Source organism: Triturus cristatus, chromosome 9, assembly GCF_964204655.1.
Source record: "Triturus cristatus chromosome 9, aTriCri1.1, whole genome shotgun sequence".
In the NCBI taxonomy this organism is placed as follows: domain Eukaryota; kingdom Metazoa; phylum Chordata; class Amphibia; order Caudata; family Salamandridae; genus Triturus; species Triturus cristatus.
The window spans coordinates 499,171,342-500,324,774 of record NC_140592.1 but is presented as its reverse complement, the minus strand read 5'-3'; the positions used below and the strand labels follow the sequence as shown (position 1 = coordinate 500,324,774).

The window sequence follows — 1,153,433 nt, the reverse complement described above, 5'->3', positions numbered from 1 at the left end:
ACACACACACCAATATGAAGGTAACATGCAGGGCCAGTCCAAAAGCCCACATTCCTGGTGTGTGTACACCTCGTATCCCAAATGTACTGGCGCCGTTGGGGTACGTGTGAAACGCACCGTACCCATGCATTCATTGCGTGTGTACGGTCTGTATGACTGTTCTGCTGGTGCCGTAGGGGTACATGTGGAACGTACCGTACCCACGCATTCATTGCGTGTGTACGGTCCGTATGACTGTTCTACTGGTGCCGTAGGGGTACGTGTGGAACGCACCGTACCCACGCATTCATTGCGTGTGTACGGTCCGTATGACTGTTCTACTGGTGCCGTAGGGGTACGTGTGGAACGCACCGTACCCACGCATTCATTGCGTGTGTACAGTCCGTATGATTGTTCTACTGGTGCTAGGGGTACGTGTGCAACACACCGTACACGTCCACTTCTGTTGTTGCGGTACGCAGGGGTTGCTGGCCACGCACCCCCAAGTGACCAGACCCTGGTGGTAATGTATGGGCTCCATATTATAGGTTTTGCTTTTGGTATGGGGTATGTTTCCTGCCCCTCACCCCCCCCGGCCCCTGGGTGTTGTTCTCACCTTCTGCGGCGTGTGCGTGGGGTCCGGTGCACCAGGTCGTAGGCTAGGAGGATCGGGATGACACGTACGATGGGGTTCATGGTGTGTACATCGCGTACCAGGGCTCCGTTGCGTAGCGGTTCGCGTCGGACTCTGCTTTTCCGGCTGTGTTTGGCTCCCGTAAAAAAAGAGCCATACGGAGTGACGTAGGGACGAATCGTACTTGCTGGGCCGGTAACCGCTGCTTGAATGCGTCCGGACGTCGCGTACAAGCTGTTCCGGATCAGAATCGTTGTTTTTTTTTTACCCGTACGGTCTTTTGTACGAAACGTACGGAAATAGGCTTTTCTTATATATAATTTCCCAGTCCAAGATGGTCGAATCACTTCCTGAATTGTCACTCCCTCTTTTTGCACTATAGAAGGTAGTCCAAGGTGTGGCACAATTGTGCTTGCTTAATTGCTCACTCACTGGACTCTGTGGATTTTCCACCTTCCCTATTTCCAGCTTGTTATCTTCTTGCTCGTTGACTAGCATCTTGCTGCTTGGCCTATTCTGGTCTTCAGTATTTTCATTCTTGCTGGATATTATTTTCTGGAACAATTCTAGACTCCCAGTTGCATTCTGATATATTTAGGCCCTTCCCCAGCATCAAAAAGACATGCCCTTAACACTTGACATTACTCCGATAGGAGCAGTCCAACCCGAACTGCCAGGCCGGGGCCGTCCTGAACTGGAACACAAGCAACCAAAAGCCGGGTTTGCCCTTATAGGGGATCTTCAGAAAGGTGTGGCTTGGTTCCATTGGAACAGTGAGCACGAGACCCAGGTAGGGGTATACCCATGGCCACTTAGGGTGTTACATTAAACACACAAAGTGTGATGGGTGGAATGCTTGCACTAAGTCGAACAACTGGCACTCTCTATAGTATTCCAACCCATTGTCCTTTTGTCCACCATCCCCACCATCCCACCAAGCACACCATACCGCCTCAGTGTGGACCTAGCCATGTGCAAATCATTCTTGACCCTGCTCGAATAGAAACAGTCCAGTCCGAAACACCAGGTCAGGTCTTCCCTTACCCGGAACACAAGCAACCCAAGACTGGTTTCACCCTGATGGGCGCAAAGCTTTTAATTTTATGTATATATTTTAGGGATGATATTGAGTTTTTATTATTATCGACTTGCTAATTTACATTTGTGATAGTTATGATAGTTTTTTAACTCATGCTGAAAACAATAAAATTATTTGTTCATTCAAGGTACTTGCTGAAGGTGGAGGTCTAGGCGCAAACTAAAAACATATTAAAAAGTGTTCTTATCAGTTTCACTGAGACAAGAAACACAAACTTCTTAAAGCAAACATCTGCTATCATTCCATCCATGTTTTGTCCAGATAAATAATAAAAACAATAAGAAGTGAGAGGTGGTCGGATGTCCAGTTTTCCAGTGTGTGCTCTTCTAGTAGACAACGTCAATGATATTGGTCAGGTGTATCTTAACAATCATCAATGTACCAATTTTTCACCACTCCTAGTACCTACACAACACACCAAGAGTGCCCGTAATGTTGCGTGAAAAATCACCTTCATTTTGTCTGCAAAACATGACTGGCTTGTGCGAGAGAGCCTGCACAGCTCTCCCCCTTTTAGGTCAAGCCTACCAGAGTGCGCAGCTGTCTGGTTGAGAAAGACATATTGTAGGCTTACCAAAAACATAAAAGACCATGCAACCCTTCCACTGCTTACCATTGGCTGGCTACATTATCACTCTCATTTGCCTGCTTTTTAATCGATAGCTTGCCTTGTCCATCATGTATCAGTCTCTCCACCAAGGCATGATCAAATTATTTGCGTCTTTCCATTGCTCACTATTAGGGAACTACTTTTCCCTTTTGTCTTAGGCAAGCTACTGCATGTGTTTTTCAGCTGCCTCCCAAGAGCCATCATGTGTGCGTCTCTTCTATCCTTCACTGCCCTCAGTGTTGCTCTATGTCACCAGTACACTTCTCCCAAGCCCCGCTCCATGATGTGTTCACCCTTGTGTTCCCTTCTACCACTGTGTTGCTTTCTCCCCTATGTCCCTGTTGCTCTCTCTCTCTCATCCATTTTCTCCACCACTCACAGGCTCACCTGTGTTGCTTCTACACCTCCTAGCGCCCATGTTGCTTCCGCCTTCCATTGCTTTTGCCATCCACGTTGCTTCAGCCCTACCAACTTTCCCCAAAAAAGCTTTTGAGGTTTTTTCTTTATTTACCCATCCAACCTGCATTGGTACATAAAAAGAGAAAAAAGTGCCTGCATCATTTTGTAGGCATGCACATATGTGTTGCAAATTCCTAGTCTTTTTTTCACTCTTCTTTAAAGATGCTGTACAGCATCGCTACAAAAACATTGACAAAACTAGTAAGTCCCAAAGGCAAGACCTGTTGACTTTGCCAATGCTTGTTTCATGCCCTTGCTTGCACCACTGGTCTTTACAATGTGGGTATACATAGCCATTGACTCAGAAGAGATGCCCCTTTTGCCTCAGGTACAACTGGTTAGTTTTACACAGGCAGACAAATAGTTTGCCTGTGTGACACCTTGTGCTAAAGCAGCTTCGGTTACCCCTCCCTCTTTCCAGTGCTCTAAATAGAAGAAGACCATTTAGGTCACATTTGACCAGTTCCTGGTCTCTGCTCCCTCCTTTGATTCCAGTGGGAAAAGCCCTGAAAGATACACTTCCAAATAACCTGAAGGACATTCTGAATTCAAGTACTGAAGCTTTCCTCGTTGGATATTTTACTTTCCCTCCATCTTTTCCAGACTTTGGATAATTGCTACTCTTTGGCAGTGGTTTGATATCTCCATATTGACTTTAATGAGAAGCTCTGAGGACCAGCAGGAGAAATTAGTCAAAAACCTCTCAGGTTCCTCTGACAAACGGAAGAAACTGTATGTATTATTGTGTGTGTTTTTTCTATAGTGCAAACCTAGCTAAAAGGACATTGAGCACTATTTAGGGTCAAATACAGGAAGGCGTCAATGAATGGTTGTAGTAGACGCTGAGCACTGAGAGTGGAGATGGTGGCTACTTCCTTGTGATGAAGTGTTCATTAAATGGGTGAGTCTTCATCTTTTTCCTAAATTTGAGCATATTTGAGGCAGGCTTGATGGACACATTGGCGTCATTCCAGTTCCTGTCTGCATAGATGACGAAGCCTGTTACCTTGTTTTTTCCCCTTTTTTCATTTCTTCTGACGGACCCATTTGCAGTCTAAAGGTCATATGATCACCAGAGGTGGCCAGGTCTGTATTGAGAGACTTTGAAGACTTAAACCACCTGTATCAGCCTTGGCTGTGCAGCAACGTAATCATACACCTATCTCCACTCACTAACTAATATGGACTAGGGTTCCTGTGTTTACTTTCAGTGGCGGCTTTGATTAGAAGAGGGTGTTCCCAAACATGATTGAGTGACCCTTGACACTCCAGTGGTCAATACAGTACAAGGGTAGACAAGGCCCCCATCTAACCCATGATTTATGGAATGTATAAGAGGATCCTGGTCTCAAAATGTTCATTTACCTTCGAAAGCCGAAGTTTAACATACACCCTATTTTAATCTGTCCGCAGATTGCCATAACCTACCATTAATCTGCAAGCTGTTTAGTTTTGCCACTGGGGTTCTTTAGTTGGCAAATGCTATTTATCTTTTACCATTTGAAAGGTCAGCATGTAAATGGGTGGCAATATGTTTATCACATGTGTTAGACCTGACATCCTTGGCGTGGGTTTTTCCCCTATCTTTTGCCTCTGCTACATGGATTTTTGATGCTGTGCTGGATTTCGTTTTGCTGGTTTAGATGCTTTGGACACTCTGCCACTGCTAATCAGTGCCAGAGTGTAAGTGCTCCCTGTGTAAAATATTGTATTGATTGGATATGGCTGATTGGCATATCTGTATCACCATGAAGTCCCTAGTAAAGTGCACTGTGTGTGCCAGGGCTGGTGATGACAGATGCTACTAGTGGGTCTGCAGCGCTGATTGCGCCACCCACCTGTGTAACCCTAAAACAGTGTCTCAGGCCTGCCGCCGCAGGCCTGCCTGCAGTCCCCGGACTGCCATGTCCTCCTGGCCAGTGTCCACACTGACCGGGCCTAACCCTTCCCTTTTCGTACACGTCAGTCATCCCTATGGAAGGCCCAAGGTACCCCCCTGGGCAGGGTGCAGTGTATGTAGAAGGTAGAGCATGTACTAGTGCAGGTAACATGTTCTGGTAGTGAACACCGGCCATTTTGGGTGTTCACTACTGCAAGGTTATCTTGTTCCATAGGCTAACATGGGGGAGGCAGGTGCCAATGGCTATCCGCCTATCTTCTCATAAGAACAAGATAAGACATGAGTGTTTGATATCCCTGAGCTCAGCATTTAATAACACATCTTTTAGGAGAGGTTGTTTTTAAATCCTGAGTTGGAGAACAGTACTTTTTAGAGAGTATCTGTTCTCTTGTCTGACCCTTCTGTGTGCCTGGGCGCGCTTGTGGATTGACTGTCTGGTTTGAGAGTGACAGGGACTGGGGATCCCCCGGGAGGTTGGCTGAGTCAGCCCTCTGCTGAATGGCGACAATCGCAAGGAGAGTGGAGGGAGGAGATACCACCTGGGATTGAATAGGGCTGTGCCTGCCTGCCACTCTGCTGGCTCCACCTCCTGCTGGGCGGCTGACGACCTTGCCCCTCGCTCTGAAAAGAATGTAGAGGCCAGGAAAACAAGGTGCTCCAGCAACACCCAGAACTGGATCAGACCGGGCTCAGGACCCACTTGCACAAAGACTTCAAAGACTTCTAGGGGTATAAGTACAAGACCCCTCACAACAGATTTTTAGATTCGACCATCGAGAGGAACCTCTGCTGAAAGACGGACCGCTGAAGAACTAAAGGAAGATTGCCGTGCTGTGTGCTCTAAAGGCTGACCTGTTCTGCTGTACAACTGAAGCTGAGGAGAAGAAGGGGTCTTGCTGTGTGCTGACCCCATCCACTTGACCAAACAAGACTTTGCTGTGTGCTGTGTCTTCAACTGAATCTCCAAGGGCCTGAGAAGAGCAACCCAGGGATGGAAAGGTTGCCAAGAACTCAAGACTCTGCGGTGTCCCACCTGCGCTGCTGTGTGCCGCAGGGACCGTGGACTGTTCTACCAAGCTTCTCAACATCCGCCTGTGAGGTGGGCTGGCTGCTCTCTGTCTTGCTGGAGAGTACCGCACCGAGCCGGGCCTGACACCGGTTGCCGCATCAAGAAGATCGACGTGCTCATCGGCACGTGCCTTGCCGCGACCCGGAGGCCTGAAGCAGATCGAGAGTCGTATTTCCCTGCTCTACGAAGCCGCGCTGTGAGTGGCTGACTCCGGTGACGTCGACATCGTCACTGGGGGCTCGTCGAGGGAGTTGTGAAATCCTTGCACCGAACAGCCCGAGGAGCGCTTGTACAACGAGCGCAGCGACACTGCCGGAGCAACGTAGCTGCCTAAACATCGAGAGCCTACAAATTGATTCATTCTCAGTGAGTATCGAATCACTCAAGAGACTAGAGACTATCGTCTGACGATGCCGACCAACCAAGAAAGCGAATATTGTGTAAACCTGTGATACTTGATTTCAACTGCGGAAACTAGATAAAGATATATTATTTTTGATATAACTCACCTGTGTGGTCTAAGTTTGTGGTGTGCGGAGGGGGGATCATTGTGGTGTCTACGTGCAAATACCTTACACATTGCCTTGGGGATAAGCCTGTCTGCTCGAGCCAAGCTACCTAGAGGGTGAGCAGGGGTTATCTACCGTGTGTGTCCCTGTACCCTGACTAGAAGCAAGGGTCCCTATTTGGTCTAAGGTGAATACCTCTGCCAACTAGAGACCCCCAGATCTAACAACATGTTTGACGAAGCTTTGTAGTAAAATGAAGTAGGTACTGTTGGTTTCTGGTGTACGTTTGAATTTACTTTTCTATTACTATCCTTTGCAAATCAAGTCATATTCTTTTTTTTAATAAGTACAATAACTGGCTAGATCTCTACCTGTACTGTATTTGATGGTGTAAAATTATATTATATCCTACTACCCTTCTCCTCCTTGAGCACACATCTAATACCATTTAATACTCAACTCTACTAGCCCTGAGACCCAAATCTTAAAATAGGAATATTGGCACTTTGAGTAGTGTCATAATACCTAACCCACCTGGAACAGTGCTTAATTTTAGCAGGTGGTATGCGGTGCTCGGCACCAGCACTTAATTGGCAACACCGGCACGTATGACAGTCTGCCACATAGTGGGACAGTTTGTCTAATTTAGAAACGAGCACAGCATCAGTTGTTGATTAATTCAGTATACATTAAAAGTGACTGTTAGACCTGGCATCTTTTGGCGTGTTTTTCCTGTCTTTTTGATTTTTTACCTCCCAGTTTTGACTCTGTTTTTGCTGATTTAGTGTCTCTGCACACTTTCTCACTCCTACCCAGAGTTAAGATGCAAGTGCTCCTATTGTAAATTGTATTATGGATTTGTGTTATTGGCATATTTGATTTACTAGTAGGTCCCTAGTAAAGTGCACTGTGAGTGCCAGGGCCTGTAAATCATATGCTGCTGGTGGGCCTGCAGCACTGATTGTGCCACCCACACGAGCAGCAGTCAAAGGGTTCTGAGACCTTCCACTGCAGTGCCTGCGCGCAGTTTTTACTGCCATGTGGATTTGGAAAGTGCACCCACTTGCCAAGTCCAAACCTAACCTTGTATTACATGGGAGTCACCCCTATGGTAGGCCCAAGGTACCCCTATGGGCATAGTGCAGTGTACGTGAAAGGTAGGACATGTCCTGGTGTGTATGACATGTCCTGATAGTGAACTACAGTGTAATTTGTTGTTCACTATTGAAAGGCTATCTGTCCCATAGGATATAATGGGGAATACTTGGTAACATTTTACAAGTATATCTTCCCATTGGGACAAGTAGAGACTGGAGTTTAGTATGCCTGAACTCAGGATGCAAAAATGCATCTTTTAGTAAAGATGATTTTTATGTTCTGTGTTTGAAAATACCACTTTTAGGAAGTAGGTATTTCTTTCTTAGCCTTCCTGTACGCCTCTACTGGGTTGTGGATTGACTGTCTGGCTTTGAGTGACAGGGGATGGAGATGTCCATTCTCTTCAGCTGGCCACTGGGGGGTCGAGGTGTGTCCTGCCTACCTGGATGAGTCAGGGTTGGGATGAATAGACTTGGGCTGCATATAGAGCAGTGGGAGGAGATTTACTTGCACCTGAATGGGCCTGGTTTGCCTGAAACAATGCTGTCTCCACCTCATGCCGAGAAGCTGGGCCAGAGAGGACCAAACTGGTTTGGACTGAGCACAGACACTCTCTGCCCAAGAGAACAAAGAGAAATTGAGCATAAATATTGGGGCCAGACCCCAGAACTTTAGAACTCGCTTGGACCAAGAAACCTGCCAAGAAGAAGAGCTGGAAGAACTACCAGGAGGAGTGCAGCCTCTCTGCTGTGTTGTTGCTTTGCTGGGTTGGCCTGCAGTTGCTACTTCTGCCTTGGGCAGTGAAATGACTGGACTGAACTTTCTTCACTTGTCGCTGAGTATCTACAAGGGCTTGAAATAGAGCTTGCCTCCTGTTCACAAAGTTTCAGGGTCAGCAAAGACTTCACTTACCTCTGGGTACTGCTTCTGGAACCGTGGGTTTCTGTTGCCACAGAGGGAGAAAGCAGCCGACACCGTTACGAACACCGCTGCTGGCTCATTGACTTGAAGGCAAAACTGCACTTAGCACCACAACCCTGGTCTGACCAACGATGATGACCGCCACTACCACTGAGCAGCTGCTTGCACTGCGACCTGTGGGCACCACATTCCGCACCACCTTGCTTCACTCCACCGCCCTGGTCTCACCAACGACGAAGCTGCAAACTGACTTCAACACCCAGGACCACACTGTGGTATGGGGGCACCGCTCGTAAGTCACACAATGCACCGTCCCGTCCCACACCACAGTCTGGGCCAACCGATAATGAATGGGCGGTGGGACTAAAATAAAATCAGGCCAATCACCATTCAGCCTTAGGTGGAAGCTGAGGGGTGATCGGCTTTATTTTATTATCTGTCTCCGAGTCGCGCTCATACGGCAGTGCTGGTGTCCCCTTGTTTTTAAGTGTGTGTGTGTGTTTGGGCCCAGAGCATTTTGATGCACCTGTTCCCTGTCTACTTCTGGCCACGTGTCGCCCACATGCAGAAGTGCTATGCCTCTTGTTATTTTGAGGCTGAACAGTGTTCCGGTAGCCCAAGGCTGGGCTGTGCCGGCAGGGAGGCAGTTCTCCAGTTGAAACGGTGGGCCTCTCAACAGAAACACATGAGTTTTTATATATTTGTTACTTAATTTTTCTCCTCTGTGTTAAAATATCACCCACTCCACACAGAATTGTAGTGGTATTATTTTGGCTCTTACATCATAACTTTGTATATATGGTGATGAAAGTATCAATTGATTAATATGGGTTTTACATTCTGGAATGACTTGCCCTCTGCAGTCAGAGATGTGCCCTTTGCTGTTGCTTCACAAGAGGCTAATAACTTATATTTCTTTCTTGGTTTTAGTCGAAAGTTTAACAATATATATTGCAGGGTGAATTCAGTAATTGAAAGGTATGTTGAGTGAATCAGTCAGGAATTTCTTATTGTTCTGGAATCTATCTATGGTGCAGAAGCACACTCAATAATAACTATAAGGTAGGCATTAAAGCCACATTGCACTTATCACTAATTTACATTAACTCTTCAGTGACATTAAATGGAATATTGCGGTATTACAGACACAACAAGCCTCTTAATATCAGCTTGTTTCATTGTGGTTTCCTCCAGAAAACAAGAACGGCTTATCATTGCAAGTTGTTTTTCATTTTGTAATGGAACTGTAATTAGAATTATATTGCACTTCATACTTCTGCTGTGCTTCTCAAGTGCTTTAGTGTACTTGTAGCATGCTACAGTACACCATTAGGTAGTGCTTGGTTGTGAAAATGTTGAACAGGGATGGACAGGCCTTTTATTCCACCTGACATTTCCTCATCTGTCTGGAGGCCGTGGAGGCCGATCTTGAAAGTCCAGTCCTCAGTCACTTTCCCTAACTCCTCAATGTTAATTACAGCAGGCACAAGGTGGCTTGGGGAAGAGAGAGAGAGAGGGAGAGAGAGAGAGATGGAACGAAGGAGAGGAAAGGTAAAGGAAGTTGGGCTGGTTTAAGCTCTTATTCATGGCTGCTTTTGATTCCCCAGCCCTGCTGTTGTGGTAAATTACAGGTTGGCATATGGAAAATCTTTTTGTGTCATGTGTAAGTGCCTAGAGTAGAGCTCTATTCTACCTTGTGTCATGGTGCTTACGCATGTGATGGTAGGAAGTAAAATGAAAAATAGAATGGAGTCAATGTACATTAGTTTGATTAATAGAAATGTTTAACTGGAACTGTAGAAATCCACCAGGTGGGGAGTCAATGGCATGCATTGAATACGGTTGTAGACCATTCACTATTATTTCATACTTTTTCCTAACATTCTGTCTATTTATATATTGCTTCGAGGGAAATGTATTCATTATAAAAGTCTTCATAAATGTATAATATTTAACCCTTAAATGGTTTGCAATAGGGTAAAACCTGCCAATTCATAGTCATTCAACCCGTTTGTGCAAGGAAGGGCCACCCCTCCTGGGCTCTGAAATGAGAATGTAGAGGTGCGGCTATGGCTGAGAGCAGGAGTCTTGTATCGCTAAGTAGATTGCTGTATGCATGCATGCCAATAGACTCGATTCAGGCTGTCTCCAACCTGAAACTGCCTCTGCTTTAATAAATGTGAATGAGGGAAATATATTCTACTGAATATTTTTTTTTTAATCTCCCACTTTCCCCTTCTAAAATGTCGGCATGCATGTGTATGCATTCAACTATTCTCTAAGTCACATCAGCTGCTCATGCCCGTCCCATGGCTGCCAGCAAATCACACAGCAAACTTCTGTAACACTCTGGTTTAAATTGAATCTCAACCTCAACCTTGTGTAGCAGACAAAATGACTTTCTGAAGTGTTGTGACTTGAAAACTCCAGCCTTGCTCATATTTTCCCATACTATTGTGCAAACCTCTTTGTGCAATCAACAATGGACTGCTTCCACGCCAGAAGCCAAATGAATGAGCTATGTTTAATTAAACTGAGGAAATGGAATTATCTTGAACCATTTCTGAAAAATGCATTTGTGGCTCAGCTAATATCAGTAACTAAACCTTCAACCGATCTAAATATACTAACTTGCCACATGACTACTTTTAAAACAAAAAATAAAAGCACAGATATAAAAAATTAAAGATAAATAAGTACGTAGATTGAGAAAAATATGTACCAGATTATAATTGCATTATGATGCAGTTGGTGTTTATTAAATAATCTTCATATATTTATATTCAGTAGGTTTCCTCGTCTTCTTATAGTTACATTTTTATTCATATGAAGTATGACAGAACGCAAACACAACTATTAGTTGCTTGTGTGCTGCAGTAAAGTCTAAATCTGCTGATAGTTTTACTTAATAAAAGAGGCAATTTAGCAGCTATTGTTTTTATGCATTCCTCTGTATTCACTCTTTTGTGAATTTTTGTGCAGCCTTCTTTTAAGTGTCACAATATGCAGCTATGTACCTGTGTTTTGTGTATGACTCATGGGTAATATACAAACAGGTCCGTTTTGGCGATTTCTGCAGTTCCATGCTGACCAGCGCTTCTATGCCACACTCTGACTTTTGAGAAACAGTCTGCAGTTGTGTGCATTCTGTTTTGGAGGCATACTGTGTAATGCTATGTTGCACAGATTTCTTTTGTGGATCACTGGAATAATATTCTATATACACCAATTGTTGGGAAAATGTGATGTATAATTCTCAATTTAGCACCTTTTGTTTGATAATTCACCAAGCAAGGGCCCCTTCGCAAACATCCCTTAGAAGAGTTGAGTTCACTCACTCACGGAAACTTTGACCATTTATTTGTGCCCCACCACTGTCGCATTTCACCTTCCACCAGTACTTTAAATGTGGACGTACTCTCCAGTACTGAGTACCTGCACTTATTTATTGTGAAAGGGAGAGTAACAGTACTTCTCATGAGGAGTTCATAACTTGACATCAGAGATTACCATCACTTCTTATTAGCAAAGAGGTACTCTGGGATACTGAGTACCAGCCCTTTTATATTTCAATTTCAAAAATTGCTTGCCGGTTTAATATATGTACTGTAAATTTGGGTAATAGAAAGAGTTGCTTGCAACGCTATGCCATCTCACAATATTAGCAACAAAAATTAGTTCTTATTCAGCATACATACTATGCATCATTTCCAGTTGCAGTATTGTAGCACACATTCATCACTGCTGCAGTCAGGGAGAGTTAGGTTTTTAGGGAGGGTGGATGTTCTGGCAATTTCATATATGAATATCTACATGCAGTGTTCATAAGATTGTCAGCTCCACGCATATGATTTGCTAGTGTTCTCTGTCTTTTCCACAAAACCAGTGATGAAACAGTGTTAAAATCTTCATAAAGGCGCAGTAAACATCAGAGACTATGTTGACTGGAAACATCTAAGGAAGCCAACCGGTAGTAGGTAAAGTAGTGAAGGTCTATGTGCGTTACCAAACAGCGTTGCTAGAAATAGATTACATAACGAAATGTTGTGGTTTAATAGGCTTGTCATTTGTGGGTATCCTAAAAGGACGATGGATCACTGGCTTACTCTTGAGCAGAAACCCACTGAAGACATCAATGTTGGGCCATCATGCTCAAAGCGAAGTTATGTAGTTAAGAAAAAACGAAGTGTCACAAATACAATGTTTAATATTTATCAATGGGTTTCACATGTTCCGGTTCAGAACATGAAATGCAACCACAAATCGAGCTATGTTATGAAATTCTCCCAAATGAGGCCATGAATGCTTCTGAATTTTGAAGACACTTGGAAACTAAGCATAAAGAACATGCCACCAAATCCACAGAGTTCTTCAAAAATAAAGAGCAAGTGCTCCGACAAACTGGAAAAATAATCAGAAACCTGCAGAAGGATCTGTTAATAAAAATGTGCTTAGAGATTCATATGAAGGGCCCCTGCTCATAGTAAAAACTGGAAAACCTCATAAAATTGCTCAAGAGTCAATAGTACCTGTTGCTAAGCCATGGTGAGTCCAATGGTTGGAGAAAAAGCAGCCAAAGATTTTAATTTGGTGGCATTATCTAACAACACTGTAAACAAGCAAATTGACTAAATGTCAGACAACATAAAAGAACAGTTGAGTGAAAGACTTTGTAAAAGTCATCATTGTAGCCTACAAATGGGTTGAAAGTACGGACATAGCAAATAAATCTCATCTCCTGTGTTAGGATAGATATGAGTTTGAGGCAGGGGCGGCTCCTCCATTGGGGCGGAAGAGCATTGCCCCACTGCTTTCTCACAGTGCGAGAAGCAGAAACATAAAATGGTAAAACTACCATTTTATGTTTCTGCTTCTTGCACTGCGAGAAAGCAGAAGGGTTTGGTTGGTGGCAGCCGGGTGGGGGGCTCTGCTCGAGGGCAGGGGAGGAGTGTCTTGTCCTATGCTGCAGGCCCTGACTATTTGGTCGGCCCTCTGGGGACGAACCAAACCAGTCATATGCACTCTCCCTTTTCTCCATGTAGGCTGCATGCAGCCTACATGGAGAAAATGGCCTCCCCATAGACGCCTGGCTGGTCAGCATCCCCACCAATCACAACGCTGTCATTGTAGTGTTGTGTTTGGCTAAGGGAAGCGGAGGGCGGCTGCCTGTTTACTGTTCCTGATGGAGGCAGTAGAGCAGGAAAACGCAGGACCTGGCCAGGAGCTGAGACGGCGCGGGACCCGGGAAGGTAATTTTCTTTTTTTCTTATTAACTCCCCACCCCCGCGGGCACCCCTGCGCAACACCCCCACCCACCCCTCCACCCTTGAGTTATGCAGGCCGTGACTGATTTGAGGGGAACATTATTGAATATTTCCTGTTCAGACACTATTTGATACATACCCCTGTGTTGTGTTTCGATTTAGATGTCCGTATATAGGTTTTCCAAAATCTTGTCCTTATATAGGCACAATTCGCATTGCCCTTATTTAGGCATAGAATCCCAGTCCTTATTTAGGCATTAGCCATGCTATCCAAATACAGGCATGGTCACCTACATCCGTCCATCCCAACGTCACAACGAGTTCTTAGAAACCAGACCCTCAAGCCTTTGGGACTTTCCCTAGCTAGGATTATTGATTTCTCCAAGAACTCGTCTATTATGCATGAACTACTATGGGGATCACACCACATCTGGAAGACTGCACCACTTGGGGCACAGTCTTTGCTGCCATCTATACTAATACAAAAAACAATGGTCCTAGACCTACTTTAGAAAAGGATCAGTCAATACTCCTTGTATTTCATAGAATTACCAATCAGTCATGAGCGTTGATCACGTGCAGCCGCACCCGCTCAAAGCAATGAATACAATAATATTTATGAACAATGAATGAATGAAGAGATCATTGAGGACAGGGCCCTTAATAATGCGAAAGAGGCCTTAGAAAGACTAGAAAGGACGATTCGCGATTTTGACCTTTACACCCAGGCTAATAAACTGGACAAGGTAGCGAGAGACATCAGACTTTACGACAAAAAAACAACTTACCCTTATTTACAGGAGGGCTATTACGTGAGGGAGCAACAAGGCACCTACTCCAGCAGAGGCAGGGGGGGTTTTAGGAGATACACGACATTCTCTGGATCCTCATTAGGAAGTAGTACAGAGAGTGATACTGAACGCCCAGGCCCAAGCACTACCACTCCTGGTTCGAATAACACCTATACAGACCAACAGTCTTTTTTAGCAGAAGACCCATGGTGGACACAACGAGGGCGGGGCCGTCCCTGGGGCAGACCCAGGGGATCGAGAACACCAACATGGAATCAGGGCAGAGGCAGAATGAGGAGACAGACACAGTTCCAGCAGGAAACTCACGGGGACATCCAAACGCGCAGACAACACTACAGATGGTAACGTATACACCTGTCAATCCTGTAGTCAATCTGTCTGACTACATACTGGAACCTAATGAACAAGCAGTATTGAGTAAAGGTCTGTCCTTTGTCCCTACCTCGATGCCCAACAACTTCCACCTTAAAGTAGAGTTACACCAATTCTTCCGTAAAATCAGGTTGAAACACTACTTCCAAAAAATCCCCTTAAACCCTACCTTCTCTGGTAGTGGACTGAGACCCCCTTCTAAATTTAATCCTCCTACCCATCTTATGCCTCACAAACTTCTGGCGTATGAGCAGGTAGTGATGAGGGATATTGACAAGATCCTGGCCAAACGGCAGTACGTGAAGTACAACGTGTCCAAACAGGAGCGGCTAGCTCTTGAAACCTTAAAAACTAACACCAACATAGTCATCAAACCCGCCGACAAAGGCGGGGCCATTGTTGTACAGAACGTGGAGGACTACAAAAAGGAAATTCTGACTCAACTGTCGGTTGAGGGAAACTATGAAAAATTGAACCGGGATCCCACAAATGAGATTGGTAGAATCATCGCACGTATGACTGACAAGGCATTAACAGTTGGATACTTGAGCAAATCAGAACATGAGTATCTCAATAATAAACACCCCAGAATGCCCACTATATATACGTTGCCAAAAATACATAAGCGTATGCAAGACCCCCCTGGGAGACCCATTATATCGGGATGCGGCTCTATTTTAGAACCGCTTTGCAAATATATAGATGTCTTTCTCCGACCCATTGCAGAGAACACCCCTACTTATCTTAGGGATACGATGCAAACCATCCAATTGGTGGATGAACGTCCTCATGATCGGAGTGGTAATATACTAGCCACCATGGACATTACTTCTCTGTACACCAACATCCCCCAAGCGGCTGCCCTATCCTGTATTGAGTCAGTACTCAATCAAAGACCTGCACCATCTAAGGTTCCCACGGAATTCATTACTGAACTTCTTGGTGTGGCAATGACTAAAAACTATTTCTACTTCCAGGGTCAATACTATGTGCAAACCAAAGGTGTAGCGATGGGAGCCAGCTTTGCCCCAAACTTGGCAATCATTTACATGAGTGAATACGAACATCAATTCATCATGAATGAACACAACCCCTACAGGAATCACATAGTCCTATGGCGTCGTTATATAGACGACGTTTTAATGATCTGGGAGGGTGAGGAAGAACAACTCACATCTTTTCATCTCTGGCTGAACACATGCTCTGGGGACATTCAATTTACAATAGAATCCAGTAGAGATCAAATCAACTTTCTAGACATTCTAATTAAAGCAGAATCTGGCGAATTACACACAAGCCTATATAGGAAGAGCAGTGAGCGCAACACGCTTCTTAAATACACCAGTCACCATCCACGCAACCTCAGGGATAATTTGCCCTTTGGCCAATTCCTGAGGTTGCGTAGGAACTGCTCCAAGAAAGAGGATTTTTTTGAAGAGTCAGCAGGTCTTCTTACAAGACTACTAGAACGTGGCTACCCAATCAGACTCCTCAAAAAAGCACGCAAACGTGCTTGGCACAACCACAGGGAATTTCTATTGGTCCCTAAACTTAAAACCAATGCAAGTGAAGATAGGATTGTCTGTGTAACCACCTTCAATACTAAAAGCAGTGCCATAAAGAAAACAATCAACCAACACTGGCATTTAGTGTCGGATGAGTTGGGTAATATCCCACCGCCTCTACACGCCTTTAGAAAGGGCAAGAACGTTAGGGACCATGTTGTCAAATCATTACTCCCGATACAACGTCCACACGGCCAAACCACACTATGGGGTATTCCACCAATCACAGGGCACCGAAAATGTGGCCTCTGTAAAGCCTGTGCCATGACTGTGGACATCACTGAATTTTCACACAACGGTCAAAACTATATACTACAGGAGCATAGTAACTGCAACACCAGTGGGGTTATTTATGCTATCATTTGCCCTTGTGGCTTTATGTATATAGGACAGACCAGCCAGAAAGTCAAATGTCGAATCCTCCAACACTGTAGTCGTATACGCTGCATGGTACAAGGTGCACCACTAGTAGAACACTTCAAGAGGTTCGAACACACACCAGAAAGTCTCAAATGGTGGGTCATTGAAAAAGTGAAACCCAATCCGAGAGGAGGTGACTTTGCTAACATTCTTAGCAAAAGGGAATGTAGATGGATACATTCTCTTAATACGATCGCACATGGCCTTAACGAATTTGAGGAGATAGGGAGACAGGTCTCAATATTGGGTATTGCATAGAAACCTTCCCCTACTCTGCTGTACTATATTGTGCCCAATTTGGCCTTTTCATTTCATCTCGTGTAAACACACTGTACACTACATCCTTACTTTGTATCCACCTATAACGTGCCTCAATGGACCCTAGTATGAATATATCCTTGAAGTTGACGGGGACATCCATTTGGTTGGGACCCTCTATCCATGCACGACGTGATTAATTTTTAATGTTTTTTTAATTAAACTGCATATACTGTTTATTCATCTCCTTTAATTAAATCTCGGATGAATGAGTTTTTTGTAAGTAATACAGTTATCATTGTATGTTGGAGTTTCTATTAATGTGCAACGTGTTTTGAATCATGAATACATGGATGTACTGTTAATCCTCTGAATTGTTAATTCAAACGTGGTTCTTACCATGCTTTGGCAAATTCAACCAGGGACTCCCCCTCCTACACATCCAGCCTGACCGATTATACCCTATTCAATTAGGTAACCACCTCGCCAATTGTACCCTTCTTCACACTCCCGGTCGGGATAGTCTTTCATCCCTGTCCTTTCCGTACCGGCGGCGTCATCCCGGTGTGATTGACGTTGCGCACGGTTTATCCCTTGGAGTGGCGGCCGCTACCTCCCTTCGAGCCAACTCACTTTGGGAATTGCTCTCGGCCGGACCACAGGTAATGACACCTACTGGGAGCGCTCCTCTACCGCCTCCCCTTTTGAATTAATCTAATTTATTCACGTTTCGGCCTTAATTAATTCGCGCTTCGACTCCTTTCAGATTGACTTGGCCTTGAATGCCCCGGACACGGTCCAAACCGAACAGGAGATTGGTTTCCCTTGTAACTACTACTAGGTAAATATTCACGCCAGTGGACAATAATGATTTGTCAATCCCACACTTATGAGAGGCCGGTTAACTAAGTGAATTATCGCCTTTAACCCTAGGCAACTTATTGACGCACATCATTGAGTGATTGCTGGGCCGACTGATCGACGGACCCTGACACACTAGGACCCTGGTCTAACTAACTTTGACGGGTAAGCCCTGCCCTGGGTTCCTGGTTTTAATTATTTTAATCCCCAATGCAGTACCTGACTTACCCCCCTCTTTTAATTCACTACTTAGATTCCTATAAGAGTTGGTTGCCCCTTTTCGTCCTGAGGAAGATCCGCACGGCCGAGGTTTAAATTACCCTCGCGGCCACAAGACGGATCGAAACGTCGACGCCCCTAATACCTGGCCTGGACCACACATGCTGTTTTCTTGAAAAAACGTGCATCATAAGAAATTATATCTGTATGATATGAAATGTAAATTTGTATCCTGATTATACTTGTGGCCAGTCCCGAAGGAACGGTGAATCACAACCGTTTCCATTTCTGTTTAGAACATATCAACTTCTATCTCCTATGTCACTACTTTGAAGTCTTTTTCACATCCCCTTTCCACTTGAGCACTTTTCTCCCCGCACGTTCCATCTGGAGCAACCTTCTACATTGAGTGCTTTATGATTGTACTACTTCGATTTATGAAAACGCTCACATTAGTATTGTATACCATTGGCATGAAGAATTAAATGCATGGTTGAGCAAAACATTGGGTACTGCATTTTTACTGTTCATAAATATTATTGTATTCATTGCTTTGAGCGGGTGCGGCTGCACGTGATCAACGCTCATGACTGATTGGTAATTCTATGAAATACAAGGAGTATTGACTGATCCTTTTCTAAAGTAGGTCTAGGACCATTGTTTTTTGTATTACATTATACCCAGGTCCAGTACCATATTAGGGTAACCCCATTTTGATAATGGCCATCTATACTAAAACACACGGTGTTCCGTCTATTGCGGTAATACCTGATGTCCTGAAACAAATTCAAAATAAATACGGGGCAGAACCTGCTCTGAATTTAGGTATGAAATTACTAAAAAAAACTTCGACCAGGTCTCAACAATAATATTATCTAATATTAAAGGGGAGGCAGCATCAGTGGCGATCCGCCAACGCTTAAGGGAATTTGATGTAACAGAACATCAACAAGAAGTACCCAGAATGATAGAAAAATCCTATGAAGAATTAGGCAGAGATAGTTTGGGTGGAAAACCAGTTAAACCACAACTGTCTGAAGGTCCTGAGAAGGACTCTATCAAATACGGTCCTACATATTCTAAAGAGAAGTGGGAAAATAACAAACAACATTCAAAAGAGAAACGTCCTCAATCCCGAGGTAGGTCTCCTCAAAAGGAGCCCTCTGAAAGGAGGTATAACCTCAGGAATAGGGATAATTTGAGAAAACCTGACAGATATCAGGATACTGATACACGCTCCTCTCGTACCTTTCAGATATCGTCACAGACATCCGAAAGAAGAGGACGGTCAGATCACAAAGAACAACGCGTGAAGTCCAAAGACGATCAACACGTTCAGAAAAACAAACCAAAACCTCAATTCACTAAGAAGAAGATAGCAGGTCTGAAGATCAGACATGCCGAGAATTCTGAGAACACAACTCAAGAACAGAGAATGGGCTCAGACAATGTTGGACAGTGCAGCAGAAGTAACAATAGCTCGCCAGAACCTGAAGGAACTTCTGGAGATAGTGGACTTGAATGAGTACATCACAGTTGAGACTGTAGACACCAGGGTTAGTATTCCACAAAGGTTATATGAAATAACACTCCGGATGGAGGGAGACATACCAAGAAAAGTGAGAGCACTCTTTTGGGAGAAACTTTCAAGGGGTTATGATATACTTCTAGCAGAACAGGACTGGCCACCAGAATTTGTCAGGGAGTGCCCACATGGCGAAGACATCATTATGCCAGCCTTCTCCAAACATGTTCTAATACACCTAAAATATACATATGCCAGGAAATGGGCAGTTCCCCAGGCCCCAGCATTATACAAAAATCATGTAGGATGGGATGAGGACTCACCTCACCACAAGATACAGTTAAAAAATCCACCTACGGCACAAAGGTAGTATCCAATTAAGCAAGAAGCAAAAAAACAGATCAGGGAGTTCTTAGATCAACTTGAATACCAAGGGGTGATTGAAACATGCACCTCATCAATGAACAATCCTTTGTTTCCTGTATCCAAACCAGACAATACATATCGTCTAGTTTTGAATTACAGACACCTGAACACTTGTTCTAAAACATTTGCAGTGCAAAATGCACACAGTACAGCATTAATGAATAACATTGTGCGTAAAAAATATAAAACCACATTAGACATTTCAAATGGTTTCTTTTGTCAAAACATAGCACCTGAAAGTAGGTACTTGACAGCTTTGTCAATTATGGTGACCCAGCATTACTTTTGCCGACTCCCACAAGGGTTCAAAAATGGCCCGGGGTTATTCTCAGCAAGGGTAACAGAGTTACTACAAATTTATGATGACGAGGCATTGTCATATGTGGATGACATCTAAATGACAGACGATGACCTGGATAGGCACTTGAACAGGGTGAACACCATTATACCGGGCTTCGCCTCTGAGAGCTATAAATTCAACTTTAAAAAATCCAGAATTGCCCATCTCAATGTCCTTTTCCTAGGATATGAGCTTTCAAGTGAAGGCAAAAGCCTAGCAGCTAACTTTTTAGAAAAATGTGCGCTGCTCCAACCTCAAAAAACACTGAAAAACTTACAGTTGATTCTAGGTTTCCTGATTTTTGGAAGAACTAACATTCTAAATTACGCAGAAAGGGTTAAACCTCTCTACCAAATAATCAAACCTGATTTCAAAATCAAAAACTGGACACAGGAACACACAGATATCCTGCAATCACTTCAAGCTGACATGTTAGCAAAAAAATCACTTACAAACATGCGTAAATACACACAATTTAGTGACCCGAATAATTTCTGGTCAATGCGGATTCACCTACTTAACTTTTAATGAAGGTGAAAAAGTACCAATTGCACACAAATCACATTGGTATACACAAGTGGAAATGCGCTTCACTTCGACAGAAAAAATTCTGACAGCTGTTCAAACCACTGTAGCAAAAGAAAGAGCTCTAGCTCAGGGGAAACGCATTATTGTCGTAACTACAGTCCCAGCCTTAGAGGCAGTTACAAAAGCAAGCATTCCAAATGCAAAAGCTTTACATCCAAGATGGAAACAATGGGTTATTTATCTTGCTGCAACGGATGTTGAATACATTTTTTATGCTTATTTATAAATACAAGCATTCCTGCAATATGAACATGAATGTACTCTGCCTATTGAGATTCTCCCTCTTGATCAATACAAATTTATAATTTATACTGACGGATCAGCACATCCCGCTACGGGGAGTAAGCAAGCTTACAGTGCAGCGTGCACAATCGTTAAAGGTTGCATGCGCGATGGTAAATTCCGATCAATGGTCACTAAAACACAATCTCTAGGAGATTGTACAGCTCAGCAAGCTGAGCTACAAGCATTCAAATTGCCACTTGAAAATATGGATTGCAAATTCCCCACACTTATAGTGTGCGATTCTTTTTACTGTGTTCAATCATACAATGAATATTTACAGAATTGGCTTCAAAATGGTTTCAAAGAAGCAAAAGGTGGCACAATAAAGCATAAAACGCTTTGGGAACAAGTAGTTCAGTTGCGAAAAGGACTACAAAACACTCACGTAATACACACGCTGAGTAATCAACGTGATGGCGTTCACGTTGCAGGTAATTCATTGGCTGATGAAGCCGTGAAGGGGGCTGTGCAAACAGTTTCCGTAGCTGCAATCACTCGTTCAAAAACGAGAATAGAGAGTGAGATATTGTTTGCTGTCAATGCATCAAGCAAAGGCAGTGGTGCAGCGTTACCTAAAATATTTCTACTCAAATACTCGTATATAATTGATGCGAACAACGTTCCGTTTGCTCCAATCCCTGGAGTGGGGGATAGAGTTATTCCAAACAGGGAACGTAGATGAGGACTAATCCTAGCAACACATGAAGGGATAGCCTCAGCCCATGCAGGTGTTTCTGCCACAGTATCTTTATTAAAACAAAGATATTGGTGGCCCGGCATTAGGAAACAGACCAAAGACTATGTTTTGGAATGCGAAATATGCCAACAGATGAAAGTATCTAAGGTGAAACGTCCTGCGCAAACATCCCTGTTAATTTCAGATAAACGATTAGCTTGTGTTTACCTGGATCACTGCGGTCCCTTGCAAAGGGATGGAAACTATAAATATATCATGGTCGCAGTGGATACGTGTTCAAGGTTCCTATGGATGTGGCCTCAGTGCTCAGCTGATGCTCGAACTGTTTTAAAAGATTTGTGAGTCTTTATCAGCACATACGCAATTGGCACGCTACATTCTGACCAGGGCCCTGCATTTAGCTCTCGAGCTTACAAAGAAGCCATGGCCAGTTTGGGCGTTGCATTGCGGTACTCCTCTCCATTTCATCCTGAGGGAAATTCTGTTGTGGAAAGGAAAAACCGGGACATAAATCAGTCTATAACAGCTAGGGTATTAGGTTTGGGGGATGGGTGAGTCAAACATCTTTATGGGGTCCAACGCTCATTGAATAATTTGCCAAGAAGTCCATTGGGGGCTCACTCCATATGAAATCCTATTTGGGACAAGAATGTGGGTTCCAGATCTCGAATGTGAAGGCACAGTGGTGGAAAATAAACCATTTGATATCAAAGATCGTTTGGCTGTTTTACAGGACTTAAATAAACTAAGATCGAAACAAAGCAACGTGTTCCTGAAGCCAACCACCACTGGGGAAAATCCAGCTGCCCCAGCAAGGCCTGTCTGGATCCCAAAGCTTGGGGACCTAGTCAGAGAGAAGATCGCAGACTAGAAGGAATTTGGGCCTTCTTACAGACAACCAGTACCTGTCCTAGCCATCCATGGAACAAGAACAGTACTTCTGCCACCACTTGCTGGAAAAAAGGAGAAACGATTTGTGCCAATTGACCTCATCAAACCACACTATGTGGCCGATACTAAGCAGTAGGACTTGTGGGCTCCAACCAAGTAGCAGACGCACTCCTCTAGCTACTATCCAAGAGGTTCAAACTGAAAGACTCACCACCATCGAGAATTCAGCAGTAAGAAATGAAGGACTAAGCAACAATGCTATGGAACTCATTCCTCTTGAAAACCAAATAACAGTTTGTCCTGATATACCTGTTTACACCAACGTAACATGTGATCAACTGGTACCAGCGATTTCAACGAAACCTGATGGGATTTCAACCATTGACAGAACTACCTCTGGCTATTTCATTAACTTTGATACGTTTTCTGAGGATCCAAGCGAACCGGAAACGACGCCAGCCAAAAGAACTTTCAAAGAACGAGCACAAGACTTTTTTCATCTCCTGAAAAAGACTTATCTGGTTTCACCATAGATTGAACTATGGATTATTTCTGGAATACTTTTCTTTCTGCTTTGGCTAGCTTTAGTAATGACTCTGAGCATGCTGATAAATGGAAGATTTATACACTTGGACACAGAAAGTAAAATTGTGAACTTTCTTTTGAAACCACACAAACCATCCCATCGTGAAGCAAGAGACTTGTCAGCAGTGAACATCACAGCCGTTCCTATACAAGATGGTATAGTTTGGGATAAAACGGATTATGAAATATTTGGCCCGTCTGAACTTTTGAAGATTCCACACTTATTTAAAATTTCATTAAGTGACTTTACTACATTCAATGCCTATTCTGATGATTGGGAATTTGAGACTGTTAATACCATGATGCCTGATCTAGAAAGGTCTGCTGCATTCTCTAACCATGAATACTTAGAGGGTTCAACAGACTATGAACAGCTTTATTGTTACAACGACTATGGTCATCATTTCTTGCATAGATCTGCAACACCTAGAAATGTATTTATGTATAACCTATGGGAACATTGTCCTACACCACCAAGGAGTAGCTCAAAAACGTTTGCAATGAATTTTCCATATTTTTCAGGGTACAATACATCCAATCCGGAAACATTTTTCTTTAAAAATATGAACAAAACAGGAACGAAAAACTATGTTAACTAATACAAAACAGATTTATTCTGCAGTCTTTATTGTCTAACTGTCTAGACAGGGTTTCGACTTTTGGAAAGACACAATTGACACAAAATCTGTCTGGGGTACAAAAGATTGGCAAGTCCGGGGATAGAAGCTTTGTTTAGAGCCTGCATCATCCCACAGCAAATAATGTTTTTGAATGACACTGTCCAACAAACGTCTTGCCTTAGGTTAGCCAAGATCAAAGACATGAACACACTGTCCATACAGACACCTGGAAGTATAGCAGTACCATACCGACACCTGGAAGTAATAGCACTACACAGGGGGGAGGTCGACGTACATACTATTTTACAAACCAACAGATCAGATCCTTAATGGGAAAAATGGTTACTCTGGCCCACAGACACAAACATCTGTCAAGAAAGATTCCTGAACAGAATACAGGGTTTTACAATCAATAGGCCAGACCCACGTTATGTTCAAAGACAGCATTCAGGGGTAGTAACAGCATACAGTGTAGGGAAATTATGCCTTGATTGGCTACAGAAATCTTCACTAGAGGATGTGAAGCAACATTTATCTTTACTTAAAGAAGACGCAGATCATAAGGATTTCTTGCTAGGTCCAAGAAAACTGTGTCAAAAACGTTTCATATATGCCGGCATTTATGCTGCTTATAATGAAATATGGAAGGTTACCCAAGCAGACGCCGCAGAAAGAATACGAGAAATTGATCGTATTCATTTAGAGAAATCTCCCGCTGTGGTCGACAATGGGTTAACGACTCTGTCATCCAGGATATATTCACTGGGCAACATTGTATCCTCTGCTATAGACATTGTGGAACAAGATGTGGTCCTGCTGCGACAAGGCCAGTCTCAATTACGTTCTATTCTGTTATTAGGCTGGACGCTACAAAACGTGCGTGCAGGCTATGTGCCTTGGAGTTTCATCAACACGTCATCTCTGTTTTCAGAATACAATCTCACAGATAAACAGATCGAACTGGCACAAAGGGGAGCAAAGTATACAGTGCTGAGTATTGAAAACTGGAAAAATTGCCATTAACGGTAGCAGAAAAACCAGCTACAGAATGGATCATTCATGGCAAAATTACTCTGTCTGTTACAACTTTCCATTTTCAGTATTGCCTCTAGCAAATGCAAGCAGGCAAATATGAAAGGTTGGGTAAAGAATACATCAAGACATCCTGGGATTTACCTTACGCACACAGATGTTGGAAATGCACTGAGCGGTTCACTCATATGTCAGGATATTATTTTACACGGGGCATGTAGCGGTTCTACTGCAAATGTATCCTGCCACCTGCAAGGTTTACCAGCCGCTGTGATTAACCCAACATTTGGCCAACTTTCAAATAGGAGTTACCTCATGTTGAATGATCAGAGCTGTTGTAGCATGTTGCCAGGCATCCCATATCTGGTAATGGTTGGCTCAAGGGTCACTTGCTGTATGCAAGTTTTGTTCCCCCAAATAGACAGTCAGAGAGTCGCCTTTATGGCCTCCACTGAACATCTCTTCTATACGAATTGATACTTTAAGCAGAATGAAAGCCATTCTTTTACAACAAACCGTGCATTTGACCTCGGCCAAAGAAACCTATGATCTACAAATTGCAAGGACTTCGGCTGAGATACAGGCTCTGTTACGGACAAACTGCCCTACACATTTCACAGAAATGTTGGGACGTATCTTAAACATGTCTGATACGAGCGGTATTGTGCATGTATTTAAGACCATATGTCCAGGACTGTTAACACCTTTTCAAGCAGTCCTCGGAATCATTCCAAACTTCATGCACTCGGTGTTTGGTGGTCTGTCATTTATTCTAGCACTCGTTGCAGGAATCTTGTTTTTATTCCTACTACTACGCTATGGCAAGCCAACCCACCAGCGTCACTCCCAGCAGCTTGAAGAAAGCTCTCCTGGAAAGGAAGTGTTCTGAGCGTATAGTACAACTTTTGGGCTTACCTCGTCTACGGGAATTAAGTACTACATGGTTTCTGTCATTCAGACCAATCTGGCAAGATTGCATCTTACCTGTTCTAAGCTGCCTGCTATGTGGTGAAGAATACGTGCTAGACGTCTGTCTAAAACTCCCATCAGTTATGCCAACGGATATCGATACTCTGCTGGACCCGATAACGGCCCATGCTCTGTGTTGTCCCCCGAGGCAACCAATCCTGATGACGGCATTTGTTGAGATCTCACAGATGCAACATGCTACTGATGAGGTACGAAATGGATCAATGGGCACACAGGTAACATCGGAAAGGAACATCGCTACTGGCGATGCTTCACATCTATGTGCAGTTAATCTTCTAAACTATTCCAACTAACACCGACATCGGTAGACGATCATTTGTCTACAGGAATAGAGGATTTCATGTTTTCACCAGCCCCTTACACTGACTTTTGATTCGGCTCACAGTGTACCGGGAAAGCTATGAATTTGGCCTTCATTTTTCAAAACAAAGACAAACTTTGGAACTTTTTTCATACAATTTATTTTTTCTCTAAAATTGAAATTTTTCTGTTTATGGCAAAGTAGTATGCTTAAAGTAGAACTATTTATAGAGAACAGACTTCTTTGAACACTTCCAAGAACACATTATCACCTTTTATTCACAACAATTTTATTTATGTAACATGACATGAAATGGCTTTGATCTTTTCTTCTGTAATTATGAACCATTTCATCGTATGTGTATATGTTTCTGTTCAATCATTTAACTTCCACTGTAAATATACGCTTAGTATGAAACATAATAAGTACAGCACCTTTGCGTTTCATGTCCAGCAAAAGTTTTTTTAGTATGCTTTTACAAATGTTTTTAGCAACATGTGATACTCAATTTACTATGTTTAGCATTTTAATGTTTAGCATTTAGTTCTATCGATCATTCGTTAGTGGACTGGGTGTTGTGTTTCGATTTAGATGTCCGTATATAGGTTTTCCTAAATCATGTCCTTATATAGGCACAGTTCGCTTTGCCCTTATTTAGGCATAGAATCCCAGTCCTTATATAGGCATTAGCCATGCTGTGTCTGCCTTATGGCTCAAAAAATATATTCAGCTATATTTATGTCCAGCATCTGCTACAGTTTGTTTTTTGCACACCTAGTGCCTTATTAGTACTAGTGCTTAATTTTAGGCCCAGGTTTATTGAATAACAAGGCCACTGAGTCTTTATTCTGAATCTTTATCTCAATCTTGCTGGATCTATTTCACCGCTGTTTTCTTCCATTTTCACTGTTTTACTTCTATCTAAATTTTATGCCTTCACCTTTATTATTGAGAGTCAAAATCTGATGAAAAATATTTCTCAGTCCCATAAAAGAAGGGTTGTATGACACAATATGAGGTCAATACTATCTAGTTCAAATAATATATCTTCGGGTTTATCACCTACTACTAAAACATCTTTTAAGTAAGTATATTGTTATTATTGTTCTTACCTCCACATCTATACTTACCTTACGATGGAGTGGTTTGGTTGATGTAGAGGATACAATATTATTGTCATGGGATATACTGTATGGGGCAACCAAAATGAGTGAGGGCTATCATCTGCAATCATGGACACAAATTAAATACTGATCAGAAGAAACAGATTAAGAACTGACAGAATGGCAGTTGTTGCCTGCACAGGTAGTGAGTGGCAAGGCAAAGGCACAAAGGCCCTAACGGCAGCAAAGCTATTGAACCCCATCCGTCGGTTTGGTAGCAAAAAGACATAGTTGGTAATTGCTGTGAAGTTGCCCTCGGTCCTGGTGCCACTGCACCTGCTGCACAGTTGACAGCTACGCACCTGGGAGTAGGCTCTATTAGTCAACAGTCACATACAAACTGACAAGGACAACAAGCATAAGCTTTGTTTTCAATTTTAAATGGAATGGCACAAACGAACTGGGCGAAAGTAGAGGGGAAATGAAAAGACGCAGACCCTAAACCTACATGCAACAAAACCAAGAAAACATACCGCCATGTGGAGTCGGGCCTCAGGCCCACATCATACAAATGAGGGACACAGACAGCATGAAGGTTAGTGTGGTAACTGGCCACGAGCACGTGCACTCGGGCTCTTTTATTGACGGGGCCACGTCACTCGTGACACCCGTGATGGATGGGTGTGGGGTGCAGTGTGTCCAGCCCTCGAGGGAGTGGCTGGGATTACAGCTTCCTGTGAGACACTAGAACGTGTCTCCCAGGACACTACATTCCTCCCCAACTTTATTGAAGGACAAATAAAAGTGTCAGTCCAACCTGTGGGGAAAAACCAAACGGTTAATTAAATACCACAGGGTCCATCCGTCTCTCGAGTCAGGTGGCAGGACGACACCAGACATGGGCTGGTGAACTTGGCTCGCATCAGGACCTTCTCCGCAGACACCCGTACTTTAACCTGAAGGACTCAGGCCACGACTGCTGGCTTGGAGACGTCCGCTGCATACCGACAGTTCGCTGACAATGACATGTCTTGTATGGCTTCCCTTTTGCTGACGTCGGTGATGGTCTGTGGTGAGTTCTAACAGTTCTTTTAGTATGCTGCGTCGTGACCATGGATGGAGTCTAACGTGAGAGTTCACGGAGGGGTTGCTGGACCGACTGTCCCTGTTGAACTACTTGGCTGTGACCGGTACCCTGTCGGTGGGGCAATGTCTCTTCTCGCTCTCCCGCCTGGGGAGGCCCGTCGTCGGAGTTGCTGCGGGACTATAGGAAGGCTGCACTGGAGCCGCTGCTTGTGTGCCGTCTGGGGGCAGCTGCAGGACCGCCGAGGAGCCGTTGCTTGGTCGCACGCACAACCCTCCCGGGTGGATGAGTCTTGGCCAAGACTTGCACTCGCTGCCGCGGTTCCGGTGTAGGCCAGGTTCACAGGTGGTTTTGGGTTCCAGTTAGTCGGCGTGTGTGGCAACGGTTTCGGACTCCAGTCCATCGGTACTCAGGGAGTGGTGCTTGACGCATGTGCCGATGGCTGGCGTGGTGATGGTTGCCAGCCATGTGGTGATTCGGAATGACAGGTGGTGGTGATTTGCTGAGAGAGTTCGGATGTCAGGATGGACCTGGGCAGCCACGTGCCTCCGCCTTGCTGATGTTGAGTGCCTGTGGCGGCTTAACACGTAGAGTGTGTTGACCCTCTCTTGCCTGGCTTGGGAGCCACTGCCGACTCCAGCTTGAGGCGGTGTGAGGACGGACACTCCGAGCAGATCTTCACCCGGGCATCTGCGGACAGGAGCACTTGACTCGGACTTCCGACACTTGGAAACGGCCGTTCACCTGGGAAAGCGTTGTGGAGAGACGCGGTTCGCGACTGCTGCGGCTTACATTCGGTTCTCCTGTGAGGCTGTGTCCAGGGACGGTGTTCTGCCTTGGTGGCTGTCGGATATGTCAGGGTGAGCTCTTGGCTTGCTGTGAGTCCCTGGTCTACTCCTTTTTCCTGGTCTGTTCAGTCTACTTGTGTCTTCCGGTTTTCCAGGGTGACAGGCTGTCACTCTTCGTTCTTCGAGGGCGTTGTGCTTGGACCTCGAGGCGGCGCTGTCATGGCGCCGGTTTCTGCCTTCGCTCCGGCACACTCCTTGCTTGCTAGGCGACGTGACGTCCAGTCGCGTGTCGCTGGCGTTGGAGCGCCTGTTGCTGTGGCGGCCGCCACGTGGAGTGTGCGACTCCTTCCTTGCCTGTCGTGGGTCACCGCCGACTCCATCTTGAGGCTGTGTTGAGGAGGACACTGTGTCACGGACACTGTGACGCTTTCGGGCCGCTGCGGGTGCGACTCCTCTCTTGCCTGTTGTGGGTCACCTCCGACTCCATCTTGAGGCTGTGTTGAGGAGGACCCTGTGTTGCTTTCAGCCCACTGCGGGGCTTCGCTGGTGCAGTGGGGACGTGGTCGCTCTCTGGGCTGCATTCAGCTGTGTTTCGTTGCGGAGATGCTTCTATCTCCCGGGCGCCTGCCCGTGTTGTCGGATTCCCTGGTGTGGTCTTCTGCGCGCTTCAGAACACTTGCGCTCCGTCTTCGCCTTGGGCGCTCCCTTCTGGCACTGGTGTGCCTGTGGTGTGGTTGGCGGTTGTGCCTGTTCACCAGAAGGGGCGGGTGATGCGACCTCTTCACTGGCGTTGGCTTTGGGCAGCCATGTGTGTGGTGCACGCTCTGCACCTGTCTTTCTTGTGCTGTTTCTGGGGGCAGCTCCTGTGAGACGTTGCTGTCTTGGCTGGCTGTCCACTCTTGCTAGTGGGGTTGTCTTTGGTGTTGCTGCTTGAGTTCAGTCAGCGCTTACTTGGGCTGCATTCGCACTGCCGGCGTTGTGTGTGCTGTGGTGAGGTACTGTTTCGTGCAACCCCCTTAGAAGCACTGTGGTATATGTCCAGGTGCTGTGTCAGCTTGCGGCCACTGCAGAGTCAGGCTGGGGCGATAATGCAGGCATGTGTGGCCGTGCGCCGTGTTGGTGGGACCCTGTCTTCACAGGATGTTCTCTCCTGTCTGGCTCTTCCCTGCAGTGATTCGTACTGCCACTTGGACGCCAGCTTTCCTCTTCTCCAGGGTTGTGTCTACCTGTGGCCACGGTGTGGGGGCTGGGAATACTGAGTGAGCCACTTGGAGTTAGGGTGAGGTGATCTGCATCCGCTACTTGTGTGGGTGTCTGAAGCATTCCTCACCGCTCAGCCTTGTTCTTATGCCTGGGTTGTGGTGGCTGCAGTACTGCAGGTTGCCACCGGGTGTCAGTGCAGCACTCCGTTTGTGCCGGTCCTGACGTCCATTCGTTCAACTGCGGCCTGTGCTGCTCCTACGTGCCTGCGACGTGGTGAGGCTACCTTGTGGGCTGTAGTTCGTCTGTGGAGGTAGGTGGGACCGTTTTGCCACAGGGAGAGGCAGGGGTTGCTGGACAGGGTGCAGGGTGGTAGACTGGGCGGTGCTGCAGGCTCTTCCTCGTGGGCCGTTTCTCCTTCACCAGGCCTTTGGAGCTTTTGCGGGGAACTGTGGAGCAGCGCTGCTGGTGTCCCTCCTGATTTTGTTTTTGTGCGCTGCGGGCCGGGGAAGGTCGGTGTGGGGGCGCAGACGTGTCCCACGTGGCCGTTGCAGCCTCTCTCCTGCTGAAGGCCTGGCTGATGGCCCCTTCCTTGCCCTTTTGTGGAGTGCGGCAGACCAGGCAAACCGTGACGCGCGGACTCACCTGCTTCCCTGAGCAGGTATTCGGGTCAGTTGTGGAGGAGCAGGCATGCGGTAGTGCTGCTCCGCTCGGGTTGATCGGCAGGGTATCTTTGCTGTCGCGTGTGTTTATGCAAATTTCAGCCTGCAGAGTGGGCATGCGGCCGCTAGGTGGCACTGCCTTCCAGTGCTCCTCTTCTTCGGCTGCTGCGGCCCCCTTGGCGCTCGCGGGCTGGGCTGTGAGGCTGCCGCTTGAGCGCAGCGGCGGGCGTTTATCAGGCAGTGCAGAGGGGGGGTGTAGGCGCATAGGTGCTTTCCTCGGGTTGTTGTTGGGGGTAGTCGCGTCCCTGCACACTGTGCGCTCAGTGCCTGAGCGGTGGGTGAGACGGCCTGTGGACACGTCTGGGCATGGACGGGCTACTCAGGAGTCGGGGCCCCACCCACCTCTAGCACAGCGGCAATTCTTTCCTTTTCTGGCCGCCTTCTGGATCACTGACCTTCCGTTGTCGGGCTGGCCGGCGGCAGGGCTGCAGCAGCGGTCGTGCGCGGGCATCTGCCAGGACTTCCCCCGTGACGTCGGTCCATGTATTAGGGGTCCACCTGGCTCATCAGTGCAGTCGCGGCTGTGGTGCTAGCAGTGGGCACGAGTGGGCCCCACAGGCCGGCCACCTTGAGTCATCAGACGGGGAGACGTCAATCGAAAGGCAGTCCTCACTGCAGTCCCGGATGGCTGTGAAAGGCACGCAGGGGGTAAGCCTGCCGGGCTCAATTCCCTCTTCCACGAGGAATCGCAGGGCAGCAGGCACGCGGGGTGAGCTACCCGCCTCGTCGCCAATGTGGAGTCGGGCCTCAGGCCCACATCATGCAAATGAGGGACACAGACAGCATGAAGGTTAGTGTGGTAACTGGCCACGAGCACGTGCACTCGGGCTCTTTTATTGGCGGGGCCACGTCACTCGTGACACCCGTGATGGATGGGTGTGGGGTGCAGTGTGTCCAGCCCTCGAGGGAGTGGCTGGGATTACAGCTTCCTGTGAGACACTAGAACGTGTCTCGCAGGACACTACACGCCATATGTCGAAAAACAGAAAACAGTGTACGGCATTCGCGCACTCTGCTGCCCTAACTTAGTAGGAGGGGAAGTAGCTAATCATGAGCGTTTCATATGTCGAGTACCTGCTGCGCTAAAAACCTTGGGGCAGATTTATGAGCCCCTTGCGCCACTTTTGCGTCACTTTTAACATAGGAAAAGTGACGCAAAAGTGGCGCAAGGGGCTCATAAATCTGCCCCCTTGTATTTTATAGTCTGACGCAGCAGTTTATGATTTTGCCACATGATGGCGCATTGCTCCAGTAATCGTTAAGAAACCAGCTCACGAATTACAATAGGAGTACGTAATTGAGTTTGAACTTAATTGTCCGTCGTAGAGGGAAAATTATGGGAAGCCGTTCATGTCAAAATTACAGATCCCCATATAAGGCACCTCCTGAAATGTATAGAGTGCTCCTAAATAAATGTGACACACACCAGAATGAATGTAACATGTGTCTAAACAAATATGAAACATGGCATGGTGAATATACTACTTAGTGGACAATAGGAATAATCCACACTCTGAATTGGATAAAAGGTATACCAAGATGTATAGCAGCTATGCTGAAATGAATATGACTGTTGCTGAAAAGAATACAACAAGATCTCAAGTGAATATAAACCTTAATGAAATTATATAGACTGGTGATGAAATGAATATGACCCACATCAGAACGAATATGGCACATATTAAATTGAATTTGAAACTCTTTAAAATGACTGTGACACACATGAAATGAATGTCAGACATACAGCAATGAATACAAGATAAGGTGAAATAATTATGACTAGTGTCAGAATGAATATGACTAACACTGAACTGAATATAACACGTTAATATAAATATGATTCCAGTTGAAATACATTTTGTGTGCAATTTAAATGAATATGGCCCACACTGAAATGAATATGAGAAGCTTTAAACGGAATACAACATGCATTGGAATCAATGAAACATGGCAGAATAAACAAAAGAACTAAAGTGAATATAAATCTTATTGAAATGATATACACCGGTGCTGAAATGAATTTGACCCACACTGGAACAAATATGGCACATAGTAAATTGAATTTGACACTCTTTAAAATGTACATCAATTAATACAAGCCATGTTCAAATGAATATGACACATGTTCAAATGAATAAAAGACCATTTGAAATAAATATGACTAGTGTCAAAAATAATATCACTAACACTGAACTGAATGTGACACATGTTATTATTAATATGATTGCAGTTGAAATGAATTTGATGTGCATTAAAAGGAATATGGCCCACACTGATATGAATATGAGAAGCTTTGAACTGAATACAACATCCATTGGAATCGATATGGCACATATTACATTGATTGTGACACTTTTTCAAATGACTGTGACAGACATGAAAGGAATGTTAGACAATCAGCAATGAATGCAAGCCATGTTCAAATGAATATGACACATGTTCAAATGAATACAAGATAAGGTGAAATAATTATGACTAGTGTCAAAATGAATATGACTAACACTGAACTGAATATGACACATTTATATAAATATGATACTATTTGTAATACATTTGGTGTGCAATTAAAATGAATTTGGCCCACACTGAAATGAATATGAGAAGCTTCGAACTGAATACAACATGCATTGGAATCAATGAAACATGGCAGAATAAACATACTATCTATTGGACAATATGAATAACACACATTGAATTGGATATAAGATAAACCGAGACCTATAGCAACTACGCTGAAAGGAATATGACTGTTGCTGAAAAGACTACAACAAGATCTCAAGTGAATATAAACCTTAATGAAATGATATAGACTGGTGATAAAATGAATATGACCCACATTGCAACGAATATGGCACATATTAAATTGATTTTGACACTCTTAAAAATGACTATGACACACATACAATGAATGTCAGACATGCAGCAATGAATACAAGCCATGTTCAAATGAATAAGACACATGTTAAAATGAATACAAGATAAGGTGAAATAATAATGACTAGTGTCAGAATGAATATGACTAACACTGAACCGAATACAACACGTTAATATAAATATGATTCTAGTTGAAATACATTTGGTGTGCAATTTAAATTAATATGGCCCACACTGATATGAATATGAGGAGCTTTGAACTGAATACCACATCCATTGGAATCGATATGGCACATATTACATTGAATGTGACACTTTTTCAAATGACTGTTAAAATAATATGACCTAGGCTTGGGTGAATATGGCCTGGTTTAAGATTAACATGATGCACATTAAATAGGATGCATTGAAATAAATATGACCTAATTGGAAATGAGTATGACACATTTTGAAATTATTATGACCTACATTAACATCAGTTTGACACCTTTTAGAATTAGTATATCACACACCAAACAAATAATAAAGTCAAATGAAGTAAATAAAATCTGGACTGACATGATTATAGCATGGACTGAAATTAATGTGTAGTTCACCTAATCAACTATGACGTCCTATGATGAATATGATATGCACATAAAATAAAAGGGACTGCTACAGTTAACCAACAACTGCCTAGATAAATAAATATTACGGAGGTGCCTGAATTCAGTAGCACTGGAAGGCACATGACATTGTGGCCCAATCAAAATGCAGGACAAGTCAAACAGGAAAACCAACTTCTGAAAATGCTCAGTCCTTGAGTTTTTAGCCCTTAGAGAGCATGGCTTTCACAAATGCCTCTACATTTAATTTTTTGCTAATTTTGCTTGTTTGTTTCTTAAATGAGGCATTATCAGATGACCTTGTAGACTATCTCACCTCTTTAAAGTCATGCTTTTTTGCTTTAGATAGAGCTTTGTTGTGTGTTGATATTAATTGTTTGGAACTCCTGCAGAGAAAACTGGAGAGCCATTTGGAAATTTTAATCGCCATATTAACGGCCTACAATCTTTCTGGAAGTGCGACCATCACTGTGAGCTTCATTTTGGAAGAGTTGTGTAGGCTCACTTCTGTTTCCATTACAAACATTGAAAACAAGATCACCAGTTTGTCAGCTGTTTCTGCAAGTACTTTCCATACACCTGCAGCAAATCAAGGAGTAGGAAGGCCAAGGTAAGTTCAATTTTATTATTTCAGTCACACTGTTTTGCAACTGGCTTTTTACAGTCTATTTTAATTCTTTTTCTGCAGGTTTCATGTTTCAAAAGAAAATATGGAGTACCTATGGGAGATTGGATTTTCATGGGCATCGATTGCATCATGTATGAACATAAGTTCCTCAACTCTTTACAGACGAAGAGTTGAAATGGGTTTGTGCACATCTTCTGAAAATAGATTTACCAATATAAGTGATGCAGAGCTTGATCAACAAATCATAAACATTCTAAGTTCAACGCCTGATTCAGGAGAAAGTTATGTAAGTGGAAGCTTGAGAGGTAGAGGACTAAGAATTCAAAGATGGAGAGTGAGAAATAGACTTCATCTTCTTGACCCTGTTGGTAGAGCAATTAGACAACGTACGGCTATTCGACGAAGGGTGTACCATGTGCAAGGTCCAAATCATTTATGGTAAAGCATTCCAATCTATCTATCTATCTATCTATCTATCTATCTATCTATCTATCTATCTATCTATCTATCTATCTATCTATCTATCTATCTGTCTGTATATCTATCATGTATAGGTGACTTCTCTCTCTACGAGTGTCAGTGATTCACTCTAACAATGTTTGATAAGTGATTTATTTAGGCCAAAACTAGAATATGCTATCCAAACTCTTTGCCCTTCAGCAACAACTCTGAGCTTCAGACCATGCCCTGTTTCCAGAGATTTTGCACTAAGGCCATATGCCCCATGTCATTTCTAAAATCCTCCAAACCTATTGCATATGGCTGTGTTGAGTGTTGTTTAACAGTAGTGAATTGTGTAGTATTAATGTTTTCTGATGTGTTCGTGTAGTTTTGCTCGGTGTAGTGTTGCTGTGTTGTTACGTTTGCTGTTTTGCTTTCATCTTGTGTTTTTGTGCCCTCTAGACCTTTTGTTGTTTTCTGCGGTGTTGCTGGTTTTCACAGTGTTCTTGTGTGGTTCAATTGTTTTTATATTTTGAGAGTATCCAAATGTGTGGGTCTGGTCAAAGGCACCACTCCTGCAAACCAAAGTGAGGTTGTTCAAAGTTGAAGGCAATTTCCAGTAGGCACACCGGCTTTGAGGACTGGCTGTACACTGGGGCCCAGATTTACTTTTCGTTCGCAGAACGCTGACACAAAGACAATTTTCTGCACTGCGTTGTGCGGAAGGGAGAAAACAAAAATGCTCTGTATTTACAAAGATATGGAGTATAAGCCCCTTGAGCTTCCAGCCCCGCTTGCAACCTATGCACCCCAACTTCCTTTATTCCACAAATCGCTTAATTAATTGATGGTGCAAAAGTCCACAGTTGTATTACATATTGCCATATATAAACGTCATAACACTTCAATCAATCATGTAATTCCTGCCTCCTTGCTTCAATTTTGACAGCACAACCCTTTTTTGACAGTGCCCTGAGCGAAAGCCATTTTTTTGCGGCCTCTAGGCTACACCTTGCTGACAAGTGTTGAGGGGTGGCCCTCATGCCTGAACCGGGCTGCAAATGCCATGTCCGCCCTCTGCTGGCCTGTCGCCTGCTCCCTGTGCCCCACCCGTAAGACATCCCAAGGACACGGGTTTGAGCAGCTCCTCTTTGGCTATTCAGCTCTGACTGCTTTCCCTCTGTGCAACTCCGCCCTGCCTGAGCACTACATCTGCCTATGGCTGCGACGCCCGTATTTCAGGTGTGGGTGGGTGGGTCAACGGCAAATGCACATGTTCTTGGTGGGGGCCCCCGCCGCCCTTAAGACCTGGTGCATCCCCAGAGGGCTCCCTAAACCTCTCACTGCCCCTCCCTAAACTCCTCCCTAATCCTTCCTCTTTATTAATTTATTTATTTTATGCATTTTTATATAGCGCTGACTTTACCCGAAGGTGTCAGACCGCTTCTTTAGTAGTAAGTATGCTGTTTTCTCCATCCACTTCCCTGTCCCTTCCAAATTTACAACTAAAAGGTATACTTACTTGTGCGGAGACTTCACTCTCATGATGGAGATCTATGCTCAGAAAAGTTAAGAGCAGTAGAGGTGGAAACTATGCACAGAGGCTTGTGAATACCATTGTCAGTATGCTAGTAGTGCTACTGTAGTACTACGAAATGCAGTTAATGACTAGCCCTCAGGGCAGTGGCTTAACACAGGCTCCCACAGCCCCGTGGGGTCCCCCCCAGCACAGTGCTCAGGCCTGAGAGCTCTGGGTTAAATTCTGAGAGTGGGCCCATCCATGTACCTTGCAGGGGGCCCCCCTCAAATCTTGTTACGCCTCTGCCTCCGGGTGTCTAACATAGCTGAATCTAGATATTTATTTGCAAACCCTCTGAGAGAGGATCACCTCACATACCTATCCTGTTAGATATAACTTTGAAATTAGGATTTTGAGGTTTTTTTTAAGGCATTAAAAGAATGTAATAATTCCCATAGAGGGGTGATTAAGTTTCATACTCTAGCACCACTTTCTGAGAAGGCCTGGGTGAGACTTCTGGTTTCTTGAAGGCTAGAGTTTATAGTAGGAGAGAGTCTGCACTCTGTAGTATACTTGATCGCCAGAGATTACCAAATTGTCGGCTAGATAGCTGGGGGGAGGTGTTGAGTATAGATTTATGGATAATGAGGGCTATTTTGTAAATACTTCTGTTCTCTACGTAAATCTGTTTTAGTGATGTGGTATGATCAGACATCAACCAATCTTCAGTGTTGATGGCTGCTTTTAATAGCGAAAGGTGAATTATCAAGATTCAGAAAGCAAGGAAAGATTATAGGAAACTCTCAAGAGGACAAAGGTTTGCGTCACAGATCTGATGGTATTTTGTTGAATGATGGATTTAATGCCTCCTACGAGTCTGTTTTGGTGGTTAGCGGTTTGAGCTTGGGCATCGATGTGATCCTGTAAGTGCCTTTATTTCAAGGGTCAAGCAATCATTATAATTGTTTGCAGTCCTGCATGTTTAGTTTCATCTAACCATATTTTCACTGGAGTGGTGCATGTCAATGTAGAGAAGAAGAGGAGCTAAATCTTTGTAGGGGTTTACCTTTTGCTGTTGGTGACAAAATACCTTAAGTAATTTTAGGGTCTCACCCACTTCAAATAATATCTTCAGACAGAGCTGCAGTTGTTCACATACAAGCAACAGGAGATGTTTGAATGATTCAGAAGTGAGAAGATGTGTTCTGTGTATGCACTAAAGAGTGTCAAGAAAAAAATTGACTATTAGAGTACTCCTTGGTAGTAAGGCCTAGGGGTCGATTATGAGTTTGGCGGTCCAACCGCCGTTAGACGGTGTCTGTGAATGCCAGTACACTGCAGTGCTGGAGCTCTCCCGGCTGCCGTATTACGAGTTACCAGGGTGGCCAGTGGAGTGGCTGCAGTGGAGGGTAGTATATCCCCATACATATCAATGAGTATGTGTAGATTTCGACTGCATATGTGTTAAATGCTTACATATGCACAATATATACATGGTAAGATACCATCTATATATTAAGATACTATATCCCCATACATATCGATGCATATGTGTTCATTTCGACTGCATATGTGTTGAATGCATACATATGCAAGATATATATATGGTAAGATACCATTTACCCATTACCGGGCTCCGAGCCATATGTGTGCAGTCCCGGCAATGGGTATATGTTATGATATGCACTTACGTGTATTGTGGTATACTTTTCCTCAGGGTGAAGATCCACCTCGAAATCTCTAAGAAAAAACAGGACAGGTGTAAGTATGCACCCCAAACCCTTCCTTTCTGCCTTCCAAACTGCGAAGGTTAACTGGCAGAAGAGCAAACTTGTAATACGGTCAGCGGTCTTGCACCGCTTGACTCCCCAATGGGTGCTGCCTTTCCGTGACCATCATGCCGGAAGTTTACCTTGTGCTGGCAGTGCCGACGGTTCAACTAAGGTCCCAGCACAGGCAACACTGTCAACTCGTAATACGGCGGATGGACTGCCGCCCTCAGACTGCCACCACCAGCCCAGCAGTCTATGGACCGCCAAACTCGTAATCAGGCCCTATGTTTTTTGACAGGAAGTTTGCTAGTTTTATTTTCAGGGATCAGTTTTTCTTAGGGTTGGGGCACAGATTCCCAACCACTGTTCAAATGTTTTCAAAAGGATGGCATGATTTACTATATTAAGTAACTCTGACTGTGATAAACTGGGAAGAATGAGTAAACATCATTAGAGTAGGATTTTGACAGCATCATCTACTATTTGTACCATACCAGTTGTTGAGTTACAGCCTGCAAGGAATGTTGATTGAAGATCATAGAGGAGCTTGTTTGTGTTTCATTGCTAAAAAGCATTGATTATTTCATGATGTGGCTTTCCAAAACTTATATAGGAAAGGTAATTTGAAAAATGGTCAGAAATTAGCTTGATTTTCGTAATCGGATCACTGTTTTCTGAGCACAAGAATGACTTAGCGGATTTTAAAATTGTCCTGGCACCATGCGCTGCCTCCGGGAGTAAATGGCAAAGATCGTTATGTCTTGAATGGATTATATGCTTTATTCGCCTCGCTGGCATGTAGTGGCAGAAGTGACAGGAGGGTCTTAGATTAGCAACAGTCTTTGTTAATACTGCCTGGTTTATCTTATAAAACAAAGATCAAATCTGTGCGGACTCACAGACTAGTAGGAATGGGAGTTTCTCAGGAGTATCAACTATGAGAGTTCTACTTCTCTTATTTTGTACTGGAAGAAGGTAGATACTTTTTCACACTGTCTCTTGTATTGTAGTGGAGGCGGAACTAGAGATATACACATTGCTATGATAGCATAAGCGTCTTAGACATTAAAACGCCATCTTGCCACTTTTGCTGCTCTTGCACACGACACTGTAGATAGATGTTATTATATGAAAACTGCTTGCTTGCTTTTTCTTCACATGAGAAAGGTCTGTTGTTCACATTGCTAGACGTGCACCGTGACCTTGGTCTGAACATTGTGTGCAGAAACAGTCGGGGCTAACAAACAATGTATGCTTTTGAATTCGGGTTGATCGGCCCACGCTCTAGCCATAACACGCACACAGCTGCAAATATCTGAAACTCGAGTGCCTTTAATATTGCAGTTTGCATGCATGAGACTCACAATCTGGAGAATACTTTTTCCAGACACAGAGCAAAGCTGATCCTGTGATGTGATTCACCTAAGCTGTTATTTACGGTAGGGGGTTCCCCATTCAAACCTAGAGACCTTCTATTAGTCTAATAATACTAGCTTACTAATGAAGGGAGGGTGGTTGTATTCCACTATCATTTGTAATATGATTTCTCCCTTTATTTTCTATGGTATTGTAACAATGCTGATGGTTTTTATTTTTAATAATTTGTCTGCTTATGTTAGCCAAAGTACTGCATCTTGGGACACGTAGTTTATAAAATAAACATTTGACACTTTACTGTGTCTCAGAATACTCTTGTTGTGGACTGATATGAGAATAATAACGAACAGGTATTTCTAATTCCCACCATTCCTGAGAGTACTCTAAGTCGCATGTTCTGGGTTGTCTAATCATTGGTAGCTTCGAAATGATACGAAGAGCGAATGAGACACTGACCGGATAGGGTTCTGGGTACTCAGGTGAGTTTTTGGTACACCGCAATTCACTGAGGTCCTGGTTTCCTGCGCATAGTTCTGTGCATGAGCAGAATCCCTGCAACAGGATTTTTTGATGGCATGGAACAACAGTTGGGGTTTTCTATTGTTTTTAACAATTTCAAAAAGCTTCTTGCTTTAATTTTTTACAATATAGATCCCTTATTAATAAAGAAGGTGTTGGTCTCCAATATGTGATTATACTATACCTTCCATTTTTATCTTACCTTTTCCCGTTTAAAGTGGAAGTGTATCTCCTTCATATTCTGTCTGTTGTGCTAAGAATTTTCCTTTCTTCATATAATTATTAGCAAATTAGTACAAAGAAGAGGGATTATTTTGCCTTTTTTTAAAGTGAAACAATTTCATCTGCCATGTCAATCATGGTTTCATTATAATGTGCTGTTAAACAAGTAATGTTGGGTTCATTTATGTTGTTGGCTAATTTTGTAATGCTCTTCTATTCAAGATAGAGCAGTTTGTGTCCCTGCAATTTTTCGTTCAGATCGTCTGTTTGTTTAATTGACCCATGACATACGTTTTGGTACATAAAAAGGTGAAAGATAGTGGGAGGTGGAGAAAGCGGTCAACCAACATTTGGTTTTTGCTCTTGATGCAGACGTTTTTGACTATTGGGAAGCTGATTGTCAAATTTTCACATGAGTTGGTGCTGAGCAAAAAGGAATGAGTTGTATATTATGTTGCCAAGTATTTCTAATGTGCACGTACACCAAAAAGGTTTCATGGCGTTGGGGCAAAAGAGGCAAGGAACTCGGAACTTATCCATAAGCTTGTCTAAAGAGCCATATTTTTAGCGAGGTCGTAAAGCTTCCATGGGAAGTTGTGACTCTAATGAGTCAGGGAAGAGAATTCCACATGTGTGGAGCAGTCACAGCAAACCTTAGGCACTCAGTCTATTTTTCCTGTACTTGGGAACCACAAGCAGATTTTGATGAGCTGATCTAAGGTTACGTTTGGGGGTATAGTCCTGGATTCTGGAGTTCACAAAAGTAGGATATTCACCATTATGCGATTTAAAAATAATGCACCCAGTTTTAATTAAGGACCTTTGGCCAGTGTAATTTTGACATCAGAGGTTTAGTGTGGAGCCATACGAGCCTGGTTTGGAACCAGCGGCAGCTTCTGTCTCTGTCCCGTAGGAAGTCCCAGATAGAGTGAGTTTGCATAGTTGATGGGGACATAACCAAGGCGATTATAATCTGAGTAATAGCTTTGAGTGATAAGATAAAGTTACTGCACTTACCTGAGGCTTCATAGATAGATTCTCATCTATCATGACCCCAATGCTCTTGCCTGTTTTTTTCTTCACTGGTCAAATGGAAGGATTTCAGCTATGCATTTTGTTTTCAGGGGTCACAATTTCAGTCTTATCTGAATTCAACTTTAACTCATTACAACTCATTCAGTCACAAATGTATAACATGGTGCTTCAGAAACATTATGCAGATTCTGTTGTGTCATCGATGTTGAAAAGCAACTGCATATCATCAGTGTACTTGTATATGTTCACCATCTGTTCCTGTAGGGTGCGGACTAGGGGGTGGATACCGAGGTTGAAAAGATGGGGGGACAAAGAGGACCCCTGTAATACTCCTCAGTTAAGTTCTACCTTGGATGAGGAAAAAGGAGTGAGATGTGCTGATTTTGAACATCCAGAATGGAAGGACTTTATCCAGTTTAATGCCGACTCCTTCACATGTGCGACCCTGACATATTTGATTAAGATGTCGTGCGCTCTACTGTGTCAAAGGCTGCAGATATGTCTAACAGTACCAGTGCCTGGGTCACTCCTGTGTCTGTTTCTTCTTTCATATCACTAATTACGGAGAGAATAGAGTCTCAGGCATGGGCAGGGCATGTGCATGGGCAGGCCAAAACCCGGACTGGTGGTGATTGAGAAAAGAGAAGTCATCTAAGAATGTGCTTAAAGGTTTGGTAATGTGTGCCTTTAGTAACTTGGCTAAGTAAGGGAGGAGTGAAATGGGCTGTAGTTTTTCAATATGGAGGGATCGTCCTCAGCTATTTTTTGAAGTGGGATGACTACCGCCTCCTTCAAGGTATGGGTGACAATGCCTTGACTTAGGGATAAGTTAAGCAGAAAGATCACAGGATCTGGAAAATGTGAGAAGATTTCTTTTAGGATCCGTGGGGGACAGGTGTCTTTTGGAGAGCCAGATTTGACCTTAGTCATCAATTTCCACTTATCAGCTTTAGAGATGGCCGGTAAAACTTGTGTTATATGGAGTGTTATAAAATTCGCATCTTCCGAGCCAGTAGTGCTACTTAGGAGGCTGGGAGGAATACTGTCTATAATCAACCGTATTTGGTCAATGAAAAAGAAGACTAAGTAGTCATACTTGAGCGATCAGGGTTAGAAAGTTTGCTGACAGTATCAAGTATTTCTTCAGTTTTGTTGCCAGAATGTAGGATTTTATTTAATAAATAGGCATATTTAGCCCCCCAAATTGATTTCTTGTAGGCTTTTAGTCGCACCATGAAAATGTCCTTATTCTCCGGAGTAGATGTTTTCTGAAATTTTCGCTATAACTGCCATTGCTCAAGTTCAGCTTTTGTTAGTTCCTCTGTGTACCATTTTGAGGGTTCATGGCGGTGAATTGGTTTTGTTTTCTGTTTCAGGGGGGATACGTTCCTGGCTTCCTTGAGCCAGGAGGATATGGGTGAATCTAGTTTAATGGTAATGTTCTCTACCGTTACAATTGGTAGGGGAGTAAGTTTGGTAAAATAAAGTGAGTCATTTAAAATGTTTTATTTGTATCTCTCTACTTGTGACTGAAGCTACCTATAAAGATGTATTTTGTTGTTGAATGGATTCATTCCCCTTTCTTTTCCGTAAACTTCTTTTTCAACTCTGAGTCTTCCCTGTCTTCAAAATAATTTCTTCCTATTGGAGAAGTTAATTAAATTAAAGGAGAAGGTTTGATTTGATTTCACCTTTACTCATGTAATGTTAATAATCAGCAATCAGTGTTTCCAGTAATTCTTTATGGGCACTAAAACACATAATCATTGATTTTGGTATGGGGATAGTGGCCACAAGAGGAGATCCAACCCTTAGATATGCACCTAAATCCGTTCAATTCATATTGAAGGTCATAGTGTTGTTTTTTTGATTCACACTAATGTATGAAATATTTATTCACCATTTTAAAGTTTGTTTATTTTTTTATTTATCAGGCATATTGACAGTAATCACAAGCTGATACGGTGGAGGTTTGTCTTCCATGGCTGCATCGATGGCTTCAGTAGAGCAATTATATATGTGAAATGTTGCACCAACAATCGAGCAGGCACAGTTCTTAACCTTTTCAGAGATGGAATATCCAGATTTGGACTGCCATTGAGGGTTAGAGGCGACATGGGTGTTGAAAATGTTGATGTTGCACGTTACATGATATGTAGAAGAGGATTAAACAGAGGCAGTTTTATTTGTGGTCGAAGTGTTCACAATCAACGTATTGAGCGATTGTGGGGAGAGTTAAACAGAGTTGTTGTTCGTTACTTCAAGGATTTGTTCTTTTGGATGGAACAAAATGGAATATTAGATATTCAAAATGAAATCCATCTTTTTGCACTGCACTTTATTTACCTAAAAAGACTAAATAAAGCAGTTGCTGAGTTTGTGAACCAATGGAATAATCACCATTTGCGTACAGAAGGGCACTTAACTCCTTTACAGTTATGGACTCGTGGTATGCTCTGTGCCACCTCCATGTTAGACACCTTTTGTGTAGGAGATGATTATGGTGTTGATAACTATGGGTACACTTTTACTGCTGAAGTAAACGATTCTGTACAGGTCCCGGAAAATGTTATAATTTTAAAAGAAGACAGGGTGGCACTAGAGAATTCAATGGACCCAGACACCAATCATTCTAATCATGCAGTAGACATTTTTATAAGCACATGTAATTTTATTGCAAATCTAATTAACAATGTCGACAATGCTTAAATTCTAAGTAGTTCGTTTTGCTCTCCGATATGCTCCAATGTTTTGTTTTCTCCTTGTTTTTATGCATCATTGAGCAAGGTATATAGCAATTTCTTTACTAATATAAAAATGACATTTTTTGTACAACACTTTAAGTATTTGTGATGTCAGTGGTTGCATTCCACACTGTGGACTTACAGTTAGTGGATCAAAAAATATATTGTTATTAAACATGGCCTTTGTTGGTCTCATTATTTAAAATAATAAACTGTGGTAACCCTGAGCTGGACAGCAAGTGGAAACTGTTTTAAGCTTGAAAGTGTTGGTGCTAGTTGTAATTGTGTGTTTCAATGACCACTAAACATGCAGTAATTTTAAATATGTTCTGAATGCAAAATCAGTTTCAGAATATTGTCAGCAGAGGATGTAACTTAAACATATGACTTTTATGATAAAATGAGCGATGACACATTCTACCCCTGCAGAGGTAAAGTTAAATAGATTAAAATTAGTGTCACATAAATGATCAAAACTACTAGGATAATGTTCAGGCACTGTAAATTAAAATAAAATACACAAACATACAAATATCATAGTGAACATTAATAGCTTAATGTATTGGATTAAAAGGACATCACTTGAAATTATTATACCATGGAACATATGGAAAAAAAGCAAATTCTCGGTGAAAAATTAGAGGCACATACAGGATATATGAGCCCATAGACAGTTGGAATTATTTCGCTTTCCCTCATGGTTGATTTTAGAAACTGGTGTTTGGAGGCTCAGTTGCAGAGATTATGTTGTTCGGATACAGATTCATACTTCCAAATTGTCAGCATTGGGTTATAGATTCAGAGCTTTACTTTCGTAATGTTATGTTCGTATTACACTATACTTGAAATGATTTTTTGCTGATTGTTTCCTTGTTAATTGTTGTCAGAAATGCCCCTCTTAAGTGTAGGTGATACCTTGTTTTGGCCTCTCCAAAATGAGAAGACTCTTTGCGCACAATACCCATCAGCCAAGAAGACACTATTTACCGTTACCTATGAAAAAACACATTCCCTTTGCCCATTGTTACACATTTGTAATTTACATGACTGCCTATCTTCATTGGTATCATTTAGGTGATTGCTTATATTTGCTGCCTGATACAGTGAAAGAATGCATTGTTAATACTTTCTACTGGTACTGAACTAGAAAAACCATTAGAAGCAGTAGTCGAGTGATAAACAAATAAGGTGACAGTTTCAGAAAAGTCCTCATAAAGTGTTTACAATTGCATTAGTGTACCTACAGTGTTCAAATTCTCATTTTGCTGCAAGAAAAAGTCTGATTTAAACTGATGAGTTGGACATGAGGAATTGCTCCTCTTTACATGCTCAACTTCTTTTTTGACTGAATATATTGCTTTTTTAGACTCTGCACAACATGGTACTGCTATCAACGCCCAGTGTATGTGTTCTCAACCCTAAAACTTTTAGACATTGACCAATCTTTTATTGGCATACTAAGGCCATAGTGTATGATGTAGAAAATGCACCCAAGGCACGGACTGCCGCACCTATTGTACACTCCACTCAGTAGGACAAAGGAATAAAACATGACGTTGGGGCTACCATTGTTGCCTGACTGCTGCAGTGTAATACTTGCAGAGCAAACTGTTATAATAACCTTTTTTAATAGGTAAAAACCCCCCTTTGAAATATTAGGAAGTCACCACTTTGTGAGTGTTGTAGCCAACACGCTTGGTTGGGTGGTATTTAAAAGTGCCTAAAGGCTATTATCAGTTTACTGCTCTATGTATAAAACCAGAGTGATTTCAAATTTTTAATAAATAGAAATAATAAATAGAAAGTTAGCATTTATCTGCCTGAGCTTTCAGAAAGCTAAATAGCATTAGCCTTTGTCAACTCCCAGCCTCTACTCAAGCCTGGCTATAGGTTTAAAAAAAAATGTGAACTGCATCCCAGGAGCAAACAATAGGCTGACCTGAATGGGTAGATGAACCCTCAGAATTCCACAGAATATTTACAGAGGAGGCTGTGGGCATCCTGTTAACACCGTAATGTCAATCCGGCTTAACAGTTCTGTGAGCCACATCTAACACTTGCAAGGGAGAGGACAGGATGCCAAGGCAATTTTGTGAACTTAATGCCTTTCACTGAAAGACCCTGCTTGTGACCTACCAGGCATCTGTCTCTGTGTTTCTTGTGGGTACAGTGAGTGCATCAAACTGAATTTTATTATTAGATGTGGAACGTCACTAGGATTACCAGGGTACACTCCCCATTTACACCCCCAGCCACAGAGCCAGAGTTTATTGTGGCCAGAGACCTTTGCCGTACTGAACTTGCTCTAATACACTTTGCATTTTTGGCCAGTTTACAGTAAGGTAAACATGAACTACTGCAAACGTAAGTTTTTTTACTGCTTGGGAAACTTTACTCCATTGGTCATAGAGGAACTGGGAGTGTCATAGTGTGTACCCATTCCCCTACAAGCTGGTGAACCAAAGAAGTCTGGACCCTCATCCAGCCTTTCTCTGAAAAATGGCAGACTTGCTAAAAGTCTGAAGCTGCTGCACTTGGCTTCTGTGACCTGTTAGAAGGACCTGAAGAGTTTGGACCCCCTCCTTCTTGAAATCCAAGGACTGAAAGGTCTCCAAAGATCAAGAAGCTGATCTCCTGTGCGGGTCCAGGAACCAAAAAACCAAAAAAAACCTGAAAAGAATGTTCCTGTGAAGAATGGCAGTTGACCAGTGGCAACTGGACCTGGACTGAACTTTGCTGTTTCCCTCTGACAGACACCCTGAGGGGCAGATTTATCATTATTTTATGCAGTGCGGTGCAGCAAGCCACCTTGCTGCACTATGCTACGTGAAAGAGAAAGGTCACGATTGTACCGTATTTAACACGAAACCACGCATTCCTGACCTTTACTTGCACTGGCGCACCATGTGCTGCCTTGCAGACAGGAGTGTTTTTTACAGGACACCTTCCTGCATTAAAAAAATCCCCTGAAGCATTTTTCTCTTTCTATTTGTGCTATGTGTGCTGCAGCACACATAGAAAGTGGAACAAAAGAGGAGAAATAGAGACATTTCTCCTCCTTATGCTTCACCTGGGAGGCTTAGCATTTTTACCCATTCCCAGATCTGACAGTAATGTTATATCTGGAAATGTGCCAAAATGCATGGTAGAATGCGTGGGAACACCTAGGCTACACCCATGAAATACCTCCTTTGGACAGAGTAATGCAACACAGCAATTTGCACTGTGTTTCGTTACTCTAGATTTATCAAGCCACGCTGGGCTACGCAAGGTGGCCTTGCGTTGCTTCATAAATCTGACTTAGTAGTTGTGTCGCAAAGGCAATGCAACTCGTTGGTAAATCTGCCTCTTAGAGTCTAAAACTACTACACCTTATAAGTGTCCTCCTGTGGTGGTTCAGGCACCACAAGACGTTCGGGAACTTTGCTCCAAAGTTTAAAGGGACCAATGGCAAAAAGTATTTGATTGGCAGTTCCCAGAGTCAGATTGAAAATCCTCAGAAATTCAAAAACGTTTGAACTTGGAAATTATTTCAAACTTCTCGTCCCTAGCGGGGCTAATCTACTTGGTATATCCAACGTGCTGGAGCGGCACTGATGTAAAAATGTACAACGTGGCTAAATCCCGCCTCCACTCCTATCTTAGACCTCCTAGTGCCTCCTACTCATGACATAATTAGGCTAAACAGAGCTCGGAAGCTGGGTAGTGGCCTAGCTTGTATTCATAGGAACACACTCTCGATTTCTCACATGGAGTCCTCTTCGCCTTCCTCCTGTGAATACCTCTGTCTCAGCTCTCAAGTACTAACCTGCCGGATTGCAAACTTCACCATTTTTATCACCCCTCGGGAGACAATCTCCCCTTCATCGAGCAACTAATGGAAAACATCTCTGGCAATGTCGACTCAGCCGTGTCCCAAATCTTCCTTGGTGATTTCAACCTTCACCGGTCTAACCCCAATGCACATGCGGTAATGTGCCTTAAATCATTCTTAACTGATCAAGAACTGATTCAGCACTGTGATCGACCTACTCATAACAAAGGAGACACTCTAGACCTCATTATCTTGAAAGGAGAGACCATCACTTTGGAGACCATTACCCCTTGCGACTGGTCCAACTACCACTGCATCCTCTTTTATATTAACAGATAGGCGTCGGAGAGGAAGTGTCAACCAACGAAATCAAAGATTTGGAAAAGGGACCTCAGATCAATAAACTCAGATGAACTAGCAGCCTACTGTAAAGCTGCCCTCTCCTCTCAAGCTGACTTGGTTGAGGTTCAGTGACTCACCGACTCCTACAACTCGACCATCTCCAACCTCATGGCTGACATTGCACCACCCAAACAAAAAAATGCCTCAACAAAAATATCCATCCGGTGTAAAATGATAATCTAAACACGGTACGCCGCAACCTCAGGACTGTTGAACGGTCCTGTAAATCCAAATCCTCCCTACCAACTAAAACTCCTTAGAGATGTTAGGAGCTTCTACAACAAACAAATCAAGAGCGCTAAAGCTGACTACTTCAGACAACAACTTGATCAAGCTGCTACCGCCCCAAGAAACTTTTAGTATTGGTCAAACAGCAATCAGTGGAAGGTCCAAACCATTGACTCTGGAAGCAGTACACCATCATGCGACAAACCTGCTGCTTTCTTCACTGAGAAATCAAGACCCATCACCACTGAACTCACCTCCAAGAAGGCTCTCCTGTCATCCTCTGGGTCCACACCATGCCTTGACCTCTTAGAAAACGCCAAACCTGCAAACCTATCAGCCTGAACACTAAGAACAATTCATAATGGGGCACCGTTACCCCATTCAGTGAAAAAGACATCAACAAGATTCTTCAGAATATCAACCCATCTAACCACTTCAGTGACCCGTTACCCCCGGCCATCTTCAAAGAAATCAAGAATGCACTCATCCTCAGCTGGACAGGGATTGTAAACGCTTTTTTATAACAAGGCACCATCCCAGACTGCCTTAAAGCAGCTCAGGTATCACCTACACTAAAAAAACAAACGCAGATAAAGCTGACCTCAAAAACCTCCGCCCTATCTCCAACATCCCAACCCTAGCCAACATCCTAGTAAAATGCGTACAATCCCAACTTTGTGCTCACATAGATAACTTCCAACTCCTAGACCATTATCAATCCGGTTTTCGAAAGGGGCAGGATACGGAATTGGCTCTCACTCATGTTATGGATGACATTTTAAAAATGCTTGACTAAAATGATTCTTGACTCCTAATCCTCCGTTACCTTTCCTCCGCATTCGAAACGGTTAATCATGACAACCTTCTATCCATTCTGAAGAACAGGATGGGTTTCACGGGTCGGGTGCTACAATGGTTCTCGTCCTTCCTCCACCACAGATCACAAAGAATCAAGGCAAACCACTCACTCTCCCAGCCTTCTCTAGTACTCATGGGGGACCTCCAAGGATCAGCCCTTTCTCCTATCCTCTTCAACCTTTTCTTGGAACCACAAGCTAATTCATTAAATTCCACAAACATTCTCTTCCATATGTATGCGGACGATACGCAACTTTATCTGAAACTCTCATCCCCGGACAACATCATCTCACTCAACACTACCCTAACGTCTAACTGAGAATCATCGCCTGCTCAACACCTCCAAAATTGAATACCTTCTCATCTCTCCTCCGAACCACATCTCCAAGCCAGACCTTTGGCTGATTCACCTCACTGCTTTTAACTGCATCCCTCTCATCATAGACTCAGCCAAATCTCTTGGAATCACCCTGGACAAGCACTTGAATATGACAAATCACATCAGCAATGTGTGTAAGGGAGCCAATCACTTGATGAGGACACTTAAAAATATCAAACCATTCCTTCCACAGTCTGATTTCAAGCAGGTAGTCCAAGCGCTTGTCTTGCCGGGGCTAAACTACAGCAGCGCTACGCTCTGGGATCTTCCCAAATACACCCTGGCTCCACTAAGGGCATCACTGAATGCTGCGGCTAGACTGGTTACAGGTAGCAAACAAAATGAGCACATATCCCCAGTCCTAAAATCCCTTAAATGGTTGCCCTACACAGCTTGAATTCAGTTAAAGATTGCCGTTCAGACGCACAAAGCCTTGCATTTCAAAACTCCCAGGTAGCTAGCGCAAAAACTTTAATTATCCTGTGGTGGTAGAGCCTCAAGAAGCGCTAACACTTTCCTCTTGAAACCACTCATCCATAGCAAAAAAAAAACTTGTCACCAAGCCTTCTCCAGCGCTGCCCCAAAGATACGGAACTCTCTTCCCCTGGAAGTATGCAGAATATCCTTAATGACAGCTTTCAAAGTGGAAGCTCAAAGATTCCTAATGAATTAACTCTTACCTAAATTGGGCAATGTTCACCTGCTCTAAGTCATTGATCCTACAACCGTTGTACCAACATTTGATGCTGCTCTTCTTTACCGCAGTGTGCCCCCCTTTGTAGCCCGCTATATACCTGTTTATTGTATTACTCTCCTTGACTCATTGTCTTGTAATTATGTGAATATTCCTGTTTTTTTAATTCTTACTTGATGTCGTTATTGCATTTATGTCCTTCCTTCGATCTTTTTGTAAAGCGCTCTGATATCCTTCAGGATCTTGTCTGCGCTATATAAAGCTTTATAAACTAAAAATAAAACTCATTAATCTGATGACATCCCACTCACTTTTCAGGCAATGCCCTCCTGTGAAGGCCTCTGTTTTTCAATAGTTGGTAAATCTTTCCTGCTCTATGTTGGGTTAATGTTTGGTGCATCAGGTCGGATAGGGACAGAAAATACTACTTTATTATTCATACTTCTGAATATTTTACTTTTGTATTTAGACATCAGCACAGTCACAATTAATCATAAGTACTTTCAAACCGAACATATTTCTCGCAAAGCCTATATTACATATGCAGTGAGCCTGTAGCTAGCATGGTTGGGTTCATCAGTCTTCAGATGGTAGTCCCCATCACCACATAGGCTGACTCTGACAGCGATTGCAAAACTGTTGTCCTGAATATGGGGCACTGTAATTCTTGTATGGTCATAAGAGCATGGTTTTTACTGATGCTGGCATCTTAAACAGGGCTAGACTTTTCTTCCACAGGTGATTAGGCCAAAAGAGGACAAAGGAAGATGTCTTTGTCTCGTGCTTCAATGACAATAGAAACAGAACCGAGACCAAATTCTTCCAACATTTTCACATATACAAAAAGAAAAATGCCTCTTTGATGTGTTTTTCTGTAGGATCCTGCACATAACAGTACTGGCTGTAATCCAGGTACTCTTTTAGCATGAAGCAAGGGTGCCTGCATTGTTGCTAAGCAGCAACAAGTGTGCTAGCACCAGAAGAGAGTGCCATATATTTTAAATATGGCGGTTGTGAGCTCTATCCCATTCACGTAATGCGCCACAGAAACTTGCCTTGCTGCACTGCGTTCATGTACTTACTAAATTTCTCCCTAGATTTTGGGGTGTGATGCTGTTTGCAAGTTGCACCCTACTACCTACGTCCGTGTTGGGTCCCATGACATTTCTGTTTGCAATCTACTTGCAAGGGCACACAGCCTACAGCTTAGCCTACGGCAATTTATTTAATAGGGTTTGCAGACAGTTTCGAGGGGTGCCTATGGGAGTATCCTGTTCCTTTAGCCTCCAGCATTCAATTTAAAATGTAGTATCTGTATGATTGGTCTCCATCATCCATTCAGTCCTTTTCCCTACAGAGCCTTGACCCCTTCTATTTGTCTATTTCCCCACCTTCCTGCACACTTCCATGTACCATTTCTCCTTAGATCCCATTCCAACCTGGATCCATTTCCTGAATTTAGGCCTTTAGCTTCCAGAGTGTACTCCATCCTGGTGTTCCCACCTCATCCCACCTCAACAGGGTATGAACTATAGTAGACTTCTCTTCCTAGCCTTCTCTTAATATTTTGTAACTTCTTTCTTCCACTCCCCTGTACTTACTCGGAGTATCCCATGCAGTCTTTTTTTCCTTTCCTTTCTTTATTCTTTGCGCCATTTTCTGCCCTATTTCCCTTCATGCTTTGTTCTTACTGTGCTGTGTTTTTGTGACTAGAGTCCTAGACACATTCATGCTTCCTACCTTCCTTTTGCACAATAATGCAATTTTCATCACTTGGTCCCAGTCAGATCTTACCTCCCTATCTATCTCTCCCCTGCCACACCCTTTTACTTGTGCCATTGCCTACCTGGTCCCTCTAACCATTTCAGTCTGTTTCTCACAAGAAGTTTCTTACATTCGGTAATGCTTTATCTAGTAGAGACTCTATCTAGCTGCAGATTCCTAACCATAGAATATTCCCCAGGAGTCAGACTAGATCCAGAAGTTTTCAAGCAGTTCGCTGGAGATGGCCTCGTCCGGCTCTGTGTTGTGGTGTCTACGCTGTCAATGCAATGCAATGCGTGGTGCCTAAATAAATGCCACCCTGAAGCGCTGATGTTAGTTCCTTTTGTGACTTTCCATGTCAAGCACGCAGCCATGCTGAGGACTGACAACTGAACTGAAATTCTAAGGCCCTTAGAATGGTGAGCCTTACACTGTGATCAGTTCTGCGAGCATGGAGGATGGAATGACCAGAAAGGTCATCTGATAAGAGACTTCTAGCTGCATATTCCTTATCTTAGAATACAAAACCCAAGCAAAGCTTCCCAGGAGGTGGGTATGCGAAGCTGGTTTAAACCAGGAAGTCCTACAAGACTGAGTGGACCAAGTGCCCATCATAACGGACCGAACTGTTCAGGCAATAGTGTTTGGTAGACATCTGCAGAGATGCCCATGTTGCTGCCTAACAGATAACCAGGACAGGGACTCCTTACGCTAACGCAATGGTCGTAGCCTTGGCTGTGGTGGATGAGCAAGCAAGCCCTCAGGAGGTTGCTTCTTGCCCAATACGTATCAGGTATGTATGCTGAGCAGTATCCGTCTTGAGATGGTCCATTTCTGCACAGCATTCCCTTTCTTGGCCCCTTTGTACACCACAAAGACTTGATCGTACACCCGGAACTCTTTTGTGTGGTCAAGTTAGAAACAACAACTCTTTTTGGGTCCAGACAATGGAGTCTCTCCTCCTCCTTTGAAGTGTGAGGTAGAGAAAAAAAGTTAGGCAATGTGATGCACTGGCCTACAAGGAAAGTAGTCACAACCTTCCGGAGTAAGGAGGCATGTGTCCGGAGTACGAGATTGTCCGGATAGAAGATGGTGTAGGGAGGGTTTACATAGAGTGGCTGCAATTTGCTGACCATATATTATTTTTAAAGCAGTTAGGTTTTACTTACACCAACAAAAATAACAGCAACACAGCATATGAAACTTCCATTCAGCTGTTCAAAGAGCAATGTGTTAGAAGCAGCATTACAAGGTCATTCAAACCATGAAAGAGCAACTTTAGAGGCATTTTTCCACACATTTGCTTACCGTTCATACATGCTTCTAACGGAGGCATGGTTTGTTCTATGATACAGATACGTCAGACGTAACAACTTCCACAAACATTTCCAAAGAGAATTATTGATGAGAAAGTTGTAAACAGATCGACAAATTTGGGAGAGGAAGACAAGAGGACTGATTGCTTGTGGGAAATGCTAGTGTCCAACTGCAAGCGTCAAATGTATTCAGTGGCATGATATGAATTGGCGTAAAATAATTAGGGACAACACTACTCGCACACCAATATAATAACTGTAAAGCTGCTAATATTTTCAAAATAGGCTGTAGGTATGGTTTAAGCTAATTCATTACCAATATTATGGAAGTGCAATAAAAAATATGTTTTTGGTTTTTCTAATGTTCTTTTTATTTGATAGTATGAGTGCTAGAATTATTTTTATATATTTGCCATATTCTGATACACAAGGTTTTTATGTGCAGATTGTCCATATTGCCTATTCTATTATTTAAAAACACCAAGAGTTGTGATGTTGACTGCTTTCAGGTTGAGGCTTCACACATCTACAAAGACTCCTTTCAGATAAGACCTTCTCTGGAAGGACTCTCTGACTCAAAGTCAGGATCAAGATGAGCATGATTCATTGCAGGGAAGTGTGAGAAAAGCCTGTCTTTTTTTCTATTCTCTGAAGGTAGTGTAGGAACCAAGTTTCCCTTAGAGTTATGTGAATCTTTGTGGATGTGCCCTGCAATTTGGGAGTTCACAACACAGTGCAGTAGGTCCCTGCTGACCACTCGTGGTGCAAAAGACACACAATTGATGGACGGAATGCAGAACAAATCAAAACATTCACCCCCAGTCAGGAGATCTGGGTTAAATCCATCATTCTTTTGCTCACCATGCCACCCCAGTTTAGACCTGGCCATATGCAAATCAGTCATGACCTTGTGCCTCATGGGAACAGTCCAGCCCGAACTGCCAAGCCAGGTCCTCCCTGGACCGTAAATAAGCATCCGAGGACAGGTTTCGGGGTTACATGGGTCCCGAGCTCTCCATGCCACTGGAGTGAAGCTATCCTGGATGATGAGGGTTGAAAGCCTGAAACCGGTCCTAGGATGCTTGTTTCCAGTCCGTGGAGGACCTGACCTGGCAGTTCGAGCTGGATTGTTCCCATTGGGCGCAGGGTCAAGACTGATTTGCATATGGCTGGGTCCAAACTGGAATGGCATGGTGAGCAAAAACATGATGGGAGTTAGGCCCAGAGCTCTGTACTGGGGTGAATGTATTACATTGTTCAGCATTCTGTCCATCAACTGTTCTTTTTGCATCTGACCACTCGTTGTGGGATGAACCAATTTCACTCTGGTGGGAACTGTCACACGGGTCTGCTTGAGACCATTCAAAATGATAATCAGCCCCTGACCCTTGTTACTGGCACTAGAGAGCTTGAACCCAAAAGGATGGGAACCCCTTGGAGCGGAGGACTAGGACACAAGGCACAGTAGCTCAGTAAAGTAATTGTAGCTATAGCCTGCTCTGTGAATCATTCAGTTAAGCATTTTTCATAAGCAAAGTAAAGGTATGGGTTAGACGATCAGTTGCTGCTTTGCAGGCCAATAGATGACTTCTGAGTTTACATACCCTCACACTACCTCACTGAGAAGCCTGCAACTGCTTGCCATTGCTACAATTGAGAGTGAAGTGTTATAGGGATTGTACATAGCCCAGTTTGCACAGCCAAAGGTTCACTGTACCCCTTTACATCAGAGGTACATTACCACAGGCCTCAGGCCCAATTGCCACTGCTTGCCCAGTGGCCACCAAAACAGGGTCTGACACAAGACACACTAAAAACATGAAACCAAGAACTCCGTCAATCTGAAGAACTTCTATTTATTGACAACCAATGTATATTTATTGGTATAGATCGTTTAGAAAAAAACTTTATTCATCATTGTAACAACAAACATTGACAAAAGAAATGTGCTATTCTCAAGGCACAGAGACCTGCCCTGTGGCTATCAAGTGGTTTTACAGAAGCCTAAAGCCCTTGCATTTCGTAAGCTGCCACAAGACTCACAACTTCCGCGACAACAGCATGATCAATCCTTGTATCCATAACTACTTTGTCATATATATACATTATACCCCTCATTTCAATATGATCATTAGGCTCGTCCAAATCCTGGAGAATTCAGTATCCCAAAGTCCATGTTTGTTTTAAATTCCTCATAGGATATTGAAAGGGGGAGGCGCAACACATTTCCACAGGTGTTTGCCTCTGGAAACATAGACATTTCAACTTGTCCATCGCATGCATGTAGAAACTCTATTGATGGTTGAGGATTAAAGCCAAGTGGTGGAACTGTGTTAGCGCCAGTCACAAAACACAGAATGTCCTTTAATTTGGCTTCACATGCAAGCTCTAAAAGAAAAAATATATATATGAGTAAAACTAGTTAAATTGTGATTACAGCAAAGATTGTGATTGTTTTTGTATTTCATCTGCTAAATGAATACTTCAGTAATGGTTGACATGTGAATAATAAAACCAATGATGATTTGCTGTGCTTCATTTCACCAAAAACTCATCAATTCGAGATTATCTGTTGTTAACAACAGATAACATTTCAAAATCTGGTGTCAGACTATTTTACCATTTCCACAATCCTGCTCGCCTTACTCTCCCTTTAATAGAAGTCTTCCCATTGTTCAACATGGAGTAAGCATAGGTATTCCATGTTTGTAGACCTGCATCTGACACTCTCTCTGAGTCTTGACACACACACACCACTGTTTATACAAACAATGCCGATAAGCCAATAACCTTATCTTAAAGGCTTGGGGCTGGAGGTAGCTGCAATCTCCACTGTGCAAAGGCTTTACTCTTTTAGAGACCCACACAGCAGACCCAATCATGCTCTATATCGATTTGTATTACTTTTCCTTGATGCAGTACATGAAGCATCATTCTAATGGGGTAGCTACCATTTTACTCCCAGGACACTACAATTAAGCTTTAACAACATTAATAATATACATATCGTGCAAAATAAAGATTGAAATAAAGCAGGCATAGACTTCACAACTTTGGATGCATTGTCCTTTTGTTCTTATTATAGATTTTACTCTGTGCAAATAAAACGGGTTAGTATGTCCCTCATTAACTCTCTTTCTCTACAGTATAATTCGGAAGTTTTTGACACCATGTTTGTCATAATAGGCTGGTTTAAATTATGTTTTCAACAGATGTGTCTCATCAATAGTTGAGCTATAACATAATGAAACAATTTCACTTGCCTTCACAATCTTGGAGGTAATCTCTCCAGTAAGCAATGATGTGTTCTTCCTGTAACCGATGGTTACTGCCTAATGAACTGAATTTAATGGTAAACATGCCATTAATGATATTAGTGGTGATTTCGTGCTCCATCCAAATGAAAGCCTCTTCAAAAAGTTGTTTATGAATTTCCATGGCCTGAAGTACTCCCAGAGTTTTTAACCCCTCCTTTAATCTGCAATAAAGAAAAAAGAATACCTAACCATAAATAATCAGACTATTGGTCAAACTATAATGTAAAAGTTATTATAAAATTAATATATGTCTATGATGCATCTAAAGGTCCATCAGTGCCCTATGTTCAAGCTGTTCATAAAAAGTTCTGTCCAAAAACAAAAATCTGAAGCTAGCTGTTGGAAAACACTGACAAAGGCAAATTCTCTTTCTCCTGTGGTCTTGTGATGAATTCCTAGCAGCAAGGTAGCACACGACTTGCAGCTTTTCTTAAAAAAACGTAACCAAACCCAGCAAGTACATTATTAGAGGGCAAACAGTTCATTTTCGGAGCTTTTTGGATGCCAATTTTTGACTTTAAACTGTTGACCCGGTGGAGTGTGTGAATGGGACCTTAGAGACTGTGCTTGGACTTTTAGCAAGGCCTAGCCAACCCTGCATAATAAATTGTTATTTTATGCATTGGATTAAAAGAGCACCTGGTCAAGGTGATTTGTAGCTGTTGATGTCTGCAGGCTTCACGCTCACATCAACCGTGGGAGTTCACTGGAAGGTAGGGGGCTAGAGGTGGCAGTAGATGTCAAAGAATAGATTTTGACTCTTAATTCTGGGTGAATCTGTACTCCATAAACCATCTACTTTATGAGGAGTACAAAGGGTTGCCTTTCCAAATATTTTTTTCAACAAACTGTAAAAATATTATATAGAATGATGAAAACTAAAATATAGTCAAGGTAACCCTATACAGCCAATTGCAAATTTACTATTCTTAGGTATGCATCGAATTACCTAGACAACATCCAATTATTGATTTTTTTGCAGTTGGATAAAAAAAATCGTTAGATTGATAGAACACCTTACAGAGTTTGCTAAGCAAATGGTTGAGGCAAACAAGCACTGCGATACCGATAGCAAATTCTGTTTTACACATTAGAGAATGGCCTCAATAAACACTTATTAGGGCAAATGCACAAATCATTGGCAGCAAAACAATAGTCACAATTTGTGACCATTACATTTATGATTTCAGACCTATATGTTGATTTTTAAAATGTCCTGGTGGATACATTCAAAAACGTTGAGGAAATGTGTGGCCTGCTGATCAAGATTGTATTCACCGGGCTGCCATTACTTTTCTATCCCACGCACATGCAAGCCCTGAATCTGTTACATTTTTAGAACTCCTTTTGGGCTGCCAAGACGTGAATATGAGAAGTCCAATTCCTCTGACGTTCTGCTGTTTATGCTGATGCCCATTGTGACTATGAAGGGAAGGTAGTTGTTGCTTAATTTTAGTGCAATTTCTATTTGGGGAAGTTGGGGAGGTGGGAAGGCCTTCACCGTTTTATTTCTTCCTGTTTGTTTTCTCTATTTTGATTTGTGTTGCATGGGCTGAACCTATGGGAATGTTGGGATTCCTGTAATTTTTGTTAGCCTTCTATTTATGCCCCCTGGAGGAAGGACAGCACAAGTTGTATTGTAAAATGCCAATAAAAAACTGAAACAAACTAAATTTAAAATATATTTGAGCACCATGATGTGCTTGATTTCACATTCTGTCATTGGGACATTTCACACAGTGTGAATATGTATGATGCCATTAGGGTGAACAGTGATTTACAGTAATTACTTTTTAAAAATGGACATACATGTATTGCAAAGTAAAAAAGATATTGTTTTATAATGCATATGCACATAAATAGCACTGTACCTAACTAGTGAAGGAACAGTCCTCCCCACAATGTACCAATTGATGATATCTTCCAATAGTTCTTTTTTGTCATTCAGAGATTTTAATGGACGCAAGCAACCTGCTACGCTTAGAATTGTGCTGTGTTTTTGAATCAATCCTTGAAGAGTTTCAAGAGACGAAGCATCCTCTATCTATGGAAAAATTAAGATTATGATATTCTGATTAAATAGAAACAAAAAACATTTTAACTTAACAAAAAAAACTGTAATTAAACCATGATGATGCAGAATATTTTGTCTTGGCCATCTGCTAAATAAACATATTTGTTCAGTAAGTTTAATGTTTATAAAAGTTTAACAGTCAATGGACTAAAACAGTATCAACTGCTGCTGTAGTTAACGCCACTGTAGTTTTACACTAGCTACACTCTCTCCCCGAATGGAACACCAACTGTAAAAGAGTGGGAGAGAATTAGACAAAGATGACTAGCAAAATGGCCTAATGTACCTGAAAGTGTTTGGCAATGAGTATATTAATCCAGAATACAGATATTTAGGTCCTCTCCTATATCACATTGTTTGCAGAAACATGGTCAGGAAGGCCCCATCTATTATGTTATTAGTCAGTGTTGAAAAACTGTAGCAATTCCAGGGGAGTCTCATGGGGCAACTACAAGTGGTAGTTGGTATGACTGTAGTTATGTGCCTGAAACTTTGTCTTCTTGTAATATGAAGACTCTGACATATCAAGAACATATCACATACTTTTGATTTGGTAGTATCACTAAGAAATATAGATCAAAATTTGGTTAACAGTATGACGTTCTTGATTGATCACTGATGCAAGAATGTGGATTTGTGCATGTCAGTTGAGAGAGTAGCAAATACGTAGAGGTTGCTTTGGAAACTTTAAAAAGGTGTGGAGGCACGGGAATAGACATTCAGGATTGACCCAATTCCATATCAAATAGATGAGTGTAATTTCTTTTCATATTCATTTATAGTACATGTGGCAATTATACATAAATCCAAGATACATAAGTAACTATTAACCACAAAATTAGACCCAAATCATTTGCATGTTTTTGCCTCATAGACCCTCAACTACGTGAAAACCAAATAAGAAAAATTGATAAAGATTCCTCAGCACAGATGTTTAGTATCTATTGCTTACCTCTTGCAACATGTCTCGTGTATCTGGATCTACCACATCTACCAAACTGCAATTCAAATTTTTTTCATCAGAAACTAAACATCGATACAAAACAGGAGACACAAAATTTGGAGCAGGCCCCCCGTGAACTAGGGAAACAGCCAGGGCTTGGCCAGCAAGGTAATAGTCATCATTTCGCATACCTTAAACAAGAAAAAAGAAATTAAACGTAAAGTGTTCTGCTTATCTATAAACATTTATTATACATCTCAAACTAAATTTATTGCATAAAATCTAGAAAACATATTATCCAAGAATCCACGGCCCGATTCACAAAGGTACTTACGTGCAGTAAAGTCAAGTATGCAGAGTCTCGGCATATGTGGAGAAGCCTTCGCACTCGTGGCTTAATCACTGTACTTGGGACACAGTCTCCATACTCTGTGCAGAATCTACACAGTTCACAGTGCGGAAATTCGGCCCGAGTACAAGACTCCGCACTCTTAACAGTACCTTTATAAATCAGGACCACAATATATTTAAGACAGACTAAGATATTTAGACAGATGGCCTGATTACGAGTTTACCCGTTACTTTACGCACCTGATAAATAATTTTACCACAGGGTACATTAAATATTGGTTGTGAAAAATAACACTTATTGCTAGTTTGTGGCGAATAGCATGCAGATCTTGGTGTTTAAAGCACCAAAATCTGCATGATACAGTAAATTCCCTGTTTTTCTCTACCATTATCTTTTGACAGGTTTCGCATGCCAAAATTTATCGAAGGTTGAGTTTTTTTTAACATCCTATAATGATCAAATGCAAGATCCTGAAGAAAGACCGCTCCACCCGCCCCACTCGCCAGCATCCACAAAAGCTCCCTCCGCATGACAACCACTGACTCGGACGACGCCTCGCCCCCATGTAACACATCCACTTCCAGACCAACCCCAGAATAACGCTCCATGGAACCCTCGCCTACAGACTGCCTGGCTCCATTCACCAATGTCACTGCTGACCTAATCACATTCCATGCACTCGCCTCCACAGACTACATACTACTTAGAGAACTAAACTTCCACCTGGATAACCACCACGACCCCAACACCACCGCCCACCTTGAGAACCTCAGCAACATAGGACTGAAGCAACTTGTCTCTTCCCCCACTCACACAGCAGTACACAAACTTGACCCTGTCTTCGCAGGAGGAAATAGCATCTTCCTCTGTCACATCACGGAACTGCTCTGGTCTGACCACCATTGCATCCACTTCTCCTTTAGAAAACCCACAACACACAAGCACACGCATCGCCTCCCATGCAGAATCTGGAGCAAAGTCTCAGAAGAACACATCACCTCCGCTTTCACCTGCACTACATCCCTAACTATGACAGATGCCAACACTGTGGCAAGCAACCTCCACCAATGGATCGCCAACTGAACAAACACACTCGCTCCCCTCCAGAAGACTACAAGACGACACAACAAGAAAGCAAAGTGGTTCACCGCAGCACTCCAAGAATCTAAGCACGCCTGCCGACGACTGGAAAAGACATGGAGAAACAGCAATACTCTGGAAAAACACACCACCTACAAAACAGCCACCACGGCATACCGCCAACTCATTAAATCCACAAAGAAGAATTTCCTTCAAGACAGAATCCTCTCCAACACCCACAACTCCAAGGACCTCTTCTCCATCATACAGGAATTTGCCAACCCCAACAGCGAAACAACAGAAGCCCACCACTCCCAAGACCTCTGCAACAGACTCAGCTCCTTCTTTCACATCAAGATCAAGACGCTCTATTACAACTTGGACGGCCAAGACCTCTGCACCGCCTCAACCCTCACCCCCAGCAATGCCACCCAACAGATCCTACTTACTTGGACCCCACTCACGACAGAGGACACCATAAACAACATGAAGAACATCCACTCCGGAGCACCTTCAGACCCCTGCCTGCCACACATCTTACACAGGGCTGCCACAGCCATCGCATCCGAGCTACGTTGAACCATCAACTGCTCCATCGTGACTGTCACATTCACCGACAAATCGAAGCGCACCTAAGTCAACCCCCTCCTAATGAAATCCTCCGCAGACCCGACAGACCGGAAGAACTTCAGGCCCATCTTGGTGATCCCTTTCGCAGCCAAGGTCATCGGAAAGGCCATCAACACCCAGCTAACATACTTCATTCAAGACACCAACATCCTAGACATCTCCCAAACTGGATTCCGCAGCAACCACATCACCAAGACCACCCTCTAAACCGCAACAGATGACATCCGTGCACTCCTTGACCAAGACCAAACTGCAGCCCTCATCCGCCTGGACCTATCCGCAGCGTTCGACACTGTCTCCCAATGCACACTAACTACCAGACTCCACGACGCCGGCAACCAAGGAAAGGCCTTAGACTGGATACGCTCATTCCTCATGGGCAGAACACAGAGAATAAGACTTCTTTCTTTCCTTTCAGAACCGACCAAGACCAGGTGCGGAGTACCCCAAGGATCCTGCCTCAGCCCCACCATCTTCAAAGTCTACATGGCACCCCTCGCAAGCATCATCCGAAACCATGAGTTCAACATCGTCTCCTACGCTGATGACACCCAACCCATGCTCTCCCTCACCAAGGAACCCAACATCACCAGGCACAATAAGGGATGAAAGCTGGCAAAGTTATATTCCTTGGAGGATGATTGTTGGGAACATGTCTTAATAACCCAGTTTAATTGTCTCCACATCGTGCTTATATATGTAGTACCTGATTAAAAGGTACAACTCATTCCTGCCCAAAGAGATTTACAACAGTGTGTTTAACCAGGAATAGAATATTACATGCCATTTTTGGACCTTCCAGATGTTTCTTTCTTTAAGCGGCAGCATAATCCGAACTTAACCATAATTAAGTTGCTGTACCCAAAAAGTTCTGCTTTCTCAACACTCCTACAAGATGTCTTGATGGGCTCCAGTGGAGGAAAAAGTCTATCTTAAGAACTTTTTTTTTTAAGATCTGCATCTACAATGGACTGGAAGACTTTAATTTCTACGTACAAGAACTCCTACCGTTATAACCCAACCAGTGTCTGAAGTCTCATGTATCAAACTAACCCACGCAGTGGTTTATTTCCTTTGATATTCGGGCCTAAGCAGGATGCATCTGTACAGTTTGGGTGATTATTTCATACACACTGCTGCACCAGAGCATCAACTAAGATTACCTAATGCAGAATCTCTAAAGTTAGCCATTATTTGAAGTACTTGTCAGGGGAATTTTCTCTAAATTGATAACAGTAACTACAGCAGGAAAACCTTAGCCCCTCATTTAATGCAAAGCAAACATAAAATATATAATGGAGTACATGCTATCAAGGTTGTTTTACAGGCTGCAAGGGATATATTCAGTGGGTGAAATTGAAACCAGTCTGCTCTTTTTGCATAAATGAATAGTATAGTGCAGTATTCCCTTCACTATTCCACTTTTAGTTAAAATTCTTTGAGAATGTCTGATCAGTGGTATCAAACAAACTTTGAAGGAGTCAGTAAGTAATACTATATAAACATTATTTACACTTCAAATAATTATTCTTTCCCTCCTCTAGAATTTGAGCAGTTTAGGAAGGTTGGAACATAATAAATTTACGGTACCTTGGGCATCACAACTGAGTGTCTTGCTGTTTTCGGGTCCCTCAAAGAGTTTGCTGTGTTGTAAATAATGCATTAACAATCGCAAAAATTCCCGTGTTGGACCACCAAAATCAACAGCTCCTTCAGAGTTACCAGAGGAATCAGTAAACATAACAGATATACGGTTGATTGCTTTATAGGTTTTGCGAAGGAAGCCACGACGTGCTCCATCCCAAATATTTCGCCGATTTATGTTGAACTTGGATGTCTTTTCAGAGTCAATTTGTAAAGCAAGGTTTGATAGTAGATCCTTCAAAGTTATGTCATCGCTCTCACTGAAATACAGGAAATAAAGCTAAGCTATCAAATGTATCAGTTCAAAATTAAACGTATATATTCGGAATTAAACCTTATAAAATTACCTTTCGTGTGCCTCATTTTGTTCAGCAATATTGATATTTGAGGTATCAAACTCTTCATCGTCAGGGATGTGCACATTATCAACCAACAGTTCAGTGTAACATCTAAAACAGGAAGAATATTGTCAACTATTACTATGTTAAAAAAACACAACCAATGTATCATCCTATTGCTTCCTGTTACAAGTCAACCTTATACATGACTTATAGGGCTACATGCATGAAAGTTAGAAATAGCCATTTCATAATTGCGATTTGCTGTGAATCACAATTAGGAAATCGCTATTCCTAAATGGACGTCTTTTGAGTTTAATCACTGGTTTGTAGTGGGTTGAGGTAGGTCGCAATTTGCAGCCCATTAGGAATCGTTGCCATCACAGGGATGGTGGCCTGCTGGGGTCAGCAGACAACCATGTCTGTGATTGCATTCAAATAAAGAAACTATTTTTTGTGCCTAAACGCAGCCCATTTTCCTTGAAGGAAAACATGATGAGTTTAAAAAAGAAATAAATGAAACTTGGAAGTTTCAGTTTTTAAGAGCAGGCCACTGCTAATGTTTTTGCAACCGTATTTCAGTCGCAAAACATTTGTACATACCATTCTAATTTCGTAATAGGAAGGGATGCCCTCCTCATGCCCCTTCCTAATACAGAATAACAGAACCCAAATTGCCATTCTATAAAAGCATTTTGGAGGACGCAAATGGCCCGACTCTGTGAATTGGGTTGTTTGTGACTACATATACATGTTCCTAGGTTTGCATTACTAACGTTTTACCAAATTAAGCAACAATCATCACTAGAGAACTCATTATCTAATTTGTTCACACTAGGTATGATCTTGTAACCAACCTGAGTATGTTTAATGATTAATTATGCTTAATTGTGTAAGCCAATTACTTTAGACTTGTAGAAATTGCCAGTCTTGTCTTTGCCCTCCACATTTATTTAGCATAGTAGTGCAGATTACAATTTTACCATCAATGCATTTTAATAGACAGAACATGGGTTAGTGGCAGCATATAGTTAAGATTCCTACAATATGTAAAACAAGAACAAACTACTAGCGCCGTGCCACACGCCAAGGGTGTTATACTTCAGAAGTACATATCTGTGGTACTCCATATTGACTACTAGGCACCTAGACATTTGGTTTTACATCTTTTAAATTGAGAATTTTGTAATTCTGTCTCATGCTAAGATGCCATGGCCACCACACTACATTATGCCGCACAACTACTGCTTGGGATTGTACATTTTACATTGTTGTATTCCTGCATAATTTAAGTGACTGCTGTACATACCATTACCTGCCTTGATATACAGATTTTTTTTTTCTTTAAAGTATTTGACCACTTCAGATGCATTGTACATTAACTGCATGATCCAATAGCCTTACATCACGGGAAATAGCAGGGAAAACAGTTCTTCGTGGTCCTGCATTACTGGCCTGGTCATGACAAAACTTGCAAGAGAATAACTTTTTTTATGAAAGCCAAATACTTTCGAAATTATATGACAATATTTAAAAAACAAGCAAATTTATAATTGAATATCTGGGTTGAGAAAAGCAGTACCGATAATGGTCATCAAATCCTTCGCTAATGACAGTGGGAGAGGGCGAAATCTGAATTGTATGTTCTTCTGTCGTGTTCGCAGAAATTGGATTTGTTGTAATGTTGTCGACTTTCAATGGATCTGAACTACTCAGGTATTCTGTTTCAGCAGAATTATTGCTGAAAGGTTCTTCACTTTCCAGCCACATCACCATCTCCGTTTTTTCATCTATGCCTTTATCCTATAAAAACATCAATGGCACATCAAATGAATCTTGATGAAGATATCCAAGAAATGCTAGTAATCAAACAATTTATAAATAGCCAGTGTGTAGTAGCCAGGCAAGAACTACTCCTTGAGGACAGCATCACACAAGCATTTCCAGTGTTCACTGGCAGCTTACCAAACACAAATCCTACTGCTATAAGGTGATTTAAACTGCCTACAAGATCATCCATAGCACAACTCCATATTTTTCAAATATAAATTCTGACATTACATGTGTAATACAACTCTCAGCTGAAGGCACTTACCATTTGCAATTTACACCTTGTGCAATAAGCAGCTCCAATAACTTTAATTGGAACATTGAAGTTAAACATATTAGGGAAATAACTATATATATGTGATTCCTGACATCACACGGTAACCTAATCTTGTCACTGTATATTTATTTGCTAATACTGTATAGCTGCATACCTAATCTACCTCATATCACTGTAAATTGTCCTGCTATTCAAATTGTATCGTTAACCTACCTCATGTAATTGATAAGTGCTCTGATACCCAAGGGTCACGTTCGCGCTATATAAAACTCTTTAAATAAATAAATAAAAATAAATTCACCTCTGCATCTTATACACACATACAGACATTAACTCACTCACAAACTCCGTCTAGGCAATCACTTGTTCACATTTGTTGGCAGTCACTCCATATAGAGTAAGAGAGAACCGCATAGGCTGGTGATACATAGCTATATGAATAGAGTTAAATATTGGACTATACAGTTTAATGCCCAAATTAAAACAAAGTGCATCATATTGAATTATGTTATAAAGTAAAGTTGTATATTCCTATCTAAATATTAAGTAATGTTCCTCCTTTTTATTTTCGGTAACAACATAGGGCCAGATGTAGGTGGCCAAATACTGAGCGGTAACGCATAAATCAGCAGAATTTCTGTGTTACCGAATGCAATGTAGGTAAGTTGAAACCTACTTGCAAAATAAGGAATCGCATAATAGCGATTACTTATTTTGCTCTTGCATTTAAGGAATCGGAAATATCGATTCCGAAAATGCAATGTACGTAGCACTAAAAATAGTGCACTTCAGCCTTAAGGAATCGCTAATTACCACCAACTTCAAGTTGGTGGTAAGTAGCGATTTCCTTTGAAAAAACACTTTTTTGCTTTTTAAAATGTGCTATGTGGCACACATCCATGCCCTTGGGGCATGTATGTGCGCCACATGTGCAGACATGCAAGTTTCAGGGGTGCAACAGGGTGTCATTTGGACACACTGGCACCCTTGAAATAGCTCCCGCTATTACAGATTCGGTAATACCGTATCGCTAATAGTGAAAATCTTCTTATTCAGTCCTATGGGCCTCCTAGCCCGTAGGAATGAATGGGTAGGTATTCCTTAATAACGAATCTCAATTACCGATTCGTTATTGAGGAAAGTTAAGGAACCGCTAATATTTTAGCGATTCCTACCTACATTCCATTTAGTGAGTCCTTAATAGCGATTCGGTAGAAATCGCTATTAAGGACTCGCTAAATTGAAGTTACCTACATCTGCCCCCTAGTACAGTATTTTACTTCCGGCTTTAGATAGATATTGCTACGCTATAAAAAAATGTTTTTATCTAACTGCACTAGAAAGAAGATGCAATATGAAAAATATTATGGGAATATGAAAATGCATGCACATGTATTAATAGACCTGTTTCCTATACCTTTCAAAAGAAACCACAGAGCATACTTTATGCAAGTATTACTTACAGTCACCTGTGAATCAGGAAGTTGAAGAATTTGCCTTGATGGTTGTAAATAGACTGATTTCTGTTTGAAGAGTTTTGAGATTATAAGACCTGACAGACTCTGTTTGTCCATTAGCAATGGCTGCACTAATTTGTTATGGCATGGCATCAGAAGTTTTATGCTATAAAAACATAAAGTGGCGTGTTAGTTTAACTACACATGAACTTTAAAATTATACATTTCAACATATCTCAAAATATCACAAATGTTCAATCTGCATCACTCAGAATATCATCCATGAAGGAAAAATTAAACCTGTTTGTCAATAAGCTGACCAACTTTTATCAATGCTGACAAACTGTTATACCTGTCAGCCTTAGAGTGGTCTTCCCCCAGACTTTTTGCTTATTTACATCCACTTTTTAATTATTGTGTTTGTTGGACTTAGGACTCTGACCACTGCTGACCAGTGCTTAAATGGGCCTGTGCTTCTGCCATAAACCTGGTTTATCCACAATTGGTATTTTTAATGTACTTGTAGGTGCATTGTAAAATGGTATTCCATATACCCAGGGCCTGCAAATTAAATGCTGCTAGTGGGCCTATAGCACTGATTGTGCAACCCACTCAAGTAGCCTATCAGACCTATCTTAGGCCTGCCACTGCAGGACTTGTGTGTGCTGTTTCCTGCCACTCCGACTTGACATGTAAAATCAAAGCCTTAAATTTCCCTTTTATTACAAATATGTCCCCCCTAAGATGGGTCCTAGGTAGCCCATAGACCTGTAACAAAACTCTGTCAGAAGAACTGCTGTGAGGCTTCAAGGACTGTCACTATTCTGGACTACTGATCTTGAAAACCTGCTTTTCTGCTGTGCTGCCCTTCTGCCTGATGCTCACTGGCCCTGCCGAGTGACAGCTGGACTCTGCCTTGCGACCAAAGTGTTCTCCAAGTGCTTATTTGATTTCCTCCTGTTGCTTGCGACTCAGCGATATCAAAGTCTATAATCTTGCTCCTGTGCCTGGTCTATTGGAAGTGGACCCAGATACTTGCTCCAGAGAAACAATGCATCCATTGCTTGTATGAAGCAGAACCTGATGCATCGTAACTGTGACAGGAGTTGAATCGGCACATTGCTTCAGAACCAATGCAACGGCTGTGCAAACTGATGTTCGGAACATCGCACTCAAAACCAACGCATCTAGTTTTTGGCACTTCGTCTTCGGAACCGACGCATCGCCACCCTTTGGGAATCAACATGCCGCTTCCCTGCGCTCCGCATCGCGCTGTTGCACCTAGGATCAAAGTACTATGTTCACTGGACCTGCTTGGCTCTTGTCCCTGGTCTCTGATCTATCACGTCGGCCTGAACTGTTGACTTTGCCCCAGTCCAGCGTGACCAGATAACCCAAATTAGTGCATATTGCTTGTAAAGACTAGTCCTCTTTTTATTCTTTATAAATTCATAACTCCACTTCTACTCTTTCAATTTATGTTGGTTTGTTCTAGATTAATTTATAATATTATTGCCTGTTTTGCTAAACCTATGTGGAGTATTTCTGTTATTGTGTGTTGTGTAGCACAAATACTGTACACGATAACTATTTTGATTTGCCAAGCTACCAGAGGTTGAGCACAGGTAATCTTTTAGTGTGTATCCGAGATACCCTTAATAGGATTGTGGTTCCTGCTTAGACATGGTGCATGTCTTTGCCAATTAGAGACACGGGGTCTTATTTATAAGTCCCTTGCGGCACAACTGCGCTGCCGGAGCATCACTTTTGTGACCTTACAGAGGCGCCATGTTCAGATCTAGTTCTATGAGACCATTAGAAGCCACTTTACATGGATTTTCATGGCTTCGTTGATATGGAGTAAAGCAAAGAAGCGCAAGTTGCTGACTTGCCTTACTTTGTGTCAAAGAGGCAGTACATTCTCTAGAGCATGCGTAATGAGGAGAAATGTTTACATTTCTCATTTTTTCCACTTTGCATGTGTGCTGCATTCTGCAGCAAACATAGAACAAGGAAAATGCCTCTAATGATTGTTTTTATCCAGGAAAGTGCCCCTTTCTGCACGAAAAACAATCACGCTAATAACGCAGACACCCTTGCACCATGATGCGAGGGTGCCTGCGTTGGTTTATAGCTGTAAATTGTGTGCCGGCGTGGGCTGAAAGGACATGAAATGCACTGTTTCTTGCAAATACGGGTCATTTCCTGCCCTTTCGAATTGGGGTAGGGCAGTGCAGCAAAATGACTTGCGGCACTACCCAACTCCTAAACTTTAAAAATATGCCCCACAGTTTCAAACACCATCTATATATTGGATGGGAGGTAGCGCTGTGGATAAGAATGGAACAGATGGAACTGATTATCTTTCAGCATTCTAATTGTCACTATATTGATTGTACAATGTGCTATGCTTTTCATTCACGTCAGTGGTCCCGAGTCCTCCAGATCTGAATGTAGTGAAGATACGCATCTATATTTTAGATCACTAGCACAAGTATTAAATTATTTGTACTCCTCCTTTTAAGAATATCACTCCATTAACTATTGTTATCCGTGTAAAAAAGGAGTAATTATTAATTGACACCTGCAGTGAGTTTCTTCCTCCTGTCTATCTGACCATTGACACTCATTACTTCTTAAATTTCTTTGTATCCATATGTTATTTGCCATACACATAACCAAAAATCTCTTAATACATTGAAAGTATATGGCTTTGATTTACAAAATAGATTAAATGCAAGACTGTTACCTAATTAAGTGGAAATAGATAACAATTCCATATACAACTTGCTGATATTTTCAAAATAGTATTGCATAAAAATAAGCGAAATGAAAATTGTCTTACTCAATATTGTCAATTTTGGGGCTAAAAGCCACACGGAGTTGGTCCTGCACCTCATAGTTAGTCCATAATTTGTTAAACTCAAATGTTGTGATGATATGTCCACTCTCATAAAGAAATTGCTTTGTTCCTTGCTTCACCACACTCTCATCTTGAGGACCAGATAAAAGAATTACTTCCTTTGTGAATGTAGGAGGCCCACGAAAATGCCTGAAATGCAAAGCCATGTCCAGATGTCAATTATATATTTAGAAATTGAATATAATTCTACACTTTGTACTATATCACAATTCAAGAACCAGTTTCTGTGAAGTACCAAGAAAAAACTCTCATTAGATCAGAAAAAAAGAACATTTGATTGGCACAATGGTCCTGAAAGAGCAAAGCGTTCATAAAAGCATAAAATAACAAGTTTAAGATCTTATTTTTAGAACTGTTGCACCACCTCTAGCCTAATCAGGGTGCCTGTTTATTGAGTAAACCATTTTTGGGGAGTTCTTGGGACTGTGCTCATTATCTCTCTCTCTCTCTATATATATATATATATATATATATATATATATATATATATATATATCTTCGCCATGCATGGACGCACCACTCAAAGACCAAAGAAGGGTCCGCGAGGGAGGTAAAGAATCCTCTCTGGATGGGAACATCAGGACTGTAGTTTTAAACATGCAGGGGTGTGTGCTGGGGCTCACCGGAGGGCTGTAAAACAATGTGTCCTGGAAGAAACAGCAGAAATCAACCCACCAAAGGGCGAAAAAGTGCATAAGTTAACTACACCTCCCAGCATGCATGGAGAAGATCAATACAGGCACACCGGAGGACAATTGAAGAATGAAGACATGCGGAATGGAGAAGTAGCTGCAGGAAAATGATTCTCTGCTACGGGCCTCTGACGAGAAGTGCAAATGCTTCGAAACGTACGTAAGGCCAAGGACTCGATAACCGGGATGAAAAACTGTGTGTTTTTAAAATAAATAGTCTGTGACTAACCTGATGTGGAGTGCGGCCCCAAATCGGAGAAATCTGTGGGGATATATATATAGACATATATATATAAATATCACAACACAGGAAGAGATATCGATGATTCAAGTCCGTAAAACAGCAGCTTTATTCAAGTACACAGAGGCAGCATTTCCTTTGAAAGGTTATCTCTTCCTGTGTTGTGGTTTTAAAGGACAGGAGACTCCTTGCCTGTTCAAACGAGGCCGCCCTGCAGGGACGGGGGCTCCTACCAAAGTGGAGAACTGTGCTTGGATATATATCTTGGTCATGTGATCAAGGCCTTTCTGAGGCCGATACGCGTCATGGCGGTGCACAACACACTTTTTGATTAAATATATATGCACTGATTCGACTGGGTCCGCTTCGTCCTTTCTGCAAGCTTGAATGGTGTGACGAAGTTCCTGTATATATATAGTGCAGCCACTGAGGAAGAGCATCAATTCTGCTCGAAACGCGTATGGCACGCCACATGGGGAGCTTGTGCTAGGCTGGGAACTGAACTGCCAGCGGTGTTTTGTGCTGTAACCCATTCGTAAGAGGCAACTCCTTGAGGACAACCTGTGTGTGAATAATAAAGCGGCTCGTCCGTCCGCGGAGAAGCCCTACAGCTTCTTTAGCGGGTCTTGCGTGCTTGGATTCACGGGCACGTTTATGAACGGAGGGGGCCTCAGCCGCTGGCATATATTGGCGAGGGTTCCAGCACAGATTTCAAGACTTCTCACCCAAACGGGTTTGACATTTTAAACGAACGGAGGCAGTGAGTCCACATGGTGACAAACTACTAGTCCTTTTGAACTACTAAGACCAGAATGCTGTGGTTGACGCCCATTTGGGCGGGACTTATCTACTTTGAATAAATTTAGTTTGAAATCAATCTGCTTCATTTGTCGTGCAGCCACTGAGGAAGAGCAGCAACTCTGCTCGAAACGCGTATGGCACGCCACACGGGGAGCTTGTGCTAGGCTGGGAACTGAACTGCCAGCGGTGTTTTGTGCTGTAACCCCTTCATAAGAGGCAACTCCTTGAGGACAACCTGTGTGTGAATATATATATATATATATATATATATATATATATATATATATCAAAGCTCCAAGTTGCCCCCTAGGCATAGATGCACTCCACACCAGGTAGCAGTGAGCCATTTATTGGCTGAGGCTCATCTGAGGGCTTTAAACTTTTTCCACCAGCAAACAATTCAGGCTCCCATTTGGGATTTCATTTGCGGACTACATGACCCATAAGGCCACGCTGCTCAACGGAGCAGCCCATCAGAGGGCGGGAACTGTGTACTTAATGGCTGTGGTTCCGCTGTGCCTGCAAGACTGTCAAGCCTCTGAGGAAAGTGCTAAAGGCACTGAAACGCGTCAGGCAAATCGACGACAAGAAGCTGGAATTTCGAATTGGCATGCCGTTGCTGTTCTTTACCAATAAATGGCTCACTGCTACCTGGTGTGGAGTGCATCTATGCCTAGGGGGCAACTTGGAGCTTTGATTTTTTCGCGGCAGCCCAGCCGTGATAGATGCACCACCCTGTTAAAACTGGGGGCCACGAGCTTCGTATCTCACGGAGCTGCTCTGTGGGACATCGGGTGTGGATTAATGAACAATAAGGCATGCTGAGGCTCATCTGAGGGCTTTAAACTTTTTCCACCAGCAAACAATTCAGGCTCCCATTTGGGATTTCATTTGCGGACTACATGACCCATAAGGCCACGCTGCTCAACGGAGCAGCCCATCAGAGGGCGGGAACTGTGTACTTAATGGCTGTGGTTCCGCTGTGCCTGCAAGACTGTCGAGCCTCTGAGGAAAGTGCTAAAGGCACTGAAACGCGTCAGGCAAATCGACGACAAGAAGCTGGAATTTCGAATTGGCATGCTGTTGCTGTTCTTTACCAATAAATGGCTCACTGCTACCTGGTGTGGAGTGCATCTATGCCTAGGGGGCAACTTGGAGCTTTGATATATATATATATATATATATATAGAGAGAGAGAGAGAGAGAGAGAGAGAGAGAGAGAGATATGTCGAGAGATATATATATATATATAAGAGAGAGATATATATATATATATATAGAGAGATATACATATATATAGATATATACACTAATATATATAATATATATACACTATTTGTGTGTGTGTGTACATATGAGTGTATATATTTAAAAGAAATTAATAAGAATCCACAAATTCAAGTGTTTATTTCAAATAAAACAAAAACATGCTGTACGGTAACTATTGCATAGCACCCCATTGCATTATTGCCAAATGTGCTCCTCTCAAGTAAGCTCTTTTGGTAAATTATCACTGACACAACAAGAAACTCTACATTTGGCAAGTGAGAGATTCTGGGTCTGAGGAAGGAGAGCATCCACCACCCCGGTGGTTTGTAGGCCACACACCCAATTTAAAGTGAAACTCATAGTGAAATTTATTTGAACAAAATTATTTGGGAGACAATGAAGGCAATGAAATAGTATATCATATGTAATCTAACCTCCGAGTATATTTTGGCTGTTGCATCCTTTCACCATTCTGTCTTCCAAAGTTGCGTGTAAAGTGAAATATTGGCGATTGCGTCACAGAACTTTGCACACGTGTTTCTGACTGTTCTTGGGCTGACTTAGCAGATTCCATTGGGTTTGAAGAACACCTTCCTCTCGAAAAAACGTGTCTTACTTCTTCGTCCACGTCTTGTCCTCTGTTTCTGTATCGTGTATTGTAGTTTGATCTAGATATGCTTAGACTGTTAGTATTGGCATTACTACTTCCTGAAAAGGTTTGATTGGACCTAACATGGGTCTGAGGATTCCTTGGTACATCTAGAGTTTGGCTTATTGCCTCCAAAATTGATGGCTGAGCTAAAAGGCTATCGACAAGGTCACACACTACCTTTGACTCTGCAGCCATCTTTTTAGTGAGATCTGGAAAAAAGAACATATCAGTAATAACACTGTAAATAACTCATATCATCTGACAAATAACAAGCTAGATAAGGTATGGAAATTACCCCACCAAAAAGGATTTTCCCTGCACGATTTTTGCCAAGTATAATAACCTGGCAAAATTTGAGCAAGAGATAAGTACACATATTTCGAGGTTTGAACATGTAATGTGGTAAAACAAATGGCATTGCCCTCCTTGATTCACCATTCAGAGGCGTGGGACTTAGAAAGATGCAGTTAAACTTCACCCTTCATAAAATAAACACTGCATTCTCAGAATTCCATGTGTAGTTGAAATGTATACATTTAATACAAGAATTAAAATGCAGCCCTCCATCTGTCAAAAAATACGGTAGGGACACCTTTAAGGAATCCACATCTTGTTTCCTAGCAAAGCAATTCAGAATGGCTGTAAATAAACCTGAAATAAATATTGAACCTCTGATGTCTGCTAACAATACTCTGTGGAGAACTGTGCTGTACTGCACATTTTGAATTGTCAAACAACTTTTGATGTTATTTGAAAAAAGTCTAAGTAAGCAGTTGCTTCCATTTATTTTTTTCTTTTATATTATTGTGACTTAGGTACGCTGCATATTACTGGAAATGTAGGTAGTAGACAATCACTTGCTTTGAAAAATAAGAAAGAGGAATTACAATGTGAAGAATTGTAACTACTGGCTTTTCAATTGGCTGTATCATAAGTGTCATGGTTCCAAAATAAAGGCTATTTACCCTCTCCACCATATTGTTTAACTGTCATCAGGTTTTTTCATTAGTTTGGCCCTGGCAGAAAGCAAGCATTGCCTTTGTCAATGTGTTGTTTTACGTTTGGCATTTGATCTAATATGTAATATACACACATTTAAATGAGCTTACATAATGACAAAGTAACATATCAAGTTAGCATCTATTTCATAAAAGCGTGGAGTGGGGTTGCTTGGGAACTACCCAGAGTTCCTTGCTTCCTTTTTTGGCATAAATTATCTGGCACTCTAAGCCTGAAAGGCTATTTTTTTGCCTTATACTGGGTGTTCCCTTGAATCTGGACAAAGCTATACCTTTCTGAGGAGCTCATAGTAAGAGATAAACACATGTCCCAATGCTCACAACTCACCCGAGTCCCCGTGCAGACTACACAAGAGTTCAAAGGCCCACCAATAGCTCCCCGCCATGTCCCAATAACTCACCCAAGGGTTTCGGACACTTGCGCACCACACACCCTGCCGCATGTGGTACCGCTCCACCCCCACGAAAGGACCAGGCTGCATTGCCCCTTAGTTGAACGATGGGGCCTCCCGGGATGGAGAAGGCCGAGGTGGGGAGGGGATCTGCACATGGAGTCACCCCAGCGACTCACCGTCGAGTCCTGAGCGGTGGTGCACAGCCCCCCAGTGTTGCCCGCCCGAACGAGGAGCACAGCAGGCCACCCGGGGAGGGCTACGCAACTGACCTTCCCCGAGCGACAGGGGTAAGGGCTCTTAGGCAGCAGGCCCGCGGCCCTCCAACTGGCCACCCCACAGGACTGCACCGCAAGGCCCCTGGCAAACAGCTGATCCGCCGAACTGTGTCCCTTGCGGTTGGAGGAACCGTAACCCTGGCACCACTGGGATCATGTGCACTCGCAAGCAAGAACCCAGGGACTCCGGCAAGGAAGCCGGCGCACCAATGGCTGGCCCACTCGCGCACATCGCGGAGAGCAGGGAGCCACGCCACCCGGGTAAAGCCGCGCCGGCTCACCGCATGGCAGCTGAGACCGACCTCCAGTTGCGGGTCTACCCCTAGCGATTGGGCCAACTGCGCTGCTTGCTGCCCCCCGCAGCATCGCTTCTGTAGCCCTCAGGGCCTAAGGACAGATCATTGGATATAAACAAATTGTTTGACCACAAAGACAGTTATTAAAGTCAGAGCTGGAATTTATTTGTTAGGGGACCCCCCCAACCCCACACACACACTTCGCACTGCAGCCCCTGTGCAAGGGCTGTATCCCATCTACACAGTGCTTAATTTGTAAAATAAGAAGTGCCGGGCTCTCGTCAGGAGGGGACCGCAGATTCCACCACACATTGTCCTGCTATGCTGCAAATGATAGTAACAACAAAACTACTAACAGTCACACTCCTACAAGTGTGACAGGTAGTAGTCATTTTGAATGAATACAGCATTGATAATTAACAGTTGTTATGGTTATCTCTAAATTGGCTAGACAGCGCCACCTTGTGGCAGGCTGTCACAAGCAGCGGGGCTGACAATTAAGTGCTGGTGCCGAGCACCGGAAAACACCGGCTCAAATTAAGCACTGCAACCCACCTAGGGCAGAACCAAGGAAGCAATCCACCCATGGCAGAACCAAGGAAGCAACACACCCAGGGCAGAAGCATTAAAGCAAGGCACCCAGGGCAGAACCATGGAAGCAACCCACCCAGGGCAGAACGAAGGCCACAATCCACTCAGGGCAGAACCAAGGAAGCAACCCACCCATGGCAGAACCAAGGAAGCAACCCACCATGTGGAGCACCAAGGAAGCAACCCACCCAGGGCAGCACCAAGGAAGCAACCCACCCAGGGCAGAACCACGACCGACAACCACCCAGTAAAGAACCAAAGAAGCAACCCACCCAGGGCAGAACCAAGGAAGCAACCCACCCAGGGCATAACCTAGGATGCAACCCACCAAGGGTAGCACCAAGGAAGCAACCCACCCAGAGAAGAACCAAGGAAGCAACCCACCCAAGGCAGCACCAAGGCGACAAAGAAAACATGAAATCACTATGAAGGCAACACAGGGAACAACATCCACCAAAATAGTACCAAGGATGCAACTCACCCGCACCAGCACCGAATAAACAATCTCAAGTGTGAATTTTTTTAGCAGCAGGCCACTCCTGCCATGTGGGTGCAGAAGACCAACCGCCCTGCCCTCTGCCTCCTCCATCCCTTCCCTTCCTCCTTCCTGGCCCCCTCATGAATCTCACCGACACCTCATTTCTAACATGCACAACGCTTTCTCTTCTAGGCGCTGACAGGCCCTGTCTCCCCGGACAGCACCCCCACACGATGAATAGAGGGGCCGCCCTCAGCTTGGAGCGTCGATGCACTTCTGAACCCCCACCTGCCTGGTGGGGGCTCAGGCATGACGCAGCTTCAAAAGTGGGCGTCTAAGGCCCGGACAAGGGGTGGTGCACCGCCAGCACAGATGTGCAGCACACCGGCCAGCTGTGAAAACCACGGAATGATAATCGTGAACGTTCAAACCATCCCCAGTTCCCCAACACAAACTGAGTGATCTCTCAGCACTTTACATGAGGTGTTATTGTTCCAGAATTAAGTAAAACTGACGCCGAGCTTTGCAGGAGAAACGCTGCTTTCTGCTGGAGCTTCGGGTGAGGGCTGACCCTTGGCCAGTATGGCAGGTACCATTTCATACGTAGGTATGCTACGACTAATAAACACTAAAAAACATACCACAGATATAGCAAATCACCATCACTCCTCAGCAGAGACAACGACCTGTCCCTGCGTCTGGACCAAAACTTACTTACTTTCAGCCAAGCAAACTTTACAAGATGTGTAACCCATCTAAAAACTGTTTCTTTCTTCAGGTTTGGTATTTAGATTATCATTTATTTAGAGAAATGTGTGGTTCCTTTACAACGTAAATATTCTTTTCACAATTATTATCCCATTAACGTCATTTGAGTTCTCACACCAACGGGCTATCAGCAATGTGATGTTATGAACAGCTCCGCATAGTAACACTGGAAGTGTGAGGAATCCAGAGAGTGGCCCAGGGCAGCATTCTATAGACTCCTCACAAGTCAGTTATCTATCTATCTATCTATCTATCTATCTATCTATCTATCTATCTATCTATCTATCTATCATCTATCTATCTATCTGTCTATCTATCTATCTATCTGTCTATCTATCTATCTATCTGTCTGTCTGTCTGTCTGTCTATCTGTCTATCTGTCTGTCTATCTGTCTCTCTTTTTTGTCTATATATTTAATTACTGACCCCTTCTAAAGGGGGACCAACGCGTCTATAGCCCCATACCCAGGGCTTTAAGTGAGGAAAAAAACTGGGGGTGCTCTAAAAGGGGCGGGGCAAACCTCTTAAAGGAGTGTGGCCTATCCAAGTAGGGTGTGGTCTAAATCACGATAACTAGCATTGTGTGCTTAAGAAAATCCCCTCCAATTATCCTACCTTCAGAAAACACTCTCTTTAAAGGATTTACCTTCCTCCTACAATGTGGCTCACCTAGCATGAGGTCTCCACAAAATGAGCATGCTCTAGCTGCAGTCCAATAAAAAAAAGAAAAAGGACTACCTTTGCGAGGCTCGAAAATAGAGCCCGATAGAGACCTGTTTCGAGGCCCCCTGAAAATAACTGCCGGTGCTCAGACCCGGTCCACTTAAAGCCCTGCATACATCCATCCTAAGCACTGCGCCATCCAAACATCTTTGAATCCATCCATACATTCCTACCTACATACATACATACATCTGTCCCTGCAACTGTCCTAAGCATCTATCAGCCCACCCGCCTATCCTAAGTACTGGTCCATTCATCCTTCCATCCATTCATCAAGCCAGCAATCCATTCATTAATTCATCCATCCATCCATCCATCCATACATAAATGTGTCCCTGGACCTATCCTAAGCATCTATCAGCCCACCCGCCTATCCTAAGCACTGTGCCATCCATACGCCCATACATCCATTCATACATCTGTCCCAGAACTTATCCTAAGCATCTATCAGCCCACCCTACTATCCTAAGTACTGGTCCATGCATCCATTCATCCTTCCATCCGTCTAGCTAACCATTCATCCATCTGGCCATCCATCCACTCGTCCTTAATTCACCTATCTGTCCTTCTTTCCGTGCACCCTCCTCCCCCGATCCTAAACACCCCGTATTATACTCATCCACCCAGCCTCTTAATGGGCCGAAAAGGCTGGTGATAACCATTGACAGGCAGATGTTTCTGATAAAGAACAAGAAAGCTTTCAGTTGCTCTTTGTGTACCATAGTACACCCCTTCTCTGGTTTTGTTTTAAACAAAGGTTGATCCAGCGAAAGAAATGTAAACCAGCTTTTCAGTGTAAGACGCTAATTCAGAAACATAAACTTTTGTCCATTTCTATATAGGAACACTGATTTAAATTGGCCGTAACTGACAGATACTGAATACCTGTAGTTCTTACATTTTAGAGAGCATACCAAACAGCTAATTTGGGGTGGTGGGAACCTGCCCTTCTATGGGGCATATTAACAACGAGGCGATAAAACATTATCGCCGCTTTTGCGGCCGTTTTCGGCCGAAAAGCGGCGATAATTTTATCGCAATATCATCAAGGACACGCTAGCGCGTGTTTCCTTGATGTAGAGCCCGTTTTTTCACAGCCTCGCCTCGCATCGCTAATGAGATGCAAAAGAGGCGTGGCTGTGAAAACAACACATGTTAATATCGTGAAGGTAGCTTCGCGATATTAACAAGGAGGTGCAGCGATAAAAAAAATCGCGCTACCTCAGCCTTAACTCAGGAATTTAACACCTGTTAAATTCCTGACTAAGGCATACTTTTAATAGGATATGGATTATGCTGATAGGACCACAGGGTCCTATCAGCAATGTTATCGCTGTTTTCAATGGAACATCGCTGGAAAACGAGCGATGTTCCATTGAAAACACCGCTATCGCTGAAATATTATCGCCATAGCGCTATGCATTGTAAATATAGCGTTATCATGGCGATAATATTCAGCGATAGCTGGCGATAATTTTTCTGTCGCTATGAACGGCCAGCGATAATTATCGCTGGCCGTTGATAATATGCCCCTATATTTCCATGTGAAGCACAGTATAGGAATATAAAGTTAATTCCAATACTACTATCTTCATATTAAAGAGGGATGTGAGAACTAAATGAGCCAGGCAAAGCGTGTGTTTTCATAGCACTAAAACAAGACACTGTGAAAGGTCAGAGCAGGGTCGGCTGCCTGTGGTTGTCTCCAGAGGCGCAACTAGAGCCAAATTTCGGGGGAGGCTAATTCTCTCAGCAATAGGCAGAGTGGGGATGCAGGGGCTCTAAAAAGGGGTGAAAAACAACAGAGCCTCATTTACAAGCAAATGGTCTTTTCAAGACCTGTGAAGTACTCCCGTGCGGCTGTGTGTGTGCCCGGGAAGCTGTCTCAGCCCGGGGCAATGGGCATTGCGCGCCTGGTCGTCTCTCTCCTAAGCACCCCACAATGATGTTGCTAATGCGCTGCAAAAAGAGAAGGGAAGGGAAATCCTGAGAGAAAATGGCTCTCTTTAAAGGATTTCCCTTCCCCTACAACGCGGCTCACCTGGCATGACGTCTCCACTTCTCAGTAGTGAGCGACATGCAAGCTCTCACTACACTCCAATTTTTTTAAAAAAGAAACCGGACTACCTTTGTGAGGCCAGAAAAGAGAGCCCCATAGAGACCCGTTTCGAGGCCCCCTGAAAGTAACTGCCGGTGCTCAGACCCGGCCCACACCGCTTGGTAGCCCATATCACATACAGCCATGAGGTGTACATGCGTCATCAGTTATGGGAGCAAGTAATACCGACTTGTGACGGTCTTGATCCCAACACCCACAGGGTGGGCTACCTAACGACGCCGGTGACCTGCTACACGCATGAAAGTCGGTTCTGCTGCCAAACCTAAGCATCCCTGGGCACCTGGCTTGGCAGTTCGGGCTGGACTGTTCCCATGGGGCACAGGGTCAAGACTGACATGCATATGGCTGGGTTCAAACTGGAAAGGCATGGTGAGCAAAAAAAAGATGGATTTAGGCCCAGATCTCTGTCCTGGGGTGAATGTATGACATTGTTCTGCATTCTGTCCATCAATTGTTGTTTTTGCATTTGTCACCCCGAGTGGGACGGGTATGCTCAGACGTGAGTCTCGTGCTCTCCATGCCACTGGAATCAAGCTATCCTGGCTGACGAGGGCTGAAAGCCCGAAACCGGTCCTAGGATGCTATTTCCAGTCCAGGGAGGACCTCGCTTGGCCGTTCGGGCTGGACTGTTCCCATGGGGCACAGGGTCAAGACTGATATGCATATGGCTGGGTTCAAACTGGAGAGGCATGGTGAGCAAAAAAACGATGGATTTAGGCCCAGATCTCTGTACTGGGGTGAATGTATGACATTGTTCTGCATTCTGTCCATCAATTGTTGTTTTTTCACCCGCAGGGGAACGCCCGGCCTGCGCTGAGTTTGGGGTACCCTGGGGTTATTTACCCAATGACATAAGGGAGGTGCGGGCTCCAGCGGATAATTTATAGTCCGAGTTTGGAATTTCTCTGCATTGAGAAGACCCATGATGTATACGATTTATTGAACCGCTGGGGCTCTTTCGTTTTCAGTGTCATCCGCCCGTGTTAGAATCCAGCCTAGGTCCAGTCCTCTTAGATTAGCTCAGGGGCAAGTGAAGAGCTTTTCAGTTTGGCCGGCACAGAGATGGCAATAACAAGGAGTTTCGCACTCCCAAACAGCCCTGGGTTGTTCTAATCAATCAGAGAGCTAAATAGGGACTTCTCAGTCCCATACACTGTACAGTAGAGGGATTGATATGAGCTTGGCCACCCGGGTGCAACAGCTTATTCCTACCATTGTTTCTTGAATTTCCAAATGGCATTCCTTATGTTAGGGACCAACGCCCACGTCATCACGCTACCGCGCAGAGTGGGCGTCACACGTGGATCCAGTACTTACTGGGCTTTTGGCCCTCCTTCAAAACATAACATTGGAGTTTGAGCTGGAAACTTAATAGATCCTTACACATTTAAAATGCATTGCAATTGTACAAGTTCCTTAACCTTATTTCCAAACCCCATTAATTTTACTGAGTAGCATATAGGATGTATATGTGTTGCGCACACATGCAGTGAAAGATTCACATTTGTAAATGGCAATTTAAGTTTTTTAATAAATGTGTCACTAATTAAGATTGAAGTTGTAGATGCCTTTGTCTTAAGGACGTATCATGAGCTGAGTGGGTCGCAATTATTACATAATTTCCCCAACACAGGTAGGTATTAAAGGTGATAAGAAATGGTCACATCCCTGGGGGTCATCTTTACATATAATACACACATTTTCCCAAGTAACAGAACATGAAATCAGAGGGGGTAAAGACAAACGTTCACCAGCATTCACTGCCCAAGTGTTAATATTTCTTTGTAAAATAGTATTTCTCTTAGTGCTGAATCATCTTTGTTTCTTCGACCCCATCCCCCACACAGCACAGAAACCACGCTCTTGGCCTTTGTGCTGAGTTTCAGGAGGTAATATTTGGTTGCCTCCGGGAATAAAAGTTCTTTGTCAAGCCCGGGTGCCCGTTTGTTTTGAAATATGTATATCCAGAGTACGATACAGTGACTTCGAAATATATAATCGTGGTTCAGGTAATAGTGCATAAAGAAAAGTATACGTGTAATGTTATTTCAAAATGTACGTTGTCTTGCATTCACTAGTTCCAGGTATCGAAATACTCTCCCTTTAGGAATAATCGGCGTTTATTCAAACACAGATGGCACCCAGGGCTTTCTTTCTCATCGACCTGTTTCACCCCAGTAGTATCACGTTAAAACATTTAAAAGAAACCGATTCACACCTCCGCCTGAGGTGGACTGCCACCAAATGCATTTTTTGATAAAAACTGGCGAAAAGCAGGGTTTGTTCCCGGAGAGGGCTCCGTGGTTTGATGCTTCCTCCCACAAGAGGAAGGGAAGACCTCCTGGCTCCCGGTCAACAAATATTTCAATGCCACGAGTCGAGGTTCCTACAGTGGCGTAACGAAACAAGAGGGGGCCCCCCTGCAAAGTACAGGGAGGGGGCCCCCTCTCCAACACCTACCACTTTTGCTGAGGGGTCCCCTGGAGCTCTGCACTCGGGGGGGGGGGCTTATGCTATTTTAATGCTGAGGAAAAATAATCACTGAAGTATTGCCTAATATGCATACAAACGCTGCAGAAAAAAGAAATAGGGGCATGCACAATTTACTCTGAATGTGTTTCTGCGAAGCACGATTGGGTATTTTCAACAAAGTGAAAAATTAACATTGTCATATTAACAGAACACTGCTCCTCCAGAGGAAGCATGGGGTTCAAGACATTTGGGACTTGCTGTTTGTCCGCTTTCATAGTTCCCAGCAGGCTGTAATGGAGAATATCTGTTGCAAAAGCCATCTGTCAAGTTTTTCATGTGTTACACCCCATCCGGAGGCACCGGACCCTCCAATAAAGAAGCATTAATAAATCAAATATCCTTGTAGGGCCGCAGGCTGACATCTGCAAAATGTTGCGAAAGAAAGGCTTATTTTATGATGGGTGTATGGCTTGTGGTGGATAGAGTCTTGCAAATGGCATGCAAGCAAACCCGGGGCACAGGTCCCTGAATAAAAGCAGCACCCACTGAAGAGAACTGAAGAGAGAATATAATTGAACTCAACCAGTGGTCGAAGTGGGGAAAAAAAAAGTAGGGGAACTGTAGGCAGAGAATCAGAGGGCGGTAATAACCCAAGGATTGGGCCAGTGGACGGAGTCAGAGGTGTGGTCAGAAAGAGCAAACTATTCAATTTTTAGTATTTGTTTGGCATTTCACTGACCAGTTACAGTTTATTACATTATTTAACCCCTTCAGTGCCCATGACGAGCTGGACTCGTCATGGGCTGCGGTGGCGCTGTGCCCATGACGAGTCCAGCTCGTCATGAACTCCGCCCGCTAATGCAAAGCGCGGCACTGGGCGGGGAAAGGGGCGGGCATGCAAGGGGTTAATCCAAACAATGGATGGATATGTTGATTAAAGGTTTAATATGAGTTATTGACATCAAAATACATTCACAAAGTAGGATACATTCCCAATCACAGAATGTCCCACATACGCTCAAAGGTGGAATCACAAGCTATCTGTCTCCGAGCCATGGTGTCTCTGTCATCAGAACTTCTCTTGCCCTTTTCCACAAGAGCAGTTCAAACATGAATGGTGAAATATCCAAGATTGCAAATGTATTTCACGTAATCATGGCTCTGCACAGATGCACAAATGCTGACTCCAGCACATGTGCTATCTCGATAGAATACAGTGCAGCTTAGAAGTGTCATATTGATTTTCATTTATACAGTGCAAGCAAATAACAGGATAAAATAAAACCTAGCTTTAAAGAATGACTATGAGAGTGATAAACTGTAAATGCCACAGTTTGTCTAAAAACAGACTCTCTGACTGCTCTGTTACGTATAGACTACCACTACCATCATGTTACAAAGTTAAATTAATTACTTACTGGGACAGCCTTTTTAGTTTTAAGTGATCTACGAAGGAGGCCTGCTGCTCGACACGATGATTACTTCTGTCGTCGGCTGAATAGGCCTGCGGCTGCACAGTATGCTGGGCGGGCCGTGAGCAAAAACACTGCTCATTGGGCCACTCCAGGTACTCATTTGACGATTCGCAAAGCAGGGGGGAACTTGCAACCCTTCACCATTGATTGAACAATTGCAAAATGGGGTGTGACCTAAATTACGCCGAGGCAGGGGCTCAGGCAGCTTCTGGCAGTACTGTATGGCTCACAATAAGGCGGCCAACTGGGCCGCGGCAAGCAGCGGCCTCCAATTTGAAATATTTTAAACACACGCAGTCACATGAGATATGAGCTCTTCCCCGGGGAGACTGGGACCCATATCAGAACTTAGTAAGCAACGTGCAGTTCAACCAATTATCAATATTTTGTGTAGAGTGTAGACCCGGCCCTGAAAAATAAATGCAGGTGCTAAGCACCGGCACAAATTAAGCACTCAGGGACGGCGAGGTGACAGGAATTGCCAGAGAAGGGGCACAACGGGGGCTTGTGAGGAAGAAAGGCTGAGAGCGGTGATAGGGGGAGCAATGGTGACAGCATGGAAATGAATGAAGGAGAAAGTATGGTGGAGAGAGGAGTGAGTGGAGATACGGTAAAGGAGAATGAGGGGGGAATGAACAGGGAGGGCATGAAGGAGGGTGGAACATTGTCCTTATAGAAGAAACCTGATGAGGCAGGATCAGGAATGGATGAAGTACAGCGGTGGGGTCTGGCGGGGGAATCATGATCCTGGTGGGTTATGGGGTGGGAGGGCAGCTGGAGCTTGGCAAGAAGCTGCAGCGGGGTGAGGCACGCACTGAGGTCCGAGGTAAAGGGAGTGAAGGAGAATGAGGCAGGAAAAAAACATTTTAGGAAGTGAGTCAAGAGGATATTATTGAGGGAGCGCTTGGCAGAAAAGAGGAAGCATAACACGGAAGAAGCATGGTAGGGGGTAGAGAGCATGTCAAGGGGTACGGAGGAGGGTGTCAAAGACCGTAGAAGGGTGAGGAAGCATGACATGAAAGGACAGGGAGGGCCGAAGGTGGTGTGGTACAGAACACACAAGAGATATGGCAGGAGGGGAGAGGCCATGATGCAGAAGGCGCTTGGAAGATAGCTGGTGCGCGAGACATATATATATGCGCCGTTATTGTTTCTGGTAGTGGGGCAGTGTAAACTTTTTGGGAGGCTTGATAAAGTTATGAACTCTGGAATATTCCACCCTGGCTAGAAGTACAGAGAGTTGTCACCTAGCGCCAATGGCTATCATCAGTGCTGGGCTAGTGTACGCACCTGTAGAAATGCCACAAAAGTCTTTGGGTCACCCTTTAGAATCCCAGCAGGGCTCACTCAGCCTTTCATCCTCCTAGATTCTATCAAATGAATGTCATTGGTTGGTAAATAGTACCGCTATTACTTTTCATTGTTCAGAACCTCCAGGATTTAACGATTTGCAAAACAATCGCGAAATCTGCAGTTTTGTAAAAATGCCGCGATTTTTACAAAACTGCCCGCGAAATTTGGACGGTTAGGCAGCTCTTGGAAGGAGGCCCCTTTTAGGTGTCTGTGCTGACAGGACAGCTGTCTGCAATGTCAATATGTGTGGCATATTTGTTAGGCCTTTGCAGGTATCAGCAGATACACGTTACAACAATGTCTAATGTTTCAGGAGCTGGGGGGGGAGGTCTCTTTTTAGCAGATCTCGCCCAACCTGCTGGAATGTTGGCCCCACATGTGTATTCCTGCACATCACCCTCGTGGGGAACAGGGCGCGGCTTCACTCATAAAAGTAACCCCTGCCCCCCCACCCACCCATGGTGAATCTCTGGTAGATGCCGGAAAAGCGAGATTTCGTCCAGCCTGCGCATCCTGTGGGGGAGCAGGAGAAGGAGGTGTGGGGGGAGGGGGGCTGATGTGACCAGCGGAAACTGCGAGCATTTGAATGAAGAAAACACTGCGAGGGACGGAAAGATGTGCAGCGTGGAGAGGGGGAGCTGCGAATGAGACGTGAGGATGAGGATTGGAAGCGATGGAGAGGGAAAGGGACAAAGAGTGAGGGGGCGCGAACGGGGGAGGGCTGGATGATGTAGAGGTGAGGGGAAGATAGATTGGAGGAAGAGGAATGGTGAAGAGACAAGAAGGGGTGAGAAGTGTGAGATGTGAAGGAAGAGTGAAGGAGCTAGAAAGGGAAAGGTCAGAAAGAAATGGAAGGTGTGAGATGGAGAGGGCGGGAAGGAAGATAGAGATGGCAAAAGAGAGATGGGATAGAAGAATTAGGTGTGCGAAAGGAGGCCAAGGCTAAAGAGGGGAGGGAAGGGAGAGGCCTTGAGGGGGGGCAGAACGAGGTTAAGATGGGGAAAAGAGGAGCAGAAGAGATGGGAGAAGAAGGGAGAAAGAGTACAAGATGTAGAGAGCGGTGGGAAAGGAGAATAGAGATGCGAGGAGAATGAGTAAAAGGTTCCCGAGCGGAAACAGAGGGGGCGGTGAGAGCTTGAGAGCTGAAGTGGGGGAGGGGGGCAAAGAGGAGGGAAGAGAAAAGGAGGAGAGGTGGGGAGATGGAATATAAACCAGAGACAAAGTTAGAAGAGATGGGAAGACAAAGGAGAAGTGCGGGAAGTGAATGCGTCAGAGAGGCAGGAAGGACAAACTGAAAGCAGGAGGGAAAGGCATGAAAGAAACAGCCGTGCACTGAAAAGAACCAAGGCAGAAAATTGGAGTGAAAAAGAGAGAGAAAAAAAAGAAGAAGAGAATAGAGCGAGTAAGGAGGAAAGAGCATTTGAAAGAGAATGATTAGAAGCACTGGATTATTGAGCAGGGAGAAAATAAACCGGGGCTTACATTTTTATAATTCCAGGCTCCCGGGATTGGCATAGAAACTGCCTTGTGTCAGTGTTGTTATCTGTTTGCTATAGATTACTGAAATCATAAAAATCACATTCAGGCGCGCAACACCCATTGGGCTCACCGAAATTTGGCTCTAGTTGGCTGCCTGAGTCTGTATAACAAGTTCGGATGAGGAGTGGTATATATAATTGTAAATGAGTGTAGAGTCACCAATTTAGAGTAGGACTACTGTTGGCACCGAAAATGAAAGATTACACTTCACCCTCTGGAAGCCCCATAAGCAATATTACATACATAAGAAAGACAAAAAAGGCCTGCATTTTAGGGGCTGCAAACTTTTTCCCATTAAAAAAAGGTTTTGGCTAGCCATAAGAAGAGAACTGAAATTTAAAGTTGTCTAACAGCACACATGCATCCCAGTTTTTTTTTTTTGCATTCTGGGAGCTCTAGTCCTGAGTTTGTAATGACAAAGGTATACTACAAGTATCAGAAAGGAAATGACAAAAAAGGAATGATATCTTATGATGGGGAGTAGAAGGTTGCGGGGAGGCGCCCATGGGCCTGTGATAGGAATGATTTGCATTCCTCAATTGGGAATTTTTTAAAAAGTGGATATATTGAATTGTGCAAACCTCTGACACCCATCCAATGAAATGCACCCTTTCCAATAGGGTGATGCGTGCCAGGGCCAGGCATGACCTTGGCAGATGGGCTCCTGAGACCCAGATTCACCCCTCTTTAAATCCTGCTGTGTGAATGGGGCGAGGGAGCACACACGGCTCTTTAAAGAATTGCCCGTAGGTCCCAGAGGAGAGGGCTGGTGAGATCGTGAACTTGTACTACATTGTAATTAATGTGCCCTCTCCAACTGGGAGTGACTGCAAATCTGGGACGTCTGTCACCCCAAATTCTGCTAAAGCACCCCACTGCAGGCTTGCATCATCAACTGCTGTTCCAGCACTGAGTTCTCATGCACAGCTGTGTCAGTGCACCCCCACTACAGGGCTGCAGCACCCCTTGCTATTCCAGTGCTGATAACTCACACACTGCTCTGCATCTGCCAGGGCTCCTGGGTCTAGGCCTGCAGCAGCCCCTGCTTTTGCCTATCTGAAACCAACATATAGCATAGGTCTGCCAATGCACCCCGACGCCTGCTGCTATTTCACTACTGGGACCACAAACATAGCGCTGCCAATGCACCTCAATATAGCAGACATGCCAACCCTCCCGATTCAGGCGGGAGACTACCGATTTCAAGGCTAGTCTCCCGCCTCCCGATTCCTGCAAGCAAAACCCGATTCCTCGGGGGTTTCAGCTGACACAGCTTGGTTTTGTGTAACGTGCTAATTCTTCCAGCAATAGTTTGAGTGGTGATGCAGGGGCTCTGGAAGGGGTGAAAAAGCAAAACAAAGCCTCATTAACATACGAATGGTATTTAAAAGACCTGTGAAGTACTCTGGGGCGGCTGTGTGTGTGCCTGGGGAAGGGCACAGGTGGGGGGGGGGTGTATGCACTGCCAGCAACCTGCCAGGCCAGTACACAACTCTTGCATCGATCACCCTCTCTCTACCTGCCATTGCGCTCCATGCTTCTGAAAGGTAAGAAAAAAAACGTGCATTTTGCGTTTCAAATGTCCGATGCTGCTGCAGGACACTTCCAAAGCCCATACACGACAGTAACCCGATTCAAGGCCCCATTCTCCTGAATTATTTTTTAAATCTCCCACTTAGCTCTTCTGAAATGTTGGCATGTATGATATAGGCCAAAAAGAAGTCGCCGACTTTTTTTTCCAAGCGCTGAGAAAAGCATGCTGTGTTGCGGTGGCATCCGAGTACAGACCTGCAGGACGCCACGTATGCCAGAACTCCATCATTCATTCGTCACTTCCTGCTCCAAACATGTCTCCGTCTGCACACTTTCAAAATATATTTTTTCTTTTCAGGTACTTTAATGATAATGATATCTATGCTATCCGACGCACATGCCAGAAAAGGCTAACGAAGGGTGTCCTTCATCACAAAGGGAATGTTCTCATCCCTTACGACTAAAAACACTGAAAGAGGTCCCTAATCGAAATCCAGTCGTAAGCGTTAGTTTACAACTGAATTTGCCGTTTGTTTTTACACCTGTCAGCATGCGCACAACACCCATTGGAGTCAAAGGGCTTCAGCCCCCCCCCCCCCCCTGTGTGTGGCAGAGGTGGGTCTGTGCGTCTGTAAGTGATGTATGCGTTTCATGCATTATTAAGCAACTGAGAAGGCAATTAACATTTACTCACAGCGTGTTGTGACAACTGCCTTCCACGAATCATAGAAATTAATTTACTGTTTTTCATAAATGTCCGTTTAAAACATGATAGATGTTATCATGCCACGCCAATCACATGTAACTACCTATTCATACGATTTGCAGTGTAAATAATTATCACCTTGGGATAGGCAAAATCGCCTTTCCCCGAGGCCTTCCATCAACGTGCTGTGCAGGCCTGGATAACTGAACACCTATGCACGTGTTTACAGCTATACTCCCTAAAATGGCGTGCTCTAGCCGCCAGATCTGAAAGTGAAAGTACACAGATGCTGGAGAGCCAATGTCACGTTGAGTTCGTTATTCGCATTTGACTAGCGCCCAGCGGCGTAAGGGAGCTTAGGTGTCCCCCCCCACCAAACATGGAGGAGGGACACCCACCCTCCGGACCAAGTCAGGAGCTCTCAATCCAGGGGCACACCAACCATGTACAGTGCCAGAAGGGGGACGGGAGCTCGGGCCCCTCGCACCGCAGGCGCTGCTTGGACTATTGTTACGCCTGTGCTAGCGCCATCCTCCGTTTTTCAGGGAGTCGTAGCGCCCTTTCTATCTTGCGAAAGTTCCTTGAGTGAAACGTGAAAAACATCAGTTGTTTGCGCCTGTCGGTTTTTGGTGTTTGATCCCGTGATTTTAGTAGAGAGCATCTTGAATGTTTAGAATGGAACTGTTTTCTGGGCAATAATGCAAAGCGCGAACACGTTTTGTCCTGGGAGATCTTTGTAGTGTGTAATGGGGATGGGTGGGTGGTCCGAGAGACTCTTATGTTCTTTTTTTTTCCTCGAGTGGTTGGTTTTCCTTTACTTGTCCGAAGTAAATGTTCTCTATCTCTCCATCACAATCCAGGTAGGTCATTATGACGCAGCATTGCCCTCTTGAGAGAACGGTGTGTTGCTGTTATATTTATCAGAGGGTTTCCATGGTGCGTGTTTCTGTGGCAAATTACAGCGCTATTACTTTGCCGACTGCAGTGTTTATGCCAAATAGATGGCATTGTGCACCTGCTGATAGAAGGGTTCTGTCACGCAGGTGCTGCTGCCCGAGGATGACAAGTACTGTGCGCCTTTCTCTGAAATGATGACTCACAACTACATTAGTGCGTGGAAATTGCCGTTGGGAGTCTGTTGAAAGTGCAGTTGTTGAATGTTGACGATATTCTGAGTTTGTGCTATGAGGACCAGGCGCGCAACACCTATTGGACTCATAGGGCTTCAGCCCCCCCGTCGTATGTGGCAGCCCGGGATGAGGCAGCTTACCGGCACACACACAGCCGCGCCCGAGCACTTCACAGGTCTTTAAAAAGACCATTTGCATGTTAATGAGGCCTCGCTTTTGTTTCAGCCCTTCCAAGAGCCCCAGCAGCTCCACTCTGCCTATTGCTTAAAGATTCAGCTCCCCCCTCCCCCGTAAATCAGCTCCACTCTGCCTATTGCTTAAAGTTTCATTGCGCCTCTGCTCTGTGTCTACATACCCGTTGCTTGCAGTCCGAATTTCTGTTCTTGATGCTGTGACGGAGCACCGGGGCTGCAGGGCTCTGAAGTCTGGGAGGGGCTGGGTTTGTTGACTGGAGTGGCTGTTGGGCACTGGCACGCAGTTGATCAGTGCCAGTGCCAATTTCGAGCAAAAGCCTCTGCACAATTAGGGAGGCCTTCCAAAGGAAACACGTGCTGCGTGCACAGAGAAGGCCTGCAAAGAATTATGGGAAGGAGTGCAAGGGTGGGGGCAGGACCACAAGTGAGCTCTGCAACTTGCATTGAAGTCCACTGTGATTGGCTGTCAGTGTCATGTGCTTTTCAGTACATGTTATACACACAGCTCACCATATCCAATTCATTCACGTCCTTATTCAGTTCATTCAGTACTCTATGCAACTCAATGTGATTCATATCCAATTTCAGTGATGCCTATATTAATTTTAACAACAGTATTATTTGCTTCATTGTTAGTTATATAAATTTCAAGATTTGACATATTTAAACCATTTGTAACGAAAATGTTTCAATTCATTTTTAAATTAGCTTTTGTGTTATATCAACTGTATGCAAAACAGCACACTTTCCTGTAGTAAATGACAGCACCTTAACACATGGGACAGCATGTCATTTAATACATTAACAGTCCAGCAGGATCCTTCTTTTCCCAGAACATCTTTTTCACACATAAGGATGGCACCTCCAAAGCACAGTGGCATTAATCAAAGCTGTAATGGGGCCAAGATGGCGCTTCGGGTACTATTACATTTAGAGCTTTTGTCCAGGAATCAATGTGTATGTACATTCCCATCACGCATCCATCCCTCCCCCATTCTGCATGTTGGGCCACATTTTTCATGGATTTCGATGACATTGATTTCATGAGTTAACAAGTAAGCTTGCAATGGGCCCCACATGTTGTTGGGTTGGACACAAAGGAGAATAGTGGAAGAGTAGAGTTCCAGTTGGTCATTGTAGTATATCATATCATGCTACCAGGTCCTCAAAGTAGGTATGTGATCCCTACCCATCATACATGACACACGCCTCTTTGCCAACAGTAGTGCCATCAATGTGAACCGTCACACGGCGTGACCTTAGTATAGCTCCTAGAACATGAAATACTTTGCCCCAGTAGCTAGCAAGCAGTGGGCATGCTCAGTTCAGGTGCAGGAAGCCCACTTATAGTGCGTTACACCTTACACACCTGGAGTGGCCTGTAATTTGTGAGTAATCAGTTTGAGGAGAGTATGGTATGTCCGGTGTAAATATGCCGACGGAGATAGCTCCTCAATTTTGCTACAACATTAAGGCCACTCCTTATCCGTAATTAGATCTGCCAGGTCCACATCCCACAGCACCTTGGTACTAGGCCTTAGTGTTGAGAGCTCGGCCTGTATGGAGGAGTAGAGCTTGGTTACCAGTTGTCTAGCCGTCTGTGCATTTAAGACAGGGGCGCAACTAGACCCAAACTGTGGGGGAGCTAAGACTCGCAGCCAGGGCCAGCTCGAGAACTGGTGGCACCAGTTACCACAGGCTTTTTTGGTGATCTCCGCTCCTATAACATCCTTCTCAAAGTATTCCCTCACTACCACTCTCCAATACTGCACTACATCTTTCATTAGCCTTTCTCTGATGTACATTTCATTTTTTTATAGTGTAACTCACAGTTCACTCACACTCAGTCGTGTGATCTGCATGGTACACATTCTTTGCAACAGGCACATTAACCCTCTGCGCTACTTTGCAGTGAGTCAAAACAGCCACTAGACAAAAAATTCAGCGCCCCCACCAGAGTCAACGCCAGGTGCAGCTGCATTAGTCCCTTCGCCCTAACACCAGTCCTGACCCCAGCAATTGGGCAGGACAAGCATTTCCAGAAATGGGGTCAGAGCTAACCTCTTAGCCATTATATGAGGGAAAAGATCTATGTTACTGGTGAGGTGTGATACTTCCCCCAAATTCCAGCAAGCAAAAACAAGTTAACAGATTTCTTGTAGATGATTTAAGGGAGAGTAGATTTCTGGTCTGAGAATGTTTTTGAAAGGTTTGGGATAAAATTTGCTAAAACACCACAGACCCTTATAGGGCATTCATGAAATATTCCAGTACTTTCATGGTGCACCAGGGAAACCTGGCCTTTCCTCATAGCAGATCACATTTTTTTCAAATGTCTTAAGTCCGAAATTACTTCCACTATACCAAGGTCATCATTATTTCATGGGTGAAGCCCTTATGCCAAGGAGTACTTTCAATATGACAGTGACAGAATTTCATGTCATGTCAGGGGTACCCCATATGCTAAGAATCACATGCATCATGTCAAGGTCTTCAGCCAGGTGTGGCGGCGTGTTTTCTGTGTCCCAGCTGCTGGGTATGACTGGGCAATTGGCTTTCTCAGTTAGACAGTTCAAGTCCCCTCAGCCAATGATGGTGTCTTCATAGAAGCATATCAGGGCCTGCAGTTTGCCATAGGTAACACATCCCATCCATATGCTGTTAGTGCCCTTGTCAATAAGGCAAGAATAATCTCCAGAAGCACACTTGCACACATAAGACATATACACTCACAGACTCTCTCACACACACATTCTCATTATATGTCTTGCACTCTCTCCTACATATGTACTCTGTCACACTCACACACAGACACACTGCCACTCACACTTCCATTAGTCAATCTGCTTTTATTGTGTTAGATTAGCTTGCTCGGCTGCTTCTGCTATACCTGCCTTTCCTTTAAGTGAAGCTTAATAAAAACATATTCTCTACACGCTATCCAAAAATGATAATATATTGCCTTGTCAATTTTTGGTACAAGTATGATGTGAATGAAAAGTGCACTTCCTTAAAATAGCTGTACAGGACTTATATTTGGTTTCACGTGTGGATCAAACAGTTACAGTATTGGAAAATAACTAATCTACATACAACATGTAATATCACAGCATCCAACTGATCTAATAAAATGCTTGAATTCTTCAGCAACCATGGATTTTATAATGTAACACTTTGCATTTTGGGTTTTTGAGACCCAACTTACAATGTAAAGAAACACCACATGTCCCAGAATGAAGCATTGTGGTGAATGGAAAACTAGGAATGGCTGAAGATGTCTCACAATCCTTAATCACACCTCAAAGCCTCCCATTGTAGGGCTGAGGCTTTGGATATGGTGCTGGATTGAGGATTGTGTGCCAAACCTTGTGCCTCCCACATTCTCAGTCCGCTCTCCCCTCTTGCACCAGCCCCGTTGTTGCAGATGGAATTTAGTATGCATTTACTACTTTGGAAAGAGCAGGTATTCTGTGGGTGCCTTTATAGAAATATGTTTATATTCTTGAGAGTTGTGTCATTTTCATATGTGCAGGATAAGAGGTATGATCATTTAAGTGCTTGGTGATGGTGAATAGTATGAAGGAGTGCAGCGTGAGTGGTGCGAGTGTAGGGTAAGAAATGTGCCAATGTGAGGGTTGGGTGAGCTAAATGCAATGTTAGAGGAGGGCCCATGTGAGTGTCGGGTGAGAGGAGTGCGTGCAGAGTGACAGAAGTGAATGCAGGGTGGTATGAGCAGTTTAAATGCAGGGTGAGTGGTGTACCTGTGTGTGGTTCAGGGTGAGCGGTGAAAATGAAGGGTGGTCTGTGAGAGTGACGGGTGAGTGCATGGTGAGAGGAGTTACTGCAGAGTGAGTGGTGTGTGCTGGCAGGATGAACAGATTGCCTATATGGAATGCAGGCTGAGAGGTTTGTCTGTGTGAGTGCAGGATGAGAAGAGGAAGTGCAGGTGAGTGGTGTGAGTGCAGAGTGAGTGCTGTGCTTATTTGCATGGTGTGAGTGTAGGGTGACGGCTGTGCCCATGTGAGTGAATGGTGAGCTGCCTGAATGAAAGGAGTACCTATCAGTGCACAGTGAGCGATGTGACAGTGTGAGAAGAGGGTGAGAGGAGTGACTGCAGGGTGAGTGATGTGACAGATGAGTTTAGGTGCAGGTGAAAGAACAGAGTGAGAGGAATTAATGCATAGTGATTGATGTGCTTGTTTGAGTAAGATTGCAGAGTGAGCCATGAGAGTGACAGGTGAGTGAAGCATCAAATGAGTGCAAGGTGAGTAGTGTGATCGTGTAAGTGCAGGCTGAAAAGCGTGAGTAATTGGTGAGTGGCATGAGTGCAGTGTATTCACTGTGAGTGAAGGGTGAGCAGTGTGCTCATGTGACCGCAGGGTAAGGTGAGGGAGGACGGCTTGAGTTCAAAGCAAGGAGAATGAGTGCAGTGTGATCGCTGTGAGTGCAGGGTGAGCAGTGTGCTTGTGTGATTGAAGGGTAAGAGAAGGATGAACAGTATGAGTGCAGGGTAACATCGTGAGTGCAGTGTGATTGCTATGAGTGTAGGGTGAGCAGTGAAAGTTACAGGTGAGTGGAGTGTTATATGCGTGCAGGGTGAGCGGTGTGCAAGTATGAGTGCAGGTTAGGAGCAGGGTGAATGGTATGAGTGCAGGGTAACAGCATGCGTGCAGTGTGATCACTGTGAGTGTAGGGTGAGCAGTGAAAGTTACAAGTGAGTGGAGTGTCATGTACGTGCAGGGTGAGCGGTGTGCAAGTGTGAGTGCAGGGTAGGAGGAGGGTGAAGGAGTTTGAGTACCTGGTGAGCAGTGTGAGTGCTGTGGGACTGCTGTGAGTGCAGGGTGATCGTAAAAGTGAAGGGTGAGAATGAGGAGTGAGTTGTCTGAATGCAGGATGTAATCCCAGGCACCTGGAGTAACTCACCTTTGAATTGACGGCTGCCGTAGGGTTTCAGATATAAGCTAAACTAATGCTATTATGGCATCAATCAGGGATTGAGAGTGGAGTAAATAAATGAAGTGCTGATCCTGCAACAAACTTTCAGTCTCCTGATTCGGGTTTCCAGCTGACAGGATGTCTACCGGCAGCACCAGTATTTTGATGTCCCAACCAGTACAGAAATAAGTGGAATCACCTAAATCCAGTACTTCTAGCACTTATCTGCCCCAGCAGCTGGAGCTGCAGCAGCCCGGGCCGAGACACACGAAAGAAGGGACCTAAAGCCCTTTTAGCCCTACAGACATTGCAGGCCTGATTTAAGAACATGGTTAATATCTTGGATTCAGCAGCTCCTCAGGAAACAGATGATAGTGCTCTCCACTCAATGCACGAAAGCAAAAGTAGGTGATTGTGCCCATCAGGGGCAAATCAGCTTTTGGGAAACCTAAAAATTGGATGGTATGGAATAGCTTACTTAGTCAGTGGATCCCCCATTTAGTCAACCTCTACAGGACAACTTTGTCTTTAGTCAGCAGTATTAAAGTGAAGTGATGCAAGGATTGTTCAGTGGAATAGAGTATTGGGCAACCCAGCCTTCTACGGATCTCCTCCCATGCCAACTGTGTGCATGCCACAGACTCTCTCCCTCCTTGGCTGCAGCGTGGGGCCTGCCGAGCAAGGCCAGCAATGGATTGGGGTGTGCGATTGTTGGATGGTGGTTTGGTAGTAGGTGAAAGTAGGTATCTACTGCTAGTATTAACACCACAATAACAATATAAGGCCCAGTCAAGGTCTTGATAAGTTATTCCCCTGCTCAACCCTTGATAGCTGGCTACGAGCAGGCAAAGTTATCTCAGGAGACAGGTGTGTAAAGCACCAATACACTAAATAAGAAAGACACTACAGACAATAAAAGTCCAACACCAATGTATTAAAATAGGAAATATTTTTATGATTTAAATGACACCAAAATGACAAAGATCCAATGTAGGGAACTGGAGACATACATTTTCAAAGATTAAATGTAAAACTGTGCTTTCTAGCGGCAAAAAGTTAAAAGTGCTAATTGCAGCTATGTGGATGCACCAGACCAGGACCAAGTCAAAATTCAGGCCCACCATGATGAAGAGCGGATCAGATGCACTTGGGGGTTTGGGCCGGTCAAAACTTTACCTTTGGACGTAGTCACTTTTTTGGTTCTTTTTCTCTCAATGTCATGCGGGTTTCGTCAGCAGGCAATGTTTGGTGTCAATGACAGTGGCTTTGTCCAGCGGGGCCCCTCAGTAAACTCCTGGAGGTCTCATTGACGATGCAGAGCTCCGGAGTATCTGCAATAATAATTTTAACATGTGTCATATTTCAAAATAAGCCATATTCATTTCAATAGAGGCAATATTAATTTTGATGTGTATCATATTCATTTTAAAGCATACCATATTCATTTTGCAAGTTTCATTATAATTTCAGCATGGGTCATATTCATTTTAAGGCATGCTGAATTAATTTCAAAGGGGCTCATATTCATTTCAATGCGTGTCATATTCATCTTAGCATGTGTCATATTCCTTTCAATTGATGTTTCATTGATATTAACATATCTTAGATTGATTTTAACATGAATTATAACCATTTCAACACATATTATGATCGTGTCAATGCGTATCATATTACTTTCAATGCAAGCCGTATTCATTTTGATGAATGTCATGTTTATTTTAACTTTACTTATATTCATTTTAAAACATGTCAAATTCATTTTAATAAAGTTTATATTCATTTCAACATATATTATATTCATTTTAATATGTGTTATATTCCTTTTAAATCATGTCATATTCAATTCAGTGGATGTAATATTAATAATACAACGTGTCATATTAATTTTAACATGAGTCATATCCATTTCAAAATATGTGATATTCATTTCAATGCTTATCATAAACATTTCAAAGCATGTCATATTTATTTTGCCAGAGGCCAGTTTATTTCAGCATTGGTCATATTCATTTTCAAGCAAGTTACATTTATTCAAATGAGACTCATATTCATTTCAACACATGTCACATTCATCTTAGCATGTGACATATTCCTTTCACTGGATATCACATTCATATGAATACTTATTTTTTTAATGTTAACATGAGTCATATCCATTTCAACACATATCATATTCAATTTAATGTGAATCATACTTTTTTTAGTGCAAGCCATATTCATTGTGATAAATGTCATGTTAATTGCAACATTACTCATATTCATTTTAAATCATGTCAAATTTGTTTTAATAAAGCTTATATTTATATCAACACATGCCATATTCATTGTAATGTGTCCTATTTCTTTCAATCAATGTTATATTTATTTCAATGGATGTCATATTCATATTAACATTTGTCATGTTCATTTTAAGATGCAACTGACCCTTTTTAATATATATTATATTTATTTGAATATATATCATATTATTTTCAAGGCATGCCATATTAATTTTGATGGATGTCATGAGAATGTCAGCTTTGGTCATACTCATTTTAAAGCTTACCAATTTCGATTCAATAGGGCTTATATTAATTACAACACAAGCCATATTTATTTTAAATCATCTATTAATTTCTGTATCTCTCATATTCATTGCAATCTGAGTAACATTAATTTCAAAGCAATTCATATTCATTGCAACATGTGTAATGTTCATCTCAGTGTATGTTATATTATTTTCAATGTGCATAATATTATTTTCATAATATAACATTCATTTCAGTAACTTATATCCATTTCAATCTGTAATATACATTTCAATGTACGTCATATTCATCTTGGCATATGTACGTCAATTCAAGAAATGTCCAATTCTTCTGGATGCTTATTGCATTCGCTTCAGTGATAGCTATATTATTTACAGTGAGGGCCATATTCATTTTAGTTTGACTGATATATATTTCATTATATCTCTTATTCAATTCTGAGTGTGTATTATTCATAATAATCACTAAGTAGCACATTCACTCTGCCAGGTTTCATATTTGTTTTGACACAATTTACATTCATCCTGGTGTGTGTGAAATTTATTTTGGAGCACTCTATGCATTTCAGGAGGTGCCTTATATGGAGATCTGTAATTTTGACATGAACGGCTTCCCATAAAGGGACCCTGTATGGTTGTCACGCCTGAACTGCCTTCCTAGAAATGTGAGCAACAACCGAAAAGGTCTTCCACTCCCTCAGTCTTTAATATATTCTGATAGGATCTAACCACTGCTGACACCAATATGTGGAGACCTGACCCGCTTTGCTATCGCAAACCTTTCCACCCGCTCACTTCCTCCCCCTTACATCCTTCCCTCCCATCCAAAACTGCAGACTGAAGTCTAGCCTTAGCAGCCCTGCCCGAAAACCATTCAGTCCTTTACTAGATAAACCACCAGCCAAGCCCCGCCCTCTTCAAAACTAGACAGCAGCAACGGACTGTCAGAGGACTGCTCGGATAAATGCACGTGCGGACGCCACAGCCAATCAGCGCTTAGGATTTTTGTGTGTCGCACAACGATTGGCTAGAAACACCAAATGCTCCAATCCTATGTAATTTAGACGTTAGCAGCACCGCCCACTCCCAGCGACGCTCAGAGTCTGTTCAGGCGTCGGATTGGTTGGTGTTGGACCAGGAAATGCCTGAATTACGAACAAATGGTATCCTTTTTCAGTCCAAGAACGTATGAAGATATTAGGGTGAATTATTTACGGACGGTGCGTGTAAGTAGTAGATAGTTGGCGACCTTCCCGGGCTGGGGTGCTTGCAAGTAAGGGCATACATTAGGATTTTATTAATACTCTTGTTCTCGAAGAAAGGACATCCTCTTTTGGGAAGTATGGACATTCGGTGTATGAAAGTGATTTTGTGACGGGGCGGTAAACACTCCCTCTTGAGACGTGGCCCCATAATCTTGCGGGAGCGGAATAGTCTTTTAAAGAATGAAAACACTTCCTCCTGGGTAAAAGGTGTACTACTATATATATGTATGCTTCACTAATGTGTGCACTCTGGCCTCTCTAAACGGAAGAGTTTGCCTTAGTTTTTGGGTTCAGGTTTTTCCAGTTGCTACTACTGTGTCTTGTGCCCATGTTTCCTTTCTTGCACCAGCCTGACTTAAAATGGCCAGAAGGAAGGAAGCACCTCACACTTTATCTGTTACAATTTACAACTTCCTGGATTATGTCTCCCACTGCTTGCATACTAGTGTCGCTAGTTTTGGCTTCCCCCTCTAGCTCCGGCATGGCCTCCAGAGTGATATTTCACATCGTACAGCTTCGTCCACTGTCCCTCGCATATGCCTCAGAGAATGACCAGCCCTTGGGCACGCACATACCGCATCCTACTGTTGACTGAGCCTAGCTCGGATTAAGTGTTTGGCGCTGCCCTTGTCCTGTAGGATTTCTGAGGCATTGCTGTGCCGATCGTTAATATTGCTTGGACTCCTTTTCCCTTTCAAATGCAGATTTGATTAGAGAAGATGCACCGTTCTTCTAATGAAATAACTGTAGGCAGGTATGTTATGCTGTGACTGAAATCTAGTCAGAAGTATGGTATGATTTTTCTTAAACCGCTTACATTTAAATTGGCTTTTATATGAAGAACAAGCAAGTGAAGGCACTCCCGCAGCATGTGGCTGCTTTTCAAATGTATCAGATTGAAGGCTTGTATATATCCTTAAAGGAAGCTCCATGAGATACCTGTACTTTGTTTGGTTTATTTATTTAACTGAATGCGATTGTCTTATTTATTTAACTGAATTCGAATTACTTAAATAAAACGCTGGGCGTACGTAATGTTTTTTTGAGTTGAGGCGGCCGTTGATGTTGCCACATAGAGTGCTCTGCCCTATACTTCAATATTTATTGTGGACAACAACAATGATGCAGTTTTAGTATTTACAGTTAGCTGGATTGTTTTTTTAAAGTTTCAATATTCTTTGTTTTACCTTTTTGTATTTATAAATATTTTTTAGTTAGTGTCTGATTGGTTTGCCTTGCATTTTATATGTTGACTTTATTGAACAGTGTTAACTTGTTTTGTTCTTTTATGTGTGAAACTGGAGGAAGCAGGAAATATTGTACCGTGGATTCAATCTAATCTGTGTGACTAGGAAATCTAGGGTGCTCAAAACCATTTCGTTATGTTTTGACTAAAATATGTGATCCTAGACGAGTCACTTTGCTTCAGTGTGTCACATTTTTAATGAATACAAACTCTGAGAGCACCTGTTAGAAATTCCCTTTAGGTTGTAAACCGTGCAGAAACATGAGCCTTAATAGCATTTTCAAAAATATCACAATGTCACACCTTTTATAATTATATGGGCCACATAATTTATATTTGGCTACTTGTGTGGATAATATTTATTGAATTCTTCAGAGTTTATCTATAGACTTCATTAATTGAATGTGTTGTTCACAGCAGAAATACAATGCACTGCAGTAAACTGAGAGACTTGCTGCTGTTAAAGAAATTGACTATTTTATTATTTAAATAGCACCAATGGCTTGCCTTATGTTTTTTTTTCTCTTGGAGTCAAGCCAGGCACCCGTGTTGGCTATTCCTACGAGTCCTCTGGATTTTCTACCTCTTGCTGTCAAGGCTTTCCCTCAATGAAGTTATAACCAGGCGACAGCCTTCAGGATTACCATTCTCACCAGAGCACCATGCTACCTTGCACAGTGACCAAGTTGGGCCAGGAGGGAAATTATCTCTTGCATCACATCTTGCTAGAATGCCCGCAACTCGGAGCCTCCATGCGGTTTCCAAACAATCAGCATCCAGCCGTAAGTCCGTACACCATATGGCTGTCCTGAGCATACCAGTAATAGAATAAGACCCAAGGAGTCTTGCATCCTGACTACCCAGAGGCCCTGAGCTACTGGACCTACCACCCACTGTTGGCATCCCCCTCTTGCCTGATGCCCAACACCCCGTACAGTACACTGTGGTTAGTGCAAGAAAACAGACCTGGGATGAAGCTTGCTCTCAACCTGCTCTATGCAACAGAATATCAAGGAAAACCTGTTCCAACCTGGCTGCTTGCTTCATGTGCCTCGCTATCCCTTGACTCCAATTTCCAACCACTGTTGCAACATAGTAAAATGTATCCCATAAAAAACCGTAACTGGGTGGTGATTTTTGCAGGGTACGCAAATGGAAACAAAATTGTCTTAAATGTAACCAATGTGCATGTTTAAACATCACAGTAAAACTGGTATATGTGATGTTTTACCACTTCACAATGGATAAACCATCTGCTATCTCCACCAAATTGCTCGTGACAATTGTGTGGGAAAAATATCAAACAACGAAGCAATGTACTGCACTTTTTTTTCCCCATACAACTCAAAATCCGCTGGTAAAACCCAGTCATAAATGTAATATTGCTACGGGGTTTTATCCCTAGATTTTACTTTGCTGTCAACTTTGCCTTTTTGAAATAACTATTGAGCAAAGTATTGCTGATGATCAAAGATCAAGATCGAACACTTGCACTATGCATACCCTTAAACACTGATCTAGAATGTTGTACACCCCTCTACATTATTTTGTTTCAAATATCATCTGCAAGCCTTAAAAGACTGAAAAAGTTAAGCATGGGGAAATGCAGCGAAACAGGCTTTATGGAGACACAGTAAAGAAACAAGAAGAACCTGACTGTGATTCCTAAGAATGCATCTATTTTGGGGCACGCAACGTTGTACACTCCTGACTAGCTGGTAAAGCCTAAGCGTGCCTGACAAGAGAAGAAACCCTACCTTTAAAACGGACATCTATGTTCCTTCTCTGATACTGGCCTCTTTTCTCAAAATTCACCTGCACTCCATGGTAATCAATAGATAAATAGTGACAGATTCTGCACTGCAGAATACACACACACGTTACCAAATAACGTACGATAATTATGCACACTTTAGCAAAAATGTTAATCCTTGATTTTAAAAAGTCCTGATTTGCACTGTTGTCATATGTTATGGATCACATTTTGTTTAGTGGCATCTGACGATCTAATTTTTGGGATATAAAATAAAAATGATAATTTGAAGCATAAGTTGATGATTGATTTGCATACGGTTGGTATGCTGGTCTTAAATTAGTGATTTTACTTTCTAGTTTGAACACCATCTTCTATGGCCATGAAGGTGTCATTGTTGACCTGCTACTGGAGGCGCTTCGATGCCACACTGCACCTGCCTATTTGTATGACTTTGGGGATGACCGCCTGTGTTGCCCTGGAAGTGCTCTTCATTCTTCTACAAGATCAAGGCCCTGTGCAAGAGTTTCGAGCTGTCCACCTATTCCTGTTCAGTTTCCTGATGTTAAACCTGTTGGCAAATATGGTGGCATTTATGAAGACAAATCCCAGTATTAGAGGGGTGTTCCTGACTGACAGCTCGTTGGGAAAAGGCTGGGAGTGAGTATGAACAAATACAAGGAATTGGAGGACAAACTGCTTTGATAACTGTGTTTTTGTTCATCATATAGGCACCACTGTTTGTGTGAAAATATAATTATATTGTCGAAGCACTTCTCTATATTGTCAAGGGCATGTGTAACTTGACTAACCCTGTTAGAAATGGGGTCTCTAGTTGGCAGTCGGTAGGGACCCTCACTCTAGGGTAAGTTACACAGCTAAGATAACCCCTGCTCGCCCCAATTAGTAGCTTGTGTCTTGCTTCACCCTCCCAAAATACTACTTTTACATGTTGGCTCAAACACGACGAAGCAGGAGTCGTATAAAACAACAACACCTAGAAAGAGTTTTCACTTTATAAAATGAAACACATCAAAGACTCTCTTCTTAGAATAAGGCTTGGGGTTTTATTTATGCAATGCTCTCTAACAGAAAGGCTTTTCCAAATGTCAAATAAACCACATTCAAATGTATATAGCGATATATATGTATATGCAAGCAATAATAACACACTTGGCATGGCAAATGCAACTGTTAAATGCATTAATAATGAATAAACAAGCAGCAAATAATACTGGACGTCCTGCAAGAAATCAGAAAGATATATACACTAAATACATCAAATGATTACTTTGGATGTGCACTCTGACTCAATCACACATCCCAAAGAAAACACCTCCAATGACCATAGCCACCGGAAACTGAATATGCACGCACAAACAGCCACTCATCATAATGGCACTAGTCAGCAACCAATCCCCTCACCCGCTCTTTCACTCGACGTCCTTGCCAACTCAAACTGGAGGAGCCCTTTGACAGTCAGGCATGCACTCGCGATCCGGTCTCCAATCCAGATTCTTCTTGTGACGGCACATCTACCCCACAAGTGAGCTCCTAAGCTGCCTGCTAAGACCCTCCGCCTTTAATATCTTTTACTCACCCGAAGGCGAAGGTTCTAGAAACCTCACCGACTTTCTTCTGTTACAAAAAACCGAGCTGACCGTACTGGTCTGTGTCAAGGTCAAGACAGAAGCTGGCATAGCCCCTGTATTTTGACTCCAAGACAGAGCGGTACATTCCACACATTTCTCTGGCAACAACAATCTCTGCTCTGAAAGGCACCAAGCACACTTCCCACACATTATCCCAGCGAAGCTTATGAAAGCCTCCATCCAGGAAAAACAAAACAACCTTAAATGTGGAAAAACAACTTGAGCAATCTGTGGGCCTGTCTGTGCGCACAGAGCAAGACAGAGTTAGGATTCAAGATAAGATGAGGCCATGTCAAAGCCAATAGTAAAAACTGCATAATACTTCCCAATGTGCAGCACAATGCACATTTGTGCACTGCAGCCTATAGTATCACATACTTCATCTCTCAATGTACAACACAATGCACATTTGAGACCCACTGCTCATAATACTGCACTTCAAGACCAAAAGGTACATTCCACACCTCTGTCTCTCTCTCTCTTCAAAGCTCCAAGGAGCCCGCTGGCAGGCTCGCACTAAAACAGTGGTATCATTTTAGCGGGTAGAGGACCCCTGCGCGCGCCGGCAGCTGCAGCTCCCCTGTTGGAAGCCTGACGCGTTTCTGAGCCGTGTTGCTCGTCTTCAGAGGCTCGACATAGGAAAGCATTTTTAAGACACTCCCTTTGATTTATAATTAACAGCCCTCAGATGGGCGACTCGAATGAGCTTCACCGGATGGATTCTGGGTAATGTAGTTTGTGTCAATGTCCCTTTTGGGTGCAGTTCCATTTTGAAGCCCTCAGATGGACTCCGGCGAGCAAAAGGTCCATTAATCCCTCACCACTGTTTCACAAATGGACTCTGTGTTTGCAGAGCCCGTGACCCCTTCCTTTGGGGTGGTGCAAAGGATATATACACAAAAAGGGCTTGGTTTTCGCTGCACATAGCGGTGCTCTTTCTTGTGGTGCAAAACTCCTCGGCTGAGCCCAGCCGTCATCGATCATTCAAAGAATCCTCCCTTTGCAGAAAGGACACACGGAGCGCACTCACCGAAAGGTTATTCAGCGTTTATTCATCCAAATTATAAAACACGGGTTAATACACAGTTCAAAACCAATGCGTTTCGGTCTCCATGAGACCTTGGTCACGGTTGAGTTTACAACAGTTACCCAACATACTTTTTTTTTCGGAAAAAATCACATGACTTCCTGTTGAACCGTTTTTGATAAAATAAGCAAAAAACAGGGCACTTGGCATTCTGGTCCCAGTAGTTTTCAAAGCTCCTAAAATGACAACTTCAAATGAATAACCCAAATCACTTTCTTTGTGATTTGTGAGCTGCACAATAATATATGTGACTAACATTGATGATTTTGACCCCTCTAGTGGGGTTTACTGCATCCGGTAATTTTTAACACCATATTTATATCATGAGTTGTCTTAAGCCTAATTATTTTGATTGGCTACGTGTTAATTATACCCTCTGGTGGGAATTCTTATGGTTGTATGTCCTCTGGTGGACATAGATAACTAATTTACTTCATTTTTATTTTGCCAATTGTGCCAAAACAAAATATAATTTTTAAACAGTAAGAAAAGAATACACAAAAAATAGCGACTTTAAAATTAGAGTAGAATCTTCAATACGTGATGAGGGAAACATATTAATTAATTTATAAATGTACATAAAGTTCTTCGTCCTGGTCTAGATCATGTGGCATACATGTTCGAAGAGCAAGTATTTGTCGCGATTCTTGTTAACTTAATTTCCTCTCACATGTTGTTCAACTGATTCAATACCATAGAATCTTAATTGTTTCCAGTCACTGTTATGTGCCTTTTCCATGTGCTTGGCCACTGCATTGCTTCGATCTTTAGCTATGGTGGCTCTCACATGTTCGAGAATTCGTTTCTTGAGTTCACAAATTGTACTTCCACCGTACTTCAGGTGGCATGGGCACTCAATCACATAAACTACAAACTGAGTTTTGCAAGTTATTAGTTTCCGTTTTTTCAATACTTTTTTGTTTGCCAAAATTATCTCTTTGGTGTTACGTGCTATTTGGCAAACTTTGCAATTATGGCATTTATTACAACCCGTTGTCTGTAGCCATTGCGATTATTTGTTTTTATTCTTCCAAAAATGACTTTGGACAAGAGTGTCTTTCAGATTTGGTGCCCTCCAGAATGTAACATATGGATGCTCTCCTAGAATGGTTACTAGTGTTGCATCCAATTGAAGATTTCTCCAGTTCTGTTTCAGAATATCTTCTATTTGTTTAGATTCCTGGGACAATGTGGTAATCAAACACATTTTATTTGTATCCTTTATCTGTGGCTTTATCTTGATTATTTCATCCCTTAGTTTAGAATCCGCTCTCTTTTGACATCTTGTTAATATTTCTTCTCTGTATCTCCTGCTTCTCAATCTTTGTACTTTTTGGTCTCTGTGTTTTGCCACTCCTCTTTTTCCGTGCGTATTCTTTTTATACGCAAACCTTCCCCATATGGGATATTCTGAATTAGGGAATTTTGGTGGAAGCTTCGTGCATGCAAGATTGCATTAGTAGCGGTTTTTCTTTCGATGCAGAGTAGTGTATATTCTTCAGTCTTTAATGTAGATTTCAGTATCGAGGAAAAATTACCTTTTCCTGGTTAATCTCGTAGGTAAATCGCAAATTTGCCTCTGTTATTCAGAATTTCAAAATGTTGTTTAAATTCCAGTTCTGTGCCGTCCCAGATTATAAAAAGATAGTCTATAAATCTGAGCCAACTCACGATCTTGTTGGCTTACTCTTCGTGGTCTGGATGCCAGGCAAGGTTCTGCTCCCACCATCCCATTACCAGGCAGGCATAACTGGGATTAAAGAAAATCCCATTGCAGTCCCCTTTGATTGAATGTATAGTTCATCTCCAAATAAGAAAACATTTTTAGTCAGACAATTTTCAATCATCTGTAGCAACATGTCATTGTGTTTGTTGAATTGGATGTTTCGTTTGCCTAGAAAATATTTGCATGCTGTCAATCCTATATGGTTTTCAATATTAGAATAGAGTGAAACTACATCCATTGTTATCAGTTTATAGGAGCTCTGCCATGGGATGTCTTGTATGTGCCTCAAAAAGTCACTTGTATCTTTAATGTACAAGGTCACATTTTGAACAAAAGGCAATAAAAAGAAATCCACATAATTTGCGGTTGCTTCCATCAAAGATCCGTTGGCTGCAATTATCGGTCGCCTTTGTGGTTTTGTGGCAGGTTATGTATTTTGGGCAGGAAATAAATTGTTGTCGTGATTGGAGATTCAGTTCTTAAATATTTAACTTCATCCTCATCCAAGAGGTTCATACTGTGCCATTTATCCAGTTGGACATACCAGGTTTTCTTGAATTCAGGTGTTGGATTTGATTTTAATTTTGCATAATACTCAAGATTATTCAATTGAGAATGTGCTTCTTTGATATACTCCTTTTTGTTCCAGATAATAATATTTCCGCCTTTATCCATGATTTTAATTACTATTTGGTCATCTTGTGTCAAGTTCTATATTGCAGTTCTCTCTTCTTTTGTTAGATTATCTTTGTACTTTGTTGGTTTGATTTTATAGATATCTTGTGTTACTGCTTCCTGGAAGATATCGATTTTATTTCCTGGAGGCAGCTGGGGATAGAATTTTGATTTGGGTCTCATACCACTTAGACTAGAGCCAATTTGTCCGCAAACTGTGGCCAGTTCAAGATCATCATTTTGATCGGTGTTCTCCAAATTGATTAAGGTTAATAGAGTTCAGCATCTTTTGCTGTGAGTGTCTCCGTGATTGTTGGTATTGACTTTTTGTATTCACTCAGTTTGTTATTCTGAGTGAATATTCTCGCTAACTTTATTTTTCTTACATAATGATATATGTCAATGCGGGTCTGGGCTAGATCCATCCGTTTGAGGGGACAAAAATTCAAACCATGCTTTAATACTTTGATTTAAGGTTTGTGTCATAGTTCGATTAGATAAATGTATTATTTGCAATTCCTCCATTATAGTCTCCTCTGCCTCATACTGCGTGTTAGAGTTCACACGTGTTCTTGTTGGTATGCTTCATTTTCCCCTCGTGGCTTGACTCCTTTCGTGTCGGGCCTTTTTCTCTTCCTCTGTAGTTTAGCGGTTGATTGCTCATGTTCTGCTCCCATTGCCTTTGCTGCAGCACCAACTGTATATCCCCTAAAAAAGATAATTTGGTTTTATCTTTACCACTCAAATGGTAAAGAGAAACCCAAATTATCTTTTTTAGAGGAAAAGGCCCGACACGAGGCCAACGCAGACAAAGGAGTTGAGCCAGGAGAGGAAAAAGGAGCAGACCAACAAGAACACGTGGGAACTGCAGTACGCAGTATGAGGCAGAGGAGACTATAATGGGGGGGATTGCAAATAGTGAATTTATCTAATCGAACTATGACACAAACTGAAATCAAAGTATTAAAGCATGGTTTGAATGGTATGAGACCCAAATCAAAATTCTATCCCCAGCTGCCTCCAGGAAATAAAATCGATATCTTCCAGGAAGCAGTAACACAAGATATCTATAAAATCAAACCAACCAAGTACAAAGACAATCTAACAAAAGAAGGGAACTGCAATATAGAACTTAACACAAGATGACAAAATAGTAATTAAAATTGCGGATAAAGGCAGGAATGTTATTATCTGGGACAAAAAGGAGTATATCAAAGAAGCACATTCTCAATTGAATAACCTTGAGTATTATGCAAAATTAAAATCAAATCCCACACCTGAATTCAAGAAAACCTGGGATGTCCAACTGGATAAATGGCACAGTATGAACCTCTTGGATGAGGATGAAGTTAAGTATTTAAGAACGGAATCTCCAAACACGGCAACAATTTATTTCCTGCCCAAAATACATAAACATACCACAAAACCACCAGGGCGACCGATAATTGCAGACAATGGATCTTTGATGGAAGCAACCGCAAATTATGTAGATTTCTTTTTATTGCCTTTTGTTAAAAATTTGACCTTGTACATTAAAGATACAAGTGACTTTTTGAGGCACATACAAGACATCCCATAGCAGAGCTCCTGTAAATAGATAACCATGGATGTAGTATCCCTCTATTCTAATATTGAAAACCATATAGGATTGACAGCATGCAAATACTTTCTAGGCAAACGAAACATCCAATTCAACAAACACAATGAAATGTTGCTAAAGATGATGGAAAATTGTCTAACTAAAATGTTTTTCTTATTGGAGATTGAATGCATAGTTAATCAAAGGGGACTGCTATGGGATTTTCTTTTAGTCCCAGTTATGCCTACCTGGCAATGGGCTGGTGGGAGCGGCACCTTGCCTGGCATCCAGACCACGAAGAGTATGCCAACAAGATCGTGAGTTGGCTCAGATTTATATCTTTTTATAATCTGGGACGGCACAAAACTAGAATTGAAACGATATTTTGAAATTCTGACTAACACAGAGGCAAACTTGCGATTTACCTGTGAGATAAACCAGGAAAAGGTCATTTTTCTCGATACTGAAATCTACAGTAAAGACGGAAGTATACACACGACCCTGCATCGAAAGAAAACCGCTACTAATGCAATCTTGCCTGCACAAAGCTTCCACCAAAATTCCCTAATTCAGAATATCCCATATGGGGAATTTTTGCGTATAAAAAGAATATGCACGGAAAAAGAGGAGTGTCAAAAACACACAGACCAAACAGTACAAAGATTTAGAAGCAGGGGATACAGAGAAGAAATAATAAGATGTCGAAAGAGAGCTGATTCTAAACCAAGGGATAAAATAATCAAAATTAAGCCACCGATAAAGGAAACATACAAAATTTGTTTGATTACCACATTTGTCCCAGGAATCTATACAAATAAAAGATATTCTGAAAAAGAACTGGAGAATTCTTCAATTGGATCCAACACTAGTAACCATTCTAGAAGAATATCCAAATGTTACATTTAGGAGGGCACCAAATCTGAAAGACACTCTTATCCAAAGTCATTTTTGGAAGAATAAAAACAAATCTTCTCAGTGGCTACAGACAACGGGTTTTAACAAATGCCATAATTGCAAAGTTTGCCAAATAGCACGTAACACCAAAGAGATAATTTGGGCAAACAAAAAAAGTATGGAAAATACGGAAACTAATTACTTGCAAAACTCAGTTTGTAGTTTGTGATTGAGTGCCCATGCCACTTTAAGTACGTTGGAAGTACAATTTGTGAACTCGAGAAACGAATTCTCGAACACATGAGAGCCACCATAGCTAAAGATCGAAGCAATGCAGTGGCCAAGCGCGTGGAACAGGCACATAACAGTGACTGGAAACAATTAAGATTCTATGGTATTGAATCAGTTGAACAACATGTGAGAGGAGGAAATCGTGAGAGGAAATTAAGTTAACAAGAATCGTGACAAATACTTGCTCTTCGAACATATATGCCACATGTTCTAAACCGGGACGAAGAACTTTATGTACATTTATAAATTAATGAATATGTTTCACTCCTAACGTATTGGAGTTTCTACTCTAATTTTAAAGTCACTATTTTTTGTGTATTCTTTTTTTACAGTTCAAAAATTATTTTTCGTTTTGGCACAATTGGCAAAATTAAAATGAAGTAAATTAGTTATCTATGTCCACCAGAGGACATACAACCATAAGAATTCCCACCAGAGGGTATAATTAACACATGGCCAATCAAAATAATTAGGCTTTAGACCACTCATGATATAAATATGGTGTTAAAAATTACCGGACGCGGTAAACCCCACTAGAGGGGTCAAAAACATCAATGTTAGTCACATTATATTATTGTGCAGCTCAGAAATCACAAAGAAAGTGATTCGAGTTAATAATTTGAAGTTGTCATTTTAGGAGCTTTGAAAACTACTGGGACCAGAATGCCAAGTGCCCCGTTTTTTGTTTGTTCATTTTATTAAAAATGGTTTAACAGGAAGTCATGTGACTTTTTCCGAAAAAATAAGTATGTCGGCTGACTGTTGTAAATTCAACCGTGACCAAGGTCTCATGGAGACCGAAATGCGTTGGTTTTGAACTGTGTATTAACCCGTGTTTTATTATTTGGATGAATAAACACTGAATAACCTTTTGGTGAGTGCGCTCCGTGTGTCCGTTCTGTAAAGGGAGGATTCTTCGAATAAAGTTCTTTGAATATATATCATTCAGTTACTATACAGAGTAAACCATAAAAGCACAGTTCATATATCCCACAATTTAAAATTCCCAAAACAGTAAAAAAAAAAAAGACCACAATAGTACCAGATACTTTTTAACAAAAGTTATAGGTATCCTGTCACAATTGATTTACGAAATTTAAACCACATTAAAAAAAAAAAAAAAAAAAGCAGTAACAGAGGCAATAATAAATTCATTGTCCAAGCATTGTCTCAATCCCAATTTTTTTAACACTAGCATAATCCATCTTTTTCTAGGGATAGAATAAAATTTTCAGAAAAGCAATATATGTATAGATGACTGTGCAGAGACCTCATCACACGGCATTTACATAGTGTTCTAGACAATCATTTACTTCGGGGAAACTTAAGGACCTGTGTAAAATATTTAGTCTAAAGCATGTTAGCAAGAATCTATCATAGTCTTCAGCGATTTATCGAATATACGGTTGTAAAGTCAGAGACCAGAGTAAGATGGTGAGATTGGACCGTTTTTTTTCTCATTTCAGTTATAATTTTAATTTCGTTAAATCGCATACAGCTGCTATTAAGATCCTTTCTAGACACATTACACATAGTCTAGGGTTCATTCTAATATTCTTGATGGCCTAATTGAGATAAGAATGTTTTAACATATTCTAAGCATCTCATGTGTTTAACCCAATCAATCCCAAGGGCAACCTTCAATATGTGACGGTTAAAAGCAGACTCCTCTCTGGTCCATACCCTGTGCCACAGGAGGGCGGGCTGAATCTTAATCACATCCTCCAGGTATGGCATACCAAGTTCAGCGTGACAGATAAAGGTTGACGTACTGTCCGGCACTGCCAAGAGAAACCTGAGAAACATGTTTTCTGCCATCTGAAGTGAGTTTACATTGACGAATCCCCAGATTCCAGGTCCGTAGGTAGCAATCGCAACACATTTCGCCCTGTAAATGCGCAACAATTCCCCCGGTGAGCGTTTTCCTAGTTTTCTACTGAAATTTGATAGTGCCATCAGTGATTTTTCTAAACAAAAGCCTTCTGGCTTTAACTGCCCGAGTCCAAGTTCATGATTGGTCAAATAAAATCCCTAAATAGGAAAAAGTTTTAGTGCACTCTATTGCCTTAGTATTAATAAAAGTGGTATTGTTCTTTTTATTGGATCCGTTCCCACAGTTCATTACAAACGTTTTTGAACGGTTAAGTGTAAGACCCAGATTGGACATAAAATTTGTAAAAGAATTAACTACCCTTTGCAGACTGAGCGGCATCCGAGCCATAAGGACCGCATCATCTACATACAGGAGTACAGGGATAGGGCGAGTCACTGCTATTGGTAAATCCCTGCACTCCTTGACCAGAGTGGTTTCTAGGCCGTTTGTATACAATGTAAGTAAAAACGGGGCAAGGACGCAGCTTTGCCATATGCCTCTCCTCACTCTAAAATTCTTAGTGCAGTCCCCGCCCAGCCCAAAACGCACCCTTGCCCTTGGAGATAAGTAAAATATCTACACCCAGCCCCTCTAAGATCAGCCATAGCTTTTCATGAACGAAACAGTCAAATGCTGCCGTTAGGTCAACAAAAGTTAAAAAAAAAAAAAACCTTTCCCTTTTCGCTTTGGTTTATTTATCTAGTAGAATATGTAGATTCAATTGTGCCCTTGCGAAAGCCATATTGTAAGCCGCTTATTATTGCTTGCTCCCCCGCCCAGGCCTGCAGTCTTTCTAGAATCACTCGTCCTACAATATTGACTGTGGAATTCAGTAATCGGACGATAGCAAGCTGGATTCACTTTGTCACCATTTTAATATATATTTTAGAAATGGGAGGTCTCTAGTTGGCAATGCTTTGCACCTTTGTCCAAGTAGGGACCCTTCCTTCTAGTCAGGATAAGGGAGTCACACTCCTAAAATAACCCCTGCTCACCCCCTTGGTAGATTGGCACGAGCAGTCCGGCTTATCTCGGAGGTAGTGTGTAAAGCATTTGCACATAACCAACAGTAATATAGTGAGAACACTACAAAAGGACACCACACCAGTTTAGAAAAATATCCAGTATTTTTATATATCCAAAACAAGACCCAAAATGATAAGAATCCAACATACAGTACTTAAAAATATACACTTTGCAAAATATATTTTAAATTGCAGAAATATCTCAAACACAGTTCTGAGTCGGTAGCTCCATCTGGGGCTACCGCAATGCTGAAAATAACAGAGTCTAACCGTTCCAGTCGACTGTGTTAGTACAGGCCAGTTAAAGCATTGACAGACTCTTGAACAGTACCTTTTTCGTTGCGGCCGACATGTTGGTACGAGCCGGTCGGGGCAACCGTCACAGTTGCTTTGCTAAATTGAAGCGGTGCAGGCAGTGGCTCGGTGAGGACCGCCCAGATGGTGTCAGTGAGACCAAGTCTTACGGTGCAGGGCTAGGCGGTGCTCTATGCTGTGCTGGCATTTTGCAGTGCAAGTGACAAAGCTGGTTAGCGGCAGCTGGCGTCAGTCGACCCAGACTGTGGTGTGGGACAAGACGGTGCATCGTGAATCGTACAAGCGGTGCCCCCAGCCACGATACAGGCAAGGGTGTCTGTCAGCAGGCAGTGACTACTTTGGTGAGACCAGGGTGGCTAAGTGAAGTGCGGCGGTGCGGAGTGCGGCGCCCACTGGTCACGGTGTAAGCAGCGGCTCGGTGGCGCAGCATCAGTCGTCTTCGTCGGTTAAACCAGGGTTGTGGTGTGAGATGCGGCAATGCCTTCTGCGGTGCCTTCAGGACACGGAGCCAGCGATGTAGTCGGTGACTAAGTCTGATGCTTTTCCCTTCTCTGTGGCATAGAAACATCACTTCCAGAAGGAGTACCCAGAGATTGGTCAAGTCTTTACAGTACCTGAGACTTAAGAACATGAGGCAAGCTCTACTTCAAGCCCTTGGAGATACTGAGCGAAAGTAAAGAAAGTTCAGTCCTGCCCTTTTACTGACCAAGGCAGAAGCCGCAGCTGCAGGCCAGCCCAACAAAGCAACAACACAGCAAAAGGGCAGTACTCCTCCTGGCAGCTCTTCCAGCTTCTTTTTGGCAGGTTCCTTGATTCCATTGAGTTCTGGGGTCTGGGCCCACATATTTATGCTCAAAACTCTTATTTTCTCAGGCAGAGAGTGTCTGTGCTTTGTCCAGTTCTGTCCTCTTTGGCCCAGCTTCCTGGCAGGAGGCGGAGACAGCATTGTTCAAGTTAGACCAGGCCCATTCAGGTGCAAGGAAATCTACTCCACCCCCCCCCCCTTCTCTAAATGCAGCCCAGGTCTATTCAGCCCAGCCCTGACTCATCCAGGAAAGGCAGGACACACCTCGACACCCCCCCACACCCGAGTGGCTGAAGAGAATGCACATCCCCAGCCCCTGTCTCTCCAAAGCCAGACCGTCAATGCACAAACCTAGCAGAGGCACAGAGGATGGCTAAGCAAGAAAATACCTACTTTCTAAAAGTGGTATTTTCAAACACAGAACATATAATTCATCTTTACTGAAAAATTAATTTTATACATTCTTAGTCCAGGCATACTTAACTCCATTTCCCCATCTTGTCCCAATGGGGAGTTATGCTTATAAGATGTTATAAGTAAACTTCCATTCTGTCTTATGGGACAGATAGCCTTTCAGTGGTGAAAAACGAAATGCACTGTATTTCACTATCGGGACAGGTCACACACCTCAGTACATGTCCTACCTTTAACATACACAATACCCTGCTCACAAGGGTACCTTGGGCATACCTTAGCGGTGACTTATAAGTAAGAAAAGGGAAAATGAGTGCTTGGCAAGTGGGTGCAATTGCCAGGTCGACATGCAGTTACAAACTGCTCGCAGACCCAGCAATGGCAGGTCTGAGGGCTACTCATGTGGGTGGCATAAGCAGTGCTGCAGGCCCACTAGTAGCATTTGATTTACAGGCCCTAGCACACTCAGTGCACTTTACTAGGGGCTTACCAGTAAATTAAATATGCCAATCATGGAAACGCCTATGCATAATAACAATTTACAACCGGAGCGCTTGCACTATAACACTGAACAGCAGTGAGAAAGTACGCAGCGACACTAAACCAGCAAAAACGGTGTCAAAACCCGGAGGTCAGAAAGCAAAAAGACAGGAGAAACGCACCAAAAGATGCCAGGTCTAACATATATAAGTAAAGAAATCGCTCTTAAAATGTTCGATAAATCTTAATCTATAGAAATCAATGGATGCAAGTGTTTTAGCACAAAGCACCTGAGAGGCGTCAAAGATGATGCAGGCCACAGGAGAAGTGAGTCACTGGAAAACACAGTGATAAGTTGGTTCCTTACTACACAGAAGAGGTGATGCATCAGTTCCCTACTTGCACAGGAGGTGATGGGTTGGGTACTTCTTGCTAGGCAGGAGAGGTTGATTCCTTGCTGACAGGGGAGGTGATGCGTTGATTTCTTGTTTGGTAGTGGAAGTGATGCGGCGGGGTCTGGACACGCAGTCTTGGTTCCTTACTGCATATCGATGAAGAATCGGTGCCCAGGGACAATGTGTAAAAATCCGGACGTGCTGCGTTGATGCGCCAGCAGTGAAGCAGGCGCTGCTTTGGTGCCTGAGCTGGAAATGGGGTCTGAGTCGGAGTGGGTGCCATGGACATCAGAAACCCAAGGCTTAGGACTCACACTGTAGCGATTTTTCTGATGCACTGCGATGGCAAGCTGGGGCCTGCTGTGAGCCGTGGATGATGCGGCGATGGGAACCACGTTTACGGGCAGGCAGCATTTATGCGCCAATCTTGGTCCACAGTGCATCGATAAAACAGGCGCTGGGAGCCAATGCCTGAATTTGCTTCACCAGGTTCTTCTTTAAAAAGGCCCAGGAACTGGATTTGGCACCACATGGCAAGTCAGGACTCTCAGCAGAAGAGCCCAGATAATGGCAGTTGAAGTCTTTGATGGCCTTGAGACTTCTTACCAGGAGGCAAGCTCAACTCATGCTCTTGGAGAACAACTTGCCAGGTGGAAATTGTAGTTTAAAACTGCACACACAGAACCTGCAGTGGCAGGCCTGAGACATGTTTGATCAGCTACTCATGTGAGAGGCACAAGCAGTGCTGCAGGCCAAATAGTAGCACTTAATTAACATGCCCTGGGCATGCATACTGCACTTTACTAAGGACTGGCAAGTAAATTAAATGAGCCAATCATGGACAAACCAATTACATTTACCTTATACGTAGGGAGCACTTGCCCTCTGCACTGGACAGCAGGGTAAAGTGCCCACAGTCATAAAACCAGCAAAAACTAGATCAGTATACAGTAAAAAAACAAGAGGCAGAAGCAAAAAGACAGGGGAAATAACGGCAAAAGGTGCTAGGACTGACACATGCCCCCCTCCCAGCTAAAAGTGTGGGGGGGGGGGGGGGGACTACCCAACCTCCTGGGAGTTCTCATCTCTAAGGCGGAAGAACCTGGAAAGACCATCAGCGTTGGCGTGTTCTGTTCCAGGGCGGTGTGCATTCCACCGTAAAGGCCATTCCTTATGGGGCGATGGACCACCTCAACAGTTTTGGGTTCCCATCCCTCATTTGCAATAACCACCTGAGAAGCCTGTGGTCTGTCTGAACCCAGAAGTGAGCCCCAAACAAGTAGGGTCTTAGCTCCTTCAACACTCAGACCACAGCAAAAGCTTCCCTTTCAATTGCTCTCCACCTCTGTTTCCTGGGAGGTAACTTCCTTCTAATAAACATTACAGTCGATCTAGGCCCTCTTTGTTCAGCTGTGAGAGCACAGCCACCACACCATGCTCTGAGGTGTCAATCTGCACCACAAATTTTTGGGAGAAGTCGGGAGCCTTGAGCATGGGCACTCTGCACATGGCCTCCTTCAGGGTGACAAAGGCAGTCTGGCACGCCTCAGTCCACATCACTTGCTTTGGCTGTTTCCTAGAAATCCGCTCTGTTAAGAGGCAACAATAGTGCTATACCCCCTGACATATCTCCTGTAGTAACCGGTGAGACCTGAAAAGGCTCTGTCTGGGTCTTAAAGGTTGCCCAAGCTGGAAAGGTGTCAGTCTTGGGTTGTAGGCATGCCACCTGGCCGCTTCCTACCTGTTGTTCCTAGTAGATCAGACCCCTGCCCTATCTGGCACTTACTGGCCTTGATAGCGAGGTCTGCCTTCTGCAGGGCCTTGAACACTTACAGAGGTGTGGTGCGAGTGGTCCTCCCAACTGGAGCTGCAAACAGCAATGTCGTCAAGGTAGGCGGTACTGAAGTCCTCCAGCCCAGTCAGGAACTGGTTGACCAACCTCTGAAAGGTGGCAGGGGCGTTCCTGAACCCAAAGAGTATGTCAAAGAACTGGAAGTGCCCCTCCAGTATTAAGAACGCTGTCCTCTCTCATGTCCCCTCAGTCAAGGTAATCTGCCAGTACCTGGGCATCGATTAAACATACTGAGGGACTTGGCAGCTCCAAACCGAACAAGGAGCTCATCAGCTCGGTGGATGGGATGTGTGCGTCAGTCTTGGTGATGGCATTGAGCCCCTGGTAGGTCCATCTAGACAACCCGGCATGCGCAAAATATGCTGCATTCATTCCCCATCCTAAAGCAATGGATATCCAACTTTGCAACTCTGGTTTGACTCATGTGGCTGTTCACTTACTAGACCCCATCTTCTCTAACTTGTCCGATATTTGCTGCCCCCCAGCCCTCCCCTTGTGCTGGTCGGATCAATTTGCTGTTAGCTTTCGGATAATAGTCGGTCCCTGCCCCCCCCCCCCCCCCCCCCCCCCCGGTAGCCTTGACTGGAACAAAGTCCAGAGTTAGAAATTGGGCAAAGCTTCATGTTGGAGCTTTAAATAATTCTTTAGCCGACAGCACACCTGCAATTAATCCAATGGCAATTGCGGATCTTGGGGCTATTTAAAGATGGATTCTACAATCGATTGATATCTGTCTCCCTCTTTCCAACAAACAGTCTAGTAATCACCGTCCCCCTGCCCCCTGGTTTACCAAGAGACTTAAAAATGAAAAAGCAAAATGTAAAACTCTAGAAAGACAATGGAGGAAGAACTATGCGCTTGACACCAAACTGGCCTATAAAAAGGCCATAAGGGATTACCACTCTCCCTGCAAAACAGCTCGATCTGAATATGTTTCCTCTACGTTTTCTCAAGCTGAAAACTGCTCTAAGACCCTGTTCAAGGTGGTCAAAGAACTATCCGGATCCGAAAGCCAGACTACCCTTCTTACCCTCAATGAAAAGCAATGTAAGGATCTTGTCCACTTTTTTGTGAGCAAAGTCAAAAAAATATATTCTGCACTGGTAATATCTTACATCTGGCCAACACCTCTCCCAATGCAACCAGTGATACATGGCAGGAGAATTGTAAGAATACTAAATCCATTAACAAACTGGAAGCCTGGTCTCTCCTGGAAATGAGCTCCTTTTAATCTGCTCCTGGCTAGCTTAAAAACTGGCTCTCCATGGGATTTACTCCCTGTCTCTGTGCTGAAGCAGCTTGAGTCTCCTTCACTTATGCTAATTATGGGACTCCTCAAAGCCTACTTACAGGAGGGAATAGTCCCGCCAGAATGGAAACATACCATTGTTCTCCCTCTCTTAAAGAATGCCAATGCTGACCCTTCTCAGCTTTCCATCTTCCGACCAATCTCACTGCTTCCGGCCTTTTCCCAAATTCTTGAAAAACATGTAAATTCCCAGTTATCCTCCTTTGTTGAGTCCCAGAACTTCCTACACGCTTCTCAATCAAGTTTTAGAGCGGGTTTTCTACTGAAACAACTCTATTAGGAGTCACTGAAATGCTACGACACCGACTGGACATGGGTGACACTGTGGCCCTTATTTTACTTGACCTGAGCGCTGCATTAGACACAGTGTCACACACCGTGTTGCTGAAAGCTTTGCAATCCTTGGGTATTGAGGGCCGAGCGCTCCAATGGCTTGACTCCTTTCTTACAAACTGTACGTTTCAGGTTTTTCTTCCACGGCCAGCTCTAAACCCCATCTATCCCCATATGGAGTGCCCCAGGTCTCTGTATTGAGCCCTCTGTTGTTTAATGTTTACGTTCGCCCACTGGCAGATGTTGCCGAAGAGGCAGGGTTGTCCATATTCTCCTATGCTGATGATACTTAGATAATCTTTTTCCCTCTCTGCAGCAAAGGAATCTAAATCATCGACTCTCCAGGCTGGTTTGAGGAAAATTGGGTTGTGGATGCAAGATAATTTACTCAAACTCAATGGAGAAAAAACAGAAGTTCTGATCTTAGGGAAAAAACAAGATCTTTGGGGTCCCCAGCATTGGCCCTTGGAAATGGGTGACTTACCCCAGCCTGCTCATTGAGTGCATAACCTAGGCTTTATCATTGACAATCAGTTCTCAATAAAACATCAAGTCACGAAGGAGGCCTTAATCTGTTTCACCATTCTCAAATGGTTAAAGAAAATTCTTTGGATGCTAACCTTCTCTACTCCGAGAACAGAAGTCCAGGCCCTTGTTACATCTAGGCTGGACTACGGCAATGTCCTATATCTGGGCTCAAACGAAGATGTGATGCAAAGATTGCAAGTGGTGCAAAATGCGGCTGCCAGACTGCTCTCCCAGGTTCCTAAGACTGCCTCTATCTCAGGCTTTCTTCGCGATCTTCATTGGCTAAAGGTGGAGAATCGTATTAAATTCAAAGCCTTGAGCTATATGTTCAAAATCAAAACTGGTTTAGCCCCTCAGTATCTGCAATCCTTAGTTAAACCCTATATACTTTCACGCCCCCTCCGCTCCACTACTCAGTTTAAATTCACTGTTCCCAGAATCAGATTGATCCTTTGCTTACCTAGGACCCTCCCTGTGGAGTTCTCTTCCCGTTTCGCTACGAAAAGAAACAGTTTATGTGAATTTTCACAGAAGTCTGAAAACGTGGCTGTTCAACTTGTAACCTCTTTGCTCCTCTTCTCTTTCCTTACCAGGCTGGTGCTGGGAAAGCCATTTGGGTAGCTGTACGCCTTATAAATTTAAATAACATAATTTAACAACACACAGAGCCGTAGTATGGGGGTGTCACCGGGTGCAGCAGCATTTGGAACCAAAACAACTGGGCTGGACCCAGGACTGTTGAAGGGCTCAACCACCCCTAAAGCTAACATCTTGGGAACCTCTTACTTGATGCTTGCCTTTCTCTGTTAGCCAATTTGTAAATCTTGTCCTTCACCGGTGGGCTATCCTCAGTATTGATGTCATGAGTACACCAATTTGTGACTCCTGGGTTGAGTTAGAACAGAGTAGCACACTGCCCGAGCAGCTGGTGACAGTCACTCTGCTGTTCTAGGATCAGTATAGGTGTGAGGATCACACCCTCTACTGACCCATCCTGCTCCTTGGCAGACAGGAGTTTAGGGAGAAGTTCACTCCCCTCTTCCCAATCATCAGTAGCCAAGAACATGGTTACCTCAGACCGCTCGAAGTGTGGCTTGAGGCGGTTCACATGTAGGACCTGCAAGGGGTGTCTAGGGGCAGATGTACGACCCATTTTTGCTTGTGCAAACGGGTTTGCAAACCCCCTTTTCTTTTTTTTTTTTTTAATGCAAAAACCTATTGGGCAATGTACATAGCCTATTTAGCGAGTCACAATTTTTTTGCGACACGCTAAATTGGTATTGCGACTCGCTATTTGGAAGGGGCGTTCCCTTCCAAATAGCGAGTCTCAAAACCATGTACAAATGTTTTGCGATTGCGGTTGCAAAATACTCGCAAATACCACCTACTTCAAGTAGGTGGTAATGCATTCGCAAATAGAAAGGGGTCCCTATGGGACCCCTTCCCCTTTGCAATTGCATGCCAATTAATTTTTTTAAGGGCTGGCTGTGGTCTCAGGGACCACTGATTACCCTTAAAAAATTAAACTAAAACGTTTCATTTTTTTGTAAAATGCATCCAGTTTTCCAGAGTGGTATTTTGGTAGTACCAATATTTCATGTCCTGGCTTACTTCTAGGTTCGCCTGAGCGAGTTTCCAGAAGTGGGCTGCCTGGTTCTGGAAGGCCAGCATGTAACTGAATACATCCTGGGGTGGCTTCCTAGGAGCTTGCTCCCAGCCCTCATTGACCAAACTGAGAGGTCGTCTCACAGGGTTCCATACAGTAGCTCAAAGGGACTAAAGGCAACCCCCTCCTGCGGTACCTCCCTGTAAGCAAAGCGAAGGCATGGTAAGAGGACGTCCCACTCGCAACGCATGGTTTTCTGACAGACCCGCAATTATGCTCTTCAGGGTACGGTTGAACCTTTCAACCAACCCCTTACTTGGCGGTGGTAAAGGGTGGTGAATTTGTACTTCACTCTACACTCCTTCCACGTGGCCTTCATGTACAAGGACATGAAGTAGGTACCCCGGTCAGATAACACCTCCTTGGGGAACCCCATGTGGGTAAAGATCCCCATCAGTGCCTGAGCCATGACGGGTGCCGTCACCGTCCTCCGAGGGATAGCTTCCGGGTGCCGGGTGGCATGGTCCGCCAAGACCAGGATGTATCTGTCGTCCATGGCTGTCTTGGGATCCAGAGACCCCACAATGTCCATGCCACCCGCTTGAAAGGGGTACTCACAATAGGGAATGGTTGCAGGGGAGCCTTACATCCCCCTCCCCCCCCCCCCAACTCTTGCCACTTGTATGGCAAGTCTGACAAGACATGCAAAATGCATCTGATTGCCTTTTGCAGTTGGGCCAGTAAAAGTGGGTGACAAGCCTCTCAAAGGTCTTGCTCGGTCTCAAATGTCCTGCCAAAGGCACATCATAAGCCAACCCCATAGGAAGGTTCTGATGTGCAAGGGTACTACCACCGCCTGTATTTCTAAGTGTTATCAGGCATGATGGTTCTCTGGACCATCTCACTGGCCCCTAGTGAGACAAGGTTCATCTCAGCACGTTCTCCACACCTGCTTTGGACCAACTCCTCCCCATGCGCTACACTCACTCGCCATCCCCAGTGACTGCCCACTGGTGGGGGGCTATGCCCGCTTGGGACACTTGAGATCCTCTCTCATGCAACCCTCCTGATACAAGAGAAACATTTCTGGGGTCCTCTCTCCACTAGTTTACCTGAAGAGAAGCATGGCTCCTTATCTCCTGAGGAACGGGAATACTTACCCTGGGAACTAGATTGGGGCATTTTAGAGAACTCCCTCTGTTTACCCGTGTCCCCCCATCTTTCTTCTACAGGCTTGCTGTTAGTTAAGTGCTGGCGCAACTCTGGAAAACAAGGACTAGACCAGTGCTCCCATGCAATCAAGTTGTACAGCCCCTGATAGTCTATTACCTCACTGCCCTCGACCCAACCAGCCAGTGCTCTGTAGTAGAAATCAACATACTCCACCCAGGTTTGTGAACCAAATTTAGAACTCTCCTTAAACTTCACTCTGTAGCTCTTTGGGGTGAGACCATACCTCCTGACCATACCGCCTGACCAGAGCTTCCTTTATGGTGGTGTACCATCTGATTCTCTGTTGCTAAAGCCAACAAGGTGTCCCTCCCCTCCACGGTGAAGCGATTACACAGACTTGCTTCACAATCTCTCTGTTATCCTGTGTGCCCTTAAAGATATTCCATAGCCCCTAAACCACTGGTTGTCACCCCCCACAAAATAATCCCTCACTACATCTTTGAGTATATATATGTACCTTTCCTCCTGAGTGCACTGAAGTAACTCAACCACCATCTTAGCTGTACTTGACCTTCAAATTCAGCTAGTTCAAGCAACTCCGGACCTAAAAATGTCTTTCTTTCCTCTATGGCCCATTTATATTTCTCCTCCGCTCTCTTGAGTTTTGTTCTCCACATGCTTCATCTTGAGCTTTTCTAGCTCCATATCTCATGCCTCTTAGGATCACGCCGGTCCTCCAGTTCCTCCGGGGGCAGACCTTTTGAAGAAACACTACAGCATGCCCTGGAGGCTGCCCTCTGGACAGGCAGATCCTGACTCAACACTTGATGACCAAGCAGATTTTCGGCCTCTATATCCATAGCATGCTCCTTGGAGTGCTCATTTGCATTTCTGGCTGCTACCCAGGCCCTCGGAGCCTTTGGTAGCTCCTCCTTCTTAGTGAGGCCCTTGAATTGGACTTTGAGGTTCTTGTATCTTGACTTCTGTTCATACACTGTATAGGTTTCAAACTTATCCTCCTCAAATACCCAATCTGCCAATACAATTTAAGATGCTCTTGACTGAGTCATGATGTAGCAAGCCAGCTCAAAAAGAATCCAAACTCAAGTAGGCAAAAAGATAAAACAGTACATGGTTGCGTAATGGTCTGCAATATGATAGTAGTGTACATCAATTGCTGTATGCAAAGTACAGTCCTATCTTCACCGCTGAACACCAATGTTAGAAATGGGGTCTCTAGTTGGCAGTCGTTATGCACCCTGTCCAAGTACAGACCCTCACACTAGTCCGGGCAAATAAGTTAGACAGAAAAGATAACTCCTTCTCGCCCCCCTTGGTAGCATGGCACAGAGCAGTCTGGCTTATCTCGGAGGCAATGTGTGAAGGGTGTGTATACATATATTCTCTGAAAACACCACAAAAGGACTCCCCTCAAGTTTAGAAAAATGGCCAATATTTATCTGTGTAAAACAAGACCAAAACGACAGTCATCCAACATACACAAGTCAAGATATCACTTTAAAAAGGTTCAATAATTCTTGATCCATAAAAACCAATGGAATTGGGTGTTTTAGCACAAAGTACCCGAGATGCGTGAAAAATAAAGACGATACGGGCCACAGAGGAGGTGAGGCGCCGGAAAATACAGTGATGCATCGGTTCCTTAGTACACAGAGGAGGTGATGAATCTATTCCTTTCTGGCAAAGGAGGTGATGTGTTGGTTCCTTACTGTGGCGGAGTCCAGACACAAAGCCTCTGTTCCTTACTGCGGTGCGGTGTCGATGAAAAATTGGTGCACAGGGATGATGCTTTCTCAACGTTTTCATCGCTGCAGATGGGATGAGTCGGTGTAGGGGCCACGAAAATCGGTGAAGGCGGACTCGGGACTCATGCTGAAACGATTCTTTTTTTTTTTTCGTTTTTTTTTTTTCCTGCTGCACTGAGCGATTGGGAACCACTCTTCGGGGAAGGCAGCGGCGATGCGTCGGTCTTTGGTCATGGTGTTTTGATAAAACAAGCGCTGGGAGCTGAAGCAGGGATTTTCTTCTTAGATCACCAGGTTCTACTTTCTAGGGCCCAGCAACTGGATTTGGCACCACTTTTGCCAGTCAGGACTCTCAGCAGAAGAGTCCAGGTACTAGCAGATGAAGCCTTTGATTGCCCTGAGTCTTCTTAATGGGAGGCAACCTCAACGCAAGCCCTTGGAGAACCTTGGAAAGCAGGATACAGAAAGCAAAGTCCAGTACTTTCACTCCCAGGACAGAAGCAGTAGGCCAGCACGGCAAAGTGGCAGTCCCTCCTGACCGCTTCTCCAGCTCTTCTTCCTGGCAGAATGTTTCTGCCATTGAAGTAGGCAAACTGGAAAGGAAAGTCTCTGTACTGCACTATACCCTGCCTTTCCTTTCCCTGGCTCCAGACACACTACAGGGGGGTGGAGAAAGCTTTGTGTGAGGACAGGCACAGCCCTATTCAGGTGTCAGTGACAACTCCTCCCACCACTCTAGCTCAGGAAAGCCCATTGGCCTGGTGATGGGCCATCAGGCTATGCAAGGCACACATCCGCTCCCTTAGTGCGACTGTCTAGAGTGAATGCACAAGAGCCCAACTGGAAATCAACCCAGGCTTGGATTCCATAGACTGGCAGAGGCACAAAATGGCTGAGCAAGAAAATGCTCACTTTCTAAAAGTTGCATTTTCAAACACTCAATTTAAAGGCCAACTCCACAAAAAGATGTATTTTTTAATTGTGAGTTCAGAGACCCCACGCTCCATATCTCTATCTGCTCCCGGAGGGAAATTACACTTAAAATATACTTTAAAGCGATGCCCATGTTACCCTATAGGAGCGATAGTGAAATACGAATTTAAAAGTATTTCATTGTTAGGACATGTAAAACACACCTGTACATATCCTGACCTTTAACTACTCTGCACCCTACCCATGGGGCTGCCTTGGGGTGACTTCTATGTAAGAAAATTGATTGTTTGGGCCCGGCAAGTGTGTGCACTTACCAGGTCGAAATGGCAGTTTAAAACTTCACACACAGCTACTCCAGTGGCAGGCCTGAGACATGTTTACAGGGCTAATCATGTGATTGGCACAATCAGTGCTTGTTAGAAAGGGTTTTCTGACTGGCTATGGTTTTTACCTAAACCAGGCAGAATCCCCCACTCTAGTCAGGATAAGGGGATTACATGTCTAAAAAAAAAAAAAAAAAAAAACCCTGCTCACCCACTTGGTAGCTTGGAATGAGCAGGCAGGTTTATCTCCTAGGCAATGTGTAAAGCAATTGCACATAACACCCAGTAATACAGTGAAAGCACTAAAAATGGACAACACACCAGTTTTAGAAAAATATCCAATATTGATCTGTGTAAAACCAGACCAAAACCATAAAGATCCAACATACAGTAATCCACAACACCAATAAAGCAAAAATAGACTTTATATACAGTTCCTGAAAGTCAGTAGCTCCCTCCGGGGCGATCACGACATTGTGAGCAAACAAATCCCTACAGTTCTGGCTGACCGTGGCATCGCAGGCCAGCTACGGTGTTGAGAAGACCTGCAAAACAGTGCCTTTAGAAATGCAGGCGTTGGCGACCTCTTGTTGAGCTCCGAAGAGCCAGCATTGGCAAGCGTGGGTTCAGGAGGTCGGTGCAGGAGTCGTCGGCCCTTGAAGTCACGTGTTGCAGGTTGAACTCTGTCAATCGATCATAGGTTTGTTAAGCGCAGCTACTCACCTGTAAGGGTCTCAAGGCGCGGGGGGGAGGGGATGGGTGCAGCTTCCAGTTCATCAACGTCTGTCGCAGAGCCAGTTTTTGTGGTTTCTCGTGAGGATGGGGAGTGATGTAGTCTGCCCGAGGTGGAGCCATGCTCTGGCTGTGAGGAAGGAGAGGGAACGACCTCCTGATCTGGTCTTTCTGGCGCGGGGAACTGTGGTGTAGGAGAGCTGGGCTGATTGTAGGGTTCTTTGGGGTGCGTGGAAGTTGATTCGGCTGTTGAGGTATGCTGGTCCGGTGTTGTGGAGGTCTTTGTGTGTGTGTGTGTGGAGATCTTGAAGGTGATTCTAGCCTCGATGGGGAGCCAGTGGAGTGTGCGCTGGTGTTGGGAGATGTGGCAGTGTTGTGGTGGGTTGAGGACCAGTCTTGCGGCGGTGTTCTGGATGTTTTGTAGCTTACGGGTGAGGTTTTTGTTTATTCTGGCATGGAGTGCATTGCCGTAGTCGAGTCTGCTGGTGACGAGGGCGTGGGTGACGGTTTTTCTGTGCTTGAGGGGGATCTATTTGAATGTCCTCTGTAGGGGGCGGAGGATGTGGAAGCAGGAGGATATGACTGCATTGATCTGGCGGTCCATTTTAAGCTAGGAGTCTACTATGATTCCAAGGTTGCGTGCGTGGCCGGGAGGCCACCAGGTGTCGTTCCAGGCGTTGAGGTGTGGGCCCATGATGAGTACTTCTGTTTTGTCCGTGTTGAGTTGTATGCAGCTGCTGCGCGTCCACTTGGCGACCGCTTCCATGCCTTCTTGGAGGTTGTGTTGGACTGCGTTGGCTTCGTTGGAGAGGGAGAAGATGAGTTTGGTGTCATCTGCGTATGAAATAATGTTGGGTCCGTAGTTTCTGAAGATGGGGGCGAGAGGAGCTATGTAGACGTTGAAGAGGATGGGGGACTTCCGCAGGTGGTTGGTGTGGGGTCTGAGAGGAAAGAAGGGAGTCTGACTCGCTGCGTTCTGCCAGAGAGGAAGGAATAGATCCAGTCTAGTGCCTTGTCCCGGAAACCTGCGTCTTGGAGTTTGCGTATTATGGTGCAGTGGGATACCGTGTCGTAGCCCACTGAGAGGTCAAGGAGGATGAGGGCTACCATTTCTCCTTTGTCCAGTAGGGAGCGGATGTCGTCTGTTGCGGCGAGGAGGGCAGTTTCTGTGCTTTTTTTTTTTTTTTCTGAATCCGGATTGTGACTGGTCGAGGATGTTGTGCTCTTCGATGAAGTCGGCAAGTTGGCTGTTGGCGGCTTCTCGATGACTTTTGCTGGGAACGGGAGCAGGGAGATGGGTCTGTAGTTTTTTAATTTGGTGGGGTCCGCCGAGGGCTTCTTCAGGAGGGGGTTGATCTCGGCATGTTTCCAGTCGTCAGGGAAGGAGGCGTTTGTCAGGGAGCTGCTGATGGTGTGGATAGGCATGGGTGCGATTGCGTCGCCTGCTCTAATGAGGAATTGGTGTGGTCAGGGGTCCGTGGGGGCCCCGGAGTGGATTGACTTCATAGTCTTCAGTGTGTCTTCGGTGATGAGGGCTGTCCAGCTGTCAATCGTCTGTTTTTGGGTGACTGGGGTGTCTGGTTTGGGGTTCTGTGTGTTTTGTGTCTTTGTCAATGTTGTCGTAGATGTTCTTGACTTTGTGGTGAAAGAAGGTGCAGAGTTTGTTGCAGAGGTCTTGTGAGGGGGGGAATGTCAGTCAACTCGCTGGTGGGTTGGGCGAACTCCTTGATGATGTTGAAGAGTTATTTGCTGTTGTCTGTGTGTGGAGATTCTTTCTTCAATTGAAGCTTTCCTCGTGTTTCTGATGAGCTGGTGGTGGGCAGTGGCGGCGGCTTTGAAGTTGTTGTGGGCTTCTGTGTATTTGGAGTTCCTCCAGGTCTTCTTGAGGCGGCAACAGGTGCGCCTGGACTCTCGGAGTTCGGGGGTGAACCATCTGGCCTTTATGGTGTGTGCACAGTTGTTCTTCTGGAGGGGGGCTATGGTGTTGACGCTGTCTGTGATCCATCTGTGTAGAGTTCAGGCGGCAGTGTTGGGGGTGTCGTCTTCTGTGGTGGTTGGGGTGGAGTTGCTGAGTGAGGAGGTGAGCTGGTTGTCTGTGATTTTGGTCCAGTTTCTTCGTGGTATCCGGTGCTGGTGTCTGTGGATGGTAGGTGTTCTGAAGGTGAAGTGGATGCATCGATGGTCTGTCCACGGGAGTTCGGTGGTGTGGCTGAAGGTGATGGAGTTGCCTGTTGTGAAGAGGGGGTCAAGGGTGTGTCCCGTTGAGTGCGTAGGTACGGTCATGATCTGGCAAACTCCAATGTTGTGGAGGTTGTCCAGGAGGGATGCGGTGTCGGGGTCTTGTTCGTTGCCGAGGTGGAAGTTGAGTTCTCCCAGCAGGGTGTAGTTGGTGGATGCGATGGCATGCGGGGAGATGATATTCGTGATGGAGTCAGTGAAAGGTCCACGGGGTCCAGAGGGTCGGTAGATGAGGGTTCCCCTGAGGGTGAGGGTGGTCAGTATCTTGAAGGGCAGGTGCTCCATCAGGTTGGTAGTTTCGCCGGGGAGTGTGCTCAGGCAGAGGGTAGCTTTGTGGATGATAGCTATTCCTCCGCCCAGGTGGGGGGGGGGCGGTCCTTCCTGAAGATCTTGTATCCTTGGGGGATGGTGATGGCGATATCCGGTCCCGAGTTGGCTTTGGTCCAGGTCTCGGTGAAGAATGCTACGTCTGGGGTGGTGCCGCCGAAGAGTTCCCAGATTTTGGTTGTGGAGCGACCGGTATTGAGGAGCATGCATTACAGGGTCTTTGGCTCTGGTATGTCCTTCCGGGCTGGTTGTGCTGAATCTGCGTTTCTGGCGGTATTGAAGGTGTCAGGCAGCGGTGACGGCTGAAGGGTCCGTGGCTGTCGGCTGGTGATGTTGGCATGCAGTTGTTGTTGCGGCCTGGGTTGAGAGCGAGGAGTGTCGCTGGGTCGTAGCTTTAGTGATGTGGCGATCCAGGGTTCCTGGCGCTGGTTGGGTCGCAGATGGGCTTGCCTTTGGTGCGCAGCAGCCGGCATTATATAGAGGAGGTGGGAGGACGGTGCAGCTAGGAGGCGGGATCGTAAACGGCAGAGGGAAGGGGCTGCGTGGGCAGCAGCGACAGGTGGGGGAGCGGGTAACGAGCGTAACGGCACAAATGGAAAAGATTAAGAGCACAAGGCACAAAACAAAATGCAAGGCAGAGGCAAAGCAAACAATGTGGGCAAAAAGCGAACAGAAGTACAGCAGGTGGCCACCTAGGCTCGAACCCCTACCTGCCTGGGCAGAGGCACAGCACGTCGCAGACCGGAGCTACGGGGGGGGGGGGGGGGGGCGAGAGAGCAGGTCCCTGGCCGAGGTCAGAGGACTCTGTGAGTTTGATGTCAGGAGTGCTGGCATCGGGCTGTGGTGTGAACTGCAGCGGTGCTGCGTGCGGTGCTCTCAGGTCACGGTGCATGCAGCGGCTCGGGGATGGTTGTCCTGCAGCATCTGTGAGATCGGGGCTGCAGTGCGAAGTGATAAGGTGCTCATCGTGGTGCTGGCAACGGTGCAAGCAGCAGCACTGTCAGTAGACCCAAGGCTGTGGTGCGAGACGGGGCAATGCGTTGTGCGGGGCCCACAGGTCCCTGGTGCAGGCAGCGGCGTTGGTTGATGATCTGGAGTCAATGGCACTGGCGTCTGGTCCAGGGCTGCAGTGTGGTGAAGGGTGGTGCGTCGAGTAACCTACGAGCGGTGCCCATGAACCACGGTGCAAGCAGCAGCGTTGATGTCCGCTTTGAGCGGATTTGTCGGTGAGACTAGGGCTGCAGTGCGAAGGTCGGTGCTCTGTTCTCCACGAGCGGTGTCCACAGGTCATGGTGCAGGCAGCTGCGTCGGTGATGGCATTGCGACATCATCAGTGCTACCAAGGCAGCAGTGTGTAGCGAGGCAGTATGAAGTGCGCTACCCACAGGTCACGGTGCAAGCAGCGGCTCGGTGGTGGCGTCAGACTGCAGCAGCAGTGAAACCAGGGTTGCGGTGCCCTCTGCTGTTCCTTCAGGTCACGGAGCGGGCAGCAGTGTCGTTGACAACGTTGGGTTACCCTTTCCTTTGTGGCAGCTGAAACATCCAGTTCCAGAAGCCGTTACCCAGAAGATGTTGAAGGCCTGATTTCCCTGAGACTTCCAACAGGTGGCAAGCTCTATATCAAGCCCTTGGAGATACTTGGAATGCAGAAAGAACAGGCCAGTCTTTTCACTGCCCAAGACAGAAGCAACAACTGCAGGCCCACTCAGCAAAGCCCACAGCAAAGGGCAGTACTCCTCCTGGTAGCTCTTCTAGCTCTTCTTCCTGGCAGGTTCCTTAGTCCAGCAGTAATCTAAAGTTCTGGGGTCAGGGCCCCAATATTTATACCACATTTTCCTTTGTTCTCTTGTGGCAAAAGTCTCTCAGCTCAGTCCAAACCAGTTCTGTCCTCTCTGGCCCAGCTTCCTGGCAGAAGGTGGAGACCGCATTGTGCAAGGGAGACAGTGCCTCTTCAGATACAAGGGAAATCTCTACCCACCACTCTAAATCCAGACCAGGCCTATTCAGCCCTATTTCTGAGTCACCCAGGAAAGGCAAGACACACCTCAACCATCCCAGTGGCTGTCTGCAGTGAATGCACATCCCCAGCCCCTGTCACTCTAAAACCAGACAGTCAATACACAAACCAGCAGAGGCTCATTGGATGGCTAAGCAAGAAAGTACCCACTTTCTAAGAGTGGTATTTTCAAACACACAATATAAAAATCCTCTTTACTAAAAGATGCATTTTTAAATCCCGAGTTAAGGCATAATAAACTCCACTTCCCTATCTTGTCCAAATGGGAAGTTATACTTGTAAGATGTTACACAGTAGCTCCTATTCTATCCTATAGGACAGATAGCCTTTTAATTGTGAAAAACAAAATACACTGTATTTCACGATTGGGAGATGTCACACACACACACCAGTACATGTTGTACCTTTCACATACACTGCACCCTGCCCATGGGGTACCTTGGGGTGATTCACATGTAATAAAAGGGACAGTTAGGGCCTGGCATGTGGGTGCACTTGCCAGGTTGACATGGGAGTAAAAACTGCGAGCAGACACTGCAGTGGCAGGTCTGAGAACCCTTTGCAAGGATGCTTGTGTGGGTGGCGCAATCTGTCCTTAAGGCCCAATACCAGCATTTGATTTACAGGCCCTGGGCACACACACCGCACTGTACTAGGGACTTAGTAGTAAATCAAATAAGCCAATCATGGAAACACCATTCCATAAACCCAATTTACATGGAGAGCGTATGCACTTTAGCACTGAATAGCAGTGGTAAGGTGCCCAGAGTCATAAAACCAATGAAAACAGGGTCAACAACCAGGGAACAAAAAGCAAAAAGTCTGAGGATAAACCCGGCGAAAAAGCCAGGTCTAACAGTGCTGCAGGCCTACTAGTAGCATTTCATTTACAGGCCCTCGGCACGCATAGTGCACTTTACTAGTGACTTACAAGTAAGTTACATTTGCCAATCATGGACAAACCAATACCATTACCTTTAACATAGGGAGCACTTGCGCTTAAGCACTGGACAGCAGTGGTAAATTGCCTAGAGTCTTAAAACCAACAAAGTTAAAAAAAAATAGGCTTCAGACGCAAAAATACAGGGGAAATCCCACCAAAAGATGCCAGTCTAACAAACACTGTTCCTGCTGTCTGATGTATTTGCCAGATTGTTGCTGCTGTAATAACAGTACTAGGGTACTGAGTCTAAACTGCATTGGTGTACATAGCCTGATCTGGTGGGATCATGCCATGATACATAATGATTTGTTTCAGTTCTGTAATTATGCGCTTCTACACTTCTACTGTGCAGACTTTCCTGACGCAATCCAGGAGTAGCCGTTACCATTCCCATCATTCATTCATCTTCTCCCTCCAATCACATTTTTACACCTAAGGTGGCAAGAAGTAAAGAACAAGTCATAAACCTGCCCATATGCAGCCACTTGTATTAATTGTTAATAAAGTATTGACATTATCAGTGAAATTTGTCTTTGTATTAACACTGTCATATAAACGATGACTATAGTAATTTTTTTTTTCATTTATTTGTGAGGGCAATGTTGCAATTAATACTTCTGAGTGTGAAGTAATTTTCCATCTGCACACTTATGTCTAGGACCGGGTACTTTAGTCCTACTAAGCACGATGAGCGGGATAATTACTTTAAAGTAAGATTACTTTCAAGTGTTTTTCTCTAAAATAACTGAACAATCGTCAGGCAACTGCCTGCTTCTGCTCGTACTCTACTCCCATTCTTCTCTGAACCATTTTATTGAGTCCTCCATACGATGGGGTGTTCAATTTAGCTGAATAATTTTGCTGCAATCGTAGAATCCATTTCACCTTACTCGCCCTCCACTTTTTAGCCAAATTCGAGCACTCCATCCCGTGAGGGATATAGTCTATAGCCAGATCAGTCACCTCGGAGGCAAAAGTCTTTGGGGGTAACGCGGTTCTGAAATCTGCCGTGCTTGCCCTGGTATTCACCACAGTCCCACCTTCGGCATTTCCCTCAGTTCTGCAGTGCTTAATTTATAAAATAAAAAAAATGTGTGCCAGAGCCCAAAGGTTTGTTCAGAAGCACGCAGCTGGAGCTATTCAAAGTAAGGCTGTCTAATACCATGGCTGTGTAGTCTTGATTCCACCTCATGTCTTATTAATCCATCCCCAGACACTCCCTGCGTCTACATCTCACTCTTGCAGGTTCTTTGAAATGTCTGTTTTCTCCTTTGTCTCTGTTTTTCCGCTATCTCTTCTTTTTTTTGTCGTTTTCTCTCTTTTGCACCCGATCAAAGCTTGTTGAGTAAAAATAAGTTGTGGCACCCAAAAATGAGTGCTAGAAAGGCCTACGTGCAACCACCGGCTGAAATTAGGCATGTTCTGTCTAGAAATAAAAAGAGCCCTGCAACGATTTCTGTCTTCTGTCTTCCCTCAAGGATTTTCTAATCCAAAAGCATGATGCAGGATTTTGGCACTTTAGAATTTAAGAAAAATATTTTGTGAGACCAAAGTACCTGACTTTGCATCCTTTCCCTCCAATCCAAGGTAGTTGCCTTTTGGGAAATCTCGTGTATTCTCTAAACGCAATCTCCAACTTTCGCAGCATGATCATACATGGCTTCTACTTCTAATGATTCATTATCAATTTTCTACCCAGCCTTATGGTGTGTGTGATCCAGAGTAAACCGTTTTACCTCTCTGAAACACCCTTCCCTCTTCCACCAAGATTGGGAGGGTTTGTAATTAGACAAGTTAGGTGCTGAAAGAAAGTGCAATAAAAATGACATTTCTACAGTTACCTTGGAGGATCCTTTACTCTTAGTATTATTCGAGGCGTTTCCTACTAAACACAAATGACAAGTTGAAATGGTGGGTACCGTTATCGCAGAGATTGTACCCTATACTTGAAGTATGTCAGAGGAAAACAGTACAGACCTTATTATGATGTGGTCCAGAAAGTCTCCGACCATTGGTTGGAACCTTTCTGGGCCACATCTCGGTTTAATTTCTGACCTCTGCATTACAATACTGGCGCTCGTAAATTAAACCGGAAAGCCTAGGACGGGCCCGAGGAGCCAGTCGGCCAGTCTCAGCCTGGCCCATAATCCCAAAGGACGGCCTTTCTGCCCTTGGGGTTACGATACTCTGATTCCGGCATGCTTTCCATGTCTGGCTTTCTGACATGGAAAGCCTGTCAGAGAGTAGGGTCCCCTTGCCTCTGCGGCCTCCGGTTGGGGGCCTCTGTTCTTCCCTGCACTGTGTGACAGGCTCCCTGAGGTGAGAATGCCACCGAACAGTGTTCAGTCTCTCATCGTGATTAGGAGGTCGGGACCGCCGACCTGCGGTCGCGCGTTCCTTTTTTCTGCATCGGTGTCGGGCGTACGCAAGATCGCCCAACATCGTAATCACCCCCTACATGCTGTAAAGGCTCTGTCATGAACAAATTGTAAATATTCTATCAAGTGAAAGTTCATTCTGTTTTCCAATTGCATTAAATAGATATCCCAGTTCTGGAAACGATAATGGGCAGTCCACTGATTCAGCAAAACAGGTGAAAAAATATTTTTATAGGTACGCTCAATTTGCTGCCCTACTGGTTTGATTAGTGTTGTCCAGGTGCATGGAGTGTTTACTGTGCCAGAGAAATGTTTGGGGTTGCTGCTCAGATTGCATGGATTGATATTGATTGAGTTTGTATCACTGACCGTTCAAATTGGAACCTCCGTAAAATTCAGATTAGGTGCTTCTGTTATACCAGGATCCATATTACCTTGTATATAAAACCCACCATGCAATGCCAGTTTCCCCGTTGCCTCTTCTGTTATTTACACATTTCCTCTTCTGTTGTTTCCTCATAACACCTGTGTATGAATCACACACCTATACAGTAATGCTAGTAAATTCACTTTTCTTTTTTGTCCAAATCGATCCAATGCTGATACACATTACCTACAGTATAGTAGTTACTCATTAAAAAGAAGGATTCTTGGCAATAACGTCTAGATCAGAGGACTTAACATAAATAGAGGATCTACCCACACCTACATTAGTGGAATTTTATCGGCCAAGTGCACCTGCTAGATGCATATATTCACTACTTCATAGCAAAGTCTTGCCATTCAGTCTCGCATCTTAACCAACTTTTTCCAAATGCACAGTGATCGTTTTAGTATTAGTCTTTTTTTGGTCAAAGGTCCATTAAAACCATTGCAAACATATTAAAATAATTGCCATTTCTGAATAAAATCAACTTTGCCCCCGGCCTACATAGCACGTATGTGAAAGGAAAGGTGAACATAACTTTCAGAAAACGGATGTTGGTCCATTCTTCTAACATGGCAGAAAGTATCCGAAGTATTATCTAAAGAAAAATGTAATTCGAAAGTCGGACTATGTACATTTGTACCTAAATTGAAATAAGTGAACGTTTTTTAAAAGCTGGTTCTAAAAATGTTGCTGCTTGACACATTCATGCAGTGCGTCAAAACACCTCTACAGATTGTGTTACCATTTTGTAAATTAGCATTTTCAATGCATTCGGTCTCGCCTTGGGAACTTATATGTATTTAGCTATGCAGCACATTAGCCTAGGTACTGAACCATATACTTTTCTTTAACATGGAGGGAAAGTAAGCACCAAACTGCGTGAGAACGCCAGGTATGGGAACACATGGAAAGAAATATTGCTTTTCAGCTTGAATGGTATAGTCCAAAGCTCTGTTTTTAATATAAATTCAGGGCCTTCGGTGGTCATATCACTGAAAATACAAGATTTGAAAAATATATTATTGTCTACGGGTGCTCGTGCAAGACTATTTCTATGGACTGGAATCTAGAAAATGCTAAAGTGGTTCTGGAATTTTTTTTTTTTTTTTTTTTAAATCCCTCAGCAGAAAGCAATTCGGGTTTTTTACTGACCTCTACTGGTCGTTTTCTATCAACACCGTTAAATAAAGGCAGTTTAACAGAAAAAGAAAGTCCCTAAGCGGAAGCTGAAAAGTCCTAGGGCTGATCTCCAGAGCCCACAAAGTACTTGCATATAAGTATATACTAAAGTATATACAAGATGTCTTGAATGCTCGACCTAAAACGATCTGTTTAAAAAAATTTAAAAAACGTCTTTAGATTTTCACATCTGGGAAACAATATAAAATACGCCAAATGTACTCCCTTCTATAATTACATAATCTGCAGTTTTGTTGTTCAATCGAGTTCATGATGCTAAGCAATCTGAAGTGGTCGAATTGCAAGTATTCGGCATAGTCCGCAGCACAATAGAAAGTGTCAACTGTGATTTTATCATAGCTTTTTAAAAACGATTTTTCAAAAGTGTTTGGCTAATATTTTCCATCTACAATTCCCTGGTATGGATACCTGGCCCATGGATTCGTTTTTTGGGTACTTTTCAGAATTACTGGTTTTAGAATAGGTTTCTGCGAATCCTGTTGTGTGTTTCTGACATAGTAACTATATTTAATTTCTCCTTACAGGCTAAACCCTGTTTTTGTAGCCCAAATTCAGGCAAATCTAAGACTTGTGAAGCCTCAGTGGTAGATAAAAGATTTTTCTACAATCTTGTAGTGGCATCCGCTACCTAACAGGGGTGGCGGGGTGGAATAGGGGAGAGATTGGGGGTGTAAATGAGTAAAAAAAAAAACAAAAAAAAAACACCTACCTGCTGGGCGGGCGGCTGGTGCCTCTCGGTCCTCTTCAGCTCCTCAGTCGACAGCAGGAACCCGGAAGCACACAGGCTCCCAGACTCCGCTAGCCAATCACGACGCTGCCTTAAAGCAGCGTTGTGCTTGGTCTGAGTGCCATGGTTCGGCGCTCAGAGAGGGACTGCAAGGCTGTGCTTATTCTCCACTAAGGCTGTGCATTACAGCCGGTGGAGAACATGCCTTACAGCAGCATTGTGATTTGGTCAGTGTGCCGTGGTTCGGCGCTCAGAGAGGGACTACGAGGCTATGCATGTTCTCCACCCAGGCTGTGCATTACAGGCTGTGCAAGACGGCTGACCAAACTGTCATGCCCACTTAAGAATGTGCTCACCACTTCTCCCCCTGGCCCCTGCTCTGGTCAGCCCAGCCCGCACCTAAGCAGGAACGGAAAACTAAAATATTAAAATTGATTATTATCATTTTAGTTTTCATTTTTAAACTACTCGCAGAGCAGTGGGGTGATGTTCCTCCGCCGTAGTGGTTGAGCAGTTGCTGAAAGCTTGCATGGTAAAGAATCTAGAACGGACTCCTGCGGCTGTTGAAGGTTCAGAGAATCTTCCTCAGTCACCCTAGGGCGCAGAATCGTAGTGGGTGGAGAACTTTGTGGTAGTGGAGTAAGTTTTGCAGTCGCATTGGCATAAGGAAAATCTTATACAAACATCACTTATCGATGGTCTGATCAGAAATCACAACTCTGCTCCAGTCATCACAAAGGAATGCATAATTATATCCCTGAAAGGAAACTCTCGTATCCAAATATATATATATATTTTCAGTAAAGTGACTGAGAAATGACTCCTTAATGGGAGTCTTGCCGCCATTTGGGTAAAATAGGCAAGCAAACTATAAAGCAGACTCTGGCGAAGTGGCACTGGTTTAAACTATGCCTGACTGATGAAGAGCCAAACTAGTCTCATCCACCAACCATTCTAGCTCTAACAAACTGCTGAAGGCAGGATAAATTCACAATACTCCAAAGAGGTTACGTTTATTTGCATCAAACTTGACTCTTAGGAGTGGTGTCCAAGAATTGGTAGATGTTTTCAAGCTGACGAGAAACTTTTAGCAGCGAAACTGACCCATGTAGTGAACTATGTGCAGAGGAGAACACAATGAAATAACTGAAAAATGTGCTTAATTACTCACTACTTACTCCTTAGTTCTTTGTTCGAGAGGCAGACTTTGAGTTCAAGTTCATAAAACCTATTGTCTCTTCCAGTGGAGAACAAAATATTGAGTGAGGTTTAAGCTTGGCCCCCTTCCTGACCTCTTCGTACTGGTGGTGAGTGTTTGACATTGTTCAGTATTCCGTCCATCATTTGTTCTTTTTGCAGGCAGAAAGTGTTCCAGGCTTAAAGAGATGATGTGTGCCACGCAGAATGTAGTGTGGCAGGCTTAAAGTGCGCCCGCCAGACATAATGTGTAGCAGGCACAATTTAGTGCACCAGGCTTAATGTGCACCAGACATAACTTGTGCCAGGCAGAAAGTGCGCCAGATATAAAGTGTGCCTCATGGAAGAGGGTGAGACCCTGGAAGTGGGCAGAGGTGTGGCGCACAGTTTGTAGCGGTGCAAGAGCTGCCAGATGACAAAGGAAAGCTGGAGGAAATTGGGGCATATTATGAATGAGAAAGGGAAGGAGGGCAGTCTGGATACCATATGTAAGTCTTATTTATCTGATGCTCACTGTTCGATTCCTTTACACTGAGCTTGTTCCCCTTTTAGTTTCTTTCATTTGGATTCTGCAGTCAACCTTGATGAAAAAACATTTTTTTACCTGCATGGTGATTTTTCCTTCTTTCTCTCCTCCCTGCACTGCCCCTCCACATTAGAACAAGCATTGGCATAGCCAATAGGTCTCGCTTTTGGGACCTTATAAGTATTTAGTTATGCAGCACAATATCCTTGGTACAACAACATCAACTGTTGCATGGCTCAACACTTATAAGGTCCCAAAGGCGAGACCTATTGGCCATGCCAATGCTTGTTTTCATTAATTATGGACACAGTCCGCTTGCTTCCCGCCAGGGGATGGAGTGAAAAGCGCATCTGACCGCTGAATTTACAGGAAGGGCAAACACTTGCACACTGAAGTCGTCTGACCGGCTGAGTCTTTTAACCAGGTGAGTAACACATTTTAATATTTAAAGCCAAACATATCTAAGCCAGCTCATGCATTTGTTGTTGTCAAGGAGGAGCAGTGCTTCGGCTCAAATGCCAATCTACTGTTTGATGGATGCAAGTGTGTGCTCTTGGGCAGAGCGTGCACGCACTGGACCGTTGAAAGTGAAGACGGATGTGGCCCTTTTTAACTTGTTAGTTGAAAAGACTCTACTAACGATTGCAGATTTGGTACCAGACTGCAAAGGAGACCGTTTATGCTGCCAGAATCCCGTTTTGCTTCCTTTAGAATTTACTGCTGACTGTCTCGCAGATTTCACATTACAATCATTTTACAGAAGGAAGAACGGCCTGTAACCATGAGGCTTTTTAATGAGTTTGTATCCAGCTGCGTGGCTTCACACCTCGTCTGTTTAAATATATCCTCTGCGCATGAAAGCAGAGCATGGCCGGAGCCATTCACACTGATCCGCAGAGTGTAATAGCAAGTTCTAGGTCAGTATAGCGCCCAGAGCGCTTTTATTATTGATCTATCATTCAGACTTGTGTAGCGTTCCTGCATCACTAAGTATTAGGGCCCCTTAAATGCGATTCACATTCGTAACGCGCCATTTAATGTACAGCAAAACATCCTACTACAAGAACGAGTCTCGAATAGAGCGCAGGTGTCCAGGAGCTTCAGAGCAGCCTGGCAGAGTCGAAGCCACGTGTTGTACACCCGTCAACTGCCGGGGGAGAACATTTAGTTCACTACAAATCAGAAGGGGTGAGTTTTTAAACGTTTTTCATTCTTAAATCGATGTTAAGACACGGCGGTGCTAGCCGTAGATTCAGCTCAGAGATGTTTGACAATCCCAGCCATGGTTTGCCCTTTTAGGTGCTCTGGGTGAGGCACTGGACATGCTGTGGACGTTGTCATAACGGGTGGATTATTTCTGATGCCGATACGGAGTGGGTGCTTGGTTTGAGATCAAGAGGCGTTCTTGCCAGTCTTGGGGAACATTCCACTCGTTCAGCTCAAGTTTCACTTCGACTGGCAGTCAGTGTACAAATCACAGATGAAAGGAGCCAAACCTGAGAAACCACTTCTTACAATGGTTTTCTGAGAGCATGTGTAGAGAGGGGGTGGGGGTAGAAGGGACAGAAGCCCTCCAGCATGTCTGAACTGCTCCAGAGTCAATCAAGACTTCTTTCAGCAAGCAGGAAGTGGGATAAGGGAGGGGGTGGCAAATGGTGAGCACTTTCGCGGCTGCTTTGATGTTCTCAGTGGCCGCGCGGCTCACTGAGAATATCATAGCGGCCGCGAAAGTGATCAGGCAGGCTGACAAATGGTGCGCGCGCCCGGCGCACATGCACTGTATTTGGAGGACTGAAAAGCACTAGTTTGCACTTCCAAATCCCCATTTTCTAAAGCTCTCGCCAGAGCAGCGCTAAGGCTCAGGCGAGACCTAAAAAACTAGGGGGGGTTCTCTCATAGGGGCGTGGCCGATGTAATTAAGCTCTTAGTTTAAAACACTTTAGCTAAAAATCTGTACTTCGCATACTGTGCCTCCCCACTGGTATTTTGCTGATTTTGTCCATACATCCAGATATATAATACAACAAGTAAAATTACACCTACAACAAGCCAGGACTTTTGGCTTTGTCAATGATTGTAAGTTGCATAAGAGAAATAAGCGGCAACTATGATTTTGTTGTGTATATAATATTGAAAATGGTACAATTCTCGCGTACGAGGTTGTGGCGTAAGGCTAGAGCTACCGACTTTTCAGCTAAGAAAGCAGGTTTGAGCCTGCTGTCAGCTCACCATCCTGTGATTCAAAAAATTAGCATGTCCTTGTTTAATGTAACTAGCGCACATGTAAGTGGCCCAATACCTTCGGCCGAGTTTGCGCTATATAAAACTGAAAAAAAGAGCCTCTTTAAAGCTACATCCAAAGCAGTGAAGGTCGGTACAATTGCAGAGTTAGTCATTTTAATGAGCTAGGTCTATTGGCAACCCACTGGGAATCGCAAGATGTATCTAAGATAAATTGTACATGGGTGTTTGCGATTTTCTAATTGCGAATCACAACATTTTGCAATTAGGAAATCGCAAACTGACTTTTTTGTAAATCTGGCCCCTAGTGTTTATAATGGGGCGCAATCGAGAGCTCTGGAGTTGAGGCTGAAGGCAGCTCTAGTTCCATACAGTGCGGTCAAAAAGTTATTCAGGATACATGGTCATCCAATCCTTGGCCTCAATACAGAGAAATGGTCACTAACTCCTCCTGCAATTGTGATTCTGTGTAAATATGTGTGAATGAGGTACACAGTTGTCAAAATATCAACAAGACAAAAGTAAAAGAAGAAGCAGTGCTTACAGGTGGGTGGCTGCATTGTGTATTTGGTGGTGGTGTTGATGAGTACAGGCCCCAGCTAGGCCCGCAAATCCAAGGGTTCGCCCTCCTATGTACGAAAACTAGAAGGAAGTTGGCACGGAAACTGCAAATACAAAGACAGAGTTTATTAACCCTTAAGGGTGGTCCTACAACCTACACAACACTCTTCAGTATTGCATAGAGTAGCACAAAGAACTTGCGTACACGGTCCCCTTTTATACACAACAGAGGGGCTCATAAGTGGGTGGATACAACATAGAGCAAAATTCATTACCATTTATGGACATTTTCGATACAGGATCAATATATGGGCGGAGTTACCAATTTCCTGAGCCCGCGAAAACATGGTCAAACAAGGACTGACTGATAACAGATGTGGTCAAGTCTGGGCATGCGCCAGACGGACAAAGGAGCTATTTATAGACTGTTACTAGGCAGATTACAAGAGCGACTAGCAAAGAGGTAGGACTCTTCTCGTGCAAAGCACGTGGAGACATGGCAATACAAAATGGAGTCCGGACATTGGTCAACATAAGACAAGAAACACGTTCTGACTGTAGAGAATTCATGTCTTCAGTGAATGCTTAATCATATCGCTGTTTTAGTTTTCAACAGTGTAGTGAAAGAGATGCGAAGAAGTGCAATCAGGGTAGATTGGAAAGAGGGAGCTGAAGAGGAAAGAGATGAGCTGTAAGATATTTAAAAGGACTTGAGGCCACATGTACGAATATTTGAAATTGTGAGTTCCTAATTGTGATTCTATGCATATTGCAATTTGGAAATCGCAATTTCTTAGACCTACCTCATTAATATTCATGAGGTAGGTCGCAATTTGTGATCCATTGGGAATCGCTTAACACAGAGATGGTGGCCTACAGGGGACAGCAGACCACCATGTCTGTGTTTGCTTTTAAATAAAGCAACTTGTTTTTAAAAATGATTGGGCCCGTATTCCTTACAGGAAAACAGGATGCTTACAAAATAAAAAATGAAACATTTCCGTTTCATTTTTAAGAGTAGGCAGTGGATTGTGGGACCACTGCCTCCTATCAAAAAATGTTTTCTCATGCATTCACCAAAGGGGACCCCTTCCTGTTTGAGAATGCGTTACCACCAACTTGAATTTGGTGGTAAAATGTGAATGTTTTGCAACCCTTTTCAGGTTGCGAAACATTCATACCTTCCCTTGTGATTTGGTATTAGCGTGGGACGCCCTTAACACTCCCTCCCCTTCTCAATACTGAATCGCAAAACCCGAATTGCGATTGTTACAGAATCACAATTTGGGCTTTGTACATCCCAAAATGCATTTTTCCTGTTGCAAACTGCCTGATTAGCATTTGCAACAGGAAAATTGCTTAGCACATGTGGCCCTAGATGCGGAGTGAAAAAGAATGTACATGCTCAAACAAAGAGTGAACATAACTGAAGTGACTGAGACACTTTGAACACAACTATGTCCTCCATATACCTCCGTAATATTTAATTCAAGTCTCACGATTTCAGAATTGAAATTTCATCAATATGAATTCTGTACAACAAAATCATTGGTTGTTATTCGTTTATCATGAGCAGTTAACAACCAAGCCAGTAGTCCTGACTGGTCTTAGGTATATGTAAGTTGTGTTATCTGAATGCAATACCAGAACGCTCAGAGGCACCAAAATAATGGGCCGGTGCCACACTATAGGAATCACAGAAATGTAGTTTGTGTTCAAGCCACGCCATTCATAATTTAGGCCACGCGTTTTTAGAGACCCATCCCCCCCCCACACAATTTTTCGATCATACTTAAAGTCCTGTTTCTCGCACTCAGTCTTCAAGTTCCACCGAACACTGTGTTTGCTTGTGCTCCTTATAACTGAGCTTTGTGGCTGCCAGAATTGTTCCTAACCGACTGATGTTGCTGTTTCAGGTACTGCTACTCGTGCCAGGCTCATGTGCCGCCGCGCTGCCAGCACTGCTACAACTGCAATGTCTGTGTCCTGCGACGAGATCACCACTGCGTGCTGCTGGGGCAGTGCGTAGGACATGCAAATTACCCTTACCTGCTCGGACTCCTGATCTACGGCTGGACTGGACTGCTTTATGCCACCATACTCAATGCTGAGAATTTCATGAGCATTCTTCACGAAGGCCTCAGTGCCCACAGCCTCTTCCTGCTGCTGATGCCATGGATGATGCTGGTGACAGGTAATGTACTTTTTAGGTCGACCCGAGAGACAGATTTGCTTCCTGTAATGAATAAAATAATAATTAAAAAATAAATGTGTGTGTGTCCTTGCCGCTTACGACGGCGGACCGTGGTAAGGGGGCGAGCCTTAAAAAACCAAAACAATCGCTGAAACTCTCCAAAGGAAAAACCGCCACCACGGACTCCTAAATGCTTCAAAAGCAGTATTTTTATTGAGCAGATTTGGCAACTCGACGCGTTTCGGGACCTAGTCCCTTGGTCACGAGTGCCGTCAGTGTATTCTCATTTGTTTAAATAAACACGTGATTTCGTAATTCATAGTAATTGAAAACAGACTCAAAATATATAAATATATATTAAACAGATTGTGTCTATTTTTAACAGAGTCCATTATGATTCTAATTACAATGGAACCTCCAAAATTAAATTCATTTCGGCAGTGCAGGTCATTAATATTTTTAACAATCGTTGTGGATAATGCACTCGGTAACAATAGCCGGACAGAATACAACAATGAAAACAGACTCACTTTATACTAATTTGTGTTGTTGCCCGCAATGCGATCTTGAAACTTGTTTCATTTGTTTTGTGGGCGGGTTACGTGAATACAAGCGTTCATTGCCCTAGTGGGCTTTCAGAAAAATGGCATGATTTCTTTAACATTATGTCCTAAGGTACCATCCAGTCCCCTGATCTGCGACAGGTCACATTAATCATTGCCCCTGTGGGCAGTTTGAACCGTGAAACTTTATTCTTCACTTCCAAGATCAAGGATCTTAACGTGGTTTCTCAGATGGATATTCGGTTCTATGCTTCTATTCTTAATGCCAAAAACAACAATAATAATAATAAAACGAACTTGCGTCTCACTAAATTTCGAATCATTGCCTTACTATCATTCTAGTTCAAATCCGGCTCACAGAACAAAATCTCGGTTCGTAATATTGACCTGGCTCACACTGAAGCCCCAGATACTTTAGCTCTTTAATTTGCAAAATAAAAATACTGCTTTTGAAGCATTCAAGAGTCTGTGGGGTGTGTGTGTGTGTATAATATATATATAATGAAATACTTTGGGTTGATTCTTTGGTCTGAATATAGTCCGGGCCACTGGAATTATGCGGTGGGGAAGGGCCACATAATGCGTCACCATTGAGTAAAATATTCAGCAAGAAAAGGCAAATTATGCGGCACATTTTGTGATAGTAGTAATTCATTATTTTGGCATTTTTACACGTGTTCACACTGTCTGGGCATTAGTTGCACCTCAGCTGAACACCCACATATAGCAATAATTAACCACTTAACTTTTCTCAATAGCCTCCCACTGTGTAGCACCATGTTTTGCTGCGTTTTTAGTAACTTTTGAACCGTTTGAGCTAGAAGCAATTTTCTTGTTGTTAAAATCTGCAGATTATGCAGCAGATGGTGGATTATGTGACAAATGCGGCTAATCCAGAACTATGCGAAAATCGCCACAGCTGCACTGTCACATCATTTCTCATTGCAGCTTGCACATTTGCTTAAAAAAGAAATGCACTTGAGGGGCAGGGGCTGATGGGCCAATTCTTTAATTGGCCAAAGCTTTTTTTTGTTTCCTTTCTATATTTCTTTAGTTTTTTACGCGTCCTTGTGTGTATACACTGTCTATCCAAGTTCCAGGAAATCAAAGACAACAGTACTTTTTCTTTGCACCTATTAGAATAATATATTCCTTATTGTGCATAAAATAAAATTGCTAATCCCAAGTACAGCTACGTGCTAGGAAGCAGCCATACATTAATGTAAATGTTTTATTGCACGCAAGTGGTGCAGCCATGTGTTGTGCATGTTTTTCTTTTTGTGACAAATGCTTGCCATAAAACAAAACATTGTATCAGATTGCCAAGATGGGACCTATTCACTTTGTGGTGCCTTTTTTTTAGCTTCAGTGTTTCTGCATCATAGTGGTCCTTATTCACACACTTTATTCTTCACTCATTGGTGGAAGGTCTATGAGGCAGTGGTTGGATACTGGGCCTCATAGAGTAGGAAAGAGTGCTGACATTTAGGTCAATCGGCGCATCTTTCAACCATGATCTTGTTAAGTCTCTGATGAAACAAGAAACCAAATAAGAATATTATGTTCGAGGCATATGAGCTGCAGATTACACATTGTACATAGATCGCCATTTGGTGTTGGGCCCGGATGTTTGCAGTTGTTTTTCCTCTTGGAAAGTCTTTGGAAGTCACAAGGTATGTGACTCCTCCTTCGGATCGTATTGCGCATGGGCTTCGGCTCCATCCTCAGATTGTTTTTTGTCTGCCATTGGGCTCGGATGTGTTCTTCGCCCTCTGGTTCCGAACAGTTTCCAGTTCTACTGATCGGAGCGCAATCCTCTCCTTTTCACGGTATTGTTCTCGATCGCGATCTCCACACTCGATGCGACTCTCATCGTCCGAAGTCTTCAATTCCGGTCATCGACGAAGGCCTTCGGGCCTACCTAAGCTCCGGTCCTGGCTGATGGAAAGGACTCCATTCAAGAAGTGTCCTCGATGTGGATCCAAATTTCCCCACACCGATCTCCATGAGGTGTGCAACCTCTGCCTCTCCCCTGAACACGAGGCTCGAGACTGTCCGGCGTGCAAATCCTTCCGGTCCAAGAAGACCATTCGAGACCGAAGGGCGAGGAGAACCATGGCACACTCGTCGACAGCGATCCCCGACGACATCTTCAGAGAAGGCGTCGATGTCCCTGAAGAGCAGCACACCGAAGAGGGCCTCGTCAGCGCCTCCGAAACAGACGACTTGGATGTCGAGGATATCACTCTGGCACAGAGGAGTACTAACATCGACACCCACCCTCGACAGCACCGAAAAAGGCTTCGGCCACGCCTTCTCCCTCGGGCCTAGGCACGACCAAAGACACTGCTTCCCATACCTCACTTTCGGGCCCGGTTAAGAAGCCCACCAAGCCTTCTGGCGGATTGGGCTCGAGCCAACCTGCCGTCTGTGTCGAGAAACACTCCTCCGCACCGGTGCCGAAAAACAAAATGGCCTCCTCCTCCTCGCCGAGCTCCACGTCGAAGCACTCGGCGACGAAAACTGGCACTAGCTCCTCGGTACCGACACCATCCCGGGAGCCGAGCAAAAAGCCAAAGGCCCTCGAAACACACACCTCGAAGCCGAAAGTCATCTCTGAGCCGAGAAAAGAACCAGACATTTCCAAGCCGCACAGTTCGAAACAACTAACCGATGCCAGCTACAAGGCTAAAAAACATACGGCTCCGACACCTTCGGTGCCGACTGATCGCCACTCACAGACAAACTATTTCGGCCCGATCCACTACAAAAGACACTGGTCAGGGACCCTAAAACTGGACATTTGATGCTCAGCATCAAAAAGAGACAGCTGGACAAGCCTGCCCCAGCTCCACCTCCAAAGAGAAGGGGCTTTGCTACCTCCCCTTTGAGAATACCTTCACCCCCCACCCCTCCTCTGCCTCCACCTCCCCACCTCATCATTCCCCCACACCCTCTCCTGATGAGGATGATGACGATGTCTACGATGACACAGGGGACGGGCCCCATCACCAGCCCACATGGGACCCCACTCCTACAGGCTCCCCAGAGCCATGGGACGATTACAACATTCCAGACGTCCCTAACATCCCGCAGGACGACCTTTACCCTTCAAGATCCCCCACTGAAAATACAATGGGGTTTAACCAGTTACTCCATAGGGCGGCACTCTACCACGGACTTGATCTCCATACAGACCCCGTGGAGGAGAACTTCCTCCTCGATACCTTTGATACTACACACAAGACCACTTCCACCCTGCCCATGTTAAAAGGGGTTATCAAGCACGCGCCTGAAGTCTTTAAAGACCCAGTCAGGGTCAGAGTCATCAACCCTCGCATCGAGAAATAGTATAAGGCAGCCCCTACAGACCCCACCTACATCAGAGGGCCCGCACCACTAGACTCCCTGGCAGTCTCCACTGCAAGGAAGCGTGGAATCTCCCAGGCATCAGGCGAAGCACCACCACCTGATAAGGAGTCCAAACACCTAGACGCCTCTGGCAAGCGCACTGCATCCCAGGCGGCCAACATATGGCGCATCGCAAACACACAAGCGCTTTTGGCAAGATATGACGGGGCACATTATGATGAATTAGAAGCCATAATGCAACACCACCCTGACAAGTACAAGAATAGAGCCAACAAGTTAATCCAGGAGGGTAAAACCATTACCAACGCCTCCATTCGCTGCGCCCTAGACGTAGCTGACACCGCCTCTAGGGCAGTTAACACCAGCGTCCTCCTCCTTAGGCTTGCCTGGCTACGTATTTCAGGGCTCAAACCTGAGGTGCAGGCTTCAATCCTGAACCACCCCTTTGACCAGGAACATCTGTTTGGGCCAAACATTGACATTGCCCTGGAAAAAATGAAAAAGGACGCCGATACGGCAAAGTCTATGTGAGCCTTACAGTCGCACACTCCCAGGTGCTCCTTTCGCCGCTCTTCCTTTCGAAGCACCTCCAGAGGCTACTCCTCAGACAGCGCCTCCACTTCCTATAAAACCCCTACCCAATCCACCTTCACTAGGGGTTACCAGAGAGGTGGCTACAGGGGAAACAACAATAAAGGCAGAGGCCAACCTAACACCTCCCGCTCTGCCTCCACCCCTGCCCAATGACTTTCCTCCACTCCCCCAGACCATTCTACTCCAGTCGGGGGCAGACTCCACAATTTCCTTCCTGTCTGGACTACTATCACTTCAGACAAATGGGTAACACAGATAATTCGGTCAGGCTACTGCCTCGAACTAACACCTACCCCCCCCCCCCCAAACATTCCACACAAACAATGTCCAATGTCACAGGAACATTTGTCAAATCTAAAGCAGGAGGTAATCTCCCTCCTACAAAAGAGTGCGATAGAACTAGTTCCTGCCTACCAACAAAAAATGGGAGTTTACTCCCTATATTTTCACATACCAAAAAGAGACGACACTCTACGGCCCATCCTAGACCTCAGACCCCTAAATCACTATATACACTCAGACCATTTCCACATGGTCACACTCCAGCATGTACTCCCCCCCCCCCCCCCCCCCCCTGTTCTCCCAAAACGATTTCCTTGCCACCCTAGACCTCAAGGACACCTATTTCCACATTCCCGTTCACAGAAAGTTTCTCAGGTTTGTAGTGGATGGTCAACATTATCAATTCAAGGTGCTCCCATTCGGAGTCACCACTTCACCGCAAGTGTTTACCAAGTGCCTAGCAGTAGTGGCAGCACACCTGTGAAGACCACACATCCACGTCTTCCCCCTACCTAGGCTGGCTAATAAAAACCAGCTCATACAACCAGTGTGTACAACACACTCACGCCACTATCCAGCTACTTCACGAACTGGGCTTCACAGTAAACCACACAAAGTCCCATCTGCAACTGTCCCACATAAAACAATACCTTGGTGCCATCATAGACACCCAAAAAGCGGTAGCCTACCCCAGTCCTGCCAGGATAGCGAGCATTCAGGCTCTACGCGCCAAATTTCAGCCGGAACACACTCTTCCAGCTCGAGTGTTCATGCAACTAATAGGAATGATGGCCTCATGCATATTCATAGTACCCCACGCAAGACTCCAAATGCGTCCTCTCCAAGAGTGCTTAGCACGCCAATGGAACCAGGCCCAGGGTCAATTAACAGATCTGGTGTTGGTTGACGGTCGTGCCCATCGCTCTCTGCAGTGGTGGACCACCAAAAACCTTTCCAAAGGCGACCGTTCCTGGACCCGGTTCCTCAGATAGTACTGACAACGGATGCATCGCTCTCCGGCTGGGGAGCTCACCTACTACATCACACCATGCAGGGCAGGTGGACACCTCAACAAAAGTTACTCCACATCAACCATCTGGAGTTACTAGCCATATTCTTAGCCCTAAAATCCTTTCAAACACATATATCAGGCAAGGCAGTCCTAGTCCGCACAGACAACATGACAGCCATGTACTATATACAAAAACAAGGGGGCACACACTCTCCGCAGCTTTCTCAGCTAGCACAGAGCATATGCAGATGGGCCATACCCCAAAAAAATCTTTCTCCTAGCCCAACATGTCCCAGGAGTCCAGAACACTATGGCCGATCTGCTGAGCACACAAACGCAACAGATCCACGAGTGGGAACTCCATCCGCAAGTTCTTCACCCGTACTTTCAACTGTGGGGGGCAGCCACGGATAGACCTCTTCGCCACCCACGAAAAGCCAAATGCCAAAGCTTTGCTGCCAGGTATCCACACCCATTGTCCAAAGGCAATGCGATATGGATGAACTGGTCAGGCAAATTTGCGTACGCTTTTCCGCCTCTCCCACTCAATCCATTAGTGGTGCGCAAACTACAGCAACACTCCCTAACTCTCATCCTAGTTGCACCCAGTTGGGCCAGACAACCGTGGTACACCACATTGCTGGAACCACATTGCTGGTACAGCACCAAAAGTTACACCTCTCTCCACGTCTCTTAACCCAGAACCATGGAGAGATCAGACACCCGGACCCAGCTCAGCTCAACCTTGCGATCTGGCTCCTGAAATCCTAGAATTCAGTTATCTAAATATTCCCCCCAGACTGTATGAACGTCATTAGAGAAGCTAGACGACCTACCACTAGGGCTTGCTAAGCAGCCAAGTGGAAACGTTTTGTGGTCTATTGTCACAATAATAACTTCAATCCCCTAGATGTGTCCATTCAACACATCATAGGCTATTTACTACACCTACAAAGATGCAATCTGGCCTACACGTCTATTAGCCTGCACCTTGCAGCCATAGCAGCCTATCTACAAAACAGGCAACATCTATCACTCTTTAGAATACCTGCCATAAAAGCCTTCATGGAAGGCCTCAAAAGAATAATTCCCCCCAGAGTGCCACCCTCACCTGTGTGGAACCTAAACATCATTCTCACAAGACTAATGGGGCCTCCCTTTGAACCTCTACACAAATGTGAACTTCAATTCCTAACATGGAAAACGGCTTTTCTTGTAGCCATCACTTCTCACAGAAGGGTCAGTGAGATACAAGCACTCACCATTCAAGAACCTTTTCTGCAAATGCATCATACCAAGGTTGTTCTCCGTACTAATCCAAAATTCCTCCCTAAAGTCATTTCTCCTTTTCACCTAAACCAATCTGTGGAACTACCCGTATTCTTCTCGCAGCCACAGACCGTTGCAGAAAGAGCTCTCCACACATTAGATGTCAAACAAGCCTTACTCTACTACATCGAGAGAACACAACCCTTTCGGAAGACCAAACAACTGTTCGTGTCTTTCTCACCACCACACAAAGGCAACCCCATCTCCAAATCTGGGATAGCTAGATGGTTTGTCAAATGCATACAGATTTGCTACCACAAAGCAAAACGAACGCTATCTGTTCCCCCTAAAGCCCACTCTACACATAAGATAGGGGCTTCCATGGCATTCTTAGGGAACATCCCCTTAGATGATATCTGCAAAGCAGCTACATGGTCAACACTGCACACTTTCACTAAACACTATTGTGTAGATGTGCAAACTAAGCAACAATCTAGTGTGGGCCAGGCTGTACTCAAAACATTGTTTAAAAAACCACTACAACAGATACTGGTGGTCGCCACTAGGAGCGAGAACTGCTATTTAATCTATGCACAGTGTGTAATCTGCAGTTCATATGCCTCGAACGGCAAATGCTACTTACCAGTGTGCATCTGTTCTTGGCATGTAGAGCTGCAGATCTACACACGCCCACCCGCCTCCCTGGCTACCTTTATCTGTTCCAGTTTATCTTATTTAGATACAGCACGCATAGGCATCTGCACTGCTTATTACTACGCTCCGTCATTTCCCTGCTGGCCAAAAACAATCTGAGGATGGAGCCGAAGCCCATGCGCAATACGATCCGAAGGAGGAGTCACATACCTCGTGACTTCCAAAGACTTTCCAAGAGGAAAAACGACTGCAAACATCCGGGCCCAACACCAGATGGCGATCTATGCACAGTGTGTAGATCTGCAGCTCTACATGCCAAGAACAGATGCACACTGGTAAGTAGCATTTGCCTTTTCCTTCACCAGTCAAATAAATAAATATACTAAAATAAACGAGGGGACAGTGCAAACCTTCCCAAGAAAAGACCAAAATTATTGGGTTCAACAAACGCAATTTCAAAAAAAGAAATTGTTCCCCTGAAAACTTCCAGAAGAATTTGGGGATTAATGTACAACAAATGAATTTGGCACCACCGTACTCTTTGCCCTGAACACAAAGTCCATGTTGAACAGCGCTCCAATCGGCTGCTCCCAGAAATTGAATTTTTAATGGACTATGGACCTAAAGTATGAGGATGGGTCTGAGAAATCACTAACGGAGCTAAACAAAACGGTCCGTTTTAGACACCTATAGAGGTTCACAAAGAATCATTTAATCGTATGCATGCTCCTGTGAGCTCAGTGCACACCACTGAGTCCATGTGTTGATCACACCAGGTGCTTAATTTGTAAAATGAGGAGTGCTGTCCCCAAAGTGCTACTCAGAAACCCAGCTGGCGCGATTAAATGTCAGCGTGACGAATACCAAGGTTGTGTAGTCTTGGATCCACCTCAGGCCTCTTTAATTCGCTACCACTCTCTGCCCCTTTATCTCACTCTTGCCGGTCCGTGATTTCTCGGTGTGGCGGTTTTGCCGTTGTTTTCTTCCTCCTTTTTTTTTCCCTTTTATGTGTTTTTCACTCTTGGGCAATCTCTGATGACGAAACATAAGTACCGGTCCCCAAAAATAAGTGCCAGTGGCTCCTGCTGGCTCAAATTAAGCACTGAGCACACCACTTTTCTGTACTTCAGACAAATTGTGTGGGCAAAACATGCCATGTCTGAACTGGACCAACACTTGTGACTGTTAATATTGCACCCGAGCTAATAGCAATCTCCTTTTTTGTATATTAAATCCTGTAATATTAAATGGATGTGAAGTATGAATCCAATATGTAATGTGTATTAATAACATGATGCCCTCGTTGGCATATGTCAGTACTAGTTCTGTTCCTGAATAAAGAGGGATGTAAACTGCTATATTCTAAAAAAATAATTCTATTTCCCTGTGGAGTTCCAGTGCGTGTTATGTTGTATTAAATCTGTAGGTCGCCAGTTTAGGTGTTTCTGCATGTGAAGAGTTGTTCTTTTGTATCCATTGGAGTGGTTAGTATGCACATCTCTACAGCATATTGCATCAGCGTGGGGTGCATGGTTTTATTACCATTAGAATTAATATTTCACCCTTGACCACGCTATTGATGTATCCAGACGTAATGAAAAGGTGTACCAAGTACACACTTATGACCAGTATATATACGTCTTGGGCACTGTCGAACTTGAATTTTTTCATCAGGTTTACCCCCAGACTTTTTTGCTTTTGGCCTTCTTTTTTTGTTTTTTGTTTACCCTGTTTTTGTTGGTTTTAGAACTCTGGGCAATTTATCAGTTCTATTCAGTGCTAAAGTGCATATGCTCTCCATGTAAATTGTGTTCTGGATTGGTCTTTCCATGATTGGCTATTTGATTTCCTGCTAAGTCCATAGTACAGTGCACTGTGTGCCCAGGGCCTGTAAATCAAATGTACCCATGTAAGTGTACCTCAGAACTGCCACTGCAGTGTCTGCGCTCAGTCCACCTGGCAAGGGCACCCACTTCCCAGACCCTAACCTTCCCTTTTCTAACATATAAAGTACTCCTCTAGTAGGCCCAGGGTACCTCATGGGCAGGGTGCAGTGTATGTGATACGTAGGACATGTACTGGTGTGTGTGACATGTCCTGATTGTGAAAAACTAAATAGACTGTATTTCACTATGGAAAGGCTATCAGTCCCAAAGGATAGAATGAGAGATACTTTGTAACATCTTAAAAGTATAACTTTCCAATGGGATAAGAGGAGAATGGAGTTTAGTATGCCTGAACGCAGAATTTAAAAATACATCATTTAATAAAGATGTTTTTTTAAATTGTGTGTTTGAAAATGCCACTTTTAGAAAGTATGCAGTAACAAACTACAGGAGGTTACCCGTAAACCCGGTAGAGACCAGGGTAAATAATGGATAGCATACAACAGTGTCTCAAAGGGTATTGTTTAGCAGAAAATTTACAGAGGAGCACAACAAATTGCCATGAACAGGGAAATGGGAGCAGGGATACAAGAGACCAGGATGAGTCTGGCTGGCTTGAATAGGCTGTGGGCTGCATTCAGAGTAGTGGGAGGAGATTTCCTTGCACCTGAAAAGGCCTGGTCTGCCTTATACAATGCTGTCCCCACCTCCTACCAGGAAGCTGGGCCAGAGAGGACAGAACTGGTACGGACTAAGCACAGAGACTCTCTACCATAAGAGAACCCAGTGAAATGTGGTATAAATATTGGGGCCCAGACCCCAGAATTTTACAACTCTTTTGGACTCAGAAACCTGCCAAGAAGAAGAGCTGAAGAATCTGTGAAGAGGTACTACCACTTTACAGTGGGCTGGCTGTATTGACCTACAGTGGCTGCTTCTGTCTTGGGCAGAGAAAGGTCTGGACTGAACTTTCTGCAACTTCTTTGTTTGAGTATCTCCAGGTGCTTGAGGTAGAGCTTGACACCTGTTCAAGATGTCTCAGGAACAGCAAAGACTTCAAGTTCATCTACTATCAACACTGGGAACTGTGTGTTTCATGCTGCAACAGAAGAAAAAGCAACCCGCCACCGTAACGGACTCCGTGTCCTGAAGGCACCACAGTGGGCACCACAGAGGGCACCGCCGCACTTTGCACCTCAACCCTGGTCTCACCGATCACTCAGTTCAATGCCGCCACCAAGCCGGTGCTTGAACCGTGACCTGTGGGCTCTGCATCGCTTCATCCCGCCGCCCTGGTATCCCCGATGACGACGCTGCCTGCCTCTGCTTGCACCATGGTTCGAGGGCGCCGCTCGTCAGTTACCAGCCCCGTTACTCCCCAACCTCATCCAGCACCGCAGCCTTGGCCTTCCGACGCTTGCACCATCGACTCTGGTGTCTCAGCCGACGACATCGCTCTTGCAGCAACGCCGCCGCTGCTTGCACCGTGACCAGCCAGCATGCGACGAGACCTGCATCACTTCACACCACAGCCCTGGTCTCACCGACGCCGCTGGACGACCGTCACCAAGCTGCTTGCACTGCGACCTGAGAGCACTGTGTGCTGCACTTCGCACCGCGGACCTGATGCCTGCCGGCGCTCCCTACTTCAACCTCCAGGAGTTCGATATGCAACGAGTGTGACTTCAAGGGCCCGACAACTCCTGCACTGACCTCCAGAACCGACGTCTGCTGACGCTAGCTCTTTGGAGCTCAATGAGAGGTTGCTGCCGCCCTGCATTTCAAATGGTACTGTTTTGCGGGTCTCTCCCGATTGGTGCACAACGCTGTGATAACCCCGGACTGAGCTATCGACTTCAAGGAACTGTATCTTAAGACTATTTTTGATTATTGAGATTTCTGAAAACTATATGATGGATTTTTACCATTTTTGGTCTTGTTTGCGTTGATAAAATATTGGATATTTTTCTAAAGCTGGCGTGGTGTCCTTTTGTTGGATTTTCACTGTATTACTGTAGGTTACATGCAATGCTTTACACACTGCCTCTGAGATAAACCTGACTGCTCGTGCCAAGCTACTTACGGGGTGAGCAGGAGCTATTTCAGTAGTGTATCCCCCTTATCCTGACTAGGAAGAAGGGTCCCTATTTGGACAGGGTAACGACAGGCCAACTAGAGACTCCCATTTGTAACGGACATGGTCCACAAATGTTAAGGGAATTATCCCTCCAATGTTAGAGCAAAGTCTGTGCAAACAATGCAGAAAATATCTGGCACAGTGTGCCAACTGCCCAGGAGCCCTCGATTTATCAAAAGTTTGATCTGTAACATAAGGGAAGTTCTCCTACCTTTTATTCGCTCCTCAGCATAGTCAATACAGAGATTAGAGGGCAACATTTGACTAATAATTCGGTCCGAGATCCCTATGCTCTTGGAGAAGATCTATCCAATTTGAAGCAGAAGAAATTTGTTGTTCAGCCACCCCCTTCTTGACTTGGCGTGAGTGAAAATACTTTATGCTATATTTACTTTTTCCAGCGAAGGACAAACCATCATAGCAACTCAACCTATCTGTTCCTTTAAAGCATCTCCTCCCACAGATGCTGGTAATGAAGATCCACAAACCTGTTGATTGTCCCAGGTGCCACACCGTTCGCAGCAGTATGCCCATGGCACAACCCTGCCTTTTAACCCCAATGACATGGACGCAGAAACTCTGAAGAGATGCCTCAGAATATGCTTTTTGTTTTTTGATTTTGGTCTGATTGTCATCGTTCTTTAAATTCTAAAACGTTTAGTCGTTCTTTCCAATTTCCCTTGAGGCTCCGAGTCTCCACTCCGAAGACATCTACTTTCTTTGAGTGGCACCTCACAGATTAAAAGGAAACTACCTATACATTCTTCTTCCAGATTACAGAAGTGCAGCTAGAGAGTAGTGTTGGCTAAAGACAGCTCAGGGATTTTTGCATGAAATCCCAGGTAAAGGTATCCTCCCAGCTTTTATCCTCTTTAAGTTAACTGCTCCTATGCAAGTATGGGCTTTGTCTAGTTCTTCTTGTTTGGGGCATGTTTTTGTGCAAAGACATAGTATTTGGGCAGAAGAACTCCACAGACCCCTGTATAGATGCCCTCACATGGCCAGAACCTTTCTTGAATGTTTTATTGTTCCCTGCCAAAATTTCCTAAATGGAAAACGAAAGAGCCCCCAATAGGGATTCTTTGTGCAGTATGTAGGCTTGGGAGTCATTGCGGTTTGCGGGATGGGAGAACCTATGTAAATCAGTAGTTTCCTTTCCCCGTTAAACTTGCGATTCCCCTGCTTAAATTGTAGGTGGGGATCAGCTGATTGACTGCAGTGGTAGCCCGCCCCCCATCCCCCCCCCCCCAACCTCCAAGTGGTGTCACCATCAATGCATCATAACTTCCAGTCTATTTAGGGCAGTCCTGTTGTTGAATACTTTGCCTGCCCAGGTCCACCATGCATGGCACACGAGTCGGGCAAAGAAAACCAACAATGCAAGGAGGTAGAAAACTCTTTTCCTATCAGGGTCACTGTTTTTTCTTTTTGAGCAACCTAAACCTTTGCTTTATTGGGTTTCATTTGAAGGAATTCTAAGAAAGCCAATACGGTAGTAAGAAATGTCACCCCACTCAGCATTATCTTTTACAAAAATGCATCGATGCCTCCAAGAGATGCACTTTCAGAAGGCACTACATATGAGTGTTTCCTGATCACAGCCGCAGTATTATGCTCATGGTGAAGTAGCCTGGCTAAAAACAAAGGAATAACTTTAATTGTATTTTTAGTCAAGATGCCTTGGAACAGAGGTCTGCAACACTTTCACTGTGGCAAACGGTACCCTCCACTCTCATCTCCAGCGTGAAACCATTGGAATAACCACAGTCTCAGGTGGAGGCCAGCAAACTAACTGACCCGTGGTACAAACTTAGTGGGTATGAAGGTTAACGTGCTAAGCTTGGCACTGAAGTCCTTTAAATCAGCAGTTGCTAAGTCCAGTGCTTTTAGAGGCTGCACAGGCTGCCATATCCTACGAGCAGATAGTCTGCTTGAATCCCAAACCCACCGCCTAATATGATCAAAGGATTAGCCAATGCAGACCCTCACGCAGGCAGGATCTTTCAGATTGGAGTGATGTGGCCTGATTTTTTTTCATGTCTTTAACAAAGAAAGCAGCTGCATGAAGTATGTGTTTGAGCAGCTCTACGGTTGATTGGGGCAGGCCAAATAAATATAGCATTACCAGCATTTAAATGAGAAAGGGCCATTGCTTGTGTGCGGAACTCCACTCACTGCGTTATCTTGTCTGGATGCAGTTGCTTCCTTCCACTTCAACTTCGGAACCCAGTGCCGCAAGACTGCGCCAAATTACCTCTCTGCCTGAAAGGCTACCAAAAATGTCAAACTGGTTAGAGATCAACCACACAGAATACAATGAAGGGAACAACGAAAGATTAGATTCTTATCCCATTTACTATACTGGTATACCTCCGCAGACATTTATACCAATTCATCTGTGTCTGGTACTCACATTTTGGATCATATTACTAGCGTTCAAAAAAGAGAAAACAAAGTCACTGCAGTACGGTAATAACAAGAAAAAAGAAGAATCGGGTAGAATATGTGGTCTAGTCTAGTAGTGGTCTAATGTTAACCGTTAAGAGTTCTATTCCAAGATTCTCCGCTTTTATCTTCATTGGTGTTAACTGCAAGGGAAATGGGGTGCCTGAACATAAAACTGCAGAAGTGCATACATTATGGTTGGCTTTAGGAGGAAAGTTAAGGGGGGGAGAAAGAATCTCGGTTAGACATTTAGGTGCGGAACAAAAGTTTAAAATATTTTATGGAAGGATAGCAAGTACGAATTGAATCTTGGATGATCCAAGACTGTTCACGAGTCTCGGTGATTTGCTACGGGGTGTACTTTGTTCTGGTTTGTGAATATGGAGGGCTTTGTGAATGGCACATGCTATTTAAAGTAGGTTCTAACTTCCAATGGACGTGTTTCAAATTGGTGAGATGTAGTCTAATTTCATAGTGCCTTTAACAAGGCAGGCACTTGTATAAAATATGGTCTTGAGAGGAGCGACAGTTGATTTGGGCCGGCCAGATGATATAGGCCGTGCATTCTCGCAAACATTTCTCCAGGGGCCACAAAGTATGGTCTATGAAGTGACTAAGGGCCGTACTGATGCCAGCAAGGAGTAGGTAGGGCGAGGAATGTGTGTAATTTGGGTTTAGGAAGCGAAGCATGTACATCTAGTGGCTGAATTGCACAATGTTAAATCAGAAAACCGGGGATCAATCCGGCCTTCCCCACTTGACAAATTTGTGTGATCCTTGGCAATTATATTTTTCGCTTTACCACCTTTTTCTTAATTATCACATAAAAGAGAGCCTCAAAATACATGCAGTACGAAACCTTGTCTGGACTTTGATTTATTACATTAAAATGCTGTCCATGTTTAATAGCACTCCAGGCCACCCCTAGGATGCCTATGACAACAGACTTCCTCTTAGCGCATTATTTGCATTGTTGTCTGGGTGGTTGGAAGGCAGAATATGTCTAAATACAGGTTTGAAAACTATCATTTAAAAAAAAAAAAACTCGATGCAGCAATTTGATCTGATTTACTACGGTGAAATGCTTTTAAATGTTAATTAAATACACCTTTTTAAATTTTGAAGAGACTTCAACTTTTTTTTACATGCTTTTTCTAAGATGTCTTTAAAACTGAAGGAATTACTAAAGCTAAGCGGTTCTTACGTTACGTTACAATATTCTTATAAAGCGCACAGCTACCCAACAAGGGTTTCCCAGCGCGGAGGACTGACAGGGGAGGAAACAGACAAGTTAAGCACTAAAAGACAATAAGGAAGACTGATTATTGGTCAAACAGCCAAGTCTTAAGACTTCTGCGAAAGGATAAAAAAGATGGCTCAGTACGGAGTGTTATTGGAAGAGAGTTCCAAAGTACAGGACCAAGGTAGAAAAAAGAGCGGCCGCCCATTCTTTTCAGCTTAATAGTGGGCACCATGTATTTACCCTGAGTAGCAGAACGAAGCACACGCGAGGGCAAATATGGGTGTACTAGACTTTGCAGGTATTTAGGGGAGGTGCCCGATTTAATTTTGTGCATGTAGCACAAGGCTTTGAACTTCACTCTGCTACCAATCTTTAGCCAGTGCAAACTGCGCAGAGCACTTGAGGTGGAAGACTGCTTTGACAACGAACATAGCAGCCTGGCAGCAGAATTTTGCACCACTTGTAATTTCCGGGTGACATCCTTGTTAACACCTAAATACAAGACATTGCAATAATCTAATCGTGAATTCACAAGAGCCTGTACAACAGTTTTTTGAGAGGACATAGGAAGCATCCACAGAATTTTTTTTAACCATTTTAAAATGGTGAAACATGTGGCAGCTACTTTTACCATTTGCTGTCTCATGGATAGGTCATCATCAATCAGAACCCCCAAGTTACGAACACATTTAGAGGGCTGAGGCGGGGCTCCCATTTCACATGGCCAGTGTGAGGGACCCCAGAGATCCTTGTTTTTTCCCAAGATGATGAGCTCAGTCTTGTCGCCATTGAGCTTAAGGAAATTGCTCCGCATCCATAGAGCAATATTCCTCAACCCCATTTGAAGATCAGATGGACCATGGCATTGTCCAGCGGAAAGAGAGAAAACAATCTGAGTGTCATCCGCATAGGAAAACAAACAGAGGCCAGATTCTTCTGCTATGTTCGCCAACGGTTTAACATAAAGGTTAAAAAGAATAGGACTCAAAATGGAGCCCCGAGGCACGCCATGCGAAGAAGAATAGGTTCTGGACATAGCCTTGGAAGAAAAGACTTGGATGGTTCGATTTGTAAGAAAGGAAGAAAGCCAAGCAAGAGCAATGCCCTTGATACCTAAGTCCTGTAGAGTTTTGTGGAGCTCAGTATGGGACACGGTATCGAAAGCAGCGCTCAAGTCAAGTAGGATGAGAGCTACGGTGTCCCCTACGTCCAGATGCTGTCGCAGCTGTTCTGAGACTCCGAGCAGTGTCGACTCCGTGGAAAAACCAGCTCGGAAACCCGATTGGGAAGGGTGGAGAAGATTGGCTGAATCAACAAACAGTGTGAGTTGGTGATTAATATGTCTTTCCAGTATTTTGGAGTAGATAGGAAGCAAAGAAATGGGTCTGAAATTAGACAACTGTGAAGGATCTGCTCCAGCCTTTTTCAGTAGAGGAAGCACCATCGCATGCTTCCACTCAGATGGTACCACAGCCTCTTCAATAGAAGCATTCAGCAGTTGCATAATAAGAGATAAAGAAGAAGAATCCAGCTGCTGCAGCACAGAAACTGGGAGCAAGTCACGGGGAGATCCTGATTTGATTCCATTCAGAATTTTACTAAAGGAAATAAAATTGAGATATGACCAGGCTTCCAAACTCGCAGGGCTACAAGTTGTATGATCAGACTCTGGCCGACAAGAAAAAGGACTGAGTCCTGCAGTCTGGGTATTTTTTAGCGCAGAGTAGATTAATTCGACTTTGTTCACAAAATAATTTGCCAAACTATCGCACTGTTGATCATCAAGAGCAGGTGAACATGCCTGCGTTTTCGAGCCCGCAAGATTCTTTACTGTACTAAACAGTGTGCGGGTGCAATTACCGGTGTTAGAAATGGTCAGGAATACATAGGTCTTCCTGGCCAATTTGCAGTGATCATGATAGTGCTTTAAGGCTAGTTTATAACTTTAGTTTGGAATCCAGTGAGTACTTTCTCCTCCAGTTCCTTTCAAGAGCCTTACATTTGTTTTTTTCTATTTTTAGCTCATCAGTAAACCAAGAAGCCGGAGAGCGATGATTGAAAGTTTTTTTTTTATAGTTAACGGAAGGCAGTGTTCAACTGAGTTTAAAATCCATTCATGTATCATATTTGTCGCTTGAGTAGAAACATATGGGAGAACGGGTGCATTTTGGTTAAGAGTCCTGTTAAAAAAATCAAAATCCAATTTGCTCCAATTCCGAATGCTATGGGGCACACTCATCGGGTCAGAGAGAGGGGGCTTAGGAAAAATGCACTGAAACTTTTGAGCAAAATGATCCGACCAGCACAAAGAAAAAGCAGGGTCACAGTGAATATTAGATACGTTAGAAAATATAGCATCTAATAAGTGACCTGCAACATGCGTAGGGCCACTATTTCTAAGTAGAAGATTTAAGGCCGCTAGGTCAGTAATTAGGGTACTACTAGTAGTACAGTTAGCGTTTTCAAGGTGCAAATTAAAATCACCCAATATTGTAAAGTTAGATGCCTTGAGAAGATAAGGTGCAATTAATTCAGGGAGAAGTTGAGCCCAAGAATTAGGGAAGGCAGCAGGACGATAAACAAGGATACCAGAGAGAGTGGTATTTGGAGACAGTAAAATTTTAAATAATGCTGCCTCCGAATTTGGGATAGTTAAAACCTCGATTTTACATTGATAGGACTTCTCATAAATTATTGTAATTCCGCCTCCTCTGGCGGTTTCTCTGTCACTTCTAGCTATAGCATAATTATCAGGTAATGCTACAGCAACATCAGGACCGGAGCTAGAATGCAGCCAAGTTTCAGTAAGAAACATCGCATCCGGGCGCTCATTTATAAGGAAGTCATAAATGTCCATTTTGTGCTTAACCATAGAACGGCAGTTGATATTCCAAAAAGAATAAGATTTTATAGCAGTATCCATTTTCACCGATACAATAGGCTTTTTGGACGTTCATAAAAAACATTAAAAATGGTCTCAGCACAACTCCTCGTTAAGAGTGGTTTATCTAACGAGAAGCTGCAGCCCGGACAGCTAAAGGCTATATCACAGTCCGAGAGAGTGCTACAGCTAGGATCAACACAAAGACGGTACATAATAAGTTGTGCCGAAGTATACCTTAGAGCGCCCGGCTTCATAGGTGAAAAATGGGCAGGGGGAGTGGGCCCAGGTCCCAGAAGGTCGGCACGCCGCCGGCGCGCCTGCTGCGCTCGTCCGCTCTGTGCTCTATTAAATAGGAAATGAGTCAGGGCGGCGCGCGAGGCTAGAGCGCTGACTAAAAGACGTGGCGCCTCTAAAAATGGCGGCCGTTAAGGATTCCCCCCAGAAAGGCAGTAAGTGCAAGAAACGCAAGTGCAAAGTCGCAGAAAAACGGTTAAAAATGGGCTGTAAGATACAATTAAAATAGTACAATGATTAACTCGTATTCAACTTTCGGCATTTATCTTGACACCTTAGTTACTCTCCTTTCTTTAATTTAACTTCAGGTAACATGTAAATAAATGCTTGCCAGTTTATTTAACATCAATAGGAACATTAGTGCTCAGTAAAGTACTCACCAGCCCAGTGCTGCTTTTGACATGGGGGCGCATGTAAAGGTCAGGATGGCCTTAAGTGGCCGCGGGCCGTACTTTGAGTATCCATGATATAGGCCTTACAACCATCCAAATATACTATTTCTTTTGTGCCACTGTTCATGTCTGTGAGAGGAATTGATAATGTCAGCTTCCTTAGAAGAACAGCTTGATGCAGATTAATTTGTTTATTTCGGACCTATTATGGTCAATGATAAAGCCAAGTGATTTGAAGAATGGGACAAACGCAGGTTAAGATCTTTGTTTGTTCTGATTCTTAAACAGTAGCTGAAGATTCTTTGGAGTGTGGGGGGGGTGGATTTCTTTTTTTGTTAAGTTTAGTTTCAAGGAGGAGGACATTTAATGTGTGATTTGTTCCAAGAAGACTTGTTTATACCTTAATTTGTAGTTCAGGTTTTGAGGCGTGGTTGTGTATTGTCTTCATATATATGCATGATATTTTTTTTGTCTTGAAACCTGAAGCCTAGAGGTTCTACTTAGAGGTTCCATATTGAATAATCTGTGAGATCCCAGCCATATCACTTTATCTCTTAGAATTACTTAATCTACCAAGTAAGGAGTATTCGGAGAAAGGCAGGTTTTCATTATTAAAAGTGTGTGTGTGTGTGTAATGATTATACGAAAAGACTGTTTCTATGCTATATTAATATTCTCATCTATTGCTGAACTGCTTTCCTTGCATTGTTAGTTTCCACTGAAACAATAAATCTACTCATGTTGTATCTTGCCCCAGGTCAAGTCAGCGCTTCAGCATTCGTCTTTGCCTTTGTAGCAGATACCTGTGTGATGGGTCTTCTCTTCTGCTCTGCATTCCTGATCTTCAACATGGCATTACTCTTCAAAGGGGCCACCTGCAAAGAGTGGTACTCTGGGAAATATCTGTATGACATGGGGTGGAAACGCAATGTAACAGAGTTTCTTGGAAGGAGGTGGTTCTTGGTTTTGCTGTTTCCATGGATCCGCTCCCCTCTGCCAGGTGATGGAATTCATTTTGAGACAAGGACACTTCCAGTCCAGCAGCCACTGAAGTCATCTAACCTCTGAAGGTGAGCAGCGTTTATTAAAAGTGGTAGTATGGTAGGAATGTAAATTTTACAATTTAAAAATATGTTGAACATTGCTACTACAAACACATTTGTACATAATATATATTTTACTTGCCACATCTGTAACAATATCAAAACAATCTAAATTTGAGTAAATGAGGAGGCAGGGCCAAGATGGCAGCCATGTGGGACATGCTGTTCTGCCCCTCCTCTAGCCCTCCATAGACACCAGCCCTCCGGCGATCTGCGGGCCCCGTACACACTGCGAAGAAAGACCGGAGCGGATGTGGCGGGCCCTGGGCAAATACATAGCCGGTCCAGGACCACATTTTTTAAATTTATTTTTTATTGCATTTTATAAAGAGTCGCACAACAATTACACTATACACGTAGTGTGGATTACATGAACTAATCTTTGACAGCTAGTGATACTACAATTAGCCACAAAATATCAGCAGCAGTCCCATAATCATTAACTTGAGAACAACAACACAGGCTCATGTATCAAAAACAGTCTGATCGTCACGGTCTTCCAGACCGGTTGGCTAATCCACTAATCACATTAGTATTCAGTACATTTCAATCAGTTAGCTCCGGCTGCGATAGTAAATTGGAACAAATTGGCTGCCAAATGTTGTTGCCACTTGTTTTCCCGTCCCAAAAACAACACATAAACATCGCTAGTTGTATCGCAGTATATCTTGTCACAGAGCCAGGTCCCCACTCGTTGCGACAGGGTCCCGCCCCAGTTCAGGGAGACCTGCCTTTTAGCCCGCATTAAAGCAATTGCAGTGAAACGCCTTATCCCCAGACTCAGCGGAAACACATACCCAAACAGGGCCTATAAGGGTGTATGCGGGAGTTCAATCTCAACCATTTGCTCAAGGTGAAACACTGCTTCCCAGTAGGCCTGCACCGCGGGGCAGGTCCACGCTAAATGAAGGAAGTCAGCATGCAGCACCTTGCATCTCTGGCAACAATCCGGCTTAGTACAGTCCATTCTTGCAAGCAATACCGGAGTCACGTAGAGTCTATGTAGGTACTTAAAGTGCAGGAGTTTATGTCTATAATTATGTAACGCCAGCAGTGTCTGCTCGTAGCAGTAAGACCACATCTTTTCAGTCATGGGCTGCACTACATCTCTCTCCCAGGCCGCACGTGCCCCACCCCACATTAAAGGCCGAAGTGCTTGTGCTTGCCAGTACAGTCTGGACACTAAGTGCGCACCATCAGGCGCAGTGATAACTGTTGTGAGTAGGGGGAACTCCACAGGCTCCTCTGTCTCAGGGCATAATGTAGTGATCATTGCCATTTGCGTTCTGTGCATTAAAAAACGGTCCAACGTGGTCACATCACGATCCCCCGTTAAGTTCGCAAACATGCGTACATGTCCATCCCTAAACATACCCCCCATGTTATGTACTTGACAGTGGCTAATTGTCCGTTGCGTCAGTGTTTCGGTTGTGGGCGCTATCCAGGGATTGTTGAGAATCAGCAAATGTGGCCACTATAGGTGCCCAGATCCCAAGTATCTACGCAGGTGCCCCCAGGCCCAGCTCATGGTTTGCAGGGTATGGATCTCGGCCAGTGTTCTTCTGAGTCCGCACGGGAGGATGGTGGAAAGGGGGTAGGGACGGGCCTGTGTGTGTTCGGGTTTTAGGAAATGCAAGTGTGTGTCAGGATAGTACCAGAAATAAGCTTAATGCGCCTGTACCACTAAATAGTATAAATAGAAATCGGGCACCCTGAACCTCCCTCTTTCAAAGGGATGAATAAGTGTTTTCCAGCCTACTCGTGCCTGGCGTCCCACCCAAATAAGCCATGGCAGCAGCCCCATGAGTGTATTAAAGAAGGAAAATGTGAGTGGCATAATGTTTAAAAACAAATATATAAACCTGGGCAACACAACCATCTTAATGATCGCGATTCGTCCTGCTATTGACAGGGGCAGTGCAATCCAGCGATCTACCTGTTCAGTAAGGTGATCTATGGCCGGACCATAATTGAGTCGCACAACTTCCGAGGCCGTGCGATGTATAGTCACCCCAAGGTATCTAGGGAGATCATCGCACCAACGGAGCAGGAATTCCAATGTGAGTGGAGTGGTGGCGTCAGTTAAAGGGAATATTTCAGACTTTTTCCAGTTTATAACTAGCCCAGAGAAGGTGCTAAACGCACCACCTTACTCATAATGGGAGGAAGATTCAGGACTGGTTCCCGGACGAACAGAAGGATGCATATAATGATGCGAGTAAGGGACCCTGATGGAACCCTATCCCCCGCTGGAGATGTCGCTCTTGCAAATGTCGCACCAAAAAGCAGGTGTGAAAGTGGGCAACCCTGCCTGGTGCCGCGTGACAGCACGAACCTGGTGGATAACACCCCATTTTTACGCAGTTGTGCTACTGGATTGGTGTAGAGCAGTCGTACCAGGGATCAGACATTTTGAGGAAACCCAAGTTTACTTAATGCTCCGTGTAAAAACTCCCACTCAAGGGAATCAAACGCTTTCTCAGCGTCTAATAATATCGCCGCAGTGGGGAGCGCAGGATTAATCTGATTAATGACCGCAAATAGTGTGGGTAAGTTCCCCGTAGTGACCGCAAATAGTGTGCGTAAGTTCACCGAAGTTGACCGGTTCGGCATGAATCCTGACTGAAAAGGGGATATTATCTGCCCAATTATGAGTGAGGTTTGTGTGGCCAGTACTTTAGCAAGTATTTTATTATCCTGATTCAACAGGGACAGTGGCCTGTAGGAAGCACAACTGTTGGATGGTTTTCCCAGTTTCAAAAGTAAGGTTACTATCGCCTCGTGCATATTGAGGGGCAACACGCCAATCTCTAACACCTCTGCATAGACTTCTAACAACTGCGGCACAAGTTGCACTTTATAGGCCTTGTAAACGCGCCTGTGAGGCCGTCAGTACCCAGGGCCTGCGAGCCATCCAGGCCATCTATGGCCTCAATTTCATCAGCGCCAATAGTCGAAGGAAGGAATTCCTGCTGTTCTCTCTCCACCCACACCATCGCTATTTTGTTTAGATAGTCCGTCAGTGCTTCGACCGTCGGTGGCGAGCACGTTGTGTAAAGGTTAACATAGTATGACAAGAAGCTTGACTGTCTAGCGGTGCCATCTGTGACATGTGTACCGTCCGCTGCCTGAAGCTGCGTGATGTATGTAGCCTGTGACTAGGAGTAAGCCTTCAGGCAAGTGTGCGTCCTGGCCTCTCTCCCTCCCCGTACACCACAGCGCGGCTGTATTTCCCCACGTATGCTGTCTCCCGTTGTGCCAGCTCTTGAAAGTCTCCCAGCAGTTTAGAACGCTGATGCAACGTAGAAGGAGCAGCTCCCGTCAATGTCTGGGCCTCCAGCTCTTGCAATTCCCGCTCAGCAGCATCAAGCTCACGGCGTATCGTGCGGAGTACTCCTGCCTGCTTAGAGATGCAGACGCCCCTAATATACACTTTAAAAGCCTCCAACAGAGTTGCATATCTAGGTACAGAGCCTGTATTTATCTGACAATATTCTACTATTGTATCTTGTATTTCACTCTAGCAACGCCTCCATAGGGAAGCACTAAGACGCAGAAGGACGCACCACAGCAGGTAGAATAAATGACAGCAATACCGGTGAGTCGTCTGATAGAGTGCGCAACAGATGATACACCTCTGGTATGTTGAGGAGCAGATCAGGGGTAACATGCCATTGGTCTATTTGGGACCAACTTTCATGTGGGGCCAAATAGAAGGAATAACCCGATGCAGACGGGTGCCAGTGTCGCCAGACATCTGCCATAAGGTGCATGCTCAGCAATGTCTGTAGTTCCCTAGTGGAGCCGAGTTTAGTATTGTGTCCTGTGCCCGTGGTGTGTGAGTCAGGTTGTAGTGTGAGGTTACAGTTTCCCTTCATTATGATAGTCGATTGGCAGGCCAGCAATGTGAGTTGAAATGTTAGCGAAGAAACCACGGGCATGTAAATTGGGAGCATAAACATTTATGAAAAGTAGGTGCTGTGCACCTATAGAACCCGCAACCAGTAGTAGCAATCCTCCGGGCCCTTGATCATAGTGTGCGGTGTAAAGGGTAATGATTTATGAATCAATATACAGACCCCCCTTGAATAAGCACAATAGCCTGCGAAAAATCAGATACTCCCCCAAGTGGCCGCAAAGCGATTATCTGGTTTCGGAGCATAATGAGTTTCCTGTAGCAGTGACACCTGTATCTCGTGCCTACTCAAGCAGGCAAGTACCTGCCATCCCTTACGCGGATTAGACAACCCCTTAACATTCCATGTTATACAGCGCAATTCAAGTCCCCCGGGCCGCCCTCCTACCGACACTACTGTAGGTACAATGCTGTGCAGTTTAATGTGATTTGATAATTGCAGTTAGGTAGCCAACCTTTCTTCTATTCCAAGGCCTGTGAATGAAAGAACAGAACTAACATCGTCAACCAGAAGTCCCATCCACCCTCCTCCCACCCACATCGGATATCCACCCAACCTATATCCAGTGAATCCCAACATATTGTACCAAAATTAAATAAAGTAACAAAGAAAACTGTCCCAAACCCCATTGTGAATAAGAGGAGATCTCCAAGAGGGGCAGCAGCGCCCCGAGCATACCACAGTTATGGTAACAATTCTACATCATTTATATGGAGCTGCACTCAGAAAGATATCAATATGTTAAGCATCTCTCTGAGAATAAAAAGAAAAGAAAAAGGGCGGGGGGAACCTCCACCTAGGGGGGGAGAAAGGGAGAGCATTCCAGCGTTAAGTTCTGCAAATGAACCTGAGCTTGCATCAGGGACAGCGACCCTACGTGAGTACTATGTGCACACCCAACATTAAATCCATGCTCACAGCGAACAACGTTCTACTTTCCTGGGGAAGCCGCTCTGTCTGACTTGTGACACTTCCTAAAGTCAGCTGCCTCCGCCGGTGTATCGAAAATAATAGTTGTGCCGTTGATCTGCACATGGAGGTGTGCTAGGTACAACAAGGAGTAACCAATGTTCTCGTTCCGTAGAGTCTTTTTGATATCTTGGAACTTACGCCGGGTCTCCTGCACCATTGGTGTGAAGTCTGGGTAAAGCAAAAGGGTAATTCCTTGATACTGCAGAGTTTCCACTTCCCTAGCCTTTCTCAACGCAACATCTCGATCGTGGTAATTCAGCAGTCGCGCAGTGATGAGACGATGGGGAGTGCCAGGAACAGATCTGGGGGCCAAGGCTCGGTGAGCTCGCTCCACCGCAAACGTAGTTGAGAAACAGTCTCTGCCAAAGAGGTCCAACAGTAACCGTTCAACATATGTTTTCATGGGGCCGGTGTTGGTGGTCTCGACTACCCCCGCTATTCGCAGATTGTTTCGAAGCGAACACGCTTCAAGATCCTCCGCTTTTGCCGCTATGGTTTTCAACATATGCTCTGTATGGTCTAAGTGTTTGACCATGGTGGCCTGCAAGTCTTCGGTGCCAGAAATGCGCTTCTCAGCAGCTTCTAGGCAGACCTCGTACTGCTCCAGACTGCCATGCATGACATCCATTCGCGCACCCAGCTTTTGGAACCGCGCATCAATGGCCTTAAAGCCAGCACGTAGTTCAGCCATGATAGCCGCGGTTCCCTCCAGCGTCGTACCACCAGCTCCCGGAGGATTGGCCCGATGAGGGAGATCATCATGTGTTGCTTCGTCCCCGCCGTCCTTCCTCGAGGTCTTAGAAGCCTCAAAAGTGAGCTGACGTTGTTTTTGGTCACCACGACCCATATTGAGCAATCAGGTGTTAGTACAAGTATATAGATTTACCCCCAGTCAGTCAGTTGCAGGAATCGCGCGCAGGAGAGGGGCAATATCTAACTCCACCTCTCAGAATCTTTAGTTATGGGTTTCAAGCCCGCTGGTCACTTCGCTGCGTCTGCTCTCTCATTCAGCAGCATGACCCCACTTTTATTGTGTGAATATTGCCTCCATTCGCTATGCTCATGTAGCCGGGGAACGCATGATTGTACTCCCTCCCCGGGAGCTGCAACACATTTTCAGTGTTCCCCAGTGGAGAATGCTGGCAGTCGATCTCGGCCGTGCCCTCCTCATTCAAAAGCGCAGTCTGAAACTGGCCAGAGAGGGGAAGGAGCCCCACTGCCACATGCTGAACTCACCGCCTCAATCCAGGCGTTGCCAGTCTCCCGTAGCCATAATTGTGCTGGCTGCTGCTCCCCGGACTCGATTAGCTGCCGCTCCCGACTATGGCGGCCCCGCTCTTGGGCTCGCCCGCAACCGCTGACGTCACGGGGCCTCCGAGGACCTCGTCAGGCTGCCGTCGCGAGGAAGCCGCTCAAGGTGTCTCAGTGTTTTCCCCGCCCCCGGTGCTCTCCCCGCATGCCTGTGAAGTTCAGCACACTGGCGCTGCTCACTGGGAGTGAGTTAGACATGCTTGTGTGTCACTGGGCAGCTTTCTAGCATGGTTGCTCGGGAGCTCCTTGGTCATGCCACCATCTTGCTGCTCGACCAGGCCACACCCCCCAGGACCACATTGACTGCTGGGGACCGCTCATCGACTGGTGATTACTCGGCTCTGCGCCCCAAGATGGCGGCGTCCAGGTGAGTGACCTGCACAGCCGCGAAGGATTGAGCTATGATGTGTGTGGGCCCCTTCTGGAGCAGCATGGGCCTGAAGACTCCTCGCGATGGGCAGCCGGCTCCTCAGTGGGATGAGACAGGTGAGCCAGTTTCGGCCAGCATAGATGCTGGGGCCGCAGCAGCTGGCCAGTGCTGAATGGACCCTCTATGTTGCAGCGCCGTGGCAGGATGATGCCCACTTCGAGGTATTAGCAGGGGCCCTAGCGAACGTGCCACAGCGCATCAAGGCCCGAGGACAGTGCCCTCCTACTGCAAGTTGGTACCCCGACATGCCTAAACCTCGTTGTCACCCATAGGATTGAAGCCCACCACCTGAACTCTTCATACAGGCCTTCCACTGACTAGTGGGGGCTGGCCTGGGGACCAGGGGCGCTCAGCACAGCCGGGATAACAGCACAGTGGATCTCCAGGGACACTAGGACTATCACCCAGGTGAGAGCCAGAATGCACTTTACACAGGCGACTGCGCCGGTACACCATGGCAGAGGCAAGGGTGAAGAAGGATCGCTTGTTGAAAGAGATGCTGCCGCCCCCTGGGAACTCAGCGGCGGGGGATACAGAGCAACCTCAACAAGCCCAACTTCTTTTGAGTGAGGGAGTAGGAGCAGTCCCGCTAACATGGGTAATTCATGGAAATGCTATTCACCTCCCTTCACAACGATATTCACTCAGTGAAGCGTGAGCTCTCACAGGATCTTAAGGAGGTTAAAAGACACTTGGCGGAGGTGGGGGAGAAAGTGTCTGCACTTGAAGATGGAGAAACTGTGTGCAGAGGGGATGTTGAGCATCTCAGGAAGGAAGTTCTGCACCTGCAGGAGTAAGAAGCTGTCCTGCAGGCCCACACGGAGGACCTGGAGAACCGCTGCCACAGAAATAACATTAGCATATGCAGGATGCCACTCGGAGTGGAGGGGCCAGATGTTGCCGGTTACGTACTGACCCTCTTTTCCCACATTTTGGACCCCACAGAGGAGGTTGAATAGAGCCTACACAGGGTGGGGTGCCCCGGTCCTGGGGTAGTACGCCCCCTGAATATCCTAGCATGTGTCCATGACTTCCGAATTAAGGAGGATATTCTCTTCAGAGTGAGGGAAGGCCAGCCAGTGCAGTTCTGTTGCCACAGACCCATGCTTTACCTGTATCTCTCATCCCTGACCCTTTAAAAGTGCAGATCCTTCCGCCCCATCACAGACTTCCTCCGGAATAAGGGAATCTCATACAAATAGGGCCATCCATTCCATCTCCTCTTTAGTTGGGAGGACACCCTTCATCTAATCCAAATCGATAGCGGAGGCCCAGCGGATCTTGACCATGCCAGACACTGCCGGAGGGGGCATGCCCCTGCGGCCTGGCAGATCTGGGGGAGGCTGACCACATGGTGGCTGTCATACCTTGCATTCTCTCACAGGCCACAGGCCAGATCCTATGACAATGCCCTTGGAGAGACAAGCCATACTAGACAGCTTAACAGGCGATGCAGCTCGCCAGGACAGTGGTTGAGGGTAGGCCTCTGGAAGACAATGGCTCAAAGGCCTGCAAACGTTGAAGCCTGGGGCCTCCATTGCTGGCAATGAGGGGCAGGAGCTCTACACCTGGATGCGGAATGCCTGAGCCCTCAAACTTCTCTCTGTGTAGTGCCGCAACCCTCACGATCTTGGTCAAGAGGAACGTCCCGGGATCGGTCGCGGTACCACTGCAAGGGCTCATTGTTGCGGTTCAAGTCATTGGGTAAGTCCCACAGTTGCAAATAGTCAAAGAGGTCTTTGACTTTTAGAAGAGGTCTTCAACTTGCCCACATCCATCAAAGTCATCCGATGAGACGGGTAGCGTTGGCACACGAAGCCTAGCTCTGTTGTGGAGCCTGTGCCTAGACAGCTCCGTGCCTCCCAGAGCTACCGGGATTCGGAGCGACCCCCATCAGTAATGTGTTTTTTTTGTTTTTTAGGCCATGCACCTCCTATTTAGGCTGCCTGTTCAGGAGCACCTTTTGGGCCCCATGGGCTAGGTAGGGGTCCATACTGGCTTTCCACCAGCAGGATCACCCCTCAACGCCAGTCTAGTCCTTTGGATCCATGGGTGAATCCAGAGCAGTGTTGGTTGAGCCACCTCAACTGTCCCCAGCTCCATTGCCAACACCCACGGCACCACCGACATCCCATGGCGGCACCATCCCTATTGTCATCCCCAACTCTGATACAGAACCGGATGGGCATCGTATTACGCCGGCGCCAACCGGATGCAGGCTCTCCATGACAGAACCAGTGCCTTATTCCTATCATGGGCTTGGATTGGGAGATGTATGGTAAGGGTCTGCGGACCCTTATGGATACCAGTTAGAGGACCTGAGGACAGGGTCTGGCGGATGCCAGTGGTCACCTCCTCAGACTCTAGCTTGGTCTCTCCCCCTACCGTGGCTACGGAGGAAGATACCTTATTCGCACTGGTGGTGAGGAGGTTGGTTGAGGTTATAGATTTTACACTACCCTCGGTGGATGTCAAGATTAATGTTTTGGCGGAGGTGCTTTAGCCAGAAATTAACCATTACTCCCACTCAATGAAGCCCTTACTGATGTCCAACTCAGGGCGTGGTCCAAGCCCTGCACAGGGACTCCTATGCATAGGACAATTGCTCGCCACCATCACCCATCCCATGGAACCCCAGCTTTCTCACCTAACACCCCACCCTGGAGCGCTTAATGGTCTGGGCCGCCACCTCCAAAGTTAAACTTAGTGCATTCCCTACCACTCCACCGGACAGGGAATACAAAAAGGTTGCACACCATTGTGAAGAGGATGTTCTCTTCCAGCAGCCTGACACTTTGGGCGGTGAACACCGTTCGCCTCATGGTCCATACCTTCTGGGACTTGGTTGGCACAAGTGCTGCCCATGGTCTTGGAGGAGTTTGCCATCCGATGGGAACTGGATACGACCGACTGGCTGGGCAGTGCGTTTCATCGTTGGTGGCCCTTTGGTGCCAGGCCTGGCTAAGAAACACTGATTTTTCAGGGGATTCCCAAGCCTCAACCATGGACATGCCCTTTGATGGGTACCGGGTGTTTGGAGAGAAGGTGGAGTCTTTATTCAAGTGCTTTAAGGAAAGCCTTTCCATGGCCCCATGCCAACCCCAGTCCGTCTTTCACCCTTTTAGTGACCACTGGACGGGCTTCTAACCTTTACATGCTCAGCCACCCCAGCCAGCAATCCTCCGTATTTTTGTGGCCAAGGACACAGTTCCCACAGACCATGTGGTAGAGGATGCGATTCCCACAGACCAATTGGGACAGGCAGTCGGAGGTCGAGCCAGTCCAATACTCCATCAGCAGTCTGCATACCCCTTTAGTATGCCCTCCTATCATCGTGGGTATCCGGTAGGTGGTAGGATTCGCCATGATCAGCACCACTTGAAGTCCATAACATCCGACCGTTGGGTTTTGCAGCTCATCCAAAGGGGCTACTCCCTCCCCTTTGTGAACACCCGCTCACCCATGCCACCTAGTTAAGACAAGCTGATGGAGGACAACCTCTCCTTGCTTCATCAACTTCTTTTGGACCCCTAGAGTAGGTGCCGGCATCCGAATAAGGTAGTGATTGCCACTTCCACAAGTTTCTGATGCCCAAGAAGAACGTAGGACTTCATCCTATTATGGACCTGTGCCTTCTCAATCTCTGTCTACCATGGACCCAGGAGACTGGACGGTATCGCTGTACTTACAGGATGCTTATTTTCACATACCTGTCCTGCCTGCTGACAGGCGCTGCAGTTTATAGTAGGTCTAGAGCACTTTGTTTGTCATTCTCCCCTTCGGCCTTACCAGCACTCCTCCGGTGTTCACAAAAGTGATGGCACTAGTTGCAGCTCATTTACAGATGTCAGGGCCTCCAGTCTTTCCCTACTTCGATGATTGTCTGTTGAAGGCGGGCTCACCCCCAGTTAGTCAACTCCCCCTTCAGACTATGGGGAACCTTCTGCACTCGGTAGGGTTCACTATCCACATGCCCTGTGCTCACCCTCTGGTAGGTTGGCACAGACCACTCGGGCTTAACGTAAGAGGCAATGTGTAAAGTATTTGTGCAACACTTAAATTACAGTAACACAGTAAAACAAAACACAAAAAGACTCCACACCAGTTTAGAAAAATAAAGAATATTTTTATGAGTAAAACAAGACAAAAATCCCATTAGTAGAACTTGAGATACACATTTTTTAAAGATTACCTTGCAATATAGTGCTTAAAGGCATAACGCTCCAAGTGGGGACATCTGGTCGTGCTTGACCAGGGTAAATCCAAATGTTCAGGCCGACAACGATGGAGCACGTGTCGAATACAAAAGTCACGTAGGTCTGCTGAAAACAGTTCCACTCCGGAGGATGCATCGATGGTGATAGCTCGATGTATCAGTTCCGAGTCGCGCAGTTGGGTAGATGCAGTGTTGTTGGGCCTTGCAGATGGGTCCTGTGTCATCGTCAAGCCCCTTATGATAAAGTCGACGTGTCCTAGTTGAGCCTCGCAGTCCGGTTCCACGTCATCGTCCAGCCACGCAGGGATGTCATAGAAGCAGCTCTGCGTCAACGTCGAAGGAGATCCATAGGTTCCAATTAGCGCAAAGTTGACAGTGCATGGGTTTTGAAGAGAAACGGCTGCAGAACCCACTTTCAAGGCCTAGGACTGGATTTGCATCTTTTGACACGGCAGAACTCACAGTTGGCAGAGTCAAGCAGCTGAAACAGAGTTGAAGGAAGTCTGTGATGGCCCTGAGACTGCAAAACAGGAGACAAGCCATCAAGCCCTTGGAGTCTCTTAGGTTCTCGGACGATGTAGAGATGCAGGCCCAGTCCTTCTCACCCCCAGGCAAAAGGCAGCAGGCCAATGCAGCAAACCAGTTCAGTTGAGCGTCCACCCAGAGATATGTTGCTAGAGACTTGATTGTGAGTGCGAACAGGGGCGGTGAAAGGGGGCACCCCTGTCTGGTGCCCCTGCCAAGCCTGAATTGACTGGACCTTGCCCCTTTAACGCAGACCTGGGGCAGTGGATCTCTGTGTAGTAGCCCGACCCAGTTCAGAAACGTAGGTCCAAAGACCATTATCTGCACAACTGTCATCAGGTATGACCATTCCACAGAATCCAATGCCTTTTTGACATCTAGTGGCAACAGTATTGCAGTCTCACCAATCTTGTCCCTCCAGGCAAGAAAACCAAACAAGCATTGAAGGTTGTGCCTGGTTGCTCTGAACGGCATAAAACCTGACTGATTTGGGGCTATTATCTTGTCAGTCACCTTCATGAGCCTGGCCGCTAGCACTTCAGCGAGGATTTTGGATTCTATGTTCAGTAGGGAGATCGGCCTATAGGTTGCACAGTCTTTCCTAGGCTTCTCTTCCTTATGGATGAGTATTTTCTCACCCTGTCTCAGGTCCATGACTGCCACTATGTGGGATTTCACCTCCTCGAAAACCTCCGCTGGGAACCTGTTCAGACCACAGGCACTTCAGCTCCTAAGCTGGGACACCCCTACAGAGATTTCTCTCTAGGTTAGTTCTAGGGACCCACTCTTTTGCTCGTAAAGGTGGGGAACTGGAAGGTCTCTAAAGAAACGCGCCATGTCGGACAGGTTCTCATCCAATTTTGAGCCGTACACTCCAGGTCCATGACTGCCAGTGCCTATGCTGTTGTGTCTGGAGTCCCCGCTCTGGATCCCCCTGGGGTGGACACCCAATGTACCCATCTTTGGCCCCCCTCCTTCCTGGCCACCCAAGCAAGAGGCTTACCCACTTTGTTTCCCATTTCATACTGCTGACCCTGTAGTTTCTGAAGATTTGCCTCACCTCCTGTTGGGCTAGACCCTTATATTCCTCCCACAGTACCTCCAGTGCCCGTGCCCGCTCCGTCACGTACCAGCTCCTCTTCCATCTCTCAGAATACCCCCTCCCACTTTTTGCCCGTGACATGGGCCATACGGTATCCCCTCTGAGCCATTTTATACGCTTCCCAAACTATCGCACTGGAGCTCACCATCCCCACGTTATCCTTAGAATGATATTCAGGGGCTTACCTAATCATGCCCTGCATGCTCTTGTCTGTCAGTTCCCAATGGTCTAATCTCTATCCCCTCTCTGGTCTAAGCAATCTACTGGGGTATGGTCTAATATTAGCCAGGGCAGGTATTCGTATTTCCCAAAGGCTCTTACAGGATTGTTCTGCACCAACCGGTAGTCCAGTCTGGAAATCGACCACATGGAATTTAAGGCATAGGAGTAGTGTTGTCTTTCGGGATTATGAACGTCCAGCCAGAAGTCAGCCATTCTGGTCGCATCTAAGAAGGCTCCCAGGTGAGAATCTTCTTGATGTGGGACCCCAGAGCTGGTCAATCGGTTCAAGTCTCCTCTTAGGGTCAGATTAAGGTCTCCCTTCACCAGTAGCATGGCCTCAGGAGCATTTGTTATACATTCTCCAAGCTTCACCAACCCTTCCTCATGCCCACCCAGTGGTAGATACATTGAGGCCACTACCAATCCCATCCATTCTAACTGCTGAGGACTGCTCAATAGCATTATTGGGTGCCAACCGATCCATGGGGGATCTGTAGGGCCAGCGATTTGTACACGAGTAAACCCACTTCTTTTGAACCCCTAGAGAAACCAGCATGGGCTAGGAGCCAATATTGCCCCCGGTTCAGAAAGTCACAATTACTTCCCACTAAATGTGTCTCTTGCAGCAGGATCACTTCTGGGTCGTGTCTGGCCAGGTACTTGGTCACTATGCCCCGTTTCAACTTGCTACCTAGTCATTACCAGCCCAGGACAGTATTTCAGGGAGATCCTTTCTCTGTATGTATCTTGGGCTCACCCATAATCTGTCTTTGGGAATCTCCCTGGCCCTTTCTGCGGGTGTTGTGCTGTCCCTCAGTCCCCCTTCAACTTCCATTGAAACTCGTCCCAGATATACTGAGGTGTCTGTCACCACAACCATATTAGCATATAACTCCATCAATAATGACAGGAGGCAATTTGTGGCTTGTGTCGACCTCTGGTCCTGCGTTGGAGCCACCATGTGTCCCACACTGGCCTGCCTCACGCCACAAACTCAAGTTCATTGTCCCTTATTCCAGCCTACCCTTCAGCTGCTCCCTCAAATTAACTCGTCTGCTGTCATCGGTGTCACACTGGGGAGCGATGGCCCACCCTCCTAGCTACTCCGGGATGGTGATCCAGTCTTTGATTCTTACAAGTCCACTTCCAGAGCCTCCCATCGGTTGAACACCTCCATGGCCTGAATCTTCTACTAAGTTCCACCACCCTGGCCCTTTCATTTTCTCATGGACCTTTGAGGGGGCCAAAGAAGGGTATCCACATGCTCTATGGTGCCTATCGGGTTCCTGTCAGCCCCATGCCACGCCGCCTCTCCCCGTCTGGCCTCGGGTGACACTTAGACTCCAGCCATGCCCCAGCCTCTTCCACTTTCATAAAAAGTGTGAGGCTTTGTGGTCGACAATTGTGAGCCTCACTGGAAAGAAGAGGGCATACTGAATGTTCAGGAGGTGGAGTTGCTTTTTGACTCCCAGAAAGGATTCCAGCTGCCTCTGCCCTGTTGTGTAGTTGGGGATATATATTCACACTCCCCTGCCCCCCTTCCAGCAACTATGGCCATGTGCCTTTTCATCCTGTAGGGTATTGTCCCTGTCTCTGAAATTCAGCAGCCAGGCCACGATCAGCCTCGGCCAGGGACCCTACGTGTCCTCTTCACTATAAACCACTTTAACTGTTTCCCCTTCAGCACCACTGAGGACAGTCAGTCCTCAAGGAACAGCTCCATAAAGAGGCGTTCTGCCTTCTCCAGGGCTCCAACCATTTGCATGTTGTTGTGGCTAAATTGCCCCTCTGCAGCATCCAGTTTGTTTTCTAGGGCTGCAACTGAGTTTTGCCAGTGGCTCAATAAGTACTTTCTCTGCTGACACTGCAGATTTCAAGTGGGTGACTGCGAACTCTGTCTCCGACACCCTGTCTGCCAATTTGCGGTCATCCGACCTCAACAGTCCCACATCATGAGCCACTGCATCGTTTTTTGTTGTTGTTGCTCCAGGGCAGTCTTTGTCTCTTGTAGTGCCGCCAGTATTGTTGCTGTGTGCCCCCCCCAAGGCCGGCTCCACATTATTGCCACTGGGGCCTTTGTCTCCCCCTCCCCCCCTCACTCCGCTTTAATTCCCTTGGGTGTTGCTATGTTGTTACTTTTGGCCTCACCATCTCGAGGCCTCCCTACTCTGAAGCCACTGGCCATGGATCTTTCTGCCTGTCTTCTCACTGGCCCAGTTATGGCTATCGAGGGATCTATGAGGGGCGCCACCACTGGGTGCAGTAGCCTTGCAGTGCCCGCACTGTTGAGGCTCCTTGTGCCTGCACCCCATGGCATGAGCAGCCTATCTCTCGCAGACCACACCGATCTGTCTCCAAGCCTCCTCTCTGCCTGCAGTGCAAACCAAGAGAAGGCTGGGGTCCACTGTCAACCCGAGTTCTTCGTCTTTAAATGCCCCCGGTCCCAGCCACTCTCAAGGGGCCTGTGTAACTCCCCAAGCTGCCAGTGGTGCTCATAGGTCATCGGACTAGTATAAGGCCTTTTTTTGATGTGGGGACCTTAGCCTTCTCGTTCTCGCCTCCACTCCTCCAGGCATGGCTACCCATTACATAGCCCTAATTCAGGGCATTTAAAGTTTGGAGAGAGATTGTAGGTGCCCTAGCAAACTATTACAGAATTTTCAGCTATAGTACGTTGAGAGGATTGTAAGAACAAGTTCAGATTAACAACAAAAGAGTGGTTTAGGTGCAAAATTATACATCTCAGAGTTTCCCAACTGGAGTTCAGGTTAGTGAGGATGAAACAGTTTACTCCCTTTGAAAAATTCATTAGGACTTTCAGAGAAAACAAAAAGTTGATATCTTTCGCTACAGATTAATCAGTAGCACATAAAAAAAGATAAAAAATGGCAATATATGAGAAATAACTTTGGGATGGGCATACCCAGGAGTGACTGACTGTAATAAGGATATACTGAAAAATAATATGCCAGTCTGACACCGTGAATCAGGAATAAAGTTGTGACGGACTTGTATCTTACCTAGGATAAAATCACAAGGTGTTCCTAAGAATGTCATACCTTTGCTTGAAAAGGAGTGGAGGCTGGCTGTTTTCAGTGAGGGGGAGATGGAGGATTGATTCCGTCAAGGAGAGCACCTCCGTTCTCCTCGACTTCGCCCCCCCCCAACCCTTGATTCATCGGGCAAGCTTTCTTATGGCATAAATGTGTTTAGAGCTGGATAACAAACTTAAACTGGGCTAAAAAACAAAGCTGATCCTGTTTTGAAGTACCTGGCTTATGGATGTCCTGGCGGTATTCCGCTTCGGCTTGCAGCTGTCTTCAATCGATCAAAGAAGCGAGGTTGATTGCCTCGGTGTTCTGGCTGGTCCTGGCATTAGTATAGCCTTAGCGGATCCCAGCATGGTGCCTCAGTGTCCTGCCTTTCAGAGGGGGTGCGGTCGAGCTGGTGATGGCGCGGCTCCCAGCCAGGGGAAGTCCGCTGCTGTTGGTGCCTCAAGTCCGCTGCCGTTGGTGCCTCTGGACGCATGAGTTAGTCAGCATCTCTCCCTCAGCCCGGCCGGGTGTCCTAGGCCGCCCCAGTCTCGCTGCTTCGCAAACCTATTTTACAGCTGCCACATTCTGGGAAAGCAGGCTACCTGCTTCAAGCCTGCGACTACGAGATCTCTACTTCTGCATCAGAAATGGCAGATTCGCTCCTTGCTGCGGTGTAGGAGGGCTGGGAGTCTAATTCTCCATCTATGTAGCAGGGGGTGTTGGTCTTAATGTTGGGGATCCTGTACATCACGACCTGGGCCATCTGGGTCGTCCTGAAGCCAAGGCATGCCCTGATCCGTTAATGGGCGGGTCTGGGGTTTTCTCTTCCTCGCCCTCAGATCATCAAGTGGACAGCTTCAGCGGGGGCAAGGGTGTACATGAGTACTTGGATCCTGGACCTCAAGATAATTCTTCAGGTATCTCCGAGTCATCTAGTTTCGGAACAGCGGAAATATTAACTGCCATGGAGACTGATTTAACATCAGCGTGCCCTACAGACACGGTAACTTTTTGCCCTGAAATGAGTGTCCCGGCCGGTGATAAATTGGGGCCAACGGAGAAGAGTACGGAATCATCCAAGGGTAACACCTCACGGGGGGGCTAAGCCATTTAGGGCAAAAGAAGTCAAAGGGACCAGGGGTGTTAAAGGAGGGAGAGGACAAGGGGCAAGAGACCCTCTACAGCTGATTTAGAGGACCAGTTTATTAACTCCATTGGGACTCGCCCAAAAGCAGGATTTGATGCTAGTCCACTCTGCAGATAGGTGACAGCTAAGGGGAAGGTTAAAGCTATAATTTCTTGCCTCTCAAATCCCAGCAGACTAGCCCCCCCTGGAGCATCTTCCTGCGGGAGAGCGTTCTGATAATCTGAACCATGTTATCCAGGACAGTCTAGTTCAAGTGGATAACCCGGAGGGGAGCCTGGGTCTACCTGGCCATTCATCAGTGCCAATGGGCCAATCTGTCTCTCTGGGAGGGTCAGTTGCTGGCAGTCCAAAAATACTATACCCTGTGGAACCTTCTCTATCCATAATACTTCAGACTCTGCTTACTCAAAGAACAGAGGCCCAAGAATGCTACTTGCAACCTAAAGCTGATAGTAGGGAGATTAAGCAGGTGCTAACCAACGTTACTGTCTAGGTTGCCTTACGGCGTTCAGATGTCTTGGATTTGCAACAATGGGTTACAGTATCAGATAAAGTTAACAGCTCAGTTGTAAGATCTATCAAAACACAAGAGACTCAGATGGCGTTTTTACATACTAAAGTTGAAGACCAACAGCGCCAGAACAATTTGAGGGTCTAAAGCATACCTGAGAGTAAGGAGGGCTCGGACCCCAGGGCATACATGGTCAATGTGTTTGAACAGGCATTTCTAGAGCTGGCTGACTGGGATATGGACTCACAGGTGCAACAGGCACACCGCCTACCATCTCTCTCAGCACAGGGTGCTCAAGCCAAGTTATCACACTCTCATCCAATTCTTGTGTTCATCAGTAACTTTTTGCTCCAACAGGCAATTTATGTTGAGGCTCGCCCTACCACCCCGGTTAAAATCAATTTGATTTCTTTATTTGAAAGACCAGATTTGTGCAAGGCTAAATGGATAGAAGGTGGAAGCTTCATCAGCTGATTGACCCTCTCAAGGCAGTGTGCTTGTAAGTCTTTCTGCAGGAACCCGCCCGGCTGAAGATATTGAAAGATGGACATTCACAATTTTTCTATACAGAGACAGAAGCTAAACAAGCTCTCTCTAGGTGGCAATCTGACAGTTTAAAGGTGGGGGGGTGTCAACAAGGAGTTTTGATGGGGGGGTTCCTTGCTTTTTTGTCCCTCGCTTTTAATGATCATTGATTTCTTTTTTTATACTGATGGGGCACGGTGGGGGTGGGAGGGGTCGGTGGAGGTTGCAAGGGTCTTACCGGAGGTTGCTCCCTGTAGGCTGTCAATCCGCGACAGCAGGGTAGGGGTATGATTCCCTCTCTTAGGCACTGGGGTTGTGGGTTTGGGGGATCAGTGTTGTTTTTGATCAATCCTCTGTTACTCTGTTGGTTCTTCTGTGTAGGGGGTAGGTTGGGATGTGGGGGCAAATAGCCAGGTAGCCTGTGGAAGTATACACATAGACGGAATGTTGCAGGAAAACAGAGTTAAAGGGATAATGGTTCAGTTAAGACTATGTAATGGTTAATATGAAATTTATGTTAGAATGTTGCAGTACTTACTCAAGCTCGGAATTCGCTTCTGATCCATGAAGAACTTAAGGAATTTAAACCACATATACTTGGCCTAACTGAGACCCATCTGGCCAATAAGGACAGATCTATGGTGAATCGACTAGGATTCAATGTGTTAATATGTACCTCGCAGACCGTCTTAATTGGAGGGGTTGCCATATTGAAAGCTGAGAATGTAGCCATTACTGTCTTACGCAAGATAGCTGACCCTAAAGGGAGATGAACGATAGTTCAATTGCTGATCCTGGGACAAAAACCTACAATTTGTGTGGTTTATGGTCCTAATATTGATTGTGCTGATATGTTTTAGAATCTAAATGCAGAATTATTGGATTGGACCGGAGATCTGCTAGTCATGGGGGACTTCAACTGTATTTTGGATCATAAGATCGATACCACAAATAGAAAAACACAGGTGAGAATGGGTAGGACCCAGGCAGCCATTCTCGAACCTATGCGAATCCACCAGCTGTATGACGCCTGAAGGATTCTATTCCCAAGGGTACCAGGGTTTACGATTTATTCATTCCCCACATAAGCAGTACTCGTTCATCAATAAGAGCTTTATTAAGTGTGCTGTCTTGGAAAATGCCTACATACAGGTATGTCCTAAAATCCCATCTGATCACAACCCCGCATGCTAACCGTACAGCTATCTGCAGGGGTCAGAGATTCCCACCGGCCTTCTCATTTCCCAGTCACCAATTTAATAATCCAGAGTGTTTTGTGCACTTCCGATTATTACTAAGTGACTATTTTGCAAATAACAAGGGCTCTGCCCCCATGTCTGTTATATGGGACTGCATGAAGGCGTTTGTCAGGGGGGGGGGCTACCCTTCAGTTCCTGTTGGGCCAGAATAGGCAGTTGCATCAAGATGCGGATCAGTGTCAGTTGGGCTATTTGGAACGTCAACATGCGCAGGCCACCGTAGCTAGGGATCCTGCCGAACATTCGATCTACCTGAGGCTTTTAGGAATATGCTCTATGTTAAATAGAAGGCTAACAGAGAAAGTAGCTGCTAGCTATCAGATGCATAAAAAGTTGCAGTATGAGTACAGCGAGAAAGTAGGCTGGCTGCTGGTTATCCAGATCTCTGATAACCAGGCAAGGTCCTATATTAAGCGTATTAAGGGTGAGGGCGGTTTGCTTTTTATACAACCTCAAGATATTGTGTAGCAGTTTGGATTGTTCTATGCAGGAATATAGGGTGAGGTAGTACCCCCTACTAATTTTATCTTCCAGCAATATTTGCGAGAGAGCCACCTACCTCGATGCTTTTGAAATGCCATTGCTTCAAGGAGATGTAGGTGTAGCCGAGGTGGAGGAGGCAATTAAGGCCCTGTCCTCTGGCAAAGCAGCGGGCAAGGACACTATCCCTCTTGAGTTTTATAAGAAGTTTGGGGATATTTTGGCACCCGAGTTTACTGAATTGATCGCATATTTCACAGAAGGAGAGTAAGCTCCATTTTCTTGGAGTACGACCAATATGGTTGTATTCCCCTAGAAAGGTAAACCAGTGGAAGAGAGAAGTTCAGATCGTCCAATCTCATTGATCAACTCGGATGCTAAAATCTTCTAAAAAATTCTGGCAAATCGCCTGGCCCCTCTCCCACAGAGATTAATTTCAGATCAAGAACACAGATTTGTACCAGATAGGGACATGTCAGCACACTTTAATACCTCTATCACTGCCTTCAATGTATCCGGCAAATGAAAAGAACATATTGGCATGATAATGCTGGATGCTGAGAAGGCTATTGATAGAGTAGCCTGGGAAGCGCTCTGGTCTACTTTGCCAACATTCAGACTCATTACCTTGATTCAGAAATTATACAAGAACCAGGAAGCTAAAATTAAGCTAAACTGCGTCTCTTCAACAAACTTTCCAGTCCGGCGAGTTACACGGCAGGGGTGTCCACTTTCCCTGCTCCTTTTCGTCCTGTATATAGATCCTTTTATAAGACATCTTTTGCGGAATCCAGGGATCCTCCCAGTATGCTTAAGCTATGCTGACCATATTTTCATTTTCTCTGTTAACCCATTGGGCACTATAGCTTGTATTTCAGAAGAGGCTTAGCTTTTTGGCTCATTCTCTGGGTACACGCTAAATCTGGCTAAGAAGCTGACAATCCTGAATTATCAACTGGGTACCCTGTGAACAGCTCTAGGGGTTTCAGGTACTGCTACATATTTAGATGTCTGCCTCAGTAGTCAAGTGCAGGATATAATCACATTAAACTATGTCACTTCTTAAATTGGTTACAGGTAAATTACGATTTCTACATCGACATCCGCTTAGTATCTGCAGTAGGTGCAATGTTATTAAAATGAATGTACATCCTAAGTTCTTGTACCTATTCTGCTCAATTCATTTACGGGTTCCAGGCTCTTTGTTTAAGCGGCTACAAAGCGTTATCAGCAGTTTTTTATCTGGGGGTACAGGCGGGCAGAAGGGCTTTAACATTTTGTTAAATTGCCTTATAAACAGGGGAGCTTTAAGCTTTGAGCTTTAAGCTCCTAGACTTTAAGCTATATTATTGGGCTCCCTTTGCTGGGAGGATCCAGAACCTGTTAAATGGGCTAGATGCCGGGCTGTCTTCACTTGCCTACCAACTAGCTTGCGGACCATTGATCGGGTTTACTCTTTACAAGACCTCTGATCCAAATTATTATAAATGGGTCAGATTAAAGGTAGTCCGTGATATAACCAGGATATGACATGAAATCTCCGAGGCATACTCTTTGCCTTGACTTCATTATTTCACTGTTCTATGGGGCAACCCAATACTGCCAGGAGTATTTCATGACTATGTCGGGTAAGCTTGGCAAGGCATGGGGGTAACTAGTATGAGTCAGTTGTATGACGGTCAAGGATTTTGCTCTTTAATCTCATTTAAAAAGAAGTTTGGGCTCCCTCAGCACGTTTTAAAAAAAAATACTTACGGGTAAGGGACTACCTCCCACATGCTCAGAAATTGCACGATACACCATTCACCTCTGAAATATTATCTGCTATCTATGGGAAGCCTGTTAAAACCTCAGTTAGCTCGTTTTTATCAAAGTCTTATTTCATCAGTACAGGACGACAGTATGCAGATCACTGTCAAATTAGGTGGGCTTCTGGTTTCTGATATTACTGTACAAGATATACAGGTGGCATTAGATACGTTAGGTCAATCGGTAGCCTCTGTCAGCCTGAAGCTGCAGCAGCATAGGACAGTTTTTGTGTTGTACTACACGCCAGAGCTTCTCTCTAGGTGGGCAACTTCCTGAGTATCTGATAAGGCATACTACCCGAAATGCAAGCTCTACGCAGCAGATCCAAAGCATATGTTTGTTGACTGTCCCATGCTGAAAGTATTCTGAGAAGATATATACTCTCGGATGCTTGGGTCGGACGTTTTAGCTGACAAACAAGGAAATTATTCTTGGGTTTAAGCATGAGGCTACCTGTTACGAGGGGTCACTGGCTTCCATTATTAATGAACGCACCCTTCTCAGCATTGCCAGGGCCTGGAGAAACCCTACTACCCCAAAGGTTAGCGAATTCTGGGTCTTGCTTAGACAGGTGTTTGAATCTGCCCTGGCAAAGGCCAGAGCCCCCCGTTCCTGTCTAAGGTTAAAAAAGATCTGGTCCAGTCTGCGATGGGAATAGTCCTGTTCCACGATTATTATCATGATGTTTTTACCCAACAAAATTGTTGTCCTATTTTCCCGATTTTGCTTTCCTTCTCATGCTCAGTTCTTCTCGATTTATGTCTTAATTATGTCCTAATTATGTGTGTCACCCAGCGTGTTTATCCTAAGGGTCGTCTCCCCCACCTTTTGTATTAATTGTTTTGTTCTTTGGCTAATAAAAAGGAAACATAACAAAAAAATAAAGAACAGGAGTTCTGGAAACACTAAACGTATATGGTGGGGCTGGTAACAGAGACAGGAGGTTAATCCGGTACATCACTCATCCTCCCACACACGTAGTCCTAAAACAAATGTGTGACGTTCTGAGAAATTCCCCTCCTACATTGAGGAATTCTGTTGCATTATTTTGTATCTTATTCAAATTGCGCTGGGGAATTTTTATCAGGGTGCAAGAGCCCTCACCCACCTAGCTGCATGCATCATCATTGGGCTCTTAAAAACCGAGAGACAAATTGAACATTAGTTGTTCTTTGAGCCAATAAACATGGTCTACATGTTTCTCACCTATCTGCCCATCTAAGTCACTTTGGGACCGGAAATAGAATGCCCCACTATCTGAGTGAGGGAACATTGTATTAATATCTCTAAAACTAAATCATATAGCTATGGATGCAGTACACTCAAGGTGAGTCCCACAAGTGAGTGGAACGCACTTACTCTCGTAACTTTGTACCCCTCCTATTACGCGCCTCCCATTAGAATGCGAGAACTCTGCACCCGTATAATCTGTTCAGTGACCGTGTGCTCGCAATCAACACCTGCCCCTGGTTACCTCTCCTGAAAGTCTGAAATTTGCCTTTTATTGGAAAGAGATTCTGAGGACGGCAGTAGTAGGTTTTCCAACCCAGAGTGACTCGAGCATCATGATACTATGTCTGAAACCTTTGGATTGGGCAGACTTGAGCGTTACGAGAATGGAGACCGCTTTTGATTGCTAGAATGTGGAAACAAACTTTAAACTTAACTATGACCATGTAGCTAATGACTTTATGTTAACTATGATTCTCTTCCAGGGGATACTCCTCAATAGTCCTAAACACTGAATAGTCCCGCCCACGTGCGGGGACCCCGGAGCACTAACAAATATATGTATGTGTATGTATATATATAATGTGTGTGTGTGTGTGTGTATGTATGTATATGAATGTGTATATATATATATATATCATTTAAACAACTCCAAATCCATACATACATACATACATAAAGCGGAACAACAACTATTGTCTTTAGGTTTATCTTATTGCCCTGAGAGCACTTTTGACTATGCTTCAACACGCATGGATATTTATCGCAGCATACGAAAATTAAAATTGAAAAAACACTTTGTCACAGAGACCCTCAGAGACTGAGGATAATTTACAACTGGTGCTTGAACCACCAAAATCACCATCTATTGAGGCAACAAATGCTGATTTATCCTTACTTAATACCATGCAAACTCTACTAGATGAAAACATGACGTCAACACAATATGTCAAAGATCATCAAGTATCGAGTACTAAGGACTTACAAATGACTAAAACAGGATTTAAACCAACTTCCACGTTTAATTCCATAATGCCTCGAGATGGTATTGAAATCTTTCATGAACATTTAATTGCAAATATAAAAAAACTCAATCACAGGATACAAAGAATGGCAAGAACCAAGAAAAATAAAACTGCAATCCAGTACCATGTTCTGATGAAAAGATTAAAAAATAATCCTGAGATCGTGATCCGCAATCCTGACAAAGGTGGCAATTTAGTGATGTTAAACAAAAATGATTACAACGAGGAAGCAATGAAACAGCTACAAGACCAGACCTGTTACCGTAAGAGTGATCAATCAACTTTGATAAACACCTACAATATGTATAGGATGAAACTTATTGCTTGGAAAAATGCGGGACTGCTAACACAAGATGAATACCTCTATCTTCGCAATGACCATCCTACTACACCAATCATATATTTTATCCCAAAAATTCACAAAAATCCTAAGAACCCACCAGGAAGACCCATCATTTTGGCGAGAAACAATCTACTAGAACGAACATCTAAATATGTAGACTTTTTTCTCCAGAACTTTGTACAACAGCTACCTTCATACATCCGTGACACGGGGGACTTTCTATCCAAAATCAAGGATTTCAGGTGGAACTCTGACTATCTATTAATTACTTTAGATGTCTCCTCACTGTACACGTCTATCAATCATCAAGATGGCATCAAGGCTTTATTACATTACCTCAACCAAAGTTCTTCACAATGTATGAACCACAACAAAATGCTTAAAGACATGACTGAATTCTGTTTAAACAATAATATCTTTATGTACAGAAACACCCTATATCAACAACTACGGGGCGTTGCAATGGGGGCCAGCTTCTCCCCCAGCTATGCATGTCTACACATGGGCTGGTGGGAGGAGTTTGTCCTCCACAAAGAACACGAACATATTGTCAACACCAATGTCAAACTTTGGCTTAGATTTATTGATGACCTCTTTATCATCTGGCAGGGGACCCGGTCAGAGGCAGAGGGTTTCATTACTAGACTCAATTCTAACAATCTAAATCTTGAGTTTACAGCCAATATTAGTGACCATAGGGCAGAATTTCTTGATGTTGAGGTATACATTAAAAATGGGGCAATTGCGACTAAACTTCATCGCAAAATAACAGCAGGAAACGCTACACTACATGCCACCAGCGCTCACCCCAGACATCTTATACAAAGTATACCATACGGTGAAATGCTGAGATTGAAACGTATCAGTAGCAATGAAAATGATCTACACATTGCTCAGGTAGGCAGTACCAAACGATTCCTCGAGAGGGGTTATTCGAAAAAAACAATAGACATGGCCATAGAAAGATGCAGCAAAATCAGTAGGGACAGTCTATTAACAACACAGACTAGCAAGAATACTATCAGTGCCAGTCACACCACAGGAGAAAATACTGACAACACGGAAACATTCCGATTTATAATGCAATACAGCAAACAAGCTAGAGCCATCAGTAAAATCATAAAGAACAATTGGCCACTTGTATTAAATGATCCCATTATTGGCCATGTTCTATCCAATAAACCTGCAATCACATACAGCAAGGGACCTTCTATGAGAGATGAACTAGTTCACAATGACCCTTTCGAATGCAAAAAAACTACGTGGTTAGAGCAACGGACTGGCTTTTTCAAATGCACGACATGCAAAGCATGTCAGTATGGAGAAAATAAAACGTTTTATAAAACACCTTTTAGTGACAAAGAAATTCCCATACATAGATTTCTAACATGCAAGACGGAATTTGTGATCTATGTGCTGGAGTGCCCTTGTGGCTTTCAATATGTTGGAAGCACAGTTCTTCAAAGCCACAAAAGAATACTCCAGCACATGAGAGCCATTAAGAACAAAGATCACACATATCCTGTTGCACGCCACTTTGAGGAATCTCACAACGGAGATCCTATAGGCCTGCAATACTTTCTAATTGACAGCGTGCCATTTAACAAAAGAGGAGGCAACCGGGAAAAAGCCCTAAGAAAATTAGAAACCAGATATATCCTACAATTGGATAGTAAACAACCGGCAGGCCTCAACGGTACGGAGGATCTATATACCTGTTTATAGATCCTTACAGCCCTCTTCATGATTCCATCCATTATCCATTATCTGCAAACAGAATAAAATTATCAATCATGTAATATATTGTTTTATATAGATGTTATTCGCAAGCTGCCCATCTGAACTTTATCACTGTCACACCTTTTGGGTTAGGATGAGGTGGTATCATTATATATACGATAAACACAAAACACTTTTTTACACGCTAAATGTTACCGATTTTATTCCCATATGCAATGTAAGTCCTAGACATAAACACCATCAATTTGCTGAACACAAATCGATTTTTCTGTAAACATTATCTTTACAGCACCATTCACAAACATTACTTACAATTAGGACACTATGTCATAATAACAGAATGGTCATTAGATACATGATTATGGTTCAGGCAAATTCATGCATCAACCAAGTATTTGCGGTTTTTTTATGTGTAAACTCTTTTAAAGTTTTTTACATATATTTAATTATATACATATATTTATATATTTATTGCAAATGGTGAATTCTCTATATATTTTTTATCATTGAAATATATATTTATTTATGTGGACCATGATGATATGGTTTCTTTGTCTATTACTACTGCATTGCAAAACACCATTGGTAACCTTATAAAGCACTTTGTCACTTTAAGAAAAAAAAAATGCACTTTTGAAAAAAATGATTAAATGCCCAGGTGAGATTGCTGCTAGCGTCATGTGATCAAGGGCCCACGGGCTCGAAACGCGTAATGGCTGTGCAAAACTTGTGAGCGGACAAATAAAGAACTTTTAAGCACCAAATCGTGGTCTGGGCTCCTACCTGCTGCGGTGAAACGAGTGCGTGGAAAAGGGAGTTGAAGTAATATATATATATTTCACAGAAAAAACATAGGTTTTAGGGGTGTTACAGTTAGGTAGCCATTTCACTCGTACAAAACCATAGAAAATCCTCCGTTATAGTTAGTTCTGCTAACCATAACTCGCGCACCCGCAATGCACTGCTGATGATGTCACATATTGCATCATTCATGACATGGTCAAAATTAAAACTGAAATATTGATTAATTTTCTTGTTTTCATATTTTATTTTAATATATTTATAATTAAAAAAATAAAAAAGCATTTTTTTTTTCGGGGTTGCGCACTCAAAGCGTACACATCACGGTGGGTGCGTGCATTCTAGCCGCTATTTTAGAAAAGTCATGAAGGATCCGCGTATGGTGTGCGACGGCTGCGTGTTTTTCAGTTACATCATATAAATTTAATATCGCGTGATGTGCGCCATTGGTATGCGACCAGTCCGCGACTCTTGCTCCTGCGCATTCACGACAAATGCGCTCTACGGTACGAGATGTTTGCACGGTTGCGGGCCCCGCGTGACGTCGTATAGGTGCTGGGGCGCGCTGGGTGCACGACTCCCGCAAAAAAAATGTATATTCCAAAATGATATGTATGTGTCTTTAATATACATATTAGGGCAAGAGATTATGTAAGATATTCATAAAAATAATATATGTGTACTTATAATAAACGTATATTATTTTTAAATATATTTTTGCAAAGTCGTGTGCGTGCATCGTGAGTGCAGAAAACCAGGTCAGTAGAGCTGCTGTAGAGCCAGAGAACCAGGTCAGCAGAGCTGCTCTAGAGCCAGAGAACCAGGTCAGCAGAGCTGCTCTAGAGCCAGAGAACCAGGTCAGCAGAGCTACTCTAGAGCCAGAGAACCAGGTCAGCAGAGCTGCTGTATAGCCAGACAAACCAGGTCAGCAGAGCTGCTTTAGAGGGAGAGAACCAGGTCAGCAGAGCTGCTTTAGAGCAAGAGAACCAGGCCAGCAGAGCTGCTTTAGAGCCAGAGAACCAGGTCAGCAGAGCTGCTCTAGCTGACACTGACACACTGACTTACTGACACTGACTGACTGACACTGACTGACTACTCTCTACTGCTCTCTCTCTACTGCTCTCTCTCTACTACTCACTCTCTACTACTCACTCTCTAAAACTCGCTACTACTACTCTCCTCTACTATTCTCTCTCAAGTACTCTCTACTACTCTCTCTACTACTCTACTACTCCACTACTCTCTACTACTCACTCTGCTACTCCACTACTCTCTACTACTCACTCGGAACTACTCACTCGGAACTACTCACTCGGTACCACTCTCGCTCTACCACTCTCGCTCTACCACTCTCGCTCTACCACTCTCGCTCTACCACTCTCGCTCTACCACTCTCGCTCTACCGCTCGCTCTCTACCGCTCTCGCTCTACCACTCTCTACCACTCACTCTCTACCACTCACTCTCTACCACTCACTCTCTACCACTCACTCTCTACCACTCACTCTCTACCACTCACTCTCTACCACTCACTCTCTACCACTCACTCTACTACTCTCTACTACTCACTCTCCACTACTCGCTCTCCACTACTCGCTCTCCACTACTCGCTCTCCACTACTCGCTCTCCACTACTCGCTCTCTCTTACTCTCTCTTACTCTCTCTTACTCTCTTACTCTCTCTTACTCACTCTTACTCACTCTTACTCACTCTTACTCACTCTTACTCACTCTTACTCACTCTTACTCACTCTTACTCACTCTTACTCACTCTTACTCACTCTTACTCACTCTTACTCACTCTTACTCACTCTTACTCACTCTTACTCACTCTTACTCACTCTTACTCACTCTTACTCTCTCTTACTCTCTCTTACTCTCTCTTACTCTCTCTTACTCTCTCTTACTCTCTCTTACTCTCTCTTACTCTCTCTTACTCTCTCTTACTCTCTCTTACTCTCTCTTACTCTCTCTTACTCTCTCTACTACTCTCTCTACTACTCTCTCTACTACTCTCTCTACTACTCTCTCTACTACTCTCTCTACTACTCTCTCTACTACTCACTCTACTGCTTGCACTCTACCACTACTCTCTGCTACTCACTCTCTACTACTCCACTACACTCTGCTACTCTACTACACTTTCTCTCTACTACTCTCTCTACTATCTCTCTACTATCTCTCTGTACTACTCACTCTGTACTACTCACTCTGTACTACTCACACTCTACTCACTCTCTACTACTCACTCTACTACTCACTCTACTACTCACTCTACTACTCACTCTACTACTCACTCTCTCCCGCTCTCTACTACACACTCTCTACTACACACTCTCTACTACACACTCTCTACTACACACTCTCTACTACACACTCTGTACTACTCTTCTACTTTCTCTCTACTACACTTTCTCTCTACTACTCTCTCTCTATCTCTCTACTACTCACTCTGTACTACTCACTCTGTACTACTCACTCTACTACTCACTCTACTACTCACTCTACTACTCACTCTACTACTCACTCTCTACTACTCTCTACTACACACTACACACTCTCTACTCCACACTCTCTACTACACACTCTACTACTCACACTCTACTACTCTCTCTACTTCTTACTCTCTACTACTACTCTACTACTCTCTACCACTCACTCTACTACTCACTCTCTATTACTCTCTGCTGCTCTCTACTACTCACTCACTACTACTCTCTACTACTACCTCTACTACTCTCTGATTCACTCTCTACTACTCTACTACTCTCGCTCTACTACTCTCGCTCTACTACTCTCGCTCTACTACTCACTCTCTACTACTCTCTCTACTACTCTCTACTACTCTCTACTGCTCACTCTCAACTACTCACTCTACTAACTCTCTACTACTCTCTCCTGCTCTCTACTTCTCACTCTCTCTACTACTCTCACTCCACTACTCTCACTCTACTACTCTCACTCTACTACTCTCTACTGCTCACTCTCTACTACTCTCTACCGCTCACTCTCAACTACTCCCTCTACTAACTTTCTACTACTCTCTTACTCTCTCTACTTCTCACTCTCTACTTCTCACTCTCTACTACACACTCTCTACTACACACTCTACTACACACTCTACTACACACTCTACTACACACTCTACTACACACTCTACTACACACTCTACTACACACTCTACTACACGCTCTCTACTACTCGCTCTCTACTACTCGCTCTCTACCACTCGCTCTCTACCACTCGCTCTCTACCACTCGCTCTCTACCACTCGCTCTCTACCACTCGCTCTCTACCACTCGCTCTCTACCACTCGCTCTCTACCACTCGCTCTCTACCACTCGCTCTCTACCACTCGCTCTCTACCACTCGCTCTCTACTACTCTCTCTCTCTACTACTCTCTCTACTAGTCTCTCTACTAGTCTCTCTACTACACACTCTACTGCTTGCGCTCTACCACTCGCTCTCTACTACTCTCTAGTACTCACTCTCTACTACTCACTCTCTACTACTCCACTACTCTCTGCTACTCACTCTCTACTACTCCACTACTCTCTGCTACTCTACTACACTTTCTCTCTACTACTCTCTCTACTATCTCTACTATCTCTCTACTACTCACTCTGTACTACTCACTCTGTACTACTCACTCTGTACTACTCGCTCTGTACTACTCGCTCTACTACTCACTCTACTACTCACTCTACTACTCACTCTACTACTCACTCTCTCCTGCTCTCTACTACTCTCTCTACTACACACTCTCTACTACACACTCTCTACTAGGAGGAGTGTGGCTCAATGGTTAGAGCGGCAGACCCTGAAGAGAGTTCTGGCCAGAGACAAGGGTTCGATTCCCGCCTCGGCGGGGCTCGGGCTCAATTTCCTCGGACCTGTCTATTCTCGCCTCGGTGCCTATTCTAATCATGGGCCCCACGCTGCAACTCTGGGCAATAGCTTGCTTAGCCTCCACACCGGCCCCAACAGCGCTAAGGATGCCTGGCTTCACCCTGGGGGTGCCCAGGAGTGGACACTTCACAGGGAAAGCCAGGAGGGGTTCCACAGCGGTATGAGTATCAGCGCCAGGAAACCGCAAAGGCGACACCGCAAGGTGGCCGTCTGGTGACAGTGCGCTCTATAAGTACCTTGACATTTACATTTACTACACACCCTCTACTACACACTCTCTACTACACACTCTGTACTACTCTTCTACTTTCTCTCTACTACACTTTCTCTCTACTACTCTCTCTCTATCTCGCTACTACTCTGTACTACTCACTCTGTACTACTCACTCTGTACTACTCACTCTGTACTACTCACTCTGTACTACTCACTCTGTACTACTCACTCTACTACTCACTCTACTACTCACTCTCTACTACTCTCTACTACACACTACACACTCTCTACTCCACACTCTCTACTCCACACTCTCTACTCCACACTCTCTACTCCACACTCTCTACTCCACACTCTCTACTCCACACTCTCTACTCCACACTCTCTACTCCACACTCTCTACTACTCGCACTCTACTACTCACACTCTACTACTCACACTCTACTACTCTCTCTACTTCTTACTCTCTACTACTACTCTACTACTCACTCTACTACTCACTCTCTATTACTCTCTGCTACTCTCTACTACTCACTCGCTACTGCTCTCTACTACTACTCTCTCCCTACTACTCTCTCCCTACTACTCTCTCCCTACTACTCTCTCCCTACTACTCTCTCCCTACTACTCTCTCCCTACTACTCTCTCCCTACTACTCTCTCCCTACTACTCGCTCTACTACTCTCGCTCTACTACTCTCGCTCTACTACTCTCTTATTCACTCTCTACTGCTCACTCTCTACTACTCTCTCTACTACTAACTCTCTACTACTCTCTCTTACTCTCTCTACTGCTCACTCTCTCTACTACTCTCTACTACTCTCTACCGTGCGCTCTACCGCGCGCTCTACCGCGTGCTCTACCACGCGCTCTACCACGCGCTCTACCACGCGCTCTCTACCACGCGCTCATACTCTCTAGTACTCTCCCTCTCTACTAGTCTCTCTACTAGTCTCTCTACTACACACTCTACTGCTTGCGCTCTACCACTCGTTCTCTACTACTCTCTAGTACTCTACTACTCTCTACTACTCACTCTCTACTACTCTCTGCTACTCACTCTCTACTACTCACTCTCTACTACTCCACTACTCTCTGCTACTCACTCTCTACTACTCCACTACTCTCTGCTACTCACTCTCTACTACTCTTCTACTTTCTCTCTACTACTCGCTCTACTACACTTTCTCTGTACTACTCTCTCTCTACTACTCTCTCTCTCTACTATCTCTCTCTACTACTCACTCGGTATACCACTCTCGCTCTACCACTCTCGGTATACCACTCTCTCTCTACTACTCTCTCTCTACTACTCTCTCTCTACTACTCGCTCTCTACTACTCGCTCTCTACTACTCGCTCTCTACTACTCGCTCTCTACTACTCGCTCTCTACTACTCGCTCTCTACTACTCGCTCTCTACTACTCGCTCTCTACTACTCGCTCTCTACTACTCGCTCTCTACTACGCTCTCTACTACGCTCTCTACTACGCTCTCTACTACGCTCTCTTACTCTCTCTTACTCTCTCTTACTCTCTCTTACTCTCTCTTACTCTCTCTTACTCGCTCTTACTCTCTCTTACTCGCTCTTACTCTCTCTTACTCTCTCTTACTCTCTCTTACTCGCTCTTACTCGCTCTTACTCGCTCTTACTCGCTCTTACTCGCTCTTACTCTCTCTTACTCTCTCTTACTCTTACTCGCTCTTACTCGCTCTTACTCGCTCTACTACTCTCTCTACTGCTTGCACTCTAGCACTCGCTCCCTACTACTCTCTACTACTACTCAATTATTCACTCTCTACTACTCACTCTACTTTACTACTTTCTACTACTCTCTACCGCTCACTCTCTACCGCTCACTCTCTACCGCTCACTCTCTACCGCTCACTCTCTACCGCTCACTCTCTACCGCTCACTCTCTACCGCTCACTCTCTACCGCTCACTCTCTACCGCTCACTCTACCGCTCACTCTCTACCGCTCACTCTCTACCGCTCACTCTCTACCGCTCACTCTCTACCGCTCACTCTCTACCGCTCACTCTCTACCGCTCACTCTCTACCGCTCACTCTCTACCGCTCACTCTCTACTGCACACTCTCTACTACTCACTCTCTACTACTCACTCTCTACTACTCACTCTCTACTACTCACTCTCTACTACTCACTCTCTACTACTCACTCTCTACTACTCACACTCTACTACTCACACTCTACTACTCTCTCTACTTCTTACTCTCTACTACTACTTTACTACTCTCTACCACTCACTCTACTACTCACTCTCTATTACTCTCTGCTACTCTCTACTACTCACTCTCTACTACACACTCTCTACTACACACTCTCTACTACACACTCTCTACTACACACTCTCTACTACACACTCTCTACTACACACTCTCTACTACACACTCTCTACTACACACTCTCTACTACACACTCTCTACTACACACTCTCTACTACACACTCTCTACTACACACTCTCTACTACACACTCTCTACTACTCACACTCTACTACTCACACTCTACTACTACTCTACTACTCACACTCTACTACTCACACTCTACTACTCACACTCTACTACTCACACTCTACTACTCACACTCTACTACTCACACTCTACTACTCTCTCTACTTCTTACTCTCTACTACTACTTTACTACTCTCTACCACTCACTCTACTACTCACTCTCTATTACTCTCTGCTACTCTCTACTACTCACTCTCTACTACACACTCTCTACTACACACTCTCTACTACACACTCTCTACTACACACTCTCTACTACACACTCTCTACTACACACTCTCTACTACACACTCTCTACTACACACTCTCTACTACACACTCTCTACTACACACACTCTACTACTCACACTCTACTACTCACACTCTACTACTCACACTCTACTACTCACACTCTACTACTACTCTACTACTCACACTCTACTACTCACACTCTACTACTCACACTCTACTACTCACACTCTACTACTCTCTCTACTTCTTACTCACTACTACTACTCTACTACTCTCTACCACTCACTCTACTACTCTACTACTCACTCTACTACTCTCTCTCTACTACTCTCTACTGCTCACTCTCTACTGCTCACTCTCTACTACTCTCTACTGCTCACTCTCTACTGCTCACTCTCTACTACTCTCTACTGCTCACTCTCTACTGCTCACTCTCTACTGCTCACTCTCTACTACTCTCTTACTCTCTCTCTACTACTAACTCTCTACTACACACTCTACTACTCTACTCCTCGCTCTACTCCTCGCTCTACTCCTCGCTCTACCACTCGCTCTACCCCTCGCTCTACCCCTCGCTCTACCCCTCGCTCTACCCCTCGCTCTACCCCTCGCTCTACCACTCGCTCTACCACTCGCTCTACCACTCGCTCTACCACTCGCTCTACCACTCGCTCTACCACTCGCTCTACCACTCGCTCTACCACTCGCTCTACCACTCGCTCTACCACTCGCTCTACCACTCGCTCTACCACTCGCTCTACCACTCGCTCTACCACTCGCTCTACCACTCGCTCTACCACTCGCTCTACCACTCGCTCTACCACTCGCTCTACCACTCGCTCTACCACTCGCTCTACCACTCGCTCTACCACTCGCTCTACCACTCGCTCTACCACTCGCTCTACCACTCGCTCTACCACTCGCTCTACCACTCGCTCTACCACTCGCTCTACCACTCGCTCTACCACTCGCTCTACCACTCGCTCTACCACTCGCTCTACCACTCGCTCTACCACTCGCTCTACCACTCGCTCTACCACTCTCTACTACTCTCTCTACTACTCTTATTCCCTCTCTACTGCTCACTCTCTACTACTCTCTCTACTACTAACTCTCTACTACTCTCTCTACTTCTCACTCTCTCTACTACTCTACTACTCACTCTCTCTACTACTCTACTACTCACTCTCTACTACACACTCTCTACTACTCGACCACGCGCTCGACCACGCGCTCGACCACGCGCTCGACCACGCGCTCGACCACGCGCTCGACCACGCGCTCGACCACGCGCTCGACCACGCGCTCGACCACGCGCTCGACCACGCGCTCGACCACGCGCTCGACCACGCGCTCGACCACGCGCTCGACCACGCGCTCGACCACGCGCTCTACTCTCTCTCTAGTACTCTCTCGCTAGTACTCTCTCTCTAGTACTCTCTCGCTAGTACTCTCTCGCTAGTACTCTCTCGCTAGTACTCTCTCGCTAGTACTCTCTCGCTAGTACTCTCTCGCTAGTACTCTCTCGCCAGTACTCTCTCGCCAGTACTCTCTCGCTAGTACTCTCTCGCTACTAGTCTCTCTACTACACACTCTACTGCTTGCGCTCTACCACTCGCGCTCTACTACTCTCTAGTACTCACTCTCTACTACTCACTCTCTACTACTCCACTACTCTCTGCTACTCACTCTCTACTACTCACTCTCTACTACTCCACTACTCTCTGCTACTCACTCTCTACTACTCACTCTCTACTACTCCACTACTCCCTGCTACTCACTCTCTACTACTCCACTACTCTCTGCTACTCACTCTCTACTACTCTTCTACTTTCTCTCTACTACTCACGCTCTACTACTCTTCTACTTTCTCTCTACTACTCGCGCTCTACTACACTTTCTCTCTACTACTCTCTCTCTCTACTATCTCTCTCTACTATCTCTCTCTACTATCTCTCTCTACTATCTCTTTCTACTACTCACTCGGTACTACTCTTATTCCCTCTCTACTGCTCACTCTCTACTACTCTTATTCCCTCTCTACTGCTCACTCTCTACTACTCTTATTCCCTCTCTGCTGCTCACTCTCTACTACTCTCTCTACTACTAACTCTCTACTACTCTCTCTTACTCTCTCTACTTCTCACTCTCTCTACTACTCTACTACTCACTCTCTACTACACACTCTCTACTACTCTACCACGCGCTCGACCACGCGCTCGACCACGCGCTCGACCACGCGCTCGACCACGCGCTAGTACTCTCTCGCTAGTACTCTCTCGCTAGTACTCTCTCGCTAGTACTCTCTCGCTAGTACTCTCTCGCTAGTACTCTCTCGCTAGTACTCTCTCGCTAGTACTCTCTCTCTACTAGTCTCTCTACTACACACTCTACTGCTTGCGCTCTACCACTCGCGCTCTACTACTCTCTAGTACTCACTCTCTACTACTCACTCTCTACTACTCCACTACTCTCTGCTACTCACTCTCTGCTACTCACTCTCTACTACTCCACTACTCTCTGCTACTCACTCTCTACTACTCACTCTCTACTACTCCACTACTCTCTGCTACTCACTCTCTACTACTCACTCTCTACTACTCACTCTCTACTACTCCACTACTCCCTGCTACTCACTCTCTACTACTCCACTACTCTCTGCTACTCACTCTCTACTACTCTTCTACTTTCTCTCTACTACTCACGCTCTACTACTCTTCTACTTTCTCTCTACTACTCGCGCTCTACTACTCTTCTACTTTCTCTCTACTACTCGCTCTACTACACTTTCTCTCTACTACTCTCTCTCTCTACTATCTCTCTCTACTATCTCTCTCTACTATCTCTCTCTACTATCTCTTTCTACTACTCACTCGGTACTACTCACTCGGTACTACTCACTCGGTACTACTCACTCGGTACTACTCACTCGGTACTACTCACTCGGTACTACTCACTCGGTACTACTCACTCGGTACTACTCACTCGGTACTACTCACTCGGTACTACTCACTCTCGCTCTACCACTCTCGCTCTACCACTCTCGCTCTACCACTCTCGCTCTACCACTCTCGCTCTACCACTCTCGCTCTACCACTCTCGCTCTACCACTCTCGCTCTACCACTCTCGCTCTACCACTCTCGCTCTACCACTCTCGCTCTACCACTCTCGCTCTACCACTCTCGCTCTACCACTCTCGCTCTACCCCTCGCTCTACCCCTCGCTCTACCCCTCGCTCTACCCCTCGCTCTACCCCTCGCTCTACCCCTCGCTCTACCCCTCGCTCTACCCCTCGCTCTACCCCTCGCTCTACCCCTCGCTCTACCCCTCGCTCTACCCCTCGCTCTACCCCTCGCTCTACCCCTCTCTCCCTACTACTCTCTTATCTACTCTCTCCCTACTACTCTCTTATCTACTCTCTCCCTACTACTCTCTTATCTACTCTCTCCCTACTACTCTCTTATCTACTCTCTCCCTACTACTCTCTTATTCCCTCTCTACTGCTCACTCTCTACTACTCTCTACTACTCTTATTCCCTCTCTACTGCTCACTCTCTACTACTCTCTCTACTACTAACTCTCTACTACTCTCTCTTACTCTCTCTACTTCTCACTCTCTCTACTACTCTCTCTTACTCTCTCTACTTCTCACTCTCTCTACTACTCTCTCTTACTCTCTCTACTTCTCACTCTCTCTACTACTCTCTCTTACTCTCTCTACTTCTCACTCTCTACTACTCTCTTACTCTCTCTACTTCTCACTCTCTACTACTCTCTTACTCTCTCTACTTCTCACTCTCTACTACTCTCTTACTCTCTCTACTTCTCACTCTCTACTACTCTCTCTCTACTACTCTCTCTCTACTACACGCGCTCGACCACGCGCTCGACCACGCGCTCGACCACGCGCTCGACCACGCGCTCGACCACGTGCTAGTACTCTCTCGCTAGTACTCTCTCGCTAGTACTCTCTCGCTAGTACTCTCTCGCTAGTACTCTCTCGCTAGTACTCTCTCGCTAGTACTCTCTCGCTAGTACTCTCTCGCTAGTACTCTCTCGCTAGTACTCTCTCGCTAGTACTCTCTCTCTAGTACTCTCTCTCTAGTACTCTCTCTCTCTACTAGTCTCTCTACTACACACTCTACTGCTTGCGCTCTACCACTCGCGCTCTACTACTCTCTACTACTCACTCTCTACTACTCCACTACTCTCTGCTACTCACTCTCTACTACTCACTCTCTACTACTCCACTACTCTCTGCTACTCACTCTCTACTACTCCACTACTCTCTGCTACTCACTCTCTACTACTCCACTACTCTCTGCTACTCACTCTCTACTACTCTTCTACTTTCTCTCTACTACTCTTTTACTTTCTCTCTACTACTCGCTCTACTACACTTTCTCTCTACTACTCTCTCTCTCTACTATCTCTCTCTACTACTCACTCGGTACTACTCACTCGGTACTACTCACTCGGTACTACTCACTCGGTACTACTCACTCGGTACTACTCACTCTCGCTCTACCACTCTCGCTCTACCACTCTCGCTCTACCACTCTCGCTCTACCACTCTCGCTCTACCACTCTTACTCACTCTTACTCACCCACTCGCTCTTTACTACTCTCTAGTACTCACTCTGCTACTCACTCTGCTACTCACTCTGCTACTCACTCTGCTACTCACTCTGCTACTCACTCTGCTACTCACTCTGCTACTCACTCTGCTACTCACTCTGCTACACACTCTGCTACTCACTCTGCTACTCACTCTGCTACACACTCTGCTACTCACTCTGCTACACACTCTGCTACACACTCTGCTACACACTCTGCTACACACTCTACTACACACTCTACTACACACTCTACTACACACTCTACTACTCTCTCCCTACCGCTCTATACTCTTCTTCTCGCTCTCTACTACTCGCTCTAGTACTCTACTACTCGCTCTCTACTACTCGCTCTAGTACTCTACTCCTCACTCTCTACTACTCGCTCTAGTACTCTTCTCCTCACTCTCTACTACTCGCTCTAGTACTCTACCACTCGCTCTCTACCACTCGCTCTCTACCACTCGCTCTCTACCACTCGCTCTCTACCACTCGCTCTCTACCACTCGCTCTCTACCACTCGCTCTCTACCACTCGCGCTCTACCACTCGCGCTCTACCACTCGCGCTCTACCACTCGCGCTCTACCACTCGCGCTCTACCACTCGCGCTCTACCACTCGCGCTCTACCACTCGCGCTCTACCACTCGCGCTCTACCACTCGCGCTCTACCACTCGCGCTCTACCACTCGCGCTCTACCACTCGCGCTCTACCACTCTCTCTTACTCTCTCTACTACTCTTATTCCCTCTCTACTTCTCACTCTCTCTACTACTCTACTACTCACTCTCTACTACACACTCTCTACTACTCTACCACGCGCTCGACCACGCGCTCGACCACGCGCTCGACCACGCGCTCGACCACGCGCTCGACCACGCGCTCGACCACGCGCTCGACCACGCGCTCGACCACGCGCTCGACCACGCGCTCGACCACGCGCTCGACCACGCGCTCGACCACGCGCTCGACCACGCGCTCGACCACGCGCTCGACCACGCGCTCGACCACGCGCTCTACTCTCTCTCTAGTACTCTCTCTCTAGTACTCTCTCGCTAGTACTCTCTCGCTAGTACTCTCTCGCTAGTACTCTCTCGCTAGTACTCTCTCGCCAGTACTCTCTCGCCAGTACTCTCTCGCTAGTACTCTCTCGCTACTAGTCTCTCTACTACACACTCTACTGCTTGCGCTCTACCACTCGCGCTCTACTACTCTCTAGTACTCACTCTCTACTACTCACTCTCTACTACTCCACTACTCTGCTACTCACTCTCTACTACTCACTCTCTACTACTCCACTACTCTCTGCTACTCACTCTCTACTACTCACTCTCTACTACTCCACTACTCCCTGCTACTCACTCTCTACTACTCCACTACTCTCTGCTACTCACTCTCTACTACTCTTCTACTTTCTCTCTACTACTCACGCTCTACTACTCTTCTACTTTCTCTCTACTACTCGCGCTCTACTACTCTTCTACTTTCTCTCTACTACTCGCTCTACTACACTTTCTCTCTACTACTCTCTCTCTCTACTATCTCTCTCTACTATCTCTCTACTACTCGCTCTACTACACTTTCTCTCTACTACTCTCTCTCTCTACTATCTCTCTCTACTATCTCTCTCTACTATCTCTTTCTACTACTCACTCGGTACTACTCTTATTCCCTCTCTACTGCTCACTCTCTACTACTCTTATTCCCTCTCTACTGCTCACTCTCTACTACTCTTATTCCCTCTCTACTGCTCACTCTCTACTACTCTCTCTACTACTAACTCTCTACTACTCTCTCTTACTCTCTCTACTTCTCACTCTCTCTACTACTCTACTACTCACTCTCTACTACACACTCTCTACTACTCTACCACGCGCTCGACCACGCGCTCGACCACGCGCTCGACCACGCGCTAGTACTCTCTCGCTAGTACTCTCTCGCTAGTACTCTCTCGCTAGTACTCTCTCGCTAGTACTCTCTCGCTAGTACTCTCTCGCTAGTACTCTCTCGCTAGTACTCTCTCGCTAGTACTCTCTCGCTAGTACTCTCTCGCTAGTACTCTCTCGCTAGTACTCTCTCGCTAGTACTCTCTCGCTAGTACTCTCTCGCTAGTACTCTCTCTCTACTAGTCTCTCTACTACACACTCTACTGCTTGCGCTCTACCACTCGCGCTCTACTACTCTCTAGTACTCACTCTCTACTACTCACTCTCTACTACTCCACTACTCTCTGCTACTCACTCTCTACTACTCACTCTCTACTACTCCACTACTCTCTGCTACTCACTCTCTACTACTCACTCTCTACTACTCTGCTACTCACTCTACTACTCACTCTACTACTCACTCTACTACTCACTCTACTACTCACTCTACTACTCACTCTACTACTCACTCTACTACTCACTCTCTACTACTCACTCTCTACTACTCCACTACTCCCTGCTACTCACTCTCTACTACTCCACTACTCTCTGCTACTCACTCTCTACTACTCTTCTACTTTCTCTCTACTACTCACGCTCTACTACTCTTCTACTTTCTCTCTACTACTCGCGCTCTACTACTCTTCTACTTTCTCTCTACTACTCGCTCTACTACACTTTCTCTCTACTACTCTCTCTCTCTACTATCTCTCTCTACTATCTCTCTCTACTATCTCTCTCTACTATCTCTTTCTACTACTCACTCGGTACTACTCACTCGGTACTACTCACTCGGTACTACTCACTCGGTACTACTCACTCGGTACTACTCACTCTCGCTCTACCACTCTCGCTCTACCACTCTCGCTCTACCACTCTCGCTCTACCACTCTCGCTCTACCACTCTCGCTCTACCACTCTCGCTCTACCACTCTCGCTCTACCACTCTCGCTCTACCCCTCGCTCTACCACTCTCGCTCTACCCCTCGCTCTACCCCTCGCTCTACCCCTCGCTCTACCCCTCGCTCTACCCCTCGCTCTACCCCTCGCTCTACCCCTCGCTCTACCCCTCGCTCTACCCCTCGCTCTACCCCTCGCTCTACCCCTCGCTCTACCCCTCGCTCTACCCCTCGCTCTACCCCTCGCTCTACCCCTCGCTCTACCCCTCGCTCTACCCCTCGCTCTACCCCTCGCTCTACCCCTCGCTCTACCCCTCGCTCTACCCCTCGCTCTACCCCTCGCTCTACCCCTCGCTCTACCACTCGCTCTACCACTCGCTCTACCACTCGCTCTACCACTCGCTCTACCACTCGCTCTACCACTCGCTCTACCACTCGCTCTACCACTCGCTCTACCACTCGCTCTACCACTCGCTCTACCACTCGCTCTACCACTCGCTCTACCACTCGCTCTACCACTCGCTCTACCACTCGCTCTACCACTCGCTCTACCACTCGCTCTACCACTCGCTCTACCACTCGCTCTACCACTCGCTCTACCACTCGCTCTACCACTCGCTCTACCACTCGCTCTACCACTCGCTCTACCACTCGCTCTACCACTCGCTCTACTCTCTTATCCACTCTCTTATCTACTCTCTTATCTACTCTCTTATCTACTCTCTTATCTACTCTCTTATCTACTCTCTTATCTACTCTCTTATCTACTCTCTCTACTACTCTCTCTACTACTCTCTCTACTACTCTCTTATCTACTCTCTCTACTACTCTCTTATCTACTCTCCCTACTACTCTCTTATCTACTCTCCCTACTACTCTCTTATCTACTCTCTCTACTACTCTCTTATCTACTCTCTTATCTACTCTCTTATCTACTCTCTTATCTACTCTCTCTACTACTCTCTCTACTACTCTCTTATCTACTCTCTTATCTACTCTCTCTACTACTCTCTTATCTACTCTCTTATCTACTCTCTTATCTACTCTCCCTACTACTCTCTTATCTACTCTCCCTACTACTCTCTTATCTACTCTCTCTACTACTCTCTTATCTACTCTCTCCCTACTACTCTCTTATCTACTCTCTCTACTACTCTCTCATCTACTCTCTCCCTACTACTCTCTTATCTACTCTCTCCCTACTACTCTCTTATCTACTCTCTCCCTACTACTCTCTTATCTACTCTCCCTACTACTCTCTTATCTACTCTCTTATCTACTCTCTCATCTACTCTCTCCCTACTACTCTCTTATCTACTCTCTCCCTACTACTCTCTTATCTACTCTCCCTACTACTCTCTTATCTACTCTCTTATCTACTCTCTCTACTACTCTCTTATCTACTCTCTCCCTACTACTCTCTTATCTACTCTCTCCCTACTACTCTCTTATCTACTCTCTCCCTACTACTCTCTTATCTACTCTCTCCCTACTACTCTCTTATCTACTCTCTCCCTACTACTCTCTTATCTACTCTCTCCCTACTACTCTCTTATCTACTCTCTCCCTACTACTCTCTTATCTACTCTCCCTACTACTCTCTTATCTACTCTCTTATCTACTCTCTTATCTACTCTCTCTACTACTCTCTCTACTACTCTCTCATCTACTCTCTCCCTACTACTCTCTTATCTACTCTCTCCCTACTACTCTCTTATCTACTCTCCCTACTACTCTCTTATCTACTCTCTCTACTACTCTCTTATCTACTCTCTCCCTACTACTCTCTTATCTACTCTCTCCCTACTACTCTCTTATCTACTCTCTCCCTACTACTCTCTTATCTACTCTCTCCCTACTACTCTCTTATCTACTCTCTCCCTACTACTCTCTTATCTACTCTCTCCCTACTACTCTCTTATCTACTCTCTCCCTACTACTCTCTTATCTACTCTCTCCCTACTACTCTCTTATTCACTCTCTACTGCTCACTCTCTACTACTCTCTACTACTCTTATTCCCTCTCTACTGCTCACTCTCTACTACTCTCTACTACTCTTATTCCCTCTCTACTGCTCACTCTCTACTACTCTCTCTACTACTAACTCTCTACTACTCTCTCTTACTCTCTCTACTTCTCACTCTCTCTACTACTCTCTCTTACTCTCTCTACTTCTCACTCTCTCTACTACTCTCTCTTACTCTCTCTACTTCTCACTCTCTACTACTCTCTTACTCTCTCTACTTCTCACTCTCTACTACTCTCTTACTCTCTCTACTTCTCACTCTCTACTACTCTACTTCTCACTCTCTACTACTCTCTCTCTACTACTCTCTCTCTACTACACGCGCTCGACCACGCGCTCGACCACGCGCTCGACCACGCGCTCGACCACGCGCTCGACCACGTGCTAGTACTCTCTCGCTAGTACTCTCTCGCTAGTACTCTCTCGCTAGTACTCTCTCGCTAGTACTCTCTCGCTAGTACTCTCTCGCTAGTACTCTCTCGCTAGTACTCTCTCGCTAGTACTCTCTCGCTAGTACTCTCTCGCTAGTACTCTCTCGCTAGTACTCTCTCGCTAGTACTCTCTCGCTAGTACTCTCTCGCTAGTACTCTCTCGCTAGTACTCTCTCTCTAGTACTCTCTCTCTCTACTAGTCTCTCTACTACACACTCTACTGCTTGCGCTCTACCACTCGCGCTCTACTACTCTCTACTACTCACTCTCTACTACTCCACTACTCTCTGCTACTCACTCTCTACTACTCACTCTCTACTACTCCACTACTCTCTGCTACTCACTCTCTACTACTCCACTACTCTCTGCTACTCACTCTCTACTACTCCACTACTCTCTGCTACTCACTCTCTACTACTCTTCTACTTTCTCTCTACTACTCGCGCTCTACTACTCTTTTACTTTCTCTCTACTACTCGCTCTACTACACTTTCTCTCTACTACTCTCTCTCTCTACTATCTCTCTCTACTATCTCTCTCTACTATCTCTCTCTACTACTCACTCGGTACTACTCACTCGGTACTACTCACTCGGTACTACTCACTCGGTACTACTCACTCGGTACTACTCACTCTCGCTCTACCACTCTCGCTCTACCACTCTCGCTCTACCACTCTCGCTCTACCACTCTCGCTCTACCACTCTTACTCACTCTTACTCACCCACTCGCTCTTTACTACTCTCTAGTACTCACTCTGCTACTCACTCTGCTACTCACTCTGCTACTCACTCTGCTACTCACTCTGCTACTCACTCTGCTACTCACTCTGCTACTCACTCTGCTACTCACTCTGCTACTCACTCTGCTACTCACTCTGCTACTCACTCTGCTACTCACTCTGCTACACACTCTGCTACACACTCTGCTACACACTCTGCTACACACTCTGCTACACACTCTGCTACACACTCTGCTACACACTCTGCTACACACTCTACTACACACTCTACTACACACTCTACTACACACTCTACTACTCTCTCCCTACCGCTCTATACTCTTCTTCTCGCTCTCTACTACTCGCTCTAGTACTCTACTACTCGCTCTCTACTACTCGCTCTAGTACTCTACTCCTCACTCTCTACTACTCGCTCTAGTACTCTTCTCCTCACTCTCTACTACTCGCTCTAGTACTCTACCACTCGCTCTCTACCACTCGCTCTCTACCACTCGCTCTCTACCACTCGCTCTCTACCACTCGCTCTCTACCACTCGCTCTCTACCACTCGCTCTCTACCACTCGCGCTCTACCACTCGCTCTCTACCACTCGCGCTCTACCACTCGCGCTCTACCACTCGCGCTCTACCACTCGCGCTCTACCACTCGCGCTCTACCACTCGCGCTCTACCACTCGCGCTCTACCCACTCGCGCTCTACCACTCGCGCTCTACCACTCGCGCTCTACCACTCGCGCTCTACCACTCGCGCTCTACCACTCGCGCTCTACCACTCGCGCTCTACCACTCGCGCTCTACCACTCTCTCTTACTCTCTCTACTACTCTTATTCCCTCTCTACTTCTCACTCTCTCTACTACTCTACTACTCACTCTCTACTACACACTCTCTACTACTCTACCACGCGCTCGACCACGCGCTCGACCACGCGCTCGACCACGCGCTCGACCACGCGCTCGACCACGCGCTCGACCACGCGCTCGACCACGCGCTCGACCACGCGCTCGACCACGCGCTCGACCACGCGCTCGACCACGCGCTCGACCACGCGCTCGACCACGCGCTCGACCACGCGCTCGACCACGCGCTCGACCACGCGCTCGACCACGCGCTCGACCACGCGCTCGACCACGCGCTCTACTCTCTCTCTAGTACTCTCTCTCTAGTACTCTCTCGCTAGTACTCTCTCGCTAGTACTCTCTCGCCAGTACTCTCTCGCCAGTACTCTCTCGCCAGTACTCTCTCGCTACTAGTCTCTCTACTACACACTCTACTGCTTGCGCTCTACCACTCGCGCTCTACTACTCTCTAGTACTCACTCTCTACTACTCACTCTCTACTACTCCACTACTCTGCTACTCACTCTCTACTACTCACTCTCTACTACTCCACTACTCTCTGCTACTCACTCTCTACTACTCACTCTCTACTACTCCACTACTCCCTGCTACTCACTCTCTACTACTCCACTACTCTCTGCTACTCACTCTCTACTACTCTTCTACTTTCTCTCTACTACTCACGCTCTACTACTCTTCTACTTTCTCTCTACTACTCGCGCTCTACTACTCTTCTACTTTCTCTCTACTACTCGCTCTACTACACTTTCTCTCTACTACTCTCTCTCTCTACTATCTCTCTCTACTATCTCTCTCTACTATCTCTTTCTACTACTCACTCGGTACTACTCTTATTCCCTCTCTACTGCTCACTCTCTACTACTCTTATTCCCTCTCTACTGCTCACTCTCTACTACTCTTATTCCCTCTCTACTGCTCACTCTCTACTACTCTCTCTACTACTAACTCTCTACTACTCTCTCTTACTCTCTCTACTTCTCACTCTCTCTACTACTCTACTACTCACTCTCTACTACACACTCTCTACTACTCTACCACGCGCTCGACCACGCGCTCGACCACGCGCTCGACCACGCGCTAGTACTCTCTCGCTAGTACTCTCTCGCTAGTACTCTCTCGCTAGTACTCTCTCGCTAGTACTCTCTCGCTAGTACTCTCTCGCTAGTACTCTCTCGCTAGTACTCTCTCTCTACTAGTCTCTCTACTACACACTCTACTGCTTGCGCTCTACCACTCGCGCTCTACTACTCTCTAGTACTCACTCTCTACTACTCACTCTCTACTACTCCACTACTCTCTGCTACTCACTCTCTACTACTCACTCTCTACTACTCCACTACTCTCTGCTACTCACTCTCTACTACTCACTCTCTACTACTCTGCTACTCACTCTACTACTCACTCTACTACTCACTCTACTACTCACTCTCTACTACTCACTCTCTACTACTCCACTACTCCCTGCTACTCACTCTCTACTACTCCACTACTCTCTGCTACTCACTCTCTACTACTCTTCTACTTTCTCTCTACTACTCACGCTCTACTACTCTTCTACTTTCTCTCTACTACTCGCGCTCTACTACTCTTCTACTTTCTCTCTACTACTCGCTCTACTACACTTTCTCTCTACTACTCTCTCTCTCTACTATCTCTCTCTACTATCTCTCTCTACTATCTCTCTCTACTATCTCTTTCTACTACTCACTCGGTACTACTCACTCGGTACTACTCACTCGGTACTACTCACTCGGTACTACTCACTCGGTACTACTCACTCTCGCTCTACCACTCTCGCTCTACCACTCTCGCTCTACCACTCTCGCTCTACCACTCTCGCTCTACCACTCTCGCTCTACCACTCTCGCTCTACCACTCTCGCTCTACCACTCTCGCTCTACCACTCTCGCTCTACCACTCTCGCTCTACCACTCTCGCTCTACCACTCTCGCTCTACCACTCTCGCTCTACCCCTCGCTCTACCCCTCGCTCTACCCCTCGCTCTACCCCTCGCTCTACCCCTCGCTCTACCCCTCGCTCTACCCCTCGCTCTACCCCTCGCTCTACCCCTCGCTCTACCACTCGCTCTACCACTCGCTCTACCACTCGCTCTACCACTCGCTCTACCACTCGCTCTACCACTCGCTCTACCACTCGCTCTACCACTCGCTCTACCACTCGCTCTACCACTCGCTCTACCACTCGCTCTACCACTCGCTCTACCACTCGCTCTACCACTCGCTCTACCACTCGCTCTACCACTCGCTCTACCACTCGCTCTACCACTCGCTCTACCACTCGCTCTACCACTCGCTCTACCACTCGCTCTACCACTCGCTCTACCACTCGCTCTACCACTCGCTCTACCACTCGCTCTACCACTCGCTCTACCACTCGCTCTACCACTCGCTCTACCACTCGCTCTACCACTCGCTCTACCACTCGCTTATCTACTCTCTCTACTACTCTCTCTACTACTCTCTTATCTACTCTCTTATCTACTCTCTTATCTACTCTCTCATCTACTCTCTCCCTACTACTCTCTTATCTACTCTCTCTCTACTACTCTCTTATCTACTCTCTTATCTACTCTCTCTCTACTACTCTCTTATCTACTCTCTCCCTACTACTCTCTTATCTACTCTCTCCCTACTACTCTCTTATCTACTCTCTCCCTACTACTCTCTTATCTACTCTCTCCCTACTACTCTCTTATCTACTCTCTCCCTACTACTCTCTTATCTACTCTCTCCCTACTACTCTCTTATCTACTCTCTCCCTACTACTCTCTTATCTACTCTCTCCCTACTACTCTCTTATCTACTCTCTCCCTACTACTCTCTTATCTACTCTCTCCCTACTACTCTCTTATTCACTCTCTACTGCTCACTCTCTACTACTCTCTACTACTCTTATTCCCTCTCTACTGCTCACTCTCTACTACTCTTATTCCCTCTCTACTGCTCACTCTCTACTACTCTTATTCCCTCTCTACTGCTCACTCTCTACTACTCTTATTCCCTCTCTACTGCTCACTCTCTACTACTCTCTCTACTACTAACTCTCTACTACTCTCTTACTCTCTCTACTTCTCACTCTCTCTACTACTCTCTCTTACTCTCTCTACTTCTCACTCTCTCTACTACTCTCTCTTACTCTCTCTACTTCTCACTCTCTACTACTCTCTTACTCTCTCTACTTCTCACTCTCTACTACTCTCTTACTCTCTCTACTTCTCACTCTCTACTACTCTCTTACTCTCTCTACTTCTCACTCTCTACTACTCTCTTACTCTCTCTACTTCTCACTCTCTACTACTCTTACTCTCTCTACTTCTCACTCTCTACTACTCTCTTACTCTCTCTACTTCTCACTCTCTACTACTCTCTACTACTCTCTCTCTACTACACACGCTCGACCACGCGCTCGACCACGCGCTCGACCACGCGCTCGACCACGCGCTCGACCACGCGCTCGACCACGCGCTCGACCACGCGCTCGACCACGCGCTCGACCACGCGCTCGACCACGCGCTCGACCACGCGCTCGACCACGCGCTCGACCACGCGCTCGACCACGCGCTCGACCACGCGCTCGACCACGCGCTAGTACTCTCTCGCTAGTACTCTCTCGCTAGTACTCTCTCGCTAGTACTCTCTCGCTAGTACTCTCTCGCTAGTACTCTCTCGCTAGTACTCTCTCGCTAGTACTCTCTCGCTAGTACTCTCTCGCTAGTACTCTCTCGCTAGTACTCTCTCGCTAGTACTCTCTCGCTAGTACTCTCTCGCTAGTACTCTCTCTCTCTACTAGTCTCTCTACTACACACTCTACTGCTTGCGCTCTACCGCTCGCGCTCTACTACTCTCTACTACTCACTCTCTACTACTCCACTACTCTCTGCTACTCACTCTCTACTACTCACTCTCTACTACTCCACTACTCTCTGCTACTCACTCTCTACTACTCCACTACTCTCTGCTACTCACTCTCTACTACTCCACTACTCTCTGCTACTCACTCTCTACTACTCTTCTACTTTCTCTCTACTACTCGCGCTCTACTACTCTTTTACTTTCTCTCTACTACTCGCTCTACTACACTTTCTCTCTACTACTCTCTCTACTTTCTCTCTACTACTCGCTCTACTACACTTTCTCTCTACTACTCTCTCTCTCTACTATCTCTCTCTACTATCTCTCTCTACTATCTCTCTCTACTACTCACTCGGTACTACTCACTCGGTACTACTCACTCGGTACTACTCACTCGGTACTACTCACTCGGTACTACTCACTCGGTACTACTCACTCGGTACTACTCACTCTCGCTCTACCACTCTCGCTCTACCACTCTCGCTCTACCACTCTTACTCACTCTTACTCACCCACTCGCTCTTTACTACTCACTCTGCTACTCACTCTGCTACTCACTCTGCTACTCACTCTGCTACTCACTCTGCTACTCACTCTGCTACTCACTCTGCTACTCACTCTGCTACTCACTCTGCTACTCACTCTGCTACTCACTCTGCTACTCACTCTGCTACACACTCTACTACACACTCTACTACACACTCTACTACACACTCTACTACACACTCTACTACACACTCTACTACACACTCTACTACACACTCTACTACTCTCTCCCTACCGCTCTATACTCTTCTTCTCGCTCTCTACTACTCGCTCTAGTACTCTACTACTCGCTCTCTACTACTCGCTCTAGTACTCTACTCCTCACTCTCTACTACTCGCTCTAGTACTCTTCTCCTCACTCTCTACTACTCGCTCTAGTACTCTACTACTCGCTCTCTACCACTCGCTCTCTACCACTCGCTCTCTACCACTCGCTCTCTACCACTCGCTCTCTACCACTCGCTCTCTACCACTCGCGCTCTACCACTCGCGCTCTACCACTCGCGCTCTACCACTCGCGCTCTACCACTCGCGCTCTACCACTCGCGCTCTACCACTCGCGCTCTACCACTCGCGCTCTACCACTCGCGCTCTACCACTCGCGCTCTACCACTCGCGCTCTACCACTCGCGCTCTACCACTCGCGCTCTACCACTCGCGCTCTACCACTCGCGCTCTACCACTCGCGCTCTACCACTCGCGCTCTACCACTCGCGCTCTACCACTCGCGCTCTACCACTCGCGCTCTACCACTCGCGCTCTACCACTCGCGCTCTACCACTCGCGCTCTACCACTCGCGCTCTACCACTCGCGCTCTACCACTCGCGCTCTACCACTCGCGCTCTACCACTCGCGCTCTACCACTCGCGCTCTACCACTCGCGCTCTACCACTCTCTCTTACTCTCTCTACTGCTTGCGCTCTACCACTCGCTCTCTACTACGCTCTACTACTCACTCTCTACTACTCCACTACTCTCTGCTACTCACTCTCTACTACTCCACTACTCTCTACTACTCCACTACTCTCTGCTACTCACTCTCTACTACTCCACTACTCTCTACTACTCCACTACTCTCTGCTACTCCACTACTCTCTGCTACTCACTCTCTACTACTCCACTACTCTCTACTACTCCACTACTCTCTGCTACTCACTCTCTACTACTCTTCTACTTTCTCTCTACTACCCGCTCTACTACACTTTCTCTCTACTACTCTCTCTACTATCTCTCTACTACTCACTCGGTACTACTCTCGCTCTACCACTCTCGTTCTACCACTCTCGCTCTCTACTACTCGCTCTCTACTACTCGCTCTCTACTACTCGCTCTCTACTACTCGCTCTCTACTACTCGCTCTCTACTACTCGCTCTCTACTACTCGCTCTCTACTACTCGCTCTCCACTACTCGCTCTCCACTACTCTCTTACTCTCTCTTACTCTCTCTTACTCTCTCTTACTCTCTCTTACTCTCTCTCTTACTCTCTCTCTTACTCTCTCTTTCTCTCTTACTCTCTCTCTTTCTCTCTTACTCTCTCTTACTCTCTCTTACTCTCTTACTCTCTCTTACTATTCTCTTACTATTCTCTCTTACTCTCTCTTACTCTCTCTTACTCTCTCTTACTCTCTCTTACTCTCTCTTACTCTCTCTTACTCTCTCTTACTCTCTCTTACTCTCTCTTACTCTCTCTTACTCTCTCTTACTCTCTCTTACTCTCTCTTACTCTCTCTTACTCTCTCTTACTCTCTCACTATTCTCTACTACTCTCTCACTATTCTCTACTACTCTCTCTACTGCTTGCACTCTACCACTCGCTCTTTACTACTCTCTAGTACTCTCTCTACTACTCACTCTACTACACACTCTCTACTACTCACTCTCTACTACTCACTCTCTACTACTCACTCTCTACTACTCACTCTCTACTACTCACTCTCTACTACACACTCTCTACTACACACTCTCTACTACACACTCTCTACTACACACTCTCTACTACTCACACTCTACTACTCACACACTACTACTCACACACTACTACTCACACACTACTACTCTCTCTACATCTTATACTCTACCACTCACTCTACTACTCTCTACCACTCACTCTACTACTCTCTACCACTCACTCTACTACTCTCTACCACTCACTCTACTACTCTCTACCACTCTACTACTCTACTACTCACTCACTCTACTACTTACTCACACACTACTACTCTACTACTCACTCACTCTACTACTCTACTACTCACTCTCTACTACTCTCTCTCTACTACTCTCTCTCTACTACTCTCTCTCTACTGCTCTCTCTCTACTGCTCTCTCTCTACTGCTCTCTCTCTACTGCTCACTCTCTACTGCTCTCTCTCTACTGCTCACTCTCTACTGCTCACTCTCTACTGCTCACTCTCTACTGCTCACTCTCTACTGCTCACTCTCTACTGCACACTCTCTACTGCACACTCTCTACTGCACACTCTCTACTGCACACTCTCTACTGCACACTCTCTTCTGCACACTCTCTTCTGCACACTCTCTTCTGCACTCTCTCTACTGCACACTCTCTACTGCACACTCTCTACTGCACACTCTACTACTCTCTCTCTGCTACTCTTCTACTTTCTCTCTACTACTCTCTCTCTACTATCTCTGTACTACTCACTCTGTACTACTCACTCTGTACTACTCTCTACCACTCACTCTACTACTCTACTACTCACTCTACTACTCACTCTACTACTCACTCTACTACTCACTCTACTACTCACTCTACTACTCACTCTACTACTCACTCTACTACTCACTCTACTACTCACTCTACTACTCACTCTACTACTCACACTACTACTCACTCTACTACTCACTCTACTACTCACTCTACTACTCACTCTACTACTCACTCTACTACTCACTCTACTACTCACTCTACTACTCACTCTACTACTCACTCTACTACTCACTCTACTACTCACTCTACTACTCACTCTACTACTCACTCTACTACTCACTCTACTACTCACTCTACTACTCACTCTACTACTCACTCTCTACTTCTCACTCTCTACTTCTCACTCTCTACTTCTCACTCTCCACTACTCTCTCTACGTCTCACTCTCTACTACTCTCTCTACGTCTCACTCTCTGCTTCTCACTCTCTATTACTCTCTGCTACTCTCTGCTACTCTCTACTACTCACTCGCTACTGCTCTCTACTACTACTCTCTCCCTACTACTCTCTCCCTACTACTCTCTCCCTACTACTCTCGCTCTACTACTCTCGCTCTACTACTCTCGCTCTACTACTCTCTTATTCACTCTCTACTGCTCACTCTCTACTACTCTCTCTACTACTAACTCTCTACTACTCTCTCTTACTCTCTCTACTGCTCACTCTCTCTACTACTCTCTACCGCGCGCTCTACCACGCGCTCTACCACGCGCTCTCTACCACGCGCTCATACTCTCTCTAGTACTCTCCCTCTCTACTAGTCTCTCTACTAGTCTCTCTACTACACACTCTACTGCTTGCGCTCTACCACTCGTTCTCTACTACTCTCTAGTACTCACTCTACTACTCTCTACTACTCACTCTCTACTACTCTCTGCTACTCACTCTCTACTACTCACTCTCTACTACTCCACTACTCTCTGCTACTCACTCTCTACTACTCTTCTACTTTCTCTCTACTACTCGCTCTACTACACTTTCTCTGTACTACTCTCTCTCTCTACTATCTCTCTACTACTCTCTCTCTCTACTATCTCTCTCTACTACTCTCTCTCTCTACTATCTCTCTCTACTACTCACTCGGTATAACACTCTCGCTCTACCACTCTCGGTATACCACTCTCTCTCTACTACTCTCTCTCTACTACTCGCTCTCTACTACTCGCTCTCTACTACTCGCTCTCTACTACTCGCTCTCTACTACTCGCTCTCTACTACTCGCTCTCTACTACTCGCTCTCTACTACTCGCTCTCTACTACTCGCTCTCTACTACTCGCTCTCTACTACTCTCTCTTACTCTCTCTTACTCTCTCTTACTCTCTCTTACTCTCTCTTACTCTCTCTTACTCTCTCTTACTCTCTCTTACTCTCTCTTACTCTCTCTTACTCTCTCTTACTCTCTCTTACTCGCTCTTACTCGCTCTTACTCGCTCTTACTCGCTCTTACTCGCTCTTACTCGCTCTTACTCGCTCTTACTCGCTCTTTCTCGCTCTTTCTCGCTCTACTACTCTCTCTACTGCTTGCACTCTACCACTCGCTCCCTACTACTCTCTACTACTACTCTCAATTATTCACTCTCTACTACTCGCTCTACTTTACTACTTTCTACTACTCTCTACCGCTCACTCTCTACCACTCACCCTCTACTACACACTCTCTACTACTCACTCTCTACTACACACTCTCTACTACACACTCTCTACTACTCACACTCTACTACTCACACTCTACTACTCACTCTCTACTACTCACTCTCTACTACTCACTCTCTACTACTCACTCTCTACTACTCACTCTCTACTACTCACACTCTACTACTCACACTCTACTACTCACACTCTACTTCTTACTCTCTACTACTACTCTACTACTCACACTCTACTACTCACACTCTACTACTCACACTCTACTACTACTCTACTACTCACACTCTTCTACTCACACTCTACTACTCACACTCTACTACTCTCTCTACTTCTTACTCTCTACTGCTACTCTACTACTCTCTACCACTCACTCTACTACTCACTCTCTATTACTCTCTGCTACTCTCTACTACTCACTCTCTACTACTCACTCTCTACTACTCACTCTCTACTACTCACTCTCTACTACTCACTCTCTACTACTCACACTCTACTACTCACACTCTACTACTCACACTCTACTACTCACACTCTACTACTCACCCTCTTCTTCTTACTCTCTACTACTACTCTACTACTCACACTCTACTACTCACACTCTACTACTCACACTCTACTACTCACACTCTACTACTCACACTCTACTACTCACACTCTACTACTCACACTCTACTACTCACACTCTACTACTCACACTCTACTACTCACACTCTACTACTCACACTCTACTACTCACCCTCTTCTTCTTACTACTCTACTACTCACACTCTACTACTCACACTCTACTACTCACACTCTACTACTCACACTCTACTACTCACACTCTACTACTCACACTCTACTACTCACACTCTACTACTCACACTCTACTACTCACACTCTACTACTCACACTCTACTACTCACACTCTACTACTCTCTCTACTTCTTACTCTCTACTACTACTCTACTACTCTCTACCACTCACTCTACTACTCTCTACTACTCTCTCTCTACTGCTCACTCTCTACTACTCTCTACTGCTCACTCTCTACTACTCTCTACTGCTCACTCTCTACTACTCTCTACTGCTCACTCTCTACTACTCTCTACTACTCTCTACTGCTCACTCTCTACTACTCTCTACTGCTCACTCTCTACTACTCTCTACTGCTCACTCTCTACTGCTCACTCTCTACTACTCACTCTCTACTACTCTCTACTGCTCACTCCTACTCACTCTCCACTACTCTCTTACTCTCTCTCTACTACTAACTCTCTACTACACACTACTACTCTACTCCTCGCTCTACCCCTCGCTCTACCCCTCGCTCTACCCCTCGCTCTACCCCTCGCTCTACCCCTCGCTCTACCCCTCGCTCTACCCCTCGCTCTACCCCTCGCTCTACCCCTCGCTCTACCCCTCGCTCTACCCCTCGCTCTACCCCTCGCTCTACCCCTCGCTCTACCCCTCGCTCTACCCCTCGCTCTACCCTATCTACTCTCTACTACTCTATCTACTCTCTACTACTCTATCTACTCTCTACTACTCTATCATCTACTCTCTACTACTCTATCATCTACTCTCTACTACTCTATCATCTACTCTCTCCCTACTACTCTATCATCTACTCTCTCCCTACTACTCTATCATCTACTCTCTCCCTACTACTCTATCATCTACTCTCTCCCTACTACTCTCTTATCTACTCTCTCCCTACTACTCTCTTATCTACTCTCTCCCTACTACTCTCTTATCTACTCTCTCCCTACTACTCTCTTATCTACTCTCTCCCTACTACTCTCTTATCTACTCTCTCCCTACTACTCTCTTATCTACTCTCTCCCTACTACTCTCTTATCTACTCTCTCCCTACTACTCTCTTATCTACTCTCTCCCTACTACTCTCTTATCTACTCTCTCCCTACTACTCTCTTATCTACTCTCTCCCTACTACTCTCTTATCTACTCTCTCCCTACTACTCTCTTATCTACTCTCTCCCTACTACTCTCTTATTCACTCTCTCCCTACTACTCTCTTATTCACTCTCTACTACTCTTATTCACTCTCTACTGCTCACTCTCTACGACTCTCTCTACTACTAACTCTCTACTACTCTCTCTACTACTAACTCTCTACTACTCTCTCTTACTCTCTCTACTTCTCACTCTCTCTACTACTCTCTCTTACTCTCTCTACTTCTCACTCTCTCTACTACTCTCTACTACTCACTCTCTACTACACACTCTCTACTACTCTCTACTACTCACTCTCTACTACACACTCTCTACTTCGACCACGCGCTCGACCACGCGCTCGACCACGCGCTCGACCACGCGCTCGACCACGCGCTCGACCACGCGCTCGACCACGCGCTCGACCACGCGCTCGAACTCTCTCGCTCGAACTCTCTCGCTCGAACTCTCTCGCTCGAACTCTCTCGCTCGAACTCTCTCGCTCGAACTCTCTCGCTCGAACTCTCTCGCTCGAACTCTCTCGCTCGAACTCTCTCGCTCGTACTCTCTCGCTCGTACTCTCTCGCTCGTACTCTCTCGCTCGTACTCTCTCGCTCGTACTCTCTCGCTCGTACTCTCTCGCTCGTACTCTCTCGCTCGTACTCTCTCGCTCGTACTCTCTCGCTCGTACTCTCTCGCTCGTACTCTCTCGCTCGTACTCTCTCGCTCGTACTCTCTCGCTCGTACTCTCTCGCTCGTACTCTCTCGCTCGTACTCTCTCGCTCGTACTCTCTCGCTCGTACTCTCTCGCTCGTACTCTCTCGCTCGTACTCTCTCGCTCGTACTCTCTCGCTCGTACTCTCTCGCTCGTACTCTCTCGCTCGTACTCTCTCGCTCGTACTCTCTCGCTCGTACTCTCTCGCTCGTACTCTCTCGCTCGTACTCTCTCGCTCGTACTCTCTCGCTCGTACTCTCTCGCTCGTACTCTCTCGCTCGTACTCTCTCGCTCGTACTCTCTCGCTCGTACTCTCTCGCTCGTACTCTCTCGCTCGTACTCTCTCGCTCGTACTCTCTCGCTCGTACTCTCTCGCTCGTACTCTCTCGCTCGTACTCTCTCGCTCGTACTCTCTCGCTCGTACTCTCTCGCTCGTACTCTCTCGCTCGTACTCTCTCGCTCGTACTCTCTCGCTCGTACTCTCTCGCTCGTACTCTCTCGCTCGTACTCTCTCGCTCGTACTCTCTCGCTCGTACTCTCTCGCTCGTACTCTCTCGCTCGTACTCTCTCGCTCGTACTCTCTCGCTCGTACTCTCTCGCTCGTACTCTCTCGCTCGTACTCTCTCGCTCGTACTCTCTCTCTCTCTACTAGTCTCTCTACTAGTCTCTCTACTAGTCTCTCTACTAGTCTCTCTACTAGTCTCTCTACTAGTCTCTCTACTAGTCTCTCTACTAGTCTCTCTACTACACACTCTACTGCTTGCGCTCTACCACTCGCGCTCTACTACTCTCTAGTACTCACTCTCTACTACTCACTCTCTACTACTCCACTACTCTCTGCTACTCACTCTCTACTACTCCACTACTCTCTGCTACTCACTCTCTACTACTCCACTACTCTCTGCTACTCACTCTCTACTACTCCACTACTCTCTGCTACTCACTCTCTACTACTCCACTACTCTCTGCTACTCACTCTCTACTACTCCACTACTCTCTGCTACTCACTCTCTACTACTCCACTACTCTCTGCTACTCACTCTCTACTACTCCACTACTCTCTGCTACTCACTCTCTACTACTCTTCTACTTTCTCTCTACTACTCGCGCTCTACTACTCTTCTACTTTCTCTCTACTACTCGCTCTACTACACTTTCTCTCTACTATCTCTCTCTACTATCTCTTTCTACTACTCACTCGGTACTACTCACTCTCGCTCTACCACTCTCGCTCTACCACTCTCGCTCTACCACTCTCGCTCTACCACTCTCGCTCTACCACTCTCGCTCTACCACTCTCGCTCTACCACTCTCGCTCTACCACTCTCGCTCTACCACTCTCGCTCTACCACTCTCGCTCTACCACTCTCGCTCTACCACTCTCGCTCTACCACTCTCGCTCTACCACTCTCGCTCTACCACTCTCGCTCTACCACTCTCGCTCTACCACTCTCGCTCTACCACTCTCGCTCTACCACTCTCGCTCTACCACTCTCGCTCTTACTCGCTCTTACTCACTCTTACTCACCCACTCGCTCTTTACTACTCTCTAGTACTCACTCTTACTCACTCTTACTCACCCACTCGCTCTTTACTACTCTCTAGTACTCACTCTTACTCACTCTTACTCACCCACTCGCTCTTTACTACTCTCTAGTACTCACTCTACTACTCACTCTTACTCACCCACTCGCTCTTTACTACTCTCTAGTACTCACTCTACTACACACTCTACTACACACTCTACTACACACTCTACTACACACTCTACTACACACTCTACTACACACTCTACTACACACTCTACTACACACTCTACTACACTCTCTACTACACTCTCTACTACACCTCTCTACTACACCTCTCTACTACACCTCTCTACTACACCTCTCTACTACACCTCTCTACTACACCTCTCTACTGCACACTCTACTGCACACTCTACTGCACACTCTACTGCACACTCTACTGCACACTCTCTACTACTCACTCTCCGCTCTCTCCCTACCACTCTATACTCTTCTTCTCGCTCTCTACTACTCGCTCTAGTACTCTACTACTCGCTCTCTACTACTCGCTCTAGTACTCTTCTCCTCACTCTCTACTACTCGCTCTAGTACTCTTCTCCTCACTCTCTACTACTCGCTCTAGTACTCTCCTTCTCACTCTCTACTACTCGCTCTAGTACTCTACTACTTGCTCTCTACTACTCGCTCTAGTACTCTTCTCCTCACTCTCTACTACTCGCTCTAGTACTCTTCTCCTCACTCTCTACTACTCGCTCTAGTACTCTTCTCCTCACTCTCTACTACTCGCTCTAGTACTCTTCGTCTCACTCTACTACTCGCTCTAGTACTCTTCTTCTCACTCTCTACTACTCGCTCTAGTACTCTTCTTCTCACTCTCTACTACTCGCTCTAGTACTCTTCTTCTCACTCTCTGCTACTCACTCTCTGCTACTCACTCTCTGCTACTCACTCTAGTACTCTCCTTCTCACTCTCTACTACTCGCTCTAGTACTCTTCTTCTCGCTCTCTACTACTCGCTCTAGTACTCTACTACTTGCTCTCTACTACTCGCTCTAGTACTCTTCTCCTCACTCTCTACTACTCGCTCTAGTACTCTTCTCCTCACTCTCTACTACTCGCTCTAGTACTCTTCTCCTCACTCTCTACTACTCGCTCTAGTACTCTTCGTCTCACTCTACTACTCGCTCTAGTACTCTTCTTCTCACTCTCTACTACTCGCTCTAGTACTCTTCTTCTCACTCTCTACTACTCGCTCTAGTACTCTTCTTCTCACTCTCTACTATTCGCTCTAGTACTCTTCTTCTCACTCTCTACTACTCGCTCTAGTACTCTTCTTCTCACTCTACTACTCGCTCTAGTACTCTCTACTACTCACCCTCTACTACTCTCTACGCTACTCACTCTCCACTGCTCACTCTACTACTCTGTACTACTCCCTCTCTGCTACTCCCTCTCTGCTACTCACTCTCTGCTACTCACTCTCTGCTACTCACTCTCTGCTACTCACTCTAGTACTCTCCTTCTCACTCTCTACTACTCGCTCTAGTACTCTACTACTTGCTCTCTACTACTCGCTCTAGTACTCTTCTCCTCACTCTCTACTACTCGCTCTAGTACTCTTCTCCTCACTCTCTACTACTCGCTCTAGTACTCTTCTCCTCACTCTCTACTACTCGCTCTAGTACTCTTCGTCTCACTCTACTACTCGCTCTAGTACTCTTCTTCTCACTCTCTACTACTCGCTCTAGTACTCTTCTTCTCACTCTCTACTACTCGCTCTAGTACTCTTCTTCTCACTCTCTACTACTCGCTCTAGTACTCTTCTTCTCACTCTCTACTACTCGCTCTAGTACTCTTCTTCTCACTCTCTACTACTCGCTCTAGTACTCTTCTTCTCACTCTCTACTACTCGCTCTAGTACTCTCTACTACTCACCCTCTACTACTCTCTACGCTACTCACTCTCCACTGCTCACTCTACTACTCTGTACTACTCCCTCTCTCCTACTCACTCTCTGCTACTCACTCTCTGCTACTCACTCTCTGCTACTCACTCTCTGCTACTCGCTCTCTGCTACTCGCTCTCTGCTACTCCCTCTACTCTCTATTACTCATCCTCTCTCCACCTCTCTCCCTCTCTCCACGCACACATATGCACATATATATATGCATATGTATGCATTTATATATATATATGTATGTGTGTGTATATGTATGTATGTATGTATGTGTATATATATATCTATCCAGCTCAACTTTCCGTCTCGTCCCTTCACTCGCGGTCGGGTGCTATTAGCGCGGTGACGGATACCGCGTGGTCCAAGCTCCGGGTAAACAATACAGTACACCAGCACTCGCGGGAACAGCGTCCAAGTTTATTCACTGGACAAGCAAGCAAAACGCGTTTCGGCTGTCGCCTTCGTCAATTGCCAGAGGCGTCGACGTTCAATGGACATAAATAGTTCGCTCATAGCATAGACATCAACATAGGACTTACATCAGTCCACATTGGCAGCCATTATTAAACGTGCAAAATAATACTTATTTACAATGAAAATCATGCCCTGGATGGGCCTTCACAATAAATGACATTTTACCCTGGATGGGTTATAACTCTACCATATGTTGAAAGTCCATTTCAATAAACCAATTATAACAGAGAGCAGAAATCTCATACATATATATTCTCATTAATCTTTCAGCTATAGGTGGACAGCCAGCTCTTCCCCACTGTTCAGACCAAGTGGCATTTTGGTCTGAACATCAATGATATATCTTGATTCTAGTCTCCTCAATTGCAATTGTCTGTCGCCCCCTCTAACATTCAGTGGTACATGGTCCAAACAAAAAAAGCTCAACAGATCCCTGTTGCTCTGATGAAAAGATTCAAAGTGTCTTGCCACTGGATATGACACATCTTTGTTATTGATGGCCCTCATGTGTTCTAGAATGCGTACCTTGGTTGGGTGAATGGTACTCCCTATGTAGCGTAAGCCACATGGCCAAACCAGACAGTAGACAGTGAAACAAGTGTTGCAATTCATTAACTTGTTGATCTTTTTGGGATATTGTAGACCTGGAACTTTGTAGTGAGTGATCTTCCTACTGTTTCTACAAGCCCTACATTTAAGACACGGGTAGAACCCTGTTATATTCCCAAAAGATGATATTGTCTTTTCTTTGTAGCAATGACTTTGTACCAAGTCATCGCGTAATGTTCTTGCTCTTCTAAATGTCAACAATGGAGCTTTAGGAATATCTCTACCAATAACGGGGTCAGTTCCCAAGATGTGCCAATTCCTTCTGAATATCTTCCTGATGGTTCGGGCATCTTCTGAATAATAAGTAATTATCCTGAATTTATTATCACTATCTTTAGCTGGTCTAATGCTGTGATCCTCGTCTTTAATCAAGTCTGCTCTAGATTTAACTTCCGCTTTTTTCATTGCTTCATTCAGGATGTCCTGGTGGTAACCTCTCAACCTGAATCTATCCATGCTTTCCCTTGCTGCCAATTGGTAATCGCTGTCAAGAGAACAATTACGCTTGATCCTAAGAAGTTCGCCATACGGAATGCTTGTTATAGTCTTTTCCGAATGGCAACTTCGGGTGTGTAGTACGGAATTCCCCGCGGTCGGTTTTCTATGCAGGCGAGTGCATAGTCTGCCCTCCATGGGGAACACCTATAGATCCAAGTAATTCACACACTTTTTGCTGATATCTCCTGTGAATTTGAGGTTGAAATCATTGTTGTTAAGTATTCCAACAAAATCATTCGCCATCTGTTCAGTACCATTAAAAACAATGAACAAGTCGTCAATGTATCTTGTCCAACAGATGACTTTCTGAGTCCAATGTGCATTTGTCACCGCCCAGGCTACCTGCTCCTCCCACCAGCCCACGAACAAGTTCGCGTAGCTGGGGGCGAAGCAGGTACCCATCGCAGTGCCCCGTATTTGTTTAAACAAGACATCCTGAAACAAAAAAATATTATTACACAAGCAAAATCTTACGAATTCAATCAACATAATATTATGTTCTGCCAGGTTAATGGACCTGTTGTCCAAAAAGTGCTGGACAGCCTCAATTCCTTGATCGTGATTAATGCTCGTGTACAAACTAGATATATCAAGAGTCATCATCACATACTCATCTTCCCAATGTATGTTTTGCACTAGTTTCAAAAAATCCTTAGTATCCTTGATGTAGGAAGTTAGTTTGGTGACAGGTTCAGACAAGAAGAAGTCTACAAATTTAGACATGCGTTCAGTCAAACTTCCTAAGGAGGAAACAATAGGGCGACCAGGGGGATTTAAAGAGTCTTTATGAAGTTTAGGGAGGTGATAAAATGTAGGTAGTTTTGCATATTTGCATTCCAAAAAGCCATACTCCTCTTTGGATAGCATCCCTTTATGGTACCATTTATTCAAAAGGTTCCTATAAGATGTTATGCTGCTTTCAAACTCCTTGCGTGTTATCCTAATGTAACTGGATGTATCGTTGATTTGGTTTAATGCTTCCTTTTGATAATATTCAAATGTCATCAAAACAACATTGCCTCCCTTATCAGATGGTTTGCAGACAATGGATTTGTCGTTCTGTAAATCCTTGATCGCCTGTTTTTGCCTCTCAGTAATATTACCCATCCTTCTGTTGTAATTGTTTCTTCCTCGTAGTTTGACCAAATCCTTCGTCACAGCTTCAGTGAATACATCGATGGAATCAGCCGGCATCATCGGCACAAATTTCGATGCAGGTTTGAACGGACTGCCAGGATTAATTTGTACAATATCTGATTGATCCATCACTTTCTTAGGGATCAACTATATATATATATATATATATATATATATATATATATATATATATATATATATATATATATATATATGCATGCATACATATGCATGTTATGTACATAAAAGTTTGAAAAACACTAATAAAAGCAAAGCTAAAAAGCCACCTAATTACAAACAGCATTGCTTTAACTTAAACGAGGGCGAGACCCATTTCATTTTCAATGCTTGTTTACTTTGGTTCTATCAAGAAGGCATTTAGATTTCACATATTTACCATAAATTCTGAATGGTAGCACTCTAGTTGCTCATTAGATCACTGTAGTAAAGCTACTGCTCACCAGGGAAGTCGGCTGCTTGTATTGAAAGTGCATGTTTCAGTCTGCATGTCAGAAATTATTTTATGAAATAGAAGAGGATTTGAGAAGTCACTCAAAATGTGCCCTCATTTTTCTTTCTGCAGCACTAATCATACTTTCTATGGCAAAATGAACCCCCTCATTCTGTTCCTTTTTAAATTAAATGTTTTAAGAGGTACCACTTTATTCCAATCAAGATGGCTTCAGGTGTGCCATACGTTTATCTTAAGTAGGACTGTTAACGCTCTAGTTGTTCTTTGGAACACTCTGGGAAGCTGCAGTAGAACACAAAGGGATCAACTGACAGTCTCTGCCCTTGTTGGATGTACATGTTTTACTGAGAATGTCAGACTTCATTCTCACATGACTGAGAAAGATAATGTGAATTTACAGAAAATATGCTCTCAGTTTAGCTTATAGATCACCTTCCACACTTTTGTGGGAAAAACATGAGAAAATAGTTTTCTCTCAAACATGATTCATGATATCCCAGCAGAAGGCTTTTTCACATCGTAAAATCACCTTAGAACATACCACAATTCCTAAAATGAGTATGGTACCATCAACAAATGATTTATAATGTAACTAAAGTCTTAAAACCTTCTATCAACTGCAATGCTTTTTAATGAGGTGCTATCATGTATATTGGTCCCAAATCGCTGCCAACACTACTTGGATGAAGTGCTGACAGCCAATTAGATCTCACGATGAGATGTGTGGTTAGGCTCCGCCCAGATATGTGATTTTACTTTTGATTTTCTCAGGAACTACTGAACGGATTTACACCATTTAAGCAAAAGGCGCGACTCTAAACCAAGGTCTACCTTTTTGCCAAATTTGGTGTAATTCCGTTCAGCAGTTCGAGCTGTAGCTGCGGCTAAAGGTCCTGTGGGAAATTGCATGGGGAAAACACGTTTTAGGACCCCCCTTTTTTTCTCAGCTCCCGCTACACGAATCATCCCGAGACTTTCAGGATTGCAGCGGACCGGAGCTGGTCAAAAGCTTTGAAAATTTCGCAAAGATTCGTCAACGGGCGCCAAAGTTATTCCAAATAGAATGCTGCGGATTTCCTATTGGAAATTGGTCCTAACTATAACTACCTACTGGCAACCGATATATATATACAATGTCTTTCTTCCATGTTGAGTAGCCAGTGATTGGTGGAATTAATCATGTGACCTTTTATTGCAGTCTGTTTTTGTATTTTAACCCACACACTGAACGAGCTTTCTATTGCATGATTAAGGCAGGTGATGCCGAAACGCGTAGCAAGGGAATGTAATCATTAAACCTGTGGATTCAGTGAAAGTCGTTGGTGTCGGCGTCCTTTCTTTGGTCGAAGATTGAGTTGGTGGTTGATATATATACAGACCAACCATATAACCGGCTCAAATATGCCAATTTTGCATTGCATTTTTCATTTGTAATATCCCAAAAACATGTCAAATAAAAATTTTATATACAGTGAAAATGTACCTCTGACCTGTTTTTGGACATAGCCTTTATTTTCAAACGAAAAACGCAAGGTGATAGCAGGCAGATTGGCCTAGAAGGCTGCATATAGAACACTCAGAAAAATCTGGTGCCATACCTTTAAGACCTCCAGGCTCGCATCATGCCACACATGTGACAGTTAGGTCTGTTCTTTTTTCCGGCTCCTTCTGTGAGGATCCTGGAGCATTGAGCTCGTCAGTTGGTGCGTTTTTGTTACTAATTGATTTTTTTCAAGTGATTTTTACTGACTTCACTCAACGTTTTTAGTACTTATACTTTTTACATCATTTTGTTTTCTCACGTCCAAGCATTTTTTCCTTTCAGAATGCCAGCCTTCCTGTGGGAAAAAGAAGGCAAAGTCAGATCCGCACTCGGTCTGTATTGTGTGCCTACCATCTTCACACAGACCGGATGAGTGCTACAACTGCCAGCAGCTTTCCAGGAGAACCCTTAGGGAAAGGGAGAAGATTAAGCTGCATGCTATGCAGGAGAGAGGAAGGGAGTCGACAAGTGGCCGGGGTGGACATTCCTCTAAGATGCCTTCCTCTCAAAAAAGGTCAGAGCATAAGAAAAAGGGTGAAAAAAAAAAAAAGATACCGATCAAATTTGCCGTCGTGGGACAGATTGACGTTGAAGATACCCTTGTGCTCACCTTCAGCGTCAAAGTCTCCTGTGCTGCAGTCGACGTCAAGGCCTCTTTCGCCGTTGATGCAAGCAATTTCAGGTACGAAGTCTAAATCCAGGCATACGTCAGCCTCCCATTGGCCGACGTCGACTCCGCCTTGTAGACAGTCCAAGCCAGGCTCGCCTATGACGACGGCAGTCAGACTCTCAACGACGAAGTCTCATTGTCGACAGGAGAGGTCGCCATCGTGATCGGTGCGAACATCGAAGGCACCTCAGACAACTACACCGAATCAGAGGCCGAAAACCTCGACGACAGTAAATTCCGGGGAACCATCGCAGGCGGCAGGGCAGGCCAAATCACTGACGTCAAGAAGATCGTCGTCGAGGCGATCTCCAGCAGAATTGCACAGAAAGGTCTCCTCTGATGTCGAGGGGAAAATCACCTTTGCCGACGAGAAGGTCACCGGTGAGGAGATCGACGTCGAGAAGCTTGATGTTGAGACCTACGTCTGTTCATAGGTCTCCTCCTGCCAAGAGGCAGAGGTCAGAGCGGTCTCCAACACCGATGTCGAGAGGCCCTTCGACGAGGAGGGAAATCTAGGTTCTGACTTCCAGAGAGTGCTTCATCCTCCCCTGTACTCCATATTGTTCAAATCACGCCAAAAGGTTCTCCAGCTTCTGAACAACCAACTAACGTTTCCTCGAGATAGCTAGGGAACATAAGAGACTGGAAAATGAGGGGTACAGATTATTCTCGTTCTCCTTCTCTCTCTCCTACTAGACAAGAGGCATATCACACCTCAGAGGTCTTCAGTCTCGAGGAGACACAGATCAAGGTCTCCTAGGAGACGGTCTACAAGAGCTTGGCACCGCTCTCCTAGAGGAAGAAGACGGAGATCACCTTCATGGTCCTCTGACTCCAGGCCCTCGAAGTTGGATTATTCACCAACTCTATCATCTACCCCAATGACTAGGGTATCACCAGTAGATGATATTGTGACGTTTAATGAGGTCTTATGTAGAGGGGCTACAAAACTCAACATCGAAGTGCCTTCCTCTGCACCCTTGACATCTGTTATTTTTGAGACACTGTATCACAGGTCCTTCTCTAGACCTCTGCTCCCTCTGGTATCTGGCTTGTTAGAACCGTCTCTGTTTGAGGGAGTACCACCGGTGAGTCAGGGGGACCACTCCGGGGCACCTTCCTACCGCAAAGTTATAGCCGAGCGCCGCTGAGAAGCCTCCTAGGAGAGGTCCTTCTCCTGTGATCGTACTAGGCCCAGTAACACCACCACACAGGACTCCGTATCAGTTGCTTATCTCGGTACTTTATCAATGGTAGCACATTCAATATTTACAGTGTGATCAAGTGATCCAGGAAGAGTCTCAATGTCTTTGTAGGGACAGGGTAGCGGGACAGTCTTAGTACCAGCCTGGTACGGGGAGGCTCTGCGCCAGACCTTGCGTGCTGGTCTCAAGGCAGCTTGGACGTGGAGAACCGAGACGGTGTCTGCAGGGCTCGGTTGGTAGTTCCGCTTGGGTCGAGCCGCGACACAGTCAGCAGGGCTCCTGTGGTAGGTCCGCTTCGGTCGAGCCGCGACGAGGTCAGCTGGGCTCTGATGGTAAGTTCGTGAAGGTCTTTAAGCACGGTGGAGCCACGACGTAGTCAGCAGGGCTCAGAGCGTGGTTCCAGGATGAGTCTTTTCTCCATAGGGTCAGCCGCGATCCGATCAGCAGGGCTCTTGACTCCGGGATACAACTGCTGTCTTGTTGCCGGGTCACCCCAGATATAGGTCTGGAGCCCTTTGATGTCCGGACCCTTGCGTCCGGGGGGGCGGAGAGACCGGGTTGGGAGCGGCCAGACGCCCAGCAGGAGAGGCGCCAGGCCCCAGAGAGCTGTGGGGCGATCGCACCTAGGTGTGGGAGGACGGTTGGGGGTCCCATCGATACTGCCCTCCGCCGGGAGTGGGGAAGTGTTCACGTGGTATCCCCCTGGCCAGGGGTTGACTCCTCGATGTCGGGCCTCGCTGGGACCGAGGCCGGGTGGAGCGGGGTCACGTAGGCGGTTGCGTAGAGTCACGACAATCCAAAATGGAGGAGCCCCGAAGGTGCAGGGGACCTCGTGCGGCTTAGCGAGGGGGAACAGGACCACGCCACGAGGCCGGCTCCAACACGCGTCCCCCCCCCAGCTGAAGGCAGGGAGAGTCACCCATCTCCTTGGGGTTCTCCTCGCCGAGGCGGAAGAATCTGGACAGGCCGTCGGCATTGGCGTGGTCGTTGCCGGGCCGGTGCTCCACGGTGAAGTCCATCCCTTGCAGCGAGATGGACCATCGCAACAACTTGGGGTTCTCGCCCCGCATTTGCATTAGCCACCGCAGGGGCCGGTGGTCAGTTTGGACTCTGAAGTGGGTGCCGAAAAGGTAGGGCCGGAGTTTCTTGAGAGCCCATACCACAGCGAAGGCCTCCCGCTCGATGGTGCTCCACCTCTGTTCTCGTGGCAGCAGACGGCGGCTGATGAAGGCCACAGGTCGGTCGAGGCCCTCGGTGTCCATCTGGGAGAGGACCGCCCCAACCCCGTACTCCGAGGCATCGGTCTGAACCACAAATTCCTTGCTGTAGTCAGGGGCTGTAGCACAGGGGCAGCGCACATGGCCGCCTTGAGAGCTTCAAAAGCGGTCTGACAGCGGGGCATCCAGTGCACCGCCTTGGGCTACTTCTTGGAAGTGAGCTCCGTGAGGGGCCCCACAATACTGCCATAATCCTTGATAAATCGCCGGTAGTAGCGGGTGAGGCCTAAGAAGGCCCGGACAGCTGTTTGGGTCGCGGGGGGCTCCCACGCCTGGATGGCATCGACCTTCAACTGGAGGGGCCCCACCTGGCCACTCCCCACCTGATGGCCCAGATAGGTCACGGATCCTTGACCGATCTGGCACTTGCTGGCCTTAATCGTGAGCCCGGCCCTTTGGAGAGCGGCCAGGACTTCTCCGAGGTGTCCTAGGTGCGCGGCCCAGTTGTTGCTGAAGACTGCAATGTCGTCTAGGTAGGCCGCGCTGAAAGCTTCTAGCCCGGCCAGGACCTAGTTCACCAGCCTCTGGAAGGTCGCTGGGGCGTTCTTCATACCGAAGGGCATCACCCGAAAGTGGTAGTGCCCATCGGGGGTGGAAAAAGTGGATCGTTCCTGGGCGCCGGGGGTGAGCTTGATCTGCCAGTACCCAGCGGTGAGATCAAAGGTGCTTAGGTAGCGGGCGGCCCCTAAGCGATCGATCAGCTCGTCTGCCCGTGGCAGGGGGTGGGCATCGGTCTTGGTGACTGCGTTCAGGCCCCTGTAGTCTACACAAAATCTGAGTTCCGGGGGGGTGCCGGGGGCGGCGGCCTTCGGCACCAAGACCACAGGGCTGGCCCACGGGCTGTCGGATGGCTCGATGACTCCGAGGGCGAGCATCTTGGAGACCTCGGTCTGTATGCAGGCTCGGACTCGGTCGGGCACTCTGTAGGCGCGGTGTCGCACAGGGGGGCTGTCCCCGGTGTCCACGTCGTGGACGCACCAGGGGGTCACCCCGGGCGTGAGAGAGAAGAGGGCAGCGAAGGGTCGCAGCAGCTTCCGACAGTCATGGCGCTGTTCTGGGGTCAGGGTGGCAGAGAGGCGGACGCCCTCCAAGGAGCCGTCTTGGCTTGATGACCCCAGGAGGTCGGGTAGGGGCTCGGAGTCGCTTTCGCCCCCATCGTCGGTAGCCAGCAGCAGGCTTAGTTCGGTTCGTGCAAAGTGGGGCTTGAGCCGGTTGGCGTGTAGGACCCGGAGGGGGTTCCTTGGGGACTCCATGTCGACCAGGTAGGTGACGGGGCTCTTCCTCTCAACCACCTTGAAGGGCCCGGTCCACTTGTCCTGCAGGGCGCAGGGGTCCACGGGCGACATGACCCAGACTTGCTGGCCCGGCTCGAACTCGATGGTCGAGGCATTTTCGTCATACTAGCGTTTCATGTCTTCTTGGCTGGCTTCGAGGTTGGCTTCTGCCAGGGCCCGGAACTTCCGAGTCTGGTTCCGCAGAGCCAGGAGGTACCGGTAGACGTCAGGGGGGGGCATCTTGGACGTTCGCCTCCCAGCCCTCCTTGACCAGGCTGAGGGGCCCTCGGACGGGGTGCCCATACAACAGTTCGAAGGGGCTGAAGCCCAGGGATTTCTGTGGTACCTCTCGATAGGCGAACAGGAAGCAGGGCAGCAGGACGTCCCATCTCCTCCTCAGGGGCTCTTACAGGCCCTTGATCATCCCCTTCAAGGTTCTGTTGAACCGCTCGACCAGTCCGTTCCCCTGGGGGTGGTAAGGGGTGGTGAATTTGTAGGTGACCCCACATTGTTGCCAGAAGGATCTCATGTACTTCGAAATAAAGTTCGTACCCCTGTCGCTCACCACTTCTCGGGGGAACCCCACCCTGGAGAAGATGCCCATCAGGGCCCGGCCCACCACTGGAGCTGTCACAGTGCGGAGCGGGATGGCCTCGGGGTATCTGGTGGCGTGGTCGACCAGTACCAGGATGAAGCGGTGTCCCAGGGCGGTTCGCGGGTCGAGGGGCCCCACGATGTCGATCCCTACTCGTTCGAACGGGGTGTGGATGGCAAGAAATGGTTGGAGGGGGGCCTTGACTCGACCCCCCCAGTCTTGCCGCTAGCCTGGCAGGTCTGGCAGGACCGGCAGTGGTGGTCCACGTCTCTCCGCATTCGGGGCCAATAGAAATGGGTCACTAGGCGGCTGTAGGTTTTGTCTCGCCCGAGGTGTCCGGCGAGGGGCACGTCATGCGCCAGGTTCAGGAGGAACTCTTGGAATCGGAGGGGGACCACCAACACCCGGCCGGCTCCCAGTTCGGCGACTTTCTGCTCGCTATATAATAAGTCATTGTCCCAATAGATCCAGTGGGTTCCCGTGGGGTCCCCCGAGGCCTGGGCGGCCGCTTGCTGTCGGGCCCCCTCAAGGGACGGGCAGGCCTTCTGCTCTTGCTGGAATTGTTCGCGGGTGGGGCCCCCGTCGTGGCGCCACTGGGCCAGCTCGGGGATCTCGCTGAGGGAGGCGGCCTCGTCGGGGGAAAGTTCGGATGGCCCGGCCTCCTCGTCAGGCTCCTCCGTGCCGGAGGAGGGTGGCAGTTCTTGACCCGTAGGCTCGTCGGGGGCCGCTGCAGCGGCGGGTTGGGTGGTCATGGACCGGGTGGTGGCGCAGGCCCACTCGGGCAGCCCTAGCATCCCCAGATGCTCTCGGCGCTCCACCTGGGCCCAGGGGGAGCTCTCTAGGTCGTTCCCCAGGAGGCAGTCCACTGGGGCATCGTCGCGGACAGTTACTTTTAGAGTGCCTGACACTCCTCCCCACTCGAAGGGGATCCTGGCCATCCGGCACATGCTTTCGGTGTTGTCCGCGGTCCGGACAGGGCATAGGACATGCGGCAGGATCTGTTCGGGGGTCACCAGGTGGCAGCGGACAGCGGTCACACTGGCCCCAGTGTCCCGGAGGGCTTCGGCCCGTTGTCCATTGATGGTGACCCACTGCTGGTACTTCTGGGTGTTGCTCGGGATGGCAGCTCGGGGCACCATTTCTCGGGAGCCCAGGCATACGAGTGACATGGCAGCCGGTTCCCACTCGGGGGACCCGTCGTCGCGGTTTTCCTCCTCTTCCTCTCCTTCCCCCAGGGCTGCGGCGGCTATTTGTCGGGGAGGGGGCTCAGCGGTCCCATTTCGTCGGTTCACGGGGCAGGCCGGGTCGCTCGCATAGTGGCCTGTCGGCAGCCGAAGCAGGTCACTGTTGGTCGGGGTCCAGGCCTGGCGATGGGGGTCCCCCTACGGACCAGGGTCGGGGACGTGTGGTTGGCGGCTTGGCCTCGTGGTGGGCTTCTGGGCAGCCCGGCTGGGAATTCTCGACTGCGGTGGGACCCCCCTCCTCCGCCCCGCTGGCGAGGAGGTCCCTTGGTACTCCGTTGGTAGTCCCCCACGGGGTTCCGGGGGACCCGGGTGTTGACCCATCGGTCGGCTTCGGCGGCGAGCTTCCGGGGCTCGGTCAGCTTACTGTCCAGGAGGTGTTGCCTTAGTTCGACAAAGCAGTTGTTGGCGAGGTGCTCCCAGACAATGAGGTCGAACAGTTCGTTGTACGAGGTGACCTTGCTCCCTTTTTTCCACCCTTCAAAGGCCCTGCTGAAGAAGTCCACGTATTCGACCTATGTGGTACCGGGTAGCTTCTTGCAGTCCCGGAAGCGCTGCCGGTACATCTCGGCTGATAGTCCGTAGCGGGTGAGCAGGGCTTCTTTCATGTGATCGTATGATGTCATCACCATGTCGGGGAGTTGCAGCAGGGTATCCCGGCCCTCGCTGAGGAACCTCCCCCATAGGCCGGCACCCCAATCCTTCCGGGGTACCCGATGGGAGGTCATGGCTACCTCGTAGGCTCGGAACCATTGCTGGATGTCGTCGTTTTTGTAGTATTCCTTGACGACATCCTTGGGGATATGAACCTTTGGCTCGGTCAGTGGCAGAGCGTCCCGGGCTCCGGGGGTGCTGGTCTCCCCCGTTTTGGATTTCAGTTCGAGTTCTTTGAGGCCCCTCTCGTGCTCGAGGGTTAGCCGTTTCTCTTCTAGTTCTCGCTGCCGTTTCTTTTCTTCGATTTCCTCCTGCAGCCGTAGTTGCTCCAAGGCAAATTTTTTCTCCACCAGCAGGAGTTCACCGTCCAGCCGGAGTCGTGCGAGTTCCAATTCGTGTGTCCGGACCCTCTTCCGTTCTCTCATTTCTTCGTGGGATAGGCCGGCTTCCGGGATGCTTCGTCCCCCAGCTGTCGGGGTTATGGTTGGTGGCAGGTTTCCGTCCCGGGCCGAGGTCCCTTCAGCTCGGGGTGGAGTGGCCTCGGATTCTGCCCAGGCTTTCAGGGCTTTCTGCATTTCTTCCTTAGTGCCCAATCCTGTGGTTGGGATCCCTTTGTCCTTGCAGAATTGTTTCAGTTCTTTGTGGGTGTATTCCTCCAGCCTTTCTGGGTGGAAGGTTGCGGCCACGGTTGCTTCTTGGCCGTTCATGGTTCTCTTTCTTTTTCCGACTGGTTAGGCAGCGGGTGCGTTACTCGCCTGTACGATTGCGCCTGGCTCGGATCCCGTCGCTGGCCACCAAATGTTGGAGGGAGGACCACCGGTGAGTCAGGGGGACTACTCCGGGGCACCTTCCTACCGCAAAGTTATAGCCGAGCGCCGCTGAGAAGCCTCCTAGGAGAGGTCCTTCTCCTGTGATCGTACTAGGCCCAGTAACACCACCACACAGGACTCCGTATCAGTTGCTTATCTCGGTACTTTATCAATGGTAGCACATTCAATATTTACAGTGTGATCAAGTGATCCAGAAGAGTCTCAATGTCTTTGTAGGGACAGGGTAGCGGGACAGTCTTAGTACCAGCCTGGTACAGGGAGGCTCTGCGCCAGACCTTGCGTGCTGGTCTCAAGGCAGCTTGGACGTGGAGAACCGAGACGGTGTCTGCAGGGCTCGGTTGGTAGTTCCGCTTGGGTCGAGCCGCGACACAGTCAGCAGGGCTCCGGTGGTAGGTCCGCTTCGGTCAAGCCGCGACGAGGTCAGCTGGGCTCTGATGGTAAGTTCAACAAGGTCGGGCCGCGACAGCAGGTTCGTGAAGGTCTTTAAGCACGGTGGAGCCGCGACGTAGTCAGCAGGGCTCAGAGCGTGGTTCCAGGATGAGTCTTTTCTCCGTAGGGTCAGCCGCGATCCGATCAGCAGGGCTCTTGACTCCAGGATACAACTGCTGTCTTGTTGCCGGGTCGCCCCAGATATAGGTCTGGAGCACTTTGATGTCCGGACCCTTGCGCCCGGGGGGGGCGGAGAGGCCGGGTTGGGAGCGGCCAGACGCCCAGCAGGAGAGGCGCCAGGCCCTAGGGAGCTGTGGGGCGATCGCACCTAGGTGTGGGAGGACGGTTGGGGGTCCCATCGATACTGCCCTCCGCCGGGAGTGGGGAAGGGTTCACGTGGTATCCCCCTGGCCAGGGGTTGGCGCCTCGGTGTCGGGCGTCGCTGGGACCGAGGCCGGGTGGAGCGGGGTCACGTAGGCGGTTGCGTAGAGTCAAGACAATCCAAAATGGAGGAGCCCCGAGGTGCAGGGGACCTCGTGCGGCTTAACGAGGAGGAACAGGACCACGCCACGAGGCCGGCTCCAACAGTCTCGCAACACTTTCCTAACACCGGCTTCTGTGGGAGCTGCTCCATCACGGATAGCAAAGAAATACAGGGCACCAGAGCAGGATCCGCTGTTTCTGAGGTCTGATCCACCTCCTGACTCCGTCATCATATCAGCGGCCAGAAAAGCGCACACTGGAGCTTCCTCTTTTGCCTTTCTTCCGGATAAGGACTGCAAAGCTATGGACTTCATTGGCAAGAGAATGTGTAACCCATCTGCTGTCTACATGAAGGTGGCCAGTGCGTCAGCATTATTGGGCCAATATGACCGCTTTCTTTGGGACTCTCTATCCCGATTCACAGAGAAGTTACCAAAGGAGAACCGTCAGGATTTTCAAGAAATTCTACTCGAAGGAGGGCTCATGGCTAATCAAGTCATAAGCGCTGCTGCAGATGCCTCAGACCTAGCAGCCCATGGATATTCTCATGGAAAATTTAGATATAGCAATAGCCATTGGGAAATATATGCAAGGTATATATAAGCTCCCCGCCCCATTAGAGGCGTAAGAGTAGCTAGTGCCTTCCAATTGTAAATGAAATTATCTGTTAAAAAACGGTTTTAAAATTGTTAAGGCTGATTTTTTTTTTATGCCTCTTAATGTTTAAGAACATAATTTAGCAATGTGGACATTTTTAAATGGTATTTGTTTAACAGCTTTATTTCGATTGTTACATCATAAAAGCAACGCATGAAAAAAAAATAAAAGAAGCAAGTTATCAAGCAATTAGACTATTAAAAGTCACCAGTTAAACAGTAATTAACAGCCGTTTTGTCCTGATCGTCCAAGCCCATGACAGAAATTTCGCAAGGCTAAAAACATACAAGGGCCGGGTATCTGATATTAAAATTCGAAGTGCCACAGATGAATGCCTGGTGCCCAAGGCCCTACACACGGGCTTAAGCCACGTTTGCCTTGGGCAAGCATAGGCCGGGCAAACAAACAAAAAATGTTCAATTGACTCTTTGGGAGTACTACAGAAGGGACAAAACGCAACTGTCTGGTAAGGCGGTTTCCAGCAAGATGTTAGGGCACGCACAGGGAGGGACCCCACTCTAAATCTAAAATAAAGGGCCCGGTCATATGGCTTCCAGACCAAATCCAGGTAGAGCTCCAGGCAGGGTGAATCCTTATGCACTAAAAACTCCTCTGTGAGCCTACCATGAGTAGAATCCGTGGAAATTCTGCTTCTAACCCAGTTCCAATATAAGGTTTTCAAGGCTGCTTTCGGAGGGGAAGACCTATTTTCCCAAGATTCACTAAGGCCTAGTTTACCAAGCATAGACTTGACATCAGTAAGCCATCTGATCCTACCCCAGCCTACCATAGACATCACCTCTGCTAGGCCTTTAGCATACTTGGCGAGTTCGGAGACGCGCCATAGCCTGGCCCATAAGAGCAGTGGACGCAATCTTGCTACATCACTAATTTGCTGGCAACCAAGGTCCAAAAGGAGTGGTAACGTAGGTGTACTCTCCGGGAGAGACATAATGCATTTTAGGAACTTATTCTCAGACCTAGTTAGGACACTGATGTTAGAGGTACCCCAAAGTTCAGCGCCATACAAAGCGGAACTAACTCCCTTTGCCCTGTAGATATCCAAAACAGGGGCAATAGGCTTGGTCGAAGAAGATCTCTGCTCTCTGACAAGTGCCCCTGTAACCCTTTTATGGTTAAGAGACATTTTTAATATATGAGGGGTCCACTGCATGGAATCTGTGATACGGATCCCTCGGTAGTCAAAAACAGTGACCCTTTCCAGAAAAGTTTCACTAAGGACAGGGGGATGGCCTAATTTTTTTTGGGGGATTTAATACCAAGTACTTCGTTTTATTTGTATTTATTACTAGGCCCCGTTGGTCACAGAAGGTCTGAAAGTTGTTTAAAAGTCTCTGTAGGCCCGCCGAGCTTTTTGAGATTAAAAGGGTATCATCAGCAAAGAGAAGGGTGGGAATTCTCTCCCCTGCCAATGATGGTGCGTCCGAAGGTTGTTTGAGTAGATGGTCCACAACCCCATTCACGTAGAGTGAAAAGAGGGTGGGAGCCAGGACGCAGCCCTGGCGCACCCCTTTTGCCACTGGGATCCTGCTGGTTTTCTGGCCATCAGTACCCCAGCGCACCTGCGCGTAATTGCCATCATGCAGGCGCACTAAGATAGAGAGGATGTTTGGTAGAATCCCCATTTCAGCTAACACGCCCCATAGCTGTCCTCTGGGCACAAGGTCGAAGGCAGTCTTCGGGTCAATAAATGCCAAATAAAGACTGCCTCCGCCTATCACTACCACCTTCCAGTATAGTAGTAAAAGCCTGAAGGCCTGCTCTATCGTGCCCGTTCCAGCCCTAAAACCAGCCTGATAGTCCGACAGAATCTCTTCGTCGTTAATCCGTTGGAGGATTCTTTCTAGGACCACCTTTCCCACAACCTTCTGGGTTGAATCCAATAAACTTATTGGTCGGTAATTGGCAGGGTCGTCCCTCCGACCTTTCTTAAAGATAGGGACAACCTCTGCCCCCTTCCAAGAGTCGGGAATGGCTGCTCCTTTGTCGATTGCACTGATCAGAAAATGAATAAGCTTCCCCCACCTCTGCAGGTTTGAGTGCAGCAGATCCCCCGGAACTCCGTCGGGTACGCTGCTTTCTGGGGCACAATACACCTAATAGAGTGTTCTACTTCTTTGATTGTGAATGGGAAGACTATTTCATTTCCCATGGGCACTAAGGGTCCATAGGATGCAGGGGGGGCAAAAGCCTCTTGATGGTTCGAATACAAGTTAGTAAAATGTTCGAACCAGGCCTGACCAGTTATGTTACACGTTATAAAGTTACTAACCGGTCTGTTCCTTTCCCTAATAGTATTCCAAAAACGGGCTGCATCCCGCCCAATGCTTGCTTCTCTTAGGGTTTGCCAGTATGCGTCTTCCCATTCCTTTTTTGCAATCCCAATCACTCGTTTGTATTCTGCTCTAGCCTGCAGCACAAGGGGCTGCGACTTTGTCCTAACAGCTTGAATGAGGCACGCCTTCAATTCTCTACATTTTGACGTATACCACCCCTGCTTTTCTTTTGACCTGGGGTGGCCATCCGGCCTACCTACACGAGCTTGCGCCTTGAAGAGATTACCAATCGAGTTGATGGTCTCCTCAAACATCAGCGTAGTCCTGGGTAAGGCAGATTGATCTAGAGAGATTGTTGCCATCTCGCTTAGTGTGGTTTCCAAAAATTGATCTATAGCCTGTAGTTTTGGTGCGTCAGAGGCTACTTTCCGCCATTTGAGGCGCCTACCACAATTAGACAGATTGACGTCCAATGTTATCCTTTTGACTGGTGATAGGGTTGGGGTATTATGATTTAACCATAGGTGCCTTAAAGAAAGCGAAAGGAAATTGTGATCGCTATCTGTGGTAGGTATTACAGCCATATCCACAACAGACTGCCAAAGGTCAAAATCAAGCAAGATGTAATCGATCCGGGAAGAGTGGTTAACCCTGTTGTATGTATGACTGCCCAATGGGTCAGAGGTGGTTCTTCCATTAACAGCTCGCAAGCCGTACTCCAAGGTCATAGAATTTAGCTGAGTCGCCCTCTCTGACCATCTCTTTATCGGCTCAGCAGATAGTGCTGGAATACCCCTCCTCGCATCATCCTCTAAAAAAACACCCAAAATATCTTCTGCGGCAAGGGGTTTGAACGTGCAGTTCAAGTCTCCTGCAATCATGACTTGGGCATCCTCACCACACTCATCTAAGACTTTCTCCAGTGACACTATAGTGGGGGAAAGAGAGCTACCTCTAGTACCTCTGGCATACACATTCAGAATCGCTAGGTGCCCCCTAGATCCTGGGCCTTTCAGTGAAATTCTAAGAATGTCCATTGAGCCTCTATGCTTCTGTGTAATACTACACCCCAGGGAGATATCCACCCAGATGAGAAGTCCCCCCGAAGGCCGGTCCCTCCCGGATGATGACTGAAGGGCAGGCAGATAATATGTGGAATACCCAACTTTATAAACAGGTTCAAGGCTCCAAGTTTCCTGGAAGATGCAGATGCAGTGCTGTTCTACCTGTAAGTGACATTCGGGGAGATCCAGGTTCCTACAGATACCCGCTATATTCCAACTCATAACCCCCATCATTAATCCATTGCCATCCGACCCTCCCTGTACATGTGCAGAATTCTTTATACAGGAAGCAAGTGTGTCGTCTGAATTCACAACCTCCACTACCACTACTGAATTGCTTAGTGTGGGTCGATTAGGAAATTGGATGGCCACTGGAGAGTACAATCCCTGGTCGGGTATCGGTGTCTTAGAGGTATTACCACGGTCAGCCAATCCCTCCACTTCCGTGGATGCAGTTATAGAATACCCTAAGGACCCTGACTGTCAATCGCAATCGCTCATACCCGAGAGGGCATTAAATCTATTTGACACATCCAAGGGGGTCGAAGGGGTCAGTGGGCCTGTTATACCTCTCCATCTAGGACCACAATGACTCGGTGGGATATTCTGCCACCCCAATGATTTATTAGTGGCCAAGGGGTACAATGCATGGAGCACAGGCCAATTGCTCCGGGGTGCGGGATGATGACTAGGTCTATCACAAACTAAGTTCCCAGAATTCACTGGGGGACACACCAGGGGTCTTGGATAGAAATACGTTAGGTCGTAGGGAGTGATGAGATTACTTCCACTCCCCGGGAACCAGTTTAATATATGCCTAACAACTCCCTGCTCTCTAAAGTTGACAATAATGATATCCCCCTGTAGGTCCTTAACCCTGCGACCTAACCATGGGAGGCGCCGAACATGCAAGATCGCGCCATCGATATTGCGAGGGAGAGGTCTATTCTGAGCCAACCAATGCATAACTTTATGCTTTAGCTGGAAGAAACCCTTTCTTTTGCCTTCTGCTAACGCGGGAACTCCAGTAAGGACTACCACATATGGTACTGATTCAGGGGGTAACTCGACTGGACGCCCATTATGCTCCGTAGTCATTGTTTGAACATTACAAACCCCTCTATTGCTATCAGGTCTTGGGTGGAGAATACTATGCCCCCCCGCAACTACTCTACCATCATTCTGTGCAAGCTGCTCGATATTAATGGGCGGGGCCTTCTGCTTGACACTAACGATGGATTTAGTGGTTTTATTTATCTCTTTGCTGCGAGTAGTACGAATAGCAGCAGGTTCTGCGGGAGCTGGAGAGGGCAGTACCGATTTCTCGAAAGTTTTTAACAACCCAGTAATATCAGCAATAGTTTGCTCTAGGGTTCCTAACCTTTGCTCCAACCTATCTAGTGTTTGCTTGATCGGGAACATGAGGGATTTAATTAGCTGCTCTATACCACCTAGGAGAGCAGAAGAAACTACCTCATTTCCCGTGGATTGTGTCTGTAGGGATGTACTTGCTGGCTTATCTAAGGGCGATACAAGAGATTTGGGCGCTTTGCCAAAGTCTAAGTGACTAGTTTTGGCTTTAGGTTGCTCACCCCCCCTCATTCTCCTTTTTCTAGGAGGGGGCCCCAGCACCTTTAGTAGACGCTTTTTTCCTAGCTCTATCCATGTGTGCGGTCCCTGCACCTATAGGACGTTGCTCAGAATGGATCTCCACCACTGTGATTGGGCCGCTAACAGGGAGTACAGGAATGGAAGACGAAGGAACAGTTAAGTCAGGTACGGGAGATTTTTCACGGAAGAGCACGGGGGTGCTGTCTAATCGAGAAACATCAGGGCCTTCAGGTGAGCTAGGGATACTCGGAGGATGTGAAACAATCAATTGCAGGGGGTCTAAGGATGGGCGTCTACCCTTCATGGATTCAATCGAGCGACGACGCTCGATTCGTCGCTCAACCAGTGCTTGCTCCCTATCAGCTTCTAAAGAAGTCCTAGTAAAGTAACCATCTAAGGTCCCTTGGTTCGATCCCCCTGCTAGCAGTGATATACCAGCAGTGGGACTTAAAGCCATGATACTTCCTAACAGCTGTAGAGTCTACGGACAAGCAGCCCTGTTCGGGCGAAAGAGACACGGCCCAGCCCGGCCTCTGACGGCCCGCCCTTTGCCCGGGCTTCGCCCCGGGCGCTCCCGCGCAGCGGGAACAGAGGCCAGTAATGAGGTAAGTGGTGAAGGAGGGGCGGGGCAGGCAGGGAGAGCGACCCAGGTGTTGCGGGTTTCGACCTCACGCAGGGACTCCTGGTACTTTGAGTCCCTGCGGGTCAGCTCGCAGCCCTGATGTTCCCCACACAAGCGCCAACAACAACAATGATGCCCCAAAGGTCCTCACAGCACGCAGGGTCACCGCAAGCAGGAAGGACGAAGCGGGACCCGCGCAGCGGGTCCGGCGAGGAGCGACGTTGAAACAGGTAGAGTCCCAGCTCTAGCGGTCCAAGACAGCAACGAGAACAGTTCACTAGTCCCAGGCAAAGCAGACCATCCCAGTGGTGCTACACGGCTGCAGACACTTATTTGCTGAGGGAGGGGCGGGGCAGGCAGGGAGAGCGACCCAGGTGTTGCGGGTCTCGACCTCACGCAGGGACTCCTGGTACTTTGAGTCCCTGAGGGTCAGCTCGCAGCCCTGATGTTCTCCACACACGCGCCAACAACAACAATGATGCCCCAAAGGTCCTCACAGCACGCAGGGTCACCGCAAGCAAGAAGGACAAAGCGGGACCCGCGCAGCGGGTCCGGCGAGGAGCGACGTTGAAACAGGTAGAGTCCCAGCTCTAGCGGTCCAAGACAGCAACGAGAACAGTTCACTATGGTATTGTAAATGCTGTGGTTTAAAGACCAATTGGTCTAAATAAACATTATTTTTGAACTGAACTGAACTATTCTCATGTAATCTGTGCTCGTCGATCCTCCTGGCTGAGACTTACGGGTTTGAAACCAGAGGCCCAGCACGGGATTCTCAACCTTCCCTTCAACGGAACCCCCTTCTTTGTCTCTCATGCTGATGATGAGATGTCAAGAATGAAATCCAAACTGGATTCCTTGAAGGCGGTGAGGTTAGAGAAAAGAAAGGATTTCCGACGGTGCTATCGACCATACGATCTTGTTCAATACCAGTAGAGGGTTCAAACCCCTCATTGGTCTTCGCATCAACACCAGGCAAGATCTAATTACCACCAGCGACAACCTGGTAGAGGAAGTGGAGGCTCAAGACAAGCTACCCCTGCAGCAAAACAGGCTAAGCAGGGAGTGCTTGCTTCCCCTTGCTCTGTTACCCAATCCGGTGGGGAAAGTGTAAAATTTTACTTGGATGAGTGGACTGTCGGAGGGATGGGCGGAAGCAGAAGCGAGGAGGCCGTATGTGGTCAATAGTGAGGTGTTTATTTCAGACAGTAGTACACAATGGGGTCGAGAAAACAAAAATCCGGTTAAACACAGCAGGATATTAGAGTCAATTGATGGTTTCTGGGTTCCGAGGATGACTCCAGGGAAGGATGTAGGGTGCGCCCTCAGGTTTTGGTTGGCTTCACGGATGGTTCGGATCGTGGTGGGAAACCTATTACGGGTTTCAGATGTTCTGTTGGGTTCCCGGAGTAGGCTCAAAAGAAACAAAAGAAAAAAGTGGCGGTCAGACTTAAGTTCTATAACAATGCGTGACACCGTCACCAACCATGTGCGGGGGAGTTCACTCACGGAAAAAAAGCAGAGTTGTGGGGGGGGGGGGGCAGTGTCGGGGTATTGTGCAAGGAGGTGAGGCTATAAGGGAGGGGCCACGGGTTAAAGGTTCTTGAGGTTGAGAGTATACCAAAACGAAGTGCACCTGAAGAAGGCGGCCACAGGAGTGATACTTCCCTTTCCCTGTGTTTTGCAGCCCCACTGCCCTTACTCCTTCCCTCCCCCTCCCTAGGTCTCTCTGTCCGCTACGTACCGCTGAGAGCCACAACTCTCCGGAGTTGTGGCGGCTAGTGCGTCCTCCGGGATCCACCAGTCTTCGCTCCAAGCCTCTGGTCCCTCGTCTTCGTTCTCTCCCTCTCCGATGTCGGCGTTGCTCCTCGGCTGGGCTCGTCGACCTTCTTACGGGTCTTCGTTCGCTGACGCGCCGTCTGCTGTGCCATCTTCCCTTTTCTGCCACCCGTGACCTTCCACTCTGGTTCCTGATTGGTCGACGGGAGTTACAGTCCCGCCTTCCACATCCGGGTGACGCTCGGGACTCTGTGGAGGGAGGTAAGAGGCATCCATTAATTGTATGGGTCCAGAGACGTCGTTATGTCTGTGCTGGTAAGGAGTCCATGTAATTTCCCGCGGAACGCCGTCCTCTCGCTCAGAGGGTCCTGTGAGAAGTTGGCCTGATATGTAGTGCTCAGTATTCTAGTGATCACTGTGTATCATTCCAAACGACCCTCATTGATGATTGGTTGTAAGTCAACCTTATAGACCAGCTATCCTAGTAGCGTGGATACGAGCAGTCTTTAGGCTAAACTCTAGAGGGCGTGTTAAGCCAGCTGTTTACCATCACATATACCCCTTGAACACCAAGTGAAAGGACACCACACAAGTTGTTATGAAAATAAAGGATATTTATTTATAACAAGACTACCCTGGCTCTTTATGAGTCAAGGAGCTAAGCACACTACAAAACTCTTATGAAAATACTTCCGGTTGCACAATTTACACAAATGCCCGAAGGGCACGAAACCATTTACACTGCAAGTGGAATGGGAAGTGTTAGATAGTTTAAAGTTACTGATTCCGGAGGAATCCGATCAGTGGGACTAAACGAAAAAGGAACTGGACACTTGTAGAGTGAACCTACGATGGAGCACCGAGATGCTCGAGTTACCTAGCCCAGAGGCTGCGGCTGCGTGGGGTTCAGCCAGATGTCGGAAGTCCTCGTTGTAGTCTCAGGAGCCTGAAAGAAGAAGTTGCTGGCAGGCGACCAGTGTCGATGTTCAGCGCGATCCAAGCCTGGATCGGTGATGAAGGAAACCTGAAAGCAGAGGGGACTCAGTTCTCAACCGCTAGCCAGCGATCGTGTGGGTACCAAGAAGGTACCGGCTGAAGTCACCTCGACCAGGTGAGTGGATGACGTCGGACTCTGCTGTTCCTCGGACCAGGAGGCGCGGCGGCGACAAGGATGGAGGGCGAGCTGTCCCACGAAGGTGTCTGCTGTCGATGATGCTGGGCCCAGGAATGGGGCAGCAGGGCTTGGCAGTGGCAAACCCACGCGGTGGAGTCAAGATGGCGTCGGGAGTGGACCAGGAGGGTCCGAGGTACTCCTCTGTTGAAGGGGAGCAAGAGCCAGTCTGGAGCAACCAGACCAGTGATGAAAGTCTGTCGTGGTGCGTCGTGAAGAGGGCCACAAGCCGGTCGGCGAGTGGCCGGACAACGCGGTGAGCAGCAAGGAGCAGAATGGCCCCCACGCAGATCTCGTAGATGCTGGGGAGGCAGACTTCGGTGCTGGAGCCGCTCAGGGTTAGGGCTTTTCAAACCCTAGGTGCACTCACTCGAGGGTCCCTCGGTGGGCGTGCTAGATAAGCGTCGTGCAGGTTCTGAAGATGGCCGGTCCCGCAGGTCTCGTCACACCTACGAATCTCAGCTGGGCTGATGATGTAGGTAGAGGTCAGAGATGGCAGGGAACCCGGGTCTCGTCGAGCTGGGCAGTCTTGATCCGTGGAAGAGACGTACAGCAAACCGCAAGCGCTTAGGTGGTGCCTGCTGGTGCAGGGTGGCTACTCCTTAGCACAAGGGAGAGTCTTCAGAAAAAGTCAAGAGTTCCTTTCGTGGAAAGTAGTTCAAGATTCAGAATTATCCAATTTGGGAAGGGGACCCGCTCCCACCTTTATTCTAGGAAAAAGGGTCTGGCCCGTGACTAGGTCCTACCTATGGGTGGGACCAGGAGGGGGGTGGTTACACCCCTATCCTTTGTCCGGCTTCGCCCCAGCTCAGGGGCTGGTGTGCCCCCGAAACTGGTTTGAGCCGGGCTATGCACAGTGAGCACCGGGGTGCCACTTGCAATCACCTTCCTTTCAGCCCTGCCTTCCTGGTATACACAAACCCTGTCTGGGATGGTGCTAACACCGCCCTCGACAGGAAACCCTTTGTCCAAGCTCCCCTCGCTGGAAGGTCTCCCAGCAGCAGGAGGTCAGACTTGTGTCTGGTGGCAGCATCCATTTTGTGATGCTGAGGCTTGAGTCAACTTTAACCGGGGTTCAAGGTTACTTCCATGTCGTGTCCCTCTAGAAGGGTGGAATGCTAACCCCGTCACCAGAACTGGCGAGGGGTTCGTATTCCAATTCGTATGACACCTTACTCGACATGTTTGGGTGATGCGATGCCAAAGTTAGCAAATAACCGCGAGGATTATAATGCACTTTAAGGTAGTTGGCCCGCGTCACCATGGAACGGCTATTGGGGTTTGGTTCCGCAAGCCGTCGACGGGCTCAGCTCGCGCCAGAGCACCATCTCACATGATTCCCAGCACTCTGCCTTCAGGATTGATAAGGCCTGCCATAGGAGTGACTGACAGGAATCCATGCGTCCATTTTAGGGTTAGGTATAGGAATACTACACCTACAGCAACGGGTGATTACACCACCTTGCCCCAGCTGTCGTGCAGCCAGTTGTGTCAGATTTGGGCGGCCATCCAGGGGTGGCATAATACATGCTGAAGCCCCTGGTAGGCCTTGGGTACACCGATGCCCTGGATACCTGTGGTATGCTGATACAGGGACTGATAAGGCGGCCCAGTTCCAATTAGTGGATGCACCTAATGTACATGTGTGTTAATTTCGAGAGAGAACAGCTAGGCTGTGGGTCTGATTGGCAGGCCCGCAGCCGGGGAAAGTCGTAAACCAATGAAGCAAAAGCAAAAAATCTGGGTGATCATAGGATTGCAGACCCTACTCTCCTACATGACCCCCCCCCCCCCCAAAACTTTTGGACAATAAGCTAACCTTGACCAGGTGAGTCTTCTTGCTCTAAGTGGAAATACCTGGAGAGCCCATCTGCATTGCCATGATCAGTGCCAGGTCTATGCTCCACTGTGAAGTCCATCCCCTGTAGGGAAATGGGCCACCTAAGTAGTTTGGGGTTTTCACCCTTCATTTGATTTAGCCACAAGAGGGGCTTATGGTCGGTCTGAATCTTGAAGTGAGTGCCAAACAAGTATGGCCTCAACTTCTTCAGGGCCCAAACCACAGCAAGGCTGACCAATTCTTCTCTCTGGGGGTCAGCCTCCTGCTAATGAAAGCTATGGGCTGGTCATGACCATCAAAATTCAGCTGAGATAGAACAGCTCCCACACCCAACTCCGAAGCGTCTGTTTGGACAATGAATGTTTTGGAGTAGTCTGGACTCTTTAGGATAGGCGCTGTGCACATGGCCTGCTTTAGGTCATCGAATGCCTTTTGACAGCTGGCTGTCCACTGAACTTTTTTTGGCATCTTCTTACTTGTCAGATCGTTTAGCGGGGTCACAATGGATCCATAATTTCTGACAAATTTCCGGTAATAACCAGTCAGGCCCAAGAAAGCTCGAACCTGAGTCTGGGTGGTTGGAGGAGCCCAGTCCTGGATGGCCTGTATTTTGCTCTCCAACGGCTGAACCTGGCCTCCACCTACAAGGTGGCCCAGGTATACAACCTGTGTCTGCCCTATCTGGCACTTAGTGGCCTTGATAGTGAGGCCTGCCTTCTGCAGAGCCTCTAACACTTTCCTCAGGTGGACCAGGTGATCCTCCCAGGTGGAGCTAAAGACAGCGATATCGTCCAGATACGCCGCGCAGAAGTCGTCCAACCCAGTGAGAACTTGATTCACCAGCCTTTGGAAGGTGGCAGGTGCATTTTTCAAACCAAAGGGCATTACCACTAACTGATAATGCCCACCCGGGGTAGAAAATGCTGTTTTGGGCTTGGCCTCCTCAGCTAACCTGATTTGCCAATACCCAGCTGTCAGGTCAAACGTACTTAAGTAGTTGGCCGAAGCCAACCGGTCTATAAGTTCGTCTGCTCTTGGTATCGGGTGGGCGTCAGTCTTAGTGACTGCATTGAGGCCTCTGTAGTCCACGCAAAACCTCATCTCTTTCTTACTGCCCTGGGTGTGAGGTTTTGGCACGAGAACTACTGGACTAGCCCAGGGGCTGTCCGAGGGCTCAATGACTCCCAGCTCCAACATTTTCTGCACCTCTGTCTTGATGCAGTCTCTGACATGATCAGGCTGTCGATAGATTTTACTCTTTACGGGCAGACTGTCCCCAGTGTCGACCTCATGGGTACACCAATTGGTCTGACTGGGTGTCAGAGAGAACATGTCGGAAGGATTGAAGAACCTGTTTACAATCCTGTTGTTGATGTCCAGAGAGGCTGCCACAAAAGACAACACCATCTACTGACCCATCGTCAGGGTTCTGAGAGAGCAGGTCCGGGAGAGGGTCACTCTCCTCCTCCTGTCCCTCATCTGTGGCCATGAGCAAGCCCATGCCCTCCCTGTTGACATATGCCTGGAGCCTGTTTACATGGAGCACCCGGTGGGGGCTCCGGGGAGTTCCCAGGTCTACCAAGTAGGTGACCTCTCCCTTTTGCTCAATGATCGTGTGGGGCCCAGACCATTTGTCTTTGAGTGCTGCTGGGGCCACTGGCTCCAGCACCCACACCTTCTGCCCAGGCTGATACACAGTCAGGACAGACTTTTGGTCGTGCCAAGCTTTTTGTAATTCTTGGCTCGCCTCAAGGTTTTTAGATGCCTTTTCCATGTACTCCGCCATCCGCGAGCGGAGACCGAGCACATAGTCCACAATGTTTGATGCCGGCTTTTTGAGAGGTCTCTCCCATCCTTCCTTTACCAAACAAAGGGGTCCCCTTACAGGATGTCCGAACAGAAGTTCAAAAGGGCTGTAGCCAACCCCCTTCTGCGGGACCTCTCTGTAGGCGAACAAGAGGCAGGGTATCAGGACATCCCATCTCCGCCGAAGCTTTTCAGGTAGTCCATGAATAATTCCTTTGAGGGTCCTGTTGAATCTCTCAACAAGCCCATTGCATTGTGGGTGATAGGGTGTGGTGAATTTGTAGTTGACACCGCACTCCTTCCACATAGCAGTCAGATATCCCGACATGAAGTTTGCACCTCTGTCAGACGACCTCCTTAGGGAAGCCCACTCTGGAGAACACTCCAACTAGGGCTCGTGCCACAACAGGTGCTGTAGTGGTCCTAAGGGGAATAGCTTCAGGATACCTGGTGGTGTGGTCCACCACCACCAGTATAAACTTGTGCCCTGATGCTGTCTGGGGTTCCATTGGTCCGACAATGTCGATCCCCACTCGTTCAAAGGGTACCCCCACCACCGGCAGTGGTATGAGGGGGGCCTTTGTCGTGCCACCTGACTTACCACTGGCTTGGCAAGTGACACAGGAGCGGCAAAACTCCTTCGTATCTTCGGACATGTGGGGCCAGTGAAAGTGGGGAACAATTCTGTCCCAAGTCTTATTCTGGCCTAAGTGACCTGCAAGGGGAATCTCGTGGGCCAAGGTAAGAAGGAAACCTCTCAGAGACAAGGGGATGACCAGCCTCCTGGTCGCGCCAGGCTTGGGGTCTCTTGCCTCGGAGTACAGGAGTCCATCGTCCCAGTACACTTTGTGGGTACCTGTGGCGTTCCCTGCAGCCTCAGCAGCAGCCTGCTGTCTGAGGGGTTCAAGTGAGGGGCAGTCTAACTGTGCCTTCCCCAGGTCTTCCCTGGAGGGTCCCCCTGAGCCCAGAAACTCAACCTGACCAGGTTCAAGCTCTTGTGGCTCAGTTTCCCTCAGTTCCTTAAGGTCAGCCTCCTCAGAGACTTGATCCACGACCTGGGGCAAGGGGGAAGGCGAGGCCTTACCCTTACTGCTCCTTTTCTTGGATGGTGTCTGGTCCGTTCTTCCAGGATCCAGCACCTGTTCAGTGGGGCATCTTTTGGCCTGTGACCTGGTCACAGCAAGGACATGTGCTGGCAAGCCTAACATTTCCATGTGAGTCCTCTGCTCCACTTCTGACCATTGTGACGTTTCCAAATCATTGCCCAACAGACATTCTACGGGGAGGTCTGAACTAACCACAACCTTTTTCGGGCCACTTACCCCTCCCCAGGAGAAATCAACAACTGCCATACTGTGATTGGTAGTGACATTGCTGGCATTGGTCACTAGGTAATCGGTACCTAGCATGATCTGTCCAGGGTCCACAAAGTTAGGCGTCACCATGGTGACACTGGCACAAGTGTCCCTGTAGGCCTGAGCCACTTTTCCATTGATCAAAGGCGTCTGCCTGTATTTGCCCAAAGTATTGGGACTGGCATCAGGGGACATATCCATATCCCCTGTACAGACAAGGACGGCCTGAGTGAGCGTGCCAACTAAGTCGTCACTCCCCTCAGTTCCCAAGGTTAACCCAACTAATGCCTTGGGAGGCGCACTACCACTGCTGACTGTACTAGGGGGTGCAGGTGCCTTAGGGGCTGCAGTGGCAGGAGTTTGCCCTCCTTTCTTGGTGCACTCACTAAACCAGTGAGTCTTACTTTTACAGTATTGGCACCACCTTTTTGACTGGCCTTCTTGAGTCTTCTTCTTCTGTGAAGCCTGACCCCACCCTCTTTGGTTTGTTGGGGACCTGTCGAAGACTTCTGGTCATTTTGTTCGTTCTTGTTACTACCCTTCTGGTCTGCTTTCTTCTGACCACCCTGGTTCTGAGTCTGGTTCTGCTTGACCCTTGTTCTGACCCATCTGTCTGCCTTCTTTCCCAATTCTTGGGGAGAGGTCAGATCCGAGTCGACAAGGTGCTGATGCAACAATTGGTTCTGACAGTTGTTTAAAATCTGTTCTCTCATGATAAGATTGTACAATCCTGTGTAATCAGCAACCAGCCTTCTAAAGCCTTAGTGGCACAATCGACAAAGTCAGCCCAATCCTGAGACTGAATTTTCTGGGTGTCCCTGAACAGCACCCGGTACTGCTCGGTGGTTAAGCCGAACCCATCAATCAGTGTATTCTTCAGGACTTGGTAGTTGTTAGCATCCTCAGCTCTCGTAGTGAGGAGCTTGTCTCGTCCTTTACCTTCAAAGGAGAGCCACAGTATAGCTGCCCACTGACTTGGGGGGACGCACTGGACAGTGCAAGCCCTCTCCAAGGCAGTTATCCACTTGTGGATGTCGTCCCCTTGCTTAAAGGGGGGCACTATTTTACTCAGGTGTCTAGTGTCTATACCCCTGTCTTTCTCTCTAATGAGAATGCTGCCACCAGTGGAATCTAACCCACTTAATTTCTGCTCTCGGGCCAAGGCAAGTCTTTCTTTGGCGAGGGCAAGTTCTTCCCGCTCGATCCTCAGATTGACTTCCCTCATCTTCGCTTCATGCTCCCTTCTCTGAGGGGACGTCATTCCTCTCTGAGAAGATGCCTGAGAGACATGTGTACGAACAGATCTGTTAGAGCCTCTGGAGAGAGACCTAGCTCGTCCGTTCCCAATGTTAGGCCTGCTTGAGCGTGGGCCCGGGGCTCCCCCAGTTCCATTCTCATGCCTGCTTAAGTTGGTCCTCGTAAGCCTGCCGACTACCACTGGACCTTTGTTTGCCTCGTCTCCTGATAACTCCTCCTCGTCTTCCTCCTCTGAATGGAGGTTGAGGTCTGGGTCACCAAGGGTTCCCTCTAAGAGAGGCATGTTCCCATCAGCATTAGGGGGACCTGTGTTAGAGGACCTCCTAGCATCGTACGTCTCTAAGAGACCTATCAGAAATGCGATGGTAGGGTTAGAACCCTGGTTTAGCTTCCTGGAGGCACACAGTTGTCTCATCTCCTTGAAGCTAAGAGCTGCATATCGTGACACGACCTGTGGAGGGTCACTGACCACTAAGGGAGTCTCCGCAGACTCTCCGTGGACCGACATGCTTCTAGTGAGGTGTAAGTGATGCACCTACCTACACTATGTGTTTACCTACTGATCCCTTGCTAAGAGTTGTAGTCAGGGTGTGCTAAGCCCTGTTACACTACAACAGCTGGTTCAGTAGAACTCAGAGTATTCTAAGTTAAGTTATATGTACCTGGGTACTTATGTGATCTTTCAACTCGATATTCTTAGGATACGTGTGTGGTAAAACAACAGCCAGCTCAAATCCCAACCGCTGCTCATCAATGTGAGAAGTTGGCCTGATATGTAGTGCTCACTATTCTAGTGATCACTGTGTATCATTCCAAACGACCCTCATTGATGATTGGTTGTAAGTCAACCTTATAGACCAGCTATCCTAGTAGCGTGGATACGAGAAGTCTTTAGGCTAAACTCTAGAGGGCGTGTTAAGCCAGCTGTTTACCATCACATATACCCCTTGAAAACCAAGTGAAAGGACACCACACAAGTTGTTATGAAAATAAAGGATATTTATTTATAACAAGACTACCCTGGCTCTTTATGAGTCAGGGAGCTAAGCACACTACAAAACTCTTATGAAAATACTTCCGGTTGCACAATTTACACAAATGCCCGAAGGGCACGAAACCATTTACACTGCAAGTGGAATGGGAAGTGTTAGATAGTTTAAAGTTACTGATTCCGGAGGAATCCGATCAGTGGGACTAAACGAAAAAGGAACTGGACACTTGTAGAGTGAACCTACGATGGAGCACCGAGATGCTCGAGTTACCTAGCCCAGAGGCTGCGGCTGCGTGGGGTTCAGCAAGATGTCGGAAGTCCTCATTGTAGTCTCAGGAGCCTGAAAGAAGAAGTTGCTGGCAGGCGACCAGTGTCGATGTTCAGCGCGATCCAAGCCTGGATCGGTGATGAAGGAAACCTGAAAGCAGAGGGGACTCAGTTCTCAACCGCTAGCCAGCGATCGTGTGGGTACCAAGAAGGTACCAGCTGAAGTCACCTCGACCAGGTGAGTGGATGACGTCTGACTCGGCTGTTCCTCGGACCAGGAGGCGCGGCGGCGACCAGGATGGAGGGCGAGCTGTCCCACGAAGGTGTCTGCTGTCGATGATGCTGGGCCCAGGAATGGGACAGCAGGTTTTGGCAGTGGCAAACCCACGCGGTGGAGTCAAGATGGCGTCGGGAGTGGACCAGGAGGGTCCGAGGTACTCCTCTGTTGAAGGGGAGCAAGAGCCAGTCTGGAGCAACCAGACCAGTGATGAAAGTCTGTCGTGGTGCGTCGTGAAGAGGGCCACAAGCCGGTCGGCGAGTGGCCGGACAACGCGGTGAGCAGCAAGGAGCAGAAGGGCCCCCACGCAGATCTCGTAGATGCTGGGGAGGCAGACTTCGGTGCTGGAGCCGCTCAGGGTTAGGGCTTTTCAAACCCTAGGTGCACTCACTCGAGGGTCCCTCGGTGGGCGTGCTAGATAAGCGTCGTGCAGGTTCTGAAGATGGCCGGTCCCGCAGGTCTCGTCACACCTACGAATCTCAGCTGGGCTGATGATGTAGGTAGAGGTCAGAGATGGCAGGGAACCCGGGTCTCGTCGAGCTGGGCAGTCTTGATCCGTGGGAGAGACGTACAGCAAACCGCAAGCGCTTAGGTGGTGCCTGCTGGTGCAGGGTGGCTACTCCTTAGCCACAAGGGAGAGTCTTCAGAAAAAGTCAAGAGTTCCTTTCGTGGAAAGTAGTTCAAGATTCAGAATTATCCAATTTGGGAAGGGGTCCCGCTCCCACCTTTATTCTAGGAAAAAGGGTCTGGCCCGTGACTAGGTCCTACCTATGGGTGGGACCAGGAGGGGGGTGGTTACACCCCTATCCTTTGTCCGGCTTCGCCCCAGCTCAGGGGCTGGTGTGCCCCCGAAACTGGTTTGAGCCGGGCTATGCACAGTGAGCACCGGGGTGCCACTTGCAATCACCTTCCTTTCAGCCCTGCCTACCTGGGATACACAAACCCTGTCTGGGATGGTGCTAACACCGCCCTCGACAGGAAACCCTTTGTCCAAGCTCCCCTCGCTGGAAGGTCTCCCAGCAGCAGGAGGTCAGACTTGTGTCTGGTGGCAGCATCCATTTTGTGATGCTGAGGCTTGAGTCAACTTTAACCGGGGTTCAAGGTTACTTCCATGTCGTGTCCCTCTAGAAGGGTGGAATGCTAACCCCGTCGCCAGAACTGGCGAGGGGTTCGTATTCCAATTCGTATGACACCTTACTCGACATGTTTGGGTGATGCGATGCCAAAGTTAGCAAATAACCGCGAGGATTATAATGCACTTTAAGGTAGTTGGCCCGCGTCACCATGGAACGGCTATTGGGGTTTGGTTCCGCAAGCCGTCGACGGGCTCAGCTCGCGCCAGAGCACCATCTCACATGATTCCCAGCACTCTGCCTTCAGGATTGATAAGGCCTGCCATAGGAGTGACTGACAGGAATCCATGCGTCCATTTTAGGGTTAGGTATAGGAATACTACACCTACAGCAATGGGTGATTACACCACCTTGCCCCAGCTGTCGTGCAGCCAGTTGTGTCAGATTTGGGCAGCCATCCAGGGGTGGCATAATACATGCTGCAGCCCCTGGTAGGCCCTGGGTACACCGATGCCCTGGATACCTGTGGTATGCTGATACAGGGACTGATGAGGCGGCCCAGTTCCAATTAGTGGATGCACCTAATGTACATGTGTGTTAATTTCGAGAGAGAACAGCTAGGCTGTGGGTCTGATTGGCAGGCCCGCAGCCGGGGAAAGTCGTAAACCAATGAAGCAAAAGCAAAAAATCTGGGTGATCATTGGATTGCAGACCCTACTCTCCTACAGGTCCCTCACATGGACCAAGATAACTCAGGACAAATTCGTACTCAATATTGTGAGGAATGGGTACTCCATCAGATTCAAGTCACCTCCACCATCGCTACCTCCTCGGAGAAGTTCAGTACATCGCATAAATATGCTTCGCGAAGAGGTATCTATCCTTCTACGCAAACAGGTAATCGAAAAGGTTCCCTAGTATCGGCATTGGCTGTGTTGGAGGGAGGGCCACCGGGGAGTCGGGGAGACTATTCCGGGGCACCTTCCTACCGCAAAGTTATAGCCGAGCGCCGCTGAGAAGCCCCCTTCGGGGAGGTCTTTCTCCTATGATCGCACTAGGCCCAGTAACACCACCACACAGGACTCAATATCAGTTGCTTGACGTGGTTCTTTATCAGCAGTAGTACGTTCAATATTTACAGTGGGATCGAGGGATCCAGTAAGAGTCTCAATGTCTGTTAGAGGGATAGGGTAGCGGGACAGTCTTAGTACCAACCAGGTACGGGAGGGCTCTGCGCCAGACCTTGAGTGCTGGTCTCAGAGCGGCTCGGACGTGGGGAGCCGCGACGGCGTCTGCAGGGCTCGGGTGGTAGTTCCGCTTGGGTCGAGCCCCGACAGTCAGCAGGGCTCCGGTGGTAGGTCCGCTTCGGTCGAGCCGCGACGAGGTCAGCTGGGCTCTGATGGTAAGGTTCAACAAGGTCGGGCCGTGACAGCGTCAGCAGGGCCCCAAAGGTTCGTGAAGGTCTTTAAGCACGGTGGAGCCGCGACGTCGTCAGCAGGTCTCAGAGTGTGGGTTCAGGATAAGTCTTCTTCCGTAGGGTCAGCCGCGATCCGATCAGCAGGGCTCTTGACTCCAGGATACAACTGTTGTCCTGTTGTCGGGTCGCCCCAGATATAGGACTGGAGCCCTTTGATGTCCGGACCCTTGCGCCCGGAGGGGGCGGAGAGGCCGGGTAGGGAGCAGCCAGACGCCCAGCAGGAGAGGCGCCAGGCCCCAGAGAGCTGTGGGGCGATCGCACCTAGGTGTGTAAGGACGGTTGGGGGTCCCATCGATACTGCCCTCCGCCGGGAGTGGGAAGGGTTCACGTGGTATCCCCCGGGCCAGGGGTTGGCGCCTTGATGTCCGGGCCTCGCTGGGACAGAGGCCGGGTGAAGCGGGGTCACGCAGGTGGTCGCGTGGAGTGACGTATAATCCAAAATGGAGGAGCCCCGAGGTGCATGGGACCTCGTGCGGCTTAGCGAGGGGGAACAGGACCACGCCACGAGGCCGGCTCCCACAGGCTGGGTATCTATTCCCGTTATTTTATGGTCCCAAAGAAAGGTCCAAACAAGGAGTTCAGGCCTACACTAGATCTCAGACTCTAAATCAAATTTGGTCTCAGAGAGAAATTCAGAATGTTGGCATTACACCAAATCATTCCACACGTTCATCAAGGAGACTGGATGTATTTTATAGATCTTCAGGATGCTTATTTTCACATCCCAATCTCTCGAAAGCACCGGAATTTTTTTTTGCTTCTAGATATAATCAGGCCACTTCCAATTTAAGGTCCTGCCTTTTGGGCTAATGTCAGCTCCTCTCACCTTCTCAAAATGCATGGTGTGGTAGCGGCTTTCCTGAGAAAGAAAAAGATCTTAGTCTATCCTTACCTAGACGATTGGTTATTCAAGAGTGCCTCCCCCAGCCTGCTGCAGGAGCATCTGGTATGCTGCATTCAACTATTAAGCCAGTTAGGCCTGTGCATCAACTTCAAAAAGTCTGTCCTCAATCCAACGCAGAGGATACACTACTTGGGTGCTACTGTGGACACCGCAAACGCAAAAGAGTTTCCTTCGGAGGAGAGATTATTATCGATACTCCACAAGAGTCGGACTCTACTGAGAACACCTCATTCCATGGCAATACGGACACTTGGGCATCTCGCAAGACTGTATGCAGATCTTGAAGGAAGCGAGAAGGCCTTCAAAAAGAAAGTCATATGCTTTCAAATGGAAGCGATTCTATGTTTGGTGTACAGCTAATGGTCATGACCCTGTCCGGGGTCAAGAGCAGGTTCTTACCTTATCTGTTATACTTAGCTAAAGCAGGCTTACAGTTGTCTTCCATCAGAGTACATCTGGCAGCAATTACAACGTTTAGATTCTCCTACCCAGGTTTCGTTTTTTCAAATGCCAGCTGTTAAAGACTTCCTAGAGGGTCTAAGGAAGGTTTTCTCAACAGTTAGGTTACCCTCTCCGGCCTGTGAACTGAATTTAGTGCTCTGTAAGTTAATGGGCCCCCATTTAAACCAATTCATAAAGCTTCGTTACAGCACCTATCTTGGAAGACCGCTTTTCTAGAGGCAATTACCTCTGCTCGCAGGGTGAGCGAGATTCAGGCCTTATGCTCTACAGAGCCTCATCTTGTTTTCCATGCTAACAGAGTGGTGCTAAGAACTCACCCGAGTTTCCGTCCTAAGATGATCTCGGATTTTCACATGAATAAGTCAATCACGTTTTTTCCTAATCCTACCACACCTCCTGAGAGTGTGTTGCATTCCCTGAATCTAAAAAGAGTGTTGAAATTCTATCTGGATAGTTCAAAGAGTATAAGAAAGTCTGAATGTCTTTGTTAACTACGGTCCATTATGCACTGGTTTTCCCTCATCTAAGAGGTCCATCGCTCGATGGATAGTGTCTTGCATCACATTATCTTATCAGCCAGACCACAAGCAGTTCCCTGGCAAGCCAAGGGCTCACTCTACGAGAGGTAAAGCTGCTACTACAGCTCTGCTTAAGAATGTACCTATCCAAGAGATATGTAAAGCAGTGACATGGCGCTCTGTCCACACTTTTACTGCTTAGATTCTGATACTCAAGCGGATGCTCAGTTTGGGCAAGCATCCTTGAGAAATGTATTTGAAAACCGGTTTTGACATGCACGTATCTGTCCGCAGGGTTCAGGGATGGGCTTGCTACTCTATTCAGTGCTTATGACTATTGATGAGTATCCACTAGAAGGGAAGGATAAGTTACTTACCTGTAATCCTGGTTCTCTTCCAGGGGTATACTCACCAAAGTCATAAGCAACCCTCCCGCCTCCCCGGACGAATACCATGTCTATATTGATATGCCTGTTACTCATGTTATGATTAAAATATAAAACACCGTCAAAAAGACCTGACCACCGGGCGTGGCTAACCATTATGGCCGACAAGACGTGAATCCTATCGGCTCCGCCCAGGCCCTAATAAACCAGTGGCTTAGGGGGCACCAAATGCCCCAAACAGAGCTCAACAGCTCGCCCTAAGCACCCGGGCGGCAAGAGGCATAAAAAGTGAGAGATGAGTCCTCCCGGTGCGACATGATGGGAGGGAGACTTCTCCGCCAGAGCCCACGGCGGATCAAGATGGTGGCCATCACCCTGCTTGCCAGTGAAGACCAGCGACGTTGTGGCGGATCCCGCTGATGACCTCACAACCAAGAGGCAGATTGGTGGAGCGGAAGATCTCGTCCATTTGGTCCCCGGGACTGACTGCATTGGCGGGCGGTAGGTGCCCAGTGCCGCCGGCGCCCGCACGGGGGTACGTACCCTTCCATCAGTGACGCAGACTGAGTGGGGACCCCGAGGGGCTGCAGAGGCGTGGGCCCCCCCGGTGGGGCTGGTGAGGAGTGGGGGGGGTCCCCATCCCACCGAAACAGCCCATGGACGGACGTTGAGGACAACGGTGCCTGGCCCTAAGATGGTGGCGGCCAGGCACTCAATATGACACTTTTTTTTTTTCTTCAAGAATTTCATGAAGGTTCGTCAGACGACACCAAAGACATAGGCAGGTCAAAAAATGTTTTTTCTATGGAAACATAATCCTATCTATAATTACCTAAAGGCAACCACCAATAAGTGATCTATAGACTAAATATAATTTAATATATAGCATTGGGTAGTTTAGTTAGGAATGTGTTTTTCAAACGAAAAATTAAATTTTGTAACCACTTTGCTGAACTAAAACTTTCTTTAAAAATAAAAGTTCTTCCACCTCCGCATCTTCCTGTAAAGTTTCAGAATGGTCCATCAAACGGATGTGAAGAAAAAAGGGAAGTCCCAAAACGTGTTGTCCCCATTCATTTTTATAGTAATTTTAGACACAGCTAAAGCCCAAACGGCTGAATGGATTTGCACCAAATTTGGTCCAAAAAGAGTGCTTTTTGTGATTTGGCTTAAATCCGTTCGATTAGTTTTAGTGGGATCTGATTGGCTGCCACCACATAAACATGGATGTGGCGGCGGCCATCTAAGGACTCATTAAAGCCATTCCAAGTCCTAAGAAAAGTTTTTTTTTTTTTAAATACATAATGTGGCAGGGTAGGGATACCTTGACCCCCTAGGCCTGGTGGTGGGGTCCCCACCATGGGCCAAAAACGTTCGTTTTTTTTTTTTCTTTTTTCTTTAACCCCAAATTCGTGGAGGATCTGCAGCAAAATGTAATTAGAAAATGACATTATTGGAGGGGCGATGGTCTCCTTCCCAAGCCGCAGGGAGGCCCAAGTAACTCCATCCCCTGGGGCCATTATTGAAAATGAGAGTAGGGGACAAAGCCCCCCATCTCTGAGCCTTAATACGCCCCGGTGACCCCATCCCCCAGGGCCAAATGCCAGTAATAAGGGGAGGAGTAAGTATGGCACCCCTCCCGAGCTTTAAAAGGTCCCGGGGACCTCATCCCCCTGGGCTGAATGGCAGTAATAAACTTTTTCCTTGAGCCTCTAACGACCCTGGAGACCACACTGAAGTGACTCAGGCAGGAAAGCCACATGCCCTCCCCTGTTAAAAAGAAGCCCTGGGGATGGGGTCCCTGGGGCCAAAAGTGGCTTGGGGAAGGGGGCTTAACAGGCCCTGTGGCAAACCCCATGCCGTACATAGCCAAAGGCCATGCATTGTGAGTGGTTGGCTGCCTGTGGGTGGGGCTGGATGGAGGGCATGGCCCCAGACAACGTTCTGCGGCCAAACACACACCAAACATGGCCAAAGGCCGTGGGTGCCGTGGAGTTGGATGCCTGCGGGGGAGGTTGGCAACGGGGCCTAAACCAGGTCAGGCCCTGCAGTTAACTGCTGCCATGCACTGCCAAAGGCTGTGCGCTGTAGGGGGTTGTCTTTACTGTTGGTATTAAAATATTGCTTTACATTTTTAAAAAAACTAGAAATTCATTGAAAAAAACAATGGTCAAAGAAACATTCTAGTTAGGTGAAAATTAGTTATAGTTACTTCAAGTAAGTACAACACATGCCCTAAGGTTTCTAGTACAAAGCAAGCACACATGGTCTACCTTGAGAATGGAGGGCATGTCCTTATATCACAGTGGCAAATTTGTCTGAGCCTGTTAGCATGGTTCTGTCCAGATCAGAGTCTCTAATAAGGGTGGGCGTAGTTCGCGAAGTAGCACTTCGCGAAGCTACGCAAAGTGAAGTTCGCACTACGCGAGCTACGCGTAGCACTTCGCGAACTGCGAAGTAACATGTTCGCACTGTGCAAGATGTTGTTTTCAATGATTGCACAGTGCGGACAAGCAACCGGCACTGTGCAATCATTGAAAATGGCATCTTGCACAGTGCGAGCTGTAGTTTTCTGCTGCTCGAGTAGATTTTTCCTCGAGCTGCAGCTTTCTCAACGCGAACTGGTAGTTTCTCATCGCGAGCGGTCGCGAGCATACGCGACCCCTCGCAATGAGAAACCTGACCTTCTCGCGTTGTGAATCTCGCCGGGAGGTTTATTTTCCATGCTCGCGATCGCGAACAAGGAAAAAGTCTCGCCAGGATGTCATTTTGCTTGCTCGCGGTCGCCAACTTGACGTTGAGGACCGCGAGCAAGCAAAAAATGACCGCAGCACTACGCAACACTACGCTACGCGTGTTCGCACTGTGCTACGTGCAGTTCGCGTAGTGCGAAGTAGCGCGAACTTCGCAAACTACGCGAGCGTAGCGTAGTGCTTCGCCCAGGCCTAGTCTCTAACCCAGAGGTCCTGTAGACATATGTCAGGGGAGAAGTTTCTCTCTTCAGTTAGTGGCCATCCTCAGACTAAATGAGACCGTCAAGATCTGGACTTTGAGGCCATCTTGATCCAGATGCCAGGAGCGCTGCTTGCCAAAATGTCTCAAGCAGTATCTATGACATTGGTTGGTGTATCAAAATAAACATCTGCGTTTTGCTTTGTAAGGTGGCAGCTAGGCATATTTGCCTTGTACTGAGTAATGGTACTGCATGATCTATTAAGTACTGCATAGCTCCAGAACCATGGGGTCTCATAATAATATATATATGAGATGTGGTATAAAATACCCCAACTGTACCTTATAAGAATATTTCAAGTCACAGCGGAGTTGCTTGACCATGTATACAATGTACCTTTATAAGGTCACAGAACACCTAGGTGACCTACAACATTCTTTTCAGGTACAGTTTGGAGTTTTTTGACTTATAGGATTACTAAGCCTGCATCTTCATGCCTCTAAATTGTCCCAAACCTCAATGATAACTTGCAAGGTCCTCATAATGTACAGTAGTTGTACTGTAGTTCACACACACACACACACACGCACATATATATATCTATATATTCGATTCCATTATAAAATCATAATAGGACATTATTTACAGTACATTTAATAAACACATTTCAACCAGGTAATGAGGAAAAAGGAGGGCAATTTCCACATCCAATGCTCTATAGAGGTATACTATTAGCTACAAAATACTGTAGTTCATAAATTACGAGCATCTTATGAGCCATTAGCATGCAGCCGTAGCCCAGTAGTCTGATACCATGATGACAAGTTAATTACGGGACTATGGTGAGGCACTTCCGGTCCAGGAGGGGGTGGAGGCACTCTCCCTCGCTTCCTCCTACATAGGGCCGATGTGTCAGCGTTCGCGCAGCGGAACCTGGAAAGGCTGCAGGGTGGTATTTCACTGTTGGCGCTGAATTTCAAAGACCGAATAGAAATGTTTTAAACCAACTGTCGCTTGAATTATTTGCATTATTTTTATCCTTAAAAATCTTTTAAGCTCCTTTTATTTGTGCTCACTCACCTAGTACTATCAGGCTGCACCCGGTCTGCCCGCCCGGTCCATCACGGCTGTGTGCCGATTGTGTGGAGGGTGGGGCAGGCAGCATCAGGGACTATGGTGAGGCACTTCCGGCCCAGGAGGTGGCGGAGGACTCTCCCGCGCTTCCCCCTACATAGGGTCGATGTGTCAGCGTTCACGCAGTGGATGCGCTAGTGGGAGCCCCAAAGGCAAGCCAGTCTGTGCCCGTCCGCACCCGACCAGGACCAGGGGCCATGATCCCTGCCCCCTCAACCCTGCAGAGACCGCCTCAAATACTACAGAACACTCCTCAAGGGAGTCCTTGTTAGCTATATCCCTAAATCTGAGTTATAATAAAACACTGTGCCTGAAAGCCTATCCAGGAAACACTGAGGGCCCGTTCTCCTGCTGTGGCTGTAAATGGCATAGTTTAGCATAGTCAGCCTGCTCCTACATAGAGACAGACGATCAGCATACACTTAGATACTTATATTTCAATGCCAGGTCGATACCTAGACATATTTTTGATATTTGTGATACCTTAAACGAGACCAATCCCGACCTGGTTTCCATAACTGAGACATGGTTGGGAGATAACAACCTCCCTGATCTCTCCAACGCCCTACCCCCCCAAATACAAAAAACTGAAACAAGATAGGCAGGGACGGGGGGAGGTGGGCTGGCTATCTTGTTAAGACCACCTCGCCTGCCTCCACCCTGAAATGGTGCCAGTGGGAGAGCACAAAGTATTAACGTTTCAGGTATCTAGTAAAGGCCACACTTTGCTTGGGGGAGCAGTAATCTATAACCCTCCAGGCCCCCCAAACCGAGCTGAGTGGTAAACATTTTACTCAACTTTTCCCTCTATGCCTGAAATATAAACACTACTTAGTCATAGGAGATTTTAATGTACATTTTGAGGAAGCACATAGTACCGCAGCAAGACGCCTCGAAAGAGATATGCAGATTCTCCAGATCAAGCAATGGGTCAAAGGCCCCACACATGGGCATACTCTAGACCTACTATTTTCCAACATGGAGTCAACAAGTATCCAGGAGATTACTCCTGTATCTTGGACAGACCACTCACTCATATCTTATACCCTCAACCTGCTGGTGAAGGCCACCAAACCCGACAAGACTGTACGAGTGGCAAACAGAGCCTGGAGACTAGTCACTCCGGACCGGTTCCAGGCCCATTTTTCCCCAGATAACCTAACCACCCAAGATACTCTTCCAGTTAACGCGGAAGCAATAAAACTTGAAGCTGAGATCACCAGTACCCTAGATACCTTCGCTCCCAAACTTACATCTAAACCTACAAATAAGCCTCTATCCGAGAAGTGGTACTCACAGGATCTCAAGATACTGAAAAGGGAGTGTAAATCATTAGTACACTCCTGAAGGCTGTGTAAACAGGAAATAGACAGAACAAGATGTAGGACTGAATTGAGGATCTATAATAACGCCATCAAGAAAGCAAAGAAGACTTATTTTGCAACCCGGATAAGAGAGAATTGTAACTCTGCTAAAGAACTATTTAGAGTAGTGCAGGAGCTCTGCAAACCATCCAGCCTGTCTCAAACACTGCCTCCTTCTGAGGAAAATTGTGAAAAGATCAGCGAATTCTTCGCCGATAAGATCAGCAAAATGTACTCCTCATTCAACACTAACTCTTCCTTGGCCGTAACCAACTGGGAACACCTACCTCCACATCTAGAGGTTGCAACACGGATGGGCAACTTCACCCCTCTTACAGAACTAGAGGTCGAGAGAGCCATGTTGGAAGTAAAATCAGGATCCCCCCCTCGATCCATGCCCCCACTTTATATTCTTCCAGACCACATCGACAATATGCTCTTATGTCACTCACCATCTTAACGGATCACTGGATACAGCAGTATTTCCAGGAGTATGGAAACAGGCTGTAGTGACTCCTCTGCTGAAGAAAGCCGGAACAAATATTCATAACCCAGAGAACTATCGGCCCATCTCCCAGCTCCCATACCTTTCTATGGTCTTAGAAATCTGGTGAACAGACAACTGGCCAGCTACTTGGAGGTTAACGAACTACTGGACTGTTCTCAGACTGGCTTTAGAGCCGCTAACCGTACAGAGGCTCGCCTAGCCGTCCTAGATGACATAAGATCATTGACTGATCAAGGAAAGACTGTTGCCCTGATCTTATTGGACCTGTCGGCGGCGTTCGACATGGTCTCCCACAATCTCCTGTTGTAAATTCTCTATGAAAAGGGTATCTACGCCAAAGCTCTTCAGTGGCTTAACTCCTTTCTGAGGAACAGAATTCAGATGGTACAAATTGGCCAGTTCTCCTCAAAACCAAAAAACATCACCTGTGGTGTTCCCCAAGGAGCCTCCCTGAGCCGAACACTTTTTAATGCCTATGTGTCATCTTAGGCATTGATAAGTAGGAAATGGGGCTTCAGCATCTGCTCCTATGCGGACGACACACAGCTGATGATAACCATCGAAGAAAGGCACGAGGACACAAGGTTTATGTTAAATAACTGCCTCTCAGAGTTGGCAACATGGATGTCCGAACACTGCCTTAAGCTAAGCGCAGGTAAATCGGAAATACTGCTTTTTGGTGGAGCTAACTTAATCTGGGATGCCACTTGGCGGCCACAATCCTTGGGAGATGCCCCAGCGCCTAAACAATGCGCAAAAAACTTGGGTATAACCATCGACGACACCCTGTCCATGCAGGATCGTATGCTGGTTCTGTGTGAAAGAGGTTTTGCGATTTTAAAACGCCTAAGAAGGATTTTTCAGTGGATCCCTCTAGAAATGTAGAAGGACGGTTACACAGGCATTACTCATTATCAGATTAGATTATGGTAATGCATTGTCTGTGGGCATGGCAGACTACCTTTTCTCACGCTTACAAGTGCTGCAAAATGCGGCTGCCAAGCTTGTGTGTAACAAAAGCAAATTTAGTTCAGCATCTGTGTGCATGAAACAGCTCCACTGGCTACCTATGCGCCAAAGAGCAAGATTAAACCTGCTGAGTCATGCGCATAAAGCACTGCATAACCTTGAGGCCAAGAGTTCTTCAGAATAAAATCGAATTCTATATCCCCACGAGGTGCTTAAGATCACGACACCAAGCATTAGCTAGGCCCAGGCGTATAAAGTAAGTAAGAGCAGGAGGCCGATCATTTTCACACCTGGCGGCTAAACACTGGAACGAATTACCTCAGGACCTGCGTCTTACTGAGAACTATGTAACGTTCAGGAAAAAACTAAAAACCCAGCTTTTTCCTATGACATAAGTGCGAGCAGCTGAACCTACCTTCCGCAAGACAGCGCCGTGATATCCGTCAGGATGAATGTTTGCGCTTTACAAATAAATAAAAAATTACGTGTACATAACCATCCAGTCAGTCACTTGCAGTGCAACGACCGTCACGTGCCATTAATGTATTATGGCACTGTATGCAGAAACTCCCGACGGTCTTTTGGTTGGAACACAGGTCCTGATATCGTAGCACGATTGGCCTTTTTATGGATTTTAATTCTGTAGTTACTTTCAAAATGATAGCTGTGTGTGACTGTTGTAATGAATATGTAAATACAACTTGTTTTAAATATGTTGCCTTTCCTTGTTTTGATTACAGCATGAGTATGAAAAGTTGTGTGAAAAAACACTTCAGATTTGGATGGCTGCCCCAGGCTTAACCATCAGCTTGCAACTGGACCGACGGACGATCCAGGGAGGGAGTTGTAGAAGCCTTGGTTTTGGCAGTGTTCCTTGCCTCATCTCTTGTCCCTGAGAGCAGACATGGACTTTCCTTTTTGCAGTTGGATCTGTGATTTGTTGTTTTCACTTCCGGATGGTGCCTTGGAGATGTTGAAAAACAGAATCAGATGTTTGTTTTTATTTTTTATATTTTATATTTTACATGTTCATTGTTTTATTTTCTTAAATATGTTGTAACCACATTGGCATCATGTCTTTTCTGTAAAACGGTTTCAAAAGGTCATGATCGAATTGATCTCTGCTATATACATGGTGTGCAGTGTAGGCCTCAGACATTATCACACAGAAAATTATTGCATATTTGGACGAGGGTATTCCATTGAGGTCAGACAACAACAGAAGGGCATGATATCAGGCAGTGGTCATTAATCCATCAACCACAGCCTTCACTTTAACAGAAAGCAGGGGTCATGATAGTATCCTTTTAAATGAACATCCGAGTTGCAAGAAACTTGAGTAGATGTAGTTTTACATATATTATACATCAAAGCTGAAAGGGTTGAGGCATCCTTTGAAAGTCTCCTATGATTTTATTTTACCAGTTTCCCATTTCTAGGCCAAAATGAAGCCTGTAAATATGGTACAGCCGGGGGATCATGTACCCATATTCATGGTATATACTTTGCCAAATATACTTTGCCAATGAAGGAAAATCTTTTTGTCAGTTTAACCCATTACGCGGGAAGGTAGAATTCTGTCCTCTCTCTAATGTGTCTGCTGACCCTTCAAATCCCATTGATTTTATCCCATTAGCCGTGAAAAGGCCAACACAAAGTCATCTTTTTATTTTAGTCTCAGCCAAATCCGATGTGTTACCTCTCACTTCAGTAGCATTTGTGGTGATTGTAGTTTGCTTTGAAAATTCATGAGGGGCCCTAACCGAGAATCCACAGACTGCTGTACGAAAGTAGGGCTACGTTTGCATCCATCTTGTGCATCTCTTTTTACCTTAATTGTCTTTGCTCTTAATAATTTTACCTAAATCATGGCGCAAAGCCAATTCACAATTTTAAAAGTCTTCAATCTATCCCGAAGATCACTAAGAAGGACAACATTATCCCCCTGGGTCACTGCATTTTTTTAAGCCACCTTTAAATCCACAAATGATAGGATCATGGTTGTACTTCCTAAAGCTCTGTTGTGAGGCAATTGCATTGAGGTGCACTTCCTGGCCGTTGGTATATTTTTTGTTTTTGGCTACAATTTATATTTATTCCAACAGTTATGTTCATCTCTTCAGTACAGTCCATGAGTATCTTCTGTTAGTTTTTACGAACTAATTTACCAAGCATACCTATTATAGGAAAATAGGTCTGTAACATATTGAATCTTATCGGCCCCTCTTTACTTGTAATATTCAGCCTTATGCCATGAGCCAGAATATTTTACATTACTTACCACTATTTTAAAGGCCTTATAAAAATTGGAGATAAGCTGTTAGGTTGGAAGGTAAACCGGATTGCTGATACCCTGTCAGGTTATGTGCCTGTTCTGTTGTTTGAAGGTGGAGAGTCTCATTGATTGTGTTTGCTTGAATATGGAGATCTCTTATGTTAGTGAGCACTTTCCACTCTTTACTATGGAAATGATCGCAACAAAGGTGGTATGAGAGACCAAACAAGGCCTCCACATTCATAGCAGAATTTTGAACAGGCTACAAACAGGAGCTGTCATTTGCAACAATCTTCAACAAATATCTGGACCTGAAATTAGCCCAGATTCCTATTTTATACTACTTTTTAGTTTGAGCTGTTTTTCTTTTGTATATTAATTGTACTATAAAATCGGAACCAGAAGTCTCCGGTTTCTTCATACACGTGTTCTCCTCCATAAAACCATTTTGGAACCAGACCACCCCACCAACAGATTTGTTACACTTAGTTTGCAATGGTGTTGGTCTAGTCAATAGGCTATAATTTTTGTTATGGAACAATAAAACTCCCAAGTATCCTTGCAACCTCCATCTGACTGTAAAATCAGTTCAGGATGTGGGAGTGAATTTTACAGCATATTTTCCACAAATTCTTTGGAGCCAGTTTGACTGATTTACTAGTTTTCGAGCTATAGAGGAATATTGGTGGAGTTAGTCACACTATCCAGCACTTCACCTACTTGTCGGCCTGACTAGTCTTCCGTGTTCACGCAGGCATAAATAATTAGGCTAGACTTATTTCACACAACCAATGTGTTACTGGCCAGGCATTGTGATGGAGCTCTCTCAGTATGGACCTGTGCCTGGGAGCGATGGCGGTCTCATTTAGGAGGAAACCCATTGCAACAGTCTAGTTAGACCTACTCAAGATTATATCTAATCCACACAAAACTAAGTTAAGGGAGTCCTCATCTACATTTGCATTAAAATATAAGATCTCTAAGATCAGCTCACCAATAGCTCCTTTTTTTCTTTATAAACAATATATTACCTCCTTCAATAATAAATCGGTGCTCAGTGTTTTTGCAGTTCATACGCATCTTCGTTTTCGAACCACTTGTCCCGTTTCTGTACTAGAAAATTTCCTATGCCAGCTATATTTAATTGCTCCAGTATTAAAAGAATGTAAAAAAAATGTTTAGGTGAGCTCCTTTTAATCATAGTCTACTACTAATTTGTTCTCAAGTAATTACTTCACTTCTAGTCCTAATAAGATATCTCCCAAAAATATGTCTCCAGGCCAAGCATCCATATTTCTATCCCTTATCAAACACCATTCTCCAAGCAGCTACTCCGTTTCTCGAAACCATAATTATTGCTTTTTCGACAGAGATATTCTTTGAATACATTCTATTGCGTTGCAGAATATATACTGTACCTCGTTGCCCACGATGAGGCTGTCAAGTGTTTAGATTCACACTAGCTCCTGAGGTGTCCTTTGAGGTTGCGTAGTTGATACGGTAGTTGCAGTTAAACCTGTATTGGAGGTGCATGAGGTTTCAGTATGCATGTGCTGTTGCCGAAAATGGTTATTGGGACAGCCATGCATGCAGATAACAACCCCTTTAAAGTAAGAGATTTATTTTTCACAGCAATTCTGTGCAAGAAAAGAATTCGGTTTTTATGGTCTCTGCACTTCCAAGTGGTTGGTAATAATTCCTATTCTGGCAAGTTTTGATTTCCATATCTTGGCTGTCTGAGCTGAAAAGAAGCTCTTGCCAGTGCAAAATGTTTTGAATGAAGTAATGGCCAGGACTCATGCGAATGTATAGTCCAATGCCATAGGATGGCTGTATGTATGGAGTTTATTATGAAGGAAGTGTGTTCTAGTGCTATGGAGGGTTTGATGTGATATGAACATTGCTTTGAGGTCAATCTGCCTCACCATAACCTATGTACAAGTCTAAGAGGGCTCCCACAACACTTCCACCTTCTCCTGGTTTTTTGCTTTGCTCTATATTCACCTCTTCTGGTCCTTGCATTAGATTAACATTTTTGTAGTTACCATTTTCTCAATAAATATGTATTAAAATGTTTCCTTATCGCATTCACATGGGCTATCTAATGATAGTCTAAACTGGATTCACCCTTATAGCCACTTTCCCTATTGCATTTCAAAACACTTGCCGTGAACCCTTGTTGCAGATGAATACGTATTTTTATTGACATAGATAAGCTATATTTTGGCAAAATATCAAAAGGATAAGTTTATAGCCACAGACACGTCCAAGTCAGCAAGTTCTTCATCACAGAGCTAATGACTTTGAGGCAGGCCTGCTAGTAAGCTCAAAATCTTGCACCAGATATGTGACACTATCGCATTCTGAAAACAAAGACCACTTAATCAAGAGAGTGCCAGCCTATCATTCCCCCACCACCCATAGAACCAACCCCCCCCCCCATGAGGCGACACTGCATGCTCACCATCTCTGTAACGCCATCAAACAAGACACAGATGAAAAGGATCTGGGTCGGCTATGTGAGGACCTCGGACAACAGGAGGAAGACTCATGAAATAAGTTCATAGTCAGATAATGAAAAGCCACTGGAACTGTCCTCCACTAGGGCATCAAGGCCAGTCGAAACCTGCACACCATGCAATCATACAAAGCAGGAGAGAACTAACTTCCTTATCAACTCTTTATCTAAAACAGAGCATACAATGCAGTATCTTCCACACAGCCACATTTATTAAAAAAACTCCTGTAAAACACTGCATGTAACACCTAGAGAGCAACGCAGGTACAAAGCAGCTCCACAAGACCTGCTGCACATTCGGGGCCATGTTACACCAGATATCATGGTAGTTCAGATGGATCTTAAAAGATCCACTAACCAAGGTGTCACAGAACTCCCATCACCAGATAAAGAAAGTAAAACTCCTCAACACTGGTTGTGGGCATAGGTATTTCACAGTGCATTTTCACCTCAGAAGCATTGCTTAGTGACACAATCGCTGCCAAAGGAAAGAAATTGAAGAACTTCTCGACTGCCTTCCTAAGAAATATTAGAAGAAAGGACTAAGACATTATTGCAGAAGAAAAAATTATTTAAAATGCTAGAATTTATTGTGCTAAATGCTTCTGATGAGGCATACTGTTAAATTAATACTAGTGTCATACTGTCACTTTTAATTAATTACGTATTTACTCGTTCTGTTCAGAGTTAGAACATCATTTAGAGGTACCATTTGATAGCATTGATCTTTTTGGCCCTTATTTAGATGAGATAATAGAATAAGTCATAAAAGACACAGATCCTGCAAAGTAAGTGGGTCCTCTGGAGCCTCTGTCATGGCCTGTCTCTTTGTGTTCTTCCCCTCAATCACACAAGACTTATCGAGGAGAGGCTGAGTGAATACCATCAAGAGTGTAGCTATATACAGCAAATAAGTTGGTGATATCAACAATGCTGAACTGATACTCTATCAAGTTCATTTGTCCACCTCCAAATATACACCTTCACAAAAAACGCCAAACTAGATCATTAAACACCATATGCCTCTGTTAATAAAAGAGATTCGTGATAGAGGAAAAGCTGTTGAATAAGCAAGAGCAAAAACAACATCTGATGGACAGAAAGCAGAACCATGTCATACATTCACCCCAGTACAGAGATCTGGGCCTAAATCCATTGTTTTGTGGTCCCCCATGCCATTCCAGTTTGAACCCAGCCATATGCAAATTAGTCTTGACCCTGCACCCAATGGGAACAGTCAAGCCCAAACAGCCAGGCCAGGTCTTACCTGGACTGGAAACGAGCATCCCCGGACTGGTTTCAGGGGTCCACCCCTCAGCCAGGATAGCTTGACCACAGTGGCATAAGAACGATGGATTTAACCCAGATCTATCGACTGAGGGAGCATGTTTGATTTGCTCTGCATTCCGTCCATCTTCTGTGTGTCTTTTGTTGAATAATCCAGGGCAGGCAGTCTATACCATGTGCTTTCTCGTGCCAAAGAAGCACGGCATGCTGCTTCTTATCTTGTATCAGCCAGTCTTAAGCACCTTACTCAAACAATACATAATTACTTTACACAAGGTGATCCCACTTCTACAAGAAGATAACTTCCTGGTCGCACATGAACTGAAGAACACCGTTTACCCTATCCTGATGCAAACAAGTCTTTGCAAGTGCTGGTAATGTCTGGTAGATACAAAACAATATAAGTTCACAGTCTTACAGTTCTGAATAAAATCTGCAGCAAGAGTGTTTATCAGTTTACTTTCTGTGATGGCAGCACATCTTCGCAGTCAGGGAATTTGTGTTTACCCTTATCAAGACGATTGTTGGTAAAAGCGAAGACTACTCTAGAATACCTGTTTCCTACACAATAGTAAACACTGTCCCAACTCCATGACAAATGGATGACCATTAATGCGGAAAAGCCTCATCTGCAGATGCAAAATTATCTGTGGGCAACCCTAAACACCAAGTTACTTTGCCAGTAGTGGTGAGAGTACTGCTATATCAAAGACTGATTCCAATTTTCTTGGCATTACCACATGTGACCGAATGGCAATGATGCTGTCGGACATAATGGCTTTGTGCTCAGAATGGTTCCCAAAGCACGTCTTCACGTGCAAAAATCTGCTTGTTGTCCCACTTCAATGGTGTGCAAGAAAGCTAAATGAAAAGCTTGTAAATTATTGTGAGCACAATTCTATACCTCCTCTTACACCAAATTCTTCTCATGTTGTAAGTTTTTTTTTCTCTCCAAGACTTAGTCGTAGCCTTTACTTCTATCTGAGTTCAGTTGTTGACAGTAGTTCCTTATTTACTAAACAGGCAATCCATTACATTTTTGGAACATTCCTGTTTTCAAATCCTTCATGGAAGGGTTGAGAAGGGTTATCCCCCCAACAATCTGGGTGCCCAATTGGTATCTTAAAATTGTCTTAAGATTAGGATATTTTTTTTTACCTTAATCAAACAATTGAACTTCTAATCAAAATCCTTTAACTGGGACTGAAAAGGCACTAAGCTTTATAGATGTCAAACATACACTTGTTTACTATATTGAACAACCAGGATGTTTCCCTTCCAGCCCTCAATTGGTTAAGCCTATTTAAAAAAAAAAAAGGAACATAATCAGTTGAGATTGTGTATTGCAATCTGAAAGAGACACGTTAGTGATAGACTCCTTACCTTAGAATATCCCCAGGCGTCAGACTGGCTCCGGAATGTTTTTACGTTAGCAGTACCCCTGCGCGTCAGTAGGTGGCATCGTGCGGCTCCGCGTCCGTCGCTGGCGTCGTATGCGCCGAGATGACGTCACGGAGACTACTTAGGCACCACCGATGCGCGCTGACGTCAGTTCTTCCTAAGCGCAGATCCGGTTAAGGCACGTACCTTAGTCACTTTTTGATTGTCTTTTTTGAAAAAGCCTCATGTGTTTGTTCCCTCTGCCACTATTGCATGGTGGGTGCAATGGGTCATGCAGGAGGCGGGCATTGATCTGACCACCATGACTTCTAAGGCTTTTTCCCTGGGGGCAAGATTAGAGGACATTATGAATGCTGCAGACTGGCCCTCCGAGTCAACTTTTAAGCGACTTTACTTCAAGCCGGTGCTGGATATGGCTCATTTTGTGGTGAGCAAGCTTTGAACCTGCATAATCCTCGCCTCCGGTCTGGACATAGAATGAAAATTATTCCTAACTCTTGTGTAGGAAAGTTTAATTTTATAAAAGGACGCAGAGACCAGGATTATCCCACCCAGCAAGAGGGTTTTCTCTTATTGGAACCCACCCTAGGGATTAAGTACTATGTTTATATGTTGATGTACACATGTAATGTTTATTCTTAAAAGATTTTTTGACAATGTTCTTCATGAGATTAATTTCTGTGGTTCATCACGTTGTGATGATCCCACCTGACCGGTTTCTTTTATTCCTAGGATTGGATGGTACTAAAAGTGAGGAAGTGTCTAAAGCTTAACTTGCGCGAAGGTAGAGGGGCATAAGGGCCGAGAGAGGACTGTTACAGACTCAAGTCGAGCCTGATTGGTTACCGTTATGGACTATTATTGGCTGTTTTTTGTGCTACATTCCCTGAGACTCATGGAACTGTTAGTTCTTCGCTTTCGAGAACAAAGATAAAAATAAGTTGTCTTTTTGGAAAAGGTTCCTATGTAATTAAAGCCAAGAGAGTAAAGCATAATCCTTGCCTCTGTGTCCTTAATAAAATTGAAACTTTCCTACCTGAGAGTTGGGAACAATTTTCATTCACGTGCACCACTACCAAATCATTGTCTCCAAAGTGCAGGAGTTGCCTAAATAAGCAGTTTAATTCTTATATCACACATGAAGAATCACCTGTAGTGATGGGGAAAAACACAATAGTTCAAGTTTTACGTTGCTTGTAGATGCACTCTGGGTCTGGCTTTGTGATAACCGGTCACTCTCAAAACCGAAACTCAGACTTTGAAGTAAACCAGCTGTTATATTCCAAACCCATAAGGCCATATAGTTGAAAGCATGAGATCTACAACATGATAAGCTCCTAAAAGATGGTTGTATGTAAGAACTGTTTTACTTCTCTTGTAAATTCCTTAAAGCTGTTCAATTGCAATTATCATGTATACTCCTGTCATACATGCTGTATGGGGTTGTCTAAGATTTCTTTATGTAAGACACCCATTCATCTCCTCGAGTGTCCTTGGCTCATGCTTCAGCCCTTCACCTATGCAAAGGCTGCTTCTGAAAATCTTTCAGATTTGTATTTTTATGATGGTTTTTGTATGTATTATTTTATTTCATGTCTGTTTATTTTATTTATAAGGAGCAGCAAGTGCCATAACTAACCTTACCTTCTAGGTGCCTACAAACAAATCAATACACACATTTAAAAAATATGTAACAAAATTAGTCAACAAAACAAAGAAACCTAAAAGATTGTTAGCATCCATTACAAGCAGGGCTTAAGTTACATGTATATATAGAAACTAGTAGAGCACAAATCTACATGCAAGCAGTGGCACTCTAAACAGTGGGTGGGATCCTATCATCGACTCAGGTGTTTACAATGAGGTAGGTTACAAGTTCTATTGAGAGTTGTGCTTCTTGAAGAGAGGTTGTTAGAAATGGGGGTCTCTAGTTGGCAATGGTTTGCACCTTTGTCCAAATAGGTACCCTTCCTTCTAGTCAGGATAAGGGGAATACACCGCTGAAATAACCCCTGCTCACTCCCTTGGTAGCTTGGCACAAGCAGTCAGGCTTATCTCAGAGGCGGTGTGTAAAGCATTTGCACATAGCAGACATTATTACAGTGAAAACACTACAAAAGGACACTACCCCAATTTAAAAAAATAACCAATATTAATCTGTGCAAACAAGACCAAAACGATAAAAGGCCAACATACAGTAACCAAAAGCATGCACTTTGTAGGAATGACTAAAAAATGCAGTTCCTTGAAGTTGGGGCGACAGCGGTGCTGAAAACAGAATCTAACAGTTCCAGCTGACTGCGTCGGTGCGAATTGACGTTAGTGTCAGCAGACTCGTAAACTGTACCTTTGGTTCTGGCTGACTGTCGGTGCGGGCCGGTCGTGGCAACCGTCGCGGTTCTGGTGTGAAGCGTAGCAGGGAACGGCTCGGTGGTGGTCGTCCAGTGGCATAGGTGAGACAAGGGCTGCAGTGTGGATTGAGGCGTGCTAGTGGTGGTGCTGATAGGTCACAGACCAAGCGACAGTGCTGATTGATGGGGGCTGGTGTCGGTCCGCCCAGACCGCAGTGTGGGAAGGGGCAGTGCATTGTGTGACTTACGAACACTGCCCCCAAACCACGGTGCGGTCATGGGTGTCTAGGTCCGCAGGTAGTACGTCATCAGCAGACTTTAAACCCCATCTGAGGACTGTTACGTTGAAAGGTTGAAATTTCGTGAATAGTTTTCTGTGCTGGGGACAGCCTGTAGGACCTGCTTTTCATTTGCGAGTTAACAAACTCGCGAGATTCACGAGATTTCAACCTTCAACAATAAGAAAATATTGATCAATCAAACTGTTAATCTATGCTGGAACCACCCTGCTAAAGGACTTGTTACACAGAATGACATTTTCACGTTCAGCTCCAGAGGACTCAATGGAAAACTGACTCTTGAGAAAATCAGTGCACAGTTATGATATTGCCACATTAGTTCTACAAAGAAGAATCTGTATATAAAGCCCTGAAGGAGTCTATAGAGCTGAAATGTGTTAGCTACATTTGAAGTGAAGAAGATGTATATTTTTTTTAAATAAGAAGCATGTGAATATAGAAGTCTCTTCTAAACAAAGTTGATAGTCTGTGGACTATATAACATGTGCTGAAATTATATAACATCTGTGCTGAAATTGTCATGAATGGAGCTTGTTATTTGCTAACTGAATTGTGGTGCTGGGCCATTTGAATTTGTAAATGTTGAAGGATTTTTTCCTGATTGGAAGTTGAGGGCGGCTGATCATCCGGGTCTGTGCACCACTTTGAGCCATTGTTGATCTATCCCACTAAGGTGTTGGGTGCGATAGTATATTGCCTCAGCCTCATTGTACAAAATTGTCCACCTGGATTTAATACATTGTTAGTGAGTCAGCCATGTGGAGACTCGCATTTATTTCTGTCGCTCTGGACTACATGATCTCGAGGTTCGCCTCGAGGCTTGATACATATATGTGACTATATGTCCGGGCGAGGAGACTGGGATACAAGGCAAAAACATACTCTGATCGGGCTCCTGTGCTGAGCAGGTTTCAAAGGTCCCTGTCCAGGCTTAAGGTTCCTACCTGGCGTTTTGACCTGGCACTCCTAGACGATCAGGCCTTTTGAGTGTTACTGGGCAAGTACATCTCTCAGTACTCGACGAAAAAAGCTGGTTTGGCCTCCTCTGTTGGAATGAAGTGGGAGGCAATGAAGGTAGTGCTCGGAGGGTACTTTATTTCTAGTAGTGTTGGAGTTCGCACTCAAGTATTTTCCAATAGCCAATGGCAGGAAGCGGTGTTAGATGGGCTCCCAGGTAGACTGAAGGAAACTCCAAATGGTAGGCGTCATCTGCTGGAGGAGTGAGGTGACCCTGTGTAAGCTTGTGGAACACATTTGCCGCTTTGATTACAAGGCACATTCGGCTAGGGCACATGCAGAGCAGTATAGGTTGGGCAGAATGTTGGCTTGGTCTGCATGAGATGGGGGAGGAGGTCATTCTACGCTTCAGCTACGTGATCCTTTAAGACACATTGTAGGAGGAGATTAATGCAGTGTTCCTACTGCACTACTTTGAGCTGAATTATTTGGGAACCGCGTCGCTGAGGTGTACATGCTGAATTATTTTATGGATTCTTCTCTGTTGGTCCTTGAGTCTACAGTGACATAACAGTCGGGCGGGGAGATTACTGAACGAGGTTCGAAGAGCAATCAAAGAGATGGTAAGGAGTAAGGTACCCAGATTAGATGGGTTTGCTCTAGAATTTTACGTGCCCTTCTCATCAGATCTCGAGTCTAGAATAATGGTGCTCTTCAATGACTCCCGAAAGCTTAGCTAACTCCTGCCCTTGCTGCACAAAGCTGCAGTTGTGTCGCTCCCTAAGAAAGACCAGGACCCTTTTCTGCTTGATTCTTATTACAGCCTTTCTATGTTAATTGCTAACTATAAGCTTTTGATTAAAATATTGGTGACTCGATTGTTCCCCCACATGTTTAGCTTAATTCAACCAGATCAAATGGGCTTCTTTCCTAAGCATAGTACTATGCCCAACATTCAAAAGTTATTCCTAGTGCTCGATCATCGGGAGCATCTCCCCCCGAAGCTTTGGTTATCTCAGTAGACATTAGGACAGCGCTTGACTCGCTCCGCTGGGAATTTTTATATGTCACTGTGCTTAATATGGGCCTGGGCCTTCTGTTTGGGATTCGCACTGGTGCGCTGCTATCAGACACCTTCTTTTTTTTTTTTTTTTTTTTTTTTTTAAACCTTTTTTTTTTTGTTTTCAAGACAACAATGCAATACAAACCCCTCCACCCCCACCATCGAAAGGAGAGCATTACATTTATCAGTGTTGCCAAATGTCCAGGAGCTTAATCCTCCTTCCCAGGTGGTCCCTCCCCCCCTCCCACCCCATGTCAGTGTGCCCCCCTCTGCCGTCTCCACTCCCGATGTACCCTTCCCCGACAATGAATCCTGTACGGGTGCTCAACCGTCCCTAGGAAACCCAGGCTTCCCACACATCCCGCTACTTCTAAAACGTCCAGCACTCACCATTGCTCCTCCGCTACTCCCCACCCACCGCGTCCTCCTGCCTGTCCGAAGTGCTCCCTGCTTCCCCCGCGCCAGACATCTGCCCCTGAAGTTCCACCACCAGCGCCTCCCACGCTCGTGCCGTCGCCAGGGCCTTCTCATCTTCCCTCCGGAGGGCCAACTGCAACCGGAGCGTACCCTCCGCTCCAGCCCATCTCGCAAACGCCACCCTCCACCGCAAGAAACTAGGCCCCGCCCGGGATTTCCAGTGCATAGTCAGTTCCCTCTCGGCCATAATCAACGCTAAATCGTAGAACTTACTGGTAACCTTCGTCCGTCGGGTGTGGGGAAACCAAAGTAACAAGCAAGCCCCCATTTCCGGAGCAATAGAACGGTCTGTCACCTGATTCAGGCAATCCACAACATCTGCCCAATAGTCACCCAACTGCACGCAGGACCAAAACATATGTCGGAAATCAGCCCCCTCTCCTCCACACCGCGGGCACTGTGAGTGAGCACCCCCAAAATATTGCAATATCTTGACCGGTGTCAGATAAGCCCTGTGCAGCGTAAAAAAATGAACCAACTGAAACCGGGCATTCCGCGTTCCCTTCCAGGCCCTCCGCACCAGCGTGGACCACGTGGTCTCGGGGATCAATTTCCCAAGGTCCGCTTCCCACTTACCCCTCAACACGGTCAGGGGTTGCAGGCCTTCTGTCTACAGCCTGCGGTAGAGGCAAGTAATGGCCTTGGCCGTCCCCGCCGCCATCACTACATATTGGCAACCCGCGGCGACCGGCGGCTCCGAGAGCCCCATTGTCCAATGCCTCTGGAGGCTCGCGATAAGGGCCGTGTGGAGTAAATAGTCCCCCCGCGGCAGTCCATAAGAGTCCTGCAAGTCCTGGAAGGGCAACAGCACCCCGTACCTAAATAAATCGCCTACCACCTGCACACCCAGCTCCTCCCAAACTGCCAGTCAAGACCAATCGCCCCCATGCGGGAGCGCCGTACACATTCCCAAAGGGATTTCCGGGGCATAGGGGTGAGCCACGGCGGTCCTCCTCTGGCACCTGTTCCAGCACAACCGGAGGGGTACGCTCCTCCAGAGTAAGCTGGGCAAGGTCCAACCGCTGTTGAAGGACTATAAAGGCGAGCACATGCTGCGGGATTAACCTACCCTGTGGGCCGTCCGGACCTCTATACTCCCTGGCCACCGCCTAAGTGAGCCATTGAAGCTGGGCCGCCAGGTAGTACCATTCAAAGTCCGGGGCTGCCAGTCCCCCCTCCGCTCTCGGCCGCCATAATGTGGTCAACGCCACCCGCCGCCTTCTCGAGCCCCAAATGAAGCTCGTAGATAGTGCTCGAAGCCGCGCGAAAATCGATGCAGGTACCCATATGGGCAGGGTGCGAAAGAAGTAGAGGAGGCGTGGCAACGCCACCATCTTCAACAGCGCTACTCTCCCAGCGCACGAAAGCAGGAGCGTGCTCCAGAAACCCATACTACCACGCAAACCACGAATGGCTCTGCCAATATTCCCCTCCAGCAAATCAGGCTGGGTGTGATAAATATTAACCCCCAAATATCGCAGGCAGCTCCCTTCCCATCGGAGCACTCCCAGCGACTGGGGGGCCTGTCCACCCGGTAACAGCGGAAACAAGCATGTCTTTCCCCAGTTGACCTTGAGCCCAGATAGGCGACCAAAGGCTTCCAACAAGGCGACTGCCCACCGGAGCGCGCCATCCGTCTCCGCTAAGAACATCAGCAGATCATCTGCATACAGGGACATATAGTGGGTCTCCCCCCTCAGTTGTACTCCTACATAGGAGCACCCCAGCCGGGCATGCGCCGCCAACGGTTCAATGGCTAGGGCAAACAACAACGGGGAGAGCGAGCAGCCCTGCCTCGTCCCTCTCCGCACGTGGTAAGGGGCCGATATAGTTGCCCCCGTCCGCACCCGGGCCGTTGCGTCGTTATAGAGCAAGGCGGTCCAGCGCACAAAGCCATCCCCCAGGCCAAATGCCCTCAACACGCGATATAAATAGGGCCACTCCACGCTGTCGAAGCCCTTTTCTATGTCAACCGACATCGAGCAGGCCTCCGGGTACGTGTCCCGGTCCATCTCCATCACCCTCAGTAAACGTCGAATGGAGGTAGCCGTGTTACGCCGAGGGATAAAGCCCGCCTGGTCCGGGTGAATCAGGGCGGTCATGTGTGTCAACAGGCGGGACGCCAATATTCTGCTCAGGATTTTATAATCCACTGTCCGCATGGAGAGCGGACGGTACGCCGCGTGAGCGCCGGCCTCCCCTCCAGGCTTCAACAGGGGCACCACAATTGCCTCCCGAGCGGAGGTAGGTAAGCGCCCAACCCGCCACGCCTCGCTGTAGAGGACCTGCAACTGCGGCACCAGCACATCCGGGTAAGCCGCATAAAACTCTACGGGCAAGCCATCGGCCCCCGGGGTCTTTCGCCGGGCCATATGTTTAATCGCAGCGCGAATCTCGCCCGGTGATATGGCACCACCCAGGTCCTTCCCGGTCTCTGGGTCCAGCCGGGGCAGTCGAGCCGCCACTAAAAATTCATCCAGGCCGTCAGGTTCCCCCGGCATGGTGCTATCGTACAGTCCTGTATAATAGCTAGCAAACTGCTTATTTATCCCCGTCTGGGAGTAGACCGAGGCCCCCCCCGCCTCGACCAGAGAAAGTATCGGGGTACCGCGGGCCGTCGGGGTCGCCAACCATGCCATGAGGGATCCCACCTTATCTCTGTCCGCATGCGCCCGGGTGAGATAATCTTTGTGGTCAAAACAGCGAAGCTTCTCCACCCGCACCGCTACTCCCTCGCGCGCCTCGGTGACCGCAACCATCGTGCCCCTCCCCGCCTGGTGCGCTCGCCCAGCCGTCCGCAGTTGGGCCTCCGCCCCCTCCACCTCCCGCAGCAAGGTCTTTCGCACTCCAGCCGTGGACGATATACAAACCCCTCGGACAACCGCTTTAAACGCATCCCATTCCGTCGCACGGCTCGATGCCGTTTCCGAGTTATTCTCAAAGTACTGCTCTATGCAGCCGCTAACCTCGGCCCGGAAAACCGGGTCCTCCAAAAGCAAGGGGTTGAGACGCCAAGTAGGGATCGCATGCCGCTGCCTGGACCACTGCAGCGCACCCACACAGGGGTTATGATCAGAAATGGTTTTCGCCAGATATTCACTATGCCGCATCAAAGCCTGAGCATCCGGGGAGCACAGTATGCTGTCTAACCGGACATACAACTCGTGAGGAGCGGAATAGAAGGAGTAATCCCTATCCACCGGATGATGCGCCCGCCAAGTGTCCACCAGCCCCCAGGTGTTCTGCCAAGCCCGTCTACTATTGGCCACCTGACGGACCACCGACTGCGCAAGGGGCGGGTGGGACCTGTCCAACTCAACATGGACCACAGAATTAAAGTCCCCTCCCATCACCACCGTTCCCGTCAAGTACTCCGCCAACTGCCCCGACAGTCGGGAGAAGAAGGCCGCCTGGTCTACATTAGGAGCATACACACTGCATATGGCTATGTCCCTCCCGTCCAATCGCCCCTGTACTGCTACAACTCTGCCCTCCGGGTCCACATGCGTCATCAAAGGTTGGAAGGGAACTCCCGCCCTCACCCAAATCAAAGCACCCCGGGCAAACTTCGAAAAAGTAGTATAGAACAACTGGCCCCGCCAGTGCCGTTGCAAAGCCTTCCCCTCCTCTCGGTCTAAGTGGGTTTCTTGGAGGAGGGCTACCTGGACCCCTCTCCGTACCAAGTAGGCATGGACTTTATGTCTTTTCACCATGGAGGTGAGCCCCCTCACATTCCAGGTCAGAAATCGCAATTCAGGTGGGGTCCCCATCCCATTGTTTTACCAACCATCCTCTCCGACTCCTCTGGGGCACACTGACATCCCCTTGAAACCCCGAAACTCCCCAACTCCCCAAACACCCTCCCCTCCCCAGAACAGGTGCTAAACCACAGTTACCCATCCAAATACCACCCCAAGAAAAAACCAAACACTCTGGTAGCCACCAGGGTCTCACATTATCTGTGAGGGTGAGGTGGTGGCTCTGCGCCAGCTGGGCTTGTCGACTGTCCCCAACTGTGCATCCACGCCCAGTCTCTGCAAATCCCCCCCCCCGGTGCTCCCCCGGCCCTCCAGACCCCCCGCCCCCTCGGCCAGGCCCCCTCAACAGCCCCTCCCACAGTCCGTCGGCAGGTATCGACCTCTCCCCCAATCCCGCTAAACCATGCGAAGCCCCCCTCCTCCAGCAGCTCCCGCTCTGCCCATGTCCCTCTTACGGTGTCCAGGTGGTACCCCGCACCTTCAGGCATCCAGCAGTTCATCCACTGTCCCTGGTGTAACATCAGGCAGCAACTCTGCTTCCCCACCAACATCATCCGAGAGGGAGGCCTCAGAGCTCTTCTGAGATCCTGAGTCACCATCGGGCTGGGAGGCCGTGGCCCCCGATATCACAGAGACCGCCCGCAGTGCCATCCGCCGCTCCAGTACCGTCTGTGATGCCTCCGGCGATCGGACCCCTGCCGCCCGTGTCTTGGTGCGTCTGCTGCGACGGGCTCTCGCCAGGGTCCCTGACGGCCCCCCCTCGACAGTATGCGCCGCAGCTCCGGACCGACTCCAGCCAACTCCAGGCTGCAGCGGGGTCATTAAAGAAGGATGTCTTACCGTCCAGCACAACTCGCAGGCGGGCCGGGAACAATAAGGAGTACTTCAATCCTTTGTCTCGTAACGCCTTTTTCACCGCCTGAAAGGAGGAGCGCCTGCGTTGGACTTCCATGGGGTAATCGGGGTAGATAGAGACCGGGACATTCTCCACATGATAGGGGCCCATGGTTCTTGCCTTCTGAAGGATAATATCGTGGTCCCTGTAGTGCAACAAGCGGGCCACTACCGGTCTGGGAGGCCGGCCCGGATCCGGGGGGCGAGCCGGGACCCTGTGCGCCCGCTCCAAGGTATAAAACTGCGTGAGCCCCCCGGGCGCCACCACCTCCTTGAGCCAGGTCTCCAAATAGGTCAGCATGTCTCCCCCTTCGATCTTCTCGGGCAGACCCACCACACGAATGTTGTTACGGCGGTTACGCCCTTCAGCATCCTCGGCCCTCTTCTCCAGGATCAGCACCCGTCGGAGAAGGTCCGCCGTCTGAGCCTCCGATATTTTCTGCGCCGGCGCCACCAACTCCAACGTGTCCTCCGTCTGCTTGACCCTGTCCACCAGCTTCCTGTGGTCCGCCCTAAGCAGTCCCAGATCCGAGGACACCTGCGAAATGTCGGTCTGCAACGCAGCTCGCGTATCCGCTATGGCCTGCAGGATTTGGTCCAACGGGCGTTGTTGGAGGCCCCCCCCCCCACAGAGTCCGCGCGTGTCCCGCCATCCCGGCCACCGGCTGAGTCCTCCGCGGGGTCTGGCGGGTTCGCTCCCAGTTTGGGCCTCGGCTTACCCATGCTCCCAGGGAATGACGCACACCAGGGGGCCGCCAGGCAATCGTCCCTCAGTAACGTGCCCCAAAGCAGTGGTCTCCACGGTGCGCTGACCCTTCCCTCACCTGCCGCAGGACACCACGCTCTCCTGCCACAGAACGATGACTACGCCTGCGAGCACTGTCCGCAGTCCACCAAGCGCTCCCGCGAGGAGACCCCTCACCTCTCCCTGAGATCGTCCGCCTTGCTATTTGCTTCTCGCCACTCCACCTATGCAGGCGCCGCCCTCCAGCTGTTCGGTCCGGTCCGCAGCCCAGATCCAGTCTGCCCTCCTCCTCCGCGGCTCCTGCAGAGCTGGCCGTCCGCTCTCCAGTCACTGGCCAGCGCCTCTAGGGCTCCCGCCCCCACTCCGTCTCTGGGGCCTCTGCCCTAATCACAGGCCTTACTCAGCGCTCCTTTCAGCTGCCTCACCCGCTATCAGCTGCTGCGGCTGGGCGAGGTCGCGGTGGGGCTTCAAGCATCAAGCCACTCCATCCCGGCTCGACGCTGTCCTGTCCGTCCTCCGCCGCGGCGGAACTGCCACTTCCGGTGTTCCTGCCCGGGCGCGCCTCGTCTCTAGGCGGCCACTGATGCACTGTGGGCCGCGGCTGCCCGGCCCCTCGCAGGCCGCACAAAATGGCCGGCAGCGGCCCGTGTCTTCTGCAACTCCGGTAGCAGTGCCCGCCCTCGGCACCTCGCTCCGTCCTGCAGCGCCGCCCTCAGGGTCCTGACCAGGCAGGGGTGCCCTCCGGGGCCCCCGGAGCACCGGGGCCACAGTTACTGCAGGATTTTGGCTGGGCTGGATGCGGAGCTCTGTGCTCACGCGTCCATGCCCGTCGGCTGCCAAGCCACGCCCCCCCCTGCTATCAGACACCTTTTACAGTCGAGCGGGGAACTTGGCAGGGTTGCCCCTTTCCCCTTTATTATATGCATTGGCCATGGAGCACTTTCCCTGCACTGGGCTGGGCACTCTATTTTCAGGGTCTGACCATTGCTTCTAACTGCATGTACCTATCTCTGTATGTAGATGGCACGTTGCTGTATCTTAGGGTGAGAGTCGCCAACCTCTTGGGAGCAGTAACAGCTTTGCCGGACTTCAGGTCTCTCTTGGGACTTGTGGTCAATTGAGACAAATTGTACACCTGTCCCCTGCAAAGAGATGCCCCTGAGCGCTACCCAACTATGCAGTGGGATCGAAATCGAGTGCAGTACTTTGAAGTGGCAGTGTACTGCTCTTCAGACTTGCTATATGAAGGAAACTTTGGGCGTTCACTGACCGAACTGCATCACTCCATTAACTTCTGGCCGCGCTGCCACTTTCGTTTAACGGTTGCATGGCATTCTCCAAAATGATTGTGCTACCACGCTTACATATCTCTTTGCGGCACTCTTGTTGGAATGTCCCCAAAGACTCCTTCAGGAGCTTGATGGCCTTTTACTCTCACTTTATTGGAGGACGTCCGGTCATCTGGTTGCTATCGGAAAATTGCATTTACCCATGGCTGAGGGGTGTTAGTGGCTCCCAACTTCGAATGATATTACCTGGTAGCACGCTAAGTATTGCTCTCCCACCAGGGATTGCCTGCTGGGCTTTCTATTGCATCCAACACCTGCCTCCAGAGTGCAGACTTCGAATATCTTGATTAGGACTGCATGCCGTGTTTGGGTCCACGCTTTTCGACGGACTCATACCTGACCCCGTACTCCAGTGAGCTTCCTCTTATGGTGAATAGGGGTTGGAGTCAGCCGAGGGTGCTGGCCGGGTCTCCATGAGTGGTTGTTCTTGGGACTTGATGTCCTGGGTGATCTTTTTGTGGGGGGTATTGTGCCCATTTTCAGACCTCCAGGAGAGTTATGATATCCCAGTAGGCCATTTCCTACTCCATGGTGCTCTGGTCCGCAAGCTACAAGAGTGGTGGGGTGATGGCATTGAGGAACCTCCAGAACATGACTGTCTGTGCCATCTTCTCCTTATATCAGGCCAGACGAAGGTGGCCACATTGCTTTATAGGGCTCTGTTGGAGGGTAGTGGCCGACACTCGCATCCCTCCGGTTCCTCTGGGAGACGAACTTCGGGATGCCTCTGTCTGATTCCTCTTCGAGGAGGATACTAAAGCTAGTATCCAGGTGTCTGGAAATGCCCACTTCAAACTTATCCAATTCTTCTATCTATATCGGGCCTACTTGACCTCCCTGTCGTATCGATACCGTATTCCTGACCTCAGCATGCCCCCGCTGTGCTTTAGAAGATGCAGAGTTTTTCCACATGGTTTAGTCACGCCTGCTTTTAATTTCTGATTGGACAACAGTTCTACAAGTAGCTCAGGGGGCCACGAACAGAGACTTTCCTTTTAGTCCCACACTATGCTTGCTGGGCCTTCATGAATGTTTTGCAGCCAGCAAGGTTTCTGATAGGTTTCTGGATCTGGCCTTTATTCTTGCACACTAGCAATTGGCTATGAGCTGGAAGTCTTCTTGGAGTCCCGATGTTTACTGTTGGGGGCGGGAATTGATGAAGTGTGCGGACTGTGAAAGGGAAGCAATCTGCCTAGAAGAGGTTAGGGGGATTCGAAGGGTGCAGATACTGCCAGCTTGGGGTACCATTTTGTTAGCCTGTGTGCATGTGGAACAAGTGGGCATGGTAATTCTGACTGAATCCACTTCTTGCGACTCCATATCGGGCTCAGAAGATGGTGTGCCCACCCCAACTCTGGCTGGCTGCAAGTAGTGGCGCTAATCTCTCCTTGGTCTCTTTGCTCTACTTCCCCACCCCTGCTCTGAGATGGGGTTGCCATGGTGTGTAATTTGGTACACGTGTGGGGAGTTGGACTCACCCAATTGCTATTGTTCTTTGTATGCCCCCTTTTGCAGGCTTGGCCTTGCCCAATTGCGATCGTTGTCTGTAGTCCCCCCTTTTGCAGGATCCCCCACCCCTTCTGTCTAAGGGAGGTCTCCCTTTCGCCGTAAATGTAGTCACTATTATTATTTCCCACTGTACTGCTCTCATAATAAGACATGTTCTCAGATTACAAATGACTTGTCTCTGCTTGCATGCTACCAGCGACTGTGTGTTTTTCTATACATTGGATTTAGTGACCTGTTGCAAATTTTATAGAATTTTGGCAAAACAAACACCAGGGGTTCAGCCATATTGACACCACTTGTACCCAACACCAGATGGTATTGGGTATCGAAACAGAACTAGAACATTCCAAAAATCTGTCTGAGCTAGAGAAACAAATAAAAGGATCTGATACAATCTCTGATGCAAATACGGTTCTTGGGAAAATTGAGAAAACAATACAGCAATTCAATCGCATAGAGCAAGACAAAGTAACAATTAAGGTTAAAAAAAAAATATACAAAACTACAAAATCGAAAATACACATCCATATTTTTATGATGACTACTACATTATAATAACCAATAGAAACACTGGTTACAGTCGCCCTCGGGGGCGCATCAACAGACAACTTAAGTTTGTTACATTTTTAGAAACATCAGAAGAATCAGTTGATAGTTCTGTCCCTAATGAGGGGGATAACAAGGGGTCAAAGATTAGCTGTGTACCTGGTTTTTGTATCAAGGTACACAAAAGTACTAGTTCCTTGAAACAATTTTATATTGTATATATTATCCAATCCTTTGGTATTCCTTTCTTCCACCTTCCTGAGGAGGCCCACAGTTACAAGGGATGAAATGCATTGACACCATCTTTGGAGGAGTCCTCAAATCTTAAAACTACCAAATAATCTGGACACATGCTAAAAGAAATAGAGAACTGTATTGTTCAGTGTGGCACCACAGAAAGGACTACCTCCTCCGTGAACTGCCCATTAAATAAGGTGTACAGCCACACCACTTAAACAATTGAAAGACCAAATGTTTTTCTAATTGTTACATTTATGTTATTGTAAGAAAATACTAGGCGATTTCTCTCACTATTATTTTTCATTCTTTTTTTGTGTCTTTCTATGTATGCTTAAATGTTAATTTTAAAGACTCACTCCAGTGAAGTACTGGGTATTTTAGACCCAGCGGTGCAGGGGCACACACCCTATGACTTCTGGGTTCACCCTGTTCCAGACCTACAGAAACACAGAGTCTTCTAGGTGAAGTCAAAGATTCATTTATTGGCTGCAGACCAATTACAGGTATCCTAGAAGTACAACAGCGTGTATGTTCTCAGGAGACTGCTGAAAATCATAGAAACAGACTTCATCTTAAATACACTTTTTCCTGCCTCAAGCATACATTCCTAGGTTTTATGATACGGCAATATACAAGTGTACATTACAAACGAAAAGGCAGAGTCATGATGACCATCCCACATTCCAGTTAAGCCAGCCCACAATGATTTACACAGCAAGGTTCAGATCCACATTAGATAATCGATAGGCCCCAATAAACATGAGCATCTCCTGTTTTGGGAAACAAGCCATAAAGCAGGAACAAGCAGGTGCGAAAGTGATTAGCCGGAGGCTTGTGTGTGATGAAAGGACTTTATGGTGCGCTGAGCCCTGATGCTAATCACAGGTGGCCGGAGGAAGGGGAGCTCGTGAGACCAGTTTGACCTGGGGCAGCAGAGCCAAGCTGCCCAGGTCACAGAAGAGTCAAGGAAAGGCACATGCATTGCAAGGCCCGTGGTTGCTTCATTATAGCCTATGTGAGGGCAATCACAAGATGGCCACTGCCTCCAAAATGGAACCCGCGTAGTGAAGCAGAATAACGTGTACACAGTGCATTCATAGCTAGAACGATATATAAAGCACTCGTACATACCGCATTAACCATTTGCGGTTTGCTAATACCAGGATAGACAGGGGTGGGGCCCTGTCCCCTACGCGGTCACAGAGATTAAAGTACGACAGACCCTCCTTTTGCCCTTACATAGGCAATCACTATACTCATCTTAATCCGAGTCTAGGTCAATGTTCACAAAGTCATGGAGATGTTGCTGTAGCATCATCCTATTACTTAGCTCGAACCTCGATACAGGTTTCCTTACACATAAGGTAGCACAGAGGCTACATATCGCAGGAGCACACTGTATGCACAGACAGAACAGGAAAAGAATGGCTAAGATCATTCCAATGACCATTAGAACTTTCCAACCCCAGGCAGATATCAGTTCCCAGAACCACCCCACCAGTGACCAGTCTCCCTTATCCACGTGTATGGTTTCAGATATTTTATGGAGTTTGGAGATGGCTTGATAGACTGTTGGAGCGTTATCTGGTATGAAAATGCAACAACTGGATTGGATAACCTTACATACCCCACCGCGGTCTGCAAGAATAACGTCTAGAACCATGCGGTTCTGCAAAGTCATAAGGCGATCCGCTTGGAGCTCAGCGGTCAGATTACCAAGGGCACCAGCCGTTACATTGACAGTGGATTCAACCACACGAGTCAGTTGTCTCAGGTTCCTACTATTTACCATAGGTCCCCAAAACGGCAGGAAACCCAAGAAGAAGTCTCCTGCTTCCTGACCGGCAGTATCCTCCTTACTAATCACGCCCCTCACAACTCTGGTCTTGTGATAATCAGAGGCAGCAGTAAATGTTGGCGGTAGCAAGTTCGCAATATAACATGTGCCCGAGAAATCAGGGGGCAACCATGTGTATGCTCGGTCATTGCAGATGAAATATGTACCCTTGGCAGCCAAAAACGCAGGGGAAAACTGTGACGGGAAAGTGTACGTTTCAGTACAGTCACTTCTTCCCAGTTGGGCTCTAGGATTCTGACCATTACCCTGTAAGCAGAACCGACCTATGTGGGGTACGACCCAGATTGGAGATGAGATTTTTCGCTGTCTTTCACCCAGACTAATACTATACCCCGTCGCGTTCCACCCTACATAAGCTCTCAGCTCTTCTTTGGGAATGGATGAGTATGCATCAATATCCCTACTCATATCGGCAATTCCTCTCACTAAGGCTTTATTATTTGTACTAGGTCTGATGGAACGCGGTTGTCGCGGGGAGTAGGCATCTAGAGCGTAGAGGAACATGGTCTGGAATGCCCATGACGATCCATTGTAACTAAAGGGCAGCACCAAATAGGGAATACCCTTGTTAATGGTATGTGGCATTAACCCACAGACCCAGCAATTGGTTGTATTCATTACTAGTTGGTGTTGGTGCAAGAGCTGGATAAACTAGTTATTTACAAATTCTGATCGTCTGGTTTGTTCATGTTCAGGCAGAGGGTGAAAAGAGTGAGAGGAGGCAGTAGAAAGAGGTACAGGCTGTACAGTGGGCGCAATGGTCTTTTGAGAGGAGAAAAACACAAATCCTACGATGAACATTACTATACTACACAGTGTAAATAGGCACAAAAATACAAAACATTTACTTTTTACAATTCTACACATCCTTGCTTTAAAGTTCATTTCCTCAACGGGTCTCTCCATCTTAAAAAACTCCATCCTCTAATCGGGCCGCTCGCGGCGGGTGAGTTTCTTCTGCTAAGGAGTACGCCTGTCAGTCCAGGGAAACGCCCTAGACCAACCAGTACCGTTGACCTAACGTCTTCGGCCTGTACCCCAAAGTCTTGGCACCGCGACCCTGCGGCTGAACCCGGATGGTGGTTCGAAAAACAAAAATCAAGAAAGTCCTTCAGATGGGAGAGCTAAAATGTCAAAAAGGAAATAGTAAGGAAATCTTTATTTTTCCATAGGCCTTGGTCTCAAATTATAGCGGAGACGGCCAGGTGCTGTTTGGTCTTGGAACAAAAGTTCAGGCTCTGTGGTGTCCAATCGATTTGACAGTGGCACAGCCTCTTGCAGAATATTGTCACTCTCTTGGTCTGAAACTGTGCCTTTTATGCGCGCATCACTGAATGATACAAAACGAGGTACAGTGTCTGTCTCAGTCGGCGATACCCTCCTGGACCCACCGGTCATATGGCAGGGGCAAGGGAACTACCTTGCAGTGGGTGCCGTGGATCCAGTGTTTCTTCCCCTTCACTCGCACCGCTGATCTTGTTGATAAAAGGACAAGGTGAGGGCCGATCCAGCGAGGCTCGTCGTTGCTCTTGCGCTGGAAGTTTCTAATCAGCACCCATGTGCCAGGGTCGATAGGGTGTCCAGGAGTTTCAGAAGCTTGAGGAAGAGTATCATGCACCTGTTGATGTAAAACACGCAGTTTAACAGTCAAATCATACAGGTAATCGAGTAGTACTGGATGCTCGATCTCACTAAATTTCGCCGGTCATGGCACGCCCCATACATTAGCCGGGCGGCCAAAGACGACCTCATAGGGACTAAGTCCCACTCGTGAGTGTATGGTCATTCTGGTGGACAGGAGTGCTAAAGGCAGAGCATCAGGCCATTTAAGACCGGTGCTCGCCTGGATTTTAGCCAGCTTAAGTTTTAGAGCACCGTTGTAGCGCTCTACTAACCCCGCTGATTGGGGGTGATTTGCAGCGTGGAACTTTTGCTTTATACCTAGCCCTTCACACACATTCTTCATCACTTTACCCACAAACTCACTTCCATTATCACACCACACCATTCTTGGCATTCCAAACCTAGGGAAGAATTCTTTCACAAGGGCTTTAGCTGTGGATAGGGCAGTGTTATCTTTCAGAGGATAAGCCTCTATCCACTTCGAGAAAGCACAAACAACCACCAGTACATATTTCAGGTTGTTGCACCTTTCCATGTGGATAAAGTCCAGCTGCAAAACTTCAAATGGGTATGATGGGGGTGCAAAATGACCAGCTGGAGTTGGGGTTCCCCTACCAGGGTTGTATTTCAAGCATACCATGCAATTCTTTACCACATTCTCTGCACACTTGGGAATCCCAGCATTCTGCCATACTGGAGCCAACAACTTACAAATTCCTTTCGTACTGATATGTGCCATCCCATGTGCCATTGTAACTACTGGAAGCACATATGCATCGGGCAACCACCATCGCCTATGTTCTGTCAGATCAATCCAACAACCATTCTCATCTAACTTACCCACACTGTCTCTCCACTTGCTTAATTCTTTCTCTGTAGCTTCAGCTTGAAGCGACTTCACACTCTCTATTGTGTTTTCACACATCCCAACATCATCAACCCATCTTGCGGGGCCTGCAATATACATTCTAGTCTTTACATTCTGTGCTGTTTCTTTCGCGATCTCATCAGCAAACGCATTCCCACGTCCAACATCATCTGTGATTTTCCTGTGCGCACTGCATTTCATAATCGCAACTTGTAATGGTAGGGTCAGTGATTCAAGGAGATCATTCACCAACTTGCCATTCTGAATTTTAGCTCCATGTGACGTCAGGAACCCACGTTCTTTCCACAGTCGTCCAAAATTGTGAGCCACGCCAAAGGCGTACTGGCTATCTGTGTATATATTCACTCTCATTCCTTCAGACAACACGCACGCTCTCGTGAGGGCGATTAATTCTGCTGCTTGGGCCGAATTATGTGGCACTCGTGCAGTTTCCACGACCGTGTGTAACGTCGTGATAGCATATGCAGCAGTCGTATCACCATTAGGGAGCTTGAAACACGAACCATCCACCCATAAAGTACCATCACACTCAGTCAGGGGAGTATCTTTTAGATCTACTCTCCCTTTCGTCTCTTCTTCTGTTCTGAACAGACAGTCATGTTGCTCATTCTCATCTAGGTCTGCTGGATTTGGCAATAACGTAGCTGGATTCAGCGTGTTGCATCTCTTTATGTGTATGTGGTTTGCTAACAGTGTGAGCTCATAGCCTGATAATCGCGCACTAGTCAAGTGTTGTGTCTTGGTTCTGTTTAATAATGTGTCTACAGCATGTGGAACCATAACGATCAATGTGTTGTCCATTACCAGACCAGCAGATTGTCGGATAGACATAGCTGCAGCAGCTGTCGCTCTCAGACAGCTTGGCAATGCCCTCGCTACAGGGTCCAAGGTTGATGAAAAATATGCGCATGGGCGCGGTCTGTCACCAAAAGGCTGTGTTAACACTGATAATGCGCAACCATCTTTCTCGTGAACATACAATGTAAAAGGCTTGCTGTAGTCAGGAGTACCCAACACAGGTGCTGAACACAATGCATTGCACAATTCCACAAAACTTTTCTGGCACTCTTCAGACCATGGGATAGGATTCGGTGTGTCTTTGCATGTTAAGGCTAACAAAGGTTTTGCCAACAAGGAAAAATTTGGGATCCAGTGCCTACAGTATGAGGTAATGCCCAAGAAAGCACGCACTTCTCTCTGTGTTCTTGGCACACTCAACTGCGCAATGGCTTGAATTCTTTCTGGGGTCAGTTTCCTTCCCTCCTTCGATAAGAGATGACCTAAGTAGGTCACTTCTTGTCGACAATATTGCAGCTTGGAGAGAGACACTTTATGATGGAAAGCAGATAAATGGCGCAACAATGACAATGTGGCTTCTTTGCAGATCGTTTCAGTATCCGCGGCGATTAGTAAATCGTCCACGTACTGAATCAGAATAGCGCCACTAGGTAAAACAAGTGCATCAAGCTGCGCTTTCAAAGCTTGACTGTATATGGATGGACTCTCACAGTAGCCCTGGGGAGCGCGTTTGAAGCGGAAGCTTCGGCCTCCCAGACTAAAGCCAAAAATGTCTCTGCTCTCTTCTGCAATTGGGATGCTAAAGAAAGCATTCTTTAAATCGATCACTGAAAACCATGCAGCAGAGGCTGTAATCATCGTTAACAAGGCAGTTATATCAGGGACAACTGGAAACTGTGGCACAACAATCTTATTAACCTCTCTAAGATCAATCACAAATCTGTAAACAGGTGGCTGTGAAGGGTCCGTTCGTTTTAAAACAGGTAAAATCGGGCTGTTGCAAACGTTGCCTCTTGTCTCTTCAATTACACCCTTATTAATCAAATCGCTGACAATGTCTAACAATGCTTTCTGGCCTTCATTAGAGATCTTGTACTGGGGAATACGTGGCAGTCTGACATTAGCCTTTAAAGTTACCACGTATGGCGGTATCTCCAAGAGGCCCACATCATTGGGACCAGTAGCCCAAAGGACATCCGGAAGGGATGACAATTCAGGTGGCATTGTATTTTTAGACAAGTACATCGGGGAAATCACTTTCCTGCCTAATGTAAGTTGTACCCCTGACGGTGAACAATACAGTGTAGCATGTAATCTTTTCAACAAATCTAACCCTAGCAAATTCTCACCACAACCTGTTGTTAGAATCAGGGGTGCTTTCAGCTCGCAAGGTCCAATAGAAATTGACATGGGACTAGAAATCGGGTTTCTAACTGGGGCGCCAGAAAAACCTACTGAAACATTTATATCGCCAGACAAAGGTGCGCCAGGGAGTTTGGAATGCATAATTGAACTCTTTGCAGCACCAGTGTCTAGCAGAAAGGGCTCCGTTACATTTGCTGTAGTCACCTCAACATACGGTCCGCTCTGATCCACTGGCACTGAAACAACTCCCTCTCTCTGTCTACGGCTGTCCTAGTAATCATTATTTTCTGCATCGCCGTCCTCTGCATAATAATCATTATTGTAATACTGAGCTGTATTACTAGTCGCGTTAGCTTGCTGGTCAAAACTATTGATGGTATTTTGAGGCGGCAGAGGACGCGCGTTCTGGGGAGCATTTCCACGCCCTCTGCCTCTAGGAGCTTGCTGACCACCCCTACCTCTTGCGCCATAAGCATTACCGTTCCGCTGCATTAATTTAGGGCAACTATATTTAAAATGACCTTCCTCTTTGCAGTATGAACATTGGTTGGGACCTACAGGGACACGTGGTTGATAATACCCATTAGTTTGCTGATTGTTCTGAAATTGTTGGGGTTGGTGATAGACACCTTGGGGTTGCCTATAATTATTCTGACCTCCACGTGGCGGATAGGCCTGCTGCAAAAGGACCTTTGTCTTTAGTTCCTTCGTTTTCTTATCTGTTCTATCTTTTTCATCTTTATCTCTGTTCTCGTAATACTGTGCAGTAGCCAGTATTTGCGCTGAAGAGGAAACAGCCCAAGAACTTTCTGAATCTTTTAACTTTTTACACAGGTCAGGAAGTAAATTCTGCACAAATGTATCCACAAATAACCGTTGGCCACCCTCAGTACTCATATCTTGCCCACTGTGATCAATAAACGTTTCTTCAAACCTGGTAAAGAAGTCTGACACTGTTTCATCTTTCTTCTGCTTGCATGCAGATAGCTTGTCCCAATTTACGCGCATCGCGGGCATTATTGTCTTCATATACGTGATGATTCTACCAGGGAGTTCTGCTATTAATGGCTCTGGTTTCGCGCCACCAGTTTGTCTAGCGTCAGCGGCAATAATGTCAGCCCATGTAGCACCTAGTTCTGCATCGTGATCTGCATTGCGAATTGATCCCCATAGGGGCTGTGGAACAACATTACCAAACAACATGTCTATGTCGGCCAGATTCATAACGCATGACCCTGCCGTCTGTGACAACTCTTTATAATATCCTGCAGGGTTTTTACGGGGATCAGGCAATGTCTGCTTAAGCGCTAACACCTCAGAACGCTTCCATGGAACATGCACCCAAACACGCTGGGAATGCGCTGGCACAGCAGCGATACCGGCACCGGCGTCAGCTGCAACTGCTTCCTTCCATACCGGGGGAACTTCTCTCATGGGGTATTGTCGCGCTTTTACCTTTTTCCCCACAAGGACATCTTGTTCAAATAATGACTGTTGACAATCATCATTCCTGAAGGATAATACAACCGCAACTGCTTTATCTACCTCGCGATCCACAATTGTACCAGTTCCAAAATCGAACCTCACTCTACACAACTCCTGCGGGCTCGGGTCTTTACCACTATCCTCCAATTCTTCACAGAGAATTTCGCACATTTTCTCAAACACATATCTCTGTTTTGGGGCATCCCATTGATGGAAAACGTTGACAACTGATTCCACATCATACAGTGAAGGGAAAACAATCCATCTACGTGCCATGCGATCTATTACCTTTTTCTCATCGGGGTTAGGCAATTGACTGCGCAATTGCTTACGCTGTAAACCAGGAGTCGCACCAGATGACTCAAAGAGAGGAGACATTAATGTAGTAACCACATTAGCTAAGCGCTGTCGCGCTGAAGGAGAAGCTGAGGCGAAAACAGGGGGATAAACAGAGGGGAGAAAAGAGGATGCAGAAACAGGTACTGGAGTGGTGCAAGAAAGAGTATCAGGGGAGGCAGTCAATATGCTAGGCAAAGTCGCAGGAAGCGCGGGGGCAGTTGGAAACACAACTGGCGGCCCTTGAGAAGGCTGCGCTATAGGGATAGGTGCCGGCTGCAAAGCAGCTGGCGGTAGCGGCAAGGCTTGCAGTATATTGACTGGAGGTGGCATATTCACAAGCTGGGGAGGCGCCGTGGCATTTTGAGCATACGGGGATGGCGAACTCAACAAATGCGACATCAGGGGATCTTTCTCCTTTTCTTCTAACTCATTCTGTTTAGAGTGCGGTAAAGCTGGGTAACATTTGTCGATCCCTAACTTACGCTGCCTGTGCAATTGCTCATTCATCTGCTCCTCCTCATTGTCTTTGAATTGTACAGCTGCTTGCATTACTGTCATACCTCTCTCCCTTTTATTCTTTTTCGCTAGCTTAATTTCCTTCTGTTTGGCTTCCTTTCGCCATAAGCGGAAAGAATCAAACATTGCCGGCCGGGCTTTCTTTTTGAACAATTTAATTTCCAAATTATCTAAAATATCGGGATCGAAACTACCATTTTGGGGCCATTTTAAAACACCGTCTTTTCTGGTGTAGTGGATCCACACTTCATTATATGCAATAGGGCCTACGCCATGTTTTACATAGAGCTCATAAGTTGGAGTTCCAACCGGAGGAACCGGACATGATTCCTCCAGCTGGAAATCTCTTCCACAACCCAAACAAAATATTCTACCAAATATTCTAGAACCAGGCATCTTCGCTCACTAGTCTAGATCTAAACGTCAGAGGATTATCGATTACGATAGTCTCGTGAATACACGAGTCCTCTGGCTTTGGCGTTTGCAAACTCCAAATTCCCAAATCAAAACGATCCCGAGGGATGCCAAACAAATGGGAGACGCTCCACTTGTACTTAACTGAATATTGCTGATCGATGGCGTCACCAGAAGACTCTCTCGATTGTTTCGCTCTCTCAAAACTCGTCAAGGGTCCAAAACAGGTCGATTAATCAGGGCAGCAGTCCTTCGTAGCCGTCGGGACGCGGAGAACCTCGCAGAAAAGACTTTCGGACCACGTCGACATGCAGGGGTCGATGAAGTGGCGGCCTTCCTCCAGAATTTCCACACGAAGCTCCTCACGAACCTCTGGCTTGGACCGGTACCGCTGAAATCGTCCCGAGTTGGGTGCCAAACTGAAGTACTGGGTATTTTAGACCGAGCGGTGCAGGGGCACACACCCTATGACTTCTGGGTTCACCCTGTTCCAGACCTACAGAAACACAGAGTCTTCTAGGTGAAGTCAAAGATTCATTTATTGGCTGCAGACCAATTACAGGTATCCTAGAAGTACAACAGCGTGTATGTTCTCAGGAGACTGCTGAAAATCATAGAAACAGACTTCATCTTAAATACACTTTTTCCTGCCTCAAGCATACATTCCTAGGTTTTATGATACGGCAATATACAAGTGTACATTACAAACGAAAAGGCAGAGTCATGATGACCATCCCACATTCCAGTTAAGCCAGCCCACAATGATTTACACAGCAAGGTTCAGATTCCACATTAGATAATCGATAGGCCCCAATAAACATGAGCATCTCCTGTTTTGGGAAACAAGCCATAAAGCAGGAACAAGCAGGTGCGAAAGTGATTAGCCGGAGGCTTGTGTGTGATGAAAGGACTTTATCGTGCGCTGAGCCCTGATGCATATCACAGGTGGCCCGAGGAAGGGGAGCTCATGAGACCAGTTTGACCTGGGGCAGCAGAGCCAAGCTGCCCAGGTCACAGAGGAGTCCAGGAAAGGCACATGCATTGCAAGGCCCGTGGTTGCTTCATTATAGCCTATGTGAGGGCAATCACAAGATGGCCACTGCCTCCAAAATGGAACCCGCGTAGTGAAGCAGAATAACGTGTACACAGTGCATTCATAGCTAGAACGATATATAAAGCACTCGTACATACCGCATTAACCATTTGCGGTTTGCTAATACCAGGATAGACAGGGGTGGGGCCCTGTCCCCTACGCGGTCACAGAGATTAAAGTACGACACCAGGCGCCAGTTCAAAGAATGAAGACTGTTACACAGCTAATGAGTGAAATAAACAATGCATTTTGAAATCAGACAGATACACCAGTGACCAATTTAAGCATTCATTGTGTACCCCACTATATACCATACTTTTGTTTACTTTTATTTTGCCCAAGTATTATGGGGTCACTGGGGCAACCCCCTAGATATTTATATATGATACATCCGTAACAGCATGCATTTTATCAACCTAATGGAGAACATTTCCTTCTCACAGTCTGATAGCTTACTCATCACAGTTGACATTGAATAACTGTATACCAACATCCAGGAGGACAAGGCTATAAATGTCATAAAGACTCCTCAACACAAGAAATGGACCACACCAGGTACCCCCACCATTTCTTATTTCCTTACTTGAGTTGGCATTAATCTGGAACTACGTCAGTTTCAACAAATAGTTCTTTCTTCAGATCGAGGGCGCATGTACCTGAGTGGTTCTCACTTCCATCTTTGATATTTTCTATATGGATAAACTGGAGACTACAAACATCTTGGCCCCTACACCCGCTTAGTAAACATATTCTATTTTGGACAAGATATATTGACTATATTTTTTTCATATGGGAATGGACATATTGATCTTGATTCAATTCCAGAGCTGGTTTAACCAAAACTGCAATGTCCGTAAAAATGACTATCCACCACAGTAATTTTTGAATTTAGTTTAGTGATTTAACTGTAAAAGGGGAAGACCATCAGCTTTATACTGCTTGTAGGAAGGTGGATATCTGACTATGGTTACCCCCAAATTTTTGCCTAGTGTCTAGCTGGTTTTTCGACTTAGTTGGCCTGAGATCCTGCCATTCAGGCTCTCAGGCTATCTGCTCTCTCTGTAAAATGGACTCCATGTACCCTAGGTACATACCCAATTGGTTGGATCACCCTGTCAGCCCCTGTACCAGTGTACACTAGGTACCCAGGGCATTGGTGTACCCAAGGCCTGCCAAGGGCTGCAGCATGTATTATGCCACCCCAGGCTTGGCCTAACAATTTGACACAACTGGCTGATCACTCAGCTGGGGTAAGTTGGTGTAATCACCTCTTACTTAGGTGTAGTATACCTATACCTAACCTTAAATGGGACACCTGGTAACCTATAAGTCACTCCTATGGCAGGCCTTAACAATCCTGAAGGCAGAGTGCTTGGTTCCATGTGAGATGGTGCTCTGGCATGAGCTGAGCCTGTCTGCAGTGGTCGGAACAACTTCCTTCTACTGTTTCCAGATATCGTCATACCATATACTCTTAAGTGCATTATGAACCTCGCGGTTAAATGCTATCTTTGGTTTGGCTTTATCAAAACATGTCGAGTAAGGTGTCATACGAATTGGAATACTAACCCCTCGCCAATTCTGGCGACGGGGTTAGCATTCCACCCTTCTAGAGGGACACGACATGTACAGTACCTGAAACCCGGGTAAAATCAGACATAGCCTCAGCTCCACAAAATGGATGCTGCCACCACAGACACAAGTCTGCCCTCCTGCTGCTGGGAGTCCTTCCAGCTTGGGAGGTGTGGACAAAGGGTTTCCTGCCAGGGGAGGTGCGTGCACCACCCCAGACAGGATTTTGTGTATTGGTCAGGTAGGGCTTGAAAGAAACCAGACATGCCTGTGGCTCACAAGGAGCCTCGGTGCATATGCCAGTTCAAACCGGTCCTGGGGCACACCAGTCCCGGGCCTGGGGCGAGCTGGACAAAGGATTGGGGGTGTAACCACCCCCCTTCCTGGTCCCACCCATAGGGAGGGACCTAGCAGGTAGTCCGGCCCCTAGAATCCGCTTAAAGGTAGGAGCTGTGTCCTAAGACTTCAGACATCCTGGAATCAACTTGAAACTAAGAAGAAGACGGGAACTTCGACATTCTGCTGCACAGAAGACTGAAGAAAATCTCCCCTGTGGTCAGGGAGTGACCACCTTGCTAACGCAAGCACCATCCAGCGAATCACCGTCTGCTTTGCCGCCGCCTCCCGCCGGAGCCCGAGCCCAGAGACTGACAAGACCTGGACCTCCAGACCTCTCACCGCCCGATCCACAGTCCCTGAAAAGAGGAGACCCGTGGAGGCACCGAGACACGTGGAGCCAGCCATCTTGGAACGACTACGACAAGCTGACCAGTGCAACAACCGAGGCTCCCTCCAAGTTGTGCTTTGGGTCCTGAGAAGCCCAACCCTCGAGCAGCATCTGCACCAAAGTTGAGCCCTCCAGCATCTCCACGATCTGCGTGGGGCCCTTCTGCATTTTGCCACTCGACGCGCCTAACCGGTTGCTGGCCCGCTGGCTAGTGGCCATCTTGGCGACGAAATCTACGACAAACACCGCTGGTCTGGTTGCTCCAGACTGGCCCTTGCTCCCCTCCAAAGGAGCAATCCCTCTGACCTTGCTGGTCAGAACCAACAGCTGATTTCCGAATCCTCCTGCAATTGCTTTTGCCAAGGCTTGTTTGCTTCGATCAAGTCGCCGACACCGCCGACAGCGAGAGCCTGCGTGGGACAGCTCGTGAGCCGACTCCTGGACGTCGTCGACCTTCAGGGACCACGTGGCTGCGGAGACAAGCTACCCCTCATCACCTGTTTGCACCCGACATCGCCTGGTACCCACCTGGTGCCACGCTGGTCACTGGCTAGTGACTGTGAACACTGTCCCCTCTGCTTACAGGTCTTCAACATCTCCGATCCACTCTTGGATCCACTGCATCTCTTCCCGACCGACCGCCTGCAGCACTTTTGTCTACAGGCCCCACGGAACAGATAGAAGAAACCCGACGCACTTCGAGGCCTATGCACCCGCTTCCTGTGGGTGAGGTAAAGCTGGCACACCTGTGCCCAAGTGTAGTATTACATCTCTAGTGCCTGTGTTCCAAATCTTAAGTTCCTAGGTCATCCGGAAGATTCCTTTTGCAGTAACTTTGTACTTTTTACGCACCCATTGAAACCTATGGGAGCACGCGTGTGACTATTTGCTCTGCACACGCCACCCGTGGACCTCCTGGTCACTAACTGACGTTAGCTCCTTGTAGGCCCAGCGATTCTAGAGGCCCTAGGCCTTTTCCCTTTTCTGTTCGTGGTACTTATACCACTATTTTAGTATATGGTTCGAGTGGCCACCAGGGCCTATCCATATAAAGTGCAACTTCTGTGTATTCTGTGATAATCTTGTTTGACGATTTGTGCTCCTGTGCTCATAAAGAGACTAGGGGTTACTTTGAGAAATAAATACATATATATTTTGAATATATATCTGTGTGGTGTCCTTTCATTGGTATAAAAGGGGGTTACTATTGGTAAAACAGCTTGCTTAACACGCTTCACGAGTTTAGCCTCAAAGACTGCTTAGCCTACGCTACCACTAGGGCAGCTAGTCCGAAAAGGTTGACTTACAACCACACCATAAGGGTTGCTTGGCATGGTACAAGGTGATCACTTTAACTAGTGAGCATCATATACCAGGCCAACTTCTCACATTGGTGAGCAGCGGTTGGATTTGAGCTTGCTGTGTTTTACCATTGTAATCTCTTGGTTACCAATTGAAAGATCACATAGGTACCTGTAGGTACATATAAAACAAGATTAGATATACTTAAGTTCTACTGAACTTAGTTGTTGTAGAGCAAAGGGAGTAGCACACCCTGACTACAACTACTAGATAGGTTTAGTAGGTAAACCCAAGTGTAGGTAGATTGCAACACATCCACCCACACTTAAGAGCAATGGCCGGGGCAGAGGGGTCCACTGTACCCATCTCTGTTGAGAGTGACCCCCAGAGGGCACCATCCAGCTTTGCTACCCTTAATCAGAATGAGCTCAGGCATTTGGCAACTCTTAGAGGCCTTAAACAGCCCAAGAACCCAAACTCTGCTGAGCTCAGAGAGCTCTTACAGAATGATGAGAATCAGAGAGCACTCAAGAAAGCTTCCCAGTTAGCCCCCTTAGGGACAGGAACAGGAGGCCCCCCTTCTGAAGATGCCACTGAAGTACCCCTTCCCAATAGTCACCCCTTAGATGGGATGCCTACCACAGAGGAAGAAAGTGATGGGGATACAGATGTGAGTGGGGATGAAGGGAGAACTAGCCCAGTGCCAAGTGTTATACTTGGCCCAGCTAAACTAAGGCTATTGGGGACTGACAGTGGGTTCACCCCATTGGATCTCCCCAGTGGACTTAACACAGGGCTTGGAAGGCAAAGGAATCGCTCAGGTGACTCCAATGCTTCCCATGGCTCTAGAGGCTCTCAAGGTCACTCCAGAAGGAGACTGACCACCCCTCAGAGGAGGGAACATGAGGCCAGAATGCAGGAAGCCCAGCTGAGGATCAGGAAGCAGGAGCTAGAAGTAGCCCTGATGGAAGAAAAACTGAGCAAGGCTAGGCAGCATAGAGAGAGTGGGTCTATACCCACTGGTGGCAGCAATGTCCCTAGGGACAAAGATAGGGTCTTTGACAATAGGAACCTGTCCAAGATTGTGCCCCCCTACAAAAGTGGGGATGACATCCACAAATGGATGACTGCTCTTGAGAGAGCCTGCAAAGTGCAGCAGGTTCCTGAAGACCAGTGGGCAGCAATCTTATGGCTCTCCTTTGAGGGGAGAGGCAGAGATAGACTCCTCACTGTTAGAGAAGAGGATGTCAGAAATTACAGAGTCCTGAAGAGTGTCCTAGTTGATGGGTTAGGCTTAACCACTGAACAGTACAGGTTAATGTTCAGAGACACCCAGAAGACACAGACTCAGGACTGGTCTGAATATGTGGAATGTGCCACTAAGGCTTTGGAGGGTTGGTTGCTGGGAAGTAAGGTGTCTGATTATACAGGATTGTACAATTTGATGATGAGAGAGCAGATTTTAAGTAATTGTCAAAACCAGCTTCTCCATCAACACCTGGTAGACTCAGATTTGACCTCTCCCCAAGAATTGGGAAAGAGGGCAGATAAATGGGTCAGGACCAGGATCAGGCCTAAAAACCAGGGTGGTGACCAAAAGAAAGATACCACCAAGCCTCAAGAGAAGGGTGGGGATAAAGAAAAAGAGAAACCTTCCTCAGGGCCCCAAAACTCCACACAGGGTGGTGGGTCCCAAGCTCCCTCCTCTACCACAGCTAAAAAGCCCTACTGCCATGAGTGTAAAACTCCTGGGCATTGGAAAACTGACAGCGGTTGCCCAAGGGCTAAAAACAAAACTGTTCCTCCAATTACTCCTGTCACACCACCTATTACTGTCAGCAGTAATCCCCCAGGTGGTGGGAGTGCCCCCAGAAATCTGGGTGGGTTTACTTGGGGAACACAGGGGGACCCTGGCTTAGCCAATTCCCCTACAGCAACCACTCTTGTCTGTGATGGTGGCATGGGATTTGCCAACTTCACTGCCTGTCCCAACACTTTGGGTAGGTACAGACAGGAGCCCTACATCAATGGTACAAAAGCTGAGGCCTACAGAGACACTGGGGCTAGCATCACAATGGTGGCCCATTGGCTAGTTCCCTCTGAGCAGCTTTTGCCCGGTTTCTCCTACCAGGTGACTAACATTGATGGCAAACAGAACAGTCATCCCATGGCAGAGGTATGTCTCAGCTGGGGAGGGGTCACTGGCCCTAAAAGGGTAGCAGTGTCCCCAACCTTGCCTGTAGACTGCTTACTGGGGAATGACTTAGAACTCTCAGCTTGGGCTGGAGTTGAACAAGACACCCATTTTAAAATGGTAGGCCTTTCACAAAAGGGTAGGGGGGTTGTGCCATTCACAACCCCTGTCCAAATAGATTTCCTCCCTGAAAAGGTTGGAAGGGCAGTGGTAGCCACAGCCCAGGCACAGACAGACTTCCCTGTAGGGACTGGCAGAGCTGTGACAGTCACAGCTCAAACACAAACTGAGTGCCCCCCTGAAAAGGTTGGCAAGGCTGTAATGGTCTCAGCCTATACTCAGACTGACATAGGTGTAGTGAAGCCTGAAACAATGGATCACTCCACACAAACTGAGAGTAGTGGGGAGGAAGAAAAGTCTCCCTCTCCCCAGACATTAGGAAAAGGTCAGCCTCCTCAGGGATCTGACCTCACCCCTTGTGAAGGAACTGCCCCAGAGGTAGCCAGGCCTGGCCTGGCAGAGCCTCTGATGTCAGTGGCCCCTTCCAAGGTGGGATCCAGTCTGGTGCAGGTAGCCTGCCTCTCTCTACCCTGCCTCAGTCAGCCCAGGGCTGCAGAGGTCAGGGAGGCCAGTGGACCCCCAGAGGGCCCCTGTCCACAAGAACCCCCCCATCAAAAGAATGAGGATTGCCTGGCTAGTAGCCCTAGTCAGGTGATGGGTAAAAACATTCCTGAGGGATCTCCTTTACAGGTAGTTAGGGACCTCCCCCAGGGGGATTCTGTTGGGCACAGGCAAACATGGGACCTTAGGGCCCCAAACCTGACCTGTCCCTCCAGTAAGCCCACAAAAGGGACCCAGCCTCCAGCTTTAGGTAGCCAGAGGCTGACCCTGAGAGCACAGTGCAACTCAGTTAAAGAAAGAAAGGCATCCATGGTGGAGGATGATTGGAGGAAGCTGAGGCCTCACTTTGAGGACACTCACTTCAGTACTCCATCTCAACACCAGCCTTTTACTTTGCCAAGACACACCACAGGTAGAGATTCCCTATGGTGGAGACCCTCTGATACCCTTAGGGTGAGGGATTGCTTAGTGGACCATGAGACAGGGGGTAACCATGCCAGTGCTGGTTCCTCCTTATATGGCCACTTGGGCAATATAGGCTTACCTGGTCAAGGTCAGCCTTATCTCCCTTCGTTTGGGGGGGGGTTGTGTAGGAAGGTGGATATCTGACTATGGTTACCCCCAAATTTTTGCCTAGTGTCTAGCTGGTTTTTCGACTTAGTTGGCCTGAGATCCTGCCATTCAGGCTCTCAGGCTATCTGCTCTCTCTGTAAAATGGACTCCATGTACCCTAGGTACATACCCAATTGGTTGGATCACCCTGTCAGCCCCTGTACCAGTGTACACTAGGTACCCAGGGCATTGGTGTACCCAAGGCCTGCCAAGGGCTGCAGCATGTATTATGCCACCCCAGGCTTGGCCTAACAATTTGACACAACTGGCTGATCACTCAGCTGGGGTAAGTTGGTGTAATCACCTCTTACTTAGGTGTAGTATACCTATACCTAACCTTAAATGGGACACCTGGTAACCTATAAGTCACTCCTATGGCAGGCCTTAACAATCCTGAAGGCAGAGTGCTTGGTTCCATGTGAGATGGTGCTCTGGCATGAGCTGAGCCTGTCTGCAGTGGTCGGAACAACTTCCTTCTACTGTTTCCAGATATCGTCATACCATATACTCTTAAGTGCATTATGAACCTCGCGGTTAAATGCTATCTTTGGTTTGGCTTTATCAAAACATGTCGAGTAAGGTGTCATACGAATTGGAATACTAACCCCTCGCCAATTCTGGCGACGGGGTTAGCATTCCACCCTTCTAGAGGGACACGACATGTACAGTACCTGAAACCCGGGTAAAATCAGACATAGCCTCAGCTCCACAAAATGGATGCTGCCACCACAGACACAAGTCTGCCCTCCTGCTGCTGGGAGTCCTTCCAGCTTGGGAGGTGTGGACAAAGGGTTTCCTGCCAGGGGAGGTGCGTGCACCACCCCAGACAGGATTTTGTGTATTGGTCAGGTAGGGCTTGAAAGAAACCAGACATGCCTGTGGCTCACAAGGAGCCTCGGTGCATATGCCAGTTCAAACCGGTCCTGGGGCACACCAGTCCCGGGCCTGGGGCGAGCTGGACAAAGGATTGGGGGTGTAACCACCCCCCTTCCTGGTCCCACCCATAGGGAGGGACCTAGCAGGTAGTCCGGCCCCTAGAATCCGCTTAAAGGTAGGAGCTGTGTCCTAAGACTTCAGACATCCTGGAATCAACTTGAAACTAAGAAGAAGACGGGAACTTCGACATTCTGCTGCACAGAAGACTGAAGAAAATCTCCCCTGTGGTCAGGGAGTGACCACCTTGCTAACGCAAGCACCATCCAGCGAATCACCGTCTGCTTTGCCGCCGCCTCCCGCCGGAGCCCGAGCCCAGAGACTGACAAGACCTGGACCTCCAGACCTCTCACCGCCCGATCCACAGTCCCTGAAAAGAGGAGACCCGTGGAGGCACCGAGACACGTGGAGCCAGCCATCTTGGAACGACTACGACAAGCTGACCAGTGCAACAACCGAGGCTCCCTCCAAGTTGTGCTTTGGGTCCTGAGAAGCCCAACCCTCGAGCAGCATCTGCACCAAAGTTGAGCCCTCCAGCATCTCCACGATCTGCGTGGGGCCCTTCTGCATTTTGCCACTCGACGCGCCTAACCGGTTGCTGGCCCGCTGGCTAGTGGCCATCTTGGCGACGAAATCTACGACAAACACCGCTGGTCTGGTTGCTCCAGACTGGCCCTTGCTCCCCTCCAAAGGAGCAATCCCTCTGACCTTGCTGGTCAGAACCAACAGCTGATTTCCGAATCCTCCTGCAATTGCTTTTGCCAAGGCTTGTTTGCTTCGATCAAGTCGCCGACACCGCCGACAGCGAGAGCCTGCGTGGGACAGCTCGTGAGCCGACTCCTGGACGTCGTCGACCTTCAGGGACCACGTGGCTGCGGAGACAAGCTACCCCTCATCACCTGTTTGCACCCGACATCGCCTGGTACCCACCTGGTGCCACGCTGGTCACTGGCTAGTGACTGTGAACACTGTCCCCTCTGCTTACAGGTCTTCAACATCTCCGATCCACTCTTGGATCCACTGCATCTCTTCCCGACCGACCGCCTGCAGCACTTTTGTCTACAGGCCCCACGGAACAGATAGAAGAAACCCGACGCACTTCGAGGCCTATGCACCCGCTTCCTGTGGGTGAGGTAAAGCTGGCACACCTGTGCCCAAGTGTAGTATTACATCTCTAGTGCCTGTGTTCCAAATCTTAAGTTCCTAGGTCATCCGGAAGATTCCTTTTGCAGTAACTTTGTACTTTTTACGCACCCATTGAAACCTATGGGAGCACGCGTGTGACTATTTGCTCTGCACACGCCACCCGTGGACCTCCTGGTCACTAACTGACGTTAGCTCCTTGTAGGCCCAGCGATTCTAGAGGCCCTAGGCCTTTTCCCTTTTCTGTTCGTGGTACTTATACCACTATTTTAGTATATGGTTCGAGTGGCCACCAGGGCCTATCCATATAAAGTGCAACTTCTGTGTATTCTGTGATAATCTTGTTTGACGATTTGTGCTCCTGTGCTCATAAAGAGACTAGGGGTTACTTTGAGAAATAAATACATATATATTTTGAATATATATCTGTGTGGTGTCCTTTCATTGGTATAAAAGGGGGTTACTATTGGTAAAACAGCTTGCTTAACACGCTTCACGAGTTTAGCCTCAAAGACTGCTTAGCCTACGCTACCACTAGGGCAGCTAGTCCGAAAAGGTTGACTTACAACCACACCATAAGGGTTGCTTGGCATGGTACAAGGTGATCACTTTAACTAGTGAGCATCATATACCAGGCCAACTTCTCACACTGCTTTATATTGGAAACCTACAGGAAGAAACACACTCCTTTTTCTATAAAAGTTATCATCGCATTCAAGTATAGTAGCCCCGCTGAGGTGGTGGTCCCCGGGGCTGTGTGGGAGAGCCAGAACTCCCTACGCATCTTATTTGCTTATAGCCTCGGGGAGGTTGCACTACCTTTGGCTGCGTGGGGGGCTGGACCCCCCCATGCATTCTAATTAAAAATAGCCCCAGGAGTTAGTGGTCCATGGGGCTGCAGGGACCCACGCAGGCCCCTGGATTTTTTATTTAAATTTTATATTTTTTATTGCCCCCTGGACTTGGCCCACCTGGGGACCTAAATTAAACGTGGCACGAGTGCCCGTGCTTTGTTAAAAAAAAAATAATAATAATTGTCTGGATTTGCAGATCCACCAAGAATCTTGCCTAATTTTTATTAAAAATGCTTTTTGGGGGGCCCTAGGAGTCCTTGTGGGACCTCCTAAACATTCATAGGGGGTCAGTGTGTTTTTACCCTGCCCCCTTTTCTTTTTTAAACATTTTTGCTTGTGACTTGGTTCAACCAAGCCACAAGATGGCTGTCAACACTTCTTGGTTTGAAGTGTTGGCAGCCAATCCGATTTCAGCCACAAGATCGGGAGGGTTCGCGGATCCAACGCTGCCACAGTTGTATATCAGAGAAATCTGTAAATTTCTCAGGAACTACTGATCATATTTGCACTATTTGTCAAATTTGGTGTAATTCCGTTCAGCAGTTCGGGCTGTAGCTGCGTCAAAAGTTTCCTATAAAAATTAACATGGAGGAAAAGCATTTTGTGACCTCCTTTTTCTCGGCCCCGATTGACAGATCACCCTGAAATTTACAAGACAGCAGCTGACGTGACTGACTCATTAAGTTTGAATATTTAGTGAAGATTCCTCAAATGGCGCCAAAATTATTGGCAAACCAAGAAATGCTCTTCCTTTGGAAACTAGGTCCTAAACTATAAATACCTACTGGCGACTGCCAGTGTGTAATATAGATATCTATATCTCTATAGTAGTAATAATATTTATTCAAATGCATAAAAGACATCCAAGAAAGCCTAACAAACATTAAAACATAATTCTAAAAAATATATCTAAGGGTATACATGACCTGCTATAATCAGTTAAAACATGCACAGAAGACTTAAAATACCATTTATATTGACTTATTATGATTATGTACTAGTCCTGATCCACTCTGTGTACAGGTTTAAAAGGGGCATGCCTGGCCAAAGTTTATACAGTGCCTATGTGCTATAAAGGAATTAAACATTATAGCTATAAAAATGTTACATTGCACATATCTAAATGCCACCAACAATATGTATAAAAACATTTAAAATTTGATTCAGCTCGTTCTGATCAAATTGTTAAAACCATTTTCTTTCTGATATAAGAAGCCGCCCATAAAAAAAGACACTGTTTGACAGCATATTTCTAGAGAAGGTAGTGATTGCAGGAATAAGTACGCGGGCCAGCATTGAGTAAAGCCTTGGTCTTTTGGTATGGGGACAATGTATCTTTTCCATGGATTAGTGTAAAACTTGTATCTATCCTGGGCCAGCCGATTATCACAAGGGCAGTGGTTCAAATTTGCTGCCCAGTCTTTCATCTTTGGGAAGGTGACTAATCGATGGAAAATATCCAATCTCAAACGGGTTAAAACAAATTCATGTCTAGCGTGCAGAACAGATATAAGATAAGGTTGCATATTAAACGTAGATATGATTAACTGGTTCCTTAGCACACTATGTTTCGTGACTTCGAGTGTCCATCTTCGGGTCTCTACATTCCTCTGGCCTTTCTCTTTTAGGCTTTTTTTGTGGATAGTGCGTAGTGTTTCAGGTCTCTCATGGTATTCACTACATCCCATGTCTTTAAACATGCATTGTAGATATGTTAACCATAACATTTCTTTATGCCTACTCAATTTCAGGCAGTCCCTAATAATTGCTTTGTTCAGTATTGTGTACTCCGAAGTCCAGATTTTGTGCCAAAGGAGTATTGGATGCAGCTTTATCATGTCTGTAACATATTGTGCCCCCAATTCTGCATGTGTGACCTAGGCAGAAGTGCTTTTAGGAATGGTGAGCAGATATCTATAAAGTTCGTTTTCCGCCGTTTGTAGTTCGATACAATTTTTTTACCCACCACAAGCTTGCCCCAGTTGTCGCTATACTCAGGCACTTAGCTTTGTATATTTTCAACATTACCTCTGGTGGGTTAATACCCAAATGTTTTGCAAAGTATCTAAGTGCCATACAGGCTTTACTAAAGAGATATTTTCTATCGGAAATAGCTTTATTCTATAGGCAATCTTGATCGAACAAGACTCCCAGGTAAGAGAATGTCTTAGTGAAACTAATTGTAGTATGGTCGATTTTAATCCCTCTACACTTTTTAGCTGGCCTCCCGCATTTCATGATGTATATTAATTAAGAGACCAAGATCTTTCATATAATGTGCAAAGTTAGATCACAGGGACTGTAGGGTTAAGGGGGTGCGAGCCATAAGGACGACATCGTCCGCGTATAAGAGGGCCGGGACTAGGCGTGTTCCTATTTGTGGTAAGTCTTTAGTTGACGTTGCAAGTAGCTCCCCTACACTGTTCATATGTAATAAAAACAGGAAGGGGGCTAGGACCCATCCCTACCTCACTCCTTTGTTAACGCTGAAAGCTTTAGTGCATTCTCCCCCTTTACCATATCTAACACTGGCCCTGCAGTCTGAATAGAGGTCTCTCAGTAAAATAATTGGTGCTGCCACTCCCAGGTCTGTTAGTTTTTGCCACAACTTTGAATGGATAACACAGTCAAAAGCAGATGTTAAATCGATGAAGGCTAGGTATAGCTTCCCTTTCTTAACCTGGACGTACTTTCTGATTAACATGTTTAAATTTAGGCACTGCTCAATCGTACCTATCCCTGGGCAGAAGCCATATTGTAGATCTGACAGTATGTTATTTGATTCTTACCCAATCCTGCATCCTTTTTAAGATTACTTGCCCTGATATCCTAACAAGAGAGTCAAGGAGTGAAATGGGTCTGTAGCAGGCTGGGTTAAGGCGGTCTCCTTTTTTTATGTATCAGAACGATGATGGATTTTCCCCATGTAGGCAACTTCCCTTCTGAACAGCAAGCTCTCAATACCAGGGTTAACATAGGCCCCCATAGAGCAATGTTTCTTTTATACAAGGGGACCGTTATTGTATCCGGTCCTGGTGCCTTGCAGCTCTTACTTTCTGATATAGCATGTTTAACTTCTTCCAGAGTGAAGGGTGTAATGGGTGAAGTTTGTAGTTGCGTGACATTTTCAGCATAATTATAAACGGGCCCTCTTGCTATTGGGGTATCAGGAAGTGCGTACATTTTGGAAAAATGGCTAATCCATTCTCCCTCCAATATTGCAAACTCCATCCTTGGAGCTTCAGGGTTTGCAATAGGAGTAGAATTAACAACCTTACAGAAAACTCTTGCATTGTTGCTGATGCTTGCTTCCTGCAGTTGTTCCCATGCCTTTTCTTAGATTTGATTTCCGTGGTTTTAATGCCTGCTTATATTCAAATCTAGGTTTACGTACTTCTATAGGGTTTCTTGGTGTTTTATGTAGTTTGTCTTTTAGTTTTTTTTAGAGCTTTGGTACATGCTGAATCAAGTCACCCGTGTTCCCTATGGTTGGCCTTTTCATCTGCAACAAATAGGCCTTCTTTAATGCCTTCTGTTAGCGATAGATATGCAGTCATAATTTCAACATTTGACTTTGACTCATCTAGGCAGCACTCAAAGTCTCTCCTTTTATTATTTACCAACTTGGAGAGGTTATCTTGGTTAATATGGGCCCAGCGAAAGGAATAACCGTTGCTCCTTGCAATCTCAATCTCGCTAATCTGTTTGTACATCCTGCTACGTCCTTGCTCAAGAAAAAGTGTCTTGTTGACGTGTCTACTCAATGGGAAATGGTCACTTAATGGTTGTTGCAGGGATTCTGCTCATGCACAGCACTATGCGCAGGACCTCGGTGAATTGCGGTGTACCAAAAACTCACCTCAGTACCCAGAACCCTATCCGACTAGCATCAGTGTCTCATTCGTTCTCCGTATCATCTCGAAGCTGCCAATGATTAGACAACCCAGAACAAGTAACTTGGAGTACTCTCAGGAATGGTGGGTATTAGAAATACCTGTTCGTTATTATTCTCATATCAGTCCACAACAAGAGTAATCAGAGACACTGTAAAGTTTAAAATGTTTATTTTATAAACTAAGTGTCCTAAAATGCAGTACTTTGGCTAACATAAGCAGATACATGATTAAGAATAAAACCATCAGCAGTGTTACAATACCATAGAAAATGAAGGGAGAAATCATGTTACAAATGATAGTGGAATACAACCACCCTCCCTTCGCTAGTAAGCTAGTATTATTAGACTAATAGAAGGTCTCTAGGTTTGAATGGGGAACCCCATACCATAAATATCAGCTTAGGTGAATCACATCACAGGATCAGCTTCTCCAAAGGTAGTATCTCGTGCATGCAAACTGCAATATTAAAGGCGCTCGAGTTTCAGATATTTGCAGCTGTGTGCGTGTTATGGCTAGAGCGTGGCCCGATCAACCTGAATTCAAAAGCATACATTGTTTGTTGGCCCTGACTGTTCTGCACACAATGTTCAGACCAAGGTCGTGGTGCACGTCTAGGGATGTGAACAACAGACCGTTCTCATGTGAAGAAAAGGCAAGCAAGCAGTTTTCATATAATAACATCTATCTGCAGTGTCGTGTTCAAAAGCAGCAAAAGAGGAGATGGCGTTTTAACTTCTAAGACGCTTATGCTAACCTAGCAATGTGTGTACCTGGAACTTCGTCTCCACTACATGGTATTGTGTGTGCAATAAAGTTAAACCGGTAGCCTGAACACCTGTAGGAGATCAAGATGTGATCAATGATACTCTGGCTATTCCTACCGCAGAAAGTTGTTTTACGGGCCACAAACGGGGAGGCGATTTCGTTAGCAAAAACCAAGTCAAGTTTAAACATTGTTTCATTAAGCTTGTCCCCATAGCACTCATGACAAAAATGGGACTGATCGTCGCCCTCTTGGCCTATCAGATCACAGATTTTATCCATCTGAACATGACATTGTTGCACATTAAAGTCACCCCCCCTAGTAAGTAATAATTTGAGTGTTGCTGCCTGATATGTGTTCCATTTCCCTACTCAGACTGTTCAGGGTATCCATAATTTCCCCAGTTGCTACATTGTTGTAAAAGTTGATTATAGCCAATCTTGTTGCCCTCTGTGACTCACACAAGAGACATTTTGTAGAATGGATTGTGGGTCACCATTTTTAGGCTATCAAATCGAACCATATTTGACACAAAGGTACACAGCCCCCCCCCCCCTTGCCCGCCCTTTGGTTGAGTGAATGGCCGGAATAAAATACGTCCTAAAGCTGTTAATGTGGAGAGGTTCAGTGAGCCACGTCTCCTGCAAGGTAATGATTTGGAAAGGTGTAACAAACTCTAAATATTCTGAGTTAGATCTATTCCTCTTCAAGCCAGCCACGTTCCAACTTAGGAATCCTAAAAGTTCACACTTACCCTCTCTATTTTTCACACTGCTAGGTGAGTCTGTCATACCTTCTATGGATGTTCCACCTTCCTTGCTTACCAGCTTATAGGACTTGCCTACCGTATCCTTATCCATAGAGTGACATTTTGCTGTTCTCTTTGTGTGAGTGGTGGTCAGCGAGTCAGTCTAGACCAACTACGGCTGATAGGCAGTGAAAAGGATTAGAAGTTTGAACAGGATAACAATAATCTAATCTTGGTCTCTCAGCTGTTATTGGTATGGGTCTATCATCATGTATGTCCGGTTTTTGTTGATAAAAATATCCTAGTGGGGCGGTTGCTATCCTGTCTAAATGTATGTTAATAGATCTTGTTCGGTTCAAGATGGTTTCAACTAGGAGCGGTGTCTTAAACGTTAAAACAATGTGGTCACCAGGGATTGTTTTTTCCCCTACTCCCTACCCATTTAACCCTTCTTACCATTTTGAATTCGCTAAATAAATGGTTGGTTAACCCTGTTCTGGCGCCCAGCCAGTTGAGTGATTTATTCCTTAGGGAAACCTAATTTTCTCTGCTATAATAAGGGAGGGGAGGGACGTTAATTAATACTGTTACGTATGGTGTAACCTCGGGTGGTAAATCCAACCTGTCCGATATATGTACTGTGGGATCTATTTTATGCTCACTTGAGCCCCAAGATGTGGCTGCAATGCCACTTTTGCTTCCTCCTTAATCTTCCAATTGGAGTACTTGTGCGGTTGTGGTCACCATGCCCATTGTTGTATTAATGTATGTGCCTTGGGGATTAGAAGGTTGAGGACCAGGTCCATTAGCCAGAGTGTTACATGAGTCAGGATCAGTGTGTATTGAGGTGTCATGTAAAGCTAAATGTGACCTTCTCTCTGGTTTTAGGAACACCAGCAGTAGCAACAATATTCAAGAGTTCTAAGCACAAGTTAGTTCCTGTTTCGACCTTCGCTAGTCATGCTTGAATAGAGCCCAAGATATCGTTAACATGGTGATCTAGTGTTTTAATGGTTTCAGCTAAGGCTACGGTTCCCAAACTTATTTGACCTGCAGCTCCCTTGACCCATTGGCCATTGCCTGTGGCTCCCCACTGTTATTTGTTTGGGAGGGTGGGGGCGGTGTAAGCCCGGCCTCTGGAGTACTTGCATTTTTCTCCCAGAAAATAATTGGGATGAAGCTGATAAAAGTATTATAATCATATGCACAGGGTGTTTCATATTAGTAAGGCAGCACCTCTAATATTCATAGTTACAATTCTTTGCCCATGCCTTTTTTAGAGTACCCTCTCAAAACTTTTTATCCCACTTACAGGGCTAAATAGCAGTCCTATGCATGGAGGCCCCATTGCCAAAGTGTTTCTGCACTTGAAGAATATTTGCATGTACTTCCATTTCTACCCATGTCATACGTGCCAACGCACCTGTCTCAGAAGGGTGACTCATGATTTTGTAAACCACATACAGCTTTATTTTTGCTGTCTCCTCCCTAAAATTGCCTCCAAATCCATGCAAGTATAATGAATTCCTCAGATTTTTTTTTTTAACTTCCCTCTTTCTTGGTTCCAAATGTTGGCATTATACCATATACAGTGTTTTACTTCCCTTTGCTCAAGGAGAGAGCAGTCCTGTCAATAAATGTGTGTGTACAGAAAGAAATGTGGACTGGAAGTACCTATGATTCAAGTACAAATGTTAATACTTAATAATACCTAGTGTGTTTAATACACAGGGCAACTGTACTTTCCTGATAACTTGCATTGTTGTAAAATGCATTTGGAATAAAACGAAACTATTAACGAGCCTAACAAAATAAATCGGGCCACTTCCGCCTACTTTGGGAGTGTTGAACGTGGGGATCCAGTGAAATATGGAGGTCATCTCCCTCAACATGCCATCCATTAAGAACTACGTTTACAGCATGTCACTAACAAATCAACATCATGCGTTAAGTCTAATTAGGTTACCTGAAGCCAACAGACCCTTCATCATTAAATGCATTAAGTGCTTTGTGTGCGGTCCCCTGGCTGGGGAGCCACGGTGCACAGTTTGGGAACCACTGAGCTATGGTATCTAGTTTTTCAATTATTAGCCTCCCTGTTTCTAAATTTGAATGTACCGGGGTAAGGGCTCAATGTTCTATGGCCGGTAGGTGAATGGTGACTTGTTTTGCTTGCTCTTTCACTAGTGCAGTGCGGTTCCTGGGGTGGTTAATCCGTGGCTTTCTGACCTGCTTCAGAGGGGGGGAATTTGACTTTGATGGAGAAATTGTTTCGGGGTGATGTTGGATGCAGCCATTTCCCTTGATTTTACCATGTGTGTTGCGCTCTTTTCTAGGACCAGTCTCTTTAATAATATTTTCAACGCAGCTGGTGTGATTCTCTATCAAGTCAACAGATGCTTCAGGATCATGATACTCATTGATTGCGGGTCTCAGGGTGGGGACACAGTCATTATTTATATGTAGTGCCTTCTCCACGGTAAATTTGCTTTTCGTTTGGCCCCATGGCTTTTGTAATAAACTTTAAAAGCGTGTTTTGAGATTTCCTGGGTACCCTTTTTGACAACTGTATACTTTCTTTTTCCCATTTCTAATTGTTATGTATTAAGCTTGATATGGGATAAGTTGGGGGAGGGGGGGGACTTGAAACCGTTCTTTGGGTTTGCTGTTCCTAGTTAACTATATTTATATGGCACAATGTTACCAAGATTCGCCGCGTATAAGGTTCAGCCTTTGTCACAATTTAGCAATATGCAGGTAGATAAATAAATAAGCCAAGGACCACAGCCTCGCTATCTATTCATAAAATAAAAAAGTATTAAGTATCATTTAAACGCGGCGCACCTCGGTTAATAAGTTTTTGAACTAAGGTGGGCCTGCTATACCCCAAATGACAAAAAATACGGGACCTTCTTTTTGTTTTTGTGTTACAAGTCAGTACCACTTCGTGTCGCTTGACTTTCCAAATGTGTTGGCAAATCAGATAGATAATCACGTTGTTGTGGTGCATACTGTTTGCGTCAAGGCTAATGGTTACCCCTGCTGTCGCTTGAATGACAGCCCCATAAAAACAAACTCAAGGGGGGGGCCCGCCCCGCCTCCTGCCGCTGGGCGCAGGACGGGCTCGCCCTTGGCCTGGGCTTCACCCAGGCGCATCCCTCGCCACGGGGTTGAGGGAGCGCTTTATGCGCGAGATGGGAGTGAGTGCCTCCCCCCCCCCCCCGCCCCCCCCCCCGCTTGCGGCGCCGTGTGAAAATGCGTTGCACCCTCTGACTGGTAGTTCTCACCGGGGTGTGCAGGAGAGCTGGAGAATGCGGGCAACACAGAGTTAAGGGATTAACCCGTGGGACAACGGTCCCGCCAGGGATTTCAGATTGCAGGTGCGGTTGAGCCCCAGAGTAATATCAGTGGCAGCTGTCAAACGGAGATGATAGTCTGACACTAGAGTGTCTGGCACCTCAAAGGTTTGTTAAGAAAACCCTGACACACCAATCTGGTTGGTGTCATGCTTCATCATCAGGTCCCAGCTGAGTAGCCGAATGCAACCCAGCTGTGCTGCAACACCTGTTTACAGTGGAGCGGGTCGAGGTGTAAGTGAATGTGATGAAGTGAGTGTGAATGTAAAAATACCTCCAGGATTCTACCTATTAGTTTATTCCTGGTGATCCGTGGTATGTTTAAAAGCAAGAGAGTGGATAATAAGCTGCGGATACTATGTGTAGCCTGTTATTACCCTTTGATGGTCGACATGTTTCAGCCCACTTGAAAATATATTGGGGCTTTCTTCAGAACGTCTCAAATAAAGTGAGTGATGTGAAAAAGTGAGTGGTAAAACAACTACCACGTGTTAAAGCATCTTTAGTGAAAAAAGCAATATAATACAATACAATGATTAAAAATCATTCCGTAGGTTTTGACTGCATTGATGTTGGATTATGGTGTTTTGTTTGCGGCAAGCGGTGTCAGACATACATGCAGTATCTTTCATAATCATTCCATGCATTCAGTATACCATGTCTGTATACGGTGATTGTGCCTTCTAACATTACAAGAAAGGCGTGCTTTTAGTGCCCCGTACTTTATTGGTTGTGGTGTACAGTGTCAGTGGCTAATCTATTGGACTAACAGTGATTAATGGTGGTGCAAGTCCAGTATAGTTAGCTATGTAGCGCCGTGAAAATACATTTTGTTATAGCTATGTGGCGCCGTGAAAATACCTTGTTTTTTACATTGACTTAAGGAATGGTGATTAGTGTTTGATAATTACACTAATCGTATTGCAGGCTCTCGCATCTGGTCCTGGGGGAGCGAGCCGCTTTTAAGTCACATACTAGAATAGAGGAATTTAAAAAGAGGAGAGGGTCAATAAGGACATCCGGGCTTGCCTCCTGTAGCAAGCTCTGTATGTAAGGCATATATTTTAAAGTGGGTTCAGTGGCGAGAGGGCCGACTGTACCCTGACATGGTTAAGTCTTACTTGGTGCGAAGGTCTCGTCCGCAGTTTCACCTATTGCGGTATCCTCAGGAACAGGCTGGCACGATTCTCGGCGCCTGAGCTGTTTTTAAAGAGATGCTCCTGTTGTATGTGGAATTGCTTCCAGGTAGAGTGTGTGTCATCACGTACGTCACGTGTGACGCGAGCGCATCATAATGCGCGTGACGGGTAACGATGACGTCTAGAGTGCTAACTTGTACAGGGGTTGTGCAGTTACTCTTGGATAAGGATTTCAGTGAATCGCGTTAGTAGGATGGTGCTTACGAGGCGCATGACCGCGTCATAGTATTTTAAATACTCCATTAATGTACACTAGAAATGTAACAGGAAAGAATGTAATTTACAATAAAAATAAAGACTAACGCAGCTATATTTGCGTAGTTAGTATTGTCCGTGGTCACGATGGTGGAATCTGGTTCAGAGTGATTCCAGGTGCAAGTTATTGCCACAATGGTCATAACTTATAAATGTGGGTCGATTACTAAAGTTATGTATATCAAAAGCAGGTATTCGTATTGATATACATAACTTTAGTAATCGACCCACATTTATAATGCAATGGAATTTGACATGGACATCTGAGTTTCTGGTATATGTCCTCACATGTCTCTGCAAAAAATTGTACGTGGGTATTGCCAACAAGGATCAAAGTTATTCTATTGGCCAACACTTTGAGCAACATCACCAGGGTGACCCATTAAAATTAAGATGCAGCTGGTTGGCACAAGTCCCCAAGAGAAAAAGAGGAGGTGACAGAGAGAGAGAGAGAGAGAGAGAGATTTACAGACACTAGAATAATGGTTCATTTTAGAATGAGACAGCAAAAAAGCAATGGGTTTCAATATGGACGAAAAATTTTACACCTGTCTCCCTTAAAGTCCGTTAACTAAGCAATCTCTCATGTCCTTCTTCCAGGGCCAATAGGCATACAATATATATTCTATATATTTTTTATCAAACATTATGTAGTAATGTTAACTCATGAAATATACTGTAAATATGTGTTGATTGGAACCAGCCACTGGGCATAGGACCAATTTGTTCTATATATATGTGTATTTTTTGCCCCTTTAATAACATAATTTTTTTATAGCAGACTTCCATAATTATTTATGTGATTTAATTAACGTAATTACTGTATTGAATCATCAAAATTAGACATGAGATTGAAGATTGATCGCACTCATATTGCTACTTTATCTATGGAAGACACTGTGATGAAAAAAAAAATAATAATTCGCCCGCAATCTCAAGCTGTTTTCTTTGTTTATCTTGCACGTCATTATTTAATGTAACACAAGATAGCACACCCTGTTGTGAACAAAGTCGGTGTCATTGTAACTTATTGTTACATTGTAGCACACAGTAGCACTCACTGTGCAGCTGAGCCAGAGAGCCCCTAAGACTGCCATGAGCAGTGAGCACCGAAAGGTGCCACTGCAGCTAGTATGATTTTGTTTTTGATTAAACATTCAAAAATCACCATTACTGACCATCTGAAGACCATCAGAAAATTCATTGTTTGGACTGCACAAAAAATTACTCAAAATGTCAATTGGATTATGACTCTTCATGAATAACCTATTTATTAAGCCCCACAGTCACCCAAATTGCCATATTTATAGACTTTTCCACCTACTCGGAAGCTTCTATTTTGAAAGATTTCGGACCGGAAAAGGACTCTATACACACTTTTATTGTTTCCAAAAGTGATAATTCATATACAGTCAAAAGATTAAACATTCAAAATCACGATTACTGACCATCTGGAGAAAGTTCAACAGGTCCGGGGTCATCGTTTTTCATCAGAAAATTGGTTTTTTGGAACTGTACAAAGAGAAATTCAAAATGTCAACTGGATCGTGCCTCATGTTGAATAACCACTCGATTAAGCCCCACAGTGATGAAAATTGCCCTTTTTTATAGACTTTTCCTCCTACTCCAAAACTTCTATTTTGACCCATTTCTGGCTGGAAAAGGACTCTATAAACACTTTTAATAGTTTCAAAAGTGATAATTCATATTCAATTATCATTTACAGTCACAAGATTAAACATTAAAAAATCACCATTAGTGACCATCTGCAGAACGTTCAACAGGTCATAGGTCATCGTTTTTCATCAGAAATTTGATTTTTGAAAGGCACATAAAATGATTGAAAATGTCGATTGGATCATGACTCATCATGAATAACCTCTTTATTAAGCCCCACAGTCACCACAATTGCCATTTTTACAGACTTTTCCACCTACTCGGAAGCTTCTATTCTCAACTATTTTGGGCAGGAAAATGACTCTTATGCACATGTTTATTGGTTCGCCTGTACATTTGGGGAACCACTGCAACTACCAGTCACCTGCTTAACGTGCCGCTGCCTCCGTTGTCATCCCTCCCGCTGCCGCAACCTGCCACTATAGCGGCCGCAGAGAGGAGGGAGACTTCATCCCCCAGCCTGCCCTGCTCAACGTGACGCTGCTCCCGCGCCCAGAGGCGCTTGAAAAGACCGCGAGGGCCAGTAGAGAGGGTGCTCGCCTGTACATTTGGGGAACCACTGCAACTACCAGTCACCTGCTTAACGTGCCGCTGCCTCCGTTGTCATCCCTCCCGCTGCCGCAACCTGCCACTATAGCGGCCGCAGAGAGGAGGGAGACTTCATCCCCCAGCCTGCCCTGCTCGACGTGACGCTGCTCCCGCGCCCAGAGGCACTTGAAAAGACCGCGAGGGCCGGTGGAGAGGGTGCTCGCCTGTACATTTGGGGAACCACTGCAACTACCAGTCACCTGCTTAATGTGCCGCTGCCTCCGTTGTCTTCCCTCCCGCTGCCGCAACCTGCCACTATAGCGGCCGCAGAGAGGAGGGAGACTTCATCCCCCAGCCTGCCCTGCTCGACGTGACGCTGCTCCCGCGCCCAGAGGCACCTGAAAAGACCGCAAGGGCCCGCGATGCGGGCCCGCGGCGCGGGAGCACGCGCGGGGCGTGCCGAGCGAAGCCCGGGCAAAGGGCGGGCCGTCTGAGGCCGTCGGAGGACGAAGGAGTTCGGGCCGGGCCACCCCCCTTGTTGTGGACAGATAACGCACAGTGAGAACGTATAGTACTTTGCCATCCATTGTGCATATTGTGAACTATATGACTGTGTTGTAGTAGAAGTATTAAACAGGGTAAAGGAAGAACGCTCACTACAATACCAGTCATGGTTAGACGAGGAGCTAAAACATCAGCAGACTCTGCCTGTAATACTATTGATACTTACCTGGTAAAAGCAGTTAGTGCTCTTACCCAGGAAATAGACCGTACAGAAAAAAGACTGTCTATGGGTTCTAGCGCTCTACCTCCAATTAACCTAGGCAACCAAAGCAATCAATATAATAATGATGCACTTACAGCGTTAACTCCCACCGAAGGAGATGTCATCAATGATGGCATTCCCTCGAATATTTCTAACTCCCCTAGATTGTTTGTTACAGATGCCAGTCCAGTTTCAATAACATCCCCATTGGAAAACAAAAAAGGGGCACGAAGAAAAACCACAGGGCCAGGCATTGGGCCAAAGAAAAGAGGGAAAAAATTAACATCTGCCGACAATAAGGTTGTTACACGCACAAGGGCCAATCAATGCACCCTGGAAACCTTTAACTCGGATGCGATTTGCGATAAACTTGCTGAACTCATTAGACCACTATATGAAAAAGTGGATAATTTAGCCAGGGAGGTTGATAGATTAAGAGGAGCCATTAATAAAGTTGGGATGCGTGACCCGCAAAAAATAGGTATAGAAGTTCCTACTATATCAATGGGTATGGACGAAAGGAATATAGATGCCCTTAATAGCATCAAAGAAAAGACCTGCAGGGAGGTTCACTTAACATCCCTCTTTTACCGGCGGGTGGGAACCTAACAGAAAAAGTCATTCAGAGAGGACAACCAAATAGTAATATTGCACCTACGGATCAAGCAAGTCCTTAGAAAGAAGTCTATATGACCTCAAAAAATGCTGGAAAAATGCCACCTTGCATTAATTTGCCTCCGGAATGCAGTCCGTACGTAGCAGTACTCATAAATATTCCCAAGCTAAGAAACGGGCAAGCGGAGAATAATGATACACTTAAGAACAAAACGCTCCACTGGTTGGCCAACAATTGTAATTTCCCTATGGAGGGGGCCAGTCAGATTATATTAGCACAAAGAGTAAGTTGGATAGGTCCTCTTAGAACATTTTTTGAAGGAGATTGCGTTGTAATAAATTTTAAAACCTGCTCCTGGGCCAGAAATACTCTTAAAAATGCTCCCGTACCCTCTGCATGGGAATGTAACACTACCTTACTACCGTTAGGCTATTTCTACAGGCATTTATTGGAACCCAGCTACCCAACGAACCCCAATCTTACAAATACGGTGAGACCATGCTATTACACTTCCATCCCCACATATAACAGATTTAAAGTTCTTGAATCCATGGAGGACATTGATTGACACATTCCTGCTAAAGGCTCTGCTTTTGATAGCAATCCCCCTTCCCCCATAATAAATGAAGCTTTTAAAGATGAGAAGGGAGAGATGTGTTGTGATAACCAGGCTACCTTTCACACACCTAAAACAGCAGAAGCCGCACAGTTATCTACTACTCCTGAATTAATTTCAGCAGAAGTTGGTAGTGTAACTGACAGTTTTAAATCCACTTGTATTAAAAGGAATGGAAATATGGATGTTATTTCCTTAAACCCGGCAACCAATGAAGATATGATAAATGGCAGTACAATCGCCAACCCCGATTTGGTTGTTGGTTTCAGTGTAATCAGCTGGAATATAGCAGGCATAAACAGGAAACTGGACACCCCCTTTTGGAAAGATTTTATTAACATCGGATATGACATAATATGCCTTCAAGAAACCTGGAGAGAGGAGCCTATTTTTATTGAGGGTTATTCCGCACATTGTCTGAACGCAGTATGCTCCACTACTGGCAGAGCAAAGGGAGGTCTTCTAGTGCTGATATCTACTAAACTCAATTCCTGTAAAATTAGAAGCTGCATCTCAGTGGGTGTCCACTCTCAGGTGTTATGTCTTGAGTTTGACAAAGGAAAACATTTAGTTTTGATTAACTATTATAATAATATTTTTTCCACAGAGAGAGGTAAAATGTTGACCCCACTGGATATGGAATTAGAGAGGGCACTGGAGTTCTTGGGTAATCAGTTGGTTATTTTATGGGTGGGCGATTTCAACATAAGCCCGTGTACGTTTGCCATGAATGATTTATGTGGGTTAAGTAGGGAGAGTGGAAACAAACAGGATGCTGACTACTTACATTTCCCACATTGTATGTATGGTATGGCCTTAAATAATATGATAGCAAAACAAGAGTTGGACATGTTAAGTTGTACAAAAAATAGAGAAAATGTCAGTTGTCCTACTTTTACAGGAAGAGATGCTAATACTTATATTGATCATATTTTGCTCTCCAACAACATTGCTTATTCTAATCTATGGGTCAACGAACAAGTATTGAGCGATCATAACAGCATTTCTGTATCGTTGCATTGTTGGGGTAATAAATTGAGAAACGATAGTAACTGCATTAACTCTGTTGAAGCTGTAAGACCAAATGGAATGAGGATCAGGTGGTCAAGGATTGTCCCACATAAATTACTAAAGGAGCTGCTGGATAAATGCAGCAAAGAAATAGAGTACTGTCTTGGCGAGGAAGTCAATTCATATATTATATTAAATAACGTACTTTTGATTAATGAAATGATAGATAGTTTATTGACTAGGAAATACAAGGGGGGAAAAGAAACTAATTCAGGTTGGTTCGATAAAAGTTGTACTCGCGCTTTGCATGAGCTAAAAGTAGCTTTGAGTGCCAAACCTCGTAACCCCACTAATGTCAAAAGTTGTAGAGTTAATTATAAACTATCCCTTGCCAAAAGGAAAAGAGAACTTCAAGAGGAGGCTTGGGATAACCTCAGTTTAGCTGCAGACACAAAAAATAGCAAACTTTATTGGGAGACTATCAATAGCTCCTTTGTAAAGAATGACAGAGTCCCAGAGTTATCTTCACATGTAGATTGTAATTCATGGATGGAACATTTTTTAATTTTTTTAAATCCAGGTGGGATTGTTTTAGATTTAATATCGGATAAGGACCTTTCTTGGCCCAGGCTACCATTGAACATAAGCCTTGAGGAGGTTTATGAAGGATTAAATAATAGCAAAGGAGGTAAAGCCCCTGGCCCAGATGGGGTCCCGTTGGACCTCTATAAATCTGAACAGCATTTGTGGGCCCCTCTTTTAACCAGATTTTTTAATGCAACTGCAGAGGGTCAGCTGCCCACTCCATGGGGCCAGTCTTTAATAATTCCTCTTTTTAAAAAAGGCTCTGAGGCGAGTAATTACCGCCCTATTTCTTTACTGGACTCCTCTATTAAAATTCTGAGTAGAATAATGCTAAACAGACTAGAAAAATGGGCCACAGACAACTCAATTTTATCAAAGGCACAATATGGCTTCAGGAAAGGCCTGGGTACTTTGGAGCAGTGCGTTAATCTTGACCTTTTGGTCAATAAATACACTGTTGCCAAGGAAGGGAACCTATTCCTTTGTTTCGCTGACCTGAGCAGCGCTTTCGATGTGGTGGATCATGAAATTTTGTGGGACATCTTGTTAGAACTGGACGCCCCAAAGGAGTGCGTTTACTTCCTGGCGCGGCTCTATTCACAATTATCTTGTAAGGTTCGCTATGGCCCCCAGGGTGAGTGCACACCTTTTTTTAAAGTTGCAAGAGGCATCCGACAGGGTTGTGTATTAGCACCGTTTTTATTTTCATTATTTATTAATCAAATTGACTCAATTTTATGTAAACTACCCTCGGACGCCCCTATTATAGATGGGAGCGCAACCCCAATTTTATTGTACGCTGATGACGCCGTACTTTTGTCAAGAACACAGGTCGGGTTACAACGCCTTATAGATAGATTTGTGACATTTATCAACGATAGAAAATTGGTAGTTACCAAGACTTTTGCAATGGCATGTAGTAGGAAAGTTAAATCAACCACCACCACCTTTTATATTGATAAAGCCAAGATTGAAATGGTCAAATGGTTTTGCTACCTAGGAATAACATTTTCAGGAGATGGGAAATGGATACAAGAGGATGAAAATGTTAGATCAAAGATGAGTAGAAATACTAATAGTATTTTTAGATTTGCCGCTAAATTGGGTCAAAGGAGGATAAAAGAAATGATGACAATCTAGAATGCCAGGTGTATTTCATCTGCACTATATGGGGCGGGCGTGTGGGGTCACCATAGTGTGAATGCACTACAGAATGATGAAAAGAAGTTTTTTTAAAAACTATTATGTGTTCCCCCATCAGCATTTACCCTGCTAATTCACAAGGAAGTAGGCATAGACCATGTTGCGGACTTAGCTGCATTACGCCCATTATTACTCTGGCGCTCGATCTGGTCTAAAACCGAAACGATTTTTACGCAATCAATTATCAAAGACTGTTTGAGGCTTGATAATTCATCATGTATACCCTGGCTGAGTTATATCTATTATTGGTTTAACCTTTTATTCGACTGTAATATTCGTCTGAACCCTGAGGCATCAGGACTGCTACCTAGAAAGACTTAAAATTGAAGTTTCTCTCATACAAGAACGCGGCTAGAGAGAAGCAGTCTAGAAATTTAACAACTACTGTACTTTATAGTGATTTGAATCTGAGAAAAGGTTTCCAGGCCTACCTCTCTTTTGTCACACGTAATTCTCACCGTTTTGTTTTAACGCGCATAAGGTTGGGGATTGTCCATCATTTAGTTTCATTCCCCCATATGAAAATCAGATCCGATAACAAGTGCCCGTGCGACAATGTCTCGAAACAAAGCTGCTGCCATTTTTTATTGTTTTGTAAAATTTATAGTCATTTTAGGAGGTTTTATCTTAAACCCATCTTTTTAAAATATAATGTTCGGTCCACCAAATCTGCATTGAAGTTATTAACAACTCTGGAAAGCACTGATATTTGCTTTTCAACCGCAACTTACGTGTTAAAATGTGTATTTATAAGGAAGTCTATAATTGTCCCTGTATAGCTCCCGTTGATTTGCGTATTTTGCACATTTATCTAGTACTGTTAGTAATTTTCCATGTATTACAAACCTTGAGCTCTGTTTTAGATGCATTTTGCACTTTAATATTATTCCCTTTTGTCTCTTTGCACTTTACATGTATGGTTTTTTAGCACATTTGTCACTTTATGCGAAATTTGCACTTTATCTCTGAAGGTTTCTCTGCTTTGCATGGAAATTGGTCAAATCCATGCATAAAAATACAGTGTGTATTATGAAGAAGGTTTTCTCATATGCTATGTAATTTTTATTTTATTAATGTTTTATTGTTTGCTTGCTTATATGGTTGTATTCTTCCAACCGAATAAAAGCTTTTGAAATTTGAAATTTATTGGTTCCAAAAGTGATAAGTCCTATTCAAAAGTCACTTACAGTCCAAAGATTTAATATTCAAAAATCACCATTACTGACCATCTGGAGAAAGGTCATCGTTTTTCATCAGAAAATTGATTTTTGGGGACTTTACAAAACATGATTCAAAATGTCAATTGGATAATAATTCATCTTGAATAACCCCTTTTTAAAGCCTTACAGTGACGAAAATTACCATTATTACTGACTTTTCCTCCTACAAAGAAGCTTCTATTTTGACTGATTTCTGGCAGGGAAATGACTCTAAACACACTTATTCTAGTTCCAAAAGTGATAATTGCCATCCAACAGTCATTTACAGTCAAAAGATTAATCCTTCAAAAATTACCATTTCTGACCATCTGCATTAAGTTCATCAAGTTATGTCATGTCAGTTGGACATCGTTTTTCATCAGACAATTGATTTTTTTTAAGTATTCAAAAAATGATTCAAAATGTCAATTGGATCATGTCTAATGTTGAATAACCACTTTTTTTAGGCCTCACAGTGACCAAAATTGCAATTTTTACTGACTTTGCCTCTTCCTACTCAGAAGATTCTATTTTCACTGAATTTAGGCCGGGAAATGACTCAATACACACTTATTTTACTCCCAAAAGTGATAATTCACTTCCAACAGTCTTTTACAGTCAAAAGATTAAACTTTAAAAAGAAAACATTACTGACCATTTGCAGAAAGTTCCACAGGTCCGGGGTCATCGTTTTTCATCAGTAAATTGATTATTTTGGACTGTACAAGTGTCAAGAATTCCTGTCATGCGAGGGGAGGAAAACGGTACCCAGCGAAAACGGACTACATCTCCCAGGATGCTTAGCGGTTGAGAGGTTATGTAAACAGGAGAGCTGTTACATAACTCAAGGAAAACACGCCCATATGTAAACAGGAGAGCTGTTACATAACTCAAGGAAAACACGCCCTTATGTAAACAGGAGAGCTGTTACATAACTCAAGGAAAACACGCCCTATAAAGGGAGGAACCGGGAGGTACAACGCTGTCGGATATTGTGTTTACACCGACGTACCTGCTTAGTGAAGAGCAGTGTTCCGGAGTGGTGCTCCAGTAAGGCAAGAACGGAGGTAGGTCGAGTCGTTACTCCCTGGGCCGTGTCTTGCCCCATCGTCACCTGTGAAGGACCCGGAAGCTCTACCGGATAACCATTGAGCTTCGCTTTTTGACTCGGCTGAGTCAAAGCGCAGTGGCGCTTTTGCTGGTTGGAGTCGTAACTCCCAGCCCAACCAGAGATACAGGGACTGCCAGCTGTAACGCACACCAGGAGGTGTTTGCCGCGTTACAGACTCGGAAGTCCACAGGATCGATCGAGCGGCTGCTCTCGGTTCAGTCTTCTTTGCTTGTGATTGGGGTATCGGTGACGCATCACCAGGAGGTGACTCCGCGTCCCGGTGCAGTCTGAGGAAGAGGTTGAGCGGCTGCTCCCTTCAGGTAGAGACCCCGGCTGGGTGTTTCCCTGACTCCTCGATTCTCCCCAACACTCTTCGTGCCCCTCACAGCCTACCGATTGGCATTGTCGGCCATTTCATTTCTGCCCTCTGTTGGCATACGCCGGGATCGGCGTATATGCAGAGGACGGTTAGGACCATCCGTGCTGTGGGCTGGTAACGTACTTAGCCTGGAGGATTCCAGTGACTATAACCTTTGTTTATTCCTTGTATTATTTTTGCCTTCATTAAAATAACTAAACCTTCACAAGTGGTTGCGTTCTCATTATCGTGTCTGTTAAACGATCCTGAGACGTTCAGGGCGTTACAAAATATCCGACCTTAATAACACTAACTGTCTCCCGATCGATAACAGACATGGCAACACTTGATGATGTGCTGGCTGCTTTAGCGACCGTGCAAATTGAATTGGCTGCCTCCAGGCAAGAAACAGCCGATGTAAAAGCCAGACTGGATGCTATCCATTTGGACCCGCTCACGCCCAGCACCTCCCTCACGAACCAGACCCCTGCGGTAGTAGTGGAAATGCCGGTAGCCGTCCCCTTGGCAACACCAGAGAGGTACAGTGGGGATCCTAACACAGTGCAGGTATTCCTCACACAAGTGGCGCTACATTTATCGTGCAAACCAAGGGCGTTCCCCACGAGTCAGGCTCGTGTGGCTTTCCTTATATCCTATTTGGCTGGAAACGCGGCACAATGGGCCGTACCTCTGGTGAGCAGGGACGACCCCATCTTATGTGATTGGGGTGCTTTTCGCGAGGAATTCCTGAAAGTCTTCGACAGAAGGGCTGACTCGTACACGGCGGACCGTGAAATGCTTGAGTTGAGACAGGGATCCAACGACCTGGTGCAGTATCTCAACGCGTTCCGAAGGCTGGTTGCGGAAACCAAGTGGCCTGTTGCTAAACAGACGGCGCTCTTCCATCACGGGCTGTGCGATGAGCTCAAGGACGCCGTGGCTCATATTGACCCACAACCCAAGACATGTGAGGGCCTTATCAACCTGGTATTACGGCTGGAACATAGGCTAAGTGAAAGAAAGGGGGATCATGGGAGAAAAGGAAACTCCCTTCCATCCTATGTGACAGTGGGAAGTCCTGAAACTTCCACCGCATCCAAGGGAGAACCCATGGACATCGGCGCAATACGAGCGAGCCTCACAGCCACGGAGAAAGAGTCACGCCGTAAACAAGGATTGTGCCTATATTGTGGCAAAAAAGGCCACTACGTACGTGAATGCCCTGCCAAACCGAAGACGTCACGTTATCGGGCCAACCGGTCGGTAACAGCCGTGGTGGACGTACCGGCGGAAAACTAGAGGACTCCCAGACCAAAGAAGGGGCATCTCGGAGTCACTCACTCATCCATCCCTTCACTTTCCAACTCGGTCACTAAGGGACAACGACACCTGTTTCTCACGGTGCACGTGGGAGTGCATGACCAGTGGATACCCGTTGTGGCCATGGTGGATTCAGGGGCCACTGGCATGTTTATGGACCACAACGAGGCATGCAGGCTAGGGCTAGTGCTTCTTCCCAAGGCTGTACCCGAAGACGTCTATGCTGTAGACGGAAGGCGATTGGTGACGGGGCCCATCGGGCAGTACACGGGGGGTCCTTCCGATGAGATGTGGGAGGAACCATTTGGAACAAATCGATTTTAACATCATCCGAGCGCCCCAATATGGCGTCATATTGGGATTGCCGTGGCTACAGAAACACAACCCCTCTGTGGATTGGCCAACACATCGCATCGAACTGACGTCACCGTATTGCATCCTGCATTGTGGAATAAGAACGGAATCCCTTGACGCAGATGAGAGCGGGAGTCAGACGGTGGCTACAGCGGCAGAAAAAGATGTGGCTCTCCCCCAGGCTTATCACAGTTTTGAGGATGTATTTGATGAGGTGAAGGCGGAAGTGCTACCACCACATAGACAGTTTGACTGCCAGATCGACCTGGTGCCAGGGGCCAGCGTTCCCAGTGGCAGGCTGTATGCCCTGACGGAGCCTGAAAACGTGCATCTCCGGGGGTACCTGGATAAACTCCTCAAGCTAGGATTCATCCGCCCGTCCAAGTCTCCGGCCGCCTCGCCACTCTTCTTCATCCCGAAGGCTAATGGGGAGCTGAGAGCCTGTGTGGACTTTAGGGCATTGAATGCGATAACCGTAAAGAATCGGTACCCCTTGCCTCTCATCAGTGTACTTCTGGAACAGGTCAAGAAAGCACGTATCTACACCAAGTTGGATTTGAAAGGGGCATACCATCTGGTGCGCATGAGGGACGGAGACGAGTGGAAGACCGCCTTTAAGACCAGGTTCGGCCTTTTTGAGTACCTCGTCATGCTGTTCGGTCTGTGCAACGCCCCGGCAGCCTTTCAGTACTTTTTGAATGAGGTATTCAGAGAGGAGTTGGATATCTACGTGGTCGTATATATCGACGACATCCTCATCTATTCGTCCAGTGTGGAGGAGCACGTACACCACGTCAAAGCTGTGCTCCAAAAGCTGAGGGAAAACATGCTGTTTTGTAAACTCAGCAAGTGTGACTTCCACGTCACATCCGTGGAATTCCTCGGAGTGATGCTGAGTCCAGAGGGACAGGAGATGGCAGAACGAAAGATCAAGGCGGTGAAAGAATGGCCGGTGCCCCAAAGCGTGAAGGACGTCCAAGGTTTCATTGGCTTCGCCAACTTTTACAGGCGGTTTATAGATGGATTTTCAGGATTGGTGGCCCCAATCACACAGCTACTGAGGAAGTCCAAGGAGTTTGTCTGGTCCCCTGAAGCGAACAAAGCCTTTGAGGCCCTGAAAAGCGCCTTTGGTAAGGCGCCGGTGTTGGCTCACCCCGATCCGGATCTCCCCTACGTGGTGGAAGTGGACGCATCGGATGTGGCGCGGGGGCTATCTTGTCCCAACGCAACCACGACACAGGGGTGCTTCATCCCGTTGCGTACATGTCCCGCAAACTCAACGACGCCGAACGCAACTACCATATTGCGGAGAAGGAGCTTCTCGCAATCAAGGACGCCTTCACCGAATGGAGGCATTGGTTGATGGGGGCAAGACATGTGGTATCGGTGTACACGGACCATCGGAACCTACAGTTCATGACGGCCACAAGACACCTTTCTCCCAGACAGCTGCGGTGGATGATCTTCTTTGCGGGGTTCAACTTCCGCATCACATATCGGCCGGGGACGGAAAACCGGAAGGCGGACGCCCTGTCCCGTCAATCTACAGTTAAGGAACCATTGCCTGCGACCGAGCATTCCATCATTTCCCCGAGGATGGTATTGGGGGTTATCCAACCGGATACTTTCCTGAGGGGAATAAAGAGAGGGATCAGGTCATTCGCATGGCGGAGGTGGCTCCTCAGTCACAGAGAATGGCAGCTGAAGGACGGGATACCCCTGAAGGGCAGGTGCCTATTGATACCCACGCCTAGGCTAAGGAAACAAGCATTCATCTGGTGCCATGACTCTCCATGCGCAGGTCATTTGGGCTTTGAAAAAACGGTGGCTAGCATGGGACGGCATTTCTGGTGGCCAACCATGAGAGTGGATGTCAGGAGGTGGGGACAGGAGTGTCCTACGTGTGCTACCATGAAGGCCGACCATGGCCGAACCCAAGGGCTCTTACATCCACTTCCGACCCCGGATAGACCATGGGATAGCATATCACTGGACTTCGTGGTGGGCCTACCGGTAGACCAGGGGATGACGGCAATACTGGTGGTGGTGGATTACTTGACGAAAATGGGGCACTTCATCCCCTGCAAGAGAGTCCCTACGGCCGGGGAATTGGCGTCACTACTCCTAAAAAATGTGGTACGACTGCATGGATTACCTGGGGTGATCGTGTCGGACCGGGGGTCTCAGTTTACTGCGCAATTCTGGAAGACTTGGTGCACTGCGCTGCATGTTAAGACCGCCCTGTCCACCAGCTACCACCCTCAAACGGACGGCCAAACCGAGCGCCTGAACCAAACGCTCAAACAGTATCTGCGATGTTTTGTGGACCAGGGCAGGGAAGAATGGGTCGACTTGCTATGGGTTGCAGAGATAGCCTATAACAACGCCACTCACAGCTCCACACAGTCATCTCCGTTCTATAGCAACTATGGCCAACATCCCAGGTTCTTGCCATTTCTACATCCGTTCAGAGAGGACAGGATTCCCGCCACAGCGGACAGGGTGGCACACATAAAAGACACGTTGATGCGCTCAAGGGCTGTCCTAATAGAGGCCAAGAGAAGATACAAGGCTGCGGCAGACAGGAAGAGAAGGCCCGGGCCACTGTACCGCACTGGAGACTACGTCTGGATATCCATAAGAAACATGGGGTTTCGAAAGAACAGTGTGTTCCATCCCAAGTACATGGGCCCCTATCGAATTACCAAGTGTATGGGTCCCGTGAACGTGAAGGTGTGCTTGCCCCAGTCATTGTGGATACACCCTGTCTTTCATGTATCATTGCTCAAACCAGCACCCTCCAAGCCGTCTGGGACACCTAGGCCGGTATGCGTGGAGTCGGAGGTGGAGTATGAAGTGTCGGGCATACGGGCGTCCAAATGGCGCAGGGGGAAGCTGTGGTACCTGGTTGCGTGGAAAGGCTATGGCCCGGAGGAGCAGTCATGGGAACCGGCTGAAGGGGTTCATGCTCCGCGCTTGGTCTCCTTGTTCCATCGGCGTTTTCCTGCCAGCACTGGACCCGTGGGGAGCCGCTGAGAGGGAGGATGTACTGTCAAGAATTCCTGTCATGCGAGGGGAGGAAAACGGTACCCAGCGAAAACGGACTACATCTCCCAGGATGCTTAGCGGTTGAGAGGTTATGTAAACAGGAGAGCTGTTACATAACTCAAGGAAAACACGCCCATATGTAAACAGGAGAGCTGTTACATAACTCAAGGAAAACACGCCCTTATGTAAACAGGAGAGCTGTTACATAACTCAAGGAAAACACGCCCTATAAAGGGAGGAACCGGGAGGTACAACGCTGTCGGATATTGTGTTTACACCGACGTACCTGCTTAGTGAAGAGCAGTGTTCCGGAGTGGTGCTCCAGTAAGGCAAGAACGGAGGTACGTCGAGTCATTACTCCCTGGGCCGTGTCTTGCCCCATCGTCACCTGTGAAGGACCCGGAAGCTCTACCGGATAACCATTGAGCTTCGCTTTTTGACTCGGCTGAGTCAAAGCGCAGTGGCGCTTTTGCTGGTTGGAGTCGTAACTCCCAGCCCGACCAGAGATACAGGGACTGCCAGCTGTAACGCACACCAGGAGGTGTTTGCCGCGTTACAGACTCGGAAGTCCACAGGATCGATCGAGCGGCTGCTCTCGGTTCAGTCTTCTTTGCTTGTGATTGGGGTATCGGTGACGCATCACCAGGAGGTGACTCCGCGTCCCGGTGCAGTCTGAGGAAGAGGTTGAGCGGCTGCTCCCTTCAGGTAGAGACCCCGGCTGGGTGTTTCCCTGACTCCTCGATTCTCCCCAACACTCTTCGTGCCCCTCACAGCCTACCGATTGGCATTGTCGGCCATTTCATTTCTGCCCTCTGTTGGCATACGCCGGGATCGGCGTATATGCAGAGGACGGTTAGGACCATCCGTGCTGTGGGCTGGTAACGTACTTAGCCTGGAGGATTCCAGTGACTATAACCTTTGTTTATTCCTTGTATTATTTTTGCCTTCATTAAAATAACTAAACCTTCACAAGTGGTTGCGTTCTCATTATCGTGTCTGTTAAACGATCCTGAGACGTTCAGGGCGTTACAACAAGATATAATCAAAAATGTCAATTGGATCATGCCAAGTGATAATTCCCGTCCAACAGTCCTTTACAGTCAAAAGATTAACCATTCAAAATTCACCATTACTGGGGGCGTGGCTTAGGCCTATTCTTCCTTTGAACTTGCGCCCACCATTTTGTTTCAACTGCCGCTCCTCTGTTCTTGTCATACGGAGTGGCCTTTTATTGATCTTCCCGCGCTCCTCCTAATGCAGTCAATTCACCTCCAATTAATTTAATTTCTGAATTATAGCGGTAACCGCTTTTAGTTACTGTTTTCAACAATAAAACTCATTCATTGAGAATATTATTAAGTGCCAGCACCTAAGTTTTACATAAAGTAAACCAAGAAGGGGGCAGAGGTTACTGATACTGTGAAGTGGCAAACAATGGCATTTGTTCATTAACTATATTATTAAGTTCCATCACCTGATATTTGCATAAAGTAATCCAAGAAGGGGGAAAAGGTTGCTCATGGTGTGAAGTCGGAAGTCAAGAAACTATTTCTTTATAAAGTGGTAGCCTAGTAATAAAAAGTCATAGCACTTTCCTAACATCGTGAATTTGGGGTTAATTCAAGGTCCTTCACAGTTCTCAATGCCATACTTTTAACCCTTGTAATATGCTGTGTGCCACTTAATAGAGGGTCGATCGCTCATCCACTGAATATCACGTTGACGCTGCATTGCTAGCAATGCTGCAACCAAGATGTAGACCATAGCTATCACCTGGTCAACACCACCATACTTACATCATCCCATATATTGCTCTCCACCACAGTGAAGGTCATTCTCTTCTCAGATCCAGCAGGAGCCACTTCTTCACAACTCTGCTGGTTTTAACAAATCATTCAAACAACAGTTGGAAAGAACGTAGTGACTATGTTGCCTTACTACTCATGACCTTTGGATTGTTTCGCCTTCCCTGGATGTTCTAACTGTGTTCTAACTGAGGTCAACTTTACTTTTATGGGGAGAAAAAAGTCTGTGCGTCGCACATCTATTGCTACTTCCTCACCAATGTCGTTAGAGGATTATAACCCCTTTAATATCATTCGCTCAGACATGAATGCAAAGCTATTCCTCCCTCTGTAGGAACTATGCTACCAAAATCAAATATTGCAGTTGCAACCACCAAACCTGCATCCAAAGTGAATACTTCCTCTTCACTTGTGGCTGGCAAACGTGTTAAAAACGATCCACCTTCAACAGTCACTTCTCCTCCTAACTCTATGGATTTACTCCTTGAGGAGATCCGAGAGCTTAGACCATATATGGAAGAAACTAATAAACATCTTCAAAATATAGAGGACAAGTTGGTATGCATGAAAAATAAAATGATGCAAATGGAACAACAGTTAAGGTTCCTCTTATACAATCGTAAATTACACATCTCAAGAAGCAAATAGAAAATCTTGAAAATCAGAACAGACGTAACAACTTGCGTATTTATGGTTTGGCAGAAGGGTTTGGAGGGTCTGGATCCTATTGCATTCTTCAAATCTTGGCTTTCAAAGTTTCTTGATCTACCGGCTTCTCCACTTCTGAACTTTCAAATAGCTCATCATTTGGGTCGTCTTAACTTCACCTTTCAAACTGAGAGGAGTCATCATCTACTTTTTGGAATATACTGGCCTGTTGAAAGTTATTCAAGCAGCCAAACTTAAAGGTCGAATCTCTTGGCAAGGCTCCACTCTTTTCTTCCCCCAAGATTATGCTAAAGAAACAGGAGATAGGAGGAAGATGTTTTTGGACATGAGACCAGCTCTTCACAATCCGAATGCTGGTTTTGGCCTCTTTCATCCCTGTTTGTTTAAAGTGACTTATAAAAATAAGACTATTACTTTTTAGGATCCTTCAATGTTACAACAGTTTTTGGTAACTTGCAGGGAAGAAGAAATGGATATATCCAGACTTTCAAATGTCTAGATTCTGTTGTTGTTTGATATTGTTGATTACTACCTATTGGTTTATTATAAGATTTTACTGTAACTGTGGTTGTTCACTTTTGCTTATTTGTATTTTTTCTTGTTGTGTGCGGTCTTCGTGTTTGGTCAGCCTAGTCTTCTTGTTGCTAGTGTGTACCTTCCCTCCTGATCCGTCATGGGTTTTATCTGATCGGTTGTATCGTCATCCTTATGTGGTGTCACCAACCCCATTCCATCCCTGTCTTTTCTGGTATGTCAATATTTTTCTTATTTATATGGTCCTTCTTCAATCTTTCTGTTTTATCTTTATCTTCTTCCTTTCTTTCACTGACAATCTATATGTATTATTTCATCAGATTAGCTTATTTTGTATTTCTTACATGTTTTTTCTCTCTATGCCTATTCATATTTTTGCTTTTCTTTCATTTTATATTCTTCACATGTTGCTTTTTATACATCATCCAGTTTTGTTGATTTATTGTAAATATCCTTTTGATATTTGGTTTAACATATACTTTTTTGAGGTATATCAACCACTATTGTTTTATTTCACAGGTATATTTCATACTACTATATTAAAGATGTCTTTAAAATTTATTTCTTGGAATGTTAAAGGTTTGAGCTCTCCTATAAAACATCAGAGTTTTAACGCATCTTTCTCATTTAAAATATGACATTGCTCTGCTGCAGGAAATTCATATTCTGGACAAAGAAGTACCTAAACCTATTTGTTAATGGGTTGGCCATGTTTTTGCTTCCCCTGGCAATGGAAAACATAATGGTGTTGCCATCCTATGTCATAAATGGTTGAATGTACAAGTAATCACTCAAAATACTGATACAATGGGTCGATGGGTATCTACCTCTTTACTAATCGATAACGTTCCACTAACAATGTTTTATCTTTATGCTCCCACTTCCCCAGACAACACCTTTTGGCCTGACATCCTATCAACTTTGATGTCTTACAAAAGTGACTATTTAGTAGTTGTTGGGGATTGCAATATGGTCTTTGATCCCATTATTGACCGAAACTCTAAATCAAAATGTATTCCTTCCCACATGCATTCTCAATTTACATCTGCTATCAAACAGAGGTCTTTAGTAGATGCTTGGAGATAGTATTACCCTATCCTTCTAGAAAACACATTTTTCTCACCTGTACATCTTTCCCAATCTTGCCAGACTATCTGTTCCTTTCCAAATCTCTTTTGCAATGCTTCAATAACTCTAGTATAGGATCCATATTAATCTCAGGTCACGCGCCAGTTACCCTGGATTTGGATCTCTTGCCACCATTTCATGGGACCAGAAGATGGAGATTTCATAACTCCCTCTTATTGCATCACAACTTCAGTCAAAGCTTTGAATCTTTTGCTAATACCTTCTTTCTTGAAAATGAAAACCCCCAAATTTCTCCTCAAATCCTTTGGGACACTTTCAAAGATGCTTCTAGAGATTTCATCATCTCTTTTGCATCTCATGAAAGGAAAGCATATTTTAATCAATTGAGAACGCTTACAGTTTGTAACAAGCAATTAGAAGAAACTTATTTACAAACTAATTCTAAAACTTGTGTAGAAGAACTTGTTAAATCCAAATTCACCTTTAATAAGTTATCCACAGAAAATGCTAATTTATTTTTACTTAGATCCGCCGCTAAATATTACGGTGGTCAAAATAAAGCTGGGAAACTGCTCGCGAATTATCTTAAGAAGACTCACTGATGGGTCACTGTTGGTCTGAAATTAACAATCAAACAAAAGGAAAAAAGGCTTGGATAACAACACTGGAAGAAGCATTGAAAAGTTTAGACATGCAAGAGATGTGGAATTCCAAACATACCTTCGCAGCCCTCAAAAAAATAGCCAATGGAGCTGCTAAACAGAAATCCCGTACGGCCGATAAAGCAGCACTGGCAAAGAAAAAACACGGCTGGATGGTACTGGCCACGTATGAGAGATGCGACCCGCAACCATATCTAGTTAACTTCATAACACCATCCACGCAACAAATGCTACTAAGACTACGGCTGGGAACCTACACCACAAAAGATCAGATCCCGACATGGCAGCAAACCTGGCCAACAGCGCTGTGCAGGCTTTGTGGTCTCTCTGAAGAAACCTTGATTCATGTTCTGTGCATCTGTCCCCTTTTGAGTAAATTGAGACGGTATTATCTCCTACAGTCATTCCGCCTTTTCCAAATCAGAACATGTCGATCGGCAGCCATGTTAGTATTGAATAGCCAACAGCTGCAGACAGCTTGCAGGGCCACTAGATTTTTTCAGAAAGCGAGTCTCCTTCTGCTGAAAAATGAAAAAAGAGGTGACCTATTGGGCAAAACTTAAAGTCTTATTGGAATAAATGACTTTGAAGATAGACTTTGAAGACAGATAATGAAAGTTGGACTTTATTCCTCCAACAAAAAAAAAGTCATCATTCTGTTAATGCTTTCTTAATTATTTATTTAAATGGAATAAGTTCTATTGAATTTTACTCTTTTGTAAAGGTTTTGATTAACCATACACAATAAAATGTTACTTACTTAAATTTAAAAAAGATCATACTAAGATTGAATCTATTCTCAATTCTTCTAATATTATGGCTTTTAAAAATGAAGACATTTTTTATGAGTTTACACAATTTTTTCAGAATCTTTATACCCCGGAATCCCCCACATGTCAAAGATATATTCTTCATTTTTTATCTTCAATTACTCCTCCTTCTCATTCCCATTTAGATTTTTCAGCATTGGATGACGACATTCAACTTCATGACTTCTCAAATGCCATGCGTATTATTAAAAACGGTACAGTACCAGGCCCTGATGGATTTACTATAGAATTCTATTCATATTTCTCCAAACTTCTTCTTCCCAAATTACATCAGATTTTTCTCTTCTTTATCTCTTCTCAGAAGTCTAGTGTTCATTTCAAGATGCTCTCATATGTCTTATTCCCAAAGAAAATAAAGACCATACATTATCTAAAAACTTTAGGCCCATCTCCTTAATCAACATAGACTATAAAATATTTGCCAACATTCTTGCTCTTTGTCTAGAACCCTTATGACCCCATTTAATTGGTCATGAGCAATGTGTGTTTATAAAGGGTAGGCATATTTCTGATAACACTCGCTTATTTTTTAATGTACTTAGCAAATCTACTTTTTGTAAATATCCGCTAGATGCTATCTCTTTAGATGCAGAAAAAGCTTTTGACCGAGTTAGCTGGCCTTTTATTTTCTCTACCTTGTCTTGGTTTGGTTTTGGATCTACTTTTATTAATTATGTTTCTTTGCTATATTCCTTCCCTACATCTCCTATTTTAGTAAATTGTCTTCTTTCCAATTCTTTTTCCCTCTTTTGAGGAGTTTGACAAGATTGCCCTCTCACTCCTCGTTTTTTAGGTCTTGCCTGACCCAGCACATGCGCTGGTCTGGCAATACTTATTGAGAGGGCTCCAAAAAGTGCTACCAGGCCAGCCTAGAGCTACAGTGCATGTGCGTTGCCGCGCGCGCCTCGCTTGACCGCGATTACTTTCACTTTTGCGGCCGCACGTCCGCTTGGCATAGCCAATAGGTCTCACTTTTGGAACCTTATAAGTATTTAGTTATGCAACTGTTGCATGGCTAAACACTTATAAGGTCCCAAAGGCGAGACCTATTGGCTATGCCAATGCTTGTTCTTCCTGCTCTTGAACCTTTTTTTATTAGGATTCGTTCATATTCCCAAATTAAAGCTTTTCATTATGGTGATAATCCGCTAAAACTTTCTGCCTATGCCGATGACCTTTTATTATTTATGTCTCACCCACAAACCTCGCTACTAGCCTTCTTATCAGAGGTAGAACTTTTTGCATCAGTCTCGGGGTAAAGGTTAAATCCAGACAAATGTGAAATTCTTCCATTAAACAAATTATGCTTTCATGCTGATTTATTCTCTTCTCAATTTCATTGGAATCCAGCTAAAATTAAATATCTTGGTTTATGGTTTACCTCATCTATTAAAGAGACTGTTTCACTCAACGTTAAGGAATTACGTACGACCTTGAATTAGCTTACCTCCCATTGTAATCCCCTATTTTTGTCTTGGTGGGGTTGTCTAGATACTATGAAGATGATGTTGGAACACTTTTCTTTGTCTCTAATATCCTGGTAAACATTCCTAATTCTCAATATAAAAGACTTTACTCAATCTTGTCTAAATTCCTCTGGAATGATAAAAAAGCTTGTATGTCTGTTTATAAACTCAAAAGACCCAAATACTTGGGGGGGGGGGGGGGGGGGGGTGATTTTCCCGGATTTCCTTTCCTATCATACAGCTTTTTCCCTTAGACTACCTTCTTTGTTATTACAGGAAGACAACACGTTCAATCTACCCTTATGGACAAAATCGAGAAAGTTCCTTTTTATCAATTTCCTTTTAAGGAATTTATAACTTACACATAGACCCCCATCCTTATCTCTTCCTATCTTTAATAACACTTGTAAAATTCTACAACCTATTTTTACTTCCTATCAAGACCATAAAGAACAATTTTTTCAGTCTTCTCTTTGGTACAATAAATATAGTAAGATCAATAACCGTTGTATCTTTTGGAAAACTAGGCATTCTAAAGGTCTTTGTTGAGTTTATCAACTTTTTCATGAAAAGAAATGTATCTCTTTCCAATCTGCTCAAGCACGCTTTGCTTTACCTAACTCTTATCAATCTCATTCTACTCCTTTAACCTCTCTAATTCCATCAACCTATGATCAACTTGTGTCAGCCCCTTCTTCTATATCTCCCAATCTTAAGATTCACTCTCTTCTAACTACCTCTCCATCTGCATCTGACCAAAATAAACAGATAATTTCCCCTCCATATAGTCAACCTAAAACAGACGTAGAACTCGCATGGAAATTTGATTTCAGACCTCCTTTTCTATTTCTGTTTGGAATCAAATCTGGGCAAAAATTAAGAAAACCTCTAGAGCAGCTAATACTACTCAAACTTTGTTTTTCATTTATAATAGACTCTTGTACACTCCTCTTTCTTTACACAAAATAAACTCTACCATCTCCTCTTCCTGTTGGACATGCAATGCTGATTCAGCTGACTTGAAACACCTGCTATTCGAATGTTCTCGTGCCTATAACCTTTGGTTGCAGGTTTGGCAACAAATTAATAATATTTTTGATAAACAAGTCCCTTTTCATTTTATTAATTTATTCCTTGGCAGTGTTTCTGAAGACTGGGATACACAATCTAATAATTTTTACATAATTGATTTACTTCTAGTGATTCCTTCCAGCAGATTACTAAGGCTTGGAAGGATGTTACTAAAGGATCCTTTCAGGCCTGGTGGTATGGTGTCTGCTATAATCACAGACTTGACAGAGCATTTGTTACTCTAATATCCCTTGTTATCAAACGCAATTATTTTATGGCTACCCATTACTAATTTTTTTTATATATCTGCAAGCAAAACAGGTCTTCATACTCCCCGGATTAAGGGAAGTCCCTAAACCTCCATGAATTGTGCTCCTTATGTTTTTTTATGCTATTTAACGGTGAACTCTCCTTTTTCCTCCTTCTCTCTGTTATTTAAGTATAGATATATAGGGGTTAGAAGCACATTAAATAATGTACCAATTTAATATTCCTTATATATGGACTTTATCTTATTTGTATTGCATTTTGTTGTTTTTATTATCAATACAATTCTCATTAAAACTAAAAAAATCACCATTATTGACCATCTGGAGAGAGTTTGAAAGGTCCGGGATCATCGTTTTTCATCTGAAAATTGATTATTTGGTTATTGATTATTTTAAAATGTCAATTGGATCGTGCCTCATGTTGAATAACCACTTTTTAAAACCTCACAGTGACCAAAGTTGGCATTTTTACGGACTTTTCCTCCTACTCTGAAGCTTCTATTTTGACTGATTTGTGGCCGGGAAATGATTCTAAACACACTTATTTTAGTTCCAAAAGTGATAATTCCCATCCAACAGTCATTTACAGTCAAGAGATGAAACATTCAAAAATAACAATTACTGACCATCTGGGGAAAGTTAGACAGAATATACAAAAAATGTTTCAAAGTGTCAATTGGATCATCCCTAATAGTGAAAAAACACTTTTTTAGGCCTCACTGTGACCACAATTGACATTTTTACAGACTTTTCCTCCTACTCAGAAGATTCTATTTTGACCAATTTTGGGCCGAGAAATGACTCTAAACACACTTAGTTCCGAAAGTGATAATTCCCATCCAACGGTCATTCACAATTAAAGGATTAAACATTCAAAAATCAACATTACTGACCGTTTGGATTAAGTTTGACGGGGTCATCATTTTTCATCAGAAAATTGATTTTTTTGAGTATACATAAAATTGTACAAAATGTCAAATGTACCATGCTTAATGTTGAATAACAACTTTCTTAGGCCTCACAGAGACCAAATTTCCCTTTTTACAGACTTTTCCTGCTGCTCAGATGCTTCTATTTTGAATGATTTTGGGCAGGAAAATGACTCGGACCACACTTTTTTGTAGTCCGAAAAGTGATAATCCACATACAACAGTCATTTACAGTCAAAAGATTAAATAATCAAAAATAACCATTACTGACCATCTGGAAAAAGTTGAACAGGTCATTGTTTTTTATCAGAACATTGATTTTTTGGACTGTACAAAAAATAATTCAAAATGTCAATTGGATCATGCCTCATGTTGAATAACCACTTTTGTATGCCTCACAGTTACCAAAATTGCAATTTTTACAGACTTTTCCAATTACTCAGAAGCTTCTATTTTGACCGATTTCGGGCAGGAAATTTACTCTAAACAAACTTTTTCAAGTTGCAGAAGTGATAATTGACATCCAACAGTCATTTACAGTCAAAAGTTTAAACATTCGAAAAACAAATCATTACTGACCATCTGGAGAAGGTTCAACAGGTCCGGGGTCATCTTTTTTCATTAGAAAACTGATTTTCTTTAACTATTATACAAAACATCTTTCAAAATGTCAATTGGATCATGCCTAATGTTGAATAATGACTTTTTTAGGCTTCACGGTGACCAAAATTGCCATTTTTACAGGTTTTTCCTTCTACTCAGAAGCATCTATTTTGACCAATTTCGGGCAGGGAAAATGACTCTAAACACACTTTTTTAGTGCCGAAAGTGATAATTCCCACCCAACAGACATTTACAGTCAAAAGATTAAACATTAAAAAAATCACCATTACTGACCATCTGGAGAAAATTAGACTTATCCGGGGTCATCGTTTCTCATCACCAGATTCATTTTTTGGAGTATACAAAAAACGATTCAAAATGTGAACTGGATTGTGCCTCATGTTGAACAACCACTTTTTTGGGCCTCATAGTGACCAATATAGCCATTTACAGACTCTTCCTCCTACTCAGAAGCTTCTCTTTTGACCAATTTCGGGCAGAGAAGTGACTCTAAACACAGTTATTTTAGTTCCAAAGTGATTATTCCCATCCAACAGCCATTCACAATCAAAAGATTAAACATTCAAAAATCACCAATACTGACCATCCGTGGAAAGTTCGACAGGTCATTGGTCATTGTTTGTCATCAGGGAATTGATTTTTTGGACTTTACAAAAAGAAAATTAAAAATGTCAACTGGAATGTGCCTCATATTGAATAGCCACTTTTTTGGGCCTCACAGTGACCAAAATAGCCATTTTTACAGACTTTTTGTTCTACTCAGTAGATTCTATTTTGACTGGTTACAGGCAGGGAAATTACTCTAAACCCACTTATTTTAGTTCCAAAAGTGATAATTCCCATCCAACAGTCATTTACAGATCCTACTCACATCCCAGCGTTCCGCCTCACAGCTATGGGCCTCACAGTGACCAAAATAGCCATTTTTACAGACTTCTTGGCCTACTCAGTAGATTCTGTTTTGACTGATTATAGGCAGGGAAATTACTCTAAACCCACTTATTTTATTTCCAAAAGTGATAATTCCCATCCAACAGTCATTTACAGTTAAAAGATTAAACCTTCTGAAATCACAATCGCTGACCATCTGGAGAAACAGGTCATGCATGGGTCATCGTTTTTTATCAGAAAATTTATTTTTTGGACTATACAGAAAATATTTCAAAATGTCAAATGGATTGCGTCTCATATTGAATATTCACTTTTTTAGGCCTCACAGTGGCCACAAATGCCTATTTTACAGACTTTTCCTCGTACTCAGAAGATTGTATTTCGACCAATTTCGGGCAGAGAAATGACTCTAAGCACACTTATACAGATCATGGGTCATCGTTTTTTTATCAGAAATATGATTGTTGGGACTTTACAAAAAATGAATCAAAATGTCAACTGGTTTTTGCCTCAGGTGGAATAACCACTTTTTTAAGCCTCACAATGACCTAAAATGTCATTTTAACAGACTTTTCCACCTACTCAGAAGATTCTCTTTGGACCAATTTCGGGCAAGAAAATGACTCTAAACATGCTGTGATTAGTTCCAAAAGTGATAATTCACATCCAACAGTCATTTACTGTCAAAAGATTAATCCTTCAAAAATCACCATTACTGACCATCTGGAGAAAGCAGACAGTTCCGGGGTCATCGTTTTTCATCAGAAAATGTTTTTTTTTGGACTACACAAAAAAACCTCAAAATGTCAATTGGATCATTCCTCATGTTGAATAATCACTTTTTTAAGCCTTACAGTGACCAAAAGTGCCATTTTTACAGACTTTTCCTCCTACTCAGAAGAGTCTCTTTTGACCAATGTTGGGCAGGTAAATGACTCTAAACACACTCATTTTAGTTCCGAAAGTGATAATTCCCATCCAACAGTCATTTACAGTCAAAAGATTAATCATTCAAAAATCACCATTACTGACCATCCGGAGATAGTGCAACAGGTTCGGGGTCATCGTTTTTCATACAAAAATAGATTTTTTTTGGACTATAGAGAAAATATTACAAAATGGCAAATAGATTGTGCCTAATATTGGAAAATCACTTTTGTAGGCCTCATAGTGACCACAACTGCCTTTTTTACAGACTTTTCCTCCTTCTCACAAGCTTCTATTTTGACCAATTTCGGGCAGGAAAATGTCTCTAAACACACTTTTATTAGTTCCACAAGTGAAAATTCACATCCAACAGTCATTTACAGTCAAAAGATAAATCATTAAAAAATCACCATTACTAACCATCTGGTTTAAGTTTGTAAGGTCCAGGGTTATCGCTTTTCATCAGAAAACTGATTTTTTTTGGACTCTACAAACAATTTAAAATGTCGATTGAATCATTCCTCATGTTGAATAACCACTTTTTAAAGCCTCATGGTGACCAAAATTGACATTTTGAAGGACTTCTGCTGCTGCTCAGAAACGTCTATTTTGATCGATTTCAGGCAGGAAAATGACTCTAAACAAACTTATTTTAGTTCCAAACGTGATAATTCACATTCAACCATCATTTACAGTCAAAAGATTAATAATTCAAAAATTACCATTACTGACCATCTAGATTAAGTTCGTAAGGTCTGGAGTCATCGTTTTTCATCCGAAAATTGTTTTTTTGGACTGTACAAAAAATACCTCAAAATATCAATAGGATCATGCCTCGTGTTCAATAACCACTATTTTAAGCCTCACAGTGACCAAATTTGCTATTTTTACAGACATTTCCAATTACTCAGAATCTTCTATTTTGACTGATTTCGGGCAGGGAATTGACTCTAAACCCACTTATTTTGGTTCCATAAGTGATAATTCCCATCTGACAGTCATTTACTGTCAAAAGATTAAACATTAAAAAAATCACCATTACTGACCATCTGGATTAAGTTCGTAAGGTCCGGGTCATCTTTTTTCATTAGAAAACAGATTTTTTTGACTATACAAAAAATATTTCAAAATGTCAATTGGATCATGCCTAATGTTGAACAACTACTTTTTTAGGCTTCACTGTGACTGAAATTGCTATTTTAACAGGTTTTTCCTCCTACTCAGAAGCTTCTATTTTGACCGATTTCAGGCAGGAAAATGACTCTAAACACACTTATTTTAGTTCGAAAAGTGATAACTGTCATCCAACCGTCATTTACAATCAAAAGACTAAGCATTCAAAAATCACCATTACTGACCATCTTGAGAAGGTTTTTTTCTTTTATTGGCATTTTTAAACAAGATGACAAACAGTAGCATTTCTTATCAATGATGCGTTACACACAGATCTATCGGAGAGCATTTGGGAAGTTACAGCGAATGTGACATATCGATGGTACACCTCTTTCAGCGTCATTGAGCATTGTACAGTTCTAAAGTGGAGTTCGTTAGCAGCTCATTTATATGTCTAGTCGAACAAAACATAGAATAGTCTACAGGCATGGTTGTCACATGTACATCGTGATCAAAGGTTGCCCCGTGCAGCCAGTTCAGTTCGGAGCGTTCAGCTCTGTTATGTGTTTGTGCTAGGTGTCTTTTATGATTGCAGAGCTCAACCAGCTCACAAACGGGTCCCATATATCTCTAAGGCGCGACCTCACTGGCATTAGCTCCCAGTATTCCGCCAGCTGGGTCCTGCAATAGGTCACATCTAGAACCCATTCCATCACCCGCGGGGAGTGAACATCTCCCCATTGAAGGGCCACCTGCCTCAAAGCCATCAGTAACAATATGGTCGGCAGTTTCCTCAACTTCGGTGGCATGTCGGGGGAGGTATGTCGGGGATGATTCCCAGGAACGCTACTAGCGGCGTGCAGGGCAAGGTTTGTCCCATTTATATTTCCAACATAATGTAGGACTTTGGACCAGAAATTGGCTATTGGCCTGCACTGCCATGCTAAGTGTAGGAATGATGCTGGGGACGCCCTGCACCTCCAACAGCTATCGTCCGAGCGCAGTCCCATCCGCCGCAGTTGCGTGGGTGTTCTATTGTCGGTGGACGTACTTAAAAATGTATTAGTCTGAGCCGGTAGTTGGGGGTCATCTGTTCCAATTGTCTACTGCTAAAGTCCCATTGCTCATCAGTTATGTGCTCACCCAGATCCACCTCCCACGCCGCACGAGCTGTTGACACAGTAATCGGGTGATCTTTTTGTGTGGTGGCGAAAAGTCGTGTAATCAATTTGCATCCAGATTCTACGGTGAGGACATTTTCAAGGGCAGACAGCTGCGGGGGGTGGGGCTTTGGAAATGCTACAAATTTACCTTTAGAAGCCACGTTCAGTTGATAATAGAGCAGCATATCTAGCGCTGATGGGGGCATTGGCCCCCACATCTGTTGCAGTGTGACAAAGTGATCCCAAGGGTATAAGTCCTGTCCAGTCAGTATATAGTGTACCTGGGCTTGCTCCTGCGCCTTCTTGTCCATTAATGGTGGAACTAGTGGGTTATCTGCCAAGGGCATCGAGGGAGCATAGGGCATGTCTATGTCGGTGCGTTTGCAGAGGCCTCCCCAGGCCCATTGCATCGCCTCCACAGTGTCCACTTCATTGCGTGGGCACTTGAATGGTTTATAGATGGAGGTGCGAAGCGGATGAAGGGCAGCCCTGTCGAGTTCAACAGCGACATGGGGTTGAAATGGGGTGGGGTGTACCCAATAGTGCAAGAAGTGAGCCTGCGCGCAATATGCATAAACGGTGAAGTCTGGGGCCGCTAGCCCACCCTGTGCCTGAGGCAGCGTAAGTACCTCCCATGAAATTCTTGGCTGTTTCCCCGCCCAGACCAGCTCAATCATTAAGGACCGGAGTTTTTTGAAAAATCGGATTGTTAGGGGATTCGGGACATTTACAAATAAGTACAGCAGTTTTGGCAGGATAATCATTTTAGCCACCGCTATGCGACCTATGAGAGAAAGAGGGAGAGTCTTCCATCTGCGCACTCTGTCTTCCACCCAATTCATCACCCGTCCGCAATTTGTCATCCACAGCTCTTGCAAGTCATTGCTTATCCAGATGCCCAGATATCTTGTTGGCCCAGTCGCCCAGACTATAGGGTAATCCGTGTCAATGGGCTGTGTCTCAGATGTCAGAGGGAGTATGACCGATTTGCTCCCGTTCACCTCTACTCCTGACAGTCCACCGTAGCACACCACCTCACGTGTCATGGGTAAGAAGTTGTCTTTTGGATTCACCATATACAGGGTGATATCATCTGCATACATTGACACAGTGAGTGCCCGCATGGTGAACCCGATTCCCCTGTTATTGTGGTACTGCCTAATTCTGGACGCCAAGGGCTCCGTGGCTATTGCGAATAATAATGGCGACAAGGGGCATCCTTGCCTGGTGCCCCTCGTAATTGATATCAGACTGGAGACCAGACCATTCATCCGCAAGCGCGCCGTAGGCATGGTATAGAGTAGCTGTATTTGTTTAATAAACAACGGACTCATGCCCCGTCTGTCTAGAAGTGGGAAGAGAAACCCCCATTCCAAGGAATCAAACGCCTTGGTGGCATCCAAAAGCGCAGCGATCTCAGGTATATGGGGAGTGAGGTAGTGGAGAAGCGCGAGCAGTGTTCTCCGATTGTAAGATGTGGATCTCCCCGGTATGAAACCGGACTGATCCGGTCTGATTATCAGGGGAAGCAGCGGCTGGAGCCGGACAGCCAGCAATTTAGCAAACATCTTTGCATCCCGGTTTATCAATGAAAGTGGGCGATAAGAGTCGCAATTCGCGGGGTTTTTATTGGGTTTTTATATGGTGATAATTATAGCCTCACGCATGGAGCCAGGCAAAATGCCCAATTCTGCTGCCTCTTGGTAAACCGCCAAGAGTTGTGGCGCCAGGAGGTCGGAGTACTCTTTGTAGAATTTTGCCGTTAGACCGTCTGCCCTGGGTGCTTTGTCTGCTGGCAGGCCACCTATAACTTGGCGCACGTCTTCTACAGTAAAGGGGAAATCCATGTATTCCTGGTGTATTCTGCTAAACCAAAGTAGTTCCAACAAGTTGAAATAGCCCTGCAGGACCTCGTTCAAAGAATTGGATCGGGAGCTATACAACTGTCCATAAAAGTCTTTCATTGTGGCAAGAATGTCGGGCGGGGAGTGCATTGTGGTGTCTTCCGGAGTTATCAGTTCAGTGATAAATGTGGACCCACGGGGGTTCTGGAGCATGTATGCGAGGGTCTTCCCCGGTCTATCCCCTCCCCATATCGACGTGCCTGTGTATGTTTGTGCAGAAATGTGGTCTCTCGATCCGCTTCTTCCTGAAACTCAGTCAGTTTGATGCAGATGTCAGCAAGGGTCATGGGAGTGGGCGAATGAAAATACTGTGCCTCTATTGTTCTCTGCTTCCAATCTACCCAAGCGTCCCCGAATGTCACGGAGTACTCCAGACTGTCCGGCTATGCAAAACCCCCGTACCACTACATTGAACCCCTCCCATAATGTTCCCATTGTGTCTACCGAGCCCGTGTTGTGCTCGAAATAGTACGTTATTTGTGTTCTGAGGTTCTCCCTAAATGCTGTGCCCGAGAGTGCATTGGGAGAGAGCCGCCACGCGAATGGCTGTATATAGGGTTGCGGTACCGAGAGAGTCAGCGTCACCGGGGCGTGATCTGATAGTGTGCGGGCTTGATGAGTTACATCGGTAACCCATGTATGCAAGTCTTTAGTCGCTAACCAGAAGTCTAATCTGGACCACGCTCTGTACTGCTGTGTTATGCACGTGCCTTCCTGAGCCATGGTATGGAGCATGCGTCACAAGTCAACTAATTGATGGTCTTGTAGTATTCCCTGCAACACTGCTGTAGCCCATGGGTGGTGTGTACGAGATGTACCCTCTCTGTCTCTAGAGAGCGACAAAATGATATTAAAGTCACCCCCCCACAGTAGTGCTGAGTTTCCCAATAATTGTATCTTGTGCCACACTTGTTGAAAGAAAGAGGGGTCATCCGTGTTAGGCCCATATGTGTTAGCTATGATACATGGTTGGTTGTATAACCGCCTCTGTAGTATAAGATATCGGCCCTCTGGATCATTGAGTGTTTTGTTCGTCTGCCATGGTACACCTTTCCTGAGCAGTGTAGCCACACCACGTGAATAGCTTGAATAGCTGGATGTATGCACCTCTCCCCATCTGTTGTTGGTCAGCCTTGCCCGGGCAGTGACTTTCAGGTGGGTCTCTTGTAGAAGACAGATGTCGGTCGCATGTTTGACTAAATATGCCTGTACCAGTCTCGCCTTCGGTGGGACATTAAGACCCAGAACGTTCCAAGTGATGCATGTTAATTTGGACATTCGGTAGTGTGGTGCGGCCGTTCGGTACGTATCGGCGGGGTCCCAATCCCAGAGCTTCCTGACGCTAATGCCCGCCCCCTGCATATCAGTCATTATATGCCTGCAAGATGTCTCGTGTGTGTTTTGTATTTGTGTTGTGTTGCATGTCTTGTCAGTTTTTACTGATAGATCTGAAACGTACTGTATTTGCCATCCCAGAACCGGAACAACCCCTACCCACCCCCCACCCACACCAACCCCCCAATCAGGTTGTGCATCTCTCAATAACCCACCCATTACAAACTTTGACCAGTGTAACATAGGATCGATGAGAATCCTCCCGCGGGGGCATGGAGTATTCAGCATACCACCCCGTCGCCACAGCCACGGGGTGGCCGAACACAGTAACTACTTAATGAACATTGCAAAGCAAACCTGAAGTTCCAACTGGAATGGGACATATTCATTACGCACCTGAGCGTACCGCCTCGGGCTGTATACCACCTACCCAAAGGCCAGACAGTTCTGACTCAGTTATCAGTCATTGTCACTGAGTTGGCTGCTTGGGGACTCTGCAGCCGCCGCGTCTTTGTTGTGGTGTTTTCTTGCCATCTGCTTGGCGAACTTCAGCGCCTCGCTAGCTTCAGTGAATAACATAGGTTTGTCCCCAGTCTGCACTCTCAGCTTTGCCGGGTATAGCATCGCATATTTCGTGCCAGTTTTTTAAGAGTTTCTTCGCTAGTATCAATTCAGTTTGTAAGGTCCGGAGTCATCGTTTTTCATCAGAAAGTAGATTTTTGGGACTATACAGAAAATATTTTAAAATGTCAAGTGGATCATACCTCATGTTCAATAAACAATTTTTTAAGCCTCACAGTGACCAAAATTGCCATTATTAGTTTTTTTCCTCCTACTAAGAAGCTACAATTTTGACTGATTTCAGGCAACGAAATGACTTTAAACAAACTTATTTTAGTTCCAAATGTGATAATTCACACTCAACAGTCATTTGCAGTGAAAAGATTAATCATTCAAAAATCACCATTACTGACCATTTCCCATCGTTTTTCATCAGAAAATAGATTTTTTTTGTACTGTACAAAAAATATTTCAAAATGGCAATTGGATCATGCCTCAAGTTGTATAACCACTTTTTTAAGCCTCACAGTGACCAAAATTGACAGTTTTACAGACTTTTCCACCCACTCACAAGATTTTATTGTGACCGATTTTTGGCAGGAAAATGACTCTAAACACACTCTTGTTAGTTCCAAAAGTGATAATTCCCATCCAATGGTCATTTACAATCAAAAGATTAAACCTTCAAAAATCACCATTACTGACCATCTGGTGAAAGTTAGACAGGTCCGGGGTCATCGTCTTTCATCAGAAAATTGATTTTTTGAATTGTAGAAAAATTGATACAAAGTGTCAATTGGATTGTGCCTCATGTTGAATAACCACTTTTTAAAGCCTCACAGTGAACAAAATTGCCATTTTTACAGACTTTTCTTCCTTCTCAGAAGCTTCTGTTCTGACCAAAAGTGATAATCCCCAAAAAGTTGGCTTCTGCCGCAGGTCCAGCGGGAAGCATTGCCGTGAGGGGAACAGCTCCTACCTGCTGCTACCCGCCGTGAGGGGAACGGCCATCAGTCTCACCTGCATGCCATGAGGGCAACGGCTAAGGCACTATATACCCCAGCAGCCTTGTGCCACCCTGACGCTGCACTTGCGCCCGTAGGTGCGATAAAAGCCCTGCCCACCTCCCACAGCGCGGGATCCCAAAACGTTGGTTTCTGCCGCAGGTCCAGCGGGAAGCATTGCCGTGAGGGGAACGGCTCCTACCTGCTGCTACCCGCCGTGAAGGGTGCAGCCATCAGTCTCACCTGTGTGTCGCGAGGGCAACGGCTAAGGCACTACATCGCCCAGCAGCCTTGCGCCACCCTGACGCTGGGTTCGCGCCTGGAGGCGCGATAAAAGCCCCGCCCACGTCCCCCAGCGCGGGACCCCAAAAATGTGGTTTCTGCCGCAGGTCCAGTGGGAGGCATTGCCGTGAGGGGAACTGCTCCCACCTGCTGCTACCCGCCGTGAGGGGAACAGCCATCAGTCTCATCTGCGGGCCATGAGGGCAACGGCTAAGGCACTACATCCCCCAACTGCCTCACCCCACCCTGATGCTGCACTCGCGCCCGGAAGCGTGATAAAAGCGCCGCCCACCTCCTGCAGCGCAGGATGCGCGCGGGCATACCCGGACCAAGGGCGGACACGTCTGCGCCCATCAGCGACAGGAGGAGACAGGACAGGGCCACATCTCTTGGTTTCATCCAGCAGCATCTGTGGAGACGGGTAAGCGCCCACTTTTTATGGTTGTGCAAGTTTCATGGATTATGTGGAGTTAACACTTGGAATTCTTAAACACCTTAGAGACTGGGACTATTTTGTTTTTTATTTCATTGCCAACAGACATTGCTCGCTAAAAACTATTGTTGAGGATAATTCCCATCCAACAGTCATTAGCAGTCAAAAGATTAAACATTAAAAAAATCACCATTACTGACCATCTGGAGAAAGTTCGACATGTCTGGGGGGGTCATCGTTTTTCATCAGAAAATTGATTTGTGGGACCTCACAAAAAATGATTAAAAATGCCAATTGGATCATGACTCATGTTGAATAACCTCTTCTTAAAGCCTCACTGTGACCAAAATTGCCATTTTAGTGGACTTTTCCTCCCACTCGGAAGCTTCTATTTTGACCAATTACTGGCAGGGTAATGACCCTAAACACACTTATTTTAGTTCCAAAAGTGATAATTCTCATCCAACAGTCATTTACAGTCAAAAGAATAAACAATCAAAAATCACCATTAATGACCATCTGGAGAAAGTTCAACCTGTCATGGGTCATCGTTTTTTATCAGAAATGTTTTTGGGGACTATACAGAAAATATTTCAAAATGTCAACTAGATTGTGCCTAATGTTTAATAGCCACTTTTTAAAGCTTCAAAGTGACCAAAATTGCCATTTTTACAGGCTTTTCCTCCTACTCAGAAGCTTCTATTTTGACCTATTTCAGGCAGGTAAATGACTCTAAACACACATATTTTAGTTCCAAAATTGATAATTCACATCAACAGTCATTTACAGTCAAAAGATTAAACATTCAAAAATCACCATTACTGACCATCTTCAGAAAGTTCAACAGGTCACGGGTCATCGTTTTTTATCAGAAAATCGATTTTTTTGGACTGTACAAAAAATGATTACAAATGTCAATTGGATCATGCCTTGTGTTGAATAACCACTTTATAAAGCTTCACAGTGACCAAAATTGCCATTCTACAGACTTTTCTTCCTACTCAGAAGATTTTATTTTGACTGATTTCAGGCAGGAAAATTCCATTAAACACACTTATTTTAGTTCCAAAAGTGATAATTCCCATCTAACAGTTAAAAGATTAAACAATCAAAAATAAACATTACAGACCATCTGCAGAAAGTTCGACAGGGGTCATCGTTTTTCATCAGAAAATTGATTTTTTGGAATTTACAAAAAATGTTTCAAAGTGTCAATTGGATCAGGCCGCATGTTGAATAACAACTTTTAAAGCCTCACTATGACCAAAATTGCCATTTTTACAGACTTGTCCTCCTACTCTGAACCTTCTATTTTATTTCCAACAGTGATCATTCCCATCCAAAAGTCAAAAGATTAAACAATCAAAAATCGCCATTACTGACCATCTGGAGAATGTTCGACAGGTCCAGGGTCATCGTTCTTATCTGAAAATTGATTTTTGGGACTTTACAAAAAATGATTCAAAATTTCAATTGGATCGTGCCTCATGTTGAATAACCACTTTTTTAAGCCTCACGGTCCCCAAAATTGCCATTTTTACAGACTTTTCCTCCTACTCAGAATATTCCATTTTGACCGATTTCGGTCAGGGAAATGACTCTAAACATACTTATTTTAGTTCCAAAAGTGATAATTCCCATCCAACAGAAATTTATAGTCAAAAGATTAAACATTAAAAAATCACCATTACCGACCATCTGGAAAAAGTTCGACAGGTCCGAGGTCATCGTATTTCATCAGAAAATTGATTTTTTTGAACTGTGCAAAAAATGATTCAAAATGTCGGAGACGCCCGTTTTACTTGTTTCTGGTGTCCCTGCTGCTGCCTTATCGCCATGACGTGTGGGGGACTGGCCTGGACTGTGACCATAAATCCAAGCACGCCCAGCGGCTCGCTGCCACGACCAAAGGCATTTTGTGCCTGGAGGCGCTTCAAAATCAGCCGAGGGCTCCGGCAACACCAGTCAGAGCCCATAGGAGGCTGGGCATCCCCTCTTGGCTGTGGTATCTGGGGGGCTGGACCATCTAGGATTACAACTTACATCGCAGCCTAGAAGCAGAAGCCTGGAAAGCGATAAGTTCAGTTCAAGCTCAAAACTGCATCTATCCGCTCCACCCAGCACCAGACACTCAAACCTCCAGTGGTGCAAGGTAAGCCCCTTGGCATCATGTTACACCTTTTAGTAAGCCTCTTCCCCGCAAGTTACCCGCTATTATTGTTCTTTGTCAACAATTACTTGGGCCTTGGGGAAGAAGGGACTTATTAAAGATGGAGGCTTGATATTACGGAAAATCTTGCACCTACATCCTCAAACGGCTCAGGGTGGGTAAAAATGGGTAAACGCAAAACGGAGGTGGTCCACGCTGTGCCAATCACCAGCACAATGGAATGTTTTTTACAAAGCGCCATGTGGGCTCTTGAAAAAGAAATTGAACTTGTGTCCTGCTGACTTTCCCGGTTCCCGGCGAATCACCTTCTATCCTGTTCCTCTAATATTGGGCTTCATTGCTCTGAGGAGGGAATCGAGTCAATAGCCACCTCTCCACGTCTTACTACCATCGATAAGCAGCTTGATTGTATTGAGCCAACTGTGTGGCCCATATTAGGGAGTAGGTAACTAGCTCAAACCAAAGTCCCCTGTGTAGTTGTACAGTAAGGGAAGTCTTGTGGCTGGGCTGGATCTGGGGTCAAGCACAAATACACCACCACCAGGGCTAAGGCAAAACGATCTAAAGTGGACACTCCAATGTTAAACATCCAGAGTGCAGTCCCCTTCTCGAAAGACGACCTGGCGGTCATGCTGGACGCTGGTCTGAGTTCCCTTCTCGATCGCTTGGACCTTAAGTTGGAACCAATTAAGCAAAGGATGTCTTTTATAGAGAGAGATCTTTTAAATCTGTCTCAATTTCTTAAAACATCCAATCCTACTCTCCACTCCTGTGATGCAGCTGATGCAGCGGCCAGCTCAGCTCCTGTTACTTCTGGCTCAAGTAAAGTGCATATTGCTCAAACCTCCCACCCAGCGAGCACCATCTCCCTACCTGGCCCATCTACAAGCATCGGGCAACTCCTACCTTCCACATGTGGTTTGCAGGTGAGGTTATGCCATCAGGTATCATCTAAATCAGAGGCCAGTCTTCGTAGGGAGGCAGCTCCTCATGTGAGGGTGGTAGAAGGGGACGCCCCAATCTGGACAGAGTGCCCCAGGGTCCAAACTCCATCCACCTACCCATGGAAGCAACACCATATGTAGTGGTTTTAGGTAACGTGCCAGTCTTTAAGCCGGATACCACAGAGGATTCTTACCAATTAAAGAACAAGGTCCTTTACTGGCTTAACAACAACACGCCCCTGGGCCTTCGAGTGGAAAGGGAAATAATCATGGTTAGGAGGCTCGAAAAAGAGTAGTGATGGTGATTGTATAATCATTAATTTCAACAGACCACACCTGGCAGAGAGGATTTTCCATGCAGCTAACCATCGTAATAGAACAGGCCCTTCTTCCTCTATAAGAGCACTGCCCTTGGGTTACTTTTACCCACCCACACCTATGGTATTGCATCCAAGCAATTTAATTTCCCCGACCCCATTTGGATGGCCTCAACAACCGCCTCTGGTCCCTCTATTCAACTCATTTGAGCCGCTGGGACAACGTGACCACTGTGATTGACTGGATGGACGAGTTCCAAGGATATCCACGGTGCCTTTAGAAACAGACTTAAAGGATCAGCTGGCCCAGGTGAACCATTGCAGCCATCCCCTTGGTAATAACTTTTGTAACATCATTTCATGGAACATAGCCGGCTTGGCAAGCAAGTTCACGGATCCGGGGTGGTTGGCTTTCAGAAAAAACTATGACATTATCTGTTTCCAAGAGACATAGACCATTGATAATACTTATTTTTTGGAGGGCTTTAAGCTTCTTAACATCCCTGCAATTCATTCAAGGGTGGGACATCCAACAAGGGGCTCGCAGTTTGTGTCACTTAGTCTACGAGGTAGTATTGTGGTATTGAACACGGATAATATGTGTCTTCAGGCGTTATCCTTCTCCTCAGGGTCACACAGTCTACTGCTTTTGAACCTTTATAATGCCACTTCTCTTCTCCCTGAGGTGTGTAATGTTACTCGCTTATGTTAATTTTTAACAAACTGTATGTCCCTGCCACACAAGTCTGGTAACATAGTCTTGGTAGGGGACTTTAACACGCATATATGTGGGGCCTTAAGGCAGGAGGGCCCAGGGGCTAGTGAGGATTCCTCTTGTCCTCTTGTAGACTTTGTACATTTTGAACATTGCATGCAGGGGGAGAAATTAAATGCATTGGTTTGTGATTTGGATTTGCTACTAACCATTGGGAAATTGACCCCCTGTGGGCGATATCTTATCCGAACTTTTAAGGGGCTGGGCCGGGAACCCACGATCATTGATTCTTTTTTAATCTCAAACCCCCCTTTATTATCTGATCTCAGAGTTTTTAATAACAGCCAGTAGCTACAGTGATCATAATCCCTGGTGTATTAAAGGTATACGGCCCACTTTTGATTTAAAAAGGCAGACAACAGGCGGAGGGGTTCTACGGGTAACAGACGGAGGGAGACAACTTAGATGGGGTCAGATTTTCCCAGACATTCTGTGCAGGTCTCTACTGGAGATGTGGCCGAGTGAACTTCAGATCTGTCAGAACGCAAAGGTAGAGTCAGACGAGTCTATCATCCGTGCCTTCGAATCAATATCCAGCTCCTTTGCTAAATTATTGGCTGTCCTATCGCAGGGAGTTCAGAGGGAAAGGGTATCTAGATGGTTTAACGCAGAATGTTTGCTTGCTGCCAGGATGCTGAAATTAGCTCTTCACGCCTCTCCGAGGAATGCTGCGCTAGTTAAAATTCGAAGAAAGCAGTACAAACTGGCTCTTAGTAAACGCAGGGCGGTTCTGAAGGAAGAAGCCTGGGGAAACCTTATGGAAGTAACAACTTATAAGTGCAGTGCAAAGTTCTGGAGCATTATTAATAGCCCCATTTTGGGAGAAGAGGCCGCTAATGTTTTGGAAGCACATATTACTGAAAACGAATGGGTCAGACATTTTGAGGATATGTTCAAGGGAGACTCGGCCCTGCCGCCTTTACTTAATCCCGGTGGCACACAAAAAAAACTAGTAGTAATGGAAGAAGAAGTAAGGCGAGGTATCATTGGACTGACACGTAATAAGGCCCCAGGCCCTGATGGAATCCCACCTGATCTTTATTTGTCGGATGCAGCACTTTGGGCACCAGTTCTCACTTCCGCATTCAATGCAGTTGCTAGGTTTGGCTCTCCGTCTCCATGGGTGACCTCTATCATTGTGACAGTTTTTAAAAAGGGGGATAGGGACAGCACTGTCTGTTATAGACCCATCTCCCTGTTAAGTTTGGTGGTAAAAGTGGTTGGTAGGATATTGTTGGATAGGTTATCGACCTGGGCTACTTACAATAACATTCTGTTGGATGCCCAATATGGGTTCTACCCTGGCCGTTCTACGATCGAACAATCTTTTAACCTATTCCTAATAACCAGTAAATATACAGTTGCCCTCAGGGGTAACATTTTCCTGGCTTTCATGGATCTATCTTCTGCATTTGATTGCGTAAATAGAGGTAAATATGGGTGATCATTTTAGCCTTAGGGATAGACCGTTTCCTTTCTCTACGACCTCCACTGGGACACCAAGGCGGTTGTGCGATATTCGTCGAGCTTGAACGTATGTCGTTCATTCCCCGTTAGGGGCGGTGTCCATCAAGGCTGTCTATGGCCCCATTTCTTTTTAATCTTTACATTAATTATTTGGAAAAAATCCTCCTGGAGACTAAGGCTGATTATCCCCGGATCAGACGGCGAGTTCTCCTGGTACTGCTATATGCAGAGGATGCCGTTTTGATGGCTAGGACAGAGTGGGGTTTGCAAACCATCATATCTATGTTCGTCCAGTTTATGGGAGATTTGGACTTAAAAGTTAACAACTCCAAATCATACATCATGCAACTGGGGATGCGGCGTAGCAGATCATATATCTTTAAGGTAGGGCCTAGCCCGATTCCTAAAACATCTGCTTTCTCCTATCTGGGGACTTATGTCGTTCCTTGGCCTCAAACATGTAGTATGGCGAAAATCGTCATCCACTCAGACCTAGACACCAAGGATTGTCTAGGAAGGGCTATTGGGACAAGAGTGGTGCTCTCGCTCCATACATGGATGTGATCCATATTCTTCCCAGAGTATATCTAGGTATCCTTAATGGACCTACTTTTCGCAGGTGTTTTCCTTTTTGGCACAAAGGTGAACTTAGCCCTGGAGCATCTGAAAGTCAGCGGAGCTATGACCCGCTCTTTTGGACTTTTGGCTCTAGTCCAGCAATCTCCCCAACAGTTTTTTCCTTTTTTGGGGATATGCCAGGGGTGGGCATATTGACAGCATCAGGCCCCCCCACCTGCACAACATTCCTTCCAGCCCTTTCATAACCAGACCATTAGGGCAGCATATGTCCCAACAACTGCCCATCCGGCAACAATTTCAAAAGCTTTCTAGTGCTCCCTTAGCAGCACACAACCATCCAGTTGGAATCAGGGTCAGCTACTTACTTAATGGATGGCAGAGCATTACATAAGACAGGCAAGATCTTCAAATTGTCCAATGGGGCTGTGCCTTGCCGTTCCTTTTTGAACCACCGTTCCTGCCACCTATTTTGGAGCAGTTTTTAGAGGAGTAGCTGTCTCTATTGTGCCAGGATGTGCTGTCCATGCCCATCTTTGGAGGTCAGAAGTACCAGTCTACTGCTACCTCAGCGACTGGCTGTTAAAGGCGAGTTTGCCACAGTTAGTTGTAGACTACCTCCAGATGACAGTGAACCTCCTGACCAATGGGTGTTCTCAATCAGCATGCCAAAGCCACATCTGATTCCTTTGCAGAGGCTTCCTTTCAGAGCCATCCTGTTACAGTCCACTTTCAGGCCTTTCCTCTGTACCAAATCCAGGGTGTCTGGGCTATTATCCCAATATTTGAGCCTTTGTCCTAGGTGTCAGTGAGGATGGCCGTGAAGCTTCTTGGTTTTCTAGCCTCCTGCATCCTGCCCACTGATCATGCCTGATGGCATTTGCATGCTCTGTGGTGGGATCTGAAATCTCAGTGGGCTCAGCATCTAGGGAACTTGTTAGATTACATCCAGGTGTCAGAGGAGACTGTAAAAGATCTGCAGTGGTGGCTCTTTGACCACAATTTGACCAGTGGCAGATCCCTCTATCAGCCTCACCCTGAGTTGACAGTGAGGATGGATCAGTCACTACTGGTTTGGGGAGATCATCTGGGAAAAGTGGAGATCAGAGGACTGTGGCCTCTGGCAGATTCCCACTTCTACATCAATGTGCTGGAGTTGCGGGTGAATCCCTTGGCGTTAAAGGCCTTTCTCCAAAAGGAGGCTGGTGCAGGTTCTCATGAACAACACATCCACCATCTGGTACTGCAACAAGCATGGTGGGCTAGGGTCCTGGATCCTGTCATGGAAGGCTCTGCAAGTCTGGAACAGGCTGAATCGTCAGGGCATTTCCCTGGTTGTTCACCACCAGGCAGGATCTTTAAACGTGGGGGCAGACAAACTCAGCCGATGATGTCTAGCAGATCACGAATGACAGTTGAAGTCAGAGGTGGAACAGGGCATGCACCAGCTATGGGAGAAGCCTAGCTTGATCTTTTTGCCCATGCCAAGAACAAACAATGTCAACTCTTTGGCATGCTGGAGTTTGCAAGAAGTATATCCCTTGAAGACGCATTCCACATAGAGTAGAACTTCAGACTCCTTTGTGCCTTCACATTGTTCGCTCTCCTGCTCAGAATTCTGAAGACAATCAGGAACAACCAGACCAAGTTATCGCTGGATTCAACTGGAAGAGTGTGGTACCCAGAACATCTGGACCTGAGCATCTGTGCTCTGATCAGGTTGCTTTGCGTCAGGTGCAGACTCTGACAGACTAACCACAGCAAACAAGTTAACCAACGCTTGCCAAACTCCTTGTTTTTGTTTTTATCATAAACTACCCTGCGTCACATACCATCTTCGGCTCATCATTACCTCTGGTCCAGCTGTTGCAGAGGTTGCCACAGCTGTCACTATGCTTCTTCACCGCGTAGCCGGGAACCCGAATTCAGCAGGGCAGCGAGAGGCTACTCCTTGCGACTGCAGCCAATTGGAGTTCAATTGGAGCCGGCAGGCCCATGCTAATGGCTTACAACCAGTGATCAGACTCTTTTCTTCACAGTTGTACTTTTTTTTTTAATTGGTGACGGATTTGGGAAGTTAAAAAGATGAATGCTCTTTCCCCAACGAGCAATCTCTAATGAAGCAGGTTTTAATCCTCACTGAGCCACTTTGGAAAAAAAAAAATGAGTCAACTAATTCTTTCCAGTAAATTCTCAAAAGACAAGTGAGGTTGGCCTCTGAGTAGAGGCTGCGGCTGATGTATTCCTTCCACAAGGGGAGTAACACTGTTTATCTTTGCATTTTATGTTTATTGTTTTTTTCCCCTGCTGGTCAACTCTCGTAAATCTTTTTCTATAAAGAACAGAACGAGTTAACAGAAAAAAACAACTTTCTTTTGCACTGTTCCACTCAAATAGTTAATGGACTCATCAAAGTATGCGTAATTATAATATACATTATTTGGAAAGTACTGCAATAGTTAGAAATGCAAGTAATCTTATTGAGCTACTTTTTCCCAAGTTGCTTCTCTGACGATATAAGGCACATTGACTGTTAATTAATTTTCTTGACGTTGTCCTGAAATTGAAAAAACCTTCTGTCTTCTCACATTTAAAAAGTTTTACTTCCTGTGTCACAGGCCCCTTCTTCAAATGGGAAGTCACCATCAGTGCTTACTCATTAAAAGTCATAATGGCAGTTAAAAAATTAAGAAATTGTTCTATTCAATTAACAAATCAATAGGGGTGGGCTGAATTTGCGTAATCGCGTTACGCAAATCTCCGCGAAACGGTAAAAAATCTCCGCGAACACGCAGAAATTTCGCGAACAAGCGCAATTGCTTGTTCGCGATGCTTTTTTCCTGTTCACAATTGCTGTTTGCGTGCTCGGGGAGAAATATCTCGCGAACATGCATTTTGAGAACGCAAACAAGCAAAAAATTTCGCGAAGTCGCGGATTGCAGATTTTTGGGCAATTTCGCGTTCTCCGCGGAACGCAAAATTACCCAAATTACGCAAATTCCGCGAGCGGAACGGAATTTACCGCACAGGCCTACAAATCAACCATCAAAGCCAAGGGAAAATGAGGGGTGGAAAGAATCCCTACTTATTGGTTCATTAGAAGGTCTATTCCTAATTTCCACATACTTCCAGAAACATAGCAACTCAAATATAAACTAATCAATCATAACTTAGAGTAAATTAGAAGAAGAAAAAGTAATTATCAAAGATAAATTCCATAAAGAACTAGAGGGAAAGTAGAAGAAGAGAGGAATCCGTGCTTAAATATTAATATCTCCTTTGGATATTAATAGATGACTGACCAACATTAAAATATCTAATGAGAAGTTTCTGGTTTTGATCCCTCTGGAATACAACTTACCTGATATTAATGATGGCCGTTTGATTTCTCAACAAAAAAAGGAAATAAAAAAGATGTCTGAACTCGTCAACAACATGCCAAGCGATGGCTATCTACACATTGATGAACTTTCAAACACTCCTTATTTCCCTTGTTTGTTTTATTTCTTCTCATCCTTAGAGAAGACCAACAAAGCTCTTTTCAATTTATTAAAATTGGGACTATGAGACTATAATGTTGTCCAGCAACAATATTCAATATACTAGGCTAAATTTATCGAGCTAAAATCTCTTTATAAAAGTTCTCTTTTTACGTTCAATATATATATCCCCACAGGAATCCATTAATTTGAATTAGTTGAATATACAGTTAAAATGAAACAGACACACACACATTAATAGCAGGAAACTTCAACGCAAAGATGTCTAATACCACATTGAGCACCTATAGGAAAAAAGATCTAGAATGTTTGGAATATCCCTGAATCATTTTTTCCATGAAATTACAAAGCTGACAAACAATCTAAACAACTACTTGAGTTCCTTTAAATCATATGTGGAGTCATAATTAATGGAAGAGTTGACTCCAATATAACTGCCGGACTTACTAGACTAGGCATCAAAAGCTCCTCAATAACAGACTATATAACTTTTAGTTATATAAATTATTTAGTCTAATCTCAGACGTGAATCTGCTATACCTTAAATATAGTGACCTCGCATTCTTCAAGATATAGGTTAGTTTTTGCAGCAATATACCTCTGATTGGTCCTTGGAGATCGACTATGGCCAGATTGATGTAGACTCCAAAACACAGACGACTGCATTGGAAGACAACTAATATAGAAATTCTTAATAACATGACTATAGAACGTTTTGATTTGTCAAAGGTAGCTGTGGTTGATCTAATCACTGAGTATGAGGGCTGCATACTGAAGGGAATACAGGCAATGCGAGATCACTAAAACCACAAAAAAGAGCAATACGCAGTATGAAATTGATATAGTTACTAACCTATCCACTGATGTAAATAAGCTATGCACTGAGATAAATATGCTCACACGGAAACAATATTTGCAGCACTCCCTCAAACAGAACAAAAACATCTGGTATTTAAGGAAAAAATAAACCAACAGTGAATTGCTCAAACTAGGCGCATGACCAAAACTGGCATGGATTACACCAAGCCACTCAGTCAAAATTCATGATAGTTTTGGAAAATAGTTGCACTAAATTGCAGGACAAAACTGAACCCCACTGTTGTCTCTTCCACCACAGACATGGACAGATTACATCACCAAGTTATATGCAGTAAATATAGCTGAATTGGCGGAAGCAACAGCATTTGATTCCTCCATCTTAAAATCATTATCTCGAGTAGATCTCTCCTCCTATGTGCAAACAAATATTAAAGCATATGGAAAGAACTAGACATTCAGGAGGCGTGAGTTGATATCAAATTCCTGTCAAATTTGGGAAGGACATCCCGAGGCATGGGAAAATTCCTGATTCCTTTGTACTCCTACAGCTATAAAATAGGTTTCATACCAAACGCCTGGACAGGGAGCATTGTGATATATTTGTCGAAAAAAGGCAACCAAATAAACCCCAGTGATTACAAACTAATTTCTCCCATCAAAACAACAGGAAAGATCTTCAACAGAAGTGTGCTTTAACATTTCCAATACTGGGCATATGAGAAGGAAATTACTAACCCAAAACAATCAGGTTTTTTAGCTAAACGCTTGTTAATTGACTATTGTTATTGTACAAATAATCAATTAACAATTAGCTCTTACATTTCATATAATTATTACTGCTTTTATAGACTTTTCTACAGCATTTAATCGAGTAGATAGGCCAACCTTGTGAAAAAAACTCTCTGAACTAGGCACCCCACTAGACCTATTAAGAATGATAATAGCATTGCATACATGAACATGATGAGGAATACTGATGGGAGGGAATATAGGTCTAACGTCAAAGATAAAACTGTGAAGGGTTTCAAACAGGGCTGTATTTTGGCACCATTTTTGTACTCTCTCTTCCTATATTTTATACCATGTAAATTTTACCAAGTAAAGAATCTCACCCCCCCCCCCCCTGAGAATAGGCTCTCATACACTACATCCACTGATGCATACGGACGATGTGGTCATATTTGACCCAACCCCAATTGGCCTGTAGAGCAGCAACTGAAAGGTGCTTAACATATACACTAAAACAGATGTATTTAAATTAATTTTTACAAAAAAGAGGTTTAAATTTAGGGGCAGGAAACAATAGAAATTTAGACATATTAGAAATGGTTAAGACGTATACCTGTCTTTGTATAACCCTTTCTCAGGATCTAGACAACAATAGCACTTTAAACAAATGGTGAGTAAGGCACTAGCCCATGCTGGGACATTGAAAACATTTTAGAAGTCCCTGAGGAGAAGAAAATGTTTGTATTTATTAGGAATCTATGAAGTAAAAATTCCACCTACCGTAAGCTATGCTCTCGAATACACCCCCATGGAAAAGTGATTTTTTTGTTGAATCTCTATAAAGGTAAGATTCTGCGAAAATTCTGGACAATTAGTCCAGGTGTCCAAAATCAGGGATTGCGCCTAGATTTTGGCTTGTCAAGCACATATGCCCACGTAATTGCAAAAATAGTTTGTTGGGACTATTGGCTAATACACATTTCAAGAGGCTCCCTGAGAGAATGATTAAATCATGAAAACTTGACGGCCCCAAATAGGAGTGGCACTTTTTCTGTTACTTTGAAATGTGCACTAGACAGACTAGAATGCAGAATTGAATTTCTCCAGAGATTATGTCCTGAATAATTATGATTATTTATGAAAAATGCCATCCTTCGACTAAGCTTTATACCAAATGGTGAACTAATTTGAAATTGTATAAGACGGTTCCCAATAATGGAACTGTACAAACATGCTCCAATATACTTATCATTACCTTTGAAACAAAGTTATAGAAGGTCAATAATATCACAAACGTTAGTCAATGTACCTCCTAATGCCTAATAGGTAAATGGGCATATCAGAAAAGTGATCCACACATTTGCCATCTTTGTCATGGAGCAAAGCAAGATTTGCGTCACATATTATACACTTTTTCAGCACTTGCAGAATCTGAGATTGTTTTAAATCCACTGTATTTAGGTACAATATATCAATATCTGATTATTTTACTAATTTTCTTTTACTAAACTTCCTCTCCACCTTTACCAAAGGCAAGGCCCAAATTCTTCCTGCCCTTCATCAGTTCTAAATGACACTTACTAGTGGGGCTGCCAAAAGTGGTACAATATGCCCGCTACAGTTTTTCAATAGGCTTCCTCCAAACTGCCTTCTCGCACAAAGCTATGAGCAACCCTTCCTTGGGAGTTCTAATTCACCTTCTACATGTCTGTTTCCTTGAAGCTAGTAAACAGAAGATATACAATGTTTATTTCCACTCACTCACATACTCCTTCATCTCATATGACACTGATTGTACCCCATTATCAGTCAATAATTATTTGGGCAACCCTTCTCTCCTATATGACTCATAAAAAGTTAAATATGTATATTTTTTTGGGAGTGACTTGATTGAAGAACTTTGGTTATGACCAACTTGAAAAATAGTCTACTTTAACCATGGCATATTTTGGGTAACCACCAAAAACACTCTGGGGTCCACAAGTATCTAGGCCATTATTTTACCACTGACTGTCTGCCTTATTGGTCACCAAGGCATGATACACTATTGTTATTTGTTATTTGGTACTTTAGTTAAATAATTTCTCTCTGTATCTTTTAGCAGCCTTGATGCATATGTCATTCTAACTTATTTCTCCTTTCTGAGTTGAAGTAGCACAGACCCCTGTCTAACGTTTCACACATCAGTGCTTCTGATAAGCTTGAAATTCCCCTCTCATACTTCATTCAACTTTTCATTTGTTGGGGGGCGTGGCTTAGCCGGCTGCAAAATACACGCACTTTAAGTGGCCTCTGCTGGCCAAGCTCTCAATCCGGCAAAATCCTGTGGACCTGACACCCCACGCACAGAGATCCTTACCCCCCTGTACCCTTGGGCACAGCTCGACCGCGTCTCCGGTGTGTGGCCGTGCTTCGGCACCAAAAATGAGCGCTCGGCGTAGATTGGGCCTGCGTGTGATGGCAAGCCTGCTGAAAGGAGCAGCCGGGGAGTAGACGCTGGAAGACGGCAAGGCGTGCTCCACGCCTGAACACTGCCTCATCTGGGCACAGACGACCGGCGCTGCCCCAGCGGAGATGTTCCCCTACAGCTAACATCAAGTGAGTGCGGCGCTGTGCCAGATGGTGGTCTGCAGCAGGGTGGGGGCGTGGGCTCCGTGCTCCAGGGTCTGGGGCTACGTGGCCCAATTGGGACATCCCCATTTGCACTCCGGCTGACTGTGGCCTCCCTAGCATGCCCCTGACCCTGTGATGCGGTGCGCTGTGCCCCCATCGTCTCCCTGCTGCAGTTTGCCCCCGTTTGGTGCTCTCTTCCTACGATCCATCCCGTGCTGCCTCCTGATGTGAGTGTAGAGGAGCCCCGGAACCTTGTCCCAGCCCACAGCTGGAAATCGGGAGCTTTGCCTAACTCACCGGACCGTTGGTTGGTGCAGCTTCCCGATCAGCATTGACTCTGTGATCTGCCTCCCTCACTTCACCTCCGAGTGCGGGCCGCCGTGCCGATAGTCCCCCTGGTGGCACAGCTAAATTCCGTGAGGAGGCCCATGCTGGACTGTGGACCCCGTCCCCCCCCCCCCCCCTGCAGAAATTGCCAGTGGGGCGGCAGCGCTCACCCCAACTTTGCCGGAGCTCGACGACACTGCGACCAGCGGGCTGTTGCATCCACTGAGTGGGTGACCCGCCTTCCTACCTACTGTGTGCCGGCTATCGCCTTGGGGGCCTGCGTCCTCTTGCTCCTTGAGGCCATGGGTGGCCCTGGGGAGGTGCCTTACCTGCAGACCTGAGACCCTTTGACCTCCTGCACTTTTGACACATCTAGACCCCCTCCATAACCATCTTAGTGATCCGCGGTGGGTCCCCCCCTGCCGAGTCTGTTACAACATGGGCAAGGTTGACACTAAGCAACCCAAGCCTGCATTTGACCAGTGCAGGTAGGCAAGGCAAGAGGAGTCAGTGCCTGGAACAAGTGAAATCGCTACCCAAACTGAATCTAGCGAACTGCAAGATGATGACTTAAAGGCGATATTGCTTGACGTTAAGGCTAGTGTCAGTGGCATTGCAACCACGCTTGACAAACTGTCCACCAGCCTTGACAGTGTGAAAGCCAGGGTGGAATCGCGCAAATTGCGCAATTGGAATCCAGAGTCTCAGATGTGGAGGACACTATGAGCGGGGACAAACAAAAATTGCTTCCAATGGACCGTGTTCTGAAACTTATTAAAGCTAAAAACAAAGACTTGGGGGCGTGCTCCCGCAGGAGCAACTTCCGCATTTCGGGCGTGCCAGAGTCTTACAACATTACGAAAATGGAGAAATTCATTGAAGAACTACTGTGCAACCTCTTTGGGGGGTGCTCTCTCCTGCTTTCATCGTGGAAAGGGCGCACCAATCTCTGGGTCCAAGACTGCCCCCGGGTGCGCCTGCCCACCTGATCATCACTAAGCTCCTGAATTACCGGGATCGCGGCTCAGTCCTGCATGCAGCTCGAGAGAGAGGTGAGGTGCGACATCAGGGGAACTCTCTCTCCTTTTACCCGGACTTCACGCTAGCGGTGCAGGCTGCCCCACGGGAGTACCTTCATCCAAGAAACTGCTCCAGAACCTTGATGTCTCCTACTCCCTGGCCTACCCTGCCAAAGTTAAGACCGAATCGCAAATGCAAACCTTCACTGACCCGAAAACCGCCCTGGCTTTCGCAAAGAAATTGGACAAGCAGTACCGGCTTGCTCCGTCCAATTCCCAGCAAGCTGACTGAGGAGGAGCGAGTGGCAATGATTAAGGAGGACTGAACCTGCTCTGTTTTCGCTCTCCACTATATAAGATGCTCTTGCTCACTTTAATAATCCCTAAATCGCATTGTCCCCGAGCTGATTTGCTTTCTCTCCCCTCTGCCAATGCACCATATCGGCCTACCGCGGGACACATTCATGGGTCGACATGTACTGTGTTGTTTCCCTTTCCCACGTGCTCTTGGTTAATTCTCTGGGACTTTGGCTCTGACCTGCAGTTATGTCTGCCCAGGGGCGGGGGCTGCTTGTATGCTACCTAATGCTCTGTTATAGAGCTGTCCGACCACTACGGTGGCTTGGCCACCCAGTCCTAGTGATGGGGGTGTACGCCAGGTGGAATCATGCCCCCTTGGGATAATTCCCTTCTCAACCAGTTTAGCTTCCCTTCCAAGTTTGTGGACCCCTGGTAGGATGGGGTTGGACGCTCAACCTAATTGGGGGTTTGGAGTGGGTGGTGGGTGAGGGGGACATCTACGTATGGGATTGCCGCCTCCTTCCAGAGGCTTGTTCTTTTCACTGTTTGGCCTTGTTGGCAGCCTGTTGCTGCGCTACCTATTAGCAATTTGCTGTACACCACGACACCCACGACTGTCGCTCTTGCATCACGCCCTACGCTATCTGCCATACGCTATCTGCCTTACATCATTACTTTGCCATCACATGACAGACACCCACTCTGAGCCTGGAACATTTGTGGTCTAAATAACTGTAGGAAGGTGGAATCGGACTGCATGGTTGCCCCCACTTTTTTTCCTGGTGTTTGAATGGTTTTTAACTAGTCTGGCTGGGATCCTGCTATCCAGGACCCCAGCCTATCTGCTTACTCCCCTAAACGACTTGGTGTGCATATTAAATGCACAAGTGATTGGATACTGTGATACCTTATGAGCCCCTAGTATATGGTACCTTGGGTACCTAGGGCATAGGCACTTGACAGGCCTACCAGGGGCTGAAGCATGTATTATGCCACCCCTGGGAAGCAGACTAAATCTGACACCACAGGCCTGCTTCTGCAGCCTGGGTGAGGTAGTGTTAGCACTCCTCACAGAGGTATAGGTTCCTATATCTCACCATACACACACATATAAACCTATCAGCCACCCCTATGGCAGGCCCTATAAATCCTGAGGGCAGGGTGCTTGGTTTACAATGTGAGGGGGTGGCCCTGCCTGAGCAGGCTCCCTCTGCAGCTGACAGGGTCTATTCCTTTTGGCTGTTTGTGGATGCAGTTAAACCATATACTCTTAAGTGCATTATAATCTCCCGGTTAATGCTAACTTTGGAATGACTGCATCAAAACATGTCGTGTTTGGTGTCAAACAACTTGTCCATGATGTGGGAGTATGATCCCACCCTTCTAAAGGGGACGACATGTACCTACTGTAGTAACACAGTAGAAATCTGAAAGAGCCCTGGCATCACAAAATGGATGCCACCAGCACAGACACTGGGCTGCCCTCCTGCTGCTGACTGAAACTCGCAGTGGAGGAGGCCCAACAATAGGCATCCTGTCTCAGGGAGGTGTCACTACCTTCCAGACAGGATTTAGTGTATTGGGGCTGTGTGGGTGCACTTCTAGAGTGATTTGAAGTCCTGCACTGGGGGAGCAGTAGGCTCCTCTGTGCATATGCCAGCTCAAACTGGTTCAGGGGCTACCTGTCCCTGCTCTGGTGCGAAACTGGACAAAGGGAAGTGGGTGTAACCACCCCCTACCCTGACCCTCCCAGAGGAGTGGTCATAGAGCTTGTCCCTACCCTATCTTCAGTATAAGATAGCCAACCTTGCCATTGCAAAGTAGATAACCATGGACGACGCTCTACAAAGAAGAATCCTGGCCCTTCGACGTTCCACTACCTTTGGAAGACAGAAGAATCTCCCTTGGATTCAAGGAGTGACTCCCCTGCTTGGCAGGCACCAAAAACTTGAATCAACAGTCGCAAACTTTACCGCTCCCGCCAGAGTCCGAAGTCCCTGCAGCCCCGCAAGTGGATTTCCTGACTTCTCGACGGCCATTGTGAGTCCCCAGCAGAGCTGAGGCGAGTGGACCCCACGAGTGACAAGGAACAGCAATACCCGGATACCGTGCACTGTTGTCAAGTGCAACCCCTTCACGACGTTCTACGAACTTGTGCTTTGGACCACTTGTGGCCCAAGCCTCCAGCAGGTTTTGCAGCGAAAATCAGAGGCCTACCCCGTCCGGAGTGACCATGGGCTCCTGTGAAGCATTTCCTCAAGAGGCGTCTTCACGATCCCTTGCCCGTTGGCTTGTGGGTCCCGTGAAGACTTTATCAACTCAAAGGGCTCCCCTGGTTGCTCCAGACCTACCCTCACTCACCCTTGCTGTATCAGTCCCTCAGACCTTGCAGGTGTGCACCATCGACTTTCTTCACTCTACACAAGACTTGCTGTTGCCAAGGCTTGTTGGCTCCAATCCGGTTGCCGACACACAACCATCAGCTGCAGACATCGTGGGACACTCCGAATCCAGCTGCTGGTCATCGTCGATCTCTCCTGAACCTCGTGAGCGAAGAGTCAAAACGCCCTTGATCACCTGAAATCAACCGACATCCGTGGGCATCCATCTTCCTGGCCCCGGGTCACTGGCAAGTGACAGTGAACACTGTCCCTTCAATTTTCAGGTCATCTGCATCTCGAATCGAGCCTTGGATTCCACCGGACACTTCTTCAGTCGCCGCAAGCAGCAAATCTTCTTTGGTCTCCATAGAAAACAGCGACGCAACCCGACACCAAAAGACACCTATGCACCCGGCTTCCCTGGGTGAGGTAACTCGTGCACTCCGGTGCCCTAGTGTGTGTTGGCCCTCGAATTACTTACCTTGTAAATGGCTTGCTTGTAGACTTCCTCGAAGTACCCTAAAACTTTAAAAATCAATCCGCGACTTGCTCCATTGTAATCAATAGGGAACCCGCGGCTGTGTTCACACACTGCATGCATCTCCCGTGGGTTTGTTACTTACCTGCTTTCACTGCAGTGGTGAAGCCCCAGCGATTCTACAGGCCCTAGGCCTCGTCATTCTGCAAGTCGACTTTCCTAAACCTCTTTTTTAGTATATGGTCTGGTACGCCCCTAGGGCCCCAGCCATATTTGTGCTTAACTTATTGTGAAACATTGATATTTGAATGTGTTCCTGGCTTCTAATCTCATAAAGAGATTAGTAGAGTGTGTCTAGAAATAAATACATATATATTTGATATATATACCTGTGTGGTGTCCTTTCATTTGGTAATCAAGTGATTATAAGGTAAAACAAGCTGCTTTACATTCCTCTGAGACTTAGCCTGAATTGGACTGGTGCAAGGTGGCCACCTTAACTAGTGACCAGCATATGCCAGGCCAACTTCTCACATTGGTGGGCAGCGTGTGGGATTCCAGCTTGCCAGTGTTTTACCAGAAAATCCCTATTTGAATTACTAACTGAAAACCACTAAAGGTACTCAAGGTACATATAAAAGTCAAGCTTAGTATCAATAAGTTCCTCTGAACTTAGAATTGTTTGTGAAGGGATAGCACACCCTTGCTACAGCTCAAGCTAGGATCAGTAGGCCACATAACTAGTGTAGGTAGTACAACACTGCATAACACTAGAATGTCCTCAAGGGATGGAGCCAGTGGGTCCACCCAACCTCAGTACAAGGACATGACCTTCTTTGACTTGAAGGCTATGTGTGTTGCACGACACCTGGGGTTAGGGCAGAGTCCATCCACACAGCACCTGATAAATACTTGTAGCAGCTGATCTTATACTAGCTATAGGAGCTAGTGGATCTGGATCAGGGGGTGGGTCAGCCATAGTCTCTGGGTCTGATGATGAAAATCAAGATGACCTGGAGTCTGTTGATGGAAGAGCCAGACCCACAAGGGTCTGCAAAGGACAGAGGAATTCTCCCTAAGAGAGCTGACAGAGTAGAAGAGAGGGTTAGGTCCCCTTCAAGGGAATCTGACCACTCAAATCCCTCTGGTAGAGATTCTGTCCATCAGAGGACCTCCCTTTCATAGGGAGACCTCCTCTGAAAGAAGGTACAAGATGCTCCAGTATGAGGAAGCTAGGCTTGCCCTCAGAACCAAGCAATTGGCCTTAGATAGAGAAGCCTTTGAGCTCCAGAGAGCTTCTAAGAAAGAGGGGTTAGAACCCCCTGGTGGCAGCAACAGTGTCCCTAGAGGCAGAGATTACATTCCAGACCATAGGAACATGTCCAAGGTTGTTCCTCCCTACCAGAGTGGGGATGATATCCACAAATGGATAACTGCTATGGAGAGAGCCTGTAAAGTTCAACAGGTCCCCCAAAACAGTGGGCAGCAATCTTGTGGCTCTCCTTTTCAGATAAAGGTAGAGACAAGCTCCTCACTGTTAGAGAAGAGTATGCGGATGATTATGAAGTCCTGAAGAGTGCATTGATTGATTGGTTTGGCTTAACCACTGAACAGTACAGGTTGAAGTTCAGAGATACCCAGAAGGCACACACAGGACTGGGTGGACTTTGTAGATTGTGCTACCAAGGCTCTGGAGGGTTGGATAATTGGCAGTAGAGCAACTGACTTTAAGGGATTGTATAACCTAATAATGAGAGAGCAGATCCTTAACAATTGTCAAACACAGCTCTTACGCCAGTACCTGGTGGACTCTGATCTGACCTCTCCCCAAGAATTGGGAAAGAAGGCAGACAAATGGGTCAGAACCAGGGTGAGGCCCAAGAACCAAGGTGGTGACCAGAAGAAAGATTCCACTAAGCCCACAGAGAAAGGTGGGGATAATAAAACAGAAAAGTCCTCTGAAGGGCCCCAAAAATCCAGTTCTGGGGGTGGGTCCCAAAATCCTTCCTCTTCCAATAAGAAACAATATTGCCATGTGTGCAAGCAACCTGGCCACTGGAAAACTGACTCCAGCTGACCAAAGAATGGCAATAAAGAAAATGTTCCCCCCATTGCAGCTCCAACACCTCCTGTTACTACCAGTAGTAATCCCCCAGGTGGTGTGAGTGCACCCAAAAACTTAGTTGGGTTTTCTTTGGGAACTCAGGTGAACTCTGGCCTAACCAGGTCCCCTACACAAGCAACTCTAGTCTGTGATGGTGGCATGGGGTTTGCTAACTTTACCATGAGTCCCAATATCTTGGGCAGGTACAGACAAGAGTCTATGATCAGTGGTCAGAAGGCTGTGGCCTACAGGGACAAAGGGGCTAGTGTCACCATGGTGGCAAGGAGACTAGTGCCCCTAGAACAGCTTTTACCTGAGTTTAGATACCAGGTGACCAATATTGATGGAATAAGGACAGACCATCCCATGGCAGTGGTAAATCTCAGCTGGGGAAGGGTCACTGACCCAAAGAGAGTGGCAGTGTCCCCAACCTTGCCTGTAGATTGTCTACTGGGGAATGATCTGGAAATCTCAGCCTGGGCTGAGGTAGATCACAATGCCCATTTAAGAATGTTAGGCATCCCTGAGAGAGTGGATGAGACCCTGAGGGCCTCACCTCCACCCCAGGAGAAATTAAGGGGAGTGACGCCTGAAACAATGGATCACTCCACACAAACAGAGAGCATAGGGGGTGAGGAACAGTCCTCCCCCCACCAGACTAAAGGTAAGGGTCAGCTTTCTAAGGGAACTGATCCTGCCCCTTGTGAAGTAACTGCCCCAGAAGTGGTCAGGCCTGTCCTGGCCACAGCTCTGATGGCAGGGAATCCTTCCAAGGTGGTACCCAGTCTGGAGCAGGTATCCTGCCCCTCTCTACCGTACCCTGCCTCAGTCAGCCCAGGGCTGCAGAGGTCAGCGAGGTCAGTGGACCCTTAGTGGGCCCCTGTCCAGAGGAACCCCCTCATCAGCAGATTAGGGACACCCAGCAGAGTAGTTCTAGCCAGGCGAATATTCCTGTACAAACTGAGGGATCCCCCTTACCCCTAGGTACAGGTATCCTCCAGATGGACCCTGTTGGGCACAGGGAGACCTGGGAAATAGTTGCCCCAAACATTCCAATGCCCTCCACTTCCAACCAGAGGGACCCAACCCCCAGCTGTAGGCAGCCAGAGGTTGACCCTTAGGGCCAGATATGACACAGTCATGGACAGAAAGGCTTCCATGGTGACCAGTGGCCTGAGGAAGTTGAGACCACCCCAAATAGTGCATCACTTCCAGACTCAGACACCCCACCAGCCTGCTCATGTACCAAAGCACAATACAGGTAATTTCCCTAGACTTTGGAGAAACTCTAGAACCCATTGGGGTAGGATTTCCCAAGTGGACCATGAGACAGGGAGCAACCATGCTAGTGCAGGTTCTTCCTTATATGGCCACTCAGGAAATAAAGGCTTATCTGGACAAGGTTAGCCTTATCTTCTTTCGTTTCGTTTTGGGGGGGGGGGGGGGGTTATGTAGGAAGGTGGACTCTGACTGCATGGTTGCCCCACTTTTTTCCTGGTGTTTCAATGGTTTTTGACTAGTCTGGCTGGGATCCTGCTATCCAGGACCCCAGCCTATCTGCTTACTCCCCTAAACGACTTGGTGTGCATGTTAGATGCACTAGTTATTGGATACTGTGGTACCTTATGAGCCCCTAGTGTATGGTACCTTAGGGACCTAGGGCATAGGCCCTTCACAGGCCTACCAGGGGCGGCTGAAGCATGTATTATGCCACCCCTGGGAAGCAGACTAAATCTGACACCACAGGCCTGCTTCTGCAGCCTGGGTGAGGTAGTGTTAGCACTCCTCACAGAGGTATAGGTTACTATATCTCACCATACACACACATATAAACCTATCAGCCACCCCTATGGCAGGCCCTATCAATCCTGCGGGCAGGGTGCTTGGTTTACAATGTGAGGGGGTGCCTCTGCCTGAGCAGGGCCCCTCTGCAGCTGACAGGGTCTATTCCTTGCAGCTGTTTGTGGATGCGGTTAAACCATATACTCTTAAGTGCATTATAACCTCCCGGTTAATGCTAACTTTGGAATGACTGCATCAAAACATGTTGTGTTTGGTGTCAAACAACTTGGAATCATACCCCCACATCAGTCCATGATGTGGGGGTATGATCCCACTCTTCTAGAGGGGACGACATGTACCTACTGTGGTAACACGGTAGAAATCTGAAAGAGCCCTGGCATCACAAAATGGATGCGACCAGTACAGACACTGGGCTGCCCTCCTGCTGCTGACTGAAACTCGCAGTGGAGGAGGCCCAACAATAGGCATCCTGTCACAGGGAGGTGTCACTACCTTCCAGACAGGATTTAGTGTATTGGGGCTGGGTGGGTGCACTTCTAGAGTGCTTTGAAGTCCTGCACTGGGGGAGCAGTAGGCTCCTCTGTGCATATGTAACAATAGGTAGGGGAAGACAAGGATCAATTGTGATCCAGTAGGGCATTAATTACCATTCACAAGAGAAGGGAATGGAAGGTCCGGCCACAGTCGTAGCCCCAGATATGAAAGCAACAAAAAGAGATGACTGGGCTGTTCCTTAGGAAAGGAAAGAGGAAAGGATCACTAGGAAAAAAGGGTTAGTGCTCAATGGAGGACAAACCCTGGGTATCCAATTTGTTGGATATAATGGCCTCACACACCCTTGTGAGTGTCATGCTTCATCATCGGCAATGCTCCACGTTGGGCAGGCGGTGCAATGCCCAACGGGCTCACCTCTAAGAGGGGCTCTTTATCGGAGATCTTTTATCCAACTGCCTATGGGTGAAGTGGGGGTGAGGGGCCAGGACAGAGTAGATAGTGTGGGTGAGGATAAAATGTGGCCTAAGGTACCGGAAAGCAATTTTTATTCTGGTGGTCCTCTGCCACAAGTAAAGTCAAGGATAGCCGGTGCTCATGGGGACTATGGTTTCCCGGAATGGACCAGGGCTAGAGTGCAAATGGTGTGGTCGACATGTTTCTCGCTTCTAGTACATTGACTGCGATTCTTCAGGACCTAGTAAAAAACTACAATGTACAAAACATGACCTTATGATTAGTATCAGTTTAAATACAGCACATAAGTTGTACTACCTGTATGACACTGCTCCTACCTAGAAAGTGAAGATAAAGGAGAACATTACCACAGTTAAGTAACAACATGTGATCCTGTAGTGACCGTGAACACACTGTGAAGAAGTGACATACTAGTGCAGATAGTGACTAGTATGTGATTAAAACCAAGTTAAAAACTGGTAGCATCAGTATCCATTTGAACTACTTCACGCACCCATGGAATCGGTGATACTGTTACTCACCTAAGGGTTAGAGTTATAGGGTGTCAACAGTACCCGGTGGATCTGACATCAAGGGAGAAGCCATAAAGTTTCAGGCTGGGAAGAAAAGGACAAAAGTGGGATGGTATTGAGATAAGTGGTAAACTCAAATGTTGGGCGCATATGTATCCTGCTGCCTCGGTGCAGACGTTCTGTCTACGGGGTAGAAAGCCAAATGGTGGAATATTGGCTAAGTAGTATGTATTTGAGGCGCTACACGGCACTACGTGGGAGTAATCTAAATTTCCTCTATCCAGCCAGTAATAACCCGTTAATAGATGGTGGACTGGGCTGGGTTTGTGGACATGTTAGGTAGCTAACAATGGGGAGACGCTCCCATTGTAGTTGTATTATAAAGATATTGCAAAGAGAGAGTAAAAATATAGTAAAATTAGACCTGAGTCATGGGACACTAATGCACCGCAGTGAGTACTGGTCAAAAACGGATATTAATTCCTGGTCGCTGTAAAAGCGCACAATTCAAAACTGCTGTTTGTTCCTTCCAGGGCCGCTATAAGAATAACAGGAAAATAGTTAGAAAATAGTCAGGCAATAGGACCCTGCAACGCGGTAAAGAGGTTTTAGTCATAATGGGTTGGAAATCCCTGCTGGTGTAGAAGGCGGTACACTTACTTTCTACTGCTCGTGTCAGGGCCAGTCAAGCCTACCCATCTCACCGGGTCCGGATAGTGGAAAGCCGGTCGTGTCCCTCCTCATTAAGTAGCACCCAGGGTGTGTTCCACAGGATCTCAAACAGGAAGTAGGACCCGCCCGTAGATCATGTGGTTTCCCTCGCGAATCGGATGGCCATGATGGAGTGGGGGGTAGTGTACAAAAAGTCAGTGAACACATTCAGGGTTATGTCACTAAAATGGCGGTGTAGCTCAGTGATAAGTGGGAAGTGATTGGCCTTATTAAGTGTGGTACGCAAAGGCATGTGTATTGGCCATGATAACTGTTGTAAGACCAAGCCAGCGGGTGTACACTGAACTTTGCATAGTTCGCTGGGCGGATCAGGGATGTTTTGGTAGAGATGTGTTCACAGAGCACTCCACGGTATATCCTCATTCAATCCCTGGCTGTCGGTGGACAAACGATGTATCCACCTCTGTTCCTTAAGAAAAAGACTGTGCTTGGATTTGTCTGGGGAGGATTCAAGAACTAACCAGGACAATGAGTCAGCCGTGTGGTTCTGTTCTAGGTAGTGCCTGCTATGTTCAGAGATGCGGATTTTCACAGGGCGGGAGGTCATGCCTACGTACTGCAGACCGCATGGGCATCTCAACAAGTAGATGCAATTAGAAGTGTTGCAGTTAGTATGGCCACGTAGTTCCAAGCGGAAGGTGTCCGTCAGGGGGATAGTTTTGTATGTGCTGGTGAAAGGGCACACACTGCAGGAGCCGCACTGATAGTGCCCACATACAGGCGGTAATTGCCACAGGGTGGTTTGTTTAGGTGGCTCTGCCTTCCTCGGTCTGGTATGCACCAGAATATCCTTAATATTCCTTGACCTTTTGAAGGCAAATTTGGGTGGTGTAAGACTGAGACTGCCCGTATTCAGAATTTGCCAGTGTCGTTTGATTATCTTTTTGATTTCGTTTGAAACTGGCGTAAAGGTGGTGACAAAAGTAAGTGGATCTGACTCCTGTGTCGTCCGGGTCTTGTATTCAAGTAGGGCCCCCCTATGGTTGTTTTGTGCACGTTTGCGTGCCCTAGAAATCTCTCTAGTGGGGTACCCTCTATCCCTCAGGTTTCTGGATAGTAAGGAAGACTCGGTTTTGTAATCTGACAGGTAGAAATTGTCAGAAAGGCAGATTCAGTCTCAAGGCCTTAGGGTGGTGGCTGGTAAAGTAGAGCAAACTGTTGCGGTCTGTTGGTTTGTGATACATAGTTGTATCAATTTTGCCCCCCTCCAGTCTAACGGTGAGATCCAAGAAGGCAATTTTGGATGCAGACGCCGTTATGGTGAAGTGGAGGTATTCGTTCAGCGTGTTTAGCCAGCTGAAGAACTCCTTGTATAGGGTTTCAGTGCCTGTCCAGAGTACCAGGATATCATCAATGAATCTCCTCCATAGTTTGATGTTCAGATGGTAGGGGTTCTCTAGTCCATTGATGTGTCTTTCTTCGAAGTCTGACATGTAGAGGCAGGCTACCGAGGGGGCAAAAGTACTGCCCATGGAAGTGCCCTGGGTCTGGTGGTAATATTGCCCTTTAAACCCAAAGTAGTTCTCCGTAAGGGCAAGGGTAGCGCATTCCATAATAAAGGAAGGCGGCGTGGGGGAGCTCCATTCTTCAGCACTGAGGATTCTCTCAATCACCCCTAGTGTGGCCTTCTGGGGGATGTTAGTATAGAGGGCCTCCACGTCTAGGGTGATGAGAAAATCAATCTGGATATCCTCCTGTAGATTATCCAAGAGGCGTAGGACATCAGTGGTGTCCTGAACATATGAAGGTATTCGTTTGACCAGTGGCTGTAGAAAGTGGTCACAGAACTGTGATAAAGGCTCTAGGGCAGAGTCGATGCCTGATACAATCGGGCGTCCTGGTACAGGGGTGGTCCCCTTATGTATTTTCGGAAGGATGTAAAAATAGGGGACCTTGGGTTCTTTTTTTGATAGAAAGTCAGCCTCCTTTTTGGAGATCCACTCATGACATTCAGCAGTCTCGACCAGCCCAGTGATAGCTGTTTTCAGACGTTCAGTGGGGTTGGAAGGGATGGGGGTGTAGTATCGCCTATCCCCTAGTTGTCTAAGACATTCAGTGTCATAGTCAGTGGTATCCATTAGGATGAATGGCTGGTGCTTGAGGCCATCACTTTGGGTGTCAGGGGAGGTGATTTGGGTTCAATTCTAAATATCCGGGAATGCAAATGGATGGACAGGTTTGACTCTGTCCAAAATCACCTGAACGAACTTGACGCCACATATGCCCAATTATCCCTTTTGAATAATACCTAGACTTCACATTCAGGGTTTACCTTGTTCATGTACATCTCCTATAGGTTTTATGTTACATGGCACACACTACACTACTGCTATTTTTGAGATGACACTCTTTACATTTTAGCAAGCATGCAATTGTCTCCGTGCCTTTTAAAATCTGAGAAAAGCATTTCTTCGATGTTTATTAATAATCAAAGAGGCTGCTCGAGCACTTTATTAGAATGTAAGCTGCCTTTGCAGTCAGGCCATCACCTTTTTATACATCTCTCCATGTCATCACAAGATACTAAGCTGTTTCCTCAGTATTATGCTGCGTTATTTTAACGATTTGGTTAACGCTCTGCCTTTTACGTTTTTTATTATGATGTTATGTATATTTGATAAGGTGATTTGGATGGCTAACGTTCTGCATATCTCCATCTCTACTCGCATTATTGTGAATATCATTCCTCAATGTACGATTTTGTTGTAACAAGACGCTTAGAATGTGAGCTGTCCCACAGCAGTTATTACCGGCCTCTCTGAATGCTCTGCGTGCGGCTTCAAACTCCGGTTGCCTCATGCTTGTAATTACTTTCATTTTTGACTCTGTGGAGGTTTCAGCTGAGCTGACACACACCCCCTGCCTTCGCCCAATGAACGCGTTACGCTTCAGTCCTGACGTACTCGTTCGTGTTAGATACTTAAAGGGTCATGTGACACCTCCCAGGGTTAGCTGTCAGATGCCGTCGACGCTGCCCGGGAGGTATGTCATACTGCGATGCATGCGCGTTGCTTTGTTCCCCATGAGAGATTCTGCTTCGTTCACCGCGCTGCTCGCACGCCTTTGCCCCAATAAGAGACTGGGTGTTGCCTTCTCCCTTAGCTTTCCCTAAATGCGAATTTTCTCGTTGTTAGACACCCCGTTTTGGGTTTTACCCGTACAAGCCGTCAAGTGGGCTATCCCCATAGGCGCATTAATTTATTACACTCTGGGCATGTACAGCCGCTAAGTGGGCTGTTCTAATATGCACATTAATTCGTTATACCCTTTGTAGATGCTTTAATTGTTTAAGGCCCCGCCGTTTTGGTCATGCCCCGGTTTTATCTTACCCCTGGTGTTTTCATCACGATTACACCTTTCTTAAACTAAATAGCCCCGGACCAAATTGCCGCCAAATGCGTTCTAATTGATATAAACGTTTGTAATCAATTCCATTCTCCTGACTCCTCTGGGTCCTTTTTTGATCATACCCCGTTACTATTACAGAACGTATTATGTATTATTTTGGGTATATTTTTAACCCCGTTTCTGAGGTTTGAGACTTGTGCTCTTGCCCCCCCAGCTTTGGTTACGTTTGAACCACTGTCCACTCTGACTCTCCAGATACCGCCACGAATATCTTCATTCAAGTACCGGTTCTTAACACCCAATGGTGAGTACCACACCACCACGGAGAGTGTACTAAGTATCATGCCTTAAACAAAGACCCTATGCAGGTGTACTCCTTGCTTTTTCCGTCTCTTTTCGTTTTAGGAGCCACATGGGCCCATCCTGCCTATCGTCCAGCATGAATCATTCCTGCTGTTGTTGGTAAATAATACTTTAATTCTACGAACTGACATTTGGTTGTCTTACAGACACACCTTATTAATCCTATTCATTGTCCTCAGGTGTAAGCTTATCCCCCTTGTTGGTCCTGAAGAAGACCCCGCTTCCAAGAATTCCTATTTGCTGGCTTGATTAGGGGTCGAAACGTCGACTTTCTCCTTGATTGTTCCCAATACATGAGACTGACAGTGATTATACAACTGCTTTCCTTGTTCATGTTGTTGCATTTGTGTTCCTTGCCATTTAAGTGGCAGGTTAGGTCTTCAAATTGATTTTGGATGTTCTTAAACACACGACCTTCCCCCTTCACATTGTTTGCACTTATCCCTATTTATGTTGCACTTATCACTTCACTTACACCCATATAAACTGAAAATGATGATTTTGACATGCTTTTGTCTGTTGAAAGGTTGATATGTTGACCTATTTCTGTGCTCAACTGATTAAATTCAGTCATTTATGTATCTCAATAGGTGCTGTCATAATTCTGTTTAAGTTTACACAACAAACGTGTGTTCTAATTGTGTCAAATTATTCCACTGTGACTGTCATCTCCTCCTTGGGTCCTTGTTCCCTGCTCTGGGGGGGGGGGGGGTGATTTCAACATAGCACCCACGCAGACGCTCGACCGCTCTGGTGATCGCACCCAGCACCCTCAGGCCACCACACTTCTACACTCTCTTATGTCCAACTACTCCCTGCTGGATGCATGGTGACCTGTTTATCCCAATAGACGCGAAGGCATGTGCGTTACAGGTTCGTGGGGTTGCTGGTCACGTCTAGACCTCTGGATCACTACTTGTGACGTCTCTTCCTGGGCCACGTCCGTGGACCACATGGCCCGCACCCTCTCGGATCATGCCACCATACAGCTGTGCTTGCGCTTAGAACTCCCGCTTACCATGCGCCGCATGTTCGCGTGGTGACTGCCCCCAACGCTCTCTGTGACTCGGTCTTCCGCGAAGAGATTTGCACCGCTATTATCGAATATTTTTACCATAACGTTGGCTCGGTGGACTCGCCCTCGACCCTCTGGGAGGGCTTCAAAGAGGTGATCCAGTGGGGCGTGCATAGCAAAATAGTGTCTGGGGTGCTGAGATTTATCCGGGGCACCCTGGACCACCTGGAGAGCGAGAATAAGTCTGTGGATCTCTTACAGTCCAAGGACCCTGACCCTAGCCCTCTGGCACGGATAAGAGAGAAAATCACTAAATTCCACGAGGCGGCGGATAGGGAGGTGGCCTTCCTGGGAAGAGAGGCGCACGCCTGTTGCTACGGTGAGGGTGACCGCCCCGGCAAAACACTCGCCAATCTTCTCCGACACCTGTATGCTTCATCATACATCACTGCCTTACGGGGTGGGGAATCGGAGAGAACGACCTCCCCCGTGGAGGTCATTGCTACACACTCTGCTTTCTATTCTCAGCTATACTCGGCTGGTAAGGCAGCTCTTTGTGAAGTCCTGGACCAATACTTTGAGACCATCGAACTCCTCTGGCTGAGCAATAGCCACCGAGAATACCTGGATGAGCCCTTTACTCAGGAGGAGATCTCTGCAGTGATTGCGGGACTCCCGAGCGACAAGGCTACTGGTTCAGATGGCCTCACCCCAGCCTTCTATAAACAATTTGCGCCTCTCTTGGTCCCACATCTCGCTAATATGTACAATGACTCTCTTGAACGCTGGAACTTTCCTCCTTCCCTTCGAGAAGCCCTACTCACTCTTCTCCTGAAGCCGGATAAATCACCCGAACATTTCGACTCCTATCGCCCCTTATCCCTTATCAATACGGACAGTAAAATCTATGCTAAATTGCTGGCCTCACGCCTCATCCCACTTATGTCCCTCATTAAACGTCCAAATCAATCCGGTTTCATTCCTGGCCGCGCCACCTCCCATAATCTTCGCATCATATTTGATGTCCTCCACCAGATTAATCCCTCACTCCCGGCCGTTGCTGCTTTATTGGACGCCACCAAAGCCTTTGACACCCTGGAGTGGTCCATCTGATTCTACCTCCTTCCCCGTCTGGGCTTTAGTCCGGCTTTCACACATAAAATACAGCTCCTTTATACACTCCCCACAGCTCATATCAGAATCAACGGTCAGGTCACTGAGCCCATTCCCATCTCGAGGGGTACCAGACAGGGGTGTCCCCTCTACACTATGCTTTTTGCCATCACCATGGAACCCCTTGCTGCCCGACTTCGCCAGCATCACACTCAGAGGGGTATTGGCTTTACAGCCCTGGCACTTGTTGTCTACATGTACGCGGATGATGTCACGCTCTATGTCCGCCACCCTCAGGACAACCTTGCACCTATGACAAGGGAGGTGGTGCGCTTTGGATGTCTGTCCGGAATCCAAGTAAACTGGAGCAAGTCTGTCCTCTTCCCCCTCACAGAAGGCACAAATCTCTTCACTCCTAACCCTTCATTTGGGCGTCGGGACCTACCAGGTATCTCGGTATTTGGCTAAGTAGGGGCATGGATGTACTTTGGAGGTCCAACTTTGGCCGGACGATGGACTGGTTAGAGACTAAAATCCAAATGTGACAAAGTCTCCCTCTCTCACTGGCAGAGCGCATCGCCATCGCTAAAATGGTGGTGCTCCCGAAGTTCCTATACCTTTTTTTAAACGTCCCCGTCACACTTACATCGCATTTCTTTCGCAAATTACGCTCCCACATTATTACACTGGTCGGGGCAGGGCGACAATCCAAAATTGCATATGACATTCTCGCGTTGTACACTCTATGTGCCCAGGCAAGCTTCCTTCACTTTTGGCTGCACCCCACACCTTTTCAACCCCACACAGTGGTCGAAGCTGACCTTGCGGCCCCCTGGCCGCTTCGGACGGCACTTTTTGTTCCGCCGAAGCCCCCGCACGGCGAGATTGACACGATCGAGTGCCTGAGCTGGGCTTGGGACGGGCTTCGGAAATATGTTGGTGCCAGCACATTATATGCCCCCTCCATGGCTTTAGCCTGCAATCCAGCATTTCCCCCATTGCAGACTGCAGGCATGACGTCCTGCGCTGCCCTTCTCGGACTTACCACCATAGCAGACATTTACCCGGACAATACGTTCTTCACTCTACCCGAGAATGCTGCCCCAATAGATAGGCTTCTGTATTATCAAATCACAGCGGTCGGTAAAGCAGCTACTCCCACGTTCCCACAGGCCCCTCAGATGCATGCAGCCCTTGAACTGGTCCACTCCTCTAGCTACCCGCGCAGGTTGGTCACTAGACTTTACGCTCTCATGGTAGCCGCCTCGCCTACCTATACGGAACGTGCCCGCGCTGCTTGGTGCGCAGACTTTGGCAGGGACCTCTCTCAAGAGCTATAGCTATATTGCTGTAATCAGACCAGGCACTTATCTCCCAACTATCGTTTGCGGCTCATACACTTTAAATATTTACACAGACTTTATCACTCTCCGGCTACACTACACAGGATGGGACTGATCACAAATGATAGGTGTGTTCGGTCCTGGTGCAGACTTTGCTCACCTGGCTTGGGTGTGTTCCAAGGTCTCCTCCTTTTGGCAAAGTGTATGCGCCGTCATCATTGATATCACACTTGAGCGGGTCACTCCTGACCCCGTAACATGCCTCCTAGGTTACGTTAAAAACATATGGATGCCAACTGCAAACTTACCGCCATGCTCCTGGTACTGGCTAAACAGAGTATCCATTCATTGGGGACGTAGACCTGTGCCTAAGGTTAAAAACTGGCTGGATGACTCTGCCCAATGTCAAACACTGTTGGTGAAATTTTGGGACTTAATGCCTTTAGCCAGCTGATCTCCTGACATTTGAGTCCGCTCGTCTCTTACTTACAGTGCTTGGCAGCCCCTGACAGCCCTATGCTCGGCTCCCCCGCCGTAGATGCACCAACTGCGACTGGAAATGCCACAGACAATTTCCCATCATCATCCCCGCCTACATGCGCTTTCAACAGCACACCCTGAGGAACACCTATGTGCTCTGTGTAATGCATTGTGGTTGTTGGGCCTGTCATGTTCTCCCATCTCTGTTATGGAATGTGCTGTGTTGATGTAACAGCAACTACATTCTCGCTGAATTTATCACTTGTACTGTGTTGTGACATATATTTTTCAATAAAGGTTTTTAAAAATCAAAAAAAAAAAACTTTTCAACTGTTTTCATTATTTCCTTCATGCTCTAAGTCTTACCAGCACACAAGTACACATCAATAATAATATTCCACGAGCCCCAAAAAGGAACGGAATTGTCTTTACACTGCGGTGATGGGCAGGCTTAAGTAGCTTTCACTAGGTTTAATCGTCCCCGATTTTGCACTTCTCCATTTTGATAGTTAGCCTACTTTTCTTAGTAGTATCATGAATCTCTGGAATCTCTAAGGACAACAAAATGCGGTCCTATAAGTGAGTGGCATTGAGACCCTCTTTAAACAGTTGGTGCATGGACCTTTGAAACACTGTGGCAGTGTAGGACAGACCCAACAGGATACACTTGCACCTATATGCCCCCTCAGGTGAAGCAAATGTGGTTAACCATCTGAAATATGGTTCAGAGACATTTGATGATAGGATAGCAATAGATCCAGGGTAGTGAACAGTTTAGCCGCTTGACCGTCTCTAACATCTCACCAATGTTGGTCAGAGGATGTCTTTCCATCCAGATTGCACAATTGAGATGTTGTAAGTCCACAGACAGTCCTATGTCACTGCAGGCCTTCTTTGCTAACACTACAGAGACAAACCATTTTGAGAACTCTATGCCTTCTATGATGTCTTAACCACACAAAGTCTCCAGTTCTTTTTGTAGTAGATTCCCCATCACTAACTCCACTCCTCCAACTTTATGCTGATACCATGTCTTCTTTCAGGACAATTGTAGTGGTGAAGCTCTTGGCCATTCTCAACATTACTGCAATACCTTTGAGCATCCTTCAGCCCAATTGTTCTCTTCAACAGTATTTACATTATCAATGTCAGCACCCAAAACCTGATCCGGGTGACTGGGATCCAGCCATATAAGCAGATTCATTGTTTGGGCCATCCTAACAAACAAGAACTGTTTTAGGGACATACACTTCAGATTTAACCTTACCTTCTTTGACCTCTAATTTAGACTCAAACACCTAACCAGGTCAATGGGTTTGTTAACACACACCACCAGTTTTATATCGGGGAATTTTATTTAAAACCTGCAAATTATGTAAATACTCCTCCTCAATTAGGGTGTATTAGTTCTGTGAATCAGCCATCACATGTATATTTCTCTTCCACCAATCTTGAAGATGCAATATGGGTTACCTGTGTTTCCATCTCTTACCTCACTAATATGAAGTATAAACTCATCTGTAACTTACTTCCCCTCATTATCAGTCACTGAACCTACTTTGCTACTTTAACTGAAATTACTACCTGACTGGCCTTTGCTCTTCGTAGCATAATGTCCCTTGATTTTACATTTTCTGCATATTTGTCCTATGGCAGGGCCTTGAGGTCATAGTAAAAACACTTGGGTCTTTCCTTGTTTCAATCTATTCTTCCCTGGCCCTCTTCATGTTTCTTAATAAGTCTGTGCCCTTTTCACTGTTGCTACCCCATCAGTGCCTGCAGCTGACACTTCTCTTAATCCTTCACTAATGTTCTCAGCTCTGCACTACTTCTCTGGCTTTCTGTAGCATAATATTCTCAGTGTGAAACAGCATTTTTACACTTTCTTGTTCACCTTCTGTATCAGCTGACCTCTCAACATCTTGTCTTGGAAACGTTAACAACCATTGACCCTCCTCTCCTAATCAGTGCTTGAGCATGGCTAATTTTCTTCAAACCATACAAATTTCTCAACCAACTGCCCCAACATATGTTTTGAACCCCTCTTCCCACTCTTGCCAATTAAGTGATAGTTTGCAATGACTGTTAAGGAAAATGTTGAAGGTACTATTATGCTCTCAATAATGGAATGTGGTGTGAGGTCAACCGAAAGATATAGATAGAAATTTTAAATACCAAGTGGCTATGGATATCAATGTATACTTAATCGGTCAAAGAAGTGACTTTCAGCAGAGGTTTTTGAAGAAGATTAGGTGAAAATATTATTCTCCTGGAGGTTGCGCATCAAATGTGCCCTCATTCCGCTGACTGTGGACTGCTATCCCTGTCTTGGGTTTATCACAGTTGGGGGTGGGGGCAGCATACAGTGTTTGCAAATCCATGGTTGTGTATCACTGGAGTTAAGAATTAGTGACCCACTTGTGCAAAGTTCTGCTGATCCAGATCCTAGAGCTAATATATCAAGTGTATGCTGTGCGTGTTTGTCTATGTGGTAAATGCATAGTGTATCGTAGTGAAGCAGTGTCTTGGAAGCCCGAGGGACACACTTTGAAAGCCCATGGCCTAACCTTGTGCACAAGATGAATGTGAGGTTCTTTTCCCAGACTGTCTTGCTGGAGAGTCTTGCTGACATTCATGAAGCTGGAAGGAGGAGTACTAAATTCTGAAGTGACAAGAAAGGAGAGAAGACTTATTTAGAAATTCAATTATGCCTTTTGCTGAGAGGAACTGATTAGTCTTCCTGTGGCACTGTCATTCATTTGGTAGATGGGAAGGTGATGGGTGGGTCTACAGTTTCCCTTGTTTATGGTGAAAGTAGACCCCTTAAGTTAGGTAACCTGATGACCGCGAGGTGCAGAAGACCCACAGCTCTTTGTGCCTTTGTTGTAGATGCTTAAGGCTGGAGACTACCCTGCTATGAGGAGCATTACTTTTATACAAAAATTGTGTATGGATAGCAGCTGAAATGACACTTGAAACGAGAAACACCCCAAACCAGTTCTTAAATTTCAGACAGTGGACCAACATTTTCTGCATGATTTTACTATAAAAATGGGACCCACCTGTTCCAGTTTCAAGTTCTCAATTTACCAAGGAACAGAGTGCTCTGCAGGGTACTCAGAGGACTGCTGTATAACCCCGGCTGGTGTGCCTGCCAGCAAACTTCCTGGGGAGGAGGTGACATCGCCTGAAATCTTGCCTTGCTGAAGAAGCTGCTCACCTGACCTGAGGTGCCTGAAAAAACCTACCTCTTGAGAGAAGAAAGGAGCCGGCCAACCCTGCAGGGGGCGTGACTGTCCAGGAAGAGCCAGCCAGAAGCAGTGAGACCCCAGGGCTGCTGGGGGCTGCCAGATAAAGGAAGACAGAGAAGAGCCACTGGCGTAACGAAAGTTGAGTGGCCCCCCTGCAAAGTACACAGAGGGGCCCCGCTCCGGAATGAATTCGGAGCTCTCAGGCCCGACTACTGTGCTGAAGGGGGCTCCTGAAGCTCTGTGCCCCCATGCACCGCGGGGGATGCGGGGGCCTGTGTTACGCCCCTGAGAAGAGCGATTTGCTTGCCCCAGGTGCCAGCGAGCATTTGCTCTTCTGGCAGTGGTTCTACAGAATCACAGCTGCTCAGTGCTGCTTCACCTAGAATTACGACCACGGCGGAGCCTGTGACACTGTGGCCCAAAGAAGTGTGACCACAACTCATCTCTTGCCAATATGACCTAGCAAACTATTCTGGACTAGCATGGTTCCCTTGCACCACCACGCCACGACTTAGCACCCTGAAGCAAGGCGGAGTGAAAATCTTGTACCCAGAAGCGGGTAAGAGTGTGGGCAGTTTTGAGATTCACCCAGTGGGGCCACTTTGACTCCGGATTGCTTGCATATCAACCTAGCGGCCCTCCGATGTCCGCTCCCACCGACATCCAGTACCGCAACCATTGTTCCATGAGGAGGAGGCAGCATCTGATCTGAAGTATGCTGTCTCCCAGGAGCTTGAGAGAAGTAGGACGTTGCCGCTGACTGACCTCTGGCCTATGGCATGTGCTTTTGGATTGTCACCGTGGTGAAAACCAAGAGAATATTTTTGATCGCTGATAAGCTTAGCCCATTGACTATATTAGAGGGCTTGACTCTGCATCTAATTCATGCTACTCTGGACCAGAGGTGTTGGCAGAACCCAGGAAAGGAGATAAAGGATAGCAGGTTGAGGAGTAGTTAACCCAGTTCACTGAGCTGTGCCTGCTCATGATTAGATGTGTAGTATTTAGTTGTGGTGTGTGCTTTGCTTTTTAAAAGTGAAGAGCTGAATTGCACAATCAGTTACTGTACAGCAGTGTGACTGTTGCAGTCAGCTTTGAGCAACCCCACACTACCTTCCTGAGAAGGCTGTGCCTGCTCACCATCACGGCCACTGAATGGACTGTGCGTGGCCCAGTATGCAGAGACACAGTAGAACGAACCTCAGGACATCCTAGGTTAACACACAAACCCTCACAATGTAGGCACAGTAGCCTGTTTGCCCGTGCCCCCCCAACAGGACCTTCCAAGGCATATGACTTTTTTTCATATTTTGATCTAGCTCACTAAACACCCACCAATGTTACCTACTGTGTCTTTTCTACAGTTGGAGGAACTGGCTAAATAGACACTGAATTCCATGTAAAATGTTCTCGTTGTAGGTCAAAACACTATATCGGAGTGCAAAAATAAATGGAATCATCAATGTGTGTTGAAGTTTCATTTTAGTACCATTTTGTTTTTAGACACCAGGCAGCATCAGTTTGCAGCTGTTTTGTGTGCTCCTGTTTCTAAACGTTTATGGTATAATTCAATATTATCTCGGATCATGAGATTTGGAATCTGCTGAAAACGTTAATAAATGGAAGTGTACTTCAAACAGTGTGCCCCAAAATATAACTTGACCCAGCTCCTAACAATTCCAGGTCATGGATATAGCTTCAGAGGGGAGAGGATTGGGGAAGGGACGGTATGGGGTTGGACACTCCCCTTATAATTTCTAAGTGGGGTCATGACCTGGCAGTGACCGTGAGATTGACTGAAAAGAAATGGGTTGTCAGAGTGGCCTATGAAGACATGTTCGATACACAGGCAGGGCCCGGGGTACGGATCTGATTGTGTCCCTGCCTATCACTCTCTCCACACCATTGAACCACCTGCAGAACTTTTGTTGGGGCAGGTCTTGCCAGGTCTCAAACGCGGCAGTAATTAAAAATTGCCTGTGAAACGGACCCCTATTGGGTGCTAAATTAATGCCATGTACAGCACAACAGTGCTCGACTTCCCAACGACTATAGTAACACTTGTGGTAAGCAATAACAGTGATGCAGTCCCCATTTACTTTTCATTTTTAGTTCATCTCCCATTCCCTAAGAGTATCTATTTTTTCTAAATGTTCTGTTCTGTAGTTTTTTTTCATGCACCACATTGCCCATGAGAACTGAGTCACCTCCAGGTGTCCGGGTGAATTCTGGTTGTGGGTGGGTGTTCATGACAGGGCATTACAGAGAGCTCTGGAGATGAGGCTGAAGGTGCAGAATTTCTCACAGTGCCAATCACTGGGTCACAAATATGTTCAGACTTCATACACATGCAATTCTTGGCTTCTCTGCGGATCACACACAGTGATGCTCACGTATGTGCCAATTGTAATTGTTATTCGATGGGAAAGTGTGTGAATTAGGGAGTCAGCTGTCGAAATTCCAACAACGCCTAAGGGAAATAAAATGCAGTGCTTAAAGGTGAGCTATTAGGTTGTGTCTGGGTGGATGATGAATTGGGGGACATAAAGAGATGTCATTGGCGGCCCCTCCGCTAAGGCGTAGGAGCCTCGCCCCACTGAGAAGGCTAAAAAGGAAAAAATAAAATGATAAATCATTCTTATTATCATCTTATTTTTCTGTCCTTGCTCAGCTGGGTAGGAGCGGGGCTGCTCTGCTCACAGAGCAGGGCAGGGGAGAAGTGGTTTGCCCACTCCAAGTGAGCATGGCACTTTGGCAGGCCGTCTTGGGCCGGCCAAACCATCATGCACACTTTGCATGCTCTCCAGCCCGGCTGCATTACAGGCTGGGTGGAGAGCATGCCCAGGGGCCCATTCCCTGGCTGAGAGCCGAACCACGGCGATCAGACCAATCAGAACACTGCATTGCAGCGTTGTGAGGCCCTGGAGACCTGGAAGCGGGTGAAGAGGACCGAGAGGTGGTGGCATACAGGTATATTTTTCTTTTTTTTTTCTTTCCCTTCCCCTTCCCCCGCCCCCGTGACCCACGATCTGCCTCCCCCCACCGCTATTAAATACCAGTCAGCACTGACAGACGTCTGTGTAGAAAATGAGGGAGGCAATGCGGTGTGCAGTGGAAAAAGATGATCTGGTTGATATGCAAAACGGAAGTGACTTGTGACAATCCGAAGACCTCTTCACCTTCCACAGAACTTAGAAATGTTTAATTCAGTCTAAAATGTTCAGAATTTAAATATTTTCAATTCAAATTATTCAAAGCAAAATCATTATTGTTACTCATTTATTTGATACTTCTAAAAAGCATTTGCAAAACCAATAGGTCTGGCTTGTTTAAGCTTTGACAGACCCAGCAACTGTGCAAGACCCCTCCTACCACGATGCTAAACACTATGTGGTTGCAGTGCTGGTTCCATTTACTGATGTTGATATCTCACCTGCGGTACAAAAGGGGGTGGTGATGGACGGAGCATCAGAACCAATCAAACACTCACACCCAGTCAACAGATCTGGGTTTGATCCATCACCGTTCTTTAGCCCACTCTGCCACCCCAGTTCAGACATGGCCATATGCAAATCAGTCTGACCCTGTGCCTCATGGGAACAGTCCAGCCCGAACTGCCAAGCCATGCCTTCCCTGGACCGGAAACAAGCTTCCTAGGACCGGTTTCTGGCATTTCAGCCGTCTTCAGCCAGGCTTGCTTGAATCCAGTGGCAAAGTGAGCAAGGGACTCACGTCTGAGCATACCCTGCCAACTTATGGCGAACAAAGCGGTACAAAAGGGGGTGGTGATGGACGGAGCATCAGAACCAATCAAACACTCACACCCAGTCAACAGATCTGGGTTTGATCCATCACCGTTCTTTAGCCCACTCTGCCACCCCAGTTCAGACATGGCCATATGCAAATCAGTCTGACCCTGTGCCTCATGGGAACAGTCCAGCCCGAACTGCCAAGCCATGCCTTCCCTGGACCGGAAACAAGCTTCCTAGGACCGGTTTCTGGCATTTCAGCCGTCTTCAGCCAGGCTTGCTTGAATCCAGTGGCAAAGTGAGCAAGGGACTCACGTCTGAGCATACCCTGCCAACTTATGGCGAACAAAGCGGTACAAAAGGGGGTGGTGATGGACGGAGCATCAGAACCAATCAAACACTCACACCCAGTCAACAGATCTGGGTTTGATCCATCACCGTTCTTTAGCCCACTCTGCCACCCCAGTTCAGACATGGCCATATGCAAATCAGTCTGACCCTGTGCCTCATGGGAACAGTCCAGCCCGAACTGCCAAGCCATGCCTTCCCTGGACCGGAAACAAGCTTCCTAGGACCGGTTTCTGGCATTTCAGCCGTCTTCAGCCAGGCTTGCTTGAATCCAGTGGCAAAGTGAGCAAGGGACTCACGTCTGAGCATACCCTGCCAACTTATGGCGAACAAAGCGGTACAAAAGGGGGTGGTGATGGACGGAGCATCAGAACCAATCAAACACTCACACCCAGTCAACAGATCTGGGTTTGATCCATCACCGTTCTTTAGCCCACTCTGCCACCCCAGTTCAGACATGGCCATATGCAAATCAGTCTGACCCTGTGCCTCATGGGAACAGTCCAGCCCGAACTGCCAAGCCATGCCTTCCCTGGACCGGAAACAAGCTTCCTAGGACCGGTTTCTGGCATTTCAGCCGTCTTCAGCCAGGCTTGCTTGAATCCAGTGGCAAAGTGAGCAAGGGACTCACGTCTGAGCATACCCTGCCAACTTATGGCGAACAAAGCGGTACAAAAGGGGGTGGTGATGGACGGAGCATCAGAACCAATCAAACACTCACACCCAGTCAACAGATCTGGGTTTGATCCATCACCGTTCTTTAGCCCACTCTGCCACCCCAGTTCAGACATGGCCATATGCAAATCAGTCTGACCCTGTGCCTCATGGGAACAGTCCAGCCCGAACTGCCAAGCCATGCCTTCCCTGGACCGGAAACAAGCTTCCTAGGACCGGTTTCTGGCATTTCTGCCGTCTTCAGCCAGGCTTGCTTGAATCCAGTGGCAAAGTGAGCAAGGGACTCACGTCTGAGCATACCCTGCCAACTTATGGCGAACAAAGCGGTACAAAAGGGGGTGGTGATGGACGGAGCATCAGAACCAATCAAACACTCACACCCAGTCAACAGATCTGGGTTTGATCCATCACCGTTCTTTAGCCCACTCTGCCACCCCAGTTCAGACATGGCCATATGCAAATCAGTCTGACCCTGTGCCTCATGGGAACAGTCCAGCCCGAACTGCCAAGCCATGCCTTCCCTGGACCGGAAACCACCCTCTTTTGCACCGCTTTGTTCACCATAAGTTGGCAGGGTATGCTCAGACGTGAGTCCCTTGCTCACTTTGCCACTGGATTCAAGCAAGCCTGGCTGAAGACGGCTGAAATGCCAGAAACCGGTCCAAGGAAGCTTGTTTCCGGTCCAGGGAAGGCATGGCTTGGCAGTTCGGGCTGGACTGTTCCCATGAGGCACAGGGTCAGACTGATTTGCATATGGCCATGTCTGAACTGGGGTGGCAGAGTGGGCTAAAGAACGGTGATGGATCAAACCCAGATCTGTTGACTGGGTGTGAGTGTTTGATTGGTTCTGATGCTCTGTCCATCACCACCCTCTTTTGTACCGCTTTGTTCACCATAGGTTGGCAGGGTATGCTCAGACGTGAGTCCCTTGCTCACTTTGCCACTGGATTCAAGCAAGCCTGGCTGAAGACGGCTGAAATGCCAGAAACCGGTCCAAGGAAGCTTGTTTCCGGTCCAGGGAAGGCATGGCTTGGCAGTTCGGGCTGGACTGTTCCCATGAGGCACAGGGTCAGACTGATTTGCATATGGCCATGTCTGAACTGGGGTGGCAGAGTGGGCTAAAGAACGGTGATGGATCAAACCCAGATCTGTTGACTGGGTGTGAGTGTTTGATTGGTTCTGATGCTCTGTCCATCACCACCCTCTTTTGTACCGCTTTGTTCACCATAAGTTGGCAGGGTATGCTCAGACGTGAGTCCCTTGCTCACTTTGCCACTGGATTCAAGCAAGCCTGGCTGAAGACGGCTGAAATGCCAGAAACCGGTCCAAGGAAGCTTGTTTCCGGTCCAGGGAAGGCATGGCTTGGCAGTTCGGGCTGGACTGTTCCCATGAGGCACAGGGTCAGACTGATTTGCATATGGCCATGTCTGAACTGGGGTGGCAGAGTGGGCTAAAGAACGGTGATGGATCAAACCCAGATCTGTTGACTGGGTGTGAGTGTTTGATTGGTTCTGATGCTCTGTCCATCACCACCCTCTTTTGTACCGCTTTGTTCACCATAAGTTGGCAGGGTATGCTCAGACGTGAGTCCCTTGCTCACTTTGCCACTGGATTCAAGCAAGCCTGGCTGAAGACGGCTGAAATGCCAGAAACCGGTCCAAGGAAGCTTGTTTCCGGTCCAGGGAAGGCATGGCTTAGCAGTTCGGGCTGGACTGTTCCCATGAGGCACAGGGTCAGACTGATTTGCATATGGCCATGTCTGAACTGGGGTGGCAGAGTGGGCTAAAGAACGGTGATGGATCAAACCCAGATCTGTTGACTGGGTGTGAGTGTTTGATTGGTTCTGATGCTCTGTCCATCACCACCCTCTTTTGTACCGCTTTGTTCACCATAAGTTGGCAGGGTATGCTCAGACGTGAGTCCCTTGCTCACTTTGCCACTGGATTCAAGCAAGCCTGGCTGAAGACGGCTGAAATGCCAGAAACCGGTCCAAGGAAGCTTGTTTCCGGTCCAGGGAAGGCATGGCTTGGCAGTTCGGGCTGGACTGTTCCCATGAGGCACAGGGTCAGACTGATTTGCATATGGCCATGTCTGAACTGGGGTGGCAGAGTGGGCTAAAGAACGGTGATGGATCCAACCCAGATCTGTTGACTGGGTGTGAGTGTTTGATTGGTTCTGATGCTCTGTCCATCACCACCCTCTTTTGTACCGATATCTCACCTGCAGCATTCTATGCAGTTCCAATATTGGGACTTGAATACAGCTCTTCCAAAGTACCTCAGTCATACCTGCAATACTCATGCCATTCAACCCTACAAATGTACCCCAATTCTGCCCTTCAGCACTCTCAAAGTGCCTCAACATCGACATGGTACTACGCACCAGGGGCCCACGTGCAGCCGCACCAGTCTGCTCTAACGCTGACCCAGAGCATTCTTGCCATTCAAATAGTGAGACCTGCCTTGGCATGTCTATCCTCAGTTGCAAAGCCCTTGCTTTTTCAAGCATTGTCAATACCAAGCTATAAAAATGCTCCTCTTGCATTATGATATGATATGGTGCGGAGTCACAAGCGATGCTTTCTGTCTCTTCCCACACCAGCTAATCCCAAAACGTACCTTGGTTTAGTTCAGTGGATCCCATTTCACCAGTGTCATCTTAAAACGAAAAAAAAGTCCAGAGAATGGAAAAGTTGTGTAACTTCATGACATGAAGTCATAAGGTAAAGAGAGTGGTTAATCTGTGCCAGTGATTGCGGGTTGTGGGCACTGGCTCTCATTTTTGTGCTCAGGAATTATTTTTCATCTTCAGACTTTAAATCAAGGCATGGCAACCTTGATATTCAGCAACCCCGACATTTTGGCAGTGCCAGCGGCGTACTCCTATGATAACATTTAAGCCCCAGCACATTTATTTATATATTTTTTACAATTTAAGCACGGGGTAAGCATGCACACTTCACTCTTTACCTTGGTCACCACTGTTGTGCCATTACTAATTCCGGCAAAAAGCTTGGTTAGTGCACATCCCTCTTTTTTGTTCAGAATTTTTTGTTGTTGTTCAGAAAGTGCACATCCATCTTGACCCCCCAGCACTCCCTGATGATTCAAGAATTGGGACTCATTCCTCCCTCTTTTGTAGTAAGAGAGACATGGATCCGGTACTAATATAATGTAGTTCTAGGTCGGGGAGACTGACAAAAGCAACCAGTCGTGCCTGGCTGACACGATTGTTTGCTGTTAACAGAACCTCCAACTGTAGCACGTGTATTCTAGGCCAAGTCTTAGATATGTGGACATTTTGGCTTAGATAGGCCTGTGACTAAATTCCCTACCAATGCGCCTCAAATAGGATGTGATTGTTAATACTTAAAGTGAACTTTCACCCAGCACATTTTTGAGGCATTGCATGAACAACAGTATAAGATTACGTAATCATCTAGTTATGCATTTTTTCCGCTGAAACTTCTGTACATTTTTACACCTTTAACAGCACAAAGTTAACGCTTGGCAGTCACCATCTTTCACCCTTCTGCCGATGCTCAGACCTATTTAAAGTGGAAAAGACGCACATGATATCTTGTTACTTTATGAGGCTGCATTGCCATGTGTGCACCACGTAAACTCACGAGGTATCATGTGCCTGTTTCCTACTTGAAGTGTGAGAAGAATAAGCAAGGAATAGAGATGACAGCTGTGCGGTGTTAATTTTCAGTTATTAAAGTTGGAAGAAGTGAAAGAATTATCATTTAAAAAAATGACTGCATTCTTGGATATTGTATTGTGGCCATTCAAAGCCCATAAAACGTGCTGGATAGAACTTCACCTTTGCATATAATAATCCTGGATTGTAGTGATACCAGTTGTAAAGTGTGAAAATACACTTTACCTCTTCTCTGCACCTCTCTCCCCTCCCCTAGCTAGCTCTTACCTATGGGGTGGAGATGCACACAAGAGAGACCAAGTGGCGCAAGAGAGCAACACAGAGGCTTGTTTGCGAGTGTTGGTGGTCCTCCTGCGGAGCACCACACCAGCGCTCCGCTGGAGGACCGCCAAACCTGTAGTGAGACTGTCCGCCAGATTCCAGCTAGAATCCAAGTCGGGCAGACGGTGCAGCGGCAGGTCCTCGGCAGTGCCTTTCAAGGCCGAAAGGAGCCAGGGAAGAAATGTACCATGTTGTACATTCCTTCCCGTGCTGGAACTGGGGGTGCAAAAATTAGAGGGGTGCACAACATGTGCCTCCCTGCATGCACAGCAGTGATAGAGGGCCTCACCGCCACCCTTTCCATGGTGGGCTCACCGCCGTGGAAAGAACAGCGGTGAGGCAGCTAGTAATATGCTCGACGGTGCAGCAGCGGCACCTCCAGCATATTGCTGCCTCTGCCCGCTTTGCCACTGCCACAGGATCACAGATCGCAGAAGTTGCAGCGCATCTGTGGTGGTCCGATGAACCCACGGACTGCCAAACTCGTAATCAGGCCCAGTGGCTTTTGGCCGGGGACAAGAACACAAGGAAGAGAGTTGGATAACACATGCAGACTAATGGAGTGCTTAACCCAAAAAAAGGGAGGTCCCTAAAAGTGATCAGTGGAAGGACAATTCAGCAAAGTAAAAAGACGGTAAAGAGGCTATGCTCCAGGAGAGGGGCAACCACAAGATAGACATGATGGGACAAGAAAAACCATTGCATGAAGCAAGCAAATCAGAGTGACAATAAAGCCAAATAATGGTAAGCAATGGGAAGACTCTTCGCCGACTGTACGTTTTTGGTAAGGCATCCATAGGTTTTTCGCAATCAAACAGCCTGCGTTGTTAAGCATGGACCTAAAAAATGGAAAACACTGTCCCTACATGCTGCTGCCTCATTCTAGCACTCAGCAAGGCATGTGACATGGTTTTCGATCTAGAGTGAAATGTTGGAATTTAACATACTGCAAACCCGCCCCCCCCCCCCAGTTATCTGACTTTCACCTTCACCGCAATTCTCACTCAATGGTGATAGAAGATCATGGCCTAACCCAGTGCCTGATTTGTAGAAGAATGAATGCTGGTGCCCAAAGCTTTCCTTATAAGGCACTCCAAATACAAAGACTGTGTAGTCTGGAATCCACCTCATGCCTCTTTAGTAGACTACCAGACACTCCCTACCCCTTCATATCCGTCTTGCAGATTTCTGTTTTCTCCCTTTGTGACGGTTTTGCAGTCTTTCTCTTTTTCCTTCTTTCTCCTTTCTGTGGTTTCTCTCTTTAGCTCTCAGGAAATGTGCAATGAGAAACAATAAGTGACGGCTCCCAAAATTGAGTGCTGATAGGCTAAACCAGCAACCACCGGCTCAAACAGGCTTAGCCTTGTTATGTCATTTTTTTTCAAAAACCCATTAATTTGCTTAGTGGAGGTGTTTGAGCCTGACCATGGAACCCTGCTTAATTAGCCCTGACAAGCCTTGTATGAAGCTTTTACATGGAGACCGAGTGTAGTTAGTGGTCAAAGGTCAATAACTGTTAGGGTTATTGTCATTTTCCACCAGTGTCCTGGGCCCACAATACTGCAGCACTCAAAAGTCCAAGTATTCCCTTCTTGCACTTGGCTTTTTCAGGATAGTGAGAAAGTGGTGTCTGGCTGGAACTCATAAACAGTATGACACTTTAAATAACACTTAAGTTGAATGTCCAAACAGTTCCTTAGCATACAAGGAAAAACACTTTATTATAGGTAAGTAAAAAAGTCTACTCTTTATATGCAGATTTTCAAAGATAGCAAGAAGTCTGTAGCACCTTCAGGGACAGAGGTGCAACCCCCAAAGCATAGTTAACTCTTGTGAACAAGGCAATATGTTTTCATTAGCAGTGAGCACGAGCCCTGTGGACTGTGTTTTCCTTTGGTGTTATGTTATGTTATACGTTATTTTAACTGATAGCATGCACGAAACACCCTGGGAGGGGCATCTCAAAGCGATAACAGGACAAATGCAGAAAGAGACAACAATATTAAAATAGACTAGTCTTTTTTTAAAAACTTCTGTTTATTAGAACATATGCACAATCCATCAGTACAGACAATAGATAATAAGCAAAACCTTTTCAGGCAAATACAGGAGTAGGGTATATACTTTTCCACATATCGATTCACTTCGTGGGTGCAATGCTCAGGTCGTCCAAATGTCCCTCCACCCCTTTGATCCCGCCCTCCACCAGTTCAGGCCCTGTACTTTTCCAATGAATTCCAAAAATGTTCCCATTTCTTTGGGCAAGCCCTGCTTTTGTACACAGTTTTCTCTGCCTGAAAGCACCAGTCTAGGTCCTGTTCCCAGTCGGTCAGCCTCGGTGTGTTTGATGCCCCCCATAGTCTTGCTATGTTTCTTTTCAGTATCACTGCAGCCAGAAGGAGCCAAGTTTTAATGTGTGCAAGTCATCTATCCTCCCCCGAGACTCCTAGAAGATGCAACCGTGCATCAAGTTGTATCTGCAAGCCCGCTACATCAGGCATCACCCTAATTATTCCAGACCAAAATTGTTGAATTTTTGGGCATACCCAGATAGTGTGGAAGAACGTACCCATCTCCCCACATCCCCAGGCGCATAGACCCATGCCACATCTACCCAGCTTGTGTTGGAGCATTCAAGGAGCGTACGATCTGTGTAACACTCGGATCTGAATTAGTCTGGACCTTGTGCATATTGCCACCTCCCTTGGACATTGGATTGCTTCTAGCTTCTCAACGTCCTCCAGTATCCCCACATCAGTCTCCCATGACTCTCTGAGTGGACCAAATGGATTCAGAAGATTATTCATTATTTTCTGGTATGTAATAGAGATTGCCTTATCTACCATAGGATCCAGCAATAGTCGGTTTTCTAGGGGGAAATATTCAGGTAGGACCTCCCACTCTGACACATGACAATGCACAGCATGCCTCAATTGCAGATAATGGAATCGCTCTCTGTCCGCCATATGGTATTCAGTCTGTATTTCACTAAAGGTCAGCATGGCCCCACATCTCCATATATCCCCAAGGCTGTTGATGCCAATTAGACTCCATTTACGAAAGCCCTGAATACCTCCCACTTCGCGCAGGGCATCACTTCCCCAGAGCAGGGTTTGTTGGGTCAGTTGCGATTCCCATCCCAGCACCTTTGTGACGGTGTGCCAAGCCCGCACAACAGTCTGTGTATGTATGGGTAAGGACTTCACTCGGTTCTTTTGATATAAAATTGAAGCGTACCCTCCAACCCACATTGCACGTCGATCAACCCGGCCAGCTGGTTCAGAGAGAGGCACGAACACCAATCAGTTGATATTAATGAGTTGGGCTGCCCTGTAGTAGTTCAGAATATCCGAGACAGCCAGGCTGCCCTCGTAGACCCCACGCTGCAGCTTGTGCAACACAATACACGGAGTGCCACCCTCCCACAGTAGATTGCGCTGCTCCCCTTCAATAGCCCGGAAAAATGTCTCTGGTGTCTTATAGAGGGTGTTTTGCAGTGCGTATAACAGCCTAGGGAGAGCCATCATTTTGAATAGCATGGCCTTACCCATGAGGGATATTGACAACTTAATCCAGTGTGAGAAATCCTCATGCAGTCTCGCTAATTGAGCCTGTATATTTGGATTCAGGAAGTCTGCCTCCGATTTGGTGATCCAGATACCAAGATATTTGAATTGGTCCGTGTGGCTTCAGAGCCCTGCACTCCGAGGTGAGCTGTGCGACCTCACCAGTCAAACTAAAAAGGAGCTACTTGTCCCAGTTAACTTGATATCCTGAATAACTACCAAAGAGGCGGAGTATGTTGATGATTCTATGGATCGTCTGCCTGGGCCTGCTGATGTATAACAGTACATCGTCAGCATATAAAGAAATGCGCTCTTCCCATTCACCCTCCATGTCTATACTCCGGATCAATGGGTCCCTCCGGACCCACACAGCAAGTGGTTCCAACATTATGGCAAAAATCATGGGGGATAGGTGAAACCCCTGTTGTGTACCCCTATGTAGTGCGAAGGGCCTAGAGACCGCTCCATTAACCCAAACTCAAGCCAGTGGATAGTGATACAGCAGACGGATCCAGGCTCGAAATTTGGGGCCGAAGCCCAACCGAGTCAGAACCTCCGTTAAGTAGGGCCATTCAATACTATCGAATGCCATATGGGCGTCTAAAGACAACTCCGCCGTGGGTTCTGCCCTGTTCGTCACCGTCTCATGCATAGCGGAATACAGGCACTGGAGATTTAGTCTGTTGCTTCTTTGGGGCATAAAGCCCATCTGGTCTGGGTGGATGATTGAGGGGATTATGGGGTTGAGACGGTTAGATAGTACTTTTGCGAGGACCTTTGTTTCGAAATTTAGTTAGGAGATGGGCCGGTAAGAGCCGCATTGCTCCAATGCTTTGTCTTTCTTTGGGAGGACCACAATCATGGCCATTCTTAAGTCCTCAGATAGACTCCCCTCTTGCAGCGTGGTATTGAACATGTCCAACATCGGCTGTTGCACTACCGATGCAACACTTTTAAATAACTCCGCTGGCTCTCCATTCAGACCTGCGGCTTTCCCTGACTGTAAATCTCGTATAGCACCTTCTATCTCCTCTTTCATTAGATATTGGTTGATAGCGTCTCTATCGTCCTGTGAGAGAGTTAGTAAAGAAAGGTCTCTAAGCTGTTCCGCTCTCTCCTCACCTGTCCTAGTCGCTGCCGATTGATATAGTGTCTCATAGTATGCCGCAAAGACATCAGCTTATTACCTTGCCTGAGTTTCTTGCCCTACCCTCTGTGTCCCGAATCTCTGCCAACCAGTTGGGTTCTCGATCTCTCCTTTCCAACCACGCGATAAGCTTGTTTGCCTTGTCTCCCAGGTCGTATAACAGCCTCTGGGTAGCCACAGCATGTTTACATGCCGCTTTCTCCTCCATATCCCTCAGCTCCTTTTGTTTGAGGCGTATCTTATGTCTCACTTCGGGGTCTAGTTTCTCAATACATAGTGGCTCTCTCTCTAAGCCCTTAACGTCTCCCTCCAGTTTCTCGCCCATGGCTCTCCTCTTCTTCCTCTGACCACCCATCTCTGCATGTACATAGCGTCTGACCACTGCTTTGTACACTTCTGAGAGAGTACAGCCTCGGGCCACCGACCCTGTGTTTTCACGAAAGTACATTTGCGTTCATTCTCTAAACTTTTCTTGAACGTCTTTGTCTTTAAAATACCAAGAGGCCAGGTGCGGTGGCATGGAGCAGTCCCTAGTGGGGCCCTGAAGTTGAACCTCTACTGGAGAATGATCCGATATACCCCTTGCTTTATGTCGGCCCCGCAGAAGTGTCCCACGTGTATGGATGTGTAGAGAGGTGACCTAGCCACGCCCGCTACCATGTGCTGCAGAGACATGCGTGCATTGTATACTGGTTGGGTTATGAAGTCGCTAGAGGTCCGAGAGGCCCATCGCTCCAGTGAATGACTGTAGAGGGGAGGGCTTTCTGCCACTGGCTGTCCCTGTGGTTCTGTCAATGTCAGGGGACATCACTGCATTCATATCTCGTCTCAAGACAAGTTGAGTGCGGGAAAGGATTCCACATGGAGCTTTGGTGGGATGTACACATGTTCAGATCCCACCCCTCCCATCTCCCAGCTGCCACCACGAAGCAGCCTAGCTGGTCCTGCCACGTGCGATGTATTAGTATAGGTGCAGTATTTTTGGTTACAATCGCCACTCCTGGGATCCTGATGTGAAACCGGCGTGCGTGCGAAGCGGTGAACAACCTTTACAACGCAACTTTTACACCGCACTACCATCACAACGAAACTATTACAACGCGAAATCTGTTACAACGCATGCCATTACAACGCATGCTATTACAACGAAATGCACTAGATGTCGTGCTAACATTAGAAATAGTGTAGTTTTACTATCCAAACACCTTCCCTACTGCAACGTGGACTGGAGTTAGAATAGTAAATTATACATTTCTAATGTCAGCACTCCATCTAGTGTACGTCGTTGTAAAAGCATGCGTTGTAAAGGCTGGCGTTGTAACAGATCTTGCGGTGTAAAAAATGCGTTGTAACGGCATGCGGTGTAAAAGCATGCGTTGTAACGTCATACATCCGTGCGAAGCGTATACCCAAACCTATTGAGTGCCAGATAATGATTGCCTCGTAGTTGCGTCTCCTGTAGGAATACAAGGTCAGGGGAGTGTCTGAGGAGGTAATACAGGACCATAGTCCTGTTTATTTTATCCCCCAGCCAATTGACATTCCACCTCATAATTCGTAGTGTGTCCATGTGTTGTGGTGTCATGTCGACAGTTGAGAAGTTGGCCTCCCACGCCCTCTTCCACGTGCCCACCCAACTCCCTTGCGCCTTAGGAATTGCCTTACATAAAGCATATGACAAGGTATCTCAATGGTGAATTGCATAAAACATTGAATAAACACAACTGTGCAACTTAATGACACAGTCCCAGTCCTGTTAACCCCCCACCCTGCCACCCTGCATTGTAGGTTTTAAAACACCCACAATCCCAATGGGCAGAGCGCCTGTCGCCCAACAAAAACTATTAGTCTGTAACTCGGGGTTGGGTAGCGCTGCTGCCTATAGGCCGAAAACGGCCCTCCTGCTCACCTTTCTTTGCCTGTTTCTGGTTCTGGACGTTTAGCACGACAGTGGGGAGGCACCCTCTCCTGCCCCAGCCCAGAGCTCAGAGGACAGCAGAGCCCAATCTTCGCCCCACAGCATTTCCATTCATTTGTGGTCCAGGGCATTCCATTTCTGGCCTAGGCATTTCATGTTTGATCTCCCACTCCCCGAACACCCTCTGACTCTTTAATTCATCTGGTCTCTGGAGTTCAGTCCTTGGAGGAGGGCTCCTCCCTGGGCTCTCAGTGTGTCACTCCTGTTGCGCTGAGTCCTTTGGATCTCTGCGTTTTTGACTATTTCCCTGCCGCAGCCGTTCGCTGGTTGGTCTTCACTCCTCCAGTCAGATCCATACCTCGTCGGGTGTCGTGAAGTACCAGGACTTGCCATTGTCCAGCACCCTGAGCTTGGCTGGGAACAGCATCATTATTTAATGTTCTCGGATCGTATAGTTCTTTTGACCTCCTGGAATGTGCGTCGTTGGCGTTGGACCATGAGGGTGAAGTCTGGGAAGAAACTAATGACTGTATTCTCAAATGGCAGGTCCCCCTTGATTCGAGCGGCCTGTAGAATTGCATTGGGGTCTTGATATTTGAGGATCCAGGCAATGATAGTCCTTGGGGGGGGGGGCGGCTTCCGCAGTGGTATCGGTGCCCTGTGCGCCCTCTCCACCCAGAAGAAGGTCAAAAGTCTTTTGGGCTGCCGGTGGTTCAGTATGAGGTCCTCCAGAAACAGCTCTACACTGGGGCCCTCTGTCCCCTCCAGGACTCCCACCACCCTGACGTTATTTCTGTGGCCCTCCCTTCTTGGTCCTCCAGCTTCGCCGCCATTATCACTTGGTGGTGTGCAAGCTGTTGTACCCACTCCTTCATTTTCTTCTGTGAAGCTTGTAGCTTGCTTATGTTTGTTTCCGCCACTGTGACCTTCTTGGAGGTCTTGTTCATATATGCCCACAGGAGCGTCATTTCCTTGGTGACATTGTCCATTTTGGACTCTAGAGTAGTTCCAAGGTCTCTGATAGCAGCCATGATGGCCCCCATGGACTGTTCCGCCATCTCTTTGGAGTCTGAAGCCGTGGTGCCTTCAATCAATGTCTTCCTGGGCACTGCGTATTTGCCCAGCTTATTGGTCTGTGCAGGTGGGATGCCCTTCGGCCGCATATCGTTTCTGGCGCTGGGGGAAGCCAAATTAGGTCCTCTGTTCTGGCCCCAGCCCCCACACCGTTCTTTGTGAAATTGTCCATTTAAGTGTCCAGCACGGGCACCCCAGGGGTCCCAGCAAATGGAGAAGTGGCCAGGGTGGGTAGCGCTACACCGCAGACCCAGCACCACAGCCTGTCCGGTGAGTCCCCACTGCAGCACCCATGGTCCTGTGTAAGCCTGAGTCACTCTGGACGCGCTTTACGTTCTGCTCCTTGGGGCTTCTCCTGTTCCAGGCCTGCTTCTGCTGTTTGTCCAGCCCCTGTCCCTAGTTATCTTCTTGTGGTTCACCTGCAGTGTTCACCCAGCCCACCTCAGTCCGCCTCCTCACCTCTCTGGATATTTCTCCCTTCCGCCCAACAAGTGGGGAGGGCTGCATCCGCTGAAGGGCTCACTCGTCCCTCCACTTAGGTCCAGTGGGGAAGACAGTCTGTCCCTGCTGAATCCCTTCACTCATCAGCAGGGCTTCCTTGTTCACCAGCCCCCTAGCCTCCAGTGCCTGAGGGCGTGGACCTGGCATCAGTTTGGCTCCCAGCCTTGCCGCGTTCGATTATTTTATTGGGCCGTACAGAGGTCCGAGACACCTCCCTCCAGTTCTGCAGTGTACCCCCTCACCGCCGTTGGTGATGCTGGCTTTGTCCCTGACGAGGGGGTGATGGTCAATATGAAAAACCTGGGGGCCGCTGCCCGCTCCTGGGATCCTGTAGGGCCATAACTGGGTGCTGGCTCAGGTGGTCGCCGGGTCCGGTCTCACCCAGGCACGCCTCCGCCTCTAGCTGCTGGCCTCTTGTGGTGCACTTGTCCAGCTTCTGCCCCGGGCGCTGGCTGCGTCCCGCGTATCATACCTCCCGGTAGAGGCAGAGAGGGGGCTCTTTGCATACACCACCTGCACCTGGGCATCCACCAGAGCTCCCCTCCTGTTAAGAATGAGGGGCTCCTCAGGGTCCGGGCGACGTAATAGGGGTCCACCTCCCGATATCCCCGAGCTCCAACCTGAAGGTTACAGAGCCCAGAGGCGATCAGGCAAGGGAAAACAGGAAGGGGGGGAAGGGACAGCAGGGAATAGAACCTGAAAGACAAATGGCACAACAGTTACATAGGAGACACCTCAAATAGCTACTCTCATATAAGTCTCACTAAGAAAGGTAGTTACCAGGTGTGGTGGGAATCCTTCCCCGCGATCACTGAGATACCTCTCTCAGGACCGCCAAAATCTCTCTCCAGTACCCAGGCCTATTCTGGGTCTGTCAGCCACCACACTCCGCCACAGTCATGCACACAATGGCTTGAGCCTCAGTCTTCCTTCAGACCAATGTTAAGTACTTCACACTCTGTTGCCCATCCAGTTCCTATGCACTGACTGTTGGCTTCCACGGTGTATATACCGCCGCCTGAGATTTACACAAAGTTAGCGCTCCTTCACTCCTGTGAGGATCAACACGCTATGAGTCTTGCCTCCCAAATGTACAACCGCTCCTTGTTGGTTGATCCTTACCACGAGTACAGCCTGTGGGGAGCGAAGCCTTTCCCACCCCTTGCCTGTAATGAGCGCTAGGTCTACCTGCTCAGCCGAGCAAGTCTTGGTCTTGTCTCTCCTCCTCTGTACCCGGAGGGGGTCGGTGTGGGGTGCGAAGTACCCCCGAACTAGTTCATGTCCTTTGCACCTCCTATGGTGCCCCCAAGATAAACCGCTCCTCGGCGGACTAATAGTTCTGCTCTCTCGTCAACCCCCTGGGTTGCGAGCGCTTTATTTCGGGAAAGGGAGCCAGGGAAGTGTTTCCTACCTGCTCCGGAACGAATCTCGGCAGTCGCGGGACATTGGCCTTCCTCTTCCCGCGGGCGTCCGTCTGCCCGGTGCCTTCAACCACTGGTGCTCTCTGCGGATGAATACGCAGCTCCGCTCCTCGGCGGCGAACACGGAAGTTCCTCCTGAAAGACGAATAATGCACACCTTCGGCTGTGGGGGACGTCGTTATAAGGACGTCTACTTCCGGGTCCCCGAGGCTGCTGGGAAATGTAGTCTAAACGCTAGGTAGGCGCGTCGGCCTACGAATCCTGACACCTCCAGGCCGGGTCTTGTCGGGTCCCCAAAATCGATTTTTTGGGGCCACTCTTCATCCCCAGGTGTGAGTCGCTCTCTGCCTGAGCACCTCGGCAACTCTTCTCTTCCAGAATCGGGCAGATGTTGGATGGATTGCAACGTTCACTGGAGGGCCGCTCCGGAGCTCTTCTGTTATGCGGCCATCCTGGCTCGCTCCAAGCCATGCTCCCCTAAAATAGAGCATTGATATGAATTGTTTCAGATCTCTCTTTATATTCTGATGGCATAGGTTTAAGGAGTCTCTGTAGGCTTCCTTGTCAGTTAAGTTGTTAGTAAGCCTACATTGTCTATCAAGTTTTTTACAGGAGACTTTCTCTGACTTTAGTTCTATTGTGTACCAAAGTGCATGGGCTTTATGATTCGAGTTGGAGCACCCTTTAAGGGAAGATATTTTATAAAACGCTAAGCTAAGGGCTCTAATATACTCTGAAAGTGCTTAATCCACATCTGAGTCCACCAACAGAACGATTAATTCAAACTCCTTAGCAACTGAGTTCAGAGTAATTTTCCGCCAGTGTCTAGATACACTTTTATAGGTTTATATATATTCCTTATCACTTGAGACTTGGGAATCTGGACACAAATAAGTTAATTATTGGTCCATAGTAACTGTTGTTGTGGTTCACAAGTTAAGGATGTGGCATTAACAAAGGTTAGGTCCAATGTATGACCTGCAGCATGAGTAGATCTATTAACCTTTTGGTGCAAACCAAGCGTGGCTAAATCCGAGAATAGCTGTCTTTTATCTGTATTGAGGGAATCTTCCCTATGATAGTTAAAAAGAGGAATTGTTGGGCTGCTAAAACAGGGGTGCAATTTATTTAATTAAGCGTTGGCTAAACTCTTTTTTTGCCCGAGGCAGGCTATGTACTAAAGCACCTTTTCAGCTGACTTTGGGGCATAATTTGAACTTAAATATACATATCTTTGCCCAGCTCCCTGATGCAATATCCATTATTGGAAGTTTGAAATTGTCTTTAAAGACAATTGCTAGTCCATCCCTTGTCTTGCCTTCTCTGTCCAGTCTAAGCATTCTATAATTCTCAGGAAGGGCAAGCATGATAGCTGATGGAGTGATAGAACTTGACCTCATTTCAGTCAGGAAATAAACCTCGAGGCAATGAGGAAAATAGTTCCCAGAGTTCAACTGCATGTTTCGAAAGAGACCGGACGTTGACTAAGCGGCTATCCATGCAATTAGAGGCTAATATGTCAACCACAGAGGAAGTAGTTTGTGAATTTGTTGAGGTGATGTTGATCACATGTTTATGATTTTCTCCTGGCCGTAACACATTCTTATGTCTATAGAAATCGCTGAAAAACACTGAAATCTACAATTTAAGCATGCAACAGGACCTTCTAATTGAGTTGGCAATGGAACTTTACAAATAGTATTCGCAAGAGAATTTAACTTTTTGTAGCCTATCAATTTTATATAAGGTGTCAGAGGATATGTCATTTTTGAGGGATACCTGAGTTCTGTTTTAAATGATGCAAGGGTCCTGGCGATGATTGGGCGGGGATTAGCGCAGACAGGCTTGCCTTTGTTACGCCCGCTGAGCATCAACTACTGCATCAGATTAAATAGCTGGCCGTAAATGGTGTGTGCAAAGCAGCTAGACTGCTAACTACTGCTAAACACTGGGACACAGTAAGTGTGGGCTAGATGCTTCTTCCACACAAATGGCACAAGCCGCGATGGAACAAGAAGCAAATGCAGGCTTAATCAACTAAACAGCAGCAAAGCAGAATTCTAAAAACGATAAAAGCACTTGTCTGAGCCTGTTGGCAGCATGTCGACACCAGCATCGGCTTAAATAGCTGGCTGGATATGGTGTATGCAAAGCAGTTAGACTGCTAATTACTGCTAAACACTGGGGCACAGGAAGTGTGGGCTAGAGGCTTCTCCCACACAAATGAGATGCTTACGCCAACTCAGAATCTCTCTGTGATGCATTAGCTCTCATTGCAGTCAATGAAAGTGAATGTCAGATGTTACTTGCAGCTGATCTGTCTGCCTCCTTTGAAACAATATTTCTGTATACCTATATTTAGAACACAATCTTTTTTTCATATGATATTTAGTCATTATTGTGGTACCAGTGGAAGGAGGGCGCGGTGATGACACTGTTTCCAAATAGTGGTGGCTGGTTGAGTGGTACAAGGAAGTAACTGAAGTTAAGAGCTGAGTGATCAGTTGATTCTGGGTCTGGAGACAGGGGCTATCTTGAAAACCATCAGTGGCTGTCACAATTTTCAGATGGCAAGGGGCCTAAGGTCAGTGATACCCACCCGGACATCCAGTGGCCAGTTGGCTATTAACCTTAAAAAGGGGTCTTGACAAAGGCTTACAAATCACTATAGCCAGAAAGTTGCCCGAAAGGTTTGGGTAACCCATTGATTTAGTCTGAGCATAGAGACATGAACCTAGCCTAGTGGTAAATCATGCTTTCTCAAGACCTTCTTGGTTGGTGTCTGAAGAGGTAAGTAGAGGCAATTAATTGGTATGGGGAAGATAGAGGATCCAGCAGGCTCACCCTTCCAAGTAGTTGAAGGCAATGGAACATCTCCTGAACCCTAACTGTATTGATGGTTGATGGCATCAGGCTGGGGCAACCTCATGGCTCCTTGACAATCTCAATCAGTTGAGTAGTCTTTCATGCAGGCCTTCCACTCAGTTGAGCCTTGGGTGTCGTTCGTAGACCAGGTCACTTCCACCTGGTAGGTGTACTACAGCTTCTCATGCAGGTCTATAAGAGCTTCTTTCTGAAAATCATGCACCAAAGCAAGTCTATCAGCCTCCCAAGCCTTTCTGGATTTGAGATTGGCAAACTCAGAGATATTCCATTCCTGGATCCATTTGTCTTCTCTCCTAGCACTCATGCACTGTACCTGCTGTAGTGAGATGAACATAGAACCAAGCACTGCCTGGGAAAGCCTGTACGTAGCCTCTTCTGGTAGCCAGGACTAGGTCAGTCATGGGCATGACATGGTTTGATTTTCTGGATGGTCCTCCAGACTTGAGGTGCATGTTTCCAGTGTGCTTGCCATGTGAGGAGAGCATACAGTCATTGCATTCATTCCCCAATACCAAAGTAGCCAGGCTTGGTCAAACAAAAAATATCTCGCGACTGGGGCACCATTTTAGATTATCAAAAACATGAAAGGGGGAGTGGAAGATTTCACTCTGGCAGAGACACAAAGGATTTCCTTCTGGCAGGAATACACTTGTGAAAGGGTGATAACATACGTTAAAAAAATGGGGATGCCATACCAAGTGAATTGATGACATTTGTTCGAGTCGTGTACTTATTATAAATTAGTTTATAAACATACAGGCAGTGACCAACCCTATTGTCATTATATAAGTTTCTTATGGGGTTTCAGTCATTTCTGACAACATTACTTACAAAGTATGAAGGCCCTTATAATGCATATAAACTGGTCGGGGAGAGGGTTTTTATGTTCTCCGGTGAATAAATAAATATCCGGTGTGCACACTTCATAGTTTGGAGTCCAGTTGGTCCCTTCTGAACTTAAATGTTTTGAGTTTGACAATATCCTCTTTGTATTTGTCAATTACTTTGTTCAGAATATCATAATTCTTTTTGTGATGTCTACCCAGTTGGGTTCCTCTATTTTCTGTGTGTCCACTTCGTCTTCATATATTTCATATTTCTCTTGTGAAAATCATTGAGTTGCCGTATCATGTTCGATGCTTCCCTTAAATTGCCGTCCCCTTTCTTTTTATTATATCTAGATATGTGGTTTCTGTGGACAGGAATATGAATATTCAATATGAAATATATTCAATGGACACTCAAAACTCTCATTAACAGACCATGCCTGAGTAATATGTAAAGATCACTCTGTGTACCTTTGAGAATTGTAAGGAAGGCTAATTCTGTGTTATTGGTCCCTAAACAAATTTGTGATGTATAAGAGCCACCACCTTAGCTATAATATTGAACATTTCTTATACCTGTTAGTACCGTAGTATAGGCTGAATTTGTTAGTCAAAGCAGATGATAACAAATAGAGGTAAGTTGCAACCAGTTAAGTAGAGAATCTGAAGTTTGAATAAGAACAAGAATCATATAAACAAATGACATGTAAATCAATACTAGACCCACATAAATATATATACAGCTGTATACACATTTCTACTAAATTGCACAGAATAGGTGTAAAGAACTTATTTTCACAAGGAAAACATGTAATTCCCTGTCTGTGTTCAGCTCCTTGTCAACTGCTCTGAGTCTGACAATCCGTCTTGTTTCACGTCCTCTTAGAGCTAGGGTTCTATTACCACCCATCAAGTTGCTCTGTAGGGTTTTAACACCCAGATAATTTCAAATTCATTGTTCCAGCTCAGGTATGAACAGTGGCATAATAAACCGCTAAAGGGTAATTCACATTCCTGTTTCTTATAGTTCTAATATGTTCTTGAATTGTGTCCTTTAAGGGTCTAATTGAAGTACTTATATAGATCTGGTGGCATTCACAACTAATGCAGTATACCACATTTTTTGTATTGCAATTTATAAAGTATTCCACATTGCACCTCCTATTTGTGTTTGACTGAAAACGAGTTCCATCCCTTGCAAATGGCATACATTACAATGTTCACAATGTCAAAAAAAAATCTTACATTTTGTCTCACCTTCATTGTTCCTAAATATAGTATTTTGCTTTTATATACTATTGCAGCCTTGAAAAAGTTATTGTGTGACGAAACACGTCAGCTGTCTTTGATAAGTAATTAATTAACAACCAAGTCATATGAAAACTGGCGGAGGGAATCAGCAATAAAGACGATTTCTGGCACTCCATGGCCTATTGGACTTTTCATATATTGGACTATATGTGAGTACATGCTTCAGTATTATTATTATTTTATTTAAGGATCAGGAACTTCTGTTCTTTGGTCTTCATACATCCCATGGTAGCGGGATGTATATACCATGTGAGCATCAAGATACTCCAATGATTGCGAGTTAATACTTGACCCTCATGTTGAATGTTCTAGATATACCATTACGAAACCACAGGTATCGTTTTGTTGTATTGTTAGAATTGCACAATGCTTAACATTTGTACAGAAGAAAGAGGATGCTCTCCTGCACCGATGAGAAAACTGTACTCCAAAGAAAACAAACTACTCTAGTCGCACACTACCACACCCATACTTCAGCACGGGATGTAGGCAAATAGCCCCCATTGTAAGGTAGCTGCAAGACTTATTCTAGGGCATACTTTGAAGAGTCCCTCTATCTACTCTGTCTGGGCCTGCAGTGGTCTAGCAAATAAAGACCCTCTGTGCTGCTTGATCCAAAGGATCATGAGGGTCACCTCTGACTCTTGAACAATTTGGGTCTACAGAAGTTAAGGACATCCCAAACCTCCTTTACGATTTTGAGCAGCCTCTTGGAGTCAAGAACATTTTGTAACCTTTGCCAGTAATTTCTGAGATATTGGATGTCGCAGCTTCAGGTATCCATAGCCCTAATCATTGGATACTAATTTTCAAACACAGGCAGTGATTCAAAAGATGTAGTAATATGTTTGGGATCCACTAGACCATAACTGAGGGTTAAGCTAGGTCTCCCAGTGCTCTGGGGACAATGGAATGTTCAACAGCAACAGGTAGCTTACAATATTTCAGCCCATAATCTGGCAAGTGACCCCCTAACCTCAATGGTGAGTTCCTTGGTGACACAAGAACTCAGAGGGCAATTCTTCTTGAACCATGCCCATTGTGAAGTGAGATAAATTACACATTTTTGAGTTTTGATATCAAACAATGGACTTTTGCTTATTTGACAAAATAAAGATGGCAAAAACCTAAATAAACCATTTTGAAAAGCAAAGTGTATTCAGAAGGCATACTCAATAATCAGTTCTAAAAGACAGACATTTCATTATGAAATTGAAAATTAAGTTATAACTTTGAACATTTTTGTATGAATTTGTAATAAAATTTGACAGCTTTCAAAAATACCTCAACTTACTGAAATCTTCCACTGTTTCACTGTCAAATTAGAATCCAATATGTGCTTCGTAAAATCAAGGTTGCTTTTTCAGGGTATTTTCCAAAAATTGATCATGCCCTTTGAGCCTGACGATTAGGGTAAATGGTTTCCTATATCAACTTTTATTATATTATCTGCATGCTCAGAAGTTGCTTATGGGCAAATTTGGTGTGCCACATGTCTTAGTCATAAGAAGGCATTATCTGGGAAGGTTGTATGGGAACATAAGTACCCACATTCCGAACTCTGAGCGCAGAAACCCCCTTTTTGTGCATCTTCCAAAGAAGCACACTCAAAGGCGTACTTGGTTTCATACTTTATAATTTATACATTTATATACCGACCCTTGCACAGCAGGGCAAAAATGCAAAGGAAAGCTCGCCTAATCTCTCAGAACATTCAGCGAAACTCATATATTCTGGGAACAAATGCACAACCACAGTACTCCCTCACGAAACCCTATTGAACCACTCATTCTAGTGAGATAACATCATGATTTCACTCCCTTGTGGCCAGGGGCATCCCCACTGACCCAAAGTGGTGGCAATCCATTACGGGGTGAGACATAATTCTCCATGCAAGCAAGAAAGTGAGTGGATGGATTTCCCAAATGTTCCTTTCAGTTTTATGTAAGTGCCTGACTGTGTCAATGTACACTTACAGGGAAATGGCAAGGCATACAGCAACTGCGGATACATTTTCTGGAATTTTGTTCCAGAACATGTTCCATGAAAAAAGGGTTCTCTAGACTCTTAGGCACTAAGCACTTAGTCAGTGTACCAATATGAGACAGATAAACTGATGAACTGAAACCCCCGCAACTCACTGAGCATTATATCTGTAAGGTGCATATTAGGCAATGATCAGTCCTATGAGACTCAGAGTTAGTGCAATCCAAACCCTATTTGATCATGATTAGTCAAACTGAAGAACTCTAGGAATACATTTTCAAGATGTATTCAAAATTAAATCCTATCCTAGTGCAAATGATTTGAACAGTACTTGTTATAAAAATAAACTAAATATTGGCAATGATATTGGTCAATTTGCAGAGCAACAGACACTATTGTAAAATTATAATGGTATTTTAGGATTTCTCTATATTGATAAGCCCTAACCATCCCTTCACTTGTCTAACTAAGCTGATCGTCAAACATCTGCACATCTTTTCCATACAACAGAAGCAGTGTTCAGAGACCACTGCTATTCTTGTCTTCACACTTAATTGACTATGTTGTCCTTGATCTGGCAGATAATCCTGTTGGAGGACTCGATGTGCCTTTTCTGTAACCTTGAACGAGGAAAGGTAATTATTGCTAGTGTTTGAACCTCAGCTTGGAGTCCTTGGATCAAGTTCCTCTCCATCCAATAATGCTGTATTCTAGTTTAGAAGCACTGTCTGAACATTGTTAAATATTTCTAAAAAATAAACATTCAAGAAAAAAATCCCTTTTAGTCTTTCACCTACATATATTATGTAAAAACACTGTTTTTTGTTTTAAAACAATGCTAGAAAATTGAGCTATCACATGGCATGAAACACTGGAAAAACTCTGCTTGACCTATAGTTTTGTAGAAGTATTTATGGATTTGTGGAATTAGTTACTAATTTTGCCTTGAGTTAATTTCTGACTGAAAGTGTGCATATGGATGTATATAAAGTAAGTAAAAAAGAAATATGGTTTGGCCAGAAATGTTCCTTGTCTTACCCCTTTCCGTTGACCTGTGTCATGATATGGGGGTACTCTATTTCAATTTTTAAATCCTAGTTTATGAAACCCTGATCATTGCTTAGGAATCATAAAAAGTAAATCAAAATAACAGGCCCTGCCAAAAAAAAAAAAAGAATATATTCAAGCAACCTGAATTATCACACTGCTATAAATCAAATACCTCAATGAATGAGCATACATAAATCAAAAAGGGTGCTATTTAAAATAAAAAATATGTGAATATTACATCCCTGGTACGACCCAAAGTCTGCGATAAGGACCCCCCAGTATGGCTGTGTACCCCCCCCCCCCCATCACCAGTGCCCAGTAAATAACCCACAAGGTTGTATTTTCTGTTCATCTGACAGTTGCTGATCAAATGGATAGCTGATCCAGCAACTCTGAGCCTTGCGCTTCCACACCTGAAGACAGTAGGTTAATGACATAGGGCACCTCTGGAATCAGCTTGAGAGGCTTAGTGCCAGGCTATATAGACCTTGCATCCTAGTTCTTCGTCTTAAGCTGAAGGTCCTGGACTAAAAGGTCGTCACTTAAGAGATGATGCCTGGCTCCGCCACCTATCCATGACTTGGCAGAACACCTATCCATTCTTTAAGTGACAAGCTCCTAACTAACCTGAAAAGTTCCACCCAAGCTCTCTGATGTTTTGATGAAATTTGTGCAAATCACCACACCAAATGAGAACAATATTGTTGATGTATCTTGTTCAAGTAGTTTGAAATTAGACCACACTGGCTTCAACTCACACTTGAGTACTTTATATATTTACTCCCTCAAGATTCGTTTTCCACGGATTGAATTGGCAGTTTGCCACTTTATGTAATACCAAAGGGATTTTAGGTGCATGAACCAAGAACACCATACACTTACTTTGTTTTGACCTGATTGAACGATTGCTTTCTCTGCAATTTAGAGCGTATATATTTTTCATTTTGTTTATAGCGATGAATCGTGATTCCTCGTGTATCACCAAATGAAGGATATTTCTTATCCAAAATGCACTTGGTAATGGCATAAATCCTTGAATTATCATCAGTCTTCATGGATATTTTGAAGTAATAATTAAACATAGGACACAAAAAAAATAGAGTGCTCGAGGAGGACACCAGACTGCTATTGTTTGGTGCTTCAACTCTTACTACACCGATCTATGCGCTCAACCCCCGATGGTGCACTCAACTGCCCTACAGGAATTTGTAACAGATATGTAATGTAATGTAATGTAATTTTATTTTTGTAAAGCGCGACTTACACTCCACGGAGCATCTTGGCGCTGACCACTCATGTCTAGGAGGTGTTTGGCCAAGGAGCTAGTGAGGCACCAGTAAGACAGTATCTGGTGTCTCTGAGGATTGGGTTTAGACTAGGGCTAAACAGGCTGTGTCTGTGAGTTTAAAAATCCATGTCTTTAGAGCTTTTCGGAAAAGGTTCTTTGACGGGATCTGGCGTAGTTGGAGTGGTAGTTTATTCCAGGCCCTAGTACCCAGTACTCCAAGGGATTTTCCTCCTTTCGTGGCTAGTCTAAATTTGGGAGTCACCAGCAGGTTCAAGATCTGAGTGAGCGAGAAGGCACATATCTTCCAACCCTTTTTGACAGGTAGGTGGGACCCAGCTGGTGGTAGGACCTAAAGGTGATTACTAAGATTTTGAATAGTACCCTTTTGTGGATGGGCAACCAGTGCAGGATCTTGAGTGCTGCTGATGGTGACGACTTCCTGGGCCATCTCATCACGAGGCGGGCTGTGGCATTCTGGACCATCTGCAGTCTATGCAGTACTGCTTTACTGGAGCCTGCATATAGACTGTTGCAGTAGTCCAGGCGAGATGTAATAAGGGCCACCGCCACCGTCTTTCTGGCTGTCAGTGGGAGAAGGTCGAAGAATCTTCTGAGGCCTTTGATTATGCTAAAGCAGGACCCTGCCACAGCACCTGCTTGTTGCCTAAATGACAGGGCCTCGTCAAACCTAATCCCAAGGTTGCGGGCCGTAGTAATGGTGTTAGGGGGGACTTCTGCATCTTGTGGCCACCATGATTTGGGGGAGAAAAGGTTTTGTTGTCCGAATGGTAAAATTTCGGTCTTGCCCGAATTACATTTGAGATGATGTTTTCTCATCCAGTCGAATGTGGCGGTAAGACAATCTCTCAGATTTTCCTCTGCCTTTGTTGTATTGCTGTCTAATACGAGGATGAGCTGAGTATCATCAGCATAAGATATAGTGCTGATGTTAAAAGAAGTAATAAGCTCTATCAGGGGGGTCATGTACAGGTTAAATAGTACTGGGCTTAAACTAGAGCCCTGTGGTACCCCTGTTTTAATGCTTTCTCCTCTGAGCAGTATTTCCCTAGTACCGTGACTTGCTTCCTGTGGCTGAGGAAGTTTTTTAGCCATTCAAGAGCAACTCCTGCTATTCCTGATTCAGCTAGGCGGCCAACTAATACGGAGTGTGAGACCGTATCAAAGGCCGCCGATAGGTCGAGCAGCACCAGAACAGCCTTTTTTCCTTGGTCCATGGCCGTCTTCAGGGTCTCCACCGTGTGTAGTAGTGCTGACTCTGTGGAGTGTTTAGCCCTGAACCCCGCTTGGTTGGGATGCAAGATGTCGTTTTCCTCCAGGTACCTAGTTAGTTGCTTATTCACTGCTGCTTCCGTAAGTTTGAAGAGAATTGGGAGCAGCGAAATAGGACGGAGGTTTGAAAGTATAGTGGGGTCTACTAGGGGTTTCTTTTGCAGAGGTTTGACAGCGGCTAATTTCCATTTAGGTGGAATGGCGGCAGTAGCCAGGGATGAATTAATGATGGCATTTATGCTCGGGTTTACTGTGTCCACAAGGGCATGTAGCAGCAAGGGAGGGCAGGGATCAAATGGGGAACCGGATTTGCTGGATAGAATAGCCTGACGGGTTTCTTCCAGACTAACATGGGTGAATTTGTTAAGCTGGATCTTCTCATTGTTAAGTCTTATGACTTCTACGAGGGGGGGTGCTGGTGGATCTGGGAAGTCTTTGGTGAGATCGGATATTTTCTGTTCGAAGTAATTAGCGATTGAGTTACATAATGGAAGCGAAGGGGGAATCTCCTGTCTAAGAATCCTAGGGTTCATGAAGTCATCGACTATTTTAAAGATTTCTTTTTGTTTACTGTTGGAGGAGTTTATGGCTTCTAAAAAGTAGTTTTTTTTGGCACTTTTAATCATTGCATGATACTGTCTTCTGGATGTTTTATAGATTGTGAGTTCTTCCTTTTCATATGCACGACGCCATTTCCTTTCTAGGGTGCTGACCTCTTTTTGTTTTTCCTTTAAGGGGAGGGAGAACCAGGGGGCGGACCTTTTATTCCGCTTTTTGCTCACTTTACCGGAATCCTCAGGCCCGCAAAATCCTGTGACCCATTTACAGAAGCTGTTATAATCTGTCTCCGTGTTTCCAGTCAGAGGGGGTTTACTATTCTCGGCAATTAGGTACAGGTTGGGAGTGTCCCTAATCTTTTCCCAGTCTTTCTTTGTGTGGACTTCGATTTTTATATGGTCCGTTTTGATCCCTTTCCTTTCTACAGTCAGTTTAAAGGGGACCAGCAAATGGTCAGTCCAGGTCTGGATACGGGGGGAGTCAGCTTTCATGGATTTGGTATTGGTGCAGATGCAGTCTAAAATGTGCCCCGCTTTGTGTGTGGGTTCTTTAGTCAGTATTGTGAGTCCCAGGACACTAGTTAAATCTCTCAGCCATACTGCGTTGGGGTCCTCAGCCTCATCAAGATGGAAATTTAAGTCACCTAGTAAGGTAAAATTGGCAAATTTGAGAGTGAGGTTGCTGAGTGCTTCTCCAAGACTTTCCAAGAAGTCATTCTGTGATCCCGGTGGACGATAAATTAAAGCTCCTGAAAAGGTAGTCTCCTCGTTTATCTGGATGCAGAAGCCCATGCTTTCTGCCCCCTTAATATCCGAGAGTTCGAACATGGTGCATTTAATGGAATCGCGGTAAATGATGGCAAGACCACCCCCTCTCTGTTCCTGTCTGTCCACCCTTTGAATAAGATATCCTTGAGGAACTGTTAGGGCTATTACCGGGTTACACCAAGCTTTGAGCCATGTTTCTGTCACGAAAAGCATGTCGAGATCAGTATCCGTAATTAAATCATGAATATGCGCCCCGTTTTTGCACATCGATCTGGCATTGATAAGTCCTCCTTGAAGGAGGATTTTTTGTCCCGTGTCGGGTGGCCATGGTTCTGGGGTAAGATAAGTTCTACACTTGCAACAGCAGATTGGTCCTAGCCAGTTTTCAACGTTTATGGATTTGTGGCAGTATTCAGACTGGAAGTTTAAGGAGAGAATCTCTTCCCTGGCAAGAGTCGAAAAGTTTGCTATGGTGGACGAGGGTTGAACAACGTGGCTAGCCCTAGTCCCGGCCGCGGCACAGACGGGCACAGACGGGCTTGCCTTAGGAGTGCCTTCGGCGTGCCATCAGCGCGCCCGCTGCGCTCGCCCGCTGCACGTCTGGAAAAGACACATATTTATGGGGGTAGGATGACACCTAGGGAGGGGCGTGGCCATGGTTCGCGCCGGTAATGGCGGGAATGAGTTTTGTTGTTTTTGTTCCCGCGGCAGCGCTAAGATCCGCTGCGCGGGTGATGAGAGGAGCGTGAAATGCGGGTAAGAGAAGTCTTTGGTTTTAAAATTACACACAATAATAGTGACACTCAAATCTTAAAATGCGGCAAACGAGCTCCCGGCTTCCGCCTCAGGAGACACAATATCTTAAATGTCGCTCGTATTCAGCGGTGCTTAAGTAGCAGAGGGCGGTGGGCGTGGCCTCAGAAAAGGGGCGTGGCCGTGGTTCGCGCCGGTAATGGCGGGAATGAGTTTTGTTGTTTTCGTTCCCGCGGCAGCGCTAAGATCCGCTGCGCGGGTGATGAGAGGAGCGTGAAATGCGGGTAAGAGGAGTCTTTGGTTTTAAAATTACACACAATAATAGTGACACTCAAATCTTAAAATGCGGCAAATGAGCTCCCGGGTCCCGCCTCAGGAGACACAATATCTTAAATGTCGCTCGTATTCAGCGGCGCTTAAGTAGCAGAGGGCGGTGGGCGTGGCCTCAGAAAAGGGGCGTGGCCGTGGTGCGCGCCGGTAATGGCGGGAATGAGTTTTGTTGTTTTCATTCCCGCGGCAGCGCTAAGATCCGCTGCGCGGGTGATGAGAGGAGCGTGAAATGCGGGTAAGAGAAGTCTTTGGTTTTAAAATTACACACAATAATAATGACACTCAAATCTTAAAATGCGGCAAACGAGCTCCTGGCTTCCGCCTCAGGAGACACAATGTGCTACTCACTCCCTAACAGACCCTGACAGGAATTAAATTGAGGAATACATCACGAAAGATAAATTGTGGGTTAGATTTGACCCAATTCCTGGACAGTAGAATCTTGGACCACAGTGGGTATATGGCAGAGTTCTTTGAATCAGACAGTATCCTACTTTTCAATCCGTTGCTTGATGTCTTTACCACAGGCAAAGAAACAGGTATACCCCGCCCTGGACTTCCAACTCACTGAAATTGTAGTTATACCCAAGCCTGGTCAGCCACCCAACCATTGCCCCTTCTGAATATTAAGGGCAAGGCCTGGACTAGGGCCCTAGCCAACGGGTTGATGCTGATGATAACCTCTCTAGTATATCCAGATCAATTGAGCTTCTTGCCCCCTCAGCCCACATGAAACAATATTTGGTGAATCTATAATGCACTATCATTGATAGACAGGCTACCCGGGGCACATGAGAACCCCAAACTGATTTTCACAAGGCCTTGCACACGGTCCATTGGGACTACCTGTTTTGTTTCTTGATCAAACTGAAGTTAAGCCCCAAAAGTATCAGCCAGGTATGATTACTGTATACACACCTGAGGGCATGGGTAAGGATAGCGGGCTCTTTTTCTGGATACATTTCCAGTACTAAGGGGGAATGAGGCAAGGATTCCTGCTGTCCCCTTGTTATTCAGCATTGCAGTCGAACCTCCTGTGGGGTGGCTGAGGGTGGATTCCTTGGTCAGGAGCATGGAATGGGCGCCTGGTATCTAAGAAGGATAGGACTATATGCCAACGATGTCCTAATATTCCTCGATGAACCACAGGAGTCTGGACAAAGGCCCTCCAGAGCCTCCGATTCTTTGGTAGATTCTCGGGACTCACCATCAATAGGGCAAAATCCTCTGTATATCCCTGAGACTGCTCCCCTTTTGTTCTTCAGTGGGCCAGCTACCAGCAAGTTCTACCGAATGGCTTTAAATATCTTGGGACAACTTGTCGGCACATCCGCAGCAAGCCTGAGATCAGAACATCCAGCCTCAACTGGCTCGCTTGACTCATGACCTTGAGTTTTGGATGAAGCTCCCCTTATCCATCATGGGAGGTTCCGCCATATATAAAAAAGCTAACCTGCCCCATCTGTTATATCAACTACAGAATTATCCCTTCCCTTTGTCTTACTCCATCTTCTGAAAACGATATTAGCTCCTGCAGGATTTTCTCTGGAATCACTGGATCCCAACAATAGCCCTCTCTAAATGCTACAAATCCACATACGACAGGGGCATTGTGGCCCCGGTTACAGATTCCTACTACAGAGTGTCCTACTTATAATTATTGAGTAGTGGTTTGACACTGCTGCAGACCCAGTATTTGCATCAGAGAAAGAGGCAATGCAGGACACCCCCATTCTACACCTGCTTTATGGTGGCGCCCGAGCCCCTTCCGCAATCCAAATCAAAATATGGAGAGGCACTCACAGATTGTTTGGGTGAGTCGGGCATCTGTCAAAATAAACCCATTTACGGTATGTGCTTCACTAAAGTAAGTTTTGGTGCTTCATGGCTTTAAGCCATGGGACAAGATCTGCATCTCCAAGTTGGGTGAAGTCATGTTGGGCCTAATATCAAAATCCTTCTCGGAGCTGCAGACAGAATATGACCTACACCACCGTCAATTCTTTCTCTGCAGCTCTGACATACCTTCACGTCCTACATAACAGTGCTGCAAGACATACCGGAATTCAGTCCTCTGGAGGCCAAGATCCTCCTCGACGACTGCCTGTAAGATTTCTCATGTGTATTGTTGGCTAGTGATTAACTTGCCAGACAAATTTGATTAATTTAAAGGGGGCATGGGGTGAAGACCTAAGACAGCTCTCAGACACGACTGGACTGAAGCATGAATGTATATTCAACACCCCTGAGCAACTATGTATACTACACAGTACATGATTAGTATATACATGGGCCAACAGACTGAAGCGAAAAAATACTTGTATGTTTTATTTTTAACTCAACATCGCTTTAAATCCCTTATGTACAATATATGACTTGCTGCCATGCAGTTCAGAACAACAGTCATGCCACAGATGCATGGGATGAAACTGGACCCTTAAATGATTACCGTATTGATTCAGTCACTTGCTCTACGCCGCAATGCACAGACATGTCCTCACCTCTATTCACGAGGAAACAATGTGGCAGCGTTCTAGGAATTTCACAGCACCAGAGTGTTTTATATCCATTGTTTGACACATTGTAATCCTGGACATTTTATTACTGATTCCATGTTAAGTGTCTGAGAATTTTGTTGCCTGCCTCCTAAGAATTAAGCGGATAGTTTGAGTATAAGTTCCTGGACTTTTCCTAGTTTTTAGCAATTCTAGAACGATTTTCAGTTCTATGCCTGGTAGGAGATTGGTACCAAAGTTGCATTATTCCTCTACTGATATCTTATAATTCTAATGGTGGCTTTCCTGATGAAGGTGCTTGATGCTGAAACACGTGTAGATCTTATGAAGACTCATCAATACCCCAAAGCCATGATCTCTGGCTTATAATGATCATGTTGTTGTGACATCATTTGTATTTTGGAGATCTACTGCTAATCATGCTGTTGGACTGAATTTCTCATCAATAACCCAAAGCTATGATATCTGGCCTATAATAATAATATTTATGTGACATTGTTTGACTTTTAGAGATGCATTGCTAATCATGTTATTGGAATGAATTTGGGCCCATTGAGGACAATAGGATATACATAGATATCAAAATCATTCCACATTGACGGCGCATTGTTGTGTGAACGTGTGTCTGTATGGATATTTGAGTGGTGCCTTTTTCAATTTATGTAATTTTGTAAATGTACTATTATATATTGTACATCAGGGTTTTAAAGCTCTGCTGGGTTAAAAAAATGTATTTTTATTTATTTATTTGTAAAGTGCGACACTCATCCAGAAGATATCACGGTGCTCTGCTAGGACTCCTGGTGTGTAACTGAGTGATTCATGAGTTTGGCCAGTATTATTTTCCAGAGAACAGGTGAGTCTTAAATTTTTTTCCTGAAGACAAGATAGTCCCCTGCAAGGCCGAGTTCTTGTGGTAGATCATTCCAGTGTTTTGCTGCCAAGTATGAAAAGCTACAACCCCCTGTTCTTGCTTTCTTAATGTGTTTTGTTCTGGCTTGAGCTAGGGACCGTGATCTTAAGAACCTGGTGGGTACATAGAATTCAACTTTCCTCTGTAGGATAAGAGGCCCCAGTTGGTGCAGGGCCTTGTGTGTGTAACTGATTAGCTTAAATTTTGCTCTTTTGCGCATTGGCAGCCAATTAAGTAGTTTCAGGCACTCGGACGATGAACTGAGTCTGTCTTTGTTGCATACCAGTTTGGCGGCGGCATTTTGCACCACTTGTAGTCGTGTGAAAAGGTAGTCTGCCATGCCCACAAATAATGCATTACCATAATCCAATCTGCTGGTAAGTAATGCCTGCGTGATAGTTCTCCTACAATCTTGCAGGATCCAAGGACATCTTCTTAGAAGCTTCAGCATCGCGAAGCTTCTTCCACATAGAACCTGCACGTGGTCCTGCATGGATAGGGTATTGTCCATGAGGACCCCCAGATTTTTTGCACATTGCGTTGGAGCTGGGGCATCCCCCAGTGTCTGGGGCCACCAAGTGGTATTCCAGACATGTTTAGCTCCTCCAAAGAGTAACATTTTGGATTTCCCTGCATTTAGTTTAAAACAGTGTTCTGCCATCCAGGTTGCCATCTCCGAGAGACAGTTAGACAGTTATTCAATTTTAGTCTTGTGTTCTCATGCTGTTCTTCAATGGTTTTCAGCAGTTGAGTGTCATCTGCATAGGAGCAGATACCAAAGCCCCACTTCTCACAGATTTTTGCCAGAGATGACACATAGACATTAAAAAGTGTGGGGCTCAGGGATGCCCCCTGTGGGACACCATAGCTGATGGGTTTTGGTTTAGATGAAAACTCCCCCATTTGTACTCTCCGTATTCTTGTATTTAAGAAGGATCTCAGCCATTGAAGGGCTTTAGCATAAACTCCATTTCCATGAAGAATCTCCAATAGGCGATTGTGTGAGACAGTGTCGAACGCCGCCGATAGATCTAATAAAATCAAGGCGGCGGCTTTCCCTTGGTCAACCAGGGATCTTATATTGTCTGACACGCCTAAGAGAGTTGCTTCAGTGCTGGTGGTGGCTCTAAAGCCAGTTTGGAAGGGGTCTAGTAGATCATTTGACTCAAGATATTTCGACAGCTGTCTGTTAACCAATTTTTCCATGACTTTGGAGAGGTACGGCAGTTGGGAAATAGGTCGGTAATTTGCCGGATTACGCACGTCTGTTCCTGCTTTCTTCAGAAGGGGGGTTACTACAGCCTGTTTCCATGTTTCTGGGAATACTGCGGTATCCAGCAAGTTATTAAATAGATGGGTAACGTATGGGCAGATTATGGGTATGATCTGGGTGAAGACAAAGTGAGGACAGGGGTCAAAGGGAGACCCCGACTTAACTTCCCCCATTGTTTTTGCAACTTCTACCTCTGTAGATGGGGAGAAGCTGCCCATGCAGCAGGCAGAAGCATCGGAGGAGGGGGGGGGGGGTGTAAGTTTCACGGTTGATTGCTGGCAGTGAGGTGTTAGTGTTAAATGTGGAGTATATTTTATTAATTTTATCTGAGAAAAACTCGCTGATTTCTTCACAGCCTTCCTCTGAGGGTGGCAGAGTTTGGGATAGGCTCACTGGGTTGCATAGCTCCCTTACTATTTTGTACAGCTCCTTACTTGAGTTACAATTCTCATTAATTCTTCTAGCAAAATAGGACTTCTTAGCTTTCTTAATGGCATTATTGTAGTTCCTTAGCTCTGTCTTGTATGTCTGTCTATCTGTTTGTAGTTTGGATAGCCTCCAGTGATGCTCTGTGATTTGGCACTTTCTTTTAAGTGCCTGGAGTTCATGTGTATACCACTTTCCTGGTTGAGATTTGTTCGACTCCTTTAATGGCAGCTTAGTTGCAAATAAATCTAAGGTGTTAATGATTTCTTTTTCGAGATACGTTGCTTCCCTATTGGCTTGGGGCATACTTGCGGCCTCTAGGTTCTTAGGGCGAAAATGGTACCGAAAGAAATCTTCTGTGACTAACCTCCATGCTCGCCTTGTCCCCTGTAAGCACCTCGAGGGCTTGGTAGGATTTGCTGGGAGCGTGAGTACGAAGGATATAAGTGAGTGATCTGTCCAGGAGAGGGGTTTGATTTCCTGGATAAAAATCGAGTCAAAGTTTGAAACAATCCGATCCAGAGTATGCCCTGCAATGTGCGTGGGCCCTGTGACCCACTGCTTTATTTCGAGAATCTGCATATCGTTCTCCAGGTGCAAGGCTGCAGAGTTGTTGGTTTTCTCAAAATGGATGTTAAAATCCCCTATGACCAAATAATGTTTATATTTCAGGCGGGGGGGGGGGGGGGGGGAATAATTGAGTTAGTAAATGGGCGCTGAGTTCAGATTGATGTCCCGGGGGATTGTAGATTACGGCTCCTCCGAGCAATAAATGACCCTCTCTGGCCACTTGAAATGATAGTACCTTGTGCTTCCCTACTTGTGCCACTGCAACATGGAGGCAAGTGAGGGAGTCTTTAACAAGTATAGTCAGACCCCCTCCTTTCCGTCCCAGCCTGTCTTTTTGTAGTCTGTAGGTAGGGCGGTAGCAATGTCAGGAGAGTTACTTTCATCCAGCCATGTTTCCGTTATGAAAACCAGATCAGGGCGCATTTCGTTTATGGTGTCCCAGATATTGAGGGAGGGTTTGGGTACAGAGCAGGTGTTGAAGTAGATGCATCTAAGTTTGTACAGATCATCCTTTTCTCTAGATGGCCGCTCAGACTGTGTCAAACTACACCATTTACAATTCAGGCATGAAAAAGTTCCTTCCGTGTGCCCAGGATGAGCTTTGATACAATAGGTTTCATCGCCTACATCCTGACCTGAAAGTGCTAAGAGTGTCTCTCTTGAGTAAACTTGAGTGAGGGCTGTGTCAGGAGAAGCAGGGGTCCTGGCCCCTGTGCCCGGCCAGGCACGGACGGGCGCGGACGGGCTTGCCTTAGGCGCGCCCGCTATGCGGGCGCTGGCACATCGGTATTATATAGAGAGGTGAGCATGAAGTCCCTCTACCCTCTCCTCAACCGGAATTGCTTTGTGGCAATCCTTGACCCTACTAGCCACGCCCACCACACAAACGGCACTTCCGCCGCATTGGACCAGGGCAGGCGACCAGATAAGGTGAGTGCAAAATAGCAAATTTTAGCAACAAACAGTTTTAAAAGTGCCCTTTCAGCCTCCCAGTTAAAAACTTTGTATTCTGTAGTCTAAAACACAATGGACTAAAACGGACTAAAACACAGTAATATTAATTACTAAAAATATTAATCACTAAAAATAGTAAAACTATTTTTAAGATTCAGTCTGTTTACCCTTTATATAGTAATCATGTACTGTGTATGTATACATAGTTGATCAGGGGTGGTGTCTATACATTAGTGTTTTCCCTGCCCTGAGAATTGTCATAGTCTACTGGGGGTACCAATTTACACATGGACTGAAGCATGAGCTTCTCCCCGAGATTTAGACGCATTCAATGCAAATATTTATACAGGGTTTTTTACATGTGTGCAAGGCTGTGGAGAATGGGGGCTATTGCCTGTCCATACTGACTGACTGGTTTTATATGTTGGGTCTACAGAGATTGTGGGAGATATTCCCTATGAAATCTCGCTACTGTGTATACATCCATGAACAATACATAAACAACGGGGCCAAGGGTCATTTAACCGACAGGAGCACAAGCTTTATCCGTGTTTTGAGCTTTTCTTGGACATAATATCCCTGCCGTTAGCCAAGAGTTTGTATGTCCGCTTTCGACTAGGCACTCTTCCTCTGAGATCATTTACAAACAAATTGAAAAAAGAACTGGCATCTAGCTTGTGCCCTGCTTGTGGTCTGGAGACTGAGATGCATATTATGTTTTTGTTGCCCGGAGTATCGTGGGTTCCAACGAAAGTGGATTCGACCAATTTGTTTGAATCTAGGGGTAACTAGATATCTTGTAGCCCAGAGAATTTTAAAAAGTGATACATTTCCTTTAATTGTCTTTGCTGTCAGCAACTTTTTATTGAACTTCTGGTATAAACGTAGCAAACGTCTGCTAGTAGCAGTGCTTAATTTGTAAAATATTAAGTGCAGGTGCTCACATTTTGTAGGAGGCCACACTCACTTTACTGGCTCCACCCACTTCCTCCAGTTGCTCCACCCACTTCCTTTATTGGTTCCACCCACATCCACAAGCCTCAACACATCATAGCCACCTCCTTACAGCTTGAGTTTCGCAAGAAGCTGAAGACCTGGCTCTTCACATAAGCACCTCGGGGACCTCCCACCTACACACCTGCTCAAGTGCTTGGATACCCTCTTGGGTGATTAGTTTTTCTTCAAATCAATATCATTTAACATAATGTAACATATGGGAAGCCTATAACAACTTGAAAGTGAACTCAATTTGGAGAATGTGTGTAAATCTCAAAATGCAGCTTCAGGAACGGTCATTACAGGACTTTGAACTAGCTTTGCAAATTACAGAGAATGTGCTTGTACTATGCTGTTTAAAAGAAAGGAAGGGGTGAATGAAGAAATACATGAAAGAAGGCAGCAACAAATGTAGGCAGGAAGGGGAGTACTGGAGTGATTATATATTTGAGCAATGGATGAAAGAAGGAGGGAATAACAAAAGAATGTGAAAGGAATAAATGAAGGAATAGAGGTAGAAAGGAAGTGAATGATTTTGTGATGAATGAAAATAAAGAAGAAAGGAAAGGAGCAAGATAAGCATAAAGAATCAGGGGTGTGGAATTTAATAAAATATCTACTTGTCCATGGGACAGGTTGCTTCATAAATCTACTTGTCCTGTATTAAAATCCATTTGTCCCTTTGGTGTCATGTAATACGGCGACAAATTATAGCAGCAATCTCATTATATAAGAGCTCTGATATAGCCTCTCTCAAAATGCCAGGGCTCAAACCATAGTGGTGTTTGAATACTTGCAATCCCCTTATGTTGGCACATTTCCGCAGATCTACATACTGGGACTGAAGGTAGTGGTAAGCAATAGTTCCAAGGTTGGAAAGCCCTTTCAAGTCTGTTCAAACCTACCAACTTGCAGGTTTTAGGGGTTTTCAACAACTCTTCTCTAATCTTTTCCCATACTGAGAAATGTTGGAAATTTACTCCTGACAATGGCAGACGTAAACGTTCTTCCAGACTTTGGAAAAAAGTGGTTGGAGGGAAAGTGAACTTGCAAACACTCAGATTTTTGCATGAGCAAATCTACACATGCATATTTACTCATGCTAAAATGCAGTTCACAAATATTATTTAGCAGTGCTATTCTTGGCCTACTTCTCTAAATTCTTGGGAGTTCATGAAAGCCGTATAGCTGTACTTAATGCAAGGATATATATCATGGGGGCACTTGTGAGACTTTCTTTAATATTTGGGCCCCTAATTTGGTCTGGTGTTGGCCAGGACCTTTTGCACTTATTAAAATTCTGTCTCTCTCTCTCTGTATCGACTGGCTTCACTGTGAGTGACAGCATTCTGCTCTTTCACAACTAGCATATCGGCACACAAAGTAGTTTTGTTCAGTGCCAGTAACTACTGCGGCAGTGTGTGTTTTTTTAGACCAAACACAATTTTTGCTTTTGCCAAAACAATTCACACATTGCCAAAACTAAAAAGCTGAACACCAATTTCAGACCTACTGGCTTTGCCAATGCCAGTAAGGTTTTACAGAAACCATGCCAAAACAATTCACACATTGACAAAACTAAAAAGCTGACCACCAGTTTCAGACCTACTGGCGTGGCCAATGCTTGTTTATTTTAGTTTCCTATCTTAGTGAAACTGGTTACATTGATTTTCCACTATGAATATTTTGGGGAATTACTAGCATGCATCAACACATGTTACTAAATGGTGCTGCAAAGACATGGTACATGCAATTTTACAGTAGTTTAGCTAAATGTTTTTTTTTCTCGCTTTCATTTTGTTTATGAACATTTTATTTTGAACACAAAGAATCAATCTTGCTTTCAAGCTTCTGCAAATATCTGCATCAAATCAGAGAGCATAATACATAGCCTCATATTGCTAAACTTTGAAAACGTGTGTACACATTTTTATACTGGCCCAACTCTCTGTAGTGCAGTCAGAGCTTATAACATTTTCTTGAAGCACTCATCCTAATAATAAAGGCTGTCAATTAATGAACCATAAATACAAGTTTGAAAAGCATTAACATATGGACAAAAATATTACCTTAACTGCAGACCGTGCCCTTCCCTGATCCATAATGTGGTACTGCAAACTGTCAGCCAAAAAGTTTGTGCTGCAGGGGGTTGGGCCCACTTGTCCCAAGGACAAAATACACGTGAAAACTTGTTGGCCTTGACCCCCAACAATATGTCCTGGGCGTCGGGCTACAGGAATTCAACATCCCTGAAGAATGGTTGATGATAAGAAAGAAAGTAAGGTAGAATGGAGGAAGAAGGATTAAATGCACCCGGGGTGGAAGTATGGGGAATGAATGAGGGTGTAAGGAAGCAAGAATGGAATAGGGTGTAAGGAAGCAAGAATGGAATGAGGGTGTAAGGAAGCAAGAATGGAATGAGGGTGTAAGGAAGCAAGAAGCAAGAGGGGAAAGGAGGCATGGCTGGAGGTGCTGAGGAAGAGAAAAAGGGAAAAGAAGAAGATGGGATGAAGGAAAGAAAGGAGGTCAGGGGAATGAATACGAGTATGAGAGGTACTGGGTCAAGGAGGGACATAGAGAATAATGTCGATGTAATATTGCATAGTAATTGAAAAACAAAAGATTGAAATACATTTGTGTCCTTAACATACCATGTTTGTTTGTAAAGCACATATTCACCAAAGGGGACCTTAACACTGAATTTAAAATTTTGTTATCAAGCTCACTGGCACACATTTTATCAACCTCAGATATATGAACGACTGAGTTGCCACACCAAGATTTAAATTTATGATCCTGAGAACAAACACGGATTCCTGGAGTGTATATAAAGAAATGCGCAAGAACGAAAAACAGGGAGAGTGAGTTTTGACTAAAAAAAAAAAAGTGAGAGTGAGGAAGGAGGAGAGGTCCGAAGTCAAAGATAGATACGGTAGAAAACGAATGCGAAGAGAAGTGAGGAAAGCAGAGATAGGGAGTGCAAGACTGGAGTGAACCATGATGAGAATGAAAAAAGGAAAGAGGAAGAAGAGCATACAGCGGGGAGTGAGTGAAAAGAAAGTGGAAGGGAAAGATGAGAAGGTGAAAAATAAACGATTAATGAGGGGAGGTAGCGATTAAGAGGAAATGTGGTCGTGGGGCAGAAAGTGAAGGAAGAATGGAGAGAAGGTTGAAGGGGAGGAGGAAAAGCAGATTCTGGGGAAGAGCAAGAAAAGAGTACACCACTGCTTTATTAAGTATTGAGTAATTAATTATGTATAGTTGAGGGGTGAAAAGGCTGTATCATTCTTGGCCTGTCTCATCAATGCTCAGCTGTGCTGTCCAAGACACACAATAGCGATTTAGGACATCATATCACTGAGTGGCAAGCTTGGGGGCCTGCCATTTGTGCATGCACTGTGAAAGCTCGTGCCATTTGTTAGTTCTTAGGCCTAGTTCTTTCATGTGAACATGGTGCTCCCTCCCACTTCCTTGAGCTTGGTGCATGCACCGCCAAAAGTGATTTTTGCATCAGGTGGAAGGAGCGCTACAGCAGGCACTGCCAACACGTTTAATTAGAAACTCATTAATTCAAGCAATCACATTGACTTGAGAATAGAAAAATACATCACAAATTAACTAACGTCATGTGAAGATAGAAACAATGTCATATTTTTAAATTACGGCTTCCCTTTACAATTTGTCTACTTCAGGCATGTTTGCACAGGTCTGTCTGTGTAGTGTATCCTAAACATTCTACATTTTAACAAGTGTGCACCAAATTCTTTGCACAACATGAATGACTCCTTAGAGAGGCAGCAGTAGTGGAATGAAAGTCATTTATGACTCTTTCAATTTAGCTCCTAAATGATAATTCTTTATTCAAAACAGTTAACCCTTTCCATCCTATATTAAGCCAAGTACATACAGTGTAGTGGGTTAGGGGTGGCATTTTACCATAAGTGGATTTAATATAGAAGATGGACAATTGTTTCCGCAGCATACTATTGCTCATTTTGCGTTTGGACACTTTAATCAACAGGCATGTATGTTTGCGTCAATCAGTTTCAGCTGTTGTGTCCATTCATCTAATAATTGAATTAAGGGTAAATTAAATGAAAGGACACACTTGCAGAGACAATGGTCACACAATGTTTACATGCCAAGATATCACATATGCCAGTGTTAGCCCCAGTAGCGTTCTAAACTGCTATGCTAATGTGCTCTTTTATAGCGTAGCTATTTCCTGTCACAGCAAAAGGACAAAAGTATTCAACATTCTCCCGGCATTGCAGACCCGTGTTCGCATCCTTAATGTATTAAACATAAAAAAAGGCTAAAAGGGAGCCCATTACAATATGCTTATGTGCCAAACATAGCCTAAATCAACAAAACTGGAACATGATTATGCTCCTATGCCAGACGCACAGCGTAATACGTGAATGTTCACAAAGATACCATAGGCTTGTACATTTTTAACAGTTTTATTTCATTTGATCCAGTTTTTTTTTTCCATTCATTGCTCACTCCATTCACATGTAAGGTTATATGTTTTCCCATTTTTTCTCGTGCAACAGATATGCCTATCCAGGCCTTTCTCTAGGGCATGCGGAAATACACAGTTCATTCTTGGCAGTTTTATCACGTTCTGCCCAATGCATTTCGGGCTCCAATAGCCCTTCTTCAGGGGTAACTATGAATTTAAAAAATTGCCATTGGTTTTTTGTTCAGACCAATATGCGCCGAAATGACTTTTAAACTTATTACGCTATGTGTAAACTCCTACCATATTTTAGACAACACCCTATCATTGATCTACATTGTCCCTCTCAAGAACGTGTTTAAACTCATCCAAAATGGGCACGTAAAAACATATTGTGAAACTCTCTCAAAGAGTGCTCTCCTTCTATCTTCTACATCCATGTTCACATGCACCCTGACTAAGTGCTTGGGCCGTGAGATCAAACCCATTGTGTTCACAATCAACTGATTAAAAACCATCTCTATAGTAATAACAGACATAGCCACAACCAAAATGAACTGAGCTTTCTTGTGTACCTGCATTCTCAATTTCGCAGTGCATTAACTCCATTCGCTTTCCACATCTTCTGCGTGAAAGTGCTCAATTCACATCTATCACTCAGCATGACCACACCCTACTATTACCCTGCTGATTAACCAAATGCTTCTACCTGCCAGTTCAGGTCCACGTGCTCTCAAGAAAAAGACAAGTCCCATAAATCACTACATTCTATCCCTCTGTGAACCTACCTATTTATTTAATTTATTTATTTATTGCAGATTTATAGTGCGCATGGCTGCCACAGCAACGAGGCGTCCCAGCGCAGTCAAAGGACCGGAGGCGAAAAACTAAGAGAGAGTCGAGACAACTAGATGGTAGAAGTGGGGAAAAGCCAGGTGGTTGGGAATAGTTCTAATAGGGGTCGGAAGTGTGTTCCAAAGTTCTGCCGCCAACCAGCGGAAGAAACGCCCCCCGGCCCTAGCCCTCCACACTCGGGGAGTGCAGACCATAGCTAGATCAGCAGATCGCAACGAGCGCTTAGGCACATAGGCCTCCAACAAATGAAAAAGGCCCGGCGGAGCCTGTCATGACAGGATCTTGTGTGAGATGCACAGTGCCTTAAATTGTATCCGTTTGTCCATTGGCAGCCAATGGAGTTTGGGGAGAACCTGCGCTACTGAGTGAGACCAGAATCCGTGCTGTTGCATTCTGAACCCTCTGGAGGCACTTGACGCTTGCCCTAGTCCCAGGTAGAGGGAGTTGCCGTAGTCCAATCTTGACAAAACAGACGCCTGGACGATAGTCTGGCGCACCGTAGGAGAGAAGAACCAGAGCAAAGGTTTTAGACACAGCAGGAGTCCGAAACAGACCCCCGCAACAACTTTTGTTCGTTTATCGAAGGTCAGTCCGTGATCAAACCATACCCCAAGATTTTTTACAGTTTCTTTGGGAAGTGGGGCAGGTTTGAGGCGATCCGGCCAGCATTGTTCGGACCACAACTCCTGGTCCTTCCCAAATAACAAGATCTCTGATTTGCCGGAGTTAAGCTGTAGGCAATTAGCTGCCATCCAGTCGGAGATAGCTAGAAGATCGTCCTTAAATTTGTCTAGCTTGGTGGTGCATTTCTTTGAGAAGGATATCACCAGTTGGGTGTCATCCGCATACGACACCAACGGCAACCCCCTCCCCTTAGCCAGCTCAGCCAGGGGGCTGACATATAGATTGAACAAGACGGGGCTCAGTATGGAGCCCTGTGGTACCCCCTGATGCAACGCAAACTCCTGTGAGGAAAAAGGGGGTGCCAGGCCCTGAAAAGATCTTTCCGTTAAACATGATTTAATCCAGGCCAAAGCTAAATTCCTGATCCCAATGTCCTGTAGGTGTTAAGAAGAATTTTATGGGGCACCGTGTCAAAAGCGGCACTTAGGTCCAGAAGGACCAAGGCCGCCGAGTCCCCTACGTCTAGACAGCCCCTGATAGCTTCTGACATGGCCAAAAGCGCAGATTCAGTGCTATGCCTGGGCCGGAAGCCATGTTGTGAAGGACCAAATATGGTGTGTTGCTCAACAAAGTTAGCCAATGTGGAGTACACATGTGCCTCCACCACTTTAGCCAAGAAAGGCATCTGGGGAATTGGTCGATAATTACCCGGTACAGCAGCATACAAAGAAGGTTTTTTTAATAGAGGGACAACTTTCGCGTGTTTCCATGCCCGTGGAACTGACACAGTCAGCAAAGACAAATTAGCCAGATCTAAACTCACATCCGAAATCAAAGAATAAAATTGGCAGAAATGAGTGGGGGCCACTGGGTCAGCCGGGGAGCCCCGATTTGATTTTTAAGCAGAACGCCTCAAACTTCAAAGGCGTTATGAGAGGAAGTGCTACCAAATTACAGCCCCCCAAAGCGTCTCCCCCTTTCGGACCCACCTCCTTCAATAAGGGAGCTGCCTTTGGGAGAGCCAGGTAAATCTGCTCCACCTTGTTAAGAAAATGCTGAGCTAGTTCATCACATTGATGGTTGGAGGCAATAGGGGAAGCCCTAATGGTTCCTGTGCTCTTCATGCCATCCAACAAAGAGAAAATGGTCTTGGCGGGGTTAGAGCTGCCCAGAATTTTACTGGCCACAAACTCCGCCCGAGCTCTCCGAATGCCCTTATGATATTGCTTAAGGGCCACCCGATATTCAAGTTTTGCTGTTGCATCATACGAGCGTCTCCAAACACGCTTCAGCTGCTTACAGCCCTTCTTAGTTAAAGAAAGGGCATCATTAAACCATGGGTAAGATGGCCCACATCCGTTCCTTCTCCATTTAGCTGGAATATAGCTATCCAGGCCAGCCGTCAGCCAATCATGGAAACACCGGTTAGCCTCATCCACATCTGAAGATAGCTGAGGCTGATGGCCAGATAGGCAGGCAGAGAAAAGCTCTGGGTTAAGCCTATGCCATGGGCGTTTGAGAACTTGAATGGTACAAATTGCGTCTGCCTTATTCTGCAATTGCAGAGAGAAAGAGACGAGGAAATGGTCAGTCCAAGCCTGCGGGATCGGGGTGCGCATTTTTATCAAATGAAGGTTGGAAACCTACACCTAATAATTAACCCCTGGCGTCTAACTACACATTCAAGAACCCGTGTATTAAAAAATACCGGCCCCATCAAATCCTATGGCCCATCCTTCCAACAACTTGCTAATAGCTACGATTTCCACATGTTTTGATATACAACATACCATTTTAAGAATTTAGATGTTCTACATAGCATTGATCATTTGTGGATGAAAAAACATTTTTATACATGCAATGATGATCTGCAATGACAGTCTGTCAGTCCATAACTCTAAACGTGAATTAACACTTGTGGGCGTGATGTTACCAAATCACCTTACATGTGACATGTTTATTCTGCTTAAACCTCCTGGGTGTAAACGATCGACGACGCAGCTATAATTAACTATCCAAACATTCCAGTTTTGTTGATATCATACATGCGTGTTACAGGGCAGAGCATGCAAGCCCAGGCTGCATGCAAGAGTCAAATTAGTTTCAAGCAACATAGAATAAATGAATTAGAATGGTGTGCAATGTGCATTCGATCATCTTTGTTTGAATAAACATAGCCTAAAGGCATAGAAATAAGGTTTCAACATTCGTAAGCCACCCCAAAAAAACATTTTAAGCACCGACCAACAAAAACTGACTTAGGCTAATGAGTGCAGAGCAGCAAATGCACCCCATAGTGGTGAGCCATCATGAGCACTTCGAATGCACCATTACAGGCAGCTCCAAGTCAGTGCTGATAAAAATGCAGCATGCTACGCGCCCTTTTTTAATTTCGGAAAGGCAGGGCAGCAAATTAAATCTATGAAGAATTTCCTTTTCATGGAATCCTGCTAAATGCTAGCAAACCCACACTAAAATGAAACTCAAGCAAAGCAGCCTCTGGCAACCATCCTCCGGATTTTACAAGGCCCTAACTCTGAAGCGCAGGCCCTCAGTTTGCACGGGAGACAGGCAGTGGTCGAAGTGGGGGCGAAAAAGTAGGGGAACTGTGGGCGGAGAATCAGAGGGCGGGAATAACCCAAGGATTGGATCAGTGGGCGGAGCCACAGGTCTGGCAGAATGCCCAAACATCCCAATTTTTAGTATTTGTTTGACATTTCACTGCCCAGTTTAATCAACCAATGGATACACATGATTATTTAAGGTTATAATGAGTTATTGACTTTAAAACACATTCACAAAGTGGGATACGCTTCTAATCACAAAATGTCCCAAATACGATGAAATGTGGAAGCACAAGCCATTTGTCGCCGAGCCATAGAGTTTGTCATCAGCACTTCTCCCATTTTCCACAACAGCAGTTCAAACATGAATGGCAAAATATCCTAGTTTGCAAATGTTTTCTATATAATTATGGCTCTGCCATATTTGCCTCATAATGCAAGATCTGCTGCAAGATCTGACCATTTAACCCCTTCAGCGCTCATGACGGAACCACTCCGTCATGAGCCACGGGTGCCGTGTGCTCATGACGGAGTGGTTCCGTCATGCTGCCGCCGTTGGCCGCCGCTCCTCCCACGCTGCGCTGATTCCCCACCTGTGCGGGCGATTAGCGCAGTGGGCGGAGTCAAGACGGAACCACTCCGTCATGAGCACAGCTCAACCATGGCTCATGACGGAGTGGCTCCGTCATGAGCACAGCACCACCGCGCTGCCCCCAAACCCCCCCCAGCGCTGCGGCGGAATTCCTGCCGTAGCCAAGGGGTTAACCTAATACATTGTTTATAGCTCAAACGTATAAAAAAATAATAATAAATGTGACTTGTTTTGCTGCAGAGTGGATGGCTTATTGCAAAGGTTGACTGGTCACCTTTCTCAGTGCTGCATTTGTATTTTACACTGGTACTAATAAGGCAAAATCTTTCCAGAGACTCTTAGCATGTGTACACATGTCAAAATAATAAAATATCAGAAAATATACTGCATTACGCTGCAGCCATTTTTTTTTTGATAACCAGGTTTTATTGATTTTTTGTTGCAACAAAGAACACAGCACCATTTAGGAATACATATTAAAAGGCAAGACCAAGACACAAACATATCACATTGGCATAAAAGATAGACGTACTGCAGCTATTTTTTAATGCATAATTTAGTCAACACTGCGGCATAATTTTGTTCTCCTTTGCTGCATAATTAATTCCAGTGGCCCCACAGCAAGCAGCACATGGTAAAAGTGCTTGTGAATGAAGCAGAGAGATTGTGAAGTTTGTGAATTTAGTTTGGTGTGCGTGCAAATTCTGCAATGCCAATCCCTGGTGAGTTGCAGCTACTACTTCTGAAACAAGGTCAATGGAGGTACCTATGGGTGAGGCAGACTGGCCTCAAGGGCAGGGCCGGCCTTAGAACTGGTGGTGCCCTGTGCATTAATGTTTGTTATTGCCCCCCAATAACCACCTCTGTCATGGATTCCCTCACAACCACTCTTTAACAGTGCCCCTCAAGTCTCCATAACCACACTCTCAGATGCATTTAATTTGATTTACAGCACAACTCATACCAGTGTAGGGTGTCAGAGCACTTTACTTCACACACATGACTCAGAGACAATCAATATGTGTGTAAATCACTGTACAGAAAATGTTACATGATAGGACTAAGGACTACAAGTTGTAGGAGTCACATGACAACCATACTAGTAGGCTGTATAGTTTAATAGTGATTGGTCTGGAGAAACACTAACTCAGAATTTAAAACGTAATACCGTGGTTGGGGGTTCTCTTTAATAATCAGAATTGATTTCTGTCCAAAAGAACACTTTTTGTAACATTAGGATAATCAAAGACTGGGGGGAAAAACATAACGCTCTAATTTATACCTTGCAGTTAGTATGCAGCTCTTAGATGAAAGTTAATAGCTCACTGTTCTATGTTAGGATTTTAACTTATAAACTGCAAGTAACAAAAGGATCTCTCTGACAAAAGCAGTAGCCCACTGACCTATTTGCATTATGTGCACTTTGTGAACTGCATGGTACATGTTCTTTGCAGCAGGCACATTAACCCTCTGAGCTACCTTTCCATGAATCAAAACGTCCACTAGACAAAATGATTTCTCACTAGGAAGAACATTAAACACCGGAGTCATCATGGCATTTTTATTGTTGCCGAAAATTGCTGGAGACCAGGAAGGAGGCAGCAGGCGCTTTTAAAACCTTAATATACTTGCAAACATAATGCCTCCTCCAAAAGTCAGCACCCGGTGCGGTCACACCGGTTGCACTGCCCTAGAGCTGGCCCTTCTCAAGAGTCCTGTGACCACAGTGACAGAGTCACTGTTGTTCTAGGCTGTGCTGCTTCATAGTCCTGCCCCCAAGACTGGAGGTGAACTTCAGAATGGATTGTGGTGGACAAACCTTGAAGGTTAACCCACACTTGCCACTGCTAGGGTCCACTTGCTGGTGCTAAGACACCAGGGCTTCTAAGCTCTTGCGAAGCCTTCTAAGGTCTAGCATGGGATTGTGCTCTCTCATGAGAGTGGTCTGGTGGACTGGTTATTAAGGCTGAACCTGGTTCCCCAGTTCCAAATTCAGCAGCTCTGGTCATAGTGCCACATCCTCTCCCCCACTGAGAAAAACTCACACCGTCTTCAACTACAACCCAATTGCTGCCGGCTATAAACACCTTGATGCGGCTCAATTTAAATGACGCACTAGATAAGAGCAATATGCGGCCTACCAAAAAACAGTAACAACATCCTGGAAAAAGCAAACACTCATAGGGAATGCAAAATGTAGCAAACCATGTGAAATGTAAGCAGGAACAACATGGTTACCTTAACGCTTTTACACTCACTATTCAGAAATCAGTGAGTGCTTTTGCCTGAAAAGTTAAGGGCCCTGAATGGACCCATTTCAATGTCCGTTGCTTATATCCTTACAAAACGTAAGCAGTATGGTCAAAAGACCTCATCCCTGGACGCGGAGCCGCAGTACACATTTTGTTTTCCAATCCACACTTTGCAGTACTTCCAGGATTGGTGCACTAGTTGCAAGCCCAGGGAAAACAATGACAAGAAAACAAAAATAGCGCTTCATTGGCAAACTCTGTAAAAGAGGCGCTAATGTGTTTGGGTGGGAATAAAATCAATCTGGCCAGTTTGCTACCACCCTTCTTAGTTTAGTTAGTTATTTTTCATATTTTTAATCTTTTATTAAAGATGCTGCTCTTTGGAATTAAAATACGACATTTCCAGCAAAAATGTTTTTCTTTTTTGGATCCATTTCACAGGGGAGCAAATAAAAGAAAGGAGAGGAGAGGAGAACCTTGTCTTGAAGTCACGGTTTTCAGTAAGAGAAGAACTGCTAGACAGAAAGAGAGGGAAGAAGGAAAGAGTGGGGGGTTGGGGGGCAGCTGAAGCGGCAGAGCAGAAGTGGACACTGTATTTTTCTTCTCTGGGCAAGAATGAAAAGACAGAGTCCTGTTACTTCTCTGCCGCCCGTCCTCCAATGAACGCCAGGAACGCCGAGCTTTATTTACAGGCAATGGTGATTTCTTGTGTCCTGGAGGCTGGGACGCATTTTCAAAATAAAAATGTAGGGGAACAGAATCATTGGAATTGAAGAAGTAGGGGCACGCCGTGCCCTGCCGATCCCGCCCACTTCGACCACTGGAGACAGGAGATTAAAAGAACGTGCCTCAATGCCGGATATTTATCGTTGGAGCGGCTTCGCTCTTGTTTTTTTTAAGCAAGTAAGCTCAATGATGAAAAAAAAATTATACCTGTATTGATAGTGGGTGCTCGTACATACAGTCCTGCACACTTCCAGCCTGCCTTGCCGCCCCAGCTCAGAGAAAGCCCCCTCTCAGCCGTTCTCCCACCGGCCGGAAATATACCAATGTTCAGTGAAAATCAGATGCGATGTGACATCACTAACGTGATGACGACGCTCCTTCAATACACCTGGACCAGGGTGGGACTTTGGAGGACATACCAGGCAGCAAATAAAGGAGAGCAGTGCAGGAATTTATTTGTAATATTTACTGGGCCAGGACTCAGGGAATGATTGTATAGACCCGGCCCTGTAAAATAAGTGCCAGTGCTGAGCACCGGAAAGCACCGGCACAAATTAAGCACTGGCTAGTAGAGGCTCTGTAATCCATAGTAAATATTATTCTTAATGTGGTCATTATATAATGAACATATTAATTTTTTTAGATTACTACTGAGTTTTAAATGTGGAACATGTTTTGCACTTTGGCATGAAGTTCTAGGGCACTTTTGCCCTGGGACTTTTCAAGCATGTCACTTTGTTTATAACATGATTGTTACATTTCATAAATGACTGTGTACCTACTATGAATTTTAGGGTGGCATAAATATTTTTTAAGTTGTATATTCCAGTGGAATGGAACTGTTTTCATATTTTTTATATTTGTATTTTCTTTTATGTATACTTTTATGGTTCTTGGTTAACCTAATAAAGAATTACTATACTAAATATCTATTTCCAAACTATCAATTAATGATCAATCTCTTGGCATTGTGACCAAATTCAGTTTTTTAGGGGTAGTTTTTAATTCCATGGGTTCTTGGCAGCCTCAGATTAGTAGCTCTTGCTTGAAGCTCAGCAGGACGGCAGGAGTATTATCTCACTTACCTCAGACTGCAGGTAGGGGGACTATTTCTCCCCACCTGAATATATATGTCCTAGTGTGTCACTGCAGCTTTGTATGATTCTGGGTTTTGGGATTACCATAATGTTACCTACCTGCAGTTAATGGAAAACCGTATATGCAGGCGGCTCCTTTATCTTTCCCCCACAATTTTTCACTTCATCATTCTCTTAGAGTTAAGCCTTAAGTATATACTGGACAAAGCTCGGCTGGTCCCACTCTTGGTTTGAGTTAGCATGTGAGCTAACACAGAGGCCAGCTTAAATAGGGACATTATATCAGATTTTCTCAAATTAGATAAGGGCTCATCAATTCTTTGGGTGGGCTATGTTTTAAAAACTCTAAATGAATCGAGCTTTCGTGATATGTTGAAAGCACCTACCACTTTAACTAAGGATGACATTTTAAAGTCAAGTCCAGTTTCCTTGAGTTTTGTCAATCTCAGAGACTGTACATTGATGAACTTACCATAAGCTCCATCAGATACTACTTTATGTACCTGCCGCCTGGTGATCCTGTTATGCATTTAACTTTAGAATTTACATGCTGGGAGAGATCTCTTCTTTTTCATTTCGGGGATTGTGCGGTGTGGCATCCCTTGTGGTTTCCGATGCTTATGGCACCCCAGGAAGCTCTGAATTGCCCATGTAATGGGCTGTCAGAGCAAACACTGATGCACTTTGTTTTTTTTGTAATCTGTATAGATTATTTTCTGGTCCTTTTTAAAGCCTATTTTACAGTTTTTAGGGTCTGATAAGTGCAGGGTTGCACTACTTTATCCTCAGTTGTTAGGCAACCCTGATGTCTGCTATAGAGTATGCTCCTTTCTTAAAGCAGCAGTGAGGTGAGGATAATCCTTGGAAGGCTAAGCCTTTGGTGTAAATTGAGTTATTAGCCCTAAGGATATGTTAATCTGTACTCACTGAGGCTTATTTAGATGGCAAGACCATTGGACCTTCTTAGGTATTTTATTCCTGAGTCATGTTTTTAGAATTTGAGATTATGGATCACTAGAGTACATCTTGCCTCAGCAAAATCATTTAAGCAGCTGTTACACGACTAACAGTCGGAGACACAGCAGGTACCTAAGTGAATGTAGTGGTTGTTGGATTTTGATGGGACGTCCCATTCATATTCTGCTTTACGGTATGCACTTTACTGTTTATTGCACTTCCTAAGATTGTTTATTTTTACCAAACTGCTATGCTGGATGCATTGTATTCCTCTGTATATTTTACATTTTATGTATATTTAATGGCTACTGCTGTGCAGATTAAAGTATACTGAACTGAACTGGACTGCAGCACCTATTGTGCCTTCCACTATAGTGGCAGGGCAAACATAGATCCAGGCCTACTGTTTTAGCCTGACTGCCACAGTACAAAACATGCACTGTGACCTGTCAAAATAACCCTTTTGTCAGGTAAAAACCTTCCTTTTAAATATTAAAAAAGTCACTCTTATGGCAAGTTGCATAGTATTTAAAAGCAGGTCATGTAGAAATTTAAAATTATTATGGCCTTATGCTGACTAGCACCAAATTCTGTAGGAAGGCTGTCTGACACATGGTAAAATAATATGAAACAATATTAAATACTAATACTGTATCTCTGGAAAGGGGCCAGCTAGAACAATAATTAAACCACTATTTTTAATATTTATTAAAAATCCAACTCAATTGTGAAAATGGTATTTTAAAAAATATTACGGAAATCTAACTGTTAGAAAGATACTTTTAACATGCCTGAACTATCCGAATGCTAATTAGCATACATTTCTGCCAGCTCTCTGCCTGTGCTCAGCCTTGAATAGGTGTGAAATGCTTCCCAGGAGCAAACAATAGGTTGACCTGAATGGGCAGAGATGACTCCTTTGAACTCCACAGAATATGCAGGGTAGGGTCTGGGTTATGGGCTTCCATTTGACACAACAGTGTCACATCCTACTTGACAGGTCTTTTGAGCCATTTGTACACTTAGGGTTCACTTGAAAGAGAGAGAACAGGATGCCAAAACAATTTGTGTGTAGCCACTGACTTTTGTCCTACCAGACTTCTGTCTCTGGGTTTCTTGTGGGTACAGTACTTACCTCAAATTGGATTTGTGTGTTAGACATGGAAGGACACTATGATTAATACAGTACACCCCACACACACAACCCCAGTCTTCAAAGCTCAAGTTTACTCTGGCCAAAGCCTTTCGCCATATTTCTCCTGATACATGACATTTTGGGCAGGTTTGCAGGAAGCAAACAGGAACAAGTGAAAATGTTGGTAAGGTTGGCCTTAGGGATATTTACCCTATTAGTAGGGGTATGCCCAGGAGTCATCCCACCCACTAGCTAATGCCAGGCAAAAATGTGTAAATTCCAGGCACTCACTTCAGAACACTTTCTGGACCTTCAGAAGATCAAAAGAGGACTGGGCATGCTGTGTGTGACCTGTTTTGAGCTCTGATGGACTTGACCTGCTCCCTCTTGTACCCAGGACAAAGAAGTGGGCTCAAAGAGACAGTTGGTTGACCTCCTGTGTAGCTACAAGTTGACAACAGTCTGCAAGAGGGCTTTTCCTGGAAGTAATCAGCTTAACAGTGGCAACTGTACCTGGCCTGGACCCTGCAGTTGGCCTGACATACTGCGAGTCTCTAAGTGCCTCCACTGAGGTCCTGGGACACTTTAGAAGTGCACTTCTGTGATTCAATGGGACTTAAACAACTGAGTGAGAAGGTGAAACCTTAGACCAGGACAGACTAGGTTGATGTATGGGACCCACTTTCCATCACAATCGGCATCAAATTGCACCTAGGTTCCAGTCTACCGCAACCACAGTCTACCATTGGTGAGTTTGTGTTTTTTGGTTTTGTTTTCCCATATATCTTTCAAATTCATTTATTGTAATTTTTTCATTTATTAACTTTTAATCTATCTTCTAATTCAGTGTGGGATTTTTATTATTTTGTATTTTGACTTTGTTACTGTTTTAGTACAGAACAGATACCTTTCATATTGCCTTAAGTTAAGCCTGTATGCTCTGTGCCATAGCTAACAGGGGAGTGAGCATAAGTTAATTTAGTTACTTTAAGGCTTCACTCTGGCAAGGGTAGTGAATATTCTGTGAAGTGGGCAGTCACCCACCCCAAGTAATAATACAGTTTCTTACACCTCCCTATCACAAGTTGTCTTCAGATACTTTCTCATAGCAACCCAGAAGGTCTGCAGTTCCTTAAAGAGCCATCCCCTCAGTATCACAGGCATCCCACAAAAAGACAGAGCTGTCTGGGCAGTATCAAAAGGCTCATCATTGCCACTCGCCCCAGTCGTCTACACTATATTGGGTTGGATTGTTTAATTGTAGTCACTACTCTATCAAGGTTACTTGCTGGGAGTTGAGTGAATGAGTGATACATTTGAACACCCATTTGTCTGAACATCACCAGTCCCCATCGTAAAAAAGATTGGTGCAACTCAAATCTAATGTGGTGTGCCAGTGAGGGAATTGGTAAGAGCCATAATTTGTCCCAATTGAGTTTGAAGCCCAACACACTCTAGAATTCACCCAGTACCCTTACAGCATCTGGTAGGCTACTTGGTGGACCCTTTGAGTCAGGAAGAGTATCATTCAAGACCATACGTGTAGGAGTGTGGCTCAATGGTTAGAGCGGCAGACCCTGAAGCAGAGTTCTGGCCAGGGACCAGGGTTCGATTCCTGCCTCGGCGGGGCTCGGGCTCAATTTCCTCTGACCTGTCTATTCTCGCCTCGGTGCCTATTCTAATCACGGGCCCCCCGCTGCAACTCTGGGCAATAGCTTGCTTAGCCTCCACACCGGCCCCAACAGCTAAGGATGCCTGGCTTCACCCTGGGGGTGCCCAGGAGTGGACACTTCTCAGGGAAAGCCAGGAGGGGTTCCACAGCGGTATGAGTATCCGCGCCAGGAAACCGCAAAAGGCGACACCGCAAGGTGGCCGTCTGGTGACAGTGCGCTATATAAGTACCTTGACATTTACATTTACATTTATATGAGTGAGACATAACCCTTGGTCTTGGACCTTCTCCTTCAGTATGTTTGCTAACTACTCCTTTGACAAAGTAAACAGCAATGGCCAAATAAGCCAGCCTTGTCAGATGAATCCCTGTATGGGCCACCAAGCTGAAATTACCTTTATGTTTGTACTCTACCCAATGAGCAGTCATACAGCAACTTGATACTGCTAATGAAAACGTAAGCCCGTTCATTAAGACCTCAAAAGGTACTGCTACAGTAAAGGGTTTAAAACCTTCTCAATATCTATAGAGGCATCTTATCGAGTACACTAAAGAGATACTGTATATGAATGTGAGTATTATGGCCAGGATAACACCACACTTGTTGGGGTAAAATTGGATCTGAAAGAAACACGTTAGTTAGATTCCTCACCTTAGAATATCCCCAGGCGTCAGACTGGATCCGGAAGATTTTACGTCAGCAATACCCCTTGCGCGTCGCTAGGCGTCGTCTGCGGCTCCGCGTCCGTCGTCGGCGTCGTGCGCCGGGATGACGTCGTCGGAGTACTTAGACGCCGCCCTCGCGCGCTGACGTCAGTTCTTCTTTTTTCCGCGCCAGTAAGCGCAGATCCGGGAGAGCTACCCCTTTTAGTCTTTTTTGACTAAATCTTTTTTGATCATTTTTGATCCTTGTCTGTCGACATCTGGTGCCGGTAGGATGCCTGGGTTCAAGGCTTGCGAGGATTGTCATCGACTGATGTCGGTGACCGATCACCACCGCCGGTGCCTCTACTGCTTAGGCCCCGACCACGACGCGGAGTCGTGCAACGACTGTCAGGCCCTGACTTCGAAGGCTAGGTGGGAGCGGTCCCGCAAGCTTCTCGAGCTTCGCCACTCGGCTCCGCGTCGTGCGCGATCCCGGTCCAGGAGGAGGTCCAAGGATCGCTCGCGGAGCCCTAGCCGACGCCATCGCTCGTCCGGCTCCAAGTCGTCGGGTAAGTCCAAACGCTCAAAGAAGTCCAAGAGGCGACATCGCTCTTCAGACTCCCCTCGCCGGTCGCGCGACTCGGCCGAGGGTCAGGGTGGTTCCACCCCCGCGGCTCCGGCGGAGCCGCAGGTGCCGCGTCCGCCCCCATACCTTCCGGTCCCTGGGGCTGACGCGGCGCCGGCGGAGATCAGTGCCTTCCTCTCGGCCATGAGGAGCCTGGCCCCGCCGTCGACGCCCGCTGGCGCGCCTTCGGGCCCCGCGGACTCGACTGGGCGACCTCGCGTGCCGGCGGCTCCGGCCCCGGCGCCGTCGACGACTCCGGTCTCGACGCCGCAGGTCCCCGCGGGGCCCTTGCCTGGGCCCCAGTCGACGCCGGTTGACCTAGTCACTCCTCCACCGGCGCCGACGCCTGAACCACCGACGCCGTCACCGGCGCCGCCGACGCCTGTGACGCCGACACCCCAGTTTAGCCCTCATCCGGACCCGACGCCGGCACGGCGTCCGCCGACGCCGCATCCGACGCCGCTTGAGTCCTACCATCTCTACAGTCCGGTTCCGATCATTCCTCCTGTTTATCAGGAATCGGAAGAAGGGGGCGACTGGGAGGGGTTCGAGGACCCTCTGGCTGTTCAGTCACAGCTTTCTCAGGACTGGGCAGATGAACTGGGGGAGGCCAGTGGGCTGGACACCTCGCCAGACACTGGATTCACTTCTCCTCCGACCGTGGCTTCGGAGGAGGGTGCAGCATTTTCTGTGGTGCTGCGCAAGGCGGCCGAGGCCCTTGGGCTCGAGTTGCCTGCCGTGGCTGTGAGGACTAACATCCTCACTGAGGTGCTTCAAACCTCAGCAAGCTCCACTGAGCCTCTGCTGCCGTTCAACGAGGCCCTCACTGACGTTCTGCAGGGCACCTGGTCCAAGCCCTCCACAGTTCCTCCTGTGGATAGGAACGTTGCCAGGCGCCACCGCCCTGCTCCGGGCGACCCCAGTTTCCTGTCCCAACACCCCACCCCCGAGAGTCTGGTTATCCAGGCCTCTACCTCCCAATCCTCCTTCCCGACCGCTCCGCCGGATCGGGATTCCAAGAGGCTCGAGCAGTTTGGCAAGAAACTGTTTTCGTCCCTTAGTTTGGGCCTGCGGTCCTTAAATACCGCCTGTCTCTTGGACCGTTATTCCCATTCCCTGTGGGATACGGTGGAGGACGTGCTGCCCCTGTGTCCGGAGGAGGTCCGGACGCGTCTTACCCAGGCTTTGGCCGATGGGAGGGATGCAGCGCGGCACGCCATACGATGTGGGCTTGACACCACGGACTCGCTGGGTCGGGCGATTTCGACCACGGTGGCGCTCCGCCGCCACGCCTGGATGCGGTCCACGTCATTTTCCGGGGATGTCCAGACCACCCTCATGGACATGCCCTTTGATGGCACTCGCCTGTTTGGTGAGAAGGCGGACAGTGCGCTGAACCGCTTTAAGGACTCCCGGGCTACGGCCAAGTCCTTGGGCCTCTCGGCTCCGCGGGCGCACACCTCCGCTTTTCGCCCCTTTCGTGGCCAAGGAAGGGGCGCCTCCTCACGTCCGCAAAGCCACCAGCCGCAGAACCAACCTGCGCGCGGTCGCAGACGTGGCTTCCGCCGTGGCGGAAATGGAGGCCGACGTGGTCAGCCCACTTCCACCCCTGCAGCATCCGCCTCAAAGCCCTCCTAGTCCGAGCTTTCAGGCCCATACCACGCCAGTGGGCGGCAGAGTTCGCCATCACCTGCTCCACTGGCGGTCCATAACATCGGACAGGTGGGTGCTGCAAATCGTCCGAAGGGGCTACTCCCTCCCCTTCGAGACGACCCCTCCAGCCATGCCACCGCAGCACCACCGTATCTCGGGGGATCATTTGCATCTTCTCCGCGAGGAAGTTTCGGCTCTCTTGGCCAAGGAGGCCGTCGAGCGCGTTCCGAGTCCAGAAGTAGGTCGTGGTTGTTATTCCCACTACTTTCTGGTCCCCAAGAAGGGCAAAGGGGGCCTACGCCCTATCTTGGACCTCCGGAACGTCAATGCCTTCCTCCGAAAGGAAAGGTTCAAGATGCTCACGTTGGCTCAGGTTTTAGCTGCCCTAGACCCTGGAGACTGGATGGTAGCGTTGGACTTGCAGGACGCATATTTCCATATCCCCGTCCTGCCGGCCCACCCGCGTTACCTGCGGTTCACGGTGGGCCAAGAGCACTTTCAGTTTACCGTGCTCCCCTTCGGCCTCACCAGTGCCCCTCGGGTGTTCACGAAAGTGATGGCGGTGGTCGCAGCTCATCTGCGCAGATCAGGGGTTCCAGTCTTCCCCTATCTCGACGACTGGTTGTTGAAGGCGGGCTCGCCCCAGGCAGTCGTCTCCCACCTCCAGACTACGGCGGATCTCCTGCATTTGCTGGGGTTTTCCATCAACGTGCCGAAGTCACACTTGAGTCCCTCTCAGAAGCTCCTCTTCATCGGAGCGGTTCTCGATTCGGCGCAGTTCCGGGTCCATCCACCGGAACAGCGGGTCCGGGATATACGGGCCCTGATTCCCATCTTTCGGCCTCTATCCCGGGTTTCGGTCAGGCTAGTGTTGCGGCTTCTGGGGCTGATGGCTTCCTGCATCCTACTAGTGCATCACGCCAGGCGGCGCATGCGGGCTCTGCAGTGGGACCTGAAGTTTCAGTGGGCCCAGCATCACGGCAACCTGTCCGACCATGTCTTGATCTCGGAGGGCACTGCACAGCAGTTGCAGTGGTGGCTCACGGACCGCGAGTGGGTCAAGGGCAAGAGCCTCTCCCTTCCCCAACCAGAGCATGTCGTAGTGACGGATGCGTCCCTCCTGGGATGGGGTGGCCATATGGGAGAGGCGGAGATCAGAGGCCTCTGGTCTCCGGCGGAGTCTCGTCTCCACATCAACCTGTTGGAGTTGAGAGCGATCCGGCTTGCACTGAAAGCCTTCCTTCCCTCTGTCAGGGGAAGTGTCGTGCAGGTGTTCACGGACAACACCACCGCCATGTGGTACTGCAACAAACAGGGCGGGGTGGGGTCGTGGACCCTTTGTCAGGAGGCTCTGCGCCTCTGGACATGGCTGGAACACCAGGGCGTCACCCTGGTGGTTCAACATCTGGCGGGCTCTCTGAACGCCAGAGCAGACGAACTCAGCCGCCGGTGCATGATGGATCACGAATGGCGTCTGAACTCCGAAGTGGCGCAAGGCCTCTTTCAGCAGTGGGGAGAGCCTTGGTTAGATCTATTCGCCACCGAAGAGAACGCGCAATGTCAGCAGTTCTGCGCGTTGGAATTTCCAAGGCGGCACTCGCTCGGCGACGCTTTTCGTCACGAGTGGAGTTGCGGTCTGTTGTACGCCTTTCCGCCTATACCACTTCTGCCCAGAGTGCTGAAGAAGATCAGGCACGACCGGGCCCAAGTCATCTTGGTGGCTCCGGATTGGGCACGAAGATACTGGTATCCCGAGCTACTCAGTCTGTTGACCGATCCCCCGATACGTCTGCCCCTTCGGGAGGATCTTCTGTCGCAGCAGCAGGGGACGGTCCTCCACCCGAACCTGTCCAGCCTCCACCTCCATGCGTGGAGATTGAGCGGCGGCAGTTGATGCCATTTGACTTGCCTCCTGAAGTCTGTGATATCATTCTGGCAGCCAGGCGTCCCTCCACAAAGTCGGTATACGCCTGCCGGTGGAACAAATTTGTGGCATGGTGCACAGCAAAGGCTGTGGATCCCCTTTCCGCCCCTCTTTCTGAGGTTCTCCTCTTCCTTCTTTCTCTGGCCCAGCAGGGCTCTGCCCTGGGCACCCTGAAAGGTTATCTTGCTGCCATCTCCGCCTTCTTGCGGCTTCCTGATCAGCCTTCTCTTTTCAAGTCCCCTGTGGTTACACGCTTTCTCAAAGGCATTACACATACGTTCCCTCCTGTCCCTTTTGTAATGCCTCAGTGGGACTTGAATCTGGTCTTGACATTCCTGATGTGCGCTCCCTTCGAGCCTCTTCACAATTGCCCTCTTCGTCTTCTGACTCTTAAGACTGCTTTTCTGGTAGCCATCACCTCGGCTAGACGGGTGAGTGAGCTCCAGGCTTTATCTTCAAAGCCTCCTTTTCTATCTGTTCATCCGGACAAGGTTGTCCTTCGGCCTCGTCCCTCCTTTCTTCCTAAAGTGGTGACTCCTTTTCACCTTGGGCAGTCTGTCACCTTGCCCACCTTCTTTCCGCCTCCGCATCCTTCCAAAGAGGAAGAGAGGCTCCACCGTCTGGACCCAAAACGTGCGCTCTCCTTTTATCTGGACCGCACAAAACAGTTCCGGGTGGACGACCAGCTTTTTGTTGGGTACGTGGGCGCTAAGAAGGGGAAAGCTGTGCACAAACGGACCATCTCTCGGTGGGTCGTTTTGTGTATAAAACTTTGCTATTCCTTGGCTAAAAAAGACCCTCCTGTTGGGCTGCGCGCCCATTCTACTCGGGCCACTGCGGCTACTACTGCCTTGGGACGGGGAGTCCCTTTGCAGGACATCTGTCAGGCGGCGACGTGGGCTTCGCTACACACGTTTGCCAGGCATTATTGCCTTGACAGCCAAGTCCGGAGGGATGGCTTCTTTGGCCGTTCTGTCCTCCAGGACTTTCTGGTGTGATCTTGGTTCGCAGACCCACCACCGGGGATGGTATTGCTTGGGTATCTATTCTAAGGTGAGGAATCTAACTAACGTGTTTCTTTCAGATGAACAAGTTACTTACCTTCGGTAACGATGTATCTGTAAGAAACATTAGTTAGTTAGATTCCTCACCGACCCTCCCATCCTCCCCGTTCTGCGAACTGACATCTAGGGTTAAGGTTATCCTTTTCAGGCCCCTAGATTTTATTTTTGGCACCAGTGTCGGTCTTTGCATGGCTCTGCGTTCCTGGCGCGGAAGGCTATGTACAAGAACTGACGTCAGCGCGCGAGGGCGGCGTCTAAGTACTCCGACGACGTCATCCATCGCGGAGCCGCAGACGACGCCTAGCGACGCGCAAGGGGTATTGCTGACGAAAAATCTTCCGGATCCAGTCTGACGCCTGGGGATATTCTAAGGTGAGGAATCTAACTAACTAATGTTTCTTACAGATACATCGTTACCGAAGGTAAGTAACTTGTTCTTCTAAACAATATAAGGTCTTGGATTGCTCACCGGAACTGTACTGGATAGGGCTGTAGAAAAGATATTAGTAACCCCCAGAAGTCTGGAAATATTATGTCTCACTACTCTTTGGGATCAGACCTTATATTATTTAGATTTGATTGAGTAGGGGGCGGTCTGATTCCTTTTCCCCCCTATAGGGTTTTCTTGAACAAGGACAATAATTTGGGAATTCATTTTAATTTGTATTGGGAGTAAAACTCTGGTGGTAGGATTTCAGCCCCAGGCGTTTTGTCTGTTGCATTCTTGATTTCTGCGGGTCTTAGCAGTGTTTTCAACAAGTCAGCCTGTTCTCGTGTCAAGTAGATCATTGGAATCCTGTGTAGATAGTTTGCCACGTCACCGGTCTCAAAAAAAGGGACCAATGCATATAATTCAATACAATATGTGGCAAATACCAGATTTATATGGCTCTGCATGTAGCAGATGTCACCATTCGCGGAGCGAATGGAGCATATGGATCTTCTTTCTGTATGTGATCAGCTCAAACATGCCAGCAATCGGCCGGCCCTCTTCCATTCACTTTGTTGCGTGGCAACATATTCCTTAGAACTTATTTAATTCAGTCCCTCTACCGGTGGATGATATTTCTTTTCTGTGTTTTGTTTTTGATAATCAAGTTTTTTTGCATTTGAAAAACAAATTCACTTAAGGACAGCATACAATTGCATAGTAAATCAGAGATCATCTCTAACAGACAATGAAAGCCACAGTCATGATTGAAGTATTCAAGCAAGCCACCCCATTTGAGAGGCAGTATAGCACTGTATGAGAAAATCAGAGCAAATAATTCAGCCATTTGCCCCATACCTTATGGAACTTCTCAGGACATCCCCGGGCCTCGAAGAGAGGTTCCTCCTGGGCTGCGCACTAGTCCACCCCGTCACCATTTTCGCAGGGTAGGGGGTTTGGCTTGAGCCCAGGCCACCGCAATGTCTCACTTGGCTACTGGCACCGTCGTGCCCAGAAAGTGTTTGTCGGCTCCAGAGCTGTCTAGACCATCACATACCCCCAAAAGAAGGCGTATAGGAACATGCGAGCCCAGAGTCTGCGTAAGCTCAGATTCCACACCCGACCAGAATGGCGCAAGACCAGGGCACAACCAGACATGTGGAAAAAATCGGCCAGGGCTTGGCTACAGTGTGTACAATCTGGGGAGCAGGGTAGTCCCGCCTTATGTAGGCGCACCGGGGTAAGGTAGGCCATATGGAGATAGTAAAGTTGAATGAGATGGAGTTTAGAGGAGGTCGTAAGAGTTTTGGGAGCCATAAGGGCGTCGTGCCAGTCTGCTACTTCTAGGGGACCCAGCCATCCCTCCCAGCGGGCTTGCAGCGAGTCCAGGGTAGTGAGGCCATTATTCACTAGGGAGCGGTATATCCGCGACACTCCTCCTCTGCCCAAGTTTCCCATCATCACCTGGGAATCCAACAAAGCTAAACGTGGAAATCGACATACCTGGTGGACTGTGTGCGGTAAGGGCATGGCGGAGCTGCAGATACCTATACAATTGGGAGGTGTGAAGGAAGTGACGTTGTTGTAGGTCGGGGTGGGCCCTAATGTGGTCCCCCACGTTGACGTCTATAAGACGCGAGATCCCGACGTGATCCCATTGCAGAAATCCTGCAAGGGTTGAAACCTCCCGCTGCCACGTGCCATGCCACAGAGGTGTATGTTGAGTGAGTCGCTCGTCCCAGCGCGTGTATCGCAGGGCAGAGTGCCAGGCTACTAGGACCGCTCTGGTAATAGGTGGGATCACCTGTGGAATGGGGGCCCTGTATAAGTATGCTTGGATCTGCGGGAAGTCCATGGTTCTAAGCTCAGTCCAATAGGCCTTTTCTGTGTTTAATAATGATTTGTTTCCCTGTAAGCCAGCATCATTTTGCAATTCTATTCGATGAGGTTCTTATTCTACATCTTTTATTTCCTGAATCACTGTGAATGTTACTCCATTAACTGGTTTTGAAGCACAGTCTGCAAATGAGGACCTTAACGGCGTGCCACTCATTTGCCTCATCTTGCGCCCTACCCTCATCTTCCCTGAAGTAGCTGTCTATCAGTTCCCCTATGGTGGTGCACAATGGTGTGCCTGTGAGTGCGTCAACTGGCAGCTTCCAAGGTCGTATCACCCAGAATTGCCCACCGATTCCATGATCATCAAGAGGGGATTATGATTTGATTCTGTTCAGACTAGGTATTCTGTATGACTAGTTATATGCACTATTACAATTTCACATAAGAACACGGTAAGTAGGTATCCCATGGACATGAGACTATTCCTTTTTATTTCAAGATATTGTTCCCTCCATAAGCTAGGATTTGGCAGTGACGTACCTGGGCAGAACATTTCTGTGACATGATTATATGGAAGACCCTTGAAGGGGCTGGTCTATCTGTCTGTTACTACATCTAGTACAGCACTGTAGTCACCACCCCACATACCGGGTGAATCGTACTATTGTTCCACTCTCGGGGACAGGGAGTTACAAAAGTGCACCTGAATAGTATTAGGGGCATATACACTTGCCAATGTGAGGTCCTCTCCATCAAGTCTGCCTTTAAGAAGTGTGAACCTACTTTCCCCATTCCGCTTTAGCAAAGTATATGGTACCGAGAGGGCAATTCATATGTGTTTCCCTAGAATGAGCAGAAAAAGTAGTACCCACTATTTGATCCCTCAACTGTTTTCTTAGTTTCTCAATGTCGGTGTGTGTGAGGTGGGGTCAGGCACACAAGCAACATGAATCTCTCTGCACTTCAGGTATGGATATACTCTATCGTTTAGCTTGTGAGCCGCTACCCCTCACATTCCAGGTGATACAATTGTAACAGCATACATTGTGTGAAAGAATTATCACAAATCTACATGATGTGTCCATTACCAATGACAACACCTGCAGACTAAATATACTCCAACTGCCATATAAGGATGAACAGTGGTTTGTCCTTCTCTGTTATTTCTTAATATACATAATTTATTAATGATTCCCTGGCAAAGTCTGGTCTGCACTGTGTTAGAAATTACAATCTGGCAGATGTGTATTCCCTCTCATCTGCTGAGGTCTGTCAAACTGTCTTGCCAATGAAACATATTAAAAATACAAGAACAAGACCTTTGTGCATCAGTACATTGAGGGGTGCATGGGTTGCAGAAGTGCTAACCATAACTCTGAGGTAGTTCCTTGTGTTACTCCCCCGGCCAAATATGTTTTGTGGGTACTGTAAACCCCAGGCCTGTCCCCCTCAGGCCCGTCCCCCTCAGGCCCAACGGACCTACATCCCACTGGCATCTGTCAAGATGGAAGGTCCTCTATCAAGAAATGATCTTACTATCTCATATAGACTTAGCATGCAGCTGTTGCCTGTATATGCATTAAATTAGGTGTTGTCTGTCACTGGAGTCACTACAGAGAATGGCCCAGTAACTCTTCACTATACACAAGTTCAGAACCATTATTATCGCTAGTAATTCAGTAGTCTATGTCTGACATTGTCTTCTGTTTGTCTCCATATTTCACAATGTCTTCGCACTTCTATTTAGGTGACATGCACCTTCTTTGGCCTACCCAGCATAAGGCTCACCCCACCTGGCGGTTCGTCATCTCTTAGGTGCAGCTGTTGATCTAGGCAACGCCTCCTTCCGTATTAGTCCAGTGGATTCCATTGATCTCCAAACCTCATCTGGAGTTAGAAGAAAATAAGAGGTTCCTTCCACATGGACTCTCAGTTCTCCTTAGTAACTGCAAAAAGTCTGTTTAATCATGAAAAATATTCACTCCGTTATTATCAACTGTCCGCAGACCATGTTCATGGGCAGGATGCAATATTCGTAACTATCATGATAATCCAGCAAGCGTGCCATTGTGAGTCTGGGGAGGGGTTCTCAAGGTACAGGAAAGCATCCTGCAACCCTATGGGCTTGATCTACAATGGAAGGTTTTAATGGTGTGCCATCATAAAGGTTTTCAATGAGCCCCGTTTCAAAAAAGGTTTACACATTTCTGTCCTCGGTTCGTTTTGGTACCCCCACCAATCGTATGTTATTACGGAATGATTGCCCTTCTTTATCATCTGATCTGTGTTGCAAATGTCACTGATTATTTCAACTCTTGAACCAGTACATGCAATTCCTTTAACATGGGATCAGAGCAACCAGGATGGACCCAAATTTAGCAACTCTGTCAGAGAGTTTTCTAAGATCTCTTTGCAACAAATTCACTCCTACTACTACAGACTAATCTTGATTTCACGAGGATACATAGTGTCTCAAATGGCCTGTAGTATTGCGTCAACTTTCTCTGTGGGCTTCTTCATTGCTGTCCCAACTGTTTTCCACAGGTCTGTAATAGTACCATCCCTGCCGGGTGGCACCCTGCTGGTTTTAGATTTTACCAGTCTGTTAGTGCCTATCACAAAAGTGGAATTGGAGAACCCTCCTCTCGCCCAGCATATGCAAAGCAGCATGTCACACCAACATTACAAGTGTTAATGTGCAACAACCTCACCTTCTTGAAGCCCCAACTTTCTGCGTTCCAGCCTTGCTCAGGAATGTCCTGCCAGCTCCGTGAGGCTGCGCCAGTGGAGAGTGGTGACGCAGTAGAACTGAGTCCTTCCATTAATGCATGAGGCTCAGATACGCATCCAGTCCATTTCACAAGAGATCCTACCAAAAAGTCAAATTGAGAGTATAACTGCAAATCTCCACAGTTTAACATCATGTCATACATGCTGGAGATACAAGGGAAGTCCCTAGCAGTGCCTCTATGTCTCCCAATGAACTAGGTGATGTTGGCTCCCCTCCTAATGCAGTTAATACTCACAAACCGCAAAAAGGATGTCAAAACACATCCGGGGCTGGACCCAGATGCTTCCCAATTGTCCAGCACACAGCCCCAGGCACCCCTGCAGGGATGCTAAGGCACTCCAGGGGAATCGGCTAGGTCTCCCACTGTTCGGCAAGTACACCAAGGGGGATATTCTCAAGAACGTGTGATAACCATCGCAAAAGTAACTTAACGCAACCTTCAACATCGCAGTCTATCGCGGGAAAATGACGCCGTGTTAACCAAGTATTCACAACACGGCGACACCATGCGATATTCCCCAGATAACGCGTCAAATGACCGCGAAAAAATCAACGCCACGCAGCAAAAATGCAAAACACGAACAAAAAATAAAGATGAGATGAGGCCAAGCAAGATACAAAAAGCAGCGAAAACCAGCGACAGGCCTATCACACGCATCTGGTGACAAAATGCACCATAAAAGCAGACCAAACAAACGGTGAGATGACGAGCACAACCCCACAGCTGTGACGCAGAACAAATGACCATTGTCCAAATCAGATAGCCAGTCCCCCACAAACAGCCACAATGTATTGACATGCATTCAGTATGTAACCTGCACCAATGCGGAAACAAACATGGAACACACTGTGAAACCGCATCTCCTCTTCACATTGCAGAGGGACAAACAACACCCCCTGCACACCGACGTGCCATGTCTATGACCAAAAAACAGTGAAAGCATGGACTAATGTAGGGGCAGTGACTCCCGCCACGCACATGTCGGCCAAGTCACGGGACTTGAGTCACAGGGTGTATCCCTGCATCATGGCGGCATAAATCAGAGCCCAAAAGAAGCTCTTGTGTCACTTGTAGGCGACATATGACAGCCAAAATGGAATGAATTGGGACACATGTGAAACGCCGAAGAGTGGGACACCGTAACAACTGTGCAGTACAAAAAGGGGTGGTGATGGACAGAGCATCAGAACCAATCAAACACTCACACCCAGTCAACAGATCTGGGTTTGATCCATCACCGTTCTTTAGCCCACTCTACCACCCCAGTTCAGACATGGCCATATGCAAATCAGTCTGACCCTGTGCCTCATGGGAACAGTCCAGCCCGAACTGCCAAGCCATGCCTTCCCTGGACCGGAAACAAGCTTCCTAGGACCGGTTTCTGGCATTTCAGCCGTCTTCAGCCGGGCTTGCTTGAATCCAGCGGCAAAGTGAGCAAGGGACTCACGTCTGAGCATACCCTGCCAACTTATGGCGAGCAAAGCAGTACAAAAGGGGGTGGTGATGGACGGAGCATCAGAACCAATCAAACACTCACACCCAGTCAACAGATCTGGGTTTGATCCATCACCGTTCTTTAGCCCACTCTGCCACCCCAGTTCAGACATGGCCATATGCAAATCAGTCTGACCCTGTGCCTCATGGGAACAGTCCAGCCCGAACTGCCAAGCTATGCCTTCCCTGGACTGGAAACAAGTTACCTAGGACCGGTTTCTGGCATTGCAGCCGTCTTCAGCCAGGCTTGCTTGAATCTAGCGGCAAAGTGAGCAAGGGACTCACGTCTGAGCATGCCCTGCCAACTTATGGCGAACAAAGCAGTACAAAAGGGGATGGTGATGGACGGAGCATGGCCATGTCTGAACTGGGGTGGCAGAGTGGGCTAAAGAACGGTGATGGATCAAACCCAGATCTGTGACCCAGATCTGTTGACTGGGTGTGAGTGTTTGATTGGTTCTGAAGCTCCGTCCATCACCACCCCCTTTTGTACTGCTTTGTTCGCCATAAGTTGGCAGGGCATGCTCAGACGTGAGTCCCTTGCTCACTTTGCCGCTGGATTCAAGCAAGCCTGGCTGAAGACGGCTGAAATGCCAGAAACCGGTCCTAGTAAGCTTGTTTCCGGTCCAGGGAAGGCATGGCTTGGCAGTTCGGGCTGGACTGTTCCCATGAGGCACAGGGTCAGACTGATTTGCATATGGCCATGTCTGAACTTGGGTGGCAGAGTGGGCTAAAGAACGGTGATGGATCAATCCCCGAAATGTTGACTGGGTGTGAGTGTTTGATTGGTTCTGATGCTCCGTCTATCACCACCCCCTTTTGTACCGCTTTGTTCGCTATAAGTTGGCAGGGTATGCTCAGACATGAGTCCCTTGCTCACTTTGCCACTGGATTCAAGCAAGCCTGGCTGAAGACGGCTGAAATGCCAGAAACCGGTCCTAGGAAGCTTGTTTCCGGTCCAGGGAAGGCATGGCTTGGCAGTTCGGGCTGGACTGTTGCCGTGAGGCACAGGGTCAGACTGATTTGCATATGGCCATGTCTGAACTGGGGTGGCAGAGTGGGCTAAAGAACGGTGATGGATCAAACCCAGATCTGTTGACTGGGTGTGAGTGTTTGATTGGTTCTGATGCTCCGTCCATCACCACCCCCTTTTGTACTGCTTTGTTCTCCATAAGCTGGCAGGGCGTGCTCAGACGTGAGTCCCTTGCTCACTTTGCCACTGGATTCAAGGAAGCCTGGCTGAAGACGGCTGAAATGCCAGAAACCGGTCCTAGGAATCTTGTTTCTGGTCCAGGGAAGGCATGGCTTGGCAGTTCGGGCTGGACTGTTCCCATGAGGCACAGGGTCAGACTGATTTGCATATGGCCATGTCTGAACTGGGGTGGCAGAGTGGGCTAAAGAACGGTGATGGATCAAACCCAGATCTATTGACTGGGTGTGAGTGTTTGATTGGTTCTGATGCTCTGTCCATCACCACCCCCTTTTGTACTGCTTTGTTCTCCATAAGTTGGCAGGGCGTGCTCAGACGTGAGTCCCTTGCTCACTTTGCCGCTGGATTCATGCAAGCCTGGCTGAAGACGGCTGAAATGCCAGAAACCGGTCCTAGGAAGCTTGTTTCCGGTCCAGGGAAGGCATGGCTTGGCAGTTCGGGCTGGACTGTTCCCATGAGGCACAGGGTCAGACTGATTTGCATATGGCCATGTCTGAACTTGGGTGGCAGAGTGGGCTAAAGAACGGTGATGGATCAAACCCAGATTTGTTGACTGGGTGTGAGTGTTTGATTGGTTCTGATGCTCCGTCCATCACCACCCCCTTTTGTACCGCTTTGTTCGCTATAAGTTGGCAGGGTATGCTCAGACGTGAGTCCCTTGCTCACTTTGCCGCTGGATTCAAACAAGTCTGGCTGAAGACGGCTGAAATGCCAGAAACCGGTCCTAGGAAGCTTGTTTCCGGTCCAGGGAAGGCATGGCAGTTCGGGCTGGACTGTTCCCATGAGGCACAGTGTCAGACTGATTTGCATATGGCCATGTCTGAACTGGGGTGGCAGAGTGGGCTAAAGAACTGTGATGGATCAAACCCAGATCTGTTGACTGGGTGTGAGTGTTTGATTGGTTCTAATCCTCCGTCCATCACCACCCCCTTTTGTACCGTAACAACTGTGACACACAGGACTGGCAGTTCCAATACGTGACACCCTAACCAGCCTCACTGCACAGAGGTGACACACCCACCATCCATTAACAAATTCCTAAAATGTCAGCACAACATGTCGCACCCACACTTGTCTGAGTGAAGTGCCTGTACAGATGAGGGACATGCACGCAGGGAATCTTTTTCAGAATGCATTTATTAGCACATGCTGTGCCTGTGGTCAGTCAACGTACTGTGCCATTACTGCTACGAACCCTCACAATGTGACGTCAACCAGAGAAGAAATTGTCAATGATGTAATCCCTTCGGACAATTCCTGCTGCGGCTGCAGTGGGGTGTGGTCCACCTGACTCATCTTCATCATCATCGTCCGGTGCATCTGGCACTCATATCCATGGGGCTCTGCTGCGTACACAGTTTTGTGCAACACACCACATGCAATGATCATCTTGCATACAAGGCTTGGGCTGTACAGGAGCCTGTGATGTCCAGGCACCTGAAACGTAACTTCAACACGCCAAATGTGCGCTCCACGATGCCCCTGGTGCGTTTGTGGGCCAAATTGTACTGCCTGTGGGGCTGTGTGTTCGGGGCTCGGAGGGGTGTCATCATCCAAGCGCAGAGTGCATATCCTTGGTCACCGTGCAGAGAGACATGAGTCAAGACTACGTACTGCATGATGTGTTGGCAGGCTCACAGGTTCATTGGTGTGTGATATGTGTGACTTAGTGATTCCTGTATGACGTGCTCCGTGTTTCTAATGAGCGGCATCACTGTGTATTATGTAGCCTCACTGCTGCACCGCCCCCCCGAGCACATTCACTATTGTGTGCAGTGCGATTGCATCACATGCACCCCTACGGCACACCTTTGTCATGCCTGTCTGCGCATGTCCACAAGCCTGACTATGACACAGTGATGATGTGCGCAGAATGTGGCCGGCCACATGTGTGTCAGCCCATTGCAAGGACAGGGCTGACATAGATGTAGAGCACCTGTCTGGCTGAACCCGACATGCAGTTGAGGGTACATCTTTGGCTCATGCTGCGATACATACTACAGTTGGCATGTGTGATCCCTAAGCCCGAGCGGGCATGCCCTCCCCCATGTACCCCTCCGGCCGAGCACGCACACCGGGGGCATGCCACATGGCAACATTGTTGATTGCGGGACGGTGGGTGCAGACACTACAACAGAGACACACGCATCAGCCACATCCTTGGCAAGGCCTACACTGCACCACACCCAAATCAACATGTGGAGTAGCCACACCCCTACGCAATACTGTCGTACGCATGTCCACCCTGCTTATGCTCACAGGGAGGTACGACACGGTTTCATGTCCCAGGTCCACAACACTGCCTGTGGTGACATGGATGCGCACGCTGTACACAGCACATTGTTATGTGGAATGACCCCTGTCCCTCATGCATACATAACAAACACACGGACAGACTGAGTGAGTTTGTGGGACTGGCCACGGGCACGTGCGCCCGGCCCCTTTAATTGCCAGGGTCACATCTCCAGTGACGCCTGTGCTGGATGGGTGTTGGGTAGTGTAAGCCACCAGTCAGGGGTTGGTTGGTGCTGGCAAAGACCACAACAGTGAGCAGACAATCAGCAGTACAAGGTACGTACATCATGGGTCCCTGACTTGAGCAGCACAGAGTTTGTGGCCCCGGATGCACAGCGGCCGGCACAGGATGAAGGGCATTCCGGAAGAGGACCACACCCAGAGCTACGTGCTTTTTATTCACACCCCTACGCTGGCCTGGAATACGCCGGGCCAGCCCACTCCTCTCATGCTTACAGGGGGGACATAACAAGCTACATTTCCTTGTTCTTCCCCACTGGCTGGGTGACATGGTTGCATCCACTGTCCACAACACCAAACACCAGGGGTGTATGTCGACTTGGATATGCGTGTGGTATGCATACTGCAGTAGGTCCAACACATCCACGCCACACTTGGCATTATGTGCAGTCTCATTCATCGGTCACATCGCTTCCTTCGCACATGCCTGGTTCCCTCCTCTTCCCACATTCTGGTAATGTGTGGCTGAGGTGCCATGCTGTTGATGGCTCATGTACATGGCTAGGCCAGGTTCCCACGGTAAGTTGTACTGTCGTGTCTGGTGGGTGGGCATGTTGTTTGGCATGTTGTATGTGGGTTTGTAATGTGTGCTTTACCAGAGTTGTGAGTTGTCTGAATGTAGAGTTGAGGTGTGTGGTGTGTGCATTTGGTACTTACCAACGAGCACTGCATTTTCCGTAGGTGCCATCCTGGAAGCGCCGGTTGATGATGGACCGTCGGAAGATGTATGAATCATGCACACTGCCTGGGTAGTTGGCGACGACATTGGTGAAGAGTCCCCAGTGCTCTACTATTGCCTGCATATTGATGGAATGCGTGTGCTTTCTGTTGCGGTAATTGTGTGCAGTGTCGGCAGGGGGCACAAGTAGGACGTGTGCAGTCTATTTCCCCCAACATGGCTGGGAATCCAGCTATTGCGTAGAAGCCTTGCTTGGTTTCCAGCTGTTCCTGCGCAGTGTGTGGGAAGTTCAGGTACTGGGATACCAAGCTGATGATGGCATCCCAGACAGGTGTGAGGAACTTTGATAGGGCTGGCTGTGAGACTCCTCAGACTCTGGCGGTTGTTTGTTGGAATGTCCCAGAGGCCAACAGGTGCAGCACAGCCAGCAGCTTTGTCTGCGGAGGGATGTTGGTTGTCCGCTGTGTTAGTACGGTCAGCCTGCTGTGGGCAATGATGTTCAGGATGCGGAGGGTGGTTGTCCTTTTGAGCCTGTAGTGGGCACTGACATACTCTGGTGTCATGTCTGTGAGGCTGGTGCATTTCCTGAAGGTCCGCGGTCTGTGTCTGCGCTGCCTCTGTGGTGGTCCGGGGGGTGGTGCGGGGAGGGTCCGGGGGGTGGCGGCGGGCCTGGGGGTGGTGGCGGTGGGTGTTGTGGGCCTGTTGGGGCTCCGAGCTGCATGATGAGTAGCTCCATGGCATCTGTTGTCCTTCAGGTGTGGCTGTGGGCTGGGCTCCCTTTTCTGGTGCTGGCTGCCGTCCGACTTTACACCAGGTCAGGGCAGATGTTAGTTTCCTGCTGCTAACATGCCATTTTGCATGTTTTGTGGACTTATCGCTGATGTGGCTGGTCATTGAGAATGTTGCGGTGTGGTGTTGACGCGGCTTTTTGCACGGGAACGCCTACTCTGCATCTCATTAGCGATAGTTGCGGGGGTCATCTGTGGCGATGTTTTTTGCGGCTGCTATCGCGGGTAAACTGGTATTATGGGCTGTTGACACCAGCTTGTGAATGGGGCGATTTATTGCAACTTTGGCTGCGATAAAGTGCCGTTAATCGGGCGATAGCTCCTTGAGAATATGCCCCCAAGTTTCCACAGAAACCCTAGGTCTTTAAAGCGCTGTGGTCAAAGTCCAACCACAAGGTCCCTCCACATATTAGACACCATTGTTCGCCCCCAGCGGCACAGGTCCAGGGGCATTGTCACCCTCAATCTGGCCTCTAAACGCTACCCCGGTTCAGCAAAAGCATGGCACTTTCTAGATTAAGGGGGCACCATGGGTGAGGAGCCACTCTTCTGGGATATACAGGATTAATGTTCAAGGCTAAGTGATGTTTTAATAATTATGGAATTATGTGAACAGGGCAAGTTTCTGCAAAACAGCACATAGGATGGTGGATAGTCTCTTGCATCATTGCCTGCAATCAGGAGAACAACCAGTCCTTGCCAAGTAAACCTAGGGCCATCTCTCTACCTCCAGCAAAGTTATATCTGCACTGGTGAGCGATGGCCCTATAGAGCTCAGTACTCACTTTTACAATTAGTTGATTGACTGTATAATGTTTTGTTTGTTCATTCTATGCTATTGTTTATGAATCTGAGACATTATCCTATGATGTAGAAGACAAAAAATCACATTGTTGTAGTCTTATCTCACAGCTTTAGCTTTTGTCTTTAAATTGCTTTGTTATGGTGCTATTTTCAGTCGAATGTTCATTATTAATTATTTTTACAATTGGATTCCGTAGAAAATGATGGCATATAGATTTCTGTTCTGAAATATTTTTATTTGAAAACATGTATAGTTTAAAAAATGTGTTTATGTGAATATTACACCTGTGTGGAGCTACACTACCATTTATGAATTCTGAGAGCATATTGCAATTTAGTGAGAGGTTCCCCACCATTTTTTCACCTGAATGTGGTGGCGATTGTAGAGCAGGCTTCTATGTGCTCTGTCTTTAAAAAATGAGGAAAGATTGGATAACCCTCTATGGTACTTCAAACTTTTCAGAAAGGGTAGCATATGGGCACAAAGTTAATTGTCGAGTGTGGAATGTAGGGTAGGTTGCACCGCCCATGCAGCTGACCTTAAAAGACATGTTTTAGGCCTGTCCAGAGCACCTTTCTGACAGAGGTGTGCATAAGCCAGCCCATGTCAATTATAAACTGCATCTAACATGGGGAAGGTTTGTCGGCTGTTACAACACACATAAGTACGACAATAGTAATATACCATGTATTTTGTTTTTACAACACATACTGTAGGAGAGTGGAATCTGACTAATGGTTGCCCCCAACTTTTTGCCTGGTATTTAAGTGGTTTTTGACTAGTCTGGCTGGGAGCCTGCTATCCAGGACCCCAGCCTATCTGCTTTCTCCCTAAAACTGTTGTGAGTACTCTAGGTACAAACATAATTGGATGCTGGGCATGCCCATCCAGTCCCTTGTAGATGGTACCCTAGGTACCCAGGGCATGGGTCCCCCAGTAGGCCTACCAGGGCTGCAGCACTTATTGTGCCACCCTGGGACAGCCACCCAAACTGACACCACCAGGCCACTACTGTAGCCTGGGTAAGGTGGTGCTAGCACCCCTTACAGGGACGTAGGTACCCTATGTCCCATACCATACAACACATATACTCTCATAGGTCACCCCTATGGCAGGCCCTGGTAATCCTACAGGGCTGGGTGCTGAGGTATGTGTGAGGGGGGACCCCTACGTGAGTAGGACCTCTCTGCAACCTTCGTAAAATCGTTACTGGGTTGTTTGTAGTGTAGCCATACCATATACTCTACCGCATTATAAGTTATTGCGTCATCGCTGTAACTTGGGACGGGCTACACCGAACCATATCGTGTTTGGTGTCAAACATGAAGGAATCATACCCCCAGTCCAGCCATGGGCATGGGGGCACGATTCCCCCTTGCTAGGAGGGTGATATGGGAAAAGCGGTATATTTTAGACACCAATTTAAAAGTGCACATGTACCACAAAATGGCTACTGTTCGCCACCTACACGACTCTGGCTGGCTGTTGCTGGGGAAAACCCCAGCCTCGCCATCTGGACAATAGGGCTCCTGTGGCAGGGAGGTGCCAGCACCTCCCCAGACAGGATATGTGGATTGGAACAGGGTGGGTGCACCAAAAGTCCATTCAGAGTTGCACGTAGGCAGCTGCAGAGCCCCAATTCTGCATACACCGCCTGGAACCGGTTCAGGGGCATCCTGCCCCTCGCCCAGGCGGGAAACACACAAAGGGGAGTGGGTGTAGCCACCCTTTCCCGCCTCTACTCTGATTGGTAGGCTCTATTTTGGACCATCCCCTAATCTTGGGGATATATGGGAATAACTTTGCCCTAGAGCCTTAGATTCGTACAGGACTTCACAGAACTGACCTTCGACGAGCTGCTGCCCAGCTGACTGAAGAAATCTCCCTTGGGATAAAGGAGTTATCCCCCTGCTTGGCAGGCACCTAAAAGACTACAAGATACCCGGTTGGAACTTCGTTGCTCTCACGACCTTCGACGCCTTCCAGCAACCTCGAGGTGGGTCTCCAGTGCACCCCAGCGTCCTGTGAGCGTGCCCAGCAAGTCTGAGCACCCTGGATCACGTGGGTGTCGAGATCCCCGCATACCCCGAGACACCGGCCACCTCTTGTCCAGCACACGACCCCGACCAGTGGGGAAGTTGTGCTTTGGCCCATTCTTGAGCCAACCTTCAAGCAGCATTTGTGCCGACCCTCAGCTCCCTGGCCCGCTCCGGTGGCCCGTGGGAGCCCTTTTACGCACTCCATTTTGCTGCCTTCCGCGGTCCCTTGTCTCTCGACTTGTGGACCCTGACGGAGGACAATCTTCTTTCCTAAGAGTTCCCCTGGTTGCTCCAGGCCTGCTCTACGCTCCCTGCAAAGGAGAGCACCCTCAGACCACGTGGGTCTGCACCAGCAGCTGCTTTGTTCCTCTTGCGTGGGTTGCGGTTGCCAATGCTTAGTGGATCCAATCGGGACACTAACACCGCAGCGACCCTCAGCCGACGTGGGACAGTCGCCCTCCAGAAGCTGGCCTTCCTTGAAGCCTCCCGGAGCCCGTGACTGCAGAGCCCAGCTGTACCTTCCACGCCTGAAGCACCCGACATCCACGAGCTCCTTCCTGTGAGCTCCCTGGTCACTGTGCTGTGACCCAGACTCTGTCCCCTCTGCTTTCAGGTTCATCTTTGTCTTTTCTTCAACTTAAATCTTCACGACTTCAGCGACACTTCCAGCTAGCAGCAGTTTGGACTCCTTTTCCATAGAAAATCAGCCCGCGACCCGACACCAGAATCGACCTATGCACCCGGCTTCCCTGGGGCAGGTAACAGTGGTACTTCGGTACTTCCGTGGTGGTAGGCTCTCCAAAGCCTTAAGTCTCAAGCCTTAACTTTGTACTGTTGTTAGAAGTGTCCTTAAACCTTAATTATTCAACCGCGACATTCTCCATAGGCTAACATTGCGATCCCGACAGCAGCTTCTCGCACTGCACACGCCTCCCGTGGGTCCCCTTCCTCTTAACTGTGGGTGGATTCTTAAGGGGCCAGCGATCCTGAATGCCCTAGGCATTGCCTGTAGAATTGTCGTGGTTCTTATACCACTATTTTAGTATATGGTTTGGCCCCCCCCTGGGGCCCATTGATTTCTGTGCTATTTATTGTGTTTAGAAATGCTTGTTTGAAACGTAACTTTGCCACTAGCCACATAAAGTGACTGTGGGATTCTGTCTAGAATAAATACATATATTTTATATATATACCTGTGTGGGCTACTCTTTCATTTGGTTATTCAAGAGGTTATTATGGTAAAACAATAAGCTTAACACTCCTTCAAGACTTAGCCTGAAGGCTGCTCTCCACAGCTACCACTAGGATAGCTTTCTTTAAAGGTTGTCTTAAACCTACCATCAATAGGAGTCGAATTGGACTGGTGCAAGGTGTCCCTATAACTAGGAACAGCATATGCCAGGCCAACTTCTCACATTGGTGTGCAGCGGTTGGATTCAAGCTTGCCATTGTTTTACCAGATAACAAATTGAATTTCTAAAGTGAAAGCCACAAGGTACCAAAGGTACATATAAATTCAAGCTAGAATACAATAAGTTCTACTGAACTTGGAGTTGTGTGTAGAGGGTTTAGCACACCTTGACTACAACTCAAGAGAGGGTTCAGTAGGCCACACTTAGTGTAGGTAGATACATCACTACACTAAACATGTCTTCAGGTGGCACTAAGGCTATGGAAGGACCCCAGAGGGTCCCAGTAGATAAGTATGATAATTTCACCTTTGCAGAGCTCAGGGAAATGTGCACCCTTAGGGGACTGAAGACAGAAAGAGGTGCCAACACAAAACGTCTCAAGGAGATCCTGCTCATAGCAGACTTTATGGAGTCCATAGGATCCAGAGGGACGGACAGAGTGGGTGGGCACCCCTCAGAAGAGGACACTCCCAGAGTGGAATCTGAAGAGGAACAGGAAGAGGATGAAAATCCTGACCTGGAAGAAACAGACCACTCACAGCATGGAGGTGATGGCTCAAGAGGCACTCCCTCCACCCTTAAAAGGAGAGTGGTGGATCCAAGAAGGAACAGATCCCCCTCAGTGGGATCCAACCATTCTAGGAGATCCAAAGGGTCCTCTGCCTCTTCTCAGAGAAGAGAATCCTCTCATGAGAGGAAATGCAGACTGATCAAATTTGAGCAGGCTAAGCTTGAGCTTAAAAGAGAACAGTTAGCATTGGACAGGGAAACCCTGGAGCTTCAGAAAGCTTCAAGAAAGTGGGGTCTAGAGATCCCTGGTGGCAGTAAGGAAACCCCTAGAGTTAGAGAGAAAGTCCCTGACAATAGGAACCTCCACAAGATTGTGCCCCCCTATCAGAATGGGGATGATATCCACAAATGGATATCTGCTCTTGAAAGGGCCTGTAGAGTACAGAGGGTCCCTGTAGAGCAGTGGGCAGCAATCCTGTGGCTCTCCTTTTCAGATAAAGGGAGAGACAAGCTCCTCTCTGTAAGAGAAGAGGATGCTGATGATTATTATATCTTGAAAGCTGCTTTAATAGATGGGTTTGGCTTAACCACTGATCAATACAGACTTAAGTTCAGAGACACCCAGAAAGCACAGAATCAAGATTGGGTAGACTTTGTGGATTGTGCAACCAAGGCACTGGAAGGTTGGTTAAATGGCAGTAAAGTTAATGATTATCAAGGATTGTATAATCTCATTATGAGGGAGCAGATTCTTAATAATTGTCAGAACCAACTTTTACACCAGCACCTGGTGGACTCTGATCTGACCTCTCCCCAAGAATTGGGAAAGAAGGCAGACAAATGGGTCAGAACCAGGATTAGGCCTAAGAACCAAGTTGGTGACCAGAAGAAGGATTCCACTAAGCCCAAAGAGAAAGGTGGGGATGATAAACAAGAAAAGGCCTCTGAAGGGCCCCAACAAACCAGTGCTGGGGGTGGGTCCCAAAATACTTCCTCTAATACCAAGAAACCATATTGCCATGTGTGTAAGAAACCTGGCCACTGGAAAACTGACTCCAGCTGTCCTAAGAATGGCAATAAAGAAAGTGTTCCTCCAAAACCAGCTCCAACACCTCCTGTTACTACTAGTAGTAATCCCCCAGGTGGTGGGAGTGCACCCAAAAACTTAGTTGGGTTCTCTTTGGGGACACCAGTGGACTCTGGCCTAGCCAGGTCCCCTGCATTAGCAACTATGGTCTGTGATGGTGGCATGGGGTTTGCCAACTTTACCATGAGCCCCAGTATTCTGGGCAGGTACAGACAAGAACCAATGATCAATGGTCAGAAGGCTGTGGCCTATAAGGACACAGGGGCCAGTGTCACCATGGTGACCAAGAAGCTAGTGCCCCTAGATCAGCTTTTACCTGGGTTTAGCTATCAGGTGACCAACATTGATGGAATCAGGGCAGATCATCCCATGGCAGTGATAAATCTCAGCTGGGGAGGAGTCACTGGCCCCAAGAGAGTGGCAGTGTCCCCAAACTTGCCTGTAGATTGTCTACTGGGGAATGATCTAGAAATCTCAGCCTGGGCTGAGGTTGACCACAAGGCCCATTTGAAAATGGTAGGAATTCCTGAGAGAGTGGATGAGACCCTGAGGGCCTCACCTCCACCCCAGGAGAAAATAGAAAGAGTGAAGCCTGAAACTATGGATCACTCTACCCAAACAGAGAGCATAGGGGAGGAAGAGCAGTCTTCCCCCCACCAGACTACAGGTAAAGGTCCAGTTTCTCAGGGAACTGACCCTGCCCCTTGTGAAGTAACTGCCCCAGAAGTGGACAGGCTTTGCCTGCCCACCTCTCTGATGGCAGGGGATCCTTCCAAGGTGGTACCCAGTCTGGAGCAGGTATCCTGCCCCTCTCTACCCTGCCTCAGTCAGCCCAGGGCTGCAGAAGTCAGGGAGGTCAGTGGACCCTTATTGGGCCCCTGCCCAGAGGAACCCCCTCATCAACAGATTAGGGACACCCAGCAGAGTAGTTTCAGCCAGGTGAATATTCCTCTACAAACTGAGGGATCCCCCTTACCCCTAGGTATAGGCACCCCTCAAATGGATGTTGTTGAGCACAGGGAAACCTGGGGCCTAGCTGCCCCAAACCTTCCAGTGCCCTCCACTATTCCAGCCAAAGGGATCCAACCCCCAGCTGTAGGCAGCCAGAGGTTGACCCTTAGGGCCAGATATGACACCGTCCTGGGCAGAAAGGCTTCCATAGTGGCCAGTGATCTGAGGAGGTTGAGACCAACCCAAGTAGGGTCTCACTTCCAGACTCAGACACCCCACCAGCCCACCTCTGACCCAAAAACCAATACAGGTAATTTCCCTAGACTTTGGAGAAACTCTAGAACCCCTTGGGGTAGGATTTCCCAAGTGGACCATGACACAGGGAGCAACCATGTTAGTACAGGTTCTTCCTTATATGGCCACTCAGGAAATAAAGGCTTATCTGGACAAGGTTAGCCTTATCTCCTTTCGTTTGGGGGGGGGTTATGTAGGAGAGTGGAATCTGACTAATGGTTGCCCCCAACTTTTTGCCTGGTATTTAAGTGGTTTTTGACTAGTCTGGCTGGGAGCCTGCTATCCAGGACCCCAGCCTATCTGCTTTCTCCCTAAAACTGTTGTGAGTACTCTAGGTACAAACATAATTGGATGCTGGGCATGCCCATCCAGTCCCTTGTAGATGGTACCCTAGGTACCCAGGGCATGGGTCCCCCAGTAGGCCTACCAGGGCTGCAGCACTTATTGTGCCACCCTGGGACAGCCACCCAAACTGACACCACCAGGCCACTACTGTAGCCTGGGTAAGGTGGTGCTAGCACCCCTTACAGGGACGTAGGTACCCTATGTCCCATACCATACAACACATATACTCTCATAGGTCACCCCTATGGCAGGCCCTGGTAATCCTACAGGGCTGGGTGCTGAGGTATGTGTGAGGGGGGACCCCTACGTGAGTAGGACCTCTCTGCAACCTTCGTAAAATCGTTACTGGGTTGTTTGTAGTGTAGCCATACCATATACTCTACCGCATTATAAGTTATTGCGTCATCGCTGTAACTTGGGACGGGCTACACCGAACCATATCGTGTTTGGTGTCAAACATGAAGGAATCATACCCCCAGTCCAGCCATGGGCATGGGGGCACGATTCCCCCTTGCTAGGAGGGTGATATGGGAAAAGCGGTATATTTTAGACACCAATTTAAAAGTGCACATGTACCACAAAATGGCTACTGTTCGCCACCTACACGACTCTGGCTGGCTGTTGCTGGGGAAAACCCCAGCCTCGCCATCTGGACAATAGGGCTCCTGTGGCAGGGAGGTGCCAGCACCTCCCCAGACAGGATATGTGGATTGGAACAGGGTGGGTGCACCAAAAGTCCATTCAGAGTTGCACGTAGGCAGCTGCAGAGCCCCAATTCTGCATACACCGCCTGGAACCGGTTCAGGGGCATCCTGCCCCTCGCCCAGGCGGGAAACACACAAAGGGGAGTGGGTGTAGCCACCCTTTCCCGCCTCTACTCTGATTGGTAGGCTCTATTTTGGACCATCCCCTAATCTTGGGGATATATGGGAATAACTTTGCCCTAGAGCCTTAGATTCGTACAGGACTTCACAGAACTGACCTTCGACGAGCTGCTGCCCAGCTGACTGAAGAAATCTCCCTTGGGATAAAGGAGTTATCCCCCTGCTTGGCAGGCACCTAAAAGACTACAAGATACCCGGTTGGAACTTCGTTGCTCTCACGACCTTCGACGCCTTCCAGCAACCTCGAGGTGGGTCTCCAGTGCACCCCAGCGTCCTGTGAGCGTGCCCAGCAAGTCTGAGCACCCTGGATCACGTGGGTGTCGAGATCCCCGCATACCCCGAGACACCGGCCACCTCTTGTCCAGCACACGACCCCGACCAGTGGGGAAGTTGTGCTTTGGCCCATTCTTGAGCCAACCTTCAAGCAGCATTTGTGCCGACCCTCAGCTCCCTGGCCCGCTCCGGTGGCCCGTGGGAGCCCTTTTACGCACTCCATTTTGCTGCCTTCCGCGGTCCCTTGTCTCTCGACTTGTGGACCCTGACGGAGGACAATCTTCTTTCCTAAGAGTTCCCCTGGTTGCTCCAGGCCTGCTCTACGCTCCCTGCAAAGGAGAGCACCCTCAGACCACGTGGGTCTGCACCAGCAGCTGCTTTGTTCCTCTTGCGTGGGTTGCGGTTGCCAATGCTTAGTGGATCCAATCGGGACACTAACACCGCAGCGACCCTCAGCCGACGTGGGACAGTCGCCCTCCAGAAGCTGGCCTTCCTTGAAGCCTCCCGGAGCCCGTGACTGCAGAGCCCAGCTGTACCTTCCACGCCTGAAGCACCCGACATCCACGAGCTCCTTCCTGTGAGCTCCCTGGTCACTGTGCTGTGACCCAGACTCTGTCCCCTCTGCTTTCAGGTTCATCTTTGTCTTTTCTTCAACTTAAATCTTCACGACTTCAGCGACACTTCCAGCTAGCAGCAGTTTGGACTCCTTTTCCATAGAAAATCAGCCCGCGACCCGACACCAGAATCGACCTATGCACCCGGCTTCCCTGGGGCAGGTAACAGTGGTACTTCGGTACTTCCGTGGTGGTGGGCTCTCCAAAGCCTTAAGTCTCAAGCCTTAACTTTGTACTGTTGTTAGAAGTGTCCTTAAACCTTAATTATTCAACCGCGACATTCTCCATAGGCTAACATTGCGATCCCGACAGCAGCTTCTCGCACTGCACACGCCTCCCGTGGGTCCCCTTCCTCTTAACTGTGGGTGGATTCTTAAGGGGCCAGCGATCCTGAATGCCCTAGGCATTGCCTGTAGAATTGTCGTGGTTCTTATACCACTATTTTAGTATATGGTTTGGCCCCCCCCTGGGGCCCATTGATTTCTGTGCTATTTATTGTGTTTAGAAATGCTTGTTTGAAACGTAACTTTGCCACTAGCCACATAAAGTGACTGTGGGATTCTGTCTAGAATAAATACATATATTTTATATATATACCTGTGTGGGCTACTCTTTCATTTGGTTATTCAAGAGGTTATTATGGTAAAACAATAAGCTTAACACTCCTTCAAGACTTAGCCTGAAGGCTGCTCTCCACAGCTACCACTAGGATAGCTTTCTTTAAAGGTTGTCTTAAACCTACCATCAATAGGAGTCGAATTGGACTGGTGCAAGGTGTCCCTATAACTAGGAACAGCATATGCCAGGCCAACTTCTCACACATACTTTTACCTCACTGTTAGAAGGTGGTTCTGACACTTTGAGCCGCCCGGATTTTTCGCTTTTTGAGCACCTAATTGTTGAGCTTTTACTGTGGGGGAGTCTCATAAGTTGGGACTCACCCACAGTGAACTCCGGATGTAAGAGACTGCATGGGGATTTTACTGGTGTTCCCTTGGCTTGACCAGGCCATTGCGCAGCAGCTGGAGTAAGGGACACCGGGCTGGTTACATGCAGACACATGTCTACATGCGTGTGCACACGTGTACGGGCTGCGCAGGGGAGATTCCTAGCGTGCGCAGTCCAGGAGCAGCTACAAAGTGAATGGTGTGGCAGGACTTATTCAGTATTGGGTGGTGACATGGAATAGGCTTTATACACTGAAAAGAAACATGCCAGGGAAAGTCAGTGTGTTTTACTGTGTTTTCACTTCATTATTCCCCTATGGGGATGTGGGGCCCATGGCTAGATTAACTTCCGTTAGGCCTACAGATCCCAGACACGCACTTAAGTCCAATGTAGCGAATGTGAAAATAAGTATTCTGCAGAGTCCAAAGTCATATTTGTACTGCATTTGGGTCATCCAGAACTGTCATATTTCTCTGAGCCAGCCATGACCAGACCCAGGCTGAGGGCTGACCTCAGCTGGATGGATTGATAACCTTTCTTCCACAAGCGAGGGCCTCCTCTCCATGAAGAGATGATGGGTGGGGCTACAGGCTCATCCATCACTAGGTGCCAGGCGCCAGGCTGCACCAAGGAGGGAAGGAATTGGGTTTCAGAGGCCATGTGGCCAGAGACACTGGAGGATGCCATTTTTTAACAAACCCAAAGGCTGGACAAGAAGGAGGGAGCAGGGGCAGGAAAGTGATGTGTCGCTGTTTGATAGGACCAACAGGGACTTCCTGCCAGCCCCCTACTCAACTTTTAAAAAGTGCTTGAACAGGAAGAGAAGCTCTCTCTGGGGTGTGGTCTGCTGAGGCTGAAGGTGCTGGAGCCTGGCGCAATGGGCAGTTGGAAGGAGAGACCCCCTGACTGCCCCCAGGACCCTAACAGCACCAGAAGAAGATCCCAGGACCGGTGCGCAGGAGCAGTGGCCTCTGCGCAGGGAGAAGAGAGGCCACGGAGGAGAGCCAGGCGAAAGGCTGGCGCAGGGAGCCAGTGAAGACAGCACCCTGCTGAATCAGGGACTCCGAGGGCGGAGGAGAGTGTTCCCAGTGGCTGGGGCTGGTAAAGAGGAGCATGAAGCCCCCCATAATGCCTCGCCAGGCATTTGGAAATCTGCCATTTTGGTGCTTTGTGACCCCCAGAGGAGGGGGGGTCACCCTCACTTGTGAAAAGGTGCTGGGGAAGCTGCTGGAGAAGCGCAGTCTTTTCCCCCCCAGCACGAAGAAATCTGCCGTTTTGGTGCCGGGTGGCCCCCAGAGGAGGGGGTCACCCCCATGTGTGAAATGGGGTGCAGGGGGGCCGCAGGAGCACCGCAGCCTCCCCCAGCATAAAGAAGAACAGTCCACCCATAAGTGTCACGGGGCATCTGAAAGAATAACCCCTCAAGTGCTCAGCCAGCCTTTAACACCTTATAGGCTGGAACGTATGTTCTACAGCTGAGGGTGTACTATGAAGTACATCATGGAGTGAAGGGCTGAGTTGGGGATGTCTGGAGAAGGGCATCCCCTGGAGGTGAAGTGGTGTAATTGCACCGAAATGCATTTACTATTGGTTATTTCTTTTTAGGTGGACTGAAAGTCACATGTGTAAAGTGAAGTACCTGTGTAAAGTGATGTTAAGCTAAATGGAGTTATGTTGCTGGACCTTCCTGCTAGGGGGTCTGGCTGTATTTACGTAATCCCATGCTTTTACCTGTGATTCCTTTTAAAGTGAAGAGGCGCACTGCAGGAGAAGTGTAGTTGCCAGGAGGACTGTAAGTCACATGTGTAAGGAGATGTCATAAGCCAAGTGGGGCTATGTTGCCAGACAGTCCTGCTAGGGTGTCTGGCTGTATATGCGCAATCCTGTGATTTCATCTGTGATGCCTTTAGGGGCTGTAATTGCAATGCATTCAAACCAAGGTGATGAGTACTGTCATTCTAAAGTGTGCGTAAACATGGATTCGCTGCTGCGCTTAGGTGAAGACCCCAGACTGCTAGCCCTTAAGATATAGAGGTGTATACTTTATGGTCAGTAGGAGATGCTCAGTCAGGGTCATGTGTCACCAAGGCAGGTTTACCCCTTTTTAATGCTTGTTGAGGTAATGGGGTCGGTCGCCACTGGGATGGTGCCAGTGCGCAGGGCCCTCGCTCCAGGTTATGTTCAACTATCTGCATTGGGGGCAAGTTGATGTGCATACATGGGAGTGGTGGTACTAGACCCCACCCCCCCTTTGCGGGAGGGGTGGAGAGGTTATGCAATGTCACAAAGTAATTCCAACAGCTTATGTATATTTGTAAATGAGTGCATAGTATTGAGTAGTGTGTTTGTTTAATAAATGTACTCTTACTTTTATAAAGCAAAGTACAGACTGGACAATCAATTATTGAGTGTTATTTTTGCGCACCTGCAAATGGCGATTACTAGCCCACACCACCTCCCTTGAGTAAGCCTCAGACTGCTCTGCAACGCTACCCTCTGAGAGTCAGGCGCTACAATTGGGTGTTTGGTTCCCAGTGAAGGACAGATGCTGCCTCGTTTTCCAACACTCACATTTCCATTTTTTAAATATAGCAAATACATTAACTTAGTAGTTTTTAACATCACTATCTTTTTTAATGTTTAACTTCGCAATACGTTTAATAGGTTTGTTGTATGTTTCGCTTTTCCATTTCTGAGAAAAGGAAGCTGGTTTTTAAAGAAGATTTTTTTTGGGGGAAATTTAAGTCGGCTCCTCTAGGTATACTACGAACACGGTGCCGATTATATTTCACAACAGATACATTTTAACACATTTTGCAACTTGTCGATTTGAATTGAAGTTTCTGATGGATACTTCAGCAGATTTCTCACCTGGTAAAAATCCCAGGCACCAGCCTGGAACTGGAGATTTTTTTCTAAGCACTGTTCCTGCATACCAACAGGTAGCATTGTGTGGCTCAAAGTAGACTGTTCTACCCCTAAAGTTATACCGAAGCAACATATAAGCGCCAGCGCTGCATGGTGACGTCAGTTCCTTTCCATGCCTTCTGTCTTGCATCCGGAGCTAGTGCCTTCATTTCCTCACCAGTTGACAAGTTCTTTTTCTTCAAACAAAAAAAAATTCCGGTGTTGAAGGAAAATGTCAGTTCCTCCAACCAAAGGCTTTTATCCTTGTAGGGAATGTTGCAAACAGACAGATCCTCACGGGGGTACATCCGGAGTTTCGGGATGGGCTACAACTCCCAAGTCATGCAGGGAGCATGCGTTGAAGAATCCGAAGGTGACCAGTACAGGCAAACCCAAGCTTTAGATCTTCGAACATCATCAGAAATTATGAAAAGCCTGCTCCCACTCAAAATCAAGAACTTCGTCCTGGTCCCAGTCAAAATTCCCATTCTCATTCTAGGCAGGTCGCGCCACATGTCCTTCTCTCATTTTCAGCATTTGGTACATCTATAGCAACGATAAACCACAAGAAGTCCAAGTGGGCCTTGTCCCAACCTGCCCACTCTCCTTCTGAGAAGTTACAAGGACCTCATGGTGCCCAGCGATCTTGTACCTGGTCCCCCAGCCAAGAATACCACAGCTCGTTCCCATGCACCCAGAGTGTATGGTTCTGACAGCAATTCTGCAACAAATTAAGGCATTCAAGGATGTCATGCTTTGCACCCTTTTCACCGTACCACCCTGTGGTGCGTCTTCAGGCCCAATGGATCTGCAGAGGCCTCCTGCAAGGTTATCACCTGGGGTTCCGACCCCAGTGCTGGATATTCTTCTGAACCCACTGCAGGTCCAGTGCAGACTCCGGAGCAGATTCCCCACCCGGCTCTTTGACAGCACTGGCCAATACTTTTGTCTGACACAGATCTGAATCCATCCCAACCTTGAACAAAGCAGCATGTGAGTTCAGTTGCTACACACCGAGTCCCTATTTTTTCTGACTTGGAAAAGAAAATTCCTTCGCTTAGGAGCCACCACATCCATACTCCTGCAACTTTTTGGGTCAAACTCTTTTCAGGGCCAACGTGCTTTTGGTGCTTTTGGTGGGGATGATTTATTCCTCTCAATCTGATGAGGACACTTTCTACAAGGACCTACACATGGGCTGTGGGCTAGACACATCTCCTGACACAGGTCTGGTTTCCCTTCCTGGTCCTTCTACAGAAGAGTCAGAGTACTTCACCATGGTTATTTGAAGGGCAGCACACTTCCTGGATCTACAACAACCTTCTATTGAAGGGAAGACTAACGTGCTAACAGAGACCTTACAACCTGGTTAATCTTCTAAGGAACCTCTATTACCATTTAAAAAGGCACTTACCGACACCCTCATGGGCACTTTGGCAAAATGTTGTTCGTGTCCCCCAGCGAATAGAAAAGTGTCTATCACTCTAAGCCTGCTCACTGTGGCCCTGTCTTCCTTATGAAGCATGCTACTCCAGATAATCTGATCGTACAAGCCTTCACTATAAGAGTCAATCCCAATTCTGTCTCTATGACCCCACCTGATTGGAAGAGTTGAAGAGGATGGAGATATTTGGCAAAATGGTGTTCTCCTCAGCTAATCTTGCTGTTAGTTCAGTCGACACCAGCTGCTTGCTAGGATGCTACTCCCATGAATAATGGGACTCTGGTGCTGAAATTTGAGATCAGACCCAATTTGGCTCTGAACAATCAAGACGGTTAAGATGCATCAAAATAAGTCACCTACTCCAGGCTGTACACACTATTTGGGTGTGTATGGATGAGATCGGGTGACGTCCAAGCATCACTAATCGACATGCCATTTGATGGCAGCTGTCTCTTCGGAAATACTGCAGAATTGGCCTTGGAGCATTTCAATGAAACTAGGGCCAAAGCACACTCATTTCTGTCCTCCTGCACAGTATCCACATCAGTTTTGCCCCTTTCAATGCTTCTGAAGGGGTTTGACTGAAAGTCAATGCCACAGCCTACATCCACAAATCCCCCAGTCCTATTGAGTCCTGCTAATGGGATCAAGCCGTCAAGTTGCAGGCCCTCAGTCACAGCACACTGCTCAGTCCCCAGCCCTACCCACCACCAAACCATTTTAGCTTGCCCATTGTGACATATGTCTATCCCATGGGAGGCAGGATATGGTATTACCTCTATGGGTGGCAGAACATTAAATCTGACAGATTGGTGCTCGAGATTGTCCAACAAGGATATGCCTTACCATTTCTTTTTAATCCTCCACATATTCCATCTACATCAGAGCAGCTGTCTGAGGACTAATTGTCCATTTTGTGGGAGGAGGTCCAGGTTTTTTTTGGGACTAAGGAGCCACAGTAAGGGTCCAGAATCAGAATTTATTAGTGGATGTTACTCCTGTTATTTCTTTGTGCAGAAGAAAGTACAGAGACCTTTGTCCTATTTTAGATCTTCACCCTCTCCATTTTTTCCTGAAGGAAAAAGTGAAGATGCTCACTTTGGCCCAAGTTCTCTCTGCCTTAGATCCAAAAGACTGGAGGGCAGTGTTGGACCTGCAGGATGCCTATTTTCACATACCTGCCCTGCAGTCCTTAAGGCACTATCTGCAGTTCATGGTGGGTTAGGAGCATGTTTAATTCTCCATGGGCTCCTTCGGCCATAGCAGTGCATGTCCAGTGTTCGCATAATTGATGGCGTTAGTTGCAGCACATCTTCAGAGGTTGTGGATACCAGTCTTCCCGTATCTCAATAATTGGCTGTTGAAGGCTGCTTGCCACAGTTAATTGCTGACCACCTCCAAACAATGGTGACCCTTTAATATTTTTGACATTCAGGAACAATGTGCCGAAGTCACACCTGGCTCATTTGCAGAGGCTCCTGTTCATTAGAGCTGTTCTGGGCATGGTGCAATGTCTAGACTTCCTTCCGGAATCTAGTCCAGGACATTTGGGCTATGACACCAAAGTGTCAGCCTCTGTCCTAGGTATCGGTTAAAGTGGCTGTGACCTACTGGTAAACTATGTCAGGTGGCATAGGCAGGCTCTGCAGTGAGATCTGAATCTTAATGAGCTCAGCACATAGGGAACTGTTCAGATTTCATTCAGGTGTCCAAGGAGATTGTAAAAGACCTTCAGTGTTGACTGCTTGACTGCAATTGGATTTACTGCAGACTTCTTTCTACCTCTCCCTGAGTTGACTGTGGCGACGGATGTGTTGCTATTTGGTTGGGGTGGTCATCTGGTAGATGTGGAGATAAGAGGACTCTGGTGCAGAACCGCCTCCACATCAATCTCTTGGAGTTATGGGCCACTCACTTGGCGTTGATGGCCTTCCTGTCATGATGACCTTACAGCCATCCATCAAAGGGAGGCTGGTCGAGGTGCTCACAGACAAGACAACCACCATGTGGTACTTAAACAAGCTGGATGGAGTGGGGTCCTGTGCCAGAAGGCCCTACGCGTCTGGATTTGGCAGTCAGGAGGTCATCTCACTGGTTGTGAACAACTCAGTGGAATCTTTAAATACCAAGTCGGACAAACTCACTATAGCGCCATGCAGATCATAAATGGCAGCTACAATCAGAGGTGGTGCAAGGTGTTTTCCAATAATGGTGACATTTCTGGCTGAATCTCTTCACCACTGCAGAGGAAGTACAGTGTCAACTCTTTTGCGCATTGGTGTTCCCAAGAAGGCTTTCTCTCAGAGACACATCCCACCTAGAGTGTAGCATGGGATTCTTGTACCGGATTGATAGAGTATTCTCCAGAAAGAGCATGTCAGATGGTAAGTAACTTGTTCTTCTGTTAGATTAAAAAAAGGTTTGAAAATAAAAAGAGGAGTTGAAAAAATATTTCTGCATAAAAAAATAAAAGCACAACATATATACAAATAAAGTAATGACTGCCATGTTTTGGTCACATGTGAGATCGGTGACTGAGAAGGATGTGCATTACTGAACTCTCCACTGATATGAAGACAGCTCCATCAATTTTCTATTGAAGGCAATAGCAAGTTAAACTAGCATTGGCAATGCCATTAGGTTGGCTCATGAATGAACATGCTTTTTGTCTCATTGATAGAGTTCAGCACTCAATACATCATTATACATGCACTCTGCCACTCATCTTTGCACACATACATTCATTCATCCATTCACTGATTCATTCTCGCATTTGCCCTCTGACATAATCACAATAGAACACACACAAACTCCATATCATGCAAGAGAAATCAAAAGAATAGGTCTGAAAGGTTAGAATTGGGCTAATTGCACAGCTCTTCTCCTTCAGGCTGGAGCTGGGAAACCCTTTTTGGGTAGCCTTACAAAATCAATATAACATAACATAACAAAAAAGAAAACATGCTGCCACGTAAGAAAGTGGGCTAGGCCGAAACCAAACATAGCAGCAGGTGTCTGCGTTGCAGTTGTACTGCGCATAGTATTTTGTCATTTTAATGTTTCAGCGTGGCCACCAACTTTAGAACTAATGTGTTGGCCATCTTGGAATGGTAAAACAATGATACACTGATAAACTGCAGGCAACAGCATTTTATAATGGTCACCTGGTTTAGACGATGGCCAATTGGGATGAGGCACATTACAGATGAAATGAGTGGCAAGCATTCAGCCCTTTAGCACTGCCTGAATGCTGTAGTATTCTCTTAAGAAAAATAAAATAAAAAGCGAAGAAGCAAAGAAATGAAAGAGGAACTAAACTAAAAACTTAAGGACTGATCAACCATATATTTACACAGAAACACACTCATTTTCAGGTGGATGGCACATGTGATCAGAAAATACCGTTATTCATGGGGAAAAAGTTCCAGTGATTGATGTGGACTGAACCAATATCCCATGTAGCACGCTTTCATGGATGGAAGCAGAGCGTAAATGACAGACAGGCCAATGGTAAAAGACAGATGACCAACAAGTCCTCTATGCATATATATGGATATATGCTAAAATATATGGATTGATGTATTTTTTTCAAAATGTAAGATCCTGGAAGACAGTGAAGCCTGTACGACCTTTAAATGAGGTTTTACTAGAAACATTACAGTGCAAATCTTCTACCCCTAAGGTTTCTCAAAGGGGGAAACCAACACCAAAATCTTTCCCTAAAAAGATAATCTATGTGATTTCGTCCAACAAAGTACCTAACTGCATGCTTTAACACGGTGAAAAAACAATCCATCCTTAAAAGCTATAACATATTTCTTATATATTAAATAAATGAGCCTAGTGCCTTTGTCATAATGTTTCATAATAAACTGTTCAGACCTATGGTATCTGTAGTGAACCAAACAGTCCTATACCTGTTATCATTGGCTTGTCACCGTAACTAACTCAGCCATACTTTACTGATCGTAAACTGTCAGAAAAGACAACCATAAGGCATACAGTCATAAAATTCCCAACTGCTCAGTCACTTGAATTCACCCTGGACACCAACCTAACCTTCAATGAACACACTGCCAAAGAAACAAGGATGGCCTAGTAGCAGCTCTCCCTTCTACATAAAGTGAAACCATTTATTTCAGAAAGAGAGTTCAAAGCTGCTATTCAAGCCCTAGTATTCGTGCATCTGGATAGCATGAATGCCATGCCCCATAGTTTTCCAGACACTATTCTTGCACCCCTTAATCTGCAGCATGCCTCATCCGGGGCCTCAAGAAATATGATCATATCACCTACATCCTGATGTGACTCTGTTAACTCCACTTACTGGCCCACACCATCTCCAAAACCAGTTGCATCATTTACAAAGCCATCACAACCAGCACCCCTGCTTATCTTGCAGACAAGCTCACCATCGCTGGTAACTCTCTGCACACCTGTAACCAGGAAACCATCATACTGCAGACTAGTGGAAAAAAGAAAAAACAAGGCAGCAGGCCTTTGATGTCTATGCACATATGATTTGGAACACCATTCCTGTATCTATGAGCCCTCCCCAAACACTGCTCAAAGTAAGGAAATAGGTTGAAGGCACATCTCTTTAAACACTACACTGCAATGGATTAACTGTCCATAATCCTACCTCTCACATCACTGTTGATTTTATGCTTGTCTTTGACTCTGTACATTACCTAACTGCCTATTGGCAAGATCTACCGTACACATATGAAATGGATGCAAAATACAGTCAGCAAAGCAAAATATTATCTCTACTAAGAGAGGCTAACAAGGATTTTCAGAGGGCAAATCTCCTATAGCCACAGTTTGTCATTTGGGTAACCATCACCAAAACCTGTGCTTACTATGGTAACCTGTTGGATTCCATGTACCTGTTTATAGGGTTAATAATTAGTAATCCCAATCCACCCTTCAATGCCTATAGGTTTTAGCACATGCTTTCATAATTGATATGCCAACGTTATTGTCTTGATCAAACATTTTTATAATAAACAATCTGGGCTATGACCTTATCATTGGCTTGTCACCATAACTCTATCCCCCGGTGCAGGTTCTAAAATTTCCCACAAGGCAAGCATCGGGTATAGTGTAATACAATCACAAATATGCACAAAATTACAGTTCGCAAAACAATATGAAATACCTCCTAATGGAGCTAGATGAGGATTACCATAGTTGAAATCTTCTAGCTCCATAGTTTGTTCAGGTGGGTCATGATACCAAAAACCTTGTCTGACACGATAATCTATAAGTGTTTGTATAAAAAAATACCTGCCTACAGGCTCCATCTCAGTGTAATAACATTCCACCCTTAAAATCCAATTTCCTGTAACTCATGCTCTTCACAATGCATAAGAGGGGGCTAACTTGCTTTGTCATTAGATTTGATTATAAACAGACCATACCTAAGGAATCTGAGAAAACATTTCCCAGTGAACTGATCCTTAACCATTGGCTGGAAACTATAACCAACACAGTCTGCTGAAGTCTGCATATGCCGGAAATCATCAAGCATACAGCTATAAAATTAGAAATCTGTACACAATTACAATATACAACCATTTTCAATATAGCCCAACAAGAATCTTCCCAGTATAAATCTTTTAGTCACAGGGTTTGTCAGAATGGGTGACCAACACCAAAGTACTTTCCTACTATAGTGCTATAGTGATCTGTGACATTACATGCTACATAATACCTATCTACAGCCTGTAACATAGTACAATAACAAGCCACTGTTAGAGCCATACTGGCTTTACCAATTGCCCTCCACAATAACTAAACCAGGTCTACTGCTTCTGTCATAACTTGAGCAGCACAATTTAGGCTCCACCCTTACACATCACAATTATACATTTATACATTCATACTTGACATTATATTCACTGTGTGTGTTAACTTAATTAACATATGTGAAGCATTTAAATACATTAATGAAATGTAATCGTAGGGATAAGAGATTTATACAAGTGTGCACTCATTTTCAGTTGGAACCTATGAACATGTACTCTTTATTCATGTTTGCATTTGTTCTACAAGTCACACATGTGGATGTATAATCATGCATTCAAATTCATATTACCTGCTTCGCTAAATTACCCTGACTATAGGCCTCAATTGAAATGCATTTTGTCTTGCAAGCATATGCTCTCTTTCTTTGCAGGTGTATTATCATGAGTCTCGTTAGTTATAGAAAGGCTTATTGTTTGTATTAAACTGTTGAAAAGGAGACCTACAGGGAAGAACTTGGAGAGGACTTCTGTTCATCATGTACCAGGACGGAGAGCTGTTCAAGATTGAGAACTGCAGTCCAAGTTCAATGCAAAGGGAAACTGAAGAGATGTTGCAGCTGTACTCAAGTAATGATTTGGTTGATTCCTGGTGGTTTGAAAAGACATAAGGACATTTCTGAATCTCCTGTTACTTTTAAATTGGTGTTCTCACAGTTGGAAGGCATGAGATTCCGTTTAGACTTTGAGAGGTACAGACCTTTCTGCTTGTCTTATTCTTGCAATTGTGAAGCTTTATGATAAACGCTTATTTCCTTTTTCCAAGACTTCTACAGAAGTCTGATCATGCTGACACCTTCCATGCTCCCGAATTACGGACTCTTAGTAGGTGATTCTATATTTAACTTATGTATAGAAGAGAGAAGGGAAGTTTCTTTATGGAACACTTGTTTGCTTTAATTTGTTTAATTATTGTTGTAGCTATCACAATTCTGCATTTCAATTTATTGCATTTCAGCCTACTGAGGTATTTCAGCCTTTTTGCTTTATTGCTGTACCTTTTGAACTTTTTCGGGGGAGTTATTATATACTGGATTGATAGGTAATCCATAGTAAAATCCTTTAGCCATATTTGGCGATTCTTGGTCCTTATTGTGAAGTCACATTTCACAAGTTAGAAATGTATTGTTGATGTCTTCTACCTTTCAAAGCTTCACATTAACCAACGAAAGGTCCAGACGACAATAGGGAAAAAATGTTGACAGCTTGACTAAGATTGCATTGCAAGGCCAGCACTCTTTCAAATGGTAGCAGTGCTGGATGGTTGGTTACTGAAGCATAGGGAGTTATAAAACCCTTGCAGAAATATCTAGGTTTTCCCAAACCCACTCCTAGCCTTTACAGCCCATTTCTCGACACAGAGGATCAGCAAAACTCCAGCGGTTCGGAAAAGAGCTGCAACAGTGGAGGAGTGAGTAATAATAAGGTCGCTTGCTGTATTTTGCTGAGACTGCGTGGTGCGATGCGATTATGTTTTTGTTGTGGTATATAGATGTGAATGCGCTTAATGCTGAGCAGTTGAAGTTGTTATTGGGCTGGACATAGCCTAAGATCCCAGGGTAGATATATCAGTGTGAATACACAGTATTGTCAATTGTCTGCTAAGTTTTGTGGTGTTAGTCGTGCAGTGCCAATGGCTGCACAACTTGAGATAGGGACATATACCTTTGTGTGAGAGTAAGGTGTGATTGCTTTGGTGGGTCCTGTTTCACAGAGGAGAAGCTGCACTGATCTGGGTGATTCCTTGCAGGTCGAGGTTTCACTTGATTGTGTGCTTGAGTAGGTTGGAAATTATCTCTCCAGACCATTTTTTGTGTGATTGAATACTTTGAAGACTTTAGTGGAGCAGACAAAAAATATTTGTTGAACTCACTTAGCGTTTTGTTTTATGCTTACTTACAGTTGAGAAAAGGGTGCGCTCGTATAAATTCTTAAAGGAGGGGGAACCACTGTGAGGAGTGAGAAGTATGTCAAAGTGTGCCGCCCTGTGATTCGACAGTTGTCGTTAGTGCTGAGCTGTTATTGTTTGATTACATCACAGAGAGACGCGCTGAGATCGGTTGTTGACACTGAAAGAGCATTGCAGTTAAGAAATGGTTTCCTGGTTTGAAACGTAAAATTTGAATCGTGATTGTTGATAATATTGCTGAAAATTGAAATGTTTCAGGACTATTCGAAATTCGACTAGGGGAGATGTGAGAGTCCCTGTTAAAAAAGGAGGAGAGGTGCGCCACAAGGCACCGCAGGTCATTAAATGGCCATAAATTTGGGGCTCCACACATGCATTTGACTGAGTCAATGGCATAAGATCACTGAAAAGGAAGGTGATTTGATGTTTCCACACTATGACACATTTAATCTGAGAACTATTGAAAATCTGAGATAGGTATTGTATGAGATGAAGCTGCCTCCTAGACCCGCACAATATGAGGTACTTAATGCCTGGGAGCATGCAGCTCATGTCAAAGAGAAATATCAGGGTAGAGTCAGAAAGGCAGTACATAGCTGTGCGGAAGCTAGGTGGGATGCAGAACAAAAGAAAATGGAGAGCTGACATAATTGAGGGAACTAGGTTATACCCTGCATTGATGAGGGAGGAACCTCGGAATGAGAAAAAGAAAAAGAAAAACGAGGATGAAAGAGCACTAGGCCTTGAAACGTAATCGCTTAGTCAAGTCGTCAAAGACTTTTCCCCATTGGTGATATGGACCTTTGCTAGCTGATATCAAGCATTGAAATGGAGTTTTCATCAACCCTACATTTTTAACTTGTGAAGCCAGGGTGACTCCACAATAAGGACCAGGAACCACAAAATTTGTTTCAAAGGGTTTATTTGGATTCCCAATCAATCGAGTATAAATGAAGACTAGAAATAAAATCTGTAAATGCAGGAATGCAAAAGGTAAACTGGAGTATCTCAGAAGGTTAACAAACAGCAGACTAATATGTCAAACTGCAATAATCACAATTGTATAAACACAGATTAAAGCAAACTAGTGTTCTATAAAGAAACTTTGAAAAAGAAAGTTTCCCCCTCCTAACACGGATTAGATATAAGCGCATCTAATAAAAATCTCGAAACCGGGAGCTTAGGACAAAAAGGGAAGAAAGGTGTCAGCAGGATCTGACTTCAGTAGGAGCTCAAAAGAAAAGGAAATCAGTGTTTAGCATAAAGCTTCAAACTTGCAAGAATAGGGCAATCAGAGAGGTCTGCATCTCTTCAAGTCTAAAGGGAATCTGCTCTGCTCCACCTGAAGCTAGGAGAGCACCAATTTAAAAGTAACAGATTCAGAACGTTCTTATCTCTTTCACGCCACCAGGGACCATTCAGGACGCTGCCTGAATGCATCTGCAGCGTGAGTTCAGGTTCACACCATATCGAACTGCGACTTCAGTTCTCTGTCTTGAACATCTTGCCATCCTGGTACATGATGATTAGAAGACCTCTTTCGACCATTGTTTCCCTGCGTTCACTGCCAAGTTTCCTCTCAGGCCTCTCTATCAGTTGTCTAATACAGGCAACAAGCCTTTTTATAGCTACTGAATATCCTGATAATAAACCTGTAAGGAAAAGATAAAACCTGTTGGCAAAGCAAAATGTATTTCAACTAAGGCCTGTAGTCAGACTAACTTTAGCTAAGCATTTTAATGTAAACTTCGAATACATGATTATACATGCAGATGTAACTCTAAGAATAAATGCATAACGTGAGTAAATGAGTGTGTCTATAAACGTGAATGTCACATTCAACATAAATGCAATATTGCTTGAAACATAAGTATAAATGTAAATGAGAATTACATCTCTTCATGTTTAAACTGAACATTAGTGCACACGTCTATAAATCTCTAGTTTCTACAGTGAATACATTTAAGTAATACGTTTAAATGTTTCACGCCTGTTAATGAAGTTAAGGCACACAGTGATATAGTGTTGTGTACATTTATAGTTTGCACTTTTGTGACATATATGGGTGGAGTCTAAATTACGCTGCTTTTAAAATAAAGTACAGAGTGCACAGCAATCAGGCAAAGATAGTGATAGTGATTCTAGTGATGACTTTCTGGATGTTTTATTGTCAACTAGTTCACCTCCTTATAATGTGACCCAATCCGAAAGGGTGAGTAGTGTTGTTACCCATGGAGACTCTGAAAGAGCCACCCCCCAGCGAATACAAGTCAAAACCCTATGGGAGAGAGTTCAGGGATTTGTGCCCCTGTTAACTCTATTTTTTCTAATGCCCCAGACGTAATAACTGTTCCAGTCACTATTGGTCGCGCAGTTCCTTTGCATAAACCTGAGTCATCAGTAACCACGACACATGCTTTGACGGTTCCTATTGGAGTAAATAAGTCAACTACTGTTCCTGTTGTCCCTGGACGGGTAGGCACAGGAAGACTCCTTTGGTCCTGAATATGGTGACTTTACCATATGTAGCTCCTGTACCACTGGTAATGAATCAGACAGGACTCACCACTGTAGGGGAACCAGCTAAGAGGTCACAAAGTTCTCTCGTGTCCATTTGGAATTCATCTCAGTGATTCCAAACAGTGGTCTGCAGGAAGGGATAATGTCCAATACCTCTGGTGTTCAAAATGGTGTTAATTCATGAAGGTTGGATAATTTGATTAGGTTTTTTAATGGGTCCCCATGAGAAGGTGAGGGTTCAGGATTGAGCAGGGAACTAATGTCTCCAGGAAGGGAGAATGCAGTGGATGTGGTCTAATTAAAATTAGAATTGGATGAGATGATATCAGGAAATCTTGATATTTGCTGGTTAGATACCTACCAAGAAAATAAACTCACATACATGTGCAAAGATGTTACTAAGTGTGCAGGACAAGCTCATGATAAGCTGTCTGAATTAGTTTGAGTGTATCCAGTAGGACCAAATCTTGCACAAACATATGTTTTGACGAAAATGACATCACCAGTATGAGGATATCAGGAATGAAAATTAGGGAGTTAATTTGGTAGCAGCCGGAAATGGAGTGAATTGGATACGTGGGAAGGCAGATGGGCCAAGAAGAAAGACCAGAAGAAAGCAAAAGGAGAGTCGTCTCCTGACATACTTTGTATCAGATGACAGTGATTTGGGATCTTGGGATTTTGAGAATAACAGTGAGATTCCAATTGAACCTCCATGAATTTAAGCCTGTGGCTGAACAGTGCTTTGAATTTGCTTAGCCATTGAATAGACTGATTTGATTTGTCACCAGCATAATCTCTAAACTGAACTTTGATCTGTGCTTTTATTAGAGACAATTGAATTAACTTTGTTAGAAAGAACTATAAAGATTCCCTAGGTTCAAGGCTGCAGAGTAGGGTTAGGGAGTACCTATGAAGACTTTGTAAATAATTTCATCACACATTTTATGAACTTTGTGTGTCCGTTAGTACAAGCAGAAACGTACGGAAGAAATCAGTTTCTTGCTATTTTCTACATAACAGTCTGATTTTAGTGAAGTCATGGAAACTAGTAACACTAATAGAAGTAGGCTTATATTAGCTGGTGTATTAATAGCAGTAATTATAGGACTAATTGTTTTGCTTTTAGTATTATATTTAACTACACTTCCCAATTTAGTTGAAGTTAGTTCTAAGGCTACTCCTAGAACCCCCATTCCTACTGACAGTAGTCTGCATACATTTGATTTCAAGACCGTACATGTACATTGATCAAGAGGATAATTCTCCTCCCATGCTTATTTTAAGTTGCTTTAATAATATATTGACACTGTGGATGCTAAGGACTGCTACATCTGTACACAATTACCTGCTTCAGCTGCATATGGGACTACCTATCATCATCTTCCTCTTTCATATGGTATTACATGTAACCTAGAAACCAGTCTCTTGTATGGAAAAGGTCATTCTCAGTATTATTTTTTGAATTATCATTTAGTGCTTTCTGAAGTTTCTATATTCAAGCATTTGAATTGTCACTGCAATGCTAAAGAAATGGATACAGCTGATTGTTACTTTAAACCCATTGCAACGCTAGATATTGCCTTTGCTCATAGGCACAATTTAACTTGTTCCTTAACTGATGTAGAAAATACATTTTTAGATTTCGTATAAGATAGAAGAAGGGCAATGGATGCAATATGGAAAAAAGGGGAAGATCAAAAGTATAGAAATAAGTAGGCTAAAGAGGAATTAGAACATCATGAGACAGGAGTTATGCTTGCACTAACTTTAGATAGTAAACACAAGGGAAAATTATGTGAGTTCAGAGGTAAATCCGGAGTCAACACTAAATTTATGGGAAAGAGATATTGTGATCACATTTATGAATATGGAGAAAATTGACCTTTTTTCATGGGAGGTCCGGATCTTGTTATTCCTGGAGTTTATTATGTTTATGGGGATCATGCATATTTTACATTGCCCAGAGGGTGGTACGGCACATGTTATCTGGCAACAGTATTCCTGAAGATTTATTAGGTAGAATATTTAAATGATACAGTGTGGGAATTACAAGTTAGAACCAAATGGAAAAGCAGTGGCTCTGAAATAGTTGGAGATACATTTGGTGTACTGATTACTTCTATTGAAGCAGTTTTGAATGATTTTAAGATTAGGAAGTTGTCCACTGTAGTTGATAAGATAAGCTACTAGTCCAGCAAATTCACTGTTAGCCATAGAAACTGGACTGATAGCTCTAAGGTCTCTGGTGATGCAAAATCGCCTTAGTTAGACAACCTTTTCGTGAAGGATGGAAGAATCTGCAAGATGTTAAAGGTACCAGCAATGCTGCACCTACATTCCTGATAAGAGTGGGAGGTGGAGAGCTACATTAAGAATATTATGGATTTAAAGAAAGGTTTAAAGCAGTTACAAGCAACAGGTGCTTGGGAAGCAATCGGAAATAGATTTTCTGCTACAGGCAAGTGGTTTGGAAACCTTGGAAGTGGGATATTTGGCTCTATTTTGAGACCCCTTGTGATAATTACCCTGTTGTGCAATCTGTCTATTTGTATTCTTTAAGGGGTACAAGCATATGAAAGTGAAAAAGGAAGGAGCAAGAAAGTAGGGGCATAAGAAGAATGAGAAAGGATGTGGAACTAGAGGAGAATCAATGTAGATTTTATGATTAAATAAAATACCTGGAAAGCTCTAGATAAAAAAAATTGAAAACATCAGGGTCTTGAGCTGGTCTCATCAGATAAGATTAATGCGTTGGTTGTGATGGTTAACATCACCATCAAAGGAGAGATTGGTGCAGCACAATTCAGGCTCCACCCTTACATATCACAATTAAACAATTATATATTCAAATTTGACATTATATTTACTGTGTGCCTTAACTTCGTTAATTTGTGTGAAGCATTTAAATGCATTAATAAAATGAAATCATTGTAGGGATTAGGGATTTATGTACCTTTGCACTAAAGTTCAGTTGAAAAGTGTAAACATATACTCTTTTATTCACATTTTGCATTTATTCTTCAAGTTGCACGTGTGGATGTATAATCATGCATTCAAATTCACATCAACTGCTTAACTCAATTAGCCTGACTACAGTCCTCAGTTGAAATGCATTTTGTCTTGCCAGCATATTCTCTCTTTCTTTGCAGGTGAATTATCATGATTCTCATTGGTTAGAAAACATCTGATTGTTTGTATTAGACAGTTGAGAGTGAGGCCTAGGAGGAAGAACTTGGCAGGGACCAAAAATAATTCATGGTCAAAAAAGGCCTTCTGTTAGTCATGTACAAGGATGGAGAGATATTCAAGGTTGAGAACTGCAGTCCAAGTTTAATGCAATGGGAAACTGAAAAGGTGTTGCAGCTGCACCCAAGTAATGATTTGGCTGGTTCCTGGTGGTGTAAAAGGAGATAACGATTTTTCTAAATCTCCTGTTACTTTTAAATTGGTGTCCTCCCAGTTGGAAGACATGAGATTCCCTTTAGACTTTGAGAGTGTAAAGACCTCTCTGCTTGTCTTATTTTTGTGAGCGTGAAGCTTTATGCTAAATACTTATTTCCTTTTTACGACACTTCTACTGAGATCTGATCTGGCTGACACCTTCTATGCTCCTGAATTCGAGACCCTTAGTGGATGATTCTATAATTGACTGATGTTTAGAAGACAGAAGGTAAGTTTGTTTATGGAACATGTTTGCCTTCATTTGTTTCTTTATTGTTGTGGTTATCACAATTCTCTATCTAATTTTATTGTGTCTCAATCTATTGAGGCATTTCAGCTATGTGTTGTACTTAAGGAACTAGGAACTTATTTTTGGTTTGTTTATATACTGGATTTATTGGTAATCCAACAAACAACCTTTGACCACATTTAGGGATTGATGGTCCTTATTGTGGAGTCATATTGGCTTCATAAATTAGAAATATATTATTGATGTCTTCTCCCTTGCAGTGCTTCACATCACCCAACAAAGGTCCAATGAGAAACAAAATTGACAACGAGATTGCGTTATAAGGCCAGGCACTCTTTCATAACTTACAGACCAGGAAAATATCAACAGACATACCTTTCCCAGCGCACCTATCAGGCATATAACCATTATTGTTGGCTTGTCATCATAACCAACTCAGGCCTACTGTACCAAGCATAACATTTCCCACAAGGCAACAGACAAGAACATGGTCATACATTTACAAATGTATACAAAAATATAGTTGGCAAAGCAAAATACTTTTTTTCCTGAACAGACCTTACAAAGATTGTTACAGTGCAAATCTTCTATACTCGTGGTTTGTCAGAGGGGGTAACCAACACCAAAACCACTATGATAAACTGAGAATCCATGAAACAAAATATTTATTGGTAGGCTTTAATGCAGGGTAATAACAATCCACACTTAAATACCTTTTGAATTTAACATAGGCTTTTCACAATCAATACGTCAGACCTGCTGCCTTTATTGCAACTTTTCTTAATAAACAATCAGGCCTATCACCTTTTTCAATGGCCTGTCACCATAACCATTTCAGACCTAGTGTGTTGAGCATAACATTTCCCATTCGGCTACCATTAGGTACACCGTAATAAAAATAACAAATAAAATCCCTCCAAACAGAGCCTAATGAGGATCACTATAGGCAAATCTTTCTCCTCATGGTTTGTTTGAGTGGGTCACTTATACCAAAGCCCTTGCCTAAAATGGTTAATGTGAGAGTCGATGTAAGTAAGTACCTGCCAACAGCCTTTAGCACAGTGTAAAACCAATTCATCCTTAACAGCCTATTGCATTTAAGACATGTTTTTGATAATACATAGGTTAAGCCTAATGGCTTTGGCAAACGTTTCATAATAAACTAAGCTAACCTATGGAATCTTACAGAAAGTTTGGCAATCAACGCATAAGGCCTATTTCTTTTACCATTAGCTTGACACCATAACCATCACAGAACTATTCAAGAGCGCATAAACTGGCAAGCATCATACATTCACTAATAGAATTACAAATTTGCTAAACAAAATATATCTGTCTCAATAAGGTCTAACAACAGTCATCACGGTGAAATCCAAGGGGGGTGTCTGGGAGTGGGTGGTCAACAATTAAACCCTTGAATATTATGGTAATCTCTGAGATTACACTTAACAAAAATAATTGCCTATAGTTTGTAACACAATGTGATAACAACCCAATGGTAAAGGCCTACTGAATTTAACCAATGCTTTTCACCATAAATAAGATAGGTCTACTGCCTTTGTCATACTTTTCATAACAATCAGATCAGACCTATGACATAGGACATGCATTTTCCCAGTGGCCTACAGCATGTCACCATTCCCAACTAAGGCCCACTGTTTTGAGGGAAAGCTTTCCCACAAGTAAACGATCACACACACACTCATAAAATTACAAAGGTACACAGATTTTTTTGATTTTTTCTAAACAATTTTTATTTTTTAAAAACAAAAACCACAACCAAGACCCTGTGTCAGCACTTTGTATCACGCAGGATACTACTACGATAAACCAGACCTCCCGAACAGACTGGTGTACAGAATACAATACAATCTCTCCTAAGAGAGTCTCACAAGGATTCTCACAGAGCCAACAGGGGTGTAACAAACACCAAAGCCCTAGCCTACTATGCTAATCTGTGAAAGTCCATATTACAAAATACCTATCTGTAGGCTTTGATACAGAGTAAGGCCTGTTGACTTTATCATATGCTTTTCACAATAAATATGTCAGGTCTACTGCCTGATCCATGTCATTTCATGATAAAAAGATGATGCATACATCCATAATCATTGGTTTATCAGCATAACCAAATCAGCCCTATTTTATAGAGTATATGCTTTGCCGGAAGCCAAAAGTGCAATACAAGCACTATTTTCAATGGAAGGGCTCAACTTCGACCGAATCAAACTTTGTACTCAGGTGAACCACCATATGGGTGGAGCCAAAGCACCTCTCGGTAGTATTCTGAAAGCTTTTTTTTTTTATCACTTAAGGTCTGGTGACTGCTTTGCTGTCAAGCCACCCTGAAAACGAGAAAACTACGGCAATCATGTTATAGTCTGAGTAACAAATAATAATTTAAGGTAATTTGTTTAAGTAAAATAAATTATATTTTATAATTTAAACATTTATATTTTAATTGTTTCAAAACAACTTTAAAAGGGTTTGTACAATAATTGACATACGTTTATATATTTAATGTTCTCAACATTACACGTGTACAAAGTAGTCTTTAAAAATTCAAAAAACTTTTTTTTTATTAAAATAAACAAATAATGTTTACAGTGTTTACTTTAAACTAACTTTACAATTGACCTTTTGTCTACTATTATATATTCCTCTTTCCTCAATGCATCAAAAGAAGATAGCAGCTCTTTGGGGCAATTATACAGGAACATTAGCATTAGCTTTAATATATCCTCGTAGGTAAAATAAATATATTGCAAATAAATGAGAGTACAAAACATGACATGGCTAATGCATTTCGGTACAACGCCTTCCACTTGAAACGATATACAATGTATGAATACATATAATTACAAATATATCTTCCCTTAAGTACCCAAGTGGTGACACCCGGTGACTTATTATGCTGTGTAGTGATATCAGAAGTGGTGTCTTGTCAAGTAATGTAGTGGTGCATGATTTTGTACATGCTGTACGCAGACTTCCTCATCTCATGAGGCAATGGTATTTTGATGTATGCATATCACTCTATTTGTTGCAGCCATAAGGATGACACCTACCTTTTTCCTTTAAATTGAGTAGACTTATGAATGTAGCATCACCTTCATCCAGAGCTCAAGGAGGTTACATTTTAAGGACCCTTACTGGGGACTTTGAGAGTACAAAGGGAATGAGGAGGGCTCCGTGAAAGATCTCGGACAGGGAATGAGGAGAGATTAAATCAGAGAAGGGGCATGTCAGTATGAGACGCATTGCGCTTCAAAGGTGCACTAAGGTTCTCCCTGGGTATCATCAAAGAGACATACGGTGAAGGCCTGCTCCTAGTAAGCTGGGGTCAGGGGGTACAGAACCAGTTTAGTTTGGATCAATCCTGGTGCACAATGGGGGCTATCTCATACTAACAGACCTAACTCGGGAGACACTAATGGAGCTCTTTTGGGAACCAGAAGAAGTCTGCCATCCTGAAAAGACAGAGGGTGTATACCACTTGAAAGAGGTTTCACATACTGGTGAAAACCACTGAAAGGACAGCTGGGGTCGAGATTGGACACATGCATAGGGTCATTCATCCACCAATGGCAATGGCATTAATATCTAGAGGCTCCTGGTATCTTGGGGGCAGAACACAAATGGGACATGAGCAGGCATTGACCAGACATAAAGCAGAACACCATTTTGAACAGAGCAGCAGAAGAGTGGGCTTGCTGGGAGGCTGTTGGGAGAGACAGCAAGCTGACTAAACAATGGCACCAAGGACTGAGCATGAGTGAAGGTGAGTCTCAAAAGGGTCCGAACAGCTGGACTCCTGTCGCCTCAGGTATTGAGCAGATAAAGAAAGACCTTATATGGAAAGTGAGCAGTTCAAGCCCATCTCCCACTCACTGGGCTCTGAAAACTTAGGGGGACTCTTTCAGAAGCCTCAAAGTGCTGGGCATTGCCAGGGAAGCGTTTATGTGGAAGGAGCATCAGTGAATGATGTACTTCAACTAACAACCCATATGCAATTAAATGCCATAATTTGTCACAAGGCCACCACTAAGACAGGCAGAGCAAGGACGTGCACATGCGATCTTTCCTAGGCCTGGTAGTGCATTATAAAATACATCAATTTCTGTTGTGCTGAAGGATTTACTGATTTCTACATGTCATAACTCCCTCTGGTGCTAGTCAAATCCACTGATTCTGTGTATTGGCAATAATCTTTCATTTATTTAGTCACACCTTTTCTTTCTGTCTCGTCACCATTATTCTGTTGTTTTATGATCATTTGTCACTTCAGTCTCCTCTTATCAGGCTTTCCACATTAAACTCTCATCACTCTGATCAATGCTTTCAACAGCTCTTTTTCTGTTGTATTGCAAGAATGATTGGTTTTTATCATAATTTTATATCTGTTGCTCTCATTAACGGGGATTGTTATTGTGTATCCTTACTCATACTTGCCAAAGAGTTAAATTATAAGAATTTTAGGAGCGAGGGTTAAACGAGGTAGCAATGTACGGCTTGTGAATATATACTTTCATTTTAACAATTCAATTTACTGATTTTCTTTATTTTCTCCTCTCAAAAAGCCAAAAAGTGACAACCACTGATGTTATACACTGTTTCAAACATCATATACTGGTAGATAGAAATTGGGCGGCATATGTATAAGGAGTTAACGCTGCCTTAGCAGCACTTTTCCGGCGAGATTTTAATCGCCTTATGTACAAGCTGACGCTAACCTCTGTTAGCGGCAGTTTTCCAGCGAAAATGATGGAGGACCAAAAAAACTGCTGCTAACTGCAGTTAGAGGCAGTTTTTTAAGACCAGAAAATAGCTGGTCTTAAAAATGGAGATAACACTTGGGGCCTCTTTTCGGAAGGTTTTGGTGCTGGACAGCACTGCAAGCAATGTTGCTGCGCTGCCCTGCAACAAAACTACAGGGCGGGAATGCGCACCATCAATAAGATAGTGCGCATTCCTGGACCTCAGTCATGAACAGTGTTGCAGCGCTGCGACAAGACAGCATTGCAACACTTTTCACTACCCCCTTCTTGCAACATCATTGATACACTGTATTCACCGGACAGCGCTCCATGGCGCACGTAATGACAGATACGTCTGGAACCCTGACGTATCTGTCAGCGGCAGAGTCACGCATTGCTGCAGTTGTGTCACAACCATGACGCAACTCCACCAATGCATGGGGCCAGCCTATCCCTGTGGCACTGCATCACCCTTACGCCTGACATCAGGCAGGCATAAGGTACTGATGCAGTGCCGTTCTTGCGGGGTGGCAGGGTGTCGGCGCAGTTGGAGATTCAGCTGCGAGGGGGGGCGATGATGGGGGTGGTGTACGTGGACTTGGTGAAGACGTGATGTATACAATGATGGTCAGTCCAGGAGAGTCTGGCGGTGTGGCTGTAGTTGAAGTTCCCGCTGGCAGAGGAGACTTGCTCGACCGTGTATCCTGCTATGTGGCTTGCTGCGATGACTAGCTGCTTGAGTCTTATGTTGCAGAGCTTCACCAGGAGGGGGTGGTGTTCTGGTCACTGGGGTTGTCCACGTGGAACTTCAGTTCACCGAGTAGGATGTCATCGGTGGATGGGAGAGCCTGGGGTGCAATGAGGTCTACAATGGTATTGGAGAATGGGGGTCCATGGCCCGGAGGGCCTACAGATGAGGGTGTCGCAGAGAATGGGCTTCGGGTAGGTCCGGATCTGGACGTTCAGGTGTTCCACGGTCACTGTTGGGTCATTAGAGTGCGTGGTCATTCGGAGTGTGCTTCTGTAGGTGAAGGCAATGCCTCCTCCTGGATGGTCAGGGTGGTCCTTGCGGGTGATTTAGTAGCTGTCGGTGATGGCGATGGCGATGTCCGGTCCGGAACAGAGGTTGGTCCTGGCAGGCGATGTGTCATCCAGGATTGATGGCGAGGAGGGTGCTCGCGTCGTAGCGGTGGAGTGCCGAGAGGAAGGGTGTTTGGTGCTGAGCGCGTACCTGGGGCAGACAGACGCAGACGGGCTTGCCTATGGCTTGCCTTTGGCAAGGAAGATGTCCATTACAACGCAGGAATTACATCATAATGCCTTTACAACGCAACCCCAACAACACAGGTGCATTTACATTGCATTCAATTAGAACGCACTGTGAGGTCAGTAATGGGATATTTTGAAGTTTTAGGGTGGGTCTGGGTTTTGGGTGTCAGAGATGAAATTTGGAGGGTATTATGGGGTACAATTTGAAATTTGGGATGTGTTTGTGCTTTTGGGTCAAATATGATTTTTAGGGTGTGTTTTGGGGGCTAAAAGATGAATTTTAGGGTTCAGGGTTTGCTATGGGGTGCAAGGGTTAGTTTTAGGTTTGCACTCACTGAAGTGGGAATAGTAATATTTACAACTCCACTATCCAACACTTTCTCTACTCAATATGCCTAGTAGTAGTAAGCATTGTAATGGCATGCAATGTAATGGTATGCGTCGTAACTTCATATATACCTTTGGCACACTAGTGGTACACCGCTGCGCATGGCCGCACAGCGGCCACCATTGAGAAGTGCTGCGTGGGGGACTGGACAGCTGGGAGGTGGGAAACGCCGGAAAGGTCACTGGATGGGGCATGGACGCGGGGGTGTGTGTGTGTGAGCAGGTATTTAAATGAGAGAAATCTTACCTCGAGGCAGGGTCCCTTGTCCTCGTTCCTCCTGCTCTCCTGAGTCTGCTTCCAGGAACAGGTAGTAGGCAGCCAGGATCCCTCCCCTAAGCCAATCACGACACTGCAATGCGGCGCTGGGATTGGTAATTGGTGCCGGGACAAGGCGTTCAGCCAGAGGCTGGAGGGGTGGGCATGTTCTCCATGCAGGCTGTAATGTAGCCTGCATTGCGAACTGGACAGTGCGCATGACTGCTTTGGGCGGCCTGAGTGGGCCAACCAAACAGTAAGTGGACACTTGAGTGGGCCTGCCACTCCTCCCCTGCCCTGCTCCGTGAGTGGAGCAGCCCTACCCACCCTCCCACCCGCCAAGGAAACATAGCATGATTACATCAGGAAGTTATCATCTTGTGAGGATTTTTCCTCTTCTTGCACTCCTTGAAAGCAGTGCGGCGACGCTCTTCTGCCATAGTGGATGAGCCACCACTGGGGGTGCATCATTGTTAGAATCCGGGTTCTCTGGTTGGCACAGGTAGGTACTTGTGACAAGCAGGGAACCTTTCCTCTAGTCAGGGTAGGGGGTTGCACTACTAAAATAACCCCTGCTCACCCTCTAGGTAGCTTGGCGCGAGCAGACAAGGCTTATCTCAGAGCGTTATAGGTTAAGCATTTGTGAACACATACAGTAACCAAGTGACAACACTACAAATGGACACCACACAGGTATTTATATTAAAAATAAGGATTCTTTATATAGGATTATCACAAGAACATTAAACGATTAAAATACGGTTGCTTAGTTGGTAGAAGATTGCTTAGTTTCTCTTAAGTTCTTAAATGCGACACATTAAGTCAATGTACCTTAGATGCGACACGCAGGGCAACAAAAGTGTTGCAGCGATGCAGATGCGTTGAAGTTCTTGGTGCAAAAGAAATAAAGACGGGATCTTTTAGCTGCGTTACGCTTCTCCGATGTTGCGAGAAGGCTCGACTCGATGCGTCAGCTACAGCGGCGTCACCTTTGACGAGATGCGACGACAGCGGCCTTGGCAGCGGCACTCTTCTCCGACGTTGCGAGACGCTTCCGCTCGATGTGATGCTGCAGCGGCGACACCCCTTCTGCGAGGTGCGGCAACAGCGGCTCCGACGGCGGCATGCTTCTCCGTGGATGCGAGGCGCTTTTCTGGATGCGGTGCAATGCGACAACTACAATCACTGTGATTGCGGCACGCTTCCTCATCGATGCGAGACTCTCCTCTCGATGCAGTGCAATGCGACAGCTACGATGGCTGCGATGGCGACACGCTTCTTTGGCGTTGCGAGACACTTCCGGATGATGCGAGACGCTTCCGCTCGATGCGATGCTGCAGCGGCGACACTCTCTGCGAGATGTGACGGCAACAGCTCCGACGGCGGCACGCTTCTCTTCCTGGCGTCGCGCTTCCAGCTCCTTGCAACACGCAGTCCCTCAGAAGGCCCAACAACAGCAGCAGGCACTTCCAAAAGACTTTGGGGAGCTGGGGATGAAGTCCACTGGTCCTGGGACTTCGTTCAGGGGGCAAGCTCAGTTCAAGCCCTTGGAGATCTTTAAGCACCAGTTGAAATAAGTCTTTGTAGTCTTTTCTCCTCTCCTTCAGTAGCAAGGCAACCACTGCAGGCCAATCCCACAGGTCAGGGACAGTTACTCCTCCTACAGCTTTCCCAGTTCCTTCTCTTCTGGCAGGGGTTCTTCTTGTTTCAGCAGGATCTGATCTAATTTCTTGGGAGCAGGGCTCCTTCTTTTATACAGCAATTCTTTTGTTCTTTGTCGCCAGGGGGCCTGGGCCTGGCTCAATCCGGTTTTGGAGCACTTTGTTGTGGTGACTCTGCTCTTTCCTTTCAGCAGCAGGGCAGAGACATCAGCCGACCCACAGGGGGCGGAGCCGGCATTGTGGTGGCAGAGCACAGGTCTATTCAGAGTCAAGGAGTACTCCTCCCACCCATCCTGGTGCAATCTCTCTACCCACCACCTGGCAGCCAGTCTGTCTCCTGGAATTCCCCAGCCCTGCTCCTCACTGTAACTAGGCAGAACACACACACACACACACACACACACACACAGCAGAGGCGGACTGAAATGGCCAGGTCAGTAAATACTAACTTTCTAAAAGTAGTATTTACAAACACAGGATATTAAAATAAACTTTACTAAAAGAAGTATTTTATTATTCTGAGTTCAGGCATACTAAACTTGACTTTCTACCATGCTCTCTGAGTCCACTGGGATTACAGCGTGTAGTAGTTCCAGCAGCCCATTCTGGCCTGTGGAGAGCAGGTAGCCTTCAATAGTGAAAAACGAAAATGGCTGTAATTCACTATTAGGACATGCCACACACATCAGGGCTTGTCCTACCTTATGCTTACAGTGCACCCTGCCCTTGGGCCTTCCATAGGGGTGACTAATATGTAGTTAAGGGAAGGTTTAGGGACTGGCAAGTGGGTGCACTTGTGCAGTCAGCGCGACAGTACCAGACTGCACGCAGGTTCTGCAGTGGCAGACCCTAGATACATTTTACCAGGCCGCTTCTGTGGGTGGCACAACCAGTGCTGCAAGCCCACCAGCAGCATTTGTATTTACAAGCCCTGGGCACTCCTGGTGCACTTTACTGGGGTCTGACAGTAAACCAAATAAACTAATCATGGAATCCAACCAACATATACATTTTAAATAGGGAGCACTTGCACTGTGGCACTGGTTGGCAGTGGCACAGTGCTCTGAGCGGCCAACACCATTAAAACACATGAGGCACAGCGACAAAAAGTGGAAGGGAGACTCACACCAAGGTGCCAGTTCCAACACGTGTCCCCTCCAGGTGAAGAGTGGGGATAACTACCCTAGCCCAGGGAGTTCCTCATCACTAAGGCGGAAAAATCTGGACAGACCGTCAGCAGTGGCGTGATCTGTACCAGGGCGATGTTCCACCGTGAAATCTATACCCTGTAGGGAAATGGACCACCTCAACAGCTTTGGATTCTCACCACTCATATGCATCAACCATCTGAGGGGCCTGTGGTCCGCCTGAACCCGGAAGTGAGACCCTAACAGGTAGGGTCTTAGCTTCTTCAGCGCCCAGACCACAGCAAATGCCTCACGCTCAATAGCACTCCATCTTTGTTCCCGTGGTAGTAACCTTCTGCTAATAAAGGCTACAGGTTGATCTAGGCCCTCTTCATTAATCTGTGAAAGAACAGCCCCCACACCATGCTCTGAAGCGTCTGTCTGAACGATAAACTCTTTGGAGAAGTTGGGAGCCAAAAGCACGGGCGCCGTGCACATAGCAGCTTTCAGGGCTTCAAAAGATTTCTGGCAGGTGTCAGTCCAGATCACCTTCCTGGGCTGCTTCCTTGAAGTCAGCGCTGTCAAGGGGGCAACAATGTTGCCATACCCCTTGACAAACCTCCTGTAGTACCCGGTGAGACCTAGGAAGGCTCTCACCTCTGTCTGGGTTTTGGGCGACTCCCAATTCAGGATGGTTTCTATCTTGGGTTGAAGGGGTGCCACCTGGCCACTCCCAACTTGGTGCCCCAAGTACACCACTGAACCCTGCCCGATCTGGCACTTACTCGCCTTGATCGTGAGGCCTGCCCTCCGCAGAGCCATCAACACTTCCCAGAGGTGGCGCAAGTGTTCCTCCCACTTGGAGCTAAACACTGCGATGTCATCCAGGTAGGCTTCACTGAATGAATCCAGCCCAACCAACACCTGGTTGACCAACCTCTGGAAGGTGGCAGGGGCATTTTTCATCCCAAAGGGCATAACCCGGAACTGGTAATGCCCATCAGGGGTGGAAAATGCTGACCTCTCTTTGGCCCCATCGGTCAAGGCGATCTGCCAGTACCCAGACGTTAAATCAAACGTGCTGAGATAGCCCCTAGCCGATCTATGAGCTCATCAGCTCTGGGGATGGGGTGTGCGTCAGTCCTGGTGACCAAATTGAGCCCTCTGTAGTCCACACAGAACCGGAGTTCGGGTGTGGCTCCCGGCGCTGCAGCCTTTGGGACCAAGACCACTGGGCTGGCCCAAGGACTGCTTGAGGATTCAATTACCCCAAGGGCAAACATCTTGGAGACCTCCTTCTTGATGCAGGCCATTACCCTGACTGTCACCCTGTAGGCCTTGTGCCTCACAGGTGTACTATCCCCAGTGTCCACATCATGGACGCACCACTCAGTGACACCGGGAACCAGGGAAAACAGATCAGAAAATTGTCCCAGCAGCTGGCGACAATCATTCTGTTGCTCAGGGGTCAGGGCGGAAGAGGGGATGACACCATCCACTGACCCATCTTGCTCCTTGACTGACAGGAGGTCAGGAAGAGGCTCGGTCTCCTCCTCCATCCCAGCATCTGTCGCTAAGAGCATGCCCACTTGGGACCTCTCCAAGTGGGGCTTGAGGCGGTTGACATGTAGGACCCTTAAGGGGTTCCTAGGAGACTTCAGGTCCACCAAGTAGGTAACAGGACTCTTGCGCTCCACAAACTCAAAGGGACCGGTCCACTTATCCTGGAGCGCACACGGCTCCACGGGGGCCAAGACCCATACCTTCTGTCCAGGCTGAAGCTCTACCAGAGTGGCATTCCGGTCGTACCACCGCTTCATCTCCTCCTGGCTGGCTTCCAGGTTTGACTCAGCAAGTTCCCTGAAATGCCTAGTCTAGTTTCTGAAGGCCAGCATGTAACTATATACATTCTGGGGAGGTTTCCTGGGAGATTGCTCCCAGCCTTCCTTTACCAGACTTAGAGGTCCTCTCACTGGGTGTCCGTACAGCAGCTCTAAGGGACTGAACCCCAGAGACTTCTGTGGCACCTCTCTGTAAGCAAAGTGAAGGCATGGCAAGAGGACATCCCACTTACGCCTCATGGGTTCTTCCAGACCCATTATCATGCCTTTTAGGGTTCGGTTGAATCTCTCAACCAACCCGTTTCCTTGGGGGTGGTAAGGTGTGGTGAACTTGTAGGTTACACCACACTCTTGCCAAAGGGATTTCATATATTTAGATATGAAATTGGTACCTCGGTCAGACACCACCTCTAGAGGGAATCCCACTCGGGAGAAAATTCCCATCAGCGCACGTCCCACCACGGGGGCCGTCACTGTCCTCAGAGGGATGGCTTCCGGGTACCGGTTGGCATGGTCCACCAGGACCAGGATGAACCTATTGCCCATCGCTGTCCTGGGGTCCAGTGGCCCTAGAATGTCAATCCCCACTTGCTGGAATGGGGTACCGACCACAGGGAATGGTTGGAGTGGAGCCTTCTGCTTCCTTCCACTCTTCCCACTTGCCTGGCAAGTTTGGCATGTTCTGCAGTGAGTGTCTGAACTCCTGCGCATTTGGGGCCAAAAGAAGTGGGTGACAAGCCTTTCAAAGGTCTTGTCCTGCCCCAAATGTCCTGCTAATGGCACATCGTGAGCCAGCCCCAGTAGGAAGGCTCTGAAGCGCTGGGGTACCACCAGCACACGGGCTGACCCAGGCTCAGCAACCTTAGGCTCAGAATACAGGAGGTTGTTCTCCCAGTAAATGAAGTGTGTTCCAGACTGATCACCGTTGGCCTGGTCTGCAGCCTGCTGCCGCATACCCACAAGAGAAGGGCATTCTTTCTGCTCCCTGCAGAACTCTTCCCTGGAGGGTCCTCCTTCTTGCTGCCAATGGGTCAGCTCAGGCAGGTCCCCCAGTTCAGCTATCTGTTCCCCTGTAGGTTCCAGGGCATCCCCCTCAAGGTCTGCACCCTCCTGGACCGTGGGAACTTCAGGGGCCGGTTTCCCGCGCCCCCTGCTCCTTCTCTTTAAGGCCGGTCCCTGGGCCTCCCTCTCAGGCTCCAGGACCTCTTGAGTACCTCTACTGGCTGCCATGGACCGTGTGGTGACACACGCCCAATCCGGCATACCCAACATCTCCAGGTGAGCACTCTACTCCACCTTAGCCCAAGTTGAGCTCTCCAGGTCGTTCCCTAACAGACAGTCTACAGGCATGGCGGGCCTCACAGCTACCTGAAGAGTACCAGAGACCCCCCCCACTGAAAGGGAACCTGAGCCACTGGGCAGTGACTCTCGGTGTTGTCGGCGGCAACAACCGGATAGAATGCTCCTGGGACAACCTGCCCTGAGACACCAGGTGGCGCTTGACAGCCGTCACACTGGCTCCTGTGTCTCTGAGAGCTTCAACCCTATGGCCATTTATGGTCACCCACTGCCTCTATTTTTTAGTGTTCTCAGGCAGCTGGGTTTGGGGGGCCACTTCACAGTCTCCTAATGAGACAAGGGACATCTCTGAGGTACCCCACCCACCTTGGACATTCATCTCCTCCCCCAGGGCTACACTAGTCACCTGCCGGGATGGAGCACCAGTGGGTGCTGGTTTACCAAACAATGGACACTTCACATCAGAGGCAAAACGCCCCATGTTACCACACTTGTAACATCTGATGGGCCCCTTCTGAACAGGTGTACCTGTCGGGGCCTCGGTCGGCTTCTGTGGTGGGGGAGGCTGAGAACCTTTCCCTTGGTTCCCTTGGGGATTACTTTGGGGCCTCTTCTGGAACTCCCTCTGTTTACCCTTGTCCCCCCCGCTCTTCTGCTGGGGACCCTGCCCACCATTGGTGGAATCTCCCACTTGACCCTTGTGGACCCTGGTACTGACCCAGTGGTCCGCCTCCTCAGCAAGCTTCCTAGGGTTAGTCAGCCTACTATCAATCAGGTGTTGGCGTAGCTCAGGAAAACAATTACTGGACAAGTGCTTCCATGCCATTAAATCAAGAAGCCCTTGAAAATCATTAACTTTGCTACCCTTCACCCAACCATCCAGTGCTCTGCAAACAAAAGTCACATATTCAACATACATACTGTTTGGAATCTTAGTGCAACCCCTGAACCTTTGTCTATACAACTCAGGGGTCAACCCATAACTAGACATCAAAGCAGCCTTCATATGGGGATAGGAATTATAGTCATCTGAAGGCAAATCCAGCAATGTATCCCGCCCCTCACTAAGGAACCGTCCCCACAACCCCACTCCCCAATCTTTCTCAGGGACCCGGTGGGAAGACATGGCTACCTCATAGGCCTTAAACCACTGCCCTATGTCATCATTTTTAAAAAAAAATCCTTCACTAAATCTTAGGGTATGTACACTCTAGACTCTACCTGCACTGGGGGTGTGCTGCCACCAGAGGAAGTAGACTAAACTCTTAGCTTTCAGATCTAATTCCCTCAACCTTGTTTCATGCTCCATTTGTATTTTTCTCTCTTCCAGAGCCAGCTTTTTGCTCTCTAGCTCCAGCTGCCCATTCAATTTGAGTTTTGCCATTTCCATCTTGTGCATCCTACTCTCCCTTCTATCTGCCAGCTCCTCTGGAGATATACTCTTACTAGACACACTGGGCATTTCCTTCCTCTTGAGCCCACTGGCTCATCCACTTGCTTCTACCCAGGCCATGTAGAACTGTGCCTTGTTTTTACATCCAGTTGTAGAAACATTAAACTTCTTGCAAAAGAATTTCAGCTGTGATAACGTGTAGCTGTCTAGTTTCTCTTCTTCCCATTTAAATTCAGTATCAACAGAGACTATGGATGCTGCTTTCTCCACCATGGTAAAGCTTGGCAGTGCTCAAAAATAGACAGTCCCAAAAGAAATCTACCAACAAGTATTGGTTGCGTTTAAGGTCTGCACTCACTAAGTAGTGTTCACCAATCACTGTACATGAGTCACAAATGCAAATACAGAATCCCACCGCTGCCACCAATGTTAGAATCTGGGTTCTCTGGTTGGCACAAGTAGGTACTTGTGTCAAGCAGGGAACCTTTCCTCTAGTCAGGGTAAGGGGTTGCACTACTAAAATAACCCCTGCTCACCCTCTAGGTAGCTTGGCGCGAGCAGACAAGGCTTATCTCAGAGCGTTATAGGTTAAGCATTTGTGAACACATACAGTAACCAAGTGACAACACAGGTATTTATATTAAAAATAAGGATTCTTTATATAGGATTATCACAAGACCATTAAACGATTAAAAATACACAATACGGTTGCTTAGTTGGTAGAAGATTGCTTAGTTTCTCTTAAGTTCTTAAATGCGACACTTTAAGTCAATGTACCTTAGATGCGACACGCAGGGCAACGAAAGCGATGCAGATGCGTTGAAGTTCTTGATGCAAAAGAAATAAAGACGGGATCTTCCAGCTGCGTTATGCTTCTCCGATGTTGTGAGAAGGCTCGACTCGATGCGTCAGCTACAGCGCGTCACCTTTGACGAGATGCGACGACAGCGACCTTGGCAGCGGCACTCTTCTCCGACGTTGCGAGAGGCTTCCGCTCGCTGCGATGCTGCAGCGGCGACACCCCTTCTGCGAGGTGCGGCAACAGCGGCTCCGACGGCGTCACGCTTCTCCGTGGATGCGAGGCACTTTTCTGGATGCGGTGCAATGCGACAACTACGACGGCTGTGATGGCGACACGCTTCCTCCTCGATGCGAGACTCTCCTCTCGATGCGGTGCAATGCAACAGCTGCGATGGCTGCGATGGCGACACGCTACTTCGGCGTTGCGAGACACTTCCAGATGATGCGAGACGCTTCCGCTCGATGCGATGCTGCAGCGGCGACACTCTCTGCGAGATGCGACGGCAACAGCTCCGACGGCGGCACGCTTCTCTTCCTGGCGTCGCGCTTCCAGCTCCTTGTGACACGCAGTCCCTCAGAAGGCCCAAGATCAGCAGCAGGCACTTCCAAAAGACTTTGGGGAGCTGGGGATGAAATCCACTGGTCCTGGGACTTCGTTCAGGGGGCAAGCTCAGTTCAAGCCCTTGGAGATCTTTAAGCACCAGTTGAAATAAAAGTCTTTGTAGTCTTCCTCTCCTTCAGCAGCAAGGCAACCACTGCAGGCCAATCCCCCAGGTCAGGGACAGTTACTCCTCCTACAGCTTTCCCAGTTCCTTCTCTTCTGGCAGAGGTTCTTCTTGTTTCAGCAGGATCTGATCTAATTTCTTGGGAGCAGGGCTCCTTCTTTTATACAGCAATTCTTTTGTTCTTTGTCACCAGGGGGCCTGGCTCAGTCCGGTTTTGGAGCACTTTGTTGTGGTGACTCTGCTCTTTCCTTTCAGCAGCAGGGCAGAGACATCAGCCGCCCCACAGGGGGCGGAGCCGTCATTGTGGTGGCAGAGCACAGGTACAGGTCTATTCAGAGTCAAGGTGTACTCCTCCCACCCATCCTGGTGCAATCTCTCTACCCACCACCTGGCAGCCAGTCTGTCTCCTGGAATTCCCCAACCCTGCTCCTCACTGTAACTAGGCAGAACACACACACACAGCAGAGACGGACTGAAATGGCCAGGTCAGTAAATACTAACTTTCTAAAAGTAGTATTTACAAACACAGGATATTAAAATAAACTTTACTAAAAGAAGTATTTTATTATTCTGAGTTCAGGCATACTAAACTTGACTTTATACCATGCTCTCTGAGTCCACTGGGATTACAGCGTGTAGTAGTTCCAGCAGCCCATTCTGGCCTATGGAGAGCAGGTAGCCTTCAATAGTGAAAAACGAAAATGGCTGTAATTCACTATTAGGACATGCCACACACATCAGGGCTTGTCCTACCTTATGCTTACAGTGCACCCTGCCCTTGGGCCTACCATAGGGGTGACTAATATGTAGTTAAGGGAAGGTTTAGGGACTGACAAGTGGGTGCGCTTGCGCAGTCAGCGCGACAGTACCAGGCTGCACGCAGGTTCTGCAGTGGCAGACCCTAGATACATTTTACCAGGCCGCTTCTGTGGGTGGCACAACCAGTGCTGCAAGCCCACCAGCAGCATTTGTATTTACAAGCCCTGGGCACTCCTGGTGCACTTTACTGGGGTCTGACAGTAAACCAAATAAACCAATCATGGAATCCAACCAACATATACATTTTAAATAGGGAGCACTTGCACTGTGGCACTGGTTGGCAGTGGCACAGTGCTCTGAGCGGCCAACACCATTAAAACACATGAGGCACAGCGACAAAAAGTGGAAGGGAGACTCACGCCAAGGTGCCAGGTCTAACAATCATCTACAGGTGCTAGGCCTGGGTGATTCGACCCCCCCGGGTCTCTTCCGCTACACGTCCCACCTTCTCCTTACCTGGACATTGACACCGTGCTGCAATACGCTGCACTCTCTCCAAATCTGTGACTCAACCAGCAGGATCCTCAGCCAGGTGGTATTTCACAAGTCTGGGTACAGCAGTAGCCGACAAGTCCGCTGGTGAACCTCCCGATGCAATTGATGCAGCAAAGCCCCCTTAGGCATGAAGTTGCAACGCTCCCACCATACAAGTGCAGCACAGATCAGGGGCCTCACCCTCTACAGCGTCCAGCCAGCGCAACGTCATCCGGCCTGTGATGCAGAGAGGCGCCGCCCCGTTGGTAATCCCCTCCGTGCACCCTGGTGTAGTGGTGGATCGTAGTATGCGATGCAGACCTCCGAACATTGGTGCACAGGAGCGCCTCTACCATTCACAGCTCCAAGGAGTTCAAGGTGGTCTTCTCACACAGGTCAGCAACGTGTCTCCATGCGACCTACCAGACTTCACCACCAGGTATGGCAGTTGCCGCGCCTCAATATCTACCGCCACGGCTCATCGACTCCACAGTTCCTCCGCATCCCACTCGAGACTCCAGACGCAGGTCCAGCGAGGCATCCAGGCTCCAGACGCAGGTCCAGCGAGGCATCCAGGCTCCATATGCAGGTCCAGCAAGGCATCCAGGCTCCAGGTGCAGGTGCAGCGTGGCATCCAAGCTCTCATCCTGGTCATCCTGGATGTTGGGTGGCTTGAGGGGGTTGTTGATATGTGCTGCACTTGGCCCTGGTTGCTCCATTCTGCATTTCATTGGTTTGTTGTCTATTTTCTATTGGAGGTCGACTCATAGGCTATTTTTTCCAATAGAGGCAAAAAACAACTCACATTGGGCTGACTTACGTGCTTTTTTTGCCGCTAATGGGCCATTCGTTGCTTTTCGCCCACTAACGCCGGAATTCCTGTTGCCATCTCGCTAATTTTAGTGGCAGGTTTCGCTGCCGATTGCTGAAGCTATCGCCATGTAGCGACCGCTTGTAAATACTTCGCTAACTTGCTGATAGTTTTCAGCGGTACACGGCAGTAAGAAAACTGCAGCTAACTAACATTAGTGATAGCTTTTGCCAGTCCTTGTACATATGGCCCTGGGTCTCTAGTTAGCAGAGATATGCAACCTGTCCAACTAGAGACCACAGTACTAGTCAGGGTACATCACAACACAAACCTAAATTATCCTGTACTCGCCCTCTGGTAACTTTACACAGAGCAGGCAGGCTTAACTTAGAAGGCAATGTGTAAAGTATTTGTACAATAACTAATACAGTAACACAGTGAAAACACCACCCAAAGACTCCACAACTGTTTATTTGAATAAAATAAGACCAAAACAATAAAAATCCAATGTGTAGAAGTTGAGATATTGAATTTTGAATAAATAAATGCAGTAAAGAGCTTAGAAGCAAGGAGCACTACAAAAGTTACTTTGAGTTGCGCTGGACCGGGCCATGTCAAAGTTTGGGCCCAACGCCATGGAGCACAAGCTGGCTGCAGGAGCAACGTGGTGAACAAAGTACCTTTCCTGGTCGCAAGCAGCGAGATATGTCTATCTTCTCCATGAAGTTAAGACGATGCGTCAGTTCCGCAGACTGGTGCCGGAGTTGAGCGGTGTCGAGGGATGCACTAGTTTCTGCCATGCATTTGTGAGGCTGCGCCAATCTCACAAAGCTGCAGCGATACACTGTCCAATGCATCTTTCTCTGGAGACAACGTGCTGTTTCTTAAGAGATGCGCCAATTCTAGTCTCACAACTAAGTAGATCTGCTGACTCTGCTTCACGCAGACAGGAGATGCGTCAAAATCCATGTTGTAAGTACCTGGGCCACTTCCAATGAGTCAGGCACAAGAGCAGGGGTAGAGACTTTGATTTCCCTGCATCTCAAGCAACAGGAGGCAAGTCAACAAGCCCTTGGAGATCACTTGGAATAAGGCAGAGTTCAGCTCTCCTTCAGCAGAGTCAGAGAGCAGGAGGCAGCAGAGCAACAAGCAGAAAAGCAGGCCTTCAAAATCAGAAGTCCAGCTGAGTTCTTTGAGCACTACAGCAGTTCTTCTAAATGAGTCAAGTTATAGGTACAGGAGTGTCTGATTTGTGGGGATTAGGAACCCAGCACTTATACCCAAAAGTACCTTTAAAGTGGAGGTGACACCAAAGGCTTGCTTCTGAAGTGCACACAATCCCTTTCAGCCTAGGCCTGTCTGCCATGTTAACCCTGGGGGGGTAAATCAGTGCTTTGTATGTGGACAGGACACCACCTATTGAAGTGTGTCAGCCCCTCTTATCCCTCCCTGCCAAAGAAGACCCATGAGAATGCAGATGAGTGCTCAGAATGCAGATGAGCCTCACCTTCCTGTGTTTACAGCTGTCTAGAGAGAATGCAAAAAGTGTTGCTATTACCCAACCCATACGTGTTTTGGAGACAGGCGTATAGAACAAAAGAGCTCAGAGCAGAGAAATGTTCACATTCTAAAAGTGGCATTTTTAAAACAGTAATCTTAAATCCAACTACACAAGTTAAATTTATCAAGACCATTTCAAACATATGAAACATGAAAAAGCGTCTCTATCCTGAATTACAGCTTGAAGGTGTATGTAGGAAATCCCAATGCTAGCCTATGAGGTCAGTAGGCCTCACAGTAGTAAAAAATGAAATAGGCTATTTGGCACTACCAGGAAATTTAAAACATAAAAGTACATGCTATACCTTTTACTTCCATAGCATCCTGCCCTTTGGGTTATAAAGAGCCTTCTTTAGGGGTGACTTATACATAATGAAAGGGGAGTTGAAGGTTTGCCATGTCGAAGAGGCAGTAAACTGCACACACAAGCTCGGCAATGGCAGGCCTGAAACATGGTTAAGAGGCTACTGAAGTGGGTGGCACAATCAGTAATGCAAGCCCACTAGTAGCATTTAATTTACAGGCCCTGGACACATGAATTGCACTTTACAAGGAACTTACAAGTAAGTTAAATATATCAAACATGTGAAAGTCAATCATAACATGTTTAAGGGAGAGAGCACATGCACTTTAGCACTAGTTAGCAGTGGTAAAGTGCTCAGTGTCCTAAAACCAGCAAAAAACAATGTCAGAAAAAGAGGAAGACGAAGGCAAAACGTTTTGGGTGACCCTTCAGAGAGGGACATTTTTCAACACTGGTGCATTGCATTGTATTGTAGTAATTGTATATAGTTTACTACCCATATGTGGGATGTTGAAGCAGTTACCAACATGGATAGCAAGCTCTATGCTTGGGAGGGAACTGTTTTTATTTTGAGCCTATTGGGAAGTATTGTCATGTTATGCATGATGAACACCATCGTGCTTTAGAAGGCAATGTGAAGGGTGAGGGTATGTGAGAGATAGACATGCAAATTGTAAGTATAATGAGGACTAACCAACTTAGACAGAGGTGTACTGGGATGCTGTATGCCCATACACCAAAAAGGAGGGGAATCACAGAAGGCCTAGTATTCCATACAGCAGCATGGGCCAGACAGAGACATTGTCAAATAAGTAAAAGGATACCAAAAGGACAAGAATGGGAGAAATGGTGACAAAGTAATAGCCATGCATCATTCAATGTATTTGTTTTATACAGTATACTGCTAACTGAATACATCCCATAAAGGAGAAAGGAGGGAGAGTAATCAAGGCGTGCAAGCTTAGCAGAAACTGCAAACTTTGAGCAGAGGTTCATGCCCCAAAGCCCCTCTCAAGCTCTCAAAGGCAGACAAGAACCAGTGGGTAAGCCTGAGTCGGGTCGCAGCTCAGACCCCAGCTAGAGGTGGGCCCACTACAAATGCAAAAGTGAGGGACAAAGTGCTAGGTATGTCGATGCCCTGACCACGCGAGAGTAAACCTGCTTGCCCTGTGTTACCCTGCTGTCCTCACCCTTCCACAGGCGCCTAATACTTTGTGTGGGTCCCAGAGACCTTTGTTCCTTCTAGTTTACATAATGAGGAATCCCCCTGACCTAGAATTTTCTCCCAGAACAATTTTTTTTAAATATTAGTAGTGAATAGCATTTAGGGTCATAAATAAACAATGCAGACAAAGGAGATTTACCCTACTTGCATTATTTCAGCTACAACAGCAGCATGTCAACGATTTGGTTGTTCTGAATTTGCTCAATCTTAGCCCACCTCTTCTCTGATGGGTGAGCCTTGTGAAAAACCCTTTTTAGGTCTCGCCTGGCTATCGCGCAAGCGATCGCACATCGAGACTTATGTAGGGGCTTCAGAAAATGCTCCCAAAGGCTTCCCAGGCGGATCGGGTGGCAGTTACGCGCACAACCACGCGCATTCCATTTGCCACCAGCTACTTCCTGCACATGCGCCGTCTCACGCATTCAGAGAGATTTAGTAAGGGGCACAAGACCTTAGGAATGTGGTTTATGGCCAGTGCATGTGAGGCATTCAAGCGCGAAGCTGGCATCTGGCATCGGACTTGAAAGCAGAAGACTGCTTTCGCCAGCGAGCGCTCGGCCTCACTTCCTGCATCCCCTCTTACAACAATTAACTTTCGTTATAACTCACACCCCATATGCTCGTTCCTTCCCACCCTTCCTTTGATGTCCGCTTTTCTTGTTGTTTACAAACCACGCCACACACTGCTGCACGCCACACATAGCTGCACGCCACACACTGCTGCACGCCGCACATAGCTGCACGCCGCACACTACCGCACGCCACACACTGCTGCGCACACTGCTGCATTACACACTGCTGCATTACACACTGCTGCACGCTGCACACTGCTGCACGCCGCACACTGCTGCACGCCTCACACTGCTACACGAAACACTGCTGCACGCCGCACACTGCTGCACGCCGCACACTGCTACACGCCACACACTGCTGTACGCCACACACTGCTGCACGCCACACACTGCTGCATGCCGCTGCACGCCACACACTGCTGCACGCAGCACACTGCTGCACACCGCACACTGTCTCGAGTTAGCCTTCAGAAACCCTAGGCAATTGGTACAATCCTGCTGATCTTGTCAATTGCAAAATACATGACTCACAATCTGTTTTTACAATCATTACAATATGAAAGAATGCTGAATTCTGCAAGCCAGAAAACTTAAAATACACCCTACTCTTTCAGGCTGGCCACAATGTCTTGGGCTAGCCTGGCTGATTCCTGGGCACCTGGTCCCGTCTGCCTGACCAACAACATTGCAGAGATGTTGTCCACACCCTGCTATTATTAGCATTTGAAGTTGTGTCTGGGAATGGGGCAGCCAAACACTGTTCAAAGAACTCTGTGAACCAGTTACGGCCGGCATGACTCGTAGGTGGGGTCATGGGGGGAAGGGGTCGCACGAAGAGGGGGGGTTAATTTAAAAAAACAAATGATTCTTACCTTGGCCTCTGGTCCCGCGTTGCGTCGCGTCTCCTCTCTCTGTTTCTACAGGAAGCAGGCAGCCTCCCTCTCCTCCCCTAATCTAATCACTACGCTTCAATGGCAGCGTTGTGATTGGCCAGGACGCCGACCCCAGAGGCATCTATGGGGAGGCCATTTTCTCTAAGTAGACTGCATGCAGTCTACATAGAGAAAATGCAGAGTGTGCATGACTGGTTTGGTCAGCCCTGGGGCCGACCGAGCAGTCAGTGCCCATAACAGTAGGCAAGCCACTTCTCCCTGCCTGGAGCAGGGAACCCACCCACCCGCTCCCAACCAGGCAAACCCTTCTGCTTTCTCACAGTGCGAGAATCAGAAACATAAAATGGTATTTAAAATACCATTTTATGTTTCTGTTTCTCGCACTGCGAGAAAGTGGTGGGGCGACGCTCCTCCATCCACGTGGAGGAGCCGCCCCTGCTGTGAACATCAGAGTGTGACAGCCTGCACGAAGTCACAGACCCTGACCAGCTACCGAACTGTGTAAAGGCGCAAGCCATACGGTGAAGTAGTAACTTCACTTTGCGTTTGGCAGAAAAAGAGGCCTATCGTCTTTTACACTAACATGAAATGCGTATATTTAGTGACTTCATCTTTAAAAATGAAACTTTTGATTAACATATATTTTTTCTCATTTTGATCCTAATAAACTTTTTTGCGTTTAAACAAATTGGTTTTGGAATTTGCAGAGTGGCTTATTGACATAGTAGATATTTTGGTACCACTGTAACCCATAACTCACATTCTCAGGAAAAAAGCCTGTTGCTTTGTCCTTCCACAACCGGGGGTAAGTCTAGGTTTTCCCAGGGAAACTGAATTTCTTCCACTCTGGCATTTCCTCTGTAGGATGCAGGCTTGGGGCTATTTTTATAACAGAATGGCTGCCGTGACCCACAGGGGCCCTCTCGGTCCCATTCTAGTTGCAACACCCTGCGGTGAGAGACTGATTAGAACAATCTGTCAGGGCTGATTTTGGTTTCCAGTCTGGTTCTTCTCATCTTCACCACCTTAAATAGAATAATAGAACTTGCTGTGGGGTCTAATATAATGTAGTTTGTTCACTTGGGTATTGGGTCCTACAGTTTGGATCACTTCAGGGTTTGCAGTGTGGATTTGCCCTAATGATTTTTTTCCACTTACTCGCCTTAGACAGCTTCAGTTCCTCTGAAGTGGGTAATTCTAGTGTGGGTGCAGTAAGGGGGTGATTTGATTTGGTACGATTCGTTTTAACTGTATTCTCTCAATAGACTGGTTGGATAGCGTAAACAAATATTTTTTTAGGTATATACTAAAGCAAATTTACCCCAACCGAGCAATTTCCAGTTTAAGTAGGTTACAGACTAGTGTGATTAGAGAAATGGATACCTGTAACCCACTCTAACTCTTACTTTACCTAACTCTCATTACAGATCTAAGGTTACCAGATGACTCCTCGTCATCAGGGCACCAGGCTCCAGTTCTGGACTTTCCTCCACAGATCAATGTTTTCAAGCGTGCTAATACCATACCTGCCAACCTGAAGACCATTCTCACAGTGTTAGGAGAGGGCGGGGACTTGATGGGGTTGGGGCCTCATGCCGAAAGGAACCTAAGAGGCACTTTTGAACCCCACCCCGCCCCCAAGCCCCCTCCTCCAAAATAAAAAGCTTACCAAGACTAGTGCTGATGTTTTTACACCCCCTTTATGGATCTCAGAAGTTCAAAGCCTCATGAAAAAAAGCTTGAACCACCATCTACAGTAGTTTTCAGCTAGTTTTCCCTGCTATAGTGTGATATCTGCTCCTCACCGGGTGACCGTGTGATGCAAGCCGAAATCATGTGTCACATTGTGGCACCGTGTGAGTTGGCAGATATGTGATACTATTGGTTTAATTGATGTGAACTAAGACCACAGACACCAAAATGCATTAGGTTCTTAATGAAAATCACATACCTGGAAAACAAAGTCACTGGGGGCATGGAGTTATCTTTTAACCTTATAGAGAGTTGTAGTTTTGGGCACCACACAGATCAGCTCTTATCAATTTTCTTCCCTTACCCTCTCACTTAACAATGCTGAGCACCCTTTGTCCTACACGGGCTTGCGGCTATTAACTGTTTATAATGCTTCGCCACTGACATGAACTCCTTCATTACACAGAACACCTTCTATAAATGAGTTGTCCCCTCTTATTTGTCCTTATGTTCAAGACCACACCCACACCGACACACTTACAAAACACAAAACTAAAACATGCACCGATCACATTACCTAGAGTTACCACTAGTCCCAGAGAAAAATACCAACCATCTGTTCTTACTTTAAGATTCTGCAAGGGTCCAGGATTGGTATTTAAGTAGAACTTTATACAACATCATTGTATTCATTTTTAACATGGGCTCTCTGTCTTGGTTTGCTTCAATTATCAGTCAGGCTCATTAAGGCAGATGACGAACACATTTTGGAGTAATTTCTTATTACATTTATCTTTTTGAAGTATGCAGGAAAACAATACCAGGTTTAGGTGATTTTCCTAATAATTTTACCGGCAGGCACATTAAATACCAGTCATGCAAACAGAAATTCGACCAGATGGCAACCCTCAAGTTATATCGCTGCTTGACTCCTTACAGGCCCTGCTGTTATCAGCCACTGTCTAGGCTATGGCCTGTAGTGAGCAACCCGGCCACTGGAGGGGCTGACCCCTGACCCTGCCCCGGATGTCATGCACAACACACTTTGGCGATATAAATGAAAGGGTCCAAAACTGCACATGTTCTTTCACCAGTACTTTATCCTATGGGTATGTCCCTGAATTGGTCATTGCAAGGGCCTCAAATACTCACCCATGAGGCCTGTGAGCTGTGCTGTGGCCGTGAGCCTGACCACTGGTATCCACTGCTCAGCCCACCTTGTTGCTGCCGCTTGCTGCAGGGCCACTGAATGCTGTGGCATGGCCTGCATCCGTGACGTGGGAGGTGTGTGCATGATGTGATCTGCCCTGAGCCTGCTGGGCTAAGCTGTCACCCCGGTGTACTGCACAACAGTGTGAAGAGGTGTGGAGTGGCTCTGTGGACACAGCAGTCGCACACCCATCTCCTGCTGGAGGAGTGCATGTGCCCCCACGGAACCCGACAGCCATTGAGCAAGGCTGAGGCCACGTGGCAGAGAATAGAATTTACCATAAAAGACTGTAAATGAGATGGGGCTGAATCCAGATATCGAGCGCTTTAAGCTCTGTCAGGCCCACCAGCATGAGTGGGAATCCATTGACAATTTGTATGCCAGACTTCATGAGCTAGACAACACGTGGGCAGTGGATGATCAGCCCAAAGAGACCAGGGCGCAAATAATCCACGGGTGCCGGAGCAAGACATTAAGTGGCCTGATACTCAAACAGCCCAACATAAGCCTGGATGGCATCCTTATCATGATGAGGTCGCATGACTGTCGGCAGCAAGGGCCATGGAAATCGACATGGTGATAACATAAATGTGCAGAAAGACTCACAGCGTGAAAGTGGAGCTTGGGGATGCCATATCCACAATATTGAAAAACACCTGACCCAGAGCTGTGACACTGGTGCCGGTGAATGCAGAATGCAGGAATTGTGGCAGTGATAAAAAAAATCCCCTGGAAAACTACCCTGGGCAGGGGAGAACATGTTTGAACTGTGGTAAGCCCAACCATTGTGCTAAAATGTACAGGGGAGGACCCAGAGGGTCCCTGGGGAGGCAGTCCCCAAAAACAGCAAGGCAACAATAGCGCTATCTTTCGTAGAGGGGCATCCCCTATTCGCACTCTGGTGATAAGGTTTTCAAATTTGATTAACTTTCATGACAAATTGTATTTCTTGAATTCAAATAAAGTTTTATTCACTTTAAACTTTTGGCTTTTGTTCTTTTTCTTTTTTATCAAAAAAGAGAGTGGATCACTTGAACCTGTTATCCAGGGTTTGGTGGTTATTCGGCCGTTCCTTAAAAACCCTCATTCACGTTTTTAGGTGGATTGTATGGCGGTATATCTTGGTTCTCCGCCTCGATAACGTGACTGCATCATCATCGGGTTTAGTATTGTGCTACCTCCACCTGGAGGAAAACCACTGGATATTTCAGTAGTGATCAGAGATCAAAATTGGACAGAGTGCTCATGTGTCGTGAATTAGTGAAAGTTAAAAAGGATGTTTTCTCATGCTACCTAGACTTTAATCTTTATTGTTGTCTGGTGCAAGGAAAAAGAATAAAAAAAGGGGGGAGATTGTACAGAAAGGGCAGTTAATGTGTCCGCTGTACAGTCAGTCCAATGGGTGGGTCGACATGTTTCAGCTCTTTATGTGCCCAACAGGGTCAGGTGAGCTTTCATCAGGACCAGGGGGTGTTGTCTTAAAGAGGGATATTTTCCACTTTAAAAGTGAGGAGTTCGGAATATTCTTCACTGATCTCCTAGTGAAAGGTTAATACCTTAAAAGCTCCGATTTAGGGCTTCCTAAGAAGAATGGCAGCGTAGTCGGGCGGGATTTCCGCTCTGCACGACTTGTGCTGACGCTGTCTTCCTGCTTGATGAAAACTACCCTGGGCAGGGGAGAACATGTTTGAACTGCTGTAAGCCCAACCATTGTGCTAAAATGTACAGGGGAGGACCCAGAGGGTCCCTGGGGAGGCAGTTCCCAAAAACAGCAAGGCAACAATAGCGCTATCTTTCGTAGAGGGGCATCCCCTATTCGCACTCTGGTGATAAGGTTTTCAAATTTGATTAACTTTCATGACAAATTGTATTTCTTGAATTCAAATAAAGTTTTATTCACTTTAAACTTTTGGCTTTTGTTCTTTTTCTTCAAACATACTTGATTTTTTGCCACATCAGGATGATTCTTAGAGTATTATAATCATGTATTGATCACAAAAATACGAATGTGACTTCTTTGAAGAAAAAGAAAAAAAGCCAAAAGTTTAAAGTGAATAAAACTTTATTTGAATTCAAGAAATACAATTTGTCATGAAAGTTAATCAAATTTGAAAACCTTATCACCTGAGTGTGAATGGGGGACGCCCCTCTACGGAGGATAGCGCTATTGTTGCTTTACTATTATCCTTTCTCTCAGGAGGATTTACCCACCAGCACCACCCACTTATTTTTTTAAATATTGAACTTATTTACAAACTCGAGTACGTTTGTTTTTCTTTGTTCTACACAGTCCCCAACAACAGCCATCAGGCAGCTTTTCCTCAATGATCCTGAGCTCCAAGGAGCTGCCAAGCACCACCCATGGGTTGGACATCAGCAGGATGAGACCCCCTTGGAGGAAGAGTTTCTTATTTCATTCATGGAACATCTCAAACGGCACAGGCCACAACTCACATGCATGGTGGAAATTGCTGGAACAGCGGTCAAAACTCTGACACCGGAGCCTCTGTGAATTTAATGGCCATCCAGCAATATTCATGCCTCTGGCCGAGGCCAGATCTATCCCGTCACATACCAAGATATACAAGTACAATGGGGAAAGGCCGTTGCCACTGAATGGAATCAAAAGAGTGTGTATTCTGTCAATCGACCAGGAAATCACAGAGGCAGTCCATGTCATTGACAAGGAAGCTGACCCGCTACTGGAGAGTCAAATGGTGGAAGATCTGTGTCTAACTTCATGTGCAAAAAAAGTACATGCCTTCCAAGTTGACGAGCAGTTGAACCAATTCCCTGGCCTGTTGAAAGGACCTGGCTGCTTGCAAGCCCAGCTGATCACCCTACACATTGACAAGCTGTCACTCCGGTGGCACTACGTCCTTGTTGTGTGCCGTTCCACCTGCGGTCTCTGGTGGAACAGAAGCTGAAGCAGTTGAAGTTTGGGGAGATCAAGAAGGTGTCTGGTAAAACTGCATGGGTGTCACCCATGGTAATAGCTGTAATAGCTGAGAAGCAGCCCGGCAAGATATGCCTCTGCATCAATATGCACCTCCCAAACAAGGCCTTAAAGAGGGAGAGACATATCACTCCCACAACACACAATATAGTAGCTGACCTAAACAGGGCGAGATGGTTCTCGAAACTAGACCTCAATGCTGGTTATCACCAGCTACAGCTGGCCAAGGAAGCGGGTATATAACAACATTTTCCACACTCTTTGGACTGCAAAGGTAAAAGAGGCTATGTTTCGGAATATTGTCCGCTGCGTTGGGATTTCAGAATGCGATTAGGGAGGTGCTGTCAGGTCTGCATGACGTAATGAACATGAGTGGCACATTTTGATCTACCCGGCAACAGCAGAAGAACATCAGCAATGTCTAAGGGCCACTCTCAAGCATCTGTGTGAACATGGGATCTCTCTCCTTTGGGAGAAGTGCTCTTTCTTCTAAAACAACATTGAATTCTTTGACTATGACTTTAGTCAGGAGGGAGTACAAGTGGACCCAAGGAAATCGAACACCATGAGACAAGCCCCAGCACCGTGCAAAGCCTTGGAGGTGCACAGATCCTTAGGGATACATATTGTGGCAGGTTCATCTCCAGCCTGGTGACCGCATTGCAGAGTCCATAAGGGCACAGATGAAAGTGGACACTCACTGGGAGTGAGGTCCTTGTGAAGAGAAGGCGTTCTGAAGAAAAGAACGTCATTGGTGGTGGATGCGAGTTCGTTAGTACTAGAAGCAGTGCTCACACAAGAAGTAGAGCCGGGAAGACAGGCCCTTGTGAAGAGAAGGCATCCTGAAGAAAAGAACGTCATTGGTGGTGGATGCGAGTCCAGTAGTACTTGGGCCAGTGCTCACACAAGAAGTGGAGCCAGGAAGATGGGCACCACAGGCGTTGGCAAGCAGTGTGTTGACATCGACTGAAGCAAGATACGTACAGATTGAAAGTAAGGCATTCACCATACAATTAGCCTGTGGACACTTTCATTTGTATGGACAATCATTAAGGGTGATCACTGATCATCAGCCACTAGTACCATTGTTTAGGGGAATTGCTCCCTCCATCACCCTGGATTGAACGATGGGCATTACAGTTACAAGACTACCAAATTGAGGAGGTGCACAAAACCTCCGCTGACTTTTTAATGTAGCTTCCACTCTGGTCAAAGGTGAGCGAGAGCAGGAGGATGGCCAAAATGAAGAATGCATCCACTTGATGAGCCAAGGAGCCTGCCTCAGTCACTGAGTCTTCCAGAGATAAATGAGGTGGAAGCTGCTGACGCAGAGCTTGTGAGAATGCTGCAGACTCTACGACAAGGGACCTGTCTATCCTTCTGCCTGCAGGATTACAACAATTGGAGTGGCATGGAAAAAGAGTGTCTTGTGCAGTTCTGGAGGGTCCAGCATGAGCTCAGTGCCACACACGAAGGTGTTGTATTGCAGGGTCATAGGTTGGGCATTCTCGAGAGCCTGATGAGGCAGGTGGCCCTGCTTGCTCACGGTGGGCATCGGGGGACAGCAAAAATGAACTCTCGTCTGTGAGGGAAGGTGTGCTTCCCTCAGCTGGGGGCATTAGTGGATGATCTGGCACAACAGTGTGCTGCATGTGAGGTTACTAGCAGTACCGAAGTGTGGGCACGGACTATAACTGAGGAGCGTTGATATGACATATAGGTAAAAGGCAGCATGGATTTTGCTCGTTTTTCAGATAGAAGGACCTCCTTGTTCCTCATGGACAGCCATTCAAAATGACTTATTGTAGAGCTCATTGAATTGATGGCATTTATGAATGTGGCACCAGCATTGGAAAAATTATTAGCCCTGTTTGGATTCCCCGAAGAAATCAAAAAAGATAATGGGCCACCTTTTCAAGGACATGAATTTCAAGATCTGCTCAATTGCCTAGGCAAACAGCACCATAGGATCACACCGCAATGGCCTCAGGCAAATGGGGAGGTCGTAAGGTTCATGCAAGCACTAAACAAGTCAATGAGCACTGCCAAAGATGAAGGGTCAGCGTTTATCGTTTCCTGCGGAATATCAAAGTATCCTGCATTGCTCCACACAGTACTCCCCATAGACATCCATGCTGAAGGGACACAGATTGGACACGATTCCTGTACACCCAGAATGGAGACAACCGGAGTATGACCAAGAAGGCACCCAGCACAGGCGGACACAGAACAATCTGAAAGCCAGCATCCGAAGAAGAGCTGCCCAACGTCAGCGGGACTGGGTGATCAGGTGCTACTCAGGGATTGGAAGCCTGGGGGGAAGTTTAAGGACACCATTTGAACCAGGCCTAAGGACAGTGTAAAGTTGAAAGGTACAATGGTAACTGCTTGGAAGCGCGACGAGACAGTAAGTAGGGGCATTTCATGGTTCAAGAGGGTGGAGGCCTCTGGTCAGGAGAGAATGAAGGATGAGGAAATTCTATCAGGGACATATTAAGGATTTTCGGGGCCCTGGGCCAAACGTATTTTGGGGGGCCCTGTTCAGAACAGCTTTGAATTTATAATACAGTTTCACCTCTTTCTTGCTCTCTTTGGCCAGGTCACTGACAGTGTACAGGCACACTCCTCCAAATTCTAAGTGATTTTAGGTCTAATAGTCAAGGATAGAGGTGTGTTTTCAGTGTTGTAACACAGCAGCAGCTCACTAAAATTACTGTAAATAATCTCTGAGACACCCTCCCATTTCTCATTTGTGAGGTCCTTTTTTGATCTAAAAGAAGCATTTTTATAGATGTTGCATTTTTACCTAAACACATTTCTCTTCAAATTGTTGGTAATACACTCCCACATTAAAAATAGATTAAAATAAAAATGGTATTTAAAATAATTTGGAATTATTCAAGGGCATCAGGGCAAGACTCTCTGCAGAACAGAGCTGGCAGGGGGGGGGGGGCTGAAAGGCTGGGGCCCTGGGCCAGAGCCTACTTTGCCCATACCTTCAAACGTCTCTAATTCTGATTCCAAGGGTGGAAACTGTGTGGTGAAACGTGTTGTGTGTCAGGCAACTGGGGATGGACGTCCCGGGTACGTGTCCCCTCATTATTAATTGCAAGAGCCTCCTACCACTGCATGTGTGGTGCGCCCCTTACCTGTCTCTCATTAGAGCTCTATGGTGCGCGCCACCACATCCATTCTTTCTGTCATCCGTTGCGTTACAGATCTGAGCCCCTCCGGCTGTCATCCGCTGACTATCACACTTCTCCTTCCCCTCCGTCCCACACAGAGACACAGCCTACCACTGTCCATCGCCCCCTCACCTGCCCCTCATCTACGGCCTTCACCGTCCCACGCAGCATTGCTGTCACCCCACTGCAGGTCCCTTAGTTATTGCCGGCCCAGGCCCCCCTCCGCCTCACCCAGCCTGCCATTCCCCCGCTATCCTCGCTGGTGGGGCCGCGGAGGTGCAACCTGATGCCGAAGGCCTCCCGCACCCGCTGCCTGGGTAGGAGCTCTGCGAGAAATCCACTTAATTGCGATAATAGGCCCCGGAGCTGTCCGCCTGGGAAGAATCTCGGCTCATTAATTTGCACAGTGTCAGCAGCGAGCCTGACAAGGTGCGGCGGAGGGGGCGGGAGCAGGAGCCCGGCAGGGGGCCCCAGGCTAAACAACGGATCACCTCCTACAGGGGCCTGTTATTGCGGGCTGTGGCGCGTGCTGGTGCCCTGCACGTGACGGTAGATTGGTCGTGGAGTTCCCGTTCTAATGTGGCAGCGACTGGAAGCAGCGCTTGTTCTTGCCACAACCGGGAGTCTGCTAGGTGGCCTCGAGCCATCTAAACGGAAAGGCAAGAGATAAAATGGGCCATCAGCACCTGAACCGATGAGGTAAGCGATTCCACCCACGGTGTTTTATTTGTGATGTTGTCTGAAAACAAAATCCGTAACGTTCTCCAGCATCGGATCCCTCACAGATTCGCGCGCTCTGAGGTGGGATTGCCACCCTGGCCGGTTTTATGCAGGTATGACCGATATTTTATGTCCCGATGGTGCAAAAATAAGAAAAATGACCTAAAGCTTGTACCCCCACCCCCATTTATCAGTACATAACTTATACAATAAATGTTAGAAGAAAGCACTTTAAAAAGTGTTCTACAGCTGCCATAACGACTTAACTAAAGACACATCTCGGCACACTAAAAAGGAATCCAGACGACTACGTGTAAAGGTATACGTAGGAATCATGTCTAGCCCTCCGGCATTTCCTTGTGGGGAAGGTAGCAGCCCTATCTGGCGGTAAGAAGTGAGGGCATATGAGATTTACGGCTCATTTTCACAGACTGCTGTGCTTCAGGTGGAGTGGAGCCCTTTTCCTCACGCTGCTTGTTATTTCACTAATCCACTTTCAAACTTTGCACCTGGGGTCCAAGGTTCCTTACGAGTTCACGGCCTGATTGCCAGAATTACTGAATACCAAGGCTCCCAAGTCTTCATGTTATCTCATGCCTCTCCCCCACCCTACACTTGCTATCCCTTTATCTCTCTATTGCAGGTTCTCTCTGCTTTCTTCTTTAGTTACCGTCTTTGGGTACTTCTCTCCTTCCTCTCTTGTCTGACTTTCTCTCCGAGTCAAAGTATGATGAAAATTCCCGTACTCAAAAATGAGTGCAGGGGCCCACCCTATGCAACCACTGGCGCACAGTATGCTCTGCATGTGCCAAAATCTGACACAGCTGCTTGCAGATCCAAATTCTCTGCCTCTATGGGGGTGAGCGATGCAGACAGCCCTGATATTTCGACCCAACAGATTAGTTCCTCTTTTTATTCTTTTTATAAGAGGAGTGTTATTCTACGTCAACTCGTCCGATTCAAACATGCATCTGTGAAGTCGTGAAATTATGCAGGCCTTAGAGATGTTGCTGTAACCAGCTGAAGCGTCGTGCCGATCTGACAGGGCATATTATAAAGACCAAAGGTAGCTTTTCCGCCCCTTTAGTTACACCAGTAATGAAAATAACTCAGCTTAACCTCAAAACGTTAAGGCGAATTAAGATCCACCCTAAGTAAAGTGTAGAGGGCTCGGGTGTGTCTGTCCTGCCTCTGGGACTCTTGGGTGTGTCTGTCCTGCCTCTGGGACTCTTGCGACACTGTGACATCCTAAGTTGTTTTCAGTGTTTGGGCTGACTCTCCTTGGTGTCAGGGCAGGACAGAGAATCAGTCCTGGCAAAAACGTTCACACGAGCCACACCTTGCATAGTTTAAGCAAGCAAGCCTACACTTCTTCAGAGACAGAGGGAGGCTGAGAGCACTCTACACCACCTCCTCCCCGAACTACACAAGCATTTGTAATGCAATAGGTCTTGCATTTCCGAGAGTTTAATCTATTGGCATTGTAAATGACAATGCCTTTTATTTATCTGTTTTAGTAATTAACACATAGATAAAAGGCATTGTCATTTTCAATGCCAATAGCTCAAACTCTTATAAATGGGAGATCTATTTAATTGCAAAGGAGCAGGCTGCTTGGAAAGTGAAAGTGTGCTTGCCGAGCTGAATGTTGGAGGAAAGCATGTCATGCCTGCAGTAGGAGAAACTCATTAAAGAAAATAGTGCTTACAGACTAAATAAGACGTACCATTTCACAACAGAAGTGAAAGGCCCAGTCCTCATGGGAGGTTGATAAAGAAAAATTGGCGGTACTAAGGAGGGACTAACAAGCCTATTAACAAATCAGAAGCCATGTTTGAAAAATATGGGCGGAGAGTGGGCGGAGCTTCAAGTCTATACTCGGGTACTGCATACCCCGCAGGGCAGCGCATGTGCTTCCCAGGCTCGACCTAAAAATGGTGACCAAAACTTGCCTTTTACAGCATGAAATATGCTCTCCAAAAATCTATACTTTTTGCGGGTAGTTTTGAAGATAATGTATTGAAAGTTCTTGCACTTCCGAGTCTGTAACAATACTCATAGATTCTATTTTCCCACAGCTCTGAATGGGCACGCTCATATGAAAAAAGCGAGCTCCTGATTAAAAACAAACAAAAAAGTTGCACTGAAAGCAAACATGTTTACCACAAAGGCGTGGCTGGAAACTAAAAGCGGCACCGGCAAAAAATGTAAAACTGTCCCTCCTCCATTCCCCCTCTTTCTCGTGCGCACCCTGTCACTCTCCTTTTCGATCTCTTTCTTTATCTTTTTGTCACCTTTGTACATTTTGCCATAAACCCTGGAAAGCTGGAGATAGAGGTGTGACCCCCTGACCTTCAAAAGCGGACTCCAATGGCTCTAGTCTCCAGGGAAATGCCCCATGGGATAAATCGCCAATCCAACCCTGGTGCCCCAGAGATAGTAGTGCATGTTGGATACACCATGCCCTCAGGGAAAATATGGCAATCAAGTCTTCTATGCCAGACGAAATCATAGCACTTTCAAACACTGGGAGAGATATACTGGCCATCACTGTTCTTGAGCTGGGTAATGGACCAGCAAATATTCCTTGCCATACAATTGATATAGTTATTTGTCCTGACATAGGCACAACGTATATGTATGCGTTTTGCTAAATAGTTCAGAAGTTTTCTTACCATTACATTTTAAGGGCTGGTAACATATTACAGAGGGATGTTATTTATTTATTTAATTTGCATTTTTGTATAAAGCATTATTCAACCAAAAGGTAACATCGAGCTGTTACATCCAATAACCAGTGGATGCAGGGCATCCCTTATGATATACAGTAACAACGTTTAAACATTGAACAATTTGTTACACTCAACGCAGCAACATCTGTAAGCACAATAATAATAATAATAATAATACTGCCATTTATGCAAACAGCTACCTCCTGGAAGGTGTCCCGGCGCTGTAGCGGCAGGTGAACAGGGAGGGATTAAATTAATCCAAGTTAAAAAGCCAGGTTTTGACTGCCTTTCTAAACAGTATTTCAGAAGAAATCTGGCGTAGAGAGTTGGGGAGAGAATTCCACAATTTAGACGCCCCAAACGAGAATGATCTGCCGCCCAGCCGGGTTTTCTTTACTCGGGGGGGTGCAGAGTAAATTCTGGGAGCAGGATCTCAAAACACGTGACTGCATGTAAAAACCCAACCTCTGTTTCAGGTATGCAGGGCAAGATCCGTGAAATGCCCGGAATGCTAAGGTCAAGGCCTTGAATTTAATTCTCTTGGCTACAGGTAGCCAGGGAAGTTCTCTGATTTGCGGAGGGATGTGTTGTCGAAAAGGAACGTGTTTGATTAATCTCGCAGCCGCATTTTGAACCATTTGGAGTTTCTTTACAAGATAGGCAGGTAAGCCTGTGTAAAGGCCATTAGCGTAGTCCAGGTGGGCAGTAACCGTAGCGTGGGTTACAGTCCTGCAGCAGCTCTCTGGCAGCAGATGTATACATTTCTGCAGGTTTCTCAGGCTACGGAAACAGGTGGCTGTAACCTGCTGAATCTGGGCAGAGAAAGATAAATCAACCTGCCATTTTACACCCAGATCTTTTGCCTGGTCCGCTGGTGCAGGTGGTGGGCCCATTTCCTCAGGCCACCAGAGGGCAGCCGGCGGTTGATGAGATTTGCCAAAAAACATCACCTCCATTTTGTCGGTATTCAATTTAAGTTTATTGTTATTCATCCAGCCTGCAATGTCTTTTAAGCAGCCTTTGAAGCGCTTAAAAGAGTCTTCGGTCTGATTCTTAAAAGGGAAGACCAACTGGGTGTCGTCGGCGTACGAGATCGCCTTCAATCCCCAGTTGGCTATCAGAGTAAATAGGGGGGTCAAATATATATTAAATAGGGGCGGGCTAAGGGCCGAACCTTGTGGCACCCCGCACAACAAAGGCTTGCGCATGGATTGAAGCGGTTGTACGGCCACCCTTTGAGTGCGCCGGTAGATGAAGGACTTCAGCCAGGCCAGAGTGGTGCCATTAACCCCGCTGGCCAGAAGGCGTTGAGTCAGTATAGCGTGGTCCACAGTATCAAATGCTGCAGAGAGGTCCAGGAGCACAAGCATAGCTGATGCTCCTCAGTCCAGTGCCATTCTAACTGAATCAGCTACCTCTAGTAATGCAGTCTCTGTACTGAACCTTGCTTGAAAACCGGATTGGGTATCGTGCAGGATATTATTATTTTCAATGAAGTTGGTCAGTTGCCGCTGCACTACCTTTTCCAGCATTTTTGCAGGGGCCGGTAACAGGGAGATGGGTCTGTAATTGTTCAAAACCCCCATGTTTGATTTCTTTTTTAGGGGAAGTAGAGTGACATGATTCCATACATTAGGGGAAGTGCCAGTGGAAAGAGAAGCATTCCAAATTGTAGACAGCACATAGCTCGTGGAATTAGCCAACTCTTTCCATAGTTTAGGGGGGCATAGGTCTTCCGGTGAACCGAATTTACATCCCTGGATCACTGCCACTGCTTCCCTTTGAGATATGGGGGCAAAGGCAGAGAGGAAAGACGGTGATGTAAGCCTAACTGCCACGTCGGATTTCAACATAGGAATAGTGGCTAGAAAAGAATTGTAAACGTTGCTGATTTTATCATTAAAAAAGGTTGAAATTCTTTCGCACAGTGCCATTGATGACTGCGCATCAGTGACCAACTCGCGGGGTTTAAGAAAGGCGTTAACCACCTTAAAGATAGCCTTTCCCGGTTAATCGGAGGAATCAATACACTTGGCAATGTAATCTCTTCTAGCCTTCTTCATAAGTCTATACATATCCTTCAGGGATTTCTTATATACCATTTTGGCAGAAGTGTGATAATCCGCCCTCCATAGTCATCCCTGGCGCTTACACTTGCTTTTCATAGCCCTTAGAGACTCCGAGAACCATGGGGCTGAAGGAGATTTCCTCATGGATCTTGTGACTCTCGCCGGTGCCGAAGTATCTACTGCAGTGGCAATCCAATTATGTAGTGCCAAACTATCTGCATTAGGGTCAAGGGATAAGGGCGGTTGGTTAGCTACTAAAATTGGGCTTGAGCAAGCAGCTGTCAGCTTCTCCCAATTCCTTTTTAAGAAGTAACGGGTATTCTCAGCTACGTCGGGTTTGGCCAGATTAAATGAAAAAGGGATGAGGAAATGGTCTGACCAAATCACCTGGTTTGGCTCATCAATTTTCATAGACGAGATATTAGAGAATATCAGATCAAGGGTATGCCCTGCTTTATGGGTAGGAGATTTTACAAATTGGGGCAGATTTGCACCTTCCATCAAGGAGATCATCTGCATTGCTGGAACACAAGTGGGGTCATTTACGTGTAAATTAAAATCCCCTAATATTGTGAAATTGGAGGAAAGAAGGGATTTCTGGGCAATAAAGTTGCATAGTTCCAGGTGTATACTGACAAGAACAGTTAGCAGTTCCTGTTAGGGTAGGTCAACGAAGAGTAGTGTGATAGGGGGAGTATGCACTGACGCAATGTTAGGAGGGAAACAGGAATTCAAAGAGAGTGCCAGGGGACGAGCGAGCACAGAGGTTCAGTAGGAAGTAGGAGAAAAGAAGAGCAAATAATGCAAAAAGAGGACAAGAGACTTGCAATCATCAATTAGACCAAAGAGCTAAATCGATTGACTTTGTCTGAGTTCCTGATTGCAGCACAGTCTTCCATTATGTAGACCGGTGTGGTCGGCTCTTGGGGAAATGCGCCATTCGGTGCGTCATTCTCTTTAGAGTGCTCTAGAATTATGTCATAGCTCTGGTCTTTGTGCCAGCCCCACTGGGGTAATCAATGATGGTGAAATAGTCAGTGCTATTCACTGTGCCAGATGTGTGCTCCCTGTGTGGGGGAATAGAGGGTGTACAGTACTGGCAATGGCACAGCTGTAGGACAGGTTACTTATTAACCTCCAGTTAATGATTGCAATAGGACGTTACCCCAATAAGTAAAGCATATATTGTCTGTGACAGTTCCCAAAAAGCCAGCTTGTTAATCATACATGGCAATGGAAATGAAATAAAATTTTGTACTTGTATAGCGCACTGCTGCCCCAGCAACGGGGCGTCCTGGCGCTTGTAATCATACCGCTGTGGAACCCTTCCTGGCTTTCCCTGTGAAATGTCCACTCCTGGGCACCCCCAAGGTGAAGCCAGGCATCCCCAGCGCTGTTGGGGCCGTTGTGGAGATTAAGCAAGCTATTGCCCAGAGTTGCAGAGTGGGACCCATGATTAGAGTAGGCACCAAGGCGAGAATTGTCAGGTCCGAAGAAATTGAGCCCAAGACCCGCCGAGGCGGGAATTGAACCCTGGTCCCAGGCCAGATCACTGCATCAGGGTCTTCCGCTCTAACCAATGGCAGTTTCCTCTGTCTCATGCATCTGTAGCATAGAATGGCAGGACTGTAACCTATCACTGCTATGCATGCTGCACTTACTGGTAATGTGGAAATGGAACATGGCATGTATGTTTGCTAGAAATAAACAGCAATATGAAAATCTTTACATATTATCCTATATGTGAAGCATGCATTTATATCATGTCCTGCATTAAATAATACACTTAAAGCAAAGGGCTCCATAGCGTGGAATGACAGAGGCCACCGGCTGCGGGAGTGGAGTCGTTAAAGGTATAGCATTGGGGTGCAACTGGGGATCGGCAGACGTTGGTCGAATGCAATAATACTGCATTGGGTGGCTCATTTGTTTACGTTTTAAGTTATCTTTTTTAATGTGAGGCTTTTTTGTAAATTGTTATGCATTGCATTCATGTAAATGACCACTGCAATAGGTATATTAACTATCTCATTAAAACTGGACCAGGGATCTGCAGATTACCCATAGATCCAAGTAGCGCGTCTCTTTTTTTTTTTTAGTTAAATACTTTTTTATTTAAAGATAAAGGGAAACAAATACCAGTGTAGTCAAAATCAATCCAAGAGTGCAAGTACAAGAATAGATAAATAGTAACTGCAGAATAGGTGAATTATATTTTAACACAATATAGTAATATACTTAAGATGGTAACAAAACGAGATAAAAACACAAAAAAAGATACCTAGTGAAAAAGGGATTAACAAGTTATACTATACTGGAATACAAAGAACCTGTGTAAATGCTAGGATGAATACAATGTGAAAAAGGAAGGAAGTTTTTATTAGAGGAAAGAGAAAGAGAAAAGAAGTAAAAGAAGACAGAAGAAAAAGAAAGGAAAAGAGGAAGGGAGATAGAAGAAAGAAAGGAAGAAAATAAGAAAACAAAAAATAGTAGGGATAAAGAGAGCTTAGAATGACGATGATAGAAAATTAGTAAAGGGTAGCCATAATAAATCAGATTTAATTTGTAGGTGGATGGAAGACTGAGGAATAGATGCAATTCTATGTTCATCACATATATAATTCCACCAAAGTAAAAAATACAATTTAGAGTTGTTTTTCCAGCAGGTTAATATAACTATAAAAGCAACAGCAAGAAATAAATCAAATAAAATTGATTTTGAGGTAACTTGAGCAAAATCAGGCGACATGGTACCTAGGAATATATTGTGGATATTAAATTGGATCTTATAAGAAAAAATCAGTATGCATTTTGACCATACAGCTTTCCAAAAAGCATATACCTTAGGACAATAGAACAATAAATGTAATAAAGAACCTTCAGCAGTAGAACACGACCAACAAGATGATGAAGTAGAGTGGTTAAATTTATGTACCAAAAGTGGAGTAATGACAACTCTATTATAAATAAAATAGAGAGACTGTGTGATATTAGCAGCTTTGGATGTCTTGAATAGTTTTTGCCAAAACTGATCCCATTGAAGTGTAGAGAGTGTCAGGGATAAATCCTGTTCCCATTCAAGTTCCACCTTAGATTTATTCCGTGTGCCAATAAGGGTAGATAAAGATTTATAAATAAAGGAGGCACTTGGACTAGTATCGGCAGACACTTGATATAGTGGGGTATCAGGGATAAAGGCAGTAGGGATTGGTTGAGTCTTGAAATTCTGTAAACATTTCTGCAAAATTGGGACTAACGTATTATACTGCTGAAAACAAGAATCAGGTAAAAGAAAAGTCTCTTGTAATTGATGGAAAGAAAGAATCTCATTATTGACAATCAGTTGGTTAACGTAAAAAATACCCTTTTCTTTCCATTGTTTGTAATAGAATGATTTGAAACGAAACTTAATGTATTTATTAAACCAAAGTGATGACGCTAGGAAAGATTGATAATCATTAAAATTCTTAAAGAAAAGCGCATGCAACAAGGATTGGGAATGTTTTAGAATAGGGTATTTGGAAATAAAGGTACAGTTATACATGTGAACAACATCTCGTATTGAAAAGTCATTTAACAGTGAGCATTCAACTTTGACCCATGAAGGTGTAGGCAAATCCTGATAATCTTTGGACAAAGCATAAAATTGATGAATCCGAAAACCATTATGGTATAAAATGAAATCAGGGAATCTTACCCCCACCCCCTCGTTTTTAGGATGAATCAATTTAGACAGAGCAATGCGTGCATGTTTGTTATTCCAGAGAAATTTAGTGCAAATCGAATTAATCTGGGGAAAATAATATTTAGGAATTTTAAAAGGTAACATGGATAAAATAAAGAGAATCTGAGGGACAATCAACATTTTAATTGTATCAAGTCTGCCCCACCATGATAGGAATAAAGGAGACCAAAGGGCTAACAGATTCGTAATTTTAAGCTTTAAAGCAGAAAAATTGTGGGATAATGTGTCACGAATGTTTGAGGAGAACCATGTGCCAAGATATTTGATTTTTTGAGGACACCATGTAAAGTTGGTTAAATCAAACATATGCCTATAGCATGAAGTGTTTAAGGGTAACATCTCTGTTTTAGAGAAATTTAATTTATAGCCTGAAACCTTAGCAAAAGATGAGATTTCCTGTAAGAAGGGTGGTAAGGAGGACACAGGATTGGACATATAGATGAGAACGTCATCTGCATACGCAGACAATTTAATTTGTTGAGTTTTGAAACTAAAACCAGTAATGAGAGGATTACTTCTGATACGTTCCAGAAAGGGCTCTAGACATAATAAAAATAGCAATGGGGACAGGGGACAGCCCTGACGCGTACCTCTTTGAAGGGAAAAATAAGGGGAAAAAAGACCGTTAACGAAAACACATGCTTTTGGATTGGTATATAGCAATTTAACATATGAAATAAACTTTGGGCCAAAACCGAACCATTGTAGTGCGTGAATCAGAAAGTCCCAATTAATTCGGTCAAAGGCTTTTTCTGCATCCAAGGATAATGCAGCTAGTGGAGATGGGTATTTTTTACTAAGAGCAAGAATATTGGAAAACATTCTGGCATTGTCCGAAGCCAGACGACCTTTAACAAAACCAACTTGATCTGGGTTAATGAGAAGAGGGATAACTTTCTCTAAACGAGAAGCTAAGATTTTTGCATAAATTTTACAATCATAATTGATTAGTGAAATAGGACGAACATTTTTGCAATAGGAGGGGTCTTTATCTGGTTTGGGGATTACAATGATAAGGGCTTCCAGAAAAGAACCACAGGCGTGTGAGTTAGCTATAAACGAATTAAATAGCTCTAATAATTTAGGGGCAAAAATTGAGGAAAAAGAGCTAAGTAGTTCCACTGAAAATCCATCAGGGCCAGGGGCCTTAGCTTTTTTCAAAGATTTAAGAGCATCAATTAATTCTTGTAGAGAGATGTCTTCTTCAAGGGGTTTGAAAATATCCTGTGCAGTCATGGGCTTGGGAATATCTCGAAAGAAAGAAGTAAAGTCTTCTTCCGAGGGCATAGTAGTTTCTGTATATAGGAGATTATAGTATGATTGAAATGTGAGACTAATATCAGAGTCAGAGGAGAGGAGTGCATTGTTAGATTCTGAATGAATGGGGCCGATAGCTTTATGTTCTGATGTGATTTTTAAATAATTGGCTAGCATTTTTCCTGCTTTGTTTTGGCCTCCGTGATATTTCGATTTAATTTTAAGAAGGATGTTACAGGCATCAGCCGTGACTATTTTATTCAGGGAGGATTTGGCTTTGATTAATTCTTGTAGTGCTGATGTAGATTTAGAGTAATAATTATGTTCTAATGTCTTCAAACGGGATAGGGTCTCTTTATATTTAGTGTGCATTAACTTTTTCTTCTTAGAGGAGTATGCAATAGTGAAGGCTCTAAAAGACGCTTTGAATGCATCCCAATTATTTTGTAAGGAAGTGTCTGAAGAATTATTAAAAGCAAAAAATTCCTTAATGAAAGAAGTCGCTTCTAAAATAAAAGTTTGATCTAAAAACAGGTGATTATTAAAACGCCATCTGCCTTGTTTGCATGTGGTAAAAGATAGGTCAATAAGGGTGGAAACAGGGGCATGGTCAGAGATAAAAATAGACCCAATGTCAGACGATTGGAGGCAGGGTAGTAATGATTTGGAGACTAAAATATAGTCAATACGAGACCTAGTATGGTGGACAGGTGAAAAAAAAGTAAATTCTGAAGTGTCTGGATTACACGTTTTCCATGTATCAAATAGGGGGCGAGAGGAAAGGGCTGATTGAAATGACTTGTGGGATTTATCAGGTTTGAACTTGCATTTGGATTGTCTGTCAGTAAACAGGTCTAACCAATTGTTAAAATCACCACCAACCACAATGTCAGAATTGGAGATTGACAATAATTTTGTCAGGACTGCCGTAGCGCCAATCCAAAGATGGCGCCTTGAACAACACGCATGCGCGGAGGAGTCAGGCAGTAACAAAAGCCTGGCTTCCCCCGGAAGTAGCGCTTTGCGTTCGTTTGTTATTGAAGCCCCAAGTTCCGAAGCTTTCCTGCATCCCGCTTGGAATCTCTGTGTTCGAAGTCCTTTCAACTCCCGTGACAGCCGTCACGATCGTCCAGAATCCTGAATATCCTGGATAGAATAGTTCCGTGGTAGATTCTCTTACACGAGGTAAGGATTTCCGTTGTTGTGTTCGTTATCGTGAGAGAGGGTCCTTATCTGCCGCCTGGATCTGCGTTCCCCTGGGTGTGAACTCAGCGTCCCGAGTGGTAGGTCAGGCTGGTGTTCTCCACGTTGTACGGCACGAATGGTTTCCTTGCTTCCCTGAGCCTCGTAGTCATCCGGTATTCTGCCTTGTGACTCCTCACCGCGACCCCACTGTAATTACACCGGAATGAACTCATTCTCCTGATCTCCGGTAACAATTAAAGGTCGCCTTGCCTCGTTCCTTCTGCTGGATCTTGGATTCCCATCAGCCTCCAAATACAGCGTCTTCTCTCAGCGACTCAACTGTGATTACACCGGAATGAACTCACTCTCCTGATCTCCGGTAACAAGTTAAGGTCGCCTTTTTCTTTCTTTATTTCCTGCACTGTATAGCCCCACTCACCCTTCAGAAGGTTTTGTCTGTGGCCAGACGCATCCCTGAGTGGACAGTTCCACGCTTAAGAGGAGGAAATCTAGGTGAGCTTACACTTACATTAAGTTAGTGGTAGAGTGCTCTCTGCTGGGTTGATATATACATGTCCTTAGGGCACTCTCCTTGTTCTTACAGCTTCTGGAACATCTCGAACATCTCTTTCTCATTACTCTGCTGTTCAAGACCAGAAGGAGGGAAATATAAGGTATAGCACAGGTCTAGGAGAGTGGGATAGGAAGTCGCTGTTTTCTGTGTCAGCTAACCACGCCTTCTTTATTTTAGCCACTCCAACGTGCAAAGATCGAAGATAGAGACAGCGTCTGGAGCTCCTTCCCTTGTTTCTTCCCTTGTTTTGTTTCCCCTCTTTCCCTGGTCATCCCCGTAGTATAGAGTCTGATATGCTTGGGTGGTGATTGGGGGAAGTCGAGGAATTATCATCAGTTCCTGGGCGCCTCTGCAGAAACTCCCGGTAAGACTTTCCAGAGTCCTTGAATCCGGACAGAACGCAAAGCCTACAAAGACATAATCTTTATTTCTGCCCAGGCGCCATGGAACTGAGTCAGGTGTCTTTAGCAGATCTAGCCCATATGATAGGTAATCTCCAAGTGGAGACTCAGGCTTTAGCAAGTAGGGTAGATTCCTTACAAACAGATCGGAGGGAGGCAGGTGATGTAGGTAGCATAGGTCCAAGCACTATCACTTCCCCGGTGATACAGGTGTCCACACCCCAAACCATACCCTTAGCTCCCCCCGAGAGGTTCTTTGGGGATTCTGCCAAGTTCCCTGTGTTTATTAGCCAATGTCAGCTACACTTTATGTGTAAAGCCTCATGCTTTCCCACAGAGCAAGCCAAGGTAGCGTTTGTTATGTCCTATTTGGGTGGGGTAGCCGCTAATTGGACCATACCTCTTATAGAGAGAGATGACCCTTTGTTATATAACTACCAGGCTTTCCGTCGTGAGCTGAGGAAACTATTTGATAGACATACATTTACACACTCTGCGGACACTGAACTCTTGAATTTAAAGCAGGGGACGAAGGATTTGGCCGGATACATAACCGACTTTCAAAGATTAGTGGTTGAAACTGGTTGGCCCGAAGAAAAGCGTACCGCTCTTTTCTATAAGGGTCTCAGGGAGGACTTGAAGGATGCTCTCACTCAGGTAGTAGATCCCCCAGATACATGTCCAGAACTGATCGATTTGGTGGTAAAGATCGACCACCGATTGCATGAAAGAAAGCGAGAGAAGGGTAAGGGAGAGTATAGATGGATGCCCTTCCGAGAGAAAAAACTCGATGCAGAAAAGGTTCTAGAAGAAGTAGAACCCATGCAGATTGGGTCAGTAAAGGGGCCCTTGACCAACGCCGAAAGACAGAGACGCAGGGAGAAAAAACTCTGTCTGTATTGTGGGAAACCGGGCCATTTCCTGAGAGAATGTCCAGTACGACCAAAATCCGGGACCCAGTCGGAAAACTAAGAAGCCCGAGATCCAAGGAGACAGGTGTCTCGGGTACTTCTGGATGCATTGTCTCCTCCTCCGAACTACCCGTAAGTCAGGCTCGCCATTTTTTTGTCAAGGCTTGTATCACATGGGGTCAGCATCAGGTCGTGGTCCCCGTGATGATAGATTCCGGAGCGTCAGGGAATTTTGTGGATCTCCTATGGGCCAAAAGGCATAAGATCGATCAGGTAGCCAAGGCTGTTTGGGAAGAGGTAACCACCATTGATGGCAGTACCCTAACCTCAGGTCCTGTAACCCACCAGACAACACCCTTAAAGGTGGAAATCGAAGACCAACATTCAGAAATCATGGTTTTTGACTTAATCCGCGCTCCCCAGTTCCCCGTTATTTTAGGGCTGCCTTGGTTGCGTCAACATAATCCCTTAATCAATTGGACAGATTTAACCTTGACATTCAGACATAAATCCAGTTCTCATAACCTAGCACCTTTAATGGTTTCTGGGAGTGACCTAGTAGCCTCAGGAGATGTGGAAGAAGGGTCTTTACCTTTGGTGTACCGAGATCTACATCATATCTTTGATGAAAAGGAAGCAACCAGTCTTCCCCCGCATAGGCAGTACGACTGCCGAATAGATCTACAGGCAGGGGCCCGTATTCCCTGCAGTCGTGTATACAATCTAACCGAGAAGGAGAATATATATCTCCGGGAGTATCTGGACAAGATGTTACAAATGGGGTTCATCCGTCCTTCCCGCTCTCCGGCCTCTTCCTCTCTTTTTTTTATACCAAAGAGAGAGGGAGGTCTGAGATGTTGCATCGACTACAGATCACTTAATTCTGTCACCATAAAGAACAGGTACCCGTTACCCCTGATTTCTGATCTCCTTGATAGGGTTATGGGTGCAACAATATTCACGAAACTGGACTTACGCGGAGCTTACCACCTCGTCCGCGTAAGGGAGGGAGACGAATGGAAGACGGCATTTTGCACTAAATACGGTCTCTATGAATATTTAGTGATGCCGTTTGGATTGTGTAACGCCCCTTGGGCGTTTCAGTTTTTCATTAATGAGACCCTCAAGGACATGATCGATAAGTATGTTATCGTTTATATTGACGATCTGCTTATTTACTCTCGCTCCCTGGCAGAACATGAGAACCATGTAAGAAGTGTACTTGAACGGTTACAGGACAACAAACTGTATTGTAAATTAGAAAAATGGACCTTCCATGCACAAGAAGTGCCCTTCCTGGGTTTCATCATTTCTCCCCAAGGCCTTCGAATGGATCCAATAAAGGTTGAGGCAATTAACCGTTGGGCAGCACCTCAGACGGTGAAAGAGACACAAAGCTTCATCGGTTTTGCTAACTTTTATCGGCGGTTTATTTGTAATTTCTCTCGATTGGTTTCCCCTATTACTGCCCTGTTAAAAAAGGGGGTAAAATTCTTGTGGACCCCAGAGGCAGAGGATGCCTTTCAGAAACTGAAAGAAGCTTTTACCCAAGCTCCGGTTCTAAAACATCCAGATCCGGCTCATGAATTCATAGTAGAAGCGGATGCTTCCAATGTAGCTGTAGGGGGGGTTCTCTCCCAATATGACTCTCAAACTGGAATACTCCATCCTGTAGCTTTTTTTTCCCGCAAGCTTACTCCCGCCGAGATTAATTATGCTATAGGGGACAAAGAATTGTTGGCCATACGAAAGGCGTTTGAAGAGTGGAGGCAATACTTATTAAGTGCAAAGTACACATTCACAGTATTGACGGATCACAGAAATCTACAGTATTTGAAATCGGCAAGAGCATTGTCTCTCCGACAGCTAAGATGGTCACAATTCTTTAACGAATTTGATTTCCTTATTCGTTACCAAGCTGGAAGGAAGAACGGGAAAGCGGACGCCTTATCCCGCCTAGGTTATGACCACGAAGAAACACCCACAGAACCACCCCTGATCATTGCCCATGAGAAGATAGTAGGGGGAACCTACTCAGAGGAAGAGTTCCTGGAACGGGTCCAGCGGGAACAGACTTCTGGTGATATGAAGGGCATAAGTGGTGCACACTCAGTCACATATGAAGCAGGTTGTGCCTATATTGAAGGGGGTTTGGTACTTCCCACAGTTGAGCTACAGGAACAAGCGCTAGACTGGTCCCATTCACATCCTCTTGCAGGTCACCCAGGGTACGTGAAAACACTAGAAATCTTACGCAGGCGATTCTGGTGGCCTGATATGGTAAAAGACACCAAATTGTATGTGCAGAGATGCAGTATATGCGCTCAAGGCAAATCGTCCACCCAAAGACCCATGGGGCTCTTGCTTCCCTTGCCCACACCTCCTCGCCCTTGGCATACCTTGTCTCTCGATTTTATAGTTGACTTACCACGCACAGCTAAGGGACACACCACGTTACTAGTGGTGGTAGATCTGTTTTCAAAATTGGCACACTTTATTCCGTTATCCAAACTCCCTACCTCTCGAACATTGGCCCACATCTTTTTACAACAAATAGTGCGATTGCATGGACTCCCATCAGTCGTCATTTCAGACAGAGGTGCACAGTTCGTGTCCAAATTTTGGAAGGGATTGTGTACTTTATTAGAGATTGACGCTCGTTTGTCCTCTAGTCATCACCCTCAGACGGATGGACAAACGGAACGGGTTAATCAGTGCTTTGAGCAATACATCAGGTGTCAAGTCATGCAATCAACGAAAGAATGGGACGAATTAGTGCGGGTGGCGGAAATAGCGTATAATAACAGTTACCATACAGCTATCAAGACCACACCCTACATGTGCACTTACGGGTACCATCCCAGAACTGTCTGTCAACCAATATATTCTGCTTGTTCTACTCCCAAGGCCCTAGACATGATACAAGAATTGCAAACAGTGCATCGAGCAGCCAAGGACAACCTGGACCAAGCCAAGGCTCGGTATAAGGAAGGAGCAGACGCCCATAGAAGACCAGGGCCTGAGTATAAACAGGGAGAGAAGGTGTGGTTGTCTGCAAAGAACATAGCTTTGAAGGGGTCTTGCAAGTTCAAACCAAGATACGTAGGACCGTATGAAATTATCAAAGTAGTGAACCCTGTGGCCCTTAAATTGGCTCTACCCCCAGCCCTAAAGATCCATCCTGTTTTCCACACCTCCTTGTTAAAACCTGTTGAGCCCGGGACTCGATTGCAATCCTCTCCAGCACCCCTTCTTGTTGATGAAGAACCGGAATACGAAGTGGAAAAGATCATAGACTCTAGACGAGTCAGACAAAGACTGCAGTACCTGGTCCATTGGAAAGGATACGGAATTGACGAACGGTCATGGGAACCAGCCAGTAATATACATGCTCCCAGACTGCTTCGCCTCTTCCACCGACAACATCCTGATAAACCCAGACCCGTGGGGGGGTCGTTAGGAGGAGTGTACTGTCAGGACTGCCGTAGCGCCAATCCAAAGATGGCGCCTTGAACAACACGCATGCGCGGAGGAGTCAGGCAGTAACAAAAGCCTGGCTTCCCCCGGAAGTAGCGCTTTGCGTTCGTTTGTTATTGAAGCCCCAAGTTCCGAAGCTTTCCTGCATCCCGCTTGGAATCTCTGTGTTCGAAGTCCTTTCAACTCCCGTGACAGCCGTCACGATCGTCCAGAATCCTGAATATCCTGGATAGAATAGTTCCGTGGTAGATTCTCTTACACGAGGTAAGGATTTCCGTTGTTGTGTTCGTTATCGTGAGAGAGGGTCCTTATCTGCCGCCTGGATCTGCGTTCCCCTGGGTGTGAACTCAGCGTCCCGAGTGGTAGGTCAGGCTGGTGTTCTCCACGTTGTACGGCACGAATGGTTTCCTTGCTTCCCTGAGCCTCGTAGTCATCCGGTATTCTGCCTTGTGACTCCTCACCGCGACCCCACTGTAATTACACCGGAATGAACTCATTCTCCTGATCTCCGGTAACAATTAAAGGTCGCCTTGCCTCGTTCCTTCTGCTGGATCTTGGATTCCCATCAGCCTCCAAATACAGCGTCTTCTCTCAGCGACTCAACTGTGATTACACCGGAATGAACTCACTCTCCTGATCTCCGGTAACAAGTTAAGGTCGCCTTTTTCTTTCTTTATTTCCTGCACTGTATAGCCCCACTCACCCTTCAGAAGGTTTTGTCTGTGGCCAGACGCATCCCTGAGTGGACAGTTCCACGCTTAAGAGGAGGAAATCTAGGTGAGCTTACACTTACATTAAGTTAGTGGTAGAGTGCTCTCTGCTGGGTTGATATATACATGTCCTTAGGGCACTCTCCTTGTTCTTACAGCTTCTGGAACATCTCGAACATCTCTTTCTCATTACTCTGCTGTTCAAGACCAGAAGGAGGGAAATATAAGGTATAGCACAGGTCTAGGAGAGTGGGATAGGAAGTCGCTGTTTTCTGTGTCAGCTAACCACGCCTTCTTTATTTTAGCCACTCCAACGTGCAAAGATCGAAGATAGAGACAGCGTCTGGAGCTCCTTCCCTTGTTTCTTCCCTTGTTTTGTTTCCCCTCTTTCCCTGGTCATCCCCGTAGTATAGAGTCTGATATGCTTGGGTGGTGATTGGGGGAAGTCGAGGAATTACCATCAGTTCCTGGGCGCCTCTGCAGAAACTCCCGGTAAGACTTTCCAGAGTCCTTGAATCCGGACAAATTTCACCTTTATAAATTGCCAAATTTCTAAGTCTGGTTTAACCGGCCCATATATATTGAAAAAGGTGATTTGTCTTTTATTTATGATAACCTCCGCCATTACCCACCGACCATCTGGGTCACACTCTGATGATAAAATCTGTGCATTCATAGATTTATAAAATAATATAGCAACACCACCATGACGATCTATAGCAGGAGAAAAAACCATTTGATTAACCCATTGGCGTTTAAGCTTAAGAGATTCTTTATCATTACAATGGGTTTCTTGTAAAAAAGCAACCTGGGTATTAAGTTTAGCTAAATGAGACAATACCTTTTGACGCTTGACAGGATGACCAAGACCACGAACATTCCACGAAATCACATTAACCATAACTCTGGATGGAGGGGAACATGAGGGGATATGAACACGTGACTGCAAAAACAACAAGAAAAATGGAAAGACATTGTTCAATATGTGGACAGAAAATCCTAATACCAAAAATACAGCAGATATAGAGGAATAGAATTAAGAGTGAGGCAGAATGGGCTGAAGAGTTGAAAAGAAAAACAAAAAGAGAAACAAAAATAAAAAAATAAAAAAGAAACAGAAGAAAGAGACAGAAATACGTAAACAGATCAAGGAAGAACATCCAGATCTGTAAAAAACGTGGAAGAGCTGAGGAAGGGGAGCGTAGTGACGCCAGAGGACACGGACCACAATAATAGATATAGGAGGAGTCAAGAAGAAGGGAACCTCATAAATATAGTACATATACAACCAACAGGAAAACATTAGTTAAACATGTGTACTGGATTTAAAGTAGCAATCCTAAAAGTGAAAAGAAGTCAAGGATTAGTATCCATTCCATGTGACGGGAGGCTCTGAAGGAAGAGTTTAAGTTTTTCCGGATCATCAAAGGAACGTGATCGACCCTCATGCGTAATTTTGCAAAGACATGGATGTAGAATTCCATATTGGATGTTGAGACGTCTCATCTGCGGGCGCAAAGCAAGGAATTCTTTGCGCCGGGCATTGGTTGCAGTGGAAACATCTTGCGATATGAAGAGAGTATGATCAGACCAAATAAGGCGCCTTTTTAGTCTAACAGCTTTCAAAATCTGCATCAGTTCAGTGAATTCAAGGAAGAGCATGATAATTCCACGTGGTTTATTGGCAGTAGAATTTAAACGACCCAGACGATGTGCTCTTTGTATGTTAAGAGGACCTGATGAAGTTGGTAGATCAAGGAGTTCTGGAAGAAACTTCTGTAGGAAGGACACCATGTTAGACCCTTCGATATTTTCCGGAAGACCATAAAGGCGTAAGTTATTTCTGCGATTACGATTTTCAAGGTCCTCTGTGTGAAGTTTAAGTTTATGAATTTCTTGTTCAAGCAGTGGAATTTTTGTGGAGGCATCCTGAAGATCACTAACACGTTGATCCAAATCTAGAACCTTACTTTCCATGACAATCCATCTCTCCTCAATCTGTTTTAGTTTTTCATTAGTAGTGGACATGAAAGGTTGAAGACCACGAACCTCATCGAGGATAGAGTCCAAAACAGGATTCTGAGAAGAATGGATAGGAGAAGGCGGGTAATTTTTATGCCGCTTAGGTTTCGTACCAGTAGTAGACGATTTGGCAGAATGAAAGTCAGTAGACATTGTGCTTAGCAGTCAGCAAAAAATTGGAGCCAAGGAAAAAAAAGCCACCAAGCGTCAAAGATAGTCCACAAATATTCAAATCTTATGTGCGGGTCTTCCAGAATAGAAACAGAATATGAAAAATGGCACCAGCAAGCAAAGTAATAGGGACCGAAAGACGTGATCCACGACCTAAAATGGCGGCCGCTCACGACTCTGAGTAGAAAAAATTATCGCTTGCTAAAATGAACTGCGACAGACATTTGTCACTTATAAGCTACGTTGACCAGGTTCAAAAAGGAGACGCCCAAAGACTTAATGTAGAGCACAACATAATTTTCAGGACTGCTTACGCACAAGTCATAACTTCCAAGTAGATCTCCGACACTCAACGTAGTAGAAGAGCGAGAATAGCGATAAAAGGGAAGTGGCAGACGCTAAAAATGACTTTGCATAACAACAGTGGTTAAAAAAAAAAACTGAAGGTTTGCGTTCCAAAAGAAAAAAAAACAGTTAGTCATGCCTCCGTATTAGATGCTTCTAGAATGAATAGCTGCCTGCATGAGGTAAAATGAAGGGCATGAATGAAAGAAACACAAATAAAGCCCTTGTTATTGTGCCCTCGTTCATATTTTCCATAAATTTTGAGGATGAGAAATGAAGACGTGTCCAAAACTCACATTATTGAAGACCAGAGCAGGAAATCCTCCAGCATTACACCAGACGCAAGCTCAGCGACCCAAAATGGCGGCCGCTCGAGTCTCCTTGAGGGGATAATTACCACCGGTACAAAACTGAAGAAAAGACGCATGCCGAAGCGCATGAAAGCTTCATTTCGATACACCGCCTTCTTATAATCCCAAATCCAGCACTCGTTATTTATAAAATAGGCATATAAGGCTCGTGAGACAGGTCAGAGTCCCGCGACGTAGCGGAGCTTAGAACGGGTCCGCCATTTCCTTCGGCGCGCCCAAGTAGCGCGTCTCTGACCGAAAAATTTATTAGGAACGGTGCAGACTTTACAAGCAGCCAATAAGAATGGTCTATCCTGTGTAACCACTTCTGACTAGGATAAAGGAGACAAGTCCTCAATGGCAGAAACAACAGGTTGTTTCAGGAATTGTAATTGGCCACATTTCTTTTGTCCATTCTTGTTGGTTGTTGTGTAGCAAATCCAAATATCTGTGGCAGTCAACACAATCATAGAATGCAAAGGTTGTCTTCTAGGTTGTAGGCAGAGCACTGCACACATGCATTTGTACAACTGTCCCTGCCCTACTGCAGGGTTCAGGACTTATGACAGGCTGCATAGTGTGTCCTGCTAGCCACTGCCTATGTTTATCACCTCATATTCCACCTTGCCCTCAAATGACCACATCATGTCATCATGCCCCACACATTAAAACAAATACTTGAAGGAAAAGATCAGCAGGGAGGCTGCATGCTGGTTGCATTATTTGAATAGAAGGGTGTCATATTTGACCCTAAAACCTGCCTGCAGTACGGGGAGGATGGTTGGGTAATAAAGGAATTTATGGCTAGATAATGGCTCTACCAGATAAGGCATTACCCAAGGTAAGTGACTTGTCCATCTGATAGAGACATCTAGCCACAGATTTCTTACCCTTGAATAGATACCCCAGCAATACCACTCCAGGAGGAGGGACTCTGGACATGTTTACACCAGAAAGTTCTGCAGGCAGAGCAGCCTAAAAGGCTGCCCCTTCATGTAGGAAGCTGGCTCTGTATTAACTATACCAAAGTAAGGTATAGTGTGCACAGAGTCCAGTGGATCCCCAGAGGTATAGTAGAGGCTAAAACAGGTAATACCTTACTCTCTTTTTTGATGTAGAGTGATTGAGCAGTCAAGCTTATCAGGAGTGTAGTGTTGAGCATTTGTTGTACACACTCAGGCAAGAAATGATGGTACACATTCAAAGACTGAATCCAGCCCAATTGTTTGTATAAAAAGTTATTATTTTATTTCTAGAACCAAGATTCACTTAGTAGTAGGTAAGTTAAACAATGTTACTTTCAGCAAGACAATGAAAACTGAATTTGCTGGAACTTTCAGATTACTTTTTGCAGTTGAGAAACAGTTAAAAAATGCAGGGAAGTACTTTTTGATAACTTTTAGAGTACAGTTCAGGTTTGGTATGATACATACTCCCCACACAGTTTACACAACACAGGGCATTTGTAAGCAGGTTAACTCTTGTGCAAGCAATTGATTACTGTTTGTGCAGTACAAGACAGTTCAACACAATAGAATTTTTAGAGAAAAGCCCACCATTCACTCCTATGGGAAAAACAAAACGTTAAGTTACAGGTGAGTAAATCAGTTTTGAGGGCGGGAGGATGCGGGTTCAGGTTGGCACTCAAGAGGCACCACCAGCGGCACTAGGGCGGTCGGGTGCTGAGCGCAGGGTGTCAATGTTAGCCAAAGGGGCTTGGGGCACCTTGGTTAGGAACTGCTCACGGGCAGGCCACTTGATCTCAGGAGACGAGCTCCTAGACTTAAGATCAGGGCAAGGGGGGTCCCAGGTTAGCACCAAGTCCACACCACCAGCGGCGGATACAGGGAGGTGTCGGGAGCCCAAGGCATTTCAATCGAGAATGTTGGTTGCAAAAAAGGACAGCAGGTTGGAGCCAGAAGACAGGAAGAAGGGAACCAGTGACTGGAGGATGAATCTGAAGAGTTGCTGGACACCAGGACACCATAAGTCGGGCACCTCAGGTCACAGGAGCTGCTGATGTAGGGGCATCCTTTCATATTGGATTCTTCTCACTGGTTCCAGTTGCAGTTAGTGGGACCCTTCAGATTGAGGCTGCAGGCATCAAGGTGAAGGTTGGTGGAGGTCGTCCAACACTGGATCACAGGTCAAGATTGCTGGTGGGACCTTGCTGGGGTGTTGGGCCACTCACACTTGGGCTGTGGGCATTGGGTGCAGAGTGGTGACGACTCACGGATCTAGCTGGATCTGGAGTCCTGACTTGGGTTGGTGTTGGATAAATCTGGTGTCCACAGGAGATAGGAGGCCTTTGTGAAGTTAGAGCAGGTTTCCAGGGTTCTTGAAGGTTGCTAGCCGCAGGACATGCTGGGTTCAGCTTGCAGACATTCAGAGAAGGAGACAGGCCTGTAGGGCTGGGGCCCAAACAGTTGTCGTTGTCCTCTTCCTCTGCAGCACAGCTCTCCGATCCTCCTTCTTCTTGTCATGCCAAATCTAAAGAGGCAAGGTTCAGGGGTGCCCCTATATGCTAGATTTAGGCATTACAGGAGTGTGCAAGTTGGGACCAATGGGACCCTTCCCTGGGTTGCCTAACTCCCCTAGTATGCCACCCTCCAGTGGGAGGGGGACATAAGCCTCTTCCTGATAAGGGGGGGCCCCCATCTACAAGATGGCGGGGACTGAGATGCGTTCTTCACCTCGCCTCTCCCACCTGAGGAGTGGTATGGGCAAAGATGGGCACACCTCCCTTCCTGGCTAGGTCTCGCACCCAAAATGGGGTCAGAACCAGTAGAAGCCAGTTCCTGATAGCTGCAAAGGGCTGAGGGGAGATAACAAAGGGGCCAGGCCTTTGAAACTCCCTGTTTGAGGACCCTGGCCATCCTAGGGGGGAGGCATGACACTTCTGCTGAGGATGTGCTTTGTTCCGGACCCAGAGAAAAGAGGGCTCTCTACCCAGGGGTCCAGAAACCTGTCTGGTGGTGGCAGATGGAAGGGAGTCAGATAAAAATCACAACATAGTTGTTCGTTTTTCTGGGGCATCTCTAAGAGGCCCTCTGTGTGTATTTTTTTAATTAAATGCAATACTGTCATCAGTGTGGGTTTAATGTGCTGGGAAGTTTGATTCTTCAGTAAAGCCATCATGGAGCTCCGGAGTTCGTGTTGACAAACTCCCCGCCCATGTACTCAAAATAGCTTCACTGCACTTCCAGTGTATGTGAATGGCACAGGCACTGTAGAGGCATATTGCTCTTGCAGCTATGCCCTCACCAAGACATGGTGCACCCTGCCATTAGAACTGTAAGGCTTGCTAGAGCGGTGACTTACCCATGCTACAGGTAGTGTTTGGTGGGCATGGCACACAGGGATGTGTGCCATGTCGACTCTTTGGTTTGGTCTGCGCCAAAACAACCAGTCTGCATTGGCAGGGTAGGGGTGCTAAGGTGAGAGGTCTCCTATGGTGGTATAATACATGCTGCAGCCCTCAGAGGCCCTCTCTGGTCACTAGGGCCTCTGTACCAGAGGTACCTTTTACAAGGGACTTACGGTGGGCCATAGGTGTGCCATTTGTGGGTACAAAGGCACAGTTTTAGGAAAGAACACAAGTGCCGAGGCCTGTTTAGCAGGATCCCAGCACAAACTCAGTCAAGTGCATCAGAAATCTGGCACAAAGTGGGGGGTTACTGCACAGAAACCCACTTTCCTACACTTCAGACTTGACTGTTAAGCCAGAAGTGTTTGGTAAACGTGTGCAGGGAAGCTTATATTGCTGCCTAACAAATGTCGAAGACTGGAACTCCACGTTGCAACGCCATAGTAGCAGCCTTAGTTCTGGTTGAATGAGCCCTAAAGCATGCACTCGACTGCTTTTTGACCAAAGCCAAGCAACCTTTTATGCAGGGCATGACCCATTGTGAAATAGTCCTCTTATACACTGCACAACCATTCTTTGATCCAGCATACCCCACGCAGAGTTGGTCATACACCTGGAACGCTTTGTGCAGTCAAGGTAGAACGGTAATGCTTTTTTGGGGTCCAGACAGTGGGGTCTCTCCTCTTCTTTAGAGGGGTGTGGAGAAGCATAGAAAATAGGCAAGGTGACCGATTGCCCCACATGAAAAGGTGCTACCACTTTCGGTAAGAAAGAGGCCCTAGCGCAAAGCACCAACTAATCAGGGAAGACAGTCAGGTAAGGAGGCTTGGATGACAGAGCCTGCAATTCGCTCAACCGTGTGGCAGAAGTTATTGCCACTAAAAAGGCTGTTTTGATGGTAAGCAGCCAGAGGGGGCAGTTGTGCAGACGTTCGAAAGAAGCACACATCAGGAAGGTGAGAACAAAATACGGTCCCACTGAGGCATGATGAAGCGGGCAGGAGGGAACATATATACAAGCCCCTTAAGAAATCTATTTACTGGGGGTTTTAATAAAGAGGGTTGTCTGGCAGCCTCAAAAAGGAAGACAGGGCCAAAAGGTACTCTTTGAGAGTGCCCAGAGCAGAGCCTTGCTGGGAAAGTGTAAAAATAAAGAGAAGGACTTGAGCGAGGGAAGCAGAAACAGGATCACTGGATCTTTCTGTACAATATTTTAGGAATTTGTACCACTGGCAGGTGTACACTGTCTTGGTAGAGGGACACCTGGCTGCCAAAATAACATTACTGCCTACGGGAGGAAGGTTGAATGCTATTAACTGCTGCCTCTCAATCTCCACGCAAGAAAGTGTAGAGTTGACAGGTTCAGGTAGAGGACCATCCCTTGCTGCTGTGATAGAAGATCCTCCCGAAGGGGCAGCCTGATCGGAAGAACGATCCTCAGTTGGAGAAGCTTGGGATACCAGACTCTCCTTGCCCAGTACAGAGCCACAAGAATGACTTGGGTCCAGTCGCTCCGGATTTTCTTGAGCACTCTAGACAGGAGTAGTATTGCGAGAAAAGTGTACAGGAGGCATGAGCTCAACTCAAAGCAAAAAGCGTCACTAAGCGACTGCCGCCTTGGAAACTCCAACATGCAAAACTGCTGACATTGTACGCTCTTGGAAGAGGCGAGCAGATCTAACCAGGGCTCTCCCCACTGCCCAAAGAGACCGTGCGCCACCTCTGGATTGAGGTGCCATTCATGATCCACTAGGCATCGACAGCTGAGTTTGTCCAACCTGGCGTTCAGAGAACCTGCCAGGTGTTGAGCCACCAGGTATATGCCCTGCTGTTCCAGCCATGTCCAGAGACACAGGGCCTCTTTACAAAGGGTCCATAATTCCACCCACCCTGTTTGTTGCAGTACCACATGTCGGTGGTGTTGTCCATGAACACGTGAACCAGCTTTCCCTTGACTGAAGAAAGAAAGGCAAGCAAATTGCTCAGAGCTCCAGCAAGTTGATGTGGAGTCTGGATTCTGCCGGAGGCCAGAGTCCTCTGATCTCCTCCTCTCCCAGATGGCGCCCCATCCCAAGAGTGGCACATCTGTCACTACTGTGTGGTCTGCTTGGGGAAGAGAGAGGGGTCTGCCTTTGTCCCAATCATGGTCTGTTATCCACCACTGCAGGTCCGGTGTAGTTCTCTCCGAGATCTGGACCATGTCAGAGAGATTCCCCTGATGCTGCCCCACTGCAACTTCAAGTCCCACTTCAGAGCCCGCATATGCCACCTGGCATGTGTCACTAACAGGATGTTGGAGGCCATGAAGCCCAGCAGCCTCAGAGTCATTCTCACTGATATCAAGGATAGAGGCTGAAACATCGCTATCATAGCCTGACTATCCTAGAGTCACAGTTCGGGTGGATAGGCCCAAAACTGTACTGTGTCCAGAACAGCTCCAATGAAAAGGAGCATCTGAGTGGGAGTCAGGTTTGACTTCAGCACACTGATACAGAACCCCAGTGAATGCAGGACGTTCACCGTAGTCTGGAGGTGGGAGACGACTGCCTGGGATTAAATTGCCTTCAGCAGCCAGTCGTTAAAATAGGGGAAGACTGGCACCCCTGATCTGTGCAGATGAGCTGCGACCACCAACATCACCTTGGTGAACACCCGAGGGGTGCTGGTAAGGCCAAAGGAGAGCACATTAAACTGAAAGTGCTCGTGGCCTACCGTAAACTGCAGGTAGCTTCGATGGGCACATAGGATGGGAATGTGAAAATAGGCTTTCTGCAAGTCCAAGGCTTCCATTCAGTCTCCTGAGTCCAGGACAGACAAGACCTGAGCTAGAGTAAGCATCTTGAACATCTGCTTTTTGAGGAAGTAGATGAGGGTTTGCAGATCTAGGATAGGGCGCAGGCCTTTTTCCTTTTTTTTGGGCCAGAAAGTAGCAGGAATAGCAACCACAGCCTACTTCTGGTATCAGAAACCTCTCTATGACTCCCTTGGCCAAGTGAGGCATGACTTCCTCCTGAAGCAAAGTCAGGTGATCGTACGTCAGTGGGTCAAAAGTTGGAGGCATGGAAGGAGGCATCTTCTCGTAGGGGGTAGAGTAGCCCCTTCATACTATCTGAAGAACCAACCTGTCCGACGTGATGTCCTGCCAGTGGTGGAGGTGACGTTTGATCCTGCCACCAACTGCCAACCGATGATCTTAAAGGGCTGGACTAGGAAGGTTTGAAGTCTGAGGTTGCAGGGGGCTGATGCACTGATCTGACCTCTGGCTGCCTGACCAGCGGGCCTGAACGAGCCGCGCCTCCAGCTATGCAGAGGTTGCTGAACATGTCTGGTCTTGCGGCTGGGTTATGGCTGGCGCGACTGACAGCCCCTACCGTAACCACAAAAGGGGCGAAAAGCAGACTGGGGACGAGTGGGCACTGAGAGGCCCAAGGACTTGGCCATATCCAGAGAGTCCTTAAAGCGCTCAGTCTGCCTTGTTTCCAAAGAGATGGTAGACACCATAGAACATGTCCATGAAAGAGGCCTGGACATCCTCCAAAAACTCTGAAGTCCTCAACCAGGCATTGCGTCTAACAGCTACTGTCATTGACATTGCTCTGCCCAGTGAGGCGATCGTGTTGAGCCCACAACGGATGGCGAACTTGGCCGCATCTCTCCCGTCTGACACCACTTGGGAGAGGATGGCCCAGCCTCCTCCTGGACCTGTGGCAGCACTGGCGCAACCGTTTCCCACAAAGTTTGGGAGTATTGGCACAATAAGCATGCAGTGTTCACCGACCGCAATGCAAGGCTGGAGGAAAAAACATTTTCTTACCCTAACTATCCAGTCTCTTGGATTCCCTAGTTGGGGTGCAGAAGGGAACGTGCCTTGGGAAGTAGGGGCTTGGAACACCAAGCTCTTGATGGTGGGGTGGTTGCTGAGGAAAGATGGGTCACCTGGTGCAGGGGGATAGCGGCATGCAATTGTCCTATTGACATGAGCCCTTGTGCTGGGCTTGCACCAGTGGCCCAGTAGGACATCAGTTAAGGCCTCGTTAAAAGGCAGCAAGGGTTCCAATGAGGAGACACCAGGCTGCAGAACCTCAGTCAAGATGTTGTCCTTGACTGCCATAGAAGGGAGCTGAAGGCCCAGGACCTCAGGTGCCCTTCGCACCACCATAGAGTATGATGCTCCCTCCTCCATAGCCACGGTAGGGGCATAAAGCAGGCCAGAATCTGGAGAGGTATCCAGTCCACTAGCCTCACCCAATTCCTCACACCAGGCCATTTCATGGTTGTCATGACCTGTATGTCTCACGGCTTTCTGAAACCCGGTTACAAGACTACGTTTCCCAGAACACCCCGTTTCCCTAGTTCCCGGCGCCAGAGACCGCGCGTTTGCTGATTGGCCGGCTATATAAGCCCCGCCCATTCCAGGAAGCGGGGCTTGACAATCCTTTCCCGTTTCCAAAAACGCCAGGCGGACGGTGCTTCCCCGCCGGAGGTCGGGCGTGGATCCATCGTTCCCGATATTCTCTACTTTCCAGCTGCTATTCCGAGAATTCCCGCAGTCCGTGTTAGCGCCAGGCGGATGGTGCTTCCCCGCCGGAGGTCGGGCGCCTCTTCCAGCCGGTAACGACTTCACCACTGGATCAGGTAGGGCTCCTCGTGAGCGCGAGGCCCTTGGTTCCACTTCCGTGTTTCTCCCTGAGGGAACTGGGAGTGCCCGTATTCGATAGGTACTTAGGCCCGGTAACGCGTGCTTTTGAACGCGTTGGTGCAGCTTCCCCAAAACACTTCGCGGAGTGAAGACTCACCGTACGCCAGTGGGAGCAGTACATTCACACTGTGCTTGGAACAGCGTAGACTCCCCTGAGGCCAATTGGAGCAATCAAATTCACGCTGTGAATGGAACAGCGTACGAGCAGAGAAGACATCAGTAGTGGAATACATTTTCCCTTCAATTGCAAACTCCAGTACCAGGCGATTCCGACACCTAACATTTCCATTCCTTTATGTACTTTGTGATAAGAAGGGAGTTTCGCCTCCTTCCCTCCGCGCCTTCAGGTAAGAAGAGTGGGAACAGATTGGTATCATTAGGAAAGAGGGTAATAGACATTACAAGAAAGGTGACATTCTCTCTCTCTAACGCCTGCCTGTGCTCCCTTATAGTTGGTGCCATCCTTCCCCGATTCCCCGGCGGATCCGAGGCTCTTCGGAGTGGCTCTATCGAGGTGTCTTCCAAGGCCGTGTCTCCTCACTCCCTTCTCCCCCGGTGGGGCGTCTGTCCCCAGAGTAGTTGACTCCTCTCTGGGGAGCGCCGCGCTTTCGGGAGGAAGGGACTTTCTTCGAACATCGTCCCTGCTGTCTTCTGGTCAGGTTAGTGGCTTTTCAGGTTAGCTGCTAACGCAGTCGCGACAATGGTAAAGCTGGTCTTGTAAAGAGTCCAGTGACCCCTCCCAATCTTCTTTCATTCCTAACCCTTCACAATAGGGCTGAGGAAATGACCCAGAACCCAAGGGTTTTATCAGCACTGATCTGGCTCCAGATTATCAGTGATAAGAATGAGGCTGGTGCAGCCGGTGGGCATCTGTGGGGCCGGCAGTCTCGGCGTCATGACCATCGCCGGGAAAAGTCGCAAAGATAAGAGTGGCATCAGTCTGGATTCATCACCCTATCCATGGGGGTGGGTATTGGTGCCAGTCTGGAGCCACGAGGGCGAACCTGATAGAGCCCCCTCTGCGCCTCCGGGACCCGAAGGTGCGCCAGTAGGATCCGGCTATCCAAATATGAGGCACATTACAGCATAGGACTCCTTTAGCCTGGTGGCTTCTGGAAAGGCTGGGAAGCGTGAAGTGGGCCCTGGCGCTAGTTTCGAGGAACAAGGCCTAGAACACCAAGGCTTCTCCATTTCGTCCGCCGACGAACTGGGAGAATTTCTTATGTTTCTTGTGCTTCTTACTTGACTGACTTGAAGTTTTCGAGTGGGAGGACGAAGACTTGAGGCTTCTGAAGAGGTGCATGGACCTTCCTCTTGACAGGTGACCATGAACGAGACCTCCGGGTCGAGCAACATGGTGCCATGCGTTGTAAGCAGCTTTAGGAACCACTCCCTCAAAGCTGCCGGATCCATGGCCTGGCAGTAGGAGCATGCCTTTGAGTCGTGGTCATGCTCAAGGCATCAAAGACAAACCACGTGTGGATCTGTCACCAACATGGCACGGTGGCAGGCACCACACGGCTTGAATTGAATCCAGAAGTCTTCTTGGACATGTTGGAAACCTACACACCAAAAAACATTCAGCAAAATGTCGAAAAAAGCCTGTCAAAAAGTGACAGAGGGTAGCTCTCTTCATGGATCTGCGCTGGCTGGCACACATAAAAAGAACTGATGTCACACCGCCGAGGTGGTGCCTGTATAGGTGACGCGGACATCACAATGGCAGAGATGACACCGATGATGTCATGCAGAGTCGACTGAAGCCACCTACTGGCATGCAATTTTCCTGATCCAATCTGAAGCCTGATCCAATCTGACATTGGGGAAATTCAAAGGTAAGAAATCTGCGGCTAGATGTCTCTATCAGATACTCTCTGACCAGACCCTCAGACTCAGGCCTGCCCAGTACATTGAAACTCAGAAATTAGAGAAAGGAAATAGCAAAGGATCAGTGATAGGAGTCTGAGGCCCGCGATACTCTAGGACAATGGGGCAATTTTTGGGGCAAGTGTTGCTGTTATCTCTGAAACCACTAAAGCCCTATAGTACTGCAAGCACGTTAAACTGCTGCAGCCACCCCCTTCCCACCCCATTTGAACCTTTTTTCTCTTTCAAGGGTAAGTGAGGTCAAAGGTTCATTGTGGGTTTAAATGTCTAGATTCAGATTGCAAATGTATCTCTCTCAATAGTATAAAGACCAGTATTATGTCTGCTATATACAAAAAAGTTAAGCCATATTTATGTGAAATAAAGAAAGTGGAGGTTCCAAGTACATCATGTTTCTATGAATAAGGGTCCGTTTATTTAGACATTTTAATGGTTTTTGGCCCCTGGGCAAGGCGTTCTATGGATCACCTTTTAATTTACTACCCATTTTCAGTTATGGTAATCTCGAGTGATGCCAAATAGCATTGAATTATAACTGCTGGGACCATTTATTTTTGTGCATCAGTCTAGTTAGGTTAAAGCCTACTAGACAACGCAGCTATCTGGTTTGCTTCGATTTCTTGTGGGCATTCTTAAAGCTTCCCTGCAAATGCATTTCACCCATTTCGTACTATTGGCTTTGTGGTTTTTAACTCACAGTTGAATACTTTTTATATCCTCGCTTTATTTGTTCTAAGCCTGTCCAGCTTGAGTTTATCCCTTCTTTGGAGCAAACCTTGTTTACTGTATCCTTCTGAGTACTTGCGTTCTGTAAACAGGCCTTTAAATCTTATTCTTATCTTATCACATTTGCTGTCCATTCAAAGACAGGTCTTATCAGATGCTGTCTTCTGGGGAGCTTAGTGTTTACTCTTTTTTCTCTGACTTCAAATTGAGACACTTTGTTTGACAACCCTGCTGATTACCTATGTGAGATGGGAGGCTGTAGGATGTCATTTTTTCTAGCACACAACATAAGTTAACTGTGCTAATATTTCAGAATATATCAGAATTAGGAAAGTACAAATTAAGCTAATTTTGTTGTATTTCTGAAGTGTGGTGAAAACAATTATTTGAACACGATCAAAACACATCAATACAATAGGTGTTATCATTTTCACACGTTACCGTTTGTGCACGTGAAACTGTATGTCTGTGCAAATGTAATGGTCATTTCAATTGAAAATGTGTTTTCTGTAATGGCAGTGTGCTACCACACCATGCATTCTCCACACTGCGCAACTCCACTTTACACCATTCCACTCTGTGCCCTTCCACTCTACGCCACGCCACCCCATTCTATGACACTCCACTCCACTCTATGACATGCCACTCCATACTACGCCACTACATTCTAAGTCACTCTACGACACTCCACTCCAATCTACGTCACTCTACTCTGCTTCACTCCACAGTACTCCACTTTACCCGACCCTACTCCACTCCGTTTCGCTATAATCTACCCCAATCTACTCCACTCTATCTATTGACTCGAATCTACCCCATCTACTTCTATCTACCCCACTCCACTCTACTCCTCTCAATACACCCCACTCCACTCTACCCAAATCTACCCCACTCCAGTCTACTCCAATCTACTCCTCTCCAGTCCAATACAATCTACTCCTCTCTAATCTATCCCAATCCACCCCAATCTACCCCATTCCACAACAATCTATCCCACTCCAATATATCCCAATCCAATCTATCCCACTCCAATTTGCCCCAATCCACTCCACTAAACACCACTCCAATCTACCCCACTCTAATCTACCACAATCTACCCCACTCCAATCTACCCCACTGCACTCCATTCTACCGAAATCTACCCCACTCCAATCCACCCAATCTACTCTTTTCCACTCTACCCTGCTCCACATCACTCTACCCCAGTCTACCTCTCTCTACTCCACCATACCTCATTCCCCCACTCTACTCCAATATTCTCAACTCTAATCTACCCCACCCCAGTCTAATCTACCCCACTCCACACCACTCTACCCAAATCTACCCAACTTTACCCTACACCAATCTTCTCTAGTCCACCCAATCTAGCCCCACCCACTCCAGTCTACCCAACACCACCCCAATCTCCCCCACGCGCCTCCAGTCTACCCCACTCCACTCTTCTGTACCCTAATCTACTCCATTCCAAGCTACCCCCACTTTACTCCATCTCAATCTACTCCAGTCCACACCACTCCATTCCACTCCAATCTACCCCACCATACCCCACTCCAATTTACCCTACCCCTCTCCAATCTACTGCACTATACTCCAATCTATTCCGCTCCAGCCTACTCCAGTCCACTACAATCCAGTATACCCCACTACAATACCCAACAATCTACCTAACTCCACACACCTAATCTAAACCACTCCACTATAATCTACTTCAGTCTAACCCACTTTACTCTACCCACTCCACTTAATCTAACCCAGTCAACCCCCACCCCACCCTAGCCCCAGTCTACTGCACTCCACTTGAATTGAATCTACTCTACTCTGCTTCAATCTACCAACTGCAATATACTCCACTCCAATCTACCCTAGTCCAAACCACTCCACTCCAATCTACCTGACTCCACTCCAATCTACCTGACTCCACTCCAATCTACCTGACCCCACCCCATTCCACCCCAGTATTCCCAAATCTACCCTACTTCACTCAGCTCCAATCTATCACACTTCACTCTCCAGTATACCCCACCCCAATCTACCCCATTCCACTGCACTCAAGTCTACCTTACTCTACTCCAATTTACTCCACTCCCATCTACCCCACTCCAATATACCACACCCCACCCCAATCTAACCCATTCCCCAATCTACTCCACTCCAATCTACCCCACTCCACTCTATCTCACTCCAGTCTACCCCACTCCACTCCAATCTACTCACTCACTTCACTCCAATCTACCCCACTTCACTCTACCCCACTCCACTTTAACCCAATTCACCCCACTCCACTCTTCCCCAATCTACCTACTTCACTCAAATCTACTCCCACTCTACCCCAATCTATACCACTCCACCCCACTTTACCTCACTCCACTGCAGTCTACCCCACTCTATTCCAGTCTCCCCAGTCAACTACCATCTACCCCATTCCAATCTACCTAAATCGACCCCACCTCACTTCAGTCAACCCCTCTCCAATTTACCCTACTCCTGGTTACCCCCACTCCAGTATAATCCAATCTACCCCACTCTACTACTCTCTAATCTACCCCACTTCAGTCTACCCCCACTTTACTCACTCCAATATACCACACTCCACTCCAATCTAACCCACTCCCCAATCGACTCCACTCCAATCTACCCTACTTCACTCTACCCAACTTCAATCTATCCCACTCCAATCTACCCTACTTCAAAATACCCCACTCCACTCTACCCCACTCCACTCCAATCTACCCACTCACTCCAACCTAATCTACCCCACTCCATTCCAATCTACCCCACTCCACTTTACCCCAATTCACCCTACTCCACTCTTGCCCAATTTACCCACTTCACTCAAATCTACCCCCACTCTACCCCAATCTATACCACTCCACCCCACTTTACCTCACTCCATTCCAGTCTACCCCAGTCCACTACACTACCATCTACCCCACTCAAATCTACCTCAATCTACCCCACCCCACTCCAGTCAACCCCTCTCCAATTTACCCTACTCCAAGTTAACCCACTCCAGTGTAATCCAATCTACCCCACTCTACTACACTCTAATATACCCCACTTCAGTCTACCCCCACTTTACTCACTCCAATCTACCCCACTCTACTCTACCCTGATCCACCCCACTCCAATCTATCACACCCCACTCCATTCCACTGCACTAACTTTTAGCCATGCTGAACAGCAGCCACACTGGTGTACAACATGGCTTAAACACATTGTGAAAGCCAATAGCTCTTGCATAGGAGAAAGCTGTTGGCTATGCCAGTGCTAGTTGTTTTTTTACTTGCAGCTACATATTTTTTCTGGAATTCAGTGTTTAAATACCCTGTTTCTCCCATTGGATACAATAAAGGAAGCTAGATAGATGTGTGGTACATAATTGCATGCTATTAAATTAAGCCTTATGAATAAGTTGTTTCAAATTGTAGCTTTATCCGTAATCACAATAAGCCCCCTTCACTACGATGATACTGATCAATTGAAAATCAAAAGACTGTGTTGAAAAGGTTTATCATTCTATGGATTTAACTCTGATAATTGGCTACTTATTTCTCTTCCTATGCTGTGTCCCTGTTCTCCTCTTTATATAAATACACTTAACTTTACTCCGACTTCGCTAAGTAAGAAAAATGGTAAGGAGTAGAAGACAGAACAGAGAGGGAAAGAGAACAGTATTGCAAGAAAGAGGTGAAATAGAGGAAGAAAGGAGATTGAAAGAGATGAGGTAGTGATATAGGTTAAGGAGGGAGAGACATAAGGTTAAGAGTGAAAGCTAAGGTAGCCAGAATGAAAATAGAAGGTGGTGTACCTTGAGGGATAGCAAGAGAGAGACGTGAGGTAGAGAGGTAAAGTCAGGGACAGGTAGTGATAGAGACTTCAGGTAGCGAGATAAACAGAGAGATGCAAGGTAGAGCAAGCAGTATGAGTTAACAAGAGTGGCAAAATTAGAACATTTATAGAAAGATGGCTCAGGTAAAGAAATTAGAGGGATAGAGCAATTGTGGATGAAGGGTAGATAGAGATGCGATGAAGTACCAAGAAATGCAAAGTAGAGAAAGAAGTGAGGTTGATACTGAGGTAGAGTGGGAGATACTTGTGGACAGAGAGAGACATAGTCAGATCTATAAAGCAGAAGGGGTGAGTTGAAATGGAAAAGAGGGTGCCAGTAACCAGCCACCAATCGTTAGTGGTGCCATGGGCTGGTCAAAAGGTCTGTAGTCTCTAGTAATGAGAGGAGTACACGAGGCTTTGCTGCATGGCCCAACATATCAGATCCCCTCATGTGTTGGCCCAGTCTACTGCCAAGCAGCATATTCACTCTGCACGTGGGTGGGATGGCAGTGAAACAACTATGTAGCAAGAGCACAAGTCCAGGGTAAACGGGGGTAGATAGCATTAACCCACTATTTTTACAGGGTAGATGCTGTTCACCCTGCCAGGACGTTGGGCTCTCCTAAAATATGCTGAACTTGTCTCAGTGTAATTTCCGGAACCCAGGACACGTTCAGCAGCGCCAGCACATTGTCTGTTTTCCATTCCCATCAGCAACGTGCAGACAGGGAGGGGGCTCCTTTATTTTCACATCCAGCTGGACCAAAGGTGAAGGCCGAAATTAAGGGGCCATCAGGTTCTCCTTTTGTTCTAATTTGATCCTGGGTGGGTGTGGTCTGGAGCCCCACACTTAGCTGCAAGTGGAATAAAGTGGAAACAAAGGCACACAGCTTGCTACCACTTCACTGGTATTTAGGAGAGGGATGCTTCTGACTTTTTCAGTACGTGTATAGAAGAGATGTTATATTGTGTTATAATTGTATTTATATAGCACTTACTACCCTTGACGAGGCTTCGAAGTGCTTTATGCTTGGCAGCATGCTGCTCGGGAACCCAAGGTTAATTGTTCAGTGTTATAGGTTGCTGTTAGTTATTGGGATTAGTTTTGTGGGCTCTAAGCATACTTTTCCATGTAGTCATTTCAGCTTTTTATGGTGGACTAAAGTAATAGTGGTTGGTTGCAATCATTAGTTGGGGGGGAGCTCAAACACATGGTTTTTGGATTAATACAGGAGGAAGAGAATAGGTATTGTTAGGTTGCATAGGCATGATTTTCAGTGGAAGAAGGAGAGACTGTGATCTTGTAAATGAGTTGTGGGAAATGTGCTGAAAAAGAGAATAGCCAAACATGCATGTGTCAAGAGTAGGTCGTGCTCAGAGAGGAGACATACAGAGGAAGGAAGGGACGGAGAAGGACCTTTGAAAGAGAGAAGAAAAAGGAGAGACGACAGCATGCAGTTTAAGGATTCTAGAATGTAGAAAGAAACAACATTATTTACTTTGTAAAGAGTGTGCTATATTGGAAATGTTTAATAGGTACTAGAAGCAGGTAAACCATCTCTCTGTTGGTAGAATACTGCTAGACACTGATCCAGCCAGGTCAGTTGATAAGCTCAAGGCTTGAAAGTTAAATATATTGGCTGGATACATATGTAGAGAAAATATAAATGAAATGATGTACACGTTGAAAAGGAAATTCTGTCATTTATCCTCAGGTTTGACTCAGAGTATTCATTGTACAGTGTTATGTTATGTTAATTCCACTTGTAACGCGCTCGGCTACTCAAGAGTGTCCCGGCGCGAACCTGAAGGGAAGAGAAAGACAATCAAGCAAACAGGAATGTTTTGAGCTTCTTTTTAAAAGCTGCGAGCTCCTGAGTAAGGTGAAGATCCAGGGGAAGGGCGTTCCAGGCCCTGCTGGCTCTGACCACCAGAGAGCAACCCCCAGTCCTCTGACGTTTATAGCGAGGGACCGAGGCCAGGTTTAGAGCCGACGAGCGCAATAACCTAGCAGGGACATAGAAGGAAAAGCGCCTTTGAAGGTAGAGAGGGCCCTGACCGTGAAGAGCACGGTGGGCCATGACCAAAGATTTAAATTTGATCCTGGCCGCAATGGGTAGCCAGTGTAAAGAGTGCAGGTAAGGAGTGACACTCTTCCTAGATGAGATACCTAGTATCAGTCTGGCAGCCGTGTTCTGGACCACCTGCAGTTTCTTAATCATATAGCCAGGAGACCCAACGTACAGAGAGTTGGCGTAGTCTAGCCGAGATAGAATCAGCGCACAAGTCACAGTTACTCTGGCTGTCTGCGGGAGAAGAGGAAAAAAGTTCCTAAGGGTTTTGATAACACCAAAGCAGCAGCCAGCAGTTTTCTTGATATGGGTAGAAAACGAGAGATTCTCCTCAAACCATACACCCAGGTTCTTGGCGGGCTGTCCCTCCGAAAAGGGAAGAGGAAGCTCCTGTGGCCACAGCTGTTGGCGAAAGTCAGTTGAAAAAGTGCCAAAAAGCAAGATCTCTGATTTCTGCTCATTACACTTGAGCTGAGCATCAGCCAGCCAAGTGAAGACGGAGCGAATGCACTGTTGGGCCGCAAGGACCGAACTGGAGGCCTTATCCCACGTGAAGAGCAACTGGGTGTCATCAGCATAGGCCAAAACCTTAGCACCAAGAGCTTCTGCCAGGTGGATCAGAGGCGTGACATAAATGTTAAAAAGCAAAGGGCTAAGGGAAGAACCCTTCGGGACACCCGTTGTGACCATGTGTGGGGAGGAATAAAAAGGAGGAAGCCAGATCTGCTCAACCCTTTCCTCCGGAAAAGACCTAAGCCAACCCCACACGGCCCCAGACACACCAATCTCAGTGAGACGGGTAAGCAGAAGATCGTGTGGGATCGTGTCAAAGGCTGCCGAGAGGTCCAGCAGGATCAAAGCTGCTCTGCCCCCTACATCCAGGCATGTTCTAATAGCCTCCACAACCTCAACCAAAACCGTCTCAGTGCAGTGGCCTGCCCGAAAACCTGATTGGGCCTCCGTCTCCACAAAATCTGACAATTGTTTGTGCACCACCTTCTCACAAACTTTAGCAATAGCTGGCAGGAGAGAGATGGGACGATAGTTGGCTGGATTGAGCGGGTCCAAGGAAGGTTTTTTTAGCAGTGGAAGAATCTTAGCCTGCTTCCAGACCTGAGGTACCGCCTTAGACTGTAAAGAGATTGATAATCAGATTAACTTCAAGATAGATACTATCCGCCACCTCTGCTAAAAGTCTGGCCGGGCAGGCATCTGCCGGAGATCCCGATTTAAGCTCTTTAAGGATTTTAAGAGTTTCCAGCGGGAGGACAGGGATAAAAGCGGACAATGAGGTAGAGGGAACTACTTGATCATTCCGCGTCCCAGCCAAAGCATCACTGTCAGGGGAGAAAGAGGCCTGAATGGACATAATTTTATCTCTAAAAACCCAGACAGGGTATTGCACCAATCGAACGAAGAAAGTGTGGAATACACTTAAATGCGTCTGGTTTGCATTGGCACCAGATGGAAGATGACGACAGCTTCCCAGACAGTGGAAGTGTATTGCCTGCATTCCAGTGGCTGGAGGGCAGGGGATGCAAACACTGGTGTGAGTGAGGTGATGGTGAAAGGGCTCCCTTTAAAAATCCAATGAAAACTTTTTTTAGTAAAGGGTTGCTGATTAAACTGCCTGAAGCTCTGCCCTTGTTAGGTCTCGCCTACCCAGTGCGCATGCGCTGCAAAGGAAAAAGACCTTTTGTAATCGACACAGCTTTGCAGGCAAAAACGTGCACGCGTTGCATTGCTTTCAATGGCAACGCGTGCACGTTTGGCGATTCCCTTGCGGGAGCGAGCTTTGGTGCCATGTGTTAGCAATTATCGTTCCTGACGCTTCTCGCTCCTGCAAGGGAAATGCTTTCACTTTTGCCGACACTGGCCGAAGTGGACTTCTGTGTCTGCTTGCTTTGCTCTGCTGCCCTACTATAAGCAGCGCTGAAGTCTGTTGGTTATCCCCTCTTTAATTGTCTGTGAATAGAATCAGATGTCTCCCCCGTAAGGAACACCCTACAATAAGTTGCCATAGAAGTACATGGAGGTCGCGCACATTCTAACTTCAAAAGAAAAAAAAAGCAGTTTTTTTTATCACTCCCATGCCTCCTGCACTGTCGCGGACTCGTTTGAGTATTGCCAGAGGAGCCTTTTCCCGGCATGTCCGGACTTCATTATCGTCGCAGGAGAGATGCCTGAAGACTTCCTGTTTACATGCTCTCCCGACTTCAGCCTTTCATTGTGAGCAGCGACGCAAGCCCAACGGTTCAGTATTCAGCTCGTGCTTTCCTGTGAGCTTCTGCATCCACCTGCCTTTCCGATACCGGCTTCCGTGGAGAAGTGGTGAGTTTTTTTCAGAGAATCGGACGGAGCGGTCCTTACATCAGTTCGTCTGCACTGTTTAAGTGAGGAACTTGCTTCGACTACTCTGCATTGTTTGTATTATCTAATCACTTTATCGGCATTAAGCCTGCATGGAGATTTGCGGCGCCCCGCAGCCCTAATTTGTCTTCGTGTTAGCACGCACAGAGAGCTGTGTTGCCAACACTTACCTGTTCCATATAAGGGCTTTTATTCTGTAGAAGCATCGAGGGACAGTCTTGAAACATTTGCAGCTTTGGCTTTGAAATTTCTTCTAAATAAACACTTAAGGTCACAAAAGTGAGAACTATTGGCTATGCCCATCTACTGCCACTCTTCTACCCCTCTGCTAACTCTCTTCTACCCCTCTACCCATTTACTGCCCCTTTACCCCTCTACTTCCCCTCTACCCTATATCCTTCTTCTACCCCTCTACCACCCCTCTACCCCTTTTCTACTATTCGACCCCTCTACCCATTTACTACCCCTCTACCCCTCCAAATATCAACCACTATATAGGACTGTCCATACATAGTGTTTAAAAGTTGTAGCTTTTAAACTTTTTACTGTAACTAGTCTGTATTAGTAATTTCTCGCACAAAAACTGTTTTTTTAAGCACAAGACTTTAAAATTAGAAAAGCTGTCAAAATTACTTCATAAAGAAGTCTATTAAATTAATTGAAGTTTAGCCTATTTATAACATGTCTCTACTACCCCCTACTACCCTCTTTTACATCTCTACTACCCTTCTTCTATCCCTCTACTACCCCTCTTCAAACCCCTCTACTAACCCTCTTCTGCCCCTCTACTCCCCCACTTCTACCCATCTTCTAACCCTCTACTCCTTTACTACCCCTCTACCACTCTACTACCCCTCCTCTACCCCTCTACTATCCCTCTACCCCTCTTCTACCCTTCTACCCCTATACCCATCTACTACCCCTCTACCTCTTTACTACCCCTCTACTACCCCTCTACCCCTGTACTAGCCCTCAATCCCTCTACCCCTCTACTACCCCTCTTCTAACCCTCTACCCTCTACCCTCTTCTACCCTTCTACTACCCCTCTACCCTTCTACCCTTCTACCCCAACCATATAATTACATAACACATAATAACAAAAGAATAAATGCAACATACATCCCACATAATACCACTCACTGCAACAAAATTACTTCTAAATAAACACTTAAGGTCCCAAAAGCGAGACCTATTGGCTATGCCAATGCTTGTTGTAGATGCTATGGGTGAGTTTGGGTGAAGCTGCAGATTAATGAGGACCCTTTAGGTGAGGCCAAGCATTTGTCTCTCTTAATCACACTTCAGTGTAGAGCCCTGACACCTCTTTGCACCTCTGTTGTGGGTGCTCCAGGCTGGAGACAGTCCTGCTACGAGGAGCATCACTGCACAAAAGCTGTGTCTGAAGCCAGCCACATGGAGATTTTTACGCCAAAAGAACCTAATTCTCCCTCTTAACCCTCATTGCTAGGATAAAACTATATTACGGATCTTTGGATATTTTTCAGTTGTATCAGGTGCAATAAACAGACCACTGTCCGCGGTAATCAGGGCTTTAGTGGAAGGACGAGGGTCCCCCTTGTCCATGCTAGACCTGTAGCCTGACTATCATGAACGTCAAGTCACCAAAATGCCTGAGGTAGCAGACGTGACATCACAGGCCCTTTGACCTTCAATTCCATTCCCACCAACACATGCTTACACAAACACACATATTCACACTTACACTCTTACGTAACTTCATACTCTTCAGCAAGTATGCACACAACATACATTTCTAAGGACTTTCTTTTCACTCAGTGGCGTAGCTAGCCCTTTGGCCGCCCCCTGACGCATTGAAGTGGGGGTGGGGGGCTGTCAAAATTCCGCCGATTGCCGCCCCCGAACCCACCCCTTGCTACGCCACTGTTTTCACAAACCTCAACTGTGCTCCTGTTACTGATTCTAACCCCTCTGAGGTCAGGGGTCACAAAGGCAGTGCCAGGGGTCGCAAGCTGGGGATCGCAGCTACGACCTTACCCCTTAATGACGTGCATGCGGACTATGTTCAAATTCAACAAGTGTAATCTGCGCGTGCTTCCTTCGAGCTAAATTAATCGTACCAAGTTGTGATCCCAACTATAGCCACAAGGTTGCACTGCAGCACCACAAAACAGTCCAATATTTACAACCGTAATAGCCTTAATGCCGCCCTAACTTTCTAAACGTCCCTTCCTCCTACAATTTGATGCTAACTCTATGATGTCAACAGGGGGCACAGCAAGCTTGCTGCCCCTTCCCTTGGGGACACAGACAACTTTAGCCAGTCCTGCCCTGTTAATAAAACTAAGCTGCAACCCAGGGCTTCTGGTTTCGATTTTAAACGTTGGTGTTATGAAATTAGTATGTAAAGTAATATTCTTGGTTGAAAAAGCCAGGACAGCCCGACGGTCACACGTGACACCGGGTCACTTGGCGGCTATCACATGCCGTCTCCCCTGCAGCTTTGCGAGTCCCTGAACCCTGCCGCTGCCCTCTCTCAGCTAGTAGGCGCAGTGCTGCATTTCGGCCACACTGCTAAAGTATAATTAAATTGTGTTCCGCTGGCCACTATAGGCGGCGCTATGAAGAATTTCGCCCCAGCCTCCTTTGGCCCCTTTTCAGGTTTTTGTTCCCCCAATTTCCTCTCCAAAATATGCTTTAACTCTTTTCTGATATATCGCCACTAAATATGTGTCTCGTCTTAAAAGAGTTAGCGGCCGGTCCCTTAGATCTAACGAAAAACAGTCCAGGTTTTGCCCCAGTTTTAGCCTAACTTCGTCTGCCCCTGAAATGGCGCTTTCTTTTGCACTGCTACCGTCCGGTTGTTGTAAATTAATGCAGTTTAAGAATATGTTGGTCTGTCCCAGCGTTTAAACAAATAACTTAAATTCCACTTGTTATCTCTTTTATAGCGCTACTATCCCAATGCAGGGTGTCAGAAGGCTTTATGTAACATACACATTATACATTGACAATACATTATGTTAGTGTGGAAATCAATGTAAAAGATGTGTTACATAAGACAGTGAGAGTTACAAGGTGTAGAAGTCACATGCCCTTCATAGCTCATTTTACTATATTAGAAGGGTTACAATTATGAACTGCAAGTAACAAAGGGAACTTAGTCAAAAGCAGTATCCCACTTACCTATCTACATAACATACAAATCTGTCATTTGCATGTTACATGGTGTGCTTTACTGGAGACATATTAACCTTCTATACTACTTTGATTCAAATCAGAGACTAGACAAAACACAGATCACCTCAGCAAAAGCTTCAACCTCCAGAGTTATCTTACCATCATTATTATTCCCGGAGAATTACAGGCCGCACAAAGATCTCTGCAGCGTGTGCCTTAACCCCAGGAGAAATTTTCAAATGCAGACTTTGCAACCAATTAAGCAGAACAGATCTACTACCAAGGTGAAAATACATTTATTGTTCAGTTAATTAAAACCACAACAATAGCGACATTAAAACAAATGTATAAAATAACAATAAAAACGGGGTATGTCCCTTTTTATGTTCTCTAAAGACAAAACCATTTCTTATCCTAATATTTACACTTCTTCCTGTATAATGTAAACAAAACATTTGATACATTTGCCTAATTAAAACAATATCTCAAGTATTACATCAAACAACCATTTTACCAGGCCACTGGCCTCATTATGAATGATCCCTTTACTAAATTCTGAGGCTAATCAAGGTTCGACTAGGCTGCACAGGAGCATTTTAATAAATCAATTCCTCAAAGGTAAGTGGTTCACTTAGCATAATCTCCAATGTCACATCTTATAACCGTTTAAACTTGCCACTAGTTTTATTTGATATTTCCTTATGTTTAATTAGGAGTTTGATTAAACAACAGTTAAGCTGTGGATCTTCCGGATCTAGGCATTTTAATATTACAGTTCTGCAAGAGCGTACACCTCTTGTATTGAGTGGTCCCCTTAACAATTTCCGGCGTTCCTCGCCTAACGCTGGGTAGATACCGACTAAGTGAATAAAATCCTGCGTTGGTGCTCCACAGAGACAACAAGATTTTGGGCCCTGATATTTCCAACTTGGCTGGTCTGCATTTGACGGCAATTTACCAAAGCGTATCGCTATAAATTTGGATTTTAGATGGTAAGAAAATGGCTGATCCAAATATGCCGCCGGTTGCAGTTTTACATAGGATTGCAAGACCATCCATGCATGTTCCCGTCTGCTTAGGGTGGCCTTGTCCTCAAGTAATGAATGTTGCTTTGCTCCCTTCTTCAAGATTTGCTGGAAAGTGGGATAAGGAAGGTTCTTCTGCCAAAGATCTATGATGTTTGTGACCTGTAGTGAAGTTTGAAGATATGTATAGTAGGCGGACTGTGGATCTTCTTGTAACGCAGTCCAGAGTGCATTATTGATTTCATTATTCCGATTACGCCAGATTTTATACCAGGCTCTTATCGTAACATATCTTCTATGATGCTGCTGCTGTTGTAAGCTGAATTCCAATCGTACCTGCGCCGGCGAAGCATTATGCGGAAGTGAGAAAACTTTTTTGTATGCTCGCGTTTGGAGTCTATCCAGAACCCCAGCATCTTTCCCAAACTGGACTTCGCTTCCATATGCAAGGGTGGGGAGAAGTTTTCCTACCAGGTTTCTCCTTGTTGATAACTTCTTTGTATCCTTAATAATAATGGGGTTGTCCTGTGTCCCTTAGAACCCAGGTATATAACGTTAAAAAGCTACAGTGAGTTCTGTTGGGAGATGCAATTGCTTAGCATAAAAGATGGTGTTTAGGCAATCTTATGCATGAAGACCAATGAATGATCTGTGGGAGAGTTAAAAAAAAAAAAAATTAGTTGAGGACAAGATCTTGCATCAGGGCTGCATCACTTTTTTGGTCCAACCCTGATGCAAAATCTCATTTGTTAAATCTCAGAATGACCTTAAATGTATTCCTGATAGACTTACTAAATATATATTTGAGATCTTAGTATCTTATGCCACTTCCGGGGCTGTGATGCCACTTGCGATGTCATGCGACCTTCAGCGTCCGTTGCTCCCCCGCCGTGCATCACCACCTGGTAGCTGTTGCCCCCTCTGTGTTCCAGTCCTCGGGTTCAAGGCCCTCCTCCACCCACAGGTTCCCGTCTGCTCCTCATCCCTGGTGGTCCAGTTGGTGAGTTCTGTCTCTGCTTTTCTCTGCTTTCCTGTGTTTTCCTTTTTCTATATTTCTCTTTATTCTGTGCTTTTCCTGTGCCTTTTTCTTTGCCTTTTTCCATGCCATTCTGTGCCTCTTTGCCTCCTGCCCCTGCTCCATCCCTGTGGCCCTGCCCCCTTCCAGCATTGCTTCCTGCCTTCCGCCTCTCAGCTAACCAGCCCCTCCCATCTCGTTACCACTACTTAATGGATGCGCGCAGCTGGTGTTACAAAGGTAAGTCCGTCTGCACCCGCCAGCACCTGGACGGCGTTCAGCTCCTGGTCCCCGCGCCTTTTACCGTTACAACGCAAACATCCTCCACGTCGTCAATGCCATACGCTCAACGGCCTGCCTCCCGCTTCGCCAAATCACACCCAAGGATTGTTCACCTGGCGCAACTACACCTTCTCCTGCCTTCGCACACCAGAACTACCAACGGCACAGCCCCCAAGAAGCGGACTCAACTACCTCAGCTGCATCCTACTCAGCAAACACACTGTGGAAATCTGGGAACTGCTCGACTCCATGTCCCCTGACGTCAACTTCTTCACGGAAACCTGGATGAACCCCACCTCTACACCGGATATCTCCACCACCAAACCAGATGGATACAAAATCATCCACAAAGACCACACCAACTGACCAGGAGGAGGCATCACCATCGTACACAGAAACACCCTCCACCTCACAACTAGCTCCAACGGCCACTCACTGACATGGGGTACCTCCACTTCCAGATCCAAACCAACCCGAACTTCACCCTCTGCTGAAATCTCATCTACAGACCCCCAGACCCTGCCTCCCTTTCAGCAAATCCAAAGCTAACTTTATTGCACATCATACCCTCACCCCAACAGACTACATCCTCCTTGGGACCTCAATTTCCACCTGGGCAACCTCAGTGACCCCAACACCTCAGCCCTACTGGAGAACCTCACCACCATCGTATTCCAACAACTGGTCACCTCCCCCATTGCATTCAGAAGTACAACCACTCGACCCCATCTTCTCCGCAAGCAACAACATCTCCATCAGCCACACCTCCAAACTCCAATGGACTGACCACGCTGTGCCCACTTCTCCTTCAGCAAACCCACCCGACACCACTGCGCCCACCACTACCTATGCAGAGGCTGGAACAAGGTCTTCGAAGACCAACTGGCCACCACCCTCCACAAGATACCACCGCTGATCTCAGCGGACAAACCACATCAGCACGCAACCTCCACTTATGGATCCCCGACTGCGCCAACACACTGGTCACCCTCAGGAAACCCTCCAGCAAACAGCTCACAAAGAAAGCCAGGTGGTTCTCTCCTCCCCTCCAAGAGTCCAGGCGCACCTGCAGACAACTCAAGAGAAGATGGAGGAGCAGCAAAACCCCAGCAGACTGCACAGCTTTCAAAACCACTGTCACCATGCACCACCACCTCATCAGAGCTGCAAAGAAAACTGCCTTACAGGAACGTATCAACATCAATGCACACAACAGCAAAGAACTCTTCAACGTGATAATGAATTCGCCAAAACCAGCACGGATGCCACTGACACCCCCCTCCCAAGCCTCCTGCGATAACCTCGCCACCTTCTTCCACCGCAAGATTACAAAAATCTATGACAGCTTTGGAACACAAGACCCACCCGCAACCACCGCACCCAAATGCTCTAGATCCCAGCACACCCTGTTCAACTGGATGACCCTCACCACCATCAACACTTTATGGATCATGAAGACCATCTACTGTGGAGCCCCTTCGGACCCCTGCCCCCATCACATCTTCAACCGAGCCAGCACCACAGTCGCCCCGAACTCTGCTGCACCATCAACTGCTCCATCGAATCCTCCACCTTCCCTGAAGACAGGAAACACGCAGAGATCAACCCCCTGCTGAAAAAACCTTGGCCGACCAGGCAGACCTCAAGAATTACAGAACCATCTCTCTGATCCGCTTCTCAGCCAAAGTAATTGGGAAGGCCATCAACTAACCGTAGTCATTAAAACAAACCACGTCTTAGACACTTCTCAATTAGGCTTCAGAAGCAACCACAGCACAGAGACTGCACTCCTCGCCTCAACAGACGACATCCAGAATCTACCTGACCAAGGCAAAACCACAGCCTTCATTGTCCTGTACCTCTCTGCCACTTTCGACACCTTCTCCCACCACACCCTCCGTACAAGACTCTATGACGCCGCCATCCAGGACAAAGCCTTAGAGTGGATCCTCTCCTTCCTCACAGGCCAAACCCAGAGAGTCAGGCTCTCACCATTCTCCTCAGAACCTACAGAGATCAGCTGTGGAGTCCCTCAAGACTACTCCCTGGGCCCCATTCTCCTCAGAACCTACAGAGATCAGCTGTGGAGTCCCTCAAGACTACTCCCTGGGCCCCACCCTCTTCAACATCTACATGGCCCACTGGCAGCCATCGTCAGAAACTACAGACTAAATATCATCTCCCACGATGATGACGCCCATCTGATTTTATCCCCCACCAATAAACCTACAGCCTCAAAGAACAACTTCCACAATGGGATGAAGGCAGTCACCATCTGGATGAAGGACAGCTGCCTCAAACTCAACTCTGACTAAACCAAAGTCCTCATCTTGGGAACCACCCCCTCCGCCTGGGACAAATCCTGGTGGCCCGCAGTGCTCAGAGCCCCCCTCCCCACACCCACCTACCATGCATGTATCCTCGGCATCATCCTTGACTCGCCATCTATGAAACACCAAAACAACACCGCCTCATCCTCCTGCTTCCACAGGCTCCGCCTGCTTCGAAAGATTTTTAAGTGGTTCTCCACAGAGTCCAGAAGAATGGCCGCCTAGGTGCCCATCAGCAGCAAACTCGACTACAGCAATACACTCTACACCGGCACCATCCAGAAGCTCCAAAAGAAATTGTCAAGAATCTAGAACGCCGCCACCAGACTTATCTTGGGCATCCCCTGCTGCAGCCACATTGGTGATCCCCTGACAAATCTCCACTGGCTCCCGATCAACAAAAAGAATCACCTTCAAGCGCCTCATGCACACCTACAAGGTCCTCCACAACATCAGACCCGCATACCTCAACCACCACGCCTCTCCTTCTACACTCCCACCAGGCACCTCCGCTCTTCCCACCTGGCCTTGGCCACTGTCCCATGGATCCGCAAGACCACAGCCAGAGGAAGATCCTTCTCCTACCTCACCACAAAGACCTGGAACTCTCTTCCTCTACATCTCAGGCAATCACCCTGTTAGACCTGTCAGCCCTTTGGGTGGTCCCTCCTCATCATTATTTATTTTGTCCCACTTTTGCCTCAAACCCTGTTAGTATTTTTCCTTTTTGGGAACCACCAGACTTTTTAGTGTTGATGCAGGATCAGGGAGCCATTTTCCCTACCCCTGGAACTTCTGTCTGAGGGCCTGAGACACAAAATGGTGGCCACCCATTGTCACCTGTGACATCACTGGAACCTACTAGCACCTTCCAGAACATTCTAGAACCCTGTGACAGTGTGAGGCAGGTTTGGAATGTTGGGAAGCCAGCTCAGAGTTGACAGTTGGAGTTGGCAGTTGGCAGTTGGAAGGCAGCAGTTGGCACCTGACTGGTGAAGGAAGAGCAGCACAACACTGAAGGAGGAAGGAGTGAGGCAGCAGGGGTGGACACTTGTGCCTGGAGTGGGGTCCATAAACCCACCCTTGATACTAGTCCCTACTGACTGAGTCCAGCCTGGAGCCCTGTGTGGGACAAAGTCAAGAAGAACCAACACAAGGACCTGAACAGCCGGAACAGGCCTTGGAAGTGAAGAACAGCAAGTTCCTGACCTGTTTATTGGTTTCCCTGGAGTCCGACGTCGAGAAGCCTAGAGACCTGGGGCCGGAGGTGAAGAAGCGGCGCTGACTGGAAAGCAGACGTCGTACCCGGAGCCACCAGAGGTCGAGAGAGGGCGCCGACGGAGGTCGTGGAGAGTACCAGAGATCGAGGAGGAAGACACCTGAGGTCGAGTGTGCGGCGTCGACGGGGGAGTGAAGTCCGCCCTCCGGAGTCGCCGGAGACCGAGGTGAAGCGTGCCGGAGGTCGGGAGTGGAGATCGCACTCCGGAGCCGCCGGGACCAAGGTGAATCGTACCGGAGGTCGGGAGTGGAGATCGCACTCCGGAGCCGCCGGGACCAAGGTGAATCGTACCGGAGGTCGGGAGTGGAGATCGCACTCCGGAGTCGCCGGAACAGGAGGAAAGGAGCACCGGAGGTTGGGAGTGGAGATCGCACTCCGGAGTCGCCGGAACCTGAAGAGAAGAGCACCGGAGGTCGGGAGTGGAGGTCGCACTCCGGAGACACCCGGAAGTAGGGCGTTCGTGACCCTGTGACGCCGGAGACCGACATCGATCCGGAACCGCCTCACGGCATCATCAGGAACTGACATCAAGCCGAGGCTGACCGCCGACATCGATCCGGAACCGCCTCGCGGCGTCAACAGGAACTGACATCGAGCCGAGGCCGACCGCCGACATCGATCCGGAACCGCCTCTCGGCGTCGACACGACTCCGGCGGAGTCGGAAGTTCATAAAGAGGGCAGTAAGTGGAATAGAGGGCGCCTAAGGCCCTGTGGAGCCCTAAGAGACCATCCTAGGGGCTAGAGAGGTGTTAGGACCAGCCTGGGAGTGCCAGGGGTGGACTGAGACTAATACAGTGACCTGTGTGAGGGGTTGTGTAGGTTGGGAGAGCCAGATTCCTAGATTACACTTGACCTACCTCAGTTTTAGCCTCAGCCTTATCCAAGCTAGGTGAGACACCCTCAGGCCATCCACATAACCACAAGCTGTGATTGGGCCAAATCAACCCATAGTACCTCACAAATGTGACCTGATTTGAAAGTGTACTGATGGCTTATATTTATTGAGAGTATTGTATTCTTTGTATTTATCCTATTTATTGTCTCACAGTATTTATTGTCTCACAGTATTTATTGTCTCACAGTATTTATTCCCTCGCAGTATTTATTTGCCTATGTATTTTATGCACATCTATTTATTCATTGATTATTTATGATCTGAGCTTATTTATTTGACCTACCCCTTTTTACAGAAGAAGCTTTGTGTACTGTAAGTGTGTTATTATTTATTTAACCTGCAAGTAAGAGAAAACAAGATAAACACAGAGATATTTTCATAAATTTTTACGGTGTAGAGTCGTTTTTGGAATGGATGAACGCATGGTTATTGTGTGGGTGTGACGTACGCTTAATACGGTGCCTTCCTTACCGCTCGAGCCAAGCTACCACAGTGTGTGTTGGGAGACACCGGGTGACTGCTAACCTCGGTTGCCCGGGGTTTTCTAACACACCCTCACTGCCTAAAATCAGGAAGGACCTCAATACCTGGCTCTTCGAATGAACTACAGAACCCACCCCCAGTGCCTTAAGGCCCTAACGGTTGATTAGCCACACTCTATAAGAATCCTGATAGATTGATTGATTGAGTGACATCATGCACTGTGATGTCCCGCGCCAAAATGTCACTTGCATACTTACTTAGTTGGTTAGTCCCCTCACTTCTATTGTTTGGACTTGTCGCCTATGTGTAGCGACTTCAAGCGTACACATTAGTCATCATAGTTAAAGCTGCTACACTTTGTGACTGTCACGTAAGGGTGCAGTTGGTGTGTTCGGGACACGTTAGGTAGGTACAGCTAATCGCTAGCCATTATTCCTCACTGAGCTGTGATACTGTCTTCCTCCGGTCCAGTAACTCAGGGATTTGACATGTCTGTTTGGCTAGTCTGGCCATGCCTGCTGTGCACCACGCTGCTGTTAATGGTGCCACCCAGGTCAAAAATGCTCTCCCTCACATGTGGCACCCTCTAGGGAGCACAAGAATTAAGGAGAATTCGGTATCCTTTACCTCACACAAAGGAACTAATGCGAGGTGCTTGAAGCAGTTTACTTTCAAAGTCTTGGCTCACCACTTGTCATTCTTTGCGATCTTGTAAAATTGTTCTTAACTTAAATGGGACCATGTTTCTTAACTGAAGGCTAGCAATATGAGAAACAGTGTCTGCAGTGGTGAAAGCAGGTTACCTAAAAATGCCCATTTGTTCTTTGATGTGGGTACCCACAGGCACACTCTTAGTGCATGACTGGCATCCCCTCTCCCGATTCCAATCTTCTGTCCTCCTGTATGTCCCTGGTCTATGCTTGCTCTCTTTGGGTAAGCTCATTAACTGAATGAAAGAAAGATTGCCTGAATGGATGTAAGCATATCAAGTGAGGGTTTGGAAGTGGCCTTTGTCATTGTGAGTTCAAAGCTTGGTCTGCTGAGCATGCTGCCCCACCCGCTGGCTTGCTCCTCCATCAGGAAACACATGTTCTCTTGTTATCACCACCCAGAGGTGGAGACCAGCTTCAACTTGCATTTTCCTGCATTTTGATTTCCTTCTCCGCGGAGAAATGCCAGTGCTAAATCCTGGTTGGGTATGGCTGCTGTTTCCATTCATTGAGATTTTACTCATCCTGAGAGACATGGATGCATGGGCATTGCATGATATCGGAGAACGAAGCCCTCCATGGTCATAGCAGTTGATACTCTTTGATTGAATGTAGTTGCCGGGTTAAACCAACTACTGTATCCTCTGGTCTCCATACCCTGTACTTCTGTGTCCTTTGGCTATCTCATTTTGAGCAAGTCGTCCACCAATATTGAACATTGGCAGTACTGAAGCAGACCAAGCCATTGAAAAAATCCATACTGGTTTAGGATTCTGGCTCCTAATCATGGACAGATATATGTATATCCGTACTGACATAGCTGTTCTTCTCACCTCTTCTGACAGTGAGCCCTTGGCGGGGTGGCAAACCCCTTACTACTTTTCCACAGTCTTCTCCAATTGAACGTTGTTCACGTAGAAAAAAGAGAGACAACCAGGGCTCATATTACTTTTGCACGTTTAATTCATCGACAAAGCAGCAAAATTAACACCGACGCATTTGGAAGCCTTCGCTTCTTGTTAACAGGTCATTTACGTTTACTCCCTAGTGTCATATAAACATGTGACCCATCACTACCATCAAAGTAGGACTACATGAAATATCCTTCTCTATGTAATTACATGGCATCCAACCTATAACATTCTTTTTATGTTACAAATCTCACAGAATTCATTGTGTTTCACTTTTACAAACTGAAAACATCATTGCTATTTAAGCAGTTTATTACTGTATCCCTATCATTCCTCTAATGATTATGACTGCTTACGTTTTTACACTATTTGTGAAAGAACAATTACTTAAGTTAGTTTCTTGCATGAATCAAATAAACTGGTGTCTTACCCAAGTGGACTTTGAATCCATAAACAGTATCTCCACTGCTGCTACAATTTCATACTCTTCTCCAAAACAATTCTGCCCCTGTGGGCCTTAAATCCAACTCAGTTGTTTCTACTGTCTCTTTCATAATTATATTTCTTTCACCAATCATTGTACTGCTGTGAGCCAGTTCCATATAATTATTTTTCATGCTCTGTAACTCAGCTTTCTCTTGTCGGCCTGATTATATATTAGCTCTTTTGCATTTTTTTTTCTTCTCCACTCATTTTTCCATGTTACCTACAATGTAAAAACTGTGTCAGATCAACCATGACCATAGTTGTTCTCTTATAAAAACCAATAAAAGTATTTTCATAGACTCGCATAACCTTATTATCATATATTCTTACTGAAGCTCCAGCATTATATGACTTAGTTCTAATATGACTTAGTTCTAATCTAGCCTAAATGCACTGCTAATTCTTCATCTCTGTTCAGCCCTGTTGGATACATTGTTTCATAATTCACTATCATTTTGGACTCCAATCTACGCAACATTTGTACTCTGTTACCTCCTCTTTCTAATATTAGAACTCTGTCCAATACACAAAACTTTAACAGACTTGTGTCTTTGTTATGTTGTTCCTTAAAGTGCCTAGTTATTGGGTATTGTTTATCTTCATTCACAATCACTCTCAAATGTTCTAAAATCCTTTTCTTAGCTTTGTGTATTGTGCTTCAAATGGAACACAGTGAAAATGGACTTCCAAGAAATACACACAAAAATCTGAATTGCATGTAAGGTGTTAAGTGATAATATACACTTTTTTCCTCTTAGACAGTTGTATCTGTTTACAGCTAGTAATAGCTTTGCAGGCATTGCATTCTCCACAGACTCAAAACCCTTGTATATTACTCCTATTATATTTCTCTAGTACCTGATTACTACATAAAACATCTTTCAGTGATGCACACTTCCTAATGGTTAATTGTGCATTCTCACTTGCAGAGTCAGAGAGGGTCTCATTTGTTTTTAATACTTGCCAACATTTGTTGAGGCTTTTCTTAACCTCCCAAGCCTGGGTGCTAAACTCAGTTATACATCAAACTGGTTGTTCATCCTCTTTTTTTAACTTTTGGTAGTAACAGATCTTCCCTTTTTAATTCTCTCGCTCTTTTACATGCCTAGTCAATCACCTTTAGAGAGTATCCTCTTTCACTGAACCTTCATCTCATTTCTATAATTTCATTGTTGAATCCCTCTTCTGAACTACAGTTTCTCCTTGCTCTGAGTAGTTCTCCGTAGGGTATACTTTCATTCAGGTTTGTGGGATGACAGCTGCCTGCATGTAATAAACTGTTCCCCTCGGTTTTCTTGTGGAAAGGTTTACTCTCCAGTTTATTATTACATATTTCAATCTTAATGTCTAAAGATGTAATTTCATCTGGGTGTATTTGACTTGTAAACCTCAGATTCAAAGTGTTATGATTCAATATATTCACAAACTTGTCAGCTTCCTCCCTTGTTCTTTATGAAATACAGAAGATGTCATCTATATACCTAACCCAGAGGGCTACGTGGTTTTCAAATAGTATGATGTCACTGACTACTTGCTCCTCTCATCAGCCTAAGCAAAGACCCGCAAAACTGGGGGCAGAACAAGTTCCCATCGCAGTCCCCTGGGTTTGCTTGTATATCGCCTTATCGAAAATGAAGAAATTGTAAGTTAAACGGACATAAATCATATTCAGAATCATCTCAGTGTGCAACAGATAGGATAAAGAGCGAGCTCTGAAAAAACGTCTACATGCCTTGATTCCCTGTTCGTGAGGTATGGAAGTAACATAAAAAGAATGTTACAAGATGCCCAACATGCAGTTGCGGCTATTGCATTTTAAAAGTGGTGAGGCAGAAAGCTATGAGTAGAATATAAATTACGAGCAACCGTGAATCAAAGATTGGGAGGAATGTGTGCAGGGGTTCTTCCCTTGCAAGAAAATTAGAGAATAAATGGGTGCAAATTGTGCATTTTAAGCATATCTTTCAGGAATACTTGCTACAATTTATTGAAATAAAAGGGGCATATAGACTTGCAAAGACTCACCCCTCTCCATACACTCATGCAGTTACATCACTCCCCCATGCACTCGCACAGACATTGATCCTCTTACCCTGCAATCACAGACACACACTGCTTCGCTCACATAAGCACACCGTTCTCCCTGCAGTCACGGGCAGACCATCCACAAGGTCACAGAACTCACACAGGTACACCGTTCACTCGTACAGTCTTACCACTCACCCAGTGAACTGTCATTGCACACCGCTCACCCTACAATCATACATGCATGGACCTGACTCTACAGGCACAGCTTTCACTTTGCAACACTCCCCATCACCATCCGCCCTGTACACACACAGACCCCAGGCTGCCAAAGCACTGAACCCTCCCTGCACCCGCCCAGGCCTGCAGAGTCCAGTGTGAGTACTCCTCCTGCGGTATGTGTTGGGGATGGAGTTTGTTGTGGAAGGCGAGCAGAGGAACAACAAGGCTGCAGGAGACAGGTAGGCCACATTGATGATAACCCCCTGGGAAGTGCCAGTTGGGGGCAGAGCATACATTGTCTGTCCTCTGCCACCTCCCTTCAGACACTGCAGGAGACTGGTCACTTTTACAGCCCCATTATCTTCAAAAAGGCCAATCAACGATTAGGGACAGTGGGCTTTTGGAAAGGTCCAACGTACGTGCCTTGATATACTACAAGAAATGAGTATGAAGTTCCTCAGTGGGTCCCAGAACACATTAAGAGAGTTTATGTGATATTACGTTGATAGGTTGTCCTCGAAGGTGTGAGGGGCATAGTACGTGTAGATGTAATGGTGGATGTGCAAGATAAAACAGGGGAGGGAATCCTCTAAATAAACTTTATTCTGGAAGGATCCCAGCCTGGTTAAAATAAGGATTAGGAGAGGCAACTATCTGACTATAATGTGTCAAAAAAGCGCTCTACTCCTAGATGGTCGACATGTTTCTCGACTAGTAGTCAAGAGGACAACCTATCAACGTGATATCACATAAACTCTCTTACTGTGTTCTGTGACCCACTGAGGAACTTCATACTCATTTCTTGCTGTAAAAGTGACGTCACCTGCCTGTGGGTTTGCCACCAGGCTGGTTTTCTACCAGCATGATCATTGTAAAGTCCAGGCCAATAGAAACTTTGGGAAAATGACGGAAAGCCAGTATTTTTCCACAGTGAATACTTAAAACAGCAAAAAGAAGAAAACACTTTAAAACATGCTCTAGCTCTCCTGAAAATGATCCCTGACCGAGTAAAGTATGAACACATAGTACTTCACATTCCAAATAAGGAAAGGGGGTTGACATAGTAAAATCGGTATCTGGCCCAGCTGACATCTGGCCATGTGTTTGAATCCTGTAGTTTTGATTTCATCCTTCCGAGGTTGATAAAAGAGTATTCCATTACTTTTAGTAATTACACCACCCTGTTTCTGATAGCAAAACGTATGAGTCGCTACAAAAACCTGCCAGTCAAAGAAGATTTGTTACCAACACTCGGAGCACATCCTACTACCAACATTCCTCAATAATGACACAGTGAATAAGCACTACAATGCCATACCAATGGCAGATAGCACTATAGGACATCAGGGCAAGACAAAGACCGGAGACAAATAACACGAGTCCAAATCATTTGGCAGCAAACAAGCGAGAAAAAGAAAGAACATGATCGCAGACATTCCCCTTTTTAATAACAAGCTCATGCCCATTGTCACTCTTAGCGATACACATCAAGCCAAACGCAAGCTTTTCAGACATTTCTTGGCCTTGGGGTGCTGTGCGCATCATTGTGGCTGACTGAGATGGATGGAACTGCCGCGGCCGGCATGCTCCCGGGAGGGGGGGGGGGGGGGAGGGTGTTCGCAGGTGCTGGTTGGGGAATTAAGAAAAAAACTTTACCTACCCTGTCCCTGGAACCGCGCTGCTCCTCCTGGACGGTGTAACGCTACAGCCAGGTGCCACGTTTTACCGAAGTACCAAGCACCGAGCAGGCAGCCTTCTCCCCCACCCTAAGCCAATCACAACGCTGCAATGGCAGCGTGGTGATTGGTGAGACGCAGATGAGAGCGCCCAAGCCGGGCCATTTTCTCTAAGTAGGCTGCTTGCAGCAGCCTACATAGAGAAAAAGGGGGAGTGCGCATGACTGAGTTGGTCGGCCCTGGGGCCGACCAAACAGTCAGTACCCATAACAGTGGACAAGCCACTTCCGCCCTGCCCTCCAGCAGGACCGCCCATCCCCAACCAGGTACTTGTGCTCTCTAGCAGTGCGAGAAGGAGAAACATACAATGGTAGTTTTACCATTTTATATTTCTGCCTTCTTGCGCTGCGAGAAATCAGTGGGGCGACGCCCCCACGCCCCTATGGGGGAGCCACCACCGCAATGTAATTACATGGAGAAGGATATTCCATGTAGTCCTACTTTGATGGTGGTGGGGAGTCACATGTTTATATGACACTAGGAGGTAAACGCAAATGACCCGTGAACAAGAAGCTAAGGCTTCGAAATGCGTAGGGCGCTCATTTTGCTGCTTTGTTGAAGAATTAAACGTACAGAAGTAATATGAGCCTTGGTTTTCTCTCTTTTTTCAAAGTGAACAACGTTCAATTGGAGAAGATTGTGGCTATATATATATATATATATATATATATATATATATATATATATATATATATATGTTCACTTAAAAAAACCATAGGTTTCACACATGTTGTAGTTAGCTGGACATTTCCCTCATAAAAAACCAATGAAATTCCCCCGTTATAGTTAGTGCAGGCATCTATAACTCACGCGGCTGCAATCCTCTGCTGATGACGTCAGATATTACATCACTGATTACATATGTGTCTTACTGAAAAATAAATATTTGTAATATATGTATAGCTAAAGATTAATGGAAGAAGACATGGGTAAATAGGTGTCTAAATACAGTGATGTAATAGCTGACGTCATCAGCAGAGGATTGCGTTTGCGTGAGTTATAGTTGCCTGCACTAACTATAACGGGTGAATTTCATTGGTTTTTTACGAGGGAAATGTCCAGTTAACTATAACATGTGTGAAACCTATGGTTTTTTAAGTGAATTTGTATGGTTTTTTAAATGCTAAGTTATGTATTTATTAATATTTTTTTTTCAGGTTTTTCACCGTGCGCGCACCGTGCGCGCTCTGTGGGCACTCCATGCGCTTCGTGCACCGAGCGCCCAAGATGCGTTGTGCGTGCCGTGCGTGCACGGTGCGCGCACCCCGCACTTTTTCGTCAGAAAAATAAATGTTTTTTTCACCCTTGGGGGTCTTTCAGTGACCCCCTGACAAAGGCTAGGGGGTCAGGAACTGTCCACCCTGCCCCCTTTTCACGTTCTCCACCTTTGTTTTTCACTGCCTCAGACTGCGAGAGACAAAATGGCGGCCGACACTTCCTGATTTCGACCGATTCGAATGTTTACTGACATCTAACAACCAATCAGAATTGCGCTCGCACGGTGCGCGCCTATAGATATATATGTACTTTTAACTGAAATGTTCTTAGGAACTACTGAACAGATTGACTCCAGATATTCAAAAGGCACATCCCTGACCTGAGGACTACCTCTCTGCCAAATTTCAAGTAATTCTGTTCAGCCGTTCGGGCTGTACCTTGGACTAAAGGTCCCTATAGAAAAATGCATGGGGAAAATGCGTTTTGGGACCCCCCTTTTTTCTCAGCCCCCGCTTGACTAATCATCCCAAGACTTTCAGGGTAGGAGCGGAGCAGAGCGCCCCACCTATTTTGAAAAATTTGCGAGGATTCGTCAACCGGCGCCAAAGTTATTCAAAATAGAATTTTCAGATTTCCTCTGGAAACACGGTCCTAACTATAACTATCTACTGGCGGCCGCCAGTAGATAATATAAATATATATATATATATATATATATATATATATATATATATATATATATATATATATATATATTTTGTACAGGGCCCAAGGGGGACCAAATTATGCGGAAGGGTTGACTAAAAATATGCATCAAGAAAAGGAAGATTATGTGGCATAATGCAGCATATTTTGTGATAGTATTATTTTTTCATTTTTATTACCCATATTAACACTGTCTCTGCATAGGTTTCACCTCATTAATACCAGTTTAGCACTCAAATATAGCTATAAGCAACAGAAAGGAGACCAGTCAACCTATGTGAAGGGCCTTCTACAGGGCAGCACCAGATGTTTCTATCTTTTTAATAGCATTTTACACTTTTGAGCTAGAACCTATGTTTTGGGGGTAAAAATCTGCAAATTATATAGCAAGTGTAGTTTATGTGACAAATTCCACAAATCCTTAGCTATGTCGAGAAAGCCGCAGCCGCAAAACTGCATAATTCCGGTGTCCCGGGATATATGTCAAGTATGCCCTGCATTTACTGTCTCTGCCTATCGGAGTCTCAGCCGTTTGCGAAAGTGAGTGACTTCTCCTCCTACTCTGCTCTCCTTTTCTGCAATGTATTAGATCAGTTAATATTTTACTTGCAACCAGGCTGGTATTTTAGCTGTAGTAAATGATGTAATGTAACATTCTGGGTCACACGCCGATAGCATACACAAGAGTATGCTTTCTATGTCTATTCATGGTCTAATGGGAAGGGCTATTTATTGTGCATGTATTTTGGCGCCAAACTAGATTGACAAAGGATTTTTGAAATCCGAAACACGTCTCTCCTTACCTCTTGGATTGAGGGCGACCTGGCAGAATAAATTAATGCTGATTCTTCTAACTCCTCGAGTCCGTGCCTTCTTCCATGGAGTTTCTGTGGGAGCTGGATTTTTGTGTTTATATATATATATATATATATATATATATATATATATATATATATATATATATATTTTGTACAGGGCCCTTGGAATTATGTTGAAGGGGAGGACCAAATTATGCGGAAGGGTTGACTAAAAATATGCATCAAGAAAAGGAAGATTATGTGGCATAATGCAGCATATTTTGTGATAGTATTATTTTTTCATTTTTATTACCCATATTAACACTGTCTCTGCATAGGTTTCACCTCATTAATACCAGTTTAGCACTCAAATATAGCTATAAGCAACAGAATGGAGACCAGTCAACCTATGTGAAAGGCCTTCTACAGGCCAGCACCAGATGTTTCTATCTTTTTAATAGCATTTTACACTTTTGAGCTAGAAACTATTTTTTGGGGGTAAAAATCTGCAAATTATATAACAAGTGTAGTTTATGTGGCAAATTCCACAAATCCTTAGCAATGTCGAACAAGCATTTGCAATGCAATAGGTCTCGCATTTATAAGAGTTTGAGCTATTGGTATTGTAAAATTACAATGCCTTTTATTTATGTTTTGGTTTTAAAACAAATAAAAGGCATTGTCATTTACAATGTCAGTAGCATAAACTCGCATAAAAGCAGTGTGTGGAGTGCAGCAGTGTGCGGCGTGCAGCAGTGTGCGGCGTGCAGCAGTGTGAGGCGTGCAGCAGTGTGAGGCGTGCAGCAGTGTGCGGCGTGCAGCAGTGTGTGGTGTGCGGCGTGCAGCAGTGTGTGGCGTGCAGCAGTGTTTCGTGTAGCAGTGTGAGGCATGCAGCACTGTCTGGCGTGCAGCAGCATGCAACAGTGTGCGGCGTGTAGCAGTGTGCTGCATGCAGCAGTGACGTGCAGCATGCAGCAGTGAGTAATGCAGCAGTGTGCAGCAGTGTGTGGCGCAGTGTGGCGTGCAGCAGTGTGCGGCGTGCAGCAGTGTGTGGCGTGCAGCAGTGTGTGCCGTGCAGCAGTGTGCGGCGTGCAGCAGTGTGCTGCGTGCAGCAGTGTGCGGCGTGCAGCAGTGTGTGGCATGCAGCAGTGTGTGGCGTGCAGCAGTGTGTGGCGTGCAGCGGCATGCAGCAGTGTGCGGCGTGCAGCAGTGTGAGGCGTGCAGCAGTGTGTGGCGTGTAGCAGTGTGCGGCGTGCAGCAGTGTGTGGCGTGCAGCAGTGTGTGGCGTGCAGCAGTGTGTGGCGTGCAGCAGTGTGCGGCGTGCAGCAGTGTGTAATGCAGCAGTGTGCACAGCAGTGTGTGGCATGCGGTGTGCAGCAGTGTGCGGCGTGCAGCAGGGTGTGGCGTGCCGCAGTGTGCAGCGTGCAGCAGTGTGTGGCGTGCAGCAGTGTTTCGTGTAGCAGTGAGGCATGCAGCACTGTGTGGCATGCAGCGACGTGCAGCAGTGTGCGGCATGCAGCAGTGTGCGGCGTGCAGCAGTGTGCTGCATGCAGCAGTGACGTGCAGCATGCAGCAGTGAGTAATGCAGAAGTGTGCAGCAGTGTGTGGCGCAGTGTGGCGTGCAGCAGTGTGCGGCGTGCAGCAGTGTGTGGCGTGCAGCAGTGTGTGGCGTGCAGCAGTGTGCTGCGTGCAGCAGTGTGCGGCGTGCAGCAGTGTGCTGCGTGCAGCAGTGTGTGGCATGCAGCAGTGTGTGGCGTGCAGCAGTGTGTGGCGTGCAGCGGCATGCAGCAGTGTGTGGCATGCAGCAGTGTGCGGCGTGCAGCAGTGTGCGGCGTGTAGCAGTGTGCGGCGTGCAGCAGTGTGCGGCGTGCAGCAGTGTGAGGCGTGCAGCAGTGTGTGGCGTGCAGCAGTGTGTGGCGTGCAGCAGTGTGTGGCATGCAGCAGTGTGTGGCGTGCAGCAGTTTTGTGTAGCAGTGTGAGGCGTGCAGCAGTGTGCGGCGTGCAGCAGTGTGTAATGCAGCAGTGTGCACAGCAGTGTGTGGCGTGCGGTGTGCAGCAGTGTGCGGCATGCAGCAGTGTGTGGCGTGCAGCAGTGTGCAGCGTGCAGCAGTGTGTGGCGTGCAGCAGTGTTTCGTGTAGCAGTGAGGCATGCAGCACTGTGTGGCGTGCAGCGATGTGCAGCAGTGTGCGGCATGCAGCAGTGTGCGGCGTGCAGCAGTGTGTGGCGTGCAGCAGTGTCGTGCAGCATGCAGCAGTGAGTAATGCAGCAGTGTGTGGCGTGCAGCAGTGTGTGGCATGCAGCAGTGTGCGACGTGCAGCAGTGTGTGGCGTGCAGCAGTGTTTCGTGTAGCATTGTGCGGCGTGCAGCAGTGTGTGGCGTGCAGCAGTGTGCGGCGTGCAGCAGTGTGCGGCGTGCAGCAGTGTGCAGCATGCAGCAGTGTGCGGCGTGCAGCAATATGTGGCATGCAGCAGTGTGTGGCGTGCAGCAGTGTGTGGCGTGCAGCGGCATGGAGCAGTGTGTGGCGAGCAGCAGTGTGTGGCGTGCAGCAGTGTGCGGCGTGCAGCAGTGTGAGGCGTGCAGCAGTGTGCGACGTGCAGCAGTGTGCGCTGTGCAGCAGTGTGTGGCGTGCAGCAGTGTGTGGCGTGCAGCAGTGTGTGGCGTGCAGCAGTGTGAGGCGTACAGCAGTATGAGGCGTGCAGCAGTGTTTCGTGTAGCAGTGTGCCTCACATGCACTGGCCATACACCGCATTCCTAAGGTCCTGTGCCCCTTACTAAATCTCTCTGAATGCGTGAGGAGGCGCACGCGCAGGAAGTAGCTGGTGGCAAATGGAATGCGCGTGGTTGTGCGCATAACCGCCACCCGACCCGCCTGGGAAGCCTTTGGGAGCATTTTCGGAAGCCCCTACATAAGTCTCGCTGGGCGATCGCTTATGCGATAGCCAGGCGAGACCTAAAAAGCAACAGCCGCAAACTGCATAATTCCGGTGTCCCGGGATATATGTCAAGTATGCCCTGCATTTACTGTCTCTGCCTATCGGAGTCTCAGCCGTTTGTGAAAGTGAGTGAATTCTCCTACTCTGCTCTCCTTTTCTGGTTCTGATACTCCCCGTCTTGCTTTTGTTTCCTCTCTTGCCTCTGTCTCTGTTTTCTATAATGCGCCTTCTGTATCTCTTCATCCCACTTCCTCTTTTTTGCGTTACTCTGTTGTCTGTTCCCCTCACGTCTGGTTCTCCTTTCTTTCATAATTTTCTTCATTTTCCTTTTGGTTCCCTTTTTTTTATTTCTACGCTTACCTGTGGCGCAAGAAGTCCTATAGGAGTGGTTGAAGATTACTTTCTGAACAAACGAACTCAAAAACGTCAGTAGTTTTTATCTTTGATAGAATGTCTCATTTTTGATTAGTGAAACGAGGAATTGTTTTCGCAATTTTGAAAGCTGTGCTTTTTTGTTTTATTTTTCTCAAGTCAAAGAAATAACATTGGTGAAAAGTACATTTGGGCATGTTTTGTCAAAACATGATGGTATAGCCAGACATTTAGTACGGTGGAGGTTTGACAGTACCTTTTAATTTTGTCTCACTCCTATATTCTAAACTGTTGGAAGGCGGACCCCGAGGAGTCGGCGAGACCACCAAGGGGGGCCCTCACACTGTACGAAGTAGCCGAGCGCTGCCGAGAAGTCTCTTGAGAGATCCTTCTCCTATCACGTACTAGCACAGTAACACCACCACACAGGACTCAAGGAGGTTGTCTTTACGACAAGCAATTCTTTATCAGCAATAAAAAGGTTACGAGGTCAATATTTACACGAAGGGATTGAGGGATCCACCAAAAGTCTCAATGTCTCTTTGGAAGGGTAGGGGTAGCGGGACAGTCTTTGGCAGGAATGCGGTACGAGGGTACCTGGGGCCCAGTTCTTATCCTCAAGCTGGAGGACCTCCGGATCTCGGAGGGGTCGAGCCGCGACGGCGTCAGCAGGGCTCTGGCGTACAGTTCGTGGAGAGCCGCGATTCAATCAGCAGGGCTCTCAAGATGGTTTCTGCTCAGCTCGAGCCGCGACGTCGTCAGCAGGGCTCCGAGGAAGGTTTCAGCGAGGTTGGTCCGCGACAGCGTCAGCAGGGCTCCGATGTTCCAGGTGGTTCAAAGTGTTCACAAGAAGGAGCCGCGACGCAGTCAGCAGGGCTCGTGATGGTTCCGACAAGAGTTCTTCTCCGTAGGGTCAGCCGCGATTCAATCAGCAGGGCTCTCGACTCCGGGATACAACTGCCGATCTGTGGTGGGGTCGCCCCAGATATAGGTCTGGAGCCCTTTGATGTCCGGACCTATGCGCCCGGGGGGGCGGAGTGGCCGGGTGGAGGCGGCCAGACGCCCAGCAGGAGAGGCGCCAGGCCCAAGGGAGTTGCAGGGCGATCACACCTCGAGAGGGGAGGACAGTTGGGGGTCCCATCGATACTGTCCTCCGCCGGGGGCGATGAATGGTTCCTGCGGCACCCCCTGGCCAGTCCGTGGTGCCTCGATGTCGGGGCTTCGCTGGGGTCGAGGCCGGGTTGAGCGGGGTCGCGCTGGCTGGTGCACAGAGTGACGTGCATGCCAACAAGATGGCGGAGCCACGAGGAGTATGCGACCGCGTGCAGCTCAGGGTGAAGGGCCTTGGTGCAGTTCAGACGGGTGGCCCGTGAAGGCCGGGGCGGGGAACGGGCACAATCCATGGGGTTAAGGACCACGCCACGAGGCCGGGTCCAACATAAACCAATTGGAATTACTGTCACATAGTAGTGCAACCCGGTTTTCCTTGTCCTCAGCTGCTTCCACGCACACCATTGCAACCAGTTTGCCCTCCTGCTTCTTATTGAAACTGTGTTGCCTCTCTGTTTTCTAATTTACTGACTGTTTTTAGACTGGTCCATGCTGGTCAGACCCCATGTGGTTTTGGGCCTGCACACTGGTGCAATCTGTGCACTTGCATTGGAATGGGTTGAGAAGGCAATTAAATATTGTGTTGCAAGAATTCTGGAGTACAACATTACAACAAAGACAGATTTTCCCAGCGGTTGAAGTGCATTAAAAAAAAGTATGGGAACTGTAATGCTGCGCATAATGGCGGCGGAGTGGATGAGCATTGGGCGGGGTCAAAAGCATGGCTAAAAACAAAACATTTAACTATTTTTCACTCTTTAACCACCAGGCAACTACATATAAAATAATGCACTATCACTCATTACGAAACCTTTATTAGTTAATGTACTGCAGGGGTCGGTGTGTGTAACCAGAGAGTCACAGAAATGATACCTGGTTGGGACGGTGGAGAATAGTGATTTGTGTATGTTTAGTGCTACAAGGTCAGACTTTGACAGAAAACACTGTGGATATGCAAGTCATTATTTTAAACTGTAATTACACACATTATAAGTTTGGCTGCTACAAAATGTGCAAAAATGTGTAAGATAAAAAGTACTTCCAAAATATAGATTTTAGTAATACCCGGCTGTCTGTAGTGCATTTCGTTTAAAAGCACACAATTTACAGCTCATATAGCAGCTCCCTTGCAATGTCACTCACATAGAATAAATATATTTGTGTCATCAGGAAGCTTCAAGTAATTCTGATAATTAAAGCCAATATCAACTTCCAAGCACCCTTTACAATTGCAGACTAACCAGTTGTGAACATTTACATTTCTTCCAGGCAGGCAGGCAGACACCCTGGCCAGGACGCTTGTTTAGCTGTCTGCCCCTCTCTCTGATTCACAGCACAGGAGAATCCCTGCCTTACAGCTCAGCTGAAGCATTTCAACCGTCGGAATTAACTCTCCCAAGACGGTTGTCTTTCTACAAAAAGTAGGGAAACAGTTTTTATTCAAATAATAAAAGCTTGGGCACGTCGTGCCACTTAGCTCCTGCTCACTTTGACCGCTGGTTTTCCCAAACTTTCTTTATTGAAGCATATCACTTAAATCCTCCTTTAAGGGATATCTTTGAAGCAGTATGTTTTATAGAGCAAAGTCATACTAACTCTTGGTAGCCTACCTTAGAAAAACTCATCTGGAGTTCGAGCCGGTAAGCTGCGGGAGGACAAGGAGTAATTGTTAAGCCCCCCTTTTCTTCAGGTCCAATTTTACGATGGTGGAAACTCAACTTCTCAGTGCATCTCCTTCTGGTGGGATAGAACTAAGCAAGTTGCCATGTTTTCCTCCTTTATCTCCCGGTTGGCGGTGTCAAATTCAAGATCCAGGCTAAAATGCTCATAGAAGTGTATTTAGTGCTATCAATACACTGTTCAGATGCAAATCGCTGACCAGGAGAGGCACTATCATGGCAGGAGGCGCTCTGGCACCGCTGTTAAAGTTGAGAGGAGTCCACTGAACCCCAAATATGTTATACATGCCGACAGCTTTATCATTAAGAGTCTCTTCACTAAAATCTGAACCTAATCCAATGTTGGCTGTCCGTCAAGAACCCAAGCTGTGCACCAAATCCAGAGGGTAATGAGATTCATTCAAAATAACTAGCTAGTCTGTCTCCAGAAACTATATTCTCTTCTTTCCGTTCGTGTTTTCACAGATGTCGACAAAACCGAGGAAAACTGCCCATTATCTCTTCATCATTTCAATCTGTTATGATATTTGCTTCTTCCCTAATCCTTGCAAATGGAGAGGGGATCCTTGTTGATCAGTAGCCAAGTGTTGCTGAGGTTCCCTCCTATCGAGCAGTCTCATATCTAGCATCCTGGCTCTGTGATTTCTCTATAAAATAATTTATACCGCTGTGTCCTAGCTAACCCCCTACTTAAGCGACATGTCTCGTGGCATGTTTACTATTTGTCAAGTGATCAAAACGAGACACTTCCAGTTGCTGAAGATTGAGTTGCAGCTGTGGGAATGTCTCGATTAATTTTCTAACCAAGAGAATTGATTTGCTTGCACCATCCAAGATGGCATGAAATGCCTTTCAGCAAATCAGTTTCCTTTGAAGTGTGTTTTTAAATGTGGATGCACAATTTGACACGTGAAGCAGTTTATAAACTTAACAATCGTCAACTGTCTAACAGTGTTGTATATCCCTACTTGTTCCCATTACACCACTCCATAAAAATAAGGCAGTATTTGCAGAGTATCTGTGGGAAAACCTCTGAGTCGAGCCATGAGAGGAGCGCAGTGCATTGGGGTGCAGAACAAGCATGATGCATGTGAGAAATAAACAATAGTATTATAGTGAAGCCGGTTAGCTGGGATGGGAGTAGCCAGTTTCATTGAAAAAGAGTGTGCATGTTTTTCAGTTTTTTACCTGCCAATAATGTAGAAAGAAATCGATTTTGATGAAAATGAAATCAAATATCGTGAGGCAGGCACAGGGACTGCCAGGGGCAGGTCGGGCACTTTGCAGGGGAAGCATTTGACTATTGATGTTTGGATGAAAGGCTTTTTGTTCAGAGTGAGATATCAACAGGGAAGTAAGAGGAATAGTGAAATGGACTTGACTGAGGGTTGAAGGAGATTCTGGTTGGGGTGGGGGAGGGGGAGCCACCAGACATGCTGTTCCGTGAACATTGAAGATCAGTTTTGCACTCTTTCAGAGAACAGCGGCGCCATGACAGTATAAGGAGCCCCCCTCCTCCAAAGACAGGGACGCCATGCTGCTGTCCTGGCCACACTGATGGATGCCAGGTAAGTCTCCTTCACCATAACACTGCTTGCACTTTTTAAAACTTCTTGTGTTCCCTCGCCCTGAAATGCTATTGCCTACCAAAAATAAAAGTGAAAATGTCTGGGAAGGAAACCTAAACGGAGCATTACACCACCTATGCAGGGACTATGGAATCTAAAATATACGTCATGGAATAGCATGGAGGGATGAATCCTGTAGGTTGATGAGAGGAGGGTCTGATCAATTTTGTTCTAACAGGACTTGAGCCTGCCAACCGTTCTTGCATGTGCACAGCGTGACTCTACCATGAGATGTACGCACAACCTGACCAGTGATCGACTGCCTTCGGGAGCTTAGCTGAGCTTGGAGTCTGAACTCCTGTATTTTAAACTCCCCTAACGCAGCTGGAGCGTCGGGTGGCGCTGCTCTCGACCCCATGTTTACGAAGTGGCGTTCAGCCACCTAATGTGACTTAACCCACCTTGTAAATATGCCCCTTACCGCAGCAGGCCACTGCGTCAAAGGGGCAGGCAATGGGTGTTGATGTGGGCGTTTCACCGCAACACCCATTGCCTTTTGACGCTGCCCCATATTTACAATGATGGGGCAGTGCCAAAAACTAAGGCCCGGTAAAACCTGGACTTTGGATGGCGATACGAGGAGAAACTGTTAATCTCGCCTCAAATTTTGCTCTTTCTTTGTGTGCTGCATTCTGCATCACGCATAGAAACAGCACATGGCCTTTAAAGACTGTTGATGTGCAGGAAGGTGTCCATTCCTGCACATAAACAATTGCCCCCGCAGCGCAGGCACCCTTGCTAGATGGCACAACGGTGCATTCACTGGTGCTAGGCAGCTTTTTTAACACCAGCGCTAGGGGAAATGCAAGGGTGAGCTGTATTTTTGTAAATACGGCGCATCCCTGCAATTTAAAAATGTTGGAGCGCAGCGTTGCCAATTTTGGCATAACACCGCGCTCCGACATTTTGTTGTAAATATCACCCTTTGTTTTTGAACTAAGCCAGAACAATAGATCCTTTCAAATTATTAAAATGAGAAAAAAAAGAACCCAGTTACCATTTCTAAAATAAATGTATAAGTTGCACTTTAAGCTTAAATATTTGTAGCACATTTTTAGTAGTTTAAGCTTTATCCAATTTAGTTCCTTTCGAGAATGAGCCATGCGGCCCACATATAGCATGCTGCAAAGGTAAATATTACGGGATTGTCCGTACTGTAGCATAGGCCCAAAGCATCAATGTATGATGGTATATGGAAAGATTTAAATAGCGGGATAAGGCATTTACGAAGGACAGTGTGCGTTTTTGTGAAAAAAAGCATAAAGTGTAGAGTCATGTACCGCGCACCCCCACTTCCACCTTCACAGATACATAATTCATTTCTCACCGACCTCCTCTCAATTTTGTCAAAAAGCTGAAGTTGAAAGTTTGCCTAATTTAAATTTTACATATAAAGTGTAACGCCTCCGGCTGCATACAGTCAAGATACTGTTCAAACCCTGGTATTTTTTTTAACTAAAAGAGAACTTGAGGTCACTCAGGCTGGCTGGTACTCTTTAGCTTGTGAATATGCTTCCTTCACTAATTTGATCTCATTGGGTCAGATTGTTACTTGGTTATTCCAGAAGTGACCAAACCTTAGATCCGGAAGGGTGTGTTTAACAGGTGCTGCCCATGAATTCCTGACCGCCCCACCTGGGGAAATAGTTCTGTTTTAGATGTTTAGATGTTAAATATATTTCCCCGATGGGATTTCTGTTTATTCGCAGTTAGAACTGCACAGGACTCAGTGCAGGGATATCGGCGATGGGTTTAATACCTTCCTCCCTATACAGGGGTACCTCCATGACCCAGCTTAAGTAAGGACCTTAGAAATCAATTTTCGATTATTTGTAAGTCTTTTGTCTTGATGTAGTAGAGCTGTCTCTATGAACTGCTGTTGCGTGTGAACTTGTTGTATTATACTAAGGGATTGGCTCCCAATTTTGGGTTTGAGTTGCAATGCAGTATTAGCGTTTTGTTTTAGTACAATCGTGGCCTTTTCTCTGTGAGCATCCCAGTGTAATTTATGTATCCCAAGATAGTCGAAACTGAATTTGCATCTAAGAGCGGCACCATTTTCTATAGGGCGCTTTCTCAGAGAATGGACAGGCTTCATTACCATAAGCTTGGTTTAAGTGGAATTAATAATCAGGTCTTTCTTTTTGCAGTCATCTTTTAATGTCCACAATAACTAGCATTCTGTGTCTTTGAAAGCACAATGGCATCTTCTGCAAAGAAGAGAATTGATATTTTCTAGTTACACAGCTTTGTGTAGAAAATTGGCCAATAGCAGGGGGGATTAAGCAGGGTCTGCCCCTTAAGATGGGTGCATGTGTTCTGCTCATATTCTTGTTCCAGCTGTAATGGTGCTCAGTTGGCGTACATTTATTTATTTTATTTATTTATAATTTTATATAGCGCTGAATCACCCCTAAGGGTATCTCTGCGCTTGCGACAGCGGACCATCTTGAGCTAGAAAAGGTATGTTTTCATCAGCTTTCTAAAACGGAGGAGGGACATTTCCATGCGAAGATATTGGGGAAGGCTGTTCCAGAACAAAGGAGCCAAGTACGAAAAGGCCCTGCCGCCAGAACGGGCTTTATATACTCTAGGAACAGCAAGAAGAGTTTTAGATCCTGATCTAAGTGAGGATATAGGATTGTAGGCCTTTAATTTCATAGTTAGATACCAGGGACTCAGCTCATTTAGAGCCTTGAAAATCATGCAACCTGTTTTAAATTGCACTCTTTTTCTAATTGGCAACCAATGTAATTCATGCAATAAAGGCAAAGAGGGGGTTCTGGCCGGAGACTCCGTAACCAGTCGAGCAGCTGTATTTTGAATGACCTGTAGTTTGTCCAAAGAGGCAGCATGAGCAGAGAGAAGAAGAGCATTGCAATAATCAATCTTGCTCATGAGCAAAGCCTGAATTAGAGTCTTCCTGGTGGATAATGGAAGCAACGGAAAAACTCTTCTAAGTAAACTTAGAGTGTGATAGCAAGACCCAGCCATTGTATTAACATGGGTCTGCAAAGTGAGTTTATTATCAAGCTTGATGCCCAGATTTTTGGCTACCTCTTTAGGTGCAGGGGCTTTACCCAACTCCTCCGGCCACCAGCTAGGTGACCAACAGATGGTCACAGATACATGTAGAGCAGTAGGACATAACACAACCTCAAAAAGGTTGCAATAGATTTCTGCTTCTTTTATGGTCTTACCTACAGAGATTACTCTATGTTAGTGTAAACGCACAGCTTACATTGGCCTTCTGGCTTGGATCACACATTATAGAAATCTAAACACTCTCACCACCATGAAATCACATGCTCTCAATGACACACATGGGCACATTTTAGAAATACACCTCCAGTGTTTTCAAACCCCATAGTAGGTCATGGCACTGCTCCCTCAACAAGTTGCATCAATCACAAAATTAAAAAGCCAGTCGCATCCGGCCTGGGCTTATTTCTAATTGCTGGGCAAAGGACATGTTGCCCGCTTAAGAGAGGAGTAGACAGCTAGTAAATGCCCTTTTACACAGGTATCTTTGGCGCAAAAATAACACAGCAATGACTCATTCAGCACGATACTGTTACTTGCCCAAAGAATTTCCAGAGCAAAATACCCAGAGTGCATCATGAGAATGAATCAGATTCAGTTGCCATCAATATAACATAATTGTCCAAATGTCACACAAGCAATTTGAAGCTTGAATATTGCACTTAGTTGCCAGGTTGCAATCATCATATCAAAATATTAAAATTGAATGACCTTTTAACAAAAGTAGGGAAGATGGATTATAGTTATATAATGAAATAAAACTAGGCCTGGGCAGAGCTCATGGAGTTCTGCTCCTCGAAACTTGATAACGCGTGACGCAAAAACTTTGCCGGGCTCCGCGTAGTTCCACGACCGGCGGAGTTTGGCAAGTAGCACTGCTTGCACTGATTTTTAGCACTGGCAGTTTGTCCCGCACTGTAATATCAGCACAAACAGCACTATGCACAGAGCAAGAGGGCACAGCTTCATTCTGCCACTCGAGTAGATGTTCTACTCGAGCGGCAGCATCCTTCAACGCAAACAGCAGGTTTCTCAGCACAAGCAGTCGCGACCTGACGCGAGCTGTCCCGACCTGCCGTGACCACACGCATTGAGAAATCTCACCGGAAGGAGGTCTAACGCTTACTTTTTTCTCGCAAGCGCTCACCAACTTAATGTTAGTGAGTCGTTTGAGAGAAAAAACTCAGCTCCATGTCACTTTGTGGAGTTTTGCAGAACGCAGAGCGGGCAAAACTCCGCAAACTCCGTCGGCGGAGTGGAATTCTTCGCCGACCCCTAAATAAAACTAGATTCAACTGAGTCTGCTGTTGTGGTCACAACGAGGACGGGATCTTGTCCCCAGCGAAGTTAGATTTAATTGTGTTAGGCGTCTCATGGATGTGGTTTGGTGGACTTTACGGTTCCATGCAGACTATGGTTCTTCTGAAAACCTTTAAAAAGTTAATATCAACATTTTACATAGTGGATGTTTAAAGCGTAGGCAGTGAAAATTCTCTATTTTCTCTCACTGTTTATGTTATCCTCAATATCTGTTTACTAAACAAGTGTTCAACATGCTCAGGAATGTTTGCCACTTCAAATATTTTAACTGTGTTCTCTGTAATCCAAACTGACTGGTTGGTGCTTCAGATGAATTACAAATTGACCCTGGTTTTTAGTGCAACACAATTCAGGAAGCTCACATTGTTAAGAGATCATACTAATAGATGACATGCACAGTAGAAAATACCAATTACATAAAGCACTGCAGCACCTAGGGCCTCCATGCTGGCAAAACAGGAGAATCTCTAATTACATTAGCAAAACTCCAGAAACTAATACAAAGAAACCAAAGGGAAAAGAAAACAAATGTGCGGTAGCAAAACAGATTGCAAACTAGTACAACAGCCAGGACATTACAACATACGAAGGTTGCAAGGACGGTTGTTCTTGGCTGCTACTGTCTCTATAGAATGAATGAGAATGGTGGTTGTTTGGGGATGGGTGGGAGGTCAAAAAAAAAAAAAAAAAAAAGAAAAAAAGAATGAGAATTTGTATAGTGTGATGGCTGCCCTAAGCACAAGGCATCCTGGCGCCACACACCACAGTCGAAATAGATAAGCAGACTAGTTCACTAAAAAAACGCAAGGATTTCAGGTGTTTACAGAAAGAGATTCCAGAGACAGCCATACGGATGTGTGGTTGAAGAGAATTCCAGAGCTTGGCGGGAAGGAAAACAAAGAGTAGTCCCTATCCTAAAGTGGTAAATACAGGGGACTTTAAGCCTATTAACAGTCATGGATCCGCACAATCTAGCCAGCAGATATTGCTGTACTAGGTTCTGCATGTAGATGGGCCCTGTGTTAGTGAGGGCTAGGTGATCATGAGGGATTTTAGACTGATTCTGTAGTGGATAGGCAGCCACTGGAGTGCTTTGAAATGTGAAGAGACATATTGATGCCTTGGTAATTTAAGGATAAGCCTAGCTGTTGCTTTCTGGGTGATTTGAAGATGTGATCTAGAGTATAAACCTAAGTAGAGGGCATTCATATATTCGAGCTTGGCTGTGATGGGAGAACACACCACTGTTGTATGCAAGGAAATAGGCACTACCTTTAATATGATCTATCCTTTTGTTAATGCTGAGGGAGTTGTTGGGAAGATGAATGACCCATTCTGACCCTTATATGCGCAGCTGTGGTTGGGCAGAAGAGGAGGGTGGGCTCTGGAGAGCCGTCCTGCTAGCAGGCAGCAGAGCAGCAACCAGCATTCCTGTCAGAGTGATCCAACCTGAGGCTTGATTCAGGTCTGGAGCTGGGTGCAGGTGGCCAGGCGTCTTGGGGAGGTGCAACACGCTTGCACTGGGAGTAGTTACCCACGTCTACAGTCCACAACACTTCACAGTTCTGTTGGTGATGAGAAGCACCATGCACTGGTCACATCAGCAAGGCTGCAGAGCGGACTTCCTATGGTGAATCCAGATGAAGATCCAGCCGCCAGGCTGGAGGAAGTGTCAGACTACAGTCCGACAATCCGGTAAGGGAGCTGGAACCTGAGAACGTAAACTGTTGTGATGGTGAATATGTTTTCTGCATTATTGGAGCACAGCATAAACATTAAATTGCAGGGATAACTAAGCAGCGGAGGTGGGTGGGTTTGAAGGCGGCACCATCATAGGGCGGTCCATAACCACCTCATAGGGGCTCAATCTTGTTTTCTAAGTGAGTATGGCCCTGATGGAACACTGAGTTAGGGGAAAAGCCTCTGGCCACTTCAACTGAGTTTCAGAACTAATCTTGGCTATCTTATTCCTTAGAGAACTGTGTTTTCTTTTCACTTTTCAGGCCGACTCTGAGTTATAGGCATAATGGAAGTATTGATACGTCTCAAAAGCCTTGAAAATCGTGTATAAAGGATGAAATGAAGTGTCTTCTTGATTGCTGAGGAGGTGTCTCAGGATTCTTAAACAGGAAATTAGGTCCCTAATTAAGCGTTTAGCAACCGTAATGGCATCCGCTCACGGACACGGATAAACTTCCGCACACACTAAAAACGTATAGACATTTACAAGTACATATCAGAAAGAGGAACATTTGGGCATCTGGATAAAATCCATTTGAAGGTACACAAAAGGGACACCATGGAAGGCGGCAAACAGGGGTGGTGGTCGTCTTGATCCCTTTCCCAGCATTATGTGACTGACAGGTGAGACTGGAATGGCTATAATTTTGGGCAATAGAGGAAAAGCGGAATGCATACCAGTGGGTTTCCCATGGCAGGGTTCATGTCATCCCTACCTACCTACATGGGCAGCTCCAGATACAACCAAGCAAGGTTGGGGGGTAGAAACTTTGGTGCGATCACACGCCACACATGCTTTTTCTCTACACTCCTTGCAGGTCTCTTTTACACTTCTGTTTGATCCAGTTCTGTTTTTCACTCTTGGATTCTTACTCCTGCAACAGAGACAACTCTTTTATGTAGGGCACACGAATGAAATTGTACTCTACATCATACATAGCAGCATCTATGGCTTGTAACAGGGCCGTTTTTCTAGAATCGGAATCACGGTTGTATCATGGTACAACGCATGCCTTAACAACTCATGCATGTACATCGTGGTCTCTACCACAACCGCATCTTTAGCATGCATGCCTTTACCCCGCATGCCTTTACCACGCAATTTTGTGGTAAAGACATGGTGGGTAAAGGGGCCTGTGGGCTAAAGATTATACCCCTGCCCCCTGCCCTGTAAACTGTCCCTTTTCCCCCTGCCACCTAAAAATTAAACCCACACCCCAAAAACAACACTGACCCCAGCCCCCACGCCCAAAGCTATCCCCTGCATCTCTAAACTACCCCAGCCCTGCAAAATGTCCCTTCTCCTCCTGCCCTGAGCCCTAAAAATTAAACACATGCCCCAAAAACTAACCCAACCCCAGCCCCCCTGCCTTGAGACTTAAACACTATCCCATATATCCCTAAACTATCCTGACCCTGTCCCCTGTCCCTTCTCCCCCTGCCCTGAGCCCTAAAGATTAAGCCCATGACCCAAAAACTACCCTGCCCCCTTGCTCTGAGCCCTGAAAACTATCTCCTACATATCTAAACTACCCCGACCCTGCTCCCTGCCTTATAAACCTCCCTTTTCCCCTGCCCTTAGCCCTAAAAACTGTCCCCAACCCTAGAAACAACCCTGACTCCCTCCTGAGTCCTAAAAGTAACCACCACCCTGAAAATCTACCCCCTCCACCCCCTAACACCCCCAAGACCAAGCTCTAGCCCCACTTACCTCACCATGTCCTCTCCCAATTCCTGATAGTCCTTCCTCTTCCTGACTTCCACTTCCTGTACCTCTGCTTGGCATTCAGACAGCACATTGCCTTAACCACACATACGCGTTGTTAAGGCACATGCATGGTTAAGACAAGCATGGTACGGTTTGCGGGGAAATGGCACATGTGGCACAGCCCACGTTGTTAGGGCCTTTTCCCCTTAATCAGGAATGGCATTTCCCTCCGGACACTTCATTATTCGTCATCTTTGTGGAACCGCGGAGAGTGCTAAGTATGCATGAAGTTCACACCAATTGTAGTGTCGGACGAGGAGTGAAATTGTTCCCCTTTTTCTCATTCAACGACAAGGACTGTGAACACACAGGCTGTATCCTGACACATATTTCTAACAAGATGAATCCAACTATACAGGAGACATTGGCTAATTCATGATTACTTTATCATGTTTGGCCCTTGGATAGAGTCTTCCAAGGATTTATAGTATATCCTCAATGACTATAGACATATGAACTTAGCAGCTTAAATTTTGGATGATGATTGATATCTCTTGAAATTTTCCTTGTGCCCTGAATAAGTCTACATGTATGTGGACGAAACGCGTTGGCTGGGTTTTGATAAGTATTGATGATGCAACAATAAATTGAAGATTTACAATCACTTCCGGAACTCTGTGGACATATTTGGAATCTGAATGGACATTGTAGAAGTGGTGCACCTCTGATTGCTTTGTTTACCTGTTTTACCTAAGCCAGGTTGGCACTTTTTGGGCAGAGGGTGTCTACAGGGAGTGCCCACATTGCTAAATTCAAATCCTTTTATCTAATTTTAGGGGGCGATAAAAGTTGTGAGTGCAGCATCAGTTTGTGGTCCACTGCCTAGTGCTCCTTGCCTTATATTATCATTGCAGTGTTGGTTGGCAGCCCACTTAACTACTTCTTGTATTTTCGGCAACAACAATGCACTTAACACTTTTTTTACATAGCAATTCTTTATGGGGGTACCAGCAGATGTCAAGAATCCCCTCCACACCCAGAGCAGCTCAAAGTCATTCACAACACCAAATGCATACTAAGCATCTGTGAATACAGATACATTACTTTTGTCAGCCAAGATGCAAGCTTGAGTTTGGCAACTAGAACACATTGTCAATTCTAGGGCATGAACCACCCGAAAAATACTCTATTACACAGTTTGGAATGGATGTGTTCATAAGATCAATATGGGGCTTTGTTATATATTCAGATAGCACAACACAATCATGAGGTTTTCCCTTCTCATTCGTGGGCATCAGAGTTGGCCGGGTTCAGAGTCGGGCAGCTGATGAGGGTAAAATGAGAGACAAACAACAACAGAATTTCGTATTGGGCCAACCTGCCATTGGAAAGGTGTTGTGTCCTAGTAGTAAGTAGTAGTCAACAACAGCGTGGAGGACTGTAACAACAAGAGTGCAGCTTAAAAGTCAGAGGCTTCAGCAAGATGTGTAGCAGCTGTTCAAAGAAGATACATGGTGGGAGCCCAGCTGGATGGGGTCCAAAGTGGAAGAATAGTATGTTATGGGCTTTTTCTGATCTCAGTGATTGTGTACTAAAACCAAAAGGGCAAACCCATTGTGTTCATAACAAGACAGAGTCAGCCTATTCTGTTCTGTTTACTTCAAACACACTTTGCATTTAGTCACAGAAATGGATGCGTTTTCTAAAATATTTGGAAACTGTTCCTTAAAGCTCATTAAATCAGGAGGGGTGTAAGGGAACTGAACAGGTACTCTATCTCCTAGGGTGAGGTAGTCTCTTAGCATAAAGGGCATGTTGGGTTAGTCATCATCTGCATCGCTAAAATGTGATGAAGCTTCTGCCCCCTCTCTGTTAATCCAGATTCTAGGCAGTCACTCTGCAGGACTTCTTTAACTCTCTTGGGTAATGATGGAACTGCTTTCCCTGGGATTGCTACGCACAGTTGGGACTGACTCCACTCTTTGTCTAGACCTCTCTGCAGTAGTGAGCCTGCATCTTGCCTAGTTATTTGAGCTCTTCCTTTTGATGCTCTGCTGTCAATCGCTTGAATGTGCACCCCGGACCTCTTCAGTTATCATGAGCAAAAAAATCAAAGAAACCCTCCTTAATTGGGTCCTAGCTCTACTTCTCTTAACCTTTTGGTTCAGTGATTTCAAGGAATAAATAGGGGGGAGGTGGAGCAGTAGAAGCACAAGCTCTAGCTCTGTCCCTAAGTTGGCTTATTTGATATTCCAGTTTCTCCTGGGTCTGTTTCATGCCATGGCCTTGGTATTCATGTTTGTGTCTATTCGCCTCCTTATGCCACTTTGAAATAATGGCCATTTTATTGCCTCAATCTTGTTTTTAGGACCCTTTAAAATCTTTTGTTAGTTTCCTATCTCTCTAGATCTAGAAACCATGATCAAGAAAGGACTTTGTGTCTTCCTAGGTGGTGATTCTTACCCACTGTTTTGGAAATCTGCATGTGGCTTTATGATACTAGTGGTACATAGTGTGGGCAGACGTCCTTATCGGTTTGTATTCGCTTTGTTTATATTTCTTTGCCCCAATCAATCCATCAAATTGGCCATTTGTATAGCACACAGCTGCTTCCAGTGAAGTTTCCAGGCACTTAAGCAGGCAGTTTAACAGCAGTAAATCCAATGCCAGTAAGAAGAGCGTGATTTAGCTTTTGTCAAAGAGGAACATTTTCAGTTCTTATAAGTCGAGATGGATGGGTCTCTCAGCAAATTTATTGGGTGAGTATTCCACATCTTGGCTGTTAAAACCGTGAAAGATCTTTGTCTTGTGCGTACAAATTTTGGGACGCGGAGCAGAAGAAAATGATTTGATCTAAGTGCTCTGCATTATTGATATGGGCGCTGTCTTTTTTGCAGATAAGCAGGGCCTTGTCCAGAGAAAACTCTATTGTTAGAGCTTTGAATTTGATTCGATTTATCACCGGATGTCAGTGAAGTTGCTTCAGATGAGGGGATATGGCCTAGCTGTACAGGACTTTTTGGATCAACCCTGCAGTTGCGTTCTGCCCAATCTTCATTTTGCAAGCTAGAAAAGCAGGGAGTCCCAGGTATAGACTATTTCCTTAGTCTAACCGGGAGGTAATCAAAGTGTGGACTACAGTTTTGCACACTTTTTCTGGGATAAAATGCAGCATCTTCCTTAGAGATTTATTTTTGGCAAAATAGACAGAAGACTGCTGTTTGATTTGTGAGGAGTAAAAGAACCTCAAGCCAAACATGACTCCCAAATTTCTTGCATGCTCCGCAGGGACCGTCGGAGATCCAAGTTCCTCTGGCCACCATACATTAGAAGAAGGAGGAGAACATGTACCAAGGAAAAGTCCATCAGTTGTGTCTAAGTACAACTTTAAACTTTGTCAAGATAGAGTCTGCGTTTTCCTGAAAAGATAATAGGAGCTGGGCATCATCAGTGTAGGACACAACTTCTGCACAACAAGCTTCAATCAACTGAGCCAAAGGAGGCTAAGCAAAGATTGAAAATGTAGGTCTTATACCAGATCCACATAGTATGGGCCTTGGGGTGGAAGAAAAAGGCTGGAGATAGACTCTCTGAGATTTCTACTTTTAAAAAGACCTCAGCCAATAGAGAGCTTTCCTTTGGATACTTGTCCTTTTAAATCTCTCTAAAATGGTTACATGAGAAACTGTGTTGAACGCTGCCGATAGGTCTAAAAGGACCACCATCGCTGCACTTCCAACATCAAGATGTGCTTAAATTAATTTTGTGACTTCCAGTAGAGAAGTCTTGGTACCCACCCTTTGTCTGAAACTAGATTGCGTATCATGCAGCAACCTGTTATCTTCCAAGTAGGTAGAAAGCTTTCTTTTAATCAATTTTTCTGTAATTGTAGCTGCTGCAGGCAAAATGAAAATAGCTCTGAAATTACTCCGTGTGGCCGCATCAGCAGTGGATTTCTTCAGCAATGGTCGAAGAAAAGCTTGTTTCCATCCTACGTGGAAAAGAACTGCTTCTACTGATTGATTTAGAACTCTGGTAAATACTAGATTGATAATAAGGGAAATTAGTTTTAAAATACTCAGTGGACTGAAGAACCGGAACCTTTTGGGTCCGGCAGCGCAGGGTACGCCTTAATCTCCTGGGTTCTCCTGCTCAGCTACACAGAGACACGGGGACCCTCCGTCGGCGTAAAAGATCAGATTTTATTAGCTGCAGCCAGTACAGTTGTCCTAGAAGTACACACGGTATGTTGTCAGGAGACTGCCACTTCACTCCGTGGCTCACAATCTTTTATACCACATAGGTGACATATACATTAACCAAATATACACCCAGAACATATAAGAAAGAGCCAATAAGAAAAGTTGGAAAACAGGACAGAACCAATAGAAAAGGTTTGAAAACAAAGTGTCAGATGACTCGAAGCAACCGTGTTTACCACCCCTCCCTCAAACTAATTAATTAACAGATTCGCAACTAACTTGCAGGTGGCGAGATATGTTTGTGTGTGTTGGAGGACAGTTGTGAAACAAGAGAATGCTAGCACAGGACAGTGAAGGCCAGACGATAAGATAAAGTCAGAAGAGAATAGTGTGAACCAACAGATAGTTGAGACGGGGATTAGAAAACCAGACAGGGATTAGTGTACTCGGCCAGTGCTAACATCAGCTTTGTAAATAGAGGCAGAAGGCTTATTTCGACACAAAGCTGCAGAAAAAGCAGAAAAGACTATGTTCGCCGTGCTGCCTGAGTGAAAGCAACACAAAATGGCGGCGGAGCACAAAATGGCGGGTCGATTCGATCACAATCGAAAATCGAATTTCCTCAGGACTAGGGTCTGCTGGTGATCCCAATTTGCATGTTTTAAGTTTCTCTAACGCATTTTCCTCAGAGATTTCAGAAAAGTTGGATAGTTTATATTTCTGTGGTGTAACCACATCTGTCCATGTCTCTGTTTCAGACCATGCTGGCAATATGGCATAAATCTTTTGAATTTTTTCCATCAAAGAAACATGATAAATCACCACACAAATCCCTAGAAGAACTAATATTGCTGTTGACAGACTCCGGGGAGAGGAAGGACTGAACCACCTTTGACACTTCCCAAGATGTATTAAATGCCATTAAAATGTGAGGTGAGATATTCCCTCTGCGCTTTTCGGGTTACTATATGGAAGTTTCTCAAAGCTTCCTTATACTTGGTCCTTACATTCTGTCCATAAGACTTTCTCCTAACACGTTCTAGCTTTTTAAAGTGGCTCTTTTTTTCTCAGTTCAGTCGACCAACCAAGGAGCTAAAGGTTTGGTCCTTGGCGTTCTTATAGGTTTTAGAAGTGTTATCGAATACAGAGCATCATAAATACATTTATTAAACTTAGCCGCATCTATATCCACACTCCCAGTTAGTAGGGGTGTTGATGATTGCAGCTTTTGGCAGATACATGTCTCTGTAATTTTGTGCCATGCTCTGGACAAAGAGGGCTATAGGCTTACTTTCTTTGGCTTCAGTATCACATTAAAAAGGAAAGGGATATAAAAATTATCAGTCCAAATAAGACATTCTGCCGGGGGGGACCTGTAGGTCATCGATATTTGAAAAAATCTCATTGAGGAGGTGTCCTGTCTCTTGTGTGGGTGCTTGTACCCATTCAAGCCTGCCAAGGTGTTATTAAGGGGAACTGCTTGTGCACATTTAAAATCATCCATGTGTAGGTTAAAATCCCCAATAATTCCCCAATCGATGCTTGCTCATTTGTACGCAGTAAACGAGAAAAGATCTACTGCTTATGTGTGCAGCTCATCCCATGGAGGTTGGTGAGAAGGAAATAGGAAGTAAGATTAGTGTTCTCTCTGTTGTGTGTTTTTCCTTAACTCTTCTCTGATCGAGGAGGTGGGAGGTGGAAAGCTGTTGTACACTCAGACCCAAAGATCCTCTTGCATTTGTCTGGCCTTTGTTCGTGCCCCCAGAGAGGCTAGCGAAGAGGCCAGGGTGGTTGGATCAAAGAACTCCTTTCTCACTCACACTCATCTTTCAAGGGTCTGTCCTTCGGCTCCCGGCCCTCCTGCCGACTTCCACATCCATGTACTGTTTCTAGAGTTGCTCACACTCAGCCATGGATTACATACACACAGTCATTGTTACTGGACTTCTCCAATTCCTTCCTACCCACGTGACACTTTTAGTGTACTAACAGAGGGTGATTTTTAGGAATTCCGGTGATCGCTTTACAGTACACACTAGATCTCGGAAGGTAACCACGTTATCAGTGATTAAAAGGAAGGATGCCCACCCAACCTCCCCAAATGAACCCTCGGGTTTCGTAGATTGTTACACAGCCATAAGCACACACTTTATATACACAATTGTGCAATTATTCTTCAGATGTCAGTTTTCCTTATTGGTATATGTTCAACCTTCACCCACCGCGGTGATCCTGGGTGTACTCGCTCTAGGATCTTCTTCGCATGGACGTAGTGAGGTCTTCTTTTCCTCCAATTAGATGGATTAAAAAATGTTAATACATTTGCAAGCTTAACAGTTTTCTTGGGTACTGCACCAGACTGGTGAAAGTTTCCCAGTCGTGAGCCCTAATGGAGTTGTGGGGCAAGAGACACCCAAATGACAAAACATGTGTTGGCAGCATTGCACGATTGCACAATTGTTTATATAATCTACACTTGCTTGTGCTGTATAATTGACAATTTTAGTGTACATTAACACATTTTAAGCAATATAAAACAATGCAGTAAGTGCTAGACTTCACCTAAATGTATTTTAATGTGCTTATAATGTCTGGTCCAGGTCCTGTGCTGAGACGTGCTCCCCCCTAGACCGTCTGGGGAAATCTCTCCCTTACTTCTAGCACCTGGGTTGTCATGTGGAGGCAGTTCAGCACCTGTTGTGCTAAAAAAACATTTCCTGGCCAATCTACCAGGTTCTTTAAAAGAAAACAGACTCTTGGGATAGTGCATAGAAGTTTAACACATGTTTAATGCCTAAATAGCCAGTTAGCAGGAAAATAAGTAATTTATCTTCTCAAAAGTATTCCCGAAAATTGGAGTGTTGCATGCCAACTAATCATTTAAGTACTTTTCCTGCTAATGGCAGTAGGGAGGTAGGCCGGTAATTAGCAAGAACCGTTGGGTCAGTTGAGGTTTTTTTTTGACAGGAGTTCAAACTTGGCCTGTTTCCACAGTGTTGAGAGAAAGGTTCAGAACTTGGCCTAGGGAGGAAGAGATTAAGCCGCTGGCAAATTGGAGGATGTAAGATAGACAGTAGGGTTATCTGGAGATCCTGAGTGGCAAGAGGCAAGTGCTGTTGATGTTTCCAATTTGGAGATAGTGGGGAAAAAAGAGACCCAGAGACCAGGTTCTGAAGTTAAGTGAGCAGATTTAGAGGAAATGAGTGGATTGAAGGAGGTTTAGGGAAAAAAATTGGAATCAATTTTGTTGTGGAAAAAATGTAGTGAGGTTGTCACAAAGACTTTGAGACAAGGCCATAGATCATGACAGGCTGTGGGGCAAAGCTTGGAGTTTACAATAGTGAAGCTTTCTTTTGCTATTGGAGGAATTAACTGATTAGATTGCGTAGAAGAGAGTGAGGGAAGAATATTAAGTTTTTGATATTATTTAATGGTAGACTTTTATATTTTTTTTGTCTCTGGTTTTATTTCCTTCTCCAGGGATATTCTATTTTTAATGTTCCTTTTTTTGTGCTTCTCAGGTTTTCAGAATACTAGTGAAAGCAGGGAGACCTATGAAATGAGTTTCTGAATTTGGCAGGGCAAGGCAGCTGAATCCAGGTGTTGAAACTGGTCATGTGTGCGGTGACTGCACTAGAGAGTGAATGAAGGTGTCTGGGCAGACCTTTGACCAAGGTATGGAGAGCTTCTTGGGAAGAGGAGGAGGAACAAATGAGAAAGTGACTAGAAACTGGAAAGGACTGGTGTGATGCGATCCATCCAACAAGACTCAGGTGCTCGACCATCTGAAAAGGCAAATTTGAGAAAATCAGGTCAAACATATTCCCAGCATTATGAGTAGGGGCAGCTGGGCGAGATTAAGATATGACAAGGGCAGACAAGTGAGTGTTATCCGAGATGTCTGCATGTAAATCATAGTCCACTTGAAGCAAGATGTTGGCGAACTTTAGGATAGAGGCCAATTATTCAAATCAGCATAAATCTCAGCCACTGTATTGTTTGCCACCCATGACAAACTGAGCCTGCACTAGAAGAGTAACATTCTACTAGACCTATTTTTTAATTATGGGTTTAAATACAGTATTAATTAAATGAAAAATGCAGCTCAGACTTCTGTGCGCAGCTGATGGGCCTTGCTCTCTTATGAAAATATTGCTGTAACCCCTTCAGATTTAATTGGCCACAAAATGCCTGTTAGGTACAAACTTTGATACACTTGTAGAAAATCAGCCCTGCCTTGGTTCGAGTAAGGGAGATTGAGGAATCCAGAGTCCTTGCTCGTGCGCATTCCTCCCAACCCTGCTGGACTGCACTAAGCAAGGAGTAGGGTGAAAGGGCATCCAATGGGTAAAAGATACAGTCGATACATGTACTGGTAATGTACTTGTAAGGTGTTACATTACAGAACATCTATACCTCGTGCCCCTTGTGATGTTCCTAACTTCCACATCAAGAAAACAGGCTTCAGTGAGTGCAATGAACTGCTGCATGGTATCGATTGAGTTAAGGGAACTGCAACAACTTGAAGCAACTCCTAGCAGAAAAATATGCTCAAGGATTTAGGACATTCAGACCACAGCAGTATCTGCAAATATGGAGGATAAAGAACCATAGGCTCTAAGCACACAAAATTCGATCTGGCATTCCTTGACAAGAGGGCATATGTACACCAAACTGGCGGAGCACTATGTTACGTCAAAATTGGTAACGCCGCGCTCCGTCAATTTCAAAACGCAGGGATGAGCCGTATTTACCGCCGTGCTTCCCCTATCACTGGCGCTAAGGAAGCTGCCTAGCGCCAGTGCATGCTCACTTGCAGCATTTTGCTAAGGTGCCTGTGCTGCAGGGAGGATTGTTTATGCGCAGGAAGGGATACCTTCCTGCGCATAAACAATCTTAACAGGCGATTTGCTATATCCATGTGTGCTGCAGGATGCAGCACACATAGAAAGAGCAATATACGAGGAGAAACAAAACATTTCTCCTCGTATCACCTGTTTAAGACCAGGTATTTACTGGTCTTATTTTTGGTGCTGCCCCATGCCTTGTAAATATGAGGCAGCGTCAAAAATCGATGCGCCGTGCAACACCGATTGCCCGCCCCTTTCATGGCTAAGTGCTGCGTTAATAGGGGAGTTATTTACAAGGCGGTGTTAAGCCGCATTCTCTCTAACCATAGCCTTACTGAATACAAGAAAAATATCCTAGCAAAGGGCCTCTCCTTTGTTCCCACAGAACCCCCTAATTCTCTCACTGTCAAGGTTGAACTATAACAGTTCTTTAGGAAAATACGATAAATGTACTATTTTGCGAATAATCCATCACCCAGATCGGACATGCTGCCACCAATTTTAGACCTCCTTCCACGTTCAACCCTGCAGCACACCTTGTCACACATAAGATTCTGGTTTACAAGCAAATTATACTCAAAGAGAATATGGGTATTCATGAATTGAAAGTATATCAAATACAACATCAGCAAACCAGAAAGAGAAAGTTTGGAGTCATTAAAATACAATCAAGAGATTGTTATAAAGGCTACAGATAAAGGGGGAGCAGTAGTCCTACTGAACACTGATGATTGCGTAAGGGAGTTTAAGAAACAACTTGTCGCACAAGAGAGTTATCTCAAAATCAATAAGGATCCCACACAGCACAATATTAAACGTATTCATAGATTGACAAAAAGTGGTGTTGATAAGGGTTTTCTCAGTGAACCAGAGTCTTATTTCCTCCACAAAAGGGACCCACGTATACCAGCTATATATACTCTCCCTAAAGTCCACACAAACGTCCACCATCCTCCAAGAAGGCCAATTGTGTCCGGTTGTGGATCCATTTTGGAACCACTGAGTAATTACATTGATACATTCCTAAGACCATGGGTAGTCAAAACCAGATCCTATGTGAGGGACACCATGGATATTATACAGCTTGTAGAGAACCAACTATTTAACAGCAACACACAGATTTTGGTTACACTTGATGTTGCCTCTCTTCACACTAGTATACCACAAAACCAGCCACTGGATGTAGTACAAGAGTTTCTGGATGGCAGGGAATGTTCTTGTTGGGTCCCACCTGATTTCTTAGTACAACAATTGGATATAGCCATGAATAAGAATTATTTTGTCTTTCAAAATCAATATTTCTTTCAGCATAAAGGAGTAGCTATGGGTGACGGATTTGCTCCTAGTCTGGCTAATCCCTTTATGGACAGGTATCTGAAGATACAGGATGCTAGGATATATACCACTGTTTCGGGAACCGACAGAACCCAACACACACTCCTGAATTACAATTCCCACCAACCTAGGAATTTATGGGACAATATTCCATATGGTAAATTTTTAAGATTGAGACATAACTGTACACGGAGAGTCCATTTTTTAAAGAGACAGACACACTAATGTCCCGCCTTAGGGAGAGGGGCTACCCCAAGGGCCTTCTTCACAGAGCCAGAAAAAGCGCTTGCTCCTATCCTCGAGAAACCATACTTGAGGTAAAGCCTAGAGATGATATTCCTAACAAACTAGTATGTGTCACCACTTTCAACACCAGAAGCAATGAAATCAAGAAGGTGATTAACAAATACTGGAGCCTCGTTGCCACTGAGATTGACATAGTGGAGAAACCGATATTTGCCTTCAAAGCGGTAAAAATGTGAGAGATTATGTAGTCGGCTCTTTTTTTACAAAAAGCTCCAACTCCTGATCTCAGAGCTCATTTGAATTTGCCACCGTTGGTGGGCCACGTTAGATGTGGCCATTGTAAGGCCTGTGCACTTACAATAGAAAGAAAGGAATTTGAACATTTGTGATGCACTTACATACTACAAAAACATACAAATTGCAATACATTGGAAGTGATCTATGACATAAAATGTCCATGTAGGAAAATCTACATGGGTCAAACAAGACAGAAAGGAAAAGTGCAAATCCTACAGCACTGCAGTAGGATTAGGTGCAAACCCAAGGGGCTCATCTTGTAGAGCTTTTCCAAGATCCATGCAGTGGAAAGCCTAAAATGGTGGATACTGGAAAACATAACTCCCAATCCCAGAAGGGGTGACATTCAGTCAGAACTTAACACAAGGGAGTGCATATGGATACATACCCTTGATTCAGTTTCCCGGGGTCTGAATGAATTTGAGAAAATCAACAGACAAGCTGGTCTGTTGTGTCATACATGAAAAGGTTGTTGATCCACATTTCACACCCACACACAATCTGAAACCAAGATCTATGCCAAACTTTGCGCCTTACTTTAGAACATATAGAAGCCACATATCTCAGGATGTGTCTCCATATTTCAACTTTGCTATTTTTATCATTATCATGCACATACCAATATGAAATGTGTTCATTCATCGATTTGTTTCATAAGAGTACTTCATAATAGTCACTGTCATATACATTTCCAGTGACAATACCGAATATTGTTATTTTTAACGACTTGTTTGAATATTTATACATTTGTAAGGATCTGATATATGCCTGCTATTAGATTAACATTATACACAGATCATTGTACTTATATGTTTCATTCCCATATTGTAATTATATACCGTTTTTATGAGCGGTCACCTTTGGACAGTTGAAACTACTGCCACAATTAATGCAAATTGTTTAAATCATGCTTAGAAACATGTGCTATATTATTGAGATAGTCGTAGCTCAAGGGGTATTATATTCATATTCTACACAATTGAACTCAACAGACTTGTGTCCTAGATAGTGCTCAGCAAGATTCTAGCAGCTGGGTTTCTGTGAGTATGACAGTTCACTCACGTTACTGTGTCGGCGTGTCCTGACATCCCTAGTCAGGTTTGATCGGAATGCCGCATATACGCGCGCGTTGACGTCACATCGGCCTTCCATTTGAAATCTCTCTTACTTGCGTCCACGTCTTTTCCAACGCCAGCTATCCGTTGCATTCACTACAAGTTACCGGCTTGATAAGTAAGCATCGCCACTCCACTTTCCTCCATTGCCTCTGCATTTTTATACAAATGTGCATCACTCACCATTTGTTCCCTTCTTATTCAGATTGGACCCAGAGTTTACAATTTGGACTTCCCACCTACAAATGACATAATCGTTTTCCTTTGGTTAAGAGTGAGTCATTGTATCCATGGGCTTGCCTATTTATTGCAACACTGTAGTCATCTAACGAATCCTCATTTATATTCTCTCCTAGATTAAAAGAAACACCACTATTGGTACTTTGTACCACATTACAGACAATAAAGGCAACATTTTGCATTGCCTCTTTCAGTGAGTTGCCGAGTATTCAGGGACCTAGCACATATTTATTAAATATAATGGTGCTTGTTTGAGTAACATTTGTAATCACTTTTGACTCTTAGATAGCTTGATTTAAAACCTTCATATGGACTCCCTCCGAGACTGGAGAAGCTCTTCATCTCTCATTAAGTCTTAAAATTCCTATGATTAGGTGAGTCGCCATTTTGGCCCCGTTATCAAAATCACTATTCCTCTTATATCTCGACACACCCCATTCACTGTCAATTTTTCTATTTCGACTGTCCATGCCAGACGTTACGTGATGCCTTTTGAATAACATACTCACCGGGGTTAAAACGTCGATGCTCTATTTGCTCACGTCCTGAGTCATGCTGACCCTAGAATAATTGTTAAAGCCTAAAAGGGTTATTGTTGTACTCTAGTAACCTAACTTGGACGGAGACCTTGATTTACATGTATAATTTATGTACCAATGTAATGTATTTCATTTTTAATTGTCACACAACCAAGTCACACTGTACGTTCTCGTCCAATGTTTGTTTTGTCTCTTTATGTATTATTTTTCAAATGAAACGCGTATATGAATATATTGACTGGGCATTTTTGTGGTGTGTCTAGACCTATATTTAGGCTAACCAATTGTTGTTGTCTGTCATACAAGTATCAGTCTGTCAGTCAAAGCAATTGCTTTACCCAACAAAACACATTATAGATTTTATCGTATATACCCAGGTTCTGAGGGACATATGATTACCCCATTAACTTTAATGATTTCTTTACATGGGGATATATGTACAAGAAACAGGCAGAGCACGGTGTTAAAATTGGTAATGCAGCGCTCCTTCAGTTTCAAAATGCAGTGATGTGCTGTATTTATAAAAATACGGCACACCCCTGGATTTCCCCTTGTGCTGGTGCTAAATAAGCTGCCTTGCTCCAGCGCAGGCACCCTTGTGCCATTTTGCTAGGGTGCCTGTTCTGCAGGGAGGATTGTTTATGGGCAGGAAGGGACACCTTCCTGCCCATAAACAATCTCAGTCGGCGATTTGCTCTATCTATGTGTGCTGCAGAATGCAGCACATGTGGAAGCAATATACGAGGAGCAATATACGAGGAGAAACAAAAATTTCTCCGCGTAGTGCCTGTTTAAGACCAGGTCTTTTCTGGTCTTATTTTCAGCGCTGGCCCATACTTTGTAAATATGGGGCGGCATCAAAAAAGCAATGGGCGTCGGGCCGAATGCCCACTGCAACACACATTGCCCGCCCCTTTCAAGTGCGACATGAATAGGAGCTTTATTTACAAAGCAGGGTTAAGTCACATTAAGTGGCTTGACGTTGCCTTGTAAATAAGGTGAAGGACTTAGCACCACCAGATCGTGGCAAAAGTGACATTCTGGTGGCGTTAACTCATTGTAAATATGCCCCTTGGTGTCTATCTTGTGCCCTGCGTTACTTGCTCGCCTGTTTAATTTTTTCCCCACCGACCAAAACTTGGGTACTAATGCCACTGGGACATCAGTAGATGAGAAGGGGGAGAGAATTTTTAGGGATATAGGATACGGGCTTCCTCACTAAAATCATTTTTCAAACAAACGGGCATAGACTTTGATTCATCAAAATGCTAGGGGCAGCGGTAGTGATGTCACATGCAATGTGACTCCCAACTTATGTCACAGGGAGTGAGGCCTCACACAAACATCACCTACCCTTTGAACCATCCCGATGATGTCAAAGGAAGCTACATTGCATGACCTTTGACTTGGTGCTATCACAGGAAGTTATGTATCTAACTTTTGGTTACTTACATCACACAGAGATGCTGGAACATTCCTATAGATACAAAAGAAGTACCCTATAAACAGGCATACTTCAAATCCTATTGAAGATTCAGCTAGATACATTGTCTCAGGTAGTATCTTCAGATATTCAATTAAGATGATGTAGCATTGATTAAGAACCTATCAAATAGTGTACAACAATGGAAAATAAGCTAGTCAAGTTGAAATCGACCATTATCAATATGAAATAACTTATAGAATGGGAAGGTTGATGGGTCTATAACGTTTAAAACAAGTTAACTTTGTCATTTGTTTTAGAAACTAAGAGCACCTTGTAATTAAATCTCAGTCTTGGAATGTAGATAACAGTGATATTAATGCATGTAAAGTTCTCCCAGCAACCTTCCTGTCCATGACATATTATACATACTTTTAAACCTGTGGAGCCATTGAACCTTTCCAGGTTTACTATAAATAATTTCTTCTACAGAAAACATGCACATCAGTGGTAGAGTATTGAATTGATCAATAATATGCTTGGTCTGCACTAGCATACCTTACCACAACAAACATTTTATCTAACAGTCAGAATGCTCAAAAGCATGTATGCTTACTTTACAAATGCAGATGTTACAGTCTGCATTTAACAATGACTCCATCATTCACTGCTTCTAAAGCAAAACTTTCCATATTTTCAAAATCCATCACACACACATATACTGAGACAATGAATTATAGGTATGTAAATCAGTGTATAGAAAATGGTACATACGGCAAAGGAGACTACAAGGTGTAGGACTCACATGTCATCCATACTGGTAGGCACTTATTAAGAGAGCTTGGTCTGGGGAAGCACAAACTCCGGTTCAAAACATAGCACAGTGGTTAGGGTTGACTATAATAATAAGAATTTATTTCTACCCAACAAACCATTCTTAGCAACATCAGGATAGACAGACTGGGGGGGATTCATTACTTTCTAACCTGTACCATGCAGCTTGCATGCAGCTCTTAGATGGTGGTAATTAGCTCACTGTGCTAGGTTACAAATGTAACTTACAAACTGTACAGTAACAACAGCATCTCTGTGTCAAAAGCAGTAACCCACTGAGCTATCCGCATAAGAAATTATTCTTTGATATGCATGGTACACGTTCTTTGCATCAAGCATATTAACTCTCTTCGCTACCTTAGATAAGTGAAAACTGCCCCTAGACAAAACCCCATCTCTCTCCAGCATGTGCATTAATAAATCACCAGAGTTACCTTGACACTTTTATTGTTGCCTGAAAACTGCTGCATATATAAGGAACTTTGCAGTGCTTTTAAAACTGCTGCACTGCTACAAAGCCGGCCCCCACTAACAAAACCTGCCCCCCAACCTTCCAGCCTCCTGGGGAAATGCCCGCCCATCACCTGAATGAATGAATGAATGAATGAATTTGAATTCGTATAGCGCATGGCTACCCTGAGGCCTCCCAGAGCAGAGGACAGACGCAGATAGACACAGGCAAAGAGTTAAAGCGAATCTTTGAAGAGGCAGGTTTTCAGGAGTTTTTAAAACGCCAGCAAGTTAGGCTCCTTCCGCAGATTCGGAGAAAGGGTGTTCCAGAGGTTAGTGGCGTTGATGGAAAAGGAGCGCCCGCCACATCTAGTTCTTTGTTTTTTCTTCGGGGTGGCAAGATAGGAGAAGCTGGAGCAAAGGTTTCTGGGAGGAAGGTAGGGGGTGATGAGGGAGTGAGTAATGACCGGGCCATCCTTCCAGAAGGCTCTGTGAGCCAGGCACATGGCCTTGAACTGTATCCTTCCTGTGATAGGGAGCCAGTGAAAGCTCCTTAGTGCTGGTTTCGCAGATTGCCTGCGAAGAATCTGGATGAGCAGGCGAGCAGCACAATTCTGGATCGTCTGAAGTTTATGAATAGTGAATTGGGGAGCTCCCAGGTCATTCCCATATTCCAGGTGAGAGAGAATGAGAGCTTGGACCGTAATCGTTCTCGCCTGGAAGGGAAGGAGGAAGAGGATTTTACGCAGCATCCTTATCAGGCCCTAGCGGGTACCTGAGAGCTTAGTGGCCTGGTAGTTGAAGCTGAGGGAACAGTCAAGCCACATACCAAGGCTCTTGATCTGGGTTTTTGGATCTGGGGCAGGGCCGAGGCAGTCCGGCCAGAGCAGAGCAGGGTTGAAGGAGGGTGAGTTGCCAAGGAGCATAAGCTCGGTTTTGTCCCCATTGAGCTTCAGGCAAGAGAGTTCCATCCACTCGGCCACCGCCTCTAGGCAAGGGTGCTAGATGAACTCTCGGGTGGGTTTAGTGCCACCACGAGCTGCGTGTCATCTGCATAGGTGATGATCTTTATTCCGAATGGATGGACAACCTCCGCCAAGGGTCCCATATAGATATTAAATAGCGTTCGGCTCTGGGGAGAACCCTGGGGGACCCCACAGCTGAGAGGCAACTGGTGGGACACAGCATCTCCTTCTAACACCTGGAAGAAACGATCACTGAGGAAGGACTGGAACCAGGTAAATGCAGTGCTGGTCACTCCAAGACTCTTGAGTCGACAGGTCAAGATGTTATGATTGACCATGTCGAATGCGGCACTAAAATCTAGGAGGATGATTGCTGCAGTTCCTCCCTGGTCCAGTATCATTCCACGCCTCCTCCGTTACTGCCAGAAGGAATGTCTCAGTCCTTAGCTGAGGACGAAAACCTGGTTGGGAGTAGTGGAGAAGATTGTTAGATTCCAAATTCTCTCTACCAGCTTGGTATTTATATGTTTCTCAAGTAGTTTACTCAGCCAGGGAAGGAGGGAGATGGGACGATAGTTAGTTAGGTTGGACTGGTCAAGGTTGGGTTTCTTTAAAAGGGCCTTCACCAGCGCACATTTCCAGGCGGGGGGACCGTACCGGAGGAGATAGACGAGTTTAAGATGTTAAGGATTACGGGGGGAATGGAATTGACGACTGTGGGGGGGCAGGATCAGAAGGAGAGCCCGAGATTACCTTGGGCATGATTAGATCTAGTGAGTCAGAATCCAAGAGGGGGAATTGCCCTAATGAGGACTGGAGTTTCGATTTCAGTCCTGCAATATGGGAGGTAGGGGGATCATTCCGAGAGGCTGGGAAGGACATGTAGATCTTTTGAATTTATTGGTGGCAAAACTCTGCTAGGTTGTTACACCGCATTAGTGCCACCTCTAATATTGGTCGTTTCTGGGGCAAGGTGGAGAGAGATTTAGCAATTCAAAAGATCTCTTTGGGTGAGTTTGCGGCGAGGTTCATTTTCTCCTCGTAGAAGGCAGTTTGGGCAGCTTTAATTCCTGACTTATATAGCCTAATTGCCTCTCTATAGTCTAAATTCCTGAGTTCTGAATAATCCTGTCTCCACCTTCTTTCTAGTCTTCTGCATGCTTGTTTTAATTCTCTTAATTTGGGGGAGAACCAGGGAGCCGTCTTTGGTCTACATTTCTTGTGGGTCGATCTCTTGGGAAGGACTGAATCAAGGGAGCTTAGGATCCAGTAGTTGTAATTATCATTAGCAAAATTGGGGTTGAGGTTGGGATCGCTGGATGGTCTTGTGGCTTCCAGAACTGATGTCCATTGGTCAGTAGAAAGCTTGGACCAATTCCGTTCCAACACCGGCAGTGTCCTGGAAGAGAAAGTGGATCCACGGATTTCCCAAGTTAGGGGGATCAAGAAGTGATCCCGCCAAGGGAGTGGGTTTGGGTTGCCTACTACGAGCTCATGCAAATTACTAAAACCATGGTCAAGAAGATGACCTTTGATGTCGTAGAGGTAAATCCTTTCTGGGTGAGCTGAAGCGCTAAGAGATTCATTGACAGCTCATTGGCCGCATGGTCGGAGGGGTCATATAGATGGATATTAAGATCCCCAAGCACAGTAAAATTAGCCGGAGCTAAGGCCAAATTAGCGACTGCAGTGGAGAGGTCAGTGAGAAATTGCCCTACTTAGCAGACCAGAGAAAGTGCTTGTTGGAGAAAACTCTATAGAGAAGACCAGGTTCTCGCAATCAGATAGCGAGTCTGTAGTAATCGGACAATTGTAGGTATCTTTAAAAATGATGGCTAAGCCCCCTCCTCTACCAATCTTGCGATCAGCCCTGAGTATTAAATAACCCGCGGGAAGGGTTTGAACAAGGACAGGATCAGCTTCAGCATGAAACCAAGTCTCAGTTAAAAAAAGGGCGTCAGGTTTTAGCTCTTCTAATAGTAGTGCAAGTTCGGCTGACTGTCTGGCGAGCGTTCTGCAGTTTAAAAGAATCATCCTTAAGGGCGGTGGGGTAGTGGCAGAGATAGATATATGGCCGAAAGGCGAAGTAGAGGTGAGGACAGTGGGGAGGTCTATTAGCAATGTTCATAGAGTGTAAACAGTTTGTTAGGATCCCTTCTCAGCCAGTGCAGTGTTTAGGGGCTATAGACTATGGTATTTCTATAGAAATCGGTTGGGGTTGTGGCTCCTGGTCCCAGCCGGGTGCAGATGAGTGCAGACGGGCTTGCCTTTGGCACGCCCGCTGCACACGTCCGCTGCGTGACGGGCAAGGCATGCTGGTTAAATAGTTTCTGAGCGCACTAGAGCGCTACCCCCCCCCCCCCCCCCCCCGTCTCCACCCCCAACCAAACCGGAAAGGAGTATGAAGACCGCCTACACCCTCCACAACGGGAAAACCCGAGGTGGACCGGGGTGCGGACTGAAGCGCTAACGAGTGCTGTCAGGGAGCGAGGTTCAAAGTAAGTGCAGAAGGGCTTCAGATGTAACAGTGCAAATGAAAAAGTTAAAAAACGGTTAAAACGAGTTCCACACAATGTTTTTTAAAAATACAACAGGATGTGCCCAACAAGTTGCCTGGTACGGCTATTCCGGCCATGGTAGCGCTCAAAAAAGACAATGTCTTGTTGGCCAGTTCACCAGCACTGACCAGCATGCACATGCTGTGGCTCAAGTTCCTGGCCCAAGCCCGCAGCAGATACATACAATGTATCAAATCAAGGGCTGAGCTGGACGGCCTGGGTCACCATAGCATTGAATAAGACAAGTTCTTTTCTCCCCACCCAGGCCCAGCTTGCAGGACATCATGATGTCTCTGCAGGCAGCGCTTCAGCACAGCAGTGCAATCAAGTGCTGCTCACACTGCAGCTGATTTTATGCCACCAGAGCATTTGCCAAGGCTGACAAACAGCCAGGGTTTGTAAGAAAATTGGCTGGGGTCACTACAGGTGGTTAGGGGTCGCAGTTGCAACCCCTGGTGACCCATCATTGATGTCCATGGAATAGGTATCCTACAACCTGAAAATACCAGTGGAAAATAGCCCCTATATGACTCTCTTAGTTGACATGTTTCAGCCTTATTTATGTGACGTCTTGGGTCCCAGGCTTTCATCAGGTCAAAGGATGATGAAGAATGCCACAAATACAGTGGGTGAGGGTCTTTCAGAACAATTAGAAGAGTCGTCTTAGGGCTATGTTCCACGGGTACTTAAGGATTGTAGGATATCTTTTTGTGAGATAAATTCATTTGTTCCCATGTCATGACTATTCTTGTATCAGATTCATTTGCATGGGACTTTTCAGGTGGTTGTCGGGTGTGTATGTGTCTAGACATCAGTCTGTTGCGCAGAATGATGATGCGGTTGTGCCCTTCTTTAGGGGTGCTCGCCACAATCATTGTATCAGCAAATTAAGCCGCCTTTAACACTTTCGATGGGCTTTCAGGTGTGTTTCACATAATTCTTTTGCTCTGCCGCTGTTTGATTACTTTAGAGGTTTGATCACTCACACCATGAGGAGGTAGCATGAACCACTTGCAGAAAATGTATACTGATGAGGCATTGGGGAGGCACTAATTGTGTGTCCATTTTATGCAAGAGTGTGCTTAATAATGTCATGCATGGCGCCTGTATGTTTACATTGCAGCCACTTCCCCTGTGGTCAGGGTTGGTTTTAGTGCTGGTTTCTGCCCAGTGCCACAATCTTTTTTGACACCCCCAGTCACCTCCTTCTTCACGGATTACCTCACTACCACCCTCCAACAGTGTCCCTCGTCCATCCATCGCCCAACTCACATGCTTCTCTTTTGTTTTATAGTGCTACTTACTCCAGTGTAGGGTGTCTGACCACTTGACATCACGCACACACAGGGACCTTGAATCATTCGTGTGTAAATCAGTTTATATGAAATGGTACATAAGACAGTGGGGATGACAAGGTGTAGAAATCACATCATCCATGCTAGTAGGCGGCATATTTTAAGACGGTTTGTTTCAGAGAAGCACAAACTCAGGATTTAAAACGTATCATAGTGGTTTAGTTTGGTGTTACAAATAAGAATGTATTTCTACCCAAATGAACCCTTTTAATCAACTTAAGGATAATTAAAGACTGGAGGAAAAAAACAATGCTCTAACCTGTACCATGCAGTTTGCATGCAGCTCTTTGACAGTTCATAGGTCACCGATATATATTTGAAATGTAACTTATGAACTGCAAGTCACTAAAGGATCTCTGTGACTAAAACAGTAAGCCACTGAGCGATCCACATAAAATAATTTTTTGTGATCCGCATGGTACACATTATTTGCACCAGGCACATTAGCCCTCTGTGCTACTGTATGATGAGTCACACCTGCCACTAACCAAACCACTGATCTGGCTCCAGCAGATTAGTATTATCTTGTCATATTTTTATTGTTGCCTGGAAACTGGAGACACACAACAACTCTGCAGCACGTGCTTTTAAACTCAGGAGTTATTTCTAAACACAACGCCCCTCCTCCTTCCTCCAGGTCAGCGCTGGGTGCGGCTGCACCGGGCGCACCGCCATGATGCCGGCCCTGGCTGTGGTGCACGGCCTCGCGCTCTTTCCAAGGAAGCTGCAGTGATTTGATGACTGGCTCTTGGCAGCACGATACCGCATGGACATGAGCTCTGCACTACGGATGGCTCGCACATTAATGACGTGCTGATTCTTCTTTTTTTAATGATAATGCGCTCGCGCGCCTTACGTATGGCGAGGAGCATGCAGGCGCAGTCAATAGGGACATTCGCATTGGGAATTCATGCCACCGCATACAATTATGTCGTCCAATAATTGATTATTGCTGGTGTCCTTGGAAACTGAATGTGCCTTACGACCTGACTTAACATTGTTGCCATGACCTGCTGCAGTGCGTGGCTGAAGGACGATTGTGAAATGCCAATTGCCATGGCAACAGTACCCTGGAAAGACCCCCGAGAGCAAAAATGTGATAAAAAGAACAGCACAAATAAAGGTACTGCATCAGGCATATACATACGGCACATGCTGCACTATGTGCGGTCTGAGTGACGACACAGGGCACCATCATTGACTCCGTAGAATTTGAGAACCATGTTTACAGTATATCCCCTGCCTTTTCCAGACTGTTGCCCTGGTGACGCCGGGACTCCCATTGGCTTGCTTCTCTCTCATCCTTGTATTCCGTAAATGCCAATATTTGGGAACAGACCAGGAGATTTAATAAAAATGACATTCATGTAGAGGAATTTCTAAGCGGGTGAATGTTAAAATAACACCGTTAAAGGCTCTAAAGTGGGGAATCTTATTTCTACACCTGGAGATTTTCAATGCATTTTATCCTGTCGTCTGTCGTCTGCTTTTGTTGGGGTGTTCTCGACGTTATGACGCAACACGCAGCACGCCAGGTTTCAGAGCTACAGTAGTGAATTCCTCCCATGTTTAGACAATTAAACACAGATTTACTAACCTTTCACGCAACGCAGTACGGCAACTTGCTGCGCTACGTTGCGCGAAAGAGAGAGAGAAGAAATGCCACTTTTTGTTCCAAAGACATGGCGCACTTACGCTCTATAATAGAAAGGTGCTGTATTGCATGACTTTTTTTCCCCTTCACAAAGCCACGCAAGGCAATGCAAATTGGTCCTTGCGTGGCTTTGTAAATCTTAACTAGCATGTTGCGATGTGGCTGTGCCAAACAATTGCCAGAACCACGACCTTAAATGTTAGGAAATGTGGGCCTCAGTGAGTTGGGGCCTTAGTTTGCATGTGTGTTGCATGAGTGACACAAACCTTAACTTCGATTTTTGAAGCCACGCAAAGTCACTTTGCATGGTTTTGAGTGGCTCCAAAAATATGGAATAACACGGTGCAAATCACTGTGTTGCATTACTCTGCCCTGGGTAGGAATATCCATGAGCTTTGCCTGGATAGTTACACGCAACTCCCATGGCTTTTGACCCATACAAAACCTTGGAAACCTGGGAATGTGCCAAAAAGATATACTTTCGCAGGGGAGGCGTAATGAGGAGAAGTATATTTATTCTACTCGTTTTTAGGTCTCGCCTGACCCAGCGCATGCGCTGGTCTGGCGAGACATTTTGTGAGGGCTCCAAAAAGTGCTACCAGGCCAGCCTAGAGCTACAGTGCATGTGCGCGGGCGCGCGCGTCGTGCTTTACCGCGATTACTTTCACTTTCGCAGACGCGCGGCTGCTTTGATGTTTGATCGCGATCGCGATAACTTTGGCGGCCGCTTTGATGTTCTCCATGAGGCTTCAATAGATTGCAGCAGTTAAAACAAGCATTGGTATAGCCAATAGGTCTCGCTTTTGGGACCTTATAAGTGTTTAGTTATTTAACTGTTGCATGGCTAAACACTTATAAGGTCCAAAAGGCGAGACCTATTGGTTATGCCAATGCTTGTTTGCTCTTTCTATGTGTGCTGCATTCTGCAGCACACATAGAAAGAGGAAAACGCCTCTCAGGATTGTTTTTGTGCAGGAAGGAGACCCTTCCTGCACAAAAACAATCCTACCTACAACACAGGCACCGTTGCACCAAGGTGCAAGAGTGCCTGCATTAGTGCCTGGCTGCCAAAACGGCACCTACACAAGGGAAAAGGCCAGGAATGCGATGTACTGGATAAATACGATGCATTCCTCCCCTTTCCCTGTGATGCAGGGTAGCGCAGCAAGGTGGCTTGCTGCGCTGGCTGGCGCCACTAAATTAGTAAATATGGCCCTTAGTTTTTCATATTCTGTGCGGCTGCACTGCTTGCCTGTTAGCTCTGTTATATAGAGTGTTGTAGATAGCGTACTTATAATTTGGCTGCCGGTGCAGTGGTACCAGCACCAAGGTGTAGAATTATTATAGGGCAGGTACAGTTTGTCATGGGTGACATGCGCCCCTAAACAAACTATACAGTGGTTGAGATTTATGTCGATTAAAGTAACTTCTTTGATGATGTAATTATATCGGTCCAAAAAGACGGCTTACTTTTGATGCAAAGTACTGATGTTGTAGATTAAGTTTTCCTGTTTCCAGAGCTTGTGTTGATGAGTAAAAGACCTTGCACAGTTCATCTCAACAGGGAGTTTAAAGAAATAGACCTTTTAGCTACCAGAAACTTGGGGCCTCATTTACTATAATTTGCTGTAGGGCAGCACCACAACCCTTCCTGCTGCGCTGCCCTACGGCAAAAGAAAAGGGCAGGAATGTGCTGTATCTATCAGGGACAGTGTGTAAAAAAGAAGAGAGTCTCCCAGAATACACCAAAAGGGACCGGGTACACAAAGTATCACAAATAAAGATTTCCCTTTTGTATTGATTAAGACACCTGTAATGAGGTTGTTTGAATTATACTATGAACCAAAGAAAAATAAGGAAAACAATAAATTTATATTTTTCTTCCTATTCAAGCATCACGAAGTCAAAATATATTGTTAATTACATTTGTTATGCCTATATCAACATTTTGACACTATTACATTCAGAGAACATTAAACAATATACATCCTAATTTCCAACTCTATACAGAACAGACTTTAATTTGTAATATCAGTAATATCTTTATGCAGTAAATCAATTAAAAATGTCATGAATAATGGAATTATTTCAACAATTCAAAACATAACAATAATAAAACATAATAGGTTAAAAGGATAAAAAACAGTTTGACTGTGTCCTCTTGTCGACGCGTTTCGGTGTACTCTGTAGTTAATGACACCTTCTTCAGGACCCACACCATAAAAACAAAGCTGCTCAATATATCAAATTAAAAATATAAAGTATATGCGGCTCCCTTTTATTTCCTTTTTTAAAAACTTTTTGCAACTGAGGGGTATTGCTTTCCTTCGTCTTATTCCGTGATAGAGCGTAATATGTCACTAAAATCTCTCAACTGTTGTAAGATTCAATATTTAGATAGACGAGGGGTGTTGCCTTCATTTACCCGAAAGGCTCGAATTTGTTACAATGATTAATTCTTTACGGTATTGGAAACCTTTTCCTAATTAATTAAAAAGGTGACTTCCAGCATTTTTTATCATTCGTTGGAAACTTCTGATTTTCTTAATATTTGTTCTGAAGTTAACTCCGTGTAAAGCATATAGCGTCTCGACTGCCGGGATTCGGTGCATTGCTGTCCTCTTTCCCTGCGTTGCCTCACAATTTGCTGCCATGTGCCAACCCAGGTACCCTTGCACTGTGTCTGCGTTGTGAGAATGATTGGTTTTGTGCAGGAAAGGACACCTTCCTGCACAAAAACAAAAAATGGAGGTGATTTCCTCCTTCTATGTGTGCTGCTGAATGCAGCACACATAGAAAGAGGTAAAAAGAAAGAAAAAGAAAGTTATTTTTCCTTGTTGCGCCTCCCCTACGCACCTCTAGGGAGGCTTGGGCTTTTGATGCATTCCCAGGTTCACAGAACATTGTAAATCAGGGAATGTGACAAATGCCATGGTTATTACATGGGAGCACCCACTGCAATGCCCATGGCATGACTTCCCATCGCAGTGTGAGGCAATGTAGTGACTTGCGCTGCGTTGCCTCAGACCATATCTACAAGGCCATGAAAAGCTACAGAGGGTGGCTTTACAAAACACAAGAAGGCATACAGCAGCAGACCAAGGTCAAGCACATTAAGTCCCACCAGTTTCATATATTTTTGCACAAGTGCAACCACTTCCAGCATCCGCTGCTGCGAGATGTCCATTACAGAGAAAGTCCACAAGAAAGGAAGGTGCACTCTAAGTGAGGTCAGTCAGGAAGCGAACATTATCCGAAATTCTTCTCTTTATTTATGTAGTTTGGTTAAAACCGGCACACAGCCAACGATTTTCGTTCCCTAGTGCCACGGGAACTTTGGCGGGGCTTTTTCGTAGTGTATCAAGACGTGTGTAGCCTAAGTGCAACACCGATTGTCATCAGTGTGCAACATCTCCAAATAGGATAGTCTCCAATTTATGACCCAATAAGATCTCAAATGTGGTTCACTCCTTCGAAACGTCAATAATAAAAACGTATATCATCATACGAACACTGTACCGTGGTTCTCATGGGTTCGTATCAGAATTATGTGTGTCCACATGTATGGTAAATTCCAGGATGCGCGCAGTGGTCCTCTGTTCAGAGCACAGGACTATGAGAAAGACATATGTAGAGAGTATTCCTCGTAATATATATAGAGGGTCCCAAATAACAAATGAACCAAAGAACCCCAGGACTTTCAAAATTCCTTAATGTGCATTATATTATCTATGTTGGCAAATGAAGGTTCCAAACGGCATGTTAACCACGGATCCCCCAAGTGTCCTCTCATTATTAGTAAAGAAGCCCGTATGGCATGGTGACCGGTAAAAGGGTAATACCAGGGTGGCTTTACGTGGCCTTGTAGATCTGGCACTGGAATTTGCGCCACCGGAGCATCATTAAAAGTGACGTTCCCGCAATGCAAATGAGGCCCCTAGTTTCGGCAACTGCTCAGTTATGGCTGTCTTTTGCTAAGTGACTTGGGTATTGACATTGATGTCAAGTTTCTCAGTTCCATGTGTGGCCAGCTGCTGCCCCCAGGGGGAGATTTACAAAAAAGTCACAAAATGCAGCGCAGCCTCCCGTGAGGCTGCGCTGCATTGCGCGACAAGGAGAAAGCAGGAGAGCACCATATCTTCAAAGATATGGCTCACTCCTCCCCTTTCCCTTGCGCCGGGTCTGATTTTAACTGCCGCTCGCCATGCACACACCTTAGCGCCGCAGCGCTAGGGTGTGTGCATTAGTGTAGCATAGGTTTTGTACAGGAAAAGTACCCTTCCTGAACAAAATACTACGCTAGGCACGATGCAAAGCTTTTCTCACTTTGCATATGTGCTGCACGGTGCATCATGCATGCAAAGTCGGAAAAGGAAGGAGAAATTAAACCATTCTCACGCTAAACTCAATCTACTGTTTTTAGTAAATTGGGTTTAGCGTGAGAAACCTTGGGAAGTTGCATTGAAATGTCCATGCACCACCCTCGGTACGCCCCCATGGCGCAAAGTAATGCAAAGCAGCCCAATGCACTGCTTCGCATTACTTTTACGTTATTTCCAGCGCTAAACAACTTTAGCGCTGGAAAGTTAATTAGGAAAAAAAGATTTTGCGCCGTTTTACGGCTCAAAATCTTAGTAAATCTCCCCCTGTGTGTTTTATTTGTATGCTGAGGCTTCTAATTATTATTTTGTTATGGCCGAACAAGGGTAACTTCTTAATGTGCAAGAAAAAACAACATAATGTTACTCCTAGTGATGCTTACAGCTGACAAACTGGGCAGGGCTGTGGCGTATGTCCTTTTTAGGTCTCGGCTAGCGAAGGCTGCGCTTGCGCAGTCTCGCTCGCGAGATTTAATGACTTGGAGAAGAGGGTCTTGAACCCGCCCCTCTTCTCCCCTCTTCTCCATTGGCTGGCCTCTTGAATGCTGGCCAGCCATTGGAGAAGAGGTTTGTCTCTCCGAACAGGCCCCGTCCTTTTCGGATTCGGGGCGTGTTTTTTGCTACTTTTCTCATTCTCTCCTCCAGCCAATGGCAAGAGGAGAGAAAAGAAAAACACGCCCCCGAATCCGAAATCGCCGCTGCCTTTCTCCGAGGCATTTCTGCTTCGCCTCGGAGAAAGGCAGTGGTGTGTGTAGTATCGGGCTAGTGTGCTTGTTTTTGGTGTGTTTTAGGCAATTTTAGTTGTTTTTAAACACGCTTTTAAACGTTTTTAAACGCTAAAGTGATAAGCTCCCTTAAAACGTTTGACGTCAGCCTCATGGGGTACCGCCAGCTTGGCCGATGTCAAAGTAATTTAGTTGTAGTAAATTCCTAAACATTTACATAGAATCTATTGATAACAGTCATCCGCCGTATTTGAAAGCTGTAGTTTAAATGTTAGCGGCTAACTTCTGGTCAAATGTTTCTTTCTAATAACTGATAGTGTTGCTGTTGTCCGTCGTCTAGCTGAGGTAGGTTTCACTTTCTGTCCTTCTTTTGTTTCTAATGTCTATTCTGCCTTGTTGGCTTTTCACGTGCTGCCTTGTGGAATGCCGCGATGACGTCACGAAGAGCCAGCCCCTCCGCCGGGAGCCTGAGGTGTGGACGGAGCCTGGTGCCAGGGGGCGGGGCGTTCCGTCACTCCTGGAGACAGTCTGAGCGCTGGCTCAGGGTAGGGAGAGGCGGCGGGTGGAGGAGGAGTAGAGCCCGGCGCAGTCGCAGCCCGGGCACCAACGGTAAGCAGGAGGCGCAGGGAGCCGGTGACAGAGGGTGGGGGGCCTATCTAGTCTTTAAGGACTGTTGGTGGGGTCGGTGAGATGAACCTCCCCCCGTTGGAGCTCACATGCCTCTGACAGCTCTGGGCCTCAGACAGGTTGTTACCCTTGACCGCCAGCTCCCAGGCCACTCTTAAACGAGCGTAGTGCCACGCTTCATATGTATGTAATTACACACATGAGTACAGTACTTCCGGCCTCCTAGGCTATACCTGCACAGTGCCCACATGCAAACTCATCACCTCTCTCGTTGTCCAGCGCCCCGGTAAACCTACACAGTGCCCCCAGGCCTCCTTAGATCGGATACATTGCACGACATTTACGCCCGTTTCAGGGATCGGTGTAGCGCTGCACACAACCCAAGGCCGAGATTCATTGTAGGGGAAGCGTCATGCCCCTTCCCGATCCGTACACCCGATCCTTCCACTACATGCTTACCACTCCATATGTCACCCCAAGTCTCCCGAGGATCCTCCTTTCCAAAGAATGTACATGATGCCACCATATTTCCATCCACTTTAAATATCCCATGGGTCCTTCTGGCCTCCCTCTTGTCATCATGGAGACAAGCGGTATACAGGTACGCTGCCCCCGATCACCCTTACTCTCTGCCCTGGCATCTTATTATTAGTGGAGATACCGATCCTTCAGTCTTCTACCCGCAGATTGCTCCCAGAGTTCCCTGTTACAGCAGAGACAGACCATTCTTTTTCTTCTGTCACATGACTGCATCATACCGGCAGTACCTTGGCATCCTTTAACCGGCACGGAGCCCCCTCGTCTTTTGCCTACAGAGATCACAGAATCACACTACCGTTTTAGATGAAAACGTGTTTACCAGTGTCTGTGACTTTCATGTTTCATCATGGTGTCCCATGCTCCTTATACCAGCAGAAATCCCAATAGCCTCCGCCTATTCTCACACTTCCGTTTTAGATGAAAACGTGTTTACCAGTGTCTGTGACTTTCATGTTTCATCATGGTGTCCCATGCTCCTTATACCAGCAGAAATCCCAATAGCCTCCGCCTATTCTCACAACTTCTCTCTCTCAAAACATCACTACCTCACTCTCTAGCTCACAACCTCACAACTTCACTCTCTCTCACTCACTACCTCAATCACTCTCTATCTCACTACCTCACTCTTTCTATCTCATTAACTCACTTTCACTCTCTCTTTCACTACCTCTCTCTCTATCTCACTACATCACAACATCACTCTATGCTTATATATCACTACCTCACAACATCCCTCTCCCTCACTACTTCACTCTTTCACTACCTCACTCTCTATCTACCTCACTCTCTATCTCACTACCTCACTCTCTATCTACCTCACTCTCTCTCACTACCTCACTCTCTATTTCAATACCTCACTCTCTCTCTCTATCTCACTACCTCACTCTCTCTCTGCTAATGCAATAGGTATCACATATGCAAAAAAAAGCTAATGCCGATAGAAATGACAATGCCATTTATTTAGGGATACAAAAATGATAAAAAAAATAATGAGCAATACCAATAGCTCTACCTATAATATTGCCGAGACCATTGCATTGTAAATGCTTGTTCCTCCTCGCAGTAGGTACCCATTGCACGCTACTCGGCGTTGGCGCAATTTCCGGTGCCAATTATTTTAGTTTTCTCTTGCTATTTTTCGACTACACTATTTTCCTTTCTTTGTTTTCGTGCTTTACATCTTTTAAGCAAAGGCAGGGCCTGGGTTTCTTGCCTTGTTTACCGAACACACACAGTCCGTCGCCTCTGTGGGGATCCGTGGGTTAGCTGACAGGCCTCCTGACCCTGCTGTTGCTGCGCGCGCCTCTCCTCTGCGGCTCGAGACGGGGGACAATGAGATGTATCATCAGCGCTGCAGACAGACGCGGCTCTGAACTGGGCTAATGAGAGACCATTGCCCTCGTTTCTCAGATGCCGCCTACATGCCCACGAGCTCCAGGGCGGCACAGCGTGCCTCACTCACTGAATCCTAACTTTGCTCACTTGTGGAGTCACGCGTCACAGATTCTGACTACTCGGCGAATTCATTTTAGAGGTCATTGGCCTCTTTCCGAGAAAGAAGGCAATGTCTCTCACGCTGACGCCACTGTAGGAAGAATGCCTTTTGGCACAAATGGTAACTCACTGTTTTTTGAAAACTGCAGACGCTGATGAAGACTCTACATCACCAACATGATTCACTTCTCCTTACTTGTTACTGGTGTCCAGCCATGTTTACTTGTATTTGTGCAGGTCAGAAGTGCACGTGGCCACCCCTTGAGTGCTAGCATTTGACAGGGATACCGCATATTCAGACATTCACTGAGACAGTGGACAGAGATGCTTTGTACATTCCAGGGAAGTAGGAAACAGATTGTGGCCATGGGTGACAGGCCCGAAGAGAGATGGGTGACTCCAGGTGTTGAGGAGTCTGTCGAGCTTTTGGGCTACACTTTGAAAGGGCACTGGTATTCCTGGACAAGAGGTACTTTTGGGAATTGTTGTGTCTTTAGTATCTCACTGTAAAGGGCGTGGAATCAGGTGGATAGAGGGCTGTAGCTGAGGAAGTCATTTCTTGAGCAGTCCTGAGCTACCTTAGTAACTGAACAATTGTAGGGGCTCCAGGAGAGTTTTGAAGCCTTCTAGCAGCTGCCTCGCAGTTCTTGTAGTTAGCAGTCACAGCTCACTTAAGCAGTGACAGCTGCATAAATACTCACACCCCTTTCAGCACTCACATAGCCCTATAAAAAGTGAGACAGACTCACCTTTCGCCACTCACAATTCTTTCAGCATTTGCACAACTTCCCTTAACAATAATGACCGTGATTATCCCTCAAAGCTTCTTTCTGCCCACGCACAACTAGACTCCCCTCTCAAGCTTTCTGCTACCTTCTCACTGCTGGGAGCATCCTGCCTGCAGCAGCTATTCCTGAGCAGCAAAGTCACTCGAGGTCTGCGCTCGGTGAGGTCTCCTTCCTGACCGCCTCTCTGTTCTTATGGGTGAGAGAAGCCCCTGGTGACAGACCTTTCTCACTGATAATAAGTGCACTGCACATGCCTTTCTTGGGTTGGGAATCGAGAGTCATACCAAGCAGCACGCTTAATGCGCTGCTGCAGGCTAGCTAGAGAACCAGCCCCTCACCCTGGAAGATATTCCACAAGACTGTTTAGGATTATAGACAAGGCTGAGAACACTCTGGCACGTGTGATTAATATGTTGATTAGGTCCAAAAATGAATATCTGCCAGTCACATGGATCTATGAGCACACTTCGTTAAGCTTCTTCACAAATTGGTGCTGTGGCACATTTGGGAGCTTGTGATGATTTGGAGGGGGAGAAACACTTAAACATAGAAATTCAACCAAACGGAGTTACCTTTTGTTTTACTCTGTGGCCCGCCACCGCTTCTGTGACTTGGAGCGTGCTTGTAAGTTCGGCTGGCCCGGGACATTTCCAGTGGCAAGGGGGGGACTCACGAGGTGATGAAAGGACTGGAGAGGTCTTGCCTGCAGCACTCCCTCATGTGCAAAACCGTTAAAAGTTAACACGTCACGTGCTGATAAATCCCGGAACTAGGAAGAACAGCTGAACTGAAGTCAATCATAACCCTCGCCCCCAGCAACGATCCAATGAAATAACAGCCTAACAGTGCGAAGGCGAAAGGAGTGCTGCAATGGTTGCCACCCACTGCACTGTGTTGCTGTTGGCCAGTCCCACCCCTTCCCCTTAAAGTCAATGAGGCTCTGCTGACGGCACCCTGGGCCACGTCAGAAGCGCCCCATTTGAAGTCCATTCACTGCTGCTTGGTGCAGCCACTCCCATCAGGATGATATCACTCTCCTAGCTTTTCCCCCGAGGGCGAGGAATAATCCTCGCCCTGTTCAGCACATGCGTTCTAGGAGGAGACTCTTGTCCGTGGGTCCGACCTAAAAAAACAAAACAACGACGACAACGATATTAAAATGTTTCGAATCGGAATCGGTACAAAATGAACCAAGTGGAGCACCAAGCAAGCACTGCAGTGAGATGCCATTTAAAGCTGCTCAATGCCGGTGGTGTTAATTTTCTCCCGTCCCCTTTCTCTGCTCCTTCTGAAGCTGGGAGGGCAACGCCCCATACGCCCGTTAATACCAGCCGCCACTGAATAGGATGCTGGCTTCTGATACTAGCTAATGTAAGGAGTTCAAAATGGGGTAATGTCCGTAAAATGAGTGTTTCTTGTGATGAGTTGCGTGGCAACATTGAAGGCGGTGTTCAGCAGAAATACTTTAGATTTAGGGAGCTAAAGTTTTATGTGTTCCACTGTCTAGTTGTATAAGTGTTTTAGATTCTGAACCATGTTTCAGAAGTCCACTGAGGTGAATTAATTTTAATCTGCAGTTGGAGTTGTGATTTAGTAAACGTCATATGTTTGCATGTGTCTGCTCATCGAGAGGACTGAGTGTAGTGTGAACCCTAGAAATGTGGCTTTTGTATTTCCGGTTCAGAGCAACCACTCAAGGATGGCACAGGCGGGCAAATTAATCAAAAGCGTTGGCATTTTATGAGGCTGTAAGGAGTAATTCAGTTTTTAAGGGCCTGAGTTTCTAGGTGGTGCAAAGACACCCAACCCTCATTGGTGTTTATCTTCTATAAACTTCATGAACTTAAACAGCAGAGTAAGATATCACCCTCACTTGTACCCTCGTGACTATTAGGGCCAAGCAAGTAGGTGGCCTTTTAATCCTCGGACTGCTTAGCATCTATGGTTAGTGAAGGCTGGGTTGAGCCTCTCATGCTGATCACAGAGTTGGTAAAAAAGGTACAAGGATACGTTCGGAGTTAATTTGCAAACTAGTTATAGATATTAAACAAAAGATGGCTTCCTTGAGCTTGCGGTTGGGGGCATCCCAAAGAAAATTGAACTGGCAGAAAGAGCCTTTTACCGCGATCTGACCCGATTGAGTTGCCTTCTGCCTTATCTTTGCAGTGCTCAATTGGTGCAGAGGCAGAGGTTCGTTGTAATGTTTCTGATATCACCAGAGGAGCGTACTCCTTTTTATCCACTAATGTCCATCATATCTGCAACACCTGCCTCAGGGGTTATGGGCCTGGCAGTTATGCACAAAAACATCCGCCGAAATCCAGCGATATAGAGGTACTTGATAAAAGGACCCCTTCGTCGACGGTCTCAAAAGTCCATAACCTGATAAATGTCAATGTTTTCACAGAGGCACTTTGTGACAAGATGAACTCTCTTCTGGAAACAAACCTTCATCCCTTGCATGACAGTTTAGGGGCTATTTTAGATCGTTTGGCAAAACTAGGGGTGGGTTTCAAAGCTACTGCTGCTTATTCACATGCCACGATCAACATGACCACGTCCAATACAGTCCTTACAACAATGATGTTGGGACGGAAAAGTCCTCTGCATGGTTAAAGATGTTTACCTCTGCCCGGAGTGCCCAACTGAAGTGTTGTCTGGATCCCTAATGCTATTTTTTTTTTATCATAGACGAACACGGATGATGTGTGTGCACCATAACATAGACCAGTCTCACGGACTGTGGTTTTGGTGTCTCTAAGTGCTACCCTCGTAGTGGTAGAAGGCTACTGCTTTCACCAGGTGTTAAGCAGCACAATCACATTAGTGGCAGCACATTGTGTAGTGATCAGTAGTAGTGAACAGGTCTTTTTACCCCGTGTCACTGGAGTGAGGCCTAAAGGCTCACTCACCTGCTTCTCTGCTTAACCCACCCTTGACCTAAACCAGGTAGATTTGGAGTGCTGTGTGGGTCAGGAGTAGTGACTCTACCCTGGATTTGTGGGTGCATAGGAAGGGTACAGTACAGGGATAGAGCAGTGCTGTGCAGTATATGGTGGTTAGTGCACATGTACACCTGCTGGGAATAAATGACATGAGAGATGTAGGGTTGTGCAGTGCGTGCATAGTAAAAACATGTGATGGGTGTATGAGTGCTTGCGAGAAATCCAGGACATGAAAGGTGAAGCATGCACATGGTGAGTTGTGTGTTGGCAATGTGAGTGTTTGTAAATAGCGCACCCTGATACAATACAGAAAAGACACAGTACTGAACTGTGAACACAGACTGAATGTTTGTGTGGAATGCATGTGTGACTGTAGTGGCACAATGCATGGAGGTAACTGTATTGGACAATAAGTGTGCTGTGAATGTATACTTAGTAAGTGGGTCTGAAATGGTCATCCCACAAATGACCATGGAATCCATTTTGGGAATCCTGGGGCCTGCCTGGTGAAGGCACGAGGAGGAGAGGAATCCCCTGAGACAGATTTGTGCTTTGCTCCATTCCTGTAAGCTGGGTGGGGAAACACTGCAGGAAGATTCTCTCCCTTTACACTTCAAAAGGTTGCTCTTTGATTCAATGACAGATCACAAGGAAGGGGCCTAGACACATCTCAGGAAGCAGAAGTGGTTGATAAAGGAATCCTAAAGAGTAGGGCTGGGAGCCTGGGTTTAGCCTTTGGATGCACGTCACTGTAACTGACATCCAGGTGTGAACTTTGGTCACTTCCCTGAATTGTGTTGTGGTTCTATCAACTTCAGAGTATTGCATGCTGGGACAGACATCCTTTCAAGGGAAAAAAACAGAGAAGTGGACTCCTCACAAAAAGCGGAACCCCAACATACCCCAACATAAAACTTCAAAGACTCAGACCCTAAATCACTTTTTGGGGTCTAGTAATGGATTAACAGAAGGATAGGCTTAGATCTCAATCTTTGTCATCTGCCCAGAAGCCAGATGGACTCTTTGTGGACATAAAGCGCTGCAAGACTTTTGCCAGTGACCAGGACTGGTAGCCAAGGCCTGCTAGTCTCCCTGCTGGTTCATCGCTCAGGAAACACAAGACCACCTGCCCTGGAGCACAGCACCTGCCTGCTTGCCAAGACCAATGTGCCCTGTGAGGATTCGGAGAGCATTGGAGGGAGCGAAGTCCAGTGGGGAGCCCTACCGTGAGGACTTCCTGTGTGAGGATTTGAATATGCACCAATCAGGACATAGCCTGTGTGCAGGAGTGTCAGTTTTGTGATTCCCATATGCCAGGTGCAGGCCGCTGTGGATTGAGCAGGGTGATAGCACCGAGCAGGACTTGCCAAACCTATAATGCTTGGAGGAGTCACTGGTAGAGTTGCTACTGTGAGTGTGCTGAGGCTTGTGATTGCCATGGTGGCAGAAGAGTCTGCACCATGCTGTAAAGTATGGCAATCCTGTATGTCATTAGAGGCTGCCTGTACCAACGTTGCCAAGAAGGTTTAGACCATTGCCTGGTGAAAAGGCTGAGGTTGCTTTCAGCGGATCAAGCAAGCACAGCGAGAGAACTGTACCATCCGAACTCCAGAATACTGTCAAGGACCCCACAAACACCATTTTAACCTTGCTGGGCACCAGTCGGGAGCTGAAGAAAGGATTTCCCCCCACCCACTGCTGGGGAAGAACGTGAGCAGCCCAACTTCTCCAAGGTGGATCAGAACTCGCAGGTGCGGGTGAGACTTGAAGTGGGCCTCATGGCCCCAAAGAGACTCGCTGCTAATAGGTTTGCAGTACCATAGACACTTAAGATGAAATCCTGGAGAGTCAAAGGGGAACTCTTGAGTTAGGACTACTAGTTAGCATTACTTGGATGTGGCCACCAGTGAATGGGAAATAGCCCAACCATGTTATAAGAAGGTGGGTGGGAAAGGGATTTGCCTGATGACTAGTGCCCTAACCTCAGGGGGATCACGAATGTTGGTATTCTTTTGCATGTGTAGAGTTAGAAATAAAATACTTTATATCTTATAAAAGCAAGTATTTCACTGGAGATTGATTTATTGTTCATACTGTTTATACTTTGAGTTATGAGTCGTGTGCATTTACCTGTAGCTTCACTTCCCCTCCCCTGAGGGAGCCTTTGATTGCTTGTCCTCAGCTCCCACTGAGAGTCAAGTGCAGAAGGGGTACTTGGCCTAGTTGTTCAGGATTCGCAGTAGGTCAGGTCCCGGGACATCAGGAGTAAAGGGCCTCAACCTTCATGGTTGGGCTCAGTAGAACCTGTGTGCCATTTGGCCCTCTGAAAGGAGCTCTGACAAATGACATCGCGGACTTCATCTATTCAGGGTATGGAAGTACAGCAACGAGCAAAGAGTGAGTTTGATATCCAAGAGTTCACCGTTTAACAATCACTGAACTGTACAGCCAGCTCAGGAGGGTGCAGGAGGGAAGGGTGACCATGTGGGCATAGGTTATGGAGCTTTGCAGCAGAGGGATGCAATGCCTCTGGCTATCCATTTGCCCCCGTCTGCTTGTCCTTACATCGTTTTCTTGGCTAATGTACCACGGCTAGCCCCCCAGGGAGTAGAAACAAACGATCAGCTAACAAATATGTTTACACACTGATTACATAGAAATATAAATTCCAATACCTGTTTGTATAATGACATACTAATGGTCCACAGGGTTGCATCGATAGGACCACTTACAAAGTGCTTTAAGGGTGATTGTGTTATTGTCAACTTTAGACACCCCCAAATGGCTGGACGCCTTGTGCGCCTATCCTACTTAGAGCTAGTTCATCCAGGTGCGGATGCTTCTCCCCTTAGACTTCTTTTCATAGGTATATGCATCTGAAACCGATAAGGCATGAATATGCTTTAGACCTACACTTTTCTTCTCCTTTGCACCCAGCTGCCCAGCGGCCTGTCACTAATCGTTTCACAGCACTTTTGGACCTTTTAAATGACAATTGACAGCCAAGGCTGGAAGACTCGCTCCTTAACAAATATATCCCTGTCCTTGGAGCGAGTTGCTGTCTACAACAATTTCAATTCCACCCCTTCCTTGACCAAGTTCTCAGCTGGAGTATATAGCAGGTGTAATGGTTAAACTAAATTTAAAAAACAGGATAGAATGCATTCATCTTTACAACATAGTTTTGTTATAGCAAACGTGGGCCACATGCTAGGTCCACTGTGATGGCTTTGTCCATTACACGGTGCCAGCACTTCCGCTTCGAGTAGGGCTAGGGCTGGCCTAACAACATGGTTTAAAATAATTCTTAATTGCTCTATTTCGCCAATTAGTGTGGATAGTGGGCTCAATGACACATTCCACCTTAAATGGGCAGATCATTTTAGTTTTCTTTTAATTAACTTCTAGGGTGATAATAACCATAATGTTCGTACTCTTTTCGATTTTATTTAGGAGCTGGGTAGCCAATATACAAGTGGCAGGCGATTTTAATGCTAATCTAGGGGATATGGTAGTCCTATCAGCAACTAACACTTTTTTTGTAAATGATACTTCAGATTATGTTCACACAGAGGATACAAGTGGTACACTTTTGTATAATTATTTGTTGCCATGTTATTGATGTAATGTTATTGAGCTTGTAGGTCCCCTAAATTCCAATACTACTACATAGGATGGAAGTACGGTACAACAGTCAACTACATTTTTCTTTATACAAGCTTGATTAACTATGTCCGAAAGGTGCTATGCATGCTAGCGTACACAACAACCGATATCCAATTGTTATTGCACTGTCGACTCCTAAAGCAAAGACCAATGGGGTGGCCAGTGGCCGCCCCAAACTTTTCACTAAAGAGAAAGGCTTAAGGCTCGAATGGACATTCGTCACTTTGGGTAACAGTTTGCATAGTTTAATTACAAGTCATTTGGACCTTGTAAGTTGCTGCCTCTCATTGGATTTTAGCCCACCTGTCATCAATGAGGCCTTTGTTAAGATGGGAAATAAAACAATGGCTCTTTTTTTTTTTAAACCACTTTGAATCCCTAAAGTGAACTATTCAAGTTGGTTTGACAAAATTTGTAGAAACACAAACACCAGGCTTTGAAAGGCACTGAAACAAGCACCAAGGAACAGGCATGAAATAGCAATTTTAGGCAACAATATATTTTGGTGCATTGAAATAGAAGAAGACTGACATGCATATAAAAACTTGGGAGAAAATGGCTAGTTCTTGTAAGCGTAAAGATACCCGGATGTTCTCAAACAGTAAATGCAGATACGTTTTCCAAAACCCCAAGGAAGACCTTGGGCTCGAACATAAGACCAGAGCAGTGGACAGCTCATTTAAAAACATGTATTCCCCTTTTTGGAACAATCATTGTGCCACAGAAAAAGAAACAGCATAGCAGATGTCAAACTTCTCTAGAAGTATAGTTTTTTTCCCCTGGATGAAGGGATGGGTGCATTAAACAATAATCTTATGAATAGGGCAAAGGACCAGGATGGGGTCCCTCTGAACTTATAAAAAGACAACATTGAGTTCTGGGCCCCCCTCCTCACAAACTGTATTCTGCTTGTAAAACTCGAATTCCATAGTCCTGGCATTCAGCAATTATTGTTCTGGCCTCAACAAGGGCAACTGCCAGCACCTGCCCAATTTCCTTATTGGACTCTATGGTAAACCTCATTGGTAGATTCGTTCTTGATAGGCTATTGCTCTAGCCCTCAGTGTCTAAAGTCTTATCTGAGGTTCAGTTTGGGTTAAGGTCAGGTCTGGGGACGTTAGAGAAATGCCTTGACTTACATCTGGTGATCAGAAAATACAGAGTTGCTGAACTCAGCTCACTACACTTGGCCTTCATGGACCTCTCATGTGCTTTCAACAGTGTCACTAGATCAAAACAGTGGGCACTTTGCAGTCCATGGGGCCTGAACGGAGACTGGTGGGTTTTAGGTGTGCCCTTCATTTTGACCTATCTACCTCATTTAGATATGTGTGCAATGTACTGAACCATATGCGCTGCTGCCTGGTGTGCGCCAAGGATGAGTTCTACCACCAATTTTGTTTTTATATATTAACTGCCTTGCAGCAGTTTTATCTTAGAAGGGGCAGGAGAACCCAACTATTAAACATAAGCCTATGCCTGTTTTATTATACGCAGATGAGGCTGTCTTATTGGTCAGAACCCACAATGACACACAAGGACTTCTTGACGCCTTTGAAAATTGTGTTGAGCAATTGAACCTAGAAAACAACTTTTTTATAACATTTAACATTGTCTGTGGCTCAAAAAATGCAAAGTCCTGCTGCTTTTTCATTAAAGCTAAACCTATAGGAAAGAGTAATCAATTCCCCCACCTGGGGGTAACTGTCGATTCTTCTGGTTTACGGGCACCATGTCATTCCATCAGCAAGCAGCGATACATGCAATCTGTAGGGTTCTTATTCAATCTGACCTCTAATATAGGAAGAAAGCCTATCTGACTTTGCTGGATATCTATAAACGGAAACATATTACCAATTCTCCGCCCCATTACACATTCTCTGGACGTGGCACCTCTCTCCAAGAAGTCCGCAATGCGCCAACCTCACCAGTCAGTGCCAAATTTACACGATACCTCTTCCTGACTCCTACATCCTGCATTCTCCCTCCCCCTTCACTGCTGTCTATTGCTTCTTCGTCAACCACAGATTTAAATACACTGCCCTTAACCCCTGTCTTGGGACCACTTTAGCCAAGATACGTTACCCCTATTAAAATCTATACATGATGCATTTCGGCCTATTTTATGATGTAATGTGTTGGTGTGTGTCCTTTTATGCATGGCAGTGGGGGTCGGGGAGTGGGGGGCTGTCCATTTGGCATTACTCTGCATCTGAGCTTTGACTTCTCTTGGGAAAGAAGAGTGGGAACAGCTGTCCAACACAGCGACCCACAGAGCAACGCATACATGCATGCCTCGGGGATGATTTTATAGGAAAGACGAAAACCTCATAAAAACATAAACACACCCTCGGAATGAAACCGTGTATTATTCGAACGAACTTACACTATCTTCCTCTATTTACCCCTAGCGTTCCATCAATGCTTGGGGCGACGACAAGCAAGGAGCTATCCTTTATTCATTCTTGTAAACAGAAGCGTATTGAAGTTAGATCATACAGGCTTCAGGGAGTCAGCACTGTGCGAGGCATTGAAAGAGATCAAAGAAAACTCGAAAGGTCATACATGGATTTCTCACAGTATCCTTTGAACTAAAAGGAATGCCCTGCATATTCAAAGACTTTTTTTTGTGGATGAGGTAGTATTAGGTATATATGTAAAAAGTAAGACTGAAATGTTCAGGAAAAGGAATTAGCCACTCGAGAGGTCACCAGCTACAGTAGAAGTCAAAAGCAGGAGGACTTACATATGAAAAGACCCGAAATCACATCGGAATTCCAAAAGCGAGTTTATTAAGAAATGATAAAGAACTGTTACACGCCTTTAAACTGCAGTTATGTTGGTCAGGATACATGGCTTGCTCATTACACATGGTGTGGGGGATGTCAGAGATTGGACTCAGGGTGTCAGACATGCAAGCATGTCCTTTTACAAAGCTAGCCTAATATCACTGGTGAGTTCAGGCACTCAGTTGTAATAGCCAGCCATTAACTCATTCATGCATTCACCCCCATTTACAATAAAACACACACAAACTAAACAGGCATATGCAAAATAAATTGAACTAATACAATTAGAAAATAAACCAACATGCTGCTGCCTACACGTGGAACCAGCAGAAACCTGAGCAGGACAATTAGGAATAATCGTTCCCATTGCCCTGTATTATGCCACAGACACCGCATTGGCATGCATGAACCCTTAGGTGGGTGCCAAAGAGAAAGATACCTGTTTGGAGGCAGTTGAGGAGAATACAGTGCTCTAGGCGGATTTGGCAACTGTGCAGGACACAGGAAGCAGGCGTGATCTCAGGTGGGAGATGCTGTCTATAACCAGCTCCATTTCCATATGTGCTTCCATATGGGATGTTGTCAATATTACTATGCACTATGGTCATAGAAAGAAAGCTATTCCTGTTGAATATGGCGGCTGCACTCACATCATTACCACTTCCGTTGCCAGTACACAGTTGGATGTGGCTGTAAAAGAGGAAAGGTTTCCACCAGTCTGCCTGAGGCAAAATTGTAAGTGGGCTAACCTCACTTTTGTGCAGTTCACATTCAGCATCTCCTCCTTTGTTCACTGTTGGAAAATGAGCATCTTTTGCGAAGGAATCCTCTAGATTTTTGCCTTCACTACTCTACTTTTTAGCTGAACCTGTTTTTGTTTGGCATTAGGACTCTGTGCACTTTAAGCCTGTTAACCAGAAGTAAAGTGCTTGTGCTCTCCCTTCCAAACACAGTAAGATTGATACAAGGAAATGTAAATGTGCCAAGGAGGTGTATGTATGAAAATATTTTTCTCATTTAATGTGCCAAGCTTTGGTCATGATTGTTCATATCAAACAGATCAAACCTAAGACATCTGATATAACTTTTCCCCAATGAATCAATAATGCTTATAGCCTTGAACATTGGCTTGTCACAGTCACCAACTCAGTACTGTTGTGATGAGCATACTTTTTTTCCAAAAGACAACTGTAAGACATTTGGTTGTTGGTTGACTGGGTTTAAGTCCTGGTCAAGCAGCAACCACAATAATTGTCAGGGAATGGTGGATCTAGGAGATTCCAGCAGATGCAATTCCCACCTTGCTCTGCCAGTTATGTTGCCATCAAGCCTCTCTATTAACCCCGTGTGGCAGTTGAGAAACAGCAATAGATACTCTTGGTTTGTTTGACACAGCTTTATTAGTTGTCAGGGTATAAGTATATATCTTTTCCAGTCTTCTTGTGAAAAGGGACCATCTGGCTTGATCCTTCCTGTTGGTTTCGCGTCTCAGGGTGTCCCTCGGGGAAAGAAAAGAGGACCTTATGAGCACTTTGTCCCTTTCTTAAGGTAGTGCAAGTATTAGGAGTGAGGGGATGTTTAACACTCACCCACTCCCACCACCAGTGTCGCATATTCTGAATATTGTAAGCTGGAACCAAATACCGGTTCTTATAAGTACCTGGCCTCCCCCTCTTTGCCCCACAAGATCTCTAATCCCCATTCCTTTTGCACCGGAGGACTCAGTGTCCTCAAAGTCCCTCTGAAATACGCTCTGGAGACGTGCAGGTACTTCAGATAGCCACGCTCTCCCTGGAGCACGGTTGGACAATCCGTAGTGCCGGGTAGGGTCCGGTTTCCTCCTTGTCTCGACCGGCGGAATCCTCTGGCTGTTAGCCTCCAGTGGTCGGGTCTCTGTCCGGGATGCTGGGACGCTCTCCATTCTTCAGTCAGTTTCTGGGCTTCTCTCGAAGTCGGGTTCGGAGTCTTCTTCGAGCTCCACTTGTTGTCGCCTTCATCACCAGGGAAGCTGTCTATGAAGGCAGAATCGACGTTATTAAACTCTGTGATTGGTTCCTCTGACCAAGTCACGTGAGGGATTCGGGAATCCAGAAAATCCCTGTTTTTAAAGGCGCCGGCCTGATCCTGCATGATCCTGCATATACCGGTCCTGTGGAGAGTTAAAAAAGAGGAGAGGAGAGCCATGAGGGGGAATACATCCTCATCGCCCTCCTCTATCGTGACACCCTCAGATATGTCGTGGCACATCCCTTCCCCAGACTGTTCCTGATCGGTGAGCAGAGGAATACAGGAAAAAAAGTCTGCGTTCCCCTTATCGTCTCCTTTTTTATGCTTTACTTCAAAGGAGAAGGGCTGTAAGGATAGAAACCAACGCAAAACTTGAGGGTTGTTCCCCTTATTGCGGCTCATCCATTGTAAAGGTGCATGGTCTGTGTACAGGATAACGTGGGACCCCTCCAGATATTAACTTAGCTTATCCATCGCCAACCTGATGGCCAGGCACTCCTTTTCAATTATAGGGTACTTCTGTTCACGGGGAAAGAGCTTGCCGCTGATGAAAATTACAGGGTACTTGGTAACGTCTACAGAGGCTTGTGACAGAACGGCATCTAAACCGTGATCGGAGGCATCTGTCCGTAAGATAAAGGGTACCGAGAAATTGGGTGACACCAGTATGGGACTAGAGGTGATGGCGGTTTTCAACTCCTGAAATGCTTGTGTGGCTTGAGATGTAGGATATAGGAGGTCCTTTGGTTTTACTTGTTTCTTTAAGAGGTGTGTCAAGGGTGTTGCTATTTCTGAGTATCTGGGGATGAATCGTCGATAATACCTTAGGAGACCTAAGAAGGCCCTGACCTCTCATTTGGAAGTGGGAAAAGGGGTGTTGATGATGGCTTTCACTTTTTTCTGTTGGGGTTCTAGGACTCCGTTCCCTAGGAGATAACCCAAATATTTGACCTTCTGTAAATCCTACTTGGATTTCTTTGCATTCACGTGCAGACCGGCTGTTTTAAAAGCCTGCAGGACCTTCTGGCAATGGGACAGATGTTGTTCCCAAGTGGGGCTGTAAATCACTATGTAGTCTAAATAGGCGGATGAATAGGATTGATGTTCATTGAGTACCTTATTAATGAGCCTTTGGAATGTTGCAGGGGCACCGTGTAAGCTGAATGGTAACACAGTGAATTCATACATCCCTGTTGGGGTGGAGAAAGTGGTTTTCTCTTCGTCTATTGCTCGAAGAGGAACCTGCCAATAGCCCTTCATGAGTTCAAGTGTGGTGATGTATTGGGCTTCCCCTATTTTCTCAATGAGTTTGTCCACTCGAGGGAGGGGGTATGAGTAGAACTCTGATATGGCGTTGACAGCTCTAAAGTCAATACAAAACCGGACTGACCTGTCCGGTTTAGGAACCAAGACTATTGGGGAGGACCAATTGCTTTGGGAGGGTTGGATGACCCCCATTTCCAACATGTTTTCTATTTCTGTTTTTATGGCTTCACGTCTGGCTGCAGGGATACGGTATGGCCGTTGTTTCATGATCTTTTCGGGGGAAGTCATGATGGAGTGTTCTACGAGGTGAGTTTTCCCCGGGAGATGTGAAATCAAAGAATAATAGGGGACTAATACTTCTTGTAGGGATGCTTTCTGATTATTTGATAAGCTTTCATTGACGACTAACTGAGCCAGAGTGGAGGTGCCTGATGTCTGTGCAGGTATGGTAAGTTGGTTGTTCTTAGGAAGGTGTCCTAACCATTTTTTCAGGAGGTTGATGTGGTACATCTCAGTTTTTCTAGGTGTGATCTGTAGTTTGTATGTAGTCAACCCAATCTTTTTTATAATTTCATACAGACCTTTCCATTCCGATCGGGTTTTGGTTAGGGGGGAGGGTATTGACACCAATACCCAATCGTGTACATTTAGGTAATGCCACTTCTTCCCCTTATCATCAAATGTTTGTTGTCGGACTTGTGCTTTTTCTAGGTTGGCATCTGCAAAATCTTGCAACTTATGGATTCGAGTTCATAAACTCTGAGTATAGAGTAGGAGGGATTTGTTTTCCTCAGGTGTTTCTTAATCCCAGGCCCGTTTGGTCATGTCCAAAAGCATCTGGGGTTGTCTCCCATAGAGGAGTTAAAAAGGAGAACACCCCAGACTGCTCTGTACCTTGCTTCTAATGACAATGAGGGCTGGGGAAGAAGCATACCCCAGTCTTTCCCTTCTACACCTATGTTGGAAAGTGGGTTATTGGTAGGGGCAAATGTAGGTCTGCCACTGGCAATAAGGCCACTAACACATGGTAGGACTCAGCATAGGTCTTAAAAAATTATTCCTATGCTCAACCCTTGGTAGCGTGGCTGCGAGCAGACAGGCATAACTTCAAAGACAGGTATGTACAGAATTTAAAAAATCTATTTCAGTAAAGAATTAAGACACAACACATAATAAAACTCCAACACCAATTTATAAAAATAGGAAATATTTTTATCTTTAAAACTACACAAAAAACAAAAAAAATTCAATGTAGGGAACCAGAGATATGAATTTTCAAACATTTAATAAAATATAGCACTTTAGAAGATTATAGCACCATATTGTGATACCTGCTCGTGATAGAGTGGGCCAAAGTCAAAGTTTCAGGCCGTGCACGATGGAGGCCTGAGCGGCTACAGCTCGCGGCAGGTCCCGGTCGCAGTTTCTACCTTCACACTTAGAAACCTTTCTGGAGCTTTTCTTCACGAGGCCCCTCGAAGCTCCCAGCCAGTCCGTATTTGGTGAGGGTTCGCCGGATTGACTTGTGATGAGGTGCCGGTCAACTTCCCTGGAGCGGATTAAGAAACATTTTCAAGATCGCTTCAGCAGTGCTACCCAGGAATCCAGGCCGGCACACGATGGAAGGCAGGTGGCTTGGTGTTCGCAGTTGCTGCCTGTCACCTTTTCTACGAGCGGACTTAGAAACTTTCTGGAGCTTTTCCTCGTGGGGTCTCTAGATGCTCCTCATGTAGCCGGATCTGGTGAGGGTTCGCCGGCTTCAGTTTTCTTCTAGTCCCGGTCAAACTCTGGAAGTTGGACCTATGGAGCTTTTAGCGGGACGAACCTGGATGGCTTGGCCAGCTCGCGGTTGAAGGCAGGCGGCCTGGCTGGCCAGGTTGAGTCGGTGCCTCTATGGAGCTTTTTTCAAAGTTGCTCCAAAGTTCTCCAAACTTCTTGAACTTCTTTCTGAAGTTCCTCAAGGGGTCCCAAAGTGTCTCAAACTCACTCCAAGGGTCTGAGACCTTAACCATTAGGCAAGAGTGCCTCTTAAGTCTGCCTGAAAACTAATATATGACATGCGGATCAGAAACCCATGGCTAGGTAGAGAAGTATGTTAGTGTCCACCAACAGCACTATTCTTTATAGTGTGGAATGGAAGGACTAAGAGAGGGAACGATAGAGAGTCGTTTTCTTTCACTGGGGTAAGAAGTTCTTCAAAAGAGATATATTCAAACAAGATGAAAAGAAAAAATATTTCTCAACCTTACTGAAGGAAATACCATTGTCTACACTTTAGACTGAGCAAACAAGGACATTGCGAGACCAGGGATTGAGCACCTAACCTTCAGAGTAAAAGTCTAAGACCTTTACCATAAGGCCAGAGTGACTCTTTACCAGTTGGCCTGAAAACTAATATATGACATGCGGATCAGAAACCCATGGCTAGGTAGAGAAGTATGTTAGTGTCCACCAACAGTACTATTCTTTATAGTGTGGAATGGAGGGAAAGAGAGAGGGAACGACAGAGAGTCGTTTTCTTTCACTGGGGGTAAAAAGTTCTTCAAAAGAGATATATTCAAACAAGATGAAAAGAAAAAATATTTCCCAACCTTACTAAAGGAAATACCATTGTCTACACTTTAGACTGAGCAAACAGTGACATTGCAAGACCAGGGATTGAACACCTAACCTTCAGAGTAAAAGTCTAAGACCTTTACCATAAGGCCAGAGTGACTCTTTTCCAGTTGCCCTGAAAACTAATATATGACATGCAGATCAGAAACCCATAGCTATGTAGAGAAGTATGTTAGTGTCCACCAACAGTACTATTCTTTATAGTGTGGAATGGAAGGACTGAGAGAGGGAACGATAGAGAGTCGTTTTCTTTCACTTTGGTAAGAAGTTTTTCAAAAGAGATATATTCAAACAAGATGAAATGAAAAAATATTTCCCAACCTTAATGAAGGAAATAAAATTGCCTACACTTTAGACTGAGCAAACAGTTACATTGCAAAATCAAGGATTGAACACCTAACCTTCAGAGTAAGAGTCTAAGACCTTAACCATTTGGCCAGAGTGACTCTTTACCACTTGTCCTGAAAACTAATATATGACATGCGGATCAGAAACCCATGGCTAGGTAATTGATTCTCTTGTTGAATGGGGAGTTGTGTGTGTAGACTTAGCAATCAGTGAGTGGGTATGTAGTAACTGGTATTGGTGTGTCGATGGTTTCAAATATGGTACTCTGTATTTTACAGTGAGTGATGCCAGGTTATACTAGTGTAAAATGAGGTGTATCAGATTGTCACGTGGATGATATCATCAGTGATGTCATTTTAGATGTCATCAGTGATGTCATCAGTGATGTCACTGACCATGTCATGAATGATGCAATATGTAACATCATCAGCAGTGCATTGCGGGCGCGCGAGTTAGAGTTAGCAGAACTAACTATAATGGTGGAATTTCTATGGTTTTGTACGAGTGAAATGGCCGGCTAACTATAACCCCCCTGAAACCTATGGTTTTTTTCTGTGAATTTCCAAGGTTTTTTAAATGCTAATTTATAACTACAACATCTCTGAAACCTATGGGTTTTTTCTGGGAATTTAAAAGAATTTCTAATTTTTAAGTGTGATAGTAGTTATATTTATTTTTTGGTACTCATTTTCTACAGTTTTTTTATAAATATTTTATTCATTAAATAACATTATATATTTTTCTGAAAATTGCAAAAAAATTGTTTAAAACATTCAAACTGAAATATTGATTCATTTTTTTGTTTTCATTTTTTATTTTAATATAGTTATATTATTTTCTTTAAAAAAAATGTTTTTCCCAAAAATTTTCGGAGTCGCGTACTCAAAGCGTACACATCACGGTGGGTGCGCGGATTCTAACCTCCATTTTAGAAAAGTTGTGAAGGATCCGCGTACGGTGTGCGACGGCTGCGTGTTTTTCAGTTACATCATATACATTTAATATCATGTGATGTGCGCGATTGGTATACGACCAGTCCGCGATTCCTGCTCCCGCACATTCGCGACACATGCGCATTACGGTACGAGATGCTTGCGCGGTGGCGGGTCCCGCTTGACGTCATATACGTGCTGGGGCGCGCTGGGTGCGCGACTCCCGCAAAAAAAAATTATGTTCCAAAATTATATGTATGTGTCTTTAATATACATATTAGGGCAAGAGAGTATCTAAGATATTCATTACAATAATATATTTGTACTTATAATAAACTTATATTATTTTTAAATATATTTTCGCGAAGTCGGGAGCGTGCATCGTGAGCGTAGAGAACCAGGTCAGCAGAGCTGCTGTAGAGCCAGAGAAACCAGGTCAGCAGAGCCGTAGTAGAGCCAGAGAACCAGGTCAGCAGAGCTGCTCTAAAGCCTAAGAAGCAGGTCAGCAGAGCTGCTCTAGAACCAGAGACCCAGGTCAGAAGAGCTGCTCTAGAGCCAGAGACCCAGGTCAGCAGAGCTGCTCTAGAGGCCGAGAACCAGGTCAGCACAGCTGCTGTAGAGCCAGAGAAACCAGGTCAGCAGAGCTGCTTTAGAGGGAGAGAACCAGGTCTGCAGAACTGCTCTAGAGGTCGAGAACCAGGTCAGCACAGCTGCTCCAGAGCCAGAGAAACCAGGTCAGCAGAGCTGCTTTAGAGGGAGAGAACAAGGTCAGCAGAGCTGCTTTAGAGCCAGAGAAGCAGGTCAGCAGAGCTGCTCTAGAGCCAGAGAACCAGGTCAGCAGAGCTGCTTTAGAACCATAGAACCAGGTCAGCAGAGCTGCGCTGGAGGCAGAGAACCAGGTCAGCAGAGCTGCTTTAGAGCCAGAGAACCAGGTCAGCAGAGCTGCTCTAGAGCCAGAGAACCAAGTGAGCAGAGCTGCTTTAGAGCCATAGAACCAGGTCAGCAGAGCTGCTTTAGAGCCAGAGAACCAGGTCAGCAGAGCTGCTCTAGAGCCTAACAACCAGGTCAGCAGAGCTGCTCTAGAGCCAGAGAACCAGTTCAGCAGAGCTGCTGTAGAGCCCGAGAAACCAGGTCAGTAGAGCTGCGTTAGAGGGAGGGAACCAGGTCAGCAGAGCTGCTTTAGAGCCAAAGAACCGTGCCAGTAGAGCTGCTTTAGAGCCAGAGAACCGGGTCAGCAGAGCTGTTGTAGAGCCAGAGAACCAGATCAGCAGAGCTGCTCTGTAGCCTAAGAACTAGGTCAGCAGAGAAGCTGTAGAGCCAGAGAAACCAGGTCTGCAGAGCTGCTTTAGAGCCAGAGAACCAGGTCAGCAGAGCTGCTCTAGCTGACACTGACTGATTGACACTGACTGACACTGATTGACTGACACTGACACTGATTGACTGACACTGATTGACTGACACTGACTGACTGACACTGACTGACACTGATTGACTGACACTGACTGACTGACTGCCTGACACTGACTGACTGCCTGACACTGACTGACTGACTGACACTGACACTGATTGACTGACACTGACTGACTGACACTGACTGACTGACACTGACTGACACTAATTGACTGACACTGTCTGACACTGACTGACACTGACTGACACTGACTGACACTGACTGACTGGCTGACACTGACTGACACTGACTGCCTACTCTCTACTACTCTACTACTCACTCTCTCTCTACTACTCTCTTTCTACTACTCACTCTCTACTGCTCACTCTCTACTACTCTCTACTACTCACTCTCTACTACTCTACTACTTTCTACTACTCACTCTCTACTAATCACTCTCTACTACTCTCTACTACCCTGTGAGAAGTTGGCCTGGCATATTGTACCAGTCCAATTCGACTATTATTGATGATAGGTTTAAGACAACTTTTAAAGAAAGCTATCCTAGTGGTAGCTGTGGAGAGCAGCCTTCAGGCTAAGTCTTGAAGGAGTGTTAAGCCTATTGTTTTACCATAGATAACCTCTTGAATGACCAAATGAAAGAGTAGCCCACACAGGTATATATATAAAATATATGTATTTATTCTAAACAGAATCCCACAAGTCTATTTATGAGGCTAGAGGCAAAGTTACAATTCAAACAAGCATTGATAGATACAATAAATAGCACTGGAATCACAGGGCCCCAGGGGGGGACAAAACCATATATTAAAAAAGTGATATAAGAACCACATCAATTCTACAGACAATGCCTAGCGCATTTAGGATCGCTGGCCCCTTAAGAATCCACCCCAGGTTATGAGGAAGGGGACCCACAGGAGGCGCGTGCAGTGGAAATAGCTGCTATCGGGATCTTTATTATAGCCTATGGAGAATGTTGCGGTTTGATTTAAACAGATTAAAGACACTTCTAGCAGGAGTTCAAAGTTAAGGGCTTAGAGGTAAGCCTTTGAGGAGCCCACTACCACGAGAGTACCGAGGTACCACTGTTACCTGCCCCAGGGAAGCCGGGTGCATAGGTCGTTTTCGATGTCGGGTCGCGGGCTGATTTTCAATGGCAAAATGTACAAAACTGCTGCTAGCCAAAAGCGTCGATGATGCCGTGAAAATTGAAGTGGTAGATCTTGTAGAGAAGAACCGGAAAGCAGAGGGGACAGAGTCTGGGTCACGGCACAGTGACCAGGGAGCTCAAAGGAAAGAGCCCTTCAATGTCGGGTGCTTCAAGTGGAAAGAGTTGTAGCTTGGATCTGCAGCCACGGGCTCCGGGAGGCTTCAAGGAAGGCCAGCTTCAGGAGGGCGACTGTCCCACGTCAAGTGGGGGTCGCTGCGGTATTAGTGTCCGGATTGGATCCACTAAGCCTTGGCAACCGCAACCCATGCAAGATGAACAAATCAGCTACTGGTGCAGACCCATGAGGTCTGTGAGAGGTCTCCTTTGGAGAGACTGTAAAGCAGGCCTGGAGCAACCAGGGGAACTCTTAAATGTCGAGATTGTCCTCCGCTAGGGCCCACAAGTTGAGAGACAAGGGACCATGGAAGGCAGCAAAATGGAGTGCGTAAAAGGGAGCCCACGGGCCACCGGAGGAAGCTAGGGTGCTGATCTTTGGCACAATTGCTGCTTGGTGGTTGCCTCAATAATGGGCCAAAGCACAACTTCCCCACTGGTCAGGGTCGTGTGCTATGCAAGAGGTGGCTGGTGTCCTGGGGTATTGGGAATCTCGGCACCCACGCAGTCCACGGTGCCCAGACTTGCTGTGCACACTCACTGCCCTCTGGGATGCTTAGGAAACCCACCTCAAGGTTGCTGGGAGTCGACAAAGTCCATAGGAGCATCAAAGTTCCAACCGGGTCACTTGCAGTGTTTCAGGTGCCTGCCAAGCAGGGGGGGTAACTCCTTTACCCCAAGGGAGATTTCTTCAGTCAGCTGGGCAGCAGCTCGTCGAAGGTCAAGTCTGTGAAGTCCAAGATTAATCTGAGGCTCTAGGGCCACGTTATTCACCTTTCTCCCCAAGATTAGGGGAGTGTCCAGAGTAGTGTCCGCCAATGAGAGGTGAGGCGAGAAAGGGTGGCTACACCATCTCCCCTTTGTGTGTTTCCCGCCTGGGCGATGGGCAGGATGCCCCTGAACCGGTTCCAGGCGGTGTATGCAGAATGTAGGCGCTGTAGCTGCCTACGGGCAACTCTGAAAGGCAACATATGGTGCACCAACCCAGTTCCAATCCACATTTCCTGTCTGGGAAGATGCTAGCACCTCCCTGCCACAGGAGCCCTATTGTCCAGCTGGCGAGACTGTGATTGTCCCCAGCAACAGCCAGCCAGAGTCGTGTGGGTGGCGGGTAGTAGCCATTTTGTACTACGTGTGCACTTTTAAATTGGTGTCTAAATTCTGCCACTTTTCCCATATCGCCCCTCTAGCAGGGGGGAATTGTGCCCTCATGCCCATGGCTGGACTGGGGGTAGGATTCCTACATGTTTGACACCAAACACGATATGGTTCTGTGTAGCCATTCTCAAGTTATCACGCTATCGCGATAGACTTATAATGCGGTTAAGAGAATATGGTATGGCTACACTACAAACAACCCAGCAATGATTTTACGAAGGTTGCAGAGAGGCGCTACTCAGGTAGGGGTCCCCCCTCACACATACCTCAGCACCCTGCCTTGTAGGATTAGCAAGGCCTGCTATAGGGGTGACCTATGAGAGTATATGTGTTGTAATGGGGTGAGATATAGGGTACCTATATCCCTGTAAGGGGTGCTAGCACCACCTTACCCAGACTACAGTAGTGGTCTGGTGGTGTCAGTTTGTATGGCTGTCCCAGGGTGGCACAATAAGTGCTGCAGCCCTGGTAGGCCTACTGAGGGACCCATGCCCTGGGTACCTAGGGTACCATCTACAAGGGACTGCCAGGGTATCCTCAGTATCCAATTGGTTTGTACCTAGAGTACTCACATCAGTTTTTAAGGAGAAAGCAGATAGGCTGGGGTCCTGGATAGCAGGATCCTAGCCAGACTAGTCAAAAACCACTCAAATACCAGGCAAAAAGTTGGGGGCAACCATTAGTCAGATTGAACCTTCCTACATACCCACTCTCTAGTACTCTCTACTACTCTCTACCTACCATGTCAGCAGAACTGCTTTAGAGCCATAGAACCTGGTCAGTAGAGCTGTTTTAAAGCCAGAGAACCAGGTCTGCAGAGCGGTTGTAGTGCCAGAGAACCAGATCAGCAGAGCTGCTCTGTAGCCTAAGAACAAGGTCACCAGAGCTGCTTTAGAGGGAGAGAACCAGGTCAGCAGAGCTGCTTTAGAGGCAGAGAATCAGGTCAGCAGAACTGCTCTAGCTGACACTGACTGTGTGGGAGCCGGCCTCGTGGCGTGGTCCTGTTTCCCCGCACTAAGCCGCACGAGGTCCCATGCACCTCGGGGCTCCTCCATTTTGGATTATACGTCACTCCACGTGACCACCTGCATGACCCTGCTCTACCCGGCCTCGGTCCCAGCGAGGCCCGACATCGAGACGCCAACCCCTGGCCCGGGGGATACCACGTGAGCCCTTCCCACTCCCGGCGGAGGGCAGTATCGATGGGCCCCCCAACCGTCCTTCCACACCTAGGTGCGATCGCCCCACAGCTCTCTGGGGCCTGGCGCCTCTCCTGCTGGGCGTCTGGCCGCTCCCTACTCGGCCTCTCCGACCCCTCCGGGCGCAAGGGTCCGGACATCAAAGGGCTCCAGTCCTATATCTGGGGCGACCCGACAACAGGACAGCAGTTGTATCCTGGAGTCAAGAGCCCTGCTGATCGGATCGCGGCTGACCCTACGGAAGAAGACTCACCCTGAACCCACCCTCTGAGCCCTGCTGACGACGTCGCGGCTCCACCGTGCTTAAAGACCTTCACGAACCTTTGGGGCCCTGCTGACGCTGTCGCGGCCCGACCTTGTTGAACATTACCATCAAGAGCCCAGCTGACCTCGTCGCGGCTCGACCGAAGCGGACCTACCACCGGAGCCCTGCTGATTGTGTCGCGGCTCGACCGAAGCGGAACTACCACCCGAGCCCTGCAGACGCCGTCGCGGCTCCCCACGTCCGAGCTGCTCTGAGACCAGTACTCAAGGTCTGGCGCAGAGCCCTCCCATACCTGGTTGGTACTAAGACTGTCCCGCTACCCTATCCCTCTAACAGACATTGAGACTCTTATAGGATCCCTCGATCCCACTGTAAATATTGAACGTATTACTGCTGATAAAGAACCAAGTCACGCAACTGATATTGAGTCCTGTGTGGTGGTATTACTGGGCCTAGTACGATCATAGGAGAAAGACCTCCCCGAGGGGGCTTCTCAGCGGCGCTCGGCTCTAACTTTGCGGTAGGAAGGTGCCCCGGAATAGTCCCCCCGACTACCCGGCGGTCCTCCCTCCAACATTTGGTGGCCAGCGACGGGATCCGAGCCAGACGCAATCGTACAGGCAAGTAACGCACCCACTACCTGACCAGACGGAAAAAGAAAAAGGGAACCATGGACGGCCAAGAAGCAACCGTGGCCGCAACCTTCCAGTTGGAAAAACTGGAAGAATACACCCACAAAGAACTCAAACAATTCTGCAAGGACAAAGGGATCCCAACCACAGGATTGGGCACCAAGGAGGAAATGCAGAAAGCCCTGAAAGCCTGGGCAGAACCCGAGACCACTCCACCCCGAGCCGAAGGGACCTCGGCCCGGGACGGAAACCTGCCGACCACGGCCCCGACAGATGGGGAGCGAACCGTCCCAGACACCAGCCTTTCCCACGAAGAAATACGAGAACGGGAAAGGGTCCGGACACACGAAATGGACCTCGCCCGACTCCGGCTGGACGGTGAGCTCCTACTGGCGGAGAAGAAGATAGCCTTGGAGCAACTACGGCTGCAAGAGGAAATCGAGGAAAAGAAACGGCATTGGGAACTTGAGGAGAGACGGCTAACCCTCGAGCGCGAGAGGAGCCTTAAAGAACTCGAACTAAAAGCTAAAACTGGGGAGACCAGCAACCCCGGAGCCCGGGACGCTCTGCCCCTGACCGAGCCGAAGGTTCACATCCCCAAGGATGTCGTCAAGGAGTACTATAAAAATGACGACATCCAGCAATGGTTCCGAGCGTACGAAGTAGCCATGACCTCCCATCGGGTACCCCGGAAGGATCGGGGTGCCGGCCTATGGGGAAGGTTCCTCAGCGAGGGCCGGGATACCCTGCTGCAACTCCCCGACGCGGTGATGACCTCATACGACCACATGAAAGAAGCCCTACTCACACGCTATGGACTATCAGCCGAGATGTACCGGCAACGCTTCCGGGACTGCAAGAAGCTCCCCGGTACCACATGGGTCGAATACGTGGACTTCTTCAGCCGAGCGTTGGAAGGCTGGATAAAAGGAAGCAAGGTCACCTCATATAATGAACTGTTCGACCTCATTGTCTGGGAGCACCTCGCCAACAACTGCTTTGTTGAACTAAGGCAACACCTCCTGGACAGTAAACTGACCGAGCCCCGGAAGCTCGCCGCCGAAGCGGACCGATGGGTCAACACCCGGGTCCCCCGGAACCCCGTGGGGGACTACACACGGAGTACCACGGGACCTCCCCGCCAGCGAGGCGGAGGAGGGGGGTCCCACCGCAGTCGAGAATTCCCGGCCGGGCCGCCCAGAAGCCCGCCACGAGGTCAAGCAACCAACCACACTTCCCCGACCCAGGGCCGAAGGGGGACCCCTATCGCACGGCCTGGACCACGACCGACAGTGACCTGCTTCGGCTGTCAGCAGACCAGCCACTATGAGAGTGACCCGGCCTGCGCCGTGAACCGACGGAACGGGACCGCTGGGCCCCCTCCCCGACAAATAGCCGCCGCAGCCCTGGGGGAGGGAGAAGACGAGGAGGAAAACCACGACGACGGGTCCCCCGAGTGGGAACCAGCTGCCATGTCGCTTGTATGCCTGGGCTCCCGAGAAATGGTGCCCCGAGCCGCCATCCCAAGCAACACCCAGAAGTACCAACAGTGGGTCACCATCAATGGGCGACGGGCCGAGGCCCTCCGGGACACTGGAGCCAGTGTGACCGCTGTCCGCTGCCATCTGGTGACCCCCGAACAAATCCTGCCGCATGTCCTATGCCCTGTCCGGACCGCGGACAACACCGAGAGCATGTGCCGGATGGCCAGGATCCCCTTCGAGTGGGGAGGAGTGTCCGGCACCCTAAAAGTAACTGTCCGCGACGACGCCCCGGTGGACTGCCTCCTGGGGAACGACCTAGAGAGCTCACCCTGGGCACAAGTGGAACGCCGAGAGCATCTGGGGATGCTAGGACTACCCGAGTGGGCCTGCGCCACCACTCGGTCCATGACCGCCCAACCAGCCGCTGCCACGGCCCCCGACAAGCCGACGGGCCCCGAACTATCACCCTCCTCCGGCACGGAGGAACCTGACGAGGAGGCCGGGCCATCCGAACTTTCTCCCAACGAGGCCGCCCCCCTCAGCGAGATCCCCGAGCTGGCCCAGTGGCGCCACGACGGGGGCCCCACCGGCGAACAATTCCAGCAAGAGCAGAAGGCCTGCCTGTCCCTCGAGGGGGCCTGACAGCAAGCGGCCGCCCAGGCTGCGGGGGACCCCACGGGAACCCACTGGGTCTATTGGGACAATGACTTATTGTATAGCTGTTAGACGGACCGGGAGGGTCGACCGAGGACAAGGGGAGAGGTCTCCGGGGAGAGCCGTCTCCAGCGATCGTACAGACCAGTAACTTTCCCCCCACAGATGTACACCACACAAGGATAGGATTTAACGTTCTTTATCAGTGATTTCTTAAGGTACGAAGGAATGGTACAAGGAGGTCTGGACTCAGGGGTCCCCTCGATTCTAGTCTCTTGGTTTGGGAAAGGGGGTAGCGGGACAGTCTGGTTACCAATCTGGTAGATGCGATGATGGATAGCTCACAATCCTCGAGCTCGGTGTTCTAGCTGGGATGGGCCACGGCAGCGCCAGCAGGTCCCGGTGAAGGTGGTCGGTACACGGTCCGCGGCAGCGCCAGCAGGTCCCGATAAAGGTGGTCGGTACACGGTCCGCGGCAGCGCCAGCAGGTCCCGATGAAGGTGGTCGGTACACGGTCCGCGGCAGCGCCAGCAGGTCCCGATGAAGGTGGTTGTTACAACGGGCCGCGGCAGCGCCAGCAGGTCCCAACGAGGATGGAGGATGTAGAAGGCCGCGGCAGCGCCAGCAGGCAGGACGACAGTTCACAAGGCAGGGCTACGGCAGCGCCGGTAGTCCGTCAAGGATGAGTTCTTCTCGGTGTCTCTCGACTCCAGGATACAACTGCCTTCCTGCTCTGGAGCTGCCCCAGTTATAGGTCTGGCGCCCTTTGATGTCCGGACCCTCGCACTTGGAGGTCGGGAGGTCCGGGATGAGGGAGTCCAGACACCCAGCAGGGGGGTGGAGCCAGCGCCCGGGGGAGCTGGAGGGCGATCGGCACCTGGCGGGGGAGAGCCATCGACACTTCTTTCTCCCATCGACCTGCCAAGTGGTCCGTTCACCTCCTGGGTGGATGGTGGTGCCGGGATGTCGGGGCCTGGCCAGGCCCAGGGTTAGGGTCGAGCTGAGGCCATGCGGCCTCGTGGTGCAGTGTCCAAGATGGCGGCTGGTCCGGCCGGGGGAGCCGGTAGTGGTTCGGCCCCATGATACATAGAGGCCTGGGGGCAGGAGTTCCGTCGGGAGACGGGGTGCGGGTGATCTCTGTGGGTAACGCCTGGAGGGCCGGGGCTCGGGCCCTGTCATGCGGGGAGGGAGCAAGCCCTTCATGTGGCCTGTCCAACATGCGTCCCCCCCAGCTGAAGGCGGGGAGAGTCACCCATCCTCTTGGGGACTCTCCTCGTCGAGGCGGAAAAAGCGTGACAGGCCATCTGCGTTGGCGTGGTCTTGGCCCGGTCGATGTTCCACAGTGAAGTCCATCCCCTGCAGGGAGATGGACCAGCGCAATAGTTTGGGGTTTTCCCCCCGCATCTGCATTAGCCACTGCAGGGGTCGATGATCTGTTTGCACCCGGAAGTGGGTACCGAAGAGATAGGGCCGGAGCTTTTTGAGTGCCCACACCACGGCGAAGGCCTCCCTCTCGTTTGTGCTCCAGCACTGTTCTCGGGCCAGGAGGCGTCTGCTGATGAAGGCCACCGGTTGGTCAAGGCCCTCGGAGTTCAGCTGGGAGAGGACCGCCCCGATGCCATAGTCGGAGGCATCTGTTTGCACAATGAATTTCCGACTGTAATCGGGGGCCTGGAGCACAGGGGCCGTGCACAGGGCGGCCTTCAGCTTCTCGAAGGCCGCTTGACAGTCTGGTGTCCAGTTAATCCTTTTCGGGTGGTTTTTGGATGTGAGTCCCGTGAGGGGCCCCACAATGCTGCCATAGTCCCTCACGAACCGCCGGTAGTAGCCGGTGAGCCCCAAGAAGGCTCGGACCTCGGTCTGCGTGACTGGGGGCTGCCAGGACTGGATGGAAGCGATTTTGAGTTGCAGAGGGGCCACCAGGCCGCTTCCCACCTGGTGTCCGAGGTAGGTCACCGAACCCTGACCAATTTGGCATTTGCCGGCCTTGATTGTGAGGCCGGCCCGCTGGAGGGCCTGCAGGACCTCTCGGAGGTGGTGGAGGTGGTCGGACCAGTGGCGGCTGTATACAGCAATATCGTCCAGGTAGGCGGCGCTGAACTCCTCGAGCCCCGCCAAGACCTGGTTCACTAGTCGCTGAAAAGTAGCGGGGGCGTTCTTCATGCCGAAGGGCATGACCTTGAAGTGGTAGTGGCCATCGGGGGTAGAGAAGGCGGACCGTTCTTGGGCTCGGGGTGTGAGACCGATCTGCCAGTAGCCCGCTGTCAGGTCGAAGATGCTGAGGTAGCGGGCAGCCCCCATGCGGTCGATCAGTTCGTCCGCTCGGGGGATGGGGTGAGCGTCGGTCCTGGTGACAGCATTCAAACCCCGATAGTCAACGCAGAATCGGAGTTCAGGAGTGGTGCCGGGGGCAGCAGCCTTGGGGACCAGCACGACCGGGCTGGCCCAGGGGCTATCCGAGGGCTCGATGACCCCGAGCGTGAGCATCTTGGATACTTCTTCTTGGATACAGGCCCGCACCCGATCTGGTACGCGGTATGCCCGGTGTCTGATAGGGGGACTGTCCCCAGTGTCCACGTCGTGCAAGCACCAGGGGGTGACCCCTGGGGTGAGGGAGAACAAGGTAGCAAACTGCAGCAGGAGGTCCCGGCAGCCCTGGCGCTGCTCTGGGGTGAGGGCATCGGAGAGCCGGACCCCGTCCACGGAACCATCTTTCTCCTGAGTCCTTAGGAGATCAGGGAGAGGCTCGGAGTCTTCTTCCGCCCCACTGTCCGTAGCCATCAGGAGGCTGAGCTCCGAGCGCACAAAGTGGGGCTTGAGTCTGTTGGTGTGGAGGACCCGGAGGGGGTTCCGGGGAGATTCCATATCGATGAGATAGGTGACGGGGCTCTTGCATTCGACCACTTTGAAGGGCCCCGTCCACTTGTCCTGCAAGGCACATGGTTCGGTGGGGGACATCACCCACACTTGTTGACCAGGTTCGAATTCGACGGAGGAGGCATTTTGATCGTACTATTTTTTCATGTCCTCCTGACTGGCCTCAAGATTCGCTTTTGCCATTTCCCTGAACCGCCGGGTCTGATTGCGTAGTGTCAGGAGGTACTTGAAGACGTCTGGAGGGGTTTTGAGGGGGGCCATCTCCCAACCTTCTTTGACTAGGCTGAGGGGTCCTCGCACAGGGTGCCCATACAGGAGTTCGAAAGGGCTAAAGCCTATGGACTTCTGGGGAACTTCTCGATAGGCGAAGAGGAGACACGGAAGTAGTACATCCCACTGGCGACGGAGGGGCTCTTCCAATCCCCCAATCATTCCCTTGAGCGTGCGGTTGAATCGTTCAACTAGTCCGTTTCCTTGAGGGTGATAGGGGGTTGTGAATCGGTAGGTGACCCCGCACTGTTGCCAGAGGGACTTCATATATTTCGAAATAAAGTTTGTGCCTCTATCGCTGACGACTTCTCGGGGGAAGCCCACCCTGGAGAAGATCCCCATTAAGGCCCGGCCGACCACCGGGGCTGTTACAGTTCGCAGGGGCACAGCCTCGGGGTAGCGGGTGGCGTGGTCCACCAGTACCAGGATGAACCGATGTCCTTGTGCTGTACGGGGGTCCAGGGGCCCCACAATGTCTATTCCCACCCTCTCGAACGGGGTGGTGACAACCGGGAAGGGTTGCAGAGGTGCTTTGAGTTTGCGGCCGCTCTTCCCGCTGGCCTGGCACGTGGGGCAGGACCGGCAGTGGTGGAGGACGTCGTTCCTCATCTTTGGCCAGAAAAAGTGGGTCACCAGGCGACTGTAGGTTTTGTCCTGGCCCAGGTGTCCAGCCAGAGGGACATCGTGGGCCAAATTTAGCAGGAAGTCTCTAAAACGGAGGGGCACCACCAGCACTCGACTGGCCCCTAACTCCGCGATTCTCTGTTCACTGTGTAACAGGTCGTTGTCCCAATAGATCCAGTGAGCACCGGTGGTGTCCCCTGCGCTCTGGGCGAGGGCTTGCTGGCGGAGTCCCTCGAGGGAGGGACAGGTCTTCTGCTCTTGGCGAAACTGTTCCTGGGTGGGCCCCCCTTCTTGACGCCACTGAGCCAGGTCGGGAAGGACCGGGGGCTGGGCTACCCCTTCGGGGGCTTGCTCTGGGGGGTCGGTATAGTCGGCGTCCTCTACGGGAGCGATCGGGGGAGGAGGTGCAGGCCATTCGGGTTCTTCGGGTCGGGGGATGGCACGGGCGGCCATGGACCGGGTGGTTACGCACGCCCAGTCTGGGAGGCCCAACATCCCCAGGTGTTCTCTTCTCTCAACGGCGGCCCACGGGGAACTCTCAAGATCATTCCCCAGGAGACAGTCCACGGGGGCATCATCCCGGACCGTCACCTTCAACATGCCGGAGACTCCTCCCCATTCGAAGGGGACGCAGGCCATCCGACGTCTGGAGGGGTTTTGAGGGGGGCCATCTCCCAACCTTCTTTGACTAGGCTGAGGGGTCCTCGCACAGGGTGCCCATACAGGAGTTCGAAAGGGCTAAAGCCTATGGACTTCTGGGGAACTTCTCGATAGGCGAAGAGGAGACACGGAAGTAGTACATCCCACTGGCGACGGAGGGGCTCTTCCAATCCCCCAATCATTCCCTTGAGCGTGCGGTTGAATCGTTCAACTAGTCCGTTTCCTTGAGGGTGATAGGGGGTTGTGAATCGGTAGGTGACCCCGCACTGTTGCCAGAGGGACTTCATATATTCATATATTTCGAAATAAAGTTTGTGCCTCTATCGCTGACGACTTCTCGGGGGAAGCCCACCCTGGAGAAGATCCCCATTAAGGCCCGGCCGACCACCGGGGCTGTTACAGTTCGCAGGGGCACAGCCTCGGGGTAGCGGGTGGCGTGGTCCACCAGTACCAGGATGAACCGATGTCCTTGTGCTGTACGGGGGTCCAGGGGCCCCACAATGTCTATTCCCACCCTCTCGAACGGGGTGGTGACAACCGGGAAGGGTTGCAGAGGTGCTTTGAGTTTGCGGCCGCTCTTCCCGCTGGCCTGGCACGTGGGGCAGGACCGGCAGTGGTGGAGGACGTCGTTCCTCATCTTTGGCCAGAAAAAGTGGGTCACCAGGCGACTGTAGGTTTTGTCCTGGCCCAGGTGTCCAGCCAGAGGGACATCGTGGGCCAAATTTAGCAGGAAGTCTCTAAAACGGAGGGGCACCACCAGCACTCGACTGGCCCCTAACTCCGCTATTCTCTGTTCACTGTGTAACAGGTCGTTGTCCCAATAGATCCAGTGAGCACCGGTGGTGTCCCCTGCGCTCTGGGCGAGGGCTTGCTGGCGGAGTCCCTCGAGGGAGGGACAGGTCTTCTGCTCTTGGCGAAACTGTTCCTGGGTGGGCCCCCCTTCTTGACGCCACTGAGCCAGGTCGGGAAGGACCGGGGGCTGGGCTACCCCTTCGGGGGCTTGCTCTGGGGGGTCGGTATAGTCGGCGTCCTCTACGGGAGCGATCGGGGGAGGAGGTGCAGGCCATTCGGGTTCTTCGGGTCGGGGGATGGCACGGGCGGCCATGGACCGGGTGGTTACGCACGCCCAGTCTGGGAGGCCCAACATCCCCAGGTGTTCTCTTCTCTCAACGGCGGCCCACGGGGAACTCTCAAGATCATTCCCCAGGAGACAGTCCACGGGGGCATCATCCCGGACCGTCACCTTCAACATGCCGGAGACTCCTCCCCATTCGAAGGGGACGCAGGCCATCCGACATAGACTCTCCGAGTTGTCGGCTGAACGGACGGGGCAGAGAATGTTCGGCAGGATCTGCTCTGGTTTTACCAGGTGACAGCGGACGGCCGTCACACTGGCCCCCGTGTCACGTAGTGCTTCGGCCTGGCGTCCATTAATGTTCACCCACTGACTGTATTTTCTGGTGTTGGCGGGTAGGGGGGCCCGCGGGACCATGTCTCTTCCCCCTAGGCATACTAGAACCATGGCGGCCGGTTCCCACTCTTGTTGTGCCTGCTCGTATTCTTCTTGTTCTTTAGAGATTTGTTCTCCCCCCAGGGCGGCGGCAGCTACCTGGCGGGGTTTTGGAGTTTGGTTCTGTGGACAGTTCGGGTCATTGGCGTAGTGGCCGACTCGCTGGCATCGGTGACACGTGACGTTGGCTCGGAACCCCGGGCGCATCGGGGGGTTGCCCCGGCTGGCCGGGGACGGGGTGCTGGCAGCGGGAGCGGCCGGGACGGTGTCTCTTCCTCGTTCCTGGCCTCCTCCTCCTCCTCGGGGACGGTGCTGACCTTGGTTGTTCCGGTTCTGCTCGTGCGGCCCTCTCCGGCCCACTCTGGTGCTTTCCCACCGGTCAGCTTCGGCGGCGAGTTGCCGTGGGTCAGTCAATTTACTGTCGAGGAGGTGCTGCCTGAGCTCGACGAAGCAGTTGTTAGCGAGGTGTTCCCATACCATAAGATTAAAAAGTTGCTCGTAGGTCGTTACGTGGCTTCCCTTGATCCAACCCTCGAAGGCTCGGCTGAAATAGTTGACATATTCCACCCAAGTTGTACCCGGGATCCGGGTGCAGTCTCGGAACCTCTGGCGGTACATTTCGGGTGTGAGCCCATATCGGGTGAGTAGGGCAGCCTTCATGTGGTCATAGGATGACATCTGATGGTCTGGGAGCTGTAGCAGGGCATCGCGGCCTTCGTTGACGAACCTCCCCCACAGGCCGGCTCCCCAGTCACTTCGATCGATCCGGTGGGAGGTCATGGCGATCTCGTAGGCCTTGAACCACTGTTGTATGTCGTCCTCTCGGACATATTCTCGAACGACATCCTTGGGGATGTGGACTTTCTTTTCTGTTGCTCCCGGGGTGCGCGGTCGCTCGGGCACCTCTGGTTCTTTGTTCTGCTTCCGTAGGTCTATTTCTGCCAGTTTGCGCTCGTGTTCGTATGCTAACCTCTTTTCTTCGAGCTCTCTCTGTCTCTGTTTCTCTTCCCGTTCCTCTCGGAGCCGCAGATGTTCTAGGTTCAGTTTTTGCTCGGCTAATTTTAGTTCACCGTCCATTTTGAGCCGTGCCATTTCTAACTCATGTAGCCTGTTTTTCTCTCTTTCTTGGATCTCTTCCTGCGAGAGGCTCGTTCCTCGCTCCTCGGGAGCCGTGGCGTTCCTCTCTGATGCGGCCATATTTCGGTCTGGGGATCTGGCGACCCCGGTTTCTGCCCACGACTCAATGGCGTGCTTAAAATCGTCCTTGGTACTCAGGCCGGTGGTAGCAATGCCTAGTTCCATGCAGAATTGTTTCAGTTCACGATGGCTGTACTCTTCCAATTTCTCCATCTGGAATTTCTCGGTGGATCCGCTCTCTTTGGTTGACATTGTGGTTTTGTCGTGGGGTGAGCTACTCTCTGTACGATTACGCGTTGATTCGGATCGCGCCGCTGGCCACCAATGTTAGACGGACCGGGAGGGTCGGCCGAGGACAAGGGGAGAGGTCTCCGGGGAGAGCCGTCTCCAGCGATCGTACAGACCAGTAACTTCCCCCCCACAGATGTACACCACACAAGGATAGGATTTAACGTTCTTTATCAGTGATTTCTTAAGTTACGAAGGAATGGTACAAGGAGGTCTGGACTCAGGGGTCCCCTCAATTCTAGTCTCTTGGTTTGGGAAAGGGGGTAGCGGGACAGTCTGGTTACCAATCTGGTAGATGCGATGATGGATAGCTCACAATCCTCGAGCTCGGTGTTCTAGCTGGGATGGGCCGCGGCAGCGCCAGCAGGTCCCGGTGAAGGTGGTCGGTACACGGTTCGCGGCAGCGCCAGCAGGTCCCGATAAAGGTGGTCGGTACACGGTCCGCGGCAGCGCCAGCAGGTCCCGATGAAGGTGGTCGGTACACGGTCTGCGGCAGCGCCAGCAGGTCCCGATGAAGGTGGTTGTTACAACGGGCCGCGGCAGCGCCAGCAGGTCCCAACGAGGATGGAGGATGTAGAAGGCCGCGGCAGCGCCAGCAGGCAGGACGACAGTTCACAAGGCAGGGCTACGGCAGCGCCGGTAGTCCGTCAAGGATGAGTTCTTCTCGGTGTCTCTCGACTCCAGGATACAACTGCCTTCCTGCTCTGGAGCTGCCCCAGTTATAGGTCTGGCGCCCTTTGATGTCCGGACCCTTGCACTTGGAGGTCGGGAGGTCCGGGATGAGGGAGTCCAGACACCCAGCAGGGGGGTGGAGCCAGCGCCCGGGGGAGCTGGAGGGCGATCGGTACCTGGCGGGGGAGAGCCATCGACACTTCTTTCTCCCATCGACCTGCCAAGTGGTCCGTTCACCTCCTGGGTGGATGGTGGTGCCGGGATGTCGGGGCCTGGCCAGGCCCAGGGTTAGGGTCGAGCTGAGGCCATGCGGCCTCGTGGTGCAGTGTCCAAGATGGCGGCTGGTCCGGCCGGGGGAGCCGGTAGTGGTTCGGCCCCATGATACATAGAGGCCCGGGGGCAGGAGTTCCGTCGGGAGACGGGGTGCGGGTGATCTCTGTGGGTAACGCCTGGAGGGCCGGGGCTCGGGCCCTGTCATGCGGGGAGGGAGCAAGCCCTTCATGTGGCCTGTCCAACAATAGCGAGCAGAAAGTCACCGAACTAGGGGCCGGCCGGGTGCTGGTGGTCCCCCTCCGATTTTGAGAGTTCCTCCTGAACCTGGCACATGACGTGCCCCTCGCCGGACACCTCGGGCGGGACAAGACTTACAGCCGCCTAGTGACCCATTTCTATTGGCCCCGAATGAGAAGAGACGTGGACCAGCACTGCCGGTCCTGCCCGACCTGCCAAGCTAGCGGGAAGACTGGGGGACGAGTGAAAGCCCCCCTCCATCCATTTCCAGCCGTCCACACCCCGTTCGAACGAGTGGGAATCGACATTGTGGGGCCCCTCGACCCCCGAACCGCCCTGGGGCACCGCTTCATCCTGGTACTGGTCGACCACGCCACCCGGTACCCAGAGGCCGTCCCCCTCCGAACTGTGACAGCTCCACTGGTGGGCCGGGCCCTGATGGGCATCTTCTCCAGGGTGGGGTTCCCCCGAGAAGTGGTGAGCGACAGGGGTACGAACTTTATTTCGAAGTACATGAGATCCCTCTGGCAACAATGTGGGGTCACCTATAAATTCACCACCCCTTACCACCCCCAGGGGAACGGACTGGTCGAGCGGTTCAACCGAACCCTGAAGGGGATGATCAAGGGCCTGGAAGAGCCCCTGAGGAGGAGATGGGATGTCCTGCTGCCCTGCCTCCTGTTCGCCTATCGGGAGGTACCACAGAAATCCCTGGGCTTCAGCCCCTTCGAACTGTTGTATGGGCACCCCGTCCGAGGGCCCCTCAGCCTGGTCAAGGGAGGCTGGGAGGCGAATGTCCAAGATGCCCCCCCCCGACGTCTACCGGTACCTCCTGACCCTGCGGAACCAGACTCGGAAGTTCCGGGCCCTGGCAGAAGCCAACCTCGAAGCCAGTCAAGAAGACATGAAACGCTGGTATGACGAAAATGCCTCAGCCATCGAGTTCGAGACGGGCCAGCAAGTCTGGGTCATGTCACCCGTGGACCCCTGCGCCCTGCAGGACAAGTGGACCGGCCCTTCAAGGTAGTTGAGAGGAAGAGCCCCGTCACCTACCTGGTCGACGTGGAGTCCCCGAGGAACCCCCTCCGGGTCCTGCACGCCAACCGGCTTAAGCCCCACTTTGCCCGAACTGAACTAAGCCTACTGCTGGCTACCAACGATGGGGGCGAAAGTGACTCCGAGCCCCTACCAGACCTCCTGGGGTCCTCGGGCCAAGACGGCTCCTTGGAGGGCGTCCGCCTCTCCGCCACCCTGACACCAGAACAGCGCCATGATTGCCAGAAGCTGCTGCAACCCTTCGCTGCCCTCTTCTCTCTCACGCCCGGGGTGACCCCCTGGTGCGTCCACGACGTGGACACGGGGGACAGCCCCCCTGTACGACACCGCGCTTATAGAGTACCTGACCGAGTCCGAGCCTGCATACAGACCGAGGTCGCCAAGATGCTCGCCCTCGGAGTCATCGAGCCTTCCGACAGCCCGTGGGCCAGCCCGGTAGTCTTGGTGCCGAAGGCCGCCGCCCCCGGCACTGCCCCCGAACTCAGATTTTGTGTCGACTACCGGGGCCTGAACGCAGTCACCAAGACCGATGCCCACCCCTTGCCACGAGCAGACGAGCTGATCGATCGCTTAGGGGCCGCCCGCTACCTAAGCACCTTTGATCTCACCGCTGGGTACTGGCAGATCAAGCTCACTCCCGGCGCCCAAGAACGATCAGCCTTTTCCACCCCCGATGGGCACTACCACTTTCGGGTAATGCCCTTCGGTATGAAGAACGCCCCAGCGACCTTTCAGAGGCTAGTAAACAAGGTCCTGGCCGGACTAGAAGCCTTCAGCGCGGCCTACCTCGACGACATTGCTGTCTTCAGCGACCACTGGGCCGCGCACCTAGGACACCTTGGGGAAGTCCTGGCCGCTCTCCAAAGAGCCGGGCTCACCATTAAGGCCAGTAAATGCCAGATTGGTCAAGGATCTGTGACCTATCTGGGCCACCAGGTGGGGAGTGGCTAGGTGGCGCCCCTCCAGTTAAAAGTCGACGCCATCCAGGCGTGGGAGCCCCCCGCAACCCAAACCGCTGTCCGGGCCTTCCTAGGCCTCACAGGCTACTACCGACGATTCATCAAGGATTATGGCAGCATTGTGGGCCCCCTTACGGAACTCACTTCAAAGAAACAGCCCAAGGCGGTGCACTGGACGCCCCGCTGTCAGACCGCGTTTGATGCTCTCAAGGCGGCCATGTGCGCTGCCCCTGTGCTACAGGCCCCCGACTACAGCAAGGAATTTGTAGTCCAGACCGATGCCTCGGAGTACGGGGTCGGGCGGTCCTCTCCCAGCTGGACGCCAAGGGCCTCGACCGACCGGTGGCCTTTATCAGCCGCCGACTGTTGCCGCGAGAACAGAGGTGGAGCACCATCGAGCGGGAGGCCTTCGCTGTGGTATGGGCTCTCAAAAAGCTCCGGCCCTACCTTTTCGGCACCCACTTCAGGGTCCAGACTGACCACCGGCCCTTGCGGTGGCTCATGCAAATGCGGGGCGAGAACCCCAAGCTGTTACGCTGGTCCATCTCGCTGCAAGGGATGGACTTCACTGTAGAACACCGGCCTGGCAATGACCACGCCAATGCTGACGGCCTGTCCCGATTCTTCCGCCTCGGCGAGGAGAACCCCCAAGGAGATGGGTGACTCTCCCTGCCTTCAGCTGGGGGGGACGCATGTGGGAGCCGGCCTCGTGGCGTGGTCCTGTTTCCCCGCGCTAAGCCGCACGAGGTCCCATGCACCTCGGGGCTCCTCCATTTTGGATTATACGTCACTCCACGTGACCACCTGCGTGACCCTGCTCTACCCGGCCTCGGTCCCAGGGAGGCCCGACATCGAGACGCCAACCCCTGGCCCGGGGGATACCACGTGAGCCCTTCTCACTCCCAGCGGAGGGCAGTATCGATGGGACCCCCAACCGTCCTTCCACACCTAGGTGCGATCGCCCCACAGCTCTCTGGGGCCTGGCGCCTCTCCTGCTGGGCGTCTGGCCGCTCCCTACTCGGCCTCTCCGCCCCCTACGGGCGCAAGGGTCCGGACATCAAAGGGCTCCATTCCTATATCTGGGGCGACCCGACAACAGGACAGCAGTTGTATCCTGGAGTCAAGAGCCCTGCTGATCGGATCGCGGCTGACCCTACGGAAGAAGACTCACCCTGAACCCACCCTCTGAGCCCTGCTGACGACGTCGCGGCTCCACCGTGCTTAAAGACCTTCACGAACCTTTGGGGCCCTGCTGACGCTGTCGCGGCCCGACCTTGTTGAACATTACCATCAAGAGCCCAGCTGACCTCGTCGCGGCTCGACCGAAGCGGACCTACCACCGGAGCCCTGCTGACTGTGTCGCGGCTCGACCTAAGCGGAACTACCACCCGAGCCCTGCAGACGCCGTCGCGGCTCCCCACGCCCGAGCCGCTCTGAGACCAGTACTCAAGGTCTGGCGCAGAGCCCTCCCGTACCTGGTTGGTACTAAGACTGTCCCGCTACCCTATCCCTCTAACAGACATTGAGACTCTTATAGGATCCCTCGATCCCACTGTAAATATTGAACGTATTACTGCTGATAAAGAACCAAGTCACGCAACTGATATTGAGTCCTGTGTGGTGGTATTACTGGGCCTAGTACGATCATAGGAGAAAGACCTCCCCGAGGGGGCTTCTCAGCGGCGCTCGGCTCTAACTTTGCGGTAGGAAGGTGCCCCGGAATAGTCCCCCCGACTACCCGGCGGTCCTCCCTCCAACAGACTGACTGACACTGACTGACTGACACTGACTGATTGACACTGTGAGACCGGCCTCGTGGCGTGGGCCCTCCCGACCAGCAAGTTACACGACAACCACGCCGAACCTCGTGGACACGGCCTTCCGGCTCCCGTGGACCAACATCCCGAGGGCCGACCAGATCCCCAACACGCATGCCTGGCCGAGGGAGAGCGAACCCCCCAACCCAGACCAGACCGAGAGGCGCCGACCCGGTCACACCTCTGGTATCTTCCCCGAGGGAGGTTTCGATTGACCACCAGGCCCCCGGTGAGCGGGCGCCTTGCCTGCTGGGCGTCTGGAGTCCCTCCAGGACACACCTGAACAGATCAAAGGGCCGAGCGACGGGAAAACCCCGACACACCGCCCCCAGGCACCAGACCCCTCTCTGCGAGGACTCCGGACTTCAAAGAGGAGGGGAAGTATAACAAGGGGTGCTGAAGGGACGGGAGGTAGAGAAGACCTGGACTGACGAGAGCCTGCGGACTTGGTCGCGGCTCGATCACTCCCCAAACAGAAGAACGCTACCCGAACTCTGAACCATCTGAGCCCTGCTGACGCTGTCGCGGCTCCCCGAACTCTGAACCATCTGAGCCCTGCTGACGCTGTCGCGGCTCCCCGAACTCTGAACCATCTGAGCCCTGCTGACGCTGTCGCGGCTCCCCGAACTCTGAACCATCTGAGCCCTGCTGACGCCGTCGCGGCTCCCCGAACTCTGAACCATCTGAGCCCTACTGACGCCGTCGCAGCTCCCTGAACTAAGAACCTCCGGTGCCTGCTGAGTGACTCGCGGCCCGCTCCTCCAAGAGAATCGGCAGAGATCGCCGAGAGAAGCAACATCCCCTCAGCTCGAGGATTGAGAGCTGGGCGCCGGATACCTCGCAGAGACACTGATTGAAAGACTGTCCCGCTACCCCTTACCCCTCATCACGAGATCGCTGCCGCTTGTGGCATTAATTCTGCACCTGCCTGCCGGATCATAAAGATCCTTGATAACCATCGATAAAATTCTCTTCACTTACAACGAATTACTGTGTGGTGTCCCTCTATCCGAAGAAGAGAGAGTAAGCGCAGCGTGTGTAATCCTAGGTACGAGACCCTTCCAGGAAGGGCCTCCCTGTTCTTGCTCGGCCTAGCTCTGGGAAAGGTGGGCCTCAGGGTGGTCAGGAACGCATTCCGCAGCCTCCCCGGGGAACGCCTTCCAAGATTTGGTGGCAGGCGACGGGATCCGAGCCAACACCTAGAGATCATACAGTAGACGGCGCACGCACTATCAAGAAGAATGGAAGGAGAAACTTCCCTAGGTGCTGCAGGCACCAACCCGAGCACGGCATTCCAAAAGGACCAGTTAGAATATTATACGCACCGAGAACTGAAACAATTTTGCAAAGACTTTGGAATCGCTACCACCGGACTAAGCACGAAAGAGGACTTCCAGGGGGCATTAAAAACATGGGTCGAGGCGGAAACTCCCCAGACACAAACAGAAGGAGAACCCCCCAACGAACCACAAAGTAACCCGGGGAGGAACGGCGCCCCCGAGAGGGGCCTATCCCCAGAGGAACTAGCGGACCGAGAAAGAGATCGCCACCACGAACTAGAACTAGCAAAATTGAAAATCGAAGGAGAGCTAAAACTGGCTGAGAAAAAACTAGCGGTGGAACAGTTACGCCTACAAGGAGAACTAGAGGAAAAGAAACGACAGAGAGAGCACGGCGAAAAAAAACTCCAACTAGAGCACGAACGTAGCCTAAAAGAAATCGAGCTCAAGGCTAGGAAGGAGGGGACCCAACCCTCGGGAACACAACCCCTCTCCTCCACCGTGGAACCCAAGGTCCACATCCCCAAGGATGTGGTAAAAGAATACTATAAGAACAACGATATTCAGCAATGGTTCAAGGCCTACGAAGTCGCCATGACCTCCCACCGAGTCCCGCAGAAAGACTGGGGGGCTGGGCTGTGGGGCCGGTTCCTGAGCGAGGGAAGAGATACCCTGCTGGACCTACCCTCCACCGTGATGAACTCGTATAGTCATATGAAAGAGGCTCTAGTAGCCAGATATGGGCTCACCCCTGAAATGTACCGGCAACGGTTTCGAGACCCGGTACCACCTGGGTGGAGTACGTGAACTTCTACAGCCGGGCCGTGGATGGGTGGATCAAGGGCAGCATGGTCTCCACCTTTGAGGAGCTGTTCGACCTAATTGCATGGGAACACTTGTCCGCTAATTGCTTCGTAGATCTACGCCAGCGAAGAGGCCCGGCCGCTGGACACCGCCACCACCCCCGAGATCCCGGATACCCCACCAGAGGCCAATGACCCCCCTCTGGACGAGCCGACCGCTCCCGACGAAGGGTCAGTGCCTTCCGACCCCGAAACCCTGACCCACCTCGAGGGCTTGCCAGAACTGGCCCAGTGGCCCTGCGAAGGGGGCCCCTCCCGTGAAGAGTTCTGCCAAGAACAATCCACCTGCCCGTCCCTCATCTGACCCCGACAACAGGCCGAGGCCCAAGCAGCAGGCGACCAGACTGGCACCCACTGGATATACTGGGAGGACGGCCTCCTGTACAGCGAACAGAAGTCGGCCGAGTTGGGATCGGCCCGGGTACTGGTGGTACCCCTACGCTTCCGAAGTCTCCTCCTGGGCCTGGCCCATGATGTACCTCTGGCCGGACACTTAGGCCAAGATAAGACCTACCAATGACTCGTCACCCACTTCTATTGGCCCAAGATGCGAGCGAATGTGGAGGCCCACTGCAAGTCCTGCCCCACGTGCCAAGCCAGCGGAAAGAGTGGGGGCAAGCGCAAGGCTCCGCTACAACCCTTCCCCGTCGTCAGTACCCCTTTTGAGCGGGTAGGAATAGACATTGTGGGGCCGCTGGACCCCAAAACCGCCCAGGGCCACCGGTTCATCCTCGTCCTAGTGGATCATGCCACCCGTTACCCCGAAGCCATCCCTCTCCGCACCGTGACGGCCCCCGTGGTAGGCCGGGCCTTGATGGGGATCTTCTCCCGCATGGGGTTCCCCCGCGAAGTCGTGAGTGACCGGGGCACGAACTTTATCTCCCGATATATGAAGTCCCTCTGGCAGCAGTGCGGAGTATCGTACAAATTCACCACCCCGTACCACCCCCAAGGAAACGGACTAGTCGAGCGCTTTAACAAAACGCTGAAAGGGATGATCATGGGCCTCGAGGAACACCTACGCCGGAGGTGGGACGTCCTCCTCCCATGTCTCCTGTTCGCATACCGGGAGGTTCCCCAAAAATCTCTGGGATTCAGCCCATTCGAACTACTATATGGGCACCCCGTCCGAGGACCCCTGAGCCTGGTCAAGGAGGGGTGGGAAACAACCCCCCGGGGGACCACCCCGGATGTGTTCCGATATATCTTGGCGCTCCACAACCAGACCCGAAAATTCAGAGGACTCGCAGAAGCAAACCTCGAAGCCAGTCAGGAAGAAATGAAGCGCTGGTATGACCAGAATGCCACGCTGGTCGAGTTCCAGCCGGGCCAACAAGTCTGGGTCATGGCCCCGGTGAGACCCTGCGCTCTCCAAGATAAATGGACTGGGCCCTTCAAGGTGGTCGAGAGGAAGAGCCAAGTCACATATCTCATCGATATGCAGTCCCCAAGGAACCCCCTCCGGGTTCTCCACGTGAACCGCCTCAAACCTCACTTTGTACGGACCGAATTAAGTTTACTCCTGGCCACCGACGATGGGGCCGAAGAAGACACTGAGCCCCTCCCAGACCCCCTGGGGGTGAAAGAAACCGATGGATCCGTGGAGGGAGTGAGACTGTCAACCGCCCTCACAGCCCAACAGACCGACGACTGCCGCCGGCTACTAGGGCAGTTTGCGGATCTCTTCTCCCTGACCCCCGGGGTCACCAACTGGTGTGTCCACGACGTGAACACCGGGGACAGCCCGCCAGTGAGACATCGGGCCTACCTGGTCCCTGATCGAGTCCGAACCTGCATCCAGACCGAGGTGGCAAAGATGTTAGCCCTCGGGGCGATCGAACCCTCCGACAGCCCCTGGGCCAGCCCAGTAGTCCTGGTTCCGAAAGCAACGACCCCGGGGGCTGCCCCCGAGCTGAGGTTTTGCGTGGACTACCGAGGCCTCAATGCGGTCACCCGAGCGGACGCTCACCCTATCCCCCGTGCCGACAAACTCATTGACCGCCTTGGGGCCGCTCGCTACCTCAGCACCTTCGACCTGACCAGTGGGTACTGGCAGATTGCCCTCACCGAGGGAGCCAAGGAGCTCTCCGCCTTCTCCACCCCGGATGGGCACTACCGCTTTAGGGTGATGCCGTTCGGAATGAAAAATGCCCCGGCCACCTTCCAGCGGCTGGTGAACAGGGTCCTGTCCGGACTAGAGGGGCTCAGTCAGCATACCTCGACGACATAGCGGTCTTCAGCTCCCAATGGGCCGAGCACCTCCAGCACCTCCGTCAAGTCCTGCTGGCTCTGCGCCGGGCCGGCCTCACCATCAAAGCTAGCAAATGTCAAATTGGGCACGGCTCCGTAACCTATCTGGGGCACCAGGTGGGAAGTTGGCAGGTCACCCCCCTCCAGCCGAAGATCGACGCCATCTTGTCCTGGGAACCCCCTGCAACCCAAACGGAAGTCCGAGCCTTCCTGGGCCTCACCGGCTACTACCGAAGGTTTATTAAGAACTATGGCAGCATCGCAGGCCCTCTCACAGAACTAACCTCCAAAAAACACCCCAAGAAAGTACACTGGGCTCCCTACTGCCAGAAGGCGTTTGACACCCTAAAGGCCGCAATGTGCGCGGCTCCAGTGCTCAAGGCACCCGACTACGCCCAGGAGTTTGTAGTCCAGAGGGACGCCTCGGAACACGGCATCGGGGCAGTCCTCTCTCAGTTCGACGACAAGGGCATAGATCGACCCATAGCCTTCATCAGCCGAAGGTTACTGCCCCGGGAACAGCGGTGGAGCACAATTGAACGAGAGACGTTCGCAGTAGTCTGTGCCCTCAAAAAGCTACGGCCCTACCTGTTCGGAACACACTTCCGAGTGCAAACAGATCATCGACCCCTGCGGTGGTTGATGCAGATGCGAGGAGAAAACCCCAAGCTGCTACGCTGGTCCATCTCTCTCCAGGGGATGGATTTCACTGTGGAACATCGCCCCGGGACGGACCACGCCAACGCGGACGGCCTGTCCCGATTCTTCCGCTTCAGCGAGGAGAACTCCCAAGTGGATGGGTAGTTCTCCCCGCCTTTCAGCTGGGGGGGGCATGTGTGAGACCGGCCTCGTGGCGTGGGCCCTCCCGACCAGCAAGTTACACGACAACCACGCCGAACCTCGTGGACACGGCCTTCCGGCTCCCGTGGACCAACATCCCGAGGGCCGACCAGATCCCCAACACGCATGCCTGGCCGAGGGAGAGTGAACCCCCCAACCCAGACCAGACCGAGAGGCGCCGACCCGGTCACACCTCTGGTCTCTTCCCCGAGGGAGGTTTCGATCGATCACCAGGCCCCCGGTGAGCGGGCGCCTTGCCTGCTGGGCGTCTGGAGTCCCTCCAGGACACACCTGAACAGATCAAAGGGCCGAGCGACGGGAAAACCCCGACACACCGCCCCCAGGCACCAGACCCCTCTCTGCGAGGACTCTGGACTTCAAAGAGGAGGGGAAGTATAACAAGGGGTGCTGAAGGGACGGGAGGTAGAGAAGACCTGGACTGACGAGAGCCTGCGGACTTGGTCGCGGCTCGATCACTCCCCGAACAGAAGAACGCTACCCGAACTCTGAACCATCTGAGCCCTGCTGACGCTGTCGCGGCTCCCCGAACTCTGAACCATCTGAGCCCTGCTGACGCTGTCGCGGCTCCCCGAACTCTGAACCATCTGAGCCCTGCTGACGCTGTCGCGGCTCCCCGAACTCTGAACCATCTGAGCCCTGCTGACGCGGTCGCGGCTCCCCAAACTCTGAACCATCTGAGCCCTGCTGACGCTGTCGCGGCTCCCTGAACTAAGAACCTCCGGTGCCTGCTGAGTGATTCGCGGCCCGCTCCTCCAAGAGAATCGGCAGAGATCGCCGAGAGAAGCAACATCCCCTCAGCTCGAGGATTGAGACCTGGGCGCCGGATACCTCGCAGAGACACTGATTGAAAGACTGTCCCGCTACCCCTTACCCCTCATCACGAGATCGCTGCCGCTTGTGGCATTAATTCTGCACCTGCCTGCCGGATCATAAAGATCCTTGATAACCATCGATAAAATTCTCTTCTCTTATAACTAATTACTGTGTGGTGTCCCTCTATCCGAAGAAGAGAGAGTAAGCGCAGTGTGTGTGATCCTAGGTACGAGACCCTTCCAGGAAGGGCCTCCCTGTTCTTGCTCGGCCTAGCTCTGGGAAAGGTGGGCCTCAGGGTGGTCAGGAACGCATTCCGCAGCCTCCCCGGGGAACGCCTTCCAACAGACACTGACTGACACTGATTGCCTGACACTGACTGACTGACCCTGACTGACCGACTGACACTGATTCACTGACACTGATTGACTGACACTGACTGACTGACACTGATTGAATGACACTGACTGACACTGACTGACTGACACTGACTGACTGACTGACTGACTGACACTGACTGACTGACACTGACTGACTGACAGACTGACACTGACTGACTACTCTCTACTACTCTACCACTCGCTCACTACAACTCTCTAGTACTCTTTCTCTACTACTCACTCTCTACTGCTCACTCTCTACTACTCACTCTCTACTACTCTACTACTCACTTGCCACTACTCACTCTCTACTACTCGCTCTCTGCTACTCACATTCTACTACTCACTCTCCACTACTCTACCACTCTCTACTACTCTCTCTATTACTCACTCTACTACTCACTCTCTACTACTCTACTACTCTCAACTACTCTCTCTACCACTCACTCTCTACTACTCACTCTACTACTCTCTACTTCTCTCTAACACTCACTCTCTACTACTCTACTACTCACTCTCTGCTACTCACTCTCTACTACTCGCTCTCTACTACTCGCTCTCTACTACTCTCTACTACTCACTTGCCACTACTCACTCTCTACTACTCGCTCTCTGCTACTCACATTCTACTACTCACTCTCCACTACTCTACCACTCTCTACTACTCTCTCTATTACTCACTCTACTACTCACTCTCTACTACTCTACTACTCTCAACTACTCTCTCTACCACTCACTCTCTACTACTCACTCTACTACTCTCTACTTCTCTCTAACACTCACTCTCTACTACTCTACTACTCACTCTATTACTCTCTACTACTCACTCTCTACCACTTTCTCTCTACTACTCTCTACTACTCATTCTCTACTACTCGCTCTCTACTACTCTCTACTACTCACTCTCCACTACTCACTCTCTACTACTTGCTCTCAACTACTCTCTACTACTCACTCTCTACTACTCTACTACTGTCTACTACTCTCTCTACTTCTCACTCTCTACTAATCTCTCTACTACTCACTCTCTACTACTCACTCTCTACTACACACTCTCTACTACTTGGTCTTTACTACTCGCTCTCTACTACTCTCTACTACTCACTCTACTACTCACTCTCTACTACGCTCTACTACTCACTCTCTACTACTCTACTACTCTCTACTACTCACTCTCTACTACTCACTCTCTACTACTCACTCTCTACTACTCTACTACTCCCTCTCTACTACTCACTCTCTACAACTCACTCTCTACAACTCTCTACTACTCACTCTCTACTACTCACTCTCTACTACTCACTCTCTACTACTCCACTACTCTCTACTACTCACTCTCTACTACTCTACTACTCCCTACTACTCTCTCTCTACTACTCACTCTCTACTACTCTCTATTACTCACTCTCTACTACTTTGCTCCACTACTCTTTACTACTCTCTCTCTACTGCTCACTCTCTACTACTCTCTACTACTCACTCTCTACTACTCACTCTAATGCTCTCTACTACTCTCTACCATTCACTCTCTACTACTCTAGTACTCACTCTCTACTACTCTCTCTCTACTACTCATTTTCCACTACTCACTCTACTACTCACTCTCTACTACTCTCTCTCTACTACTCACTCTCTACTACTCTCTACTAATCACTCTCTACTACTCTCTACTACTTTGTCTCCACTACTCAGTCTCTACTACTCACTCTCTACTACTCGCTCTCTACTACTCGCTCTCTACTACTCTCTACTACTCACTCTCCACTACTCGCTCTCTACTACTCACTCTCTACTACTCGCTCTCTACTACTCACTCTCTACTACTCACTCTCTACTACTCACTCTCTACTACCCTACTACTCTCTACTACTCTATCTATTACTCACTCTCTACTACTCTCAATGACTCTTTCTACCACTCACTGTCTACTACTCACTCTACTACTAATCTCTACTACTCTCTCTCTACTACTTACTCTACTACTCACTCTCTACTACTCTCTCTCTACCACTCTCTACCACTCTCTACCACTCATTCTCTACTACTCGCTCTCTACTACTCTCTACTACTCACTCTCCACTACTCACTCTCTACTACTTGCTCTCAACTACTCTCTACTACTCACTCTACTACTCACTCTCTACTACTCTACTACTCTCTACTACTCTCTCTCCTTCTCACGCTCTACCACTCTCTCTACTACTCATTCTCTAGTACACACTCTCTACTACTTGCTCTCTACTACTCACTCTACTACTCACTCTCTACTACTCGCTCTCTACTGCTCACTCTCTACTACTCGCTCTCTACTACTACTCACTCTCTACTACTCTCTCTCTACTACTCACTCTCTACTACTCTGTACTACTCACTCTCTACTACTCTCTCTCTACTACTCTCTACTACTCACTCTCTACTACTCTCTCTCTCTGCTAATCACTCTCTACTAAACACTCTCCACTACTCTCTACTACTCACTCTCTACTACTCTGTACTACTCACTCGCTCTCTACTACTCACTCTCTACTACTAACTCTCTAGTACTCTCTACTGCTCTCTCTACTGCTCACTCTCTACTACTCTCTACTACTCTCTACTACTACTCTCTACTACTCACTCTCTACTACTCACTCTCTACTACTCACTCTACTGCTCTCTACTACTCTCTACCACTCACTCTCTACTACTCTACTACTCACTCTCTACTACTCTCTCTCTCTACTACTCACTCTCTACTACTAACTCTCTACTAATCACTCTCTACTACTCTCTACTACTCAGTCTCCACTACTCACTCTCTACTACTCACTCTCTACTACTCGCTCTCTACTACTCACTCTCCACTACTCACTCTCTACTACTCGCTCTCTACTACTCTCTACTACTCACTCTCCACTTCTCACTCTCTACTACTTGCTCTCAACTACTCTCTACTACTCACTCTACTACTCACTCTCTACTACTCTACTACTCTCTCTACTTCTCACTCTCTACCACTCTCTCTACTACTCATTCTCTACTACACACTCTCTACTACTTGCTCTCTACTACTCGCTCTCTACCACTCACTCTACTACTCACTCTCTACTACTCACTCTCTACTACTCCACTACTCTCTACTACTCACTCTCTACTACTGTTGGAGGGAGGCCCACCGGGTAGTCGGGGAGACTATTCCGGGGCACCTTCCTACCGCAAAGTTATAGCCGAGCGCCGCTGAGAAGCCCCCTCGGGGAGGTCTTTCTCCTATGATCGTACTAGGCCCAGTAACACCACCACACAGGACTCAATAGCAGTTGCGTGACTTGGTTCTTTATCAGCAGTAATACGTTCAATATTTACAGGGGGATCGAGGGATCCTATCAGAGTCTCAATGTCCGTTAAAAGGATAGGGTAGCGGGACAGTCTTAGTACCAACCAGGTACTGGAGGGCTCTGCGCCAAACCTTGAGTGCTGGTCTCAGAGCGGCTCGGACGTGGGGAGCCGCGACGGCGTCTGCAGGGCTCGGGTGGCAGTTCCGCTTAGGTCGAGCCGCGACACAGTCAGCAGGGCTCCGGTGGTAGGTCCGCTTCGGTCGAGCCGCGACGAGGTCAGCTGGGCTCTGATGGTAATGTTCAACAAGGTCGGGCCGCGACAGTGTCAGCAGGGCCCCAAAGGTTCGTGAAGGTCTTTAAGCACGGTGGAGCCGCGACGTCGTCAGCAGGGCTCAAGTGGTGGGTTCAGGGTGAGTCTTCTTCCGTAGGGTCAGCCGCGATCCGATCAGCAGGGCTCTTGACTCCAGGATACAACTACTGTCCTGTTGTCGGGTCGCCCCAGATATAGGACGGGAGCCCTTTGATGTCCGGACCCTTGCGCCCGGAGGGGGCGGAGAGGCCGGGTAGGGAGTGGCCAGACGCCCAGCAGGAGAGGCACCAGGCCCCAGAGAGCTGTGGGGCGATCACGCCTAGGTGTGGAAGGACGGTTGGGGGTCCCATCGATACTGCCCTCCGCCGGGAGTGGGAAGGGCTCACGTGGTATCCCCCGGGCCAGGGTTTGGCGTTTCGATGTCGGGCCTCGCTGGGACCGAGGCCGGGTAGAGCAGGGTCATGCAGGTGGTCACGTGGAGTGACGTATAATCCAAAATGGAGGAGCTCCGATGTGCATGGGACCTCGTGCGGCTTAGCGCGGGGAAACAGGACCACGCCACGAGGCCGGCTCCCACACGCGTCACCCCCAGCTGAAGGCAGGGAGAGTCACCCATCTCCTTGGGGGTTCTCCTCGCCGAGGCGGAAGAATCGGGACAGGCCGTCAGCATTGGCGTGGTCGTTGCCGGGCCGGTGTTCTACAGTGAAGTCCATCCCTTGCAGCGAGATGGACCAGCGTAACAGCTTGGGGTTCTCGCCCCGCATTTGCATGAGCCACCGCAAGGGCCGGTGGTCAGTCTGGACCCTGAAGTGGGTGCTGAAAAGGTAGGACCGGAGCTTCTTGAGGGTCCATACCACAGCGAAGGCCTCCCGCTCGATGGTGCTCCACCTCTGTTCTCGCGGCAGAAGTCGGCGGCTGATAAAGGCCACCGGTCGGTCGAGGCCCTTGGCGTCCAGCTGGGAGAGGACCGCCCCGACCCCGTACTCCGATGCATCGGTCTGGACTACAAATTCCTTGCTGTAGTCGGGGGCCTGTAGCACAGGGGCAGCGCACATGGCCGCCTTGAGAGCATCAAACGCGGTCTGACAGCGGGGCGTCCAGTGCACCGCCTTGGGCTGTTTCTTTGAAATGAGTTCCGTAAGGGGGCCCACAATGCTGCCATAATCCTTGATGAATCGTCGGTAGTAGCCTGTGAGGCCTAGGAAGGCCCGGACAGCGGTTTGGGTTGCGGGAGGCTCCCACGCTTGGATGGCGTCGACTTTTAACTGGAGGGGCGCCACCTGGCCACTCCCCACCTGGTGGCCCAGATAGGTCACAGATCCTTGACCGATCTGGCATTTACTGGCCTTAATGGTGAGCCCGGCTCTTTGGAGAGCGGCCAGGACTTCCCCAAGGTGTCCTAGGTGCGCGGCCCAGTGGTCGCTGAAGACAGCAATGTCATCGAGGTAGGGCGCGCTGAAGGCTTCTAGTCCGGCCAGGACCTTGTTTACTAGCCTCTGAAAGGTCGCTGGGGCGTTCTTCATGCCGAAGGGCATTACCCGAAAGTGGTAGTGGCCATCGGGGGTAGAGAAGGCTGATCGTTCTTGGGCGCCGGGAGTGAGCTTGATCTGCCAGTACCCAGCGGTGAGATCAAAGGTGCTTAGGTAGCGGGCGGCCCCTAAGCGATCGATCAGCTCGTCGGCTCGTGGCAAGGGGTGGGCATCGGTCTTGGTAACTGCGTTCAGGCCCCGGTAGTCGACACAAAATCTGAGTTCAGGGGCCGTGCCGGGGGCGGCGGCCTTCGGCACCAAGACCACCGGGCTGGCCCACGGGCCGTCGGAAGGCTCGATGACTCCGAGGGCGAGCATCTTGGCGACCTCGGTCTTTATGCAGGCTTGGACTCGGTCAGGCACCCTATAAGCGCGGTGCCGTACAGGGGGGCTGTCCCCCGTGTCCACGTCGTGGACGCACCAGGGGGTCACCCCGGGCGTGAGAGAGAAGAGGGCAGCGAAGGGTTGCAGCAGCTTCTGGCAATAGGAGGCAGGGCAGCAGGACATCCCATCTCCTCCTGAGGGGCTCTTCCAGGCCCTTGATCATCCCCTTCAGGGTTCGGTTGAACCGCTCGACCAGTCCGTTCCCCTGGGGGTGGTAAGGAGTGGTGAATTTATAGGTGACCCCACATTGTTGCCAGAGGGATCTCATGTACTTCGAGATAAAGTTCGTACCCCTGTCGCTCACCACTTCTCGGGGGAACCCCACCCTGGAGAAGATGCCCAGCAGGGCCCGGGCCACCACTGGAGCTGTCACAGTTCGGAGGGGGACGGCCTCCGGGTACCGGGTGGCGTGGTCGACCAGTACCAGGATGAAGCGGTGGCCCAGGGCGGTTCGGGGGTCGAGGGGCCCCACGATGTCGATTCCCACTCGTTCGAACGGGGTGTGGACGGCTGGAAATGGTTGTAGGGGGGCTTTCACTCGTCCCCCAGTCTTCCCGCTAGCTAGGCAGGTCGGGCAGGACCGGCAGTGCTGGTCCACGTCTCTTCTCATTCGGGGCCAATAGAAATGGGTCACGAGGCGGCTGTAAGTCTTGTCCCGCCAGAGATGTCCGGCGAGGGGCACGTCGTGTGCCAGGTTCAGGAGGAACTCTCGAAATCGGAGTGGGACCACCAGCACCCGGCCGGCCCCTAGTTCGGCGACTTTCTGCTCGCTATACAATAAGTCACTGGCCCAATAGACCCAGTGGGTTCCCGTGGGGTCCCCCGCAGCCTGGGCGGCCGCTTGCTGTCGGGCCCCCTCGAGGAACGGGCAGACCTTCTGCTCTTGCTGGAATTGTTCGCGGGTGGGGCCCCCGTCGTGGCGCCACTTGGCCAGCTCAGGGATCTCGCTGAGGGGGCGGCCTCGTTGGGAGAAAGTTCGGATGGCCCGGCCTCCTCGTCAGGTTCCTCCGTGCCGGAGGAGGTGGATAGTTCGGGGCCCGTCGTTTGTCGGGGGCCGTGGCAGCGGCTGGTTGGGCGGTCATGGACCGAGTGGTGGCGCAGGCCCACTCGGGTAGTGCTAGCATCCCCAGATGCTCTCGGCGTTCCACCTGTGCCCAGGGTGAGCTCTCTAGGTCGTTCCCCAGGAGGCAGTCCACCGGGGTGTCGTCGCGGACGGTTACTTTTAGGGTGCCGGACACTCCTCCCCACTCGAAGGGGATTCTGGCCATCCGGCACATGCTCTCGGTGTTGTCTGCGGTCCGGACAGGGCATAGGACATGCGGCAGGATTTGTTCGGGGGTCACCAGATGGCAGCGGACAGCGGTCACACTGGCCCCAGTGTCCCGGAGGGCCTCGGCCCGTCTCCCGTTGATGGTGACCCACTGTTGGTACTTCTGGGTGTTGCTGGGGATGGCGGCTCGGGGCACCATTTCTCGGGAGCCCAGGCATACAAGCGACATGGCAGCTGGTTCCCACTCGGGGGACCCGTCGTCGTGGTTTTCCTCCTCGTCTTCTCCCTCCCCCAAGGCTGCGGCGGCTATTTGTCGGGGAGGGGGCCCAGCGGTCCCGTTCCGTCGGTTCACGGGGCACACCGGGTCACTTGCATAGTGGCCGGTCTGCTGACAGCCGAAGCAGGTCACTGGCGGTCGTGGTCCAGGCCGCGCGATAGGGGTCCCCCTTCGGCCCTGGGTCGGGGAAGTGTGGTTGGTTGCTTGACCTCGTGGCGGGCTTCTGGGCGGCCCGGCGGGGAATTCTCGGCTGCGGTGGGACCCCCCTCCTCCGCCTCGCTGGCGGGGAGGTCCCGTGGTACTCCGTGTGTAGTCCCCCACGGGGTTCCGGGGGACCCGGGTGTTGACCCATCGGTCCGCTTCGGCGGCGAGCTTCCGGGGCTCGGTCAGTTTACTGTCCAGGAGGTGTTGCCTTAGTTCCACAAAGCAGTTGTTGGCGAGGGGCTCCCAGACAATGAGGTCGAACAGTTCATTATATGAGGTGACCTTGCTTCCTTTTATCCATCCTTCCAACGCTCGGCTGAAGAAGTCCACGTATTCGACCCATGTGGTACCGAGGAGCTTCTTGCAGTCCCGGAAGCGTTGCCGGTACATCTCGGCTGATAGTCCGTAGCGTGTGAGTAGGGCTTCTTTCATGTGGTCGTATGAGGTCATCACCGCGTCGGGGAGTTGCAGCAGGGTATCCCGGCCCTCGCTGAGGAACCTCCCCCATAGGCCGGCACCCCAATCCTTCCGGGGTACCCGATGGGAGGTCATGGCTACTTCGTACGCTCGGAACCATTGCTGGATGTCGTCATTTTTATAGTACTCCTTGACGACATCCTTGGGGATGTGAACCTTCGGCTCGGTCAGGGGCAGAGCGTCCCGGGCTCCGGGGTTGCTGGTCTCCCCAGTTTTAGCTTTTAGTTCGAGTTCTTTAAGGCTCCTCTCGCGCTCGAGGGTTAGCCGTCTCTCCTCAAGTTCCCAATGCCGTTTCTTTTCCTCGATTTCCTCTTGCAGCCGTAGTTGCTCCAAGGCTATCTTCTTCTCCGCCAGTAGGAGCTCACCGTCCAGCCGGAGTCGGGCGAGGTCCATTTCGTGTGTCCGGACCCTTTCCCGTTCTCGTATTTCTTCGTGGGAAAGGCTGGTGTCTGGGACGGTTCGCTCCCCATCTGTCGGGGCCGTGGTCGGCAGGTTTCCGTCCCGGCCCGGGGTGGAGGGGTCTCGGGTTCTGCCCAGGCTTTCAGGGCTTTTTGCATTTCCTCCTTGGTGCCCAATCCTGTGGTTGGGATCCCTTTGTCCTTGCAGAATTGTTTGAGTTCTTTGTGGGTGTATTCCTCCAGTTTCTCCAACTGGAAGGTTGCGGCCACGGTTGCTTCTTGGCCATCCATGGTTCCCTTTTTCTTTTCCCGTCTGGTCAGGTAGTGGGTGCGTTACTTGCCTGCACGATTGCGTCTGGCTCGGATCCCGTCGCTGGCCACCAAATGTTGGAGGGAGGCCCACCGGGTAGTCGGGGAGACTATTCCGGGGCACCTTCCTACCGCAAAGTTATAGCCGAGCGCCGCTGAGAAGCCCCCTCGGGGAGGTCTTTCTCCTATGATCGTACTAGGCCCAGTAACACCACCATACAGGACTCAATAGCAGTTGCGTGACTTGGTTCTTTATCAGCAGTAATACCTTCAATATTTACAGGGGGATCGAGGGATCCTATCAGAGTCTCAATGTCCGTTAAAAGGATAGGGTAGCGGGACAGTCTTAGTACCAACCAGGTACTGGAGGGCTCTGCGCCAAACTTTGAGTGCTGGTCTCAGAGCGGCTCGGACGTGGGGAGCCGCGACGGCGTCTGCAGGGCTCGGGTGGCAGTTCCACTTAGGTCGAGCCGCGACACAGTCAGCAGGGCTCCGGTGGTAGGTCCGCTTCGGTCGAGCCGCGACGAGGTCAGCTGGGCTCTGATGGTAATGTTCAACAAGGTCGGGCCGCGACAGCATCAGCAGGGCCCCAAAGGTTCGTGAAGGTCTTTAAGCACTGTGGAGCCGCGATGTCGTCAGCAGGGCTCAAGTGGTGGGTTCAGGGTGAGTCTTCTTCCGTAGGGTCAGCCGCGATCCGATCAGCAGGGCTCTTGACTCCAGGATACAACTACTGTCCTGTTGTCGGGTCGCCCCAGATATAGGACGGGAGCCCTTTGATGTCCGGACCCTTGCGCCCGGAGGGGGCGGAGAGGCCGGGTAGGGAGCGACCAGACGCCCAGCAGGAGAGGCGCCAGGCCCCAGAGAGCTGTGGCGCGATCACGCCTAGGTGTGGAAGGACGGTTGGGGGTCCCATCGATACTGCCCTCCGCCGGGAGTGGGAAGGGCTCACGTGGTATCCCCCGGGCCAGGGGTTGGCGTCTCGATGTCGGGCCTCGCTGGGACCGAGGCCGGGTAGAGCAGGGTCATGCAGGTGGTCACGTGGAGTGACGTATAATCCAAAATGGAGGAGCCCCGATGTGCATGGGACCTCGTGCGGCTTAGCGCGGGGAAACAGGACCACGCCACGAGGCCGGCTCCCACAACTACTCACTCTCTACTACTCTACTACTCTCTCTCTAATACTTGCTCTCTACTACTCTCTACTACTCTCTCTCTACTACTCTCTCTCTACTACTCACTCTCTACAACTCACTCTCTACAACTCTCTACTACTAACTCGCTACTACTCTCCACTACTCACTCTCTACTACTCTCTCTCTACTGCTCACTCTCTACTACTCGCTCTCTACTACTCTCTACTACTCACTCTCCACTACTCACTCTCTACTACTCTCTACTACTCACTCTCTACTACTCTCTACTTCTCACTCTCTACTACTCACTCTCTACAACTCACTCTCTACAACTCTCTACTTCTCACTCTCTACTACTCTCTACTACTCACTCTCTACTACTTGCTCTCTACTACTCGCTCTTTACTACTCTCTACTACTCACTCTACTACTCACTCTCTACTACTCCACTACTCTCTACTACTCACTCTCTACTACTCACTCTCTACTACTCTACTACTCTCTACTACTCACTCTCTACTACTCCACTACTCTCTACTACTCACTTTCTACTACTCACTCTCTACTACTCTCTCTCTACTACTCACTCTCTACTACTCTCTACTATTCACTCTCTACTACTCTCCACTACTCACTCTCTACTACTCTCTCTCTACTGCTTACTCTCTACTACTCTCTCTCTACTACTCTCCCTCTACTACTCTCTCTCTACTACTCTCTACTACTCTCTCTCTACTACTCACTCTCTACAACTCACTCTCTACAACTCTCTACTACTAACTCACTACTACTCTCCACTACTCACTCTCTACTACTCTCTCTCTACTGCTCACTCTCTACTACTCACTCTCTACTACTCACTCTCTACTACTCTCTACTACTCTCTCTCTCTCTGCTAATCACTCTCTACTAAACACTCTCTACTACTCTCTACTACTCACTCTCTACTACTCTGTACTACTCACTCTACTACTCGCTCTCTACTACTCTCTACTACTCACTCTCTACTACTAACTCTCTACTACTCTCTATTACTCAGTCTCTACTACTCTCTACTATTCACTCTCTACTACTCACGCTCTACTACTCTCTCTCTACTGCTCACTCTCTACTACTCTCTACAACTACTCTCTACTACTCACTCTCTACTACTCACTCTCTACTACTCACTCTCTACTACTCACTCTAATGCGCTCTACTACTCTCTACTACTCACTCTCTACTACTCTAGTACTCACTCTCTACTACTCTCTACAACTCTCTCTCTGCTACTCATTTTCTACTACTCACTCTCTACTACTCTCTCTACTACTCACTCTCTACTACTAACTCTCCACTAATCACTCTCTACTACTCTCTACTACTTAGTCTCCACTACTCACTCTCTACTACTCACTCTCTACTACTCGCTCTCTACTACTTTCTACTACTCACTCTCTATTACTCACTCTCTACTACTCTACTACTCTCAACTACTCTTTCTACCACTCACTGTCTACTACTCACTCTACTACTAATCTCTACTACTCTCTCTCCACTACTTACTCTACTACTCACTCTACTACTCTCTACTACTCACTCTCTACTACTCTCTACCACTCATTCTCTACTACTTGCTCTCTACTACTCTCTACTACTCACTCTCCACTACTCACTCTCTACTACTTGCTCTCAACTACTCTCTACTACTCACTCTACTACTCACTCTCTACTACTCTACTACTCTCTACTACTCTCTCGCCTTCTCACTCTCTACCACTCTCTCTACCACTCTTTCTACTACTCATTCTCTACTACACACTCTCTACTACTTGCTCTCTACTACTCACTCTACTACTCACTCTCTACTACTCACTCTCTACTACTCTACTACTCTCTACTACTCACTCTCTACTACTCACTCTCTACTACTCTACTACTCTCTACTACCCTCTCTCTACTACTCACTCTCTACTACTCTCTACTACTCACTCTCTACTACTCCCTCTCTACTACTCTCTACCACTCATTCTCTACTACTCGCTCTCTACTACTCTCTACTACTCACTCTCCACTTCTCACTCTCTACTACTTGCTCTCAACTACTCTCTACTACTCACTCTACTACTCACTCTCTACTACTCTACTACTCTCTCTACTTCTCACTCTCTACCACTCTCTCCACTACTCATTCTCTACTACACACTCTCTACTACTTGCTCTCTACTACTCGCTCTCTACCACTCACTCTACTACTCACTCTCTACTACTCCACTACTCTCTACTACTCACTCTCTACTACTCACTCTATACTACTCTACTCACTCTCTACTACTCTCTCTCTACTACTCACTCTCTACTACTCTCTACTACTCACTCTCTACTACTCTCTCTCTACTACTCACTCTACTACTCACTCTACTACTCTCTACTACTCACTCTCTACTACTCTCTACCACTCATTCTCTACTACTTGCTCTCTACTACTCTCTACTACTCACTCTCCACTACTCACTCTCTACTACTTGCTCTCAACTACTCTCTACTACTCACTCTACTACTCACTCTCTACTACTCTACTACTCTCTACTACTCTCTCGCCTTCTCACTCTCTACCACTCTCTCTACCACTCTTTCTACTACTCATTCTCTACTACACACTCTACTACTTGCTCTCTACTACTCACTCTACTACTCACTCTCTACTACTCACTCTCTACTACTCTACTACTCTCTACTACTCACTCTCTACTACTCACTCTCTACTACTCTACTACTCTCTACTACTCTCTCTCTACTACTCACTCTCTACTACTCTCTACTACTCACTCTCTACTACTCCCTACCACTCATTCTCTACTACTCGCTCTCTACTACTCTCTACTACTCACTCTCCACTTCTCACTCTCTACTACTTGCTCTCAACTACTCTCTACTACTCACTCTAGTACTCACTCTCTACTACTCTACTACTCTCTCTACTTCTCACTCTCTACCACTCTCTCCACTACTCATTCTCTACTACACACTCTCTACTACTTGCTCTCTACTACTCGCTCTCTACCACTCACTCTACTACTCACTCTCTACTACTCCACTACTCTCTACTACTCACTCTCTACTACTCACTCTATACTACTCTACTCACTCTCTACTACTCTCTCTCTACTACTCACTCTCTACTACTCTCTACTACTCACTCTCTACTACTCTCTCTCTACTACTCACTCTCTACAACTCACGCTCTACAACTCTCTACTACTAACTCGCTACTACTCTCCACTACTCACTCTCTACTACTCTCTCTCTACTGCTCACTCTCTACTACTCGCTCTCTACTACTCTCTACTACTCACTCTCTACTACTCACTCTCTACAACTCACTCTCTACTACTCACTCTCTACTACACACTCTCTACTACACACTCTCTACTACTCGCTCTTTACTACTCTCTACTACTCACTCTACTACACACTCTCTACTACTCACTCTACTACTCACTCTCTACTACTCTCTACTACTCACTCTCTACTACTCCACTACTCTCTACTACTCACTCTCTACTACTCACTCTCTACTACTCTACTACTCTCTACTACTCACTTTTTACTACTCCACTACTCTCTACTACTCACTCTCTATTACTCAACTACTCTCTGTCTACTACTCTCTCTCTACTACTCACTCTCTACAACTCACTCTCTACAACTCTCTAGTACTAACTCGCTACTACTCTCCACTACTCACTCTCTACTACTCTCTCTCTACTGCTCACTCTCTACTACTCGCTCTCTACTACTCGCTCTCTACCACTCTCTACCACTCACTCTCCCCTACTCACTCTCTACTACTCACTCTCTACTACTCTCTACTACTCACTCTCTACTACTCTCTACTACTCACTCTCTACAACACACTCTCTACAACTCTCTACTACTCACTCTCTACTACTCTGTACTACTCACTCTCTACTACTCCCTCTCTACTATTCTCTACTACGCACTCTTAACTGCTCTCTACTACTCTCTCTACTACTCTCTACTACTCACTCTCTACTACTCACTCTCTACTACTCACTCTCTACTACTTGCTCTCTACTACTCGCTCTTTACTACTCTCTACTACTCACTCTACCACTCGCTCTCTACTACTCTCTACTACTCACTCTACTACTCACTCTCTACTACTCTCTACTACTCACTCTCTACTACTCCACTACTCTCTACTACTCACTCTCTACTACTCACTCTCTACTACTCCACTACTCTCTACTACTCACTCTCTACTACTTACTCTCTACTACTTTACTGCTCTCTACTACTCTCTCTACTACTCGCTCTCTACTACTCACTCTCTACTACTCTCTAGTACTCACTCTCTACTACTCTCTACTACTCACTCTCTACTACTCACTCTCTACTACTCTACTACTCTCTACTACTCACTTTTTACTACTCCACTACTCTCTACTACTCACTCTCTATAACTCAACTACTCTCTGTCTACTACTCTCTCTCTACTACTCACTCTCTACAACTCACTCTCTACAACTCTCTAGTACTAACTCGCTACTACTCTCCACTACTCACTCTCTACTACTCTCTCTCTACTGCTCACTCTCTACTACTCGCTCTCTACTACTCGCTCTCTACCACTCTCTACCACTCACTCCCCCCTACTCACTCTCTACTACTCACTCTCTACTACTCTCTACTACTCACTCTCTACTACTCTCTACTACTCACTCTCTACAACACACTCTCTACAACTCTCTACTACTCACTCTCTACTACTCTGTACTACTCACTCTCTACTACTCCCTCTCTACTATTCTCTGCTACGCACTCTTAACTGCTCTCTACTACTCTCTCTACTACTCTCTACTACTCACTCTCTACTACTCACTCTCTACTACTCACTCTCTACTACTTGCTCTCTACTACTCGCTCTTTACTACTCTCTACTACTCACTCTACCACTCGCTCTCTACTACTCTCTACTACTCACTCTACTACTCACTCTCTACTACTCTCTACTACTCACTCTCTACTACTCCACTACTCTCTACTACTCACTCTCTACTACTCACTCTCTACTACTCCACTACTCTCTACTACTCACTCTCTACTACTCACTCTCTACTACTCCACTACTCTCTACTACTCACTCTCTACTACTTACTCTCTACTACTTTACTGCTCTCTACTACTCTCTCTACTACTCGCTCTCTACTACTCACTCTCTACTACTCTCTAGTACTCACTCTCTACTACTGTCTCTTGACTACTCTCTCTCTACAACTCACTCTCTACTACTCACTCTCTACTACTCTCTCTCTACTACTCTCTACTGCTCTCTACTACTCACCCTCTACTACTCACTCTCTACTACTCTCTACTACTCACTCTCTACTACTCCACTACTCTCTTTTACTCACTTTCTACTACTCACTCTCTTATACTCTACTACTCTCTCTCTACTACTCACTCCCTACTGCTCTCTACTACTCACTCTGTACTACTCTCTACTACTCAATCTCTACTTCTCTCTCTCTACTACTCACTCTCTACAACTCACTCTCTACAACTCTCTACTACTAACTCGCTACTACTCTCTACTGCTCACTCTCTACTACTCGCTCTCTACTACTCTCTACTACTCACTCTCCACTACTCTCCCTACTACTCTCTCTCTACTACTCTCTACTACTCACTCTCTACTACTCTCTACTACTCACTCTCTACAACTCACTCTCTACAACTCTCTACTACTCACTCTCTACTACTCTCTACTACACACCCTCTACTACACACTCTCTACTACTTGCTCTCTACTGCTCGCTCTTTACAACTCTCTACTACTCACTCTACTACTCACGCTCTACTACTCTCTACTACTCACTCTACTACTCACTCTTTACTACTCTCTACTACTCACTCTCTACTACTCCACTACTCTCTACTACTCACTCTCTACTACTCCACTACTCTCTACTACTCACTCTCTACTACTCACTCTCTAAGACTTTACTGCTCTCTACTACTCTCTATAGTACTCACTCTCTACTCACTCTCTACTACTCACTCTCTACTACTCACTCTCTACTACTGTCTCTCGACTACTCACTCTCTACAACTCACTCTCTACAACTCTCTACTACTCAATCACTTCTACTCTCTACTACTCACCCTCTACTACTCACTCTCTACTAATCTATTACTCTCTACTACTCTCTCTCTATTACTCACTCTCTACTACTCACTTTCTACTACTCTCTACTACTCACTCTCTACCACTCTCTACTACTCACTCTCTACTACTCACTCTCTACAACTCACTCTCTACAACTCTCTACTACTCACTCTCCACTACTCTGTACTACTCACTCTCTACTACTCTACTACTACTCTCTACTACTCTACTACTCTCTACTACTCTCTCTCTACTACTCCACTACTCTCTACTACTCACTCTCTACTACTCTACTACTCTCTCTCTACTACTCACTCTCCACTACTCTCTACTACTCACTCTCTACTACTCTCTCTCTACTACTCACTCTCTACATCTCACTCTCTACAACTCTCTACTACTAACTCGCTACTACTCTCCACTACTCACTCTCTACTACTCTCTCTCTACTGCTCACTCTCTACTACTCGCTCTCCACTACTCACCCACTACTACTCTCTACTACTCACTCTCTACTACTCTCTACTTCTCACTCTCTACTACTCACTCTCTACTACTCACTCTCTACAACTCACTCTCTACAACTCTCTACTACTACACACTCTCTACTACTTGCTCTCTACCACTCGCTCTCCACTACTCTCTACTACTCACTCTACTACTCACTCTCTACTACTCTCTACTACTCACTCTCTACTACTCCAATACTCTCTACTACTCACTCTCTACTACTCCACTACTCTCTACTACTCACTCTCTACTACTTACTCTCTACTACTTTACTGCTCTCTACTACTCTCTCTACTACTCGCTCTCTACTACTCACTCTCTACTACTCTCTAGTACTCACTCTCTACTACTCACTCTCTACTACTGTCTCTCGACTACTCTCTCTCTACAACTCACTCTCTACTACTCACTCTCTACTACTCTCTCTCTACTACTCTCTACTGCTCTCTACTACTGACCCTCTACTACTCACTCTCTACTACTCTACTACTCTGTACTATCCTCTCTCTATTACTCACTCTCTACTACTCACTTTCTACTACTCTCTACTACTCACTCTCTACTACTCTGTACTACTCACTCTCTACTACTCTCTACTACTCTACTACTACTCTCTACTACTCTACTACTCACTCTCTACTACTCTCTACTACTCTCTCTCTCTGCTACTCACTCTCTACTACTCACTCTCTACTACTCACTCTCTACTACTCACTCTCTACTACTCTCTACTACTCCCTCTCTACTACTCACTTTACTACTCACTGTTAGACGGCGACCTCAGAGGAGCCCGGAGAGGGCCCTGACTATCCTGAGACCAACCCTCGAGGTATCGTAGCCGGCCACTGGCGGGAGACTCCTCAGGGGAGGAATCTCGTATCTAGGATCGTACACTCGGCACCACACGACAAAGAGACACCACACCGGGAGTTCTTAAGAATAAATCTTTATCAGATCGGAGTTGTAGGATCTTTATGATCAGCAAGGCACATATATACAAGTGGAGCGCGGGCTCACAGAGTCTTGGAGGGGGGTAGGAGGTAGCGGGACAGTCTTTGGGGATATGGATCAAATGCAGGAGCGTACCCGGCGCACAGCTCACAATCCTCGAGCTGGGGGATACGCTTGTCGTCGTGGGGTCCGGCGGGACCAAGAGAGTCTGTGGGAGCCGCGAGTCACTCAGCAGGGCTCAAGTACAAATTCGGAGGTCTTACGATCTTCAGAGAGCCGCGAGTCACTCAGCAGGGCTCAAGCACGAGTTCGGAGGTCTTACGATCTTCAGGGAGCCGCGAGTCACTCAGCAGGGCTCAAGCACGAGTTCGGAGGTCTTACGATCTTCAGGGAGCCGCGAGTCACTCAGCAGGGCTCAGGTGTTTCCAAAGTCGAATCTGCCGGACAGTCCCAGAGCACCCCTTGTTATAGGGCGACTCCTCTTTGATGTCCGGAGTCTGTGCAGGCAGGGGTCTTGTCACCTGGGGGTCGCTTGTCGGGGTTTCCTGCCATTGTCTTTTGATCCTTTCAGGGCCGGGTCGGGAGGAGTCCCAGACACCCAGCAGGCGTGGAGCCAGCCCTCGGGGAGGCCGGCGGGCCGATCGAAACCCACCTTCCCAGGGAAGCTCAGAGGTGCGATGGAAACTGCTCCTCTCTCTCTCATCCCAATGGGAGAGCGTTGTCCTCCAGCCCGAGTGGCGCCTCTAGGCCAGGGTCGCGCTGGGGCCGGACGGCCATCTTGGTGCATGAAGTGGGCACGCGGGCCCGGTGTGGCCGAAAGGAGGAACGCCACGGACGGGGAAGTCCGGGTCGTGTGTGTGTGTGTTCTGGTGGGAAGGATCGGCTAGGCCGTGGGCTCGGGGGCTGTGTGAGGTGCAGGGGTCAGGTATGGCTATGTTACGAGGGCCGGGTCTAACACGCCTCCCCCCCAGCTGAAAGCCGGAGAGAACTACCCATCCTCTTGGGGGTTCTCTTCGCTGAGGCGGAAGAACCGGGAGAGGCCATCGGCGTTGGCGTGGTCAGTACCAGGGCGATATTCCACGGTGAAATCCATCCCCTGGAGAGAGATTGACCACCGCAGTAGCTTGGGGTTTTCTCCTTGCATCTGCATGAGCCATCGCAAGGGGCGATGGTCGGTTTGGACCTTGAAATGGGTGCCGAACAGGTAAGGGCGTAACCTCTTGAGGGCCCAGACTACGGCGAACGCCTCGCGCTCGATGGTGCTCCATCTCTGTTCTCTGGGCAACAGCCTTCGGCTGAGGAAGGCTACGGGCTGGTCTAGGCCTTGGTCATTCACCCGGGACAGGACGGCCCCAATTCCATGCTCGGAGGCGTCCGTTTGGACCACAAATTCCTTGGAGTAGTCGGGGGCCTGGAGGACGGGGGCAGTGCACATGGCCGCTTTCAGGGCATCGAACGCCTCTTGGCAGGCAGGGGTCCACTGCACTTTCTTGGGCTGTTTCTTGGACGTGAGTCCCGTGAGGGGACCGACGAGGCTGCCGTAATTCCGGATGAATCTCCGGTAGTAGCCCGTGAGGCCCAGAAAGGCTCGGACCTCCGTTTGGGTCGTGGGGGGTTCCCAGGCTAGGATGGCGTCGATTTTGGGCTGTAGAGGGGCGACCTGGCCGATTCCGACCTGGTGCCCCAGGTAGGTTACCGAACCTTGCCCAATCTGGCACTTGCTGGCTTTCACGGTGAGGCCTGCCTGGCGCAGGGCGGTTAGCACCCTCCGGAGGTGCTGGAGGTGCTCACTCCATTCAGAACTAAAAACTGCGATATCGTCTAGATAGGCAGCGCTGAATTTTTCCAGCCCAGCCAGGACTCTATTTACCAGTCGCTGGAAGGTGGCCGGGGCATTTTTCATCCCGAAGGGCATCACGCGAAAGCGATAGTGCCCATCCGGGGTGGAGAAGGCGGACCGCTCCTTGGCTCCTTCTGTGAGCGCAATTTGCCAGTAGCCGCAGGTGAGATCGAAGGTGCTGAGGACCCGAGCAGCCCCGAGTCGGTCAATGAGCTCGTCGGCTCGGGGAATGGGGGTGGGCATCGGCTCGGGTGACTTCATTGAGTCCCCGGTAGTCCACGCAGAAGCGGAGTTCTGGGGCGACACCGGGGGCCACTGCTTTTGGGACCAGGACCACGGGGCTGGCCCAGGGGCTGTCTGAGGGTACGATCACTCCTAAGGTCAACATCTTCGAGACCTCGGCTTGAATACAGGACCGGACCCGATCAGGGACTCGGTAGGCTCGGTGTCTCACCGGCGGGCTGTCTCCGGTATCCACATCATGGACACACCAGTCGGTGACTCTGGGGACCAGGGAGAAGAGGTCGGAAAACTGCCCTAGGAGCTGGCGGCAATCCTCACGTTGCTGGGAAGTGAGGGATGGGGAGAGGTTCACTCCCTCTACGGAGCCGTCCTTCTCTTTGGTGCACAGGAGATCAGGGAGAGGATCCGACTCCTCCTCGGACCTGTCATCAGTGGCCAGCAGAGGCTCAGCTCTGTCCGCACAAAGTGGGGCTTGAGGCGGTTCACGTGGAGGACCCGGAGGGGGTCCCTTGGTGACTGGACGTCCACCAAGTACGTGACCTGGCTTTTCCGCTCAACCACTTTGAAGGGCCCGGTCCATTTATCCTGGAGGACGCAGGGTTTCACGGGGGCCATGACCCATACCTGCTGGCCCGGCTGAAACTCGACCAGAGTGGCATTCTGGTCGTACCAGCGCTTCATCTCTTCCTGGCTCGCCTCCAGGTTGGCCTCGGCCATCTCTCGGAACTTCCTAGTCTGGTTTCGGAGGGTCAGGACGTATCGGAACACATCTCGGGGGTGGCCTTGGGGCGCCGCCTCCCACCCTTCCTTGACCAGGCTGAGGGGCCCCCGGACGGGGTGCCTGTAGAGTAACTCAAAGGGGCTGAACCCCAAGGATTTCTGGGGAACTTCTCGGTAGGCGAACAGGAGGCAGGGGAGCAGAACGTCCCACTTACGCCGGAGGGGCTCTTCCAGGCCCACGATCATCCCCTTCAGAGTCCGGTTAAACCGTTCTACCAGGCCGTTTCCTTGGGGGTGGTGAATTTATAGGTGTTGGACCCGGCCTCGTGGCGTGGTCCTTAACCCCGTGGATTGTGCCCGTTCCCTGCCCCGGCCTTCACGGGCCACCCTTCTGAACTGCACCGAGGCCCTTCATCCTGAGCTGCACGAGGTCGCATACCCCTCGTGGCTCCGCCATCTTGTTGGCAGCCACGTGACTCTGTGCACCCGCCAGCGCGACCCCGCTCAACCCGGCCTCGACCCCAGCGAAGCCCCGACATCGAGGCACCACGAACTGGCCAGGGGGTGCCGCAGGAACCATTCATCGCCCCAGGCGGAGGACAGTATCGATGGGACCCCCAACTGTCCTCCCCTCTCGAGGTGTGATCGCCCTGCAACTCCCTTGGGCCTGGCGCCTCTCCTGCTGGGCGTCTGGCCACCTCCACCCGGCCTCTCCGCCCCCCCCCGGGCGCCTGGGTCCGGACATCAAAGGGCTCCAGACCTATATCTGGGGCAACCCCGCCACAGATCGGCAGTTGTATCCCGGAGTCGAGAGCCCTGCTGATTGAATCGCGGCTGACCCTATGGAGAAGAACTCTTGTCGGAACCATCACGAGCCCTGCTGACTGCGTCGCGGCTCCTTCTTGTGAACACTTTGAACCACCTGGAACATCGGAGCCCTGCTGACGCTGTCGCGGCCCAACCTCGCTGAAACCTCCCTCGGAGCCCTGCTGACGACGTCGCGGCTCGAGCTGAGCAGAAACCATCTTGAGAGCCCTGCTGATTGGATCGCGGCTCTCCACGAACTGTACGCCGGAGCCCTGCTGATGCCGTCGTGGCTCGACCCCTCCGAGATCCGGAGGTCCTTCAGCTTGAGGATAAGAACTGGGCCCCAGGTACCCTCGTACCGCACTCCTGCCAAAGACTGTCCCGCTACCCCTACCCTTCCAAAGAGACACTGAGACTTTTGGTGGATCCCTCGATCCCTTCGTGTAAATATTGACCTCGTAACCTTTTTATTGCTGATAAAGATTTGCTTGTCGTAAGACAACCCCCTTGAGTCCTGTGTGGTGGTGTTACTGTGCTAGTACGTGATGGGGGAAGGATCTCTCAGGAGACTTCTCGGCAGCGCTCGGCTACTTCGTACAGTGTGAGGGCCCCCCTTGGTGGTCTCGCCGACTCCTCTGGGTGCGCCTTCCAACATTTGGTGGCCAGCGACGGGATCCGAGCCGAACGCAGTACGTACCAGCCAGTACCCACTAGCTACCCATCCAAACGAACAGCATCATGAGCAGCCAGGAAAACAACGCGACAATGGAGTTCCAGCCCGAACGGCTGGAGGAATATACGCACAAAGAGTTAAAACAGTTCTGCAAAGACAAAGGCATTGCAACCACCGGCCTAGGTACCAAAGAGGAGATGCAGAAAGCTCTGAGGGCATGGTTGGAGGCCGGGGCAGGCCCCTCCCAGGAAGAAGGTCCCTTGCCCCTGACTGAGACCCCATCAACCGCACTCACTCCGGCAACCGGAGGAAGAAAGAGCCTAGAAACCGGCCTCTCCGAAGAAGAAATACGAGAGCGGGAGAAGGTCCGGAGCCACGAGCTAGAGCTCTCACGACTGCGGCTGGACGGCGAACTCCAGCTGGCAGAAAAGAAACTGGCCCTAGAGCAGCTACGGCTTTAAGAGGAGATAGAGGAGAAGAGACGACACCGGGAGTTGGAGGAAAAGAAACTAACTCTTGAGCACGAGCGCAGTCTCAAGGAGCTCGAGATCAAGGCCAAGAACGGAGGGACCAACACCCCCAGTACTAGAGACACTCTACCGCCTTCCGAGACCAAGGTACATATCCCGAAAGAGGTCGTCAAGGAGTATTACAAGAATGACGACATCCAACAATGGTTCAAGTCCTACGAGGTGGCCATGACCTCTCATCGGGTGCCCCGAAAAGACTGGGGCGCGGGCCTGTGGGGGCGGTTCCTGAGTGAGGGTCGAGACACGCTGCTCCAGCTGCCGGAGGAGGTGATGACCTCCTACGATCACATGAAGGAGGCCCTGCTCACCCGCTACGGGCTAACCGCGGAAATGTACCGCCAGCGGTTCAGAGACTGCAAGAAAATCCCGGGTACCACATGGGTGGAATATGTGGACTTTTTCAGTCGGGCCCTAGAAGGGTGGATCAAAGGGAGCAAAGTAACCACCTACGGGCAGCTGGTCGACCTCATCGTGTGGGAACATCTCTCCAACAATTGCTTCGTGGAACTGAGACAGCACCTCCTCGACAGCAAAATGACCGACCCGCGAAAACTTGCCGTCGAGGCCGATCGATGGGTCAACTCCCGGGTCCCCCGGAACTCAATGGGGGAGTACCAGAGGAACCCCAACCGACCCCCCCGCCAGCGCGGTGGAGGGGGAGGGCCGAACAGGAACCGAGACCCTCCCGCCGGGGCCCCCAGGAGCCCCCCTCGAGGGCCCCCGCAGCAACAACTCTCCCCGAGCCTAGCCCGAAGGGGGGCGGCTCCGGCCCGACCCGGACCACGGCCACCAGTGACCTGCTACGGCTGCCAACAAACCGGACACTATGCCAGCGATCCGGTCTGCCCCCTGAACCGAAGAAACGGGGCCGGCGGGCCCCCGCCCCGACAGCTGGCGGCCGCCGCCCTGGGAGAAGGAGAAGAGGAAGAGGAGGCCCTCGACCGAGGGACCACTGAGTGGGAGCCGGCAGCCATGTCCCTGGTCTGCCTGGATAGCCGAGAAATGGTACCCTGCACCCCCATCCCAAGCAACACCCAGAAGTACCGGCAGCAGGTCACGGTCAATGGACAACGGGCCGAAGCCCTTCGTGACACCGGCGCCAGTATCACCGCTGTCCGCTGCCACCTGGTGACCCCTGAACAGATTCTACCACATGTGCTGTGCCCCGTCCGGACGGCCGACAACAGTGAAAGCCTGTGCCAGATGGCCCTGGTCCCCTTCGAGTGGGGAGGGGTGACGGGCCTGCTGAAGGTGACGGTACGCGACGACGCCCCTGTCGACTGCCTCCTGGGGAACGACTTGGAGAGTTCCCCCTGGGCTCAAGTAGAGCGACGAGAGCACCTCCGAATGTTGGGACTGGCTGACTGGGCCTGCGCCATCACCCGGTCCATGACCGCCCGGGCCCCCCGCTCATCCTCGGCCTCCAGGGCCGCCCAGCCCGAGGGGCTCGCACCCCCTCCCGCCAGCAGCGAGGAGGAGGCGGACACCGACCCTGGACCTAGCGAATCCTCCTCCGAGGAGATGGCTTCCCCGAGCGCCCTACCAGAGCTGACACAATGGCGACACGAAGGGGGCCCCACCCGGGAGCAGTTCCAACAAGAGCAGCAGTCCTGCCCCACTCTCGAAGGGGTCCGCCAACAAGCGTCCGCCCAAACCAACGGGGACCAGACCGGCACCCACTGGGTCTACTGGGCCGAGGGCCTGCTCTACAGTGAGCAAAAAGTGGCAGAACTCGGGGCCAGCCGAGTGCTGGTGGTCCCCCTCCGCTTCCGGGAGTTCCTGCTCAACCTGTCACATGATGTGCCCCTCGCCGGACACTTGGGGCAAGACAAAACGTACAGTCGTCTGGTGACCCACTTCTACTGGCCCCGGATGCGAAGAGACGTGGATAACCACTGCCGGTCCTGCCAGACCTGCCAAGCCAGCGGGAAGACGGGGGGTCGGGTCAAGGCCCCCCTCCAGCCCTTTCCAGCCGTCAGCACCCCGTTCGAACGGGTCGGAATCGATAGTGTGGGGCCCCTGGACCCCCAAACCGCCCTGGGCCACCGCTTCATCCTGGTCCTCGTGGACCACGCCACCAGGTACCCGGAGGCGGTCCCGCTAAGAACTATAACGGCCCCCGTGGTAGGCCGGGCCTTAATGGGGATCTTCTCCCGAGTGGGATTTCCCCGCGAAGTGGTGAGCGACCGCGGCACGAACTTTATCTCCAGGTACATGCGGTCCCTGTGGCAGCAGTGCGGGGTCACATACAAGTTCACGACCCCCTATCACCCTCAGGGGAACGGACTGGTTGAGCGGTTCAACAGAACATTAAAAGGAATGATCCAGGGCCTGGAAGAGCCCCTCAGGCGGAGATGGGATGTCCTGCTGCCGTGCCTCCTGTTTGCCTATCGGGAGGTCCCGCAGAAGTCCCTGGGGTTCAGCCCGTTTGAACTATTGTATGGACACCCGGTCCGCGGACCGCTCAGCCTGGTCAAGGAGGGCTGGGAGATGAAGCCCCAAGGCGCCCCTCCTGACGTCTACCGATACCTCCTGACCCTCCGAAACCAGACCCGCAAGTTCCGAGCCATGGCCGAAGCCAACCTCGAGGCCAGCCAGGAGGACATGAAGCGGTGTAACGATCGGAACTCCTCTACCATCGAATTCGAGCCAGGTCAGAAAGTATGGGTCATGGCCCCGGTCGAACCCGGTGCCCTCCAGGACAAATGGACCGGGCCCTTCAAGGTAGTGGAGAAGAAAAGTCCTGTCACCTACCTGGTCGACCTGGAGTCCCCCCGGAACCCCCTCCGGGTCCTACATGCTAACAGGCTAAAACCCCACTTTGCCCGGACCGAACTGAGCCTGCTGCTGGCGACCGACGAGGGGGGCGAGGACGACTCCGAGCCCCTGCCCGACCTCTTGCAGTCCAACATCCATGATGGATCGATCGAAGGTGTCCAACTCGCCTCTTCCCTGACTCCGGAACAGCGCAACGACTGCCAGCAATTGCTGCGGGACTACGCAGCCCTCTTCTCCCTCACCCCGGGGGTGACCCACTGGAGCGTCCACGACGTCGACACCGGGGAGAGCCCCCCCGTGCGACACAGAGCCTACCGGGTACCCGACCGAGTGCGGGCCTGCATCCAGGCCGAAGTAACGAAGATGCTGGCCCTGGGGGTCATCGAACCCTCCGACAGCCCGTGGGCCAGCCCTGTCGTCCTGGTGCCCAAGGCCGCAGCTCCCGGCCACCCCGCAGAGTTGCGATTCTGCGTGGACTACCGAGCCCTGAATGCAGTGACCAAGACAGACGCCCACCCGATACCCCGGGCCGACGAACTCATCAACCGCCTAGGGGCCGCTCGCTACTTGAGCACGCTGGACCTCACCGCCGGGTACTGGCAAATCCAGCTCACCCCCGGCGCCCAAGAAAGATCCGCCTTTTCGACCCCGGATGGGCATTACCACTTTCGGGTGATGCCCTTCGGGATGAAGAACGCCCCGGCCACCTTCCAAAGACTGGTGAACAAGGTTTTGGCCGGGCTTGAGGCCTTCAGCGCGGCCTACCTCGATGACATTGCCGTGTACAGCAACCACTGGGCCGAGCACCTCCTTCACATTAAAGCCGTCCTGGCTGCCCTCCAGCGGGCCGGGCTCCCAATCAAGGCCAGCAAATGCCAAATCGGCCACGGATCCGTGACCTACCTGGGCCATCAAGTGGGGAGCGGGCAGGTGGCCCCCCTCCAAGCGAAAATAGATGCCATCCAGGCCTGGGAACCCCCCACTACCCCGACCGCTGTCCGGGCCTTCCTGGGCCTCACCGGATACTACCGGCGGTTTATCCGGGACTATGGGAGCATTGTTGGCCCCCTCACAGAATTAACGTCCAAAAAGCAGCCCAAGAAGGTGCACTGGACACCCCGCTGCCAAGCCGCCTTTGACACCCTAAAGGCAGCAATGTGTACTGCCCCGGTGCTGCAGGCCCCTGACTACAATAAGGAGTTCGTGGTGCAGACGGACGCCTCCGAGTAAGGGATCGGGGCCGTCCTATCCCAAGCCGATGAAAAGGGACTCGACCGACCAGTGGCCTTCATCAGCCGACGACTACTGCCCCGAGAGCAACGATGGAGCACCATTGAGCGTGAGGCCTTCGCTGTAGTGTGGGCCCTCAAGAAGCTCCGGCCCTACCTCTTTGGTACCCACTTCCGGGTCCAGACCGACCACCGGCCCCTGCGGTGGTTAATGCAAATGCGGGGCGAGAACCCCAAGCTGCTGCGGTGGTCCATCTCGCTACAAGGGATGGACTTTGACGTCGAACACTGGCTCGGCAATGACCACGCCAACGCCGACGGCCTGTCCCGCTTCTTCCGCCTTGACGAGGAGAATCCCCAAGGAGATGGGTGACTCTCCATGCCTTCGGCTGGGGGGGACGCCTGTTGGACCCGGCCTCGTGGCGTGGTCCTTAACCCCGTGGATTGTGCCCGTTCCCCGCCCCGGCCTTCACGGGCCACCCTTCTGAACTGCACCGAGGCCCTTCATCCTGAGCTGCACGAGGTCGCATACCCCTCGTGGCTCCGCCATCTTGTTGGCAGCCACGTGACTCTGTGCACCCGCCAGCGCGACCCCGCTCAACCCGGCCTCGACCCCAGCGAAGCCCCGACATCGAGGCACCACGAACTGGCCAGGGGGGGCCGCAGGAACCATTCATCGCCCCCGGCGGAGGACAGTATCGATGGGACCCCCAACTGTCCTCCCCTCTCGAGGTGTGATCGCCCTGCAACTCCCTTGGGCCTGGCGCCTCTCCTGCTGGGCGTCTGGCCACCTCCACCCGGCCTCTCCGCCCCCCCGGCGCCTGGGTCCGGACATCAAAGGGCTCCAGACCTATATCTGGGGCAACCCCGCCACAGATCGGCAGTTGTATCCTGGAGTCGAGAGCCCTGCTGATTGAATCGCGGCTGACCCTACGGAGAAGAACTCTTGTCGGAACCATCACGAGCCCTGCTGACTGCGTCGCGGCTCCTTCTTGTGAACACTTTGAACCACCTGGAACATCGGAGCCCTGCTGACGCTGTCGCGGCCCAACCTCGCTAAAACCTCCCTCGGAGCCCTGCTGACGACGTCGCGGCTCGAGCTGAGCAGAAACCATCTTGAGAGCCCTGCTGATTGGATCGCGGCTCTCCACGAACTGTACGCCGGAGCCCTGCTGACGCCGTCGCGGCTCGACCCCTCCGAGATCCGGAGGTCCTCCAGCTTGAGGATAAGAACTGGGCCCCAGGTACCCTCGTACCGCACTCCTGCCAAAGACTGTCCCGCTACCCCTACCCTTCCAAAGAGACACTGAGACTTTTGGTGGATCCCTCGATCCCTTCGTGTAAATATTGACCTCGTAACCTTTTTATTGCTGATAAAGATTTGCTTGTCGTAAGACAACCCCCTTGAGTCCTGTGTGGTGGTGTTACTGTGCTAGTACGTGATAGGGGAAGGATCTCTCAGGAGACTTCTCGGCAGCGCTCGGCTACTTCGTACAGTGTGAGGGCCCCCCTTGGTGGTCTCGCCGACTCCTCTGGGTGCGCCTTCCAACATTTGGTGGCCAGCGACGGGATCCGAGCCGAACGCAGTACGTACCAGCCAGTACCCACTAGCTACCCATCCAAACGAACAGCATCATGAGCAGCCAGGAAAACAACGCGACAATGGAGTTCCAGCCCGAACGGCTGGAGGAATATACGCACAAAGAGTTAAAACAGTTCTGCAAAGACAAAGGCATTGCAACCACCGGCCTAGGTACCAAAGAGGAGATGCAGAAAGCTCTGAGGGCATGGTTGGAGGCCGGGGCAGGCCCCTCTCAGGAAGAAGGTCCCTTGCCCCTGACTGAGACCCCATCAACCGCACTCACTCCGGCAACCGGAGGAAGAAAGAGCCTAGAAACCGGCCTCTCCGAAGAAGAAATACGAGAGCGGGAGAAGGTCCGGAGCCACGAGCTAGAGCTCTCACGACTGCGGCTGGACGGCGAACTCCAGCTGGCAGAAAAGAAACTGGCCCTAGAGCAGCTACGGCTTTAAGAGGAGATAGAGGAGAAGAGACGACACCGGGAGTTGGAGGAAAAGAAACTAACTCTTGAGCACGAGCGCAGTCTCAAGGAGCTCGAGATCAAGGCCAAGAACGGAGGGACCAACACCCCCAGTACTAGAGACACTCTACCGCCTTCCGAGACCAAGGTACATATCCCGAAAGAGGTCGTCAAGGAGTATTACAAGAATGACGACATCCAACAATGGTTCAAGTCCTACGAGGTGGCCATGACCTCTCATCGGGTGCCCCGAAAAGACTGGGGCGCGGGCCTGTGGGGGCGGTTCCTGAGTGAGGGTCGAGACACGCTGCTCCAGCTGCCGGAGGAGGTGATGACCTCCTACGATCACATGAAGGAGGCCCTGCTCACCCGCTACGGGCTAACCGCGGAAATGTACCGCCAGCGGTTCAGAGACTGCAAGAAAATCCCGGGTACCACATGGGTGGAATATGTGGACTTTTTCAGTCGGGCCCTAGAAGGGTGGATCAAAGGGAGCAAAGTAACCACCTACGGGCAGCTGGTCGACCTCATCGTGTGGGAACATCTCTCCAACAATTGCTTCGTGGAACTGAGACAGCACCTCCTCGACAGCAAAATGACCGACCCGCGAAAACTTGCCGTCGAGGCCGATCGATGGGTCAACTCCCGGGTCCCCCGGAACTCAATGGGGGAGTACCAGAGGAACCCCAACCGACCCCCCCGCCAGCGCGGTGGAGGGGGAGGGCCGAACAGGAACCGAGACCCTCCCGCCGGGGCCCCCAGGAGCCCCCCTCGAGGGCCCCCGCAGCAACAACTCTCCCCGAGCCTAGCCCGAAGGGGGGCGGCTCCGGCCCGACCCGGACCACGGCCACCAGTGACCTGCTACGGCTGCCAACAAACCGGACACTATGCCAGCGATCCGGTCTGCCCCCTGAACCGAAGAAACGGGGCCGGCGGGCCCCCGCCCCGACAGCTGGCGGCCGCCGCCCTGGGAGAAGGAGAAGAGGAAGAGGAGGCCCTCGACCGAGGGACCACTGAGTGGGAGCCGGCAGCCATGTCCCTGGTCTGCCTGGATAGCCGAGAAATGGTACCCTGCACCCCCATCCCAAGCAACACCCAGAAGTACCGGCAGCAGGTCACGGTCAATGGACAACGGGCCGAAGCCCTTCGTGACACCGGCGCCAGTATCACCGCTGTCCGCTGCCACCTGGTGACCCCTGAACAGATTCTACCACATGTGCTGTGCCCCGTCCGGACGGCCGACAACAGTGAAAGCCTGTGCCAGATGGCCCTGGTCCCCTTCGAGTGGGGAGGGGTGACGGGCCTGCTGAAGGTGACGGTACGCGACGACGCCCCTGTCGACTGCCTCCTGGGGAACGACTTGGAGAGTTCCCCCTGGGCTCAAGTAGAGCGACGAGAGCACCTCCGAATGTTGGGACTGGCTGACTGGGCCTGCGCCATCACCCGGTCCATGACCGCCCGGGCCCCCCGCTCATCCTCGGCCTCCAGGGCCGCCCAGCCCGAGGGGCTCGCACCCCCTCCCGCCAGCAGCGAGGAGGAGGCGGACACCGACCCTGGACCTAGCGAATCCTCCTCCGAGGAGATGGCTTCCCCGAGCGCCCTACCAGAGCTGACACAATGGCGACACGAAGGGGGCCCCACCCGGGAGCAGTTCCAACAAGAGCAGCAGTCCTGCCCCACTCTCGAAGGGGTCCGCCAACAAGCGTCCGCCCAAACCAACGGGGACCAGACCGGCACCCACTGGGTCTACTGGGCCGAGGGCCTGCTCTACAGTGAGCAAAAAGTGGCAGAACTCGGGGCCAGCCGAGTGCTGGTGGTCCCCCTCCGCTTCCGGGAGTTCCTGCTCAACCTGTCACATGATGTGCCCCTCGCCGGACACTTGGGGCAAGACAAAACGTACAGTCGTCTGGTGACCCACTTCTACTGGCCCCGGATGCGAAGAGACGTGGATAACCACTGCCGGTCCTGCCAGACCTGCCAAGCCAGCGGGAAGACGGGGGGTCGGGTCAAGGCCCCCCTCCAGCCCTTTCCAGCCGTCAGCACCCCGTTCGAACGGGTCGGAATCGATAGTGTGGGGCCCCTGGACCCCCAAACCGCCCTGGGCCACCGCTTCATCCTGGTCCTCGTGGACCACGCCACCAGGTACCCGGAGGCGGTCCCGCTAAGAACTATAACGGCCCCCGTGGTAGGCCGGGCCTTAATGGGGATCTTCTCCCGAGTGGGATTTCCCCGCGAAGTGGTGAGCGACCGCGGCACGAACTTTATCTCCAGGTACATGCGGTCCCTGTGGCAGCAGTGCGGGGTCACATACAAGTTCACGACCCCCTATCACCCTCAGGGGAACGGACTGGTTGAGCGGTTCAACAGAACATTAAAAGGAATGATCCAGGGCCTGGAAGAGCCCCTCAGGCGGAGATGGGATGTCCTGCTGCCGTGCCTCCTGTTTGCCTATCGGGAGGTCCCGCAGAAGTCCCTGGGGTTCAGCCCGTTTGAACTATTGTATGGACACCCGGTCCGCGGACCGCTCAGCCTGGTCAAGGAGGGCTGGGAGATGAAGCCCCAAGGCGCCCCTCCTGACGTCTACCGATACCTCCTGACCCTCCGAAACCAGACCCGCAAGTTCCGAGCCATGGCCGAAGCCAACCTCGAGGCCAGCCAGGAGGACATGAAGCGGTGTAACGATCGGAACTCCTCTACCATCGAATTCGAGCCAGGTCAGAAAGTATGGGTCATGGCCCCGGTCGAACCCGGTGCCCTCCAGGACAAATGGACCGGGCCCTTCAAGGTAGTGGAGAAGAAAAGTCCTGTCACCTACCTGGTCGACCTGGAGTCCCCCCGGAACCCCCTCCGGGTCCTACATGCTAACAGGCTAAAACCCCACTTTGCCCGGACCGAACTGAGCCTGCTGCTGGCGACCGACGAGGGGGGCGAGGACGACTCCGAGCCCCTGCCCGACCTCTTGCAGTCCAACATCCATGATGGATCGATCGAAGGTGTCCAACTCGCCTCTTCCCTGACTCCGGAACAGCGCAACGACTGCCAGCAATTGCTGCGGGACTACGCAGCCCTCTTCTCCCTCACCCCGGGGGTGACCCACTGGAGCGTCCACGACGTCGACACCGGGGAGAGCCCCCCCGTGCGACACAGAGCCTACCGGGTACCCGACCGAGTGCGGGCCTGCATCCAGGCCGAAGTAACGAAGATGCTGGCCCTGGGGGTCATCGAACCCTCCGACAGCCCGTGGGCCAGCCCTGTCGTCCTGGTGCCCAAGGCCGCAGCTCCCGGCCACCCCGCAGAGTTGCGATTCTGCGTGGACTACCGAGCCCTGAATGCAGTGACCAAGACAGACGCCCACCCGATACCCCGGGCCGACGAACTCATCAACCGCCTAGGGGCCGCTCGCTACTTGAGCACGCTGGACCTCACCGCCGGGTACTGGCAAATCCAGCTCACCCCCGGCGCCCAAGAAAGATCCGCCTTTTCGACCCCGGATGGGCATTACCACTTTCGGGTGATGCCCTTCGGGATGAAGAACGCCCCGGCCACCTTCCAAAGACTGGTGAACAAGGTTTTGGCCGGGCTTGAGGCCTTCAGCGCGGCCTACCTCGATGACATTGCCGTGTACAGCAACCACTGGGCCGAGCACCTCCTTCACATTAAAGCCGTCCTGGCTGCCCTCCAGCGGGCCGGGCTCCCAATCAAGGCCAGCAAATGCCAAATCGGCCACGGATCCGTGACCTACCTGGGCCATCAAGTGGGGAGCGGGCAGGTGGCCCCCCTCCAAGCGAAAATAGATGCCATCCAGGCCTGGGAACCCCCCACTACCCCGACCGCTGTCCGGGCCTTCCTGGGCCTCACCGGATACTACCGGCGGTTTATCCGGGACTATGGGAGCATTGTTGGCCCCCTCACAGAATTAACGTCCAAAAAGCAGCCCAAGAAGGTGCACTGGACACCCCGCTGCCAAGCCGCCTTTGACACCCTAAAGGCAGCAATGTGTACTGCCCCGGTGCTGCAGGCCCCTGACTACAATAAGGAGTTCGTGGTGCAGACGGACGCCTCCGAGTAAGGGATCGGGGCCGTCCTATCCCAAGCCGATGAAAAGGGACTCGACCGACCAGTGGCCTTCATCAGCCGACGACTACTGCCCCGAGAGCAACGATGGAGCACCATTGAGCGTGAGGCCTTCGCTGTAGTGTGGGCCCTCAAGAAGCTCCGGCCCTACCTCTTTGGTACCCACTTCCGGGTCCAGACCGACCACCGGCCCCTGCGGTGGTTAATGCAAATGCGGGGCGAGAACCCCAAGCTGCTGCGGTGGTCCATCTCGCTACAAGGGATGGACTTTGACGTCGAACACTGGCTCGGCAATGACCACGCCAACGCCGACGGCCTGTCCCGCTTCTTCCGCCTTGACGAGGAGAATCCCCAAGGAGATGGGTGACTCTCCATGCCTTCGGCTGGGGGGGACGCCTGTTGGACCCGGCCTCGTGGCGTGGTCCTTAACCCCGTGGATTGTGCCCGTTCCCCGCCCCGGCCTTCACGGGCCACCCTTCTGAACTGCACCGAGGCCCTTCATCCTGAGCTGCACGAGGTCGCATACCCCTCGTGGCTCCGCCATCTTGTTGGCAGCCACGTGACTCTGTGCACCCGCCAGCGCGACCCCGCTCAACCCGGCCTCGACCCCAGCGAAGCCCCGACATCGAGGCACCACGAACTGGCCAGGGGGGGCCGCAGGAACCATTCATCGCCCCCGGCGGAGGACAGTATCGATGGGACCCCCAACTGTCCTCCCCTCTCGAGGTGTGATCGCCCTGCAACTCCCTTGGGCCTGGCGCCTCTCCTGCTGGGCGTCTGGCCACCTCCACCCGGCCTCTCCGCCCCCCCGGCGCCTGGGTCCGGACATCAAAGGGCTCCAGACCTATATCTGGGGCAACCCCGCCACAGATCGGCAGTTGTATCCTGGAGTCGAGAGCCCTGCTGATTGAATCGCGGCTGACCCTACGGAGAAGAACTCTTGTCGGAACCATCACGAGCCCTGCTGACTGCGTCGCGGCTCCTTCTTGTGAACACTTTGAACCACCTGGAACATCGGAGCCCTGCTGACGCTGTCGCGGCCCAACCTCGCTAAAACCTCCCTCGGAGCCCTGCTGACGACGTCGCGGCTCGAGCTGAGCAGAAACCATCTTGAGAGCCCTGCTGATTGGATCGCGGCTCTCCACGAACTGTACGCCGGAGCCCTGCTGACGCCGTCGCGGCTCGACCCCTCCGAGATCCGGAGGTCCTCCAGCTTGAGGATAAGAACTGGGCCCCAGGTACCCTCGTACCGCACTCCTGCCAAAGACTGTCCCGCTACCCCTACCCTTCCAAAGAGACACTGAGACTTTTGGTGGATCCCTCGATCCCTTCGTGTAAATATTGACCTCGTAACCTTTTTATTGCTGATAAAGATTTGCTTGTCGTAAGACAACCCCCTTGAGTCCTGTGTGGTGGTGTTACTGTGCTAGTACGTGATAGGGGAAGGATCTCTCAGGAGACTTCTCGGCAGCGCTCGGCTACTTCGTACAGTGTGAGGGCCCCCCTTGGTGGTCTCGCCGACTCCTCGGGGTGCGCCTTCCAACAATAGGACACTCCGCATTGTTGCCACAAGGACGTCATGTATCTGGAGATGAAGTTTGTACCGTGATCGCTCACGACCTCGCGGGGAAAACCCATACGGGAGAAGATTCCCATCAACGCCCGGCCCACCACGGGGGCTGTGACGGTGCGCAGGGGGATGGCTTCAGGGTATCGGGTGGCATGATCCACCAGGACGAGGATAAAGCGGTGCCCTTGGGAGGTTGGGGGGTCCAGAGGCCCCACGATGTCGATCCCGACCCGCTCAAAAGGGGTACTGACGACAGGGAAGGGTTGGAGGGGAGCCTTGCGCTTTCCTCCGCTCTTCCCACTGGCCTGGCACGTGGGACAGGACTTGCAGTGGGCTTCTACATCTGCTTTCATCCTGGGCCAGTAGAAGTGAGTCACGAGGCGACTGTAGGTTTTGTCCTGGCCCAAGTGGCCTGCGAGGGGAACATCATGGGCCAAGCCCAGGAGGAGGTCTCGGAAGCGTAGGGGTACCACCAGCACCCGGGCGGATCCTAGCTCCACCGACTTCTGCTCGCTGTACAAAAGGTCATTCTCCCAATACACCCGGTGCGTTCCAGTTTGGTCGCCCGCGGCCTGGGCCTCTGCCTGTTGCCGGGGCCCGACCAGGGAAGGACAGGTAGCCTGCTCTCGGCAGAACTCCTCTCGGGAGGGGCCCCCCCTCGTGGCGCCACTGGGCCAATTCGGGCAGATCGCCTAACTCGGTGACCTGGGCGGAGTCGGAAGGTGGGGGTTCGTCACTGGCAACCGACCCTTCTTGTGGGGGTGTTGGACCCGGCCTCGTGGCGTGGTCCTTAACCCCATGGATTGTGCCCGTTCCCCGCCCCGGCCTTCACGGGCCACCCGTCTGAACTGCACCAAGGCCCTTCACCCTGAGCTGCACGCGGTCGCATACTCCTCGTGGCTCCGCCATCTTGTTGGCATCCACGTCACTCTGTGCACCAGCCAGCGCGACCCCGCTCAACCCGGCCTCGACCCCAGCGAAGCCCCGACATCGAGGCACCACGAACTGGCCAGGGGGTGCCGCAGAAACCATTCATCGCCCCCGGCGGAGGACAGTATCGATGGGACCCCCAACTGTCCTCCTCTCTCGAGGTGTGATCGCCCTGCAACTCCCTTGGGCCTGGCGCCTCTCCTGCTGGGCGTCTGGCCACCTCCACCCGGCCACTCCGCCCCCCCCGGGCGCATAGGTCCGGACATCAAAGGGCTCCAGACCTATATCTGGGGCGACCCCACCACAGATCGGCAGTTGTATCCCGGAGTCGAGAGCCCTGCTGATTGAATCGCGGCTGACCCTACGGAGAAGAACTCTTGTCGGAACCATCACGAGCCCTGCTGACTGCGTCGCGGCTCCTTCTTGTGAACACTTTGAACCACCTGGAACATCGGAGCCCTGCTGACGCTATCGCGGCCCAACCTCGCTGAAACCTTCCTCGGAGCCCTGCTGACGACGTCGCGGCTCGAGCTGAGCAGAAACCATCTTGAGAGCCCTGCTGATTGAATCGCGGCTCTCCACGAACTGTACGCCAGAGCCCTGCTGACGCCGTCGCGGCTCGACCCCTCCGAGATCCGGAGGTCCTCCAGCTTGAGGATAAGAACTGGGCCCCAGGTACCCTCGTACCGCATTCCTGCCAAAGACTGTCCCGCTACCCCTACCCTTCCAAAGAGACACTGAGACTTTTGGTGGATCCCTCGATCCCTTCGTGTAAATATTGACCTCGTAACCTTTTTATTGCTGATAAAGAATTGCTTGTCTTGAGACAACCCCCTTGAGTCCTGTGTGGTGGTGTTACTGTGCTAGTACGTGATAGGAGAAGGATCTCTCAGGAGACTTCTCGGCAGCGCTCGGCTACTTCGTACAGTGTGAGGGCCCCCCTTGGTGGTCTCGCCGACTCCTCGGGGTCCGCCTTCCAACAGGGGGATGTGGGGACCCTCGGCGGGGACCATCCTATCTTCAGTGGTCGGGGCGTCGTCGACTTCCCCCAGGGGGGTTAGTCGGGCCGCCATGGATCGGGTGGTGGCGCACACCCACTCAGGGAGACCCATCATCCCTAGGTGGGTCTTGCGCTCGACTTGTTTCCAGGGGGAACTTTCCAGGTCGTTCCCCAAGAGACAGTCGACTGGCTGGGAGGTTCTCACTGCGACTTTCAGTTTACCGACCACCCCTCCCCATTCAAAAGGCACCAGGGCTACTTTACACAGACTTTCCGTGTTGTCAGCGGAAATGACTGGGCAAAAGACGTTGGGGAGGACCTGGTCTTCGTTGACCAAATGACTGAGGACACCAGTGATGCTGGCCCGGGTGTCACGGAGGGCTTCTACTTGGTGGCCATTGATCGTTACGAGCTGCCCATATTTCTTCGTGTTGGAGGGCAGGAGACTTCCAGGGACCATTTCCCTATCTCCTAAGGATACTAGGGCCATGGCTGCGGGTTCCCACTCTACGGTCTCCTCAACCTCCTCCCCCAGTGCTACATTGGCTATCTGTCTAGCGGGGGGTGCTGCCTGGGTGGTGTGTGTGGCCATGGGACATTCAGGGTCGTTGGCGTAATGCCCGGGCTTCTGACAACGGAAACAAGTGATGGTCACCCGGTGCCCCTGTCTCAGGGGGGGGCCGGATACAGCTGGTGGGGGTGCCGGGAAAGGCGGAGGTTGGGTCTTCGGGGGACTAGACTGGGACTCTCTCTGCCCTCCCTGGTTTCCCCCCTCTCGGGCGGGGTGGTCCCTGACTGGCTCGGGGGTACTCTCCTACAGGGCCCCGGGAGACCCGGGTGTTAGTCCAGCGATCCGCCTTGACAGCCAGCTTCCTCGGATCCGTGAGCTTGCTGTCGAGCAGATGCTGGCGCAGTTCCACAAAGCAGTTCGCAGCCAGGTGTTCCCACAACATAAGGTCTGTTAGTTCTTCCAGGGTGGTTACCTTGCTGCCCTTGATCCACCCATCGAATGCGCGGCTGAAGAAGTTCACATACTCCACCCAGGTGGTGCCCGGGATCTTCCTGCAGTCCCGGAACCGCTGGCGGTACATCTCCGGGGTGAGGCCGTACCTTGTGAGGAGGGCCTCTTTCATGTGGTTGTAGGAGGTCTGCATGGAGGTTGGTAGGTCGAGCAGGGTGTCTCTCCCTTCGCTCAGAAACCGTCCCCACAACCCGGCCCCCCAATCCTTCTGCGGGACCCGATGGGAGGTCATGGCGACCTCGTAGGCCCTGAACCACTGTTGAATGTCATCGTTTTTGTAATATTCTTTGACCACATCCTTGGGGATGTGGACCTTCTGCTCCGCCGGGGAGGCCGCCTCTCGGTTCCCCGGGGGCCGCGCTTCTTCGCTTTTTGCTTTTAGCTCCATTTCCTTCAAGCTGCGTTCATGCTCCAGTTGAAGTCTCCTTCCTTCGTGTTCCCGTTGGAGTTTCTTCTCTTCTAGTTCTCCTTGCACCCGCATCTGTTCCACTGCTAGCTTTTTCTCGGCTAATTTCAACTCGCCCTCAATTTTGAGTTTGGCTAAATCGAGTTCGTGATGGCGACTTCTTTCTCTGTCTGCGAGTTCCTCCGGGGATAGGCCCCCGTCTGGTACGAAGCTTCGCACCTGGTTGCTGCTGCGTTCTCCTTGGGAGGGTCCAGCTTCGTCGTGGGGCTCCACCGCTCCTTCTGGGCGGGGGGCTCCAGAATCCACCCAAGCTTTCAGTGCCTTCTGTATATCTTCTTTGGTGTTGAGACCAGTGGTAGCGATTTTGAGTTCTTTGCAGAATTGCTTCAATTCTCTGTGTGTGTACTCCTCCAGTTGTTCCGCCTGGAACACGGTACAGGTGTCGTTTTCTGTGAGAACCACGGCGTTTCCTTCTGCCATCTTTGTCGGTAGTGCGTCAGCCGTTCACGGTACGATCTCTAGATTATGGGCCCCAATCCCGTCGCTTGCCACCAATGTTAGAAGGCGACCTCAGAGGAGCCCGGAGGGGGCCCTGACTATCCTGAGACCAACCCTCGAGGTATCGTAGCCGGCCACTGGCGGGAGACTCCTCAGGGGAGGAATCTCGTATCTAGGATCGTACACTCTGCACCACACGACAAAGAGACACCACACCGGGAGTTCTTAAGAATAAATCTTTATCAGATCGGAGTTGTAGGATCTTTATGATCAGCAAGGCAAATATATACAAGTGGAGCGCGGGCTCACAGAGTCTTGGAGGGGGGTAGGAGGTAGCGGGACAGTCTTTGGGGATATAGATCAAATGCAGGAGCGTACCCGGCGCACAGCTCACAATCCTCGAGCTGGGGGATACGCTTGTCGTCGTGGGGTCCGGCGGGACCAAGAGAGTCTGTGGGAGCCGCGAGTCACTCAGCAGGGCTCAAGTACAAGTTCGGAGGTCTTACGATCTTCAGGGAGCCGCGAGTCACTCAGCAGGGCTCAAGCACGAGTTCGGAGGTCTTACGATCTTCAGGGAGCCGCGAGTCACTCAGCAGAGCTCAAGCACGAGTTCGGAGGTCTTACGATCTTCAGGGAGCCGCGAGTCACTCAGCAGGGCTCAAGCACAAGTTTGGAGGTCTTACGATCTTCAGGGAGCCGCGAGTCACTCAGCAGGGCTCAGGTGTTTCCAAAGGCGAATCTGCCGGACAGTCCCAGAGCACCCCTTGTTATAGGGCGACTCCTCTTTGATGTCCGGAGTCTGTGCAGGCAGGGGTCTTGTCACCTGGGGGTCGCTTGTCGGGGTTTCCTGCCATTGTCTTTTGATCCTTTCAGGGCCGGGTCGGGAGGAGTCCCAGACACCCAGCAGGCGTGGAGCCAGCCCTCGGGGAGGCCGGCGGGCCGATCGAAACCCACCTTCCCAGGGAAGCTCAGAGGTGCGATGGAAACTGCTCCTCCCTCTCTCATCCCAATGGGAGCGCGATGTCCTCCAGCCGGAGTGGCGCCTCTAGGCCAGGGTCGCGCTGGGGCAGGACGGCCATCTTGGTGCATGAAGTGGGCACGCGGGCCCGGTGTGGCCGAAAGGAGGAAGGCCACGGACGGGGAAGTCCGGGTCGTGTGTGTGTGTTCTGGTGGGAAGGATCGGCTAGGCCGTGGGCTCGGGGCTGTGTGAGGTGCAGGGGTCAGGTATGGCTATGTTACGAGGGCCGGGTCTAACACTCACTCTCTACTACTCTCTACTACTCACTCTCTACTACTCACTCTTTACTGCTCTCTACTACTCACTCTCTACTACACTCTACTACTCACTCCACTATTCACTCTCTACTACTCTCTACTACTCTCTCTCTGCTACTCACTCTCTACTACTCACTCTCTACTACTCACTCTCTACTACTCACTCTCTACTACTCTCTACTACTCACTGTCTACTACTCTCTACTACTCACTCTACTACTCACTCTCTACTACTCTCTACTACTCACTCTCTACTACTCACTCTCTACTACTCACTCTCTACTACAAACTCTCTACTACTCAGTCTACTACTCTCTACTACTCACTCTCTGCTACTCTCTCTACTACTCTATACTACTCACTCTCTACTCTCTACCTCTCTAGCTCTCTCTACCTCTCACTCTCTACATCTCTACACCTCTACCTCTCTACACTTCTGCCTCTACCTCTCTACCTCTACCTCTCTACCTCTACACCACTACCTACCTCTCTCTACACGCACACAAGTGCACATATATATATGCATATATATGCATATGCATTTATATATATATGTATGTGTATATATATATATACATACATATATAAACATATGTATAATCTGTATATATAAATACAAATATAAATGCATGCATACATATACATATATATGCATACATGCCACCAGGAATCGTTTTGTAGATTGCGCAGCTTCAAAGCGCAAAAACGAACACGGACCCAAAATAAGTGCTGAGTTTGAATTTATTTGGACAAAAACTTTACACAGCCGCCATGACGCGTTTCGGCCTTCAGAAGGCCTTGATCACATGACGCTGATGTCAGAAGCCTGACCTTTTAAAGTGCAAGTGCAAGTCTAATCAGTGACATCATGACAATGGACATAGAAAACAGATTTAAAATGACAGTTGTGCAAATGCATATAGCTGTGCAAAAATACGCAAAAATCTGTACAAAGTGGTAATCTCTCCAATAAATGTAAAATACCTTAAATACTAGAGAAGACAAGTAACAACTGTGCAAGATACGCAAACAATTGAAGAAAAAAGTTAATGAGAAAGTCCTCCTTGTATATGTAAAATACATTGAATTTAACCGAGGACACCATTCAGGGGACACAGGCAAAAAACTGTACTATCTAATGTATCAAAACTAATAAAAGGCCATGCACCAAGGTACCAGATATTGTAAAAACAGTTGTTAACCCCTTCGGTGCTCATGACGGAACGGTTCCGTCATGAGCCACGGTTGAGCTGTGCTCATGACGGAACCGTTCCGTCATGACCACGCCCGCGCAAGATTCCGTCAGCACAGCGGCGGAATCTGCGCAGCATGGAAGGGGTTAAAAGATCATATATAAACAAATATATATACATATAAACAAATTAATACATATATTTACACACATTTTTCTTTCAACTGAAAAGTAGGGTGAATGAATAGTCAAACACTTTCCAAATGGCGAAATATAAATACAAAAAAGGTTAAAAATACAGTTAATCTAATATGTATACACATACAGATATATGTGTCACCTGTGTGTCACCCCCAAATGCAAGGTGTGTTTTTGAGAAGGAACTAACTACATATGCATGTTATGTACATGAAAGTTTGAAAAACACTAATACAACCAAAGCTAAAAAGCCACCTAATAACAAACAGAATTGCTTTAACTTAAACGAGGGCGAGACCTATTGCATTTTCAATGCTTGTTTACTTTAGTTCCATCATGAAGGCATTCAGATGTGTCACACATTTGCCATAAATTCTGAATGTTAGCACTCTAGTTGCTCATTAGATCACTGTAGTAGAGTGTAGGAGAGTAGTTGCCCCCACTTTTTTTCTGATGTATACACTGGTTTCTGGCAATAGTCAGGCTGGGTCCCTGCTAATCAGGGCCCCAGTCTCTGTGTTCTCTCTAAACAACTTTGAGTGCATACTAGTTGCACTAGTGATTGGATACTGTGGTACCTTATGAGCCCCTAGTATATGGTAACCTAGGTACCAAGGGCTTAGGCACTTCACAGGCCTACCAGGGGCTGAAGCATGTATTATGCAACCCCTGGGAAGCAGACTACATCTGACACCACAGGCCTGCTACTGCAACCTGGGTGAGGTAGTGTTAGAACGCCTCACAGAGGTATAGGTTCCTATATCTCACCGTACACACACATATAAACCTATCAGTCACCCCTAAGGCAGGCCCTTTCAATCCTGAGGGCAGGGTGCATGGTTTACAATGTGAGGGGGTGCCTCTGCCTGAACAGGGTCCCTCTGCAGCTGGCAGGATCTATTCCTTGTGGCTGTTTGTGGATGCGGTTAAACCATATACTCTTAAGTGCATTATAACCTCCCGGTTAATGCTAACTTTGGAATGACTGCATCAAAACATGTCGTGTTTGGTGTCAAACAACTTGGAATCATACCCCCACACCAGTAACTGGTTTGGGAGTATGATCCCACCCTTCTAGAGGGGATGACATGTACCTACTGTGGTAACACTGTAGAAATCTGAAAGAGCCCTGGGATGCCACCAGCACAGACACTGGGCTGCCCTCCTGCTGCTGACTGAAACTCGCAGTGGAGGGGGCCCAACAATAGGCATCCTGTCACATGGAGGTGTCACTACCTTCCAGACAGGATTTAGTGTATTCGGGCTGGGTGGGTGCACTTCTAGAGTGCTTTGAAGTCCTGCACTGGGGGAGCAGTAGGCTCCTCTGTGCATATGCCAGCTAAAATCGGTTCAGGGGCTACCTGTCCCTGCTCTGGCATGAAACTGGACAAAGGGAAGTGGGTGTAACCACCCCCTACCCTGACCCTCCCAGAGGAGTGGTCATAGAACTAGTCCCTCCCCTATCTTCAGTATAAGATAGCCAACCTTGCCATTGCAAAGTAGATAACCATGGACGACGCTCTACAAAGAAGAATCCTGGCCCTTCGACGTTCCACTACCTTTGGAAACAGAAGTATCTCCCTTGGAGTCAAGGAGTGACTCCCCTGCTTGGCAGGCACCCAAAACTTGAATCAATGGTTGCAAACTTTCCCGCTCCCGCTGGAGTCCGAAGTCCCTGCAGCCCCAAAAGTGGATTTCCTGACTTCTCGATGGCCATTGTGAGTCCCCAGCAGAGCTGAGGTGAGTGGACCCCACGAGTGATGAGGAACAGCAATACCCGGGTACCGTGCACTATTGTTAAGTGCAACCCCTTCACAACGTTCTACGAACTTGTGCATTGGTCCATTTGTTGCCCAATCCTACAGCAGGTTTTGCAGCGAAAATCAGAAGCCTACCCCGTCCCGAGTGACCGTGGGCTCCTGTGAAGCATTTCCTCAAGAGGTGTCTTCGCGATCCCTTGCCCATTGGCTTGTGGGTCCCCCGAAGACTTTCTTATCAACTCAAAGGGCTCCCCTGGTTGCTCCATGCCTGCCCTCACTCACCGTTGATGGGTGAGTCCCTCAGACCTTTCTGGTCTGCACCATCGACTTTCTTCACTCTACACAAGACTTGCTGTTGCCAAAACTTGTTGGCTCCAATCCGGTTGCCGACATGGCCATCAGCTGCAGACGTCATGGCACAGGCAGAATCCAGCTGCTGGTCATCGTCGATCTCTCCTGGACCTCATGAGCGAAGAGTCAAAACACCCTTGATCACCTGATATCACCCGAAATCTTTGGGCATCCTTCTTCCTGGCCCCGGGTCACTGGCAAGTGACTGTGAACACTGTCCCTTCAATTTTCAGGTCTTCAGTATCTCAAATCCACCCTTGGAATCCACCGGACACTTCTTCAGTCGCCGCAAGCAGCAAGTCTTCTTTGGTCTCCATAGAAAACAGCGATGCGACCCGACACCAAAAGACACCTATGCACCCGGCTTCCCTGGGTGAGGTAACTCGTGCACTCCGGTGCCCTAGTGTGTGTTGGCCCTCGAATTACTTACCTTGTAAGTGGCTTGCTTGTAGACTTCCTCGAAGTACCCTAAAACTTTAAAAATCAAACCGCGACTTGCTCCATTGTAATCAATAGGGAACCCACGGCTGTGTTCACACACTGCATGCGTCTCCCGTGGGTCTGTTACTTACCTGCTTTCACTGCAGTAGTGAAGCCCCAGCGATTCTACAGGCCCTAGGCCTTGTCATTTTTCAAGTCGACTTTCCTAACCCATTTTTTTAGTATATGGTCTGGTACGCCCCTAGGGCGCCAGCCATATTTGTGCTTAACTTATTGTGAAACGTTGATATTTGAATGTGTTCCTGGCTTTTAATCTCATAAAGAGATTAGTAGAGTGTGTCTAGAAATAAATACATATATATTTGATATATATACCTGTGTGGTGTCCTTTCATTTGGTAATTCAAAAGATTATAAGGTAAAACTAGCTGCTTTACATTCCTCTGAGACTTAGCCTGAAGGCTGCTCTCCACAGCTACCACTAGGATAGCTTTCCTTAAAAGTCGAATTGGACTGGTGCAAGGTGGCCACTATAACTAGTTACCAGCATATGCCAGGCCAACTTCTCACATTGGTGAGCAGTGTGTGGGATTCCAGCGTGCCATTGTTTTACCAGAAAATCTCTATTTGAATTACCAACTGAAAACCACTTAAGGTACTCAAGGTACATATAAAGTCAAGCTTAGTATCAATAAGTTCAACTGAACTTAGAGTTGTTTGTGAAGGGATAGCACACACTTGCTAGAGCTCAAGCTAGGATCAGTAGGCCACAAACTAGTGTAGGTAGTGCAACACTGCATAACACTAGAATATCCTCAAGGGATGGAGCCAGTGGTTCCACCCAACCCCAGTATAAGGACATGCCCTTCTTTGACTTGAAGGCCATGTGTGTTGCAAGACACCCGGGATTAGGACAGAGTCCCTCCACACAACACCTGATAAATCTACTAATAGCAGATGATCTTAGACTGGCTCTAGAAGCTGGTGGATCTGGATCAGGGGGTGGGTCAGCCATAGTCCCTGGGTCTGATGATGAAAATCAAGATGACCTGGAGTCTGTGATTGAAGGGCTAGGCCCAGAAAGGTCTGAACAGGACAGAGGAATTCTCCCTAAGAGAGTTGACAGAGTGGTAGAGAGGCCTAGGTACCCTTCAAGGGAATCTAACCACTCATATCACTCTGACAAGGATTCTGTCCATCAGAGGAACTCCTACTTCCATAGGGAGACCTCCTCTAAAAGAAGGTACAAGATGCTCCAGAATGAGGAAGCTAGGCTTGCCCTCAGAACCAAGCAATTGGCCTTAGATGGAGTAGCCTTTGAGCTCCAGAGAGCTTCTAGAAAAGAGGGGTTAGATACCCCTGGTGGTAGCAACAGTGTCCCTAGAGGCAGAGATTACATTCCAGACCATAGGAACCTGTCCAAGGTTGTTCCTCCCTACCAGAGTTGGGATGATATCCACAAATGGATAGCTGCTATGGAGAGGGCCTGTAAAGTTCAACAGGTCCCCCAGAAACAGTGGGCAGCAATCTTGTGGCTCTCCTTTTCTGATAAAGGTAGAGACAAGCTCCTCACTGCCAGAGAAGAGGATGCTAATGAATATGAAGCCCTGAAGAGTGCATTAATAGATGGGTTTGGCTTAACCACTGAACAGTCCAGGTTGAAGTTCAGAGATACCCAGAAAGCACAGACTCAGGATTGGACTGACTTTGTTGATTGTGCAACCAAGGCTCTAGAAGGTTGGCTGGTTGGTAGTAGAGTTACTGATTTTAAGGGATTGTATAATCTTATCATGAGAGAACAGATCCTTAATAATTGCCAAAAACAGTTGTTGCATCAGTACCTGGTGGACTCTGATATGAGCTCTCCCGAAGAATTGGGAAAGAAGGCAGACAAATGGGTCAGAACCAGGGTGAAGCAGAAAACCCAGAACCAAGGGGGTGACACCGAGAAGCAAGATCCTAAAGGCTCAGATAAAGGTGGGGATAAGGCAAAAGACCAGTCTGCATCTGGTGGGGATTCACAGTCTACAAAGGGAAAAGGCCAAAAGAAGCCCTGGTGCAAATTCTGTAAACAGAAAGGGCACTGGACTTCTGATTGTACCAAGTCCAAAGACCAAACCACCACCACTCCAACCCCTAAGGCACCTGTTCCCCCTAGTGCAGTTATTGGTGGAGGTGATAACCAGAATAAGGGTGTAGTAGGGTTGACCCTGGGTTCTGATGTGGACTCTGGCCTAGTCAGAGTACCAACACAGGCATTGCTAGTTTGTGAGGGAGACCTTGATATGTCCTTCCTAGTGAGTCCCAGTAATCTGGGCAAGTACAAACAGCAGCCTATAATAAATGGCAAACAGGCTTTGGCATTCAGGGACACAGGTGCTAGTGTCACCATGGTGGCAGAGGATCTAGTGGACCCTGCACAGATCATCCTGGGTGAAATGTACCGGGGTTACCAATGCAAGCAATTTCAGGACCAACCATAGTCTGGCAGTTGTGAATTTCTCCTGGGGAGGGGTAACTGGCCTCAAAAAGGTAGTATTCAGTGCAGACCTCCCTGTCTAATGTTTGTTGGGCAATGATCTGGAGACTTCAGCCTGGTCTGAAGTGGAATTACGGAGTCATGCTGAGATGTTGGGCATACCTGCAGAGGTCTTTGCTGTGACCAGGTCACAGGCCAAAATGCATAAAGCTGAACGAGCTCTGGATCCTGAAACTATGGACCAGATGCTACCCAAGAGGAGGAGCAGTAGGGTTAAGGCAGTGCCTTCCCCTCTGTCTTAGATCTCAGATTCCCCTCCTGAGGGAGGAGAAGCAGAGCCTGAAGAAGAAACTGCCCCAGAGGGACTTGAGCCTGGTCAGATTGAGTCCTTGGGGGCAGGAGGACCTTCCAGGGAAGATCTAAGTAAGGAGCAACAGTGCTGCCCCTCTCTTGAACCCCTCAGACAGCAAGCTGCTGCTGAGGCTGCTGGGAGTGCTAGTGGGTCCCATAAAGTTTATTGGGATGAGGGGCTCCTATATTCTGAGGCTAGAGATCCTACCCCTGGAGCCACCAGGAGGTTGGTAATACCTCAGAAGTTTAGGGGGTTCCTCTTGACCCTAGCACATGATATCCCATTGGCAGGACACTTGGGCCAAAACAAGACCTGGGACAGGCTTGTTCCACATTTTCATTGGCCACACATGTCAGAGGACACCAAGGAGTTTTGTCGCTCCTGTGTCACTTGCCAAGCCAGTGGCACGTCAGGTGGCCCAACAAAGACCCCCTCGATACCACTACCTGCGGTGGGGGTTCCCTTTGAAAGGGTAGGGATTGACATTGTTTGTCCCCTTGACCCTCCAACAGCATCTGGTCACAGGTTTATCCTGGTGGTAGTGGATCATGCCACCAGGTACCCAGAAGCAATTCCCCTCAGGACCACCACAGCCCCTGTGGTGGCAAGAGCCCTCATTGGAGTCTTCTCCAGAGTGGGATTCCGGAAGGAGATTATATCTGACAGAGATACAAACTTTATGTCAGGGTATCTAAAAGCAATGTGGAAGGAGTGTGGTGTCAACTACAAATTCACTACTCCCTATCACCAACAATGCAATGGGTCAGTTGAAAGGTTCAACAAAACCCTAAAGGGAATGATTAAAGGCCTCCCAGAAAAGCTTAGGCGACAATGGGACCTTTTACTTCCCTGCCTTCTGTTTGCATACAGGGAGGTCCCACAGAAGGGGGTTGGCTACAGCCCTTTTGATCTACTGTTTGGGCACCCTGTCAGAGGTCCATTATGTTTGGTGAAGGAGGGCTGGGAGTTACCTCTCAAACCTCCCAGTGATGGACTATGTACTTGGTCTCCGCTCCCGGATGGCAGAGTACATGAAGAAGGCAACTAAAAACCTTGAGGCTATCCAAGAATTACAAAACGCTTGGCACAACCAAAAGCCTGTCCTGACTGTTTATCAGCCAGGCCAGAAACTGTGGCCCCAGCAGCTCTCCAGGACAAATGGAGTGGCCCCCATACAATTTTTCAGAAAAAGGGAGAAGTCACCTACTTGGTGGATCTTGGAACTCCCAGGAGCCCCCTTAGGGAGCTCCATGTCAACAGATTAAAGCCATATGTGGACAGGGCTGACATGGGCTTGCTCATGGCAACTGATGAGGACCAGGAGGAGGAGAGTGACCCTCTCCCTGACCTGCTCTCACAGAACCCTGATGATGGGTCAGTTGAAGGTGTTGCTTTGGCAAGCAGCCTCACTGAACATCAGCAAACTGAATGCAGACAAGTTCTGCAACAGTTCAGACATATGTTTAGCCTGACCCCAAGTCAGACTTCCTGGTGCACCCATGAGGTGGACACTGGAGACAGTCTGCCTGTCAAGAATAAAATCTACAGGCAACCTGACCATGTCAGGGACTGTATCAGGACTGAAGTCCAGAAAATGTTGGAACTAGGTGTTATTGAGCCTTCAGATAGCCCTTGGGCTAGCCCAGTAGTCCTTGTGCCTAAACCTCATACCCAGGGTGGTAAGAAAGAAATGAGGTTTTGTGTTGACTACAGAGGCCTCAGTGCAGTCACCAGGACTGATGCCTATCCAATACCAAGCAGTGGCGGCTGGTGAGATTTGAAAGTGGTGGGGCGCAAACTTTCTGTCAGAGTGCACCGCGGTGAGCGAGCGCAGTGAGCGAGACCAAACATCTTAAGGAGGGTAAATGGTGCATTTTCAAACCAATTTGAGAAGCAGGAAGGTCAATAAAGCAATTGTGAAAGTGTGTTTATTACATTAATAAAGGGATGTAATATAACAACATGTAGATAGAAATCTTTCTGAAGCTAGGCCCTGCCAGTGCCATGCACCTCTGAGCAATATACACGCTGTGTGCCAGCAAGGCCTAGCGACAGAAACATTTCTATTGTTATGTTTTTGAAGCAGAGAGTGGTACAGAGGCGTACACACTATCAGCCAGGGAGCTCACCACAAAGACACTGTCATGGTGTGCAGTGGCGGCTGGTGAGATTTGAAAGTGGTGAGGCGCAAACTTTCTGTCAGAGTGCACCGCGGTGAGCGAGCGCAGTGAGCGAGACCAAACATCTTAAGGAGGGTAAATGGTGCATTTTCAAACCAATTTGAGAAGCAGGAAGGTTAATAAAGCAATTGTGAAAGTGTGTTTATTACATTAATAAAGGGATGTAATATAACAACATGTAGATAGAAATCTTTCTGAAGCTAGGCCCTGCCAGTGCCATGCACCTCTGAGCAATATACACGCTGTGTGCCAGCAAGGCCTAGCGACAGAAACATTTCTATTGTTATGTTTTTGAAGCAGAGAGTGGTACAGAGGCGTACACACTATCAGCCAGGGAGCTCACCACAAAGACACTGTCATGGTGTGAGCTGCCAGAGTGAGGTCAGTACACGGCCTAATACCCTGCACTAATGGCGGGTGTGCTTCAGAAGTGCACTAACTAACCCTCACCTACATTCTGTGACCCACACACTGACAGCCAAGGTGCTGAATACTAAGGCTGTCTATACTTTTTTCACCTCATGCGGCTTTTCATCCACCAATGTATTCTTTCTGACCCTGCCATCCTTGTATATGTACTTTTCATCCCTGCATTCTCCATTTTCCACTATTTTGCTGTCTTTGACTTCCTCCTGCTTTTACATATTGCTACTTTTCTCACTCACTCTTGCTCTCGGATAAAGTCTGATGATTAAAAATAAGTCCCGGTCCCCCGAAAGAGTGCCGGTGGGTCCCACCCTCAAATACAGCTCCAGTTAAGCCCCCCCCCCTCCCACAGTAGCAGCCTCTTTCACTGTGACCAGGGGGCTCTATCACCATCATCGGTGACACACACGTTAAAGAGTGGGATACTTGTCTCGACTTGTCATGTCCGTTAGAACGTCCTTTCTATCTTGTCTACCTCTTTAACGTGTTGAATCGATGACGGTGCTAGCAGAGGTTATTCGGATCAGCTGTTATCTAAAGTCCAGTATTTACAGTTTCCGTCTCTAAATGGTGTTTATTGAGGGCAGGTGAATTGCAGTTGTCGCTCCTGTATGTACAAATAGCCCTCCTGGTCACAGTGAATGAGGCTGCCACTATGCGAGAGTCGGAGCTTATCAGCTCAAATGAAGTAAATAAAGATCTTTGCAAAATCTGACTAGAATATACTTTGCAGCAAAGTTCAAAATTAATAATAAAAAGATGAACTTGCATACTTTCACTGACAGAAGTGAAGCAAAAACGGCGATAAGGAACTCGGCTGTCACCGTACAGGCGTGTCGCTGCATGCTGTACAACATCGCCTGCCCAATACACCCCCCTCCCCCTGCCGCCACCCTACCTTGCGAGGTTTCACAAACATAAAAAGATTACCGTGTCAAAAATAAAATACTGAATAGGTAACTCGAGCTGACTCGGTTACGTCCGGCATTGGAAGTAGGCTTTCTTAGACATGTTAGCTGAATAAAAAAACATTATCACTCGAAGGCTACAGAATGATTACTGTACAGTACAGAAAGTGTTTTCAAGTGCTTATGATTTCTGCGGGTACACTTACAAACCGGTTCAACATTTTGTTTTCAGTGATCTACATTTAATTTAAAAGAACGACGTGAAAAGTTTCATTAAGAGGAGCATGATGTCAGAAAATGCAAACAGGTGGTGACGGCCCCTGCCTACCCTCTTTTGTGCACCCACAAGCCAAGCTAGTCAGGCATAACCCCAGCTCTGCTGTTACCAGCACAGTAACGGGTTCAGTGATGCACATTTTGACTGGGTGGCGCCCACCCCCTGTTTCAAGCAGCTTTATTGCTGTTGGATAATCCACTTCTCTACTGCTCAATATTCAGAGAAAATCCTCCGCATAAGTCTCGCGAGCCGCTGACTCGCTAACGCCCGTAAGTGACTTTGAACCCGAAACGGCAGGACTCCTGCAGTGAACGACTGATACAATCATTAACCACGTTCTCCCCTATGCCTCTCTGTTAATGACCTCCAGCATTAGCAAAATGAATATCAAAACAAGCCTGCAGCTGGCCAGACTGAGTAACATACCTTGCGTGCAGGTACACCGCATGTGGGCATGAAGTGTGGGATCAGTGCACACCACACGCCCTGTACAAGGCACGAGAACAGTGGTGCATTGCAGAATAGGGATTAGCTAAGTGTGAAATAAATAGCGCTGCACACCAGTAGCATTGTGCTTGGACCTAAGCACGCCCAGCTGTTGCTGATTGATCAGTGCACGGAGGCCTGGCCCAGGATCACACCGTGTGATCGAGCGAGGACATGGCATTTTTTTTTTAACAGACTCCTGACAGCTTCCCGCACACACCGGCCTCAGGTCTACGTGTACCGATTTGTTTGCTGTGTTTACAAGCGCACCATCCTTTAAGAGTCCACCTTGAAGGTGCTGCTTGCGGACTATTAATGCCCGCTCTGGTGTGCTTCAAGTCAGCGCAGTCAGAGTATTAATGCCCGCACTAGTGCTTCAAGTGTCGTCACAGCAGTCACGGCCGGCATGAGGGTGTGGGGGGTTAATTTAATGACTAACACTTACCAGTATTCTTCTAAGGTCCCACGTCAAATCACGTCTCCTCTGCACCGTGGAACTAACTTCTCCCCGCTCTTTTCTTTTGCCGCTCAACAGGAAATACTGCCAAATCAGGAGACTGGATGCGACGGGGGCCGGGCGGCTGACCTTTATTTAATGTGTATTCTGGCATCTGATAGGGCATGGGGCAACTTTGCGAAAAACGCATCACCGCCCAAGCAGGAGCCTATGTTCAAACGGCTGCACTACACTAGGCATGCGCAGCATTCCTAATGGTGTGTGAATGTGAGTGAGGACCAACGCTCCTCGCTCACATGCGCAGTCAGACCATCTTGGACTCTAGCTCTCGCCTGCATGCCCTGTGCGCTGACATGCGCACTTTAACTCCACGAAGCACAGGCCGGACCGGAAATGTAAACAGACGAATTGTGTGAAAGCTGTCAATTCGTCTGCTTACATTCCTGTTGCCCGAACTGCAGTGAGCAGTTTCTTTTGTGGGGCGCCGCCCCGGCGCCCTTAATGGACCATCCGCCACTGATACCAAGGGCAGATGAACTAATAGATACTTTGGCCTCAGCCAAGTACCTCAGTATATTTTACCTAACAACTGGCTACTGGCAAATCAAGTTAGCTGATGGTGCCAAGACCAAAACAGCATTTTCAACCCCTGGTGGGCACTATCACTTTGTGGTAATGCCCTTTGGTTTGAAAAATCCACCTGCCACTTTTCAGACGTTGGTGAATAAAGTTCTGACTGGTATGGAAACTTATTGCTCAGCTTATCTAGATGATATTGCTGTCTTTAGTTCCACCTGGCAGGATCACCTGGTCCACCTCAGAAATGTTTTGGAGGCCCTGCAAAAAGCATTTGAGAAGTCAAAATGTGCCCTAATTTTTCTTTCTGCAGCACTAATCATAATTTCTATGGCAAAATGAACCCCCTCATTTTGTTCCTTTGCAAATTAAATGTTTTAAGTGTTACCACTTTATTCCAATCAAGGTGGCTTCAGGTGTGCCATACTTTTGTCATAAGTAAGACTGTTAGCGCTCTAGTTGTTCTTTAGAACACTCTGGGACATTCTGTCATTGGGCTATACTTGGGCTACATCTGGGGGATATGTGTGCTACATTTGGGCTCTTTTGACTCTGGTGGCCATCTTGGGAGACTTATTTGTTATATGAAGTTTCCTAATCTCCTCATTTACTACAGACTCCTCAGTAGGAAATACTTTCAGTTTTTTACTTTGATTCCATCAAGAAGGCATTCAGATGTGTCACACATTTGCCATAAATTCAGAATGTTAGCACTCTAGTTGCTCATTAGATCACTGTAGTAAAGCTACTGCTCACCAGGGAAGTCTGCTGCTGGTATTGAAAGTGCATGTTTCAGTCTGCATGTCAGAATTTTTTATTGAAATAGAAGACATTTTGAGAAGTCACTCAAAATGTGCCCTAATTTTTCTTTTTTCAGCACTAATCATAATCTCTATGGCAAAATGAACCCCCTCATTGTGTTCCTTTTAAATTAAACTACTCACTCTCAACTACTCACTCGCTACTCACTCTCTACTATTCACTCTCTACTACTCACTCTACTACTCTCTACTAATCTCTACTACTGCTCTCTACAACTCACTCTCTACAACTCACTCTCTACTACTCACTCTCTACTACTCTCTACTACTCACTCTACTACTCTCGACTACTCTCTACTGCTCTGCTACTCACTCTCTACTACTCCCTCTCTACTACTCTCTCTCTACTACTCCCTCTCTAGTACTCACTCTACTCCTCTCTACTACTCACTCTCTACTACTTTCTCTCTAATATTCACTCTCTACTACACACTCTCTACTACTTGCTCTCTACTACTCACTCTCTACTACTCTCTACTACTCACTCTACTACTCACTCTCTACTACTCCCTACTACTCACTCTCTACTACTCTCTACTACTCACTCTCTACTACTCCACTACTCTCTACTACTCACTCTCTACTACTCTACTACTCCCTACTACTCTCTCTCTACTACTCACTTTACTACTCACTCTCTACTACTCTCTACTACTCCACTACTCTCTACTACTCACTCTCTACTACTCACTCTCTACTACTCACTCTCTACTACTCACTCTCTACTACTCACTCTCTACTACTCTCTACTACTCACTCTCTACTGCTCTCTACTACTCACTCTCTACTACTCTCTACTACTCACTCTCTACTGCTCTCTACTACTCACTGTCTACTACTCACTCTCTACTACTCACTCTCTATTACTCTCTCTCTACTACTCTCTCTCTACTACTCTCTACTACTCTCTACTACTCACTCTGTACTACTCTCGGCTACTCACTCTTGCACATTATCAAGGCCTTTCCTATGTGAATCGCAACAGCATTGCATGTGACAGCAGGAAGACTTTCTGAAACTTATTGGAGGACTGAGAACATCCAAGAGTCTCACGAATGGCACTAAAAAATCATAAAAAGTTTTGGTTCTAGCACACTGACTTGATCAATTAATATTATGAAGTCTAAATGAGATAACAATGGAATGGTGAAAATTAGATTCAGAGTGCTGGCTTGCCACTTTTGTGCATGGAGAATATGGTGGCCGTTTTTAATCTTTGATATCTGCTCTGGCTCCCTAAAAACAGAACTTTTTTCCAGTATGTGTGCAAGCCCTGTAGCTAATGTGGTGCTGAGTATTCGGATTTGCTAAGCCAGCAAGAGAGTTGTAATGACCTTTCCATCTCCTTTATTACCTTTTAAGGCCACTCGAAATCAAGATATACCGTTTTCCTGTGCCGCTCTGGCTAGATTGGGCTGTCCTTTCCCCAACAGCAATTCTCTCCGTTTTGGAGGGATTGAAGAATAAGAGATGTCTCCAAACATGTTCGTTTGAATACCAATAGGCTGAGCTTTCTGGACAAAGATGCTCAATGCTATATTGAGACCATGAAGCACTTGGAAAATTGATCTTGTAGTCATATTGCTGCCCCCAGCCCTGCTTCTGAAATTGAAACACCAGATGATCCCAAGACAGAGCACACTGACCACTAGTCTGTGGCTGTTGCAACCTATCTTAAACTGTGGAAAAAGTCCATAACTCCAGAGGTTCTTGTATGGTTTCAAAACACTTAAAACATTTACGTCTGCAAGCAAGTATTGTTCTCCGTCTAGGTCTGTCCTCCTTGATCAGAGCTGTTCAGTTCACTGTTTTATAATAAACACTCGCCGGTTAACGAGAGCCTGATTGTCCCCCATGTGTAATGGTCTTTGGTCTAGACCCCACAAATTGGAGAACATTCTGCCGGTCAACTCAACTTGCCTTCTGAACACCCTCCTCTTGGGCTACTGTATGGAAGTGACACTTTGTTGTCTACAATACACCATGAATTGACAATGGAAGAAGGGCGGCCATGCAGCTGAGAGGCTGTGAAAAAGGCCGTGCATCACCATTCCTCCAGGCTGTGCTACACCTTCTCACCCGGCAGAGCCTGCTTCCCTCTAATCCAGCTAAATCCAGCACTGGTGTCGTCCGCTCGGTTCCTGGCACATCATGACCCTTTCTCTCTTCCCAACTGCGCTATACCTTTCTCTTTCCGCCACTCCGGATTCCTTCTGTTGCAAGCGCTTCCCAGCTACTTCTGCCTCTCCCCGTTCCCTGTCTGTTGCCTTCCTGCTTTATGCTCTCTTTCCCGAGATCTACGTGCTTTCTTGTTCTTTACTTCTTTTTTGTAGTTTCTGCTTAGTGGCTCCCACATTTCCTTTCTTCTTGTTATCATGCTTTACTCCAGCTTTCACAGAACCATTTTGGGCAGGGACAACGCTTTCAAGCTCTTAACATGCAATGTCATACAACATTGTACACAGTTCTAGGATTTGCGGGGCCCTGAGCCAAAAGGGAATGTGCGAGGCCCCTCTAATTTACACAAGTGACACAGCTCAGGAAGCTGCTTTGTGCAGACTCCTCCTGGACCACAGCTCCTCCTCTCCGCCTCCTACAAGCACCTCTTTTACGGCTCCTAACGGGCTGAAGGTGTGAGAATTACATTGGGGCTGAGAGTTAACACTGTGAGGATGCTAAAGTGCTGGGCATCCCACAGTGTCTCTGAATGGTGTCCTTGCAACTGGGGCAAGAGGAAGTGTCTCCCTCTTCTAGGCCTCTTGACACCATACCTGAGAGGCCAGGGAGGGCCCTCCCATGGACCCTAATTGCAAGGAGACACCTTTCTTACAGATGGATCGGCATGGAAACAACAGGACACAAGATCGTTGCTGGGCCTCATGCTGGTGAGCTGAGTGCGAGGCCCTGGGCAGCTGCCCACAATGCCCATGCCTAGCGCCGGCAACGATTGTACATACCATTAACATAAATATGCCCTATACAGATGGGTGTCCCAAGGATGACAAAAGCGCAATCTCTAATCACACCCCTCATACACAACAACCAACATTACAGTGTAAGAATGGACAGACTCCTATGACCCACAGCAAATATCCCATGGTTTAATCTCTGTAAAATCTCTCTTTAAAACTTCTGTAAATATTTCCTTTTATTATGCTGCCTAAAACAAACCTGCATATGCCAAAGCGCTTTCTCTCAGCCCTATCTAACGTTGTATTATTAGCTACATAACCAATATTTCCATACCTGTAACATTCTTTTCAAAGGTAAAGCAGTGTTGCTTCTCCTGGTACTTTTACAACTCATTCGTATTCTCACCCTTACTCGCCACCTTCTCGTCCGCCCCATTTTCTAATTTCTCATCTCAGTCTTCACTTTCACGCATCTTTCCCATTTTGATGCCATGGGCAATGTATATGGCTTCTTTCAGTTTAAGAATCACGCGTCAACGACAAACTCCTGGATTTTCGGATTAGGGGTTTTTAATATGAACTGGTCTCTGGTGTGTTCATCCAAATCCTCAGTAAATCTACAATTTGCAGTCGGTCCCCCTAACGCTGCAACATATTGATCCACAGTTTCATTACGGCTTTGACCACTGGAGAAACATGGACACCTCTCCCGAATCACATTAACCTTTGTGCCCAAATGTGCCTTTAACTAGCCCATCTAATGCAGACACGGTGATAGATTCGCAGAGCTTGTCCCTCTGCAACCTGAAACAGCCTCAGACCTTCAGCTCCTACACAGTCCCATCACTTTGTTAATTTGTTATATTCTGAGAGTGTTCCACCCCCAGTGCTGAGACTGGCAATGCGAACACGCCCTTTGCTGCTCCCAGTGCATTATTGGCTTTTCAGGACATGACAAAAATGGAGGTTTGCACATTAGTCTACTAACGGCACATAAATAAGGCAAAACGGCCGCAGTGTCAATAAACCACGACAGCAGAAATCCCAATATTTCCGGATAGGAAATGTTTCTGCACACCAGTCGTTCCAGTGATGCCAGAGACGAGACAGACCAAAGATAGAGTTTTTTTTGTATCTCTTTATTGATTTTACATATATGCATACAGACACAGTTGCAGAGTGGACTGCTGTACAGATCGTATAGTCAAAAGCCTTCATTTCCCATATGTATTTTGTAGCTGTCAGTTGACCATGTGTGATAGCAGTGACGCAGAAGGAGTGGAGGCTTCCGTTAGTGAACTGTTTATGTGTGGAACATATCAATCATGAGATATAAACTGATTCCTTGAACAGCAAAAAGAACAATGAGAAACTCATATCTAACAGAAGTCTACCCCAATGGGCTAACGTAATAATGCATCCAGTGGAAGTTCACTGTCACGTCAACATTTTCTGCACTTGTCCGGTACTACAACAGGCATTCTGTTTAATGAGCCACATCTTGTCAAGCTGTCACTTTGGGGTGAACGCTTTGTCCCAAGGGGTTTCACTCCAGATGGGCGTGTGCACACCTCCAGGTCTGTAACTAACAACTGACTTCCAGGTACAGCAGATCCCCCACCCCCAAATTCAGCGATCAGTTCTTAACTCAGTATGCATCATCTCATACAACTGCTCCGGAGGATATGTAAGTCGTAGTCAACAGGACATTCTCCTGTTTGCATGTCAGCGTGGTCTGTCATCGGATTTGGATGTCAGATAATCAGCTCATACGTCCCCCAGTATGCATCTGCATTGCTGGCCACATAATTCAGGAGTCGGTCTCTGCTGTCGCCCACTTGAAGAGGTCATATAGCCATTTACATACTTGTGGAGCTGTTGGTGACTTCCACGCCATGGAAATCCGCATTTTAGGTAGGGAGTAGGCGAGAGCTATAAATTTCATGACATATTTAGTCTTTTTTGCCTGTGGTAATAGTCCCGGTAGACATTGCTCTGTGGTTGTCACTGTTTCCTCCCAGTATCAGGTGATCTCTGGACAGGACCAGACCATATGGGGGAAGTCCACCCCTTTTGCATCGCATCTAGGGCAACAGGGGTTCACTCCCGTGAACATGTGGCAAAGTCGTGCTTGGGTGAGGTATGGCTGATGTAAATAATTAAACTGGGTGTACTTAAACCTAGGGTTCCTAGGCACTGTTTTAACATGTTGCAAGATGGCCCCCTACTGTCAACTTCCACCTGACAAAAGATAAAGGTTGCTGCAAGCCATTGCCAGATTCCACCTCTGTCAGAAACCATATTTACCCCTACAGTTATTGCAAGGTTTATTTTTCAGTGACCTTTCTATAGCAGGATCTCATTTGCTTAACCAGGTGGTGATCCCATCCTAAGTGTGGATTCACATCACCTGGCACATACTCCTTTGAACTTTATGCAAAATCGCACCTGTACATGTAAATCCAGATGACCCAAAAACAGTGTCTCGGCGCATCTCAGTGTTGTGCACTACCTGAATCACAATCCACCAACTTTAACTTGAATAATTTCTAATAAATGAGACTCTTCTTTTGATACCCTCTGCGTATGACCTGCACAAACAACCCTCCCTTTGAGGTGGACTCCAACAGAGGGCTGGCACCACTGAATACTGGCAGCTCTTGGATGGTAGCAGCCCATGTCCTTGATCCAGTGCGAGACTGGGAAAATGGTGAATAACATTTACCGATATCCTCCCTGCGTCGCAGAACCGACGTCCCACTAGCTCATTCACACACACATTTATTGGTGGGGCCCATAACACCAACACTCATACGTCTCTCTCACGAGTCTGCACACAGGAGGGATGAGTATTCAAGCGCTGGACATGTGGGGGGAAATACCTTATAACCTATAGGGAGAGAAAAGTTATTCTACAAAAAATACATTAACATCTTTCGCCTATAGATCCCTAGTCCCAAACATCAAGGCACTCCACCCACCTGGTCAACGGACCAATTTAGTTGGATTGGTTGATGGTGATTTTAGAACCAGCTAAAACACATTTTAAGACTCAGAATCCTTATTTCCCTTAATGAAACCACAAACTCATATTTCTTGTTAATCAATCTTTGTTTTATCTAAATTTTCATAATGATTAATATTTGCTTTTGTCTCGTCAAAGATTAGAGTTTTTAGATCAAAATAAATCGCAGTACATCATATTTACCTAATCTGGCTATCTGAAGTCTTCTAATTCATTGGCTCTGCATAACCACATTTTGGCGTAAATTGTCCGAAAAGCAGGCCAAAGCTCAAAGTCCTCTGCTCAGCACGTTACAGTCCCGAATTGTCAAAGGATCTATCATAGCCCATGGATTTAGAAAATGTTTGCAGTCATCAAGCGGTCGGGCAGCATCTGGATCTTCAGAAAAGGCATCACAACGAACGAACGTGGAAAAATGATGAATGAAAAGAAAGAGAGATCATCTGAACCCTCCCTATTCTACTACCCTTTTTTACAATAAAACAAGTCAAAGAAGATACAATTTTAAATTTTAGAACAGTCGTGATTGGCTGGTTTAGATCGTACGACTTATATTCCCAGATTTTCAGTACAGTTCGAGGGGTGAGGTCATTGGTCAGCGAAGTATCGGCTTGTTCCGGTTTACTGTAAGTGATTGTTCTTGTCTTGGCGAATGTCCCGTTTCGTATCCTTGACCGGGGACATGATGTGCAAAGGTCGCTACGAGATTTAGGAGATTTCCCGCACATGCGCAGCTCACTCCGCGCTTAATGAGACAGTGGCCACTTCTGCGTGTGGTGACAGCGGCCATATTGGATTTAGGCCCAGATGCCAACTTAAGCGAAACAAACACAAAAGAATAATTAATTCATAGAAATGGTGATTCTAATGTTAACCTCTTGCTAATCCCTCTATGTGCTTGTATTTATCTAGCATATAGCGACATTTAAACCAATTATATTCACCTTTTTCGATCCTCCTCGAGGGTGCAACATCACAAAGCAACATATATCATGCAGTATTCTATTACCACATATACTATTGTTAATATGCGTACAGATTTTAGTTACAAAAGTTATTTAGCCATGCAAAAGCAAATCCCATGTGTAGGTTAAGTATTAATAATGTTGATTAGTATACATGCAACACTCGTTTAATAATATTATAATTAATAGATTATATAATTAGTATTTTCATGCAAAAATAGAGTAGGTATACCAAATTTTGTACTACCTGCTCCATCAATCCCCCTTTGGTGATTTTATCACCACAATACCTAAAATGTTGTACATTTATTATGAAAAGAAAATGAATTCATAGATTTTTAGTTCACATTTCTGTTTCCCCCATTTCTTCTTCTCTCGCTTTTCTATAAATACTATCTTTCATTTCTTCTAATTCTACTTCTTCAAATTCTCTTTCTCGTCTTTTATTCTCTTTCTTTTTCAAAGTTTCTCTTTTTAAGTTTTTCTGTATTTTCTTTCTTCTGCAACAGAAATATCCTAGTCTTATAACTAATACTAGAAAAATTACACAGTTTAATGGAAATAAGATTTTACCTATAAATGTACTACCTAATTTTAATAAGAACTCTTTAATAGAAGACAATTTCCCTCCAATCTTTTCCCAGACACCTTCAACCTCCAGTAATGCAATTTCCTCATGCAAATCAGTTATATTTGTAATGTATGACTTTAGATCTTGACTTTCGTCCGGAATATAAGTACAACAATGTTGAACTTTCAGCATTCCACAGACTCCACCCTCTTTTGCCAAAATTATATCAAGGTCAAGTCGATTTTGCATTATCATGGCGCGCATGGCAACCACCTCTGTATTTACCAATAAAAATCCTCCAGCGGTGCTGGTTGACAAGCGATCCACTACTGTTGATAATTTTCTAATTTTGTTTGCATTCAGAGATATTTCCACTGCTGGTATCAATGCTCCAAAAATGTCTCCCACAATTTCTGACCAAGATTCTCTCTTTCTACGTGTTAGTTGTCTACCTAGCTCATGTACACCATCACTTCCTCTTCCCACATGGAATATCTTTGGGAAAACCAGGCCCACATAACATGTATCAAACCAGTGATCTGGTAATCGATAATATGCTTTGTTCCCGCAGATAAAATATAATCCAGGAAAAACTGGATCATTTCCTCCTTTAAATCCCCATCCACCCATGATTCGACATGTATCATGGCAATCACTGTTACCTACAAAATAATTATCATATACAGTTTGATTCCTTCTAATACACAACTTTCCATTCTGAAGCCATTGTTGGACTAGCTTCTCCTTTCAAATGTTTTTCCCTTTCAACATCCCAGACTGTCCTTTCTTCTCTTCCCTCAGATGCTTTCTTTTGCATTTTCAATCTCCTTTCTTCAACCATATCCAAGAACACTTTCTCCTCCTTCTTCAAACTACAAGTTAGATTATTTCTAAATATGGACTCTAATGTTAATTCTTTAGTTTCTAAGAAAAATTCACCTAATACCTTTGCAGGTTTTACTTGATTCAATTTGTTAATTACAGGTACTTGTGAAAATATGTTATCTACATCTGAAAAGTAATATTCTAATTTCCCTATTTTGTAAAATAAACTTGCTATTACACTACATGTTATTCCATACGTTACTGGGAGGTGATGATAGGTCACTCCCTCAGATACAGATGCAGGTAACTGCATGCAGACGTAGCAGTCCCTCACGTCCATTGTCTTTACATATTCATATAGTTACTTCGAAAATACATTGTTAGAGAAATCATTTATAGACCTGTCTTTATGTAAATAATTTCTATCTATATTAGTCGGATATACTTTCTGAAATTTTCTACATTAGTTTTATTCTCACTATGTCCTTCTATTGTTTCTAGTGTAACTTTAAATGAGATCATCAAAGCCAAAGCACTCCAAAAAAGCATTAGTAATCCTGTACAACAACAACACATTTTTAACCACCTTCTAAGAAATACACATTTAATTTTTCTATTCTCTGTGTTTGCCATTTCGAGAAATGATCAGTGTCTTTTGACTTAGCCTCTTCTACTTCACAACTAGTTTTGTCTAACCCAAGGCTCTAAGCACCTACTTGGTTCTATCAGTTATGTCTTTTCCAGTAATTCATTGTCTTTCCATTGGTATTACTTTTGGTCTTTTTAATTTGGCATTTGATCGTCTTTCACTTTTCTTTCACAATCTTGATACAGAACTTCCTGAACATCCATTTCTTCTCCAATGTCGGACAAGATAACTCTCAGGATTTGTGATTCTTCGTCTTCCTCAACCACTTCTGGTACAGTCACCTCTGGATTTTCTTGGCTATCCGCCTCTTCTTTTATTTCAGGCAGCGCCACATATGACCATTCCGGCGACTTATACTTCTGGTTAGGTTTTCTTGTTCTCTTATTTTCTTCTATTGTCATTTTTCCCTCGTCTTTCAATTTTTCTTGACTAGATACTTCATTCACTTGTTCAGCTCTAGGTGAATTCACTCGTGTCAATCGGTATCTAAATCTCTTTATTTTGTTTGGCCAAATTTCATCTTTTGCTGATCTTTTCAATTTATTTCCTTTATCATTCTTCTCAGCTCTCCATGCTCTTTTCCTCAGAACTCGACCTTCTGGTACTTCTTCATCACTGTCCTCTGATTCTGTTTCAACTTGACTTTTACTTTCAGCTCTTTTTCTTTCCACCACTGCTTTTATTTTCCCTACTTCTGTCCCTCCTCGTGTTTCTTGCACACAATCTTCCTGCTGACTACCTGTCCCTTCCTCTAACTGGATGTTCAAATTCCCTACAACTCCTCGGGGGTCTTCCGCAAAATTCTTTCCCTCACTTTCTGTATCTGTCACCTGACCATCTGCTTTTGTTACTTCAGGTGGAATTTCTCTCAATTTTCCATCAGGAATTTCTTTATCGAGAACTTCTTTAATTGTCTCTTCGCTGCTTTTCTCTTGTCCAGTATGTACTTGGGCTTGTTCAGTTTCTGAGTCTGAGCTGGTGCCTGAGATCTGCAACTTCCTTCTCAAGGGAATGTTCTCTGGGGCAATGGTCAAATTTGGTTCTGACTCCCCCCTTTGAGAAGTTTGTCCTGTTCTAGTGTCTTCCGTATCAGATTCAGAGCTGGATTCTGATTTTTCAAAATACTCTTTTACCTTGTTATCCACTGGGTTTGGAATTCGCAAGCTATGACTAGCATGGATCCAGTTCTTTATTCCGGCACACTTTACAGTTGTTGTTGTAGTTAAAATCACTTGTCGTGGTTTTCTCCAACGTGGGACCAAACAGTCCCTTCTTCTGTGCACTTTAATTCTCACCCAGTCACCTGGGCTCAGATCATGAGCTGGCTTCTTTTCAAGGGTGGTGGCATCTGATCCAACCTGATGAAACACAGAATGTACGGCGTCAGCCAGCACCTTACAGTAATCCAACACCAAGTCATCAGAGATAGGCAATAACTTGTTGACTGGTATGAATACATGCCTCATTGCTCTCCCCATCACAATCTCGTGGGGATTCAAACCTGTGTTCCTAGCTGGAATTGATCTAATAGTCATGAGTACCAGCGACAAGACATCAGGCCATTTCAGTCCTGTGGCTAAACACATCTTTCCTAATCTGTTTTTAATAGTGCCATTTACCTGTTCTACCACACCAGAAGCCTCTGGCCGATAGGCACAATGCAGTTTTTGTTGTACATTCAATGCTTCACAAATTAGCTTCATGATTTCATTAAGGAAATGTTTTCCTCTATCTAACTCAATTGTGACTGGAAATCCAAATCTTGGGATGAACTCCCTCAAAAGCAGTTTTGCTACTGTTATTCCATCACTTCTTCTTGTGGGATGTGCTTCTACCCATCCAGAAAACAGGCAGACCATCACTAAAACATACCATAACCTGTTAAAGGGAGGCATCTCAATGAAGTCGATTTGCATTCTGGTGAAAGGCCCTCCTTCTCGACCTATCGTTCCTAGACTTACCACTGTTTTTCTTCCAGGATTGAACTGCTGACATATAAGGCATCGTTGACAAAGACTCTCAGCTACAAGTCTGAGTTTTGCATTGTACCATGTCTGCTTAAAAAGTCTAAGCATTGCATCTCTCCCTACGTGTGCTTGTCCATGATACATCCGGGCCATGGCTGACACCATGCTATCAGGCATAACTGGTCTTCCATCCCGATAGACCCACACATGATCTGTTTCCCTTGGTGCACATCCTGCCTTGACCCATTGTCTCATTTCCTCATCTCCTGCTTCTTCCTGTAACTGCCTCACCTCTTCCCATGTAGTCACAATGTTAGTAAACAACAAGGGACATGAATTCATTTCCTTCTCTTTTGCCCTGTTTACTGAATTCTGATTTTGCGCACAATATTGAGCCATATCGTTTGCATACTGATTCCCAGCTGCGATGTAATCTCCGGTCTTGGAGTGTGCAGCACACTTCACAACAGTCAATTGCTTAGGCAGCTGTATTGCCTCAAGCAATTTCCCAACCAATTCAGCATTCTTTATAGGGGTTCCACTTGAAGTCAAAAATCCTCTCTGTGACCAAATTTGGGCAAAATCATGCACGACACTAAAGCCATACTGACTATCAGTTATCACAGTCACTCTCACATTCTTTCCCAACTTACATGCTCTGGTTATAGCAAAAAGCTCAGCAACTTGGGCTGACTTTACTCCCTTTAGGTAAGATGCTTCCATTACTGCTGCTACTGTGCACACTGCATATGCTGCACTCAGAATTCCTTTGTCTGTTCTCAAGCATGATCCGTCCACAAACATCACATAGTCACTTTCTGTCAAAGGTACATCTTTTATATCAGGTTGTGGTTTGGTACAGAAATCAAGCACATCCAAACAGTCACGATCCGCATGATCTCTGACTTCCACATTCTCAGCATCCGGCAATAACGTTGAAGGATTCACATTCAGGCATCTTACAAGGCTCACATTTGTTGCACCTAATATAACTTTTTCATATTTAGTCAGCCGACTATGCGTCATGAACTGAGTGCGGCTCCTTGTTAAAAGGATTGCCACATCATGAGGTACAAATACTCGCACAGGATATCCCATCACAATTCCCTCGCTCTGTTCCAGACTCTTACAAGTGGCAGCCACTGCTTTCAGACAACCAGGCAACGCTACAGCTACTGGGTCAAGTATAGCTGAAAAATATGCAATTGGTCTTCTCAGTTTTCCATGTTTCTGTATTAATACAGAGAGTGCACATCCATTCCTTTCGCTGCAGTATAGTTCAAACTCTTTTTCATAATCAGGCATACCAAGTGCTGGTGCCTCACACAAACTGTCTCTCAATTGTTTAAAGGCTGTTAACTCTTCTTTATTCAATTCAATTGGATCTTTTACATCACTTCTCATCAGGCGTACCAAAGGTTTTACAATCAGGGAAACGTTACTTATCCACTGATGACAATATCCTACCATTCCAAGAAACATTCTCACTTCTCTTTGCGTCATTGGTGCTCTCATTCCTTTTATTATCTTGATTCTTCCTGCTGTTATTTTCCTAAGTCCTTTTTCAATTTTATGGCCTAAATATTGTACTTCTTTCTGGCAGAATTGCAATTTCGATGGTGATACTGTAAGTCCCCCATCTGCTAGATGATTTAGCAATGCTATGGTATCCACTACTGTCGCCGTCCAAGTGTCCTCAGAGTCGCACGATGCTGTAAGGGGTCCACCTCCCGATAACCCCTTGGTCTGATAGATATATAACAGACACAGAAGGGTGATCAGGCGAGGGAAGGAAAGGAAGGGGACAGCTGGGAGGGAGATCTGAAAGAGAAAGAACAACATGCAATGGTTACATCAGCCCCTATCTCTCTCTCTATCACCCCGTTCTTCCCTAGCTCCCCCTTTTACCTGTAAAAGAAAGAATGCTCTCGGGGAACAGGAGACTGGAATGACCTGCTCGCAAGGCCACTGGAACCCTACAGACAAGATACTAATCAGCAGAGGTCGTATTATGCATGCACCCTCGTAACTCCCCTCAGCTAAAGGACCTACCATGAACTCAGGATTCTTCTCAGTACAGGGGGGAAGGACGTATGCCAGCAGTCACCTTTCCACCCCTGTATGGAGTACAAACGAACACACATAAAATGCAGCAGGGCAATGAACAGGATACTTCTCCTGGTCGCCCCCACGGGTTCTCAAGACGAACCTCTGTCACACTGTTATACTACCAACAGGCAGAGTTCACAATACACAAGAACGATAAGATGCTGTCCTTGAGGCGACTATATAGTACTCCCACAACACCAATGCGGGAATATTGCTTTCCGAAAGTTAAAGCCCTCCGCCCTATTGTGTGTCAATTGAGAGCAATGACCAGAGTGAACACCGGACCTAGGTGTTTGCGACCCCGCACGCCGTAGTTCGGCTTCCAACGGGGCCACAGAAATTTAGGGCAGGGACAAACAAAGACAAACTCCCCTTCGCGAGGAGTGCTGGACCAGACCAACACGGAGAATGGCGACCCCGCACGCCTCAATGCGGCATCCAACGGGGCCACTGTACTCGGACCCTGAAAGACAAGACGAACCTCGCCTTGTTACAGCAGAAACAAACAACGAATGTCTGAACGACAGAAGCCAGCAAAGAACCACAGTTTTGGTGCTGAGCACCCCTACCCGAACGCTGTTCTCCGCTTGCACTTCCGACCTGGATACAAAATAACCGGCACCTGACTGCAGCCGGATGTTTCCTTTTCTTCGCCGGAGCGTCCAGCGTGCTGACGTCACGCGCGTCAGCACGCATTGCCTCATGGGAATGGTAGTTCCCGTCATGTCCGCCGACCGCGGTTGGTTCCCGCTCGGACTGGCAGTGCTCTCTGGCGCAACCTGTGAGCCACAACAGTACATCCCTCCCCCGAAGAGCACTGACATAAACAAGCTTTTTTCGGATATTTCTTGTGGAATTGAGCCACCAGTGCAGGAGCGTGGACACTGGAAGCTGGTTCCCAGGAGTTTTCCTCCTCCCCATATCCCTTCCAGGCCAGCAAATACCACAACCTGGAGCGATGTATCTTGGAATCCAGAACCCCTCTCACCTCGTACTCTGCTTCGCTATTTACAATGACTGGAGCAGGGGCCTTATTGGGCTTCACCAGCGCTGGCTTCACTAGGGACACGTGAAAAGCCGGATGAATGCGCAAGGAGGAGGGCAAAGAAAGTTTAACCACTACCGGAGTCACCAATTTCACCACCCGATAGGGACCTATGTACTTGGGGTTGAATACGCTATAGCGTTTGAACCGGATGTTTTTTGTGGATAACCACACATAATCTCCCACTTTATATACAGGTCCCTGCCTTCTGCGTTTGTCGGCGGAAGCTTTGTATCTGTGCTTAGCCTCTCGCAGATTGCTTTTTGCCTTCTGTAAAGTGTTTTGAATGCGCTCTATTCTACTCTGCGCTTCTGGAACCTTAATTGTTTGTATTGGATTAAGGAAGGGCGAAAACCAAGGATGGAAACCATATGCTGCTTTTTTGTTTTCCTTTCCAGGCCTATAAGTAACAAGAAAGTTATATCCCGCAAAAAAGAGAGTCCACCTTAGTTGACGGGGGGTTAGGTGTCTCGCTGCCGTCATGAACTGTAAGTTCCTGTGGTCGGTATATACCGTAACCACGTGTCTGGCACCCATGAGATGATGCCTCCATTCACTGAAGGCGTCTTTGATGGCAAGTAGTTCTTTTTCGGCGATGTTGTAATTGCACTCCGCGGAATTCAATTTTCGTGACATGTATGCCACTGGATGCAGTTGCCCTGTTTCGACATGTCTCTGGGATAACACCGCTCCCAATGCTGTGTCGGAGGCATCGGCCTCCACGATGAATGGATATTCCGGGTGTGCATGAGCCAACACCGGGGCCGTAGAAAACGCCTCTTTTAGCTCATCGAAACCCTTTTGGGCCCCAGCGGTCCACTGGAACACCGCCTTCTTGCGCAACAGCTGAGTGAGAGGGGTTGCCAAGTCTGAGAAGTGGTGGATAAAGCGACGATAGAAGTTGGCAAACCCCAAGAAACACTGTACATCTCTGAGGTTGTGGGGAGTAGGCCATTGTTTAACTGCCAATACCTTCCTTTCTGACATTTCCTGCCCCCAGGGCGTGAGGTTCACCCCTAGAAACTCCACAGACGCCACCCCAAACTCGCACTTACTGATTTTGCAAAATAAGTGGTGTTTTCGTAGAGTTTGAAGGATGGTTTTTACATGTTGCGTATGCTCCCTGGTGTCCTGGGAGTAGATTAAAATGTCATCGATGTACACTATGACAAAGTGGTCCAGGTATTCGCGGAGCACATCGTTTAGGAAGAATTGAAAGGCCGCGGGGGCATTGCATAGCCCGAAGGGCATAACTAAGTACTCATAGAGTCCGAATCTGGTTTTAAACGCGGTCTTCCATTCGTCCCCTCTCCTCATTCGGACTAAATGGTATGCCCCCTTCAGATCTAATCGCGTGTAGATCGCTGCCTCTTTTACCTGCTCCAACAGAACGTTGATTAGTGGTAGCGGATACCGGTTCTTCACGGTAATGGCATTTAACGCCCTGTAGTCCACGCACGCGCGAAGTTCGCCGTTGGCCTTAGGAATGAAGAAGAGAGGCGACGCTGCTGGGGATTTTGACACTCTTATAAACCCCAGGCCCAAATACTTATCCAAATACTCCCTGAGGTACTTATGTTCTGGCTCCGTTAGGGCATACACCCGTCCCGCGGGAACGACCGCCCCAGGTATCAGGTCTATTTGGCAATCGTACGCCCTGTGGGGCGGCAGTACTTCGGCGTTGTCCTCGTTGAAAACATCGTTGTATTCTTTATAGACCTCGGGTAATGTTACTGCTTGTTCGACTGCGGTCGCCACCTGGTAACAAGTTGCCAATGACATGGCAGGGTTTCTTGCGGGAACGTTGCAGTTCGCTAGACAGTAGTCGGATGTAAACTGCAGGGTTTTTTCGAGCCAATTTATGAGAGGGTTGTGGAGGCATAACCAAGGCAACCCTAGGATCACTCCGTAATGGGGTGCTGGAATAACGTTAAAGGAAATCAACTCCTGGTGCTCCGTCCCCTGTTTTACCGATAAAGGTCCTGTATGGTATCTCACCGGTCCTGAATCCAACATTTTTCCATCAACCGCAAACACCATCTCCGGCATGCTTTTCTCCTGTAACGTTATTCCGAGCCGTACCACCTGATCTTTGTCCATAAAACACCCCGTGGCCCCAGAATCCAATAACGCCCGGACTGGCAACCACCTGTCTTGCACCAAGATGTGCACGTCCACATAAAAATGACTTCTTTCCTTGGTCTTCAAGTCTTCCAACGAAGGGATGTACAGTGCGCTCAAAGGATTCCCTTCATCCTCCTTTAAGCTGGAGCGTTTCCCGCCTCCGAGAGGGTGGTTCTTGTAACTGCAGCTTTCTGTTCCGGTCGTGGAGTTTTGGGCCGCAGACTGCATTCGCGAATGAAATGCCCCTTCCGTCCGCAATACAAGCATAGGCCTCTCTTCCGCCTATACTCTCGTTCTTCGGAGGTGAGCGGGGAACGGACGGCTCCAATTTCCATAGGCTCGGTTTTTGAGGAACCAGGGTGGTTTGCTGCCCTAGTAGGTTCCACAGTAGGCACCGGTCTCTCCCGCCGTCTGTGGTCCCCTTTTCTCATGCTTAGGCGATGATCCAACCTTAACACCAAACTGATGAGTGCGTCACAGGTGACCGGTTGCGGGTCGATCTGCGCCACCACATCCTTCAGGTCTTCGCTTAGCCCTTGATGGAAAAGAGCCGCTTGCTTCTCCTCTGGCCACTCGGTTTCAGTGATCAGTCTCCTAAAATCGTTAATATAGGAGATAACATCCCTATTGCCTTGTCGCAATTCTAGCAGATCTCTGTCGGCCGAGAGCGTGGCGGCTCGACGGTTGAATGTTTTCTCGAATTCTTCCAGAAATGCATTCCAATCATATAGGAGCTGATCGTCTCTTCTCACCAGCGGGACTGCCCATTGAGCTGCGTCCCCAGATAAATACGAGAGAAGAAAGGCGACCTTTGAATGGTTTGTGTTAAACGCCCTAGCCCTACAGGTAAAATGCAACATTACTTGCGTGAGAAAGACTTGCAACTTCCCACCTTCCCCGCTGAACCTTTCAGGAGTAGCTAATTGAACTGGCGTGGGAATCTCCACAACAACGGGAGCCGTAGGGGTGGCGCGGGGTAAGCCTGCATCAAAGGGATTGCGTTCCATGCGATCTACCTGCGCCTGTAGTGTTGCTGTTTCTGTTCTAGAGGCAGCTACCTCAGCCTGCAACAAGGCCAACGCAGCTATAACATCCTCAAAGGTGGCCATCCCACCGTGCGACTGGGAGGACAGTTATCCGTGGGCCGGTTATTCTGTCGCCGTTCAAGTGTCCTCAGAGTCGCACGATGCTGTAAGGGGTCCACCTCCCGATAACCCCTTGGTCTGATAGATATATAACAGACACAGAAGGGTGATCAGGCGAGGGAAGGAAAGGAAGGGGACAGCTGGGAGGGAGATCTGAAAGAGAAAGAACAACATGCAATGGTTACATCAGCCCCTATCTCTCTCTCTATCACCCCGTTCTTCCCTAGCTCCCCCTTTTACCTGTAAAAGAAAGAATGCTCTCGGGGAACAGGAGACTGGAATGACCTGCTCGCAAGGCCACTGGAACCCTACAGACAAGATACTAATCAGCAGAGGTCGTATTATGCATGCACCCTCGTAACTCCCCTCAGCTAAAGGACCTACCATGAACTCAGGATTCTTCTCAGTACAGGGGGGAAGGACGTATGCCAGCAGTCACCTTTCCACCCCTGTATGGAGTACAAACGAACACACATAAAATGCAGCAGGGCAATGAACAGGATACTTCTCCTGGTCGCCCCCACGGGTTCTCAAGACGAACCTCTGTCACACTGTTATACTACCAACAGGCAGAGTTCACAATACACAAGAACGATAAGATGCTGTCCTTGAGGCGACTATATAGTACTCCCACAACACCAATGCGGGAATATCGCTTTCCGAAAGTTAAAGCCCTCCGCCCTATTGTGTGTCAATTGAGAGCAATGACCGGAGTGAACACCGGACCTAGGTGTTTGCGACCCCGCACGCCGTAGTTCGGCTTCCAACGGGGCCACGGAAATTTAGGGCAGGGACAAACAAAGACAAACTCCCCTTCGCGAGGAGTGCTGGACCAGACCAACACGGAGAATGGCGACCCCGCACGCCTCAATGCGGCATCCAACGGGGCCACTGTACTCGGACCCTGAAAGACAAGACGAACCTCGCCTTGTTACAGCAGAAACAAACAACGAATGTCTGAACGACAGAAGCCAGCAAAGAACCACAGTTTTGGTGCTGAGCACCCCTACCCGAACGCTGTTCTCCGCTTGCACTTCCGACCTGGATACAAAATAACCGGCACCTGACTGCAGCCGGATGTTTCCTTTTCTCCGCCGGAGCGTCCAGCGTGCTGACGTCACGCGCGTCAGCACGCATTGCCTCATGGGAATGGTAGTTCCCGTCATGTCCGCCGACCGCGGTTGGTTCCCGCTCGGACTGGCAGTGCTCTCTGGCGCAACCTGTGAGCCACAACAACTACACAGGCTTTCGTGTTTTTGACGCCACAAGCAGGTCGTCCATGTATTGGACTAGTACTGAGCTCTCGGACATCTCTAGATCTTCTAAGGACTTTTTCAATATCTGGTTAAATATTGAGGGGCTCTCTGTATACCCCTGTGGGATTCTGCACCATGCCAAAATACGTTCGCCAAACTGGAACGCAAAAATCTGCTGACTGTCTTGATGCAATGGGATGGAAAAGAAAGCATGACACAGGTCAATCACTGTGTACCATTCTGCATCATGTGTAATCTGATACAAAATCACAGATGGATTTGGTACAAAGGACAACATGACACAACTTTTGTGTTTATTTTTCTCAAGTTTTGCACTATTCTGAATGTTCCATTAGGCTTTTTCAGGCCCATAATTGGTGAATTACATGGACTTCTCATTATTTCTCTCAAAATACCTTGTTTAATCATTTTCTCTATAATAGGGGTAACTCCTTCAATTATTTTGGGTGTCAATTTATACTGAGGAATATTTGGGTAACTTATTCCTTCCTTTACAGTCACTTTTACAGGATCTACATTTTTCATTAGTCCTACATCTTCTCCTGTGAAATCCCAGACCTCTGCCTTTACTGTCTTTTTCAGTTCCTTTGGTAGTTATTCAGGGTTAAATACAGCAAATGCCTCAGTAATCTCAGATTCCATATCAGCTATAGTCATTTTATATAGTACATCTTCATCAGGGGTCTCAAATGCTATACCATCGAGAGTGCAAAATCTGGTGCAATCCATTTTGCACAACAAATCTCTTGCTAACAAATTTATAGGGCTTGAATCACACACAACAAAGCGGTGCATTTCAGAAAATTTCCCTATGTTAACTTTTACTTCTTCTGTGAGAAACGTTTTAATCTGTCTGTTGGATACCCCAACTACTTGGATCGTTTCATCCGAGAGAGGAAGGTTTTTAACATCAGCTGACCTGACAGTTGAACGAGTAGCACCAGTGTCTACTAGGAAAGTAATATTTACATCATTTACCTTTCCATCGACAACAGGGCCTGTCTGGTCTACTTCTAGAGTTGCGGCAAGTACGCACTCTTCTTCCTCCCCTCGGCACCGTCAATAGCTTTCTTCTGACTCACTCTCATCGCATTGTAGCCAATACTGCGAAACAGCACTAGCGCGCAGCAGCTTAGTTACCTGTTCTTCGTTGTAGAATCCTGTCTCATTACTATATTTCTGAGGATTTACACTGTGTGGAAAAGGCGGTTTTGGCGCCTGATTCTGTTGGGCAACAACCTGCTGCTGTCGCTGTGGTTGACAACTCACCTCTTTCTGCACCTGCGAATTCAATGATGCATTATAACCATTAGTACTCGGGGGAAATTTACACTCGGATTTCCAGTGCCCTATTCTTCCGCAATTATGACATTGCCACTTCTGTTTGGCTTCTTCTATATTAAATTGTCCCTTTCCTTTCCCAACATTAATTTTAGGGTTCATACCTGCACCATTTGCCTGTTCAATCAATTGAGCTTCCTGTCTTTCTGCCACCTTTACCTGTGCCCACATAGCCTTTTCTTTTATCTTACGCTGTTTGGCTTCAATTTCATCACTAAAATATTTTGCATGTCTCAGTACTTCATCTATTTTCTTATTTTGCCAGTCCACTATATGCTGTTTAATCATTTCACTTATTTCTGGACGCAGCCAATATACAAATCGGTATACAAAATGACTTAAATCCTTTTCACTCAAATGTTCATAACTACGGAACTGCATAAAGGCGAGGATTAACCTCTCATAATAAGCGTGTACTGATTCCTTAGCTTCCTGAAGAGTCCTGTCAATTTTTACCCAATCAGTCTCCTTGGGGGGTACTTTATTTTTCAGAAAGGTAATTACTTGTTCATATTTTTTCATCACCTCTGGATCAGGGGCACCTGTTTTTGGGTCTCTAGGGTATTCTTGTGTAGGCCAGTTTATCATTATTTTGCACTCTGTCCATAAATCTGCTGGTACTATTATGTCAACAAGACTATTTAAATCAATCCAGAAAACTTTTGATAACTTCAGAAATCTATCTACTTGACTATTCCACTCGACTGGCTTTTCGCGTAGTCAAGGGAAATCATTGGTAAATGACAAAATATCTTGTCTAGTCCAAGGGACATGTACATATCCTCCTCCTGTAATTTCTCTCATGGGACATTCTGTTATCACCTTTTCTTTTTCTCTTACGGGGAAAGCTGCAAACGTTTTGTCCGAGGCATCATCTTGTTTCGGAACCACCTACTCTTCCATTTAACTACATCTCCCCATTTCCTTAACAAAATGATTATGTCTTTAATCTGAGTTGTTCTTCCTGCGGTATTCAGATTTTCAATATCTTTTTCAGAAAAATCTACTCTGTATGGTTTTTGTAAAGCTTTTACTTTTTCAAAGTCTATACCCATTTCATTTGCCACTTCTTCTAGTCTCTCATGTAGATTTCTTGCTCTCCAGGTTATACTTTTACATAGAAATAGTAATTCTTCATCCTGATAGGCTTTTAACTTCTCCGTGGGGATGGTCCCTACTATTAATTCTTCCAAAACAATCTTCAGCTTGGCCACATCTATAGATTGGGATTCTTTATCTTTCTGCTGCAAACTCCTTAGCCATTCATTTAATTCATCTGAAGTAGGCCCTACACTATCTTTCTCAGTAGTTTTTTGTGCTAATCTCTTTGGTGATCCTGGGACTGATTCTGTCGTCATTATTATTCTATCCACTAGACTTTGATTTACTGTCAAATTTTTAGGCGTACTTTGTTCTGGCATACCTGTTGTTTGTCTCCATGGGTTCTCGTCTGCAATTTTCTCTGGTCTCTCATTTTGTTTATTACTGTTCTAGGGAATCGTCAGACAATGCTCACTATCCTTCTGTTTATCAAAAATAGGCATTACAGGTCCTATAGTTACTGGAACGGTTACGGCTTCCACATTTTTTGTCAATTCCCTAATTTTCTCAGTTAATTCTAAAGTGGTTTTCGCTAGTTCAGCTGAATTTTCATTACCTATTTTACCATGTTGTGTTTGCTCTATTTCTTTAAAAGGATTGTTTCTTCCTGTTTCTTGTGATACTGATTCGAATTTTATATTTCGTGGAGTCTCTCTCATTGGGGCACTTGGTGTCAAAAATGTGGAATCTGATTAATAAGGGGGTGGATTTTTATAAAACATGTCGTCAAGAACATCATCCTCCGATTCATGCACACCATACCCTCTTGACTCGATATTATTTCTCTTTTCCATACATTTTCTATTGCTAATTTCTTCAGTATTTCTTACAGGAAACAAACCCTCAGTAATATTTGCGCTTCACCATCTCCTCATTCTATCATCATTATTCTCCTGTCCATATGATCTACCAAACATATATTTGTACCTTCCGCCACTCCTCTGTCGTTCTCTGTCATGCATCTCATCTTCCCATTCTGTCAATGCCTCAAACTGTGTTGGTCTAGGTCTCGGTTCTAGATTCATCATTCTTTCTCTTAAATTTCTCAAAACCGCTAAATTAAATGAACCATGTCCCGGAAATGCTAAAACTCCATCATCTTTTGTATACTTTGCCCAATTATCCAACCAAATACAAGTATGGTATCCGTATTTCGCAACCATAAAGGATGCGGGCGATTTTGGTGGGGGAAGCAACTGTCCCTCTCTAGTCACAATCGGTTTGTCTTTTTTAAATAAACTCTTGATCTTTCCAAACCAGGACTTTTTCTCCTTTTCTGGTGGATCGTAATACATAATTCTGTCTTCTGTGTATTGCTAGATTTTTTCTACGACTATTCTGTTTTCAACCAATCGTAGCGTGACTCACACTAACGCACCAATCCGGAGCGTCTATGTCACTTCTGTAATTCTCCAATCCCAGTGCGACTCACACTAACGCACCAATCCAGAGCGTCTACGTTTCTTACTGACTGGCCAATCCCAGCGCGGTCTTTCTGACGTCAGCTTTTCTCGCTACTCCTGCTTCTGCTGACCCCTCCTTTACAAATTTTTCTGCAAACTTTTTACATTCACTTTTTTACTAAAATTCTGTTAGTAACGACATAAAAATGCCACCAATATCTGTTTCGCTAGCCAATGTATAGTTATTGACCTTTCTTACAAGAATTCCGTCCTTCCCGAGAGCAGCGCTTACCTCTGCCCTACTACGGAATCGTTACTTCCGTTGATAAAGTAACAAATCCCTCTAACTTACCCTTCTAACAAGCATTAGCTAACCGTTTCTCCAGAATTAAGACACCTAGTTGGAGACGTTCTGCTCCTGAGAAATAAAACCAGAGTTTCACAATTAACCTGAATGCTATTTCATTCACGCACTTTCATATGGAAAATGTAGTTCATTCACACAGAATTCTGTCTTTCCCGAGATCAGCGAACAGTCTGCCCTACCACAGAATTATTACACTCGTTAATAAAGTAGCACTTCCCTCTACTTTATCCTTCTAGCAAGCTTAGGGAACACCTATTACCTTTCCAGCGATAAGCGTAATCGTATTGCCTTCTGGACTCCTGGTACCTAAGACCAAAATTTCACAGGTGACCTTCGCTACCATACATTTCTCTCATACAGAAAGTATCCCTAATGGCAACACACGACGATGTTACCGAATCGAACCCAGACAATATGTTGTGCAACTTCAATCGTCACACATTTTCCCCGTGTAACTACAGGGCAACAACAATCCCGTCTTTCCCGAGAGCAGCGCTTACCTCTGCTCTACTACGGAACAGTCACAAACGTCCGACTTCCTACATCCCAGAAGCCGTCAAACAACATAGAACTCGACGTGACTCAACATAGAGTGTTAATACATGAACCAATAATTTCCCCCAATCAATAATCAATAAGCAATTTACAAGCAATAATCACCAAACCAAAACAATAAAAACCATCATACTGCTACCAGAAAAACTGATCCAGCGCGAGACTGGGAAAATGGGGAATAACATTTACCAATATCCTCCCGGCGTCGCAGACCCGACGTCACACTAGCTCATTCACACACACATTCATTGATGGGGCCCATAACACCAACACTCATACGTCTCTCTCACGAGTCTGCACACAGGAGGGATGAGTATTCAAGCGCTGGACATGGGGGGAAATACCTTTTAACCTATAGGGAGAGAAAAGTTATTCTACAAAAAATACATTAACATCTTTCGCCTATAGATCTCTAGTCCCAAACATCAAGGCACTCCACCCACCTGGTCAACGGACCAATTTAGTTGGATTGGTTGATGGTGATTTTAGAACCAGCTAAAACACATTTTAAGACTCAGAATCCTATTTCCCTTAATGAAACCACAAACTCATATTTCTTGTTAATAAATATTTGTTTTATCTAAATTTTCATAAGATTAATATTTGATTTTGTCTCGTCAAAGTTTAGAGTTTTTAGATCAAAATAAATCGCAGAACATCATATTTACCTAATCTGGCTATCTGAAGTCTTCTAATTCATTGGCTCTGCATAACCCAATTTTGTCGTAAATTGTCCGAAAAGCAGGCCAAAGCTCAAAGCCCTCTGCTCAGCACGTTACAGTCCCAATTTGTCAAAGGACCAGATATCGTGCAAGCATCTATCATAGCCCGTGGATTTAGAAAAGGTTTGCAGTCATCAAGTGGTCGGGCAGCATCTGGATCTTCAGAAAAGAAGTCACAACAAACGAACGGGGAAAAATGATGAATGAAAAGAAAGAGAGATCATCTAAACCCTCCGTATTCTACTACCCTTTTTTATAATAAAACAAGCCAAAGAAGATACAATTTTAAACTTTAGAACAGTCGTGATTGGCTGGTTGAGATCGTACGACTTATATTCCCAGATTTTCAGTACAGTTCGAGGGGTGAGGTCATTGGTCAGCAAAGTATCGGCTTGTTTCGGTTTACTGTAAGGTTGATTGTTCCAGTGTCTTTGCGAATGTCCCGTTTCGTATCCTTGACCGGGGACATGATGTGCAAAGGTCGCTACGAGGTTTAGGAGATTTCCCGCACATGCACAGCTCACTGTGCGCCTCATGAGACAGTGGCCACTTCTGCGTGTGGTGACAGCGGCCATATTGGATTTAGGCCCAGATGCCAACTTAAGCGAAACAAACACAAAAGAATAATTAATTCATAGAAATGGTGATTCTAATGTTAACCCCTTGCTAATCCCTCTATGTGCTTGTATTTATCTAGCATATAGCGACATTTAAAGCAATTATGTTCACCTTTTTCGATCCTCCTCGAGGGTGCAACATCACAAAGCAACATATATCATGCAGTATTCTATTACCACATATACTATTGTTAAGATGCGTACAGATTTTAGTTACAAAAGTTATTTAGCCATGCAAAAGCAAATCCCAGGTGTAGTTTAAGTATTAATAATGTTGATTAGTATACATGCAACACTCGTTTAATAATATTATAATTAATAGATTATATAATTAGTATTTTCATGGAAAAATAGAGGAGGTATACAAAATGTTGTACTACCTGCTCCATCATCTTCATGGTCAGATTGAAGCCACATGCCACAAAATGTTGTTTTCTCAAGGATGGTGTTCTCCTGGACTTAGTGGAGGCATAGCTTTCGCAATGCAGGAAGCTCAGGAATCCTGACAATGAGAATCTTTGACATCCTAAATAGTGTTTGGGTGCACAGGCATCAAATGCATGGTCCAAACTACGCCCCTTTGGAAAATTACTGAAAATACAGTGGTTCAGGGAAGCACATCACCTTCTGCTCAGCGGTGTACAGTAGAGGCATGTTGCTCCAATGGATAAATCCACATTCTAAAATAGACACACGGATTTCTTCTAGACTTACTTTGAGGCTTTGCTCAAGATGCTGAGCCAGTGGTATTTTTAGGTTTTGGCTAGGCAGCGCATGCGCTGTCTCATTGTTAGGTCTCGGCTAGGCAGCGCATGCGCTGTCTCATTGAGAGATGCTATATACAGTATTGTGGGGGAAGTTCCACCCACTCTCTGCCCATGCTTTTGATTGGCTCAAATCTGAAATGCTGCATTCTGATTAGTTGCTGGCATATTAGTCCCGCCTCCTTACTGCCATGACGTCATGTTTATCCTTCCATGGCAATCAGCCCCTTTACTTCAGCAACTCTTTTGTTCCCCTGCCTCCCCCGTTCCCTCCCGCAGTCTGTGACTTCTCTGGCCACCACCACCCCTCCACCCACTCCCATTCCTGCCTTCTTCAGCGCCCGCATTTTTGTTTACAATGCAATAGGACTCACGTAAATACGAGTCCTATTGCATTTGTAAATGCTTTTTTTCCCTCTGATTGGCTGGCTATATTAAAGTAGTGCGCATTGTGCGCGAAGACCGGAAGACAGGCGTCTCGCATCTTCTGACATACACAGTTTCACAACCCCGCCATTGGGCCTCGCATGCCACATAATGTCGACGTGCACCGGTGTGGAAGCGCTGCCAGGGACTCTGGTGCAAACAGGGGTACGAGACCCCCTAACCCCCGTCTTGGGTGGTAAAATGAGCCTTAATTAAACACTCACATAAAAAGGAGAAAGGCTAAGTGAAAAGCACAAATGCACGAACGAATAAGCAATTTGCAAAATGAAAAGCGTGTTCTCCTCCACGGGCTCCCCCGGCTGCGTGGGCTCGTTTCGGCACGCGACGGCAGGTAACGCCGCTCAGCCAAGGGTCGCCCTGCATACAAGAGTGAAAGGGAGCCGACACACACCACTTCTGCAATCCATCGGCAGGACACGACCTGAGGCTTTGGTTCTTTGACACCACACTTCCTTGTCACCTTGGACGCCACGCCATGTGTGATCTCTGCTGCTTCCTCAATGTTGAGGTCTCCGCATACTCATTTATGCAGCAGGAACATTAACCCACTTAGGTATGTATGGCAAAATGTGTGAGTGAGCGACACACCTCTTGCAAATGATTGAATTGCCTTGCGCAACTAGTCCAAATGAGTGCGCACCACTGGTCCACATTAGTGACGTTTATTGTCCATATGAGTAACATGACATCACTGGTCTAAGGGCTTGGTGACATCACTGTTCGAAATGAGTGGCGTCGACATCCAAATGAGTGACATCACTGTCCAGCTGAGTAGCTATGATCAAAATAACGGGCTTCCTGTATTTAATGAGTGACAGCTGTCCAGAGGAATCTGGTATCAGCAGCCTACATTACGACATCGCTATTCAGAGAGTAATGTCACCGGCTCCAGTATTCAGAGAGTTACGTCACCGGCTCCAGTGGGTGACCGAGTGAGCGACTTTGCTGGTCAAAATAAATTACATCAACGGCTTAAAGGAGTGATAATAGAGGTCCACATTAGTGACGTTTATTGTCCATATGATTAACATGACATCTATGGTCCAAGGGCCTGGTGACATCACTGTTCGAAATGAGTGGCATCGACTTCCAAATGAGTGACATCACCGATCCAAACGACAACGTCCAGATAGATGAGTGTTGAAAGGCATTCCCCGGGGAGGCTGCGGAATGTGTTCCTGACCACCCTGAGGCCCACCTTTCCCAGAGCTAGGCCGAGCAAGAACAGGGAGGCCCTTTGGAAGGGTCTCGTACCTAGGATCGCACATGCTGCGCTTACTCGGATAGAGGGACACCACACAGTAATTCGTTGTAAGAGAATATACTTTTATCGATGATTATCAGGGATCTTTATGATCCGGCAGGCAGGTGCACAATTAATGCCACAAGCGGCAGCGATCTTGTGATGAGGGGTAAAGGGGTAGCGGGACAGTCTTTCAATCAGTGTCTCTGCGAGGTATCCGGCGCCCAGCTCTCAATCCTCGAGCTGAGGGGATGTTGCTTCTCTCGGCGATCTCTGCCGATTCTCTTGGAGGAGCGGGCCGCGAGTCACTCAGCAGGCACCGGAGGTTCTTAGTTCAGGGAGCCGCGACGGCGTCAGCAGGGCTCAGGTGGTTCAGAGTTTGGGGAGCCGCGACAGCGTCCGTAGGGCTCAGATGGTTCAGAGTTCGGGGAGCCGCGACAACGTCAGCAGGGCTCAGATGGTTCAGAGTTCGGGGAGCCGCGACAGCGTCAGCAGGGCTCGGATGGTTCCGAGTTCGGAGAGCCGCGACAGCGTCAGCAGGGCTCGGATGGTTCAGAGTTCGGGGAGCCGCGACAGCGTCAGCAGGGCTCAGATGGTTCGGGTAGCGTTCTTCGGTTCGGGGAGCGATCGAGCCGCGACCAAGTCCGCAGGCTCTCGTCAGTCCAGGTCTTCTCTGCCTGCCGTCCCTTCAGCACCCCTTGTTATACTTCCCCTCCTCTTTGAAGTCCGGAGTCCTCGCAGAGAGGGGTCTGGTGCCTGGGGGCGGTGTGTCGGGGTTTTCCCGTCGCTCGGCCCTTTGATCTGTTCAGGTGTGTCCGGGAGGGACTCCAGACGCCCAGCAGGCGAGGCGCCCGCTCCCCGGGGGCCTGGTGGTCAAATGAAACCTCCCTCGGGGAAGAGACCAGAGGTGTGACCGGGTCGGCTCCTCTCGGTCTGGTCTGGGTTGGGGGGATCGCTCTCCCTCGGCCAGGCATGCGTGTTGGGGATCTGGTCGGCCCTCGGGATGTTGGTCCACGGGAGCCGGAAGGCCGTGTCCACGAGGTTCGGCGTGGTTGTCGTGTAACTTGCTGGTCGGGAGGGCCCACGCCACGAGGCCGGTCTCACACGTGCCCCCCCCAGCTGAAAGGCGGGGAGAACTACCCATCCATTTGGGAGTTCTCCTCGCTGAAGTGGAAGAATCGGGACAGGCCGTCCGCGTTGGCGTGGTCCGTCCCGGGGCGATGTTCCACAGTGAAATCCATCCCCTCGAGAGAGATGGACCAGCGTAGCAGCTTGGGGTTTTCTCCTCGCATCTGCATCAACCACCGCAGGGGTCGATGATATGTTTGCACTCGGAAGTGTGTTCCGAACAGGTAGGGCCGTAGCTTTTTGAGGGCCCAGACTACTGCGAACGTCTCTCGTTCAATTGTGCTCCACCGCTGTTCCCGGGGCAGTAACCTTCGGCTGATGAAGGCTATAGGTCGATCTATGCCCTTGTCGTCGAACTGAGAGAGGACTGCCCCGATGCCGTGTTCCGAGGCGTCCGTCTGGACTACAAACTCCAGGGCGTAGTCGGGTGCCTTGAGTACTGGCGCCGCGCACATTGCGGCCTTTAGGGTGTCGAACGCCTTCTTGCAGGAGGGAGTCCAGTGTACCTTCTTGGGGTGTTTTTTGGAGGTTAGTTCTGTGAGGGGGCCTGCGATGCTGCCATAGTTCTTAATAAACCTTCGGTAGTAGCCGGTGAGGCCCAGGAAGGCTCGGACTTCCGTTTGGGTTGCAGGGGGTTCCCAGGACAAGATGGCGTCGATCTTCGGCTGGAGGGGGGCAACCTGCCCACTTCCTGCTTAGTGCCCCAGATAGGTTACGGAGCCGTGCCCAATTTGACATTTGCTAGCTTTGATGGTGAGGCCGGCCCGGCGCAGAGCCAGCAGGACTTGACGGAGGTGCTGGAGGTGCTCGGCCCATTGGGAGCTGAAGACCGCTATGTCGTCGAGGTATGCTGCGCTGAACCCCTCTAGTCCGGACAGGACACTGTTCACCAGCCGCTGGAAGGTGGCCGGGGCATTCTTCATTCCGAACGGCATCACCCTAAAGCGGTAGTGCCCATCCGGGGAGGAGAAGGCGGAGCGCTCCTTGGCTCCCTCGGTGAGGGCAATCTGCCAGTACCCACTGGTCAGGTCGAAGGTGCTGAGGTAGCGAGCGGCCCCAAGGCGGTCACTGAGTTCGTCGGCACGGGGGATAGGCTGAGCGTCCGCTCGGGTGACCGCATTGAGGCCTCGGTAGTCCAAGCAAAACCTCAGCTCGGGGGCAACACCTGGGGTCATTGCTTTCGGAACCAGGACTACCGGGCTGGCCCAGGGGCTGTCGGAGGGTTCGATCACCCCGATGGCTAACATCTTTGCCACCTCGGTCTGGATGCAGGTCCGGACTCGATCAGGGACCCGGTAGGCCCGATGTCTCACTGGCGGGCTGTCTCCGGTGTTCACGTCGTGGACACACCAGTTGGTGACCCCGGGGGTCAGGGAGAAGAGATCCGCAAACTGCCCTAGTAGCCGGCGGCAGTCGTCGGTCTGTTGGGCTGTGAGGGCGGTTGACAGTCTCACTCCCTCCACGGATCCATCGGTTTCTTTCGCCCCCAGGGGGTCTGGAAGGGGCTCAGTGTCTTCTTCGGCCCCATCGTCGGTGGCCAGGAGTAAACTTAATTCGGTCCGTACAAAGTGAGGTTTGAGGCGGTTCACGTGGAGAACCCGGAGGGGGTTCCTCTGGGACTGCATATCGATGAGATATGTGACTTGGCTCTTCCTCTCGACCACCTTGAATGGCCCAGTCCATTTATCTTGGAGAGCGCAGGGTCTCACCGGGGCCATGACCCAGACTTGTTGGCCCGGCTGGAACTCGACCAGCGTGGCATTCTGGTCATACCAGCGCTTCATTTCTTCCTGACTGGCTTCGAGGTTTGCTTCTGCGAGTTCTCTGAATTTCCGGGTCTGGTTGCGGAGCGCCAAGATGTATCGGAACACATCCGGGGGGGTCCCCCGGCGGGTTGTTTCCCACCCCTCCTTGACCAGGCTCAGGGGTCCTCGGACGGGGTGCCCATATAGTAGTTCGAATGGGCTGAATCCCAGGGATTTTTGGGGAACCTCCCGGTATGCGAACAGGAGACATGGGAGGAGGACGTCCCACCTCCGGCGTAGGGGTTCCTCGAGGCCCATGATCATCCCTTTCAGCGTTTTGTTAAAGCGCTCGACTAGTCCGTTTCCTTGGGGGTGGTACGGGGTGGTGAATTTGTACGATACTCCGCACTGCTGCCAGAGGGACTTCATATATCGGGAGATAAAGTTCGTGCCCCGGTCACTCACGACTTCGCGGGGGAATCCCATGCGGGAGAAGATCCCCATCAAGGCCCGGCCTACCACGGGGGCCGTCACGGTGCGGAGAGGGATGGCTTCGGGGTAACGGGTGGCATGATCCACTAGGACGAGGATGAACCGGTGGCCCTGGGCGGTCTTGGGGTCCAGCGGCCCCACAATGTCTATTCCTACCCGCTCAAAGGGGGTACTGACGACGGGGAAGGGTTGTAGCGGAGCCTTGCGCTTGCCCCCACTCTTTCCGCTGGCCTGGCACGTGGGGCAGGACTTGCAGTGGGCCTCCACATTTGCTCGCATCTTGGGCCAATAGAAGTTGGTGACGAGTCGTTGGTAGGTCTTATCTTGGCCTAAGTGTCCGGCCAAAGGTACATCATGGGCCAGGCCCAGGAGGAGACTTCGGAAGCGTAGGGGTACCACCAGTACCCGGGCCGATCCCAACTCGGCCGACTTCTGTTCGCTGTACAGGAGGCCGTCCTCCCAGTATATCCAGTGGGTGCCAGTCTGGTCGCCTGCTGCTTGGGCCTCGGCCTGTTGTCGGGGTCCGATGAGGGACGGGCAGGTGGATTGTTCTTGGCAGAACTCTTCACGGGAGGGGCCCCCTTCGCAGGGCCACTGGGCCAGTTCTGGCAAGTCCTCGAGGTGGGTCAGGGTTTCAGGGTCGGAAGGCACTGACCCTTCATCGGGAGCGGTCGGCTCGTCCAGAAGGGGGTCGTTGGCCTCTGGTGGTGTATTCTGGATCTCGGGGGTGGTGGCGGTGTCCAGTGGCCGGGCCTCTTCCCCCTCGGAGGGAGGCGCCCTGAGAGTCATGGAGCGCGTGGTGGCGCATACCCATTCGGGTAGGCCCATCATCTCAAGATGGGCTCTCCGTTCCACTTGTCCCCACGGGGAGTTCTCGAGGTCGTTGCCCAGGAGGCCGTCCACGGGCTGGGAGGTTCGGACCGCCACCTTTAACTTGCCGGTGACTCCCCCCCACTCGAAGGGGACTAGGGCCATCCGGCAGAGGCTCTCGGAATTTTCTGAGGATATAACGGGGCAAAAGGCGCCAGGCAGGATCTGATCTTCGGAGATCAGGTGACAATGGACCGCCGTGACACTCGCCTCTGTGTCCCGGAGGCCCTCGATGCGGTGACCGTTGACCGTCACCTGCTGTCGGTACTTCTTCGTATTGGCGGGCAGGGACGTTCCGGGGACCATCTCCCGATCCCCTAGGGAGACCAAGGCCATGGTGGCTGGTTCCCATTCCTCGTGGTCTTCTATCTCTTCCCCCAGGGCTACGGAGGCCATTTGTCGAGCCGGCGGGGTTGTTGTGGCGGTTCGCTGGTACATGGGACATTGAGGATCGCTGGCATACTGTCCGGTCTGTTGGCAGTGGAAACAGGTGATCCTTACTCGGGGCCCCGGCCTCCCTGGTGGCCCGGTGCTGGCCGGAGGTGGAGCTGGAAAGGGCGGAGATGGTCCTCTGGGAGGGCTGAGCGGGGGTCCCCCCGGGAGCTCCCGTTGCCGGCCTTGATTCCCTCCGCCCCTCTGGCGGGGGGGTCCCTGACTGTGGCGACCGTAGTCTCCCACGGGGCCCCGGGAGGCCCGGTGTTCACCTATCGGTCAGCCTCGACGGCCAGTTTGAGGGTCTGTGAGCTTGCTGTCCAGGAGGTGCTGGCGTAGCTCCACGAAGCAATTAGCGGACAAGTGGTCGAACAGCTCCTCAAAGGTGGAGACCTTGCTGCCCTTGATCCACCCGTCCAAGGCCCGGCTGTAGAAGTTCACGTACTCCATCCAGGTGGTACCGGGTATCTTTTTACAGTCTCGAAACCGTTGCCGGTACATTTCAGGGGTGAGCCGATATCTGGCTACTAGAGCCTCTTTCATGTGACTATAGGAGTTCATCACGGTGGAGGGCAGGTCCAGCAGGGTATCTCTTCCCTCGCTCAGGAACCGGCCCCACAGCCCAGCCCCCCAGTCTTTCTGCGGGACTCGGTGGGAGGTCATGGCGACTTCGTAGGCCTTGAACCATTGCTGAATATCGTCATTCTTATAGTATTCATTTACCACATCCTTGGGGATGTGGACCTTTGGTTCCACGGTGGAGGAGATGGGTTGTGTTCCCGAGGGTTGGGCCCCCTCCTTCCTAGCCTTGAGCTCGATTTCTTTTAGGCTACGTTCGTGCTCTAGTTGGAGTTTTTTTTCGTCGTGCTCTCTCTGTCGTTTCTTTTCCTCTAGTTCTCCTTGTAGGCGTAACTGTTCCACCGCCAGTTTTTTCTCAGCCAGTTTTAGCTCTCCTTCGATTTTCAATTTTGCTAGTTCTCGTTCGTGGTGGCGATCTCTTTCTCGGTCCGCTAGTTCCTCTGGGGATAGGCCCCTCTCGGGGGTGCCGTTCCTCCCTGGGTTGCTTCGTGGTTCGTTGGGGGGTTCTCCTTCTGTTTGTGTCCGGGGAGTTTCCGCCTCGACCCATGTTTTTAATGCCCCCTGGAAGTCCTCTTTCGTGCTTAGTCCGGTGGTAGCGATTCCAAAGTCTTTGCAAAATTGTTTCAGTTCTCGGTGCGTATAATATTCTAACTGGTCCTTTTGGAATGCCGTGCTCGGGTTGGTGCCTGCGGCACCTAGGGAAGTTTCTCCTTCCATTCTTCTTGGTAGTGCGTACGCCGTCTACTGTACGATCTCTAGGTGTTGGCTCGGATCCCGTCACCTGCCACCAAATGTTGGAAGGCGTTCCCCGGGGAGGCTGCGGAATGTGTTCCTGACCACCCTGAGGCCCACCTTTCCCAGAGCTAGGCCGAGCAAGAACAGGGAGGCCCTTCCTGGAAGGCTCTCGTACCTAGGATCGCACACGCTGCGCTTACTCTCTTCTTCGGATAGAGGGACACCACACAGTAATTCGTTGTAAGAGAATATACTTTTATCGATGATTATCAGGGATCTTTATGATCCGGCAGGCAGGTGCAGAATTAATGCCACAAGCGGCAGCGATCTTGTGATGAGGGGTAAAGGGGTAGCGGGACAGTCTTTCAATCAGTGTCTCTGCGAGGTATCCGGCGCCCAGCTCTCAATCCTCGAGCTGAGGGGATGTTGCTTCTCTCGGCGATCTCTGCCGATTCTCTTGGAGGAGCGGGCTGCGAGTCACTCAGCAGGCACCGGAGGTTCTTAGTTCAGGGAGCCGCGACGGCGTCAGCAGGGCTCAGGTGGTTCAGAGTTTGGGGAGCCGCGACAGCGTCCGCAGGGCTCAGATGGTTCAGAGTTCGGGGAGCCGCGACAACGTCAGCAGGGCTCAGATGGTTCAGAGTTCGGGGAGCCGCGACAGCGTCAGCAGGGCTCGGATGGTTCAGAGTTCGGGGAGCCGCGACAGCGTCAGCAGGGCTCAGATGGTTCAGGTAGTGTTCTTCGGTTCGGGGAGCGATCGAGCCGCGACCAAGTCCGCAGGCTCTCGTCCGTCCAGGTCTTCTCTGCCTCCCGTCCCTTCAGCACCCCTTGTTATACTTCCCCTCCTCTTTGAAGTCCGGAGTCCTCGCAGAGAGGGGTCTGGTGCCTGGGGGCGGTGTGTCGGGGTTTTCCCGTCGCTCGGCCCTTTGATCTGTTCAGGTGTGTCCGGGAGGGACTCCAGACGCCCAGCAGGCGAGGCGCCCGCTCACCGGGGGCCTGGTGGTCGATCGAAACCTCCCTCGGGGAAGAGACCAGAGGTGTGACCGGGTCGGCGCCTCTCGGTCTGGTCTGTGTTGGGGGGTTCGCTCTCCCTCGGCCAGGCATGCGTGTTGGGGATCTGGTCGGCCCTCGGGATGTTGGTCCACGGGAGCCGGAAGGCCGTGTCCACGAGGTTCGGCGTGGTTGTCGTGTAACTTGCTGGTCGGGAGGGCCCACGCCACGAGGCCGGTCTCACAATGAGTGACATCACTGATCCAAACAAGTGGTATTACACGACTGTCGAGCTGAGTAGCTATGATCAAAATAAAGAGCTTTCTGTTATTAATGAGTGACATCTGTCCAGAGGAATCTGGTATCAGCAGCCTACATTACGACAGGGCTATTCAGTGAGTTACGTCACCAGTTCCAGTGGGTGACACCGAATGAGCGACTTTGCGGGTCAAGATAAATGACATCAACGGCTTAAAAGAGTGAAAATAGAGGTCCGCATTAGTGGCACCGTTTGTGCAAATTACGAGGATTTTTTTTAATCCAAATATGGGAAGCTGACCTAAATTGAGTGACTGGCTGAAATGGCTGTTTTTTTTCTTTCTACAGTTTTTATACAAACACGACCCTATGGTATTGGAGCGCTTTACAAGAGCAACAGTTATATTACACAAGCACACATACCTTTTTGATAGGCGTGGGGAGATTAAGTAATTTGCGAAGAATCACAAGATGCTGAGCAAAGACTACCTGGTTCCCCAGCTCCGAAGTCGGCAGCTCTGGCTGTTATGCCCCATTCTTTTTTGCGGCACTGGTTCTTCTCAATGCTACCACAAAAGGGTAGACTGCTGGCCCAAAAGACTAACATGGCTGAACCAAAAGAGTGCAGTTGCTCGTCCTAATGAGTGACTTTGCTCGTCATGAGTGAACCGCACCACAAGTCCTAGTTAGTTACATTGCTGGTCCGGATTAGTGGCATCATTGGTGCGAATTAGTGAGACTTTTTATCTAATGAGTGACACTCCTTGCCTGAATGCTCCCCCACCCTCTTTAATACAACAAAAATTTACTTTGTCCTTCTTACTGAGTGTGATAGCTATTCCTGTAGCTATTCGTCATGTTATTTATTCAATGCTTTACTCCGATCCTTTCTGTTTCCATGCTAACATCAGTATTAGTGCCAATATCGGCAATTGTAGTCACATAACACACATAATACATCATTAAACCACACAACACATTTGTAAGTGGAGAAATATTGCTGCAGGTTTATTAGCATAACCTATATGCAAACATGGTGGGTTATCTTACGGGCGATTCCAGGGCAGGCCAACACCTATGCTGCCTGCTCGTCTGATAAGCCTAAATTACACCGTGGCAGTCGCCAATTGGTGCATACCAAATATTGGGAGGGGCCACCCCTCCCATCCGTGGACCACCAGTCCACTCGCTTACTCACTGTTGGACAGGCCACACGAAGGGCTTGCTCCCTCCCCGCACGACAGGGCCCGAGCTCCGGCCCACCAGGCATAACCCACGAAAAGCACCTGTACCCCGTCTCACGACGGATTTTCTGCCCTCGGACCTCTACTCATCACGGGGCCCAGCCCCACCGGCTCCCCCGGCCGGTTCAAGCCGCCATCTTGGGCCCTGCACCACGAGGCCGCGTGGCCTAGCCCCGACCCTAACCCCGGGCCTGGCCGGCCCCGACATCCCGGCACCACCATCCACCCGGGAGGTGAGCGGACCACTTGGCAGGTCAATGGGAGGACGAAGTGTCAAGAGCTCTTTCCCCGCCAGGTGCCGATCGCCTCCAGCTCCCCCAGGCGCTGGCTCCACCCCCTGCTGGGTGTCTGGACACCTTCATCCCGGGCCCTCCGACCTCCAAGTGCGAGGGTCCGGACATCAAAGGGCGGCTGCCCTATAACTGGGGCAACTCCGGAGCAGGAAGGCAGTTGTATCCTGGAGTCGAGAGACACCGAGAGAACTCAGCCTTGACGGACTACTGGCGCTGCCGTAGCCCGCTCTTGTGAACCATCGTCCTGCCTGCTGGCGCTGCCGCGGCCTTCTACAACATCCATCCTCGTCGGGACCTGCTGGCGCTGCCGCGGCCCGTTGTAACGACCATCCTCACCGGGACCTGCTGGCGCTGCCGCGGACCGTACCTCGACCATCTCCACTGGGACCTGCTGGCGCTGCCGCGGACCGTACCTCGACCATCTCCACTGGGACCTGCTGGCGCTGCCGCGGACCGTGTACCGACCATCTCCACCGGGACCTGCTGGCGCTGCCGCGGCCCGTGCCAACTAAGCTCGAGGATTGTGAGCTAATCATCATCTCATCCAAACTACCTGACTGGTAGACAGACTGTCCCGCTACCCCTTACCCTGCTTTGAGAGACTCGAATCGAGGGGACCCCTGAGTCCAGACCTCCTTGTACCATTCAACCGTACCCTAAGAAGTGCTTATAAAGAACCCTGAACCTTATCCGTGTGTGGTATCTGTCTGTGGGGGGGGGAAGTTACTTGTCTGTACGATCGCTGGAGACGGCTCTCCCCGGAGACCTCTCCTCCTGACCCCGGCCGACACTCCCGGTCCGTCTTCCCTTTCTAACATTGGTGGCCAGCGGCGCGATCCGAATCAACGCGTAATCGTACAGAGAGTAGCTCACCCCACGACAAAAACACGATGTCAGCCAAAGATAGCAACTCCACCGAGAAATTCCAAATGGATAAAATAGAAGAATACAACCACCGCGAACTGAGACAATTCTGCATAGAACTTGGCATTGCTACCACCGGCCTGAGTACCAAAGAGGATCTAAAACACGCCCTAGAGTCGTGGACAGAAACTGGGGTCGCCGGACCCTCCGACCAAAGCAGCATCACACCAGAGGGGAACGCCACGGCTCCCGAGGAGCGGGGAACGGGCCTCTCGCAGGAGGAGATCCGAGAAAGAGAAAGAACCAGATTGCACGAGTTGGAAATGGCACGACTCAAGATGGATGGGGAACTCAAGTTAGCTGAACAGAAACTCAACCTCGAGCACATGCGGCTCCGAGATGACCGAGAAGAGAAGCAGAGACAGAGAGAGCTGGAGGAGAAAAAAATAACGCTCGAGCACGAGCGCAAACTGGCGGAAATAGAACTTCGGAAACAGAATAAGGAACTGGGGGTGCCTGAGCGACCACACACCCCGGGGCCAATCGAGAAAAAAGTCCACATCCCCAAGGATGTTGTCCGCGAGTATGTCCGAGAAGACGACATACAACAGTGGTTTAAAGCCTACGAGATCGCCATGACCTCCCACCGGATCGACCGGAGTGATTGGGGAGCCGGACTTTGGGGGAGGTTTATCAACGAGGGTCGCGATGCCCTACTGCAGCTCCCAGATCACCAAATGTCGTCCTACGACCACATGAAGGCTGCCCTCCTCACCCGCTACGGCCTCACACCCGAGATGTACCGCCAGAGGTTCAGAGATTGCACCCGGATCCCAGGTACAACTTGGGTAGAATACGTGAACTATTTCAGCCGTGCCTTCGAGGGTTGGATAAAGGGGAGCCAGGTCACCACCTACGAACAACTCTTTAACCTGATGGTATGGGAGCACCTGTCAAACAACTGCTTCGTCGAGCTCAGGCAGCACCTCCTCGACAGTAAGCTGACTGACCCCCGGCAGCTCGCCGCCGAAGCTGACCGATGGGAAAGCACCCGAGTGGGCCGGAGGGGGCCACACGAACAGAACAGAAACAACCAAGGCCAGCACTGTCCTCGGGGAGGAGGAGGGGGCCAGGGGCGAGGGAGAGACGCCTTGCCCGCAACACCCGTGGCCAGCACCCCGGCTCCGGCCGGTCGGGGCAACCCCCCGTGGCGTCCTGGGGTCCGAGCCAACGTCACGTGCCACCGATGCCAGCGAGTCGGCCACTACGCCAATGACCCGAGCTGCCCGCAGAACCAAACACCCAAGCCCCGCCAGGTAGCTGCCGCCGCCCTGGGGGAAGAGCGATCATTGGAGGAACCAGAGGAGTATGAGCCGGCCCAGCAAGAGTGGGAACCGGCCGCCATGGTCCTGGCGTGCTTAGGGGGAAGAGACATGGTCCCGCGGGCTCCCCTACCCGCTAACACCAGGAAATACGGTCAGTGGGTGACCATTAATGGACAACGAGCCGAGGCCTTGCGTGACACAGGCGCCAGTGTGACGGCCGTCCGCTGTCACCTGGTGAAGCCCGAGCAGATCCTGCCGAACATTCTCTGCCCCGTCCGCTCGGCAGACAACTCTGAAAGTATGTGTCAAATGGCCTGCGTCCCATTCGAATGGGGAGGGGTCTCCGGCCTGTTGAAGGTGACGGTCCGGGACGATGCCCCCGTGGACTGCCTCCTGGGGAATGACCTCGAGAGTTCCCCGTGGGCCACCGTTGAGAGAAGAGAGCACCTGGGGATGCTGGGCCTCCCGGACTGGGCCTGCATAACCACCCGGTCAATGGCCGCCCGTGCCGTCCCTCGATCAGAAGAACCAGAATGGCCAGCACCCCCGCCCCCAGTCGCCCCAGTAGAAGACAACGACGAGGCCAGCCTCCCAGACTCGACGACCGAAGGGGACGCGCAACCCCAGGACCTTCCTGACCTGGCTCAGTGGCGTCAAGAAGGGGGGCCCACCCAAGAACAGTTCCGCCAGGAACAAAAGACCTGTCCCTCCCTCGAGGGACTCCGCCAACAAGTCAGCGCCCAGAACACAGGGGACTCCACCGGAACTCACTGGGTCTACTGGGATAACGATCTGCTATACAGCGAGCAAAGAATCGCCGAGCTGGGGGCCGGTCGAGTACTGATGGTACCTCTCCGCTTCAGAGACTTTCTGCTCAACCTGGCCCACGATGTCCCCCTGGCTGGACACCTGGGCCAGGATAAAACGTACAGCCGCCTAGTGACCCACTTTTTCTGGCCGAAAATGAGGAACGACGTCCTGAACCACTGCCGATCTTGCCCCACATGCCAAGCCAGCGGGAAGAGTGGTCGGAAGCTGAAAGCCCCTCTGCAACCCTTCCCTGTGGTCACCACCCCGTTCGAAAGGGTGGGGATAGACATCGTGGGGCCTCTGGACCCCCGCACGGCACAAGGACACAGGTTCATCTTAGTACTGGTGGACCATGCCACCCGCTACCCCGAGGCGGTGCCCCTACGGACCGTGACAGCTCCGGTGGTTGGCCGGGCCCTAATGGGGATCTTCTCCCGGGTAGGCTTCCCCCGAGAAGTCGTCAGCGACCGAGGCTCGAACTTTATATCCAAATACATGAAGTCCCTCTGGCAACAATGCGGGGTCACCTACAGATTCACGACCCCCTATCACCCCCAAGGGAACGGACTAGTGGAGCGTTTTAACCGCACCCTCAAGGGGATGATTGGGGGATTGGAAGAGCCCCTCCGTCGCCAGTGGGATGTACTACTCCCGTGCCTCCTCTTCGCTTACCGAGAAGTTCCCCAGAAGTCCCTCGGTTTTAGCCCTTTCGAACTCCTGTACGGGCACCCTGTGCGAGGGCCCCTCAGCCTAGTAAAAGAAGGTTGGGAGATGGCCCCCCTAAAGACCCCTCCAGACGTCTTCAAATACCTCCTGGCCCTACGCAACCAGACCCGGCGCTTCAGAGAGATGGCCAAGGCGAACCTCGAGGCCAGCCAGGAGGACATGAAGAAGTGGTATGATCACAATGCCTCCTCCGTTGAGTTCGAGCCTGGACAACAAGTATGGGTGATGTCCCCCACCGAACCATGTGCCTTGCAAGATAAGTGGACGGGGCCCTTCAAAGTGGTCGAGCGCAAAAGCCCCGTCACTTACCTCATCGACCTGGGGACCTCCCGGAACCCCCTTCGGGTCCTCCACACCAACCGACTCAAACCACACTTTGTGCGCTCAGAACTCAGCCTCCTGATGGCTACGGACAGTGGGGCAGAGGAGGACTCCGAACCCCTCCCAGATCTTCTGAAGACTCAGGAGAATGACGGCTCCGTGGACGGGGTCCGGCTCTCTGACGCCCTCACTTCGGAACAACGCCAGGGCTGCCGGAACCTCCTGCTGCAGTTTGCTACCCTGTTCTCCCTCACCCCCGGGGTCACCCCTTGGTGTTTGCACGACGTGGACACCGGGGACAGTCCCCCTGTCCGACACCGGGCCTACCGCGTACCAGATCGGGTACGGGCCTGCATACAGGAGGAGGTGGCCAAGATGCTCACAATCGGGGTCATCGAGCCCTCGGACAGTCCCTGGGCCAGTCCGGTTGTATTGGTCCCCAAAGCCGCTGCCCCCGGCACCGCACCTGAACTGAGATTCTGCGTCGACTACCGGGGCTTGAACGCTGTCACCCGGACCGACGCTCATCCGATCCCCCGAGCAGACGAGCTGATCGACCGGCTGGGGGCCGCCCGCTACCTCAGTATCTTCGACCTAACAGCGGGCTACTGGCAGATCGGCCTCACACCCAGGGCTCAGGAACGGTCAGCCTTCTCTACCCCCGATGGCCACTACCAATTCAAGGTCATGCCCTTCGGCATGAAGAATGCCCCCGCCACGTTTCAACGCCTCGTGAACCAGGTCTTGGCGGGGCTCGAAGAGTTCAGCGCTGCCTACCTGGACGATATCGCTGTATACAGCCGCCACTGGCCCGACCACCTCCGTCACCTCCAAGAGGTCCTACAGGCCCTCCAGCGGGCCGGCCTCACAATTAAGGCCGGCAAGTGCCAAATTGGCCAAGGGTCTGTGACCTACCTTGGGCACCAAGTGGGAAGCGGGCTGGTGGCCCCGCTACAACTTAAGATTGCTGCCATCCAGTCCTGGCAGCCCCCCGTCACCCAGACCGAGGTCCGAGCCTTCTTGGGGCTCACCGGCTACTACCGGCGGTTCGTGAAGGACTACGGCAGCATCGTGGGGCCCCTCACGGGTCTCACGTCCAAGAACCAACCGAAGCGGATTAACTGGACCCCCGATTGTCAAGCGGCCTTCGAGAAGCTGAAGGCCGCCCTGTGCACCGCCCCTGTGCTCCAGGCCCCCGATTACAGTCGGGAATTCGTGGTACAGACCGACGCCTCCGACCACGGCATCGGAGCCGTCCTTTCTCAGTTAAGCCCCGAAGGTCATGACCAGCCGGTGGCCTTCATCAGTCGACGTCTCCTGGCCCGAGAACAGCGCTGGAGCACCATCGAGAGGGAGGCCTTCGCAGTGGTGTGGGCCCTCAAAAAGCTCCGGCCCTATCTCTTCGGTACCCATTTCCGGGTACAAACCGACCATCGACCCCTGCAGTGGCTGATGCAGATGCGGGGGGAGAACCCAAAACTCTTGCGCTGGTCCATTTCCCTGCAGGGAATGGACTTCACTGTGGAGCACCGACCAGGCCAAGACCACGCCAACGCGGATGGCCTGTCCCGCTTTTTCCGCCTCGACGAAGAGAGCCCCCAAGGAGATGGGTGACTCTCCCCGCCTTCAGCTGGGGGGGACGCATGTTGGACAGGCCACACGAAGGGCTTGCTCCCTCCCCGCACGACAGGGCCCGAGCTCCGGCCCACCAGGCATAACCCACGAAAAGCACCTGTACCCCGTCTCACGACGGATCTTCTGCCCTCGGACCTCTACTCATCACGGGGCCCAGCCCCACCGGCTCCCCCGGCCGGTTCAAGCCGCCATCTTGGGCCCTGCACCACGAGGCCGCGTGGCCTAGCCCCGACCCTAACCCCGGGCCTGGCCGGCCCCGACATCCCGGCACCACCATCCACCCGGGAGGTGAGCGGACCACTTGGCAGGTCAATGGGAGGACGAAGTGTCAAGAGCTCTTCCCCCGCCAGGTGCCGATCGCCTCCAGCTCCCCCAGGCGCTGGCTCCACCCCCTGCTGGGTGTCTGGACACCTTCATCCCGGGCCCTCTGACCTCCAAGTGCGAGGGTCCGGACATCAAAGGGCGGCTGCCCTGTTGGACAGGCCACACGAAGGGCTTGCTCCCTCCCCGCACGACAGGGCCCGAGCTCCGGCCCACCAGGTATAACCCACGAAAAGCACCCGTACCCCGTCTCCCGACGGATCTTCTGCCCTCGGACCTCTACTCATCACGAGGCCCAGCCCCACCGGCTTCCCCGGCCGGTTCAAGCCGCCATCTTGGGCCCTGCACCACGAGGCCGCGTGGCCTCGCCCCGACCCTAACCCCGGGCCTGACCGGCTCCGACATCCCGGCACCACCATCCACCCAGGAGGTGAGCGGACCACTTGGCAGGTCAATGGGAGGACGCAGTGTCAAGAGCTCTTCCCCCGCCAGGTGTCGATCGCCCCCAGCTCCCCCAGGCGCTGGCTCCACCCCCTGCTGGGTGTCTGGACACCTTCATCCCGGGCCCTCCGACCTCCAAGTGCGAGGGTCCGGACATCAAAGAGCGCCTGCCCTATAACTGGGGCAACTCCGGAGCAGGAAGGCAGTTGTATCCTGGAGTCGAGAGACACCGAGAGAACTCAGCCTTGACGGACTACTGGCGCTGCCGTAGCCCGCTCTTGTGAACCATCGTCCTGCCTGCTGGCGCTGCCGCGGCCTTCTACAACATCCATCCTCGTCGGGACCTGCTGGCGCTGCCGCGGCCCGTTGTAACGACCATCCTCGTCGGGACCTGCTGGCGCTGCCGCGGCCCGTTGTAACGACCATCCTCGTCGGGACCTGCTGGCGCTGCCGCGGCCCGTTGTAACGACCACCCTCACCGGGACCTGCTGGCGCCGCCGCGGACCGTACATCGACCATCGTTCCGGGACCTGCTGGCGCTGCCGCGGCCCGCACCAACTAAGCTCGAGGATTGTGAGCTAATCATCATCTCATCCAAACTACCTGACTGGTAGACAGACTGTCCCGCTACCCCTTACCCTGCTTTGAGAGACTTGAATCGAGGGGACCCCGGAGTCCAGACCTCCTTGTACCATTCGACCGTACCATAAGAAGTGCTTATAAAGAACACTGAACCTTATCCTTGTGTGGTATCTGTCTGTGGGGGGGAAGTTACTTATCTGTACGATCGCTGGAGACGGCTCTCCCCGGAGACCTCTCCTCCTGACCCCGGCCGACCCTCCAGGTCCGTCTATCCTTTCTAACATGCCCTATAACTGGGGCAACTCCGGAGCAGGAAGGCAGTTGTATCCTGGAGTCGAGAGACACCGAGAGAACTCAGCCTTGACGGACTACTGGCGCTGCCGTAGCCCGCTCTTGTGAACCATCGTCCTGCCTGCTGGCGCTGCCGCGGCCTTCTACAACATCCATCCTCGTCGGGACCTGCTGGCGCTGCCGCGGCCCGTTGTAACGACCATCCTCACCGGGACCTGCTGGCGCTGCCGCGGACCGTACCTCGACCATCTCCACTGGGACCTGCTGGCGCTGCCGCGGACCGTACCTCGACCATCTCCACTGGGACCTGCTGGCGCTGCCGCGGACCGTGTACCGACCATCTCCACCGGGACCTGCTGGCGCTGCCGCGGCCCGTGCCAACTAAGCTCGAGGATTGTGAGCTAATCATCATCTCATCCAAACTACCTGACTGGTAGACAGACTGTCCCGCTACCCCTTACCCTGCTTTGAGAGACTCGAATCGAGGGGACCCCTGAGTCCAGACCTCCTTGTACCATTCAACCGTACCCTAAGAAGTGCTTATAAAGAACCCTGAACCTTATCCGTGTGTGGTATCTGTCTGTGGGGGGGGGGAAGTTACTTGTCTGTACGATCGCTGGAGACGGCTCTCCCCGGAGACCTCTCCTCCTGACCCCGGCCGACCCTCCCGGTCCGTCTACCCTTTCTAACATCGCCCCCCCCGAAAGAGGTGGGCGGAGCATTCATGGCAGCCCCCGGTTGCTCAGACCCACAACCGCCCATAGGACTAACGGGGCGCCGTAGTTCTTCCACGGGACAACGCTAAGACATCCCTGGGTATCCTGGCTTAGCACCACGCTGTGCTGCTGCATTAAGTACCCCTTGGTATCTGCAGACTCTGGATCCTCCTGCAACACAAAATAACATGGTAGAAACTTAACCCCCCTCAAACCTTGTACCTCCGTCTGCCGGGTAAGCGGAGAGGCGGGCAAGGCGAGACGGCGAGGGACAAGAGGCCGAAAGATGGGCGGGAACAGCCTAAATACTCCTGTCCCCTCCCCCCTCCCCAGAAGTGAGGTCGGCTGAACGTCTTCCCTGGACGTGGCCCAGGGAACTAGACCGGCGACTCCAGTGCCTTCCTATGGCTGTAGCTATTCGTCATGTTATTTATTCAATGCTTTACTCCGATCCTTTCTGTTTCCATGCTAACATCAGTATGAGGCCGGGGTTTGCCTGACCCCCCCCTTGCATGGCCACCCCTTGGGACGTGGTCACTCCCCTGGTTTTAAACCGGAACACGCAGGTCTTTTTGACATTTGTTTCAGTGCATTTTTTGTGCACATTGCTGTTCTGATTCGCGTTGCAGTTTAAACTTTGTTTTTTTTTGGTTTGCGTTACTTTTTTTCCTGGGAGGCGATGACTTTGGCTTTGGAGAATTACATCAACCATATCCTTACTTATGTTCTCAGTTAGCGTCAAGAAGTGATCTTTGTGGAGATGCAGTTCTAGGCTTTATTTTCTCAGAAAGAAAAGGCGTGCTGCTTCTTTGTCCCACTCCAGAATCAAAGCAGGAACAGAGGGTGGAAAGAGAAGTGGATTGGCAAGAAGCCCGCAACCTCAAACTAAAGAAGATATCAAAGATTGGAGATTCCAACAGATCATGAGAGGTCAGGAACTGGAATACTGGAACGGTGCTAGGAAATAAATAGCTGTAAACAAAGGGAAATAGAATGCAGGAAACGAACCAAGGCTGCCATGTTTCATACATTCTACAATACAATATTGCGCCCTAATGTCCCAAACTAAACCTTGGACTAGAACGGGATGGGCGGATTAACTGAAACAAATAGCAGACCCCAGCAGCACATTACCAGAGTTATGCATCGTAAATTGTCCCGAATACAGCAAACTGGAAGGACGTTGCAAATGATCCTCGGTAGCTGAGATTCTATGGCACCTCAATCACCACCGGCATAGGCAAGCCTTGCAACCAGCACCTGCAGCACCTGGGACAAAATAGAAATGATGCACCAAACTGATGAAAGGTGCCTCCATTCTAGCGAGCCAGGTAAAGATTCTTCCTTCACAGAGGAAAGTCCGACTGCCACGCTAAGACACGTTACTCTTTAGCAGAGAGAGACACAGTGGTTACAGGAGACCTCGCTCTGAGACCAGGGAGGAGGCAAGTTCTTGCCCATGGAGGCAACTGTTGCAGCAGCCTGCTTCTCGAACAAAGAGGGTGGTGTTTTGATACCAAGCACTTACAGACTCAATGCAAATAATGTAAGAATCCTCCACATGATATTCTACAGATTAGTCTGTATTTAATACACCTCACAGTAGTTTCCAGAGAAACAATGCTGACAAAACAGAAATCTTTATTAGAAATACTTGAGGCCATCATTTAGCAGCTGCCATTTTAATGCTGTGTCTGAAGGTAAAACTCAACTACAACATGCGTTAGGTAGATACATTCCACGTATGGGCAGCCCAACACTGATCTACCATGTAGTTGGTGTTCACATGCAGCACTCACCAACAGGACACATCGTGCAGAGTTTTAAAACAAAACATATTAAGATAAAGCTCTTCTCATACATCCCAAATATTCCTTTTTAGGTCTCGCCTGGCCATCGCGTAAGCGATCGCCCAGCGAGACTTATGTAGGGGCTTCAGAAAATGCTCCCAAGGGCTTCCCAGGCGGATCGTGTGGCGGTTACGTGCACAACCACACGCATTCCATTTGCCACCAGCTACTTCCTGCACGTGCGCCGCCTCACACATTCAGAGAGATTTAGTAAGGGGCAGCTGGCATCTGGCATCGACTTGAAAGCAGCAGACTGCTTTCGCCAGCGCGCGCTCGGCCTCACTTCCTGCATCCCCTCTGTTGGACAGGCCACACCAAGGGCTTGCTCCCTCCCCGCACGACAGGGCCCGAGCTCCGGCCCACCAGGCATAACCCACGAAAAGCACCCGTACCCCGTCTCCCGACGGATCTTCTGCCCTCGGACCTCTACTCATCACGGGGCCCAGCCCCACCGGCTTCCCCGGCCGGTTCAAGCCGCCATCTTGGGCCCTGCACCACGAGGCCGCGTGGCCTCGCCCCGACCCTAACCCCGGGCCTGACCGGCCCCGACATCCCGGCACCACCATCCACCCAGGAGGTGAGCGGACCACTTGGCAGGTCAATGGGAGGACGAAGTGTCAAGAGCTCTTCCCCCGCCAGGTGCCGATCGCCCCCAGCTCCCCCAGGCGCTGGCTCCACCCCCCTGCTGGGTGTCTGGACACCTTCATCCCGGGCCCTCCGACCTCCAAGTGCGAGGGTCCGGACATCAAAGAGCGCCTGCCCTATAACTGGGGCAACTCCGGAGCAGGAAGGCAGTTGTATCCTGGAGTCGAGAGACACCGAGAGAACTCAGCCTTGACGGACTACTGGCGCTGCCGTAGCCCGCTCTTGTGAACCATCGTCCTGCCGGCTGGCGCTGCCGCGGCCTTCTACAACATCCATCCTCATCGGGACCTGCTGGCGCTGCCGCGGCCCGTTGTAACGACCATCCTCACCGGGACCTGCTGGCGCTGCCGCGGACCGTACATCGACCATCTTTCCGGGACCTGCTGGCGCTGCCGCGGCCCGTTGTAACGGTCAACCTCACCGGGACCTGCTGGCGCTGCCGCGGACCGTACATCGACCATCGTTCCGGGACCTGCTGGCGCTGCCGCGGCCCGCACCAACTAAGCTCGAGGATTGTGAGCTAATCATCATCTCATCCAAACTACCTGACTGGTAGACAGACTGTCCCGCTACCCCTTACCCTGCTTTGAGAGACTTGAATCGAGGGGACCCCTGAGTCCAGACCTCCTTGTACCATTCAACCGTACCTTAAGAAGTGCTTATAAAGAACACTGAACCTTATCCGTGTGTGGTATCTGTCTGTGGGGGGGGAAGTTACTTATCTGTACGATCGCTGGAGACGGCTCTCCCCGGAGACCTCTCCTCCTGACCCCGGCCGACCCTCCCGGTCCGTCTATCCTTTCTAACATTGGTGGCCAGCGGCGCGATCCGAATCAACGCGTAATCGTACAGAGAGTAGCTCACCCCACGACAACAACACGATGTCAGCCAAAGATAGCAACTCCACCGAGAAATTCCAAATGGAGAAATTAGAAGAATACAACCACCGCGAACTGAGACAATTCTGCATAGAACTTGGCATTGCTACCACCGGCCTGAGTACCAAAGAGGATCTAAAGCACGCCCTAGAGTCGTGGGCAGAAACTGGGGTCGCCGGACCCTCCGACCAAAGCAGCATCACACCAGAGGGGAACGCCACGGCTCCCGAGGAGCGGGGAACGGGCCTCTCGCAGGAGGAGATCCGAGAAAGAGAAAGAACCAGATTGCACGAGTTGGAAATGGCACGACTCAAGATGGATGGGGAACTCAAGTTAGCTGAACAGAAACTCAACCTCGAGCACATGCGGCTCCGAGATGAACGAGAAGAGAAGCAGAGACAGAGAGAGCTGGAGGAGAAAAAAATAACGCACGAGCGCAAACTGGCGGAAATAGAACTTCGGAAACAGAATAAAGAACTGGGGGTGCCTGAGCGACCACACACCCCGGGGCCAATCGAGAAAAAAGTCCACATCCCCAAGGATGTTGTCCGCGAGTATGTCCGAGAAGACGACATACAACAGTGGTTTAAAGCCTACGAGATCGCCATGACCTCCCACCGGATCGACCGGAGTGATTGGGGAGCCGGACTCTGGGGGAGGTTTATCAACGAGGGGCGCGATGCCCTACTGCAGCTCCCAGATCACCAAATGTCGTCCTACGACCACATGAAGGCTGCCCTCCTCACCCGCTACGGCCTCACACCCGAGATGTACCGCCAGAGGTTCAGAGATTGCACCCGGATCCCAGGTACAACTTGGGTAGAATACGTGAACTATTTCAGCCGTGCCTTCGAGGGTTGGATAAAGGGGAGCCAGGTCACCACCTACGAACAACTCTTTAACCTGATGGTATGGGAGCACCTGTCGAACAACTGCTTCGTCGAGCTCAGGCAGCACCTCCTCGACAGTAAGCTGACTGACCCCCGGCAGCTCGCCGCCGAAGCTGACCGATGGGAAAGCACCCGAGTGGGCCGGAGGGGGCCACACGAACAGAACAGAAACAACCAAGGCCAGCACCGTCCTCGGGGAAGAGGAGGGGGCCAGGGGCGAGGGAGAGACGCCTTGCCCGCAACACCCGTGGCCAGCACCCCGGCTCCGGCCGGTCGGGGCAACCCCCCGTGGCGTCCTGGGGTCCGAGCCAACATCACGTGCCACCGATGCCAGCGAGTCGGCCACTACGCCAATGACCCGAGCTGCCCGCAGAACCAAACACCCAAGCCCCGCCAGGTAGCTGCCGCCGCCCTGGGGGAAGAGCGATCATTGGAGGAACCAGAGGAGTATGAGCCGGCCCAGCAAGAGTGGGAACCGGCCGCCATGGTCCTGGCGTGCTTAGGGGGAAGAGACATGGTCCCGCGGGCTCCCCTACCCGCTAACACCAGGAAATACGGTCAGTGGGTGACCATTAATGGACAACGAGCCGAGGCCTTGCGTGACACAGGCGCCAGTGTGACGGCCGTCCGCTGTCACCTGGTGAAGCCCGAGCAGATCCTGCCGAACATTCTCTGCCCCGTCCGCTCGGCAGACAACTCTGAAAGTATGTGTCAAATGGCCTGCGTTCCATTCGAATGGGGAGGAGTCTCCGGCCTGTTGAAGGTGACGGTCCGGGACGATGCCCCCGTGGACTGCCTCCTGGGAAATGACCTCGAGAGTTCCCCGTGGGCCACCGTTGAGAGAAGAGAGCACCTGGGGATGCTGGGCCTCCCGGACTGGGCCTGCATAACCACCCGGTCCATGGCCGCCCGTGCCGTCCCTCGATCAGAAGAACCAGAATGGCCAGCACCTCCGCCCCCAGTCGCCCCAGTAGAAGACACCGACGAGGCCAGCCTCCCAGACCCGACGGCCGAAGGGGACGCGCAACCCCAGGACCTTCCTGACCTGGCTCAGTGGCGTCAAGAGGGGGGGCCCACCCAAGCACAGTTCCGCCAGGAACAAAAGACCTGTCCCTCCCTCGAGGGACTCCGCCAACAAGCCAGCGCCCAGAACGCAGGGGACTCCACCGGAACTCACTGGGTCTACTGGGATAACGACCTGCTATACAGCGAGCAAAGAATCGCCGAGCTGGGGGCCGGTCGAGTACTGGTGGTACCTCTCCGCTTCAGAGACTTTCTGCTCAACCTGGCCCACGATGTCCCCCTGGCTGGACACCTGGGCCAAGATAAAACGTACAGCCGCCTAGTGACCCACTTTTTCTGGCCGAAGATGAGGAATGACGTCCTGAACCACTGCCGATCTTGCCCCACATGCCAAGCCAGCGGGAAGGGTGGTCGGAAGCTGAAAGCCCCTCTGCAACCCTTCCCTGTGGTCACCACCCCGCTCGAGAGGGTGGGGATAGACATCGTGGGGCCTCTGGACCCCCGCACGGCACAAGGACACAGGTTCATCTTAGTACTGGTGGACCATGCCACCCGCTACCCCGAGGCGGTGCCCCTACGGACCGTGACAGCTCCGGTGGTTGGCCGGGCCCTAATGGGGATCTTCTCCCGAGTAGGCTTCCCCCGAGAAGTCGTCAGCGACCGAGGCACGAACTTTATATCCAAATACATGAAGTCCCTCTGGCAACAATGCGGGGTCACCTACAGATTCACGACCCCCTATCACCCCCAAGGGAACGGACTAGTGGAGCGTTTTAACCGCACCCTCAAGGGGATGATTGGGGGATTGGAAGAGCCCCTCCGTCGCCAGTGGGATGTACTACTCCCGTGCCTCCTCTTCGCCTACCGCGAAGTTCCCCAGAAGTCCCTCGGTTTTAGCCCTTTCGAACTCCTGTACGGGCACCCTGTGCGAGGGCCCCTCAGCCTAGTAAAAGAAGGTTGGGAGATGGCCCCCCTAAAGACCCCTCCAGACGTCTTCAAATACCTCCTGGCCCTACGCAATCAGACCCGGCGCTTCAGAGAGATGGCCAAGGCGAACCTCGAGGCCAGCCAGGAGGACATGAAGAGGTGGTATGATCACAATGCCTCCTCCGTTGAGTTCGAGCCTGGACAACAAGTATGGGTGATGTTCCCCACCGAACCATGTGCCTTGCAAGATAAGTGGACGGGGCCCTTCAAAGTGGTCGAGCGCAAAAGCCCCGTCACTTACCTCATCGACCTGGGGACCTCCCGGAACCCCCTTCGGGTCCTCCACACCAACCGACTCAAACCACACTTTGTGCGCTCAGAACTCAGCCTCCTGATGCTACGGACAGTGGGGCAGAGGAAGACTCTGAACCCCTCCCGGATCTTCTGAAGACTCAGGAGAATGACGGCTCCGTGGACGGGGTCCGGCTCTCTGACACCCTCACTTCGGAGCAACGCCAGGGCTGCCGGAACCTCCTGCTGCAGTTCGCTACCCTGTTCTCCCTCACCCCCGGGGTCACCCCTTGGTGTTTGCACGACGTGGACACCGGGGACAGTCCCCCTGTCCGACACCGGGCCTACCGCGTACCAGATCGGGTACGGGCCTGCATACAGGAGGAGGTGGCCAAGATGCTCACAATCGGGGTCATCGAGCCCTCGGACAGTCCCTGGGCCAGTCCGGTTGTATTGGTCCCCAAAGCCGCTGCCCCCGGCACCGCACCTGAACTGAGATTCTGCGTCGACTACCGGGGCTTGAACGCTGTCACCCGGACCGACGCTCATCCGATCCCCCGAGCAGACGAGCTGATCGACCGGCTGGGGGCCGCCCGCTACCTCAGTATCTTCGACCTAACAGCGGGCTACTGGCAGATCGGCCTCACACCCAGGGCTCAGGAACGGTCAGCCTTCTCTACCCCCGATGGCCACTACCAATTCAAGGTCATGCCCTTCGGCATGAAGAATGCCCCCGCCACGTTTCAACGCCTCGTGAACCAGGTCTTGGCGGGGCTCGAAGAGTTCAGCGCTGCCTACCTGGACGATATCGCTGTGTACAGCCACCACTGGCCCGACCACCTCCGTCACCTCCAAGAGGTCCTACAGGCCCTCCAGCGGGCCGGCCTCACAATTAAGGCCGGCAAGTGCCAAATTGGCCAAGGGTCTGTGACCTACCTTGGGCACCAAGTGGGAAGCGGGCTGGTGGCCCCGCTACAACTTAAGATTGCTGCCATCCAGTCCTGGCAGCCCCCCGTCACCCAGACCGAGGTCCGAGCCTTCTTGGGGATCACCGGCTACTACCGGCGGTTCGTGAAAGACTACGGCAGCATCGTGGGGCCCCTCACGGGTCTCACGTCCAAGAACCAGCCGAAGCGGATTAACTGGACCCCCGATTGTCAAGCGGCCTTCGAGAAGCTGAAGGCCGCTCTATGCACCGCCCCTGTGCTCCAGGCCCCCGATTACAGTCGGGAATTCATGGTACAGACCGACGCCTCCGACCACGGCATCGGAGCCGTCCTTTCTCAGTTAAACCCCGAAGGTCATGACCAGCCGGTGGCCTTCATCAGTCGACGTCTCCTGGCCCGAGAACAGCGCTGGAGCACCATCGAGAGGGAGGCCTTCGCAGTGGTGTGGGCCCTCAAAAAGCTCCGGCCCTATCTCTTCGGTACCCACTTCCGGGTACAAACCGACCATCGACCCCTGCAGTGGCTGATGCAGATGCGGGGGGAGAACCCAAAACTCTTGCGCTGGTCCCTTTCCCTGCAGGGAATGGACTTCACTGTGGAGCACCGACCAGGCCAAGACCACGCCAACGCGGATGGCCTGTCCCGCTTTTTCCGCCTCGACGAAGAGAGTCCCCAAGGAGATGGGTGACTCTCCCCGTCTTCAGCTGGGGGGGACGCATGTTGGACAGGCCACACGAAGGGCTTGCTCCCTCCCCGCACGACAGGACCCGAGCTCCGGCCCACCAGGCATAACCCACGAAAAGCACCCGTACCCCGTCTCCCGACGGATCTTCTGCCCTCGGACCTCTACTCATCACGGGGCCCAGCCCCACCGGCTTCCCCGGCCGGTTCAAGCCGCCATCTTGGGCCCTGCACCACGAGGCCGCGTGGCCTCGCCCCGACCCTAACCCCGGGCCTGACCGGCCCCGACATCCCGGCACCACCATCCACCCAGGAGGTGAGCGGACCACTGGCAGGTCAATGGGAGGACGAAGTGTCAAGAGCTCTTCCCCCGCCAGGTGCCGATCGCCCCCAGCTCCCCCAGGCGCTGGCTCCACCCCCCTGCTGGGTGTCTGGACACCTTCATCCCGGGCCCTCCGACCTCCAAGTGCGAGGGTCCGGACATCAAAGAGCGCCTGCCCTATAACTGGGGCAACTCCGGAGCAGGAAGGCAGTTGTATCCTGGAGTCGAGAGACACCGAGAGAACTCAGCCTTGACGGACTACTGGCGCTGCCGTAGCCCGCTCTTGTGAACCATCGTCCTGCCGGCTGGCGCTGCCGCGGCCTTCTACAACATCCATCCTCATCGGGACCTGCTGGCGCTGCCGCGGCCCGTTGTAACGACCATCCTCACCGGGACCTGCTGGCGCTGCCGCGGACCGTACATCGACCATCTTTCCGGGACCTGCTGGCGCTGCCGCGGCCCGTTGTAACGGTCAACCTCACCGGGACCTGCTGGCGCTGCCGCGGACCGTACATCGACCATCGTTCCGGGACCTGCTGGCGCTGCCGCGGCCCGCACCAACTAAGCTCGAGGATTGTGAGCTAATCATCATCTCATCCAAACTACCTGACTGGTAGACAGACTGTCCCGCTACCCCTTACCCTGCTTTGAGAGACTTGAATCGAGGGGACCCCTGAGTCCAGACCTCCTTGTACCATTCAACCGTACCTTAAGAAGTGCTTATAAAGAACACTGAACCTTATCCGTGTGTGGTATCTGTCTGTGGGGGGGGAAGTTACTTATCTGTACGATCGCTGGAGACGGCTCTCCCCGGAGACCTCTCCTCCTGACCCCGGCCGACCCTCCCGGTCCGTCTATCCTTTCTAACACCCTCTTACAACAATTAACTTTCGTTATAACTCACACCCCATATGCTTGTTCCCTCCCACCCTTACTTTGATGTCCGCTTTTCTTGTTTTATACAAACCACGCCACACACTGCTGCACGCCACACACTGCTGCACGCCACACACTGCTGCACGCCAGACACTGCTGCACGCCGCACACTGCTGCATGCCGCACACTACCGCATGCCACACACTGCTGCGCACACTGCTGCATTACACACTGCTGCATTACACACTGCTGCACGCCGCACACTGCTGCACGCCTCACACTGCTACACGAAACACTGCTGCACATCTCACACTGCTGCACGCCACACACTGCTGCATGCCACACACTGCTGCACGCCTCACACTGCTGCACGCCACACACTGCTGCATGGCACACACTGCTGCACGCCACACACTGCTGCACGCCTCACACTGCTGCACGCCTCACACTGCTGCATGCCACACACTGCTGCATGCCACACACTGCTGCACGCCACACACTGCTGCACACCACACACTGCTGCACGCCTCACACTGCTGCACGCCACACACTGCTGCACGCCACACAATGCTGCACGCCGCACAATGCTACACGAAACACTGCTGCATGCCACACACTGCTGCAAGGCACACACTGCTGCACGCCCCACACTGCTGCACGCCACACACTTCTGCACACTGCTGCATTACTCACTGCTGCATGGTGCACGACTGTTAGAAAGGGTAGACGGACCGGGAGGGTCGGCCGGGGTCAGGAGGAGAGGTCTCCGGGGAGAGCCGTCTCCAGCGATCGTACAGACAAGTAACTTCCCCCCCCACAGACAGATACCACACACGGATAAGGTTCAGGGTTCTTTATAAGCACTTCTTAGGGTACGGTTGACTGGTACAAGGAGGTCTGGACTCAGGGGTCCCCTCGATTCAAGTCTCTCAAAGCAGGGTAAGGGGTAGCGGGACAGTCTGTCTACCAGTCAGGTAGTTTGGATGAGATGATGATTAGCTCACAATCCTCGAGCTTGGTTGGTACGGGCCGCGGCAGCGCCAGCAGGTTCCGGAGAGATGGTCGATGTACGGTCCGCGGCAGCGCCAGCAGGTCCCGGTGAGGATGGTCGTTACAACGGGCCGCGGCAGCGCCAGCAGGTCCCGACGAGGATGGTCGTTACAACGGGCCGCGGCAGCGCCAGCAGGTCCCGACGAGGATGGATGTTGTAGAAGGCCGCGGCAGCGCCAGCAGGCAGGACGATGGTTCACAAGAGCGGGCTACGGCAGCGCCAGTAGTCCGTCAAGGCTGAGTTCTCTCGGTGTCTCTCGACTCCAGGATACAACTGCCTTCCTGCTCCGGAGTTGCCCCAGTTATAGGGCAGCCGCCCTTTGATGTCCGGACCCTCGCACTTGGAGGTCGGAGGGCCCGGGATGAAGGTGTCCAGACACCCAGCAGGGGGTGGAGCCAGCGCCTGGGGGAGCTGGAGGCGATCGGCACCTGGCGGGGGAAGAGCTCTTGACACTTCGTCCTCCCATTGACCTGCCAAGTGGTCCGCTCACCTCCCGGGTGGATGGTGGTGCCGGGATGTCGGGGCCGGCCAGGCCCGGGGTTAGGGTCGGGGCTAGGCCACGCGGCCTCGTGGTGCAGGGCCCAAGATGGCGGCTTGAACCGGCCGGGGGAGCCGGTGGGGCTGGCCCCGTGATGAGTAGAGGTCCGAGGGCAGAAGATCCGTCGTGAGACGGGGTACAGGTGCTTTTCGTGGGTTATGCCTGGTGGGCCGGAGCTCGGGCCCTGTCGTGCGGGGAGGGAGCAAGCCCTTCGTGTGGCCTGTCCAACATGCGTCCCCCCCAGCTGAAGGCGGGGAGAGTCACCCATCTCCTTGGGGACTCTCTTCGTCGAGGCGGAAAAAGCGGGACAGGCCATCCGCGTTGGCGTGGTCTTGGCCCGGTCGGTGCTCCACAGTGAAGTCCATTCCCTGCAGGGAAATGGACCAGCGCAAGAGTTTTGGGTTCTCCCCCCACATCTGCATCAGCCACTGCAGGGGTCGATGGTCGGTTTGTACCCGGAAATGGGTACCGAAGAGATAGGGCCGGAGCTTTTTGAGGGCCCACACCACTGCGAAGGCCTCCCTCTCGATGGTGCTCCAGCGCTGTTCTCGGGCCAGGAGACGTCGACTGATGAAGGCCACCGGCTGGTCATGACCTTCGGGGTTTAACTGAGAAAGGACGGCTCCGATGCCGTGGTCGGAGGCGTCGGTCTGTACCACGAATTCCCGACTGTAATCGGGGGCCTGGAGCACAGGGGCGGTGCACAGGGCGGCCTTCAGCTTCTCGAAGGCCGCTTGACAATCGGGGGTCCAGCTAATCCGCTTCGGTTGGTTCTTGGACGTGAGACCCGTGAGGGGCCCCACGATGCTGCCGTAGTCCTTCACGAACCGCCAGTAGTAGCCGGTGAGCCCCAAGAAGACTCGGACCTCGGTCTGGGTGACGGGGGGCTGCCAGGACTGGATGGCAGCAATCTTAAGTTGTAGCGGGGCCACCAGCCCGCTTCCCACTTGGTGCCCAAGGTAGGTCACAGACCCTTGGCCAATTTGGCACTTGCCGGCCTTAATTGTGAGGCCGGCCCGCTGGAGGGCCTGTAGGACCTCTTGGAGGTGACGGAGGTGGTCGGGCCAGTGGCGGCTGTATACAGCGATATCGTCCAGGTAGGCAGCGCTGAACTCTTCGAGCCCCGCCAAGACCTGGTTCACGAGGCGTTGAAACGTGGCGGGGGCATTCTTCATGCCGAAGGGCATGACCTTGAATTGGTAGTGGCCATCGGGGGTAGAGAAGGCTGACCGTTCCTGAGCCCTGGGTGTGAGGCCGATCTGCCAGTAGCCCGCTGTTAGGTCGAAGATACTGAGGTAGCGGGCGGCCCCCAGCCGGTCGATCAGCTCGTCTGCTCGGGGGATCGGATGAGCGTCGGTCCGGGTGACAGCGTTCAAGCCCCGGTAGTCGACGCAGAATCTCAGTTCAGGTGCGGTGCCGGGGGCAGCGGCTTTGGGGACCAATACAACCGGACTGGCCCAGGGACTGTCCGAGGGCTCGATGACCCCGATTGTGAGCATCTTGGCCACCTCCTCCTGTATGCAGGCCCGTACCCGATCTGGTACGCGGTAGGCCCGGTGTCGGACAGGGGGACTGTCCCCGGTGTCCACGTCGTGCAAACACCAAGGGGTGACCCCGGGGGTGAGGGAGAACAGGGTAGCAAACTGCAGCAGGAGGTTCCGGCAGCCCTGGCGTTGCTCCGAAGTGAGGGCGTCAGAGAGCCGGACCCCGTCCACGGAGCCGTCATTCTCCTGAGTCTTCAGAAGATCCGGGAGGGGTTCGGAGTCCTCCTCTGCCCCACTGTCCGTAGCCATCAGGAGGCTGAGTTCTGAGCGCACAAAGTGTGGTTTGAGTCGGTTGGTGTGGAGGACCCGAAGGGGGTTCCGGGAGGTCCCCAGGTCGATGAGGTAAGTGACGGGGCTTTTGCGCTCGACCACTTTGAAGGGCCCCGTCCACTTATCTTGCAAGGCACATGGTTCGGTGGGGGACATCACCCATACTTGTTGTCCAGGCTCGAACTCAACGGAGGAGGCATTGTGATCATACCACTTCTTCATGTCCTCCTGGCTGGCCTCGAGGTTCGCCTTGGCCATCTCTCTGAAGCGCCGGGTCTGGTTGCGTAGGGCCAGGAGGTATTTGAAGACGTCTGGAGGGGTCTTTAGGGGGGCCATCTCCCAACCTTCTTTTACTAGGCTGAGGGGCCCTCACACAGGGTGCCCGTACAGGAGTTCGAAAGGGCTAAAACCGAGGGACTTCTGGGGAACTTCTCGGTAAGCGAAGAGGAGGCACGGGAGTAGTACATCCCACTGGCGACGGAGGGGCTCTTCCAATCCCCCAATCATCCCCTTGAGGGTGCGGTTAAAACGCTCCACTAGTCCGTTCCCTTGGGGGTGATAGGGGGTCGTGAATCTGTAGGTGACCCCGCATTGTTGCCAGAGGGACTTCATGTATTTCGATATAAAGTTCGTGCCTCGGTCGCTGACGACTTCCCGGGGGAAGCCTACCCAGGAGAAGATCCCCATTAGGGCCCGGCCAACCACCGGAGCTGTCACGGTCCGTAGGGGCACCGCCTCGGGGTAGCGGGTGGCATGGTCCACCAATACTAAGATGAACCTGTGTCCTTGTGCCGTGCGGGGGTCCAGAGGCCCCACGATGTCTATCCCCACCCTTTCGAACGGGGTGGTGACCACAGGGAAGGGTTGCAGAGGGGCTTTCAGCTTCCGACCACTCTTCCCGCTGGCTTGGCATGTGGGGCAAGATCAGCAGTGGTTCAGGACGTCGTTCCTCATTTTCGGCCAGAAAAAGTGGGTCACTAGGCGGCTGTACGTTTTATCCTGGCCCAGGTGTCCAGCCAGGGGGACATCGTGGGCCAGGTTGAGCAGAAAGTCTCTGAGGCGGAGAGGTACCACCAGTACTCGACCGGCCCCCAGCTCGGCGATTCTTTGCTCGCTGTATAGCAGGTCGTTATCCCAGTAGACCCAGTGAGTTCCGGTGGAGTCCCCTGTGTTCTGGGCGCTGGCTTGTTGGCGGAGTCCCTCGAGGGAGGGACAGGTCTTTTGTTCCTGGCGGAACTGTTCTTGGGTGGGCCCCCCTTCTTGACGCCACTGAGCCAGGTCAGGAAGGTCCTGGGGTTGCGCGTCCCCTTCGGTCGTCGAGTCTGGGAGGCTGGCCTCGTCGTTGTCTTCTACTGGGGCGACTGGGGGCGGGGGTGCTGGCCATTCTGGTTCTTCTGATCGAGGGACGGCACGGGCGGCCATGGACCGGGTGGTTATGCAGGCCCAGTCCGGGAGGCCCAGCATCCCCAGGTGCTCTCTTCTCTCAACGGTGGCCCACGGGGAACTCTCGAGGTCATTCCCCAGGAGGCAGTCCACGGGGGCATCGTCCCGGACCGTCACCTTCAACAGGCCGGAGACCCCTCCCCATTCGAATGGGACGCAGGCCATTTGACACATACTTTCAGAGTTGTCTGCTGAGCGGACGGGGCAGAGAATGTTCGGCAGGATCTGCTCGGGCTTCACCAGGTGACAGCGGACGGCCGTCACACTGGCGCCTGTGTCACGCAAGGCCTCGGCTCGTTGTCCATTAATGGTCACCCACTGACCGTATTTCCTGGTGTTAGCGGGTAGGGGAGCCCGCGGGACCATGTCTCTTCCCCCTAAGCACGCCAGGACCATGGCGGCCGGTTCCCACTCTTGCTGGGCCGGCTCATACTCCTCTGGTTCCTCCAATGATCGCTCTTCCCCCAGGGCGGCGGCAGCTACCTGGCGGGGCTTGGGTGTTTGGTTCTGCGGGCAGCTCGGGTCATTGGCGTAGTGGCCGACTCGCTGGCATCGGTGGCACGTGACGTTGGCTCGGACCCCAGGACGCCACGGGGGGTTGCCCCGACCGGCCGGAGCCGGGGTGCTGGCCACGGGTGTTGCGGGCAAGGCGTCTCTCCCTCGCCCCTGGCCCCCTCCTCCTCCCCGAGGACGGTGCTGGCCTTGGTTGTTTCTGTTCTGTTCATGTGGCCCCCTCCGGCCCACTCGGGTGCTTTCCCATCGGTCAGCTTCGGCGGCGAGCTGCCGGGGGTCAGTCAGCTTACTGTCGAGGAGGTGCTGCCTGAGCTCGACGAAGCAGTTGTTTGACAGGTGCTCCCATACCATCAGGTTAAAGAGTTGTTCGTAGGTGGTGACCTGGCTCCCCTTTATCCAACCCTCGAAGGCACGGCTGAAATAGTTCACGTATTCTACCCAAGTTGTACCTGGGATCTGGGTGCAATCTCTGAACCTCTGGCGGTACATCTCGGGTGTGAGGCCGTAGCGGGTGAGGAGGGCAGCCTTCATGTGGTCGTAGGACGACATTTGGTAATCGGGGAGCTGCAGTAGGGCATCGCGACCCTCGTTGATAAACCTCCCCCAAAGTCCGGCTCCCCAATCACTCCGGTCGATCCGGTGGGAGGTCATGGCGATCTCGTAGGCTTTAAACCACTGTTGTATGTCGTCTTCTCGGACATACTCGCGGACAACGTCCTTGGGGATGTGGACTTTTTTCTCGATTGGCCCCGGGGTGTGTGGTCGCTCAGGCACCCCCAGTTCCTTATTCTGTTTCCGAAGTTCTATTTCCGCCAGTTTGCGCTCGTGCTCGAGCGTTATTTTTTTCTCCTCCAGCTCTCTCTGTCTCTGCTTCTCTTCTCGTTCATCTCGGAGCCGCATGTGCTCGAGGTTGAGTTTCTGTTCAGCTAACTTGAGTTCCCCATCCATCTTGAGTCGTGCCATTTCCAACTCGTGCAATCTGGTTCTTTCTCTTTCTCGGATCTCCTCCTGCGAGAGGCCCGTTCCCCGCTCCTCGGGAGCCGTGGCGTTCCCCTCTGGTGTGATGCTGCTTTGGTCGGAGGGTCCGGTGACCCCAGTTTCTGTCCACGACTCTAGGGCGTGTTTTAGATCATCTTTGGTACTCAGGCCGGTGGTAGCAATGCCAAGTTCTATGCAGAATTGTCTCAGTTCGCGGTGGTTGTATTCTTCTATTTTATCCATTTGGAATTTCTCGGTGGAGTTGCTATCTTTGGCTGACATCGTGTTTTTGTCGTGGGGTGAGCTACTCTCTGTACGATTACGCGTTGATTCGGATCGCGCCGCTGGCCACCAATGTTAGAAAGGGTAGACGGACCGGGAGGGTCGGCCGGGGTCAGGAGGAGAGGTCTCCGGGGAGAGCCGTCTCCAGCGATCGTACAGACAAGTAACTTCCCCCCCACAGACAGATACCACACACGGATAAGGTTCAGGGTTCTTTATAAGCACTTCTTAGGGTACGGTTGACTGGTACAAGGAGGTCTGGACTCAGGGGTCCCCTCGATTCAAGTCTCTCAAAGCAGGGTAAGGGGTAGCGGGACAGTCTGTCTACCAGTCAGGTAGTTTGGATGAGATGATGATTAGCTCACAATCCTCGAGCTTGGTTAGTACGGGCCGCGGCAGCGCCAGCAGGTCCCGGAGAGATGGTCGATGTACGGTCCGCGGCAGCGCCAGCAGGTCCCGGTGAGGATGGTCGTTACAACGGGCCGCGGCAGCGCCAGCAGGTCCCGACGAGGATGGTCGTTACAACGGGCCGCGGCAGCGCCAGCAGGTCCCGACGAGGATGGATGTTGTAGAAGGCCGCGGCAGCGCCAGCAGGCAGGACGATGGTTCACAAGAGCGGGCTACGGCAGCGCCAGTAGTCCGTCAAGGCTGAGTTCTCTCGGTGTCTCTCGACTCCAGGATACAACTGCCTTCCTGCTCCGGAGTTGCCCCAGTTATAGGGCAGCCGCCCTTTGATGTCCGGACCCTCGCACTTGGAGGTCGGAGGGCCCGGGATGAAGGTGTCCAGACACCCAGCAGGGGGTGGAGCCAGCGCCTGGGGGAGCTGGAGGCGATCGGCACCTGGCGGGGGAAGAGCTCTTGACACTTCGTCCTCCCATTGACCTGCCAAGTGGTCCGCTCACCTCCCGGGTGGATGGTGGTGCCGGGATGTCGGGGCCGGCCAGGCCCGGGGTTAGGGTCGGGGCTAGGCCACGCGGCCTCGTGGTGCAGGGCCCAAGATGGCGGCTTGAACCGGCCGGGGGAGCCGGTGGGGCTGGGCCCCGTGATGAGTAGAGGTCCGAGGGCAGAAGATCCGTCGTGAGACGGGGTACAGGTGCTTTTCGTGGGTTATGCCTGGTGGGCCGGAGCTCGGGCCCTGTCGTGCGGGGAGGGAGCAAGCCCTTCGTGTGGCCTGTCCAACAACGACACTGCTGCACGCAGCACACCGCTGCACGCCGCACACTGCTGCATGCCGCACACTGCTGCACGCCGCACACTGCTGCACGCCTCACACTGCTGTATGCCTCACACTGCTGCACGCCACACACTGCTGCACGCCACACACTGCTGCACACCACACACTGCTGCAGGCCGCACACTGCTGCACGCCGCACAATGCTACACAAAACACTGCTGCACGCCACACACTGCTGCATGCCTCATACTGCTACACGAAACAATGCTGCGCGCCTCACACTGCTGCACGCCGCCCAATGCTACGCCACACACTGCTGCATGCCACACACTGCTGTACGGCACACACTGCTGCACGCCGCACACTGCTGCACGCCTCACACTGCTGCACGCCACACACTGCTGCACGCCACACATTGCTGCATGCCTCACACTGCTGTACGCCACACACTGCTGCACGCCGCACACTGCTGCACACCGCACACTGCTGCATGCCGCACACTGCTGCATGCTGCTGCACGCCACACACTGCTGCACGCCACACACTGCTGCATGCCGCACACTGCTGCACGCCGCACACTGATGCACGCCGCACACCGCTGCATGCTGCACACTGCTGCACGCCGCACACTGCTACACGAAACACTGCTGCACGCCACACACTGCTGCACGCCACACACTGCTGCACGCCACACACTGCTGCATGCTGGACAATGCTACATGAAACACTCCTGCACGCCACACACTGCTGCACGCCACACACTGCTGCACGGCACACACTGCTGCACGCCACACACTGCTGCACGTCACACACTGCTGCATGCCGCACAATGCTACACGAAACACTGCTGCACCCCACACACTGCTGCAAGGCACACACTGCTGCATGCCGCACACTGCTGCACGCCACACACTGCTGCACACTGCTGCATTACTCACTGCTGCATGGTGCACAACACTGCTGCACACAGCACACTGCTGCACGCCGCACACTGCACGCTGCACACTGCTGCACGCTGCTGCACGCCACACAGTGCTGCATGCCTCACACTGCTGCACGCCTCACACTGCTGTATGCCCCACACTGCTGCATGCCACACACTGCTGCACGCCACACACTGCTGCACGCCACACACTGCTGCACGCCACACACTGCTGCACGCCACACACTGCTGCATGCTGGACAATGCTACATGAAACACTCCTGCACGCCACACACTGCTGCACGCCACACACTGCTGCACGGCACACACTGCTGCACGCCACACACTGCTGCACGTCACACACTGCTGCATGCCGCACAATGCTACACGAAACACTGCTGCACGCCACACACTGCTGCAAGGCACACACTGCTGCATGCCGCACACTGCTGCACGCCACACACTGCTGCACACTGCTGCATTACTCACTGCTGCATGGTGCACAACACTGCTGCACACAGCACACTGCTGCACGCCGCACACTGCACGCTGCACACTGCTGCACGCTGCTGCACGCCACACAGTGCTGCATGCCTCACACTGCTGCACGCCTCACACTGCTGTATGCCCCACACTGCTGCATGCCACACACTGCTGCACGCCACACACTGCTGCACGCTGCACACTGCTACAAGAAACACTGCTGCATGCCACACACTGCTGCATGCCTCATACTGCTACATGAAACAATGCTGCGTGCTTCACACTGCTGCACGCCGCACACTGCTACATGAAACACTGCTGCACGCCACACACTGCTGCACGCCACACGCTGCTGCACGCCACACACTGCTGCACGCCACACACTGCTGCACGCCGCACAATGCTACGCCACACACTGCTGCACGCCACACACTGCTGCACGGCACATACTGCTGCACGCCGCACACTGCTGCACGCCACACACTGCTGCATGCCACACACTGCTGTACGGCACACACTGCTGCACGCCGCACACTGCTGCACGCCTCACACTGCTGCACGCCACACACTGCTGCACGCCACACATTGCTGCATGCCTCACACTGCTGTACGCCACACACTGCTGCACGCCGCACACTGCTGCACACCGCACACTGCTGCATGCCGCACACTGCTGCATGCTGCTGCACGCCACACACTGCTGCACGCCACACACTGCTGCATGCCGCACACTGCTGCACGCCGCACACTGATGCACGCCGCACACCGCTGCATGCTGCACACTGCTGCACGCCGCACACTGCTACACGAAACACTGCTGCACGCCACACACTGCTGCACGCCACACACTGCTGCACGCCACACACTGCTGCATGCTGGACAATGCTACATGAAACACTCCTGCACGCCACACACTGCTGCACGCCACACACTGCTGCACGGCACACACTGCTGCACGCCACACACTGCTGCACGTCACACACTGCTGCATGCCGCACAATGCTACACGAAACACTGCTGCACCCCACACACTGCTGCAAGGCACACACTGCTGCATGCCGCACACTGCTGCACGCCACACACTGCTGCACACTGCTGCATTACTCACTGCTGCATGGTGCACAACACTGCTGCACACAGCACACTGCTGCACGCCGCACACTGCACGCTGCACACTGCTGCACACTGCTGCACGCCACACAGTGCTGCATGCCTCACACTGCTGCACGCCTCACACTGCTGTATGCCCCACACTGCTGCATGCCACACACTGCTGCACGCCACACACTGCTGCACGCCACACACTGCTGCACGCCACACACTGCTGCATGCTGGACAATGCTACATGAAACACTCCTGCACGCCACACACTGCTGCACGCCACACACTGCTGCACGGCACACACTGCTGCACGCCACACACTGCTGCACGTCACACACTGCTGCATGCCGCACAATGCTACACGAAACACTGCTGCACGCCCCACACTGCTGCAAGGCACACACTGCTGCATGCCGCACACTGCTGCACGCCACACACTGCTGCACACTGCTGCATTACTCACTGCTGCATGGTGCACAACACTGCTGCACACAGCACACTGCTGCACGCCGCACACTGCACGCTGCACACTGCTGCACGCTGCTGCACGCCACACAGTGCTGCATGCCTCACACTGCTGCACGCCTCACACTGCTGTATGCCCCACACTGCTGCATGCCACACACTGCTGCACGCCACACACTGCTGCACGCTGCACACTGCTACAAGAAACACTGCTGCATGCCACACACTGCTGCATGCCTCATACTGCTACATGAAACAATGCTGCGTGCTTCACACTGCTGCACGCCGCACACTGCTACATGAAACACTGCTGCACGCCACACACTGCTGCACGCCACACGCTGCTGCACGCCACACACTGCTGCACGCCACACACTGCTGCACGCCGCACAATGCTACGCCACACACTGCTGCACGCCACACACTGCTGCACGGCACATACTGCTGCACGCCGCACACTGCTGCACGCCACACACTGCTGCACACTGCTGCATTACTCACTGCTGCATGCTGCACGACACTGCTGCACGCAGCGCACTGCTGCACGCAGCACACTGCTGCACGCCTCACACTGCTGCACGCCTCACACTGCGGCACGCCTCACACTGCTGCACACCTCACACTGCTGCATGCCACACACTGCTGCATGCCACACACTGCTGCATGCCACACACTGCTGCACGCCACACACTGCTGCACACCACACACACTGCAGCATGCCGCTGCACGCCACACACTGCTGCACGCCACACACTGCTGCATGCCGCACACTGCTGCACGCTGCACACTGCTGCACGCCGCACACTGCTACACGAAACACTGCTGCACGCCACACAGTGCTGCACGCCACAAACTGCTGCATGCCACATACTGCTGCATGCCGCACAATGCTACACGAAACACTGCTGCACGGCACACACTGCTGCACGGCACACACTGCTGCATGCCGCACACTGCTGCACGCCACACACTGCTGCACACTGCTGCATTACTCACTGATGCATGCTGCATGACACTGCTGCACGCAGCACACTGCTTCATGCAGCATACTGCTGCACGCCGCACACTGCTGCACACTGCTGCACGCCACACAGTGCTGCATGCCTCACACTGCTACACGAAACACTGCTGCACGCCTCACACTGCTGCACGCCTCACACTGCTGCACGCAGCACACTGCTGCACGCCGCACAGTGCTGCATGCTGCACACTGCTGCACGCCACACACTGCTGCATGCCGCTGCACGCCACACACTGCTGCACGCCACACACTGCAGCACGCCGCACACTGCTGCACGAAACACTGCTACTCGAAACACTGCTGCACGCCACACACTGCTGCACGCCACACACTGCTGCATGCCACACACTGCCGCACGCCACACACTGCCGCACGCCACACACTGCTGCACGCCACACTGCTGCACGCCACACACTGCTGCACGGCACACACTGCTGCACGCCGCACACTGCTGCACGCCACACACTGCTGCACATTGCTACATTACTCACTGCTGCATGCTGCACAACACTGTTGCACGCCACACACTGCTGCACGCCTCACACTGCTGCACGCCTCACACTGCTGCATGCCTCACACTGCTGCACGCCTCACACTGCTGCACGCCTCACACTGCTGCATGCCGCACACTGCTGCACACCGCACACTGCTGCACGCCACACACTGCTGCATGCCACACACTGCTGCACACCACACACTGCTGCATGCCGCTGCACGCCGCACACTGCTGCATGCCGCTGCACACCGCACACTGCTGCACGCCACACACTGCTGTACGCCGCACACTGCTGCATGCCGCACTGCTGCACACCGCACACTGCTACACGAAACACTGCTGCACGCCACACACTGCTGCACGCCACACACTGCTGCACGCCACACACTGCTGCATGCCGCACAATGCTACACGAAACACTGCTGCACGCCACACACTGCTGCACGGCACACACTGCTGCATGCCGCACACTGCTGCATGCCACACACTGCTGCACACTGCTGCATCACTCACTGCTGCATGCTGCACGACGCACACTGCTGCACGCCTCACACTGCTGCACGCCTCACACTGCTGCACGCCGCTGCACGCCACACAGTGCTGCATTCCTCACACTGCTACACGAAACACTGCTGCATGCCACACACTGCTGCACGCCACACAATGCTGCACGCCACATACTGCTGCATGCCGCACAATGCTACACGAAACACTGCTGCACACCACACACTGCTGCACGGCACACACTGCTGCATGCTGCACACTGCTGCACACCACACACTGCTGCACACTGCTGCATTACTCACTGCTGCATGCTGCATGACACTGCTGCACACAGCACACTGCTTCACGCAGCATACTGCTGCACGACGCACACTGCTGCACACCGCTGCACGCCACACAGTGCTGCATGCCTCACACTGCTACAAGAAACACTGCTGCACGCCTCATACTGCTGCACGCCTCACACTGCTGCATGCCACACACTGCTGCACACTGCTGCACACCGCACAGTGCTACACGCTGCACACTGCTGCACGCCACACACTGCTGCATGCCGCTGCACGCCACACACTGCTGCACGCCACAAACTGCTGTACGCCGCACACTGCTGCACGAAACACTGCTACACGAAACACTGCTGCACGCCACACACTGCTGCACGCCACACACTGCTGCACGCCACACACTGCCACGCGCTGCACACTGCTGCATGCCACACTGCTGCACGGCACACACTGCTGCACGGCACACACTGCTGCATGCCGCACACTGCTGCATGCCACAAACTGCTGCACATTGCTACATTACTCACTGCTGCATGCTGCATGACACTGCTGCACGCCTCACACTGCTGCACGCCTCACACTGCTGCACGCCACACACTGCTGCACACCACACACTGCTGCATGCCTCACACTGCTGCACGCCTCACACTGCTGCACGCCTCACATTGCTGCACGCCGCACACTGCTGCACGCCTCACACTGCTGCACGCCGCACACTGCTGCATGCCGCACACTGCTGCATGCCGCACACTGCTACACACCACACACTGCTGCATGCCACACACTGCTGCATGCCACACACTGCTGCATGCCGCTGCACGCCACACACTGCTGCATGCCGCTGCACACTGCACACTGCTGCACACCGCACACTGCTGTATGCCACACACTGCTGCGCGCCGCACTGCTGCACGCCGCACACTGCTGCACGCCACACACTGCTGCACGCCACACACTGCTGCACGCCACACACTGCTGCACACCACACACTGCTGCACGCCGCACAATGCTACACGAAACACTGCTGCACGCCACACACTGCTGCACGGCACACACTGCTGCACACTGCTGCATTACTCACTGCTGCATGCTGCACCACACTGCTGCACGCCGCACACTGCTGCACGCCTCACACTGCTGCAGGCCGCACACTGCTGCACGCCGCTGCACGCCACACAGTGCTGCATGCCTCACACTGCTACACGAAACACTGCTGCATGCCACACACTGCTGCACGCCGCACACTGCTGCACACCACACACTGCTGCACACCACACACTGCTGCACGCCGCACACTGCTGTACGCCGCACACTGCTGCACGCCTCACACTGCTGCACACCGCACACTGCTGCACGCCGCACACTGCTGCACGCCGCACACTACTGCACTCCGCACACTACTGCACTCCACACACTGCTTGTATGCGAGTTTATGCTACTGACATTGTAAATGACAATGCCTTTTATTTGTTTTAAAACCAAAACATAAATAAAAGGCATTGTAATTTTACAATGCCAATAGCTCAAACTCTTATAAATGCGAGACCTATTGCATTGCAAATGCTTGTTAAATGGGCTTTATTGCACTCAGCAGCAATGCTTCACGTGCATATACTTCTGCTGGTCAATTAATAGACCTGTCGTTCCACAAAATGTTTAAGAGAATTGGTTGCCCCTTTGATCTTGCCCCTCCACCACCAAGAAGATTACAGAACAGCTCCTTGAGCTTGGCACATTCACCTAAAATAAAAACATACCCATTCTCACTCATTATAACACATCTTCATTAGCCAAACTGAACTTTTGTTTGTGACAAAAGTCTCAGAGGTATTGGTAAAGTGCCACCGACCAAAATTGATTGGCCTCGCCAGTGGCACAATGTGAGCTATACACAGGGCTTTAAGTGGGATGAAAAAACTAGGGGATTTCATAAAGGGGCGTGGCCAATGTAATTAAGGGTGTGGCTTTAAACACATACGCTAAAAATCTGTGTGCCGCCTGACTTGTATTTTGCTGTTTCTGTCACTGCATACAGATATTCGAGACAACAAGTAACATCATACCTACAACAAGTCAGACTATTGGCTTTGTCAATGGTTGTTAGTTGCATAGGATAAATAAGCAGCAACTATGGATTGTATATAATACTGAAAAAGCTTCCTCTTACAGACCTGGTGACACCATGACAATGTTGCTGCTCCTGCGTTTCAAAAAGAGAAGAGAAATTCAGAGAGAAAATGACTCTCTTTAAAGGATTTCTATTCCCCTACAACGCTCATCCGGCATGACGTCATGCCGTAACTTTTCTACTACAGAGAAGTGAACAGTGTGAGCACACACACATCGATGTGCCTGCTGTCACTGCAGTCCGAGGAAAAACGGACCACCTGAGCCAGTGCACAAAACAGAGCCCGATAGAGACCCGTTCCGAGGCCCTCATTAAAAAACTGTCGGTGCTCAGACCCGGTGAGACCCGGCCTACTTAAAGCCCTGGCTATACAAATACCAACAACATAAAAACAAAAATGTTTGAGCGTATATTGCTACAGAAAATAAGACTTCAGGACTTTTCCCTCTGAGCACTGATGAGCCTCCACAAAGATGGGAAATCTGGTACAGAGCCTTCAGCAGTTCTTTTGCAGCAAGTGAATGAAGAGATTTTCCATATGATTAGGAATGTAAACTTCTTTTCCATTCCTTTGGCATTGTATTCTAGAAAATATTTGATCACCTGCCTGAGTATAAAGTTCTGATTGTTGTACATCAGAGGAGGAATAGAAGTCAACATGAAGCAGAATCATTCTGTAGACTAATTTGTATTGAAGGAATGTGTTGGAAGGGGTTCCCCGGGGAGGCTGCGGAATGGGTTCCTGACCACCCTGAGGCCCACCCTTCCCAGATTTAGGCCGAGCAAGAGCAGGGAGGCCCTTCCTGGAAGGGTCTCGCACCTAGGATCGCACGCGCTGCGCTACTTTCTCTTCGGATAGAGGGACACCACACAGTAGTCGGTATTAGGCTTTTATCGGTAGTTGTCAGGGATCTTTATGATCCGGCAGGCAGGTGCAGAATGTTGGAAAGGCGTTCGCCGGAGGGGGGTTCAATGCCCGTCTTGCCCACCCCTTTGACCCACCTCTCCCACGTAGGCCGAACCAGGCGCGCACACCCTGAGATACACTATGAACAGAGTGACACCACACGTATTCTTTGTAGGACGATAGGTTCTTTTATCGAGGTTTTCAAGGGATCTTTATGATCCAAGATGCAAGCAGTACAGCAGTGGCCTGTAGTACCACAAATCGGTCGTGGGGAATGGGGGTAGCGGGACAGTCTTTCAAGATAGTGTCTCTGCGAAATATCCTGCGGAAAGCTCACAATCCTCTAGCTGGAGGGTGTCGTGTCTCTGGGTGATCTCTTACCGAGTCGTCCTCAAGGGGAGCGCCGCGAGTCTCTCAGCAGGCACAGGTGGTCGGAGATCGGGAGCCGCGATTCCGTCAGCAAGGCTCAGATGGTTCAATAGCTGGGGGCCGCGAGTCACTCAGCAGGCCTAGGTGGTTCAGGGTTCGGGAGCCGCGACCTCGTCAGCAGGGCTCAGGTGGTTCAATAGCGAGAGGCCGCGAGTCACTCAGCAGGCCCAGGTGACTTCAGCGTTCAGGAGCCGCGACAGCGTCAGCAGGCTCGGATGGTTCCAGGTCTTCTCTGCATTCGTTTCTCCGGCACCCCTTGTTATACTCCGCTGGCTCTTTGAAGTCCGGAGTCCTCGCAGAGGGGGGACTGGGGTGACGGAGGGGGTTCGGCGGGATTTCCTGCTGCTCACTTCCTTGGTCTTTTCAGGTGGGTCTGGGAGGGACCCCAGACGCTCGGCGGGGGAGGCGCCTGCTCCCCAGGGGCCTGGTGGCCGATTGAGTCCTCCCGGGGAAGGCGACCCGAGGTGTGACTGGGCCGGCGCCTCTGGGTCTGGTTCGAGGGTTCCCGCTCCCTCGGGCGGACATGCGTTGTTGGAAAGGCGTTCGCCGGAGGGGGGTTCGTTGCACGTCTTGCCCACCCCTTTGACCCACCTCTCCCAAGTAGGCCGAACCAGGCGCGCACACCCTGAGATACACTACGAACAGAGTGACTCCACACGTATTCTTTGTAGGACGATAGGTTCTTTTATCGATAATTTCAAGGGATCTTTATGATCCAAGATGCAAGTAGTACAGCAGTGATACGACGTACCACAAATCAGTCGTGGGGAATGGGGGTAGCGGGACAGTCTTTCAAGATAGTGTCTCTGTGAAATACCCTGCGGAAAGCTCACAATCCTCGAGCTGGAGGGTGTCGTGTCTCTGGGCGACCTCTTACCGAGTCGTCCTCAAGGGGAGCGCCGCGAGTCTCTCAGCAGGCACAGGTGGTCGGAGTTCGGGAGTCGCGATTCCGTCAGCAGGGCTCAGATGGTTCAATAGCTGGGGGCCGCGAGTCACTCAGCAGGCCTAGGTTGTTCAGTGTTCGGGAGCCGCGACCTCGTCCGCAGGGCTCAGATGGTTCAATAGCAGGAGGCCGCGAGTCACTCAGCAGGCCCAGGTGACTTCAGCATTCAGGAGCCGCGACAGCGTCTGCAGGCTCGGATAGTTCCAGGTCTTCTCTGTCCTTGTTTCTCCGGCACCCCTTGTTATACTCCGCTGGTTCTTTGAAGTCCGGAGTGCTCGCAGAGGGGGGACTGGGGTGACGGAGGGGGTTCGGCGGGATTTCCTGCCGCTCACTTCCTTGGTCTTTTCAGGTGGGTCTGGGAGGGACCCCAGACGCTCGGCGGGGGAGGCGCCTGCTCCCCAGGGGCCTGGTGGCCGATTGAGTCCTCCCGGGGAAGGCGACCCGAGGTGTGACTGGGCTGGCGCCTCTGGGTCTGGCTCGAGGGTTCCCGCTCCCTCGGTTGGGCATGCGTGGTAGGGTGTTGAGTCTGTCAGGCCTCTGGCCGGCCCACGGATCGGGGGTGGCTGGGGCGGCCGGAGTCGGAGATGTCGTGTCTTGAGGGTGGTGGCAGGTTGGCTGGGTGATGGGGAGGGCAACGCCGTGAGGCCGGTCTCACACAGAATTAATGCCACAGGCGGCAGCAATCTTGTAATGAGGGAAAAGGGGTAGCGGGACAGTCTTTCAATTAGTGTCTCTGCGAGGTATCCGGCGCACAGCTCTCAATCCTCGAGCTGAGGGGATGTTGCTTCTCTCGGCGATCTCGGCCGATTCTCTTGGAGGAGCGGGCCGCGAGTCACTCAGCAGGCACCGGAGGTTCTTAGTTCAGGGAGCCGCGACGGCGTCAGCAGGGCTCAGATGGTTCAGAGTTCGGGGAGCCGCGACAGCGTCAGCAGGGCTCAGATGGTTCAGAGTTCGGGGAGCTGCGACAGCGTCAGCAGGGCTCAGATGGTTCAGGGTTCGGGGAGCCGCGACAGCGTCAGCAGGGCTCAGATGGTTCAGGGTTCGGGGAGCCGCGACAGCGTCAGCAGGGCTCAGATGGTTCAGAGTTCGGGGAGCCGCGACAGCGTCAGCAGGGCTCAGATGGTTCAGAGTTCGGGTAGCGTTTCTTCTGTTCGGGGAGCGATCGAGCCGCGACCGGGTCCGCAGGCTCTCGTCAGTCCAGGTCTTCTCTGCCTCTCGTCCCTTCAGCACCCCTTGTTATACTCCCCCTCCTCTTTGAAGTCCGGAGTCCTCGCGGAGAGGGGTCTCGTACCTGGGGGCGAGGTGTCGGGGTTTCCTGTCGGCTCAGCCCCTTGTTCTGTTCAGATGTGTCCGGGAGGGACCCCAGACGCTCAGCAGGAGAGGCACCTGCTCGCCGGGGGCCGGGTGGCCGATCGAAACCTCCCTCGGGAAGAGTCCAGAGGTGTGACAGAGTCGGCGCCTCTCGGTCTGGGTTTGGGGGGTTTTCGTTCTCCCTCGGCCGGGCATGCGTGTTGGGGATCTGGTCGGCCCTCGGGATGTTGGTCCACGGAGGCCGGGAGGCCGTGTCCACGAGGTTCGGCGTGGTTGTTGTGTAACTTGCTGGTCGGGAGGGCCCACGCCACGAGGCCGGTCTCACAGGTGCTCCCTTCAGCTGAAAGGCGGGGAGAACTACTCATCCACTTGGGAGTTCTCCTCGCTGAAGCGGAAGAATCGGGACAGGCCGTCCGCGTTGGCGTGGTCAGTCCCGGGGCGATGTTCCACAGTGAAATCCATTCCCTGGAGAGAGATGGACCAGCGTAGCAGCTTGGGGTTTTCCCCTCGCATCTGCATCAACCACCGCAGAGGTCGATGGTCCGTTTGCACTCGGAAGTGTGTTCCGAACAGGTAGGGCCGTAGCTTTTTGAGGGCCCAGACTACGGCGAACGTCTCCCGTTCGATCGTGCTCCACCGCTGTTCTCGGGGCAGTAACCTTCGGCTGATGAAGGCTATGGGCTGATGGATGCCCTTGTCGTATTGTGAGAGGACTGCCCCGATGCCGTGTTCCGAGGCGTCCGTCTGGACCACAAACTCCTGGGCGTAGTCGGGTGCTTTGAGTACTGGAGCCGCGCACATTGCGGCCTTTAGGGTGTCGAATGCCTTCTGGCAGGCGGGAGTCCAGTGTACTTTCTTGGGGTGTTTTTTGGAGGTTAGCTCTGTGAGAGGGCCTGCGATGCTGCCATAGTTTTTAATGAACCTTCGGTAGTAGCCGGTGAGGCCCAGAAGAGCTCGGACTTCCGTTTGGGTGGTAGGGGGTTCCCAGGACAAGATGGCGTCGATCTTCGGCTGGAGGGGGGCGACCTGCCCACTCCCCACTTGGTGCCCCAGATAAGTTACGAAGCCGTGCCCAATTTGACATTTGCCAGCTTTGATGGTGAGGCCGGCCCGGTGTAGAGCCAGCAGGACTTGACGGAGGTGCTGGAGGTGCTCGGTCCCCTGGGAGCTGAAGACCGCTATGTCGTCAAGGTATGCTACACTGAACCCCTCTAGTCCGGCCAGGACCCTGTTCACCAGCCGCTGGAAGGTGGCCGGGGCATTTTTCATTCCGAACGGCATCACCCTAAAGCGGTAGTGCCCATCCGGGGTGGAGAAGGCGGAGCGCTCCTTGGCTCCCTCGGTGAGGGCAATCTGCCAGTACCCACTGGTCAGGTCGAAGGTGCTGAGGTAGCAGGCGGCCCCAAGGCGGTCAATGAGTTCGTCGGCACGGGGGATAGGGTGAGCGTCTGCTCGGGTGACCGCATTGAGGCCTCGGTAGTCCACGCAGAATCTCAACTCGGGGGCCACACCCGGGTAGTCGCCTTCGGAACCAGGACTACCGGGCTAGCCCAGGGGCTGTCGGAGGGTTCAATCACCCCAAGGTCCAGCATCTTTGTCACCTCGGTCTGGATGCAGGTCCGGACCTGATCAGGGACCCGGTAAGCCCGATGTCTCACTGGCGGGCTGTCTCCGGTGTCCACGTCGTGGACACACCAGCTGGTGACCCCGGGGGTCAGGGAGAAGAGATCCGCGAACTTCCCAAGTAGCTGGCGGCAGTCGTTGGTCTGCTGGGCTGTGAGGGCGGTTGACAGTTTCACCCCCTCCACGGATCCATCGGCTTCCTTCGCCCCCAGGAGGTCTGGGAGGGGCTCGGTGTCTTCTTCGGCCCCATCGTCGGTGGCCAGGAGTAGACTCAATTCGGTCCGCACAAAGTGGGGCTTGAGGCGGTTCACATGGAGAACCCGGAGGGGGTTCCGCGGGGACTGCACATCGATGAGATAGGTGACTTGGCTCTTCCGCTCGACCACCTTGAAGGGCCCAGTCCATTTATCTTGGAGAGCGCAGGGTCTCACCAGGGCCATGACCCAGACTTGTTGGCCCGGCTGAAACTCGACCAGCGTAGCATTCTGGTCATACCAGCGCTTCATCTCTTCTTGACTGGCCTCGAGGTTTGCTTCTGCGAGTTCCCTGAATTTGCGGGTTTGGTTGCGGAGCGCTAGGATGTATCGGAACACGTCTGGAGGGTCCCCCGGGGGGTTGCTTCCCACCCCTCCTTGACCAGGCTCAGGGGTCCTCGGACGGGGTGTCCATATAACAGTTCGAATGGGCTGAACCCCAGGGATGTTTGGGGGACCTCCCGGTAGGCGAACAGGAGACATGGGAGGAGGACGTCCCACCTCCGGCGTAGGGGTTCCTCGAGGCCAATGATCATCTCTTTCAGTGTCTTGTTAAAGCGTTCGACTAGGCCGTTTCCTTGGGGGTGGTACGGGGTGGTGAACTTGTACGATACTCCGCACTGCTGCCAGAGGGACTTCATATATCGGGAGATAAAGTTCGTCCCCCGGTCACTCACGACTTCGCGGGGGAAGCCCATGCGGGAGAAGATCCCCATCAAGGCCCGGCCCACCACGGGGGCCGTTACGGTGCGGAGGGGGATGGCTTCGGGGTAACGGGTGGCATGGTCCACCAGGACGAGGATGAACCGGTGGCCCTGGGCGGTCTTAGGGTCCAGTGGTCCGACAATGTCGATTCCTACCCGCTCAAAGGGGGTACTGACGACGGGGAAGGGTTGGAGCGGAGCCTTGCGCTTGCCCCCACTCTTTCCGCTGGCCTGGCACGTGGGGCAGGATTTGCAGTGGGCGTCCACGTTGGCTCGCATCTTGGGCCAGTAGAATGGGTGACGAGTCGCTGGTATGTCTTATCTTGGCCTAAGTGTCCGGCCAGGGGCACATCATGGGCCAGGCCCAGGAGAAGACTTCGGAAGCGTAGGGGTACTACTAGTACTCGGGCCGATCCCAACTCGGCCGACTTCTGTTCACTGTACAGCAGTCCGTTCTCCCAGTATACCCAGTGGGTGCCAGTCTGGTCGCCGGCTGCTTGGGCCTCGGCCAGTTGTCGGGGTCCAATGAGGGACGGGCAGGTGGATTGTTCTTGGCAGAACTCTTCACGGGAGGGGCTCCCTTCGCAGGGCCACGGGGCTAGTTCTGGCAAGTCCCCGAGTGGGGTCGGTGTTGCGGGGTCGGAAGGCCCGGATTCTTCGCTGGGAGCGGTTGGTTCGTCCAGGAGGGGGTCGTTGGCCTCTGGTGGGGTATCCTGGCTCTCGGGGGTGGTGGCGGTGTTCAGGGGCATGGCCTCTCCCCACCCGGAGGAAGGTGCCCGGAGAGTCATTGAGCGCGTGGTGGCGCATACCCACTCGGGTAGGCCCATCATTTCTAGGTGGGCCCTTCGCTCCACTTGTCCCCACGGGGAGTTCTCTAGGTCGTTGCCCAGGAGGCAGTCCACGGGCTGGGAGGTTCTGACCGCTACTTTTAACTTGCCGGTGACTCCCCCCCATTCGAAGGGGACTAGGGCCATCCGGCAGAGGCTCTCGGAATTGTCTGATGAGATAACGGGGCAAAAGGCGTCAGGCAGGATTTGGTCCTCAGAAATCAGGTGACAGTGGACCGCCATGACACTCGCCCCCGTGTCCCGGAGCCCCTCGATGCGGTGACCATTGACCGTCACCTGCTGTCGGTATTTCTTCGTGTTGGCGGGCAGGGGCGTTCCGGGGACCATCTCCCGGTCCCCTAGGGAGACCAAGGCCATGGCGGCTGGTTCCCATTCTTCGGAGTCTTCCATCTCTTCTCCCAGGGCTACAGAGGCCATCTGCCGAGCCGGCGGGGTTGTGGTGGTGGTCCGCTGGTACAGGGGACACTGAGGGTCACTGGCATAGTGTCCGGTCTGCTGGCAGCGGAAACAGGTGATCCTCCCCCGGGGTCCCGGCCTCCCTGGTGGCCCAGTGCTGGCCGGAGGCGGAGCTGGGAAGGGCGGAGATTGTCCTCGGGGAGGGCTGCGCGGGGGTCCCCCCGGGAGCTCCCTTTGCCGGCTGTGGTTCCCTCCGCCCCTCTGGCGTGGGGGTCCCTGATTGTGGCGACCGTAGTCTCCCACGGGGCCCCGGGAGGTCCGGGTGTTCACCCACCGGTCCGCTTCGACAGCCAGTTTCCGAGGGTCTGTGACTTTGCTATCCAGGAGGTGCTGGCGTAGCTCTACGAAGCAATTAGCGGCCAAGTGTTCCCATGCGATCAGGTCGAACAGCTCCTCAAAGGTGGAGACCTTGCTGCCCTTGATCCATCCGTCCAAGGCCCGGCTGTAAAAGTTCACGTACTCCACCCATGTGGTACCGGGTATCTTTTTGCAGTCTCTAAACCGTTGCCGGTACATTTCAGGGGTGAGCCCATATCTGGCTACCAGGGCCTCTTTCATGTGGCTGTAGGAGTTCATCAAGGTGGAGGGCAGGTCCAGCAGGGTATCTCTCCCCTCACTCAGGAACCGGCCCCACAGCCCAGCCCCCCAGTCATTCTGCGGGACTCGGTGAGAGGTCATGGCGACTTCGTAGGCCTTGAACCATTGCTGAATGTCGTCGTTCTTATAATACTCTTTCACCACATCTTTGGGGATGTGGACCTTCGGTTCCACGGTGGAGGAGATGGGTTGCGTTTCCGAGGGTCGGGTCTCTGCCCGCTTGGCCTGGAGCTCGCTCTCCTTCAGGCTGCGTCCGTGCTCTAGTTGGAGTTTCTTTTCTTCGTGTTCTCTCTGTCTTTTCTTTTCTTCTAGTTCCCCGTGTAGGCGTAATTGTTCCACTGCTAGTTTTTTCTCAGCTAGTTTTATCTCTCCTTCGATTTTTAGTTTTGCTAGTTCCAGTTCGTGGTTGCGACTTCTTTCTCGGTCCGCTAGATCCTCGGGGGATAGGCCCCCCTCGGAAGCGCCGTTCCTCCCTGGGCTGCTTCGTGGTTCGTTGGGGTGCTCTCCTTCTGCTTGTGACCGGGGAGTTTCCGCCTCGACCCAGGTCTTTAATGCCCCCTGGAAGTCCTCTTTCGTGCTTAGTCCGGTGGTAGCGATTCCAAAGTCTTTGCAAAATTGTTTCAGTTCACGGTGTGTGTATGATTCTAACTGGTCCTTTTGAAATGCCGTGCTTGGGTTGGTGCCTGCGGCACATAGGGAAGTTTCTCCTTCCATTCTTCTTGGTGGTGCGTCAGCCGTTTACTGCACGATCTCTAGGTGTTGGCTCGGATCCCGTCGCCTGCCACCAAATGTTGGAAGGGGTTCCCCGGGGAGGCTGCGGAATGGGTTCCTGACCACCCTGAGGCCCACCCTTCCCAGATTTAGGCCGAGCAAGAGCAGGGAGGCCCTTCCTGGAAGGGTCTCGCACCTAGGATCGCACGCGCTGCGCTACTTTCTCTTCGGATAGAGGGACACCACACAGTAGTCGGTATTAGGCTTTTATCGGTAGTTGTCAGGGATCTTTATGATCCGGCAGGCAGGTGCAGAATTAATGCCACAGGCGGCAGCGATCTTGTAATGAGGGAAAAGGGGTATCGGGACAGTCTTTCAATTAGTGTCTCTGCGAGGTATCCGGCGCACAGCTCTCAATCCTCGAGCTGAGAGGATGTTGCTTCTCTCGGCGATCTCGGCCGATTCTCTTGGAGGAGCGGGCCGCGAGTCACTCAGCAGGCACCGGAGGTTCTTAGTTCAGGGAGCCGCGACGGCGTCAGCAGGGCTCAGATGGTTCAGAGTTCGGGGAGCCGCGACAGCGTCAGCAGGGCTCAGATGGTTCAGAGTTCGGGGAGCCGCGACAGCGTCAGCAGGGCTCAGATGGTTCAGGGTTCGGGGAGCCGCGACAGCATCAGCAGGGCTCAGATGGTTCAGGGTTCGGGGAGCCGTGACAGCGTCAGCAGGGCTCAGATGGTTCAGAGTTCGGGGAGCCGCGACAGCGTCAGCAGGGCTCAGATGGTTCAGAGTTCGGGTAGCGTTTCTTCTGTTCGGGGAGCGATCGAGCCGCGACTGGGTCCGCAGGCTCTCGTCAGTCCAGGTCTTCTCTGCCTCTCGTCCCTTCAGCACCCCTTGTTATACTCCCCCTCCACTTTGAAGTCCGGAGTCCTCGTGGAGAGGGGTCTCGTGCCTGGGGGCGAGGTGTCGGGGTTTCCTGTCGGCTCAGCCCCTTGTTCTGTTCAGATGTGTCCGGGAGGGACCCCAGACGCTCAGCAGGAGAGGCGCCTGCTCGCCGGGGGCCGGGCGGCCGATCGAAACCTCCCTCGGGAAGAGTCCAGAGGTGTGACCGAGTCGGCGCCTCTCGGTCTGGGTTTGGGGGGGTTTCGTTCTCCCTCGGCCGGGCATGCGTGTTGGGGATCTGGTCGGCCCTCGGGATGTTGGTCCACGGAGGCCGGGAGGCCGTGTCCACGAGGTTCGGCGTGGTTGTCGTGTAACTTGCTGGTCGGGAGGGCCCACGCCACGAGGCCGGTCTCACAGAATGGCTATTAAAGCAGTGGATCAAGTGCGTGTGTTAGACCTGGCGATTTCTGGTTGGCTAAGGCTTGCGCCAAAGCCAGGCAGAAACCACCACTCTAGTCAGGGCAAGGAAGTTACACGCCAAAGATAACCCCTGCTCACCCCCTTGGTAGCTTGGCACGAGCAGTCAGGCTTATCTCTGAGGCGATGTGTAAAGTGTTTGCGCGCGCATCCAGCAACAACACCCAAGCCCACCACAAAGGAAACTCCACACAAGGTATTCTATGAAAATAACCTTTGTATTATACACAACACATTAGATAAGAACACACACTTTACAATGTGCCAACAGGCACGGGCAGAATTTACAAGGGATTATGTACAAAACAGGGCCACCTGGACCACTGTCAGGAATTAGCACTTTTTAGCACAAAAATATATAAGATCACTGTAGCACAAAAATAATATGTATAGCACACAACCAGTACTTACTGGTATCGGGGAAGTACCACCTACGTAACCCTAACTACTTTAGGAGACTGTCACGCAGGGAACTAGAACCTCACTAGCACCACCTGTACTAGGAGAAAGCAACCAACCACCTACGTATTACAATACCTGTAGGGGTAATAGAACGTTACACATGATGCATCACATTCAGAGGTGTAAGGAAGGAACACACATGATGCATAAAACATTCAGAGGTGTAAAACAAGGCACATGATGCATCAACACACATTCAGAGGTGCAAGTAGGAACAATTGCGCAAGACTCCACATGAGCCACCACCTGTGGCAGTCCCTGGGCCAACTGGCCTTGTCCAAGCTAGGACACTCTGTCTCAGTCAAGCTAAAACGAAAATGGTCCCCCACCTAAACGTGGCAGCTGCCCACTAAGTGCTGGGCAGCTGGAAAACGAACTTCCGGCACTCTGCGTGCCTCTGGAGCCCTCTCTGGGCTCTGACCATTAAAAATGCCCTCTAGAGCCTTCGTGGCTCTGCACAACGTTGGAGCCTCACTGGCTCAAACAACAATGCCCCACACGTTGGAGTCCCTCTGGACTCTGCGCCAATCGAAATGCCCCCTAGAGCCTCACGGGGCTCGAGAAACACTGTGTCAACCGTTGGAGCCTCACTGGGCTCGTGAGCACTGCCTCCGCAATTGTAGTGGCCCGCTCGTTGGAGCGCCTCGCGCTCTGGACACTCAAGCCCCCAGTACGTCAGAGTCCCACACGGGGGACTCGTGCACCCTCTATGGCTCGCGCTCGAGAGCCAATGCCCCCAAACACATGCGTGGAGTCCCCAGCCCTCTGCACTTACCGGGCTGCCTTCAGGGGACTCCCGCGTCGTCTGCTCTCACTGCTCCGGCGGACGGGAAGACTCTTCTCCACGCGGAGGGGCAGGCACCGACAATGTGCCTCGCGCCCCCTCCGCACCGACTCCGGCCGCCGCGCTCCTCCCCTCAGTCCAGCGCGGGGTGGGCTCCCGCCTGGATCGTCCCTGAACCAGCCGCGATGCTTCCGTAGGAGGCGGGGTAGGCTCCCGCCCTCCGTCTATTAGTTCCGGGTGTCCCGGAGGCCCGCCCTCAGCCCGTCTGACTTCCGGTCCGGGCTGCAGCGGTGATTCTCGTCCACAGCGGCAATGAGGGGTAGGCTCCCTCGTAACGGAACAATCAATAAGCGGGGTGGGCACCCGCCAACGAGCACAGCAACGTCCCCGGCAGGGTGGGCACCTGCCCGGGGTCCTCAGGATCAGAAAAGACGGGGCAAACGCCGGGTGGGCACCGGCTTCCTGAAACAAAGCGCTCACAGCGCTAGAAAAGCCCAACCAGCGCGCCCAGCGCTATAAATCCAAAGAGCGCTCCCAGGCGCTACAAAGCCCAAAATGTCAGCAGAAAGTCCTCTCTGGCACAGGGGGGCAAAGGCTGGGCCCAGAGCCAGCACACCGGGCCCTCCAGCAGGGAGGCAGTCCCCAGTGGCGGTCTCTCCTGGCGCCCAGCAGCAGCAGGCCCCCCCCTCAGATGATCCTGCAAGAGAGAACAAAATGTAAGGGGACACAGCCCCTTTTTATACAGTACAAGGCTTTGTCTAAGGTGCAGGGAAGGGGCGAACCAGTTCCAACAGGTTCCTGAGCACTTTGTTTTGCTCAGCCCCTCTCCCTATTCACTGGCAGGGCTAGGGTCATTAGACGCACCACATTGGCCGGCGCCAGCATTGTGTGGGGGAAGCCCTGTCCTATTCAGGACCCAGGTATACTCCTCCCCAGCCATCAACATGCTAACTCCCCATTCACCACTGGGTGACTCCTCCTGACTCTGGGGAATTCCCTAGTCCGTCACCTGACCTCACCAGCCAATCGCCAGACAAGCCACACATTTCAGACTGCACACTGAAGTGCCCACTTCTAGAAGTGGCACTTCCACACCAGGTACATGCACGCCGCACACATCAACGCGCAGCATTCACTCACACGAGTCCGCACATACCAAACACGGGCCTGCACACCCCACGCATCAGGAACTACCAGGACACATACATCCCCCCATGCATTCCTATGGGAGGGCAGGCCAACCTCAACACACGCACGCACTTTACCCTGAGACACAGCGGTAAAGTGCGCAGAAACCAAAATCCATTACACCAAGTCACCAATAAAAAGCAAAAAGCCTCGGGGGTGAACCTGCCAGAAGGGCCAAGTCCAACACTACCCCCTTCCAGCCAAAACGCAGGGTAGACCAATCACCACCGTGATGGTCTTCCCTGCTTGGGGCGATAAAACACGGGCGCAGGCCCGCAACGGCAGGGACACTCTCCGGTTTTACGCCACTCTGAACTCACAGGGTTTCCTCTGAAAAAACTCGGCGGACCAACTGGGCTACCCCCCTGGTACTCCTCAGCTGTCCGTGGCCAGGACCAGGCCCTAGACCACCTAGGCGCCACTGGTCCTTGCCTAACCACAGAGTGGGGGGTAGTAACCCCTGGCACATAGTGACCATTTTCCACTCTACCCCTCATCAGGGCAGTTCTAAACTGCCACTGATCCTCCAGCCTAGGGTCCGTACCCTCAGACTGACCAAAAGTCACGGGTGAGGCTCTCCTCCCCCCTACCTCTTCTCCTAGGGTTCCGCCCTCTCTTCCTCTGAGAGGCGACCCCGTAACATAACTCACCAACCAGCTCAGGACCCCTCCCTGAGAACTGGTCTCCCAACCTAGGGTTTAACCCCTCAGGTTGCACCGGGGTCAGAGGTGGGCTCTCCCACCCTCTGCACCCCCTTCCAGAGTCCTGCTCCCTACCAACTGGGGCGGTACCTCTGGAAGAAGAACCGGTCAGGACACTTGTTACAGTAGTCCTACCCTTCAGGTCAGGCTGCTCCTGAACCTGGCCTCCCAACCTCTGGTCTAGAACCTTCGGGGGAATAATTGCCTGGCACTCCAGGACTTCTGGGGATTTACACACCATCCCCCCGAGAGTAACATATGCCTCATATGTTGCATGACCGTCTGCCTTGCGCAGATCTCCCGTCCCCTGTCCACCTGACAGTGCGCGAAGATCCCCCAGGCCAGACGTGTAGTCGCCATGGTCACTTCTAGGAGACTCAGCCCTCCCGGCTGGTCTCTGACCCACTGGCTCCTCCACCGGGGAACACAGCCCCATGCCACTCCTCTCGCTGGACTTCTGTACCCTCCCTACTGGAGCGGTACTGTCAGACACTAGAACCACAGGAGCCCTGTTTACAGGCGCTCCTGGTCCTCTACTCACTAGGTGATCCTCCTCAAATGGGCTAACAGGACAGCCTAGGTCCCCAACTTGGTGTTCCCTCATGAAACCACCCAAGTCCTGAGGCAGGGTTTCGTACGTCTGGGGACCCTCAGTCACCCACTTACTCCCGCTCCACTGAGCCAGGCCGTAAGCCCCTACACCCTCCTCGCTATACTGGGACCTAGCTGGGCTACACGGAGCCTCTTCCACCACGCTGGGCTGGAAGATCCCTGAACCACTACTTTTGGAGTCACACCCTAATGACTCTAGCGAACCTTGGGCCCTTTCCCAACGGTCTGCTTCCTCTGCAAGGTCCCCTGGACTAGCAAACCCATACTCCAACAGGTGTTGGCGCAGCTCGGGACAACAACTCCTGAGCATCTGCTCTTTGACAACCAGACCATACATGGTGGAATAACTGCGTTTCGGGTTAAGACTCGTCCAATCGTCCAGTGCATCCTCACATTCACCCAAAAACTCGTCCCAAGTCTGGTGAGGCAGCTTCCTACTGCTTCTGAATTTCAACCTACATTCCTCCTCTCGGGAACTAGGCACCAGACTGGGGGAACTGGGACTTCCTATACTGAAATCTATCTCGCTGCCACCACTGGACTCAACCCTCCCTGGGGAGCCCAGAAAACTAAGACTGCGCGCAGGGGATAGTCTACTCTCCAGCGCTGATTTCTCCCTGGTGAAGGCCCTCTCAGCCTCCTCTATCCTCTCCTGCGCTAAGACCCTCTCGGTCTCCAGCTTTTTCTCCTCTATATTCAGCTGCGCCATCCCCCGGGCATGCTCTAACCTGAGCTTCTCCATGGCCAGCTGATGCTCCCTCTCTTCCCTCCTATCTATCCACTCCTCTGGGGACAGGGAAAGGGATGGGGTGCTGCTCCTGACACTGGACCCAGCAAGGGACTCCCTATCTATGGGGTCTTCACTTTCTACTGGGGTCCCTGTCAGGTAACCTTCCTCCTCTTCAGATTCCTCAGGGCTCCCCTCAGACCCACCACCCTCTCGGCGTGCGGCCCGGGCCCTATCTTCCTCACTGCGCTCTCGCTCCCACTCATCCTTTTGCCATAGGATCAGGTTGTCCCTCAGTTTGGACTGGGTATCTGACTCACCCACCTCTATGTCTCTCTCTTCACAGAACCTTACCAGCTCCAACCTACTGTACCTAAACAGACTACAGAAGTTAAAAGCAGGCTCCATTTTGGCGGACGTTCCTGAGAAGAGTTTAACACAAGGAACCTGAGTGTCTGAGCTAACACAGGAGTACATGATTCACAACGGACACCTTTTGGAGAGGAAATAATGGAACTTCAAAACAATAATCCCTAAAATGTGATTTATCTAATGCAGAGTTTTGTGGTGTAGCCAGTCGCTGCTGTGGTACAGCGCAAACGCAAGTCCAAATCCCACCGCTGATCACCAATGTTAGACCTGGCGATTTCTGGTTGGCTAAGGCTTGCGCCAAAGCCAGGCAGAAACCACCACTCTAGTCAGGGCAAGGAAGTTACACGCCAAAGATAACCCCTGCCCACCCCCTTGGTAGCTTGGCACGAGCAGTCAGGCTTATCTCTGAGGCGATGTGTAAAGCGTTTGCGCGCGCACCCAGCAACAACACCCAAGGCCCACCACAAAGGAAACTCCACACAAGGTATTCTATAAAAATAACCTTTGTATTATACACAACACATTAGATAAGAACACACACTTTACAATGTGCCAACAGGCACGGGCAGAATTTACAAGGGATTATGTACAAGACAGGGCCACCTGGACCACTGTCATGAATTAGCACTTTTTAGCACAAAAACATATAAGATCACTGTAGCACAAAAATAATATGTATAGCACACAACCAGTACTTACTGGTATCGGGGAAGTACCACCTACGTAACCCTAACTACTTTAGGAGACTGTCACGCAGGGAACTAGAACCTCACTAGCACCACCTGTACTAGGAGAAAGCAACCAACCACCTACGTATTACAATACCTGTAGGGGTAATAGAACGTTACACATGATGCATCACATTCAGAGGTGTAAGGAAGGAACACACATGATGCATAAAACATTCAGAGGTGTAAAACAAGGCACATGATGCATCAACACACATTCAGAGGTGCAAGTAGGAACAATTGCGCAAGACTCCACATGAGCCACCACCTGTGGCAGTCCCTGGGCCAACTGGCCTTGTCCAAGCTAGGACACTCTGTCTCAGTCAAGCTAAAACGAAAATGGTCCCCCACCTAAACGTGGCAGCTGCCCACTAAGTGCTGGGCAGCTGGAAAACGAACTTCCGGCACTCTGCGTGCCTCTGGAGCCCTCTCTGGGCTCTGACCATTAAAAATGCCCTCTAGAGCCTTCGTGGCTCTGCACAACGTTGGAGCCTCACTGGCTCAAACAACAATGCCCCACACGTTGGAGTCCCTCTGGACTCTGCGCCAATCGAAATGCCCCCTAGAGCCTCACGGGGCTCGAGAAACACTGTGTCAACCGTTGGAGCCTCACTGGGCTCGTGAGCACTGCCTCCGCAATTGTAGTGGCCCGCTCGTTGGAGCGCCTCGCGCTCTGGACACTCAAGCCCCCAGTACGTCAGAGTCCCACACGGGGGACTCGTGCACCCTCTATGGCTCGCGCTCGAGAGCCAATGCCCCCAAACACATGCGTGGAGTCCCCAGCCCTCTGCACTTACCGGGCTGCCTTCAGGGGACTCCCGCGTCGTCTGCTCTCACTGCTCCGGCGGACGGGAGGACTCTTCTCCACGCGGAGGGGCAGGCACCGACAATGTGCCTCGCGCCCCCTCCGCACCGACTCCGGCCGCCGCGCTCCTCCCCTCAGTCCAGCGCGGGGTGGGCTCCCGCCTGGATCGTCCCTGAACCAGCCGCGATGCTTCCGTAGGAGGCGGGGTAGGCTCCCGCCCTCCGTCTATTAGTTCCGGGTGTCCCGGAGGCCCGCCCTCAGCCCGCCTGACTTCCGGTCCGGGCTGCAGCGGTGATTCTCGTCCACAGCGGCAATGAGGGGTAGGCTCCCTCGTAACGGAACAATCAATAAGCGGGGTGGGCACCCGCCAACGAGCACAGCAACGTCCCCGGCAGGGTGGGCACCTGCCCGGGGTCCTCAGGATCAGAAAAGACGGGGCAAACGCCGGGTGGGCACCGGCTTCCTGAAACAAAGCGCTCACAGCGCTAGAAAAGCCCAACCAGCGCGCCCAGCGCTATAAATCCAAAGAGGGCTCCCAGGTGCTACAAAGCCCAAAATGTCAGCAGAAAGTCCTCTCTGGCACAGGGGGGCAAAGGCTGGGCCCAGAGCCAGCACACAGGGCCCTCCAGCAGGGAGGCAGTCCCCAGTGGCGGTCTCTCCTGGCGCCCAGCAGCAGCAGGCCCCCCCCTCAGATGATCCTGCAAGAGAGAACAAAATGTAAGGGGACACAGCCCCTTTTTATACAGTACAAGGCTTTGTCTAAGGTGCAGGGAAGGGGCGAACCAGTTCCAACAGGTTCCTGAGCACTTTGTTTTGCTCAGCCCCTCTCCCTATTCACTGGCAGGGCTAGGGTCATTAGACGCACCACAGGGGCCGGCGCCAGCATTGTGTGGGGGAAGCCCTGTCCTATTCAGGACCCAGGTATACTCCTCCCCAGCCATCAACATGCTAACTCCCCATTCACCACTGGGTGACTCCTCCTGACTCTGGGGAATTCCCTAGTCCGTCACCTGACCTCACCAGCCAATCGCCAGACAAGCCACACATTTCAGACTGCACACTGAAGTGCCCACTTCTAGAAGTGGCACTTCCACACCAGGTACATGCACGCCGCACACATCAACGCGCAGCATTCACTCACACGAGTCCGCACATACCAAACACGGGCCTGCACACCCCACGCATCAGGAACTACCAGGACACATACATCCCCCCATGCATTCCTATGGGAGGGCAGGCCAACCTCAACACACGCACGCACTTTACCCTGAGACACAGCGGTAAAGTGCGCAGAAACCAAAATCCATTACACCAAGTCACCAATAAAAAGCAAAAAGTCTCGGGGGTGAACCTGCCAGAAGGGCCAAGTCCAACAGCGTGTTTGAGGTCTGTGAAAGGTTCCAGATACGTTTTCCTTCAAAGATGATTTGTTGTGTCATGAGACTAGGTTAATACCACCTAACTTGATATAGCTTGATCTAAAATATTCTTGTCTCTTTGGCATGTAATGGTTATTTGTGGCTATCAATGACCAAGTGAAAGTTGTGAAAAAATTAGATATGAATTCTAAAGATGGCTCACCTATTTAGGGATGTTATGTTAAACAGATTTGTAGAGCACGCTATCACACAGAAGGGTATCCTAGTGCTGAGGGATCTTCTGTGTGTTGCCTAGCTGATAATTCCTCAGTTATGCATTCAGCCCCTATGTCTCCTGTGGAATCCTCTAATGGCCTCTGGAAAAAATGGTGATCATTGATTGCAGTTTTGGAAAGCCTACCAAAGAATGTTCTTTTATAAACATCATTTGTTCTGTTCTAGAACTTGGTCTAAATGTATAGATGTCAACTGGGTGGTGGTTGGACTTGGGAGATCATTGCTGCCAGTTGCAATTAGTTGTCGCATGTGACTGCAACAAAGGAATTTACTTAACTTGAAGTTGAAGTGTTTACTTCTAGTATCGCTAGCAATGACTGCAGCACCCAAATCATTTCCAGTGCTGCCCAAGTGTTCTTACACAAAACATGCATAGTTTCTGGACAGCACTGCCCTGTATTAGGAGCTAACCATCTGAAATGGCTTCAAATGCTTGTATAGTCTGTTGGAGGGTCTACTTCACCTGAGAGTGCTACCTGTTTTTTTAACTGGATTCTTGCAGTTGGCTCTCTCAGTGTTGACCTGCACAAATCTGAGGTAGGTGCAGTGGGAGGGGAAGGGGAGGACGTAGGTGAAGCGGGTATAAAAATGTAATACAAATTAAAACATACCTTCTCACGAATCTCTCCTCCATAGTCCTCCCTCGCGTTGACTCAACGGAAAGCACACCCAGGCTCCCAGGCAACCAATCACAATGCTGGCAGTGTTGTGATTGGTCTGAGCCCCGTGTTTCGGTGCTCAGACGCTGACTGGAGACCTGGACATGTTCTCCACATAGGCTGTAATGAAGCTTGCAAGGAGAACATGTGACATGCGCTAGACCGAGAGGACCGACCAAACAGTCATTGCGCACTTAGTAGGGGGCTGTCTACCACCCCTCCCCTGCTGCCTCACACAAAGCTGCGTAAGTAGGAGAAAATAAAATAACGCAAGTTATTATCATTTTATTTTCCCTTTGTTTAACTGCAAAAAAGCAGTGGGGCGAAGCTCCTCCAGCTTAGCGGAGGAGCCGCCACTGGCCGCCCTTAGTGGATCAAGGGTGTTGACGAGCCCCATCTTCTTCCATCTCTTCTGAAGTTGACTGTGCTAGCATCATAGGGAATCCTTGCACTCGACTGCGTGCGGAGGCAGCAATGATAATGTGGATTCTGGAGGTTCCTTGAGCCGTGGCATTGTTACTTACTATGAGTTAAGCATCTTATAGCTGTTCCGTCCAGCCCATTCACTATTGTGATTATTCAGAGATGAAAATGCAGCATAATTCAAACACTCTGCATCTACTGCTAACGGTGAGACTTCAGTGTGAATCCCCCAGATATGACCTTTGCTACATGGATTTATACTTTGGTGATCAAGCAAACAAACTATTGCATAGTTCATTTAACCCGCATCAAGTGCTGAAAGTGGGACTTTCATTTCCCTGCCATAGTTTTACCCTCTATGGCTGGAAATGACATTTTTCAGAAATGTTTAGGGATATCAAATATATGCACACTGTGTTACTATAACTGTGAGACCGGCCTCGTGGCGTGGGCCCTCCCGACCAGCAAGTCACACTACAAACACGCCGAACCCCGTGGGCATGACCTTCCGGCCTCCGTGGACCAACATCCCGAGGGCCGACCAGATCCCCAACACGCATGCCCGACCGAGGGAGAACGAAACTCCCCCCCAAACCAGACCGAGAGGCGCCGACTCTGTCCCACCTCTGGACTCTTCCCCGAGGGAGGTTTCGATCGGCCACCCGGCCCCCGGCGAGCGGGCGCCTCTCCTGCTGGGCGTCTGGGGTCCCTCCCGGACACATCTGAACAGATCAAGGGGCTGAGCGACAGGAAACCCCGACACCTCGCCCCCCAGGCACGAGACCCCTCTCCGCGAGGACTCCGGACTTCAAAGAGGAGGGGGAGTATAACAAGAGGTGCTGAAGGGACGAGAGGCAGAGAAGACCTGGACTGACGAGAGCCTGCGGACCTGGTCGCGGCTCGATCGCTCACCGAACAGAAGAACCGCTATCCGTACTCTGAACCATCTGAGCCCTGCTGACGCCGTCGCGGCTCCTCGAATTCTGAACCATCTGAGCCCTGCTGACGCCGTCGCGGCTCCTCGAATTCTGAACCATCTGAGCCCTGCTGACGCCGTCGCGGCTCCCCGAACACTGAACTATCTGAGCCCTGCTGACGCCGTCGCGGCTCCTCGAACTCTGAACCATCTGAGCCCTGCTGACGCCGTCGCGGCTCCCTGAACGCTGAACCATCTGAGCCCTGCTGACGCCGTCGCGGCTCCCCGAACGCTGAACCATCTGAGCCCTGCTGACGCCGTCGCGGCTCCCTGAACGACGACCCTCCGGTGCCTGCTGAGTGACTCGCGGCCCGCTCCTCCAAGAGAATCGGCAGAGATTGCCGAAAAAACGCAACATCCCCTCAGCTCGAGGATTGAGAGCTGTGCGCCGGATACCTCGCAGAGACACTGATTGAAAGACTGTCCCGCTACCCCTTTCCCATCATCACGAGATCGCTGCCGCTTGCGGCATTAATTCTGCACCTGCCTGCCGGATCATAAAGATCCCTGACAACTACCGATAAAAGCTTATTACCGAACTACTGTGTGGTGTCCCTCTATCCGAAGAGAGAGTAAGCGCAGCGCGTGCGATCCTAGGTGCGAGACCCTTCCAGGAAGGGCCTCCCTGCTCTTGCTCGGCCTAAATCTGGGAAGGGTGGGCCTCAGGGTGGTCAGGAACCCATTCCGCAGCCTCCCCGGGGAACCCCTACCAACAATAACCACATGCTAAGATCCAGTGAGGCCACCGAGGCATGCTGAGGAGAAGGACAGAAACCCGACAAACTCCAATCAGCAAACCAGAAATTAACACTCTCCCAAAAAATGCAGAGGCAACAGAAAAAAGCACCAGCAGGTCAGGGGCAGAACAAACACACGTCAACAGCTATCGAGCATCTCACCACTTTCACCAGACCACCAAACATTCATGGTTCCCCAGGCTACCCCAGCAGGCGTCGACAGCCATACTACTTTGCACCTTGACACCAGGAAGCACAACCAAACAAGGAATAGCAGAACTTTAACCAACTTTATCACACCTCCAAACAGCCAGGGAAGACCAGAAGAGGTGTTCCAGCTCAGGCCAGATGGGTATAAAACTGGAATTCTCCCTTCGGGAAACAAAGGGCCAACCAACCAAAACCGAATCTAACACAAGCAACGAACACAGGGAAGGATGCGGGGCTGACGCGGGCCCCTAGCCTCATCGGAACCACAAGGCAAAGTCTGCTGCTCCCCGAACCCAACAATGCATCAGGTCGCCCTGGCAGTTACCTCACGCAGGGACGCCAACACTCTTATCTTCATCCCTGAATACACATCAAGAGGATCACATGACATGCTGAACCAAGGAAACATTCTCCGTTTGTTGTCATACATACCAACCCTGACAGACCTATCGACAACAGACCTGAACTTAATAGAATGTATTCGAGGCAAAGACACACTGGAGGGAGAAGATACAAAGACCACATGGAGAACTTCAACCATCTCACAGAAAGCTCAGAAAGCTCCACATTCAGGAACTGGGGGATAAACATCATCCCCTGATCCGAACCCAGCTACCCTGTCCCACTGATACCAGAGGGCAAGGGTGCTCCACCAGTGAGTTAAAAAACACTACAAGATCCATGCTCAGAGGAGCAAAAAGGCTCTCACGACTAAGAAAGTGTCCATCCACGATATACATAGTAGTCGGCTGGAGCCTGCCCATCCGCTTCATCTGCATGTGGACCAGAGATGGATCTCAAGGATAATCAACAGTCAAGCATGCAACAATTGACAAGATAGGTTCCAACCACCACCAACTAAAGTCAACAGCCTTCTGCAGATCTGCTCATGGAACATCAACGGACTTTCCAGCAAGAGGTCAGACTCAGATTTTGGCACTTACCAAAAATTATTCTACATCATCGCACTGCAGGAAACCTAGCTGGCAGATGCTCCTCACCTCCAAGGATACCTGTGCTTCTTTACGCCAGCCATCAGGGGGGCAACATATGGCCATTTACAAGGTGGAATTGGCACCTATGTTTCCATCACAAATACTTTTTCAGTTCTTGTAGTGGGCCTGGCCTCTCCAGCAACCATCGCAATAAAGATATCTGTGCCATCTGTAACACTAAAAAAATCAGGAGCTCAAACTTTATAATAATTAATGCTTATATACAAAAACGGAAAATCAAGTTAGCCCGGCAAATGATAGACCATCTTGAGGCAGGCATAAGTGATGGGGAAACAGCAGACACTATCCTTACTAGTGACTTAAATTTATACCTATTAGGCTTCTCGACTGCTGAGAAAGTGTCCACCCAAACCTCGCTCTGTGACATTCCAACGCAGGGAAAAAGCACACTGGGATACCTAACCAAAACTGGCCGGCACCTATTAGAAGATCTTGAGCATCTTAATATCAGAGCCACTAATGGTAGATTTGCTGATGACAACCATCTGGCAACCACCCACCACTCCTCAACCGTAAGTTTGATACTAGACTACACCTTCGTCTCTCTATCCCCCATCAATCAAATCATTTTATTCCACCTGGGTGACATAGCAGACAATGGCCATTGCCCTGAAGAAATCTCTCTTCGAAAGAACATTCCCACGTTTGAATAGTCTCGGGCTCCTCTGCAAATGAATCTTACAATCAATTATAGAAGAGTCAAATTTGCACAAGCATCAAGAGGGAGCCTTTTGGAATCCTCCACACTTCTCTTTGATACACAGTCTGGAATAAGCGAACCAGAGAAATGGGAGAACTTCACCAACAAAATGGCAGAGTCTTTCGCTGCTCCAACTAAATCAAAGGCACATCAAAGTCACAATAGGCTGAACTGCATCTCAAAAGTACAAAGAACCCAAATCAAGAACTCTAAAAACCTAATCTACCACACGCTAAGATGTCTCTGCCACAATCCAACCAATAAAGCCTACTTAGCACTGCTACAACAGCAAAAAGATAAGCTTAAAATACAAAAATGGGCTGCCAACAGAGAATTAGAAGAGGAGGCCAGGGCAAAACTGCACGCCCATATCAAGCAGAAAGACAGCACAAGATTCTGGGGAACATGAAACAGATTAATTCAACCCAAACACGAGGGCGTCTCACTTACCATCTCAGAGGAAGATTGGGCAAGATACTTGGAGGGGCATCCCCACCAAGATTACACGCTACAGACCACTCTTATACAAAAGGAAATGCATCAGAGGATTATTATCCATTCGAGGACATTGAAGTTCCGCTCATGTACCAGTAACATTTATACTGGTTTAAAGGCACCCTATCACACATAAGAAGGCCCGCTCGGAGGAAAAGGGGCAACATGGAGGATATTAGCAGCCTACACACCACATCCTGACATTGACAAAATGCCACCAGGAGACTTAAACATACAACATACATATTTAATAAAAATCTATAGAAACTTTACACAGTTAATCATGAGGACATTTACAGTCCAACCAGCAATAGTTGCAATAAATGGAACTCAAACTCGGGGTACAGCAACTGAAACATCACCTCAAACATTACACGCAGTGATGGACAAAATGCCCACAAAATGTGAACAAATGCCATTCTGGGTAGCTCAGAAAATAACACAGCTCGAGGCAGTATTCCCGAATACTACCTTATATGAAAAACACAGAATGCTAACAATCTGCTTGCCCATGGGGATAACACCACAAGAAGAAGATTGTATCACTTGGGGTACGGTCTTTGCTGCTATATATACCAGAACACATGGTATTCCTTCATTAGCAGTGATACCAGTTGTATTGAGACAAATACAAAACGAGTACGGAGCAGAACCTGCTCAGAACTTAGGGATGAAGTTACTAGGTAAATATTCCCAGGTATCAGCCATAATACTAGCTAATATTAAAGGGGAAGCAGCTTCAGTGGCAATCCGCCAACGCCTAAGGGAGTTCAGTCCTCTAGAACAGGAACACGAGCTACCAAAAATAATAGAAACTGCATATGCAGAATTAGGCAGAGACAGTTTGGGTGGGAAAGCATTGAAACCACAACTGATGGGCAGTTCTGAAAAGGACACTTCAAAGCAGACACCTGCTTCAACTAAAAAGAAGTGGGATAATAAAAAACAACAAAACAACAAAACTTTAAAGGAAACATAGGTCCATCCAGAGGTAGATCTCCTCCACAGGAGCCTTCCAAAAAGAGGTATAACTTCAGGGATAGGGAAAATATTAGGACACCTGACAGGTATCAGGATACTGATACACATTCATCTTGTTCTTTTCAGGGTTCATCGAAAAACTCTGAGAGGGAAGGACGGTCAGACAGACAAGAAGAGCGTACAAGGTCCAGAGACAAGCAACACGCTCAAGATTACACTTCTAAGAAAGAAGAGAAACCAAAGCAATAGCCACAGTTCAAAGAGAAGAAGGTTGCAGGTCTAAAGATCAGACATGCCCAGAATTCTGAGGACTCGACTACTAAACTGGGAATGGGCTCTGACGATAATAGACAGTGCGGCAGAAGTAACAATAGCTCACCAGAACCTGATGGAATTTCTTGTGATAGCAGACTTGAATGATTATATCACAGTAGAAACACCCGATACTAGGGTAAGTGTCCCACATAAAGTATATGAAATAATGCTCGAGAGGGTGGGGGACAAATGTAGAACAGTGAGAGGTCTCTTTTGGGAGAACCTTACGTTTGGCTATGATATTTTGTCAGCTGAACAAGATTGGCCGCCAGCATTCGTCATGGATTGCCCTAAAAGAGAAATGGTAATTCTACCGGCATTCTCAGATCATATTCCCAGGCACTTGCAACACACATATGCGCAGGAGTGGGCGGTAGCCCAGGCTACAGCATTATACAAAAACCATGTTGGATGGGATGAGGATTCAACCCACCACATAATTCCTTTAAAAAATACTCCAACTGTACAGAGGCAGTATCCAATAAAGCAAGAAGCTAAAAAACAGGTCAGGGAGATCTTAGATCAACTTGAATACCAAGGGGTGATCAAAAATTGCCCCAGTAATGAATAATCCTTTGTTTCCAGTCATGAAACCCGACAATTCATATCGTCTAGTTTTAGATTACAGACATTTAAACACTTTCACTAAGACATTTGCAATACAAAATGCACACAGTGCAGCACTAATGAATAACATTATGCCCAAAAAATACAAAACAACACTTGATATCCCAAATGGATTTTTCTGCCAAAATATAGCGACTGAAAGCAGGTATCTAACAGCATTCTCAGCGCTAGGGTCACAGCGGCAATTTCATTGACTCCCTAGAGGTATAAGAACAGCCTGGGGTTGTTTTCGGCCAGAGTAATCGAGTTACTTCAAAGATTGGATGAAGAGGCATTGTCCTATGTGGATGATATTTATCTAACGGACGATGACCTAGAGGAACACTTGAACAGAGTGAATAACATAATTTTGGGATATGCATCTGAGGGCTATAGATTGAACTTTAAAAAATCGAAAATTGCCCACCTCAGTGTCCTGTTTTTAGTATATGAGCTTTCAAGTGAAGGGAAAAGCCTGGCAGCTAATTTTTGGGAAAAATGCGCGCTGCTCCCAGCTCCAAAATCATTAATAAATCTACAATCAATCCTGGGATTCCTAAATTTTGGTACAACATACATTCTAGATTACGCAGAAAGAGTGACACCTTTCTACGATTTAATAAAACCCAATTTTTCAGTAAAACATTGGACACAGGAACACACAGATACACTTTGTTCCTTACAAGCTGACATGATAGCTTCCAAACACTTACAGACACGCGTAAACGTACGCAACCTGGTGATCTGTATGATTGCGGGTCAATCTGGGTACACCTATCTGACATACAATGTATGTGAAGCACTACCAATTGCATACAAATCACATTTGTACACAAATGCTGAGATGCGCTTCCCATCCACAGAAAAGATTCTGACAGCGGTACAGACAGCTGTAGTAAGAGAAAGAGCACTGGCACAGGGGAAACGAATAATAGTAGTGACTCCGGTTCCAGCCTTAGAGGCTGCAATACAGGCAACCGTTCCTAACGCTAAAGCCTTTCATGTGAGATGGATACAATGGGCTAATTCTCTCACTGCAACAGATGTAGAATACAGGTACGACCCAAACTTAAAAACACCAGCATTCCTGCAATATGAACAAGAATATCCTCTACCAAATGAAATAATGCCTCTAGATCAGTATAAATATATTATTTACAGTGACGGTGTTGGAAGGCGTTCCCCGGGGAGGCTGCGGAATGCGTTCCTGACCACCCGGAGGCCCACCTTACCCAGAGTTAGGCCGAGCAAGAGCAGGGAGGCCCTTCCTGGGAGGGTCTCGTACCTAGGATCGCACACGCTACGCTTACTCTCTTCTTCGGATAGAGGAACACCACACAGTAATTCGTTGTAAGATAATATGCTTTTATCGGTGGTTATCAGGGATCTTTATGATCCGGCAGGCAGGTGCAGAATTAAGGCCACAGGCGGCAATGATCTTGTGATGGGGGAAAAAGGGGTAGCGGGACAGTCTTTCAATCAGTGTCTCTGCGAGGTATCCGGCGCCCAGCTCTCAATCCTCGAGCTGAGGGGATGTTGCTTCTCTCGGCGATCTCGGCCTATTCTCTTGGAGGAGCGGGCCGCGAGTCACTCAGCAGGCACCGGAGGTTCTTAGTTCAGGGAGCCGCGACGGCGTCAGCAGGGCTCAGATGGTTCAGAGTTCGGGGAGCCGCAACAGCGTCAGCAGGGCTCAGATGGTTCAGAGTTCGGGGAGCCGCGACAGCGTCAGCAGGGCTCAGATGGTTCAGAGTTCGGGGAGCCGCGACAGCGTCAGCAGGGCTCAGATGGTTCAGAGTTCGGGGAGCCGCGACCGCGTCAGCAGGGCTCAGATGGTTCAGAGTTCGGGGAGCCGTGACAGCGTCCGCAGGGCTCAGGTGGTTCAGAGTTCGGGTAGCGTTCTTCTGTTCTGGGAGCGATCGAGCCGCGACCAAGTCCGCAGGCTCTCGTCAGTCCAGGTCTTCTCTGCCTCCCGTCCCTTCAGCACCCCTTGTTATACTCCCCCTCCTCTTTGAAGTCCGGAGTCCTCGCAGAGAGGGGTCTGGTGCCTGGGGGCGGTGTGTGGGGGTTTCCTGTCGCTTGGCCCCTTGATCTGTTCAGGTGTGTCCGGGAGGGACTCCAGACGCCCAGCAGGCGAGGCGCCCGCTCACCGGGGGCCTGGTGGTCGATCGAAACCTCCCTCGGGGAAGAGACCAGAGGTGTGGCAGGGTCGGCGCCTCTCGGTCTGGTCTGGGTTGGGGGGTTTCGCTCTCCCTCGGCCAGGCATGCGTGTTGGGGATCTGGTCGGCCCTCGGGATGTTGGTCCACGGGAGCCGGAAGGCCGTGTCCACGAGGTTCGGCGTGGTTGTAGTGTAACTTGCTGGTCGGGAGGGCCCACGCCACGAGGCCGGTCTCACACGTGCCCCCCCCAGCTGAAAGGCGGGGAGAACTACCCATCCACTTGGGAGTTCTCCTCGCTGAAGCGGAAGAATCGGGACAGGCCGTCCGCGTTGGCGTGGTCAGTCCCGGGGCGATGTTCCACAGTAAAATCCATCCCCTGGAGAGAGAGATGGACCAGCGTAGCAGCTTGGGGTTTTCCCCTCGCATCTGCATCAACCACCGCAGGGGTCGATGATCTGTTTGCACTCGGAAGTGTGTTCCGAACAGGTAGGGCCGTAGCTTTTTGAGGGCCCAGACTACTGCGAACGTCTCTCGTTCAATTGTGCTCCACCGCTGTTCCCGGGGCAGTAACCTTCGGCTGATGAAGGCTATGGGCCGATCTATGCCTTTGTCGTCGAACTGGGAGAGGACTGCCTCGATGCCGTGTTCCGAGGCGTCCGTCTGGACCACAAACTCCCGGGCGTAGTTGGGTGCTTTGAGCACTGGCGCCGCGCACATTGCGGCCTTTAGGGTGTCGAACGCCTTCTGGCAGGAGGGAGTCCAGTGTACCTTCTTGGGGTGTTTTTTGGAGGTTAGTTCTGTGAGAGGGCCTTCGATGCTGCCATCGTTCTTAATAAACCTTCGGTAGTAGCCGGTGAGGCCCAGGAAGGCTCGGACTTCCGTTTGGGTTGCAGGGGGTTTCCAGGACAAGATGGCGTCGGTCTTCGGCTGGAGGGGGGCGACCTGCCCACTTCCCACCTGGTGCCCCAGATAGGTTACGGAGCCGTGCCCAATTTGACATTTGCTAGCTTTGATGGTGAGGCCGGCCCGGCGCAGAGCCAGCAGGACTTGACGGAGGTGCTGGAGGTGCTCGGCCCATTGGGAGCTGAAGACCGCTATGTCGTCTAGGTATGCTGCGCTGAACCCCTCTAGTCCGGACAGGACCCTGTTCACCAGCCGCTGGAAGGTGGCCGGGGCATTCTTCATTCCGAACGGCATCACCCTAAAGCGGTAGTGCCCATCCGGGGCGGAGAAGGCGGAGCGCTCCTTGGCTCCCTCGGTGAGGGCAATCTGCCAGTACCCACTGGTCAGGTCGAAGGTGCTGAGGTAGCGAGCGGCCCCAAGGCGGTCAATGAGTTTGTCGGCATGGGGGATAGGGTGAGCGTCCGCTCGGGTGACCACATTGAGGCCTCGGTAGTCCACGCAAAACCTCAGCTCGGGGGCAACACCCGGGGTAGTCGCTTTCGGAACCAGGACTACCGGGCTGGCCCAGGGGCTGTCGGAGGGTTCGATCACCCCAAAGTCTAAAATTTTTGCCACCTCGGTCTGGATGCAGGTTCGGACCCGATCAGGGACCCGGTAGGCCCGATGTCTCACTGGCGGGCTGTCTCCGGTGTTCACGTCGTGGACACACCAGTTGGTGACCCCGGGGATCAGGGAGAAGAGATCCGCAAACTGCCCTAGTAGCTGGCGGCAGTCGTCGGTCTGTTGGGCTGTGAGGGCGGTTGACAGTTTCACTCCCTCCACGGATCCATCGGTTTCTTTCGCCCCCAGGGGTCTGGAAGGGGCTCGGTGTCTTCTTCGGCCCCATCGTCGGTGGCCAGGAGTAAACTTAATTCGGTCCGTACAAAGTGAGGTTTGAGGCGGTTCACGCAGAGAACCCTGAGGGGGTTCCGCGGGGACTGCATATAGATGAGATATGTGACTTGGCTCTTCCGCTCGACCACCTTGAAGGGCCCAGTCCATTTATCTTGGAGAGCGCAGGGTCTCACCGGGGCCATGACCCAGACTTGTTGGCCCGGCTGAAACTCGACCAGCGTGGCATTCTGGTAATACCAGTGCTTCATTTCTTCTTGACTGGCCTCGAGGTTCGCTTCTGCGAGTTCTCTGAATTTTCGGGTCTGGTTGCGGAGCGCCAAGATGTATCGGAACACATCTGGAGGGGCCCCCCGGGGGGTCGTTTCCCAACCCTCCTTGACCAGGCTCAGGGGTCCCCGGACGGGGTGTCCATATAGCAGTTCGAAGGGGCTGAACCCCAGGGATTTTTGTGGAACCTCCCGGTAGGCGAACAGGAGGCATGGGAGGAGGACGTCCCGCCTCCGACGTAGGGGTTCCTCGAGGCCCATGATCATTCCTTTCAGCGTTTTGTTAAAGCGCTCGACTAGTCCGTTTCCTTGGGGGTGGTACGGGGTGGTGAACTTGTACGATACTCCGCACTGCTGCCAGAGGGACTTCATATATCGGGAGATAAACTTCGTACCCCGGTCACTCACGACTTCGCGGGGGAACCCCATGCAGGAGAAGATCCCCATCAAGGCCCGGCCTACCACGGGGGCCGTCACGGTGCGGAGAGGGATGGCTTCGGGGTAACGGGTGGCATGATCCATGAGGACGAGGATGAACCGGTGGCCCTGGGCGGTCTTGGGGTCCAGCGGTCCCACAATGTCGATTCCTACCCGCTCAAAAGGGATACTGACGACGGGGAAGGGTTGTAGCGGAGCCTTGCGCTTGCCCCCACTCTTTCCGCTGGCCTGGCACGTGGGGCAGGACTTGCAGTGGGCCTCCACGTTTGCTCGCATCTTGGGCCAATAGAAGTGGGTGACGAGTCGTTGGTAGGTCTTATCTTGGCCTAAGTGTCCGGCCAGAGGTACATCATGGGCCAGGCCCAGGAGGAGACTTCGGAAGCGTAGGGGTACCACCAGTACCCGGGCCGATCCCAACTCGGCCGACTTCTGTTCGCTGTACAGGAGGCCGTCCTCCCAGTATATCCAGTGGGTGCCAGTCTGGTCGCCGGCTGCTTGGGCCTCGGCCTGTTGTCGGGGTCCGATGAGGGACGGGCAGGTGGATTGTTCTTGGCAGAACTCTTCACGGGAGGGGCCCCCTTCGCAGGGCCACTGGGCCAGTTCCGGCAAGCCCTCGAGGTGGGTCAGGGTTTCGGGGTCGGAAGGCACTGACCCTACGTCGGGAGTGGTCGGCTCGTCCAGAAGGGGGTCGTTGGCCTCTGGTGGTGTATTCTGAATTTCGGGGGTGGTGGCGGTGTCTAGCGGCAGGGCCTCTTCCCCCTCGGAGGGAGGCGCCCTGAGAGTCATTGAGCGCGTGGTGGCGCATACCCATTCGGGTAGGCCCATCATCTCGAGATGGGCTCTCCGTTCCACTTGTCCCCACGGGGAGTTCTCAAGGTCGTTGCCCAGGAGGCAGTCCACGGGCTGGGAGGTTCGGACCGCCACCTTTAACTTGCCGTTGACTCCCCCCCCATTCGAAGGGGACTAGGGCCATCCGGCAGAGGCTCTCAGAATTGTCTGAGGATATAACGGGGCAAAAGGCGCCAGGCAGGATCTGATCTTCAGAGATCAGGTGACAATGCACCGCCGTGACACTCGCCCCCGTGTCCCGGAGGCCCTCGATGCGGTGACCGTCACCTGCTGTCGGTACTTCTTTGTATTGGCGGGCAGGGACGTTCCGGGGACCATCTCCCGGTCCCCTAGGGAGACCAAGGCCATGGCGGCTGGTTCCCATTCCTCGGAGTCTTCTATCTCTTCCCCCAGGGCTACGGAGGCCATCTGTCGAGCCGGCGGGGTTGTTGTGGTGGACCGCTGGTACAGGGGACACTGAGGGTCGCTGGCATAGTGTCCGGTCTGTTGGCAGCTAAAACAGGTGATCCTCATTCGGGGCCCCGGCCTCCCTGGTGGCCCGGTGCTGGCCGGAGGTGGAGCTGGAAAGGGCGGAGATGGTCCTCTGGGAGGGCTGAGCGGGGGTCCCCCCGGGAGCTCCCGTTGCCGGCCTTGATTCCCTCCGCCCCTCTGGCGGGGGGGTCCCTGACTGTTGCGACCGTAGTCTCCCACGGGGCCCCGGGAGGCCCGGGTGTTCACCCATCGGTCAGCCTCGACGGCCAGTTTTCGAGGGTCTGTGAGTTTGCTGTCCAGGAGGTGCTGGCGTAGCTCTACGAAGCAATTAGCGGACAAGTGTTCCCATGCGATTAGGTCGAACAGCTCCTCAAAGGTAGAGACCTTGCTGCCCTTGATCCACCCGTCCAAGGCCCGGCTGTAGAAGTTCACGTACTCCACCCAGGTGGTACCGGGTATCTTTTTGCAGTCTCTAAACCGTTGCCGGTACATTTCAGGGGTGAGCCCATATCTGGCTACTAGAGCCTCTTTCATGTGACTATAGGAGTTCATCACGGTGGAGGGCAGGTCCAGCAGGGTATCTCTCCCCTCGCTCAGGAAGCGGCCCCACATCCCAGCCCCCCAGTCTTTCTGCGGGACTCGGTGGGAGGTCATGGCGACTTCGTAGGCCTTGAACCATTGCTGAATATCGTCGTTCTTATAGTATTCTTTTACCACATCCTTGGGGATGTGGACCTTTGGTTCCACGGTGGAGGAGATGGGTTGTGTTCCCGAGGGTCGGGCCTCCTCCTTCCTAGCCTTGAGCTCGATTTCTTTTAGGCTACGTTCGTGCTCTAGTTGGAGGTTTTTTTCGTTGTGCTCTCTCTGTCGTTTCTTTTCCTCTAGTTCTCCTTGTAGGCGTAACTGTTCCACCGCCAGTTTTTTCTCAGCCAGTTTTAGCTCTCCTTCGATTTTTAATTTTGCTAGTTCTAGTTCGTGGTGGCGATCTCTTTCTCGGTCCGCTAGTTCCTCTGGGGATAGGCCCCTCTCGGGGGCGCCGTTCCTCCCCGGGTTGCTTCGTGGTTCGTTGGGAGGCTCTCCTTCTGTTTGTGTCCGGGGAGTTTCCGCCTCGACCCATGTTTTTAATGCCCCCTGGAAGTCCTCTTTAGTGCTTAGTCCGGTGGTAGCGATTCCAAAGTCTTTGCAAAATTGTTTCAGTTCTCGGTGCGTGTAATATTCTAACTGGTCCTTTTGGAATGCCGTGCTCGGGTTGGTGCCTGCGGCACCTAGGGAAGTTTCTCCTTCCATTCTTCTTGGTAGTGCGTACGCCGTCTACTATACGATCTCTAGGTGTTGGCTCGGATCCCGTCGCCTGCCACCAAATGTTGGAAGGCGTTCCCCGGGGAGGCTGCGGAATGCGGTCCTGACCACCCGGAGGCCCACCTTACCCAGAGTTAGGCCGAGCAAGAGCAGGGAGGCCCTTCCTGGGAGGGTCTCGTACCTAGGATCGCACACGCTACGCTTACTCTCTTCTTCGGATAGAGGAACACCACACAGTAATTTGTTGTAAGATAATATGCTTTTATCGGTGGTTATCAGGGATCTTTATGATCCGGCAGGCAGGTGCAGAATTAAGGCCACAGGCGGCAATGATCTTGTGATGGGGGGAAAAGGGGTAGCGGGACAGTCTTTCAATCAGTGTCTCTGCGAGGTATCCGGCGCCCAGCTCTCAATCCTCGAGCTGAGGGGATGTTGCTTCTCTCGGCGATCTCGGCCGATTCTCTTGGAGGAGCGGGCCGCGAGTCACTCAGCAGGCACCGGAGGTTCTTAGTTCAGGGAGCCGCGACGGCGTCAGCAGGGCTCAGGTGGTTCAGAGTTTGGGGAGCCGCGACAGCGTCCGCAGGGCTCAGATGGTTCAGAGTTCGGGGAGCCGCGACAACGTCAGCAGGGCTCAGATGGTTCAGAGTTCGGGGAGCCGCGACAGCGTCAGCAGGGCTCGGATGGTTCAGAGTTCGGGGAGCCGCGACAGCGTCAGCAGGGCTCAGATGGTTCAGGTAGCGTTCTTCTGTTCGGGGAGCGATCGAGCCGCGACCAAGTCCGCAGGCTCTCGTCAGTCCAGGTCTTCTCTGCCTCCCGTCCCTTCAGCACCCCTTGTTATACTCCCCCTCCTCTTTGAAGTCCGGAGTCCTCGCAGAGAGGGGTCTGGTGCCTGGGGGCGGTGTGTGGGGGTTTCCTGTCGCTTGGCCCCTTGATCTGTTCAGGTGTGTCCGGGAGGGACTCCAGACGCCCAGCAGGCGAGGCGCCCGCTCACCGGGGTCAAGACTGATTTGCATATGGCTGGGTTCAAACTGGAATGGCATGGTGAGCACAAAAACGATGGATTTAGGCCCAGATCTCTGTACTGGGGTGAATGTATGACATTGTTCTGCATTCTGTCCATCAATTGTTGTTTTTGCATTTGTCACCCCAAGTGGGAAGGGTATGCTCAGACGTGAGTCCCTTGCTCTCCATGCCACTGGAATCAGGCTATCCTGGCTGACGAGGGCTGAAAGCCCGAAACCGGTCCTAGGATGCTTGTTTCCAGTCCAGGGAGGACCTGGCTTGGCAGTTCGGGCTGGACTGTTCCCATGGGGCACAGGGTCAAGACTGATTTGCATATGGCTGGGTTCAAACTGGAATGGCATGGTGAGCAAAAAAACGATGGATTTAGGCCCAGATCTCTGTACTGGGGTGAATGTATGACATTGTTCTGCATTCTGTCCATCAATTGTTGTTTTTGCCCGCTCACCGGGGGCCTGGTGGTCGATCGAAACCTCCCTCGGGGAAGAGACCAGAGGTGTGGCAGGGTCGGCGCCTCTCGGTCTGGTCTGGGTTGGGGGGTTTCACTCTCCCTCGGCCAGGCATGCGTGTTGGGGATCTGGTCGGCCCTCGGGATGTTGGTCCACGGGAGCCGGAAGGCCGTGTCCACGAGGTTTGACGTGGTTGTAGTGTAACTTGCTGGTTGGGAGGGCCCACGCCACGAGGCCGATCTCACAGACGGATCTCCTCAACCGGCCATAGGAAGTAAGCAACAATATAGCACGGCATGTGCAATCGTTAAAGGTAGCATGCGAGATGGAAAGTTGCATCCGAGCTACTATGGTAGCTGTTATTACTTCACTCAAGAACAGCGGTGCAGTACCAAAAAAGTTTCCACTCAAGTACTCCTACAAGTTGGATGCCAATAAAATTCCATTTGCTCAAATTCCTGGAGTGGGGCATAGAGTCATTCCAAACATAGATCGTAGGTTAGGGTTAATTCTAGCAGCACACAAGGGGATAGGTTCTGCATATGCAGGAGTTACGGCAACAGGTTTTTTTTATTGAAACAACACTATTGGTGGCCTGGATTAACAAAGCAGACTAAGGACTATCAGGCACATGCATCAAGCAAAAAAAGCCTCCCAAAAATTGCGAATCGCAAAAAAGGCTGTTTGCGAGCGCAATTCAGCCCTTCCCAATGCAGGAACCCAATTCGCAAAAAATAAACAAAATCGCAAAAATAAGGACTCGCACATATTGCGAGAACCAAGTATGCGAATCCTTATTTGCGATTCCCCTAACAGCGATTGCAAATTGTGATTCGCTAATAAAGTCAGAAACCAATGCATGTAAACCTGCAAGTTGTGAATCACATGAAATTCGCAATTTTGCAAGTGCAGAATAAAAAGAATCACAATCAGGTCGTACAGTTGTGAACAACAAATCCAGGTGCAACCACTCAGAAACCTATTTGAACTGACCCAGAAGGCCCCTGAAGCTTTTCGCAATGGCAGCGCTCTACGTGATGGCGAGGAGGAAGAGGATCCAGGCAGCAGAACAGCGCAGAATGAGAATACAGGAGTGAATTTTCAGAGTGCGCATCACATTGCTGGGACCATCACATTGCTGGGACAAACAGACAATGAAATCTACGATAAGAACAGGCTGAAGGGTGAAATGATCCTACACCTAATTGCGGAATTGGAACCCCTAATGCAGCGCCAGACCCGTAGGACCCATGCCATCCCCACTCATGTACAGGTTCTATGTTGCCTGTACCTACTAGCCTCAGGCAGTTTCCAGGGGGTAGTAGCTGTAGCTGGAGGAGTATCACAAAGCTCCCTTTCACATTTCTTCAAGTCCTTCCTGTACACAATGATGACAAGGATCCACACTCACATCACCTTTCCCACAACCCAACAGGATTTAAACAAGACAAAACTGGACTTCTACCAGGTCGCACAGTTCCCTCATGTGATCGGTTGCATAGACTGTACACATGTTCCTATTTGTCCCCCAGCAGCAAATGAATACATTTTCAGGAGCAGGAAATCCTATCATTTAATCAATGTGCAAGTAGTGTGCAATGCTAACCATATAATAATAGACATTGGCGCAATACCCTGGAAGCACCCACGACTCTTACATATTTCGACACAGTGGCATCCACACCCGTCTGCTCAGGGGTGAATTTGGCGAAGGACATCTGCTCGGTAAACACATACTTATTCTCTACACAAATAGACAAAATGGAAATGCATAATAGTCGCTAACCCTTTGCTTACTACCCTGTAGGTGATAGCGCATACGCAGTGCGGAACTACATATTGACGCCGTACCTCAACCGAGCCACACCACATGAGCAGAGGTACAATGCAGCACACAACAGCACACGTAATGTGATTGAACTCACGTTTAGACTACTGAAAAGTCGCTTCCACATCCTACACAAAACTGGTGGAGCGTTGCAGTCCCGTCCAGAGACCTGCTGCCAGATTGTGGCTGCATGTGCCATGTTGCACAATATTGCCACCAGGAGAGGTATAAAGATTGAGGTGTCCGACAGTGAGTCTGAGGGGGACAACTAGCCACAGGCACTACTCCGACAAGCACATGGGGCAAGCTCAGCAGAAGGGCAAAGGAGACGTGCAGACATCACACAACATTATTTCTGAGGTATGTAATGATGAGACAAGACCAGAAATGTTTTTACTAACATGAGCCCACGTAGTATTGTGTAGCCACACAGAGAATGGGGCACAATAGAACAGTGATGGTATTCAATAAGTAGAAAATTAAACTATTCCAGGTCCTGGAAGTCAATCACTTTCATGGTTTTGTCCATGTCCATGTCCATGTCATCTTAGCGCTTCCTGCCATGCACCCCCAAACGCCTTTCGCCTGCATCTGCAACATCCCCCTGGTGTGCATCGTAAGGTGTTGTGCTGCGGGTACTGCGCCTCCTGGCAGTGGTCACCAGCACCGACAGGCTGCTAAGGCTGGATGCCTCCTCACTACCCTCCTCCCCCGTTACATTGCTGCTACCAACAGTAGCAGCCTGGATCTGTTCCACAGCAGTGGTCACTTGTCCAAGGGCTCTGGCCACATCCCCACAACAATGGCCCATATCTATTTGCATGGCAACGGAGCGACGTGAGAACAGCGCAGTAGTGTTGCAAAGGTTGTTGTTGGACCTCATATAGCCGGTCATGCACATCATGAACTGCCGATGCCTTCTCCTCTGTGTCTCGTGGCCTGCAAGCATTGCCCTGGTCAGCTCCTGCATGCTTGCGTTGGTCTGCCTATTTCCCACCACCACTGTGGTGGTTAGTTCCCGCACACTATCAGACATGACCGTGATGTTCCTGGCCAATTTGGTTAGTTGCAGCTGAAGTGACCCTTATGTCTTGCTTGCAGGTGCTGCACCCTCAACATCTAGGACTCCACGTCACCCCACACATTTGGAGCCTGGTCATCCTGAGCAGCAATGCGGGCCCTTGAACTGCGCCTCCGTCCTCGTCGGACCTGTGCCTGGGGTGTAGGTGTTGTGTTCACAGGTGGCTGGCTAGTCACAGGAGCGGGTGCAGGAGCCAGCTGAGATTCCATGGGCTGCAATGATGGAACTTGTGCCCTCCGTTTGGTTTGTGCGGGGGATGTGCTTTCTGGGGCAACAGGTGTCTCCGCGTCAGTCTCTGCAGGAGTCCCCGAGATGTGTAGACATTCACTGTCTTCTGAGTCTGCCTCTGCTGCATCTGTGATGTGAAACAGTGCTACGTTAATTTGTGTTAAGGTTACTGTTGTGTTACATTCAGCATACTTGCTCACATTAAATCACTGACCGACATGCATTGTTGGTGTGTTTAACTTGCCATTGTTGTGTTCGACTACCCACTTGCCTGACATGCCTACAACTCCCATAATGCATTTTGTGTATGAGGTAAAACATGGACTGGAGTTTGACCTGTACACTGGGGTTGGACTGAGGGGATGTGCACGATTGCACAGTACTTTGAAGTGTATGGTTGCATGCATCTTACCTTGTGTGGTACTGGCCGCTCCGGTTGTGTCCAGCTGGGTCACTCCCACCACTGCTTCTGGCTGGATTGTGGACTCCACCAGGTCCTCCAGAGCTGTATCGTAGGGGACTGTAGATGGGCCCCCTCCAGTACTCCTGGCCTCCTTCAGCCTTTCTGCTATTCGCTCCTTGGCACGGCTGCAAAGGTCGTACCATCTCTTCTTGAGGTCATCTATGGTGCGGTGTGTGACCCCCACAGCATTCACCTTGCTCTTGATACGTAGCCATATCCTGCGTTTTTATGCCTCTGGCACTTTCAGTGAGAGTTTCCCTAAAAGCTTGTCATGGCTCTTGGACAGCTCCTCTTTGAGATTTTCAAGTTCCCTCTCACTGAATTTTAACCTACGCTTCCTGGGCGTGGCACTCTCCCCTGATGTTTTTGGATCCTTTCTGGTGCACAGAAAGTAACTGCAGACAAAGTTGGATGGTGAATCTGCTCAACTCCAGCACTCTGCTTCCTCCTCTCACTTTCTCTGGGCACTGACTGAAGCATGGGTTGGATGACTTCATGGTTGTGATGTCATCAGAACGCAAAATGCGAAATCGCAAATTGACTTTCCCGGGATTTGCGTGTCACATTTGAGAAATCGCTATTCGCGATTGCGAATATTACCGATTCGGTGATTTTGCGCTAGGGGGTTCATGCATTGCAGATAGCGATTTCTAAATAGCGATTCCTAATTAATCGCTCTTTAGGAATCGCTAAATGAGATTTTGATGCATGTACCCGTAGGTTTTGAAATGTGACATCTGCAAGCAGGTGAAAGGTTCCACTGTAAAACGACCTGCGCAGACATCATTGTTAATATCTGACAAACCACTAGGGTGTGTTTACTTGGACTACTGCGGGCCCTTAAAAAGAGATGGGGCTTACAGATATATCATGGTTGCAGTGGATTCCTGCTCAAGATTCCTATGGGTGTGGCCCCAGCGCTCGGCTGATGCTCAAACTGTTATAAAAGATTTGCGAGTCTTCATAGCGACATACGCAATTGGCACATTACATTCTGACCAGAGCCCTGCGTTTAGCTCTTGGGCTTACAAGGAGGCCATGCGAGGATTGGGTGTAGCATTGCAGTACTCCTCTCTGTACCATCCAGAGGGAAATTTGGTTGTGGAGAGGAAAAACCGAGACTTAAAGCTGTCTTTAACAGCTAGAGTATTAGGCACGAGTGAGAGCTGGGTAAAACATCTTTATGGAGTACAGCGGGCTCTGAACAATATGCCAAGAAGTTCTCTGGGGGGGGTCACTCCATGTGAGGTCCTATTTGGGACAAGAATGTGGGTACCTGATCTTGATTGTGAAGGCACAGTGGTGGATGCAAAACCATTTCACATCCATGATCGTGTGGCTGTTTTACAGGATCTAAATGAATCCAGGACACAACAAATTAATGTCCACCTGAAGCAGACTGCTACTGGGGAAGTCAAATCAGCCACGGCAAGACCTGTCTGGATCCCGAAAGTCGGGGATCTGGTCAGAGAGAAAATAGCGAACAAGAAAGAATTTGGGCCATCCTACAGAAAACCTGTACAGTTTCTAGCAGTGAAAGGAACAAGAACTGTACTCCTACTGCCTCTTTCTGGAAAAAAGGAGAAAAGATTTTTCTCAATCGACCTAATGAAACCACACTATGTGGCCGATACTGAGTAGTAGGCCACGTGGACTCCAAAGTAGCAGACCCCTCCTCTCGCTACAATTCAAGAAGTTCAAATGGAAAGACTCATCACGTTCAAAGAGTACCCGGTACAGAAAAAGGACTATGCAATAATGCTATGGAACTAGTTCCCCTTGAACCTGAAATTCGAATTCTGAATCGAAATGAAACGCAAATTGCTATTCGACCAAATACAGATGTCTACATCAACATGCCTCAACAAGAGCAAACTACGATTTCTACAAATCCTGATGCAATACCAACAATTGATCGAACTGCTTCTGGCTACTTCATAAACTTTGATACGTTTTCTTTGGATCCAAGTGAACCTAAAACGATGCCAGCCCAAAAATCACATGAGCAGCAAGTTAAAGACTTTCTGGACTTTCTTAAAAAAACTTACCTGGTATCACCTTGGGTAGAACTACGGGTAATAACCGGGATACTTTTCTTTCTTTTCTGGGTAGGCTTAGTAATAGTTTTTAGCATGCTTGTTAATGGGAAATTCCTTTGACAAAGCTCTGCAGCCCAAAAGGTGAATTTAATTTTAAAATCACATCAATCATCTCATCGAGAACAAAGAGACTTGTCTTCAGTGAACATTACAGCAGTTCCTATACCTGATGGTATAGTTTGGGACAAGGTTGATTTCGATATATTTGTCCCAACAGAAATTTTAAAAATTCCACACTTATTTAAAATATTGTTGAGTGATAACGTTACCTCAAGTACATTTTCCGATGATTGGGACTTTGAAACTGTAAATAACATGTTGTCTGATTTTAAAAATCTGCTGCATTTTCAAATAGTGAAACATTGAAAAGCGCTTCAGACTACGAATCTATGTATTGTTTTCAACATTATGGTCATCACTTTTTGCATAAATCTGCTAATCCTAGAAATGTGTTCACATACCACCAGTGGGAACATTGTCCAACACCACCAAAAGACAGTTCAAAAACATTTACACAAAAGTTTCCATATTTTTCAGGGTTTAATATGTCTGACCCAGCCTCATATTATTATATGGTTGCAGGAACATCAGCACAGAAAAATATGTTAACGAACACCAAACAGATTTACTCTGCATCCTTTATTGCCCAGTTGTCTGAACAAGGTTATGACTTATGGAAAGACACCATAGACTTAAAATCAGTCTGGGGGTACTAGAGAATGGCAAGTTCAGGGAACGGAAGCTTTGTTTAGAGCATGTCTTATTCCTCAACAGATCATGTTTTTGAACGAGACAGTGCAACAACCGTCTTAACTTGGACTGGCCAAGAACAAAGACTTAAACACACATTGGCTGCCAACACCAGCACTGACCGAGGGTAAGGAAACATCACAAAAAGAGGTTACATTAGATGACATTATAGAATACAATAGATCAGACCCCGATTGAAAGAAATGGTTGATTTGGTCCATAGACACTAATAGCTGTCAGGCAAGATTCATGGGTGAAACCTAAGGGTTTAGTATCCATAGGCCAGATCCACGTTATGTACAAAGAGAACATCCAGGGGTAGTAGCATCGCACAGTGTTGGGAAGTTGTGCCTTGATTGGCTAAGAACCTCAACACTCACGGAGGTGAAATAACACTTATCCTTCCTGTCACAGGATGTGGATCTTAGGGATTTTTTACTCGGTCCCAGGAAGCCACGTCAAAAATGTTTCATATATGCTTACATCTATGCTGCCTACAATGAAATATGAAAAATATCCCAACAAGAGGCCGCCGAGAGATTACGGGAAATAGACCGTATAAATCTAAAAAATCTCTTGCAGTGGTAGACAATGGGTTAAGACCTCCAGGATATATTCCTTAGGCAACATTGTATCTTCTGTGATAGACATACTAGAACAAGATTTGGCCATATTACAACACGGCAATCTCAATTACATTCTATCAAGCTGGACGCTACAATCTTTGCACGCAGGATATGTGTTTTGGCGTTATATCAACAGTACGTCTCTGTTTTCTGAATACAATCTAACAGATAAACAGATAGAAATGGCACAAAGGGGAGCAAAATATACAATGCTGCATATCGAAAAACTGGATAGATTACCATTTACAGTGGCAGATTCACTGTCCACAGAATGGCTAATCCATGGCCACATAACTCTACCAGTCACTACTTTTCAGTTTCAGTATTGACTTGAACAAAAGCAGGCAGGCAGATACGGAAAAAATGGGTAAGGAATACATTAAGGAATCATGGGAATTACCATACAGATGTCGATGCCGGAGTGGGGACCGAGAAGTGTTTCTTAGCGGTACAAACTGTGAGAACGTTTTAAGTGGATCACTCATATGTCAGGATATAATACTGCACGGGGCTTGTAATGGTTCTGTAGTGAACTTGTCCTGTCATCTGAGGGGTGCCCCAGCTGCAGTGATTGCTCCAATATTCTGGCTACTTTCAAATGGGAGTTACTTGATGCTGAACGATCAAGGCTGCTGTGGATTGCTTCCAGGCATTGCATATCTGGTAACCGTGAGCTCCAGGATTACTTGTTGTATGCAAGTATTGTTTCTACCGACACATACAGTCAGGGAGGTGCCGCTATGGCCTTCACTGAATGTTTCTTTAATACGATTTGATACTCTAAGCAGAATGAAAGCTGTGATTTTACAGAAGTCTGTGCCCTTAACCTCCACTTGAGAGACTTTTAATCTCCAGATCGCAAGGTCTTCGGCAGAGATACAGGCACTAATTCATACAAACTGCCCTCTCCATTTCACAGAAATGGCGAATCGTATCTTTAACATGTCTGATACAACAGGCATCGTCCACCTATTTAAGACCATAGGTTTTGGACTTCTAGGCACCTTTCAGACGGTACTTGGAGTTATACCAAACTTCATACGCTCCGTATTCGGAAGCATCTTTGGGGGACTTCTGCAGATCCTGTTTGTAATACCAAGTATCCTTGTTGCCTTCTATCTGCTACGCAATGGACGCCCCAGTCACCAAGGAGATGGAAAAAGCACTTCTGGAGCGTAAATGCTGTGACCGCATGGTGCAACATCTAAGCACGCCTCGATTAAGAGAGCTAAGTACATCGTGGTTCTTGTTGTTTCAACCAGTCTGGATGGAGTGCATCTTACCTGTCCTCCGATGCCTGTTTTGCGGAGAAGAATGTGTGTTAGACCTTTGTTTGACACTTCCATCCTGTGCGCAACCGGACGTGAATGCTCTACTGGACCTGATAATGGCCCATGTTCTGCAGTGTCCTCAGCGTATTCCAATGTTGATGGCAGCATTCCATGAGCCACCACAGGTAGTAACTACACCTATTGGTATTGAAACCGGCTCCTCCACTGACACTCAGGCTATGGCCGGCACACAGGCTGCCCCAGCACCGGCTGCGGACAACGTGGAACATCATCTGTGCTCAATTGACATACTCTGCGTGGTGTTACAGGGGCCGTCTACTGCGGAAGCAAGCAACGAGAATGTTGCGTCTACCAGCCAGGACACATAAACAATTGACTCATTTGGCTTGTCTTGTGCTGGAAGAAATTAGCGTTTTTTTTAAAAAAAACAAGCTCAATTTGGAACTCGGATACAAAATTGACATTGACATTCCTTTCAAATTCTTGGGTACACATGGCTTTCTAATGCTTATAGTGGTTCGGACTATATCTACGGACACTTTTTAGAAGCTAAAGCTTGCAAATTATATTTTTAGACATTTTAAAGTTTTATTCAATTCTTTTTTTTATAGAAGTTTTAAACATTTTTAGCAAAAGAATTTTTTTTATCCCTTTGTGCGTACCAATGTCTAGTTCGAATTGTAGTACAATAGTATGTTACTTATGTCATCCACTCCGAAAAGGAGTGGGTGTTATATTCCATATAGGTACCCTATATAGGCACTGGTAACACTGCAACCTTTCACTTATACCCTTCCCTACATTACATACATAACGGTTCATGTGAACTGACCTTTTACCTTGATACAACACTGCATTCATAATGCGGGTTTTTGCCCTAGTTCGAAACTCATACATTATACATGAGGCTTCTTGGAAGCAGAGCAGGAATGACAGCAGGACGAACATCTCCTGTATAATATCTATGTATAAAGTTCAGGCCTGACATCATCCTTTAGGTCAACACTGTAACACAGCAAGGTAGGACCCCTGGGGAGACCTGTGGGTATACTTACATCACATCTTGCTTTAGAAAGACAGAGGAGACCGTGACTTCCCAGCTGACACACTGACCAGAGACGCAGAGGTTCCTGCATGCAGATGCTCCAGCTAGCAGTGGTCTAACATCCCTCGCGGAGTATCCAACTCGAGACCAGACAGGGTCCCATATTCTCTCATTCTCAGGTAATGGGGTTGACTAGATCCTAGAGGGATTCTTGGCATAATGCCTACACAAATGCTAGGTACATTTAGGTAAATCTAGTTAGGGAGACATCGTAGGAGTACACACTTTTATCATGTGTTTTATATACTTTTATTTATTCTTGATTATTGCAAAATGGTAGAACTGTACCATCCCTTTACTTTTATAGTACTGCTAATCATATATCTCTGCTACTATCTAATGGTTGTTGCAGCTCATCTATTCTACATGGGAATAACAACTGTTCAATAAATTCTTATTGAAATGCCCAGACTGTTTATTCTGTGTATCTCTGAGATGAACTAAGTGAGTACGAGTGACTGAGCGAAAAGTAGTATATTGTTTCCACGAGGTGTAGGAACCTGGGGTCACCAGGCCCTAAGGGCGGTAACGTGGCGCGAGCCGGTCGGGCGACCAGAGGGCTATGTGTTAAGCAACCATACACCACACGCTTCTCATGGACTAGAGTCACACACAATAAGGGACGCCACACCGTTTAAATTATGCAAATACTTCAAGTTTATCCAAGTATAGCTGGTCAGTTGCAGTTCAGGAAATAACAAGGTAATACATGAATCATAATACCATCGTTCAGTACATGCGACACTCTGGGTGATATCTATGCAGTGCCTAACCTCGTTCATGTACCCACGCCTGCTGGTTAAATGCAGGAGATTCTAGCGCGGTGCGCGCTTATGTAAAGTCTGTCCCTGAACAGGCCGTCTAACACAGCGTAATACTGGTAAGGGGGAACATTGGGTTCATCAACATGGCGCCTGTCGAACTGAGCGCTCCTCGTGACCACTGTCCCCTAATACTGTGAAGCAAGGCATATAAAACTCAGCGCTACGTGCAATCAGTTGCATGTGGAAACGTTTGCGTAGAACAGTTAGCACAACGCGTTACTCGTAATCAATTGCATAACATTACATTCGAGCAGAGCATATAACACAATGCGCTACTCGCATTCCTAGGCATGTAATTACGGTCGAGCAGAGCATATAACACAGTGCGCTACTCGCGTTCCTGGGCATGTAATTACTTTCGAGCAGAGCATATAACACAGTGCGCTACTCGCATTCCTGGGCAGGTAATTACTTTTGAGCAGAGCATATAACACAGTGCGCTACTCACATTCCTTGGCATGTAATCTACTTTCGAGCAGAGCATATAACACAGTGCGCTACTCGCATTCCTGGGCAGGTAATTACAGTCGAGCAGAGCATATAACACAGTGCGCTACTCACATTCCTTGGCATGTAATCTACTTTCGAGCAGAGCATATAACACAGTGCGCTACTCGCATTCCTGGGCAGGTAATTACTTTCGAGCAGAGCATATAACACAGTGCGCTACTCGCATTCCTTGGCATGTAGTCTACTTTCGAGCAGAGCATATAACACAGTGGGTTACTCGCAGTCCCGGTCTCTCCGGCTGGGGAAGCAGGGTCGGTGGCGTGAAGCGCCACACGCGGGTAATGTCAGTCAGTTCTTTGGGCGGCTTCCAGCAGGGAGGGTGACCGGACTTGAGGAGCGGGTCCTTATGCTCCGGTGCAGTTCACAGAGCACCTCGCTCAGTATCGTGGAAGGGGGCACGGACAGGATCCCTCGGCGGCGTCTCTCCGTCGCGCAGGCAGGGTAGGGGACTCCCACGGAGGGGACAACCCGGGCCAAGTGCGGTGTGGTTCCCAGACCAGCAGGGGGCGCACCAGGGGGGATCTGGGCCTCCGGGCTTACCTCCGTCTCAGCGTCAGCAGGCGTCCGTCCTCACGACGATGGGGGAACTCGGCCCTGACCTTGCGCACCTCCTCACACGGCTGCGACGGCAGCGACGGGGCCCCGGGCTTCTCCTGGGCCTCGCGACACAGCAGGGCACTTCTCCAGGGCCTCGCGACACAGCAGGGCACTTCTCCAGGGCCTCGCGACACAGCAGGGCACTTCTCCAGGCCTCCAGGCCGCGGCGGTGAGTGCGCTGGCTTCGTCGTCGCAGGGGGGGCTCAAGTTAAGGATGGGGATATGGTGCTCAGCGGAGCACGCTGCCGGGGGTCCCCGACCAGGGCAGGGAGCGCGGGGTCACAGCGCTAGTACCTGGTCGATCCCCGGTGGCTTGGCAATCGGCTTAGCATTTAGTTTGATGGGTCAGCTTGGACACGCAGTCTCAGCTCTTACAGTTAGGTTTCAGTTCTCAGTTGACAGATGAAGTCTTTTGGCGCAGATGTATCTGGCGCCCTTAAGGGGTTCTGTTACAGGGGGTAGGAATGGAGAGGGCGACTAGGTCCTTCCTAGTCAGGCTGGCAGAGAGTCTCTGGGTCCTCCTACTACTGGGCAAGATCAGTGGGATTCACAGGGCACCTCACTCACTTAAGAGGCAGTACCTAAATCCTGTCACTCTCAGAGGCATAAGTCCCTGGCTAGGCCCTACCGCCTACACTCCTGGTGGATTCTTCCAGCTCTGCTTCACCCCAATGGCCCACTCACCACAAAAGTTTCCCTCCCACTCTTAAGTAGCCCTAGGTCAGGTGACCTCTAGCCAAGGCGGCAAAAGTAAAACCCCACCTCCCTTCTAGAAGGTTCCAGCTTCTTCCAGGAGCTTCCCCACTCTAACTATGGGACAAAAAGGCGGGCTGGTATCGCAACATTGTTGTGGGTCCCAGCCAGCTCCTGGCAGCTAGGGTGCTACTATGAAAAACGACCACCCTGCAGTAGCAGGGGTCTGTGGCAGCCATCTTGGGCGAAGTAAGCACCTGCACTTTAACACTACAAAAACGAAAAAAATGAGGGAAAAAGGGCCAAGTCCAACATAACCCCCTTCCAGCCGAAAGCCAGGGTAGACCGATCAATGCCTTGATGGTCTTCCCTGCTTGGGGCGAGAAAAGGTGGACGCAGGCCCGCAACGGCAGGAGCACCCGCAAGTTCTCCGCCGCTCTGGAACCCGATGGTTCCCTAACAAACCTTCCTGGACCAACGAAACCACCCCACTGGGGCTCCCTAGCTAGTTGTGGCCAGGACCGGCCCCTGGGCCGTCCAGATGTCCCTGGCCCGGGTGATCTCGCGGAGTGGGGGGCAGTAGCCCCAGGCCTGTAGTGCCCGTTGACCACTCTGGTCCTCCTCCTTGCAGTCCTAAACTGCCTCTGGTCCTTCCTCCTGGGGTTCACACCCTTAGGCTGACCAGCCTTCAGGGGCGAGGCTCTCCTCCCCCTAACTCTCCTTCTGGGGTTCCTCACCCTACCCTGCGAGGCACCCTCAAACCACCACTGTCTCCTCAGTCTAGGGCCTTGACCCTTCAACTGATTCCCCAGCCTAGGGTCTAAACCCTTAGGCTGAGTCGGCGCCCGAGGCGAGACCTTCCTCCCTCTGCACCCCCTCCCAGAGTTCCGCACCCTCCTAACGGGAAAAGTACCCCTGGAAGTCAATTTCGGGGGGACCCTGTTAGCAGAGGCCCCACCCGCCAGGTCAGGCAACCCCTGAGCCTGGCATCCCAGCACAGGATCTAAACCCTGCGACTGGGCCAACCCCAGAACCTCAGGCGCGCTGGTTACAGTCGCCCTGGGTCCTCCTGACACTAGGGGCTCCCCTGCACTGGATGGCACATCGGGACAGCCTAGGCTCCCAACCTGGGGCTCCCTTGCGGAACTCTCCAGGCCCTGAGACTTCGGTTGGGGCACCTCGGGACACCTCCCCGTCTCACGCCTTCCTACAGATAGGTCGTGAGGCCCTACAACCCTCTCTCCCTGGGACCTAGCTGGGCTATCTGCCACTTCTCCCACCTCGCTGGGTTGGGAGATCCCTGCACCACCCCCTTCAGGGTCACCCACCAATGCCTCCTCAGACACCCTGGTGATGTCATCCTGGGGTAAATAAACTTCCAGCTCCTGTGGAGCTTCCGGTATGCTGCCACCAGTGTCCTCACTGGACACACTCATCTGGGGGGCACGCAGCTCCAACTCCTTCATCCGAAGCTCGTGCGCCATCCTCCTCTCCTCCATTGCCCATTTCTTATTCTCCCTTTCCCTTTCTCTTTCCTGTTCCAGTTTGGCTAGCTCCCATTTTAATTGCCTCTCTTCCGTTCTGTCCTCATACTCCTTTGGAGACGCGCTCCTACTAGACCCTGTCCTACTACTGGCCCCAGAACGTCTCCCTGGGGGCACATTTTCAGACTCCTTTATGTTCACAATGTCTAGGACTTCTTGGGCGCTCTCCTCCTGAGGTGCATCTGGCGCCCCCTGTCCCTCATCCCCTCTCCCTTCTGGGTGGGCTTCTACCCATGCCCTAATGGCGGTACGGAGTTCCGGCTCTTTGGCCCTCCGCATCCCAGGCACCCCCAACTCCTGCGCGAACTCCTTCAGTTGCTTCACTGTGTACCCCTCGAGGTCAGCTAACCGGGATTCCATTCTGGCAGGTGGGGACCTAGACTCTAAGGAGAAAATTCCTAGGGTGTAGGCAACAGTCAATAGCTAACCAGGCTTCTTGCACTCTCTACCTGGACAGTGGACTAATGATCCAGCAACAATGGTTTCTGAGCTGTGGAACAAAAAAAATGTAGGATAGGCGTTTAATTGTGGCGCCCTTCGCCTCATGGAAGGGTGCTGTATGGTCACAAGTCCCAAGGATCCCACCGCTGGCCAACAATGTAGGAACCTGGGGTCACCAGGCCCTAAGGGCGGTAACGTGGCGCGAGCCGGTCGGGCAACCAGAGGGCTATGTGTTAAGCAACCATACACCACACGCTTCTCATGGACTAGAGTCACACACAATAAGGGACGCCACACCGTTTAAATTATGCAAATACTTCAAGTTTATCCAAGTATAGCTGGTCAGTTGCAGTTCAGGAAATAACAAGGTAATACATGAATCATAATACCATCGTTCAGTACATGCAACACTCTGGGTGATATCTATGCAGTGCCTAACCTCGTTCATGTACCCACGCCTGCTGGTTAAATGCAGGAGATTCTAGCGCGGTGCGCGCTTATGTAAAGTCTGTCCCTGAACAGGCCGTCTAACACAGCGTAATACTGGTAAGGGGGAACATTGGGTTCATCAACATGGCGCCTGTCGAACTGAGCGCTCCTCGTGACCACTGGCCCCTAATACTGTGAAGCAAGGCATATAAAACACAGCGCTACGCGCAATCAGTTGCATGTGGAAACGTTTGCGCAGAACAGTTAGCACAACGCGTTACTCGTAATCAATTGTATAACATTACATTCGAGCAGAGCATATAACACAATGCGCTACTCGCATTCATAGGCATGTAATTACGGTCGAGCAGAGCATATAACACAGTGCGCTACTCACATTCCTTGGCATGTAATCTACTTTCGAGCAGAGCATATAACACAGTGCGCTACTCGCATTCCTGGGCAGGTAATTACTTTCGAGCAGAGCATATAACACAGTGCGCTACTCGCATTCCTTGGCATGTAATCTACTTTCGAGCAGAGCATATAACACAGTGCGCTACTCACATTCCTTGGCATGTAATCTACTTTCGAGCAGAGCATATAACACAGTGCGCTACTCGCATTCCTGGGCAGGTAATTACAGTCGAGCAGAGCATATAACACAGTGCGCTACTCACATTCCGTGGCATGTAATCTACTTTCGAGCAGAGCATATAACACAGTGCGCTACTCGCATTCCTGGGCAGGTAATTACTTTCGAGCAGAGCATATAACACAGTGCTCTACTCGCATTCCTTGGCATGTAATCTACTTTCGAGCAGAGCATATAACACAGTGGGTTACTCGCAGTCCCGGTCTCTCCGGCTGGGGAAGCAGGGTCGGTGGCGTGAAGCGCCACACGCGGGTAATGTCAGTCAGTTCTTTGGGCGGCTTCCAGCAGTGAGGGTGACCGGACTTGAGGAGCGGGTCCTTATGCTCCGGTGCAGTTCACAGAGCACCTCGCTCAGTATCGTGGAAGGGGGCACGGACAGGATCCCTCGGCGGGGTCTCTCCGTCGCGCAGGCAGGGTAGGGGACTCCCACGGAGGGGACAACCCGGGCCAAGTGCGGTGTGGTTCCCAGACCAGCAGGGGGCGCACCAGGGGGGATCTGGGCCTCCGGGCTTACCTCCGTCTCAGCGTCAGCAGGCGTCCGTCCTCACGACGATGGGGGAACTCGGCCCCGACCTTGCGCACCTCCTCACACGGCTGCGACGGCAGCGACGGGGCCCCGGGTTTCTCCTGGGCCTCGCGACACAGCAGGGCACTTCTCCAGGGCCTCGCGACACAGCAGGGCACTTCTCCAGGGCCTCGCGACACAGCAGGGCACTTCTCCAGGCCTCCAGGCCGCGGCGGTGAGTGCGCTGGCTTTGTCGTCGCAGGGGGGGCTCAAGTTAAGGATGGGGATATGGTGCTCAGCGGAGCACGCTGCCGGGGGTCCCCGACCAGGTCAGGGAGCGCGGGGGTCACAGCGCTAGTACCTGGTCGATCCCCGGTGGCTTGGCAATCGGCTTAGCATTTAGTTTGATGGGTCAGCTTGGACACGCAGTCTCAGCTCTTACAGTTAGGTTTCAGTTCTCAGTTGACAGATGAAGTCTTTTGGCGCAGATGTATCTGGCGCCCTTAAGGGGTTCTGTTACAGGGGGTAGGAATGGAGAGGGCGACTAGGTCCTTCCTAGTCAGGCTGGCAGAGAGTCTCTGGGTCCTCCTACTACTGGGCAAGATCAGTGGGATTCACAGGGCACCTCACTCACTTAAGAGGCAGTACCTAAATCCTGTCACTCTCAGAGGCATAAGTCCCTGGCTAGGCCCTACCGCCTACACTCCTGGTGGATTCTTCCAGCTCTGCTTCACCCCAATGGCCAACTCACCACAAAAGTTTCCCTCCCACTCTTAAGTAGCCCTAGGTCAGGTGACCTCTAGCCAAGGCGGCAAAAGTAAAACCCCACCTCCCTTCTAGAAGGTTCCAGCTTCTTCCAGGAGCTTCCCCACTCTAACTATGGGACAAAAAGGCGGGCTGGTATCGCAACATTGTTGTGGGTCCCAGCCAGCTCCTGGCAGCTAGGGTGCTACTATGAAAAACGACCACCCTGCAGTAGCAGGGGTCTGTGGCAGCCATCTTGGGCGAAGTAAGCACCTGCACCTTAACACTACAAAAACAAAAAAAATGAGGGAAAAAGGGCCAAGTCCAACACGAGGTATCAGGGTTATCATGTTCTGAGGTTGCCAAAAACTATTCTCTCACTGATAAGAGGAGATTCTAGTGGCACTGTGAGCTAGCTTATTCAGACAGGCTAACGTATCCGGTGGGGGTGCACGGAATCAGTCTGCCACCAATCCCACAGTTTATGTTATCCAAACGCGCAGATCCTGTATAGGGTATATAGGAACTACACAACATAACATGACAGTCTCTTCTTTCTTAGAAGTATAATCTTGAGCGTATTGCTTGTCTCTGGAATTTGTACTTTCTTCTGGTCTGTCTGACCATCCTTCCCTCTTGGACTTTTTCGATGAACCCTGAAAGGAATGAGAGGAATGTGTATCAATATCCTGATACCTGTCAGCTTTCCTAATATTATCCCTATTCCTGAGGTTATACCTCTTTTCGAAGGGCTCTTGTGTTGGAGATCTACCTTGGGATTGAGATCTTTTTCCTCTAAATTCTTTTTTTTTTTTTATTATCCCACTTCTTTTTAGTTGAAGCAGGTGTCTGCTTTGAAGTGTCCTTTTCAGAACTGCCCATCAGTTGTGGTTTCAATGCTTCCCCACCCAAACTGTCTCTGCCTAATTCTGGATACGCAGTTTCAATTATTTTTGGTAGTTCGTGTTCGTGTTCTAAAGGACTGAACTACCTTAGGTGTTGGCAGATTGCCGCTGGAGCTGCTTCCCTTTTAATATTAGCTAGTATTATGGCTGATACCTGGGCATAGTTACCTAGTAACTTTATCCCTAAGTTCAGAGCATGTTCTGCCCCGTACTCCTTTTGTATTTGTCTTAATACATCTGGTATCACTGCTAATAAAGGAATACCATGTGTTCTGGTATATATGGCAGTAAAGACCGTACCCCAAGTGATGCAATCTTCATATGGGGTAGTATTCGAGAATACTGCTTTGAGCTACGTTATTTTCTGAGCTACCCAGAATGGCATTTGTTCAAGTTTTGTGGGCATTTTGCCCATCAGTGCGTGTAATGTTTGTTTCGTGACCTGATTTGTCCTATCTCAAAAGATCTTAGGGGATGAGGAAGGAAAATTATTTTTAGTCCTGAAGAAGGTGGCCTTATCCATCTACAACCACCGAAACGCGTCGACGCAGAGAGCCTTGTTAAATTTGAGATGTGACAGGAGCCACAAAAGACAGGGAAAGTTGCACTCTGCTAAGTTCTGTCAATACAAGACTCAAATTAACGCCTGAAAGGCAGATTTCATTGCCTTTTTTATTTCCTTTCTAGGTGTTGTATCTTTTTAGTGACGTGGCACTCACTGAGTTAGTGAGAAGCTATTTAATGTGTTTTTATGGCCCTTTCGGATATAATGTTATTATTTGATGTGTATTTTATATGAATTTCTATGCTGTGATATACTTTTTGTGACTTTCATAACTGATGTATTATACTTTAAATAAAAGTACTTTCATACCTTGAACAGAGTGGTTCCATTTGTGTGTGACAAAGGGTTGATTTGTGTGATATTGGATGCTTGATAAAAATAACCATTGCTAGTAGAGTTTGAATGACAATGTAGTACAGGTTCAAAGGGAATCTTGTTTTTATAACTATCTCAAAAGATGCCTGAGTAACACAGGGCTATCATAGCTCTGGGAAACACCCACCAACAATATAGCATAAACTTGTATGGAAAAACATAAAACTTTTATCCTTGACCGAAAACAAAGCAGTACTATTAAAGAGGGTCCACGGTTGGATGACCCTGAGCACTTACACGGCCTTGGCCCCTCAAAAATATTTCAACTTGGGATACTCTTAAACCATCAAAACTCAATTATTGAAATATCGACCGGGTCTGCTACCTTGCACACAGTACCTCCCACACTGGCTTAACGATCAAGCGGGTTCCACCTGACGCACATGCGGGCTCAGCAACGGAGGACCTGCTGCACCTATTATGCACATGTTAAGATCTTCTGAAGCAAGAGAGACAACCACTGAAACCTCACGCCAATTAACGAGGGATCCGGACACGAGGCAAGCCATGCTGGCCTGCTTTGCACCAGAGGAACCACAGTTGAACTGCCGTTTGGTAATACTTTTGAGACTGGTGGCCACAAAAATCCCAGCTCACTGATGGAGGGACGTTCAGCCAAAATAGCCATTAACGCTAATGCTTTTTCATTAAACCCACTTCGCACCTTACCCATACAGGAAAATATCACTAAAGAATTCTGCAGGGGAAATGGGCTCTCCACTGACGGCCACTTCCCTAAAGATGCAACAAAAAAAAAACGAACTTAAAAACCCAATACGCAATGGAAATAGACAACAAATTTATTTTATCAATAGTTTATCATATTTTACAAATGTTAATGCTGTATCTTGATGCAATGGTTTTAAGTAACTATGCTAATAAAAATAAACGTGTAATATATAAACATTGCTGGTTTTGATATACCTGACATTTCTTGAGTGAAGCATACTATTATTTAGTCTGCATTACCAATGTTGCAAGGCAGTTGCATACTACTCAAGGAATTAATTCTTCTGCGCAAATCTTGTGTGCCGCACAGACTTTTGCCCTCAGACAACCTTAGTCCTTTCTTCCTTTACCGGGTGAAGTAGTCATGGAACTGCCCTAATGAAAGGAATATTATCTACGATTGAACAAAATGACATTGCGTCTAAAACAAGGAAAAAACTCTCCGGCACTTTTCAGGCTCAGAAAGATTGAAGGTATACAACCAAACTCAAAAATCATAGCTCAGAAGCTGAGACTGATGGGTTTTGAAATGCTCCTGGATGACTTAGATACAAACTTCAAGCCAACGGTATGCATAGCCATGGATCAGTTTAAATGCTTTCAAAGGGAACTCGAGGCACATTTACAAGCCCCTATCGCCACCGGAGCATCACTTTTTTTTACACTCCGTCGGCATAGTGCCATTTTCAATATTTACAAGGTGGCGCCCATTTCCGCCACATGTCCTCTGCCGCAAAGGGGCATGCAATGGGTGTTGCCAGCACAACACCCATTCCTTTTTGACACTGCCCCAAATTTACAAGGTGGTGTAAATCTATTTCAGTGCCAAAGACTATCGCCATGCAAGAGCAGTAGTTAGAATGGCGCAAAAGGAGAAATGCTTTTATTTCTCCTCGTATTCTGCAGCACACATAGAATGAGCAAAAATCCATTAATGATTATTTATGTGCATGAAAGTGTCCCTTGCAGCACATGAACAATCATTAAATAATTACGATTTGCTACTTTTTCTGAATGCAGCACACATAGAAGTAACAAATAGTCAATATGGATTGTTTATGTGCAGGAAGAGTCACCTCCCTGCACTTGAACAATCATTCCCTGCAAAGCAGGCACTCTTGCACTAGGGTGCAAGGGTGCCTGCGTTGGTGCTAAGCAGTTAATTTTAGCATCAGTGCTAGAGAAAACAAAGGGGTGCACCGTATCTAGTAAATACGGCACATCCCTGCGTTTTGGAAATGTCAGAGAGCGGCGCTGCTAGATTTGGCGCAGCTCAATACTCTGACATTTTCTAGTAAATATGCCCGCAAGTGCCTCAGAAACATTGATGACTATGTTTTATTGTTGAACAAGGTGCCTATTGCCATTTTAGAGTTAACATAACAAAATTATATGTGAGGAAATCATCATGCAGCCTATAGGTTTTGGTTAATGATCTCTTCTTTAAGAATGTAGTGGTTATACGACCCAAAGTGGAATTGAATAGAAGTGCAAAATCAGCCAGGAATAGTACTTAAGCAATAGAGAAAGTCAGAGTAATAATCTTAAATAAATCCTTCCATGCGAGGAAAGGTGTGAGAGAACCCAAAGAAAACATAGGTTCGTGGGTTGAAAACAAGATATATAAGAACAAAAAAATAGCAAATAACTATCTCCTCTGTGCTTTAGTTTCTGTAGCGGTGAGCAAATAGCAAAAGTTGCCCATCCATTAATTAGGATGTGTGTAAGAAAAGAGATGTGGAAATTAATTACATTACAGATAATAGTTTAGTGAAACATAATATTGCAAGTACATTTTCAGACAGTGAGGATCCTGATAGTAGTAAATATTTTCTGAGCACTGAATGTGAATATTAAAACATGTAGTAAGTTTGTCTGTGAGATCAAAATAGGTTGTGTGAAGTTGCATATCTTGGCAGATTCTGGATCCCCATACACCATTGAGAATTTGGAAGTGTAGAAAAGAAAATTTGTAATGAAATTAGTGAAAAATTTGAGCTTTCAAATATTAATCCTGAAAGTTTCCTGGGGGAACCTATCCCCAGGTTGGAGAACTGTACAGTGGTATTTGAATCAAAAGACATAAGAGCTGTATGCACGATTTACTTTGCTGAAAAGGAGCCATCTGTCCTCAGTTGGATTAAAAAGAGTGCATTGTGGATAGTACTTAACCCAAACAGGTTTTTGGTTTTTGCTACAAGTGAATGTGATGATTATATTGTCAGAGTAACTTCAGAATTCCCAGGTGTGGTTTCGGGGGAGTTGGGTACATCTGAAGGATACGCACACAGGATTAATTTAAGGAAGCAAGCTAAACCGATTGTACACAAGATGCGTAATGAATGTCTGCTCATCAGATAAGAGGTTATCCGAAAGTTTAAAAGTTGTACATTGTTGGACTGACCTGTCAGGCACCCTGGTGCTTCCAGTTGGGCCGGCATGAAGAGGCTCGTGTGTGGGCTATATTTTTGTACTGTCATGGCCCAGGGGACCATAAAAATGGCCCACACACTAGTCCTTTCAGGCTGGCCCATCTTGCACTGCCAGAGTTCCACATAGTTCAGTCCAACACTGAAGATGCAGTATACTGGCTGTCTCATGAGTATAGTAGGCCCATTTAAGTAACGCCATTTTACATGCTCACATTCTTAAGTTGCCCTCTTTCCCTAAACACAATGACATTTGACACACATTCATTTGCGTCCCAATACAGAACAATACTCTTCAAACTCAGTTTTGCTTACACTACTACTTCATAAGCACTCTATCAGAACACCTTGAACATTCTTTACAAGGGCTAAGTTATTCACACAAGATGTTATTGGTTTTGGCTGTTCGGGGACAGACCTATCACAATAGAATTAACAATATCAGCCTGGCGGGGGCTTCGGCATGGTAATTTTGAGGATGTCATATAGATATGACATCAAGCCTTTGTTTGGACTGAAGAGCATTTCCCTAGCACTGAGAGGTCGATCCATGCCGGAATTGCAGCTCAGCTGATTCCTGTTTACCTCATGCAAGGGGTGCTGTCTGGCTCTACGCCAAGACTGGTAGTCGATGACACTAACCCAGAGGTAAGGGGCAGTTAGATCACCTTACATGGATTTTGCAGATTCACCCACTCTAGACACGATAAGTTAAGATGCACTAGATAGGAGTACAATATATTACAGTACTTGTATGCAAACATATATTCGCTGTAATAAGCAGAGTGAAGAAGAATATCAACCTCCCTGCCCCCACTGTGCTTCTGTGAACAGTCTAAATACTCTTGGAATTGCTTTGAATTGTGCCCAGCTAAAATAGTCCACAGCTCTCCTTTCACAAGCTTGGTGCAGCAAGACTATCTTTTTCCTTGGATGCTGGTTCAAGTCTGATAGCTCTTCTTTACAAATGACTGGGGTCAGGGTCTGCATGGTGGCCAGGGAACAAATCCCCCCTCCATCAGGGAACAAGCTGAGTGTAAGTGTGCTCACTGCATTGCCAGTAGAAATCCATCAACGTGGAGATGTCCCATTGTATATTCAGAATGTATATTATCACTCCACAGTTAGCATTTATTCCCATCAGAAGCATTCCTTTTCCTCTGAAACATAATGAATACAGTGTAGGTTTCCATACAGTCAGGGGTTGTCCTTTCCCTTCTAACCAAGTTTATCCACCCACCTCGGTGTCCCAAATTTCCTGACATGGGGTAGTCATACTTTCATTCAACCCTTGTTGTTGTTTAAGAAGACCACCCTGGTTACACCAAGAGCCTCTCTTGCTCTGCAGATGGACGCTGGAGTAGTCATGTTTGTGCACTGAGTTGGTTTTGCCACCTCCAAAAATCTTTTCTCCTGAAAATCTCAGGCCATTTGATATCTTCCCCTATATGGCCCTTCCTACGCATCCGGTCCAGCTCAGTTTGGATATCAGTGGCTTCTGTTAGGATGCATAGAACTGTTGGGTTGGTATCATATCGGGTGATGTTTACAACTAACCTCTTTGGTTCTATCTTGTTGGGTAAGATGTTGGCCCTTATTCTACATTGGTAAAGATGCAGAATGTATTTTGCTTTCTTGGGGGCTACTTCTTGGAACTATTAAAACCTATATGCATGTGGGATCAATAAATAGATATAACATGACCAGGCTGATGCTTTTGAGCCGACTGTGGTCATGTGCTTGCACCATGTTTTATGGAAAAGGGCGCTGTGCAATGCATGTGGGAGACTGGTGTTCTGATTAGTGTCATTTTATGTAACGTGTAAGAGATCCCTACGCAGGCGCTGCAGTTCCCATTTAGTGAACTTAAAAGGGCGCTGTGCAGTGCATGTGGGAGACTGGTGTTCTGTTTAGTGTAATTTTATGTAACGGGTAACAGATCCCTACGCAGGCGATGCAGTTCCCATTTTGTGAACTCAAAAGGGCGCTGTTCAGTGCATGTGGGAGAGTGGTGTTCTGTTTAGTGTCATTTTATGTAATGTGTAAGAGATCCCTACGCAGGTGCTGCAGTTCGCATTAAGTTAACTTCTCTTGATTCGGCAGTTCCTCTGTAGTACTCAAGTGTGGGACTATGCAGATTGTACATAACCATATTGTCAGACCTGGCATCCTTGGCATGGTTTCCCCAGTCTTTTTGGCCTCTGCCTCCTGTATTTTTACTGTGTGATGACTTTCATTTTGGATGGTCTAGATGCTTTGGGCACTTTGCCACTGCTGATCAGTGCCAAAGTGCAAGTACTCCCTATATAAATTGTGTTTATGGATTAGTGTTTCCATAATTGGCTTATTTTATTTACAGCTAAGACCCTAGTACAGTGCACTGTGTGTGTCCAGGGCCTGTAAATCAAATCTTGCTAGTGGACCTGCAGCACCGATTGTGCCACCTTCACAGGCAGCCTTTCAAAGGTATCTCGGTCCTGTCACTGCAGTGTCTGCAAGCAGTTTTTACTGCCATGTCGACCTGGCGAGTGCACCCACTTGGCAGGCCCTAACCTTCCCTTTTCTTACATGTGAGTCACCCCTAAGGTATCCCATGGGCAGCGTGCAGTTCATGTGAAAGGGAGGACATGTACTGGATGTGTGACATGTCCTGATAGTGAAATACTGTGTATTTCATTTTTTACTATTGAAATGCTATCTGTTTCATAGGATAGCATGAGTGATACTCTGTAACATATTGCAAGTATAACTTCCCATGGGGACTGTAGTATCTTGGTTATAGGGCTGTTCTTGTCATTCACTGCTCCACCATTGGAACACTGTGGAGATGATGTAATATGGAATGTTGATCTATGAAATCCACAGTTGGAGAAGGGCTGAGCGCCTTGCTGGCTGCTCCTGGTGGAGCTGAATTACTGCTGTATTACTCCTGTACTATTGATCTACAATAAATACTACTAAAACATCTCAACTAGCCTGGAGTGATCACTACAATTTTATGGCGACGAGTTGAACCAAAGAACCTGCGTCTGCTACTTCTGAGACCTCCAACTTCAAGTCTGGAGTACCTACTCTCAACCTCAAACAACTTCTGAAACTACAGCTGTGTTTATACTACATACTGGCACATATCAGCCCCACCAGTGACCTGCCATCGGTCGCCCTCTATGCAAAAGCACCAGTTCCAGTCTCTACGCAGGTCAAGTTTCTGCCTGCTGTTCCCACAGCGTCTCAAAAGGTCTGTTCTGGCTACGCATGCAGCACTTCAACAAGCAAGGTAAAGCTGTTCTAAGGTAACCAACAAGAATTTCATCTATACCTACAACAAGTGACATTTGTACATGCTGGACAGTGTTTCAACAGACAAGTGTCATTTGTTCATGCTGTTTCTACAGTGTGTCTCAACCGCAGTCCAAGCCTCTTCCTGCTTTGTCTGCGGTGTCTCTACAAGCAAGTCTGTTTCAACTATGGTCTACAAAGCCACTACAAATTGGACAGCATTGTTTGTGTTTCTTGTGCGGAGGGACGTGTTCCTGTTTTAAGTACCACTCAAGATCTAATTCTTCATCTGTACATTGTCAAGTTCACATCTACATTTTATTCGCTACCTGTTACAAAGGCTGTTAATGGACATTTTCAAGAGTGCGACAAGCGAGTTGAAATGCTGCAACACTGTAGTCATGCAGAAGCTGTGTGTTTAGTATTTCAAACAGTTCACTTCCACCCTCATCTCGTCAATGGGAGTGTTAATTACTTAGTAGAGTTGGCTAGTGTCTTGAGACTCTTCCATTCTTTCCTATGAGCCGCTGTGCTGGGGACTTTCTAAAAAGTATGTATACTCTTTGCGTTTTATGTTGTGTGAAGCATTTTGGTGTCTATCATTCCTGGGCCTCTTTGAGACAACAAGACTCTGGGCCCTGTCCAACCGCCGTGTTTCGATTAAAAGTGTGTCACGCCAGTCAAATTCTGAGTACGCTCCTACCTCCACCATCAATCCCGTGTAGTTTCCATGGCACCGAGGTGATGACTCTTCTCTTCGTGACTCTGCCTGCTGTTCAGGGATGCCCTGCTGCACAACGATGGCGGAAGCCACCCGGTACAACGTGACCAACGTGCCGCCATCTTGCGATTGGCACGTTTGTTGCACTTTTGTTCCTGTTTGCCACGCAATCTTTGCCTACCACGTTCTCAATGACAGTTATTTGGCAGTTACTTTTTCCTAGTCTTTGTGGTGCAACTGCTTTTTGGAAGATCGTTATGAACTTTACTCCGTGCCTCTTCCAACAGCTGTGTGTTTTTCTCTTCTTGCCTGCCAATAAATTTTATTCGAGCGTCATGCAGCACCAGCTTTTTGCTGCAAGTTTCTTCCACCTGGCTCGCTTGTCCTGTGCACCTGCGTGCTGCACTGTCTCCATCTGTCTCGTCTAGGAACTGCCTTTTTCCATCCATTATTTGAAGTATCTACAATATCTAGTGTGACTCCGGGACATTTTCTGTTAATAATTTGCTTTCAAAGTACTGTTTTCGTATTTCGTATAATTTTAGTTTTGTACAGTGCACAATATATTTTACCTTCACACAGTGCACAATGTCTTACTCAGTTAATTGTGCACTATAATTTTAGTGTTGTACGGTGCACATTATATTTTATCTTCACACAATGAACAACGTCTAGGTTTCAGTCCTGGGTTATGTTTACATTTTTATAGAGTGTCTAAGGTTTTGTTTATGGATCTTTGCCCATTTGTTACAGTGCACAATGTTTTTACCTCTTCGCAAGGTGTTTCACGTGGGTTGTATTCCCGCTACTCTAGTGCACAACATTGACCTCTCCACGAGGTTTGTGTCTTTTGTTTCAGTGCACACTGTTGTCCCGCACATACATGCATATTTCTTTACCTCTCCGCGAGGTGTGTTTTGGGGTTTTTCCCTTTTTTCTTTGTGCATATTTATAGACCTCCAGTTTAGGTACATTTCAAGGTCTTATACCTTCACTACTTAGTGCAATGTATAGACCCCTCTTGTGGTTGCCTATGCACGCTCATATTTTTACCCACATGGGTGTATAGTTTGGTTCTTGTCCATTAACTATTCTCCAATGGTCCACGTTAGACTGGGCGGTTTTCTCCCACTCTGTTTTCTTTTTCATTCTCAACACTGTAGCGCAGTACTTTTGTATTTTGTTTTAACTCAAATGTTCATTATATTATGGAGAAGTATGAGTTATATAATGTATTTCTCTTCTTCTCTGTCATCTTCTATTTCTCCTGATGTGGATTGCTCTCTTGCATACTTACCTGGCCAGTTGGTGTACAGAGAGTACTCATTGATGGTTTCTCTTTCTTTTCTTTATTTCTTTTTCCCATTTATAGAAAGGAGGATGGGAAACAGGTTATATTTATTTGTTTCTTTAAGACTTTTGGTTGTTTTCTGCCTCTGCTCTGTTTCTCCCTAGTACTCTCCTCTCTATTTTGTTCTTCTAGCTTCTACATCTTATTCTTTATTTCTCTTTTTTCTTTCGTTTCTGGAAGAAAGGAGGATATTGAGTATCTTGTTTATAGTGCTGTTCTTGTCATTCACTGCTCCACCATTGGAACACTGTGAAGATGATGTAATATGGAATGTTGATCTATGAAATCCACAGTTGGAGAAGGGCTGAGCGTCTTGCTGGCTGCTCCTGGTGGGGCTGGATTACTGCTGTATTACTCCTGTACTATTGATCTACAATAAATACTCCTCAAACATCTCAACTAGCCTGGAGTGATCACCACAATTTTAAGATGGAAAGATGGAGTTTAGCTTCTCTGAACTCAGAATTTAATAACACATCTTTTAGTAAAGATGGTTTTTAAATTATGGGTTGGAAAATGCCTCTTTTAGAAAGTAGGAAGTTTATTGCTTCTATGTGGTATCTATGTGCCTCTGCTGAGTTGTGTAGTGACTGTCTGGTTTTGAAGTGACTGGGGCTCCAGTGACTGCTCGTGCCAAGCTACCAAAGGGGTGAGCAGGGGTTGTCTAAGGGCGCAACTCCCTTACCCTGACTAGAAGCAAGGGTCCCTTTTCGGACAAAGGGGCAAACTATTGACAACTAGAGACCCTCATTTCTAACATTGGTGGGCAGCGGTGAAGATCAGCGGTGAAGATTAGGACTTGCATTTGTGTCTAACATACAGTATTTGGGGGAGACTATTGGTATAGTGCAGACCCTTATGCAACCACATACTTTTTGGTGAACTTTCTCGCAAGAAATGCGCATGCGCGGGCGTCCGCGCATGCGTTTTTCCTGGATGTGTTTTTCCTGGATGATTCAGAGCTGGGCTGAATAGACCTGGTTTGTATTTAGAGAAGTGGGAGCTTTCACGACACCCGAATAGGCCCTGTCTCCAGTGCCCAATGCTGTCTCCACCTCCTGCCAAGAAGCTGGACCAGAGAGGACATAACTGGTTTGGGCTGAGCTGAGAGACTATTGCCACAAGAGAACAAAGAAAAATTTGGTATAAATATTGAAGCCAAGACCCCAGAACTTTAGAATACTACTGGACTCAAGAGGAACCTTTGCCAAGGAGAACAGCTGGAGAAGATGTAAGGAGGAATACTGCCCCATTGCTGTGTGGATGCTTTGTTGGGTTGGCCTTCAGTGGCTGCTTATGCCAAGGAGAGGACAAAGACTGAACTGTGCTGTGTTTCCTGCTTGAAGAAGATCTCCAAGGGCTTGGTGTAGAGCTTGCCTCCTGTTTTGAAATCTCAGGGACACAAAAACTTTGTTTCCTCTGTCCTCCTGCACCTGGAACTGCTCTTTCAGCTGCCACACAGGTAAAAAGCAAAACAGACGCCAGGTAGCAATGTGGCGACCTGCAACAAAGCTGTGGGCACCACTCTTGGGCACCGCTCGTGAAGTGCACAACGGAACTTCCTGACTTGCACTGCAGCCCCAAAGCCTGCGGACGCCACATCAAATCGAGTCTGACCCCATCACTGAGGTCCCTACCTGCACCACAGCCCGAGGGCACCACTTACGATATTCACAACACACTACCCCGATTGCACTGCAGCCCTGACATCACACTGACGCGTGCCTTATCATCGCAGAGCCGATAGCTGACGTGGGTGACCTCCCGAATCCATCGACCCCGCACCATGACGTGGGTGACCGCCGGAATCCATCGACCGTGCAACAATGTAAGGAACCGCCGTCTCGCCACTATTGCAACTTCACCTCCCCGGCAACAGTAAGGAACTGACGCCTCACCTCCCCTATGGTCATAAGGAACCGACGCAGCCCGGCACCAACGATGCATTACCTCCCCTATGCTGTGCACCATCTTTGTTTTCACTGTTTGCTAAGGTACTATTATTTGGGTCAGTGCGACTCCGTGCCCGGCCTGCGCATGGCACAGCCGCACCGTAATTTGGGATTTTCATTGATCATGCTGTCGTTATAGCTCCAGGTGGAGCTATTTGTTGCTGCAAGCTTTATTTTTGCGAATAGCCTATTTTTTATGATATCTTGATATATGTATAGTGGATTTCTGTCATTTTGGTCTTATTTTGTTCAAATTAAGATTCCCTATTTTTTAAACTGGTGTAGTGTCCATTTGTAGTGTTTTCACTGTGCTACTGTATGTGTGCAGAAATGCTTTACATACTGCCTCTGAGATAAGCCTGACTGCTCGTGCCAAGCTACCAAGGGGTTGAGCATGGGTTGTCAAAGGGTGTAACTCCCTTACCCTGACTAGAAGCATGGGTCCCTACTTGGACAAAGGTGCAAATCCATTGTTAACTAGAGACCCCCATTTCTAGCACACATAAATATACATAATGTTTGTCGTGACGGTGCAGTTCTGGCTATGGGTCTCCTGAGGATCATCTGCGTTTCTCCGGTGGCAGTGTTCCTTCTGACCAGTTCATGAAAGTTCTCTGTTTTTAGTTCTAGGATGAGATCACCATGGCAGGGCTAAACTGCATGTTGTAACAACACACCCACACACTTTTCCCTCTTTGAGGATAGTGGGTGTTAAGCAGATCCCTTGCTGCGGGGCCTGTTGTATTTTTCTCTCCTTTCATTTATGCAAGTTCAGCAATGTTCTTTTTTCCTTGGGTCATGGGGTTTGATGACAAGTCGGCGTTGGTGCACTTCGTTGTCCTTGCGGCTACCTGTTTTGGATAAGAACTTTGCTGACTGTTAATTCAGCTTAGTTACATACGCTCCATTCTCAATGGTTTTGAAGAACCTTTATTTTACTCCATATGTGTTTACTATTTCTTTGCATGGTTGTATAACTCCTAGTACTATCTCTGATTATTGGGACATTGATACAGTGCATGAAATGCTAGATGATCTGCAGAATTCAACAGTTTCTAGTGTCAATGAATGTATGAAGGCACGGCTAATTATGATAAAATGTTCTATTTTCACCATTATGGTCCCCATTTCCTGCATAAAGCAAATACTTCAATTGCAGTCTTTAATTAAACACAATGGAAACGCTGACCAATTCCACTATGGGGTAGCTCAAAATCATTTGCTCAGAAGTTTGCGTATTTTTCAGGTCATAATCCATCTGACCCAGAGTCTTATATTTATAAACTAACACCCTCAGAAAACGATACTGACTGACACCGAGATAATTTATTCTCCAGCCTTCATTTCCCAAAAGTCTGTAAAAGGGGTTGACTTTTGAAAAGACAATGTTGATTTGAAATACATTTGGGGAATTAGGAATTGGCAGGTTCAGAAGAAGGAGGCTTATTTAGGGCATGCCTTATATCACAGTAAATGATTTTCTTGGACAAAACTGTGAAGCAAACATCCTGTTTTGGCCTGGCCAAGATAAAGATTTAAGTACACCCAACATTCCCAAATTTGAACGATTTGCAAATTGGCAACAATTCACAAATTACACAGAGGAAACATCAGACACCATGCTTCGCAATAGCTCATACAATTCTTTGGGTACCAATCAGAAGGGATGGTTAGTGTGGCTGTTAGACAGTAACGGATGTCAGGCTCATTTTGTGGGTGACACCTATGGGTTTAGGATCAGTAGGCCTGACCTACGATATGCACAGACACAACACTCAGGGATGGCAACAGCTTACAGTGTTGGAAAGTTATGCTAGACTGGCTCAAAACCTCAACATTGTCTCAGATGAAACAACACTTGCCCCTTCTTTTTGACAACATGGGATTACATGGGATTTATTAGGTCCTCCAAGACCACGCTAAAAGCACTTTATGTATGCAATATACAATGAAGTGTGGAAGATTTCAAAGCAGGAGGCTGCTGAGAGATTGCGAAGAACTGACAGGGCATTTCTAGAAAGGGATCTGGCAGGGGTAGATAATGGTAAGACTACACTATTCACCAAGATTTTATCTCTCTGTGTAAAATTGTGTCTTCTGCAATTGACACCATATAGAATGGTATGTCTTCTTTACAACATGGCAGGTGGCTGCTTAGGGCTATAATGTTACTGAGTTGAACTCTGCAGATACTTCGGGCTGGCTGCGTTGCAAGAAAACACCTTAATGCCACTTTTAGTTTCTGCCATATAACCTCATGAAACAACAAACCATCATGTCTAAAAAGGACGCTACATGTACCATGTTACACATAGAGAAATTAGAGAAATTACCATTCACTGTTGCAGAAACACCTTCAGTGGACTGGATAATCCACAGATTTATTTCTCTGCCAATTTTGACATTTCACTTCCATTACTGCTTACAACACCATCAAGTAGGCATAAATGAAGTGCTAGGAGAAGGGTATTTTTGTTAGCAGGACTGACTGTGAGAGTACCATGGGACATTCCTTAGTGTGCAGTGAAGTTTCGGTTCATGGCACATGTAATGCATCTAAGGCAAACGTGTCCTGTTATTTGCAGTGTTCCCCCGCTGCTCTGCTTCATCCGGCTTTCAGATTACTCTTGAATGGCAGTTGCTTGATGCTGATTGATCAAGGCTTCTGTGGGATGAGACCGGGCATTGCCTATCTGGTAACAGTCTTTACAGTTTTGACCTGTTGTACAAAAGTGCTGTTTCCACCTGCCTGGATTGTTAAGGATTCAACACTTTGTCCTTCAATAAACATTACAAATGTGCGCTTTGGTGCTTTAAGTAGACCAAAAACCCTATTGTTCCAGAAAGAAGTGGCCTTAACATCTGCAAGGGAGAAGTTTGATCTTCAAGTTGCAAGGTCCTCTTCTGAGATACTGTTGATAATTTCCCACACCATTTTCGGGAGCTTCAGCACCACATTTTTAACATGTCTAGTACTGCATGGTTAGCACACTTTTTTAAGACAATTGGCTCCGGGTTGGTTAGCAGCTTCTAGACATTCTTCAAAGTTTTTTCATCATTCATACACTCTGTACTGGAACCATTTTTGGAGGCTTACTGCTTGTCCTGTCCCTAGTTGTCGGAATGTATTTTTATTTTTTCTGCTCTGCAATAGATGTTCCATCACAAAGCCAAATGGGGATAGCACTAGCACACATTCTCCTGTGTCGTGAATGCATGATGGAGCGCTTTGGTGCACCCTTGCTTCAGGAACTTAATGACCATTGGTGCTTGTCCTTACTGCCTGTCTAGCTACACTGCTTGCAGACAGTTTTCCGCTGTCTGCTGTGCACTTCCAAGGGTGCCCTGGACATATGCTTGGGATCGCAACTGATTCAATGTCCAAACATTGCCTACCGGTGGGTCCCCTAATGGCTCACTTGCACCGTTGTCCTTCGTGCTTGCCATTGCTCCTGAATACCATGAGCCCTCCAGAGATGCTTCAGCTCCTGGTGATTTGGATCCTGGCTCGTCTTCCGAGTATTCAGCACCGGCTGTTCCACCCTTGGAGAATGCTGAGGGGGATGGACTGGAACATCATTGTTCCATGGACTTGATGCATTGATGCCTCTAATAGAGCCCATTGAGTGGCTGGCTCCTTTGACCAAGCAAGAGAATGGTAAGATCAGGTTAGGGCATTTAACTTAGAAATCTTAATAAGAACAATTTGGTTGACAATTCACTGATCTAGCATCTGCCTATCACCAGGATTGTTACATCACAGAGGCAAAAACCTAATAGCATTCATCATGCTAATTGAGATTTTCCAGTTTATAAGGTTGCTATTTGACTAGGTTTAGTTTTCCAGAATTTGCTGTATGCTATTCAAGTGGGACAAGGGAGCCGTCTTTTTTCAAGACAATATACCAGTTATGGGAGGCAGCTGAGAAGAACATGACCCCTGAAGTTTTAAGTATTTGTTAAAAAAGTGGCTTGACTGCTGTATTTACTAAATGTACGTTTATGGTCAGTTTGTGATGTATTTAGGGCACGAAATGATTGAATGAAATTAGTGGAAGCGATAAAGCATGGTTCTACCCCTAGAAACAAGGACAATGTCAAATCTAGGTCTTACCAAATTTTGTTAGAAATGTGTTAAAGATTTGACAGAGAAAACTTATGAGAGAAGGCAAGAACAAATTTGGAAGGAGGATAAAGTGGCAAAACAAAAGTGATTAAGGAAGGCATTTGTAATGCTATGTCACTGTAAGGATTTAACCCAAGAGTGAGGAACATCTTAACTGTGAATGCGAGTGGCAAGGGCTTAGAAGCGATACTTAACTAGCTTGAAAAAGGAAGACACTAAGTGACTATAGCTTTTGCATCTCGCTCTTCGAATAATGTTCGTCTGTGGGCATCAGTCATCGCAAGGGATACCTTAGCTTGTATGTGGTGCATTGAACATTTTAGGCAATTTTTGTGAAGCTCTGAATTTAATATTAGGACTGATCATAAACCTTTAACAAAAATTCTAACTTGTAGATGAATGTTACAACTTCTACCAGCATTGAGAGGTACTCAGTGAGGTTGCGAGATTTCACTTTCTGTGTACAGTTTGTAAGGAATAAAGAAAGGGTTGCAGCTTTTTCAAACAAAGTCCAGAGAATGAGTGGGGTGGGCATAAAGTGGTGTTGTTGGAGCATAATGCATCTCTTGAGAGACTTGGAAGGAAAATTACAGGGATGAAAAGGTACTTGGGGCCTGATGTACAATGTGATTTAAAGGTCACAGACCAGGAATTACAAGGTTTACAACAGCTGGAATAACTTTTTTTGATGTACTAATCCAAGAATGGTGCATGTTAAGGGTTTACCTTCTAAAATGCAAGTTGTTTCAGTATGTCTCAATGGTTTGCTGCCATATTTCTAGTGGCAAACTGTGATCCGTTACCAAGCTGAAGTGATAAATGACTTTTAAAGGGCAACTTTGGACCCCTTCCCCTGTGGGAATCAATGTGGCAGCTTCAGTGGAAGTGGGCAGCGGCCGAAAGAACACCGCCTGCTCTCTGAAGTTTTCCATAACTGAAAAGGTTTTTTTTCCACACCAGCCTGGGTTCCTTTAGGGCACTCAGAGGGATGATGGTCTGCTGTCTGCTTGCAGGCCACCTTCCCTGTGATTGTAACCAATCAGAGGAGTTTGATAATGCGACCTGCCAAATAAATCTTAATTTATTCTGTGACCCGCATCCAATTCAGTATTTTGTGAATCGATCAGTTTGTACCTAGGTTGAGTCACAAAATCAGGTTACATTTGTAATTTCAATTAACAATTTGCGACCATTTTATGCAATGTAATCAGGATATTGGTGAAGTAAGGACATTTGTGAAGGTTTGGCAAAGGAAGGAGAGTGTGACGGGTTTGTTCTCCAATTTTAATACATATAATGCTTGAGAGACTTCATCTAGAGTAAGATTCTTCTCCAAGAAAAGAAAATCCCAAAATGGGGAAATATGATGGGAAATTTGACTTGGGTAATCTGGAACAGTATAAGATTGTGCAGACGACTCAGGCATATATAACTGTTTATAAAAGTTAGCAAATTCCTCTAAAATATCCTTGTGATTAGTATGTGGACTACCCTGTGCATTCAGCACAGATTCACTAACTCCTCTCTCTTTTTCAAATTTTGAGATAATTTGCCTATAGTCTACCTTCTTTATTACTCCCCGTAATATCTTGCACTTTTCAAAAGATATATAGACGTAGCTTCGTTAGTAGAAAGAGAATTAAATATTAATTTTGCTTGCACTAAATTGTGAAGATCAGAAGGCAATTTAGAATAGAATATTGATGTTCTAAAGATTTAATGCAAGAAAGTAAAGCGGTATACTCCTTAGCACAACTCTTTTTCAACTGAGAAACATCATTTAAAATAAAGTCCCTTGTTGACGCTTTAAATGTATTCCAAAGTAAAGAAGGAGAAATATTAGGATTATCATTAAAAGAAAAAAAATCAGAAGTAAAGGAGATAAAAAATTGAACATCTTGTAGAAGAGAGTTATTAAACCTCCGTCTAGGAGAAGAAGAGGTAGGACCCAAATTCAAGTCAGTAATAACCATAGCATGATCAGAAATTATAATAGAAGAAACCTGAGATTGTATAAAATGTTGGAAGAGAGATTTGGAAAAGAAAAGAAGGTCTAATGGTGAAAGTGAACCATGAGAGGATGAACAGTAGGTATAATCCGTGCGGTAGGGTTGGAAAGTTGCCATGCGTCCACTAGGGCACTGTTATTAACTGTTGAAATGAATTGTTTATGCATTCGCTGAGACAAAAAATCAGGCAGAAGAACACCTATTTAAAAAACGATCTATAATGTTATTACAATATCCTCCCAAAATAAAATGTTAATTTTGATACTGTATGTATTTCTTGACTATAAGGGACCAAATAGTGTGGTTGGGGAGTGTAGGGGCATATACATTTAACAAAGTAAGTGGTACATTATCAATAAGAAGGTTAACAAGAATCCATCTGCCCATATAATCTATTTCTTGTGAAGTCAAAGTAACAATCAGTGATTTGTTAGCCAATATAACAACCCGTTTTTTTTTTCTCCAATGAAGGAAAATACAAACACATTTCCCACCCAGGTTCTCTTGAACTTAAGAGCTTCCAATTCAGATAGGTGAGTTTCCTGAAGGAGAACGAGATCTGCACAATATTTACGAATTTGGTATAAAATAGTCTATTGTTTCCCTGGATTAATAGATCCTTTAATATTCCAAGATATTACCCAAAATTATAAAGGGGAAGTCAGAAATACATTTCTTGATAACATTTAAAAAATTAAGGAAAGGCCACATGAAGACCAATCAGGGAGCAGTAGAGATATATATAAAGAAAAAAGAGAAGAGCAACCAGCAAAGAATAAAGGTACAAGGAAGGCAAAAAGGGAAAGGGGAAAAGAAAGATGAGAGACAAAAAGAAGAGACAGTACATATCCAAAAAAATGAGGACTGCAAAAATATACTTGAATATGACACACAAAAAAGGAAATAAACGAGGTGGATATGACACATGAAACAATGACAAACCCAACAGGGACGGTATCCACCGCAAATCCGGGCCATAAATACTCAAGAGGAAAATCCGCATAATGGAAACACACAAGACAGATCTGTAAGGAGAAACAACAAATAAAATATCATATCAAAACATAACCAATGATGACTGAGAGGCTACGTTAAACGATGCAGGACAATCATTATGAACTATGGGAACAACTCCAGCAAACAAACAAGAAAAGACATTCAATCCGTTGAATGACCAGCTGTGTCCATGTTAACCAAATTATGTGATTGAATAAACTTTTTATGCACAGCTGGGTCTTCGAATGTAGTAGTAGTATTATTCTGGAAGGTCTCTTTAAAGAGGCAGGGATGAAAAAGGCCATATCTGACACCCAAAGAATAAAGAAGAGCTCGAAGATTAAGGAATTCCTTCTTTCTGACTGCAGTAGCATTGGAGACATCTTTAGACAAAAACATTTGTTGACCCATCTAAGTAACTTGCTGTTTCGGCTTAGCTGCAGAAAGTACTGTCAATAGATCAGTACATGTTACAAAGAGAATGATGACTCCTATGGGTTTGACAGGAGCTGTAGATGATGCAGAATGAGGACCAAGCCTATGAGCTCTTTAGATATTCAACAGGCAACCTGAAAGAGCGCTGGGCATAAGTGCAATGCTCCTTCATCATCGGAAGAAAAATACAGAATGACGGCCGCAGCTGAGGAAGCTTTCACTGTGCCCATAAAATACTGAACAAGACACCAGACACTTGAAGAAAAGGGTGCATTAGTGTTGCGCTACCTTCCGAGGTCCTGCAGCAAAGAATTCCTACAACAGCTCATAAGAAGGGCACCGAAAACGCCGCAAAAGATCCGGATTGTAGCAGAGTTTCCCCACTAGGCGACAATCTTAGGTGGCGCAGAAGTCACACACCCCACACACTTACATTCTAAACATGAATGGTAAGCAATCCACGCTCGAAGTATTGGATGATGATGGGAAAGGAAATTATGTTTTTGTTAAAAATAAATTGTGTTTTCCAAATTGCCGGAAGCTGAATTTGTAGAGAGGACAGTTACAGCTAGTGTTTTAGAAGTCATAGCTTAATTTTTATAGACCGAACACCTTCCAAGAAGAGTTTTTAGAGACTATGGTTCCCAATTCAAGCCCATGGTTTTAGCAGAATAATTTACATGTATTAAGGTTGCACACTGAACAACAATTCTCTACCACCCGGCAGGCAATTTTGTGGAAAGTTTCATTAGAGTGACAAAAGGTGTCATACACAATATCAAGAAGTGCTAGTAAATGGGAGTTAAGAGGTTGATTTGGGTGTAACTTATTACAGGGTAAAGACCCTTTTTTGTTATGAGAAGAAAGGTTGCTTTTAGTAAAAACAGTGTTAGTTGGAGAACACAGGGGGGCCCAGTAGGAAATATATCCAGAGATTGTGAAGGAGAACAAACAGAAAGCTAAATTTCAGAAAAACGTTGCTATGATCGAGGACAAGCGGGAGATTCAGAGAGGGTTGGGGATAAAGGCAAGAGTAGGTTTTCTAGAGCCTCAAAAGTTAAGAGATTATCAATAAGTTCTGCTGAATTCTGTGATGGCAAGGTCTAGCATACGAGTATGTTGGCTAGATACAATGTGTCTTCAACGGGAATTGTTGAGGAAGATATGATGGACACTAGAAAAATGGTGGTTGGAGGAGAGAAAGGACTTTGACTTGGAAGATGGCGGCAAGAACAGAGAGAATTATGGCATAAGGGAAGGAATGGGAGGTGACTTTGAGAACGGAATGGAAGCGACCACATTGGGACCCGTTGAAGCTGGAATTCAAGGGAAGAATGTGTACAGACATACACGTTAAGTGAATGTACCACATAGATTTAAAATTATGTGTTGGGCTAAGTGCATACAAATAGTCATGTGTTTGTGTTTTATTAGTTTTTGTTTACTTAGTCCTTAAGAGATGAGGTGTGGGTAAGCCTACAGCTTATCACAAGATAGAATGGTCTTTTGAAAAGATTCTTTGTTCTGCTATAGAACTTGTGATGCATGTTGAACAGGTATGAACTGGGTGGCAGCTGTACCTGGGAGATTGCTGCCTCCAGCTGCAATTAGTTGTTGCCAAGGGTTGCAATAAAGGAACTAATCTGACTTGAAGCGTTTACTTTTTCCTTCAATTATCATTAGCATATATTATGTCGCCCAAATGGATTACTTTTCTAAATCAATTAATGGTAACACTGTAGAGGTTCCCACAATGGAAGATGTTGTAAGGTTTTTTCGAAAGGTTTTCAAAAGAGAGGCTTCTGGGTTTTGCTCTCCCTGCTTCAGCGTTAATGAGACTTCAGCACATTCAAAATATTATTGGCTTTCTTTTCAAAATGTAATTGGTTTTAATTTCCTCAATACATTTATTTCACACTCCAGTATATTATGCACCGCGTTTCTATGGCACAGGACTTTCTTTTTGCAGAAGATCCTTTTAGTCTGTGTGCCTCTTAGATCCTTACTTTCAGGTAAAAAATGTCTTCTGTGTGTGCCTCGTTTTAAAAAAGCTCACTGTTCTAAGATGAATATTAGTAAAATAGGGCCCAAGCTATGAAGCTCTGTTCTGCTTCAACTGCAGAACATCAAGGAGCCGTATGTTTTATATGTTTTCAGGCTGAGCTGCATACTGTTAATTGACTATTTGCCATTACTCAGCACCAACAAACCTTTTAGCATTTGACAATTTCTTTTTTTTTTAGTTCCTCAATAATTCAGCCAGTACTGGAACTTTAATTAGTAATATTAAAATTAAATGTACCTCTGTTGAATAGACGGCATTGTTAAGGATGCCTGCTTATCTAAGTTTTGTTCTACTTTATATTATTCACAGGTGACTGGATTGGCTGAAAGGACACATCGTTTTGTCAAAGCATGTATGCAGTGAGCAGTTAGTGGTAAAATTCCCAATACGGTACTTTCTTTAACTGAGAGGCTGAGTCATTGGACTGTGTGTCCGAATATAAAGTTTAAAAATATTGTGATACACAACTACCACAGCCAGAACATTGACAACCGAAATAATATAAATGCCAGTATGTATTTGTAGATTTACTATTCACAGAAAAATTGGGCTTGTAAGCAACTACAATCATTTGTCGAATCCAGCAATTTACTCCATCCTGTTCAAGTGGGTTTCAAACCAGGACACAGCCCGGAGCTGGTAATCCCATCTGCCCAGGACAACCTACGATGAGTTGTAGATAATGAAGGCATCAGCATAATATTGCTGTTGGATCTGTCAGCAGCCCCTAATAGTGTTGACCGTACCATACTTCTTTTCAAGATGAAGATCCTAGACTGTGATACTCAGTGGGTCAGATGGATTGAGTCCCTCCTTACCTCCTGAATACAGACAATCTTACTGCCATCTTTCAAATTGGGCAGTGGGAGAGCACTAATTCCACCATCTGTGGGTGCCGCAGAGCTCAGTCCTTGCCCCTCAGCTATTAGTATCTGTATGTCACCATTGCTCCAACTTCATCACTCAGTGGGAACACTGTGCATGTACGCAGATGACACGGCGTTGAGATTCAAGCTTTACAAGGCTCGGTCTCTGCAGTCGAATTCTACCTTCGCCCACAACTCTCTTCTCTACTGTAATTACAGTTTTCCATTTGTTAGATACTAATTTCTTAAAGTGAATTGTAAAAATCAGAACTACTCATCACAAAAATGACTTTAACAAACTAAACTCCATCAGTTGGCCAGAGGTCATTGGCACCCCTCCTGTGCAATCAAGAGTTGTCTGTAATCTAGTATCTACCTCGTCCCAGAACTTTCTTTCGAATTACAGATCTCCAACACGGCCAGTGTGTGCTTCTGGCAGCTCAAACTTCTTGGGATAATCTTACCTTACATCAGTACAACATATATTCCAGCTGACCGGGCTCTGGTTCAGTCCCATCTTGAATGTGTCTGCTCACCTATTTGCAGGCACCCTATGGTGATAACACATCTTCCCCATTGTGCACCTTCACTGGTTGCCATTTATGAAGAGGGTTCAGTTCAAGGGACTAACGGGCCTGCACTGGTTTATTCATGGGTTTGATCCTGACTTCATAGCTTGCAATGACCAAGTTACTTACCTTCAAAAGCACTTTTTTGGTGGTTACTCTAACATCTGGTTCTTCACCTTTAAATATACCCAGGCACTCGACTACATCTGGAAAAATCTTCCAGGAATGCTCCTGTGCGCGGTAGGTGGTGTTGTTTGGCTCTGCGTTGACATAACACTGTCTTGGAAGTTATGGAGGAGAACCACATATAAGTACCACCATTGAGTGCTCACGTCAGTTTCTTGTATCTTTCTCACTGTGCTCCTGCCTATGTGAAGCATAGAACAAATTGTCTGAGACAGTGTGCTGCTTTCCTAACTTGGGACCTTCTTCTGTGGCAAAGAGACCACTTCACAGAACGGGAAGGTAGGAGGACAGGGAGCAATCTGCGGTTAAAGTATCCACCATAACAAGTGTTACCAAAGGTAACTAACTTCTTCTCCTGATTGATTCTTCTGACTTCAGATTCCTTAAATTTAGAAAAGATACCATAGCACAGCCTCCAAAGGCTCAGGGTCTGGGATTTGGACTCAGACCAAAGGGTCCTGGAGAACCGAGCAGGCTAAATGTCCTTCAAGCCATACCTGGCTGTCTAGGCAGTAGTGTTTCATGAACGTATGTTCTGATGCCCTTCTCACAGCTTGGCAGATGTTTAGAACAGGCCTGTAGTTTACTCACATTAAGTTCTCACAAAACACAATAAGAAAGACATTTTTTAGTCCCAACAGTCATGAGAAATTGCTGTGCATCATCTCAAAGGCCGTGCATATGAGAAACGTCAAGACCAGATTGATGTCCCACTGAGGCACACAACAAACAGTTTGTGCATGGGAGAACACATGCAACAAACCTTTTACAAAGCTTATCACATCTGGTGACTTACAAAGACAGTTGGTCAGGTAAATGCTGAAAGGGCAATAAATAATCTTTCACTGTTGTCATCGCAAAGCCTTGCTGGGTTGGAATGTTGGGTTTGAAAGGAATAAGTGTTTCGAGCACCACGCCAAGCAACAAAATTGTCACAAAGTAGCTTGTCTTTATTTGAAGGTGTCTGGCCACAGGAATGACATCAACCACCTTGGTTGGCAAGTCAGATGCATTAATTTGCTGTTGCTCAGTCTCCCCTAACATGAAGATGTAGAAACTCGGATGCTGGACCCTGCCCACGTAGTGGATCCCCCTAAAGTGGGTAGCCTGATCAGGGACATACAGTCAGGCACAGTTGCTGTGGGCTCCACACTTTCTTGCCCTACTCCAAAGAAGATGACTTAGGCCTGGTCTGTCTTGATCTTCCTCAAACTCTGAGGCAGTATGTTATGTTATGTTATTTGCTTTTGTATAGCGCACAGATGCCGCAGCAAAGAGGCGTCCTGGCGCTTTGGAGATAGGGAAACACGACACCGCAGAGATGACCAGAGGGGACGAGACTAGGATGTGGAGAAAAGGAAGGTTTTTAACGATTTCCTAAAAAGGAGCAGGTCCGGAATAGCACGAAGAGAAGCAGGCAGCGAGTTCCAGAGGGTGGCTGCCAACACCGAAAAGGAACGACCACCTATTCGCGCTTTCTTAAAACGCGGAACAATAGCTAAATTGGACCCTGCAGATCAGAGGGATCTAGAAGGAACATAGTGGAGAATAGTCTAGGTGAGAATAGGAGGGGAGGCTAACTTAAGAATTTTAAAAGTTACACAGAGTGCTTTAAATTTAATTCTCTGGCCTACTGGTAACCAGTGAAGGTCTTGGATGGTACGACGAACAGAAACAAACTTAGGAAGACCGACCAGCATTCTGGCCGCAGCATTTTGAACCCGCTGAAGGCGAGCTAGTTCTGCCTGATTAACACCCAGAAGCAGAGAGCTGGCATAGTCCAGTCTAGTAAGAACCAGAGCTTGCACAATGATCTGTCTGGTGTCTGCGTCAAAAAATTTAAAAATGGGCCGAAGGCACTGCAAGGCACCAAAACAGGTGCCAGCTACACGTTTGGTATGGGGGGTGAAGGAAAGTTTATCGTCAATCCATACACCCAAGTTTCTGACTTCAACTACAGGAGTGGGAACAGGACCCAACTCCAATGGCCACCAATTGTCTCCCCAGAGCACAGTTTCCTTACCAAAGATGATAACCTCGGTCTTGGAGGCGTTAAGTTGGAGTCTATTTTCCGCCATGCAGCCTGCCGCTGCCTTAAGAGCTGACTGAAAGTTGGAGGCATCCATAGTGGAATCACCATTGAGTGCCACCGCCAGCTGCGTGTCATCGGCGTATGACACCATGGTGAGACCAAAACTACGGGCTACCTCCGCCAATGGCTGAACATATAAATTGAATAAGGTAGGGCTGAGAGCCGAACCCTGCGGAACACCCTGGGGAATGGGGCGAGGGGCAGAGACATAGGGCGATAAGGAAACCTTGAAGGTTCGATCCATAAGAAAGGAGCGAAACCATTCAAGAGCCAACTCTCCAACTCCTGCCTCCCCAAGACGCTGCAAAAGAATGTGGTGGGAGACCGTGTCAAAGGCGGCACCGAGATCCAATAGGATCAGTGCCGCCGTCTGACCCCGGTCCAGCAATTTCCTAATATGCTCCACCACCACCAGAAGAGCAGTCTCGGTACTGTGGCCCGCGCGAAAACCATTCTGGGATTTATCCAGTATATTAGCTTCCTGCAAATGAGAGGAGAGAATGCAATTCACGTGAGCCTCAGCTAATTTAGCCATCCATGGGAGGAGGGAGATGGGTCGGTAGTGTTCTAATTTTGCAGGGTCAAGGGAGGGTTTTTTAAGAATGGGTAGGACAGTCGCCTGTTTCCAAGCAATGGGGACACTACCAGTGCTAAAAGAAAGATTAATAAGGCTATGCATAGCCGGATAACAACACTCAGCAAATTCCTGAAACTGAGTTGGTCTCATAGGGTCATCAGGTGACCCAGATTTAACTTTAATTGTCAAAGCTTTAAACTCCTCTCGCGTAGGGCTAGGAATAACCTGTAGCCGCTTAGAAGTCAATGGGGCTCTAATATGCTCAGTGATGGAAAGATGTGAGAATGACCTATAGATGGCATCTACTTTATCAACAAAGAACGAGGCCAAATCCTCACAATGAGCCATGGATGCTGGAAAAGTGGGAGCAATCTTTCTGCTTGTGAGATCCTTACAAACCCTGAAGATGACCTTAGTCGGGTTCGTACTATTCTTAATCACCTGGGAGTAGAAGGCTGTCCTAGCTGTACATATGGCCCGGTGGTACATTCTGGTGCAGGTCCTATAAGCTGATTTAAGGTCAGCATCATAGGTTCTGCGCCATGCGCGTTCCGCCTTTTTGCAGGAAGATTTCATCAGCTTAAGGGATTCGTTGTACCAAGGGCTAGAGGGGCTAGATCTAGTCTTGCTCCACCTAGCAGGTATAAGAGTGTCCAATGAGTGGTCCAACCACTTACAAAAGCTATCATAGCCCAGGGAAACTTCCTTAGGAGGTATGGTAGTGTTGGAAAGACATACATGCGTCAGTCCTCCCATTCCAACCATTTTACCTGGAATTCATCTCCCAACAAGTACCTTACATGACACTGGCAGAATTGTTGACAATGTTAGTTTTCGATAGAGGAGAACAGATCTAGCCAGGGTTTGGGCCATTGTTCGAAGATGTCCTGCATCACCTTCAAATGGAGGCAACATTTGCGGGCTGCCAGATGACACCTGCTCAGTTCAACCATTTAGGATTGGAATTTAGGAATCCCTGCTAGGTGGTTGGCAACCAGGAACATGGTCTGCTAGTCCAGCAACCTCCAGTGATCCAGGATCTTACTCTGTCCTACTTGTTGCAGTACCACATCGCAGTGGTTTTGACTATGCGGACCTGCATCCATCCGCTCTCCCTTCGAAGGATGCTAAAAAGGCTTTTATGGGAGAATGATCACTCGAAGCCCTGGCAGGATGATGTGGCTCTGTCTCTCCACTGGAGACCAGAGGCCCATAATTTCCACCTCTTGTGAATGATCACTCCCCAACCCAGCAGCAATGAGTCTATCAGCACTTTAAACTCTGGGTGGGCAACTGAGACTGGCCTGCCACAGTTCAGGTTGGCTTGAGCCAGCCACCACTGCAGATCCTGCCCATCTCCTTTGGGATCTGAATGCAGTTGGAGAGGCAGCCCTGATGCTGAGACCTTTGAGATCTAAGGTTCAATTGCAGGACATGTATATGCCATGTGGCTTTAAGTATCAGGAGGATGCACAAGCCCAGAAAATCTAGAAGCCTCAAAGTTATCCTCACTAAATTTCCAGGCTGAGTCTAAAGCATCAGGATCATAACCTGAATATGCCAACATTGCTCCAACAGATAAAAGACCACTGTATATAGAATTGCCCAGTTGAACAGAATTCACTGCCCGGGGCTGAAGTGGGACTTAAGCTTGTTGGTGGTAAACCCAAAAGATGTCAGGAGTTTGGCTGTTGTTGCGAGATGGTCTACAACTGATTCTGGTTAGCAGCCTGCTTTCGAAGTACAGTACTGCATGCACCCCCAACTTCTCAAGGTGGGCAGTGACCACCACAATAGTTTTTTACAACACCCAAGGGGCTGTGGTAAAGTCAAAAAGGAGCACTGCAAATTGAAAGTGTTTCTGGCTTACCTTGAACCTCAGGTAACGCCCGTGAAACTGCTGGATGGGGTGTGGAAGTATATGTCCCACAAAGCATGAGCCTGAGAGAGCAAATCAAAGCAGCTTGATTTTTGCATCAGCACTGAAGGACGAATGTGAGGATTGCTGCCCCAGCTGATGTGAAACTATATCTACTGCCACGACCACAACCTCAAAAGGACTGGCTTGATTGTTGCACCAAAACAGGCTGGGAGAGTTGGCGTTGTCTGTAAGTTAGCTCTCAATATTCGTTGGAAAATTGTTCATCTGGAGTCAAAAGCCTCAGAGACTATGCTGTGGTGTGACTGTCCTTGAATCGATTCAGCGCCAAATCACATTTTTTTCTCTGAAGAGTCTAGAACCATCGAAGGTCATGTCCATTATGTATGTCTGCACATCTCCAGAAAACCCGGTTGATCTCATCCAGGCATACCTTCCGAGTGGGGGGGGCTGCTGTCAGTATCTCTGCCAATGCAGTCTATAGTGTCTACTCATCCCAGAGCACATACTTAACTGCATTCTGACCATCATGTAACATTTGGGCCAATGAGGTCTATGTGGCTCTGGAAGCTCACAAGATATTGCTGGCCATATCCTAATGACAAACTACATTTATTGATCGAAAGATTAGACTAGCTAAAAATAACTTTCTCTTTCCGAAAACAATAAGTCTCTTTGACTGCATATCCAGTGGATTAGTTGGAGAGGAATTCCGATCTGACCTTGTTTGTAGCAACTTGAACAGTCAAAACTCTTCGGTGTAGGAGGCTTAGACAGGAAGTCCGGGTCATCAAGAAATGGTCTGTCACCTAGCCATGGGTTGACTGGCGGGCATAAACATGGCTTCGACCAGGTAGCCCAAAGGCCACCAGTGAAGGCATCATTAATGGCAATAATGGCTAGAATGAATCTGGCCCTAGTTAAATAATCTAAGCCAACACATTTGTTTTCATTTCAGTTGTTGTCAGCGGCTATTCAGATTTCTCAGATGCCCTCTGAATCACCAGTCCAAACAAAGCACTTTCCTAAATTGGTGGCCAAAATTGAGAGTCTAGCTATGTTTCAGAAGGTGTGTCTAGCCAACAAGTGCTTTCTAAGTCTAAATACAAAAAACAACTCATCAATATAATCAGAAGGCAGCAATCTGTCCCTTTCCTTATTTTCATCAGTGTGTTGGGTGACATTGGTTACTTGCACTAGGTCTGAATCAAACCCAAACGTATCATGGATCCTCTGCAGATATTGGCTTTGAGGGAAGGTGTGGGTTTGAAATCTGGCTGCATAATCACTGATTGACCTTTCATGATTATATAGCAATGTAGGCCTGGAGTGGCCAGACATCGGTTCAGTGTTAGATCATCAACTGGGAAGGTCAGTGTTGGCATCGGTACAGAAGGAACCAGCGTGGACCTTGGCACCGGGTTAGAAGTCAGCACCTGATTGGTTCTTGAGGGGGCAGATGGCATTGAGGCGGACCTGCTGCCAGAAATCTGGCTGTAGATCCCTCTGGCTCCCTGGGGCTAGAGGTTGCAATAGAAAGGACCAGAATCACGCCAGAAATCTGGAGCATGATCTCCTTGAAAGCAACCTTTGTTGCAGGGTTGATGAATCTGTCGTCAGAAACTCAGGAGCACTGGACCAACTGCGTGATTGGTCCAGAATCTGAAGACAACGAGGGGTGCAGTTTTTATCTTGACCTTCTTGCTAGACTTTAAGTGGTGGGATGGGATTGAGCCCCACTTGGCCCTCATACTTTGATGCCTAGTCTTTGACTTTGACTTTTAGGAAGAATTCTAGCGGCAAATTCATTTTTTGCAGGAGTGGCCAATGACTGTCTCTGGTGCCATGGCCTGTAAAAGAAACTTGAGCTATGTTTCAACCGCTATCTCTTCTTATGCTCAGTGACCTAGAGATTAGGTTCCTGGTCTTGAATTGCCTTAGCGTGCATGTGGGCTCATTTGTCGATCAGCTTAGAGTCATGGGCCAAACCCCAGTACCAAAGGTCTACCTTGTACGAGTCTGTGACCTACATATTCTTTTTTACAGTATTGTCATGGCTTGAATCCTGTCGTTTTTGGTGGGGACATCAATCCCTAGCATACTGTGAAATCTTTTTGGAGTTGGTGGAAGACCGATGAAGCTGAGAGTATTGCACTTGTTCCACATTGAAGGGCACATAAAGAAAGCTACTGACATCAGCACGCAGGGTAATGACTATATGTTGCTTTGCTACATAATTTCCAGGGCAGCATGAAGGCACCACAGATCTATATGGTGCCATCTACCAACTCACCAGAAACTTGCTGAATCAATTTTCCAAATCCAGCCTGGTGCCTGGGGATAGTCTAAAGGAGAGGAATCTGCAGTTACAAGTATCCATCCAAATCTACCTCTACACTCCAAACTGATACCTGCGATCTGATGCCCACTTTCTATTGGACACCCCAAAACTCTGAACAGTAACATTAGGCACCAGATCTTTCAATATAGCAGTAGCCAGGGGACAAAATGATCTCACAAGCTATCTCTGTTCCACCCTTCCATTACTCACTTTTCGTAAGTCACTAAAGGCTTTCCTTTTAAGCTTCCTTATTGCAAGTGTGTATTTGAATATGGTATTCTAGTTATGTTCCTCCAAGAAGCGCTGTTGAACGAGCGCTCTCAATTCCAGTATAACATCACACCCACACACACACACGCGCGCACACACACACACACATATGCGGAATTAAGAATAGTATATCTGTATTTATCTATAAATCCTGATGTGTTGGTAGTTGATATTCTGGCTATGTGTACTATAATTAAAACTTGCATTTCTAGTACTACACAGTGTCATTGTTGTGCGTGGGTTGGATACTTTTGTGCTCTGAACAAAAAGCTATGGATGTAGATAAAGTTCCTCATCCTCATGTCATTTCTATGAGGATACACAAATTCAAAGGTAATCCAAAAATATTTTGGTAGCAAGTAAGGCGTGCAAGAATATAAAGTTAAAGCTGATGATTAGGTAAGAATAAAAAAACAAAACCTGGATTCTGCATTTTTAACCTTGTCCGTAGAAGAATCAATGAAACAACTTTTTGATCATTTGAAGGATGGCAAATAGAGGAATTTGACCAGAGTGTTTAATGAAGTGGGTGACAGAATGTAGAGAAATGTTTACTGGAACTTAAATATGACTTGGATGCGGATATCTGTGAATAGATTAATAATGTAGAATTTGAACAGAGTTTTGTCAGAGTAAAGAAATTCTGAACGCTGATGATAGATTGTATGAATGTTGAGATGGTTTGGGTGGAAGGGTTTATGAGGTCCAATGATGATGTTACCAAGGTGATATTTCATGCTAAGGTGCACATGGTTCTACTGCAATAACAAAAGTCTCTAATTCGAAACTTATAGACTCCTGCAGAGATATTACAGGCTACCCATCTGCAGAAAATAGGTGTTTCTAGGAAATTATCCTGGTTCTGAACACAGTGGCTGTTTTCAGCCTGACCCAACATATTCTCAAGCGGAGCGAAGTATTGCATCTGCTGAATTTATGCTTACCACTTAGCTCCCAGTCAATTGCTGTGGTTAGCTACTACAGACAAAACATTACATTCTAAAATATTTTTTAACTTACCTTTTTTGGCCCATCTTTATTTACCCTGATGCCTCAGATCAAGGGATCCTTGAACCTGGCACGAGAGGAAGAGGTGGAGATGCTTGCAGTGTCGTCCTCCTGCATATTCCAGGAAAGTGTCCAACCCATTGGAATCCTGTCCTTTTTTCATATCCAAAAGGTGCACATTGGGTTCCTCGAGGGCCCAAAGTCTAATCAGAATAGCCATTATGAGCTTCTCTCAATGCAGCAGCCCTGACATGTCATCCAGCAAGTTGCAGTGGCACTGCCAGGCCTGCCTTCCTGTTAGGGCAGCAGGAGCTAATGTGGAGGCTTCAGGGATACCTGAAGGCCCTGGTAATGGGTCACCCGTTGGTGTGCATAATGTGTTTCTCTCTGGAGCACACTTCTTCCCAGAGCCCCCACCCCAGTGTGGGGTGTAAACTTAAATACTTACATACTTTAAGGGCTGGACTGGCCGTAGCGGGCACCGGGGGTTTCCCTGGTGGTCCGGAAGAGTGTGGGGTTGGTTTTGGACCGGATTTGTTACTGGGGGCCGATTTTGCAGAAGTGCTGCAAAATCGGTCCCTTGTAACAATGTAACAAACGCGCAGCAGCAGTGTTCTTATCAGCCTGCCCCGGGGCCTGTCGGACGTAATTGCCAGGGCTGGTTTGAAGTCCCAGTCCGACCCTGCATACTTTTTAGTGATTGCAATGAAACCCGTCACAGCACTCTAAAATACAGTTGAAATGATCGGCGGCTGGTTGTCTCATTAAGCTTCCTTAGAATCCAGGTGGAGCTTTCTCCACAACTAATGAGATGTCCATGTACTACATGCCTCTGATGTAATGATTTAAACAGCAGCCAATTAGTTAAAAAAAAATGCCCCTTCCTAAAAATCTATGTTGCCTAGAGAACAAAGCTAGCCCTATAGAGAGTAATGAGAAAGGCATGCTTGCAGGTGGTCCAGAACTCCGCCACCAGACTCTTCTTTCGCCTCCCTAAACATTCCTCAGCATCTGGGCTTCTTCGCCAACTACACTGGGCTCCAGTGGATAAACGAAAAAAATTCAAAGCTCTCTGCGACATGTACAAAATCTGTGCCTGTTCAGGACCACAAAATTTGCAAAACTTGTCGTCTCCTTACCATCCTGTTTGTGCTTTGCACTCAAGCAATCAATCTCTTTTTCTGGTTTCGAGAAACTAGAATCCATTCATCGGCCATCCATTTGGGTGAGTCGAACTCACCCAAATGGATGGTCGATCCTTTGCCTTTCTTGGCCCTAATCTATGGAACTCCCTTCCCGAGTCCCTGAGATGTTGCGCCCCTCTTTTAAATTTCCGTAAAGAATTAAAGACTCTGCTTTTTTAGCTCTTTTGGACTGGCTTACCTATACCCGAAGAGATGGGAAACCCTGCTGAGTAACTAAACGCTATACAAGCACTCAACAATAAAAATAATAATAATAATATGGTAAAATGTTGAAGTAAAGTCTGATTTGCATATTGTTTGTTTTGTAACAACATATCAAGCACAGAAAAAGGTTGAAAAGAATGCGATCAGAATAATTATTAGTGGTTTTAAATAATTCAAGCATGCAATGCCTCTTTTGTGATCCTAAGTACAGTGCTTAATTTGAGCTGGTGCTTTCAGTGCTGAGCACCGGCACTTATTAATTGGTTTCCAGTGTAGGGCACCAGCACCTAATTGTCAACACCACACTTAGGGCAGTCTGCCACAAGGTGGCGCTGCTCCTGTAATTTAGGGATGATCAGTATAACAGTTTTTTAGGACAGCAATATACACTAAAAAAATTGCTAATGCCTGCCTCCACAGCCATTCCTTTAGCTTTGGGGACCTGAAATAATCTGAACTGTCGCACTTACATGCGAGAGCGATGGTTAGTAGTTGTTTTGGCATCAATGACAAGGGCGATGGGTGGTGCAAGCTGCAGTGGCCTCCTGGTCAAGGCCCAGGCACTTAAAATTTTACAAATTAAGCACAGCAAAGTAGCATGGGTGTATTCAGATTTGGGCTGCAGATTTCTCTGTGCTGACATTTTTGTGACAGAGCTAAGAGGAAATTCCATGGCTGGTCCTATTCAGTGCTTAATTTGTAACATAATGAGTGCCGGTGCCCAAAGCTGTATCTATCTGCTCGAAAGACAGTGGCAGCTGCTAGTAAATGTCCCCATGCTGAAATCCAAGGCTGCATAGTCCTGAACCCACCTCAGGCCTCTTTAATCCACATAAGTGCTGGTGGGCCCCACCGGTCACAAAAATGAGTGGTGGTGAGCCCCATTGGCAACCACCGGCTCAAGTTAAGCACTGGCAGTCTGAAATGGCACAATGAGTACAAAACAGTGAAATGGAATTACAGATAGACGAAGCTAATTCTTGGCCCTCTTGTGCTAGGTTGGGGCTTGTTGCCCCTCAAGCCGGTTTCAATGGGCTTAGAGAGGGGAACGAAGGACGGAAAATGGAATGCAGAAGCCTAATAAATGGAATGGTCTTGTGCCGATCTTTTGGAGTGATTATGCATTAATGCTAAACAAAACGAAGCATCTGGTTAGGAAGTAAAAAGCAGGAGATGGTGTTACGTAGTGGAGATAGAGAAAGCTCAAGGCAAGAGACAGTCCTTCTCCCCCCACCCCCAAAAACCCCAAAGTGTTTGCAGTCAAACTTTTCATGCTGCTGTCCTCCTTATTATGTTCCCTTGCAGGCCCATTGCTGAAGAGGGAGTTGAGGGATGCAGTGCTTGGGGGGAGGGGAGGTATGAAGTAGACATCCCTTCATTTTCCAATGTGCTCAGACTTCTGGGGGGAAGGGGGGGGGGAGTAGTGCTAGGGTTTAAGGAGGAGACATTCTTACTGTGCTGAGGCAGAGACCCAGCGCCTTATGATGCCTTGTCTTTGAGTTCTGAGGCAGGCAAGGGTTACTGAGGAGTATTATTATGTGCCTTTAGTGTCATTTATATTGACGTTCCATTTCCTAAGTACAGCTGCATTGTAGTTGGACATCCAAGTGGCTCCCTTTAGGCTCTTCATTCCATCAGTGTAGTGAGGACAAGCAGGCAAGTCTTACATCAAGAGAGGGTGGTTTGAAATTCTGATTTAGTATGACATAGTATATAACACATAAATATTAATACCGTAAATACCATGAAGAATAAATATAATTAATGTTAGAAATGTGTACTTTACTTTACAGCAATAAACAACAGTGAAAATAACAATTAATATAAAAACAACTTAATTGTTACAAATCTCTGAGCATTACACTAGGAAATGAAAAGTAATTTATAAAAAGATATGAAAAACAGACCAGAAAAAACTAATATATATACACAAATCAGGAAGAGTTGGCAAATGTTATTGTAGTTCTTCAGAACTAGGCATTACCTTTTCATCAACCGTGGCCTTCTGACCAGTGGTAAGCCATTCCATTTGTAAACTTTATTTCGATCAAATGATCATAAAAGTCGCATAAAAATACATTTAAACAGCTGATAAAGAACATTAAAAATCAATTAATTTAAAATGGACCAGGGCAGAATGTATATAGCAGCAAAACATTATTTAAAACTAAGACGCTTGATCCACATTGCATGTAAAAAACGTGAGACAGCGAAGACTACAACAGTTCTTGTGTCACTAGCTAAAATACGATAGGCTTCAGTACATCTTTTGAATCCAAAACTTTTACATTAAGGAATAAGCCAATATTTCCTAGGGGCTCTATATGCAACACAAAGAAATAATACATGAATTAATGACTCAGTCGACCTTCCGCAAGCTGGGCAAGTTATTTCTGTATGTTTTGACCAGTTCTTGGTAAAATCCCTGAGTGGTAAGATGCCCAACCTGAATTGAATATATAATTTCCTCGCCAAAGGTGGGCACAGTTCATTCAGGAATGGCTCGAAGGTATACTGGTCTTTAATTGATAAAAATTGTTTTGAAAGACTGCCGAGAGTTTTAGTTCCTTGTAGTACGCTTAGCCTGTACTGTCTGTATGCCTGGACCAGTTTTACACGAGGGAGCATCAAAGAAAAGGCCTCGGGATTAGTCCAAAGTTCAGGCAAACCAATTTTAAAGCACATTTCCTCGATATAGACAAGCCAAGGAAACTTCTTAAAAGTGCATAGTGCTAGTATTGAGCTAAGGTCACGACAATAAGGTCTTAGCTCCTCTGTGACCCACACTCTTCGCCAATACGTTAAGGGACGTAAACCTGCTTCTTAGTCTATTGGTCGAATTGCCAGATCAAGACGTAATGGGATTAGAGGGGTACTTTGCGATAATCCCAATAAGAGTCTAATAAACTTATTCTCAATTAGAGAAAGACTTTTCATCTGGGAATGGCCCCACAATTCTGCCCCGTATAGAGCTGCGTTTCTCACTTGTACTTTATAAATTTCTGTAGCAGGGCCAGGAGCCTTGTATGTATTGTATTTGGAGGTTCTTAAGATCGCACCAGATAATTAGGCAAGCCGCATAGCTGCTTTATCTAGTTTGGGAGCCCAGGAAAAAGACTCGGAAAGTGTAATTCCCAAGTATTCAAACAATGAGACCTTTTCTAGGGTTGTTCCGTTGAGTGTGGGATTAGGTCGAGTTGAGTTAACTGGGTTAAAAACCATGTACTTGGTTTTTGAAATATCTATTTCAAGCCCATGATCTATACAGAATGCGGAAAAGCTGTCTAAAACACGTTGAACACCCATCGGAGATTTAGATAACAATAAAGTGTCATCTGCAAAAAGCATAACTGGAACCTTTCTACCATTGAGTCTAGGGGAGTCACCGTTGTCCGTCTTGTTGATGTGAGATACCAGTGCATTAACATATAGGCAGAACAGGGTGGGGGCTAATACGCATCCCTGCCTGACACCTCTGTCGACTGGAAAGCGCGCAGTTAATTGGCCTGCCTTCTCATATCTGACCTGTGCATAGTTGCCAGTGTGCAATCTAATGATCGTAACCAGTAGCTCCAAGGGGACTCCCATCTCATGTAGTACAGCCCAAAGTTTAGCTCTCGGAACCATATCGAAGGCTGATTTCAGGTCGACGAATATCAGATAGAGACTGCCACCCTCCACTGATACTGTCTTCCAAAATAGTAATTGCAGCCTTAAAAGTTGGTCCACAGTTGACACCTTTTTCCTGAATCCTGCCTGAAGGTCACTCAGAATGTTCATCTTTTCCATCCATGAGTGCAAACGGTTGAGTAATATTCTTGCAAACAACTTTTGGGCAACATCAATTAGGCTAATTGGCCTATAATTTACAGGGAGCAATGGTGATCCTTTTTTAAATATGGGAAATATTTCTGCTCCTAACCACGTGTCTGGGATGCTCATACCATGATGGCATTAAATATGGTTCATAAATAAGGTACCCATATAGAGGGTTCTTCTTTATATAGATCCCCAGGGATCTTGTCGAGCCCAGGTGCTTTAGACATGGAAAGAGTTTTAATGGCACCCTCTACTTCTGGAGCTGTTATTTCCTCGACGGATTCAAATTGAACTAATCGGAGGGGGCCCACCACAGCTGTCAAGTCATCTCCAATAGAGTACAGTGACTTAAAATGAACTTCCCAAACAGATGCTGCAATGTTTGGGAGAATCGGGGATCGTTCATCCTTGTTATCTGTATTAGAGACAATTTTCCAAAAGCCCCTCATATCCTTGTTGGAAAGAGCTATTTTCAGGGCCTCCCATTTTTCAAGTTCCCATGCTTTTTTTGCCTTTTTAATAGTCTCCTTATAAGTCCTCCTAGAGGAGTTCAAGGTAGCCTTATTTTTTTATTTAATTGCATTAATGAGAGCAGTTTTAGCCTGTCTGCATGTTTTGGTATACCACGAGTTGGAAGAATATTTTGACCTAGATTTACTTGAAGGAGGATTAAAAAAAGTTTTGAGAGCCGAGGTAAGATGGAAGTAAATAGATTCTACCGCTTGTAGATCCCAAACATTCGAAAGTGGGGTGAATAACCTTTCTGTTTCAAGAAGCGCTGGAAGAATCAACCCATAAAGTTCTAACATTTTTTCAGGGGTACGTTTTACTGAGTCCCATCTAATTCTTCTTTTGTTGTTATCCAGAAGGAGGTTCTGATCAACCATTGGGCCTGTAGTGGAAGATGCTTGGGGAACAGGAATTAATACCTCGAGCAGCAATGCATCATGATCACTGTCAAATCGAGAGATGACAGAAAAATCAATGATGCAGTTCCAAAAGGATACTTCCACCAAAATATAAGCTATTAGGGAAGAGTGATTGACCCTATTAAAGGTATGTTTCCCTGGCTGATCTGATTTTAGACGGCCATTACAGGCCCTCAACGAATGCATAAGAACAAAGCAATGGAAAGCACCTGGCAGCACGCAACCAAGATGGCCGCGTAGGTGCGAGGCTCCCGAGGACCTCCGCGACCTCCTGAATTAATCCTGGCGATATCCTGTCCTTGTTGAGGGGACTGTGTTGGGGAACCGGAGCTGAGGCGCCACCCGTTTTTTGGGCTCGAATCGGACCCCGGACGCCGGTGGGAGCATCGATCGAAGGTTGTGGCCTTCTCCTCGCCGGCCCCCCGGATTGGAGTAGTGGGGCGATCCGGGGACAAAGTGAATAACAGCGGCGAACGGGGCTGGGCGACTGGCGTACCCCGCACTTTCACTTTCGCTTTTGCGCCCTCCTAGCTCTCAAGCGGGGTCGGACTGCGGAGCGGGGTGTGGTGGTGTGGCCTTGTCCAGGAGCCCGGCTGACCCGCCGGCGGTGGGTTGACCCGCGGTTCGGTGGTCGCCCCTGCCCCCCCCCTGGCACCCGTGACCTGGTATAGCGGCCCGTTTGGGGTGCTTGGCACGACGGTGGAAGAGCCAGCATGTCCACCAAACAAGATGGCGACCGGGCGAAGGTGAAGACGACCCGCCGTGGCACGGCGCACCAGGCCAACAGTATGGACCGCTACACGCTCCAGAAGGGTTCTCCGGAGACATCGCGTGCATCCCCGGTGGGCCCGACGGAGGCATCCGCTCATCCGGTGGATCTGACCCTCCATGACGTCATGGGCGCCATCGCAGAGATGAAGGCCTCGGTGGACCAGCGTTTCGACACCTTAGCGCAAAAAATAGACTCGGTCCTGGTGGATGTGAGCCTTGTGAGGGCAGACTTGTCCAAAACAAACGACCGAGTCGACTCCCTGGCCCACACCACAACGAGCCTCACGACAGACGTGGTGGCCCTCCAGAAGGAGGTGCGCCGGCTTGGCCAGGCGAGCGCCCTGATGGACCGGCGACTGGAGGACTCCGAGGGTCGGGCCCGGAGGAATAATGTCCGTATTGTGGGGGTGCCGGAGGGACGAGAGGCGGAGGCGGCGGATCTTTTCGTGGAAGAGTTGATCCTGACCCATCTCCAGCCCCGGGGGCTGAGTAAGCTTTTTGCGGTGGAGCGTGCTCACCGGGTCCCCGGGGGCAGACCTAAGACTGGTGCCCCGCCGCGGCCTCTCATTGCCCGGATTTTTAATTTCCGGGACAGAGATGCTATCCTCCAGACCTCCAGACAACAGGGACCGGTCAAGCTTGACAACATGGAGGTACATTTCTACCCAGACTTTACCCCGGCGGTCCAGAAGCAGCGGCAGAGCTTTCTTGGTGTTAAACGTCGCCTAAGGGACCTGAACCTCAAGTACTCAATGCTCTTTCCAGCTAAGCTGAGGGTAGAGGTGGATGGTCGCACGCACTTCTTCGACCGGCCCGAGGCGGCTGGGGACTGGCTGGACACTCTGCCTGGAGATCGGGGCCGGGGGGGCGGGGGGGGCGCGGCTGGCGAGGAGGGCCCGCCGGAGCAGAATTGAGGGGTGACTGCATAGGCCTTGCTCTGGACGTTGTTCCTTCACCATTTATCGATTGCGTATTTTCCCCTCCTATGGAGGTCGTGCGGGGTCTGTTGGGGGCTTCCCTCCTCCTCTGGGGGACTAGTTAGTATTTTAGCTATGGGGCGACAGGCACACTGCACTTTGGGGGGGCTGTCTGGGCTCATGCAGGGGTGCAGGGAGGGGGGAGTTTTGTTGGGACCGGGGGGTGGGGGGGGTGTGTTGTTTGTTAGCACCGCAGGGCAAACCCGCTACTATGTTGTTGTTTTTAGGATGCTCGATGGGGGACGACCGATTGTTTCGACGCATGATGGGGGGTAGGGATTTGGCTGTGTTGTCATGGAATGTTAACGGCCTGGGGGATAGGATTAAGCGTGGTGTGGTCCTGCAGTACTTAAAACGTATTTCACCAGATGTTGTCTTCCTGCAGGAGACGCACCTTATAGGTAACTCCTTTCATGCAATGAACCGGCGGGGATATCGTTTGGCGGCCCATTCTGGCTTCACCTCGGGCTCGCGGGGGGTGGGTATTATGATCAAGAACTCGCTCCCGTTGGAGATTGATGAGGTGCGCCATGATGAGAGGGGACGCTACACGGTTCTGGTGGGAAGAATGGAGGGTAGAGTGTTTATCTTTATATCAGTGTACGTCCCGCCTGGGTTACAAGCCACCACATTTGCGGACCTGGGGCGTCTCCTTCTGGACCTTCCGAGTGGCCTGCTGGTGGTTGGAGGGGATTTTAATGCGGTAGCCTCTGGGTCTATGGATCGCCATCCCCCTAGGGACCTCCCCCGGGCACAGGCGTGGCTGCCTGGCCTTCTGGATACGCTGGGCCTGGTGGATTGCTGGCGATTAAAGCATCCTGTATTGCGACAGTACACCTTCCACTCGGGTGCCCATGGTAGCCTCTCGCGGCTTGATTACATCCTTGTCCCGGCGGCCCACGCAGGGAGGGTGGGGGAGGTGCGCCATCTGGCGCGGGGTATCTCAGACCACTCCCCATTGTTGTTGCATCTCGATGTCTTCCCGAGGGGGGATGGCAGGGTGGCCCCAATCAATGCATGGTATTTGCGCGACCCCACCATTCGTGCTGATTTGATCAAATCCCTACAGCGATATTTCGATGAGAATGTGGGGTCGGTCTCTTCGGCCATCTCCCTGTGGGAGGCTTTCAAGGTAGTCCTTAGAGGGGAGGCCCTCTCCTTTATCTCTCATGCCCGGCGGCGCGAGCGGGAGGAGGTGACCCGGGTAGAGGCCGAGATTGCAGAACTGGAGGGTGACCTGGGAAGCGGGGTAACAGACGACAAGTTGCATGTTCTACACCTAAAGCAGGCGGCCTATAGGGCCCTCGTCACGGAGGCGGCCAGGGGCCTCAGTAGAGAGCAGCAGGGGCGATTGTATGATGTGGGTGATAAGGCTGGCAAATTGATTGCGTGGTTGGATAAGAGGGAGAGAGCGAGCCGTGTGGTGCCTTTGATTGAGAGTGTTGATGGTGCGTGTGTCACTGAGCCGGAAGCCATTGTCTCCTGCTTCGCGGATTATTTCCGCGAAGTCTACTCCCCGGTTTCCCCCTGCTCGGAGGCAGACTCCCATGCCCTGCTTCGGGACATCGCACTGCCCTCCCTAACGGTGGAGGACAGGGATTCGCTGGACGCCCCTCCCACCTCGGACGAAATTGCCTTGGCTATTCGCTCGGTTACGTCCGGCAAGGCCATGGGCCCCAACGGTATTCCCATCGAGCTCTACAAGCTACGCCCGGATGTGTTGGCGCCCCACCTGCGCGGGATGTTCCTGGCGGCCCACTCGCGGGGTTCCCTCCCGCCGGACCAGCGTCTAGCCACAATTGTGGTGATCCACAAGGAGGGGAGGCCCCGTGAACGGGTCACATCCTATAGGCCGATTTCGCTTTTGAACGCGGAGCCCAAAATCCTCGCCAAGGTGTTGGCCAACAGGTTGGTTGGCGTGGTGGGCGATTTGGTCCACCAAGACCAATCTGGCTTTATACCGCACCGCAACACGGCGCTCAATCTGCGGCGCTTGCACGGGGTGCTCGCGCGTGTCCCATTTGTGCGGGAGCCGGCCATCTTGGCGTCCTTGGACGCCACCATGGCGTTTGATACGCTTGAATGGCCATACATCTGGGCGATGCTGGCAAAATTCGGGTTTGGCCCGGGTTTCATTAGCTGGGTCAAATTGCTATATTCGGGCCCATTGGCGCAGGTGGTAGTGAATGGGCGAGTCTCGGCCCCATTCGCGCTGGGGAGGGGTACGCGACAGGGCTGCCCCCTGTCGCCTCTCCTGTTTGCCCTGGCCCTGGAGCCCCTGGCGGAGTGGCTGCGGTGGCACCCTTCTATCCGTGGTCTCCGCTGGACCCCCGAGCATGAGGACCGTGTGTCCCTCTATGCTGACGATATCCTTCTGTATCTCGCCTCCCCGCGTAAATCACTGATCGTCCTGGTTGATGTTTTGCGTTCATTCGGTCGCAACTCAGGCCTGGTCATCAACTGGGCGAAATCCTGTGTATATGTGCTTTCCGGGGAGGCTCCGGCCTTACCACGGGACTGTCCGATCCAGATTGCCTCCCAAGGTTTTCGGTACCTGGGTATCTATATCACTCTTGACCCGGAGGCCCGCTATGAGCGGAATTTGTTACCCCCCTCCGGCGTTTAAGGGAGGACGTGGTGCGCTGGCGGCGTCTGCCGCTCTCGCCGCTCGGCCGAGCGGCCTTGTTTAAAATGATGTCCCTGCCACGCTTCCTCTACGCCCTCCAGAATACTATGGACTTGGTCCCGGCACGATATTTCCGTGAGGTGGAGGGCCTCCAGCGGCGCCTGTTCTGGGACGGGAGGCCGCGCATTGCTCTGGCTAAATTGACGCTCCCGTGGTACGATGGGGGGGTCGCCCTCCCTGACATTAAACGGTATTACTGGGCCTCCCAACTAGCTGCAATTAATCATGGCCTTTACGGGCCCGCCTTGAACCCGGCATTTGAGATGGATAAGATGCTCCTGCCCGGTGGCGATTACAATCGAGCGCTCTACGCGGGCGCGCCCGACTCCCGTTTGACGGGACCGACGCGTGTCATGGTGCGTGTCTGGCACGCGGCTAATGCAGCTATGGGGTGGAAGGACCGTTTGACCCGGGCGTCACCGCTGTATGCGTCTGAGAGGTTGGGCTCCCTGTGGACGTCGAAGGGCTTCGAGAAGTGGGACACGATCGGAATCAGCACGGTGGGAGATCTCTGGACGAGGGGGGGATTCAAAACTTTTGAGACGCTGCAGGCGGAGTTCCAGCTGCAGGGCAGTGAGTACTTTCGGTACCTACAGGTCCGCCATGCGCTGGGCTCCGTCTTCCCGGATGTCGCATCCATTCCGGAGTCTTCCCCCCTGGAGGACAGAGTCCTAGATGGCCATGTCCCGGACAGCACGATCTCCCTCATATACAAAAAACTGATCAACGATAGATCGTGCCTGCTGACTAATCTCCGCGAGGCTTGGATTGCCGACGGGCTGGAGCTGGACGATGAGGATTGGATTTCCGCGGTGGCCTCTCCGAAAGAGGTGGCCATCCCGGCTCGCCTTCGTTTCGTCCAGCTCAAGATCCTTCACCGGGTTTACGTGACGGGGCCAAGGCTTCTGCGTATGGGTTTTGCTGGTGACGGAATGTGTAAGCGTGGCTGTGGTGCGTTGGCGACTTTCATGCATATACTGTGGGAGTGCCCGAAGGTGGAGCGATTCTGGCGTGGTGTGCATGAGGTCCTGCGTGTGGTGACGCGTGTTGCGCTGCTGCCTGAAGCGAGGAGATGCTTGCTGAATGTATGGGAACCGAATGACTATTCGGTCCCGCAGACGCGGTGGGTGACTCTGGGATACATGATAGCCAAGCGCGACATTGCTCAATTGTGGGGATCCCAGAGGCCCCCTGCGGTGTCGGCCTGGAAAGAGCATATGGATTGGTGTATGTTTCGTGAAAAGGTGGTGTATGTGGCGAGAGGTAAGCCTGGGGCGTGGGTGAAACTCTGGGGCCCCTGGAACGCCTACCGCGGGGGTATTTGTGAGCCACCACTGCTACCGGCTGCCTCGCCTGCTCCGTCTCCCTAGACGGCCCCCCTCCCTCAGCCGCGGGCGCGCGGTCCCCCAGTCCCTGATCTATTCCCATTCCCCTCTCCAGAGTTCTGCTGCTGGTTTGGATCCCCCACTTATGGAGCACGTGCTGTTATTTTGGATTGCGGGTTGTCTTGCGGGTGTGGTTTTTTGGTGTTGTTTTGTTTCAAGAAAAGGGAACCGTACTGTGGGCTTGGAGCTGTGTGGCCTGCACCATTGATTACTCCTGTTTCACTGCTCTGCACTGCCTAGGGACTTTTACTGTATGTGTGCAATATGTTTTTTGTCATTCTAGCGGCCGGCCGGATGGTTGTAGGCCCATACCTGTAACTTTTACGAACTGCAATAAACGGTCTCAAAAAAAAAAAAAAAAAAAAAAAAGAACAAAGCAATGGGACTGGTTCAGAGCGACTTGAAGAACTTTGTTGATGCTTGTGTCTCCAGAGTCCCCACCCTGTTCTTTGCTTTACACCACATTAATGACTTTCATACATAAGTGACAGAGGACACAAACACTTCTTTTCATTATGTCGAGGAGTTTGTCTACAAGGATGGCTCATCCTCATCGCCTATGGTCAATAAAAAGCTGTCCCAGGGGTAAGTGGACACAAAGAATTGGTTCTAGCACTATATTTGTTTGTCTTGGTTTCTAATCAAAGTGTCTTGTTTAACCCTGGGCGTAGTTCGCAAAGTAGCGCTACGCGTAGCTACGCAAAGTGCACTTTGCACTATGCGAGCTACGCGTAGCACTTCGCGAACTGTGTAGTATCCTGTTCGCACTGTGCAAGATGCCGTTTTCAATGATTGCACAGTGCGGGCAAGCATCCGGCACTGTGCAATCATTGAAAACGGCATCTTGCACAGTGCGAGCTGTACTTTTCTGCCGCTCGAGTAGATTTTTACTCGAGCAGCAGCTTTCTCAACGCGGACTGGTAGTTTCTCATTGCGAGCGGTTGCGAGCCTACGCGACCACTCGCAATGAGAAACCTGACCTCCCCGCATTAAGAATCTCGCCGGGAGGTTTATTTTCCACGCTCGCGATCGCCAACTTGATGTTGCTGATCACGAACAAGGAAAAAGTCTCGCCGGGATGTCATTTTGCTTGCTCGTGGTCGCCAACTTGACGTTGAGGACCGCGAGCAAGCAAAAAATGACCGCTGCACTACGCGTGTTTGCACTGTGCTACGTGCAATTTGCGTAGTGCGAAGTAGCGCAAACTACACAAGCATAGCGTAGTGCTTTGCCCAGGCTTAGTCTTGTGTGCTATGTTTTTTGCACACCACTAGGAGCGATTTGCCATGAAGTCACTAGGAATGGTTTAGCAAAACGGGTGTTCCACTTGCATTATGTGCATTTAAATGTATAGAACATTGTCACTGAAGTTGTCTGTCTCTTAGCCCTACCATACAGAAAACAACCTGGTTTATGCTTAAGTGGAACGTACGTATGCATGAGTGTGTCCATGCTGGAGTGTTATTATTGTTTGTCACAAACTGAGGTTCAGCTGTATACTGGGTAGGGCTTACTGGATCCTGATGAAGACCATCCCCCAGATAAATGGTAGCACCAACTGGGTTGGCCAAGATGCCCTTTGGCTCATCAGGCGGGCGGTCAGCCTAGGTTAATCACTGCCGCCGCCCTTGGATCGCCCATAAGTTAACCCACCACGTTGACATTCTTCATGTATGAAATAAACCTGCAGCAAACTTTTTTTGCAACAAACCTTGTGTGGAGTGATTTTTTATTGCAGCCTGTACTAAGTACCTCACTATACTTCGGGGAGTGTTGCCGATATTGACATTATTATGCCTGCTGGTAAATCTTCAGCTATTTCCAAGGTGGTTCCAATGGGTGGGGATCACACTGCTGGTGCGTTAGATCCAGCCCCTGGGCATCATGGTATAGGCAGCTCAGTGTCATATTCATACTCATTTATTTTATTTTTTCACTGAGTTTTATATAGCGCAAACGTGACCCGAAGGTATGGGGTATCAGAGCGCTTTACATAGCACCAGTTGCATTACATGTGGACACATTCAATTTTGTTAGGCACGAGATTAAGTGATTTGACCAGAATCACAGGATGTGCAGCTGTCATTGCCGAGACTCAAACCCAGTTCCTCAGATTTGAGGTCACCCACCCTAACCGTTAGGCCAACTCCTCTCCCCATAATCTTAAGGATCCGCCATCCAGTATTGGTGACACCAGTGCTGGTTACTTCTCAGCTTGAGTTTTAGCCCTTTGCCATTTTCAGCAATGAGCAGCCTTATGTTTTAGGGGAACTTAGTATGCTGCCATTAGTTTCTCAGGCCAAGTAGTTCTGGAGGTAAGGTGCATCCCAGGGGCCTTGCCAACTCCCTCTGAAAGAAACCTGCAATAGTTTCAGTGGGTTAGAGCACACCACTGGCGTGTCAACACAATATTCCTCAAGTACACAGTAAAATGTGTGCTGACAAACTTAAGGGTTTACCATCAACTAGCGGTGCAGCCATGGCTGGCCATTTCTAGACATATTTCATACTGTCTGGAATTCTTCACCAGACAGGTTTTGAGGGTGTTTAATATGCCACTTTTACTCCTCCCCGTCGCAGCAGTAATTCTCCAACCAATTCCAGGCTGGTCACCATTGAACGCTGTGTCATCTCCCCTACCAGGGCCACTAAAATTATGCAAGTGTGCGGCGATTTTCGCATGATTATGGGATTTGCCACATAATCCATCATCTGCTGCATAATCTGCAGATTTCAACCCAACAAATTGTTTCAGTATCAAATGGTTCAAAAGTTACTAAAAATGCAGCGAAACGTGTAGCTGCGCAGTGGGAGCCCCTTTACAAAGAGGAACTGGTCACCTTACCTTACTGTTGCTTATTGCTATACTTGGGTGATAAACTAGTGCTAATGAGGTCAGACAATTCTCAGACATTGTTACAAAGCTTAAAAATGATGAAATAATGAAGTGATACTATTACAAAATGTGTTGCATTATGCCACATAATTTGGGATTTTTTCTTGCCGCATAATTTACTCAACTCTGCAGCATAATATGCCCCTCTCCTGCCGCATAATTCCAGTGGCCCTGCCTATAACACACTATCCTGAGGTATTTGCGGACTCAAAATCCCTTTAATGAATAACCTGCATTCCTAAACCCAGTTACTCATGCTAGACATGCACACCTAAATGATTTTGTGAATCCAGCCTAAAAAGCGAAGCTGACTCTGCTTAAATTGTAAAATACATAAATACCTCCAGGGTTCAAAGATTTTCGTGGGAGAATACAGTCTGTGGTGCCCAATGCGGGTTGCCAAGTGCTGAGGTCGCCTAGCCTTGATCCCATCTCCATCCTACACTTCCTTTCTCTTTACCCCATTCTTGAAGCTTCTTTTCATATCTACTTTCTCCTAGTCACGCTCTCTTTCCGGCTTTCTTTTCAACCGTCCTCCCTCGTCGCTCTTCCTCCGGAGCAAAGTGCGATGATGGAACATAACCGTTACCCTGGGAAAAAGAATGAGTACCGATACCCACCTCGGGCACAAATTAAGCACTGATTGTGTATGCACCCCAGTGTCCTGTATCCTCTTCGGTAGCCCTGGGAGGGAACCGGTCGTCGGCGTGAACAGGTGTGCGGTCTCACACTCTGGAAAGGAGGCCACGTGCGCCCGAGGAGTACGCGTGGCTCCTCGAGCCCTTCCCTCGCGCCTCGCTCTGAGGGCTCCTGTGTGTCCCGTGCGGGAGGTGCGACTTCCGGCTCCGTGCCACAGCTGTGCTCACCTCGCCGGGGTGAGAAGCCCGCACAGGTGTGTTTCGTGAGAGCGCTGTGGAGGCGGGTGCGCTCGCCGTGCCGCACCGAGGATCCTCTAGTCTACACTGAGGAACTGCTCTTTTTTTAGAAAATAATGAGGAGCCCGAAATAGCGGCGAAGTGGGAGGGGAAGCAACGGAAGGGAGGATGCGTGGAGATAATGGAGGAGAGAGATGAAGATAGGACAGGGAGAGGTGGGGGAGGAGAGATGATGATGGAGAGAAAAGGACCAGTGAGTCAAAGAGGGAAACGAGGGAACAGAAGACTGGTGCAGGGGGTGGAATAAAGAGGTGGGGAGCGGTAATAGTTTAAACGGGTAGAAACGGATAAAGAGGAGTGGAGAGTTGCTGAGAAATAAAAGGAGCTAAAAGATGGAAAAATTAGAGAATGTGGAAAAATAAAGGGGTTACAGGTTGGAAAAAGAAAAGACATGGGGCAAGAAAGGGAATCGGGGTGAAAAAGAAAAATGGAATTATAAAATAGGAGAAAGAAGCGGAAAGGCACGGGAAGAGGATGAATCAAAGGAGATAGATTGGTACAAAAAGACAAGAGCGAGAGAAGTCAGAAGAGAAATGAGTAGGTGTAGACTGTAGAGGATGAAGATACGACACTGTGATTGGGAAGGACATCGAACTGCCCGGAATCTCCATGGCGGATATTCTCACCATGGGCCGGTCCAAAGAATTGTCCAAGGTGCGCGCCGCACATATGGAAACGGCCCTCCAACGTCAAGTGAAAACAGAGCCAGTCAACGCGGTGGTGGCGACTACCCCGAAGAAAGCGTCTAAAAAGAAGCCGGAACACGGAACACCACCACCATCGTCCCGTACCTGCTACATGTGCGGAGGTCCGTACCCCCACCACGGGGTATGCCCGGCGCAAGGGAAAAGGTGTTCGGCATGTCGTCGCCTGAACCATCTCGCCAAAGTGTGCCGATCGGCGGGACGTCAGCGGCAACAAAGTCGGCAGGTCAACGCGGTGGATGCCCCTCCACCCGAAACTGAGGAAGACGACATGGATGACGATGAGGACGAAGGCACGGTCCATGTAATTCACGCTTTACAGCCTGATGGGTGTCCGAGACGAAGGGCACCGAAGTGTCACGTCAAGATTGCAGGGCATCTAACGCCGGTGCTAATCGACACAGGTGCGTCCATTAACATAATGGCCCAGTCTATGCTGAAATCCTTCCCAACTCAGCCCGTCCTGAAGCCAACGTCCATACAGGTGTTTGCTTATGGCTCCGGCACACCACTCACTGTGGTAGGCGTCTTCACCACTGACATTGCCCACGAGGCCAACTCCGTCCGCACCAAGGTGTACGTCACCAAGGAGGGTACAGGGATGCTGTTGGGCTGTCGTACGGCGGAACATCTGCAACTGGTGGTTTTTGCGTTCGCTGTGCACCTGGAGGATGTCGAGTCATTGGTGGAAGAATTTCGAGACCTGTTCAACGGCATTGGATGCCTGAAGGACCACCTGGTGCGGCTGCACATAGACCAATCAGTACAACCAGTTGCTCTCAAGCATCGGAGAGTAGCGTTTCATCTGCGGCCCAAGGTTGAAGAAGAACTAAGGAAATTGGAGGCCGCTGACATCATTGAGAGAGTGGACGGACCCACCCCTTGGGTCTCCCCCATTGTGATTGCCCGGAAACCAAAGCAACCAGGTGAAGTCCGGATATGCGTGGACATGCGTCTGCCGAATCACGCCATCAAGCGGGAACGCCATCTGACGCCCACTGTCGACGACATCGTTGCGGAGGTCAGCGGATCGCGCTGGTTCTCGAAGATGGACCTTCGGGCGGGCTACCATCAACTCCTGCTGGACCCCGAGTCAAGAGCCATAACCACCTTCTCCACCCATGTGGGCCTGCGCCGCTACAAGCGCCTCAGCTTCGGGGTGTCCAGCGCGGCGGAAGTGTTTCAGGATACCATCAGAGGGGTGTTGGCTGGCCTCAGTGGAGTCATAAATGTCAGTGATGACATTCTTGTACATGCGCCGACTCTGGAGGAACACATGAACTGCCTACGATGCGTGTTCCGGAGACTCCAGGACAGTGGCCTCACGTTGCATCGCGAGAAGTGCGAATTCCTAAAAAAGGAGATAGCGTTCTTTGGATATCACTTCTCGCAACAAGGAGTGTCGCCCGACCCTGCCAAAGTTCGAGACATCCAGACGGCACCGGCCCCGACCACAGTCACCGGAGTAAGAAGCTTCCTGGGCATGGTCACCTACTGTGGTCGCTTCATCCGGAATCTCACGAATCTAACAGCACCTCTACGGGACCTCACGAAGAACGCCGCAACCTGGGAATGGGGCCCCAGTCAAGAGAAGGCGTTTCAAGACACCAAACACGCTCTGTCCGCCGAAACCACCCTAGCGTACTTTGACCCCACCCGGGAGTCTGAACTGTCGGTGGATGCCAGTCCCATCGGTTTGGGTGCTGTATTGTCCCAGAAGCAACCGGACGGGGAATGGGCCCCGGTTGCCTACGCGAGCCGAGCTCTGACAGAAACTGAGCAAAGGTACTCCCACATCGAAAAGGAGGCGATTGCGATACATTGGGGGTGTCGTCACTTCCACCTCTACCTATATGGGCAGCCATTCACGGTCCATACTGATCACAAACCGCTGATTCCTCTCTTCATGGGCGTGTCGTCGAAACCACCCCCGAGAATCGAAAAGTGGATCCTGCAGCTGCAGGAATATCAATTCAAAGTGGTCTACCGCCCGGGGACGCAAAACCCCGCGGACTTCCTCTCCAGACATGCCCGGCCAGTTACCCGAGAAGAGGAGTCTGAAGCGCAGGAGACGGAGGAGTATGTCAGGCTGGTGGTGGAACGCTCCCGACCCCTGCCCATCAGGCTCGAGGACATCCTGGAGGCGACCAAACAGGATGCTTGCTGGGAGTTGGTGATCGCCGCGATTGGATCAGGAAGGTGGCACTCCCTGTTGGAAAACCTGACACACCGCACAGAGGATGCCCAACTGGCGTTAAGGGCTCTTCACAACGTCCGGTCTGAATTGGCCGTGTCCCCCGAGGGATGTCTGATGAGAGGCACGCGCCTGGTTATCCCCAGGTCATTACAACAGCGAGTGGTGGACTTAGCTCACATTGCGCACCAAGGGGTAGTCAAGACAAAATCCCGTCTGAGGAGCAAGGTGTGGTTCCCTGATCTGGACAGTGCGGTGGAGAGAACTGTCCGGTCTTGCGCGCTCTGCCAAGCGGTAGGCCCAGCGGATCCGCCGGCCCCAATCGTGACGGAAGATATCCCTCCTCACCCGTGGCACCGGGCGAGTGCCGACTTTGGGAGCCTACCGGATGGCCGACACATGCTTGTCGTCATTGACGATTTCTCAAAATACCCCGAGGTTGAGGTACTGGACTCCATTACGGCGAGCAATACCATACCTCGGTTCGAGAAAATTATGGCCAGCCATGGGCTAATCAAGGAGCTACGCACGGACAATGGTCCGCCATTCGCCAGCCATGAGTTCTCTGAATACCTCCGATCAAGAGGTGTCCGTCATGTAAAGATCACACCACGGTGGCCACAGGCTAATGGTGAGGCCGAGCGTTTCATGCGCACCCTGAACAAAGTGCTCCGGATAGCAATGTCTCGAGAACAGAACATGGAGTGTGCCCTGTACAACTTCATAAAGGAATATAGACTTACGCCTCACTCAACCACCATGGCCAGCCCTGGTTTTCTGTGCAATCAACGGGTGCTGAATGATGTATTTCCCCAGGTGACACCATCTTTGCCTGCGTATCGTCAAGTATCCGAACGCCTCCGACAGAGGCGGGCCAAGAACGACCGAATGTCCCAGAGGCGCCATGCCAGGAGCAATGCGTTGGTGGCCGGTGAACGGGTGCTGGTGAAGAATCGACATCCACGAGGGAAGTTCTCCCTTCCGTTTGAACCGGAGCCCTGGGTGATTCAGGCAGTTAAGGGCACGATGGTCACTGCCCAGAGGGGCCATGAGACATTCACCAGGAACATCTCCCAATTCAAAAGATACCGGTGCCCGGCACAACCAAGTGAGATGGTGCCCGAGCCTGAGGGTGGCGAACCGACGGGCGATGATGTTGACGAGGAGAGTGGTTCACTAGGGCCAGTCCCCCCACTGCCTGGGACGGTTGTGGAACATTCACCAGGGGCGGCTGGAGCGGAAAGCCGTAGAGAGGCGAGCGAAGGTCGAGGTGGACACAGATATCATCTCAGAGCCAATCCAACGGTGTCGTCTCGACTGAGAGGTTTTGTAATGGACTAGAGAAAAGAAATGCAGTGTTTTTCCTATTCCTTTTTGTCTCTCTCTCTCTCTCTCTCTCTCTCTCATTTTGAACTGGAGCACCTTTCCAACCGGTGCTTTGTGTTTTGTTTGTTGTGCCATGATAAAGGAGGAATGTTATGTTCAAGGGAACACCCCCACGCTTACGCGAGGGTGGTCCCGTCTGTGACCCGGAAGGGCCTACGTGAATAAATGGGGGCTGGACCGGATGATCCGGGTCAGTGCACCGAAGCGCAATAGTAAGCGTAGGTGTGTGTTTCATTATCCCCTCCGGACCCCGGAGTGCATGCTGCCCATCTACCTCCCGCCGTCCTCCTCAGTCCGATACAGGACACAACAATAGGGTGACAGAAGTGGAAAGAAAGATACTGGGGAACAGATGGAATGCGGCAGACAGAGGAGGGGGACAGGGGCGGGGAAGAGCAGAGGGTACGGGCGTGAAGGGAGAGAAGATGATCAGGAATGCGAGGGATGAGGAAAGAACAATCAAATTAGTGGGAGAAGATGGGTCAGAGAGAAGGGGGGCAGAAGAAGGGCAAAGAGACTGTGTGAGAAGAGAATGCGGAGGTAAGTGGAAGCTAAGAACAAGAAAAGGAGGAGCCAGTGACAGGGAGAAGAAAAAGATGACTAGGTGAAGCGGGAGAAAGGGGGCGACACAGGTGGACATGAAAGCCAATGAATGGACGGGTGGGTGAGGAAAGAAAGATGTGGCTGGGGCAGCCGGGCAGGGAGTAAAGAGTGGGGAAAAAGAGGCAACAAGACCAACTGGTCGGAGGAGAAATAACGGAGATAAAGGTTTCCAGAGACGGGGATAGAGAGGTGAGGACGAAAAACAAAGGCTTGGAGGAAGGAGGGCATGATAGTGCCAGAGGGGGGAGGGAATCCATTGACTGGGCCGGGAGTAATTGCAGGACAACGATCACAGCGAGGGGGGGAGCGGAAGCGCGGCAACCCGGGGGGGGGGGGGGCGTGGAGAGAGCCGTCTGAAGAGCGCAGGATCCCAGTTTCACTTTTGGGGGGTGTCTACATTTCCGGGAACAGGAAGTTTCAGCGTAGAGACCGCTGTAGTTCCCCACCCCCTCCTTCTCCCGCAGGGGCTGCTGCCCCCTCCTCTGCGGCAGGAGCTGGCTGACACCAGTTACCCTCCGCCCGCACCCTACCTCTTACTGTGAGGGGTGTCGCCCCTCTGCTCCTACAGCGGCTTGCACCCGGCCTCTCTCGCCACTGGGACTGTTGCTCCCCCTCTCCCACTGCAGATGCTCCCCCCCCCCTCTCCCTCTGCAGCAGCTGTCAGTGTCTCCCCCCATAGTGTGGCTGGCACCCCTCACTCATTCACTTGTAGGGGCTGTCATTCCTCTCTTTTCTTGAAGAGCACTGCCAGCAGTCGCCCCCTTACCCTCCAGCGGCAGATCACCCCACCCCCACACACTCCGTCTGAGATACTCTCGCTGCCGCCCCCTCCGTTCTCGTTCTCTCCCTGCGACAGGACCGACAGTGCGTCCAGGTGAGCGGCGCTCCTTAGCGCAGTGAACCCAGGTGAGCGCTGTTGAGCAGGTAAGCGTGTTGAGCAGGTAAGCGTTGTGGTGCGTGCGACTTTTGTGGGGATGTTATATTTCGTGCGCAGGTAGGCGCGGTGGGAAAGGAAAGTTGTAGATGCGAGAGTTGGGGCGCTGCGCTGAAGGTCACCTCTTTGGCGCAGAGGATTCTCGTGGTAGAAATAAGGGATCTAGACTTGAGGGCTGCCTCGGGGTGAACGGTGCACTAAATAAAGGTGAACAGTCAGTAGCCGTGTGGTGGAGGAAAGTGTGTGGTGCGGAGTTTAGCGTAGTAGAGAGCCGAGTATAGTGGTGCAGGCGAGGTGTGGTGGAGCGTTGAGATGTGTGACGCAGGAGAGTGGTGGGGTGGTGTTGAGCAGTGTGATGAGGGAGAGTTGAGCAGTAGGTGAGTAGGGTGATGACGTAGAACAGTGTGATGCAGGTGACTGGTCTGTAGATTTGAGCAGTGTGATGCAGGTGAGTGGTGGGGTTGAGCTCTGTGCTGCAGGGTAGTGGTGTGGTGGTGTTGAGCCGCGTGATGCAGGTGAGTGGTGTGGCGCTTTTGAGCACCGTCATGCAGATGGAGTTGAGCGGTGTGAGGTATGGTGGACAATTGAGCCCTGTGAAGCGGAGTGGTGTGGTGGAGTTGGGCAGAGGGATACAGGTGATGCATGGGTGAGAGCTTAGGTTTGGGATTCAGCTGAGTGGTGTGGTAGAGATGAGCAGTGTGACGCAGGTGAGTGTTGTGGTTGTGGGGCATTTTGGCCGTGTGATGCACGTGAGTGGTGAAGTGAACTTGAGAATTTGGTTCAGGTGAATGGTGAAGCTTAGCAGTGTGATGCAGCCAGGTAAGGCTCACCTGGCCCCTGTCTATTGGAAAGGGCTTCCCATGCACCTTCGCCGCATCTGTCCGAACTACAGCCAATTTCAGGAAATGATTGAAAGCCTCCCTAATGGTGACCTCCATTGGTAGATGCTGTCTGTTACTAACCCGTAGCGCTGAGATGCCTATTGGGGATTCGAACGCTATATCAAGTATAAATAACATACCATCGGGCGTGTTGGAGCGTTCAGCTGTGTGATTCAGTGGCGTGGTGAAGAGTAGATAGAATTTATGAAGGTGGAGATTGTTGCAGTGCATGCGAGTGCTATAGTGTCCGCCCGTGGTGTGGTGGAGGCTAATTGTCTGATGGATCTAAGCACTGTGTTAAGTGTGGAATTTTTTGCTGGGTAGGTAAATTGATCTAAGTGATTGGTGTGGAAGTAAACCATATGTCTTAGGTCAGTCAGGGTCGGACCGGTCTATAGGGCAGTCAGGCAGTGCCCGATGGGCTAGTCTGGCAGATGAGTGTGTGGGCCAGCGCTTTAAATAGGCCAGTAGTCAACTGTACTAAGCGCCGGCCCTTCTTAGCGTTAGCACTCTGAGTACCATCACTCCTCTGCTGCAAAGGAGAGTACGGGGACTCATGAAAGGGTAGGCTCATTGGCTGGGAGAGCGGGTGAGCACGAGTGGAACCTGTCTCTGGCAGCCAACCCACCCCTCCTGGCCTGATCTGAGCCCCAGCTGCACTATCCAGCAGGGCTCATTTGCATAATGTCCGTGTGCTCACCATCATGCTGTGTTTGAGAGACCAGGGTCCACTGAGGCCCTGTGCTTTCAATCACATTCACACTATTGTGTGCATTTGTGCAATCATTCCAATCCAGGCAGTCCACTGACAGTGGCAATTAAGAAAGCCATGGGAGGTTAAGAGTTTAAAATGGCTTTAATCATACCTGAGTGTTTTGTGTGTCTGCTTATGTCTGTGTGTCTGCCTGCATGTGTATGCCTGTTATTGTGTGAGAAAAGCTAGAGAAAGAGGGAGTGAATCAAGATACTCTTAGGAGGTATTTTAAAGAAAATGTGTGGCACTTAGTGTGTGTTTGTCTGTTCCATGACAAATGTTCATAAATAACGTAAAAGGGAGTTGGTGGGTGAGTGAGTTAAAGGATGGATTGGTGGGTGAGTGAAAGGGTGAATGGATGGGTGAGTGAAAGGGTGAATGAATGGATGAATGAAGGAAAGGATGGATGAGTCAGTGAAAGAATGGATGGATGAGGGAAAGAGGGTGGATGGATGGATAAAAGGGCAGATGGGTGGATAAGTGAAAGAATGGATGAGTGAAATTGAGGGAGGGAGAATTTATGAAAGGGTGGATGGATGAGTGAAAAGGAGGGAGGATTTATGAAAGGATGGATGGATGAGTGAAAAGGAGGGAAGGTTTATGAAAGGGTGGATGGATGAGTGAAAGGGAGGGAGGATGGAGTGAAAGGGTGGATGGAATGAGGGAGTGAAAGGGTTGATGGGTGGATGAGCAAAAGGATTGACGGATGAGTGTACGAGTGGATAAAGAGATGGACAAGTGAAAGGATGGATGGATAGGTTTGGAGATGGATGGATAGGTTTGGCTATGGATGTGGACAGATGGAATGGTGAAAAATGGAATGCTGGATGAAAGATCGAATAGACAACAGAATGTAAAGGTTAAATGGTGGATATCAGCAGGTAAGTGGTAGGGTGAAAGAATGGATGGATAAATCGATGGAAGAGCCAAGAGATCTCTTCTGGGGAGCGTTGTGATGATTTGCTTCATTTGCTTGGTTCCATAAGAGCTTTGATTCGAAGTGGTGGTGTTTTCCTTTTGTGACTACTCCCAGGGCAAAAGTCCTAAAAAGAGAAGTGGGGGGCCACTGACAACACGACAGGAAGTGACGTCACGAAAGGTGGCTTGCACTATCAGACTCATTGCCTCCCATCGCTCACCCCTTAGATGCGATTGCCTCAGAGAAGCCAGCGCGTGAGCAGCGTTCTGAATGAGCTCCGATCTCGCCCCAGAGAGGCCAAAGAGTGAATGTGTGGCTCCATTTGCACCAGTTATCGAGCTCCCGGTAAAATAAGTGGGGGGGACGCCGTCCACCCGCATGGTACCCCGACTTGAGCCCTGACTACTCCTGTGTTCAAAAAATATAGTATTGTGCCAAACAACAGCAACTAACAGTATGGCATTAAGAAGGTGCAACTATTGCAAAACAATGAAATGTTAACATGTCATCGAATTTGGCTTTCATTTTGTGTAATGAGTTAACCTGGTTAGCTTATGGAAACACATTTCTCATGTGTTTTGGTATGTGCTGCAACTGTTATCGAAATCATTAAGTATCATCATGTCTTGCCCTTAACCCGCCCCTAGCCCCGCCCACTCACCACTCCTCTAGCTCATTTTAATGAGTACATGTTATAATTTTTTCCCGTTTAAAGCACTGGTGTGGTCTAGTTTTTTTTTAGCAGTTTGTAGGCCTGATTTATCGTCAGGTAGGTCCGTTTTTACTGTGGGGTTTTCCTGCTATTACCACCAGCATTGCCAATAACAGACTCAAATTCTTGCAATCCCCCATACCGTGCACAAAGTTAAAAACTCTCCAGATTTGCAAATATGCCCACTTTTTTGCTATCTGGTTCACTAATGTGGGCCACTTTTATTTTGGTGCCAGGCCCTATTTTTGTCCCAGTCTGACCCTGAGGTGAATGGTGAGGTGAATGGTGGATTGGTGTGGTATAGTCGAGTGGTTCAATAGAGGTTGAGAGCTGTGCTCAAATTGAGAACTGTGACGACACAGCACAGCACACCCTAGTGAGACAGCTAATATCTGTGTAACCTTACGTACAGCTCTTCTGTCTGGCATCTAACCCTGTAATCTTTGTTTAACCCATAGGATAGTGCTGCCTTCTCCTTCTCTGTGTTCAGTTACCTGAAGTTTAGCTCTGATGTGCATACCTGCCAACTTACAAAATAACTTCAACTCCTGAGGAGAGGGCGGGGCCTTGGAGGGGGCGGGATCTGGTGGCAACAGCTATCTGAGAGGCGCCCTTCCCTTATCAAGCGCCCCACCCCTTTAAAAAAAAGAAGCAAATAAACAAAGGATCATTGAGGCTGTAACCATGTCCTGGGGTATTTTCACACCTTTTAATGGACATCGCTGCGTGCACTTACAGACCTCTGAAAACGACCTGGAAATTCCCTGTTTACAGTGGTTTCAGCTCGTTTTTCCTGCCACCGTGTGACTTTGAATCCTCGCCGGCTGACTGCGTTGAAGGGAGCCGAAATCGGGTGACACACCGTGGCACCGTGTGAGTAGGCAGGTATGGATGTGTGTGTGGGGGAAAGTTCACAGGCACCTCTGTTCTCTGAAAAGTGTGTTTCATCCTAAGGAAAGCTCTGATGTTTAGTACTAGAGCTGATCCTGTGAAATATGTGTGTAACGTGATTAGCCTGACAGTCTGATCTCATTACCTGTGGAATATGGGTAGCCTGAGAGATAGCTCTGCTGCCTGTGACTTGCGCATGTGAAATATGTGTAACTTGTGAGGATAGCAATGCCGTCCTCCTAAGACCTGAACATGTGAACGCTCAGATTAGAACACATTTTCCCAACAGACAGGGAAGTGGCTGCAATGAACAATTTTCTAGCTGAAGTGAAGGCGACAACAATAGTGAAGTGAAACCCTCCTAGTACCAGACACAGAGGAACTGTTGTAATGAGAGAAGGGGGGTAAAGCTGGGGACCATACAGTGTCTGTGACTAAAGAGCTGACAGGAAACATGCAGCTGTGGGCGCTTATCGGCTCTCCCAGGCTCGGTGTGTGGTTGGTTCTCACTCCTTCGCCCCCTCCGAGCGGAGCTCTCTGAAATATTTCTGCTCTGTCCTCAGATGTTTGTAGATGTGGCTTCCTGTGTGAGATTGCGAGACCGCGCACCGAAAACACCCATGGAGAAGGTGCCCTCAAATAAAAACTGCACCCGTAGAGACCGCGTTTAGAGAGATACAACACGTGAGACTATACTCGCAGAGAGACAGCGCGGCTGCAAAGAGATAAGTAAGTGGAAACGTTGCGCAAGTGAAGAGACTGACTTACCAGGAGAGAGAGACAGCGTCCACAGAGCGAGCAAAGGCTGGACGAGCTGAGTGGAAACACTGGACCAGTTCAAAGAACGGCGCTGCACAGTTCGGACGGAGAGTTGGCACCGGTGGAGCCGCTGTGCCCTCGGTGAAATTGCACCGGCAGAGAGAGCGCGCCTGTCACTCTCGAGACTGCAGCGGGCAGTGTCCGGAGACAGCGAGAGACCGCAGATGGACACCAGAGGTGAGACTGGTATCAGGTCTGCCTGAGTGGTGAGTGTGTGTATTCGGCTAGTTTACGTTTTTGTCAAAGTCTGACCCCCCCCTCCCCCCCCCCCCCCCCCCCGCGTGTTATTGGTTATCGTGTGTATTTTGCGATGGTTTTTATGTCGCGATGGTGTGTATAGTGAGATAATGGGTGTATATTGGCTACCGCGCGTGAAGGCTGTGGTGCTTGCCTTGAGTGAATTGGTGGCTGTGTGTTTTGGCTAGTGTGTACTGCGGTACTCTGTATTTTGCGGCAGTGTGTCATTTTTTTGTGGATATGTGTGTTTCAGGGAGTGATATGTAACTGGATTGCATGTTACGTGGGTACCGTTTGAAATCGAGGTAGAGGTTGTATCCGTGAACTGTGCTGGGCTCCGTGTGTGTTATGAGTGTGTTTATGTGTGTCTTGTGTTACGGTGTGTCCTGAGGTATTTTTGCACACGGAATTGGTGTTGTCATAACGTTAGTTTACGAATTGGGGCTCTATCGTATGACAGGGTTTTTTGTTTAATGAGTCAATGTTGTATCCGACAGTGGGTATTTAGTGGTAGTGAATTGATTGTAGTAGTGCACCGTGCACGGAGGTCGTGTGAGGATGTGGGATTCATCTCTGCTAGCTGTGTGTTTTTTAGGGTTCACTGTATGTATTGCAATGTGACTTTTGGGGCAGCGTGGCTGTTGGTAAGTGGGAATCGAGTGCCGGGGTGTACGAGGCTCCTGCCATCAGCTGGGCCAGAGCAGGTGCCAGTGTCTGTCTACCCTGTATCCGACCCTTCTCTTAGAGTAGAGTTTCCCAGGCTGGCATGGGAGAGGGCGGTATTGGCACTGCTGCCTGTGTCCGGCTGCCCATCCCTGCCAAGTCAAACCTCTCAAGGTCACTCCGTGCCTGAGAATGACCGTGGCACGAATATACCCAGAGGCCCCTGCTGCCAACCCGTACACTGCCAGAGATAGATCTGTGGGGTGCATACCCTCGCGAAAAAACACACCACTCCTTCACAGCAGGACACATGGACGTGAGACCTCATAGAAGAAAACACCCGGAATCCCTGCTCCCCAACCCATGAAATACCACAGAAAGCAGGGTCTGGGGACCACAAGGAATAGACAAGTAGCCCTTATCCCTCCAAACAGGAAATGCGTCCCATGATCTCCATACAGCTCATTCACACCCCTGGACAAAACTCTTTATCCCACAACAAACAGGGCCTGGGATCTGAAGGGAAATATAGCCGGGAAGATGGCCAAAGAACTCCATCTGGAGTACACCAGCCCTGGACTCACTCGCCTGCCTCCTGCACAACAATAAGCAACCCGGCCTGCGGTCGATAAGAGCAGAAAAAACACTGCTGGTTTCCGGCACCAGCCTCTGCATCTCAACATAAAGGAAGGCAGCTCTATAGGGAGCGCTGCGCTACAAGCCTCTTCAGCAGCCCAGGAACCAGGGCCTCGGGTCCATACTATTTACAGAGCACCACAGGTCGCTCAGGCCTCTTCAGCGGATTGGAACAGAAAGACAACGCACAAAGCAATGAACGTTTCTGAGCACTTGAAAGTTAGAATGCAACCAGATGCGTAGGATGGACTTACAGCGGACATTCTTCGGGCTCCCAAGAGGACCTTGGATTTAGTTGAATTCCTGAATAGTTCGGCTTGCAAGAGCCCGTATATACAACGTCTGCCTCTGGTTTGGTGTGGTTTGTCTGGCCTCACCTGCCGTGGGCTGTCTGGAGTTTGTTTTCACGTGTTCTAGGCTGTACATTGCATAGTTCTGCCAGTGCATAACACGGTTAGTACATACGTCTGCAAATGTGCAGCGTTATGCTGCTGTATGTGCATGTAGATGGCCATGGGTTAGTGGGGGTAGAATTGTAGGAGGAGGACATGCCTAGGGCGGTGAGATGCATGTGTAGGGTTGAGGGAGTCATGTTGCATTTGTTTGGCTTTTGGTACTCCGGTGGTGGTGTGCCTGCAGGAGGGGTTGGTGATGCAGGGTTGAGATCAGAGAGGCAAGATTCAGGGTTGTTGGTGGGGCAATTCGGTGTTAACTATTGTGCTGAGAGGACACCCTCCCAAGCAGGTTGGCTTTGATGCTGTCGCCGACGCACGCTGAGGTGGTGGTGGATTGTACAGGGGTGAATTTCATGTCTTTGAGTTGTAATGTAGATATTGAGGTTTTTGGGGATGTGTAGTGCTGTTAAAAAACATCATAGTTCTATTTGTAACCTGGGTCTTTGTTAGTGGAGTGAGTGTGTAATTTAAAGTGCACTATATAGTGTTTTTTGGCCAGAGATTTAAAGATGTGTATTTGGAGAGCTTACATGTTTCAGAACTTTGACGTTTAGACAGTTAGTGTGAAACTGAGTACACCCCAGGAACTCGCTTCACCAGACCTTACACCACAACAAGACAAATGATAGGACCTGCCAAGGGTCTGAACTCCAAAACAATGAAAATGGTTTGGGTGTAGCCTGGGTATCAGCTACTTCCCATGTCTCGGCCGGGGTTACCCGTGGCAGTGGTTTTGCAATCCCTGGTCTCAGGGTTTTGAGGGCAATGGGAGCAACAGAAACAAAATAGCGATCTAAAAGTCCTGTCAGCAGTTACCACTCCCTGTTCTCCCACTAGGCTTCTACCAGCAAACCAGAGGCTGTCAATGGCCTGTGAGCGGAGCAGGGGATTGATAGTGTGATGTCATTGGGGGTCACAGGGTGCATGATGTTGCTTCCACTACCACAGGTATTTTGGTGAGTCAATATGCTTACCTGAAACTTGTTCCTGAATAATTGCAAAATATATGACCTGGTATTTAAATGGAAGAGGGAAGTACTTCTAAACATACCCTGTAGCAGCATAGGTAACCATGCCAGAGGGAGTACACCCCTGCACTCCTTCCACCAGCACTAACACTGTTACACAGACCAGGCATAGCCTTCCATAAGGAACACACAACTTAGACATAGCAGCAGTCCATGAACAGCATGGAATTCTGCCTGGGATTCCTAGGGGGTGTGTCACGGATACTCAAGTCTCCAGAACCTGCAACACAGGAGGCAAAACAACATGGAATTTTCACGAGGACTATTCTGTTAATACCCAGCTTACCAGAACATGCAACTGAGCATGTCATCGCCTTGCAAATTATAACCTTGGGCCATGGCGCACGGCTCACCGAGCCTGGCACCATGCATGAAAGTAAGAAATGCAGAATGATTTCACTCCTTGAATTTACCCACTAGCCCTGGCTCTACTACAAGAAATAGGACCCAGATAACCACACCAGTGGGGCTTCGACAGACTGTACATCATGTTAGACCTGTTAACATCAAAGAAAACATGAGCTATGTTCTAGCTTGAATATACCCCTGGGAGTCAACTGCCAACCCCGTTCACGACCAGATTATCACGGTCCTGAAATCTCACCAGGTCTTACATCTCAGACACTTGCCTCACAAGAGACAAAACTCATTATCGACACCGAAAACAGATTTAGTGCTCCTCAACCCTAATACTATAACATCTCCTGAATAACGTTGCGGGTCGAGGAACTGTTGCTATGCACAACGTACGCTTGCTTAGGCAAGTTGTTAGTCACTTCCTGAGCACAGCCACGACGGCTTCCGTTCGGTGGTTGCACACAGGCAGCCTGTAATTGTGAAAGATTTTTTTATTGTTACCGCTGGGGGACACGCCTGTTCTTCTCTATTTCCCCACCCATCACCACCCTGCCTCCCAATGTCACTGGAAAAATCACACTGATCTTAGCTAACTCTGCTCCTTTGCTCATTCTATACAATCACAGTAGCACGGGTTTCACCACCCCGGCTGCCTGGAACCAGAACAGGCTGGAACTAGCTTCAGTAACATAGTTTTTGACCCATGGAGACATAAAACCAGAGCAAGCTGCCTATACTTCCAGGGAACAATAATAAGGTATCTCAAATAAGAGTAGGGGTCTGAGGGCTAAAGGTTTAAAGACTCAAACAGTGCATAATCCCCAATTCTACATATCTAGCAAAAATAGAACTGTGAGTCTAAAAAATCAAGTGACCTAAAGAAGTGCTGTACCCCAAATACTATAACAGAATGTTCGTGCCAAAATATCACACTGGATACATATGCATTAAGGATCTATATATGCATAAAAAGGTTCCCATCACCCACTAAAGAGTGGCTCGCTTCATCATTAGGGAAACCAGGGACTTCTCAAAGAACCATCCATCACCAGATGAACACTGATAGAGGTTAAGAGATAGTCCCAGATGCAACTATAGATGTGTTGCTCCAATGAAAGGAACCGATCTGCAAAATGGTATGGGGTGATGTGTGCAGTGAACTAAATGTGATGGATGAAATTGGAAAACAAGGCACAAAAAGGTTTTTATTTAAGTGCTGCCTTGATGCTAAATTAAAAACAGTGCTGTGACAGTTTTAAACAAATAACTGTGTTGGATCTGGTCTACATGTTTCAGCTTATAGGTATTTTGTACCCCAGCTTTCGTCAGGACCACGACAAGCTACTGCATATTAAACGTGAGAAAAAGGTAAATCATACAACCTGAACCTTTACTAGGTCTAGGAGAAATTACCCGATCAATTCTGGGTATGCGCCTCACCTTACCTGGCAACTGCTCAGGCTAAAGGATGCACCGCTCTATCCGTCGGTACCTCAAACGGCTGCCGACCGGAGGGGCGCCCTTAGTAGCGCTACGGGGCTGAGCCTCCTCCAGGGTTTGGCCCTGAGACGAGGGGCTGGATAAAGAAGGGCTGGACAAACTGATGTCATTAGGAAGAAACAAAACTTAGCAGGTTATTTAAGGGTGGGCTCTGGGAGTTTCATTCTCTTTGTCTCCTCGGACCACAGCAGGGCCACAGGAGCTTCGTTGACCACCCACCCACCCTGCATAATGGCAAGGCGTCTCAGAAGCGGAGGCAGAGCGCTGACAGTTAACAACAAAGGGGGATGCACAACAATGGAAGTGCAACCATTCCATGGACCCCAGGAGGGGGTAGATTCCACATGTGCACTGGGTAGGCGGGGAGGAGGGATGGACTTGACGGTGGTCCTGGACTCTACTGCCCTAACCCACAATGTACGGACTGAGTAGAATTTTGGGGAGGCTGGCTGTGTTCAGGTACCCCTGTGGGCCCGTGCAGTATGCCGTGCCCAGGTTGTCAAGTAATGCAATTGTTGGCTGTAGCGCCTTGGGGCCTGACGGCGCAACGTGCGCAGCTGAGTGGAAGATGTGGGCCGAGACGGTCAAGTTCAAATGTACGGCCAAGTTCTAGTGTACGGCCGAGTTAAAAGTTAAAGTGTAATGTTGTACCTATTTTCCTTACTGCCGTTGACATGTTGATGCTGAGAAAAGTGAAGCTGTGAATAATTGTTATATATCAAGGAAGGATACTTTTCTCTGGTAATGGCATGTGCTAAATTACTTGGTTTGATGTGAATAAAAGGCTACGCCGTGACCACATACCTTGATTCTGAGAGTTCTTGGGCGTAGCGGGCGGTAAGGTGATGTATTTTGGGGAGGCGGGAATGTCACGTTGTGCGCTTACTAAGGCAAGCGTGCGTTCACCTGCCTGGCACTTGTGGCTCAGCTCGCTTTGTAAAGGCTGTTTCCCGGTTTGCCATGGAGTATGAAGCACTATAGAAATGTAATTACAATTACAGTTTCATCAACACTGCACAGGCAAGGTTTGTTTAACCCTTTCACCGCGGCGGGAATTCCGCCGCGGTGCTGGCGGGTGCGGGGGGGGCAGCGCGGTGGCGCTGTGCTCATGACGGAGCCGCTCCGTCATGAGCCACGGTTGGGCTGTGCTCATGACGGAACGGTTCCGTCATGACTCCGCCCAGTTGCGTTGTCCCCCCGCACAGGCGGGGAAACAGCGCCGCGTAGGCGGAGCGGCCGCCAACGGGCGTGTCATGACGGAACCGTTCCGTCATGAGCACACGGCAACCGTGGCTCATGACGGAGCGGCTCCGTCATGAGCAGGGAAGGGGTTAAATCCTCAGCGAATGTGAGGTTATTAGTGACAGCTGGTAGAGTAGATTGGGCCAGACAATGGGCGAATAGAAGAACTCCTGATGGGAAGCAAGGAAAGAGAGGACCCCCAGGGTGAGGGTAGTTACCCTCTCACGCAGATTGCGTGGCATCTGTTCCCTAGTGGTTGCTATCCAGTTTTGCGCCTGGAGTAAATCATCAAACAAGGCCTGAAAGTGAGGGGTTAACCTGGTGCCCACATCCGCTGCCACTGACTGACTCACAGACCTATGCGCCTCCGCGCAAAGCCGGGGTTCACCATGGGGGACCAGTGGTCCCACAGAGTGTCGCCCACAGAGACTCACAGCTGTTGGGAAGCGACCCAAGTCTCCCCACCCACTGCTTGGAGTGATGTCAAAACTGAATAGTAAACAAAATGGAAGCAGGGAATCCCAGGAGGGGAGCAGGCGCTGTGCGCTTTGGCAGCCTCTCCTATTTATAATCCGTGCTCTGATGATGCGGTAATGGGCCTGATGCGAAAGAGTTGGGAAGACGGAAGAGTTGGAGTGACATTTCAGAAGACAAAAACAATCAATAAACAGATTTAGGCCTAAAAGACAAAAAACACTAAACGCATTACAGCTCAGCGCACAAAATCTACAAAGGTGCTCTTCTGCTGGGTTTCTGCAGCCGAGCAGCGCTGCAGTTCACGTGTCATTGAAGACCTGCAGGTTGTTGGGGTTCTCTTTTTGGCTGATCAGTGTAATTGTCGTTCCCAACACGTTGACCCTCTGCTGGTTTACCGTTTGTTAAATCGGTGGAAGGCAGTGAAAGTGACATGAAAATAGTCTCCTTAACTCTGCACTTTCTTCATGGAAGACATGTAATTCAAAGATCATGCCAGAGTGAATCCGCATATAAGTTTTTCACGAATACTATTGTAGGCCATGAAACACACAGCATTATCCTTTGGTGGTAAAAAGGAGACAGGGGAGGAGACATGAATCCAGTGGCTGAAATGCGCGATGTGTGACTTGGAATCTTGGTTCTATTTCCCGGCATCCCCACCTCAGCCAATTAAGCGATCCTACACAAATCATTTGACATCAATGTGCCTCGATTTAATTGAGCGTCTGATCTGAGACGACCCCGAAGAATTTCAGTTCTGAATGTGTACAAAAAAAATAAACCCTCATGTGTGGTTTCATCGACAGGAATGTTGCTCTGCTGTATGTACATTATATGAATATCAGACTTATCACATATGCGCTTACAATGCATGCATGTACCCCGCAAGCACTAAAACGTGTTGTCCTTTACAAAGCGTTGTAATACCATGTAGGGCTTTACCGTGCATGCCTCAATAACACAATGTATTTGTATTGCCTGACTGTCTGATATTATATATGTGATCAAGGCCTCGTTGGAGGCTGAAACGCGTGCGGGCGTTTCTGGAATAAACCTGCTTTGCACTTACTCTGGGTCTACTTTTTCGACCTTTGGATGGTTGTCGTGGCGAGAATCTTTGTGGATATATATATATATATATATATATATATATACACTAAAAAGAAAGTTTAAAGTGACGTTACGATGTTATAATTAGGTGAAAAGGTCAGTAAAAAAAAATTCAAACTGAAATTTGCCTCTTATAGTTAACTGAAGTAACCATAACATGCGCCACCGCCGTGCACAGGGATGTCATCAATGAAATCATATCACTTGTCATCTCTGATGTTATCAATGATGTCACAGAACATGCCATGAGCCCTGTAAAATGTGAGGGCTTAAGCAGTGCATGATAAGGGTGACAGTTATGGTTACCTTAGTTAACTATAACTGGTGAGCTTCCATAATGTTTTTAGTTTAAAATGTTACATTTTTATTTGCAGTTTCACATAATTATTACAACACTTAAACCTTTGTTTTTTTAGTGAATTTCTGAGTTCTTTTAAAAATATGATGTAGCACATTATTACTATACCTAACTATAATGTCATGTTTACCTTTGGTTTGTTCAGTGAAATTCTAACATTAAGTATAATATTTCTACCATACCTGCTGTACTTAGTAGGCCCTTGGCTACATAAGGAAGCTTGAATATATGGAGGAAGGCTGATGTCTCTGAAGAGCTGCACAGAGAGCGCAGGCTGTGTGCAGCTTAGCAGGGTCTTCCCACCTAATGGTGCCTAGGTTTCCCAGAGGAGTGTGCTGTACACACACTCTGAAAACATGGCACAGACTGTGCGTAGTAGAGTTTGGTGAGGGACTGCGCCTTTGCGAAGACCGCTGTAGAGGGAGAAGGCTGTGCGTAGTAGGGAGTGATGAGGGCCTGGCCTCAATGCGAAGACAACTGTACAGAGCGAAGGTTGTTCATAGTAGGGCTTGGTGAGGGACTGGCCTCTCCGTGAAGACCATTGTACTGGGAAAAGCCTGTGCTAAGTAGGGTTTGGTGAGGGACTGGCCTCTCTATGAAGACACTGGTAGAGGGCGAAGGCTGTGCATATTAGGGTTCGGTGAGGGACTGGCCTCTCCACAAAAAACGCTGTAAAGGGCAAAGGCTGTGCAAAGCTAGGGCTCGGTGATTGACTGGCATCTCTGTGAAGACCGCTGTACAGGGCGAAGGCTGTGTGAAGTAGGGTCTTGTGATAGACTGGCCTTTGAGCAAAGACCTCTGTACAGGGCGAAGGTTGTGCATAGTAGGGTTTGATGAAGGACCTGTCTCTCCACAATAAAAGCAAGAGGGTTAGGGCACCAGTTTACTGTCCCATTTATATGTTTTAATATTATTTTTGAGGAGATGGGCACATATTTCCCATGTTCTAAAATGGCGACCGCAACATTTTTCTTCATGTAGAAGCATTCAGTCTCATTGCTCATACCTGCAAGAGTCTTCAAGGCCAGACCAAATAGAATGTGCATTTTTCCTGCAACACTCTTGTGGGAATCCCCTGACAACATATAGCTATACATGTTCAACCTTAATTTCTCAAAACTACTAAACAGAATTACACAAAATCATGAAATGCATGTACTTTGAATAAAGATCTAGCTTTCTGAAAAATCTGGTGTAATTCGGTTTAGCTGTTTTGGCTTTAGCCTTGTCTAAAATTCCTTGTGGACATTGCATAAGGAAAAGGAGTTTTGTGATCCCCACCCATCTCTTTTCTTGGCCCCTGTTTGACAGATCAGTCCTATCTTTCCTAGGAAGGAGCTGAGGTGGATGAACTTTTGTTTTTGAAGCTTTTGTAGAGATTTATCAAACCTCACCAAAGTTATCGGCAAAATAAAAATGATGTTCCTATGGAAAGTCTGATGTAATATACTGTGTAATATATATTGTGCCCTAGAGTAAGCATAACTTGTGACTCTGCTATGCACAGTTTTATCATCAATCATGCCAATGCAAATTTTACAGTGTTATTATCAATGATGTCGTAGAACATGTCGTGAGTGAGGTAATATGTAGGGTAATTACAATTCCTAACTATTACTCCACTTTGACCTTTGTTTTTTTCAGTGAGTTTCTAGGTTTTTTGTAACATAAAGTAATATTTTTTTACCATACATAAAGCTAACGCCTCGCCGTGTGCAATGTGGGATTGACCTGCATCCGGCCCCTGACAGGCAAGCAGCCATGCATGGTGTGGGGTTGGTCGCAGGGCCTGGCCTGTGAGCAGGACCTGCACCAAGCCCTTGAAAGCAGTCAAACCCATGCCACACACATCCTTCTGGCATGAGCATAATGAAGTTGGTCTTTTAGGTCCTGGCCACACTCAAGACAGACTTATTGACTTTGTCAAAGAGTCACAACACCAAAATATAACAAGCATTAAAAATGCAATAGGTCTCGCATTTGTTGAAGTTATTGGCATTATAAATGCCAATTTTTTTTTTTTCCTACCCATGTTGCAGGGTGCAGTACCATATGTGGTCAAAAGAGGTCCCGGGACCTTATGATTAAAAATCTTCTAGGGGCATTTGTACTGAGAAAAGCCAACAGGGTAGCAGAAAAGCTCCTCAGCTATGAACACTTTGAAGGCACCATTCCCTGCCTCAGATTTGCTCAATCCAACCCCAAAGGACAAAGGATTCTCACAATTGCCTGACAGCTACTTACAGCACCTATACTGTGCTGGAGACTTGATGGCTGGGCCCTCTCAAGCAGCTGGCAGGAAAGGCAAACCTGATGGGTGCAGTAAGCACACCACTTACCGAGTCTCTCCAACATTCTCTGACTGGTGATTAGTATCAATATTTCTTCCTGGGAGAGGCCAAATTGCCACTTAATGCTTTTGCAATCTTGAATTAAATTTCTTTCCTCTGGCACAAACGTGAAAACGTGAATCCATTTTAAATCATTCAGACTGGAAAATTAGGTAAATGTTTTCTAACATCTCGAGGAACGTCTAAAAATCTGTTTGTTTTGCTTCTGTCTCCTTGTCACATTCTTATGTGTACATGAACCAATTTTCATCAGCAACCAGCATCAAGGAATAATTCTACAAATTAATTATTCACATTTATAGAAATGGTTGCTGTCTAAACTACTGGTGTTACAGCAAAAGTTCAATTATTAAACGTATTTCGTGAAGAAGACAACTTACCTTACTTTTTCAGGCCACTACCATGTGCATTAGTAAGCAGGCCACTGGTATTCCTACTGTTATCTACTATTGTTTAGTCAGGAATTTTTGAAACCTTTCTGTGCCACTTTCCTGACCCGTCAGACACAGCTAGCCAGCCCCAAATGACAGCAGCTGTACTAAAGTACCATTAAAAAACAAGCATTGGAAATGCAATAGTTCTTGCATTTACTTAAATTAGAGCTATTGGCATTGTAAATGGCGTTGTAAATGACAATGTCTTTTATTTATGTTTTGGTTTTTAAAACATAAATGAAAGGCATTCTCATTTTCAATGCCGTACGCCCGCACAGGGACTGTTGCACCCACTGACCCTGCCTGGCTGCACCCAGAAACCAAAGGCGAAATTACAGATCACATAAGCAGCTACCGGAACAAACAAAGGAAGAAAAACATGGCCAGCGACGGCCAAGCCCTGGGACACCTGCAGGAGCCCATCCGGACTGGATCCTTTGCTTCATGGCTTGTTTATAAAACACACCCCCTTTAGATAAGAAATCGCTTCACGACAGCGGAAGCAAAGGATCCAGTCCGGATAGGCCGTCCCAAAAGGAGAAAGGGCAGTAACAAAGAAGCCTCATTTTCAAGCGGGGGCCACCGATTACCATAAACGATTATGCCATCCAATGAAAATGAGGGGCGGGGCTTCAAGCCCCCTTCTGAAATCTCCTCTCTCACAATATGTCTCTCAGAGCGAGCAGCGCATGCACGCTACAACGCTAGGCGAGACCTAAAAAGCATGTGCCTGCAGCATGTTCGGCTTCAGGACAGTCAAAATGCAAAACCAAAGAGGAAGCTAAGTGTCCAAAGAAAGCGGAAAACATGCAGTTCTGGTGGGGTTCCTTACTGTTGTGGAGACAGTAAAGTGCTTCCCCTGGGCAGCACTGGGGGTACAGCAGTGAGAAAAAATAAAGGGCACAATAAATCTCAGTTGCAACACCTCTGGTACAAAGTTTCATTCAACATATTGTGCTCTATACATTCTCCAGCAACCAAAGAAAGCAAACGTCTAAAACAGTGGCAGCCTATTTTGCCAATTCAGTAAGCTACCACAATGAACCAATGTATACAACTATTGCTCAGCGATGTTGACTGGTGTTGAAACCATGATGTGGAGGAGCTTAGGCCAAACAGAAAGCAGGAGACCACTTTAGGAAGCAACCTTTGGTTACATGGTTGCAAATCTGTTCCTAGAATATAACTGTAATGTAGGAATGTTCAAAGCTGAATGCCCAAAGAGCTTGAGGACAGTTAAAGGGTTACTTTCCTGCTTTACCGCATCCTCCAACAAGTCCCATTTGTGCTACATGAGACATAAGCCCCTCGCACAGCAGAATGGTAAATTTACAGTTATTTCTACAAATTGAGATTCTTTGGTGTCAAATATAGATCTTGGTGAATTAGGAAATATATGTGCTCATATGCTCATCTTTGTGACACAAGCCACAACAAAAGCCCAGCTCAGCACACTCCACAAATTCCACTGCCTGGCTGAGGCTAACCCCAGAGAACCACCAAAGCCAATAGGAAGAAGGTGGACGATTACTTTTATGGTCTGTACGACAATTCCATACACACAGATGCAACATCATGTGAAAATACAGTATTGCAAACCGGTGAGATGGTCAACGAATTATCTATTCTCAAGAACTGTATGTTATGCATCGCTTTCTACTGGTTCGTTAAAAAATAAACAAGGAGGGTAATATCATCTTTGCTGCTGGCACACTTACATTTCATGGATGTCACGGCGTTCCCAATTTCATCACCTCGGACCATGCAAATATCGCCTTGTCTACTCTGAACAGACATTTTGCAGCTGCTTAGAAGGTTTGTTTTTCATCACTCTGCAATAGGGGAGAAAACATGTTATCCAAATTTACTAATTATGGTGCGTTTTTGTTTTTTGCACTAAAAGGGAGTCAATGTTGTTCTAAAAGTTAGCAATCCATATTGTTCAGGCATGTGCCTGCATCATATGCCTACAACTACAAAGACTGAGCCGCTGGTCTTCTTTTTTGAAGTGGATGCCAGGCTCCCCATTCTACTTCACCATATCAGCTTGCACAAATGTCAATGAGAATGCTTACCTCTCGCCAATCTCTTTCCCAGCCTGAGACTTCAATGAAAAGTGCTGCAGCGAAATGCTACCAAATAAAACGTGAACGCTGAGTGTACTCCAGCACCCATCCAGTATTCAAAGAGGACTTCCGGCAAGAGTATCGGCCAACAACAAACAGAGGGAGGGTAAACAGAAGAAGCGCACAGCTATGAGGCAGCCAGAATCTAATTTCACACTGATCCGAACAGTGCACTAGCATGAAGAGCTTTCATCTGCTTCAGCGAACCTTTAAAGCATCATTTCTCTAGGAGGCTTCTTTGGTACGGAATGCCGTGCTGGAAAAAAAGTATAGACTCGCCCTGCGCTGCCTAAAAAATGCCCTCGGCGCTTGAGGAAACCCGGAAGAGGGGCAGGGAGATGCTTCGCTGTGAGGCTACGTGCAGAATGCGAACCAGATGTGCCCCAACAAGTCAGTGGAGGAGAGGTGGAGGACACGACGCTGCGCTTTAATCGCTCATGTTTATAATATGAAAGCGGGCACCCTGCTGTGAGAGGAGGAATAATATTGAGCAGCGTAGGATGCCATTGTTGATGTTAAATCACAGCGTGCTCTCCACTTTAAAAAAATATATAGTAGGGTGCATGTGCAAAGTTAATGGCGTGGCAACCATTGTTGAAGTAAAAACACTAGATAAGATAAAGCCAGGTGTCCTGCACTGCTTAAAAGCAAGCGGTTGCCGGAGGGCATGTGAGAAAGTTATTTAAGAAAATAGTGCTCACAGACTGTAAATAAAACTACCGAAGTTACAAAAGAGAAAGGCGGAACTAAGGAGGGACTACCAAGCCTATTTACGAATCAGAAGCCACCATTCACAAATGACAGTAAGAGGAGCCAATTGAAAAGATGGGTGGAAAATGAGCAGAGCTTTAAGTCCATACTTGAATACAGCATGTCTCCAAGAGACAATGCAAGCGCTGCCTAGGCGACACCTAAAAAGTGACCCTATTGGCTGTTTCAAGGGGTGAACACATAAATATACATAAAGCAGATCCATAATTTTCACCCAAAATCACCAATATATTGGTAATCTAAAGTACATTTCAGTAATTCACACTGCAATGTTTAATAATAATGATTAGTGTAAATTTTTTTAATAAAGGTTTAATAAAAAATATGTGGCCTTTTTTTTAAATGTAGATGGGTGGCTCGGTGCCCACCGAGGGGCACCCACTCTGCTTGTTCCGTTGTGGGCCACGGTGAGACCACCAAGGCCCGTAGCTTACTTTCCTTGCGGGACGCAGCAGGATTCTCACCTGTATCACGCCACGCCATTATTTCGCCGCCACCGCCAGGAGTCAGGGGCAGTCCTCGCAGGAGCAGGGAACTCCAACTTCCGCGTCGCCGCCCCGGGTCCACAACTCCCGGCAGCACCAGTGGCGGCGCGCGGCTCTGACGCGCCAGGAGGCGGAAATAAAGCTCAGAGAGGCCGGCGGAGCCAGGGGGAAAAGCAGCAACGCAGCAGGATTCTCACCTGTATCACGCCACGCCATTATTTCGCTGCCACCGCCAAGAATCAGGGGCAGTCCTCGCAGGAGCAGGGAACTCCAACTTCCGCGTCGCCGCCCCGGGTCCACAACTCCCGGCAGCACCAGCGGCGGCGCGCGGCTCTGACGCGCCAGGAGGCGGAAATAAAGCTCAGAGAGGCCGGCGGAGCCAGGGGGAAAAGCAGCAACGCAGCAGGATTCTCACCTGTATCACGCCACGCCATTATTTCGCCGCCACCGCCAAGAGTCAGGGGCAGTCCTCGCAGGAGCAGGGAACTCCAACTTCCGCGTCGCCGCCCCGGGTCCACAACTCCCGGCAGCACCAGCGGCGGCGTGCGGCTCTGACGCGCCAGCAGGCGGAAATAAAGCTCAGAAAGATCCGCTTCGCGGGACGCCCGGGGCGAAGCCCGGGCAAAGGGCGGGCCCTCTACGGCCCTCATCGGCAGGAGGAGGCAGGGGCAGGGCCATACACGCTGCAGGAATCATATCTGACATTATTGTACAAGTAAGTTGAGCCTATAGAAGTCCTCACGTTTATGCGTTTTCGCTAATTGCGGTTACATGATAAGTCATGCCTAAAAAACTTGTTGCAGTCCAACACAACAAGATGAACAATTATTTGGTTCAGACTGTGCAGAAGATTAATACGCAAAGGAGGGAGTCTTTGGGGCTGAGCCAATCACCGGATTTGCTCTGCTTGTCCCCACCTACTTTTGCTACTACTTCGTCTGATGAAATTAATACACAAGATGTTTTTAGCGCAACCACGTCTGCTGACATTGTTTCCCAAGTCATACCTGATATCTCGGACAATGTAACCCCGGCTTTAGAAGACTTGTTTATTGAGGGTAATGTAAACAATTTGAATGACATTGATTCTGATCAAGACGCACAGTCTCAGACGTCCCAGGTGCCTATTCTTGACCAAACTCCCATAGGTCATGAAGTTAGACCCAAGCGTCAATGCACTAAGATCCCTCTAAAGCGGGGTGGTCTACGTTCTGGGGCTAAATGGAAGAGGGCTAATACCTCAAAATGTATACAAATGAACCATGTCGAGGATCCTTCTATCTGTTCTATTGAAAAAGCTCTTTTTGATAAAATTGCGGACCTTATTGAGACTAAAATTAACATTATTGTTAAACCCCTCATATCCAAGATTGATAAATTACAAGCAGAGGTTAAGAAGCTGGGTGGTTATCAAAACACAGTTGCAAGTGGCATTGAAAATTTAACCACGTTAGTTACTCTTTTGAGCAATAATCCTGGGGAAGGCGTTGACGGAACTGCTTTGGATGTTGGAGAGGGAACAGAGCCTTCTGGGGAGAACCCATCGACATTGATTTCCAAGGCTGTTGTTGGGAGCTCTACGTTCCAGTGCCCCCCAGCAAATCCAACCCCCGCGGCGAATGTTCCCCACATGCAAACACAATTACAACCCCATATTTCTACGTCGGATCCCCTGCAATTTATTGTTGAAGCCACACCTGTGGTGTTAGTCCTTGCAAATGTCCCTCCATTAGAAAGAGGCACGGTGGAAAGTTCTAACTCACTGTGTAGCAAAGCCCTACATTGGCTAACCAGTAATATGCGGCTAGCTCCAGGAGGACAGCAACATCTCGCAAGTGTAATTAAATCAGCAACTAGGGTTCCTTGGCTGGGAAATCGGCCAAATAAATTCAAAGGCGACTGTGTGGCTGTGAGCTTCTCAAATCAACATGTTCTTCCTAATATTCTTGCAAACATCCTTCCCCCCCAACGAAGACAAGGTACTGTGGTTCCCCTCACTTTGAAATTCTTTTATGGGGAACAGCAGAACGTATCAATCCCAAGGACTCCTGCCCTAGGATGGAATACAAATTGGGATTTTCACTCTAGATGGGGACAAGATATAAGGAATAATGCACCAGTCCACCGACAACAATCCTTTGTGTTTAACCCTGTTACACAACCCTTAGAACTGTTTAACCGTTTTGCGCCACTATCTTTTATGGATCAAAATGATTGACTTTTGCCAAGTCAAACTAATGATGTTGAGGGACCACATCCCGCTTCTGTTTTATCACCTCAGTCCTCTGCGGGCAACAGGGCCTGTAGAATTATGAGCTGGAACATTGCTGGGCTCAGAACCAAATTTAAAGACAAAATATGGTTGGACAAAATCAGGAGTTATGACATTCTTGCTTTCCAGGAAACTTGGGAAACGTTAGAGTGTTTGGCCCTAGATGGCTACTCTCATTTTTCAGTACCCGCAATCCCCAGTAAAGTAGGAAGAGCAAGGGGTGGGTTAGCTGTGTATATTTCACTTGACGTTAAAGGTAAACCTAGATACATCCAGTCTAAATCCAAAAATTGTTTAATGGTTGAATTGACTTTATCAAACTGTAACCCCATTTTATTTGTAAATTTTTATAATTCTTCGACCAGTCAATTTCCTAACGAGCATTTGTTATCCTTAGAGGATCTCTTATCTACTCATATTGAGAATAGTTATTACGAGTATGAGGTGATCCTTATGGGAGATTTTAACATTCATCCCTGCCTGGCAGGTTGTCAGAGGGAAACTGAGATACTTCCTTTTTATTCCTCATCTCCGCATTTTGAACACACCCCCAAGCGGAGAGATCTTGGAATCGTTTTTGGCCACCCTCAACCTTTATGAATTTTGCACCTGCTCAAATGATTTGAGGCTACCAACATATGTGGGTCATGATTCTGGCACAATTATTGATTACATTTTTGTTTCTTTAAGTATTCTACCTAAAACATTTGCTTATACGGTAGAAACTTCTGTTTTTAGCGATCACAATCCTGTGATTTTAGAGGTTTTAGCATATGGAGTCCTGGAAAATAGGAAGATTGACACACTGTGTGCGACAGGTCTTGCGCTAAAAGATCAAAATCGAAGGCTGAAATGGGACCAAGTTATCCCAAAATCCTTTTTACAGGAAACAATGGCCAAAGTTGTTGATGAAATTGCCATTTGTTTAGATAACAAAAACCCGAGTGCCAAAATGGTTGAGGCCTTTAGTGTCATATGTCATCAAGTTAACTTAGATTTGACTGTAAAGGCAAAGTTTAATAAACCAACGGGCCCTAGATGGTTTGATATAAACTGTTCTAGGGCCCATTCAGCCCTTCTTAAGGCCTTAAAGTGTAAACCTAGAGACAGAGTATTGATAGCATTATTGAGGAAACAATATAATTCAGCTATTAGGAAGAGGAAATCTGAGATTAAAGATGAGGCTTGGAATGATTTGTTACTGCCCGAGATACAGAAAGATAGTGCTAAATTTTGGGCAGTCATAAATCACCCATATTTTGTGGGACTAGATAATCAGAGAGCTGACTGTATTATCCCAGATGAACAGTGGGTGTCACATTTTAGTAATATTTATAGTCAAACCCACACCACAATAGATTGCGAAACACCCGTACCAAAATCATTGACTCATATTCCTCCCTTTACTCAGGAAGAGGTGATACTTGCAATTAAAGATACACTCTGTAAAAAGGCACCGGGGCCAGATGGGGTCCCTGCGGACTTCTTTAAAAGCGCTCCTGAATTTAGCTCAAAAATTTTAACTAATATTTTTAATGCTACAAGGGAATTTATTTTCCCCCCTAGCTGGGCAATTTCGACCATTGTGCCAATCTTCAAGAAAGGACAGAGGACAGACCCGGCCTGTTACAGGCCTATCTCTCTTATTGATTCGAGTGTTAAAATCCTGGGGAGAGTCCTCTTAGGTAGATTGTCCATGATTTTAGAAAGTAAGGGTATTTTATTTAATGCACAATATGGCTTTAGAGCCAATAGAGGAACTTTAGATCAGTGCCTAAACCTAGAGCTAATTATAAACAAATATGTAGTCGCTAGGGGTGGTTCACTGTACATGGCCTTTATGGACCTCTCCTCAGCTTTTGACCTGGTTAACAGGTCGAAGCTGTGGGGGATCCTTTTGGGCATGGGCCTTGACCCCACTTTAGTCGATTACTTAGCTGAGCTACATAAGGATCTCATGACTTCAGTTAGAGTCACTAGGGAAGGAAGATGCACCTGCCTCTTTAAGTCTGAGAGGGGGGTTAGGCAAGGGTGCATACTTGCCCCCCTCCTCTTCACCTTATATATTAATGACCTTGAGGCAGTAATGCGAACATCACATAGTGATATTCCGCGTGCAGGGGAGACAAAGATACCTGTCCTCCTGTACGCGGACGATGCTGTTCTTCTTGCACGTTCTGGAGTTGCATTGAATAAACTCCTTTTATCTTTTGGAGCTTTTATGTCATCTTTGGACATGAAAATTAATACAGAAAAATCACATGTAATGATCGCTGGACACGCAGGTAGAAAAAAAAAAGATGCTAACATTTTATTGCGTGGGGAAGGAGGTTAAGAGAGTCCCTTCTTTCCCATACTTAGGTGTGACTTTTGACGAAAAGGGCACTTGGGGTCCCCAGCTTCTGGTTAAAAGTAGCGCTGTTGCTAGAGCGACCGTAGGATTGTTGGGTTTTGCCAAAAAACTGGGTGCCCGTCCCATGGAAAGCATAATTAAAGTTTATAAAGCAAAATGCTTGTCAGTCGCCCAGTATGGCTCTGTCATTTGGGGATATATTAACTCTGCTAAAATACAGAATGTAGAAAATAAATTTTTAAGAACTCTCCTTTCTGTTCCCCAATCAACCCCGACATTTGCATTACACACAGAGGTAGGCTTGGGCTACATATCTGATATTTTAAAATTAGCCCCAGTGATTGGCTGGCTAAAAACCTGGCTTAACCAGGAGCTCACATTAAATCACATCATTTTAAAAGATTGTTTGGCCCTGGACAGAGCACTTAAAATCCCATGGGTAAGATATGTGAGAACTCAGCTGTCCTTAGCAGGCCGTCCGGAGCTCTTCTCTTCTCCAGATGAAATAACTCATGAAGATTTAAAACTAGTTAAAAATACTCTGATAAATCTATATGCCCTGGAAAGGGAAGCACAAGAGCTAAAAAAACCCATGGTAAGGAAACATTATTTGCTTACCTCTGTTCCTGGAATGGAACCATACCTTCTTTGGGTAACAAACCCTTACCATCGTTTTCTCTTAACGAGATTTCGTTTTGACTTAATTCATTTTATATTGGGTAATTTTGGAACCTGGGCTAGACCTGATGACGCCGAACCATGCGATTGCGATTGTTTTTCAATTCAGGATACGATGCATTTTATTATGTTTTGCGGACATTATACTGAGATTAGAAAAAGATACTTGCTCCCTATTTTACGTACTCAGGGCTTTATTCAGGTAAAACCAGCCCTGTTGTTTTTGCAACTTCTTCCTAATATAAAAGTAGCCTTCTCTGTCGCTAGCTTTCTAGTGGCAGGAGCACGTTTAAATAAGTCTCAAATAAGGCACAGGCACTTTATCTCTGAAAAATGAATTTCCTCTTTTTTTAACAAACCCTTCTTTTTATCCTTTTTAAAATATTTATGTATGTTTTATTGTAAAAATTTAATGTTTCTTTTTGTGATAATTGTATGCAAATTTAGTGATCTGATGAAATGTTGTTATGTATTTTTGCTCGATCTTTTATGATTTTTAATAATCGAATAAAGATAATTGACTGACTGACTGACTGAAAAATTTTGTTGGGGGTCCGGTACCCACCAGGAGCACCCATTTTGCTCACTCTGTTGGGAAGCCCCAGGTCCCCAGCTGTCTTTCTAACCACCACCATACTGGGCGCTGTTGGGAGCCAGCACTACTTCTTCGCCCAGTTGGAGCAGCATTTTTCTTTTTACTGCTCCTCCCAGGCGAAAGCAAAGTAGAGTTCCCTACCCAGTTGAGTTTGTGGAGGGAACCTCAGTGTCCTTGGCATGGGCTCCCTTGGAACATTGTAGAATATTGGTCTCTGGGGCTGGTACCCGCACAGGGAGGGGGGCATGTGACTCACCTCCCCTTAAAAAAAAATCCTACTCCGGGGGATAGGCTGCCTGGGCCTATTGAGACTCGGGTGTCTGTGTGCTCCCCTTCTTATTTTCTATATGGCCCAAGGGGATGGAGTTCACTGAGACTTTTCAGGCTTGGTGACAGGGGTGCTTGGGGAGGGGGGCAGGGAGGCGGGAATGCCCCCCTTCTCGTATATATTCTATATGGCCCGGGGGATGTGTCCCTGGGCCTTTTCAGGCTTGGAGAGGGCGCTGCGTGCCGCTCTCCCCTTTTTTATAATGTGGGTCCCAGGAGAGGGGGTCTCCAGGGCGTCCTAGAGGTTCGGGGAGGGCAGCGCACCCCCTTCCCAAATTTTATAATATGTACCCCCTCGTGGGCATTCAGGGCTCTTGGCGGCAGGGCCCCGCCAGGCCTAGGGTGGCAAGGATTCTCGACCCTGTCCCCTTATTACTATTTTTTAAAATTTTGTTGGACCTTGTTGATGTGGTGGCAGCCAATCCTATTTCAGCTCCACAGATGCTCAATGGCATGAAATATACAAAGCTTTTGAGACTTAATTGCTCAAAAGCTGCCAAACAGATTCACACCAAATCACAAAATGCACGCTTTCTGGACCGAGATCTAGTTCTCTGCCAAATTTGGGGCAATTCCGTTCAGCAGTTTTTGCAGATATTCCTGTTCAATTTTTGTGTGGAAAAATGAATGGAGAAAAAATAGTTTGGGAACCCTGTTTTTCTCAGCCTCCACTTGACGGATCACCTCAAAACTTTCCAGGAAGAAGCTGAGATAGGGACATTTTTGTGGAAAGTTTTGTGAAGATTCGTCAAATGGAGCCAAAGTTATTAGGAAAACAAAACATGGTTTTCCAAGGGAAACTCAGACCTAACTATAACTACTCAGTGTCCATACAGAATGTTTTGCGAGGGCTCTGAACCCTGCCAAACCCTTCCCTCCCTTTACCTCTACTTTCCGCCTACCCCCAAAAGCCTTACCTTCCTTTATCTCTACCAACCCCTGAGCCCTAAAAACCTTTTACCTCCCTTTACCACTACTGACTCCTGATCCCTAAAAATTCCTTAAATCCCATTGCCTCTACCCACCCCTGAACCCTAAAAAAACCTTTACCTCCCTTTACCACTACGGGCTCCAACCCTTAAAACCATTTACCTCCCTTTACATTTACCCACTTTATAATCCTATCAAACCCATATCTTCCCTTACCACTATCCATCCCTGAACCCTAAAAACCCTAACCTCCATTTACCTCTACCTTCCCTTACCTCCCTGAACACTTACCCATCCCTTAACTTTTAAGTCTCATGTTTTTAAAATGATTTCAAGTGGAGAAAAAATCATGCTTCGAAAGTATTTATTTAACCGAAGTCAATGAAGTGATATTATCTGATTTACTTAAGTGAAACACAGGCATTCAATAAATAACCTAGTTTTAATCTGAGAGAGTCTTTATCTTATGTTTACATGATATTCCCCAAATCATTTACACGTCGAAACTTTTTATGGTTCGGCTCATTCTTTCAATGTTAGAACCAAGCCAGACTCTTGTCTCGGTTCCCTCTATTCAATTCCTTGCTTGATCATCTGTACTATAAACTGAGACTTAGGTGCTGATGCGCACTTCTTTCTGAAGGATTATGGTACGAGTGCTGCTACAGAAAGGTGAATGTGAGTAATTCTTCTTGGCCCGAAGACAAATGGCCAGGCAAGAAAGAGGGTGACCACTGCCTTCATGGAATGCATCATATTGAGATTTCTCTTTGCCAGGACTGATCAATTATTCTGCATGGATGAATTGACAAAGGTGCCCAAATTGCATAGTCAGTCCACCTCTAGTCCCTAGCTGATGGTGGAGAGGTTGGCTGTTCAGGGGGAAGACCCATAGTCCAACTGAGATGCTCAGTGGATTTGAAGACCCTTGATTTGTGAGGTAAACTTATGTGTATTTATCAAGACAGCAGAGTAAAGGCTTATACTCACAAATGAGAATATGCATGGAATGTGGTCTTCATGAGGCTCAGGTCATTGTTTTCATCAGATCTCATCATTCACATCTCTGCTCTGAAATAGTAGTGTGTTGTCAGGGCCTTAGTGCCCTGTGAGAAGTTGGGTCTGCAAACACTCAGCTGGAAGTATTGTTGGCAAAATATTTAGCTCCATTGTAGGCCACAACAAGGTTCGACTGGCTACTCTGCAACGTTTCCAGAAGACTGCAGGCTAGGGGGCTTTTTTCAGTGCTAGTTGGGCTGCTGATGCCCACCAATGAAAGCCATCATGGCCTCATTCTAGCCATTGCTTCCTGGACTGTGTGGCTTTGTTGAACAGTTTTAGCAGGTTTGATGTGATTTTCAATCCTGTTATAGGCTACAGGCTCCATGGAGGTGCTGGTCTAATGTGGACATACACGGCCTGGATCAAATTGGGATCAAAATTCGGCCTGAGTACCAAACAAAAAAGTGGCCCACACTTGTTTATAATGACTTCATAAAATGTTGGTTAGTTAGTATAAGGGGAGTTATTTTCCTCTCTCTTAATTTCCTTTTCTCTTCCCCTCTTCTGTCATTCCTCTCCCCTCTGCATGTCTCACTTTTCCTATTGTTTCCACAATGCGCCCCTCGCTTCGTCCATTTTGTTACGCCCCTGCCATGTCTATTGTCCCTCACTTTGTCATTTTGTCTCAGGATGAATGTTTTTCACAGTAACGTTGTCAAAAAACAATTGTTTTGAGTTGTCAAAGAAGTTTTCTTTTTGCTTAATTTGGTTGTTAGTCATATTTTTGTTATTTTTTTTAATTGAAAAATGTGAGCCCCCTCGCAGTTTTGTAGATGGTATGGTGGTAGCAGACACCCAAGGCTTATTTTTCTGCTGCTTGAGACAAAAGTAGAAGCTCTTAAATAACCTCCACTTGTAATCAGACTCCTTGCGCAACCCCCTTTCACTCCATCCCCACGTAGCTCAAAAACTGCATCGCTACTCTGTGATGCCTTATTATTGTGCTCAGTGACTCGGGATAGGAGGAGACCCACAACATGCTGTGCCGGCTCAGTTTGGCCCATTGTTCTACCTTGAATGACAATGAGCCACCAATGGACTGTACTTGGTCATACTGAGGACTGACCTCTGCTCTAGGCCTTCATCAGCCTTTATGGTTGTTTACCAGAGGCCAAGGTTGCCTAGGAAAGTTTTGGGAGTTTATTTGCAGCTTAAAGCAAAATGGCCCACCAGCTGGCCTTTGCCACAGGCCCCTCGGGCAACAGGCGATTACGCGCCCTGGCAATACAACCCTGTACACGGCACACTTGCATGCACGTCTGGTATTTGTATGACTTGCACATGTTGCAAAGTTGATGTCTCTAGAGTGGAGCGATGCAAATAGAGATCATGTCTTAGCCCTGTTTGCCCTGCCCCCTCCCCCATGACCGTCCACCTCCCCATCTGTTAAATGTTACAGTAGGCAGCACACGAAATCAAACATACACTTCACCTTGCCAGACACTTTAATTTATCCAACTATCTTTTACTACCAAGCAGCGTTGCTTTGCTTAAAACGTTTACATATATGTGTATAGCTATAGATACATGCACACATATATACAAAGTCATATTTAAACAATAAGCAAAGCAAATGTACACACACTCACACACACATATATGTTTATATATGTGTGTGCGTGTATATGGAACATCAATAAATAATTCAAGTGTCTGTATCAATCTGGTGGGAGGAAGCATATCGTGGAGAGTTGACGGTGAATCAATATATATAGAACTTTTTGCGAATTTGCACAGAGGATTTTTAATTCCACTTTAGAAGATGAATTAATTCATAATGAGAAAATATTGTGCTTTGGGACTTTTTCCTAAGATGTATTTATTTATGATTATTTGCACAACTTAAAATGCATATTTCACACATAGGGGTGTTTACAAAGATCAGCACTTTAGGCATATTTATATAAAGGAACTTTTTTCAAAAAGAACATTATCTGTGGTTCTGTAGAGAAGAACAATACTGTTTACAATCAAAATACACTTTATTAATAGATATAGAACAGTATACTAATCTCTACATGTTTTTTGCACAGAAGAGTGAAAAATGCTTACAATTGAATTGCATTTTACAAGTTAAATCTGATTAATTATAAAGTTATATATTATTGTATCTAATATCTCTTATAAGGGCAAATATGGAATGGTAATCGGAAAAAAGGGAAAAAAAAGTTCTTAGTGATATATGAAATAAAGAAATAGAGACGATATTGGGGTGAAAAGGTTACTCTTAATATCCATATATAAAATCATTCCAAATGAAGAGACATCAATATAGCACTATAGAATATGAAGATAAAATAATAATGAAAAAAATATAAAATAGATGGGGATATGGATTTGAAAATGAGATCTCAACCCCTCTAAACCCTCACCAGCCACCCCTTTTCCTTTCCCAATTCTAAATCTCTAAATCTCTTAAACTCCTTACTTTTAACTTCCAAACATTGATTGCATATTAATTTCATTCTGACTTTACTCATCTTTTTGGCTATATAAATTCATCTCTTTCAGTTGAAAGTGGGTACTTTACCTGAAATAAAGATAGAAGAGACATGTAGATAACAGTGGAAAATGAAAGGAAAAGAAATTATCTGCTCACAATTGCATAAGTGATCAATTGTACAAATGTATGAAAACTGTTGTTAGAACGGAAAGTAAAACAGCAGTCTAGTCATTATTTTGTCAATGGTGGAGGAGAGAGGGGAGCGGTCCCTTTAAAAGCACTCTCTGCATGTGTGTAACTCTGTGATGCTGTTGAAGAGTATGGCTGAAACGCATTGGTCTTGTGTGTGTCTGCACCCAATGGTGATGTTTATTTAATAAAACTAATGATTTGATGTCCCCGGCTGTGCTGCTGTTTCCTTACCTCAGTGTGAAGAGACTCCAAAAACAGAGGGTGAAACAGACAAATTTTGATATATATATATATATATATATATATATATATATATGTATGTGTATGTATATATATATATATATATATATATATATATATATATATATATATATATATATATATATATATATATTACCTACTGGCGGACGCCAGTAGGTAGTTATAGTTAGAATCTAGTTTCCATGGGAAAAGCATTTTTTGATTTGCTAATAACTTTGGTGTCGTTTGATGAATGTTCAACAAATTCTCCAAAACCAAGGTCTATTCAGGTCAGCTCCAATCCTGAAAGTTTGGGGGGATTCGTCAAGCGGGGGCTGAGAAATATGGGGGGGTCCCTAAAAGTGTTTTCTCCATGTTAATTTCAATAGGAAATTTTATTACAGCCTACAGCCCGAACTGCTAAACGGAATTACACCAAATTTAGCAAACAGGTAGAGCTTGGTTCAGAAAGCGACCTTTATTTTAAATGGTGTAAATCCGTTCAGTAGTTGCTGAGAAATTAAAAAAATAAGTCAAAAAATCATTTTCCCATAGGAAACTAGGCAAGGCTTCAGGCCGAACTGCTGAACGGAATTACACCAAATTTGGCAAAAAGGTAGTGCTTGATTCAGAAAGCGTCTTCTTTTTAAATGGTGTAAATCCGTTCAGTCATTGCTGAGAAATTAAAAAACATAAAAGTTTCAATATCTGGGGCAGCAGTGGGTTCGCGCACCCTCCTGACCACGCGCTTCACTGTGATTGGGTGCCACAACCACGAGCTTCACTGTGATTGGCTGCCAACACTGCAAATCAGGAAGTGTTGGCAGCCATCCTGTGACTCGGTAGAACCGTTACAAGAAAACAGTTGAAAAAGATTAAAAGAGAAGAAAAGGGGGCAGGGTAGAAACACCCTGACCCCCTAGTCCTGCTAACGGGGGTCCCACAAGGACCGCCAGGCCTGAATATTAGCTCTGAGGACCATCTCCTCCCCGGGGCTTTGAAAATAGAGGGAGGGGGGGCTGCGCGGTCCCCCTCCTGGAGTGCTTGATGGCTCTGGGAACCGCCACCCCCCAGGGCCGGCTCCTGCAATGTCCCGGGGTGTGCACCCCCGGGATATTGCCGTTTGCTATGACAGGGCGGGAGCATGGCTTCTACCCTATGATAGCAAACCGTGGTTTGCTTGGTTGAAGCGAGAGGAGGAAAACCTTGTCTCACTTCAATAAAGAATTGTTTTTGGGCAAGGGAAGCTGCATGTTAGCTGCTCCCATTGCCCAAAAGCAATGCCGGCTTCCGTAGGAGTCGGGGAGCCGGCGGGACCGTGGGGACACTGGGGCTTCCCCCACGGTCCCCAACAGAGAGGCCAGGCCCTAGGGGATGGGGTCCCTGGGACCAGAAGTGGCCAGGGAGGGGGGCCACGCGCCCCCTTCCCCTTTAAAAAAATAATAATCAAAATTAATAAAAATGAACGTTTAAAAAAATAAAACGTTTGGAGCCGCGACCCCCCGTCCACCCCCTCAAACAAATGTGATAGCAACCTTCCGAAATCTGGAACGTAACAAATCGGCTGATGTCGCACAATTATAAAAATCAAGATGCATGTGAGTTTGGACAAATGAGAATCATAGTCATCTATGGATGTACATATGAAACATTTTATTTATAAAAAACAACAAAATAAAAGTAGGTACAACCATGGCATGTAATCCGTTGACAATCTGTGAATCACAGCCTGCAAGACAAAAAGTAAGATAAGATTGTGTGTTATGCGCCCATCAAAGGAGAGAGAAAGAGAGAAAGAGTGAGAGACACCAAAAGAGAGAGAGAGAGAGAGTGAGAGAGAGGAAGAGAGAGCAAGAGAGAGAGTGTGAGAGAGAGAAACAGAGAGAGAAAGTGTGAGAGAGAGAAAGAGTGAGAGAGAAAGAGTGTGAGAGAGAGAAAGGAAGATATGGAGAGGGAAAGTGAGTGCCGACACTCTGGACAAAACCCTCCCAGCTCACCTTTCCGCCAACGGTGTGTCTCCAACCACATGCCAGGACATACTGCAGCCCTCAAACTCACTCATCTGAAACATAGTATAGAATCAGTAATGGTAGAGTACATACAACTGCACACGCCTTCATCGCTGTCCAGCCCCTGCGCACTGAGGCTGCTGCACCCCATCCACTCCCGACGCCCAGAGGTGTCTGCCCGTCCCTGCGCATCCAGGCCTCACTCCTCACCTTTCTGCCACCGGTGTGTCTCCAAGCATGTGCCGGGACATATTGCAGTCCTCAAGCTCTCTCATCTGAAACATAGTATAGAATCAGTAATGGTAGAGTACATACAACTGCACACGCCTTCATCTCTGTCCAGCCCCTGCGCACCGAGGCTGCTGCACCCCATCCATTCCTCCCGCCAAGAGGTGTCTGCCCGTCCCTGCGCATTCAGGCCTCACTGCTCACCTTTCTGCCACCGGTGTGTCTCCAAGCATGTGCCGGGACATACTGCAGTCCTCAAGCTCTTTCATCTGAAACATAGTATAGAGTCAGTAATGGTAGAGTACATACAACTAAACACATGCCTTCATCGCTGTCCAGCCCCTGCGTACCCAGTCTGCTGCACCCCATCCACTACCACCGCCCAGATGTGTCTGCCCATCCCTGCGCATCCAGGCCTCACTGCTCACCTTGCTGCAACCGGTGTATCTCTAGCCATGTGCCGGGACATACTGCAGCCCTCAAGCTCACTCATCTAAAACATAGTATAGAATCAGTAATGGGAAAAGTACATACAACTGCACACGCCTTCATCACTGTCCCACCCCTGCGCACCCAGGCTGCTGCACACCATCCACTCCAACCGCCCAGAGGTGTCTACCCATCCCTGCGCATCCAGGCCTCACTGCTCACCTTTCGCCACCTGCATGTAGAAAAGAGGGCCCACCACGGGGTCCGCGGACAGGGCACCCTCCACATCATGCAGTCCCGCTCCGCAGGCCACCAGGTCTCACATTTGGTGCTGCGTCTTGATTTTACCATGGCAGAGGACATACCAGTGCACCTGTCATCATCGCAGGTTGCACTCCCGCTCAGCTCTTGCTGTGCCACTAACTCTGTGACCAGCAAGGCCACGCCACGTGGCGGTAGGCCCTCGCGGTTCGATGGCTCAGGCATACACTGCAGTCCAGCAGGGCACACAAAACCTGACCTTTCTGGACCGCCGGGACGGGGCATCATCGCAGGCTGCACACCCGCTCAGCACTTACGGTGCCCCTACCTCAGTGCACCGAAGGTCACCGTCCCATGGCGGTGTGCCTGTGCAGGCCACAGTGCATCCGGTGCCAGCAAGTCTGAAATGGAAATGCCGTAGAGCACGTGTGCCCGGTCTTTTTCATTGGCAGGGTCACGTGTCCTGTAACGCCTTTGCTTGATGGGTGTGGTGTGGGTGTAAGCCAGCCATGAGGGAGTGGCTGTGGCGTACTGACAACTAGACCTGTGACCAGGAGATCACTGCAAGGAAAACCTGGGCCATGTACCGTTGTTGTCCCTCCCTGTAAGCGTAAGCGGAGTGGGCTGGACTGGCGTATGCCAGTCCTGCATGAGGCTGTGAGCAATGACTCCGGAGCTGTGGGTGTTGTTCTGTCAGGGGCTGTATGAAGAATCAACTGATGCAGGTGTCCCTGTTGTAGTGCTGCCGCCACCCGGGCTGCAAGCGCCAATGTGTCACCCTGTGACCCAAGTCTCACAACATGGCCAACAGTGGAGTGGAGTGTTGCAGCTGTAGCAATACAGGGCCATGCAAAGCCCAAATTTCAGTTTTTGCCACATGGAGGGCAGACAATTAGAGCCAAGCTGGTGCTCGGGGTTAGGCTCCGCCAACATATGTACTTATCCAATCACTCCGCAAATCCCCAAGCACTTATAAATTCACTATATACTCTCCTTGCAGTACTCTATTGATCCAGTCTATACACATGTACTTATACAATGACCCAGACAAAGTTACATAACCAAAGTTTTCCCCACTGCTAGAGGTAACATGGTTGCGTGCGCTGTCCACAGCACAATGTAATGTGGTAGGGTCCAGGGGCATCATGCATACATAATGAGCACACGGACAAAGTTAGATAGATAGTGGAACTGGGTAGGGCACGCTCGGCCCCTTTTTATTACCAGGGTCACATGTCCAGTGATGCCTGTGCTGGATGCATGTGGGGTGAGTGTAAGCCAGTCCTCAGGGAATGGTTGGTACTGGCAACAAGTACAACAGTAATCATCGAATCACACACAGAGATTCTTTCATAAAGGGTCCATGACTTGTGCTGCACTAAGGTAGGGGCACCAGATGTGAAATAACACACAAAAGATTCTATCGTAAAGGGTCTTTGACTTGTGGTGCACTGAGGTAGGGGCAGCAGATCTGAAATCATACATGAAAGATTCTATCATAAAGGGTCTATGAGTTGTGATGCACTGAGGTAGGAACATCAGAAGCATTCAGCGTGTAAGCAGGCAGCGATGATGCGTGGTGCGGGCGGGCCGCACTGGGAGCAATGTGTCGTGCCTGCTTGACTGCGTCATCTGCAATCGCAACTCGATCTGAATTGTGAGCCCTGCTGTCCGCAGTGTAGATGGAAGACCGTAGTCAACGGAGACATTGAGGAATGCTTTTTGACACTTCCTCTTGACAAAATCCGAGGACATTGAGTACAATTCTCTCTGCAATTAATAAATCATATCTCAATGTAAATTGTGAGCTCTGCTGACCGCAGTGTAGGTAAAAAAGATGGAATACATTGTCAAAATGTGTATCTTTCGGGGACGTTATAGTTAATTGCCTACTGGACTCTGAAATTAATGAATCAAGACTGAATTTGAGTTGTGAGCACCGCTCACCGCAGTGTAGGCCGAAGGCAGTGGTCAGCAAGGGCCCACAGGCACGTGGCATAGAGGTGAGCTGCATAGTTAGTGGCACAGGAAGAATTCAGTGTGTACGCAGCCTGCGATGATGCGTGGTCCGGGCGGGCCCCACTTGTAGCAATGTCTCATGCCTACTGGACTGCGTCATCTGCATTCGCGAGTCGATCTGAATTGTGAGTTCTGCTGTTCGCAGTGTAGATGGAAGGCAGTAGTCAGCACAGACATCGAGGAATGCTTTTTGTCACTTCCTCTTGACAAAATCTGAGGACATAGAGTACAATTCTCTCTGCAATTAATAAATCATGTCTCATTGTAAGTTGTGAGCTCTGCTGACCGCAGTGTAGGTAATAAAAGATGAAATATGTATGGAATACATTGTCGAAATGTGTAGGTTTCGGCGACGTTATAGTTAATTGCCTATTGGACTCTGAAATTAATGAATCAAGACTGAATTTGAGTTGTGGGCACCGCTCATCGCAGTGTAGGCCGGAGGCAGCCGTCAGCAAGGGCCCACAGGCACGTGCCATAAAGTTGAGCTGCACAGTTAGTGGCACAGGAAGAATTCAGCGTGTGCCCAGCCTGCGATGATGCATGGTCTGGGCAGGGCGCACTGGTAGCAATGTCTTTTGTCTAATAAATTCTCCCTTAATAAGGCTATGTGGTGATGACTTATGGTGCAGAGTTAGTGGTACCTGAAGCACTCAGCGTGTGCGCAACCTGCGATGATGCGTAGTCCGGGGGGGCCACACTGTGAGTAATGTCTCTTGCCTACTGGACTGCGTCATCTGCAATTGCGAATTGATCTGAATTGTGAGCCCTGCTGTCCGCAGTGTACATTGAAGGCAGTAGTCTGTACAGATATAACTCTGCGGTGCTGTGCTGCTGGGTTTGCAGGGGGCCTGTGTCGAGGAGGCCAGCGGTCACGGCGACGGCCTGGTGGCAGGTTGAGGGCTGCCGCTCTGGCAGACGTGTTGGCCTTCCCAGAAGTTAACCACGCCCAGAGTCCCGGCCTATTTATTCACACTTCTACACTAGAGTGGCGTACGTTGGAGCAGCCCACTCTGCTTCCGGTTCCGTTTACAGGGGGGACGACACACCTACATGACTGAGATCTTCCCCACTGCCTGAGGTAACACGGTTGCGTCCACTGTCCACAACAGTACAAGCACCAGCAGTATATGCACACATGGAGAGGTCTGTGCTCTGCATAGTGAGGTCTGTCCAGCACATTACCGCTACACTTGGCATTGTGTGCATTGTTATTGATGGGTGACTTGCATCCTTCACACATACTTCGTTCCCACATCTACCAACATTCAGCTATTGTGTGGCTGAGGGGTCATGCCGTTTTGGGAAGGTTCGCTGTTCTTTTCTGCGCTGCCTCAGTGGTAGTAGGGGGGTGGGTGGTCCAAGGGGGAGGTCCTGGAGGTGGTGGTGGCGGGTGTTGTGGCCTTCTTGGGTCTCAGAGCTGCATGATCAGTAGCTCTATGACATGTGTTGGTCTTCAGATGTGGTTCTGGGCTGGGCTCCCTTTTACACTATAGGTAGTCGTCCTGCTTTAAACCAGTAAAAGGCAGATGTTAAATTCCTACTGCTAACGCGGCTTATCGCCTGTTTTTGGATCACATCACAGATTTAGCTGGTCATTGACAATATCGGGAAGTGGTGTTTTCGTGTTATTTTTGCACGGAAACACCTACTCTGCATATCATTAGCGTTAGTTGTCGCTCTCATTTGTGGCGATTTATTTTGCGGAAGCTATCTCTGGAAAACTGGCGATATCGGCTGTTTTCACCAGGTCGAGAATGGGACAATAATTTAAAATCACTGAAAAATCCATAGGTTTAATGAACATTATAATTAGAACTTAGCATTTAAAAAACCTTTGAAATTCACTGAAAAAAACCATAGGTTTCAGGGACGTTATAGTTAGAAATTAGCATTTAAAAACCTTAAAAATTCACTGAAAAAAACATAGGTTTCATTGACGTTATAGTTAGTTGGACATTTCACTCGTACAAAACCAGAGAAATTCGGCCGTTATAGTTAGTAGAGCTAACTATAACTCGCGCCCCCGCAATGCACTGCTGATGACGTCACATATTACATCATTGACATGCCTCTCCAATATTTTTAAAAATACAGGAAGCAAAGAGATTGGCCGATAGTTCGACGACACCGTAGGGTCAGCATTGGCCTTTTTCAATAATGGGATGACCATTGCATGCTTCCATTCCAGGGGGACAAGAGATTCCTTTAAAGATGTATTTAGGAGTTCCATAATAATTGAAAGTGTTGACGGGTCAAGCTGCTGCAGCACAGAAATAGGGAGAGGATCACCAGGGGAGCCAGATTTAATACGGCCCAGATGCTGGTTAAGGGACGTCATATCAAGTAGTGACCAGTTATCTATTTTATCAATGGTAGTAATATCAAGCAGAGCATTGTCAACAGATGGCCGAATTAATTGGATGGGCATGGATGGTAATGACACGAAGGATGATGACATATTCCCAGTAAAAGTGGAATATATTGCTTCCCCTTTGTTAGTGAAGAATTGAGCAAGATCTTCACATTGCGTTTCATTCAAATTGGGGGGAGTGGGCTGAGTCGCAGCACCTGATAATTCTTTTATCATTTTAAATAATGTTTTGGAACAGTTCTTAGCATTGGATAAAGTTAAGGAAACATAGTTTGAATGCGCGGCCCTACAGAGAGAGTGATACTCCCTTTTGGTGTGCAGATAAGCAGATTTAGCATCAGGCGCATAGGCCCTTCTCCACCGTCTTTCCATATATTTACATTTGGTTTTCTCTGCTTTTAACATGTCTGAGAACCAAGGGGCTGGAGGGCGGTGATTGCTAACCCTCTTATGGGAGGCAAGTGTAAGTAGCTTTAGTGATCCAGTTTTGAAACTTTACTAAGTCAATATCAAGAGTGTTTTTAAAGGTAGGGGCATTGTTACAAAGAAGTTTCAATTCCTTGTTAATTTTAGAGTACCACAAGAGGCGACATGCAAATTCTCCAAAATCATTAGTTTAAAACCAACCAAAAAGTGGTCGGACCAGCACAAAGGGGTTGCTGTAAAACATTCAATATTGGATAAATTAGAAAATATAGGATCCAGTAAGTGGCCGGCTTTCTGCGTAGGTCCAAAATTATGGAGCAGAATATTGATAGCTGCGAAGTCTGAAATAAGAGTACTACTAATGGTACAGGCAGGATCCTCCAGATGGAGATTAAGATCCCCTAGAATTGAAAAATTTGCTGATCTGAGAAGGAAGGGAGTGACCAGGTCAGGGAAGCTTGCGACTCAGGGACCAGCAGGCCCAGGGGGTCTATAAACCAATATCCCTGAAAAAGTAAAGTGTGGAGTTAGAGTCAATTTAAACACTGCAGCTTTGCAGCAGGTGACCTGTAAGCCATCAAACTTGCAGCTATATACATTTTTGTAAATTATGGCACTCTCTTTTATCCTTCCTGACTATGACATAATTAGGGGGCAGAGCGACGGCTATATCCGGACCAGAGCTGTTGTTCAGCAATGTCTCTGTAAGGAAAATAGCGTCCGGTTGTTTGTCCATTAGCAAATCAAGAACATCAGCCTGATGTTTAGGGAGTGAGCGACAGTTAATATTAAAAAAGAGGAATTCCTTAGTAGATGGTGAGTTATTTTCCAGTTGCGAATTAATTAGTTGTTTGATGGGAGTAGACAATGTTAAAACATTAGATGACCCGCATAATCCTATGTGCACTGTTAAATTACATCCCAACAAGAATCAATAGCTTTCTCAGGATTGAGAAGCGTACAATCTGAATGTAGATTAATGCGGTAGTCCAACAATTGTTTGGAGGAGTAGATTTAAATATTCCTGTTGAGTGAAACAGGGGTCATGGCCCCAGGACCCGGCCTGGCACGGACAGGCGCAGATGGGCTTGCCTTTTTCGCGCCTTTGGCGCGCCACCGGCACGCCCGCTGCGTGTCCGGGCACCCATGTTGGTTAAATAATGCCCCCGGTAGCGGAAATGAGGGGAGAGAGGGTGGAGCCACGTCCCACTACTGAGCGGCAAAATGCAGCTAATGGAGCGAGTTACACAGGGCAAAAGTGGAGAAGGAAATGCGTGCACATAAGCCTCGTTTTTAAAATCACACACAGAATGCAGGGGATACGAAAAAACTGTTTTTAAAAGCCAACAGTACTAAAATATCATACAAAGCAATGGCAAGCTGGCGATTCTACGCGCTATCGTCTTCCGTCCTTAACTTTGAAGAGGTCAGCTCTGAGGTGCAACATGCAGAGGTGAATGGCTTTTGGCTGTTTTTAATGGTGTTTTTTCTTTTTTGAAGTTGTGCACCAAAAACATTGAGAAGAACCCTCATCCACCAGACTGACTACCCGAAGCCCCAAAATTCTGTGGTCTAGGCCCACAGCAGGGTGTGGAGAATGGATCGCTCCTCCTTGGAAAAGGGCTGCACCGTGGATGTCCTGCTGAGGATGTGCATCGAGGCATTTGGTAAGGACGGGTTTCTTTCTGCAGCGATATCTGTCCCTTTAACCTGGTGGTCATATAGGGTGGAGGAATGGGGAGAAATACTCTGTGGGACCAAGTGTCTGTTTTTGTGGCTTTAGTGGGAAGAGGCCCTATTGTTTTTCGAATGTATCTCTTCTGGAGGTTTGTCAGGGTGATTGGAGATGAGGACTGTCACGTACAAAGGGGGTCGGGAATTGAGAGCTGCAACTGTAGGCTGCGGAGACTGACAGACTACACGTGGTTGCTCATCCAGTCTTCTTTGTTGTTTCAGACTCAGAGGGCAAGGTAACAGACCCGGAGCTGGTGCGTATGTTCCTGATGATGCATCCTTGGTACATCCCATCATCTGAACTGGCGGCAAAGCTGCTCACACTATATCCTTCTGAATCTTGAGCCTTGGGCCCAGCAATATTGGAAGTCATGTTCTTTCTCATAGCAACCTGTTTAGAGACAGATGTAATAGAATGTTGCTGCAATCAGCGCACAGTTGATTCTAGTCTTGATAGAAACAGAACTACCTCCAAGTCTTTTCCGAACCTCCTTTTAGGAGATCACTGTGGGTTTTGATACCAAGTGGGGAAGGAATTAATTGCTGGGGATTTTAATCCTTGAAATCAAGATTTAAAAGTAGAAATACATTTGTAAACTGTCCTTCTCTGCCGAGGCCCCTAAAACTGTGGACTCTTCACTGCTCTGCAGCACTTCAGGAAACAACTGAACCCCCCCTCTTGGTTAATGCCTGGTGCTGAAAAATAAGACTCGGTCTCACTGCCAACCACTGGCTCAAATTAACCACTGCATCCACCAAACTCTAAATAAGGCCATTCATTTTGAGCAAGTGGTTCCCAAAGTAGTTTGGGGCTTTATTCAATAAACTAGTTTCTTTTGAAGATTGAGAGCCTTGGGTTCATACTCTACCCCTTCATAATGGCACCCTGTAAGTTAACCTTGTATTCTGCTGATGATGTTGTGAGGGCTATGGAAAGGCCTGTTTCCATACCTTATTGTTGCAAAAATTTGAATGCTGGTCCATTCTCGTGCAAAACATTTTGGAGCCCCATGAAAATTGACATGTGCTATTTTGGCTATCTGCCTCTTACATCAGGGACACATTTTCCATGCCTTGGTTGCTATCTGGTGCCCCTTTGTGGTGCCACCTTAGGCAAATACCTACTATTCATTTTACGTACAGGCAGCAGGGGAGGCAGTTGTCAAATATGGAAGTCTGTCTACCTTTTCAATGTTATGAAAGTCAACCAGACTCTCACTATGAAACACAGTACCCACTGAACACTTGTGGAAATGTACCCAAAAGTGAGCACGCTGGTGCAGGGTCACCCTCTCGTCCACGGGTCCGAAGACTAACAAAAAGAGAGATCGGCACTGGAGTTGAAGTAAAACAACAAGTTTATTAATCACTCATGAGCGGGACCACGTCCACACAGCACTCTCAAGTATTGTAGGAGGAGGAACACTGAACTCACAAACCATCGTCCTTGTATACAGTTTTGTTGCAATGTAAGCATATGGACAGAAATGCAAAGAACAAGTTTAAACACAGAAATAGCTATCGGCAAACAAGGTCAAATGGATGACCACTTGGCCAGCAAATAGGGAGGGGGAGCAGGAATGCTTATGGCAGCAGTAAACGATCAATAGATAGCCTCTAAGACCAGGTGCACTGGCAGCTACAAACCCCCAGCACGTACATTGCTGAGCCATGTCGAAAGAGGTCAACTAAAATAGATGACACAAGCAGGGTGAAAAGGCGAACAGCAGAGGATGAAGGAAACGGAATGGAAGCCACAGCCAAAATAGCTGTTACTATTGCTAATGTAAAATATTACACGTTTCCGCAGACGACCCTTTTAGCATAAGCTAAGTCATTTTCTTATCCCTTCTAAGGGGTATGATATACATCGTGAATATCAATTAACATCATTTCACAAATTTCTCGTTCCATTGCTAAACGGGCATTTGCATTTCGGACATTCGTTTTAGATGGTACACACATGGTACAAGTGGAAATACAGAGGGAACAGAGCATTGGTCCACATTGCATGCATAAACAACAAGAGAAGATAATTGCAATAATTATGAAAAGGGCCGACAATACTTTCAGACCCCATACAGAAAAAAAGTTCCAGAACCATCCAGTCCAAGTCCATGTTCCTGAGTCTTGATGTATCTCAGTGACTATTTTATGCAGTTTGGAAATGGCATCATAAACAGAAGGGGGGTGGTCAGGGATGAACACACAACAGCTACTCCCAATAATGCGACATGCTCCACCACGATCAGCTAAAATTTACATCTTAAACCATTCTATTTTGCAAAGTCACAATTCTCGTAATTTGGAGTTCTTCTGTAATATTTCCAACAGCCATTGCTGTTTGATTAGCCACAGCCTCTACCACTCGGGTCAGGCGTCTTATTTTTCTACTATGCAAACCTGTACCAACAAAGAAAAAGAGTCCCAAATTAAAGTCAATATATTGCTGTAATGCAGTGCCAGTTTGATCCACTTCATCATTATTTATAGTTCTTTTGAATCGGTTCAAGGAAATGTCATTAAACAATTTTTTATCTTTATGATAAGATGCAGGTGCTAAGAACACAGGGGAAAGCAAAACTGACACATAGCATATTCCAGACCATCCAATTAGTAGATGAGAGTAACCTTTACTTCCACAAATGAAATAAGTGTTATGTGAGGATAGAAAACTGCTATTGTTCGTTCCAGTGATATTCAATACTGTAGTACAGTCACTTTTTCCCACAGGGTTACTGCCAAAACTGCTCACCCAAAGATTTGCTTGGGCTCTAGTAACAGCGATAACAGGAGGCCCGTTACCCTTGGCCATTCAAGTGTTGGGAAAAACGTAGCTTGTGGAGGAATTTCCTTTGCGATACTCCTCCATTTCCCATATAGTTCCTTTGGCTTGTGGGAGGCCTTCATCATCAGGGTAACAAACCTTATTCAATTGCGCATTAAGTCCCCCTACATCAGGAGTAGTAATATTATTGATTTCAGAGGCCCACAAAAGTACAATCCAGGCTCTACAAGAGCCATTGTGAGAAAATGGTTGGGGAATGAGAGGTGTTCCTCCCTTCTTCGGATGGGCTGGCATCATTGCACATACCCAGCAGTTAGTAGTATTCGTAGCATTATGAGTATGATGCAACATTTGTATGAAAGTGTTATTGAGATATGACATTTGATGCTTCTTCTCATGATAGGGAAGAGTGAAGTAATAATGTTCCATGTGGACAGGAGTAGTAGCAGGCAGTAAGTTTCAAGCTTGAGTTACTGCCTCCACAACCCACATTATCGTAGCAATGATGACAGCAGTCAAAGTCAATCCAGTAATAAACATTGTGCAGCCGCTACAGGTCTCTGCAGCTCTTGCTTTCTTTGCCTCTGGCATGTTCATCTCGTCGACAAACAACAAAATAGATGATGCCCTAAGGTCCGGGGCAGGCATTGGTTTCTTCACCAACCTTGAGACGGGTAGTCACTAAAAGGCTACCCGCCTTTGTAGTCGGTCTTTAACCACCCAGGACAGTGGCTCAAACAATCTCTTTCTGTGATGAAGTGTCTTTCTTCCTGGATCGAAGCAGATACCTAGATCCGCCGGGAATCGTATGGTCCGGGAAGACTTCCTCAGGCCCTTTAGGTGACGCAGCTCGTCCTCTCTCGGTGAGAAAAATGTTGCGATGATCTGTCAGCACAGCAGGGATCACAAAGGTATGCGGAATCTTTCCGCAGTGGCTGGCGTGGACCCAGTTCTTCCTGTTGGTCACTCGGACTGCAGTTCTGGTAGCAAGGAGGACTTGCTCTGGGCCACGCCAGCGAGGTGCCAAGCAAATTGTCCGTTGAAACGATTTAAATCTCCAGGCCGCAGATCATGACCTGCGACCTATCTGGAAGAGCTTCCTGCACCTGCTGATAAATAGAAGACATGCTGTCAGTTAACTGGGACAAATAGTCACTCATCAACATGTGGGGAACATCATATATAGGGCAAGGCTTAGGGACTCCCCAAATAGCAGCTCGATCTGATAGAAAGCAAGGCTAGGGGCAGTGCATCAGGCCATTTCAGAGACGTGGAAGCCTGTATTTTAGCCAATTTCAGTTTCAGGATGGAGTTATAACGATGCAATCATCCTGAGGCATATTAAGTAGTAGATAGATAGGGCGCCTAATAGGATACTGGACATTTACTGCTAATCGACCTTCTCTATCTTCCTTTTCTATTCTTTCCTTCATTTCTTTGTCTTTTAATTCCACACCTTTCTGATATATCGTCTTCCGCTGCTCTTTCTCTGCTATAGCTTCCGCTCTCTTCGCTCTCTCTCGATCTTCTTTATCCCACATGCGCACACAATAAAAAACATATCCTGTCTACTCTTTCTTTTAAATAAACACTGTTCTACATACTGAACCTTTTTAGAATCAAATGACCCATTCACTGGCCACTGTAAATCGGACTCTTTCTTTGTGTATTTGTTCCACAATGAACCGTACAATATGGGACAAATACCATATTTGATATACATCTCTCTATTTGGGGTCCCTTCTGGAGGAGTCGGCTGACTTTGTTCTAATGCATTCTTGGTACCACAAGAGCAGCAACACCACTTATGGAGTGTGCTGAGGACAGGCATGTTTTCACAAGTATATGTAAAATATTACTACTCCAAACAAATATTCCAAAAGGAGAAACATCTCCACATTACCTGCCTTCAGTCTTTGCAAAGAATGAATACCAAAACCAAACCAAGAAAACAAACCAAGCAAATCAAGAGTGTCGCTTCAGCGACCTTTCCAAACAGAAGTCTCCAACTCTCACCTGCCGATCTCTGGTTTACCTAATGGTCACTTCAGAAAACACCAAAGAAAGCCCCAGTCAGGACCGGCCACCACCCGGAGGGTCAAATCGGGAAAATCAGAAAAATCACGTTGGCCCGCAAAGACAAGGGCCTTCTCATGCAGCACACATCCTCAGTAATATTTTGATCCTCCATCGAGACCCCTCCTTCAGACGGCCACGTCTCCGATGGGGCCCCACGTGCTGGGTGCCAACTGTTGAAATTTAACCAAATGTGAGCACACTGGTGCAGGGTCGCCCTCTCGTCCGCGGGTCCGAAGACTAACAAAAAGAGAGATCGCCACTGGAGTTGAAGTAAAACAACAAGTTTATTATTCACTCATGAGCGGGACCACGTCCACACAACACTTTCAAGTATTGTAGGAGGAGGTACACTGAACTCACAAACCATCGTCCTTCTATACAGTTTTGTTGCAATGTAAACATATGGACAGAAATGGAAAGAACAAGTTTAAACACAGAAATAGCTATCGGCAAACAAGGGCAGATGGATGACCACTTGGTCAGCAAATAGGGAGGGGGAGCAGGAATGCTTATGGCAGCAGTAAATGATCAATAGATAGCCTCTAAGACCAGGTGCACCGGCAGCTATAGACCCCCAGCACGTACATTGCTGAGCCATGTCGAAAGAGGTCAACTAAAATAGATGACACAAGCAGGGTGAAAAGGCGAACAGCAGAGGACGAAGGAAACGAAATAGAAGCCACTGCCAAAATGGCTGTTGCTTATGCTAATATAAAATATTACACGTTTCCACACACTGTTGCTCCAAAGTTTGCTGTGTACGAGAATTATATTTTTTATTCATTATTTTTTATTGAAATGTGTAAATTATTATGTAGAACAGAATAAATTAAGAACACTTACTGTATGTGTGACCAGATTATAAATGAAAGGTCTGCAGCTCATACTGTCTAATGTAGAATTGATGCTCCCAGCCTCATCAGCCATGCGCAGGTCTTGCAAGTGAGGCCTAGAGCTATTTTAAGGAACTCACGCAGTATTAGAGCTAGATCACTAGCCACCATATCTGCCCACAGTTGCTGCCTAGTGCATAATGAGAGGAAATGTATTGCAACGTGTATAACTACAATGATCAGAGTCATTGGAGTTGTGAGATTTTAGACTATTGAAACCTGCAATTGTGATGTAATGGCTACCTGCAAATACACGGCTACAAAGACCAAATGCCATAAGAGCCCCAAATAAGAGGGGATGGGGGGATATTACAGCTAAGGTACACACCTGAAAGGCTTTGGTGATGGTTTGTTGGAATCTATTCATCAATAAGAGCTGTGATCTGAGCCTTAAAAGCTTTAGACGCTTCCATATAATTTTCCCATCGAATCCATGGTAAGATGTGCGGCTCCTTACCAAAGCTCAGTTTTTTACCTTCGTGTGTTGCGTGTGAGCCTCATTTTTTTTACCTGCAGTCAAGTTTTACATGTAATGATAATGTTTAACCACCACATTGTTTATATCTCCTCCTGTTCAGCTTCATGTTTGTTCATTCAGAGCACACCTCAATCATGGGTCTAAGAACATTCACCTCTGGTTTATTCGAGTCCAGACTTTCTTCTGCATCCTCCAGGTTTCTCTGCAGGGCGATGTGGGTTACATTCAATATTCAAACATTGGTAAAGCTAACACGTCCAGCCTTGACGAGCGTGCACTGATTTTGATAATTCGTTTTTTTCCCCAATCATGTAATATGTAAAAACAAAATGTCAGACATAAAACGTAAGGGGGTGGGCCAGCAGTTCTTACAGTGGAGTGCACTCTTCTTCAGGGGGATGCCTACATTTGATGAGGCAAAATGATGTCACTCGCTGCTCAAGGCAGGCTGTGCATGAAGAGGGCTGACCCGTTGCTGCATGCTGTGATTGGCAGACGCTAAAGGAGAATGACACTTGAACACACTTGAATGAAGAGGGTTACTTAAACCCCTGTATATATCTAACCATCTATATCTTTTTAATGAATGTATGGCAACTATAAGGCAGGCAAGGCAGCTGAAGTTGTCTCTAGGCTAGACGTAAAGAGTCGGCATCTTAAAAACGTAAAATACACGTGCCATTGTTGAAGTTTAAAGGAAATCTTTTCAATTTATCAAATTTAGACACCCATCAAAAAGTCAAGTTAAGACTTGTGCCACAACAGTGCGTTTATTTATTCGAGTGTTTGCTTAGTTTTGGCTTCTGACCGGGAAGCCACTTCACAGGCCTAATTCTTTTTATCTGAAATGAAATCAGCCGCCTTTCTGTGCGACTTTGTTATGGAAACCTCGGAGAGCTATTGCGGTTTAATAATTGCATACATTTCAAGCGACGTGTTTCAATAGAAAGCTTTTCCATTTTAGCTCACAAAAAATGACGCTCACATTTTTGTACGCCAGTGAAATGCTAATAAATGGAGGACACACTGCTTTGAAACACTGTTGCCCTGCCAGTGTTTGACCTTCTGAAATAATCTGATGTCAATAGAAACAGTGCAGGCAACACAGAAGACTGTCTGTGCCAAAGGAGACATTTTTTCCATCAAGAAAGATTAGCCAGTTGATGGAAGCCATCACACTAAATCATCTGTTCCACGTGGCCTTCCCAATTACAGAGCCGGAGATCATGTCCATCAGAAGTAATGATTCCACTAACAATGCTCTCCTGCTAGAAATCAAGCCTCCAGGCGTTATCTCAGTAATAGTGCCCTGCAAGTGCATTTAAAATGCCTGTAATAAGGCCACATCAATATATAGAGGTCGTTAATATCGACCTACAAAAATATTGCTTCCACTGAATTGTCAGTTAGGTATCTATGTACTGTTTTTAACTCCACATCCACCTACCTTGATGTGTAGTTGCAGTCGATGCAGCGCATCCAGTATTTTATCATATGCTGCATATAGTCAACCCGGCCTGCAACCTTTTACCCTTGCGCATGGCTTCGCCCTGTAAATAATTCCACCAGTACCAAATATATATGCCAATCACTAGAAGTCCAAATACAGGATTGGAGTTGATAATCTCTCTCCCCAATTCCTAGTCATAATTAATGCCATTTTTATTTCCCTCTGAGGATTTAAACCAATATTTAGTTGCCCCATCAAGATAAATGCTAATATTCAGTTATTCCTTTCTGCATTTATGTACTTTTTTGTCAAACATCCAAGTCCCTCGATCTTCCGCATTGTTATCCAGGGCCACTGGCATTGTGCAGCATGGGAGCATTAGATTATGCGGCAGGGTTGACCAAATTGTGCGGCAAGAAAAGCCAAATTATGCGGCAAAATGCCGCACAGTTTTTTTCAAGCACTCATTATTTTCTCATGTCTATGTCAATACTGTCTTGGAAAAGATTTCACCTCATTACTACAAGTGTAACTACCAAATACAAAAATAAGCAACTGAAAGACGACCAGTTAACCTTTACGAAGGGCCTACAGTGTGTTCAAACACATATTGCAACGTTTTTTGTAATTTTTCATCCGTTTGAGCTAGAAACCAATTATGCAGCAGATGATGGATTATATTGCATATGTGGCAAATCGATACCTATGCGAAAAAAGTTGCAGCTGTAGAATTGCAGAATTCCAGTGGTCCTGTCGTTATCCTATGGGCCAAAGGCATTGGATTCCACCTTTTTTTTGTTTTATTTTTATATGGCACTGCTATACCCATAGAGAAACAGAGTGCTTTATGGCAAATATTAATGGAATAGGAACTTCCACAACATCTGCAGGTGGAAGAGATATGAGATGACATGTACAATAGTGAGAAAAGAAAGCTATATACATTAGTATCCCTTTTGGCCGACATTGCCCGCAGACGGCGTGTGGCTGCACAGACCATGTGGGAGGAGTCTCTCTTGATTGTGCTTCTACCCTGTTTTAGGAGACCAAACGAAAAGAGGCATGACATCTCCAGAGGCAGTGTATCTGCTGCGACCCTCTGTTCTACCACATCCACCACCTCCCTGCCTAGATACCCTATGCAGCGAACTCCGGCCTATAAAGGAAGGTGCAGCATTCCTCTTTCTTTATAGGCAGAGGTCTGCTGTACCTTGTTTTTAGAATAACGGGACACATTTCTGCAGAAGGCATCTATTGAGTGTCACGCGTCTTTACTGATCCCTTTTCATCTTGGAAGAAGTTAGGGGATATGGGTAAGCTCATGCACGTGCTTGTTAATTCTCTGAGTGTCTAGGGCAGCTCTGTATATTTGAATTCTTTACTCCTCTTTATTCTCCATGGCAGTGTAAGTGCTGGAAGCTGTGCATTCCTTGCCCCAGGACTAAAGGTTGACTTGAATCACAAGTTGGCATTTGCAACTGGTAGAAGTGCTGCCTGTGAGCTTTACCCAGTCACTCTGTAGGGTATAAAGTTCGACAAACATTATTTTTTGGGAATCTTCCTTAATTCCTGTGTGTACTTCTCAGGAGACATCCGGGGCTGAAGCTAACAGCCAGAGAGCGAAGACCTGTCACCTGGTCAGGTGAGTCTCTCACTGTCCTGTAGCAGTTACAACAGTTTTTTTCTTCCTCGGTTGTATGGGCAGGCAGGGAAGAGATACTAGTTGGGTGGTGGAGGTGGACATTGTATTCAATTGACAGTGACACTAACTTTTGCAAAATGTGGCCGGCAAATTCTTCACCTGCCAGCCATTTTTGCCTCACATCGGTGACCTGACATCCATATAAAACTGCATTAGTTGCACCATGCACTCCTGCTAGTCCGATTCTCCCTCTATGCATCGGTCACATGTTAGCCCACAACCTTGCTTAGGCTGCTTTGGAAGTGTGGCCTCTCTATTGATCTCCCAGGCAATTTATGAATAAAGACCCTTCAATGGTTCAAAAATTAGCAATGCCCAGAGTTGTCAAGTAGAAAAGACAACATTCAAGGCAGTTCAGTAAAACATTTATTGTTCATCTGTCTTATGCAGCACTGAAATGCTGTTTCACGGGCACTGCAGAGTGCCGTGAGACACACTAAGCATACAGATTGCCAAAACAGAGTTCTAGTCAGACAGTCTAAGGATATATTCTGGAAGGTTACGCCTTCTCTGTCCATGGTAAATTCGGGAGCTCTCCTGGTGATCCCCAAAAATCCCAGCTATACCCTCATCTTAATAAAGTTGTAGATCAAGCAGAAGGCCTAAAGTTGGGTAGTGAGTACAATTCCGAGAAAATACACAATGTTTGAGGAGACTCTTCTTGGAAACCAGTGATAAAAAGTTTAAGGGCCCTTCTAATTTCCTTCTCAGGCCAATATTTATGTCCCTCCCTTCCTTGATTCTATGGCCATCATATATCTTTAAATGGATTGGGGACAGACAGGGGGCACCCGAGTTCTTTATGTTCTGGTGATTGCTGGATTCCTAGCCCCTCAGTGTATTTGTCATTATCTTCACAGAGGAGCGGGGTTCCCAGGCTACGAGTGATTAGCTCATCCAGTCCTAAGTTTTTCTCTGCATTCTGTGACTTGTTGGACTACTGTTATAGTGGTATCATCAGAACTGAAAATACCGGAATGCCTGTAAAGCATCTGGCCTGGATAGGTTATTCATGCATGGAAAAGAGGCACCCTAGAGCTCTCATTTGTCGATATATTCCACATCTATAGTTCACTAAATGTATAAAAAATTTAAATATAAATGACATATGAATAAATACATACTCCTCCCTCACCCTCTCCACCCTTTGGGTCCCACCCACCCCTGCGTTTAATATCCACCTTAACTTTCTTCTACCTAATCATGCTGCCTCCTACGCTTCCTTACTCCAGTTTGTTAATGCCTTTATGTAAGACCTTGCATTACATATACATTCTGCAAAGCACATCTTTACCTTTGGTGACCATAAGCATTGTAAATCTGTATAAATAAATAGCCTTCTATTTACAGCTTTGGGTTGTGTAGAAGGCAAATAATATAAACTACATGAAGTAAACATGACTCTGGGAGTCCTATCTGGCTTCTCTTGCTGCCTTTACTTTCATGAGCCCTGAGACTAGGGGTAGCAAAGGGCGTAAGAGGAGTACCAAAGAGCAAGCGAGGAGGAGGATCTACTAGCCGGGGCTACCTCTCGCTACCCCAATGAAGTCTATGCTGCAGCCCTTCTTCATCCTGGCACTTAAATAGTTCATGCAAATTTGCAAAGGCTGGAGACCCATGATTCGAGCCTTTTCAGGAGTCCAGCATTCATACGATTATCCGCCTACCTCCCAGAGAAGATGTGTCAAATTGACCACTTAGTTCTGTGATGCAAGCAGGGGGTCACTTCCAACACTTCTGATGATGGCATAATTCCTTTGCCCACTTCTTTGGTTTTACAGCTCGGTACTGATTTGAAGAGTTCAATTTTTTTGGGCAGCAACAGGTGTTATGATATACCATCCTCTTATGAGCTACTGGGATTACTCCTGAATCAAGTCAGTCATTTTAATGGTTGATCAATTGTCTCCAAAGTACTTATCTCCTAAAAGCGATGCATAGAAATAACTGAATTCATTTGAACCACTGGCAGTTACTCTGGGAAGTGTTCCATTCTTCTTTATTGCTTGGGTCTGAAAATTACATGAATTGGTCACAACGTTATGAAAATCAATGCTGACCCTACCCCAAATCTACCGCATTAGTTCAGACTGGACTGTCTCTTTAAATTTGCATTTTGTTGATCTGTAAGGGTACTGTGAAGCTAAAAACATGATCGCATGAAATGTGTCTATTGTACTATGAGATTATTAAATGCATTGATTCCATCACAATTTTGCAGTCTGAGCAAGTTACCTTCAGTGGCACTGTATGACCTGTCCTAGGTCTGGAGCCAGTTGTGCCATACGAGCTGAGGTATCACCTACAATGCCTGCTAAGGGCAAAATGCATTGGATTACTGGTGTTTCCTTAAAAGTGGATAAATAAGGATGGTATTTGCATCACACAAACTTGGTGCAAACTTGAGACTCAGCTATGTCCACTCAGATGGATCCAGAGCAGTTCGTATTGGGGAAAAGAGGCACGGCAGGGGAGGGGTTATGGATAGGGGGACAGGGGACGACGAGACAAATATTTAAAAAAAAAAAAAAATTACCTGCTGCCCTAAAGCATCCTGTTGCACTCTTCTGCTCCTCTTTACTGTGGGCTGGCATAGTCTCCCAGCCTGCCCTGTAGCCAATCCTGAAGCTGCTCTTCTGAATGAGAGCAGCTTCAGGATTGGCTTGAGTGCCGATGATTTGCGCTCCAGGACAGACTGGGAGCCTGAGACGGCCTGCCAAACCCACATGTGCAGTGAAGGCAGTGCCCAACACTCCCCCTGCAGCCTGCTACCACCCAGGCCCCGTACCCCAAGCCTCGAAACAAGCTAAATAACACAGGTTTTAAACCTGTTTTGTTTTTCAAATTTTTAAAGTGCTGGCGGGAGCGGGGAGTGATGCTCCTCCGCCATAGTGGAGGAGCTGCCGCTGAGATACCTTTATCTCGAACTGAGTCTGAAATCACAAATGCAATAACATTGCAATGGCAGTGAGGTACATTTTGCACCACAGTAACAACAGAGAAGAGTAAGTTTGCAAACCATAAAGGTTTATAGGCAAGTGTAAGGCTCCAATTAAATCAATTATACATAAATCAAAATTCACCTGAACACATTTCACATGAATATGATCTAAATAATTCGGGGGGCGTGGCTAGCAGCCAGGCATGGCGGCTGTCTTTTAGAGGAGCTCCGGACCTGGGCCGACATAATCCTGACGTACACCGTCTAATCTGTACTGGAAAGCCTCAAAAGTGTGAGGGTACACAGCGGGGACGGTGGAGATGACTCAGTGCCGCCGGGAGGACAGGGGAACACCTGTAGCCGACGTTATGTCCCTGGAAGCCCAATGGCGCAGCAGACCGCGGAGCGCGAAGAGACAGGACTGATCTGAGGCCAACAATCCCTGCGCTCGCATGGCGGTGTAACCGCGGCTGTGCCAGGAAGACGCGGCTGCGGGTCCAGGATTCCATTGCCTTGCCGCCTGACGGAGTCGCGAGGAGCTGCGGAGACGGGTGCTGTGAGGGTGATGCAGCGTGAGAGGCGTGGCAGCATGGCAGACACAGCGCATACGCGAGGCCGGGGATTCAGAGCGGCCTGATTCCTGGCAGAGCGGAAAGACGTGTAGCAAGAGCACTGCAGGCGGCACCTTTCATGCGGTCTCGGTGATGAGGAGGAATATACACACTGGAGGTACGAGTAGCAGGCAGAAAGAGTGCAAGTACCTGAATTGAGACCCCCGCATGAGGTGTGCAGGATACTGGAAACCCCTGATAGAAACGTGCTGGGCACTGCGGGGTGAATGGAGGCAGTGTGCACCTGAAGGTGGATGCAACCGAGCCTGGAGTGCCTGCAGGAATGAGGAGAGCAGAATACCCCCTGTGGCAACAATAAAGGGCGCGCATACCTATAAATGACAAGGCTTCACTGAGGACAATTCCAGCAGGGCCGGAGGCAGAGACGTGAGTCCTGCGTGCACTACTGTGGTCGGGCAGACGGCGAGAGGCCTGCGGAGGCCCCTGGTGAGACCGCGAAGCACGCAGTCACCGGGCTGTTGTGGTTCCCCACGTTCTTGATGACCGCTAAGATAGGCACAGACAGTGCATGAAGTTGCGGAAGGAAATACTGAGTCACCAATGCAGGGATCGCAGCTACTGCGTGGAAAAGGTGGGGAAATTAAGGCCTCCCGCCCCAGTGTGTGACAAAGTGACTACATTGCAAGACATACCACACAGTGAGTGGCAGAGGACAAGACGGTAGGCCGAGGGGCACTGTGTGGTGTGAGACAAGCGATAGGGCCGCGACGCTGTTGTGCGAGAGCTGGGAGGAGTGCTGAAGGGGTGCACTAGTGACCTCCAAGAGTGCCACGCTGTAAACCGGCATCCGCTCCACTTGTGCTGCCTGCTGTTGGAGTGCTTTGCATGATGGGACGCAAGGGAGTGAAACACCAGGACCAGGGAGAACACGACTCTGTTCCGGAGACGGGGGCTCCAGTGACTCACAATCCCGGGATTGAAGGTACCTCACAGACAGTAGCACCAGCACCTGTAGACAAGCTGGATCTCATACTGCAGGAGGTACGTGATTCTCGGAAAGCAATAGAACTTCAAATTGGAACTCAAACTACTGGCCTTAACTTACTCAGAGCGGACCACGCTAAACTTGCGGATAAAGTGAAAGATAACGCTGCAACATTGGAGGAAGTGGCTCCGCGACAATCGCAGGCTGACACCAAGATTACACAGCTGCAGGATCAAGTGGCTACCCAGCTAGACAGAGTGGAAGACGCAGAAGGAAGAGCCCGACGTAATAACATCCGCGTCATCGGACTGCCAGAGAAAAGTGAAGGGAGCGACGCGACTAGGTATATGGAGAAGTGGTTCCGGGACCATGTCACCAGTGAAGGACTCTCCACGCAATATTGCATAGAGAGGGCGCACAGGATACCTACCGGCCGTCCGAAACCAGGAGCCCCGCCTCGACCTCTAATTGTGAAACTACTGAACTTTCGCGATAGAGACATCCTCCTGCAAAAAGCTCGTGAGTCATCTCTTATAAATTTCGAGAATACAAAGATCTCCCTATACCCAGACTATACAATGCTGATCCAAAGACAGCGCTCTTCCTTTACAACAGTTAAGAAGAAACTTCGAGATTTACACCTGAAATCTGCACTGCTTTTCCCGGTGCGTTTAAAAATTTTACGGAACCAAAAATCCTATTTCTTTGAAAGCCCCGGAGATGTGGAAGATTGGCTAGAGGTGATGGAACTAACAAACACCGCGCTGACTAACTCTCAACTCACTGCAAAGAGCATGACATGTTCGGGGAGGTCCACTGGGCGGGGTAACCGAAGAACGCACCGGACTCCTGCACGACAATACCTCACCACACAACAGATGCAGCAGAACAAATCGAAGGCACTTATAGCTGCAGCCATGTTCACACATACTTCGGGAGTGGAAGCTAAGACCTCCTCGGAAGAAGAAGCAACGCACAAATCGGACTCTGAGGGCAGTGTGTCTCTGTTTCCATCTGCGACCCCTCAAGTCATTAAAGACTTATACCGATGACTGTACCCGCAAGTATATGTTATGTACCTACTCAAGGGGCTTTTGTAAAATGTATACAGTAATGACGGTTCATGTACACTGCTTATTAATGAGTAGGCCTAGGTTCCGTAGAATCTCAACTCAATTGTTGTTAAGAAGAACACACCACATGAAGGGCGCTAGCGATGTCCCCCACATGGCAAACGCGCTATGCATGACCACTGAGTTTTTATTGTTTCAGTTACGTTGTATGGTCCGGTATAGTTGGAAGACCAGACCGAGTATTGAGATGTTCAGGGAGAGGGAAAGTCTCACGGTATGGCAATGGAAAACTAGGCTATTTTACTTATACATCACATGCATCTCCCACAGGCTACAAACTAGTCGCAATGACAACACAGGGTAAATACACTATAATAACATGGAATATATGGGGTATGGGAACAGTGCAGAAACGGCATAGGATACATGCACAGCTACAGCATCGTAAGGCACAAAGAGTATATTTACAAGAGTCTCACATGATAGACAGCGAGGTGGCGAAACTGCGCAAGAAATGGAGGGGGCAAATTTTTTCCACCTTCTACTCCAGTTATGTAAGGGGAACCACTATTTGGGTACGACATGGTGTACCATTAATAGCTCTGGAACAGAGGGTGGACAAACTAGGAAGATACATATTTGTAAAGGGTACGTTAGATGGGCAACCTGTAATCCTTGGCATGGTATATGCTCCGAACTTCGAACAAGATAAGTACTGGGATATAGAGAGCGGGGCACTGGCGGGATGGGAGTCGCAGCCATGGATACTGGGAGGAGACTGCAATGCGGTAATGGACGTGGGGACGTGGCTCTAGATAGATCACATCCGCCACTACATGGAGCAGGAGTGTTCAAGCAAGCTGAGAAATTGGATAGGTGGGCACAAGGATGGGAGTTATGTGACGTCTGGAGGATGAGACACCCCACACACAGGGAATATTCCTATTATTCTGTCGTGCACGACCTACAATACAGACTAAACAGGATATACTGCTCCACCAGGATAGCAATGCAAACGCTTCAGGCCACGTATTTACCAAAAACCTTTTCTGATCATAACCCAATGGAGATGACCATGGCATGGGGGAGGGTACCCACACCGGTTCCCACATGGCGGTTATGGCCACAGATGCTAGAGGACTCCGTATTCCGTAGCGACCTTTCAGTGACCATTGATCAATACTTTGCAGAGAATAGCAATACGGCAACGAGCAGACTCGTAGAATGGGACGCTTTCAAAACCGTGATCCGGGGGAAAGCGATAAGTACGACAGTGGGTGCCAGATCGGAACTCCATAAGGCTTTGGTAGATGTGGAAGACAGAATGGGTAAATTGGAGCAGGAGGCTGTAACAAATGATGACCGAAAGGGCACGCTGCAAGAAGCGAGAATAAAACATGCAGAACTTCTAGAGTCTCTGCGGGTCATAGACTATCAAACATATACGAAGAAAACACACACTGAAGCAGATAGGTCTGGGGCACTACTTGCCAAATTAATCAGAGATCCCCCCCCCCCGCCCCTCCCCGCGGTGGTTATACATGAAATTGCAACAGCGGATGGGACAAAAGTTACTACACGGGCAGATATCAACACGGCCTTTCGGCATTATTACACTGCATTATACAGTACAACAGACCATAACTCGGAAACCCAAGCAGAAGCCTTCCTTTCTAACTTCACATACCCAAGGCTCACAGCCGTAGCTCAGAAAGATCTCACAGGACCCATTACCCAATCCGAGATTAGGGTAGCCCTGAAGGGACTACCACGGAATAAAACCCCTGGAATAGACGGACTCTCCGTAGAATTCTATAGTACGTACTCAGAATCCCTAGTACCTCAATTGGAAGTGTTATATAAAACAGCATGAGAAAAGGGATCTTTACCAAGTACAATGGCGCAGGCGTTAGTAATATCCCTTCCGAAGCCTGGGAGAGATCCCACAGATATGGCCAACTACCAACCATTGTCCCTGCTAAGCACGGAATATAAAATATTAAGCAAGGTGCTGGCTAATAGATTATTGCCCTCTTTGTCCAGGCTAATCCACATTGACCAAACTGGGTTCCTTCCGTCACGTAGCACATCGTTAAATATCAGGAAGTTACACCACTTAATGACGGAAGCCCCGAGCCGCTACCCACACGCGGGCTGTCTTTCTTTAGATTTAAGACAAGCCTTTGATTCCATTAACTGGGAACCTTTCTGACAGCTCATTCCTCCGATTTCCCTGAGACCGCAGAGACTCATCTATTTCATCCGCAGGAAGACCTTGTTATTTACTGAAAACCGCCTTGAAAAAGCCCAAGGCCAATGGGCCACTAGGGCGAAACACGTGTCGGCTTGTTGCTTTTCCTCTCACAATTTATACCTGTTTTGTCTGCCAGAAATAAAAACAACACAAGTAATTTCATTCTGAGCAATGCTCTTGATGTTGATTATCCACTGACGTGGACCAATTAAGAAGGCATCACCCTCCACCGTTTCCTAAAAGTATATGTTCCAGGCCCTGGTGAAATTTGGTATCCCAGAGGGGTATATCGCCTGGTTACGTCTGCTCTATAAGGCCCCTACGGCACGAGCCCGAACTGGTAGCCATATTTCGGAGGAATACTCCATACATAAAGGGACTAGGCAGGGTTGTCCCCTATCGCCTCTTATTTTCATACTGGCACTGGAACCATTAGCCATAACACTGCGGAAAGAATTTGCAGATCGGGGCATAATGCTGGGAAATATAATACACCTGTTCTCGGCATATGCATGCGACATCATTCTGTATCTACAGGACCTCACTATGCCATTAGCCTCAATATACGACATGTTCCATCGATTTGAAATTATGTCTGGATTGGCTATCAATGTGGGGAAATCACACACTTTCTTCTTCACAGACCATGCAGGAATTGACAGTATGGCCTTTGGAGATGCTCAACTAGTGGTGGCCCCGTCTACTTTTAAATACCTAGGCATACAAATTTACAGGGCACACGAAGACATGTTAGATGGTAACTTGCACAAAGCAATCCGGGCTCTGCGGTCCAGTATAGTGTTCTAGACGGCATTGCCACGGTCTGTTATGGGGAGGGTGGCCCTAGCAAAAATGGTGGTGCTGCCGAGGCTCTTGTACTATTTCACAAATTTACCATTAATTGTGCCGCAGGCTATGTTCAAACTGCTGAACACGATGCTCACTGAACTTATTTGAGGGAACGGTAGAAGACGTATAAGCTTAAAGAAGCTACAAGTAGGCACACGAATGGGAGGCCTGTGTGTCCCGGATTTGCAAACATACTACTATGCAAGCCAATTACAGTGGCTATCATATTGGACGGCGGTGCGCAATCTGCAGGAAATAGGACTCACAGAGGCAGATATCGCCAACAGTGCATTACATAAGCTATTATTACCTGGTAGCAGACCCCCGAGAGACCTTCCCCCCACTGTTGGCCACGGCACTCCGCTGCTGGAAGGCGGCGCTACACTACACACAAGCACCCCCGGCATATACAGGTAACATTCCTTTGTTGGGGATCCCACTAACGGGAGGCACAATCACGAAACGCAAGCTGAAGCTCTGGTTTGAGGCAGGGGTTAGCACGGTGTCAGATCTGTTCGGGGATGGAATACTACTAGACCATGATACCTTTCTAAACGAAACTGGGGTCCCGGCATACTTATACATACGACATGTGGCATTGCTGAGATACATAAAAACACACTGGGCCCCGCAAAGGCATGAACCCCTTACCAATGACCTGGTCAAGATGATGTATTATATGGGGAGAGGTAGACATCTTATAAGATGGCTCTATAGTGGAGAGGTGTGGCTCACTAGTTAGAGGCGGCAGACCCGTAAGCAGAGAATCGGCCAGGGACCAGGGTTCAATTCCCGACGCGGCAGGGTCATGGACCAGGGTCAAAACGGACTCGATAATTCTCGCCTCGGTACCTACTCTAACCAGGAACACACTCGGCAACTCTGGGCATTAAGCTTGCCTCATCTCTACAACGGCCCCCCACAGACGCCGGGGATGCCTGGTTTCACCTTGGAGATACCCAGAAAGGGACCATCTCACAGGGATAGCCAGGACGGGTTCCCCAGCGGTCTACAGCGCCGGGACGCCCCGTTGCTGGGGCAGCTGTGCGCTTTACAAGTCTACAACATTTACATTTACATTTACATACAGGCATCAGCTCGCATACTAAAGCTGCTCTTGACACACTGAGGACTGCATGGGCGGGAGACATAGATAGAGACATAACAGATAAAGAATGGGCAAAGATACTGGAACATCCAAGGACGACTTCAAGGAACACGAAGTTCAAATTCATACAGACAATGGTATTGCACTGAGCTTATCTTACTCCACATAAATTAGATAGAATGTTCCTCCATACCCAACATTATTGCCTGAGATGCTTGCTCGAAGGAGCGCACCTACTTCACATGCTATGGTCCTGTCCAAAAGTGCGGGGATACTGGGACACTGTCAGGCAAAGAACAGGGGAAGCGGCAAACCGGGAAATACAGAACACAATAGAGGAATGCATCTTAGGACTCCACAAACAAGTATCAAAGCATAAAGTGCAATACCGCTTTATAGATCTAGCGCTCATCTTAGCTATACATAATATAACTATGAGATGGAAATCGCGGAGACCCCCAGATGTACTGACCTGGCGCACGGAATTACTGCAGTGGGGCACTGCGGAGAGCGCGGCACTGCGTAGAGAAGAACTCAAGGGCCTGCGAAAAACACCAGTAGCGCTGGAATGGGATGTAATGCTGGAAGCCATAAAATCAGTAGACGAAGTCTAAGACCCTAAGTAGAGTATAAAATTGTCTGCGCAGAAGGGTACCTAAGTCTTGTTAATAGTGCATAGACAGGGAGATGTATTATAAGCACACATGGATTTGACATGTGCATATACCGGAAGATGCAAAATGCGCAAGATTCAGACATACGCGTGAGACTGGGGAGGGGTGGGAGGGGGAGTTGGGGACTGTTTATCGTATTAATGTGACAATGCATTACCATGAATGGGGATTGCTATCCCAAAAGAGATGTGACTTGCTGCAATTATTAAGTAGACAAATCAGTGCAGATATACTACAGCAGGACTGTATTGTGAATATGTATATTTGATATATGAAAGGACTACTGCTGCTGCAAATATGTAACGTGATGGTATATGATACAAAAGATTGCGAAAACCAATAAAATATGTTTAAAAACAAAATGATCTAAATAATTCTAATTACTTACTGCAGGTACTGTGGTATTAAAGGCACATTTGCAAATCAAAGCATAGTCTTGTTTCCATAAAGGAAGCTAAGTCGTGGGCAGGTTGGGGAAGTTGAGAAGCAGCAGGTGTCACTATATATCGAATTGAAAGCAGAATCAAATAAAGGTTCTGATGATAATGAGAAGGAATGTGCTTGCTCTTGTAAGTAAATCTAAGAGCAGGAAAATAAAAGGCATTGGTCTGAAGAGAAGGAAAATGACTTCCACTTGTTAAGGTGGAGAGGGTAAGGGTTCTAATTAACAAGCTTTACACAGTTAAAATATGAGTTCCATCCAAGCTATATACTATTCGGATTCCCATCGGGCAGGAACCAATCACAATCCAGTATTCCTGCTGTACTTCGTGTTAGCCTCCTTTTCACAGATCATACAATGCCATCTTCTTCTGTTACTGCGACCTTCGGAAATATCTCACAAAGGAGCACTCACCTCATTAGGTTCTCATCTCATGAAGGTGCTGAAAATAATCCTACTAACTAAATTGCTACTCTACGACCTTCATACTTAAAGCTAATAATCAATCAAACAATAACATTTTTAAATGAGAAAACGATGACTCTGGTACCTGAAACAGAAAAGGCTTTCTTTATACACAACAAGTAGAAATACAGTGCTAATTTCAAATGGAGTAAGGCACCTCAGCCTACTCACGATTAATGTTAATATACCCATGCGACAAGTAAAGTCAATCAAAAGCATGTGATGTATTCTATTCACTAAACTTAAAAAGAAAACAACACAGAATAATGTGTGAAATTATATGTGAAATAAGGAAAAAAATCTTGTGTAAATCATGTGAGCAGCGATAATACAGGTTACAGATTAACTTTTCATTAAACACATACAAATGATAGCAACACTGCGTCCCCGCCCTTTCAGAAGAGTCCTCGTGATCACGCCTGGACTGCATCCTAAGACTTATTAGTACGTGGTTGGTATCTGTCAGTCAAGGGGTAGACCAGATAAAACTGGAGTGCAGTTTTGGAAGGAGCTCAGAGTGATTAACAGTGGTTCATAGTATTGCAAAGATTTCCATCTATCACCTTTTAGCAGAGTGAGTTGTCCTACGCGGCATGGTATGTATAGGCAGAGGTCCAGGGCACGCTGAGCCACTGGAACGTACGCTGTGCCTCATCTGTGAGGTCCAAGTAGGGCAAAATGCACCCGCGGTTGCTTGTGTCCCCCCCCCTTTCAGAAGTGATGCAGATTGTCGGTTCGAGCCAGGTTAAGTCTTTTGTCGGAGGCCAAGACTGATGTGCATATGTTGGTTTGTCCCAGTCCATCATGGAGCAGACCTGGCCAGATGTGCAAACCCGTCTCTTAGCATATGATGTGGATGGTTTACTACTAGCCCTCAGTGCAGACTGATCCTCATCGACAGCTCACCAATATATACTGACATCAGTGCAGAGGGCATCCTTTGGGCAGCACACTTGGGGTTCCTGAGCCACAAGTGTCACCTTATTTTACTTTCGAGGGACTTTAATCTTTCAACAACAGAAAACCAGGGATACAGTGATAACCTTTAAAATGCAGCAAAATTACAGAATTAGCACCGGTGGAATAAACATTTTAAACTGTTTTTAGCGTTCACAAATTGTTGGGCATCTTCAGTATTTCTCTAAGCGACCTAAGACTATTCTACGTCTGTTCTTCTTGTCTTTTTTGTTTTTTTGATTTGCTTGGCATAGTCCCACGACTGTCTGTAGATTCAGTGTTTTTTTTTTTTTTACCAGCCACCAGCATTTCATCTGGCTATTCTAAGCCTATTGATTTTGTAATCTTAGTGAAAGAAATTTCTACCCGCTTCCTAAAAAAACACTCTGGGCTGCTTAAGTAGTTGTTTAAATTTGTTGATTGTGTAGCCAGTGCTTTATTTGTGCTGTGGTTTCAGATGGTGGGCTCTGGTATTCATTTTTGCGGACCAAAGCTTGTAATTCATCAGATTTTGATCCAAAGCAAGAGCGACAAAGGCAGTAAAGCAAGAAAGAAGGGGGACGAGAAATGTAGGAGAAAAAGACAAAGGGAAATGTAGGAATGAAAAAACTTCAAGAGTGAGATAAAGAGAGAGGAAGTAGAAGATGGAGGAAGAGAAAAATCACGAGGTTGATTCAAGACTAGGCAGCCTTGGTATTCAGCCATAACTGTGAGTGAGCCCTGTGCTACCAGGCTCTGTGCCTGCTAGGCGCCACTGTATGTCCGTACCTCTTTGAGCACAAGACATGGTTCGCCTCTGGGTTTGGCACTGCGTCGGACATGGAAGATGTTATCGGTGGTGTTGGCGCCAGAGGAGCTGGCTACCATGATACCTCCAATCCTTCTATAGATGCAATATGGCAAAGAGCCAAGAAGAGGATAGTGTCTATTATTTCTGATGCTAAGCCATCTCTAAACAAGTACTCAGACCTCAGTGTTTTGTTTGCTGCGATGTAATATTCCCTTCTGGCATTGATGATCTGGGATTTTTAGAACCATTCCCTCAGGGGTCCAAAATGATGACAGCTGGCCAGACTGCCTTTTCCTTAGTCTGGAATGTGCAACCGAGAAAACCCTATTGCCATCTGTGTATATCTGTGTCCCCCTCAGCAGAGGCTATATTTCAGTATACCTATTGTGACGAGATTCCAGAACTCTCCAGCATCGAGTATTGCACCATTTTGAGATCTCTACTACGTCATCCCTTTTTGATGATGTCCTCTTTGAACCCATGCCCTAGTGTATTCTGCGCTTGTTGACCTTGAAGACAGTGTTCCTCATTGCCACTACATCCTTACATCTGCTTGAAGTGCGGGCACTAAAAGCACCGTCACTAAGGCCCACATACACATGTCCTTCTTCTTTAAGCTAGTTCTGAGGGTTCACCTCTTCTCCTGGAAGTGTTTTCTCGAAGTTCATTATTATTAAAAATATAATGATCGTCCTACCTTTTTCAGTCTTTATGGCTTAAGAAAACAGAAAAGCAGTTCCATTATCTTGTACTTTTTTTGTAACAAATGTTATTGAGTGTTTTGCAAGGAATAGCATAAGTCATACATAAGACATCATGCAAAAATGTATAGTATTGAAGTACAGTTTGGAACACGATGGTACTCTGTACATTGTGCTTGTGTTAACGTACGAAAGCAAACATACTACAGATATCGGCTTTGTAATTGAACAGTAGATCTTAGTACATGTGCTAGGGTCATTGACTGCTGTGATGCGTCTTTCTTACTAACACCCATATCATATGAACACCCCCCTCCCCATAAGAGTTAACTAACGGGGCAGCGTCTCTTTAATTAAATGTGCAGTAGTTTGTGGGCGAATTCCTCCTATCTTGGCGTTGATTATACATTTCATGTACACAGCCCTTTAAAATATTGGATTTTTGTAAGGTCGTCAGGTGTTCTATCTGTATCCTATCTCCGCCTGTCAATTATCCCTGCCAGTCTTCCCCGATGTATGCATGTTCTGTAGCATGGCTAATTATCTGGTATTGCTACGTGTGCATCGACCACATTCCTCCGGGGTTCATCCCTGTACAGGGCTTTAAAGACCTCCAATAAAGCATCCCAGGACATGGAAATGAGTATTTTTCGTAACCCTCATTTTTCTTCCCTAAGTATCGCCCCGCTTTCAGGCAGACCCCAGTGCTCAACTTCCTCCCTCCAAATAGTTAGTGATGGTGGTCTTGCTGATTTTCATCATCTTGTTATGACGCTTTGCGAGTATAAGCACCAGATCTGCAAATCGCGCCTGCAGTTGTATCCCTTGAGGTGTGGATATGGTCCCGGCAGGCAGCTCCTTACTGTATTCCATGTGTGCCCGCCCACCACATCTCCCACCAAGCGCGCTATTTGTGCCCAGTATGACCATATTGCAGGACAAGTCCACATCATATGGGTGGAGTTGGCATCTGGCTGTACACACCGGGGACAATTTGCTGTCACCGTGGGAAACATCTTGTGTAACCGGTACAGTGTAAGGTATGCCCGCTGTGTAATCATGTATTAGATGAATTTAAAATGTGAATTGTGTGAGACTGCTTATGGGTACGCAAGGAGGGATATGCATGCTTTGTGAGAATTTCCACAACTGCTTTTATTCAATCAATCAATCAATCAGGGATTTTATAGAGCGCGCTACTCCCCCGTGAGGGTCTCAAGGCGCTGGAGGAAGGAGGGGGAGAGCAGTTCGGTCAGTCGAAGAGCCAGGTCTTGAGGTTCTTCCTGAAGGTGTGCAGGGTAGGGGAGCATCCGATGTTGACAGGGAGCTCGTTCCAGGCCTTGGCTGCGACATAGGAGTAGGCTCTTCTGCCTGCTCTGCTTTTGTGAATGCGGGGGGTCTCTGCCAGAGTGAGGTCGGCGGAACAGAGGTTCCTTTTGGGTACGTGGAAGGAGACTCTCTCGTTGAGGTATTTGGGTCCGATGTTGTGAAGGGATTTGTAGGCATGGGTGAGTAGTTTGAAGGTTACTCTCTTCTCAACGGAGAGCCAGTGCAGGTCACGTAGGTGTTGGGTCATGTGTTCGTGCCGTGGGGTCCCGAGGATGAGTGTGGCTGCGGCATTCTGGATGGTTTGGAGCATGTGTAAGAGAGTTTTATTGATTCCAGCATAGAGGGCATTGCAGTAGCCCAGTCTGCTGGTTATGAGTGCGTGGGTGACGGTTTTCCTGCATTCGAGGGGTATCCATTTGAAGGTCTTGCGGAGGATGCGAAGGCAGTTGAAACTGGTGGAGGCGACGGCGTTGATGTGGCGGGTCATGGTGAGGGAAGAGTCAAGGATGATGATCTGGCTGGTCATGGTGAGGGAGGAGTCAAGGATGATGATGCTAGGAGTGAAACTTGTTTCAACAGAGTGATTCTAGATAACTTGTGAGTCTGAATTAAATATTCTGTGATCCGCTAGCCCTCCTCCAGTCGTGATAATTTCTGTGGGATTCTTTAATGTTGAATACTCTGCGAGAAGAAGTTTTCATTAGTTGAACAAGTTATTTGCCTTCTGGAACACTTTTGGTTTTGAGGACTACTTGTTTTTTCCGCAGAATGCTCATCACTCTTTCATCCTGCCATCTGTGGTGCGAGTAAATTATTTTGAACGGAAGTCAGTTGTCTGGGTGGAGGAGCCTTTTAAGAGCCAGTATGTCATTTTCTTCGATAATGTAGGGTGAATCCACGGCTGTCACTATAATGGTACCACCTGGTGTTGGACAGACAAATTACTGAAAAATAAATCCACAGAGGAAAGAACAAAAAGACAGAACCAAGACTCAACATAATCATAAAGCAACTACCCAAGAAGTAATAGATCCTCAGAGGCAGGGTTGTGGAACGGCAGTGAGGAACCTGTGGAAGGAACATGCATCCATGATCATTACTGAAATTAATAATTTTACCTGTTCTCACTATGTCTCGAGCAGTGCTTACTCTGTGGTGCCAATAAGAGATCCTGTAAAAGTTCTTACTGTATTGTGCCAGTGGAGGACCTATCGCAGAGTTTATTATGTGATGTGCTGAAAGGATCTGATCTGTAATGGTGCTCCTGTTTGGTATTACAAGAGGATTGCAACAGTGCTTACTGTTTGGTACCATTAGGGTGATTTGTAATAGTGCTTACCTGCAAGAACAATTCTGGCCCTCTCCAGGCGGGTTTAATTGGGAGGACCTTCCCCAGTAAAATGTTTCCAAGGAGAGGAATTCATTTCACAGAACAATTTAATAAACAGATTGGCTAGAATGCCATCGTATGTAAGGGCAGTTCGGAAGGAACCTTATTCACTTTTTTTTTTTTGTTAGCAATTCAGGGTCTGGTACAGTACCCAGTAGCAGTATTTTTCAGCAGGAGCAATCATACAACTGCCTGTCAGTGTGTCCTCACGCCATTATAGTGTGGCTCCAGACCGGGGTGTGTTGAGGATTCTATCAACCCCATGCAGTTTCAGAGGAGCTTTCTCTCTTCAGCATTCCAGTAAGTTTCTCTCAGTGACCTGTGGCCATTCCAGACCCTGGAAATTAGTGCACAGCAACAGATCAAAAAGTAAAACAATCACCAGAAGGGGTAATAAAATAATGATTTGGAAAGTACTGTTGGCAACTATATTGAATGATGCCGAACAACACCAAGGTTAATGCTGAGGTATGTACCAAAAGGTTGGGACTAGTAAATGCTGTAACATGAGCCCTGCCTGGACTCTAAGGTCCTGCTCATAGTAGGTTTGGGATAGAGCCATCAACATGCACCAGGGTCCTCAGGACAGATAATGCTAGCTATGAAGCCAGTGGAGGGATAGACACTGAATTAACATGCTATACTTTGTTGCCCTACACCTGGACAGTTACTGGATCTCCCAGTTCCCAGCGGAGTTTGACCTGAACCCGGAGCTGGCAGAGCAGATCAAGGAGCTGAAAGGACTGCTGAACCGCGAGGGAAGCCGAAGGCAAAGCAGCCTCATCGACATCGAGAGTGTGTATGTGCGGGGTCCATGGGGAACCGGGCACAGGGTAAGCAGGTGCCGAATGCAGGGTGGCCGTGGGTCTAAGCCAGGACAGGATATTAACACACACAGCAATTTCTGGTTGCCTGCGCCGGGAAATTTGTTGCACAGCCGCTTTACCACGCATGTGTCCAGGTGTGTAGCGAGAGTGTACCTGAGATCACCCATTCCTATAAGTGTCAGCATATAATAATCCCTTGATGTATTTTTACAGTTGTACACTTCTGTTTCTGTGTCTGTGTATGGAGTTTGCATGCTTTGTTCCATTGATCTAGCTTTCCGTAAGTCTGAGTATGTTTGTGCACATAGTTAGGAGTTCCAAATGGGGTGTATTCATTTAAGTGGTTTTCGTGTATGCTTGTCAACCAATGGTAAGCAATGGACGGGCTTCGAGCTCAGTATGTTCTTGATAGGTCCACAATTTGTCTTACAGCAGACGGTGCATGAGCTGCCTGGAAGGCAAAACCTAAAAAGGGATTTTGTGGTTGCAAACCCTGTGATTTTGCGAATCGCAGGCTTCGCCGCCACATTCCATGTGTGTTCCATTCTGAAGGAAATACTTTGGCTTCATTTCCACTCTGCTCCCCTTGTGTGCCGCATATGGACACGGGCAGTGGTGCACCAAAAAAGCAGAAGGGACCTCACACCCTTCTTTGCTCCAGACTACGACAGGGTTGACGCTTACTACCATGTTTAGCCCCTCAACAACTTTCATTTGCTGCTCTTATTCCAGGAGAAAGGCAAAGACAGAAACTACCAAAATTAAACAAGGCTGTTCGAATCCTTTTTTGTTTTACTTTGCATCACAGTTTCTGCCACTGTCTTCATGGCCACTGAGCCGGGGCAGTGCCAAGAACAACTGACACTGCATGTGGATAATTGGTCGTTTGGCCCGGCTGGACCGCATGCATACTTAACTTGACATTGAACTGTACAAAAAAGACACGTGGCACAGAAACCCATCGCAGGTGGCACGTTCCCCAATTCTGTAACTGTAATCCGCGGTCGGGAGCCAGGGCGTGCTCACCACTCCTAATCACAGGCACCACACACAGGATGACATTAAAAGGGCTAATGTTTATTTCAAGCGCCAAAGCCGTCTCGAATAGAAAGAAAGAGAGATGGGATGGCAAACACAAAATATAAGAAGGAAAGAATACAGTGTCAGCTTCTGAAACCGACCGGTGTCCTGAAAAGTAACCCACGGTGTTCCCAGTAGCGGTCCGTGGAGGGAGTTCAGTGAGGCGGGGCGGGGCGGGGCGGGGAAATGTAAACACTGGAATATGGATGAACGGAGGTAAGTACACAATTAAATAAATAAAAAAAATTGTTGCGCGCACTGCTTCGCATTTTGCGATGCAGCGCGCGCAAAGGAATTTGTTTTATTTATTTAAATGTGTACTTACCTCCGTTCATCCATATTCCGGTGTTTACATTTCCCCACCCTGCCCCTCCCCTGCCCCGCCTCACTGCCCCCCTCACTGCCCTACCGAACTCCCTCCACGGACCGCTACTGGGTATTCCTCTGTCAAGGGACAGTTTCCATTTCTGGTGTTCTCCCAGCTTTAACAAACCAAGGGGTATATTATCAAGAACGGCGATACAATTATCGCAGCTTTAGCGGCAGGAAACTGCCACTAAAGCGGCTATAATGGGCTTGATAATATGCCCTTGAGAATTCCAATAGAAGCCCATGTTCTGGTGTGAACCTGGGCTTCTATTGGAATTCTCAAGGGCATATTATCAAGGCCATTATCGCCGCTGTAGCGGCAGTTTCCTGCCGCTAAAGCGGCGTTAATTTTAATGCCGTTCTTGATAATATGCCCCCAAGGGCGTTGTTCTTAAAGCGGCCTGTGCCCACGAAGTGGGCAACATTCTTTGGGTTTGCAGCTGTGGGTTCGAAGCATTACTAGGGAGTTGGCGGACACTTCCTAATACTAGAAAATGACAGGACACGCCCCTGTGTGTTGGTCTCACACAGTGTCGTGCTGGCTTTCCTTCATATGCAAGTGACAGGTTGCCTTGGCTTTGTTTTGACTTTGCTTGAGTTACAAGTTGGTCCATTTGGGATTCGTTTTAGACAGCTGGCCTGCTTGCTGAGTTTAGGAGAATTTAATGACAACATAATTTCCCAATAAACAGTGCAGGCAACACCAAGCACATCCCTTTGTTGTTGCTCTCAGAGAAGTGAGAACAGCAGTTTCAGTACCTCATTTCCTGTCGCCTTTATCAAACCAATTACAGCCATGTTTATACGGGAAACTTGAAGGGAAAAGCTGTCGACATTTCTCAGCAGAAAGCCTTTACTATTTCTCACAGCCCTCCCATCCCAAATTACCCAGTATCCAGGGTAAACTTGCGTGGAGTTTTCACACGAATTCGCTCAAAGACTTCCTCCCTCCTCCTGCAGCCCTAGGCCGCGAGGGATTTTTCCAGCACACAATCACAAATTAAGAAAAAAATAAATGGAAAATCATGCGTTGTCCTTCATTGACCCGGGAGGAAATCGTACTTTCAGCACAGTGTGTATCTTTCATTTTATCTCTCCATAGATGGATGTCTGTCTGTGCGTTTCGACATGTGGCTCTGTTTCAGTATTTATGTGTTTACTGTGCAAAGTCTCTCTTGGGATGCTGGATTCCAAACTAGGCCCTAGGCATGAATAAGTCTAGTGTCTTGAGTTCGGGAAATGAATGATATGGTATCTTTCTGCACGCCCGTGCTGGTTCCTGCTGTATTCGTGTGTAAAATGTTTTCTTGCTAATATACTGGGTGCTCCAAAGGAGGCAATTGACTGGTGGTGTTGACAGGGCTGATTGCCTTTGGGGCTTCTCTTCTCATCTTTTCTAATAAACACATGTTTATAGTTCGGAGGCGACTTTGTCACATCAAGATATCCTCATGTATACCTAGAAGAAGATCCTTCTGGTTCTTTCACCAGAATTTGTCAATTATGTTTCAAGCCTTTTCTGTCTGGCCATGCTGGTAATTGGCTTTGGCCACTTTTTGTGGCTGCTATGCGTTGAAGTGGTGTAGTTGCTTCTAAACCCGAACAAGTCAGTGGGTAGGTTTTTATCCAGATGTGTGGTGTGCTCATTTTAGTCTAGTCTCACACAGTATCTGTGTTTTTCATCTTCCTTGGATATGGGCATGATCTTGGCTATGTGCTGAGGTCCATATGAGTCAGTGTTGGTGTTTGCTTGTTTTGTTATGTTGCTGTTCATTGATGCCATTGATATTACTGTGCAAGCGTGTGCCTATGCGGATCGTTATCAGTCTGCATGATATTATACCTGGCCCGTTGAGTTTCTTAATATGTGGGTATCTTTATCTGGTTGTGTTTGCATGCTTGTAGTGTTCAGGTGCATTCCCAACTGTGTGCTTGCCAATGTGTCCCTCTTTTGATTAATTTGTGCAGGTGTGTGTTTGTGCCTGTTTGTGGTACTGCTTTTAAGTTTGAGCTGTTCTGCTGTTTTCTATCTTCCCGCATCTTGTGTTTGCTTGTATGTCTCTTTGTGTGTTGTCTACATTTGTGGTAATTTCTCTCATTTGATCTGTGTTTGTGTGTATGTAATTTTCCGTTTGTAGGGTGTATGCCTGTATGTTTTTTCTGTGTGTCTCTCTCCAGTTTTATCTTTAGCGGTGTACCTTTGTGCATGTGACTCTGATTAGGCAATAGCGCAGGACTTTGCCTGTATATATTTGTCAGTGTAGGCTTGTGTTCGTCAGTGTATAGGGCTCTACAGCTATCTTTGCATGTTCCTGCAAGCAGCCATGTCTTTACACTTAAGCCAGTGAATCTTTAGAAGATACTATCTCTAGAGAGCCATTGTAGAAGACGGGTCACTTTATCAAGTATCTATGCTTTACTTTGGATGATTGTTACTTGTTTTATATGTGTGTAGATTTTGTATCTATGTGGACTTGCTCTGTGTATGTCTCTGAGTTTGCAACAAGTCATATGAGAGTTTAACCTGTGAGAAGGGATAAAATAAAGCAATGCAGGAATGAGTGATTTGTGGTGATTTGTCAGTGTAAGGCCTATCTCTGTGAACAACACTTGTTTACATTTACATACTTGTGTATGTACATTATAGTATATATTGGCGAGCGAAGTAAAGAGCCACACTTTGCATGTGTATCAACAGACTCTTTACCTTTTACTTCTCTAGCCCTTCGTATGAGTGGAAGCGCCAGGTGACCCAGAGAAGCTCCGCTGCTCAGAAGAAGCGTAAGATGTCTCTGCTGTTTGATCACCTGGAGTCCTCCGAACTGGCGGAGCATCTCACCTACCTGGAGTACCGCTCCTTCAACAAGATCTTGGTAAGTTACAATTCTCTAGAGTGATCAGAATTTACTCAAGCCAGACCAGAGCAATCCTATATTAAGATTTAATCTGACACAAACACTTTTTACACCCCAATAAGTTAGTTGCTGTACCCAAATGGAATGTTGTATTCAGAATCAATGATAACATACATCTTCAAGCTGCCCTCAACAAGTCAGCCCAATTGAAAAAAGTTCTTGTTAAACCTAGACAAGTGGAAACTACTCTTCTACACTACTACTGTTCCACGTTGTGCTTATTCACTGCACCGTAGGCTTGTTGACAACCTCAACCTCAACCTCTTCTAATCCTGCCCAGTCAAATGCCTCTGACTGCCACTGGCACCTGTATTTAGAAGGCACCAACAAATCTTTAGTGTTACATCCTCACATTAATGTTTCCCAATTCTAGTGAGCAGTTTTAAGGGCATTTCTTCAAGTGCTCTGTTTGCCACAGTCGCCCTCTTAGCACAGAAAAAGGAATACTTGCAAGTCATCATACAACACTTAAGTAGGTAGTGAGTCTTTAGATGACGTCTAAATGTCAGGTGGTCCCTCAAGAACAAGCGAAGAAGAGGGAGGAAGTTGCACAGCCAGGTTAATGTAAAAAAGACTATACCTCCGAATTTACTCTTCTGGGTGATGGGGGTGATCAAACAGAGAATCTGCACATTTGAGAGATAGGTCTGATGGCTGGTAGAAGAAGAACACTTGTGACTAAACCCATTCGTTTACAGTAGATCTCAAGCAGTAATTCTTCACCATTTGAACCAAAGGAATACTCAGAAAATAGAAACAACGAAGCCTTTTTTCCATACCCTTAGGATCACAAGAATGGTTTAATCAAGCAAACAAGCAATCGCTATTTGCAGTGTTAGTAGAGGGACCATACCCAGAACCACAGCCCATCTAGGCCTGTTGACACACAAGGTGCAATGGCATTCTGGGAGGCCGCAGTGTATATGACAATGCGGTTGGGCCTGCAGTCCATGCACTCGCAGATGAGACAGATGGTGATTTCTGGAAATGGTGCTGCCATTTGGGGAGTTGTGGGCCAGTGGCAGCAGGGTGAGCAAGCTGGCAATCACACGGGAGAGTAAGAAGACTGCTGGCTAGGCCCATGCAGCATTTAGGGGACTAGGATGAAGGGAAGACCAAAGCAGAGCGACATGCATTTTAGTGGTCTCCAAATAATACTCCGAATAACAATACTTGAGCAGGCTTTAGGTCCTGTGTTCCAATTCCTTTTCCATGTTTTTCTATGCCATCCCTATCCTGGGTTTGCGTCTTTCCCAGATAGAAGCATGAAGAAGTCCTACTCACCCAAGGAGCTTGCCTGCCAGGCAACTAGACCCATTCCCGAATTTGTAAGGCGAATAGAGCTTCATCCGAGAGCTGGTAAACTCTACAGCGTGGGCTAATCTTTTGGACCCTCTAAAGGTTCCTTTTGTGGAGGAGCAGATATCTGGCCTTCGAGCCAGCCCTGTGGGTGGGGATGATTGAATCATTGCGAAGGCTTTGTCCCTGTCCCTTAACCTGCCCAAAGCTATGCGGAAGCTGCCTGGTGCCTCCCATGCAGCAACCTGTAGGCAGCAACTAAAGTAGAGAAACATGGTCCTAGCAACTGGGGAATGATTGGAGGTTCCTCTCGAAGATGAGGCCCCCGCGTGAGGATCCCAGATACCATCTCATAAGGGCGGATCTTTTAATTCCCATGCCTTGACATTCTTGCAGGTGCTTTAACAGTGACACATAGTGCATGACAGAACCAACAAATGGACAAACCAATAACTGATTCTTAAGATTGCCACCACTCAGTACAGGATATGGTGTCTTTTGGCTAAGCTATGGTACTTTGAAACCAGGGGACAGGAGTTGTAATTGTGGCTCTAGCACTTGCCTGAAAATCTGACTTAATCACTTAATCGCCATTTACATAAGCTATGAAAATACGTGCCAAATGTAATGCAGTTGTGAATATGCAAAATGTAATTGTGAGATTCTAACGTAAATTTCTACTTGATGTACATGTTCTTGTATAGTTTAATATGATTTGGGGAAAATTCGCACAGTTTCCTCAGCAGAAATTACAAGAAATTCCCAAAAAATTACATTAAAGTATGTTCAGATATTTTATGCTATTTTATTGCATGAAAATTCTCCCTCGGATCTAGTTTTTGACGCAATGACGCGTACCCACTAAAAAAGCACAACATTGCACTGAAGCAAACAACCATTGTTCACTTTTTGTTTGTTCACAATGATACTGTGCACACATGGTAGAATTTTTACCAGAAAAACATCTCAAATACGTGACTTGGTGTAAATTCCGGCATTTCACGCAAGAAGAATAATGCGAAATTCTGGAAATCAAGTAACATTCACTGGCATAAATGAAATTTCTTTGGGTCTACTTCATGTTACCCTGTTATCCTACAGTGCTGCGTTACTGTTGAGCTATATTTGTGTATAAAATACCAATACATCCATCTGCACGTAACTGCACTTTTTACTTATGGAGCCATCTGCAGGTGTTTAGCCTGTTGGGTTAGCAGACATGTTATATGACCGTGTATCTCTGTGTGACACACATAAATAGTGCATACCTAGAGTTTGTTTTTGCATGCATCTTGACGTTTTATTGGTTTATATTTGCGCCTTGACCCAGCATTTCTATCTGGCTGTGTGCGAAATGATGGGTATGAAAAATATTTCAAAGATATAAAAATAGCGGAGACGCCCAGGCACAGCAGCCTGTCTACTGAACTACACTTCTTTTCAGACAATTGTGATCATGTGAAAAGCACTGTCATTCACATTGGAATACAGCAACAGGAGGAAGTGAGGAGCGGGAGCCCTATGTTGTGTGTTGTGGGGGGCTAGTAGCAATAGTCAAATTACAAATGAACAGGCCAATGAATGACTAGGGCTAACAAAAACCCCTCATATGTTGGTCTATATGTATGTTATTTTATAATGATTTGTTTTGGGAACACAAGAGGCGGCAAGACCGCTACAACTGTTTCACCATCTGAAGCTGTCTCTAGGCCAGCTCTAAAAAGACTCCGATTTCATTTCAAGCCTTGCGTTACTCACTTTTTGCTGTTACAGTATACTTTTTAGATCCTAGCATTCTGTAATCTGATTTGATGGTCATCCAGCCTCTTCACGTGTTTAAGAGGGTGCATCAAGAGGGAAAATAAGTCCACGCCTCATTCCAGGGGAAGAATTTGCATAGATGAGCATGGCCTGAAGCGCATTGTGTTTTTTGCTGTGAATCCAGCTGTTGTCCTTTGGAGCTGGCAGTTAGACACTGCCAATCTAATGGACTTTCATTTTGACTTAAGAAAGGGCCGAGGTGTAACTATTTTCGGATGATTTGATACTGCAATATAAGTAAATCTTGTTCTTTCTGTAGTTCAGACACCAGACCTGGTCCCAGTGTGTTTCCATCATTTATTTCTACAGACTGTTCATGCATATATTATTTTGTGGGTGTTATCAGCCTCAAGACCAGGCTCTTCGACTGAAATGCAGAACTCCCCCCCCCCCTCCCCCCCTCAGTGCCTTGAGACCCTCACTGGTGATTAGTCGCGCTCTATAAGAACCCAGATTGATTGAGTGACTGAGGGCTTATCTTCAGTGCTACAGTCGTGTAGATTATTATTACCACCTGGTTCACATAACTGGAGTAAGGTTCAGCGCAGCAGGTTGCTTCTTTCTTTGTAGGTGAGGCCTAAGGTGGCACAACCTGTGCTGAGTTGGAGGAGAGGGCTTCCCTTGCTTGAAGTTGATGGTAGCAATGTGAAATATCCCCAATGGCTTGCCCCTATGAATAAAAGATGGCTCTTGTGGCTCCACATGGATTTTGGTATTTCCCGAACTGCAGGTTATACCTACTATATTTTGTACTGCAGTACAGGCTTTTATAATGTGTATTAAATTGCCACACTTTTAGCGTTGTGCTGCACCACACGAGCGACTGTGCAAACTTTAGTAATTATACCGCTGCATCTCATCCCAAAAAGAGCACAGTAGAGGTGAGACATAAGTACAATATGTCAGTCATCTTTATTGGGTTACACAAATTGGAATGTGCTACAGTCACGGGAGAGCATGAGGTGATTCTTCTTGCTGGGATGAGAACCACCCAAACCTTCCAGTACTGGGTCATATGAAAATGATGCCTTTATATGGGAAATATATATATCCATACTGGCCCAAGTGCCGTCTGCAACCATAGACGTAGAATAGGTGAGACTGGGCACTGATCCTGAGCTCCCTTGTCTTTAATCACGCTGGGTCAACCAGGCAGCGCTACTCTTGATCTCTGCACCATCCTTGTTGTCCTCCTGCATTACTGTGGGCGGTAAGAAAATTATCATGGAATGAATACTGTGAGTGGGCACCGAGAGAACTAGCCCCCTCCATCTCTATGGAAATAAATATGCCATTGGGTTGCCTAGAGACCTATACCAGGATCTGTCTTGGCTTAGAGCTGGTCTGCTGCTAGAACTGGCTATCAGCAGTAGTTAGGGCACTACTCTGTACTCAGATCGTGGCACCGTTGTTATTAGGTCGCAGCCTACCAGACAGCGCAGCTGACTGGTTTGCTACAGACATCTTGGGGACTTTCAGAAAGTTGACCTAGGAATGCATTCCACCTGTTGCTTACCATTGGCTTTGTTGTTTGGAACTCACATTTTCTGGCTTTCTATTTGCTGCCTTTATTTGTTTAGGCTGTCCAGCTCGTGTGTGTCCCTTCTGTTGCCCAAACATTGCTTACTGTATTCTTCCAAGAACTTGCTTTCGGTAAACAGGCCTTTAAATCTTATTCTTATCTTCTCAAATTTGCTGAGCATTCAAAGACAGAGGTCAAATGTCAGGCTGTGTCTTTCAGGATGGTTGATGTTTATTTTCTTTCTCTGACTTCAGAGTGAGAGGATTTATGTGACAATCATGCTGGCTAGTGGGGTCTGATTGAGGACGCCTGTACAGATGTTATTTTTTTTGTTCTAGCACAAGATAATGTAAATGTCTGTAAATGAACTGTGTTGACATTCAAATCAATGCATTAGATGATAACATTTCCACACATTATCATTTGTGTGCTGTATACTTTTATCAGTAAAACTGTATGTGAGACAAAATGTAATGGGCATTTCAATTGAAGTTCTGTTGTCCATAATGAGAGTATGCTACCTCCATGCACACTCCACGTTACACCACTCCACTCTACTCTGCACCACTCCACACTGTGTCATTATGCCTCTCTGCTCTACACCACTACACTCTACTCTATGCCAGTGCACTCTACCCACACTATTCTACTATGCACCACTGCACTCTGCACCACTCCACTCTATGCCATCCTACTCTGCAACACTGCATTCTTTGCCACTGCAATCTACGTCATGCACTCTACACTACCTTACCTAAAACCATTCCACTCTACGCCAATCTAGTCTGCACCAAATCAATCTACGCCACTATACTCTGTCACTGCACTCTGACACTCTATTTTACTCTGCTTCACTGCACTCTGTCACTCTATTCTACTCTTCACCATTGTGCTCTACGCCACTAATCTCTATGCCACTTTACTCTGTGCCACTGCATTCCACGCCACTCTAATTTGCGCCACTGCACTCTATGTTAATGCACTCCACACCACTCTACTATACACCATTGTACTCTATGACAATATGCTCTGTAACACTGCACTCTCTGTCACTCTACTGTACTTCACTGAGCTCTACACCACTGCACTCTATGCCAATCCACTCTAAGACCCAGATGTACAAAGCTTCCCGTTTGCATTTCTTAAATAGCGACTCCGTAGGAAACGCTATTTAAGAAATGCACAAGGATATGTACTAAATATGAGATTCCCTAATAGGTATTCCTACAAAGTAGGAATCGCTATTAGAGAATCACAGATTGGAAATGCCATTGCATTCCGTCCTATGGGCAAAATATGAAATGGTTTGCACTTCCTAAATTGCGATTTCCTAGATAGGGAAGTGCAATTTAAGAAATGCAAAACCAAGGGTGCCTCTAGGCTTACGGATCCTCAGGAGGCATCCTGAATTTCCTAATGCACAAGTAAGTGCACATATGTCCTAGGGTCATGTGTGCACTCCATGTCACATTGAAAAATGCATTTTTAAATGCATTTTTTAATTTTGCACATGGTTACCATTGACTTCAAGTCAATGGTTATAGCATTGCCTAAATGCCCGATTCACATTTAGGAAATGCTACGTACATGTGCTTTAGGAATCGCAAATAGCGAATCCCTATTTGCGATTCCTAAATCGCGTTCGCAATGGGCGGTTTCTACCTGGTAAAAAATGCAAATTGTGACCGGCTTTGGCCCTTTGTATATCTGAAAAGGCCATTTAGCATTTCTTAACGGGCGGAAATAGCAATTTGGCCCATTCAGAAATGCTAAATGGCTTCGTACATCTGGACCTAAGCCACTCTAATCTACTCTGCACCACTGCACGCTACGACACTCTACTCTATACCTCTGCACCATTCGCCTCTACACTTAAACAATCTACTCTGCCACTGCAGTCTACACCACTCTATTGCACTCTGCACCACTGCAAGCCACTGCACTCTATGCCAATGCACTCCATACCACTTTACGCAAAATGAATACACTCTACGCTACTGCACTCTATGCCAATCTACTCTGCACCACTGTACTGTACGCTACTATACTCTACTCTATGCCACTGCACACTACTCCACTGATCTCTACACCATTGCACTCTACGTCACTTTTCTTTTCACCACCGTACGCCACTGCACTCTACAGCACTCTACTCTACCCCACTGTAGTCTACGCCACTCTACTCTGTAGCACTCTTCTGCACTCTGTGCCAATGCACCCTACGCCCCTCTTATCTACTGTGCACCACTGAACTCGGACACTGCACTCTACACCACTTTACTCTACACCTCTGTACTCTGCACCACTCTAGTCTATTCCAGTGCACTCTACTTCACTCTTCTATGTGCCACTGCACTCTTTGCCATTGCAGTCTACACCACTCCACTGCACAACATTGCATTCTACGCCCATGCACTGTACACCACTTCACTCTACTCTGAAACAATCTCCTCTACGCCACTGCATTCTATGCCACTGCACTTTACGCCACTCTACTCCACTCTATGCCACTGCAATCAATGCTGCGCCACTCTACTCAACGCCACTCTATTCTACGTCACTGCACTCTATGGCACTACTCCATGCCAATGCACACTACCCTGCACCACTATAATCTTCTCTGTACCACTCCGATCCACTTCACTCTACTCTGAAACAATGTACTCAATGCCGCTGCACTCCATCCCACTGCACGCTATGCCACTCTGCGCCACTCCACGCAACTGCACTCATTGTTGTCCCACTCTATGCCACTGCACTCTATGTTACACCACTCTACTCTAAACCACTGCACTCTACACCAATTCACTCTACACCACTTTACTCAAAACCAGTGCATCCTACGCCACCGTACCTATGCCAGCTACTTTGCACCATTGCACTATACGCCACTATACTCTACCACATTCTACTTTATGCCCCTGCACTCTATGCCACTGCAAGCTATATCACTCTACACCATTGCACTTTACATCTCTGCACTCCACACCACTCTATTCTACGTCACTGCTCTCTGCACCACTCTACCCTGCACCACTCTACGTCACTGCACTTTACGACACTCTACTCTACATGACTGCACTCTACATGACTGCACTCTACTCTACTCCACTGTACTGTATGTCACTTTACTGCACTCTACACTACTGCATTGTATGCCACTCTGCTGCACACTACACCACTGCCCTCTATGCCACTGCACCACTCTACTCCATGCCAATGCACTCTAAACCACTCTAATCTGTATCACTCTACTCTTATGGCACTGCACACTACCCTGCACCATTACACTCTATCCTGCACCACCCCACTCTATACCACTTCACTCTACGTCACTCTACTCTGCAACAGTGCTCTCTCCGCCACTGAACTCTCCGCCACTCTTCTCTGCATCATTCCACTCTATGCCACTGTACTCTACGCCAATCGGCTCTAATCTACTCTGCACAACAGCACTCTATGCCACTATACTCTATACCAGTGCACTCTGTACCACTTCACTCTACTCTGAAACAATCTATTCTATGTCACAGCAGTCTACCTCACTCTATTCCACTCTTCGCCAATCCACTCTATGCCAGTCCACACTAAGCCACTCAATTTTATACCGCTGCACTCTATGCCACTGCACTCTACACCAATGCCCTCTGCGCCACTTTACTCAAATCTAATACACTCTACGCCACTGCACTCTATACTAATCTACTCTGAACCACTGCACTGTATGCCACTATACTCTACTCTACAATACTGCACTCTATGCCACTGTACACCATTGCACTCTTTCACTTTATTCTGCACCACTCTATGCCACTGCACTCTACACCAATGCACTCTGTGTCACTCTTCTCTGCAGCACTGCACTCTGTCACTGAACTTTATGCCACTCTACTCAACATTACTCTATGCCACTGCACTCTACTCTGTGCCACTCTACTGAACTCCATACCTATGCACTCCACGCCACTCTAATTTACTGTACACCATTGCACTATGTGACACTGCACTCTACACCACTCCAGTCTAGGCCACTCCACTGTGCACCACTCCATACCACAATCCACTCTGCAACACTGCGCTCTAAGCCACTACTCTATACCACTCTACTCTACCCTGCACCACTCCACTCTACACCACTTAATTTTACTCTGTAACAATCTACTCCGCTGCACTCTATACCATGCTCCTCCACTCTGCGCCACTCGACTCTACGCTGCTATAATTAATGCTGTGCCACTGTACTATACACTACTCTACTCAATGCCACTGCACTTCATCCTGTACCATCATAGTCTACCCTGCATCACTCCACTCTACGCTGAAACTACACCACACCACTCTAACCCTGCACTCTATGCCACTCTACTCCACTCAACACAAATGCACTCTGTACCGCTTTCCTCAAAACCAATGCACCCTATGCCAATCACTTTGCACCACTGCGCTTTAGGCTACTACAACTCTACAATATTCTACTCTATGCCACTGCTCTCTATGCCACTGTACGCTACGTCACTCTATACCACTGCCCTCCACTTTCACTGCAGTCTACGGCACACCATCCTACTGGTCACCACTGTACCCTACGTCACTGTTCTCTGCACCACTCTACTCTGCACCACTCTACAAACCTGCACTCTGAAACATTTTTTTTTTGATTTTGAAACCTTTATTGAGGAATAAAACAACATGTTGCGTTACAGTCCGACAGTGAGGCACATGAAAAGTCGCAAGTTCACACCCGTTACATACACACTTAAAATGGACATGCTGGTACAGCCTAGTACATTAAATATCCGGAAAATACTTGGTGCTAAGCAAAAAGGACAAAGGAACACCCTGCAGGGATGAAATGTCTGTGAGAGTTATTGCGCAGTGTCGTGAGAGCGTGGGGCTGACAATTCTGTGTGTGACTGGTCAGCTGCGCTGTCCGCACCAGCCAAGGCACTTCTGGACGGCGAGTTGGGGAGTGTACAGAGCGGGGTGTCTTGGCGTTGCAAATAAGAGATGAGGGGCACCCCAATGTCAGGTGGTTTGCTGGTTACCAGCATTCGGTCCCAGAATTCCGCCAGCAGTGTCTGGCAACATGCGGAGTCTTCAAGCCAGGCCCTAACCTTGGGTCCCGGTCTCCACTCCCAGTGCATGGAAACCCTGCGCCTAGCGCAAACCAGCAGCATGGCGATTAGCTTGCGGCAAGCATCCGGGTAGTGTTTCACATAGCCCAGGAGGCACACCAGAGGGTCAAGAGCGACGTGCGTGGAGGTGATCTCAGTGATGACAGCACACACGTCCCGTCAGTAGGTAGAAAAGTTTGGACACAGCCAGGCCAAGTGAGAGAAGTCAGCCGCAGGAGCGGAGCACCGCATGCATCTATCGCTAGCGATGAGACCCATTCTGTACAGTGTTGCAGGGGAACGATATAATCTGTGCAAGTATTTGAAGTGAATGAGCCGCAAGCGATAATTAGAGGACAGGCGTTTGATTTGGTTGCAGCAGTACAGCCAAACAGCCTGGGAAAGGTCTGTCCCCAGGTCTTCACTCCAGGCAGCGCGGGCACGGTCAGTATTGACCGAGGATGCCACGAGCGTGAGACCATAAATCCTGGTGACCATTTTGTGCGTGGAGCTGGATGCATACACAAAGTTGAGGGCAGCTACTGCGGGGGGGGTGGAGGGGGGGGGAAATGTACGGTGGAGCTCTCGACAGGACGCTCTAATTTGATAGTGCAGCAGCGTATCCATTGGGCCTACCTCGCCATCGAGGGTAAAAAAGGGGTTGTCGGGGTAAAGGTCTGCCACCGTAGCGAGCCCCAGGCGTGCAGCGCGCTTGGGCATGCCGGCAGTTTGCAGAGGGGGAAATGCTGGGTTATTGGCGAGGGGCATGGCATTGGCGGAGAGTGTACTGGCTCCAGTGTACTTCCAGAGTTCATTCCAGGCCCAGTGCAGGTTTTCTACAGTGCCTATCTCACTGTGTGGGGGTTTAGGTGGGGCAAAGAGAGCGGTCGGAAGCTGCCAAGGAGCAACGCAATCGGCTTCCACCGCCATGTGTGGTTGGAAAGGCGTGGGGTGCATCCAGAAGTGGAGGAAGCTGGCCTGGGTGCTTAGAGCGTATAGCTTAAAGTCTGGGGCACCCATGCCACCGCTGGACAGGGGAATCATGAGAATGTTGTATGCTATTCTGGGCTGTCACCGGGGCCAGGCAAGGGTTTTTGCGAGAGAGCGCAATTTGCAAAAGAAATGCGCCCTGAGGGGGATGCAGACATTTAAAAAAAGATATAAAAATTTCGGGAGTACCACAATTTTAGCGATGGCGATATGTCCCGCCAACGACAGGGACAGTCTCTGCCATATCTGGATCTTCGTTTCCAACCAGTCTATCCCGGGGCTGAAGTTAGCCTTCCAAAGTTCATCCATGTCCCTGCTGAGCCAAATGCCCAGATATCTAGTGGGTCCCGAAAGGGTAGTCCAGGGTAAATGGTGTGGTGGCATCCGTGAGAGGGAAGAGAATAGACTTGCCCCAGTTTACCTGGATGCCGGACAGGCCCCCAAACCACACAACCTCCCTGATCATGGGGCCAAGGTTTTCCTGTGGGTTACGGATATATAGCGTGACATCGTCCGCGTACATGGAAGCATCCAGGGCCCGGGCTGCAAAGCCAATGCCCCTTTGGGTGTGATGCTGTCTGATCCTGGCAGCAAGAGGTTCCATGGCGATTGCAAACAGCATGGGGAAGAGTGGGTACCCCTGCCTGGTACCCCGGGCGATGGGAATGGACACTGTGATCTGACCATTAATCCTAAGGCGGGCAGTAGGGAGAGTGTTTAGGAGCTGGACCTTGCGCACAAAGACTGGGTCAAATCCCAGATGTGAAAGGAGATAAAAAAGGAAGTGCCATTCAAGGGTATCGAAGGCCTTGGTGGCGTCCAAGAGAGCAGCCACGGCCGGGAGGAAGGGGTTGATCTGATGGAGGTCAGCAAATATAGTCCGGAGATTGTGTGAGGTGGCGCGGTCGGGAATGAAGCCGGACTGGTCTGGTCGAGCTATCAAGGGCATTAGAGAAAGAAGGCGCGAGGCCAGAAGTTCAGCAAAAATTTTATTGTCAGTGTTAATGAGAGATAAGGGGCAGTAGGATTTGCAAAGTTCGAAAGACTTATCGGGCTTTAAGAGGAGTGTGAGCAGGGCCTCGCGGAGAGATGGGGGAAGCGGCCGTGCTCAAGAGTCATTATACATGGCGGCCAGATGTGGAACGAGGAGGGGTGCGAATTGCTTATAGAAGGATGCAGGTAGGCCAGTGGAGCCGGGAGCTTTGTCCCCAGGGAGACCACTGATGGCAGCCGTGATCTCCTCTTTAGTAAAGGGTTCATCGAGGTATTCTCGATGCCTATTACCCAGCCAGAGGAGTTCGATAGTATTGAAATATTGATTGAGGGTTTCACGAGACGGCACCATCCCTGCAGCGTAGAACTGTGAGTAAAAGGCAGAGAATCTGTCTGCCACCTCCCTAGGGGAGGTCGTCCTCTCTGGGCCTCCGTCTTGGCGTACGGAGAAGTAGGAGGCGGCGTGCAGCTGATGCAGGTGGTTGGCAAGGGTTTTACTTGGGCGGTCTCCTTCGCTGTAGCAACGGGCTCTAGCCTCCTTACCCAAGAAGGAAATCTCTCTATTGGCTTCGTCGTAGAATTCTGTGATTTTGCCCCTGATCTGTGCCAAGCTGTCGGGGTTGGGGTCTTGGGACTGTAAGGAGTCCAGGGTCCTGATCTCCCCCTCCAAACGCTCCAGAACCCCCTGAATAGAGCACAGCACACCCGATTTCTTGGAAATACACTCACCCCTGATCACCGCCTTAAAACCTTCCCAGAGTGTAGAGGGAGAGTCGACCGAGCCGGAATTAAGTTCAAAATAATTGACAATTGCCGTTGGTATCTCATCACGGAAAACCGAGTCGTGGAGCGCATTGGGGGGCAGCCGCCAAGCGAACATGCCCCGGGTGGTATGCAGGATCTGCAAGCATAAGCGCACGGGGCGTGGTCGGAGAGGGTGTGGGCCATGTGTTCCATGGAGGCGACCCAAACGAAGGCATTGTGGGTAGTGACCCGAAGGTCCAAATAGGACCAGCAGCCCTGCGAGCCCGCCTTACAGGTGCCCTCGCGTACATCTGGATGAGCATGCTGCCGTGTATCTCGCAGGGAGTTATCGCTCAGTATGGAATGTAAGAGGGAGTAGTGCGTGCAGTCTGGAGCGATCAAGTGAGGATGAGGGTGCGATATTAAAGTCGCCACCCCAAAGGAGAGCGGTGGGTCCCAAAGTAGAAATATGTTACCAGACCTGTGTGAAAAACTCGGGAGTGTCAGAGTTAGGGCCATATATTGCTGCTAGGATAACGGGCTGGCCAAGGAGAGTGCCGTGTAGGGTAACAAAGCGGCCCTCCGGGTCTTCTATGGTCTGAGAGGTACGCCCGGGAAGCCCCCTACGCAGAAGGATGGACACTCCGTGTTAGTAGTTGGAATAAGAGGAGTGGATTTCGCCCCAGTGCTTAGAGTGAAGCATTGAGGAGGTAGCAGGTGGATATCCTGAAGGAAGCAGATGTCCACCTTGTGTCGTATAAGATGAGCTTGCACCAGGCGGGCTTTGTGGTGGTCATTAAGACCCCTGATGTTCCAAGTCCAGAGCGTAGTGTCTGTCATATTAGGGCACAGTGACTATAGACGCCGGATATAAACAGATGCGCCGGGTGAGTAATGAGCGTTTGTGATGTGATGTGCGATAGCGGATCAGGTGTAGCGCACAACTTGAGACAATAAACACAATAAAACAAAAAGGTAACAAGCCTCTGAATGGAGGCAACAAATCCAATGAAGACTCACCCCCCGACCTCCCACCCACTCGAACCCCCTAATTAGGTTGAGTAACCCACCCCACCCTTCCCTGGAAGGGGACTTAGAAAATTAGAAAAGGGAGTTATCCCGTGGAGGCATGGCACTGCCTGGCAAACACCCCCATCCCAAGTACAGGGTGGCCAAGCCATATTGGTGTTCGGAAATCATTCAACTGTGCAGAAGATTACATCAGGGTATATCAGGGACAGGCGGGCGCCGCCTCTGAGCCGAAAACAGTCCAAGCAACAAGTTCGAGAGGCCCCTCAGGCAATAAAAATACAACCTAGTATATCATGAGCGAGCCAGTGTTATGCACAAAAACCCAGCCACCCCGTGTCCTAAGAACAATGAATAAAGGAAAGATCAGGTACAACTGCGTGAACATGTTGTGAACAAGTATCTGCAAAAAGGCATTTGAACAAACACAGAGATGGCAATCCCAAGGCAGCAAGAATCCAGTCTAATCATCATCACTCGTGCCGTCTCCGTCAGCTTGTTGAGAGCTGGGTGGTGATAGAGGCTGCTGCTTTCCTAGTTTCTTCGCATAGCCCAGGGCAGCTGATGGCTCATTGAAGATGTGTGTGTGGGAGCTGTCTTTAACACGCAGTTTGGCAGGGTAGGCCAGGGAATAGGAGAAGTTGTGCTTCTGGAGCAGCTGCTTAGCTGGGAGAAACTCTCGCTGAGCGGCCTGCACCGCCAGCGTGAAGTCAGGATAGAAAGCGAGAGAGTTCCCTTGGTGGCGTACCTCACCTCTCTCATGGGCAGTACAGAGGACTGCGTCGCAGTCATGAAAGTTCAGCAATTTGGCGATAATTGGGCGGGCAGGTGCGCCCGGGGGAGGACTCTGTCCCAGAGAGCGGTGTGCCCTCTCGACGATAAAGACTGGGGACAGGACGTAGCCAAACAGGTCGCGCAATAGTTGTCCGACAAAGTCCTCCATCTTCGTTATTTTTGTGGATTCGGGCACGCCCGTAATACGGCGGTTACTCCTAAGGGAACGTGCCTCCAAATCCTCGTTTTTACTCTTGATGAGTTCCAGTACCTTGTCCATTTGAAGCAATTTGTGGCAGTCTCCACTCATGGTATCCTCAACGTCTGAAACCCTGGCCTCAACGTGAACAATGCGAGAGTCATGGGAGTCCACCCTGGCCTTTACAGTGTCCAACCGGGCAGAAAGCTTGTCCAGCTGAGTAGCAATGCCAGAGACAGTGGCCTTGACGTCCAGCATGATTGCTTTCAGGTCATCGTCCCGCGTCGTGTCAGTCTCGGTCTGGGTAGCGAGTTCTCCTGTCTCCAGGGCGGCCTCATCTTGTCGGGTCTGTCTGCATTGATCAAACACCAGCTTGGGCTGCTTGGGGTCCGCCTTCCCTATGAGCAGATCGTCCCGGCCAGCCAGACCTGCGCCAGCCATTAGAGAGCCCAAGTGGAGGAGGCGCCGCTGATATCGATAGCGGAGGCAGTCGGGGAGTGCAGAGGCAGCAGGCAAGACAGTAACCAGTAGCATCCGGTGTGGCCCAGAAAGTGGAGATGCAAGGCCTCCGAGTGGCAGCCCAGCCTCACTGACCGGCGGAAACGAGGCATGCCCAGGAGGAGCAGCGCCAAACAGGCCACAGAAGCTTCTGGAGTCCCCAGGGTGGGCAGGATGGTGGAGTGAAGCTGGATGGCGGAAAGGAGCCAGTCGCTATCCCCAGCAGTAGGAATCCGGCATTGGTGAGCCACGGGGGGCAGCAGGCAGGAGCAGCAGGGCGGAGGATTGCTCCCGGAGGCTGCACCGGGCCTGCGCGATGGCGCCGCCCGCCAGTCAGGTCCAGAGGTGGCAGCAAGCAGTTAGGCCAAACGCTGAGGGCCACACAGGAAGCCCCACCGCTGAGAGTCCAAGGGGAGAGGGCCGCGGCAGACGCCGGGACCCAGGGCAGTGGAAGGGGGGCACGCAGCAATCAGAGCACTAGTGAGCGTTCACCAACTGAGCGATTGCCCCCGGGCCCCGCGGTGCGGCATGCACGCCCACACTCCACCACCCACCGCTCCGGGCACCGCTCCCCCTCACCTGGTAGCAGGAGGGGGCTCGGCGACGAAGTCCAGTGCCGGTGCCCGCAGGCCTCGCCACAGCAAATCAGGTGATACTGTCCCGCAGCAGCAGAGCGCCGCCACCGACAGCCTGCGGCCGAAGAGGCCCGGCAGCCGCGTGCAGTGGCCGGGCACACTGGGCAATTTCTCGGCGCTGCTGCGAAGGATGTTGCCCACAGGCAGGTTAGATGATGCCCCGCAGTGTAGAAAGACAGGATCTCAAGGTGTGGAGAGTCAAATCCACGCCAGTCCGCAGGATTATGGAGGATTGAAGGCTTGGCCAGCAGAGCCCACTCAGAGTGCGGCCATCTTGCAGCCGGCTAAGCCACGCCCCCCCTGCACTCTGAAACTTTACTCTGCATGACTGCACTCTAGGCCACTTCACTCTGCACCACTCAACTCTACAACACTCTACTGCACTCTACGCTACTCAACTCTACTCCTCTGCACTCTACCCTGCACCACTCCACTCTATGCCACTTCACTCTATGCTACTCAACTTTGAACCACTCTACTCCACTCTGCGCCTCTCCACTGTACGCCATTGCACTCTACGCCACTGCAATCTACTCTGCACCGCTGCACTCTAAGCCGCTGCATTCTGCGCTGCTCTACCTCATTGCAAGATACATCAATGTACTCCACACCTCTTTACTCTAAACCAGTCCACTCTGTGCCACTGCACTCTATGCCAATCTACTCGCAGCACTGTACTTTATGCAACTTCACTCTAGGGCACTCGACTCCACTCCATTCTAGGAAACTCCACTCCACAATACTGCACTTTATGATGTTCTACTCCATTAAACACTGCTTCATTGACACTCTACTCCACTCTATACCACTCTATTTTACAACACTCAACTCCACCCTATGCTGTTTTATGACACGACTCCACTCTACGATGCTCTAGGCAGCTCTGTATACCACTCCATGCCACTTTACTCCACTGTATTCAATGACACACTACTCCACTCTATGACAATTTACTCTGCTGTACACCACTTAACTTTACAAAAATCTACTCCACTCTACACAACACACTTTACATCACTCCATTCAGCTCTACACCACTCAAGGACACTCTATGCCACTCCACTCTATGACATTCTACTCAACTCTTGACACCGTGCTCCACTCAATGACACTCAACTCTACACCCTTTAGAACGACAACACTCTACTCTCTCCACAAAACTGTATACTTGTCCATGACACTCCACTTCACTCCTCTCTGGGTCACTCAACTCTACTGTATGCCACTCCATGTCACTCTATGCCACTCCATAACAACCCACTCTACTCCACTTTACGATGCTTCACCCCGCGACACTCTCCTTTACCCTAGTAACTTTTAGCCATGCTGAACGGCAGCCACTCTGGTGTACAGCATTGCTCAAACATATTGGCAAAGCCAATTGCTCTTACTTAGGCACGACCAATTAGCTGTGCTAGTGTGTGTCCCTAAAGTGGTGACCTTGCATGTCTGTCAAATTAGTGTTTCTTATCATCAGTCCAAATTGATGTGTTTCCAGTGAGTCTGGGACATTTCATCTTTTGGAGCAATAGCAGAAGAGTCCACTCCTGGCATCCCCAGCCTGCAGCTCAGGATGGCCCTCGTACCTCCCTTTTCTTCTCTTGGGCATCCCCCAGTTCCAGTCTGTTTTGGACTATTTCTAGACAGTGTCCCAGTAGATGTGCTCCCCTGTAGGTGCTAAGAAGCAGCTGCCCTGTAGACTTCTCATTTGAGGCACTGTCTCGGCCTGTATCCATGACCATTTGGATTCACAGCGACTTCATCGAGCTAGCTAATAGCAGTCTCATCCTGTGCACACTGCCATCCGGGCCTCTCAGAAGCCAATCACACACATATATCCTGTTGTCAGGGAAACCTAGAGGTATCCCTCCCCTCTGATCTGTCACGCACAGGATCGCTGGCCAAGTGCCCATAGAGTGTCTACAAAAAGAAGAGGGACTCTGGGCTAATATTTAACTAGGTCCAGCATACAAGCCAAAACGCAATATAAACCAGAAAGGTATGCTGTTCCTCCTAAGTAGTAAAGGTAGATCTGTGTATCGAGCAATACATATGTTCACTCGATACACACATCAAAGTAGTCCTCCTTTCGGAAAAAGACCCTCACACACCCAGTCAGCTAGGTGTCTTGCTTCATCATTGGATCTGCTCCTCGTCGGGTCGGCGCTGCAATACCCGATCGGCACCCATGATGGGGCCTTTTAGCGGAGACCTTTTGCCTCGCCATTGGGTGCAGTGCGTGTGAGGGCCCTAGTGAGTGTAGATGTGAAAATGTGAGACTAACCCTCCAATCGTGTTACTCACTCCTGCGACCCTGTAACAGCATTCTCCAGGATACTAATTCTGTAGGGGAGGACACCGACAAATCCTGCATTACAGAGTAGAGTATGAATGCTACACATGTAGTTTTAGAGGTAGTGCGACTAGTAAACAACACTGAACTGATTCTAGTTCTATGGATGCAGAATTGTTATTATGCAATCCAATGAAATGTAACATTATTTTCGAGTACTACATTTAGCAAATCCACGTCTTGTGCAGCATTTGTTTGCTTATTGTGTTTCTTTGCTTCATATCCATGAAAGCCCCAGTCCTCCCATGTTGCAATTTGGATTATAATTGAGAATACATGTCACATAATGTGCCTGCTTTTGCACTCCAGTGTGCACAATTCAATTTTTCAGTGTACATATCTGTTTTTTTCATTGTGGTTGTGCGTTTCATTTTGTGCAGTGCTTTGTGAGTGGGTAGAGAATTATTTTGTCTGTTTCTGTAGTGTGCAGTACAGAACTACATGTTGAATGGTTCTTGCACTTGACAATGGATTGCTGACTCCATCCAAGGTGCTTGTTTGCTTTTCATGTCTTGGGTGCCATGGGTTACTGGGTAGCAAAAGGTCATTCAGAGTGCTGGTGTTCAGTTGTTCGTCTGCCAGTGGATTGCTGGTTGGCAAGTTGTCATTCAGGGTGCTGGTAGCAGTGGCGATTGTATTATATTCTGTGTACCTGTTTATTTACTCGACTGGGAAGATATGTTTCAGGGGGCCTTTGGATGTTTGCTTTTGAGGATTACTAGACTGGGAAGATGCAGCATGTGTGCTGTTTTGGTGCCTGTGTTCTTATTAGCGTGCAGTATGCTACGTGGAAAGCTAACAAACGGACTGGCACTCACTGAGGGAAAATCTAGTGTTACCCTTATTCGACAAGTTCCAAACCTCAATACTTACATTTTATTAAGAAATATAGGGTGCTGCAGAGTAGGATTTGGATTGGTAATGCAGTGTGCTGGAGCCAGTGCTGGAACTGCCGGGATTATTGCGGGGTAGACCTTGGGTGTCCTTGCAAAAGTGTGTGCATAGTTTTTGGTATGAGTAAATGGGGTCAGTTATTTCAAAGACATTTAATGCAAACGTTTAGCTATGTTATTATAGAGGTGGGCGAGCCCTGAAAGCTCGAGCCAGGCTTAATCCTGGAGCATGGCTCTGGCTCATCTCGAGGTCCTGTTGGAACCCCGAGCCCATAAAGAGCTTTCATGTGGCTTTTGCCTGCCTCTTTTACTCCCTCTACCCACGACGTGTCATCACAGTAGAGTGGATGACTGTGGAATTGAGGGAACAGGTTCGAGTCTCGGTGTCGGATCGACATCCCTTAATTCTGGGCAAATCACTTAAACTCCCTATGTATAAACAATGCATGTGACCGTGTGTATTGCAACTGGCGCTCCAATACCATGCAACTGGCTTTTGTGTAAAGTGCTTCTATACCTTTGAGACAAGTTAGCTCTATATTTTAACAACTGGAGAAAAATGCACTGAAAGGCAAAAACAAAGGGCCACATCTACAAGAAAATGGTGCAGTGCCCTTCAGGACGAATTGGCTCTATATTTTAAGAACTGTGGAAAAATGCACTGAAATGTAAAGACACAGGGCCTCATCTACAAGAAAATGACTCACTGTGGCGCCGCAAGCCATTTAGCTGAGCTTTGCTGCGTCATTTTCAAAGCACAGGGATGCGTAGTATTAACAACAATATGATGCATCCCTGTGCTGTGATGGTGCACAATTGACTGCCATGCGCCAGTGCAAGCACCATTGTGTCATTTTGCAAGGGTGCCTGCGCTACGGAGAGGATTGAATTTGTGCAGGCAGGGACACCTTCCTGCACAAAAACAATAATTAATGGCATTTCCTCTTTCTATGTGTGCAGCAAAATGAGGAAAAAAAGAGGAGAAATAAAAGTAGTTCTCCTCTGCGCCATTCTTACGCCTCCCCTGGGGAGGCATAGGATTCTGATGCATTCCCAGTTTTACAAAGTTTTGTAAATCTGGAAATGCGTTCCATGGAAGTTGCATGGGAAGGTTTTTTTGATGCACCGGTGGTGCAATGGACTTGCCCATATTTACAATGCCACGTAAAGTCACAGCGCATGACTTTTTATGGCCTTGTATATATGGGACCCACAGGGGGACGTATTTCTGTTTCTCTGCATGAAACGGGCGTTCCATGGGTGTTGCTGTGGATATTCCTACGCACCGTCCATGAAACACGACACAGTACCAGATTTTCAACATTTTGTAAAACTGGGAATGCGTCAGAATCTAACGCCTCCCCAGGGAAGGCATAGAAATCCCTATGCCTCCTCAGGGAAGCCCTAGGAATGCCTCCCCAGGGAAGGCATAGGAATGGTGCAACAAGGAGAAATACTTTTATATTGTTTTCCTCTTTCTATGCGTGCTGTATTCTATAGCACACATAGAAAGAGGAAAATGCCATTAATTATAGTTATTGTGGAGGAAGTTGTCCCTTGCTGCACAAACACAATCATACCCATAGTGCAAGCTCCCTTGAAAAATGGCACAAGAGTGCCTGCGCTGGCGCATGGCAGCCAGTTGTGCGCCTGCGCAGGGGAAAGCACAGGGAAGCATCGTATTTTTTTTGTTAATACGACGCATCCCTGTGCTTTGAAAATTACGCAGCACTGCCCAGCTAAATGATTTACGGCACAGCACTGAGTCATTTTCTTGTAGATGAAAACCAAAGCCTTTACATAAGGAAAGACAAATGAATGCCGTTTACAGGCTGATTTGAACAAAGTCAAACCAGGAAACCTGGACAAATTGCAGCCTTCCTTCTTAAATTGTGTAATATTAGGAGCATATATTTAATTTCACCAAAACTCTTTTTTCTTCACTATCGCGTATGAAAGCACTTTCTCAGACTACCAGTTGTACACTGCTCCGACTACCAGCTGTACAAAACTATCACTTTTGTTAAGTACTTCTCAGTGTAGTGCTAATAATGAGCCCTATTAATGTCAAAGCTTCCACATGGGAAATGAAAACACTTTTAAAATATTTGAACAGACTTTATCATATTTTATGTGATGTTTGCTGTATACTTTACATAGCAAGTATTTCCAGGACTCAGCTTGTGCACGGAATTTAAGATCCAAGCCAGACCCTTGGCTTGGCTCTGTTTTTCCTGTTAATTTGATGGCTCGCCCACCGTTAGGTTCTACATGCTTACAGATATGAGACTTGAGGTGCTGGGAGATAAAGTGATTTGCCTAGCATCAAAAACATGGTTGTAGGGGAAGCGGTGATCCAGGTCACCTGCATCCACTGTTGCAGGGCCGGACTGGCCATAGTGGGCACCGGGCGTTTTCCTGGTGGCCCGCCATGGTGGGGACCGGTTTTGAGCCCATGGGGGGCCGTTTTTGTTACCGGGGGCTGGCAATATCGGCCCCCTGTAACAAAACCAGCCAAAACCGGCCCTAATAAACAGCTCGACCTTACTCCCCCCTTCCCCCCCATGGGGGCCGGTCGAGCAGTTTGTCAGGGCCAGTTTCGGTTTTGGTTCCCAGTCCGGCCCTGCACAGTTGGTTATTTTGCCATAATAGTATAAAGTATTGCAGGATTGGGGTGCATTGTCAGAGTTACATATGAGGGGGCCTTCTAGGACCAGCAGTGCAAGAGAGTAGCCAGAATGTTATAATACCCCCCACTTTGAAACAAATCTTTAATGACACTGAGTGCGTGAAGCAAGGAAGCTGGACACTTCCTAGAATTGTTCTCTTCACATGTATACCCTGGCAAACATCTTTTACCCCGCATGTGTTACTCCACATGCCATTACCCCGCATTTTTTACACCGCAAAATCATTTACAACTCAGGGCTTTACACCGCAAACTATTACAACGTATTCCATAAAGTAACGCCCCTGTCGAGTTAGAATAGTAAATTGCGTTGTAATGCAGAATGTGTTGTAATAGATTGGGTTGTAAAGCCCTGCGTTGGAAAAGATTTTGCAGTGTAAAATCTGCGGGGTAACGGCACACAGTAAAAGTGTGCAGGGTAAAGTGGCCTATTCGTACACCCTCTTAGCTATCCTTTCATTGGCCCACACTTCCATTCATCCATTCTTTGATCCTTCGCTCCCTCCTTTTGTTATTCCATTAATCCATTGAAATTCCATCCATCCATCATTTCACAGATTCATTCATCTATCCTTTCACTCATAAACCCAGCTTTTCACCTTTCCATCCATCTATTTATACATCCTTTTGTCAATCCATCCATCCAATGGCCATTTCCTTCAAACATTGATTCAATCGTTCACACTTCAACTCATTTGTCCTTACACCCTTCTGTCCAACCTTTCGTTCACCCTTCCTTCCAGTCTTTCACTAATTGATTCTTTCACCTTTCCATCCAAACGTTCGCCCTTCCAGTCCTCCATTCTTGCAGCCTTCCTTTGCTGTTTTCAATCTTCCTTCCTTTCCCTTTTGTTTTCCAATTCTATCTACTTTTTTTTTATTTTCTCGTATCTTTTCTCACACTATCTTTCACCACTCACTCATTCTATTTGCTGCTCTATCTGTTCTTTTCAAACGTGTTAATCATATCTTTTTCCTTTGCTGGGGCTCACTTAACAGCACCTAACACCCCCCCCCCCCCCTTCCCCCAGATGACTGTGCCACCCGGTGCTGGGTCACCCCACATAAACTGCTTAAGCGAGGGGGGGGGGGTAGGGGGGGGGGGGTCCCTACGCCATTTAAGTATAGTGTTATCTTTAAAGCTAACGTGAATTGGAAGACAACTGGCACACGTTTTATGGGGCATGAATCGGTGTTAAACATCAAAGAAAATATCTTCTGGCATGAAAGTTTGAGATGAATTTCTAAGTTAATTACAAGTTGGCCGTCGCCAGTTCTTTGGTATTTAATGCATAGGTACTCAGCAGCTACCCGAATAGGAACATGACAGGCGCGAAGGGAAATTTATAGGTTTAAGTTCACATAGAAAATTAAGAACTACTGAACAATGAAATGCTGCCGGGTTTACTGAAAGATAAGTCCCGGATGTCATCTCTTTAAAAGAAAAGTTCTAAATAGGCACATTTGCCAGAGTTCGAGTTCCTCCCTCCAAACAAAAAGTCTTTCTCCGGCTGTGCTATTTTTGACCTCTTGAAAGGTTACAGAGCTTCCTGTCGGCGCCAGAGTGCAAGCGCAGTGCGCCATTGGTGCAGCCCTTTCCTAAGCGTCTTCCGCGGCGCGCGCCCTTCCTTGATGCGGGGTCACGTTGCGTAGGCGCGGGGTTCCTGGCCTCGCTCTCACCATAAGAATTACTGTGGATTATTTCGAATCATTGTCCCAAGCTTCGTCCACTCTGTCCTGAAAGCAAGAGGGCGAGAGGCATGTCCAACCGAACCCACCCCTGCTTGTCCTTTAAAGTTACCAAAAACAGTTTTAGCTGTTCTCTTTCACCCAGAACGTAAATACCTGACTTTTCACCTGGAAGCCTCTGTATGTTTTGCATTACTATCATTACTGTACGTACTAATCAATGCAACGATCAAGTCCGCCCAGGAGGGAGGGAACCCTTGGACTGTGGTTAGGAAGAGTGGAGCTCATTGTAATGAAGGATGCAGATTCTGCATTGAGCTTCACTCTTCTGCAGTGCAGAGGGTAATCAAAGCATTACCGCCTCATAGTGCCAATATCTGCAACACTTCTCAGTTCTCATACAACAACAGACATAACTAAACCACAACACACCTTGCTAGTGGATAAAATTGCTGCAGGTTTATTTGCATAACAAATATGCCAAGATGGTGGGTTATTTTACGGGCGATCCAGGGGCAGGCCAGCCCCTATGCCGCCTGTCCGCCTGATAAGCCAAATTACAGCGAGACGGGCAGTGGTCAAGAGGCTGCACAGTGGGTGGGGGAAGGCATTTGTACCCTTGTCCCCCCCCCCTCCCCACGGCCGGAAGTGACGCGGCCAGCTGACCCCCTGGTCCCTAGACCAGGGAGCCTACTCTGCTCACTCCTGTGCCTTCCTGTGGCACTAAGGCGGCCGCCCTGTTGGAGGGTCCCCTACGTGGCCCCCCGGGCAGCCTTGGCATTCCTCTTCCACATTCTAGCTCATGGAAGACAGTCAGGTCTTAAACCCCCCACCTTCAATAGTCATGCAAAAGTGAACACAACTTATGACTATTGTGAATGTGTTGGTTTCAAAACGCTGCCAGGGCGGACCTATAGGGCTTATCTGGCAGTGATTGAAGGGCCAGTCTGACGTCAATGCGGGCTGGGGAAGGACTATTTTTTGGGTGTTTGTGGGTCTGTTTTCTGGTCTTGTCCGGACAGTGCTTTTTTTCTGGTATTACAAGTAACATTGTCTGCCGCAAGCCCAAATCCATGCAGTTATCTATAACTTGCAAAACACATGTACGCTTTCAAAACTATCCGTATTTGCAAATGTGGTCCAATTTTTCTAACTATGTGATTCACTAGTGAAGGCCACTCTTATTTTGGTGCCCAGATTAATTTATGTGCCATTCCGACCCTGAGCACTGCTTAGGAAGGTAAAACACTTCTCTATGATCCATCAGATGACGAGTGACAGAAGTCTGTCACCCTAACCTGATATTTCGCTTTAGGAAAATTGCTGACCTGCTGGAAGACTCTAAAGACATATTAGTAAAGAGCGAGACGGCCAAATGCTCAACTGTTACCTATAGGGCCAGATTGAACACCAGTAGTGTGTTGACAACTCTCATCACATTGGCACAACAGAGAAAAAATGAAGCAGTATGAGTACACAACAAAATTATGTTCATATAACACTGCAGTACCCCAATCTGAGGAGAGTAACACACACACCAGACCAACAAGCCAGGGGGGATTGTATCTCCACTATACCGGATGGCTCATCCTAGAACAATCTTCATACATCACGTGGAACCTACAATGCTCCAGAGAAACTAGAGCAGAACCACTTTCCTTCTCAAGGAAAACCTGCAGAATAGTGTATGCAGAGCACACATGCAATTAGCAAACATGTGATCATCTATTAAAGTCTAGCTGCAGAGTTACTGACCCGAACGAACAAACAACCAGGGAACCTTCTAAGCACCAAGAGCATCAGGGGGAACATGAAGCAACAACAAAATCCAAGAACAAAAGCTCTCAGAAAGCAAGGTAGCCTAGACCCCCGACCCAGAAATCCGGCATAGATAGAGGACCAAATTATTTGTCAAGGTTGACTGTGCAAATGATGCTGCTATGCAGCACTTATTCAATTAAAACCAGCTTAATTTTTACATTCTCCGGCTTTATTTTTAGCTATATTGACACTTTAATACACTTCGGCTCAAAAGTGAATCTAATACTATATAAATACATAGGCTTATTGAACATTAAAAGCACACATTAAGCAGATCCTATTAAAAATTATGTATTCACCTACAACTGTTGGCATGGTGTTGTCCGAAACTGTAGTTTATTAATTTCTTCTCACCTTCCAAAGTAAAAGACATTGTGTAAAACTATTCCACAATGAAAAAACAAATACACTGTTGTAATAAATAAAGATGTACGTTTTTATTGAACGCATCCCAGTTATTTCAGAGTTTCTCTTCAGTATTGGGGTTAACATGTTTTTACTGTAGGGCCTCTGGAAGCACCCTTTTCCATTAAAAAATGCGTTGCAGGACAGTATAGTTCTTTACATATTTACAATGCAACTATGCCAATAAGATACAGTTCAAACCTTAAAAATAAATGAAAAATGTTTGGGAATCTTCCATACTCTGAGTAAACTCATGGAATAACGGCTTCTCTGAGAACAGTTTATGGACTTCTGATTTTAGAACCGTGTGTGTCAAGTACCTATGAATTTGCAATATAAAAATAATAAAACCTTTTTATTAGGAAAAAAAAATAATTTTTTTCTTCATGTCTATATTACTTCTAAGTATTTGAAGTCTTTGGTTTCTGCTACAGACAACAGCCATTCCCCCACCCACAGTGTGGGGATGTTTACATTATCTGGCCAAAATTGTTACCTCTTGAGAGCATGGTGTACCAAGGTGAGGTCACAATCCAGTCTGTGTCTTCACAAAGTGGAAGCTGTCTCTGACCAGTCTGTGAAAACACGGGCTGAGGGACAGCTTCCACTTTGTGAATCTGCTGCCACGCTCTTTTGATTCTTGATGACTGATGTTTTGCAAATGCAAGTGCGGATCATTGATTCATAGCACACCGACGCACAAAGGTGTGGAGAACACCCATTACATGCCCTGTATCCTGGACCAGCGGGCGTGTCCCGAAAAGGGCACTTTCCGAGTAGGAAGGACTTGCTCGACTCTGTGTGTCTGCAGGATATTGCAACACACTGTTTTGCAGTAGCAAATCATGTGATTTAGCAAATCACACACTTTGCCACAGCAGAGCAGCTTGATGCACGAGGCCTTATGTCTAAATACAGTAATTTATTGCTGACCAGTTACTAGTTACGTTTGGCAGAGTTGTATACATGGTGTCGCGGCCCATGTGCAGCAATTTAAAAACGTTTTCATGCATTTGAGCTAGAAAAAAAATGCCTTTGTTAATCTTTCCGAATTATTCAGCAGAAGGAGAATACATTGGCATGTGCAGCACATGAAAATGTACACAGGAAAAGCCATAGCAGCAGAATTTCATTTTTTCTGCTGGCCCTGTTCTGGACCTGTTTACCCAATAGCAGAATTACAAGAACTCACGTGCACATAGGCCAATTGAGGATATACAGTGGCACAGCAATCATCGCCAGGACACATGCATGTAGAAAGTACTCAGACGCAAGCATGCATGCAACTAAGCCCTGTGACAGTCATTTTTGGTTCCCCCACACCCCATAACGCCTCCTCAGATTCTCTCAATCCCCGTGGGCAAAAGTGCCCCTTATCACTCCAATTATAACTTATTACTAAAAACAGCGCCCTCTGCTGTGGTCAGCGTCCACTCCACGGGTCAGTGCCCAGTGCAGCAGCGCCGGTCGCACTGCCCTGAAGCCGGCCCTGCTGACAGCTCTGTGGCACCAAAACTCCGTGCTCATCTTATATAGCAAAGGATTTGGAGAGTGATTGGGGACCTTCTAAAGCAAGCACGGAACTTGAACACAAGTATGCTCAACCCCCTAGAGCGTTACTAAACCATAGACAAGGGGAACCAAGCTCAAGAGCCTATGCATTTGATCTGACATTATGATACATATGTGGACCAAGACCAATGGTGACTACCTGGGAGAAATAGTTTGAAACGGGAAGAATCACTACAGAACACTAGTATTACATAATAATAGTAGGAATAATAGATGATTTATCTTATGTGACAGAGTCAGCCATAGCACCATCTTCTCCAAAGAACTCAGGTCTCCACAACCTAACCAACCACTGCAGTCCAGTCTGCCCAGGCAAGAATGGTCCAACTCTTCTTTGTTCTATATAAAAGTAATAACTCCAGAACACAGAAACAGTGCCAAGTAACCCTTTATGTAGGTACAATTATCTCATACAAAACAGAGCAGACCCAAACACCCTATTTAGGAAGGGCTTACCTGCTGGAAAAGGAGGCCTGCTTACCCATGTCTTCTAAGGCAAAGCATTGGCCTCGAAGGCCACAAGCTAAGGTGCCAGAATGCTAGTACTACCAGACAAAGGCAACAGCAATGATGCCTTGAAAGAGAAGGAGAAAATAAAATAAGTGTTCTTTACATGCCGAATGCCATTAATTTGGATGAACAACAGCTAATTGTGCAGTTCATAGTATGATATAATATTGTAGTGAGAGTGGTTTAAGTAATAGCTACTACAGTAGAGCCTTCCTATCGCTGCTTGTTAAAGAATGACATGAATATTGTGCATATTAAATATGAGAAAAACATATACAAAGAGGTTCCTGAAGGAATAATCTTAGAGTGATTGTATTGGTAATTTAAAGGTTTGGTCTTAGCTGAATCCAGTTCACACAAAATTAATTTATAAGAGAAAACATTTAAAAAATATATGAAGGTGTAATCTTGTCATGTGTATAACACACAAATACATTTATCCCAACACAATTCGTTTTTTTTCCCGTACTAAATCACACAGTGAAAACATTTCTTTCAATACATGGTGGGTCAAATAAAAAGCACCACAAAAGTCCACAGCAGTTGGGAAGTCCATCAGTCCATTGAGGGGCCTTAGATAGTGTAACAATCACTCAGCCCAAAAGTAAATTCTCTATTTTACTGTATATAAAGCATCAAATGTAGGTCTGATGGGCTGATGAGGGATAGACGTCACTTGTTCAGTTTCTAACAGTAATAGTTGGCTATACCATCCACTGGATGCTGCGTTCATATACAACAACAGTGGACCCTTTGAAAACAACCATAAATATATCTAAATAAAAAAGCAAAGGTTAAAGCTAGGTTATAGTTAGGGAAACTTTGTTCCTATACAAACCAAACTTAAACAACACAAACTTAAAAGATTTTTTTCATATTTCTTTTATTACGTTGTTAAGAATTCAACAGTAGAACTGTCCCATGACCTCACCCCCATCCCCCCAACCATGAAAAGGAGTATGCCACAGCAGTCACATATTGTTATCCAGTAATACACAGTATCCAGACAGTGCAGTCATATTTGTAAGTTCAAAGTGCAGATAGTCTTCACTTCAACAATACCAATTTCAATGACGTGATTACCCTGCTACAGGCTCTGCGACCTCCCCCTCCCCAGGATACTCCATTTCCCACTGCAGACGCATCTTTGCCATATCTCATTCCATCCTACCCCCTTGTCCCATCAATCTGCGAATCTGTGTCGCACTTCACATTTGGCACGCACCCATCTTGCATATTCCCACAGCCATTGTTTGCGGTGGGTAGTCGATTTATTATCCTTTGTTAAGCTATTTACAAACGTAAAAATGTCTAAAGCTATAGTTGTACCTTTCATTTACAATGTATCCACCACCTTCAAATTATTATAAGTAGGGCGCCTTGTTACAAACAATTTTTAGCTCGCTAACCAGACACCACTAAGTATAACTCGTCACTCTACCATGCAATATGTTGTGACAATGATGTAATTTGAGAAGTTATAAGTGTTGTTATGAATGATATGATTTCACATGCTATAATAGATGTAGTATACAAGGGTATTGCCAGTGCATGGAAAAGGCATGAGTTATAGTTAACGTAGTGTGGCACGTGAGGTGACAAGACTGTTCAGAGGAGTGCAACTTATAGTAATTTAAGTTATAATTATAAATATTATATATTGAAGTTACAATTATAACTTAACAAATTTTAAGGTTTGCATATTGGGTTTTAATGGATATAATAAGTAAAGTATTTCACAAGTGAAGTGTCTTACAGTAGAGTGGCAGATAGTCTCGTACAGTGGAGTGTTGTTTTTTGTGAGAACACAGAGCATGGTTATGGGAGTGCTACCCTATGTGGTCTGCCAAGATCCAGGTTGGTTCCACTAAGGGCATTCCTTAACTCTGCTGCAAGGCTTATCACTGGATCGAAAAGGTACAGCCACATCACTCCAGATCTGAAGGCACTAAACTGGCTCCCTTATGAAGCAAGGATTCAGATGAAAATTGCTTGCATGACCCACAAAGCTCTACACTTCAATACATCGAAGTACCTAGCTGACAAACTGGAACTGTCCGGTGGTGACAGATCATTGAGAAGCACCAGCATTTTACTGTTGAAACCTCAAAAATTTCAAAAAAAGAAAACCTACAACCGAGCCTTCTCCGGATTGGTCCCTAGAATCTGAAACTCCCTGCCCCCTGAAATCAGACTGATCCCTTCAATCACTTCATTCAGAAAAGATGTCAAACTGCTTTTAATGAACAAATCTCTACCCTGAACCCACAAACCAATTCTCTGGATACTGATCTGACCAGCGGTTCTCCAACCAGGGCTTGCACACCGTCTAAGTACTGGTTTATAACTCACTGTCCCACTCCTGATTGCAACGGACATCGTCATCATTTATGTTTCTTGGTTATCTATTTTCTACTTATTGAACTAATCTGTAAAGCGCTCTGATACCCTCTTGGGTCAAGTTCGCACTATATAAAACTGTGTAAATAAATAAATGGTAGAATGGCAAGTTATAGTTGTTGTTGTTTAGTTAGTGAGCTGAAAAGAGTGTGTAACGAGGCACACTACTTATAATAATTTGAAAGGTGGTGGATAGATTGTAAATGAAAGCTATAACAATAACTTCAGAATTTTTAAAGTTTGTGCAGTTAAAGCTTGGGTGTATAGGGAAAAAAGTTTTGCTAACTATCAATCAATAAAGCTTTATTTCGACACGTAATGTCATAAAAGCACAAAGCACATAAAAACAATTACAAATTCATTATTTTTAAAACATGTCGTAAAAAAACCAATTTGAAATATACAATAAATATCTAAAAATGTATTAAATTTCGCAGCTTTGGGAATTAAAAACAATATTGTAAAAAATTTTAATTGGAACTGCTAGATTTTTGCCTGATTAGCCATGCCCAACCTAGGAATTTGGCCACTCCACAAACTAGGGTGGTATTGGTGGTGGTTTTAAGGATTCGCATAGCAACTATGTGATCCCTTGTTCCTAATAGTAAACAGGCAGGTTTAAGCCATTTCGTCCTAGGTAATAGATAGGCTGGGCATGCAAAGAAGAAATGGGAGACGCTTTCGGTGACACCAGGACAGAATGGGCAGTCAGGGAGGGTCTTGTGGGGGGGTTTCCACTTACTAGTATGGTTGCGAACTGGGAGCGTCCCGAACCTAAACTGAATAAAAAGTGACCTGTCCCTGGGCTTAGTAATGAAGTCAAGATATGGTTCTAAGAGGATAGTTGACTTATGTTGATAAAAAGCCTCTGTCAGCCTTCCAATGTTGGGATCTCTTTGTTCCGAGGCATCCACCCAAGCCCAATAGGCTCGCTTAACTTCGATCTTTGATAAAGGTTCCCCCGCTGGCCAGTCAGTTATAAGGCCGGTTGCAATCAGGAGTTTTTTTGTGTTTACAAGCCACTCAATTTTATGGGCACCTTGTAGGTTCATGACCTCCCTGAGCCCTTCAGCATAGTTAGAGAGCTCAGGGGTTCGCCACAGCCGCGCCCAATATAACAGAGGGCGGAGGGTGGCTAAATCCCTAATTGAACGCCTGCCAAAATCACTAAAGAGTGGTTTAGTCGGGGTGCCCCTGGGAAGTGATACAAGTTCCCTAAAGAACTTGTTTTCACTGGTCGTCAGTGAGTCAACACAACTGTAGCCCCATAGTTCGGCGCCATAGAGTGCACTACCCACAGCCTTTGCAGCATAGATGTTTAGTACTGGGGTAATAGGTTTAGAGGTGGAGGCCCGAAATTCCTTACCCAAAGCACCAGTTACTCTTTTCAGATTAAGTGCCATTTTATCTATATGAGGCTGCCATCTGAGCCTGTCGGAGATTCTGATTCCCAGATAGTCAAACTCTCTGACACGCTCCAATGGTTTCCCTTCTAGGGTCAGAATGGAACCAGAATATTTTGAGGGATTAAAATAGAGGAGTTTAGTCTTGGCGGTGTTGATGACGAGGCCTCTGCGCTCACAGAACAGAGAGAAGCGCTGTAGCAACTTCTGTAAACCAGACGGAGTTTTTGATATTAGCAAGGTATCGTCTGCGAAAAGAAGTGCTGGAACTTTATCGCCCGCCAAAGCGGGAACATCCGCTTCAACTTCAAGCAGAAATGAGACCACGCCATTGACAAATAGCGTAAAAAGTGTTGGCGCCATGACACACCCTTGTCGAACCCCTCTATTCACTGGGATTTTATTTGTTTTCTGGCCCTGTGACCCCCATCTAATGCAGGCATAGTTCTCTTCGTGCATTCGGATGAGGAGTTTCAGAATGTAGGAAGGGATGCCCAGCTCCTCCAAAATTGACCACAAACGGTCGCGGGGGACCAGGTCAAAGGCGGTTTTAAGGTCAATGAACGCAAGGTATAAAGCACCCTTGCCGATGGAAACCGTCTTCCAATGAAGAAGCATTAACCTAAAAGCTTGGTCAATGGTGCTGGTGCATGCCCTAAAACCCGCCTGGAACTTGGTTAGTATCCCTTCCTCGTCCACCCAGGAATGTATCCTCTCCAAAAGAACCCTGCCGACCAGCTTCTGACCTGAATCAATTAAGCTGATTGGGCGATAATTCGCCGGGTCTCCCCTTAGGCCCTTCTTGAAAATGGGGATTACTTCTGCACCCTTCCATGACTCCGGCACCGGGGATCCACTCAATAGGCTGTTGATATAAATAGTGAAAAACGCAGCCCAGCCTGTTGGATTCGCTTTAAAAAGGTCTCCCGGGATGCCATCAGGACCTGGTGCCTTGGCAGATACAATCTTATCAATTGCAGTTTGGACCTCCTTCTCCTTAATACTGGGGAACAAGACATGGTCATGGGATTTTTCTGTAGTCCCAGGGCTGGAGAGCTGGTCTACCACAACCTCAGGATCTGCGTACAAGTTCCTGAAGTGGTTGAACCATTCCCCATCCGTAATGTGGTTAGGGATTTGCGCCTGGGCACAGCTGGATGATCTTCTCATAATGGACCAAAAAAGCTCGCCATTTTTTGCTTGGCTCGCTAATTTCAGGGAGACCCAACGCTGTTCTTCCCAGAGTTTCTTAGCAGATGCGAGGGCTTGCCTATAAAGCAGCCTCGCTTGCCTAACCTCAGCAGAATTATTAGATTTGATTGCGGAAATTAGGCAATTTTTCTTAGTTCTGCAGTCTTTATTGAACCAATCGTTCTCTCTTTCAGCTCTGGGGTTGGGTTTTTTCCTGCGGTCAATAAACAATGCCCCAATTGCATTCATAGAATCCACATAGACTTTAGTATGGCTGGAGTTGTCCTCAGATAATGAGGAAAGCCTGGTGGTATAGTCAGCAAGAATATTCTCCAACTCAAAAAGTTTAATATCGTTAAGAGCGATTTTAGACCATTTAAGGGATCTACCACAGTTAGAAGGCTCAAGCTGTTTAGTCAACAGCTGCATGCCTGGTAGAGGGGAAGTAGCCTGTCTATGCCAGACTTCACGCATGGTGAGGGACAGGGGGTTATGGTCACTGGATGTAGATGGAATTACAACCATGTCGACAACAAATTTCCATCCCCTCTTGTCAATTAAGATGTAATCTATTCTGCTTTGGCTGCCTACTCTATTAAAAGTGTTAGCGCCCACTAGATCAGAAGGGGTGCGCCCGTTGGCAGCTCTTAAACCGAATTCCAGCGCTAAGGCGTTCATTTGGATTACGGCAGGGGTCCATCTTTTAACAGGGTTCAAGGAAAGTGAGGGGATGTTCCATCTAGTGTCCTCATCATGTGCACCCAGTAAATCTTCTGCGGCAAGTGGTTCGAAAGAACAGTTGAAATCACCGGCGACAAGAAGATAAGATTTCGGGGTGCATGCAGAGAGTATCTCTGTAAGTGCTGTAATGGTGAGCGACTTAGCACCCCCTTGAGTGCCACGGGAATAAACGTTAAGAAGTTCCCAGGATGGACTATTCTGGGTGTCTTTGATAGTAAGCCTCATTATATCAGGCGTGGAGCGACCGTCAATGGTGACCATCAGGTTGAGATCCGCCTTGATCCAAACCATTAGGCCGCCAGAAGGGCGCCCACGACCTGACGAAATAGCTGGGAAAAAAAAGCAACAGAACCCTGGTTTGTATATTGGATCTACGCTCCAGGTTTCCTGGAAGATGCATATGTCGTATTCTTCTATGAATGCATTCCAGTCAGGGAGATCTAGTTTGTTGCGTAAACCAGCAATATTCCAAGAGACAATCTTGAGAAGACTAGGTGTGGATACCCCGGAAGTTGAGGAATTTGAGGGATAAATTTGCGGGGGTTCAGAACTACTAATGGACCTCGTCAGGCTCGCTGACATGGTTGGTGAATTCAGCCCCAAATGATCAGTCACTAAGGTGGGCTCTGGGGGACAACTTGCTGAGAAAAGTGGAGGAGGGGCTGGAGGGACTTTACTGACCTGCAGTCAATCGACAGCTTCAAGACTGCTGAAGCGATTTGCTGTAGGGATAAAGTCTAGGGGTGGCAGATGTATAGGCCGACTCCCCCGTAGATGGCCTCTCCCTTTTCCATTTACAGCTGTCCAAGATTCTGTAAAATGACCAGGTGGATAAAAATAGGTTAAAGGGAGAGTTAAAATACTTGAGCCTGTGGTGGTCGAACTCCAATTACAAATATGCTCAACTGTTCTAGTATCCTTAAAGTTAATTAGGATGCAGTCCCCCTTTATGTTTTTAGCTAAGTGGCCTATCCATGGAACCCGTCGCACCATAAGAATTTTGGCGCTGATGTGTGGGGGTAGTGGTCTATTTGTGTTGAGCCAGTATACAACCCTATTCCTTAGGGTTGCTGGTGACTCAGGTACATTACTCTCCAATTCGGGCACTCCTGCCAAGATTACAACATATGGAGCTGTTTCAGGAGGCAAGTTGGGAGTATTAGCCATGGTTATAGACTCTGAAGTTAAAAGCCTAGCAGCCTCTTTTAATTCGATTTGGCTGGACAAAATTGATTTCCTTGAGTTGCCTGCTCTAGAGGAGACGTTTGGTGTGGTTTGGGGTTGGCTTTCGGTTTGGGCTGGTGGAAAAGGTTTAGGGGCCAACGGGACTTTCTTAACTCTAGGGATGGCAGGTGGGTTAGGGACCTCTGACCTAAGAGTGGAGCTTGGAACAGTGGACAGACCCCCTAGAATGCATTCGATCTTGGCTAGATGTTCTTCGATTTTAAGTAGTCTATCCTGCACAGGACAGAGAGAGGACCTAATTAAATCCCGTATGTCGTGCAAACATAGAGGGTCAGGGGTCCCTCCCTTGGCCGCTACGCTTTGCCCATCTCCCTCCTCCTGGCTCATTAACCTTATTGATGTAAGAATAGGTTGGGGGACAGGATCATCCAGTGAGGCCCCCTGTGAGGGTTGCTCAATGATATCAGGGGTTTTATTCATTTTTCCCTTTTGGCTTGGGACCTTATGTTTGTTTTTAGGATGTTTGCCCTTTCTGCCAGTGTTAGGCGGGCGCCCTTGTGATGTTTTGGGAATAGCCCCCAAGTTACGCTCCCGAAGCTGCCTAGTGCTACACTCCGGGGCTGTGTTATGGGCAGACGGCAGAGGGCAAGGAGACAATAACAAAGAGTCCAGGACCAAAGACTGGTCCTCCACTAAAGTATTAGCAACCGTTCCGCTAGCTGGCAGCTCCTGGGCTGATGCATCTGTGTCAAATCTAGCTACGCTTGTGGGAGATAAAGATTGACATACTGGAGACCGAGCATTAGCAAGGTATCCCAAGGACGACCTTCTGGCGGCTGCCAGATCCTGGGAGACGCGGCGCTCCAGAAGCATTATTTCTTGATCAATGACACAATTAACTTTAGTCACAAATTGGTCCATTGTCCCCGTAAAATGAGCGTTTGCCGCCCTGGCTTTGTTGTCCTTTGGTGGCATAATGATGGACAATAGGACAAACTGCAAGGAGAGGTAGTACAGCAAGTGCAAAAGCAATAATTAATAAATAATCAATTTCGCAAAACAGTGTTGTGCGCAAGGCGCCCGTGGAAGAAAATGTGGCAACAGTACCTTAGATGGAGTAGAGTGCAGGAAACGTTAGAGGAGTTGCCCAGCCCAGACTGTTCCAGGCAGTGACGGGCAAGGACGGGCCCGCCCTTGGCCCGGGCTTCGCCCGGGCGTCGCCCGCGCGCGTCCCGCGCCGCGTTGAGCCTGTGTGGGTTTTAAACAGGCTGGGCGCAGGCTGATCTCCTCACAGCCGGGCGCCCAGCAGCAGGGCCTCTGGGTAATGTAGTTCTCCTCCCTCACGGTGTGGCCTCGAGAAGTGACAAGCACAGATTTCCCCAGCAGCAGGGCCGTTCCCCTCACGGCGATAGCAGCAGCAAGTTTGCCAGGTCACAGGTAAGGTCTTCAAAGAGCGCGTCCCCAATATCTGTTTAGCATTAGGATGAGGCATGTGGAACAGGTTTCTGAGTAAACTGAGCACGAGGGGTGCAAATGAATAATAAAACGTATTGCCGGAAGCAGGAGATGTGGCCTTGTGGCGAGAACTGCAGAGCTTGGAATGTGGAGACTCTGGCTCAGGGCCTCGGCCCTTGACTCAACATCATATGATTCTGGGCAAATCATTACTTTCCGTGTCTTAAAGAGAAAAAAAGGTAATTTATGAAAAGTATTTGTGTTATCCTCCGTGATGTCTCCCAGCTTCCAATGCAGGGTCCCATGGGAATCAAAGACCTAACTATAACTAGGCTTTAACCTTTGTTTTCTTCATTGAATTTCAATGTTTTGAGAAAATGATTTAATAAAAATCTGTTTCAAATCGTAGCGTCCAGTGTCAAGTATAGTGTCGGTTTATGGATTGTCATACAGTACAATGGAGGAGAGTGTTTTAAAGAATATTGTCATAGAGTGGAGTACTGTAGAGTGGATTAGTGTGGCATATCGTGCAGTGAAGTAAAGTGTTACATAGTGTAGTGCATGGCGCATCATATGGTGGAGTCAAGTATTGTAGACTGAAGTGGCGAGTTGCACAATGGACTGCATTGTGGTACAGTAGAGTAGGGTGTTGTAGACTGCCGTAGAGTTGAGCATAGTGTTTTAGAGTGGAGTTGTGTGAAGTAAAGTGTCGTAGAGTGGGATATTATGGAATGGAGTGTCATAAAGTACAGTGAAGGAGAGTGTCATAGAGTACAGTAGAGGAGAGTGTCATAGAGTGGAGTGCTGTGTCATATAGTGGAGTGGAGTGGCATGTCGTTGAGCATCATACAGTGTAGAACAATGGCATAGAGTAGTTGGGCATAAAGTGGAGTACAGTGTCATACAATGGCAAAGAATGAAGTAAAGTGTCATAAATTGGAGTACCATGTTGTACAGTAGAGTGTGGAAAGTGTTGTAAACTACAATAGAGTGGCATGCAGTCTAATTGACTTTGGTAGACTGGAGTGGTGGGCCGTACAAGGTTGTAGAGTGTGGTACAGTGGATTGGGATACAGTGTTCTAGAGTACAATGGCATAGAGTGGCGTAGAGTGGAGTGGCGTAAAGTGGAGTAGTGGTGTAGAGTGGAGTATTGTGTCATAGTGGATTGGAGTAAAATGAGGTGCAGAGGTATAGAAAGCGTTGCATACAGTATCGTATAGTGGACTAGAATATCGTAGAGCTTCATAAAGTAGAGTGTTGTACAGTGGCATACATATAGTGTTGTACAGTGGAGTGTAGGGGTATAAACAGGAATAAAGTGTCACAGAGTGGCATTCAGTGTAGTAGAGTGTTGTAGAGTGGAGTGGCGTAGGGTGTAGTAGTGGGTCAAAAAGGGAAGCTGCATAGAGTGGATTGTTGTACAGTAGCGTAGAGTTAGGTAAAGTCTCATACCGTGGAGTGGAGTCAGGTGCAGTGGTGTAACATAGTGTGGAGTAAAGTATAATAGAGTGTATTGGTGTGTCGTAGGGTAGAGTGATATGGAGTGGTTGTAGTGTCGTAGCCCAGGTAGTAAATTGTTATAAATTGGAGTAGGGTCTCTTAGAGTAGAGTGCTCTGTCGTAGAGTATAGAAAAGTGTTGCATAGTGGAATACAGTGTTGTACAATAGAGTGTATGGGCATAGACTGGAGTATAGAGTTAGACAGTGAAGTGTTCAGGGATAGAATGGAGTAGAGTGTCATAGAGTGCCATAAAGTGTTGTAAACTTTCTAGAGTGGATGAGAGTGTCATACAGTCGTGAGGCGATTAGTGAGGTGGCGTGCACTGTAGTGGCGTAGAGGGGATTACCGAAAGGTGGAGTAGCATATAGTAGAATAGTGTACAGTGGAATGTAGAAGAGTGGCATGGCATAGAGTGGATGTTAGACCTGGCATAATTGGTGTGGGTTTCCCCTGTATTTGTGCCTTTGCCCTCGTTATTTTGCTGTGTGTTGGACTTTGTTTTTGCTGGTCTAGATGCTTTGGGTACTCTTGCCACTGCTGTTCAGTGCCAAAGTGCAAGTGCTCCCTTTGTAAATTGTTTTCATAGATAGGTGTTTTTATAATTGGCTTATTTGGTTTACTGTGAAGTCCCTAGTAAAGTGCACTGAGTGTGCCCAGGGCCTGTACACCGAATGCTGCTAGTGGGCTTGCAGCACTAATTGTGCCACCCACACAAGCAGCCTTGCAACAGGGTATCAGATCTGCCATTGCATTGTATGTAGGCAGCCTAGTACTGCCATGTCGACTTGGCAAGTGCACCCACTTGCCACACCCTGACCATCTCTTTTCTTACATGTGAGTCACTCCTAAGGTAAATGATTTTCAGGGGCTCTATGCCTGTGGGAAGCGTGCAGTGTATGTGAAAGGTAGGGCATGTTTTGATGTGTGTAACATGTCCTGATAGTGAAATACTGGCAATTTAGTTTTTCACTATTGAAAGGCTATCTGTCCCATAGGATATAATGGGGAGTTTACTTATAACATTTAATAAGTATAACTGCCCATGGGATGCATCTTTTAGTAAGGATAATTTTTACATTCTGTGTTTGAAAATACCACTTTTAGAAAGTAGGTGTATTCTTGCTTAGCCATCCTGCGTGCCTCTGCTAGGTTTGTGTATTAACTGTCTGGCTTTGGAGTGACAAAGGCTGGGGATGTGCATTCTGTTCAGACAGCCACTTGGGGGTTGAGGTGTGTCCTGCCTTTCCAGAGTGAGTGAGGGCTGGTCTGAATAAACCTGGGCGGGCTGCATTTAGAGTATGAGGAGGACAGTTCTTTCACACCTGAATGGGCTTGGTCTGCTTTGGACAATGCTGTCCCCAACTCCTGCCAGGAAGCTGCAATGGAAAGGACAGAACTGGTTTTGGCTGGGCAAAGGGCTTCTCTGTCACAGGAGAACAATGTATTCTGTACTATAAAAGTTGGGGCCCAGGCCCAGACCCCTGAACTTTAGATCACTTTTGGACTTCAAGAGGAACATCTGCCAAGTAGAAGAGCTGGAAGAAACTGAAGTAGGAGTACTGCCCCTTTGCTGTGTGCTGTCTGGGGTTGGCCTGCAGTAGCTGTTTCTGCTAAAGAGAGGAACTGTGTGTGTATCCTACTTGAGAAAGTATCTCCAAGGGCTTGGAAGTGGAACTTACCCCCTGTTCAAGAGATCTCAGGAATAGCAAAGACCTCACCATCCTTCTGGCACCGTCTCTGGAACGGCTGGTTTCAATCGCCACAGAAGAAAAGGGCAACCGACTGTCACCAAGTCCGTCGGAGGATTCCGTGTCCTGAAGGTGCTGCAGAAGGCACCGCCGCACTTTGCACCACGTCCTTGGTCTCACCAACGCCATCTTTATGATTGTCACCGAACTATTGCTCGCAAGCATTCTATGGGCACCGCATTCCGCACCGCCTCGCTTCACCCTGTCTGGACATCACCAACACGGTCGCTGCTCGACCAGAACATCGACTGGCTCCGTCGCCTGCACAGCAACCTACCAGCACCGCATCGAGCACCGCCTCACAGTCTTGGCTTCACCGATGCAGTCTGGACGGTCGTCACCGAGCCTCTGCCTGCACCGCACTGCATCGTGGAGGCACAGCACCCTGCACTGCTTCCATTTTTGCAAATGAACCGCAACGGTTGACCCGACCGGCTCTTACCATTGTGTCGGTCGCAACAAGAAAGGTACTGTTTTCAAGTCTGTCTTCGCTTTAGCTGAACCCGCACTGACGCAATCAGCTGGAATTGTTAGACTCTGCGGTTGTCAGCGGAGCTACAGACTCGGAGGAACAGTGTTCTTCAGCTATTTCTGCAATTTAAAGGTTATCTTGCAAAGTAACTATTTTTACCATATTGTATGTTGGCTTCTTTTTGTCTTTTTTTGTCTTGTTTGGTTTAGATAAAGTTTACTTATTTTTCTACACTGGTGTGATGTCCATTTGTAGTGTTTTCACTGTGTTACTGTATGCATGCACAAATGCTTTACACACAGCCTCTGAGATAAGCCTGTCTGCTCATGCCAAACTACCAAGGGGGTGAGCAGGGGTTATTTTAGAAGGATATCCCCATACCCTGACTAGGAAAAGGGTCCCTACTTGGACAAAGGTGTAAACCATTGCCAACTAGCGACCCCAATTTCTAACAGTGGAATAGTGCAGAGTGGAATGGTGTACAGTGGAGTGACTTAGAGTGGAGGAGGGTGTAGTGGATTCGCATGGAGCTGTATACATTGAAGTGGAGTAGCATAGAGTCGAGTAAACTGTTATAAACTGGAGTGGAGTCCCATACAGTAACTGGAGTGCTGTGCAATACATTGTTGGAAACTGTTGTAGAATGGAGTAAAGTGTTGTACAATAGAGAAACAGGCATAGAGTCGAGTACAAATTTGGACAGTGGGGATAGAGTGGAGTAGAGCCTAGTACAGTGGCATAGAGTGTATTAGAGTTTCGTAAAGTGAAGGAGAGTACACTGAAGTAGCGTAGAGAGGAGTAGCGCACAGTGGAGTGGTGTATAGTGTAGCATACAGTGGAGTGGTGTACTGTGGAGGGAGGTAGAATGTAATAGCATACACTTAAATGGTGTCCAGTGGAGTAGCATTGAGTGGAATACAATAAAGTAGAGTGGTGAAGATTAAAGTTTTGTACAGTGTAATTGCTTCGAGTGGTAGTGGAATAGCGTGGAGTGGAATACATTGGAGTGACAGAGTGGAATAGCGTACAATGGAATAATGTCTGTCTGATAGGTGCTATGAAACTCTCTACGGTCGTAGGATGATTATTACCACACATTATGGTGAGGTGCTTCCTGAACTTTGTGTGGGTAGAGTGGGGAGCTAGGTAGCTCATTTTTATAGTGCTTTGAAAAGAACATAAAGTTATCACAGTTTCTTTCAGGTCCTCTGAGATCAAGCTAATTTTCTGTAATAAAGTATCTGCTTTGGAGGAGAGTGCATTCAAGCCTGAGGTTGAGTGGGTGGATACTGAGGTAGTCTTCAGTACCTTGCTTCACTGGCCACTTTGGGTCCCTTTAGGATTACAAGGGGTGGGGACTGTCAGTAGTTTTACAGTATGTATCTTTCATGCAAGAGAGGTCATGAAATGCTGTGCTGGCTCCTCTGAGCAGCTTTTAGGGCAGACGTAGAAGTTGGGTCACAAGAGGAACTGGTGTCGAGCAGTGTGAGACTGAGCAGGAAGTTGGCAGCCATAGTGAACAGCTGTGGGAAATTAGGATGTCATTACAATGGTGGCTCTTTGGGTTGAAGTGCTAAAGGGATAGGTGGGAATCTCTTATGGTGTAAGAATAAGAATGGCTCTTGGGTGGATTGAGTATGTGACAGTGAGACGGGTGCAAGAAACTACAGCAGGAATCAAAGAGAGGAATGAGAGTAGCTGTACAATGTATGATGAAGGAAGTCAAAAGGTGGAGGCGGTTAGGATGTGAATATCAGGAAGATAAGGGGCTTTCCATCGTCGTGTTGATGAGCCTCCAGCGGCCACTAATGTCTGCAAATGTAATATTTGCATAAGGAGTGGGTGTGTTTGCAGGCATCAAACTAGGTAGAACAGTAGTCCAGAGGAAGAGGTGAAGTGGGCAAGGGACAAAGAGGTGAAGATAAATCATAGCTTGAGGAAGAGTTGATCAGATTTTTCAAGAGTTTCATCTGTGGATTGAATCATGACTTTACCGTTCATGAAGATGGAGATTGTAAGGGAGGCTCTAAGAACCACTGATGACGAGAGTGAGAGAGTTTGCGACCATATGGTATTTTGGAGGGGTGTGCTATTTTCAGCTCTTTCTCAAACAACTGTTACCATAGAGAGTTGTGGTGGAATAAGAGCAGACCAGGTTGCCGTTGGTAATGTGGTATTAATCAGCAAAGAGTCTTTAAGGTATAGTATAACTAGTTTGTGCTTATAATTATGACCATGTTATTCTAAAGCAGGTAACTTAAATAGTCAAATCCATTTGGCCCTGAAATACTTGCATGCAGCCCTATCCAGCAAAGCAAGTAATAGCAAGAATTCAAGTAGCCTGCTTAAGATGACCTTGCCTTTGACATCCAGAGTGGCACCAGTGATGTTCCATAAAGGAAAACCATGACACTAGAAGTGTGTGAAATGTGTGTAATTTGTTTTTGCGTAATTTAATTTTAGAAAAATTATGCAAAATTACACGAAATTGAGTGAAATGCAAAACCGGCAGTTGGTGCTACATTTTAAAGCAAAATGCATCCTCACATGCATTTCACTCTAAAATATTAGGGCAAACACACAAGTACAGGAAAAAATCAGCCTCATGCATTCTGATCGTTTACTCTGTTCCCGTCTTATGCCACAAATAGCATTTTTTTATGTGACGTAGCATTACAGCGTAATTTTCTTGAATTTTGCTTAACTGGTGTAACGCGCGATTTCTCCCATGTAACATAAATTTCGCCGAGCCCATGCAGCTATGCTTTGACCTAGCACTCCTTCGATATCCTGAAATGGAGTTTCCTTACCTAAGAAACCGGAAACCCAGCCCCATATCAAGGATGAGAAAAATAAAATAAAAAGGTATCTTGAGAAAGGAATGCCCAAGCCAGGCATGAGGCCTGCCGATAGTCTACACAGTAAATTTCAGGTGGGGCAGTCCAGGGATTTGTATTTGAATTTATAAAACCACTTGGAGGATTATTTACAAGCCCCTTGCGCCGCTGGTACGTCACTTTTAATATGGGAAAATGTGACATGCCAGTGGCGCAAGGGGCTTGTAAATTAGCCCCTTAATACATTACATGACATTAAAAACAACACAAGAAAAGCCAAGATGTCTATATAGCAATATATAAATGGTGAATGGCAATTTGGCGAGTGAGACTCAGACAAAATGAATAATGACTCAATAAAACATGGAGTTATCAGTTAAGAGATACGTGATTTACAGTTTATATGCAGATGTAAAAAATAATTGCATTATCTGGAGTACTGCAAGTGGGGTGAGCGGATATATTTCACTGCCGAGCTTTGGCCAGTCTAAGTAAATGAGATTTAAGGAGGTACTTGAATTTAATGGATCACTCAGTCCCTTGTCGCTCTTCAGTGATCTGTGCACTGTCAGGTCATAATATATTATTGTCTATGCAAGTCTGAAATGACTCATCTCATAGGTCACAGCCAACAGCAACCTGTGAATAGCAGCATTGTGAGGGTAATCCCAACGAAAGGAAATATATGCAGTCAACATGTTTAGCATGAAATTCTGAATTGTCCTAGTCGGGGCTCGAGTTTGAGATTTAGTTCTCGGCATATCTGAGGAGCAGTTGCTCAACCCTTAGGGCTAACATACCAGTACTTCGAAAACAAACTATTGTGCAGGTAAAAAAAAAACGAAGGCGAAAACTACCCATCTGGGATGAATCCATTAAAATGTTCCCCCATAGGCCAAACTCTCACAAGATGTTCCATTCCAGGGTGAACAGACTGAAACATGTTTCTCTGATTTGAGGCGACCGGCCTCAGACGAGCTCATGCAACTTTATAGATCAGCCCAACCCTGATTACTGAGAGGTTTATGAATATTAATAATGGAGGTGGGAATAGAACAATTTCCTTAACAGGTTTAGGATTATCCAACAAGTGGGCTGCTCTCATATACAGTATGCAAAAGTAGCTCTCTGCCCAGCCGAAATTTCGAATCTAAAAAGGGAAGACAGTGGCAGAACAGCTGACAGTAAGGCCAGCCGCCTCAGAAAGACCTGGAAAGCTTAGAGAGGAAAAAAGGAGGGGGAAAACCTCCAACGAGCTCTATTTTCCGACATGCCAAAACCACATGAATTTGAATGCCTCCCAAAAACTCTATCTCTGGGGAAAAAAATTCAAGATCAATTGACTTCCAGCAAGGCAAAAACTATCAGCAACCATTGGAAAGGTGTGATCTGAGCAACCATAAATCTGCCTACCTTGCTAGATGATTTAGGCGAACCTCCACACCAACATATTCTCCCCGAACTCAAACCTGGAGAATTTAAACCCACTGCCACCAAAATGGGATAATCCCAAGGTTGTCGAATGGGTGAGAGGGTCAGTCGTCGGACCTGGGCAGTTGCACAGCAAGGTCACGACTCCTGTTTTTCTAAAAAATCACAAACCACTGGCCTTTTGCACCTTATGATGAGTGTGGCATGCATCTCCTCGTAAACCTTAGACCCTGTCCTCAGCTTCGAGGAAGGGTTATCCCTGGCGACTAATATTATGAAGATTTCAGGAGTGGAGGATAAAGGTAATTCTTTTGACAAAATTGGAGAATTTGTTGGGAGAGAATAAATGCACAGCCACCAGTGCCCCAAAGTGGGGTCGTATGTTAAGTTCCTTCTATTTATATTAGAGATCTCCGCCCTCTGTGAGAACCTCGGGGGAATGAGAGTAGGCAGAACAGTGGCAATAATAATAATAATAATAGATGTGTGTACTCCTCCTTTCCATTCTGTTTCTGTGTAGTATTAGTGAAACTTGACAAGTCTTTTCACTTACGAGTCAAACCTTTGCCATTGTCAGAATTGGATTTGCTTAATATAGTGCCATTACCAGTGCCACTGGAAATATGCTATTCTGAGGCTACAGAGTATGCCGCACGATTATTGATTTGCCACATTTGTCACATAATCCATCATCTGTTGAATGATTGATTTTAAGAGTTTAAATGTTTCTGCCTCAAACCGATCACATGTTCCTAAAAATGCAGTGACAAGTGTTGCTTCGCAGGGAAGACCCTTCACAAAAGCTGACTGGTCACCTTTGAGTTGCCTTTTGCTGTATTTTAGTGTTAAACTGGTACAAACGAGGTATAACCTTTGCCAAGATAGTGTTAATGTGTAAAGATGTAAAAATAATGCATTATTAATGTGACAAAATGTGCCCCATTAAACGCGTAATTTGCCTTTTGTTGCCACATAATTTTTAGTTAGCCCTGCCACATAATCTAGTTTTACCCAGCTGCATAATTTCCGTGATCCCAGCCATTAGTAGGGAATAGCATCACAGCAGAAAGAAAATAAAACCAAACATGATTAAGCTGTATATCCTGATTGCATGGGCATTTTTCCTCACTTTTCTTGCAATGGCAATATCCCTCACACTGTTTCTTACATAAACTATTTTCATCTCTTAATTACTGTGTAACTGGAGCTTGTGGTGTCGATATAGTGTGGGTGTCTCAAGTATCCCTTCCGTTTGCACATTCACAGTAATAGCAGTGTTACCATGTGACCTCAACCCTACCCTCAGGCACTTAAAATAGCCAAAGGCAATGGCCTTGTACATGGAAATCACATAATTAGGGTTTGATAGCTAGGCTGCAGGCACATTCGATTATTTCATCAAGAAAAAGAAAAAAAACGTTTTGTGCTTGTGAATGGGCATGGATGGGCCATGGAGCTATCTTGGGAGGGTTTGGACCACTCTCTAGAACCTGGCCTGGAGAGCGGAAGCAGAACCTCTCCCAGGCACATCACTGATGCAACAGAAAGGCAAAATAAAATTAAGAAAAAAAGAAGAGAAACTAAACTAGATACAGAGAATCTGCCAGAACCATTAACACAAACAATATTTTCTAGCTGAAATGTCGGGTATGTATGTCCTCAGAGTTGGAAATAATAACCCTTTATAAGGTGCTTTCTCTTGATTTTTTTTGCTTTTATTCCTCCCGGTTTTCCGCTAATCTGTGTGCTAGCTTTAGGACTTTTAGCGCTTTTGACACTGACATTTAGTTCCAAAAGCTCTGTGCTTGTCATATACATACTGGTGATTAGTGCATACATAATTGGCTGATTTGAGTCAGCTCCAAGTCCCTTTTATAGGGGTAAGATATATACAAAGGACATGTAAATCAAATGCTCCTTTAGTTGGCCCACCCACGGAGAGGTAGCTCTTCAAACGTGCCACAGGTTTGCTATGGCGGGACCTGTGTGTGCAGGTTACTGTTACTGGGCTTGACATTTAGAAAACCAAGATTCTGCATGTCTCTCGCTACATAGTAGTACTCCCTGGGGACACTGCAGTGTCAGGAAAATGTAGGGCATGTACGCGGGTACGATACATGCACTCGTAGTGAATGGCACCAGATAGTGTGTTCGGTATGGTAGGGCCTGCTTCTTGCTTTGGAATGACATGAGTGATCTGTTGAAAGGATATTGAGTTGTATTTCCTTCATGCAGTAGAGTGGCAGTATAGTTTTGGTATTGATGAGTTAGTAATGGCAAAGCCTCTTTGGTGGTGCAAATAGATTCAACATTACTTATGTGGAAATACCACTTTGGAAAAGTGGTCATTTCTGTGCTTGTGGCTCTGTGTGCCTGTCAGCCTGTCTCCAATCCACATCTGGGTGCTGTGAGGGCTGCTACATCTGTGCATTCCTGATACGAAAGCCATAAACTAGGGGCTCAAGGGAAACTGCAGGCTTCTGACTCCGAGGGGTCTTCCTGGGATGGATGAGAGGGGTTGGAATTGGCACCTGTATTTGAAGGGGACGAGTCTTGGCCCCACTTAAGATATTGATCAAACCTCCTCTCCTAGGTTAGGATGGCATACAGGACAAAATTTAGAGAGGGCCTGTGCATTTCAAAGGTGGCCTTTTGAACTGATTGTATCTTCAAAGGCCATTGTGGGTATAACTACTGGGGCTCTGCCCTCAGGAGTTACAGACACTTGTGGGATTGGAACTATGCTACGCTGGTTCGATGTTGGGACAATGACAAGAGGATTGGGGAGAGACTGCAACTGAATTATCCACAGACTTAAGGTGGCCTGGGGCTTATCGTGCACAAGGATAGGGACTATAACTTGGTGGATTTTGCCTGGATGTTGCTGGACTGCAGCTAACTGCCAACTGTTGTGGCCCAGGTACCTAAGCACTCTCCAAGGGCTGGTTGGCTAGCCTCCTGTCCATGAGATCCCAGAACAGAAAGAACCTTCCCAGAGACAGACAGCATCTCCCCATTTCCACAAGATCGTAAGGACTGCGCAGGGTGCAGCGGAAATAGGTGGAAGTGATCGCCGGTTGGGACAAGGACCATCCCGACCTGTGCGGAAATCACACTGTACCGATGAATGTGCTTGCAATGATCAGTGGCCCACCTGGGGTTGCCATAGAGGGAGGAGTTCGAGGAGTGCAAGGGAAGTTTGCTGATTCCGAGGTACCTGAGCTCACAACCGGAAAGCTGTGCTAGCTTGCATTCCATAGCGTGTGGTGTCCGAGGGGTGTTGGGGGAAGTTTTCAAAGTCTGGGGGCCAAAGCTGGCAGCCTAGACTGTCTCTGAACTCCAGATCGGGAGGACAACAGTGCCTGACATTGCAGTCTCAGTACAAGGTCGCCGGCTCCCTCTCCCTGCACCAATGCCAGAAGGTACAAAGACCAGTGTTTTATGCATATGTTGTGGGCCTACACAGTGTGTTGTGAGGGTAGGGCTATGCCAATACTTCACATTTTGATTCTGAGGATAAGCCTGACTACGCAGTGCCAAGCAACCCAAGGGTAAGCAAAGATTATCGGACAAGTGAATCGTACGCATCCTATCTAGGACAGTGGATTAGGCCTGGTTTCGATGCGCCCCAGCCAGCCATAAAACGCTGGGTCTAACACTCAGGAAAAGGAAGTACTACAGTTTTGTTCACTTTAAATGTCTAGCATTGTTGGTTGACAGCTGAGGAGGATGGCTAAACTGTAATGGAGGCCCTTGTTTGGGCATCGTACAGTGTGGGCCACCCAACTTGCCATTGGGAAACAAGGTGCTTTTTTGTCTGAGTGATATTGGAGCAGGAATCCAGGCCAACAACAGCAAACTAAGGCTCCTTTACAAATGCACAGGGTGAGCGAGGGGTGGGGTTAGCTATCCGGGCATGGAAATGTGAATTAGGTCCTTGTGTTTGGGGCTCCAAGGCATAACATTTCGTTCTATCATGAGGAATGAACTAAAGCCTCTCACAGTGCCTCACAATTCCATCGCATAGACAAAACCTTAACTCCGATTTGACTGTTATGTCGGCTTGTCTCGACCTCGTCTTGGGAGATTTAGGCCATTATGAGTGCCGTGGTAACTGCGTCAGACGTCTGGCACCAGGTAATTAGTGATACCATGAGGATCAGAAATACCTGGATGCAGAATTTCTCCTGCTTACGATTTCTGAAGGCATAAAGGTGGAACAACTGGGAGAATCTGTGTTTCCTGACCGATTTCTGCCTTTTTTCTCCAAATACTGGGTCTTTTCTCACACTTTATTTCAACAGGTTTTATCTTGCGAAACCTGAATGGTTAACTTGTGCATTTTGTTCCTGTATTACTTGTAATTATGACTCAGTTGATAGCTCCTGCCATCACCCAAATCTGGGTTACCAGTACATTAACTTTTCTAACTCCACTGCTTTCAATTTTGGTAGTTGAGCTATCTTGAGGTAATGTCAGTCGATCTAATGGCCATATTGAAGTTAAGGTATGTCTCTTGATGTCAAGGTATGTCTCTTAATGGTCCACGGTGTTGTCATCTATAATGTCATTTCAGATGTCATCATTAATGCTAATAATGATGCCATAGAATGCCATGAGTGATGTCATATGTGAGGTCATAACCAGTGCATGGCGAGGGGGCAAGTTCTAGTCACTTGAAGTAATTAAATCTGGTGAATTGTTTAGTTTGAAATGTTACTTTTAAACTGATATTTTCACATAACTGTAACATCAATTTAATCTTTGTTTTTTACAGTGAATTTCTGAGATTGCTTTTTAATGCACAGTAAGATATCATACCTAAAGCAATGTCTCTTAAATCTTTTTTTCATTGAATTTATAGTTTTTTTTAAGTAAAATTATATTTTATTACCATATGTAAGTATGCCGACCCCTCACTAGCAGCCATTCGCCCACCATGCACAGCCTTTGGCTGTCCTCTTCATTGGGTTGCGATAGGACCTGTGCCCTACCCCCTGGTGGATAGCCAACCTCCTGCTGTGCACAGCCTTTGGGCCTGTATGGGGTGGCCGCAGGCCAGGCCCCTCACCCAAACCCCATCATGCATGGCCTTTTGCTGTGCGCAGTGTCGGGTTGGCTGCAGGTCCAACCGTCCATACGCGGCCTACCCTTTTTTTAAAAAATGCTCTTCTGATCCTGTGAGACTCTCGTGGGAGTCAGTGTGACTCCCGCATACCTGTGTGACTCTCTCCACGACCAGGCGAGTACCCCTGGCTCCTGCAGGAGTGCTTAAGGATCGTGGCAACCCAAAATTGTTTTTTTTAATTTAGGTCCATGGGTTCAGGGTAAAACCACCCAACCCCCTATACCCTATTTATTTCAATTTTCACAATCTCCTCATGTTACAGCCAGTCAATCAGAGTACAAGCTCCCGCAGAACTTGCATTAGCATCCTGCTCCTGCTGGAGTGACACAGTCTACAAGAAAAGGGGCCCTCTCAGCCAATCAGACTGCTCTATTATTTGTGAAGTTGCATTCCAATGGGACTGCTGCGAGAGTCCCACAAGCCCACCCACCACATTAATTTTGAACCTTAATTTCTTTAAAACTACTGAACATATTTACATCATATCATAAAAAACACGCTTAATGAGGTAAGATCGATATTTGTGTTGAATTTGTTGTAATTCTTTTCAGCTGTTTGGGCTGTAACGCTGTTCAAAAATCCCAATAGAAACTGCATGGGGTAATTGCATTTTGGGACCCCCTCTTTTTTCCTAGTAACCGTTTGACAGTTCATCCGAAACTTTCAAGGAAGGAGTTGAGATGTATGAATATTTTTTGGAGATTTTGGTGAAGATTTCTGAAACTTCGTCAAAATTATTAGAAAACTGTAAAAAACGCTCCCCCAATAGTAAATAGATAATAACTATAACTACAGAGTGATGACTGCTGCTGTGTTATACATTCATTGGAAAAAACAAAGTTAATGCAACATTTTAGTTAGGGGAAAATTTCAGTGACGCCGTAAGGTTTAAAACAAAACGAAAATACTGAAATTCACCATTTATACTTATCTTGCGTTACTATAACTCGATCCCTGAAGTAGCTATAACTCGAGTCCCCGCCATGCACAGTGTTGTCATCAATAATGTCAGTTCAATAACTTCAGTAACCAGTGAATTACTGTGTTTTTTAAAGTTTAAAACGTTACATTGTCACTGAAATTTTCACCTAACTATAAAGTTATTTTAACCTTTGTTTTTTTCTTTGAATTTCTAAGGTTTTTTAAAATGTAAAGTAAGATATAATTACAATTCCTAACTAAGATGTCACTTTAACCAATTTTTCAGTGAATTTCTAGGGTGTTTTTTATTGTAAAGTAATATTTTATTACCATACATAAGGCTAGCTGCACACCACCCACAGTCATCGGCCATGCACAGTGTGGGGTTAGCCGCAGGGCCTGGACTGTGGAGAGGCCTTGCATCCAACCCCGCGAGTAGACAAGGGACCACCACAGACATCCTTTGCCCTTGAGCGGGTGAGGTAGGCTGCGGGCCATGCCCTGTGACCAGCCCTTCACTACACATCGCTTGGACGTAGCAGAGGTTTGGACGCAGTGCATGGCTCCAATCTCCAGCGGGCGAACATGGCTGAATTAAGGGGTGTCATTTTAAGTAAGGCAAAGCTACTTACTTTGTTGAAGGATCAGAAAACCAAAATATTAAAATAATGCTGATTGGCTTTATGAAGGGGTGAGAATATCAACATATGTAAAGCATATGTATTGTCTTTAACAGAAAGGACGAATAATTATAATGAAATGTAAATTTCATTAATTTGCATGGTTCAATGTTTAATAAAAGTGCTAGTCATTAAATAAATTGCAATAAAGTTGTATTAAAACAAATAATTTACATATCTTTTCCTATTTGTTAAACAGATTTCAGGCTACAAAAATGCAGCCATAAAACACACCACAAGGGGGCTCTGCACTGCAGCTGAAGAACGTAAAGCTCTAGTTAATAATGCTTTTAAAAACTATGGTAATCTCTCCTTGAGTCATGGATTTAAGGTATTTCAATTTTTTTGCCCCGAGCTATGCCCTCAGGGTAGCACGTTCTGCAATTCAAAATTAATATTTATCAACGCTTCCTAAAAATACTTGGGGAATTCATACCTTTCCCCAAAATACTTCAGGACTGGAATTAAAATAGTAAAGAAGCCTCCTGGAATAGAAAGTTGTTATTTCCCCAAATATTCTAGAACTGGATTCAGACCTTAGTGTGCGCCACGCCCACTGCTACCTTGAAAGTTCACTGCTGCCCTGAGAGTGGCGGAGCCTTTTCTGCCAGCGTGGCTTGAATGTAGGGCCTGGCCGCGTGTCAGGCCCAGTGGCCAGGCCCATGCAGCACACAGCTGAAGGCTGTGCTCATTGTGGGGTTGGCTTTATGTATGGTAAAAAAAATCTTACTGTACGTTAAGTACCCTAAAGTTATAATTAGGAATTGCAATTCTATCTTAATTTACATTAAAAAAAGTTTGAAAGTCACAGAAAATGAAAAAAGGTTTGAGTAACTTTATAGATAATGTTTGTAAAAAATTATGTTTTCACCTAAATTTTCTCCTAAATTCACCAGTTATAGTTATCTCAAATAGCTATAACATGTACCTTAAAGTAACTATAACTCTAGCCACTCAATGCTAATTACCCCATATGAATGTATAATGTTACAACACATACATTTGCAATGCATGCCTTTTCAACGCAGTTTTTACATCACAACATCCTTTACAACGGATTATTTTACGTCGCATGCTATTACATCGCATTTTCAGAAACTACCTTTGCAACGCATTTCATTACATGGCATTATACCTTTACAACGCATACCATTACAATGCATACCATTACATCGCATTTAAGGTAAGTGCTGAATAGTATAGGGGTAATAATTACTATTCTAACTCCAGTGCGTACAACAGTAGGGTAAGTGTTGGATAGTATAGGGGTAAAAATTACTATTCTAACTCCAGTGAGTACAACAGTAGAGTAAGTGTTGGATAGTGTAATGGTACTTTGCGTTGTATTGGTATGCATTGTAATGACTTGCGATGTAATGCCTGCGTTGTAGTGACATGCGTTGTAATGACATGAGTTGTAGTGACATGCAATGTAATGGCTGCGTTGTAATGACATGCGATGTAAAGGATGTTGCGATATAATTACTGCTATGTAAAGGTAGTGCGATGTAATGACTGCGTTGTAAAGGTTGTTTCCCACCCCATATATTACATCACTCACGACATGATCTATAATATCACTGATAACAACAATGCAACATTTGAAATGGCATCATTGATGGCAACACTGTGCATGGCAGGGGACAAGAGTTATATTTACTTTAGGGCACAAGGTATAGTTACTTGAGATAACTGTAACTGGTAAATTTCAGTGCTTTTTTAGTTGAAAACATTATGTTGTCACTGAGATTTTCACCTAACTATAACGTTGGTTTAACCTTCGTTTTTTTCCAGTGATATGTAGATGTATACATGTAGGTGTGTCTCTCTGTGTGTGTGTGTGTGTATATATATATTTGACAGGATGATCTAACAACTAAAACTATTTAACTTAATCAGTTAATGGTTAGGGTTAGTCTCTCAACCATAATATCCTCTGCTACCAGATTCACCGATCATGCCTTTCAGACCTCCTGTGTGCCCTTATTCTGACGGGTTCATCGCTGCATGAGTGACCACAAGCCCATGGCAGTTTATTTGGTGCACAAGTCATGGATGCAGAACCAATGTCCCTGTGATCAGTACCCCTCCTCGCACTGCCCGTGAGTGACCAAACTTTCAGAGGCTCAAACCCTGAGCCAGGGATATTTCAAATACATAGAATCTATGGAGCAGTTGCAGAGTTCATTAGAAAAAATATATAAATAAAGGTGCACAAGTGTCTCTTTTGAAGCTCAGAACTGGACTGCTGTTTTTAGTATTAAAAACGGTGGAAGTCTTGAAACCCTATCTCAGTGTTATCTCTTTAGGATTTTCGAGGCCTTAGGCAAGGAAAAGTTTGGGGTCTCCTGTTCAGAACACATTTGATTATTACCTATTTTCTGCTATTTCAAGCCTACATGATGCCAAACAATATTGAATTATACTTTAACTTTCGCACAAAAGTAGCTGAAAGTCTTCCTTGGGACCCCACTATTCCTAAAAAAACACAGAAGGTAAAGAGAGTAAGAGGTACAGTGTGCATGGGAGAGGTTATGATAGAGAAATCGACAAAGGTATGATAGAGTTTAACGATCACTTTACTAGGGGGCCCCTGGAAAGTGTGGGCCCTAGGCAATTGCCCACTTCACCCACACCTTAAAACGTACCAGCCCTATTTATGTTGGACTGCCAGTCCATGCATCTTGATGGACAACCATTGCTTCCCCGATCTCCCAATTGACTTCTGGAGTCAGACCTGCAGGAACCGCGGCCAATCCCAAGAAACCTGGCCTTTTGTATAGTTCTCATGAGGCGCACAAACAATCACTGGCGTCTCACCGTGAGTCCATGCACTGTCACTTTAAACGCCAGCCTCCACGTTTAGGCCGCCCTGCAATATGAGGCCTTTTTGTGCATAGCCCTCCTCGTGTGCAACCCCCAGACCAATTCTTAAGGTGAGAGGAGGCCACGGTATTTGCCTCCTCACTGCCCCAGAACGTCACCTCTAACGTGCCCCCGTTATATCCCAAGGCCTTTTTGCCCCGTCACCGTGTGCAGAGAATCTCATTTTCAGAACAGCTGGTGAGAGATGTTCCGCCCAGGAGTGAAACCTTGCGTCCTTCCTGTTTGTTGTAACAGCTTCGTTTGTGCCTTCCGGTTCAGAAAGTGCTGATGTAAACAGGAAACCGAAGTGAAGAGGAAAATGCAGCGATTAAAGTAAGTCAGACTGTGCACCACTGCACAGGAAGTGATAGGCAACCAGAGTCACCAGAGCTTTTCACCAACTTAATATACATCCTGTGTATCGGAGAGCTGCAAAAAGAGCATTCAGCTCTATGCATGGGGTGCTTCACGAGCCCTGTATGTGTGAGCTACTAGGGCTCTGCAGTGGAGGTTTTATTGAGGCCTTAGAGTGTACCACGTTTTAAAAGAATGGGCATCGACTGGGAATGGCTCCTTTAGGGTGATACTCCCTCACGTGTCCCAGAAAGGGCTTTTGGAACCGTAGGCCACTTGCTGTCTTCAGCAGATGATGCCCAGTTTAGTAGTCCAGTCTCCCGCAGAGCAGCGCCCTTGTGGGTCCTGACCATATATGGTAGGCCAATGAGGAGGCCGCTCTCTCTCCTCCCCTCAGACTCTGATTTCCGCCAGGGTAGTTGATGTTTGGAAGAACAGTGGGACGAGGGAAGCTATCCATTATTTGCCAAAACTTTGTGGGTTAAAAGCGAGTAACGTAGTCATTTTGAACACCCCAAAATCCTGCAAAATAGGTAAAGGTACAAACAGTCCCAGAGTTTGGTCTTCTGGTGCCTGGTTCTTCATTGCACAGCAGAGTCGGCCTCTTCATGAACTCAATGTTTACTTGATATGCCCAGTGTCTGGCTCACCCTTCACTGCAGCGCGAGTCCAGCAAAAAACCCAGAGTCCCTACCTGCAACGTATCTCCCCATCTCATCCTGGTAAGTATCCTACTGCGGCTAAGCTGTAGCATGGATGGGGACAACAGGTAAAGGAAGTCGAAGAATACACCCTGCTTCTCACAGGCAGACCCAGCCGCCAGGGGATTACGGAGAAGTCCACACAATGTGTCTCGCAGTGGAATTGTTCAGTTTAGAGCACTTCCTGTGCGCTGTGCTCTAAATGCCTCAAGGGCTCTGTGCATGGACCAGCATTAATGTCCCTTTGAAGCAGCTATTGTGTCACTTTGGTCCTGCCAGTTACTACAGCAGGGTGAAATGTTTTAATCTACTACACCTCTAGCTTTGGTGTTGAGTATCTCAATAGGAGCTTAATAAAGCACCTCATAGCGGACCACCATATGCTGATGAGCCTAAAACCACCACAAAACTGTATGTCAGCTCCCTGACGAGAAGTGCAAGGACCTGATGCTGAAAGCTGCCTTTCCAATCTTAAAACACTGGTAACATTGGCCAAGATACTTTGAGTGTTGAAGAAATCTTTTTAGTCACATCTCAAGAATGGATGGCTGTTTTGTTCACCAGGTTTTCACCTCGTGTTTATTTTTTATGACAGTGTGGAGGTGGTTGGCTTTGTGAAGTGGCTTGTTGTGTGATATGATGAGCCCCATGGCTGTTCCTTGTAGTGCATGGTTGGCATACGGAGGGTTAATGTAGCCACAGTTTAGTTGTTGAGCTGTACAAGTATAACACTGCACCTCCAAGACATGTGGCTAACTAGAGATCCGTCCCCATCCCCCACGGGAACTTACAGGTAGATGATAAAGTGAGTGGTGCTTGGCAAATGGGCAACCGCTCTGGAGAGGGATCTGCAAAGATGTATTAGGTCATGCCAGGCCCTAGCAAAATGTTTAACACAATCAAAGCAAGAACATACTTCAATCCATGTTACCTCTAAGAAACACCTTGAAGTATAGGAATAATACCAGCTATTTATTTTACCAACTAGTTGAAAAGTGATTTAGAATGCTTATAGGTTAAGGTAAGTAGGTCACTGTACACAATATGTACAGATATTAACTGTAACTGTATACATGTCTCTACTGAAGTGGGTTGGAAATAAAGTAAGTTCCTGGATATAACCCCCAGAACGCATCCTAGAATTGTTCCCTGAAGGATGGGGTATGTTGGTGTACTTGCCATAGTTCACAGCTGAAGCATTGAGGAGGACAGTGCTGTTTGGACAAGGTGCATCGCTAATATATCATCTGAGCGCCTCCAGGGCTCAGCATGCTAGTATTCGGTCTCAGTGGCCTGAAGAAGTGGTGAGGCCACGTCACAGCTGAAGATAGTGATCACTGTAGTGGCAGGAGAGGAATCCTTAAGTGTGCTATCAAGCAACTTGGGTGTATGGTTGTAGGCAGGAGGGACGAAGCTGACAAATAGAGAATGGGTCCCATGCCTCAGAAGCAAAAAGCGTTTTGGGCCTCACAGAGGATCTAGCCTGTCTGGAAGTCTAAAAAGTTTGCTGTATATCAGTCTTTGGCTGTAATGACTACTTGCAGGGTGTAAAAAATAATCTTAAAAGGCAATTCATTGCTAGGTTGTGTGCAGTCTCAAGCAGTTCCTGAGAAGTAAAGGTCACAACCATAAAACCTTGTCAAATAGTCTTTAGAGCCAAGCTTTTCCACTTCTGCAGCCTCCCCTTTGTGAACGGCCAAGTATCTCTCAGGATTCCACACCCCTGTGCCAATCTTTGGAGCTGCAAGGGCCTTCCAACAGCAGAGTGAAAAAAGATGGCGGATCTTACAGCCCCTCTTTTATCTGACTGGCTTCGATAGACTGGTTGGAGATCAAACTTATCAGAAACTGATATGTAGGCTGAGTTGGAGAGGCAAGGCAGACTAGTGAGAATCTTAAACTGTCAGGTTTCTGAGAACTCCACCCAACAGGGTGAACTGAAACTTTAACATTCTTCAACTTGGCGTGTACTCAGGCTGCACCAATGAATGGCCCATTGCATGCCCAATACTGGACGGATGTGGGTATAAATCAGTAGACCTTCTGACCTGGGAAGAATGAGGTGAAAAAAACATTTGTGGCAAAAGCCCCTCTCTATCTAGTCGCCATATAAATGTGTGTGTGTGTGTATATATGTATATATATATTCACTGAAAAAACCATAGGTTTCACACATGTTATAGTTAGCGGAAATTTTACTGATAAAAAACCAGTGAAATTGCCCCGTTATAGTTAGTGCTGGCAACTATAACTCACGCGACCGCAATCCTCTGCTGATGCTAATACTGTATTTAGACACTTATTTGCCCATGTCTTCTTCCATACATTTTTAGCTATACATATATTACAAATATTTTTTTTTCATAAAGACACATATGTCATCAGCAGAAGATTGCGGTCGCGTGAGTTATAGTTGCCAGCACTAACTATAACGGGGCAATTTCACTGGTTTTTTATCAGTAAAATTTCCGCTAACTATAACATGTGTGAAACCTATGGTTTTTTCAGTGAATTTGCAAGGTTTTTTAAATGCTAATTCCTAACTATAACGTGTGTGAAACCTATGGTTTTTTCAGTGAATTTGTACGGTTTTTTAAATGCTAAGTTACTTTACGCCATTCGAGGCGTGCGCGCCCACTTAACGCAGTTCGTTCCGTGCACGGTTTTTATCACCTTTAATAAGCCCTGTACATTTGGTGGCCTTCGGCCACCAAAAGCACAGGGGGTGGGGTCAATGTGGATAGTGTTTTTTTTATTTCGATTTTATAATTTCATGTTGCCAAAATTTAGTTTTTTTTACCGATTAATAAGCCCTGTACAATTGGTGGCCTACGGCCACCAAAAGCACAGGGGGTGGGGTAAGTGTGGATAGTGTTTTTTTTTTTTTTTTTTTTTTTACCGTACGCTTACGGTAAGCGTACGGTAAGCGTACTCGGCGAAATTGCCGAAAAAAAAATAAAACCGTTTTTGCTCTTGGGGGATGTTTGAGGACTCCCTCAACATGACTATGTGGGAGGGAGTTGTCAAAACAGCCCCGTAACATGTTTTTGGCCATCTTGTTTGATAAACACCACTCAGTGCGAGAGACAAAATGGCGGCCGCCGCTTCCTGGTTTCGGCCGATTCGAATGTTTACTAAGATCTAAAAGCCAATCAGAATCGCGCTCACGCACGCCACCGTACGCTTACGGTAAGCGTACGGTAAGCGTACCGTAAGCGGGCTCAGATATATATATTGATTTAAAGGCTATTTTCTCAGAATCTACTGAACAGATTTACACCAAACCTACAAAAGGCACTTCCTTGACCTAGGGACTACCTCTCTGCCAAATTTCTAGTAATTCTGTTCAGCCGTTCGGGCTGTAGCTCGTTCTAAAGGTCCTATGGAAAAATGCATGGGAAAAACGCGTTTTGGGACCCCCCTTTTATCTCAGCCCCCGCTTGACGAATCCCCCCCGAGACTTTCAGGGTAGGAGCGGAGCGTAGCGCCCCACCTATTTTGAGAAATTCGCGAGGATTCATCGACCGGCGCCAAAGTTATTCAAAATAGAATGTTGAGGTTTTCCTATGGAAAAGGGGTCCTAACTATAACTACCTACTGGCGACCGCCAGTAGGTAATATATATATATATATATATATATATATATATATATATATATATTCACTAAAAAAACAAAGGTTACAAGGATATTATAGTTAGCAAATAGAATTTTAAAAACCTTAGATATTCACTAAAAAAAAACAACTGTTACAGGGACTGTTATAGTTAGGGTCAGATTTTACTCATTCAACACCAGAGAAATGCAGCCGTTAAAGTTAATAGAGTTAACTATAACGTGCTCCCCTGCAATGCACTGCTTATGACCTCACATATTACATCACTCATGACATGGTCAGTGACATCACTCATGCATCACTGATTACATCTCAAATGACATCATCCATTGACTGAGTGTTTTAAAAAAGTTTTGAGTATTAAATATATATACCAAGGTGTATTGTGTTGATGAATCAGTGGGTGTAAGAGTGACTGTATGGATGACTGAGTGGGTGTGTGACTGACTGTATAAGTGAGGGTTTGGGTGTCTCAGTGAATGTATGCGTGAGTGACTGGTTGTGTGAATGTGTGTATCTCTCTGTCAGTTGATGTCTAAGTGGGTGTATGAATGTGTTAGTGGGTACGTGAGTGGCTATATGGGTGATTTATTGGAGGTCTGACTATCTCTATGGTTGCCTGGGTGTCTGTGTGTGGGTGAGGAGGTTTATGACTGCCTGTGTGGACGAGTGAGTGGGTGGGTCAGTGGCTGTATGGGGTAGTGTGTGCATGTGCAACTGAGTGTTCGCGTTAGTATGGGTGAGTAGCTGGGTTTGTGAAAGGCAGTAAAGGTGAGTGAATGGATATATGAGTGACTGTATGTATGAGTGAGTGAATGTGAGAGCGGCTACATAGATGAGTGCATGCTTCTGTGAGTGACTGTATAGGTGAGTGACTGGCTGTTACGGTTTGTATGAGTAAGTGGGTGTGGGTGTAACTGTTCAGGTGAGTAAGTGGCTGTGTGATTGACTGTATGGGTGAGTGTCTAGGTGTGTGAATAGGTCTATGGGTGACCCACTCAGTGTGTGAGTATTTGTATGGTTGTATGAGTAGATATGTCAATGGGAATATGGGTGAGCGAGTGGATGTGGATGAACTGCTCTTCCTATGGAAACTAGGTCCTTATATATATATAACACCTCCTTTTCTATCCAAAACACCCATTAGTGTCTCTTATACTCTGCTGTGAAGGAATACAGCCCAGACAGCCTAACAGTAGAGACACATGTTGACATTAGAGCTACCTAAACATCAGCAATTCTTGAATGCCTAGTCAGGCTTTCGCCCCTCAAAGTCTAGCCAAAGTCCATCCATTTAACAGATTTTAACGTATTTATCTGCTTTTAAAGTCATATTCCTTTTTAAAAGTCTCCCTGACTGGACACTGGCCTTCACTGAGTGTGGTTACTGTGTCATAGAGGATCCAGAGAACAACCTGTACACCCTCAGGAATGTGTGTTTTACTTGTGCATCTACAGCACTTGAAGAAAGAGCCTGACAGTAGCTTTTATATTTGTTGAATAAAGCCTCTGTGAACCTTAAAATCTTGTTCAGTTATCATAACGCCTTGCTCCTTTCTTGGGGGCCATTGAGTGGCCCATCAAATTGCAAGTTTATGATGAAGAATACACTTCTTGCCTGCTACCACTTTGGGCTTCGCTCCAACTGCAGTGCAAAAATCAAGCGGTTGAGTGGTTGGTGTGACTGTACCATCTGTGCATCCCGCCAGAGCCCAGGCTGCACGTGGCCACTGATGCACTCCACGCCTCTCTGTCTAGCATGTGCAAGAACATTCCATAGGTAGCATTCACGTTGCCAGGAATTAGCAGTTGACTGTATTGAAGAGATATCATATTGTCAGAAAGTAATACCCTGATTTGGGGAAGTGCTATCTTGGTAAATGAGGAATTGGTGTAACTCTTTTTGCAGAAGGAGGAATGTGCAACAGGGAGGAAACCGCACACTGTGAGAATGCAATAACGTGTTCGTTGAGAGAGTGACACTGTTTTTGATTAGGAGTTGACACAATACTTAACCACAGATTTATTAATCAGTTTGCTTCTCACCTTTCCACTTCTTTCTATTCTTTAATCTTAACGCATGGAGCAGTGCCCCATTGACACACTCTTTAATTATCAAACCTGCCCGTTTTCAATTTCTATCCTTCTACCGCCAAACAACCTTCTCGAACATTCTTCTGGACTGTGCTGTGTTATCATTCCAGTTGGCACACCTCTCCATATCATGGACGACATCCTAGATCTGTATCCACCAGAGGCCCCCGCCCTAGCACAGTGCCGACCCAGTCCGTTTACTGTGCTGAGGGGGCCAACTGGAGCTCAGCCCCCCCCCACCGCGGCCCACAGGGGGCGCTGGGGCTAATGCTCCAATAACATGCCGAGTTGCTCAGAGTGTCTGGGAATACATCCTGCATTCAGACAACTCACCTATCCCTTTCACTGCTCACCCTTCACTTTCATGCTCACCCTGCACTCACAGCAATTACACTGCACTTACGCCGTTCCTCCTGCACTTAGTCTGCACTCACATGAGCACACCACTCACCCTGCACTCACATGACATTCTACTCACCTGTCTTTCTCACTGCTCACCCTGCACTCAATCACAAACAAGCACATTGCTCGCCATGGATTCCCTGCTCCCCTCGGCACTGTCACCTGCACTCAAACTCAAATGGGCACATCAATCACCTGCACATATATCACTCACCCTGCACTCATTCCTCTCACCATACTCTCACACAGTCCCATCACTCACCCTGCACTCACTTAGGCACTCCTGTCACTCACATAGGTACACCAGTTTCCTTGCACTCACACCTCTCAAACGGGCCCATCACTCACCCTGGACGTGCACCGGTCACCCTGCACTCCTTCTCACCCTGCACTGACCGGGCACAGTGCTCAGCCTGCACTCAAACAGGCTCCATTTACCCAGCTCACTATGCCTGCACACAGACCCAATGGTCTGCCAGAACTCGCAAGGTGTTGAAGCATATTTGACCCAAACTGTCTTGAAAAATTCTTGGGGAAGAGTCCACTCTCCCTGAAATCACCTACAAGAAGTCTGTTTATTCGTTTTGCTTGCTAGAATTCAGGGGGAAGTATCACACCTCACTTCTTACAAAGATCTTTAGCTGCCACTGATGAGGAGAATTTTCTGGGTGTAGAGGGGACAGTGTAAGAGTAAAGTGTGCACTGTGTCTGCAGAAAACACAGTAACGGGAATATGTCAATGAAGTAACAGCATTGTCTAATCTTAAAATGGACATAATTGCTTGTGTTTCACAATTGGCCAAGCTTGTCCCTTCCTTCTTCTACCTGTATTTGTTCCTGATTTAAAGTCAAAATTGAGCCATGTGGTCCGGGCTATACCAATAACTCTTTGAGTCTGGCTTCTATGGCTGAAAGGAGAAGGTTGTGGGTGGGCTGCTGCCGTAGGGGAGAGCGAACTAAGACAGTGGGTTGGTGCGGAAGGAAGTATGGGCAAGACGCTTTTGGGGCTTCAGCAACTTGCCTGTCCCTCGGCGCACTGGTAGGGGAGGGCAGAACAAACTGCTTATCCTGCACAGCACAAATGTAAATGGGGAAGGAAAATTGAACTCCCCTTAAAAGCCAATAGAAGTATGTCAAGTACTATTTCTTGATGGCAGCACACACCACCTGCCAAATAAAATACTGTACTCAAGGTAACTAACATGTGGGAGGAGACAAAGCCACTCCCTCAGGTGTCCTTCTTTCAAACTCTTCATCTCACTCTTGCACGTTTATTTTATTATTTGCTTTCTCCCTTTGTCACAATCTTTCCATCTTTCTCTTCCCGCTTTTGTGTTTTTCTGACTTTTTTTCTGAAACAAAGTCTAATGAGGAAAAATTAGTGCAGGACATCAAACATGAGTGCAAGTGAGTTCCACTTACAACCATAGCTCAATATAAACACTGCCACTAACCCTAATATTTTAAGACCTGTATATAAGAGCAGGCTCACCCATGAATATTTTGCAACACCCATTGCGTAAACTAAAATTGTAACTTTAGTCTACAGTGGGTCATGAGCATTTTATGCACTTGAAAAAATAAAAATTTCACAAGCAGATTGTCCTGCCACGAAATGAATCAGTGAATTGTTAAAAGGAGTGTTGTTAATATGCTTTTTAAAGAGAACTATGAGTAACCTAGGAACAGTGTCAAATCTTCAAAAACATGTATGTTATACTATCAAGTTTGTCCAGTATATTTAAATTGCACAGTTTGTCACTTCTTTCTCCCATATTGTCTATGAGGCTAGCTCTGACCCCATTTCTGGAAATGCTTGTCCCGCCCCTTGGCGGAAGTGTTAGCCCCCCCTCCTCCCCACGAAGTTCGGGTCTTGTTGCACCCCTGCTATAGTTTACCAATGAATCTCATCCACACTGGTTTTTAGGTCTCGCCTGACCCAGCGCATGCGCTGGTCTTGCGAGACTTATTGAGAGGACTCCAAAAAGTGCTACCAGGCCAGCCTAGAGCTACAGTGCATGTGTGCGGGCACGCGCACCACGCTTTACCGCGATTACTTTCACTTTTGTGGCCGCTCGGCCACTTTGATGATTGATCGCGAACGCGATCACTTTCATTTTCACGGCCGCACAGCCGCTTGGCATAGCCAATAGGTCCTGCTTTTGGGACCTTATAAGTATTCAGTTATGCAACTGTTGCATGGCTAAACACTTATAAGGTCCCAAAGGCGAGACCTATTGGCTATGCCAATGCTTGTTTTCTTTGCAATTTTTGTAGCTGGAGTACTTAAATTATGATGGAAAAAAGCAGTACAGGTACCAGAACGTCATTTAATCCCGGACTGGATAGTATGCCTGGGGAAACTTGATGACACTGTTGTGGCGGAAGTGTCCAAGCAGTAATTAACAATGATGCAGCCTTTCATTGAATCGGAATTCCTGTGCTAACGTGCCAGACCCGCTGTAGGCTCTCTCTTCTATCAAGCTATGGAAACATTCTGTCCTTCACCTTGCTTCAAAATGCCACACCCTCAGGCCCATGCAGCGCTCATTCCGTCCAGGTTTCTGCAGCACTGACTGCAGTTACGGAGCACTCTGCATGATAATGCGCCCCTTCTCCCGCTCTCCAGTCAATAAAAGGACTTTCTCTGGTCCCAGGAAGCCCCCTGCTTCACAGCACTCCAGCTGCTGTAGTGCTCCCCCCTTCTCTCTAAGAATACCACAGCAGTCTGCCCTTTTAGGCTCTTTCAGCATCCAGTCTAGCCATGCTCTTAGTGTAGTCGTTCTCACACTTCTTTCAGTCCAGCCCGCACTCCCCTTCCTTTCTGTATGCTGCTGCGCTAACTCTTTCTACATCACCACATGAAGGAAACCTCTGCAGAGGTCCCTCCACTTCTATTAGCTGTAAACTGACATTGTGTTATAAGGATGAATTTCAGTCAGTCCTGAGTTTTAGTAAACATCACTGATCCTAGTTAGACTTTTCAACTGAAACAACAAACCACAGGGTGCTGTTGGCCAAAACAGTACTTGCTGAAAGTGACTTTTATGACTTACCTGACAACTGAGCTTGAGGCTCTTGCAACTCCACCACCTTTTTTTTCCTTTTTTAATGTTATTTATTGAGTTTTGTTCATAGTACATCAAAGAAAAGAAAAACATAGTAGTATCATAAATGCTGCAGCATCTCATGCCATACACAGTGGACTAGTCCGGCATGGCAAGATAACTTAATACATCTACATGACATTAGCACCTCTTTGTCATTGTAGCTCAACTCAGGTGGAACACCCCGCTTCATGGCGTAGCAGTCCGAGACATCAAGTAAACAACAAGCGGGCCACTCATGTCTTTTGGGCAGGAAGACAAAGGAAACTCTTCTGCATATATCTCCAATTGCTCTTTACAGTACTCCATGTCCTCCATCCATTGTTGTAGTTTAGGAGCCCGACTCCACCCCCCAATTCATAGCTACTCTTCTCTTAGTAACCAGTACAGCTACTGCTAAAAATCTGTGATTGGGCATCTGCAACGATCTCACAAGGTTGAGTAGACAGAGCTGCAGGTATTGGAATAGACTCCAACACCATGATCCCTAGGGCGTCTATTACCTTAGTCGAAAAGTGATTGACCAGTGGGCACGCCCAGGCCACATGTAAGAAGTCTGCCCGCAGATTCCCTCATCGTGTACACTTACATCTTCCCGCAGTCCCTATGTAAGCAGTTGAGCAGGCATATAATACATTTTTTGTAAAAACTTAAAATGAACAATACGTAAGCGACTATTTGGTGTTAGCGTGCCAGTGAGCTTGCAACAGAAATTCCATTCCCCTGCGGACAATGGTGTGTCAAGTGCAGCATTCCATTTATCTAAGGACTGGTGTGAGTCAATGTGCTTCTCCCTTTGTGCTGCAGTATATAGATTACTAATGAAGCACTCTCGAGAAGGGTTAGCAAGCAAAATCTGTAGAGTCCCCAGAGCATGAGGTGCCAAAGGAAAGGACGCGTATAGTTCCCTTATAGCCATCTGCAGGCTCATGTAAGTAACAAGCATTGGCATAGCCAATAGGTCTCGCCTTTGGGACCTTATAAGTGCTTAGCTATGCAGCATATAATCCTGGGTGGTGTGCCGCCAGATATTGAATAGCTATACAATAACTATTTTTGCCATTCACAAAGTGCATGAGAAGCAGCTCGCTCCCAAGGACATACACTTACTGGTACAACAGGGTGCGAGGGCCTGCAGCAGCCACCTTGCCGTGCAGAAATAATGAGCACAGCCTTTCGAAGTGGCCGTCGTGCCATGCCCAGAAGGCATCAGCATTGTCCCAATGGTCATCAAGTTGAAGACCGGGGAGGGGTCTCTTTTGAGGAAGTGGGAGCGAAAGAAATCAGAAGCACAAAAATTGCAGACACATTTTTTTCACTAAATACTGAGAAAAACACATCGAGGGCTGCATATTTAAGCTGGAAACAAATCTTTTCATTTATGTCCATGAACACATTGAGTGTTACATGAGGTTGTTCAAGTGGTGAGATGAGTGGATTGTAGTTTGCTCTATACACAGGACTGTTCAGCTGTGGCTTCTCATGTCACTCTGACAGAATGTGCCCTATTTATCGCTCTGCAGATGTGAGCAATGCCTTCTGCACTACCAAAAAACTGTTAATATGTGTCCATCCGGTTCTCCCAAAAGTGCCCTTGAGTTCATACAAGCTTTTGAAAACTAAGTTTTGTGATAGTGGCTTTTTAGAAGTTTAAGCTTTTGGCATTGTAAATGACAATGCCTTTTAGTTATGTTTTAAAAAGGAAAACAAAAATAAAAGGCATTGTCATTTGCAATATCAGTAGCTCAAACTTGCGTAAATGCGAGACCTATTGCATTGCAAATGCTTGTTAGAACAAGTCACACCGTGAAATCCTCTGACTTTGTAATCAGACTTCCTTTCCTTGTATTCCTGCAATGGAGTTTGTAGCATTCACAAATTAAAGGGTGGTCGCAGGCCAGTTTTGAAACAAAAATGCAGAGACATGTCGAACTGAAAAAGTGAAATAAAACAATGGAAGTTTATTAGCATTACGGCAATCCAGAGGGACGAGGAGGTACAGAGTCGGTGTAAGTTGCCCTGCCTCGCCGATGTTTGTAAATTGAGTTGTTTATCTAAATTTCACCGGGCCCACAACAATAAACCTGCCCTTCCAGAGGCTGTTTTTGTGCATGTCTGGGGCGTACCCAAGCACTGATTACACAGACTGGGGAAGGAACAGGCAAACGCATGACAATAAACTGGTCACTCACAGCCTTATCACAGATCAAGAGGAAAGACCGTAAATCCCCCAGAGGAGATGAAAGAAACCAGGTGCCTCTCAAAGCAGCCATCGCTGGCTGCAACCCAGCTTTCTCCTCTCTTCTGCCAACAGTGTGTACATCTGGAGAGATGTTGGCGAAAAACAAAACAACAATAAAAGTTATTGTATAGTATTATACAAATTAAGCGCTGAAGAAAAAGTTTTCAAATCCAGTGTCTGCTTGAGTCTGGAAGTCCTGCTTTTAGTTTATAATGAAGACGCAGATAATTTGTACATTTGATGGCAACCGAACGCCTCTACTTTCAAGCTGTTTCGCATGAGTCAATTTGTAATGTGCTGGCGAAAAAAGGCTTCCTTTTTACCTTATGATTGCCGAGGGCACGAAATACAGATTTCAAGTTGCATTGGGCCGAATCCGGCGCGCAATCGGAAACACATGCTGCCGCGTGAGGCCTTTATCTTTAAGGGAGCAAACACTGGGCTCGTTTATCAAAGCTCAGCCAGTTATATATGCGAACAACTTGTGTCAACAGCGTCTCCGAAATCTTTTGCACAGACGGGCTACAAATTGTTGTAAATTATTAGTCAACTAAGCAGTTATGTGGAGTTTGTAAAGTCTTGTCGTCTGCTCACAGAGAGATTGATGATGAAAGGTTCGGCGATATTACTCTACTCAAAGGAAATGTAAAGTTCAACAAGCATTGGCATAGCCAATAGGTCTCGCTTTTGGAACCTTATAAGTGTTTAGTTATGCAGTACAATATCCTTGGTGCAACAATATCAACTGTTGCATGTCTGAACACTTATAAGGTCCCAAAGGCGAGACCAATTGGCTATGCCAATGCTTGTTGTAGTTGGGGAATGGGAGTAATTCTCCTACTGAAGTACACTTTTAACCATTGTATATGACAGTTCTGTAATATCCGTGTGGCCTTTATAGTTACTTTACACTGTTTAATGTATTTAATGTATTTAGAGAGTAAATTTGTCTCCTGTATGCAGTTTGATGTTTTGCCTAACAAAAAGAGTCAGTTGTACTAAGCAGAGGCTACTGTGTGGGCGGTGTGGGCGTTGCAGTGGATCAAGTCTGTTGGATGCAAAACCTTGTTTTGGGGATGCCTGAACAAATCATACCGGTAGTTGTAAAATGTCAGCTCCAGTCCGCATACATACAGAATACTGAGATGGAAGTTGGTTTGAACACTCATTTTATTTTTAGAAACAACTAGAAGGGCTAGTGATTTAGCATAGAGCTGATGTACAGAGAGTGACTGTTCCTTAGGTCCTATGCAAGGACAGAGAAGCATTTCTGAAAACTCATTTGCATGTGGTTGACAAAAGCACTTCCCTCTACCCTGGGAACGCGGGTCGTGACAGGACAGAGTCCGTGAGTCTGCCTAGGTCTTTCACTGACGGGGAGGTGGAAGGGTAAACAGCCAGTGCTGTGGAGTGCAGAAGTCATTGACTGAGCAAAAAACGTTTTTTGTATTTAGTGTGTGGATGTAATTTTGATGGTAAAACGTGAGGTAAGCATTGTCCACTGCTGTTCTGTAATGTATGTTGGGGGGGGGGGGGGGAGGGGGGAATGATCCAAGTAACCCCGAAGTCCGTGCCTCATTTCTGATACAGAATCTCCCTGTGAATACTATGGACTTCAGGGAGCCCAGGCTGCCCGTAGCATGCTATCAATGACGTGTTTGATGGATAAATGAACATTACTGCAATGTTTACATTGTTAATATTATTAGAGCTGACAATTGAAGTTGCAAAGAGACCTTTCCAGATTGAATAAGGAAGACATGCCCCAACAGGGAGGTGTTATTTGGCGCATGCATTCTGGAGACGAACATAAAGTGCCACAGTAATAAGCACAAAGGAACATACTTAACTTTTGCCACTCAGAAATAAAACCTTCACCCTATCGCTCCCACCCATTGTCGGAGTGAGGGTAAAGTATGGGTGGTTGCAATATGGAGTCGTTCTGGGTCTGCTGATTTTGGCAGGAGACAAACTGTCCAGAAGTTTACTTACCTTATCAAAGCCTCTAGTAAAAAAGATGGGTAACAAATTGTTTGCCTTTGGTTTAGACAGTTGCTCAAGGTCTCCTTGCTTCTGCAACAACACACAAAATATGCCCCCCCCCTTCGACAGGTCTATTGACCGTATGCTCTAAATCTCGGTTTACATTCTTTGTATCTCTTAATCAGTATGTGCAAAATTGATTTTAATTTATCAAACTTTAGTCTGCAGCAAATGCTGAGGGTCCACTTTTGAGGCACAGAACATATTTGACAAGAATATTTATGGTAGCAAGATGAACATTGACAAAAGTAGACAATGAATGTTTACGGGGAATGAGAGGAGTGTTGGGACATACTGACAGTGGGAAGGTGATCGTGAGATATTGTTGATCGGTGTAATTCTACTTCTGAAGTAGCACTGACGAATAATGGTCTTGAGAGTAGCAGTTTTCTAGAGGGATTTTGGAGGCGAAGAGTAATTCAATGGCCTGATTTCTATAACAAGGTTGTTCCAGAGTTTTCCTTAAACCACTTTTAGGTTTTGGCCTCTGAATCTTGCTAGTCTCCATTTTGAGATGATCAGCGTGTGGTCAAAGGTGGAATGTAGCACTGCTGATGTTTGATGGAACTTGAAGAGGTCTCATATATACCCGGGAGTTTTTAGGTTGATGGCTTCCACATAAGATACTCTGTTGTATTCGGTGTTAAATTGTTAACCAAGATAACTGTGCCCGAAGGACGAAATATGGTAGTTTCCCTTTAGTCCGAAAATTATCCTTCTACTGTGATTTTGAATATGTTGAAGTTTTGCAATGTCCTTGTTTGAGAGCCTTAGGTACTGGACACTGCAATAGTATATTCTTGATAGGGCAATTGCTTGGACCAATTGTCTTAAGTGTCAGATGGATAGGACAGGGCTGATTTTAGATGGCATTTAAGCGGCAGTTAGGTGATGTGATGGTCACTTTAATTTGGAGCACTGAAGATAGTTGTGCATAGAAAAGAACTACAAAGTTGCCCATCGTTTCTAGTGGCAGATGTGGTTGGTCAAGTGGAGTAGGCCCAGAGATATTTGGAAGAGAGGGTTTATTATTTAGTAATTATATTTCTTTCTCTCGTCACTTTAGACAAAGGTCGCCAAGACTCATCCAGTGTTTGACCTAGTGAAGACGTTCTGCGAGTGCATCAGTCTTGGAATGGTTGCTTAGCTCTACTATAGGTGTATGACATCTGCATGTAACTGGCATTCAATGCCTTTCAATTTGATCAAGTAGGCTAGAAAGAACATCTACAATTTGAAGAGGAGTGGGGAGAGTGTGTTTGTCACCGTGGAGTCAGTACCACTTAGCAGACGGAATGCAGACAAGCAGATTGTTGAATTATACATTGTTCTGCAATTGGCTGACTGCCTCTGCTTCAATGATCTTGTCAGGAAAGGGAGTGTTGAGATGCGTTGGTAGTTGCTTGGAGTTGGAGTCTACAATAGCTTTTTTGAGGGGGGGGCAATGGTGCGTTTTAGTGTGTTAGGGAAGTGACCACTTCATAGGGAAACAGTAGCGATGCAGGCAATATCTTTGGCTATGGCTGCAGTGTTCATTTTCTAGAGTCTGGCAGACAATGCATTTAGCAATGATCCAGATGGTCTGGTTTTGATCCTCTCGTGATAGGTTCCTTTGGCAGAGATTAGCTCCAAGGAATTAGAATTGCAGTGGAAGTGGCAGGTGGAGCAAGATATTTACCAGTCAAAGGAATAATTGGAAATTATTTTGTGACATCTTGGATTTGAGGCAAGTATGAAGTCAGTTTATTACACATTGCTGGAGAGTTTAAGGTGGAGTGTAGGAGGTTGCTATTGAGGGATGATAGCAATGTGTATATTTAAAGGAGTTGTGTGGCAATGTTCTGCCGAGATCAGTGTAGAAGGATCTCTTGACGGCATGCATTTCTCTTATATTTGGTGTAATGTGGTTTACAGGCTTGTTTGTCCAATTCTTTGCTGTTTTTAGCCATCTTCATTCAAGCCTTCTGGTTTTAGTGGGGTGAGGTGTTGATTGACCCGGGCCTTGGGTGTGTTTTTCATAGACACTTTAGGCTTCAGAAGTGCTAGGTGATCAAGAACCAACAAGTATTTGAAGTAAAATTGGCCTATGATGTATTGAAGATTTTTGGTTGTCTAATTGCTAAGAGATGTGTAATACACTGAAGTTAGAGCATTTGAAGGAACGTTCTTGTAGTTTCCCCATAGAAATGTCATGAGTTTGTTTGGAGTTTCACCCGGGATGTGGATGTGAAATGAGAGCATCTTATTAGTGCGTGGTTAGTCCAAGAAATTGGAGTGAAAGAGGGGTTTGAAGAGGGTCGATTGTGCTCTAGAACAAGGAGGACTGGGTGCCAGGTTTGGACCTTTGGAATGCTGGGTGAAGCTGAAGGAGTCGATTAGTAAAAGGAAGTCTTTTGCGAGCAAATTATCTTTGTCCAGTTGAATACTGAAGTCACCAATTAATAGGATTTTTTTAGCAGTATCTCGTAGATGTTCACAAAAGCTGTGGAATTCTGACAGGAAGGTAGAACAGTGTTTTGATGATTGATGGAGAACTCTTACAAACGCTGAGAATGTTCACGTTGTACTGCATTTCGCTGACAGGTATTCAGAAGAGACGAAAGGGTCCATGAATTCTGTGAACTTGTACTGGGAGTTGTAAATGACAGTTACTCCTTCTTTACCCTGCTATCTGCTGCAGCATTGAGCATGGACGGTGGGTGGCAGGACTGCGTTTTTCGTAACTTCGTGTTTATTTGAAGCCATGTTTTTGCAATAGCTAGAATGCAATATTATATAAGCTCTATAAGGAGTGTGTGTTTTTAACGGTTGAACGTGCATTGATAAGGCAGTGTTGGTGGTGTCCAAAGCTCTGGTAGATGATGAGCAGGGTCGAGTGCACCAAACTAAAAGGAGGGGAAATCGTAAAAGGGAGGAGAAAGTGAAAAGTGAACTGGGTAGAGGTAAAAGAGAGCATAAGAGCAAAGAAGCCCAGCAGAAAAAGAAAAAGGTAATCTGAAAGGAGGCTGAAAGTGTAATACAGGATAAACTGTCGACGATTGTGTACGGGGAAGGTGTTCTAGGCAGTGGGTCTATATGTGGCAGCGTGCATTGGAGTTGGATAAGGGAATCACCATCTAGACCCTGCCCCAGTAACTATAATTTGTATAACTCTTGGGGAAAAAATGGAGGTGGAAGGGTAGATCTTAGGCCGTTGGTAAAGAGATAGCTTTCATGAGTTCAAGCCTGGGGGATGTAATGTAGATATAATTGGTTAGTATCAGAGTAAAATATGAAAGACACCAATATGTAATACAGCAGTACTAAAAAGATAACAAAATACGCTTTTTGCAGTTACTGTGTAATTGTTCAATTCCACATGGGGCAGCAGAGTACAATATTAGAATTACAAAGAATGAAAAGACTGAAAACATTCAACGCTAAGAGCCTTAAATACACTTTCATAATGAGAAGTTGATGTTTGAATGATCAGCAGGTCTGACGATATCCTACTTTTGTAGGTTTTTCAATTACCCGGACGGTGTTGTACTGTGTCTATTTTGTAAGCTGTAGAGGTTAAACAATGGGGCATTTGTGAATCAGTGGGTTACTGAGTTCCATTCCAAACCGATCTGCCAAATGTTTCCTGGGATAGGCAAAACAAGTTGATTCGTGAGTGCCTGAAAGGCAGGAAAACAGGTTGTACAGGAATGTATGACATTTTGAAGTCAGCCCTCTAATTCTTGTGTTCCTCGATTCGCCTGAAAAAACAATCATCGGCCGCGCGGCCGTGACAGTGACATGGCCACGAAAGTGAAAGTGATCGCGGGCTGTAAGGGTACCCGCGAGCGATGCACTTAATGACCCATGACGGAAGCGCACGCCCTCGCGCGTAACCGCTAGCTCTATGCCACACACAAAAGCGTGTAGTAGCATTTTCTGAACCCCACTCACTAAACGTCTCGCCAGAGCAGCACATGCGCTGGCTCAGGCGAGACCTAAAAATGAATGTGAGCCAGGGAGACACTAGTCGGCCTGTCTGTGTGAAGTGAACTATCAGTCTTGCCGACTTCATTCGGGGCCAAGACTTGTACAGGCCTCTCTTCGCGGGTGTGTTAAATGCCCACTCTCTTTCCAATGAGTGTTTGTTCCTGACGTTGTAAACCACGCCAATACGAGTGCAATATATTTACAAACATGCTTTTAATATCAGCACTGTATTCTTTGTTATTTAGATTAAGTTCCGGAAATATGCAAATGTCCTTGTGCATGCATTTTAAAGGGAGTGTGTACGTGTCTGTGTGTGTGCAGAGAATATTTAAACTTTTACAACGCAACGTTATACTACGCACCAGATAGGGCACAGTAGTCCCGTTATGTAAAGTTATTTATATAAATGCCAGTCTGCTGTGTCCTACAAATGTACCAGGGCAGGCCGTCCTCCCCGGACCCCACGGAGCGGGCTCGAAGAATGCACCGAGGCCTAACTTTCACCCAGATTCCTTTCGGCGGCGAGGTCCAGATATGCCGACATTAGGCCGGATCACTCTGTTCTTCTAAGGTTGGCACCGCCCACCCCATCTGCAGCCGAGACTGAATGCGAACCCGCAGCTGCCTCACCCGTGTGCACATGTATGCACATCACTTGCACATGCTGGTAGACTGCAGGGCAGAGGCGCTGCTCCCTCCCGGGCACCAAGCACTAGATGGACATATTGTAAGTACCCGGGAGGGTTGCCAACTGTGTGGGCAGGGAGTAGCACAGACGGAAGCACTCGGGCATCGCCTTGCCACAGTAGCACCCCCGAGATTGAACACAATAGCAAGGCTTTGTTGTCAGTGGGGAAAGTTCAAACAGGACAGGACACGTAGGACAGTGCACAGAGGTGGTGCATTCAGGGCAGTGCACACGGGATGTGCACACAGGACAGTACACATACAACAGTGCACAGAGGTGGTGCATTCAGGGCAGTGCACGCAGGACCGTGCACACAGGAAGGTACACAGGACATTACACACATACTGTTGCACACACGCCAGTGCACACAGGACAGTGTACACAGGGGGGTGCACACTGGGCGGCTGGTGTGCAGTGCTTGCGAGCTAGGTATATCACGTCTGACCTGTGACTGGGGAAGAGGAGGTGGGCAGTGAGCACGGCGCCAAGGGATCGCAGCGTTAACAGGGCGAGGGAGAGTGAGACGGTGGGCATTGGGGGTCTGTTATTGTAAAAAAAAATTTAAAGCATTCCACACGCAAGATATAGCAACAAAATACCGTGCAATGCATTCCACATGCAAACACATACAGTCGTTTTTTTCAAAAAGTGCAGCAAGTCAATATTAAGCCCACCATCTCATGCGGCCAGTAAAAGATCTAATCCCGTTGGGCGTGGCCTAAAGAGGACAGGATGGTAACCAGGAGGCACTAAAAACCCTCTGGTGCAATCAACAAAGGCTGTTCTGATTAATAAATGATGACAAACGACGCATACCAATCACATTTTCAGGCGGAGCTGAGACAGAACTTCTGGAATCGTGTTGATTCCAAGAAGCCCTTGCATGGCGGGGGCAGCGCATGCGCTGCTTATGCCAGGTGAGACCTAAAAACCAGGAGAGGAGTCTGTGGTTTGTCGGAGGGAATAACCTGCAAAGTAATATATTTTCTACCTCCACTCTCTGGCTCATCCCAAACCTTATTCTGCTACTCTCTTTAATGCACTACCCTATTTCTCACCCTATACCTCTCTCAATGCATCCTTTACTTCCACTAGCTGACTCATCCCAGACCCCATTCTACTACTATGATCCACAAAATAACCCTTTTAAGACACTTACGCATTCTACCCCTCCTTCCATCATCTCATACCTCTTTTACTATTCAGATCTCATATACAAGCCTTTCTAAACCTTTCCCACTGACTCTTCCCCCCTCCACCTCCTCTTTACTCATCCCAAACCTCCTCCTACTACTGTGAGCTCCAAAAAACACTTTCTACACCCTTCCCTCTTCTATCCCCCGACTATCCGTTTCAATTCAACTAACAGACTAACATGTCCACCGCTCAAATTAATTTCATATTTCCCTATACTAATTTCCCACTAATCCTGTTTTGGGTCCCGGTGTAGCGTGCAACCCACCGAAAAGCCATTTAATGCCTCATCAGGGGTAGCAAGGTCTATTTAAATACAAACCCTTCCCTCTTCTATCCCTCCACTATTCTTTTCCAATCCAAATTACAAATTCACATGTCAAATTAATTTAATATCTCCCTATCCTAATTCACCACTTGTTCTTTGAGGGTTTTGGAGTAGCATGCTACTTGCTGAAAAAGTGCTTTGACACCTCTTAGGGTAGTAATCGCTATATAAATTCTAAGTTACAATTACAAAAATGATGGTGAAACCGTATGCCTTTCAAAAGGACAATGCATGATTTCAGTAGGAGTTGGTTCATTATTTTGGGGGAAGTGACATAATGTTAAACACAAGAAATCATGCCATATCTAGCAGGAAGTGGTATCATGCCTAATCAGGATGCGATATCTAACTTGCAATCATTAAAGCTTTCCTTTTTGAACTTCTTCCACTTCTCTCCCCCCCACATCCAGTTTCAGGACTACCACAGTTTCGTCATGCATGGATGTACTGTGGACAACCCAATTCTAGAGCGCTTCATCACCCTCTTCAACAGCGTCTCTCAGTGGATCCAGCTCATGATTCTCAGCAAACCCACCCCTCAGCAGCGTGCTCAAGTCCTTACCCAGTTTGTGAAGGTAGCACAGGTGAGTGGGTGGCAAAGACCAGAATGTGTGAGCAATGAGATGTGTGAAGCCAGGCCAGCTATGCAATCCCAAGTAAGGGACTGCATAACCTTAGCTCTTGGCAATGTGTAGGCCCTGGAATTGGCATCTGTTATGGCCCGGCATTGAAGGCCAAGATTTACAGGGTGCCATGTGAAACTGTCTAGAGTGTTGTCTTACAACGACGACAAAATTGGCAGACGTTGCCATCTGAGCTCTGCAGGCTGCCCGTCACAGTTGTCTCCGAAATGGACAAAAAAGGGTGTTTGTCCAATTTCGGGGCGTATTATCAAGCGGCAGCGATAATTATCGCTGGCCGCTCTTAGCGCGAGGATTTTTATCGTCGGCTATCGCTGGAAATTATCACCACGCTAGCGCTGTATTAACAACGCATAGCGCAATGGGGATAATTATTCCAGCAATAGCGGTGTTTCCCATGGAACATCACTGGTTTTCCAGCGATGTTACATGGAAAACGGCGATATCCTTGATGATAGGGCCTGTGGTCTTAGCCACACAATCCACCCCCCATGTTAGGTATGCCTTAGTCAGGAATTTAATAGACGTTAAATTCCTGCGTTAAGACATACTTAACGCGATTTAAAATATCGCAACCCCTCGTTGATAATATCGCAAAGCTGCCTTCGCGATATTATCCCATGTTGTTTTCACTGCCACACCTCCTTTGCATCTCATTATCGATGCGAGGCGAGGCGTGTGGAAAACGGGCGCTAAGTCAAGGAACCATGCGCTAGCCTGTCCTTGATGATAATGCGATAAAATTATCGCCGCTTTTCGCCCGAAAACGGACGCTAAAGCGGCGATAATTTTATCGCGGCCCCTTGATAATATGCCCCTTCGTTATTTCACTTTGAACATTCTCTTTTCACTTTTCATCCTTTCTTAAGATATCAGATTTAGCATAAAACTGATCAACTCTGATTATTTTCTTTTATCAATGTCAAGGTGCCCCAGGAACCAAATAGGTGGACACTTGGTTCATCCTTAATTGCTGGGGCATAAACTCCTGCGGTAGCCTGCCTCCCTAATCTCTCTGATGGTGTATCCTGGATCTATATGGTGATATAATGCAATGGAGTCCAAATAGAGAACATTAGGTTGGCAGGCATGAAAGGGGCTGCATTTGGGGACCTCCAGCACCAGGCCTGTGCCATGGATTGGCGCTGGCCCTCGAACCAGCAGAAAGGTAACAGTTTAACTTAGACGGGTTCCTACCCCGGGGGTCATGGCAGCTGAGTCCTGAGTGGCCTCCCTAGTTAGGGGTTAGGGAACGAAAGCCCACCCTCAAACTACCACCCCAACCTCTGCGTCTCACACTCTGAATGCTGCTGTCAATCACTGTGGTTCCAAAGCAGTCCCTGCTAAGGAGGTTCTATAAATTAGAAGAGGATAACAAAGGAGACCTAGCATGAGAACAGCAACAGGAAAGGAAGAGTTGGCTCTTGTACCGCTCTCTGTATGCTGTGTGGATGGGTCACACACCCTGAGTGTGACTGTGTGGGACTGACCCAAGATGGCTTCTGAAAGCTTTGTGTTGGATCTATTTATTTATCCCCATGTGCCCAATAATGCACACTTCTAAAACAGACCTATACGTGCCAGAATCGGGTATCTGTTCTAATTAGTGCAAGTGGGCCGCTAATGTTCTATGAAATGGGGCATTGCATTCACACCACACATCACCCTACCACCCACTGCTTAGGTATGTAAGGCGTATCTCTGTGACAGTGCACAGTTTGTTGGCCCCAGCACACCTCTGCAGGCCACGTGAGTACCAAGGGATGTGGCTCTCCGTCTCTGTCTCGTTGTGCCTAGCTCCATTTGCTGCTCGTGATTCCAACGGATCCATCTCTCCACATCCAGGCCCTTCAATACTCCTAACCTGTGGAAGGATGCTTACAAAGCAGTTGTCTGGACCTGCTGGGGTTCTCCTGGATACACTCTGCTCCCTAAACAGTTCCTGTTTTTCACTCAGAAGGAGCAGATGAAATTTGGGTGCACCTGTTTGCTTTTTTGAGTATACCAGCTCCTGAAATGTATTCCGCCCTCTTGTTTTCTGTCAAGTCTTGTTTTGCGTTAAACACCTGCTCAGACCTATTTATGTGGTGGATGATGTTTGTGACAGGTTTAAAAAAATAAAGTCAATTAAAGTTTCTTACGCACAGCAAATCTGCGTAGGCTTTTCTACGGTGTTTGGTACTAACAGGGGTGAAATCGATGGAGGCCTATGAGCCAAACAACACTTGTTATCTGCATCTGCATCATGGTGATTGCAAGGATGAGATTTAATTTTTTGAGTATGAAAATCCAACGCAACTTGTGGAATTTCTACAGTCACTCATTGAATACTGTCAAAATAGTTAGAATTAAGGGTCTCTAACCAGTAGCTCGTGAGCTACTGTAGCTCTCCAGCTACCTCTGAGTAGCTCACTTATGTGCAGCACAGCTTACTAAATTAAAAAGCTTTTGCTTGGTTGAATTATTATACATATACAAAAATTTAAATTATACAACACAAATAAATTAGTAGCTCTTAAAGCGTTCCATTGAACATAAGTAGCTCTCAGTACAGAAAAGGCTTGAGACCTTAAGTGATCATGTTCTGCGGTGCACTTGCCCTCTTTCAGAGAGAGAAACATGTGTTGCCTGCCCTCGGAGTGATGTCAGGCAGAATTATTATTTAAAATATGATTTAAAATGTGATCGCATATAGACCGAGGGACCTAAAATAGCATGCTTGATTACTTCTTTGAAATTCCATACATGCCCTTGTTCGAGTGCTCGCCCATATTGCTTTATAAGGTTTTATTTGGCCTCTTAGGAAATGGTGCTGGCGGATCCAGCTTTTCCTGCATAGAATCTCTGACAAACACAGGAAATCCAAGCCATTAAAGAGTGTCTCTGCGAGGAAATGTAGTCGCTGGAGCGCCAGCACTGCTCTCTGAATCTGGTCGTACATGCCTCTCGCAGCCGGAAATGGCGATCCGCTTCCAAAAGCACTCCTTTGTATGATTCTTTGAGAAGGGTTCTGCTGAAGCAGCATTCAGCGCATCCCAAGCCAAGGTAATTACTTCTGCCCGTGACTGCAGTCTTAGAGGAGAGCCGGCTGCACAAAAGATTCGCCGTCCTGAAGAGTCTGGTTGAACTGTTGTTCCGTTTCCCATCCACTGACCCTTGACTTGCGGTGATTAAATGCGTTCAGTATGAAAGGCTTCACTGCTGTACAAACACTTTCTTGGTAGAGCCTGGGCAGCGCATGCGCTGCTCTGCGAGGCATGCTGTTTTGGAGTATGGACTTGAAGCCTATATTTGTCATTGGCTTGTGTCATTTTCCTTCATAAATGCTGGCTTCTGATTCCTTATTAGGCTTGTTAGTCCCTCCTTAGTACCGCCTTGTCTTCATTCGTAACCTCCCGTAAGGACTGGCCCTTTTACTTCGGGTGTTCCACGGTACGTTTGTAAGCACTATTTTTTTTAATGAGTTTCTCCTACTGCAGGCACGACATGCTTTCCTGCAACATTCAGCGCGCCATGCGCGCTTACATGGGTCACTTTTACAAAAAAAAAAAGCATTTGGTAAAAGTGCCCCATACTGCGCTTTCACTTTAATAGCGGCAGCGGACCTTTCTTTAGATACGGCTAGTCTAAAGAAAGGGGCCTGGCCTCTATTAACATGAAAGCGCAGCATGGGGCACTTGTAAACAACAAGCATTTGCAATGCAATAGGTCTCACATTTTAGAAACTTTGACCTATTGCTATTGAAAATGACAATGCCTTTCATTACTGCAGGTTCTTTAAACACATAAATAAAAGGCATTGTCATTTACAATGCCAATAGCTCAAAATCTCGCAATTGCGAGACCCATTGCATTGCAAATGCTTGTTGCTTTATGTTTTGGAAACACAATTTTGTGTGCTTTTATGAACTAATGTATCGTAGCATTTACAGGCAAAAGGGTATCTGTTGTGAACTTTCTTGTTATCAGTCTAGTAGTTGTATTAGAATATTTCTCAAACCTTCCAAATGGGAATGTTCAGCTTGGAAAGGGGCAGTGGTAAAAGTGTGTGCGGTGGCAGTTGTGGGTGAGCACTGAGAGTAGAGGAGCTGTTTCTGGGTGTTGGTGTGTTGGGAGAAATAAACACTTCAAATCTGCCTGAGGAGCTTGTGTATTCTTAACACTATCAACAATATAAAGTACTTAGATGTCGTATTTACACTACATTTTGCACAAATTATGTTTTATAACTATAAAGAGGTGGTGTGTACGTTTTCTGTGGTGTAGCCAGCATAGGTCTGTCAGTTTCCTTCTGCTGAGTACTCTCCGTCAATCAGGGGAGTCATGTAGAGATATGGAACCCGCTTCCTGCTTGTTCAGTTTATCTGTCATTTCTCACCACTCACTGATCACGTCAGGAAATCTCGTCTTTTCTCATCATAGTCATTCGAATCTCCTCGGTCACAAGTCACTTTTTTTATCATTTCTCTACATATTCAGGGAGCGGCCCAATTGATGCAAACAGTGACTCATTATTGTTCTTTTGGCTATCAATAGTGCCATGCATAAAGATCTATAGTAATTTTCCCCCTATTTTTGTCAAGGGTGCAGTCCCAGTATGCAATGCTTTAGGGAGTGTGTTATTGTGTTCTCCTATGCCCTCCTAAAGGAAGATCACACTTGTTTACAAACTTCTCCTGTCAAAGGTCGTGTCCACATCATATGGGGGAATGTTGACACCATCATGGACGCGACTCAGGCATTCCTGTGATCTAGTGGGGTATATTTTATTTAGTATTTGTGGGCTAAGGCACGGTGTGGAATTTTGCACTGAGAATGGCAAACCCTTCTGTTACTGGTCTCTGTTTTGAGATGTCGGCATTCTATTCTGCTCTGTGAGCAATGCCCCATTGTCTTCTTTTTCGCATTTCTCTCGGGTTGATAGGGGTTTTGGTGTTCATCCCTGGATAAGCACACATACTGTAGATATTGGACACGGGTCCCCTTACCCATGTAAGATTAGTGATGCCTGTCATTGTGACATGTGTGGGCAGACATCCTGTGAATATTCCCCTGGTGAGACCCGCAAATGTCAGAAATTATCCAAGCTCAATTGCTAATCTGGTTCTAGTTTTTTTCAAATGTCATAAAAGTGTTTCTCTCGTGTAGATCTTCCAACACACAGCATACTCCCTCTGTCCACCCAGTGGCCTCTGCGTCACGTGGTTTCCTCTGCTATTTGGCCATTTCTCAGTAGGTCTACTGGGAGTCTCCTACATCCCTCCCTCTTTCTCGCTCTATAACCACTCCACCATCTGTATCTGTGCCAAGGACAAAGGCGCTGGAAGCAGGAGAGAGTGAACAACCACATTGATCAGAATTCAGTCAACTCTGAAGCAAAGATTGCAAGTTATGCTGCAAACAAAGGCAAATGAGGAGCCATATTTTGTGGCCTTATTCTGTAGCTTGACACCCATTGATATCAAAGTGATCCTAGCCATATAGTAAATATACTTGTTTCACATTCAGGATATTCTCATTCAGGAGACCTTATAGATGGTATGCACTTGCAATGAATTAGTGAGCAGAGGAACACCGTTTATTAACCTTGAATGTGCTAATTGTCGTAGGAACAGTATTTGTATCGCATATAAAGCGTTGCTCTTATTTAAAAAAGTTTTATATAGCGCTGGCTAGACCCGGAGGTATCAGAGCGCTTTACATAAGGTTCCACAGAAATTAAAAAATTACTTCAGTTACATGTTACATCAGTTACTAGAAAAACATTTCAAGAGTGTAGTAGACTAAATAAATGGACTTTAGAAGGGAAAGGGGGTGGGGTAAAGGGGTAGGAGTTAGATAGAATGGAGAGACGAAGGAGGGTCTGCCCAAAGTCTGGCTGGGTAGGTGACGACCGAGGGGGAAGTGCACAGTCCATCTCCTCTTTAGCTATCAGGTAGCTCCACCAGGCATCAGTCAAACAGCTAGGTCTCAGCGGGAAAACAATTAAAGAGCAAAAGCAGTGCCGGGGAAGAAACGAGACAAATGTCAGAAGTCCGGCTGGGTAGGTGACGGCCATGGCGGTGTGCCGGAGCCAATCTCCCCTATAGCTGTCGGTGCAGCTCCACTGGGAATCAGCCATGTATGCATTTCGGGTTCCACCAGAATAGAGAGAGGAACAGGAGGTGATCCAAAGTCAAGACTCGAGAGGGGTAGGGAGTAGGGAGAAAGGGGAGGAGGGAAGTACGGTCAGGAGAGAAATCGGTCCTGGTGTTACCGGGGAGAGCCTTCAGCTACGTTCTCCAGCTGGCCACTGGGACAAAGATGGTGAGAGGAGAGGTTAGGAAGGGACAGACTCCAAGTTCAGAGCTCCTCGTGGTGAAAAGTCTCCCCTGGTGGCCATCTTAAGGTCAGGCAAGGAGTGAAAACCCCTGTGGGTTCCCACATGCGGGTCCTTTTCAAGGATTGCTAAGACACTTCCTGGGGCCCTGCTATTACTGCTTCCTCCCCTCAGGGTGCCTCTGGGGTGCCCCTGTGCCATACCAGTGTCTGGTAGAGTGCCCAGGGTGAAAGGAACGGCTACTGGCACCACTCAACCTCTAGTCCTGGCTCTTTTCCAGAGGTTTGTACCAGACTTTGGTGCTGGCCACACTGCTGGCCCTCACCAGCTCTTACATGAAAAAGCTTGCCTGGATATATACTTTTCTTATAAGAACATACAAATGTATTTTACTCTGCATGCCCCAGCTATGTTTTAACTCATGTTTTGCTTTAATCTGTGTTTACAATATAGGTCCTTTAGAAGTACCTTTATCCATTAAGAAACCGTCCCAAAGAATAATGCTGTGCGTTGTATGTTTTATATGCAAACATTCAGTAGGAGGCACTTTAATAGTCAAACATTAAAAGCAGACGCTTAATATTTGGATTACTACTAAACTCGGATGCTCACATGTATCAAAAGTTGCTTCGAGAACAGTGTTTGTAATGTAAACATGATTTTGCAAAAATAACCCAAAAAAACAACGTCATGATAAAGAGACATTGGGGCAGATTTTCAAGCCGTAAATCTGCCCCATTATTGTTTCCACACTGAACTATGTTTAAGTATGTGAGTGTTTTTTTTTTCCTGCTGCAGACAACATCTCTTCGGTCTGTTCATCATTTTGGGTTAATAACACCATCTGGACAAAATGCTCCCATTTTAGTTCCTGAATTTAGCAATTAGAAGCCGATAAGTAACCAGTTTACTTTTTTGATGCACTAGCAGTGGATTTTACCCTGCATGCCAGGGCCTTTAGTAGCTAAAATATTTCACAGAAAATGTAGCACCTTAATGGCATAATTTCAGTGGCCACAGTAAATAATGATTTCCTATTTGAAGAATACTCTGTTTTTCCTCTTTTTGTTATTTCCTCATCACTCCAAGACGACTGTTCTCTTGGTCTTCCTCCACCGCTCTTTTCGTGATCCTCAGTTTCTCCATGATAAATATTCCAAGTACTTTTCTCCTTCTCTTAAATTAGATCACTGCCTTCTTATGTAAAGCATTTTTCTCTCTCATTTACTATTGATTCTATCACCATTTCGTTGGTTATTCCCTGTGTGAGATTCCCCCTCTCTTTTCTGTCTTTCACAGTTCATGGAACTCTTTCTGTTTCCTCTTATATTCTCTTGCTCTCTTGTTTCTTTCTCATTAACAGAGACTGCTTCAGCTGCAGAATTTCAACACTCTCATGGCCGTGGTTGGCGGTCTGAGCCACAGTTCCATATCCCGGCTGAAAGAAACACAAGTGCATGTCAGCTCCGAGACCACCAAGGTAAGTGGGGCGCAACCTCTCCTCTTCCTCAGTCCCATCTCGCTTCCTGGCAACGACTGGAGACTGCAAAAGTCAGTCTTGGGGTAACCCTCTCCATGTGCGAACCGTCCTCGATTGTGCCCCACGATCCGTCACCCTATAGCAAAAATGACAAGCATTGGCATAGCCAATAGGTCTCGCCTTTGGGACCTTATAAGTGTTTAGCCATGCAACAGTTGCATAACTAAATACTTATAAGGTCCCAAAAGCGAGACCTATTGGCTATGCCAATGCTTGTCTTCATTGTGACTTTGTAGAATAGGATGAGCACAGAGCCCTCTGATCAAACATCAAAGCGATTGTGCGGCCGCTAAAGTGAAAGTACTCGCGGTAAAAGTGGCGCACGCGCCCCCGCACACATGCACTGTAGCTCTAGGCTGGCCTGGTAGCACTTTTTGGAGCCCTCTCAATAAGTCTCGCCAGACCAGCGCATGCGCTGGGTCAGGCGAGACCTAAAAAGCCCAAAAGCCATCTCTGGGGGTAATCCTCGGTCTTCCCCTTTTATGTTTCACTTCAGACTAGCATTTCTAGAACATGAAGCCTAGACTCGGTTGACCTTGTCCTACCCCTATGGCTCTAACATTCAGTAGCTGCAGAGCTAAGATTCATGAAGCTTTTTCCCGACTCCTCATTTCTGCCAAGGCTTGTTTGGAGACCATATCTAGCACTCCATCAATCTCTTGCTGTTAGTCCACTCAATCCTCCAGCCCAATCACTCCTCTTTTTCTCCCAACACCCCTCGGTTTAGTTCTAGAACATTTTTTAAATGACCTCGGTGAACCAGTCATTTCAGCAGCACTAAGCAAAAGAAAGAAGTGTTCCATGAGCAAGTATTGGTGGCCTCAATGTGGACCAGGCCTCTCTTACTCCTTGGGGAAGTTGGTTGTTGATCAAGGCCGGCTGTTTTTCTCCTACGCCTTTAGGAATCCCATTTTCACCCCTAGCAGTAGAACAATATTTATTGGTTATTAAAAGCAGTGTCCTGGACTAAGTTCATATTTTCTCAAGGCCCATGGGAATAGCAGTGGCAGCGGAAGAAATGACAGCTCTGAACGGGAGAAAAGAAGAGAGAAGTAAAGTACCTCCCTCTCCCCATTTCCAAGATGTAGACTGCTGACGGAAGTCATTCATACCCACCCTTTCTCACTTTTTGTCTAGAGCAACACATTATGGCATGGTCTCTAGAGTAAAACATGCTTCCTCACCCTTACCACAGCTCTCAGATATAAGGTTGTAGGTCTGTCAGAGATGGAATCAAAGCATGGCTATAGGTGCTCTTCTAAATGTTGATACAGGCTCATTTCGCCCAGTGCTTAATTTGAGCTGGTGGTTTCCGGTGCCCACCTCCAACACTTAATTGTCAACACCGGCACTTAATTTTTAAGAACAGCACTTTCGACAGTCTGCCACATGGTGGCGCTGTTTGTCCTATTTAGAAATGTGCGGACGTCAGTTGTTCATTGATTCCAAATAAATGAAAATTTACCAATATCTGCCTCCCAAACGATTCTTATGGCTTTGAGGGACTGGAATTGTCTGAATTGTCGCACTTGTATGAGTGTGATGGTTAGTATTTGTGTTGGCACTCTCATTGGCACGGCAATGGGGGGTTGCAAGCTGCAGTGGCCTCCTAACAAAGGTCCTAGCACTTACTGTTTTACAAATTATGCACTGGTTTCACCATTGTCCAGCGGGCGGGCTACAGGGCTAGGCAATATATCTTCCTGGCTGGAGAATGCTTGTCTCCCACATTGTTGGCTGATGAGCCAAGATAGTGGGATATTCTGTTGATGTCCTAGAACTCTTAAATAGATTTTTGTATGAGGCTGCCGCTGGACCTGTGGTACTAGTTACAATAGTACTTAAACTTGTGTGGACTTCATCTTCCCGCTTTAACTTCACTGACCTACATAGGCCTGGAATACCTAAATGACTATGCCTGGCTGAAAGTCTGATCATTGCTAACTCATGCCCCTTTCACCCTCGCAGGTCTTTGAGAACCTAATTGAGCTTGTGACGTCCTGTGGGAATTACAGCCAGTACCGCAGATGTTTCGCTGATTGCCCCGGCTTTAAGTTCCCTATCCTGGGAGTCCACCTGAAGGACCTCATTGCAGTGCACGTGGCTCTTCCTGACTGGCTCGATAAAGCCAAGACCCTTGTGAACGTGGTGAAGATGCAACAGCTCTATGCCATCCTGAATGAGTTGGTGTTGGTGCAGGCAATGAAACCTCCCTTTGATGCCAACAGCGATCTACTGAACCTGCTGACGGTAGGCAGAATGATGTGGGGACAAAAAGGGAAGGAGCAGCAACGCAGGATAAAAATGGTGTTAATTGTAGGAAAGTGGGGGAGACTTGCTGATTGCATATCAACACTGACTCCAAGAAGCAATTGAGGGTGCTGGAAAGAGTCAAAGGCTACAACTTGATTGGCAAATGGTGAAGGGGTTGGGCATTGGTAGGAACTAAAAGATACAGAGAAGAGGGATTGTGGTTTCAAGGAAGGGAGAACTAGTGCTGGCCATGGCAAGTCATTGATGGTATGGAAAAAGAGTTAGGGTAAAGGAAGCAGAGCTTACAATGAGTGGAATAACCATGTGCATTAATACTGATTGTGTGGGAGGCCTGCTCAAGTGGAAAGAGTGGTAGAGCCCGAATTTCTAACATACGCAGTTGCCTCTCTTCTACTAGAGACAATAATAGCATCAGGGGCAGGGTTACGGCCAACGATACAGCTTAGTGTGTCACACACAACCCTACATTCTGTTGGGCTGCTGCCCTGCTTGCTCACTGAGGAAACTCTCTAGGGTTAAAGGACCGACACCATCTTCACTCACTGCCTTTGAGGGGCTGGTCAGATAATGGATGCCGCTGTTCTGGTGGCCCGATGAGAGGGGTTTTCTACATTGTAGAACATGGGCTGTTCGCAGGGCAGAGGCTCTCCGACTAGTGCCATATTCTAGAATGTATAAGAAAAGGGAAATGCGTACTGGATGCCTCTTCTCCATGGAGTAGTAATGGTCTGTTCTTGAGGGTTTCTTGGAGGCTACAGTGAAGTTGAACTTAATAAATGAATGCAGAGGTGCTGAAATGCACCAAGAGTGTTTGTGGGTGTAGAGGGAGTTTCTTCTTGAAGTGCATGAAATGATAAGCAAACACGAATTTGCCAGGGTGAATGTGGACCCTGTCTTTGGGAGAGTGTACTAAGGGGCACAGCGAAAGAAGGTAGATGTTGAATTAGAGGGGATGGGATGAACTGGTCTCTTGTCTTGGACTGTGGCTGCCCTCCAGGTAGCAGCAAGGAGGCAGTAAGAGGCTCTGTATTAGTAGCACTGTAGGAGGAGAGCGTTATGTTGAAAGGGCTGTCCTCTGAGGTATTGTACAGAAACAGAGATTTCAAATTTAAGGGGGGTTACTGGAGTTGCATGAAAACTCCACGGAGGGTTGCCTTGGATGCAGACCAAATAGCACCTTTACATACTTGTCTGTTTGGAAGTTAAACCTGGGCATACGAGAAGGTGCATGGTCACGAGAAGCTAAAACAGTGTCTGAAACTGTTAGTCCCAGGTGTACAGTGCAGTGTGGGTATCTCTTGGGTGTGGGTGTACACAGACACCATGATTCTCTGTCCGTGACGGCCAGTTGGAAATGAGAATACTTAATGAAAAACTGATATTCTAGAAGATGATACCGTGATTTTGTCCCAAGTGACAAGATGATATTTAGCAACATCAGTCGTGTACTTTCAGGATATTTTAAGTTGACAAATTTAGTTATTTGCTTAAAAGGAAAAAAAATGTGGGGACAGATTGAGTGTATTGACAGAAAATGACAAGCTGATAATTTGATACAAAAATAATGTAGTTCCAAAATAGCTCTGCTGATATTAAAATCGAATCTAAGGGCTTATCTGCTATTGGTCTTTTTAAGGTGCTAAACAGAGTTCTGACTGAGCCTGTAAAATCCGTAAATTCGAAAGATGACTTAAACCTCCAGTGCCTTAGACTGTGAGTTCTGTTTAATTTTCAGTCTTTTCCACTCACATCTTTTAGGTAGATTCTGGGTTATGATATAGGCATCCTCACTTTCATTGAAAGGGTAAGAGAAGTAAAAAAATGAAACTGGAGATAGATGTAATGAATCTTTTATACATGAATATAACATTATTATAGACTATACAAAATTACATGCTCGTATTATGCAGACAGCTTGTAAAACCTATGCTTGTTAGACAATTTATTTCGACATAGTACTGTATAATACATACTGTGCTCCTATTTTTAAAACATATTTTCTTAAAAGGATTCCTCTTGCCTCAAACTATCCTGGTGTAAATCTGGGTTGCTTGAAGGGCCTGAAGTATTAAAATATACTATGACTTCCCCTGTAAGACTGCCTATAATTTCTATGACTTTTTGGCAATTTCTTTAGAGTATTAATCTGCTAAATAAACATTTGGCTCCCTTTTTTCAAAATATTTGGATTTCACCCAGGGACGTAGAGGAGTGGGGTTCGCTGAGGGGTTGGGGCATTGGACTAGCACGGGGGCGGGAGGCTACTTATTTCCATTAGGGTCCATGTTACTATTGCCATGCCACTGTGGGTGGTGCTTGTTACCGAGAGTGTTCTGCAATAAGAGACCGCTGACCGACTGGAATGTGGAGCCTTACATAATAGAATCTCCAGGCCTGATAGGGATGGACAACAGTGTCAGCGTGATTGTTGTGTCTACATCTTTACAGGTATCTTTGGATCAGTACCGGACTGAGGAAGAGATCTACCAGCTCTCCTTGCAGCGCGAGCCACGCAAGACGTCCACGGTGAGGGGGCCCTTGCCTACTCTTGGGACCAGACTCTGTGCCGTAGATGTGATGAGAAGCTGAAAGGGTTATTTAGAGGAAAGGCGCTTAATGCAGAAGAGCATAGGGAGGTTGGTGGATTCGGGTACGGGATAGGCATGCAATGTTAAATTGATTGTCTATATTCTCTTCTTTGCCATCCTTCACTAACCCCCACAATACTGGATGTTAAGAGAGGACATGAAAGATGGAAAGACCTGTAAAGAGTGACCAGGAGACAGTAAGGGAAGGTACAATAGAGTAGTTTCCCCCAAAACGCTTGACTCTCTGGACGGAGCAGATGTATCTTTTGAGCAGCCATTCTTGTATGTCAAGTCAGCACAACAGGAAGCAGGGAGGCAGAAGAAGAGTATAGGTAGATGAATGCAATGGTAAGAGGAAAGGAAGCAGAAGACCAGGACAGGGATGAGGTATGACACCGAGAGAAATCAGGGCCTGGCCTTTCGAAATCGTGTTGTGTTTTTAGAGCGGTACTACACCAGACGAGAGATCTCTTTGGAGTCAACAAACTACCACCCCTCCCCTTCACAGCGTACAGTCAGATCTCTCATGGAACATGCTTCTAATAGACACATTTATTTGTGGCTTTAATTGAAAAGGTTGTTGGAGGGAGAGATTTTGGCTTTGGGACTCATTTCCCTAAGTGATTGCCTTTGGGAGGGCAGTGGCATCAAAGTTTAATTAGGAGCTCCACTCAAGCTGTCAGAGGAGTGATTCTAGCACGTGCAAAGCTTTGTGTGGCCTGCAGGGGATGTCAGTGCTCTAGACTGCACCCTAGACTTCCCAGCTGGCTGCTCTGGTAAGACCGTTGATGCTTTTACCCCACAAAGACTGGGGCTTCTTTTGGCGAAATATTCTGTCTGTTGCAGGCTGCAGGCCACAATTTCTCCACGATTTCTGGTGTTGCTGTAAGACTGATTTTCAGACTTGTGCTGTCTGATTAACAAGATCTTGACATAATGGTGGGAGAGCTTAGCTTTTCAGCCCAAAGCAGTGCAATCAAAAATACTTTATTGGCATGCCAAACCTGAGAACATGGGTTACCTAGGAGAAATGGTTTAGTGGTATGGGTTGTTTGTGAGATTCTTTTCATCCCTGTCGTCTGTCTCTTGGTCTCCTGCAGCCCTCCAGTCCCACTTCAGTGATGCCTGCCCGGCCAGCTGGCCTTGACGAGTGGACCTCAGCAGTGAAGCCCAAGCCTGACCAGGCCCTTGTCATCAAACACATAGAAAAGATGGTTGAGGTAAGGTGCAAGCTTTGTCACTGAGGTGTCATCCATGGTAAAGAGTCTAATGGTGAAGCTTGGAGCTGTCATAATAAGTCCTTGAGTCTTGGCTCTACATTGTGTAACCTTGGATAGGTCAAGGCATTTGTCTGCGTCTCTCGTAGGTGTGCTGCCCACATTCACATTTTACTTTTACAAATGAATTGCTGCTTATTAATTTGATGTTTTGTCAAATGCAGCATGGCACACTCTGCTGCCTGGGAGCTCTTTGAAAAGGGAATGGCAAGATACAAGGGAGGCATCCAAGTCCACTACACTACTTAAGGACTGAAAGTGGTTCATTGTGTACTTTGTGAATACTTGAGATGTCTTTCAGCACAAATTGAGGGCATTTATTGAAAATAGCAAGTAGAACGTTTCATTGAATAGTTTTAAATATAGGAGGCCTCAGCATCTGGTTATTAGGTGGAGAACTTGCAGGTAGTGAGGTTGTTATTGGGCTTCTGTCTGGCCGATGTGTAAATGGGGCTGTCGACAGTGGAGTTTCTTTGAACCAGAGCTTTGTCCTCCTCTATTTCGAGATGTTCAGCTCACAGTTTGAGTTAAAGATGTGTGTCTTCAGACCACTTAAGCGTAAGAAATTATCTTTCAGAACGCACAAGGGAAAGAATGGTTATCAGAGGGCAGAACACGGCACATGTTGAGATCTGCTGGTGAACCTGGGCACTCGGAGGGCCATTAGCGTCAAGGAGGCTCTTCTTTGTTAATTGGAATGCTGAAATATGAATTGTGGACACATGCCCCCGTAGATCCTGAACGTGTGTCCCTCCTGCTCCAACAGTCTGTTTTTAGGAACTTTGACGTGGATGGCGATGGACACATCTCTCAAGAGGAGTTCAAGAGCATCAGAAATAACTTCCCTTACCTGTGCAACTTTGGGGACGTGGATGAAAATCAGTGAGTGTGGCGCTCCACCCACCGTATCCTCTTGCGGGGGTCTAAATTTCCACCGTCCGTAACTTCAGTGTACATCCTTGTCCAAGGCCAACTCTGTCTGTTGTGGACTATATTCTGTTTAACTCTTTGTGGGCTGCTTTACAAACATTGCAGTTTACACCTGTCTTCCCCTGACTTTTCTCTCTGTTGTGCCAGTTCTATATGCTCTGGCTTCCTGTGCTGGTGATTTCTTTTCATTGTGGACATCACTTGTTCCTGTGGCCCACTCCTGTCCTCTTTGGTGTACTTCACTTTATGTTTCCTGATTTGGTTCTCCTGGCCACTGACTGATGTCTGCTGCTTGGTACCCTTAGGGATGGCTGGATCAGTAAGGAAGAGATGACATCTTACTTCCTGAAGGCCAGCTCTGTATTAGACTGCAAGATGGGCTTCATCCACAACTTCTCTGAGACCACCTACCTCCGGCCAACATCCTGCGAGCAGTGTAAGAACTTGGTGAGTAACTGGAGGAGGACCTAACCACACACTTTGACATTTCTCCATGACATTGAGTCTGAGAGACCCTAAGCTCCACCTTACACTCTTCTCACACAAGGTTGAGCTTGTGAATAATTGTTGATATGATGTTATGTCATGCTTGCCATCCTACTCGCAGGTCTGTATTTCTAAGTTTAGCCTTATTGATAACATGCAATCTTCTGGCTATCATCTTATGCCAGGGCCAGCCACTGTAATAAGATGACAGTCTAGTCATCTTATTACAGGGCCTCTTATCCAATCCACAGGCATGTTACAAAGCTATGATGTCCTGAAACTCCTTGGATCTTTATGTCTTTCCCACCCCAGACCCTCATTCTTGAGTCTTGTCATTCTATATCCTGCTCTACCAATCTGTCAGACGGAGCTTCCCATCCTGGGATCATTTTTAATCCCTGAATATTTGCATACCCATTATGGCAAGACTATCCTACACCTTGCCTGACTTCCTAATACCACATTCATAATCCTATTCCAGAAACCTGTCATACTGTTACAGCATGAATTATGTTATCCCTGTCCAGGTCATCCTATCCAGAGGCCTGTCATGGTATAGCTATGATTCCCATCCTAAGCCTGGGTGCTCTTCCTGGCCTCAGATGTGTCATCGTGCCCCAGGACAGTGCATTCTGTGGCCCCAGAACAGTGCATTCTGTGGCCCCAGGACTGTGCATTCTGTGGCCTGCCCCATCCTTCTATTCCCAGATTAATCCTGTCTCTGAGTTTATTTCCATGGCCTTAGACCTGTCATACTGTTTCCCAACTCATCATCCTGACCCTATGGTTCTCATGGCCCTAGTCTTTCCCTTTAATTTAATTGTCTCATAATCCACCAATAGGACCAGTCTTCCATTACATGTAAATCATTCTATCCTGACACGTGTGACCCGAACCATAAACTTGTCATCCCAAATTGAGACATGTTATCAAATCCCATTTCGAAAAATACTCCTGTAACATGGACGAGACATAATCGGCATTGGTGTGCTCCACAAAAAAGCATTTACAAATAGAAAACTGAACATGATAAGCCCAGACCTTTCACCATATTCTCTGGTATATCATCTATTTACTCAAACACATACTTAAAATTCATCTTGTCCATCCTTTGAACCTTAATTTCGTCATCATAGCCTAACATCTTTCCATGCCAAACATCAAAGCCAGACTGGAAACCAAAATCCCCCCAGCAAAACGATTGGCCAAAAAAGCCCAACACTGCATGAGACTGCAAGCACAATAGGGCCAAAGGGGAATTGTTTGTTCATGACAGTCCACCCTGCTCTAAACGCGTTACCTTGGCCTGCTGTTCACTTTGAAAATGTCCACATGGCAGAATGGCCAGTCCTGCTCTTTTGATCATCCTGTTTAATTATTTTGACTTCCAGTTGCCTGAACTATCAAACTATCCATAACCTTATCCTATCTCCACTTGCCAACCCATCATCAAACGTGTCTTTCGAACCTTAAGCTAATTATCCTATCATGAGAAACATTATATGTGCCCCCATCATACTGTCCTCTGATTCATCATCTCAGCCAAAGGCATCTTTCACAGACTTGTCGCCGAATTCAGAGACTTGCTGTTGTATTGCATGTGCCATCTTCTAGGGCAGGGATCCATAATTAGTCACACTGGCCCTAATACAACCCTACCTTGTTGACAGTGACCTTGTTTTCTCCTTACTCCCAACCTCATGTGCCATTCACATGTTCATGTTTCATTGCAGATCCTTGGAATCTACAAAAAAGGACTAAAGTGCAAAGGTATGTGACTATGCTCAGAAAGAGAATGCTGTCTCTCACTATCCAATCAATGATGGCTGTTTCGATCACTCTCTCATCAAAGAGCACCCTATCATTATGCAATTAAACACAACCCTGCCATTATGTGAGCAGAGACATCGATTTCTTTCATTACTAATCAATCAGAGATTTTTTAGAACATAACCTTTCAATCAAACTAGCTACTTAGGGCCTCATGTAGGTAGCTAAATACCGGTCGGTAACGGCCGAAATTCGGTAAATGTCCCGTTACCGACCGGTATTTAGCTATTTGGGATGTAGGAGGCATAATTCAGATTCGGTAAATTACAGAATCGATAAAATACCGAATCGGTAAATACCGAATCCTGAATGTAGGGAGCACTCTAAAGAGTGCAAATTAGAATTAAGAATTCGTTATTTACCACCAAATACAGGTTGGTGATAAATAACGAATACCTTACAAAACGCAATATTTTGCAGATGTAAGAGTGCCATGTGGCAGACATACATGCCCTTAGGGCATGTATGTGCGCCACATGTGCACACATGCAAGTATCAGGGGTGCAACAGGGTGTCAATGTGACACCCTGCCACCCTTGTACATGCTCCCCCCATTACCGAATTGGTATTTACCGAATCGGTAATGGTGACTGGCTTCCCATTGATTCCTATGGGCCTCCAGGCCCATAGGAATCAATGGGAAGGTATGCCCCATTACCGAATCGGTAAATACCGATTCATATTTACCGAATTTTTCCGATTCGGTAAAATTTACCGAATCATTACCTACATCACATTTACCGATTCATAAATACCGAATCGGTAAAATTCGGTATTTATGAATCGGTAAATGTGTTGCTACCTACATATGGCCCTTAGTCTCTGTCAAATCAAAGACAACTTTAACTATTACTACTCAGTCAAAGACAACATTGTCTATTTCTATGCAATTAAAGATAACTTCGGGTGACTACCCATTCATTGTGAACTGTGCTCAGTCATTATCCATTCAAATACAAGGATTCTTTCCCTTTGCTATCACAGCTACATTTTTCTTGTCAAAAGTCAAATCACAGTTAAAGCTATACACATGTATCTTTTAACATGCTGCCATACTGGATGCGTCATGCTAATTTCATGTACTAGACATTCTGCTGCTTGCAAATGTCCAGTCATAGCTATTGTGAATTTTCCATCTGGTCCTGTCATTATTGCCTTATAGCTGACTTTCCCTCACACCAGGTTTGCCCACTCCCAGCATACTGTAGGCTGTCTGTGCCCATTCATTGTAGACTTTCTTTTACCACTGCACAGATTGTCAGTGATCCTGTATTGATATTGAAGGACCAGTAGATCATTCTAATATTCAACAAAACAACAGGCTCCTATGCAACTGTAGCATTAGTTTTATGCCCCTATTTTATTATTGCTAACAGCTGCCTCGCCTTATCAAGTGACAGCTTGACTTATCCTGGATACTTTCCAATCACAGCCGGTGTGAGACTAACTACTGCCATTAAATAGTTCCCCTACTATCCAATATTATTGGGATCCTCGCTGAGCCCAACTCTTTTTAATATGTATTTTATCCCATTGGGCAAGCGGATCGGATCCTTTGGGTACAACTGTACGATGTATTCTGGTGATACCCAGGATATCCTTAGGTTGCATGGAGACCCCAGACAGAGTAGGACTCAATTTAAAGATTTAAGGGTTGTCTTTCTGCCACAGCAAACTAAATGCATTCAATGCACCACAATTAAACTCGGACAAGACCGGAGGACGTATCTTTGTTTGAAACATATCAGTTCGGTCTGACTACTGGTGGCCCTCTGGTGCCCTGCTCAGTTGTAAAGAACTTGGGGAATACCTCAATTATAGATTATCATTCAGCCACCAAATAAATAAAACAATGTCAACTGAGATTTTATCTGAAGATGCTAAAGAAAATGTACTCATTCTTGCCATTAGAGGGCTGAAAATTGTCTGCTCAAGCATTAATCCTGTCGACAATTATCCTTTATTTAGGCGTTCCTAAAGCCCGTTGATCTAAACTATAGGTTTTACAGAATGCATCTATTTGCATAATTTTCAGGCTTACAGGGTAGGCAGAAGTTTAATAATACTGAAGAAAATGCCGTTGGTTGCGGATAGAGAAGACAATCCTATTTGCCACTTTAATAAATGTGTCTAACTAAAATCAGGATGCAAACGATTACATTCATGCAACAAGCAGGGCTGGACTGGCCATGCCGGGCTTCGGGCTTTTCCCCAGGAGGCTGGACGGGTGGGGGATGTTTTTTTTTTACTGAGGCCCAGGTATGCAGCGGTGCTGCAATATCGGCCCTCAGTAACAAAAGCAGACCTGTTCCCACTCAACCCCCTGCTCCCCTCCGTCCCAGGGATGGTCTGACCAAATTGCTAGGGCTGCTTTTGGTTCCAAGTCCGGCCACGGCAGCAAGGTAAAATCATACACAAGCAATATCATGGTTATTAGGAGAACAGTTACCCTGTGTAAAGTAATTGTTACATTCAATCTGAGAAGCAATAAATATTGTCTAAAGTGTTTCTCCCCTGCCAATGTTGCTGTAATATGTGGCAATAAACTCGAATTTGACTTTTGCACTGTATTAATAAATGTGAATGTGTGTTTATTAGAGCACAGTTACTCTAAATTACATGTCATTGGCCCACATTTATTTTCACGACCATCGTACGTGTTAAATAAATAAATACATAAATATATATACACATATACACGCACACACACCCCCACCCCCCAATGGGTAAATATAGTGAGAACCACGTTTCCATAGGAATATAAATATTTTTTTTTATTAATCCAAGTGAACCCACCACAAATGGACACCAGGCTGGGCTTTGTATCAAAATATGCAAACTTTATGTAAAAATATACTTTCTTAGGCAAACTTAGGTACAAGCCCATAAATAACGTATTATATTTTGTTGCACACAATACCTCTCTTACGTGGGGGTGTGTGGCTTCCCTTTGCAGGGTCTTTAGCTCGTGGACAGTGTTTTGAAATGCCCCCAACTCGTCCTGCTCGCGAATATGTGTCTCTTCTCCTTTAAGGGGGCGAAAGAGGTACTGCTGCGCTCGTGTGCGTAGTCCCTACGGTGCGGGGCGTGACGGGAGTCAATTTCAGCCAACACAAAGGCGGGGCTCTGCCACGAACCAACTCTCGGGTCCGGGGTGCACGGGGCAGAGGTCCGGTCTCCCCAGAGGTGGCAATGCGGCACGGGGCGGCCTGTACACAATGTACAGTGCGGCTCCCTTCGTGCGGCGCGGCCTCGGAGACAAGGGGGGGCTGAGTAGTATGCTTCAGACGTACTGCGCGGACTTCCGGAGGTGAAGCGGCTCTTGCAGATCTCTTCCCCCAGCGGGGATACGGCGGCAGATCAGGGGGGCCTTCCACGGAGGGTGAAGCGGCTCTTGCAGGTCTCTCCCCCCAGCGGGGATACGGCGGCAGATCAGTGAGGCCTTCTACGGAGGGCAAAGCGGGTGTGGGCAGCCCAGCGGCACAATGTGGACACGGCTCGTCGTCAGAACGGGTCACACGGGCGGGCAGGCACAGATCGGCTTAGCGGCAGTCCGGCGCTACGGAGAGGCACTTGGGTCGGCTCCAGCAGCAGGGGGAGAGGTCGGCGATGTATTCGTGGCTCCAGCAGCAGGGGGAGTCCAATGTTCCTGGAACTCCGGTCAGGGGGCCAGCTCGTTTCCAGGCCCTTGGAGATCGCAGTGAGTGCAAGTTCCTTCTTGAGCTTAGTCAGGCTTTCAAAAGCAGCAAGTCCTTGGGGGGTTTCTTCTTCAGCATTGATAGCGGGTTCTTCTTGGCTCACCAGCAGGATCTCCTGTTTAGGAGCAGGGCTCTTACCTTTATACCCAGTTTCTTTTGTCTTTCCAGGACAGGGGGCCTGAGCCTGGTTAAACCCAGTTTTGGAGCACTTTGTTGTTGAGCCTCTTGCTGTTTCTTTCAAGGTGCAGGGCAGGGACACCAGACGCTCCGCAGGAGGTGGAGCCAGCATTGAGGTGGCAGAGCACAGCCCTATTCAGAGTCAAGGGGCACTCCTCCCACCTATCCTGGGGGTAATCCCTCAATTCACCACCTGGCAGCCCAGACCATCCACTGGAATCCCCCAGCCCTGTCACTCACAGAAACCAGACAGCAGATACTCATCCTAGCAGAGGCAGGCTGAAACAGTCAGGCACGCAAATGCTAACTTTCTAAAAGTAGCATTTGCAAATACAGGATATTAAAATAAACTTTACTAAAAGAAGTATTTTATTATTCTGAGTTCAGGCATACTAAACTCAAATTTCTACCATTTTCCCTGGGTCTGTTAGGATCATACAATGTAACAATTCTAACAGCCCATTCTGGCCTATGGAGAACAGGTAGCCTTACAATAGTGAGAAACGAAAATGGCTGTAATTCACTATTAGGACATGCCACACACATCAGGGCTTGTTCTACCTTATGCTTACAATGCACCCTGCCCTTGGGCCTACCATAGGGGTGACTTATTATGAAGTTAAGGAATGGTTTAGGGACTGGCAAGTGGGTGCACTTGCCCAGTCAGCATGACAGTACCAGACTGCACGCAGGTTCTGCAATGGCAGACATTAGACACATTTTACCAGGCCGCTTCTGTGGGTGGCACAACCAGTGCTGCAAGCCCACCAGCAGCATTTGTATTTACAAGCCCTGGGAACTCCTGGTGCACTTTACTGGGGTCTGACAGTAAACCAAATAAGCCAATCATGGAATCCAACCAACATATACATTGTACAATAGGGAGAGCATATGCACTTTAGCACTGATCAGCAGTAGTAAAGTGTCCAGAGTCATAGAACAGCCAACAACAGGTCAGAAAAAAAATGAAGGAGGAAGGCAAAAATTTCACGGATGACCCTGCAGAAAGGGCCAAGTCCAACAAGCGGCCATCCTCTCCAAGCCTAATAAATCCCCGGGCCGAAAGGCTGGGAGCAGATTGTGATCTGTTTCTAAGCATCACACACCTGCGGGAATCAGAAAATATATTGCTCCCACCCTGGGGGTGCATGCAAAAAACAGCTGCTCCCTCCGGGCAGGAGCAGTGCCTGCTCCTGGACTATGGTGGTTGCCGGCTGGGTCTACGGGTCCCTGTGCCTCCTTCCTCAGCCCCCAACTTGGTACTTCGTCGTTGCTCTGGGTGGGCACCAGGTCACCCACCTATAGTTAGGGCAAGCCCCTGGAAATGGGGTCCCGAGAGCCATAATAAGTTCAGGAAGGTGGGGACGCAGCCCCACCCCTTGTTAATAAATTACAGCCCGGGGGATTGGTTCCCTGAGCCTAATAAGGCCCGGGGGTTGGGCCAGCTGGCCGCCCTTCACCTTTATAATGTCATGCGGCCCCAGGGGATGGGATCCTCGGTGCCAAATAAGGCTCGAGGAGGGGACTGCACATCCCCTCCTCTTTTTTCTGCAAATCTGCCCTGGGGGATGGGTTCCCTGGGGCCTGAAGGAGAGGCTGCACGCCCCCTCCTTTAAAATGTATGTTTTGTCCCCAGGAGATGTAGTCCCCAAGGCCAGAAGGCTAACCCTAGGCAACGTCACCAAGGCTATGTGCTGTGTGGGGTTCACAGACTTCCGGTGGGTTGGTATAAATGTATATATATATATTTATATATATATTTATATATATAAATATTTATATTTATTAATACCTAGTGTCTCATGTGATGTAGGGATCTCCATTGTAAGCATAGCAAACCTTACATACAGTGTAAGTGATTCCTGATGTAGAGCACTTGATGTAGCGGGAAGATAACTATTACTCAATCATGGCTGGTCGTCTCGGAGGGCGTGGCTAGGAAGGTGATCATGGATGGTGGCTGCATAACTGCGAAGCTCCGTCATGGTCCCGAAGTAAACCTGTTTCGAACCGGAGTGGGGCGACCCTAAGACCTGTAAACAGAGGGTAGAAAGTCAGGTTACTCTCCGGTGTCGGAAACAACCGGAGTCTGGGCTCTGAAGAACCGTAAAGCCCGAGGAACGAGCACCGATCGAGCCGGCGTGGGCTCCGTGGCGTCGAAACCTCCGTGGGAGTGAGGCCTCGACCGAGAGACCTGGGTGCGGAGCTGGACGGAGGCCACTTTCATGGCAGTCGAGTGAGGGCAGTGAAGGCGTGGAAAGCGGAGAGAAGAGCACAACGAACGCAACAAGATCTCAAGATTGTCTGGGACCTCGTACTGCGGAGCGGAGAGCGCCATCCCAACGGAAAGCGGCTGAGCACAGACGAGCAACACGGACCACTCCTCTGGCCTGCCTGGGACATTATCAGGCTGAGTGCGGAGGCTGAGGTAACGGAATAGAGGAGAGGAGGTGAGCACCTGGGGCCCCTGTGCGGATATGAGGAAGGCAGGAAGGGCGAGCCCATTGCCACCAGAGGAGAGTGGGGACCCTGGAGGTTGCCCTGCATGGGCCAGCGTGATGCAGCACCGAAGAGCCAGGGCACTGAGAGCAAAGTAGGTGAGGAGACGGGCCGGGAAAGGAGCGCCCAGAGCAGACAGGGTGGCGGCTGGCAGGGGAGCAGAAAAACGAACACAAAAGGGCACAGGAAGGGAAATAAAACCCCACCTATTAATAGGAGAAAAGAAAAGAAAGGAAGGCTCAAAAACAGTCTGGAACAAGGGGCCCCAATGCTCCGGTGGTAAAGGCTCACGAGGAAAGAGTAGAGGGACTTGCTGGTCTGGTGTGATTGGGCAATGGGGCGTAGTTAAACTGAAGGAGGCCCAGTGAGGCCTGGCACGGGAACCACGGCTGGGGAACACCTACCCCTAAAGACTGAGATCTCAGAGCAGAGCTTCCACCATCGAGAAGCAGAGAGCACGAAGCCAAACGGAGCGTAGGATCCAGGGGCCCCACTTACATAGAAACTCTTAAACAACCATTCCTAGTGGGGCAATGTAGAGGCCTTTGCCACCCCCCAAAAACGCTCCCCAGGTGCGTGGAGCGAGGGACACGGCCACTCTGGAGGCTCCCAGATAGCGAAGACAGTGGTGGGAACTGAGGAGCACTCTGCCAGTCATCCATTTTGCATCCAGGCACCCAGATCACAGCAGGGTCCCGGACATTGGGGACGACACCAGCGGAGAGCGTCCCGGCCCAAGACAGGGTCGGAAACCCGCACCAAGCCCAACGGGCGGAGAGCTGAGCCTAGGGTAGAGCCCAAGCCAGATTACCAAGACACAAAATGCCGCGCCAGAAGAACAAAACTGGGAGTACTCTGCCCAGCACCCGGGAACCTTCCCCACTACACAGTGAGCACGATACAGGGGATCCGGAAGATAAAGACCTATCGCTGCATCTTCACCTGGATAAGATCCTGGCAGTGATCACGGATACCAAAACGGCACTACAGCATGACCTAGGGGACGTATTGGTGGGGCTGGGACTGCTGCAAGCTGAACATCGTAAGGGGCCGGACCGGGTTAAACAAGTTGAAAATTCTATCACTGAACAAGTGCCGGAACATAAACAGGGGGCTGCAAAGATGGATGACCTTACCCTAAGAGTGGCGGTGCTAGAACGGTGAGCTGAAGATGGTGAAGGGCGCAACAGACGCAATAACGTATGAATAGTGGGAATCCCGGAGAACACAGAGGGTATAGAGATGCTGATGTGCCCTGAAAAATGGCTCAGGGAGGAAATGCCGGATGGTATGCTAATTCAGTTCTTCACCCTGGAGAGGGTGCACAAAGTACCACGGTTGGCGCCTGCACCAGGGAGGCCCCAACGACCAGTGGTTAACAAGCTCTTACACTACAGGGACAGAGATGCTATCTTGCAGCAATCAAGGAACCATGGCCAATATATAATAGTCAACAGTAAGGTATCCATGTTCCCAGACTTTACCGCCAGAGTACAGGCACAAAGAGCATCATTTCTAGAAGCCAAGAAAGCCCTTCGGGAGGTAGGGCTACAGTACTCACTAATGTTCCCGGCAAAACTCCGGATTATCCTGGACGGTACCATGCACTGCTGTAACACGCAGGAGGAAACATGGGCGTGGCTGTACGCATATGGGAAAGGTGCACCCCTGCCCAAAGCACAGCAGGGCCCAAGGGGGGAGAAACAAGGTGCAAGAGTTAGGCAATGCCGCCCAAAGAAACTGAAGGCTCTGCGGAAGCCTACCATCTCCCAGACACAACTGGAAAAGGAAGCTGCGCTGCAAGCGGTGGCAAGGCTAATGTCACCCAGAGACAAAGTCCAAAACAGAGACTCATCTTCGGAGCAAGTAGCCCACTAGTCAAACTAGGATGACAACTCGGGAAATGACTCAGAGCTGCCGAAACTGACCCCATGTGTGGCAGATGACATTATTTAACAGTATGGTGCCAGACACGGAGGATGGTACAGAGCAGTGGCAGACTGAGCACATAGATGGCATCACAATGCGAAGTAGGAGGGGATTAGCCACCCCATAATATGCGGGACCGGACAGCTCGAGCGCCATTTCCAAAGTTATTTAACTTTTTCCAAACCCCCTTCAGAGTGAACCGTCATTGGAGTTGGAGGCGGCGATCTGACCGGAGTGATGTTTAATTACAGGTTTGGGCAGCTGACCATTGTCAGTCTGCTCATTGGATGTGGAGTTACACAGTTGGGGTTGTTGTCTTACATCATGGGATCCACTGTATGCACAGAAGGGGAGGCACTTGGGTGGGGGCTGGGGGATGGTTACCATGGATCATGGCCAGAAACCTTAATCAAGCCAAGGAATTTAAACTCCTGACTTGGAACATTAGAGGGATGGGCTCTCCTTCCAAGCTTTACAGCATCCTTAATTATATAAAGTGCAGAGGCGCACAAACAGTGATGCTCCAGGAGACCCATCTCACTGAAGTAGAAGTTGCTAGGCTTAGGCGCAGGTGGCGTGGGCAACTGTATGCAACAGCGCCTTCTGGAAAAGACGACCTCACATTAGCACTCAAATGGCGGGGTTCCGCTTAAGGAAGAGGTACAAACTTTTGTATTGTTGCTTATAGTAGCTTTTAATTCATCTGTCGTGACGTATGATAAGTCTCATACTCAAAAGAGAATTTCCATGTTGGTTAACAACGCTGTTAGATATTTAACAGTTTAGTAAATAGTCTTTTCAGATATCCCCGATGCATTTCGGGACTCGCCCTTCGTCAGGGGGTGTGTTTCTACAAGAGAAAATAAGGAAATTGGCATAGGTCCAGGACAAAAGAGAAGTATGTTAAGTTTAGTGAAGTGAATGAGCCGGAGTGTCGAGTTACGAGGGTGGATTTGAAAATGTAAATAGTTGCTTTGTGGGTATTAGTCAACCGAGATGTGGACCGTAGGCTAACGGAAAGAAGCTAGTGTAAAAGTGAAAAACAGTACCCATTGTGATAACATCGAAAAAGTAAAAAATGAATGACAGTCAAAGTGACGAGCTCTTAGATCAAGAAATTTAAAGGTAAGCCATGTAACACAGTGATGAACTCCCAATACACAGCCGTAAACAGAAGTATGAGAATATACGAGTGCAAGGTGAACAGTCGAGAGAGAAAAGAGCATGCAAGTGAGTCAATGGTAAAATACCTGAAAAAACCGTCGAAGTTTCTTGGATGAAGTCTCATCAAAAGGTGATAAAGATCCGAATGGAAACAGCGGAATAGATATACCGTTAACCCGGAAGTGGTACCAACGTAGCGTACGTGAGATGTCATGTGATTAATGGAAAGTGAAGAAAGACATAGTACGTGTGCGGTAGTCATAGTAGCTTCGGGTAAATACTAATATGAGCGATGATGTAGAGAAAAGTGAATGTGAAGTAAGTAAGAGTAGTTCAAGAATTAACAGAAAACCATGAAGTATAGGATAAAAAGACTTAAAGAATACATCGGTAAATGTAGCCTGAAGGAATTATGAACATAGCGGTACACAGTCATAAATGGTCACAAAAAGAGTGGATACAATAAAGCATAAATGCATAATGAAACATGAAGGAAAATAAACAATTATGTATCCAGAAGTCATAACTCAGTAGGTCCTTTTACAGATAGCAACTGTATTCAACACGTTCGTTCATTCCGGAGGGATGAACTGAATTAAGTTTGTTAATCCAAAACATTTTGCGTTGTAATAGAAAAGCATTATTATCTCTTCCTCGTAGTAATGGAACTTGTTCCAAAATGAGAAATCTCAATTGGCTGCAATTATGTCTGTTCTCAAGGAAATGTTTCGCAACAGTTGACTTGGTGTTGAGGGTTCGTATGTTGCTTTTGTGTTCAATGAGTCGAGTTTTCATCTTTCTTTCAGTTTTGCCTACGTACGGGAGTCCACATGGACATTTGAGAAGGTAAATTATGTTGCTGGAATCGCAAGTCGCCGTGACTTTGAGATTGATTGGGATTCCTTTAGAGGGGTGCATGACACTGGTTCCCTTAATGATGTTATTACAGCCACCACAATTGTGACATGGGATGGTTCCTTTATATGTCTTGTTGGATTCGGAGGAGGTCTTGTTCAAGAGTTGTTGTAAGTTAGGTGTTCTCTGATAAGCAAAGATGGGCAATTGGTTAAAAATGCCTTTGAAATCTGTTTCGGACTGTAATAATGGCCAATATTTTCTGATCGGGTTTTTAATTCTGTGACTTTGTTTCGAAAACTTGGACACAAATACCAATCTTTCATTGGAAGTCTTGTGGGTAGATTTTTGTAAGAGATCAGCTGTCTTTGATTTCAGCTCGATTTATGGCATCCTGAAGGATTGGAGCAGGGTATGCTCTCTTTCTGAATTTGTCAATGAGAATATCACTTTGTTTCTGGGAGATCTCTTCAGTGGACGAGATCCGTTTGATTCTCAAGAGTTGTGAGTAGGGAAGGTGTTTTTTCAGGGATTTTTGATGAAAACTTGAAAAATGTAAAAGATTATTGCGATCAGTTGTTTTGGTGAATACTGAGGTAATGATCTCGTTGTTTTGTACTGTGATGAATACCCAGGGGATTACGCATCCCTTTGAAGTCCACCCTTTGCAAAAGGCATTTTTAACCAATTGCCCATCTTTGCTTATCAGAGAACACCTAACTTACAACAACTCTTGAACAATACCTCCTCCGAATCCAACAAGACATATAAAGGAACCATCCCATGTCACAATTGTGGTGGCTGTAACAACATCATTAAGGGAACCAGTGTCATGCACCCCTCTAAAGGAATCCCAATCAATCTCAAAGTCACGGCGACTTGCGATTCCAGCAACATAATTTACCTTCTCAAATGTCCATGTGGACTCCCGTACGTAGGCAAAACTGAAAGAAAGATGAAAACTCGACTCATTGAACACAAAAGCAACATACGAACCCTCAACACCAAGTCAACTGTTGCGAAACATTTCCTTGAGAACAGACATAATTGCAGCCAATTGAGATTTCTCATTTTGGTACAAGTTCCATTACTACGAGGAAGAGATAATAATGCTTTTCTATTACAACGCGAAATGTTTTGGATTAACAAACTTAATTCAGTTCATCCCTCCGGAATGAACGAACGTGTTGAATACAGTTGCTATCTGTAAAAGGACCTACTGAGTTATGACTTCTGGATACATAATTGTTTATTTTCCTTCATGTTTCATTATGCATTTATGCTTTATTGTATCCACTCTTTTTGTGACCATTTATGACTGTGTACCGCTATATTCATAATTCCTTCAGGCTACATTTACCGATGTATTCTTTAAGTCTTTTTATCCTATACTTCATGGTTTTCTGTTAATTCTTGAACTACTCTTACTTACTTCACATTCACTTTTCTCTACATCATCGCTCATATTAGTATTTACCCGAAGCTACTATGACTACCGCACACGTACTATGTCTTTCTTCACTTTCCATTAATCACATGACATCTCACGTACGCTACGTTGGTACCACTTCCGGGTTAACGGTATATCTATTCCGCTGTTTCCATTCGGATCTTTATCACCTTTTGATGAGACTTCATCCAAGAAACTTCGACGGTTTTTTCAGGTATTTTACCATTGACTCACTTGCATGCTCTTTTCTCTCTCGACTGTTCACCTTGCACTCGTATATTCTCATACTTCTGTTTACGGCTGTGTATTGGGAGTTCATCACTGTGTTACATGGCTTACCTTTAAATTTCTTGATCTAAGAGCTCGTCACTTTGACTGTCATTCATTTTTTACTTTTTCGATGTTATCACAATGGGTACTGTTTTTCACTTTTTTCACTAGCTTCTTTCCGTTAGCCTATGGTCCACATATCGGTTGACTAATACCCACAAAGCAACTATTTACATTTTCAAATCCACCCTCGTAACTCGACACTCCGGCTCATTCACTTCACTAAACTTAACATACTTCTCTTTTGTCCTGGACCTATGCCAATTTCCTTATTTTCTCTTGTAGAAACACACCCCGCTGACGAAGGGCGAGTCCCGAAATGCATCGGGGATATCTGAAAAGACTATTTACTAAACTGTTAAATATCTAACAGCGTTGTTAACCAACATGGAAATTCTCTTTTGAGTATGAGACTTATCATACGTCACGACAGATGAATTAAAAGCTACTATAAGCAACAATACAAAAGTTTGTACCTCTTCCTTAAGCGGAACCCCGCCATTTGAGTGCTAATGTGAGGTCGTCTTTTCCAGAAGGCGCTGTTCTAACATTATTTCGCTCACACCTCTTAGGTTAGGAGGTGGTCTCACTAGCACCTAAGTTTTTCTACCGGATTAACCACCGTATTTTCTCTTCACAACTGAGTGCAACCGTATACTCTATTTCAACTGTATGCAACAACATATTCAGCATATGCACAGGGGGCACTTGTGTGGGTCAGGCCTGGGGTCCCTTTTCACATGTCACGTAAGATAATTGACCCAGATGGGAGATATGTGCTAGTAACAGGCAAGTTGAAGGGAAAAGAAGTAACGCTAGGGAGCATTTACGCCCCGAATCAAGATCAAGTCCCTTTCCTGATGCAACTTTCTAAACCAATGTCGGGAGTGGAGGCTGGTGGTATGGTTTTGGAGGGTAACTTCAACTGTGTATGTGACCTGGGCATGGATCGATCTACCCCCCCCCCACTACAGGGTACAACAGCGACATAGACAGCTAAGGGCCTACAGGGTTGGATCACAGGGTCAGAGTTTCTAGATGTTTGGAGGTTACAAAACACACAGCGGAGTGTTACTCCTATTACTCACCACTCAACGATTCACATACCAGACTGGACATGTTTCTCTGCCCGAGGCAGCTGGCTCCCGTGCTAGCCGAGGCTGAGTATCTGGGGAGATCCATTTCAGACCATAGCACCCTCCTGCTGAGATTTGTACCAACCCCTTAAAGGGCCCCCATTCCACTATAGCGGTTAGATCCTAACCTAGGGGAAGATGAATGTTTCAGACAACAGCTCTCCGGGGCCATTGCAACATATTTAGAAAAGAACCAAGGGACGGCTAGCTCCTCCCTGGTGGAGGGGCACACCTTCAAGCTGGTGGTTAGGAGGCAGTGCATGGGACAGACAGAGGGAACCAGAAAGGAAATCAACCAGGAACTTAAGTCCTTAGAGGCCCAAACATTGTCACAGGATAGGGAGGTCGGAAATAGGGTTGACACTCGGAAACGCCTGGCAGACGTCAAGAGTATTTATAGCACCACATGGGAATGGTTGGGACTTCTAGATACGCAAGCATACCAAGAAAGGCAGCACGTGGAAGGGGGCAGAGTGGGGAAGCTACTGGCATGGCTGATTAGTCCGGAAGGCAGGGGTGCCCGATACCTAGCATCTTGGACTCTAGCGGACAAGTGAGTTTCTCCCAGAAAGGAATCAACAACACATTTCGGGAATATTATGAGCAGTTATACGGGAAAACGAAGGATGTGCGTATAGAAAGAAAGATCACATATTTGGAAGGGTTGGGACTGCAAGAACTAGACCAGGCCACTCGGAAGACCCTGGCACCATCAATCACTCTACAGGAAATTAGAACAGCCATTAAAGAAATGGCACTAAGGAAAACCCCAAAGCCAGATGGCTTCCTGGCTGAATTTTATTCCAGTTTCGTGGACTTATTAGCCCCGAAAACGGAGCAAATGTATGCTGAAGCATTAGAGGAGGGTCACCTTCTGTCGTCCGTCAGAGAGGCATTAGTGGTTCCATTGCCTAAAACCAAGAAAGAGGCAATGGGCTCGGCAGACTTTAGGCCACTGTCAATGCTATACCTTGACTTTAGAATACTTACCAAGGTACTGGCAACTTGGCTCCTGCCCCACATGCAGCGATTGGTCCATACTGACCAAAATAGGTTCATCCCAACGCGTTCGACATCTAACAATCTGAGGAGGCTATATCACGTGCTATTCCACAAAGATTTAGAGGCGTTCCCTGAGGCAGTAGTGATGCCAGTGGACCTGGAGAAGGCGTTTGACTCTTTACAATGGGACTTCTTATTAAGAGTGATGGGGAGAATGGGGTTGGGGTTGGGAGATGAATGGCAGAACTGGGTCCGCTTGTTATATCCAGACTCCACGGCTAGAGTACGCACAAATGGAGTAGTGTTGGCCCAATACACTATACATAAAGGAACACAACAGGGTTGCCCTCTGTCACCGCTTCTTTTTGCTTTAGCGATGGAGCCATTGGCAGAACAACTCAGGCAGGAAAGCGGAAGACATGGGATAATCCTCGACGGAACTGCACACATAGTCTCTCTATATGCGGACAACATTTTAGTATACATAAGAAACAGACCGCAGGGTGTATTGACCATGTTGCTCAATTTGGAAGAGTTTGCAGAGCTGTCCGCACTGCGAGTTAACACCAAAAAGATGTGCATATTTCCGGCGAGGCCCACACTGGACTGACCACTAGGCCTCCCGTAGGACTGCACGTGGACCTTGGGCTCTTTGAATGTCATGACCTACCACTGGTGCAGCTTTTAATCTACCATAAGGTGAGGGGTACTTTAGCATTCCGTCCATCATTTGTTTGTTGTAACGCACTATGGGGCAGCAGCAAACAAGAGCCTGCCACACACATGGCCCTCCAAGTGATGGTGATGCTAGGGTCTGCAGGACATCTAGTGAAATGGCTGCACCTGGCGATAACCGAGATGTCACAGATGCCCCTGCCCTGACTACGGGAGAGATGGGAGGACATAGTGGGTAGGCCGTTGTCTGAGAAGGAATGGAAGAAGGCCATGGCGCGCCCAAAAAAGGTATTGAGGAATGCAAACTTTAAGCTTATACAGTTCAATATATACTTCACAGGACGTACCACACACCTCATAAATTAAATATGCACGGGACAGATGATCAGAGATGTGCCAGATGTTTAACATCAGATGCCAATTTTGATCATATGATGTTGTCTTGCTCAGAGCTCCAGAAGTACTGGGCAACGATTGTGGAGACCATTAATGGGGTCCTGGCTCGCACTATGACATGTTGCCCAGAAGTGTGCCTGCCGGGGCTCTTCCCAAGGCCTAAATCCAACCGGTTGGGACACAGATTCGCAGACCTGGTCTTTCTATTGACTAAACGGAGGATAGCCCTCAGATGGAGGGCAGCAATGAGACCCACAATATCGGATCGGGAAAGTGACGTTTTCAGTTGGGCCAGAGCAGAGTAAAGGGTCCTGATCCATGAGGATGAAGTCACTAAAAGGCGCAAATCACTGGCAGAGCCATGGGCAGAAATATTGAGGGCATGGGAGGTGAGTAAAACAGACAAAACTGGGCCACATGCCGAAAACTTAGAGACAGAGGTTGCACGAGAGGCAAAAATGGGTCAAGAGCAGGGCTATCAGTTGTCTTGCATTAGCCGAATAGGGATGTCGGGATGAGTGTACAGAGATATGGCCGCGCGGCTGGGGTGAAGACCCCGTGTGCCCCCCCTGTCCTCCTGACCTTCTCCCCCCTCCCTACGGCTCCCTGGCCCACTAGATGGGCCAAAACCCACAAACAGGAAATACTGACATAATTGGATGATGCGATAACCCCTGATAGACTTAGTTCCATTTTCTTTACATTGGTTTCTTTTTCCTTTTCTTTGTTTTGTCATTATATTGTAATTCAATACATACACAGACGCATAAAGGGCATAACTACACAAGAATGTATGAACTGAGCAACTGACACAACTACTCCCCGCACGAAAACCTTACATAGTAGGAACACAACATCAACTACTACAGTAAAGATGGGCTATAGCGGGTCATGGAAATGTTAATGGATATGGACTGACCACTGAAATTTGATCATATTACGACCCTTGCTGACATTAACGGTAACTATTGTTGAAAGACTCAGATATATGGACTATATACCTAATGCAATTGTGGAAGTGTACAGACTGGACCGAAATAAGTTTTACAAAAGCCATTAAACAAAGATATTTTTTTTAAAAATCATGGCTGGCTGTCCTCGGGTCAGGCTCGACCACAGATGATCCTGTTCTGAAAAACTCTCCAATCACAGTTCTGAAAAACTCCTGTTTATTTGCTATTGCGCCTATTAATTTCCTACACAATCAAATGATTGCTCTTTTACTACTCCCCTGTCATGCTTGCTTCTGTTCAGCTTCTGCTTCTCCTCAGCTCCGTCCCTATCCCTATGTTTCTTTTCAGAATCTAACTTATCCTTGGTGTCTTTTTTTTATATCCTGTCCTCTTTTTTCCTCAAGTCACAGATTTGTCTTCAGATCCTGTCTAACCTTAGCTATTTTCTGCTACTGCCCTTTCATTACTCCTTCTCTGCTCTTGTCAATTCGGGGCTGTTCTACCAGCATTCTGAATGCATTGTCTCCTTATGCCTTCTATTGTCTATTCCTTATTTCCAGCCTGTGGAATAACTTGCCACAAACAGTGCAAGGAGCGCCTATCTGTGGAGTGCCGCAAGCGTTCAAAAAGCGTCAGTGTGGAGGGGGTGTCCCCGCAGAAGAGCCGTTCTCTCAGCTTCTCCCTGTACAGCCCCACACGGACTACTGCAAAGCCGCCAGGTATGTTTGCGTCTGGAGGTGCACAAATAAGGGAGAGGATGGGAACCGATTAAATTGGCCACCACAAGGCTGTTACTAAGTCTCCAGACTTATTGATTCTCCTTTGTGTTGAACAGGAGAGTGGGCATTATCTGACCCCCGATTAACAATCGCTCTGTTTATACACGCCCAGGAAGATGTTACACTCTGTTGGTTACTTGTTGTCTCTAGTTGCAGTTCCCCTGGAAAGGAACCTGAGGGTGCAGAGTCAATTTGGAGGTCAAAACAAAGTCTGCCAGTGAGCTACATTATGTTAGTTGTTTCTAATGTCCTTTGTATGAATTGAGTCTTCTCTGAGAGTGGAACTGGTGGGATCCTACGCAGAGTAAGAAGTTGGAAATAAAATAATTGGTTGACAGTGAAAGAAATTAGATCCTTATAATCCGTTATGGCATACTATTTTTATTGTTTGTCCAATAATTACTAATAACTGAATCATCCCCATGTGGCCTCTAGGAGTGCATACTGATAGCAGTATAGAACGACTTAAGGGAAATCAAGAGGTTACCAGGAAAGCATCACTGATTTTTCAGCAAGCTAAAAGTCAGCCGGTGACACTGACAGGATTCCGAGGTTAACAGGTATTTAGGAAACTGGTGGGCATTAAGAGAGGTAGCCGCCCTGATAGAAAGCCCATAACAGTATCATCAGACAGACCATTCATGATCCTTCTTTTCCTTCCTTATCTATGCAGCTACTTCCAGAGCTCACAGCTGCACAGCAAACTAAAGATGGAGTGTGAAGAGGTGGTATCTATGAAGTGTCAGGTTTAGAGAGACAGGCTCCCTCTAGTTGATGAAAGTGAGACCTTGGCTCTCTTTTCCTGTCTTGGCATCCACAGCTCTATGCCTAAACCTTGGTGGCTGGGGCTGTTCTGGTGATGTCCCGTTGGTTACGGACTGACCATCGCTTTATTCCAGCTGTCAGCCATTGACATTGCAGGTCACAGGACTTTGCATGTTTCATTCAAGAATTTTCAGAGTTACCGATATTAGCAGCAATACATTCTTAAATACAGAAGTCCAGTGTTAGAAGACCACTGTGCTTGTGTGTAACATTTCCTCACACAAAACAAGTAAACCAGCTTCTCACCGATAATACATCGAATTTTTGGGCAGATTAGGTAGTGAATTTGTAAGGCCGGTTTGAGTTCCAAATCTAAATAAGCCTGAATGTCATTAAATGGCAAGTAAAGACCACATGCAACATCCAGCCTCCACTCTTTGGACACTCAGACACTGTCCGCCAATAGAATTTTCCTGTTCCTCAACTTCATAACGTGATGTCAACTAGGCCCTGTGGATGAACTTGGAAAGCTGATCTGGCATCACGCTCCCAACCCCCAACTTTGTCATGTAATATGTCACCAAAGTTGTCAGATGATCTATAACCAACGCCCTGTCCCTAAGATCTGTCTTGTATTCAGTCATCGAAGTGCAGTCATTCATTTCTTTACATTGAGTTGTTACAGAGGCCAAGTTGCTTAGCCTTACCAGATCAGTTACTAAGGCCCAACCTCTAACACTTTGAGAGGAACTGTGACCAAACCCCTTCCCCAGCGCGCCATCTGAAGATTTGTCAACAAGACCCAGTAACGTTGCTGTGTGGTGATCTGTCATGAAGGCCTTGCTGTGGGGAAATCATTCACAAAGATTCTGTTGCTGACAACTGTCAAAAGAACTGTCATGAAGACCCTGTCACAGAGCTCTTTAAAATTATCTGTCAACAGTCTCCACTTCTTGAACTTTGTCAGGTGATCTGTGATCAAGACCAGCATGTGGCCTGGTGCCTCCATGAAGTAAGGTAAGGCGCCAACGTCTGGCATCAACAATGGTGGTGGTTCCATAAATACTGCTAAAGTACCAAAAGCAGTATTTTTTCAGTATCTGAAGAGCAAGGCAAATCCTTACACTATTCCTGGCCCATATCGAAACTCTAACACTAAGCTCAGTTTGTACTATCAATAAAGGTCAAGACAGGCGGCATTTGTTGAAACCTAAGCCTGGCACCCTCTTCATCCAGTCTTTCCAATGCTAATAGAATGAAGGGAGGCTCAGCCTCTATATCCTACCGAAGCGCAGCCTACGAATCCTGCTAAAACATGTCTTCTGTATCCTGTCCTCGTGGTCTGACTCACCAACCGCAGAAACCTAATTTTGGAAGAAAGGAAACCGGGATCTCTTTATCTCAGCTCTGCAAACAGGAAGGTGTCACGGCAGAAGAAGGGCAAGGAGTGATAAGTCCGAAATAACCTACTTTTTGAAAGTAGCAGAAACTCTGAGTAATTTCTAAGGACATAGAGCTGCAGGAAACACCAAGATTCTGAGAGCCACAGAGTCAGAATGTCTGCAGAGATCCGCAACCCCTGACTGACAGCTTGCAAGGGAAGAGGATGTGCCTACTATGTTACATTGTACTATGTTATTTTATATTACAGAGGAGACCTATAAAGTGGAAGTCACCAGTTATTACTTCTATTGGTGTTTTTAAGTTCTTGACGGGTCAGACTGGTCTGTGATGCATGGGTCGACCCTAGAGGGGGCTCACCCTAAGATAGAATGCAGTGGAACGTCCAGTCTACATTTGGTCCGCAAAGAGCAGTTCACTGGATTCCAGAGGTGGGATTTAAAATCCTAGGACCCATCACAGAAAGACTGCCGCTCTAAAGACACAATGAGTGCTCTACTGTGGCTCGGTGGGCAATCTTAACTGTCACCATGAGGATGGCAAGGACAATGTTAAGGTCCCTTTGGTTCCTCATAGTTTTATTTGGTATGGGAATTTGGCTCCATAGGGGTAGCTAGGTGTCTTTGCATACCTTATATCTCTTATCTCTGTGTTTCAAACCTTCACTCACTTTGTTTCTCACCTTGTGTGGCAGACTAAACACGGCACTGGGGCTGCATGGATTGCACCAGGAGCCTGTTACAGAAGCAGACGATAGGGTACAAATGAGTAACATTAAATTGCTATAGGGTAATAGGGTACACCCTGCCTCAACACCTCAGACAATCCCCATCACTGACCCAGTTCAGGAAGGATCTCAAGACCTGGCTCTTAGACCGAACCCCAGTGCTCAGACGGTCCAGCAGCCCTCCCCCCAGTGCCCTGAGACCCTCCCAGGTGAGTAGCCATGCTTTACAAACCCTGATTGTTTGATAGGGTATTGTGGGTAAACTATACTCTGGGTGCATTCTTTGTCACACTACTCTCAGGGGTCTAATTGACGTTTCCCTGTTAGGCTTTGTCATAGTACAGTTCACCCAGAAGATGTATTTTCTCAAATGCCGTCAGGTGAGTGTGTTGAGCGACTGCTGTGCGTGTGCAGAGAGTGGAGTGCTCAGACTTGAGAGAAAGCGCAAAACATGGCCGTTGAAGCTTTAAGATGGAGGAACTGGCAGCTTAAAATGCACAAGATTCAACAGATCCTACACTTTTCCTAACTTGAGCTAAGATAAGCACATCCGAACCCAATGGCGGAAAAAAACAATCTAAGGGTGGAGAGGATGCCCATGCGCACTGTAGTCCAGGGGAGGAGCCACCTATCTCGTGATACTTCGAAGACTCTTCCAGGACAACAATGTGCAATCATCCGGACCCAACACTAGGCGGCGATCTATGCACAGATATGAATGTCAGCAGCCCTACATGCCAAGAACAGATGCATACTGGTAAGTAGCATATTCAATCCTACACCCGAGTTGCCTGTGGAACGCTTACACTGCTTCTTCCTGAGCTGTACTCGTTCAGTGTGTGAGAGAAGCTTGCACGGCTGCTGGCTGTGCTACATCTATTTATTGTTTGAGGAATACCAAAACTTTTATTGTCTGTTAAGTGTGTGAGGGAAGCTGGCCCTGCTCCTACTGGAGCTATGTGGACTCCGTTTTTGAGGGAAGCCTGCACTGCTGCTACATGTGCTGGACTTATTTTGCGTGCTAGAGATAAGCTTGCACTACTAACGTTTGTTTTGTGTGTGCGAGGTGTACTTGGCCAGTCTAGATGGTAAGTCTGTACTGTTGCATGCTAAGCTAAATCTGTTTTGAGTGTGAGAGAAGCTTGCACCGATGTGTGTGACAAATCCATTCATTGTTTGGGGGAAGCTGGCAGTGCTGCTGCCTGTTCTCTGTGGGCGAGGGAAGCTTGCACAGCACACCACCGTAACATCGCTTTTCCGACGTTCTGGAAGCATTAAATCCTTCGTCTTATTTACAAGGCGGCATTAAGCCACTTAACGTGGCTTAAAGCTGCCTTGTAAATAATGCTCCTATTCACACAGCACGTAGCATGAAAGGGACGTGCAATAGGTGTTACAGAGGGCGTTCCACCACAACACCCATTGCTTTTTGACGCTGCCCCATATTTACAAGGTATGGGACAGAGCCAAAAATGCAGCCAGTGAATACCTGGTCTTAAGCAGGTGATTCAAGGATTTTTTTTAAATTTTCCTCGTATTTTGCTCTTTTCACGTGTGTGGCATTCTGCAGCACACGTATATACAGCAAATCACCTGTAAAGATTGTTTATATGCAGGAAGTTGTCCCTTCCTGCACATAAACCATTGCCACTGCAGCGCAGGCACCCTCGCAAAATGGTGCGAGGGTGCCTGTGCTGGCACTAGACAGCTTTTTTAGTGCTAGGCAGGGCTGTAAGTGGGACGGGTCCTGTTGGTGCTCAGCATCAGCAGTTTTTAAAAGCAGGTGCCGAGACGGGTCCCTGTCGGGCCCTCAATTTTTACTCTCAGGGTGAAGAAAAAAAAGAAACCTTCACTCTGCAATAGTACAACCCGTCAATGTCTTTGATGTAACTTCAAAGAGACTCGTTTTTCAGTTTTATATAGCGCACATTTGGAGCGCTTTACATGAGCACCAGTTACATTACACAAGGGCATATTTATTTTTTGAAGCACAGGACATAAGGCTCGAAGCTGTTTTCTCAGTTCGAAGGTCGGCTGCACTAGCCTTACGCCACACCTTCACCCACAAGAGCGTGTAGCATGTTCAATATTATCTACAACTAAGTGATAGTTGTTGTTTATTTATCTTATGCAATTTACAACCATTGACAAAGCCAATAGTCCTGGCTTGTTGTATGTGTAATGTTACTTGTTGTATTATATATCTGGATGAATGGACAGAAGCCGCAAAATACCATTGGGGCAGCACACTATGCTAAGCACAGACTTTTAGCTTGAGTGTTTTAAGCCACGCCCTTAATTATAGATGCCACGCCTCTATGAGAGACTCCTCAGTTTTTTTCATCCCACTTAAAGCCCTCGTGCTAAGGGTAATGCAGGAGTGCGCTACACTGTTGTAAATTTGGCGCATCCCTGCATTTTGAAACTGTCGGTTGGCATAATACCACCCGCCGCCAGTTTCTTTTACGTAAACCCCACAATCTCTATTCCAGTAATTCCGAGCCTCAAACTTGTAATGGCCAGTAAACAGAATGGTGCTAGTGGCCAGACCAGTAGAGATTACGTATTTCAACCCCGTTTTACCAACCATCTTGGAAAGGGGCCCTCTTGAGATAAGAATCCCACTGCCCATGTTGCACCCGCTCTGTAGAAACAAGAGGGCTTTGCTTTCCACTCTTCTAAATCTGGCATCTGTCAATTAGAATTAAAATGCAGACCAAAATAACCTGCATTTGGTATTCAGATTGTGTGGGAGGGAGGTTTGAGAAAGATTCACATTTGAAGCTTGCTCCCATGAGCTTTTAAACACTGGTTGAATAGAGGAACAAATCCATCAAAGGGGGGGGGGGGGGCTTTTAGGGTTACTAAAGATGCGGGCTGAGTGGGGGCACTGCGGAAACCCAAAGAGAGCAGGCATTCTTCAAGCATCCAGGTTGTATTTTTCTGGTGCGTTGTTCGAAATAGTCTACCGATTTCAAAGCATTGGTCTTGTTTCCATGGTGATTCTGCAGCTGCCGATGAAAGAAGGCGGCAGCCCATTCTGCAGTGAAATCCATCTCCATTACCTGTAAATGTCATTTTTTGTGGCCGGTCTGTCAGTAAGATGTCCAAGATCACACAGGGAAGCTTAATCTTCGAGTAGCGCTTTTCTAGGGAAGGACAACCTGCGACAAGGTAAGAAACGACCGGAAGTGCAAGGAGTATGCACGAGACACTAGAAAGCTACGCGAGGGCGGGACTAAAGTTTTAGGGCGGCCCCAGATAGAACTGATGTGGAATAGTGAAAAGATCAATAGAGGATTGTGAAGCGGAGCAGGCAGAGGCTGGAAAAGATCACAAACGGTAATAAATACCAAAGCGCAGGACCTTTGTGACGGGGCCCAATCCGCATCAGCAATTACAATGGAATGAGAAATAGGTACTCTTAGATTAAAAAGGACGTCTGTTCTGTCACTGTTGGGGTTATTGAGCGTGCATGGTTGGAAAAAATACGTGAAATTACGGGATATTTTGATAAATTCACTTTGTGGTATTTTATGCGAAAACTAAACACAAGGGTATGCTTCACGGTCAAAGGTGATGTCAGACATAGGCAAGTGGACTTGCTTGAGGAGAAAACATCTCCTGCGAAGTAGTGGTATTTCTGATAGAGATTTTGTGCTTGAGCTAGTTGCCTCCTGCAAATAATTTTATGCAATTTAAAAAAACTGCGTGTAATCTTTCGTGCAATATAATTTTTGCACATGTCTTTTCCGTTACAGCTGAGAATTCAATTGCAAAGAATAGTTGCTAAGGAAATTCCTCTAATTTTAGTTCATTTTACACCAACACAATAAAATAATTGTACATTCTTGAGGACAGAGAGATGTTGGAAACAGCAGGATACAAATTGAGTGCTTAATGGCATGACACACTCGAAATTACACACATAGATTACCAACTGATTTAAATATCAAGCACAGACATGTACAGGGGTTGAATGTGAATAAGATTACTAATTAGGGCTGGGTCAGAAGAGGAAGATAGAAACGGTTTTGTGGGGTAAAGCTAAAATATGCAGGAACAATAAGACTACATATAAGCAGGCTATGCCAATCGTTACATAAAAGAGATAGAACTATGCAGTGTTCAGTTGGCACAGGGTATAGGCATTGGCAGCTGAAAACTGGGAACAAGCAGCAAAATACAACAGCACAGGGAACAAGCTGCAGTTATCGAGGAGAGGGAATGGGATGGAACCAGCAGTGCACATCCGGTTCAGCCACAAGCAGTTTGCAGCAACTGACCCATACATGTCTGGGCATATATGTCCTGCATGCCTTGCTACAGGAAAAGCCATCCAGACATGGCCGCCTTACTTATGCATGATTCATAACAAGATCTTTGAAGCAAGGGTGCAGCTATCAATGGAGCAGCAGTTGCAGTGGGTCAATGCACTTTCAGTATGACCTTTTATTCCCCAACACGGATGAGCGGGACCCATACGCCTATGGCAGCCCATTTACCTTGCTTGCACTAGAGCCCAAGGCAACCTTTCTGTGCCACATCTTTGAAGAAGCACCTGGGGCTATGTCACAGAGAGATGCACAGTCCCAGTGAGCTGGGTGCACACCGTGACAGCGGGCCCTATCACTTCAAATGTGCCTACATTGTAAACAGCATTTTAGTGAAAGACAGACAGCTTTTTGAAGCTAGCACTTTGATTCTCACTGCAGGCGGCAACTGAGCCTCAGTTTTAATGTGCTGGAAGAAATCCCTCTGCAGGTGGGTGCAGTGAGTGATGGCCCCTGCCGGCCGAGGGATACTTGGGATTTCCCTAGGACTCCTGTACCCCTTCGCCCAAGTGGCACCTTCATGTGGGGGGAGAGTGCATTCACTTTGTCACACCCCTATATGGTGCACAATCCGTGCTCCTGCTGACACCTTCTGTGTATCTGCGCCACAGGACTCCTTGATTTGTGTTGGGCCATAACCTTTGCTAAAGGGGAACGCCCGCATGATATTGGGCCAGCACGATGCATATTACAGAACAGACCACATAGCATCTCCTGTACCTTCTGTAACACCAAAGTGCTCCTGGGAGCATAAAGCTGACACACACAACTGTTACACCGCAAGGCTCTTTGTATAATATGGCCACTGGTGTGCATATTGAGTGAGGTAAACCCCATGCCATAGCACATTAAACGGGAGTTAAAATATTAAGTTCGGGGCCTCAGACACCACCTATTCTGCCAGGTGGTAAATGGGTCACCCTATTTATAAGCCCTTGTCCTCCCATGTCATTGTCATGCTCTCACAAGTGAATCCCATTGTGCCCTCTTGGTAGGCCAATGTAGCAGGTTGTATACCCCTTATTCCTTAGACACCGAAAAACCTTTTTTCCAGCTGGATCCTGCTGAAGGTGCCTTGCCAACCTAACCATCTTTTGCTCCAGAGCCAACTCATTTTTTGAGAACAGTGAATCGTCCCAGCATTGCATTGTGAGATTAACCTCCTTCCACCGTTACATTACACATAGAGAACGTACACTCCACCCTCTGTTAGCGCATTGTCATGATCATTTGTCATTCTTCAAAAATAACTCTCCATGATTCCACCTGGAATTAGACACACTCCTTTTTTGAGGATTCCATTTGGGTATGGCTGCGATGATTGTTGGGCCTCCTGTTCCAGACTCCTCTTCCTTTGTGGCGATTCCCATTTGTAATTGATCCAGGAATATGATTAAATAAGATCCAGATCTCTTCTCAAAAACTGAAGCCAATTTTTGCTGTGGTGGATGATTGGTCTGCCCCTAACCCGCCATAAAGACTTCACTGCACATGTGCTGCAGTTCAACAAGCAGCTGCAGGACATTCAGACACCTGGCTTGTTTTCGTGTCCTCCACATACGGTAAAAGCTCCTAGAACCTCAGGGACACTTGTTATGTGAGTTCTGGAGATTTACCACCAATTATGGGTTGATCTCCAAGACCTGTGTACATGATGTGAGTTCTGCTGGGCCCTCCTAACATGGCAGACCTAAAACCACAATAGGGTTTCCCAGGAGTGGTGTGTTTCATGCATCGAGTATCAACTAGCTGGCAACTTGAAATTAGCAGCCCCGCTTCTGCAATTATATCAGAACCACTGCCTCCGCCACAACGACGGTTGGTGGTCTGGCCACCAACCTTGAAACAAAGCCCATCATCACGATATCACAGCATGAGGGATAGCCTACTGTTGAGACTCACCCCTTATTTTACAATATTAAAAAAGGAATGTGAATGATATGGAGAGCACAAGTCATTCTTTCCTTCGGGCAGATGTCGCCTTTCAGTAACTCACACAAGGAGTTAGCGCGTGTGATACATTGCTGGGTTTTTGGCCTCATCGCAAGACGCTCCTAGTTCCACCAGTGTGAATGACACATGCTCTTTCAGGTTTGAGAAACATTATTCCTCAATAGCGATTTCTATCCACGTCTCTTGTTATAATAACCTGGTGACACCAATAAATATTTTTTTGTCGGGTGTGAGTCTGTCTACCAAATGAGTAAACTCTTTCAGTAATGGCTGTAGATCATTCTCCGTTTTCTGGTGGTAGGTGAATAGTTAAAAGTCACAAGACTGCCAGATCCGGTCTGCAGGCTAGGATCACAGCCTAGCCCCTCTACGGCACCCCCTGTTGTTGCTGCTTGAGTATTCTCCTTCATTCCTAATTGTTCCTCTGAACTCGAAGTCCACGTTTTTAAGCTCTACGCATTAGATGCTAGAGCTGGATTGGATGCTGGCTGTATGAGAAACATATTTGGCCATTTACAGTTTTATGAGTGCATCTGTTCGATGCTTGTGAGTCATCCATGTTAGGGATGCCAGGCTGAGGGAGGGAATGGAAGAAAGCACAATTTACTCACCTCAGTAACTTACATCCGAACCTTTTTTCGTGATTATATCTGCAATTAGCGTATGATGATAGAAAATATACATAAGAGCAGGGAGTAAAAGGAAGTGGGGCTGGACCTTAGCATGAGCCCTCATTTTGTCCCTCTTCCTGACTGTTGTCAGTGCTAAGGCAGCTGCATCCAGTTTCTTTCCTTTCCAACTGGGGTGAGTAACATACGGGTTTTTGGTGCATGGATCCAGAAGGTTTTAATGTACTTTTGGGGCTACTCTCTGTGCGCTTTTTATCTGGTTTACTGTGAATTGTGTCCATGTAGTCTTAAAAGCCTGTGGCCACTCGTCCCCATTGCCCAGCAGCGCCTCCTCCTTTTCCCTGCTTGTCCTTCTGAATTCCAGGAGTGTCTCGGCCTACCACTCTTCTGGTACACTTTGCCCACCACGGTCACCTTTAGAGAAGATTATCTGACCATTTGTAAAAAGGGGAAGGGTAGCCAACCAAAATCCAATCCAAAGTTTATTTTCCTGCAGAAGGTGGAGCCTTTGGGTCCATTCCCTAAACAGTGTTAGAACTTTATAGGGACACTTCGGTGGAAAGCCTCTAGATTTGAGCAAAAGAGAAAAGCTATTTTTCAGAAAAGCGACACTGATTTCTTTTGGGTTTAAACCACCGCCACATCATAGCACTTGAGAAACGCATGCACTCTCTCCCCTGCCTGGCATGCTTTTAGGGAGGCGGTCAAGGCAGCATGGGAGTGATTGTTCTTCAAATCAACAAAGGATGAGAAATGAAAAAGGGGCTCCCAATAAGCAGAACATTCAGCTTGACTAACATGTCTCTTAGTAAAAAGGCAGGCATTAGGATGTTTCTGTGATTTAAGGTGACCAAGAGTAAGACAAATCTGAACTTGAGTTTTTTTTTCAAGAATTACTGCTAAACCAGAGGACATGTTTGAAGTTTAACATTTATTTTAGGCAGAGCTGGACTGGAAACCAAAATCGGCCCACGCAAAAACAGCAAAGCAGCCCCAAACAGCAGGAATCTGCAACTACATTGAGACCACGGGGGCACGGTTGTTTCTTGGTAGGACTACTGCTTTGAAAGCAGTCCCTACACCACCAAGCCTTCAGCCCACAGGTAAAGTCAAACTGCCAGAATGGACAATCCAGTCCTGATTTTCTTGGCAGCCGGTCAGCTCCTGGATACGCGAGCAGATTGGCTTCACCCAATTAGGTGGGTTCTATTCCCCTGGGGGGGTGGGGGGGGGGGGCGGGGAGGTTGCTCGGTTGACCTCATTTATAGTCTCTGCTTTTGAGAGTCTTTGTCCACGTTCCGAGACGCTACTCAAGGAGGGGAGATGTCCTGTCGCCCTAGACTGAGACTTTATCAGTGGGCCCATCCTCAGTCTCTGCTTTCTCTGTGGTGCATATGTCTGTTGGGTTGTCTTCTTGCAGCTCCCTTAGGGGATATTGTATGTAGTATGTGTTTGAAAGTACTCCTTGATTTCATTCTTACTATTTCCACCTTTCTCTTTGCTTACAGCGAGCTCAGGCAGTATTCTGCTGTTCTTTTTGCGAAGTCTCCCTTTCCTGACTAGATTTAGGGTTATTTTCTGATGGCTCCTGTTTGTCTGTAGAGGAGGATGGCTATTGAATGTTCATAGGCTTGTTTGCTCAGTTATATCTTGAGCTTGGTGGGTCGTGCGCCCCATCGCTTGGACCCCTGGTTGGCATGCTCCAGATACTGCGTCTGAAGGCCCGGGATAAAGGCTTTGTTGGTTTCAGATGGCGGTGTTTCCACAGCTTGTAGTTTGCTTTAGATCCTTTAATAGATCAACCAGCATTGCAGGCAGGGTAGTGAGTTTTCCCAGTACTGGGTTGCAGATGCAGTCTGCTTGCTTCAGCTGAGTGTCGGTTTGGGCTTGCTTGATCAAGCTGTTCAGTTCCGCAAGCTTCCTATCTATTCCAGAGACAAATACTACTAAGGAGTTGAGAAGTGATAGCTAAATGTCCATGTCAGACTGATACTGTAGGGTGTCCACTAAGAGTTGCATGGCATTTATAAGTGATGACCAAATATTGTCTGTCTATTGTTCCTTCTCCAAGTTGAGCTCAGTTTTGAGGGCAGTCCTGCTGTTCTCTCGGGGGGAATTCTGTATATAGGATGCTGGTAATTTTTCCCATTCTTGAGTTGCTAAGTATGAGATATCGTAAGTGGAGTCTTGTGGCTCCTCCGTTTATTGTTGGTTGCAAGTTCTGCTCGCAGGGCTGGGCTCCAAAGATTTGATTTGGCTAATGTAGTTGCTGGCGCTTGATAGCAGGATGGGTGAGTCCTCCACCCTTGGGCTATAGGCTTGCTCTGTCTGGGAGGTCCCTGGAGCTGGCGAGTTATGCTTGGGGCTTTCTATGCTGTTTGTCCAAAGGAATTGTGACCAGAAGTTCTTGCAACCGTCTCTTCCCGGCCGCTCTGTGTAGTGGAAGGGTGTTGCGTTGCGGGGTTCCACGCTGCTGCTGCCTCTGTAGCTCCTTCAATTGATTTCTTGATGTGGTCTATAGTGTGGGCTAAGGTGTGCTCCATTGGTCCTTTATTTTCAATGATTTCTGGTGTTTCTCCAGTGGTTATGAGCTCTGAGGAGGCAATGGTGGAAGACAGGGGTGTGCAGCCCGAGATCCCGTCCATAGCGAAGCCGATGACTTCGGGCTGTAGAGGTGATGGTAGCCTTTAATCCCGTCATGGCTAAAGTAAAAAACGGAGCTGCTTTCGTTTAGAAACAAAAAAATTCTGTATATTTTGGTTGATAATTGCATGGCATTGCATTGCCCGTGTTCCCTTCAGTGCAGGTTGAGCTTCCTGTTCATTGGGCATCTTGCTCCTGTATGGTTACTACTAGGGGTCTTCACACTTTTGTGGTCTCTTTACATTGGTAGCATTGGTGCCCTGTCGCCTTCTTTTCTTTTTGATGGTTGCGGTGGAGATTGGTGCTCTCTCTCTGCCCGACCTCACGGGCAGGTTGTGTTTGGTTATATCTTTGCCTACTGCTACTGCTGAGTAGCCCAATCTCCATTGGTGTCTGATATCTGGTGCGCTTTATGGAATCTGCAGGGGCACAGGAAGATTGCCTAAGGACTGTTGTCAAATTGACTGTTCTGACGCCTGTTTGTACAGGGGGTTCTGTGTTCCTGCTCAGTCCCTCTGCACGCCACCTCACCCCACATGGGAAGACTTGCCTTAGGCCTGTGGGGGCACGTGCATGCATGTCTTAGCAGCCAGAGGGGTGGATTGAGAGCTGCAGTGGTCAGACCACGAGGGTGCTGGGACTACAGACAGCACCAAGTCGTGGCTTGGCCGCCTCCACTGTCATCGCATGCACCCCACTTTCAGTGCCCGTTACTAGCCTACCTGCCACGCAGCCTGTCCTCTCTGGCCAGTGTTTTTCCCAGCCTTGCCTTAAAAGCGATGTCCTGCCTACGCGTTAATAAAGCTCTCGCAGCCAGGGCTTCCTTCTGGCTGGGGAGATAGAGGAACCGGGTTAGCGGTGAGGTGGCTAGAGTAGGTTAGGATATGTTTACACCAACACTGTGGAGGAGCGAGAAACCATAATTAGGTAACAACCCTCAGCCTCCCTAACTGTCTGAAGTAATTGTACTATAGATGGTAAACCTATCTTTTTAAATCCCATTATGTGGCCCATAGTATATCTCTTCAGAGTGTGATTGCACTTTTTCCTTGTTATGGTCTGAACTAGAAGAGAAAATGAATATAATTGAACAATGCAATTATAAATGTATCATGATCACTTTCAATCTCCCTTTTTTGTGCTGAGAAACATGTACACGTGTGTAAGAATCCCTCAATATATTAAACTGTACAAAACAACTTTAAAACAATGTACAACATGCGCACACACAAATAGTGAAAATAGTGAACGTAAGTTTGAATGTTCACCTACATTTTCTACATATCTGTGACGCATCATAAGGCTAGGAGGGGTGAGACGGTCCCTGTAGTCACACCCTGTCAGGAAAAGCAGAAGTTTAGAATTGCTTTTTAAAGGGTTTTAAAGGTATTAGATACCATCTGTAGCCATCTGTACTTACATCGTCAAGGGACTATGTCCAGGAACACACCTACTTGATTCCCCGTAAGCCTACATGTTAATGCGGTTCATTCACCACTATACTGTGCACCACTCTATGCCACAATACTGTGCACAGCTCTATACCTCTGCACTCTATGCCACTCTACTCTACTCCACTGCACTCTATGCCACTCTGCACAACTCCACTCTGCACCACTGCGTTCTACACAGCTAAACTCTACGCCACTGAACTCTACGATTCAACACTCTAATCTATGACACTGTACTCTACCATGCAGTATTGTACGCAGCTGAATTTTATACTGCTGAATAAAATTCAGCTGGCACTATAGTCTGCAACACTCAACGCCAATGCTCTCTACGCCACCTCCCTGTATACCACTCTAAGCGACTCCACTCTATGCCATCCAAGTGTATCTTAGGGGGACCCAGAAACCCATAACATCAATTGGTATTTTCTTTTAATATGGCATTTTATATTCTGTCCTAAACTTTTCAAAGGGCTCTAAACTGCCTCTAAAAAGTGACTGGCATTATGGTATGGAACAGTATTTAAAAACTGTATAATTTCTCTTCAAATAGAAAGTTCAATTGGCTTTTGTTGTAGCAGGACGTACTATGGCTGGAAAGATATTGGCCTGATATGCATACAGTGTTCTATATCAGTCACCTTGGTATCTTTTAGGTACAGGCATGATGTGCTGCAGCAAAAAACAAGCATTGGCAAGGAAAATAGATCTGGCTTTATTGTGTAAAACATGTAAACGAGCATTCACAAATGCCTTCATGCATGCACAAATGCTCTGCCAGTGCTGTAAAGAAAGTAGCAACAAAGGATTGCTTCCTGTTTAGAATGTTTATAGGACATAAGAATTGAATGTGGCACACAGTGATGATTGAGTATACTTTTCAAATGTAAAACAGTCCCTTATGCATTCCAGAAGAAGAACTTCCTAAAAGGTAGAATGATTCACCAAACAGCCAATAGTATTAGTTGCATGAAGAATGTCCTAAAAGTTGGAATGATACACAAAACAGCCAATAGTATTAGGTGCATGAAGAACTTCCTAAAAGGTGGAATGATACACAAAACAGTCAATAGTATTAGGTGCATGAAGAACTTCCTAAAAGGTGGAATGATACACAAAACAGTCAATAGTATTAGGTGCATGAAGAACTTCCTAAAAGGTGGAATGATACACAAAACAGTCAATAGTATTAGGTGCATGAAGAACTTCCTAAAAGGTGGAATGATACACCAAACAGCCAATAGTATTAGTTGCATGAAGAATGTCCTAAAAGTTGGAATGATACACAAAACAGCCAATAGTATTAGGTGCATGAAGAACTTCCTAAAAGGTGGAATGATACACAAAACAGCCAATAGTATTAGGTGCATGAAGAACTTCCTAAAAGGTGGAATGATACACAAAACAGCCAATAGTATTAGGTGCATGAAGAACTTCCTAAAAGGTGGAATGATACACCAAACAGACAATAGTATTAGGTGCAAGAGTAATCCTCTGGTGGGAGCCAAAGCCTTCTCTATGTATATTTGAGAGAATTGGTAATAATAAACCTTGCAGGCAGTCAGGCCTAAAATGACTCCTGTTTTCAGAGGTTGGTCCAAATTATTGAAATATGTTATCAGTTTCTTCCCTCCAGAAGTACTGTAAACTCGTGACCTACAAAGAACGTTTGGAAAAAAGTATTGTAGAAGGTATGTTTTCGCCCAAGAAAATTCGCTTGGCACAAGCTATACAAATGCTCTCCGTCTCACTCATTCACTCGGTTGAATTTGGAGTTGCTCCTAAAAATATATAGGTAGAGTTTCTTTTAGTTCCCAGTCCGGTCCTTTGTATAAGCAACAGAGTTCAGAAAAAAGTCAGTTAGTTTAAATTGAGCTCTTATGAGCTCTACTGTTTCAACCTTAGTGAGGCACATGGTCACTAAATTGTTTAGAAAAGGCTTGAACAGACAGAAAAAAACAAAAGTAAAAACCTGTGCATATGCTTAGATGCCCAAAAAGATTATCTAAAACATACAGCAACAAGAATTGGTAATACCAGTCTGGGTTAAAATGGAAACTGCCTGCTCAGTAACTTGTGAGTTTAGAAACTATGCCATCATGATACTTGCACTTTGTCAATCATTCTTTCACTCATGCTTCGGTTCATCCATCCACTAACTCATTCTTGCATTCATGAACTTTCCCATTCACAACAAAACACACACAAACTCAGCAAGCATGTGCAAGCTAAATTAAAAGAAAGAAAGAACATTTACTGCTGCTTAAGCATGGCAGCCATACTCATTCAAATAAAAATTAAATTAAATATTGCACTGAGTGACCTCCTTGCAATAGTATTGTTTATAGTGTATTGATATATTAAAGTTCCAACATGGCAGTAATGTATTGCCCACCTTGGAATGGTAGAATATTGATACACCATGCACAATACCACTCCCAAGAGGATCACTCAGTAAGCTTCACACTGAGTGGCAATTTTGGAATAATAGTGTCAAAGTGTATCATTGTTGTACAGTTTTAAAATGGCTGGCATATTGCTTCCTAACATAGCTGCCATTTTGTAAAGGTAAAATAATACCACACAATACACTATACATTCCAAGACACTTTAAAAAAATCAAGCAACGTAAAAGGAGATGGAAATAAACTAAAAAGGACCTATAAAAGGAAAATTGAGAACTAAATGTATGGTCCACCAACCCTGGCACTGAAGCACTTTCATTTTCAAGCTGTTTGCATTTTGTCTGGTGATATGAACATATGACCAGACAAAATACCAACAGTTACAGCTCAAAAGAGACAATCACTGAAGTGGGCTAACCACATATATAGAAAACTGTCAGGTCATCCACTGCTGGCCTGGCAAGGATTATCATAGTGCACAATTCATGCCCTCAGGGTTTGTCAAAGGGGGGATAATACCAGCTTCAAAAGCCTTGCATATTAAGCCAGTTTGTGAGGTTCCACCATGTAATAAAATACCTGCCACAGTCTTTAGCAGAGTGTATTAACAAGCCATCCTTAAAAGACCTATTGACTTTACATAATATATGCTTTTAACGTATCTATTCATAAGAAACAGAACAAACCTGTGGCATTTGACATAGCATGTCTCAATGAACCGATCAGGCATACAGCCTTTAAAATTGGCTTGTAAGCAACCCAGGCATGCTGTATGGAGCGTACTCTTCTCCATAACGAAACCATCCATTTATGACTATGTGCACCATTCGGCGGGATAGAAGAGGGAAAGCGGTTTGCATTTATATAGCGCTTGCTACCCCGGATGGGTTTCACATAAATGTCAGGCTTAGATTTCGCATAACTTTTCATAATAAACCAATCATACATACTGCTGCTGGGCATACCTTTTCAGAATGAGCTATTCAGGCCTATAGGCTTTAGAATTGGCTTCTCATCATAAGAAGCTCAGGACTACTGCATTGAGCTTAAGCTTTTACATAATTAGAGTCGTCAAAACATGGTACAACATCTCCTGAAAGGGGCTAACCAAGATTAGATAAGTGCAACTCCTCTACCCTCTGGGATTGTCAACAGCTGACCAACACAAAAGCCTTTGCCAATGACAGAAATCTTTGAGACTCCATGCAACACAATGACTGTCTACAGATTTTAACAAAAGATAATAACTGCCCACTTGTAAACTCCTATTGGGTTAAACATATGCTTCTAACAGAAAATAAGTGAGTCATACTGCTTTTCATAAATTTTCTAAATAAACAGATTATACTTCTTGTATCTGACATAACTTGTCTCATGGACCAACCAGACATTAGCCTTGTCATTGGCTTGTCACCATAACCAACTCAGACCGACTGAACCGAGTGTCAGACTTTTTAAATGGCAACCCGCAGGCATCCTGTTAAAAAATTGGAAATATATAAAATGAAAGTTGGCAAAAAATACATTACCCCTTTAAGAGGGCCGAACAAGGGTTACCATACTGCAAATGCTCTACTCTGTGTTTGTCAGAAAGGGTAACCTATCTTCTTGCCTACTGTGGTAATCTGTGACATTTCATGTGGCACAATACCTGGGCTTTAACACGGTATATCGACAATCCAGAGTAAATTGCCAATTGGCTTTGTCATATGCTTTTCACAATAAGTATGTCGTGTTTACTGCCTTTGTCTTAACTTTTGACAATACACAGATCAGACCTAGGACATCTGACATACCTTTCCCCAAAGAGCCCAATTTGGGCTATAGCCTTAATCATTGACTTGTCGCCATAAGTCAGGCTTCATTTATTGAGTGTAAATTGTTCCACAAGGTAACCTCCAGGCATGTAGTCATAAAACTGCAAATATGTACAACATTAAAGTTGGCAAGACAGTGTACAACTCTGCCTAAGAGTGTTAGCATGGATTTTCAAAGTGCAAGTCTTCTAGCAACAGGGTTTGTCAGAGGGTGTGTCCAACACCCTTGCATACACAGCTTTTAAAATGGTGTAATACAAACCCAGCATTAAAGTACTATTGATGTTAATACATGGTTTACACAATAGTCAAGTAAAAAATACTTTTATTGATTCTTTAAAAATCTTAAAAGGATGGCAAACCATCATAAAACACAAACACTAAACATTGAATGAGCATTTTGTTTTTAAAACATAAAAGAGAAAAGAAGGCCTTAAAGACGTGACCTCAGTTAATAAGCTGACAAATAGAACAATGCATTTAAAATACATTTTTAAAAAAAGAAAGGAAAGGTCAGCCAGCAGGTTATATGTTAGCTGCTTGGCCTGAATCAATTTTTTCCAGTTCTTTTGCTGCTATTTTCCAGAATTTTATGGCGCTACAGGAAAGAGGAATCGAAAGCCCTCAGAGACACCTGATGACCGCAGCTCTACATGTTCTGATCTGTTCATTCCTTAAAATCTCCCGAAGAATGGAATTGCGTGTTTTCAGTAAAAAAGGGCATGTACATAATAAATGTAGTAGTGACTCCTCCCCTTGACAACAGAGGCGGCATTCCTTCGATGGCCATACGAATATCCATTGAGGGGTTAAATCCTCAATCCAAATGGTTTACTCAATAAATAATTCAGCCTGTATCTTTTGTTGCAAATTATCATATCAAACAGATTAGATGTATGCCATCAGATTAAACTTTCCTTAAAGATCGAATCCGGCCTGTAACCTTGAAGACTGTTATCACCATAACCACAACATACCCACTGCTACACATGCATTTCCCACTAAACAACTGTCAAGCATACAGTCCCAGCATTACACATATCTACAAACTTACACTTTGCAAAAAATATACAACCTCACCTAAGGAAGGTTAACATGATTTTTTTAATTTCAGGGTTTGCCTCAGTGCTTTTCCAACACCAAAACCCTTTCCTAATAAAGTAATATGTGACATTCCAACACATACAAAACCTGTCGACCGGTCTTAACCCCGTGTAATAACAATCAACACTTAAATGGCTACTGGACTTAACACACGCTTTTCACAATAAATATGTTAGGCATTCTGCCTTTGTCATTACTTTTCATAATCAATGAATCAGGGCAATAGCGTTGATACAGTCCTGCACAAGCTTTTCAGAAGACAAAAAGTGCAATTCAAGCATTCTTTTAGAACGTGGAACCCCACGTCCTCTGCCACATCAAATGCTGACCACAAGAAAAGGAACATGTGAGTAGAGCCAAAGCCCTCATCTCAGAAGTGCTTCTTGGAGCTCTTTTTCTGTTGAACACATAAGGTCTGACCAAAACGTTACTCATACACTTTCGCCAAAATGCAACTGTTGGGTACTGCTGCCACCTTGTGGACAGACCGTTAGCATATTTACATATTACTTTAAAACGCACCAAAAATAAATTCCTTCCATTAGTATCTGCACTGCATGAGAAGGCACTTCTCTGTCCAGAACTACAGGAAGTGATAGACGACAGACTGCTATGGCATTCAGTCATCCTGTGTTTTAACCCCTTCGCCGCGGGGGTAATCCCCCACGGCGCGGGGGGGGGGAGGCCGTGCTTGTGTGGAACCCAACTCATCATGAGTCACAGTGGAGCTGTGCTCATGACGAGCTGGGCTCGTCACGACCCCGCCCACTAATTAATTCTCCCGCACAGGCGGGGAATCAATCGCGCGTGGGCGGGCAGCGGTCGTTATGACGAGCCCAGCTCATCATGAGCACAGCTCCACTGTGACCCATGACCATCTGGGCTCGTCATGAGCATGGAAGGGTTTAAGATGATCTGAAGCAAGCATTGGCAAAGCCAATAGGCCTCGCCATTTGGTCCTATAATTTTGCTAATGGATTTTAGCAATACTGTACAGCATCCCCGATGTTCTGCAGCATGGCTAAAAAGTAAACAATAGGCACGTCTGCCTGCCTCATTTTGTAGGCATGTGCACCTACAAAATGATGATGGTGCTTTTTTTCTTTTTAGTTATGGGTAATTAAAAAAGCAAAAAAGTGTTTATTTCTATTTTGAGAAGCAGTTGCGGGGAGCCAACAGGGAGGGTGCTGGTGAGAAGCAAACTGGGACATGTTATGTTATGTTACTGTAGCTTATAACGCGCACAGATACTCCAGGGAGTGTCCCGGCGCGAACCTTGAGGTGCTGCAAAATAAAATAATTAAAACAGAAATGTTTTAAGCTGCTTTTTAAATTGAGCCAGATCCTGAACGCTACGCAGAGAGTGAGGAAGGGAGTTCCAGGCTGTGGTAGCACTAAAGGCAAGAGACATACCCACCACTCTTTGGAGATGAACACGAGGTATCCGGGCCAAGAGCTGGGAAGCTGACCTCAAAGATCTTCCTGGAGTATAAAACATGAAGCGCTTCCTTTTAAATAGACAGGCCCAGAGGCATGCAAGGCACGGTGTGCAACGACCAGGGCTTTGAATTTCACACGATTAATAACAGGCAGCCAATGCAATGTGCGCAGATGTTGTCGAATACTGCATCTGATTGGAATATTAAACAGGAGCTTAGCTGCCGCATTCTGGACCACCTGCAGTTTGTTAAGAGTATAGTCTGGTAAGCCAACGTACAGAGCATTGGCATAATCAATGTGTGACAGTATCAGCGCCCGGGTCACCGTTTCCTTTGCAGCCCTAGGAAGTAGCGGGAGAAATTTCTTAAGGGACTTTAATATTCCAAAACAGCCCCCAGACAGCTTCTTGATTTGGGTCGAAAAGTGGTTGCCCCGAAGAGGATGGTAATGGATAGTCGGGCGGCCAAAGAGAATCTCTGAAACATGGAGGAAACTTCCCATAAAGGAGAATTTCCGACTTCTCTTCATTGCATTTCAGCTGAGCTGCTGAGAGCCACTGAAAAACCACTGTCAGACAGTTTTTTACCTCCAGAGTAGAAAGCTCAGATTTGCCCCAAGTTAACAGGAGTTGGGTGTCATCGGCGTATGCTACAATCTTGGCTCGCAGATCCTCCGTCAACTGTACCAGAGGAGTGACGTAGATCTTAAAAAGAAGGGGACTCACAGAGGACCCTTGCGACACTCCCGTGGTCAAGCATTGAGGCGAGGATGAGAAAGGTGGTAGCCAGATTTGTTACGTGCGCCCCTTCAAGAAGGACTTCAACCGTCTCCAAGCCAAGCCTGAGATACCTATCTCCGGCAGACGAGCCCTCCACCAACAAAGTCTCTCTTTTAGAGTTTGTGTTAGAAAAAGAAAAAACGTTAAAAAGTTTGGTGTATGCATCCATCAGCAATGGCCGATGCACACCAAAAGTTTAAATGGCTCTGTATGGACCACTGTAATGGCGGTTCGTACAAACCCTGGGGCATATTACAAGGAGTTAATGCCACCAGAACATCACTTATTTTGAGGTTCTGGTGACGTTAAGTCTTTCACCTTATTTACAAGGCAAAGTTAAGCCACTTAACATGGGTGGCTTACCGCCACCTTGCAAAAAATGCCTTATTCATGCAGCACTGAGCGTAAAAAAGGTGCATGCAATGGGTGTTACAGTGGGCATTCCACCGCAACACACATTGCTTTTTGACACTGCCCCATATTTACAAGGTATGGGGCAGTGGCAACAATAAGACCAAGAAATACCTGGTCTTAAATAGGCGTTACAAGGAGAAATGTTTTATTTCTCCTCCTATTTTGCTCTTTCCATGTGTGCTGCATTCTGCAGCACCCATGAATAGAGCAAATTGCCTGTTAAGATTGTTTATGTGCAGGAAGGTTTCCCTTCATGCACATAAACAATCGCCCCTGCAGTGCAGACACCCTTGCAACATGGCGCAAAAGTGCCTGCGCTGGTGCTAGGGAGCTTTTTTAGCACCAGCGCTAGGGGAAACGCAAGGGTGCACAGGATTTTTTCTAAATACGGCGCATCCTTGCATTTTTAAACTGTCGGAGAGCAGCATTACCAATTTTGGAGTAACACTGCACTCTGCCTGGTTATTGTAAATATGCCCCCCAGAGACTACAAAGTAGGGCCAGCAGTGAACTTTAAACTCACTGCACTGTACTGAGACAAAGACAGAGAGGTCATAGAGTGTTTCCACTTACCGGCTGAAACAGCTTGCTAGCTGCCACACCCTCATAACAGCCAAGAACAAGACCACTGATTTCCTGACATTAGCAGACGTCACCCCAACCAAGTTTACTACCTCAGTGATCAGAAGGCAGAAATTACGAGAACAGTCTGTGTGGAGAGCTCAGAGGAGTATGGTGGCTTGGGGCTGCAGAGCTTCTAGGCTTTGGGGAATAATGAAGGCCAAGGCGGCGACCCAAATAACGCCAGTATCCTCACTGCTGCGAAGCTGCAGCACTTTTGTGCACCAGTACACCTCATAGAAATACATTACATGAGAGATGTAGTGCTGTGCAGTGCATGTACAGGGAAAGCATGTGCTAGGTGTGTGTGCTTGCGTGAAGTACAATACATGAAGGGTGAAGTGTTATGCAGCACGCACATATTGTGTGCTGGCAGCAGTGTGCTTGTGCTCTCATGGGTCGCCACCTCAGTCAGCAGGAGTGCACCCACTGCTTGCACATTGTGTGAGTTAGGTTAGCACTGTAGTGCTGCTATTCACAGCGTATCTGGCAGGCCTCGCAAAGGCATTGCGGTTCAGTAGCAGCAAGCAGACATGCGGCTTTCTTTTCTCAGCTCAGAAACGGGAGACGAGTTTTCAGTATTTGCCTGAGCTGGGCCATGGCCTAATTGAAGTGTGGCTATCACTGTGCCCCTACCTAGCACAACACTTGAAGATTCTCTTCTGCCTCCCAGGGCGTAGCTCGGTCACTAAGATTAGGGGGGTCGCGCTCCAGATTTTCCAACAATCAGTCTGGCATATAATGTTAAAATAAATTATACAGCAAGCAAGGGTGCACCAGAGGGCTTAAGGGGCTGTTGAAAGGGAAAGAAATGCTGATAGGTAGGGGTACTAAGTGAGAGAAAACACAATATTTGGTCAAATAACCGACATTTCTGAAGACTGTCAAAACAGAGTGGGTGAGTTTGTGTGCTTTATTTTCTGTCTGTATGAAAAACATTGCTGGTGAAATCCAACAGAAACCTTACCATACCCGACTGAAAACACCCGCAACCAGCTTTTAACAGAAAATACAATTATTAGGGGGTTGTACCTCCCCTCCTGAAGCTACGCCCTTGCGCTTCCGCCTTTACTTTGGCTGACATCGAATCTTATTGTGATCCATAGTGATTTTGAAGATATTCTCTTGTTGCAGTTGCTGCCAGGGATTTTGCCCACATCGCATTTTCAAACTTAAAACAGAGCACTGCTCTTCCAGTGCCAGACGCTTAAAAATACGTTGTGGGCATCGAAATGTGCGGGCAATAAACATAAACAGGCCATTATGCTTTGAGCATAAGGTACTCCTGACTGGTTTCCGGGATTTGTATAGATCTTTGCCTGCCCCATTGATAATTGCTTAAGCTCCTGTGTGCAAGTTATGAGATGGATAGATACGAGCTTTCCAGCATCACTGGTTCCAGAGAAGGGGAAATGAGGAGAAAGATAGGAAAAGGGTGATCCTGGAGAAAGCAGGCATGAAGAAGAACCTGCAAGAGCGAGAGGGAGAGACTGAGACAGGGAGTGCAGGCTGGAGAAAGAAAGGCCTGGGATGGAATCACGAATTAGGGAGTGTGATCATTAGCAACCTCGGACTTAAAGTGTTTGGGCCGCTGCAATTATTATTTTTTTCTAAGTAAGCACTGGTTTCGGGGAGAAGCTGTTAAATCCGAGGAAATATCTGACGGGATAATTTTTTAAAAATTATAGTGAGGAATTTGCACCTAAGGATTCTCACCTGCTGTTAAGCCTTCCCTCCTCAAACTGAATCAGGCCTATGACTGGCCCCCATCATTTCCCTGACATGTCTGAACACTAGTTGCTAACAATAGATGTTGGCACTATTTCTAGTGTTGCGCTACCCTCCAGTGGCCTACCTGAGAGTTGCAAGAGGGGACAGTTTTACCGGTGCAAGTCAACTCATTGAGTTTTTGTGTTTAAAATTTCCATTTTGTTTTCTATCTCCCAAACTCCACTCCTCCGGGTTTCAGAGCGCTGTGCAAGGGATTGAAATGAGAGACATTCTTGAGGTTTAATGTGATACAATTATAGAGCACTGGCCATCGAAATAACAGGATAGAAGAAGCCGCAATCGAACTGCGAAAATTAGAGGGACAGTACTGGCATACACGAAATCATAATTGTTCGAGTAAGGCATTGTATACATGTAATAACATCAATAGAAAGCACTCATGGTGGAACAGTTTCAGGAGATTGTACAAAGCATTTCCAAATATGTGTACGGAAAGCATTTAGTGAAATCATTTCAGAGAGCCGTAAAAAGCATTGAAGTAACAGGAGGTAAATCAAAAATCTAATCCAGAAAGACGTCCGCTTGGCCGAACCAAGTGCACTCAAAGGAAGAACAGAAAGTGTCTGATAGGATATAATTAAGGAAACGAGAAATACTTATTGTAGTTATACAACAATGAAGCTGGGCATCACCTGTAAACAGCCCAGGAAAGGCATGGTTAGTAGAACAAATTAACTGAGGCTGCTGCAGAGAACAGCAAGAGTCTTTTGTAATCACACAAAGATGTTTCTCAGTGAGTATAGTTTTCAGACGGTATTTGGAGACAGAGGAAGGAGGGCCGCCTCGGATATGCAATGGCAGAGTGCTCCTGCCTGTAGTTTAAGGAAGATATGTGCAGGATGCATACCTTCTGGAAATATAGTGGCAGAGGGATTTCTTGCTGTTGGATCACAGGTTTTGTGAACCTCCAGATATGTTTTGGAAAAGGTGACTGGGAGTTTGGAAGTGTAAGGCATAATAGGCGAGGTAAGCAGTTTTTAGGGTGTAACTGTCATAGGTAGAAATTTAAGGAAAGCAAGAACTAAGAGATATGTTCACAGTGGTTGTGTAGGTTAGAACTCTCACGGCAGTCCTGCATGGCGCCAGTCTGTTTTGGGGGTGCTTGGTGAGGAGGCATGAGCAGCCTCCGGAGGGAAATTACCAGAGCTTCAATTGCTTGTTTTAAGTCTTGCACAGAAAGAGCCTTAAGGGCTCGAGCCTTTGGAGTTGAAATCCTACCATTTTAGCCAAAGCTTGAATATTTGCCCTGAGGTTTGGGTTGTCACCGAAGGCGAGTTCAAAGAATTTTGAAAATGGTGGAAAGATTTGGAGAATTGTCAGTATTTTTGATGCCTTCGAACTAGCAAGCCTTCCTGTTACAGTTAGGTTTTTGGGGATAGTATCAAAAGTTCAGTCTTCGAAGAATTGATTTTTAGGTGTTTGTGCTCCACTCCATCTTTTTTTAAGTGTTTGAGCTGGTGGAGTTGAAATCTATCGAATTTAGCCATGGCTTGAATATTCTTCTTCAGGTGATGGTTTTCATGAAAGTAGACAGTGATACTCAAAGTGCGGCCCTCTTGACCTTTACATGCTGACCCCCTGGTGAACAGTAGCACCAACTGCTGTTTAGTTTCTGAGCACTAATACTCAGAAAAAAATGTTAAATAAACGGGCAAGCATCATTAAACCTGCAAATAAACACTTGCTCATTTATTTCACATGTTTTCAGTCCTACTTACAGAATTCCTGACCCACCCGACCCCTTACCGATACCCTGCTGGCATCAATGCAACCCTCGGTCATACCGCAGACCGTACCTTGTGGCCCCTGGGCAAATGTTTGTGAGTACCCATGGTTTAAGAGATATGACAGTGGTGGCGTGTTTTGAAACAATGGCAGCAGTTTTGATGAGTTGGTACTAGATACACCTTCTGTTACATTTACATTTTTGGGAGAGGGCCGCCGTTCACTGAGCCAAATATCGGGGGCTGTGCAGAGGGCGCCGAGCCCACACAGCATTGTTGCAGTGACCCCATATACCAGTATGCAGAGGAAGCGACCAGTGATGAAGTTGTCGGACCAGGACTTGTGAACACTTAAGCGGTGACCCCAAATGCCAGGAGGGGCTGCCATAGACTGGACAATTTCACCTGAGGAATCTAAATTTTGTTTGGAAGGCACCTTGGCAGACCTTTGTGCCAGGAGGGTCTTCCGGGACCAAATCATCAAAGACTTCAGGTCGTCGCCTGGGACTGGAGTTAGGCTGCAAGCAGTGGGTCTATCTGCAACGAGAGAGCTGCTCTAACTGACCCCAATGGATGAGAAAGATACCACACCCTCGTGGGACTCCAGTCAGGAGCCGAAGGACTGAATTCACCCACCAGGGAGAACTTGACTTAACCGTGTTGCTTGAGCTGAAAGCTGCTCCAATCACTGAAGAGAGCAGCCGTGCCACTCTGGGGAGTGATCCTGCACCTGTCTGATGCTACCACATGTACAAGGAGCAGCCATACTTCTCTGAGCGGAATCTGATCTCATGAGTGCCCCCACTGAGGGCACCAGCTCTAATTCCGAACACTTTTGTGCTGCATGAGTGGGTTAGACTTGAACTAGGGTCTGAGGGCTCCAGGAGATTCACTGCTGAAGGTTCTGCAGCACCAAATCCTGAAGAGTCAAAAGGACATCTTGAGTACAGCATAAGTGTGCATTCCCTGGATTTGGCCATCAGTGAATGAAGAATAACCCTAAACATGTTACACGAAGGAGGGTGAGACTTGGGTTTGCCTGACAACTACTTGGGCCCCGACTGCAAGGCGGTTGTGTTGTTGCATTTGAATGTCACATTTCTTCACATTTGTAGAGTTACAAAGAAAACACTAATTGTTCTTATAAAAGCAAGTAATTGGCTGGACATTAATTTATTGTTCGTTCTGTTTGCAGTTTGAGGTATGAGTAATGTTCTCTGACTTGTAACTTCATCCCCCCTGAGGGAGCTTTGACTGCTCGACCATAGCTACCACTAAGGGTCAAGTGCAGAAGGGGCACCTGGCCCAGTTGAGTGAAGTCTATAGTAGGTCAGGCCCCAGGACATCAGAAGTAAAAGGCCTCAAATACACTGGTAGTATACTTTATTTAGATATAAAAATATCCTTAAAAGAACACCTAAAAATTACGACAGCAATACACATTTTTAAAAACTTCAAATTGCAATACAAGCTTCACTGATATATCAATGGTAAAAGGAATTAGTGTGCAAAATGCAATGACAGGCATAACGTTTAAAATACATTTGGTTTCAAGTGTTTGACAACAACCGTAAATGCAATCCAATATTTCATAAAATGACAACCGATTGTGCAAGCGTCAGTCAGATAAAAGTAGTGTTGGCAGCATTTGAAAAATTACACGATGAAATGAAATAGCCCTTAAAGAAAGCATAAAAACATACCAAACCATTACTGCTTAAGAGTGCGGTAAGCATATCGTAAAAAAGTTGTAAAAGCATTATTTAGACCTGTGTTTTCTGGCGTTAAAGCTGCAATAATTGCTTGTCTGCACGTTCGGATTCCCAGCCTATTCCACTCAATTTTCAATTTGCGTCTACGTTGTGACATAAAAGATGGACAAAAACATACTATATGCTCCAGGGTTTCAGGAGACATACCGCACCCTCTGCACATTACATCCTCTGACAGACGGCGCCAGACGGGCAGATCTTTTAGAAATTGCCAATCGCTCAGTCTGGCAGCCATAAAGCTGGTTTTTAGATGCAAGGAGTAAGTGCAAGATAGGTAGGATGCGGGGGATAACCGACCATACAATGTCATTGTTGCCCAAGCATGTCTGCGTTTGGCAAATTGGGCTTTATCAATGATCAGGGACCTCATTCGAGTGCATTTCTTAATGCTACTTTTAAATACTGATTTACTGGGGTTGAGGTCCCATAGTGCACCTGCAGACATTTCTTGGATCGAATCCTCAAAAAGACGACTGTAAGAGCCGCGTGGATTTTTCTGGAAAATTTCCAACCAAATTAAGGACTCCAATGAGCTTGTGTTTGCTTGTCTCAATTTGTGGCACAGGTTTAATTACATTCCCGTGGCTGAAATTTCATAGTTTAATAGACCCAATTCGAGTCTGATCTGTGCAGCAGAGGCTCATTTGGGCAAGTGGAGGATTTTTTTGTAGAGTTTCGTCACATGTTGGTTAAAAGAGGAGTTTAATTTCCCCCTAAAAATCTCAACACCATAAGTCAGTGTAGGCCCTATTTTTGCTCTCATAACTTCCAGTAATGGGGACAAGCTTGGGCCAGACAAATGTCTTGAGAGCTTGCAAAAATTCACCTGTAGGTTCATGGCTTTTACTGAAATGACCTTACTGTAACGCCCTGAACGTCTCAGGATCGTTTAACAGACACGACAATGAGGACGCAACCACTTGTGAAGGGTTAGTTCTTTTAATGAAGGCAAATAAAATACAAAGAACAAACAAAAGTTATAGTCACTGGAATCCTCCAGGCTAAGTACGTTACCAGCCCACAGCACGGATGGTCCTAACCGTCCTCTGCATATACGCCGATCCCGGCGTATGCCAACAGAGGGCAGAAATGAAATGGCCGACAATGCCAATCGGTAGGCTGTGAGGGGCACGAAGAGTGTTGGGGAGAATCGAGGAGTCAGGGAAACACCCAGCCGGGGTCTCTACCTGAAGGGAGCAGCCGCTCAACCTCTTCCTCAGACTGCACCGGGACGCGGAGTCACCTCCTGGTGATGCGTCACCGATACCCCAATCACAAGCAAGAAGACTGAACCGAGAGCAGCCGCTCGATCGATCCTGTGGACTTCCGAGTCTGTAACGCGGCAAACACCTCCTGGTGTGCGTTACAGCTGGCAGTCCCTGTGTCTCTGGTCGGGCTGGGAGTTACGACTCTGTAGTGGGCTGGCTCACGTGTGCAGGATGACAAGTAGACGCTGTAGACGTGGCCAGGTAGGAGTAGATGAAGTTTATTGATATCTTAGGTGCAGAAGTAGTAAACCCAGAACATGCCCCAGATCAGGCTCCACAATAGGCCCCAGTATAGACCCCAGCATTAGCCCCACCAGGAGCAGCCTCCTAGCTGCTCAGCCCATCTTCCCAACTGTCTCAGTCCCACACAGTATCTAAGCATTCCACCCACACTAACATTCTACGCGGAACACTGACACTGGCTGAGCAGCTAGGTACAGAATGAAGGGAACATAATAACATGACCTGAGGATACTACACACTCCAACCAGCAAAAGCGCCACTGCGCTTGGACTCAGCCGAGTCAAAAAGCGAAGCTCAATGGTTGACCGGTAGAGCTTCCGGGTCCTTCACAGGTGACGATGGGGCAAGACACGGCCCAGGGAGTAACGACTCGACCTACCTCCGTTCTTGCCTTACTGGAGCACCACTCCGGAACACTGCTCTTCACGAAGCAGGTACGTCGGTGTAAACACAATATCCGACAGCCTTGTACCTCCCGGTTCCTCCCTTTATAGGGCGTGTTTTCCTTGAGTTATGTAACAGCTCTCCTGTTTACATAAGGGCGTGTTTCCCTTGAGTTATGTAACAGCTCTCCTGTTTACATAAGGGCGTGTTTCCCTTGAGTTATGTAACAGCTCTCCTGTTTACATAAGGGCGTGTTTCCCTTGAGTTATGTAACAGCTCTCCTGTTTACATAAGGGCGTGTTTCCCTTGTATGACAGGAATTCTTGACAGTACATCCTCCCTCTCAGCGGCTCCCCACGGGTCCAGCGCTGGCAGGAAAACGCCGATGGAACAAGGAGACCAAGCGCGGAGCATGAACCCCTTCAGCCGGTTCCCATGAATGCTCCTCCGGGCCATAGCCTTTCCACGCAACCAGGTACCACAGCTTCCCCCCTGCGCCATTTGGACGCCCGTATGCCCGACACTTCATACTCCACCTCCGACTCCACGCATACCGGCCTAGGTGTCCCAGACGGCTTGGAGGGTGCTGGTTTGAGCAATGATACATGAAAGACAGGGTGTATCCGCAATGACTGGGGCAAGCACACCTTCACGTTCACGGGACCCATACACTTGGTAATTCGATAGGGGCCCATGTACTTGGGATGGAACACACTGTTCTTTCGAAACCTCATGTTTCTTGTGGATATCCAGACGTAGTCTCCAGTGCGGTACAGTGGCCCGGGCCTTCTCTTCCTATCTGCCGCAGCCTTGTATCTTCTCTTGGCCTCTATTAGGACAGCCCTTGAGCGCATCAACGTGTCTTTTATGTGTGCCACCCTGTCCGCTGTGGCGGGAATCCTGTCCTCTCTGAACGGATGTAGAAATGGCAAGAACCTGGGATGTTGGCCATAGTTGCTATAGAACGGAGATGACTGTGTGGAGCTGTGAGTGGCGTTGTTATAGGCTATCTCTGCAACCCATAGCAAGTCGACCCATTCTTCCCTGCCCTGGTCCACAAAACATCGCAGATACTGTTTGAGCGTTTGGTTCAGGCGCTCGGTTTGGCCGTCCGTTTGAGGGTGGTAGCTAGTGGACAGGGCGGTCTTAACATGCAGCGCAGTGCACCAAGTCTTCCAGAATTGCGCAGTAAACTGCGACCCCCGGTCCGACACGATCACCCCAGGTAATCCATGCAGTCGTACCACATTCTTTAGGAGTAGTGACGCCAATTCCCCGGCCGTAGGGACTCTCTTGCAGGGAATGAAGTGCCCCATTTTCGTCAAGTAATCCACCACCACCAGTATTGCCGTCATCCCCTGGTCTACCGGTAGGCCCACCACGAAGTCCAGTGATATGCTATCCCATGGTCTATCCGGGGTCGGAAGTGGATGTAAGAGCCCTTGGGTTCGGCCATGGTCGGCCTTCATGGTAGCACACGTAGGACACTCCTGTCCCCACCTCCTGACATCCACTCTCATGGTTGGCCACCAGAAATGCCGTCCCATGCTAGCCACCGTTTTTTCAAAGCCCAAATGACCTGCGCATGGAGAGTCATGGCACCAGATGAATGCTTGTTTCCTTAGCCTAGGCGTGGGTATCAATAGGCACCTGCCCTTCAGGGGTATCCCGTCCTTCAGCTGCCATTCTCTGTGACTGAGGAGCCACCTCCGCCATGCGAATGACCTGATCCCTCTCTTTATTCCCCTCAGGAAAGTATCCGGTTGGATAACCCCCAATCACATAAGAGGGGGTCGTCCCTGCTCACCAGAGGTACGGCCCATTGTGCCGCGTTTCCAGCCAAATAGGATATAAGGAAAGCCACACGAGCCTGACTCGTGGGGAACGCCTTTGGTTTGCACGATAAATGTAGCGCCACTTGTGTGAGGAATACCTGCACTGTGTTAGGATCCCCACTGTACCTCTCTGGTGTTGCCAAGGGGATGGCTACCGGCATTTCCACTACTACCGCAGGGGTCTGGTTCGTGAGGGAGGTGCTGGGCGTGAGCGGGTCCAATTGGATAGCATCCAGTCTGGCTTTTACATCGGCTGTTTCTTGCCTAGAGGCAGCCACTTCAACTTGCATGGCCGCTAAAGCAGCCAGCACATCATCAAGTGTTGCCATGTCTGTTATCGACCGGGAGACAGTTAGTGTTATTAAGGTCGGATATTTTGTAACGCCCTGAACGTCTCAGGATCGTTTAACAGACACGACAATGAGGACGCAACCACTTGTGAAGGGTTAGTTCTTTTAATGAAGGCAAATAAAATACAAAGAACAAACAAAAGTTATAGTCACTGGAATCCTCCAGGCTAAGTACGTTACCAGCCCACAGCACGGATGGTCCTAACCGTCCTGAAATGGCCGACAATGCCAATCGGTAGGCTGTGAGGGGCACGAAGAGTGTTGGGGAGAATCGAGGAGTCAGGGAAACACCCAGCCGGGGTCTCTACCTGAAGGGAGCAGCCGCTCAACCTCTTCCTCAGACTGCACCGGGACGCGGAGTCACCTCCTGGTGATGCGTCACCGATACCCCAATCACAAGCAAGAAGACTGAACCGAGAGCAGCCGCTCGATCGATCCTGTGGACTTCCGAGTCTGTAACGCGGCAAACACCTCCTGGTGTGCGTTACAGCTGGCAGTCCCTGTGTCTCTGGTCGGGCTGGGAGTTACGACTCCAACCAGCAAAAGCGCCACTGCGCTTGGACTCAGCCGAGTCAAAAAGCGAAGCTCAATGGTTGACCGGTAGAGCTTCCGGGTCCTTCACAGGTGACAATGGGGCAAGACACGGCCCAGGGAGTAACGACTCGACCTACCTCCGTTCTTGCCTTACTGGAGCACCACTCCGGAACACTGCTCTTCACGAAGCAGGTACGTCGGTGTAAACACAATATCCGACAGCCTTGTACCTCCCGGTTCCTCCCTTTATAGGGCGTGTTTTCCTTGAGTTATGTAACAGCTCTCCTGTTTACATAAGGGCGTGTTTCCCTTGAGTTATGTAACAGCTCTCCTGTTTACATAAGGGCGTGTTTCCCTTGAGTTATGTAACAGCTCTCCTGTTTACATAAGGGCGTGTTTCCCTTGAGTTATGTAACAGCTCTCCTGTTTACATAAGGGCGTGTTTCCCTTGTATGACAGGAATTCTTGACACTTACGCTGTTTGTTGAGGTTGCCCCTGGAGTCAAAATTGACCCCAAGATATTTGTAAGTGTTTCCTATTGTGAGACTAGAGTTGTTAAAAAGCCAACCTCCTCCACGGTAAAGTTTTCTACCAAAAGTGACCACTTGGGTTTTCTTTAAATTAACCTCTAATCCATTCATGGTGGTGTAGATTTCAAATTTGTTTAGTAGCCTTTGCAGCCCTACCCGTGTCAGACTGAAGAGGACCAGGTCATCGGCATATAAAAGATTGCTTATCGGTACACCTCCCATCTTAGGCGAATGGCTGTTTGTTTCTTCGAGGGAGGATGGCAGATCAGCTAGGAACAAATTGAAAAGAAGGGGGGCCAGCACACATCCCTGTTTGACCCCTCTAGTTGTCTTGATTTTCCAAGAGAGATGTATGCCAGGCCCCAACTTCACCTGTACCCATGTGCCCGAATGAAGTTGGATGATCGCATCCAGAAGGTTGTCTGGAATCCCCCATTTTTTTAGCTTCTCCCATAGAGCAGCCCTTGGTACCCGATCAAATGCAGCTTTAAAATCTATAAAACAACAAAAAACCATCCTGGATGTAACTAAAGCTTTGTCGACAATAATAGACAGCGACAGTAAATTGGTCATAGTACCGGAGTTAGCAGTGAAGCCAGTTTGGGTCATTGGAATCAGATTGTTCTGCTCTACCCAATGTCTCAGTTCCTCCAATAGTGTTCCTGCAAAAAACTTGGCTTCAATATCTAACAGAGCTATTAGTCTGTAGTTATTTGGAGAGGCATGGGAGCCAGACTTGTAGATCGGATGGAGTATTGCCCCTCGCCATGAATCCGGTATGGTTGAACTTGTCAGTGCACAGTTGAAAAGATTGGTTAGGTATCTCGACCATAGGTCATTGTTTGTTTTAAACAAGGACTGTGGTAGGCCACTTGGACCCGGAGCGCCATCAGATCTTGCTTTTAGTAGTACTTTGGTGACTATTTCATGAGTGACTTGTAGGTCTTCACTTTGTGGGTCCAAGCAGGCCATGGAGCTACTCCTGATCGATTGTGGGTTGGTTGTCGGTTGTTTAGGAACAGATAAAACTGTAGACGCAGAGACCTCTGCGGCCCTAAAATGGTCAGTCAGATAGGCAGACCAAACAGCTTCTGCAATATTTGCTGACCCAGATCAAGAGGAGCTAGAATTTTGGCGGTTAATTAGGGCCCAGAATCTTTTAGAGTTGCAGCTTTTGCTCTCCCATAAAAGTTTGCACCAAAATTGGGCTAGGTGGCGCCGTTTATTGGTTCGTATTGCCTCCCTGAGTAATTTTTGGTTGGCTTTATACCCATTCAAGAACTCGTTGTTTCCTGGGGACGTCTTGAGAATCCACAGAGTTTTGTCTCTAGATTTCTTCAATGCCCTTGTTTGACTGGAAATTTGAAACTGGCAGCTGAAATGAGCCTTGTGAGCATGTTGTCTAGATGGAAAACGGCTTGTCAATTGGGAGCAGAAGGACGACCACGTGCCAGTGGAGAAGACCGCTGCATCAGTGCTTTCTGTTATAAATACCAAACATGCTTCCATGATATTTGGGCTGATGTCGTCATTCCATCTTAACCGTTTTAGGTTTTCTGTATAAATTCCTGGGCATGTCCTTGAAGCAGGTTTATGGTACTCTGGCTGTATATTTAGGGTGACGACTTGGGGACGGTGGTCACTTTCTGATCGAGGAAGAATGCTATAGTTGCTCAGGTGATGGAACAGCGCTAAATTACAAATAGTGTAATCTAAGTAGGAGCATTTGCGGCCATTTGACCAGGACCAGTTGGGAGGAGTATCGTTCGTAGATCTGCCATTCATTACCAGAAAACCAATACTTAAGAATTGCAGTACACAGAGCTCACCAAGGCCACAATACACTTGGTTTGGGGGTTTGGACTGTGCCTTGACTTCCAAGCTTGTAAATGTAAAAAGTAATCGATAGAATTGCCCTGAAAAAAATTAGTGTTGAAGTCGCCAGTAATAATGTAATCTGAATTGGGATAGTCCACCACCAGGGCACACACGATTTTCATTAGACGCGTTAGGTGGGCCTTTTTTGATCGGGTGTTAGGATTAATATACACATTTAGGAGTAAAAGAGAACGCTGTTTGTTCCATGCACTAATTTTAACACCAACCATGCACTAATTTTAACGCCTCAAATACACTGGTTGAGCCCGGTAACCCCTACTTGTCTATTGGCCCTCCGAAAGGGGTTCTGGTAAACAGCTATAGATATAGGGGCTTATTTATAAGCCACTTGTGCCGTCGGTATGTCACTTTTTTCCAACTAAATAGTGATGTACCAGGGCGCAAGGGGCTTGTAAATAAGCCCCACAGCATCAGTAATAGTCGTGCTAGTAGTACATTGTGCAGTAATTGCCACAAAATAAATACTTGAACTATTATAGTTAATATTAGAACCAGTAGTGGCAGTAACTATTACCATAGTTGTAGTGCGACACTAATGGTAGCAGTAATACCTGCTGCAGTATTTTTAGAGAGCATAGAATCTGGACCAGTGGCACCAGTATTAATAGTAGCTATAATTGTAATAGTAGCTATAAACATGATACTAATAGTACTACTTTAACTACTTTCATAGTAGCAATGATTTTGCTTATAGTACCAGGCATCATAGTAACAGTACATGTGGTAGAATTAGCATGGAAAGAAGAAAATAGCAGTGTGTGAGTTTGCAAAGCCAGATGGTTTGCAAATGCACATATTTGTAGGCCTGGCTTAAGCCCAAACCTTTAATTTTACAAAAAGTATATGTATAATATACTTGCTAATAGAGGCTCTCAGCCAGCCCTCTTCATCTATTGGTCTGTTGCTATGTAGTTAAAAACAAAAATGTCCGCCCACTACAGCATACAAAATGGGGTGGTGGGTACGCTATTGGTTAATTTCACTGTGAGTGACGGGATTCTGCTCTCTCACAAAGAACGCAGCCACATACAAGATAGTTCCCTTTGTGGTAGAGTCTACAATGGCAATGTGTGCTTTTTGAGACAATTTTTTTTTTATATTAGCGAAGACTTTGCAGATCCCCAACATTAAAGGTTTGCAAATGCAATGACAAAACATGGATTGGCCTAGCCAAAAAGCTACCTGACGACGTCAGACCCATTGGTTTTACTAATGCTTGTTTAGCATTCTCAAGAGTCTACACATGTAAAGCTTTCATTTAAACAATGGGAACAACACTGGGATGCAGAAGTGAATCAATGCTGTGCAGCTCATGCACGGTGGCTGTTCACACACTATTCTCACAGCTAAGTGATGCCCTCAGCATAAGCGAGTACGTTCCCAGCTTGAGACCCAGCATGATGACTTCTGTGTGTGGCTGTGTCAGTGCACCTATCGAGTCCCGGCAGTTGGATGTTCTACCCATGCCAGGGCTGGGCATGTGGCTGCAGGAAAGTGTCACCTTTGATGACCAGGAAGCCTAACTTCACCTCAAGTAAAGTTGGGAAACTTCTCGTGCCTTTGTGAACAGTGAGGTTTTCCAGCTTCGCTTGACTAAACAGGAAATGTTTACATTTCGCCTGATCCCAGAAATAGTACCAGCAGCACTAGTGGATCTGCTTGTAAGAGTGTCAGTGGTAGATCAGAACACATCACTTGTATCAGTAATGATGACAGTCTGTGTAAAGTCTGAAAACCTTACCTTTTGATCCTTGTATTTGATAATATTCAATGTATTCTTTCCTTTTACCACTTAAAAAGCAAATGAAATGGAACTGCATGAAACTGGCCTGATGTAACAGAGCAACTAATGCTACCTTTAAAGCAAAGGCAATGCATGAATTTCACTCAATGATTTAAGTAGTAGATGAACTTGGACTTCATGAAATACTTATCTTGGGGCTAGATGTACTAAATATTGGTCGTAGTTTGCAACCAAAATTATTGTGACACGTATTGAATTTTACTAGTAGGTCAGTTCATAAAAATTCAAATTGGAGCGTGCTTTAATCTGACCTACCTCATTAATGCTCTAAAATTGCCACCACTCTGATTGGTGGCCACCACAGGGATGAGTGGCCTACAAGAGTCAGCAGCTCGCCATGTCTATGATCACCGTTCAACAGGAGAAACTCATTTTATATTTAAGGAAATAGGGCTGCATTAAAAAAAAAAAGTAAAAAAAAAAAAGTTTGTATGGAAGTTGGCAGAGGTCTACTGGACCATTGACTACTCTCCACCATATCTTTTAACATTCACAACACAAGGGTACCACTTCTCTTTAGTGAATGGCTTACCACCCCAACTCGGTATGGGGTAACATTTCAATGCTTTGTGAACGGATTCATGTCTCAAAGCATTGATATTGCAGTGACCCATTTGGTATCTGAAAAGGGTGCCTACAACAAGCTCCCTTGATGGGAGTTGATAAAACTTTACAGACTCCTACAATGGGATTTGTACATTTTAAAATCCATTTTTGTCGTCCCAAACACCGATTCAAAGAGTTTGCAACCTTGAAAATGGATACTACTTCTGGGTCATAGTTCTTTACTATGACTAGCATCAGCAGTTATCTCCCCAATATGTAAGATGTAATTTGGCAGTTTCCAAATGAAAAAGGCAGGGCTCCTGTCAGAAAGGCGTAGCCCAACTTCAGGCCATATGGGTTCATGGAATCTACCTGCATTGTGTTCCTTCATTTATAGTTGCTCAGATCGCCTTCCTGTGATAAAATAGTCCAGGCATTGTCACGGGATCTGTCTTTTTATACCATCCACCCCAATGCAGATTCTACAGCAGTGTGTAAACGTGGCATTTGACAATAGTGTTCATTAGCTTTCCTCATTCTGATGCTTGGTATACCTTCTAAAGTTAATGCAAGATTCATTGGTGTACAAACTCACCTAGTAGGACCAAGAGTTGTTTCGGAATGATAGATGATGTTTTGAGGGGAGGGAGTGGGAGTGGTTGTTGTTCAAGGAGGAGGACAGGGGAACAGGTGTAAAAAGAATGTATGATGTTACAACGCATGCAATTAATGCATGCTTTAAAAACACAGTCTTTACATCGCAACTACCATTACATTGCGTAATTTTACAATGCATGTGTCACCTGCCCAATGACCACGGACGACAACTTTGGTGCACTAGAGGTATTTATTCATAGCTCGGCACAGAGTGATAAAGGGGATTCTCTGGAGGGATAGAACTTCTGGACCGTCGTGACGTCCGCTGGTACCACAGGAGTCCGATTGCTTCTTGTTTCCAATTCCTTTCTGTCCACACTGCGGTCGTCCCCTCGGTAGAAGAAGAGAGAGAGGCTGTCAGTAAGGGTTCCCTGGTTTGTTTCTAGCTCCCTGTCAACCTCTTCCCTTTTTCCCCTCTCTGTATCTTACGTTCCCCTGCGCCCTCTGTCCATCCTGAAGGGGTTCTCGTCCGATAAGCCCTGAGGAGCCTCTTACCTCAGAAGCCCCGTTGAGTCCTGGTGCTCTCTTTAGACCCTACCTGGGTCTAATGCTATATACAGTCGGGCCTTTCTCTTTCTTCTCTCTCCAACCCCTTGTGTTAAACAAACAAAATATGCGACTGCACGGTAAACAAGAAAAACAAAGGCTAACGAGCCAGACGGACAGCCCGGTAGGTGAAGGGTTTCTCTCTGTCCCTCGTCTCTGGCTTCCCTGCTCCCTTCTATAACCCTGTGTAAAGCGCCTGGGTGCGCCACCAACCCTCCAGCCGGTGCTCGGTTGCTGCGGTGACTTGCCTGAAGCCGTGACCCGCTGACAGGGTCACGGCTGCCTCATCCATCACGCCTTCCACAGGGGACGCCTCTGCTCCTTGACCCTCGGTGTCTTCGCCAGCCTCCGGTCTCCTCTTGCCGTCGTCTCCTCCTCTTGGGATCTCCTCCTCAGTACTCGTCTCCGTCCGGTCCTCGCCTCAGGCGCTGCCGCGTCTCTCCCCGGCTTCTCCAAACTTTCTCCCAGTCTCGGCGTGCTCCGGCTCTTTTATTTCCGGCGTCTCCAGCCTTCCCGGTTTCCCTGGAGATGGCGGAAAGCCGTGTTCCTTGGTGCCCCTGGGGCTCCCTGTCACAGCATGCCATTAAAACTCATTTTTAGAAACTACCATTACAACTCATTCCATTACACAGCATATCATTACAAAGCATACCATTACAACGCATAATACTTTTAGGGCAACAGTAGGGTAAGTGTTGGATAGTGTAGGGGTAATCATTTCTAAGTGTTGGATAGTGTAGGGGTAACAATTACTATTTCCACTTTACTGAGTGCAACAGTAGGGAAAGTGTTGGATAGTGTAGGGGTAAAAATTACTATTCCCATGTACCCGAAAACCCATACCCACACTAATACTAAAGAAATCTCTATTACTTACCTTACAATGCGTTGTAATGGCATGCATTGTAATCGTATGCGTTGTAATGGCATGCGTTGTAGTGACATGCGTTGTAATGGCATGCATTGTAATGGCATAAGATGTAAAGGCAGTTGCGTTGTAACATTTGCTTTGTAAAGGTAGGTTGTTGTAATGACTGCGTTGTAATGGATGTGTCCCGTGTAAAAACTATTCAGTTAGAAATGGAAAATATAACAAATTGTGTATCTGTTTGTAAGTCCTTTACTAGATATCATTGTATAATATTTCCTTTTCCTGATCACCTAAGTATAAATAAATATGTCGGATAAAAAAAAGAGCGTATGGGGAAATGAAGGTGAGCTAGGAAAAGGGATAGCTACATAAAGGCATTATGTGTCCGTGCTAAGAGATAGTTTCATTTAGTGCCCATGCGTGTTTAGCCTCTAACCTTGTGTGTTATTCTCCCTTCAGAGATCCAGGAGGAGGAGGTGCGTTCTGTGGAGGATGGAGTTTTTGATGTCCACCTATAATCCAACCACTTGAGATTGCAAGTTCTCTGGGAGCTGAGGCTCTGCAGCCACCATTACTGTCGCTGTTGTGGAGATCGGATTATGCTGGCACCTTCATGTCCAGCCAATGAGCCTTCACATCCATCACTGCCACAGAGACACATAAACACTCCCTGCAGAACCTGCGGCACAGTCACTGCTACAAGGCCTGTACTGCACACGCAGCTACAAGACAACCACACAAACCTTACCACATCTCTGCCACTCCACATTTCAATTGAAACTACATCCAGTTCCACAAGACCAGCATCATAGCTTCTGCCAAGAAGCCACTTAATGTGCACCCTAAATATGCCACACACCTGCAATATGTGAGTGCCAAAAAAACGACAGAGCCCCCACCTGAAGCATATCCTCGTCGCCACACAGTCACTGCCACTGTGCCGTAGAAGCTCCATCGTTGCCGCTGAGCCACAAAAAGTGCAACCACTTAGTTTCTAAAGAGCTATAAACATTTCATCACAGTGACGCTCACAGAAACCGGGCCCCCCAATTCTGCTGAATAGCACCAGATCTTATTACTCAATGGCACAGAGTCAAAGAGATCGCAGCCTTTTACTATCATGGAGCAAGTGAAACTACACTTTGTTCTTTTGATATATTTACATTCCACGTGCTGCTACAGAGCCACAGAACGTGCTTCACAGTCACTGCAATAGAACATTCCCAAAAGGAGCCATTCAGTTTTCTCTACTGCCCAGCCAAGAGAATCTGCCTCTGAATGTTTTCTTTGAATGTGCAGGTCCTGCACACTTGTGCTGTGGATGAGGACTTGCCGCTTCATACAGTTCCCTAAAGTACTTGTTCTGCTGAGTGGACATTCTTCACGATGGGTGACGAGATCTTCCACTGGGATTGATGAGCCCCAAGAAGCATGGATCTGTAGCCAGACTCTAGATTTGTTTTCCATGTACTTGGCTTCCTCGAAAGGATCGACACAGGCCCAAGCGAAGGCAGAGCATACACCTATAAAAGAGGGCATAAACACTGCAGTGTCTTCCTGTACATTTGAAGTGAACAACATGTCTAGGGAGTAAAGAGAGACACATCTAAAAGACAGTCTTCACTGGGAAGACTAACACTTCATGGAGGAGTCCGAGAGACAGACGTTTCCAATTCTAGACTTGTGGAAGTCTTGATGTATGGAATCTACCAGTGTAGACCTAGAGAAAGATCTCTGCACTGTAGTGTAGGGAGGAGTGCCCCTATTCCTTCCTAGGTGGACCAATGAATAGAAGCATTCAAGGGTGGATGAGGCACGATATGCTATGAGACAAAGCTACCCAAGTATAGAGCAGGGACAGAGCCTTCCAAAAGTAAACATAAGGGACAGCCCATGAGGGGGCAATCCAACACACTGATTATCGCTAAAACAGATTAGAATACATGCCCATAATAAGGGCAGAAGAGAAAAAAACAAAGGTAAACCAAGAGACACATTCTCCGAAGGGTAGACAAAGAGACACATCCTCTGAAAAGTAAGCTAAGAGACACATCCTCCAAAGTGTAGACAAAGACATATCCTCCAAAGAGTAGACCCACAGACACATCCTCTGAAGGGTGAACAAAGAGACATCCTCTGAAGCGTAGACAAAGAAACACATTCTCCGATGAGTAAGGTAAGAGACAAACCCTCTGAAGAGAAACAAGAACAAACCCACCCTCTCAGGGGTAGATCACAACCCAAATTTTCCACTGCTAGAGATGGAGACATCCATTGTCAAAGGCTCACCACAACTGTTCTAACGTCATACTGGAGAGACTAACCCTTTTGAGAGAGAGGTGGGCATGCTTCAATGATAGAACAGGAGACAGACAATTCCGAAGGCGAGCAGGAGAGAGACTCCTACAATAGCAGAATAGATGACTCCATGGAGTAGATGGGAGAGACACTTTCAACTAAAGTCAGACCAAACCTTTCTGACTGAGACAGAAAACAAGATTGCCCTTGTGGGGAAGAGGACCTAAAGAGCAATAGTCCATTTTAGGATGACACAGAAATCTCTACTCCGTGGTGTAAAGCTTTCATATGCATCTGGTGTTGAAAGTATCATAGGGAATGTGCTGTTGGACACCACTCCTGGGACAGGTCATGAAGGAGCCAACTGTGATTGGGGGGCCTCTCGCTTGGAGCATTTTGCACAGGAGCAATTCACGAACGTCTTCCGGATTGAGGCAGCTCACAGAGTGACCAACTCATGACAGACAGATTGAGTCCACCATTACAGAGTCACGATATGTAGAAGCCCACTCATCAGACCCTTGAGAACAACAACTGTGTGTGTGTGTCGATACTGTTAAAGTCTAACGTAGAAGTACTGTTATCCAATGAAGATGTAATAAATGCAACCACCTGAGGCATGCAACTATTTCACAGATTAATTGCAAGGCTGCTACCAAAGCACTGTTTCCATCTTCTGTAGGACAGTTTTATCAGTCATTAGGAGTGAGAGTGAGAGTTTCGTGCCTGCAGCTTGTCTGAGATGCTCTCTAACGAGAAATGAGAAACTGTTTTGTGTGGTTCTTCACTAGATTGTTTCCTTTGTCCTGGTTTTTGCTTGAAGAGCAAGTTGGCACGAAAAGGAGGGTGAAAATGGCTCTAACGGTGTGTGTTTGCTTGGGGTGGATCGGACATTTAGGTCGGAAGGTCTTGGGCTCAGAGAGAAACATTGCTTTCACATGACTAGATGTTTGTTTGGTCAGGGCTCTAGGTTAGCACATAGCAGGGCAGGACTGGCCGTAGTGGGCCACGGGCATTTTCCCAGTGGGCCGGAACGGTGGGGGCGGATTATGGAGTGCTGCGGGCCGTTTTTAGGTCTCGGCTCTAGACTGTGCGCATGCGCTGTCTCGAACCGAGACATGCTGTATCTACATCTGGCTTACAGCCACACCTATAGGCTTGCCATTTGCTGGCAACATGGGCACTCTGGTTTTTTTTCTTCCCACTAGTGAAGGACATGTAGTCATGCCTCTTCCAGTCTTTAACCCTTCCCAAGGGTACCTCCCAACTACGTTAAACCTACGTAGCGCCCATTGTTATTCCTTCTTTCAGAACTACTTTATTATGTTTTGAAACTGGGTCAGGGGACTTGTCGCGCCACACATAATAAGTGTTGTTCTAAACTAGCGCCGTGTGCCGATTTCATTATTTTTTAAACCCCGCGCCTGGCGGTACAGAAGGAGCATTGTTCTAAACTAGCGCAGTGTGCCTAGTTCATTATTTTGCATTGCCAGCACTTTGAAGTGAACTTCTACGCAAATCTGTCCAGCCTCAGGGCCTATATCCAGGTAGCTGGATTAGGAGTGGAAAGAACTAAAACAAACAACTCGAATTTTCTGAGTTATTGCATGGGTAATTGTTAGTGCTTCACAGGGCACAGTGTTCGTGTATATTTGGCAACAAAATAAATCCGACCTACGATTAATACATTAATTGTCTCTTATTGTACTGAAGATGTTGGGCATGCAGAATGCAAGCTTTCCCATTAGACAGCTTTGTTCCAGAAAAATAACACTATATACCTTCTGTGGGATAAGAGATGTTTTGAATATAATTTGATAATGCGCTTGTGAAGGTAGGCCCAGGTGCCAGACACTCACCACTGCAATGATAAGTTATTGCTTAGAAATACAAACGAGTTGCTTCAAACTATAAGCACGGCAGATTAATTATTTGTGGTCAATATCATGGGTAACATAACAGTAGATTGTTCGATGGAGTGCTTAACTCATTTCTGCAGTTTCTAAGTATTGTAAGGTATAAATAATATTATAATCCATTTTAATGATGTTCAGTGCCACAACCTCCAAAGAATGAAAGCGCTTGACTTTATGCGCCAGCTTATCAAGGCAATGGTGTCTGAGATGTCAGTGCAGTGTTCAGCCAAGATACACGGAGCACATACACTGTGCATCACCGAATACTTTGTGGTGACACTAATCGAACTGGCTTGCTACAATATAGAACTGAATTACTCATCCAACACTAGACAGACCAGTTCTCTACTGATCACCTATTGGACCACCGTGATTTCTGGAACTTAAGGCCTAATAAAATTAATACACGGTTGGCTCTGAAAAGTAGATTAGGCCCTGATGAAGTCAAAACATTCGACGAAACACGTGTTGGCTACTGGGAAGAATCTGCTGTTTCAACATTGAAAATACCCACAATAAATGAACTTTGGAGTCCAAGTTTTGAAACATCAAAACTCTTTGTGTGGAGTTGCTAACACTCATGAGTTGATTTTTGATAACACAATATTGTTTATACTTGAATATAAATCGTACATATAGTGTGTGCCAGAGGGATTTGTATCATTTCACAACTACTTTGAAAAAACCCGAAACGTCCACAAGTTAAAATCATTATTGATTTATTTTTATCTCTACACAAATCACAGGTTATAGCTGTCAGACCATTACCACACCTTGCTAATACTTTTTTATTTTTATTAGCATTTTCAAAGACATACAATGTCTAACATGTAATTTACATACAGACCATTGTACAACAACATCCATCATCCAGCTTCTGTAACTTTACAATGTTACCTGTAAACACATTGTCTATGGTGCAGCTGCTAAACACAATCAGTCAACTTGGTACATTTGCAGATATTCAATCAAGTATTTCCAATAATCTCTAGGCTTTGAACCCGTGGGTAGCTCCTCCTCATACGTTTGCAGGGTGTCCTTACAATACGTCAAATCTTGAATCCAATGCTTAATCTTTGGAGCCTTTCTACTGCCCCAGCACAGTGATATTCTCCGTTTGGCCAGGAGTAACGCAATTACACAAAACTTGCGCTTATTGGCACGTACATCAGGAACCAGGCCCAGCAGACATGTACGAACTGTGCATTCAATGTTAATGCCCACCATATTACCCAACATCTGTGTTACTTTTACCCAATACTCTGTCACTTCAGCACAAGACCATGCCAGATGTATGAAATCTGCTATTTCAGCCTTACAGCGAGGACATTTAGAATCTGTTCACAGACCATACCTATTGAGCCTTTCTGGGGTATAATAGGTCTGGTGAAGGTACTTATAGTGTAACATATGCAAATTCCCATTGGGCGTTAACAAACCAGTTAGTGAGCAAGCCATAGTCCATTCCTTCTTCGTCAATGGATCATCTAGACCACTGTTCCATTTCTCCAGTGCCTTGCGTGTAGTGTCCGCTATGTCTTCTTGTAATTTAACATATAGTTTAGACACCATGGGTTTAGCAGTAGGAGTGGTGATCAGTAGTTGTAATGCGGACAGTTGTGGTGGTTCCGCAGGGTAAGATGGATATAAATTCTTCATTGCACCTTTTAGTCTATGATACGTAAACCAAAATAATATTGTTTGACTGCTTATAAATGAAAGCTGATCAAGCGACTTAAATAAACCATTGCAGTATAAATCCCCCATGGTATCAATGCCCACTTGCCTTAGTAGACCCATGCCCACTTCTTCCTGAGTAACAGATAGATCTGGATGATAGTATAGCAGCAGTGCAGGAGCATAGAATGGCAGCTTATGCGCTTTTCTACCCATTGCTCGGCAAGCACTATTTGTCGTATCTATAGTGTTTATATCGCGATTGTGAAGTGGAGGTCTACGGTGGGTTATGATAGCATTTAATGGAGTTGGTAGCGCATCACCTTCTTCAATTGAAACATGAGTGAGATAAGGAATTTGATGATACCAAAAATGCGCGTATTGCGCTTGCGCGCATAAATAATAAAGTAAAAAATCCGGGACCTTGAACCCTCCTTGTGAGTAGGGCAGTATAAGAGCTCGTTGCTTGATCCTGGCCTGTTTACCCGCCCATATTAGGCGAAGTACCATGGTGGAGATCCTACGAAAAACGTCTGCCGGGGGTTTAATTGGAAAATTATTAAAAAGGTACAAAAATTTAGGTAAGATACAATGGCTAATCGGTCAGCCAGCGATAATGGTGATTGAATCCATCGCCCTATTTTATCTTCCATCACACTAATTGCCCTGCCATAATTGGTGCGAATTACAATTTCTGGGTCACGGTGATACCAAACACCTAGATATTTTACTGGCTCTGATTGCCACTCTATTGGATATTCCGTTGAGTGCGGGTGTGTAGTGTCTGTTAGTGGTATAATTAGTGATTTGGACCAATTTATTTTGAGTCCAGACTGCTGCCCAAACTTAATATATTCCCTCAGCAGAGGATTCAGATGTTTCTCAGGGTCTCGTACGTATAACATCATATCATCTGCATATAACGATATATGCAAGGGCCTCTGCGGGAATTGAAGCGCCGAGTAGTGATGCCCCTGCCGAATCTTACATGCCAACGGCTCAAGCGCTATTGCAAACAACAATGGGGACAGGGGGCAGCCTTGCCTTGTCCCCCTCGCAATAGTTATGGGTTCAGATATGTATTTGTTGACTCTGATACGCGCTGTTGGCGCAGTATATAGTATTTGTACCCATTGGAGGAAAATAGGGGGGAATCCCATTCGCCGTAAAACCGTCTGTAAATATGGCCATTCAATATAATCAAATGCTTTAGCCGCATCTAAGAGTATCGCAGCGGCTTTAGTAGTGGGAATCAAATAATGCGATAGCGCAAAGAGTGTTCTGGTGTTGTGGGCTGTTGACCTTGAGGGAATAAACCCCGATTGGTCCGGCAGTATTAAATTGGTCATTAGTGGTTGCAATCGAATGGCAAGGAGTTTGGCTAATATCTTGGTATCTACATTAATTAGGGACAATGGCCGATACGAATCACAATATTCCGGGTCTTTGTTTGGCTTTAACAGAGCAATTAACATGGCTTCTCTCAGTGTTGGGGGCAGCAACTGCTTATCATGGGCATCCCCGTACATCTCAACCAAATGAGGCGCTAATTGATCAACAAAATTCACACGTGAACCAATCTGGGCCTGGCGCTTTACCATTTGGCAGGGATTTAATAACTTCTGTTACCTCTTCCACTGTAATTGGTAATGACAGGTAGGCTCTTTGCACGTCTGACAACTACGCTATCAATACATCAGCTAGGTAGTCCATTATTGTATCTGGTGAAGCTGTGGGCTGCGAAGCATATAACTCACCATATGTACATGAATTCCTGCAATATTCCCTGTGCATCATGTTGCAGTTCCCCATTTGCATCCCTGACCGCCCTGACAAACTGCGGCACATGACCTGAACGTATTTTAGCTGCCAAACTCCTACCAGTTCTACCTCCCTCTCCATATGTTCACGCTATCTGACGCTTTGCCACGTATTTGTGGTCGTCTTCTGCATATGTTTGGTATTCTGACAGTGCAACCCTAATGTCACCCAATATCTTTGTACTTTGTGTGCGCTCATATTCATGTTCCAGGGTGCGTAGCTTGCCCTCACGCATAACAAGTTGCTGTCGTATATCTTTGAGAATGCCTGTATTGGTGCTTATGCAGACTCCCCGAATTGTAGCTTAAAAAGCTTCCCATATCAGGCCAGGATCCTCAGTAGTGGGTTTATTTAGGTCAAAATACTCCGTGATGGCTTGACTTATGGCGTCAGTATACACTGAGTCTAGTAATGCTTTCGCATTGAACCTCCAGCTATACGGGGGCGGTACATAGTGTGGCATAGTTATGGAGAGTAATACTGGGTTGTGATCGGACAGTGTTCTGGGTAGGGGACTCACTGACTTCATCCATAGTACTCCGTCATCAGAGCCCAACCAATAGTCTATACAAGACCAACTGTTGTGCCCTGCTGACGTATGCGTGGCCTCCATACGCCCAGGGTTTCGGGATCTCCAAATATCAGTAAGATGCCTGTCAGTCATAATATCTTTTAATTTACCCAATGCTCTTTTGTGGGGTTCTACTGATGTACCTGACCTGTCAAGGTCGTCGTGCTGCACAATATTGATATCACCCCCCCCAAATCACGGGGATGTCTGGTAAGTCATTAAGTTTGCACCATAATGTGTGATAGAATTAAGGATCGTCTATATTCGGGACATATGGATTAAATAAAGCAAGTCTCTGTCCCCTTAGTGTTCCCGTTATAAGAACATATCACCCCACCTCATCCGTGATGGTAGCATCTATATCAAATTGCAAACCTTTTTTAATCAGTATAATGACCCCTCTAGAATATGAAGATATGAAGAGTATGAAGACCAGTGTATTGTCTCCACCCACCTGCGCCCGATATGAGTGTTAGAATTAGGCGCAATATATGTTTCCCGCAGGAGGGCAATATCAACTTGTAGTCTGTCAAAAGTATGCAAGTATTTGCCTAATTCTTTTCGGGTTATTAAGCCCTCTATACATTAGTGATGCAGACTAATCATTTCCTGCAACATAAAGGTTACCATAATGACCTCCATTTGGCTATACCTGGTTTATACAATACGCTATATCGAAATGCCCACCTCGCCCCCATATACTCAAGACAGTTCACAGTAGTGTCCAATTTAGGGGTCTAGCCATCTAATAGAGCTACATCCACTTCGTCTGAATGCCTGGTGCAAGCACAATGTCTTAACTCGCATAGATCTCCCTCGGCTCTTTAGCTACAGTCACAGCTCCGTCCATCATATATAGCCCAGCAGGGTCAAGCAAGTAGTCTATTCACATAGGCCTACAGCATCTATCCTTTCTGTCAAAATCAGAACAAATATGTAGCGCATAAATGCTCCCATCTGAAACCGGTAGCACCCACCATTCGTGGCCCCTATTACATTAGTTGTTTATAGGACGTATCATCAGTTCTGGGTTCTTAGTTAATGCAGTCTTGGCAGATTACAAGTCTGTCCTCTGCACCCCGCGACAGCCTTCGGGTTTCGCCGACATCTCGAGTCTACTCAGCTACCCGCAGCGTCAGCAGTTCAATCTGTTAACACAGTGCATAAACATTCCTTACCAGTCCATAATGCCCGGGTTCCAAGGATGTCCTTTCTCCCTAGCGGCGCTCATTCCGAGTATTGGTTCTGCTCCGCTCGTTTTTGTTCTTTACGCTTGTTACTGATTTTCTTAAGAAAGTCTTGTGCTGCTCTCGGTGTCTGGAGGAGCGTAGAGCGGCCCTCATATGTCACCCTCAGCCGCGCTGGATAAAGCATAGCGTACTCTATTCCTAGCTCTCGCAGGTTCTTTTTCGTTGGGTTAAATTCTTTTCGCGCAAGTTGGACCACCATAGTGAAGTCTGGGTAGAACTCCAGTGCATTTCCCTGGTAGTTTATCCGCTGTTTCTCTCGAGCCAGCCTAAAAATGACATCTCGGTCCCTGTAATTAAGGACCCGGGCGATGATAGGTCTTGGAGTAGCGCCAGGCTTCGGTCACGGGACCAGAGATCTATGCGTGCGTTCGATCAGGAAGACCGCTGAAAGGCATTCAGCGCCAAACACGCTATGAATCATTTCCTCCAAATACATTTCCATTCGTCCTGTGTTTGTGGATTCCAGAACTCCCGCAATTCTAATGTTATTGCGTCGAGATCTCGCTTCCAAATCTTCCGCTTTATTTTTGATAACTTCCAGCAGCTTCTCCATTTCCGTGCATTTTTGGGTTGTGACAAGACGTTCTCCATGCCTATCCAGTTTGGCCGCCATATTGTCAACCCGTAGGGTGATAGTGTCCAACTTCCCATTAATGTCCTGTAGACTTTATGTGCCGCGGTTTCAGTTTCAAGTTCGTGTCTTGGTGTGCTTTTTCGTCTCAAATGGGAGTTTGGACTGTAGCTTATCCGGCTTCCCCATTGTCGCGTTAATAAGCACTACAGTATTGGGAGTAAGAAGGGTCAGTGAGTGCCCTGGTGCATATGCGGCGATGTGTGTTTTACAGCTCCACCGATGGTGGCTGTCCTATTGCTTAAGTTCCTCCTCCACCGCCAATCAACTGTCCCTTCACCACATATTGCTCAACCAACCATTAGGAAGAGTGACGGGCAACATGTAGGGACGCGCCACTCCAGGGCTGGCTCACCTCGCCACAAAGGTGGATCAGCCGGTGAAAGGACCAGGCATGTAGTCGTTCCGCAACCGAAACCCTCACCTGCCAGGCTCTGGGTGCGATTAGCAATGCACTGCAATCCTAGGATCTACCTGTCACGAGCCTCGCAGACCAGGGGCCAACAGGACAGTCAAGCGACAATTGACACAATCCACCCTCCTCACCGCACCATGACCGGACAGTGGCAGCCCCAACTTGACATGTAATCTAAATGGAGCCGAATCAGTAGTTCCCAGTGCTGTTGGAGAGTACACCCAACCGCACAACCTCCATATGAGACGTGCCGTTAGTTATCCCCCAGGTTCAAGCACGTTACATTAAGCGCGGGGTACAAAACACAGTCACAGGAGCTGGGAACATAGGCACTGCCAGCAGGTACATCTCATTTTATAGCAGCGCAGTTGGGCAGGGCGCAGGCTGAACTCCAACTCAGGTTCCACACTACACCAAATCTCTACTACTTATGGCTCCGTGCCGCGCTTCATACAGTAACGGTCGCTGCCATGAGTGCCGCCCGCCATTTTATGCCAATGCACGGGATGTCTCTACACAGAAATCTCTTGTTCCCTGTGCAGCACCCCCAGCGCGCTTTGGTAGTGCGGCGTGAGCACCCTCCCCACATCCGCACGGCACACAGGGCACTCACGTACTCCGATGCACCACACCTCCGCACTCCGCTCCTTGCCTGCTCCGAGTCGCCTGTGTTTCAGGGCACCGCCATCTTGCCTATGACAGACCTCGTCTCGCGCCCGGCCGTCATTCACGAATTATCGGTGCTGGATGCGTGCTTCTGGACTCCAGTCCTCCTCGCTTCAGGGCCAAGATATTCCGATCACTTTTTCTGCCATTTGTGGTCGGTTTGGAGTCTGCTTTATGTTTTTTTTACCGCATTTTGGGCCTGACCGGCGGAGCTGTCTTAGAAGGCAGCCATTCCGCAGTGCGCCCTCTAGCGCCCCACACGTTGCTAATACTTACAATGCTTACATCATGAATGTTGTTTAGGGAAATGCACTACTATGAAATCTAGAATTGTACCACTGAAACAATTCATGCCAGTTCTTCCAATTTTTTGTTCTGGTGCTAGCCAAGACAATGTGTGCTCTCATGGCAGGCGTAAGACTGATGCAGGCACATTTGCAATGGGACTTGCCCATGTGAAATGACCCATTGCTGAAGTTGCATCACTTTTGTGACACACTCCTGCAATGCGTAATTTTTGCGCCTACAGATACGTCAGAAAAACAGACTTATCTGTTACTCCTTGCGACATGATGCGTCATACTGTAAATATGACGCATCATTGGTGTCGCAAGGAGGGCGCAATGATAAATGACGCATTGCTGTTTTCACGCAGCGATGCGTCACTTTTCATAAATGAGGACCGCAGTATCTACATCTGATTTACAGTCACACCCTTAGGCTGAGCACCCTCCTGGGGCAGCCCGGACAAGTTGGCGTGAGATAAAAATGAAATAGAGGGGAGCAGTGTCAGGCATGACCCTTCAAGGACTGGGGCCCAAATCATGAACCTGGAAATGCATCAGAATTCTACGCCACCCCCCCAGGGATGGAGTAGGGAGGCGTAACGAGAAGAAATGCTTTCATTTCTCCTAGTTTTTTTCCTCTTTCAATGCGTGCTGCATTCTAGAGTAGGAACTGGAAGAGGAAATCACCTCAATTGATTGTTTTCGTGCTGTAAGGTGCCCCTTCCTGCACAAAAACAATCTCTCTATGATGTAGGCATCCTTGCACCATGGTGCAAGGGTGCCTGCACCGGTGCATGACAGCAGTTTGTGCGCCAGCACAGGGGAAAGCACAGAGATATGTTGTTGGAATTATGTTGCATCCCTGAGCCTCAAAACGAACACAACCCCGAAAATTGACTTGCTGCACCTTGCTGTGTTAGGTTCTCGTAAATAGGGCCAGAGTGTTTTATGTCTTCACATTGATCACATTATATTTCTTATATACAGCGCATTTTCGAAGTTTTATGAGTATTTGTATAATACACATGTGCAGTAGTATGGCTCTGTAGTAAGGTAGTATGTTTTTGATATGTCTCCATGTGTTCAGTGGTTTTGAGTTTTTCTCACAGATTGACTATAAATCATCATATGATGTACTTACTTTAGGGTGGTGGTTATCTGTTGTTTCATCTTGGGACTTTGATCTTGCCATTGTTTGTTATAAAGTTTAAACATTTAGTGTGCTACTCACTAAAAAGCACTTCAACACCTCATCAGGGGTAATAAGCGCTATATAAATGCAACTACAATTACACTATTTTGCACGCATGCATATCATACTATACACATTTCACATTTCAATGCCTATACATATAATTACACTCCATGACACATAATACCACTCCACATAATTCCTGTACACTCAGTACCACATAATTACTATGCAAATATTTCCACTGCACACCATGCCATATAATCCCACTACATATAACTCCACTCAACACCACACAATTCCACGCCACACAATTGCACAACAAACAATTCCAATCCAACCTACATAATTTCACTCTAGACCACATACATCCATTCCACTCCTTAATTCAAGGGTAAAAGACACTGACATTAACAACTCCATTAGCTCTCGGATTGCCCAGACCTATTGGCTTTGCCAGTGCTTGTTTTGTTACTGGGGGCCGGTTTTGCAGCTGTACTGCAATTTCGGATCCCTGTAACAAAATAACAAAAGCAGTAGCAGTGTTTTCCACCAGCAACCCTCCTTGTGGCCGGTCCGACTCAATGGCTAGGGCTGGTTTGCGTTTTCAGTCCAGCCTTGCCACCTAGCACTTTTGAACACAGGTAAAAGAGTCACATCTTCCACCTCCAGGTGGATGAATGGTAGTACAGACACAGCCTCCACTCACCTCAATATAGCCCTTTATTTGAACTATTGTACTTCATATATGTGTGGGTATCTACATGCATGTCAGTATGTAAATGTGAACAAGTGTGTTCTTAGGCTTTAGAGTAACATCTTTGTGCATTGATTACCATATAATGATCTTGTGTGTGGTAAAGCAGCGAGTAATCCATATTACTAATTGAACTGAAACATTCAGGGAAATTCTCATTGTACTCTGAATTCTTGTATTACACTAGTCTCGGGCTGCTGCATTCTGTACGGGAAAGTAGTCGTGTCACCATGGCCCTCCAGCTGCATCCCTACCAAAGGTGGAAACCCACTTCCCCCACCAACAGGAAGTTAACCAAGCATTGGAAAAGCCAATAGGTCTCGGCAATCCGAGAGCTATAGGCGTGGGCAATGTAAAGGCATTTGTGTACGGCTTTGAGGCTGTTGTTATTGATATACACAAATGCATTAACATTGCCCACGCCTACAGCTCTCGGATTGCCGAGACCTATTGGCTTTGCCAGTGCTTTTTATCGATTTGAGTCCGAGTAAACATGTTCAGGTCATAGTCAACACAAACAAACCAAGATTTTACTAGTGGAAAGTGGGAGGTTTTGAAAAAGCACTCGTGAGAGTGCATTTTACTAATTGTCAAACATTGAATCGGAGGCAATTTCAAGTGGGAGACAAGTAAAATAAAGCCATTTTGGCTTCACAATGTGAGAGTTTGCAGGTGTGCGCAAGTCAGTTATGTGGTGTAAGTCAAATGAGATTTGTGTGCACCCAAGATCAGCTAAGGTCCCAACAACTTTAGAATCAGGCCCTTAGACACTAAACCACTTTTCTCTTCTTGTGTGAGTAACACAATCGTATTCTAAAATGACTGGCACACAGGGGTTAAAGCATTGGGGTGCACTTGAATCCTCTGGGGTTTTTCGGCATCTCACTCCCCAATTATGATTGGTTAAATCAAACATTATTTATAGCACAAACCCATGGCAGCTCTGAACTCATCCTTGATCAATCGTGGAAAATCTTCTGCGTTGCAGCCTCGGTGCCACGTGACATTAGCCAAATGGCTAATGTTTTGCACTTTCCCTGTGGGTTCGGCAGGCTCATGGGAAGCGAACAGATTGTGCTCCACCGCTGGGAGCTCCTGCCTTCCCGTTCAGAACAGCAGAGTCTCTGGGAGTGAAAGCGTGAACTGAGAACCATTATAAATAAGGCACATTTTGTAGCCTGAATAGCAAGCTAACATGGACACTGATAATTTAAATAGCCCTTTGCACAAACAATAAACTGAAATGTATTATCTGAAAATAACCATTGGTAAAATGTATCAAAAGTTCACAGATGGCTTTGTTTCGTCTCAAAACTCCATTCCAAACGGAGGTAGGAAGGATGGTGAGCATTTGTCAGTTACACAGGGATATCTGTCTGTAAAACTGTTTGCTGACCGATGTTTACATTCATCTGCATCCCATTCAAACAGATACTCCTTTACCCCCATCAGCTGAACACTTCTAGACGGTCTGGGCTTTATAGCCTGTATTTTTTGTAAAGCCTGCATATGCTTGCAGTTGATTCACCACCCCTAAACCACATCTTCCAAAACCCCCTGGCAAGCCAAACGAACAGAGTCCAGCGAAAACAACATAAATTCTTGCAGGAGAAAGAAAACATGTGAAAGGGCCAGTCGCCATGTGCGGAAACAAAAATTGCAAAGGTGGGACAATTGGCACAGTTTCACCACCCAAAAGCCACGGAGTTTAAATGACACACAAAAGCACCAATTGAAAGGGAGAGCATACAAGTGGTGTGATGAAACTCAACAGAGTCGATGCAGCATGTCTCGGTTAGAGACATCGCATGCGCGCCGTCTAGAGCTGAGACCTAAAAAAAAAGTCAATGGGGCCATCTTGCACTTCTCCAGCATACCAGCAGAGAAAGTAGACCATGTGATCATCTGCCAGCCAATCAGAGGCCAGCAACATTCCTCCTGACAGCAGAAAAGCTGAAAAACCCAGCAGATCCCCAAGGTCTCCACTCCCAGGGCTCCTCCAGAGTAGGCAGGTCATTTAACTTGGGCCCTCTCACAGGACAATCGGAAGTCATGAACCTTCTTATTGTCTCAGCTCTTAAACTTGCATCCAAGGATGTCATCACTCAGGCATTAGTAGTTAAGGGCAGATTAAGACAGAGCAACTTCATGTTTGCCCTTTTAAGGCCTGGAACAGGCCAGGTGGGAGAAAACCAAAAATCCTGCATCTTTGATGAACCAGCACTTCATGCATTCTCTTGCGTGCATCTGAACAATTTCCACTGTTAAAACACACAGAAATATCCCACCTGTATCATATTACTCGCACAGCCAATCACAACAATTAAATTCACACCCACCTTACGATTCCTCACTGTACACCATGCACATTGTATCTCATCCTCTACCATCAAGTTACAGCATCCACCATGTTGATCATTCACACTGGGTAAGATGTGGCAATGCAATCACCTACAAAACCACTTGGCCATGTATTTGGCATAAACAATCCCCAAACAAGTGTTTCAAATGCTTCCCAGGTCTCTTTTAAGTATTGTGAACTCAAATAGATACATTTCGCCTCCAACAGAGATGCAGGATCCAGCCCTAACTTCATTTATAACATTGTTGATCTCATCATCTTAGTGTCAATCCACTATTTCAAAACAAATTTCCTTAGAGGCTTCAACCTCCCTGTGGACACCATAACGAAGATCTTGAATAATACACTCCTCAGCCTCCTAGCCACAGCCGACATCCAACTTCACATCTTACGCCTGACACACATCAAAGGCAACACTCTCAACATTGTCCTGTCTTCCATGCCTGCCTTCACGTGGCATCCTTTCCTTCTTTCTGGACTCACCCTCTCCAGCTCAGCAAACCGCAGCCTTCCAAAACACCAATACCAGTCCTTCTGCTTCAACAGTTCTGCTCCCATCTCAGCTGTCTACTCACAGCATCCACATTATCAAATTACCCTACAGATTTAATTCCGAACTTGACATTCTCAACTGCACTCTAACTTAGATGCTCACAACCCAGAGTGAATAATTCACGGGGATGTTTGTAAATATCGGCGCCTTAATACTATACAGGCTGAAGTTGCATTGTGTGGTAGCACCACACTTGCTTTTCAAATATGGAAGTGTATTTGACAAATGTGTCGGACACAATGGGCCCAATTTACCAAGTACATTTTGTAGTATGTAAAGTAGTATCACAGTAGTACTACTCGCATCCAATTCACAACACTGCAGCCAGAAACCTCTGCCTCTGTTATCTTTTCTGAACAGAGATGTTTGCCATGGTGGCAGACATCTCTAAAAGGGTAGATTTATATCTCATTAGTAAATGTGAGAGAGACTGGGGGAGTGGTGGGAAAATGGGGAATATCATACACCAATTATGAGGAGTTTAGGGAAATATAAGGAGGGGTTTAGGGACGGACATGCTAATACACAAACACACTCAGAAATTAGTAAGACCATTGCGATTCACAAACTACTCTTCTAAAGTAGCTCAAGCCAGGAAGGTGTCAAAACAGATGTAACTGCACCACACATGGCAAACCATTGGTACTGAAACACCCCCATAGAAAATAATGGATATAATGAAAACTTTGACAAACTTAACTTAAAAATGAAAGTACACTTAAAAAATGCAAAGTACTTACATTCATTCAATATGTAACTTTTATATTTACTAAACAGTAGTAAAAATACAACTTTTAGTGTAGGAAATAATTTAAAAATATTATTATTTATAAATTAATGTTTAAGGCACGTGTGGCTGTAGATACACATGTTGTGCATAGTCCTGCCACGTAGTGATGGGTCTCGGATGTGTGCAAGTTGTTTTTGTTCAAAGAATTCTTTAAAGTCACAAGATACGGTGATTCCTCCTCGTGCTAGTAGTGTGCACGGGCATTGAGTCGATCGTTAGATTGTTTTCTTCCGCTGTCAGGTTTGGACATGTGCACCCGGGCTCCAGTTTGAGACTGGCATTGGTACTTTCTTGGGACCCACAAGTTACTCCAAGTCATCTGTATTGTGTTTTTGAACACGTAACCTATTTTCTATCCTTTCGGGGTCGAAGAATACAGCTATGCCCAGGCGATCAATGGATTGATCTCCGCCCCATGTGTGACCTCCTCCCCCCCCCCCCCCCCCGGGGCCCTATTTTCTGGAGACTTTCACTTGGTTCCATGCCATGTCATAAAGGTGATGGAATGAACACCTTTTAGGTATTGACCTCAGTGGCACTCAAAATATCCATGGACCGACCTCCATCAGGTCTGTAACCTCTGCCTTTCGCCAGACCATAACAAGCTTGTGTGCAACACTTGCCGCTCCTTCAGTTCAAAGAAGACTCTCCATGACTGTCGGGCTCGTCACTTGGAGATGTCAGGGAGGAGTGAAGGTGATCCAGCAGACCTCTTCATCACAGAAGAGGCTGGAGTACATCACGCGAGGTGTCTGCAGCTGACAAGGAAGACTTCTTGCCAGTAAACAGCTCCGGCTCCTATGTCAGAGAACCTCTACCAATCCATCAGTTCATGTGTACAAACTCTTTCTCTCATCGTTACAGTTCGCAGCCTGCAAAGGCCTCCAGCACAATTCGTTCAGCCACCTCGAAACATAAAAGGCGGCCCATATGTCCACTACTGCCCTTGGGCCATGGTTGGAGCAGACTGATCACTTCAGTCACTATGCCCAGCTGCTGCTCGGTGCCAAAGAAACATCCCAAGCTAGCCTGCTTGGCACCGCCTGAGACTGGCTCAGGGCTGAGCAAATCATCAGAGCTGAAACCATTGGCATCAAAGATAGCGCCAGCGAAGAAATCCTCAGCGCTGAAGTCGACCACCATCACAGTTGGTCCCGAAACAGTCAAGCCACTCCTCCATCGGTTCCAAGACGAAATAGATGCTTGGCAGAAACATTCCACTATCTACTCACAGACAAGCCGGATTATAACACAACCAACTGCCATACAACCTCCAAAATGGCAGCTTTCTTTCCAGGAAGCTCTGGTTATTGCTCCACCTCCCAAGCAAAGGAAGAGAGTGGAAAAAAACACAAGCCCATATCCTGCTCCTCCATCACCACAGGAAACGCAGGATTGACCCTCTCTGCTCTCCTCTTATGGAGACACTCTACTTTACACTACACAGAGGTCACCTGTTCCATACACAGGGGACACAGAGGGGGATGACCCCATTGCCATTTCTCTACAGCTAGATCCCTCTGACACTTATGATGCAGAGCCTCCAGGGAATACTGACACTGACCTTTACCCTGCTCGTCTATCCCCTCAAGATGATTCCTCCACATTCCAGATATTCCTGACCAGGGCAACAGCTCACCATTAAGTTCTCCTCCATTCAGAACCAGTCAAGGAGGATTACCTCTTCGAAACCCTGTTCTCCACACAACGTGCCACTCAATACCTCCTCATGCTAAAGGATATGTTGCAACAGACAAGTGGCGCTTTTCAGCATCTAGTGTGCGCTTGGGTAATTACTCCCTGAGTTGACAACAAATATAAGGCATCATCATCAGAACTTGTGTATTTTCAGGACCAGCGTCCTTCAGACTCCCTTGCAATCCATACCATGCAAAAAAAGGGCCAACTCTCAAACAAGTGGAGACCCCCCACCCCCCCGGGTAAGAAAAGTAAATAATTAGATGCAGTGGGAAAAAGAGTAGCAGCGCAGTCTGCTAACCATTGGTGCATTGCCAACACTATGGGAATTTCGAGCAGATATACGAGAGCCTCCTGGGATGAGATGCAGAAACTTCTTCAGTACCTCAGTGAGGAACACAGAAAACGGGGGCATGAACTGGTTTCAGAGGGGAAATTAATTTCCAATTCTACAATAAGCTGTTCGCTTGAAGCAGCCGACACTGCTGCTCGGGGCGTTAATTTCAACCACCTAATTCGATGACATGCATTGCTTTGTATTTCAGATTTTGAACCTGAGGTACAACAAAACTTGCTATCCCTCCGTTTTGAGGGCTAACATCTTTTTGAACTCCCGGTTGACCAAATCCTTGCCAAAATGAAAAAAACGACACAGAAACAGCAAAAGCCATGGGTGCCCTCTAGACGCCTTCCTTTCGGGGATCATTTTGCCATACACCCTACCATGGTAGCTCAAAACAAACATCAACTGAAACTACACAGGCTGCACCTGTCCGCAGACAGATTTTTCCTCAGGTAGAAGTTTCTCCAGAGGATCCTATAGAGGCAATAATTCCAGAGGCAGCGGCACGTGTCCCTCTCCAAAGGCAGCCTCTGCCACAACCCTCAAGCCATGACTTACCCCTCTTGCCCCCTGATCACACAACACCTGTTGGGGGGTGTCTACAAAGGTTCTTGGCCAATTGGCAGACCATCACCTCTGACCAGTGAGTATTAGAGATCATACAGTATGGTTACTGCTTGGAGTCAACTTCCACACCAACTACCATACCGCCCCGCAGTTACGAACTCTCCTCAGACCACATAAAACTGCTCAAATAAGAGATACAATCGCTCCTTTGCAAAGGCGACATCAAACCAGTGTCTCCACAGCATCAAGGAACAGGGGTGTATTGTCTTTACTTCTTGATTCTCAAAAAGGACGGTTCCCTCAGGCCCATTCTGCACCTAAGACCCCTCAACAAATACTTGTTCTCAGAATATTTTCATATGGTCACACTTCAGGATATCATACATCTTCTACAGCAGGGAGATTTCATGATTGCTCTTGACCAGAAGGATTCCTATTTTCGCTTACCAATCCATCCAGTGCATCGGCCGTACCTCAGGTTTGTGGTCAGTGGAAAACATTATCCATTTTTACATCTATGCTAGACTTCTGTGTGTGCTGTCATTTGAGAGCCAGTAATGGCAGAACAAAGTCCAATCTAGAGAGGTTCCCATCATTCAGAAGGAATACCTATCAAAGCCACATTGATTATATCCTTATTGATGTCAATTCTTGGGATATTATACTAGGTATGGGAGTTCTATCTTGCTTCAAAAGCAACCATTTCCCACTGCCCTTACCTTTTGCGGGGACTCTGATAGTGTGGCTCAAAACCAAATACAGTTAAGTGGCAACCTAACGATCAGCAATATTAGGAGGAAGGTTAGGTGGGAACAAGTTAGTGCTCAATTATATCAAGATTTTACCACAATTTTGCTTTCCCTCTCTTAAGTCAACCCCTGATTATACTATGGACCTTTTGAGGACCTAACAATTCGCTATTTTACCAAGCCTCTTTCCGGAAAGAGTAAGCCCCCTGCCGTAGATACTACTTGGTTTAATAAAGACTGTAGGGAGGCAAAGAAGGTCGCAGTTAATACCCTGAAAACTGGCTCCTCTGAAGACATCCAGCCTGCAAGATCCTTCTACAAACTAATCATAAAAATGCACAGATTTCGTGGGATACAGCTGTTTGGATGGACATCTTGACTGCTGGGGGAAAAGGGGGAGTAATGTGCCTTTTGGCACATTTTAGCTTATGTGGCTAAGATGTCTAGATCAAGGCCAAAGTCAATATTCTCCTGCAAGATTGGGTTAATTACTTCCATTCTCTGTACAGTGACCTCGGGCCTCATCCTCTTTACTTCCCTCGGTTATAGTTAACCCACCAACTGTCTTTTCTATAATGCCTGATTTGACCTCCCCAAGCCAAGTTTTGGGAGCTGCTATGGGCTTCTTCACCATATAAAAAACCCTTTTAGCTATTCGTTCCCAGAAGTCTGTCAAGGCCCCAAGATTGGATAGAATGCTGGTTGAGTTATTCACCTCTGAAACAGCTGTTTGGGCACCTTATCTTAATCGTGCAGCTAACGCTATAATGTGGGGTGCTGCAATCCCTGCTCTCTGGAAAGGTACAGGGATTATTCCTATTTTTAAGAAGGGCCTCAAGTCTGAACCAGCATATTATCGACCCATTAGCATCATCAACTCTAACCAGAAAATGTTCTGTAAGCTGGTTCGGGATCGTTTGCAGGCCTGCATTGATGACAATACGATCCTCTGACAGTTCCAGGCCGGGTTTTACTCCAGAACCAGGACAGTCGATCAGACTTTCAGGCTTTAGCTTATAACATGGAATGACATAGGTTGACATAGGATTACACTTTGGTCCAACCTCAAGTCTCTAGGTTTAACTGGCCCCCTGTATGACATCATTACCAGACTCCATTGCGATAACTTCACTGAAATCGGTTGGGGAGTAAATGGGGAAACCACTGATCATCTTGGGGTCGACAGGGGAGGTAGGCAGGGCTGTGTCCTTGCCCCCACACTATTTCTTCTCTTTATCACTAGCTATGTCAATTTCCTTATAGACTGCGAAAATGACACCCCGGTCCTCGGAGGTACCAAAATCCAAGCGTTATTATTCACAGACCACATGGTACTGATCTAAAAAAAAACAACGGGCATAATGGCTCTCCTTTTAGGGTTTCAATTCTTCGGTATTACCTCTGGCCTGACTATCAATGCATCTAAAACCAAGTTTATGGCAATAAACCCTCATAGGGGTTACAGAGGGACACTAACCCTAATAGGGTTTGAGCTAGAGTGAGTTCTCGATTTTTATTATCTTGGAGTCCGGCTTTCTACTTCCAACTCTTGGGACAGCCAAGTTTCCAGGAGTATAATCATGTTAAGCCACAGGGCTGCTGCTATCTTAAGATTCACTGGCAAGACCTCTTTCCATCCTATTTCTCCACTCCTAAAAGTATGGAGATCCCAGGTTGTAGCAGCCCTGCCTACAGTGCAGAACTCGGGGGCCGTAGTAAAATAAGTGTGTTGAGTTTAGCTGAACATTTTATTTTTAGGATGGCTCTCAAACTGCCTCAGAGCACCCCTTGGATCTTTACTCAAGATCTAGGTATTCACCCTACTGTATTGGTTACTTGTCTGGTCTGTTCCCGAGTTGTCAAACTACAGGGCAGGTTTGAGTGACATCTTGGGTAGGCAAAAAAGTGAGGCCTTGTTGCCACTGCTGTGTTATATTAAACAGTCCCTCCATTCCTGCAAGAGCTCTGGGTAAAACTGCAGCCATTACATCTTCCTCTGACAAAAAGTTGAAGTCTCTTTATTGGGATCACGAGGAGTTGAAGAAGATAAAGTAGCTAAGCCCAGGGTTTGATAGTGATCATTTCATTGGGTTCAAGCCAGGGCGGGACTGGGAACAGAAACCGGCCCTGGCAAACTACTCAGCCGGCACACCCTGGGGTGAGGGGAAGTGCAGGCGAGCAGTTTGACAGGGCCGGTTTCGGCCGATTTTGTTACAGGGGGCCGATATTGCCGACCCCCGGTAACAAAATCGGCCCCCAGGGGCCCAAACCCGGCCCCCACCCTAGCGGCCTACCGGGGAAACGCCCGGTGCCTGCTATAGCCAGTCCGGCCCTGGTTCAAGCCCTTCCTGGCTTTTAAGGCCTATATGGACCAGATTGATCCTCCCTTCACTATAGCCCTTTACAGAAGGTTGAGTTTTGGCACCCTTCCTTTACCTTAACTCACTTCCAAGTGGAAAAGTGGCTCGGGGGAAGCAACTTCTGCCCAGCATGCAATGGGTGCATGGAAACTGATCATTATCTGCTGCTTTTTTATCCGTTTTACTGGAAGTAGCATAAGTCCAGGATCGTCCCCTTTCTATGCTTGATAGGCGCCAGTATAATGTTGCCCTGAGAATTTGAAAGGCTTATTCCTCATCCACCATTGTGTTTTTGATTGCTACGTTTCTAGAGAACGTTTGACTGATCCGACGCAATGTTATCTCGCTCTCACCCCTTACTGGCTGAGAATAACTCTCTGTAGCACAATCTCATAGATCAGGGCATTGTTCCTTGCTCCATGCATAGTGTCTAAATGTTAGTACCTATGTAAATTTACTGTGTCATTTTTAACACTGAGAATATTTTTATATCTAACGTATGATTATTTTAAATATTATATTATCCCATAGTTTTATGATTTTACATAATTTGTCATGTTGTCACTTAAGTGAGCCCACATTATATTTTAAAAGTTGTGTCTCGTTATTGACTGTACTCTTAATTGGGCTTATGTCCTGCACTTCTGAGTTTTGACTTTTATGGTCTGAGACTGAAATTAAGTTTTAAATCAAATCGAAAATATTATCAGTTCAAGGTACACCCATTCGGGATCACTACGGTTCCCTGAGTGTTCACAAAGTGTCTAGCAGTAGTAGCTGCACACTTACATTGGCAGGGCATTCCCTTCATTCCTTATCTAGACAACTAGCTTATCAAGAGTGCCACTTGACAACTATGCCGCAACACACTTAAACCACCATAAACCTCCTACACAGGTTTCGGTTTACCATCAATGTCACATAATCCCACCTCCGACTCCAACAAGTTCATCCTTACTTAGGAGCAATCCTAATCTCAGTACTCGTGACAGCCTAACCCAACCCTGCACTAATACAATCTTTTCAGACACTCTTTTCGCTCTTTCAGCCAAACAGCCACGTTATGGCCAGGACCGTCACATGCCTTCTAGGCATGATGGCATCCTGTATTACAATAGTACCTCACGCAAGACTAACGCGCGAGTCCTTTGCAGGGATATGTAGTGAAACAATGGTCCCCTGGCACGTCATTTGAAAATCTAGTGTTGGTCAGCCACCGCACTTATCACTCTGCAATGGTGGAACATCAAAAACCTGTTTCAGAGGTGGCCTTTTCTCTACCCAGTTACACAGGAGACCATCACAATAAATGCCCCCCTCTCTGGATGGGGTGCACATCTAAAGAATTTGTCCAAGGCCACTGGAAGTCGAAACACCAGGGACGACACATCTAGTAGTTAGAACTCCCAGCCATTCACCATGCACTGAAGGCTTTCTTTCCGAACCTTTTAATGCAAAACCATGAGATATACAGCACCCAGACCCCAAGTTGCTCTACCTAGCAATCTGGCTTCTGAAATCTTAGAATTTGGGTGCCTCAAGCTTCCTCCAGAATGCATGACCAACCTAAAGAAAGTGCGTATACCCACTACCCACACATGTTATACGGAAAAATGGATGCGATGTGCTCACTACTCTCACTTAGAAAATATTAACCCACTCACAGCAGATGACAAAAAGATCATCAAACATCTCAGAAACTTGGTAGATGACAGAGTGAAGGAAGTGATAAAGAAAATACCCAGAGGCGAAGAAACGTAGGGGCATATTATCAAGAAACGGCGTTAAAATTATCACCACTTTAGCGGCAGAAACCTGCCGCTAAAGCGGTGATAATGGGTTTGATAATATGCCCTCGAGAATTCCAATAGGAGCCCATGTTTTGGTGTCAACATGGGCTTCTATTGGAATTCTCTGCGGCATATTATCAAGCCTATTATCGCTGCTTTAGCAGCAGTTTTCTGCCGCTAAAGCGGCGTTAATGTTAACGCCGTGCTTGATAATATGCCCCTTAATTCTGTCAAATTAAAGAAGTGCTGAACACCAAATTCAATTAGATGCAGAATGTTGACTATGAAAGCTACATCTTCAATCAAGAGAGACAGTGAGACGATGGATGAATTTGTTGAAAGACTTGAAATGCTCATCAAACACTGAAAGTTCAGGAATTCAATGACAAAGAAGCCATTTGTATCAGTCATATATGGTTCCCTTTCTGATTCCTCCAGATGCCGAATGCTGAGAGAGATGCTCAGTCTGTAGTGTGTTCTCAAGGCAGCCAGAGCTGAAGAATATGCAGACAGACACGCTGCTGACATGGAGGCTGGAGGAGCCCAGAATGAATCGGAGTTGAGTTTGAAAAGCAAGAAAAAACACAAGGTAGAAGCCCACAAAGTGATGTCTACAAAGAAAACCAAGCTGTGTTCTTGATGTGGCTTTTCCTTTCCACATGATGGTAAATGTCCCGCCATTGAACAGATGTGTAAAGTCTGCTGGAAAGGAAACCTTTTAGTCAAAGTTTGCAAAACAAGAGAAAAAATTAGTGTGTCACGTCATGAAGACAAAATGGCTGCCAGTGCGTCACACAGTGAAGAGATAGTGGCTGGCAGAAAGTTCCAGAAGCATCCAGTCACACCCACCGAAGTAAACGGCCACATTAGTAGAGGCTAGTAGAAAGTGAAAAAGGACAATTGTCTCCTAATTCTTTGTCGAGAGATTCTTCGACGTCACTGTTGAGCGAGAATGAAGACGTTGGGTGTGTGATGTCAATGCTGACTACTGAAAGATGTGCACATGTAGGTTTGGCTTCCTGCAAGGAAGAAAACAATTTGAAAAAGGATTGCCAAGTGAAATCACAACATTCCTTTGGACACTGTCCCAAAATCAAACTGAAGGTCAATGGGTGCTATATACCTTTCACTAAAGACAGTGGCACATTGATAACAATCATGCCAGGCCAAAAAAGCCCAATGAACTGTCTTTGGGGCCCGTCTTACATCATCTAAAACCAAAGTATGCACGTTGAGAGGCCTCAACACCATTGCAAAGTCATGGTTAATTCATGGCGACTATGAATCATAAAAAGACAACTGAAAGCCCTAATTCATGTCCTTCAGGGCACTTTGTCAAGTGTCTGTCGACTCAGTTTCAGCACTGTTGCTGACCTGGAACTCATTTCTGTGAATTACAATTTCAATGCTCATCACAACATAGTGAATCAGTTTCTGTCCGTGTTTCATGGATTAGGAAAGCTTAAGACAATGAAAGTGCAGCACCACATTAATTATGACATCGTCGAATTGCCTTTCATCGACAAGAGGCTGTTGAAAAAGAAATTGACTTTGCTAAAAACATGAAATCCATGAACGCACTACTAGTCCAACACCATGGGTGTCGCTGATAGTGGTGGTACCTAAAAAGGAAGTGGAGGGTCTGTGCGAATTTGTGTTCCCATGCAACAAGCAAACAAGGCAATTGAAAGAGAATGGCCTCTGGGTCTGCACATTACAGATGTGATTACCCAGTTGAATGGTGCCAACGTTTTTTTGCGCATTGATCTGAACAGAGGATATAATCATCTCAAATTGGAAGAAAATTGCAGGTACATTACTACCTTTTCCACTCAAGTTGGTTTATTCAGATACAAAAGATTGAGTTTCAGAGTGTCTTCAGCTGGTGATCTTTTCCAAGATGTCACTCGTCGCATTATACAGCCTCTCACACATACTTTCAATTACAGTGATGATATAGTAGTATTTGGGTCCACAAGAAAGGAACATGAAAGAGTCCTTACACAAGTGTGCTGTCTGCTTTCTGAAGCAGGTCTTATGTTGAAAGCTGAAAAGTGTTAGTGTCACAAAACAAAACTAAAATTCTTTTGGGCACATTTTCTCAGAGGGAGAAATGACTCCAGATTCAGCCAATGTTCGAACTTTGTCATCTACTTCTCCTCCACAAGATGTAACCATACTGCGTTCTTTTCTTGGTATGGCCAGCTACTGTTCCAGGTACATTTGTAACTTTGCCACTGTGAGTGCCCCATTGAGAGTTAATGAAATGGAATGATTTATTTCAGTGGTCAAGGGAGTGTGATCAAAGTTTTAAGATGATTAAACATGCAATGGAAAATGCTACTGAAACCGCTTATTTGATCCAAAATTGCATACAGAGATTGTTGTGGATGCCAGCCCAGTGGGTTTGGGTGTAATTCTTGCCCAACTAAGTGGATATGCCAATGCACAAAGGTTTATTGTATCTTATGCAGGGATGCCATCTCCCTGCTTCCGTTCCCAGCAAAGGCCATCGAGAAGATAGTTAACATCCAGATCTCCCGTCACTTCGAAGACAACAACATCCTGGACCCCTCCCAATCAGGATTCCGCAGCAACCACAGCACCGAGACCGCCCTCATCGCCGCCACAGACGACATCAGGATCCTGCTAGACAATGGCGAGACGGCGGCCCTCATCCTCCTGGATCTCTCCACTGCCTTCGACACCATTTGCCACCGCACACTCCGCACGCGACTCCACGACGCAGGGATCCGTGACAAGGCCATGGACTGGACCACCTCCTTCCTCACCGGCAGAACTCAGAAAGTCCGCCTCCCCCCGTTCCAATCCAAAACCGCCAAGATCATCTGCGGCGTCCCACAGGGATCCTCCCTCAGCCCGACGCTGTACAACGTCTACATGGCACCACTAGCACGCATCGCCCGACAGCACAACCTCAACATAATCTCCTATGCCGACGACACGCAGCTGATCCTCTCCCTCACCAAGGACCTTCTCACCGCCAAATCCAACCTCCACCAGGGAATGAAGGCCATCGCCGACTGGATGAAGGAAAGTCGTCTTAAGCTGAACTCAGACAAGACGGAGATCCTCATCCTCGGGCCCAACCCCTCAGCATGGGACGACTCCTGGTGGCCCGCATCACTGGGGACACCCCCGGCCCCTACCAACCACGCACGCAACCTGGGAGTCATCCTCGACTCAAAACTCACCATGACCAAACAAGTCAATGCAGTCTCCTCCACCTGCTTCAACAACCTCCGCATGCTCCGCAAGATCTACAGATGGATCCCGACAAACACGAGGAAAACAGTCACCCAGGCCCTAGTCAGCAGCAGACTCGACTACGGAAACGCCCTCTACTCCGGATCTTCGTCCAAGCTCATCAACAGACTGTAAAGAATCCAGAACGCATCTGCACGCCTAATCCATGACGTCCCGCGCCACGACACACATCACCCCCCACCTGAGGAACCTGCACTGGTTCCCCGTAGACAGTAGAATCTCCTTCAAGCTCCTGATCCACGCACACAAGTCACTCGACAAAACCGGCCCAGCCTATCTCAACAGTCGACTCTCCTTCTACGTACCCAACAGGAGACTCCGCTCCGCTGACCACGCCCTGGCAACGGACCCATGCATCTGCAGAGCCACATCTGGAGGCAGGTCCTTCTCCCACCGCGCCGCCAAGACCTGGAACACCCTGCCCCTCCCCCCACCCTCAGCGCCTTGAAACCCTCACGGGTAAGTAGCGCACCTTACAATTGATTTGATTGATTGATTGATGCTAGCTGAAGTTTGTCTCAGGTTGAACAAGCTTACTCGCAACCTGAGAAAGAAAGCCTAGCTGTTGTGTGGGCTTGCAAACACTTTCATGTGTTTCTGTATGGGAAACATTTTACGCTTGTGACTGATCATCAAGCACTGCTCACTAATTTTGGCAATTGAAAGGCCAAGATGCCCCCTTGTATTGAGAGGTGGGGGCTGTGACTGCAAGAGTATGACTACACCAATGTACACTGGCTGGGAAAAGATCAAAACCCTGCTGACTACTTTTCCAGAGTACCCATACATTGTCAGGGTACCCCTTCTAAAGTGGCCAAGGCCTACGCTAACTTCACTGAGAGATCCAGCACTCCTGCAGCTGTTTCCGTGTAGAAAATAAGTGCTGCTACCAATGCAGATAAGAATATGCCCATCCTCAAAATACATTATTATACATCACTCCCATAGAACACATGCTCGACCTCTTGATAATGACAGTGAATGTTAGAAATTCAAGAATGTGCGTGATGAACTGTCAGTTATACAAGAAGGGATTATCTTGTGAGGGTCAATAATTGTCGTTCCTGAAAGTCTCTGACAGCAAGTAATTGAGGTGGCGCATGAGGGACATCATGGAAATGTTGCCAAAAAGTGAGCCCTCTGCGGCTGTGTTTGGTTCCCTCATCTGGAAGAGAGAGTTGAGAGAGAGCTCCAGGCTTGCCATTTGTGAACTGTTTATCTCCCAAAGCATCCTTTGAACATGTCGGATCTCCAAAACACGTCTGGGAGAAAATTGCAGTTGACTTCTTTGGACCCTTGAAAATGGCCATCACCTCTTTGCAATCATAGATGAATATCCCTAGTTTCCTCTAAAGGAAGACCCTTTTTCAATCACTCATGATCGAGTAGTTGAAAGAAAAGAATGCATATTTGCAACCCGGGGTGTTCTGTCCATTCTAAAATCTGACAATGGCCCGCCATTCTATAGTTAGGAATTCAAAGACTTTCCTAATCATTTAAATACCAGGCATTAGAAAAGCACACCACTAGGGCCACAGGATAATGGCATTGTTGTACGTTTTATGAGCACTCTCAAGAAGGCTGTCCAGGGCGCTGCGCTAGAGGGACTTGAGCTCAAGTCAGTTCTTCATTCTACTCTTTGTGCCTACAAATCTACTCCGAATTCTACAACCGGCGTAAGCCCGGCCACCCTGATGTTCGGGAAAGCCACGGGTTACAAGCTGCACCAGTGGACCATTGAAAGAACAATTGTTGACTAGAAAATTCATCTCACTGATTAACCTCACTAGTTCAAATCTGATTCTTCATTACATGCCGATCCATTGCAATTTGTGACTAATGAGTGACACATGGTGAATGCTCACCATCCTGGAAAGTCCAGATGAGCAATTCCTCACATTTCTCCAGCACCTGCCTAGGAGTCTGTCGGCTCCAGACATCGGTAATGAGACTTTGTCATCAGAGGACTAGTAGAGTCCCAGAACTAAATCATTTTCTAGATCACAGGTGCCTGCTGCTGTTGTTTCTCCTATGTTTTATCAGCCTCACACCACGAGATCTGGAAGATTGGTTAGAGTGCCTCGATGACTCGTTGTGTTACTATGATGTATATATATGTATCTTTTTTATTTTACTTTTTATTTAACAAAGGGAGAGATGTAGTGTCTTGTGTATTAAAGAGCGCAGGAGCCCTATGGTCCCTAACGGACGCCATAGTCTAGTGACGTAAGTGATTGGGTGTTGTTAACAAACTTAATGACACAGTACCTGCCAGTTAACGGTTACAGTGAATAAGCAGAAGATTCAGATTGATTGTAGATTTAATCATTGCCCCAGGAATGGGGGGATAACCGCTTTTTGAATTTTTGAATATCATCTCACTATTCGTGTATGTGGTCAGTGTATGACTGAAACCGAGGAACCTCTCTTTATGTCTGCTTGTTTTCTGTTTTATTTGCCTGACGTATTGATAGAGATCAGGGTATCAAAAATATGTCCACTACCACGGATAGAGTAATCTCACAGTTACACGCACATACATTCATCATACGCTAGGGCCCATTTCACTAACATACGCTCAAATACTCTACCAGCAATAAACCTGTGGGAAGAAAACTCCTAAACCACCCTGCATCTATATCTAAGCGTTAGGACCTGATTATAGTGGTTGTCCTTAAACATACTCTATATAATCTATACAACAATGATGAAAAATGTACACAATAATTGACAAGAAAGAATATTCAACACCATGTTTAAAAGTTATATTGCTTTATCTAAAATTAGTCAAAGTAAATCAATCAGAATAAATCATTTCTCATAGTTACCTATTCTAACTAAGTGTCAGAACGGGTCAGGACCAGTCTCTCAGTAAAGTCTCTCAGGACAAAGTCCTCAGCACGGTCCTCTGCAACGCAGCTTCACGCAGCAAAGGTAAAATGGCAAGTGGCAAAAACCCTCCCTAAGCTAACAATTCTTATAATGAAAAATACAATGGAAACACACATAAAGTTGGCAGGATAAACTGTATCACTGAGCAGAGCGAGAAGGAAGAAATGTAACATTGCTACATCTGAAAATCTCCGCTCAGGAAAAGTCACAAGACGTGAACTACGGAACAGGAACCAAGAAACTATTAAAGTATCCAACTTGTACAACTTCCCTCGGCAGCCAGGCCACAGTTCATTGTCTGTTTCTGAAGCTCCTTTGTTTGCCATTTCTTTTGGAGATCCTCCAAACTGCTGATGTCCTCATGGAAAAATACAATAAGGACCACGGTCAGTTGTCTTCGACCTTTTTCCAGCAGGGGTCTCCCTTGCCACATCACAGAATATGCCACAGCCAGGCTTCGAAATACTGTCAGCTCGATTAAGGCCTTCATAGGCCACAATAGACCATCTTTAATTAAAGAGACAAAATAAACGTTACTACAGCATAATGATTAAACAGTGTAAACCCCACTAATACCCTTATGTGTATGTATTTATCTAGCTTTGCGACATAAAAAGCATTAATTCAGACAGCGTTTTGTGCTCAAATAAATAGCACACAGCAACGTTTAAACATGAAAACTTGCACGTTATTGTAAATACAGAAACAGCACAAATAAGCTAACCCTCGTGTAACTTTCTCTTGTGTTAGGACAAACAGGTTGATTAGTAAAACACACTTGCACAAAACAAATAATTAATTGTTAATTATTAATGAATTAATAAAACGCATAGACATGCCAGAGCTTCAAAAGCCCCAGAATTTTCTAAAAGAAAACTCTGCTCCAGCAATCCCCCCTTTGGTGATTTTATCACCAAATAAAACCAAAAAAAAAAAATAGTGAAATTTTAGTCCCATTTTAGGAAAATCAGAAATGTCTCTTCCCCTTAGACAACATTAAACACCAGTCACTCTTTCATCATCTCTCTTTGTCTCTAAATAAACACTCTCCCTCAATTCTTCTAGTTCAATCTCTTCTGGTTCTCTTTTCAAAAATTTCGAATTCTTGTTTTTCTTTCCCTTTTCCAATTTCTCTTTCCCTCTCCTGTTTTTACAACACACACACACCAATCTTATTATTAACAAAGCCACAATTATACAAGACAAGGGAAACAATATTCTACCTATAATAGTACTACCTATTTTTGCAATAAAATCCTTAACAGCTATCATTTTATTAGCTATTTTAGTCCACAAACTCCCAGCTTCAAGTGGTACCAATTCTTCATGCAAATCAGTAATATTTTTGATATAGACCTTCAGGTCTTTACTTTCGTCAGGAATGTAAGTGCAACAATGTTGAACTTTCAAAATTCCACAGACTCCACCCTCCTTGGCCAAAAGAATATCAAGGGCAAGTCGATTTTGCATTGACATGGCACGTACGGCACTTAATTCCGTATTCACCAAAAGAAACCCTCCTGCGGTATTTGTCGATAAGCGATCAACCACTGTGGACAGTTTCCGAATTCCATAAGCATTTAAAGAAATTCCCACTGCTGGAATCAAAACCCCAAAAATATCACCCACAATTTCAGACCAAGTTTCTCTCTTAAAACGTGTTAATAGGTTAATATCTTCTACATCTTTTATTTTATCTGTATGAAAAATCTTAGGAAAAACCAGGCCCACATAACATGTGCCATACCAATGGTCAGGCAACTTGTAATAAGCCTTGTTCCCACAAACATAGTACACTCCTGGAAAAATTGTATCTTCTCCACCTCTGAAACCCCAACCTGTCGCAATGAAGTATGTATCATGGCACTCACTCGTTCCTACAAAATATGTATCATATTGGGATTTCCTTCTGGTAATGCAAAGTTTACCCTTCTGCGGTGCATCTAGAGCCAAAGTTGGACTAGCCCCATTTCTTAACTCTTTTCCCATCTCAATATCCCAAATTGTTTCACTCTCTTCATATTTTCCCCCTTTCTCATGCATGTTCATTCTCCTTTCTTCTACCATATCCAGGAAAGCTCTCTCCTCTTCTTTCAAACTGCAAGTTAAATTATTCTTAAAAATATAATCTAATGTTAGTCCTTTTTCTTCAATAAAAATCTCACCAAAAGTGTTAGCTTCTTTAGCTGGATTCAGCTCTTCATTCATTGGCAAGTGCCCAAAAATACTATCTCTGTTAGACATCTTATAATCTATTTTCCCTAACAAATAAAAAACACTACTCAAAATACTACAGGAAATACCATATGTAGCTGGTAAATGATGATAAGTAACACCCTCTGAAACGGATGCAGGTAATTGCATACAAACGTAGCAATCCCTTACTTCCATTGTCTTCACATATTCATATAACAGTTTAGAAAAAACATTACTAGAGAAATTATTAATTGACCTATCTTTGTGTATGTAACTACTACTTCTAATTGGAACTACTTTTTGTGAATTCTTCTCTACATTTGTCACATTTTCTATATTCATTCCAAACTCTACTCTAAAAGTAACTAATAAAACTAAAACACCCCATAGAAGCATTAATAATCCAGTACAACAGCAGCACATTCTGCACCACCTCTTAAAGAAGGCACATCTATTACTATTATCCTTTATGTTAGCCATTTTAGTTTAGCCTCTACTACTCCACTACTGTTTGAACTTCTTCAATTCTTCAACAATTCTTCAGCTTTCAGTTTATCCAAATGATCTCCTCGTTCACTTGATCCAAGTGAATCCTTCTTTCACTCAGTTTGGATATTTATCATTCTTCACTTCAATTTCTTCAACATCAAATTGTATCAGATCTCCAACGTCGGAATCCTCAGTACTCGACTCTTCTCCAATGTCAGTCAAGAGTACTTTCAGAATTTCACCAGTATCTTCCTCAACCACTTTTCTCAAGACCACTTCCGGATTATCTCGAGTCACTGTTTCTTCTTTTCCTTCTTCAGACAGTGTCACATAAGACCATTCCGGTGATCTGTACTTTTGGTTGGGTTTTTTAACTCTCTTTATTTCTACTGGTTCCTTTGATCTCCTTGATTCTTCTCCTTCAGCCTTTGAAGTTTGACTTGATATTTCATTTACTTGTTCAGCTTTCGATTAATTTGCTCTTATTACTCTGTATCTCACCCTTTTAACTCGGTTGTTAGGCCAACGATCTCCTTTCACAACCTTTTTCGGCCTCAATTCTTTAACACTCTTCTCTCCAATCGAAGTTCTCTTTCTCAGAACTCGACCCTCTGTTTGTTCATCCTCATCATCTGTTTCAAGTGCCTCTTGTTTCCGTTTCCCAGTAGCTTTTCTCTTCTCCACAGATTTTTTCACCACTGTTTGAGACTTCCCTACTCCTGTCCCTCCTCGGGTCTCCGACACGCAATCTTCTTGCTGTCTACTTGTCCCTTCACCTAGCTCCTCATGAATGTTCCCTACACCTCCTCGGGGGTCTTCCGCAATCTGTCCCTCTCTATCTTCTTCTAACCCTGTTTCTTCAAGAATAATCTCAAGTGGTTCTTCAATCTCCTCCTCTTCTGATTCAGGAGTAGTCTCTGTGTGATTTCTCTTTTCTTTTCTTTTTTCCCCACTGCTACTTGAAACTTCAGGCTCTTTATCAGAATCTGATCTTCTCTCTGATACTCGCAGTGATTCTCTTGAAGCTCTCTCTGCTTCTTTTCTCACTGATTCCGTATCTTCAGGATCTTCACCATCACTAGAATCTGACTCTTCAAAATACTCTTCACCAGTTCCTTCTCTCGGGCTTGGAACTCTTAGAGTATGACTTGCATGTACCCAGTGCCTCACTCCAGCACACTTTACTGCAGTCGTTGTAGTCAGAATAACTTGTCTCGGCCTTCCCCACCTTGGAATCAAGCAATTTCTTCTTCTGTGCACCTTAATCCTCACCCAGTCTCCTGGACTCAGATCATGGGCTTGCTTCTTCTCAAGTGTGGTAGCTTCTTCTCCAACCTGGTGAAACACAGAATGAACTGCGTCAGCCAGGCCTTTACAGTAATCCAAAATCATGTCATCAGTTATTGACACCAATTTATTCACAGGCACGAATGCATGGCGCATAGCACGTCCCATGATTATCTCATGCGGGCTCAAACCTGTAGTTCTATCTGGAGTAGATCTCATTGTCATCAGAACTAGAGGCAAAACATCTGGCCATTTCATGCCAGTGGCTAAGCACATCTTTCCAATCCTATTCTTGATTGTGCCATTAATCTGCTCAACCACACCAGAAGCCTCTGGTCGGTATGCACAATGTAGCTTCTGCTGTATTTTCAATGCTTCACAAATCAAACCAATGAGTTCATTTTGAAAGTGTCTACCTCTGTCAGACTCAACTGTAACTGGAAACCCGTACCTAGGAATCAACTCCCTCAACAGTAATTTTGCCACTGTTAATCCATCATTTCTTCTAGTCGGGTAAGCTTCCACCCACCTTGAAAACAAACAGACTACCACTAGAACATACCTCAGTCTGTTCACTTGGGGCATCTCAATGAAATCAATCTGCATTCTTGTAAAAGGACCTCCTTCTCTGCCTATTGTTCCCAGACTCACCACTGTCTTTTTCCCAGTGTTAAATTGCTGACAAATTAAACACCTTTGACAGATGCTCTCCGCAATTGTCCTAAACTTTGCATTGTACCAGGTTTGTTTAAAGGACCTTACCATCGCGTCCCTCCCCAGATGTCCCTGGCCATGATACATCCTTGCCATTGACGACAAAATTGAGTTTGGCATTACTGGTCTGCCATCTCTGTAGACCCAAACATGGTCTGTTTCTCTTGGAGCACATCCTGCCTTAACCCAATCTTGTTTCTCTTCTTCTCCTGCCTCATCTTGTAACTGCTTTACTTCATCCCACGTTTCTAGGACATTAGTAAACATCACAGAAAGAAAAGACATTTCCTCCATTCTATCCCTGTTAATCGATTGATTTGTTTTAGCACAATACTGTGCCACATCGTTGGCGTATCTGTTACCAACAGTGATAAAATCATCCCCTGAACCATGTGCAGCACATTTTACAACCGCTAACTCCTTAGGCAGCTGTATCGCCTCAAGCAATTTTCCAATCAACTCAGCATTCTTTATCGGAGTTCCACCCGATGTCAAGAAACCTCTTTGTAGCCACAGTTGGCCAAAGTCATGCACTACTCCAAATCCATACTGACTATCAGTCAACACGGTTGTTCTCAAATCTTTCCCAATCTCACAAGCTTTTGTCAATGCTACTAGTTCAGCAACTTGCGCAGATTTCACTCCTTTCAATGGTGATGCTTCCATGACCTCTGAAACTTTGCACACTGCATATGCTGCACATAGCACTCCATTATCATTCCTCAAGCATGATCCATCCACAAACAGCACATGGTCATTCTCAAGTAAGGGAATATCCCTTATGTCTGGTCTTGGCTTCGTACAGTACTCAAGCACATCCAAACAATCATGATCATCTTCCATCTTTATACCCACATTTTCAATATCCGGCAAGAGTGTCGCTGGATTCACATTCACACATCTCTCAAGAGTCACATTTGATGCACCCAGTATCACTTTTTCGTACTTAGTCAACCGACTATGTGACATGTACTGAGTTCTGCTTCTTGTCAAAAGAATTGCCACATTGTGAGGTACGAATACCCTTACAGGATATCCCATTATGATTCCCTCACTCTGTTCCAGGCTTCTGCATGTCGCAGCCACAGCTTTCAGACAACCTGGTAACCCCACGGCTACAGTGTCAAGTGTCGATGAGAAGTATGCAATAGGCCTTCTCAATTGCCCATGTTTCTGGATTAACACTGAAAGTGCACATCCATTTCTCTCACTGCAGTACAGTTCAAACTCTTTTTCGTAGTCAGGCATACCCAAAGCTGGGGCCTCACACATTTTAGTTTTGAGCTCTTCAAATGCTGCCAATTGTTCTGCATCCAGATCCAACGGATCTGTCATTTCACTTTTTGTCAATTTAATCAATGGCTTTGCTATCAGGGAAAAATTAATTATCCACTGACGACAATATCCCACCATACCCAAGAACATTCTCACTTCTCTCTGGGTTTTCGGAGCTTTCATTTCTCTGATTATTCTGATCCTGTCAGTAGTCACCTTTCTCAGACCTTTCTCAATATTGTGTCCAAGATAATGAACCTCTTTCTTGCAAAATTGCAATTTGGCTGGAGATACCTTTAACCCTCCATCTGCCAGATGATTCAATAAAGCTATGGTATCCATTTCACAAGCTTCACGTGTCTTTGATGCCACAAGTAGGTCATCAATATATTGTACCAGCACTGAGCTCTCAGGCATGATCAGACTTTCTAACGATTTTTTCAATAACTGATTGAATATTGAAGGACTCTCCGTTTACCCCTGTGGGATACGACACCATGCTAAAATACGCTGGCCAAACCTAAATGCAAAAATCGGCTGGCTGTCATGATGCAATGGAATTGAAAAGAACGCATGACACAAATCAATCACTGTATACCACTCAGCATCATGTGGAATTTGATACAGAATCACTGATGGATTTGGCACAATGGGACAACATGCCACCACAATCTGATTAACTTTTCTCAGGTCTTGCACGATCCTGAACTTGCCATTGGGCTTTTTCAGTCCCATTATCGGTGAATTACACGGACTACTCAATAGTTCTCTTAGGACTCCTTGCTGAATCATTTTCTCAATTATAGGAGTTATCCCTTCAATTATTTCTGGTGTCATTTTGTACTGAGGAATGTTAGGATATGTAATTCCCTCTTTCACTGCAATTTTCACTGGATCTACATTATTCATCAATCCCACATCCTCTCCTGTAAAATCCCAAACTGCTCTTTTCACTGTGTCTCTCAGCTCTTGAGGCAAATCCTCCGGATTAAACACTGCAAATGCACCAATTAATTCATTTTCTCTATTTTCTAGAGTCATTCGGTACAAAACATCATCATCTGGTGTCTCAAAAGCTATTCCATCTGGTGTACAAAAAATTGTGCAATTCATTTTACACAATAAGTCCCTACCTAACAGGTTCACTGGACTCGTGTCACAGACAATAAATCTGTGCATGTCCGAAAATTTCCCTATCTGTACTCTTACTGGTTCAGTAAGACGTGTTCTGATTTGTGTATTGGCTACACCAACTACTTGGATTACTTCATCCGAGAGAGGAAGATTTCTAACATCTGTTGACCTGACAGTTGATCTTGTCGCACCTGTGTCTACCAAAAAAGTAACACTTTCCTCATTTATTTTCCCATCCACAAATGGTCCTGCCTGGTCTATTTCTAGAGTTGCACCAAGTATGCACTCTTCCTCCTCTCTTCGGCACCGTCAATAATCACCCTCAGACTCACTCCCTTCACTCTTTAACAAGTACTGTTGTACTTTGTTAGTACGTCTCGGTTTGTTTACCTGCTCATCATTGAAGAATCCCGAGTCCTGATTGTACTTTTGTACCCCTCTATTCTGCGGTAAAGGCGGTTTTGGCTCTTGACTCTGCTGTCTCACAACTTTCTGCTGTTGTTGCTGCTGGTTATTTCCATCATTCTGCACCTGTTGATTTAAGGATTTACCCTCATTTAATGGTGGATTAGGACATTCCGATCTCCAATGTCCCAGTTGGCCACAGTTGTGACACGGGAACTTCTTTTTGGCTTCCTCAAGACTTCCTTTTCCTTTTCCTGCAAATCTCGGTCTATTTCCTGCATTATTTCCTGGATTATTCGCCTGTTCCACTAACTGTGCTTCCTGTCTTTCTGCAACTTTCACTTGTGCCCACATTGCCTTCTCTTTCAGCTTTCTTTGTTTTGCTTCAATTTCATCACTAAAGTATTTTGCATGTCTCAGAATCTCATCTACTTTTTTACTCTGCCAATCCACTGTATGTTCACGAATTCTTTCACCAATTTCAGGTCTTAAACCATATACAAATCTGTATACAAAGTGACTCAAATCCTTGTCACCCAGGTGTTCATCTCCACTGAATTGTTTAAAAGCCAGTATCAACCTTTCGTAAAAAGCATGAACTGATTCTTTTGCTTCCTGTTGTGTTCGGTCTATCTTAACCCAGTCTGTCTCTTTTGGAGGAACTTTACTCTTCAGGTATACCATCACCTGATCATACTTCCTCATTACTTCTGGATCTGGTGCCCCTGTTCTCGGATCTCTTGGATATTCCTCAGTAGGCCAACTCACAACTATTTTACACTCAGTCCACAAGTCTGCTGGAACAATTATATCAAACAGACTATTCAGGTCAACCCACAGCACTTTTGACAATTTCACAAATCTGTCTACCTGCCTATACCACTCGACGGGCTTTTCTCTCAATCGAGGGAAATCATTCGTAAATGATAAAATATCCTGTCTGGTCCATGGAACATGTACATATCCTCCTCCAGGTATTTCCCTCATGGGATACTGCTCCACTGGTTTCTCTTTTTCTCTCACAGGAAATGCTGAGTAAGTTGTTCTATCCTCAGATTCCTCTCTTTTCTTATACCACCTATCCTTCCACTTTTCTACATCACCCCATCTTCGCAATAATGCCACCATTTCTTTAATCTGTCCTGTTCTACCAGAAGTATTCAAATTCTCTATGTCTTTCTCTGTGAAATCCATCCTGTACGTTTTCTGCAAAGCCTTTACTCTATCAATGTCAACTCCTTGCTCATTTGCTATTGCTCTTAGTCTATCATGAGTATTTCTTGCTCTCCATGTTATGCTCTTGCACATAAACATTAATTCACCATCATGATGACTCTTCAGGATTTCTGTTGGAACTGTTCCTGTCACAAGCTCTTCTAATTCTATACGTAATTTAACCACATCAATAACTTGTGAATCCTTGTCCTTTTTCTGAAGAACCTTCATCCAATCATTCAAATCATCAACTGTTATTTCAGCAGTTTTT

The 1,153,433-nt window shown here is 47.2% G+C and overlaps 3 protein-coding genes and 1 long non-coding RNA gene across 20 annotated transcripts; 2 read left to right on the top strand and 2 right to left on the bottom strand.

The window, feature by feature from the left end:
* Positions 1–56,254: 56,254 nt before the first annotated feature.
* LOC146798203 (uncharacterized) lies at positions 56,255–75,145 on the bottom strand. Of its 3 annotated transcripts, XM_085625486.1 has the most exons (10): positions 74,720–75,145; positions 71,205–71,411; positions 68,366–68,525; positions 66,378–66,598; positions 64,805–64,906; positions 64,404–64,717; positions 60,761–60,942; positions 59,606–59,778; positions 57,681–57,895; positions 56,255–56,805 (listed from the first exon to the last, which is right to left on the bottom strand). In XM_085625486.1, the coding sequence occupies exons 1-10, from the start codon at positions 75,130–75,132 to the stop codon at positions 56,549–56,551; spliced, it is 2,244 nt and encodes a 747-aa protein (XP_085481612.1). In that variant the 5' UTR covers positions 75,133–75,145; the 3' UTR covers positions 56,255–56,548. The 3 variants fall into 3 exon arrangements, with proteins under 3 accessions (XP_085481612.1, XP_085481614.1, XP_085481613.1); XM_085625488.1 differs by lacking the exon at positions 57,681–57,895 and having other exon boundaries at positions 56,664–56,805; XM_085625487.1 differs by lacking the exon at positions 56,255–56,805 and having other exon boundaries at positions 57,673–57,895.
* A 25,402-nt stretch (positions 75,146–100,547) lies between these two features.
* On the top strand, positions 100,548–267,723 carry LOC146798202 (putative palmitoyltransferase ZDHHC24). Of its 5 annotated transcripts, XM_085625483.1 has the most exons (6): positions 100,580–100,691; positions 102,513–102,758; positions 104,089–104,389; positions 144,197–144,474; positions 164,259–164,571; positions 267,399–267,723. In XM_085625483.1, exons 3-5 carry the CDS (start codon positions 104,106–104,108, stop codon positions 164,567–164,569), a joined length of 873 nt encoding a protein of 290 aa, XP_085481609.1. In that variant the 5' UTR covers positions 100,580–100,691; positions 102,513–102,758; positions 104,089–104,105; the 3' UTR covers positions 164,570–164,571; positions 267,399–267,723. The 5 variants fall into 5 exon arrangements, with proteins under 5 accessions (XP_085481608.1, XP_085481607.1, XP_085481611.1 ...); XM_085625482.1 differs by lacking the exon at positions 102,513–102,758 and having other exon boundaries at positions 100,548–100,685; XM_085625481.1 differs by lacking the exon at positions 102,513–102,758 and having other exon boundaries at positions 100,556–100,691.
* A 254,455-nt stretch (positions 267,724–522,178) lies between these two features.
* Positions 522,179–1,117,558, top strand: RASGRP2 (RAS guanyl releasing protein 2). Of its 10 annotated transcripts, XM_085625474.1 has the most exons (18): positions 522,179–522,333; positions 588,107–588,197; positions 863,168–863,231; positions 933,819–933,985; positions 934,275–934,377; positions 943,320–943,382; positions 960,640–960,771; positions 964,971–965,121; positions 1,039,820–1,039,993; positions 1,047,733–1,047,849; positions 1,049,878–1,050,159; positions 1,052,632–1,052,709; positions 1,053,872–1,053,991; positions 1,054,815–1,054,930; positions 1,055,284–1,055,425; positions 1,057,198–1,057,234; positions 1,074,119–1,074,277; positions 1,114,034–1,117,558. In XM_085625474.1, exons 4-18 carry the CDS (start codon positions 933,916–933,918, stop codon positions 1,114,090–1,114,092), a joined length of 1,803 nt encoding a protein of 600 aa, XP_085481600.1. In that variant the 5' UTR covers positions 522,179–522,333; positions 588,107–588,197; positions 863,168–863,231; positions 933,819–933,915; the 3' UTR covers positions 1,114,093–1,117,558. The 10 variants fall into 10 exon arrangements, with proteins under 10 accessions (XP_085481600.1, XP_085481601.1, XP_085481603.1 ...); XM_085625475.1 differs by lacking the exon at positions 863,168–863,231; XM_085625472.1 differs by lacking the exons at positions 522,179–522,333; positions 588,107–588,197; positions 863,168–863,231 and adding exons at positions 898,198–898,413; positions 898,995–899,427.
* Positions 827,371–912,527, bottom strand: LOC146798201 (uncharacterized). 2 transcript variants are annotated; one of them, XR_014968635.1, is made up of 3 exons: positions 912,174–912,527; positions 911,817–911,930; positions 827,371–827,771 (listed from the first exon to the last, which is right to left on the bottom strand). It is a non-coding gene; the product is annotated as an uncharacterized LOC146798201 (long non-coding RNA). The 2 variants fall into 2 exon arrangements; XR_014968636.1 differs by lacking the exon at positions 827,371–827,771 and adding an exon at positions 860,296–860,387.
* Positions 1,117,559–1,153,433: the final 35,875 nt, after the last annotated feature.

Excerpts from the sequence above, each read along its gene's own strand:
- LOC146798203 (XM_085625486.1), bottom strand. The coding sequence starts at position 75,132 with ATGGCTGCAGAGTCAAAGGTAGTGTGTGACCTTGTCGATAGCCTTTTA. Across the intron at positions 68,526-71,204 it reads CCCAAAATTGACAATATTGA|CATAAAACTTCTGATGCCAT; the intron begins GTAAGACAATTT and ends ATGTTTTTATAG. Across the intron at positions 64,718-64,804 it reads CAAAATGAGGCACACGAAAG|TGAGAGCGATGACATAACTT; the intron begins GTAATTTTATAA and ends CCTGTATTTCAG.
- LOC146798202 (XM_085625482.1), top strand. The coding sequence starts at position 104,106 with ATGGCCATGAAGGTGTCATTGTTGACCTGCTACTGGAGGCGCTTCGAT. Across the intron at positions 104,390-144,196 it reads TCGTTGGGAAAAGGCTGGGA|GTACTGCTACTCGTGCCAGG; the intron begins GTGAGTATGAAC and ends TTGCTGTTTCAG. Across the intron at positions 144,475-164,258 it reads ATGGATGATGCTGGTGACAG|GTCAAGTCAGCGCTTCAGCA; the intron begins GTAATGTACTTT and ends ATCTTGCCCCAG.
- RASGRP2 (XM_085625475.1), top strand. The coding sequence starts at position 933,916 with ATGGATCGCTCCTCCTTGGAAAAGGGCTGCACCGTGGATGTCCTGCTG. Across the intron at positions 1,047,850-1,049,877 it reads TCAGCTCCGAGACCACCAAG|GTCTTTGAGAACCTAATTGA; the intron begins GTAAGTGGGGCG and ends TCACCCTCGCAG. Across the intron at positions 1,052,710-1,053,871 it reads AGCCACGCAAGACGTCCACG|CCCTCCAGTCCCACTTCAGT; the intron begins GTGAGGGGGCCC and ends GGTCTCCTGCAG.